The 1,063,975-nt window shown below is 39.0% G+C and overlaps 2 protein-coding genes and 3 long non-coding RNA genes across 7 annotated transcripts; 2 read left to right on the top strand and 3 right to left on the bottom strand.

Annotated features, from left to right (window-relative positions):
* Positions 1 to 210,506: 210,506 nt before the first annotated feature.
* LOC129652851 (uncharacterized) lies at positions 210,507 to 217,530 on the bottom strand. Its single transcript, XR_008714814.1, has 2 exons — positions 217,477 to 217,530; positions 210,507 to 211,289 (listed from the first exon to the last, which is right to left on the bottom strand). It is a non-coding gene; the product is annotated as an uncharacterized LOC129652851 (long non-coding RNA).
* Positions 217,531 to 259,791: 42,261 nt separating this feature from the next.
* Positions 259,792 to 268,782, bottom strand: LOC129652850 (uncharacterized). Its single transcript, XR_008714813.1, has 3 exons — positions 268,716 to 268,782; positions 266,211 to 266,361; positions 259,792 to 260,009 (listed from the first exon to the last, which is right to left on the bottom strand). It is a non-coding gene; the product is annotated as an uncharacterized LOC129652850 (long non-coding RNA).
* A 31,654-nt stretch (positions 268,783 to 300,436) lies between these two features.
* GPATCH2 (G-patch domain containing 2) lies at positions 300,437 to 773,686 on the top strand. Of its 2 annotated transcripts, none has more exons than XM_055581908.1 (11): positions 300,437 to 300,446; positions 580,129 to 580,253; positions 593,396 to 594,115; positions 599,499 to 599,560; positions 602,615 to 602,797; positions 603,262 to 603,341; positions 692,279 to 692,346; positions 713,801 to 713,840; positions 722,395 to 722,465; positions 751,963 to 752,051; positions 769,828 to 773,686. In XM_055581908.1, the coding sequence occupies exons 2-11, from the start codon at positions 580,198 to 580,200 to the stop codon at positions 770,046 to 770,048; spliced, it is 1,590 nt and encodes a 529-aa protein (XP_055437883.1). In that variant the 5' UTR covers positions 300,437 to 300,446; positions 580,129 to 580,197; the 3' UTR covers positions 770,049 to 773,686. The 2 variants fall into 2 exon arrangements, with proteins under 2 accessions (XP_055437883.1, XP_055437882.1); XM_055581907.1 differs by having other exon boundaries at positions 580,097 to 580,253.
* SPATA17 (spermatogenesis associated 17) lies at positions 341,614 to 579,781 on the bottom strand. The gene is made up of 11 exons (XM_055583760.1): positions 579,714 to 579,781; positions 546,666 to 546,755; positions 544,710 to 544,791; positions 530,266 to 530,316; positions 513,019 to 513,122; positions 472,079 to 472,202; positions 436,746 to 436,949; positions 431,870 to 432,018; positions 404,465 to 404,600; positions 345,210 to 345,292; positions 341,614 to 341,909 (listed from the first exon to the last, which is right to left on the bottom strand). The coding sequence occupies exons 1-10, from the start codon at positions 579,779 to 579,781 to the stop codon at positions 345,212 to 345,214; spliced, it is 1,089 nt and encodes a 362-aa protein (XP_055439735.1). The 3' UTR covers positions 341,614 to 341,909; positions 345,210 to 345,211.
* Positions 773,687 to 774,307: 621 nt separating the features above from the next.
* Positions 774,308 to 843,064, top strand: LOC129653918 (uncharacterized). Of its 2 annotated transcripts, XR_008715278.1 has the most exons (5): positions 774,308 to 777,301; positions 805,377 to 805,456; positions 817,192 to 817,250; positions 830,136 to 830,313; positions 842,428 to 843,064. It is a non-coding gene; the product is annotated as an uncharacterized LOC129653918 (long non-coding RNA). The 2 variants fall into 2 exon arrangements; XR_008715279.1 differs by lacking the exons at positions 774,308 to 777,301; positions 817,192 to 817,250 and adding an exon at positions 804,187 to 804,324.
* The last annotated feature ends 220,911 nt before the right edge of the window (positions 843,065 to 1,063,975 follow it).

Raw genomic sequence — 1,063,975 nt, 5'->3', positions numbered from 1 at the left:
GTCACCATCTGCAGTGATTTTGGAGTCCAAGAAAATAAAGTCTGTCACTGTTTCCATTATTTCCCCATCTATTTGTCATGAAGTGATGGGACCAGATGCCATGATCTTAGTTTCTTGAATGTTGAGTTTTAAGCCAGCTTTTTCACTCTCCTCTTTCACTTTCATTAAGAGGCTCTTCAGTTCCTCTTTGCTTTCTACCATAAGGGTAGTGTCATCTGTAAATCTGAGGTTATTGATATTTCTCCCGGCAATTCCAGCTTGTACTTCATCCAGCCTGGTATTTCGCATGATGTACTCTGCACAGAGTGATGTACTCTGCACTTTCCAGCAGCGGCCACAGGACTGGAAAAGGTCAGTTTTCATTCCAATCCCAAAGAAAGGCAATGCCAAAGAATGCTCAAACTACCGCACAATTGCACTCATCTCACACGCTAGTAAAGTAATGCTCAAAATTCTCCAAGCCAGGCTTCAGCAATACGTGAACTGTGAACTTTCAGATGTTCAAACTGGTTTTAGAAAAGGCAGAGGAACCAGAGATCAAATTGTCAACATCCGCTGGATCATGGAAAAAGCAAGCGAGTTCCAGAAAAACATCTATTTCTGCTTTATTGACTATGCCAAAGCCTTTGACTGTGTGGATCACAATAAACTGTGGAAAATTCTGAAAGAGATGGAAATATCAGACCACCTGACCTGCCTATTGAGAAATCTGTATGCAGGTCAGGAATCCACAGTTAGAACTGGAAATGGAACAACAGACTGGTTCCAAATAGGAAAAGGAGTACATCAAGGCTGTATATTGTCACCCTGCTTTTTTAACTTATATGCAGAGTACATCATGAGACATGCTGGGCTGGAAGAAGCACAAGCTGGAATCAAGATTGCTGGGAGAAATATTAATAACCTCAGATATGCAGATGACACCACCCTTATGGCAGAAAGTGAAGAGGAACTAAAAAGCCTCTTGATGAAAGTGAAAGTGAAGAGTGAAAAAGTTGGCTTAAAGCTCAACATTCAGAAAACGAAGATCATGGCATCTGGTCCCACCACTTCATGGGAAATAGATGGGGAAACAGTGGAAACAGTGTCAGACTTTATTTTTTGGGGCTCCAAAATCACTGCAGATGGTGACTGCAGCCATGAAATTAAAAGACTCCTTGGAAGGAAAGTTATGACCAACCTAGATGGCATATTGAAAAGCAGAGACATTACTTTGCCAACAAAGGTCCATCTAGCCAAGGCTATGGTTTTTCCTGTGGTCATGTATGGATGTGAGAGTTGGACTGTGAAGAAGGCCGAGTGCTGAAGAATTGATGCTTTTGAAATGTGGTGTTGGAGAAGACTCTTGAGAGTCCCTTGGACTGCAAGGAGATCCAACCAGTCCATTCTAAAGGAGATCAGCCCTGGGTGTTCTTTGGAAGGAATGATGCTAAAGCTGAAACTCCAGTACTTTGGCCACCTCATGCAAAGAATCGACTCATTGGAAAAGACTCTGATGCTGGGAGGGATTGGGGGCAGGAGGAAAAGGGGACGACAAAGAATGAGATGGCTGGATGGCATCACCGACTCAATGGACATGAGTTTGAGTGAACTCCAGGAGTTGGTGATGGACAGGGAGGCCTGGCGTGCTGTGGTTCATGGAGTTGCAAAGAGTCGGACAGGACTAAGCAAATGAACTGAACTGAACTGAACTCTGCAGATTAGTTAAATAAGCAGGGTGACAATATACAGCCTTGACATACTCCTTTCCCAATTTGGAACCAGTCTGTTGTTCCATTTCTGGTTCCAATTGTTGCTTCTTGACCTGCATACAGATTTCTCAGGAGGCAGGTAAGGTAGTCTGGTATTTCAATCTCTTGAAGAATTTTCCATAGTTTGTTGTGATCCACACAGTCAAAGGCTTTGGCATAGTCAATGAAGCAGAAGTAGATGTTTTTCTGTAACTCTATTGTTTTTTCTATGATCCAACAGATGTTGGCTATTTGATCTCTGATTTCTCTGCCTTTTCTAAATCCAGCTTGAACATCTGGAATTTCTCAATTCATGTACTGTTGGAGCCTGGCTTGAAGAATTTTGAGCATTACTTTACTAGCATTTGAGATGAGTGCAATTATGCTGTAGTTTGAACATTCTCTGGCATTGCCTTTCTTTGGGATTGGAATGAAGCTGACATTTTCCAGTCCTGTGGCCACTTCTGAGTTTTCCAAATTTGCTGGCATATTGAGTGTAGCACTTTCACAGCATCATCTTTTAGGATTTGAAATAGCTCAGCTGGAATTCCATCACCTCCACTAGCTTTGTTCATAGTGATGCTTCCTAAGGTTCTCTAGACTTCACATTCCAGGATGTCTGGCTCAAGGTGAGGGATCACACCATCTTGGTTACCTTGGTCATTAAGATCTTTTTTTTTGTATACTTCTTTATATTCTTGCCGCCTCTTCTTAATAGCTTCTGCTTCTGTTATGTCCATATCATTTCTGTCCTTTATTGTGCCCATCTTTGCATGAAATATTCCCTTTGTGTCTCTAATTTTCTTGAAGAGATCTCTAGTCCTTTTCATTCTATTGTTTTCTTCTATTCACGTTGATCACTGAGGAAGGCTTTCTTATCTCTCCTTGCTCTTCTTTGGAACTCTGCATTCAGATGGGTATATCTTTCCATTTCTCCTTTGCCTTTCACTTCTCTTCTTTTTTCAGCTATTTGTAGGCCTCCTCACTTTGCCTTTTAACATTTCTTTTTCTTGGGGATTGTCTTGCAAGGGCCTCTGACAAATGACTGTGTATGCTGAAATGCAAAATCACTAGAATATTTGTCATATCAAGATGAAATGAGAATCATAACTTGCTATGAAGAATCCCAGTAAACTTCATTCTTCTCTCAAAGTTAAACAGATGTGGTTTAGCTGATAGTTTGGGTTAGCTAAACTGGCAATCATCTCTAATGTGTTTGATACTCGAGTTAGAGACTTCCCTGGTGGTCCAGTGGTTAAGACTTCGCCTTCCAATGCAGGGGGTACAGGGTCAGTCTCTGGTGGGTGAGCTAAAAATCTCACATGTCTTGGGGTCAAAAGACCAAAACATAAAACAGAAGCAATATTGTCACAGATTCATAAAGACTTTTAAAATGGTCCACCTCCAGGAAAAAAAAAAAGGTAAAAGTGTCGTGGCTTCTTTTTTCCTTCTAATTCTTATGATTTACTCAGTGGTTTCGAGTTTTCCGGCCACGAGCTGTAGTAAGAAAGTATTTCCATCTTTGCTTCTGCATCTCCTTTGTGGCACAGCTTCCCTTGAGGCTATATTGCTACATTAATGTTACTAGGATGATTAAGTATGGAGAAAACTATTTTTTATTTATTTTTAAAATTTTTATTGAAATATAGCTGATTTACAAGTTGTGTTAGCATTGGGTCTACAGCAAAGTGATTGAGTTCTACATAAACCTATATATTGATTGTTTTTTAGATTCTTTTCTATTATAGGTTATTATAATATGCTAATATGGTTCCCTGTACTAGATAGTAGGTCCTTGCCAATTATCAGTTTTATATATATATATGTGTATATTTTAATCCCAAATTCCTAATTTATCCTGCCTGACTTTTCCCTTTTGGTCACCATAAGGGCCTGTTCTTTGTCTCTGAGGCTACTGAAATTGGTAGCCTTGGTACATGAGTATCTATTTTGGAATCTCTAGCGCCCCCTAATGCTTGCTATGTTTACCCATTTAGACAGTTCTCTTTAAACATATTGCTTGTCAGACACTACAAGAACATTAGTTTCAGGACAATTTTCAAAGAATGCAAATGATTTCATGGCCTTCTAATCTTAACTAGAGCTTGGTTTCAATAAGCATTTGATGCCTTGTAAGCATATTTTCTTGTCTCCTGTTTACTGCTCTTCCATGTTTCCTATGTTTTCTTTCTTTTCCGGAATAAATTACTTAGTTGCACAAGGATAACCTTACATTATTCCCAATCAACACCAGGCTAGAAATACATACAAATTTTTTTCATCTATAAGGACAAACTCAAAGCATTTGATGGAGAAGGAAATGGCATCCCACTCCAGTACTCTTGCCTGGAAAACCCCATGGATGGAGGAGCCTGGTAGGCTGCAGTCCATGGGGTCGCTAGGAGTCAGACACGACTGAGCGACTTCACTTTCACTTTTCACTGTCCTGCATTGGAGAAGGAAATGGCAACTCACTCCAGTGTTCTTGCCTGGAGAATCCCAGGGACGGGGGAGCCTGGTGGGCTGCCATCTATGGGGTTGCACAGAATTGGACACAACTGAAGCGACTTAGCAGCAGCAACAGCAGCAAAGCATCTGAAAAATGAAAAGTGTTCTTGCAGCCATCTGAAAAGATTTGAAACATTCTTTTCAACTTTAGTGCAACCATTCTCCTGCTTTGCAAAGAACATGCTTCCTGTTAACTGGAAGGAAAAGAAATTTCCCTGACATTTTTCCCACTCAGCCCTCTTCAAGATAATTCCTTTCATTGCTTTGGGAAGTCAATCACACTAACAGGTACCAGCAATTGTATGCCTGCCTTGGGCTAAATAGAGCAGGTGACAAAAACGCTTTCAGGTTGTCAGGTATTAATGTAAAATACCCCTAGACCTCACTGCTTATTCATCTTCATCTAGTTGACTAATGCTTTTCCCATGTTCTTACATGTTGGTAAATTAAAGAAACCTTCCAGACAGTTCTGTCAACAGTTTACTGAAACTTCCCTCATTAGTGAGGTTGAGCTGTCACATGAGTATAATTTAATTCCATTGAATTATCGCTCAAAAATGCTGAGATGCTTGGTTTTTATACACCAGATAGAACGTAAGGTGCTAACACTGTCATGTTTCCAGTTGATGAGAGAGGAAACAAGCAAAAAATATGCAGGCCCCTGTCTCCACCTGCCCCCCTTCCCCAGTATAATGATGCTAATGTCAACTCCTGAGCGCAATATTATGTTTCACTGTAGATCAAAAACATCCCCACGGATCATTTTCTTTTCAAATCTACAAAGGAAAGCATGAATGCTGACTGCTATCTTTATTTCCTTGTCCACCAACAGAAGAACTCATTGATACACAGACCAATCTGAAGGAGGAAGTTGGTTTGCAGAGTCTAGGTAGCACTTATTAAATGTTAGTGAAATTTCTTATTGTGAAATATTATTTCTGACCTGCTGTAAGTAATATCATGTTTCATTGATAGCAAAACAGTACATGACATTAATTATTTTGCTTTAGTTCTACCTTTATTGTGATTTTTACATTATTCCGAGGTGAGCTGTGTCAAGAGAAGGACAAGAACTGATTACAAGGAAACCATGCATGCTTCGCATTTTGTTAAGCTCTCCTTTGCAGAACACATTTGCAATTGTTTCCTTGGTTATTCCAGTAATAGTCATGATAAGATTAAGGTGTGAATTTTTTCAGTGTTGTGATCTGCCAAGTTAATCAGCCTAACCTATAGAAATTGAGGATAGTCTCTTTAATAAGTAAAGTATATTGTGTGTTAGTTGCTCAACTGTGTCCAACTTTTTGTGACCCCGTGGACTGCAGTCCACCAGGCTCCTCTGTCCAGGGAATTCTCCAGGCAAGAATACTGGAACAGGTAGCCGTTCCCTTCTCCAGGGGATCTTTCTAACCCAGAGATCGAACCCAGATCTGCATTGCTTCAGATTCTTTACCATCTGAGGCACCAGGGAAGCCCACAACAGGTAAAGACAAAGCCAAATAACTATATGTGCTGCTGTGCTTAGTCACTCATTCATATCTGACTCTGCGACCCCATGGACTGTAGACCATCAAGCTCCTCTCTCCATGAGATTCTCCAAGCAAGAATACTGGAGTGGGTTGCCATGCCCTCTTCCAGGGGATCTTTCCAATCCAGGGATTGAACCCAGGTCTCCCACATTGCAGGCAGATTCTTTACCATCTGAGCCACCAGGAAAGCCCATAATAGGTAAAGACAACCAAAAAACTATATAAGCAGGTCTAAGTAAATCAGCCTGACGTATCACAGACTGGTGAGCTACCTGTCATAATCATAAAAGCTTCCTATGGGACGTACTCTGTATCGTACATGGATTAGTGTTTTCTTTTAACAGCCCTGAGTGCTTGTCTTTATTCTGGTCACCATCCTGTAGTTAAGGAAGATGCAACTTATTGAAGCAGAAGTCAAAGTTATCCAGCTCACAAATGGGAGAATCAACATCTGAACCCCAAACCCATGCCCTGAACATCTAGGCAGGACTAGGGTCACAATTACACAGTCACAGAGTCAGAGCCCGATCGTAAGTTCCGGATGCCCTCATTGGTCATGAAGGTTCTCCAAAGTGATGTAGTTCAGTCGCTTGCAATTGGCCTCCTGGTTATCGGGCAGGGAAGCGGCAGAGTTCTGCAGTTGTTGTCCTGTTCTGTCAGAGTAGATTAGCTCTGGCCCTGGAGTGGGCCTTTTGTGCGCTGCGATGCAGGTCACAGGATAATGAAATAAAACCTTGTGGTTTGTGGAGGCCTGGCTAGCCCCCGTGACAGCACCCTCGACCTTACCTGCTTGCTGTGCTCTTATGGTCCTGAAGATTGTAAATTAGACGGCTGCTTTCTTAGCCCTCTTACCTTCCTCCAACCTCTCTCCACCGACCCTCCGTGTACCTGTCAGGCTTCACCAAAGATGCACTAAATCCTAACTGGTGGAAAACTGACTCTGCATAATGGTGGGTGAAAAAGGCCAGGGGGCCTTATATTCCTATTCAGATGGCAGCCCACTTTACCTGAGAAATAAAGAGGGAAACACCTGGGAAAAAATCTCAGAAAGAACACGTTTTCATACTCATTTTTTTTCTTCTACAAGTGGAGCAAAGAGATCAAAATCAAACTAATGCATGTGTATTTTTTTCTGTAATTTCTACTGATGGAATAAAATCCATAAGCAACCTCTGAGATTGCTATAGACACAGAACTTAATGATTTCCACTATTCCTTAATTATTTCCGCTGTAGCTATTTTACATGGGCGACACAAAGGCAGGGTGCCAGTGGGGGATTGTACCAGATATGGGGAACCTTATCTGAGAAGCAGAGAAGATGGTGGACAGAAGTTGGTTTTGGAGTATCAAGCTCAAGTTCTACCACTATTGACTTGTGTTACATAATATTTGGGAGATTAAATAAGAAGATCTCAGAATTCCCTTTCAATTCTAAAATTTTAAGTCAGCCCTACCATCATATGATTCTTTAGGAGTAAATATAAGCTCACCTGCCACCACTGACACCATATTTTAGTCTTCTCAAAGTGTGGTTCCCAGACCGGCAGAATCAGCATCACTCGTTAAAAATGCAAAGGCTTAGTAGCATCACCCTGTTACCAAGTCCAAACATGGTATGACAGGTTAGTAAATTGAGAGAAGAGTTATTGGGGCAATGCATAGTAACTTTATTTGGAAAGGCAGCAGATTGAGAAGGTGGGGAACTAGTGCCCTGAAGGATCATCTTCCCCTTGTTGGAATTCAGGCTTCTTTTATACTAAGAGAGAAGGGGAGTGAAGTCCTGGTTCCAGCCACACTCTTTAGAGGATGTGTTAATTTCTTTCTTCCTGTAGCCATTCACAGGTCAGGATGTTTCCTGTGAGCTATACAAGGTATTTTTCCTTAACCCTCATTACTTGGGAGGCAGGATTTCTGGAGGTAGACCATTATGTAGAATTTAAGCTTATAGGACGTGATTAACTTGTAATAGAATATAGAAGTTTTTCCTTATTACAACCTAACACCTACTGTATTAGCGATTCTGGTGTTGGGGCCCCAGTAATATGTGAATTAACACAGCATCCAGGTGATTCTCATGCATGGCCAAATTTGAGACCCTGCTGCGATTCATGGGGTTGCAAAGAGTCGGACACGACTGAGCAACTGAACTGAACTGAACTGACTAATACTTGCATGATGGTCTGTTTACACATATGGTTCTCCATGTATTCTATGATAAACTTCTTGGAGTGGAAACTGCATTGGTTTTGCTCTAACTTTAGCTCATAGATTATGAGGGAGGCATAGCCTTTGCTTTCCCAGAGATTATGATCAAGTAAGGAACATAAAACTAACAACTCTCAATGTATGAAAGAGACAGGCTCCTCTTATCATTCTGAGAATTACAAGTGTGGGAGTGACACTTGAATCATATGTGGTAATTTTTGATAACAAGGGATAAAATGCAACTTAAAATTCATATCTACTGATAAACTGGCAGAGAAACATATTTGATTCTCTACAAAATGATCAACATGCCGATATCACTTTCTTGGACATGTCAGCAAATGTTTTGATACAGGGAAAAAAATGACGATATGCCAAGCCTTTTGAAAAAGTCATCATAAAACTTCCCAAGTGAGGACGAAGTTCCTAACCTTGCTCAGAACGAAGAGTCCCCAGTAAATGAAAGCATGTTTCATTGTCATTCCTTGCTTCAAACCACATTCAGCCACGCCATGATTAGGTTGAAAATGGTTGCAATTTTCAGATTTTACCTTCTCCTCACCATAGAAAATCCCATGGATGGAAGAGCCTGGTGGGTTACAGTCCATGGGGTTGCGAAGAGTCAGACACGACTGAGCGACTTCACTTTCACTTTTCACTTTCATGCATTGGAGAAGGAAATGGCAACCCACTCCAGTGTCCTTGCCTGGAGAATCCCAGGGATGGAGGAGCCTGGTGAGCTGCTATCTATGGGGTCGCAGAGTCGGACACAACTGAAGCAACTTAGCATCAGCAGCAGCACCCTTTTAATAAAAGTGAGCCTACCCTTTCTATGAACTTGTTAAAAAAAGAACTAATGACAACATGTGGTTTAGGTGACTTAAGAGTTAGTGCATCAATGTGCTTTCCTTCAGCATTTCTTCTTTGTCTTATTTTTCTTAATAAACTACACACACATAAATTACATGCACACAGCTCTTCATTCATTCATTCATTTATGAAGTGGTCATGCCTATTTCCCATTCCAAACCTTTTTACCCTATCATGCCTGGTCAAACTCTTTTGCCTGTCTTCCCACCTGTCTCTCCATCTTCCACTCTCTACCGCTGCTTTTCTAATTCCATTTTTCTTATCCTCAGGATCCTTCACGTTTATTGCATTAGAAGGTGGAGGGTGTAATAGCCCTATTTACATGGGTGAGAAATGTTGGGAGAGACTAGAAGGTGGGTAGAAAGGATAATGTGGACTTGGTGTATTTGAGGTGCCCGTGGAACAAACATGTGGACATTCTTTCCAATACATGCAGATCCAGGGCTCAGAGGGATGATGTGTGATGAATTAATGATGCACATGGTAGTTTCAACTCCACATATAGATGAGATCATTGCAGAGATTAATTAAAAGGAAATGAGCTCTGAACTTAGAGTAGCTGCCAGTAAATGTTTGTTGTTTGTGGCATCTTTACTTGGATATTTACTACCAGTATGTATGTCACTGGGTCTTCCCCAATGGCTCAGCAGTAAAGAATCTGCTTGCAATGCAGGAACGGAATTTTGATCCCTGGGTTAAGAAGATCCCCTGGAAGAGGAAATAGCAACCTATTCCAGTATTCTTGCCTGGAAAATTCCAAGGACAAAGGAGCCTGGTGGGCTACAGTCCATAGGGTCGCAAAGAATTGGATGCAACTGAGCACTCAGGCATGCGTGTCATGATCCTTTTAGGCGGTCATGACCTGCGCCTTGGCGGGTGTTAAACTTGCTCATCCCCTATGTTCATTATGGATTCTAACTCTCAAAAGTCACTTTAAGAGAGAAATTCCTAGAAAGTTTTGGATAATCAAACGGCAGCTCAGTGGATGGAACACTTCCAAGATAAATACTGAAAATAGGTTTTAACGCTCACCCATTTTGAGGATAAGAAAAGAAATATTTTGTAGAAGAAAAATCTAACAGAAGCTATAATCAGAGAAGAAATACTGGCAGGGACCTTGGAGACTGAAGTTGAAGCACTTACTTCCTATGAGAAGACACTGAGGCAAAGAAAAGTTAAGAAGCTAAAGCAAGGGCTCCTGATTAAAATTAGCAGAAATCTCAAGCCATGTCAACTGAATAACAGATTTAAAGATAGAATATTTACTATAAGTTCTGATAATGCTGAGAGTGCTCCCTGGAACTTAAAGGGTCAAAATAATGTCCTGTTACCTAATTTCAAATTAAAGCTTTAAAATTTCAATTATATTTTTACTTAATTAAAAATGGAAGGCAAGTTCTGTTATTAGTGAACTTTTAAAAGTGTTTTTAAAAATATAATAACAATAACAAGTATTATAATAAATAATAAATATAACATAATTATTATAATAAATCTAATACTAATTTTTATAATTGTTATTATCCTGGCAGCACTGTGCTGCATGCAGGATCTTAGTTCCCCAACCAGGGATTGAACTCATGTGCCCTGCAGCACAAGGGTGGAGTCTTAATCACAAGACTAATAGGGAAGTCCCTAAGCTGACTTCTTGACTTAAGTTTCATTGCTTTTTTTTCTTCAACCTTTTTTTTTTTTAAGAAGGGAATATGGATTGGAATAGGTAGTATCAGGTAACTTTTAGCTCCAAAGGGATGTGGCTTGAAACAGATAACATTAGGTCACTTTTAGCTTCAAAAATGTGATATCCTATGATTTTTTAAAATCACAATATACTTGTGTGAGGAAGGATGAGAATGCCAGTAAATCAAATACGAACATTCACGCTGACATTTTATAATTATGAAAAGATTCAAAATTCTTGACCAATACAATCAGTTGTAAAGTGAAGATTTTGCTTGCTTTGTTCTATTTTGACAATCTGTATACATAGCTCTTCAAAACACTTTTTGAATCGTCATAGATATGGATGACTTCTACAGTTTATAGAGCCATATTATAACATTCAAAGGAGAACTTCAGACTACTTTTATTTTAGAACAAACAAAAGTAACAGTTCCTTCTTTCTTTATACCCTATGCTTTTTTCCTCCAAGTTAATGAATTTTTTAAGTGTGAAAGCCCAAACTTTCTAATTACCTACTCTTCCTTTAAAAAGAACAGACACTGTCTTTTCTTTGACTTCCCACCACATAAATTGGTAGTGGTGGGGGGATGGGAGGAGTGAATTTTAGTTATAAATGAAATGATCATCTCTAATATTCTCTTCCAGTTCTACAAGTGAGTTGCTATAGCTAATATCTATAAAACAGCTTTTATGTGCAGCCAGAGTTCAAGAACATGCCAATTATTTATTCATCTGATGTTAATTTTTTATTTATTATTCATTCAACAGACACTATTCAGCCTTGACTTGTGAGCTAGGTGATCAGGTTAAAAAAAAAATCTGATGTAACACCTAGCAGTTGCTTTCACTGAACTGTGGGAGGAAACTCTTCTATTAGGCAGAACTTTTCAAAGACAACTTAGAGCATGATATGGAGTAATTATGGAGGTTGATCACTAAAAGAAAAAGAGATAACAATTCCTTCATCATTGCCCTTGTCAAATCAACTTGTAAAATCATTAGGAATCGCTAAATCTTTTGACAGATTCACAAACAGGCAAACAGAATCACAATGATAAGATGAGAGAAAGTTTTACTGTTCAATATGAATATCAAACAATAGTTTTATGAATTGCAGAGATTTATTTCAGAGTTTCTTCTCTTTCCCCCATACCTGTGTGCTCAGTCATTCAGTCCTGTCCAACTCTTTATGACCCTATGGACTGTAGCCCACCAGACTCCACAGTCTATGGGATTCTCCAGACTAGAATATGAAGTGGGTTGCCATTTCCTCTTCCAGGGGATCTTCCTGACCTAGGAATCAAACCTTAAGTCTCCTGCATTGGCAGGCAAATCCTTTACCACTGAGCTACCTGGAAAATCCTTTTCCCCATAAAACACATACAAAATACTTCTGAAAATCAGCAAACAACCAAAGTCACTCAAAGGTTTTGATTTCATGGCTGTTGCTGCTAAGTCGCTTCAGTCGTGTCCAATTCTGTGTGACCCCATAGACGGCAGCCCACCAGGCTTCCCCATCCCTGGGATTCTCCAGGCAAGAATACTGGAGTGGGTTGCCATTTCCTTCTCCAAAGCATGAAAGTGAAAAGTGAAAGTGAAGTCGCTCAGTCGTCTCCGACTGTTAGCGACCCCATGGACTGCAGCCTACCAGGCTCCTCCGTCCATGGGATTTTCCAGGCAAAAGTACTGGAGTGGGGTCCAAAAATGATCAGCAGGCTGTAACAAAATAAAACCATAGGATTAGGGTATATTTTTGGATTTGACATAATCATGAAAGTTTCCTTCTTCATTTTGTCATATAATAATTCTGGACATTGTTTTCTTTTTTGACTGTGTTCCCAGCTTGCCTCCACCATCCATGGAACAGTTCATCATTTCTGTCTCGCTCTAGTCATTGTACTTTGTCCATATTTCTCATTTTGCTCATGTACATTTTTGATTACTCTTTCCTATTCAGGGTTGATTATTTATTTACACAAGAGTAAGGCATTGTTTTATTACTCTTTGCATTTCTACAAAGTGTCTAGTGCAATGCAAACACATCATAAGCCTTCCAATAAATGAGGAGTCAATGAATAAAGACTGACTCACATTCAACCAAATTATGATATAAGCACTGTTAATTCCCGAAGAGTGATTTGTTTACACATTCATATCAGTGCTGCCTTGGTTCTTTCTGTTTAATGTTTAAAATATAATGAACATATCACAGCTGAAATTTATCTGTAAATAGTACCAGATGTTATAGTAGATCTAAGCTTTATAGCTACAAGAAGGATTCTAAGAAATATTGTTGAGTTTGTATCTATTTTGAACCTTTAAAGTCTCTGAATAGGATACAACCTTGTATCTTTGATAAGTATGAAATGAAATGAAGTTAAGCAAAATCTTAATTGTAAATAAAGGAAGCCCCCACATCCATGCAGTTTATTTATTCAATAGTTGCCTATCAAATGGCATTGGACTAAAACTTCCTTGCCAAATATTGAATTTATAGCATTCTATGAAAATAAGGGATCATGCTATATCAATATGACTTTTAAATAAATGTCATTAATTAAAACTGAGAAAATATTTCAGGCTTGCCTTCAATCCAACACATGTTTACAGAATACCTATTAGGTGTTAGACGCTATTCTGGGTACTCAGCACACAGCAGTGACCACACTTTCTGTCCTTAAAACTCACACACAGTCTGAATTCATTTGCAACTGGAGGCATGTGGAGAAGAAAGTAGCTTACTTCTTAAGCAAGTTAATAAATATGTTGTTTGCATTTTCTGACATTTAATTACTTGATGATTCAGATTTCATATGAAAGAATTAACATAGTAAGGAAAGAAGGCATTAATTCTTTCTGTATCCTTTCCAAACATTCGAGACTATTTAAAAACTGATACTTAGAATGCTTCAATAAAGATTTGGTGGATTCCCAATTAGGATGATTTTCTATTTTACTTTCTAATTTACTGTTTTACTTATGTGTAATTATTATTCTTTGCCTTGTAGAAATATAGTTACAAGTAGCTATCTGGCTACATATTTAGGCAATAGGTTCAAATTTAATGTTTTACTTTAAAAGAAACACAGAATTTGTCTGAGGATAGGGAAAAATAAGCAGGAAAAAAAAAAACCCTACCTCTGGTCATTAGTATAAATCCACTTGCCTGCACTTTATAGGGAATTAGTCGCTTTTTAGAAAGAGCTTTTAATTGCTTAATCTAAGTAATGTGGGCAATGGCATACGTGTTTTATTTTAGAGTCTATCTAGCCCACTCAGAAAATGTAATGGACCTAATTTTCATTTAGTATAGGTCTGTGCAGTTCCTAAAACATCCAAATGGCTATTAATTTAATCAGGTAATTTAACTATAGCTCGAGAAAAGGCCACCCGCTAGTTGTCACGCAATGATTACGAGGATGACATTTCTATCCCATGATGCCAGAGGCAGACTTTGATACATCATTTTCTTTTTGAAGGTTAAACTCAGATAACCTGCCTTTGGCATTTAATTAGCTACATATTAAACACTCTTTTAATAATAAAATGATTAAAAATTTTATTGCTTCTCAAATGAGGCCCTTTTAGATAGATTTAATGACTTGGTTAAAGCTCTATAGTTTGTGAACCAAACCTTACTTAGGCCAGTATGTAGTAATGATATGCTTTACAGCTTGCGAAATCTGTATTTTATTCAAATGATGGCCATAATCATTTTGGATAAAACTTATAATGCTTTCTTCTGTATTTTTAAGTCTAACTGTTAAATGTCATTGGAAAGTAACCAAAACCCCCTCAATTCAAAATTTCCAGAGATTATCAAGTTCAAGATGAATAAAGAGACCATGAAATGTGTGTAATGTGCTGAATATTATATACTAATTGTTTACCCTTTGAAAAATCACTCGCCCCCATTGAATACCTGCCAAAAATTCATAAAATGATTGCAGAAATGACGGAGAAGTGTGAGTGGACTGCAAATCCTCATCTATATTTTCACTTAATACCAGCTCTTCAGTGAAAATGGTCATCAGGAGACTCTTCATTGTTCATCCTGAGCATGAACTGGGAGGGAGGCAGGGAGTTAAAATACCTGTACCTGTAAAATAGGTTGAAGAGACCAGAAGCTATCACACAAGCACATGTAGTAACTACAGTCTGAATAAAAGTGATCACTGCCCTCTTACTCTTTCTTAAAATTCTAATTTCAAACTTATTTTATTATTTATATATGCACACATTATAAGTGCTCAGTCCAATGACATTTGATGAAAATTTCCAATAATATAACCACTGCCTCAGCTGATCTATGGAACAATTCCGATATCACTCACCCTTCCTCATGCCTCCTTCTAGACAGCTGCCCATGGCTATCCAGCTGTTTTGAATCCACCCTGTCATTATAACTTGGTATGCTTATGGTAGAATATTACATAGATGTCAGCATGTAGGATGCATACTTCTTCTGCTCAACACATTATTTTTGAGCTATATTTGATTTTGTTCCTATCACTGGCTTGTTCCTTTTTTAAAAAAATATTTATTTATTTATTTATTTGGCTGCCTGAGCTCTTACTTGTGGCATGGATTCCTGACATCCATGAATCTATAAGGGTATTTTTTCTTCAAACAACTGACTTATTAGCATTTTAGTTATTCCAGCTAAATTTTGTGCTAGTTTCCTCCTTGATAAGATGTACATTTGGGTTCCTTGGGTCAAAGAAGGAACCCAAGTATACAATCAGTTTCTTTGTTAATTCTCTTTCTAAAAATATAATAGAGAATATATCTATATATTTTTTAAATTATTGATTTTGTTTTATCAAATAACAGATATTGGAGAAAAATTTAAATGCAAATATGCAAATAGGAAAAGGAGTACGTCAAGGCTGTATATTGTCACCCTGCTTATTTAATTGATATGCAGAGTACACCATGAGAAATGCTGGACTGGAAGAAGCACAAGCTGGAATCAAGATTGCTGGGAGAAATATCAGTAACCTCAGATATGCAGATGATACCACCTTTATGGCAGAAAGTGAAGAGGAACTAAAAAACCTCTTGATGAAACTGAAAGAGGAGAGTGAAAAAGTTGGCTTAAAGCTCAACATTCAGAAAACGAAGATCATGGCATCTGGTCCCATCACTTCATGGGAAATAGATGGGGAAACAGTGGAAACAGTGTCAGACTTTGTTTTGGGGGGTTCCAAAATCATTGCAGATGGTGATTGCAGCCATGAAATTAAAAGACACTTACTCCTTGGAAGGAAAGTTATGACCAACCTAGATGGACTATTCAAAAGCAGAGACATTACTTTGCCAACAAAGGTCCATCTAGTCAAGGCTATGGTTTTTCCTGTGGTCATGTATGGATGTGAGAGTTGGACTGTGAAGAAGGCTGAGTGCCGAAGAATTGATGCTTTTGAACTGTGGTGTTGGAGAAGACTCTTGAGAGTCCCTTGGACTGCAAGGAGATCCAACCAGTGCATTCTGAAGGAGATCAGCCCTGGGTGTTCTTTGGAAGGAATGATGCTAAAGCTGAAACTCCAGTACTTTGGCCACCTCATGTGAAGAGTTGACTCATTGGAAAAGATTCTGATGCTGGGAGGGATTGGGGGCAGGAGGAGAAGGGGATGACAGAGGATGAGATGGCTGGATGGCATCACCAACTCGATGGACGTGAGTTTGAGTGAACTCCAGGAGTTGGTGATGGACAGGGAGGCCTGGTGTGCTGTGATTCATGGGGTCGCAAAGAGTTGGACATGTCTGAGTGACTGAACTGAACTGAACTGAATGCAAAAAGGAAAAACTAGTGGTAATTCTATGACACAGAGTGCCTAACATCACAGCATATATTCTGTCAGTTTTTTATGTTTTTATATATATATACTGTTGTTGTTATTCAGTCACCAGTTGTGTCCAGCTCTTTGCAACACGATGAACTGCAGCATGCCATCGCCTTCACAGATCACTGCCTTGTTGTGGCGAAGGGGCTTGCATAACTCAATGAAGCTATGAGCCATGCCGTGTAGGGCCACCCAAGATGGACAGGTCATAGTGGTTGAGTTCTGACAAAACGTGATCCACTGGAGGAGGGAATGGCAAACCACCCCAGTATGTTTGCCATGAGAACATCATAAACTGTATATATGTGTATACTTAAAAATAAAAAGTAACCAATTTCATTCATCAAACAAAATACAGAAATACCTTGTCAATACATATTATCCACAAAATAATTTTGAATATTTGAATCATAGTCTATTGTATCACAGTTTATGTAATCATTCTCATATTGTTGGACATTTACATTGTCTACAATTTTATTTTCTTATACACAGTGGTGAAGTAAATATTTTTGTAGACAAAGAATTTAATACATACATTTAAATTTCTTTCTTTAGGATAAATTTCTATAAGTAGAATTGCACAATTACTAGATATCCATAATAAAGATTCTTATTTGGCAAATTATTTTTGCCTGAGGACCAATCAAACATAGATCAGTTCAGTTCAGTCGCTCAGTTGTGTTCGACTCTTTGCGACCCCATGAATCGCAGCACACCAGGCCTCCCTGTCCATCACCATCTCCCGGAGTTCACTCAGACTCATGTCCATCGAGTCAGTGATGCCATCCAGCCATCTCATCCTCTGTCATCCCCTTCTCTTCCTGCCCCCAATCCCTCCCAGCATCAGAGTCTTTTCCAATGAGTCAACTCTTCACATGAGGTGGCCAAAGTACTGGAGTTTCAGCTTTAGCATCATTCCTTCCAAAGAAACCCCAGGGCTGATCTCCTTCAGAATGCACTGGTTGGATCTCCTTGCAGTCCAAGGGACTCTCAAGAGTCTTCTCCAACACCACAGTTCAAAAGCATCAATTCTTCGGCACTCAGCCTTCTTCACAGTCCAACTCTCACATCCATACATGACCACAGGAAAAACCATAGCCTTGACTAGATGGACCTTTGTTGGCAAAGTAATGTCTCTGCTTTTGAATAGTCCATCTAGGTTGGTCATAACTTTCCTTCCAAGGAGTAAGCGTCTTTTAATTTCATGGCTGCAGTCACCATCTGCAGTGATTTTGGAGCCCCCAAAAATAAAGTCTGACACTGTTTCCCCATCTATTTCCCATGAAGTGATGGGACCAGATGCCATGATCTTCGTTTTCTGAATGTTGAGCTTTAAGCCAACTTTTTCACTCTCCTCTTTCAGTTTCATCAAGAGGTTTTTTAGTTCCTCTTCACTTTCTGCCATAAGGGTGATGTCATCTGCATATCTGAGGTTATTGATATTTCTCCCAGCAATCTTGATTCCAGCTTGTGCTTCTTCCAGCCCAGCGTTTCTCACTTTACTACTAATCCATGTTACTCACTTTTAACTTTTTATGGAACATTTTGTTAACTATAATACAAAATCTTGAGAACATTTGTGAACCATAGAAATATCCTTGAACTTTGATCTTACAAAAAGAAATTCATTATAGCTTGACTTTATCAGCTGAGAATAGATCCCTGTTTACATAGAACCTTAATTTTTAGGGTAATAGTATACACAATTAAGGTAGAAACTAAAGAATAATGAGTCAAATAAAACTGGACTAGAGGTACTTTATTTTAACTTCACTTAATGATTTTTAGCCTCCTTTTGATGATCAAGAGCAGAGGTCCCTGACCTCTAGGATCTAATGCCTGATGATCTGGGGTGGAGGTGATATAATAATAATAATAAAAATAAAGTGCACAATAAGTGTTATGTGCTTGAATCATCCCCAAATCATCCCTCCTCCACCGGGTCCATGGAAAAATTGTCTTCCATATAACCAGTCTTGGTGCCAAAAATGTTGGGGACTGCTGATCTAAAGCTTCACTTCCCAGTAAGGTAGCCACTGGCCACATGTGGCTCTTGAGCACTTGAAATACAGCTAGTCAGAATAGAGACTTAGCACCAAAGATATAAAATACCTCATTAATGATTTGTATATTGATCGCATATTGGAATGAGAATACTTGGGATATATGGGTTCAATAAAATATGATATTAAAATGAATTTCACCTGTTTCATTTTACTCTTTTCAAATGGCTATTGGAAAACTTTAATTTACACATGTGGCTCTTATTTTATTTCCACTGGACAGAATTCATCTAGATGTATATTTTACTGCTATAGAATATGTACAAGGATCGCTACATACTAACTATATTTTTTAGGCTTATGAACTGAGAGTGGTTTCAATGCTGCTGCTGCTGCTGTTGCTGCTGCTGCTAAGTCGCTTCAGTCATGTCCAACTCTCTGTGACCCCACAGACGGCAGCCCACCAGGCTCCGCCGTCTCTGCGATTCTCCAGGCAAGAACACTGGAGTGGGTTGCCATCTCCTTCTCCAATGCATGAAAGTGAAAAGTGAAAGTGAAGTCGCTCCGTCGTGTCCAACCCTCAGCGACCCCATGGACTGCAGCCTTCCAGGCTCCTCCATCCTTGGGATTTTCCAGGCAAGAGTACTGGAGTGGGGTGGCATTGCCTTCTCCGGTGGTTTCAATAGTGGTTTCAATAGTGGTTTCAATAACTGATCCACAAAATTTCCCTAAATTGTACTCTGATGAGTGAGTAAGTGACTGACAAAAGAAATCTTAGTTTGCTCAGAGCACCTAAGCTCTATAGACGGCAAAAGAAGAATTCTCCCTGGCAGCTTAATAGACTTTCTCCCTACTGAAGTTCCAAATTGTTGAAAAGCATTTACACCAGTTTTCATGAGGATGAATTGAGGGTGAATGGATAAAGTGAATGGCATTCTGTTCTAGATCCACTTTTCTCATGTCAAGCTTCTTTAAAAAAAAAAATATATATATATATATATATATATATATTTCATCTTTGGCTGCGTTGGGTCATCATTGTGCACAGGCTTTCTCTCGTTGCAGCAGGTGAGGGCTACTCTCTAGCTGCAGTGTGCAGGCTTTTCCTTGCAGTGGCTTCTCTTGCTGTGGAGCATGGGCTTTAGGGTGTTCAGGCTTCAGTAGCTGCGGCACGTGGCCTCTGCAGTTGCGGCTCCCAGGGTCTAGAGCACAGGCTCAATAGCTGTGGCATGTGGGCTTAGTTGCTCCGTGGCATATGTGATGTTCCCGGATCAGGGATCAAACCCGTGTCTCCTGCATTGGCAGGCAGATTCTTTACTACTGAGCCACAGGGGAAGCCCCTCAAACTTTGTTGATCCCCATTTGGCCTATGTATTGTTTGCATTTATCCTCATGCAGTTTCAACACAGGCAAAAAGGATGAACTCAAGTGAAGAACTAACTTACCCTGAAGCAACTCGAGACTTAAAGTTTGAAAGTAAAACTCCATGTGAATTTTTGTTCATGTCCTGTACATATATTTAGAATGCAGTAGAGAATTGAAGCATAGATCCTTCCCACATAAACAACAAAAAATTGTAGACAAATGATTTAATGATCCAAACTATGCATTTGATTTGGGGCGTTCATAGAACTTCCTCTTGTGTGTATAGATGCTGCTGAAAAAACCAGACTATATGGGACAATGGAAATATGAGTGTTTGGTGAGAGAGCAAGGAAGGTTCTCTGACTTCTAGGAAACTTCTTATCTGCCTTGGGAGTACTGTGTTTTGGGCATGCTCTGATAACTTCTAAAAGTGAGCCTATAGCGGATATAATCACAAGAGTTATGAAAAAGGAAAGAAAACAATTTCACACTATTGATAAAAGCACTAGAGCCTTAATTTGCTCACCTGTGTATAGGATGCTGTATAAAAGTTGGAAATTTACCTGCCACCTCTCTAAGTTTATTTAGAGAAATTTCTGCTTGCTTAGACTTCTTTGGGAAATGTAATACTTGCTGAAAAGGTCAAATTGAGATTTAGACTACCTATACATATTTCCCCCACCAAACAGAAGTTATCTGTGCCTCTCCAAACAAGCTCTATCAATGCCTTTGAATCATGTTATGGCTTCATACACCAAACGATTCACTGATGTGTGAAAAGACCAGTAAATCAGCAAGTTGCTTGTTCTGTGTAAACCCAGCTAGCTGATGTGCTTGAGTTATTGGACTGGGCAGTGCAACGGTTTGGTGCCATGAATTTCTAGTCCTTGGTGAGACAGAGGTTCAGCAACTGTTATTTCTCACTGAGGAAATGCTCATGAATGTGACAACCAAATTTCTAGACAGTGCCATCCAGAACTCATTGAATATTCTCATCAGTTATAGTTTATACGAACAGCCATTGAATTGTCAGAGACTTAGGCTGTCTCTTTAATTATAAAAGGGCACTATGGTGTGGCATTTAAGAGCAAAGATGCTGGAGTCAAACTGGGCTCTGCTCCCTGCAAGTTGTGTGACCGTAGGTACTCACCATTGTGAAGAAGAGAAAAGAGCCCTCTCTTTATCATGCAAGGATAGAGCAATAAGTCTGCAAGCCAAGAAGAAAATACTGACCTAACACTGAACCTGCCTGCGCTCTGACCTTGAACTTGCCAGCCTCCAAAACTGTGAGAAATACATGTTGGTTGTTTAAGCCACTGTCTATGGTATTTGTTATAGCAACCCAAAATGACTATGTCAACAACTAACGTTTGTTGAGCATTTATTCTGTGCCAGACGCTGTTCTTAACATTCTTATATTAATTAATCTTCATAACGTCATGAAATATGTATTATTATTATGTCATTATCCTATGTTGAAGATGGATACCAAGGCACAGAGAAGTTATATGCCCAAGATCACCCAGCTAGACAATGATCACACTAATATTAAAACACAAGCAGTGTGTTTTGGGCTCCATAAGCATTTTACTAGATTGAGAGAATTCTTTTTCTCAAAAGATGGTCTCGTGGGGAAGACTCAAATTCCTTTCTCCTCTGAATTTCTAAAATGCTGCAATTCTTAAGAAGAAAACTAGACATCCTATGCTGTGTACAAGTGTAAAACTTTGTCATCAGAAGGATGTGGTTTCATATCTTGGTTTATTCACCTACTAGGTATGTAAATTTGGACAAGATAATGCATTCTTTACAGGCAACTCCCCATAGCATCTCTGTTCTTTATCTGAAAAATAGGGATAAAATACCAGTTCCATAGGGGGTTTTGTAAAGGATGAAAGGAAGCAATTCATATCAATTCCTTAGCATGGACCTTATATATAGTAAGAGCTCAATAAACGATAACAAGTATTATTGTTCCTGACAATTTGTCTTTAATGTTCCTGTTGGTCACAGACTACCTGAATAGTTTCAACTAAGTGTAACACTTCTTGTTCCAATGATTTTGCAGTTTTGAAACTGATAAGAAAACCATGATGATTTATTATGGATGTAATATAACCTCTTCCCTTGTGCTTGAAAACTTCATTAAAGTTGAATTCTGTACACAGTTGGAAGGTAGCTAATAGTACACTACAAAATAATTAAATTAATAATAATGAAATTTTATTTTCATTAAATAAATAATTAAAATAACTTTTTATTTATTAAGCTCCCATTGTGAACCAAGGACTATTCCAGGTATTTCATGTACAACACTCCTAGAAATAAAACTACCATATAACCCAGCAATCCTGCTATGGGACATACGCCTAGAAAAAGCTATAATTCAAAAAGACACATGTACCCAAGTGTTCATTGCAGCACTATTTAAATATCTAGGACATGGAAGCAACCTAGATGTCCATTGACAGGTGAATGGATAAAGAAGTTGTGTTATATATATGCAAAGGAATATTATTCAGCCATGTAAAGAAACAAAATTGGGTCACTGGTAGAGACATAAGTAGACCTAGAGACTGTCATAAAGAGTAAAGTAAGTCAGAAAGAAAAAAAAACACAAATATTGTATAATAACACATGTGGAATCTGAGAATGGTATAGATGATCTTATTTCCAAAACAGAAATAGAGACACTGCTACTGCTACTGCTAAGTCACTTCAGTCGTGTCCGACTCTGTGCGACCCCATGGACGGCAGCCCACCGTCCCTGGGATTCTCCAGGCAAGAACAATGGAGTGGGTTGCCATTTCCTTCTCCAATGCATGAAAGTGAAGAGTGAAAGTGAAGTCGCTCAGTCGTGTCCAACTCTTCGCGACCCCATGGACTGCAGCCCACCAGGCTCCTCCGCCCATGGGATTTTCCAGGCAAGAGTACTGGAGTGGGGTGCCATTGCCTTCTCTGGCACAGATGTAGCCAACAAACATATGGACACCAAGGGGGGAAGGAGGGGTGGGATGAATTGGGAGATTGGGATCGACATAAATACACTATTGATACTATGTGTAAAATAGATAACTTATGAGAACCTACTCTATAGCTCAGGGAGCCCTACTCAGTGCTCTCAGCTTAGTTCAGTTCAGTCACTCAGTCATGTCTGACTCTTTGTGACCCCATGAACTGCAACATGCCAGGCTTCTCTGTCCATCAACTGCCAGAGTTTACCCAGACTCATGTGCATCGAGTCGGTGATACCATCCAACCTTCTCATCCTCTGTCATCCCCTTCTCCTCCTGCCCTCAATCTTTCCTAGCATCAGGGTCTTTTCAAATGAGTCAGCTCTTCGCATCAGGTGGCCAAAGTATTGGAGTTTCAGCTTCAACATCAGTCCCTCTAATGAACACCCAGGACTGATATCCTTCAGAATGGACTGATTGGATCTCCTTGCAGTCCAAGGGACTCTCAAGAATCTTCTCCAACACCACAGTTCAGAAGCATCAATTCTTCGGCACTCAGCTTTCTTCACAGTCCAACTCTCACACCCATACATGACCACTGGAAAAACCATTGCCTTGACTAGACGGACCTTTTTTGACAAAGTAATGTCTCTGCTTTTGAATATGCTGTCTAGGTTGGTCATAACTTCCCTTCCAAGGAGTAAGAATCTTTTAATTTCATGGCTGCAATTACTATCTGCAGTGATTTTGGAACCCCTCAAAATAAAGTCTGTCATTGTTTCCATTGTTTCTCCATCTATTTGTCATGAAGAGATGGGACCAGATGCCATGATCTTTGTTTTTGAATGTTGAGTTTTAAGCCAGCTTTTTCACTCTCCTCTTTCACTTTCATCAAGAGGCTTTTTAGTTCTTCTTCGTTTTCTCCCATAAAAGTGGTGTCATCTGCGTATCTGAGGTTATTGATATTTCTCCCAGCAATCTTGATTCCAGCTTATGCTTCATCCAGCCTGGCATTTCTCATGATGTACTCTGCATAGAAGTTAAATAAGCAGGGTGACAATATATAGCCTTGACATACTCCTTTCCCAGTTTGGAACCAGTCTGTTGTTTCATGTCTGGTTCTAATTGTTGCTTCCTGACCTCCATACAGATTTCTCAGGAGGCAGATAAGGTGGTCTGGTATTCCCACCTCTTTAAGACTTTTCCACAGTTTGCTGTGATCCACACAAAGGCTTTGGCATAGTCAATAAAGCAGAAATAGATGCTTTTCTGGAACTCTCTTGCTTTTTCTATGATTCAACAGATGTTGACAATTTGATCTCTAGTTCCTTTGCCTTTCCTAAATGCAGCTTGAACATCTGGAAGTTCACATTTCATGTACTGATGAAGCCTGGCTTGGAGAATTTTGAGCACTACTTTGCTAGCATGTGAGATGAGTGCAATCGTGCAGTAGTTTGAACATTCTGAGACCTAGGTTCGATCCCTGGGTTGGGAAGATCCCCTGGAAAAGGAAAAGGTTACCCACTCCAATATTCTGGCCTGGAGAATTCCACTTAATGGTCTGTGGTGACCTAAATGGGAAGGAAATCCAAAAAAGAGGAGATATATGTATAGTTGATTCACTTTGCTGTACCGTAGAAACTAATACAGCACAGTAAAGCAACTACACTCCTTTAAAAATTAATGAAAAAACACTATTAAAAATTTGCTCTTATTTTTATTTTAAAGAAACTGAAGCTTGAAGCTTTTATTTTTGAAGAAAGTAAAGCTTGAAGAGTATGCTTGCCCACAGATGGCTTATAAAAAGAGCTAGTATTCTAACCTTCTGCTGTCTGAGTGAGATATAGACTTGATAAATCTAGTAAAGGATAGGAATCCTACATTAATTATTATTTTTGTCTCCTCAAGTTTCATTGTGAGAATGAGAGAATAAGAGAATGAATGAATGAATAATAACAAAGATAACAGGGTAAAAAATGTTCAGGACATGAGCAAGGAGATTTCTAACCTGTTATTAAATTAAAAACAAAAACCTTTCCAAACAAGTTGGTGATCTTCAAAAGGAACAGGAGGGATCATTTGGAATTGTTCAATTTTGAAACTGACATCACTAAGAGATTTTCTATTATCCTTTCTCTCAAATAGGCATGCTTTTCTAAGGCCTTGCTTATTGCAGCTAATTAGTCAGCATTATTAATGACTGAACAACCAATATCCAATCATATCATTAATGTCTTAATGGGGAAGCTTTGGGTGTTTAGGAAGAATACGATCTTTATTATATCATGGTGGAGAGGAGATTGTCACTTCCAGTAATTTTCTACTTGAACTCTTTTTTCTCTAGGCTTTTGGGTGAGTCATTATATTTGTCTGAGGAGGCAACTGTTATTTGTAACCCTACTTTGCCAGTGAACTTTATCCTCAACTTCTTGAATTCAGCTGTAGCGTCTTCCTGTTTTGCTTGCCTCTGGCTGTTTCATTTATTCTCTCCTCATCTAATAAGATTTATTTGGGTTGAATATTCACATTACTGTTGCTTAAACCAACTTTCTTCTCTCCTTTTTTGCTTCTCTGCTGTGGAGGCATTCGATTCATGCCAGTTTTATGACTTTGGAGAGAAGTTTTACTTCTTTTTACTCTCTGTACACTCTGAGAGTCTCTGGAGGGTGGAGCAAAAAACTCGTGAGGCTGGCTGTTTATCTCAGTTGGAGCTAGGAGCCAGGGATGGGGTCAGAGGGGACATTTTCTACTTGCCTGATTTCACAGGACTCATTTCTGTGATCTGCCGAATGGGAAGGAAGCCTCTATCAGATTGGACAGATACACATTCTTTTTTTTTTTCATAGGACCAAAATCATCACTAGAGGGGAGTGACCTGCTAGCAAAAGACATCCCCAAACACGAAGCTGTCGTGCTGGCATCGTCCTGCCAGTGGTTGCTTTCCTTCCCAGCGTCTCCCAGTGCCCCCAGCCCTGAAGCAAAGGGCCCCTCTGCACAAAGGTGGAGATTGCTTCCCAGCTGCGGTTGTAACAGGGGCATCTATCCTCATCTGTTCCCCATCGCTGAATTCTCCACTGTGCTTTAGAAACAAGCGGTGCAACCTCCGCCACCAGCGACCCCGGCGGGATCTGGCTTTTAGAAGTAAGATTGAACGGCTATTAGCAGGGGTGAAGGCTATAACCCAACACTGTACAGAGAGACCGCGGTAATGAAGTGACACAGGGCTGTGGAATGTCGTCACCCGGAAGGCTCTTTAGACATCTCACTGGCCAGCTTCTTCCCCTTACAGGTGAAGAAACCCAGGTCCAAAGAGGTTAATTGACTTACCCAAGGTCATATTGTGAATTCTTGTCCTTTGGTTGTTCAGGTCTCCCTTAAACAAAAAAAATTTTTTCCCCCAAGACCTCTAAGAATTTTGAATTCATAGCCCATTGGCTTTAATAGTTTAAATGCTTCTCTTTAGAACTCATTCATTGGTGGTGTATCACGGGAACCTATCACGAGCATACCCCATATGTTGTAGGTGATTAAAAATGGGGAAAGAGGTTTCTGATCCTAATATCTTAACAGTTTAATTGGAAACTTCAGAAATAGAAACAGCAAGAGGAAAAATGAAATGCTTGATGTATGCCTCCATGTAAATGCTGTATATAAAGAGAGTTCTGTGGAGCAGGTGTTTTGCTTTATCTTAAAGAAACTGAAGAATATATATTTGTGTTAACATATAAAGGGCAATTAAATTATTATTGGGACTATCAAACAAAAATGATAAATAACAATTTATACTTTGTGTTCTATAGTATGAACTCTCCATGTATGGAGTGTCCTGGGTATTTCAACAGTTGCCCACATCACTGAAAATATGCCTTCAGCCCACAAAAAAAAATTCCATCTAAATCTTGGCTCCTTGAAACACAGCTTCCTCTTTTTAAAAAATATTATTATTATTATTATTATTCCCATTTCACAAACATGGAAGCTGACCACTATGTAATGAATGCTAAGTGCTAGGTCATTTTTATTTATTTATTTATTTGGCCATGCCACAGGGCTAGTGGGAACTTAATCCCTGACCGATAATCGAACCCGTGCCCCCTGTGGTGGTGTCATGGAGCTCTACCCACTGGACCACCAAGGAGTTCCCCATAGCCTCCTCTCTTGATTCTTATTTCATCATTTTTTTTTTTAACACAAAGTGGTCACAATAGATGATCTTTAAGGTTCTTGCAAATTTCCACTTTCCCTTGATTAGTGAGTGGCCAAAAACAAAAAGCAAATTCCTCCAGATCTTCTGGTAGGTTTACATTTGGATCTGAGAAAAAGTCCTAAAGCACCTCAGTACTTTTAAATTATATTTTGAGTGGTGAAATACTCCTGAGAATTTTCTGTGACGTTCTCCAAGTAGCAGAGCTAGTTTTAGAGTTGTACCCTGTCGATTTTGTAGTTCCTGGACAGATTTGGGATAATTATCATGATTTCCATGGGGTAGAACAATATTTTAGGATCTTAATAATGAAACTCAAATTGTACAGGCATGACAGTTTAACAAATGTAACACATATTGGACAATTCTTATTGAATTGATGAGTCCTTTTTGTCTATCCATCAAAACAGATGTGAGAGGTAAATAAGCATTCATTTCCATGTGAACGTTTCTGTATTGCTGTTGGAAAACTGTTTCTAAGGGTACAGTAGCAATAGATGCCACTGAAAGGCTCAAGCCCAGAATGATCATTTGAATAGTTCTTGTGAATGGCACAACTCATATTTATAGGTTCCAGGTACCACTGCCTCAGATACATTGAAACAACTTTGCCAATGCAGCATTAGCCAATAAGAACAGGCAATACTTCCTGCTGCTGCTGCTGCTGCTAAGTCGCTTCAGTCGTGTCCGACTCTGTGCGACCCCATAGACGGCAGCCCACCAGGCTCCCCCATCCCCGGGATTCTCCAGGCAAGAACACTGGAGTGGGTTGCCATTTCCTTCTCCAATGCATGAAAGTGAAAAGTGAAAGTGAAGTCGCTCTGTCGTGTCCAACCCTCAGCGACCCCATGGACTGCAGCCCACCAGGCTCCTCCGTCCATGGGATTTTCCAGGCAAGAGTACTGGAGTGGGGTGCCATTGCCTTCTAGTACTGTCCAACTCTTTGCGACCCCAATGGACTGCTGCCCGCCAGGCTCCTCTGTCCATGGATTTTCCAGGCAAGAATCCTGGAGTGGGTTGCCAAGCCCTTCTCCAGGGGATCTTCCCAACCCAGGGGTCAAACCCACATCTCTTACATCTGCATTGGCAGGCGGGTTCTTTACCTCTAGTGCCATCTGGGAAGGCCAACTATGACCAGGAACTATACTAAATGTTTTGCATATATTATCTTATTTAATACTCCCAATGATCTGGAGAAGCAGGTACTGTTATTATCTACATTATAATATTAAAATAATAATAATAATAGAATAATAATCACTGAATATTAGAAGGTTAAAAAGTTTGCCTAAGACACATATAAAAAACAACAAAGCTGAGGCTTGAAACCAATTATGTTGACCTCACTGGGCATAGGCTATTCACTATACAGTATTAGCTCTTGGCTTGCAATATTCTAGAAGACAGATGACTTCTAAGTTGCTTTGATAAATATCCTTTATCTAGGAAAATGATGACCGTGAAGACTGAGTAGCTTTGTGACGGTGGTGGAGGTTGAGAGTATGGGGGAGCATTCATTTTTATTGATTTTAGTTAGTTGTATGAAATTCTGATCTTTCCATGATTTTGGCTAGCTGCACTTTGTACCCATATGGATCTGCAGTATCACTGGGTACCAGGCTTGGCAAGCTTTCTTCATACTAAGAACCTTCACCTGTAGACACGAGCATGCATCATCCAGCCCGGGTCAGAACAGCGGGGTCAGAGGCCATTTCATTATTTAAATTTCTTATCTGCAGTGTTATATGAAATACTGTTAAGAACCCCATGCTTTCGGATCTGTGGTATATCAACATATTTTGCAGCCTAAATCTAAAGCAATGGTGCTTAATAATTTATATGACTGTATTTCCCCCTTCTGCATGTGGTTAAAAATAATGAAATAGAGAACCGTGCTCTCTGAGACTGTTACAGGCCAGTTTATGATTCTAATTCTCTGTTTGGTCATCTGAAATATACGATTTTAGCAGCTTTCTAGCTTTAACAGGTATTTCTTGAAAGCAATTCCTACTTGCATTACTGTTCTGTAAATGTTTCGGCTTGAAAGGAAAAAAAAAAATGTGTCCTTCAAACAAGTGTGTTTCTTTCAGGGCTACTTCTGTATGTGAATTTCTCTGTGGTGACTTCCCAGTGTTTTCTGTTATCATCTTCTCAGTGTTCAATTCATTACCCCTGTTCATTATTCAATTTGTTGGGCTTTGAGCACCTGAATAATTGAAAGCTATGCAAGTATTATAAATTATAGTGTCCACGTTCATAATTCCCATTTTAGAGTTTATAGCTTCACTGTAAAAATTCACTGTGTTGGAACCTCACATACAAGGTCTTATATTGAAAAAAAATTAATTTATAAATATATTTTTTTTCTTCCCTAAACTCAATATTCATCAAATCTTACATTTTTTTTTTCTAGTAATGACTTTTAGGACTTTTACTGCGGCAGAAAGACCAATGAAAAAGAATGTTTTACATGTTCAATATTCATTCTTTTTTGTAACAAATATTTATGGAGTGACTATTCCTTTGACAGTGGAAGGATGAGGTAGGTCAATCTGTTCTCTTTGAGAAGACTGAGGGGCTTTGCAACCCTCTAAGTTATGGCCTCCACCTCCCTCTGACATTCTGAAACCAAAAGGAACAAAAACACCCACAAACCAAATCCTCAGCAGTCCTGCCTCTGTAGTCTCTGCTCTTCAGTACTTTCCGGTCCACCTAGAGCCCTGAGCACTGAAAGACCCTGCAGCTTCCTGGAGACAGGTAGCCTAGCTCTTTGCTCTGCAAATACATATGGAAACAATTCTTTTTCCCAATGAGAGTAAGAATGAAAAGAGCCTGGGTGAGGCTTAAGAGACTGATACCCTAGTCAGTAAGTGCCTGAGCTGGAAGACAGGCTGCAGACTCAAGTCCTTTGAATGCAAGATCAGCAGCGTTTTAAATTTCATCTGCACTGCCTCTGCATTGCTAGACTGATCAATTGATTGATTGGCCTTATCATAATAAAAATAGCTTTACTGTTTTGTTTTTTTTTCCTATAATTATACCAGCAATACCCACCCTTCTCCTTGTGAAAGCTGAAACAGTGGATGAAAGTAGAAAGCAGAAAGTGAAAACTCATCTGGAAACAAATTTGTGTGGCCCTAGCTCAACAAGCATTTCGCACATATTCTGTACCATTTGGTCCTGAGTAACTAATGCAAATGTGGTTCCTGCCCTTAGCGTCAAATTGGTGAAAGACACAACAACTAGGCAAGAAAGTAAATGAATATATATTATATATTTATGAAAGCTAAGAACAGAGAATCATGATGGCAGATCAACAGAGGAGGTACTCCTTACATCAAGCTATTAGAAATAATCTCTTCTAGGAAGTAACATCGGAGAAGGCAATGGCACCCCACTCCAGTACTCTTGCCTGGAAAATCCCATGGATGGAGGAGCCTGGTAGGCTGCAGTCCATGGGGTCGCTGGGAGTCGGACACAATTGAGCGACTTCACTTTCATGCATTGGAGAAGGAAATGGCAACCCACTCCAGTGTTCTTGCGTGGAGAATCCCAGGGACGGGGGAGCCTGGTGGGCTGCTGTCTATGGGGTCCCACAGAGTCGGACACGACTTAAGCGACTTAGCAGCAGCAGCAGCAGAAGCAGGAAGTAACACTGTAGGGGAGAGCCTCCCAAACTGTATTCTATGGCCCTGTTTATACATTTTTACTTTTTACAAAAACAAGATCATATGTACATATTGTTTTGCAGCTTGCCTTTTCAATGTAACTGTGTTAATCTTCCATGTAAATAAGTATAGATTGAGTGTATTATATTGCAAGAATATATCATAATTTAAGAAAATCAATCCTTTATTGATGAATATTGATTTCTTTTTTTTTTTTTTTGCTTTCATATCCATTGCAAGGATGAACTTCCTTTGAAATATCCCTTGAGAGCGTATTTACCATTATTTCTTAGCACAAATATATATAGGAATAGAATTTCTGAGACTAAGAGTATATACATTAAAGGTTTGATACTATATTACTTGGGTAATAACTTAGGTGTTCACCCACTTTATAGAAAGAATTTGAGCAACTTTTTGAGGTAGCTGGCAGGAAGTGTTTGATGGCTTCCTGGCCATTATGTCTATATATTTTGATGTTGTTTAGTTGCTAAGTCATGTCCAACTCTTGCAACCACATGGCTCCTCTGTGCATGGAATTCTCCAGGCAAGAATCCTGGAGTGGGTTGCCATTCCCTTCTCCAGGGAATCGTCCCAACCAAGGTATTGAACCCATGTCTCCTGCATTGGCAAGTGGATTCTTTACTGCTGAGCCACTGGGGAAGCCTAGTGAGTGGTTGAAGAGAGTATGTTTTCTTTGCTTCTTAAAGTTTCATATCTTTTCTTGTTGGCTCTGGGGTTCATGTCCCTTGTCATGCTTGATTTAAATGGTGCCTCATGTCAACCTATCATTTCTATTCAGAACAGTATTTTCCTTAAAAATTTTGAGATGGCAAAAAGAAAAAGAATCTAATTAGGATATTTGTCCCATGGTAGATTATTGCCTTATAATGTTATTTTCCTATTCCTTTAAAAACTATTTCAGATTTATGGAAAGGTGAAGAGAATGACAATAATAAAAAATCTCATGTTATCAACATCCAGTTTAAAAAGTAAAACACTACCTATATATTTGGATTCCCCAGTGTTCTGCATTCCTGTGTACTCTTCTTGACTGTAATATTTTTTCTTACCCCAAGGCAAGTACTCTACTGAATGTAACTCTTCTCATTTCCATGCATTTAAAATATAATTGCAATGTGTGGTGTATAATAAAATAGATAGTATTGCTTTCATGCTTTAAAACTTTTAAATAAATGATTTTTTTTTTATACGCCCAACATCCTATTTGAGAGAGTCTGGGTGGTAACCTGTAGAGGGCTAGTTGATACTTTTTCACTGGTCTACAACATTGCCTTCTATGAATATACCACTATGTATCCATTCTAATCTTTTTTTTTTTGTTTTAACAAACTATCTGCTGTCATTGAATATTCTTGACCATAAGTGTAAAAAACAGATTGCTATCCAAATGGATTGTAACCATTCATATTCCCACAGCAGTGAGGAAAACATTTAAGATTTCTGTAAAACTATTTAACTCAGGAAATCAGGCAATCACCTAAACATTTTACATCTATTGTAAATAAGGTAACTGTCCTAGGCACTTAAGATAGATACAAAAAAATATAAGAGAATCTGAGTAGAATATGCACAGTGAAATTCTTTGTAGACAAATACCTCTTACATGCTATTAACATATACTATCCTAACTTCCCAGGAGGTAAAGAATCCGCCTGCCAATGCAGGAGACACAGATTTGCTCCTTGGGTTGAGAAGATCCCCTGGAGAAGGAAATAGCAACCCACTCCAGCATTCTTGCCTGGAAAATCCCATGGACCAAGGAGACTGGTGAGCTACAGTCCATTGGGTTGCAGAGTTGGACACAAATGAGCACTCATGCAAGCAGTGGAAATATCAAAGTGATCAAGAAGGTAAGATCTGGCCAGAACTTAATAACGGAGGTACAGAAGACATCCCAGGAAGAAGTGCTGTGAGTGACCTGAATATTCCCTTTGTCCTTCCTCCTGTTAGACCTTCTGTTCAATGGTGATTATATACCACATTGAAGAATTTTCCAATGTGCTAAGGAGCACAACTCAGAAACGAAAATATTTCATAAATGTTAACAGATGGCTCGATGATGCAAAAATTTTATTATCATTGTTGGTAAATTCCAGTATCTGAGAAAAAATATATATTTAAGCAAATAGGCTTTTCATGATTCTAAGTGCACTTGAGAAAATTACAGCTTTCCGTGTATAGACTTTGGTTTGCTCGAGAACAAGAATTGTTATAAGAAGATACACAAGCTACTTATTTTTTATGGGACTTCTGCATGAATCTTCTATCTATAGGATGATCTAGTGACATAAATTTTAGCAGCTTGTTTCTGTTTCACCTGCTGTGGAATCAGTGCTGTCCTACAGCAATATCCAGGGTGGAATTGAGCTATTTGCTGGTGTCATAAATAAGAAAGAGTGTCATGGCTGTTTTCATTTGACTGAGCAGTAATGGAGTTAATTATACTTTCCGTCTCTTTGTTTTTGATCTGTGTTTCCAAAGTCATCTAAGCTTTGGAGAGTTCTCATATTTTAACTCTTCCCTTGTCTGATTGGATTTCATTGCCTCTGGGATTTCACAGCTATAGGTTACTACTCACTTTAAATTTCCATATTTCATTCGCAACTGTGCAGATTGAGTTTCATATGAATTCTTCTTCAAATAAAAAAGAGAACTGGCATTATTTTGTGCTGATATGTAATTTTTAACTGGAGAATTTTATACAAGTTATTGCTGGAGAAGGAAGGATTTTAGCCTAATTTTCTAGTTGAGACAGACACAGGAGAAATAACTAACTTCTGAAGTGTGGACTGGCAAGCCTGGGAAATACTCAGAAGTGTATTTAAAATTTTCTTGAGCGTTTTTGCTGAGAGTAGAAACCATTGTTGAAGTGAAAGAGGATTTCCATGATTTTTCTGTCAAATTATTACTTATCAAGTTGAGAGATACAAAGTAGATAAATACACATATACATACAATAGATAAATAGTTGGAGACCTCAGATTAAGTTTTCATTTTATTAATATTATTTGTCTGTGTCTACATATTCTGAAATACTTGGATTACTAAATCACTATGGATACTTTAGTTTTAATTAATTATCCTTTTAACTTTTTGTTTATTTATGTATTTGCTCATTTAATTGGCAGTTAATCTCCCAAACAAGAAAATTGAGGGAGAAATTATTTGCACATTTTGATCAATACATATAACAGTACACATTAAAGCATTTGAACATAAGATTTTTAATTTTTTGATTTTATAAATTGCTGGACAATTTATATTGGATACATAGGATACACAGTTGGGATATTGGATACATAGGAAAGCAACACTTGTTATTCTCAAATATATACATACATATATGTATATACATAACATTCATTGAAATAATGAAATGAGTTTCCAACTTTATGGCTTAATTTTATTTAAACTGTGATTTTGCTTTTTAGTAGATATAACTCCTCTTTGGTAATGTTCCCTTGGTAATGAATGACTTCATACCATAGCTTTTGATCCATCTTACAAGATTAGATTTGTTTTCCAAATGAGTTACACAATCTCTAGCTGCTTATTTTTATTGAAATTAAAAGTAAAGAAATCCTTAAGTAAAATCATTTTATCTCATCTTTTATCTCCTGCTCAAATGACTATTACCTTTAATCATGGTATTTCTATGATTGCTATCAATTTTTTTTTTGGCCAAGCAGCATGCTGGATCTTAGTTCCCTGACCAGGGATTGAACTCATGTCCTTTATGATGGAAGCACTGAGTCTTAACCACTGGACTGCCAGTGAAGTGCCTCACTATCATTTTTGTGATGAACTTATGAGTCAAGTTATTTTTCATTATGAAAAGAAATAGGTAATTGCCAAAGAAATACACTAAAAATGGGGTAAAAAAAAAAATTGCACTGACCCTGGCATCTCCAAAAGAGTGGAATTGAAAAGAATAAACAAAGCAACACAGTCAGGCCCTTTAGTAGCTGCGAAGTTCGTGTTTCCCAGGCAGCGCAATGGTAGACTCTGCCTGTCAATGCAGGAGACACAAGAGACGAGGGTTTGATGCCTGGGTTGGTAAGATCCCCTGGAGTAGGAAATGGCAACCCACTCCAGTGTGCCTGGGAAATCCCAAGGACAGAGGAGCCTGGCGGCTATAGTAAGCCACACCTGAGTGCACATACACACACACACACACACACACACACACACGTTTCAGCCTCAGCATTCTCTGTGTCTCTTGTCCTTAACAACTGTGGGATTCAACACAAGTCACTGTGAAGTTTGACACATCTCTGGCATTTAAAGAAAAAACGTACAAACTAGCATCCCAGCTTGTTGGTTTTCTGAGTTGTTTAGGAAGCAACTTACAGGGAAATAGACTTTCTCTGTGGGTTTTATGAACGCTACCAAAATTCCATACGTAAGAGTGACTATAACTGAGCAACAGCCTTTTACTAAGGAAGGTCAAATGTTCTTCTCTTTGCAGTCTTTCAGGCTTCCAAACCAGTTTGCATATTGAGTTTCCCAGAACTCTTTTCAACTACCTGGAGCAGTTGAGCATGAAGAACACCATTCTCAATGTCTTTAGCTACAAATTGGTAAGCAAATGCGCTCCAGAGGCCGGGTGAGGAGGGGCACTCCCCTTCCATTCAGTCTGTTTATTGCTGAGGAAGTTCTGATCAAGTTTATGGTATTAAAGACTCCAACATATCAACTCCTTTGAAGAGCAGGACAAGCCATTGTAAATATGAACCATCAAAGCATTAGCCATTTCAATGAAATGAAGCAAATCAATTGTTTTTTAGAAAGGTGCCTTTCACATCTCCTCTCTCAGGTTTGGAGTTACTGTATCAAGTTCACATTAAAACAACTTGCGCTAATGGGATTTTAGCTCAGGATCTTGGAAGGTCAGTGACTTGGCCAATAAACCGTGATTCCCTGAATCCGTGGCAAAACAATCACCTCTCTGCTTTCAAACCATTGAAAACAATTCAGTTCACATATTAGCATTAGGATAAAAGCGAAATAGCTAAAATAATTGAGGTTACTCTGTGAGTCTGCTTCTAACAATCAGCTGCCTTTCACTGAATATGGCATTAATTGTTTTTCTCCCCTAAATGTGTTACAGTGTATTAAAATTGATATGTCAGATGCATGTAGATATGAGATATTATTTATTGAAATCAAAACATTTTTAGTTTAATCTCTTGGAATTTTGTGTTCTGGAAAATAATTTCAAATACCAAGAGAATGCTGAATGTCATTTCTGTATAAGTCCATAAGGTAATCATTACTGTGTGATACTCTGATTATTTCTTACAACACACTGAGTGCCTTGTATGCAGCGAACACTGAAGCAAATATTCTCATGTGCTCTCTCATTGAATGTGAATATCATCAGCCTTTGTGCTCTGTGGGCTTCTAATGGTCAGAGATCTCATTAAATGTCTTTTCTTATCCTTAGGATCCAGCAACATGCCTGGTGCATAATATGTCCTCAAAATCTTTCTGTTAGATAGACATAAATATATGTAGTTTCTTAAAAAAATTAACTTCTAGCCAAGAATTTGAATTCAAGATGTTTAACGCTTTGGAGAAGGCAAAACGAGGGTTGCCCTATGGAATATTTTTTCATGAAGTCACACCAAAATTCTGTAGTAATTTAGAAGTAAATGCTATGTTTAAATTGAGAAGGGACTGAATGAGAGAAACATATTTTGCCAAAATATTTCATTTGTACTTAAAAACTTATTCAGTATTAAAAATTAACCAGCCTTTGGGTAGAAGTTTGGGATATTTATTTGATTGACTGAAGCAGCTTACCATATATTAACTAAAACTAAATAATGAAAAACAGAACATTATACCCATAGTCAAAGAATTAACTCTCTTTAAACTGATTAGATGTTAGTTTTGTGCACAATTTACTGATAAAGATGGGTAGGTGGGTAGATAGGTAAGCTGTTGTTGCTGTTAAGTCGCCAAGCCATGTCTGCCTCGTTGTGACCCCATGGACTATAGCCCGCCAGGCTCCTCTATCCATGGGATGTCCCAGGCAAGAACACTGGAGTGGGTAGCCATTTCCTTCTCCAGAGAATCTTCCCAAACTGGACCAGTGTTTCTTGCTTGGCAAGAGGATTCTTTACCATTGAGCCACCAGGGAAGCCCCAGATAGGCAAGTAGGTATATAGATATATAGATAGACAGATATCTACACAGATACACAGACAAATAGAATTATTTTTGGAAGGTAAAATTTGATGAGAGACACCTCTTCTTTCTCACAGTTTCTTATCCAAACACTAGAAATAACACTACATTTGATAGCTTATGTAATTGGTGAAACTATTTTAGAAAAATGATATGACCACTTTAAAAGAGCTAGACTTTTTAAAAACTCAGATTTAATGAGTACAAAATATTCTGAAAAATTATATAACTATCTTGATGGCCTGAATTCAAATTCCAAAACTATTTCTGGAATACTTCAGATACATGATTTTAGGGGGTTCCTTTATTTTCCTGTTCTTCAGTTTTCTTATTTCTAAAATAAGGTTGTTAGAAAAGTCAAGTATTAGGAAGAGAGAGTGTAATAGCAAAACCATGGGTTCTGGAGTCAATCTGCTTGAGTTTGAGTCCTAAATCTACTGTATGCTAGCTGTGTGACTTTAAGCGGGTTACCTAACTTCTCTGTGCTTCGGTTCCCCCATTTGAAAAGGAGGATAATGGTAACCTTTTTGAATTGTGCCTAAACAATTTAGTGAGTAGTTTGCTATTTCCTGATTCAAAATACTACCTTTACCATATATTAAATTCTTACATAAAGTGCGTAGATTGGTGACTTTCTAATGTAGTCATTGTTCAGTCTCTATAACACTGCACTAGAATATTTGCTTCTGGAGAAGGAAATGGCAACCCACTCTAGTATTCTTGCTTGGAGTATCCCATGGACAGAGGAGCCTGGTGGGCCACAGTCCATAGGGTTGCAAAGAGTTGGATGCAACTGAATTGGCTTAGTATAGTGTATTTTGTTAATTGCTTTAGCTTTATAAAGCATACTTTAAATATAAAAATTCAATTCTCTATCTCTATACACACACACGTGTGCACTCATAAGCATACACAGAGGTTTTGCAAGCTTATTGTTCTTTGTGGTGAACTTAAAATTACTTTGTAAAGACATAAATAAAATTCCGTTTTAAGTGTGATAAAAATTATATCAATCCACAAATTAAATCAGGAAATATTGACTATTAGATATCACCAGCCAGAAATAAGTCAGTTATTTTCTAGTCTTCTTTCATATTCCCTGGGGAAGTTTTCTGCTTTTCTTCATAAATGCCTGTATCTTGCTTGTTGTATTCATTTCTGACTCTTTTATATGTATTTGTTGTTAACATGAATGGAAGAATAATTTTTCCATTTTTTTTTGATTAGTACACTTCTATGGAAATATTACTGATTTTGATATTTATTTTGCAAGAAGTCTCCTTTCTAAATTATCTTGTTACATCTAACAGTCTTTCAGTGGATCTTATATGCTGATCATCTGGATTTTGCACAACAATTTTCTAAGAAAGATCTGAACTTGTGTTTACAATGATCATGGATTGTTGCCTCAAGTGTTGTTAAATTTCTCCAATGTATATAGTTTTAAAAAATAAAGGCAAAGATACATCCTACTCTAAAAAGATTCAGGAATTTACATTAAATTACTGAATGAAAAATCTATTGTTAACATATTCAGCAGAAGATTTAATTCTACTTATAACTGAGTATTTCACACTTAATTATGTATTTTTCTAAATTCTGGAATACTATAATTCTTTGCCTTCCTTGTTTCAGTCCTTATAACTCCTTAAAATATAGGAAAATTAAAAGTCCATTAAATGGTATCCATTATTACCTAGTATTGTAAGGTCAGCTATGGACAGTGAGCGGCTGCAATAGTTGTCAAGTTTGATTGCTTTGAAGTCTGAACATTTAATGGCACTTACTTATTTGCACCAAGACATAAGGCTGATCTATGAAACAATCTGGTTTGAAACAGGTAAATGGCAGGATGTTAAACTTGTTCCCTAAATATTGAAAAAAAAACTGTAAGTAGAAAGGAAAATTCATTTAAGCTGAAAATATAATATTTTTATTAGCTAAGAGAAAAACCTGATCCTCATTTTTTCTATATGATTGATACAGTCATTCTAAAGATTACTTTACCAACAAATTAAGTTGGAATTTCTGATGTAGCTCTCTTTGGAAAACTTCATTATTTAGGGACTTATTAAGCCTAATGGGCTTCCCTGGTGGCTCAGAGGTTAAAGCGTCTGCCTGCAATGCAGGAGACCTGGGTTCGATCCCTGGGTCGGAAAGATCCCCTGGAGAAGGAAATGGCAACCCTCTCCAGTATTCTTGCCTGGATAATCCCATGGACGGAGGAGCCTGGTGGGCTACAGTGGATCCAGGTGGATCGCAGAGTTGGACACCACTGAGCGACTTCACTCACTACTAAGCCTAATTATGACTGAACATTAACAAACGATACAAATAATGTTTATTCTTATAAGCTTTGTCTATAAATTATCAATGAAGCATCCACTGGATATCTAAGTCCTAAAATTTTAAGATTTGGGATTGTGTACACAGGTGGTTGAGTCAGGCAGTCTTTTATTTACACATAGAAAGAGAAGAGTTATTGTATTTCTGCTAGCAATTTCCAAAGAACTGAGTAAACTTTCATTAAGTGAAAAAGGAAGAAAGCAGGAAAGAATTTGAATGCCAAACCCTTTATGAAGCAAAGAAAATCTTACTAAAAGAATAGATGGAAAAAGCCATAGGAGTTATTGGAAGGGACATCTGGTGAGGGTGAAGAGGAGCTTGAAAAAGCTTATGTTGGCTTAAAACTCAGCATTCAAAAAACTAAGATCATGGCATCCAGTCCCATCACTTCATGGCAAATAGAAGAGGAAAAAGTAGAAGCAGTGAGATTTTATTTTCTTGGGCTCCAAAATCATTGTGTACGGTGACTGCAGCCATGAAATTAAAAGACACTTGCTCCTTGGAAGAAAAGCTATGACAAACCTAGACCACATATTAAAAAGCAAAGACATTACTTTGCCAACAAGGGTCTGTCTAGTCAAAGCTGTGGTTTTTCCAGTAGTCATGTATGGATGTGAAAGGTGGATTATAAAGAAGGCTGAGAGCTGAAGAATGGATGCATTTGAATTGTGATGCTGAAGAAGACTCTTCAAAGTCCCTTGGACTGCAAGGAGATCAAATCAGTCCATCCTAAAAGAAATAAACCCTGAATATTCATTGGAGGGACTGAAGCTAAAGCTGAAACTCTAATACTTTGGCCACTGGGTGTGAAGAACTGACTTATAACATTTTATGTATAATAAGCATTGAATAAATATTTTTTGATTCAAAGAATGAAACTTCCTCTGGATACTTCCAAGACCTTAGACGTTTCAAAATTAAAAATATAGGGGACTTCCCTGGTGGTCCAGTGGTTCAGATTCTATGCTGTCGATGCAGGGGTGTGGGTTTGATACCTGGCCAGGGAACGGGGATCCCATATGCTGGGAGAGAAAAATAAAATTAAACTAAAAATCTAGTCTGCCGCTTCAGTCACATGAATTGAGGCTGATGTTGTCCATTTACTTTCGTCAAAAACACATTGTTACAGATGTTATCTCATTCTATGAAATTCTTTACTAAATGATACATATGCTGGCTACTATTATTTCAAAGGCATATGTTACTTAATATTATTTCTAAGACATGAGGTGTTTTAAAGATGTGTTTTTGAATAAGAATATAATACTTTGTACCTCATTATATTATACATTATATTTAAAATAAAAGTACCTTTTTATAATAAAATTTAAATAAACCAGTCTGTAAAAATAAAGAAAGCCCTAAGAAAAGGGTTTTTCGGCCCTAAGAGCCATTAAATATTCTGGCTTTAGACAAATCCTCCCAAACTATAGATGTCATAAAACGTATGTTTACTGAGTTTAAATGATCTCAGACTTTCACAATCATTCTTTTTCATACAAAATTAAAGGTTCCTTAAATTCTATAGTGCTTTACAATTTCCAAAAGTTCCACATGTATGATTTCATACAATCCCATAGTATCCCACTCTTTCCTCCCCTACCCCTATACGTCCCTCCCTTATCTTTCCCCCACTGATAAGTGCTAGTTTGTTCTCTACATATTTCACACTCATTCTTGGTCACTCACTCCTCATCAACCTTTTTATCTATTACAAACTGAAACTATATCATTTCAGTTGTACTGCACATCTGTCCATTTGTACTGCACATCTGTATAACAAAGGCAGTCCTCCAGTGTTTGAGGCTGGTGAGACTGGAAGAAGTCAGTGAAACCTCCAGAAATACTCATGTGCTCAGATACACATGCAGCTATTGTCCACTAGGGATACAGGGGGATAACAGCACAGTATCTTGGTTGAGCTGTGAACACTAACTCCCAGTTTGGATCTTGTTTGCTATTATGCACTCAAGTCAATAACTCGTCCCATCTTAAAATGTGTCCTTATCTAGATGATAGAGCTGGCAAATATAACAGAAGGAACACATGGGAAATGACTCTAAAAAATCATGTTACATCTGTATTTCCAGCTGATACTTGGATCAATATAAATGAAGCTTTAGTGACCAGTATAAAAGTTTGAAGGTCTTTCAATTTTCATCTATTCTTTTAAAAACAGTCTCTGACTTTAAAAAATCTCTTCTCTCTTTCCTGAAAGAAATTTGAAAAGATGTGTCTAAGTGATTTCAGTTTACATGACTGTAAGAAAAACAAAAGGCCTTAGAGACTTGGCTCTTTGCCAATAAATCATTCCTCTCCATTATTGGCTACTATCTATTTTATGAGCTTTGACTAAGCCACAAATACTCTAACAACATAAAAGCCTAATTTAGTAGACCATGCTAATGAGAGAAATGTCTCTTACATTCTACAGGTAATGAAATATCCTATCAGGTAATGTTATGATGTTTGCATTTTTTTATTTTCACAAATAGCCAATCATCTTGAATGAATTAATTGAGATCCGAGAGTAGTAAATGTACAGTTATCTGACATACACACCTAGCTAACAAGTATAAAATATTTGCATTAGGCACCATCCATCAGCGTTATGTTATTTTCCATGTTCATTATGATTGTAGGCTCAAATTGCAATGGTCATTAAACTGGTGAAGATACTGGCTTGCAAGCAGTTGTGTGGGAATGAAAGCTCTTACATTCATCTGGTTGCAATATAGTATTAACAAAGAATTAAAAATATTATTTGTCACTTTAGAAAACCATGTGAACAACTCTTATTATTTAGAATATAAGGACTAATTAATGTAACAGATGAATTACTTTTATCAGTGGAAGAGGGTTGAGTAAAAACAGGCTGCTTTCAGTTCTAGCTAAGTAGTCCTTTCTACCAGGAAAGAAGACCTTCCTGAATATCCTTGCTTGGCTGACGGTCCCTCTCATGTCTTTCATAACCTATTACCCTTTGTAAAGTTTTTCATAGCTCTGATTAATTTCATTAAAATTATCTATTTTTCTAATCCACTGGCCTATATTTATTATCTTTGTCCAGTGTCTGAAAAAATACTTGATGCATAGGTACTCAACAAATATTTATTAAACTAAATAAATTTCCCAGAGGGGTAATTTTTATATATAATGTCTATTAAACTAAGTATTACTTGAAGATATGTGAATATAAATAAGCTTTTTGGAGTCTACAAAATATGACTTTATTATATATGAATTCATATAAAATATGGCTTCCCTGGTGGCTCAGAAAAGTGCTCGAGCGATATCTAGATGAAATATCCTAGAAGGGGATTTGATCCAGACCCTGAAGAGAACTACCTCTAAAAGCATGAATTTGTTAGTCATTTACATACAATAATTGCTGAAACCGTTAGAAGTGACTGCTAAAATCTGATTGCTCAGGATAAAATATAACAAGTCAGTTAAGCCTTGGTATAGATGTAGAAACACACACATTTAAATGTAGGAGAAAGATTAGGTGATCGTGAGTAAGAGGCACGAAATGGCCAGAGATGGGAGGGCAGTCAGGAGAATGAAGAGTTTAGATGCTGAGAAGATGGAAGTAGGTATCAAGTGTCATAGAGAAATACAGTAAGATGCTTACTTGGCTTTGAGAATAAGATGATTGACATTTTAGCAATCTGGGAATAGAAGTCATGTATGCAGTGGGTTGATAGGCACTGAAGATATGAAATTAAAGCTACACTTTGGAGAAATTTTTATGTGAAAGGAGGGTTAGATTGAAGATAGAGAACTATGAGGTGAAGGTCAGTTCTTTCTTGTCTGGGAGAGGTTTTTCTTTCTTTTTTTTTTTTTTTTTTTTTTGGGAGAGGTTTTTCTACAGTTAGGTGTTGAGGTCAATGAGCTAGAAAAGAGAGGGGAGAGGAAAGAAAGATACAAGAAAGGAGGTGAGGGAGCAGAGTCACGGTGTTGGTAGAAGGAGGAATTAAGGACACATGGGGTTTAAATAGGGGGAGGTCAACTTTTCTTTAACACTGGAGGAAGGGAAGTTAGGAATGACCATGAATAGGAAGAAACTAGCAAACAGAGAATGGCAGTTGAGAGAGAAGGCCTGGATTTTATGTGTAAAAGGTAATTATCTTTTGAAGACTGGAAGGAGGCCGGAGCTGGAAGGAGAGAGGATGGTGTTGAAGGTTTGAAAATATGTTGAGGGAAATGGGAGTAGACTGTGGACAAGAAGCAGACTAGACCCCAGTGTTCGCAGCAGCACTGTTTACAATAGCCAAAACATGGAAGCAACCTAAGTGTTCATTGACAGATATGGATAATAATGTGGATTTTATGAATATTATGGAATATTACTCAACTATTAAAAAGAATGAAATATGTCATTTGCCAGCAACATGGGTGGATCTTGAGATTATCATACTAAGTGAAGTCAGACAGAGAAAGGCAATTATCCTATGCTACTGCTTATATGTGGAATCTAAAAAAAATTATGCAAATGATCTTATTTACAAAACAGAAAGAGACTCACAGATATAGAAAACAAGCTTATGGCTACCAAAGGGAAAGGGTGAGGGATGGATAAATTAGGAGTTTGGGATTAAAACATAGATGCTGGTGGTTTTTGTGGCTTAATTGCTAAGTTGTGCCCAACTCTTGAAACGCTATGGACTGTAATGTGCCAGGCTCCTCTGTCCATGGGATTTTGCAGGCAAGACTACTGTAGTGGGTTGCCATTTTCTTCTCCAGGGGATCTTCCCGACTCAGGGATGGAACCTGAGTCTCCTGCTCTCCTGCAGGGCAGGCAGTCTTCTGCAATGTAGGCGGATTCTTTACCAACTGAGCCACCAAGGAAGCCCAACATACATACTATTATATATAAAACAGATAACCAACAAGGATAACTAGGTTATTGCAAGATATTGAGTTGAGAGAATAGCATAGGAACTATACTCAATATCTTTTAATAACCTACAATGGAAAAGAATATATTTATAAATGTATATGTATGTAACTGAATCACTTTGCTGTGTACCTGAAACTCATGCAACATTGTAAATCAGCAGACATCTGAAATTACAAGTTTGCAAGAGTTGCATGACTGCTTGACTTTTTCTCCAAAGTTGTGCAGTTACCTGGGTCCAGAGTTGGGGTTTGGGTGGATGGATGTAGGAGATACATATGTCAAAAGACATTGAGAAATGAGGGAGAGAAAAGGTGCATAGGAGTTTCTGTCATCAACCACAGGGTTCAGGTTGGCTTCAAAAGGAAAAGAAGCCCAGACGAATTCATGGTATTGGAGGTCTCTATGGTGTAAAGCTGACTGCAGACAGAGCTGGAGTGCCACGTGGTTTGGTCAAGGAATTTAAGATTTCCAGGATTGTGGATCTGGTGGAAAAACAAAGCAAGACAAAAACAACTCCATGGCACTGCCAAAAGCACGTGTAGTTAAAGAAGAGGTGAGGTGAAAGTCGTTGGCATTTCGAAGTAACAGTGGATGAATCAGGTTGCAGAATGAGGGGCAGTGACTTGGAAGTAGGTTGAGACAAGGATAATCAGGGTTGGTGTGGAGTTCACAGGATGACAGAAGTTTAGAGAAGGATGGTCTCAGATGTACATCCTTAAGGATGGATGCCTGAAGGGACTCTTACTGTGGGTTCAGAGAAATACAATAGCAAGTATTCACACTGATAAGTGCTCCAGAGAGGGAATCGCCTTCTCCTCCACCCTCTCCTCAAAACTACAAACATCCTGAATGACAGACCCAGTCATACCTCTAGTCTTTGCATCACCAAATTGGTGTGACCCTAACTTGGTAGTGGATGAAAGAAAACATGTCTGGTGTGATGATACATGAATTTTCTTATTTTTCTCTCTCTCTCACCTTCTTGATTCTGTATTTTCTATTGATTGTTCTCCCCTGTAACCTGTAGTGGGACATGCGTTTTCTTGCATCGGGAATTTTACTAATGGTTTAGGGAATTCTTGCTCTGTTTGTGTAACATTGTTTAAACGGAAACTGTGAAGAGTCTTTTTCAATAATTTATCTCTTGGGTCTTTGATGGCACAGACCTGAGGGGGAGACTTCTGTATAGGTTGAGTGCAGTTTTCATTAGGTCAAGACTGGCATCCCTGTTCTACGGTCAGCAGAATAGTTGTCTTTCTGATTCTCTAATCAGGCTTCTTAACCTGGGGTTCACAGAACCCCAGGGAATCCAGAACTCTGGGAATCCATGAAGTTACATGCAAAGTTGTATCTGTGTACTTTACCAACTGGAGAGCCTCTGACTTTCTCCAGCCCTTGTAAAATTCAGTGCAAACCAAAATGACCTAGAACCATCACATACTGATCTGAGAAGCTCTTCAGGGGGAAGGCTTCTATATAACTCTTTTTAAAAATTACTATTTTTATTATTTATAAAAGTTTAAAATTTTTATACAATTTTACATGTCACCTTCTATTTACAGTTTTACACTCTCTTGTTGTATAGTGCATCCTTGAGCCTATCTTACACCCAATGGTTTGTACCTCCTGTCACCCCCTATGTACCCCAACCCCCACCCCACTGGTAACCACTAGTCTGTTCTCCGTATCTAGGACTATCTGAATCTCTGATTATGTTTTGTATATCACTCTCTTTTAATTGGAAGAGAGCAGCTTCTTACTGTGTGTGACCTGACTCAAGTCCATCTCTCACTACTTAGAAGTATGGACATCTCTTGGATAGCACCAGCAGGCTTCCTTTATATGCAACAACCCAGGGTTCTAAATCTAATTCTTTTGTTTTTACCTTTAAATAGACCATAATGAAGGCTGAGGGCTGAAGAATTGATGCTTTTGAACTGTGGCGTTGAAGAAGACTCTTGAGAGTTCTTGGACTGCAAGGAGATCCAACCAGTTCATCCTAAAGGAAATCAGTCCTGAATATTCATTGGAAGGACTGATGCTGAAGCTCCAATATTTTGGCCACCTGATGCAAAGAGCCAGCTGATTGGAAAAGAACATGTTGCTGGGACAGATTGAAGGAAGGAAGAGAAGGGGATGACAGAGGATGAGATGGTTGGATGGCATCATGGACTCAATGGAGATGAGTTTGAACAAGCTCTGGGAGATGGTGAAGGACAGGGAAGTCTGGCGTGCTGTAGTCCATGGGGTTGCAGAGAGTTGAACACAACTTAGCGACTGAACAACAATAACAGTAAAAACACACTGTCTTCTGGGTATGACAATGAGTAAGAAGCCTGCATGCTCACTGAGCTTATTGTTCAGAGTATAAACTGCAGGCTAGCTCATAGGAGAAAGAACAAATAAAGAACTTAGTGAAATGGCATATGTGGGGGGTGGGGTGGGTGCTGAAATATCACTATGGGAGAACAACAGAGGACAAACAGAGACTCTGGAAAGAGGCTGGGGCTGGTGAATGGGGTGAGAGGAGGAAGGGGAGGCTTGGGAGCTGGTCTTTGGTAGGACTCCCCACCATCTTCAGATGTAACCGTAGGCATCACTGGGGCAGAAATTATCTGCCTTGCCTCACCTCACCCTGATTCTTCAAAGGCAGCCACTTTTAACTGCATGAGCTTTGATTCCTTCCCACCCCCACCCCCTGCCGCTCCCGCACTGGTTCTTGTTGGTTATGGACTTTAAAAATAGCAGTGTGTACATATCAATCCAAAACTCCCAACCATCCCTCTCCCTCACCACTCTTCCCCACCCCTACCCCCCACAACGGGTACCCATAAGTTCACTCTCTAAGACTGTGAGTCTGTTTCTGTTTTGTAAATAAGTTCATTTGTATAATTTTTTTCCCTTAATTTAACATATAAGCAGCATCATATGATATTTGATATCTGTCTAACTTACTTCCAGAGTTGGACTGTGAAGAAGGCTGAGCACCAAAGAACTGATGCTTTTGAACTGTGGTATTGGAGAAGACTCTTGAGAGAGTCCCTTGGACTGCAGGGAGATCCAACCAGTCCATTCTGAAGGAGATCAGCCCTGGGATTTCTTTGGAAGGAATGATGCTAAAGCTGAAACTCCAGTATGTTGGCCACCTCATGCGAAGAGTTGACTCATTGGAAAAGACTCTGATGCTGGGAGAGATTGGGGGCAGGAGGAGAAGGGGGCGACAGAGGATGAGATGGCTGGATGGCATCACTGACTCAATGGACGTGAGTCTGGGTGAACTCTGGGAGTTGGTGATGGACAGGGAGGCCTGGCGTGCTGCCATTCATGGGGTCACAAAGAGTCAGACGCGACTGAGCGACTGAACTGAACTGAACTGAACTTACTTCACTTAGTACGATAATCTCCAGGTCCATTCTAGTTCATTCTTTTTATGGCTGAGTAATAGTCCATTGTACATATGTACCAGATCTTCTTAATTAATTCATCTGTGGATGTACGTTTAGATCGCTTCCATATCCTGGTTACGGTAAACAATGCTGCAGTGAACACTAGCATGCATGTATCCTTTCAAATCATGTTTTTCTCTGGATATATGCCCAGGAGTGGGATTTCTGGATCATATAGTAGCTATATTTTTAGTTTTTTAAGGAAACTCCATACTGCTGTCAATAGTGGTTGTACCAATTTACATTTCCACCAACAGTGTAGGAGGGTTCTCTTTTCTCCACACCCTCTCCAGCATTATTGTTTGCAGACTTTGAGGATGGACATTCTGATTGCTGTGAGCTGCTATCTTATTGTATGGACAGTTTTGATGTGCATTTCTCTGAGAATTAGCAGTGTTGAGCATCTTTTCGTGGGTTTCTTGGCTATTTGTATGTCATCTTTGGAGAAATGTATATTTGGTCTTCTGCCCATTTTTTGTTGAGTTATTTGTATTTTGGATTGAGTTACATGAACTGTTTGTAAATTTTGGAAACTAATAGCTTGTTTGTTGCATCGTTTGTGAATATTTTCTTCCATCCTGTGGGTTGTGTTTTCCTTTGATTTGTGGTTTCTTTTGCTTTGCAAAAGCTTTTGGGTTTAATTAGGTCCCATTTGTTTATTTTTGTTTTTATTTCTATTACCCTGGGAGATGGATTGAAAAAGATCTTGGAGCAATTTATGTCAAAGAGTGTTCTGTGTTCTGCCTATGTTTTCCTCTAAGAGTTTTATGGTATGTGGTCTTGATTCTGGATTTAACAACTAGCAACAGCATCTTCTAACACTTCATCCTATTAGATAAAAAATTTAATTCCCTTGTAACTTTCAGTTTTCCTCTCTTCTGATTTTAGCCAGTACTTTTTGGTACTTCTATGTGTTACTCTTTCTACTTTAAATAATACACTTAAATTCCTTTTTAAAATATTGTGTCATCTTTAAATAATATCTTTCTACTTTTTATGAATAAAGGTGAAATAAATCCTAGTCCTGCACGATCCTTCATGTCACTTTCCCATTCCCACCTCTGACCCTGACTTTTATGTTGTCCAAGTTTATTTTACAGAAGTTTGCCTGAGAAATCTATTTCAGCTCTCTCAGGTGATTCTTACCTTCAGTTAACTTTGGTTGAGAACAGAATTCTGGACTGAAAAAGCATTTTCTCTGAGAATTTGAAGTATTTTTCCAGTGTTTTCTAAATACAATATTGCTAATAAAAACTCTGGCACTAATTAATTCTTGTTTTTGTATATAGTCCACCTTTGGGTGAGTATTTTGAAATTTCATACATGTGTATAAACATATATATATGTGTATATGTATATTTATATATGTGATATGTACATACATATATATATAGTTATCTCCTGTTAGGTATTTGATGAACTTTTTCAATATGATAAGCACGCTTTTCTTCAACTCCTGGAAATATTTATTTATTTATTCACTTGTTTGTTATTTAGTTTTTTCTATCTGTCCAATTTTCTGTTTTCTTTTTTGAATCTCCTTTTGAATGAGTCACAGACTTCCTTGGTTGCTTCTCCACTTCTCCATAGCTCTTAACTTCTTCTTTTTTGGCCATGCCCCTCCCCTCCTCTCCCTTCCGCTCCCTGCCCTGCCTCCCCACAACACACACAGGGCATGAGGGATCTTAATTCCCAGACCAGGGGTCAAACCAATGTCCGCTGTGGCAGAAGCTCAGAGTCTTAACCACTGAACCGCCAAGAAAGACCCTGCTTTTAGTTTTTATTTACATCATTTTCACCTCATCAGCTCCCAGAGCACAGATATTTTGTTGTGTTCACAGCAACATCCACAGGCCGTGCTTGATTCAGAGCAGTTGCTGGATAAATACTTGTCCTGTGCGTGAGTAAATGAAAGAATTTTTTCCTCCCTTATCTTTATGCTTTATATTCTGGAATTCTTTTTTTAGCCTCAACCTCCGGTTTTTTTTTTTTTATTGTATTTTGATGTCATTCATCATATTTTTAATTCACAAGAGCACATTCACACTCTTTCAATGGTCCTTTCTCAAAGAAGCTTGCTCTTGTATAAATCTTGGTATTACCTCAGTTCCCTTTGCAGAGAAGGCACTGGCGACCCACTCCAGTCCTCTTGCCTGGAAAATCCCGTGGAAGGAGGAGCCTGGTGGGGCTGCAGTCCATGGGGTCGCTAAGAGTGGGACACAACTGAGCGACTTCACTTTCGCTTTTCACTTTCATGCATTGGAGAAGGAAATGGCAACCCACTCCAGTGTTCTTGCCTGGAGAATCCCAGGGACAGGGGAGCCTGGTGGGCTGCCGTCTATGGGGTCGCACAGAGTCGGACACGACTGAAGCGACTTAGCAGCAGCAGCAGCAGCAGCTCCCTTTGAAGATGCTAATTGGAAATTTGTAAACACTCTCTTCTAGTCCCTGAATTCCATGTTTCCTTTAGCATCTATTTATGCTGTTAGATTTCCTCATATCATTGAGGCTTTTAAAAAACTCTTTATTTTGTTTTGGAGTATAGCTGAGATACTTTCAGGTGAACAGCAAAGCGACTCGGTCCTTCAAATACGTGTATCCATTCTTCCGCAAACTCCTCTCCCATTCAAGCTGCCACAAGTTGTTTTGACTCTTAGTACTTTTGAAGGAGTGGCTGTATAAATAAAGGGAGTTTGAGTGGATGTCCTCTGATTCTTCGGAGTTGTTTTCCCTCCAAATATGTTTCGAGAAAGATTTGGCAGAGTGCAAAGTTGCTTAGATGGCAAATGATGATAGAAATTGAAAACCAGCTGTATAAGAGAACAGAGCTTCTCAAACTTTACTGTACACACATATTACCTGGGGAATCTTGTTAAAGTGCAGATTTGAATTCCGTAGGTCTGAGGGGAAACCTGAGACTCTGCAGCTCTATAAAGCCCCCCAATGCCTATCTTGTTAGAGCTCTATAAAGCTCCCCAATGCCTATCTTGTTAGAGCTCTATAAAGCTCCCCAATGCCTATCTTGTTAGAGCTCTATAAAGCCCCGCAATGCCTATCTTGTTAGAGCTCTATAAAGCCCCCCAATGCCTATCTTGTTAGAGCTCTATAAAGCCCCCCAATGCCTATCTTGTTAGAGCTCTATAAAGTCCCCCAATGCCTATCTTGTTAGACAGTTGTTAGAGCAACTGAAGAGCACAGTTGGCATAGTATGACCCTAGTCATCCTCTAGCTTCTTTCCTACCTTTGAGGATTTTCTCCAAACGGTTATGCTCAGGCATTGTAGATTGTTGGATCTACTTAGTTTTTGTTGTTGTTGTTTTTATTTACTCAATTTTAATTCATTTTAAAATGTGGGGATTATTTTAGATTATACTTAGATATATTTTACAGGAATAGCCTAATAAAGGTCATGGCCTAACACAGTCAGCACAGGTGAGAAAACAAAGTTGCTTTAGATCAGCAAGTATTAATATGTATCATGAAAACATTGCCAGTATGATCAGTCCTGTCAACAAACCCTTGTATCTGAAGCTGGAAAGCTGGCTAACAGAATAAAAGGAAGCAGCTTCTGTTTTAGCAAAAATCAACAATGTCTACTTTGACTTGGAAAACTACTATTTTATATAAGAAGAATCCATATACACACAACATGCGTCTATGGAAAAATCATAGAGCAAGTGACTATAGGGTTAACACTGAGTATGTGGGCAGCTAAAGTACATGCCATTTTTGAGAATAAAAATAGTGTGTACCTTATTAAAAGCCGCCTTGACGGGGTCAGCAGCCTAGTCACAGAATACCTACCAAGAACAATTTTGATTTTAATAGCTTTTACTATGTATTTCATAAGCAAGCCCATTGAAATTGAGTCATCAAGCCTCCCAGTTCCTCCAAGACAGATTTTAGCCTGAGAGCTTGGAGTAATTATCCCACTGGATGTTAGCCTGTGTAGCTATTTCAGCCTCGTTCATCATTTCAAACAGCTACATACTCTGCCTGCTAATTTCTTCCGATGGATTAGCTACTCTCGCTTGTCTATCTTTTTTTTATTTCTGGGGGGTGAAATATTGCCTTCTTCCCATGTTTTAATAAGCTGAGCAGGCATGCACCGCTGCACAGCGCCTGACTCCTATTTCTTTCAGTTCAAAGAATGATCTTCTGGGGGAAGAGCTGGGTGTAAATGTGAAGGTGAAAACTTGGCCATTACTACCTGCAGCCTGAAACCAGCTGCTTTAAAAAAGGACTGAAAACACAGTTCGGAGCTGAGCTGCGTTGATCTGAGTAGAGTACATTCAAGGCTGCTCTCTCGCCACTGTGTGACTGTATTACTTATCTGCTGCTTCTTTGGGGCTCTGATCTTTATTCCCATCCCAAGCCCCTGTATTTCATCTCTGCTCTGCCTGTGTGCCTTCCATTAGAAAAACCACAATGCACAGAACTATTCATTGCAGGGTATAACTTCCTCCGTTCTTCACAATAATGACCCTGCTGGAGCCTTTGAATTCAGGGGTTCAATGATTTCTTTATTCTTTGACCTCCCAGGGAGAACACACAATTTCACATGCTGGGACATCACTCCTTCTTAGGGAGGTGGTTAAAAAAAAAAAAAAAAAAAAAGCAAGGGTCTTGGCCACAAATCAACCAAGGTTTTAATCCTGTCTCTGCCACTCAGAAGCTTTATGACCTGGAGTAAGTTATTCAACCTTTCTGAGTTTCAGTTTTCTCATCTTCATAATAGGGATAAATACATTTTTCACTCTAGGATCATGGTGGAAATTAACAAGTGAGACCGTGTGTACCTTCCCTATAGGAGGCATCTCAGTGGTAAAGATTCCGCCTGTCAAGTAGGAGACTCGGGTTCGGTCCATGGGTTGGGAAGATCCCCTGGAGGAAAAAATGGCAACCAACTCCAGTGTTCTTGCTTGGGAAATCTCATGGCCAGAGGAGCCTGGCGGGCTACAGTCCATGGGGCCGCTAAAGTGTCAGACATGACTGAGCGACTAAACAGCAACAGCACGTGGAACTTACTATACTTCCTTTACCCTGGTAATTTAACAGGTGGGTATTTCCCCCTTGTGCTTGGAGTTATTGTCAGTTAGGGATTTGACAGCTTTGCGGTGGATCCTAAAAATTCAGATGGAATGAAGACAGAAGCCAAGAAGGCGTGCTGGTGAAATTCACAAGCCTCATCTCACATTCAAGCCCATCTTCAATGGGAAGATGTCTGCAGTGTGTAGAGTCTAGGAGAGTCCACTGAACACTCTCCCATTATCCTATCTGGGTATCTTGATGCCAGTTTGAAAGACATATTTTCCCTGCATTGAAAACTGTTAACTGACCCTGGAGCCCAAGGTAAAGATGATAGCAGATGGACTGCTTCTTCAGATAAAGTCTTCAAACTGATAAAGGCCATGATAATGGGGGCTCAATTTTCCAACCTTTAGGAAAGATCAGTCTTCTGAGAGCTGCCAATTTAAGGAAAAGCTTCTTCTTTCTTGGCCCCAGACCTATCAGGTATTTGCTGATAAATTGGAGATAGATAATTTTTATCCTGCTCAGGAGGAATTGTGAAAGACAGTAATTGGTAATTCTTAGACAGAATGGTGCAGCTCTCAAGTCATTCTCAAGAGATTTTTGGGGAAATGTGATATCATTTGGAATTATGTTAATAAGAGCACTGCCTGGGATCAGAAACTTGGGATTAGTAGAAGTTTTTTTTTTTTTTTTTTCTTCAGAAACATTAAGTATCCATATTCTTCATTTACTCATAAATTATGTATGTGGGTAAAATCTTCATCATTAGAGAATGACCTTGATGTTAGGACACATTGATATGATAGGTGATATTCTTCTTTGAAATTCTGCAAATTTTTGACATTAGATATGGTTCAGTGCCAGTATCAAGATCATTAGTGTGGATTCGAATATTCTTGTATTCACAAGGTAGTAATTAAAATGATGTTTCCAACTATTTATATATTTCATCCAATGAGATTACCTATATATGTATATTTCATTTTCAATTTGTCATTCTTTGGGTTCTCTTATCTCCTTCCCCCATTTTTTGACACTGGGTGAAGTGAAATGGAGAAGGCACATTCATATTGGCAAAAAAAGGGCATAGTCCAAAGACCAGGCTAGAGAACTCCCCCACCCTATGAACCCTTTGCTCCCTTCACTGGGGAAAATTCCCAGAATATGTGTTTGCTCTTTAATTTCAGTCTAGACCTACCCACTTATCCCCCACCAATGGAACAAACAATTTTAAAACAACTTTATTATCTTAAGTGAAGAAATAAAACTTAGTGTCAGAGAAAATCTTTCCTAAAGGAAATCACTTTACTTATTCTATACAACCTGAACTTTACAGCAGGGAAAAATTGTTACTACATATATTTACCATTATCATGAAGGTTGATGGTTTAATAACTTAAATGAGAACCTATCCAAAGTAGAAAACTGTCTCTTAAAATATTAAATCTGTATCTGATCATGTTAACATATATGAAGTGTTGTTACCAAAAAATTGAGATTTTTTTTTTTTATTGGAGTATGGTTGATGTACAATGTTGTGTTAGTTTCAGGTGTACAGCAAAGTGAATTAGGTATACACATTCTAAAGCAAATCTGTCTTATCCCATATAACCAAATATGTGCCATCCTTAAAAGAGGCAATTTCATCATCTCTGCTTCCTATGACTCTTCCTCAGACACTGCTTTGCCAGGTGGCCTGAGTAAGACCCCAGTCTGGTTTTTGTGTCCAGAGAAATTGTGATTAAACACACTTCTTACTCCCTTTCCTCTGCCCTTGGTGTTAAGTTTATAAAAATATATTTTTTCATTTTACAAATAAATAGAGATAGTTTAGTATTACTAATATAATACTTTGGGCTTAAAACAAAAGTATCCATGGGTGATTAAATGTCGTTATTGTTACAGGCTTTACAAAATCATAGCGGTTCTCAGGCAACACAAAATAGAGAAGAAATTACATTTTTTAAAGAAAAACTGCCAAAAAGGAAACTGAGAGTCAACCTAGACACTTGTGTCCTCAACTCCTATTTTTTATTCCCACCCCACCTCTTATTTTTAGTCTACTTGAGTGTTAGTTGTGTTCGGCTCTTTGTGACCGCATAGACTGTAACCCACCAGGCTTTTCTGTCTATGCCGGTCTCTGATTCTGAGGATGACTACAAAGCATCACAGACAATTGAAGTACCTGCATCCTTGACCCAAAAGGACAAGGAAACATCAGAAGGATGATCCTTGTGCAGACACCCTGAAATGTGAAGTAAATGAGTCACATTAACTCAATGCCTTTTGAAGTCAGTGTTAAAGGCCATAAAGCTTTACTGACAAACACTAATGCTTAAAATGAGGCTAAAAGATGGGAGTTCATATGAATGGTTAGAAATTAAGAAAGAAGAATAGATAGAATTGAAATGAATGACTGTACTAGTTCTTCACAGATTCGGACATTATCGTTTGTCTTCTAAATAAGTTTTACTGTGAAGGAGGAAATAGGTACATTACAGAACTACTTCAAAACAAAGGTAGTTAAATAAAATGTTCAGCCATGGGTGTACATGTGTCCCCCATTTGCCTGATTCATGTCAATGTATGGCAAAAACCACTACAATATTGTAAAGTAATTAACCTCCAATTAAAATAAATTAATTAATAAAAAAAAAGACAGGGGGCAATACACAGGTATCATTAAAGGCAGTTGCATCATTAAAAAATAAATAAATGAAATGTTCATTCACCAGGGAACCCAGAAATAACATAACAACCAGTAGTGTCTGCAAGCTTTTTTCTGGTAACTTATGTGCACATATATTTGTTTTTTTGAGCTTCCCAGGTGGGTCAGTGGTTAAGAATCTTCTTGTCAATGCAGGAGATGGAAGAGATGTGGGTTTGATCCAGGTCAGGAAGATCCCCTGGAGTAGCAAATGGCAATCCACTCAAGTATTCTTGCCTGGAAAACTCCTGGACAGAAGAGCTTAGTGGACTATAGTTCATGGGGTAGCAAAGAGTTGGACACAACTGAGCACAGGTGAATGAGATTCGTTTTTGTTTAACAATTTAAACCAAATTTTACATACCATTTGATGAGTTTGTGTTTTCATTTAAGAATTCTCCCTTTTTTTTTTACATAATCCTAGTCACTAGTTAAATTCACGTTCATATTCTTTCTTGGAGAGGTGCTGCAGAAGTTAGTTATTCTTTCTATTAACAGGTATTATAGGCTTTTTTTTTCAATTTTTAAGATTATGAATAAGTATGATAAATTTCTTCATGCATGAAATTTCCCCCAAATTGAGCCTTATTTCTTAGAATAAATTTTGAGACAAGATGCTTCTTTCCTAAATGATAAAACAAATATTAATCTTTAAGAGAGGTTTTTAGGCAATGGCACCCCACTCCAGTACTCTTGCCTGGAAAATCCCATGGACGGAGGAGCCTGGTAGGCTGCCGTCCATGGGGTGGCTAAGAGTTGGACACGACTGAGCGACTTCACTTTCATTTTCACTTTCATGCATTGGAGAAGGAAATTGCAACCCACTCCAGTGTTCTTGCCTGGAGAATCCCAGGGACGGGGGATCCTGGTGGGCTGCCATCTATGGGGTCGCACAGAGTCGGACATGACTGAAGCGACTTAGCAGCAGTAGCAGCAGCAGTTGTAGAAAAGCTTGAAAATACAAAAAAGTATGAAGATGAAAATAATAATTATGCAGAATTCTGCAAACTAGAAGCATAAACACTAGTAGCATTGTATCAATAGTATGTTTACTCCAATGATCTTTTTTCTATGTGAGCCCCCTCCCTCCCATACATGATTTGTGAAATTAAGACCTTATTGTGTATAAGATTCAAATTCCACTTTTCCTCATTTCACATTTTGAGTAATAAGCATTTTTTTCAGGTCAATAATTTCCTAAACATGATTTTAATGGATATACCACTATTCATTGTTATTTAGGTGCTAAGTTGTGTCTTACTCTTTGCAACCCCATGGACTATAACATGCCAGTCTCCTCTGTCCATGGAATTCTTCAGGCAAGAATACCGGAATGTATCCCAATCCGGGGATTGAACCCACATTCCCTGCTTGGTAGCCAGATTTTTTCTTATCACTGAGCCACCTGGGAAGCCCCACCATTATTCATTACTTATTTCCTTATTGTTGAATTTTTGGCTGTTTCCCAAATTTTGCTGTTATAAATCACATATCTTTTTTTTTTTTTTCCCCTGTTGTATAGGATACCAGAAGTCATATTGCTGGGTCAAAAACTGTGCCCTTTTTTGAAATTCATATTGCCCACTTGCTTTTCAGATGAGTTATATCAAAGTACACTCTTACTGGCAGTGCATGGAGATGCCTGTCTCACTGGAACTTCCATACATTTAGTAATATTGGATTTTACTATTTTCAACTATAGAAGTAAAGAATGAAAGCTCATTTTAGAAGTTTTCATTCATTTTATTACTAATGAAGCTTCCTTTTACTATGTACTTTGTTTTCCAAATTATTTTGCAGAATAATGATTTTTCATAAAAATTATACAGGCCTATTATAGGAAATTTAGTTACAAGGATAAAAATAATTATTGCTAAAAATGTCTTAGCACTTAGATATAATAATCAGGTTATATTAAATGATAATCATTCCAAACAACCCAAAGCAAGTATACATTTGTTTTTTAAAAGAATCTTTTTATAGCGGTATGATTGACATAAAAATCTACACATATTTAATGTCTAAACTTAATGGTTACACCCAAGAATCCTTCATCACTATCAAGGCCATAGACATTCATAATCTCCTAAAGTTTCCTCCAGTCCTTTATTATTAGTGTGTGATGTGTGTGTTTGCATGTGTGCATGTGTGGTAAGAACACGTAACCCGAGATTTACCCTCTTAGCAAAATGTAAACATAGAGTGCAGCATTGTTAGATACATAGGCTCTATGCTGTATAGTAGATCTCCAGAACTTATTCATTGTGTAACTGAAACTTCGTACCCTTTGACCACTGCCTCCCTATTTGTCTCTCCTTTTATCCCCTGGTAAATGCCATTTTACTCTCTGCTCTTAAGAGTTTGACTGTATTCAATTCAACATCTTCATTGACTAAGTATCATTGTCCAAGTTTTTGTTTGTTTTAAAGTCATAGTCAAGGTGTACCCAGAAACTGGAGAAATAAGGCAGCAATAACTTGGGTAACAAACCACCACGTCTCATTCTTAAACATGACTTCCTTCATTTCTAAGATCCCAGTTTCCTCTATGGTTGGTCGCTCCATTCCCATCCTGGAGACCTTGTCTTGAAAGCATGAGACATTCCTAAGCATGATCATTAAGCTTGGACATAAAACATGCAGTTTACTAGGTCTAAGGCATTGTAATGTCACTTTATGAAAACTTGTCCACTTTAAATAGAATGGTATCATTTCCTTATATCCCATCCTTTCAAAACACGAAGTAGTTCAACATATGTTTTTCTCTATGTTCATGTTAATTTATAGAATTATAATAATATCTGCCATTTATATAGAAATTTTTGTATTTTATATATTCATTTCTCTTTGAAATCATATGTCAGCCAATGTTAAAAGAACTTCGTCATATTATTTTCACCCAAATTTTCCCATATACAGTGAATAAGCACTATTGCTTGTTATACTTATTTTAGTATGCATTAATACTACAAAGATTTGTTTAAATACTATCTGTTGCCAAGAGAGCTTGATAACAGCTGGTAGCTTCTGCTGCTAAGTCGCTTCAGTTGTGTCCGACTCTGTGTGACCCCATAGGCGCCAGCCCACCAGGCTCCCCCATCCCTGGGATTCTCCAGGCAAGAATACTGGAGTCGGTTGCCATTTCCTTCTCCAATGCATGAAAGTGAAAAGTGAAGGCGAAGTCACTCAGTTGTGTCCGACTCTTAGCGACCCCATGGACTGCAGCCTACCAGGCTCCTCCATCTATGGAATTTTCCAGGCAAGAATACTGGAGTGGGTTGCCATTGCCTTCTCTGGGTAGCTTCTAGCTCATGTCAAATTATTTCAAGTTAAATATTACTTATTGATGTGGAAAGGAGTAAAAAAGAAAACTAATATTGAGGGCACCATGAAGAATAAAAACATAATAATAAAAACACAGTAATATTAGGTTTAGAATTTTCATATTTTTTGGTCTTCAAGATCTTTTGCCAACACTAATTAATTACTCTTCAAAGTACATAAAGAGGTAAATATTATCATCTCAATTTTAAATAAAATTGAAGAATAAAGGTTAAGTGATTTTCCTCAGGTTACTGAAGGATTAAAATTTCTTTTTTAAAAGGAAAATGAAAATGGCTGTTTAATAACAATGTTAAATAAGATAGAGGATACTGAAGTTCTTATTTATAACACTAGACCCATAGCAATAAATATGTGCTAAATTTTTTTATTGTTATACTGGAGGAGCAAAAATTCAGCATATCTGCTTCTCTTAACTTGAAATTTGTGTGATTTATATTATTTTTACATCTATGTGTGCTTAGTTACTGAATAGAAGAACTAGGAAAAATTCTGAATGCATGACTTTGTTTACTCTTTTTTCTTTAGAAAGAGTTAGCCTCTTTGACACAAGAAAACAGTTTAATTTTTCAACATCTCCTTGAAATGAAATTATAGATTATCTTTGGTACCTAATGACACCTGTATTGATAGCAAATTATGTGGTAAATTTAATCAGGCCAATAAAGTATTCAGTCCATCATTAATGGATTTTATAGCTCTCATACTGCCATATATATGTCCTGGTTGGATCTTTTACTTCTTAATCCAATCAGCTAAAATTGACCTAAACTTATTAGGGACTTTTGTGTCATGGTCAAATATTCTCCATGTCAGACTATTCTTCCTTTGTCTAACCTACAGTCTTTATAGTATACTTGATTATCAAAATATATCCTTGCTTGTTTTGGTTTCTGTTGAGTACACATCCTAGGAACAGGGCTCAGTGGATCCTGAGTGTTACAGTGAAGAGCTGTGTCTATAACTCTGTGGAATTCAGGCATCTTTCTTTCTCACCCTCCTTTGAGTTTGATACTGTTGTATTCTCCTGACTCTTTCCTGCCTTCTTTCAGTAACAGTAAACAAAGGTTGTTTTCAGTGTTCTTGTCTGAAAGAAATGAAAACATATCAATTCTTTGGATAGTTTCAAATCCAAATTCATTTATAAATATATAAGTGAATATATATAATATCCAAATATATAATATCTGCAGAATGCAACTAGATAATTAGTGATGGAAATGCAAGGTTTAAGACAGTGTGCCCAGATGAACCTGGAACCTTCCCTGGAGAGGTCAGCCAAACACCAAAATACAGTCATCAGGAAGGGAGGGAACCAAGCCCAGGAATCCGCTCCTTGGGGCCAGGAGAAGAGACTGCAGAGCAGGCCACGCCACACTGGGGCAAAAAGGCAGCAGAGGAGGTGAGGCTGCGGTTTACAGCAAGGAGCGTAAGCCTTGACTTTTCCCCAAATTTCTCATTCTTACTATTGTTGCCACACTCAGAAAACTCAGACAGGAATTCCAATTAGAATATTTTCTAATATTTAGAAAATAATTCTGGCAAGTTACTTAATCTTTCTGCACCTCAGTTTCCTCAACTGAAAATAATGAATAATAGTACCAGTTCCACAGTTGTTAAGAAGGATAACATCTTAGATCAAACATCTAAGGAGCTAAGAAAGGGGCCTGGCACATATGTTCTCTCAGTAAGTGTTAGCTAATGATAATTATAATTATGATAATAGTGCTATATTTTATATGTAGTTTATAAAAATAGATGAATGACTTAAAAGAGATTTTTGGATGCTAAGGAGTAGTAAAAAAGGGGTATATACATACTAAAACTAAGAATAATATTATGAGCATAATTATCAAATTTTAGTATGAATATTGTGAATATTTGCTTGCTGGATCAAGGGAATTTGTGACCATATTACTTTCACTCAAGCAGTTCCCCTGGAAAAAAAATGTAAAATGAGGAGTTTTATAAAATTAGATTATTGCATGAATGATCAATGGAAAATGCATTTAAATATTGTCAAAGAGCACGAAATCACCTTAGTTTTTATTTTCTGGCCAGCAATCCCCCATCCCATAAGTAAACTTTTTCATATAAATACATGTGGGAGATATACTCTGGGAGATACTGAAGGACTATCTCACTAGTCTTTCTCACAGGGAGAAGGACTTCTCGCTTCTTATAAGGAAGCCTGACACGCTGCATTCCACAGGATTGAAGAGTGGGACACAACTGAGCGACTGAACAACAACAACAAAGTAACTATATAATGTAATCCTTCCTGTTTTAATACAATATCACTATTTTACACAACCAGGAGTAAAATGTTAGATGTAAATATAAAATTAAGAATTAGTGAAGAAACAAAAAAGAAATAGTGAAATCGATCAGCAAAGAGAGAACATAAGAATGAATGGTCAAGTCTGCATTCATTCAGGACAAAATGTAAAACACCTTGCTTAAACCTATAGGATGAGAAAAGATTCTTGCTTGCCTTTAATGAAAATAATTTCAATGCATGTTGATGCATACATACTTTCAAATCTGCCAACTCCCGTGAGCAATATGATATTTTGTGATAGTTCAAAATTCAAGTTGCTTCAAGGACAGATCTTAAACAGATCCATCCAAAAGGACTGATTCAAGTGTATCACAATCTAGTGTCTGCACAACATGAGATATCAGCATGGAACGTCTTCAAAGTAAGTTAATATTCATAATGTTTCATTATGTAAAACATAAAAAAAAATCTTATAATTCTTTAATATTTGAATTTTGGATAGGCTTTTTTCTAGATTCTCTCAGGGTAAATGGTGTACTTTATTAGTAAACATTTATTATATTCATAAAATATGTCAAATAAGTGCTTTATAAGTATCATCTCATTTAATCTTCTCAAAAATCCTATGAGGTCATATTATTATGCCTATTTTACATATTAGAAAACTGACATGCAAAGAAGCTAAGCAACTTGAATGAAATACATGGTGCAGCTGGAATATGAAGCTGTAGTCCACGCTCTTACTCGGTGTACTAGTCTGTATAGCAACAATTTAAGTCATAAAACAGAGTACTTCCTTCAGTAAATTCTTATATACCTATAACATCATTGTGAAAATAGTTTCAAACTATTGTATAGAGAATTGGTAAACAAGGTTGTACTGTAGAGCACAAGGAACTGTATTTAATATCCTGTAATAAATCATAATGGAAGATAATATGAAAAAGAATATCGGTTGAGTTCAGTCGCTCAGTCGTGTCCGACTCTTTGTGACCCCATGAATTGCAGCACGCCAGGCCTCCCTGTCCATCACCAACTCCCGGAGTTCACTCAGACTCATGTCCATCAAGTCAGTGATGCCATCCAGCCATCTCATCCTCTGTCGTCCCCTTCTCCTCCTGCCCTCAATCCCGCCCAGCATCAGAGTCTTTTCCAAAGAGTCAACTCTTCGCATGAGGTGGCCAACGTACTGGAGTTTCAGCTTTAGCATCATTCCTTCCAAAGAAATCCCAGGGCTGATCTCCTTCAGAAGGGACTGGTTGGATCTCCTTGCAGCCCATGGGACTCTCAAGAGTGTTCTCCAACACCACAGTTCATATAACTAAATCACTTCAGTAATCACTTAAATAAAAAAAAACTTGAAAATATTTGACAACATTTAAAGAAGATGTTGGATAACTAACTCCCTTTAAATTGCAATACTAAGTTCTTTTCAGGCTCAAATAACTGCCTTGGATGAGAGATGTGGTATTTACTGGAATTTAAGTTTAATTCATTTAATAGAGAAGCCATCTGCCTTTCAAGAAGGCCTCTTTATGTAAACAAATAAAAAGATCATTGAAGGGCTATTCATCTTTGGAACCCAAATACCTAGTGTACTTAACACATACAATGTGCTCATTAAGTATCTTTTGATGATAATAAGTAATCAATTGACTCATTATTGAGCATTCAATTAAGTGAATCTTGATCTTATAAGCAAATTCATATGTGCATTACATACTTTAAAAAAGGCCTCATAAATATATTAACTTATCTCTGGTGATTTTCTGAATTTACTAGTTAGATAAATCTATAGAAAATGCAGAATGATACAGTCAAATCAAAAGTTTAAATAAAGGCATTGTTTAGTTCAGGCTATAATAACAGAATATCATAGACTGGATGGTGCAAGCAACAAATATTTATTTCTCATAGTTCTGGAAGCTAGGCAGTCTAAGATCTGATATCTGATTAGGGCTCTCTTCCTGGTTTTCAGGTAGTCATCTTCTCATTGTATCCTCACATGGCAGAAAGAAGAGTAGAGACAGCAGAAAGCTTTCTCTTATCTGTTCTTATAAGGGCACTAATCCCACTCATGAGGACTCCACCCTCATGACCTAAACACTTCCCGAAGACCCCACCTGCTAATACCATCACCTTGGGAGTCAGGATTTCAACATATGAATTTTGAGGAGCATAAACATTCAGTCCAATGGATATCCAAAGAGTATGAAGTCTTAATAAATAATTCCTGTTGTTCATTCTTTATTCCTCATATGCTTTTGTTCTGAGTTAAATTTCTGCTTCCCCTTAATAATCTAATGTTCTGACTTGTGAAATTATCCATGCCTTTGTAAAAATATTACCAATCTCATATAGTATCCTGTGCATACGTAACTCCCTCCTCATAGGTGTCAGATAACATACCATAGTTACTAGTTGCCTAAAACTATACCAAAACTTTAGTCTGTGATCAACATAAATAAAATTTCTCCATATAATGTCTAGGTCTTTTTAAAAATGTGCTTGTGTACAGGAGAAAGACAGCTTGGGAGTGCAGAGTGATCTCTTTTCCACTTATTGCCTGGGACCACTGGGTTCCCAATCATGCTGACTGACTGATTAAGGGTTTTGACTGCTCTTACCACAAGGTAGTGATGCTGTTACCATTGCATCATTTATTCCCATGCAACAAATATCCTTAACAAGGTCCATTTTTATGAGCAGTGAAAGTTAATGAATAAATGGAGAAGTATTGTAGCTCACACGTTCTTAAGATAAGAGCATACCTAGGTGGAGGGGTGTACTCAAAGCTCTGGCCTTTCTCTTTGAACTCTGAAGAAATTGGAGGAAATAGAGACCGTATCAGTGTATGTGCGTTCTCATACACTCCAAACCCTGTATTTCAGACAGAGCCTGGTAAGTCCTTCATTTCCATGTTAGCAGATTGGATGGATGCTGGGACTGTTGAGTTAGCATTCTGATTTGCGGATGGCAAATGAATATTCATATTCAAGTCTCTCAATGTCTTTCCTAAATTTCACATCACAGCATCAGAATGCTCAGTTTGTGCACAGGCTTTGACCTGAAAACTTGTGTAGGAATTGGTGTCCTGCTTTTCCCTCAGAGTTCCTTCCTCACTGTTTACATGAGCAGCCCTTGGAAAGCAAAAGCTAGAGCATCACCTCCATGCCTCTCCTCACCCACAAAATTCGCTTCCTGTGTGGCCTGCAGATTCAACATTTGTGATTAATGAGAACCTAACCAAGTAACAGAAGTAAAGTGTTCACCCTAAAGGATTGAGTTATCTATTTAAATGATCTGTCTACACACAGAATAGGCAGTGGAAGGAAAAAGCCCTACATTTTGAAGGCAGTTTTAATAAATATTTTATCTGTTTCTATTGAAACATAGTGGTGCTTCACAGAGACAGGTATGTTCAAGCCAATCCATTTTATCTTGAATTTTTCTTATTTTTATACAAAGTGAAATAGTAGAAGAAAGTAGAAATATAACAGCAATCATTATGAATGTTTATAGACATAAGTAAAGCCTTATCTAAAGTTCATTCTGTTTAAGGACATGTTTTATGTTGTATAATTCCTCTTAGAGTATAAATCTAATAAGCACCAAATGAAGCTGAAGACAATGCTGTTATAAAAAATGGAGAAAAATGATTAAAATATGATAATTATACTGACAACTTATATGCTCAATCTAATCAACCAAGCTTCCAATTTGTCATAATGTACACTCACTCATACATTATTGCTTAATTATAGCAACACTTCTATTTGGAAAGGTTGTCAATCATGTGAATACTCATCATTTTTCTTTTTTTTCCCCCCTAAGAAGGGGCATATTTTAAGCAAGGATTTGAAGCCATCATGTTATTGATTTAACCCTTGAAATACTTTGTATGCAAAAACTATCATTTCCACTGAATATTTTCTTTATACACATATTAATATAGGTTTATACTATGTAACATTATTTTTTTATGTCAGAATTGATATACCGCATTCTAAAAGGAAATTGAATATTGGCAGAATTTGGTGATTTTATAGTTGAGATATCTATGTGCTTTCACTAAAAGACAGATGTGCTTTTTTTTTTGAGAGGGAAAATTTGGCCAGAGTGTTTCCCAAATTGTCTGTGATCCATATTAATTAAGAAATGGGAATGAGGGTGAAATTTAGATAGCTCTTCAGAAAAAAATGTGAATGTTTATGTAAATGGGCTTTACCCATAGCAAATTAAAGGTTTCCCTTATCTTTATTTCTTCTGGCTCCATCCTTCTTCTTTCCACTTTATACAAATGTTTAACACATTGTGAAAGTAATCATATAAGTGTATCTGCCAGGGCAACAAACTAACAGGTTAGTAACTTGACCATAATCATCATGTCTTCTCCAGCAAAATGAAGCAATAAATTGAAACAACTATTCATATTATTGAAAAGATTGAAACTGTCTCAGTCACTGTGAATATAATATTGGCTTGCAAGATACATATTTGTGTGTATATGCATACCGACCTGTACATATAAATTACATATTATCTCTGTATAAGTATATATGGTTTCCCAGATGGTGCTACTGGTAAAGAACTCATCTGCCAATACAGGAGACATGAAATGTGGGTTCCATCTCTGGGTCAGGAAGATCCCCTGGAGGAGGAAATGAGAACTGACTCCAGTATTCTTGCCTGGAGAATCCCTGGACAGAGGATCCTGGGGGGCTATAGTCCATTGGGTTGCAAAGAGTCACACAAAACTGAAGCAACTTAGCATGCACACAGCACATAAGTATATGATTTATCTATGTACAGTATAATCTCAATTTTTAGTGTAGATGGTCATTTTGTCAAGATGGTCAGATTATTAACTAAGAATTTAGAAATATATGTATATTCTTACTGAGTGTGGGCATTTTTGGTCCTTACGTACCTGGATACTTGGTTCTATGATTCTATTCAACAAATATGGTAAACAAGCCCATGAGATCTACTTTTACAATTAGGAAGAGAGAGAGAAAGAGACTTTATTTCTCCTTTATTTCTTTAAATATTCTCCTCTGCAAGTGTAGAATAAAGAAGCAAGTATTCAATTCTCAAGTCTCCATTATTTTTTAAATCTAGTTTTGTGATGATGAGATATCCTACTATGTACAATTATAAACTTGGAATATGAGCCCATATATTAGTGGTATCATGTATCTATCACTTTCATGAAGTACTAATACAAACAATGATATCAAATGTTTTATTCCTTAAAGTCTTGTGTATAATATAAGCTACACTTAAGAACATTGAGCACATGCCTCACTATTTTCAAGGAATTTATTTTAAAATAAAAAATCTGAAAGCATAAATAAAATTTAATAATAGTTTCACTTGGAACTATAATATTGTTTGCAATCTTTGATGATTTTTCTATCCTGGGATGCAATAGAGGTTTTAATTATTCTTTTCTTTCTAAAATAGAAATTGTTACCTAAAAATTATAGTCCATTGGAAATGGAATGGCTATCAGATAGATATGGATGTTACCATTAAATGTGAACTAGAAAATTATGGAGTGAATTCTCTGTAAATTATTTATGATGCTCTGTCAGATGCTAAGTGAACATGCATATTGTATTAAGAACCTCGAAAGGTAATGTTTCAACTTGAGAGATATCAGCCAGTAAAATCTTAAACCTTCTTTTGTTTGGATTCAGGTTTGGAAAAAATGTTCTCATAATTTGCTCCAGCACCTCCAATATGCATTTAAAATAAGCCCAAAATGGCAATAGGTACAAATATCTACAACTTAATTTGATTTGCATCCAAAAAAGAAACTGAAGGTACAGTAAAATGTGAAATGCAGAACATAGGTGGTAGATATATGATTTTTTTTTCACTGCATAATTCTTTAAGCTTATCTGTATGCTTTGTTGTTATTTTAGTCTATTAAGTTGTGTCCAATTCTTGTGACCCCATGGACAGTAGCCTGGCATGCTCCTCTGTCCTTGGGATTTCCCAGGCAAGAATACTGGAAAGGGTTGCCATTTCCTTCTCCAGCTGATTTTCCTGACCCAGGGATTGAACCTGTGTCTCCTGCATTGGCAGGCAAGTTCTTCACCACAAAACCACCAGCAAAGCCCATCTGTATGAGTGTTGTTCCGTTGCTCAGTCATGTCTGGCTCTTTGAGACCCCATGGACTGCAGTACAGTCCCTGTCCTTCACTATCTCCCAGAGTTTGCTCAGACTCATGCCTATTGAGACAATCATGCCATCCAACCATCTCATTCTCTGTCATCCCCTTCTCCTCCTGCCTTCAGTCTATCCCAGCATCAATTAGGGTCTTTTCCAATGAGGTGGCTCTTTGCATCAGGTGGCCAAAGTATTGGAACTTCAGCTTTAGCATCAGTCCTTCCAGTGAATATTCAGGGTTGATTTCCTTTAAGATTTGTAGTTCTAAGATATAAAAGTAACATTTTAAATTTATAAATAAGTCCAGGTGTCCACAGAAAGATGGATATTGCAACTAACTCCTAGCAAATCTTCCCATGAAGTGACCAGAATCTAACTTTTTTTTTTTTACTGTCAAAATGGCATTTTATTTTTATTGCCTAAAGACATTCCTGGTAAGAGGTCCTTGTTCTTACACACCTACAAGAATCTCTTTTCCACCTAGGCTTTTCCCACTCACATTTTCCCGAATTTGGATACCAGTTCTTTTTTCAGGCAATTTCCTATGTCCTCCTCTAACATTAGTCCACAGATTTGCTAGTGAAATGAAATACTGCAGTGACCTTTTTAATTCCCCTGACTTTTTACAATCTTAGAAATTTAGCACAACAGCAGGAGTTTAATCATATTCACAAATGTAAAAGACAAAATAAGGCACCTTTAAATTCAGAGGGAGATATGACCTCCAAGGTATCAGAGCCTTCAGAGATTCCCTGGCTGTCGCTGGGGACAGCTGAAGCTGTGGTACTTATGTTTTTCATGATGCATCACTATTGATACATCTTGTCACTGACTGATCTACCCACTGTTTATCCTTGATCTTACTGGCTTCAAACTCCTGCTCGTGGTCCACATTTTGAAACTCACTTATTGGAACTATTATACTTGATATTCATTTTTTTCTTTACTAACAATGTCCTTTTTGGTGTATTCAGAATAGTTTTCATTACAAGATTTCAACGTCTTTGATTTAACTGTGACCACAAATTTTACTGGGAAATAGCTGATGTACAGCACTGTGTGAGTGTAAGGTGTACAGCATAATAATTTGACTTACAAACAACTATGCTAAAGGCTTTGACTGTGTGGATCACAACAAACTGGGGAAAATTCTAAAAGAGATGGGAATACCAGACCACTTTACCTGCCTCCTAATAAACCTGTATGCGGGTCAAAAAACAACAGTGAGAACCGGACATAGAACAATCGACTGGTTCAAAATTGGGAAAAGAGTATGCCAAGGCTGTATATTGTCACCCTGCTTATTTAACTTCTATGCAGAGTACATCATGTGAAATGCCGGGCTGGATGAAGCACAACTGTAATTAAGATTGCCGGGAGAAATATCAATAACCTCAGATATGCAGATGACACCATCCTTATGGCAGAAAGTGATGAAGAACTAAAAAACCTCTTGATGAAAGTGAAAGAGGAGAGTGAAAATGTTGGCTTAAAGCTCAATATTCAAAAAACTAAGATCATGGCATCCGGTCCCATCACTTCATGGCAAATAATTGGGGAAACAATGGATATAGTGACAGACTTTATTTTTTGGGGCTCCAAAGTCACTCAGATGGGGACTGCAGCCATGAATTAAAAGACACTGGCTCCTTGGAAGAAAAGCAACGACAAACCTAGACAGCATATTAAGAAGCAAAGATACCACTTTGCCGACAAAGGTCCATATGGTCAAAGCAATGGTTTTTCCAGTAGTCATGTACTGATATGAGAGCTGGACAATAAAGAAGGCTGAGCACCATAGAATTGATGCTTTAGAACTGTGGTGCTGGAGAAGACTCTTGAGAGTCCCTTGGATAGCAAGGAGATCAAGCCAGTCAATCCTAAAGGAAATCAACCCTGAATACTCACTGGAAGGACTGATGCTGAAGCTGAAGCTCCAATAATTTGGCCACCTGATGTGAAGAACTCACTAGTTGAAAAAGACCCTGATGCGGGCAAAAATTGAAGGCAGGAGGAGAAGGGGACGACAGAGGATGAGATGGTTGGATGGCATCACTGACTCAATGGACACAAATTTGAGCAAGCTGCAGAAAATTGTGAAGGACAGGGAAGTTTGGCGTGCTATAGTCCATGGGGTTGGAAAGAGTCAGATATGACTGAGTGACTAAACAATGTCAGGAAATTATAACCACAATAAGTTTAGTAAATATCCATTATCTCATGCAGAGACAAAATTGAAGAAATAGGCAAAAATATTTTCCTTGAGATAAGAACTCTTAGAATTTACTCTCTTTCATATATGACTTTCATATATAACATAAGAGTGTTGATTTATTTATTGTTGTACATAACTAGGACTTATTTATCTTATAACTGGAAGTTTTGACCTTTGAACTACCTTCATCCAATTCTCACTCCCTCCACCCACTGACTCTGGTAACCACACATCTGATCTCTTTGATTTTATTTTGAAATTCTATTCTATCACACCGGATATTTAAGGTCTTTGTAATATCAGAGACTAGGGCTTCCTGGGTGGCCCAGTGGTAAAGAATCTGCAGGGCCAATGCTGAAGATGCAGATTCAATCCCTGGGTCGGGAAGATCCCCTGGAGAAGGAAATTGCAACCCACTCCAGTATTCTTGCCTTGAAAATCCCACAGATAGAGGAGCCTGGTAGGTTACAGTCCACGGGGTCACCAAAGAGTCAGATGGAACTTAACGACTAAACAACAATACCAGAGCCTATTAGCTATAGGATGTGTGATGCCAAACACTCATTTATTTGCATGAATATCTCACAACTGGTGGACCAATTCTTTAAGTCAAACCGAAAGGTTAGTCTGATTCCCTGTGGGTTTAGCAATGCCCAATCATTTAACCAAGTGTCATTATATGTGTTTTTAGTTTTAGGTCTCAATTGTGCAGTTCAGTTGATGGATGAGATGGCCTAAAGAAAAGTGAGAAAGAAAAAAAAAAAGAACAATGTAGCCTAAAGTGACAGAGCAGATCTTCTCTCTTAAATTCCCTGTCCATACAGCCATTGTGATCAAGGTGATTGATGAAGAATCCTATCCGCTCTGAGCTGTTTAGATGTCAAACTGATAGGGAAAAGCAGTGCTCATAGGTTCTTGCAAACAGTTTTGAGAGGTCAACAGTTAACACATCTCTATGACCAGAGACAGGCTTCTGTCCTTTAGATGAGTGCCAGAGGTTATCAATTTACATTTGCCATGAAGAGTTTGCTTTATAGGTCATCACCTTTAAAAAGCAAATTACTGAATGTTTCGTCTCCTATAACTACTTTTTCAAAGTCTTCAATTGAGCCCTGCTAATGAGCATAGGCATATTAGTGCAACTGAGAAATTGGGATACTGTTTTTTTGTTGTTGTTGTTGTTGTTTTAAGCTTGCAAACACCTCTTACTGAGTGTATTTTGTGGATTATCCTGATTGCAGTGGGATAAAGAAGCCTTGCTGGTTTTTGGCCTCATAGCTTTTCTTCCCAAGAAAATGTGTGTCTCTCAACAGCCTGCATGGTCATTATTGGCCTCTCAAATATTAAGTCCCCATGAAAACTGAAACTTAAGGATAATGGAAAGGAGAGATGGATTAAATATATACAATTTATTTTTTGATCTTACCTTCAATAGTTTCCAGGCATCTCTCTATGTTATAAAACAGATTTTCTGGTAAATCATTAATTAATTCAAACATAATATATGTTAATATTAACCAAAACCTAGCATAATTGTAAGAATACATATTTAGTGAATTTATAATCATCTTAATCTTTGACAGATATTTAAACTCTAAAATATCATGTATTTTAGATCATTGACCTGAAGATTCTTGGCAAGGGAGTTTGATTTCTTTATTTAAAAGTGCTTGTCTCTTGGTGAAGCTGGAAGTACTGGGGGAAAAAAAAGATGTCATTGCTATGATCTGAGGTTGGGAAACTTCAAGCTTCATAAATTTGTTTTATTTGATTTAGATTAGGCAGTAGATAATGTAACCGGACACAGTTGACAAGAAATTATTTTTCATTTAAAGAACCATTTAAAGAAGAATAAGCTCACTAAATAAAATTTAGGGGGAGAAAGTGGAAAGAGAATATACAAATATACAATATTTCCATCACCAAATATATACAGGCAATAGTTACTAGTATTTTAGTATTGCTATTTGGTCTTTTTGAATATGCTGAGATTTAAAAATATGCAGTTATGATCACTTTATATATATATTTTAAAAGTCCTGGTTATTTAACCTAATATTATGTAACAATACACAGCTATGCTACTATAAATTCTTCATAAATAACAATATATAAATTCTGTTTATAGACACTGCTAAATTATCTACTGAAAGCCCCAGTCTGTTCAAGTGATTATGCTTCTTATGCATTATTTAGGGAAGAGTGATTCTTTTCCCTTGGAATATCTTGAATTGGGCCTCAATCAATCATAGTGGTCTTATAACTCTTTACATTGAATGGCTACAGTTTGCCATGTGACCCACTTATGTCCATATAGTGACATATAAGGGCATGGTCTGCTATGTTGCTCATAGCTGCATTTTAAGCATTTAAACTATTGGTGGGTGTTTATCAAGAGTTGAATAAATAATTATTGAATAAATGAATTTTAAATACTAAAGAGTTTTTCATTCAAAAATAAGAATTTATTGGATCAGACTTGTTCTTTCCAGCCATTGCTGGGTCTGCGTGTACACAGACCTGCTGCAGCTGTCTGTCTTGTTACCAGTGTAAGGGTGATGCTACCCCACAGGAGCACAAAGTCATCATGGAAGAGCCCTGACTTCTGGATTTCTTGGGGTAGTAAATTTCCTTCTTAAGTCAATTTAAGTTGAGGGTTTCTATCATTTATTGCTGAAATAATCTTCAATAATATATGCTGTTTTATACCAAGAGTTATATTTGTTGAGCAATACATATAAAAGAATTTATAAAACCTGCATTTGGCTACCTACCATTACAGGACATAATAATAAAATCTCTTACGACGTTTAATAAAAAGGTAGACACTGTTTTTTAAAGGCATTATACTAACATGATATACATTGTATAAAATTCAATAATATTTAACAAATCATGATAAAACATAGTTGTTGGTACTGCCATAGAACAAGTATCAAAAGCTGGTAGGCCTTTCTAGAGGACCAGAGAATTCTGAATCTCAGCCTACACTGCTCTTCAAACTGTGCATAGGGCAAGACTATCCTTCACTCTCTTCATTTCAACATCAAGTTTCTGAAAGCCATTGTGCTTATTTACTGCTACATAACAAGTGACACCCAAATTCTGTGCCTTAAAACAACAACATTCATTTTATTACTCCTCATGAATTCTGTGGATCAAGAATTTGGGAAGGACTGAGTTGGGTGGTTCTAGCTGTGGCACTTGGATTACAGTCAAACGGTGGCTGGAGCTGGAACAGTGGCATGCAAGGGGTTGTAGCAGTAATTAGCTACAGGATCGCTTCATACAGGCTAAGGGCCTCTCCAAGCCCTCCCTGCTCCTGGGTAGTTTGGGCTTCCTCACAACATGGCGGCCTCAGGGTAATCAGGTTGCTTACATAGCCCGAAGGTTCATAGAGAGAAGGAAGCCATTGCCTTTTATGATCTTGCCCAAAATACAGCCTAATCTTTACTTCATTTCATTTTTGCAAGAGAGACACAAGCCTTCCCAGAATCAAGGGGAAGAGAATCATATTCCATTTCTTGATTGGGGGTGGCGGTGACAAGATTCTAGAAGAGCATATGGTTCAAGAGATATTGTGGTGTCCCTTTGGAAAACACAACCTGCCATAACTATTAAAGACATTTTTGTCTGGCTTGTGGTTTCTTTATTTTGTGTTGATTTTGCTGTCTAAATTTTGTGGAATGACCACAGTCGTAAGTTCCTTGGAGTTAAGGAAATCATTCTTTGTTTCCTTCAAATTCCAGGTTCACTTGGATTCCACATCAAGGCTCAAACTAAGTTCAGAAAGTGCGAGAATGGAAGAGAATAATGTGAAAGAGCATGCGTTGGTCGAGAGAATATGAAGAAAATAATGTGCTTTGTACTAATGATAAGAGATAAGCTTTTTGAAAATAAAAATATTGGTTAAAAGTAAGTAAAAATTTTGGGGAAAAGTTGTGAAAGCAAACTCTTATAAGAGCAGTTAATTTTCACCCTGCAAACTAATTAAATCTAGTTATAAGTATATATCATAACATCTAAGCAGCTGTATTTAAATTTTTTCCAACAACTTTCTGTGATATGACTGATGCATTATTTAGTTTAAGAAGCTACTTGTTTGATTAGCAATGTTAAGAAAACTTTTGCAATAGAAAGCTCCATAATGGAAAATATTACATATTAGAAAAAGTAAATATTAGAAATAAGCAAGTTCTAGAAACATAGAAGATTTTTTCATGATAACCACACATTATCAGGAAAAATATGAAACCATATTTAGAAACTCATTCCACTCTTACAAGAGATCAAAAAAATTAGAAGAAAATGAAATTCTAGTAGATGATGGAAACATTCAGTCTTACATATAAGTAAACCAAGTGTAATGAGCTCTTTCCTCTTGCCTTGTGACTCTGTTGGGGCCATACTTGCTGTATTATCATAGCTAGAAAAAACCATTCAATCCAATTTTAGAAGTGTTTCTGTGTAATGTACGTCTCGTGGGGGAGATACAAGAGGGTGTTACTTTGTACATCTGTTTGAGTCAGCAGAACTTGGGGCTGCCTCTCTTCTGAACCTGATTTTCCTTTGGTTCTTTTTGATCTTGTACTTCTCATTCAAGCATTATGCTTAACATGTGTTATGAACATAATGTGTTTAATTATCTGTCTCTCCCATTTGACTATGCGGACATGAAAACAGGAATTGCTCCTGTCTGGTGTAACTTAACAGAGTGAATGAACAATGTCAGTAATGTTTTATTCAAAGAGGAAAATAACACTGTGTGTGTGGTGTGTATACATGAGTACGTGATGGGAGAGTAATTATGTAGAAACTGAGAAACTGACCTGTTTTTGTAATTCCATAGAACAAAACTATCCCTGGTGTGAATGTATCAGCAAGACAGGTTTCAAGTCATTATAAGGAAAATCTTTTTAAAGAGCTTTTCAGCAATGGCTTGAATTGCCACCATTTGTGATGAGCCTCCTGACATGAAAATAGAAACAGAAGTTGTATGAGTATCTCTCAAAGGTATTATAGAATAAGATTAAATGAACTCTAAATTCCCTTCTAACACTGTGAATCAAATCCTAGCAAGGTGTCAATTCCAAATGGAGCATCTAGAGGAAAATTAACACTTATTAAGCACCTGCTATAAACTGACATAATTCTAACCATTGAGGATAAAGCTATAAATAAGGCAGAAAGGTGCCTGTCTTCATGGAGCTTAGATTCTAGTGAGGGAAGTAGATGATAAAAAGTTAAAGAAAATAACCAAGTCAGTTAATTTTAGGTAGCGACTAGCGGCATGGGAAAAAAATAGGCTAATATACAGAGAATGACTGAGATTGGGTCCAGACAACATTAGCTGAACCAGCTAACGAGAAAACATTTTGTGTTTCATAGAATCTATTTATATTTTTGTAACATTTCTATAAAAACAAATATCCAAAACATATTTAGTACTGGTACTTCAAAAGTTAAAATTGTCCCTGAAAACCCTGGTTCTGTGAAGTACGTGGATACCAAAGAGGGGAGACACACACTCTGATCTGGGAAATACGCAACCATCTGGGAAAGACAACTTTGTCATGAGTAAAATAATTAAATAGTGCTGTTGATAGTAAATGAGAAGCATAGAGAGTTCATATTATATCATACAATCAAATGGAAAAAATAACATGATCAGCAGCAATCAGGGAAGATGTGGAATGTAGCGGGCTCTAAAAATATGTAATTTTATAGTAAAATCATCAGAAAACCAAATGCTCAGATTATGGTTAATACGATAATGGAATGCCTATTATAGGCCCACATATTTGATCTGTTACAAATTTGTGACATGCTTCTGCATGTAAAATATATCATTGCAAGCTCAGGGCCCATTAATGTGTGCAAATGTTCATGTAGCAGATGGCATCTCGTTGTATAAACATTATCAATGCAGATATTAGCACAAAAACGTTACCTATTTCATATACCTACTTCTACAACATGGACCCTAGGGATTGCTTAATTGTAAAGGTTCTTTTTTTTCCCAAAGAAAAAAATTTCAAAGTCTTCACACATAACGTGACTGTGTGTGTTGTAATAACTTATCTTGCTGTTTTCTCTCAAGCATGGATAGATGCAGATTGGATTTTTATGTTCTCTTTTAGGAGAAAATTACTAATACTGGAGAAAAAAAGAAAAGTACTTTTGCATTCATTCATTATTTATTGATTCATTTTAACGATTCACTGAAATCCTACTATGTGCCAGGCAGTAAGAAATCAAAGGCCAGAAAAAAACTATCATCCTTTTTTCTCAGACCTATGAAAACACAGAGCATTCGTACCATGCGGGGCTAGGATGTTATGAGAAAGGAACATGGGCTTCCCATTCAAAGAGCCCTCAAAAAGTATATTCCAGAACAAAAATACCTTCATTTTTATGAAAAAATTAGGGTATTTTTATGGGGGAAATGAGCAATACCATTAGTGGACTCACAGAGTTAATTTTATTCTAAAATGCTTTGACATTACTTTGCATTACTTATTCACAAGGCTCTGCTAAGAAAGATTTCCAATCTTCAAAGCACTTGGAGAGTTTTCATACATAATGTAATTACATCAATCACTACTCAATGTGAGAATAAAAAGAATTATCTCCAAAGGAAACAAAAAAAAAATCTATGGTTTCTATTATTTGATGAGCATGACTAAAATTACCTGGACTTGACAGAGCATGTTTTATATTAATAGTAAAAATGTTTCTCACTTTAAAACAGTTCTCTCAAGATGCTCATCGATTTGTGGGGATAGCAACATTTCATGGATAAATTAATAGAAATGTTTTTATGTCTTTGATTACAGTGATACAGGGGAATGTTTCCCATTCACTCTGCTGAGTGTTCCTAAGCATTCAAAAAGTCCTCTTGAAAGTTTATTCAGCAAATTCACAATAAACAACAAATTCAATCTCCTGTAGCGTATAAAGGGCATCAGTGAAAAAGCCCAACTGACCCTGTATGCTCATCCACCTCATATGTTAATTCAATTTAAAGCTGTGGGGAGAAGAGGAAGAACCAGATGTTGAACTAGGATACTCTTGCTAGTTAGTATCTGTCACAAAAGAAGAATTTATAAAATGCTACGACGACAGGAACCTTTTCAGAGATTAGCACCATTCTCTGTTCTGAGTATGACTGGGCTTCTTAGACGAAGACATCAAAGAGCCACACCAGAAACAACTAATGTAGCACTAAGACTTTGCCTACGTACAGTGAACAAAACGGAGAGTTGAGGCAATTACTCCAATATATATGTATATATTTTAAACTATGAACACGTTTCACACTGTTCAGTCAAATATTTTTCTAAGGAACAAAAATTATGCAAAAGCTTTCCTCTCTGGCTACTTCATGTCACTTTTTCAATATGCAGAAGAAGACACCAATTCTGCATTCATTTCTAGTTTTGTAGTTTGACATTTAAGGGTAAAAAAATAACTTGTTATCCTGGCTTAGCAATACTTTTTAAATTATTTGAAGGATATGTTAAAATATAAAATTATAACTTGAAATAATTTTAGAGAAATCTACTTTATGAAATGTTAATATTGCTAATTGTATTTTTCACTGTCATTGGAATTACTGCAAAATTTAAGCAGGATTAATTTCTTATAAATATTCCATTGTAATAGGTTATTAGCCTTAGAATATAGAGCTGAGTATATTATTATCAATAGTTTTGTTCTATGAATTCTTTTTAATATTTATCAGTAACCAAAACTTACCTTGCAATTGAGTGTTTAAAATTTCTTTGTTGCCATTCTTGCTCTTTGTTAAAAATGACTTTAAATTTCTTTCTGAATTTTTATTTTTTGTTTATTAGAAAGACAAGAAAAGTTCATTTTTAATTCCAAATATGTACTATAAATCCAAATATGTAATATAAATATAAATCCAAATATGTAATATAAATCTTTTTATTAATAAATAATAAACTATTTCTAAGTGCATATTTATTATTATTTTTAAGACAAGTGCAGATCAACATTTTTATCTTATTGGAAAAACATCTTTAACACAAGTGATATTTAGGAAATGTAAATATAAAAGAGGACTCCTGGTAAATTCATTACAAAGAGGCAAAAATGCTATGAAAATGTCTAAAATATAGAGAAAAGTGAAAGAATTTCTTAGAATTTTTAATGGAATTTTTCGGGTATAAAAGCCATGAGGTGCTTCACAACTTCCTTTTCTTCTGATGCTCCTCCTCCTTACCACCAGATGTCAGACTCTCACTGCAAATTTAAATTCTTTCTTTGCACCGTGGACACCGTTACCTTTTTCTTTGTAAATGTTCACTATTCCAAAATCATTTCTCTTTTCAAGTCCAGCATACGACTTAAAAACTTGCCTTTGAAAATGAATTTGTAGACACTGATTTTAGCTGTTGCAGGCATACATTTTCAGTTTCTATGTAAGTATTCTTTTTCCATCCCCTCTTGTGAGTTTTGTATTCATTTTGAGATATCAGTTTACATTCATACATGTACATCAGTAATAGATCTTTTAGACTTAAAAATGATGCACATATATGCCAAAAATAAGAGTCTATTCAATATTTGAAACAAATATATAAAAATGAAAAATTAAAATTTAAGATTATCAAGATAGTTTATTTTTGATATAAACTGTAGTGGGAAAATACTATTTATTATATTTTTACTGTTACATAGGTGCTATTTTTTCACAAATATCTATGCTAAAATTCCTAATTTTCTCATTAAAGAAATAAGCACAGTTTGATTTAGCATATTTAATTTAACATAATTTTAACTGGCAAAAATTAAACAGAGTACTATGCTTCTTTTTATACTTTCTATACTGTGGCCTGAATAAAGAAAAGTTATTAAAATATACATTTATCCTTTCATTGATTTTTAAAATGTTTTGAATATTTAATTAGTTTAGCCTAAGACTTTTTTCCATGTTTTAAAAGAATTATGCTTTTAATTTCTATGTATAATGCCTGAACTGCTTACATAGAAATATAATAATATATAAAAATAATCAAAGAACATTGATACTACAGTTTTTATGTATACTAAGAATTTAAGTTTAATGTTTACTGGTTTAATTAATTTCTGATTCTATGTGATGCAGAGCCTGAATAATTTCAAGATGTGTGTAATTGGGACAGGATAAACCAGGGGAAAACACACCTTGTTTTGATCATTCATGTTTTCTTTTAAAAAAAACACATAAACTCTATCATAAGCAAAAACGTTCCAGTATGGTAGTCAATTGGTAAGGACACACAGATACGCCGCTGCAGCTTACGCTTCTGATTTGCCATTTACAGTAGTAAATTGTAAAGTTACTCAACAACTAGTTGCAAGGAATTAACAGAAGATAGTTACCCGAAAGGAAAGGACAGGAAACGAACAGAAAGAAAAGCAAAGAGATTCAGCTAGGATATGCGCACAAGGGAACTATCTTGTATAAATCCAATCTCCCTGCCCTGTTAGAATTTATATGTCAAAAATAATGAAATTAGGGTTTTTCAGTGTCTTTCATTCTGTTAAAACTTTCATTCTATTGTTTTTCCCAGCTGAAAAATATCAGATTCTAAGAATTGCTCAGACTGATGAGTAGTCCGAATTTCTTTTAAGATAATCCATTGATTTTTTAAAAAATTTTTTAACAGTTTGATTAAGATAAAAATATAAAAAACTACTTTATTATTTTCCATTGTGAACATAGGTATTGGTTAATAACAAATGTATTGCCATTTCATGAAATAGGCTTTGGGGATATTTTTTTTATTATAAGCTAAACATATTTATCCTGGATTTTTACCTTTGGTGCTGCTGCCAGATGCCTCCTCTTTTTATAAAGCCTCATCCATCTGACTTCTATTAATGAATATGCACATATTCCTTAGTAACTGAATAAAACTTTTACTTTCACTTGATAGTAAGTACTTAATCCTCATTACTAAGACTACACTGAAACCTTGAATACTTGTCAAAGATTCATTTTATAATCCCGAGGTTGGTTTGGCATTCAGTGATTTACACAGAAGCTCTGCTTACAATAATTGATTCATTCCATACTTAAAACCCACTGATCTCATTACAATTATGGGAAGGCATTTTAGCAGTTGCAATTTAGACTTACAGCAAAGAAAAAAAAAGCAAGCAAGTAAGAGGCACCCTCTTCCCCTTCGGATTTCTGCAACACATGAAAGAATTAGGTCATATCATGTATCAAAATAAAATCCCAGTACTGACCTTTCCAGACTCAAAAGGTTGCCCTGGAAATATAAAATGATGAAACATACTTCATTTGAGCCATATTTGCATCATTGAGAATGAAAATATTAGCAACTTTATTATTCTCATGTACCTATTTTTCCATTAAGAATTCTACAGTATTAAAGTGACTAAAATACAGTTTTGAACTGTGAATTTTAACATTTAAGTGTCTCTATAGAGAAGCTATCGGTTCTAAGAATCCAAAGTATGAAATGTAGCGTTTTGAATGTATTTGGTGAATATTAAGGACACACAGGCTTCTCTTTAAAGGTACATGCTGTATTTCTTTATTCCAAATACTATTCTATAAAAAACAAATAAAAATATTTTAAAACCAATTGATCATGTTAACTATGCATTGGGAGATTTTCCACTTTTTGGAGATTTTGATAAAAATGCAGTAGGTCTTAAAGAAACCATGGCGAGAGCTTCTTTTCTATCTTAATATTTTGAATATTTAAGAAGATGGAGAACTTATGATGAAGGAAGTACTGATTATTAAGGCAAACTGAAGTAGCGTTTTTATTTCATAAATCATTTAAAAGCAGTTAAAGAAAAAAGGGAGAGTGTTGTACATCTTTTCTAGCTTTGTTCATCTCATTGAACTTCCATTATTGCAAAAAAGAAAAAAAATAAGGTTTACTAAGATTGTAATTTTATTCACAGCAGAAAGCATGTTTCATAAAGTGAAAGGGATATTTTACAAAAAGCAGTTTCAAGCACTTATGAAGAGCTACATGAAATAAATACAAAAAAATTAGGTTGCGTGTACTTAAAATGTATTGCTTATGAAACATACTCTTTAAGGTAATACAATCATTCCTATGAATTACCATAGGAATGGTAATTCCTATGATGATGGAGGGCATTGCTCTGGTGGGAGAAGAAGGAAACTTGGAGTTTTCCTGTCAACTGTGAACACTCTTGAGTTGCCTGACGGGAATCCCGAGCTCCCAATCCTAATATCGTCAAGTACAGGGGAAATCTAATTCATTAACTTTCCCAAACGTTTTTAAAAGTTTCCTTTCATCAGGGACCATTTTGACCTTCTTTATCCATACCACTCTAGAGATCAGAAATACAAATGACAATAATTGACATCCATTAGTTAGCAGCTCAGAAACCCACTCTGTATGACTGTACCCTCTAAAGGCAAATTATCTTTGTACAAAAATATCCATATTTTAAATGAACTGTTAAACACATCATATCATGATTCTAAGATCAGTATAATATGATTTTAAAATATTTTGATATTCAAAATGTGAGACATAAAATATTTCCTAAATTTTGTTTATAGCAAAAAAAAAATAGCATGTTTCTTAAAGTGAAAGGGATATTTTACAAAAAGCAGTTTCAAGCACTTATGAAGAGCTACATGAAATAAATACAACAAAAATTAGGTTGAGTGTAAAGTTTATTGCTTATGAAACATACTCTTTAAATATCCTGACAATTTACTTGTTTCTCTTCTCTCATGTATGCATTTAAGCCAGATATTAAGTCAAGTCCTAATAAATGACCAATTTTCAGCACAAAGGAAGACTGTTTCTCTTCAAGTTACTTTAAAATTATAGGAGAAATAAGTCTGCATAAATTTGTATTTACATGAACAGTAATGAATTAAATTGACATATATGCTTTTTACTGAATAATCCTTTAACAATTTGAATATAAGTACAATGATTTCTAAATAATTTCTAAATAATTCAATGGGCAGTATCAGATGCATTTATCAAGAATTCTTATCAAGTAATTCATTATCAAGAATTACTTTAAATAACTGTTTTATTTCCAATATTAAATGAAAAGATTTACAGTTCATTTGTTATAAAATAAGGATATTATAAGCCAAATAATGTGATGCATAGAATTGACAGAAACAAAAGGGAATTTTTTTGTGGTTCATATTTAGAATGTTGAAATTTGGGAGAGACAGCAAACAAATAATTTAAAGATTTTTAAAGATTAAGACAAATGAAGATGATTTTCAAGGTTATCTGTGCTGTTGGGTGCTGTTATTGAATTTTACAGACTTCAAATTTACACTTTTTCCCACAAAGTTGTGTCATATTCACAAAAGGGGAAGGATACAAAAAATGGAATTTTTTTGATCTTTAAAATAAAAATTAATATAAGCAATTATTGTTATTTTCCTCAGTCAACTGTAAATAACATCATTAAGGTGAGAGAAATGAATAAATCTCAACAGTTTGTTTTTAAAATTAAAATGTTAGAATTATCTACAAGATCAATTTTGAATGACAGTACTAATAACTATAAAAATCTATCCATTATCTTAGAATTGAATCTATATGAGGTAACTATTATAATGAGATAAATACTTTTTAAAGTTTTCAAATTTTCCATCAGCTATGCCTATCTCTTTTGTTTCATAGTGTTTAAATTTTATATACTCTAATATACATTTCACTGAAATTATAAAACATACAACATTGTCCTTAAGTATATAATGTACTAGTTAAGCAAACATTTCAAACTCCACTAATACTTAAAATGCCTCCACAAAAAATATTAGAAGAGATTAAAAGCATTTCTTGAAAGACTTGATTATTATAAGCTTTTCATTGACTGGAATGTTTACTTGTTACACGTTTTTATTTTCCATATTTTGTTGAAATAGAAGACATTTGTATGTGAACTTTTGTTATTCTTGCAGAAAAGATTTTCCTATTTCAAGGATAACTAATAAACTGAAATCACTCTCTTCACTTCTATAACTGCAACCGTTAATAAACATTTGTATGGCAATCTCATCAAGCTTCACCTAAAGTCAATAGATACTTTACAAATTCTGGATTATGTTCTCAATTTGCACTACCCATCCTCTTTTCACTCAGTTATTCTTCCACTTCTCTTGTTAAATTTTTTAACCACACCAAGAACCATAGCGGTTATGATGACAAACACTAGGTACAGAAACACTTTCTATAGCCGATTTATAAGACCATTTATTTGTGGTGCTTTTTCAGGTCACTCTACTGTTTTTCCTCACATTTGCTTTTTTTTTAAGGGCACTGACATAACTCCTCTTCTCTGTCAGTTACCTTTGGATTTCATCACAGATCCTCTCCTAAATCAAACATTAAGCCCCTTGAAGAAATGCTCCCAAATCTCATCCTGTAGATGGATACATTAATTTAAAAATTGGGTTGCTTTTGAGAGTTGGCTTTATGATTGGATGTCTTCAAAATTGCTTTGCATTTGGAACCGAAGTATTCTTCCTTTTTCTTTTTCACTCCTCTTCACAATGCCAGATAGAGTGGGATTGAATATTTTTGATAACTTAAGTCCAAGCAAGGCTTCCTGTTCTCAAGCCTATTTGCTCAACAGAATCTTCAAGAAAAATAATATGAAGATAGTAACCCCTAAAGATGCTTTAGAATTTTTTTTCTCATTTGCACAGTAAGATTTAATTTCCATCCCTTAAATATGACGAATTGCTGAGATTTTCTCCAGTTAATGCTTTTAACAGCTCCCAATAAACTTCATTAATCAGGCAAGCTCGAGGCCCAATGTGTAGCCTGGAAGCAGCTAATTTGCTTGATGAGACCCCGACTTTAGTGAATAAACAGGTGGATAATCTGAGGGCTTTATGGCCTTAATTACAGTCTAATCAGTTCAGCGGTTGGCAGGCAAAAAGAGAAAGAAAGAAAAAGGGGAGGAGGGTAGCTCAGAGCCACTTTTCCTAAAATACGAGATTCACACCCTTGTTAAAGACACCTCAATTACTATCTTCAATTTATCTCCCTGTCTTTTTCCTCTTTCCCGTTTCACTCCCCCTTTTTTTCTACTCAGCTTTCCTTCCCCTTCTCCTCGAGTTCCCTCTTGTTTCCCCGCCCCGCGCCCCCCCCCCCGCCCCCCTTCCCCAAACGCCGTCTGGAACCACCCCTCTTCCCCAGTCTCTGGCTCTGCACCTCCGCGGACATTGGAGTCTTCTCTTCCTCGGGCGGTGGGGTCATTTTGCTCCCCTCTCCTCGACTTCTCCCCGTTTCCTCCCCTCCTTTCCCGCCCTCTCCTCTCCCCGCACGGCGTCTCCCGCCCCCTTCCCCCCCGCACCCCCGCCCCGCTCCGCGCCGCACATCCTCCCTGTCACCCGTGGGCCGCCTGACAAATCACTTCAAGGGCAGCCGAACTTTGAAGGACAAGACAAAGCTTCAGCATATGGTCCAATCCCCAGATGTTTGTCTTTCTTCCTCCCTCGCTCCCCCACCTCGCCCTTCTCGGGGTTCGTTCGGAAACCCTGCTCTCGGCCGCCTGCTCCGCGCGCCTCGCTCCGCACTCCACCCCCCCCCCCCCCACCGGCGCCCCCTTCCAAGTTCAGCGCTGAGAAGTAGCTTAATTTTCCTTTACGTCTTTTGTTTCCCCGGCCTCCTTTTCTAGCTGATTAGTGGAAGGAAGGCGAGATTTCCGTGAACCTAGTGATTTACGTTGAACTGGGCAATTAGCGTAAGGCTCCTGGTCAGTTACACGACACGGGGTGCGGAGGAGGGACCCCAGGAGGCTGTCGGAGGTGGCGAGTGCCGCGCGGGGAGGCGACCCCGCAAGGTGCGGTCCCCAGATGCCTCCGCCTCCGTGTCCCGGCGTGGGGGGGCCGGCCTCTCCGGGTTCCAGCGCCGCTGAGATAGGGGAGTCCCCAGAAGAAGGAGGAGAGGGCGCGCGTCCGAGCTGCGGCCGCAAGCCCCCTTTCCCCTCGTTCCCCCCATCCCGGGGCGCCCTGGCCTTCCCAGGCCCCAGCAGCCGGGAAGCGAGCTCCCTCGCCCAGCCGACAGGCTCCTGCAGCGAAGCTGGGACTGGGGGGCTGGTTATGGAGAAGATACCGGCAATTGGGGCGCACGGAAGAAGGCGCGCTTTGGACAGCGGGGGAGGGGCCCCGGCCCGCGCGCTCCGGCAGGACCCGGGCTCGGCCCCGGCCGCCTGCCGGGGAAAGTGTGCGACAGGATGGGGAGAAAAGAGCCAGGTCCAGCCGCCCGAACCAGCGGGGCTCAAGCGGGAGCACCCCAAAGACGCTTAAGCTGTTTCCCGAGCCCCACCGGCTCATCCATCAGCCCGCCCTTCTCCCCAATTTCGGACCCGCCAGACCTCCCACCCCGTTTCCTGGGTTTGGCGAGGACCCGTGGCTGATGCAAAAGGTCGAGAGCGTCGCGCACATCTGGCCACTACAGCTCTAGGGCGAAGGAATAGCGTTTCACGGAGTCAAAGTGTCCGGCAGTTTAGTTTATTCCACCCCCGCCCCGCCCCCAACCACTGCCCACTTCGCTGCGATCCATCCCGGCCGTGGGTACCAGAGAGAGTCAGTTTTTCCCCGGTTTCTTAATCCTCTGCCCCGATCTATTTATAGCCACACAACTTTGCTGGCGTTGGGTCAACAAAGGCGTGGAGAGCAGTGAAAAAGATTCTCCGCAGTGGAAACAATGAAATAAACCGGACCTGTATGTGTGTGTTTGCATGTACACTACACGATTGTCCTAGAACGAGTCATTCCTCTCAGCGCTGCAGTCATTTCATTTCTTTATAATTGTATTTGCCTCTATTTAAGGAAGGTGGAAGGTAATAATACTGAATAGGAAAAAATAAAAGGGCACCGGGAAACCGTCTACTCGCTGACACATATTTTTATAATACCTTATTAATTTTTATTAATATTTTTATAATACCTCGCCTGTGGCGAGGTCAGAGAACAGCGATTCAGACAAATATGTGAATTCTAGCCCGAGAACCTGTGTTCATATCCAGATTGGTGGTGTTTATTGTTACTGCTCTCCCTCCTTCCCATTGGTGGGGAGAATTTTCAATTAATGTAGTGCGTTTTTTACTTTTTTGTTTATTCCCTGCCCGCCAACATTTTCTTAATAGCTAATAATATTATTTTAACAAAAGTATTCATTTAGTCATTTCAGAAGCTCAAACTCGAATAGTATGAACAATGCCTACAATAAAACATATTATCAATGTTTTATTCTTCCGTAATAGAAAAACACATGTTTCTGCACAGAAGGATGAACTCAAATGAAATATTGAGTGCTGTAGAAGAGGCACTGTAAAAATATTTTTACCACCCATATTTTCAGCAAATGCTGAATTAGCAGGAAGTTGAACTGTATATCCTGTAATTTCAGTTTCTTAACAGATTATCGGAGAAGGCAATGGCACCTCACTCTAGTACTCTTGCCTGAACAGATTATAGCACTTAAGCCACTTAAATAACTGGACATCACATCGGAGATTTCCCAAAAAAGTGCAAGAAGAGTTTAAAAGATGAAAAAAGACTTTTTTCCATGCTATCCTGAACTAACTTAGATGATACAGTCTTTTTGGACAATAGGTAAGGCCTGATTTTCTGTTCTTTTTCTTTTATGTGATTATAAAGGAACAAATGTCTGTTTTGCAACTGGGTGAGACATCTCCAAAAGAACAGTTAGGTCAGCATCCTCTACTTACCTAAACTAAATTACAGTTTAATAATATCACATCCAGGGCTGCTCTGATGCAGTTCTACACCTGAGCAGACCAGGGCATTTTGCTGCCTAATTTCTCTTTTGTGTTACATCTTCATAATCAAAATGCGCTATTATTTTCTTTTCTCAAAATACAATGGGAATCCCTCCTTCCCCACCCCCAAGTTCTGAAAATTCTCAAACCAGCCCTGGAGAAATACAAATGCACAAAGCGACAGGCGAAGCAGGCCCTGTGTTCAGCACTCAATCATTTCCTGTCGCAGGTGCAACCACTATGCATTATCCTGCCATGATTGATCGAGTGGGTTTGTGCAGACTGGGGGAGCTAGGGAGGCTCAGATGGGGTCCTGTCATTTGGGCTCCATTTCATACTACCTGTAGGGAAAAGGAGATTCTATGTAGGGATTGGCTGTTTAGGGAGTTTCAAATTTTAGTTTCTCATATATAATAGAAAGGTCCAATTTTTTAAAAGTTAAATATAGCTTGAAGCTTTATTTTAGCATAAACTTTATGCTGGGAAAAATGAAACAAAACAGCTAATCATAACACAATAGTTTTCATTTAATTTAAAGTTAACGCGTTATAGAGAACAGCACCTAATGGCCTCCTAATGTGAAGTTATTTTTTTCAAATCTTAGTCTTTAAATAGAAAAAAATTCAAAATATGTTTGGTTTATACGTCCAATGGCTAAAGTACACAACCACCTAATACTGTGCTTAATGTCTATACAATAAGGTTAAAAAATATATCATCAAGAATTACTTTCCTAGACAATGAACTGGGTTATTATATGCCATTCGATAATATACTAAACATAGATAATATAAAAGATAAAGCCGAAATTTTGATCATTATAGATTGTGGCTGTACTTCATTTTAGCTGGGGACCAGATTTTTGAGTTTGCTTTTGCTATGATCAGTCAAGATCTTAACTAATTAATGTAAGATCAAAGTTGACAACCATCTCACCAGTGTTATGTAAAACTGTAAAATCCTCTAGTCCTTCAATTCTTTTTGAAATGGCTAAAGGCAAAATGATTTGCATAAGGAGGTCTCAGATTTGAAAATGTAAAACTTCTTTCATTGGGATTATTAAGTGGTTTTCAATGATGTCCGCAGATGTTCATGCACCCACTGTAATGCTTTAATATTTTTCCTTGTGCTTTCTACATACAGCCAGATAGATTGATTAAACTGATGGAACAGGAGTGGGAAATAAACCCACTTTAAAATGTTCCTGCTTTTTTTTTAACACCAGAATATTCTTTTACATCACTACATCTGAATTTTATAATTGTAGCAAACAATATTAAATTTCTTCTAAAATTTACCTAATAATTATGTTACCAAACATCAATTTATGCTTTGTCTATTTTTCTTAAGCTGGCAAATGATACCTATAAATCCATATGATATATAGGGATTAAACATTTTAGCTGATAAATATCTTTCTAGAAGACATTTTTGTTTATATTTCCTATTATAGCAACCATCTGGTATAATACAACAGTTTAAAAATCTGATGGCCCGAATAATCAATCATTTCAGGAAAATGTTTATAGAAAAATATTTATGAAGCTAGATTGATAAAAGGTAATTTGAATGCCATTTTCTCTTTTTTTTAAGAATTGAGATAAAGGGGGCATAAAATCTTAAATGTTTTCTAGTAAATGTACGACTGGAAAAACAATGGATATTATTAAATGAGCATAAAGTTGTATTTGCAGATATATCACATGAAATACAAACAGTGTCAACCACTGTCTTTAAAAACAATGTGCATTAGTTTTATTTGGAGCGATGTTCAACACAAACCCTCCCCAAGACTTTAAGTATTGTTTGGATGGCTTTTAAGTATGGTATTGTAGCTATTAGAACAGGCCATTTTAAGAGGTTAAAATACAAAGAAACAAGTTTACAATGTACAGTATTGCAATTAGCATTAGGCTGTATAATAGACGCATAGTTGATTCTGCCTGTTTTATGTTAACCATCATTCAAGTCCAGTAGTTATAAAGTGTTCATGATACAGAATGCTCCTTTAGAATGTCATCTATTATTATAAGATGAAAAATATTCTTTTCTTTATATTACAATTTTACTGTTAAATTTCTTATTCCAAAAGAAATAATTTTACGTACACGTGGAAAGAAACCTACCACTTTTTTGACTACCAGTTAGTTTTGGTTTTGCTTTGAATTACATTTATGACTTACAAAAAACAAGTGCAGATTGAAAGAGGATTACAGTTAAAAAGGCTTCCCTGGTGGCTCTGTCGGTAAAGAATCTACCTGTGGTGTAGGAGACTGGTGTTCGATCCCTGGGTGGGGAAGATTTCTTTGAGAAGGAAATGGCAACCCACTCCAGTATTCTTGCCTGGAGAATTCCATGGACAGAGGAGCCTGGTGGGCTACAGTCCATGGGGTCACAAAAGAGCAGGATACAACTTGACGACTAAACCACCATCATAGTTAAACGAAACAAATTTTGTGGGAGGGTGAAAGAAACTTGGATAGGCATTAGGTGTGAGTAGGTGTCAGTCCTTTTCACACTGCTTTTTTGACAATATTATTTAATAGGCCAAATAGACTGCGAAGTCAAAATGAAATACCACACAGAGGGCAAGTGATCCTCTTTTTGCCTTTTATACTCAAAAACAGGCTCAAAGCTGCCAGTGTGGCCATTCAGTGAGTTAGCCCAAGAGTCATAGACTATAGCATGGGAATGTTTTCATGGTCTTGCAGCTGCTTGGGGTGAGATCGCCTTAGAAGGAAAAGAAGCGCAGAGGGTTTACTTTTAAATGATAAGGGATATTGTTCAGTGAATAAAAAGTCTATGGATTTCTTTCTCTCCAAACACATACGCATAGAGGCATTCTTCAAAGAATAATACTGTAGTGTCACATCGGTGAAAGTGAAGGAGAAAAAAGAATGCAACAACAACAACAACAACATAAACTAGAGCTTACAAATGTTTTTGATTAGCTTGAATAATGTCATACCAGTTTCGTTTGTTAAAATTTTTGCTTCTCTGGGGCTGTAGAACCTCATTATCACTTTTTGGTTGAAAACTAGGAAAGTGCCTTTAAAAATGTATCTCAAGTGAGCTGAGTTAGCTCGCTAAGGAAACCATACCACCATGAAGATCTCTATTGTGTTAGTCGGTCAGTCTTGTCCAACTCTTGGTGACTCCATGAATTGTAGCCCACCAGGCTCTGTTGTCCATGGAATTCTCCAGGCAAGAATACCCCAATGGTTTGCCATTTCCTTCTCCAAAGATCTCTATTGGAAAGCCATAATTCTCGCCTTTCTCCCTCCCTCCTACCCCCAGTACATCTCAGTGCAGACATTTTTTGGTTGACTGTCTTGTATCAACAGCTTTTCATTCTCCATGACTTCTAAGGCTAGCTTCCTTTATTCCTCTCGGGTATTGTGCACATAGCTTGTTAGAGCAACTTTTTAAGGTAAACTGGCATGATGTTTTATTAGTAAGAGTATTAATAATAATATACATAGAGTATTTCTCAAGTGACAGCAATATCACTCAATCTATAGAGAGTACAAAATAGATAGGACGCCAGTGCCTATGTGAGAAGCCAAACATGTAACAAATCAGCTTATAGGCATCACTTCAGCTCAATGCATGAACTCTGACTATTAGGCTTACAATGTACTTTTTAGCTAAAAAGTAATTTAGAAAAATTAATAGAACTACAGCTCTAAATCATGTAGAGAAACTGAATATAATCAAAGACCTTTAGGTAGAAGTTTGATTTTCTTCAACTGCATGACTGCAACCCACTTGTCCATTAATAACCAAAGTTGGCAGAAAAACTGATAAAATATAATGCTTAGTTGCTCAGTCATATATGACTCTTTGCGACCCTATGGACTGTAGCCTGCCAGGCTCCTTGGTCCACAGGGATTCTCCGGCAAGAATACTGGAGTGTGTTACCATGCCCTCCTCCAGAGGATCTTCCCAACCTAGGGATGGAACCCAGGTCTCCCACATTGCAGGCATCTTTACCATTTGAGACACCAGGGAATCCTCTATTTAATAGCTATGCTGAGGCAGAGTGCTTGGAAGAACGGTGCTACTCAAAGTGTGGACTGTGGACCAGCGGTACCAGCATCATCTCACATCTCACCACCTGGAGAATAAGATTCTTCCTACCCCCCATCCTACTGAATAAGATTCTTCCAGGGCAAGGCCCAGGAATCCAGGGTTTAACAAGCTATCAAGTAATTCTTGGCATCTGGTCCCATCACTTCATGACAAATAGATGGGGAAACAGTGGCTTACTTTATTTTGGGGGGCTCCAAAATGACTGCAGATGGTGACTGCAGCTATGAAATTAAAAGATGCTTACTCCTTGGCAGGAAAGTTATGACCAATCTAGACAGCATATTAAAAAGCAGAGATGTTACTTTGCCAACAAAGGTCCATCTTGTTAAGGCTATGGTTGTTCCAGTAGTCATGTATGGATGTGAGAGTTGGACTATAAAGAAAGCTGAGCACCAAAGAATTGATGCTTTTGAACTGTGGTGTTGGAGAAGACTCTTGAGAACCCTTGCACTGCAAGGAGATCCAACCTGTCCATCCTAAAGGAGATCAATCCTGAGTGTTCATTGGAAGGACTGATGCTGAAGCTCAAACTTCAATACTTTGGCCACCTGATGCGAAGACCTGACTCATTTGAAAAGACCCTGATGCTGGGAAAGACTGAAGGCAGGAGGAGAAGGCATCACCGACTCAATGGACATGAGTTTGGGTAAACTCTGGGAGTTGGTGATGGACAGGGAGGCCTGGCGTGCTGCGGTCCATGGGGTTGCAAAGTGTTGGACACAACTGAGCGACTGAACTGAACTGAACTGAAGTAATTCTTAAGCATAGCAAAGTTTGACAACCCATCTTGGAGCACAGCAAGATGTCTGTCTTTTTCAGAAACTTATGTTCCTGAAATAGTTATTAGCTTAAATATGTTTATATCAGAAGATATTTCCTATACAGAAAATGAGACTAAGTACAAAGTCCTCAACATTTGGATGTGTGTGCTCGGTCACTAAGTTGTGTCTGACTCTTGGCGGCCCTGTGGATTGTAGCCCACCAGGCTCCACTGTCCATGGGATTTCCAAGGCAAGAATACTGGAGTGGGTTGCCATTTCCTGTTCTAGGGATCTTCCCAACCCCGGGATCAAACCCACATCTCCTGCATTCACAGTTGTATTCTTTACCACTGAGCCACCTAGGAAGCCCTTAGACATTTGGAACTTCTATCTAAATTAAGTTTATAGACTCCTTATAGAATTTGCTGAAGTTGAAGCCTTTAAAGTTGAAATAATGTACAAACTTTTCTATATACCTAATGTATAAACTTGCCTGTCTGTATAATATATAAACTTTCTTATATTAGTTTTGATAGCATATAGCTCGTGTGTTAAGTAGTTAGATCTAAATGTAGTAGTTGTTTAATTGTTTTGCTTTTAGTGATAATATAAGTAGCCCTACAGGTAATGACTGGCCAGCAATAGCTTTCAAAGGTCTGTAACAAACCTGGTTCTCTTGTGTATCACTTCCTACCTTGGATCACAAAGGAGGTGGGAGAGCTTCAGACACAGTGGAGAAAAGAAATAATCTGGACAGTGGTGGCTTTTGTGACAAAAATAACAAGTGACATTTTTGAGCAACACCTTGGCTGATTATTCAAGACAGAGATGCTCATGAAAGAATAGGTAATGTAACTTAGATTTGGCCATTTGATGTTTGTTGAATAGAAGCATGGTGAAAATATGTTTGGAGAGCTCTGAACCATTTTTGTCTATAAATCTCCTTGACTCTGGAGATGACAGTGACTTCTGTACTGCAGTCCAGTGGAGCACTCTCTGCCAGTGGAGCCAGCAAATTGTAAAACATATGGCACCATGGCCTAAACAGAGGATTGGTTAGTCTTGAAGGAATTAAACCATGAATGTGTATTGAGCATCTCCTCTGTACCAGCACAAAATAAGTTGTCAAGAAGAGAAACAAAAGAGTCAAAACAGTCTGTTGGACCCTCAAGAAGTTTTCGACTCTTTTGAAGGGAGGTTGGTTGCTTATTCAAAAACAGGAAAGCCAAAACCAAGCAAGGTCTGTTTATCATAAATGCAAACTGAGTTCAAAGAAGATGGTAGTCTTCTTTGTTGCAAGTAACAGAATCCTTGAAAAACTGGCTGAAATCCAAAGAGAATACTCAGTTTATAGAACTGAGTACTCTTTGGGCTGGCATCAGAAAGGCCTGGGTATCTCAGTGATTCACCATTACTTGTTTATTTCAAACAAGTCATTACTTGTTTATTTCAAACAAGTCATTACTTGTTTATTTCCTTCTCTCCACCTTATCTTCTGTGGTATCAGCTTCCTAAGCATAACTTGCTGAGAGTCCCAAGATGCTTTCCAGAAGCTCCCAGACCTACATGCTTGTTTGTGCGGTAAGAAAAGGACAACATCTTTGTCCCAGCATTTTGCTGCTGCTGCTGCTGCTGCTAAGTCGCTTCAGTCATGTCCGACTCTGTGTGACCCCATAGATGGCAGCCCACCAGGCTCCCCCGTCCCTGGGATTCTCCAGGCAAGAACACCGGAGTGGGTTGCCATTTCCCTCTCCAATGCATGAAAGTGAAAAGTGAAAGTGAAGTCGCTCAGTTGTGTCCGACTCTTCAGCAACCCCACGGACTTCAGCCTATCAGGCTCCTCCGTCCATGGGAGTTTCCAGGCAAGAGTACTGGAGTGGGGTGCCATTGCCTTCTCCGTCCCAGCATTTTAGCAAAACCTAAATTTTGTACGACAATATCTGAACCAAATTTTCCATCAAGACAATTTGATGCACTAATTACATTCCCAGGTCTCAAGTCGCATTTTGAGACCTGAAGCTGGAGTTTGCATCCTTGGAACCACAAGCTTTGCCAAAGAGAATATGGGACTTAAGAAGGAGGGAATGGAGAATGTGGAGGCAGACAACAAAGATCTAATGTAAAGGGTAAATAGAGGCTGGAGTAATCAAAAAGTACTTCTGGTCAGAAATGGTACCAGGCTGGGTCTAGAGGAGCTGGTAAATGGAGGGAAAAGAGAGAACACTCCAAGTAGGGTGAAAGAACAAGCAAGTGTAAAGTCAGTGAATAAGTATGAATAGTGAGAACAATGGATCAGTCCTGATTAAACCAAGGCAACCATGCAGGAGAGGACAGGAGTGAAGCTTACTGTCTGGGGTCGTCTTGTGCAAGAGAGACCAGTTTTAATGTTGTGGCATAAGCAATAGGGATTTATTACAGATTGGTTGAGTGAAGGAGTCATAGGATAAAGATATTCACATATGCCGCTTCGTTTTTTCTCAAAACAACAGCACATCTTGCTTTTTTTTTTTTTTTTTAGGCAAACAATTACTGGTAAGATGCTGGATATACAAAGACGAATGAGACCCTGCACTCAAAGAGTTCCTAGCCTAAAATCAGCAGGTCCAAGTAATTATTAAAAATATAAAAATATGATGAAATGTGATTTCATATTTTTCTATAAAATAATTGCCCTCCCTGAATTTTTAGCTATTTGGGGGAATATCTTTTCAAATTTACAGGCCTTGCTTTGTCTTCCGTTTTGCTGCATGAAAATAAACATGTATAAACAATAAGGTCCTACTCTGTAGCACAGGGAACTATATTCAACATCCTGATGAACTATCATGGAAAAGGATAGAGAAAAGAATGTATATCTGAATCACTTCCCTCTACAGTGGAAATTAACACAACTGCTGTAAGTCAACTATACTGAATCAAATCAAAGAGAAAAAAAATTTTTAATAAAATAAATCCTAATGAGCCGTGAGCATGACGATGAGTATTCAGAAGCCTAAGCTGTCACTGGAGTTCAAGTTTTGGAGGACAAAAAATATCGTGAACCCTTAAAAGACAGGCTCCACAAAGGGAGTTGCTGGGCGAAGGGAGTGCTCCGGAGCGCTCCTCTGCGTGGCCCTAGGGTCTCCCGGTGGGCGGGGCGGCCCGGCCGCCCCTGTTCGACGGAGACTGGGGACCGGAGTCAGGCGGTGCGGTGGCGGTGACGGCCGGTGAGTGATTGCGCCATCAGCTTCCTGCCGCGATCCATCATGCGGCCCCAGCCGGTGAAGAATCACAGCCTCAGCAAGGTGCTGAGCCCAGCAACATATCATTAAACAAGGTTACCACCGGCAGATTTGTTCCCATGATCAATCTGGTCAATAACCGTTCCACATCACTGTACAATTTCTCCCCCACCCCCCACCCCCACCTTCAAACATAAACAAGTATTATGAAAGCACTTGCCGAACAACGTAAAGCTTTCCGAAGTCTTCATTTCTCCTGTGGCATTCCGCAAGCTTCTTTAAAAACCCTTATAAATCATGAAAAATAACCTTTACTACAGGATATATCCTCAGGCAAATGCTCTACCCTAATTCCATATTTTATTACCTGATACTGACTGATTTTTTTTCCCCTCCGATTGATTACTGAATAGCATTGGGACAATTTCTTTTTTTATTTCCCCTCAAGTCTGCATAGCTCACTAGTTTCTTTCCTTAGGAGGTCCCAAATGAGATAGAAGTAAAACACTTACTGCTTTTACCGCTCAACTTTAATTCTCATGTTTTACATTTAACACTTTAGGCACTTTGGCAGACCAGTTGCTCATTGGTGTTGAGTATTTGCTTAACAGAAAATACCTTGACTTCTGTACAGTTTAATTGAGACTGGTAACTAAACTGTTCTGACCATTAGAATTTGGAAAATTCAACTGGAATCTAATGAGAAAAACCTAGTCTCTACTGCTAGTGAGACTGGTAAAAAAAGATCGTAGTACATGTGGGAATTTTTATTTATTTATTTTTAAAGATTTGTTTGATGTGGACCATTTTTAAAGTCTTCAGTTTGCTACAGTATTGCTTCTGTTTTATGTTTTGGTTTTCTGGCCAGGAGGCATGTGGATCTTAGCTCCCTGACCAAGGATCAAACCAGTACCCTCTGCATTGGAAGGCGAAGTCTTAACTACTTGACTACCAGGAAAGTCCCCATAAAGGAATTTTTAAAAATGAAAAAAATTGCAAACATAAATGCTTATTTCAGTAAAAACAACAACAACAAAAAACAAGGCTTTCCAGATATAATCCTTCCTTTCTTACTGAGTCCCCTTGATTATTTCAGGAACTTATAGTTACAAGTTTATATCCATAGAGTTAAATATGCAGAATTAAAAATAGAGATATAGTGGTGATCTTGGCCTTCTTATATTACTCAGCCGTTAAAAAGAATGAAATAAAGCCATTTGCAGCAACATGGATGGAACTAGAGATTGTCATACTAAATGAAGTAAGTCAGACAGAGGAGAAATACTGTATGATATCTCTTCTATGTGGAATCTAAAAAGAAATGATACAAATGAATGTACTTACAAAATAGACTCACAGACCTAAGGAACGATGATTGCAGGGGAAAAAATGTGGGGAAGGGATCGCTAGAGAGTTTGGGATCCACATGTACACACTGCTGTATTTAAAATGGATAACCAACAAGGTCCTACTCTACAGCACAGGGAAATTTACTCAATGTTATGTGGCAGCCTGGATAGGAGGGGCGTTTGGGGGATAATGGATACATGTACATGTATGGCTGAGTCCCTTTGCTGTTCACCTGAAACTGTCACAACATTGTTATTCTGTTATACCCCAATACAAAATTAAAAGTTTTTTAAAAATCAGAGTTTAACTATATAATGTGATTAACTGATTGTGGAGAGAATTAATCACAAATCTGAACTCAAACTCCAATCCAGCTTACAAAAATTTCATTACTACAAAATACAGTTTGTTCTCATTCCCGACCTTTAGACAAGGCCCTCTTGCTATAGTCCCACTGAGACAGAACAGATTTTGTTTTTAATGTCTTCCAGCAAAGGGTCTCTTATAAGTGCTTTTTAAGTAATTACACTAAATAGAATGATCCATCTTCCATCTAGAAGTTCAAGTTACCTAACCTATTTTCTTTATTCTTTTACTGAAATTCATTTCCTTCCTTTATCTTCTTAGTGGAGATGAAGTGTAGCTGAGCATTTATTTCTACGTAGAACACTTTTAAATTAAATGGTTAGGTCTATCTTAAGCTAGGTATCCATGGATGGAAGATAATTCGCTTAGATGCTCATGGTACAAAACATACCACTGGTTTGATTAGTTTGAGAGTTGCCAAGTAAAAATTTAGAAATTTAAAGAAAGTAGACATTGTTTAGACTTCAAAAAGCATAATTGCTTCTCCTTTATTTTTTCCAATTTAATTTGTTATTTTATTTTGGAGGAGTTTGATTCACAATGTGTTATTTTCAGATGTACAGCAAAGTGATTCAGTTATACATATTCATGCATCCACTCTGTTTTGGATTCTTTTCCCAGATAATTATTACAGAATATTGATTAGAGTCTCCTGTGCTATATGATAGGTCCTTGTTGATTATCTATTTTACATATGATAGTGTGTATATGTCAATCCCAAGCTCTTAATCTATCCCCCTCCCCATTTCTCCTTTAAATGTATGATATATTTTTTAAAACACTTATGGAATTCAGTCTTTACCTTGTTGTTTAAAACATTCTTTAACACATTTGTGAATATTCTTGGAGTAATCCTTGCCAGGGTAGTCAGTTTTAAGAAGAATGTCTAACCTATATTGATTATCACTAAGAAACTGATTACCTGCTGGTGTAGATTACAGGCAGGCATTGTTCTTTCAGAAGATGTGTTTTAGTCTATCCTATTCTGTCTAATGTGAGTTCCAAATTCTCCTCAGGAATATCATTTCAAATATCAAGGCTGATGACATGATAAAAGTGTTATAGATTGGTAGCTCTTAATTCATTTAAAAGAGAAAAATAGGAAAGATTTGTGGTAGGACCAGGTCATACCTTCAATTCAACAAATTTTTATTGAATGCCCATTGTGGATAAGGCACTGTGTTTTCATTTTTTTCTTATAATAATTCTGTAGTTACAGATTACATTGCTATGTTCAGCAGATACTAAATCTGAGTCATGTAGTGGAGACTTAATTTGGTTAAAACCTAGATGACTTATAGTCTAGTCACAATATTCACGGCAGCTTTGTAATGGGCTTAGGTAGCTCTTATAGTACAATAATGCAAAAAAATGGAAGGAAGCTATTGCTTCCATAATACACTATAATTTGAGTTAGGCTCTGCGTAGATACAGTCATCAATAACTTCGGAAAAACAATTTCACATCTAAGCATTGGCTCTAATGACAAAAATGCCTAGACTCTTGAAAGAAAGGTGATGAAAATACAGAGCATTCTTTATATTATCCACTATCTTTCTTTTGCTTTTGATTTAACTTATAAACTCAAATTTAGGAGGGCAAAAATGAAAAAAAAATGTATATAAATGAAAATATCTGTTATAGGTAACTTTAAAGAGTATTTTCATAGCATTTTTGATATTGCTTACAAAACTTATTTTCAACCATTAGTAAATATCCCAACAGTGACAAATGTAATAGCATTTTATTTTTGATTCAATCAGATTGCTCTTTTAATCATCCTGTACTAAATATATATGTCCCTATTTCTGGATCTTGCAAAACTCTCTCATTGGTGTGTGTGTATGTGTTTCTTTTTTTCTTTCTCTGTTGCCTTGAGTCCCCATGGTACCTCTCACAGTTTAGATAATTTTCAAAACCCCTCCAACTCCATCTTATGTAAATTTTATTCTCAGTGGAAGTACTGTAGGAGAGTCAATCAAACGTCTGACCTGACATTTACCACATTTAATTCTTAATTCACACATCTTTCCTAGGACTTCTACTCATCTCAAATTAGATGTGTTCATGGGAATGCATTGTGGATCCTGAGAGTCACTTAATGCAGTAGCATCTTACTCGGCTTTCACGTTTGTTTTTTCTGGATCATTCCCTTTAGACACTATATGGTCAACACATTATATCAACTAATCCTTGAACTTTTGCGTTAAGAGAGGTTGACCCCCTTTCTCACATCTGGTGCATAACCAAGTAGCATCATGCCATTGGTATGAGATTCAGTGCCAGCTGTTATGTATTTTAGATCATTCTCCCTATTTTGAGTTCCAGTTTCTTCTCAGTAATAAAATTTCCCATATGTCCTTAGATATTACAAAACCAGCTCCCTTTCTGAGAGACAGAGAAATGAGTTAAGCTGAGCAAGGGTGAAATTCTGGGATGGGGAGTAGAAGTGGTGTGGAAAGCAAGATTTTTATTTTTGTTTGTTTGATTCTAAGTTTCCTTCAGGACATGAACTTACCCAGGCATCCCACATGGATAACTCAAAGCTATAGAGAAGAGGATTTTCTAAGGTTTTTGACTGATGCTAATAAAGAGGTCAGCAGCAATTTGTCTTAAGCTTCCCGTTTTGGCCCTTTAACTTCTGGCCACCATATCTGAGATCTCCCTTCCTAGTTTTTACCTGCTGAAGCACAATTAGAAGTACTCAGCACTCGGAGACCTAGCCCCCTCCAACAGCATCTATGGGAGTATTCCCAACAGATTTATATCAGGTTTAGAGTCCTTCAAATGGTAACAGTCTTCCGTACATTGAGATTATAGAGTCAGATGTGGTATTTTTCCCTCTACAGTATCAGGCATCTGTTTGACATTTTTGTTACCATTTCTGGATGGAGCTGTGTGCACCGTGGCAAAACAAGACTAATTGAGAGTTTCTGTGTGTCCAATCAGCCATGATGCATTACGATGACTAAACATGAACAGCAGGAACCTGTAAGTTCAGGCTCTCACAATCCATCTCACTAGAGTAGACAAGCTACAGGAAATCGAGTCTACTAAAACACTAAATAAATACACTTGATTTTGTCACGTTCTTGATGTTTTGTTCGCTTACTAGCTTCATTCAGCAAACACGACAGGGGCCTTCTGCAGGCTCTGTGATAACTGAGGTTTAAACGCACTGCCCCAGAAGCTTGGGGTCTAAAATAGTAGCCAGAGAAGTGAAGAGACCAACCCAGGATTATATGTCAAGTGCCAAGCAGGGCATGCCGAAGGTAGGATTCAGGCAGCTACACTTTCACCAGCATATTACGAAGGGCTTTGTGAAGGAGTTAGTACAGTAAGTCCCCTGCATGTGAACAAGTTCTGTTCTGTGAGCCCATTAAATCCAATTTGTTCGTAAGTTCAACCAAGCTAGCCTAGGTATCCAAATAACACAATTGGCTATATAGTACTGTACTGTAATAGGTCTATGATACTTTACACACAAACAGGATGCAAAAGACAAACACAGAAATAAAGGAAACGTTTTTAATCAAATGGTACAGTACCTTGAAAAGTGCAGTACAGTGCCAACTACATGACTGCTGCTTTTACGCTTGCTTCCAGACATCCTGGGCTGGAAATAAAGATACTGTACCACTGTAATCGATACAGTGCTCTTCAGGAAGGTAGGTTACTGTACAATACTGTACAGTAATGCAAAAGCATTACACAAAAGCACAGCCACTTGTAGAGGATGCGCATAGGTGGCAGTGTACGGCAGACACGTGAGCTCACTTAGTGATTGAACATATGAAAGCATCTTCACATCTTTGAAAGTTTGCAGTGTGACGATTCAAATGTATGGGACTTAACTGTATTGTAAAGTGGAAAGCTGCTATCCAGAGAAGCAGAGGCTAAAGGAACAGCATGTGAGGAGGCAGTGTGTGTGTGTGAGTGTGTGTGTGTGTGTGTGTGTGTATGTGTTAGTCGCTCAGTCATGTCTGACTCTTTGCGACCCCATGGACTGTAGCCTGCCAGGTTACTCTGTCCGTGCAATTCTCCAGGCAAGAATACTGGAGTGGATTGCCATTTCCTTCTCCAGTGAGGAGGCAGAGATGTGGAAAAAGCCAGCCTCCTTTTCCCCAGTCCCAGAGGAGTGCAATAATTCAGGTGTACTGTAGAGAGACGAGGCTCTATCAATGGCTAGGACCCACATTCTGAAGACATGTGCTGAAAAATCTGGATATAATGCTGAAAAAGAGCAAAGTTATTCATCACTGGCCTTGCAGAAACTTTTTCTCTCTTCTGTGGAAGACTTTAACCAGGGTACCAACAATTTTTTTTTTAATGCATTTCTCATCATATCATAATTGTAAAAGCAATCAACTCTCACTTTTAGTACAAGGCACACAAATCTCTGCTTTATTGAGGTTTATAACCATTGAGCCCATTAAAGAAGGCATCAACCCATTATGTCTGAAAGCCATCAACAGAAATAGAAGTGAAATCATTATAGAAACAGGCAATTATCCAAAGAAGCAAGAAGGTGAGTATCATGTGAAATGAAAATGGGCCCACACACCTGTTGAAATTATACTAAGGAGAGAAATTGCATAATAAGTTTGCACATATTTCTTTTTCCTTTAAGAGACATGCCTTTCCTAAAGGGTTTGAAAGGACATACCAAAATATGAGGAAGAAGCCCTAAGTTTTTAAAAAGAAGTTATTGTTGAGGACTGTTCCAGGTGGAGTTCTTGTGCTGAAGAATTACTAATAGTATGATACTCTCAGTTGGTCCATTTTCTTCCAGTAATCCCTAAAAGGGATGGGACTTCTCAAGTGTGGTGCTTTTGCTATGAAAGCAGAAGCAGTTCTCCTTAGGAACTTTCAGTGAGTGGGTGGACCCAGGGGCTGTGCCCAGAGGTTAGTGTGCTAGACATGGATTTGGTGGAAGATGGTCTCCAAGTCTGCAATGTTAGAAACCTTTTATCCACTCTTTATCATGCCAATTATTTGGGGGCATTCTTCTTTTTTTGGCTGTACCACGTGGCATCCTTAGGTCCCCTCCCAGGGATTGAACCCATGCCCCCAGTAATTGAAGCACGGAGTCTTAACCACAGGATCACAGGGAAAATCCCTGGAGTGTTCTTCTAAGAAGAAGATATTAGAATCACATATGAAAGATCAAGCATTTCCATGAAGAATTTGCTGTTGTTGCTAAGTCATGTTTGACTCCTTTGTGACTTCATGGACTGTAGCCTGCCAGACTCCTCTGTTCATGGGATTTCTCAGGCAAGAATACTGGAGTGGGTTGCCATTTCCTTCTCCAGAGGACCTTCTCAACCCAGGGATCGAACCTGGGTCTCCTGCACTGCAGGCAGATTCTTTACCATCTGAGTCACCAGGGCTAAAACATACTATACAACTGATTTTTATTTATTTTATATATTGGGCATTTTATCTAGTGTCCTTTGCTAAGTTAGTTTGCTAATTCTGATAATTTGTATGTTGATTTGTAAAAGATTTTCTTTGTACACAATCAATTTGTGTACAAATCATGGCAATTTAATTTCTTTGTCATTCTTTTACCATTTATTTCTTTTTCTTGGCTTAACCATCTGGTATAATTTCCTTTCAGTAGGAGGAGCTTCCTTTAGTGGTTACTTACTTATTTTTATTTTTAAATAATAATTATTATTATAATTTTTTTTTTTTTTTGCTGCACTGGGTCTCTCTCATGGCATTTGGGCTTAGTTGCCCTATGGCATGTGAGATCATAGTCCCCGGCTCAGAAATTGAACCCATGTCACCATGTATCAGAAGGTGGATTCTTAACTGCTGGGCCACCAGGGAAGTCCCTAGCGTTCTTTTTAAGAACGATCTGCTAACAGTGGAGTCTCTCAGTCTTTTTTTTTTTTTTTTTTTAATTGGAAGGTAATTGCTTTACAATGTTCTTTTGGTTTCTGTCATACAATAACATGAATCCTCTGTAAGTGTACATATGTCCCCTGCCTCTTGAGCCTCCTCACCCCACCTCCCATCTCACCCCTTTAGGTCAGCGCAGAGCCTGGGCTGAGCTGCTGGTGTTATATAGCGGTTTCCCACTAGCAATCTATTTTATACCTGAAGTGTCTGTGTGGGCTTCCCAGGTGACGCTAGTGGTAAAGAACCCGCCTGCCAATGCAGGAGACATAAGAGACACAGTTTTGATCTCTGCGTCAGGAAGATCCCCTGGAGGAGGGCATGGACACCCACTCCAGTATTCTTGCCTGGAGAATCCAATGAACAGAGGTGCCGGGAAGGCTACAGTCCACAGGGTCGCAAAGAGCTGGACACGACTGATGCAACTGAGCACACAGCACATCCAGTGTTTATGTGTCAATGCTACCCTCTCAGTTTGCCCCACCCTCTCCTACTGTGTCTACAAATCTGTTCTCTATGTCTGCATCTCTTTTCCTGCCAAGCAAATAGGTTCATCACTACCGTTTTTCTAGATTCCATATGTATGCATTAATATACAATATTTTCTCTCTCTGACTTACTTCACTCTGTATAACAGGCTTGAGGTTCATCCACCTCACGTCAGCTGACTCAAATTCATTCCTTTTCATGGCTGAGTAGTATTCCTTTGCATGTATGCACCACAACTTCTATATCTATTCATCGGTCAATGGACATCTAGTTTGCTTCCATGTCCTAGCTGTTGTAAATAGTGCTACAGTGAACACTGGGGTACATGCATCTTTTTAAATTATAGCTTTCTCAGAATATATGCCCAGTGGTGAGATTGCTGGGTCAAAGAATAGTTTTATTCCTAGTTTCTTAAGGTAACTCCACACTATTCTCCTTTGTGCTTGTATCAATTTACATTCCCGCTAACAGCGCCAGAGGATCTTCTTCACATTCTTTCCAGCATTTTTTGTTTGAATATTGGCCATTCTGACCAGTGTGAGGTTATACCTTGTTGTAGTTTTGATTTGCATTTCTCTGATAACGAGCGAGGTTGGACGTCTTTTCATGTGTTTGTTGCCCATCTCTCAGTCTTTTTTAATGTATGATTTAATGTATGAATTTATCTTTGGAAGAATAGTTTTGCTAGCTATAGAATTCTTGGTTTGCAGGCAGTTATTTTTCTTACAGCACTTTGAATATGTTATTTCACTTCTGGGTTCTGCTGTTTCTGAAGTGAAGTCAACTCTTAAACAAATGATTATTTATCTTTACATTATTGAGTTAGTCTTCTCTCTGCTCTAACTTTCTCTCTGTTTTCAAACGCTTTTGTATATGATGCTTATAAAGTGTAAATCTCTTTGTTTTTATCCTATGTAATGTTTTATCGACTTTATTGGTTCTGTAGATTAACATTTTTCAGCAAATCTGGGAAGAAAGTAGCCCTCATGTTTTAATAAGCTTCACCCCTTTTTTTCTCTCTCTCTTCTATGTCTGAGACTGGCATTGTATGTATTTTGGTATATTTGATATTGTCCCACATGTCTCTCTTGCTCTGTTTAATATTCTTCCATCATTTTCCTCTCTATCCTTCAGATTGGATAATTTCCACTAGTATACTTTCAGGTTTGCTAATTGTTCATTCTGCCATCTCAAATTTGTTATTAGGCCCATATGATGAGGTTTTCTTTTCAGAAAATGCAAAGCTGTGAGATTTCATTTGGTTGTTTTTTTATACTTTCTATTTCTTTACTAAGATTTCTTTGATGAGGTGAGTTGTCATGATATTTTATTGTAACTTTTTGTTAAAACCTTGGAGTTTTAAATAATATATTGTAGGATTTGGGGATTTTTACTTTTTTCCATGAGGATTTTTGTAGTTGCTGGGTTTTTTGTTTGTTTAGTTTTATTTTTTTTAATAACTCAACTCTACTTGCCTCTATAGAAGCTTTCTTCCTTAGTGTATGGCCACTGATTTCTCTATCATATATATAATTTTTATTAAAATAGAGCTTTTTTTAAAATTAAGAAACAGGTTCATCTATACTACTACTAGCATAGTGGTATCTGGTAGTATCTTTTTCTGGTTTTGGATTCAAAATAATGCTATCTGATGAAATGACTTAGAGCTCCTCCTCTATTTTCTGAATAGTGTTATTTATTGACCGGTTTAAGACAACACCACTTTATTTATCTTGTTGCTCAAACTACACCCTCATTATTGTGATATTGGTTTATTTGTTTCAAAAACCACCTTACTTTCTGGCACCACAACATGCTCCAGGTTCATTTGGTGTATTTCTACTCCACTCCTAGAATCAGCCATTTCACCAAAGGAACCCTTATTCTTTTTATTGGAGAATGGTGCTAGAAATCCAAGATCTGAGTACTAAGTATGTTTGTTGATATGGCAATGCTATTGTTTCTAAGCCCTCTGGAGCAAGGAAATCTGTTTGTGTATATTAATCTATGAATAAATACATACCTATAAACATTTCTTGGAGAAGGTAATTGCACCCCACTCCAGTACTCTTGCCTGGAAAATCCCACAGACGGAGGAGCCTGGTGGGCTGCAGTCCATGGGGTTGTTAAGAGTCAGGCACGAGTGAGCGACTTCACTTTCATTTTTCACTTTCATGCATTGGAGAAGGAAATGGCAACCCACTCCAGTGTTCTTGCCTGGAGAATCCCAAGGATGGGGGAGCCTGGTGGGCTGCCGTCTATGGGGTCGCACAGAGTCGGACATGACTGAGGCAACTTAGCAGCAGTAGCAGCATAAACATTTCTATATGTAAAGATTTGTATCTATATTTAAGATAAAATAATTCATGTGAACATCTCTAATCCATTACCACATGGATTATTCTGGCCTCCTCTTCCTTCTTTCTGTTCTGCAAGCTCCACTCCAACAGTGAGGCACAACTTTATCAACTAGAGTACAGTGGTTATATACAATTTATTTTCATGTTTAAAGACCATGCTTATTTCTAAAGTTGCTGGGGTCAGCACATTTCCTTCCACCCTCTTTAGTGAGATTGTTTCATATGTTTATAATACAGCTAGCTTGTTTGGGGGTCTTTCCTGGTGGCTCGGATGGTAAAGAGTTCGCCTGCAATGCAGGAGACCCAGGTTTTACCCCTGGGTCATGAAGATCCACTGGAGAAGGAAATAGCAACCCACTTCAGTGTTCTTGCCTGGAAAATCCCATGGACAGAGTAGCCTGGTGGGCTACATCCCATGGGGTTGCAAAGAATTTGACACAACTGAGCAACTAACACACATACACAGCTTGTTTTTATCACAACTGAGCAACTAACACACATACACAGCTTGATGTGATAAAAGGTTCTCCCAACCTTCTAAGTGGCTTAAAATAATTTTTCTATGTTATGTTCACTCTTTGAACTGTAAAGTTAAATGGCTTTTGAAAAATGCCTAGCATCATGTATCCGAAGTTACGGCATTTACAGAATAGTTTCACCACTCTGAAAAAGTTCCCTATGCTTTATTTATCCTATCTTCCCTCCTCTACTGCCAAATACTCTGCAACCTTTGATTTTTTTTTTCATTGTCTCTATAGCTTTGCCTTTTCAGAATATAATCAGAATCATAGTATGCAGACTTCTGAGAAACATACATTTAAAAATTCACCCATGTTTTTTCATAACTTGATAGCTAGAAATCAGGTCATATAAGTCCTTCAGTTTGTTCTTCTTTAGTGTTGTGTTGACTATTCTAGGTCTTCTGCCTTTGTGTATAAACTTTATAATCATTTTAATGGTATTTACAAAAGAGCCTACTGGGACTTTGATGGGTGTTGCACTAGATCTGAAGGTCATGCTGGGCAGAAATGATGTTATGACAATATTGAGTCTACCAATCCATGAATCCACAGAATATCTCCTCCTTGTTTATACTTACTTTGACTTCCTTAATCAAAATGTTATTTTCTGAATATGTATCTTGTAAATATTTTGCTACATTTATATGTAAGTATTTAATTTTGGGGTGCTATTATAAATGGTACTTTTAAAGTTTCAAATTCCAATTGTTCACTGCTGGCATAAACCTTCATTTTCTTTTTTTTTTTTTTTTTTTTTTTTTTTTTTTTTTTTTTTTTTAATTTTATTTTATTTTTAAACTTTACATAACTGTATTAGATTTGCCAAATATCAAAATGAATCCGCCACAGGTATACATGTGTTCCCCATCCTGAACCCTCCTCCCTCCTCCCTCCCCATTCCATCCCTCTGGGTCGTCCCAGTGCACCAAACCTTCATTTTCAAAAGATGCTTTCAGTGAATAAAGATTCTAGGTTGACAATTGTGTGTGTGTGTGTGTGTGTATTTTCAGAATATGCACAGTTTGAGACAAGAGGTTTTCTGTCATTCCTATTTTAGTTCTATATGTAATAGGTCTTTTTTCTGACTGTGTTAATGTTTTCTCTTCTCACAGATTTTTAGCAATTTGCTTATGATTTGTCTTGGTATGGTTTCTTTGTATTTAACCTGTTTGGGGTTTATTGAGGTCCTTGAATCAATAAGTATATATATTTTTCATCAAAGTTGGAATGTTTTTTAACCATTATTTATTTATTTACCTATTTTTTTCTCCCTCTTTCCTTCTTTTCTGGGATTCTAACTTCACATATATTGATTCATTTTATATATTCTATAAGTAACTGAAGTTCTGTTCATTTTCTCAGGCTTTGTTTGTTTGTTTGTTTTGTACCTAGTTTGGATAACTTCTATTGACATGTACACAAATTCACCAATCTTTCCTTCTGCAGAATCTAACCTACCATGAATCCCACATAGTGAAGTTCTCATTTAGGATATGTATTTTTCATCTCTTGAAGTTCTTCTATTTGGTCTACTTATGTATTCCTTAATTCTTTTCTCTTTACGTTAGTCCTCTCTATAAATCCTTGAGGGTATTTATAAGAGCTACTTAAAATACTTGTCTGATTGTCCCATCAACTCTGTCATTTCTGAATCAGTTTCTGTTGAGTGATTTTCCTTCTGGTTATGGGTAGCATTTTCCTGTTTCTTTGCATGTCTAATAACTTTTTACTGGGTGCTGAGAATTGTGAAGTGTATACTGTTAAATGTTGGGCTTTGTCCAGTTGGATGCTTTGAATTAACTGAGCATCAGTTTGGTTTTTTCAAGGATTACCTTCTAGACTTTTTAAGGTGGGTGTAGAGCTGGGTCTTTAAACTTTTTCTATGAAGAGCTAGGTAGTATTTTGTTTGGTAGATTACCCTCAATCAATGTTATATATTCTATACCTTCTTTCTCTTTCTCCTCCTGCTGCTCTTCCTCCTTCATCATCTTCTTCTTAAAACCTCTTTAAAAGATAAAAACCACTCTTAGCTGGGGACCCATACAAAAAGAGGTTGTGGACTGGATTTGGTTCTTGGACCATTCACTGTCAATCCCCTATCTAGAATATCCTTCACGCTAGGACTGGTTTAGCATCAATACTAAAGTGCAACGTCTTTGGAGTCTCCAATGAAGTTGCCTCTCAGCCCTGCAGCTCTAGGAATTGTTTGGCATGCAACTCTTGAGGTGTTTGCCTGACTTCGTGGACTTTTATTTTATGCACATGTAGTTTAGTATTCAACAACAGATTTCATATGCCCTTACAGATATTTCTGGAACTCTTTCTCCATACAGCTCTCTCCTCTCCAACCATCTTCTGAAACTCTGATTTGTGTCTTCTCCACTGAATGAAATTGCCTTCTCTCTTTAGGATCTCCTTATGGCTCCACAGTCTGCAAGTGACTCCAGACAGAAAATCAGAGCAGGCATATGGCTCATTTCATTTATTTATTTTCTCTAAAGGACCATAGTTCTGCAGTTTCCAATATATTGTTTTATACACTCCCCCACCCCACCCCCCAACACAGACTTTTCTGGTTGTTTCACTGAGAGTGTATGTTTGGTCCCAGATAGTCCAACATGCCATGAAATGGAGCTTTTCCATCAATAGTTAACACATGTCTATTTTCCCTGAAAATTAAATTTAGAAAGAAATACAGTTGTGATTATTGCTATTTAACTCTCTTGGATTTTTCTTTCTTTCCTATTCTTTCTGCTGTTATAGAAGAACAAGTTGGTATACTTCATCCTTAGATTACTGCAACAGCTAGATTATAAATCTTTGAATCCAGCGATTATATCATATATTTGTAATCTTGAGCAAATCCTTGTTACATCTTCTCTCAGGGAAGTCTAGACTATTACTTTTGATATATCATTTTTTCCCAGATCCTAAGATATCAAACTACAAAACATCTGAATTTTTTAAAAAAGCAAAGAAGTGAAGTTAAAAAAAAAAAGAAGAAAGGAGATACTATGGAAACAATATTTATAATTGAATGAGGTACTATGGAAACAATAATTATAATTAAAATGAGAGGTAATATTTGTTGGATCATGCACTATGCTAAGCATGTTATATATCTTATCTCAATCTTCACAGTATTTTTATGGTATGAAATATATTTAATTCCCATTTAATAGATGAGATTATGAGACTGTCGGAGTCAGTCTCCCCTAAATACCATGAGTTTGATTTATTTCAATTTCAAAACTTTCTATTTCATTAACCAAAGCATGAAAAGTCCAACATGGGTCATCCAGTATGATCCTGCAGACAGTATAGCTTGATGGGTGACAATGTAGCTAAATCCTAGCCCCATCCTTTGTCTTCCCAGTCTTCCCAGGTGGCTCAGTGGTAAAGGATCCTCCTGCCAATGCAGGAGATGCAGGAAAAGCACTGGTTTGATCCATGGGTGGGGCAGATCCCCTGGAGAAGGAAATGGCATCCCACTCCAGTATTCTTGCCTGGAAAATGCCATGAACAGGGGAGACTGACGGGCTACAGTCCATGGGACTGCAAAGAGTACGACAAGACTGAAGCAACCGAGTACACACATACATAGGAGCTACTAAACAACAACAAAAAAGGCTCCATCCTTTACTACACATGTGATCCCTGTAGCTTATCCTCCCAGTGATCCAGCTTCCAAAGCAAATAAAAAGATGGAAGTGTTCTTCTCCGTGCTTATGTGTTCATGTCGGCAAGTTCATATTCTCATATGGAAGGATCAGTTCCAGTGACAGGAGAGGCAGTTCTGAGAGGTTGTAGAATTATGTAAAACTCAGGCAAAATGGCATGAAAACATTCTGGGAAACCAGCCTAACTTGCCTAATGATTTATCCTCTTGGGCATCTAGCCTCTTGGTCTCAATGCCTTTCCAACTGAAAATAAACCAAATTTAGTAAACTCCACCTTGCTCCTTGTGGACTGTTTATCATGACATCCCTTCCAATTCAGCCTGATTTCCGGTCTTGGAGGAAAGCTGTGCTCTGAAATTCGGAGGCTGTGTAAAGCCTGAAGTCTTGCACTATGGGTGGAGATAAGGAAAAGCCATGGACATGATGCCTATATACCTTCTGACTTGCTAAAATCACTGCCTTAAATGCTCAGCATCTGGCAGTATAATAATTCTGCCTACTCTAGCTTTAACCGTGAATTTTGTAATTTTTGAAAAGGTCCTTAGAATCACATTGCAGAATTAAAGGGTGTATTATAATTATCAATATCAATAGTAATAAAAGTTTATTAAAGGTCATTAAAATGAAAGGGGATGGCTCTAGATCCCATCAATCTGAATTGACTCCCTCCTCTTGTGTTAATTAGAAAACTCAGATAATGGTTCTATGGGGGAGTACAGGGAAAATTTAATTACGAAAGTTTAATGGGCCACTATCTACTTCCTGCCAGATTAAAAACTGATGATTTACACAATTTTAGATACTATGACAGGCTTTTCTAACAAAACATGTTGCAGAGTAATGTTAAAGTTTACTGAGAGCTTTCTACTCACTTTAAAACAATGCTAGCAAAAGCCACATTTGCATGCTCCTAAAAAAAAGCCATCATAGAAAGAGTGTATTCTGTGTTTACTAATACTTAGAAACTTAAAATAAGTAGCAATCAGAAAATGCAGATTTTCACAAATATCTGTTAAAAATAAAATTATATCTATTTTCCTTTTGGAGAAAAGAATACATATTGGGAAAAATAGATTGTAAGCCATCAAGGAAAAAAGACATCTTGTTTCTGATGCATATTTGTCACTGAGAGGCCCTTTTCTTGAATCTTAGTGACTCATTCATTTCCCTTGATTTAGAACTGCCTGCTACCAACACACAAAGTGATAAGACTGTGGAAAGCATGGAATTTAAAGGATGTGGATGCAGAGAAAAGAAATGGATTGCATAGAAGAGGAGGTGAGGAAAAGAAATAAGCAGCCATTCATTTTTACTGACTTACTTTCTAAATGGTGTAGCATGGGGTTATTGAGGAGTTAGCTTTTCAATGTGGCTTGAAAAATATAGGCTATCCAGAACACTTACATGAAACATACAGCTACTGCTGAGTTTCATGATGAATTTAGGATTGCTAGCCAGCCCCTTGGATCCTCCTTGCTCACTACAGTAGCCATTGGCCATATGTGGCTCTTGAGCGCTTGAAACATTGCTAAGCCACGCTGAGATGTGCTGCAAGTGTCAAATATGCATCAGACTTTGAGGACTTAGTGATTTGGAAAGGTTAAAAATATCTCATTATTTTATGTTGCTTACATGTTGAGATGATTGCATTAAATAAGATTTATTATTTAAATTAAACTTATGTGTTTTTTTTTTAATTTAAAAAAATGTGTCTTGTAGGAAATTTGAAATTGAATTTCTCTGGACAGAGCTTCTCCAGATACCTGACATCACTTAGGGAAAGTGATGGATTCCAGGATGGAACTCTTTAGTTTGGAGGATAATTTTAGGGACTGCTATGGTTTACCTTTGAGGCTTCCCTGGTGCCTCAGTGGTAAAGAATCCACCTGCAATACAGGAGATGCAGGTTCAATCCCTGGGTTGGGAAGATTCCCAGGAGAAGAAAATGGCAATCCATTGTAGTATTCTTGCCTGGGAAATCCCAGGGACAGAGGAGCCTGACGGTCTATTGTCCATGAGGTTGCAGAAGAGTTGGGCAGAACTTAGCTACCAAGCAACAACTAGGGTTCACCTTTGAGAATGGAGACAGTGAGGTCCAACTCAAGAAGAACAAAAGAGGGCAGAGAAACATGATACCCCGAAGGGTTAGGCTAGCTCATAGCTTCAGGGATCTGAACAGGTTTCTGGGAAGACACAGTAGCATCACATCAAATGTAGTTTTAAGTTACTATGCTATGCTATGCTATGCTATGCTATGCTAAGTCGCTTCAGTCCTGTCCGACTCTATGCGACCCCATAGACGGCAGCCCACCAGGCTCCCCTGTCCCTGGGATTCTCCAGGCAAGAACACTGGAGTGGGTTGCCATTTCCTTCTCCAATGCATGAAAGTGAAAAAATAAAGTGAATTCGCTCAGTTGTGTCCGACTCCTAGCGACCCCATGGACTGCAGCCTACCAGGCTCCTCTGTCCATGGATTTTCCAGGCTATAGAAGATGAGAAACAAAGAAAGACAGACTAAAGTGGAGAGGGTATACAATTTATGTGGAACAAATGATTCTCCGCATGTCTTTCATTCCACTCTTTGGCCACATACGCTAGAGTGAGCGAGCATGAAAGAGATAGAGGAACCTTGTACTGTTGTTGTCGTTTTTTTAAGATTTATTTATTTATTAAATTAAATTTATTTTGTTTGGCTGTGCTGGTCTTTGTTGCTGCACATGGACTTTCTCTAGTTGCAGTGAGCAAGGCTGCACTTCATTGCAGTGCACGGCTTCTCACTGCATTGGCTTCTCTTGCTGCAGAGCACAGGCTCTAGGGCACGTGGGCTTCAGTACTTGTGGTGCAGGGGCTTTGTTGATCAGGGGCATGTTGGGTCTTCCCAGATCAGGGATCGAACCAGTGTCCCTTGCATTGCAAGGCAGATTCTTAATCACTGGACCACCAGGGAAGCCCAAATCTCATGTTTCTTTAGTCTCTGGTCCTTTGAGTTACCCATAGTGTGAGGATCTCTCACATTGCCTGTTATTCCAGAGCTTAAAGAATGCTAACCTGAACTAGGATATTTAAATTGTGCACTACATTAAAAATATCCATTGTTCCAACACTGGAGAAGATAGTGGCTGTGTGCTGAACTTATAGGAGACTTTCTATCTGCATATAAGATTTGGGGAGGTGTATGAGAGATTTTTCAAGGATAATTTTAACTATACATGAGTTCCGTTATTATATAATGACTTCCCAGTATGAAAGAAGGTTCTCAAAGTAAAGAAAAATCTGGGAAGCTGTTATTTGAAAAAAAAAAGTTCTATATTCTGAAACAAGTTCTACATAAATTCAATGTGAAATATGTAACTACTAACCCCTGAAATAGAAGAATGGCCCTCCCTGGGGGCTCAGTGGTAAAGAATCCACCTGCCAATGCAGTAAACACAGGTTTGATCCCTGGGTTGGGAAGATCTCCTGGAGTAGAAAATGGCAACCCACTCCAGTATTCTTACCTGAAAAATTCCATGGATAAGGAGTCTGGTGGGCTACAGTCCATGGGTTCACAAAGAGTAGGACATGACTGAGCAATTGCACACAACAGAAGAATACTGCTGAATATTTAGCTGAGTTTGAATTGAAAAAGACTTTTTTTATATGCATGAAAATGATAAAGTCTCAAATGAAAGTATAGATAGATTTGACAAAATAAAAATATAAAGCTTTTGCATGTCAATAAATGCAAATAAAACTGTGAAGAAAGCTGAGCACTGAAGAATTGATGCTTTTGAACTGTGGTGTTGGAGAAGACTCTTGAGAGTCCCTTGGACTGCAAGGAGATCCATCCAGTCCATTCTAAAGGAGATCAGTAAAGCTGAAACTCCAGTACTTTGGCCACCTCATGTGAAGAGTTGACTCATTGGAAAAGACTCTGATGCTGGGAGGGATTGGGAACAGGAGGAGAAGGAGACGACAGAGGATAAGATGGCTGGATGGCATCACTGACTCTATGGACATGAGTTTGAGTGAACTCTGGGAGTTGGTGATGGACAGGGAGGCCTGGCGTGCTGCAATTTATGGGGTCGCAAAGAGTCGGACATGACTGGGAGACTGAACTGAACTGAAATGCAAATAAAAAAATCAAACAGCCAAAATGGGAAAACTACTTATTATAAATATAACTGAGTATAACAGAAGGAAGTAATATCTTTAAAATCTAAAAAATTGCTACAAATACATTTTAAAAAACCTATTAATTTCACTTAGAAAATGAGGGGAGGGATATAAATTGATAACCTGTAGAAGCAGAAGTACAGCAGTCAATAAGTGTTTTGAAATTCAATTTTATTTGTAATCAAGTACATGCCACTTAAAACAAGAAAATACAATTATTTGTAATAACATTTCATAACTAGATGCTTAACAGAGTGATAATGCTTATATAAACGATAATACATTGAAGTTGTGAGGCAGGGAAAATGCTATAAATGAAAAACAGGCTTCTAAATTATATATATTATATAATCCAAACATACATAAAATATGTATACATAAATTCTCATTGGAAATTTGAACAATACAAGCAATATTATTGAGTGCAAGTTCTTAGCTGTGAGATTACAAAAGATTTTTATTTATAATCTTCTAGTTTGCATATTTCTGATACTGAGTTTGTACTACTTTTGTTATACAAAAATTATTTAAGAATTACATATAAAAACTTTTCAATCTAATTGACAATTAAAGAAATATAAATCACAAGAGTCAAGTTACCATTTTTTCCCTATCAAATCAGCATTATTTATTCAAAGTCCATGAATATGTAGTTAATGAATGTGGGCATGGTGAGACAAATTCTGGCAGAAATGTAGTGACTTTGGCTTAAGAGATATCAATACAATGTGGCTACTTTCAGGAATTCATCTTAAGGACTCAACCTGAAATTGAACTTATTGTTAGCGAAGACTCATCGTACCAAGGCATTCCTTAGATAAAATTATAGTATGAAGCACAAGCTGGAATCAAGATTGTGGAGAGAAATATCAATAACCTCAGATATGCAGATGACACCACCCTTATGGCAGAAAGTGAAGAGGAACTGAAGAGCCTCTTGATGAAGGTGAAAGAGGAGAATGAAAAAGCTGGTTTAAAGCTCAATATTCAGAAAACTAAGATCACAGCATCTTGTCCCATTACTTCATGACAAATACATGGGGGAACAATGGAAACAGTGACAGACTTTATTTTCTTGGGCTCCCAAATTACTGTGGATGGTGACTGCACCCATGTAATTAAAAGACACTCAATCCTTGGAATAAAAGCTATGACAAACCTAGACAGTGCATTAAAAAGTAGAAACATTACTTTGCCAACAAAAGTCCATCTAGTCAAAGATATGGTTTTTCCAGTAGTCATGTAGATGGGAGAGTTGGACCATGAAGGCTGAGCACTAAAGAATTGATGCTTTTGAACTGTGGTGTTGGAGAAGACTCTTGAGAGTCCCTTGGACAGCAAGAGGATCCAAACAGTCAATCCTAAAGGAAATTAGTCCTTAACATTCATTGCGAGGACTGATGCTGACGCTGAAACTCCAGTACTTTGGCCACCTGATGCGAAGAGCCAACTCATTAGAAAAGACCCTGAGGCAGGGAAAGATTGAAGGCGGGAGGAGAAGGGGACGACAGAGGATGAGCTGGTTGGATGGCATCACTGACTCAATGGATATGATTTTGAGCAAGCTTCAGGAGATGGTGAAGGACAGGGAATAGCGGCGTGCTGCAGTCCATTGGGTTGGAAAGAGGCAGACATGACTGAGCAACTGGACAACAACTGAAACACACAACACAGGTTATTCTTGTTGTTCAGTTGCTCAGTAGTGTCTGACTCTTTGCGACCCCATGAACTGCAACACAGGTGGAATAGGTAAATAAGATTCATCTATACAATGGTCTATTAAGTCATTATTTAAAAAGTATTTTGAAAATGCCTTTAATGTCATAGAGAATAATCTTGTCATTACATAAAGAACAAAAATTAGAATGTAAAACTGGCCATGTTATATAATCCCATTATACCAAATGCTATATTTTATACTGAGAAAAGACTGGAAGGAATCATGGTAAAAAGGCTAACAATATTGCAATAGTATGGTAAATAAAATTTTTTTCCATCATGGTCACTTTTAATTTTTGTCTTTACTATTTTCTGTGTTATCCAAGTTTTAAAAATCAGGAAAACTATTTTTAAATAGTTAAGACCATAAAGGGCTGCTTTTCATGGTATGTTCTCTACAATGCTCTGAGATATTGTACTAAGCTGTCCAGAGTCTGAGGAATCCATAAGCTGTTCAAGGCAAAGAGACACTTGTTTCCGGTAGGAGCTGTGATCAAGTTGGTCACAGATGCCAGTGTAGTAGAGAAGAACAAATTTGACTCCATATTAGATTTGTTTCCTTTGTTTTCTACTTCTGTTGCAAGATAAGAATGTTGCCTTTAGACTGAGATATACAGGAGAGTCCATTCTCAAGGCTCTGACCTTTTAAAGATAAACACTTTCCCATTCATATATAGAGGAAAAAGTTGCCAAATAGAGAATAACCTGTCTTACTGGAGGTTTACAGGACCAGATCTATTTGGACAGCTGCAATGACAAAGGTTTCCAACACCAAGAAGTTTGCAACAACTAATCACACAGCCTCCCCTTTCAGTATAAAAGAAGCCTGAATTTGAACTTGGGTAAGATGAACTTTGGACTTTGGGACACTGGGTAAGATGAATTTGGACTTTGGGACACTCGTCCACCATCCTTGGTCTGCTGTCTTTCTGAATAAAGCTGCTATTCCTTGTCCTAACACCTCATCTTTCTATTTATTATCCTGTGGTGCAGTGAGCAGTACAGGCTTGGACTCAGTAACACCAGGAAGAGAAGCATTTGCTGCTAGGAAGGAAGCCTTGGCCAGAGCCACAGCCTCCAGGAGTAGCTTTTGGAAGACTTATCAGCAAAATGCCTGCTGTGGGATCAATACATGAAGTTTTTATGCAGGAAGACATTGAACATTGCTGTCCTCGTGAGTGGAATCATTACAATGAAGAGAATCAGCTTTCTTTTTTCTACTCATCATCTTAGGGCAGAGTGAAGACCAAAGACTTTTCATTATAATCCTCTCTGAGGAGAGAAAAAGTATTTTTCCTCTGGAAATCTAGTAATACTTGAAGTGCACTCTGGGTGGAACCTGACTGACCATAAGTAAAACTAATGCTCAGATTCTCAAACAGAATTGTGTTGCCAGGGGAAAGAGGTTAAACAGGAAAACTTTGCATATTTTAAATGCTTGTTAATTTCAAATTTTATTTAATGAACACTAGATGATATAGACCAGTCAGTGATCCTTAAAATGTTTTTGGCTCAGATGCTGTCAACAAAAAAATATTGGGTACCCTCATTTGTAAAAATTTTTACTCAAAAATTATGTAATACTGTGAAATACTAATAGTATGTTTATTATAAAGACACACATACACATGTGCATGCATATATAACTGGCAAAAATAGATTTTAAGAAGGGTTAAGATAAGAATGAAATAAAAAATATCAAAAATATTTTAAATTTATTATTTATGATATGAAAAGCATCATGTAATGTGAAATCTGGTTGAACATGCTTCATTAGTTCTGAAAATTTTCAGTTAATGCTTTATAATTTAGTGATTTGAAGGTCTGGTTTTAAGGTCTTAATTTTAGCACAAATTTTTAAGGCATGTCATTGCTTGGAAAGAGGTGTTTTACAAAGAAAGATAGATCCAAATGGAAGAAGTTCATTCTTGGCTCATCTTATTAGATCATGATACTCATTTTTCAATCCCAAGCTCCAGTTATGCAAAGGTATTTATTGTTGGCAGTGCTGTGGGGAAACAGACACTCTCAAACATTCCTGGTAGGAGTATAAATTGGTACAACGTTTATGAAGTTAAACTGGAAGTATCTTTCAAAAGTACAAAGCACACACTTTTTGATTCAGATATTCAACCTCTTAAAAATGTATCTGACACCCATCCAAGCATGTGTCTAAAGTGACACAGAGAAAGGTTATCCAGTGCTGTGTTGTTTGCAACAACAAAGGACTGGAAGTAATATAAAGGTCAGTTGCTGGGGGACTGTCAACCTATCAACCATGGTAGAGCTATAAAAAGGAAAAGGAATACTGTGCAGCCATGAAAAGGAGCATGGAAACTCTTTATGGACTGATGTGAAATTATTTTCATGATATTACAGGTGAAAAAAGCTAAGAGGCAAAATGTGTATGGATTCCACTGTTTCTGTTGTAAAAGAGAGGGGATGGGAAAGGGAACATGGAAATATGCCAGCTTGCTGTATATGCACAATGTGTCTCTGAAAGGATTCATGAGATCTTCATACTTCTGATCCTGTTCAAAATGAGTAATGATGATTACAAACAAGAGTGGTTGGATGACTTTTCATACTTTCAAGCATTTTGGATTTTGTACAATATGAAAGTATTAGCTGTTTTAAAAAATTTTAAGTTACTAAAATGACATTTTTATAAAATAAACCACACTGATAACATCCTATTGCATGTAAGCTGTAACATACTACAGCTGAAAAATAAAGATGTAAGGGATATACTGGGCTTCCCAGGTGGTTCAGTGGTCAAGAATCTGCCTGCCAGTGCAGGAGACTTGGGTTCAATCCCTGGGTTGGGAAGATCCCTTGAAGAAAGAAATAGTAACCCACTCCAGTTTTCTTGTCTGGGAAATCCCATGGACAGAGAAGCCTGAAGGGCTCCACTCCATGGGGCCGCAAGTGAGTTGGACATGGATGAGCAACTAAGCAACTACAACAAAAGTTATGCTATCAAATCCTCCACTTTTTAGCTCTTATTGTCTCCTTTCAGGATACATTAGGTTCAGTTTAGTTCATTTCAGTTCAGTCACTCAGTTGTGTCTGACTCTTTGCGACCCCATGAACTGCAGCACACCAGGCCTCCCTGTCCATCACCAACTCCTGGAATTTACCCAAACTCATGTCCATTGAGTTGGTGATGCCATCCAACCATCTCATCCTCTGTAATCTCCTCCTCCCTGTATATGTCACGTAAGGACCAAAGGTGTAGACAGTCTCAATCCCTGTATTAAAGATCAATAAAGCTTCATTTCTTTTTTTACACTTTAGACAGAAAGTAAACAAAAATACAAGTTGTACTGTTGTACTACTATTATTTGCTCTGCTTAAAGGATTTTCACAAATCCTCTGGATGTAGGTACCCTGCTTTGGAAGCTGCTAGTCACAGAGATGTCAAAAGTCATGTTACCAAGATAAAACAGCCCCATCATTAGAATAAACTAAGAGATAAGAATGTATAAATGTGTCCTACATGTTAATAATGGCCAACTTTCCCCGACAACATAAATTCTATACAGCAAAACTATATACCAAGTCAGTAGAAGGGTAAATTACACTTCAGAAGTCTTTGCCCTGTTCTATTTCTACAAAGCATACACTAACCATGAGCTAATTCAGGTCACTTTGGACATTCCAACAGAATAACAACTTCTGTTTAATCGTTCGAACATTGGAAATAATTTCCTTTAAAATAAAGAGACATTTATACAAAGGACAACAAAGGAGGTACCCTGAAGCAAAATAAAGAAACGGAAAAATTCAGTTTGTGTTGTTGCTTTTTTCTATCCGGATTCCAATGTTCCACACTGAGGAATCTTGTGTTATGAATCCAGGGCTGGTTGTCAGTTCTAATTGAGGTAGATGTGGACAGCTTCCCACAGCAGCTTTCTGGCCTGAAGCCGTCTATCTGGCTTCTAGACACCCCTGTGTCATCAGCTTGTCCTTGAACATTTCAGGTACAGATCGAGTTAGTGGTTCATACTAGCGAAGAGGTTCTGGAGACAGCAACACCGAGCTAGAGAAGCCATGTGATGACAGTATAATAGATATTAGAACATCCTGGCAGTCTTTTTATCAGAAGGTCAATAAGTTCAAGGACCCAGATGGAACAGAGACAAATAGTTCTCCCCTGAACACCTAGTAAATAAGGAGCAAGGGTCTATTTTTAAAAAGCCTTAACATTTTCTAAGAGGAAGAAATACCACAAAGCGTGAGAGAGTAAAATGAAGAAAAGTTTTCAAGAAGGCATCACGAGACAGATGCCCTGTTTTCCATATTTTTATTTGCAGACTTTGACCTGAAAACCAGATTAGTTTCCCCTCTTTGTCCATTTAGCCAACACCTAGTCATCCTCCAAGAGTCATCTGGAATATAGCCTTAGCCAGAATGATCAATCCTCACTTCAGTTCCTAGGAACACAGAGTTAATTGCCCCCTCTCCGTTTCAATACCAAGTAGTGGGCAATGTCTTTTCCTGCCCTTCCCTCTTGTGTTCTGGGAATGCTGGTCCCAGAACAAGTGTTCTTTGTCCACACATCTGGCTCCCCTACTGGAATGAGCTTCTCAGGCAGTGATCAGGCCTTAAATCACATTTGATGTACTTTTGATTGTTTAGCGCCCAGTGTCACGCCTGACACTTTGAGATCTGTCATACAAGTTGATTTCAGATTGAATGAATAAATACAGTTTGATTGGATTATGTGCCTATAGAAATTTTTCCTCTCAAAATCTTCTCATTACTTTGATTTCTCTAGTGACTCCTTGAGCAACATTGTTGTGTTAATTTCTGCAGCCTTCTGTAATTATTGTGGTTGTAAGCCTCCTTCATGCAACCATAAAACTTTGGGTATGTTTTGGCCTATACTTGAGTTTTAAAAAAGGCTTGTATATTATAATCATTTTTAAATGATTATAATGATTTTTAAATATGAAGCTATCTTTGAGGATACAAAGTGTTTATGAGATGGTGTGGCAGTATTAAAAATAGACTGGAAATAGGGAGATTTGGACCTATCCCTGATTAGTTATTTATTTCATAGATTCTAAAATATATATTTGGTCATCTTTTAATATCTATGAAATCAGGATGCACCTGGCTGTCTGTGATATATATACTTTAACTGACAGTGTTTTTCTTTATCAGTAGTGCATAAAATAATGGTACATCTTACAGTACATGGTATTTTAGTCATTAAACATGGTGAGTGTGATGCTTGACAATTCATACAGTCACACACCCATTCATTCTGCTCTGCAATAAGTTTTTATCCAGCACCTACTAGGATCCATTGCAGTTGGGCTTGGGAACTGAGGAACGTTCCTCGCTTAAGTTTTATAGTCTTGTAAAGAGTGAATCTGCGCATCTGTTTTCTCACCACTGAAACAAGAAGGTTGAAATAGGTGACTTCTGACAAGGAGCTTAACAGTCTGTGGTCTTTCACAATGAACTTGTATGAAGGGCTTTTGGAACTTTCTTTCTAGGAAGTTTGTTTGTTTGCTTGCTTGTTTACCACATTGGAAGGGCTTTCCTGGCGGCTCACTGGTAAAGAATTTGCCTGACAATGCAGGAGACGTGGTTCGATCCCTGGGTGGGGAAGATCCCCTGGAGAAGGAAATGGCAACCCACTGCAGTATTCTTGCCTGGGAAACTCAATGGACAGGGAAGGCTGGAGGGCTGCAGACCTTGGGGTTGCAAAAGAGAGGATATGATCGCAACGAAACAATAACCACCATATTGGATGGTGGGGAGGGGCATTAGGACACTAAAATCATATATCAGGCACCGTAATAGCTGCTTTACATACATTTACTTAACTCTTACACTCCTATTGGGTGGATATCATCCCCATTTTGCAGGTTACAAAGTAGATGCTATGAGATTGTGAACTTATTCAAGCTTACACAGCTAGTACATTTTAGAGTTACAATTGCAATCATAACATTCCAAAATTCATTAACTTTGACCCAGCTCACCAAATGAAGAGGCTGCCGTTCCTGGCTTGCAGGTTTTAGTTGAGTCCCGTTGGAGGTAATATTCAACATGAAGTATCTTTTCATGATGTCGTAGGACTTGATCCTAGTTTCAGCAAATGAAACTGCAAAATGTTTCACAATTTTAATGTTTAAAATAAAGTTTAGAAGAGTTATAAACGTCCCAGGTTCATATAATGGTGGGGGTAGCTTTTATTATTCTCATTTTCTTACTGATAACAATAATAAATTCTATATATATACACACACACACACGTATATGTATACACAGGCATCGAGAGATCAAAAGCAGGCAGAAAGTGTTAGATTTGATCCTTGGTGAAGGAATCACATTTGTTGAGGTTCACATTTATTGGTCTCGTCCTGAGGGTGTTTACAGAGCCACAGATGGACTGTTAAGCTTCTAGAACATGGAAATTAGTATTTATCATCAAATTTGGTGTATTCTCAACCATTATTTTCTTAATTTTTTATGTCCCCTTTTCTCTCTCTCCTGATACTTCTGTTTATGTATGGGTTTGTGTACTTAATGTGAGCATGTGCCTGTGCTAAGTCACTCAGTCATGTCCGACTCTTTGTGACCCCATGGACCATAGCCTGCCAGGCTCCTCGGTCCATGGGATTCTCCAGGCATGAATACTGGAATGGGTTGCCATTTTCTTCTCCAAGGTATCTTCATGACCCAGGAATCAAACCAGCATCTCTTTTATCTCCTGCATTAGCAGGCGGGTTCTTTACCATTACTGCCACCTGGGAAGCCTTAATGGTGTACTACAATTCTGTGAAGTTCTGTTCATTTCTCTTCATTCTTTCTTGTTTCTTTTTTTCAGATTGTATAATCTCGATTGATCTACAGACTCACTGATTCTTTTACCAACTCAAGTCTACTGTTGAACCCCTCTAGTGAATTTTTCATTTTGATTATTATACTTTTCAAATTTATAATTCCATTTGTTTTGTTTTGTCTTTCATTCAGGTCATTTTAGAACAGTGTAAGATTTACAGACAAATTGCAAAGACAATGAGTTCCTACACTCTGTTTCCTCTGTTTTTAACACCTGACATTAGTAAGGTGCATTTGTCACTATCGATAAACCAAAGTTGATATGAAGCATGTTTTCTGTTTCTTTGCATGTCTTTTATTTATTTTTTTGCTGAAACTGAGCATTTTATTTAATATATTGTAACAACTCCAGATATTGATTCTATCCTAGGGCCAGTTATTGTTAGTTGGCTGTTTGTTTATTTGCTTAGTGATCGGTTGAACTACTTCTATGAAGTCCATTTTCCCTACACAGTTCAGCCTATGATGTTCTTACTCAGACTTTTTCCTTGCTCTATCTTTTAAATTTCTAGAGGTCACCTTAGGTCAACAGAAGTCATTTGCTGGTCAAAGTTTATGCTTAAGCTCCCTCAGTCAGTTGTATTTTCACTCTTTGGATGCCTGTGTCATGGACACTGTGTTCATAGTTCAAGGCGTTCATGCCTGTGCCTTTTGTTTATCCATAAGCTCAGAGGGGTTGTCCCTGGTCATTTCTGAGAGACTACAGCCTTGGTCATCCCGGCTGTTAAGAATGAGTGTGATTTATTTTTAAGCCTGGATTTCTAGTGTTCCTGGATCAGAGGAGCCTCTTGTTGCTCCTGAGTTAAAGTTGCTCATTGTCAGTGGTTCTACTGAAGCCTCTTGAACCAGTTAGGCTTCTATCCCTTGCAGATCTGTGTGTGGTTTTGAAAATGCTTTCAAGTCTGTCTGTGTTCTTCTTTGACTGGTCCTATATGGGAACAGCCTAGTGTATGCACATAGCTTCCAGACCAGAATTGACTGTGATCCCAGGAGAGTTCTTTCTGGCTATTTCTCTTCTAAATTTCTGGCTGCACTGTGATTTTTCTTATTTTACAGAACAAGAAGTCTCCTTTCAATCACTCTTCATCAAGTTCTCCATTGCCTTAGATATGAAGTTCTCTGCATTGTGTTCCAAATAAAGTCAGTCCCCCCAGGTGGAGCTTACCATCTTTACAGTTTCTCTCTCCTCCCTGGGCAGGACCTAGGGGTCACTGCACCAGAGCTAGGAGTAGGGACAGTAACCATTTTCTCCTGGAGTGATATCTCTACAGAAACTGGAGAGAGGCATACTAGCTTCTGGTCTTCAAAACTTGTCTAACTGGCATGGACTCTGTGCTACAAGAATGCTGGGATCAGGCATATGGAGCAGGGAGCCACCAGGCCTCAGTAACTGACTGGCATGCTGAATAGAGCCTACTCTAAGAGCTAGGGAAGGAAAAAGAACGCAGTTCTCTAGGCTATGCCAACCCAGAATATAATTTCGACAACACAAAGCTGGGAAGTGGGAGGAAGGGATAAGAAAACTGGTGCCCTGCTCCTCTGAGGGTCAGAGACCTATTCTCCAGAGGTTTTCCTAAACCAGAGATTGAACCCAGGGCTCCTGCATTGCAGGCAGATTCTTTGCCTCCTTAGCCACCTGGTAAGCTGATGTTTAGTTCTTAGTGAAGCAATTTTGTTGTAGTCCACCCAGCTGGAAAGATTTTTTAAAATATAGAGTATTATTTCTAAAATCATTAAATATATAACTTTTGTATTCATAAATATAATAATAAATTGTATTTTAAAAAGGAATTACAGACAGATTTTATCAATATTATGTCATTTGAAAACCCAAGCAACAATTTATCATTCTGCTCCATTTCAACAAATGGATTTGAAGGGTGGTTCTAAGAGGCCATGTTGCATGATTGGGCTGTTTTACTACTGCCCTTGAGAACACCTTGAGACCACAACTTTCAGATCTGCCTAATCCCTAGAATTATTTGTGGGGTACAAGTTTATTTCTCTGTTGTTATAAGGTTTCTAGAGGCCTCACTAGAGGTGAAGATGTGGAGGGCTGTGTAAAAATGATCCTAGTCTAAGAAAAGATTGAGATAACATGTGTGCAATTTATTCTAAATTGCTTCTTTTGTAGGCATTTCTATTCAGGAAAAATGAAGAAGAGAATCACTACAAATTTTCATGCAAAATGTGCCTGAAAGTTCCAAATGCTCCTGTCTAAATGATGATGCTAACATGGTATTGAACTTGGATATCTGTAAATTGCCTTGGTTACCTAACACACTTTGAGTGAGGAGATACCACCTGAGAAGAATTAACTGAGGAGGGGATCCTATAGATACCTAACAGCTGCTCCTTCCAAGACTGGGAAACGGCATCATTAAGGATGATAAATGACAAAGTTGAAGGACAAGAGGTGAAATTGGCAGGTTATCCTGGAATATGGTAATGAAATGTTGTAATAGCACTTGGATTGGCTTCAGTAATTCCTCGTGCAGAAATGTCTGACGCATCTGGTGTCAAATTATTGAGTTCCATCTCCAAGAAGAGGTGATATTGGAAATTTCCCTGACTATTGGCAGGGTACTTAGGATGAGCCAGTAAATAAACTTATGAAATTTTTCCTAATACCACCATTATTTGGGATCTTTCTAAAACCTTTAATAAAAGCTTTATTTTTCTACAAACTTCTGTCATAGACTCCCTATACATAGTAATTGAATTTTTCTTCCATTATTCCAGTCTACTGAGCTCTGTTGAAAGCCTACCTTTATGATCCAATAGATACTCCTTATTTCAGCTTTATGTCATTTCAAGATATGATCAGAATGTCATTAGGCACACTGTGACCCAGTTTCCTTATCTATAAAATGGGGATTATAATAATATCTAATCCAAAGGGTTCTTCTGAGTCTTGAGTAAATTAATGCATGAAGAGTTTACAGTAAACTCTCAACATTTCAGGGCTTCCCTGTTTCAAACAGTAAAGAATCTACCCGCAATGCAGGAGACCTGGGTTCAGTCCCTGGGTTGAGAAAGTCCCCTGGAGAAGGAAATGGCAACCCACTCCAGTATTCTTGCCTGGTGAATTTCATGAACAGAAGAGCCTGGTGGGCTACACTCCACGGGGTCACATAGAAGACTGGTGGACTACAGTCCATGGGGTCACAAAGAGTCAGACACAACTGAGTGACTAAATTTCACTTTTTCTCAACATATAAAATATTATTATTGTTATTATTATTTAATACAAAATTTAAGATAATAGCAAACTCAAAAAAAAGAACAAGCTCGCACACCACTCCACATGCTACTACAAATCCCTTTCCAGGAAACACTAATCTAATAATCAAAATTATTTGAGTTTGCTTGTTTTGCCATTGACAAATCCATTTGGGTGAACCAACCCACGGTTCATCTCCTTCTCAAGAATAAATAAGTTCTTGTCACATGTGTTGCTCAAATAAAAAGAACATGTCTTCTGATATAAGTAAACGTTGGAGAAGACTCTTGAGAGTCCCTTGGACTGCAAGGAGATCCAACCAGTCCATTCTGAAGGAGATCAGCTCTGGGATTTCTTTGGAAGGAATGATGCTGAAGCTGAAATTCCAGTACTTTGGTCACCTCATGCGAAGAGTTGACTCATTGGAAAAGACTCTGATGCTGGGAGGGCTTGGGGGCAGGAGGAGAAGGGGACGACAGAGGATGAGATGGCTGGATGGCATCACTGACTCGATGGACGTGAGTCTGGGTGAACTCGGGGAGTTGGTGATGGACAGGGAGGCCTGGCATGCTGCGATTCATGGGGTCGCAAAGAGTCGGATATGACTGAGTGACTGAATTGAACTGAACTGAAACAACTCCAATCCAAACACAAGACAAATTTCCACTGTATATGACTTCTCTGTGAATGACTGACATGCTAGAGACCATCACTGTCTTTCATACATGTTTTGATACTCTTCAGGAATTGATTCTTTCTTTCTTTTGGTTTAATGAGTACTTTCTATGAGCTGGGTAATGTCCTGTATATTAGAGTTAAAGAAATAGATGCAAGTTATCATTTTGGTTTCTAACAGCCTAAGGAAATATAGGTTATCATCACAATTTTATGGGGAAATTGTGACAAGGCAATGAATGGACCAAAGGTGGGTTTTATACAGTATCTCTTTAGAGATGTGACACTTGAGATAAGTCTTGAAGATAAAGGAAGGTGAGGTCATTCTAAGAAGAACTGTGTATGAAAGAATAAGAGATGTGTAGAAGAGGCAGCTGTTCTGATGAGGGAAATAAGGTGACCTGTAGGGTTGTAGGTAAATGGTAGGAAATGATGTTGGAGAGGCAGGCATGACTGATGGATATAAATTAATGAGAGAAAAAGACGACGTAGTACATGATTTAGTGATGGATTAATTGATGTTAAAAAAGTTACAGGCAAGAGACAGCTCAGAGATGAGGAAAGGTTATGTAAGAGGCTGGCTGGGATATGACTGTGCTCCAAGAACTATTACTCTCAACCTCTAAAGATGCCCCCTCCCTGGAGAAAGCTCATAAAGAAACTACCGTGGTCCAACATCAGTGCCGGTCATGAGGACCATGGCAGCCCCGGGGATCAAAAGCTCTCACCCGACACCCTCACAGACAGTGGAACAATGACTTTCCTGTCCCTCCCGGAAGCCTTTAGTGAAGACAGTCTGGTGTGAAGATAGCTCACTCCTTTTTCTGCAAAGGAAAAGACTAGAAGTAGCTTCCATTTTTGAAATGACTTTCTCGCACATGTGAGTTCTGTTGTTCTCCACACAATGGGAAAGAGGAAAAACTTGTCCAAAGAATAACCGGCACTAGAGTTGTTATCCAATTTCAACCTATTCTTCGTGCCTCTCTTCTGGCTCACAAAAATTTGTTTGAAACTTAGAGTCTTTTGAAGCTATCAGAATAATGGAAATAAAATTTTTGTGCTGTCCATAAAAATTTTAGCTCAATAAATTCCCTAGTGCCAAACCATTACAGGATCCTTGAGTTGGCACCTAAGACTTCAATGAGTACCAATCTAAGGGTCAAATATTGTCACCAGTCACTCTGACCAGTTCTTGCTGACTTAATCCCAAACTGATTAAAGAACCTCAGAAAGTGTCTTACTTCGTCAGATTGTTGTCACAAAAATCTTAATGGTCCTTTCAAATGAAAATGTACCTCGCAGGCCTAGTAAGTGACCTATTTGATTCCAACATAGATCATAATAATTTGACAGTGTCACTTATTTTAGAGTCTGATTGCCTTCTTTGCCTCCGGGTGCTAGAGAGAAAGGGATTTTGTGACTGAAAGGGTTAAGTGGATTTTATTATAATGTGCTCCTATTTCATTCCCTCCCTCCAGCTCCTTCACAAAATGTTAATCTAATTGTGATACTATCACTTTGATGACAATATGACAAGACAGACAAATTTGATTTTATTCTCCACAGAGCAAAGCATATGCTGCTTGGGAGGCTTTGACAGAGAGAAGGACATAAAACAAATGGAGTTCATGAATATACAATTTTTATTGTACACAGTAGTGACATCCAAACTTCAGAGACTAGGTGGGTGAGACTGAGGCCTTCCTATTGAGATTAATGGGTACGTAAAAAGGTGCCAATGGAGAGTACTACAGTTTATGTTAAAAATGTCGATGTGGATAAGAATAATTTTCTTCTCAAGATGAATGATACACTTAATGGTTGTGAGACATTCGTGCCCAGTAGCAGTTCCTCCAAAGTAATTTTTTGTTGTTATTGTAAATTATATAATCTTAACTGCAATTATAGTCCTTTTTAGGTAAAGGTCAACTTAGTGCTGGGGATGGGTATAAAGCAAAAAGGAAATTGGTATATGGATTCCCTTGTTGATAGCTTATGAGTGATTTCAAGTGATATGATTTTTTTAGTAACTCTATTTCTCGTTTAATGTAATATAGCGAGTAGAGACAGCGCACATTAACAAAACACAAATTAGATTTCTCTAAGTAAACATGTATCTTCTAAAGGAGTAGGGCTTTTGGAGAAAGGACAGTTTGAAGGTTAAAGACAGCAGCCAAACAGGGGAGGCTTATTTTGAAGAAAAGCAGAAGAATGAGAAGTATGGTGAAATTCTCATTGTTGGGCTTATATTTCTATTTTTAAAATTTGGTTTCCTGAAACATGAAATCCAACATGGTTCCTGGTCTTTGCTTTAAAAATCTTACTAGGATGTTAAATGAGATTCAATGATTCAATGATTCATTCAGGATGAAAATGATTGTCTGAATACCCTGACTGCAAAGCAGTAGTTTGAATCTTAGGATCATAAGTTCAGAGTGATCAATACAGATTAACATCGAATCTCAAAGTTTATTCTTTATAGAGAACAAAAATGCCCAGATCATAATAGGAAATGCAAAAGCAGTCTGTCAAACTTCAAAGATCTTTTTTTAAGACTATAATACATTTCCTAAAGTTAAAGGCCTAAAAGAAAGTATTTGGAATTAACAGAAGGAATTGTGTCTCAGGAAGTACAAACATTTATGGTTCAACTATATGATTTCCTCTCACTGGAGCTTCTATGTGATTTTGATCAATAGGAAAATATTCACAGAAAATAATGTTACATGGAAAAGGTTAAATGAACCTTGACACTGAAGGTCTTTTAAGATCCTGTAGTATAACAATACATACTTAGATGCTCAGTTGTGAAGGACTCTCTGTGACCCCATGTACTATAGCCCACCAGGTTCCTTGGTCCATGGGATTTCCCAGGCAAGAACAGTGGAGTAGGCAGCCATTTCCTTCTCCAAGGGATCTTCTCGGCCCAGGGATTGAACCCACGTCTCCTACACTGGCAGGTAGATTCTTTACCACTGAACTACTAGGGAAGTCCTGTAGTATAACCATGGTTTCCCCTTTAATAGATAATACCCTATTGGCCAGACTAATATCTTTTTGGGAAAATGCCTCCCCTTGAACCAAGTAGGGCTGATTCTACTCCCAGGTTCTGAAAGTGCCCCATCCATGCTCTCCTGAAATATTTTACTGGCAATCTCAAGAAAGAAGCACTCTTTATTTCTTCCCTACCAGTCAGTCTGAAAGTAGCTAGTGGGGCTCTATGTAACCATGTGAGGAATCTGCCTGAGAGTAACCCCAACATCAGTTCAGTTCAGTCGCTCAGTCGTGTCCCACTCTTTGTGACCCCATGAATCGCAGCATGCCAGGCCTCCCTGTCCATCACCAACTCCTGGAGTTCACTCAGACTCACGTCCATCGAGTCGGTGATGCCATCCAGCCATCTCATCCTCTGTCGTCCCCTTCTCCTCTTGCCCCCAATCCCTCCCAGCATCAGTCTTTTCCAATGAGTCAACTCTTCACATGAGGTGGCCAAAGTACTGGAGTTTCAGCTTTAGCATCATTCCTTCCAAAGAAATCCCAGAGCTGATCTCCTTCAGAATGGACTGGTTGGATCTCCTTGCAGTCCAAGGGACTCTCAAGAGTCTTCTCCAACACCACAGTTCAAAAGCATCAATTCTTCGGTGCTCAGCTTTCTTCACAGTCCAACTCTCACATCCATACATGACTACCCCAACATAGGAGGCAGCAAATCCAGAGGGAGAAAGTATACTGGCAGGTGCATATGTCCTAGACTCAGCCATAGCTACAACACCTCGAACGTCCTCATGGCAAGAGCCATCACATTTACTTCTTGGTTAAGAAAGATGGACCATTTTTGCTAATTCTCCTGTACTAGCCCTAAGGTCTAAATGGAAAAAAAATTATAAATAACTAGGATAGAAATGAGAAGAGCAGAGTCTGTGAATAATTTTGTCACTAACATGTTCTGTCCTTTGTAGAAAATTAATGTATCATTGCCATCTAGTTCTTTTCACAAACAATTCTTTTATTATTTCTTCTGTGTACCCAGTATTGTGAAAGCTTATGTCTACTGAACCAGCCTATAATAACTGGGTCATTTTTCTATTTTCAGATAATTGAATATGCTCACATTTGGTGGACAGTTTTAGGTTAGTGAAGATCCTAGTTTTAGTATTCCAAATTTCAGACAAAAGAAAAGGTGATGTCTTTATTGACCTGTGTTGGCTCAAAATGAAACAGGTTCTTAATGTGATTTGCATCAGGATTTAAAAAATAATGAAAATATTTCATGTTCCCTCTTTAATGTCTTCAAGGACACTTTTAGAAAACAGAGCCTTGGACTGCGTCACTTACGGATTTGATTACATTTTCAGAATCTTCAGGTTAGAACATGGAGTTCAGCTGTGTGGTTGGATTATTTTATGTACAAATAAAATATAGAAAGGCAATTATAAATGCAGTTTTATTTAAACTTGAGTCAAGTTCCATTTAAAAAATATTTTTCGCATTATGTAAAACCTGCCTTGGGGCTATTCCAGGCCACTTAGAGGCAAGGTAGTCTAGACTCATGACTGAGAGGGTAAAGTCTGGACCCAGGCTGGATTTACATCTTGACTCTTGGTTCAGAACATAAAGAATCTGCCTGCCATACAGGAGACCTGAGTTTGAGCCCTGGGTCGGGAAAATCCCCTGGAGAAGGGAATGGCAACCCACTCCAGTATTCTTGCCTGGAAAATCCCATGGACAGAGGAGGCTGGAGGGCCACAGTCCATAGGGCTGCAAAGAGTTGGACATGACTGAACAACTAACACAGAACCCCCAGAACTGATAAAATCAGATTTCTAGGGAGTGAGCCTCAGGCATTAGGATTTTTCTTCTTTTTTACTAAATCAACAGATCAGAATTATTTGCTTATTGTGTGTGTGTGTGTAATAAATGTGGTGCCACTGTTTGTTCTCCCCAACCCCTCGTCCACATTTTTACTTTGTCACATCTTTAAAGTGTGTGAATTAAGGTAAAAATTAGAGAAAAGCATATCCACTTTTTCAAATATTCTTTAAGAATAAAGAATTTTTCTAAAATTTTTTTCTTTTTAAAAAGCTTATTTTTTTGCCTTGCTATACGGCATGTGGATCTTTTCTGACCAGGGCTGGAACTCTGGTCCCCTGTAGTGGAAGCATGGGGTCTTAATCACTGGACAACCAGGGAAGTCCAAAACTAGGTTTTTACACAATTTTAAAAGTTTACTTTCCAGCTACAGTTATCATACAGTATTGGCAATTTCCCCTGTTTTGTCTGATATGTCTCCACCTAAGTCAGTATTTGACCTCCTCCTTCCCACCCACTGTGTGTCTCCTCCACCCTCCTCACTGGTAACCATTCATTTGTTCTGTTGCATATATCTGCGAGTCTTTCTTTTTGTTGTTGTTGTTATATTTACTGGTTTGTTATACTATTTTTAGATTCCACACAAGGCCTTGGGATGTTATAAAGTTCTTCAGAGCTTCTTCAGATGATAAGTGTTAGAACTTATCATCACTTGGGATGGTTTTTAAGCAGTCATGATACTAGGACTCTGCTTCTGGAAATTCTGACTTAATTCCTCTGGGATGAGGCCAGGGACCGAAATTTTTTAGAGCTTCTAAATGAATAAAATCTGGACTGAGAACCAGTAGAGCATGATGTTAATTACCAGAGGGACAAACCCCCTTAAGAACAAACAGTTCTCAGACCTGAAGGAAATGGGGTTCTCAACCGATTTTCAAAGTACGACTCAGGCAAGGGGGGAATATATGAAACTGAGTTAAGTGGAATTAGGGACATCACCAGAGCAGGATTAGGAATAGAAAAAGATGCAAGTGGAAGAATAAACTTTAAAATAGTTGGAGACATCTGATTAGGAGAGGAAGAAGAGGTGTATTCAGGGGGAGAGTAAGATGAACGGTACGGCTGGATCAGAGGTAGAAAATGAACTGAGATGAGACTGAAAAAAGCAGGCAGGGTTAGGGCAGGTGAAAGTGTCAGCCACATTGTGTGTTTGATGTGCTTTTTCAAAATACAGAGCGCCATGGACGATGGAGAAAAGTATAACCACCCTTTCTGCCAGGTAACCTCCAGTCCCCTTACCTGGCTTTAATAGTCTCCTCAGCCCTTACCACCATCTTATCTACTATAAGTTTAATAAGTTGAGCCATATGAAATAGCTGACATTAGTCCACTTTTTGACTTAAAAATAGCAATTTTGTGTAACAAAATCTAATACTTGTTTAGTTTTATTTTTCTCCTACTGGAATATAAATTCCCCAAAGACAGGGATTTTAATCTCTTCTCCTCATTGTTGTGTCCTCAGAGTTTAGAACAGTGACTGGTACACAAAAAGTACTCAATGGATATTTTTTGGATGAATAAATAATTCTATTCAAAGTGCTCACTGAAGATTAGAGAAAACCAAAGAAAAAGATCTATATCTATACCTATCTATATTTAAGCTGGTGGAATGTTTGCATTTAAAAGATAAAGAAAAACACATCTATACATATTTAGGCAAGGAAAATATAGAAGAATATTTAAAACATATTTCCTGCAAAAGTAAAACAATTCCCCTTGGGATTGGAGATTTTCCTTGCACTAAATTAACCAGAAGTGCTTGGAACAAACTTCCCAGAATTTTGATGGAAGGAGACACCAGGCAAAATTCTATATCTTATTCATTTTTCGCTTATATGAAAAAGCAATAGAAACATTCTCAAACAGGACAAGAACAAACAAAAATATATTACTCTCAATTTTTTTTTTGAAAAAATGATCTCTCTAAGGAAAACTTTAAAAGACTGTGTAATAAGTTATAACAACGAACCCCAAAATGGGGAAGAGTTAGTTAAAAAAAATAGTCCTAAGCAGTGGAACCACAAAATGTATAACTAACCAGTGTTAATATAGTGCATATCTGCATGGGAGTTCAGTCACAGGGCACTGCAAATCTCAAAGTAATTCTTGAAGAATACATAGGCTATATGATTAAAATCCACATCTAAAATTCCAAGTTAACAAAAACTTAACCAGTTAAAGAAAGCAGATTAGACGGCATTGCTTATAATGATAGAGAAATACAGATATATGCCTCTGTTTTTCTATTGGAGTATAACTGCTTTACAATGTTGTGTTAGTTTCTGCCGTAAGTGAAGGGAATCAGCTGTATGTATATATGCATGCATGCGTGCTAAGTCACTTCTGTTGTGTCCAACTCTGCAACCCTATGGACTGTAGCCCTCCAGGCTCCTCAGTCCACCAGATTCTCCAAGCAAGAATACTAGTGTGGATTGCCATGCTCTCCTCCAGGGGATCTCTCCAACCCAGGGATTGAACCTGCGTCTCTTGGGTCTCCTGCATTGGTGGGCAGATTCTTTACCGCTAGTGCCACCAAGGAAGCCCTCTATATGTATACATATATGTCTCTTAATTTCTATGCTTGAGTTTACTGTTCTAAAACAATTTCAAATTAAAAGGAACAATATTTGAGGATATCCAGGTATGTTCATTGACTTAATTTACATTCTTAAAAAAATTTGATTGTATTCTGTCTCACTTGATATACACAAATATGGCTAATAAATTATAGTACCCTGTTACACCTCTACCAATTTAGTGGGATAGTAGTCTTGCTTTTTTTTTTTTTTTTTAAAGAGAACTACAAGCTGTCATGAATACAAATGTGTTCATGCTAATTCACCTCATCAGTAGATTTTTATGGAACAAAATTGTTAATTCTCTTTAACTAGAGTCTGTGTGTTCTCCTCCAGTTAGCTGGCAGGCAGTGCGTGGATCTCTACCCCATAGTTCGTGGAGCACCTGCAGAGAGCTCCTGTACGGTCACAACTTCCAAAGAGCAGCAGAGGGAACATGACTTTCTTCTTCTGAATGCCAAGGCTGACCTTTCTCCTTTACCTCTCCCTCTGGGACGCAAGTCATTCTCATTAACCAAAACTTTATGAAAAATGATCTCTCTTACTTATTTGCATGTTTTAGAGTATTCATCAATATCCTGCATGGTGACGGCTTTATAATGCAGATGTGACAGAGCTTGAAAAATACCAGTTCAATCAATCAATATGTATTAGAATTATAAAGTAATGCTTTCTCATGCTGTTTTCATCCCTTTGTTCCTTTCGTGTTCCCTTCCTTTGCAATCATCATTTTTCCATGTGCATGTCCTTGTTTGCCAAAAATCCAAACAAATCTTCCAGTATGTGAAGATCAGAAGAGAAGGCAACTCACTAAGCCCCTAAAACAGTATATGTAGCAGCACAGCATATCAACAATCTATTCTATTTCCTGTAAGTTGTTGTTATATTTCATTTATAGGACGAATGCGTTACAATTGCCTATATCAGAATTATGTTTCTAACTCACTTACTAGTTTTAAACTCCTTTAAGACCATATCTTTTCCCCCTCTGTATCCCTTATCTTTTCTAAGTAATTCCAGGTAGAGAAATTCAAGCAGTTTTAAGGGAGGAAAAAGGTTTCCTCAAATTTCATTTTCATTCCTGAATATCTGTATTCTGTCATAACTGCATTTCTCTAGCACTCAGTATATGTAAAGTGAAAGTGAAGTTGCTCAGTCGTGTCCGACTCTCTGCGACCCCATGGACTCTAGCGCACCAGGCTCCTCCTTCCATGGGATTCTCCAGGCAAGAATACTGGAGTGGGTTGCTGTTTCCTTCTCCAGGGGATCTTCACAACCCAGGGATCGAACCCAGGTCTCCCGCATTGCAGGCAGACGCTTTAACCTCTGAGCCACCAGGGAAGCCCACTATATGTAACTGGCCATCAAACCTTGATTGTTTTGTCTTCTAGATAGCTTTTTTTAAAAATTGAGGTCAAATATACATACATAAAAATGCACAAATTTTAAGTGTATGCTATGATGAATTTTTATTCTATCCTTATCTCTATCATCTCTATATGTATATTTATAATCATCACCTCAATCAAGATATAGAATATTTCTAGCATCACAGAAATTATGCCTCTTCTTGGCAAATCTACATCTCTTTCCTCCACTCTATGAAGGCTTTCCTGGTGGCTCAGATTGTCAAGAGTCTGCCTGCAATGCAGGACAACTGGGTTCAGTCCCTGGATTGGGATTGAGAAGGAGGAGGAAATGGCAACCTAATCATCCTATCCCCTGGAGAAGGAAATGGTAACCCACTTCAGTATTCTTGCCTGGAGAATTCCATAGGGTCACAGAGTCAGACACAACTGATTGAGTTTCACTCACTCACGTAAGAAATCCACTTTAAATTTCATTTTGCCTTTTTTTGAACTTTTTACAAAAATATTATAGAATATATATTTGTGTCTTGTCTCTCAGTCAACCCAAAGTTTTTCAGCTTTATAGACTTGTAGGTATCATCAGTTCATCCTTTTTTGCATTTATATTCATAAGAGACTTTGATCTGTAATTAATTTTTCTTAAAATAACTTAATTAGGATTTTAGTAATAAGGTTATTTAATCTCATAAACTGAGTTAGGATGTGTTTATTCTCTCTAAATATTTTCTAAAGGAATTTGTATAGAGTTGATATAAATTTCTTCTCAAATATTTGATAGAATTCGCCAATAAAACCATCTGGACCTTGAATTTTCTTTGTGAAAAATTTTTTTATGATGAATTCAGTGTCATTAATAGATATAGGGCAATTTGAAATTTCTATTTCTTTCTGTGTCAATTTTGATTAGTTGTATTTTTACAAGAATTTGTTCATATTATCTAAGTTGTAAAATGTATTGATTATTCATAATATTTAAAATTATTCTTCAAGTGTGTATAGTATATTCTTTATTCTGGATATTGGTAATTCATCAATTTACTACTCTTTGCAAAGAACCAGTTTCTTTCTTTGTTAATTTATTCTATGTTTATGTCTTACTTCATTGACATCTGCTGTCTTTATTTCCCTGCTTCTTTATGCTTTGAGTTTAATTATTGTTCTTTTTCTAGCATCTTAAGGTGTAGCATTCTTTGTTTTGTTTTTTGGCAGTTTTACTATAATATACCTAAGTAGTTTTCTTTGTATTATCCTTAAAATTTTAGAAAATTTCAGCTACTGAAAAGTTTAAAATTTTCTTTGAAGTTTTTCTCCTCTGTCCATGGGATCCTCCAGACAAGAATACTGAAGTGGGTTGCCATGCACTTCTCTGGGGGATCTTTCCAACAGGGATCGAACTAAGGTCTCCTGCATTGGAGGCGATTCTTTACCATCTGAGCCACCAGGGAAGCCCTTGAATACTGGATTGGGTAGCCTATCCCTTCTACAGGGGATCTTCCCAACCCAGGAATTGAACTGGGAGAAGGCAATGGCAACCCACTCCCGTACTCTTGCCTGGAAAATCCCATGGATGGAGGAACCTGGTAGGCTGAAGTCCATGGGGTCGCTAGGAGTTGGACACGACTGAACGACTTCACTTTCACTTTTCACTTTCATGCATTGGAGAAGGAAATGGCAACCCACTCCAGTGTTCTTGCCTGGAGAATCCCAGGGACGGGGGAGCCTGGTGGGCTGCCATCTATGGGGTCACAGAGTCAGACACGACCGAAGCGACTTAGCAGCAGCAGCTTATATTTGTTAAGCTCTTTCTTACCTCATGTAGGTATGCCCTAACTGAAAAAAAGCTTGAGTATCAATTCCCAGTGGTTGATGTAAGAAGCTTGAGAGTATTAATTTCTGATCAGTGATTGATGAATGGAATCACAGGGCAGCTTTCGAGGAAAATGTTCTTAAATGTTTTTAAGACACCTTTGCCAGTCCCTATGGGGCTTCTTTGGTGGCTCACATGGTAAAGAATCCACCTGCAAAGCCGGAGCCCAGGGTTTCATCACTGGATTGGGAAGATCCCCTGGAGAAGGGAATGGCAACCCACTCCAGGCAAGTCTTCTTGCCTGGAGAACCGCATGGACAGCAGAGGCTGGCGGGCTACAGTCCGTGGGATTGCAAAGGGTCGGACACGACTGAGCCACTTTCACATCCTGCATTGCAGGCAGATTCTTTACCAGCTGAACAACCAGGGAAGCACACAAAATGCACACAGACTTCTACAAATGTCCCACAGGTAACTGAGGCTTTGTTTTTTGTATTTTTTTTGATAATTCTTTCTCTGTGTTTTCCAGAACATATAATATGTATTTATCTTCTTTCAATCTATTGACTCTTTTACTGTCTTCATATTGCTGTTAAGCCCTTTAGGTGTTTTGTTTTGTCTTTTTAAATTACATTTCAGATGTTATATTTTTCAGCTAGATTTTTCCATTTGATTCCCTTTTTATAATTTCCATGTCTACATTAAGAATTCTTTTTTTCACTCGCAATAACTGTCTTTTACTTTGTCTTAGAACATATCTATAACTCTTTTAAAGTCTTTGTCTACTAATTCCAATACCTGAGACATCTCAGATTTTATTTCTTGATTGAAGGCCATGTTTTCCTGCAAACCTAGAAAAATTTTTTTCTATGTTAGACATTTAATGTAATATGGGATCACAATAAACTGTGGAAAATTCTGAAAGAGATGGGAATACCAAACCACCTGCTCTGCCTCTTGATAAATTTGTATGCAGGTCAGGAAGCAACAGTTAGAACTGGACATGGAACAACAGACTGGTTCCAAATAGGAAAAGGAGTACGTCAAGGCTGTATATTGTCACCCTGTTTACTTAACCTATATGCAGAGTACATCATGAGAAACGCTGGACTGGAAGAAACACAAGCTGGAATCAAGATTGCTGGGAGAAATATCAATAACCTCAGATATGCAGATGACACCACTCTTATGGCAGAAAGTGAAGAGGAACTCAAAAGCCTCTTGATGAAAGTGAAAGTGGAGAGTAAAAAAGTTGGCTTAAAGCTCAACATTCAGAAAATGAAGATCATGGCATCCGGTCCCATCACTTCATGGGAAATAGATGGGAAAACAGAGGAAACAGTGTCAGACTTTATTTTTCTGGGCTCCAAAATCAGTGCAGATGGTGACTGCAGCCATGAAATTAAAAGATGCTTACTCCTTGGAAGGAAAGTTATGACCAACCTAGATAGCATATTCAAAAGCAGAGACATTACTTTGCCAACAAAGGTTCATCTAGTCAAGGCTATGGCTTTTCCTGTGGTCATGTATGGATGTGAGAGTTGGACTGTGAAGAAGGCTGAGCGCCGAAGGCTGATGCTTTTGAACTGTGGTGTTGGAGAAGACTCTTGAGAGTCCCTTGGACTGCAAGGAGATCCAACCAGTCCATTCTAAAGGAGATCAGCCCTGGGATTTCTTTGGAAGGACTGATGCTAAAGCTGAAACTCCAGTACTTTGGCCACCTCATGCGAAGAGTTGACTCATTGGAGAAGACTCTGATGCTGGGAGGGATTGGGGGCAGGAGGAGAAGGGGACGACAGAAGATGAGATGGCTGGATGGCATCACTGACTCGATGGACGTGAGCCTCAGTGAACTCCAGGAGTTGGTGAAGGACAGGGAGGCCTGGCGTGCTGCGATTCATGGTGTCGCAAACAGTCGGACACGACCGAGCGACTGATCTGATCTGATAGTGATTCTGTGTTATGTTAGCTTCTTTTAATTTGTGTCCAGATTTCTTCTGGAAGACAAATTGTTGGCAGTTTTTGATGAACCGATCTATCTTGGTTTTATTTTTTTATTAAGCTAAATTTCTTTTGGTTTTGACTTTAGTCCTTGGGTGTGCCAATGTCCTCATTCCTAAAATGTGGCTCTTGGTGGGCTTCCACCAAATGCATGAGAAGATTAAGTGTCCCTTCTCTGGCTAAACTGGACTTCAGGTGTCTCCTGGCATTGTACAATCCTGAAATCTCCATTTGTCTCTCACCCCCTCAGCTGTCACTCTTTTAGGCATTACAGAGTTTTCCACTTTCATATACAACTTAGCCTGGGCCTAGGGGCTCAGGGTGAGCTCCCATGGCAGACTTTTAGTGACCTTACCCAACCTTTGCACAATTTCCTTTTTCTTTCTTTCTTTCTGAAGCAGTATTTTTTTTTTATTGTGATAAAACATGCATAAAAGTTCAGTGGCATTAAGTATATTCCAATGAGCACAACTCCATTTACTCAGGTACCTTGTCCTACAAATTCCAGCCACTTCAACAGCCTCAAGCTCTTATTTCTCTCTCAGTTCAGTGTTTGAGCCCTGCTCTGTTTGAGCCCTGCCTCCTGCACTAGGAAAGTGTCCACATTTAGAGACCTGCATCTTTTCGGAAGCTTGCTTCATCACTTTCCCTTCTCTCTAGTTCTGTCCACTATTTAATACTTGAAAAGAGCTGCATATACATATGCAGCTTTATACTCACTTTACATAAGTTAGCAGGACAGACATGAAACAGTTACACTAGAATGATCCAAAATAGAAACTTTTTTTTAGTATAGCCACTTTTCTATACCAACAATAAGCATTACATTTCAATTTTTATCATATAGCCAACTAATTGTTCTACCAATATTTACTCTGATCCCTATCCATTTTGCTGCTCACTGAAAAGTCAAAGTGATGTTTGTCAAATGGACCTGATTCTGCCATCCCTTTGCTTAAACCCTTTAATGCTGGACAGAACAAGATGGCAGAGGAGTAGGTGGACGTGGACTATATCTCTCCCCACGGATGCGTCAGGAATACACCTTCAGACACAGAAGTGTATGCAGAACACCAGCTGAGAGCAGACAGGAATTCCTGACCAGTGCAAAAGAATATTTAGAACCATGCAAAACTCGGTAGGATGAACTAGAGGGGAAAAAGGGAGTGTTAGTAGGACTAGACCTGCCCTCAGTGGGTGGGGGAACTGAAGCAGGGGTCTGATCCCCACATCAGGGCAATTTTCTGAGACAGAGGAGGAACATTTAAGGCTGAGAGTGAGACAGCTGATCTTGGCAGCCTAAATGGAATGAGAATCAGACAGTCCTTGCCACAGCCATACATTCCACAGACAGGGACAGTTTCCGTGGAAGGCTCAGCAGCTGGGAGCTGCAGTTTAGAGATTGTGGAGCAATTCCAGGGCAGGGCTGCTGTTGACTGTGGAGAGACAGATCAAGGGGATGTGAGGGAGGAGATTGTGGCGGGAAATGCCTGTGGAGGAAAGCCAGGTGATACTGCTGAGCACGCATAGGGGATGGAGCCATCACCGTAGCCTCTCTCCCCACACTCCATCAATGACAGCTGAACAATAGAGAGGTTGGCCCATCAAATGCCTGAGGGCACTGAACTACAGAGTAGGACCCCATGCAGGGTGCCCTTTTAAGTGCCTGATGCACCAAACTACTGAGTAGGACCCCACCCAGGGTGCCCTTTTAAGTGCCTGATGCACTGGTCTACAGAGTAGGACCCCAGCCAGGGGAGCTCCCTCTATGTGCCTGAATGGGCAGAGCTATGGAGAAAGACTGGCCAAAAAGGCCTTCTGATCACCAGTTACAAGAGGCTCAAAAAAAGACTCTGATAGGGCCATAACTCCTGCAGAGGAGGCAGCTCATGTCCCTGCACACTTGGAGCCAACAGGGTCCCTACAAGTAGGGTCGCTTCAGTCGTGTCCAACTGTTTGTGACCCTGTGGACTGTGGCCTGCCAGGCTTCTCTGTCAGGGGGGTTCTCCAGGCAAGAATACTGGAGTGTATTGGCCAATACTGGTTCCCATACCCTTTTAGAGCACTATATTTCCTGCTGCCCTAGCCACAAACTCTCCTGAGTGCCTGGTGATGCCAGAACCCCTCCCACCAAAGCAACTGCATCACCTCCACACCTGGCCCTCACAGGGGCAAACCCAGGTCCTCAAGGGAAGCCTCAGGAGCAAACCCCCATGGATGACCCACATGCAGAGGTGGAAATAAAACCACAGTAGAAACCCAGGGGCAGTGTGGTTAAGGAAGAAGACCCAAAACCTTCCCACCAGCTGTACAAGCTGCAGATTAAAACTGCATGATCAACTAGGCAAACTCTGTGTCTATGGAATATATAAAAGGACTTTGAGAGCTCCCACAAAAGAAAACACACTAGTTCTGATAACTGTGGATGTTGGAGGCAAGAACACACCAGAGTAGGACCAGATTAGAATCTGAGCTGCCTCCACAGCAGGTCCAGAGACCAGCACAGTGTTGGAGGGCATCCTAAGGAGGTGAGGTGGACTGTGACTCCCAGGGAGGGAAAGGACTCTGACAGCAGTGATGCAAGAAGAACATTTGTTATTCTTATGTTTTGACTTGTTCTGTAGGTTCTTTTGGATTTTTTCTTTTTTTTCTCCCTTCCCACCTCTGTTGTAGCTGTCAATTTTATTGGCACTATGAAATCTAAATAAGCTTTTGATTTTTTTTCCCTCAGTCACATTTTTTATTATTGTTATAAACCTCTGCCTCTACATTGGGCTTTTGCAGTTCTGTGGAGTTTTGTTTTCCTTTCTTTCTTTCTTCCCTTTTCTTCTTTTCTCTTTTATTTTAACTTGTTAAATCTATTATATTTTTAAACATTATTCCTTTTTTTGCCTTTCCTACTGTTCATTTTCCCTTGCAGTTATCTTTAATGTATATGAATCTTCTTCATCTACCTCTATTAAACTTTGCATATCTATTCCTTCTTTCTTTTCTTTCTTTCCTTTCCCCTGAACATATTTGTAAGTTTTTATTTCATTGCTTTTTTCCCCAACTTGGCACCTGGCTTTAGTTTGGTTTTCCAGTTTGTGCTTTATTTAGTTTTGTTCTTAACTGGTAAATATAATTTTTTATTTCCTTTGTTTGCCAGATCAATCTACTGTACTTTATTTTTGCTGGACTGTTTTGATTATAGATATATATGTATATGTGTATATTCCATTATTTTAATTATTATATGCCTGATTTTTTAACTGCCATTTGTCTGGGGTTCATCTTTGGTTTCTCATTTTTAGGTACTTGTTTTAGTATTACTTAATGTCATGACAAACCACTTGTGGAATTTTCATTCTTGACCAGAGATCAAGTCCTGAGCCTTTGGAGTGGGAGCACTGACTCCAAGACCCTAGACTACCAGAGAACTAACCTTAGGGAGTATCAAATAGAGAGAAGGAAATCACAAAGGAAATCACTTGAATACAAGACCCAGCATCACCCAACCACCAGTAGCACCCTGGGCAGGACACCTCATCTAAACAACAAACAAAGCAAAAATACAAACCCAATCATCAGCAGACAGAATTACCACCTCACTCAGTCTTGCCTTCAGAGGAAAAACAAACAAAAAAACTCAGCACAAATCTCACCCTGTATGAAGCTTACACAAACAACTGGACAACCTTAAGAGAGCAGAAACGAAAAGGAAGAAAGAATTCAACCTTGGAGCCTGTGAAAAGGAGATCTCAAACACAATAAGTTAAAAAAGAAAATAATGAAAAAGCAGAGAAATAATACACAAATGAAGGAACAAACTAGAAACACAGAAGTCCAAATGAAGAGGAAATAGGCAAACTATCTAAAAAAGAATTCAGAATAATGATAGTAACGATGATCAAAAACCTTGAATACAAAATGGAGAAAATGCAAGAATCAATTAACAAAGACCTAGAAGAATGAAAGAATAAACATACAAACAGCACAATTATGGAAATTAAAAATGCTCTAGAAGGAATCAGTAGCAGAATATCTGAAGCAGAAGAACGAATCAGTGAGCTGGAAGATAAAATGGTGGAAATAACTTCTGAAGAGCAGAATAAAGTAAAATGAATGAAAAGAACTGAGGATAGTCTCAGAGACCTCTGGGATAATATCAAACACACCAACATTTGAATTATAGGAGTCCCAGAAGAAGAAGAGAAAAAGAAAGGGCATGAGAAAATTTTTGAAGAGATTATAGTTGAAAATTTCCCCACCATGGTAAAGGAAATAGTCAATCAAGTTCAAGACACATACTAATCAAACGAACAAAGCCTGAACACAAAGAAAGAATATTAAACGCAGCAAGGGAGAAGCAGCAAGCAATATACAAGGAGCCCATACATTTAACAGCTGATCTTTCAGCAGAAACTCTGCAGGCCAGAAGGGAATGGCAGGATATATTTAAAGTACTGAAAGGGAAAAAAACCTAAAACCAAGATTACTGAAACTGGCAAGGATCTCATTCAGAATTGATGGAGAAATAAAAAGCTTTTCAGGCAAGTAAAAATTAAGAGAATTCAGTACCACCAAACCAGCTTTACAACAAATGTTAAAGGAACTTATTTGCCAACAAAGGTTCATCTGGTCAAGGCTATGGTTTTTCCTGTGGTCATGTATGGATGTGAGAGTTGGACTGTGAAGAAGGCTGAGCACTGAAGAATTGATGCTTTTGAACTGTGGTGTTGGAGAAGACTCTTGAGAGTCCCTTGGACTGCAAGAAGATCCAACCAGTCCATTCTGAAGGAGATCAGCCCTGGGATTTCTTTGGAAGGAATGATGCTAAAGCTGAAACTCCAGTACTTTGGCCACCTCATGCGAAGAGTTGCCTCATTGGAAAAGACTCTGATGCTGGGAGGGATTGGGGACAGGAGGAGAAGGGGATGACAGAGGATGAGATGGCTGGATGGCATCACTGACTCGATGGACGTGAGTCTGGGTGAACTCCGGGAGTTGGCGATGGACAGGGAGGCCTTGCGTGCTACGATTCATGGGGTCACAAAGAGTCAGACACAACTGAGCAACTGAACTGAACTGAACTGATAGTCAAGAAATACAAAAAAAGAAAAATATCTACAAAATCAACCCCCCAAAATTGAGAAAATGGCAATAGGAACATATATATCAATAATCACTTTAAATGTAAATGGATTAAATACTCCAACCAAAAGACACAGACTGGCTGAATGGGTACAAAAACAAGACCCATATATATGCTGTCTCCAAGAAATCCACTTCAGACCTAAAGACACATACAGACTGAAAGCGAGAGGATGGAGAAATATATTCCATACAAATGGGAAGCAAAAGAAAGCTGAAGTAGCAATCTTCACATCAGACAAAATAGACCTTAAAATAAAGTACATTACAAGAAATAAGGAAGGACACTACATAATGATCAAGGAATTAATCCAAGAGGAAAATATAATAATTGTAAATATCTATGCACCCAACATAGGAACACCTCAATACATAAGACAAACACTAACAGACATAAAAGGAGAAATTGACAGTAACACAGTAATAGTAGGAGACTTTAACACCCCACTCACACTAATGGAAAAATCATCAAAACAGAAAATTCATAAGGAAACACAAGTTTTAAATGATACTTTAGATGAGCTGGATCTCATTGATAGCTTCAGAACATTCCATCCAAATGCAGAAGAATACACTTTCTTCTCAAGTGCACATGGAACATTCTCCAGGATAGACCATATCTTGCATCACAAATGAAATCTCAGTAAATTTAAGAAAATTGAAATCATATCAAACATCTTTTCTGATCACAAATGCTATGAGACTAGATATCAATTACAAGAAAAAAACTGTAAAAAACACAAACACATGCAGATTAAACAATACATTCCTAAATAACCAACCGGTTACTGAAGAAATCAAAAGGGAAATCAAAATAATTCTAGAAACAAATAACAATGAAAACATGACAACTTAAAGCCTATGGGATGCAACAAAAGTAGTTCTAAGAGGGAAGTTTATAGCAATACAATCCTACCTCAAGAAACAAGAAAAACACCGAATAGACAACATAATTTTACACCTAAAACAACTGGAAAAAGAAGAACCAAAAAGCCCAAAATTAGTAGAAGGAAAGACATCATAAAGATCCGAGAAGAAATAAATGAAAAAGAAATGAAAGAAACAATAGCAAAGATCAATAAAACTAAAAGCTGGTTCTTTGAGAAGATAAACAAAATTGACAAACCTTTAGCCAGACTCATCAAGAAAAAAAGAGAGACGAATCAAATCAAGAAAATTAGAAATGAAAAAGGAGAGGTTGCAACAGACAGTGCAGAAATACAAAGGATTATAAGAGACTATTATGGACAACTATATGGCAGTAAAATGGATAACCTGGAAGAAATGGACAGATTCTTAGAAAAGTTCAATCTTCCAAGACTGAACCAGGAAGAAATGGAAATTATAAACAACCCAATTACAAGCACTGAAATTGAAGCTGTGATCAAAAATCTCCCAAAACACAAAAGACCAGGACCAGATGGCTTCATAGGAGAATTCTATCAAACATTTAGAGAAGAGCTAATGCCTATCCTTCTAAAACTGTTTCAAAAAATTGTAGAGGAAGAAATACTTCCAAACTCATTCTACGTGGCCACTGTCACCCTGATCCCCAAAACCAAAGACAATATAAAAAAAGAAAACTACAGGCCAATATCACTGATAAACATAGACGCAAAAATCCTCAACAAAACTTTAGCAAACAGAATTCAGCAACACGTCAGAAAGCTCATATACCATGATCAAGTTGGGTTTATTCCACAGGTGCAAAGATTCTTTAGTATAGACAAATCAATCAATGTGATATACTATATTAACAAATTAAAAGATAAAAATCATATGATCATCTCAATAGGTGCAGAAAAAGCCTTTGATGAAATTCAGCACACATTTTTGATTAAAACTCTTTGAAAATGGACATAGAAGGAACCTACCTCAACATAGTAAAGGCCATATAGGATAAGCCTACAGCAAACATTTTTCTCAATGGTGAAAAACTGAAAACATTCCCCCTAAGATCAGGAAGAAGACAGACAAGGGTGTCCACTTTCACCACCATTATTCAACATGGTTCTGGAAGTCCTAGCTACAGCAATCAGAGAAGAAAAAGAAATAAAAGGAATCCAGATTGGAAAAGAAGTAGAGCTCTCACTTTTTGCAGATGACCTGATACTGTACATAGAATTCCCTAAAGATAGTACTAGAAAATTACTAGAGCTAATCAGTGAATTTAGTAAAGTTGTAGGATACAAAATTAATACACAGAAATCACTTGCATTTCTATATGCTAATGATGAAAAATCAGAAAGAGAAATTAAAGAATCAGTCACATTCACCATTGCAGCAAAAAGAATTAAATATCTAGGAATAAACTTACCTAAGGAGAAAAAAGAACTGTACACAGAAAATTATAAGACACTAACAAAAGAAATCAAACATGACATAAATAGATGGAAAGATATTCCATGTTCCTGGGTAGGAAAATCAATATTGTGAAAATAAGTATACTACCAAATGCAATCTACAGATTCAATGTGAACCCTACCAAATTACCAATGGCATTTTTCACAGAACTAGAACAAAAAATTTCACAGTTCATATGGAAACACAAAAGACCCTGAATAGCCAAAGCAGTCTTGAGAAAGAAGAATGGAGCTGGAGGAATCAACCTTCCTGACTTCAGATTATACTACAAAGCTACAGTCATCAAGACAGTATGGTACTGGGACAAAAACAGAAATATTGACCAACGGAACAAGATAGAAAGCCCAGAATTAAACCCATGCACTTATGGGTACCTTATTTTTGACAAAGGAGGCAAGAATATACAATAGGGCAAAGATAGCCTCTTCAATAAATGGTGCTGGGAAAGCTGGACAACTACATGTAGAAGAATGAAATTAGAACACTTCCTAACATCATACACAAAGATAAACTCAAAATGATGCAAAGACCTAAACATAAGACCAGAACCTATAGAACTCTTAGAGGAAAGCATAGGCAGAACACTCTGTGACATAAATCAAAGCAAGATCCTCTATGACCCGCCTCCTAGAGTAATGGAAATAAAAACAAAAGTAAACAAGTGGGACCTGATTAAACTTAAAATCTTTTGCACAGCAAAGGAAACTATAAGCAAGGTGAAGACAACCCTCAGAATGGGAGAAAATAATAGCAAATGAAACAACTGACAAAGGATAAATTTCCAAAATATACAAGCAGCTCATAAAACTCAATACCAGAAAAACAAACAACCCAATCAAATAGTTGGAAAAAGACCTAAACAGACATTTCTTCAAAGAAGACATACAGATGGCTAACAAACACATGAAAAGATGCTCAACATCGCTCATGATTCAGTTCAGTTCAGTTCAGTCACTCAGACATGTCCGACTCTTTGCGACCCCATGAATCGCAGCACACCAGGCCTCCCTGTCCATCACCAACTCCTGGAGTTCACTCAGACTCATGTCCATCGAGTCAGTGATGCCATCCAGCCATCTTATCCTCTGTCGTCCCCTTCTCCTCCTGCCCCCGATCCCTCCCAGCATCAGAGTCTTCTCCAATGAGTCAACTCTTCGCATGAGGTGGCCAAAGTACTGGAGTTTCAGCTTTAGCATCATTCCTTCCAAAGAACACCGAGGGCTGATCTCCTTCAGAATGGACGGGTTGTATCTCCTTGCAGTCCAAGGGACTCTCAAGAGTCTTCTCCAACACCACAGTTCAAAAGCATCAATTCTTTGGTGCTCAGCCTTCTTCACAGTCCAACTTTCACATCCATACATGACCACTGGAAAAACCATAGCCTTGACTAGATGGACCTTTGTTGGCAAAGTAATGTCTCTGCTCTTCAATATGCTATCTAGGTTGGTCATAACTTTCCTTCCAAGGAGTAAGCATCTTTTAATTTCATGGCTGCAGTCACCATCTGCAATGATTTTGGAGCCCCCCAAAATAAAGTCTGACACTGTTTCCACTGTTTCCCCATCTATTTCCCATGAAGTGATGGGACCGGATGCCATGATCTTCGTTTTCTGAATGTTGAGTTTTAAGCCAACTTTTTCACTCTCCTCTTTCACCTTCATCAAGAGGCTTTTTAGTTCCTCTTCACTTTCTGCCATAAGGGTGGTGTCATCTGCATATCTGAGGTTATTGATATTTCTCCCGACACTCTTGATTCCAGCTTGTGCTTCTTCCAGCCCAGCGTTTCTCATGATGTACTCTGCATAGAAGTTAAATAAGCAGGGTGACAATATACAGCCTTGATGTACTCCTTTTCCTATTTGGAACCAGTCTGTTGTTCCATGCCAGTGGATTAAAGGCATCAAAAGCATAATTTGTCTCACATAGCATTGATCAAGAAATATTTTTGAATTTGTGTATGTGTGTGTATTTTTGTGAGGCAATAGTTCCCAGATTTTGAGATCATGTGAAAATGTAAAAAACAGGCTGACACATATTTGCACATTTTTATTTATGTTAATTGAGGGATACCTTTCCCCTTTCATTTACATAATTTTAACTTTAGAAAGAAAGAGGAGTTTAAATGAATTGAATGGAATGTTGGAACCAGTATCACATGGAATAAAAAGCAAGTCTCTGCCCACTTGGAGTTTCTATTCTAGTTTAGTATAGACATTGTAGGAGAGCTCCCTTTTCTCTAAACCCTCTTACACTGGGGGAAAGTAAAGTGATATGGAGAACAGTATGGAGGGTCCTTAAAAATCTAAACATAGACCTACCATAGGACTCAGCAATACTACTGGGCAGACAGCCAGAGAAAATATTAATTTGAAAAGATAGGACTTCTTTGGTCTAGCAGTTAGACATCTACCTGCCAATGCAGAGGACATGGATTTGATCCCTGATACAAGAAGATTCCACATGTCACAGGGCAACTACTTGCCACAAGTACTGAGCCTGTGTGCTGTGACTACTGATGGCTGGACACGCTATAGCCTGTGCTCTGCAACAAGAGAAACCACTGCAGTGAGAAGCCCATGCACCGCAGCTAGAGTGTAGCCTCCACTCACTGCCACTAGAGAAAGCCTATGTGCGGCAATGAAGACCTAATGCTAAGTCACTTCAGTCGTGTCCGACTCTGTGCAACCCCATAGACGGCAGCCCACCAGGCTCCCCCGTCCCTGGGATTCTCCAAGCAAGAACACTGGAGTGGGTTGCCATTTCCTTCTCCAATGCATGAAAATGAAAAGTAAAGTGAAGTTGCTCAGTCATATCCAACTCTTCGCGACCCCATGGACTGCAGCCTACCAGGCTCCTCCATCCATAGGATTTTCCAGGCAAGAGTACTGGAGTGGGGTGCCACTGCCTTCCTAGTACAGCCAAAAATAAAGAAAGAAAGAAAAATTTAAAAAGAAAAATATGCACCCACAATGTTCATTGCAGCACTTTTTACAATAGCCAGGGCATGGAAGCAACCTAAAAGTCCATCAACAGAGAAATGGATAAAGATGTGGCGCATACATACAGTGGAATATTACTCAGCTATACAAAAGAACAAAATAATGCCATTTGCTGTGATATGGATGGGCCTAGAGATTGTCATATTGAGTAAGTTAGACAGAAAGATAAATATCACATCGCTTACATGTGGAAATCTAATTTAAAAAGGGTACAAATAAACTTATTTACAAAAGAGAAGTAGAGTCGCAGATGTGGAAGGCAAACATGGTTACCAGGCAATAAGGAGGTGAGGGATAAATTGGAGATTGGGATTGACATATAAACACTACCATATATAAAATGATAATAAGAACTTGCTCTATAGGGAACTCTACTCAATACTCTATAATGACCTATCGGGGAAAAGAATATTTTAAAAAGTGAATATATGTATATGTATAACAAATTCACTTTGCTGTACACCTCAAAGTAACACAACATTGTAAATCAACAATATGCCAATAAAAATTTTTTTAAAAAAAGAGATAATTGACTTCAATGGGAGAATTTAATTTAAGGAAATGAAAGTTCATACTAAAAAAATTCCAAGTAAATCAACTGAAAAACTATCAGAACTAATTGGAAAGGTTAGTAGATAATAAAACTAAACCTCAAAATTTTCATAGGCATTGAAAAAGTCCACAGCAGGTTAAATGCATTTTCCAGGCACATACTTTGTATTAATAAGTGGGAAGGCTACTGACTGCAATTTTTTCTGATTGGAAACTCAGCACTCACCCAGACTCAAAATTCCTTATCATGCATGCCTCTAAGGCTTGACTTATTTCAAGTAATATTTTATTTCAGTTTAGAAGTGACTTCCTTTAAACAAACCAAATGTAAGTAAATCTGTAAACCGAAAAGCAGCTATTAACTTGAAATAAGTTTCTAATTTTTTAAAATGTTTTTAAATCACAAGAGCCCAGGTTTACAGAGAATATTATATACACTTATAAAATGTGATGGATCAATGAATGATATTGTCCCAGTTATCTCCTGCTAAGTAACAAATTGCCACCAAAACAACCATTTTACTATACCTCATGATATTGGGGTCAGGAATTTGAGAGGAGCTCAGCTGGGTGAGTCTCAGTTCCATGCAGCATTGACTGAGGTCATTCAGTGATATTCAATGGATAGCTGGGCTGCTTTGGAGAGTCCAAAATGACTTGTGCATGGGTCTGACCCTTTGGGGAAGATGGCTGAAGGCTGAGCTCAGTTGAAACAATTACCTGAAATAATTCTCTATGGTCTCTCCAGCCAAAAGTTGTCAGGGTGCTCATGAATCTTACATCAAGCTCTAGGGCTCCTGTAGAGAATGTTCTCTGAGAGAGGAAGTAGAGGTTGTCAGTCTTTTGCTTGCTCTGAAAATGCCCCAGCGTCACTTCCACCATATGGAAGCAATCTCAGAATCCTCCCAAATTCAAGGTCAGGTGCTGTGGACCTCGTCTTTCAATAGGAAAAGTCAAAGAGTTCATGGCCTTCTGAAATCCACCTTAGATATGCTTCTTCTTGTTCAGATGTGATGCAAGTTTTAGTAATGTATTTTGCTTTTAATTCTCTTTTCTATGTAATTCCTATCTGTTTTTTTAATGCCTAGATAATTCTTTTCCATTCTTATTCAGGTAAGAATTTATGTATATTTTCCTCTAGATTTTATTGATTTCCTTAAAAACAAAACTTTAAAAATCTAGATAAATTGTATATTGGTATATGAGACATGATACAATTAGAAATTGATTTTTACCTGCAATACTACCTTTTGAATAACTAATCTCTTTCCACCAAAATAGCAAGAGTTCAAAGTTAAACATAAAAGTCAAAATTATATACAACTTCTGGAAGAAATGAGAAAATCTTTGCAAACTTGGAATAGGTTAATTTATTAGAATATAAGCACAAAACATTTTAAATTTTAATAGATTAGACTTTATGAAAATTAAAAGCTTTTGCCCTTAGAAAATCACCATTTAGATTAAAAACAAAGAAAGAAAGCCACAGAGTGGAAGGAAATATTCTCAATACATATGTCTGACAAAGGATTTGTATCACTCACATAAAGAATTCTTCAAATAATAAAACTGATGATATCAACTGTTGGCAAGGATGTAGAACAACTAAATTCTCATAAATTACTTATGGGAAAATAAAATGGTACAGCTACTTTGGAAAATTGTTGGCAATTTCCTAGTGAGTTAAACACACATCTACCATGCAAACTGGCCTTTCCTGATGGTTCCAGTGATAAAGAACCCATCTGCAATACAGGAGATGCAAGTTCAATCCCTGGGCTGGGAAGATCCCCTAGAGAAGGAAATGACAACCCACTCCAATATTCTTGCATGGGAAATCCCATGGACAGAGGAGCCTGGTCGGCTATAGTTCATGGGGTCACAAAATAGCCAGACATTACTTAATGAATAAGCAACAATAAACACCCATGCAAACCAGATATTTCATACCTAGGTATTTACTGAAGACAAATGAAAACATATATCCACATAAAGATTTCTCCATCAACACATACAAGCTTTGTTCACAACAGCCAAAATAGTGAGCACCCAAATTACCCACGACATGGGTTGAACACCACCTTCTCCTCCCCCAGCAAATTCATGTCAACCTGAAACCTGTAAATGTGATCCTCCTTAGGAATACAGTCTCTGCAGATGTTATCAAGTTAATATGAGGTCATACTAGATTAGGGTGAACCCTAAATCCAATATAATTGGTGTCTTTACTAAAAGGGGGGTGGGAATTGAACACACAGACACACAGGGAAGAAAGCCTTGTGAAGATGGAGGCAAAAATTGGGATGGTGAATCTACAATATCAAGGATTGCTGGCAATGGCCCGAAGCTAGAAGAAAGGCATGGAGCAGATTTTTCCTGGAAGTCTGTCAAACACTTGATTTTGAACTTCTAACCTCTAGAACTATGAGAGAATAAAATTCTGTTCTTTTAAGCCACCCAGTTTATAATCCTTGGATACTAACACACCCACCCATGGGTGAACAGAGAAACAAAATGTGGTCATCCATATAATGAACCAAAGCTCAGCAATAAAAAGGAATAAATTATTGATGGATGCAGCAACATGGATGAATCTTAAAATCACTATGTTGAGTGAAAGAAGCAAGGCTCAGTGGTGTCTGTAGAGAGAGTCAATTTCTAGGCAGCTTTGATAAGAAGTTGGGGTCCGCAAGGAGGAGAGAGGGGTCTGGGGCTCTTGAGGAGGAGATAGGGGTATGGAGTTCTCAAGGAGGAGAAAAGGACAAACTTTTTTTTTTCTACATTCCTTAGTCCTAGTCACATAAAACATTTTTTTTTTTTCTTTAAGCCCTGGAGCTGATGATTACACAATAACTCAGCTTAAACTCTGTACTAAGGATTATATAACAACAGTGTATCCTGCTTGAGGACAGTTTCTCCTTCATGAAAACCTTCTGACTAATCCTGTTATCTTAAAATGTAAATTATGAGAGTGGGCCTGGTAAGATCTTTCTACTGTTAGTTCAAATCCTGTTATCTTAAAATGTATATTGTGGGAGTGGGTCTGGTAAGACCTTTACAACCTTGAGACATTCTTTTGATTTATTGTTAATAACCAATTGAAAAGTATATAGCTCCCTTGCTAAGACTAGCAAGTGGGGCACTCTCCGTCCCCCTTCTGACATCTATGGCAGAAGCTTGCTCTGTCCCTTTTCACTGTAATAAAACTTCTGCCATCCAAGAGCCCTGAGTGGTCAAGCCTGGTCTCTGGTCCTAAAGGTAAATCTTCTTCGGAGATCACGAGTTCAACATCATTCATCATAAGCTATCACTTTGCTGTATGATTCCATTTATATAAGATTCTTCAAAACTGCAAACTAACCTATAGTAACACTAATATAGGGACGCACATCCCAAGACTGAGGGTAGAAGGAAGGATGAACTGTGAAGTGACGTGGGGAATATTTGGGGGTAAAGGAAATAATCATTTTTTAAACTGTGTTGCTTTAACGGGTATATGGGCTTCCCAGGTGGTGCAATGGTTAAGAATCCACCTGCCAATGCAGGAGATGTGGATTTGATCCCTGGGTCAGGAAGATCTCCTAGAGTAGGAAATGGCAGCCCACTCCAGTATTCTTGCCTGAAAAATTCCATGAAGAGCAGCCTGGAGGAATACGGTCCATGGGATCATAAAGAGTTGGACACAATTGAGCACACACGCACACGCGCATGCACGCACACACACACACACACACACACACACAGAGGGTATTTGTCAAATACCAAAACTTATAGAATTGTACGCTTTAAGTGTATACTTTAAGTGAATTGTACACATGAAGTATACTTAAAACACAGTTTATACTGCCTAAATTATACGTCCATAAAGTTGATAAAATTGCTGTGGGTTTATCAGTTCAGTTCAGTTCAGTCACTCAGTTGTGTCTGACTCTTTGCAACCCCATGAATCGCAGCATGCCAGGCCTCCCTGTCCATCACCAACTCCTGGAGTTCACTCAGACTCATGTCCATCGAGTCGGTGATGCCATCCAGCCATCTCATCCTCTGGCGTCCCCTTCTCCTCCTGCCCCCAATCCCTCCCAGCATCAGAGTCTTTTCCAATGAGTCAACTCTTCGCATGAGGTGGCCAAAGTACTGGAGTTTCAGCTTTAGCATCATTCCCTCCGAAGAAATCCCAGGGCTGATCTCCTTTAGGATAGACTGGTTGGATCTCCTTGCAGTCCAAGGGACTCTCAAGAGTCTTCTCCAACACCATAGTTCAAAAGCATCAATTCTTAGGCTCTCAGCCTTCTTCACAGTCCAACTCTCACATTCATACATGACCACAGGAAAAACCATAGCCTTGACTAGACGGACCTTTGTTGGCAAAGTAATGCCTCTGCTTTTGAATATTCTATCTAGGTTGGTCATAACTTTCCTTTCAAGGAGTAAGCGTCTTTTAATTTCATGGCTGCAGTCACCATCTGCAATGATTTTGGAGCCCCCAAAAATAAAGTCTGACACTGTTTCCACTGTTTCCCCATCTATTTCCCATGAAGTGATGGGACCGGATGCCATGATCTTTGTGTGGGTTTATAATTAACCCTAACTATAGACAATTCAACAAAACCACAACAAAGCAATTCACTTAGGTGTCCCTCATTTTCCAAAGTTAGGGAAAAAACTTATCACTACTTCATTCATCAATATGCTTTAAAGTAGAAGTTTATAGGCACATTGGCTGGTGTCAAGTATATTGCTAGCACCTTCAGGTGTCATCAAGTCATAATGAATTTAAGCCTTTTTCTGATTCTTGCCAAGGCGACAGATTGCTATGAAAGAATATGAGGGATTTCCCTGGTGGTCCCAAGGCTAAGACCCCATGTTCCCAATGCAAGGGGCCCAGGTTCGATCCCCGGTCAGGGAAGTAGATCCCACGTCAGGGAACTAGATCCCACATGCCCCAGCTATGAGTTTGTGTGCCGCAACTAAAAGGTCCTGCATGCAGCAACTGAGACCCAGCACAGCCAAAATAAATAAACAAATATTAAAAGAAGAAAGACTATGAGCTGAGAAGAGGCTTGAATGATGGCTCTTAACCTTGCTATGTGGCCAGACCACTCATGCTCTCAGGAGATGTAGCAATATAACTTTTTCAATATTTTCCATTATGATTGCAAAAATAGCTATTCATTTAAAAACTCTGAAGTTAGACCATGAGGAATTCCAGTGTTCTCCAGAAGCTTGTTGATGAAGCCCCAGCATAAAAGAGCAATCAATGACCTTCCTCTTTTCCTCAGTTTCCTGCCTGCCACATCTGCCTGTTTCTAAAACCACACAGTAATTTCAAGAAACACGTGTGAACTACAGGATACATTGTCTAAAAGGTCCCTGGCCAGCGTCCTTAGGTGACGGAAGTCCATCAGACTGCTTCAGTGGCAGATGGCACCTTCTTTGAAATCCAGTGACATATGGTCTCCATTCTCAGTGGTGGGGCATGCTAGGCACCCGTGGCCAAATTGCCATGCCAGCCACATTTCTTGTTGTTTGGGTTCATCTTGTACAGACTGCTATTCCTGAAGCATCAAGTTGTTACGTTTTGCCTTCATTCAGGAATAGCACCACAACCTACTAACACTGATAATGCATTTCCTGCCAGGAACCCATATGGGCTTCCCTGGTGGCTCAGAGGTTAAAGCGTCTGCCTGCAATGCAGGAGACCTGGGTTCAATCCCTGGGTTGGGAAGATCTCCTGGAGAAGGAAATGGCAACCCACTCCAGTATTCTTGCCTGGAGAATCCCATAGACGGAGAGCCTGGTGGGCTACAGTCCACGGGGTCGCAAAGAGTTGGACACAACTGAGCGACTTCACTCACTCATACCCATATTAGTTACTTTCCTATATGTTATCTCATGTAGTTGTCGCTGTACACCCAAGGAGGTGTTCAGGGATCTATGCGACTTCTTAGCACTGCTCAGGTCACATTCAAACTCTTTAGATGAGTAAGGTATTCATGCAATATATACCTTAGACAATGAACCCATCTCTTATTATTCCTCATAATGTTGTGTCATTGGGGTAGTTCCTCCATATTCTCGTTCCCTGTTCTTTTTCTTTGCAAGAGCACCTTTGCTCTTCTCTCCCTATTCAGGTTTGTACCTTCTTCACTGCCCACTCATAGATCACCTCCTCTAGGAAGCCATTTGGGTTGTTTTTTTTTTAATTATTAAAAAAAAAATTTAACTGGAGGATGATTGCTTTACACTGTTGTGTTGGTTTCTGCCATACAACAACATGAATCAGCCATAAGTCTACATATGTCCCCTCCCTCTTGAACCTCCCTCCCACCCCCCACACCCCGACCCCATTCCAGTCGTCTAGGCTGCCACAGAGCAACAGGTGGAGCCTCCCGTGTTATCCAGCAACTTCCCACTAGCCATCTACTTTACATATGGTAATGTATATATTTCAGTGCTGCTCTCTTAATTTCTCCCACCCTCTCCTTCTCACTGTGTCTATAGTCTTCTCTATGTCTGTGTGTTTATTCCACCTCTGCAAATAGATTCATCATTACCATTTTTCTAGATTCCATATATATGCCTCAATATATGATATTTGTTTTTCTCTTTCTGACTTACTTAACTCTGTATAATAGGCTCTAGGTTCATCCACCTTACTAGAACGGACTCAAACCCATTCCTTTTTATGACTGAGCAGTATTCCACTGTATATATGTATCACAACTTCTTTATCCGTTCTTCTGTCGATGGACATCTAGGTTGCAGGAAGCCATTCTTAATCAAAGGCCTCTCCTTTACAAGGTGGTCTTTTCTTTTCATATTTGTCCATTTAGAGACTATGTGCCTTGTTGATACAGGTGTATTGATATATTATTTTGAAATAAACATGTGTCTAGATTTTTCTTAATTATCTAATTTTACTTTTAAGTAGATTATATACCCTTTAAAGGCTTTATTTTCTATACATACTTTAAAATTTCCTACAGTGAACATTGCAGTCTTAGATACTGCAGTCAGTCATTTTATTGAGTTGAATGAAATGAAAGAAAATTTGAGCGAATTTGCCTTCAAGTTGAAATTTCCATGACTCTAAATATGATACCACCTGAACAGGAGTCACAGTGCAAATCAGTTAGGTCTTTGTTTTATTCAGTGGGCTTCCTGTGTGATGGTGTCTGATGCATAGGAGACCTCTGGAGTGTTGCTATCATTTTCCCAGAACTCCTTCTCCACCCATAATGAGAAGAACATCATCTCCAAGAATGATGCCTTTTTTCGTCCAAAAAATGAGGCCATGGTGATACAGAAGTGCTTCAGACACATAAGTCTGTCAACACATAATGATACCAAGAATTTCAAGACACCATCCACAGAGGAATGGATGAAGGAGATGTGGTACATATATACAATGGAGTATTAGCCATAAGAAAGAATGAAATAATGCCATTTGTAGCAACATGGATGGACCTACTTCATGGACTTGCTTCACCATGCTGAGTGGAATAAATCAGACAGAGAAAGATAAGTACCATCTGATATCACTTAAATGTGGAATCTAATAAAAATGACACAATTGAACTTATTTACAAAACAGAAACAGACTCACAGATCTTGAAATCAAGTTTATGGTTACCAAGAGGGAAAGATCGGGGGAAGGGATAAGTTAGGAGACTGGGATTAGTATGTATACACTACCATATATAAAATAATTAATAAGGACCTACTGTATAGCACATGGACTATACTCAGTGTTCTGTAATAACTTACATGGGAAAAGGATATATATATATATATATATATATATATATATACGTATATGTATGAAGTGAAGTGAAGTCACTCAGTCGTGTCTGACTCTTTGTGACCTCATGGACTGTAGCCCATCAGGCTCCTCTGTCCATGGGATTCTCCAGGCAAGAATACTGGAGTGGGTTGCCATTTCCTTCTCCAGGGGATCTTCCCGACCCAGGGATCGAACCCAGGTCTCCTGCATTGCAGGCAGACGCTTTACCCTCTGAGCCACCAGGGAAACCCCTATATATATGTATATATATCTTTATACGTATATATATAATGTGAATAAATATTTGTAGTCCCTTCTATAAAATGAATCAGAGCCTCATGTCCTTTTGGTCGCAAGATCAGAAAAGACTTTCCTGTTAAATGGGACATAATCTTTTGAAATAAAACATTCTATACCCCTAACGGAGAATGACTTGGTACAAGAGCAGGATGCTCAGCCCGAAAGAGCATCTTAAACTTACACTACTGCCCCCCCCACCCCAAACTCCCAATTGCTTTGAACCAATACTCACCAATTATTTTCACCTGTCTTTTTATGGCCACTTAAATTATAGTTTCCCACTTTCAGTTCTGCTAAATATGAATGAAGCAGGCAAAGTGTGGCCCCAGAGCAGGGCAGTGTGTGGGGCTGGTTTCTATCTTTAGCAGTGTGTGCGCTGCTTTAGCAGAGATGCTGGAATTCATTCTCATCTCATCTGCTGAGCGCCCTATCATTAAAGTGTCATTGAGAACTGACACCACTTAATTTTAGCAGCTTTCAATTCTCGTTTGCAGCAAGAATAGCTTTAAATGGAGAGGAGTGCAAATTACAGACAGAGGGATATTTTTACACCACACTCAGCATTTTATCAAACAAAGCAGCCTCCCGGGGAAAAGAGGACAATACATTATAAAACCAAACTCTCTTCTGATCCTGGTAAATGGGTATTTAATCTTCCGATTGCAGGCATCCACTCTGATGAGCCTGTAATGAATATACTGGCAGGGACATTATCTGAGCTGTTGTGCTTTCCTACTCCTTAAAATATCCTTGGTTTTTATTTCGGGTGTGGTCAAAATTTTATAAAAAGAGAGAGAGAGAAAGGAAAAGAAAGAAAGCTTCAGAGCTCAGCTGTCCCCTGCAGGCCAAAGCAGAACCTTTACCTCTTTGCAAATTACAGAGCTCTGGAGAATATTCCCCTATTAATTGCATAATTGCTTTTCCTGCCAAAGTAATTTGAACCCTTGGGGGTTAAGAAAATCACTTACTGTGAAATAGTGGCAATTTTTAACCCATTCAGCTGGAGTTTCTTTGTCTAATTAAATGTAAAGGGACTGTTTGCTGCCCATGGTGGATAGGTTTCTGATGCTGCTCAAATAGCTTTTCACTGGAAGCTTATGAGCATTTAAACCTTGATAGAATTATTACACTTAGCTTTTGTGTTCTGTTGTACTCTGGCTACTTGTATCTTTGTTTAATTCAGGAGAAAACTTTATTTAATCATTGTCTGATCTCTAATATTTGTGTCTATCTTTCTGTGCACGAAAAAACAAAGCCATCATCTATTACAGAGAACATTTTGTTACTGGGAAAATATCTTTGCACATGCTCGCTATGAGAACAGCTCAACAGGTTTTTACAGAAATCCCAGTTATTATTGTATGTTCTAAAAACTTGGGTCCAGAGGTTTAATGACTATTCCAAGGTCACACCTGATGTCAACTTTTATATTCCCAAAGTGTCTTTGGATTGTTGCCTCTTTATCTCTTTCTTTAGCTGAAGTCACATTCTTATATCATGGACCATTCATAAGAAGCAATTTAACCCAGAGCTTTAGGGTTCTAACCATTAGAAGCAATTTTGGGTTTTGAAAGCTATGAACTTTGCCTGAAACTTGAAGTCGAGACTTCAAGTACTCAGGAAAACATGTGTCCTTGGCTTGCAATGTTTGGTCCTAAACAGAGCAGGAAGAGGATGCACTAGCTGGGCTGTGGGAGACAAACCAATACAAGAAAAACCTGTTTGCCTTTTTCCTGCCAAGTGTCAGCTTGATACATGATTTAAGCTAGAATTTCCACTAGTCATTCTTTCCTTCAAATTTGTTCCCTGTCTATTCTGTCTTCATTTCCCCACCTTTTCATTTCTAGCCCAATTGCTGTACCTATTAAGCCACTTAAATACTTACACGACATTCATTTGGCAGAGTTTAAAAGTTCTTATTAAAGTAAAACTAACCCCTCTGAAAGAGATACAGCTCACATGTCAACTGATGCAGAAAAGCATTGCCTAGTCAGAATACACATCTATGCCCTCAAAGAAAACGGGTTATTGGAAATAAATTTCTGGAGGGTATCACTTGTTGTAGAGGGTGAAGCTGTGTGAGAGGAGAGATAGGAAAAGCTGGATTTGGGGGAAAGCTTCTTCTTGAGCTGTTTGATCATCTCTGTGTAGAGAAGAGCAGGATCCGAGAGAAGATATGACATGCCAGGGAGTCCAGCATAGTAGGGAGGGAGCTGAAATAGGACATAGCTAGGGGGCTTCCCTGGTCATCCAGTGGCTAAGATCCACGCTCCCAATGCAGGGGGTCCGGGTTCAATCCCTGGTCAGGGAACTAGATCCCACAAGCTACAGTGAAGGCAGAAGACTTCGCATGCTGTACCTAAGACCTGGCACAGCCAAATAAACAAGAAAATAAAAATAAATATTTTAAAAAATGGCTTAGATATTCCATTGCTGTAATTTTGTCTATCCCAATAATACAATATTACCCATTTGACATACAGTCCAAATATTCTTAAATGGCTTTGTGCTATTTTAAAGTACTAAATCAGAGCATTAGCAATTATAAGTGTTTAGTGCTGTGTGTGCGGGTATGTAAGCATGTGCAAACTTTTCAGCTACCCATACCCTATTAATGTTACTTTAGGCTAATTAGAGTATTTCTGATACAGATAAATTCTCAGGATCTACAGTTATTATTCACTCTTGCAATTTCTTGACCTTTTTCAAGGCACAGATCAAATCATTAATCCAGGCTGAGTGACCCTCTAGACCACCGTGCTCTTGCCATCATGGAGATCTAAGGGAAATAGGTCTACCTTTCTGTTGATCTATGTCCTCCTGATCTATGGAGGACAAACCTCTGGACTTTTTCTAAATTCCATTCACGGTTTCCATACTGAAAAACAAGTAGAATTTGAGAGTAGCTGGATAAACTGAGTTTTGGTAAAGGTTAGAGAGATGAAAACACAGAGGTAGGTACTTTGTATATGGGCAGGGAATAGTGAGTCATTGGGATGACTCCAGCTTGGGGTACTAGAGTAGGTCAAGACTAGATCATGGAAAACTTCAAATGTTGGACTAAGGAATTAATTCTTTACTTTTTAGGCAATAGGGAGACTTTGGAGCTTTTTTGAATGTGATGTTAACAGAGTATCTATCGTTCAGGGAAGCCCAGAGGTGGAGTCAAAGACGTTAAAGTAGTTCTTCTGAGAAGTGGGAAGGCCTCAATGTAGGGTTTTGGCTGTGGGAATGGAAATAAGAAAGTGGATGTCAAAGATGTTGCAGAGATAGAACTGATAGATTTCAATCTGGGCTTCAGGGGGAGGAAAAGTGGTGAAGGAGAAATTATGCTAGTTAGCAATGACGTTTCAAGTCTGTTTAACTAGCAGGTGATGATACATTTAATAAAATTAAGAAACCCCAGAAGCTTGGGGAGGGAAAGGGGTTATTTGAATTTTATTCATTATGAGTCTGAGATATCTTTGTGATAGGGAGATATCCAGTGAAAATAGAGGCTGCGATGAAGAGAGAGAATTCCATTTCATCTACATAGAGAAATTAAGAAATTGAGTAAGATTATTAACAGGTAGATAATAAATGGAAGGGATGAGAGCTCAGTTTAGATCTTTAGGAAACACTGGAGAGAGAGCCAAAGAAGAAGTATCAGCAAAGACGATGGAGCAGGAGCAGAGAGGTAAAGAAGAAGTGGAGGTGGTAACTCCATGAAAGTCAAGGAAGGGGGAACTTATTGATAAGAAGAAGTGGTTGATGTGTTAAATACTGCAAAGGAGAAGCATCATCACTGAAGGGAAAAAGACCATTAAATCAAGTGACTTCTTGAACAGAAGTGGTTGATGTATGAAGATCCACTGATCTTTCAAAGGTTTAAAGTTTTTGAGTTTAGAAAAGTTGTTCAGGAAATACTTGTCAGCAAGAGAGAAAACAAAAAGTATCCTGATGGAGAAAAGAAGAGAAACGACAACTTGAGGAGCAGACAAAGTGAAATAAAGGCTTAATTTGAGAGAGAACTGAGCATATTTAAACTGAGATTAGCAGCAATCCAATCACAAAGAAGGGAGGGGGAGACAGATGTTGGAGAAAGGCCTTTGAGTTTGGGTAGCGGGGAATGGAAGCCAAGACATGGCTGAGGGGAGTCAACTTGAAAAACAAAGATATGTCTTTTTTAGGGATTGGTAGGAAGGAGAAAAAGAATGGATGGAATTACAGAGAAGTGTTTAAATGAAAGGCAGAGAAAACCAAATAGCTCATGTCAAATGTTATCAATAAAATATGAGACCAAAATGAAGATGGGAAGGAAACTGAGAATAAGGATTGCAGACTGTCCTGGAGTAGGTCCTATAAAAGATTCAATTTGTTAGTACTATTTTTTTTTCTTTTTTTTTTTTTTTTAGATTTTTTTTTTTTAATTTTATTTTATTTTTAAACTTTACATAACTGTGTTAGTACTATTTTAACAAGCATATTTATCATGCGTACTGTATACTGCTACTGCTACTGCTAAGTCACTTCAGTTGTGTCCGACTCTGTGTGACCCCATAGATGGCAGCCCACCAGGCTCCCCCGTCCCTGGGATTCTCCAGGCAAGAACACTGGAGTGGGTTGCCATTTCCTTCTCCAATGCATGAAAGTGAAAAGTGAAAGTGAAGTCGCTCAGTCGTGTCTGACTCTTAGCGACCCCATGGACTGCAGCCTACCAGGCTCCTCCATCCATGGGATTTTTCAGGCAAGAGTACTGGAGTGGGGTGCCATTGTCTTCTCCCAGGCACTGTTAAAAAAGTACTTTACCAGTATGAGCTTATTTAACCTTTTTTTACAATCCTGAGTGTAATCATCACCTTCATTTTATGATGGGGAAACTGAGGCACATGATCGTTAAGAAACTTGCCCAAGGTCACACAAGCAATAAGCTCCAGAATCTATGTCCTTAACCTTTTCAGTCTGCAGACTTTCTTCTGATAGCCACCATTGATTATAAGCAAAGAGAATAGCTGACAACCATTAAGACACAAGTGAATCATATTATTTCATTAGGGGTGGAATAACTGGTCCATTATGGAATTTTTCAGCATTGTCCTACAGCCCTAAGGCAGAAGCAGAGGAAATGAATAGTGAATTTCCCAAGGTTTGGGATTAGCCTGGCTATTGGATTCTCCGAAGAAGCTTTTACATATTAACTTTATCCTGGGACCTATTCAAGAGCAATAACATAAAAAGACTAAAGGTGAGGACCAGAAATTTGTTTAAAAGGATCCGCCAGTGATTGTAATAGGCATACAGGTTTGAAAGCCACCAAACTTGTCAAATGCAGGAAGAGGATAAAAGAGGAAGGCAATCAAAGGTCTATATGAAGGACTTCCCTGGTGGTCCAGTGTTTAAGAATCCGCCTTACAATGCAGGGGACTCAGGTTCAATCCCTGGTCAGGGATCTTAGTTACCACATTCCACAGAGCGACTAAGCCCTCACACTCTGGAGTCCATAAGCCACAGGTAACAGGTCTGTCCACCAAAATGGGTCTTACATGACACAAAAAAGATCCTGCATACGGCAATGAAGACCTGACACAGCCAGATAAATAAATAAGATTAAAAAAAAAAAAAGGTCTATGTGAATGTTTCTCAAGCATAAATGAGAACAGATGAAGATGGATAGGCAAACTGAGAGGACAGAAAATGATGGAGGGTCTAGAGAACCAGATTTAGGGGGAGGGGACAAGTAGAGCAGGAAAAGATATCAGGAGAGGAAGATGTGATCATAGGGGGACATTCTTAATTTTTATGGGACAGTTCCTCCCAGAAGTAGCTGTGCAATAATATTAACCCCATGTCATTGTTCCTAGAAATGATAAAATATCTGTCCTGGAAATAATCGTGTGTCTGCAAAGACAAAATAACATGTCCACAACAAAAACATATCATGGGCAAAACACATACAATCTGTAGCAAAGGATGAATCCTTTCAATCTGGCTCCTCAAAGTACCTGAGGAGAAAGAGCAGGTTTTTGTTGGTTTATTGTTTTCATTTTCAACCTGTTGTGATTTGATATTTTTGTAAAATAGAATAAAAGCACATTGCTAGAAAATAAACTTAGAAATCCAATGCATACAAAATACAAGCTCAAATATTTTATTACTAGATTCGACAGACATAAAATTATCATCAAATTGCTATAATCTTTCTAAACACTCTCAGTTACTATATCCTAATATCTCTTTATGGAACAAACACTTCAGAAACCAACTTCAGTCCATGGGCCACACTTTCAATACCCACAGTTACTCTTCCTCTCCTTGAAAATGTTCACATGTGTTTTGTAGCATCTCTGTGAATCTCTCTGTGCATTAAGCGCCAGGACCTGCTACATAATTTGCAGGGCCCAAGGTAAAAGGAAAACACAACACCCTTTACTAAAAAAAAAAAAAAAGAAAAGAAAAGAGGAAAACAGTGACACAGAACGGAACATACTAAAATAGAAAATGTTTTCCTTTCTTCCATGGTCTCTTGACTTGTCGTATTGTTATTTGTGAATGAATGTCTGAATTTGGCAATAAGGAGTTCATGATCTGAGCCACAATCAGCTCCCGGTCTTGTTTTTGTTGACTATATAGAGCTTCTCCATCTTTGGCTGCAAAGAAGATAGTCAATCTGATTTCGGTGTTGACCATCTGGTGATGTCCATGTGTAGAGTCTTCTCTTGTGTTGTTGGAAGAGGGTGTTTGCTATGACCACTGCATTCTCTTGGCAGAACTCTATTAGCTTTTGCCCTGCTTCATTCCATATTCCAAGGCCAAATTGTCCTGTTACTCCAGGTGTTTCTTGACTTCCTACTTTTGCATTCCAGTCCCCTATAATGAAAAGGACATCTTTTTTGGGTGTTAGTTCTAAAAGGCCTTGTAGGTCTTCATAGAACTGTTCAACTTCAGCTTCTTCAGCATTGCTGGTTGGGGCATAGACTTGGATTACTGTGATATTGAATGGTTTGCCTTGGAAACAGAGATCATTCTGTCGTTTTTGAGATTGCATCCAAGTACTGCATTTCGGACTCTTGTTGACCATGATGGCCATTCCATTTCTTCTGAGGGATTCCTGCCCAAAGTAGTAAATATAGTGGTCATCTGAGGTAAATTCACCCATTCCAGTCCATTTTAGTTCTCTGATTCCTAGAATGTCGACGTTCACTCTTGCCGTCTCCTGTTTGACCACTTCCAATTTGCCTTGATTCACGGACCTGACATTCCAGGTTCCTATGCAATATTCTTTACAGCATCGGATCTTGCTTCTATCATCAGTCACATCCACCACTGGGTATTGTATTTGCTTTGGCTCCATTCCTTCATTCCTTCTGGAGTTATTTCTCCACTGATCTCCAGTAGCATATTGGGCACCTACCGACCTGGGGAGTTCCTCTTTCAGTATCCTATCATTTTGCCTTTTCATACTGTTCATGGGGTTCTCAAGGCAAGAATACTGAAGTGGTTTGTCATTCCCTTCTCCAGTGGGCCACATGACCAACCTAGATAGCATATTCAAAAGCAGATACATTACTTTGCCAACAAAGGTCCATCCAGTCAGTTCAGTTCAGTCACTCAGTCGTGTCCAACTCTTTGTGACCCCATGAATCGCAGCACGCCAGGCCTCCCTGTCCATCACCAACTCCAGGAGTTTACCCAAACTCATGTCCATCGAGTCGGTGATGCCATCAAGCCATCTCATCCTCTGGCGTCCCCTTCTCCTCCTGCCCCCAATCCCTCCCAGCATCAGAGTCTTTTCCAATGAGTCAACTCTTCGCATGAGGTGGCCAAAGTACTGGAGTTTCAGCTTTAGCATCAGTCCTTCCAAAGAAATCCCAGGGCTGATCTCCTTCAGAATGGACTGGTTGGATCTCCTTGCAGTCCAAGGGACTCTCAAGAGTCTTCTCCAACACCACAGTTCAAAAGCATCAATTCTTCGGTGCTCAGCCTTCTTCACATTCCAACTCTCACATTCATACATGACCACAGGAAAAACCATAGCCTTGACTAGATGGACATTTGTTGGCAAAGTAATGTCTCTGCTTTTGAATATGCTATCTAGGTTGGTCATAACTTTTCTTCCCAGGAGTAAGCGCCTTTTAATTTCATGGCTGCAGTCACCATCTGCACTGATTTTGGAGCCCCCAAAATAAAGTCTGACACTGTTTCCACTGTTTCCCCATCTATTTCCCATGAAGTGATGGGACCAGATGCCATGATCTTCGTTTTCTGAATGTTGAGCTTTAAGCCAACTTTTTCAGTCTCCACTTTCACTTTCATCAAGAGGCTTTTGAGTTCCTCTTCACTTTCTGCCATAAGGGTGGTGTCATCTGCATATCTGAGGTTATTGATATTTTTCCTGGCAATCTTGATTCCAGCTTGTGCTTCTTCCAGTCCAGCGTTTCTCATGATGTACTCTGTATATAAGTTAAATCAGCAGGGTGACAATATACAGCCTTGACAAACTCCTTTTCCTATTTGGAACTAGTCTGTTGTTCCATGTCCAGTTCTAACTGCTGCTTCCTGACCTGCATATAGGTTTCTCAGGCAGGTCAGGTGCTCTGGTATTCCCATCTCTTGAAGAATTTTCCACAGTTTATTGTGATCCACACAGTCAAAGGCTTTAGCATAGTCAATAAAGCAGAAATAGATGTTTTTCTGGAACTCTTTTGCTTTTTCCATGATCCAGCAGATGTTGGCAATTTGATCTCTGATTCCTTTGCCTTTTCTAAAACCAGCTTGAACATCAGGAAGTTCATGGTTCACGTATTGCTGAAGCCTGGCTTGGAGAATTTTGAGCATTACTTTACTAGTGTGTGAGATGAGTGCAATTGTGTGGTAGTTTGAGCATTCTTTGGCATTGCCTTTCTTTGGGATTGGAATGAAAACTGACCTTTTCCAGTTCTGTGGCCACTGCTGAGTTTTCCAAATTTGCTGGCATACTGAGTGCAGCACTTTCACAGCGCTATTGTTTTTCCAGTGGTCATGTATGGATGTGAGAGTTGGACTGTAAAGAAGGCTGAGAGCCTAAGAATTGATGCTTTTGAACTGTGGTGTTGGAGAAGACTCTTGAGAGTCCCTTGGACTGCAAGGAGATCCAACCAGTCCATTCTGAAGGAGATCAGCCCTGGGATTTCTTTGGAAGGAATGATGCTAAAGCCGAAACTCCAGTACTTTGGCCACCTCATGTGAAGAGTTGACTCATTGGAAAAGACTCTGATGCTGGGAGGGATTGGGGGCAGGAGGAGAAGGGGACGCCAGAGGATGAGATGGCTTGATGGCATCACTGACTCAATGGACATGAGTTTGGGTAAACTCCTGGAGTTGGTGATGGACAGGGAGGCCTGGCGTGCTACAATTCATGGGGTCGCAAAGAGTCGGATTTAACTGAGCGACTGAACTGAACTGAACTGAATGAATGTCTTCTAAGAAAATTAAAATTTTAAATTAACACAATTTTTATTGTTCATCCTTATTTTGTGCAATGTTAGTTTTAAGCTCAAATAAAAGAGCATTTCATTTTATGCTGAATCAGCAAAATTATATAGTTCATATTTTATTGTTCAAATATGCACATCTTTCATTTTTATCAGAACAGTGAAAATGTTGCACACAAGGAACTCAACAATTTTATTCCCTTTCTTGACATGCACACATTCTATTAATACTCTCTACCATTTGCTTACTGATGACAAGAAAGGAAGGACTGAATTGGAAAGAAAAGACAGTATGGGTTTGCTCCATATGGATTGCTCTTTCTTTTTCTTTTCTTCTTTGTTATTATCTTCAGCTTAGGTGAATATGAATATTTGGGGCTCAGTGTTAGTCACTCATTTGTGTCCAACTCTTTGCAACCCCATGGACCTGCCAGGGTCCTCTGTCTGTGGAAGTCTCCAGGAAAGAATACTGGAGTGGGTTGACATTCCCTTCTCCAAGGGATCTTCCTGACCCAGGACTCAAACTTGGGTCTCCTGCATTGCAGGCAGATATTTTTTTTACCGTTTGAGCCACCAGGGAAGTCCTTATTTGGGGCTCAGGGCTACTCCAGAAAATGCCACAGAGGCATATGGATTATTCTGAATTAAAGTTATTAGAAAAACAGTTAGCACAAGAAGAGGACTCTGACCCCTCTTTTTGTCCCCCCGAAATCAGGAAATGAGTCTCTCATGTGAAAGGCACTCTCCCTGTACTAGGACACAGAGAGACATCCTCATCACCAGAGGTAGGGTATTCAGGGCCAAGAAGCCCATACAAACAAACATTGTTATTTCTTTGCTAATTTAGGTAGTACCCAAAGCCCTAGACTTCCAGCCTTCCTTGGTAGCTCAGAGGGTAAAGCATCTGCCTGCAATGCAGGAGACCCAGGTTCAATCCCTGGGTTGGGTAGATCCCCTGGAGAAGGAAATGGCAACTCTCTTCAGTATTCTTGCCTGGAGAATCCCATGGACGGAGGAGCCTAGTAGGCTACAGTCCATGAGGTCACAAAGAGTCGTGTTGACTGAGCAACTTCACTTTCATAACTAACTTTCATAACCAAGCCCTAACTCTGTTTATATTTTTCATTAACGAAGCACCCAGGCCCAAGTTTGTCTTGTCAATTTCTCAAAATTTTATTGTTTCTTTTTCTAAAAAGTATAAAGACTGTCTGCTTTGTTCAGTTCTTAATTTTTATTTCCATGAGAGCTCTGTACATTCAAATTAAATTTGCTTTTTTTTCCTCCAGCTACTCTGTCATGTGTCAATTTAATTATTAGACCGGCCAAAAGAACTCAAGAAGGGTAGGGGGAGAAATTTTCCTCCCTTCTATAAGGAAGTAACTCATGGAAGGATATGATGGAGCTCCCCATTTGCTCTTGTTTCTTAGAACGGCATTGCTTTCTATCTGTGTTAAAATGTTTCTGATTCAAATAGAAAGTAAAGCCTCTTGTGGCCATCAACATCCCTTCTTAATCAGAGACAAAACATACCAATCCTGTATTTGTTTTGAATCTTGCTGAACTCGTGCATATCATGAGTCCGCTGAAATTCTGTGCTTTGGGGTCATCTCAAACATTCAGGCAAGTGGAATGTCAAGGAACAGCAGACACATGTGTTGTGTGTATCTCCTTTGTTCATACTTATCCCCCATTGTCACATCTGACTTTGCCTACAAGACACAGGATGACAATGGCAGAGCATTAAACCAAGCTCAGGGCCCTTCTGTCCATGAGGAGCTGTTTGACTGCAAAGGTCATGCTTCTATAGCACCTTATCAACAGCTTTCTTTATAGCACATGCCATTCTTGGGTTCTGTATGGTCAACTCTACAAAGCTCTCCTGAGGGTTTCATTTATGTTCCCTTCATTCTTGGTCTAGTACTCTGTCTTATTTTAGTAGGTCTTTCACACTGTTGTCATGCTCAGCTTTCTACACAAAATATCTTATCATACAACTTTCCATTTTAAAATTCTTTCATAATTATGGTTGCCTTCAGGACAAAGTCAAATCTGTGTACCAAGACTCTGCAGACTTTCATGATCAGGCCATTTTCTCCTCTCTAGCCTCATCTTCAGGCTTCCCTGGTAGCTCAGATGGTAAAGCGTCTGCCTACAATGTGATAGACCCAGGTTCGGTCCCTGGGTTGGAAAGATCCCCTGGAGAAGGAAATGGCAACCCACTCCGGTATTCTTGCCTGGAAAATCCCATGGACTGAGGATTCTGGTAAGCTACAGTCTTTGGGGTCGCAAAGAGTTGAATACAACTGAGCGACTTCACTTTCTTTCACTTTCAGCCTCATCTTCAACCATGCTCCTTAGGAGCAAGCTATAACCAAGCAGAGTCCCTTCCATAGACTCTCCTGCCATTGTGAACATGTGGTTTCCCCAACCTGAGTCACCTTCTCACATCCCTCTGTTGTTCCCTACAATCCCTTGGCCACATCCTCTGTATGGCTTGTGCTGAATCCTGAAGGTATAATTTTTGCATTATACTTTCTTGAGAGTCTTTCTTAATGTAGAAGTTGGATTAAAAATTCTTATCCTGTGTGCTTTGCACCCTCCCGCCCCCACCCCCCCATCATGTCACATGGTCCAGAGTCAGCTTGCTATGCTCAAGATTTCTCCAAGGGGCAGAGGCCGTATATATCCAGCATCCCTCATCAAACCTAATACTTAGTCCATGCTCAAGAAAATGTTTGCTAAACCAAGTAAATGTACAGTTCATAATGTTTACTATTTGGGGTTATATTTAAATTCCATGCTGGGGAATATTTCAGTGTTTGAGGGAAAAATCCTCTCTCTTGACAAGCTAACTTATGAGGATTTCCACAGTTATGTGTGCAAAGTGTGTGTGTAAAATCAACATGTTAAATTTTTACCTTTATTGTTCAGGATATGTTTTCATCTTCAACTTTTTCATCCCTGAAAAAATGCCCCTGTTGCTGCTACTGCTACTGCTAAGTTGCTTCAGTCGTGTCCGACTCTGTGCGACCCCATGGACTGCAGCCTACCAGGCTCCTCTGCCCATGGGATTTTCCAGGCAAGAGTACTGGAGTGGGGTGCCATTGCCCCTAGTGGATATTAAAAGAGATCTCTTATTTGAGATCCTGGAGGAGAAGGCAGTGTAGTATAATGCAAGAAGTGTAGATGTTAGAATTTTTAAAAAAAAATCTGATTATCAATTCCAGTTCAGCATCTCACTGCTATGTGACTTTGGGAAAATTCCTTAATATCTTTGAAGGTTAGTTTTTTCATCTGCAAAAGGAGATTGAGAATCATTGGAAAGAGTAGAAATAAATATATATAACATTGTACCCCAGTGCTCATGCATAATAAGCACTCAATGAACAGTTTTAATAATTATGCTGTGAAATTTCCCATTCCTAAGTATGAGCTCAGAGGCTGAGATAAGAACTGAAATCAATTCAAAATAATGAATAGGATCCTAGGAATGTTAGATCTAGAAGGAATTTAGGATTCCAAACTTGATGATTTATAGATGAGGAGACTGAATCAAAGAGACAAACGTGACTTATTACCTGAGGTTTCAGAGCTAATAAGGACTTGCACTGGGACTCAAGTCTTGGTCTTTTGGTTCCAAGTATATTGCTCATTTTCTAATGGCATTTATTAAAACTCCCAGTGACAGCCAACTCTGTATGGAAAGCTAATGACTGAAAATCCTGGTCAGTCTGTGAACCTGGCTTCCATCCATTACATTCTGGTGGCCAAGGCTCTTTTCCCTGACTTCTTATTTAGGCATATTGTGTGTGGAGATCTAGCCAAACATGTGTAGCAATGAGAGTGGAAATACAAAATGGAAAGAAAAAGAAGTATTGGTAGCTCAGAGAATAAAGAACAAACGGTTCCCTTTCTCTGTATTTTGACCGTGGTCACACAGGAGATCCTTTGAGGCAGGAATGCCCTCGTGGTAAATGGGCTGTGTTTTCAGTCCTTTCGATTTTTACACTTTCAGCACAAAGATTACAGGCCCTTCAAACTTGATTTGTTTGTTTTCTTGGATGCCTTCTGCTACCTTGCCACTGGCCAGTGGCACAGTGGACCTCTTTCACTTGGCATCCCAGCATGAAATGATGTAGAGAAAGCTGATGCTCATCAGGTCTGGACTGTCTTTATATGCAGAAGTGATCATCTGACTTGCCATTACCACAGACTATTGAGAGAATATATAACACAGTCTAAAACTTAGAGCACTATCATGGGTGTTTTTGGAATATTGGATACAAATACACAAACTTCAAATTACTTTCTATTCTAGCTGTTGAGATCTAACAGTATTTTCCAAGAATTTCTATAGACTTTTTTTTTCATTCTAATAATTTAACCAGATTTATACTCGGACAATGTATGTTGCTTCCTAAATGTAGTGTTCTGGTTTGTATCACAAGGGAGCATGTATTATGCCTTTTGTTTTTTCCTTCTGCCTTGTGGTTTTCCCCCCAGAACATGTATCTAAAATCTCACAGTATGTTATCTATACTTTTGTGTCTATTATCATGCATGTCATGGATTAATCTGCTGATGCCAAAGGTTTATATAACAGTTATCTGTCACAAAAATGGACTCAGAATCCTTTGGAATTACTTTTACTGTAATGGACATGAATTTGTACTGATCCAAAAACCTGACTCATGCAACCTCCTTCTCAAAAGTTTTTTTCCAAGGAGCCACGTGGGATTACAGGTAGAGTCTAGGGAGAGAATGAGGGAGCTTCTAAACATAGCCTGAAGCCCACTGTTTTCAGCAACTGAATTATTCAGTCAAAAAAGGTTACAAAGGTACCACTAAAACGGGATTAGGCCGCACAACCTTATATCATTGGTGTCTTTCATTTAGTGCATAGAACAACAGGATGTATTCTTTTTGCTTTTTTTTTAAAACCTGGCATCTGTGACTCCTCCTTTACAAACCTACTGAAAAAAATCCACCTTCACTATCTCTTTCCCTTCCTCCACCTGAAACTCCACCTTCTTCTTTGTATTTTAGTCTATTTTTGTTCAATTTATTATCCTTAAGAAATCTTGCTGTTTACCTGACTGACCTTTGACTCTTGGTATTCTTCAATTACTTCATCTCATTTTGTAAATTCAATCTTTTATTCATACCTATAATTTTCATGTCAGTTGCTTCAAGACTTTCTTTATTCATAACAATTTAGGCACCAAATACCTACTGTATTAGGTAAGAAGAACTGACAGTGTATTCTCGTAATAATTTTATTTGGGGGTATTCTAAGGATAGATATACAACTTTAAGCTTTATCGCCTGTGGGTTTGGTTTTTTTTTTTTTTTTTTACTTTAAGGTGAAGAAGCAGATGCTGAACGTGGCCTGTGACATTATTACTTTCATGCCATCACTGTCAGTCTACTAGTATGACGAAAGGGGCCAGAGCTAACTATATGCCAGTTTTTTGGCTATCTAGAGCTCTGTGTGACTGTCACCTACCATTTTAGCTAATAAAAGTGAAAGCTAAAGTCATTCAGTCATGTCCAACTCTTTGCAACCCCATGGACAGTAGCCCACCAGGCTCCCCTGCCCATGGGATTTCCCAGGCAAGAATACTGGAGTAAGTAGCCGTTCTTTTCTCTAGGGGATCTTTCCAACCCAAGAATTGAACATGGATCTCCTGCGTTACAAGCAGATTCCTTACTTTTTGAGCCACCGGGGAAGCCCATTTTAGCTAATAAGCTAGAACTAATTCATCCAAATGAATGATGACCCTCAAAGTTCTCTCCTTGGGAATATACACACATAAATTCTATTAATACAGCAACACTTTGTAACTCCCATTTGAAATAACCCCAAGAACCTGAGACTGTCCTAATTAAGATCAAATTGATTTTTTTTTTTTTTGAAATAGCCAAATATCTTATAGGCATAAAATTGGATGGATAATTTGATCATGAGAGGTACAGTATCACCCATGGTCTTAAAAGAAACCTGACTCTAAATGAAACTAATGACTTGAGGCATTTCATAAAGAGTGACTGTTTTTGAGCAATGCTGTTTCATTAGAACAAGTGAGTAGGCAGCTAAGGTGACTATTTGAATGAGCAGCTACTTATTTGATAGAAAGACTGGTATGTTTATGAAATTAAAAATATGATTTAGATTCATAATTTATAACTTCTTTCACCTCTGTATAAAGTTCTATATTATCTAGCATTGGGCCAAAGGATTCTTCATTTGGGGGAACAGAGGCCCCTGGTCTTTGCAGGACCAGGGGCTAGCCTGCAGCCTCCTTCTTTAGACTTCATAGTATTCTCTTGGTTTTCTTTGAGTCTTCAGTTTGCATGAGCCTCTTTTGTGTCTTTCACTGTGCTGTTTTCACATGTGGCTTTCTTTGCTTCTTGCATTTTGATTTCTCAGGAGAAAGGATTGAAATTGAAGATGAAGAGTCTAATAGAGTTAGCTGAGACAAGGGTGGTTTGGATGAAGGGAGAAGGATGTTTCAACAGCAATGGAGCTGCTTCTTTTCAGTATATATAAAATTATTTTTCTTTGTATTCGGAAAATTTGTGGATCTGCTTACATTTTTGGTAAAAATAAATTGTATCTTGAAATATTTGTGCGTGCCAAGTCACTTCAGTCATGTCTGACTCTCTGTGACCGCATGGACAATAGCCTTCCAGGCTCCTCTGTCCATTGGATTCTCCAGGCAAGAATACTGAGCAGGTTGCTATTTCCTTCCCCAGGGGATCTTCCCGATCCAGGGATCGAACCCACGTCTCCTGGGTCTCCTGTACTGGCAGGCAGGTTCTTTAAAACTAGGGCCACCTGGGAAATATTTGTGGACATAAATAAAAACAAGCTACACTACAAAAAAGATGAATTGTACCATCTTATCAATCATCTTATCAGGCCTTTTTAGGTAACATAGATAATTTTCCTAAGTAGGTTAACATTATCCTTCCCTCTTCATGGCATCTCATTCCCATAACGAGCACTATGTGACCTGCTGTGTAAATGAAGCACTGACAGTTCCTGAATTATCACAAATCTTTAGCTAAAGGTGTATACATGTTGAGGATTTTACTGAAGCTTACTTATTGAATAGAGTTAATCCAAGAACTTGATGTTCATTTAAAAACTTATCTATGTCTGGAATCAACTTCATTTCATCTTAATTTTAGTCCACCAGGTAGTATTATAATCTGGTCCCTGAAATGATAAAAATGAATTAACATTTTGCTTAAAGTTTGTCACCATTTTTCATTCATTGTCTTATATTTTCTCAAAAGCTTCATAATTTCATAATCCTGATGCTGGGAGGGATTGGGGGGCAGGAGGAGAAGGGGACGACAGAGGATGAGATGGCTGGATGGCATCACTGACTCGGTGGACAAGAGTTTGGGTGAACTCCAGGAGTTGGTGATGGACAGGGAGGCCTGGAGTGCTGCAATTCTTGGGGTCGCAAAGAGTCGGACACAAGTGAGTGACTGAACTAGAACTGAACTATGAAGTGGACCAACAGAGACACTTAATACCAGGTGGTACATCTTCACCAAAATCCTTATAATGGAAATGGATAGTTGGATCAATCGGTAAAAATATATTAGTCTCATTCCTTAACAAAGCCTTGTTAGCTTTGTATTTATTAAGTATTTCCTCTTACTGTGGCATAGATTCAAGATGTAGCATGTTTTAAATGTATATATACGCTTAATGGCACACAATTGCTTGGGAAATGGTATTTGAATTATTGAAACCAGGTAGATTTGACTAATAAGACTCACACCTAAAACTAACATTCCATAAATAGAAATAGAATTCAGCTTCTCATGTAAGCACATTTTATTGTATAACTGGTTATCTTTTTCACATTAACCAAAATTTTATTTTCAATGTGTGTCTATTTCTAAAGAAAACCAAGAGTTCTGCTTTCCCTCTAAAAGCATTTGTCTTCTTTCACTTTGAATTGCTTTGTGATTTGGTATAATTCATGCCTGGCTTGAAATTCTAACACCTTTGCTTTCCTGTAGCAAATAATTTTGGACATTTGGATCAGAATATCAAAATTTCCTTTGCTCTGTTCCCAAGTCTTTTTTAATTCTTTTAGCATGCTGCAGTTTATGGTTATTGGATTTCCCTTGGACCTTTATTCAAAAGGCAATGCATCAAATATACAATGTGCCAAGCTTCTCTGCATACTGAAAAAAATACGTGCTGCAGTGTTGGGAAAAAGACATGATACCCACATATATAAATATATTTGAAATCTAAGTGTCTCCTTCAGACTTTCCTTTAAAAGAAGCCAGAAGGTAGATTGTGGTGGGGGCAGGGTGGAGACTGGATGGTGGGTGGGGGGAGAAAATGGAACTTTCCAAGATCAGTACTTAACATAAAAATTTCATCACAATCTTTATCATCTTGCAGTGTTTGCAGAAAAGGCCTAGGCTCCCTCCACCTTTAACTTCCTAAAGTCGCCTGTTTTACCTTCAAATCTGATGAAGTGTCAAAGTCATTTACCAGTAATGAGTTCTGCTGCAAATTTTATTTTGCTTGGAATTTAATTAATGGGCCAAAGACTTTCCATTGTGATTTGAGCAAATGAATAATAAATCAAGAAAGGAGATTTGTCAGGGAAGGAACATCTGTTTCTTACAAGCGTTACAACATGACTACAGCTTGGCTGGGCATTACCAGCACAAAGACAGTAGGAGTCCTCTCCGGTGAACCTCTCTTCATTTATTGCTCCAGTGAAGGTGAACCGAGAGCGGTCTAATGGGCCTCTGGTGTTAATAAAAGCTTTGCGCTTCTCCAGTTCGCCTGGAGCCTCTTCCTTTAGGGTGCTACTGTCCTTAGTCCATGGTTTGTTGAGCCACGTCAGGATTCTGCAGTGTCAGTACTTTATTGGATGATTAATAAGGGAAAGACAAATTCATAAGCAGAAACAATATGAAATTACCATCATATTAGTGTTCACTGTCATGCTTTTTATTTTGAGGGGAGGGGTTGGCAAATGAGATCGTGATTGAAGTTAAGTACTTTGACTTGCACTGTCAAAAAAGCAAAAATAGGTCACCCGACCTGTTGGGTTTTGTCTAGTTAACCAATAACAGACTAGAGTCGTGTGACTTTTGTGCCAAAGCACCCCGTCCATGGTTCAAGAGAGGGATGAATTCGTCTGATCCACCAAGGTCTGCACTTGAGGCGGGAGGAAACAGCCGCGCTAGTGCTTTCTCTGCCATTTATTGCTGGAACACATTTGGCTCCTATACACAAAGGAGATTTCAGCGCCCACCGGGTAGGAATAAATCGCCTTAGGAAACTTTGCCCTGTCGGGCTCCTGATGACCCTGTGCAATGTTTGTATTGCATGGGCCACAGGAACGGGCATTGATGTCATGCAGAAACAACACTGGGTCCTACGTGTAACCCCGCTTTTTTTTTTTAAAACATTTGGGAAGGCTGGAAAGATAATAAGAAGAATTTGGAATTTTATGATGTTTTTATATATCCTAGAATACACCTCAGAGGAATGTTTCTCTGATGCACTGAGCATTTCCTATCATTAGAATAATGGGCAGCACCCCATACAATTCTTTCTGGCATCCTGCACAGCATCACTTTGTTTGATATGGCTTCCTTCATGCAATTTGTGTCTAAAACAGATCCAGGGTGAAAGCAAAAGATACATATGTCAGTCCCGGCCTTCCAGTTATCCCTCCCCCACCACCCCCGCTAGCAACCATAAGTTTGTTTTCTACAATCTGTGACTCCACTTCTGGTTTGTGAATGAGTTTTAGACCCTTTATTTATTTTATATTCCACATATAAGCAATTTTATATGACATTTGTGTATCTGTGTCTGACTCGCATAGCAATACAACTCTACTCAATACTCTGTAATGACCTATATGGGAAAAGAATCTAAAAGAAAAAGAGTGGACATATGTGACATGTATAACTGATTCACTTCGCTGTATACCTGAAGCAAACACAACATTGTAAATCAACTGTACTCCAATAAAAAAAAATTTTTTTTAAGATACATATATGAGCTGTGGACAGGAAGACATCAGAAAGACATAGAAAGGGGTTATTTTGGACTGAATATTGTAGGTACTGAGCCAGTCAGGCAGGCTGAATTTATGCCTATTTGTCAGTGTTTGAGAATCAGGAAAATAAGTCTACCTTAACATGAACATACTGAAAATCCCACTCACACTTTCCCCCACACATTCCTTATAACAAAAGTCAATTCTTAATTCACTCTAGGAAGGGTTGCCAGATAAAATACAAGACACTCAGTTATTAATACATCAGGTAAACAGCTGATTTTTAAAGTGCATGTGTATCTCAAATATTTCATGGGACAAATTATACTAAAAAATGATTCATTGTTTATCTGAGGTTGAAATTTAATCAGGCATCTTATATTTTATTTGCTAAATCTGATCATGTTGCACCAGAGAAAATTTCATATTATAACTATTATTTCTGATTACAATGACTTAACATATATCGGCAAAGGTTAAGAAAAAGAAAAAGGAAAAAATAGATATAGGCTGCTATTATCATGAACATAAAATAATAATTATGAAAAGTAATAATGCTTGGTGTTTAAATTGAATAAATGACTTATTCGAGTCAAGCACAGGTTAACACACTTAACATTGAAATCTAAAGATATAAACATAATACCATATATACCCACCTATAATGTGAGCTCAGCTATAAAGCAGGATTCATTTATCCCATTGTTAAGATTTTTAAAATAATTTTTGAACTTAAAAATAAATAATTTTGTGATACATTTAGAATAGTCAAAATCTACTTATATAATTTCCTTTAGAGATTTATATATTCATAGCATAATATACCAATTTTAAAAGTAAATGCTTTGTCTAATCTCACATTTCATGCCACAGTTTTACTCAAACTCTTCCCTTGTGTCTTTGACCCCAGTGTCTTTATCACCACTGAGCCTCATTTGTCATCAGAGTTACAGTGACTTTCCTGTTGCACTTTATTCTAGACTGTTTGAGATATAGCACCTTTAAAACTCCATATGAGAGTGTCACTAAAAAGATCATCCCATGTCATAGTGACATTCATATCATATTCGGATAACTTTTGATTTTCTATTCATCCTGTAAGTGTATGCTTGTATTCTTCACAGCATGGTATTGTTTTAAAGTGGTGTTTAAAAGTCTTGAATATATGCCAAAGCAACGTGGGTGGACCTGGAGATTATCATACTAAGTGAAATAAGTCAAAGACAAATATCATATGATATCATTTATATGAGAATCTAAAGAAAATGATAGAAAGAACTTATTTATGAAATGGAAACAGACTCACAGACTTACCAGAGAACAAACCTATGGTTACCAGAGGGAAGGGCAAGTGGTGAGGGATACACTGGGAGTCTGGGACACGTGATGATGTACATAGTGACATGTACACATTGCTATGTATAAAATGGATAATTAACAGGACCTACTGAATAGCACAGAGAGCACTGCTCAATACTCTGTAATAACCTAAATGGGAAAAGAATTTGAAAAGAAATAGATACATGAATATGTATAATGGAATCACGTCTCTGTATACTCGAAATGAACACAAAATTGTTAATTAACTATGCTCCAATATAAAATAAAAAAAATTTTTTTAGAAATCTTGAATATAATGGCAGACAATACCTGAAATTGTAGTATAATCACCATCCTGTTATATTTCTTAGACACCTTTTTTTATTACGCTGTTTCCACAAGCAATATTAATTGAGGTCATTTAGAGCTGTTTTTTTTTTTTTTTCATAAACAGTGTGTTACTTTTCAAAATGAAGTAATTGAGAGTGCCACTTGGACATGAGAAAGCTCTTAAGCCTTCAAGCACAAGGTGACTCGCTTTTCTGAGAAATAATTTTTGGAAAATATCTTGTTTTGTAACTGGGTTTACAGCTGGACCATGCCTAGTACAAAAGCTTGCAGATAGATTTTGCAGTGGGAAGGTGTCAAGGTTATTTCTGGAACTAAAACTGACAGTTTTTCTGGAACTGACAGTCCTGTTAAGCTTCACTGATACAGCTATGCCCATTTTTCTTCTGAGTCATAGGTAACAAGAAAGAGTTTCACATTTGGATATACATACGGTGGGACCTCAGAAATTGGGAATCCACCCAGGCATGGTTAGGAACAAAACAATTAATCAAGATAAAGGGAACAGAGCTATAAGCATATTATACTTCTGTGATTCCATCTTTCTTAATTGTCTAGGTAAATTATATGTTAAAGCGAGGGTAAGAGTTCTTATATTTTATTTTATGTTTGAACATTTGATATTAATTAAATGGTCAAGCTCATGTGGAATATTAGTCACCTAATTCTGGACATTAATCTTTGGTTTAATATAGTTAAATTGCGTGTGTCTGTGTACCATGGGCATATAGATATATGTGCATAACATGTAGTTATACAAATATACAGAACATGGAACTGGAAAACTGCATATGGCATAAAGCTTTAAAAAAAGCATAAGGAAGATTCACTTTTTAAATTTAAAACTGGCCTTTATTTCATTTTACACTCCTAAAGCTGAAATGCATCTATTGGACTGGTTTTTGAAAGCAATTCAAGATTTTTTTAATACCCAAGAAACTGACAACTTACCAGGCTATATAATATTAAATTGTAGAACCCAGTGGGATACCCTATAGATGTGCCAGAATGCATGTTGAATGAGTGAATAGATAAAGAAAATATAGATGAAAAAGAGTTCTTGCTTAACTAAGTCCTATTCCCCTCCCCTATCCCCAAAATGACTATGAAGAAAGAAGCAGCGGGTAGCAGTGTGGTCTCAGAATCCTCACAGTTGTCAAAGTTGATCAATTCCCCTCGGTCGTTCTTAACTAGTTTTCTATCTCTGGTTGCTCCTTTAAGCCTAGTCTTAAAATCAGTCTAGAGTTTGTATCTTTGAAAATGGGAGACTTAAATACCATAATTGATGATGTCATTTTTCAGTGTAATGCCACTGAGACAGTTCACTCATAAAATGCCTCATTTCTACTTAGTCTTTACCACATGATGGTCCCCTAGGGGCACATTTCAGAGTCACCTGCGGGACTTTCTCCACCCCTCTCCCTCCATCCAGAGCTTAACTGGCCCCCATTCCCATTGAGACATACTCTAACTGATGGGGTGTGTTGCAACCCTCACGAGTGTTGGGGTAGAAAGTAATGTGAATATAACCAATCCAATGAAAAGCCCAACATCTGGCCAATTACGCGGTCTTTTTACATTACGCTGATGTAGATGTTGTATGATTCAACATTCAGATAACAGAATTTTCTTCTTAATCCAGTATTTGACATCATGTAAATGCTGTTTTAGATTCAATGGATTTCATGTAAGAACTATTTTTCTAGAGATATACAAAAGTATTAACATCCTAGCAGTCTTTCCCACACCTCTCCCCTCAAGAGTTCAAAACATGATACATAGATACGTAGGCAAATTACTACTTCTGTCCTGATAGCCTTTTAATGAAGCTCTAACAATTATGAAGTATTGCCTATTTAAAAACAAAAGTTTAAAATAAGAGGAAATAATTTGCACTGCAATTCACCAATCAAAATCACATTGCTTAACTCTGTCTAGTTATCTGAGCAGAACTACAGCCATTTCACACACCTAACATTGGTGAGAAATGACAATTTCCTGGGCCTTGACCCTAAGAGTTCTAAGAATTAGCAGGTTCAAAAACACCTATTTACTGAACATTCAACTTTGTCCACATAGGAATCGCCAAGTGTTGGGCCCATTCTAAAGAGGGGAAATACTGCCCTTGGCTAGAAGGTGAAGTGGCATTCAGTGTTTTTCTCTAAAATGAGCATGGTTAAACTGGTTAGATGACTAGTCTTGTTTATTTCATTTGGACTCAAATATTTGTCCGAATTCAATATAAAGCCTGTACAAAATTGTTCTGCTTGAATTCAACAAAACACATTTACTTATGGAGAAAGGCTGAGAATGGGGACTGTGAGAGAAGCCCTCTAAATATGTTGGCCTCATGGAATAATTTAGCTGTTGATCAAGTCATCTTTCCAAGACTCATATTTAGTGGCACATATACTATTTGGACAGAGAAGCAGCCATCTCTTGCCTGACAGGAGACTCTAAGCAGAGTGCTGTGTTAATAGTCTACTAGATTTTTCCAACCAGTCAAGTCTCTTATTCACAAACACACCTTCTGTGGGAGGGGCCAGTACACAAGCCTTCAGCCTGCATGCTCTCACATCATGGCCACGACACTTTTGTTTAAAGAGAGAGGCGGGTAGCTCTACCTTTGTGGCTGGATTAAGAAATTCTATCCCCACTATCCCAAAGTATTAAATAGCAAGAGATACAAGATTCCAGCCAAAAAAGGCCTTCTTTCTCTTATTAGAGAAGTAAACAAACTTCCGTGCATGCTCCGTCACTTCAGGCGTGTCTGACTCTTTGCGACTTCGTGGGCTGTAACCCCGCAGACTCCTCTGTCCATGGGGATTCTCCAGGCAAAAATACTGGAGTGGGCTGCCATGCCCCCCTCACGGGGATCTTCCCAACCCGTGTCTCTATGTCTCCTGCACTTGCAGGTGGATTCTTCACCACTAGCACCACCTGGGAAGCCCAAACAAACATCATAGCAATACAGTGCACATTTTACTGCTAATTAAGTTATGAAAACACTTGTTTTCAGAGAAAGTGCTTTCTTCTCCTTGTATTGGGTTGGCTAAAAAGTTTGTTTAGGTTTTTTTTAATGTTATTAAAAAAAAACCTGAATGAACATTTTGGCCAACCCAATGGCACCCCACTCCAGTACTCTTGCCTGGAAGTCCCATGGACGGAGGAGCCTGGAAGGCTGCAGTCCATGGGGTTGCTGAGGGTCAGACAAGACTCAGAGACTTCACTTTCACTTTTCACTTTCATGCATTGGAGAAGGAAATGGCAACCCACTCCAGTGTTCTTGCCTGGACAATCCCAGGGACAAGGGAGCCTGGTGAGCTGCCCTCTATGGGGTCACACAGAGTCGGACACAACTGGAGCGACCTAGCAGCAGCAGCAACTTGTGACCTTGTATATGTTTGTTTGCTCATTCACAGTCTCTCACCACACTAGCCTATAACCTCCATCAGGCAAGTTCCAGGACTATTTTCATCTCTATATCCCAAGCACCTGGCACCTCATAATAACAGACTTTCAAACAATATTTATTAAATAAATTAATTCATAAATAAAACATGATTTGTGTGTGTGTGTGTGTGAACGGGTCTTTACTTGTCCTTTGTTCTCCCAGAATTCACTGTAACCATAATGAAGAGGCATCTCTGAGTTTCCACAAAAGGCTTCCCATCTATTTCTTAATTTTTTTCCCACTCCAGGATGCGTGGCACTTGGAATATGTTGACAGTAGAAACCAATTTATCTGCATTTTGACAGTCGGAGGCACTGTTAACCATCCTGTTTCATGCCCAAACAGTTACAATCAGTATTCAAAATGGTAACATTCAGGTAGGGGAAGTATCGGAAAGACCCAGCAGCATCTTTTTGATGTTTCTTTTAAAAATTAGAAGTTCTCAAATGATATAAGTACCATTCAAAATGTTCATTTGTAAGTCAGTTTTGTGAAATTTCAAAGTATTTTTTCCAAGGAGGGAAAAGAGAGTGGGAAAGAGGGAAGAAGAAAGAGAGAAAATAATAATAAAAAGCAAACGTCAAAATGGTAACATTGGTGAATCCAAGTAAAGATAAATAGACTCTATTGTATCAGATATTCTTTTAACAGTTCTGTAAGTTTGAAATGTTCCAAAATAAAGGTCAAGACCCTTTATAATAGAAGCAAAAAGAACAAAATAATTAGAAATAAATTTAACCAAAGAAGTGTAAGAGTTGTAAACTGAAAACTACAGAATATTGTTGAAAGAAATTAAAGAAGATCCAAATGGACAGCACAGTTTCCTGTGTCATGGATTGGAAGACTTAATATTACTGAGATTATGACACTTTCCAAACAGATTTATATACTTAATGTGATCAGATCAGATCAGTCCCTCAGTCGTGTCCGACTCTTTGCGACCCCATGAATCTCAGCACGCCAGGCCTCCCTGTCCATCACCAACTCCCAGAGTTCACTCAGACTCACGTCCATCGAGTTGGTGATGCCATCCAGCCATCTCATCCTCTGTTGTCCCCTTCTCCTCCTGCCCCCAATCCCTCCCAGCATCAGAGTCTTTTCCAATGAGTCAACTCTTTGCATGAGGTGGCCAAAGTACTGGAGTTTCAGCTTTAGCATCATTCCTTCCAAAGAAATCCCAGGGCTGATCTCCTTTAGAATGGACTGGTTGGATCTCCTTGCAGTCCAAGGGACTCTCAAGAGTCTTCTCCAACACCACAGTTCAAAAGCATCAATTCTTCGGCGCTCAGCCTTCTTCACAGTCCAACTCTCACATCCATACATGACCCCAGGAAAAACCATAGCCTTGACTAGACGGACCTTTGTTGGCAAAGTAATGTCTCTGCTTTTGAATATGTGATAACTATCAAAATTGTGTATTTATTGCAGAAATGAATAAATGCATCCTAAATTTCACATGATAGTGCAAGGGTCCCTGAACAGCCAAAAAATCATGAAAAAGAACAAAGTTATATCACACTTCCCTATTTCAAAACTCGCCACAACACAACAGTGATCAAGAGTGTAGTACTGGTATAAGGATCTGCATATAGACCAGGGGAATAAACCGTACATTGATGGGGAACTGATTTTCAACAAATGTGCCAAGACAGTTCAATAGGAAAAGAACAGCTTTCCAACAAATAAGGATAGAACAACTGGATATCCACTTGGGAAACAATGAACCAGAATCCATACTTTATACAATATAAAAAATCAACTCAAAATGAAACAAAGACCTAAATGAAAGAGCTAAAATCACAAAACTCAGAGGAAATCATAAGCATACATCTTTGTGAGCTTGCTTTAGGCAACACTTGGTTATGACACTGAAAGCGTAAGCAAACAGAGAAGGGATTTAAAAATCTGATGCCATTAAAATTTAAAATATTTTTCAATAAAAGATAATGCCAAGAAAGTGAGAAGACAGTCCACATAATGGGAGAAAGTATATGTAAATCATAGATCTGATAAAGTTCTGATGTCCAGAATGTATGAAGAAATCTTATAACTCAACAACAAAAAGAAAAATATCCAGTTAAAAATGCATCTGAATATAGATTTCTCCAAAGAAGAAACACAAATGGCCAATAAATATATGAAAAGATGCTCACATTATTAGTCATTAAACAAGTAAACGCTGGGCTGGAAGAAGCACAAGCTGGAATCAAGATTGCCGGGAGAAATATCAGTAACCTCGGATATGCAGATGACACCACCCTTACGGCAGAAAGTGAAGAGGAACCAAAAAGCCTCTTGGTGAAAGTGAAAGAGGAGAGTGAAAAAGTTGGCTTAAAGCTCAACATTCAGAAAACGAAGGTCATGGCATCTGGTCCCATCACTTCATGGGAAATAGATGGGGAAACAGTGTCAGACTTTATTTTTTTGAGCTCCAAAATTACTGCAGATGGTGATTGCAGCCATGAAATTAAAAGACGCTTACTCCTTGGAAGGAAAGTTATGACCAACCTAGATAGCATATTCAAAAGCAGAGACATTACTTTGCCAACAAAGGTCCGTCTAGTCAAGGCTATGGTTTTTCCAGTGGTCATGTATGGATTTGAGAGTTGGACTGTGAAGAAGGCTGAGCACTGACGAATTGATGCTTTTGAACTGTGGTGTTGGAGAAGACTCTTGAGAGTCCCTTGGACTGCAAGGAGATCCAACCAGTCCATCTGAAGGAGATCAGCCCTCAGTGTTCTTTGGAAGGAATGATGCTGAAGCTGAAACTCCAGTACTTTGGCCACCTCCTGCGAAGAGTTGACTCATTGGAAAAGACTCTGATGCTGGGAGGGATTGGGGACAGGAGGAAAAGGGGACACTGAACTGAACTGAAATAAGTGTTAGTCGCTCAGTCGTGCCCAACTCTTTGCGACCCCATGGACTGCAACCCACCAGGCTCCTCTGTCCATGAGATTTCCCAGGCAAAGATACTGAAGTGGGTTGCTATTTCCTTCTCCAGGGGATCTTCCCAACTCAGGGATGAAACCCAGGTCTTCTGCACCGCAGGCAGATTTTTTACTGACTAAGCTACAAGGGAAGCCCTATCAGTTATTCAGTTCAGTTCAGTTCAGTCCAGTCGCTCAGACACGTCCGACTCTTTTCGACCCCATGAATCGCAGCACACCAGGCCTCCCTGTCCATCACCAGCTCCTGCCGTTCACTAAGATTCATGTCCATCGAGTCAGTGATGCCATCCAGCCATCTCATCCTCTGGCGTCCCCTTCTCCTCCTGCCCCCAATCCCTCCCAGCATCAGAGTCTTTTCCAATGAGTCCACTCTTCGCAGGAGATGGCCAAAGTACTGGAGTTTCAGCTTCAGCATCATTCCTTCCAAAGAACACTGAGGGCTGATCTCCTTCAGAATGGACTGGTTGGATCTCCTTGCAGTCCAAGGGACTCTCAAGAGTCTTCTCCAACACCACAGTTCAGAAGCATCAGTTCTTCGGCACTCAGCTTTCTTCACAGAACAACTCTCACATCCATACATGACCACTGGAAAAACCATAGCCTTGACTAGACAGACCTTTGTTGGCAAAGTAATGTCTCTGCTTTTGAATATGCTATCTAGGTTGGTCATAACTTTTCTTCCAAAGAGTAAGCGTCTTTTAATTTCATGGCTGCAATCACCATCTGCAGTGATTTTGGAGCCCCCCAAAATAAAGTCTGACACTGTTTCTACTGTTTCCCCCATCTATTTCCCATGAAGTGATGGGACCAGATGCCATGATCTTCGTTTTCTGAATGTTGAGTTTTAAGCCAACTTTTTCACTCTCCTCTTTCACCTTCTATCAGTCATTAGGAAAAAGCAAATCAAAATCACAATAAGATAGAACTTCACATCCACTAGGCTAGCTATCATGGTGGTGATTTAGTTGCCAAGTTTTTTTGACCCCATGGGTTGTAGCCCATCAATGTTTTCTGTCCATGGGATTCTCCAAGCAAGAATACTGGAGTGGGTTGCCGCACCCTCCTCCAGGGGATCTTCCCAACACAGGGACTGAATCCTTGTCTCTTATGTCTCCTACACTGGCAGGTGGGTTCTTTACCACTTGTGCCACCTGAGAAACCCCTTTTTTACTATTTGACCCAGCAATTCCACTTCTAGCTATATACCCACGAGAATGGAAATATAAGTTCATACAAAAACTTGTTTACAAATGTAGATAACAGCATTATTCAAAATGGCCACAAAGTGGCCTCCAAGGAAACCCTCCAAAGGTCCCTCAACTGATGAATGTAGAAACAAAATATAGTGTATCCATGTGGTGGAATATTATTCAGCCAAAAAGAATAAAGTACTCACACATGTTACAACGTAAAAGAATCTCAAAAACATTGTGCTGAGTAAAAGAAACTAGACTCAAAGGCCACTTGTATGGTTCCATTTATATGAAATGCCCAAAATGGACAAATCCACAGAGATAGAAAGTAGACTGGTGATTTCCAGAGGCTGACAAGCTATGAGGATGGGAAGTGACTGTCAGTAAATATGAAGTTTCTTTTACAGCTGATGAAAGTATTCTGGAATTAGATTGAGACAATGGTGATGACTGCACAACCTTAAAAATATACTAAAAAATCCCCACTGAATTATATATCTTAAGATGGTGAATTGGCTGGTATGTAAATTATATCTCAATTTTTTTGACTTGGAAAATATTTCCCTATGAACTAGAGACTCTATTTTGAATAGACTGGAGGGAAGAATGTGATGAGAAGGGAGATAAATACAATAAGAAAAGTGTATATGGAGCACAAAATATGAGTAGAATTAAATTTTTCATTGAAGGTGATTAAGAGCAGAAATGAAATGTTAGACAGTTTTAAGAGTGATGAGGAAAAAGAATTCTAAAAGAATTATATAAAATGCAGAGCATAATGACAAAAATAGAAAACAAAATGAGAAACAGGCACAGAGGATAAAGAGTGAATCCTCATGTTAAGTCTTATGAATATGCATCTTGGAAGTTAGGATCCTATACTTTTCCTTAATTGTTAGGAATTATTTTGTTTATTAAGCTAGTAAAATCAGTGGAGGAAGCAATGATTCTTTCTTATTCACTGTTGTATTCGCCTTACCCACCAATTCCCCTGGTAGGTAATCAATAAGTATTTATAAAATTAAAAGTTTATTGTATGCCAAAGGGACAAGCCAGAACAAAAGGATAGAATTAATCACAGAACAGAAAAAAAAATTTCTGAGCTTAATAAGTACCAACCAAGAATTTGAAGAGATCTCTAAAATCTAGATAAATTTGATTAGAAACCCATATTATAGGGAAAAAATGGGCTTTAATAATAAATAAAATAATTATAAGTATTTTGGCCTTACTGAATGCCAAAGGTGATGAGGGAATGATGCTTTCTGATTTTTAAGGGAAACAGATTGGGACCAAAGAATTAAATACCAACTCAAGATATCGCTTATGTGCTAAATCAAATAAAGAGGCTCTCTGGTAAAAAGGGCCCAAAATATATACCAGTTCTGTACTTTGCTTGGGAAAAAATATTATAAAGATAAACTCCAGCAAAATTAAAAGTGGATTTAAACTTGGAAATGGTATAATATAAAGAAATGATAATAAACATGGAAACAAGTTAAATAGAGCTAATGCATTATTAGAATAAACAATAACTTTAAGTAGAGCTAACAAATTTAATCTAAAAATGTTTACTTGGAGAGAAGATAATAATCTACCATGTTTCTGAATCTCTTTCAGGTCACAGCAAACGTAGAAAACAATGATATTTTTATAATGCTCTAGTAGAAGGCAATCGCACCCCACTCCAGTACTCTTGTCTGGAGAATCCCATGGACAGAGGAGCCTGGAAGGCTGCAGGCCATGGGGTCGCTGAGAGTCAGACACGACTGAGTGACTTCACTTTCACTTTTCACTTTCATGCATTGAAGGAAATGGCAACCCACTCCAGTATTCTTGCCCGGAGAATCCCAGGGACGGAGAAGCCTGGTGGGCTGACGTCTATGGGGTCGCACAGAGTCAGACATGACTGAAGTGACTTAGCAGCAGCAGCAGCATAAGTGGGTGAGGTTCTTGACAGCCTCAGGCCCTTCTGTTGTGCCTGTGTGCTTAATTGTGTCCAACTCTTTGTGATCCTTTGGACTGTAGCCTGCCAGACTCCTCTCTTCATGGGATTTTCCTGGCAGGAATACTGGAGCTGGTTGCCATGTCCTTCTTTAGGGGATCTTCCCGACCCGGGAAGTGAACCCACATCTCCTGTGTCACCTGCATTGCAGACAAATTCTTTACCTGCTAAGCCATCCAGGAAGCCCTAGACAGTCCTATTAATTGAGGCAGTCAGTATCTGGACACACCTGTAGCCCAGGGGGTGCAATTGTACATAAATACAGACTTTGCTGTCCTTGAGATGGAAAACCAATAGACAGTTTTAGTAATAAACAAATGGTAGGAGAAAAAACATCATGGAGCAAATCTCAAAATTAGGTATATCTCGACACTTGGCTAACATCTATTTTGCAAAATTGGCATATACATTCATACAAATGCTACTGTGTTATCTGGAGGAAAAATAGTAGGAGAGTTTGATTTTTTTCTTTACACTTTCATTATTTTCAAAATATTCTACAATAAAATGTGGTTTGTGTGTGTGTAATCTCCAAAGTGGGGCTTCCCTGGTGACTCAGTGGTAAAGAATCAGCCTGCCAATGAAGGAGATGTGGATTCGATCCATGGGTCGGGAATATCCCCTGGAGACGCAAATGGCTACTCACTCCAGTATTCTTGCTTGGAAAAATCTCATGGACAGAGGAGTCTGGTGGGCTACAGTCTATGGGGTCACAAAGAGTCAGACATGACTCAGTAACTCAACAACAATCTCCAAACTACTGAAGATAGTCTAAAGTTTTTTTTTTTTAATGTTTATTTATTTTGTCTTATTGCAATAAGACAACAGGCAAATCAATGAAACAGAATTGACCTCAAACAGATTCATTTTATAATATATAAATGTAGATCACAAATAAAACAAATAAGAATCCAAATAATCAACTATGTTGATGAGCATGGTTTGCTATGTAGCATATCTATCCATTTAATAAAGGGTGTTATGATATTTGTTCAAAATATTATGTCTTAATTTACTTTAAGCACTTTGACTTTTGACATTCACTCTCCTTAACTTTGTCTGAAAGTCTCCCCACCCCTCTCACCTCTTCCACTTTCCAGGCAGCTTGTCCACAGGATTAAACAATTTTTCATTCAATTTCTTAGCTGGTCATTTAGTTTCTTTTCCTTGGAAAAGCCATTGTCTTTCTGCTCCCCAATGATCCCTGGGAAATGTACCTTTGCCCTATTCTGTCCTAATTTACTATATAATTTGCTCAACTTTGATTTTTGTTATTCACTAAGCAGCATTAGAAAAAACAGTTCCATAGTCCCTGGGCATTCTACAAATCTAATCTTTGCTTGTCCCAATCAGAGAGAGAAAAAAAATTTTCTTGATCACCCTACTTGTTTCTCCCTACTCTGTAATATTTATAGTAATTGTACCAGCTGCCACATAGATAAGCCCAGAAATCTTAGTGGTTTAGCATACTAAAAGCTGTTTTTGCATTCATGTTACAGTTTAATACTGCCCTTCTTCATCTTGTAGCTATTCCATCTGAAACTTGTGGCCCCAAGGTTACCAAGGAAAGGAAAGAAATAATTGAGATGAGGTGATCTTAGGGCCCATCCTGGAAGCGGCTCATGTAACTTCTGCCCACATTTCATTAACCAGAGTTTACCCAACCACAACCTAACTGCATGGGAAGCAGAATTTTGCTGTGTGCCCTAGGCAATAAACTGGTGAGGAAACTCAGCATTATTTTGGCTGCACCCTCTGAAACTTAAATGGTGTGTCTATTTACTACAGCTGGGTTTCTTGAGAAACTCTCTCAACATAGTTTTCCTTTTAGTTTAGTAAAACACTGAACATGTGTCAAAATATTTTCCATCACCAGCATTACAGACAAATCAGAGGATGCTCCAATGTTTGCTGTTATTATGGATAATATAGTCTAGCTCCTCTTGGTTTTTGTATTCCACTGGAGAGAAGTTCATATGCTTTTGCAAACCAATATAATTATTGGTGATTTGAGGCTTATTGATGTATAACCTGGCACATGTTCCTCACTTGTTCTGTTAAATTTTCTTACCCCAAATTTGAGGTGAGAAGGGCAGCGGCCTTGCATTCGGTGCTTTTACCACAGTCTGGCACACAGAAGGTCCCAATACATATTTGTAGATTAAATTTATCATCATCCATTTGAGAAGGTGGCAGTCGAGATAGGAAGCTTCCCAGGGGGCACTAGTGGTAAAGAACCTGCCTGTCAATGCAGGAGACACAGGAGATGTGGGTTCGATCCCTGGGTTGGGAAGATGCCCTGGAGAAGGGCATGGTCACCCACTCCAGCATTCTTGCCTGGAGAGTCAGTCCCAAGGACAGAGGAGCCTGGTGGGCTACAGTCCATAGGTTTGCAAAGAGTCAGACACAACTGAAGTGACATAGCATGCACACATGCACAGTTGAGACAGAAGCAAAGAAACTTTTTGGGATTCCTGGTGCCTTTGATTCTGCTTATGCCCTTAAACATTGAGGCAGAACAAAAGTACCTCTTCCCTTTTCTCTCTTATTTTTCTCCCAGGGCCATATATAGACATAACAGGTTAAGGGGCAGTACATTGTTTAGTGGGGGCTAGAAAGAGAAAAAAAATAAAGTAAGGACCTGCACATTTGCATAACTCAATAGGTAAATTGTAAACTCAAAGCTAAAAGTCAAGCTATTGCTATTTTTTGATGTGCTACAAGAAGAAGCAGTGCCCTTCAACATTTGGTTAATGCCAGAGATGGTGGAGGCATTGCTCTTAATGTTTTTAGTTGACATCGGGGTGACAGTGCTTGAATTCAAAGCACTGCCTTAGAAGTCAGGCAAAATTCTTTCCCTTTTTAAATGCCTGGTAGATGTAAGAGAATCACTTCTCAAAAGCAATAAGGAACTCTCTTTTCACTGGAACCTGTATAATTACAAGGAAACTTTTCATATGTATGCAAACTGGAAGCAGTTAATAGTGTTTCATTGGTAAACTCAAATCTTTCCAATGAAAGCCTTCATAAAAAGCATCAAGACCACTCTGTTCCACTCTGGATTTCCAGCCAAAATTAATTAGGGCCTAATCAAGAGAAGCACTCACCTTGACTTTCAATGAGCCATAGATAAATAATGAACTAAGTTTTGCTTGATGATAAAAGAGCTTAAAGAGAAAGAAGGTATGAAGCTTAATATTTGGTTTGGCAACCTAGGGCCCATCTCTGTATTTGTCCTCTGCATATCTCTCTGTAAAGCCTCATCAGGGCCTTTGAAGTATCAAGAAAGAGCATGGACCAAAAATGTAGGTTTAGATAAAGGCAAATAGGGTTATATTTCTGTCTTTGAGAACAACATGTGTGAGACGATTAATCTCTTTTTTAAAAAGCGTTTAATTTTGTATTGGGTGATAGCCAATTAACAATGTTGTGATAGTTTCAGGTGGACAGCAAAAGAACTCATCCATACACAGACATGAATCCATTCTCCCCCAAACTCCCCACCTATCTAGGCTGTCACAGAATTGAGCAGAATTTCAGGTGCTATACAGTAGGTCCTTGTTGGTTATTCATTTTAAATACAGTAGTGTGTATGTGGGGCTTCCCTGATAGCTCAGTTGGTAAAGAATCCGCCTGCAATGCAGGAGACCCCATTCGATTCCTGGGTTGGGGAGATCCCCTGGAGAAGGGAAAGGCTACCCATTCCAGTATTCTGGCCTAGAAAATTCCATGGACTGTGTAGTCCATGAGGTAGCAAAGAGTCGGACAACTGAGCGACTTTTACTCACTCACTCACTCGGTGTGTACACGTGCATCCCACAAACTTAGGTTTGCCAGCGGAAAGGACGGGAGGAAGGGATAGTTAGAGAGTTTGGAATGGACAAGACAACCAGTCTCTTAACAAACCATCACCAGCAGCCACTGGGAGAAACAAGTGCTGGGAGTGACGAGTTATAGGTCTGGACCTTTTTGCACTGAGATTTTGATCATAAAACATTTCTTTTTTCCCCTCTGAACTCAGAAGGGCACTTTAATCACAAAATTAGCCAGTTTGTATCTCTTTATTATATGCATTTCATTATGCTTCGTATAAAGAACTTTGATTTCGGCTCAAAATAACTCTTGTTGATGCATCTTTTAATAATAAGGCAAGGCATTTATTTATCCAAAGAAGTCCATACGGTGATTTTCATAATTCAAAAAACTGAGTTACAAGTTACTTATTTGGTATGAGAACTTAACCAGCGGACAAGTAACATTGATTCTACAGGTCAAGTTCACATGAGACAGATATACTGGATCTGAGTGAGAAGTTTGTGGGTTTGGAGTTATCATTTCTCTTTCAACCATGTCCTATGTGGAAGAGGTAATAGTGGCCGACAGATCTTTTGTTTAGAGCTTCTTATATATAGTAAAATACTGTAATTTAACAGCTTGCTGGGGGAACAAGAATTTGTTCCAGTTCCTGATTTAAATGTTTATGCTAATTGCTATTTATTGGCCCAGATGCAAATGATAGGTTGGCCAAAGTGAAATTTTATGACGAGCAAACTCCCCCCTTTTGTGCAAATTGAAAAAGTGAAACAAGAGGAGGATGAAATGAGCCGAAGATGGTCTTAATGGCTGCTTTTTAATGGGGAAGATAAAATTAAGACTGATTTACGTGGCCAACTCCCCTGTTTTCTCTTATCAGCTCATTTGGCAGGAAAAATGGAAAAGTAATTGTTCCTCTTTCAATGTGGGCCTCAAACCATTATTTATTGGCTGAAATTAATCGCTGTTTATCCTTCATTCACGTGGAAACCGCTCTATCAGCATTATGAATCCCAGCAACTCAACTAGTCCCTTGCAATTTAGTCGACAGCAAGCTCCAATGCTGATGAGGCGTGCCTTAATTTTCTGGGCTGTGGGAGTTAATGAAGACTCCTTTCCGAGGTGGACATATTTGTATTTCTACAACATTAATAACAAAGACCACACTTTCTCTTTGGCAGCAAATAAACTTTTTCAAAAAAAAGAGGAAAAATAATTGAAAAAATAGTGCTGGGAGGGAAGGATGGGAAGGAAATAGAATCATGAGCCAATTTGTTTTTCCTTCAAGTCCATCTAATTGCACAGAGATGTGTAGAGACTTGGAGGGTTGTATGTGGACGCAAGGGCTCCTGGGAATATCCTACCAATTGGTAAAGGTGAAATGAAGATACTGTGGAAGCCATACATCCAAGAAGAATAACTTCTTAGTTCCTTTTTACTTCCGCTTTGCCTCTTCTCAACAGTGCTTGATGCATGTAATTGACAGCCTGTGGTTTTTCTGGGGCAGAGTTTCCTGGATTGCCTCCTGTTCTTGCTCAAGGGACCATCTGGAACTGACAGCCTGTCCTCCAGACTCATATCTGCCTCTTTCCAATCAACCAGTCAATCATCAAGCATTCGTGCACACCTTATGTGCCCAACAGGCCTCCTTTGCTGTGGGATAAGCAAGCAGAGCCAGAGTGCCCTCCGTGTCAATGAGAAGCACAGCGATGTGTCAAGCATCAAATTAAATCTCTAGGAAACTCTTATGGGGGTTGAAATTGCAGAGTTTTCAGAGACACACAGGGCCTTTCTGTGGGTTCCTGTGAATCCCACCTCTGGCATTTTCCTGCCAAAACCAAGCTTTGCACTCTTGCCTGATATTCTAAAGTTTTAATCTAGGAGAATACATGAGGAAATGCGTTTATGAATGCCCAACTTCAATAGTCAGAATTTGAATTACTTTACCATGTAGTAGCTTTTTAAAAATTTGCTATTAGAATGTAGTTGATTCACAATGTTGTTTTACTTTCAGGTGTACAACAAAGCTCATCAGTTATACATGTATTCACTCTTTTTAAGATTCTTTTCTTGTATGGGTTATTACAGAATATTGAATAGAGTTCTTTGTGCTATACAGTAAATCCTTATTAGTTATCTGTTTTATGTATAGTAATGTGTTTATGGGCTTTACAGGTGGTGCAGTGGTAAAGAATCTATCTTCCAATGCAAGAGATGCAAGAGACACAGCTTTGATCCATGAGTTGGGAAGATCCCCTGGAGAAGGAAATCCCCTGGAGGAGGTCCTGGCAAACTTATGGACTGTAGCTCGCCAGGCTTCTCTGTCCATGGAAGATCAAGAAAATCCATGGACAGAGGAGACTGGTGAGCTATATATAGTTCATGAGGTCACCGAAGAGTTGGACACAACTGAGCACACACACATATACACACACACACAATGTGTATATGTCAATCCCAGTCTCCCAATTTATCCCTCCCGACCCTTACCCCTTGGTAACAATAGGTTTGTTTTCTACATCTGTAACTCTACTTTTTTCGTAGATAAGTTCATTTGTATCCTTTTCTTAGATTCCACATATAAGCAATATCATGCCACATAGTAGCTTAAAAAAGGCAGTGAGCATAGATTCTCACTTAAAATTTTTTATTTGGCTTTTAATTTTTTTTCTGAGTGGAAAACAAATAGCATATTTCCTTCAACTTCATAATGACTCTTAAGTATAACTGAGTTATTACTATATGTGCATTTTATCTTGCTTTTAAAATCATTTATTCATTGCTTAATTCAACAATATTTAATGACCACATGCTATGTGCCAAATACTATCAAGGCAGGCAAGGGATAAAGCAGTGAACCAAAGAGACAAAAGTTCCTGCCTCCATGGAACCTGCATTGTAGTAAATTCTTAATGATATGAGAATATCTTATATCTTTAAATTATCCATCTTCATAATTGTGAATAGCCACATGTTAGTCCATTTATATAACATTTACTTCATTTCCTATAATAACAAGTCATTAATTTGCTATTGTAAATAATTCAGTGATAGATATCTTTATGTGTATCTGTTTTCTAATCTGATTATTCCCTTAGGATGTCCAGATCCTCTGGGGTCTAATTTAGGCTCTCAGCCTGACTGTACACCAGAATCACAACATCCAGTGTCCTTGGTGGTGTTCAGACATAAGTATTTCTAACAGTCAGACTAATTTTAGAATATTATCTAATTATGCTCATGCAGTGTCATTTTGATTTTGTTTTTGATTGCATACTTATAGACTTTCTATGTTTATATATTACATATAATATTTGTAATCGGTATAATGTCAAGTTTCTCTAGCTGTTAATATTACTGTAGTATAATAAAACCACTGTTGAACAGCTGTCCTGTTGGTAAGTCCCTGTAGATGCTGGGTACAGTCTTTCTTGTTTTGCTAGAATTCATATTTTAAATGAAATGCTACTAGAAGAATATACACGCTCTGCAAGTAAAAAGAAAAAAAGTCTTACGTTTTTCTCAACAGTTTCTCACCTTCCTTTGGAAGAATTTTCTCAAGTTATATTGCAAAATTGATTTTAGAATCCATATTATGGATTTTTATATACTGATGCTCTCTTTCAACTATTTCTATTGACTCTCCACTCACACTTAACTGTATTAAAAAATAAACAAGCAAAATCATCAACCTTAGTAATTCATAAGATGTTAAAAAAAATAAAATCCTATTTCTAAGTAAGATTTCTTCTAATCTGTGAACAAGACAACCATTTAGATTATTTGGTTTGAGATTAAGAGTGGTAGTAAGTTTGTGTGAGTATGGTAAGATAGGGAAGTTATTGCCTGTGCGAAATTTGAAATCTAATACCTTGGAATTGTTTCAGAAAAATTGCATTCTAGCCTGATTTTTAAAAAATTGAGATGTCTTACAATAAAAAAAGCAGAGACAAAATAATAAGTTGGATTTCAAATTTTAAAAGTATGAATACTGTAAAAACAAAAAAAGCCAAACCTGGGAGATCCATCCATTAATTGATGATTAAATTCACTTAAAGCTGCCTGAGAGCCAAGACCAAAAATGGGAAATCTATAGTTCTTATTAGTCTAATGAAGTATAAGATCTTTCAGAAAAGCAGTCTTCCCTCTGGCAGGTTTTATGAGATGCTATAGTCAAAGCACCTTTTGAAGTTAAAATGGAAGGTGTTTTCCGAGAGTCAGAAACATTTCCCAAACCTCTCCAGACTTTCTATTCTGCTTCTCATTTTCTTAATCACTTGTGCTTTCCTCTTTATAATTTGGCATTTCTTGGTTGATTTTTAAGTGCTGCCATTAAAGATGGGTAGACTGACTCCTCAGGATGGCTCTACCTCTGTCTTACAGGATCTTGAGCTGTTCAGTGTAAGTACAGATAACTCACCAGAAAGCAGGTATAATTAACTCACTTCACCTTAACTTAAAGGATTATAAAAATAAGCACCTAGGCAAATGTAACTATCCAAGTTTCCAGCAGTCATCATCCTGCCCTATGTAATTCCTGTATCTCTCTGATAGTAATGAATCAGAAGCCCGATAGAAATTTGCACTTTTCTTTGAATATCCTTAAAGAAGCCTTCACCAACCCTTTACCTTTCTTTTGACCCTGCCTAAAAGATGGGTCTTCATCTGAAAGAATACCTGTCATTTATTCAACCTAATTGCATAGCAAACTATCTGGTGCATGACAGAGGTTCAAAAATATGTATTAAAAAGTGGTGCAATCAAGAATATAAAAGGTTCATCTCCATGATCTCTATAAGAGATCATGGAATGATCTAGAGAGTCTAGAAATGAGAGTCTAGAAATAAACCCTTAAATTTATGGTCAATTGGAGTTCAAACAAATGAAAACAACTCCATATCCATCAACTGGTGAGCGAATAATAAAATATGTTCTAGCTAAACACTGGAATATTACTTAGCAACAAAAAGGGAAGAACTACAGATACAGGCTGCAAAATGGATGAACCCTCAAAATATTATAAGTGAAAGAAACCTAAATAAAAGACCACTCACTGAATGATTCTATTTATACAAAATGTCCAACAAAAGGCAACTCTAACAGGAAGTAGGTTAGCAGCTGCATGGGACTCAGGGCGGGTGGGAATGAGGAATGACCAAAAATGGGCATGAACAGCCTTTTGGAAATGAGAAATGTTCTAAAATTGTACTGTGGTGACAGGTGCCCAATTCTGTAAATATATTAAAAGTCATTGAATTGTATATTTAAAATGGGCAATTTATACGTCAATAAACCTGTCGTAAAAAGAGAAGGGGTAGGGGAGAGAAGGACTGGGAGTTTGGGATTTGCAGAAGCAAACTGTTATATATAGGATGGATAAACTACAAGATCCTACCGCACAGCACAGGGAACTATATTAAATATCCTGTGATAAAACATCACGAAAAAGAATACGAAAAAGAATATATATATGTATAACAGAGCCACTTCGCTTAAATCAACTATACTTAAATAGAATTTTTTAAACATTGGAAAAATCAAAGAAAAAATAATAAAAAGTGAAAGAATACTATCTTCCTAATGCTGATCCAAGTTTTACACAGTCTCCATCATTCAGATCCTGTCCTTTTATTCCATGAATGCAGTTATTGTTGATGTTTATCTATTTGATTTGAATATGTCACTATATATTCATTTACTCAAGGAATAGTTATTGCGCATCTAATATGTGCCAAGCCATGATCTGGACGCAGGGGTGCAGCAAGGAACAACTGAGTCTTTAGGGAGCTTCAGTTTCAGTGTGGAAAACAGATCCTAAATGAGCGAACAGGAGCATAACCGCCTACACTGAAGAGCAAGGTTGTTCTGCCACTAATCTGCAGTGGTCCTCTAGGTGGCCATTTCATCTTCTAGGAATCCTTTTCTTCATCTGTGAAATAGGAATTATAATATCTGTGCTGCTTGCCACATAGGGCGCTTGAAGAGAATCAAGTGAGATGAGTCCTAAAGTAAAGAAATACTACACATTTTGGGTGATAACGTCTGTGCATATTCAAAGTGTACCAAGCCCATGGTTCAGTAGAAATGTAAACAATGTCTTGAAGTTTCCATGCATCGGGCACCAGAGACTTGTTCTCATTCCCATTTCTCAGTTATGTGCTAACTTTTAGTAATGGTGCTAAATTGAATATTTTATCAAAATAGTCACGAGTATCCTTCAAAAGTTATAGAATTTTTCTCCTAACTAAATATGTTTATCTATTTATAAACATATAAGCTAAATATAAACTTATATAAATATAAGTTTCTTAAGTTACCTTAAGAAACAGAAGGGCTTCCCATGAGCCAAATGAAATGATCTTTTTTGAAAATTTAATTTTTAATTTTATATTGGAGTTGATTTTCAATGTTATATTAGTTTCATGTGTACAGCAAAGTGATTCAGTTCTTCATATACCCATTCTTTTTCAAGTTCTTTTCCCATATAAGTTATTACAAAATATTGAATAGCATTTCCTGTGCTATACAGTATGTCCTTCTTGGTCATCTATTTTATATATAGTAGTGTGTGTATGTTAATCTCAAACTCCGAATTTATGAACTAGCCTTTATATTTGAGGTACTCAGAAAATAATAAAGGAAACAATTTGCTAAATTCACAGTTTTTCCATCTTGGAACTTTGTATGGAAAGTTTTTTTACATGGGCCATGTTTAGGAAAAAAACACATCCATCCTTAAAAAATAAAACATAATTTTTTTTTATTGGAGAAAGGAAATTTGTATAGTTTTACAGTTTATCTCTTGGGTTTATTTAATCTTTTGGAGTTTAAAAATTATTGCCCTGGACACACCTGTTCTCTTTTTGGGTTCCTTTATTTAACCTTTGAATTGAGTAAAAAGTTGTCTAGGTTTTATGACAGTTACAAAGATTAAAGCTGACCTTTACATTTTCCTTTTGCAAATTCAAAACTTTGGTCACTTTGCCTTTTTAATATAAGATGATTACATAAGATTGATCCAGCTACAAATGATGTAGGAATTTAAGAATCTCATTGAGGTTAGTTTCTATTAATTAATTATCAGGTGCATTAATTACACTATAAATGATAATTAGCCTTTTCTGTGACCTATTACTGGTTTTCTCATTGGTTTCATAATTTCTGCAAATGAATATTTAAGCTTGAAACTTTGAAAAGCTACCTTTATTAGTAAAATGTCCTACATTACTCAAAAGTTTTAAAAGTGCTTGATAAGCTGTCAAATGATGATATGACTATAAATTAATAACAGCATTACTATACATTCAATTTTGTTGTTTGCTGATTTCTCTCCAAACAGCATCCTCACTATTAAATCATGAGCTTTGCCCTATTCCTCCATTGTCTCCTAACTTCTTTTTCTTGAAATTCTCTTCCACTTTCCTTTCTGATACCCCCTTTGTCTATTCTGATTTGAAAACATGCATGTACTCAATATTCTGTCTTTGGATTATCTCTCTTTTTTGTTTGTTTGTTTTTTACCTTTTTTTTTTTCTTTAACGATCACTTTTATTTCCTAATAATGTCTCTTGAAATATTTTATTTTACATGTAATTCACTTTTCTTATTTATCACTTCAGGGAGTTTTAAAGTATCATTGGTGTGTAGGTGAATCTATAATCTACAGCCCTACAGTAATCTTCATTACTTCAAACTCTAGTCTCACACTTCCTCGTGTGCTCTAGATCACATTTTGGATATGCCCGGATAGGTTCTATCTCATTTAACAAATCTGATTCATAATCTTTCTCCCTAGTCTAGTACTTATTCATATTCTCATTTGTATTCCACATCCTAACCTTGGCACCCGGGGGTGACCTTTGCCTCTTTCCTTTCCTTCACACTCTATATACAATCTCCAACTTCTCTGTGGACTCAACTGCTGAAACACCACTTTCTCTATGTCCTAGAAAACTTCCCTGTATTTTTAAAAGTGAAAAGGGAAAGTGTTAGTTGTTTACTCACACCCGACTCTTTGCGACACCATGGATGGTAGCCTTCCAGACTCCTCTGTCCATGGAATTCCCCAGGCAAGAATACTAGAAGGGGTAGCCATTCCCTTCTCCAGAGGATCTTCCCAACACAGGGATCAAATCTGGGTCTCCTGCATTGTAGGCAGATTCTTTACCATCTGAGCCACCTTAAAACCCTCCTTCATACTTGCCTGGACTCGTTGCAAAAGTCTGCTAATTGGTATCACCTTTGCAACATCTGAATTTCTTAAGCTGGCATTCTAATCTTGTTCATGATCTTGCTTCAACTGACTTTCCAGACTTCTTTCCTATTCATTTTCTATGGTCCAGCCAAACATAGTTCACCTTTTCTTAAAACATTTCAAGATTTGTGTTTCTTTCCTCATTCACTGACCTTTGCCTTTAATATGTTCACCACTCTTTCAAACTGAAATACCATTTTCTTGAAGTTCCATACAAATACTACCACTTTCATGAAGCCAACATGCTCTCCTCTCACTTTGAATTCGTACAGAGACTTATACGTTTTCAATGTCTCTTGTTCCATACAGACTAATACAGTGGCCATATGTATGCATAGCATCTCCCCCTTTGCACTTGGGGACTGTGTCGCTCACTAGCTGACTCCATGCTTTGCCCCTGAAAGGCACACAGTACACAATTGTTGAATGACTAAATCTCTTAATCATGCCATTGGGTCTAGATGTTGTGCTTATCTTAAGACAATTAGTCATCAGGCCAACTTCAGTGAACCTTCCCATTGGATTTCCCGGATCATCCGTTCCTAAAGATGAAAGGCTGAGTATTCAATAATAGTGCTCATATTTTCCTGGACCACATACATTGAAGAGAGAAGTGGAAATAGCCCTCTAGGGAGTTTTGAAATGTTCTTGAAGGATGTTAAATGAATATAGGTACCTCCAGGCTTTTAAAAATTGTCTTCTGATATATGAAAAATGCCCATGTAAATTAAAAATCTATCATTCAGGGGATACTAATGGGAGCAAGACCTGTGAAGGTAAAACACACAATGTAACGTTGCAAGAGCCTTCATAGCAAAATGCAATGGCACCTTGGGACCTGAAGCAAATAAACTTCAGTGAGAACAATTACGTCAAGACACACTTACCCATTATCGCTCCTCTTTGCAAGGACAGGACACGGACTGCTGGGTCTCTCTTTGAGTTGGATGATTGCATTTATCTGAGGTGGTTGTACACTTACTTGTTAAATATGGCCCCATTTTAGAATATTAAAAATAATGTTATTTCTTGTTTTCAGAGGATGCTGTCCTTTGTACCTGATATGTAGGAGATCAGCTATTATTGAAAAACTGCAGAGAGAAGATAGGCATAATACAAACCCCGAGATGTGGAAAATACCACATGGGACAGGAATTATATTAAAGTCCAGTTTATAGGGGAAAAAAGGCAAAAGTGAGGCAGTGGGTGCTTTCAAATGATGATTCAGATAATTGGCCTCACCATATTTTAAGTTTTTATGATTGACTATTTCAAGTTCCTAGTCTTACTTGTGTAAATCTATATATGAGAACAGAAGTTAAGCCAACTTTGTCTTTTTGTACATGAAAGCTCAGTTGTCGATAACCTCAGAGACCTGTTGCCAATTACATTAACTTCCACCCCAATCTGATCCCTAAGGTGTATTCCTGAGAATCATGAATTCTTTCTTGCACGTTTATGGTTGGAAAATAACTTCTCATATCTAAAAGGAAATTAGTTCTACAGTATGTGACTTAGAATACATACTACAGAATTTTCTTTTTTAGCAATTTTGTGATGTTTTTCACATACCATATAATTCACTCATTTAAAGTGTACAATGCAACGGATTTTAGTATATTTACAGACATGTGCAATCATCAACAGAGTCAGTTTTAAAACATTTTCATCATCTCCAAGAGAAATGTATACCTTTCAGCTATCATTACTCCATCCACCTCTTCCATCTCTCCTCCATCCCTAAGCAATCACTAGTTCACTCTATGTCTCTATAGATTTCTCTATTCTGGATTTTCATTTGAATAAATCATAGAAAATATGATCTTTTGTGGCTGGTGTATTTCACTTAGCATGTTTTCAAGGTTCTTCCAAGTTGTAGCAAATATAAATACATTCATTCCTTTTTATAGCTGAATAATGTTCCACCATAGGGCTTCCACTGCGGTTCAGCTGTCAAGAAGCTGCCTGCAATGCAGGAAGTACAGGATATGTGGGTTCGATCCCTGGGTTAGGAAGTTCCCCTGGAGGAGGAAATGGCAACTCACTCCAGTATTCTTCACTTTTGGCTATTATGAATAACATTGACCTAAACCATAATCTACAACTTTTTGCGTGGGTATATTTTCATTTCTCTTGAGTATACAGGCAGACCTTGGAGATACTGCACGTTTGGTTCCAGAGCGCTATAATCAAGTCAATATCACAATAAAGCAAGTCACAAACTTTTTGCTCTCCCAATGCACATAAAAGTCATGCTTACCCTGTACTGTGGGCTTCACAGGTGGCCCTAGTGGTAAAGACCCCACCTGCCAATGCAGGAGACATAAGAGATGAGGGTTCGATCCTTCGGTTGGGAAGATCCCCTGCAGGAGGGCACGGCAAGATACTCCAGTATTCTTGCCTAGAGAATCCCATGGACAGAGGAGCCTGGTGGGCTACAGTCCATACGGTTGCAAAGAATCACACACACTGAGCAATTGAACAGAGGCACCCTGTACTGTAGTCTATAAAGTGCAGACTAACACTATGTCTAAAAAAGTACATACTTTAATTAAAAAATGCTTTCTGCTAAAAAATGCAAACTGTCATCTGAAAATGCAGTGCAATATAATGAGGTCTGCCTTTGTATATCTAAAAGCGGAATTGCTAGATCATATGGCTTCCCTGGTAGCTCAGACGGTAAAGCGTCTGCCTACAATGCGTGAGACCCAGGTTCAATCCCTGGGTCAGGAAGATCGCCTGGAGAAAGAAATGGCAACCCACTCCAGTATTCTTGCCTGGAAAATCCCATGGACTGAGGATCCTGGTAGGCTATAGTCCATGGGGTTGCAAAGAGTCAGACACAACTGAGCGACTTCACTTTCACTATGGTAAATCTATGTTTAATCATTCAAGAAATCACCAGAACGTCATCCAAAGCAGCAGCACCATTTTGTTTTCCCATCAACAGCGCATGAGGGTAATGGTGTCTACTCATTCTCGACAACCTTTGTCATTGTTTGACTGTTTTGATTCTAGCCATTCCTATGGATGTGAAGTTAGGTCTCACTGTGATTTTGATTTGTAGTTCGGTGACAATTAATGATGGCACCCCACTCCAGTACTCTTGCCTGGAAAATCCCATGGATGGAGGAGCCTGGTGGGCTGCAGTCCATGGGGTCGCAAAGAGTGGGACACAACTGAGCGACTTCACTTTCACTTTTCACTTTCATGCATTGGAGAAGGAAATGGCAACCCACTCCAGTGTTCTTGCCTGGAGAATCCCAGGGACGGGGGAGCCTGGTGGGTTGCCGTCTATGGGGTCGCACAGAGTCGGACATAACTGAAGTGACTTAGCAGCAGCAGACAATTAATGATGTTGAACTGTCTTCACTCACAATGCTGTTACAGTAAAATGTATGGGTTTTCCCCCCATATCAACCAATTCTCCAGCTCTCCAGACACCAATTCAATTCTGACACTAATTACCTAGAGAGAACACAGGCTAAGGGCTCAATCCCACTAGACTGCCACCACATCGGACAGCTAATCACAAGTTTCATATTGCCAACTGTACTTCTGACCAACTGGCTATAAATCAGGGGTTCCCACAGCCCCACTCCCTCTCTTAAACAGTTTATTAGAAAATGGCTCATAGAACTCAAGGAAACACTTTACTTACTATCACTAGTTTATTAAAAAAGATGTTATAAAGGATATAAATGAACAGTCAGATGAGGAGGTAGATAGGATGAGATTCAGAAAGGCCCCAAACACAGGAGCTTCTTCTATTCTGTCTCAGGATGTGTTCATCAATCCAGAAGCTCTTTAAAGCCTGTTGTTTAGGGATTTTTTATAGAGTTTCCATCTTGTAGGCATCAGTGTCTAGCTCCACTCCTCTTGTCTGAGGTTGGGGATGAGACTGAAATTTCCAAGCTTCTAATCAAGGTTTGGTCTTCTTGGTCACAATCCCCCATCCTGAAGCTATCAAGGGATCCACCAAAAGTTGCCTCAGTAGAAACAAAAGATGATCCTATCACTCCTATCACTGAGGAAATTCCAAGGGTTTTAGAAACTCTTGAGTCAGAAATGAGGAGAAAGACTAAATATATATATTTTATTATATCACAATATTTCTGATATGGAGCATCTTTTCATCTGCTTATTGGCCATTAGTATATATTCCTTGGAGAAATGTCCATTCAGATGCTATGTCCATGTTTAAATTAAATTCTTTTTATTATTGAGTTATAAGCATCCTACGTAATATTCTGCATGTCAGGCCATTAATGGTTATATGATTTGAGAATATTTTCTTTCTTTCTGTTGTTTTATTTTAGTTTCCTGATATTTCCATTGAAAAAAACAAAAGCTTTTAATTTTGATGAAATTCAGTGCATCTATTTTTCTCTTTTTTGCACATGATTTTGATCTTGTATCTAAGAACTTTCTGACAAATTTAAAATAATTAAGATCTACTTCTATATTTTCTTCTAAGAGATTTTATAGTTTTAGTTCTAACATTTAGTTCTTTGATCCATTGAGTTAATTTTTATATGATATAAGGTAAGGGTCTAATTTCATTCTTTTGCATATGGTTATCCCATTGTCTCAGCACCATTTGCTGGAAAAAAAAACTAATTTTTCCCTATTGAATAGTCTTGTCATCTTTCAATGAGGATTCATTGAAAACTAGTTAAGCTAGACATATAATTTTATTTATGGACTTTCACTTCTTTCCATAGATATATATGCCTAGTCTTGTGCTAATACCACAGTGTCTTGATTATTATTGCTTTGCATTAGGTTTTGAAATCAGGGAGTGTAAGTCTTCAAACTTTGTGCTTCTTTTTTGGGATAATTTTGATAGGGATTGAGTTGAAGCTGTAGATCACTTTGTGGCATATTGACATCTTAACAGTGTTAGCTTTTCACTCCATGAACATGAGATGTTTTTCCATTTATTTGGTCTTCTTAATAACTTTCAATATTTTTTTATAGTTTTCAGTGTATAAGGTTTATGCTTCTTTTATCAAATTTATTCGTAAGCATTTCACTCCTTTTAAAAGCTGTTGTTGGGACTTCTTTGCTGGTCCAATGGTTAAGAATCCACTTTCCAATGTAGGGGACATGGGCGTGAGCCCTGATTAGGGAGCTAAGCTCCCACGTGCTGCTTGGAAACCGAGCCCACGTGCCACAGCTAGAGCTGTGAGCTGCAAAGAAGACCCCACGTGCTACAACTACTAACTGCTGCAGTCAAATAAATAAATATTTTAAAAAATGTTTTACAAAAATAAAGCTATTGTTAATGAAATAGTTTTCTTAATTTAATTTTCAGTTCACTGATATTTCAGTGAACTGAAATGTCATTGCTTGCTGTGTATTGATCTTATATCCTACAACCTTGCTGAATCATTTATTAGTTCTAATGGTTTTTTAGTGGATTACTTAGGATTTTCTGTGTACAAATGTATATATGTGTGGATAGAGATAACTGTGCTTCTTCCTTTCTAATTGGAATTCTTTTATTTCTTTTTCTTGGTTAATTACCCCAGCTGGAACCTCTAGGACAAATGTTGAATAGAAGTTGCAAGAGCAGATATCCTCATCTTGTTCCTGATCCAAAGGGAAAAGCACCAAGGCTTTCATCATTAAGTATAATGTTAGCTATGGATTATTAGTCTGGAGTGTTTTTATCATCAAATAATGTTGGAATTTGTTAAATATTTTCCCCTGTTTATTGAGATGACTGCGTAGCTTTGTTTTTTATTCTGTTGATATGATATTTTACACTGATTGATTTTGGATGTTAAACCAACATTTCATCCCTGGGATTAATCCTGCCTGGTTATGGTGCATAATTCTTTTTATATGTTGCTGAATATACTGTAGACTTTACATTGGGCTTCATCCACTATATCAGTTCAGTTCAGTTCAGTCACTCAGTCATGTCTGACTCTTTGCAACCCCATGGACTGCAGCATGCCAGGCTTCCCTGTCCATCACCAACTCCCAGAGCCTTTTCAAACTCATGTGCATTGAGTCGGTGATGCCATCCAACCATCTCATCCTCTGTTGTCCCCTTCTCTTCCTGCCTTCAATCTTTCCCAGCATCAGGGTCTTTTCCAATGAGTCAGTTCTTATATATAGAGTGGATGTGTATATATATATATATATATAAAATCTGTTATAGAGTGTGATCATATTCTCTACAGGATAGTGCTACAAGAGAAACAGAAATTGCACTAAAGGTTCTGAATTTTATATTTATTACACTATGTTAGCATTATTTATTGACTTGAACCCTGATCATTATTGAAAAGACTTGGAATCCTTAAGGATTACAAAGTTGGTCATTTACTGCATCTTTATCAATCCAAATCTCAAAACACATATGAGTAAAAAAGCCTAACCTACAACTTGCTAGAACATAGTAGATCCTCAGTACATATTAGTAGATTAATTAACTGATTAGTCCGAGTTCTTGCAGTTGGGTCAAGGAACAAGCAAGCATCTTGAGCACATCCATCAGCTTTCCATATAGAAAGCATTAGACTTGACAGGGAGTGGTGGGCTCAGAGAGTTGACTCAGAAAGCTAGAAGGGAAACAAAGCAAGCATGCCAAGTTCAGGTAACATAGCTTCAAACTTCTTGGGTAGTAGATTCATGGTGAGCTGACATGACAAAGGAAATATAGAAACAGGAAGCACAACTTTAATTCCATCATGGATAGATGCCCTTCTTTGAGTTTCCACACTGTATAAGCCTCAGTCTTAACATTTACCACACCTCTCTGCTAATTTCCTTGCCACTATAGAATGTCTGCATATCAGAAGTGCTTAGCATACAGAAAAAGTGAAAGTGAAAGTTGCTCAGTCATGTCTGACTCTTTGCGAACCCATAGACTATACAATCCATGGAATTCTCTAGGCAAGAATACTGGAGTGGCCTTTCCCTTCTCCAAGGGATCTTCCCAACCCAGGAATCAAACCGGGGTCTCCTACATTGTAGGCAGCTTCTTTACCAATTGAGCTATCAGTGAAGCCCTGGAATACAGAAAGTGTGCGATAATTACTCTCTGAATAAATGAATAGTAATCTGGTTGATGCATTGGGTAGGCAACAGTCAGAGAGTGGCCCTGACCAAGTAAGGCAAAGTACTTCCCAGAGAAAGAGTCAGACCTTTACAAATGATTATTTTTAAAAATAATAGCAGCTACTGTGATCAAATAATAGATTTTGATGAATTTGGCCTAAGTAGAAGTAAAATTTACCCCCTCTATCAGATTGTGTAGATAATATGAGCAATACCATTTTGTAGTTCAAAGATCACACCACTGTGCTGCAATTTTTTCCTCCCATTTTTAGAAAACAAAAACTAACTCTCATCTAACCCTCAACAACTGTTTTTCAAGGTTAAAACATACACACAGAGATCAGGATTAAAGAAAGGATGCTTACACTTTCAATTAGCTCACTATAGTTTCCCAATTCTAGGACACCTTCAATTATAACAGATTTTTCCAGAATTAAAATATATCTACATATATATATGCTTCCCTTGTGGCTCAGCTGGTAAAGAATCCTCCTGCAATGCAATTCGGGAGATCTGGCTTCAATCCTTGGGTTGGGAAGATCTCCTGGAGAAGGGGATCTTCTTTTATATCTAAATATAAAAAGCAATTGCAAGTTGGATCCTCATTTTGGAAATATCTACATGCATTTTAAAAGCAAAGAAATGTGGTCTGTCTTCACTTTTCAATTCATGAGATCCCACTAGAAAATCAAATAGCATTTAAAACATGTGTTTAATGTGGTGTGTTTTTATGTTATGTCATATTACTATGGCAATGAGGTACTTTAATGATAATACTGATGACCACAGTACTCTTTAAATCTCACTTGGATACTTATCCAACAGGGTTTAACTTGTGGGTAAATAAGATGTCTGATTACATCTATGCAAACCAGTAGCAATTATTTTTGCCCTTCAGAAATAAGAGCTTCCCAGCTTTGTGTGGTTTCAAAGGAAAGCATTTTGGTCTTTTAAACACAATAACCAGCAGGCAGAAAATAGGAAAACAGCATTTAAATTTCTGGGGAAAGGGGTTATCTCTGTTACACGGAGTCAGGGGAAGGATAGCATAGGGCTTCCAACATGGGTTTCTCTGGCTTACAATCTTGGTTCTCAGTTCTTTTGGTTTCATAGTTTTATTTTTAAAAAATCAATAGATGGAAATGTTTATCCTCTAAATACACTGTTCAACTTAAGAAGCAGGGAGAATCCATTTGGGCTTAATAATATGTGTAAGAGATTTTCATTTCACTCAATGACTTCATAGCCTAAAACCTAAGGTAGTGAACCCTTTGAATTTAACGTATCTGAAAGTCCAGTGAAATTTTCATAAGTATCCATTTCTACCCCCACATATCTACAAGAGATGTTCTAGTTAATCTTCTTTAAGGTCTTATTCACTTAATGGAAATGCTTAGCTGCATAATTGCTTTGAGCCTATTGCTATTCGGAATTGAAAATATAATAATCTAATGGTATTGTCTCTATAAGCGAATGAGAATTTCAGGAGTGGCTGTTGGTGCCACCCATGTGATCCAGAGAGGTTAATGCAGTTAAACTTATTTCACAGTCCATTAAGGAGCTTACGGTGACCTCTCGACCTTTGCGCCAACAACACGGAATCCATTATCATCACAATGGAGGAGCAGTGGGTTCGGCTGACTTGACAATGGGCCCGGGAAATCCCAAGTTAGTACTTAGTTTAAAAAAATGCACTTTTCTTTCTGCTTCTTGGGTATGGCTATTAATATGCCCTCCTATAATTTGTAACATTAACATTGCTGAAGGTACAGAAAAGGACATTGAAATGAAGATGTCAAAACTGCTGACTTAGTTCAGTGCATGATAATATTGGCTATGCGTTGAAGTAGTAGATATCTAACAGGAAAATCAAGATGAAGAAAGTCAAGAACTCAGTTAAATTAATGATAAATTATCACAGGTTGCAGGATTCACTTAGGCAAATAATAGCTTTCCTCCATTTTTAATGCTACAATCTGAGATTGAATATATGAAGAGAAATAAACACTTTTAATCTACAAGTATGAATGTTATGAATAGCATGAGTTAAAACAACATTAAAACATTTACTCTATCAAAATCCAAATTTCAGAGAAATATGACACACCACATATTCTCAAGAACATGTCACCGTGACAAATCATATCAGTCTACAGACACCAATCATTAATCCTTCTTCTGTACGTAATTTGGTGAAAGACATCCCTGTCATTCACATGTAAAAACAGATTTCAAGCATGGGGTTAAAAAATGAAGATTTTTATCAAACTACTGGTTGGAATGAAAGTGTTAATTAGCATTTTTGCCCTCTAAAATGAACTTGACTGCACAATAGTCTCCTTTGAAGAAATAATAAGCCAGAAATTTGAATCAGATATTGCAGTACTTTGTATCAATGGAAAAGAAATGCTAGATCAAAGAATCTCCATGCCCCCCAAAACTGAACAAGATAGTCTCTAGAGAATACAGTTTCGATTGTAAACATACATGAAAAAAGATCCATTGATATTTCCAGAAACCCAAAAGGCAGCATTTTAAAATAATTTAAGGAAAGCATTTAAAGGTAATTAAAGAATCCAGCAGTACATTTCAAAGATAGTTATTGCTGATGGAAGCTCACACATCTTAGCTCATTTAAACACAATAAGGTTTCAACACTTATTACAGCTCCAAATGCCTGTAATATAATCACACTAAAAACAGAAGCCAAGATCTTGAGTTAATTTTCAGGAGCACATTGTGATGATGTCTTTTTATGGTTTGCTATCCGAGAAAATAACTGAAAAAAACAAGTATCACCTACTTCTGATCATTCAAAAGAAAATAATATGATCAAACAGTGTTTCCTAAACATAGCTCTACTTGAGATCTATTTTAATTATTCAAAGAATATATTCAATTTAGTATTTGAAACTGATGTTAAAAACCTGTTTCAGAGTATTTAGAGGTAAAATAAAAGTGTCTCATCAGAGGTTTACATGAAGGTAGAATAAATATTCTTCAGAAATAATGTCATAGTAAGTATTTAGTCATTTATTATTAAAGAAGTTTTACAAAAACTGTAGTCACTAAACATTAAGTTTTCCAAGATGCTGTTCCTAACAGAGAATATAGTAGTATTCAGTTTTAAATTTTTATGTGGTTTTTAAAATTCTTGAATGTCAAAACCAAGCAGAACTTTGTATTTAAAAAGTCGTTGAATTTAGTTCTTCAACTCATTGCATAATTTACAAAGCAAAAATGGCTAGATAATACACTTTAGTTATCTGTTCTAGTTTATTAACCTGAAACATGTTGCATAATATTCACAGTTGTCAGCAAATGTGTTTTTATTTATGAAGTTCTAAGATACTTTAGAACTTCTTTCTCCCCAGCAAATATTTGTTACAGTGATTAATCTAATTTCCATTGTAATACATCTCCTAGTAAGCATTTTATTCCTTAAATGAGGCAGAATTCCAGACAAGAAGAGTAAAGATACAGGACAAGAAATTGGCAAATAGAAAAATAAAATACAATAAATGGATTAAAAACAGAGTGTATGCATATATATATATATATACACACACACACACACACAGACTGAATATATATATATGCCTATATATATGTGTGTATATATATATAAAGGTGAAGAGAGAATACCAAGTAGCTATAGTTCATAATTTCATGTGAGCAAACTATGTCTAATTTTGATGGGGTCCTAAGATACAATATATAAATGATTCTTTACAATTTGCAAAACATAACATTAAAAATCATTCAAAATACATTAAAACATACAATGTACTTGCCACCAAAAATGGGCATAACCATTAGGCCAACTGTCTCATATTGTGATTGATGTTGTTATCGTTATTGGTATCAGCCTGATCAGACACTGAAGATTTAAACAATTCTTTAACTTTTCTTAGAAAATTTTCCCAGAGCATTGTTGGATAGGAGACTTCTATCAAGAAATCTCTCTTCATGAAAGGAAGAATTTAATAATGGAAGAGAAAAAAAAAGCATCAAAACTCTGTCAAAATATAAACCAAGGCTCTCCGATAAGGAATATGTAGCAGAGTTAATTTGCTGTTACGATGCCTCTACTTGACTGAAGAGAAAGTTGTCGCTGAGAGGCTGGCATAAAGCATGAAAGTGTAAACTGCGGCTCCAAAGTGAGTCTCAGATTTCAGTAGCCAAAAATAAACTGGTTCTTGGCTGAAAGACATAAGTGCAATTGTGAAATTGATATCCCTCCTTGGCCGAGTCCCAGACAATATGTTGCCTTTCGGGGGCTGATCAACGTGATTGATGTGATCTGTGAAATCCAGGGGGGGCACTCCCCTTTAATCAAACCCACCGTCCTCGACAGAAAGGCAGTTGTGGGCTAACAAGTTCTTCAAACTTCCTCCCTCTAGGTCTCCTTAGAAATCTGACAGTCCAGAAGGAGAAAAAGGTGGCAGAAAACAGCCACAGGATGACAAACTCCACCCTGGAATTAGAAGAGAGAGGGGGGAAAAAAAAAGACAAGCTATTGGGTAAGACATAAGATGGCAGCAACTGAACAGTTTATTGCTTTTCAAAGAGAAATTCAGACCTCTCTTTTAATGTCAAAACCAACTCACTAAAGACATTCAACTAAGGTGTTTTTTTTTTTTTTTTTTTCCCTAAGAATATAGATTTTTTTTTTCTGTTTCTCTCTAACAAGGATGATCCGTGTGTTAGAGTTCACGTCCTTTTTTTTTTTTTAATTTCTCCCTTAGGTTTTCAAGTTTGCATCATGTATTTTAAGACTTGTGGTAACTGGTCCCCAGAATAACCTGTGAAGATAAATTCACAGAAAAACAGCCTACAGTCTTCCAGGGAGCAACATGAAGCTTGCAGATCTGCCACAGGTATCAGTGTGGTGGATTCTAAACACAAGTTTCCTAGTCTTATAATCATGATCACTTATTCACACTCTCCTCAGCAGTTCTCAATGAAGGAATAGGAAGTTTTTGCATTTCCTATGGTAAATGTCTCTAAACCTATAACAAATTGGTACTGATTGTTTCTTCTAGAACCATCGTAATGACTCAAATTGATTTTAGCTTAAAAGATCAACACCAGGGTATAATTTACTTTTTCAGGGTTTCCTTTCATGTTGAAAGGCTTCCAAACTGGTTAACCTTACCACCCTCTCCTGCCCTGTTGTCCTGTTTGCGCATAATATTCTGGTGCCAGATTGTCAGCTAATTATGTCACAAGCAATCAGCTAACAAAGCACAGGCCTCCTTGCCTGGAAGGTGAACCTTGTTTCATAGATACTCCAAGGGAACAAAAAAAAAATAGACTCCTTTCATTAAAGAAATCTGGAGTGAGGGTTTTATTTAAGCAAACACTTCATGTCCCCACGGCTGTGGTAGGGATGTTGATGGTTGGTTATTTCTTAAGCAGCTGCGTTGGTGGGGGTTAGGGGGAGTTGGGGGGAGTGGGGCCCTGGAGTACCATGGAATCCATGGTTCATCTTGAAAGCACATATAGAAGAAAAACAAATAAATGACAATGATGAGAATTTACTTTCAAGTTCTTTCACTAAGTGGGATAAACTAAAATTATAGACGATTCTTAGGAGAGTCACAGAACATGAAGGGATGTTCAAATTAGGTGTATGGCAAAATCTTTAGACGGCTTCCCAGGTGGCGCTAGTGGTAAAGAACCCACTTGCCAATGCAGGAGACATAAGAGGAGCAGGTTTGATCCCTGGGTCAGGAAGATCCCCTGGAGGAGGGCATGGCAATCCACTCCAGTATGCTTGCCTGGAGAATCCCATGGACAGAAGTCTGGATTTCCCAGCTTGGTGACATGAAAGCCAAGAAATGACTAATATTCTCGAATATAAGACGTAGAAGAAATTAAAGAGAATGTGATCAACAGTTATAATTTCTACCATGATGGGGAAAATAGGGGGTTAAAGTGAATGAAAGGGATTGAGGGTAAAATCCTGATGTTGGCCGAGACAGGGGAGAATCTTTGTAATGCTAAAGTTTATGATTATTAAAAATCTGAAACTTTTTTTCCCTGGGGAGTTCTGAAAATAGAAAACATGCATTTTTGTCCAGAATGATTGTACTGTCACCCTGCCTAAAGTCAAAGGAAGAAGTAACTAAAAATGTCCCTTCCTGCCTTTGCAAACAAGGTTATTGTGATGTTAGCTTATATTCTTCCAATGAAAGAATATCACCCGGGAAAGGACAGTTTGATTTTTGCTGATTGAATAGTGGATAAGTCTAAATTTTCCATTTGTAAGTTGCACACTCCATAGTAAATTTTCTTCAAAGGACTCTTCCTCTTTCCTCTAAAAATTAAAAAAGTCAACAAAGACACAGGAGCTAGACTCAGACCTTCATGGGCTTCTCAGATCTGTGGTTGGGTAGCTGTTGTAGGGAGAAGGCAATGGCACCCCACTCCAGTACTCTTGCCTGGAAAATCCATGGACAGAGGAGCCTGGTGGGCTGCAGTCCATGGGGTCACTAAGAGTCGGACACAACTGAGTGACTTCACTTTCACTTTTCACTTTCATGCATTGGAGAAGGAAATGGCAACCCACTCCAGTGTTCTTGCCTGGAGAATCCCAGGGATGGGGGAGCCTGGTGGGCTGCCGTCTATGGGGTCACACAGAGTTGGACACAACTGAAGCAACTTAGCAGCAGCAGCAACAGCTGTTGTAGATCTTCATCTTCATGGGGCTCTTGAGGTCTGATGCTTGGGAGAAAATCTAGGACTTATAAGACATTGAAATTGTGTAATTATTCCTACTTTAGCATAAGTTTGGGGACTTTCTAGGCATTATAGATTTTTGTTCTCTTTTGATAACAGAATGGAGAGAAGCAGAGATGATCTAAAGTATTATAGTAGTTCATAATTCTATCTAGTTTGAGGCTGGAAATCTTTAAAGAAACAATGATCATTTTATACACTTTGCACATACGATGGCAATTATATTTTATTGCTGTTCTATTTGAGAAGCTCAAGAGGACAAGGCATGATTGCACATCTACAGTACATAAATTTTGAAATGAAACTTTTTAAAGTTTTACCAATTACAATATTTACATATACATATTAAACAGGTGTTTATATTGTCACACTATAGGCAATACTCAAGTTCCTGGACTTAGAAACTCCTTGGGTCCCTCAAGGACTCCCAGTCCTCGACTTTGTTGTAGTTTTAGGCTCTAAGTCACGTATGACTCTTGTGATCCCATGGACCCCAGGCTCCTCTGTCCATGGGATTTCCCAGGCAAGAATACTGGAGGGTGCTTCCATTTCTTTCTCAAGGGAATTTTCCCGATTCAGTGGTCGAATCCACACCTTTCTCCTTGCCAGGCAGATTCTTTACCACTGAGCCAACAAGGAAGCCCCAGTCCTCAGCTTAGGAGTCTCTTTTCTAAAGAAACTAACAGTTGTCCTTTCAGGCATCTTCCGTTCTAGAAGGCGCCATTGTCTTTGGTGTAGAAGAGCATCTGTTTTTAGGATGAGTTCAAATTTGAAATAAATAACTGCAGTGATAGGAGATGGCTGGGAGTATAGAGAAAAATAATATGTTCTCTGCAGTGATAAATTTCACAGTTGTTTAACTTTGACTGATTTTAACCATTTTGGGGAAATGTATTTATGCAGCCACTAAAATTAGAGATGAAGAAATCAACATCTAGAATCACTGAATTTATGGTTTTTCATAAATAAGCGTCTTTTAAAAGATGCTTGCTCCTTGGAAGAAAAGCTATGACCAACCTAGACAGCATACTAAAAAGCAGAGACATTATTTTGCCATCAAAGGTCCATCTAGTCAAAGCTATGGCTTTTTAGTAGTCATGTATGGATGTGAGAATCAGATTATAAAGAAAGCTGAGTGCCAAAGAATTGATGCTTTAGATTTATGGTGTTAGAGAAGACTCTTGAGAGTCCCTTGGACTGCAAGGAGCTCCATCCAGTCAATCCTAAAGAAAATCAGTCCTAAACATTCATTGAAAGGCCTGATGCTGAAGCTGAAACTCCAATACTTTGGCCACCTGATGCAAAGAACTGGCTCATTGGAAAAGACCCTGATGCTGGGAAAGCTTGAAGGCAGGAGGAGAAGGGGATGATAGAGGATGAGATGGTTGGATGGCATCACTGACTCGATGGACATGAGTTTGAGTAAGCTCCAGGAATTGGTGATGGACAGGGAACCCTGGCATGCTGCAGTCCATGGGGTCGCAAAGAGTCGGATACGGCTGAGCAACTGAACTGAACTGATGTTTTTTCAAGATATCTGTTTTAAAATAATTTATTTGTTTTTGGAGAAAAGGGAACCCTCTTACACTGTTGGTGGGAATGCAAACTAGTACAGCCACTATGGAGAACAGTGTGGAGATTCCTTAAAAAACTGGAAATAGAACTGCCTTATGATCCAGCAATCCCACTGCTGGGCATACACACTGAGGGAACCAGAAGGGAAAGAGACACGTGTACCCCAGTGTTCATCGCAGCACTGTTTATAATAGCCAGGACATGGAAGCAACCTAGATGTCCATCAGCAGATGAATGGATAAGAAAGCTGTGGTACATATACACAATGGAGTATTACTCAGCCATTAAAAGAATACATTTGAATCAGTTCTAATGAGGTGGATGAAACTGGAGCCTATTATACAGAGTGAAGTAAGCCAGAAAGAAAAACACCAGTACAGTATACTAACGCATATATATGGAATTTAGAAAGATGGTAACAATAACCCTGTGTACGAGACAGCAAAAGAGACACTGATGTATAGAACAGTCTTATGGACTCTGAGAGGGAGAGGGTGGGAAAATTTGGGAGAATGGCATTGAAACATGAATAATATCATGTATGAAACGAATTGCCAGTCCAGGTTCGATGTACGATACTGGATGCTTGGGGCTAGTGCACTGGGACGACCCAGAGGGATGGTGTGGGGAGGGAGGAGGGAGGAGGGTTCAGGATGGGGAACACATGTATACCTGTGGCGGATTCATTTTGATATTTGGCAAAACTAATACAATTATGTAAAGTTTCAAAATAAAATAAAAAAAATTTAAAAAAATAATTTATTTGTTTTTGGTCGCACTGGGTCTTTGTTGCTGCGCATGGGCTTTCTCTAGCTGCAGAGAGCGGGGCTCCTCTCTCATTGCGGTGCACAGGTTCTCACTGCAGTGGCTTCTCTTGTGGCGGAACATGGGATCTAGGGCATGTAGGCTTTAGCAGTTGAGGCGTACAGGCTTAGTTGCCCTGTGGCATGGCATGTGGAATCTTCCCTGACCAGGGATCGAATCCGTGTCCTGTGCATTGGCAGAGGGACTCATCCACTGTACCACCAGGAAAAGTCCTCAAGATGTCTTTTAAAAAGCTAACACCGTATTTATTGCCTAGGTTTTACATCAAAGCTTAAAAGGTCTTCCTTCAGCCTCTGTCAGGCAGGCTTATTAGGAAGTGAGTAAATTTAATAAACACACAACTGCACTAAGTATGCGTCACCTCATTTGCATGTGTGTGCAGGTACCAGTGCCGTCAGGGTGGGCAAACAGCTGTCTGCTGTGGGGTTTGTGTGGGTATGTAAATGAGGTTTTCAGAAAACAGGTCCCTATCCAGAGAGCAAACCGCAGGCTGGCAGGGAGTTTCAGGAGCCACCCAGGACATCCTCAGGACACCCCACTTAAAGCAACCCAGAGAGCGTGGTTAGTCTGCTTGTGAAGATCTTTAGACAAGGCTAAAGATGTCTCGAGAGAGAGTGAGACATACACATATAAGGAAAAAGGGCTTATGGTGTAGGTTTTTAAATTTGTAAATCTTCAGTCTGATAGAAGATACAGCATTCATTCTGGAAAGCTCATTGTTTCAAAAATTGGAACCAAAAGGGAAAGAGCGGGGGAGGGGGATGATAAATTAGGAGGTTGGGATTAACATATACACACTATTACATAAAAAATAGATAATCAAAAAGGACCTACTGTATAGCACAAGACTTATACTCAGTATTTTGCAATAATCTCTAAGGGAAAAGAATCTGAAAAAGAATATAGATAGAGAGGTAATTGAATCACTATGCTGCATACCTGAAACTAACTTGAAATTGTAAATCAACTATATTTCAATTAAAAAAAAACTGGATTCAAAGCTCATTTTGCGGCAGAATGAAATATCTAAATCAATTGGCTGCTATCTTTGCTTTCAACGGTAATAAATATTTGCCACGTATATCATGTGGAGTATAATACCAAATAGGACCCCAATATCAGGAAGAGTAAGCAGTGTGGGGTCCTGTATATTATTTACACTGGATCTCCTGAGATTAAACCAGCTTTGAAAAAAAGGGGATAATCCTCTAAGAGACAAATGTATAATTGAATCCTATAAACTTACCCTATTTCTATAGTTGGTAATAAAGTGAAATTGAGCCAGAGAACTGTGTTTTCTTTCTGTAAAGAAATAAATAACAATGAGCAGGGTTTTGTTTGGTTTTGTGTCTTCAAACCACACACCCTTTTACAGAAGAAAAAAAAATAGCAAAGTGTTAGAGTCTGTGGGGGATGGTGGGAGCTATCTTTATCTTTAATCTGAGTGAGCAGTTTCATAATGTTGTTATACCAGAAAAATATAAGATAAACATTTCTAATATGAACCAGTTCAGCAAACCACACATGTAAATACATTTGCAATGATCATACATTAATAGGAATGTTCACAGTTCTGCTAGTGTGCATTCACTGGAAATGCTTTCTCAGTGAATATTCCATTTAATAGTCTCAGTAGTGCCCCACTCTGAAAGGTTTCACATTCTGTTATGAGGGGGGAATCCTTCAATGGCTGTTACAGACACCGTCTGATGCTTAGTAGCTGAACGGGGCATATGCTGCCAAATTCCTATTTGTCCTTCATGTGAAGTCCATATTGACTGCTGCAAAAACTCTTTGTATGAGCTATTATTTTCAAATTGTTTCCCAACTTATACTGCAATTGAAAACTGGACAGCTTTTCAATTGCTCTTGCATTCCAATTGATTACCAATACAGTTGCTCAGAATTAAGAATATCAGTCTCTTCTCTTCCCTGGAATCATGTTGACTCCATGTGGCTTTCATTTAAATATTGCAGGACAGATTGTGCCTGACTCTGTGCTCAGAGATTGTCCCGGGCAGTCAATTAGATTTATTATCTCTTCTCTCAACTCTATGGTATGTATCGCTGTGAAAAATACCAAACCCCAGACATGATGTTGCCTTCGCTCCAAGGTCTCCTAGGATTGGTATCTGAGCTTCGTTTCTGCTGCGACTCAAGGTTTGCGATGTATTCTTAGGGATGAGGTAGTTGTAATGATCAAATGACTAATACATTTCCTGAATAAATGCATTCTAGAAATGTTAGGTTATCAGATCAAGTGAATAAATATTTATTGAGTGATTACTATGTATAAGGCACTCTGTTAGGCCCTGGAGGATGGGGTCAGGAGGGCACATTGAAACATTTGAAATTCTCAAAAATACTGAAAAGTGAAATCAATAGAAGCGAGGGAGTTCTTTATTTGTCTAAGGTGTTTCTGAGTGCTTTCAAAAATCACTTTGGAAGTCCTCAGAGGTCCTGTGATCATTAATAATCGTCACCATTTTCAGATGGAACAATTCAAGAAGGGAGAGGTTAAACACTTTTCTCAAGGTCACACAGCAATACAGATGCAAACGGGGAAACTGCTACCCCAAGCAGCTACCTCCTGGTTTGGTGTTTAAACAGCTTGGGAACAGTTGTTGGTGCTGGGAGACCAGGGAGGTCATGCTTTGGCTTGGCTGTGATTGCTAACTGGCATTTATGACATAATTAATTGACCTAAAACTGCTGGCATTTCAAATTACCGTAATATAAGTAGCCATAATATAACTATGGGGTGCTCTCTGAGCAAATGCTTCTAATCCCTCTGCTTTCATAAGACTAAAGAAAAATAGCATAGTCCCTTCTTAATGTGTACTCCCCCCAACATTTTCTTGTGAAGATTTTCAAATACACAGAAAAATTGAAAGAATTTTACAGCAAATATCTGTATACTCATGACCTCAATATTATCATTTATATTTACTATACTGGCTTTGTAACATATCGATCCATTTTTCTATTCATCCATCAATCCATCCTCATTCTAGAAGCATTTTTAACATAGTCACTTGGGAGGTGGTATATTCAAGAACAGATGCCTTCTACCAGCTCCTGAATCAATGACCTTCTCACTAGATCATGCCATCCACTCTCTTGTCAAAAGCTCAAGGTGAGTTTTTAATGATTACTCTAGTAACTAGTGGGCTTGGGTTTTCCTTGTGGCTCAGTTGGTAAGGAATCTGCCTGCAGTGTGGGAGACCTGGTGTTCTATCCCTGGGTTGGGAAAATCCCCTGGAGAAGAGAAAGGCTACCTACTCCAGTGTTCTGGCCCGGAGAATTCCATAAACTGTATAACCCATGGAGTCGCAAAGAATTGGACACAACTGAGAGAGTTTCACTAGTAACTAGTTCCTAAAATGTGCATTTTAAATAGCTGAATATATGCACAGTCACTACACTAACACCCACAATCTTCTTTTATTTGGTTGTTTTGTTAAACCTGCCCCCAAATCTTTTTCTTAGAAATAGCTTGAGGTCTGAGAAGCTGTTACATCAACTTCCTGATACTGCTAATGTCTTAGCAGTCCATGGTTATGTGCTTCTAGATAACCAACTACATTTCTATATTTGACCTGGTGGCTCAGAAGGTGAAGAATCCACCTGCAATGCAGGAGACCTGGGTTCAATCCTTGGGTCAGGAAGATCCCCTGGAGAAGCCAATGGCTACCCACTCCAGTATTCTTGCCTGGGTAATTCCATGGACCGAGGAGCCAGGCGGGCTACAGTCCATGGAGTCACAGAGTTGGACCACAGCTGAGCACCTGACATTCTGTGAAAATTTAACTAGGGAAAAACTCATTTATAATTCCATACATGAATCTTCACTTACCTCCATTTTGCCATTCATGTTGAAACTGAGTTTTCCTAAAATCAAGTTCCTATGCTGATTTTGTATTTAACCTTTCTATCTAACACTTTATTTCTTTTCTTGTCCCACAACTCTTCCCCCTCAACACTGAGGAATATCTAAGAAAAGGGGGCATTATAACTGAGCAGGACCCTATAGTGGCTTCCTAGGACAGACCTCTTGACCATGTCCTCCACTTGCCTCTTATTTGTAGAAAAACTCTAGCCTCCTCAGCCTTCTCCAAGTTCCAAAGAGTAAATTTAATCAGAGAATGAGAAAATGCAGAAACAAAGGAAAACAACCAAGCAAGACAAAATAAAAATAGTTCAGCCCCTAAGCAAAGTCAAAGACCTTTAGTTCTTTCTCAAGGGCCAAGGATAATATTCTGAGCCATATCCTTTGAGCTGTTTTGCAGATACTGAAACCTCCACCAGATAGAAGGAGTTAACTGCATGATGACCACAAGTATGGTGGCCACCCCAGACCTGTTGAAACCAAAAGATTGATAACATAAATTCCAAAATACTACCTGGTTATTCTCAAAATCAACCAATCAGAGAATACCCACAAGCTGATCAAGTACCCCAAAACTCTCTCCCTCATCCTGTTTTTAAAATCCTTTTCCTGGAAGTGATCAGGGTGTTCAAGGCTTTTGAGCACTAGCTGTCCGTGCTCCTTGCTTGGTACTCTGCAATAAATACTGCGTTGTTGTTTTTTTTTCCACCGCAACCCAGCAGATTGGCTTTACTGTGTGAAACTGAGCAGACCCAAATTTGGTTCAGGAGCATTATTTTTTACTTTTGTTTTTAAATCATAAATATGATAGTGCTTCTCAAAATAAAAGAAAACTTGAACAAAACAAAAATGCACAAAGCACTTTCTTTAGAAAGCTTCCTTCAAAGGAAAACTTTCCACTTTCCATTTTGAATTGTATTCTCTCTGCCTGAGATTATACTGCTTTGCAATGGTGCTTTTTCACTTATTAGTAAATCTATTTCATGGTTTGTAAAGGATTCATGGACTTCCCAGGTTGCTCAGTGGTAAAGAATCCACCTGCCACACAGGAGACATGGGTTCAATCCCTGGCTCATCAATATCCCCTAGAGAAGGAAATGGCAACACCCACTCTAGTATTCTTGCCTTGGTAATCCCATAGAGAGGAGTCTGATGGGCTGCACAGTCCATGGGGTGGCAAAGAGTCAGACACTACTTAGCGACTAAACAACAACAAAGTATTCATAGTTTCCCATCTAATGAGTGCATCATGTTTAATCAATCTCTTGGGGCTCAGCTGGTAATGAATCTGCCTGCAATGAGGGAGACTGGGGTTTTGTCCCTGGGTTAGGAAGATCCCCTGGAGAAGGGAATGGCTACCCACTCCAGCATTCTGGCCTGGAGAAGTCCACAGAGTGTATAGTCCATGGGATCTCAAAGAGTCAGACATGACTGAGCGACTTTCACTTTCACTTCACTTATGATGGATATTTAGTTTGTTTCTATTTTTCAATTACTATGAGCAATGTCAAGTAGACATTCTTGTTTTTTATATTTTGACCTTTTTCTTTTGCTACATTTACAGAGGACAAATTTCTGAAACTGTGTGTGATGGAGACAATGGGAAGGGGGGATAGAGTCACGGGGGAAAGAGAGGCACCATTCATGAAGATGAGGACTGAACTGAACTGAACTGAAGCCTTGGGGTAGGATGAGATGATATCATCTAGGGAAGAGCATGAAAGAGAATAGTCAAAACCCATGGGATGTCCCAACATTCAGGGGATTAGCCAAAGCAGAGAGGGTAAAGGGGCCCAAGCAGGAGAGGACAGATTGTGAGCTGAAAGTCTAGGGCTTGTGATGTCTAGAAACCCTGTAGAAGAAAGTGTTTCAAAAAAGAAGTGGTCTAAGTGTCCAGTGTTGCTGATGGACCAATTAAGATGAAGTCAGAATTGACTACTGAATTTGCTATGCAATTTATTTTTAAAGCTGCAAATGTCAAATACATATATGAAAGAGATGACTGGTCCTTCTATTACTCAAATAAATTAAATTCAGAAGATGTAAACTTTTTGTTTACATATCACCAAAAATGGCAAAATTTTGGTGCTGTCATTTCAGTCTTGTCTGACTCTTTGCAACTCCATGGGCTGTAGCCCGCCTGGCTTCTTTGTCCATGGGATTGTCCGTGCAAGAACACTGGAGTGGGTTGCCATGCCCTTCTCCAGAGGATCTTCCTGACCCAGGGATCGAACCCATGTCTTTTATATCTACCTGTATTGGCAAATGGGTTCTTTACCACTAGCACCACCTGGGAAGCTCCTAAAGTAATAATATATAATATTAATAAGAATGAGTGGAAATAAGCAATTTTATACAGCTGTTGCTTCCATTTTTTTGAATGTTGACAATATCTAGCAAGATCTTTCATGTGTATAACTCAACTGAGTTTCTTGTTTAGGAATCTGATCCAATGCAGGAATGAGTCCAATTTAGCCCCTTTTTCTACCCAACTACTACATCCACCTCCTAATTGATCCCTCAGATTTTGCTCTTAGCTTCCTGTAGCCCATTCCTCGTATTTCAGACAGAGCGATCACTTGAAAATGAGTGTCAAATCCTCTCATTCACCAGTCATTTTCAATGGCTTCCTGATGTAGATAGTATAAAACTCAGGCCCTTTCCCATCACCCATATTAATCAAAATTTTAGGAATGAAGACTTAACTGAAATAAAAAGGTGTTTATGTCAGATTTGTCATGTTGGCAGCACAGGAGACAGATTCGAGAAGCATTACTGTTACGGAAAGGTGTGTGGAGTCTGGCTGCTTGCCACTCAGGAGACAGTAAACAGGCCAGGTTGGTGGAGAGGAAAGTTTGCTTTCTTTCAGATATCCGCAACTGTGGGTGGGTGAGAGGGGGAGAGTGGACATCCATCCAGAGGCTGATTCCCCCGCACCGGCAGCCAGTGGGGCAAGAGCTTTTTATAGACAGAAGCAGGAGGATACAGGCAGAAACACCACAGTCATCTCTGACAGTCATCTTCAAATTGGTCATTGGTGGTCTGACCAGCGTCATCTTGATTGTTTTAGGCACAGTTAGTCTTTACTTCCAGGGTCCATTTGTTCACATTTCTCTGAAGCCATTTCTTGGAATTATGGCAGCTTATGTCATGGATACAGTCTGATCATCCTGTAATTAACTTCTTCCACCTGGGCTTTCAGTATCTATAAGACAGCTCACCCTATATGGCTCAGAATATTATCTGTAGCCCTTAAGAAGCAACTAAAGGTCCTTGACTATGTTTAATGACTACATTATTATTTAGTCTCCTTTGACTGTTTTTCTTTGTTTCTGCCTGTTCTCATTTCTCTGATTAAACTTATTCTTTGATTAGAGTCTTCCACAGACAAAGGACATGGGGCAGAAGTGGCTAGTGTCCTGCTCCCTTTCACTACAAAATGGGGGGAGCTTATCAAGGAAAAGGTTATAGTTAGTTACATGAGACAGAGAAGGTACTGGCACCCCACTCCAGTACTCTTGCCTGGAGAATCCCATGGCCGGAGGAGCCTGGTAGGCTGCAGTCCATGGGGTCGCTAAGAGTCGGACATGACTGAGCGACTTCACTTTCACTTTTCACGTTCATGCATTGGAGAAGGAAATGGCAGCCCACTCCAGTGTTCTTGCCTGGAGAATCCCAGGGATAGGGGAGCCTGGTGGGCTGCCATCTATGGGGTTGCACAGGGTCAGACATGATTGAAGTGACTTAGCAGCAGCAGTAGCAGTTATATGAGATGTTTATCAAGAACTATATCTGGAAGTGGTAAGAAATAAGGGTACCTGTTAAGTAAGGGTTGATTGGGGTCCAAAAAGTTTGCATAGTTACAAGAGGAGACCTTGGGACCATAAGATAGTGGGCTAGTAGGTGTTGTTCTGAATATGGCTAGTGGTGTCCTTAAGTCTGGGACAGTTCAACAAAGGTGTAAGTTCCGGTTCAAGAGACGTGTCTGAGACCAAATTCTCAAAGGCTCCCCAACTCTGTTTTGTAAGCTTAAATTGCAACTACTCCCTTATAATTTCAGTTCATCACTATTTAACCAGTCCTATTGCCCAGGACTCACTTTTTATTATTTCCTTCTATAGTTATCATTTTCTTGAGAAATTTTTTCTATTTGACATTTCCTTGCAAAAGCCACACACTTTATTCAAACTGATTATGTGAAACTGTAAAGAGCAATTTCTCATATTACAAAAATATTTTGGAAAATTTTTTATCGCTTCTCTTATATTTAATGTCATTTATTATGCTGTGCAGTTTGTTATATATAGCTATACATGTGTATATGTAGATTCTCTGTTTCCCATATAAGGGCTTATTAGAATGTTAACTTACTGATCCTTTCAAAAATGTTAGCTCTTTCTATTATTAATCAGTTTTACTGATTTTTTCCCCCAAATAACCATTTGCCTGCACACATGCTCAGTTGTCTCAGTCATGTCTGACTCTTTGTGACCCCATGGACTGCAGCCACCCAGGCTCCTCTGTCCATGGGATTTTCCAAGCAAGAATACTGAAGTGGGTTGCCGTGCCCTCCTCCAGGTATCTTCCTGACCCAGGTATCGAACCTGCATCTCCTTCATTGCAGGCGGATTCTTTACTGCTAAACCACCTGGGAAGCCCAAATAACTATTTTGGGGGCTGTTAATTATTAATTTCTTCTTTCCACTTAATTTTATTATATTTTATAGTGTTTTTATTTCAGATGAATGAATGCTATTTAACTCATTGTTCACATTTAATACCAAAAATTATCTAAGGCTAAAGATTTTCTTTAAAGTATCTTGATCATATCAATATATAGTGTTTCTATTTTCACTGATTTGAAAATAATGTAAACTGTAAGTTGAGTTGTAACTTCCTTCTATGAAAAAGATCATTCCTATTATTGTACAGAAAATAGTAGAGTAAAAGGATGCTGGCAAAGTGGCCAGGTGAGGTCATGCTGTAGTCTGTGCCAGGTAGGCAGCATGCATGGAGTTGGGACAGATAGGAAAAGAAACAACTTTGAGAGAGATTTAGAAGGGTCACCAACTGATCAAGTTTTCATGACAACAAATTTTTATCACTCAAAAGCAATCACTTTCTAGAACTTTTGTTTATTATGCTCTAAAATATACTTTAGTATATCTTTCCAATTGCCTTCACAATATCCATTTTCCTTTCTTCCTTGATAACATAATCTCGACTTTGGTAAATGGTATACCCAGAAAACACATTCCCGTTTTCCATTGCTGTTAGAAGTGACCAAGTCAGTCAGCTCTGATCAAACCAATATAAATGGAAGTCTGCTAGGGGTTTGCAGGAACTTTTGCTTTCCTAATATAAGATAGAAAACTCTTACCTTTCTTTCCTGCCTCAGAAATGAATGTAATGTCTGGCGAGATAGCAGCCATTTTGTGACCAGGAGTTGAGAAGCATAAAGATGAACACCTCACCTTAAGAATGTCAGAGTAGAAAGACAAGTTTGCCAAGCATCGGAACCTACACAGCAAATATCTACTAACAAACTTCTTGTTGTGAGAGAAAATTAGATTCACTTTTTTGTAACCCATAGTTGGGATTTATGTTACTTGAAATTGAACACTTATCAACAGATGCATATATTTATTGCCAAGTATTCAACTTCCCAATGAGTACCCTCTATTCTATGAGACCTGGTTTTGCCTGCTGCATTTTTGCAAAGACCCTTCATGTAAAGAATACAACCCCTCAAAATGTTGAGAGATTTCTGTATGTCCTACATATCACTGCTCAAGTTACCACATTCTCTCAACTTCTCGCAATATTTTCTCTACCTTATGTGTCCTATCGATTTTGTCAACCAAGTCCCGAGGTTCGTTCTTTTTTTGTGGCATTTTTCACCTCATGGGACCTGGGTAATGGTTTCCCCACTGGTTGCCCCATTCCAGTCTTTCTGTTTTCTAGACCAAGAGGTTTTCTATTCCTCTGCCACCCAAGGCTATCCATGCTATTATTTGGTTCCTCTGCATATAACAGCAAAGATTACTCAGTACGTAAGAAATAAGCAAATTCTTCTGCCTGGAATGCTCTGTCCTCTCTAACATCTTCATGATCTCCTTTTACAGTCTTGATTTGCATATGAATGCTTTATTCTAATCAAACTGTTTTCCTGCCCTAAACATACCTATCAAATATACTTTCCTCTATTTCTATAAGAAACCACCTTATCTTCTTTTTCTTCTTCAAATCCTTCTCATTTTCCAAGATTCAGCTCAAATCCTACCTCCTCTGTCAAAGCTTTCTTGTTCACCACAACTTGATCTTCTCTGTCCTTCTCTTAAATCTTAGTTCTTAGTATCAGTTTTATTTTCATCTTCCATTACCTCTGTTCATCTCTAATGTGCCTCAGGTATGTTGGGCTAATCAACCATTCTCCGGACATGCGTTATCTTTGCTCAGTCTGTTCTTGCAGCCTGAAATGCCTTCTCTCCTCTTCCCTATCAGCCATGACCCCTGCTCAAAGTCTTCTTCATTTTTAACTCTTTCTTCTTTCCTCTATTCAGATTACCAGATCTTCCCAGCAATTTGTCCATTACGCTGTTTTTCTTCATCTTATCAAAGTGCTATTTGTTTACATAATTTTTTTCCTTACGAAGACTTACAACTACTGAGACCCAGTAGAGCAAATGCTACTTCCTCGGTTCATAATTCATCAAATCATACCTCTCTTTGTGAGAAGAAATTGTACTGATCACCTCATCCAAACTTCCAGTTTATAAAAAAGATAATAAGCCTTCAGACAGGTAGTGACTTGGACAAACTCACAGAGTTCATTTCCACGGGAAGGCCCTATCCTCTGTCAGTGCTCCAGATAAAGCAATGGAGAGATGGTTCCATCCCACAAGGAGCTGACCAATTTGGTGATGATGTCAGACATTTAATTACTAAGCCATAACTTTATTTTTTAAAAGAAAAATTCTGAACATCATTTTGTCCTATATATTTTCTAAAGTTTCCAAAATGCAATAGAAGATTAATTCTATTTGGAGAGACAGTAGAGAATTTTTTAATGTTAGCAATAAATTAATTTCCTATTAATTTAAATTTTCAAAGAGATGATCCATGAAAAATGAGCCACCAGGATCATCTGAATCAAATGATATTTGCAATATTATTTTCATTTTGCAAATTTCCCCATGGTCCATAAGTGGTACAAAATTAAACAGAATAAGCAAATGCATCATATTTTCATTCAAATTAATGTGAATGTTGTTTATTCAGTGCTTGTTTGTTTTGAGAATAAAATAATTCTCATTCATGCCTCCATATTCATGTTTCAGTCCATCTACTCTTTATTTTACAAGAGAGACCATAATGGGAAATGCAAAAAACCCTTAATTATTTAGTTCTGCCTGTTGTTTATTTTTTCTAAAATGGTTTGGTGAATTTTTAGTGCAGTGATAATTATGATTAGGGGACATTCCTTTCTAGAGTCAGAATTAGATAATGGGCCATGTGTGTCAACATCGAATTTTTCTTTAAACAGTTTCCTGTTTTTGTACCACTTTCTTAAGGACTCACTGTATTTTGTTGTGTAGTTGTGTATAGTGTCTACACCTGGTATGTTATTGGCAATAAAAATTATTCTTATTTCTTTCATAACCATCATAGTAATTTCATATGTCTCAATCTATTTCTTATATATATATTTTTTTTTAAATTAATTTATTTTGGCTGTGCCTTGCAGCTTGTAAGATCTTAGTTTCCTGACCAGGAATTGAACCCACACTTTCTGCAGTGAAAGCTCAAAGTCTTAACCTATGGGCCACCAGGCAATTCCTCATATGTCTCAATTTAAATTAAATAAAATCTATAGTCATTCATAGAAAAGAAAAAGAATTACTATTAGGCAAATTCAGAATTCAATGAGTTACTGATGATCAAATCCTGTTAGAGCTTAAAGAATCAAGTTTGATACAATTAAATATAACTTTGCAGTTTCTTAGTCTGGTTGGTTGCATTAAGTGCTATTTCTTTGCAGTAACTTAAATCTGGAACTACTCATATGTCATCGTCTCCCTTCAACAGGACCCGAATTTAAGTGGCTGGCAAGAACAGTAGCTTTACGTATCATAATTTAGAAACAAGGCTCTTTAAAAAGATGAGCACCTGATTTCTTTTACTTTAAACTCTTAGTTTAAAGGGTACTGAATGCAGAAGGGGGAAGCTGGTTTCTAAAATACTCAGCAATTGAGTTCTGAGTTATTCTAGCTATTCATGCACTAAGGGCTTCCCCGATGGTTCAGCAGTAAAGAATCCACTTGTCAATGCAAGAGACATGGGTCCAATCCCTGGGTGGGGAAGATACCCCTGAAGGAGGGCATCTCAACCCACTCCAGTATTCTTGCCTGGGAAATCCCATGGATAGAGGAGCCTGGCAGGCTTCAGTCCATGGGGTTGCAAAAGAGTTGGACATGACTGAGCATGCATGCATGCATTAAAACTGGAAATTAAATTGATTGAGCAATAGTTACTAAAGTTGCTGGCTTTGGGGTAAGATTTATTAGAACTGAAAACTCTGAACTGGGTTTAGATCTATTTTAACCCTTGGTAAAAGGAATGGGTAATCATCCAAAGTGAATGCTAAAATTATTTGTAAGTGTACATCCCCCCAAGTTGCAACTAAATAGCTCAGAGATATAGATTTGGGGTAGTTTAGATGATACATCATAACTTGTCAAGCTCTGAACTGAGCAACAGGTGAGTAAGTGGAATCAGAGGGATAATGAAACCTTGATTTTATTTAACCCACCCCAATATTTTTGTTCAGTTGCTCAGTCATGTCCATCTCTTTACAATCCCATGGACTGCAAGACACCAGGATTCCCTGTCCATCACCATCTCCTGGAGTTTGCTCAAACTCATGTCCATTGAATCAGTGATGCCATCCAACCATCTCGTTCTCTGTCATCCCCTTCTCCTCCTACCTTCACTCTTTCCCAGCATCAAGATCTTTTCCAATGAGTTGGCTCTTCGAATCAGGTGGCCAATGGGCTGGAGCTTCAGCTTAAGCATCAGTCCTTCCAATGAATATTCAAGGTTGATTTCCTTTAGAATTGACTGGTTTGATCTCCTTGTAGTCCAAGGGACTCTCAAGAGTCTTCTCCAGCACCACAGTTCAAAAGCATCAATTCTTCGACACTCAACCTTCTTTATGGTCCAACTCTCACATTCCCTACATGACTACTGTCAAAACCATAGCTTTGACTAGATGGACCTTTGTTGGCGAAGTAATGTCTCTGCTTTTTAATATACTGTCTAGGTTTGTCATAGCTTTTCTTCCAAGCAGCAAGCGTCCTTTAATTTCATGGCTGCAGTCACCATCTGCAGTGATTTTGGGAGCCCAGAAAATAAAGTCTGTCACTTTATTTTCACTTTTTAACCCACCCCAATAATTTAGGACAATTTGTTAGTTTCATTCTCTCTGCTCATTTTTTTTTGTGGGGGAGGGCAGTGAAAAGTATTGGTTTTCTTAACTTTAGTTATCAGTGGATTAGGTGATTTAGTCCTGTTGGTACAAATGATCCAATGGTCCGTATTTCACGGACCAGTGGGGACGAGGCCAGCAATAATTTCACTGCCTGTAGATGTTCAGTTGAACACAATCCTCATACATACAATTGATTAAAGAGCCAAAGAAAACTGGAACCCTTTTCATTATAGAAAAATGCAGCCACACACTAACCCAGAAGCTAGACTTTGACACTGAGTAAAGATTGAAACTATTTTCTATCCTTCTCTCATTTTTTAAAACTTTGACTCACAAAATATCTGCAATCATTCTTTAATACACAATACATTTTAACTATTTTTAATCTACAATAAATGCTTACAAATTAGCACCCCTGGAGGTGTGATTGTTTGAATTCCTTAAGATCAAGTAAACTAAATAAATAAATAAACGAAACGTCTCTTTCTCTTTCCTGAGCAGGTTAAGTCGAACTAAACTGGAAAATGGATTTAAAATGCCACTGGTACTTGAGTACATCTCTGAAAAGAAAGTTGTAGCAGTTTGTGGGGGTTTTTTTTTTGGGGGGGGGCGGGGTTGTTTGTTTGATTCGGTGATCTCTCCTGCAGTCTGTTTTGTCTGTAGGAGCTGACAGTATCTCAGGGCACCTGGCTCTGTTAGATGGATTGGAATCTCCAACTTAGCCATTTCCTTGTGGGGTGGCTACTTTCCCACCTCCTCCTCCCTCCTTCTTTCTCCTTTTTTTTCCCCTTCCTAATGATGTTACATTTGTCCAGCAGATGATGTAGAGCAAGCTGCGGAGGATGAACGACTGGGCTCCATCGCTCCTCTCTTGGAAGCGCTCACACTTCACACCAGCCCTCCTCGGCACCATTAATATTATATATAGATACCCTTGTCACCGATTTACCTTTGGCGATCCAAAATCAGGACGGCAGGGTGGAGGGTGTGTGAGGAGGGGGTGGAGGAAAGCCAGTTGATTTATGGTGGTGAATGTTAGGGAATAAAAAGGAGGTGATCAAATTTATATGAATGTCTTGACCTGTCTTCTTCAAAACCGCTTTTTGCTCATTTCAGTGCTTAAGCATTTTGTTGCCTGAAGCTTGAAAGCAGAAAGAAAGAGAAAGAATGAAAAAAAAAAAAAAGCATTGTGTTGCTTTGTTATTTATTTATTCTCTTTATGTACTGGAAAATTTTCAAGCTATCATCCGTGTGTGAGCTTTAGGAGGGAACATGGAGATGGATTGTTTGTTTAGACTGATAGGCTCCTGGCCTCCCCGTCCTGGTGCAAGCTGGCAGTAGATGAAGGCATGAGAGTTTGTAGGCAGGGGTCTGAACTGATCGGCAAATATTGTCTATCCCGGCTAATCTCCTTTAACCCAATCCAGAAAGTCTTTCTAGTAGATGAAAAGCATTTTATTAAATGTGGAACCTGTTCTGAAGGTAAAGAGGAAGATATACTGTCTCAAGTACAGTGATAACATTTGCTGCTGCTGCTGCTGCTAAGTTGCTTCAGTTGTGTCTGACTCTGTGCGACCCCATAGACGGCAGCCCACCAGGCTCCCCCGTCTCTGGGATTCTCCAGGCAAGAACACTGGAGTGGCACGATCCTCCAAATTTCAGGCATGTTTTCTTGTGGGTGGGTTGCCAATTTTTCAAACAAAATGAGAAGTAATTTCTCTTCAGATTATTTTTATACTAAACTAAGGTAGTTAGCCGGAGAAGGCAATGGCAACCCACTCCAGTACTCTTGCCTGGAAAATCCCATGGACGGAGGAGCCTGGTAGGCTGCAGTCCATGGGGTCGCTAGGAGTCGGACATGACTGAGCAACTTCACTTTCAATTTTCACTTTCATCCATTGGAGAAGGAAATGGCAACCCACTCCAGTGTTCTTGCCTGGAGAATCCCAGGGACAGGGGAGCCTGGTGGGCTGCCATCTATGGGGTCCCACAGAGTCGGACACGACTGAGGTGACTTAGCAAGGTAGTTAGCAAGGTTCGGAAGTTCTTCTCTATGTTTCCTGTGTATGTGTGTGTGTGTGTGTGTGTGTCTATCAGTAAATTTACACTGTTCATTCTGTGAAGTTTTGTCAACCCTAGGACTCAGAACTTCTATTTCCCAGGGTGATACAAACCACTCCCCATTAACTCATTTTGGACACTAATTGGAGAATGCTTTTAATTGCAATCTTCCTGTCTCGTGCAGTGACAAGAATTTCTGAATCCACCAATATGTCCTTATTCAAGACTTTTTATTGAAACCAGTTGCTTAGTGTGAAGAACATAATGAGACTTTCTTTCCATTTTTTCAAAGTATTCTTTAAAAATTTGTGTGACGGCTTTCTAAAGTACTTTTTATATTTATTCCCTTTCCACAGAGACTCTCTATAGAATCAAAATCATTACATGATGGTATACACACTAGAACCACTGACTAAACAGAGACATCGGTTGAATGAAGAGTAGAGAATGAGGAGGTCATTACTGAAAGTTCTACCTATTTACAGATCAAAATCGTATTTACATTCAGAAAAGCTTGGTGCTTGTAGTTTGAGATCTAAGAAAATTTTACTTGTGTTAGTTTGCATTTATTGAGGGTCAGTTATATGCAGACCTCAGGTACTGGTATTAGACTAACTCCTAATTTCAGTAGTTAGATCTCTGCTCCTTTGTTCTAAGCTTTGTTGTGACACCTTGGCTACATCCCTTTACCCTAGCCTCAGCTATTCCCTTTTGTAAGTTAAAGCACAGATGGTAGGCATTTATGACATGTGTATTTAAAGTAATATTTCTGAGTCCTTTATATTTTTGTGTATGAGTATGATTGATAAAAATTGTAGATTACCATGAATCTTTCTGAGACTGGAATGATAATTTTCACTAGCCATTCCTGTTTCAAAAGCTGCCTTGAAGGCTGAGCGTTTTCTCCAAAGTTTGTGGTCCACTTCTAAAATGGGGGGAGGGATAAATTGGGAGTTTGGGATTGATGCATACATACTGCTATGTTTAAAATAGATAACCAACAAGGACCCACTATATAATACAGTGAAATCTGTTCAATAGTCTGTAATAGCCAAAATGGGAAATAAATTTGAAAAAGAATAGATACACATTTATGTATAACTGAATCACATTGCTCTACAATCATTTGCTGAAACTAACACAACACTGTTAATCAACTAAACTCCAATATAGAATAAAAATGAAAAATAAATTAAAAAAATTCTTAAGGGAAATAAGTTAAATGAATAAATAAAAGCTGCGTGCTGGACTTATCTGTTCATGGTTTGATTTTTGCAGTAGGTGACTCTGACCCATTATTTGAAGATACACTCTAGGGCTTTCTAAACCTGACTGCTTTATCCTTCCTTCACAGAGAGGAATGGTGTGCCACCAAGATTCTTGAGGCTGACTGTGTCTGCGTGGGGCACGTAGTCCTGGGCCACCTTCAGGGAATGCCAGGTACTTAACACAATCAGTTCTATTCCCTCTTGGTTTGCAGTTGGGCTTCTGCAGACCTACCAATGATGGGATGTTTTCAGTTCTGCCTTTAGACCCAGGCAAGAGGGTTCTGTGTTTGCATCCTAATGTGCACAGTTATGCTCAGTCATTCAGTTACGTCCTCCTGTTTGCAGCCCCACAGACTGTAGCCTACCAGGCTTTTCTGTCCATGAGACTTCCCAGGCAAGAATACTGGACTGGGTTGCCTTTTCCTACTCCAGGGGATCTTCCTGACCCAGGGATGGGACCCATATCTCCTGCGTCTCCTGCATTAGCAGAAAGATTCTTTACCATTGTAGCCACCCGAGAAGCCCCTGTATCTTGGCATATCACAAACACTGAAATACAAGAACAATTTTATTTTTCCTAAGAAAGTTTTTTGAAGGATCTGTAACTAACTGAGCAAATGGGCTTCCACTTGGAGCACTTTCTAGAGGAACTGGTACGTGGTGTCCCAGGTCAGAGAGCAGAGCTAAGAGCTTACAAGTGTCCACAAGGGAGAAGAGCCTGCCCCTATGCTGGCTCGCCAGGGAGAGAGAGCGAGGCTGATTTTGCTTAAACTGGGCTGCTCTAATCTCAAGGTGGGTGTCTAGACAGATATTTAGAACAGATATTTAGAACTGCCTGAGAATCTTGAATGGGAAAAAATATGGGGCAGGGGGCCTATTCCTCCTAGCCCTCTCAAAGAGTTGGGCCTAGTCACTGTCCACTCTGTGTTTGGGCTGCTCCCTGCCCAGGTGCTATGGTCCAGGTCTTGCCCCAACAGATCCTTGTTTCCATCAGGCTGGCAGCCAGTGGAGCAGTGTTACAAGGGCATCGCCTTGGAGTGTGCTAAGCTCCCCAGGGTGGGAGCATCCCGGTGGGAAAGTGGGCAAGGCCTTACGCAGAGCTTGAGTTATAACATTTAAACAGAAGATCTATCTAGGATGTGAACCTCCACCTCTCCTGCTGCTTTGGGCCCCACAAATTTTAGTTGTTTCTAATTTTAAAGAATAATTTTATGTATTTGCTTTTTACCGTGCTAGGTCTTTGTTGCTATGAGGGCTTTTCTCTAGTTGCAGTGAGGGGACTACTCTCTAGTTTTGATTCTCAGGCTTCTCCTCGTAGCTCAGTTGGTAAAGAACCTGCCTGCAACGCAGGAGACCTGGGTTCGATCCCTGGGTCCAGAAGATCCCCTGGAGCAGGAAATGGCAACTCACTCCAGTATTCTTGCCTGGAGAATCCCATGGACAGAGGAGTCTTGCGGGCTACAGTCCATGGGGTCTCAAGAGTCGGACACGACTTAGTGACTAAACGACCACCAATGTTGCAGTGGGTGGGCTCTAGAGCATGGGCCTCCGTAGTTGTGGCTCCTGGGCTCTAGGGCACAGACTCAATAGCTGTGGCCCACGAGCTTAGTTGCCCCTCAGCATGTGGGATCTTCCTGGACCAGGGATTGAACCCATGTCTCTTGCTTTGGCAGGTGGATTCTTTACCACTGAGCCACCAGGAAGCCACCACAGAGTTTAGAGGTGATCTTGAGCTTTCTCAACCCCATCTGGATGCTGATTTTTCTTTGATAATAACTTTGTGATCATCTCTCTTCATGTCCTCGATTTCACTTTGCATTTGCATCTTTTATCTTCTCATGTGTGACCTCCGTGTTTCTGACCCAATCTTCCTGTGCTTAATGGTTTAATATTGCCTATGCACTCCTTCCTGTCCCGGCCTAGGAATTGCACACTATGTACCTACTCTAAATGGTTTAGCTAGAGTAATCTACCATCCCCTTACTGCAGTTAACTTCACATGAGCATTCCTCTGGAATGAATGGAATGGCAGGCCAGAATTCAGCAAAAAAAAAAACAAACAAAGAAAGAAAAAAGGCGTTCCCTAGCAGGATGGTTTCTTCAACTTCAGCTACATGTTTTTGTTGTAATGGTTGATAACATTAATAGCAGTTCATGAATCATTCTTCAGGTACCAGAGTAGAACTTGGCTCAGGCCACCCTGACACTTAGAAGTTGAATGCTAAATGGCAGTGTAATATCAGGGGCACTATTCAATTTACATTAAGCTGTCCTTGTTCAGTGGCTGTTCAATGGGGGTTCCCCGGGTGATTGTAAATGCAGGCAGCTAATGGTGCTGGCAACTTAGCCAACATTTTTGCTGTGGGAACAAAAGTTGCACTTGCAAACTGTTCACATTGACAGTAATCCACTTACTTCACAAAATCATTGCAAATTAAGTCAATAGGTTTTCAGACAAAATGAGTTAAGAGTCAATATAAAGAAACACCACCATTTCCCCCTGTTTATCACTTTTTTTTCAATATGGTGATCAAATCTGTTGTCTCCTTCTTAAAGACTAGAGAAAGGACGTTAATCAAATTTCCTCAACTTTTTAACAAATATTCGAACAAGCTTCACAACCTGTAAATGATGGTGGAGGCTTTCAGTCACAGATTGAGCTTTCATTGAAGCATCAGAACCTCAAAGCTTATGTTCGAGCTCACCAGAAGTGCCACTTGTTAAGGAAAAACTTGTTAAAGTTGCTGCCCACCAAAGAAGACCTTCTCTGAAAAATTATCTTAGGGCTAAAGAGAGCAGCTATTAGGTTGGTTGTTTGGGGCGGCGGGGGTGGGGGAGTGCGGATAGGAGGGTACATCTATTTACTTACCTATCTATCTTAGATGGTTGTTTCTGCTTTCTATTTCCCAATGTTTCTTTAGCACAGGTAGTATTACTTCAGGGGCAGCTAGTATTATAGTCAGACCACAATTTACTATTGAGTCTGCTATTCCCTAATGGCTCAGACTGAAAAGAATCTGCCTGCAATGCGGCAGACCTGGGTCTGATCCCTGGGCTGGGAAGATCCCCTGGAGAAAGGAATGGCTACCCACTCCAGTGTTCTTGCCTGGAGAATCTCGGTGGACAGAGGAGCCTGGCAGACTACAGTCCATGGGATTGCAGAGAGTCAGACACGACTGAACGATGTTCACTTTCTTTCTGCTTTTCCCTAGACATGTGAACTGGGCATTCTCTTTGCCTCCTCTAAATTATGGTCTCTCATTTCTAAACTAGAGATGATATAATTTTCTTCATAAGGATGCTGGGAAGAATAAATGAGATCATTTGGGCTCAGCATGACAGAGAGCAAAATATATTAGAGGTAACTGAAGGTAGAAAATGATGAAGAAAGGTAGGTAGTGATGAAGAAAGTTCTAAGAGAGTACAGTAAGTCACCTACGCGTGAATCTTCAAGTTGCAAACTTTCAAAGACACAAATGTGGATTCCATCAATGTCAGGTGTAAGTGAAACTGCAGCTTGCCCTCCGTCTCCTATCACTGACGATACTTCGCTCTACCGTCTCCCCCCTCCTCTCTATCCTCCCATCAGCAACTCTTCTAGCCTGTTCACCCAATGCCAGCCTCTGTATGCCATCTGTTGTACTATACCTGCTCTACTGTACTTTTCAAGGTACTGTACTGTAAGCTTAAAAATGTTTTCTTTAGTTTTTGTGTGTTTGGTTTTTTTATGTATTATTTATGTGAAAAGTATAATAAACATACTATAGTATACGACTATATAACAGATCATGTTAGCTGGGTACCTGGGCTAATTTTGTTGAACTTACAAACTCACTCTTGGAAGAGAACTTATTCGTACGTCGGGGACTGAATGTATAGGTGCTCCTAAGCCTTCTCGCACCGCACTCCAGTACTCTTGCCTGGAAAATCCCATGGACGGAGGAGCCTGGAAGGCTGCAGTCCATGGGGTGGCTGAGGGTCAGACACAACTGAGCAACTTCACTTTCACTTTTCACTTTCATGCATTGGAGAAGGAAATGGCAACCCACTCCAGTATTCTTGCCTGGAGAATCCCAGGGACGGGGGAGCCTGGTGGGCTGCCGTCTATGGGGTCGCACAGAGTCAGACACGACTGAAGCGACTTAGCAGCAGCAGCAGCAGCAGCAGCAAGCCTTCTCAGCTATGTTACTACAGATCATAGTCTATATGCCCCACAGCTGTGGTCTCTATCTTATTTGATTCTCTTCACCACTGTGTCACAGTTTAATATAACATGTATACTGAAAGAGATCATATGGGCTATCAGGAATTTACCTTATGCAGATATGATTTCTTCTAAGGGAATATCACACATAAATACTCTCTTTATGAGAGTATAAATACACACATAAAGACAAGGGCAAAGACCTGGTCTGTCCTGCTCACTTCTAAATGCTCAGCACACAGACCAGTGCCTGGCATTTGCTCAACAAATGTTTGTTACAAGAAGTGAAAGATGCATAGACAATTTTGAGATGGGAGTATGGTTTAAAAGGCAGACAAAGCTACTGAAATTGGGAAATTTTCATCCTTGCATTATGCCCTTCAGCTGGGACTGGCAACTTTTGTTATTTGTTCGAAAAAAGCAGTAATACTTTATAACATATAGGTCATTCTAAATGCATAAATCTCACATTTAAAATAGAAAGAGGGAAAAAAGTCAACATGTCATAATAGGATATGAATTTAGTTGTGCTTAATATATCAAGTAATTATTGTTAATGTGATTAGAGATAAATTAATTTCCTTCAAGTTTTGTTTATAATTTTTATAAATGTCTTTTAATGTTTTAAATGTTAATTTTGTTATGAAGTCAGTATATTTAGATTAGGGAATTAAACTGAATTAATTTCAATGCCCAAGATTCTTTATTGCCAGTCACAGCAGAAGTCTCCTCTTGCCCACTGTATAATCAGCCATAATTATAGGTTATAACATGTTTATTTAGTTATTTAAAGCTTCTTGTATTTTGAAGTATAAAACAATGCAAGGAATATTTAAACCTGTGGCCAAGAAAAAAATAAAAACACACTGTGGTCACAAAAGTTACTCGTGGAGGTAATTAGGACATTATCTGCCCACGTACAGGAATGGATTCCTGAGGCTAAACAGATCTATCAGTAAGCAAAGATACATGTTTACGTTGCAATATTATAATGCTATATATAAAAGAAAATAAGGAAATGATTTGTCAACCTGCAATGATGGCCATATCTATTTCTTTGTTAAGCTACTGTGAAGTTGGAGAACAGCTTTCTCTTGGATCCTTTTCGGCATTCCAAAAGTGAATAGCCACGGTCCGAAAAGGAAAAAGGGATTCTGAGAGATGGGAAGTATGGGAAGGTGATAGAATAATTGATGGAATTCATAGGAGAGGAGAAGAATCCTAATTGTATTAAGAACACAGCCAAATTGATGATCTCAAACAACAAAGTCATCTTACCCTCTAACACAGACAAAAGAATGGAAGGAGACAGAGACATATTTGTTATGGGAAAGAAAGGAAATGAGAAAATTCTCAAGTGACTTTGTTCTCTTTGCTTGAAAGTTTCAATCAAGGTAGTAAAGTTCATAGTAGCTTCTGTGGAGCACTGAGCAGGGGGAAGTGGGTGCAAGAGTTTAGGAATGAGTTGAAAATTTGAGAATTTTGTTTTGTGGATGCAGCCTTCGTTGTTGTTTTTAGCCACTTAAGTCGCTTTTGACTCTGCAACCCCATGAACTATATAGCCCTCCAGGCTCCTCTGTCCATGGGATGTTCCAGGCAAGAATACTGGAGTGGGTTGCTGTTTCCTTCTCCAGGGCATCTTCCTAACCTAGGGATTGAACCTGCATCTCCTGCACTGGCAGCCCAATTCTTTACCGCTGAGCAGCCAGGATGCAGTTTGAAAGTGAAAGTGAAAGTCGCTCAGTCGCATCCAACTCTTTTTCACCCCATGGACTGTAACCTCTGTCCATGGAATTCTCCAGGCAGGAATACTGGAATAGGTTGCCATTTCCTTCTCTACGGGATCTTCTCAACCCAGAGATCTAACCCGTGTCTTCCACATTGCAGGCAGATGCTTTACCATCTGAGCTACTAGGGATTAAGCCTAGTTTAATACAGTTAGCTCAGAGAGGACCCAGCCTTTGCAATTGCAAACTTCACCAGTAATCTGTAATGGATCCAAATGAAAAGACAAGAAAATTTTTTAGTTAGATGAACCCATGTACAGGGATGGGACATAAGCTCTAGCATAATAAATTGGGAATAATCTAAGGTGCTGGTGGTAAGAGAGTTGAAATGGTGTCTGGTAGCCAAACTAGGAGAGAAAATAAAGGTAGGAAGGACTTGGAGAATCTGAGAACCATGGTAGTTAAATGACTGGAGAACAAAGAGTCTGTTCCGTGGAAATAGGGCAAGGTACTTGGCAAAAACAACCTATTGTTGGTTAAAAAACAAATGGTCAATTCCAGGATTTGTAATCATGGGAGTGGGTGGCTGACCTGTGATTGAGACAACTGCTGGGGTGGGGATTTCACTAATTGTTCCCTTCCTCCACTGGAGATAATGCTTGGGGTGGAGAGCTTGATGACAGAGGAGATGGTGACAAGCCATCCTCCAAACTCATTATTTTAGTTTTAGATGTTATCTTGCCATAAATCTTTATTTCCATAGAATAAATAGAGCTACACTGCCATTCACGACTTGTGCTACTGGATCACATACTATCATGTCCCATGTTTTCCTTCTCATGTACCAGGTCATTTTATGCTATGGGAAAAGTGCTAGTTTACCTACATACTACCTACTACCCCAAATTCATGTTAGGTCACTGGATGATTCCACCATTATAAGCTCCTTGAAGGCAGAATCTGTCTTATTTTCTATGTTCCTGACACAGTCTCTGACACTTAGGAAATAGTTGATTCAAATTTAAAAGTTTTATTGAGGTAAACTTGATTTACAATGTTAATTCCTGCTGTATAGCAGAATGACTCAGCCACACACACACATACTCTTTTTCATGTTCTCCTCCATCATGGTCTATCACAGGATATAGAATATAGCTCTCTGTGCTGTCCAGTAGGACCTTGCTGTTTATTCATCCAATATAATAGTTTGCATCTGCTAATCCCAAACTCCAAATCCTTCCTTCCCATTCCCTTCCCCTCGGCAGCCATAAGTCTGTTCTCTATGTCTGCGAGTTAATCCTTCTCTCCATCCCCTTCCCCTCGGCAGCTGTAAGTCTGTTCTCTATGTCTGCGAGTTTGTTTCTGTTTCATAGATATGTTCGTTTGTGTCATATTTTAGATTCCTGATAAATTGTTGATGAAGAAAACATGGAATGAGTGAATAAATGAAAGTCAACAGCATGGATGGAACAGAAAAGAAAACTAAGCCAAGTTTGAGGAAAGTGGAGAAATGAAGATGGAACTCAGTGGATGACTTGCAGATGGAAAAAAAGTGGTCTAGTTAAGTGACTTGAACATCAAATGAGGGAGTGTTATTGAATTCTATTTGTGGAAGGAGCAATGGGAAATGAAAAGAATTCAGGTGTTTCCCTTTAGTTCTGGGGACAGGGAACAAATAGTAACTAGAAAAGGTGGTACGAGAAGAGCCTCCATCAAAGCAAGCTACTGATATAAACAGTGCGGAAGTCCTTCAAGGAGAAATGATTCATGGTAACACTGTGCACCTCTTAAAAGAATATGACATTTTCCTTGGTGCCTGGCAAAGTGTATATTTTAAAGTTTGCTTGAGTGTGGCTTTGATCTTTCAAGAAGTCTAAAGGAAGATTAACGCTTGTGTACTAAATATTTCTGATAGAATTAATTTTTCAATCTTGTTCTTTATATTGCTGCAGTCTGCATAACTTGATTTAAAATTCTGGTCTCATGTGGCTAACTCCAAAGTACAATTTTGATTAATCAGAGAATTGGTTTAATCATTTGTTGCAAGAAATCATAAATTACTGCAGCTGAAGGTTTCTACGAGTGTCTCTTGAGCCAGGTATATTTTGGCCTGCTTCTAAATATTTGATATCCTGTACCATGTGGTCATGTTCAAATAGGACTGAATTATGTATAAGCTCTGAAATGAAAAATAAAACAATGGTATGGAGATTAGAAACAGGAAAACATATGAATTATATTAGGTTGTTATTATCTTACCTAATGAAAGAAGAATAAAATGCAAAATCATGGCAAATGCCAGAAGACTGGTTCATACATGGGTGAAACTAAGATTTTATAAAGTGAAAAAGTGAGATGTAGAAAGTTCACAAATCATTGGCCTGGGACTGTTCATAATCTGAATTTTTTACCTATAAATATCCACTATGCAAGACAGACACAATTCTCCCATTATTATCATATTCTGTACAATAAGATAGGTTATTAGCTGTTTATTGTAGTCAATACCAACCACCATAAAAATGGGTGCAGTTGTAAGTGTAATATAACATCAAACAAGTTAAACAGCAGAACTAAGGTCTTGCCTTATAAAATATTCATAAAACAGGCTTCATTTGTTCTAACTAATGAGACAGCTGGTAAAACCCACTACAGTTCCTGACTGTGGATTCCTCAAATCCACGGCCTCAAATTTCTGGAACTTTAAGAAGAGATTCAGAATTCCTGAGAAAGTGGAATAAGCCATTTTTATTTTTGAAGAGAAGTTTCACCCAAATGAATTTCAACTGTCAGATCCCAGTGACATGCAGCAAAAATGAATACCAAACTCATGTTATATATCATGGACCTTTTTATGAAGAATTTTGTTTTCTGTGATGGGTCAGATTTGTAGAAGGAAAGGACAGGAAATCAATGCTGAGAGGAAGAAATGTAATAAAAGTTGGCTTTGTCTTAAGCATGTTGTTTCCTTCCATTGAATCTCGGCATCAATAGATTTTGTTTCTTTCTATCTCATCACTGCAAATAGACTCTTCCTGTTGCTTCTGTGCTCCAGAAATAGCCTACGTTTTGGAGGCTCTCACCAACATTTCAGAAGAATCTCTGGTTCACTTCTTTCTAAACTCACTCTGGGTATTGACTAGTGGCTTCCCTGGTGGCTCAGTCAGTAAAGAATCTGCCTGTAATGTGGGAGACCAGGGTTTGATCCCTGGATTGGGAAGATCCCCTAGAGAAGGAAATGGCAACCCACTCTAGTATTCGTGCCTGGAGAATCCCATGGACAGTGGAGCCTAGCAAGCTACAGTCCATGGGTTGAAGAGTTGGACGTAACTTAGCAACTAAACTACCAGCACCACGTGGTTCAGATCCAGGCTTGTGAGGGGTGATCTGCCCACTTGGGGACAGTTTGGATATCACAGTGATAGGCAGGAGATGCTACCAGCATCTCATTGTTCAGCCCAAGGAGGTTGGGTGTAGTCTACATGGGTTGTTTATGGTTATGCTTTTTGCTTAAGTCCTTGAAATTATGGACGCTATATTATTATTATTACTCTTATTACTTGGCTGTGCCAAATCTTAGTTGTGGCATGAGGGATATGTAGTTGTGACATGGGGACTCTTAGCTATAGCATGTGGGCTCTAGTTCTCTGACCAGGGATTGAACCTAGGCCCCCTGGATTGGGAGAGAGGGGTCTTAGCCACTGGACCACCAGGGAAGTCTTGACCCTATACTACTCATTGCTGTTCCTCCAGCACCTAACTCAACAAATATTCCTTGAATGAAGGAAGAAGTGAATGAATGAGAAAAATAAGACCTGTGTGTTGAACTATAGATGATGTTTGATGGGACTAATATTTTCTTAAATTTATTCTACTTTAAATAGAAGATTAAGGGATCCTTTTGAATTTAAGATGTAGAGGAGTGACAAACATGTGAAGGAATAGGGAACACTGTTTTTTCAACCACCTCTAAGATTTAGTTACTTCAAGAATCATGGACTCTTTGACAGGTTTTGCAGTGAATGAAAATGGCCGAGGAAATGATTAGCTAACAAAAATCAAGAAGCTCTTCGATCCCTGCTTTTAAGAAAGTCTGTTTTCTTAAATGAGGAATATCAGAATTTGCCTCCGTGACCTGAGACAGGAACATGTTCAGAATCTTAAAAGCAACTTGAAAGAAAACCTTTCTGGAAGCCTATTTCTGTCAGAATGTTGTAATTTCCTTTAGAAACTCCAGCTGTTGCGCAGCATGCAGTTAAATTAAGTGTAAGCACTGTTAAATAGGAGGTAACCATTAGAATATTAAAAAAAAATATGACTAGCATCCAATGTTTTAATCAAATAATTTGCTAATCACTCAGTATGGTGTAGTCTCCCAATCAGCCCCTTGGTTAACTCCATCCTCACTGTTTCTGTCCCTTCTCCTCCTCCAGTTTCTCCTCCCCTCTGCAGCCCCTAGCCTCTTATTTCTCTTTGCAGAGTTCCTGGGAGCCCATTAAGGAGTGCTTTAATCCAAGAGGATCTAGATGATCAAGAAAAATTAAGCTCCTAATAACAGCAAAATCGGAAGAAATTTGGACAAAATGACTCTCCGCATCACAGATTTTGTTTACTAGTGGGTAATTAATTCTCCACATATGTTGGGAACATCTGTCGCTGTGACCTGCCATCGGATCTGTGAAATGACTGCTGTGCAGTCCCCCCGCAGGTCATTAGCAGAACTCTGAAAGGAACCGCCTTCCCCCTGCCCTCAGTCCGGGCAACTTTCTCTTGAACTGGGAGGTTCTCCATCTAAGTTCCTCGGAGTGAGATGGCCTCCACCACTTTTCCCTCTGTCCCCTGGCGGGCATCTCTGGCCACCTCCGGTTCTCCCCCAACTAGGTGGGAAGCAATCGGAAAGCAGCTACCTGGTCAGAGGAAAAAAGAAACAGGTGCCCCGGGTGCTGGAGGAAGGCTTTCTAGGCTGCCTGGCTGGCTCCATGGAGGCAAACATCATCGAACACAGCTGAATGGGAGCCAACAGAAATCTGGATGTTTCTGACTTGTGACTTCCCAGTCTAATTGGTGAGAAATTGGCTTCAGATTTCTAGGGTACCGTTGCCAAGAGACCTTGCCTTAATAGAAACTAAAGATGGCAAAGATCGGCTGGGAAGAGGCTTTGGCAGGTACTAAGAAATGCCAGTGTTTGGTTGGCACTCGAGCAACTCCAAGCAAAGGAGAGGGGAGGGGAGGTTAGTGAGAAGAGGGGGGTGTTTGTCCCCTCACCATGAGGTTCTGATAAAAGGCCAGCTCTCCTCCCAGCAGCCTTAGGGCCACCGAGTATCCTGGAAAACCAGAGATGAAAAAAAGCAGACAGAAATTTTTAAGAAAGATGGAGATAGGAGAAGGGACTCTACTGACCATTGATCGAGTGAGTTATGAAACTTGCACACATTCTTAGCTTTCTCAGTGCCCTAACACATACTTAGCCCACTTTCTCATTTGTTTACATGTCTGACCTTCACCAGCGCAGTAAACTTCTTAAATACTGGGAATTGGCCTTTCGCCTCTAAATATCTCTAGCATCTTACTATGTTCCCTGTTGCAGAGCGGATTCTCAAAAATGGGTGATAGGTGAAAAGGTGGATGCTACAGTCATTTCTCATTGTAATCCTGCAAAGTAGACATTCTTTCCATTCTTCTAATAAACCGAGACTGAGGGTTTAAGGTGAGTCAGCATCCCAACTCAGCTGTGTCTGCTTCCAGTGTCTGTGCTTTGCTCAACTATATCATTACCTGTTAATACAGCTGTTTCCTGAGAAGGCTGGTGATTTCTCTGAGAAAAGAGAAAGATAAGTTCTAGTTAAGTGATTGAATTACTCTTATTAAAATCTTTTTTAAAAGGCACTTACATTGTCTTAAAACTGAGCATTCAGAAAACCAAGATCATGGCAAGTGGTCCCATCACTTCATGGCAAATAGATGGGGAAACAGTGGAAACAGTGGCAGACTTTATTTTGGGGGGCTCCCAAATCACTACATTTGGTGACTGCAGCCGTGAAATTAAAAGACACTTGCTCCTTGGAAGAAAAGTTATGACCAACCTAGACAGCATATTATAAAGGAGAGACATTGCCAACAAAGGTCCGTCTAGTCAAAGCTATGGTTTTTCCAGTGGTCATGTATGGATGTGAGAGTTGGTCTATAAAGACAGCTGAGCACCGAAGAACTGATGCTTTTGAATTGTGGTGTTGGAGAAGACTCTTGAGAGTCCCTGAACGGAGATCCAACCAGTCCATCCTAAAGGAAACCAGTCCTGAATATTCATTGGAAGAACTGATGCTGAAGCTGAAACTTCAATACTTTGGCCACCTCATGCAAAGAGCTGACTCATTAGAAAAGACCCTGATGCTGGGAAAGATTGAAGGTGGGAGGAGAAGGGGACAACAGAAGATGAGATGGTTGGATGGCATCACCGACTCAATGGACATGAGTTGGAGTAAACTCTGGGAGTCGGCGATGGACAGGGAGGCCCGGCATGCTGCAGCCCATGGGGTTGCAAAGAGTCGGACACGACTGAGCTATTGAACAGAACTGACGCATTTATAGTGGTAAAAACTGAAGATGTTAAAGTCACCTCTATAGTTCATTCTTGGTTCTGTTACCATGAGAAAGGATGGTAGGACTGCAGAGAGGGGCTTATACACATTCGTGCTCAGTCGTGTCCACTTCTCTGTGACCTCATGGACTGTAGCCCCTCAGGCTCCTCTATCCATGGAATTTTCCAGGCAAGAATAACTGGTGTGGGTAGCCATTTCTTCCTCCAGGGGATCTTCCTGACCCCGGGTGAAACCATGTCTCCTGTGTCTCCTGCATTACAGGCAGATTCTTTACCATCGAGTCATCAGGGAAGCCCTGAGGAGCATATATACAAGGTATGAAAATCCCTTAGCACAATTGCTTGATTAATTGTGCAAAAGGGAAACCCACTGCTTCTTGTGTTACTTTAAAAAACAAACAAACCTGTGCCACGTGGCTTGCAGAATCTTAGTTCCCCAACCAGGGACCAAACCCATGACCCTTGCAATGGAAACACAGAGCCCTAACCACTTGACCACCAGGGAAGTCCCTGTGCTGCTTTTAAAAATTACATTCAATACACATCTTACACAACTAGCGTCTATCACCTGCTTATGATGACAGTTTTTGATCATAACTAACCAACCGCCCCACCTGCCACTAAGAACTAGAATTATGCTTAGTACATTTATAATGATGTGAGTAGTTATTCCTAAGTATTTGTTCAATCCCTACTTTTATAGAGAAAGCAGTCCATGACGGCAGGGGTTTGTTATTGAGTAAATCCAAAAACTCTTAAACTGAATCATCCAATTGCCTGCTCAAATTACAGTTTCTTAGAGCGACTCCTACAGAAGTCCCACTCAGTACCTGGATTTTTTGTGTAGATAAATTTTGTCTGTTAAAAGAGCTAAAGAAATCATGGGGTCCTCCATATGAGAGAAGAGGCTTGTTCTTTCTATATTTCCAGAGGTCATAATACTTCTACTGTCTAAATTTTCTCCTGTCTAATTCTCACACAAGTAGGGGGAAATTATATCGCAAACTATACATTCTACCCCTGCTCAAAGAATACTCATTTGGAAACAAACAAACAAAAAAACCAGTGTGAAAGGGACTTCCCTGGTGGCTCAGTGGTAAAGAATTCACCTGCCAAGGCAGGAGACATCGGTTCAATCACTGGTCTGGAAAGATTCCACATGCCTCGGGACAAGCAGGCCTGTGCACCCCAACTTCTAAGCCTGTGCTCTAGAGCTTGGGAGTGGCACCTACTGAGCCCACAAGCTGCAGCTACTGAAGCCCGAGTGCTTAGATCCTGTGCTTCGCAACCAGAGAAGCCTCTGTAATGAAAAGCCTACGTATCACAACTCGAGAAAAGTCCGCACAGCAGTGAAGACACAGCATGGCCAAAAATATAAATTATACATATGGGGCTTCCTGGGTGGCTCAGCGGTCAAGAATCTGCCTGCAATGCAGGAGAACTGGGTTTGATCCCTGGGTCAGGAAGATGCCCTGAAGGAAGGTATGGCAACCCACTCCAGTATTCTTGCCTGGAGAATTCCATGGACAGAGGAGCCTAGTGGGCTACAGTCCGTGGGGTCACAAAGAGTTGGACATAACTGAAATGACCTAGCATGTGTGGTATTTCTATTATGGCAGCCTAGGTAGACTAATACAACCCCCTAGATACATTTTTCACACAGCAGCCAGAATGATCTCTTTTTTTATTATTTGGTGGCTCAGATGGTAAAGAATCTACCTGTAATGCGGGAGACCCAGGTTCAATCCCTGGGTTGGGAAGATCCCCTGGAGAAGGGAATGGCAATCCACTCCAGTATTCTTGCCTGGAGAATTCCATGGACAGAGGAGACTGGTGGGCTATAGTCCATAGGGTCGTAAAGAGTCAGACACGACTGAAGTGACTTGAAGTGATTGAGCACGTATATATATATATATATATATATATATCTAACTAACTTGAAAGCTGACTGGGAGCAAAGTTGGCAAATGTACTGAGCAGGACTTCTGTAAGAGGCTCTCTGCTGCTGCTGCTAAGTCGCGTCAGTCGTGTCCGACTCTGTGCAACCCCATAGACGGCAGCCCACCAGGCTTCCCGTCTCTGGGATTCTCCAGGCAAGAACATTGGAGTGGGTTGCCATTTCCTTCTCCAATGCATGAAAGTAAAAAGTGAAAGTGAAGTCACTCAGTCGTGTCTGACTCTAGCGACCCCATGGACTGCAGCCTACCAGGCTCCTCCGTCCATGGGATTTTCTAGGCAAAAGTACTGGAGTGGGGTGCCATTGCCTTCTCCAAAGAGGCTCTCTAAGAAACTGTAATTTGAGGAGGCAATTCAATTCAGTTCAATTGCTCAGTTGTGTCCGAGTCTTTGCGACCCCATGAATTGCAGCACGCCAGGCCAATTAGATGATTCAATTTAAGAGTTTACTGAGTATTTGTTTACTTGTTTATTTCTGATTTATTCAATAACAAGCTTAATCATTCAGCCAGGCCCTGGGAGTACTCGAGTGTCTAAGATAGCCCCAGTGAATTAGCTATTGTTCCCTCTTCAGGTGTACACCGGCCCCTTCATCTCAGTGTGTATCTTCACAAGCAGCCCGGTTGCTTCTGCCGAAGTTTTCATTTACTCATGATTTCATGGGTATCTCTGTCATTCAGCTTACCCTTTTCTGACATTCCTGACTGGAGAATGTTGGGGTCATCCATGCTCGTGGAGAAAGGAGTGACACATGGGCTTCGGCAGGCTCAGAGCTCTGTGCCCTTGACCTCCGTGACTCCATATCTTACGGTGTCACAGCCAGGGCTCTATGCTCCTCTGTTCATGTGGGTACTTATCTTGCTCCGTCATCCAGGGCAATGTGCCCCAGCCAAAGCTCAAGTCTCCTTGCCCTCTACCACCTAGATTAATCTCCTTGGATTTCAAACTCCAGGGTCAAACTATGGAGATCTTTGAATGACAGCCCGAGGAATTTAAATTTAATTCAACCAACTATGAAACCTGTTAACGGCCTTTGTGTAAGAGAATGATATGATACCTCGGTGACTTTAAGGTTAGAAAAACAGGAAAAGGAACAAGGAGAGAAAGGTTTAAAAGACAGGATAAGCATATGGGGTGTCCCTTGTATGTTACTTGTTGTATCTCCCTTGCTGCTTAATACCATATTCTAGCACATATGTACAGAATCTAGAAAAAACTGAAGAATTTACTTACAGGGCAGCAATGGAGAAATAGACATAGATAATAGACTTGTGGACATGCGGAGAGGCGAGGAGAGGGGGAGATGTTTGGAAAGAGTAACAAGTAAACTTACATTACCATATGTAAAGTAGATAGCCAACTGGAATCTGCTGAATGGCTCAGGAAACTCAAGCAGGGGCTCTGTGTCAGCCTAGAGGGTTGGGATGGGGAGGGAGATGGGAGGGAGGTTCAAAAGGGAGGAGATATATGCATACCTATGGCTGACTCATGCTGAGGTTTGACAGAAAACAGCAAAATTCTGTAAAGCAATTCAGTTCAGTTCAGTTCAGGGGCTCAGTCATGTCTGACTCTTTGCGACCCCATGAACCGCAGCATGCCAGGCCTCCCTGTCCATCACCAACTCCCGGAGTCTAAACAAACCCATGTCCATCGAGTTGGTGATGCCATCCAACCATCTCATCCTCTGTCGTCCCCTTCTCCTCCTGCCCTCAATCTTTCCCAGCATCAGGGTCTTTTCAAATGAGTCAGCTCTTCACATCAGGTGGCCAAAGTATTGGAGTTTCAGTTTCAACATCAGTCCTTCCAATGAACACCCAGGAGTGATCTCCTTGCAGTTCAAGGGACTCTCAAGAGTCTTCTCCAACACCACAGTTCAAAAGCATCAGTTCTTTGATGCTCAGCTTTCTTTATAGTCCAACTCTCACATCCATACGTGACCACTGGAAAAACCATAGCCTTGACTAGACGGACCTTTGTTGGCAAAGTAATGTCTCTGCTTTTTAATATGCTGTCTAGGTAAAGCAATTATTCTTTAATTAAAAAATAAATTAATAAAGAAAAGACAGGATAAGAGTGGATACATCAGGGAAGACAGATAAGGAGGAATTTCAAGAATAAAAGTGTGGAAACCAGTACTAACACTATTCTGAGAAGACCACACTTGAAATTTTAAATTATGTGATAAAAGATTCTGTGACCATCTTTTCAGTAGAGTAGAAATAGAGGGTAGATGATGAAAGATGAAGAACTTAGTGGATCTTGAGGAAGTTAAAACAACACCTGTGGATAATTTGGGGAAGCATGGGGTAAAGGGAATGAAACTCACTAGGTGATGGCTTTAGGATATAACTGGATTCAGGGAAAATGCTTTCTTGATGAAAGCTGTAAGCATATTTATAGCTTGAGAAGAAGGTTCTAGTAGAAAAGAAAGATTTAATGAAGGAGTTTTTGTTGTTGTTGTTGTTGTTTTTAAAGGGCATGTTTGAAGGAAGACGGTCCAAGAGAAGGAAGACGGTCCAAGAGAAGGAAGGGTCAGTTTTAGGTATTCAGTAATAAACATATCTCAAGCAAGAACATGCTTTAGTGACCAAACTATTACATATTTAGAAAAAAACATTCCAGTGTGTGTGTATGTGAGGTCGGAATTTCCCCCATGCCCACAAGTAGTTCTCTGACATGAGCCAGGTATCTGACTATTTAACTCATAGTCATTTCTGGCACTATCTTTGCAGAGATAGTGTCACCCCACAGGTTAAGGGCTCAGTCCTGCAAGACCACCCCTTGACCACACTCCCTACTTCAGATGCCAGCTGCAAGCCTGGGTTGTCACCCGTGCTTCTGACCAACTGGCTTCAGATGGGAGAGTCCAATGACCCCTCTTTGGGTTTGAGTAATTTGCTAGTGGCTCACAGAACTCAGAGAAACAGTGTACTTACTAGGTTACTGGTTTACTATTTAATGATACAACTCAATAACAGGCAGATGAAAGTGATGCATAGGGCAAGTATGGGGAAAGGGTGCAGACCTTCCATGCCCTCGGGGGGGGGGGGGCATTCCCCCACATCTTTATCAACCAGGAGGCTCTCCTGATCCTTTGGGGATTTTTATGGAAGCTTCACTACATAGGCAAGATTGATTGAATCATTAGCCATTGGAATGATTCAACCTCCAGCTCTTCTCCCCTCTTTGGAGGTAAATGGGGTGGGATTCAAAGTTCTAACACTTAAAGAAAATTAAAGAGAACGTAGTCACTCAGTCATGTCTGACTCTTTGTGACCCCATGGTCTGTAGCCTACCAGGCTCCTCTGCCCATGGGATTTTCAAGGCAAGAATACTGGAGTCGGTTGCCATTTCTTTCTCTAGGAGATCTTCCCGACCCAGGGATTGAACCCGGGTCTCCCGCATTGTAGGCAGACGCTTTACTAGCTGAGCCACCAGGGAAATCAGGGAAAAAAAAAAAAAAAACGAACAGAAACCTCAATTAAATAGAGTGGAGAGACCACAAGAGGGCGCTCTCATGCCCTGTAACAACAGCCCAACAGGAAGAAGAAAGACTCCTCCTTTTTCCTGGTAAATCTCAGCCAATGAAAAGCTGACTATTTGCTACTGTCTCTCAACCTGTTTTCTCCCTCTATGAGTTCTCCTCTTGCAGTGCAGGGAATTGTTTGTGGCTTGAAATTGTTGCAGACCCCAAATTGCAATCCTCTGGTTAGCCTGAAATAAACCCATCCTTACTGTAGAAATATCTGGCAGTTTATTTGTTTCAGGCTAAATCACATGGTTGGCTCCGTTTGCAACCAGCTCCCATCCTTAGTGTTAGTCGCTCAGTCTTCTCCTACTCTTTGTGACTCCATGGACTGTAGCCGGCCAGGCTCCTCTGTCTATGGGATTCTCCAGGCAAGAATACTGGAGTGGGTTGCCATTCCCCTCTTCCAGAGATTGTCCCAACCCAGGGATCAAACCCAGGTCTCCCTCACTGGAGGTCCATTCTTTACCATCTGAGCCTCCACATGGCTGACTCCGTTGGCAACCAACTCCCATCGTTCAATCAGTTCAGTTCAGTTGCTCAGTCATGTCCAACTCTTTGCAACCCCATGAATTGCAGCACGCCAGGCCTCCCTGTCCATCACCAACTTCCGGAGTTCACTTAGACTCACATCCATCGAGTCAGTGATGCCATCCAGCCATCTCATCCTCTGTCGTCCCCTTCTCCTCCTGCCCCCAATCCCTCCCAGCATCAGAGACTTTTCCAATGAGTCAACTCTTCACATGAGGTGGCCAAAGTACTGGAGTTTAAGCTTTAGCATCATTCTTAGGTGGTTTCCAAAAGGCATCTCATTGACACAACCGAAGACACCTTCATCACCTGTCATCTGGGAAATTTCAAGGGTTTTAGGAGCTCTGTGCCAGAAACAGGCATGAAGACCAAATATATATTTCTTAGAAATCATAATTCATAGAGATGCTTTGTCAATTTCACCATAGAATTTAGCATCTTGACTCTTCACAATGCATGAAAAATACGGGAATAAAGGAATTTCTACTTTTTATAGTTCAGCCATTCTCTAGTGCTTGTTTTATGCTAGTGTCTATAATTAACACCCAAATGTCTTGATGGATGTATGGAAATTCTTTAATTCAGTCTTTTGTAATCATTCCATTCATTTTATTCTTACAATGATAAGGGGCAGTATTAACTGAAAAGTCCTCTCCTATTGGGATTAAGCCCGAACTAAACAAAAACACAAGCATCCTAGGACTAAGAGGAAGCTATTTTCAGCAAATATGGTGACTTTTGTAATGCAAACCAAGCTCTGCAGTGAGACACACAGTACCAGGGAATTCATGAATGCCTTGTGTCAAATGCGGTGAGGGCTGCTGCTGCTGCTAAGTCGCTTCAGTCGTGTCCGACTCTGTGGGACCCCATAGACGGCAGCCCACCAGGCTCCCCTGTCCCTGGGATTCTTCAGGCAAGAATACTGGAGTGGGTTGCCATTTCCTTCTCCAATGCATGAAAGTGAAAAGTGAAAGTGAAGTCACTCAGTCATGTCTGACTCTTAGCGACCTCATGGACTGCAGCCTTCCAGGGTCCTCCGTCCATGGGATTTTCCAGGCAAGAGTACTGGAGTGCGGTGAGGGCAAAGCCTTCCAAATAGGAAGAATATTCTTTTTTGAATAAAAGATAAGGAAAGGGATGTCTCAGTTCAGTTCAGTCGCTCAGTCGTGTCCAACTCTTTGCGAACCCATGAATCACAGCACACCAGGCCTCCCTGTCCATCACCATCTCCCGAAGTTCACTCAAACTCATGTCCATTGAGTCGGTGATGCCATCCATCCATCTCATCCTCTGTCATCCCCTTCTCCTCCTGCCCCCAATCCCTCCCAGCATCAGGGTCTTCTCCAATGAGTCAACACTTCGCATGAGGTGGCCAAAGTATTGGAGTTTCAGCTTTAGCATCATTCCTTCCAAAGAAATCCCAGGACTGATCTCCTTTAGGATGGACTGGTTGGATCTCCTTGCAGTCCAAGGGACTCTCAAGAGTCTTCTCCAACACCACAGTTCAAAAGCATCAATTCTTCAGCACTCAGCTTTCTTCACAGTCCAACTCTCACATCCGTACATGACCACTGGAAAAACCATAGCCTTGACTAGACAGACCTTTGTTGGCAAAGTAATGTCTCTGCTTTTTAATATGCTGTCTAGGTTGGTCATAACTTTCCTTCCAAGGAGTAAGTGTCTTTTAATGTCATGGCTGCAAAGTCTAGCTTATGCTGATTCCTTAGTCAGTGGTAGGGATACTGAAAAAGGAATGAAGTGCCTGCTGTCCGCTGGTTCCCGCCCAGGAAGCCACCCTGGCAGCACCCAGTGCCACCACTGCCCAGCAAAGCTAGAGGAGCACCCGTCTGTGGGATAAGGGAAGAGATGATCCAGAACTCATGTGCAGATGTGAAGTTCAAGGATGCCTGATTGTGACAATGGAAAAGGAGAAGATGAAGGAATTGGGAAGAAGGGGCTGGAAATATGTACTGGGAACCCTCGACTTTCACAGTCCTGATGACCAAAGAGCCAGCTCAGTTCAATAGGGAGTCCCAACCTCTGCTTTGTGCAGATTGAGACTTGTCCTAACCACCCTCCATTAAAGAACTTCAGAGGCCTCTATTAAACAAATGCTTTGGAGTAAAAGAGCAATTTTGCAACATTAAGTGAGGCAGGATTATGGCTAACCTTGTAGAAATGGCCGCTCAGCTGTCAAAGGAGGTAACTAGTTGTCTGTATCATTTTCAAATGAATAAATATTCAAGATGTGCCTCAAAAATATCCAGAGATTACACATATGGTATAGTGAAGTGATTCTTGGTGAACTTCAGTTCAGTTCAGTTCAGTTCAGTCACTCCGTCATGTACAACTCTTTGCAACCCCATGGCCTGCAGCATGCCAGGCCTCCCTGTCCATCACCAACTCCCGGAGTTCACCCAAACTCATGTCCATTTAGTTGATGCCATCCAGCCATCTCATCCTCTGTCATTGACTTCTCAAAACATATGGATAAGATTTTATTCCTTTATAGCAAAATATTTGCAACTACCATTTTATGTATTGAAATACTTGAGAAATAATTTTATCTGAATTTCTTCTTGTAGATGCTAGATTCATATGAGTAGAATATAAACTCGATGAGAACAGGACTCTTGCTGGTGGTGGTGGTGGTGTGTTTGTGCATGTTTGTCCCGCTGCTGTATTTAGAGTATCAAAGCTGTGCCTGGCACTTGAAAGGCACTCAATAAATATTTATGGAATAAATGATTATTGAGTTATGAGATGGTATTGTGTTTATACCTGTCACTCTTATTCTATTTACATGATGAATTGCATTGATTGATTTTTTAATGTAAACCAAACTTGCATACCTGGCACAAATCCCACTTAGCAATTGAGCTAACACGCCGAGCTAACCGACTCACATAATCAAGCTTTACTGATACTTTCAAGAATACAAGCAACCAAGAGGCACGAGCAAAGCAGAGAAAGGTCTGTGAAAACTTGCAATTCCCTAGGCACATCCTTCCTACATTGACCACAAACTCTCTGGGCCAGAGTAATAGCTGAGGTCCTTAATCCAGCTGGGCTTCCCCGGTGGCTCAGAGGGTAAAGCATCTGCCTGCAATGCGGAGACCTGGGTTCAATCTCTGGGTCAGGAAGATCCCCTGGAGAAGGAAATGGCAACCACTCCCATACTTTTGCCTGGAAAATCCCATGGATGGAGAAGCTTGTAGGCTACGGTCTATAGTAGGCGACAGTCTTTGGCGTCACAAAGAGTCAGACACGACTGAGCAACTTCACTTTCACTTTAAGTGAAGCCGGTGGTTCATCTTACACATTGGAAAGTCTTTATGTTATGGAATATCTCCATTTTATATCTCATATGTTCTTATAGCCAAGGTGACGTTCTCCAGGGAGTCATGTCTCAAATATTACTAAGTTATATATCAGGTTGTTTACCATAAGCAATTCTAAATCAGAGACATCTAGTAAAGAACATTCCCTAAAGACTTTACTTCTAACAAATATTATTAGTTTATTTACCAGGAGTTCCAGCTACACACAGACACACACACAGAGACACACACACACACACACACACACACAGAAGGATTCAAGTCAAAAATCTTTTGTTAAAGAATTTCGCTTCTGTGTTCATGGTCTGAAATTTTCTTTCCTTTCAATGTCTTTGAATCAAGTTAATACTGGACTCATAAAGGAATGGGTTTCCTCCTCTTTTATATTCTAAATGAGTTTATGTAGAATTTGTGTCACATCTTTTTAAAATGTGTGTGTTTACCAGAGAAGCCAGCATGGCATTTTCTTTGTGGGGAGGTTTGTTGTTGTTTTTTTAAATTAATTAATTAATTTTAATTGGAGGATAATTATTTTACAATATCGTGGTTTTTGCCATACATCGACATGAAAATTACAAATGCAATGTCTTTAACCAATATAGGACTATACAGCTTTTCTATTTCATCTTGAATTACTGTTGGTAATTTGTATCTTTCAAGGAATTTCTCCATTTTGTATCAATTGTCAGATTTATTGCATTAAACTTATTCATAACACTCGCTGGTGGCTCAGATGGTAAAGCGTCTGTCTACAATGTGGGAGACCTGGGTTCGATCCCTGGGTTGGGAAGATTCCCTGGAGAAGGAAATGGCAACCCACTCCAGTACTCTTGCCTAGAAAATCCCATGGACGGAGGAGCCTGGTGCAGGCTACTGCCCATGGGGTCTCAAAGAGTCGGACACGACTGAGCAACTTCACTTTCACTTTCAACACTCTCTTAATTTATTTTTAATGTCTGAAGAACCTGTAGTTGTGTTCCTTCTTTGATTCTCAATAATAGTAACTTGCGTTTCTTTTATTTTTCATTGAGTCTAGCTAGAGGAATATTCCTTTCATTGATATATGAAAGAAATGACTCTGATTCCATAGGTTTATCTCATTTTTAGACTTCTATTTCACTGATAGCTATTTTTGTCTTTATTTTCTTTCCTTCTTCTTACTTTAAGTTGAAAGCTTACATCTTTGATTTTTAGCTCAGTTTTCTTTTCTAATAGAAGTAGTTTAAACCATAAATTTCTCTCTGGACACTGCTTTAGCTACATCCAGTGTTCAACTGACTCTCTAGAAGAAAACAAGCTCTAGATTGTACAATCTGTCAAGATCTGTGGTATAAATATTTCCACTGTGGCCAATTTCAACTTACCAATGTGATGTCATTGAATGCAAAGACAGGAATGCATGCATGCAACCGGCTTTCATGAGTCAACATAAGCCAGTTCCAGTATGCCACTGGCTGCATCCACAAATGTTATGTTGTCTATTTTCATTCAAACTGTTTCTAATTTTTCTAGTGATATGTCCTTTGAGTTCTGTAGACACATAGGTTATGTAAAAATATGTTGTTTACTTTCCAAATATTTGGGGGTTCTAATTATCTTGATATTTTCCCATTATTTTCAATCTAATTCTTTTTGGGCTAGAGAACATAATATATTTCAGTCCCTCCATGTTTACCTAGACTTGTTTAGTGAGCTATGGCCTAGCATACAATCTATCTTAGCAAGTGTTTTATGCACACTTGAAAAGGGCGGGCATTCTCTCGGTATTGAGTGGAGTGCTCTGTAATTACCAATCAGAGCTAGTGGGTGATCGTGTTGTTGAAGTCTTCTATGTACCTAAGGATATTCTGTTTCAGGGGTCAGCAAATTATCCTTGTATGACCTACAAGCTAAACATAATATTTACAGGTTGAAGGATTATTTAAACTTTTATACATACGCACAGAGAGAAATACAATAAATACTGAATGTGGTCAGCAAAGCCTAAAATATTTACTTTGGCATTTTAGAGAAAGTCCTATAATCTTTCGTAATCAGTTACCAAGAGAAGAATTTTGAAAATTTCAACCGTAAATGAAATTTTATCATTCTCCTTTTCTCTTTCTCTCTTTCATTCTTTTTCTTTTTTTCTTTTTTTGTCATCCATTCAGGTACATACTCATGTAGGAATGCTAATGAATCAATACTTGCAGTTCAGTTCAGTTCAGTTGCTCAGTCGTGTCTGACTCTTTGCGACCCCATGAATTGCAGCACACCAGGCCTCCCTGTCCATCACCAACTCCCGGAGTTCACCCAGACTCACGTCCATTGAGTCAGTGATGCCATCCAGCCATCTCATCCTCTGGCGTCCCCTTCTCCTCCTGCCCCCAATCCCTCCCAGCATCAGAGTCTTTTCCAATGAGTCAACTCTTCGCATGAGGTGGCCAAAGTACTGGAGTTTCAGCTTTAGCATCATTCCTTCCGAATACTTTAGCATTAAGAAATGCTCTTTTTAACCCTGATAATATTTCTTTCTGGAAGATTACTTTGTCTGATATTAATATTTCCACTTTAGTTACACTAATACTTTTTCTATTCTTTTACTTTTATCCTGTCTTTTTATTTAAAGTGGATTTCTTATAAACAGCATATAGTTGAAGCTTTCTTTTTTTTATCTAGTGGAAAATGATTGATTTTTGATTAGATTGTTTAGATCTATAATTTGTTTTTTATTTGTCTCATCTTTTTTGTTGTTGTTCTTTATTTTCTATTTTCCTTGCTTTTTTGGGTTAAGTAGCATGTATTTTTTTTTTCTGCATTATTATCTCATTAGCTAAACTTTTTTTTTTAATGATTTCTTTAGGATTTACAGTGTGCATCATTCTGTTATCACACACTACCTTCAAATACAATTATCCCACTTAACATTTAATGTAAGAATTGTAATATAATTCAAATTCTCCCTTCATTTATGCTATTGTCTTACACTATATTCTTATACATGTTACAAACTGTGTCATATATTGTATGATTTTTATTTTAAATGGACAATTATCTTTTAGAGAAATTTTTAAATGAGAAAATTTATTTTATTCTTTTTCACATATTTCCCGTTTCTGGATATCTTCATTTCTTTAGTTGATATGAGCTTTCATCTGGTGTGATTTCCTTGCTCCTAAAGAACTTGCCTTAATATTTATGTAGGGCAGATCTGTTGGCAACACGTTTTCTCTGCTTTTGTTTATCTTAGGTACTTTTTAAAATAAGTTAATATGTGTGAAATTTAAGACATATCTTGTAATAGTGTCCTATATATGATGAAATGTTGTAATATTTGGGGGCGTTTATTATGCATCAGACACTGTTTCCATTGTCTTGTTTAACGCTGTCATCGTAATTTTCCCATTAACTCTACACGGTGGCAGTACTATGAATATTAATCCCATTTTGCAGATGGAGAAGGTGAGGCATAAGAAGATCAAGTAGAGGCTGAAGGCACTAGAGCTTGTGTTCTTAATCAAAAAAGACATACTACCGCTTATATCTCTAAGGAAGGAGGGCAGACTGGGCCAACTCGTGGCTGGAAAAGAGCTGAACTGAAAGGTTAATGAAGGTTGACTGCCCTGCATGGTCGACTGTATTATGTGAGCATAACTTTCTTCCCTTATTCTAGCGTCTTCATTGCAAACTTCCTCCGAGCACTGTCTTTCCACCTTGGATGTTGGGTCCATTTCTACAGCACCAAACACCGTGTGAAATATGAACAGAGAGGGAGCAGGTGCGAGAAGGATGTCGACCAGGTAAAGTTCAATATTTTGTTCCCCGAATGCAGCTTGGCAACTTATCAGTTGACTTCTCAGACACATTCAGGTCTGATTTCTATATAAAATAGATAACTAATAAGGACCTACTGTATAGCAGCGCAGGGCACTCTACTCAATGCTCTATAATGACCTCTATAAGAAAAGAATCTAAGAAAAAGTGGATATATGTATATGTATAACTGGTTCACTTTGCATACGCCTGAAACTAACACAACATTGTAAATCAGCTATACACCAATACAATTTTAAAAAAGAAAATTCTTTTCTCTCCTGTGTTTCTTGATCCTGAATTCAGCAAAAATTTTGTTTTTCATTTTGTTCTAAAACCAGGGAAGGAGAAAGGTAAGAAGGGAAGAGAATTGTTCTAATCATCCAGCTATACCTTCCAAACTCTGGTTAAAGTGAACATAAAAAAAAAAAAAAAAACACTTACACAGATGTAGTTCTTCTGATAAATCACTATTTAATCAGTCATAATTTCACATTAAGTGCTGAATAAATGCCCTTTGTTTCATACTTAAACTGTCAGTGACTAACACGGGGAGGGCAGACTAGTGCCTATCATTAGAACAGGGAAAAATCAATACCATTTTTAATTAAAGGCAGGCTGAGCTGAGCTGTGAGACAAGCAAATCTCCTTGTCAGTTCATCTCCCCTTTAAACTCTTTCAGAAGTTCAGCTCAGGAGTGAAAAGATGGCCAAATGCAGGCACGGAGTGACACAGTGCTTTGGGGGTGGAGGTGGGGGTGGGTGAGGCTGGAAGGGAGGCAAAGAAAGAAAGAAAACAGAGGGAAACACGGAGACATGTTTGCTTTTCCACCAGCCAGGCCCTTAGGGACCATCTTGTGTGTTGTGTGTGTGCTTCGCTGCTCAGTAGTGTCTGACTCTTTGTGACCCCAGGGACTGTAGCCTGCCAGGCTCCTTTGTTCCTGGGACTCTCCAGGCAAGAGTACTGGAGAGGGATGCCATTCCCTCCTCCAGGGAATCTTCCTGACTCAGGGATCGAACCTGGGTCTTCAGCATTACAGGCGGATTCTTTAACATCTGAGTCACTAGGGAAGCCCAGGGACCATCTTAAAGTGTGATAAAACCGTGGATACTGGCATAAGCTATGGAGATGATCTTTTTACTCGCAGGCTAGGAGAGAAATAAAGGACAGCCAAACAATTCTTGTCAGTCATATTTTATTATGGTTTAGAGGCAGCACTTGGCATTTTTAAAATAATCCCATACCTATTACATTTTATAACTTTGGATGTTCTTCCTTTGTAGAGCAAGAGTCCAGCAAGAGAGAAACTGCAGTTTTGTCTCACCAATGACAGAAGTGACCCTGCATCCCTTTGGCTGTATTCTGTGTGTTATAAGCAGGTCACCAGGGAGCCCACCTTCAAGAGGAGGAAATTACACACAGTTATGAGGAAAAGGAAGGGGGTCATTGAGGACCTGCCCTGAAAGCTACTTTCCACAGACCCTGATACAAGATAATTGTATTCTAGAGCCATGTAAGAAAAAGAAAAGATAACATTTAATCCTAAAAGATTATACTGTTAAAGTGCTGCACTCAATATGCCAGCAAATTTGGAAAACTCAGCATTGGCCACAGGACTGGTAAAGCTCAGTTTTCATTCCAATCCCAAAGAAAGGCAATGCCAAAGAATGCTCAAACTACCACACAATTGCAGTCATCTCACATGCTAGCAAAGTAATGCTCAAAATTCTCCAAGTGAGGCTTTAACAATACGTGAACTGAGAACTTCCAGATGTTCAAACTGGATTTAGAAAAGACAGCGAACCAGAGATCAAATTGCCAACATCCATTGGATCATAGAAATAGCAAGAGAGTTCCAGAAAAACATCTACTTCTGCTTTATTGATTACACTGTGTGGATCACAACAAACTGGAAAATTCTTAAGGAGATGGGAATACCAGATCACCTTACCTGCCTACTGAGAAATCTACACAGGTCAAGAAGCAACAGTTAGTACTGGACATGGAACAACAGACTGGTTCCAAACTGGGAAAGGAATATGTCAAAGCTGTACATTGTGAAGCTGCTTACTTAACTTACATGCAGAGTACATCATGTGAAATGCCGGGCTGGATGAAGTGCAAGCTGGAATCAAGATGGCCTGGAGAAATATCAATAACCTCACATATGCAGATGACACCACCCTTATGGTAGAAAGTGAAGAGGAACTAAACAGCCTCTTGATGAAATTGAAAGAGGAGAGTGAAAAAGCTGGTTTAAAACTCAGCATTCAAAAAACTAAGATCATGGTATGTGGTCCTATCACTTCATGGAAAATAGATGGGGAAACAATGGAAACAGCGACAGACTCCAAAAGACTTCTTGGGCTCCAAAACCACTGTAGATGGTGACTGCAGCTATGAAATTAAGAAATGCTTGCTCCTTGGAAGAAAAGCTATGACAAACAAAAACAGTGCATTAAAAAGCAGAGACATTACTTGGCCAACAAAGGTCTGTCTAGTCAAAACTATGGTTTTTCCAGTGGTCATGTATGGATGTGAGAGTTGGGCCATAAAGAAAGCTCAGCACCAAAGAATTGATGTTTTTGAATTGTGGTGTTGGAGAAGACTCTTGAGAGTCTCTTGGACAGCAAGGAGATCAAACTAGTCAATCCTAAAGGAAATCAGTCCTGAATGTTCATTGAAAGGACTGAGGCTAAAGCTGAAGCTCCAGTACTTTGGCCACCTGATGTGAAGAACTGACTCATTGGAAAAGACCCTGATGCTGGGAAAGATTGAAGGCGGCAGGAGAAGGGGATGACAGAGAATGAGATGGATGGATGGCATCACCGACTCAATGGACATGAATTTGAGTAAGCTCCAGGTACTGGTGATGGACAGGGAAGCCTGGCATGCTGCAGTCCATGGGCTCGTAAAGAGTCGGACATGACTGAGTGACTGAACTGAACATTTAATCAAATTCTGAGCATTTCCCTAGTGGCTCAGGGGTAGACAATCTGCCTACCAGTGAAGGAGACACAGATTTGACCCCTGCATTGGGAAGATCCCCTGGAGAAGGCAATGGCAACCAACTCCAGTAGTCTTGCCTGGGAAATTCCATGGACAGAGAAGCCTAGCGGGCTACAGTCAGAGGGGCCACAAAAGGGTCAGACATGACTTAGCAACTAAACAAAACCGTCAAATTCCCAAATAGGATACAGTCAATGATTCTTGGGAGAGTCAGGAAAGATAGAAATGACAGGGAAAGTAAATAATAAAGGCTGATGGCACTTTGATAAAGGTTAAAGGATATTCAGAATCCTCATTTCCTTCTGGATAAGTCAGAGTGATTTTTCTAAAGGACGCTCAGGGGCCTCTCCCTAGTTTTTGGAGTTTTTTCTCAGCTGCCTATTCACTTTCTGGTTATTTCTATTTTCTTCTTAGCCTGAGAAGTCCAGCTCAGGGTGCTTTATAGTCAGTGCTTTTACCAGTGAGGTTCTCTATGTTTTTTCTTTTTTTTTAAATTATTTATATTTGTTTTTGGCTGTGCTGAGTCTTCTTTGCTGTGCGGGCTTTTCTTTAGTTGCAGCAAGCAGAGGCTACTCTCCAGTTGTAATGCATGGCTTCTCATTGCGGTGGCTTCTCCTGTTGTGGAGCACAGGCTCCAGGGCACAAGGGCTTGAGTATTGCAGCTTGTGGGCTCAGCAATTGTGGCTCCTTGACACAGGCTCAATAGTCATGGTGCATGGGCTTAATTGCTCCACAGCACACAGTATCTTCCCAGACCAGGGATTGAACCCGTGTCTCCTGCATTGGCAGGCAGATTCTTTACCTCTGAGCCATCAGGGAAGTCCTCTATGTGATTTTAAGTAATAAAACAAATCCATCTCAAACTGGTTTAAGGAATACAAAGGGATCCAGTGGCAGTTCATATAATTCAAAAGTCTAGAGATAAGTTAAAACACGGCCTAATCAAGAAACAGCTTCTGTTTCTAGAAGTTTTTGAGCTCTGTCCTCATTAATGTGTTGGCTTTATGTTTCGGCAGCTTCATCCTGGGGTTCAGATGGCTGCTGACAGCAACCAGGGCAACACAAGTCCTCAGTTCACATCCAGAAATCCTTGTATGCTCGTCAGCCTGACTTGATGTATTGTTTTTGCATTAACCACTCATTTCTGCCCAAATCCCAAAGTTTCTGTGAAACCCAACAAAAATTGGCCCTATTTATGGGTTAAATTAAGACCTTCAAACAGAACAAAATCCATTATGAAATCAACAAATCAGTAGCGCACTTTTTAATTGTTCCTGTTAAACTGCTTTTTTTTTTTAAAGGTGGTTGGGAATTCCAGGTTTACTATCCTCAGATCCAGGCAAGGGAACCCTCACCCCCACCTAGCCCTCAGCAGCCCAACGTTCCCCACACCTGTTCAGGAGGGGGTTTCTTCAAAATTTTCCAAGTCTCGCTCTCCTGTCTGGGAGAGAAGAGGAGCCCAGAGCCCAGGCAGGGACCTGCGTGTTGCTTCTCCCTCTGGGGCACTCTCTGATGAAAGTGAAACCTGTGAAACTTGTCAGCCAAGATGGTGACGACATGCTGAGTGCAATGACCCTCACTCACACAGGAGACAAGGAGGAATTAAGGACTCTAGGCTGCAATGGGGGCTCTGGGCTGCAGGACAGATCTCCTGTGCGCTCCCTGCTGTCAGCAACCAGCATGGTTACCCGCCTCCTTACAAGCTTCATGCCACATGCCAGGCAGTCCTGGGGTGGTCCTTGCCCGGCCAAACCAACAGGCTCTTCCAACAGCATGCCTTCTCCAGCCGATCTTCAAGATAGAGAGAGACAGAAAACATTCCTCGTGGGCATGGAATCAATCGCTTTTCTCACAATGGCCACGGGTTGCAGCGAGAAGGCAGGGGTGTGGTCATCACTGAGGAATGTAGAAATGACAGCCAAATGTTCAGGACAGTCATGATCAGAAGATCCGTTCATGTGTAAAATTCTGATTGCACAATCTCGCATAACCTGAAAATTAAACATTGTTCACGTTTTCCTGCCCACAGTTTATGCCTTGAGTTCATGGTCATCCTCGAAAAAGCAAAGTGACAACCTTTGAGAGTCACTGTTAACTGACATTCATGGATGGCACCATGGATGCTGGTATTGAATAAATGGTACTATGGAACTGCAGAAGCAAAAATGACCTGTATTGTTTCAAAACAAATAGATTCTGAAAAGTCATGGCATGATGAGTAATAACAGTATTGCTATGTTTTAGTAAATTAGCTCGATTGGAGCATTTGACAATAAGGAAACAAAGGGATGATTTCTGGGCTTGAACAGGAATTGATGATACCTACACAGGAAGGAGAATCTCCATGGGCCCTGATTGAATGGTTAGCGACTGTAAGTGCCTCTTCCCTCTTCATCATTCTAAATCTTCATTGATAAACCACTATTTCTCACTTGACTCATGAATTTTCTGGTCAAATTGTTTATACAGACAGAAGCCCTATAAAATAAAACATTTGTCCCAGGTTCTATACACTTTAGGAACAATATCAGATTGCTATCTCTGGAGTGGCTAGTTAGTTGCCATGGAATTTAATGTGATATAACATAATATATTATATTATATCACAGGAAATGGCCACCCACTCCAGTATTCCTGCCTGGGAAATCCCAGGGACAGAGGAGTCTGGTTGGTCCCAATCCATGGGGTTGCAAATAGTCAGACACAACTGAGCAATTGAAGATGCAAACACTCATGATATTATTCTATTACATGATATTATATTCTAGCCTAACATATTATGTCATATGATATATCATAGAATTTCTGAAGCTTGCTCACCCAAATTATTAAACACACAACACACACATATATATAGTTGTCGTTTAGTTGCTAAGTTGTATCATACTCTTTTCTGACCCCATGGACTGTAGCCCTGCAGGCTCCTCAGTCTATGGGATTTTTACAGGTTGCCATTTCCTACTCCAGGGGATCTTCCCAACCCAGGGATTGAACCTGCATCTCCTATAGGTTCAACCACAAAATTCTTAATGCTACAGTGCTGGTATTTTACTGATCACAAGTTCTAATTCCCAGTGCCTACACAATCATTAGAACTTCCTCATGGACCCCATGATCTCCTTTCAATACCAGCTTTACCTACCCACTCTTACATGTAGGTATCCAGTCTTCAAATTTCAGTAGTCTCTCCTTCTTATGTTGCCCCTTCCCGACACCTTTGCCATACTTTTCCTCAGCTTCCAATTTCCCACCTGATTCAAATCCAACACTCTTTCAGGCATTGGCTCAAGTTCATCTTTTTTTTTTTTTTAAATCTAAAACTTTGAATTGAGAAGTTGCAGTCCCCCTGATGGAGAAGGCGATGGCACCCCACTCCAGTACTCTTGCCTGGAAAATCACATGGACGGAGGAGCCTGGTAGGCTGCAGTCCATGGGGTCGCTAGGAGTCGGACACCACTGAGCGACTTCACTTTCACTTTTCACTTTCCTGCATTGGAGAAGGAAATGGCAACCCACTCCAGTGTTCTTGCCTGGAGAATCCCAGGGACAGGAAGCCTGGTGGGCTGCCGTCTATGGGGTCACACAGAGTTGGACACGACTGAAGCGACTTAGCAGCAGCAGCGGTCCCCCTGAACAACCTAGAAATGGTGCTATCTATTGGTTATACCAGTTCAGGGAAGATGAACCACAGAAGTGTGCCAATTCCTGTTCTGTCTTAGGATTTTCTTTAATTGTTTATAGTATGCTCTATCCCCTTTCACATTGCTCTCAGCAACTGCACACAATTGATTGTCAGTGTCTATTGATGTGTAGGTCAATGGATTGTCTGGACTTTTAGATGGGCCTTTGACCCAAGAGGTGATTGGGATCAACCACAATTATCTTCATGGAGTGGGGTGAAGGGATTGGGGATAAGATGTTATATGTGTGAATGTGTGAGTGAGTGAGAAGAAGGAAGGGCGAGAGAGAGAACACATGTGGCCACTGGATAATATTGGGTTGGCTAAAAAGTTCATTCTGGCTTTTCCATAATATCTTATGGACAAATGCAAATGAACTTTATGGCCAACCCAATACTATCCAGCATTTGTTGATTTGTGAAGAGTGTCCCATTAATAGATACACAGTAAAAGAAGACCTACACACAAAAGCAAACTAACCAAAATAAACTTCCTCAGTGGATTTATCATCTTTCCTCTGTCAATAGTAACTAGTCCCTAATTTTTTAAATTTTAAGATTAATTTCCATTAAGTTCAATCTGGCAATACTCTAGTGGTTTGATTTTCTGATGAGCACCAACTCTACTAGGAAAGGAATTTAGTATAGAGGTCTCAGGGCTTATTTTCCACTTGATTGAAAGTTCTTTGAGAGTATGGCCATGTTATCCACTGTTTATTAGTGACTTTACAATTTAAAACAGTTTTAGGCTTATTGCAAAGATAGTACAGAGCTTTCCTATATACCCAAGCATGGAATCTCCTCTGTTATTAATGTCTTACATTAGAATGGTTCATTTGTGACAAATAATGGACCAATATTCATAAATTATTGTTAACTAAAGTCTGCAAACTAAAAATTGGCACTTACCATCTGCCTCTATAAGGATTAAATCACGAGCCACTGACTTTCAACATAACTGAAAGGTGTTCAGGGTCGAGATCAGGAATGAGGCATACAGTGCTCTGGGGAAAACCTGCAGAGAAGATTGTATGATCCCAATCCTTGTATCTTCTCGTATCTAGAAAAGCACCGAAATCATTGACAGACACATTGCCTGTTATTTCGCTGTTGTTGTTGCTTTGTTTTGAGCATTTTCTTAGTTTCTGGTACCTGTCATACAATTCTGTCTTCCTCCAACTTCTAGTACCTCAGTTAACTCTCTGTTAACTGAATACAGCATGTGTTGAATTATGGTGCTCTTTACTTTGCTGTCATGTTTACCTGTAGTTTAATTTGCAAAAACAAGAATATTCCTGGCTGTATCTCTTGTCAAGATACACATGCCACCAATTTTTTTGGCCAAATATGTTTACGTTTCCCTTCCTGAACATTTCTACTTCTCCATTTCAGTGGTTGACAGAGAAGTCTAGAGACATTTGGGCAACCTTCTCCTGTATTTACTTAAATAATGCAAAGGGCCTTCTGACATGTCAGAAGCATCAAAGCAAAACTCCCAAAGTTCAAATGACTCAAGGGCCAAGTTGGAGGCATGGACACTGATTTCTCTCTTCTCTCTTTAGGCCTCACTGTCCCATCTCTCACCACCAACAGGAAACAAGTCATTGACCTGGGAGTTGGACAAGCAAAGCAAAGGCCCCAGCAACAGTGTGGGTAGATGTATGAAATTTATGTCTTGGGTCAACACAATTCACCACTGCCTCCTCCTCCCAGTTCTCCTCAGCCCTGCTAGTCTTGCTTGAATACACAATGAATTTCCAGGGAGTGTTTTGCCTTTTGATCTCCTCACTGATCTAATGCAATTGTCCACCCGCAGAAGCGCTGCAAGGTGCAGAATAAAGTAATGAAGCTAATTTGATTTGCACTTCACCCCCACCCTTAAGATCTACATGTCTTTATTGTATTAGATTCCTAATGAGATTCTCTGTCTGCACTCCGGCAAGGACCCTGGAGCACAGTGGCTGTGGGAGGGGTTCCTCTTAGGAGATTTTTCCCCATTTACATCCCATCTTTAATGGATATGGACCTGCTGGACCTGCCGGCCCTGGAGTCAGCAGTTGATGGTATTTTCCTTGCTGGGCTCTCCTGGGTAGGAAGTAGGGGAAGTGGCCACTGCTACAGAGAAGAGTGGGCGTCACCTCTTCAATTCCAGGGGGAGGAGCAGGATGAAAGGTTAGTCCTGGGCTGAACGGCTCACAGCAAGAGCTCCAACCAAAATTTCGGTCTCAAACGGTGTTTCAGAAAGAGATTTGCACCTGGGATGGGAAGCCCTCCCTCTTCCATGTGACCACCCGCGCTATAAATGGGCTTCCCTCGTGGCTCAGAGGTTAGAGTGTCTGCCCGCAATGCGGGAGACCTGGGTTCGATCCCTGGGTCAGAAAGATCCCCTGGAGAAGGAAATGGCAACCCACTCCAGTATTCTTGCCTGGAGAATCCCATGGACTGAGGAGCCTGGTGGGCTACAGTCCACAGGGTCGCAAAGAGTCGGACACGACTGAGCGACTTCACTATAAATATTGAACAACAAAAATAGCATTTCAAAGGGTCTTCCCCAGGGCACCAAATTCTCTGAGCCATTTCAGTTGCTCTTGAGGTGGTTCTGTGGATGCCATATGAGCTCCTGGCCAAAATCTGGGTGGAGAGGGACCATCTGAGCAAGACACACATTTGAAGCTTATTTAGGAAAACCCTGCCCCTCGTTCCTCCTCGCCACCCGTGATGAGCTTTAAACCATTTCATGAATGTCTATTTCTCTAGCCTCTCTTTATATCCAGCAGGATTTTCTCAGTGCCATCGACATTACTCTTTTCCTCTTCTTCAGATCCAATACATTTGATTCACCTGTCTCAAATTATAACCTATGGCCAAGAACAGAGCGTGACGTCATTTTGCTTTTTTTAGTCGGAACGCTGCTTTTGAACTGGCTGGCAACCTTGCTGGAAACTGATTTAATTAACAGAACACACTTAATGATACAGTTTAGTGAATTATTTTAAGAGCCGGGGTGGGGGTGGGAGACAAAGATGGGTAATTCATCATTCACAAGTTTATTGTTCCAACGTAAAAGGGTTTCAACGTAAACGATGGTTTCAGAGAAGTCGGGGGGAAAAAAAACAGGAGTGCTACCTAAAGAATCACTTTTTAAAAAGCAAACTTTGCTCGGTTTTGTCTTAGGCCTCTCTCAGATCCTTTTGAAATCACGGGAGGAAAGGAGAAGGGAGGTGATTGGCATCATGATGACTTTTCTTGGGCGGGAGTGGGGCGGGGGGGAGTAGTTTATGTCTAATCTAAGGTCTTTAAGAGGAATCTATCAGCTTTGGTTTGGCTCTCAGTGGACAGGTGTCTGTATCATAGAAGCACCATACATAATTCACCACCAGAGAGCCCCAGAACTTAGCGAGAAGGCTAAATTACCTGTCACTTCCAGAGGAGGTGTTCCCTTCAGGTCAAGGTTGAAAGCTCTGGTAAACCCGCGTGCGGAAGCGCACAGGCAGCCCCTGTTTAAATGTCAACACTGTTTCTCAGCTGTGGGAAATACAGGCTGGCTATTTACCCCTGAAATTTGCCCAGCTCCTTCCTGGGGCCAATTAACATCCGATCACTCTGAAATCAGATCTGAAAGAAGGAAGTGAGGTTGCTTGTTTTAATGATCAGAGACCACTCTGTTTATGGCACATCGCTGAATGCTGGAGCGCAGTACTCTGTTCACAGAGGGGTGAGCTAGAACTTCCAGTGTGAGCCATTACCGCTTTCACTGAATACAAAAACATCTCTTCATTACCGGGGGATAGGACACCGAGCCTAGTCCCAGGCAGACTCTGACTTCCGAACAGTTCATGAAAGGCAGGTGCCATCTGGCTGTCATTAAGCTGCGGGTTGTGCCTCTCTCCTTGATTGACTAGTGAATTGACTCCTTGATTGACAGGTGAAGTGGAGCCGGATGGAGCCTGCGTTAGGGACACCGGGAGAGCTTGTGTTTCACCTCTGTAGTTTTAGGGTACCCGCTGGAGGCATCATGCATGCATGGTTTTCCCCTCAGGTTTATCACCTGTATTTCAGGAACTTTGTTTTTGAGGCAAGAAATGCAAATAAAAATATATTATAAAACATGGACCCACCACACAAGTTGGGAGGTTGGGGAGGATGCTTATTTCCTGTATGAAATATTTTCTAGGTTTAATTTTCAGGGCAGCAAAAGAAGGCTTGTTGTATAGTATTTCTGCCTTTTCTGTTACTTTAAAATGTTTTTATATTTATGAGGCAAATTTGTAGTTTCAATTAAGAATTGAGTTGTTAAAGTTCACTTCTAGTAAGATAAAAGGGTGAATGCTCAAGATTTCTGAGGTGTTTTTTATATAGAATGTTTTGTTATATTGACACCTTAATCAAATTAATAAAAATTGAATTTAAGCATCCACTCTGCAATACTTGAGAAATGTATTTGGTAAGGCAAAGTTATTGTGTTTGGTAATGCTGGAAGGAGAAAAGTCATAGTCACAAACTTTTTTTTAAAGGAAGAAGCAAAATTGCAAGGCATTTGGGTGCCAGAATTATCATATGTTGCTAGATAAGCATTTGCTGGATTTTGTAATTGAGAACTATTTGCCCCAACTTTGAAAAATCTTTAGTGATTAAATTCAGATAGCCCTTAGCAGAGAAAATTTTCTCAGCTATATCTCAGTAAAAAATAGTGTTTTCAAATTGTGTGTGTGGGGGGGATTGTCATTTTAATTTGGTAAGCTCAGGAGAGGCAGAAATTAAAAGCATTAATTAATTCAACAAAGAGTATTTCCATGTTTTCTAGTGGTACAAATGAATACTCTGTTCACAATATTATTTTGGTATGATATACATAAAATTAACGATTTTAAGAGCTAGATCCCTACCCAGGGATTGAACCCAGGTTTCCCGCATTCCAGGCAGATGCTTTAACCTGTAAGTCACCAGGGTAGCCCACGTCTTTAATACTGCTGCTACTGCTTGCTGCTAAGTCGCTTCAGTCGTGTCCGACTCTGTGCGACCCCATAGACAGCAGCCACCAGGCTCCCCTGTCCCTGGGATTCTCCAGGCAAGAACACTGGAGTGGGTTGCCATCTCCTTCTCCAATGCATGAAAGTGAAAAGTGAAAGTGAAGTCGCTCAGCCTTGTCCGACTCTTAGCGATCCCATGGACTGCAGCCTACCAGGCTCCTCCATCCATGGGATTTTCCAGGCAAGAGTACTGGAGTGGGATGCCATTGCCTTCTCCATGAGTCTTTAATAGACATGTCTAATTTAGAAAAATTAATTAAATATAAAAAAAAATTCTTGTTAACCGTTGATTTGAAAATAAAAGCTCTTTTTTTCTCATTTACATATACCATTTGTGTGAGTATATACTTTATACATAGTTACACAGTATAAATTTTGTTTATATGCATATTCCAAGCTCTTGCTATATTTTTACTTCTAAATAATTCTGTACATAACCAAATGAAAATCATTTTAATTAAAAATTGTCTGAAACCAAACATCCCTTCTATACATATATGTATCTAGCTAGATATATATGGCACATATAAGCTGCAGATCCCTAGATTACCTCACAACAAAGTCACTTCTGGGCATGTGCATACCTTTGATGTTGTTAATATCAAGTATTTGTAATGGGGATTATTACACAGGATCATCTCAGGAAGTAGGATATGAAAGAAGTTTCAATTTCTATCATTTCAATACTAATTTCTCAGCTTAAGGTTAAATGTTTGGAAAAGCTCACTTCATGCTTCTTGTTGCAATTTCTGGGGGTTAGAGGGTAGGTATATGGCAGCTCAGATCCGCTTTCTGTTCTGCAAGGGTGCCTGCAGCTCCTTTGTTTGGAAAATGACTTGAATGGATCTAGTAACTGAAAATACCCTCTGCATATACTGACAATACCCATATTTATATTTCCTCTGTGGATTTCCCCCCTGACCTCCAAACTCATACATCCAACTATTTACCAGACATCTCTACTTGGAAGTCCACATTTCAAATGCAACAAATTCAAAAACAAACTCATATTGTGAACTTATTTTCTCTTCCAAACCTGTTCTTCCTACAGACTTCCCCACTATAGTTAACAGCAAATTCATCAGTAGACACCATACAATATATAGCAAATAATATTTAGTTAGCATCAATCCAACCTTGAGTCTTCCTTGATGTCTCTTTCACAGTCTACATCTTCAATGATGAAATTTTATTATCTTTAATTCCAGATCTGTCTAGAATCCCATCACTCTTCATCAATTCTACCACTACCGCCTCAGTCCAGGTCACCCTGTCTCTTCATGGATTGTACTAATCTCCTGATTGGTTTCCCACTTTTGTTTAACACCCCCACACATACCATACATTCTGTTTTACAAAAGCAGCCAAATTGATCTCTTTTTGTTAGTGAGTCCAAGGTCATACTGCTCACCACACAATGGGCCAGGAAATTGAGAGATGAGTTATTGGGGCGAGAAGTAGAGATTCCATTTGGAAATCTAGCAGACTGAGAAAATGGTGGACAAGTGTCCCAAAGAACCATTTTACCTGAGTTAGAATTCAGACATCTCTTATACCAAAAGGGGAGGGCATGTGGTTAATTGTTGTAAACATCTTCACATCAGAATCGTTTGTTCTTGCAGCTGTCCATGTAGGTCTGGCCATGATGTTCCTGTAAACCTCTGACAAGACATGTTATTCTCTTTTCTGAAACTTTTTATCTTTATATGAATGAAAAATTGTTATGCCTTTAAAGGTCAGAGCCTTGAGAATGAATTTTCCTGCCTATTTCAAGCTAAAGGCAACATCCTTATCTTGTAGCAAAAGCAATAGACTACAGAGTTTAAAGTAAAATAAATAGATCTAATATGGAGTAAGATTTGTTTTCCCCTATTAATTTTCAATGTAAGTTAAGCTCATACTGCTCTTCTACTCAAAACCCTCCAATAGCACTCCTCATGCAGAGTAAAGGCAAATCTCTACATTTGTCTAGAATCCTCACCAGACCCACCTCCCTTCCCCTTTGACCTCAGCTCCCACTGCTCTCCCTCCCAGCCCTCCAGGCCAGCCAGCCCTTCTCTCCTTGGTTTGCACCAAACACAGCTCTCCTTCTGGACTTCAAGCCTTTCTGCCATCTTCCCTAGCTAGATAGCCACAGAGCCCATCCTCTCATCTCCAAGACTTTGTTCAAATGTTATCTTCTCAGGGATGCCCTTTCTCTCATTCTGTTCTCTGCTTTGCTTTGCTCTATAGCACTAACCATGATCTAACATAACTTGGTTATTTTCTTTACTGTCTTCCCTCACTAGGATGCAAGCTCCCTGAATGCAGATATTTTGTTTATTCAGTGCTCTGTCCCCAGGTCCTACCTGTGCCTGGAATATGACTGTTGATGTTGAGTCACTAAGTCATGCCTGACTGTTTATGACTCCATTGACTGTAGCCCACTAGGTCTCTCTGTCCATGGGATTTCCCAGGCAAGAATACTGGAGTGGGTTGCCATTTCCTTCTCCAGGGGATCTTCCCAACCCAAGGATCAAACCCACATCTCCTGTACTGGCAGGCAGATTCTTTACCACTAAGCCACCAGGGATGCCCTGGAATATGGTAGCACTCAATAAATTATTGTTGAATGGATAAATGCATTTCCTTAAGCAAGTGTAAAACTGAGATCTGATTACTTCTATGATGTATACTCTTTTTGAATAGTATTTGAATATTTCTTTTTTCATGGACATAAAGTCAAGTCTGTTCTTTTTAGTATGCAGTTTTATGCATTTGGCAAATGCATATAGTCATGTAACCCCTACCTCAATCAAAATACAGAACAATTCCATTATATTTCAGAAAAATCCTTCATGCTTTCTCTCACTAGTCAAACTTTTCCTCATCTTTAAGCCCTGGCAACCACTGGTCTGCTCTTCATTCTATGGTTTTCCCTTTAGTAGAATGTCATATAAATGCAACCATACTGCATGTAGCCTTTTAGGTCTGGCTTCTTTCATTTAGCAGGATACATTTGAACTTCAACCATGGCACTGTGAATATTACTTGTTTGTTCTGTTTCAGGATGAGCAGTACTCCAGTATATGAATAAACCAGTTTGAGTTTTATGTATTTCCATAAGACCATGAATAAAGGGAATATATCATCAAGTTCTATATCACAAAATCAGTTCTCCATGAGAAGACACATACTTTTGTAAGGATTATAGAACTAAATTTAGTGCTTGCTTTAAAACCAAGTATGGAAAAAGAGCTTAAGAAAATTAACAGTGATTTTCATTGGTAAAAAACTTATTTTCTTTCTTCTAATTTTGTTGGTCTAGTTTTTTTTTAATAAAAAGCACAAACTGTTATAATAGAAAACTGTACTTTTGAAAAAAGATGGTACATTTTTATCGATATTAAAGTATTCAGGGGATATGGTTTGGAGAAATGAAAACATACACTGTTTCCTTCTAAGTGGCATCAGACAATCTCAGTCAGCTACACTTTTAAAGAGGAACGAGAAAAAAATTGGGTTCAGCAAAAAGTTGACCGAACCCAAAGGAGAAAAATGGATGTTCATTTTAAGATTAAATTTACGACTTTTTTCAGTAACAGTTTTATACCTTGCCATCAAGAACGCTGCTGCTTCTTTAAGAAGGGAGGGTCTCCAAACAGTTTATGAAGTAATAGATCATATATAAATAGGTTGTTTGCTCTTGGTACAGATGCCATCATTACTAACTACTTTCAGGCTCTTTGAGAGCTAAATAATTCTGTAATGCATCATTGAACATTTAGTTGCTTCATAGCAGATGGTTTCAGGGGTCCATCTGCTCACAGCAATGTTTTCAACAAGCCCCCTTCACCTTCACCAAAAGGTTCGGAAGCATTAGAATATTCATTCTCCACTACAGGTGCGTTTCCTTGGTTCCCCTGGATTAAGGAAAGGAGCCACTGTCTCCTTTATCCCCCCCTGAAAGGAGATGCTGCTTTGTAAGTGTAAGAAGTCTTACTGTGAGTGCCAGGGAAACAAGAGAAAGAGTATCTTGATTTAGAGAATTTTTAAACTCAGGTATTGTGTTATAGACTAAGTTATCGTGTGTGTGTGTGTGTGTGTGTGTGTGTGTGTGTGTGTGTGTGTGTATGCACACCAGTGAATATGTAGTGATTACTTACTTTCCTGGGCTGTGTTAAAAATGGATACTAGGCAGTCACGTTTGTTTCATTGTTTCTGCCCCTAATAAGTTCCTGTAGAGAATCAGCTGCTTTAGAATATTCTGGGGGGAAGGTACATTCTTCTGCCTTTGAGGCCATGGGGAAGTCCCTTAGGCAAGGTCAGGGTGAACACAGGAAATGCATAAAGGAAGTGTAGCTAAAACCATCTGGATAAGAACAAACTGAATATAATATCAGAATGCTGAGGCAATCTGGGAATACGAGTTATGGGGACACAGCTAGTTTTATTCCAGAAATCCCAAATGCCCCATTACCTATGTGATCACCGAAATTTGCAGTCAGACTGCTGGAGAAACAGAATGGTGACATGAAATGAATAAGACATGTTTTGCAGCTGCTCCCTAAATACGTAGAATTTTCTTTCCCAAATTGGAAAATACTAAGGAAAGGCAAAGTTGGTGATGAGGAAACACAGAACATTAAGTAGAAGACTTTTAAAAGACCACCAGAAAGTAACAGTCCACTTACGCTGATTGGGTCAATAGACAGTCCTGATCCAAATACACAGAACACATGGATTCAACACTGTGAACTATGTAAATATCTTTCTGGTCCTGAATCATTAGAAAGGTGTCACTTCATCACCCATTTGTCAGCAAAAAAAAAAACAAAAAAAACAAAAAACAGTGAAGAGCCTGTTATTTCAGAGAACTGTGTAAACGTAGAGAAGCATTCAGAGCCAAGAGTACTCTGTGTATTCTGTTCAAGTGGCTGTATTTTAATTTTCTTTCTAGAACGAATAAATGGATTCAGCTTAAGAGATTAAAGAAAATTGTTGGAGCTTTCCGAGTCAAATTTCAGAGAACTGTTTGAAGGCAATTTAATTATCTATCCTCATTTTTAAGAATACAAAATATTAGAGAAAATAAATACGTTTGTCTTACTAAAATGAATGGTACTTGGTCTGTGCAATTATCCTTGGTGGAAGTTCTAGTCTTATATTCATCCATGTGTTGTTAACATTTATTAAGTACCTATAGATGCTTATAATTGGACAAGGTTTACAGAGGAGACTCTTTATTTTCAACCTTCCGGATCTTCCTGCTTTCTAAGCTGAGGCTCCTTTGCTAAATGCTTGGTGTCACAGGTGAATGATTTATTACCAGCCTCAAGTCTGAAGGAGTGGCCTGTGTTGGAAAACCGGAGTTAGCACATGGCTGATATTGACGTCCATATCATCTTGATGATCCTGTCAAGAATATCCACTGAAATTGACTTTGCCATCACTCCTACTTTTGCCATGAAAGCAGAAATACTATACTAGACATGCTTTCTGTGTGGTGAAACTTCAGAATTCAGTTAATTTAATCCAATGTTCTTTTCTAGGCATTCATTGAATACTGAAGCGTAGTATTAGCTGTTAGCTCTATGAGGAACCCAAATGAAGGCCAGGACCTGTTCCACAGCCTCAAGTCATTTATAATCTGATTGGAGAAATAAGATAGACCTCCCTGAAACTGAAAGAAGCAACTGTAGGATGTAGTAAAGACTGGGGATATTCTAGACTGGAAAAAGGGGAAGGACGGGGGCGGGGAGGGGAGAATCAGAAAAGCGTCCTCTTCTCGTGCTGTCATGGACTCTGTCAAACATTTGACTCTTTAGAGAAGAAAGTGGGCAGACAAAGAAGCTTGGGTTCACCTTAAGGAATCTGGGATTGATTTTTTTAAATATGGAAGGAGCTGTTGATCTGTGTTTGATCTGTATGTAGGCAGGGACCTAAGTGAATACACAAAGACAGGAATAAATGGAATGAAGTCAAGGAATAGTTGAGGGTGGAGAGACGGACCTAGTTGAGGCTAAAGGACCATATTTTAAAGAATTGAGAAAGAAGTGGAATCTGAAAGTGGTTGGCCTTATATCATAACAATTGAATGTGGAGCACAGCTCAATATAGCACAACTGTTTGATACAGTTAAGACTGGCTGAGAGTCAGATCCATTCAGGTGGTGAGAAGAACACCAGGGGCCCTGGTGTTTATTACATAGTCAGTGTTTATTACATAGTCTTTTAGTTTAAATAAAGAACATTGATCACTAAGGATCTGAAATTAACACCTCAGGAAGCAGATTTGGTTTTAAAATATACAATTCTTATTTCAAGGTTAGAAGGAGGGAAATCATTTATTAGAAAGAATTTTTAAGAAAAAGACAATCAATATGAGTAGAGGGTTCACAAAGTAAGGAGATCCGTTCATTTTTCAGATCAGAAAATAAATATACCAGCAAACGAATTTAACTCTTCCAAAATGTTTGAGGGCAATAAAACCAGTGATATGACTAGCAGAAGCATTCATTCATCAGTATGAATTTTCATCAGTGTGGATTTAGATCAGTGTAGAGCTAAGACCATGGCATCTGGTCCCATCACTTCATGGGAAGTAGATGGGGATCCAGTGGAAACAGTGTCAGACTTTATTTTTTCGGGCTCCAAAATCACTGCAGGTGGTGACTGCAGCCATGAAATTAAAAGACGCTTACTCCTTGGAAGGAAAGTTATGACCAGCCTAGATAGCATATTCCGGAGAAGGCAATGGCAACCCACTCCAGTACTCTTGCCTAGAAAATCCCATGGTTGGAGGAGCCTGGTAGGCTGCAGTCCATGGGGTCACAAAGAGTCAGACACTTACTGAGAGACTTCATGTTCACTTTTCACTTTCATGCATTGGAGAAGGAGATGGCAACCCACTCCAGTGTTCTTGCCTGGAGAATCGCAGAGACGGCGGAGCCTGGCGGGCTGCCGTCTGTGGGGTCACACAGAGTCGGACATGACTGAATCGACTTAGCAGCAGCAGATAGCATATTCAAAAGCAGAGACATTACTTTGCCAACAAAGGTCCGTCTAGTCAAGGCTATGGTTTTTCCAGTAGTCATGTATGGATGTGAGAGTTGGACTGTGAAGAAAGCTGAGCACCGAAGAATTGATGCTTTTGAACTGTGGTGTTGGAGAAGACTCTTGAGAGTCCCTTGGACTGCAAGGAGATATAACCAGTCCATTCTGAAGGAGATCAGTCCTGAGTGTTCTTTGGAAGGAATGATGCTAAAGCTGAAATTCCAGTACTCTGGTTACCTCATGTGAAGAGTTGACTCATTGGAAAAGACTGATGCTGGGAGGGATTGGGGGCAGGAGGAGAAGGGGACGACAGAAGATGAGATGGTTGGATGGCATCACCGACTCGATGGACGTGAGTTTGAGTGAACTCCGGGAGATGGTGATGGACAGGGAGGTCTGGCGTGCTGCAATTCTGGAGTCACAAAGAGTCCGACACGACTGAGCAACTGAACTAACTGAACTAAGACTTTTATCCAGTGATTTTAAGGGATATTAGAAACTGAGTGATCTAAAAAAAAAATGATATTTTAATTAACTTTTGGATTGCTCTACCTACTTATCTAGCTAAGACCTATAGCTCTGTAGGGCTGGAAGTTCTGAAGAATAATGGCAGGAAACAGTGCCAAAGAAATGGTTTCATTTATTCAAAGCAGCTCAGTCCCGTTTTGAAAAGAAACTTATGCAGGACTCCTGTCCACGAAACCAGCTCTAAAACAGGAGCTGCTTTAACTGACGCAGAGGAAACAAGCTTCAACCTTCACTGCCTACTCTTAGCTCCCTTCCCGCAGACATCTTCCCAGAAACCCCAGTGCCATCCAATAAGCACACCTGTATTTTCCTTTTATTCACCTTTGCAATAAAGGATGATATCTTGCATCATCTCTAGTAAAATATTCAGTCCCGGGCTATCATTAGCATTCAGGTTATTTGCAAAGTACAAAAAAGATATGACAAAAATGGCTTTTTCTTAAGTACTCTAAAATTAGTATGTTTTCTTTACAACATTTGTATAATAATCCAAACATATGTATCTTTGTGCCAGCGAGAAAAACAAACAAGAAAGACACCGTTTTCCTTTTCATTGTAAGTTGAGACAGAAGCCATTTAATTAAAGGCCACTGTCTAGAAATCCTATGTAAGCCAAGTGTATTTGTTTCCTAAAGCTGCTAGAAGGAAGTACCCACAAACTGGGTAGCTTTAAAAAAACAGACATTTATTATCTCTCAGAAGTTCGAGATCAAGGTATCAGCAACGCTGAATCCTTCTGAGGGCTTTTGCAGGGGGCTCTGGAGAAGGCAATGGCACCCCACTCCAATATTCTTGCCTGGAAAATCCCATGGATGGAGGAGCCTGGTCGGCTGCAGTCCATGGGGTCGCTAAGAGTCGGACACGACTGAGCGACTTCACTTTCACTTTTCACTTTCATGCATTGGAGAAGGAAATGGCAACCCACTCCAGTGTTCTTGCCTGGAGAATCCCAGGAATGGGGGAGCCTGGTGGGCTGCCGTCCATGGGGTCGCACAGAGTCCGACACGACTGAGGCGACTTAGCAGTAGCTGCCCATGCTTCTCCCTTAGCTTCTGGTGGCAATCTTTGGTGTTTCCTTAGATTGTAGAGGCATCTCCTGCTCTCTGCTTTCAATTTCCTCTTCATTTAGCATTCATTTATGCATATTAGTCTCTGTGATCAAATTGTCCCTCTGGACATGAGGTGATGGGACTGGATGCCAAGATAGTTTTTGCATGTTGAGTTTTAAGCCAGCTTTTTCACTCTCCTCTTTCACTTTCATCAAGAGGCTCTTTAGTTCCAATTCACTTTCTGCCACAAGGGTGGTGTCATCTGCATATCTGAGCTTATTGATCTTTCTCCCAGCAATCTTGATTCCAGCTTGTGCTTCATCCAGCCCGCCATTTCGTATGATGTAATCTGCATAGAAGTTAAATAAGCAGGGTGACAATATACAGCCTTCACGTACTCCTTTTCCAATTTGAAACCAGTGTGTTGTTCCACGTCCAGATCTAACTGTCGCTTCTTGACCTGCATACAGATTTCTCAGGAGGCAGGTAAGGTGGTAAGTCCCATCTCTTTAAGAATTTTCCATTGTTTGTTGTGACTCACACAGTCAAAGATTTTGGCATAGTCAATGAACAGAAGTAGATGTTTTTCTGGAGTTCTCTTGCTTTTTCTAGGATCCAGTGGATATTGGCAATCTGATCTCTGGTTCCTCTGCCTTTTCTAAAACCAGCTTGAACATCTGGAAGTTCTTGGTTCACATACTGTTGAAGCTTGACTTGGAGAATTTTGAGCATTACTTTGCTAGAGTGTGAGATGAGTGCAATTGTGTGGTAGTTTGAAAATTCTTTGGCATTGCCTTTCTTTGGGATTGGAATGATAACTGACCTTTTCCAGTCCTGTGGCCACTGCTGAGTTTTCCAAATTTGCTGGCATATTGAGTGCAACACTTTCATAGCATCATCTTTGAGGATTTAAATAGCTCAACAGGAATTCTATCACCTCCACTAGCTTTGTTCGTAGTGATGCTTCCTAAGGCCCACTTGACTTCACACTCCAGGATATCTTGCTCTAGGTGAGTGATCACACCATCATGGTTATCTGGGTCATGACAATCTTTTTTTGTATTTTTCTTTTGTGTATTCTTGCCACCTCTTTTTAATATCTTCTGCTTTTGTTAGGTCCATACCATTTCTGTCCTTTATTGTGCCCACCTATGCATGAATTGTTCCCTTGGTATTTCTAATTTTCTTGAAGAGATCTCTAGTCTTTCCCATTATGTTGTTTTCCTCTATTTCTTTGCACTTATCACTGAGGAAGACTTTCTTATCTCTCCTTGCTATTCTTTGGAATTCTGCATTCAGATGGATATATCTTTCCTTTTCTCCTTTGCCTTTAGCTTCTCTTCTTTTCTCAGTTATTTGTAAGACCTCCTCAATCATTTTGTCTTTTTGCATTTCTTAACTCCAAATTAGCCTGAACATTTAAAAATTTTTTTTCTTATAATTCTATAGTATTTTAGGATACTATATTATATATGTATATATACACATACATGTCATTTTTCTTATTTTTAAATTGAAATATACTTGATTTATAATGTGTTAGTTTTAGGTGTATAGAAAAATGATTCAGTTTATACATATACATTACCTTTTTTAGATTCTTTTCCATTATATGCTATTATAAGGCACTGAATATAGTTCCCTTAGCTATGCAATAGGTCCTTGTTGTTTATCTATTTTATATATAGTAGTGTGTATCTGGAGAAGGCAATGGCAACCCTCTCCAGTACTCTTGCCTGGAAAATCCCATGGACAGAGGAGGCTGGTAGGGTAGGCTGCAGTCCATGGGGTCTCTAGGAGTCGGACACGACTGAGCGACTTCACTTTCACTTTTCACTTTCATGCATTGGAGAAGGAAATGGCAACCCACTCCAGTATTCTTGCCTGGAGGATCCCAGGGAAGGGGGAGCCTGGTGGGCTGCCGTCTATGGGGTCGCACAGAGTCAGACACGACTGAAGTGACTTAGCAGCAGCAGCAGCAGCAGCAGCAGCAGTGTGTATCTGTTAATCCCAAACTCCTAATTTACCCCACCCTCCTCCCTTTCCCCTTTGGTAATCATAGTTTGTTTTCTATGTCATCTTAACCTGTCTGACTCCATTTGCACTGACCCAATTTTCAAATAAGATCACATTGACAGGTACTAAGGATTAGGACTTCAGCATTCGTGGGAGTGTGGATACCATTCAGCCCATAAGAAGGAGTTCTGTCTATTTCACCGCTTCTCTGTACATGGATCACTATATATCCACATGCAAAGGGAGAGGCAGGTGCATGGTCACATAAGGTGGGACTTCCAGTGTCTAATTCAACAACAAACAGAAACGTATACGTGTTGCTAACCTGGAAAGCAGCCTTTAAAAAATCTTTAAGGAATGATAGAATTGACATTCGGAGCAAGCTAAGATTAGAGATTCAGTAAAAACAAACAGACAAAAGTACTCTCAGGGACTTTTGGGATGTTTGCACAGGTTCTACTTGATCTCATGGCCATTTACATCTATAATTATGGTCCCGCACAAAGGTTATTTTTTTTTAAAGTCTCTATCTCTTAACCAGAAAACTTAGTGATAATATCAGGAGTTTTCTACGAAGTTTCATCTTTCCAAATACCACAGAGGGGCTTACCCGTGGTATTTGGTATGTTGGCTGCATTTGCCCTCCTCTCCAGGTGCCTCCTCTATCATGCCTCCCTTGATTATTGACAGAAAACTGTGTTAGACCCTGGGGTTGTGAAGAAAAGTAAGAGAAAACCTCATACAAGAGGCAGACAGGTCAATGGACGATTGAGATGAAGTGGTTGGCAGAGTTCCTTGGTAGCCTAATGGTCAGGATTCTGAGCTTTCACTGCCATGGCCCAGATTCAGTCTCTGGTCAGGGAACTGAGACTCCACAAACCACGAGGAGCACCCCAAGAAAAAAAAAGATGAAGTGGATTGGCCATCTACCTGAGGAATGCTGGAAAATTATAGAATCACGGCATATTTAGTGGGTGCCTACCATGAATATGGCACCATGCCAGGCACTCTGAGATGACAGAAAGAGAAGTCATTTATTGTGCTGGGTTCAAGACACATACACAGATGTCTGAGGCAGAAGTACCACAGCTGTGAAATTCAAAAGCCCAGACTTCAAACTCTGATTTTGTCACTGAATGACTAGATCTCCATGAGCAAAGTATTCAATATGTCTGAACATCAGTTAATTATTTTTAATTAATTTATTTTTTCAATGTGAACTATTTTTAAAATCTGTCTTGAATTTGTTACAGTATTGCTTCGGATTTATGTTTCAGTTTTTTGGGGGCTCCAGGCATGTGGGATCTTAGTTTCTTGACCAGGGATTGAACCTGTACCCTCTGCGTTGGAAGGCGAATGCAGTCTTAACCACTGGACCACCAGGGAAGTCCCCCAGATCATTCTCTGTGTGTAAATGGGTACTATCTTGCTTTCCTCGTGATTGTGAGAATGATACGGAGCAGCCACCTCAGTGACTCTCCAGGACCTGCTAGATTGCAGGGACTGGGAAGTGTTCTAGAGAGTTTGACAGGGGAGCTGAGACAAGTCCATACTGAGAGGTAATGAGCTATCAAAAGGAAGAGTGTATTTGAATATACAGTGAGTGATCTTTACTTGTTATGGAACCGGGGGAGGGAAATCACTAGGGCTTCACTGATAAGTGGTGGCCTCACAGGACTGAGACAACTACTTTGTGAATAGAAAAATATGGGGACAGCAGTGCTTATTTATCTAGAACATTCAATTAACAGAAGATGCCCCACGGCACTTGCTAGGTTGGCTAACAGATAGTGAGTTGAGAAACACTTATAAAAATGAGAAACTTACGGAAATGAGCCTTAGACGAAAAGCTACAAACTATCATGTACAAAATAAGCTACAAGGACATATTGTACAACACAGGGAACATAGCCAGTATTTTATAATAATCATAAGTGCAGTGTAACCTTTAAAAATTGTGAATTGGTATACTGTCCTCCTGTAGCTTATATAATATTGTGAAGCTGCTGCTGCTGCTGCTAAGTCGCTTCAGTCGTGTCCGACTCTGTGTGACCCCATAGACGGCAGCCCACCAGGCTCTGCCGTCCCTGGGATTCTCCAGGCAAGAACACTGGAGTGGGTTGCCATTGCCTTCTCCAATGCATGAAAGTGAAAAGTGAAAGTGAAGTCGCTCAGTCATGTCTGACTCTTAGCGACCCCGTGGACTGCAGCCTACCCTACCAGGCTCCTCCATCCATGGGATTTTCCAGGCAAGAGTACTGGAGTGGGTTGATACTATACTTCAATTAAAAATTTAAATTTAAAAAATTAAAATTAAAAAAATGAGAAATTTATAGAAATGAGCCCTAGGATATGAAAATGTATAAAGTTCTTACCTATAAAGGTGGCTATATTTTGCCACATAGAATTTTAGTTACTTGTCATACAATGAAGCAAAGAGAAATCTTTGAAACCAAATGGAACTTAGTGCCCTGAAAAGTTCACCATTGAACAGCCCAAAATATGAGCGTGTGTGAATTAATCAAAATTTCAAAACAATCTATCCTCAACTTTGTTAAACATAAGGTTTCCGAAAACCAAGGTCTCAAACAATAAGACAAAGTTGTACTTCCAAAGCTATAAAATATGTCATGGGCAAATGACATCATTATTATTATTTGATTCAAAACCACATTGAGTTCCTAACCTGCAATTCTACTACCAAAGAAGAGTTTCAATTCCTCTCTTACCCAGGAGAAGCTAATTCACCTATGGCTTCCCAAAAAGAAATGAGTCTTTGCAAATTTAGGACTGCGCAGGAGAGCTGGTGATCTGATTTGAAATATTGCTATTTCTCTGTTTCTAAAATGTGAGTGAAAGAAATGGAAAGTAGTATAGGCATTTCCATTGTGATCTGTATTAAGACACGTGGATTGTAATCCACACTCTGCAACCCTGTGTACCTTGCAGCTTTGTGTGGGTCTCCATATAACCACAAAGCCAAATGAATAGCTTCAAAAAATATCCAGACAAGCAACCCTTAAACTACTGAGATGATGTCTCCTCCCCGTGTATTGTGCTGGTGGCAGTGGTGGTAGCAGGGCTAACTTTTATGACATAGTCTGGTGATAACGTAAGAAGAAGAAAATCACGAAATGAAGATTACAGGTTTTCACATTGCTGCCAACACCTAAGTCATATCTGTTATAACCACCACTTCATTCTCAGTTACTAATGCGGGCACTGAGAGGACTCGATCTTAAAATCAGGCTCAGAGAACTCTTTGTAGATGGTTTTCCTCGTGCTGCATATAAGGACATCTAATTATATTTATGCTTCATTGATCATTCCCACTTCTTCGGAATACATTGGCTGCAAATTTGAAGGTTATTAGTGGAAAAAATGCTCTTTAAATAAGAAAACATCACTGCCAACAAATGGCTGACCTACATTCCCAAAATGACTAAATTACAGTGATTAAATCTGAGGCAATTTAAACATTTTTGTTACAATAGAAATTGAGCTTCTTTCCATGTTTATTTGGTGGGACTAGCTGCTCATTTTAGCTTTTGACTCCATCTCTTTTCTCTCTAAAATTAGCAGGGCTTTGTTGTCTTAGAATAAGTAACAAAAAGGATGCTCACAGCTGAATTAAAACATTTTCTTCACTCAAAACAAAGTTTGATCCAGTCAGATGTGTGTGTACACTCCAAATTGCGAGAGACGATTGCCTGGCAAACCTGCATGGACATTCAGGCAGTCATGTTTACTATTTGGAATATTTTATTTGGGTAAGTGGAGTCACTTGGTTTCTACCATTAGGCTTTGCATCATTCTGTAACTTCTTTCAGGGCCACAGTCAAAGGGACCTGCCCCTGGACCCTAAAGTAGGATTTAATCTCCTTTTGAAACCTTCTCCCCTCTCCCTGCTGCTTTTCATTTATATACAGAGAATGCCCAACAGGCTCTGACCGATGCCGCTTTTCTTAACATTTGCAGTCTACCGGTATTAGTGCAGACGGAATCAGAGTCATTTCCTTTTCAGTCTGCAATGCCCCTGGTGCCAGACCAGCTGGAGAGGGTGACATGGGCGAAGTGCCTGCTAATCTCAATGGCCCTGGGGTCTTTTCTCTAAAAGACATGGCAAGCAAACATGCCAAACGCTATCTGCAAAATGGTGTGGTGTCACTGCGGCAGAAAAACACTCACGGTCGCATGTCTGCCACCATGGTTTTTGAGATCATGTAAGACTTGGAAAAGCACCAGTGGCAAGAACATTTGCCACTCTGAATCACGGGTCCCCTTTTTACAATACGATGGGGGAAGAACTAACAAAGCTTTTAATTCTTCTCAGCAAATGCATGCAGACAGAGGTCTAAGTCGGAACCATGCAAAATGGATCATCTTAATTATTGTCTAAGTGGAGAGACAGGCAAGTTCAGGAGAAAGTCACTTTGGAGACCACTAAGGACCAGCTCTCTTTCCAAAAATAGTAACAAAGATGAATTGTCTTCTTTATGATAGATAAAATCCTTAGCTAGGTGAGGTAAATAGAAATCCTATAACTAATATGGTAAAACCAAATGTGCTCTGAAAACCTCTGAACACCACTGATCTTTAGAAAGGGTCATCTATTTTTTTTTTTTTTTTTTGCTGTTTCTTTCTTTCCTTTTTTTTTTTTTTGAATGATTGTTTCTATGAAATTAGGCTATTTTCATTATAAAAAGTATGAAAAACTTTAGCTATGCTTTAAAATATTAATTGCAGAACTGCTGTAGTTGTTTAATTGTCCTAGGAGCTGTACCAAGTCTTGTTTCAAATAAGATAAAAGTAGGTGAATTTTGATGTCTCCATCAAATAAAGCATGCAAATATTTTCATGAATAACACTGTCACTCTCTTTTCTAAGATTCACTCATAAAATTGAAAGATTTTCATTTAAATAGCATCCCTTACACTAAAAGATAATAATGAACTTTTTTTGCCTTTCTAGTGTGTTTGCAAATTACTAAAAATGAAACATTATAAATGAATTCAAAGTAAAAAGTCATAGTTCATAACAATTATAAAATAAATTTAGTTTGGAATTATGAACTTTAAAGGGGTAATATTAGCTTTTACAAAATACTTTTTAATCTCATGAGAAAATTAACAAAAGAAAAATTGAGAAGATATAAATTAGTTTGTATTTTTAGTTATTCAAAGTTTGCTTTTTCATTTAAAATAGTCTCTTTCTTGAATTACATATCACTTTCAGAATTTTCGACTATGTTCACAAGAAAATCATGTTACATTTTATCCTTACTCTAGGTAGTTGAAATTTTTTATAATTACTTTGTGATAAGTTATTATTTTGTAATCACTTGATGTGATATTATAGAACAGAGTTGCCAGCCTCATAAAACCATTTCAACTGGAAATAAAGCAATTTTGATTTGAACAAAATTTGAAAAATATTTTATAATTAACTTTTTTTTACTGTGCCTCTTGGCTCATTTACACAGAGTAGAATTTCTAAAACGAAAATGATACTCTTAATTAATGTCAGTTATTTGAAGTATACAGAATGCTGGATTTAAAAACGAAAAAGTTGGATGACTTAAGGTTTCAAACAGTGAATGATGTGTAAATGTGCTTTTTTTCTTGAATGAATGCATTCAAGTTTGGACCCTTTATAGTAGTCAAGAAAGGATTTATTGCCCAGTTAACATAGGTGGCAGCCCTTGTGAGCGGGAGCTGGGGGAAAGGGGTGAGGACCCAGGGAGCTCTGTTTTCATTTCCTTTTATTACTTGTGAAATGCTGTTCACCTTTAGTAGCCATCACTTTCGGTCTTAAATAGTTTGGCCCAACAACATCTGAAACCCCATAACCTCAATTTTTAAATGGTGTGCTTCTCTGGCCCAGTTGGGCTGTGACATTATTTCCTCTGCCTTCCGAGTTCAGAAAAATTACTTCGAGCAGGTCCTAGCCAAGGCGGGATTATTACATAATTGGAAGGAGGGTGTTCCATTTTTCAGGAACCAGACGGTATTCTCGGGGTGCGTGTGTTTTCCTTCCTCTTCCCCCATTTATACACGTGCCCTGTGTTCCTTTTGGAGAAAGACAAGACTTCTCAGCACCCAGTTCCCTTCCCATTTAATGAAGTTGTTAAAGTAGCAAGACTGACAGGTTAATTATCCTTTATAAAAGGGGGACAAATTGAACTGTGTCTTTCCATCATTTTTTGATATATCAAGAAGCTCGGAGGTGCCCAGATGCGGCTCCGGTGAATAGCGCAGCTAATCCACTCGGCAACTCTTCGTTGACCCTGCTCTGCCCGCCGGGGCCTCCCTCCATCGCAGCTGGTTTTTGTTTCACATTCAACAGATTCCACTTTATTATAAATTCAGAAGGATTTTTTTTCCCCCTTCTCTCTCCATATGTTGGCTGACAGCTCCCCTGAAATAACTGATGGCTAAATTTAAACTCTGATGAAAATTAACCCAAGTGTTAAATGCAAACAGGAGCTGCTTGGAAGAGAAAAGAGTTATCATCGTAGATGCCAAACAGTGGAAAATGTGTGTAAATTAATGGAGCCTCGCTGGTGACAAGCCGTCAGGCAGTTTGATGGCTCTTGCGAGTGTTTTAGTCCCACTGAAGTTGGCCAGAGGGCAGCACGGACAAGTCCTGCTTTTCAAAAAGACCGCGGGAAGCTTGACAGTAACGCTAACTAGATCATCGAAAGTTCATGGTCAAATAAGAGATTTTTTTTTTTTTTTCTGCAAAGCTTTGCACTAAACAGAGTTTGCAGACAGGAGAGCCAGGAGTGAGACATCAAATTGCAAGTGCAGCAAAATGATCAAAAGAGGAAAAGGAAACCAGGGAGAAGTGATTTTAAAAACCAACTGACGAATTTGCTGATTTTCAAGTTAATACTGAGAAATTGGTTTCCTTAACAGTCATCAGCATTTGACTTGAAACAGTTCCTGCTTAGAGAGCCATGCTTCGCTTACTTTAGGTGTTTTCACAGAAATTACATTCGTATGTCTCAATTTTTTAGATTAAAATATGTAATTTTAGTGAAGTCTGTTGAAAAGAAATGAGAATCTAATAAAATAGACCTCTGTTTTGTATTAGGATGTATCTGTGACACTCATAAAAGTCTAAGGAAAAAAAAGTTCAGGTAGTCTTTCATTTTTCCCCATGAATAAGGCAGTATTCTGCTTCTCTAAACATATAACATTAATAATGTGCTCCTACTGCTTAATATTAGCAGGATAGAATGGTGAGGTCACCAAACCATGAAGCAGAAAAACTGCTTTCAGTCCAGGCTTAATGTCTTAATAGTCAGTGACCTGAATTGAGTGAACCTCAGTTTACCCCTTTGTAAAATGGGAACAATAGTCACTATAAGATCAAATAGAATTCAGAAGGTGAAAGCTAACTTTTCACCAAATGAGCCACAGGACACTTGAATCAACCAAAGGCAAGCTTTTGGACATCAAAGAAGAATCCTGAGCATGGGAGAATGAAATGAATGCGAGATTTAGTCAGAAAAGTCTAGGCTCTGTGGCCGCCAGGCTGCTTGACCTTGGTCAATAGCAGAAAGGGGTGTCTAGCTCCCTCCCAGGTTATTGTGAGTGCTGAGTGTGAGAATGCATGTAAAATGCCTTCTCTGTAAACTGGAATCTTCCATAAAGCTATTAGCTCTATTTTATTGCCCTTCCTTCTAAACTTGCCCATCAAAGGAAGGCAGAATTCAAAGCCCACCTTCCTCACCTCCTAGCTCTTCAAACTCCTTTGCTGTGTGTGTTTTCTACCCCCCAGAACTCAGCAGCCTGTGATTAGAAAGGGAAAATTTAGAAGACTGAGGTGGGTAGGAGGGAGGTCCAAGAGGGAGGTCCACATATATATATGTGTGTATATTTATGTACACATACAGCTGATTGACTTTGTTGTACAGCAGAAACTAACACAACATTGTAAAGCAAATATACTCCAATACAAAGTAAATCAATTAAAAATATAAAAGAAGATTGAGGTTTTGAAGGGTCAGCACATCAGAAAGACATTGAAGTGTGGTAAGTGAAAATTTGAGTTCCCAAAGCTGGTATGGGACAAGATACATATTTTTTCCTATAACTTAATTCAATTCGTATCTTGAATCTCTTATTCCTTTTTTATGGCAAGAAACTTGATCTCATAATTCCAGGTCAGCTCATCAGATTTGCTCGTGTATAGATCATGGTCATTTTAGGTCCAAATTCAGGTAAGTTTAGGAATTTTTTTTTTTTTTTTTTTGGTCCTTCTTCCTCCTGTTCCTGGGGTTTTCATAGGGTCATGGCAGCCATACAGTGGAGTTGGGGTATCTGGTCAACAGTTGGGATCTTCACTTCAATGTTGTACTACACTGAGATGTAACTTCTCCCAACTGTTTTTGTTTTTTGAAGTCTTTTTTTTTTTTTTTAAGTGTAGTTTTAGGTCATGGCAATACTGAAGGAAAGGTCCAGAGGTTTTCCATAGACTTGCTGCCCCTACAGAACATCCTCCACCAGGACAGAGCATTTGTGACAATTGATGAACCTACCCTGATACATCGTAATCACCCAGACTCCATACTTTATCTTATGGTTCACTCTTAATATTGTACCCCCTATGGATTTGGGCAAATATATAATGACATTTGGGCTTCCCAGGTGGTGCTAGTGGAAAAGAACCTGCCTGCCAATGCAGGAGATGTAAGAGATGCGGGTTTGAGCCCTAGATCAGGAAGATCCCCTGGAGGAGGGCATGGCAACCCACTCCAGTATTTTTGCCTGGAGAATCCCATGGACAGAGGAGCCTGGTGGGCTACAGTCCATGGGGTCGCAAAGAGTCAGAGTGACTGTAGCAACTTAGCACGCATAGATCGTGACATTTATTTATCATTATGAAACCATTCAAGTACAAGAAATCTCTGTGCATGACTTCCCTGGCGATTCAGTGGCTGAGACCCCGTGCTCCCAGTGCAGGGGGCCAGGGTTTGAACCCTGGTCAGGGAACTAGATGCCACATGCCACAACTAAGGGTTCACATGCCACAATTAAGGGACCCCGTGTACCACAGCTAGGATCAGGCACAGGCAAATAAGGAAATATTTTTAGAAAAGAATCCTCTGTGCTTCACCCATTCTTCTGCTCCCACCCCTAACTGTTTTTCAGGTGTGATATCTCCACATGGCATCTGTTGAGAGATAACATCTGGTCTTTCCTGGCTGGCCCTGGCTGTGTCTTCTTTTTCAGCCTCTGCTCACATTGTTTGCCTGTGCCCTTAGAGAACCACCAGCCTAGCTCAGCTTCCTTTGGGGCTAAAAGGGCCTTAGGGCATTTTTGATGCTTTCCTGCTAGTCGGTGGCTGCAGGAGACCCCACCCTCTCACTACTCCCTAGTAACACTTCTGCTAACACTATTCTAGTGCTCTGAGGCCACTCTGGTAGCAAGTTTACTATACAAGACTCACTTCCTCTAGGGCTCTAGATGGAAACTGAGTATTTACCCTATGCCTTTAGATCCCCAAATAGGGAATTATTACCAAAGAGGCTACTACCCTGCTTCTCCCAGGACACACACATGTCTCATTTCTCTCCTTCCCATTCTTCTTTCCCTTCTCCAGATGGAATTTCACCCCCACCTTGGGTAGGCAAAAGAACAAAATAAAACAAATTCTAAATCATCATATATCTTTCCCAGCTTTTCCTATCTGATACTTGTTGTTGTTTTTTCTGTTGTTAAGTATCAGTTATGTCTGATACTTAGCTTGAGGCTTTGTTGTTGTTTTTTCTTGTTGTTAAGTATCAGTCATGTCTGATACTTAGATTGAGGCTTTTGAACAGACAAGATAAGAATCTGGTGTCTTCATTCATAAGAGGTTTCTCATGCAGTAGTTGACCATCTTGTCCTGCTGCTTACATTGGGGAAGGTCACAGGCAAGCACATCAATTAAATATTTTATTTATAGGTTGAAGTTTTAATGTTTCTATGCCTGCATTAGACACAGGGGCAAGACTCTAGATGACATAGTATTAAATAAAGGTAAACAAGAACTGGTTATAGAGAGAAAGGATTGGTTAGAGAAAGAGTTGAAGACAGAGGGAAAGGAGATTAAGAAGTTAAGAAGACACAAAACTCTCCTTAAGACGAGCATAGACTAAGTTGTGCAAGAGAAAGATAACCAGAGGGACTGAAACTTGTGTTAAGACAGTGATGAATTTGAGTTACTACATCTAAAATGGAAGAGTTCTGAGTATTTCAGGCAAAGTGGATTCCCGAAATGGAGGGGAGGAAAGTCATGGAATGGATGAAGTCACTTAATGTGAGGTTATAAAGTTAGAAAGTTGGTAATCCTCTAGACTTTGAGTGTTTATCACCCAATTCCTATGGTACCAATTATACATGCGTTCAAAACTTGTCTTTTCTTGTTTAGTTAGTGTCATTTTATGAGTTAGGGAGCTATACAGTGTTGCATCCCTTAGAGTCAGAAACTGTGCCTTTTCTTGTTCCCCAGATAAAATTATAAGATATATCTATATCTATATCCATATCTATATCTGTATCCATATCTATCTATCTTTCCAGGGAGTAAAATAAACCATAAATATTACAAATCACATTGCAACACACACTGCATTTGGACTGTCTATTTGCACCCTATCCACTGCTTTGAAGTATTTATTTCCCTATGTAACAAGGCTAGACCATCCACTCAGAGCCACCAGCCTGATTTTGCTTCCTTGAGTTTCTAAACCGCTTCACCTCCCAGTAGAGCAGAAGTGTGCTCATAAGTGTTGTTGGTTTTGTCAAGTGAGAACTAGGAAAGAAGTTTGTTGCTTGTGGTTGCTGTTCAGTCACTAAGTTGTGTCCGACTCTTTGTGATCCCATGGACTGCAGCAGGCCAGGCTTCCCCATCCATCACTTTATTTGCTGCTTGCCAGATCATTAATATATTCTTGCACTTGACATAAGGGTTTTGAATTCATGGCTTCTTTGGATTATATATCCATTTCTCAGTTCAAAGGCAATGAACAAACTGAAGAGCTGATGAAAGGAAAAAAAAGCCCGTACACCACTAGTCTTCTGGTTATCTCACCTATCAGCAAATTCTATAGAGAGAGTCTTTTGTACAAAACAAGTTCTCAAAACAATTTTTATGGGGACTTCCCTGGTGGACCAGCAGTTAAGACTCCATGCTTCAAAGGGACTTGGGTTCCATCCCAGGTCTGGCCCACTTGCCACCTGGTGTAGCCAAAAAAAATTATGTATGTGAAATATTTGATATCTCCTATTGTATCTTGCAATTTATATGTAATTTTGCAGGACAGACCTGATCATCTACCCACACTGGGAGAGTTAGAGAGTAATTCTTTTTTTCAGCTATGTAATGAATTGGTGCATGGACAAATATAAATGCCTTCTTTCATTCAGAGGCTCTCAAGACAAGAAGCTCAGTAGTATGTCAAGGGCATTTCCTCATTCTGCAAATGGCCAGAAAGACATGTTTATTTTATGTAAGTGCATCCCTCCACTTCTGGAGCCCTGCCTTGAATTAAAAGAGGCCAGAGTACCACTTGGTTCTACATCCAAGAGGGCTTCTGGAGGACTGTGCAGCACGAGGGCGCTGGGGGCTCTGGTGAGCGATTGTGGAAGAGGCCAGAGAGTGGTTCAGATGCTACCAAGCTCCCCGACCACTCCCCTCTCCCCGGACCCACAGGAGTGATGGAAAGCTGTTGACATCTGACAGCCCTTCCAGTGGCCTCTGCCAAGAGAACGGGGAGGGGCTTGGTCCTCGGAGGACCCAACTCCACATCACAACTTGCACTAATTGGTCCTCTCGCTGGTCTCCCGGTGCCGTCTGTGCGGCTGGCAATGCGCATTGAGCTGCGGTGGGGTAGGGAATGCGGCAGACCAGAGCTGACTCCGCCCTTTGAAAAACAGAAATCTGCATCATCTACATATTTTGTTTGTTTGTTTTTTAATTTTATTTTATTTTTAAACTTTACATAATTGTATTAGTTTTGCCAAATATCAAAATGAATCCGCCACAGGTATACATGTGTTCCCCATCCCGAACCCTCCTCCCTCCTCCCTCCCCATTCCATCCCTCTGGGTCGTCCCAGTGCACCAGCCCCAAGCATCCAGCATCGTGCATCGAACCTGGACTGGCAACTCGTTTCATACATGATATTTTACATGTTTCAATGCCATTCTCCCAAATCTTCCCACCCTCTCCCTCTCTCACAGAGTCCATAAGACTGTTCTATACATCAGTGTCTCTTTTGCTGTCTCGTACACAGGGTTATTGTTACCATCTTTCTAAATTCCATATATATATATTTTTTTTTTTTTAAAGAAAGATTTTGTTTTTTTCATGGAACATCTTCATTGTCTCAAACTTCAAACTTGGCGATTCCCACCTTCTCTCAGAACACTGCGACTGTCCATCGGTTTCTTGCAAACAATGTAAATTTCTGCTCATAGATTCATTTCAGTTACTTGTGTGACCTCTGTATCTCGAGTTATAAAAATGTCATGTCTGGCTCATGTGAGATTCGAGATTCGGCGTCTGACTTGGATTCCCACCCCTTTCTGAGGAGGACTAAGAGGAAGTCAGCACTTCAGATGCTCACCAGGGCTAAAGTTGCTGAGTGGCTGTGAATTCTGCCCTCTTTTCTGCCTGTGGGCATTTCCTGAGGACCCTGAACCGTGCATTTTCCCTTATAGACTTAGAAGCCCACATATGCACACACACCAGTCCTGGCTGCAGACGTGAGAAGATGGAAACCCACTTAGTTGTGTTTTTGTTCTTTTCAAAAAATTTTTTATTTTATATTGGAGTATGGTTAATTCACTACATTGTGTTCAGTTCAGTTCAGTTCAGTCGCTCAGTCATGTTGGACTCTGTGTTAGTTCCAGGTATACAGCAAAATTATTAGTTATATATTTATTTCTTTTCTCTTTTCCCATATAGGTCACTAAGGAATATTGAGTAGAATTCCCTGTCCTATACAGTAGTACTTTGATAATTATCTATTTTATATATAGTAATGTGTATATGTTAATCTCAAACTCCTAATTTATCCCTTCCCTTGGTCCAGTCTTCCCCTTTAGTAACCCTAAGTTTATTTTCTATGTTTGTGGGTCTGGAACAGACTTACTACTAATCAGTCACACTATTGTCCTTTCCTAGAAGGTCCATCCCATTCAGGGAACTTAATCAAATAAAAGTTAAATACATTATGGTATAGTCATATAGTAGAATACCATGCAACCATTTAAAAAGAGCAGGTGGCTCCGTGGTAAAGAATCCTGCCAATGCAGGAACTGCAGGAGATGTGGGTTTGATCCCTGGGTAAGGAAGATCCTCTGGAGGAGGAAATGGCAACTCACTCCAGTATTATTGCCTGGAATATCCCATGGATAGAGGAGTCTGGGGAGCTATAGTCCATGGGGTCATGAAAGAGTTGGACACAACTTAGCCACTAAACAACAACAACAGTCTTATTGGATGAAGGGTCCACCCTACTCTAGGATAAACTCATCTCAACCAGTGACATCTGTAATGGTCCTATTTCCAAATAAGGGTGATAGGAGAGGTACTGGATGTTAAGATTTGAACATATGAATGTGGGGGGCTGGGATGTAGTTCAAACCATAACAGTATCAATATCTGCCTGTGCTCCTAGCACTGGATATGGTCACAGCAGCAGACAAGGTCAGGGTTGGAGGGAGTACCTTTGAGTGGCCAGAGAATCCAGGCCAGAGAAGACCACCCTTGCATGGCCAGAGAGGGTCAGCTACAGTGGCCTGAACATGTAGGTCTGGCTGCTGCTTAAACCAGCTGTCCCTCCTTCCAGGGACATCAGGGTGAGAGAAAGCACAGCAGTAACTAAACTTCACAAACCACCCAGGGAGGCAGTAGCGGGGAGAAGCTGGTGAGTCATTCACCATCCTGACAGGCATCACAATGACATCAGTATTGGGAAAGTGAACTAAATGAGGATGGAACTGCTAACACATTGTTAGCTCCCTGTTTCAAAGCAGGCTGACATTTACTTTAAAAATCATACGGAAGTGGTTAACAAATTTTATTACAGCATTTACAAAACTTCACGCAGCTGCTCTTCCCTGAAAAGGAGGCTCAAAGACACTGAGCGGAGCTCAGACTCAGCCCTGAGATGCAGTGCTGGACAGTGGTTGAGGGTCTAAGTGACATAACCTTTTAGAGCCCACTGTCCTCACCTGTAAAAAGAGGATGACGGTAATTCAGTAACTCATGCATTGCTCCTAGTCTATAGGGCAAAGAGCTGTGCAAAAATGGGAAAATATTTAAAAGGAAAAAGTTGTCCAAACCAACATCATTGAATTTACAAGTTCTGGTTTTTTCCCCCTGAGCCCAGACATCTGTTGCACCTCAGTTTCTCCTTCTATTTGAATATTCTGAGGATTAATAGAGACCAAAAGCCTTTCATTTTGGGATGGGAGACCATTTTGCAGAAACTGCAGTGTGCATATAAAGATATCCGCCAGTACTTATACTTTACATGTGCTCCAAAAGGATTAAAGAAATGGGATAATTTCTACATAGTTCTTGTAAAAGGCAAAATGGAGCTGCTGTCTAGCAGCCTGGTCAGTTTCTCAAAGACCAGAGCCATTCCAAAGATGTTTACTAGATGGAAAGAACTGAGGCCGCCTTAGGACTCAGCTTGAGTGTAGTACATTCACGTCCACGGATCAGGAGTCAGGGACCAGGAAGGATTTTTTCACTAGATAAAAGCTGGAGAAGGTGTGAAGAAAAGGGAAACCTCTTACTCTCTCGGTAGGACTGTGAATTGGTCCAACCACTTGGAGAACAGTATGGGGGTTCCTTTAAAAACCAAAAATAGAGTTATCATATGATCCAGAAATCCCATTCCTGGGCATCAGTTCAGTTGCTCAGTTGTGTCTGACTCTTGGTGACCCCATGGACTGCAGCATGCCAGGCTTCCCTGTCCATCACCAACTCCCGAAGCTTGCTCAAACTTAAGTCCATCGAGTCAGTGATTCCATCCAACTATCTCATCCTCTGTCATCCCCCTCTCCTCCTGCCTTTAATCTTTCACAGCATCAGGGTCTTTTCTAATGAGTCAGTTCTTCCTATCAGGTGGTCAAAGTATTGGAGCTTCAGCTTCAGCATCAGTCCTTCCAATGAATATTCAGGACTGATTTCCTTTAGGATTGACTGGTTGGATCTCCTTGCAGTCCAAGGGACTCTCAACAGTCTTCACCAATACCACAGTTCAAAAGCATCAATTCTTCGGCACTCAGCCTTCTTTATAGTCCAACTCTCACATCCATACATGACCACAGGAAAAACCATAGCTTTGACTAGATGGACTTTGACGGCCAAGTAATGCCTCTACTTTTTAGTAAGCTGTCAAGGTTGGTCATAGCTTTTTTCCCAAAGAACAATTGTCTTTTAATTTCATGGCTGCAGTATTCACCATCTGCAGTGATATTGGAGCCCCCCAAAATAAAATCTCTCACTGTTTCCATTGTCTCCCCATCTATTTGCCATGAAGTAATGGAACCTGATGCCATGATCTTCGTTTTTTGAATGTTGAGTTTTAAGCCAGCTGTTTTCACTCTCTTCTTTCACTTTCATCAAGAGGCTCTTTAGTTCCTCTTTGCTTTTTGCCATAAGGGTGGTGTCATCTGTGTATCTGAGGTTATTGATATTTCTCCCAGTGATCTTGACTTCAGCTTGTGCTTCATACAGCCTGGCATTTTGCATGATGTACTATGCATATAAGTTAAATAAGCAGGGTGACAATACAGAGCCTTAAAGTACTCCTTTCCCAGTTTGGAACCAGTCTGTTGTTCCATGTCTGGTTTTAACTGTTGCTTCTTGACCTGCATACTCCTGGGCATATATCCAGAGAAAAACATTGTTCAAAAGGATACGTGCACCTCACTAATATAGCACTATTTACAATAGCCAGAATATGGAAGCAACCTAAATGTCCAGCAACAGATGAATGGATAAAGAAGATGTGATACATATATACAATGAAATATTACTCAGCCATAAAAAGGAATGAAATTATGCCATTTACAGCAACAGGCATGGACCTGGAGATTATCATACTAAGTAAGTCAGATAAAGACTAATACCATATAATATTGTTTATATGCAGAATCTTTAAAAAAAATGATACAAATGAACTTATTGACAAAATAGAAACAGACTCACCGACTTAGAGAATGAACTTATAGTTACAAGAGGAAGAGTAGGGGGAGAGATAGATTGGAAATTTGGGATGGACATGTACACACTGCTATATTTAAAACAGATAACCAACAAGGACCTACTGTATAGCAGTAGAGAATTCTGCTCAGTATTCTGTAATAACCTAAATGGGGAAGCAATTTGAAAAAGAATAGATATGTGTACATATTTAACCAAATCACTTTGCTGTACACCTGAAACTAAATAACACAATATTGTTAATCAACGATACTCCAATATAAAATAAAAATTAAAAAAAAAAAGATCATGCCAACACAATGAGGTTTGTACAAACTAATGTAATAGGAAGATAAGAAAATTTGCTGGGGCCCATGATTTGGAGTGGGAAGGGAGGAGACAAAAACAGAACCCAGTCCAGGAATAAGGAGACCCAAGAAGCCCAGCTGAGCCACTAAGGAATGGTCCTGGGCTTTTTACATTTTATAACACTTCTGCTTTGTCCCTGGCCTTTGAAGAAACCCTATTTCACTGAGGTATTATGCGAACAAAGTAAGATAATCAGAGCAAAGGTGTTACAAGATGTAAACGGCTCAGTTCAGTGGAAGTGAATGATTGTGGGTCTCTGGAAAGCCTTTTCCAGGCTTTCTATAATCAGCATGGTGATTTGAAGGCCATGATTAAATCTCTGCATCAAGCCCCTCTTCCCTTCTCCTCTCCCTGCTTTCAACCATGTTGTCCCTGCAGTTTGGGCTGCACTTAATATTTTCAGGATGTTACATCCCCATCCTGGTATAAATTGGAGCCCAGGAATCCCATGCTGCTCCCCAGACTAGCATGTCATTGAAATCTCCCAGAAGGGGGCCCTCTGAGAAAGTATACAGACAGTACCGGACACAATAGGGTAAGCAAGGTGGCCTCACCCCACCTAACACACCCCGTCAGCTGACTAGCTAGGTCAAGGAGACCTGACTCAGACTTGACTGGTGGCCCCCATTCTTCATGCCCATCTTTTCCTCTTTTCTATAGAAGTCCATACCTTTGAAATACCAACCATTCTCTTTTGGATATTTGTTTTCTTTCTTTATTTTTTTTGCTTGAATACAGGTCTTGGGTGAAATCTTGAGAGACTACAGAAGGAGCACAAAGTGGTTTCTTGCCCAGGGTAGATGAAGCTGTGCTAAGGAGACCTAGCAGGCAAGGTAAAGGTGTGGAGGTATTGATGGAACGTGCCCCCTACTTATACCCTTGAGGGGAAAAAAGGGCAGAGACAGAATGGTCCCTATGAACCCAAGTGTCAAAAGCCAGAGACAGCCCATGGAGTTTCCCCAACCTGGCACGGCCCTGGCACACTGGACTGATGGCTGCGTGTGACCTGCGAGTAAGGAGAAGAAATGGTGCAGCCCATGGAGGCCTCGTCAGCAGCAATCAGTATGGACCCGTGACCGGAAGCTGAAGGAGAGAATGACGTCTCAGCAGAGAGCAGTGTTGACACTTGACGTAAGCACTAATGCCCCTCCATGGGAGGTCTAAGTCTCCTATACTTCAGTTAACTCCAGAGAAAGGGAGAATCTTGAGTGAAAGAATGTCTCCATCACTCCATCAGGGCATGACCGGAAAACAAAACCCAAATTCAGTTACAGAAAGAGAAAATTGGGGTGTCTTGCCTGCTTGGATTTGCAGACTGAGATTCATTCAGGGTAAATGAATGAGTTTACCTCCCCTTCCTTCTTCTTTTATCTCTATCTCTAACCACAGTTTTGGGAAAAGGCAGATGTTGAGAACAGACCCAGAAAAGGAAACGAGCCTGGAGGCCAGGGCAGAGGAATACCGGTTGCCAAGGGCAGACGATGCCAGTAGCCTGCATCCTGGGCTCGGTTTGCCGTTAAGTAGGTGGCGGTGTGTAAGGACCGTCCTGTGTGCTCCATCTGACTGCCCGGGCGACTGACACGCCACCTTTTCCTGGTGTCTCCAGCACACTGGGCTTCTCCACCTTGTTCCCCTCCTGGCCATCTGTTCCTGCTGCTCCGGCAGCCTCTCTGCTGTCCCCCCGCCGGGGCCTGTCTGGGCAGGAGGGTGTGAGGGCCTCTGATGAGGTGGGCCCCGGCCCCTCCATCACTCTGAGCCGCGAGGAAAGCACCAGCTGTCTGGCTTCATTTGCATTTTTCTCTCCCAAATAATGAAATTAGCCATGAGTTTCCCGAGGTGATGCAAGACGCAAATTTCGGCGAGATGTGTCAGTGCGTGATGGAGAGGGAAGGAGAAGGTCAGGGAAGCATTCTGATAACAAATTCGCAGCCCGCAAACAGAAAGGGAAAAACAATAACAAATTTCACTGGAGACATACCTTTTAGCTCCGAGGAAAATGGACCATTTTCGCTCTGAGAAAAGTTTGATGAGGCCTTTAAAAGGTAATTTTCCCCCCTCTGGGAGAAAGGCACAGACATTTTATGAACAAACAGCAAGAGATGTCAGCTAAGGCTGAAGCAGTTCTCAGTTACTGAACATTTCTTTGGCCACGGACAGCATTGTCTTACAATTGCCATTTTAAGTGTCATTGACATTTGCTGAGGTGCACCCGCCCAGCAGCCAGACAGGGCTGTCAAATATTGGTGAGGTGCAGAAGCTAGTTTCTTTCTCTAAACCACCATCCATTTGAACCCTTCTGATTATAGATAAGGCAAGAGTCTCCTCACTGGGGATGAGGGCTTGGTTATCAGCCTTCTGAAGGGTTCCTAAGTTTGTCATCTCTTTTTCATATTTTCAAGCTAATTAACTAGATATCATCCCTGAGGAAAAATACAGTAACTCTTGGAGAGAGGTAGACAGATGTATAGATAGGTAGGAAGATAGATAGATGGTTAGATAGATAACAAATAGATGGTTAGACAGATGATATTAATAGATAGGTGATAAATAGAGATATAAAGCAAGTTCATGTATGAAGATCATTTAAGATTCCATCAGTACATTCTCAAGAATTCTTCAAACGGCCTTCTTTAAAGGCAGGGAAAATTGGACCACATGAACTCCTCAGACAGGTGGAGAAAAAATGAAATTCTTCACCCCAGTGAGATGCATTTATTCTTCTCACTTGGAATGAAATTTAAATCCATTCCAGAATGTAAAAGCCTTCACATAATCCAGCCCCTGACATCTCTCTAACATCCTTCTTTACTACTTCTCATTCCCTCACTCATTCATTCATTTATTCACTCAACAAATATTCTTGAGTCCTTTCTGTGTTCTGGGCACCCTACTATGTACATGGGGTATATCAATGGACACAAAATCCCATGGATGGAGGAGCCAGGTAGGCTGCAGTCCATGGGGTCGCTACAAGTCGGATGCGACTGAGCGACTTCACTTTCACTTTTCACTTTCACACAATGGAGAAGGCAATGGCAACCCACTCCAGTGTTCTTGCCTGGAGAATCCCAGGGGCGGCAGAGCCTGGTGGGCTGCCGTCTATGGGGTCACACAGAGTCGGACACGACTGAAGCGACTTAGCAGCAGCAGCAGCAGCAATAAAGATTTCCATTCTAGTTCACAGGGGTTTGGGACCGACAACACAGTACTATTTTAGGTTAGCTTAGAAGATGATGATTGCTATGGGGTTGGGGAATAAAGCAGAGTAAGAGAGAAAGGAAGTGTGTATATAGGGGGCAAGATTTTAATTATAGTAGTTGAGAAGGTGACCTCTCAGCAAAGGCTGAAAATAAATAAAGGAGGGATCCATGAGGATATCAGAAGGGAGAATCATGCAGGCAAAGGATGAAGTCATCTCAAGAGACTGGAAAAGGGTGGAAGAAGCTGGAAGCAGCTGAAAGCAGGAATGAGCCTGACACATAAGAGGAGGAATATGGAAGGCAGTGTGGCCCGAGCAGAGTGAGAAAGGGACACAGAGGAGGAGAGGAAACCACAGAGGCCCAGGGCCCAGAGTTTGTAGGGCTTCATGCGCTATTGTAAGGACTCTGGCAATGGGGCTCCAATCTGCCTTGATCTTCGCATGCTTTTCTTCTGGGTCTCTGTGAGTCCTTCCCCTTTTCATAAGGTTACCAGTCACTGGATTCAGGGTCCACCCTAAGGCCATGTGGTCTTATCCTCAATGAATTATACCTATAGAGACCCTATTTCCAAATGAGGTTACATTCTGAGGCCCTGATGGACGTGAATTTCAGACGGTGGGTTGGGAAGCGCTGTCTAGTCCACTGTGGACAGCCAGCAAGGTTTCAGACAGGATGGGTGCTCAGTGTGAGAGAGAGAGAGGGACCAGAGATGATTCCCAGCAATCTAAGCAGCTGGAAGCAGGACTTCTCCACTTACCCAGAGGGGAAGGTTGGGGGAGGAGCAGGTTGTCAGTGAACATGGGGTAGGGTTTCCTCTGCTCATAGCGAGGTTAGACCCTTAGTCATCCAAGTGAAGATGTCAAGTCAGCAAGTAGATTTAACAGCTAGTCTTGATGCCTTCATGAATTTGCCAGTACCATTTCATGTAGAATAAGTGTTTGAAAATGCTTTATATTTTGGAAAACTGAAAGTACAAGATGTGTTTAGAATGCCCTGGAAGCCACACTGGCCTCCACCACGTCAAGACTGACCAGTTTGCCCGGGTACTTCAGGTGTATCACCACTGAGCACTTTCAACTTCTGCCATTAACTGTCTGACTTTAGGCAAGCCATTAACGTTCATCTCAGTTTCCCTTTCCAGCAAAAGAGAAGAAAAGTATACTTATCTTAGAAGAGTGTTAAAATTGTAATAGATAAAATTATATATGTGAAGTGCTACCAGGAGTGACATAAAATGTTGTCTAGGATTACACTCTGGCACGAGGGAAACATGGGCTTTTGCTGCACACAATGAATCCTTCACTGAATCTGCTTCTGTCTTTTCTGAGTTGTTTTCAGCAGACTCTTTCTCCGTGGATCCTCAGAATCTAAGTGCCTTAATAGCTGCCTATACTCTAGTCATTTGGTCTTTTCAAAAGGGGAGCAGATGAAGGGCCTGGCACAGATCAACTATCAGCATACACTCAAGAGATAAAATATGGTGGAGCAAATAGACTATTCCTTGTTGATAATGACAAGCTATGACAAAACTGACAGCATATCAAAAAGCAGAGACATTACTTTGCCAACAAAGGTCCATATAGTAAAAGCTATGGTTTTTCCAGTAGTCATGTATGGATGTGAGAGTTGGACCATAAAGAAGGCTGAACACTGAAGAATTGATGCTTTTGAATTCTGGTGCTGGAGAAGATTCTTGAGAGTCCCTTGGACTGCAAGGAGATCAAACCAGTCCATCCTAAGGGAAATCAGCCCTGAATATTTATTAGAAGGACTGATACTGAAGCTGAAGCTCCAAAACTTTGGCCACCTGATGCGAGGAGCTGACAAATTGGAAAAGACCCTGATGCTGGGCAAGATTGAAGGTGTGAGGAAAAGGGGATTACAGAGGATGAGATGGTTGGATGGCATCACCAACTCAATGGACATGAATTTGAGCAAGCTCTGGGAGATGGTGAAGGGCAGGGAGGCCTGGTGTGTTGTAGTCCATGGGGGTCGCAAAGAGCTGGACACAACTGAGCAACTGAACAACAAATAGTCTCTGGGATGCTCCTTTCCAATCCCAGGCCTGACTACCATCAAGCTTCTAACTAGTCTTTATCCCTCCAGGATTATCTTCTGACTGCCACTGGAAGAATCTCTTTGAAATAAAAACTTGACCATGCCATTCTCCCAAGTTATATATTTGAATGACCTGCTCTTGCCATATGGCAGAGTCTATACTCAAGTCCTTCCCTCCACCACCGACTCACAACCTAAAACAAAGTTCTATTAAAAAGCAAGTACATGAATGTCATTGGCTCAATTACGTCACCTTCTGAGGCATAGTTGCCTTGTCTACAAAGCAGTTGTGACAAGCCTGACCTCACAGGGTTGGGATGAGGACCAGAAGTCAATGAGAAAGACAGTGAGCACAGGGTCTGGTTGGGGAAGAGGCATCTCTGTGGCAATAGCAGCCAGTAAGCAAAGGACAGTCTGAGTTCCTGTAGCATCATGATTTGACAATTAAATTCTGCTGTCCAGATCTCAGGACAGGGCATCAAACTCAAAAGTGAAAAGCTGAGTAATAAAATTACAGCTCATGGATATGTTAAGGCACCTAAAACTCTGCAAAAATCAGTTAAATTAAAATACAGAATCAGTGATATTTCAAAAATAGGATACATTGAACAACATCCTTCTGAAGAAGTCATATGCCCAAATGCTAAAATAGGAGAAGCACAGATATGGGAGCTTCTGAACTAGTCTTACATCCCACTGCATATTCTGGTTCAAGGCTGAAACTTTCCTACATGATCACACAGGAAAATTTTGCTTTAAATTTAATATTTTCTTAGAGTTATTCTGAAAAAGAGATGTAAAATAATATGAGTGATGATGTTCTGTTTGACTGAGACAAATTCTAATTTCTTCCAAATTTCCTGCATGGGATGCTGAGGGTTTAACTGGACTCCTCCAATCCTTCATCCAGAGCAGGTGCTGAATGTAATCATCAGACAGGCGGTTGCCTGGGTTGTACCAGGGAGGATGCAAATATGTCGAGCAGGGAGTCAGGTCCTTCTCTGGGTTTCCCTTTCCTCTCTCTCCTCTCCTGCCGCCTCACTGTCATCACTGGCAAAGATGATTTCTTCTTGACAGCTCTTCATGTCAGTCACAAGTCTAGGTCAGACACTTATCAATTGACCCAGTGTTAAAGGTAGACACTCATTTCAGCATCTGTCAATAGCCTCTTTTGATTCATTTAGACCAGAGTCTGCATCCCTGTAGTGATTTATACCGACGCGTGCGTGGACTTTTAAAGACAGGGAAACATTTCCAGAACTCTAGGAATCTGCTGACATGTGTACCCACTGCTTCTGTTGCTTTCAAACAAAGAAAGTGAAAGAGTTAGTCACTCAGTCGTGTCCGACTCTTTGCGACCCCATGGACTATTGCCCACCAGGCTCCTCTGTCCATGGAACTCTCCAGGCAAGAATACTGGAGTGGGTTGCCATTTCCTTCAAACAATGAACCCTAGAGAAAAGGTGAGACCTGGGGAATAACAATACCTAAGACCTTCAAAGATCCTGACTACCGTGTCTGCCTCTGAAGCCAGACTCTCTCCAAGGCCAACATTCAATTTTTCAAATGTTGTGTGGCCTGAGGTCTCACACCCATCAGACTGGGGAGGTCTCCATCAAGTTAGCTGAGCTAATTCCTGAGTGACGAGGCTGTGGAGTTGCATTTCCAGGGGGCAGAGGCCACAGAGAACCTCTACACTCCTTTGGAAAAGTGCCCGAAAATAAAGGACAAGGGGCCAGTGGGCCACGTCCCCCAGGGCTAATCCAGCCTGCTCTTCCCTCTGATCTGGCAAAATATCAGGAGAACCTTCCCACTTGAGTTCAGGTGTCTTTCCCCCTCCTAACCCCCCTGGTTCCTAACGGGGATAGCGCACATTTCTGTTTCCCAGGTGTTTGTCACAAAGCTGCCAATCCCTCCCTACTTGGGAGACAGGGAAAGAGATGAGAACATGTAAGAAATTCAGAGGGGCCGAGGAAATTTTCCTGACGTGCTCCTGCTGTGACACCATGGCAGTTGAAGAAGGCCTGTCATTGGGCTGTCAACCTTTAACCTCCCCCAGACGTATTCTGAAATGATGTGAGAAGCATTGCTGTGCTGTATCACCAGCTCCTTCCAGCTCTGCACGTCTGTCCTTGATGTCAGTCAAGAGTAGTTAACTGGTACCCATGGTGCCTTAAAAAAAACCAACCCTCTGCGAAATATCAGTAATGACTTTAGTTAGGGAGACTAGCTCTTGTCAAGTAATGACTCTTTGACATAAGGTATTGTTTACCTAGGCAACGTTCTCTTACTTGCATTTTAATGAACCTAATTAATAATAAGTTAGGAGTCCTCAGCTATTTCTTCACAGCTGGACCATATGCACTAATTACACTGCGCCTACAAACCTAAAATAATCCATTTGGTCAGAAGAGATGGTTTAAATATGGAGAAAATCTTGATTTCTCTCTATTTTTGCTTCCACCCCTTAAGGATGTCAGCTGTGATATCAAAGCAATTTGCAAATAATGAAGACTGATATCGTCTTGAAAAATGTAGGGTTTGTGTTGTGTGGGTGGAAGTTTTCATTGGTAGAAATTTCCAGAGTTTGTGTGAACTGAGACCCTAGTTTTGTGCCTCCTATGTATGCATTCTATGTGGAACAAACTAGAATAGTGCTCAAGGGGAAGACTAAACCTCAGTGGTAGTAAACAGCAATCTGTAAGGGGAACTATTTCACTTATAAAGAATAAATAAGGGACTTCCTTGGTGGTCCAGTGGTTAAGTCTCCAGGCTTCCAATACAGGGGGTGTGGGTTCAATCCCTGCTTGGTGAGCTAAGATGCCACATGCTTCATGGTAAAAAAAAAAAAAAAAAAAAAAACCCAGAATATAAACAACAGAATCAATATTGTACCAAATTCAATAAAGACTTTAAAAAAAGCATAAATAACACCCAAAGGCCATTTTTGGAGCTTAGGAAAGTCTTTTCTGTGTTATATAAAGCATGTTTTTTATTGGCTTCCCTTAGTATTAAGTATAAAGCATGTTTCATATTGGCTTCCCTTAGTATTAAGTTTCTATTTAGCTTTTGCACTTTCCTCTGCAGAATCTTAGGAAGTAAAATAAGTATTTGGAATCAGGGCAAAATGACAAATCCCAAGAAGGAAAAATGCCAGGCCACTTAGATCTTCCAAGGGCAGGACACCTCTGCTCCCCACATCCACCTAGCTTGCAAAAGCACAAGGTACCTCACTGACAACATTCCTCGGGAACATGCAAGAAACTTTACTGTCTCTGAGTTCAGTCCTATTGGTAATCAGACACAGAGCTGCTGAAACTTCTGTGTGATTATCTGCCTCTTCAGGGCACAGTCATGGGGACTGTCGCAGGGATACGATGAGCTGAGGTTCAGCTGTTAAAGGAAAGATAATCTATGATATATCATTGATCACTTGAGCTCAGAGTCAGTTATTTTTTTTCCAAAATAAATTATGCCATTCAGCTCTTAGGTACAGAAAGATCCTGGAGGGAGCAATGCTTCAGTGAAGGCATTGCTCAGAATGCCTACGGAGATTCTTCTAGAAGTCACACTGACAACTTAAAACGTGAAGACCTCTAAGTGCATTAAATGGAAGGGAGATTCCAGCACCAGGGCTGTATTAGGAGGCTTGGTTCTCTCAGAGTGACTTCCGGACTTCACCAGGTCCCCATCCACCCATGTTTTAACAAGACATAGTTCAAGGCAGTCAGAGACGATTCGAGCTAATTGGTTGATTCAGCAAGAAACCTGGGAAAAGGTGATGCTGAGGTTGGAAGGCATCAGGCTGGCAGGGTTAGCAGATGCTCTCCACAAAGCGCCTTGGAGTGGAGGTGCACCCTGCCAGGCACCATATGTGTGAGGGACGCGACGGTGAGCGCGGATGCCTGAGCGAAGGTGACAGACCGGCTCTCATTTGCACCGAAAGAAACTTCCCTTGGAGTAGACACAAGTGAAATAATGTCCACAAATTGGGCACCGTTTTAGGCTGCTGGCCACTTGGCAGCATTTTCCCTGGTGCAACCTTCTCCAAGGAGGAAAAAAGCCTACACTCTTCACCGTGACAGGACACCTGTCTCTGCGTCCCCTGGGGCTCTCAGAGACACGGAGGAGTTGCAGAGTGCAGAGAGGCGATCACTGGGCATGTTTGTGGAGCATCCCGTAAGCACACACACATGTCTCCTGGAATCCTCACGGCTTCCCAGTTGAAGCAGAGGTGCCTTAGTGGACAGTGGAACGAGCACGCACATCTCACCCGTGCCACAGCCAGGGCCGGTTTCACTCTGCCTTCTGGGGTTTAAGACAGAGAAACTTGGGAACATATCATCACAAAGTGTTATATTGAAAACTGCTCTTCCTTTCTCATGGGACAGGGGCTCTTCTCCGAGGATGTTTGCGGATCTCAAATATCACCCCCCCGCAAGCTTCCCTTCTCTGCCTCTGCTGGGAACTTCTTTCCATCTCTGCCCCTCTTGCCTGATCTTAGTTTCGTTGTGTGTGTGTTTTATAGATTTATTTATCTGGTTGTGTCAAGTGTTTTAGTTGTGGCATGCAGGATCTTAGTTGAGTCACGTAAATCTTTTCCTTACCATGCACAGACTCTCTAGTTGTGGAGCATGGGCTCTCTCTACTTGTGTCCTACAGGCTTGGTTGCACCACAGCATTTGGGATCTTTAGTTCCCTGATGAGGGATTGAACCCATGTCCCATGCATTGCAAGATGGATTCTTAACCACTGGACCACCAGGGAAGTCCCCTGATCTTTGCTTTGAAAGCTGACTTTTTTGAGACCCCACCACATAAACACACACTCAGTTCTATCTCTTGAAAAAGAGAAGATGCTTAAAAATCTTCTCCAGTGTCACAAAAAAAGTGTCATGTGAATGCCCACAGATGAATAGCGCACAGCTCTGTGGTTTTAGAGCTTAAGCTCAGCAAAGACCTTCAGCAATTTGCTGGATGTGGCTTCCAAGTAGAAACCACTGTTGTCTTATTTATCCCCATCATAATCAGAAGACATGTTTCAAGCTCCTATGTGACTGTAGAAGAAGCAGGTGACAGCAAAGTTTCAGGAGCCCAGGAGGTCTCTGACTTCCCTTGGGATGAGAGAGGCTTGCGTGGGTAGTCAGTTATTGGTCGTCTCAACGAGGACATTGCCATCTGTTGTTGTAGGTGATTGGGCATCAGCAGCGCCCCCCGAGCCATTATCTCACTGCTCAGCATTGACCCGTGTCATCTACGTTGTCCATCTCATTTAGGTTTACAAATTGCCATTCGTTCACAGATCCAAAGGTACCGACTGACTCTGCACAAGCAGAAAATGTTCATTTTATCAGTTTGATCCCCCTGCGTACTTTGCAGGATAGCAGAAGAGTGAGAAATGAGTGGGTGCTGAATATTATTTACTGAGCTGAAAGTCAGGAAGTTAGAGCCCAGTTGGTATAGGTTCTAGCTAACCTCTTCACCTTTTCACTTCATGGGAAATAGATGGGGAAACAGTGGAAACAGTGTCAGACTTTATTTTTTTGGGCTCCAAAATCACTGCAGATGGTGACTGCAGCCATGAAATTAAAAGACGCTTACTCCTTGGAAGGAAAGTTATGACCAACCTAGATAGCATATTCAAAAGCAAAGACATTACTTTGCCAACAAAGCTTCGTCTAGTCAAGGCTATGGTTTTTCCTGTGGTCATGTATGGATGTGAGAGTTGGACTGTGAAGAAGGCTGAGCGCCGAAGAATTGATGCCTTTGAACTGTGGTGTTGGAGAAGACTCTTGAGAGTCCCTTGGACTGCAAGGAGATCCAACCAGTCCATTCTGAAGGAGATCAGCCCTGGGATTTCTTTGGAAGGAATGATGCTAAAGCTGAAACTCTAGTACTTTGGCCACCTCATGGGAAGAGTTGACTCATTGGAAAAGACTCTGATGCTGGGAGGGATTGGGGGCAGGAGGAGAAGGGGACGCCAGAGGATGAGATGGCTGGATGGCATCACTGACTCAATGGACGTGAGTCTGGGTGAACTCCGGGAGTTGGTGATGGACAGGGAGGCCTGGCGTGCTGCGATTCATGGGGTCGCAAGGAGTCGGACACAACTGAGTGACTGAACTGAACTGAACCTCTTCACCAAGCCACACAGAGCAAACCCTTTGGCTTCATTTATTCACTGACAAAAACATTTTATTGAGCATCTATTATATGCCATGCCACAAATCACAGTCATCTGTCACTCCTAGACCCTCTCTCGATGGACAAACTCTTAAAATATACAGTTGATTCTCATTATTTTTTGTTATGTTCCATAAGTCACCAGAAACTAATGTTCTACATCTGCTAGATGGAATGCTGTGTGTGTGTGCACACGCACTCGCGCTTAGTCATGTCTGACTCTTTGCAACCCCGTGAACTGTAGCCTGCCAGGCACTTCTGTCCTTGGAATTTTCCAGGCAAGAGTAGTGGATTGGGTTGACATTGCTTACTCCAGGGCATCTTTCTGACCCTGGGATTGAACCCACATCTCCTGTGTCTCCTGCATTGGCAGGCAGATTCTTTACCACTAGCACCACCTGGGGAGCCCAGAACACTAGTCACCATCTAGCAAATATGGAATCTTTGCTTCTAGGGGAAATCCAGGGTTCAGTTCCTGAGGGCCTATGACCACAATTTTTTCATCAACTGACCAATACATAACCTTGTTTCGTGTGTGTTTTGTTTAAAGACACCTTCTTTAATATTGTTGATTCATAATATTACTGAATTTACAACCAACAGCACTACAACTGATATCTGAATGAAGCTTATGCAACACATGTATTTTCTACATGAGGTACATCACAGCCAGCCTTCTTATACTTAGAAACACTGCACAGAACTTCAGCATGACACTTGGGATCCATTTTAAACAGCAAAAAGCACAAGAATGTGGAAAAGGCGGCACTAAATAGACCATGAAAGGAACACTTGTTTATAGTACGTGGAATACGGGGGCAGAGCTCTCACTTTGCCCAAATGCAGGTGACGCCGATCTTCATCCCTCTTGTGCGTGTCCTTAAAGGATCACAGAATACTGCAAGAATTGATTTGAGGGTCACAAATAAATGTTAGCAAGTAGGCAAATTCACAAATATAGAATCTACACATAATGAGGACTGACTGTACTTTACATGAAAAGTATATTGAAAAAACCCATCGAGAGGCATTGTTGTTACAGGTCCTCAAAATGTAATTTTTGGGGGGAAGCAGTGCAAAATGGTATCGTTTATGTCTGCACAAAAAGAAACTTTTTCAGAGACAGAATTAAGTATGCTGGAGATTTGGGTTCAGTAATGTTCACTTGGATATCTGAGGCTATTGATTACTTGTCTAATTTGTATCATTTCTCTTGGCTCCTTAGACAAATTGAGCTGTATTGCCATCTGATCTGCCCTCAATTATGCATTTTACATTCTCATTCTTTCAGCTTCTCCCAATGCACGGAAATCCCTAAGTTCATTGAAACCTGCCCTAGCTTTCTCAGGGTGGGACTGCTGGAGAAATCTGAACCCTCTGTCTTCCTCATGAACTGCACCTTATGGTCCTCGCCTGCCTGGAACTCTGGCACTTTCCTAGCACAGAGGGTGGCCAGCTACAGGAGAGGGATTCATTCACCCTGGGCTGAGCTTTTTTAACTCTAATGTTAAATGATTCTATTTCTGCATCTGTGAAAAGAGAGTAATGGTAACTCCCTGCCATCCTCATGGGGCCACTCTTATTAGGCTGGGGTAGGTTAGAGCATATTAGAGGTACTTACAAACTGTAAATAAATATTAAAATGATTGTAACTTATTTGCATCCTTTCTTGTCTTCTTCTTTTTGGTCTATGAGGCTTTGCACCCTTAGAAAAATAGCAAGCACTCTAATAACCCCATGACATTTTTGTGTGTGTGTGAATGGTTCTAGCAAAATTGAAGTGAATATAAATCTTCTGACTAACCTGGAGGTTTGGAGATTTTTCCCTTTCTCGTGCCCATAAGTAATTAATATTGTCTGGGTCTTGACTTCGCTTTCCTTATTTGTCAAACAAGCTTTTAGGTCTCGGAAGTTAAAAGCAGGGCTCTTTTGGCAGCCACGTCTCACGAAGCAACAATTCAAATGAAACATTTGTCACCAGTAAGCACTTATTAAACACGGAGTGTGCAAGACCTATGCCTTGTGCTGCCGCAGAATGAAAAGAAATGCTAAGTCATGATCCTGAACTTTGAAGACAACGTGTCAATAAAATATCTAGAGAAGAGTTGCATACACTTCTTAATGGCCAGGTGGCACAGTGGTAGAGAATACCCTGCCAGTGCGGGAGATGCAAGAGGCACGGGTTCAATCTCTGGGTCGGGAAGATCCCCTGGAGGAGAAAATGGCAACCCACTCCAGTATTCTTGCATGGAAAATCCCATGAATAGAAGAGCCTGGCGGGCTACAGTCCACAAAGGGCTGCAAAGAGCTGGACTCGACCATGTGACTGAGCACACTAAATTTATTATTATTACTTTTAATGATTTAGGCAAAGGCAAACGTTTAAGCAAAGCTTTTGGTGCCTCACAGAACTCTTGGTAACTTTTCATAGTGCATATTTGTCAGCCAGTGACCCAAGAAGCACACCTCCCCAACACTTGATGTCTAAGGATGCAAGGGAGGCTGGTGAAATGAAGGAGCACAGTGTTAGAATCAAGCAGCCCTGAGTGGAACCCCAAATCTCCCACTAACTTAAGTCTGAGCTCAGGTTAGCTACTCAATCTCATTGAGTAACTTCCTCACTTATGAAAATGGGAATTGTTATATGTTTTTCAGTAGGTTTTATGAGAATTAGATAACATTTTGTACTCAAGCACTCTGAGCCTACAAGATGACCAAATAAATATAGATTCCTTCCTCTCCACAAGCCCCAGTAGAACTATTTAGAGTGACTTTGTTTTCATGGTCACAATCACTCATCAAAATTTTTTATGTTAACAGGCCCCCTACTAAGTATTGGGGATAAAGATAAAATCATCTATACATTCTGTCCTCAAGAAGTTTGCAACCCAATGAATTTAATCAAAGACAAGTCACACTCACAGCAAACTGAATAAAACTTTATTTGGAGAGGAAAATGCTTCAAAAAGTCAATTTCAGAATCCCTTGTTTCAATCTTCTCTCCATGGAGATAAATGGTGATGGTGGAAGTTCTGCAGTACATTTATTGTTTTCCCACAGAGAATTTTTTTTTTTTAATCTTCTGAGTTCTGCCAGAAGAAACTCATGACATGTTGTAAGTTTAATTATGTTCAATTCATTAACACAATTAGAGCTGTGAACAAATTTATTGACACAGCCAGAATCACTTAGGAACAGGCAGTATGTCATAGATTAAAAAACTTATTCTTTTAGGCCTCTAAACCCTGGGAATGAGAAATGGGAAATTCATCTTTAGTTCCTTGGAACAGTTCTAAGAGATCTGACCAGAGGTTGGCACTAATAATTCATGGCAAGAATCATTTACATTTTAAGAATGGTTCTTATGTCCCTTGGAACATAAATTGAATCTCCTTGAAATGCTATACTTTTCATTTTAACATAATAAGTGATCCAAATGGGGGAGATTGGATGAATATGGATTTGATTTTAGCTTAACTGAGCTGGCCTCCCTTACAATCAGGAGATGAAGGTTCGCTCCCGCTTCTCTAGTGAAGGCCAAAGAAATAGGAGGGGTTGAGAAGGACCTGGTGATCCACTGCCTTTCCTTCTGAATTAATCCTTTCCAGCTAAATTTTTGTCCTTCTGCTGCAGTTGATTTGCACATACAAGTGGTAAAGGAACCTAGTGCACATGTATGAAGCAAAATTCACAAAGAAGGATTTTACAGTTGAGGATAGTTTTAAGAATTTTCTTTTGGAATGAGAGTCAATATGCCCATCTCCAGGCCAAGAATTTTTAAAGAAGCCTCAGTGAAGTAGTAAATTTTTGTTATTGCTATTTACTGATAAGAAGTTAAAGAAAAACCTTTTCCTTAAACACCATGAATAATCAGAAGTGTTTTCCCACCAGAACCATCTACTTCCCTGAACAATCCTTAGTTGGCATAACACTGTTGGAAGCTTGACTGTCAAAGAAAGTTTCACATGTATATTTTTGAGAACCAAGGCTAGGGCAGATACTTCACAAATACTGTACCTGAATCTACATCTACTTCCCAGGGCTTATTTGTGACACTAAAAAGTAAACAGATCTTCAGGTCACTTAGCTGACTGTCTGGGTTTGAAAACCACTCTGAAAGTGAAAGTTGTGTCTGACTCTTTGTGACCCCATGGACTATAGCGTCCATGGAATTCTTCAGCCCAGAATACTGGAGTGGGTAGCCTTTCCCTTCTCCAGGGGATCTTCCCAACCCAGGAATCAAACTGGGGTCTCCTGTATTAAAGGCAGATTCTTTACCAACTGAGTCATCAGGGAAGCCTGAAAACAACTCTACCAACTTAGTGACTATGGAGGCTGACCTTGAGTGTGTTTTAAAGCATTTTTGTGCCTTAGTTACTGTATCTGTAAAAATGTCCATACTATCAAAATTGTGTCTCTCACCAATTTTTTTTTCAATTTAAATGAACTATGTGGAGAAAGCTTAGAAGAGCAACCAATACTTTATAAACATTTACAAAATGGTGGCAATTGTCGTCACGCACAGTCTCTCACCAGTCCCACTCCGTCCATGACAGAGGTTACAATTTCAATTGCCCTTTCCCCGGATCCTGGAACCCAGTGACCTAACAATGAACCTGGGATTCTTGTGTTACTTCCCAGATATTCTTTGTTATTTATCAGATAAATCCTTCCCACGTACAGCTAGCTTATCACCTTTGAAAACAGGACATTTTTAATTTGAAAAATATCTGCATTTTAGTCCCCTATTAATGCTGACATTTAGTGCCCTTTAAAAAAAGAGATAGGAAAAAGAATTGTGGCTGCAAAGTTAGACATGTGGCCTTAGACACTCAGAGAGTCATGACCTGGACAATGCACTAAACACTCAGTAATAGGAATCTACATTCACAGCAGAATCTGACTGAAAAAACACATAGGAGACACCACTCATGAGGAGGCAGCAAGTCGTTATGGTTCAATTATAATATATTTTCGAGTCTCACCAAAGGGTGGGAAGTGGATGTTCTGTGAGATCAAAAATCAGCTGGCATCCTCTACGGGGCACCCAGCTGAAGCTGAATCTCGAATGGTAAAGATGAGTAAAATAGTTCAGGAGCAGACAGGTGCGGTCATATCAGAGAAAATTCTACCGAGATCAATAAAAATGATTAAGGGACTCAGAGAATTGATTTTTGAGAAAAGATTAAGAAAAATAAATGTGCATTTTGACACATAGCCAAGGAGGAATATGATAACAGAGTCATCAAATGAGGTATATAAGATGCTGCGGACAAGACATTCTCTAGGAATTCCCTGCGGGCTCTAAGGATACAGTCTTCCTCAAGAAGTGATGGGGAGCGCTGCCACCAGAAGTATGGATCACTCAAGTGGCCAGAAGCTTCTAGAAAGTTGGTGGCAGGCAGTAGAAGTGGACGAGATAGCCATACATGTCTTTTTATTTTCAGTGTGATTTTAGTAATTGGGGGGAACAAGAGGACTCATGGTGGCAGAATTACAGATTCAACCAAACTTCCTATTTTTAGATTGGTGCCATTCAAACTATCTCAGACCATACAGTTAAAATCAGGAAATGGGAAATTAACTGTAGTCTACAACTTGCTGTATCTCTGCCTGTCACGGGTACGAACAAATCTGACTCCATCTTAGATTTATTGTGTTGCCTGTGCTGAGTCATGCTGGCTGTACATCTTCTGTAAAAGAATGTTGTCTATAGCCTGAAATAGGGAGAACAGCCTATTCTCAGGGCTTTGACATTCGAGTCCATTTATATGGAGATAAAAATTGCAGAACAGAGAACAACATTATTTTCTTGGCAGCTTACAGGAAGTGATCTGACCCATGTGGACAGCTGCAAGAACAAAGAATTCCTACACCAAGAAGGTTGCAACTCCCCTCCCTCACCTTGCCTTTAAAAGAGTTCTGCTGAAACCCTCTGAGGAGTTCAGGGTTTGGGGGACACAAGCCACTTTGCATGGCCCTGCAATAAGCCTTTCTCTCCTCCAAACTCTGACGTTTTTTTTTTGGCCTCACTGTGCTGTGTGTTGGGTACACCAACTTGCATTCAGTAATATGCCCTTAAAACAAATACATTCATACTGTATGTGTACCTATAAACACATCTGTAGTATATATACATGAAAAGCAGATAGGTACATGGTATACACACGTAGGTATAAATGAAAATATATCAGTTGGAAGGATTGTATTTAGTGATGTACCATCATTTCCAGAGAGAGTTGGATGATCATGGAGCCCCTTAGTGAATCACCTCTGTTCTTTGTTCTGGCAGTTTCCAGAAATGGCTCCTATGCCAAGTATGAATCATCTTTTTCTGGCACTGGGAAAGCTATTTTCAGCTGAGCCACATTGCAGGGTCATTATTCTTAAGGCTGCGTTATAGGGCATCAGAGGAAATGACATAATCCAACTCAATTCACAAAGAGTAACAAGAGGAGGCAGCTTCAGGCTACATCATCCCACCTATGTATTCTCCCCACAAAGTCACAAACTTCTAAATGCAGTCAACAGGAGAGAAAAATCTAACAGTAAATGGGGGGAAATGGCCTGAGATATGCCCTATTGGTATAAAACTTCCTTCAGGTATTTATTATCACAATGAATGTACATAATAATATACACAAAACAATATAATACATCTTATTTATATTATAACAATATATACTCTATGTGTGGCTGCTAGTTTTTATACCTTCCACATAGGGCATGAGACATTTAAATAATAGAATCATAACAAAATGGGTAGAGGATAACATGATTGGAAAAGCACCAGGGAAAAACATTGACCTATGTAATTTTGATGTGGCCTCCCATTCACTGTAAGGGATTACTTAGATTTACTTTCCTCATTATTGGAAGAATGCGGGGGGTTAACATGTCCCCTTTCACTGTTCAAAAACTGAAAGGGAATTTGATTTTCCTCTCACGTGAACTGTATGTTGGCCTCCACCGAACAGTTCTCTGCAGGCTTCTTACTGGTGCGATGCCTTGAAGAGCTTAGCACCATTCGGCATAGATGAAGATTGGGCTAAGTGGCCATGGTTTTAGGGATGCCTGTGTCAAATGCATCAAAACCAAAATTTAACCCTGGATGTACGCGTCATTTTTTTTAAATGCAGATTCTTCTATCATATTTTTAACTCTTTCTGCAAGTGATGTTATCACTGACATGTTCTGCCCTGAAAAGATCTGAACAATATTGTTTGTAATTAACAGTGTGTGCTAAATTGATTCAGTTGTGTCCCACTCTTTGCGACCCCCTGGATTGTAGCCCACCAGGCTCCTCTGTCCATGGGATTTTCTAGGCAAGAATGCTAGAGTGGGTTGCCAGGCCCTCCTCCAGGGGATCTTCCTAACCCTGGGATTGAATCTATGTCTCCTGTGGCTCCTGCATTGCAGGCAGATTTTTTACTGCTGAGCCACTGGGGAAACCCAATTAAACCGTAATGAAACAAAAATAGCCGTTCCAATCTAAAGTAGCTGGTGGGAGATAAACACAGCAATTATTCTGTGAATAAACAGAAGTTAGAAGGCAGGTCAATGATATCCAAAGCAGGAATGAAGCTTAGAGTTCCAGAATTTGAGTTTTCAGACAGGTTCTGAGCCACTCATGGTTTTGTTGATTTTCATTATTTCAATTTTGCTGAATCACATTGATACTTGAGCTCTTAGGAAGAATTACCCATGGCTTGTATGGTTCTGAAAGTTTTAATTAGAGTTACATTCTTAATTCTCCTCTTTCTCCTCTATTCTTCATCTTGCTTCATATTTGCTTCTCTCCACCCTCTATAAAATCTAAAGCGAAAGTGAAAGTTGCTCTGTGGTCTCCAACTCTTTGTGATCCCACGGACTGTAGCCTGCCAGGCTCCTTTGTCCATGGAATTCTCCAGGCCAGAAAACTGGAGCGGGTAGCCGTTCCCTTCTCCAGGGGATCTTCCCAACCCAGGGATCGAACCCAAGTCTCCTGAATTGCAGGCCGATTCTTTATCAGCTAAGCTACCAGTGAAAGTGAAATCGTTCAGTCATGTCCAACTCTTTGCGACCCCATGGACTGTAGCCTACCAGGCTCCTCCGTCCATGGGATTCTCCAGGCAAGAGTACTGGAGTGGGTTGCCATTTCCTTCTCCAGGGGATCTTCCCGACCCAGGGATCAAACTCCGGTCTCCCGCATTCCAGGCAGACGCTTTAACCGCTGAGCCACCAGGGAAGCCCAGGGAAGCCCATAAAATCTAAAGTGGAGAATACATGAATAGAGTTTGAATAGAATCTGTAGGTTAGGGGAAAAAAATCTTGATTCCTCCCCCTACCTCACTTTTAATCCCTTCTGTTGTGTTTGAAACATCAAGTATTTGTAATAAAATATTACATGCTTTATCTATGTATGTATGTATGTATTCATTTTAGCTATTTATTCAGGGACAATTTTTAGATTTATAGAAAAGCCACAGAAACAGTACAGAAAGTTCTGACACCACTCAGCTTTCTTGAATGTTAACATCTTACAGCACTGTGTATGTTTGTCAAAACTAAGAAATTAGCACTGAAATAACACCACTGACTAAGCGACAGACTATTTGGATTTCACCAGTTTTTTTTACTAATGTCCTTCTCTGTTCAATTCAGGATACCACAGTGCATTCATTTGTCATGTCTCCTTCGTCTCCTCTGGTCTGTGATAAGTTTCTTCGTCTTTTTATAACCTTGTCAGTTTTAAAGGGTTCTGGTTAGGAATTTTATAGAATGTTCCTCAATTTTATTTTATAATAGGGTTAAAGGCTGGGGGGAAAATACCAATGAAGTAAAGCACGCATTATATCAGGGAGTGCATGTGAGCCATGTAATTACCACAAGTGATGTTAATTTTAATTATTTGGTTGAGGTGGTGTCAACCAATTATTTGGTTGAGGCAGTTTTCTCCACTGTAAAGTTACATTTTTCCCCCTTTCCATACTCTATTTTTTGGAAGTGAGTTATTAAGTCCAGCCAACACAGGGAAGGGGAAATTCCTGGGGCTTCCCAAGTGGCTCTAGTGGTAAGCAAGCTACCTGATAACACAGGAGACATCAAGAGGTGGGTTCGATTCCTGGGAAGGGGAAAGGGGGGTTGAGCTTCCTCTCCTGGATGGGGGAATGTCTTGGGGGAGGGGGTGGATCTCTACCCATGTTACTTCTGATGCTTCTATAGGGGAGGTGTGTTTTCCCTGTTTACATATTTGTATCAGTATACACTCATGTTTAAGTATTATATTCCTTGGATTATAGTCCAATACCATAAATTGGATAATTTTTTCCTCCAACCATTCTAGTTTTGTTACCTAAAAGCTCTTTATGGTTGACTCTTAAGTTTTTTTAACATGATCCAAGCTTTTTTTCCTCCTCAAGACTAGAATCAGCTGTTTTAGCAAGTAGGTGAATTCACATATACAGAATCCGTGAATAATGTGCATAGACTGTACTTGGAAGGTGCTTTGGGAAAGATGCTATAAAAGACTTAATGCCTGCCTTGAATAAGGCATCTAAACGGGGGCAAAAAGAGTTAAACAAATACAACAGTCCCATTCTTGTCGATCAATTTTGCCTTGTGGGATTCTACATACCTTACAATATGAAAAAGTGAAAAGTGAAAGTCACTCAGTCATGTCCAACTCTTTGCGAGTCCATGGACTATACAGTCCATGGAATTCTCCAGGCCAGAATACTGGAGTGGGTAACCTTTCCCCTCTCCAGGGGATCTTCCCAACCCAGAGACTGACCCAGATCTCCTACATTGCAGGCAGATTCTTTACCAGCTGAGCCACAAGGGAAGCCCAAGAACACTGGAGTGGGTAGCCTATCCCTTCTCCAGGGGATCTTCCCGACCCAGGAATTGACACAGGAATCGAGACCCAGGGGTCTCCTGCATTACAGTATGAACATTTTCTAAATAATGAAAATTACAATTCACTCTATTGTATACAATTGTGTTTTTAATATGGACATGTTGAAGCACTGTTTATCTTAACAGGCATCTGGTCCAATGAATCAAAGTTCACATCTTTGAAGAGTAAAGGCACTCAGAGCACCCCCAGTCCCTGTCTCTGTAGTCACAGTCTTATTTTTGAAGGGACTTGCCACCACGATGCTGCAGTGGCCAGATGCACTCCCTCGGCTTTTGGATCCAGGACGCCTCAGATCTTTGCTTTTTCCCTAAGCCCCAGCATTACATCTATTAGTTGTGGAGTGACTGGGGATGACGCGAACGCAACAGAAGTTGATTGATGGAGCATGATGCATCTCTTAATTAAGCAGAAGCTCCTAATAAAAATGAACTTCCTGGATGATTTGTGGGGTCCTCTCCACACAGCCATATGTGCCTTACAGCAATAGGAAACAAGAGTGGCCCCCAGCTAGTACCAGCTGATAATGGAGACTGACATTTTGTTGCAAAAGGAGGAAATTTTTGTGGCGCCTTTGGTTTGGGGGAAGGAAAATTGAGAGCACTTGATATAACAAGCTGTTCATTGCATTTGCTATCCTTTGGCCTAAGAGGAGTCTGCTTACTGACCACAAGGCTTGGAGAGGGACGGGAAAAGTAAGGGAGCAGGAGTGGGAGGTGGGGACGGAGGTACACTGGCTGGTATGCCCTCAGTTTGCTGCCTATTAAAGTTTCAACTAAAATAGTCCATGCAAAGGGCACCCTGTTTGTCCTGAGAAAATTATTATTCCAGACAAACTCTCGAGTGTGGTCAGATTACATTAGTCCTCTCTTCTTCAAGGAGCGCCTCCAATCTCTCTTCCCCTCTGACACCATCATAATTAAGCACCTGCCTGACACGGACACTCGCTTCTTCAACTAAGGCCTGGCTGACACCCGCACACGGGGCCGACTTCTGATGCACTGCCCTGCCCTTTGCTCCTGGCTGTTCTGAGGGTCTCCGTTGTCACATTTGGGTGCCTGCCCATCCTGAAGCAGTCACCACCACGGGGAGGTCTTAGGAGGTGGACTCCGGGCGTCCACATTCCTAGCCAGACCACCCCTGACACCCTGTGTCAAATTCCAGTCCTTCCCCCCAGCCCCTTCTTCCCATTTAGCACCTTCCCACTCATACTGCTGCATTTTACTTATTCTTTGAGGTCTCTCTCCCACTGAAATGTAAGCTCAGTGAGATCAGGGATTGGGGTTTACTTTTGTTTATTGGAGTATATTGCTTTACAAAGCTGTGTTAGTTTCTGCTGTACAATGAAGTGAATCAGCTATATGTATACATATATCCCCTCCCTCGTGACCTCCCTCCCACCCCAATCCCACCCCTCTAGCTCATCACAAAGCACCGAGTTGAGCTCCCTGTGCTATAGAGCAGCTTCCCACTAGCCATCTATCACCAGGGAAGCCCAGTGTAGACGTGTCAACGCTACTCTCCCAATCTGTCCTAACCTCCCCATCCCCTCCGCCTTCCACATGTCCATTTTCTATGTCTGCATCTCTATTCCTTTCCTGCAAATCTATCTCTACTCTTTATCCAGCTTATAGACAGTGCCGTTGGCCCTCAGTACATATTAACTGAATGTAATAAATGATCTTTCCTAGAGTAATTCACCAAAGGTAAAGGATATGTCTCTTTAGTTCACACTACTCAAACCCTTATGAAAAAGGTCTTTTCATAAATGTCTTCAGTGCTAAACATGAGGACTTGACTTTCATTTGTGGTGGTTGCTAAATACTTAGATGAATAAGCCCGCTGCTCCTGGGCTGTCAGGTTGGAAACACATTTTGTTTTCTTTTTCCTTTCCAGATCCTTTCTTTGCAGTTAAATCTTCTGCAAAGTCCTCTATTAACTGGAGGGCAGAAAATGTACCTGAAAATCAAAGCCATCACATTTTTTTTTCCTTCCAACCTTGAGATCAGGCTACCATCTGGCTGCCCAGAACATTTGGTGTCTGGAAGAAATCTTGAGCCCATGTTAATGTCAATGTTGTTTGGATTAAAGCTTTCTTTTCTTTTCTTTTTTTTTTTTTTGGATAGTGGTGGCTAACAAACAATACATATTCATAAATGCTGATGAGATGGTAGGTCTGAGCTGACATGCTCTCCAGAGAGCAGACGGACAAGCGTGTGTTGGAGAATGGATGCATAGCCATGAAGGCCTGTGTATTTCCAACAGGGATTACAAGCCCTACTCTATGGACCAGTTTTTGTTTTGTTTTGTTTTGTTTTTAACAAAGACCGTACTTCCTGCAGTGTACCTATAGTGAAGTTTCAGCCATTTTTTACTTTTGATGGACTATTTTTCATTTTGTTGTTTTAAAAAATATATATTTTTTGGCAAAGGATTATACAACAAATGTTTCTTCAGTATTTATTCTATAAAGGGCACTGTGTTAGGGGCCAGAAAAAGTCATACAATGGGCCCGCCCTCTCAACTGAGAATCAAGTATTAAATTTTACGTGGGGCCCAGGCAAGAATTTAAGAGGATGCTCCAAGAATATTAGCAAAATATTTAGCTTCAAGGGGTTTGTAGTCTTGGTAGGAAGCTGAGGTCGAATTCAGAACTAGAGAACAATGTGAGAACAATCCAAATTCACCGCTGCAGTTGGTTGTGTTATTTAAAGTTCAGAGTTTGGAAAAGGAAAAGAAACTGTATATATGACACTATGCATACAGGGCATTTTAGGAGGTTTTCAAAAGGGTAAATTATTGGTCTGTGGTAGTCAGTACCTTCCACTCTAATCTAGAAGACAAGATGACCTCAACAGTCAAATATTTTTGCACAATTTACTCTATATTGCAAAATTATCAAACTACTTTTAATCCTTTTCTCCACTTATCTTGAAATCGTAAAAGACGTAAAAAAAGATAAAGGGAAAATGAGTAGTGCTTCTAGACATGAAAGGTGAGTGTATTTAGATTAAGTGGGTTAATAAGGCTAAGGAGAGAGAAACAATAAACAACCATGAGAGAAAGATAATTGAAACAAAGGACTAAGTCAAAGCTTTTCATAGCTGTGCTTGTACGTCTAGTCATCCAGACTGACTCAGGCTCTAGTTTCAAAGATAGCGTTCTCCTTTTTTTTTTTTTAATTTAAACTTTTTATTTTCTTTTGGGGTATAGCTGATCAACAATATTGTGATAGTTACAGGTGGACAGCCAAGGGACTCAGCCATACATATACACGTATCCATTCTCCAGCAAATTCCCCTCCCATCCAGCCTGCCGTATAACAGTGAGCGGGGTTCCCCGTGCTGTACAGGAGGTCCATGTTGATTATCCACTTTAAATATAGCAGAGTGTACAGGCCCAGGGAGCTTGGGTTGTTTTCCATTTTAAACACCACTCTTTCTTATTTTCAACTGATTTCACTGTCAGTTTCTGGAGAACAGGGACAGGACTAATCTACTCCTACTCCTTTGAATAAGTGACTCTGTTCACAAAAATTGGGGACCTTCTCTTAACCACAAAGTTGATATCATTCAAATAAATCATTGGAATTTGAAAGTAGGGAACTTAGCAGTGAAATGGGTTCTGATTTCCAGCAGGAGCTGGGAAAGTGGGGCCCTGCTGCCACAGAGGCTCAGGAGGGCCCATCTGTGCAGAGACCAACTCTGATTCCAGAAACCCTCCAAGTCTCCTTCTGTCCTTAATTTGGTCTTTAGAGTACATTTGCCATCTACGGGTCTGCAGAGTGGAGTGATTTCTCAGAGTGAATTAGAAAGTTGGCTTTTTGTAATAATTCTGTCGTGGATGAGTCTGGGGGAACAGTAGCTCTCTTTTCCAAGGCGAGTTAACCCCCTGGATAAGCAGAACATTGAGGCTCTCAACTTCTTATGGGGCGAGTCATGGTGCTGATGAAAGGTCATGGCACTTGGAGTCAGACAGTCCTGACTTGAGGTCTGGTTCCACCACTAACTAGATTCGGGATCTTGAACACATTGTGTGCTCTATCTGCAAAAAGATTATTATGGAAATTAAAAGTGAGAAAGGTATAAAAACCCTAATCTAAAAGCCCCTGTGTTATCACAGATGATAGAGAATAGTTTCCTTCCTGTCTCAACCAAACAAGGAAACAATATTCTAGAAAAATCTTACAGGGACCACAGGAACGAGCAGATTTTTTTCTGAAAAGGGCCAGATGGTAAATATTTTAGGCTTTGTGGGCAATACATTCTCTGTCACAAGTACCCAGCTCTGCTATTGTCCTGCAAAAGTAGCTGTGGACAAGACATAATCGAAAAAGCTTGACTCATAAACCTTTACTTAGAAAAACTGGCAGCTGGCCAGATTTGCAAGCCATGCTTCTGAAATTTGAATGAATGGGCCTCTGAACTCCCAAGGATCCTGTGAAAATGCAGCGTCTGATTCTGTAGTCTCCACGGGTACCTGATACTGCATCCCTAACAGTCTTCCAGGGGCACTGCTGATGCTGCTGTTGATTGGACTCAAGGTAGCACAGGTGAGGACAACCTAGGAAACTTTTCTGATCCTCAAACTATAGTGTTTATTTTATTCGACTGGTTAAGTGGTGTGCTGTTTAAGTCCTTTCAGGATGCTCTAACAGACACAACATACACTGGTGGCTTAAACAACAAATATCCGTTTCTCATGATTCTGGAGATTGAAAAGTCCAAGATCAAGGCTCTGGCAGATTGTGTCTGCTGGGAGCTTGCTTCCTGGTTCATAGATGGCTGTCTTCCTGCTGTGTCTTCACATGGTGGAAAGAGTAAGGGAGTTTTCTGGGGTCTCTTTTATAAAGGCACTAATCCCATTCACGAGGGCTCCACCCTGATGGCCTAACCACCTCTCCAAAGACCCCATCTCTAAATACCATCATGTTGAAGAACAGGTTTCAAGATATGAATTGGGGGGTGAGGGACACAAACATTCAGTCTGTAGCAGCTGACTACTTCTCAAAATTAGTCAACTAGCTCATATTAAGAATATATTTACCAGAATTCCCTGGTGGCCCAATGGTTAAGAATCCACCTGCCTACACAGGGGACATGGGTTTGATTCCTGGTCCAGGAAGATTCAACATGCCGCAGGGCAACTAAGTCTGTGAGCTGCCAACTACTGAGCTCATGTACCACAATTACTGAAGCCCATGCACCTAGAGCCTGTGCTCTGCAGCCAAAGAGGAACTGCAGCAGTGAGAAGCCTGTGCACTGCAGCTAGGGTGTAGCCCCCACTCACAGCAACTGGGAAAAGCCTACGAGCAGCAACGAAGACCCAGCACAGCCATAAATAAATTCATTAAAAAAAAAAGTAAAGGGAACACTTCTCAATACATTAATAAAAAGATATATTTACCATTTCTTACTCTATGCATCTTTCATGATCCGTGTTTGAGTCTGGAGCTAAAATCTTAGTGAATTTAATGCTAATTTTGCTTAGGCCCAAAGTGGTTCTTCCCCGGTTAGGTTCTGTGTCATTGTCTCTCTCTCATTTTCATAATAGATGAGATCTTAACTTAATGGGATCATTCTAGAATTATACAAACTGTGAATTGCCTCCCACTTTCCAGGATGAAGTTTACTGATACACTGTCCTCACCTACTCTGGGAGTAATGATTTCCTATAACGGCCTCCTACACCCCCTAAAGATGCCGCTCTATAAAACCAGTGAAGGGGGTACCAGTCAGCTGGAAGTGATGGCATGTAGTGGATGTTAATTGGCCTCCCCCAAAGTGGAATTAGGGCTTTCTGGTAACTCAGATGGTAAAAAAATATCTGCCCCAAATGCGGTAGACCTGGGTTTGATCCCTGGGTGGGGAAGATCTCCTGGAGAAGGGAATGGCTACCCACTCCAGTACTCTTGCCTGGGAAATCCCATGGACAGAGGAGCCTGGTGGGCTACAGACCACAGGGTTGCCAAGAGTTGGTCATGACTGAGCAACTAACACACACACAATGTGGAATCAAACTTACCTGCTCACCCAGGTACTGACTGCCTTGCTCTTTGAGTAGAGAATTTCCTTCTCTGAGGGTACGGCAATCATGGCTTTCAAATTCATTTTGGCTTCCTTGGAACAGAAACCCGATCCTGCTCAAAACATACCTCTAATGTTTTAGCATTTCTTATCCGAAATAACTTCAATACAATACTCCACAATTAATCCACCTTCAACCTCAGCTGAAACTGAAGTGGGAAGCACTGTAAATATGTCTGTTTACTGAAACATTCTATTCTGCTTTTGCAGCCTGATCTGCTGAGTTTATTTTGGATGTGGTTTAGCTTCTGAGCCTAGGAGAACAACAAGAACAACAACAAACCCAAAATCTTCATAAGCTCAGATCTAAACTTGAACTTCATGGGAAATAGATGGGGAAACAGTGGAAACAGTGTCAGACTTTATTTTTGGGGGGCTCCAAAATCACTGCAGATGGTGACTGCAGCCATGAAATTAAAAGACACTTATTCCTTGGAAGAAAAGTTATGACCAACCTAGATAGCATATTGAAAAGCAGACATCACTTTGCCAACAAAGGTCCATCTAGTCAAGGCTATGGTCTTTTCAGTGGTCATGTATGGATGCGAGAGTTGGACTGTGAAGAAAGCTGAGCACTGAAGAATTGATGCTTTTGAACTGTGGTGTTGGAGAAGACTCTTGAGAGTCCCTTGGACTGCAAGGAGATCCAACCAGTCCATTCTAAAGGAGATCAGCCCTGGCTGTTCCTTGGAAGGAATGATGTAAAAGCTGAAACTCCAGTACTTTGGCCACCTCATGTGAAGAGCTGACTCATTGGAAAAGACTCTGATGCTGGGAGGGATTGGAGGCAGGAGGAGAAGGGGACGACAGAGGATGAGATGGCTGGATGGCATCACTGACTCGATGGATGTGAGTTTGAGTGAACTCCAGGAGATGGTGATGGACAGGGAGGCCTGGCATGCTGCGATTCATGGGGTCGCAAAGAGTCGGACAAGACTGAGCGACTGAACTGAACTGAAACTTGAACTCTCCAGAAAATTAAAGGAATTCACTTTCTGATTTTTCCCCTAGACCAGGAGATTCCATAAACCTTGCTAACCTTTTTAGTTTTTCATGTTCTTCTTGGTTAGCAAATTGTCCTTAAATTCCTTTTGCTGCAAAACAAACTCATCTCCCTTTTTCCTCTTGTTTTAAACAGCTGCTAAACACTACTTATCCAGCAGCAATTAGCCTGAACTAATCGTCACAGTCTCTTGAGGGACACTCATTTTCCAGAGATTTGGGTGGGGATATTAGGCAGAGTGGGAGGGCCAGAAGGGAGTGTGGCTTGCAAAAATGCCATTTGTCTTTATTGATGCAAAGATAAAGAGAACTATCACTTAACCGTAAGAAACACATTTTAAAAAAATCTTTGCTTTGTATTGAGAGTACTCGTTAAAACTTACTCTATTACTGTGTTGCTTAACAAAAATAAATAAATGAATCAGTGTGGTCCCTTAGAGCTAGATTATCTTGGTCCATCTCGCCTTAGTTTATAGATGAAGGCAACGAGGCAAAGATCAAGGTCAAATGATAAATAGTAAAGGATTTACTCAGGATTGGCCACACTGTGCACACTTCAAGGAAAGTCCTGGGTCTTTTCAGACTCCTGAGAGGTAACCCATAAGCCTTTGGGTTATTGTGCCCGGTGGGACTGCCCTTGTGTACCTGGGGACTTTGGGCGATGGCAGATGTGCTATATGCTAACATACCATCACTAAGCAAACACTGATTTATGTTGGAGATTTTGGGCCCTGCAGTTATCTGATTGACCTCTGGAGAGGCTGGAGGTCAGCCACATCTATGAGACTGACCCCCAGTAAAGACCCTGGACACCAAGGCTCAAGTGAGCTTCCCTGATGGGCAATGCGTACTGCCATGTATCATTACTGGGAAAAATAAGTGCTATCCTTGTGACTCCACTGGGAAAGGACAACTAGAAGCTTGTTCCTGGTGTCATGTGGACACTGACCTATGATCATTTAGGGACAATTTCAAACCGGGGCAGGGGGTGTGTCTTTATTTAGAGACAGGAATGTGAAGAGTTGGATGGATTCACCAGCATGTTATAAATATACATATATTGTATTTAAGTTACATACATACATATATTAAGTTATATATGTATTTGCATAGAAGCTATCATCTATACTGGTGATAAAGATGTGAACTTTGTCAAATGGTTGGAGGTGCTAGTAAAGGGTAATGTTCCCGAGCAGTCATTCAGGTACAAGCATCAGAAGAACCCTTCACAGATGAAAGAACACTAGCCCAAGTATAGGAGTTGCGTTAAAGTATGTATTCTGCCAGTTATCATTTCGTGACATTTCAGCTCCCACTTCCTTGCCCAACCTGTAAGCTGTCTGCCTTTGTCAGCTGTTTGATGGGATGTTAAGTGTTGTCAGAAGAGGGCAATAGAGAGTCGTAGGGAGGAAGGGCCTTGCTTCCTGGCTTCATAGGCAGGTTCCTAGAGTGGGGGCTGCTCCTCCAACTTGCGTGACTTCTCCAGCCTCAGGCTTCCACAGCACATGCAACTCCTTCAGTGCCAGACTCCTATGGTACGTGTCGGCGTGTGCTGTGCTCAGTAATGTCTGACTCTTGGTGACCCCAGGACTGTAGACCACCAGGCTCTTCTGTCCATGGACTTTTCCAGGCAAGAATACTGGAGTGGGTAGCCACTCCCTTCTCCAGGGAACCTTCCAGACCCAGGGATCAAGCCCACGTCTTTTGTGTCTCCTGGATTGTCAGGCAGATTCTTTACCACTAGCACCACCTGGGAAGCCCCCTGTGGTATGAAGTGAAATGATAGTTGCTCAGTCATGTTTGACTCTGCGACTCCATGGAAGGTAGCCCGCCAGGCCCCTCTGTCCACGGGATTTTCCAGGCAAGAATACTGGAGTGGGTAGCCACTCCCTTCTCCAGGAGAATCTTCCTGACCCAAGATCCCTGACCCAGTGGGTCTCCTGCATTGCAGGAAGATTCTTTACTGTTTGAGCCGCCTGGAAAGTCCCCTGTGGTATAGGTGGCATCTTCAGTATCTGATTCCTGAAGCATGGGCAGTTTGGCCTCAGCAGTATGGGCAGCTTCCTGAGCACCCAGCTCTTGCACCACAATCTTTCCAGTGTCTGAGTCTTGCAGGGTGTGGCAGCCAGCAGCACCGCCAGGAACCCTCACACCCCACAGCAGTTTCGCAGTCAGAGCAGCTCCAGAGAGCCACCTCCTGTGAAGAGCTTTCCCCAGCACCCCAAAGGGTAGACTTACAGCAACTTTCTGCTGGTTTCAAATGCTGAGCCAGAGTCAAATCTTCCAAAAGCCCCAGCAGGCAGTTTCTCTTCCTTAGATTTAGTGTATTAACCATGGGGCTAGTGGCTGCTTTTTTGTCTGTTATTCCTATATTCTTTAGAGTTCTTTGTACTTCTTACTGGGTTTCCCAGGTGGCTCAGTGGTAAAGAATCCGCCTTCCAATGCAGGAGTCACAGGAGACACGGGTTTGATCCCTGGCTCAGGAAGATCCCTTGGAGGAGGAAATGGCAACTCACTCCAGTATTCTTGCCTAGAGAACCCCATGGACAGTGGAATCTGGTGGGCTACAGTCCATGGGGTTGCAAAGAGTCAGACATAACTGAGCGACTGAGCACACACACACATGCAAATATGCTGACTAACCCACCCTTGGCACTCCAATCTTACACCACGGTTACTATTTTTCTATGTTAAACTCACGTTCCAATTGCTACATGATTTTGTATCCTGATTAGACCCTGACTAATACCTTCTGGTGTCTACCAGTCATTGCAAAGTAACTTATATCAGAGGGATTAGGGATTGCATAATTGTTTTTATTTTTTCCTATAAAATAAAGTAGCCATGTAATCTGCAAATTTTGTTTCCCTTGCCAAGCCTGCTATTAAAAATGCTCCTCTCGATGATAGGTCAGATTTATTGATGTATTACCACAGAGCTCTATTCAGAAAGCTCCTTCAAATCCATGGCTTTCACTAAGCACAGCACCAAAGCCAAAATGACTTCACTGTACAAGCCTCTTTTGAGAGCATTATATCAGAGAGCATGTAAAGCTTTGGGAAAGTGATCTCATTCAATCTCCTTTCTCCTTTTAATCACTCTCAGCTTACCAAAGTCTGAAAGAACTTTCAGCGCCCTTTTCCATCTTCTGCCTCTGCGGGGCTGTCATCCTGGGCCTTTTTGAGCAAAGACAGGGTGAAAAAAGGTGTCTAAATTCAACCTCTCAAAACATGACAGGGAGATTAGACATTTGAAAAATCTTCCGATTTCCTTGACAACTGTAATAAAGGTTTGAAGAAGAAAAAACAGCAGGAATGATGTGGTCATGTCCCCCAAAGCATCCTAAATATTAGTGAGTTTACAAGACCTCGTGCCTTAGAGACTCGTAGGGGCTGAAAGGTAGTTACATCCAGAGAGGCAGAAACAGACGACCTGTTCTAGACCTTGGGTTATTTGGAAATCTCCTTAAATGGGTTTAAATATTGTTTACTTATAAACTGCTATGTGAATAGATAGCCTGTTTGATCAGATGCTTTAAATGATCTAAAGCCTTTTTGGAAGACTTATTTAATGAGGAAAAATGAATGCCAGGTTTAGGACATATTCCATAATTTACTCCTGTGAATGATTTTGAAGTAAATATGTTTATTGTTAGAGATCCCAGGGTAATAGCTAGTTTTCTGTCTTGCAGTAACCTGCACTGATACTAGCTTAGGCTGATAGCATGTCTGCATGCTTTATTATTTGGCTGCATCATAATACTCCATGGACTTCTCAGGTGGCTCAGTGGTAAAGAATCTGCGTACCAATGCAGGAGACGCAGGAGATGCAGGTTCAATCCTTGGGTTAGGAAGATCCCCTGGAGAAGGGAACGGCAACCCACTCCAGTATTCTTGCCTACAGAATCCCATGGACAGAGGAGCTTGGCAGTCCGTGGGTCACAAAGAGTCAGACACAACTTAGCAAAACGAACAAAAACATGGAATAACAGTAGCATGTTTGTAAACATCATGCCTTTGAAGTCATCTTCCCATTCATTCATTCTTGTATGCATTCATTCCTGATTCATTTGTTTTTTAAAATAGATATATATATATATATATTTAATATTTTATATATTTACATAAGGAACCCTGTCGTGGTCCACTGTTTTCAAATGTTCTCTTAAGACGATGTAAAAAAAAAAAAAATGTAACTGAGCTTGAGTTACTAAAAATGGTATTTAAATAATGACTTGACTTGGAATGACTCGGATGAAACCAGCCTGTAGCTTTGGATATTTCCGTTCTGCTCTGGGTTGGTTTTACAGTTTGTACCATGGGGACAGCATATATTTTTTTTCCTAATTCTTCTAGTGAATCACCTCTCTAAGCTCCTTGTCACACTAAGCATATCATTAGATTTGCTTTTTAAAGTGAATTTTGGATAACGAAACACCAGTGGACTTAAGAGAAGTTTGAGTCTGCTCCATTTTTTCTGTACCCAAGTAAAAAAAATATTCCTGAGACTTAATATATCATCTATGAGTTCTGCTGGATTTATCTGCTGGCAGTTTTAGATGTCTGAGAATAAATGCAAAACCACAAGCAAGCAATGGTCATTTGGCCAGCCACCTGAGAATATATTCCTGATTCAGTTTTGTGACTCAAAGAATTGGGGATATAAATCCGCTCCTTATTTTCAGAATGAACTCACTGCTTCAGTCCTTCCACTTTGTTGCCTTTAATTAGCGTTTCTAATCAATCATCTCTGTGTATTGTTCCACGTCCAGAAGTCCATATTAATAACACGTCTGCTTACTTTATAAGAATTTGGTGAGAAGTTTAATTTCAGGATGTGACTCCATCTGGCCTTGCCAACTGTAGAACTACAGAGGGATGAGTTGGTAGTAAAGGGAACACCATCTGTTTCTGAGAATTTAGTTGATCTCTGGCATGATGAACAGGAACTCAACTGCAAGACTGAAGAGCCAAGATGGAAAACAGAAAAGTGAAGAGTTTATTGGGTCTTCTGTGTTATTAGGAGCATAATTTTCACAAGATGGATCAACATCATAACCAATGAGCAAAAGGTTTACATTATTCTGCAAGTCACTTGGAAGAAATCACATTCCATATATTAATATTTGTCTTTTCTGTCCTCCTCTTTGCTAACAACCAGTTGTTAAAAGGAACTATATACTTTATACACACACACACACATATATATATTTCTTTAAAGTAATAACCTGTTGATCCATTGAATCAATTGGGCACGTACAATGCAACTTGAATCAAAAGTTTAGCTAGTTAGCTCAGTCTATCGTGGTGCTATGTTAATAATCCCAAAGTCCTAAACCTTACTTTTTACAATCATAGGAAGGGATTTCATTTCATAACCAGAACTCCATTTTTATCCTTAGCTAAGGAGCTCAGAGATGCCATGAAATAGAGATGATGCAACCATCACATTTAGTCAAGAGGACTTCTAAGTTCATGTCCTCGTTATGACGACCTAGCTGAATTATGGACTTCCCTGGTAGCTCAACTGGTAAAGAATCTGCCTGCAATGCAGGAGACCTGGGTTCGATCACTGGGTTGGGAAGATGTCCTGGAGGAGGGCATGGCAACCCACTCCAGTATTCTTGCCTGGAGAATCCCCATGGACAGAGGAGCCTGGTGGGCTGCATGCAGTCCATGGAATCACAGAGTTGGACATGACTGAGCAACTAAGCACAGCACAGCACAGCTGAATTATAACCATGAACAGAAGCACATTACAAAAATCAGTTAGAATGGTTTGGTTACTGGATGAAACTGGAAGCAATTGAAAGCACCAGTGATAAAGAAAATCAATTCAAATAAGCTTTTTCTCTCTAACCATCTGACATCATCTTCAGGGATAGTGTTTGAAGGTGATGATAAAGGCCTCTTTGAATGCTCTTTCCTTAGGCCTCTGTGACAGTCTACATTATTCCACTTTTTTTCCTTTACATTCTCTTCTATCCTCTATTCCTAGGCTTCCTTTTTAACTACTTTGGTGAACTAATTCCCTGTCAGTAATTCAGACTTAATCTATATCCTGATTGATGCCTAAATCTGTAGTTTTGGTCCTGACTTTTCACCAGAACCACCACTTCATAACTTCACATTCTATCAGACATTTTCACTGAAATATCATATACTCACTTCAAAGTAAATTTATGACAGACTTAATAATCTTCCCTCCTAAACCAGGCCCTTTAGCAAGATTTACATGGTACCAACACTCTTTGAGTCAACTGGACTCTTTATCAAGAATTCTTACCCATTTTGCCACCAAGGCCTTCTTTCAGGCCAACTATCTCCCTGGAGTTTCCACCCGCCCCGACCGACTGGAAGATTTACTTATGTAATAGTTCTTCCATTCTTATTAAGCAAAGGCATTTGGGCCATCATTCTAACTAACAAACTCTTGTTATAGTGATTTCTAGCCATAAGCAGAGATACTTGATGTTTCTTTGGTCTGTTCTACCAGCAAGCATATATGGAATATACAGGCCAAGTGGGGAGAAATTGAGCGCTTTGTTATTGTTTGAAGGCAACCTGAGTATTTTAAAAAATAAAACCTAACAAGTTTAACACAGATTTATCACAGATAGGCCCTCTATTTTCACACCCTAACTTCTTCCCAGAAACTTGCACCCAGAGAAAGAGCCACAAACTTGTATTGATAATTATCCATCCATAAATTGCAAAGGCTTCCTGGTGCTGACAGATGGAGAAATATGTAGTCTGGGTGGCCTCTCTGAAGTTTGGCAGTAGATGAGCATGATCTCATGCAACAAAGAGAGAACATTCTCCAGTTCTCTTGGCAGAAGGTGACGATGAGTGTAAAAGGAGATTAAGCTTCTAAGCAATATCTTCTTCTAAAAACCTTCTTTCAGTATTTCATAAAGAAATAGCTCTCCTAAATGAAACCTGCTGTGAACAGAAAGCATATATAGCTGTCAAGGGAGGATATTCTGGACTGTGGGTGTTTGACACAAGCTGTGAAATATATGGACTTGAGTAAAAATGAATAGAAACTAATTAATCCTTTCTTAAACCAAGCCAAACAAAAGTTCTGACATAATGTTTACAGATACCACTCAGTCATTCACTTTTACTGCCTTCTTCTCTCAATAATCTAGCACCGAGATTCTTGCCAAACGTGGGTATTTTGCTTCCAATGATCTGCTCAGAAACAGTTATTTTTAATGGAATCTGCATCATCAAGGGCATGGTTGACATCCTGTGTAATTCCTTAATTTAATTCGAAGGAAACACTGACATCAACCTTGGACCAGTACCCAAACTAGAGCGTGTTCAAATTAATAAAGAGCTTTAATCCACTCTCCACCTTCATCTTCACTGAATTTTATCATATTGAAACCAAGATCCCAACAATAACAAATAGGGTTAAATTCATGGTTCAATTCACATTCCAAAGGCGTCCCAGGTTATTCAGTGGTAAAGATTCTGCCTGCCAATGCAGGAGACACGAGTTCAATCCCTGGGTTAAGAAGATCCCCTGGAGGAGGAAATGGCAACCCACTCCAGTATTCTCGCTGGGATAACCCCATGGACAGAGGAGCCTGGGATCTCCTCAGTCCAGGGGTTCGCAAAGAGTTGGGCACAGTAGAAGCAACTCAGCACAGCACATAGCACACAGCACATTCCAATTCAAATGGAACAGTGGCTGCATGGGGAGCCCTGTGGAGAAGGATTCTGAACTCTGGTCAGTAGAAATGAAGATTGTGATTAGCGACGTCTGCCATGGAGAGGGAATAGTAAAGACAAACTGAGGATGAAGTTCTGGAACCTACGGACATTTAAGGAGAAAAGAAATCTCAGGTGAGTCATGGTATCTTTTCCAAACGCCTGAAGGACAGCATATGAACAAGAAACTCAATTCATTCTAAAGCACTGAATTAGTAGCAATACATGAAGTCTTAGTCTTCAGATAACAAAGAAATCTTACATAATTTAAAAAGCCTCGAATGGAACATACTCTCCTGAGAGGCAGAGTTATTCTCAAGACTTTGGAATACTCAAGCAGGGATATGTATATCTTATAAACAATCCCAGCAGGTGTGAGAAGTTTTCCTAAGAAGATTTCCTAAAAAAATCAATAATTTTTTAGGAAATTTACCACAGGCCATCAAACCTCAAGCAATGAAAAAAATCACCTTCAAGAGCAGGGTTACTTGTATTGAACTAAAAATAAATAAAAATATCTAACAATTTCAGGTAAATATGTTTAGTTCTTCCACTGAAATTTCATTCCAATTTGAGGCAATGTCTGCACCCTGTCATAGTATTTTAAAATATTTTTTTAATTAAAAAAATACATTGAAACTGGACATCTTTTAAAATCTCACAATTCAAGATTCTGGTACTTCCCTCATGGTCCAGTGGTTAACACTTCACCTTCTAATATAGGGGTTGTGGGCTCAATCTCTTGTCAAGGAGCTAGGATGCCACATACCTCAAAGCCAAACAACAGCAACAAAAAACAGAATATAAAACAGAAGCAATATTGTAACAAATTCAATAAAGACTTTTAAAATGGTCCACATTAAAAAAAAAATCTTTAAAAAAAGATTCTAATGTGTAAATGTGGATATACCTGAATTAACAGTCCTTGCCAAAAATGCAACTTATCAAAGGCCCTGGTACCATAGATTTGAAACCAATTGGTTGCCCTGGAAGGTTAACTATATGATCAGTTAATGTCCCATCAGCAATCAGGGTCTTTGCCACAGAGTGAAGGAGATGGGGAGAAAATCACACAAGACAGAGATGAAAGCTGTGTAGTCAGAAGAAAAAACCCTTCTTGATTATGCTGTGGACTTTCTGAAGTCTTTAATTCTCCCTCTAGCCCATCTTCAAACTGGCGTGTGGGACGTACTGTAGATGGATGGTGATGCTCATCAGGAGAAGCACGCACATATATCTTGTGGGTTGATTTTTTTATTTGCCAGCTCAAGAGGAGCAGGGAGATTTATTTGGAAGGATGGTAATGAAGGTGGGAAGGCACTAGTTAGACTGCAGTTTCTGTTCCCAATATGTTATTCTCACTTTTTTTCCTCTTCTTGGTGCTGAGTTGGTCTCTTTATTTCTGCTTATTTTTCTTTAAAGGGAGGATATTCTGGTACAATAAGCCAGTGACTTGAGAGAGAATGGCAGTAAAGATGTGGGACCATAGAATTCCCATGTGTAATTTTTGTCAAGATACTTCAAGTGTTTTAATTGCATTCTACATTTTTATTCTACACACATGTACTTACACATAATTAGGGACTGTTTGAAATGATTGTTTTCTTTATTCCCAAAATGAGATTTCATGTTCCTTTTCTTGCTGTCTTGCTTTTGCCCTGCCTTATAAAATGAAGTCACTCACTGCAATGAAAAAACAAAACAAAAACACAACACTTGCTTCCTTCATAACAGTAGGCACAAGGAAATGGGCTTGTTTTGCTGAACCTTAAAAAGTACAGCAAAAGAGATCACCATGACCACCTTGATCTGCGCGTAAGAATGGAACTGTTCACTAAAAGGAAGGAGAAGATTGATATATGCTCTGGGTTCCAGGATGCTGTTTCCTGCGAAAGAAACAAACGCATGGTCTCTGGAGGACTGTTAGCAACCACCACCAGGGGTGCCGTTCCAAAATAACAGCGAAGAGCCTGAGCTGATGACCTGTACTAGGCCTCAGTCCAATCCCAATTTTGCTATTTTCCATATGACATTTGTTTAGTTACCTGTTCTGGCTTAATTTCATCTGAATATGGGGATAACAAATCCTACCCTTATGGCTTTGGAAATATTAATTAGAATAATTTGAACATTTGGACTACACCATGCAAATGATGCTTAATTATTAAACATCACTGATTTTCAATGTAAATATTGAGTCAAACAGCCAGATAGATAAGTACATTCAAACACATCTTGAATACCTGAAATCAACTGTAGATGGTTGAAATTTAGTAAAATAAATGTTTTATTATATAGGTGATTGTTATTTACTTTCTCATTTACCCTTAAGGTTTACATCTCTCTGTCAAGGCTTGTCTCTTATTTTTCTTATTTTTGCAGTTGAATATTATCAAAATATAGGATCGGGGATTTTTGAATGTAAAATGCTCTATTTCTTATGTGTGTTTGTAGCTTGAGTAATGAAAGCTAAAATGAAAATGCAATTACATATGGGTTTTCACTTTACAAGATTACCCTGAACATTTTGTATATGTATGAAATTTAAGTCTTAATAATGTGGCACAAGAAGTCCCATGTCAAAAGACAGGTATGTACCAAATTGTTTTTGAACTTGTGAATGCACCTACCCCTGAAAATAACTCTACATTATTTATTGTGGTTAGATGTCCAGGGCTAGTCCAAAAAATCCAATCCAACACACATCCCAATTTCTCTAAAATGGGAACAAAATTTTAGAAACAAGTTTCATAGTGTTTCTATGAGGAAAAAAAAAAATGAGATTGGAGACTCAACGTTGTGTAACAGAAATAGAAATAGATCTTCCAGCTGCTCCACTCCCATTTTCATTCTAAGCAACTGGTGGTGACTGCTGAGCCTTTCGCAGGGTGAGAGCAGGAGAAGATTTAAGATGGGAAGTCAGTTAGAGGGAGAGGAGAAAGGGATGACAGGAAAATATGGGCATGGAAAGCAGTAGCTGTGTGTCCTTGTTTCAAGCTGCCACCCTTTTTTCTTTTCAGTTATCCTCAGGGAGTACTCTGGCAATAAACATAACAATGATTATTTATTGAGACACTTGCTGAATTAGAGGCATAGTCTTCAGTGATTTTAACATGTAATCAGTCCTCTTAATAACCCTGAGAGGAAAGTCTTATTCTTCTAGTTCTTATAGATGAGAAAACTGAGGTTTAGAGAGGTTAAGAAACAACGCCAAGATCATGCAGAGCTGAGAGACAGAGCCAACCTGCAACAGCCATTAGAGTTGCCCAAACTGCCAACAAAGGGAAGAACCCAGGTCCAGTTGCACTTTGTACGATTTTCACAGTGTTTTGACAACTGAAATCTTTGTCAACACCTAGAGTAGAGAATTTTCTTGGAAACATGTCCAGCTTCTCTTGTCTCATGGGTGGGGCAGGGAAGTACCTGCCATCTTCAGAGAGAATGGTGCTCTCCAGGGCTTTGGTTTGTCTGCCTCCCACCCCCTTCCACTCTTATAGGGGTTCCCTTGTACGGAACAAGTTAGTTTTCTCTTGCTGCTTTAAAGACTCTTTGTTTTTAACGTCTCATTATAAATGTGTCTTGTTGTAGATCTCTTTGGGCTCATCTTATTTGAACTCCCTGGGCTTCCTGGATCTTCTTCCAGAAAGGTCAGGGAAGTTTTCAGCCATTATTTATTCAAATAAGTTTTCTGCCTCTTTCTGTCTCTCTTCTCCTTCTGAGACGCCTATAATGTGAAAGTTGTTCCACTTCATATTGTCCCATAGGTCCCTTAGGTTATCTTCACTTATAAAATTATTTTTTTTATTTTTTCTACTTTGTTTGTTTAGTTCCATTGCACTGACTTCCAGGTCACTCATTCTTTTTCTGCTTCCTCTGGGCTGCTGTTGAATTCCTCTAGTATTTTTCAGTTCAGCTATTATATTCTTTAGTTTTGTGACTTTCATGTGATATTTGTTAGCCTTTCTATCCCTTTGTTGAAGTTCCCTCCAAGTTCATTCACTCTTTCCCTGAGATTGGTCAGCATCTTTACAACCAGAATTTTGGACTCTTTATCAAGTAGATAATATCTCCATTTCATTAAGGCTTTTCCCCCTCCTAGGTTTTATCTTGTTCATTTGTTTTTCATTGCATATATTCATTGCTTATGAAACATATAGTGACTCCAGATGCTCTTTAAAAAAAGATTTACTTTGGCTTCTGGACAACGGTTAATGGAAGTGCCAATCGCCTTAATCTACAGTGTGATAAAGTTGAAGATAGGTTTCCATCTTTGGGATGATGTTACGGACTGAATGTGACTTCTACCCCCTCCAATTCATATGCTGAAGCCCTATCCTTAACGTGAATGCATTTAAAGAAAGAAACTTTAAGCAGGTAATCAAGTTTAAATGAGGTCTTAAAGATGCAGCCCTAAACCAATAAGGACTGGTGTTCTTATTGGAAGAGGAAGAGATTTGGTGTGTGCATGTACAGACGGGAAAGGCCATGCAAAGATACAGTAAGAGAGCAGTCTGCAAGCCAGGAAGAGATGCCTACCAGAAATAAACCATGCTGACACTTTTATCTTGAACTTCCTGCCTCCAGTACTATGAGAAGTTACATTTCTGTTGTTGAAGCCAGGCAGTCTGTGCTATTCTGTTATGGCTACCTGAGCAAACTAATACAGGTGATGATGTATTTTTTGTCTGCTCTAAGACTAGGATAGAACTTCATCCCATTCTGAATGTTCTCAAGGTATATGCCTTTGAACATCCACAGTGCTCTTGATGTGTTAATGGTCAATATTCATACAAAGTTCATTTTGGTGAATAAGATGGGTGATGGAATTATCACCAGTTTTAATCAAACACTAGGTCTTGCTAATTTCCTTGAGTAGCTCATATAGGGAATGTAGGAAAGAAAGTATATATAAGTTGATGAATTGATAGTTAAATAGCTTTTCAGAAGAAACAGACTGCTTCCCCCAGTTATATTCTTTAATAAGATGCCATATCTCATTCTTCTTTCTCTTCAATGTGAAGTCATATTTGGTTCATCTGGATACCTCCATAGTTATCAGATATGTATGTATGAGGTAGGCAGGGGTGTGGGATGATGAAAAATGAATATATTACACAGATTGGCTACAGAGCACTTAAATCATTCAAGAGTTTGGGTATCAGTGAGACAGATAAAACTGACATTCTGAATCATGAAATACTTTGCAGTTCTCAAGAATGTCAACAGCAGGAATTCTTTTTCTTGGGTGTAGTGTTATAATGCGCGCGCGAGAGAGAGGATAGAGAGGAAGGTAATTCACTACATGTGAAACTTGCAGACTGGAGCAGGCAATTCACAATTTTTTATTACCCACAGTTTTGCTTCTGAGTTTCCAGGACAGGTAACTTTGGAGCACTAAGGCTATGCAATAGCTCATAATCTAATGCTTAAAGTTATTTTAAAAGAATGGATTCCCTGAATATTGTGAGTACAAGTAGCACAATTGTAGTAAGATTCCAGTCTCTTAAGATTATTATTAGAAAAGAACAGGAATTATTGATTCCATTACAATAAAGTAATAAATCCTATAAAAAAGAAAAAAAAATAATCGGGGTAGAGTGAAACTAGGCTTAGTAAAGTTAGAAACCATCACAGCAAGAGGCCAAGTTATATACTCCCCACTTACCAATAACACCCTGTTTTTTTCTTTCATCAGTCGCTTCTAGAGTAAATGAAATTTGATAGTTGAATCATCCATTTTGTTATCTGGTACAAATTCAATGCAGGCTTCCCAGGTGGCGCTAGTGGTAAAGAACCTCCCTGCCCGTGCAGGACACATTAGAGACGTGACCCTGGGTCAGGAAGCTCCCCTGGAGGAGGGCACAGCAACCCACGCCAGTATTCTTGCCTGGGGAATCCCATGGACAGAGGAACCTGACAGGCTACAGTCAATGGGGCCGCGAACAGTCAGACACGATGAAGCAACTTAGTATACATGCACGCACAGACTCAATGCATAAAGTTTCGAAGGACTCTGATCTGTTCTGAATCTAGCTACTTCTACTCAACTTCTTACACTTCACAGCATAAAATAATTCATAACATCCAATAACATATTTTTCTATTCTACTTCTATTCCCCTACCCCCAAATGTAGCAAATCTCTCCTTGCAATAAATGTCTTATTTTTAAAAGTTTGTTATTATTACTTATTTGAGTTTTCTACAAACCTGCACTTATTATCGGAGAAGGCAATGGCACCCCACTCCAGTACTCTTGCCTGGAAAATCCCAAGGACGGATGAGCCTGGTAGGCTGCAGTCCATGGGGTCGCTAAGAGTCGGGCATCACTGAGTGACTTCACTTACACTTTTCACTTTCATGCATTGGAGAAGGAAATGGCAACCCACTCCAGTGATCTTGCCTGGAGAATCCCAGGGATGGTGGACCCTGGTGGACTGCCATCTATGGGGTTGCACAGAGTCGGACACGACTGAGGCGACTTAGGAGCAGCAGCAGCACTTATTATAATTCCCAACATATTTACCAAATTTGGCTCTAAATGAATGGTAACTGTTTTTTAAAAGAAAAGGATTGACAATGTTTTTTTTTTTTTTTAAATGAATCTTTTTCAGATGTTGCTGTTGTTTGGTTGCTAAGTCATGCCTGACTCTTTGCAGCCCTATGGACTACAGCATGCCAGGTTTCCCTGTCCTTCATTATCCCCCAGAGTTGTTCAGATTCGTGTCCATTGAGTCACTGATGCTACCTAACCATGTCATCCTCTGCCACTTCCTTCTTTTGCCTTCAATCTTTCCCAGCATCAAGGTCTTTCCCAGTGAGTCAGTTCTTCACATCAGGTGGCCAAAGTACTGGAGCTTCAGCTTCAGCATGAATCCTTCCAATGAATATTCAGGACTGATTTCCTTTAGGATGGGCTGGTTTGCTCTTCTTGGTGTCCAAGGGACTCTCAAGAGTCATCTCCAGCACAATCTGAAAGCATCAATTCCTTGGCACTCAGCCTTCTTTACATCCAAACCTCACATCCATACACGACTACTGGAAAAACCATAGCTTTGACTATATGGACCTTTGTTGGCAAAGTGATGTCTTTGCTTCTTAATCCTCTTCATATAAAACTTCACAAATTATAAGCTCTTACACAATACCTCATAAAACCAAACAGTTTAAAAATTTCTAGCTTAGACTACCATAATGAGAAGGGCAACGTTACAGACTGAATCATAAGACTTGTCATGTAACTTTGAAGTAGGCTATGTTCAGACTTGTTCTAATTCTAGCAATTGTCTTACAAGTTCATGCTAAGGTCAGAATTAACAAATATTGGCCCAGGATCTCCAAAATACCTAGCAGATTGTTAATTGTTATTAAAGATTCAAAGGGCTAGGAGGAATACTTTAAAATTTCATAATCGAATGAGTCAGATACTTGTTTTTCAATCAGAAGTCACTTACTAAGTGAAGACAATGAGCTGGATAGACGCTCACAAGCAGATGCTCCCTGTTCAGCAAAGAACTGCAGATGTCTTTTGTATCTGAGGGTGTCTACATGTCTGCTCCATGCTCACTGGTCTATGTCTATGTGTCTCAAGTTCAACATCCCAGGAGGGTTCTAAGTGGGCTGACAAATCACTGTTTCCCTCAGAGCACAGCCTTCATACCAAACTACTTTAAACCACTCATTCTTCAAACCATTTATCACTCACTCTTCATGCTAGCTGCCCTTTTTCTTGGGCTCCCAACACTGGCTCACCACTTGTGCCTAGGGCAACGGTGTCAGGCCATTTCAGTGGAACCATTTATGGTACTTTTGGTCACCAGGGGTTATGGTTGTGACAGACATTCTCAGAGGTAAAAGACCCACTACACTATATATATATATATATATTTTTTTTTTTTCTCACTGGAGTTAATTCATGAGTAGTCAGCTGTAAAATATTACATTTATTCAATCATCATAATTGTGGTTTAAGTGTATTTTCTGTAGGATCCTCATTTGTATTTTCCTTTTAGACTTGGAGAGTTTTGAACGAACCAGAGATGGTTCCAATTAAGGGGAGGGGAGAGAACAGAGAGAGAGAGAGAGAATGGGAAACACTTCAGAGGCTGAGAGATTTGAGTCAAGGTTATTCAGGTGCCATCAAAGTAGAATCCAGGATTCCATGCAGTGGGGTCTTCTATTCAACACACTTCACACCATAATCTCATTTTTACATTTTGTCTTGTTGTCTAAAATCAAAACAGCAAAATTGAAAGAATAAAAATAACAGGAGTTCTCAAATTCTCTATTTAAATATTCCTCACTTAGACTTGGAGAAGGCAATGGCACCCCACTCCAGTACTCTTGCCTGGAAAATCCCATGGATGGAGAAGCCTGGTAGGCTGCAGTCCATGGGGTCGCTAAGAGTTGGGTAGCTTCTATAGCTGATTCTTACTCTCCCCTCATGTATCATCCTTTTTCCTTACACAGCTGCTGAGACCTTATTTCCTTTGGGGGAAAAAAAAATGGGATTTCACCCTTTTCCCAATTCAGGTACTAACTAAACTTCTTTTTCTTAGTGATTTGAGTCAAGCCCACGCCAAATTCTTATGAAAAGAGGAACCAAGTACACTGCTTTTCACACTAACAAATAATTCCATTAAAATGCATCTCATATGGCCTCACAATTGCACTTTTTAGCAGAATGATAGCCTGGGCCAAAGCCCATCACAAAAAAAGACATGAGAAAAGTGAAAATCTCATCATGCCAGAAAACTCACACTGATGTTGGACTAACCAATGAGTTCATCTTATGCTGCTAATTTTTCTCCATTCTAGCCTTTAAAGAGACGCTTCCACCTGGAAAGATGAATGGAGCTTAAAAGATGGTGGAGTGAGCTGATGGGATACAGCACCTTCTGATTTAGACAAAGGTGCCTTTTGGAAACTATCAAAGTTTCCAAAAGTAAGTGGTTACACAGAAAAATTAAAGAAATTAAATGGAATCATGCTAATCAGGGAGTAGATTTTAAAATATACATGTAATATATGTGTGCTTAAAATCTAACCTCACGCTGAGCAATTTCAGAGGCTGAAGTCTTACTGCATTAATCATAACGGTTAGGTGTTGGCTCTGCTTATCCTAAACTCAGACATGCTAAAAGGAAGGGAGATGAATCTGATAAAGGCATCGGTACTTCTAATCGGACTGATGGGAAAGTGTAATACGGGTGTATGAGATGAGACAATGTTGGGTGAATTGTAGCAAAGTGATGAACTACCTTGAAGCTGAAGCAATCAAATAGACAGCTCTCAAAATTACAAAGGCATCTTTATTCAACACTTCGGGACAAGTATTCCCAACTCAGCCTTCTTTACAAAGAGCAGAAGCACTTTGTTGTATTTGGTGAAATGAAATCTTAATAGAAGAGCATCGGCTAAGGCTGCTACCCATCACTTACCAAAATTAAATGCTAGATATTAATTTCCTTTCTAAGAGGAGGAGATGACATTTTGGTATTATTTTCAATTCACAAAATAGTTAAAAATCCCAGAGAAGAGTGAATGAACAGTTTTTAAAAATGTCTCTCACATGTTTGTGCATTGTGCACTCTTTTTAATTAAAAGGAATGAGAAACATTTGTTGCTCATCCTTGTCCAATAAATAATTTAGCAAGCCATTATTTTGTCTTCAGAAAAAAAAAATAATTGCCTCTAAATTATTATGATTGAGTAGAATAAAGTCAAGATATCTTTGTAATTGGTAGGGAAGAGCAAGTAGTTCCTTCTGGAGTGTTTTGTTTTACAATTTGTTCCTGTCTGACTAGATAAAAATTTCAAAAAATGAGATCATAAAGAAATATCCCCCTAAAAGCTACCCCTAATCTCACTATCAAGAGATAACTACCATTAACAGTTTTGCCTTACACAAATGCATACATACATATGTAATATATAAATAAGCACAGGCAAGTGTGTTTTATATATATACATGTACATTATATATATATGTGTATGTGTACACATACATGCATGCACATATATATATTTAATGAAATCAGACTACACAATTATCTTTGCATCCAGCTTTCTTTTCTTAAAAATATATTGTAGGCATTTTTCAAATTAATAGAGAAAGATCTATGTTAACATATTTAACATTGTCACAGTATTACATTTTATGTGTCTATCATTTAACTTTATACTAGTAAATGCTTCCCTGGTGGCTCAGATGGTAAAGAATTTGCCTGTAATACAGGAGACTTGGGTTTGATCCCTGGGTTGGGAAGATCCCCTGGAAAAAGGAATGGCTACCCACTCCAGTATTCTGGCCTGGAGAATTCCATGGACAGAGGAGCCTGGTAGGCCACAGTCCATGGGGTCACAAAGAGTCGGACATGACTGAGCAACTTCACTCACATACTAGTGAATATTCAAGTTGTTTCCAACCTTGCCACTATGAACAGGATACATCTTTGATTTAAAACCTGAAGTCATACAAATATGAAAAATTTTATTTAGGCTACTTCATGCTGTGAAACATGAATACTAGACAAATACTCCAATGAGTAATGATACTTTATAAACCTTGAAACTGTAATCCCACTTGGCATTATATGTATGTTTTTCTATTAGCTCAGAATATTTCATATTTCCTCTAGTGTATTCCTTTGGAGGAGTCATAGAGTGGTTATTGCTCTCTGCATTTAACTATTGACTTTCTGTTGAAGCATCCAGTTATAAATGGGAGAGAGGAAACACTAACTAAATCTGAGGAACATAGTTGCTTGTATCTATTTTGTGTTCTTTCCAACAGACCACAGCCTTCCCCAGCTGTTCTTGGTGTGGGAGGACCCTGGGGAATTAACTAGCCTGATTCCACATTCCTGTCTCTTTGCTTCAACTGTAGTGCTCTATTCTGTCTTCATCCAATATCTCCCTTAACTTTGGCTGAAAATGTCAGAATACCTCTGATTAGGCTTCCTTCGATTGTAATCACTTCTGTACTCTAAAACACCTTAGATTAATTAAATGCAGTATTCATTAGGAGTTTATTTTGTGATCTTGAATTTTATGTGGTGATCTCTGTTCTCTAGTCTGCAAACTTTGCTCATCAGAGACCCAAGATGCTATTTACTTGGAATTCCCTAAAGGTACCTCGCAATTTAAATAACACATATTGAATATAGTACTTTAAACAATACTGTACCATACAGTAATGATAAATATTTTAGATTGTGGATACCATCAATACTTTCTCATTATATTATGTAAAACTATTTATCTACTGTTTTAATTAATTTAAAGGGGAAGGTACTTCAGGTATTCGTTCTACTTTGAGTTTATTTTGAGGAGATTTGAAATACAAAATCCATGATTTTCAAATGTTGAAAACCATTAGACTAGAATGAAAGAAATATATGGAGCTGTATTTCATAAATTATAGTAGCGTGGTTTTTAAAATGCTTCATAGTTAAGTCAATCTCATTTGATTTTTTATATTATTTACTATACTAGTTTTTGAAGTACCTTTTAGCAAAAATGCATACCTTTACACAATTTGTCCAGCTTTTGAATACATTTTTCCATACTTTGAGAAGAGATCAAATGATGGCAATACAGTTTGGAAATCCTAGGAGGAAAAAAATCAACAATTACCAAATAGGTCTTAACTGATTTACAGTATTTTGTTATAATTTATATTATATTAAATTGCTAGATAGATATCATCTAACTGCACAGCAAACCTCCCATCACATCCACACACACACAAAAAATTAGCAGTTAATTTTTATTAGTTGAAAGCCAGATACGTGAAGCTTTCTTAAGCACATAGTTTTGTTTTGTTTTTTAAGTTTTTAAGACTGCATGGATCACAACAAACTGGAAAATTATTCTTAACAAGATGGGAATACCAGACCACCTTACCTGTCTCCTGTGCAGGTCAAGAAGCAACAGTTAGAACCGAGCACTGAACAACTGACTGGTTCAAAACTGGGAAAGAAGTATGACAAGGCAGTATATTGTCACCCTATTTAACTTATATGCAGAGTACATCAGGTGAAATGCCGGGCTGGAAGCATCACAAGCTGGAATCAAGATTGCCAGGAGAAATATCAACAACCTCAGATATGCAGATGGTATTATAATGGCCGGAAGCAAAGAGGAACTAAAGGGCCTCTTGATGAAGGTGAAAGAGAAGAGTGAAAAAGCTGGCTTAGAACTCAACAGTCATAAAACTAAGATCATGGCATCCAGTGCCATCACCTCATGGCAAAAAGTGGATAAAAAGTGGAAACAGGGACAGATTTTATTTTCTTGGGCTCCAAAATCACTGCATATGGTGACTGCAGCCATGAAAATTAAAAGATGCTAGCTCCTTGGAAGGAAAGCTATGACAAGCCTAGACAGTGCATTAAAAAGCAGAGATATCACTTTGCCAACCAAGATCCATACAGTCAAAGCTATGGTTTTTCTTGTAGTCATGTACAGATGTGAGGAAAAAAATGTGAAAATATTAGTCACTCAGTTGTGTCTGACTCTTTGTGATCCCATGGGCTGTAGCCTGACAGGCTCCTCTGTCCATGGAATTCTCCAGGCAAGAATACTGGAGTGGGTAGCCATTCCCTACTCCAGAGGATCTTTTCAACCCAGGGATCAAACCCAGTCTTCTGCATTGCAGACAGATTCTTTACCATCTGAGCCACCAGGGAAGCCCATGGATGTGAGAACTGGACCATAAAGAAGACCGAGCACTGAAGAATTGATGCTTTCTAACTGTGGTGCTGCAGAAGACTCTTGAGAGTCCCTTGGACAGCCAGGAGATTAAGCCAGTTAATCCTAAAGGAAATCAACCCTGAATATTCATTGGAAGGACTGATGCTGAAGATGAAGTTCCAATATTTTGGCTAGCTGATGCAAAGAGCTGACTTTTTGGAAAAGATCCTAATGCTGGGAAAGATTGAGGGCAGGAGGAGAAGGGAGTGACAGAGGATGAGATGGTTGGACAGCATTACAGACTCAATGGACTAAGTTTGAGCAAACTCTGGGAGATAGTGAAGGACAGGGAAGCCTGGCGTGCTGCAGTCCATCAGGTCACAAAGAGCTGGACATGATTTAGTGACTAAACAACAACAGCCAAATAACAATGTTGTGATAGTTTCACATGCACAGCAAAGTGACTCAGCCACACATATACATGTATCCATTCTCCACCAAATTTCCCTCCCTTTCAGGCTGCCACATAACATTGAGCAGAGTCCCCTGTACAGGAGGACCTTGTTCATTATCCATTTTAGTATAGCAGTGTGTACATGTCCATACCAAACGCCCTAACTATTCCTTCCTGTAACCATAAGTTCATTCTCTAAGCCTGTGAGTCAAATACATAATTTTAAAGAGTTGTAGATGACAGCCTGGAGAAGTTCTGAACAATACAATGGCATGGGCCCCTGTCTGCATAGAGCTCACAGTCTACATGTTTTACCTTGACCTTTAAAATGGTGGATTTAACTCCTTTGGTGACACAATTTCTCTTCTGCATTTCCCCTCAATGAATTGTCTCTAGCAAAACCTCTGTTTACTGAACATGTTACTTCTCAGTCTTTATACTTAGAGATGCCTCCACCTCAACGGCTTTGTCTCTGTATCCTCATGGTTCATTCCTCCCTTTCATCACATCCCTGTTCAAAGAGATCTTTTGTGACTACCTGCACATAAAACAACCCCACGTCCAAGGAGCGGTGGCTGCGTGGGCACAGGAGGGTCTAGAGGAGCTATCCCATGTTGAAGGTCAGGAAGGGTGGTGGTGAGGAGACACCCCTCGTCCAAGGTAAGGAGCAGCGGCTGCGCTTTGCCGGGCAGCCGTGAAGAGATACCCCACGCCCAAGGTAAGAGAAACCTAAGTAAGACGGTAGGTGTTGCAAGAGGGCATTGGAGGGCAGACACACTGAAACCATACTCACAGAAAACTAGTCAATCTAATCACACTAGGACCATAGCCTTGTCTAACTCAATGAAACTAAGCCATGCCCATGGGGCAACCCAAGACGGGCGGGTTATGGTGGAGAGATCTGACAGAATGTGGTCCACTGGAGAAGGGAATGGCAAACCACTTCAGTATTCTTGCCTTGAGAACCCCAAGAACAGTATGAAAAGGCAAAATGATAGGATACTGAAAGAGGAACTCCCCAGGTTAGTAGGTGCCCAATATGCTACTGGAGATCAGTGGAGAAATAACTCCAGAAAGAATGAACGGATGGAGCCAAAGCAAAAAGAATACCCAGCTGTGGATGTGACTGGTGATAGAAGCAAGGTCTGATGCTGTAAAGAGCAATATTACATAGGAACCTGGAATGTCAGGTCCATGAATCAAGGCAAATTGGAAGTAGTCAAACAGGAGATGGCAAGAGTGAATGTCTACATTCTAGGAATCAGTGAACTAAAATGGACTGCAATGGGCGAATGTAATTCAGATGAGCATTATATCTACTACTGCGGGCAGGAATCCCTCAGAAGAAATGGAGTGGCCATCATGGTCAACAAAAGAGTACGAAATGCAGTACTTGGATGCAATCTCAAAAATGACAGAATGATCTCTGTTCGTTTCCAAGGCAAACCATTCAATATCACAGTAATCCAAGTCTATGCCCCAACCAGCAACGCTGAAGAAGCTGAAGTTGAACAGTTCTATGAAGACCTACAAGACCTTTTAGAACTAATACCCAAAAAGCATGTCCTCTTCATTATAGGGGACTGGAATGCAAAAGTAGGAAGTCAAGAAACACCTGGCGTAACAGGCAAATTTGGCCTTGGAATACGGAATGAAGCAGGGCAAAGACTAATAGAGTTTTGCCAAGAAAATGCACTGGTCATAACAAACACCCTCTTCCAACAACACAAGAGAAGACTCTACACATGGACATTACCAGATGGTCAACACCGAAATCAGATTGATTATATTCTTTGCAGCCAAAGATGGAGAAGCTCTATACAGTCAACAAAAACAAGACCAGGAGCTGACTGTGGCTCAGGTCATGAACTCCTTATTGCCAAATTCAGACTGAAATTGAAGAAAGTAGGGAAAACCACTAGACCATTCAGGTTTGACCTAAATCAAATCCCTTATGATTATACAGTGGAAGTGAGAAATAGATTTAAGGGCCTAGATCTGATACATAGAGTGCCTGATGAACTATGGAATGAGGTTCATGACATTGTACAGGAGACAGGGATCAAGACCGTCCCCATGGAAAAGAAATGCACAAAGGCAAAATGGCTGTCTGGGGAGGCCTTACAAATAGCTGTGAAAAGAAGAGAAGCGCAAAGCAAAGGAGAAAAGGAAAGATATAAGCATCTGAATGCAGAGTTCCAAAGAATAGCAAGAAGAGATAAGAAAGCCTTCTTCAGCCATCAATGCAAAGAAATAGAGGAAAACAACAGAATGGGAAAGACTAGAGATCTCTTCAAGAAAATTAGAGATACCAAGGGAACATTTCATGCAAAGATGGGATTGATAAAGGACAGAAATGGTATGGACCTAACAGAAGCAGAAGATATTAAGAAGAGGTGGCAAGAATACACAGAAGAACTGTACAAAAAAGAGCTTCACAACCAAGATAATCACGATGGTGTGATCACTGACCTAGAGCCAGACATCCTGGAATGTGAAGTCAAGTGGGCCTTAGAAAGATCACTACGAACAAAGCTAGTGGAGGTGATGGAATTCCAGTTGAGCTATTTCAAATCCTGAAAGATGATGCTGTGAAAGTGCTGCACTCAATATGCCAGCAAATTTGGAAAACTCAGCAGTGGCCACAGGACTGGAAAAGGTCCATTTTCATTCCAATCCCAAAGAAAGGCAATGCCAAAGAATGCTCAAACTACCACACAATTGCACTCATCTCACACGCTAGTAAAGTAATGCTCAAAATTCTACAAGCCAGGCTGCAGCAATATGTGAACCGTGAACTTCCTGATGTTCAAGCTGGTTTTAGAAAAGGCAGAGGAACCAGAGATCAAATTGCCAACATCCGCTGGATCATGGAAAAAGCAAAAGAGTTCCAGAAAAACATCTAGTTCTGCTTTATTGATTATGCCAAAGCCTTTGACTGTGTGGATCACAATAAACTGTGGAAAATTCTTCAAGAGATGGGAATACCAGACCACCTGACCTGCCTCTTAAGAAACCTATATTCAGGTCAGGAAGCAACAGTTAGAACTGGACATGGAACAACAGACTGGTTCCAAATAGGAAAAGAAGTACGTCAAGGCTGTATATTGTCACCCTGCTTATTTAACTTATATGCAGAGTACATCATAAGAAACGCTGGACTGGAAGAAGCACAAGCTGGAATCAAGATTGCCGGGAGAAATATCAATAATCTCAGATATGCAGATGAGACCACCCTTATGGCAGAAAGTGAAGAGGAACTCAAAAGCCTCTTGATGAAAGTGAAAGTCAAGAGTGAAAAAGTTGGCTTAAAGCTCAACATTCAGAAAACGAAGATCATGGCATCCAGTGCCATCACTTCATGGGAAATAGATGGGGAAACAGTGGAAACAGTGTCAGACTTTATTTTTTGGGGCTCCAGAATCACTGCAGATGGTGACTGCAGCCATGAAATTAAAAGATGCTTACTCCTTGGAAGGAAAGTTATGACCAACCTAGATAGCATATTGAAGAGCAGAGTCATTACTTTGCCAACAAAGGTCCATCTAGTCAAGGCTATGGTTTTTCCAGTGGTCATGTATGGATGTGAGAGTTGGACTGTGAAGAAGGCTGAGTGCCAAAGAATTGATGCTTTTGAACTGTGGTGTTGGAGAAGACTCTTGAGAGTCCCTTGGACTGCAAGGAGATCCAACCAGTCCATTCTGAAGGAGATCAGCCCTCGGTGTTCTTTGGAAGGAATGATGCTAAAGCTGAAACTCCAGTACTTTGGCCACCTCATGTGAAGAGCTGACTCATTGGAAAAGACTCTGATGCTGGGAGGGATTGGGGGTAGGAGGAGAAGGGGACGCCAGAGGATGAGATGGCTGGATGGCATCACCGACTTGATGGTCATGAGTCTGAGTGAACTCCGGAGTTGCTGATGGACAGGGAGGCATGGCATGCTGTGATTCATGGGGTCGCAAAGAGTCGGACATGACTGAGCAACTGAACTGAACTGAACTGCACATAAAACAATACCCCTGAAACTCTCTATTATTTTAAATGGTTCTATTTTCTTCATAAGCTATTACTACTCTTTAATATTGTATGTTTATTTTGTGTCCTGCATGAGATTTTTTTTTTTTTTTTTAATTTTATTTTATTTTTAAACTTTACATAACTGTATTAGATTTGCCAAATATCAAAATGAATCCGCCACAGGTATACATGTGTTCCCCATCCTGAACCCTCCTCCCTCCTCCCTCCCCATTCCATCCCTCTGGGTCGTCCCAGTGCACCAGCCCCAAGCATCCAGTATCGTGCATCGAACCTGGACTGGCAACTCATTTCATACATGATATTTACATGTTTCAATGCCATTCTCCCAAATCTTCCCACCCTCTCCCTCTCCCACAGAGTCCATAAGACTGTTCTATACATCAGTGTCTCTTTTGCTGTCTCGTACACAGGGTTATTGTTACCATCTTTCTAAATTCCATATATATGTGTTAGTATACTGTATTGGTATTTTTCTTTCTGGCTTACTTCACTCTGTATAATAGGCTCCAGTTTCATCCACCTCATTAGAACTGATTCAAATGTATTCTTTTTAATGGCTGAATAATACTCCATTGTGTATATGTACCACAGCTTTCTTATCCATTCATCTGCTGATGGACATCTAGGTTGCTTCCATGTCCTGGCTATTATAAACAGTGCTGCGATGAACATTGGGGTACTCGTGTCTCTTTCCCTTCTGGTTTTCTCAGTGTGTATGCCCAGCAGTGGGATTGCTGGATCATAAGGCAGTTCTATTTCCAGTTTTTTAAGGAATCTCCACACTGTTCTCCATAGTGGCTGCACTAGTTTGCATTCCCACCAACAGTGTAAGAGGGTTCCCTTTTCTCCACACCCTCTCCAGCATTTATTACTTGTAGACTTTTGGATTGCAGCCATTCTGACTGGCGTGAAATGGTACCTCATAGTGGTTTTGATTTGCATTTCTCTGATAATGAGTGATGTTGAGCATCTTTTCATGTGTTTGTTAGCCATCTTTATGTCTTCTTTGGAGAAATGTCTATTTAGTTCTTTGGCCCATTTTTTGATTGGGTCATTTATTTTTCTGGAGTTGAGCTGTAGGAGTTGCTTGTATATTCTCGAGATTAGTTGTTTGTCAGTTGCTTCATTTGCTATTATCTTCTCCCATTCTGAAGGCTGTCTTTTCACCTTGCTAATAGTTTCCTTTGATGTGCAGAAGCTTTTAAGGTTAATTAGGTCCCATTTGTTTATTTTTGCTTTTATTTCCAATATTCTGGGAGGTGGGTCATAGAGGATCCTGCTGTGATGTATGTCAGAGAGTGTTTTGCCTATGTTCTCCTCTAGGAGTTTTATAGTTTCTGGTCTTACGTTTAGATCTTTAATCCATTTTGAGTTTATTTTTGTGTATGGTGTTAGAAAGTGTTCTAGTTTCATTCTTTTACAAGTGGTTGACCAGAGTTCCCAGCACCACTTGTTAAAGAGATTGTCTTTAATCCATTGTATATTCTTGCCTCCTTTGTCGAAGATAAGGTGTCCATATGTGCGTGGATTTATCTCTGGGCTTTCTATTTTGTTCCATTGATCTATATTTCTGTCTTTGTGCCAGTACCATACTGTCTTGATAACTGTGGCTTTGTAGTAGAGCCTGAAGTCAGGTAGGTTGATTCCTCCAGTTCCATTCTTCTTTCTCAAGATCGCTTTGGCTATTCGAGGTTTTTTGTTTTTCCATACAAATTGTGAAATTATTTGTTCTAGCTCTGTGAAGAATGCTGTTGGTAGCTTGATAGGGATTGCATTGAATCTATAGATTGCTTTGGGTAGTATACTCATTTTCACTACATTGATTCTTCCAATCCATGAACATGGTATATTTCTCCATCTGTTAGTGTCCTCTTTGATTTCTTTCACCAGTGTTTTATAGTTTTCTATATATAGGTCTTTAGATTCTTTAGGTAGATATATTCCTAAGTATTTTATTCTTTCCGTTGCAATGGTGAATGGAATTGTTTCCTTAATTTCTCTTTCTGTTTTCTCATTATTAGTGTATAGGAATGCAAGGGATTTCTGTGTGTTGATTTTATATCCTGCAACTTTACTATAGTCATTGATTAGTTCTAGTAATTTTCTGGTGGAGTCTTTAGGGTTTTCTATGTAGAGGATCATGTCATCTGCAAACAGTGAGAGCTTTACTTCTTCTTTTCCAATTTGGATTCCTTTTATTTCTTTTTCTGCTCTGATTGCTGTGGCCAAAACTTCCAAAACTATGTTGAATAGTAATGGTGAAAGTGGGCACCCTTGTCTTGTTCCTGACGTTAGAGGAAATGCTTTCAATTTTTCACCATTGAGGATAATGTTTGCTGTGGGTTTGTCATATATAGCTTTGATTATGTTGAGGTAGGTTCCTTCTATTCCTGCTTTCTGGAGAGTTTTGATCATAAATGGATGTTGAATTTTGTCAAAGGCTTTCTCTGCATCTATTGAGATAATCATATGGTTTTTATTTTTCAATTTGTTAATGTGGTGTATTACATTGATTGATTTGCGGATATTGAAGAATCCTTGCATCCCTGGGATAAAGCCCACTTGGTCATGGTGTATGATCTTTTTAATGTGTTGTTGGATTCTGATTGCTAGAATTTTGTTAAGGATTTTTGCATCTATGTTCATCAGTGATATTGGCCTGTAGTTTTCTTTTTTTGTGGGATCTTTGTCAGGTTTTGGTATTAGGGTGATGGTGGCCTCATAGAATGAGTTTGGAAGTTTACCATCCTCTGCAATTTTCTGGAAGAGTTTGAGCAGGATAGGTGTTAGCTCTTCTCTAAATTTTTGGTAGAATTCAGCTGTGAAGCAGTCTGGACCTGGGCTTTTGTTTGCTGGAAGATTTTTGATTACAGTTTCAATTTCCGTGCTTGTGATGGGTCTGTTAAGATTTTCTATTTCTTCCTGATTGAGTTTTGGAAAATTGTACTTTTCTAAGAATTTGTCCATTTCTTCCACGTTGTCCATTTTATTGGCATATAATTGTTGATAGTAGTCTCTTATGATCCTTTGTATTTCTGTGTTGTCTGTTGTGATCTCTCCATTTTCATTTCTAATTTTATTGATTTGATTTTTCTCCCTTTGTTTCTTGATGAGTCTGGCTAATGGTTTGTCAATTTTATTTATCCTTTCAAAGAACCAGCTTTTGGTTTTGTTGATTTTTGCTATGGTCTCTTTTGTTTCTTTTGCATTTATTTCTGCTCTAATTTTTAAGATTTCTTTCCTTCTACTAACCCTGGGGTTCTTCATTTCTTCCTTTTCTAGTTGCTTTAGGTGTAGAGTTAGGTTGTTTATTTGACTTTTTTCTTGTTTCTTGAGGTGTGCCTGTATTGCTATGAACTTTCCCCTTAGGACTGCTTTTACCGTGTCCCACAGGTTTTGGGTTGTTGTGTTTTCATTTTCATTCGTTTCTATGCAAATTTTGATTTCTTTTTTGATTTCTTCTGTGATTTGTTGGTTATTCAGCAGCGTGTTGTTCAGCCTCCATATGTTGGATTTTTTAATAGTTTTTCTCCTGTAATTGAGATCTAATCTTACTGCATTGTGGTCAGAAAAGATGCTTGGAATGATTTCTATTTTTTTGAATTTACCAAGGCTAGCTTTATGGCCCAGGATGTGATCTATCCTGGAGAAGGTTCCATGTGCACTTGAGAAGAAGGTGAAATTCATTGTTTTGGGATGAAATGTCCTATAGATATCAATTAGGTCTAACTGGTCTATTGTATCGTTTAAAGTTTGTGTTTCCTTGTTAATTTTCTGTTTAGTTGATCTATCCATAGGTGTGAGTGGGGTATTAAAGTCTCCCACTATTATTGTGTTATTGTTAATTTCTTCTTTCATACTTGTTAGCATTTGTCTTACATACTGCGGTGCTCCCGTGTTGGGTGCATATATATTTATAATTGTTATATCTTCTTCTTGGATTGATCCTTTGATCATTATGTAGTGACCATCTTTGTCTCTTTTCACAGTCTTTGTTTTAAAGTCTATTTTATCTGATATGAGTATTGCTACTCCTGCTTTCTTTTGGTCCCTATTCGCATGGAAAATCTTTTTCCAGCCCTTCACTTTCAGTCTGTATGTGTCCCCTGTTTTGAGGTGGGTCTCTTGTAGACAACATATGCAGGGGTCTTGTTTTTGTATCCATTCAGCCAGTCTTTGTCTTTTGGTTGGGGCATTCAACCCATTTACGTTTAAGGTAATTACTGATAAGTATGACCCCGTTGCCATTTACTTTATTGTTTTGGGTTCGAATTTATACACAATTTTTGTGTTTCCTGTCTAGAGAATATCCTTTAGTATTTGTTGGAGAGCTGGTTTGGTGGTGCAGAATTCTCTCAGCTTTTGCTTGTCTGAAAAGCTTTTGATTTCTCCTTCATACTTGAATGAGATCCTTGCTGGGTACAATAATCTTGGCTGTAGATTATTTTCTTTCATCATTTTAAGTATGTCTTGCCATTCCCTCCTGGCTTGAAGAGTTTCTATTGAAAGATCAGCTGTTATCCTTATGGGAATTCCCTTGTGTGTTATTTGTTGTTTTTCCCTTGCTGCTTTTAATATTTGTTCTTTGTGTTTGATCTTTGTTAATTTGATTACTATGTGTCTTGGGGTGTTTCGCCTTGGGTTTATCCTATTTGGGACTCTCTGGGTTTCTTGGACTTGGGTGATTATTTCCTTCCCCATTTTAGGGAAGTTTTCAACTATTATCTCCTCAAGTATTTTCTCATGGTCTTTCTTTTTGTCTTCTTCTTCTGGGACCCCTATGATTCGAATGTTGTAGCGTTTAATATTGTCCTGGAGGTCTCTGAGATTGTCCTCATTTCTTTTAATTCGTTTTTCTTTTATCCTCTCTGATTCATTTATTTCTACCATTCTATCTTCTAATTCACTAATCCTATCTTCTGCCTCTGTTATTCTACTATTTGTTGCCTCCAGAGTGTTTTTAATTTCACTTATTGCATTATTCATTATATATTGACTCTTTTTTATTTCTTCTAAGTCCTTGTTAAACCTTTCTTGCATCTTCTCAATCCTTGCCTCCAGGCTATTTATCTGTGATTCCATTTTAATTTCAAGATTTTGGATCAATTTCACTATCATTATTCGGAATTCTTTATCAGGTAGATTCCCTATCTCTTCCTCTTTGGTTTGGTTTGGTGGGCATTTATCCTGTTCCTTTATCTGCTGGATATTCCTCTGTCTCTTCATCTTGTTTAAATTGCTGAGTTTGGGGTGTCCTTTCTGTATTCTGGCAGTTTGTGGAGTTCTCTTTATTGTGGCGTTTCCTCGCTGTGTGTGGGTTTGTACAGGTGGCTTGTCAAGGTTTCCTGGTTAGGGAAGCTTTTGTCGATGTTCTGGTGGATGGAGCTGTATTTCTTCTCTCTGGAGTGTAATGAAATGTCCAGTAATGAGTTATGAGATGTCTATGGTTTTGGGGTGACTTTGGGCAGCCTGTATCTTGAAGCTCAGGGCTGTGTTCCTTTGTTGCTGGAGAATTTGCTTGTTATGTCTTTCCCTGGAACTTGTTGGCCCTTGTGTGGTGCTTGGTTTCAGTGTCGGTATGGAGGCGTTTGATGAGCTCCTGTCAATTAATGTTCCTTGGAGTCAGGAGTTCCCTGAAGTCAGGGATTGGACTTAAGCCTCCTACTTCCAGTTATCGGTCTTAATTTTACAGTAGTTTCAAAACTTCTCCTTCTATACAGCACCACTGATAAAACATCTACGTTAAAGATGAAAAGTTTCTCTACTGTGAGGGTCACTCAGAGAGGTTCACAGCGTTACATGGAGAAGAGAAGAGGGAGGAGGGAGTTAGAGGTGACCCAAATGAGATGAGGTGGAATCAATAGTGGAGAGAGTGGGCTAGCCAGTAGTCACTTCCTTATGTGCACTCCACAACTGGACCACTCAGAGATGTTCACGGAGTTATACAGGGAAGAGAAGAAGGAGGCAGGAGACAGAGGTGGCCAGAAGGATAAAAGGGGGAAATGAAAAGGCGGGAGACAGATCCAGCCAGTAATCAGTTCCTTAAGTGTTCTCCACCGTCTGGAACACACAGAAATTCACAGAGTTGGGTAGAGTAGAGAGGGGTTAGGGAGGAGATACAGGTGACCTGGTGGAGAAAATGGAGAGTCCAAAGGGAGAGAGAGCAGTCAAGCCAGTAATCTCGTACACTAGTGAAAAATGGGTCCTGAAGATTGGGTTCTTAAAGGTACAAAATTGGTAACAAATACATAAAAACAAAAATTAGAAATTAGAGTAGAGTTTGGAATTTCAAAAATGCGATGTTAATGAAAAGGAGAAGGAAAAGAAAGAGAGAAAAAACGAACAAAGAAAAACAAACAAGGTCGTGAAAGTAATAAAGAAACTACAGGTACAAAATTGATAACTAATACCAAACAGCAAAAATTAAAAATCCAGAGTAGAGTTTGGAATTTCAAAAATACAACGTTAAAAAAAAAAAAAAAAAAAGTAGAAGAAGAAAAATAAAGAGAGAAAACAAACAAACCAACAAAAACAATGTCGCAAAAATTATAAAGAAAATACAGGTACAAAATTGATATCAAATACCAAAAAGCATAAATTAAAAATCTTGAGTAGAGTTTGGAATTGCAGATATACAATGTTATATAAAAGAAGAAGAGAAAGAAACAGAGGAAAAAAAAAAAAAAAAGTCACAGCAATTATGAAAAAAACTATAGGTACAAAATTGATAACATATATCAAAAGGCTAAAATTAAAAATCTAGAGTAGAGTTTGGAATTTCAAAAATGCAATGTTAAAGAAAAGAAGAAAAAGAAAAAAGAAAAAAAAAAAAAAAAAAACAAAAAAACCACGGTCAAAAAATTATAAAATATATATATGAAGTTTGCTGAAGAAGAAAAAAAAAAAATAGGGTCTTTTTTTTTTTTTTGCAAAGTAATAGTTATAAAAGTGAAAATTAAAGGACAATAGAGGACTTAAAAAAATTTTTTTTTAATTAAAAAAAAAAGAAAGAAAGATTGATCGTAAAAATAGTAAAAATATATCTAGGTCTTTCTCTGGTTTTGTTGTGAGTATTGTGGGTTCAGTTCATTTTTGGCAGTTCCTTAGTCCGACTTATATTTCTCAAGATCTATAGGCCCCTTCCTATGTAATCCGTAGTAACCACAGGGTTTTAATCTATGGCCTGTAGCTTCCAAGGCGTTTCCCTCTGTTAGAGCTTCTTCTGTTTGCTGGTCTCTTCAGTGTCTGGTTCCCGCCCTGACACAAAGGGGACGGTGGAGGACCCTATTTTTTTTTTTTTTTTTTTTTTTTTTAATTTAGGCTCACTTGTTCAGCCGCGCTGTGGGGAGGGAGGGAGGGATGCTGCAAACAGATAACACTGGCGTGCGCTCGAAGTGCCTCGGCCACACTGGGTCTGCCCCCGCTCACGGAGCGTGTAACCTCCCTGCCCACACTGCTTGGGCTCTAGGTTGTTCCGCCGGGAACAATCAGAGGCCGGCCCTGGACTGAGCTCCCAGGTCCAAGCCGCTCAGGTTCAGGCACTCGGGTAGTCCTCAGAGGCGCAGACTCGGTTAGGCCTGCGTTTTGTGTTCTTCCCAGGTCGAGCAGCTCAGGCGATGAGGTGCTTGGCGGGCGCCAATGCTGCGACTTATCGCCTCCCCGCCACTCGGTTATCTGGGTGTAAAACCGGCGCACCTTCTCAGGCAGATGTTGACCGTCCAGACCCCCAAGAAGTTTTAGTTAGCAAAGAAGCCTGCTTACAGTTTTATAGATAGTGTCTCTCTGGGGCTGCGATTGCCCCCTTCCGGCTCTGGTTGCCTGTCACCGGAGGGGGAGGTCTGCAGCCGGCTATCTCTGTTCAGTCCTTTGTTCTGTGCGCGGGCCTGGCGGTGTCTTAGGTTAGGGCTGGCTTTTCGCGTGGTAGATATCCCACAGTCTGGTTTGCTAGCCCAAATTATTTCGCTCAGATAGCGCTCAGGACATTCGGCCCGATTCTTACTCTAAGGGACACAGCCCGCGCCGCACTTCCCTGCCCAGCCCCCGCTTGCTAATGCCGTGTGCAGGCGTCTGCGCTGCTTCTCCGCTGGGGGAGTTCCCGTAGGGCTCACAATCCGCGATTTTTAATTGTTTATTTTTTTTTTTCCCCTCCCTTTTATGTTGCCCTCTGTGCTTCCAAAGCTCGGCACAGATTCGGCAGTGAGAGGGTTTCCTGGTGTTTGGAAACTTCTCTCTTTTTAAGACTCCCTTCCCGGGACGGAACTCCGTCCCTCCCTCTTTTGTCTCTTTTTTTGTCTTTTATATTTTTTCCTACCTCCTTTCGAAGAGTTGGGCTGCTTTTCTGGGTGCCTGATGTCCTCTGCCGGCATTCGGAAGTTGTTTTGTGGAATTTACTCGATGTTTAAATGCTCTTTTGATGAATTTGTGGGGGAGAAAGTGTTCTCCCCGTCCTACTCCTCCGCCATCTTGGCTCCTCCCTCCCCTGCATGAGATTATAAGCTTCATTCGGGCAAGTGCCCTGTTCTGTGCAAAAGAGTATTTGCTGACTGAATGAATGAAAAGGGAAGGGTGTTACATCCAAATACTTAAAACAGAGGGGCACTTGCGGTAAGTATCACAGAACTGATTCACACAAATGCTGAAGAAGTGTGGAAGGAAGAGAGGACAAATTATTTTTTGTTGAGTAGTCAGAGAAGCAGCATTTGACTGAGAACAGAAACGAATGCTTTTCAGTCATGTTAAACTGGCAGTCATTAGAGAGGTGAAACACTAAATAGACAGTGGATTTTGTAAGTAAGTGGTCAGACCATATAAAAGCATATATTTCTCCTTTGCAAAGGATGTTTATCCTCAATGGAAATGATTTGGGATAATTTTATTTAAGAAAACCTCCGAAGGAAGGACCTCTGCCCAGGGTCGACCTCTTTAGAGAGTTCCTGCATTACAAACATACAGAAAATAAGTGTATGGAAGAATATGCAGGATCCTTTGTCACTAGTGATCTGGCTCTCCCCTCTGGTACAATAGAGCCCCAACTCTAAGTATCGACTTCTATGAATAACGCTATTCAGGCCCCAGGGAAAAGCCCCACATCTGTTGCTTTGTGTTTATGGAACAAAAGCGACTAAGCCCAAGTGACATGAAGGACAAGAGGTTGTAACAGACACTGCTTTAGAGTACGAAAGAAATCTGCGTGACAAAAATGCTTAAGTAAAAGACAAATTCATTAGTTTGAGCAAAATCCTTCCTTTTGGATAGCATGAACGCAACAGAACTTTATATAATGAAGTATTATTTTCTTGGGGAGCTGAAATCCATATTCTGGCTTTCTTTCTATTTGATGCTGTGATTCTAGGGCACTCAGTAATCAACGTAGCATTTGCAAGAGTTGCACATGACATAGAGGGTATATTTTGAGATAGTAAGTAATTCATATTATTTTAAACTTGAATGTCTGAAGGTAGGCATATGTGTGAAGCATTACTGTGATTTTTTACTGTTAGCAATGATGAATCCTGAAGATGAGGATAATGAACAGCTTGTTTTATAAATATTTATGTGCAACAATAATCTAGGTTTCAAGACAGTAAATGAAAAGGTTAGTTTTGTGCAAATGATCTTAAACTTTTGATAATTGTAGCTATGTTTTTAATATATATTTTTATAACTGTATTTATATATTTGGTTTTGGCTGTGCTGGGTCTTCCTTGCTGCACAGGCTTTTCTCTGGTTTTGGAGAGTGGGGGCTACTCTCGAGTTGCGGTGATTGGGCTTCACATTGCGGTGGCTTCTCTTGGGGACCGCAGGCTCTAGGGCGTGTGAGCTTCAGTAGCTGTAGCACACGGGCTCAGCGGCTGCAGTTCCAGGGCTCTAGGGCTCAGGCTCAATAGTTGTTCTATTAGTAGCTCTGGGGCATGCGGGATCTTCCAGGACCAGGGATTGAACGCATATTGCCTTCATTGGCAGGTGGATTCTTTATCACTGAGCCACCAGGGAAGCCACAGCTATGTTTTTTATTTTATTATAATAAACAATTTTTGTTATTTAAAATGTTTATTTCTAATTTTTTCCTCTTTAAAAAAATGAAATATAATTGATTTATAATACTCTATCAGTTTTAGGTATACAGCATGCTGCTACTGCTGCTGCTCAGTCACTTCAGGCGTGTCCAACTCTGTGCGATCCCATAGACGGCAGCCCACCAGGCTCCCCCGTCCCCGGGATTCTCCAGGCAAGAACACTGGAGTGGGTTGCCATTTCCTTCTCCAATGCATGAAAGTGAAAAGTGAAAGTGAAGTTGCTCAGTAGTGTCTGACCCTCAGCGACCCCATGGACTGCAGCCTACCAGGCTCCTCCGTCCATGGGATTTTCCAGGCGAGAGTACTGGAGTGGGGTGTCATCGCCTTCCCCATACAGCATAGTGATTCAGTATTTATACAGATTATACTCCATTAAAAGTTATTATAAGATACTGAGTATAATTCCATGTGCTATACCATATATCCTGTTGCTTATCTGTTTTACAATAGTATTTAGTGTCTCTTAATTCTATACCCCTAATTTTCCCCTCTCTCCTTCCCTCTCCCCTTTGGTAACCGGTAGTTGTTTTCTATATCTGTAAGTCTGTTTTTGTTTTGCACATGCTTTTTTTGTATTATTTTTAGTTTATGCATATAAATGATACCATATAGTATTTGTCTTTTACTGTCTGATATCCATTAGAAATATATTTCTACATGAAATGAGGAACATTAGAGAATAAATAGATGAAGGGAAAGATCTTAATTAATCTTACAAATAACAGTCTTGTTCAAAATAATAACAACAACAATGTAATCAGTGATTATAGCTTATGGATAAGACAAATAAATGACAAAAATATTACAAGGAATGGGAGGGAGGAGCTGGGAATAATCTGTTAAAAGGTAGTTGAACTGTCCATGAAATAATATAGTGTTATTTGAAAGTGGACTTGGATTAGTCATAAACGTATATTCCAAGCTCTAGAGTAACCACTAAAAAATTTTTTTAAGAAGTAGAATTGATGTGCTAAGAGGAGAAAAAAATGAAATCATATAAATGCTAAATTAAAACTAGCAAAGCCAGAAAGAGTGGAAGGCAAAACCAAAACAAAAAACCAACAAAGAACAAGGTAATGAATGGAAAACAGATATAAATACATAGATATTAATCCAATTATATTAATATCACTTTAAGTGTGATTTTAAATATACTAATATATAGTATATTTAAATAAACTAATAAAAGGCAGTTACTGTGGATACAAAGCAAGACCCAACTGTATAGTGGGTACATGAAACCTGTATGCTGTGCTTAGTCACTCAGTCGTGTCCGACTCTTTGTGACCCTTTGGACTGCAGCCCACCAGGCTCTTCTGTCCATGGGATTTTTCAGGCAAGAATACTGGAGTGGGTTGCCATTTCCATCTGAGCTATCAGGGAAGCCCATATGAAACCTACTTTAAATTTAAAAAAAAAACAGATTATAAGTGAAGGGATGGAGAAAGATATACCATCTAACATTAATTAAAAGAAAGTTGAAGTAGACACATTAATTTCAGGCAAAACAGACTTCACGACAAGGAGAATTATCTGAAATAAAGACATGATAAAGGGGTCAATTCTGAAGAAGACATAACTGTCCTTAATGTGTATGTACCTAACAACAGAGCATCAAAATATATGAAGTAAAAACTAATAGAACAGCAAGAAACGATAGACAAATTCGCTACTGTAACTGGAGTCTTCAATACCCCTTTATAAATAACTCACAGATCCAGCAGGCAGAATGTCAGTAAGGATACAATTGAACTGAACAGCACCGTCACTCAACTGGATGTAACTGGCATTTATAGACTTCTTCATCCAACAATAACCACACACTCTTCTCAAGCTCTCATGGACTATTCACCGAGATAGACCACATTCTGAGCCATAAATCGTACCTCTGCTGGTGCTGCTGCTGCTAAGTCGCTTCAGTCATGTCCGACTCTGTGCGACCCCATAGACGGCAGCCCACCAGGCTCCCCCGTCCCTGGGATTCTCCAGGCAAGAACACTGGAGTGGGTTGCCATTTCCTTCTCCAATGCATGAAAGTGAAAAGTGAAAGTGAAGTCGCTCAGTCGTGTCTGACTCTTAGCGACCCCATGGACTGCAGCCCACCAGGCTCCTCAGTCCATGGGATTTTCCAGGCAAGAGTACCGGAGTGGGGTGCCATTGCCTTCTCTGAAATCGTACCTCAACAATTTCAAAACAGTAGACATCATACAAAGTATGCTTTTAGACCATGATGGAATTAAGCTGAAAATTAATAACAAAAAGACAGTGTAAAATTTCTGGGTGTATTTGGAGATTAAATAACATGCTACTAAATAGTATATAGTCAAAGAAAAAAAAATGTCAAGAAAAAAATATTTTGAGTTAAAACTAAAATACAACCTGTCAAAATTTGTGGGATGCAGCAAAAGCAGTGTCTAGAGGGAAATTTATAACAATGAAGTCATATAGTAGAGAAGATGAAAGATCTCGAGTCATTAACCTAAGCTTCCACTTAGAAACTAGAAGCTAGTTTCTAGGAAACTAGGAAAAGCGTAGATTAAACCCAAAGTAAGCCAAAGAAAATAAAATCAGAGTCAAATCTGAAAACAAGAAATCAATAGAAAAAAATCAGCAAAACAAAAACTAGTTCTTTCAACAAGTGACAAATACCTAGTCAGGCTAAGAAAAAAGAAAGAAGATACGATTTACAAATATTAGAAATGAAAGCTGAACCATCACTACTGATCCCACAACATTAAAAGGATAATAAAGGAATGTTATGAACAACTCTGTTCATAAATTTGATAACTTAGGCGAAAGGGACCAGTTAAGGAAGTCACAATCTACCAAAACTCAAACAGGAGAAATAATCTGAATAGGTCTATATTTATTTGTAAAAAATGAATAAATAATTAAAAACTTTCCAAAACAGGCCCAGATGATTTCACTGGTGAATGATACCAAACAAAGAAGAAACAATACCAAATCTTTATAATTCCTTTCAGAGTACAGAAGCACGGGAAGCACTTTCTAATTCATTCTGCTTCATCATCTATAAAATGGAGATATCTTGCACGATTGGTATGAGGATTAAATAGGATAAAACACTTGGCATTTGCCATTAGTTTCTTCCTCTGCCTTTCATTCAAGGGTAAAAATCTACTCATATTCTATCCACCATGTGCTTTTAAAAGTTAAATAAACTCCATTTACACATATGAGAGACTGATAATGGTACAATAATGTAGTGAAACAGGACTGAAAGAATTTTGATCATATCTTCCATCAGTAAAAATATTTTAAGCATCCTCAATATATTTTGGAGAAGGCAACGGCACCCCACTCCAGTACTCTTGCCTGGAAAATCCCATGGACGGAGGAGCCTGGTAGGCTGCAGTCCATGGGGTCGCGAAGAGTCGGACGTGACTGAGTGACTTCCCTTTCACGTTTCACTTTCATGCATTGGAGAAAGAAATGGCAACCCACTCTAGTGTTCTTGCCAGGAGAATCCCAGGGACGGGGGGAACCTGCTGGGCTGCCATCTATGTTGTCGCACAGAGTTGGACACGACTGAAGCAACTTAGCAGCAGCAATATATTTTGGTTATCTGTTTGAAATTATATATGTGTAAATACAATGTGAAATAGACATACAAATGAGATAAAAATAAATAGAAGCTGTAATATTTTCTTCCTTCATTCCTTTGGATATTTTTGTGTACTTAGTTCTGGTCCTTCTAATATAATGAGTGAGACAATAATGAATTCTGTGATATACTTTAGCCTGTATGTTGCACTAACATTTGAACATCTACAGTGTATCAGCACCCTGCTACATAGCTTCCAACTAACGGTAAAACAAAGGGCTTCCCTGGTGGCTCAGCGGTAAAGAATATGCCTGCAATGTAAGAGACCTGGGTTCAATCCCTGAGTCTGGAAGATGCCCTGGAGAAAGAAATGGCAACCCACTCCAGTATTCTTGCCTGGGAAATCCCATGGACAGAGGAGCCTGGCAGGCTAAAGTCCATGGGGTTACAAAGAGTCGGACATGACTTCACAACTAAACAATGACAATGGTAACCAAAACTTAGCTGTGTCTTCCCAGGATCCCTCACAGGGAAGTGGGAGAGCCAGACAATAGGCATTGAGAGTTGTGTAGATAAACAAGGACTGACTCTTCAAGTACCTGTACTTTATATCCCATAATAGAAAATCTTTCACAAATTCTTTATCATTCTTATTTTATTTGAAACCCTACTTTCTTTTGAAAGTGAAAGTCGCTCAGTCCTATCTGACTCTTTGTGACCCCATGGACTATAGAGTCCATGGAATTCTCCAGGCCAGAATACTGGAGTGGGTAGCCTTTTCCGTCTCCAGGGGATCTTCCCAACCCAGGGATCAAACCCAGGTCTCCTGCATTGCAGGCAGAGTCTTTACCAGCTGAGCCACAAGGGAAGCCCACTTTCTTACCTGGCCCTATTGAACCAATGACTGTTACCTCTGATATAGAAAGAGCTGGATTTGCCATTAAGTCAGCTTTGTTCAGTCGCTAAGTCATGTTCAATTCTTTGTGACCCCATGGACTGCAGCACGCCAGGTTCCCTGTTCTTCACTATCTCCCACAGTTTGCTCAAACTCATGTCCACTGAGTCAGTGATGCCATCCAACCTTAGCTTTGGTTTCAGAAAAAATCGGGTGCTGGTTCTCGTTTATAATATGCCTCAAATATATAAAACAGTCCACCCTGCCCTGGGAAACTATTTATTAGTTCAAGAAACCACCGGCACAACACTTGTGCATTGTCACTTTTGAAATGGGGGGTGAGGGACGGCTTTTCTGAAAAATAACCTCATCAAGGAAAAACACTGGGGATGTAATTCTAAATCCTGCCACAGCCCTTGCTTGCCAGAGCAGACAGCTTTTGCCATTAGGATGCCCAGCCAAACACAAATAATCCACTGCCAAAATGAGCTCCTTGGGACAATTTAGGACTCTTTGGAAGTGAACGGCTCTTTGAGCTGGAATGCAGCCCAGGTCCATTTTCAAACCCAAGTCAAAATGACAAAGAGCAAATTTCCTGGGCCACTCACCCTCAAAGTGTAAGATTACTTTAGCTTGGCAGCTGTGCTGTTTATCTAGTTATTTAAGGCTTTTCATCAGATACTCACAACCAGCTTCAATGTTGGTAAGCAGGGCAGAGCTGATACACTAAAGTAGAAAAAACCTCCAAGATTAAAAGGGAAGGATGGAAACCAAAGGTTATGCACACATTGGTCAGCTTAAAATATTCTTTTTACATATTCATATTGCAAAGATTTTCCTTAGAGCTAAACACACACACACACACACACAGAAAAAAGGAGAATGGCAAGAACTTTCAGCTGACTAGACAATGCAGGAAAATATTTCCTGAAAGAGACCACAGTTAAGTCTGGGTAGTACTTGGGATTTTCCATAGTCTATAAACAAGAGTTTATTGGCAGGTTGAAAGATCACCCAGAATTATTCCTGCATGATCAAGCCTTGCTCTCATGACACGCAGAAAAGTCTGTTTTGACAAAGAACATTCATGCAACGCCTAAGAGTTCTAAGAGTTACTCTTTTTTTTTTCTGTTCACCATGAGTTTTCAGGAAGACATCCCAAAACAGTCTCTATTATTGTGCTCTTTTCAGCTCCCTAGATTTAAGATTTATTAAGTATTCATTCAATTAAATCATTTGTATATGTTTCCAAACAGCTTTTAGCTGAGTTGACAATACAACATCAATCTGAACCTAGAAAGGTAACCAAGTTCATCTGTCTGTTATGTCATGCTAGGAGTCTCACCGAGGGTATTTGCAAGGGTTCTTTGAGAACTTTAGGAGTTCTGTTCTGAGGCGGGTTCACTTTGGAGCTAAGCTGCCAGGGTGCTTGTTTCCTTGTTTGAAAGACAGAGATGAATGATATAAAAATAATGACAGCCCACTCACAGGGCTCTTATTAGGATTACAAGAGTGCCTGCTGCTGCTGCTGCTGCTGCTAAGTCGCTTCAGTCGTGTCCGACTCTGTGCGACCCCAGAGACGGCAGCCCGCCAGGCTCCCCCGTCCCTGGGATTCTCCAGGCAAGAATACTGGAGCGGTTTGCCATTTCCTTCTCCAATGCATGAAAGTGAAAAGTGAAAGTGAAATCACTCAGTCATGTCAGACTCTTTGCAACCCCATGGACTACAGCCTACCAGGCTCCTCCATCCATGGGATTTGCCAGGCAAGAGTACTGGAGTGGGGTGCCATTGCCTTCTCCAACAAGAGTGCATAGGTAGGTTTAAAGATCCCTCAGTCATGTCTAACTCTTTGTGACCCCATAGACTGTAGCTCGCTAGGCTCCTCTGTCCATGGAATTCTCCAGGCAAGAATACTGGAGTGGGTTGCTTTTTCCTTCTCCAGTAGGATTACGTGAGTTCATATTCACAAAGCAATTAAAACACTGTCTGATATATAGCAAGTACTCAGTGTTAGCTATTTTCAAATAAGAAACTCTCAAAAACCCTTTAACTTTTATAAAAAGTAGTTGTGGAAAAATAACCCTAAACAGTTGCTTATTCAAAGGTCATTTATCTTTGGCTTTAGCGTGCATATTCTTATTTATAAGTAGGTACATCTAAATTCTAAAGTTGTATATTTGAGTTACTTTTAATTCTTTTTCCATTTTTATATGTTTCTTTTCCTTAACAGTTTTACCTTGTTCTTATTTAGTTCATGCTCCTTTCCCACCTTTAGAGTCTTGATTATAAATGCAGAAGTGGGAAATGGTAGGCCAATATGTAAACTGAAGGACCAATAATGGGATTTCTTGTTCGACCTTTCCATTGTGTTATGGGGTATATGGATTACAGCCATAGTAAAAGAGATACAAGACATAAAGATATATAAGAAGTAATAGGCCTAGATGCAGAAATATGGATGTACAGATAAAATGTGGCCTTAACTATTTAATTTCAACTATAAACAATAAGAACCTCATCTAAATAAAGTCACTGAAATGGAACACCCAACTGGAGACAATGTTGCAGTTAGAATCATCTGTAGCCTGTAAGTAGTTTTAATAACAGAGCTAATGAATGGTATCAGGGTAGGAGGGTCCAGTAACATAACTTTCAAACACAATGGTAGCCCATTTTAAGTAGTGAAGTGCAGGTAGTGTCTGACTCTTTGCAATCGCATGGACTATAGCTTGCCAGGCTCCTCTGTCCATGGAATTCTTGAGGCAAGAATACTAGAGTGGGTAGCCACTCCCTTCTCCAGGGGATCTGAAGTAGAAGGAACCTAAAGTAGAGGAATACTTTAAATAGAAGGAACGCTATATGGGACCGGCTCAAAGGGAATGTTTGGGCTTCCACCCAGTTAGTGTGCCGGAGAATATGCTGCAAAAATGTTCCAAGATGATACCACAATGGCTTAAAGAGAACCACTTAAGTGGGTAATACCACTGAAGCCAGAATTGTGACATTACATGCCTAAATACTAAGGGCTTCCCTTGTGGCTCAGCTGGTAAAGATTCTGCCTGCAATGTGGGAGACCTGGGTTCATTCCCTGGGTTGGAAAGACCCCCTGGAGAAGGGAACAGGCTACCCACTCCAGTATTCTGGCCTGGAGAATTCCATGGACTGTACAGTCACTTGGGATCGCAAAGAGTCAGACACGACTGAGGGACTTTCACTTTCTAAATTCTAAGAGTTTTTGTAGGAAAGGAACTGAGTGCCTGTCTCTAAGTAACTAGATATTCTAAGAAAGTTCTCAACAGTGGAAATAATTTCTAAAAGACAGGACACATTGCGTTCACAGTTCTACTCCAAAGTTTTGGGGGTTTTTTTGGTCACTATGTCCTATCTGACTCTTTTGCAACCCCATGGACTGTAGCCTGCCAGGCTCCTCTGTCCATGGGATCCTCCAGGCAAAAATACTGGAGTGGGTTGCCATTCCCTTCTCCAGGGGATCTTCCCAATCCAGGGATCCAACCCACATCTCCTGCATTGCAGGTGGATTCTTTACCACTAAGCCACCATGGAAGCTACTCTGAGGGTTTAGCTGGTAAAAAATAGAGGCTTGAAAAGTATTACTTGACTGAAGGAATGACTGAATGATGGATAAATAGACTTTGGCCCTGGGGAAATCAGGCACCGTGGCCTGGTTGTATATGAACAGAGCTCCACTAATTCACTTCAACAGACACTGTCATATCCCAGTACCGGAGTCACACAGCGTGAATGGACACCGCCCCGGCTCCCAAGGATCAGGCGTGCAAGTCAGCCACCGAATGGGGCCTTGCCCATACCTTCTCATTCCCACTTATGCATTTACATCCTTTGAGAAGCACTGTCCAAGAGACATTTGGAGAAATAAAGAAGACTATTAATAATGATTACCTATTTCTCTCATTGATTCCACAAATGGTGTCTCATGTCAAAAAGTAATTAGCTAGGAAAAGTTCATATAGAAATAATTCTTGATTCATTGTCTGGGGAAGCGACAGCTGGAAGATTTTTTTAAGATAGCAATAACTAACTTTAGTCAAGGTCCAGTGTTTGTTTGTTTTTTCTTTAATTGTGGGCTCCAGTGAGAAAACAGAGATCCTCCTTCAAGAGGAGTACTAAGAGAAAATATATTTTCCTCCACTTTTCTTGAAATTGTTCACATCTCAATTTTTGTGATGGAATGTATTATTATTTCTTGGTTAGCTGGAGGGGGAGGGCCCTGCGTCACTTGTGTTGTTCATTTTCTAATTACCTCCTGAAAAAGCAAAACATCCTGAAACAATACAATGGGTAATTTAAAAGGCATAGCTAGCTAAAATGAAGGGTAATTTTCTACTTATTTTAATGCCTTTGAAAATACAAATTGTAGCCTTGAAATAAACTAGTAATCAGATCTTAAAAAAGTAATATTGCCTTGCCTTCATAAAAGCCAGTTTATCTCCTGTATACCATTTTCATCAAACAGTGTTTTCTACTTGTTGGTTTATTCTTTTACTGTGAGAAAGTGTGTGATAATGTGGGGTAGAAAAATCAAGAAATTAGTCTCACAGCAGGCAGCCTGCTAACAACACCATTTTCATCTTATCCTTCAAGCAGTGGCAGAAAACATATTAATTGCAGTTTAATTTATGCACCAAATATTTCATTTTAATTATACTTAATTTTTGTCAAGCTATAAAAATGTCAAGAGTTCTGACACAGTTTTTTTCTTACAAGATTTTTTAAATGAAAGAATTAAAACCAAATGCTGTTTCTGAAAGAAATTATGAAAGATTTCTAATTACTGCTTATGTTCTTGAAAAATTGCTAATCTACTAGCCACAAAATAACATCAGAGAACATGTGAACTTGACACTTTATTACTCAATATTTGTAATTCTTAATAATATACATGCATCATTAATGTGGTGGAATTCTCACAGGAAGATTTTTTTTTTTGTAATTATAGGATATATCACTAACTGTCATTGAATGGTGAATTTTCTTCATAGAAATGTTTTTGTGAATTCCTCTCAAGAAAACTAAGATGAGAATGAATGAAACTGATTGCTGCTGATACACCACATTGAAGTAAAGGATATTTAGCATTAACAGAAGTGGAAAGAAAAATGTCAAACCACCAGAGCTGAACAGTATTAATTATAAATATTTATTAAGCTCTTACTAGGTGCAAATCCTACCCAAACATTAAGCCTCATATAAAAATGCTACCTCCTCCTGGAAATCCTTGCCTCTTACGATGCAAATTACATCTGTCAGGCACTGAATGCTTTTGGTGTGAGAACATCTTTGTCGTAACCCTCTTACATTCTCTGTTTTGTGACAGTAATTCTGCTCCACATTTCATCTCCCCACTAGATGATAAGGTTTCTGGGGGTAGGATCCAGGCTGTCTGTTTATATCCTCCATCTATCACACCCAAAAAAACTTGAAAATGAAAACCTACCAGTATGAATAAAATGTTCTGGGTACTATGTTTTGGGAAGTAACACTATTACTTCAAAAGCCTCTCTATAAAATTTGTGTAACCTGTATCATTTGAAATTATTCAGAGGACTTCTAGTTTTAAAATGGCAGAGTACTGAATTTCTTGCCTTATTTTACGTTTTCAGAAATGGTACCCCCAAACACAGAGAACTATACAAATCTACAAAACTACATCTTTCATGAAATCAGGAGACAACAAAGACCTCAAATTGTAACTTATGTTGAGAAACAGATAAAGGGTGGTGAAAGTGAAGGGTTAGTCAGTCAGTCATGTCTGACTCTGCAATTCCATGGACTGTAGCCCTCTGTCTGTGGAATTCTCCAGGCAAGAATACTGGAGTGGATAGCTATTCCCATCTCCAGGGGATCTTCCCAACCCAGGAACTGAACCAGAGTCTCCTGCCTTGCAGCAATTCTTTACCATTTGAGTCACCAGGGAAGCCCCATAAAGGGTGGTATCAGACCTAAAAAGAATAGAGAAGAGACACACTTTCTGTCTGGAGAGGGGGATATCCTTGCAATGCCATCCTACTCTTCCTTCCTATACCTGGACCCTTCAGGTACTGAAATCATCAGACATCTCATAAGGCAAAGGTGAAGCACAGGCTTGGCTGAAAGTCTCTATATAGAACACTTAACTATTATTAAAATTTTTTCAACAAATATTTATTTAATACTGTATTAATTATTTCTTGATACGTAAAAAATGACCACAAATCCAGAGGCTAAAATCAATACACATGTATTATCTCTCAGTTTCTGTGGGTCAAGAATCTGGACATGGCTTAACTCAGTCTCTCTCCCCAAGTTCCCCCTAAGGAACCTCCCTTCCTTTCTCCTTCTGGGTTTCAGATGGTTTGTTTTCTGAGGGAGAACACTGAAAAACAAAAACTGAAGCATTCAGGCATAGTAGAGGACAAGGGTTAGGCACTATATTGAGATGTAAGCAGAAGTCTTCATACTGAATGGTGAGAACACCCTTCTACTCCCTAGACCTGTTCCTAGCTCCCAACTCCCAAGCACTCTTGGCAGGGATTAGAGAACTGTTATTGGGGAAACTATATGGCCATAAGTACTGGCCCCTCCACAGATGGTCACCTCTACAGCGAAAGCCAATTCAGTGCCTCATTTTAAAATATGAATGAACAGCCAAAGATCAAAAGATGTTTGAGAAAAGCCTCCAATCTAAAAGACAGAAAGATCAACAACAACTAAACAATTTAGATGAGCTTCAGACAATGGACGAAGAACCAAATATTGCTAAAATCTAAAACATACATTCTAAAAGACATTAATCAGAAAGGATATTGCATCCATTAAGCAAGTATAGGATGCTGGGTTTTTTAAATTAAAAAGACAAGTGAATTAATAATGTGAAAGCAGAAAAAACAAGTTGATAGAAAAAAATTTGAATTTAACACCAAGGAACTTTCCCAGAAAGTAAAACAAAGGACAATAATATGAAAATGGGAGATACAAGATTTTTTTTTTTTAAAGTTGAGGGTAAAGGTAGAGAATTTGATCTCTGACTACAGGAACTACAATAAACAGAATCGGAGAAAACAAAGAGAAAAGAATTGGAAAAGAATGCAGGAAAATTTCCCCAAAGCAGAAAGACAGATGGCAATGGCTTAAAATAAAGACACCTTTCAACTTAAAAATTCTGTATCTAATCAATATCAATTATGTGTGAGATTGAATTTTCAGAAATAAAAATTATACTGAGAGGCTGTTACAGGGCATGGGGAAATCTGACAAGAGGTGTGAAGAAAAGTGAAAGGGGGAAAAGACAATGGTTAATGCCAAGAAAAACAAGAATAGTACAAGTAAGAAATATCTTAGAACACTTCTTAGTTTAATAGGAAACAATCTTTCTATAGTCAAAAAAGTAAAGTTTGATAATTTGCCGACTCAAAACTTATAATTACATTCCAAGAAAACATGGAGATGATAGCATGAAACACCCAAATTCTCATCTTCTATAATTGAAGATCAGTGACTATCATCTAAAACTGATAAATCAAGAGATAGCATATTATTTAGCTAGAAGATTAAGGAATTGAAAGTGGTGATCTCTAGAAAGAAGCACTGGACATGAAGAAGGGGAGGAGTGGGTCAGGAGTATTCCAGACATTGCATTATAAATGTCTATTTTACTTGAACTATGTACATGTTTTACTTTGATATAAAGTTAAAACAATTAGTGCACCAAAGTGTTTACTCTTCTCTGAGAATTAAGTTTCCTTTCTACTTGGACAATTATTTATCAATTACATTCTTCTCAGTCATTGCTGCCCCATTATGATCAATTATATACAATACCTAACTATATTTATCCTAAAAACCTAAATGTATGATTTCTCATATGTGTGTGTGTGTGTGTGTGTGTGTTTTTTTTTTTTTTTTTGCCATATTGCCCTTTCTGAGCATTTTAACAATGCTTGCCATAAGCAAATCTATATAAGAAAGCATACTAAAATGCAGATGAGGTAGTCAATGGAAATTAATGTATTTTATAATGCCAACTCCCTTTACAAGCTTTGGGAAAAATTATATACACATTTACTAGTCTATGTACAATACTTAATGTCTATATTTGAACTAAAATTATTAAAGATGATGATCTATTTAGTGTCCTTTTCCCCAACCTAATCAAATTAAGAAAGCAATGTGAATTTCCTCACAAGCTATTTCATACTCAGATGCCCTTGAACTTTACAGGGTCTGGACAAAAAAACATGTGCAGGTAAAATACTTTTAGTATTCAAAATACTAAGAAATGTTTATTTGCTTTTGCCATACAAAGTACAATTTATTACAGAACACTTACATATAACTCCTAATTTATTTAAAGTTTACAAGTTAAAGATTTTCATTTATAAAATTGGCATATAATACATAACAGAACTTATTCTCAATATTTAACACATTATTTCATTATTTTTGAACAAGATAAAAATTAAACATTGAGAACATATAAAAATAGAAAAATTTAAATAATTATAGCCTTTGATTATACTGTTGGCATAATCATGCAACATAAGAGAAGAAAGTCTTTTGAATAAAGTTAAATTCAACTGTCTATTATTGTTTTGACTTACAGAACTTCTGTTCTGCAAATAAGAATTTATCAGAAACAAAGTGAAATTAAGTACTTCTCACCATGGCCAACATATAATAACTGCTGATTAGTTGATATCTCTTTTGAAATTGTACTTTTAAAACTAAACCATTAATATATGTTCATTCACAGTACATAAATTATATAAAGTTGATACTTACAAACACTTGATAAACTCAGACTTGTTATGTAACTATTCTTATGAAAGTGAAAGTCGCTTAGTCGTGTCCGACTCTTTGAGACCCCATGGACTATACAGAGGCCATGAGTCTTTGAGGCCAGAATCCTGGAGTGGGTAGCCATTCCCTTCTCCAGGGGATCTTCCCAACCCAGGAATTGAACCAGGGTCTACTGCATTGCAGGGGGACTCTTTACCAGCTGAGCTACCAGGGTAGCCCACTATTCATATAATGTTGGTAATTATTATTCTATTTCACAAATCATTTTTATAAGAAATATAAAATAGATTCAGCATATGAAAAGATAAAACAAGTATAAAACTATTAAGCATTCACAACCCTAAGTTTGAAGTAGTGCAGGTTTGGTTTTGATGTGAACGGGCTAAAATAGCTTACTGCGTTATTAAAATGCCTTGCATCCATTAGCAACTTGATGATTAATATGAATTATTAATAGAAAACATCTCTGAATTAAGCTTGATAGAGTAAAAGAGTTCCAAACAAATCAAAATCTTTCAGAGGTAATTCATACTGTCTTTTTAACAAATAATAGCCAGAATGGTCTTGACTTTATTCAGTGTTATTAGGTAAAATTTTGACAAGTATGTATTCACTTTTCTTAGGAAAACAAAGGCAAAGTAAGAATTGTTTTATATTGAAAAGTCACATAAGAACTCCACTTTATGGTAGATGTAATATTAACAATCTCAAAAATGACAGAATGATCTCTGTTTATTTCCAAGGCAAACCATTCAATACCACAGTAATCCAAGTCTATGCCCCAACCAATAATGCTGAAGAAGCTGAAGTTGAATGGTTCTATGAAGACCTACAAGACTTTCTAGAACTAACACCCCCAAAAGATGTTCTTTCATTATAGGGAACTGGAATACAAAAGTAGGAAGTCAAGAGCTACCCGGAGTAACAGGCAAATTTGGCCTTGGAGTACAAAACAAAGCAGGTCAAAGGTTAACAGGGTTTTGCCAAGAGAATGCACTGGTCATAGCAAACACCCTCTTCCAACAACACAAGAGAAGACTCTACATATGGACATCACCAGATGGTCAACACCAAAATCAGACTGATTATATTCTTTGCAGCCAAAGACAGAGAAGCTCTATACAGTCAGCAAAAACAAGACTGGGAGATGACTGTGGCTCAGATCATGAACTCCTTATTGCCAAATTCAGACTTAAATTGAAGAAAATAGGAAAAACCACTAGACCGTTCAGGTATGACCTAAATCAAATCCCTTACAACTATACAGTGGAAATGACAAATAGATTCAAGGGATTAGATCTGATTGACAGAGTGCCTGAAGAACTATGGACAGATTTTCATGACATTGTACAGGAGGCAGTGATCAAGATCATCCCCAGGATAAAGGAAATGCAAAAAGGCAAAATGGTTGTCTGAGAAGGTCTTACAAATAGCTGAGAAAAGAAGAGAAGCTAAGCTAAAGGCAAAGGAGAAAAGGAAAGATATATTCATTTGAATGCAGAGTTTGAAAGAATAGCAAGGAGAGATAAGAAAGCCTTCCTCAGTGATCAATGCAAAGAAATAGAGGAAAACAATAGAATGGGAAAGACTAGAGATCTCTTCAAGAAAATTAGAGATACCAGGGGAACATTTCATGCAAAGATGAGCACAATAAAGGACAAAAATGGCATGGACCTAACAGAAGCAGAAGATATTAAGAAGAGGTGGCAAGAATACACAGAAGGACTATACAAAAAAGATCTTTATGACCCAGATAACCATGATGGTGTGATCAGTCACCTAGAGCCAGACATCCTGGAATGTGAAGTCAAGTGGGCCTTAGGAAGCATCACTACGAACAAAGCTAGTGGAGGTGATGGAATTCCAGTTCAGTTCAGTTTAGTTGACTTCAGTAGCTCAGTAGTGTCCAACTCTTTGCGACCCCATGGACTGCAGCATGCCAGGCCTCCCTGTCCATCACCAACTCCCGGAGTTTATTCAAACTCATGCAATTTCAGTTGAGCTATTTCAAATCCTAAAAGATGATGCTGTGAAAGTACTGCACTCAATATGCCAGCAAATTGGAAATTTCAGAAGTGGCCACAGGACTGGAAAAGGTCAGTTTTCATTCCAATCCCCAAGAAAGGCAATGCCAAAGAATTGTCAAACTACCGCACAATTGCACTCATCTCACGTACTAGCAAAGTAATGCTCAACATTCTCCAAGCGAGACTTCAATAGGATGTGAACCGTGAACTTCCAGATGTTCAAGCTGGATTTAGAAAAGGAAGAGAAACCCGAGATCAAATTGCCAACATCCGCTGGATCATTGAAAAAGCATGAGAGTTCCAGAAAAACATCTACTTCTGCTTTATTGACTACGCCAAAGCCTTTCACTGTGTGAATCACAACAAACTGTGGAAAATTTTTCAAGAGATGGGAATACCAGACCACCTGACCACCTGAGAAATCTGTCTGGAGGTCAAGAAGCAACAGTTAGAACTGGACATGGAACAACAGACTGGTTCCAAATCCAGAAACAGTACGTCAAGGCTGTATATTGTCACCTGGCTTATTTAACTTCTATGCAGAGTACATCAAGCAAAATGCTGGGCTGGAAGAAGCACAAGCTGGAATCAAGATTGCTGGGAGAAATATCAATAACCTCAGATACACAGATGATACCACCCTTATGGCAAAGAGCAAAGAACAAAAGAGCCTCTTGATGAAAGTGAAAGAGGAGACTGAAAAAGTTGGCTTAAAGCTCAACATTCAGAAAACGAAGATCATGGCATCTGGTCCCATCACTTCACAGCAAATAGATGGGGAAACAGTGGAAACAGTGACAGACTTTATCTTTTTGGGTTCCAAAATCACTGCAGATGGTGACTGCAGCAATGATATTAAAAGATACTTGCTCCTTGGAAGGAAAGCTATGACCAATCTAGACAGCATAATAAAAAGCAGAGACATTACTTTGCCAACAAAGATCCGTCTAGTCAAAGCTATGGTTTTTCCAGTGGTCATGTATCGATGTGAGAGTTGGACTATAAAGAAAGCTGAGTGCTGTAGAATTGATGCTTTTGAACTGCACTGTTGGAGAAGACTCTTGAGAGTCCCTTAGACTGCAAGGAGATCCAACCGGTCCATCCTAAAGGAAATCAGTCCTGAATATTCATTGGAAGGACTGATACTGAAGCTGAAACTCCAATACTTTGGCCACCTGATGCAAAGAACAGACTCATTGGAAAAGACCCTGATGCTGGGGAAGATTGAAGGCGTGAGAAGAAGGGGACGGCAGAGGATGAGATGGTTGGATGGCATCACCGACGCGATGGACATGAGTTTGAGTAGGCTTCAGGAATTGGTGATGGACAGGGAAGCTTGGAGTGCTAAAGTCCATGGGGTCGCAAAGAGCTGGAAACGACTGAGTGATTGAACTGAATATTATTATGCTAGCATGAAATGATTATGAGTAGGAGCTATCTTTTATGTAAATATTCTTTATTTAGCAATTTAGCTTTGGATATTAATGCATGATACTTTCTACATTTCTTATGCTGACATATGTTTAGCTAATATAGATTATGATATGAATGTTAGTCATCATTAATAATATTTCTAGAAACCTATTAGTTTCCAGGAGCTTGGAAATTAATGGTTAAGTATTTTAATTCATTTTTTTTTTGCTTCCAACCATATGGTTAGGGCCTATTCAAATTTTCAAACTGTTATTATGATTTAGTAGGTGTTAACCTCCCAATGTTCCATTAAGTTCCTATCCATCATGGGGGCTAGTTAATTAGCCTAAAGAAAAAATTTCCACTTTCAAGAAATCTTATGGTTAGAGCCCTAAGAAAATCCTTTTCATTTCTACCATCAATAATACATGGAAGAATTGGTTAGATGCGGGAAGAAAATTGCAAACAAAAACTACAGTACTAATGTCTACATTTGGGGTTGGAAGTGAAAGTCATCATGAAGAGATCTGAAGCTCAGACAGATAGACCAGCCATGTCTGTTGAAGATTTCAAATATCAGATAAAATTTTCAGTCCCAGTAAATTTCTCTAGAAGTCCTCCTAACTTATATTTGACTTTACCTCAAGAATTAAAGTTGGATTGCTTTTCAGATCATTTTTTTTAATCAAAGGATATGTTTCTCTTTTCAAGAGAGTCAGGATAATGAATAGAGGACACAAAATTGCTGAGCTACAAAAACAAAGGCTAAGCTATATATGGGTTCTGCAAAGACTCACTGCAGTCAGGACCTCTAGGCTATGTGCAGAAAATGACTAAACAGTAACCTCAGTTACAAAAAAAATTTGGAGACCAGAAAGGGGAGCTCTCAGATCCTGCAATTACAGCAGAGCCCACCAGGAAGAAAGAAGACCCTTCCTCTTTTCTGGCAAGGGCTCAGTCAATGAAAAGGTATGGGCGCTTTGTTTACTACAGCCCTCCTGCCTTCCTTTCCCCTCTTTAGAAGCATTCTCCTCCCTGTGCCATGGGTGGACTTGCATGTGGCTCACCATTTTTTGTAGATCCTGAATTGCAATTCTTTGCTGATCCCAAATAAACCCATCTTTGCTGGAAAATACCTGGCAGTCTGTCTCAGGTTAACACATGCAAAGAAGAGTTGTAAGAGGCAATACCAGGTTAAAACTGTAAGTTGTCATCTCTTCCATTATTAGTATTGGAGATCTAGGGAATTAATTCAAGTGAATTGGGCTGCCTTCTAACTGAAACCTGGAAAGAGGCCTTGATTCAAAGAGATAAAAGAACCAAATCCACCAGCTCCTTATGTTGGCAAACAATGGATGTGTTTAGTGTTCTTCAAACAGGAAAAGGATCATGTTGATGTTCAATTGTTAAGTCGTGTTTGACTCTTCTGCAACCCCATGAACTATAGCCCACCAGGCTCCTCTGTCCATGGGATTTCCCAGACAACAATACTAGACTGGGTTGCAATTTCCTCCCCCAGGGAATCTTCCCGACCCAGGGGTTGAATCCTCATCTCCTGCAATGCAGGTAGATTTTTTTTTTTTTTTTTTTTACCATGGAGCCACCTGGGAAGCCCAGGAGAAGGAAAAGAGGGGGGAAAATGACAAAAGACTATGGTAAGAAAAACAGAGTTGGATGAAAACCAGGTATCTGAAAGCCATCAATTACAGCAACCTGAAGAAAATTTAAGTGTTGGAAAATATTTGCAAACTTCAACCAACTCCTAAAAAATACAGATTCTGTAATATAGAGCCAAAGACAAAAGGATAAAGAGGCTAAAATAAGAGGACTAGATATCCATAAAAACAACTAAGTCAGAGATATTAGGTCACGAGAGTAAATAAACTAAGATTACAATAGAAGAATTAAAATTCACTTTAGAGGTAATAATTGGCTATTCAAAGTTGAAGGAATGGTAAAAATTGTATTTTAGAATAAAGAAAATAATTTTTTTAAAAAAAGCACCCCCTCGTGGGTGTATACACACACACACACACACAGAATCACTGTTGTCTCAGACACATTTTTTTGTAACAGTAATTGATAGAAGATCATAAACTAATATTTATAGAGTTAAGAGAAAAAGGCTGTGAGCCCAGTATCTTATATATACACTGTCACTTTATAAATGGAAGCAATAGAAAGGCTTTCTTAGATAGTGTATTAATTAGGATTAGATTTAGCTGTAACTGTTAGAAAGCCCCCAATTAACAATGACTTAAACAAGAGAGAGTTTTCTTTCTCATTTACACAAAAGTGCAGGGTTGGTGTGATACTCCACAGTGAAAGGGGCCCAGCATTCTTTTATATGACGGCTCTATCTTTCATGGCCACGTTGATCCAAGGATTACAATATGATTGAAGATGTCAATCAATCTCTAGCTACCAAACCCTCCAGAAGGAAGAAATGAAAAGAATGACATTTTTCTTTAAAAACACAAAGGGAGGCAGTCTACCATGGGACCTACAAATCTTGCTGAATGTGCTGAAATCACGAAGTCTGGATAATTCTTTACCCAGTGTGAGGGTCACTTCTCAGTATTAGGAATATGCAGCTGTCCACCCTGAGAAATTATACCTCTGTATATACGTGCAGTCCTGCAAAGCACCTGATCTCCCTCTAGATAGAGAAGTCTTGCTTATTGCTTCCCATGAAAGTGGTGGATTTCACACACATGGGGTTTCCTCCTGTGGCACACTGGATGAGCACGTGCAGGCACCACGGGGCTCTCTGTATCACCTGTGGGGCTTGAGGCTCGGAGAACTAGCACAATTATGCTGAACTCCTTCTCCGCACTTGCTGTGAGGAGCGGTCTGTGACCTAGGAAGTTTGTGTCTTTTCCATTTTATGGAGATCAAACCAGTCGATCCTAAAGGCAATCAACCCTAAATATTCATTGGAAGGACTGATGCTGAAGCTGAAGCTCCAGTACTTTGGCCACCTGATGTGAACAGCTGACTCACTGGAAAAGACCCTGATGCTGGGAAAGATTGAGGGCAGGAGGAGAAGGGGGGGCAACAGAGGATGAGATGGTTGGATGGCATCACCGATCAATGGACATGAGTTTGAGCAAGCTCTGGGAGATGGTGAAGGACAGGGGAGCCTGGGAGCTGCAGTCCATGGGGCTGCAAAGAGACGGACGTGACTTAAACCACTGAACAACAACAACAAATGGAATTTTATCAGACTAATTTATTAGCTTGCATAGATCTTCTTTGATGAGAGTTCTGCTTTTAGCTATCTTGCTCACCATCAGACTTTTTTATGTAGAGAAAGTTCTGAAAAATAATTCCTAGAGCAGAGCCTGTACTTTTACTTAGTTTCCATTTTCCAGTATCTAGTATCAGGACTATAATTAGCTTTAAGAGGTGGCTGATAAATGCAGCTTTAATCTCATACAATCATGTACCCAGTTATAAATCAGAGGTTCTGTTAGTACCTAATAGGGGTCAGCAAACTACAGCCCACTTTCTGATCCAAACCAGCCTACTTTCTAATTTTTAAATAAAGTTTTATTGGAACACAGTCAAGACCATTCTTTTATGTATTGTCTGTGGTTGTTTTGTGCTATAAATGCAGACTAGAGTAGTGGTAACATAGACCATGTGACCTTCAAAACCTAAGATATTTGTCATTTGGCTCTTAAAGTAATACTGATATCAGTAATAGCAATATGATATAGATATCATAAGCAAGGACATAGAAGATGACTTGAGCAATCTTCAGGAGATTGGTAAATATGTACCACTGTACCCAACAATTGCAGAAAGTGTATCTTTTTTAATGCACTTGGAACATTTGCCAAAATCGACCAAATCTTGGACCATAAAGCAACTCTCAACAAATTTCAGAAGATTAAATTCAGAGAATGGTCTTTGACCACAGGTAAGTTGTTAAATTATTCATATTTGTATAAAGATTATTTATATTTGCATAATTATATAATTATTAAATTGCAAATTTAAAAAAAAAACTAGAAAATCTCCAAATGTTAAATAATTCAACTATATGTAAATAAAGCACGAGTCAAAATAAAAAATATTTTAAAATTTGTGATGAAAACTTGTGAGATGTCACAAAATCCATGTTTTGAAACTTAAAGCATTATGGTACTATATTTTATATATATATATATATTTCTTCATGTAATATCAAAGGACAGCCTATGAACTTTAATGCCTCTGCTTTATTGAACTGTCTTAAATATTGAGGCAGTACCCTGTACATTGTGGGTGCTCAATAGTTGCTTTGATGAACTTTGAACATTAAAACAAGTCTTAATTATTTAGAAATTATAGTCATGCCTGAGAAATAACTGATTCCCTTTTGTAGATAAGGTAAAAGCCTTTATTCAAGGTTTTCTGAGTTGAACTGCAGATTTATGCAGAGTGATTTAACTGGGAATATAGATATCTTTGGTTTAATGCTTCAAAATGCTTGACTCAGTGCAAAATGTAGACATCTTATAAAACAATGCTGGATGATAAACCGAGAGTGATCCTCCCCTAGCAATAAACTAACATCTATGTATTAATTTCATAGAAACTCTTGATGGAATTTTAGTCACATAATCACCAACTATGATTTTCCTACATTGTATTATACCTATGTTTGGGAAAATGATATACATAGGTATGCTTTATTACTACCTTTAGCAGGATTGGAACAGCATATCAACTTTTATTCTGGTGGTCATTTTATTAGCTTCTTACCACTTGATCAGCTGATATCACTAATAACACTTTTTTTTTTACAAACTAGAGTTTGCAAGTCCTGTCTTGAGACTATAATATTTCAAAAAACAGTCTAAGCTTTAGGGAAAAAACCAATTACAGAAAAGGCATTAAAAATGCCAAGCACCGGGCAGAAGCAATTCTGGATCAGTTTAAAAAAGTGATTGATGAAACCCTAATCCAAGCTGAAGGAACAGTTTCACGACAAGCTGTGACCATTCCACACACTTCATTAGCTGCCATAATTAGCCTGGTGTTTCAATTTGTTAGAACTGGTGGGGACAATTTTCCTCAGAATGCAAACATCAAAAAACAGGGTCCCTCAGACTTCAGAAGAGGCTGACGAGAGGCTTTTCTAGTCTCTGTTAACTAAAAGATTAATTATTGCTGATGGGAGGCTGTGCGGTGATTGTCACTCTGTCTATGTGCATTACTTTTAGCATTAGAAGAAAGATATGGTTGACACCGCACCACTCAATCAAGTAGCTTCACATTAGAGCACAAAGTCGGTTTTAATATCCAGGGTATTTTTGATTGATTTTTCTTCCTGTTTTCTGGGTCCAAGACTCATGCCTATTTATTTATATCAGAATTTGAAAATAGCCTCTAAAATATTGAAAATTTTGGTTCATGTACTTTGTCTCATGTCATGCCTTCTTTTTCGAACCATAGATCAACTGAAGAAGTGGCTTCATATAGTTCTACAATTGTATAGTGACAACTTTTAAGTGTGTTTATAAATTCTCTAAGACTGCATATGTTTTAACCAACATATTTTATTGTTGCTGTTGTTTAGTCACCAAGTCATGTCTGACTCTTTTGTGGCCCCATCAACTGTAGCCCACTAGGCTTCTCTGTCCATGGGATTTCCTAGGCAAGAGTATTGGAGTGGATTGCATTTCCTAACCAACTTACAAAGCCATGTTAATTTTACCTATCTTTATAAATATAGCACTATAATCTTATTCCTGGTTTAAAGAAATATATGCATTTCCCACAAAATAAATTCATGAAATCAAATTAAAAGAGTGGTAGGAACAGGACTACTACTTCATTTATGTAGAACAAAAGTGATTTCTTTTGGTTCTTTGGCCATGGGCAAAGCTGATCCAGAGTCAAGAGTCTATACCTACACTGTCATTAAAAACTTCACCAAAGCCCTAGTTTAATCCCTTGGCTTTATTATTTAATTATTTATAGTAAGATAAATTGATGCTTTTGAACTGTAGTTTGGAGAAGACTCTTGAGAGTCCCTTGGACTGCAAGGAGATCCAACCAGTCCATCTTAAAGGAAATCAGTCCTGAATATTCATTGGAAGGACTGATGTTGAAGCTGAAACTCCAATACTTTGGCCAGCTGATGCAAAGAACTGACTTATTGGAAAAGACCCCGATGCTGGGAAAGATTGAAGGCACAAGGAGAAGGGGATGACAGAGGATGAGATGGTTGGATGGCATCACTGATTCAATGGACATGAGTTTGAGTAAACTCCAAGAGTTGGTGATGGACAAGGAGGCCTGGCGTGCTGCAGCCCATGGGGTTGCAAAGAGTCAGACACGACTGAGCAACTGAACTGAACTGAATTATATGTAAAAACCCCAAATTTCCACTCCACGTACCTTTTCTTTTAGATTCACTTCTTAGACCTAAAATGAGTGAGCTGGGAGGAGTGATTTAGTAGTTTAGTGGAGTGTGGAGGAAGCAACTAACGCCAAAGAACCTAGTGGAATTTTCAAATCCACTACGTTGTAGTGAAAAAGTTTGAAAGTGAAAAAGCACAACAACATCAGATAAAAATGCTTGCTTGAGTTCCCAGAACCAAATTCTCCACAGGTTCCATTAAAACGAAGTTCCTTGTTAGACTAAATATTTGCTTAGCTATGTCATTTAGACCTGCACAGTCCAATAGAAACACAGTGTGGGCCATGTATGTCATTTATGTCTAGTAGCCATATTAGAAATAATAACAAGATATAGGTGAAATTAATTATATGGCAATAAAAAATTTAAGCTAATATGTCTAAACAGTATACCTATGTCATTAAACTATGAATATTTTGTTCATAAAAATATGAATATTTTACCTTTTTTGCACTACGTCTTTGAAATTCAGGGTCTTTTAGACTTACTGCACATCTCAAATTAGAGAAGGTACATTTCAAGTGCTTAACAGCTACATAGCTATCATACTGAACAGTATAAATTTACAGCTTGTGGGGCTTACTTTCTCAGAGAGTAGTTCTTCTGCTCTTTAGTGAACAGAGCAATTCTGGAGTTCTATGGAATTACACACATAACACGTAGATCTATATGAACAGAAGCAATAGCAGCTGAATCAATTCTTTACAGTGAAGAGTAAAAGTCCTTCTAACTTAATAAATGCACACTGCTGAAATGCATATAGATTATAAGAATTCTAACAAACAGTGAAGATAATGTAAGACTTAAGAAACCAACAGGCCATGCACATGACAGAGATCCAGAATAGACACACACAAGGCCATAAAGATAATGCCCATTACTTGGGTAGGGATGTATGATTATAATAAGATCCACACTGGAATGAGAGCTGAAATTCTGCCAGCATGCATCAGTATGGGTATACTTGTTATTAACATGTTTTAGAAGTGCTTCCACTGTTTTCATATCTGTTAGTAAATGGTTATGAACCCAAGCACTACCTCAAACCTCCTTCAAAATCCAGCAGTTAAATAGTTACTATATGCCCCAGCAGGAAGCCACAGGATTATTGTCCATTTTGATTGTTGAAAGTCTGTGAGGTATAGCTAGGAAATAAATTCATTATTACTCATGCCTATAATACATACACATTTAGCTAAGCATATTGAACACAATTATTTATCCAGTAAATCTGTGGCTAATTTAGCCATATTGTTGTTTTTGATCTTCTCATCAAATTGCTTTTAAAAATTTTTTTAATTGGAGGGAAATTGCTTCTCTTTAAAACCTCAGAAAACATATTCAGAAACAAAATATCTAAATTTAGTAGCTCTAAACAGTCACAAAAGCCATAAGGAAACTAATCTCAGTTGAGTCTGCCAAGCCATTTGCTACTCAAAAGCTATTACAAAGATTATTTCTTTTTGGATATTGCAGTGTGGAGAAGCTTTTACTTCCATAATTCTAAATCTCTATTATTAAGACTTGATTTAATTTTAAATTTTTAATTTTTAAATTAGACTTGATTTAATTTTTAAACAGTGGAGGATATACCCAAAATAACACCTGTAGTTATACATAATATTCAAAATTGTGTTGTAGCATTCATCTTAATATCGCACCATAAAGAGACAGAGTCTCGAGGTTTAGATTATAAAACAGCACAGTAAATCAACAACCTCTAGAGCAGTGAAGTTGTCACCATGAGAAACATGAAGTAAATACAGCTGAGCACTTCTGCCATTTGTGAAAGTATTTCAGAGAATGGGGCTCTTTGTCACAAAATTGGCTCGATTTGAGATGTTAGAAATTAACCAAACTGTTATTGGCTCCATCCAAAGACTCTGCCTGGAATCATCTCCTAATGCACACATGAAGCCACATAGTACAGGGGAGAAATCATGTAGCATGAGAATAAGCGCTGTTGATTTACGACTTAGAACATAAAAGAAAAGAAATACTTCATCCTCTCCCAAATAGTTGATATTTTCTAACAGAGTAAACCACTTCATCCTCTCCCAAATAGTTGATATTTTCTAACAGAGTAAACCACTGAGGCAACATTTCCTTTGCATGACACAAGATGTTTCTGAGAGCAATCAACTGATGAATCTGATCTAGTATGTTCCTACATAATGACAGAAAAACTTCTGTGAGTCCTTTTCAGAAACCAGGTAGACTGCTTCCTGTCATCAAGATGATTAACATTTCTTTTGTTGAGCATAAGTTCAATTGGAAGGGAAATCTAAAGCTTCATGACTGGGTACTCTATCTGCAATCTTTGGAAACATATCTCATTTTACTATTTGATGAAAAGAGTTCCATGTATCCCCTGGATCACTTCCTACATGAGCATGAATTACTGCCAAAGATGCTACCTCCAAATCTGGAAATGGAGGCATCTATATTCCTTTTCAGTAGTCAACTTCAGAGAATTTTCATGAGAAAATGCAAACAGGATAGAAAGTAAAGTGTCCTGAAGATAAGGTGTTGACTTTAAGTAGATGCTTCAAAATATCTGAGAGAAATAGAAAGCCCTGGTTAGAGCAATATGATAAGGAATACAATTACTTAGGTAATTGAATTATTATGATTATTCAACACACTACTGCCATAGTATGTATGGTGCTGGAAAGTCATGGCTTCTTTAGAACATGCATTTTCTCTGGAAAATAAGATTAAAGGAAGATAATTACGCCTACTCTCTAATTCCAGATGAAGTACTTTTGCAGGCTGAAGTGGAAAATGACAATTTATTTCTGTATAGGGAGAAATCTCTGAATACCCGTAAACAAAACAAATTTCTGTTGAAGTTCACTTCTGCTTCAGTGTCCCTAAAATGACACATGTATCCACGGCTTTTGGTTGTCGCAGAGTATGTCAATAAGGCGGGCTCCAAAAGACACAACCTCAATGGCTGAAGGACAAAGGAGCTGAAATGACATGAGTTCAATCTCTAGAATCCCTATAGATTCTTAGAAAGTTTCCATATTCTTTTACTTCAACCTTTGTTCTCTGACAGAGCAAATTATTAGCATTCTGATCCCATATGCTACATATACCTAGGTAAATTATTTTTAACATTTGTTGCCATTAGAACAAAAAGTTTAAATCAAATTAATTTCAAAGATAAAAGCATTGCCATACTAAAAGTCTACCCAAACATTTCAATGTTTTAACTCAAGTGTTAATAAAAATATAGTAGTGTTTTTATTGAAATTTACTTCTATTAAATTTCATTTCTTTACTTGAAAATTTAATGTTCATTTCCACATTTTTATAAAATACACATTTGAGAGTAATAGTTGTAAACAAAACTTTAGTTTCACTTATTCTGTGAAGAAATTAGTTTTCAATGAAACAAAATGATGGTATGCAAGTGTTGTGTACACTGTATATTTGTACTTTCTTCTGGAGAGAAGGTCCATAGCTTCAATTAGATTCTCTGGAGTCAGAGATCAAAAAGGGTACCAATATTAGTTTGAAGCCTTAACATCATTTCTGAATAATGTAGGAGTCTCCAGAATTAAACTATAAACCTGCTTTGCTACTCTATATTTTATTTATTTATTATAGAAACATAGATGATGTGCAGTATTATGTTAGTTTCAGATGTACTACATAGCAATTTGACATTTGGATAAATTATTAAATAATCACTGTGATAAGTCTACTAACCACCTGTCCGCATACAAAGTTACTACAATATTATCGAGCATATTCCTTATGATACATTATGTCTCTGTGGCTTATTTATTTTATAAGTGGAGGTTTTTATTTCTTAATCCCCTTCACCTGTTTTGCCCTGGATTAATATGGCAGTTTTATTTTTGATTTTTTGAATTAAAAACAAATTTCCATAGTGATTGCACCAATTTACAAGCCCACCAGGGTTCTCTTTTCTCCAAGTTCTCACCAACACTTGTTATTTGTTATCCTGTTGATGACAGTCATTCTGGCAGGTGTGAGGTGGTATCTCAGTGTGATTTTAATTTTCAAGTCATTTCCCTGATGATTAGTGAGCATCTCATGTGTCTGTTGGACATCTATATGTTCTCTTTGAAAAAATATCTATTAAGGTCCTCTGCCCAATTTTAAATCAGATTGTTTTTCTGATGTTGAGTTGTATGCGTTCTTTGTATATTTTGGATACTAATCCCTTACTGGATGTATCATTTGCAAATATCTTCTCCCATTCAATAAGCTTTCTTTTTGTTTGGTTGATAATTTCCTTCACTATGCAAAAACTTTTTTAATTTGATGTAGTGCCATTTGCTTACCTTTTCATTTGTTTCCTTTGTTTGAGGAAACAGATCCAAAAAATATGGCTAAGATTGTACAAAAGTGAAGTCGTTCAGTCGTGTCCTCTGACTCTTTGTGACCCCATGGACTGTAGCCCACCAGGTTCCTCCGTCCATGGGATTTCCCAGGCAAGAATACTGGAGTGGGTTGTCATGTCCTTCTCCAGGAGATCTTCCTGACCCAGGGATTGAACCCGGGTCTCCCACATTGTGGGCAGATGCTTTACCACAAAAAGCATACATTAAAAGGTTCATATGCCATGCTCAGGTAGGATTTATCCCAGGGATGCATGGATGATTCAATATTCACAATTCAATCAATGTGATGCATCATACCAACAAATTGAAGAATAAAAATCATATGATCATATCAACAGAAGTTCCTTTATTCAACATAAGCCATAGCAATCAGAGAAGAAAAAGAAATAGAGGAAACCCAAATTAGAAAGAAAGAAGTAAAACTTTCAGTGTCTTCAGGTGACATGATACTACATACAGAAAATTGTGAAAATGCTACCAAAGTACTAAAAGAACTAATAAATGAATTCAATAAAGTTTCATAACAAAATTAATAAACAGAAATCATGCATTTCTATACAGCAATAACAAACTTTCAGAGAAGTTAAGAAAATAATTCCACTTACAATTACATGAAAAAGAATAAAATATTGAGAATAAATCTAACCAAAATGGTAAGAAACTTGCACTCTGAAAACTATAATACACTGATAAAAGATATTGAAGACAACACAAACAAGTGAAAAGATATACTGTGCTCATGGACTGGATGAATTATTACTGTTCAAATGGTCATACTACCCAAAGTAATTGACAGATTCAATGCAACCTCCATCAAAATACCAAAGGCATTTTTCAAAGAACTAGAACAAATAATTTAAAAATTTGCATGGAAACACAAAAGACCCTGAGTAGCCAAAGCAATCTTGAGAAAGAACAAAACTGGAGGTATCACACTTCCTGACTTCTATACTGAAAGCTACAGTAATCAGAACAGTATGTTATTGTCACAAAAGGAGACATTTAGATATAGAGAATAGAGAATTCACAAATAAGCCATGCTCATATGGTAAATTAATCTATGACAAAGAAAAAAAGAATCTGCAATGGGGAAAAGAGAACCTCTTCAATTAATGGCGTTGGCAAAATTGGACAGCTACATGTGAAAGAATAACACCTGTATCTCACACCATATACAAAAATACAGAATGGATTAAAGAGTTAAATGTAAGACCAAATACGACAAAATTCCACTCTATATTTTAAATCAAACTTCCCACATAAAATAAGTACAAGAAATGAGATCAGCAAAATTATTTCTTACAAATGAAAATAAAACCAAATGATTCAGTTGGGAAAAAGGTAGTGATTTGACTTACATTAGTCATCTTAGACTGTAGGTAATCAGGACTTGAGCACAAATGGCCAAGTCGACAATCATGTAACATACACTTGTAATGGATTCTTTGCCTTGCATTATTCTTGTTAATTATACTTCCATAGAGAAAACCATCATGGCATAGAACATCATTATATGTAAGTTTCAATACAAGAGAGCTGGATCTTCATGTATTTCCCTTTCCCATCTCATCTAATGATGCCTTTCCTGAATGTGGGTGTGTGTTCATAGTTGTGAAGAAAAGAACTAGTGAGCTCAACAGGGCAAAGACAAACCTTTAGTACATGCTGCAGACATACTTCAGTTAATGTGTTCTTAAGGTAGCTAACTCTTTGACTATAACTTTAAAAATAAATAAGTAAATAAAGTAAAATAAAAACAAATATAGTGTCATTCCCTATGTTCATAATATATGATAATGATGAAAATAGTTATTTATCTACCAGAATTTAAACATGTATAAATTTTGTTTATACATATATAAAAGATAGGAGATATTTGAAAAAGAGCATCTTTCTTTGTTTTCTAATAATAGATTTTACAAGGGCAGTATTTTAAGCTATACTGCACCCTACAAATACAAAGAAGCTTTCTGGAAAATGCACTTTATTTTTATGTTAGCAATCATCAAAAATAAACCCTTCAATCTAACACTGATTATTTTAATGCTACTAAGTCCTACATTTATATGAATAGAGTAGTTACATTCTGAGGTGATTTTCTTCATAGAACACCAAATACTTAACATTTGATATCTGAAAATATTCCAATCTGACAAATTCCTGCAACTTCAGATCCTTTGTTATTTGGGGCATTTACATCTATTGTAGCTAGGTAACATGAGAGTTAGAAAGTTGAAGCATGGGAAATGTTATCAGTAATGTTTGGGGATAAAAAGCAAAAGTATATGTGTTAGCTACCAAAATATCTAATGTATTTTCTCAACATCTTTTTCTGGGGTATTTTTAGAATTTTTATTTTGAAATTTAAGTAATACATGCCATGAACATGGAAACTTACTTTCAAAACTAAGTACACTAAAATTTTACATATAGCATTTTGAACACTTAATTATGCTATTAGTACTGGAAAGTATATTCATGCTTGCAGATTAGATTGCTTCCACCCTCACACACTATTTATTTGGTATCTAAACATAAATGACAGATATTTCTGAATTCAATTAGAAAAACAATATGCAGTGTCTCAAGAATCAAGGCAAAGCTTCAAAGAAGTACAACTTCAAATACTTTTTTTAAAAAAATAGAATTCTGAAAAAATACTTCAAATTTTTCATGGTTTATAAGCTTTCACAATATAAATGAGTTTCTATGGAGTATGCTGACAAAATGGAAGTCATTTTCTTAACATATTATATACATGACATAAAGTGAAGGAAACACATATACAGTGAATACTAGTGCTCTTCATTATTTCTATAAGAAATGCCAACATGGCATTAGGTTAGTGAGCTACAAAGAGACTTGCACAGACACCCTTCCAATTCAGTCTTCTCATGACAAATAATTAGACAAATAACAAAAACACATTCAGAAAGAATATATAATGAAACAAATAAAACACTGACTATATACATAAAAATTGTATTTTATTTACCATAAGAAAATTTTGGACTAGGATGTAATTTTTATATCATGGCTTAATTCTTAAAATACCAAACTTGCCAGTCATATATAACTTCACTTGGGAGAGGCAATGTCATTGGGGAAAATCTTTCCTAAGGAAGAGAGGAAGAAAACTAGGAAGTCTTCCCATTATTTGGCAAAAGTTGAGTGACTGCCTGGGTGAAAGAAATTTAAAAGAAACCAGGTGTCAGGGAGAAGATGAAGAGTTCTGCACTAGCTATAATAAGTGTGAGTTCTCTTTGGATAAGCAGAGAAAACAACTGAAAAAGTAATACAGCAACATCTTTTTTCTCTAATGCTGCTTACAGACAAGTTACATGATTAAATGAGGAAGGTAGAGAGAGCAAGCCATTTATAATACAACCGACAAATGACAATGCATTGCTAGTTAGACAACATAATAAGTACCATCTAATTTTCTCTTTAAAATCCATTTATTCTTCAAAACCCTAGATCATCATCAAGGGACTACATTTTCCAATTGAGGGATTACAGAGGAGGAAAATTACGTTTTATTAAATATTCCAATTTTTGTGAGCAAAATCTTTGCAAATAGCTCTTGGAATAGATATAATAAAAAAAGTTAACGTTAACACTTGTATCTTTACAACACCATGTGAAATACTTTCACTACTTTTGTACCTCAGAGTCTTTCATTGATATCCTTAAAGTCAGTTGCTGCCCAGATTATCAAGTTATCACTTTTTAGTAATCTGAAATTTTGGTTGTTAATATGTTAACATGCTAACAGATGTAAAATTTTCCCTAATAGTTTACAATCTCATCATAACCACCTAAAAAGTAACTCACAAATTAATCCAGAGTTAATGATGTAAATATCAATCTGGCACTTCTATAATAGAATTTACAAACTGTAGCCCTCTCAAAAGCAGTCTGGGAGTATGGTTTCCAGCATCTTGTTAGGATAAATATGAATGTTTAAATAACCCTATGAAGAATGCTTTTAGGAGAAAATATATTGCATTTAGGTATAATTTGGAAAATATGCAGTTAAGTATGTTAAGAGAAATTAAATCCCCAACAATAATTTTCACAATGGAACAATTTCTTCAAATGAATTCTCAAGCAGGATATCTGGTCTGTGAAATCCACGAGTAGAGTTCCATGCACTCCTTGGCACACATTACATAAGTGATATGTAGTGATAAGGAAACACACAATTAAGAGAAGTATTTGACTTCTTTATTTTTGTGGTATGTGTTGTTGTTGGTTCCCTTTGCCATTTTATAAGACTTAAAGACATTTTTTAAGCACCAACTTGGAAATTTACCAAAAATTTTTTCAAAATACTATTTTATAGTGCTATAAAGTCAATTCAAAGATACAAAAGAATATAAAATGTTATCTGTAAGTTTAAAATCATCTTGATGGCAAGCTTTCACATATCTGTCTTAGTGTAACACAAGCTAGATGGTTGATAAACTTCAATATTTAATTTGTATAATATTAAAGCGTAGTATAGGAAATATATTCAAATTAATAAAAACAAATTAATCTTTTAATTATCTAGGACTCAGCCGATTTATTAATGTTAGTTTACTATTACTTTCTTCTCTTGGGATTCCCTGGTAGCTCAGCTGGTAAAGAATCCACCTGCAATGCAGGAGATCCTAGTTTGATTCCTGGGTTGGGAAGATCCCCTGGAGAAGGAAACAGCTACCCACTCCAGTATTCTGGCCAGGAGAATTCCATGGACTGTATCGAGTCAGACGCAACTGAAGCAACTTTCACTTTCTTTTCTTAACTAATTTTTATTGGAGTACAGTTGCTTTACAATGTCGTGTTAGTTTCTACTGTACAGTAAAGTCAATCAGTTATACATATATCCCCTCTTTTTTGGATTTCCTTCCCATTTCACTCAGCACAGAACACTGAGTAGAGTTCCCTGAGCATTGATACTATCCCTGAGCTGTTGGATAGCATCTTGCCCACAGTAGCACTTCTTTCAAAATTGGAGATAATCCCTTCAAACCCTGCTACTGCATTATCAACTAAGTTCATGTCACATTCTATGGATACATCCTTAGTCATTTCAATAATTCTACATACCACCTTCATCAGGAGTAGTTCTCATCTCAAGAAACCACTTTCTTTACTCAGCCCTTAGAGGAAACTCCTTATTCATTCAAGTTTTATCAAGAGATGGCAGCAATTCAGTCTTCGGGCTCCACTTCTTCAGGCTCCACTTCTAAGGCTTGTTCTCTCGCTACCTGAAGTGACTTCCTCCACTGAAGTCTTGAACCCCTCAAAGGTATCCACAAGAGCTGGAATCAATTTTTGCCAAACTCCTGTTAATGTTGATATTTAAACTTCTTCCTATGAGTCACAAATGTTCTTAATCGCTCCTAGAATGATGAATCCTTTCCAGAATGTTTTCAATTGACATTGTGCAGATCCATCAGAGGAATCACTATCTGTGGCAGTGATAGCCATACAAAAGGTATTTCCTAAATAATAAAACTTGAAAGTCAAAACTACTCAGTTCATGGGCTGCAGAATGAATGTTGTGTTAGCAGGCATGAAAATGATATTAATCTCATTGTACATTTCTGTCAGACCTTTTATATGACCAGGTATGTTGTCAATGAGCAGTAATTCTTTTTTCAATATACTTTTAACATTTATTTCTCATCATCCCATGGAGTACAGTCACAACATGGAAACTTCTTGGGGGCTCCTCTGTGTTGACCATATCATATTTCAGCCAAGAAAGGTCCAAATAATTTGGTTTCTGATCCCCCTGTATAACCACCCTCAACTCACCACTGCCAACTAAACCCCTTCCAACCACTACAAAACAATAAGACTTTTTTCAAAATAAAACCACTACCGGTTTTCAAAGAAAAAATTCCACCATTGGATATGAAAAGAACATTACCAGGATTTGATTTTCTTTCTCGATGGATAAATTTATGATCATATGAGGTAGGAAAAACGACTTTTAATGAATCCTCTGGTTATTAGAGTTTGATACTTTACTCATCACTTTGTATGTCACCCAAACTCTAATACATACAAAGTGATGAGTAAAGTATGTCTCTATGTTTCAATGAGCAGCAATATTTTGAAAGGAAATTTTTTTTCAGAGCAGTAGGCCTCAAGAGTGGGCTTTACTCAGTAAACCATGATGTAAACAGATGTGCTGTCAACCAGGCTTTGCTGTTCCATCTACATAGCACAAGCTGAGTAGACTTAGCATAACTCTTAATGGTCCTGGGATCTTCAGACTGATAAACGAGCACTGGCCTCAACTCAGTCACCAACTGCATCAGCACCTAACAAGAGAGTCTACCTGACCTTTGAAACTCTGAAACAGGCAGTGACTTCTCCTCTCAAGCTATGAAAGTCCTTGATGGTGTTTTCTTCCACCCTAAGTCTGTCTTATTTACACTGAAATTGTGTTGCTTAGTGTAGCAAGATCTTCTTGACAACTTGCTGCAGCTTCTGTTAATACATTAGCGGCTTCCCCTTGCACTTTTATGTTATGGATATAGCTTCTTTCTTTAGACTTCATGAACCAGTCTCTGCTACCTACAAGCTTTTCTTCTGCAGCTTTCTCACCTCTCTCAGCCTTCATAGAACTGAAGAGAGTTAGGAGATTGCTCTGGATTAGGCTTTGTTTTAAGGGAATATTGTGGCAGTTTGATCCTCTATCCAGATTAGTAAAACATTCTCTATATAGGCCAGAAGGCTGTTTCTATATGGACTACAGCACTTTTAATTTCTTTCAAGAACTTTTCCTCTGCATTCACAACTTGGCTAACTGGTTCACGAGGCCTAGGTTTCAGCCTATCTTGGCTTTAGACATGCTTTCCTCATTAAGCTTAACCATTTCTTGCTTTTGATTTATTTATTTTTTTTTTTAATTTTATTTTATTTTTAAACTTTACATAATTGTATTAGTTTTGCCAAATATCAAAATGAATCCGCCACAGGTATACATGTGTTCCCCATCAAAGTGAGAAATGTATGATTCTTCCTTTAGAACATTTAGAGACCATTGTAAGGTTATTAATTGACTTGATTTCAATATTTTTGTGTCTTGAGGAATAGGGAGGACAGGGAGAGAAATAGAGGAATGACCAGTCAGTGGAGCAGTCAGAACACACACAACATTTATCATTAAGTTCATTGTCTCACATTAGCATGGTTTCTGGTGCCCCCAAACAATAAAATAGTAACATCAAAAATCACTCATCATAGACGAACCATAAATATATAGTAATAATAATACTAAAGTTTGAAATATGGTAATATTTACCAAAATGTGACACCGAAACATGAAGTGAGCAAATGCTGCTGGAAAAAATGGAGCTGATAAACTTGTTCAACAAAGGTTGCCACAAGCCCTCAATTTGTTTTTTTTAAAAAAATGGAATATCCAAGAAGTGTGATGTGGCAAAGTACAATAAAATGAGCTATGCCTATAGCTTTTACTATAATGTCAATGTGTGAAAATAGGGCTAATAATGGTTAAATTTTAAATGATGCAGAGAGTATTAGAGATTTAGAAGATCATCATAAGTGGTCAAAATACATTAATGAAATAGAAAATTTAAAAGATCATCAATACAATAACAGTTAAATGTACAGTATTTACTTTGTTGGGTATTCTTCTACATAATTAATATGATTTCCTAATCCAGGCATCATAACAGTGTAAGGAAGGTAAAATAGTCCCCCTTTCCAACGATGAGAAAACTCAGATACAGGGAATTTAAATAAACTGCTCAAAATCAGGCACATAAGCAGTCATTTGAAACTAGAAACCCTGACGCCAGAATAATCTGATCGAGCTGGCGTCTTTATTAGAAGAGGGAGGGACACCAACCACAGCACTCTGGCTCCCTGGGCGCACACAGAAGATGCCGGGAGGACACCAGGGGAGGAGAGCCAGCAAGCGGGGCCTCACCAGGAACCAGCCCCGAGAGCCCTTCGATCTTGGACTTCCGGGCCCCTGGATTGTGAAAAAACAAATACAACCCACGCGGTCTGTGGTATTTTGTTATGGCAACCTGAGCGGACTAACATAGTAACCAAAGTACATATGAAGAACACAAAAGACTGTACGACAACAAAAGAGTGTTAGAAAATGAATGGGAAAAACAAGAGCTTTTCACAATCACAATAAAATATACGCTTCTCAGGAATAAGTCTAATAATAAATGTGTAGAATCCATATGAGAAAACTACAACTTCTATTGAGAGATGTGTGCTCTTGGAGAAGAAAGTTCAACTTCATTAAAATCAAGGAAATGCTAACTAAAACGTAACATCACATCTATCCAATCGGCAACAAATTTTAAGGTTGACAATAATAAATAATGGAAGGACTACTGTAGTATCACTGTTGTAAACTAAATCTGAATAGTTCTTTGTAAAATATAATCTTATGGAACAAATTTGAAAATGTATTCGATATATATCGTATAATCAGTAATACGTTTCTCTCATGTGAACCAGGAGATTTATAAAGGAATCAACATAATAGTCACATCAAAATGGTTGATTAGAGCAGCTGAAAATAATGCATATTTTTCTCCAATAAAATGGATAAATTGTGGCAACTCATGTGTGGAATACTTTACAACAGTGGAAAAAATTAAATGCAAGTAAAGGGCTTCCCTTGTGGCTCAGCTGGTAAAGAATCCGCTGCAAGGCAGGAGACCTGGGTTTGATCCTTGGGTTGGGAAGATGCCCTGAAGAAGGTAAAGGCTACCCACTCCAGTATTCTGGCCTGGAGAATTCCACGGTCTGTATAGTCCATGAGGTTGCAAAGAGTCGGACATGACTGAGCGCCTTTCACTTTCACTTTCACTATACATGGTAAGAGGGCTTACCAAGTGGTGCTAATGGTAAAGAACCCACCTGCTAATGCAGGGGACATAAGACATGGGTTTGATCCCTGGGTGGAGAAGATTCCCTGGAGGAGGGCATGGCCACCCACTCCAATATTCTTGTTTGGAGAATCCCATGGACAGCGAAACCTTCTACAGTCCATAGCGTCACAAAGAATCGGACACGACTGAAGCAACTTAGCATGCATGCATGTATACACAGTAAGTGTGTGGTATAGAAAGCCGTTTGAAAAATACACGTGATTTGATTTACACATTTATACAAATACATTTATATAAAATGCCTAAGATATGCAAAACTAGCTATTGCTCAGGAATACAAATATGCAATAAAAGCATAAAAGCAAAGGAAGTATTTAAAATTCAGGATAGCAGATCTCTTTTGTTGGAAACAGAAAAGATGGAATCATTGAGAGTACCACACAAGACTTCTAAATAACAGAATGTCTTCTCTCTAAGCCAGGTAAAGATTTCATTAATTTATTATTTTATAAATAATATTCTGGTATTCTGTATCATCTTGACACATAATAAAGATATTTTTTAAATGTACAAACTATTATGTATAAAATAAGCTATAAAGTTATACTGTACAACACAGGAAAAATAGCCAATATTCTACAATAACTATAAATAGAGCACAACCTTTAAAAATTGTGAGTCACTATGCTGTACACTTGTAACTTATATAATACTGTACATCAACTACAACTTTTAAAAAAAAAGCCTTAAAAGCCAAAAAAAAAAATTCAACAGAATAAAACATATATATATAATATACAAAAGTTTGGTGCATTAAAGAACAGAGTTAATATAAAATAATAAAGATTTCTGCAAAAATTTCACAGCAAATTAAAAGCTAACTAAATGAAGTACATAATAATAGAACCAATCCCCTTTAAAATAATTCCACAGGATTAATCATTTGTTATTATATCTAGCAAAAATATTTCCAATATTTGAGATAAAGTATCAGTACTTTCAGAAAACTGGAGGTTTCAAGAAGCCTATGACCTAAAAACTCTAGATTAAAGATGTTAAGATCTTTTTAATGCATAAATGACCTGGGGAAAGATTAAGGGGATTCCTTGGAAGAAAGAACTGACAAGAAAGTGCATTCCAGTGAGTGTGATAGGCAGCTTATGTCACATGGTATATTCACATCCATAGAGTTCCAGAGTCTGGGCACAATACGGCACATGATCAAGAAATAGACATTTGGGCCTTGGGTACAGCAAGAGGTTAGACCAGAGAACAAGGTATAAAATCCAGCATTCCTGAAAAATAATATTTTCAGTACATGAAGTAGAAAAAGATCCTATCCCTAATAGAGACTTTGAGCATATATAACCATCTCACCCTTGGATCTGAGTTGAGTGGAAAAAAGTTAAGTTCAGGAATCACATTGAGATTAAAAGCTGCACATCTAGGGCAAGCGTCTTACCCAGGGTGATGTAAACATTACAGACCTCAGAAGGAAACGTTTGCCATAGTCTCTCCTGGGCTGTACAGTTATTAATCTAATGGAGCGATCTCTCAATCTCTTTGTGACAATTTTATTTTATTGTCACAAAATAAAATTTTTAAAAAAAACCGTTTACCATGGTTCTTATAAAAATGTGTTACATTACGTTTGCTCATCACTCAAAGGTATTATTTTAGACTCAAACACAAACTGAGTACTTAGGTTGATGTTGTTTAATCGCTAAGTCGTGTTTGGCTCTTTGCGACGCCATGGACTGTAGCCTGACAGGCTCCTCTATTCATGGAATTTTCCAGGCAAGAATACTAGAGTGGGTTGCCATGCCCTCCTCCAGAGGATCTTCCCGACCCAGGGACTGAACCCGCATCTCCTTCATTGGCAGGCAGATTCTTTACTGCTGAGTCACCAGGAAAGCCCACCTAGGTTAATAATTAAAGACTAATATGGTCAGTTCTAATCTACTGAAAATCTTGGAAACATCACTGCATATATTAATATCATATTTATTCATGAATTAAAATTAAAATCAGAAACTCTTGAACTCATTTTTAAAACTATAATTGAAAATTTCCACACAATGTAACAAACCTATCTGAAACAAAATATTGATGAAAAAGCTAAGGAAGTGTAAATTTATACATCTCAACACTACACATCCAAACTATTCTATAGGTTAAACACTATTTTTCAATACAGTATAACACAATAGTGGTTCTGTCCTAAAGGCATAATAAACTAGAGTATATGCAAAAATGCATGCATATTCAAATGCACAATACTTTATAATAAAAAACTGTATACGCTTATATTTTCCCTGATGGTTGCTGACCTCTGGAATTCAGGTACAAGGATAATCAGAGGGAGAATGCTGAAGAACTTCAGTCCCAGATATATCGTCAGAGAGACAGAAAAAGCACTTAAACTGGATATTTGATTATTGAAGACCATCCTCCTAAGCAAAATATTTTCCCTCAATTACACTTAATTATTTAATTGTTTACATTTGCTAATGAAACGAAACAACAGAAAACAAACAACTGTCGGGGGCTGTTTTCAGCAGACACATAATCATCCATCAGCGTGTACAGAAAGATTCTTAAAATTATATGAAGCTGGTCTGTTTAAAGAGAAAGGCATATTTTATCCCAATCAATGCATAAGAGTAAAATTATCCATAACTGAGGCCTGTTTCTCTGATGTACAGTTCAGCTGTAATGATCCCCACACACTGCTCCTGCACATCAATTATGATAATCATAATCACGGTCGTTGAGCTGGGTGTTCATTATTATCAGGATGCTGGTGACAGCAGATTCAATCACCGGGTGCCATGGGCAAGCAGTCACAGTCCCACCCAAGTTTCTGCAGACAGCGACGTGCCACATTAAATCTATGATGTGTTCCACATCCCACTCCATTCCAAACGCCGTCGACGGTAAAGGTCAACTTTATGTTCTGTGCAATATGCTTAGGCTCTCTAAATTAATTCTTTGGAGTACTAGATATTTTTATGCTTTGTAGCTTAAAAAATTCTGTTTAGGACCAAAATGCATGTGGAAATAACACAAAAGGGCTGATCTACTGCTGTAATTCACCTATAATAAGGTGTAGGAGGAGAAGCTCTGTCAACATGAACCATCTTAAAAGTCTCTTCTTGAATTTTGCAAATAAGGGAAAACATGAAGTGGTTCCTTTATAGTCAGTTGTCCAAAATGCATATGAAACTCATTCTTATTCAGATAAAGGCCTGAGACTATCATTTCTGCTTCAGTAAATATGAACATGTTTGGATGTTTTGACAATCAAAAGAATGTTTTTAGTAGAACATTTTTTCTTGGCCAACTCTTTTAGACCTAGTCAGATAGATGAAATTAATGGTGACTGATAGATTCTCCTTATTTAATTTCATTTCTCTTTCAGATATTGAGATCAGCGCAACAAAGCTATAAATACAAAGTCTTTAGGTGAACTTAAAAAAAGTTTGACCATTTAAGACACAGACCTAGAATCTAACAGTTAACTTGGAGCATTTTACAGTTAGATAAAAGAAATATGAGTAAGTTATATGATATGTATACTTTATTATTGATTTCCATAAGTTAAAAAAATGATATATATATTATTTTTCATTATTGATTTTCATACTGTCAGGAAAATTATATTATTTGCTCTTAATCTGCTGACTTTGTGATGTCTTTATATACTGTTCATGTTAAAAGCATGAAAATAAAACAAAAATATTAAATACTATTTATTAACTGATTTAATATGAACATGATTAGAGAAAGAAAACATTTTACTTTTCTCTCAATGTATACCCTTTATCTTAGTTGTATAACAAATGGCCTGACAGTTACAACCTCCATGCTTAAATAAACGAAAGAGAAAAAAATTCTCCAGGCAGACAAGCTTAAAACATGATGCAAAGAGTGGAGAACAGGAACCAAATATATTTGTTTCTTAATTTCAGTAAATCTAATGCATTCAACTAAATCTTATGTGTATTTAAACGTTTGTAAATAGTCCATCTTCCAATAGAAGCAGCATAAAACTACACCAGTCTTTTCCCTCTTCAACATTTTGAACTCAACAACTCACTAAAACAATCCTTCATCTACTAATAATCAATAAGTTGTGGTCTCATGTCTCCAAAATCAATAAACGAAGTTTTATCTAAAATAAAGAAAAATCAGCGGGCTTTTCATCATTTATCGGGCAGATCACTGAGCAGCAAGTCAAAACATAAAATATTTTCATAGAAACAATAGAATGGCTACCCTTGTACTTTGTAGAATCTATTGGCTACACAGGAATAATTTGTCAATCTAATAAGGTTATTTTAAGAGATCAGAGGAAGCGGAAAAGAAGGAAATGAGGAATAAAATTAAATTTGCATTTAATATCTTTCTATGTGGTTTTGTGCAAGTGGATTAATGATTTATTAAGACATAAGGAATCTCTACACTTTCTTAGTTTTCAGGATCTACAAGAATGATTATTTGTCATTAACTTTTCAAGTATGCATACTTTCGAAAAGTATACAGAGGCAACAATGATTCCTCCAAAAGAACAAAATAAACTTTTTTTTTTTAGTGAATATCCAAGAGTCTCTATAACTTGATTAATCTAGTGAGATGAATGCATAGTCTTGGAATATGTCAAACATATGAATAAACCCATGGCATAAAACCCAAAAGAACCATATTATTTTAGGAAAGAAACACTGGTGCAAGGATTTTTCTTATACTGAAGTAGCACAGTGTCTGAAGAAGGTAATGGCACCCTACTCCAGTACTCTTGCCTGGAAAATCCCATGGATGGAGGAGCCTGGTGGGCTGCCGTCTATGGGGTCGCACAGAGTTGGACACGACTGAAGTCACTTAGCAGCAGCAGCAGCGCAGTGTCCTAAGGTGAGTCATTTACATTTTAAAGAAATGAAATGAGACTTTCCTTGAATTAAATAGAGTGGTGACGGCTTAACAGCAAAAAATAAAATTCACATCAAATAGAAAAATGAGATGTAGATCACATTATGTACATTCAAAATATAAAATTAAAAGGTTTAAAAATCATATTTACCCTATATTCTGAATGGCTGCGTATTAGGTAAAAAACAAATGCCTGACATAGTCTTGCTATGGATTTTTTATGTAATAATATTGTTATCAACTTTCAGGTTTATCAGTCAGTGGACAAGATTGAACTACTCACTGTACACATTCCTTATGCCATGGAATTACTGTTTAGTGTTCTGGAAGATCATTTAAAAACAAAAACAAAACAAAAAAAAGACTTAGCTACAAAAGAAAAAGTGACTTTCCAAGGAATCCAAGCATGAATTCCCTTTGACAATGCCATTATTTACAATGTCCTTCAAAAAGAACTTTTCTTAGAATTTGGTAAAGAAAGATCTCATTTCCCTTAAAGGTCTAACATGTTTCTTTCACTTGAGCAGTGAGGATGCCTCTGCAACTTTTGTTCTCTGCATCTTAGATACCAACAGGTTGCATTTCCTAAGTCTCTGACCACCATAGTCACGTGCAAGCATGCTCAGTTGCTCAGTCATGTGAGACTCTTTGCAACTCCATAGACTGCAGCCCGCCTAGCTGCTTTGTCCATGGGATTCTCCAGGCAAGTATACTGGAGTGAGTTGCCATGCCCTCCTCCCAGTCCCCCTTTATTTTGTGGGCTTAGGTGCTCTTCTCATCTAAGATTGTTTCCCCTTGTTTAAATTTCTAGAATATGGCCTATGTTATATTTGCCACTTGACACGGTGCCTTCGGGGTCTTTCCTGGTGGCTCAGCAGTAAAGAATCACCTGCAGTGCAGGATACATGGGTTTGATCCCTAGATTGGGAAGATCCCCGGAAGAAAGGCATGGCAACCCACTCCAGTATTCTTGCCTGGAGAATTCCATGGACAGAAGAGCCTGGCGGGCTATAATTCATAGGGTTGCAAAGAGTTGGACATGACTGAAGCAACTTAGCACGCACGCACACAAGCAAGGTGTCTTAAATCCTTTTGGTAGGAGACTGTGTGTAAATGAATAAATCCTCATTGACAGACTACTAATAGAAACAATAGGCCTGGTAGTGTATGGCATTCAGTAGCTCTAGGCCCTTTCCAGAATATAATTTCCTGCTCCACTTTATCTGTATAATTTTGATATGAGTAAGTTTGAGTTTCTAATTGCTAGACAATAGGTTGCTGCTGCTACTGCTGCTAAGTCGCTTCAGTTGTGTCCGACTCTGTGCAACCCCATAGATGGAAGCCCACCAGGCTCCCCCGCCCCTGGGATTCTCCAGGCAAGAACACTGGAGTGGGTTGCCATTTCCTTCTCCAATGCATGAAAGTGAAAAGTGAAAAGGAAGTCACTCAGCCATGTCTGACTGTTAACGACCCCATGGACTGCAGCCTACCAGGCTCCTCCAGCCATGGGATTTTCCAGGCAAGAGTACTGGAGTGGGGTGCCATTGCCTTCTCCAGACAATAGGTTAAAAACCCAGTAAGAACTTTCCTTGTTACCTCCTATTGTGTAAGACATGTAGGTAGGTGTTTTCCCATTTTAGAAATTTTAAGTGCTAGCAACTATAATTCTGGAATCCAAAAGTAAATATTTATCTGCTTTTTCCTTTTCTATGTCATATATATAGATAGGATATCACATATATCTCCCCTTCCTTCTTTCCTTCTTCCCTCTTACCCTCCCCTCCTTCCTTTTACCCTTCCTTTCTTCTTCCTTCTTTCTTACATACCTATCTACATATACACGGAGGTTGAAAGAAAGCAAGGAAGCACTCATCTCCATGCCTAAGAGTTAGCTTACCTCTATTCCACAGATTCAGACTTGACCCTAATTGGCTTTGCCAAAGCTAATGATCCATGCCATTGACCACAGGGTGGCCAAACCATAAAACGCAAGAACACAACAAGAAAAATCCACAAAAAAACTTAAACCTCTTACTGACACAGTAAGCTGCACTATCTTCCTATAAAATAGCTAAAAATAATTCTGTAACCATGAAGGTGTTAGTTGTAATGAGAGTATATTTGCTATAATCAGTGTCCACTTTTAGCCTTTTCAAAGAAACATTATTTTCTTTTTAATGTTGCATTGACTCACCTTGTTACAGATCCATCTCTTAGGATTTTCATCTCGGAAATGTTGAGTTCCATAAGCATCAGGACCATATTTGCTTGATAAATGCATTGTCGGGACGTATTTTTTGTTTTTATGATAGGAAGAAAATGGCAAAAACCTGAAAGAACATTAAGGTAATTGTCTTAATTTGATTTGTAGAGACATTTGACTAAAAAAAAAAAGAATTTAAAGAAGTCATTAATTATAGGGAAAATAACACATGGCTTGGAATCACAACACCAGGTCTTCACTTCAATCTTGGCCACTGACTATCTCTGTTACTAACTTCTGTGTATCTTCATTTCTTATTCCACAAATGGAGACACTAAAATTTTACAGAATTTTGTGGGTCTCAAATATTTGCCAAATATAGAAAATGTTATTTAATTAATTAATTGTGCCAAGTAACTCAAAACTCATCACATAAGTAAAAATGCCCTTAATAAGATGGTATTCCCCAAATGTAAAGGATGGCTACCATTGGCAACTCTCATTCACATGGCAATTCTCATGTGAAGAAATGGGCTTTCTTCACATCTTAACTTACCCAAATAATAAAGGCATTCTTGGTACAGAATATGGATAAAGAAGCTTTTGAGTCAGTCAGACCTATATTTGCATCTTAGCTTTGCCCCTGCTATCTGTGTTCCCTCATGCTATGGAGTAAACTGGAAGGAAAGTGTTAGTTGCTCAGTCACATCTAACTGTTTGAGAATCCATGAACTGTAGCCCACCAGGCTCTTCTATCTATGGGATTTTTTTTTTCCAGGAAAGAATATGGAGTGGGTCATCACTCGCTTCTTCAGGGGATCTTCCTGACACAGGGATCAAACCCAGGTCTCCTGCATTGCAGGCAGATTCTTTACCATTTGAGCCACGAATGAACAACTTAATATACACGAAACCTAACATGGTGCTGAAAACAGTAAGTATTCAATAAATAATGGTATTGCAAAAGTAGAAGTAGCTTATTGTTATAGCTCTCAGTATCGGCACCGCTATCATCATCGCCATCATCATTATCATTATTAGTTTTAATGTTTTGATCAGCATAAAAATAAAAATTTTAAACTCTCACAGAACATCTCAGATTATGATACATTTATAGTGTAACCTGATGAATTGTTTAATCCCTCATCAAACCTTCTGAAATAAGAGTAAAGGGATTTTTTTTAAAGTTATAAGTTCATACGAAAGAGGACAAAAGAGAAAAAACAGAAGAGGAAAATGCTAACAAATTTTTGGCAGGTGGAATGCAGATAGAAAAGTCGAGTTCCAAAAGAGGAAGAGGCCAAAGAGAAATTATGCCATTAGTCCTGCAGAATCCTGGAAGATTCTGGAAGCTACTGCAATGGGGGAGAGTGAAGAATAAAGTGGAAAACAGGTGAGAAACCTATGCAAACCCCCAGGTTTCTCTCCCAGTTCATATATTCATAAAAAGAATGTATTCTCAGAAATATAATATCAGAAAGCTCTGGGCATAGGCAGGCCAGAGTGAGGCACCAAATGGAATATATGAATTCTAATTCAAAGATTACTCACTGAAGTCTTCCCTTGCTCCTCTTGAAGTGACCTGGCAGCTTGACTAAAAGATTTCAGAAGACTAACTGTTTCTTCTCAAAAGATACTGAGAGTTCCCAGTGCAACAACTTCAAATATCAACATTTGGAAATTTCTTAATTAAAAGGTCATATCCCAGTGTCTGTCAGTCAAATAAGCCACTTTCACACACAAATACACTTTTAATCTGATGGTTAGAGTTTCCCTTTTAATATGAATTTATAAATGGATTGTCATTTGGGGAAACTACCAAGATGGAGGGCTTTCCTAGTGGCTCAGATGGTAAAGAATCTGCCTGCAATGCAAAAGACTCGGGTTCAATCCCTGGGTTGGGAAGATTCCTTGGAGAAGGGAGTGGTTATCCATTCCAGTATTCTTGCCTGGAGAATTCCATGGTTTAATGAGGCATTGGCTCACACGGTAAAGAATCTGCCTGCCAGTGCAGGAGAACTGGGTTTGATCTCTGAGTTGGGAAGATCCCCTGGAAAAGGGAATGGCAACCCACTCCAGTACTCTTGCCTGGAGAACCCCACGGACAGAGGATCCCAGTGGGCTATAGTCCATGGGGTCACAAAGAGTCGGACACGACTGAGCAACTAACACCAAGATGGAATAAAAACTCATATCTAAATATAAGAGATAATCTAAGAAGAAACATATAATATAGGAAAGAGGAGTAAACATCAGAAAATTTTAATTAATATAATCAAAGGAGACATGGTATCAATAATATTAGAGCTAGATCCTGTTTTAAATACAAGAAACTTTTAGAGGGAAAAAAGCAAGCTCTGGGAAGTAAGTATTTAATTTACGACTAAATTAAATATTCTGCCAAGAAAAATACTTTGAAATTCATACACAGAAAAAATGAAATAGAGGTTAAACAAATTTGGGGGCAGATGTTGATATTTTCACATATATTATCTTATTTAATTAAGACAAGGAAAGGGCCTTTTTAAAAATCCCAATTCAATTGAAATTTCTCCCATTATATTCATGAATTTGTTTAAAAAATAATAAGCTTAGGAAATGTGTTATTTCATAAAGTTTCACACCTCTCTACAATTTCTTTTTAATGTTTATTAGGAAATTCCTTTTAAATATTTTTCCGAAGAAAATACCTTCTACATCTATTTAAGATAAAAAATAAACAGAACACAGAGCTTTGAATATACAAAATTCCACAAGCATGTGTTATATATGCCCTTGGGAAAAGAGCTCTCATGTAAGACAGATTATGGTCCTTCCAGTGCTAATTTGCACATGGGATGGACAACACTCACACAAAAAATTAATGTGGCCCCAATGTCCCTTAGTATACAGAGGGGGTGCTGTGAGCCGGCTGCTGCACTTACACTTTTTATCACTTCTGAATTGCATTTTAATAGTGCATTTTTCTTTTGTGTCTGGGCAAAATTTGCTTTCTCAAGAGACTGGATGGCTGAAAAGATAGGGCTCAAAGACTAGGTATTTCCGTGCACATGAATTAGTTTTAATTCCATTGAGCCATAATGTTTCATTAGAGAAACATGTAGTGCGTATTAAGTGCACATGTGTACGTGTATATCTGTATACATAATGAAACTATTTAGATTCATTTTATAAATAAAATTTAAAAATATATCTTCAAATTCAGAAGATATTATTTAAGTCTCAGATAGATTGCTCTATAAAAGTACAAACAGCTATGAAAACCCTAAAAATAAATTGAGCTTTCAATCAAAAGTTTAGACAATGATCAACTTTACTTTTAAAATGGTATCTTTTAACAGTTTTAAATATATATTCAGATGTGCTTTATTCTTGCAGAGAGTACTTTTCAATACACTGAACATTATATTAAAGAAGAAGGTGTTATGGGTTTGCCTATTAATTTTTATAATGTCCTCAAAGACACAGATCTGGCAGAAATTCTTAAATTCAATGTGGAGATACAGTGGTATATACAAATAAGTCATTACTTGAGTGTCTGCAGAGTTAGAAAAGAATTGATAGAGGTCTCAGGAAGCAAAAATTAAAATTAATCAACATATACAAAATATTGGAGAAGGAAATGGCGATCCACTCCAGTACTCTTGCCTGGAGAATCCCACAGACAAAGGAGCCTGGTGGGCTACAGTCCATGGGGTCGCAAAGAGTTGGACGTGACTGAGCGACTAACACACACATACAAAATATATGGAAGTGAGTTAGAGAATGAAAACGGTTGCTGAAGAAACTGAAAGGGGCTCAGCATAACTAGAAAATTGAGTTCTTTATGAAGGAAGCAAAGGAGATCATGAACAGCTTTACAGCAGAGATGAGATGGCCCTAGGAGACTATGTATAGAAATATATTACAGATCTTTATAAATTGTGAAACATTTTTCTCCATATATATTGATTGCCCAAAAGAGTAGTTATCCAAGTCATGAGGAACCTTGACTTAGGTAAATCATTTCAAACTGGGCATGGAGATAATGGTTCATAGATAGCGAGACACATAGCTAGGGAACAAGTCTCAAATACCTGTTCAGGTTTCAAACATGTCCTAGAGAAACCTTCTCTCTGTTAAAGGGTGACTAATGAAACATATGTATTAAGCTCAAAGCAGGATTAAGGGTACTTTATTACAAGTTAGGAATTTGACTCCAGATAACAATAAATTCTCCACTGAGTTATGCAAAGCATGTGAATTAAGTCTTTTCGCCTGGGCTAGAGGCAGGAAAAAAGAGCCAAGTAGACCAAGTTTGAAAGCAGAGTGCATTTTGAATGCAGAGTTCCAAAGAATAGCAAGGCGAGATAAGAAAGCCTTCCTCAGAGATCAAGGCAAAGAAACAGAAAAAAAAAAAAAAAATAGAATGGGAAAGACTAGAGATCTCTTCAAGAAAATTAGAGATACCAAGGGAACATTTCATGCAAAGATGGGCACAATAAAGGACAGAAATAGTATGCACCTAACAGAAGCAGAAGATACTAAGAAAAGGAGGTAAGAATACACAGAAGAACTGTAGAAAAAGATCTCAGTGACCCAGATAACCACGATGGTGTGATCACTCAACTAGAGCCAGACATCCTGGAATGTGAAGTCAAGTGGGCCTTAGGAAGCATCACTACGAACAAAGCTAGTAGAGGTGATAGAATTCCAGCTGTGCTATTTCAAATCCTGAAAGATGATGCTGGGAAAGTACTGCACTCAATATGCTGGCAAATTTGGAAAACTCAGCAGTGGCCACAGGACTGGAAAAGGTCAGTTTTCATTCCAATCCCAAAGAAAGGCAATGCCAAAGACTGTTCAAACTACTGCACAATTGCACTCATCTCACATGCTAGTAAAGTAATGCTCCAAATTCTCCAAGCCAGGCTTCAACAGTATGTGAACTGAGAACTTCCAGATGTTCAAGCTGGTTTTAGAAAAGGCAGAGGAACCAGAGATCAAATAGCCAACATCCAATGGATCATCAAAAAAGCAAGAGAGTTCCAGAAAAACATCTACTTCTGCTTTCTTGACTATGCCAAAGCCTTTCACTGTGTGAATCACAACAAACTGTGGAAAAATTCTTCAAGAGATGGGAATACCAGACCACCTGACCTGCCTCCTGAGAAATCTGTATGCAGGTCAAGAAGCAGCAGTAGAATCAGACATGGAACAACGGTCTGGTTCCAAAATGGGAAAGGAGTACGTCAAGGTTGTATATTGTCACCCTGCTAATTTAACTTATATGCAGAGTACGTCAAGCGAAATGCCAGGTTGATGAAGCACAGGCTGAAATCAAGATTTCCAGGAGAAATACCAACAACCTCAGATACTCAAATGACACTGCTCTTACGGCAGAAAGCAAAGAAGAATGAAAGAGCCTCTTGATGGAAGTGAATGAGGAGAACGAAAAAGTTGGCTTAAAACTCAACGTTCAAGAAACTGAGATCATGGCATACAGTCCCACCACTTCATGGCAAATACATGGGGGAACAATGGAAACTGACAGACTTTATTGTCTTGGTCAAAATCACTGCAGATGGTGACTGCAGCCATGAAATTAAGACGCTTGCTCCTTGTAAGAAAAGCTATGACCAACCTAGACAGCATATTAAAAACGATAGACATTACTTTGCTGACAAAGGTATGTCTAGTCAAAGCTGTGGTTTTTCCAGTAGTCATGTATGGATGTGAGAGATGGACCATAAAGAAAGCTGAGCACCAAAGAATTGATGCTTTTGAATTGTGGTGCTAGAGAAGACTCTTGAGCGTCCCTTGGACTGCAAGGAGATCCAACCAGTCCATCCTAATGGAAATCAGTCTTGAATATTTATTGGAAGAACTGATGCTGAAGCTGAAACTCCAATATTTTGGCCACCTGATGGGAATAACTGACTCATTTGAAAAGACCCTGATGCTGGGAAAGATTGAAGGCAAGAGGAGAAGGGGATGACAGAGGAAGAGATGGTTGGATGGCATCACCAACTTGATGGACATGAGTCTGAGCAAGCTCCACGCATTGGTGATCGACAGGGAAGTCTGGCGTGCTGCAGTCCATGGGGTCACAAATAGTCAGACATGACTGAGTGACTGAACTGAACTGAACTGAGAGCAAGTTTGTCCCCACATTTATAACAGAGTTTGTGTAATCTGACTTGTGTTGAGTCTCATCAGCTAGCAAAAATCAGAGATGTGATGAGAGGTGTGATAAGAGATAGGGCAGATGTTCCCCTGGGGAGAGGAGCCTTTCTCTTTAACCACTTGTCAAAAGGGTAAAGGAAGGGATGGCCAAAGATTCTCCCAACTGAGAGCAACGTCAGGCCAGCACCTGAATAATGGGGTATACTAATAGGTCAGGAGAAACTCTGGAGAGAGGTAGCCCTCATGGAATGTGACCCTGGGTAGGACCAGTCACCCCAAAGAGCAGCATTCGCCATCCCTGAGCTGAAGGGGGTGGAGATGGGGGAGAAGAGGAGGTGAGGAAGCCAAAGAGAGATGTCCACTTTACCTAGAGGCAGCTCCTTACAACACAGAAATGAATATTCAATTCTGGGCCTGTATTATCAGATAAGCAAATAATCAATAGCAAATACTAGGGAATTTGAACTGTGGTGTTGGAGAAGACTCTTGAGAGTCCCTTGGACTGCAAGGAGATCCAACCAGTCCATTCTAAAGGAGATCAGTCCTGGGTGTTCTTTGGAAGGACTGATGCTAAAGCTGAAACTCCAGTACTTTGGCCACCCCATGCGAAGAGTTGACTCTTGGAAAAGAATCTGATGCTGGGAGGGATTGGGGGCAGGAGGAGAAGGGGATGACAGAGGATGAGATGGCTGGATGGCATCACTGACTCGATGGACGTGAGTTTGAGTGAACTCTGGGAGTTGGTGATGGACAGGGAGGCCTGGCATGCTACAATTCATGGGGTCGCAAAGAGTCAGACACGAATGAGCGACTGAACTGAACTGAACGGAACTGATTCATAGTTAATTCAACCCACCATTGTGCCTTGTTCAGTCATGTCCAACACTTTGCGACCCCATGGACTATAACCCACCCAGCTCCTCTGTCCATGGATTTCCCCAGCAAGAATTCTGGAGTGGGCTGCATTTCCTCCTCTGGGGATCTTCTCAACCCAGGGATTGAACTCATGTCTCCTGTGTCTCCTCCACTGGCAGGCAGAGTCATTACCTGCCGAGCCATTGAGAAAGCCCACCAGATATGTCTTAATCTGATCAATAGTCCTGTGTTTAGACACTGTGAGTATAAAAAGGTGAATAAGCAGAAGCCTCATCCTAAGACCCTTAAAATCTAATGAGGGAAAGAGCAAACAGCTGTACCAGTATACAAGGGGAGAAAAACAAAGTTTCATGATAAAGCAAAAACAAAAAGTATGGGAACAGAAAGCACTGGGGAAGTATCTAATCTGTTCTTTAACAGATGGGTCAGAGTTCACTAGGCAGAAACGAAAACCGCAAAAGAGGACGCAAAAGTCATAGACCGGTATGAGTATAGGCTCAGAGGTAAAACTTGGAACCCACATGTGGGGTCTTGGATGTATGTAGTTCGTTGGCCTTGACAATAGAAATGATGCTCTTCATAGAGTGCTTATATTGGCTCCTCTCAGAAGAGGTGAAGCTTCTGCAGCCTTATCTTATCTTCCTTGATATCTCTGTGGAATACTGTCCTCAGTTACTTTATCCTTTGCTCACAGATCCTATCACCAAACTCTGTAACTGTCTCTAGGGCTCTGTGTGGCCCCCTCTATGAGGGCAGACTTGCCCACAGCATGTTGAAGGCTGATCCACACTGGGGACAGAGGAAGGGTGGCCCATTCCTCTCTCTCAAAACTATGCTGCTCATTAATACCAGTTTTCTAGAACCTATCTCCAGGGAAGGAATGGAGATGCAGCTATTGAGAATGGACTTGTGGACCCAGTGGAGGAAGGAAAGAGTGGGACAAACAGAGGAAGAAGCATCGACATATCCACATTACCATGTGTAAATAGATAGCTGGAGAGAAGTTACTGCATAGCACAGAGAGCCTAGCTTGATGCCCTGTGATGACCTAAAGGGGTGAGATGTGGGGAGGGAAGGAAGGTTCAAGAGGTAGGGACATATGTATAATTATGACTGATTTGTGTTGTTGCATGGCAGAAACAAACACAACATTGCAAAGTAATTTTCCTCCAATTAAAAAATAAATTTAAAAAACACTATGTGGCTAAATTGGAAGCCTTGTGATCTTTTGATATCAAATGTCTGACATTTCCCTTCCTTTTATTGGAGGTTTCTTACTAACAAACTCTAAAATGAATACAGGATACTTCAATGCCTTCACTCTCTTCATTTGGAAAAAAAATAAACAAAAATAAATACTTTTCCATCATCACAGATTGTGTAAAAAATGATTTCATCTTCAAATCTGGAAACCTCCAACACTCCATGCTGCTGCTAAGTCGCTTCAGTCGTGTCCAACTCGGTGCGACCCCATGGACTGCAGCCTACCAGGCTCCTCCGATCATGGGATTTTCCAGGCAAGAGTACTGGAGTGGGTTGCCATTGCCTTCTCCTCCTACACTTCATAGTCAATAAAATATAATGAGATGTTAGCATAGCAAATATAGTCATATGAATTATACTGTCTTCGTATTTGACTAATTGAATTTCGTAGACTCAAAGGATAGTTTACTTCTATCTTGAGAGTGATTCTAAGATGCTATTGTTTTTTAACTAAAAAATGACTAAAGAATCAGAAAAATCAATTGTCAGTTTTATCATATATGCTACAGAGTGGGAAATATGCCAATTATTTTTTTATTGTTCTTATGGGGGAACCATAGAACATGCTTAAGAAATCACAAGCTGCATTAATAAAGATCTTGGTCAATGAGCAGCCTGACTTGTCCCAGTCATTGACAACACTGGGAGGACAGACAGGCCTAAACAGGATACAAGAGTCAGTGCTGGGGTTCACCCCAGGATCTCTGCAGAAAGGTCTATTGAAAGATCTATCTAAAATACTTGCAAAAGGAGAAGCTGGATTAAGAGTTTTGTAATGTTCAAAATAGAGCAGTTATTTAATTGTGTGGTATATAAAAAAAGAGAATAAAAGGGAAAAAAATCCACTATAATCTAATTAACAGAAAGGAATTCCCTTAATTCCAGAGGCAATTCCCTCTGGTTTACAAAACTTAATTTGACAACCAAGAATGCCTAGGTATAAAAGTTTGCAAACAGCTGATGAAAGAATTAGGAGAGAAAATATGAACAAGGGCAAGTCAATTTAATCTAATAAACTAATCAACAAACAAAAATTTCCATGTTATCATAAAAGTACACCTGCTCAAATATTGCATATTCTATTAGACTCTAGTATTTTAATCATTATTGTAATATAGAAAATAGAAAATTTAATGTTTTGAGGGCTGAGTTATAGCCAGTTCATTTCTGATTTCACTGTCAGATGACTTAGTTCTCATTAACCAACTGTACGAATTTTTTTTTAAGGTAAAGCATTTTTAAAAGCCACTCAATTGGAAATGTACAAAGTATTTATGTCAATTGTATATGAACTAGGATGAGATATGTTTTAAATTGGTAGTATGTATAACTGACAATGAATATTGACTAAATATAATGAATAGTGAATATATAACATTTCATGATACAAGTAAGTGAAATCATTGTTCCGGACACCTTAAGCTTCTATACTGCTGTATGACATATCTCAATAAAACTGGAAAATATGAATACTGAATAATTTTAGTCCTTCTAAAAAAATCAGGTCAACTGTCCCATTCATAAGAAAGGGTTATAAAATACTGAATATCTCCTTTTTCCTTTATCACATAGAATAATATAAGTTTGAGAATGAATTTAGCAATTAAAGATATCTTTTTATAATCTTCAATATGAAAAATAAAGTGTTTTCACTGTATGTATTCATAATATAAATGTCCAGATAAACCTAATATATATAGGTCATTAATACCAACAGATGGATTTAAAAAATATCATCTAATAACCTATCAAGATGTTTTATCTAGTAGAGTTTCAGTTGAAGAGATGTTTGTAAAATGAGTAACAACTTGAAATAGGAATTAGGCAGACCATTTATGGATGAAGACAGCTTTCGTTGAGATTTTAATATAACCATTGCTATAAGCATTTAATATATAAAGTGTTTCATACTTAAAGTAAAATTCATAGCAGAAATTGAAAACTCATAAACTATTCAAGCAGCAGTATCAATAACATAAATTTCTCCCCCAGGGCGGTGATATAATATTTAAATATAAAAAATGCAAATGGATAGACTATCTGTTCAGCTAGATAGTGAGCTTGTATTACAAACTTCTAAATTTAAATGGGAAGACCTATTTTGCCCTTCTCCTTACAGTTTTCTTAGCTTAAGAGGACTAGCATTCCCTGGATATATTATTATTATTATTAACAATCTCCAGGCATGCTTATTCAATAACTTCATTACATCTGTGCAACTGTCCAAAATGTATTTTACAGAGTTGACTTTACTTTCCTCTAGCTAATTGTGGAAAACTTAACCAAAAAAAGAAAAGTCTCTACTAAAGAGATACTGAATTTAAATGCCCCAGCTACATAGCATTCACACAGGCTCTTTTTTTAATAGGCCATTTACAACATTAAATGTTTTAAGCTCAGATATATTCAGGACTTGTATAATTGATATAAAAAAACATATAATTAAGCAGAGAAATAAGGCTATGGGAAACACTTGTACAAACTACCCTTAAGAAAGTCAAGAATGAAATAAGCTGCCACTAAAAAGAAAAACTTGCTAAGAAAAAATCAAATGTTCTTTGTTGAGTTATATCAGAGCAGCATATCGCAAACCAGTCAGCTGATAAAGGGATTCCATGGCTAACCGTGTTATCAACTCTATGAAGCCAGGACACCTCAGCTGTGTTGTTCATTGCCTTGTTCTTGGCATCTAACACAGTGTCTGGCACATATTAGGCTGCAGTAGTATTTGAGGAATCAATGAGTGATTGAGTTTGCAAAATGCTATGTAGTAGATGTCCCCTCTTAGTAGTTTACACTAAATAAAAATATATTTAAGACTGGAAAGCCCTGTAAATGCCAAAAAAAAAAGTTTAATTATTTCAAATATAATTTCTCCCAAGTTTATTTGATAGGATACTCATTAATATTTTCCAGACTAGAGTTCAAGAGGCAAAGTTTGGAAAATGCTGCTCTGGGTAAGAAAAAGAAAAAAAGAAAGAAAAGGCTGCCCTATTACTGGGACTGCTAGTATAGTGCTAATAAAGATTAAAGAGCAGTCACACTTGACCTCATTTCCTCTTGCTTGATTTATCTTTTAATGAGAATGACTTTGGTGATCAGATGGATTAAAACAAAACAAATAAAACTAGTTCAAGCTCAAGTCCAATATGTAAAAAAAAAAAAAAAAAATGCTTGACAAGGATTGTACTAAGTGTACAGCATAAATCCTGGGCTCTTTCTTGAGGACCTTCATTTAGAACAAGTGTCTCCAATGTCTATGTCTGGAAAGGCCAGGCAGTAACACATATTAAGCAAAAACTAAGAGTGCAAACTTTAATCAGTCATTGCCGTATGAGACCGGGGGCCTGCTGTTTCTAGATCTCCTAATTTTTAATAAAAGCCAGAAAATCTGGACTTTAAAAAGATATAATTACCATTTTAAATTACTTTTCAATCAATATAACTTTTTGAAAATTGCAGGGTCCAACTATAACACACTTGGAAGCTTTACGCAACTGACAAGTTTGTAGTTAACAATATCTCTTCAGAATTTATAAATGAGCATCTCCTTTGTCAGTGACTTCCAAGGCTCTAACCAAGATACACTGTATCTCAAATTAGACTCAATCATCATTAATTATTCTTTGAAAATTGTGAATGTACTAAAGATATACAAAAATGTATTTAAAAGCAGAACAATTTATATTCTATGATATAAAGATGGGCTTCATCAGATGTTAGTTTCAGCAAGATTCTAAAATGGAGTATTTAAATAAGTTAAAATTAAATTCTACAAAAGTGGTGCCAATATATTTATCTATATGACACTAATACTATTTCACCTTAATGAAAATAAAGGAGATCAAACCAGTCAATCTTAAAGGAAATATTCATTAGAAGCACTGATGCTTAAACTGAAGCTCCAATACTTTGGCCACCTGATGTGAAGAGCCAACTCATTGGAAAAGACCCTAATGCTGGGAAAGATTGAAGGCAGGAGGAGAAGGGGATGACAGAGGATGAGATGGTTGGATGGCATCACCGAGTCAATAGACTTGAGTTTGAGCAAGCTCCGGGAGATGGTGAAGGACAGGGATGCCTGGCATGCTGCAGTCCATGGGGTCACAAAGAGTCGGATATGACTGAGGGAATGAACAACAAAATTTCATTTAATATTCTATATTTTGATATTCTAAATTTTAAAATTAAATGTAAATTTAAAATATTTCATATATGTATGCTTGCATCTGACTCTGCAACCCCATGGGCTGTAGCCCACCAGGCTCCTCTGTCCATGGAATTTTACAGGCAACACTACTGGAGTGGGTACCCATTTCCTTCTCCAGGGGATCTTCCCAATCCAGGGATCAAACTCATGTCTCATCCAGTCCTTGGAGTGAATTCTCTTTTCCTTTAATTTGTAAAATATCTCCTGGAATTCTTCTTTGCTTTCACCCAGTTTCCTGACTGACTCATTTTCTGCCATACCTTGAATTAATGGCTCTTACCTTAACTAGAACTATGCCTTAGAATCAGTTGGGCATATATTTCAAACCCATATGCCTGCTGAGTCAAAATATCTGTGATTGAGACTATGGAATGCATATGTATATAATTTTAAGCTTCAAGGTGATACAGGTAAGCAACCTAATTAAGAATTACTGCCCTAACATTAAGGCAATTCCCAGGAATCTGTACTAAATCTTTTCTCTCTGTAGTCTCTCCCCTCCCTGGAAGATGCTTCCCCCACCAAGACTTTAACTGTCACCTCTGATCATTTCTAAATTTTTATCTCTATAGACAGTGTTTTTCTTTAACTTAAGACCAGTATTTTCAAATGCTCACAAGGAATATCTACCTAGATATAGAATGCTGCTGCTGCTGCTAAATCGCTTCAGTCGTGTCCGACTCTGTGCGACCCCAGAGACAGCAGCCCACCAGGCTCCCCCGTCCCTGGGATTCTCCAGGCAAGATCACTGGAGTGGGTTGCCATTTCCTTCTCCAAGGCATGAAAGTGAAAAGTGAAAGTGAAGTCGCTCAGTTGTGTCTGACTCCTAGCGACCCCATGGACTGCAGCCCACCAGCCTCCTCCGTCCATTGGATTTTCCAGGCAAGAGTACTGGAGTGGGTTGCCATTGCCTTCTCCAAGATATAGAATAGGCACCTCAAATAGATCTTCCCACAAACTAATCTCATATGCCAAACCTCCACCCCATCATGCCAACAGAGCTTCTTACATGTTTTTTCTTAAGTAAGGACATCACTATCTGACCAGTCACCTCGCTCAGAAGCTATCAAGTAAAGGTACTAGAGGACCTCTTGCCCCTGCAATCCTCAACCTGAGAAAATCTTTGCTCATGGCTAGACTTTCAAAAGACACTGTGTTTATAATGTGGCACACGGTCCCCACCCACAGTTGTCATCCATTCATAAGTTAATTGAATATGTCCGTTAACATGTATTTGTTAAACATTAATTGTGTTTTAGGCCTACAACTGGTGTGGGACAGTTTGATGATATGAATTGAGCAGAACAGATTCTCTTTCAGGAAATTTGAACTGAAAAGCTGAATTAGCTGTGGATTCTAGAGATGGAAGGTTATACTGAATCAGGCCTGGAGTGGCCATGAAGACTAAGGGCAAACTGAAGATTTATGGGAAAAAAACTAAGGCCACAGATAAAGCCAGCCAGTAGAAAGAAGACAGCGAGCAGAAATACAGAGAAAAGTGGAGATGCCACTTGCGAGAGAAAATGATGCCCTTGTAGCCCTAAGGGGTCACCTTAGTCCAGTTTGTCTTTGGTTTCTATGAGACTCTTCAATGCATCTTTTAAACACATCCTTAACTTCTTGAATCATCTTGAATGTATCTTTATTCCTTGCACTGAGGAAAGCCCTAAGATGCATCTATGCCCCTGACCACACCATCCACACCATATCATGTTGGCCCCTATTTCTGGTTTAGGGTTTACAGGATTCCACCTATAAATCAGTTTACCAGCCTTTCTCTTCTCTGTACTATCTGTGTCCTTGTTCCTGGGCAAGTCTTCTTTATTTCAAAACTAGACTGTGGCAGTCGTACCCGGACTCCCATTTCTTTACCATGGACATAGCTAGTAGAGTGATATCTCTAAGATAACTGACCTTTTCACTCCATTGGTTAAAACACTGTGATGCTTTTACACCATGTTTTATATAGTAAAGTCCAGACACTTTATCATGGTACACATGACCCTTTATACTCTGGCTCCACCTCTACCTTCCCTCTCATCTCTGCCACTTTGCATAAAGTACCAAAGCTCTGAGCTAAGCATCACTAACTACCCCAGAAGGCAAACTGAAACCCACATGAGCTCTGCGCTTGTTGACAGAGAGATGGCTCTGTCCAGGCTACATCCTTCAGGTCACCTTCCTTGCTCTGCCTGGCATACTTCTGTTGAGCCTTCAAGTCTCCTCTGACCCTCAACGCGCTTTTGAACCCTAAATTGAACTAGGAAAGGCTGGGATGTATAAATGCCATTCCCATATAAGAATGTGAGTATGTCACAGGATGACAGTCTTTCTTTTATTTTTTTTTAATTTTATTTTATTTTTAAATTTTACATAATTGTATTAGTTTTGCCAAATATCAAAATGAATCCGCCACAGGTGTACATGTGTTCCCCATCCTGAACCCTCCTCCCTCCTCCCTCCCCATACCATCCCTCTGGGTCGTCCCAGTGCACTTTCTTTTACAAAAGCAATTCCACATGCCTTGTAAATGGACCAAAAGCTAAGGGGCAAAACTTTATTTAGCGTATGTTAGCTATTGCAGTAGGGGGAATTCTTAAAAAAATGATAAAATCTAACTAAAAAGACTAAAAGTGTGTTTTTATGATTTGTCTGACTGCATATAATCAGAAGTATATGCAAGATTTTCACAATACCAGTAAAAATATTCCAAATTACCACCATTAATGTCAATGTCATGAATATCAAAATTCTTAGACTTAGGTGTCTGTAAGAACAGAACTCTAGGATTCTGTGGTCAGTTATTTAAAAAGCCATCATTTCCAAGGAAACAGTGGACGTAAAGAGAGCATATTTCTCACTGTAGAGTTGAAGTAATAAAGGACTCTTTTGTAGACAAATTCTAGAACTTCTTAATTATACACAGGCTTATTATCTGTATCCCCAGTGTTATAAAGTACCAGAACTTCATTAGAAAAATTAAGCTGGAAAAATGAAGGCAGCACTTTGTAAATTTCCACTGGAAATTAGCTGGGAGAGGCAGAGGAATACTGGATCAAAAGAGGGTAATCACGCTTAACCGTGCCCTAGAGCACCCGCGTGTATAATACGATTTGCACAGTAACTACCTCTCCTATTACTGCTTGTTTGGAGTACTCTGTGTTAATGGGGTTAGCTAATTTAGTATTTTAACTTAAAAAGGCTCTACTGATTAATAAATGTTGCACACTGTGCTAGTAATTAAAATAAATGGAAGAGTTACAAATAAAAGTTGAATTGTTAAGAAAACATTATCTGAAAATGTATGATAATCCCTATTTATCATAATACAATAACAGTTCAGAAAGTATGCAAATTGTAAAGGTCTAAAGTGTTGCAAAATCACACAAGTCAAAAAAGTTTTGAGATGCATTAAATTTCCTTATCATCAGTGTTAGTGATAAATAATGTAACCATATCTCATCTATGTATACACCATGGTTTTTAAATGTCCTTTAAAAAAAAAAAAGTTTAGCTCACTACTGTTCACCTACTCTTAATAATGAAGGTAGCAAAATATGCCACCCTGAAATAGGCCACTTTGGCCAAGGATTATTTTGAGCTAAAACCTCTTAAAAACAATTGGTACAAGAAAAGCGAACTTACTTTCTCTTTTCCGCCTAAAACCAGGAGATTACACTCCCACATAAAAGATGCCTTTTCTAAACCAAGAGGAAAGAAAATTCCTATCACAAGACATGTGAGGTCACAGTGTAGAGAATTCTGTACAAACAGACCTTGTTAAATAACTTTTATCTTCCTTTGGACTCCCCATATATATTTGCTATTTTTAACAATTGCTTCTCATTGCTCAACTCAATATGAAAGAACATAGGGTTTGCCACTTCTTTGGGTGTTCATTTTCTTTATGAAGGCTATTGTAAAACTTCTATTAAATAAATCTGTGTGCTTTTCTCCTTTTAATCTGTTTTATGTCAATTAAATTCTTAGGCCCAATTGAAGATCCTAAGCGGACAGAAGTAAAGTTTTGCCTCTTCTACAAAAATTTTCAGAAAATTGATACCTTTTATTTTTCATTGGACTGTCTGTACTCAGGCTCTTATGAAAGGCTACACAAGTTTAAAATATAATATTCTGGGAATACCTTGGTGGTCCATTGGTTAGGACTAGGAGCTTTCACTGTCAAGGGCCTGAGTTCAATCCTAGTCAAGGAACTAAGATCTAACATGATGTGGCAAAAATATAGATAGATGAACAACTGAGTAGCCATTCCCTTCTCCAGGGGATCTTCCTGACCCAGGGATCAAACTGAGTTCTCCGGCAATGCAGGTAGATTCTTTATCATCTAAGCCATCAGGAAAGCCCAATATATATATTATACTTACAATATGATTAAATCTTGAACTTCTCTTTATAGGAAAACTCAAGCCACAGTCATATCTTTTTATAATCCTTGAAGTGTCTGCAGAAGAACCTTGAATCCTTGGGGATCTAAGGATTTCCCTCAAATTTAGCTCAGGTTTGTAATTAATCTAAACACCAAAGTCTGATCTAGCAAGCTACCTCCTTGATTTGAAGGACACTTGTATTAGTTTTGTATTTCTGCTGTAAGACGTTACCATCACAGACTGAGTGGCTTTAAGAGTATAAATTTATCATCTGAAATCTCTGGAGGCCAGAAGTCTGGGGTGGGTCTAACTAAAACTCAAGGCAAGGCATGGGAGGGCTGCATCCTTTCTGGAGGCTCTAGGGGGGAGGCCATGTCTGTACCTTCCCCAGCTTTTAGAGGCCACCAGCATCTCTTGGTGGTGGTCTCTTCCTCCATCTTCAAAGCTAGCAAAGATGAGTTATGCATCTCACATTGCCTCACTCTGATCTTTCTCGTAGTCAAATCTCTACTTTTGAGAACCCTTGCGATGACACTGGGCCCTCTGGATAATCCAGGATAATCTCTCCAACTTTAAATCCTGAATCGCATCCACAGTCTCCTTTATCATAGGTAGCATATTCACGGGTTCCTGGGATTAGGATGTGGCCTCTGTGTGGGGTCAATATTCTGCCTACCAGAGCAGAGACTGGCACCAACTTCCACTGCAATGTCTTAACTCCACTCCATGTTGGATATAGTTGTAGTCTGCATGATTACAGTCTCCTGTATTAAGCCAGGATATTTACAATTAATAGAAGGTATTAACATATAGGACCTTAGCACCACTCATGTCTTTAGTGAAGTTGGTATCAGCCCACATCACCTGATTCATGATCACTCCATTCCACCTCTGCTGTCTTAGTGGGTAAACTAGACACTGCTCTGGTGCTGTGGCCTTCCATTTCTTCCTTCTCTTAATAATGACTTCTTTCCTACTTCATCTAGGTAACTTGCATGGTCCCATTTTACATCTGAAAATAATCCTTTAAATGCTCTGTGAAAAACCCTAAGTCAAATATGCATTGCCCTTTCCACTCTCTTTATTATTTTAAAAAACATGTATTTATGTATTATTTTTGGCTGCATTGGGTTTTAGTTGCAGCATGCAGGATCTTTGCTGTGGCATGTGGGATCTTTCATGAGGGCTCTCTAGTTCTGGTACACAGGCTCAGTAGTTTGATCACTGACCAGGGATTGAACCTATGCCCCTTTCATTGGAAAGTGGATTCTTACCATTGGACCACCAGGCAAGTCCCTGCACTTTTAAAAAAGTAAATAAACAATTCTTTCTTATGCTTTTAAGTGGATTTGAACAGACTTAGTAAACCAAGGGAGGTAGGAAACCTCTTCATGGAAATAGAAGAGGGCATGGATATAAAGATGAATGGTAACAGCCCAGTAGCTCTGGACAAAGAGTTTCTTAGAGAACGTGGTGGCAGATTAGCTAGAGAAATAAGCCCAGATCCGATCCTGAAGGGCTTTGAGTCTTGCAATAAAGAATTAAGATTTATCCTGGAGTTGATTTAAAAAAAAAAAAAAAAGCCACAAAAAAGCATTTTGGGGAATATCAACTTGCTGAATTTTCCCTAGTGTGGTTGTGGTAGATGCACTGAATGGGCAGACCAGATGGGATTTATAGCATTTAAAAAAGGAAATTACAAGTCCTAAACCAAATCAATAGTGGAAAGGAAAAGAGGGGCTGGATTTGAAAGATACATGAAAGGTAGAACAGACAGGATTTGGGGACCAATAGAATTCTGGAGAGGGATAACAAGGTAACTCACAAGTCTCTACTTGGGTAGAGAGGTGGTGCTGCAATACACTCTCAAGACAAGAAGCAGCAGGCCAACGTGGGGTCTACTGAGTTTGGGATACCTGGAGGAGATGCAAACAAAGATGGCAGTTGAAAATATAAATAAGGAAGGTAGGAGAAAGATTTCTGAGACTTAAGGGTGGAAACCATGGTCACATGGTTATAGTTGAAGTCTCTCAAACGGAAGCAATCACTCAGAGAGATTATGTACAGAAAGGAGAAGGAAGTCAAGAGAAAGAGTTGACTGTTGAATCCTGCCTTCACCTTAGTTCTACCTCTCACCAGGAGAACTGCAGCATTATCTTAGTGGGTTCCTTCCCTCCAGCATATTTCTTCTCAAATACATCTGTCTCACAGTCAATAAATTCATATTATTTTCATAACATCCTCGTACTCAGAAGCCTTTAATAGTTCTCCATTGCTCCTGCTGCTGCGAAGTCGCTTCAGTCGTGTCCAACTCTGTGCGACCCAATAGACGGCAACCCACTTGGCTCCCCCATCCCTGGGATTCTCCAGGCAAGAACACTGGAGTGGGTTGCCATTACCTTCTCCAATGCATGAAAGTGAAAAGTAAAAGTGAAGTTGCTCAGTCGTATCCGACTTTTAGCGACCTCATGGACTGCAGCTTACTAGGCTCCTCTGTCCATGGGATTTTCCAGGCAAGAGTATTGGAGTCAGGTGCCATTGCCTTCTCCAAGTTCTCCATTATCTACTGATAAACCCTCAAATCCTTGGCCCTAAAGCCTCCTAAAATTTTCCTTATTATGCCTCCCACATAAAAATGAGTTCCTGTCATGAATCAGCCATGGTATACATGTCAATGTATGGCAAAAAAACCACCACAATATTGTAAAGTAACTATCCTTTGATTAAAATAAATTAATTTTTAAAAAATGAACAAAATTTTAAATGAGTTCCTGTCATGAATCAGCCATGGTATACATGTCAATGTATGGCAAAAAAACCCACCACAATATTATAAAGTAACTATCCTTTGATTAAAATAAATTAATTTTTAAAAAATGAGTTTCTGTCAAATTGGTCTTCTCATTTTTTCCCATACCATCAACCTACTTTTTATCTACTTTCTCGTCTTTTCTCTGCCAAAATTTTAACCATTTCTTTACAAAGAACCCATTCAGTTCCTTTTCTGTGAAGAACACCTTTCTAGATTATCAGAGAATGAATAAATTCTACATTAAAAAAAAATCATGGCACTTACTGTCTTTAACATATGCTTGACTATTTTCAAGTGCTTACTTCTTTAGAACTTCATTAGGGTTTTCAGTTCAGTTTACGCCAGTCCAGGTTCGATGCACGATGCTGGATGCTTGGGGCTGGTGCACTGGGACGACCCGGAGGGATGGTATGGGGAGGGAGGAGGGAGGAGTGTTCGGGATGAGGAACACATGTATGCCTGTGGCGGATTCATTTCGATATATGGCAGAACCAATACAATATTGTAAAGTTTAAAAATAAAATAAAATTTAAAAAAATAAAAATAAAAACAAAAAAAAAAAAAATAAAGCTAGAAGCATAGAAGTTTCATGAGAGTAGAGACTTGGTTTATTTAATTCAGTGGTATACTTTGAGAGCCCAGAACTATTCCTGACATGCAAACATTTGGTGGATCAATAAATACTCCTTTACATATCTTATGCTATTTGAGAGCTTCTCATATAAAGGTTACTGAGCAATTATTTACTAATTGCTTATTTAATTTCTTGGCTTCATAAAAATAGATACGTAAATAAGGAAAATCATTTTCTTCTAGAAGGCATGAGAAAAATAGAGTTTGTTTAGTAATAAGAACAAATAAAGTTTTTAAATGACTTCCAAAAAACAAAAAACCCCTTCATACTCTACATGTACAATATTATTGTCCCACTTTCTATGTTTATTTTAAAGAATATATTAAAGACTGTGACCTTAATTGAAAATACAGTCTTTGTGGGTTTTATAAGATGAGATCATACTGGAGTTGGGAGGGCCCTTAATTCAGTATGACTGGTGTCCTTACAAAAAGGGGAAATATGGACAGACACATACATAGGAAGAATATCTACGTGAAGAAGGTGGGAGAGATTGGAGTTCTGTTTCTACTGATACAAGCCAAGGACCACCAAAGATTACCAGCCATCACCAAAAACTAAGGGAGAGACTGGGACAGAAGAAATCACCCCTGCTGAGAACTGGATCCAGGACTTTGGCCTCCAGAACTGTGATACAGGAAATTTCTGTTGTTTAAGCCATCTAGTTCATAGTAGTTTGTTACGGCAGCCCTAGAAAACTAGAAGCTTAATGAGAAATCTTCTGTGACTGATCGATGAAGAGCTCTGCTTGTGGTCCTCCTTAACTTCTGGTTCTTAGGGCAAGTAGATGAGATCCAGCCTATCGATGCAATCTGTGATTTCCTATCCATGTAGGTTGGTGTCCTAGGCACAGAGCTGTTAGGCTTGGAGTAGACACAAAACATGATGATAATTATCTTCTATTAAGACTCTCACGTGTTCTTGGCATACTTGTTATCTCATTCAATCCTCATTACAATGTTTAAGATAACATTTATCTCCCCATTTTACAGACAGGGAAATAGAGGCTCAGACTGGCTAAGTTACTTACCCAAGATTATATACTGCTGTTGTGTAATGGAGTCAAGATTTGAGCTCATACAGATCTAGTCCCAAAGCCCATCTTTCTACTTTCACCACAGTGCAATTTTCACAATGATATGAAAATGAAACAGTTGAATATATCAAGTCCTCTGATATAATGCTACTTTTTGAATCCCTAAGATTGGAAATGGAAAGTTCCATTTTCCCAGTTTGGATAGAGGGTTCTCAGTTAAGGTCCTTGGATGACAAAGGCATCACTCTTACAGATGAAATTGGTAATGTGGCAGGGGGAGGGGGGCAAGGAAGGATTCTCTGCATTAAAAAAACAAAACAAAACAAAAAAAACTATGCATCTCTGTGATAAAAGTAGACTTTTGGCCTAATTTCTATCACAGAATTATTATCTTAAAGACATAAAACCTAAATTTCTAACATTTCTTTTGCCTCACAAGATACAATTAAGTTATGCAGAATGTGGAAACCAAAATGGTTTCAAAAGAAGCTACAAAACAATAGCTTCAGTTCTCTGAAGTTGAAGTTTGCATGCTCAGTTGTGTCCGACTCTTTGCAACCCCATGTACTGTAGCCCACTAGGCTTCTCTGTCCAGGTTCCTTCTAAGCAAGAATACTGAAGTTCTCTGAAAAAGTGGATTATTCATAGGCTGGTTGTTAAAACCCATTACTAAAGCTTTTTGCTAAAAATATGATAGCTTCAAATCGATAAGTAATTTCTTTAATATTCCCAACTTAGTGTGTCCCTGATTGGCTGGTTATCCTAAAAGCACTTTAAATCTGGAAGTTTCAGAGTAAATGGTTATTAGCAACACTATAGAGGTTGAAAATGTTTACAAGTATTCCACAGAAAGTACAAGCTGAGCACCTTTCTTTGAGGATGGCATTGATATCTGCTCTTTCTAGGTTTATCAAGGAAAATACTAAGAAAGGACACTCCAATATGTTTGATATGCAATGATTTCTGTAGAAATATCAGTATGGTTGGGTTTCCCAGGTGACTCAGTGGTAAAGAATCTGCCTGCCAATGCAGGAGATGCAGGAGACATTGGTCTGATCTCTAGGTTTAGAAGATTCCCTGGAGAAGGCAATGGCACCCCACTCCAGTACTCTTGCCTGGAGAATCCCATGGACGGAGGAGCCTGGAAGGCTGCAGTCCATGGGATCGCTGAGGGTCGGACACGACTGAGCAACTTCACTTTCACTTTTCACTTTCATACATTGGAGAAGGAAATGGCAACCTACTCTAGTGTTCTTGCCTGGAGAATCCCAGGGACAGGGGAGCCTGGTGGGCTGCCGTCTCTGGGGTCATACAGAGTCGGACATGACTGAAGTGATTTAGCAGCAGCAGCCAGTATTCTTGCCTGGGAAATCCCATGGACAGAGGAGCCTGGCAGGCTATGGTTTATAGGGTCACACAGAGCCAGACATGCCTTAGCAACTAAAACAACAATATGTGTGGTCAGTTATTTGTTTGAGAAGTTAATGTTATTTCATTAACCTTGGCATCACTGAAAATAGAAAATAATTCTGAATAATATAACTCTAGATATTCATCACTAAATTGCATATTTTGCTTGGCTGAGTCTGAGCAGCACTAATCTTCTATAATCTCTTTACTAAAAGAAATCTACCACCCCAAAATAATTGGGGGAAAAGTGTTTATTATTTTTTTATTCATTATATGTTGGGTAATAATCAATTATTGAAAGAATCTGCTGAATGCTCTACATCTAATATCTCACTTCAAGCAATCACTATAAAATGAAAAACTTCATGAAAATTACTTGAGATGCTTGCCAATTTTATCTTTCATATGAGTTTATTCAAAACTATTTAGTTTTCAAGAGTCTCTTCAGAAATGCATGATCAAAATAAAGCATATTATACATTCTTTCTGACTGATAAAACTATCAGTCAGAAAGTCAAAATCCACTGTGCTGGATAAGAGGCAATTCTAGTTTCTTTATAAACCAAAGCATACTTAGTAATATATTTTGGAATTATTATTATATAACATGTAATATAATTAGTACATATTATATAAATAAGTAACTGCAGTATGTATTATGTAGTTAACTTATGTAATTATTTATAATATATATTAAGTTATAATAATTAAAATAATTTAAATTACAATAATATAATAATTGCCTATTATTATTATTGATTATATATAATGGTAAATGATTATTATAAGATATTACAAAGATAATTTCAAGATACTTTATAGAATAATAATAATAATTTTAAAAAGCTTTTCTAGATTTTAAATTGTCTTTTTATAAATTCCATATAACTACTGATGACAAATGCCTGAAGTGAGAGGAAGTACTTTGGAGAAAGAGGTATGAATTGAGACACAAATCAATGATGCTAATATAATAATCTAAAATTGCATATGCTCTTAGATTGCCCTTTATCTTTCTCAATCATCTTCCTCGATATAAGGAAACTAAGCACTTACAGAATGTGGTCCACTGGAGAAGGGAATGGCAAACCCCTTCAGTATTCTTGCCTTGAGAACCCCATGAACAGTATGAAAAGGCAAAATGATAGGATACTGAAAGAGGAACTCCCCAGGTTGGTAGGTGCCCAATATGCCACTGGAGATTAGTGGAGAAATAACTCCAGAAAGAATGAAGGGATGGAGCCAAAGCAAAAACAATACCCAGTTGTGGATGTGACTGGTGATAAAAGCAAGGTCCAATGCTGTAAAGAGCAATATTGCATAGGAACCTGGAATGTCAGGTCCATGAATCAAGGCAAATTGGAAGTAGTCAAACAGGAGATGGCAAGAGTGAACATCGACATTCTAGGAATCAGCGAACTAAAATGGACTGGAATGGGTGAATTTAACTCAGATGACCATTATATCTACTACTGCAGGCAGAAATCCCTTAGGAGAAATGGAGTAGCCATCATAGTCAACAAAAGAGTCCGAAATGCAGTACTTGGATGCAATCTCAAAAACAACAGAATGATCTCTGCTCATTTCCAAGGCAAACCATTCAATATCACAGTAATCCAAGTCTATGCCCCAACCAGCAACGCTGAAGAAGCTGAACAGTTCTGTGAAGACCTACAAGACCTTTTAGAACTAACACCCAAAAAAGATGTCCTTTTCATTATAGGGGACTGGAATGCAAAAGTAGGAAGTCAAGAAACACCTGGAGTAACAGGCAAATTTGGCCTGGGAATACGGAATGAAGCAGGGCAAAGGCTAATAGAGTTTTGCCAAGAGAACGCACTGGTCATAGCAAACACTCTCTTCCAACAACACAAGAGAGGACTGTACACATGGACATCACCAGATGGTCAACACTGAAATCAGATTGATTATATTCTTTGCAGCCAAAGATGGAGAAGCTCTATACAGTCAGCAAAAACAAGACTGGCAGCTGACTGTGGCTCAGATCATGAACTCCTTATTGCCAAATTCAGACTTAAATTTAAGAAAGTAGGGAAAACCACTATACCATTCAGGTATGACCTAAATCAAATCCTTTATGATTATACAGTGGAAGTGAGAAATACATTTAAGGGACTAGATCTGATAGACAGAATACCTGATGAACTATGGACAGAGGTTCGTGACATTGTACAGGAGACGGGGATCAAGACCATCCCCATGGAAAAGAAATGCAAAAAAGCAAAGTGGCTGTCTGAGGAGGCCTTACAAATAGCTGTGAAAAGAAGAGAAGTGAAAAGCAAAGGAGAAAAGGAAACATATAAGCATCTGAATGCAGAGTTCCAAAGAATAGCAAGAAGAGATAAGAAAGCCTTCCTCAGCGATCAGTGCAAAAAAATGGAGGAAAATGACAGAATGGGAAAGACTAGAGATCTCTTCAAGAAAATTAGAGATACCAAGGGAACATTTCATGCAAAGATGGGGTCAATAAAGGACAGAAATGGTATGGACCTAACAGAAGCAGAAGATATTAAGAAGAGGTGGCAGGAACACACAGAAGAACTGTACAAAAAAGATCTTCACGACCCAGGTAATCACGATGGTGTGATCACTCACCTAGAACCAGACATCCTGGAATGTGAAGTCAGGTGGGCCTTAGAAAGCATCACTATGAACAAAGCTAGTAGAGGTGATGGAATTCCAGTTGAGCTATTTCAAATCCTGGAAGAGGATGCTGTGAAAGTGCCACACTCAATATGCCAGCAAATCTGGAAAACTCAGCAGTGGCCACAGGACTGGAAAAGGTCAGTTTTCATTCCAATCCCAAAGAAAGGTAATGCCAAAGAATGCTCAAACTACCACACCATTGTACTCATCGCACACGCTAGTAAAGTAATGCTCAAAATTCTTCAAGCCAGGCTTCAGCAATACATGAACTGTGAACCTCCAGATGTTCAAGCTGGTTTTAGAGAAGGCAGAGGAACCAGAGATCAAATTGCCAACATCCGCTGGATCATCGAAAAAGCAAGAGAGTTCCAGAAAAACATTTATTTCTGCTTTATTGACTATGCCAAAGCCTTTGACTGTGTGGATCACAATCAACTGTGGAAAATTCTGAAAGAGATGGGAATACCAGACCACCTGACCTGCCTTCTGAGAAACCTGTATGCAGATCAGGAAGCAACAATTAGAACTGGACATGAACAACAGACTGGTTCCAAATAGGAAAAGGAGTACGTCAAGGCTGTATATTGTCACCCTGCTTATTTAACTTTTACACAGAGTACATCATAAGAAACACTGGGCTGGAAGAAGCACAAGCTGGAATCAAGATTGCTGGAAGAAATACCAATGACCTCAGATATGCAGATGACACCACCCTTATGGCAGAATGTGAAGAGGAACTAAAAAGCCTCTTGATGAAAGTGAAAGAGAAGAGTGAAAAAGTTGTCTTTTAAAGCTCAATATTCAGAAAACTAAGATCATGGCATCTGGTCCCATCACTTCATGGGAAATAGATGGGGAAACAGTGGAAGAAACAGTGTCAGACTTTATTTTTCTGGGCTCCAAAATCACTGCAGATGGTGATTGCAGTGAAATTAAAAGACGCTTACTCCTTGGAAGGAAAGTTATGACCAACCTAGATAGCATATTCAAAAGCAGAGACATTACTTTGCCAACAAAGGTCCGTCTAGTCAAGGCTATGGTTTTTCCTGTAGTCATGTATAGATGTGAAAGTTGGACTTTGAAGAAAGCTGAGCCCCGAAGAATTGATGCTTTTGAAGTGTGGTGTTGGAGAAGACTCTTGAGAGTCCCTTGGACTGCAAGGAGATCCAACCAGTTCATTCTAAAGGAGATCAGTCCAGTGTGTTCTTTGGAAGGACTGATGCTAAAGCTGAAACTCCAATACTTTGGCCACCTCATGCAAAGAGTTGACTCATTGGAAAAGACTCTAATGCTGGGAGGGATCGGGGGCAGGAGGAGAAGGGGACGACAGAGGATGAGATGGCTGGATGGCATCATCGACTCGATGGACATGAGTTTGTGTGAACTCCAGGAGTTGGTGATGGACAGGGAGGCCTGGCGTGCTGCAATTCATGGGGTCGCAAAGAGTCAGACATGACTGAGCGACTGAACTGAACTGAACTGAAACACTTACAGTGCACCTGCCTTATTAAAATGACAGTTTCATATCAATGTATCAAAATAAAATTTAGTTCACCTTAAGAGAAATGTTTTTGTTCTGTTGGATCTAATTTTAGAAGCATGAGAAATATGAATATTTTCACTGGATAATGAAGGAAATTATCTTTACAGATATATGGAAAATGATCACTTATCCCCTTAAAATGCCATTCAATCTTTTCTTTTTTCCTCTGAGTAATATATACATATTTGCGTAATATGTATGTGTATAAAATTAACATCATCATCAATACCAACCTTATCTAAAACACTTGCATATCGAAAAATGGATGTCTCTGAATAGGTCAGGGGTGGTTTACCTTTTAACACAAATAAAATGTTAGCACATAGGAAATATTTTTAAAAACTTAAGGGACCAAATATGGTACAGCTATTTCTTTTAAGCTAAGAACTTACATATTGTCATTCACATTTCGCGCCCATTCCTGCTTCTGGAGCTGTGCTCTGGCCTCAGTCAGCCCATCGATGGGTTCCGCCACCCGCAGTGTTGGTTCCAGAGGCTTGTAGCGCTGTTCCAAAACTTCCGAAATGTCGCGGAATGGTCCCTGACAAGACAGGAGGACGTAAATATTTTACGATTTATCATCAAGCCTACTAAATATCTACAAAGAAAAGCAAGTAGCATTTACTAAATTATTTTTAAACAAGAACTTATTCTTGTCTGAATTAGAAAATGCACGAGGTAAGAGCATCACATCATCAAGAAACGTTCAGACAAGTTCAAGTGATTATACTAAAAATGTTTGAAATTAGGCAGAATTTCCCCTACTTACTAGTTTTCATATAAGAATCAGTTAACTTGCAGTTATAAAAGTTGCTTTGTTTTCTAATTTTAAAAAGCCCATTTCTTATAATTTAAAAAGAATTCGCTCCCTTTTTGAGTAAGCAAAAATACTAGGAAAGATTCTTGGGCACAGCTTTCAAACAGATAGAAATAGGATGGCAAGTTTTTTTTTTTTTTTTTTAATAAAGTTTTTAGGTGAATACCAAGTCTTACATTTGGTGGCCTCCCTCCAGATAAGGAAGAGCCATATTTTAAAGCATTTTAAGTGTTTTTATATAAAATTCTAAATTCTATTGCTTAATAATTGTTCTGTTGGATCCAATTTTAGAAGCATCAGAAATATGAGTAATTTCACTGGATAATGAAGGAAATTATCTTCACAGATGCATGGAAAGTGGTCCTTTACCCCCTTAAAATAACCTTAAATAATTTTATTTAGTCACAAATAAAATATTTGTGATTTATCATTTAATGGGACAAATATATAGCAAAGTCCTTAAGCTCCAATGGTATGAAGTGGTTTATAGCATATTGCACCTTTAAATTAGCAGTTACTTACAGTAGTTACTACAAGCTACTGGTTGTCTAGTTAGTATCATGTGAAACACACTACGAAACAGAAGCAGCTCAAGATTGTGCTGTGCAATCAATTACATTTTGTTTTCGCTACCATTGTTGTGCAGAAGTGATATAAAATGGACAAAGATTTCTAATCATATCCCTTATCCTTAAAGATCTCTTGTTTAAATAGGTTATCACTAACAAGACACAGCTGGAGTTACTGCAAGCACTGAGTGAAGACTGTGGGGCTAATAAAAAGAAATGATTCACGCCTCATTTATGTTCACTTATGTTTTACATTAATAGAAACCAATAATAGGAACCAGTTACCATAAAAGTCATGGACCGTAAATAACACAAATGGCAAATAAGTATCATCTAGTACTTTTCACAGCTGGACAGGAGGATTGCTATATTTGAAAGTAGTTAATGGATTTTTATTGGAACTTTAGTTTTTAAAGATACAGTAACATGATGACAAGTTCACAATTAAGAACTCAAATAGGGTATTGTTTAGATTTTTAATCCTCCACTTGACAAATGTGTGATTTGAACAATATTTGGTTGTGCTGTGATTTAAACAATATTTGGTTGTGATTTGAACAATATTTGGTTGTGCTCTCAGGGGCAAATTATTTCTCTAGACCCTTTCTCTTCAAATGTTGAGATGGAATAATAACTATCTCACAAAATTGCTCTTGAGATAATGCAAGACAATATAAGTAACACTCAGCATTGTATTTAGAACATATTAATAATATATACTAAAATTGTAATCCTAGCTTAATTATTATTATTTCACTACTCCTAGTTTTGAGAGAAGCTTGAAAAGATTTTGAACAATGGTAGCATCTAATATATAAGCAAAAAGCCAAGGCTATGACTTTGAAGGAACTGGTGTTCACAAGGGGTAAAGTCTTCTTGGTGGTCAAATCCTGCCTTCTGACCTTTGTTGATGTATCAATACAATACATACCCATTTTTAGGCCTATTCCACTACTTGTTCTGGAACTTGCTCTTCCCAATAAGATTAGGAAATGAAAGAGGAGAAATTTTACTTAAGCAGCAAAATTTAGAATAAAAATAGACCCACTCTTCTTTTCTCATTCACTAGAATCTTCAGGACCACAGTCCTTGATAATGTCCATCTTTCTATGTGTTTCGGTGCCTGGTCCATACATGTATATTTTAGACAATGAATACCTTGCCTTTGAGCTGAATACCTTCCTGGTTAGCCAACTTGACAGCTGCTGTCAAGGTTCTCTTGTGCCAAGGCTTCTACTGACTTGTGTTTTTGTTGACAGGCTCTTTTAGACCTCAAGGGATCACTTGTACGAATCATACCTGGAGTGAGATGGCACCCCAAATTTCAGACAAAACTTCAAATGTCAGCTCCTCTCATTGTACTCATTTTCAAATACTCATTCCTAGAGTGTGTAGACCATTCAGGATTCAACCTGAACCTGAAAGTCTTCTTGGATTCTTAGCTATAACTCTCCAATATTTGACAATGTGAGTCCAATTATAAGTCAAATAAATTCTTCTATATTTTTTAATAACCCACATTACTTTATAGTCATCTTATATTTATAAACTTTTATCAAAGCTTAAATAATAGTGGGAAAAAAATTAATGTTATTATTGTCTCACACATCTAAGAAATTTACCTCACAAGTACAGACAGACTGTCAGAGTGTAAATATTATTATTTGGACTGTAGCACATGTAATCTCATATGTCCCCAGTCACGTGTGTACATTTTTATTATAGGTAAGTACAGGAAATTGGTTTCCTATCCTGCGAAAACAGGACAGGAAAGAAGGAGGGGAAAAAAAGCAAGAAAGGAAGGGAGTAAGAAGAAGTCAAAGATGATAAGAGAGAAGGTGAGAAGAGAAGGTGAGTGAAGAAAGAAAGTGAAAGGAAAATAAGAGAAAGAAGGAAAAGAATGTGTGATGGGGTGGGGCGGAGAACCAGGGCTAAGAAGGAAGGAGATGGGGAAAGAAGGAAAGGGAAAGGAAATTACTAGCAGGGGTAATTATTTTGTTTTATGTTAGATAAATGTATTCTATGATTATGTGCACATGTGTGATTATGTGCACATATGATTATGTGCGCACCTATATATGTATATGTGTATGTACATACACATATATAAAATAAAATCTTCCATACAGATGTGTATTCCATATATATATGAATGTATATCTTTATGTAAATGTATACATATTTTATTACATTATGCAAATACATATATATCTTCATATATATACCACTGTGGTACAGTAAGAAATATTTGGTCTTTGTCCCTGGTTCCTGGCATAGAGCTCCTAAAATCTTTGCAATTTCCCAATGACAGGAGTATCTTTTGCTGCTCATGGCAAGATTACACCTAAGTTTATGCTAATAAGATGACTTAGGCTAGAGACCCTAAGTCTCTCAGCCTCCGGATGAGACCAGTCACCAGAAAGACCAAGTGATCAGAAGACTGGCACTTCCAGCCCCATCTGTGATCTCCAGGGAAGGGAACACTATAGAGACTGAATGAGGAGAGACAGAGACAGGAAAACAACAACCATGTGAGTGACCTTGGTAGAGGATCTCCCCACCCTCCTCTCCTTCCACCCACTGCCGAGCTTTGATACAAAATTACAGCCCCAACTGACACCTTGACTGCAACTTCATGAGAGGTTTTCTTCAGTCAGAGGCACTCACCTAAGCTGGACCTGCAACGCTGATCCACAGAAACTGAGCAAAGAAATGTGTGTTGGTTGATGCCATCAGACTTTGGAGTAACTTGTTATACAGCAATAGATACACAGGGGCAAACCTGTATGTGAAGCTAGTCCGTAGCAGTTCTGGAAGCCTGGCTGCATGAACCAAAGTCAGTCCATTTCCAGGTGGATGCTTCCTGGAGGCAGTTTGTCTAGTCCAGTTTAAATAGGGGTGGGGGCGGGAACAGCAACAGAAGTGTTGTTCTCTGGGACTTTCAGGACGGTGACAATCATCAAAACTCACCCCACTCCACCCTTTAGCCCTAGAAAGTCATGGATTGATCCTGCTATATCTTAATCCATAGTGAAGATTTTTTTTTTGTCTTTGCTTAAATTTTGCATTTTGGGTCCCCCCCCTTCTAATTCTCCAAGTTACACTTTTTCAGTGACTCCCATCCAAATTAGGTTGATAACTGTATATGATTACATGAATCATCAGGCTTCCCCAGTGGCTCAGCAGTAAAGAATCCACCTGGAATGCAGAAGAGGCAGGAGACATGGATTCGATTTGTGGGTCAGGAACATTCCCTGGAGGAGGGTATGGCAACCCACTCCAGTGTTCTTGCCTGGAGAAACCCTTGGACAGAGGAGTTTGGTGGGTTCCAGTCCATAGGGTTGCATAGAGCCGGCTACGACTGAAGCAACTTGGTACGCACACATGTACAAGAACCACCAGATGAGAGGTCAATAATATATAGGATTTTTCTAGCAACAACAGGTTATAACAAATGCCATTACCACAATATTGTTACATAAAAAAGATACATCCTAGCCCCAAATTCTATGTGTTATTTTCATAGTCAGAACAATAAAATTCAGTACCAAGGAAACATTTGAATATTTCTTTGGTATATATTTAAAATGCACTTCATTTTTATTATTGAAAATTAGATTTGGGGGAATTATCTGGCAGTCCGGTGGCTAGGACTCAGTGCTATCACTGCCGAGGACCCAGGTTCAATCCCTGATCAGGGAATAAGATCCCACAAGCTGCACGTCATGGCCAAAAAAAAATTAGATTCAGTAAAAAGTAATTTTTCTTTCTATTCACAAAGGCAAAACAAAACACAATAACTAAAACAACAACAACAACAACAACAACAAAACAGAAAGAATACGATCACTGGGACAATTCTGATGTAAGATTAATGCGTACCTGACAGCGTTTCCTGTCAATAGGGGGCAGAACTCCGGACCGAGGAAAGGACCGGGCGCTGGTGCAAGCGAGCCAGTCGCTAAGGCAGACGGAGTGCTTCCGCTTCACTTCAGGGAGTCGGTGTGTTAGAGGCTTAGCCTTCTGCAGCCTCAGCTCCCATGGGTCAGGATCTTTTCTGAACGGTGAATTATATATTCCTGGAATCTAAAGCAGAACCACATCATTTTGGTTTTATCTTTCATTTTCACATAAAATAAAGGGAAGATAAAGTTGTCCCAGACAAATTTGACTATTTTAAACTATATAAGAGGTGGACTTCAGATTCATCTAAGTGAAAGAAAGAAGTGTTAGTCGCTCAGTGGCTCAGTTGCTCAGTGTGGGACTCGTTGCGACCCCACCAGCCTCCTCTATCCATGGGATTCCGCAGGCAAGAATACTGGAGTGGATTGCCAGTCCATTTCCAGGGGATCTTCCTGACCTAGGGATCAAACCCAGGTCTCCTGCATTGCAGGCAGGTTCTTTACCCTCTGAACCACAGGGAAGTCCAATTTGTCTAAGGAGATTACAAAAGACCCTTTGTCTCCACGCCAACAGTTTCGGAACCATTCATGGTTGAAAACTAAATACACTAAGAACAACTGAGCTATAGTTTCTGCCACACATGACATATTTGACATAATTACCTGAGGAAAAAATAACAGAAGGACCTTAAGGCATTCATGTTGTTTTCTAACCATTAACTATGTATATGTATATTTAACCATCTCTAGAAGTCATACATTCACACACAAACTGAAATATATAATGTTTGAACTAGTTTCAGGTACAAAGTATGAACTTAATAAATATTTGATTATTTGAATGATTATTCATTATACAACCCAACTAATGGTAGTCATTTTAAGTTCTTTAAAATAATAATCTAAACAGTATATGATAAAAATACATGTGTATGTATATATATGTGTGTGTATATGTGTGTTTTTATGTATATAATCATTCAAAATAACATCCTATATTTTTTCATTATTGGACTATAATTGCTTTACAATATTGTGTTAGTTTCTGTTGTACAACAAAGTGGATCAGCTAGATGTATACATCCTTTATTTAATGAGTTGTATCCACGTGGTTCTGTAATGTAACATTACCCCTGTTGTTTTATGACTGGCCTTGTCACACTCTGCATGAGAATAGTCAAGACTTATTTAATACAGTTCCTGTTATGAAATAGTGGTTCCATAGATGTACATGGAATAAAGGTTAAATTCAAGTTTATAGTCCATTTTCTGAAAATTCAATGATGTTTGAATACACAAACCATATAGAACTACAGTTTTTACTCCTTTCATACATACAAATGCATATTCATGAAGAAAACCTATATTTTAAAGGACAGAATGACTTGTTTGGTTGTTCTGCAGTCATTCAATATAAAGAATGTATCCATTTAGCCTGTTTTTCCTAAAAATGTGCTTTTCTCTTATGCCACTATCAGATTCATAAATATTTCTAGTTGTTATATTTACCTCTTCAGAATAAGCAAGTCTAAAGTATTAGGATTAACTACAGTAGTTGCCTTTGAAGAGCTATCCTGAGGAATAGTATAATTTTATATTTCATAAGATAAAATATATTTTATTTTATATTTCCAGTCTAGCACCTCAGTAAGTATTAACCTGTGTGTGTGTGTGTGTGTGTGTGTGTGTGTGTGTTCAGTTGTGTCCACATGGACTATAGCCATGCCAGGCAAACCCATGGACTATGGAGTGAGTAGCCTTTCCCTTCTCCAGGGGATCTTCCCAACCCACGGATTGAACCCAGGTCTCCCACATTGCAGGTGGATTCTTTACCAGCTGAGCCACAAGGGAAGCCCAAGAATACTGGAGTGGGTAGCCTATCCCTTTTCTAGGGGATCTTCCCAACCCAGGAACTGAACTGGGATCTCCTGCATTGCAGGCAGATTCTTTACCAGCTGAGCTTTCAGGGAAGACCTATTTCATAATATAAAATATATTTTATTTTATATTTCCAGGCTAACTCCTCAGTAAGTATTAACCTCTCCGTGTGTGTGTTCAGTTGTGTCCACATGGACTATAGCCATGCCAGGCGAACCCATGGACTATAGCCCACCAGTCTCCTCTGTCCATGGAGTTTTCCAGGCAAGAATACTGGAGTGGGTTGCCATTTTCTACTCCAGGTGATCTTCCTGACCCAGGGATCGAACCTGAATCTCCTGAATAGACATGAGGATGCTTTACCACTAGTGCCACCTGGAAAGCCCATATTCAAGTTCAAGTTCAAGTTCAGCCGCTCAGTCGTGTCCAACCCTTTGCGATCCCATGAATCGCAGCATGCCAGGCCTCCCTGTCCATCACCATCCCGGAGTTCACTCAAACTCACATCCATCAAGTCGGTGATGCCATCCAGTCATCTCATCCTCTGGTGTCCCCTTCTCCTCCTGCCCCCAACACCTCCCAGCATCAGAGTCTTTTCCAATGAGTCAACTCTTTGCATGAGGTGGCCAAAGTACTGGAGTTTCAGTTTTAGCATCATTCCTTCCAAAGAACACCCAGGACTGATCTCCTTTAGAATGGACAGGTTGGATCTCCTTGCAGTCCAAGGGACTCTCAAGAGTCTTCTCCAACACCACAGTTCAAAAGCATCAATTCTTAGGCTCTCAGCTTTCTTCACAGTCCAACTCTTACATCCATACATGACTACTGGAAAAACCCTAGCCTTGACTAGACGGACCTTTGTTGGCAAAATAATGTCTCTGCTTTTCAATATGCTATCTAGGTTGGTCACAACTTTCCTTCCAAGGAGTAAGCGTCTTTTAATTTCATGGCTGCAATCACCATCTGCAGTGATTTTGGAGCCCCCCAAAATAAAGTCTGAAGCCCATATTAACCTCTATCTAATTTTGAACTGTGGTGTTGGTGAAGACTCTTGAGAATCCCTTGGACTGCAAGGAGATCCAACCAGTCCATCTTAAAGGAAATCAGTCTGGAATAATCACTGGAAGGACTGATGCTGAAGCTGAAGCTCCAGCACTTTGGCCACCTCATGCAAAGAGTTGACTCATTGGAAAAGTCTCTGATGCTGGGAGGGATTGGAGGCAGGAGGAAAAGGGGATGACAGGGGATGAGATGGCTGGATGGCATCACTGACTCAATGGACGGAAGTCTGAGAGAACTCTGGGAGTTGGTGATGGACAGAAAAGCCTGGCGTGTTGCAGTCCATGGGGTCGCAAAGAGTCGGATATGACTGAGATGGCTAACTAATACCACAGGAAGGGAATTATCAAGCCATGATAATTTCCCACAGATTGATTTGTCAAGTATCAGCCAGTGTATTCAGAAAAGGACAGAGAGAGAGCCAAGGAGTGGTACATGAACTCGGGCAAACTCTGTGAGATGGTGAAGGAGAGGCAAGCCTGGCATGCTGCAGTCAATTGGGTTGCAAAGAGTTGGGCATGACTTGGTGACAAACAACAACAAGAGTATCAACTCAGACTACATTTCAAGTCCCATTTCCAATGCTTCCTTAATTGCTTGGGGATAAGTCTATCATAGTGCCTATCACATTGTTTCGTAATTATCTTTGTATGTGTCGGTCTTCCCTAAACAAGCAGCTGGAGCACAGGGGCTCTGTTTTAGGTATTTTTGCATCTCCAGATGCTGGGACGGATTGGGGGCAGGAGAAGGGGATGACAGAGGATGAGATGGCTGGATGGCATCACCGACTCGATGCACATGAGTTTGGGTGAACTCTGGGAGTTGGTGATGGACAGGGAGGCCTGGCGTGCTGCAATTCATGGGGTCGCAGAGAGTCGGACACGACTGATCGACTGAACTGAACTGAACTGAGGGCCTACCAAAGTGCTTGACACTCAAATAATGAATGCTAAATGCTTATAGAGAAAAACAATGCACTGTTCAGAAAGGCCCATGAAGTCTATTTTACTTTTACTTTCCCAAGCCACATAAATATCTTAGTAAAATTTGAGTTTATTTCAAAAATCTTACTGACTTCTTTTAAAGTTTTAGATTATATCCTTTTCACCTTTCTTAACACTTCAATTTCACTTTGCTTTTGAATACACTGTGATCTAGAACCAAATTATTCTGGACCTATGGAGTCACCTCCAATGCAATTTTTTCCTATGCTAAGGAAAAAGTTAATGTAAGTATATTTACCTATTTTAAAAATGTTTTGAATTGACTCTCCTTTGAGAAATTTTCCCTATATAATTCATACAAGAAAGAAAGAATTGAAAACATTATAGGCATTGTATAAGCCATTTTTAATGCCATGTTAACATATTCTTACTATAATACTAAATACAGAACAAGGTGGACACATAAGCAGATATTTTTAATGATGCTAATGTAAGAAAATCTATACACACACATATTCGAAGTAGCTTTCAGTAGATAGTAACTTTTAAGTGGATGGTAATTTTCATATGATTTTTTGGGTGATTGTCTAAGATGAGACTATGTATCCATTGTAATGAGAAATAACAATAAATATTATACTATTATATTTGATATAATAGTATAAAAAGACTAAAGAGACTAAAAAAACTAGTCTGACATAAAGCAGAATTAAATCTTCATATTTTATGAAAGACATACAAAAGAATAGAATTCTGTTTTGTGATGATCTAGTTAACTGAAATCCATTAGTCTATCATTTCCATAATTTAACAGATTAAAATGGCAAAATACATACAATGTAACTAGATTATAATTTATCATTTAAAAATATCTATCTACCTGAATAACAGCAACCCACTGCTAACTTTACCCCATTAGCAATCTTTGATCTCCTTCACATTTGCATGCACATGTATACATAGGCTAGATGGGAAATGCAAATAGATCAGTAGACATGATAGCTTTCTTAAATTATATTTTGCAACCTATATGGAGACCTCCTCATGTGTATTCTCTTTGCAATTTCAATCATATATAGATGAAAAATATATTTTAATTGAATGGAAAATGTATCATTTAAAATCTTCAAGGTGTCAGTATTTTAGAAATTAATTTAATACATTTGCCTAACTTTTGTCAATGAAAATGGTCCAACCCCCACAATCCCTATAGCAAGCAAATACCCTATTTATATTAATACAGTATTCATTTAATTATTATTTTCTTTAAGTAAATAAAACAGCCTTAACTACTGTCTCCATGGCTATATTTCATTAATTTGCAAGCCACTTTGTGACTAAGGGTTTGTTGTGGATTTTTTAAAAAAATATTACTATGAGTCACAGTAATAAGTAAAAAGTTAATCCTCAGGGACTATGACATATTTTTCCGTTTTCACATTTTTCACAACTTAGAAGGGCTACTGCCAGGCTTGCTTTGGGGACTTCATTTTCAGCAATAATTTTCTAGAGTGACCAACACTATGGGGAAATCTGTGCTAACTGTTTAAAAAAAAAAAAAAAGAAGCCTACAACTGAGTTATTTGCAGTACTGTCATGCTAACATTCAACTCAATAAGACCCAAGAAATCTCAGGAGAGGACGCTGCTAATAGCTTCTTACTGACCTCCCTGGATCAGGCCTGGCTGCTGACTGGTGGCCCAGTGGTGAATACGGCAAATGAGGTGTGAAAGCACTGATTTTTTTTTTTTTTTTTTAAGGCTATGATTCTGACTCGTCAAAAGGAAAGGAAAAAAAGGCAATGAGTTATATAATAGATATATTTTTTTCTTGAATTTCCCCCTTCAGGCCCTCCATCATGGGAACTTAAGCATGACCTGGAATATTAATTATGTCAGGTTGAACAACGAACAAATGTACCATTTGTTACCCAGTCACCCTTAGAATTACATTAATATTTTGAACCATTCCATATTTTTAACAATCTATCAGTTGGCTCTCCTCTGTTTCTATCCTTACACCAAAGTATTCTAAGGGAAAGTACTTTAAAAATGCAATTGATTTGAAAGCAAATGGATATAGTTGTTCTATTTGGCACATCTACAGCTGTATTTCGTGAAGAATGTTTTTATGGTCATTTTCCACTCATACGCTGACCTTTATTTTGTAATTGCCTGGAGGAAGCCATAGTCTAATTTTTTTCTCTTCTCCTTGTTATTGAGGTTTACTTGTAAAACAAGTTTCTGAAAAATAAAAAGAATTTTAAACCGGACCACATACACCTATAATTCCCATAGACAGATACTAGTGCTTCAATTTCAGATTTTATCAGATGAGAAACACTGATTTCTCATGATTTCAAAAGTGAGTGAAATCACTCAGTCGTGTCTGACTCTTTGCAACCCCATGAACTATAGCCTGCCAGCCTCCTCCATCCATGGAATTTTTCAGGCAAGAATACTGGAGTGGGTTGCCATTTCCTTCAAAGTAACTGCTTATTCCAGGAATGAAGTACTCTACAGGGTAGGTGGGAGTATTTAACTTTTACTTCTGCAAATGACAATTACATAGCAAACAGGAGCCACTGATTGCCATAAAAAGAAACAAAATTTAAAAGTATTTTTTCATATATACAATACTATATATAAAATAGGCAAATAATAAGGAGCTACCTTATAGTACAGTATACTCAATTTCTTTTAAAAAAAATTTTATTGAAGTATAGTTGATATACAATGCTGTGTTAGTCTCAAATATACAGTAAAGTGGTTCAGTTATACATACATATGTACATTCATACATATGTATATTCTTTTTCAGATTCTTTTCCCTTATTGGTTATTGTAAAATACTGAATGTAGTTCTCCTCAATATCTTGTAATAACCTATAATGGAGAAGTATCTGAAAAAGAGTATATACATATGTACAACTGAATCACTTTGCTGTACACTTGATACTAACAAAATATTGTAAATTTTATTATACTTCAATTTAAAAAAAGATCTTAAAAGAGTATTTTCTTGCCCCATTAGTTAGATTCTGTGAATACCATGAGAGATGAACTGTTCTAAATGGAGGACTGTCTAAAATACGTGTGGGTTCGAAGTTTCTGTAAAATGTGATTTTAAAAAATAACGCTGGGCAAGCACACAGAAGAGTAGCAAAGGTTTCTAATAACTGGAAAAGTGGAAGTGGGCCAGGGAAGTGTGAATGAAATATCTGCCGGGGTGGGGACTACCGAATCAACACTGACCAATGCACTTCACCATAATTATCGGGACATACTAGTGCCAGGGCATTTATAAAACTCCCACTCAGCAAACAATCGCTCTGCCATTAAGAGATAGTCAAGAGTGTTAACACCGTCACGGGCCAGCATTTAGTAAGATATTCTACATTCAATTACTCTTGCTGAGAACAAAAAGGAAACATGGTCATTTCTCAGATACAGACAATAGTCATGTTAACCCTCAACACAGCACTGCAGAAGGAATAACAATTTCATGGAGACATTAGGGATTCACAGAGAATATTTTTGGAATAGTTCTTACCTATCCAAGGCAATATTTTTTTAAAAAATTATTACTGACTACAAATGCTTTTTCTCGTCTTTCACTCTATGAAGACATAAAATGTTTAAATGTCTTCAGTCAAAAGAAAGAGGGGTCATGTCATGTTAAATGCAAATCCCAGGTATAGCTGGCTTTATTAGTTAACAAATGGTTTTTATGAATCATTAGGATATCCTAGTCATTATTATCATATGTTAAGATATTCTCATGAAATGTTGATTTAAATGAAGAAATTTTAATAAGAAAACATTCTCTATATATTAATTCAGTTCAATAAATATTGAGCGTCTACTAACTTTAGAAACACTTTGCTGGATCTCAGGTGGGTACAGAGATGAATAAAAAGTGATCACTCCCATCAAGCTGTTCTTGGGCGGAGGAGGTGAGAGGGATTAGGAAAACAATTTTGTTACTGGTAACAACATAACCAGCCTGTGGTAAGTATCTTCTAGTAACCTGTATAAGAAGTATACACCAAAGGTTATGGTAAAGGTATGTATCCTTTAGAAAACCCTGTGGAAAGAGGATCTGAATTTGTTCTAAAGATGTGTAGAATTTTCACAATAATAAAGGGGAAAAAAGTAGTCCAGGCTGAGGAAATGGTAAAAATAAAGACATATGGAAAAAACATAGGGCACACGTTCAATGAACATTACTTTGGCCAATTTATGCATGAAGCCATAGTCAGAAATGAACCCGTGAAGATAAATCAGGACCAAATTCTAGAAGGCTGCAAGATTGCACTTAATTCTACATAGAATGGGAATCTCTTGATTTTTGCAGTCTCCTTTAGAAAGCAACCTCAGGGGGAAGTATGAAGCAGGACCTACTGGCACACAAAGCCTACAGAAACAGACCCAGTGGGAACAGAGGGAAAAAAACACAGTTTAAAGAGACAGAGCAAGCATCAAAAGCAGACTCTAACACGGCCAGGATACTGGAATTGTCAGACCAGGAATTTCAAACAATTGTGATTAATAAGTGAAGGCACTGAACACACAAAGTAGGCAGCATGCAGGAACAGATGGGCAATGCTGGCAGAGACAGGGAAATTCTAAGTAGGAATCAAAAAGAAATGCCAGTGATCAAAAACATTGTAACAGAGATGAAGAATGCCTTGATGGATTTATTTGTAGACTAGGCAAGGCTGAGGAAAGATTTCTGACCTGGAGCATATTTCAGGAGAAACTTCCAAAAAGCAAAAGAAGAATAAAGGAAGGAAAGAAAGGAACAGAAGAATTATTTGAAGAAACAATGACTGAGGATTTCCCCCATGTTAATGTCAGACACCAAATCACATATCCAAGAAGCTCAGAGAACACCAAGCAGGATAAATGCCAAACAAAGCAAACAAACATCCCTCAAAACCCTACACCTAGGTGGGTGTATCATATTCACATTTCAATAAAATCAAAGATAAAAAAACCTTATATAAGGCAGAGCAGATAAACATCTCACTTAACAGAGGAGCAAAGATAAGAATTACATCCAATTTTTCCTCGGAAACCACACTAGCAAGATGAGAGGGGAGTAGAATATGCAACACAGAATGAACCCTCATTATGGAGTTTGGGTGATAATGATGTGACACCACCCGTATGGCAGAAAGTGAAGAAGAATGAAAGAGCCTCTTGATGAAAGTGAAAGAGGAGAGTGAAAAAGCTGGCTTAAAACTCAGCATTCAAAAAACTAAGATCCGGTCCCATAACTTCACGGCAAATAGATGGGGAAACGAAGCAGTGAGAGACTTTATTTTCTTGGGCTCCAAAATCACTGCAGGTGGTGACTGCAGCCATGATATTAAAAGATGCTTGCTCCTTGGAAGAAAAGCGATGATCAACCTAGACAGCATATTAAAAAGCAGAGACATTACTTTATCAACAAAGGTCCATCTAGTCAAAGCTACGGTTTTTCCAGTAGTCATGTATGGTTGTGAGAGTTGGACTATAAATAAAGCTGAACGCTGAAGAACTGATGCTTTTCAAGTGTGTTGTTGGAGAAGACTCTTGAGAGTCCCTTGGACTGCAAGGATATCCAACCAGTCTATCCTAAAGGAAATCAGTCCTGAATATTCTTTGGAAGGACTGATGCTGAAGCTGAAACTCCAATACTTTGGCCACCTGATGTGAAGAATTGACTCACTGCAAAAGACCCTGATGCTGGGAAAGATTGAGGCCAGAGGAGAAGGGGACGACAGAGGATGAGATGGTTGGATGGCATCACCAACTCGATGGACATGAGTCTGAGTAGGTTCCAGGGGTTGGTGATAGACAGGGAGGCCTAGAGTGCTGCAGTCCATGGGGTCGCAAAGAGTCGGACAGGACTGAGAGATTGAACTGAACTGATGAGGGAGGCGGTAGAGAGTATAGTCATCCCTTGGTGTCCTTAGAGGATTGGTTCCAAGATCTGCCTCCCCAATCCTGCAGATATCAAAGTGCAAGAATGCTCCGATCCATTATATAAAATGGTGGAGTATTTGCATATAAACTGCATACATACACACTCATATGTCAAATCATCTCTACAGTACTTACAATGCCTAACACAATGTAAATGCTATGTAAACAGTTGCGTGTGCACAAAATTTAAGTTTTACTTTTTATGAACTTTCAGGAATTTTGAGTACTTGAATCCATGGTTGGTTGAAAATACAGATGCAGAATCTGAGGATATGGAGGACTGATTTTATACGGCAACTTCTGGCTCAAATTTGCTATGAACCTAACATTGCTCAATAAAAAAAAAACAAACCCTATTTTTAAAAAGTTGAATACATGCTTCACATATAATACAACAATCCCATTCCTGGGAATCCACACAAGGGATATGAAAATATATGTCCACACAAAGACTTGCATGCAAATGTTTATAGTAGCATTATTTATAGATGCCAAAAACTGGACATAATCCAAATGTTTATCAATAGGTTAATAAATTAACAGAATGTAGTTATCCATTCAATAATAAAAAGAAATGAAATACTGATATATGCTGTCACATGGAAGAATCTCAAAAACATTATGAAAAATAAAAGAAGTTAGATGCAATACCACATATTGTATATTGTGTTTATATAAAACACCCAGAAAAGGCACAAGTAGGTAAAGAAATGTGTAGAGCCATGAGGAACATGAAAATCCTTCTGCTTGATTTTGCTCCAAACCTAAAATTGCCCTAAAACAAAGCCTATTAGGAAAAAAAAAAAAAGGTAAATGGCATCATCAGCTCTCAATATCTTAAGCCAAAAACCTGAGAATCATACTTAATGATGAGTGATCTTCCCTCACTGCTTACAGCCACTCCACCAACAAATTCTATTCATTCTTCTTTCAAAATATATATCTAATCTGTAAACTTCTATTAATATCCGTGGCCACCACCCTTATCTAACTTCAAACTTATACTTAGTCTCCCTCCATCTGCTCTGTTTTGAACCCCTCTTACCCTCTACAGGGAAACCAGAGTAAAATTACAAATTTAGAAATTGTTTTTGTCTCTAAAATGCTACACATGGCTTTTCAATGCACCTAAGAAAACCTAACAAATTCTTAACAAAGTCCTTTTTTCGGTTCCAACCTCATTTCAGCCACTCTTCCAGTCCGTCACCACATGCCATCCACACTGGCTTGCTTTTATTTCCTCAAAGCATGCCAGGCTCTTCCATGACTCAAATTCATCAAAAATGTTTTTCTTCTCATCTGCTTACTTGCCTGGCCAAACTATGCTCATCCTTAAAAATTCACATTAAATATTACTCTTTTGGAAAGACTTGTGGTTTCACACACATTGTCCTACTATATCCTTTCTCGCAAAGTTCCCTGTTCATTTTCTTCATGGCACTTATCACTTTTAATTTTACACATATATGACTATTTGTTCTTGAATGTCTGTCTCCCCAACTATTAGAATTTAAGCTCCATAAAGAACAACATCCATTTTCTTGGCATTTGTATACTTAAGTTTGTAGTTCTCAACTCTGGCTAAATGTCAAATTCATTCGGGGAGTTCGAAAAATACTAATGTCCAAGCCCCACCCTCAGTTCAGTTCAGTTCAGTCGCTCAGTCGTGTTTGACTCTTTGTGACCCCATGAATCGCAGCACGCCAGGCCTCCCTGTCCATCACCAACTCCCGGAGTTCACTCAGACTCACGTCCATCAAGTCAGTGATGCCATCCAGCCATCTCATCCTCTGTCGTCCCCTTCTCCTCCTGCCCCCAATCCCTCCCAGCATCAGACTCTTGTCCAATGAGTCAACTCTTCGCATGAGGTGGCCAAAGTATTGGAGTTTCAGCTTTAGCATCAGTCCTTCCAAAGAACACACCGGACTGATCTCCTTCAGAATGGACTGGTTGGATCTCCTTGCAGTCCAAGGGACTCTCAAGAGTCTTCTTCAACACCACAGTTCAAAATCATCAATTCTTCGGCACTCAGCCTTCTTCACAGTCCAACTCTCACATCCATACATGACCACAGGAAAAACCATAGCCTTGACTAGACGGACATTTGTTGGCAAAGTAATGTCTCTGCTTTTGAATATGCTATCTAGGTTGGTCATAACTTTCCTTCCAAGGAGTAAACGTCTTTTAATTTCATGGCTGCAGTCACCATCTGCAGTGATTTTGGAGCCCCAAAAAATAAAGTCTGACACTGTTTTCACTGTTTCCCCATCTATTTCCCATGAAGTGATGGGACTGGGTGCCATGATCTTCATTTTCTGAATGTTGAGCTTTAAGCCAACTTTTTCACTCTCCACCTAGACCAATTCAACTGGAATCTCTGAAGCACGTGTCCAGGTATTTGTTTAGTTTTGTTTTTAAAGAAGAGTTGAGAACCCTGACTCATTACCTTACTCAATACCTGGCTCAGAGCAGACCATCAAGCCATGTTAATTTGCATGAGTGACATAAGACCAGAAGTCTGTGAAGGAGGTGAAGCCTGCTTAATTACCCAGAGGGAAGAACAGAGACTGGTGGGAACAGAAGAGTGACATGGACAGAGGGCATTTTATAGAAACAGAGGCAAAAAACATGGATAACAGGTTAATCAAGAAGAATATAAGGGAGTGTAGAGTTGCGGGAGAATCTTGCCTTTAGAACCCGGGCAGAGAATTAGCAAGAAGAGCAGTTATGTGGGAATATTCACCTCTGTTTGGCAGACATTAGGACTGAGCTTCCCACAAAGCATTCAGGTTGAAAGGTCTAATGTGTTGTCATGAGACTAGGTCTGGAACTTAAGAGAGCAGTCACAGCCAGCAACCGGAGTGTTTCCTGAATGAAAAATGGCTGGAGGTGTGAAAATGGATGGAGTCACTGAGGGAGAGCAGAGAGACTGAGGGAATTTTTTCCAAGGAAGAAGTCTTGGTGTGTATTTATAAGAAGTAAAAGGGAGAAGAGAAGCTCATGAAGTGAAGGGCACTGGAAAGAGCAAACGGTGGGGGCTGGAGGGGTTGGGCATGACGTGAGGGAGAAGATGGCTTCGCGGAGGGGGTCACCAGGGTCAGATGCCAGGGAGGGTGGAACGGCATAAGGACAGACGCCGCACACCTGGAGGGGTAACTGGAAGGTGAGAGCTGACCTGCAGAAGCAGATTCTGTTCTTGTGGCAGAAACATCGTGACTCATTGAATGTGAGGAGGGAAAAAGAAGAGGAGGCTGGTTTGAGGTTTCCAAAATACAGCATTATCATGATGACTCAGAAAATCTTGGGACTGAAAGAATATCTTCCCCCTCCCCAGTCAGGATTTTCGTTTAACCGTATTGCATTATCAAAGATTTTCTGAGAAAGATATCCTGTAAAAGATTTCCTGGGAAATCTTGCCCATTATACGATTCCTTTCTCTCTCTAAATGTTACTGGTCCCTGCAAAAACTGACGAAAGTGCCTCGTTTTTTCCTTAGGCATTTCTCTAGACCTGCTCCTTCCCCCAGTCTGTAGCAAGCCACACCCACCATCACCCCACCACCCCTATGACCCCCAGTTTGGCTTCCTTAACGTTTTCTTCTGTCTACTACCTTGGCAGGTTCTCCAGATTTGGCTTTGATTCCTCTCTTTCAATTTGAGTCACAGCCTTGATAGTTTATAAAACAAATACAAAATACTGAAATTACTGTTAACATGGACAGAAGGCCATCCTGGAAAGAGACCGTCGTGGAGGGGGTGGGGCGGGCGGGAAGGATGCCCAGTGTCGAGCAGGATCTTGAAAGAAAAGATGGGATTTGTTTGGTGTGTAAAGTGGGGAGAAGTCATTCCCAGCAAACAACAACACAAACACAACATACAAAGGAAGAGAATCTTAAATAACTTTGATATTAAAAAACTACAAATAGTCCCATATAATAACAGAATAAACAAGATACACAGGAATTACTGAAAAAAAGTGAGAAGAAATGATCAAAGAGTGGGAGGAAAACCTGACCATATTGTCACCAAGGCCAGAGGAGGCCACCAGATCACTGGAGTGACAGGCAGCATGCAGACCTCTGAGAGGTCCTGTGGATTTACAGCGTAGAGATTCCTGCATGACTAGATCAAGAGTTATTCTCAGTAGAGCAGTGAAAGTGGACACCCCATTCACAGCGATCTGAAAACTCCCTACTGTGACTCCTCTGATACACAATTGCCACACATTCTGAACTGGCTTATTACACACACGAATGAAACCTGAATCCCCTAAGGAAAACAGAGAAACATAGTGAATGATGTTTTTATGATCACTGTCCCTCTATAAACCTTTAGTTACACACCTTTTTTACTCTCTTTGGAAACCCCATGTTTTCTCTTGCTTGGTTCTTCAACAGAGGATTTGGTTTGAAGATGATTCCATAGTTTGAGGTTAAAAGGTGACTTTCAAGAAATTAGTAGCTAAAAGAAAAATGCTTGGCATTATAGAAACAGGCAAGTAAATGAAAATTTTATTTTGTTAAAGAAAATGTACCAATGGAATACAGCATTTGTCAAGCATCATTCCCAGTGTTCTATGGGACTCTGCAAAAAAACTGATATCCCATGAGTCATTGAAGAAGGATTATTTCTTAAGGAAACAAGAGAAATTCATTTTAAATTTTATCAAAGTCTTATCAAAATTTTTAATTTTATCCATGCTTCTTGGCCATAGAACACTATGCTGCCTTAATCTGGTCGGCTACAATCTTGTGTCCAGATCCTAAACGCCACCTCATTTTCAGACCACTGTGTTCTCACACAGTTTTGTTCTGAAGACCTGTGGCTTCTTGGATGGAAATTATTAACTAGTACCTACCAGATACCAGTTATACCTGCCACTTTGTGACAACTGAGCTGGGTGATAACGATTTTTGTACTTTTCTGTATGTTTCCAAGAAATAAAAATTTTATTTTAGCTTTTTTTAAGTTATCTTTTTGCTTTCCAATTTTTGCTCTGGTCTCCTCAATGGTAGGGAGCCTAGAAAATTCCATCCCATACTCTTCATGACCCTATTATCTTTTATTACTACTTAAACTATAAGTCCCTCTGGTGGTAATATAATTTGATAACATAATTTTTTCAAAAGAAGTTGGCCAATTAATATTTTGATCAAGAAACTGATCTGTTCTAAAAAAAAAAAAATAACAGTCTAATCTCTGTTTTGGGTGATGTACTTCTGCGTTGTTTAGAAGTTTGTGTGCATTTTTGGGTTCTTTTTTTCCTTCAAAATTTGAGGAAATAGTACTACCCTTGTACTTTTTAATCCATAATTCACTGCTGAAATAAAAAATAGGGACAGCAACTTAAATTTCTCCACAATAGGATATGGTTGGATGAAGCAATTATTTGTCTATTTGTTTTTTGGTGAAACTGAGTTAGCCCAAAGAGTTTTCTGCTAAATTAATCACAGCTCTCCTTTACATTTCTGGTATATCCATCCTCAACTACCCTGTTACTGTTCCCAACACTCCTCATTCCCTTGCCTAGAATCTTTTCAACATTGCCCTGTGGAACCCATCTCCTGTCTATGCTAACCCACTCGGCTATGGCCTCAAACTTTTCAATAAATACATTTTCTACCTTTTTAAAAAATTATAACTGAAGCTGCCTTCTCGTCTAGAGCACCCCTTCCCTTGCAGCGTTCCTGAGCAAAACATTCAGATCCAGTACTTCCCTGGATCGCAGTGACCAGGGATAGATTTGCATTATCTCAGTGCCCCAATGTCACTTTCAAATCATGCTGCATCTAGCTTCTAGCAGTCTGAATATCTCTTCTTTTGCCCTTACTTATGATTATTATATACAGACTCGCTGGGCATTCCTCCATATTCATGATAGCCTTTGGCATGTCATTCAGGCTTCCCTTCTACTTTGTGTTCTGGCAAAATTTTAAGTGATCTTCATGTATAGACAGGCAACCATTCCAACAGTTATCTTCATAGTTCTTTGATGCCTTCACCTTCACTGACCTTCACCCTGATACAACGTTAGCCATGCCCTACATAGCCTCGTCATCCAAATCTGCTCTGTGTTAATAATTCAATAAGCTTAGACACAAACATCTCATCCTCTTAACTTCCTAGTCTACTAGATCCCACATTCTTAGTTAACCATAAGATTGATTCCCGAAAGATCTCAAGTGGAGTGATCTCTCAAGTTTTTCCTAATCTATTACCTCTTTTTGCCCTCACTTTTTTCTCCTAGTAAACTGAATCACATGGTTGGTTATTTTAATGACTCAGGTTCCTACATCCACCATCCTGGCCATGCCCCAAATCCTAATCCATTCAACTGTACAGTAGAACTTACTGGTTAATTAATTAAATCTGAATTCCCAACTCTATCTTTTACTTCTTCTGTGATCCTAGCCTGTATTACTTAAGTTCACTATAACATGGGTACTGTGCTAAGTCACTTCAGTCATGTCTGACTCTGTGGGACCTCACAGACTGTAGCCCACCAGGCTCCTCTGTCCATGAGATTCTCCATTGTAGTGGGTTGCCATTTCCTCCTATAAGGGATCTTCCCAACCCAGGGATTGAACCCAGGTCTCTTACACTGCAGGCAGATTCTTTACTGTCTGAGCCACCAGGGAAGCCTCTGAAATAACAGAACTATCCCATCAGGTCATGTGTGTGCTTGTGTGCTTAGTCACTCGGTCGCGTCCTAGTCTTGCGACCCCATAGACTGTAGCCTGCCAGGCTTCTCTGTCCATAGGATTCTTCAGGCAAGAATACTGAAGCAGGCTGCCATTTCCTTCTCCAGGGGATCTTCCTGACCCAGGAATCGAACCCAGGTCTCCTGCACTGCAGACAGACTCTTTACTGATAGAGCTATGAGGGAAGCCCCATTATGTCATATGTAAGTTTAAATATGTTACTATAGCTAAAGCACTTTGAAAAGTGCCCAGGACATAGAATTGACTCAATAAATGCTAACTTTTTAAAAGAGGCAGTACCATGTACTCAATGCGAATGTGAACCCTGGTCTAGACCATCACACACTAACACTGACCTTAGGTCCTTAATGTCTCTGTGCTTCATCAATGAATTGGGGATAACTGTCTACCTTATCGGAGAAGGCAATGGCACCCCACTCCAGTACTCTTGCCTCAAAAATTCCATGGACAGAGGAGCCTGGTAGGCTGCAGTCCATGAGGTCGCTAAGAGTTGGACACGACTGAGCGACTTCACTTTGACTTTTCACTTTCATGCATTGGAGAAGGGGTGGTAATGAGAATTAAGAGAGGTAATTCATGTAAAACAATTAGAATACTTAGCTCATAGTAGGCTTTCAATGACTGTTAAGTGTTGTTACTATTATTCTCCATGCTTACAAGCTCAGGCTGCTGATAATTGCTGGAATAAATCATATAACCAGACAGACTGGAGACACTACCTATTCATCGACTGCAAATCTAGCTGGTCCCTCAGAGCCCCTGTCTGTCTCTGATTCTTCTCAGGATGATTTTAGAAGATCAACTAGGATTTTGAAGTCCTCAAAATGCAAATTTACTTCAACTTTCAATCATCCCTACAAAAGTATCCTTATATGATCCTACACTTGTTTCATTCCTTCTGACTTACAGGGTTAAATTCTCCTTTCATCTATTACAGCCTTCAACTTTATGCTTGTCAACACATCCTCTCCCACCTTTATTGGGTCCACGCTTACTTAGTTATTTCATCTCTCCTGTAAACTTTCAATCCTGCTCTCAGTGCTAATAAAACTAATACTATTGATTTCCATCTATTCTTTTCTCAACTTGTTCTGAACTCAGGCAGGGATAAGTGGGTTTAAATATTGGACTCTTTATCACCTTTGTTTCCCTTCTTTGCCAATTTTCTGTCCTGACCATTCCATAATGGCTCTTGGCAAATATTATGCCTCACTTCTACCATTATGACCCCATGGACTGTAGCCTGCCAAGTGCCTCTGGAATTCTCCAGGTCAGAATACTGGAGTGGGTAGCCATTCCCTTCTCCAGGGCATCTTCCCAACCCAGGGACTGGACCCAGGTCTCCCACATTGCAGGTGGATTATTTATCATATGAGTCACCAGGGAAGCCCAAGAATACTGGAGTGGGTAGCCTATCCCTTCTCCAGTGGATCATCCAAACCCAGTAATAGAACCAAGGTCTCCTGCATTGTAGGAGGATTCTTTACCAGCTTAGCTAAGCGGGAAGACTCCTACTGAACATATCAATAACTACAGCTTCAGTGTTATCATTTGGGACATTGTTACGTCCCAGGTCTTGCACTGACATGAGCATTCATCATGAATTTCATTCATTCATTCATGAATTTCATCATCATGAGTTTCATTCATTCATCATGAATGAAACATAATGAAAGAAACATTACTAGTCAGATCGACAGTGAGGTGTCAAAGACATTTGTGTTCTTAGAGCTATCTCTTGATCTCAAATAATATGATCACAAAACAATGTGTAACTCCATGTAGAATAGGATTTCTGTTGTTTCAGAATTTCAGCTGATGCCTCAGAGATGAAAATACTTAATAGACAAGTACCCAGCCTGACTCTTCTCTTTCCTTAACAAAGCACACACATTGCCTAAAAGCTACCCAGAAGTGCCCCTTGCCTTCTTGTGAGAGGATCTGGCATCTTAGACTTGTGCCTTCTACCTCCTGGTATTTAAAGGAATTGAGTAGCTAATTCACACAGGGATTAAAGGTAATGATGCTGAATATGTTGTCTACTGTTGTTGTTCTGTTTGAGACCCCATGGACTATAGCCTGCCAGGATCCTCTGTCCATGGGATTTGCTAGGCAAGAATATCGGAATGGGTTGCATTTCCATCTCTGGAAGATCTTCCCAACCCAGGGATTGAACCTGCATGTCCTGCATTGGCAGGCAGATTCTTTACCACTGAGCCACCAGGGAAGCCCATGTTGTCTACTAGATACCATCAAATAAATAGAACTTCAAAAATATGATTTCAGCCATCATCCAGGAAAATGTTCTTGAAATAGGACCTTTCTCAGCTGCCTTCAAACTATAACATAAAGAGAAAGTGTGGTTTTGAAGGCAGCCAGATCTGAGTTTGAAATTCATCTCCATGCCATCTAGTTGTAAAACCTGGTTTGATTTGGGACATATAGCAATATAAAAATCAGTTACTAAAAATTTTTACAGCTTTAAAAATAATTACTTTTAATACAGTTTTTAATGCAAAGAAGAACTAGTGAATAACTGAGATGGAGATAAAAGTTTTCTTTCTTATTTTGAATCTGAAATTATTATAAATCATAATTAGGACATGTATATAAGCCATTCATTTATTAGTCAATCGACATTACTTATGAACCTTAAGTTCAACTTACGAACTTTCGTATTGGGGATGTTAAAACAACACGATTGCTCTCTTTTTTAAGTTCACCTACTTTAGGCCAAAGTAGATGTAACCATAACACCAGTGGTAAATGCTATATTAAAACACAGAGCAGGGAAAAAAGGAACAATTCTGCCTTGGAAGGTTAGGGAAAGCTCAACAATAACTCTGACATTATTTCAATAATAGTTGACAGAGAAGTTGCTTTTGCTACGGTTATACAATTAAGAATGCAAGCAAAATAAATAGAATCATTTTAGTGAAGTGAGTTCAAGAGTAATACAGATGATCATAAGGCAATTTGTGAACATAAAGCATAAAAACAAATAATTAATAGGAGTACAACAAAATTACATTATCTTAATGATCACAGGACTGGAAAAGGTCAGTTTTCATTTCAATCCCAAAGAAAGGCAATACCAAAGAATGCTCAAACTACTGCACAACTGCACTCATCTCACACGCTAGTAAAGTAATGCTCAAAATTCTCCAAGCCAGGCTTCAGCAATATGTGAACCATGAACTTCCTGATGTTCAAGCTGGTTTTAGAAAAGGCAGAGGAACCAGAGATCAAATTGCCAACATCTGCTGGATCATCCAAAAAGCAAGAGAGTTCTGGAAAAACATCTATTTCTGCTTTATTGACTATGCCAAAGCCTTTGACTGTGTGGATCACAATAAACTGTGGAAAATTCTTCAAGAGATGGGAATACCAGACCACCTGATCTGCCTCTTGAGAAATGTGTATGCAGGTCAGGAAGCAACAGTTAGAACTGGACATGGAACAACAGACTGGGTCCAAATAGGAAAAGGAGTACATCAAGGCTATATATTGTCACCCTGTTTACTTAACTTATATGCAGAGTACATCATGAGAAACACTGGACTGGAGGAAGCACAAGCTGGAATCAAGATTGTCAGGAGAAATATCAATAACCTCAGATATGCAGATGACACCACCCTTATGGCAGAAAGTGAAGAAGAACTAAAGAGCCTCTTGATGAAAGTAAAAGAGGAGAGTGAAAAAGTTGGCTTAAAGCTCAACATTCAGAAAATGAAGATCATGGCATCTGGTCCCATCACTTAATGGCAAATAGATGGAGAAACTGTGGAAACAGTAGCTGACTTTATTTTTTAGGGCTCCAAAATCACTGCAGATGGTGACTGCAGCCATGAAATTAAAAGACACTTACTCCTTGGAAGGAAAGTTATGACCAATCCAGATAGCATATTATAAAGCAGAAACATTACTTTGTCAACAAAGGTCCATCTAGTCAAGGCTATGGTTTTTCCAGTGGTCATGTATGGATGTGAGGGTTGGACTATAAAGAAAGTTCAGCACCGAAGAGTTGATGCTTTGAGCTGTGGTAATGGAGAAGACTCTTGAGAGTCCCTTGGACTGCAAGGAGATCCAACCAATCCATCCTAAAGGAGATCAGTCCTGGGTGTTCATTGGAAGGACTGATGTTGAAGCTGAAGCTCCAATATTTTGGCCACCTGATACGAAGAGTTGACTCATTTAAAAAAGACCCTGATGTTGGGAAAGATTGAAGGCAGGAAGAGAAGGGGATGACCGAGTTGAGATGGTTGGATAGCATCAGCGACTCAATGGATATGAGTTTGGGTAAACTCCAGGAGTTGGTGACGGACAGGGAGGCCTGGCGTGCTGCAGTTCATGGGGTCGCAAAGAGTAGGACATGACTAAGCGACTGAACTGACTGACCTGCAGATCACAGTTTATTTCAAATGGGTATTAGAACTGAAATTCGCCTGCAATGCCTGAGATCTGGGTTCGATCCCTAGATTGGGAAGATCCCCTGGAGGAGGGCATGGCAACCCACTCCAGTATTCTTGCCTGGAGAATCCCCATGGACAGAGAAGCCTTGTGGGTCCATGAGGCTGCAGTCAGACACAACTGAACGACTATGCACAGCACATATATGGTTTAATTCAAAAGTAAATGGAAAAATAAATCCAAATAAATTTAAGGAAAAAAATTAAAATTTAATTCATTAGGGAGACAAACTAATAAACATCTTGAAACATAACTTTTCTCAAAACTAAGAAAGATTATATCATTTTGGCAAATCTTTCAGTATAATAATAGCTAATTAAGACATGAAGTTTATTTTAGGTCCCAAGGATAGTCACAGATTAAGATTTAAAGATAAATTCTTCCCCTTTCCTCCTTTCTCCATACCTTTCTTCCATTTTCTCATCCTTAATTTTTTTTCTGTTGTGATACTGTGTGGATAACATAACTCAATTTTGGACTGAAATACTTCCAACTGTCAAGACTTACAGTAGATCAGATCAGATCAGTCGCTCAGTCATGTCTGACTCTTAGCAACTCCATGAATCGCAGCACACCAGGCCTCCCTGTCCATCACAAACTCCCCGAGTTCACTGAGACTCACGTCCATCGAGTCAGTGATGCCATCCAGCCATCTCATCCTCTGTTGTCCCCTTCTTCTCCTGCCCCCAATCCCTCCCAGCATCAGAGTCTTTTCCAATGAGTCAACTCTTCACATGAGGTAGGTGGCCAAAGTACTGGAGTTTCAGCTTTAGCATCATTCCTTCCAAAGAAATCCCAGGGCTAATCTCCTTCAGAATAGACTGGTTGGATCTCCTTGTAGTCCAAGAGACTGTCAAGAGTCTTCTCCAACACCACAGTTCAAAAGCATCAATTCTTCAGCGCTCAGCCTTCTTCACAGTCCAACTCTCACATCCATACATGACCACAGGAAAAACCATAGCCTTGACTAGACGAACCTTTGTTGGCAAAGTAATGTCTCTGCTTTTGAATATGCTATCTAGGTTGGTCATAACTTTCCTTCCAAGGAGTAAGCGTCTTTTAATTTCATGGCTGCAGTCACCATCTGCAGTGATTTTGGAGCCCAGAAAAATAAAGTCTGACACTGTTTCCACTGTTTCCCCATCTATTTCCCATGAAGTGATGGCACTGGATGCCATGATCTTAGTTTTCTGAATGTTGAGCTTTAAGCCAACTTTTTCACTCTCCACTTTCACTTTCATCAAGAGCCTTTTTAGTTCCTCTTCACTTTCTGCCATAAGGGTGGTGTCATCTGCATATCTGAGGTTATTGATATTTCTCCCAGCAGTCTTGATTCCAGCTTGTGTTTCTTCCAGTCCAGTGTTTCTCATGATGTACTCTGCATATAAGTTAAATAAACAGGGTGACAATATACAGCCTTGACGTACTCCTTTTCCTATTTGGACCCAGTCTGTTGTTCCATGTTCAGTTCTAACTGTTACTTCCTGATCTGCATACACATTTCTCAAGAGGCAGATCAGGTGGTCTGGTATTCCCATCTCTTGAAGAATTTTCCACAGTTTATTGTGATCTACACAGTCAAAGGCTTTGGCATAGTCAATAAAGCAGAAATAGATGTTTTTCCGGAACTCTCTTGCTTTTTCCATGATTCAGTGGATGTTGGCAATTTGATCTCTGGTTCCTCTGCCTTTTTAAAACCAGCTTGAACATCAGGAAGTTCACGGTTCACATATTGCTGAAGCCTGGCTTGGAGAATTTTGAGCATTACTTTACTAGCGTGTGAGATGAGTGCAATTGTGCAGTAGTTTGAGCATTCTTTGGCATTGCCTTTCTTTGGGATTAGAATGAAAACTGACCTTTTCCAGTCCTGTGACCACTGCTGAGTTTTCCAAATTTGCTGGCATATTGAGTGCAGCACTTTCACAGCATCATCTTTCAGGATTTGGAATAGCTCAACTGGAATTCTATCACCTCCATTAGCTTTGTTCGTGGTGATGCTCTCCAAGGTCCACTTGACTTCACATTCCAGGATGTCTGGCTCTAGGTGAGTGATCACACCATCGTGATTATCTGGGCTGTGAAGATCTTTTTTGTACAGTTCTTCAGTGTATTCTTGCCATCTTTTCTTAATGTCTTCTGCTTCTGTTAGGTCCATACCATTTCTGTCCTTTATCGAGCCCAACTTTGCATGAAATGTTCCTTTGGTATCTCTGATTTTCTTGAAGAGATCTCTAGTCTTTCCCATTCTGTTGTTTTCCTCTATTTCTTTGCATTGATCACTGAAGAAGGCTTTCTTATCTCTTCTTGCTATTCTTTGGAACTCTGCATTCAGATGTTTATATCTTTCCCTTTCTCCTTTGCTTTTCGCTTCTCTTCTTTTCACAGCTATTTGTAAGGCTTCCCCAGACAGCCATTTTGCTTTTTTGCATTTCTTTTCCATGGGGATATTCTTGATCCCTATCTCCTGTACAATGTCACAAACCTCATTCCATAGTTACAGTAGATAGAAATAGTAATTGACAAGACTATTGGTTACACAGGAAACTTGCCACTTTATACTAAAATTCTCAAAATCATGCTCTACACATCAAAATGAAACATTTTATATACATTTAAAATTAAAGGATTGCAATTCTTCTTTGTTTTTTGTGACTATAAGAAAAACATAAAATACTGAGAACACGTTCTGTGTCTTTTAAAATATTTATCTAATTTATTCCGCATAGAATCTTAAGGTTATAGATTATTTCTTGTGTTGGACTATGCATGCTGTGCTCAATCGCTTGAGTCCTGTCTGACTGTTGGTGACCCCATGGACTGTAGCTTGCCAGGCTCCTCTGTCCATGGGATTTCCCAGTCAAGAATACTGGAGTCGGTTGCCATTTCCTTCTCCAGGGGATCTTCCCAACCCAGGGTTTGAACCCCTATCTCCTGTGTCTCCCACACTGCAGGAGGATTCTTTACCACTGAGCCACCAGGGAATATTGGACTATACCTTAACTTAAACTCAAAAGTTAACAAATACTCATGCTCTTAAAAGTGATCTTGACCAAATTAGCTACATTAGACAATGTTTGAGTATCTTAACCATTGATTAGTTAAGAGTTCATTTTAAGGAAACATTTGAAAGTATAATTTCTCTCCCTATGTTCCTACTTTTAATACAAAGTGTGTTTGATTATGGGCTTCCCTGGTGGCTCAGAAGTTAAAGCATCTGCCTGCAATGTGGGTCTCCCACCCGGGTTTGATCCCTGTGTTTGATTATTGGATATAAAGGGTGGGGAAAGAGGTATGGAGGAAGAGTAAAGGAGAAAAGAGAAGGGAAGAAAGGAGATGAATTTTACCAAAGCCTGAGATTTTAAAATTTGGCCACCAGATACTCAGTTGAAAGATTTCTGAAGTTTTCCAATCCAGAAGAGGGAATTAAATAGGGAGAGCAGGGCTTATCTATATATAGTTATTCTTCTGGTCTTGCAGAAGAGCTAGGATGAATCATGAGCTAACAAATTCCACTTCTTCATTGTGTTTCAGTTATAACAGCATCTAACTTAGAACTGGTCTTAATCTATAGTATCTATGAAAGTGAAGTGAAAGTCTACCACTAAATGGCATCTGACTGTGTAATCCCATGGAATGCAGTCCGCCAGAAACCTCTATCCATGAGATTTCCCAGGCAAGAATACTGGAATGGGTTGCCACTTCCTACTCTAGGGGATCTTCCCTACCCATGGATCAAACTCGTGTCTTCTGCTTGGCAGGCAGATTCTCTATTACTGAGCCACCAGGAAAGCCCATAAAGTATTTATGAAGTATCCTAAAACCAGAAGAGTAGTCAAAATAAGAGGAATAATCTTCAAATCTACAATGTATTACAGACCCAATTATTTCATCAGATCTAGTTAAAGCAATGGTATTAATTTCCTTGGATTTTTAGATTTTGGGTTTCATTATATTATTAATAAAATTAGTGATATCAAAGAATCACCCCAAACTCAGTCTTGTCTAATCGAAGAAGAAATGGATAGGACTGATTGCAATTAACTTACCAGCAACATTAACTGCATACAAAACCAATAGAAATAAGTACATAGCAGTTAGCTGTAAATTATTTTCCATAAAAGATTTATATACAATGCAATTTAAACTCTGGTGTGCTGGGGACAAGGATAAGTGGAGAAACATTTTACACTGAGGTAGGAAATGGGAATGAACTTTCGTGACACATTTTGTCCTAAGTCTTTCTTGACTTGAATTTTCTATTAAAACTGTATTGAATACCATTTCTAAGTAAAAAACAGACACACATATATGTACATGTTATATATAGTTATCTATAATATATATCTATCCATGCATATAAAATTACTGGAAGAACATAAACTAAATTTTTAACAGTGGTTATCTTTGGGATGGTATAATATGAACAAATTTATTCTTCTGCTTTTATCCTTGTATTACCAGGTTTTGGTACTGAATATATTTTAAGATTGTGATTAGAGAATAGTCCCAATAAACATTAGTTAAATGTTATTTTTTAAAAAAAACAGTATTGAAAATTGTATATGAGTCTGAATTTGTATGTTTGTATACATACATATTTGTCCTCCCAATATGTATATATATAGCTCAGTTGGTAAATCATCTGCCTGCAATGCAGGAGACCCGGGTTTGATTCCTGGGTCTGGAATATCCCCTGGAGAAGGAAATGGCAATCCACTCCAGTATTCTTGCCTGGAGAATCACATGGACAGAGGAGCCTGGAGGGCTACAGTCCACGGGATCACAGGAGTTGGACATGACTTAGCGACTAAACCACCAAATCACCAAACATATATATCCATATAAATACATAAGATACATATATATATAGTTTATTTTTTAATATCTAATGAGAACTCTCTCTATTCCATAACCCAATACATTAAAAACTTACCAATGTACTAGATGGAAGTAAATGGAACCTGAGTTTATAAAATAAAATGTAAAAGAAATAAGAGAGATCCAAAGAAAATCAGGTGCTTAAATTTTAAAGACAGGACTAAAATAATACAATTTATTTAAAGGTCTGGATGCTAGACTGGCTATCTGATTAAGCAGATGATTATTTAAAGCACATTAAAATAAAAGTTAAATCTTATGTGAGCAAGATTAACCAGACCAGCAGGGTTTGCACACAGTACAAAAATGAAGTCTAATCACAGGTGAAATAAGAGTGAAATTGATGAGCATAACCTTTGGGGCTCTCCTTTATGGTAGGCCCTCTCCAAGACAAAGGCCCTCTCCAAGACAAAGACCCTGGCAATGTGCTCACATGGTTGTGTTTTTTGGTAAAATTTGAAAAAAACAAAACAATCAGTTAATTCCACTGATTCTCTATATTCTGCCTTATCCTTTATCATGCCTGGGTTGGGTGGCACGAGAGTGGCTGTAGACATGTTTGGGATCAAGCTAGAAAGAAGGCAGTCATATATTTAAGTTTAGTTGGATATATCTGCATAAATTGGAGAAGGAAATGGCAATCCACTCCAGTATTATTGCCCGGAGAATTGCCTGGCAGGCTACATTCCATGGGGTTGCAAAGAGTTGGACATGACTGACCAACACTTTCACTTTCATATATTTAAGTTTAGTTGGATATATTTACATATATATTTGTGGATTATTTTTTTCTGGTACTTCCAAGTATACTTAAAATTTGCTAGTGATCTCAATATAGGAATAACTTTCAGGAATGTTCCTGCAACTCACTGTGCAGACTCACCAGGCATCACAAATAAAGATGCAGATATAGAGACTGCAATGCAACATAAACTTCCTTAGGTGTGTGGCCCTGGAAGTATGTGGGTAGAGGACAAGAAACAGGGTTTGAAAAGGGGTATAAACTGCCAGAAACTGAACCATGGAAAATCATTCTAAAATTCATATGTGTGATAAATGGAGAATTTGATTCTCATCATTTACCTTACAAATGGAAGTTCTCCCTTTTCAAAACTGAGCTCAATAATGCAGCATGAGCAAATAGAAATACATTATTTAACTTGTTTTGTAGTAATAAGAAATTTAGGTCAACATTCCTAGAGAAAAGAGTGAATAAAATTTTCCTTCTCACTCTAGAAAATATAACAAAATTACTGTCAAAAGAAGCAATGAAAGAGTATGAGGCCAAAATACAGAGAACACATATTATAGAGCAGTCAGGCAGTTAATAAAACTACTGTTCTGTTTTGAGATTTTGAATTCTGGTATTGTACACATTCGGAGAAGGCAATGGCACCACACTCCAGTACTCTTGCCTGGAAAATCCCATGGACGGAGGACCCTGGTAGGTGGCAGTTCGTGGGGTTACACAGAGTCGGACACGACTGAGTGACTTCACTTTCACTTTTCACTTTCATGCATTGGAGAAGGAAATGACAACCCACTCCAGTGTTCTTGCTTGGAGAATCCCAGGGACGGGGGAGCCTGGTGGGCTGCCGTCTATGGGGTCGCACAGAGTCGGACACGACTGAAGTGACTTAGCAGCAGCATTGTACACATTAACACCTGAAATGTGTACGAAATGATTTTTGCTCACTAAAAAAGGATTCCTCTTCTTGTATTTGTAACGGTACACTATCTTTTTTTGCATCTGTAACTATTACTTTTATTTTAACTTACATATACTATTGGCCCTGAAGAAGTTTTCATACAAACCCAAGGATTTCCTTAAATGAAACACTCTTTGCACTCCCTGGTACTTTCCCTGCAGTTACAAACACCATTCACCTTCAGAGACACAACAAACCCATGTATCACAGAAAACACAGGAAAATAGAGACCTATCATCTAAAAACTCATGCTGCTCCAGAGATGTGGCTGTCATCAACAAGTAAGTACCTCATGAAATTGTATGAAGTGAAATGAAAGTGTCAGTCACTTAGCTGTATCCCATTATTTGTGACCCTATGGACCATAGCCCGCCAGGCTCCTCTGTCCGTGGAATTCTCCAGGCAAGAATACTGGAGCGGGTTGCCATTTCCTTCTCCAGGGGATCTTCCCAACCCAGGGATCAAATTCAGGTCTCCTGCATTGCAGGAAGATTCTTTACCATTTGAGCCATACTATCTTCTTAAACATTGATCCCCAAATTGTATAAGCTTCAAGCCCCACAATACATAAATCTGCCCCAGTTCACATGTACAGGAGAGATTTATAGGATACTTGCTAAAGAGAAAAAAAATATCTTTTAAAATATAGTATATTGAAAAGAAAAAAAATATAAATAATAAAAGTAGCTAGGCACTTTTCTACTTAAGTCTTTCAATTTAATTTTATTTTTGCTTCTATCCATATTTTTGCCTGTTTCTTAGATGTAGGTGGTTTGATAACAGCAAGGAGACAAGAGCGGAAAAGGGACTTATTTTGGGGACACAACAAGATATTTTCTTTCACCACTTCATCTGTCTCTTCAAAGAGTTCTGATAATGGATAATTTTATCCCTTTCATATATTACAGGATAATAAAAACTATAATGTTAAAGAGGAAGGAAATAAAATGTAAAAGTTAATAGCTAATTCATTCTTCATGGTAGTTCAGTCCTTGGCCTTTTCTGAACAGAGACTGCCAATAGTAACAAATTATATGATGATTGTGTGATGTGGACAGTTCACTTGGGACCAAGAACAAATGACCAAACTTCAAGACCTGCCTCTTAAACTGCAAATCCAAAGATCATAGGTCAAATCTTTATTCACTACATAATCTTCCCAAAAGAATATATCTGCCAAGTGTCCAGGGAAAAATGAATACCAAACAATGGCATTTTAGTCACCAGTAAGGTAACTGCTACTTTATAGAATATTGTGAGGATAAATAGAATAAAAGTGCTTTGTGCTACTCACAGGAAGGCACTGTAGAAATGTACACGATGTTCTGGCGTGCTTTACCCTTTCATATGCAGGACCCAGTTTTTCTCTATCTTTGTACAAGAACTCACTTAGAATCAGTTTCTTATAATACTAAGCCATTTCAGAGAGAGGGTTAAAAAGAGAGTGCAATGAACTGTGGGTAACTCAAGGAGCAGTACATAATCAGAATGCTGGCGTTTTCAAGAAGGATCACTGGATGGTCATAAACCTAGAGAGAGAGGGAGAGAGACAGAGATAGAGATCAACCTAGAAAGTGGGAACGAACAAAATTAATGTTTTGAAGTGAAAGAATTGGTTTTATAAGGATCAACAGGTCTAAAATGAGCCCAAGAGAATTTCTTACAGGGGTATGTTTTAATATTACCCTTGAGTTTCCCAGTCATTGCTGTGGTACACCTTTGTCTAAGGACAATGCCTTATGAGATGACTCCCCAAAGGCACTTTCCAAACACATCATGTATGTGAAGACACATCACACACACACACGTACACAGAGGCAGGTGCACACTGAAACACAGCAATTCATCTGTTATTTCATCACCTCAAATTAAAAGCAAGGAATCACATAAAAAAAGGGCGGGGACGGGAGTTGCTCAGTCATGTCTGACTCTTTGCGACCCCATGGACTATACAGTCCATGGAATTCTCCAGGCCAGAATACTGGAGTGGGTAACCATTCGCTTCTTCAGAGGATCTTCCCAACCCAGGGAGTGAACCCAGGTCTCCCACCCTGCAGCAGATTTTTTACTGTCTGAGCAACCAGGGAAGCAACACATATTAAATATTTAATATATGTAAGGCATAGATCTTCCCACTTATGATACTGGAAACAGAGTTGAAAGCAATACATGATTTGGAGGCTTTACTACATTTCTTAATTTATGCATTCTTTCATCTTCTAAGATTTGTCTTATAAAGATGCTGTACATATCAACAGACTACCACTTAATTTCTGGCATATCAAATTTAATTTTTTAAATGAAGATATTTTCCTTCTGTATACAAATAAGATTTCATGCAATTTTAAAAGCAAAGTAGCTGAAACCATTTGTTTCTCTAAAAATATAGTAATTAAAAGTAAAGTTTTGTCAATATTAATTAGAGTATGGTGTCTTTTTAAAGGATCATAAATAACTGAAAGTCATTCTCTCAGTATTGATAAGATAATTTTAACTGCCCATTAAAGGAAAAACATTAAAAATCTATTATACACCAATGACATGAAAGATATTTCCACAAAACATGTATTTAATTAAGTATATAATTTTAATTAAGCATATATTTTTTCATTTTAGTTCTAATTTGAATATGTATAAACTATTAAATCCCATAACTAAAATAAAATGTGGAAAAAGTGAGTGTCAGTGACTCAGTCATGTCTCACTCTTTGTGATGCACGGAGTGTAGCCCACCAGGCTCCTTTGTCCATTGAATTTTCCCGCCAAGAATACTGGAGTGGGGAGCCATTCTCTTCTCCAGGGTGTCTTCCAACCCAGGGATTGAACCCAGGTCTCCTGCATTGCAGGCAGATTCTTCACCATCTGAGCCACCAGGGAAGCCCAAAATAAAATATGCCTAGTTTTAATATACTGAGTTGTAAATATATTTTGTATTTATTTATCCTTTGATTGGCATATTAAATTTTTTAAAAGGGTAATATTTTCAGGAAACTATTTCAGGAAAGTAATATAATCAGGAAACTATTAATGTCTATAATTTTATATAATAACCTATATTTCTGAATATTAATTTTTCTGAATAGACCTTGAGTTTTACATTTGTATCTGTAACTTTGCTCACCTCCAGGAAGATCCTTAAAAATCTGGCAACACTCAGAGGCAGTGTCTTATAATGACTCCAACAATAGTCCTTTGCATATATCTACCAGTAGGTGGAGCAGACAACATAATTTATTACCCAAGAACAAGGACAAGGGAATGAAAATCTGTTTATTTGGAATAAAACAAATTTGCAAAGGAGGTTTTCTTCAAAGGAAATATGTCCTATATGTGTTAGATTTAGTTTGACTGGTTACTGAATCAAAATAAATAACTTTATTAAATAATCAATCTTTGCAGAAAGATAAATTGAATTTACAAATGTAAGCAGTGTTTGCATTTTACTTACTCAAATCAACTAAAATTAGCTTTCTTTTCATAAAACTTTTACAGAAACAGAGACTTTTTGATGTGTTCATTTAATAAGGGCACTAAATCCAATCCTGTGTTACAGGTGATGAGGTGCATAACAAACAGTATTTTCTGGGAAATATAATTGACTAATCCTATTATGTCTGTAGCAACAAATTAACCTTATTACTACTAGTAAATGGTGATTGATTATTTATGCAAATAAGTTACCATGTTCAGTTTTCTCATTGAAATAAACATATACAAAAGGTGCTTTAGTATGACTTGAACTTTTTAATTAATAAAACCCTGAGGGGTCTATTAATTCACTCATTGTAATATTAGTTATTTACCTGAGTAATTCCTATTAGTGTTAATCCATTTGCTTGCATAAAGATGTGATAATTATTACCATTAAAAATCAGTAATAGATTTTGGAACTATTTTAAGATGTATATTAGAATTGTACTAGAAATATGCTTAAAACTGACTTTAAAACTATGCTGGCAGTATGAGTACATCAGTATATCAGCATAATTATCTTAAAATTAATACATTAAGTAACACATGACTTCATTTATTATCTATATCAGATCAGATCAGATCAGTCACTCAGTCGTGTCTGACTCTTTGCGACCACATGAATCACAGCACGCCAGGCCTCCCTGTCCATCACCATCTCCCGGAGTTCACCCAGACTCATGTCCATCGAGTCAGTGATGCCATCCAGCCATCTCATCCTCTGTCGTCCCCTTCTCCTCTTGCCCCCAATCCCTCCCAGCATCAGACTCTTTTCCAACGAGTCAACTCTTCGCATGAGGTGGCCAAAGTACTGGAGTTTCAGCTTTAGCATCAGTCCTTCCAAAGAAATCCCAGGGCTGATCTCCTTCAGAATGGACTGGTTGGATCTCCTTGCAGTCCAAGGGACTCTCAAGAGTCTTCTCCAACACCACAGTTCAGAAGCATCAATTCTTCGGTGCTCAGCCTTCTTCACAGTCCAACTCTCACATCCATACATGACCACAGGAAAAACCATAGCCTTGACTAGACGGACCTTTGTTGGCAAAGTAATGTCTCTGCTTTTGAATATGCTATCTAGGTTGGTCATAACTTTCCTTCCAAGGAGTAAGCGTCTTTTAATTTCATGGCTGCAGTCACCATCTGTAGTGATTTTGGAGCCCAGAAAAATTAAGTCTGACACTGTTTCCACTGTTTCCCCATCTATTTCCCATGAAGTTATTTGTGATCAAATATTAAAGGTCAGTATGACAAAATATATTAACTTGGAAGATTCAAATGAAAATTCCTGACATGTTTACAATATTCCTCTCTTAGGGAGGTGATTTAAAAACATCGTTTCCCTATATTGCCCTCAGGTCGGTGAAGCCAGGTATGAAATGTAGAGGTAGGCGGCATCATTATGAAGATTTCTAACTAATTTTCTTTAATAATTAAAGGAAAGCAAAGAAGGGAAATGAGAAAATGAGAGTTTCCAACAGCTAAAACAAATAGAAGAAAGTCAAAGCATAGAGTCTTAGTTTATTCTTGACAGCTCAAATTCTAAAAATACAATTGTTATCATTTACTGAATGCTCTCTGAGGGCCTGGAAACATTTTAAACATATTAAATTTAATCCTCACAATGTTTTTAAGATGCACAGTGAAACAGGCTCAGACAATTTTAGGTAATATCCCAATGATTCTTCTTTGAGGCTATGGTACAGTAGAGAGAGTGTGGGCATTTATATCAGACAAAGCTGAGCTGGCAGCCAAGCTCTCACTTAGAGTAAGAATCATTTCATTGGATGCCAGGAAGTTCTGGGGACAAGTGATCACTAAACTGAAGTTTATATACACAGATATTACTAGCAGTCAGCATGGGATAAACAAGGAGAAAAATGGGATACCGCATTGTTGGCTTGTATTGTTAACACAAACACAATAGTAATTTGCTTGAAAATTTATAAAGGTCCATGAGTCAAGTTACCTAGTTGAGTTTGTGAAATGATTTGTTAAACCAGGCACTTAATTTAAAACTGAAAAGAAATCAAAATACTTTAAAAAATAACATGTATAAAATATCTACCATATTCTCTGACACATGGTAAGCACTCCACGGATATATGCTACTGTATTATTTTTATTAGTAAAACAGCTAAGCCATTATGGTCTTTCCAATTTATTACATTATATACCCAATGACTAAACAACTCTGGATAAAACAGAAGTAACAGATGCTTCAGTTAAATCCCACTTCATCATTTTAAAAATTGCTTTCTCTATCACACTACAAATCATAAGTATAAACCACACAGAAAGTTTATAAGTATAAAGGGAGTTCAAAATTTTCAAAAGAAAAAAACTGTCACCAAGAATGAGTACTAGGTTTAAAGAATTACAGGATTATATTTATAGCTATGCTTAGTCTCAACAAAATTGAAATTACCATTAGTAATTAACATTTGAAAAAAAAAGTTTTGCTAAAAAGATTTGGAATTCTGTATCTTTAAAATGTAGCCCACTAATCACACAACTAAAATGTTTACATTGCTATGGATTTTATAATAAAAATTGAAAACACTTTTACTTATTAGTTTTCAAATTATCTTTAAATTAGTACCTGGGTATTTAGAGTGGAAAGACCTCAGTTTGAACACCAGGGCTTTTACTACTAATTTTGTGTCTATGGCCAGTCACAAAGTTATCTGAATTTCAGTTTCCTTGCCTGTTAAATGAAGACAATTCAGCTATCCAAATTAAAGTACATATTAAGATAGTAATCATTACTGAAAGTATTGTTATTTAGACTACCAAATAGAAGCCAGAGGTACAAGAGACCTGTGTTCCAAATGTACACAGCCAGCCCAGTATTTACTATGGTTTTGACCTTAGATACCTCTAAGGAAGACATTCAGTCTTAGATTCACTCTCTCCCACTGGGATTGAACTGGCTTTCCTGTCTGAAGAGATTTGCATGTGCAACTCAGCGAGAACCCTAAAATTGGGCTTGAAGTCTAGGAGAAAGAATAAAACCCAAGAAATTGCTAGTTTCCAGCCTCAGGCTCCCATTGTGCTTCCCTATGGCTCAGCAGGGAGAAGGCAATGGCACCCCACTCCAGTACACTTGCCTGGAAAATCAAAATCCCATGGACGGAGGAGCCTGGTAGGCTGCAGTCCATGGGATCGCTAAGAGTAGGACACGACTGAGCGACTTCCCTTTCACTTTTCACTGTCATGCATTGGGGGAGGAAATGGCAACCCACTCCAGTGTTCTTGCCTGGAGAATCCCAGGGACGGGGGAGCCTGGTGGGCTGCTGTCTATGGGGTCGCACAGAGTCGGACACGACTGAAGTGACTTAGCAGCAGCAGCAGCAGCAGCAGCAGCAGCATGGCTCAGCAGTAAAGAATTCGCCTGCAGTGCAGGAGATGCAGGAGACTTGGATTTGATCCCTATCAGGAAGATGCCCAGGAGAAGGAAATGGCAACCCACTCCACTATTCTGGCCTGAAAAATCCCATGGATAGAGGAACCTGGTAGGTTACAGTCCCTGGGGTTGCAAAAGAGTCAGATATGACTGAATGAGCACAGCTTCAAGCTCAAGTAACAAAACACTTCAACCCCTAAATTCATGCTTTTTTAAACAACAACAATCTTATTCTTTGTGAACAAAACATTCTACATGCAGTGTATGTTTTCTTAGTAACCATGAGATCTGAGGCACTGAAACCTACCCACATATCAGAAAAGAAACATCTTAATATTCCAAATTCCACATGTACATCTCTATATGAAGATGCAACTGCTCATGCAATTTGGTTAAAAGCTATACCTGAAAACTTACATCAGAATTTAGAAAGGATGGTTTTAATCTCAACATTCGCTCAGTTCACAGAGACAACATGAAAGCGACCTCAACTTAATAATTTCTTAGTTCTTGATCAATTCACAACACAACCATGAGCCACTCAGTCTGGGTTTGGAAACGGATGTTATGCCCTTGGTGGTGGACTTGGACCTTTCTACCAGCCTGGCCCAGCTGCCTCCACGAAGCTGCTGTCACAGGGCAGCCGGGGTGCCTGCATGCACCTATAGAGCAGCACAGAATTGAACTTGAAGTAGTGTCTTTGCGGTATCTTTTCAACAAGTCATGTCCCATTCAGCCTGCTAGTTTATCTCTGTCAGGCCGGGGGCCCCAGTGGCTTCCGTGAGGTGTCAGGGACAGGTAGACCAACCTGCTTTGTGCTGAGGAGGTAATGCATCTTTCGAGCCTGGTAATCTCTTTCTTTCTCCTCCCTTTCGAGGTCTGCCTTCTTCTCTTCCCTTTCTTTCATCTCTGCAAACTCCTCCAGGGCCTCCCTGCAGCGAAAGATTGCGGTTATTTGTGATACGAAAGATAGGCTAACCTTTTAATTCTTTCACTGATGAGAATCAAGTCAGTTTTTGAGGGGCAACCTTCCTCCACATTCATCAAAATCAGTGGAGTAATCGATCTTACCAGCACATTCTAGGTGAATCTTTGCAATTCTTAAAAAGCACGTAAGTGATCTTTCAGTGGTGAAATTTTGAAAGTCAAATATCTACATATTATAATCAGTTCAGTAGTTAAAGGACTATATTAAATGCAAAGTAAGTTAATTATCATTTTCCTTGGCTGAAGATTAACCATTTTAGACTTAATAAAACATCTAAACTACTGATTTCCTTTAAAGTTGGTATTTACAAAGCTGTAGTTGTTTATTTTACATACTTATGGGCTAATTTTAAAAATATGATAGCGTTTTAAACATATACTTAATTTAGTCTAAATTTACTTCAGTTAAACAGTTCAAATATTACCAACAATAGTACATGTACTATCTTGTCTTTGAAAGGCTGACATTTTATTCATTTATATCAATAATTAGAATAAAAGTCAAACTGTGTACATAAAAGTTCACAGCATTCTAAGTGTAACAAATCCCATTAAAATAATGAAACATTTCATCATTTATATATGTGTATCTAAGAAATTTAAACACAAAATTAGCTCTTAAAATATACTACGTGAAAAATACCTACTAAATAGAATAATAATATCAAACTATGGGAGAATAATCCTTTATTTTTCAAAGAACAAGTTTAACCACTCACATTAAAATAATGTTTTGAAATTGTACTTTATTTTTTTAAAAATATGTTAACATACTGTCTAGTTCTATAAGTAAAATTTTAAGTAAATCTTCTAGGCACATGCCTCAAAGATAGCAGGGAAAGTAAGAGAGGAGAATTCCAAAAACTAAAAAAAAAAAAGAGTCCCGTTCCTACTGTAATGACCAGAAATACTTTTGTTGCAATGTTCTGTTAAAGTCTACTAATACAATACTTCATACAAGGTTACTTATGAAACACACTGACGTTTAAAAATCACCATGCCCTGCTATTGCAGCAGAGCTATTTTTTCCAACATAAGATTAAATTGCAAAATAAATGAATTACTTGGAGTGGCATGGCCCTCATTTTGCCACCCTTCTCTTGAAAATTGCTTATTAATATGAAAAAAGGAGTCAGAAAATAGCCTGTTTTACTTTATGCATAGTATTTTGGGGGCTTCTGTACCCACAGAGCAGGGCTGGCTGCACATTTAGATTGTGCTGGCAAGCTGGTACAATGACCTTTCTGACCTGCATCTCAAGGCTATTATTAATCGCTAAGTAACCTGGTAAAGCCAAACAAATTTGTTTCCATTGAAAGGATCTCTATCTGTGTCTGAGAATTTGTTCTGTACCAAACAAACCTCATTAACTGTGTCCATTTTTGACAAAGAACCAGGAGTTAGAGGGATTGGTGACCTTTCTTTGTCCTTAGGTACACATTTCAAGGCAGTTACATATGAATAACTGAGAATTTTTACCAGGAAAAATAGCAATCAGTGTTACATAAAAAAATGAGCACATCATTAATTTTCATCTTTACTCTTGATATTATGTAAAAAATAAATATCTCTTCTATAATTCCTCTTATAAGTCTTTAAGAGAATTTAAAATAGCCAATGAACTGCCAGTCTTAGGATAATTACTCAAATACGCATGATCCAATTTTATGTTACCCCAAAGATAAGCACAGCAATATTCTGAATGATCACAAAAATTAAAAAAACACATCTATAAAGAAGTTTGTGTAAGTAATTTAATGAATATGAAGAGATCTAACATAAGAAAAAAAAAAAGGCCCAATAAAATTGAACACATATACAAACAGGTAAGATACAAAGAAGTAAATAGGACTTGGATACAAAATCAGCAGCGGAAATTATTTAAAGAAGTAAAAACAGTTCATCTTCAGGATATGGAAACACAAAACAATCTGTGGGTACTCAAGAAGCTTGACAAGGAGAGTTAAAACTGACAGGAATGTAAGAGAATGTTAGTTTCCAGTATATAAACACAGAGTAAATCCAGAAGGAACTGGAAAACCCTACCAAAAAAACCCAAGAAATTTGAAAAATCCTAGAAAAAGTAATTGAGGGTAATCTCAAATCACAAAATTAATTAATTTAATAAATTCATACAATTACCTAAAAAAATCAATCTTATGCTGATTTATTGCTCTACTTGAACAAGTACAGTCGTATTGAACACCTCCATTATATTCATGTTAAATATTCTTTGTTAAATAACTAAGCAGGAAGAGCTGAATAAATTATTTATCCTTGATATACAGGTTTTTTGTTATAGCAATAGAGATGAAGATATGGCTCAGTGTAAAGGATGCAATAGAAAATTATGATCCCATTAAAGATTAAAAACTGGAAACCACTGTAACTAGGGTTCCTACAAAAATATAAAATTCACCTATTTTTTTCAGTCCAGCAGTTTTTAAAAAGCTTTTTAAACAATTACAAATTTTTCCAAATAGCTTCAGACTGTTATGAATATGTTTTTACATTTCAGATATATAGTCTAATTTCTATCTGAAAAAAAAATCCTGTGATATATATGGGATAGGTATAACTAATTGCCCTGTTGTTCAAATATGGAAACACGTAAAGAGATGAAATGAGCCAATCTGAATCACAAATCAGTTAATGGCAGAAATGGAATTAGAATGCCTAGATTTGCAGAGCCTCTAACCTTACATTTGATTGTAGTCGTCCTAATACAAGAAATACTATACGGGAGATATTTTTATTGAATGAACCACACATTTTCTTTCATCTTATGATCTTGTATACAACTGTTTAGTTAATGAAACTTGGATAAGTCCCAAGACTTTCTGCACCAGTTTTTATATGTACAAACATTTTGAGATATTTGTAAAAATAAAGGCAAAAATTACTGAAACTATCTAAAGCTTTACATATTTGAACACATTTTGCTAATGATATCTATAATGATAATAAAATATTTACATAGTCTAACATGATAATAATAATAAAAACAGTAATAGCCACTTGGAGGCAATATAGCAGAGCAGTTAACCAACACAGACTCTGAAATGACACCTGGTTATAAAATTTCTCCCGGGCTACTTACTAGCTGTTTAATCTTTGAGCCTTAATATCCTCATCTGTAAAATGCAAATATATTATCAGTCTCAGGATCTTCTCCATCAAGCTATTGTGATGATGAAATTGATTAATCTCTGTTAAAGTGCTCAAAGTAACGACTAGCACACAGTAAGGTGTTACATTAGAGAATGTTTCCTGTAATCGGGGTACTAGGCTACTTGCTTTATCTACTCCACTGTATAGGAATCTTTTATGCTTTATAAAATCTCAGTGAGCTCCTCCTTTCTCTCTCCACACTAGTGTGCACCTTATGGATAAAATTCCATGAGGCAGAGCACAGAGTCTGGCTTCCTACAAGGCTGGAAGCATGGGACAAACCTTGAACAGTGGGAAGTGAGGGACAGAGAAGATTCATGCAGAGAATTTTCTCCCTTTTTTCTGCCTTACATGTACTGCTTTAAGAGGTCTCCTCGCAAACTGGGAGAAATCCTGTGTGGCTAAAAACAGCAGGCACACCCACTGTGCTGGGTTGAGTCACTCCGGGATGTGATGTGAAGCAGTGGTCTGGGACTGATGGAGTCATCCTGTGGTATTCCCTTTGGTCCTCACTAAAGGACCAAAGCACCCAATACAGCTGCCCTGAGTGTTAGTGGCAGACAGCTTGAACTAAATACATTCCAATGGAAAAAACAGCTGCCCCATCCCAGGTTTTGCCACCCTCTACCCCAGCTTGCACCCAATAGCTGGTGACGGAAGGAATACAGAGGCCTCTGTGTCAATCTGGCACTACACTCAAGGCCCATCTGAATCCCAGAGCTTCCTGATACTGATGGAGACTTCTGATGCAGGTCAGCTTCTTCCTCTGCTTTCCTCTTCCACTCCTTTCAAAATGTTGTTCCCCAAATGCCCCCCAACAACACTCATGAGCCAAATTACTGTCTCACAGTCTGTTTCTGAGACACAGAAACACTCTTTCTCTTATACTCTTGCACTCTTACATTCTTTCTAAGACACCTCACTCTCCTTTTTCTCACCCTCACTGCCCTAGACTAGAATCAGCCAAATAAAGGATCGGTAGTTTAATCCTTGACTTACATTTTGTTTCCAAGAGCTTCCTGGCTAAGACATCTGTGTGTTCATTCAGTTGTGATCGACTCTTTTTTTTACCCCATGGACTGTACACCACCAGGCTCCTCTGTCCATGGAATTTTCCAGGAAAGCACACTGGAGTGGGTTGCCATTTCCTCCTCCAGGGGATCTTCCTGACCCAAGGATCAAACCTGAGTCTCTTGCGTCTTCTGTATTGACAGGTGGATTCTTTACCACTGAGCCCCCTGGGAAGCCCTTTAAGATATCTATATACCTCATTTAATCCTTCCGCAGTCCTGTGGGGCAGATATCACTCCTCCCGTTTTATAGATTAGGAAAGGAGAGTCACAGAGATGAGATCTATGCCCAAACTCTCAAACTAGAAAGTGGCAGAGTCAGAATTTGAATCTAGGTCTGAGCAAAATCCACATCTTTAAGCACAATACTATATTCATATCATACATTTTGCCCAATCCAATATTTTATTTAGATATCAATAAACTTTTTTTTCTGAGATGGTAACTTTGATGGTAGCAAAAAAATCCATATTAGTTTTCCAAAGTCCACAAAAGGGAAAAGCTGATCTGTTTTGAAAAAGTTTAAATTAATTGCAACTCTTCTTCATCATCAGATGATAGCATTAATAACTGGGGAGTTAACCCTGAATATTCACTGGAAGGACTGATGCGGAAGCTGAAGTTTCAATACTTTGGTCACCTGAGGGGAAGAGCTGACTCATTGGAAAAGACCCTGATGCTGGGAAAGATTGAAGACAGGAGGAGAAGGAGCAACAGAGGATGAGATGGTTGGGTGGCATCACCGGCTCAATGGATATGAGTTTGAGCAAACTCCAGAAGTTAGTGAAGGACAGGGAAGCCTGGCGTGCTGTAGTCACGGAGTCCCAAAGAGTTGGACACAACTTCGCAACTGAACAGCAACAAAGTGACAATGGAATACACAAACTTTTGCATTTGCAGCCACACATGTCCTCTCTTAACACACATTGTCCACTTGCTACTCTTTGAGTGTATAAAGAATGCTAATATACATCATTGTTGTTCTTAATATACATCATTGTTGTTCTTTAGCCGCTAATTTGTATCCGGCCTTTTGGCGACCCTTTGACTATTGCCCACTGGCAAGGATACTGGAGTGGTTGCCATTTCCTTCGTGGGATCTTCCCGACCCAGGGATCAAATTCGCATCTCATGCGTTGGCAGGTAAATTCTTTACCACTGAGCCACAAGGGAAGCCCAATGTACATCATACTGGTGTACAAAAAAAGACTGAAACTGAAAAGATGCTTAAGAGCTAATCAGCACAACACAACTAACAGACCAAAAAAACCACAAGGCCTTTTGGGAACAGCCCTGCTTAACTCTCCATCTCACTTCACACCACATTCTCCTGTCACTACTATGCCTTAGTCATCATGGCCTTATTTATTTCCCAGCAAACAATTTACCCAATGGCCCTCATTTCATTTCCTAGCAAACAATTTACCTCAGGACTTCCACTTATAAAATTCTATTTTCTGCTTTGAACTCCCTTTACAGCAAGCTGAATTTTCTCCCATTGTTGTTCTCACTCATAGTACCATAATTTAGTTTTTTCCTCTGTAGAATTTAACATTTTTAATTATGTCTTCATGGATAAATTTGCTTATTATCTTTGATCTGAAGAGAAGCCAGAGTATTTGCTTATTTAATGTTCCTCACCCACTAGACTGCCAATTTTCTAAAGACTATGTCTGTTTTGTCCATGTCTATTTGAATGAATAAATAAATAGATTTTACAAAGATAGTCTTAGACAGTAGAGCCATTACGCTGGATATAATTAATATTGTAAAGAATTTACCCTATTGTCTCCACATAAGTATGGAAGTTGTCATCGTATGAATGATGACTGAAACCTAAGAGAAGTGATTACAAAAACAAGTACATGAGCCGGCTCAATTCTGAGCCCAAATAAAAGCTTCCTGAAGGTTAGGGTTAAGATGTACTCATTGATGTGCCCCTCCCAAAATAGTTGGCCTAATATCTAGTATAAATTAGGTGAGTCTCCTTTTTATTTATTTCTCAGCTGAACTACTAGTACATTTCATCACTTCTGATGGTTTAACTAGAAGAGGGAAGAAACCACAATGTCAAAGCCTCTCTTAGGGAGGGGAGGGGAGAACCTGGACTCTGGCTCTTTGCCAAAGACAGTGGGTGGTTCTCAGGATATGATTCCCTGAACAGCAGCATTGACTTCACCTGGGGACTGCTAGCAATGCACACTCTCAGGCTCCAGCCCAGACTGATTCAGTCAGAAATTCTAGAGGGTAGGACCGTGAGTCAATCTCTTGCCCGTTAAAGTCTGAGAAGCACGAGTGTACAGTGATGACAATGTAAGCTCTGTTAGAAAGTAAGATGGTTTGATTCTACTCATGAAGACATCATGAAGAGATACAATTATATTCAGTTAATGATCTTAATATGAGTATCACCATATTAGCTAAAGCACTATGAAGTACTACAAGGGGGAGAGGTTATATACATCACAGTTCAGTTCAGTCCAGTCTCTCAATTGTGTCTGACTCCTTGCGACCCCATGAATTGCAGCACGCCAGGCCTCCCTGTCCATCACCAACTCCTGGAGTTCACTCAAACTCACGTCCATCGAGTCGGTGATGCCATCCAGCCATCTCATTCTCTGTCGTCCCCTTCTCCTCCTGCCCCCAATCCCTCCCAGCATCAGAGTCTTTTCCAATGAGTCAACTCTTCGCATGAGGTGGCCAAAGTATTGGAGTTTCAGCCTAAGCATCAGTTCTTCCAATGAACACCCAAGACTGGTCTCCTTTAGGATGGACTGGTTGGACCTCCTTGCAGTCCAAGGGACTCTCAAGAGTCTTCTCCAACACCACAGTTCAAAAGCATCAATTCTTTGGCGCTAGGGATGGGACCAGATGCCATGATCTTCGTTTTCTGAATGTTGAGCTTTAAGTCAACTTTTTCATTCTCCTCTTTCACTTTCATCAAGAGGCTTTTTAGTTCCTCTTCACTTTCCGCCATAGTGGTGGTGTCATCTGCATAGCTGAGGTTATTGATATTATACATCACAGTTTCATAGAAATCATAATTTTGACAGAGGAATTTAAAAATTATACGGAGATTTTTTTAAAAGCACAGCTGTCCCCAATTCCATAATTTCTCAAATAAAAACAAAAAGCTATCACCTGCACCATCTTTAAGAAGAACAATTATAAGAAAGTGAATTTAAACAAGTCTCTAGTATCCTTCAGGGAAGGCAATGGCACCCCACTCCAGTACTCTTGCCTGGAAAATCCCGTGGACGGAGGAGCCTGGTAGGCTGCAGTCCATGAGGTCACTAAGAGTCAGACACGACTGAGCAACCTCACTTTCACTTTTCACTTTCATGCATTGGAGAAGGAAATGGCAATGCACTCCAGTGTTCTTGCCTGGAGAATCCCAGGGACAGAGGAGCCTGGTAGGAGGCCGTCTATGAGGTCGCAGAGAGTCGGACACGACTGAAGTGACTTAGCAGCAGCAGCTGCTTACTCTGTTTGATGGCAGACAAAGTCAGTGATATCTTCTATTGTATAAAGCCCTAGAAATAAAACTAGCTGAATACCACAGTTTCTGCTGTGGTATGTTATGTCTTAGAAGTATTTTAGTTAAATTTATTGAATGTACTTATGTTGTATCTCTAATGATTATCTGCTCTCAATCTGTACATATTCATGTAACCAAATAAGTAGGTAATAAAAGAAAAAAGAGAAGGCTAAGTCTAAAATATAAGTAAAATCACTAACCACAAATAAAGCAATTACAAGCTTGAAGTTGGTGTATGACATCCAAAAATATTTTGAGACTGATAAAACCTTAGAACAGATGATTTGAAAGTCATTAAGATACCCCAAATGTTTGCATTTGAAACAAAAGCTTCACTTTCAGGCAGTCAAATAATTTAAATCACTTATGCTATCTACCTGGCTACCTGGGCCCTGGAATGTTGGACAGGTGCTGTAAATCTCATTAGGGTATCATTTTCAAAAGGGGAAATATGCTTTAGAAGTAAGCACTCCACAGTACGTAGTCCTTGATACTCAAGCACTCAGGCTGCTACTGAACACTACACCGTACTGTATCTAGAGTACGATATCTAGAGTCGAGATTTTCACATTTTGAAAAGATTTAGAAAAGTGCTCTCAAAAAACACTTCTCAGTTACTCTTGAAAATCCTTTGTTTGCAATATAGATCAATTTCTCTTCAAAACGTTTAAGCTACTTTAGGAGTTAGTATCATGAAGAAAATTAACACTCATTTGCTTATTCACTCAGGCAGTCATAAGTATGTTTAAAATAGTAAAAGAAATAAAGATGTAGCAAGTCCAGTCCCTGCCTTCAAGTAGCTTGCAAATAGAATAGCTGACAACCAACTAGCCTATAGACAGAATAAGTCTATGGAGAAATACATAAGCAAGCTCGCCTCTGATTAGAGGGGTTGGAAAAGGCACTGTGGTCGGGAACTGAACAATGAGCCGGATTTCACTAAAGACAGTGAGCTGCGGTGGAGGGGAGTGTTAATGAAATGAGGCTGGATTATGCACAAGAAACTCCAGCTTTCTTTGGTAGACTTGAGCCATCAACAGCAAGCAGGGGGTGGGATAATGCACGTTAGAGCAGAAGAAAGGCTTCCTGACCAAGGGAGAATGAGCTCTCGAAGGGTAACGCTAGCAAATTTGTACTCTATAGACTAGATATTTTGAGGATGAAAAAAACTAAAAGAGAAGATAATGGTCAATGTTATAAAATTACAACACCATGACTTCACTCTAATCATAAAAAGGGAGCATCCAATTGCTCCATTATTTCATTTGCCTACTTTGCATGATTTTAAAAAGCAGTAAGACTCCATTCAAAAATCATTTATGAAAATCAATTTTTTTGTTCTTCTGGATCTTTTGAATAGACTTAGTTGAAATGACATTTTTGTATAGTATTCTTTCTAAAAAATATGCACATATATCACTGTAAAATTATTTTCTTTTTACTATTCTGAATAACTTCTATAAAAGGAAGTGAATTTTTATGTAATATATATGACGGCCAATAATTGAGAGTAACACTGAGCTAAGTACAACAATAGGCATAACAAGAAGAATATTGACTTAGTGCATCATTTTCAGGAGCTCCAAGTGCTTCACAGGCATCATTCTTCACAACATCTCACTGAGGCTGGAAAAGGGGCAGGTATCATGAACAAGGTTCCTGCTCTTTGTGACATAAAACGACTTTACAGATGGTGTCTTTGAGACACAGCATGGGGGCTTTCCTGCAAAAAGGTAGATCGAGGCACAACATATTCTCTGTCCCTTGAGAGTGTATCATCACAATGAATCAGTCAGCCATGGAGAATGAGGACCAAGCTAGTGAAGTTTAGTTTTGGGTAGAGGTCAGAGTTGAGTAGCTAAAGTCCCCATCTCATATGAGAATACCTGCAAGATCTTATTTACTTTGTGATTACTCCAAAATCACACACTGTCTCTCAATGAAATGCATTAACTTCATTTTAAAGCAAAAATAATTGCAGCTGCTTTTGCATGCAATCCACTCAACACAAATGAGGGATGTTTCTAAACTAATCTTGATGCTATCATAAAGCAGTGACCGACCACAGGATGACGACAACGATTTCAAAGCATGTATATCACATGTAACTCTGATCATAAAAAGGGAGCATCCAATTGCTCCATTATTTCATTTGCCTACTTTGCATGATCAGAGTTACATGTAACTTCAGTAAATTATCTAATGAGTTTGAGAAAACTATTTATTGACCAATGAATTTATAACTGATCTTAGATATCACTTTCATGAATGCTAAACAAAATCTTATCCTATGTAGTATTAGGCAGGGTAAGAAAAGATTACAAAATAGTAGTAGAAAGAATGGAGATAGAAAGAAACTGGGTAATTTTCTCTCAAGTCTCTTCAATGTCACACCTGAGAAAGGAAATAGATAGATTAAAAGGGAAACAAGAGGGGGAAAAGCTTAGAAGCATTACAAAGCAGGGATGAAAAAAGTATTTTTTAAAAAGTGATGATTTTTTGATTCACTGCTTTTGTAGTACGATACCAACTGTCTGTATAAAGACGTTATCATAAAACGTCTATTATACATATATATATGTATTATTTATACCTCTCTCTTTATACACATACACTCTTTAGGAATTCCTATTCTACAATAATATTTTAACTAAGATACATGTTAACAATTTTTTCAAAGATTCATTTTATGTATTATAACTATTTCAGAATACAATGCATTTATTTGGGGTATGCCTAGTTCTTAAGCTAAGAATAGACTCTAAAATATAATCCTAGTGTTTATACTTGACAAATTTCTAGGACTTCTAAGTCATCTTTTCCTTGGAACCCTTAAAAGGAAGGTAATACAACAGATTACATTGATCAGATTTGTATGTATTTTATCATTCAGGCAGCAGTAGGAATGAGGAATGAGAACAGAGGGCTTGAAAAATAAGTGAAAGAGCTTGGTCATCAATAGAATGGAAAAAATCATCTTGAGTATGAATCTCACATTTCTGGCTTAGGCACTGAGATGAAAAATGGTCCAATTCACCATAAGAAGAAGAGATTTGGAGGGGGAATTATTATTTCACATATAAACATGCTTAATTTGAGATGTCTGTGGGTCTCCAAGTGTGGATGCAGTGTTGGCAGGCATTTGAGTAAATGTTTATGATAATCAGAACATTCTGGGCTGGAGAATATTCAGATTTATAAATCATCAGAATACAAGTGGTAACAGAAGTCACTAAAGTGGAGGAGATTGTCCAGAGGGTAAAGAGTAAAAAGACAAGTACATCAAAGAGAGAATACTGATATTCAAGATCAGGCAAATCAAGGTGAGTACATAAAAGAAGGGCTTCGCCACTCATTCAGTGGTAAAGAATTCACCTGCAGTGCAGGAGCCGCAGGTTCATTCCCTAGGGTGGGAAGATGCCCTGGAGAAGGAAATGGTGATCCACTTCAGTATTTTTACCTGAAAAATCCCATGAACAGAGAAGCCTGGAGGGCTACAGTCCATGGGGTCGCAAACAGTCGAACACAATTAGCGACTAAAATAACAACAACCACACAACAGAAATTAGACATGAAACAATCAGAAAGATAGCAACGAAGACAGGAGCGAGTGGCATCAGAGAATGCAAGTTATAAGAAAGCTTAGAAAAGAAAGTGATCAACAGTGTCACGTGCTTCAAAGACATCAAAAAATGTGAAGGCCAAATAGCCCACTGGATGGTATTTTCAATAAGCTTTTAGCAACAGACCCATTTTCTCAATGCTGCTGCTGCTGCTAAGTCGCTTCAGTTGTGTCCAACTCTGTGCGACCCCATAGACGGCAGCCCATAAGGCTCCCCCATCCCTGGGATTCTCCAGCCAAGAACGCTGGAGTGGGTTGCCATTTCCTTCTCCAATGCATGAAAGTGAAAGGTGAAAGTGAAGTCGCTCAATCGTGTCTGACTCTTCACGACCCCATGGACTGCAGCCTACCAGGCTCCTCCGTCCATGGGATTTTCCAGGCAAGGGTACTGGAGTGGGGTGCCATTGTGATAGACTTTATATAACTTAAATATATCTTCAAGTATGAGTGAAAAAGTATATTAACAAGATACGAAGTACCCAAATCTGATTTTCACTACACGAAGTTACTCTCAGCCAGCAATATGAAAAGCAAAAAAGGAACTGTCCTGCACCTGCCTCCTGTCAAAGGATCAGCTAGGGTAAGAGAGAGAAAAGAACTGCCAATCCATTCATTCCTCAAAGTGGGACAACCAAGAGGCTAAGTCCACAGACCAGCATATTTGAGTCCCTTGCTTTCAAATGAGTACAGTTTACTGATATATTCTGGCTTCTTTCCAGCCTTGCCCCAGTGCCCCCAGGATAGCACCACAAAAGATGAGAGACTTGAAATTCAGAGAGCTTTTTTCTGTTTAAAAAAAAAAAAAAAGTTTGCAGAAGCCACTGTTCACGACATTACTCAGTGTCATCTCTTGAAGATTCATATATGAAATTTCCAGAAACTTCTAGAAAAGCTGTTTCTTACCTATACAGCAATATTTTCTCCATTCTGACAATGGGACATACTTAACTAACTTTATCCTCAGATCAGTCATATCATTAGAATTGTCATTCTGTATTTTCCTTTACCATGGTTCTTATTTTTTTACTCATAAATATCTTTTGTACATTGCTTTAAATTCATGGTATAAAGAGTTAAATTGGAAAAATGTTTAAAAATATCTGTATATATAGATATACATAGCAAAATTATACCCAATATAATAAGCTTTTTATTTTTATTAAATCTGTCTCAGGGATAAAGTTATTTTTTCCTTTTTATATACTTCGCTTTAAAAATGTTTAGAAATAGCAAACTGTTAAAGATAATGCCTTCTTGTTAACAATAAAAAGGCTGTGATCAACAGTTGATATCATTTCGTATTTCAAGGTGATTATATGGATTATGTTTTTAATTACTAATTATGGATAAGTAGTAGTTTTAAAAGGAAAGATTACACATATATTTTAAGTTAGACACTCTAGTATGTTATTATCTAAATTCTACCAAATTAATTGCTATCATCATTGTATCTTCATATATAAAGTGATTATACAGAAGAAAAAGTCATGTGCATAGTTAACATTACAGATTAATTTTGTCCTTGAAAAGTAAAATGTTATTTTCTTTACATGTTAAGCTAGCCCTTCCTAAAAGAACCTGTCATCTAGATACAATTCGATAAAGCCAAACTGCTATCATTTAGTTGGCTGAGATAAGAATATTATATTTTTAAATACAGTTTATTGAAACGTTATCTTTTGGTAATCATATTTATTCTCCTTATTTACACAATATCTATGGTGTGCCACTATGTCCTTGAAATCGGGTACAGGGACACCCTACTATGAAAAAGTGGCCTCCCTGCTGGAGTTCATAAATTTTGTTCAGCTTTGGATGAGTTCAAAGAATTGCCATGTAAGAAAAGCCTTACAGAGGGAATTTATCTGATTATGGCAGTAATAATTACCCAGCTGTTTATTGCAGATAGAGAAATAATTCATGTAGGCAATAGGCCGTGGTGGCAATGACACTCTGCATTTAGTAAATATGCAAACTGTTCACTTCTAATTAACCAAGCTAGAGGATGCCCTTATTAAATGTATAAACTAAAAGTGCCTTCCTGAGAAGTGATGAATTGTTACATTGCACAAACTCTTGCCACAGAATTATTGGAGTGAACTTGGGGCTTAACTTCATTAAGAGATCTTGTGGGATAGTTAAATGAGGATGGACAGCATAACAAGGCTCACCTGACAGCCAATGATATGTTAGAGTCGAACGGAACTGCACTTTTCCGTCTTACCTACTTAACTGCTCAGATTCACGAGAGATAAATTGTGAGACCGTGTAGTTCATTTGAGTTCAAATAATAAAAATAAATGAAATAACACAACAGCCCATTTGTGGAGGCTGCCTGACAGTTTACCTACCAAATGAATCTACGAAACAGCCACATTTTATGATTCAAATATCTTGCATTTATCAACAATGGAAAATCTACCACTCCTTTCATTAACTCAAAATAATTTGTTTAATAAAAATAAGTGGTTTTATTGACTAGCTTTAATATAAAATATATTTCAAAGAGGAAATCAATTTGACTTTGAATGGGTTTTATTTAATTTTACCAAATAATTATGAGATAGTTTAGTGTCTATATTCCACTCTTAGTCTTACTTTAAAGTAACTATTCATTCTTTAACAAATGTCTATACAAATATTTCCACCCCAATTAAGGATCTTATGAAAAATTATACTTAGAGGAAAGTTGTAGCAAAGCTAAGCTATCTCTAGCTGAAGTATAGAATAGGTGATAATGTCTACCTCACAGGTTTATTGTGAAAATGGAAGGGGATGATGAGGATCAAAGGTTTAGCACAGTACTTGGTATACCATAAGTGATCAATATATCTTGTGCCTGTGTGCATGCTAAGTCACTCGGTTGTGTCTCTTTGTGACCCCATATGTGACGTATACTTGATTTGTGTGCTGTGTGCTCACTCAGTCATGTACGACTCTTTGCAACCCCATGGACTGTAGCCCGCCAGGCTCCTCTGTTCATGGGATTCTCCAGGCAAGAATACTGGAGAGGGTTGTTATTTCCTTCTCCAGGGGATCTTCCCAACCCAGGCATCGATCCCATGTCTCATGTATCTCCTGCATCAGCAGGCAAATTTTTTACCACTGCACCATAACGTGCTTGGGTTCATAGGGTTGCAAAGAGTTGGAATGACTGAGCGATTAACGCTAACATAATGTGCTTGAGTGACAATACTTCTATTTGAATGAAAGATTAATCCCTAATGTTTTCAATGGGAGGTTCGTGCTGAGGTCTAAGACTCTACACATGCTCTTTCATCTGCATCCCAGAGCCTCTTAGAATACAAAATGTGTGAATTGGCATTTCAGATGATATCAGAATATTATTGTAAATGCTTGCTTAATTATACATTTACTGTAAAACACGAAACAATATATAGAAGAATGAACTAACTTGCAAAGCAGAAACAGAAGCACAAACAGAGAGAGAGTGTGGGCATGGAGCGGGGGGGTGGTGTTGGTTAGCAGTTGGAATTGACATGTATACACTTTTATGTGTGAGATGAGTAGCTGGTGAGAGCCTACTGCATAGCATGGGGTGGGCTGCTACTGCTACTGCTAAGTCGCTTCAGTCGTGTCCGACTCTGTGAGACCCCATTGACGGAAGCCCACCAGGCTCCCCCGTCCCTGGGATTCTCCAGGCAAGAACTGGAGTGGGTTGCCATTTCCTTCTCCAATGCATGAAAGTGAAAAGTGAAAGGGAAGTCGCTCAGTTGTGTCCGACTCTTAGCGACCCCATGGACTACAGCCTACCGGGCTCCTCCATTCATGGGATTTTCCAGGCAAGCGTACTGGAGTGGGGTGCCATTGCCTTCTCCGAGCATGGGGTGGGGGGAATGTACAATCTGTTTGTAGGACATATATTAAGTTAACCTTTAAAATACATTCCAATATACAGTAGGAACAGACAAATACTGTTTGACTCCATTTATCCTAGGTACCTGGAATGGTAAAATTCATAGAACTAGAAAAGTACATTGGCAGATGACAGGGGCTAGGGGACAGGGAGAGGTAATGGGGACTCAGTGTTAAAGGGACACAGAGTTTCAGTTCAGGAAGGTGAAAAATTCGAGAGATGGATAATAGTGAGAGTTAAACAACAATGTTGTGTACTCAGTACCGTTGAACTGTACGGTTAAATATGGTTAAAGTAGTATGTTTTATATTATGTGACTTATACCACAATAAAAAAAAGTTTTTAAAAAGAAGCATTATGGATGGTAACAATGACCCTATATAAGAGACAGCAAAAGAGACACAGATGTAAAGAACAGACTTTTGGACTCTGTGGGAGAAGGCGAGGGTGGGGCGATTTGAGAGAATAGCATTGAAACATGTATATTACCATATGTGAAATAGATCTCCAGTCCAGGTTTGATGCATGAGACAGGGTGCTCAGAGCGGGTGCACTGGGATGATCCTGAGGGATGGGCTGGGGAGGGAGGTGGGAGAGGGGGTTCAGGATGGGTGACACATGGCTTATTCATGCCAATGTATAGCAAAAACCACTACAATATTATAAGGTAATTAGCCCCCAATTAAAACAAATTAATTTTTTTAAAAAATAAGTAAAAAGAACCATTATGCATTTTAAGAGAATCAGACTTTGCCACTGTTGAGAGTCTAATATGGATCCTCCAGACTTATAACACATAACAAATATTTATGTACTATAGTAGAATATATGATCCCATCTTCAAAATATTTATTCATTCACACATTTACTTATACACAGACATATTATTCAATGAATACTCTTTGCTAAAAACTCCAGGAAATAGAAAATGGTCAATATTACTGTAAAGATAAAACTTTCATATCTTAATAGAGAATACTAGAATCAAGGGTTTAAATAAAACTGCTTTTTTTGTTGTGTTTTTTTTAATTTAATTTTATTTTTAAATTTTACATAATTGTATTAGTTTTGCCAAACATCAAAATGAATCCGCCACAGGTATACATGTGTTCCTGTATATGAGTTCTGAGGGGCTTCCCTGGTGGCTCAGACAGTAAAGCGTCTGCCTGTAATGCAGGAGACCCAGGTTTGATCCCTGGGTCGGGAAGATCCCCTGGAGAAGGAAATGGCAATCCACTCCAGCACTCTTGCCTGGAAAATCCCATGGATGGAGGAGCCTGATAGGCTACAGTCCATGGGGTCACAAAGAGTCAGACACGACTGAGCGACTTCACTTCATGTATATGAATAATCAAAACGGGGTTTATAAAGGCACAGTTTATAAAGGGTTTATACATGCAAAACAATTTAGGTTCCATACCTTGAAGAAAGAATATGATTGAAAAAAAAGTAAAGAAATGACAATAAATTCTAGTAGTGAGTGCTTACTAAAATAATTACGTGTGACTTTCTCGGCCTCCCAGGTGGCTCAGCGATAAATAATCTGCCTGCCAATGCAGGAGACGTGGGTTCAGTCCCTGGGTTGGGAAAGATCCCTTAGAGAAGGAGATGGCAACCCACTCCAGTGTTTTGCCTGTAAAATTCCATGGACAGAGGAGCCTGGTGGGCTTTAAGGGTCATAAAGAGTCAAACACAACTGAGTAACTGAGCACCCACAAGCACACACATGGCCTCCTAAGAAGTGAAGTGAAGTCGCTCAGTCATGTCTGACTCTTTGCGACCCCATGGACAATAGTCTACCAGGCTCCACCATCCATGGGATTTTCCAGGCAAGAATACTGGAGTGGGCTGCTATTTCCTTCTCCAGGGGATCTTCCCAACCCAGAGATTGAACCTGGGTCTCCTGCATTGCAGGCAGACACTTTACTGTCTGAGCCACGCTTCAGGATAGGCCTTCTAGGAAGACAGTAAATGTATGCTCCTTTGCCTTTCTGAAATCAGCCAAATGAACAAACAGAAACAAAAATATATGGGAAAAAAACAAGGAAGAGTCAAATTCCCATTATCAACTCAAGAGAATAACTAGGAATTGAATAAGTGGAGAATATCTGTCATATTCAATTGAATTTTAAAGTACAAACTCAGGGTATTTCCCTTAATCACAAAGTAGTATGTGGGAAATAAATGAACAGGTGAAGAACCCAGTAACTTTCCCCAGCAAGAAGGATGAAGACAGGGGACTGACTGAATGGGATGTAGAACTAAGGGAGAGAATTTGAGGCCAATAATTTCCCCTGATGCTGGCAAAGACTGAAGGCAAAAGTAGAAGAGGGCGGCAGAGGATGAGATGGTTAAATAGCAAGACTGACTCAGTGGGCATGAATTGGAACAAACTTTTGGAGATAGTGAAGGACAGGGAAGCGTGGTGTGCTGCAGTCCATGGGGTCACAAAGAGGAGGAAGAGTTGATGGCAAAACTGGGCTGGAGGAGAACAGGGAAAAGTAGCCCGAGAGCTGCTGAATAAAGTAAACCGAAGAAAGAAAAGACAGCCCACGAGTGATGGAACTTCACCCCAATCTTGATTCATGACTTCAATTTCCATAAGAGGTCAGAAGACTGGGAAGACAGTAGCAAGAGCACCGCGGCCCACAGCTCCAGCTCACTCTCCACCCCTCATTAGATAGGTGAGCGAATGCATAAGAAACAAACCATTAATATAACTTAAATAACTTAAGAATTTGAGATCCAATTACAGTTATCAGGAAGGTATAAAATTACTAGGTCAAAATATGTGGTTTTTAGTCACTAAGTCATGTCCGACTCTTTGCCACCCCATGGACTATAGCCCACCAGGCTCCTTTGCCCATGGGATTTCCCAAGCCAGAATACTTGAGTGGGTTGCCATTCCCATCTCCAGGGGATCTTTCTGACTCAGGGATACAACCCAGGTCTCCTGCATTGCAGGCATATTCTTTATCAACTGAGCCAAATATATTGCTTTCCTATGTGTAAAAAAGAAATACTTAGAAAAAGAAAGAAAATATGTCATTAGCAAATAGAACAGGAAAATATGAAAGTCTTAGAAATAAAATTATAAAATTAGCAAAAAGTATGCCTCTGTATAACAAAATTTTATTAATAGACATTTTTTAAAAAATCCACACAAATGAAGAATGCCTCATTCTTTGGCAGGAAAACTCAAATTATAAAAATATTTTTCCTTACACTACTTAAAAAACATTTTCCCCATACTACTTACATTTTCTCTGTACTACTCAAACCCATTTAAGATCCTAATTTGATATTTTTGAACCATGCCAACACGACTCAGTATTCAGTTGGATAAAAATTAATCAAAAATAGCCACAACTGAAAATAAAAGTAATTAATAGCTACTTAAGCCATGTAATACTATACAGGATTGCAAAGAGAGACAGAAATCAGATGGCATTGATAGTCAAGAAATAAGCCTGAGTACATGTGAGGACTTTTAATACATGATAAGATGCACTTAAGAGTGAGAGATAAGTGAATTACTGAATAAATCCTACTGCAATAACTGGTTAGTCATTAAAAAAAAATCTTACGCTGGATTTCAAACTGCTTATGTCAAGTAGATTCTATATGGATTCAACATTAAAAGAATGACAAAAGAAACCTAAAGGACAAAAGAAACACTAAAATATCAAAAGAAATATGAGTAACTACTTTTAAAGTCATGCAAACTAAAAATCAAAAATGAAATTATTGAAAAAAGCAACCAGAAAGAATTAAAAGCCAACATATTTCAAGATCTCCATAAATATGGAAGTGAAGTGAAGTCGCTCAGTCATGTCCAACTCTTTGTGGCCCCATGGACTGCAGCCTACCAGGCTCCTCCCTCCATGGGATTCTCCAGGCAAGAGTACTGGAGTGGGGTGCCATTTCCTTCTCCAGGGGATCTTCCCAAACCAGGGATCAAACCCGGTTCTCCCTAAATATGGAAAGACCACAGCAAACAAGGTTAGATAATTGCATCACTGGCATCTGGTCCCATCACTTCATGGGAAATAGATGGGGAAACAGTGGAAACAGTGTCAGACTTTATTTTGGGGGGCTCCAAAATCATTGCAGATGGTGATTGCAGCCATGAAATTAAAAGACACTTACTTCTTAGAAGGAAAGTTATGACCAACCTAGATAGCATATTCAAAAGCAGAGACATTACTTTGCCAAGAAAGGTCCATATAGTCAAGGCTATGGTTTTTACAGTAGTCATGTATGGATGTGAGAGTTGGACTGTGAAGAAAGCTGAGCACCAAAGAATTGATGCTTTTGAACTGTGCTGTTGGAGAAGACTCTTGAGAGTCCCTTGGTCTGCAAGGAGATCCAACCAGTCCATTCTAAAGGAGATCAGTCCTGGGTGTTCTTCGGAAGGAATGATGCTAAAGCTGATACTCCAGTACTTTGGTCACCTCATGCGAAGAGTTGACTTATTGGAAAAGACTCTGACGCTGGGAGGGATTGGGGGCAGGAGGAGAAGGGGACGACAGAGGATGAGATGGCTGGATGGCATCACTGACTCGATGGACATGAGTTTGAGTGAACTCTGAGAGTTGGTGATGGACAGGGAGGCCTGGCGTGCTGCAATTCATGGGGTCGCAAAGAGTCGGACATGACTGAGTGACTGAACTGAACTGAACTGAATGACAAAGGGTTTGTTTCCCTAGCATTCATGGGGATTTTTCACATCCATATGAATAATAACAATAATAAAATGAAATAGGCAAATGGAGCAAATATAAATAGGCAAGTCATCAAATAATTTAAATAGCCAATATATATTTGAATTCCTAAAAATAAAAAGAGTCAGATGAAATTTAGATAGAATTGTTCACTTTATTAAATTGGCAGTGATTAATTTTAAAAAGTCAACCTCCAGTACTGGCAAAAGAAACAGAAACTTCTACATACTGTTTTAGAAGTATAAATTGAAACTTTTTGCATGGAGAATTAGCTAATATGCATCAAACTATAAAATGTTTAAAATTTCATCAAGTCCCACTTACAGAACTATGTAGAAAAAAAACTGATAACAGTACAAATACACCAAACACCTATGTAGAGGAATGTTCTATTAAATGGCCACCAATAAGGAAAAATTTTCCTAATAATATTATGGTAAAATATCATATACATATACACACACTATAGATGTTCAAAATTTTGACACAAATTTGTATCTATTGACATAGATGCTACTTGTTATAGTGAGGGGATATTACCCACCGCCTTGTTTTCTTCACAGGAGAGATGTTTAATCTGATTAGAGGATAGCCCAGCCCACCAGAAGAGCAGGTCCCACCTTAGAATGAGGAAAAGATGAGCTGGGGGAAGACTGGAAGAAGGGAGGGTGACAAGTCTGTCACCTCCAACCCAAGGGGCTGTGGACAGAAGAGCCTGTAGGAGAGGGGTCAGAACCGAGTGACCCGTGCCTGACCTCTGAACTCCAGGTCAAAGTCTTGGAGGCAGAGAAGAAGGTTTGGCAGATTGAGCAGGATGCCAAAGACAAGTATAGTTTTCCTGCCTCTTGTTTGGGATCCTGAAAGGATCTCAGTTGTGCAAGGCAGCCCAAGAAAATAAGGGGCAGCTCCAGGCCAGGAAAGGGGATCAAATAGTGTGGTCAGGTAGGAAGGGTTTGCTTAGCACTGGGGCAAGTCTTTCTTGGCTCCTATATTATCTTGAGTGGTCCCCAACTTTTTTGGCACCAGGAACTCATTTCATGGAAGACAATTTTTCCATGGACTCAGGGAGGGGAGAATGGTTTAGGGATAATTCAAGTGCATAACATTTATTGTGCAGTTTATTTCTACTATTACATCAGCTCCACCTCAGATCATCAAGCATTAGATCTCAGAGAGTGGGGACCTCTGCAAGGAGAAGGAAGTTCATATATATACTTTCAGGGACAAGAAAGATCTACTTTGAGAGCGAGGGGTCAAGTCATAAGGACCACAATGGCAAAAACACAAACAAGCTTGAATCAGAGTCTGCAGGGTAGCTAGCCTTGGCCAAGGTGTCATTTGAAGCCTGTAGAAGATCTCAGAGACACTGATAGATGATGCAGGGTCAGGTCAGCTAAGCAAAACCACCAGAACTAAAGCAAGCTATGACTGGTCACATCCAATTGCAGGTTTTAGTTGCACATACCAGCAGAACGGGCTTCCCTGGTGGCTCAAACTGAAAAGAATCTGCCTGCAATGCAGGAGACCCGGGTTCCATCCCTGGGTCGGGAGGATCCCCTGGAGAAGCAAATGGTTACCCACCTGAGTATTCTTGCCTGGAAAACCCCATAGACAGAGGAGCCTGGCAGACATAACTGAGAGACTAACACTTTTGTTCACCAACAGAACACCTAGCAACAAGATAGATAACCGCAGAGCTTCAGACACCTGCCACTGCTACCTGAAGATAAGTCAGGTAGGACCACAAGGTAATACAAGTCCCTTATATACCCATAAAACACATTGGAGAGGATGAGGAGGAACTCAAGAAATTATGAAAAACTGACATCTTAAAAGTTTCTTTACACTATCGGGCCAAATGTGACTTTCAGTTTCTTGCTCTCACCTATCCAAATACTGGGGCATCCCCGATGACTAAAGGGTAAAGAATCTACCTGCAATGCTGGAGATGCAAGTTAGATTCCTTGAGTCAGAAAGAGGCCCTGGAGAAGGAAATGGCCATTCATTCCAGTAATCTTGCCTGGGAAATCCCATGGACAGAGGAGCCTGGCAGGCTACAGTCCATGGGGGTTGCAAAGAGTCAGACATGACTGAAGCAACTGAGCATGCACACAATCCAAATGCTAGAAGGATGGAATGGAGTTGAGAAATTCATAGACAATATTAAAGGAATAAAAAGTTGTTATATATTATGATACAGCTGAGTATGATTTCATTTAAAATAAAAACAATGGCTAAATTCACAATTCACAGCATATTATATAGATGAATTTTATAAATCTAAATATATATCTTTTTAGTAACATTTATACACTTACATAGACTCAGTGAATATCACTAAAAATATTATTTTATAACATACAAATTATAAATACATATATATTTAATTATGTTGAGGTATGATCATCATAGTCTTTTTCTATCACTGGTAAGATGGCTGTTGCTGCCTCAGTCATTCTGTGCACATTCCACAGAAAAGGAAAAAAAAAAAAATGGAAGGAGAATTAGCTTGTCTCATGGGAAGAACTAAGTCATCTGGCCACTCTTAGCCGAAAGTTTTAGAAAACCTAAATAATAACAGAAGTTGCCAATGTTGGACTGCAAGGGTTAGAATAATCAAATCTATGGAATTTTCCATAGGTCACCTCACTGCAAAGTCAACATTTATGTCCATTATCAATTTTTTGCCTCTCAGCTTGAAATCTATCATTCTTTGCTTGATTTGTAAAATTGGCTCTTTGGATCCATAAACATTTTCCTTTTGCTGGCTAGCACACCATTAGCCTGAAAATAGAGGGTAGTGGACGGCTGTTTCAAGGCATAGCAGAGGCAGGAGTTTCTCTTCTTGGTTCCAATACACCTGCTTTGTTGCCTCCCTGGCATGACTGCCAGCACCATGCAGGGCATGGTGGTGCCCATCCAGTGGTGCCCAACCTCTAGTGGGCTTTAGCTTATCTGTCCCTGTCCATGAGCAAAGCAATGGGCAGTATTCTGCTCATCTGGGCCTGGCCCACCAACAACAAAACAGCTCAGGTCTGTGATATCTCAGTTCAGTTCTGGCGCTTAGTAATATCTAACACTTCGCAACATCATGGACTGCAATACACAAGGCTTCCCTGTCCATCAGCAACTCTCGGAGCTTACTCAAACTCATGTCCATTGAGTTGGTGATGCCATCCAACCATCTCATCCTCTGTTGTCCCCTTCTCTTACTGCCTTCAATCATTCTCAGCATCAGGGGCTTTTCAAATGAGTCAACTCTTCGCATCAGGTGGCCAAAGTACTGGAGTTTCAGCTTCAGCATTAGTCCTTCCAATGAATATTCAGGGCTGATTTCCTTTAGAATGGACTGGTTGGATCTCCTTGAAGTCCAAGGGACTCTCAAGAGTCTTCTCCAACACCATAGTTCAAAATCATCAATTCTTTGGTACTCAGCTTTCTTTATAGTCCAACTCACATCCATACAAGACTACTGGAAAAACCAAAGCGTTGACTAGATGGACCTTGGTTGGCAAAGTAATGTCTCTGCTTTTTAATATGCTATCTAGGTTGGTCATAACTTTTTTCCCAAAGAACAAGCATCTTTTAATTTCATGGCTGCAGTCACCATCTGCAGTGATTTTGGAGCCCCAAAAAATAAAGTCTGTCACTATTTCCATTGTTTCCCCATCTATTTGCCATGAAGTGATGAGACCAGATACCGTGATCTTAGTTTTCTGAATGTTGAGTTTTAAGCCAACTTTTTTACTCTCCTCTTTCACTTTCATCAAGAGGCTTTTTAGTTCCTCTTCACTTTCTGCCATAAGGGTGGTGTCATCTGCATATCTGAGGCTATTGATATTTCTCCTGGCAATCTTGATTCCAGCTTGTGTTTCTTCCAGTCCAGCGTTTCTCATGACGTACTCTGCATATAAGTTAAATAAGCAGGGTGACAATATACAGCCTTGATGTACTCCTTTTCCTATTTGGAACCAGTCTGTTGTTCCATGTCCAGTTCTAACTGTTGCTTCTTGACCTGCATACAGGTTTCTTAGGAGGCAAGTCAGGTGGTCTGGTATTCCCATCTCTTGAAGAATTTTCCACAGTTTGTTGTGATTCACACAGTCAAAGGCTTTGGCATAGTCAATAAGGCAGAAGTAGATGTTTTTCTGGAATTCTCTCGCTTTTTTGATGACATCTCATAAACCTCCACAGTTGAATGGGCTGCCTCCTCATCCTCTCCAATGAAGTATGAATCTCATCATTAATGGGGGAGGGTGACTCTTTCAGAAACATTCCTTCTTACAATACCCTTCTTTAAGCCTAGAGATGGCAACTTCTCTCAATATTTACTATTTTTGTTGTCTTTAGAGTGCTCTTTTACCCTGTTAATGTTATTCACCTTTTATCAGTTATTACGTCTTAATATTAAAAGTATCCACTCACAATACACCCAAAACTCAACAGTGGAGGAGGAAAGGAATAAACAAACAGAAACTCCCCATTAGGAAAAAAGGGGTAAAATAGCAGTTACTGAAAGTGAAAGTGAAGTCACTCAGTCGTGTCCGACTCTTTGCAACCCTATGGACACCAGGCTCCTCCGTCCATGGGATTTTCTATGCAAGGGTACTGGAGTGGGTTGCCATTTCCTTCTCCAGGGAATCTTCCTGACCCAGGGATCAAACCCAGGTCTCCCACATTGTACACAGACACTTAACTGTCTGAGCCACCATTACTGACCCATAGCAAACACCAAATATGCTACACAGCTTTGGTTTGAGGGGTGGATTCTTGAGGAGACAAACAGTGTTCCTGGTCCAGCATCTTCCATGACCACAAATGAGATGGGCTTTGGACAGGATGACCATTCTATGCAAGTTGAGGCCTTATGATTGCCTGAGGGTAGCTATGCTGCAGCTGTCCAGGCTGAGATTTTTCTAGAAACAAATACTCTTGACAACAGAGTAGGCTTTGGGTTTTTTGCTTCTGGCCATTTCCAGGCACAAATAACCACAACCAAGGATCTTATCTATATATAGTTTTCAAACCCAGGGACTTATAATCTTAGATACTGGCTTCTATGGACACACAATCTTTCAGCAGCCAGCATGTTAATTCATCCAAAGCAACAGATTTGGGCGGGAAGATGGCAGTTTGCTAATCTGCCAAATTTTTCTAACTTGGGTTTTATTTTTAAAAGGTTTGGTTTGGCTGGTTTAGTCTGATCCTGGCAATTTTGACACACTAATACTTTGTGATTCTGTTTCCTTTTTTTTTTTTTTTTTCTATTTCTCTCTCATGGTGTCTTGTTTTTCCTTGGTACTTTCACTGTGCATGGCACTGCATTAAAAAAGTGGTTTGTAAGAATAATTTTAGGCCTAGAATTATGGGATCTTAGTCTAGGACCGCCTAAGTTCAAATATAAGACTTGAGGTTTCTTGAATCACTCAGGTAAATGGCAGTTTGACCTTAAATCTCTTATTAGGCTAGTTTATTTCCATTGTTACTTACTTACTTTAAGGTTATGGCTTTGGAGGATTCTGGATGAAAGAATAGGAGGAAGTTAATCCAGTACCTTGGCCACCTCATGCAAAGAGTTGACTCATTCGAAAAGACTCTGATGCTGGGAGGGATTGAGGGCAGGAGAAGAAGGGGACGACAGAGGATGAGATGGCCAGATGGTATCACTGACTCGATGGACGTGAGTCTGAGTGAACTCCGGGAGTTGGTGATGGACAGGGAGGCCTGCGTGCTGCAATTCATGGGGTCACAAAGAGTCGGACATGACTGAGTGACTGAACTGAATTGAATCTGAATTCCTACACTGGGTGGCCCTGACTTAGAATTTGGTTTCCTCCTGATCCTGCAAGGCTGCCCAAAGGTTGTTCTTTCAAATAGAATAGGTGCCTTTAAGGCAAGAGCATTTCTGAGTGTAGACTTAGATGTCATCTTCTCCTATTTTTGGCCAGTCAGTTATTTTCTGTGTTAATAGTTCTTTGATGCTTAGATGTCATCATGAGGATGGTGGTCTGAATTATCAGCCATTATCCAACAAGATGACATCCTCAGTCTGATCTTTGCCTTGAGCTCACATACTTGCCAAGCCTTAGATTTGTCTCCAGCTATGCCCCTAAACTTCATGTCGTGCTCAGTCACATATGACTCTTTTGCCATGGACTGTAGCCTGCTGGGCTCCTCTGTCCATTGGATTCTCCAGGCAAAAATACTGGAGTTGATTGCTAGCTCCTCCTCCAGAGGATTATCCTGACCCAGTGATCAAACATGCGTCTCTTGTGTCTCCTGCATTGACAGGAGGGTTCTTTACTACTAAGCACTTGCAAAGCCCTTAAACTTCACAGCCACTACCTATGAACACTTCAGTTTGAGATATGGAAGCAGCTGGATTTTTCAGTACCACAAAGTTCTGAATGATAAAACTCTCATTAAATATACACTGTGCACAAAGAGCACTTCCCTTAGCAAAGCAGTATTACCTTCTATCTCAACTTACAGATTGCCTGCTGACTACAAGTCCAAGTTCACCTATTTTTTTTTTTCCTTTTTGCTTTTCATATGAATTTGCTGAAAGAGGCTGAGGAAGCAGCAGACACCAATATTCTGAAATGTACCTATTTCAGCTAATGTCAAAGACTCGATTGTTAATAATCTATACGGGGGGTCCCCAATCCCCAGGCCATGGAGTGGTACAGGTCCATGGCCTGTTAACAACCAGGCTGCACAGCAGGGGGTGAGCGCAGGCAAGTGAGAGAAGCTGCATCTGTTATTTACAGTCGCTTCCCATCGCTTGCATTACTGCCTGAGCTCTGCCTTCTGTCAAATCAGTGGCAGCGTTAGATTCTCATAGAATCACGACTGTGAACTGCACATGGGAGGGATCTAGGTGGCGCGTTCCTTGTGAGAATCTAATGCCTGATGATCTGAGGTGGAGCTGAGGTGGTGATGCTAGCACTGGGGGGCGGCTGCCCCTGTCTCCCATTATCCCCAGATGGGACTGTCTAGATGCAAGAAGACAAGCTCAGGGCTCCCACTCATTCTGCATTATGATGAGTTGTGTGATTATTTCATTATATGTCACAATGTAATAATAAAAATAGAAGTAGAGTGCATAATACATGTAATGCACTTGAATCATCCCCAAACCATCCTCACCTACCTGGTCCATGGGAAAACTGTCTTCAATGAAACCAGTCCCTGGTACCAAAAAATGTTGGGGACCACTGATCTATCACACACAGTTGATTAGATGGGTTCTGGAAAAATACTTTACACTACATAATAATGGTTTCTAATCTTACACTCAGTTACCTCCAATAGTCAAATTCCCATTTTAACTGGTTACTTTTAACACTTCACTTCATTGGTCATGACCAAGTCACATCGTACCTCCACTGCAAGGAAGTCTAAGAAAGTGAGTTTTTAGTCTTTGAGTCTCAAGAGAGAAGGTGGTTTATAAGAAGTTTGGAATACATTTTAAGTGAGCCTAGGTCTGCTATCGGAGAAGGCAATGCCACCCCACTCCAGTACTCTTGCCTGGAAAATCCCATGGATGGAGGAGCCTGGTGGGCTACAGTCCATGGGGTCACTGAGAGTCAGACACAACTGAGCAACTTCACTTTCACTTTTCCCTTTCATGCATTGGAGAAGGAAATGGCAACCCACTCCAGTGTTCTTGCCTTGAGAATCCTAGGGACAGGGGAGCCTGGTGGGCTGCCGTCTATGGGGTCGCACAGAGTCGGACACGACTGAAGCGACTTAGCAGCAGCAGGTCTGCTATATGGCACAGTTGAAATATAACTGATATAACTTGTAATAATTCAAAAGAACAAAGAGGCAGTATGTTTTGACTAGGGATTTGGGGACTGACATGTACACACTACTCTATTTAAAACAGATAACAAACAAGGACTTACTATATCGCACAAGGAACTCTGTTCAATACTCTGTAATAACCGAAATAAGAAAAGAATTTGAAAAAGAACAGACTCATGTATGTATATATATATATATATATACACACATATATATAACAGAATCACTTTATTATACCTGAAACTAACACAACATTGTTAATCAATTCTACTCCATTAAAATTTTAAAATTTTTTAAAGAGTTAAAAAACAGAAGACTGAGTTCAAATTTCCAGATCCACACTACTTAGGCATATGAACTTATCCAACCTACTGAAACCCTGAGTTTTAGTGTTTCACTTTTAAAATAGAATAGTTCAGTTCAGTCACTCAGTCATGTCCGACTTTGTGACCCCACGGACTACATACAGCACGCCAGGCTTTCCTGTCTATCACCAACTCCCAGAGTTTACTCAAACTCATATCCATTGAGTTGGTGATGTCACCCAACCATCTCATCCTCTGTCATCCCCTTCTCCTCCTGCCTTTAATTTTTCCCAGCATCAGGGTCTTTTCCAAAGAGTCGGTTCTTCTCATCAGGTGATCAAAGTATTGGAGCTTCAGCTTCAGTATCAGTCTTTCCAAAGAATATTCAGGACTGATTTCCTTTAGGATGGACTGGTTGGATCTCCTTGCTGTCCAAGGGACTCTCAAGAGTCTTCTCCAACCCCACAGTTCAAAAGCATCAATTCTTCGGCACTCAACTTTCTTTATAGTCCAACTCTCACATCCATACATGAGTAGTATACATCCCCAAAGGGGATCTGTGGGGACAAATAACATATAAGACACCATAGACATAATAGGTACTTAGTGGGCTTCCCTGATGGCTCAGTGATAAAGAATCCCCTGCCAAGCAAGAGAGTTGGGTTTGATCCCTGGGACAGGAAGATCCCTTGGAAAAGGAAACAGCAACCCACTCCAGTATTCTTGCATGAGAAATCCCCCAGACAGAGGAACTTGGTGGGCTACAGTCCACAGGGTCACAAAAAAGTTGGACACTACTGAGCGACAGACTTTCACTTTCAAACATGATTTACTGTGATTGCAGTCTATTTACTGAGCTGGTTATTGTTTACCATGTCGAAATTTGTCCACATAAAATTTCAGCTTGTTACTTAATTTTGACTTTTCTGATTACCACATACTAATTCAGTTCAGTTCAGTCACTCAGTCGTGTCTGACTCGTTGCGACCCCATGAACCGCAGCACACCAGGCCTCCCTGTATATAACCAACTCCCGGAGTCCGCCCAAACCCATGTCCATGGAGTCGGTGATGCCATCCAACCATTTCATCTTCTGTCACCCCCTTCTCCTGCCCTCAATCTTCCCCAGCATCAGGGTCTTTTCAAATGAGTCAGCTCTCCACATCAGGTAGCCAAATAGCATATTAGGTGGCCAAAGTATTGGAGTTTCAGCTTCAACATCAGTCCCTCCAATGAACATCCAGGACTGATCTCCTTTAGAATCAACTGGTTGGATCTCCTTGTAGTCCAAAGGACTCTCAAGAGTCTTCTCCAACACCACAGTTCAAAAACATCAATTCTTCGGTGCTCAGATTTCTTTATAGTCCAATTCTCACATCCATATATGACCACTGGAAAACCCATAACCTTGACTAGACAGACCTTTTTTGGCAAAGTAATGTCTCTGCTTTGTAATATGCTATCTAGGTTGGTCATAAGTTTCCTTCCAAGGAGTAAAGTGAAATTGAAGTCACTCAGTCATGTCCAACTCTTAGCTACCCCCTGGATTGCAGCCTACCAGGCTTCTCTGTCCATGGGATTTTCCAGGCAAGAGTACTGGAGTGGGTCACCAGTTCCTGACTCCAAGGAGTAACTGTCTTTTAATTTCATGGGTGCCGTCACCATCTGCAGTGATTTTGGAGCCCCCCAAAATAAAGTCAGCCACTGTTTCCACTGTTTCCCCATCTATTTGCCATGAAGTTATGGGACCAGATGCCATGATCTTAGTTTTCTGAATGTTGAGTTTTAAGCCAACTTTTTCACTCTCCTCTTTCACTTTCATCAAGAGACTCTTTAGTTCTTCTTCACTTTCTGCCATAAGGGTGGTGTCATCTGTATATCTGAGGTTAATGGTATTTCTCCCAGCAATCTTGATTCCAGCTTGTGCTTCCTCCAGCCGAGCACTTCTCATGATGTACTCTGCATATAAGTTAAATAAGCAGGGTGATAAAATACAGCCTTGACGTACTCCTTTTCCTATTTGGAACCAGTCTGTTGTTCCATGGCCAGTTCTAACTGTTGCTTCCCGACCTGCATACAGGTTTCTCAAGAGGCAGGTCAGGTGGTCTGGTATTCCCATTTTGTTCAGAATTTTCCACAGTTTATTGTGATCCACACAGTCAAAGGCTTTGGCATAGTCAATAACTCAGAAATAGATGTTTCTCTGGAACTCTCTTGCTTTTTCGATGATCCAGCGGATGTTGGCAATTTGATCTCTGGTTCCTCTGCCTTTTCTAAAACCAGCTTGAACATCTGGAAGTTCACGGTTCACATATTACTGAAGCCTGGCTTGAAGAATTTTGAGTATTACTTTACTAGCATGTGCTGCTTAGTGCAGCTAAGTCACTTCAGTCGTGTCCGACTCTGCGACCCCAGAGACGGCAGCCCACCAGGCTCCACTGTCCCTGGGATTCTCCTGGCAAGAACACTGGAGTGGGTTGCAGTTTCCTTCTCCAATGCATGAAAGTGAAAAGTGAAATTGAAGGCACTCAGTCGTGTGCAACTCTTCGCGACCCCATGGACTGCAGTCCACCAGGCTCCTCCGTTCATGGGATTTTCCAGGCAACAGTACTGGAGTGGATTGCCATTGCCTTCTCCTGCGTGTGAGATGAGTGCAATTGTGCGTTACTTTGAGCATTCTTTGGCATTGCCTTTCTTTGGGATTAGAATGAAAACTGACCTTTTCCAGTCAATCTTATTGTTATTTACTAAATACACATAAATATGATATACCAACAGCCAGAAATTTTTGATGAATCTTATAAAGTATTTTTTTCATTTATGTTTGCAACATTTAAGCAGCTACTAGGTTATAATGACTTTTGTCTACTCTGTACCTGTCTTTAAAGAGGAAATTATTATTATTAAGCATGTATGGAATATTGATAGAGTAGACAGACTCCAGATTCTTAGTGTGTTCATTAGTATTTTCTCCACTTAATATTAATTCTGACTTTCTAATAAAATTGATGAAAGTTCTGGAGAATCCATATGTGACAGCAAAAGGGGGGCAAATACCAACACTACCTTAACTGATATCTTCACTTTAGGAGTTCTGGCTTTGATTCTGTGGCCCTGCACTTGTTATTGGTCTGAAAGGACAGGCTGATTTTCTTCGTGTTTGCATTTCTTTGTTAATTAAAGCGCAATTGGAAATGTGCTGCCAGACTAGTTTTAAAAAGCCTTCAACTCCAAAGTAGTAGAAATCTAGTACTGTGCTTCCCTGATGCAGAATGTTGCTGCTGCTGCTGCTGCTAAGTCACTTCAGTTGTGTCTGACTCTGTGTGACCCCGTAGACACCAGCCCACCAGGCTCCCCCGTCCCTGGGACTCTCCAGGCAAGAACACTGGAGTGGGTTGCCATTTCCTTCTCCAATGCATGAAAGTGAAAAGTGAAATTGAAGTTGCTCAGTCATGTCCGACTCTTCACGACCCCATGGACTGCAGCCTACCAGGCTCCTCCATCCATGGGATTTTCCAGGCAAGAGTACTGGAGTGGAGTGCCATTGCCTTCTCCGATGCAGAATGTTAAGCAATCTCAATGTTCTTCAGTTTTGTCATTAGCATAATGCATTTGTAGACTCTGTATGATTTCCTGCCAGAGTCAGATCACTTAAAGACAATCAAGGTGGCCATACTGGGGTTTACAGATAACCATTATAAGGATGAGAAACTGTTCAAATCTTCTGAATTCAGTTTCCTAAATACTAGATGCATATTTATAAAAATCACTCAAGGTTTTGTTTTTTGGCTTTATCCTTGAAAACAAATGCAAATCAGCAGATTACAAGGATAATATTTAACACAAATATTGATATAAATATTATGAAACAGCAAGCTGTTAATTCTGGATTGTGACTGTCATCAGTGGGAACAAACCCTGACAGTTTAACAGGAAATATAAAGAGAGAGAGGAACTGTCAATTTTAAGATCTAAGAGAATTTCTTAGAGTTCAACAGGAAATTGTTCACACAAAAAGAATAGCAAAGGACCAAGGACAGAAAGTCAGAGTGTAATAAACTCAGTTAAGCATATGGCTGTATGGATTCCAGAATAACCAAGGGGACTGAAAAAATAGGCCAGTTAATGCCAATATGGAAAAGTAGCCTAGGGACCTTGGAAGCACTGGAGGGTGTTTTCATCAATGTCTTGTTTCATCAGCCCCACCCAGATCAGAAAAAGCTGATAAGGCATTTAACAGCCTTGGACTTCTCCAATCTTGCATTTTGGTAAGTGTATCAATGAATATTGGACACGACTGAGTGACTGAACTGACTGACTGATCAATGAATATAAGAATCTTAAATATAATATCAAAATTGGAATAATGGTCATATTAATGATAAATACATTAGTCATTCTTCTCCAATACTAGTGATTTGTGGGGGTGTTGCCACTCTGAGACAACCTTTTATAGCTCTGGGAATATAAAGCAAACTTTATGCTTCAGGGATATACAAGTTATTTCAAAAGTATCTTTTAGTATTACAAATATTTTTTAAAATTTCATGATGGTTAGATTAGAGTACTATTAACTTTTAGATAAATTAAGGATTTAAAATACATAACTATAATATAACGTGTGTATACAAAATCTTTATTTATACCTATTATTATATCTGTCCTAGTCATGGTAAATGATACTGTAATACAATACACTTTCCTATGAACTCCTTATGCTATAGATTAGTCTTACTTAAATTTCCCTAGCATTTTTATGGAATTAAAGGTGCTTTGAGTTTTGTGGGAAATATATAGATTTGTTTCCTTCTAAACATATTTATTATCATATGAAGCAAATGATCTCAGATTTAAAAGGAGATTGGGAATCTTCTAGCTTGTCATCAAATGCAGAGATTTTTTTCTACACAAATGTGTACCTGATACTTAAGATGAATCCTTCTGTTGGAATATTTTGTTATCTCACAAGTCAGTAAGTCAGTCTGTTATTGAGTAGTATCTAATTATTGGAAATATCTTTTTCTTGTTGAATGCAAATCTACTCATTTTTAATTTTATATAATTTTTATGTATTTATTTATGGCTGCACTGGGTCTTCATTGCTGCACACAGGCTTTCTACCTATTTTTCTTAAATTTTTCCCTTTTGATAAATGTAGTACATGACGGTTCTTTAAAATTTGTAGGCTGACATTATGCCTTCCTTTAGACATAATGTTTTCCAGTCTCAGAACTCCAACTCTTGATGATTTCTAAATCCCTGAAATTCCTGGTTGTTTTCTGTTGGATGCAGATTTTTGGGTCAACATTCAATATACATAATGGCATGCAGAATTAAATACTATGCATCAAACATAGTCCAACTGAGAAACTTTTCTAAGATTTTTCTATAATTTTATTCATTTTGTGTATATTCAAATAGTATAATATACTGAAAAGAACACCATTTTTGAGGCCATAAGATCTAGAATCCCATCTCAGTTCAGCTACAATTTAGCAACTGAAACTTGGAGTACAAAGCCACAACGGTCACATACTTTTGCGTGTTTTGTTTTAACACGTATGAGCAGAGAATGGTGGCATCCTGGTTTCAATCACTTAGGTCAGGGGTCCCCAACTCCCAGGCCATTGACTGGTAATGGTGAAGCTTCATCTGTTGCTTCCCATCACTTGCTCCCCATTGCTTGCATTACCACCTGAATTACTCTCCCCTCATCCCTCGCGCCTCCATCCCTGGAAAAATTGTCTTCCAAGAAACTGGTCCCTGGTGCCAAAAAGTCTGGAGACTGCTGTCCTAGGTAAGGGATCAAAAGTGTGCTCTCTGAAGAAATGAGAGAAAAGGCAAAGGATTCAGAGTGGTCATTAGCAGGTGTGAAGTACAAGGCCATTCTTCTACAGTTCACTCAAATGCAGCTATAGCTTTCTCTCCCTTGATAGAGTATCAGAAATTTCTTCTTTGGGGAAAGTAACTAGCCTAAAAGAAAGACCTCTACACACTGGCATTTGGGCATCACCCCCGAACCCCACACCACAGTGAAATGGGACAGCTTCCTTGTCCAATCACTTTAAATGCAACTGAAGCCTGCCAATCAACAAGATCTGCACATGTATGTCCATAAATTGGCACGCCACTTTCTCATGTGTGTGTAAACTAGTAGGCGAAGATCGCCAATTGCATAAAGAAAGGCTCCAACATAGAAGAGAAGATGAAAATAACCAATTAAAAGAAAAACACCCTGGAGAAAATCAATAACACAGAGACCGAATAAAAGTCAACCTCTGAACTTGAATTATTCTCTGTGCTGATTATTTTTCACTGCCACACCTCCAATCCATTCTACATACTTCTGTGCCCTGCCCTGGGACCAAGTCCTGCAAACTGTATCACTTTGGCAGGTTCCCAGATGGGTTAAGTTAGTTGTTTGTTTGTTTCTGGGGTTTTCTTTGGCTGTACCATGCGGCATGTGGAACTTCCCCAACCAAGGACTGAACCCTCACCCTCTGAACTGGAAGCATGGAGTCTTAACCACTGCACAACCAAGCAAGTCCTTCCAGATGGGTTTAGTCTAACAAAATACTAGTGTTCAGGAGGAAGAAGTTAGTGGTATTTCTTCCTCGTTTCTCTCTTTTGGTGAGGAGAGGCAATAGCTGAATTCTTGGCAATAACTGAATTTCTCTACAGGTAATAAAAAGGTCATGGCCAGGGGTAGAAGCTATAAATTTCTCCTTGGCTCTCACTATAGCCATTAAAGCTACTTCTTCCTTTAATCCTTCCACCCTGGCAGTAGCAAAGTCTCACTGCGGTTGCACTCTGGAGTCTAAGACTTTTCTGAGCCTTCACCCTGTTCACATCTCTGCAAGTTCCCTCCTTTTCTTCTTCTTTTTTTTTTTTAGCAGTTTGAGAGCTTTAATCTTGCTTTTCAGTTTATTGGGGTATAGTTGCTTTACAATATTGTGTTAGTTTCTGCTGTACAATGAAGTGAATGAGCTATATTTTTAATACTATGTGAGGAATAAATCCTGAGGTGAATTTCACCTCCTGCCAAGACCCAATGTGCCCCAGTATTTCAGAGAAATATGAGATATTTTATTAATAAAATAAGAACTGAGAAATATGAGATATTTTATTACTTAGAATGCTACAAAAAAGAAATGATCATAAGAGTAGAAATATTTCATGAAAGTTAAAAAACTATTGCTAAAATATTCATCAAAATTTCATTGGAAGGGTGGGAAGGAAGTCTCTCACAAAAATAGAATGGGAGAGGTAGAGGCCCAGGGTGAAGGAGGGGACAGAGAAGTTTAAGACACTCAACACATAACTCGTGTAGGTTCAACATCCAGCCAATAAGAACAACATGAAGAAAGAATAAAAGAAAACAGAAACAAGAAAATGAGCACAGAAAAAAGTTAAGAAAATCAACATGCTGAAAAACTAATTTCTTTTGATGTATCACAAATTTATATTTAAAGCAGACCTATCGCTATGCACTATTAGCAACCAACAAGTACAATGAAGCATTAAAGTTGGGAAAATATATTATTTTTAGCTTGAATTTCAAAAAAAGTCAGTTTCTGCAGTTGAAGTTAATAATGTTTTATTAATGCTACCAATCTGTAACTCTGTTGCTAATTTTTAGTTTCATTATATAATTTTCTCATTCATAACCTGGGGCAATTTTTGCATATACAGCTAGATATTATAAAGAAACATGTCTACCAAATGCAAATTCAGCCTTAAATTAATCAATTCCATTTATCTTTGTGATAGGTCCACCTTGGTTATAAAAGTATGTTCTTGTATATGTACAAATATATTTATTTTTTTACTGTTAACTATAAAATAGTTCAACTATTTCTACTAATGAAAGTGCAGATGAAGTTAAGTCCAGTGTTGTCTGGTCTTGAATAGTGTAACACAATTCAAATGCAAAACATATTTTGATATAGACTATATTTTACTAATTTATTTTCTGTAAATGATTTTACCTTGCCCCAAAATGGAGGAATGCATTTGAAATCCAGAAACTACACATTTTAATGCTTGCTGGTATAAGTAATTGGGCTATATCATAATTGCTTTGATGCAATAGCAAAGTCTAAAATATAATCTTGAAAACGCATCACATAAAAATATCACCAATACAGTATACTAACGCATATATATGGAATTTAGAAAGATGGTAATGATAACCCTGTATGCGAGACAGCAAAAGAGACACAGATGTATAGAACAGTCTTTTGGACTCTGTGGGAGAGGGAGGCAGAGGATGATTTGGGAGAATGGCATTGAAACATGTATAATATCATATAAGAAACGAATCGCCAGTCCAGGTTCAATGCAGTATACAGGAAGCTTGGGGCTGGTGCAGTGGGATGACCCAGAGGGATGGTACGGGGAGGGAGGTTCAGGACTGGGAACATGTGTACACCTGTGGCAGATTCATGTTGATGTATGGCAAAACCAATACAATATTGTAAAGTAATTAGCCTCTAATTAAAATAAATAAATTTAAATTTAAAAATATATATATTGCCCTAAGTAAATGTAAAGTAACTTTTGTCCTAGGCAAATCCTGAAAATCAACATGCTGTCTGAACAAATACCATATGCAAGTTGCTGTACAGGGAAAGTACCCTCTAAAGTGGGGTCCTACAGTCCCCATTCTGGAATTCATCCCTTGTGCAGTCCTCCCCCTTGAGTGGGATGAACCTAGACCCTTGGTTTAAATGAACAGGAACACAGCAAAAGTGATGAGATGTCCCTTCTGACATTAGGTTATCAAAAAAGCGTGGCTCTCATCTTGGCTATTTCTCCTGTTCTCTTGTTCACTTGCTCTGAGGGAAGCCAATTTCCAAGTTATAAGATGTCCTATGGAGAGAGAGGTCCACAGAGCAAGAAACAGAGGGATGCCAGTGGCCAGCAGGCAGAGGAATTGAGGCCCATGTGAGTGAACTTGGAAGTGGATCATCCCCCAGTTGAACCTCCATATGAGACCCCAGCTCTGGCTGGGAATAAGAGGGTAACCTCATGAGAGCTGAGGACTAGAGCAAAGTCCCTCTCAGATTCCTGATGGGCAAAATGATGAGGTCATGAATGTGTACTGTTTAAAGTCGCTTCGGGTGGAATTTGTTGTGAAGGAAACGGGTAAAGTTCTGATTCCAATGATTTTCAATGAAAAATAGAATAAAGTTACACCCCCCCCCCAAAAATGTTGCATATTCTTCTGTGAAAAAGAAGAAAACTTTCTCTCAGCAAAATTAATATCCTGATTGGTGATTTTAAAACTTACCAGATTATTTAAATGTATTATGTACAATGCAATTGAACGTGCATGCCAAAACACAGTTACAATTATGGCACTGCTCTTCTTAAAAAGGAAGTCCACTCCAATCTTAAATGTGGCCTAAAATGCCCTAGTGTGGTATGGTCACTTCTATATTTATCCCTACCCAAATCTTCCATCATGCTCCATGAACTAACCTCAGTCAAATGTCATGAGTTAATATCATAATTTCTACACAAACTTCAGGGCTTAGGTTCATGGCCTCTGAGAAGCAACCTGAATCCCCAGCTTCCACTCCACTGGTGTAGTGACCTACACCAAACACTTCTGCCCTGGGTGTTCCTCTATTCTACACAGTGCCACATTTTTGCTGCATTTATAAAATTATTGATGTAACAGAAAGGAAAATATATTGTGATTTACAATAAAAGGTTAACTATATACTTTCAACTTTGAGATAGAGTAAAATTTTCTCTACTCACTTCTCTCTTAAACTTCTATAAAATAAGAAAAGGCAATAAGAAATATAAAATATAACTTTATCATCAATACAATCAATAAATACTTGTAATAATACATATATATGATGAAGTGCCACCAAGAATAGTGAAAATTCATCTAGGATTGGAAATATCATAGAGATACAATACTTAAAGATGCAGACATCAGACAGATGTGCCAGATGCAAAATTCTTAAGACTAGGTGGCATATCCTGATGAGAAAAATAGCACTGCCCACCTTACTCAAGAGAACAAGACTGTGGAGCAAAGTTTACCACTACTAAGTCACGTCAGTCGTGTCCGACTCTGTGCGACCCCAGAGACGGCAGCCCACCAGGCTCCGCCGTCCCTGGGATTCTCCAGGCAAGAACACTAGAGTGGGTTGCCATTTCCTTCTCCAGTGCATGAAAGTGAAAAGTGAAAGTGAAGTCACTCAGTCGTGCCCGACTCTTAGCGACCCCACGGACTGCAGCCTACCAGGCTCCTCTGTCCATAGGATTTTCCAGGCAAGAGTACTGGAGTGGGGTGCCATTGCCTTCGAGCAAAGTTTGGCTATGGCTAATTCCATGAACTATTCCAGAGACAAGCCGAGGAGGTAGGACTAAGTGAGGAGATGCACAGGAATGCCATCTATGCCACAGATCTCTAAGAAAGGAGAGTCTAAAAGCAATCAGCAGTCCTATAACTGCCAATCACTGTCAACTTAAAATGAACAAAAAAGCTAAGTCAGTTTACATACACAGAGACACATATCATGTAGGGCTGTACTGTGAGCCACAGGGACCTCTCACCCTTCCTAGAGCACGGCCTTGGCCCTTCCCCTACACTATCTTTTTACAATACCCATTTCCAGATAAAAATAACAATGATGACAGTAACAACAAAGAAACTATAAATATTCTATCAATAAATACAAGAACAAAGAGGGGGTAAATGATTATGAAACTAATCACTGATGGAAAATATACACCTTAAAAACACGCGGCCTCTAAGGTAGAAATGGTGAGGGACAGAGAGATGGTGAGGGACGAAGAGGTCTGGGGTGCCACAGTCCATGGGGTCATGAAGAGTCAGACACGACTTAGTAACTGAACAACAATAACCAAGGTAGAAATAAAAGAATAAGTCAGTATTATGATACAGAATATGAGGCTAAACTAAATTGCCAGCATGGATGCACCAGACTCTCTAGTGACTAGAGAGACATTCTCTGTAAAATGAGGAACAAAACAAGGATGAATGGAAATATCTACTGAACAGAAGAAACAGGCCTTTCTAAAACCACCTTTCACATGTCTCTTTGAGGATCTCCTCCCATTCAGGGATAGGACTTGTGTGAAGCAAACAAGACTTGCTTCAAAAATACAAAATTTAAGGATACACTTACAGGGTTGAGAAAGTGCAAGGTTGGCATCTCATGACCTTGACAGTAAATGCCTCCTTAATCCTGGTGCCTTAAGAACCTCCCCTTGCCTCATTCAGGCCCAGTCCTGCTCAAATTCTCCCTCTTGCATTTTCCACTAGCTCTTTCCTCCTGACAAGCTCAAGTATGCCATTTACAGATAGCCAGCTCATCTCTAGAATCTGGACTTCTTAGATAGAAATTAAGGGCCTTCTCTGGTGGCTCAGGCAGTCAAGAATCCACCTGCAACGCAATCAATCCAATTCCAGCATCGGAATTCCTAGATCCAATTCCTGCATCGGAAAGATCCCTGGAGAAAGGAATGGCTACCCACTCCAGTATTCTTGCCTGGAGAATTCCATAGACAGAGGAGCCTGGCAGGCTACAGTCGATGGGGTCGCAAAGAGTTGGACATGACTGAACGACTAACACACACAGGAAGAAATTAAATATCACTCCCTGTGGCCCACATGTTTCTGAGTCTTTCAATTTCTCTCATTAACTAAACCCTATTCCAACCTCCCCAAATCTTTATTGCTGCTTCCAAAGAAATCAGTTTTACAAATTCCCCATACTTAATCTCCAAAGACCAGACCCTTTTATACCCATATATATGGAAGAAAGTTAAAATTTGGGAAGATAGTTGCCAGATTTTTTTTATGATATATATGATTGTAAGGTATCAGACAACACCTTTGTCTTAACAACTTAATATTGACTGTTTTCTCTAGTTTAAAAATATTAAGAGTAAAATGAGATAATGTATGTGAAAACTGAAAGTAAAACTATTACATAAATGTCAACTGATTCATCACTATTTCCTTTTTACCTAAATCTACTATAAACGTATGTCACTTCTAAGTTGCTAGAATGGGGCCGTATAAGAAGAAAAGACTGGCTATTTTTGAAGAAATGTGAAAACTTACTACTTTGGTAAAGATGATTGAACAGTGTTACAATAACTTAAAATCTACAGAAGAATCGTCCTAAGGCCTAAATTCAGGTGTTTTCTATGTGCTTAAAGAAATGAAAACTGACAGTAAAGCAGTCCATTTTAATGTGTTCCGTAATATTTTCTTCTTTGAGAGGCAAGTTCTTGACACTGAGCATGTTTTGAGGATTGCCATACATAAGGCTTCATCTATGTAATTATTTATGGATAAATCCATTTCAAAATGAGGTCATTTTACTGAAACTAAGCTATTTGCATAGTACAAGACAGGCCTGCTATACACATAGACATGTAATTTACAGTCAAAAGTACAAGATATTTAAAAACACAACAGCCATAAATGGATAAGATAAAAAGAAAAAAAAATATCTATCTTATCAATAAATTTGTGCCTAAAATATCACTTAGCTTTAAAGAAACTATTCCTAAGTCTGATAATGATCCACACCCACAGAGTAACCTTTCTAAAACTGTCACTAATGGACTGGTGATCATAGTACTCACCTAATCGCATCATTCGTCTCAGAAACAGCTTTCAGGTACTCCTTCAAATAATAATAATTAAAGCAGTATTTCCGGATCTTATACCCCCGCCATCGCCTCTGAATCTATTGACGTAAATAAAAAGATAGAATATGCCAGTGAACATTTTTAGAAAAAAAAAATTAATAGTTCTTCAAAATCAGTTTAATGGTGGATGATGATTAAATCTTATCAAATAAATTCTTAGGCTTTTCTGCTATTGTAAAGAATCCGCCTGCAATCTGGGAGACCCCGATTCAGATCCTGGGTTGGGAAGATCCCCTGGAGAAGAGACAGGCTCCCCACTCCAGTATTCTTGGGCTTCTCTGGTGGCTCAGACTGTAAAAGAATCTGCCTGCAGTGTGGGGAGACCTGGGTTAAATCCCTGGGTTGAGAAGATACCATGGAGAATGCATGACAACCCACTCCAGTATTCTTGGGCTTCCCTGGCAACTCAGATTGTAAAGAATCCACCTGCAGTGTGGGGAGACCTGGGTTCAATCCCTGGGTTGAGAAGATACCCTGGAGAAGCGCAGGACAACCCCCTCCAGTATTCTTGCCTGGAGAATCCCCATAGACAGAGGAGCCTGGCGAGCTGAGTCCATGGAGTCACAAAGAGTCGGCCATGACTGAGAAGCACGCACACAAATGTAACAGTTTGTTGCGTAGCTGCTAGTTGTGTTTCTTTTTCTACCCCATGGACTGTAGCCCATCAGGCTCCTCTGTCCATGGGATTTCCAGGCAAGAATAATGGAATGGGTTGCCATTTTCTTTTCCAATAACAGTATATATAGTTGCAAATATAGGTTTACTCATAGATTTATAATAAAATATTATAAAGACAAAAACATACTCTAGGTTACTATAATTTATTTTATAACATTTATAATGGTTTTAAAAATACTGTGTGAAATTAACTATTGAAAGATCAAAAATTTGCTTTACTGATTCCTACCACTTTCACTTCCTGACCAGATGGATTTTTTATTTTTTTAATAACCAACTGGCTGAAAGATTGTATTTTGTCTCATTGAAATCAATGTTTTTAATGGACTTTTAAAATACAGTTGTATCAAAATCTTTAAAGAAAATGTATTCTTGTACCTTCATCATCACATTTTAATTCTTCTTTAACTAAATCACTGCAGATGGTGAATGCAGCCATGACATTAAAAGACACTTGTTCCTTGGAAGAAAAGCTATGACCAACCTAGACAGCATATTAAAAAGCAGAGACATTACTTTTCCAACAAAGACCCATCTAGTCAAAGTTATGGTTTTTCCAGTAGTCATGTATGGATGTGAGCGTTGGACTGTAAAGAAACCTGAGCGGAGAGCTGCGGTGTTGGAGAAGACTCTTGAGAGTCCCTTGGACTGCATGGAGATCCAACCAGATCATCCTAAAGGAAATCAGTCCTGAATATTCATTGGAAGGACTGATGCTGAAGCTGAAACTCCAATCCTTTGGCTACCTGATGCAAAGAACTGACTCCTTGGAAAAGACCCGGATGCTGGGGATGATTGACGGCAGGAGAAGGGGACGACAGAGGTTGAGATGGTTGGATGGCATCACGAAATCAATGGACATGAGTTTGTGTAAACTCTGGGAGTTGGCAATGGACAGGGAGGTCTTGTGTGCTGCAGTCCATGGGGTCGCAAAGAGTCGGACATGACTGAGCGACTGAACTGAACAATGACAATATTTAACATTTATTGAGTTATTATTATATGTGGGGCACTATTCTAAGGATTTTGCTTGTATTTATGCATTTAATCTTTAGACCATTCCTTTGAGATAAATAGAGAAGGAAATGGCAACCCACTCCAGTATTCTTGCCTGGAGAATCCCATGGGCAGAGGAGCCTGGCAGGCTACAGTTCATGAGGTTGAAAAGAGTCAGACATGACTGAGCGACTGAACAACAACAACAATGACACAAATACTCTCTTCACCTTATTTATAGATGAGAAAATGCCAAAAGGAAAATATTCAGTTTTCCCCATAATTATATAGCTATTATAATTGTACAGTTTTCGCATAATTATACAGCTATTAGTGATGGATTTAAGAATCAAATTAGAACTTCAGGGGGCCTGTTCTCTAAACCATTGCAACACAGAACTGTGAACAAGGGGAACTGTAATTTTCAATGAACAAATATTTGTTTAAAGTATCTAGTTTTTTAGATAAGAGGAATGTTGGTGTCTAAAAGAACATACTTATTAAATGGGCTACATGCATGCCTTCAAAGCCCCAATAATCATAAGAAAAATCAATCACTTTAAGCTTTATCTTTGTTAATATAATCGCTATTAGAAAAACTCAAAACAAAACTTTTAATATGTAGATCCTAATTTTGTGGAAAACCGAAAGTCTATAGTACAAAATACCTCAACTTCTTTAAAGGAGTAGAAGAAGAAGAAATAGAAAAAATTAGAAAAAAATGTTGACTTAGCCTTACATAAAGACTAACTTCATTCTTTAAAATTTTCAAGTAGTTTGCATATTTATAAATTATTCACACTCTCCAATACTTTGGCCACCTGATACAAAGAACCAACTAATTGGAAAAGACCCTGTTGCTGGGAAAGATTGAGGACAGGAGGAGAAGGGGGTGACAGAGAATGAGATGGTTGGATGGCATCACCAACTCCATGGACATGAATTTGAGCAAACTCTGGAAGATAATGAAGGACAGGGAAGCCTGGCATGCTGCACTCCATGAGGTCACAGAGTTGGACACGACTTAGTGACTGAATAACACACATGATGAACAATTTTCTTTGGATATGAAGTCCTTCCAATGTTTTGCACAGTTAGCTGGGCTAGGAACACACATCTTCTTTAAACATCTTTTTTTTTTTTTTTGTCCATAGGAAAAAGTGACTAATAAGAGACTGAACTTTGGTCCACTGAGTTTTATCTGAAAAGCCTAAGGGTTTTAAGCTAAATATGTTGAGTTTAAAATCTTTATAACTTGATTCAATGCCATTCTCCCAAATAAATGTCTTACTTGAATTGTGATCCCCTAATTTTCTCTGTTTTAAAATATGGTCAATTAAAAGGTATTTTACAATCTGAAATATTAAATGTGAAGACTTTGAAGAAATGTTTAGTCAACCGCCTAGTATAAGAATGACTAAAATAATTGAAGAGATGCTAAACCACTTATTGTTCATATTGTAAGAACAATTAAATAGAGAAATTAGTTCTGGAAAGTAAAACTAAGTAGAGTAACAAGCTAGCGTAACAATGCGAGCATAACAGTGCCTTTCTAAATATTTTTCAAATGATCTTATTTTAGAGCTTTATTCTCTAAATTAAGAAAAATTAATTTTTCTAGAGTTCTATTTTACCATCTGAGCCACCAGGGAAGCCCAATTTATAAACTATCTTCCTCTAATTTGACAAACATCATATTATGGCTGGCAAAGAAATGGGAGGGATTGATACAAAAAGCATTTTCCTAATGAAAAAGAATAATCTATTGGAATACATATACATATATAAATCATACATGCAAATAATGACTATTTTCCTGGCTTATTTAACTTAATCATTACAGTATCATTCTGAGGTGGAGATTATCATTAGCTTTCTTTGATAGAAGAGGAAATTGATGCTTAGAGAGCTTAAATAAATGCCTGAGGTTATACATTAATAGCTAGTTGGATGGCTTCACATGAATCTCAGCTTACTTTTATTGCATATACAGTAATAATTATATTAAACACAGGAATACTTACAAACAAAAGCGCTGATAGACTATCCATCATCAGCAATAGAAATGACTCAGGAAGCATAGAAAAATATTAGGATATCAAACAGTGTTAAGGGGTGGACTACCTACTACATAGAAACACCATTAAATTCTAAGTAAGATTAGATGTGTCAGAAAACATAAAAGATGCATGCTGAAGTCCTGAGAAGGAAAGATGGTGGTTTATGTTTAGGTCATGGCAGAGTAGTGGGGAGAAGCTGGAAGGGCTTCACTTGGAGAGAAGCTGAAAGGGCAGAGTCTGCAGCTGGCTGAAAAATCTGTGCCAATAGCCAGAGAACTAAAAGAAGCCCATGGGATGGACTCCTTCCCACTCCACAGGGAGCAACCTCCAGAAACAGCACCAACCACATCCACAGAGTCCACAAATGCACTCTCAGAGAGTCTCGTAATGCCCTAAGTCCCTAGACATCCACCCAAAATCACGCTACAATTCCTTTCCAAATATTATGCTAACTGCCTTAATTTTCATGGTATCCTTGTGAATAGGGCACTATCTCCATGTTAAAAATAAAGAAACTGAGGTTAAGTAACTTGATCAAGGTCACAGCATAACCAGTAAAACAGTAAATGGCAGAACTGGGATACAAAAACATGCTCTGTCTTATTCCAGAGACCAGGCTCTTTCCACTAAAACATCTGATGAATGCACTGTATAAAGAGAAAGAGTGTGTGCATGTTCTTTCATTTAAAATGCATCGTTATTTTTTTTTTTTTTTACATTAGAGGGATTCCAGTTTAACCAATATTTATTTAATGGACATGAGTTTGAGCAAACTCCAGGAGATGGTAAAGAACAGTGAAGCCTGGCATGCTGCAGTTCATGGGGTCAAAAAGAGTCAGACACAACTTTACTGACTGAACAACAATTGATGTAAGATATAATATATGCTGGCGTTCCACTATACTTCTTGCTATAGGAACAAATACCATCTTAAATTTTGCCTAAATTTCCTGTTGATATCCCAGTACTAGTGAATAGACTTTTACTTTTTTAAAAAACAAAATATTTTCAAGAGGCAAGATGATTTTGGATAACGTTCTTCTTAATTTCAAGGTGAGTGGGTTACAGTTTCCCAAAAAAGGGCTAGTGTTCATGTCCTTCAAAGTAATTAGCAACTTTCAGAAGTGATAGGTATAAAACAATTATTGTCATTGATCAGCTCTAAATAGATAATTTTAAACAAAGTCACTGCATGCTCAGCAGATTACAGCTTGTTAACGGGCAAGTTCTAAATGACCTCTTAAGCTAGTCAAATCAATGATGCATATTCCTCATTAAGTAACATCAAAATGTAAGTGGTCTTATAAATAATGTTTATTTTAAGCACTAAAATAAATGGCAAAACCTTGATATATCAAAAGCCATCTGTTCATAGAAAATATTTTCCCTCCATTGGGTTTATTATTATTCCTCAAAATTCACAGTAATCTTAATGTTGTCAAAAGAGAGAAAAAACATTTTCACACCTAAAATTAAAATCAAAATATGAAAGACAATATATCACTGATGATAACGTGCCTAGGACTAAAGCTCTAGTTGTACATGAGAGCATATAAACAGGACTCTCATTCATAACATTACTTTTACTTATTTGAATGTTGAACATTCTGCAAAGACTATACAGTGAGCACAGAAAAGTGGGTTTACCGAATTTTCAAAGATAGGCTGTTTAAAACTAGTAATATCAAAGTTTTCATTCTCATTGTCACCATATTATCATGTCAATATATAGAAAAATAGACATGTTTTTAAACTAGAAATATATATATTTTAACCTAGATGTTTTTAGCTATCTGGAGATTTTGGATAATTATTCCATATGCAGTTTCTTCTCTTTAATATTCTGTTTCCTTACTCTACTGGTCTTTGTACTTCTTTTCTCTAAATTTCTTTAATCATTCCACAAAGACATTGATACCAGAAGTAGTAGGAGGGAGAAAGAAATAATTTTTTGCATGGGGAGGGAACATTTAAATCTGCCTACCATCCAGCAAAAGCTAGGATTTATCTAGAGGATCCCTTCCCCTCTTATTTCTTAGGCTGACATTTTGGGATAGCTTCTTCCATGTGAATAACATTGTGTCTTACTTGTTTTGTATTCTTAGAACCCAACATATAATCTAGTAAATAAGAGGAAATCAGGGCTTCCCTGGTTGCTCAATAATAAAAAATCTTCCTGCCAACGCAGGGGTCATAGGTTCCAACCCTAGTCCAGGAAGATATGATATGCTGAAGGACAACTAAGCCCATGTGCCACGGCCACTGAGCCAGGGTTCTAGAGTCTGTGAGTCACAGCAACTGAACTCATGTAACTGCAATTACGGAAGCCCATGTGCCTAGAGCCCATCCTCCACAACAAGAGAAACCATTGCAATGAGAAACTGGCACCCTGCAACTAGAAGTAGCCTCCCCTCAGCACAACAGAAAAGGCCCGTGTGCACCAACAAAGACCCAGTGTAGCTATAAATAAAATAAATAAGTTATTTTTTTTAAAAGAAAGAATCAGTATTTCTTCCCTGAATTATTTTACTTATTTATCTGTGGTGTTGGGGAAGACTCTTGAGAGTCCCTTGGACTGCAAGGAGATCCAACCAGTCCTTTCTAAAGATCAGTTCTGGGTGTTCTTTGGAAGGACTGATGCTAAAGCTGAAACTCCAGTACTTTGGCCACCTCATGAGAAGAGTTGACTCATTGGAAAAGACTCTGATGCTGGGAGGGATTGGGGGCAGGAGGAGAAGGGGATGACAGAGGACGAGATGGCTGGATGGCATCACCAACTTGATGGACGTGAGTTTGAGTGAACTCCGGGAGTTGGTGATGGACAGGGAGGCCTGGCGTGCTGCGATTCATGGGGTCGCAAAGAGTCGGACATGACTGAGCGACTGAACTGAACTGATTTATCTCTATCTGATTTTGGAGTCATTATTCTAAACATAAATACTTCATAGTAGTATAAATATGAAAACAAGGTTATAAATAGTTTAGTAGATTGAGATGGATCCTTATATATCTGATATATATTTAACCATTTTCTGATTAAAGCCACAGAATATAAACTATCCTTGTATTTTTCCTACTTTAGATACAAAAAGGAAACAAAAGAAAAAGGTCAATTGATGCTTTGAGTTAGATTTTTGTAAACAAAAATTTTTATTACATAAAAGAACCAATAAATTTATGGTTACTTTGAAAATTGATTATTTTAAGTTATCTTTAAGTCTAGTGGCCCTCTTATTATTATAGTTCTTACTTTCCTTAAACTGAGGATTTCTTTCTGAACTAAAATGTGTTAGGGCACTAATTTCAAGTGAAATCATTTAAAAGAACTGCAACAATAAAGGTTCAGATGCCCATGAACACCATTAAGAAAGTATATGTGGTTGATTCAGGACAAGGACAAGGTTTCTAGGGTAAAAGAAATTCTATCTTAAAAAATTAATTACATCTGTAGTTCTTTAAAACTAAGTTTTAGATTATTACCATTTTTCATTCCTCACAGATCTTTGAAAACAAGAGGGAAAAGTCTAATGGAACATACTTTTGAAAAGAGATCTCCAAGATACTACACATTAGCACTTCTTACAATCTGCGTGCATATGAGATTATTCTGGTTGTCCAAGGACAGACAGACAAATGAGAACTCAAGATGTATCAGATGACCCAAAGGAGGCTTTTCAAAGGTATTGCAAGGAATCAATAATGCTCAGTTTGCCTTTGCTAACTTCCAAAGTCTGTGCCAGTTACGGCTCCTCATTAAGCTGAGTTTATTGAAGACCAGTATAGTCCCAGAGTTAATGGATAAAGAGAGAGAGCTGCAGTTGAAGAATAGCAGTCCCGATAACTATTTGGTGGGGCTGCTAAAGTTTTAACCAAGTTGGAATCCTCTTTTCCATTAATTTTTCAGAGTCCAAAACAGACATGGTGGAGGTTCAAATACAACCAAATTACAATTTTTGGATCACAAAAATCTATGTGATCTGCATCTTGTAGTCCAAGTAGGAAAGAAAAGACAGATTTGTTTTTAGTTTGTTACATCCTATACGGAAATTCATTTAAAATTGTATCAAGAATAGTATTTAATCTGGGGTTATGATGGATGTCAAATTCTGTGTTAACAATAGCAATATGTGAAGACTACAGCTCAAATATTCATTTATAAGGTGAGGTTTTTCATACTAACCCATCCAATTTGGCCTACAAGGGGAAGCACGTGACACTGAACTGCGATGTCTCAACTTAGTTTTCTACAAATTATCACTAAATTTAGAATTCCCTGAATGGAATGTGCTACCAGTAAAAATGTTCATGAATTATCAGGGCAAGGGGTTCAGTTTACCAGAGTGAAAGTGATAAAATTTCCCTAAGAGCTTGGTCTAGGGTTCATATAATAGCTCTCATCCAGATTTTTGAAGAAAGGGGAGAAAGACTAGAAGTAAAGGCAAGACTATAAGTGGCTAGATATAACAGGAATGTGGGTACCAAACCTCCTGGGTTCAATTCCTAACACTGTCACTAGCTATGTGACATTGGGCAAGACATATTTCCAATTTCCCAACTTCCAAAGTGGAATTATGATATCCAGAGAGTTGGTCAGAAGGTGAAGAGGAACTAAAGAGCGTCTTGATAAAGCTGAAAGAGAGTGAAAAAGCTGGCTTAAACTCAACTTTTAAAAAAAAAGAAGATGATCCTGGCATCTAGTCCCATTCAGTCAGTTCAGTTCAGTCGCTCAGTCGTGTCTGACTCTTGGAGACCCTATGGACTGCAGCACGCCAGGCCTCCCTGTCCATCACCCAATCCCGGAGTTTATTCAAACTCATGTCCATTGAGCTGGTGATGCCATCCAACCACCTCATCCTCTGTCGTCCCCTTCTCCTCCTGTCTTCAATCATCTCCAGCATCAGGGTCTTTTCAAATGACTCAGCTCTTCACATCAGGTGGCCAAAGTACTGGAGTTTCAGCTTCAGTATCAGTCCTTCCAATGAATATTCAGGACTGATTTCCTTTAGGATGGACTGGTTGGATCTCCTTGCAGTCCAAGGAACTCTCAATAGTCTTTTCCAACACCACAGTTCAAAAGTATCAATTCTTCGGCGTTCAGAATTCTTTATAGTCCAGCTCTCACATCCATACATAACCACTGGAAAAACCATAGCCTTGACTAAATGGACCTTGGTTGGCAAAGTAATGTCACTGCTTTTTAATATGCTGTCTAGGCTGGTCATAACTTTCCTGCCAAGAAGTAAGTGTCCTTTAATGTCATGGCTACAGTCACCATCTACAGTTATTTTGGAGCCCCCCAAAATAAAGTCTGACACTGTTTCCACTGTTTCCCCATCTATTTGCCATGAAGTGATGGGACCAGATGCCATGATCTTAGTTTTCTGAATGTTGAGTTTTAAGCCAACTGTTTCACTCTCCTCTTTCACTTGCATAAAGAGGGTTTTTAGTTTCTCTTCACTTTCTGCCATAAGGGTGGTATCATCTGCATATCTGAGGTGACTGATATTTCTCCCAGAAATCTTGATTCCAGCTTGTGCTTCTTCCAGTCCAGCGTTTCTCATGATGTACTCTGCATAGAAGTTAAATAAGCAGGGTGACAAGATACAGCCTTGATGTACTCCTCTTCCTATTTGGAACCAGTCTGTTGTTTCATGTCCAGTTCTAACTGTTGCTTCCTGACCTGCATACAGATTTCTCAAGAGGCAGATCAGGTGGTCTGGTATTCCCATTTCTTTCAGAATTTTCCACAGTTTCTTGTGATCCACGCAGTCAAAGGCTTTGGCATAGTCAATAAAGCAGAAATAGATGTTTTTCTGGAACGCTCTTGCTTTTTCAATGATCCAGCAGATGTTGGCAATTTGATCTCTGGTTCCTCTGCCTTTTCTAAAACCAGCTTGCACATTTGGAAGTTTATGGTTCATGTATTGTTGAAGCCTGGCTTGGAGAATTTTGAGCATTACTTTACTAGCGTATGAGATGAGTGCATTGTGCAGTAGTTTGAGCATTCTTTGGCATTGCCTTTCTTTGGGATTGGAATGAAAACTGACCTTTTCCAGTCCTGTGGCCACTGCTGAGTTTTCCAAATTTGCTGGCATATTGAATGCAGCACTTTCATGGCATTGTGTTTTAGGATTTGAAATAGCTCAACTGGAATTCTATCACCTCCACTAGCTTTGTTCGTAGTGATGCTTTCTAAGGCCCACTTGACTTCACATTCCAGAATGTCTGGCTCTAGGTGAGTGATCCAACCACTGTGATTATCTGGGTCATGAAAACCTTTTTTGTACAGTTTTGTGTATTCTTGCCACCTCTTCTTAATATCTTCTGCTTCTCTTAGGTCCACACCATTTTTGCCCTTTATTGAGCCCATCTTTGCATGAAATGTCCCTTGGTATCTCTAATTTCCTTGAAGAGATCTCTAGTCTTTCCATTCTATTGTTTCCCTCTATTTCTTTGTACTGATCACTGAGGAAGGCTTTCTTATCCCTCCTTGCTATTCTTTCGAACTCTGCATTCAAATGGGTGTATCTTCCCTTTTCTCCTTTGCTTTTCACTTTTCTTTTCACAGCTATTTGTAAGGCCTCCTCAGACAGCCATTTTGCTTTTTTGCATTTCTTTTTCTTGGGAATGGTCTTGATCCCTGTCTCCTGTACAATGTCACGAACCTCATTCCATAGTTCATCAGGTACTCTGTCTATCAGATCTAGTCCCTTAAATCTATTTCTCACTTCCACTGTACAATCATAAGGGATTTGATTTAGGTCATTCCTGAATGGTGGTTTTCCCTACTTTCTTCAATTTAAGTCTGAATTTGGCAATAAGGAGTTCATGATCTGAGCCACAGTCAGCTCCCAGTCTTGTTTTTGCTGACTGTATAGAGCTTCTCCATCTTTGGCTGCAAAGAATATAATCAATCTGATTTTGGTGTTGACCATCTGGTGATGTCCATGTGTAGAGTCTTCTCTATTGTGTTGTTGGAAGAGGGTGTTTGCTATGACCAGTGTTGGACCATAAAGAAGGCTAAATGCAGAAGAATTGATGCTTTTGGACTGTGGTATTGGAGAAAACTCTTTAGAGTCCTTTGGACTGCAGGAGATCAAACCAATCAGTTCCTTTAGTCAATCCTAAAGGAAATCAATACTGGATATTCATTGGAAGGACTAATGCTGAAGCTGAAGCTCCAATACTTTGGCCATCTGATGTGATGAGGCAACTCATTAGAAAATTAGACCCTGATGCTGGGAAAGACTGAAGGCAGGAGGAGAAGGGGACAACAGAGGATCAGATGGTTGGATGGCATCACTGACTAAATGGACATGAGTTTGAGCAGGATCTGGGAGTTGGTGATGGACAGGGAAGCCTGGTGTGCTGCCATGTCCATGCAAAGAGTTGGACACAACTGAGCAACTGAACAAAAGAAAAGAGAGTTGATCATTTCAGGAAATAGTTAAAAATATTTAAAATACTTAGGTGCCTGGAGAGCAGTAACTGTTAGGCAACTGCCAAGTCTTAATGTTGCACAGTGGTAAAGAATCCGCTTGTCAATGTGAGAGCCACAGGAAACGTGGGTTCAACCCCTGGGTCAGGAAGATCCCCTGAAAGAGGAAATGGCAACCCATTCCACTATTCTCTCCTAGAAAATTCCATGGACATGGAGCCCAGTGGGCTACAATCCATAGGGTCACAAAGAGTCAGACAGAACTAAGTGACTGAGCATGCATGCACATCATTATTATTTACCAATGGTTCTGATTTACTAAGATTTGTGAATATGTGGTATTGCAAGCTCTTTCCTCAGAGACATATAGCTCTCACTGGCAGTTGGTTTGACTAAAGTATACCCAAGTTATCTACCAGCTATATCCATTCATGCTTGGGTAGTAAGTATGAGAATCTGGAACCATTCTATTGTGGAAAGGGGGGATCAAAGACACAGTTGAGGCTGAATGGATGTATCCCTAGAAATGGAAGAATTAGCTATATGTGCCATTCCATACAATAGGCTTCCCTCTAGATGGGTTCAGCTAGTAAACAAAAGCCACAGAGAAGCAAAAAATTCTGGATGTTGCAAATTGTAAATCAAAGTACTGGAGAAAAGGAACAAGTAAAAGACCTTTAGGATGGATGAAACAATTCCACTAAATAGCACTTTTTTTTTTTTTTAAGCTACATGTGGGTATTTTTAAGCGGAGTTTCTACACATAAAGTAATACTGCTGTTCATCTTTATATTAGTACTATTATTAGAACACTGATTCTCTGAGTCATCTGTTTGGAGGGTCTGAGGTGACACCCTAATGCTTAAGTCAATGCTCACTAGCATCTGAAATGGAGGGTCAGTTCTATAGTCTATAAAAAAGATACACTATCATACATGTAGATGAACCAGGGAGAGAAAGAAGTTGAGCAAAGGAATCAACTCAGACATTTGCATAAGATACTAAAAGCTGTTCTAAGAGCAAGAACTGAAAAAGAATATGTTGGAGGACAAATGTGAATGAGATCCACAATGGAGTAGACAAGATGCTGGAGGAAAAGCAGAACTCTAATCTGGAGTAAAGTCAAATTAAAGACCAGAAAGGCAATAAAGTGGCGCATGGAGAAACACGAGGAATAGGGCCCTGGGAGCTAAGATAAAAATTTACTGAGCAAGTTATTGCTGTATTAATTGACTGTCACTGGCCAAGCTGCAAATCAGTAGCAGGGGTTTTGTACAGGCACAGTGTGGGTGCTAATAGCAGGTGATATCATAGCAGACCTCCTTCAAGCCTGTAAGTCTTATAACACTTTGGCAAGGTCCCAATGCTCATGAGACCTTCCATTCACATGTGAATTACACTGACCAGATATTACCTTCCTATGTGTAGTTTACCTACACCACCCAGCCTAATTAAGCACTCAAGACAGCCTTAAAGATCTCCCAGTAAGGGCTTAAATAATTTCCAACAAGGCCACCAAGGGACTTAGACATGATTTTTTGTCTTTTTTAAAGAGTACTTGAAGCAAACAGTTTTTGTTTTTGTTTTTACTCCTTGTTTAAAAATACATGAGCCAATATTCATTGATTTATTCAGGCCATTTATTTAAACATCTAGTATAAGCCAGGAATTGTAGATTCAAAGACTAAGAAGATAGGATCCAGGCCCCAAGGGACGTACAGTGTGTGGGGAGTGGATACAGACCTGTAAATTAGTAAGGATAATAAACTGTTACAGGTTCTATAACAGAAGTATGTTGATGGTAAAACAGGGACATAAAAAAAGAGAGTGATCAATTCTACATGGGTAGGGGGATCATAAAGTCTTTAGAGAAAAGGTGACCCTTTAAAAAATAAATGCAGCAAATTAAGATATGAATTACTATGTCATTAAACAATCACATATATATATAGATAATTTATTCTTCATTATATAAAAGTGACATCTATTTAGGAATGGATAAGCCACAAATGAACATTTTGAATTCCTTCTCTTTTCAGAAATGCTCCACTGGCCTCTCACAATTGAAGATAATTTGTAATGCTTGGAGTCAATAGTCAAATACATAATTTGCAATTGGCTCAGTATATGAAGCAGAGTAAGACAAAAGTTTTTTTTTTAATTTTCTACTATATGATTTAGGCGCATATATAAAAATATATCTGTATGAATATTGGCCGTATATATTTTCTGTAGTTATCAGTTACTCTTAGAAATTCTTCCTCCTGTACACTTACTGTCACCCATATTTAAATTATTTAAAGGGTAACTCTTTTGAGCAAAATTATTTGGTAGCTTATAAACTGAAAAGGCATAGTTGTAGAGATTAGAAGTAAAACTTCAGCTGCTGGTATCCAGTTAGGGTTGTAAGCTTCACATGCGTACAACATAGAAGGTATGTGGACCATGCATTGGTCTCTTTAGTCTCTCACTCCCGCAGAGAGCAAAATTTTCAGAGCACCATCTTGCAAAGAAATCCACTTACAAATAGATGTGCCCATGTCCACTTACAAATAGGTTCAGTTCTGGCCATGTGATCATCCCATGCTAAAAATTAATCTTTGTTAGGCAGTCACACCAGCCTCTATGCAAGTGAGCCTTAGTCCTGATTCCTCATTACCAAGTTACCAAATTAACTCATCCAAATCTCGGAAGGAAGTCTTTGAACATCTTTGCAGAGAAGTGTTTCTATTTCAAATTTCCCACAGTAGTATTTACACACTCCACAGAGCCTCGCAAGAATTCCACAGTGTCTTCAGTGGATCATTTCAACCTCTAGGTAATGCTCAAGTCTTCCTTCCTTTCACTTAATGGCCACTGCATTCCCACCTTTACTCTTGTCTCCTGGAATGTGTCAAATAAAAAAAAAAAAAATCTGGACATAGCCAGGAGAGACTTGATTTGAAAGAATTACTGCAAGAAACTGGGGGTGAATGACTCCTGCAGGAGATGGAGGTGGACTATTGAGACACAGAAAATCTCTGGCCGTAACAATTGCAAGCATGGTGGAAATTAGGCAAAAAGAGTTTTTCTTTTATAAGAAGGTGTGAACATGGCTGGGAAGAACCTGATATGGGCAAGTGGGAATGAAAGGGCAGCATAATCAGATAGCAGATCAGAGAATGCTTTACCCCAAAGCCCATTCTCACAAGGAGGAACTAAGGAGACTCCATGTGCTGACTGAAGTCAAGGGCCCTGGGAGAAGGAGAGAAGCTTACCCACAACTTGCTTAATGAACGTGTTTTTTTCCAGTTGATCAGCAGGGACAAACAGTTCAGCTAATCAGTTGTGAGGTGAAGGAGGAATTTGGGGGACTGTGTCTGGCTTTGCTATGGGTGAACAAGGGGGCATCTGTGCCTCTTATCTAAGTCATGTGGGGAAGGATATTTTTTGTTTGTTTGTTTGTTTGTTTGTTTTGCAGTAAGCTGCTTCTGAAATGCAAGAGTTGGGGGGCAGGGAGGGGGGCGGTTAGGTGCATACAAGTTTGCTGTTTTCTAAGATCACAGGACCAAGGCAGAGTTCAACATCTTCCACTGATATTAATCAAAGAAAAGGTGAGACTGGGCAATGCTATTAGGTGTAATTGAGCAGCATCCTATGGGGCCTTCATGGAAAAGAACCCCACCCCATGTCCTTCAACTGCCTCTTATTTGTAGAAAAACTCTAGCTACCAAGGCCTTCCCTGAATTTCCAAAGAGTACATTTAATCAGAAAAGTAAGAAAATGCAGAAAGAAAGGAAAATGGTCAATCAAGAAAAATATTAATAATAATTGTTTAGCCATTAAACAAAGTCAAAGAACTTTAGCTCCTCCTCAAGGATTATAGCTAATATTCTGAGCCATGCCCTTTGACATGGCTGTTTTGCAGATACTGAAACCCCCAACCAGGTGGAAAAAGTGAACTGTATACTGCCCACAAGCATGGAGACCCCAGACCCCCAGACCCCCAGACCCCCAGACCCGCTGGACCTGGAAGGTTTTCTTTACTCCCAATTACCTCACCAGTAACCAGAAGAATGTCCAGGCAGAAGAATGTCCATGAGCTGACCACCCACCCCATAACTCCTCACCCTCACACTGTCCTAAAAAACCTTTCCCTGAAAGCCTTCAGGAAGTTTGGGCCTTTTAAGCACTAGCTGCCTGGACTCCTTGCTTGGTTCCTGCAGTAAACACTGCACCTTCCTTCACCGCAACCTGGTGTCCATAGATTAGCTTCACTATCTGGGGGCAAGTGGACCCAAATTTGGTTTGGTAACATTAGGAAATACAGATTTTAGTATGATGTTAGAATAACAAAAACACTGCCTTCTGAGTGGCTTGGATTGATGTGGATTTCTTAGACATGCCTGTTGTTATTATTGTTTTTTAGTTGCTCAGTTGTGTCCTACTCTTTTGTGACCTCATGGACTGTAGCCTGCCAGACTCCTCTGTCCATGGGATTTCCCAGGCAAGAATACTGGAGTGGATTGCCACTTCCTTCTCCAGGGGATCTTCCTGACCCAGGGATTGAACCTGCATCTCCTGCATTTCTGGCAGATTCTTTACTACTGAGCCACCTGGGAGGCCCTAGACATGCCTAGTCAAGGTAAAAGGAATCTTAACGATTCCAGCCAGATCTGAATTCAATACAAAATTTGGGGCTAAATAAGAAACATGAGAATGTGTTTTTCTAGCCCTGACTCCTGTGCCTCTGTCTCCCCTGATGACCTCTGGGAACCTCTGAGCCTCCCATCATCATTTGCTTTAGATTCTCTGTTATCTATTGCTTTTTACTTTTCAGACATACCTAACAAAGGTGCACAAAAAAGAAAAAAAAAAAAAAACTAACATTATTTTAAGCTCAGAAGTTAAGCCTTTAGCAGAACTGTACAGAGAATTAGACTCTCCTAAATTCCCAGACTCAAGCATTCTTGCTAAAAGAGGAAAAATTATTTTCTTATATTACTGTATTTCTAAGAGAGGTAAATATAGCCCAGTGCACCTGGAGTTTCTCTTCTGGCTCAGGAGAAGCAACAACAACAACAAAAATCTACTTTTTCCTCTTCCTTTTTTCCCCCCTTAAACTAGGAAAACACAGAGAGGTAGACAGATACTGGAGATCGCCCCTGGGCTGGGCTCCCATACAGTCACACCTGCATTAGAAAGCCCTTTCCCAAAGCAGTATACGTCATCAAAATAATGCAAATTTAACTGCCTTAGTTCAACACAGGACTTTCAGAGAGTATTTGCCTATCTTGCTTCACCCAAAATAAAATCCATTATCAGTAGAAACAAGAATTAATAGATCAATGAAAGAGAATATGAGAAGGTAAAATTAAAATTAAAACATGGGTTTTAAGGACATTAATGAAATTCACCTAAGTAATTTCCCCATTTATAACAGCTTCACAATTAAACTATTATCATACTGATACAAAAGAAATAATACTTTTGCTGTGGCTCTTCCCCAAATCTGTGCAGAAACCAAGGAAGCTTCATAATCACAAAATTCAGCTTCCTATTAGGCAAGTAACACATAAAAATGAACACAGAAATGACAGAAATAAAACGTCTAAGCTGGAAACTGACTTTATTACTGTGAAATCATATGAATAATTTCTAATTGATTTGTATTGGGCAGGAACCTTATATTCCAGAAGCATGCTCGTCTATTTATCACAATATTCTATATGACATATGGAAACTAATACATTGCTTCATTAATATTTACAGTCTTTCTCTAGTCATGGCTCAGAGATATTTAACATTCTAAAACATAAGCATTGATAATTATGTGTTTTACATTTTACTCTAATTTTTAATACTGCCAAGACTATTTAGTATAACTAACTTTTTAACTATGTACTCTTTTCTCTCTTTACCATTAGCATATCAATCAAATTTGCATTATTCTGGTTTGCTCATTTTATTAAAAGCGAATTCAGGGCACAATTGACTTTTCATTTGTTTAACAAGTGAAGAAATATTTACCCTGACAGCCATTGCATTGTAGAGATTCATCTTCATAGTGTAATACGCTAACTGTGAATCAAGAAAAAAAAAGATGGCATACATTTTAGTTTTACACAAAGACAGTGCAGCCTATTTTTACATATAAAACATAAGAATCTTTATACATAATACATAATAAGAGTCCTAGGCTTAGAAAAATGAAATCAAACTTTGTATTGAAGAGATAGGCTTCCTAATACATAATGCAGGCTTAACCAGAAAAATCTATGGTAGTCAAACTAGGAGCTAATGGAGATATATGATCATAAAATGCTCTCCGCTGAGTTTGATAATCAATGGTGCTCTACTGAGAATAGAATAACAAAGCAGAAATATTCACAAGTGCTGGTGACACGTAGTATTGTATGATTTATTCACTGGGGTTCTTTTAGCCAAAACTCACAGAAACATAAAAGGAATTCATATTTCAAGACGTCTGGTTTAATGAAAAATTCAAAGAAATGCTGTCTTCAGTCGAAATCGTTCAAGGATATGGATGCAGTGATGGAGCAAAATTGTGCCTTCCAACCATCTGTACAAAATGTTATGTACTTAGCTGCCTCCTGAGTAATCCTTGGGAATTTTCTTTCATTTAATATTCATTTTAACACCATAAAATCATAAATACAATGATATCATGTTATAGCAAATCCCCTGATATAATGAAGACTTCCTAAAGTCTTGGTTTCTTTCTGGTACAGACACATTTATCTATTCATATACAAATCTCTGTGACAGTAAATATTTAGCAACAGAGCTTATTTCAATGAAAATATTGCTTTAAGTAAAACTTTCACATCTGTTCTTTCAATTAAAAAGATATAATTAACATAATTCATGACAGTACAATAAACATTGAAATACATATTTTTTTCCACACAAAATACAACTTTATCCATTTTTATTTAATGAAAACTGATCAGACTAGTAGAACTTGAGCCTGGATAATAATTGTGAGGTTTCAGCAAAAATCAGAGGTAAGTGTCTTAACCTTTCATATAGGGGTTTTCTCCCCTGCAACAAACAGGAATTCATATAAAAGGGTTTCACTGTAATTAGTATTGTTTGAATTGCCTGATCTGATCCAAAGCAAATTGTCTGTGGAGAGCAGCAGGGCTGGATTATTTATCAACAGTCTGAGCAATTAGGAAACAGTTGGCTGCAATATGTTATTTACAAATGAACACAATGATGTTCCTTCATTTTAAATTTTCTTTCTTCCTTATAGCAAGCATGGCATAATTCCTGATGTTTGAGGTGAATTTAAAATATTTACTTAAATATAGCATTTCCATGGGGCAAATATAACCATTAAATATTTTTATACAGAAGAAACGCATTGAAAGCTTTGTTTGAAAAATGATATTATTTATCTTTTTTCATGCCCCTCTTCAGTTAGCAGCAGGGAGCTTTCAAGCCACAGCCCTGAGTTCAGTTCCTAACCTTGCTCTTACCAGCTGAGTGGCTTGAACATGGTACTTGAAGTCTCCCAGTCTTGACTTCTATCCTCATAAGATGATACATCACATACTTCATGGAGTTGTGAAGAATAAAATGAGATAAAGAATTTAAGGTGCAAAGCTGATGGTCATTAGGAAAGGGATTGTCACTCTTATACATTTTGTGGCTCAAAGTATATAATTTAACTATAAGTAAAATTCCAAAGAGGCTTCCCTTGTAGCTCAGTCAGTAAAGAATCTGCCTGCAGTGCAGGAGACCCCGGTTCAATCCCTCGGTTGGGAATATCCCCTGGACAAAGAAATGGCAACCCATTCCAGAATCCTTGCCTGGAAACTCTCATGGACAGAGGAGCCTGGTGGGCTGCAGTCCATGGGGTCGCAAAGAGTCGGGCATGACAGAGTGACTAACACGTACTTACTTAAAATTCAAAAAGGTATAAGAAGTTAAATTTCATTCTGAATGAAGAAGAGAAAAATACGTTTGAACCTAAACTTTAACTAATTTTATATTTAAAAGGTAGAAAAGTTCTTTGATTCCAAATTATCATTCTTATATGAAGCCCAGATTGATGTTACATTTATTCTCAATCTTTAGCCCAGATGCTTCTGAAAATACCAGCAAAACTTGGCAGAAAACATTGCATGATTCATTTATATGAGGTACCTGGAAGAGTCAAATTCACAGAGACAGACAGCACAATAGTGGTTACCAGGCACTGGAGGAAGAAGAGCAGATACTGTTTACTGGGTACAGAGTTTCCCTTTGAGATGATGGAAGAGTTTTGAGCTCGGCAGTGGTAGCAGTTGCATAACAATGCGACTGGACTTAATGTCACTGAATGATATGGTTAAAAATAGTCAAAATGATCAATTTTATGCTACATATATTTTGTCACAGTTTAAGAAAAAAACACTAAAAAATAATTTTGATTATGACTTGTACATTTTCATAAGCTATCTATGAGATGCACTGGACACTTCCAAAGTTTTAAAAATGTCATCTTAGTCTCTATATTTCTATTCCGAGCCATGAAGTTTGTTATGCTAATATTTGCCCTTTTGGTTACATGAGTAGTTAAATGATACGTCATACCAAAGCCTATGTTCTTAATATTATTTTTCAGGTTTCTGTCTGGCCTAAAAGTTTTTTCCATTCATTCCATGAAGTTGGATAAGCAAAGCATATCATAACTGCTAAATATTAATAATATATCTAGGAACCACAGACTATAGGAATTCATTAGCAGATATTCTCAAAAGTTTCCTTACTATAAATTAATTTTATATCTTATTGTTAAGGTACCAAGTCTATTTTAAAGAGGAAAACTAAAGATCTGGGGTGAAGCTCAAGCATAAAATATGATAATTTCGATGTCATGAAAACATTTTAGACATTCCCCAAATATTTGTTAAATAAATGAAGAAAAGGAATGAGAGAGGGAGAGGGAGAAAGAGGAGAGAAAGACAAACAGAATTAATATGTTGCGTTTACAACAGATAGAGTAGAAAGAATTCCTGGGATGAAACACAGCATTTGAACACTGAATTAACCACTTGTTCACTATACGGGCTTTGGTATGTCACCTAGCTCAATTTTTACAAGGCTTCTAAAATTGTTTCTGGAAGTTGTTTTTCTTTAAAAGCAATTTTCTGAGTGCTTAATATCCATGTGGACCTTTCAGACGGGGCTGCTATTTGATGGGAATGGATCTGTGATATTGATGGGAGCATATTTCATATTTGAGTTTCTTTTTCTATCAGGTGAATTACAGAGTGGAGCGAGGGTGGGGATAAATGAGATACACTCTCTTACAGGTCAAGTGATATTCAAAACTCACCATATCAGGTCCCAATTTTGTTCTCCAATTATCTCTCACCATTGTCATTTTGTAGTCACTAAGTCATGTCTGACTCTTTGCAACCCTATGGACTGTAGCCCTCCAGGCTCCTCTGTCCTTGGGATTCTCCAGGCAAGAATACTGGAGTGGGTTGCCATGCCCTCCTCCAGGGGATCTTCCTGACTCAGGGATGGTACCCAGGTCTCCTGCATCACTGAGCCACAGGTAAGCCTATCTCTTACCAGGCCACTCCCTTAAACCTCAATCTGATCAAATTATTATCTTTTCTTCACTTCCACACTCACACTACTCCCTTTGCCTGAAACGTCTTATCATTCTTTTCTAACTGACCAAATTCTCTCTGTTTTTCTTGCACACATTTACAGGAGAAACTACCTTTTCTCCCCCACTCCAAGAAGCAGCTGGCATTCTCTCAGCTCCAGTGGATACCTACCTGCAAAGCAGTTCAGACAAGGAGGAAGTACTCCTGAAAAAACCACAAGCACAACAAAAACCCAAAGAACAAAAAAACAAACAAAAACTCACTGTTAACTCTTAAACTTATTACATTTGTCGCTCTCCCTCCGTTCTTGGAGTTGTCAATCCTCCTCAGGTACATGCTTCCTTTCCTCCTTGTCGCCTCCCTGCCCTGCTCCAATAAACCAAGCAAAAGATCTTACTCTTTACAACTCCAGCTGTTACCTTGAGACTTTTCAAATCCATGTATCCACAACACACTCAAATACTTGTTCTCACAACTGCCCCGTCTTTCTCAGTCCCAATGCTGTCCACTTACTTTCACAGCTATGTTCCAGACCCTGGGAACTAGACATGTTCTGCCTCGTACGTCTTAAACTCAACAAATTCTCCTCCTTAAATCCCTGATGCCTTAATTTCTAATAAAGGTTTTTCCACCTAATTTAGATAGACCTAGGACAGGTATTTCCTCTTCCTCAGTTTCAAGTTTCTTTTTCACATATTTTTATATACAACGGCTGTATTGATATTTTGCTACATGAACATACCATAAATTAACCAATCTTTTCTGTTACTGTTAAGGCTTTAGGTTGGAAGCCAAGCAAATCTGAGTTTCAAATGCTCGATCATTTTCAAGAACAGAAAGTAATACATATTTATAATAAATTTAAGTGATATGTGTGTGTGTGTGTGTGTGTGTGTGTGCTCTGCTGTGTCCGACTCTTTTGTGACCCCATGGGCTGTAGCCCACAAGGCTCCTCTGTCCATGGGATTTCCCAGCCAAGAATACTGGAGTGGGTTATAGAATAAATGGAGTGGAGCCCATTCCTCCTCCAGGCGATCTTCCCGACTCAGGGATCAAACCCACATCTTCTGCGTCTCCAGCACTGGCAGGCTGGTTCTTTATCACTGAGTACCCGAGAAGCCTAAATTTGAATGATGCATCTACATAAACCTGACCAGATCAACTGGCTTTATTTGCTAGGCCAGGCAATACAGAGGAACTATTTGCAGTAAAGTGATGACACTGGAAATTTTAGAAGCCATGCACATATGGATAACAGATCTGGGGAGCCTGTGCCTTTGTTATTTTCCACATCAGCGCCATCCTCATTTTATAATTTTGAGTATGATCATTAAAATGATTTATTATCAAATAATCATGAGTATTTTGTGCATATGCTTTTCCTTGTTCACTGACCACTGATAGCAATATGGTCATTATCAACAGCTGATTATTAAAATAACCTTTCTTCTTCCACCACACACACAAAATTAAAAGCCAATTATATTGCTTCTCAAAGTTAATATATCTTTAAAAGCAAGTAAACTAAACTTATATTCATATAATTATAATGAAAATGTTAGTAAAGTTTTAAATTAATATTAGGAAGTCAGAGTCTTAAGTTATCTGGTCTTTGATATTTAAAATGCCAGATCCTGAGGGGGAAAAATAGATTATGTTTCAGTTTTCTGCTCTAACATTAAGAGAGATAAATGTTGCCTTAATGTATAACTGACTTGAAAGCCCTACAAACAGATTTTTAAAATGAGTTAGGCTATATATGGTACATTCATTCATCTAATGAAAAGAAATAAAAATATCTGTATAAGCAACCATGTCAATCTCACCAGTTTTAAAAATAATGACCAAAATTTTATGCATTTTTACTATCTATTAAAAAACAAACCTGCTGGTATTTATCATGACATCACATAATTACAGTCAATAGTAGATGATATCCTTTGTTCTATTTAAAGCTAACAGAATTTTTCTATTTTTACTTTTCTAAATATTAATCAAATACAAAAACTTTGTAAGAAGAACAGTAAAATGATAAGTATATATGTATTGTGAGCCTTTTTGGCAATAACATTATTTGAAGGATAATCTATTTTTTAATGAGAGTTATTTTTATAAATTAAATGGTTCTATCATAGGCTAGTAATATTACTTTAACAAAAAGTTTTAATCAAGATCTGTTAATATGGTGGCCATATATGTTATTTACTGAATGAGCTCAATTTAAAAACATAACATTGAGCTGTTTAGATCTATAGTTTTATATATATATATATACACACACATATATTTATCTCATGATAATGTATATAGAATTAATCATCTCTATTAGGGTAGCTGCTTTCAGAGTGTATACTTGATATTAAACACAATATAAACTATGTAATGGTAAAACATGGGCTTCCCAGGTGGCACTAGTGGTAAAGAACCCACCTGCCAATGCAGGAGACATAAGAGATGCGGGTTTGATCCCTGGATCAGGAAGATCCCCTGGAGGAGGACACGGCAACCTACTCCATTATTCTTGCCTAAGAATCCCATGGACAGAGAAGCCTGGAGGGCTACAGTCTACAGGGGCACACACAGTTGGACACAACCAAAGTGACTTAGAATGAATGGTAAAAGGAAATTGAAAAGGATAACAAGATGTATACAGTTGTCCTGTATAGGTTATATTGGTGAATTCACTCAGATAACACTCAAAGTGCTAGTTTTCCAAAAGAGACAGATGATATATTTCAACATTATTCTGGTATATCATCTACAGAAATGACTGTATTCACTTCACTATTTATGAAACAAAACAAGGAGTGGTAAGAACAAGCTACTTAGAACATTATACAGTTGAAAACAAGAAGGGGACCGAAACAGTAGGACCAGTCGAGTACCCAATGGGAAGAGCAGGCTGCAGTGAAACCACAGCAGGAATCCAGCAGGCCTGAGCACACACACCGGGTGACTGAAATCCACTGGTAATGGTAAAGAGTCAGAGCACATCCTTATTAACAGGGAAGATTTTCAAGGTTATGAATCTATAGTCCTCAGTTCTTCAGATGGACAAATTTGGGTTATGTTGCCAGATACAGCATTATAAAAGTCAGCAGGAAGACATGAAATGGAGGTTGCAAATTAAAATAAACAAAAATAGCTGTCATCCAGGAAGGAAAAAGGAATCAAATCACAAGGGAAAATTGGAATGGTTCTGTTATCTCGGGTCAGTGAGGGAATGATAGCGGATAATACATAACACTTCAGGACTGGATAAGTCAGCTGGTGTTGCTTTGAAAATTATTTAAAAGCTGGATGGAAATATTTTGGTATAGTAGAATTTTAAGGGGGAATTTTAAGGTTCTGTCTAAAAATACAGAACCCATCTAAAATAGAGATCCTAGGATTTCTGACTTTCCACAATTTACTTTCCGTTTGACCCTTGCCACATGTGAGACTGTTGATAACTCCAAGATTTCTAACAGTTTTCTCCTTTGGTTCCTGTGGTATTGTGTCTCTGCTTTTCTGTTTATTATCTACCTATAATTCCCTTCCTCTACCTAAATCCTACTAATGCATTCCATAAGCCTCAATTCTTGGCCTTCTGCTCTACTGTTCAGATACTTTTCCATCAGGTAGAAAATCCTGCTGTCTTATACTGATGGCTCTAACACCTTTATCTCTAGCTCTGATTCTTCAGCTAAAAGTTCTCTTTAATAAGCATTTGTTCAGCGCTAATTATAATGTGCCAGCGACTCTGCTGAGAGATAGCAAAGTCGCCTTACAAGATACCACCACATGGAGGTGTCCTAACATCATCACAGACTCAAAATCTCAGCATTTCATTTTGTAAAAGCCTCACTGAATGTCCAACTCAGAATGTTTTCTTATCAACATCCATGCTTTTGTTGTCATTACAACCATTAATCAGCTTTGCTGAGAAAAAAAAAAAAAAGAATGCAGCTATCTCAGTAGCTTATAAAACAAAATGCTTATTTCTCACTCACATTACCTGTGGGCTAAGCTTCCCTGTGGCTATGGTCCACAACATATGGCTTAGCCCAAAACCAATGCGATGGGGAGGAATCATTCCTTTACAAGGAAGGGGGTAGGGAAGAATTTTTGACACACGTGAATACTAACCACCTGCTGTGTTGGCCATAGTGAGGTCTCCAACTTATGTCCCTATGAGTAATTAATTTATCCAGTTAGCAAAAGATTCTGCAGGCTTTCTATGTAACATTTACTGTGATCGTTTGAGATAAAATAACTAGGACATTCATTGCCTCTTAGGAGGTCCCAGTCAAATGAGAGATGTCAGTAAACAAACGGATCACAGTGACAGAAATACCTACAGGAGCAAAGCATGAGGAAGGCACACCTCCTACCATTTCACGCTCAACCTCAGGAGATCAGGGAAGGGCAATCTTTAAGTAAAGTCTTGAGGCATGAGTAGGCATTCAGACCAATGGGAAGCAGGTCAGAGTGAAGAAGGGCATCCAGGCAAAGTAAATAGCATTTGCAAGAAGCCTGTAGGACACAGCATATATTAGCAACGGCAAATGGTTTATTTACAATGTTGTCTTAGTTTTCGGTGTGCAGCAAGGTGCATCAGGTATGCATACCCATATATCCACTCTTTGTTTAGATTGTTTTTCCTATAAACAGGTCATTAGAAGTATTGAGTAGAGTTCTCTGTGCTATACAGTAGGTTCTTATTAGTTATCTCTTTTGTATATAGTAGTGAATAGAGTATATTTATACAGGTGTAGCAAGAAGTAAGGGTAGATAAGAAGGGATCATGAGACAATGAAAATCCACCATGTCATGTCAAAGAGTGTGAATTTTACACTGTGTGCTATGGTGAGGACTGTAGGCATGGGAGTAAAATTACACTTGATTCCTAGTTTAGGTTGGAATCAAGAGACTTTTCTGAGGGACAAGGCCAAGTAGTTGATGACTGAAAGGAGATAGAAGATGGGGAAAAGAGTGTGACGAGGAGTCGAGAATGAGTTTGGATTTCTGGCTGAACGGTTGTGCCATTTACTTGAATAAAGGTCTACAGAAGGAGGAATAGTTTTGGAGTGCCTCGAGGACCTGTAGAAAAAGATTTTTAGAAGGTAGGTAGCATATGGATATACAGGGATCAGAAACTGGGGACCTTAGTCCCATCTTTTAAACTCCTTGAGTCTCCATGTCTTCATCTATAAGAAGATTGAACACCTGCATTTTCTACTTGACAGACTATTACTGGAAAATATGAAGCAATGAGTGTAAAACATGTTTTTAAACAAGAAAGGCCCTTAAAAGTGTAGGAAATTATTTGATAAAAGTCACATTCAGCTCCTTACCAATGTTCTGCTAGTCCTCAACCTCTCTCCAGCCACCTGTATCAACATCCTCACCACTTCCTGTTACACCACGCACATTCCCAGTTTCAAACCTTCATTCACGTGGTTCCTAATTGAAATATCCTTGCCTCTCCCCAACCTATAGTTTCCTGATCCCCAGAGGTTCAGCATAAATCTCACCACTTTGACCTTCAGAGATCACATTAACTTCCCACCTGAGTACTTATTATCTGCCTGTGTGTGTTTGGTGGGGGAGTACCTTTTAAATTGACTTGCCTTTTTAATTAATTTCCTGTATTTAATAGATAATATATTCACATTGTTTAAAATTCAAAACCTACCAAAGGTTTTACAATAAAAAGTCTATTCTTATGCTTAGTCCTCTAGTACTCGGTTCTCTTCTCCTCCAGGCAATTAATATCATTTTCCTGTGATCCTTCCTCAGAAAAGCAAATTAAAATCAGTGGCTTTCAGATCATGCCCTGCTGGCTCAGATGACAACAGAGGCCACAAGGAAAGAGACCAACCAGTTCTGTTTCCAAAATAGCTGTACTGTTTGCACCTGTTTTTAACATACGGGGATTAAAAAGTTTGCTAAATTTTAGTTAAGGGGGAGTTCTATCACAAAAGTTTTAGAATCACTAATTATACCATTCATTTTACAACCTAATATATACTATCTGGCATTATTATTATTATTGTATGCAGTTGTCAGGCAAAAAAAATTATGCAGAATAAATTTGGAAATGGTGGTTTAAAGATAGCTGCTATAGGACTATATGTGTGACAATGTATACTAATGTGCGTGACAGGATAATTAACATAGATTCAAACACTATCCTTAATTCACGCTCCACTCCCAACTCACGAGAGTAGCAGGTCCTTTTATGCATTTTTGCTTCAGTCAGTTTATATGTGACTGTCCATCCCCAGCTTTGCTCCCCTAAAACCTGAGCTCTGAGAAATCATACTGAGGGGCTGGGGGACATTAATGGGAGAAACATGGGCAGAAAAAGAGAACTAATGAAGAAAATATTCCACATGCCTGGGAAAGAGTGGGGCATTAACTTTTTGTAATAATACAACATTTGGCATTCCTTTTGCGCCTGAAAAAGTGAAAGAAATTGTTAGTCGTTCGGTCATGTCTGACTCTGTGACCCCATGGACTGTAGCCCGCCAGGCTCCTCTGTCCATGGGATTATCCTGGGAAGAACCCTGAAGGGGGTGCCATTCCCTTCTCCAGGAGATCTTCCTGACCCAGGGATCAAACCTGGTCTTCAGCACGGCAGGCAGATTCTTTACCATCTGAGCCACCAGGGAAGTCTGGGATGTGGCCAAAACTCTAGGGATAAACTTGGTGGCTTCTGTGAAGAAAACGGGATTCTGAACACCAGGGAAGATACCAGCTCTGGCAAAAATTCCCTTTCCCTTTACATGGCAGAATTGTCATGGAGTCCAAGAAGGATGAATCCTGAAGGACTGAACACATGAGCTTGGACAATTGATATCTTATGAATGAAGATTGGACAAAGGTGAGGATTTCTGCTCTGGTGGCACTACTTACGTCTCACAGGACCTCTGTATAAACCCGAGAAGGGAAATCGCCAATAATGATTGAGACTGAACTGCCTACCTCTCTATGTAAGGGTTTTGGAATCAAATCAAATTGGGTTTGAACTTTTCTCCACTTATCTCTAACAATGTATCCTTGGGGAAGTAACCATCTTTCTGGGCCTAAAACTATAACATGGTGATAATATTCACAGGACTGGCATAGACTTTAGTTGGTATTATTGTTGTTGTTTAATTGACTCTTTGGACCCCATGGACTGTAGCCTGCCAGGCGCCTCTTCCATGGGATTTTCTAGGCAAGAATACTGGAGTGGCTTGCCATTTCCTTTGCCGGGGATCTTTCTGACCCAGGGAACAAACCCACGTCTCCTGTTTGGCAGGTGGATTCTTTACCACTGAGCCACCTGGGGAGCCCTTAGTTGGTATACACGTTAAGTATATAAAATGCTTAGTACAGTATTTCACTCTCACTAGTCAGCCAGTAAATGGCAGCTATTTTAATCTCATTTAGTAATTATATGCCAAGATCAGATTATGTTATTTACTGAGATCTTTATGTTAGGTACTATGCACACAATAGCAAAAACAGGTAAATAAGTAAAATAGATGTGTTCAAAAACACCGTACAGATTAACAGATTTAAAAACCATCAAGAACCAGTTTAACTGAGGAAAATCTCCATTTTTTTTTTCAAGAACCCAAAGATAACTAGATCCAAATCTGGAGAATAACTTGGTGATCATGCTGAGTGACATTCTTTGTGATCCAGTCAAGACCCTAAAGTAACAAAACAAATTTTCTTGGGTGGCTCATTACTTGAACTTTTAAAGATTTTTTTTTCAGCAACTCCAATATCATTAGAACAAATATAGATTCCAAAGTTGAATATTTTGACAACAGTCACTGAAATGTATACATTTTCATATGCTTGATTAAAAGGAGATGTCAATCATTCATAACCATCTGGATGGTGACTTGTGAGTAGAAATAGCAGCATGAAAGTTAAGTCGGTAATGTTCATTGAATGCCACATGCATAAGTATACTCTACAGTCTTGTGTACACAAAGACATAGATCTCATGATGAATAATAATAAATAATGAGGCTAAAGATGCTCATTATTCCATTGAAAACAACTTAATTTTTGATCATTCTGTTTAAGTAATCTGACTCTATTAAAAATTGACTTGCAGGAGTTCCGACTCACCAAATCTGGGAAAATTTGAGCAGCAAATCATTTAGTGATAATTTATTATAATCCATTAAACAAAATAGGAACTCACGAGTTAAAACAGTTATAAACGAATGAATGAATGAAGAGGAAAAAGGCTCTTTCTTATACAAAAATGCTAACAAGAAAATGTAGAAGAAATGACAAGGTTAAGAAAATCACTATTTGACAAATATAATTCTTCCTCTAGTAAGAATCATAATGACATGGTAAATCTAGAATAAAAAATTTTGGTGACGAAGAAGATATATACCCAGTCTTAAAACACTGCCTCATAAGACAAAAATAGCAAGCCTAAAAGTGTGAGAGATACCACCTTAAATTATCAAATTTAGCATCAACTGCCATGAGACAAACTGACATCGTATGGTTCCTAATGTGATGTACTGACATGTATCGTAATATAAAATGTATAATCTCACTATAACAATGAAGAGACATACACCAAAACTGAGGAATAATATAAAAAATAATTATTCTATACTCTTCAAGAATAAAGGTCATGAAAAGCATAAATAGACCAAACACATTAAAGGTAACTATGGAAAACCTCATGCGAAGAGTTGACTCATTGGACAAGACTCTGATGCTGGGAGGGATTGGGGGCAGGAGGAGAAGGGGACGGCAGAGGATGAGATGGCTGGATGGCATCACTGACTCCATGGACGTCTCAGTGAACTCCGGGAGTTGGTGATGGACAGGGAGGCCTGGAGTGCTGCGATTCATGGGGTCGCAAAGAGTCGGACATGACCGAGCGACTGATCTGATCTGATCTGATCTGATGGAGAAACAACTACTAAATACAATGGGAAACACTGGTTTATACCCTGGAAAAGATGTGTTTGCTATAAGTTAAATCATTGAGACAATCAGTGAAATATGAATAGAATCCAAAGAATAGATAATTGACTTGTATAGATGTCAGTTTCCTGATTCTGATCATTTTAATATGGTTATGTAGAAAATACCCACTGACGAATTGAGAAGTAAGGGGCACTTTCTATAACTTTGTCTAAATGATTCAAAATAGCAGTGGAAAAAAAAATACATATAGAGAGGTAAAATAAAATTATATAGTGCATTTGTTCACTTAAATATAAGAATACAGGAGAATTAAGAATAATTCTTAGGAGATAATAGGAGAAATTAAGGATATAGGAGAAATTAAGAATAGAGGAAAATTCCTTGTCGTATTTTTGCAACATTTCTATAAATGTGAAGTTATTTCAAAATTTAAAAATCACTTTTTAAGTAGCCTTAAAATGATGTAAGAGATTAGTGTTCTAGACAAGAAAACCCATGCTAACAATTCACGAAATTAATGAAATATCCTTTGTTTGTTGCAGACACGTAAGTGAGCTATTCAGTCAGGTAAATTAAAAGAATAAAATTTTCCTTGGTATTAGTGGATTCTTGAAATCTGAAGTGGCATATATTAATTAACTGGGAACATATAGTTATTAAACAGCAACTTAAGAGATTCATGATATTTAGAGAATCTATCACTAAAATAGGTTCCCCAGTAGGGACATCAGATCTACTCTATAAAAACATCACAGTGATTTTAAACCTAGCTGTAAGAGAGATCCAATACTTGTAAAAATTTGTGCCAGCATCTTAAAAAAAAAAAAAAAAACACTTTATTTCATTAAATCTAAAGTATTAGGCTCTTCTCTAAACAGTTCCTTTATTTTATTAACATGCTTTACAATTTTCTCACCAAAGGTGAATACATTATTTTTTTAACTTTTAATTGGAGGATAATTGCTTTACAATGTTTTCTGCCATACATCAACATGAATCAGCCATAGGTATACATATGCCTGGCGTGCTGCAGGTCGTGGGGTCACAAAGAGATGGACATGACTCAGTGACTGAACAATAGCAATATATATATTGCCTCGCTCTTATTATTTAGTTGTCTACTTATTTTTTCTTTTCTCCCTCTATATCTTTTAACTTTATTTAAATGCCTCTAATAAAGAATAAATTAAGAACAAACTATTATAGTAGAAAGCATGACAAATCAGAAAATTAGTGAAGTAGGAGAATGATTAGAAACCTCCTCATTTTATATCAAAAAATTATTTTTCCTAATTTATAAAATCTCTTAACTGAAGTATAAGTTGGCGTGTTATCTCATACTTCTGCAAGTCTATTGGTGGATATAGATGACTGAGTTACGCTACATTTATTAAGGTAAATCTTAAAAATCTCCCAAGAGTCAATCAAAGGGAATGATAAGTAGCACAGAGAGAAACTGCCTTACATTTTTCCTTTGTAGAATTAATTTGGGGCACTTTAACCAATGTTTACTAACTGTTTGGTGAGCCAGAGATTAGTCTAAATGTTGGTGGACCAAAAATGAACAAGCTACAATGCTTACTCTGAAAAATCTCACCATCTAGAAAATGGAAAGAATCTTCAACAAATAAGTACATACAAATACATATCCTGTAAAGAGTACTTTAACAAAAATAAAATATCTGAAATAGTTTGGGTACAAAGAAGTTAGTCATCAATTTTTCATGGAAAAAAAAAGGAAAGTCTTCTCAGAAGTCTCATTCTAAAAATTAAGCTCAATTTTGTTCTCATATAAATATTATCAATAACTCTAAATTATTATAAATGTGACTGATATAAATAAGTTTCAATAAATTATATAATCCAAATGCTAACGTATATAAATTTCATAATATTTACCTTCACAATTACTTGATATTGTTGTCTGCCTAAGTAACCTCTCCATCGTTTCTGAATAATTGTTGCTACTCTGTGTAAATACCTAGGTAGAAAATATGCTTATTAGTATGCTTTCATTGAAACAATGATATATTTTCAGTTTCTGCCTAGAACATTCCTTTCCACATATTCAAGAAATCAAACTCAAAGCTAAGTTTATGTGTACTTTTAAAGACAGTATGGAGGTTGCCCAAAAAACTAAAAATATAAACACCATATGATCCAGCAATCCATTCCTGGGTATATATCTGAAGAAAACAACAACACTAATTTAAAAAGATACATGCACCCTAATATTCATAGCAGTATTATTTACAGTTACCAAGATATGAAAGCAACCTATCAAAAGATGAATGGATAGAGAAGATACTATATATTTTACATACAAACATGCGCACACTAGAATATTGCTCAGCTATAAAAAAGAATGAAATTTTGCCATTTTCAACAACATGGATGGAACTGGAGAGTATTATACTTAGGGAAATTAGTAAGACAGAGAAAGCCAAATACTATATATTATCACTTATACATAAAATCTAAAAAATAAAACAAGCTAGTGAAAATTAAAAATAAAAGCAAAAAAAGAATTTCAGACATAGAGAATGAACTAATCAGTGGGGAGAAGGAAGAGGGGGAATAGACAGGGGTAGGGAATTAAGAGGTAATACTATGTATAAAATAAATAAGCTACAGAGATAAAACTACAGCACAGGGAATATACCCAGTGTTTTATGACTACGTGCTGTGCTTAGTTGCTCAGTTGTGTACGACTCTTTGCGAACCCATGGACTGAAGCCCACCAGGCTCCTTTGTCCATGGGGATTCTCCAAGCAAGAATACTGGAATGGGATGCCGTGCCCTCCTCCAGGGGATCTTCCCAACCCAGGGATCGAATGCAACTTTCCCGCATTGCAGGTGGATTCTTTAACTTCTGAGCCACCAGGATGGAATATAATCTATAAAAATTTTGCATCACTATGAAACTAATTGAGTAAATTACTTAAAAAAATAAATCAAAAGTAAATTAAGAAGAAGAATACAATGAAAGACTATAAAACAGGTCACAGTGACATGTTGACAAATAAGCCAGGCAATATTGATGTGAATCACTACAAGTACTTTGAAATAATTCTTGAAGTCAAGAAACACTTTCCTTTTTCGTACTCATGTTACTCAGTCTATCCCCAGTAATGTCATTTTAGTCTGTTGGATTAAAAAATCTTCTGCTGTCATGTTCCTATTTGGCATAGTGGCCGAAAGAGAAACCTCATCTCCTGCTTTTATTTCCATGTCTGGCTCCTACCAGTTAATATAAGAAAGACCACAGTATAACCCCTAGCTCATCAGCTGACTTATAATGGGCTAGTCATATTCTTTCTCCACCTCATCAAGGGCAATATTTTTCAGAATTGATGAGAAACTGAAGGAAATTTGAGCACTGAAGAAAAAGTGGAAACAGTTAAGATAGGGATCAACTTTGGTCTCTCTGTAGTCAGAATGGTATCATTTTGGCACCATTTGTCTTTATTTACCAACATGCTGGAGAGGATTGGAATAGTTTCTGTTTTGTTTCGTTTTGCTCTGTTTTTCTTTCTTACCAGTCAATAAATTCATTGCTATAAAAATAGGTTCAGTCATTTGTCACATCCTATGGAACCTGCAGAAAATAATCTGATCAAGTATACTTATAACATTGAGAATTTTCCAGAGATATGGTCAATATCATTTAGTATTTTGATACATAAGAAATAAGGAGCAAAAAGACCTATGTCTTTAAAGGACATCATATAAGTTATTAACTTCATTGCAAGTAAAAAAAAAAAATTTGCAATGAGAACTACATGAATAAATTACATTTTCTAAGGAGTATATTTTTATGGTATATCTGAGGTTTCCATGGCAAAATCAATATACCTGATATATGCTCGAACTTGACATCCTCGAAACCAGCTCTGGATTTTAATTGCTGCATCATTCTCCTTTTTTCGAAATATATCCACAACACTAAAAACAAATTTTTTTAAAGCATTTCATTAGTAACTAATATAATTATAAAGCAAATCAACCTGTTAAACTTAATTTTTAATTTCTTCAAAAAGGATAATTATAATTCAAATATTATTTTAAATGAAATTAAAATGCTAAATTGGAGAAGGAAATGGCAACCCACTCCAGTATTCTTACCTGGAGAATCCCATGGACAGTGAAGCTTAGCGGCCTACAGTCCATGGAGTCGCAAAGAGTCGGACACGACTAAAGCTACTTAGTACAAAATGCTAAATAAAGAAAATATTTCAAAAACAATGAGCTATGTTTAAAAAATTAGCCTTTCTCTGAGAGACCATGTGTTTTCAATAGCTTTACTTTTTTTATTTTTATAATCATCTATTTGCAACTAATTAATTTGCCAGTGGTGTTTATAAGGAAATTTAGAAAGCAATGTGCTATTTTGTCATTATTTTTAAACATAATTATTTGAATTTATTTTTTTAAATGCCACTACACATATCACGCAAGATTAAAATCCTCACATATTTCACTCACTGCATCAGTTAAATGAATTGCCTCTAAGTAAAATGAATTCATCATTTTGCCTGTTCTGGATAGAGTTCTGAGAAGGTCTACTTCAATTAGGGAGCCAGGGGGCAGGGTCATAGGCCTCATAAAGAGACAAGAAATTCAGTCTTTAGATTTTACTGACTTACAAGGAAGAAAAAGTTTTACTCAAGACAGATCTCCATCTTAATTTTTTCAGTCATTACAATTCTCTCCCCATCCCCATACAAGGAAGAAAAAGTTTTACTCAAGACAGATCTCCATCTTAATTTTTTCAGTCATTACAATTCTCTCCCCATCCCCATTTGATAAGGTCCTATTGCTTATGGAAATTACTATGAAACACAGAGTAATTTCTCTCCTGTAACATTGGCTGGCAAAAAATTAGCACTCTGTCTACTGAATAAATAAAGAATTGTTAGTCACTTACTTTTCACTTTTAAAAAAATTCTCTCAAAAATTCTCTCAAGAATTCTCTCAAGATTATTTTTTCATTTTCATTGCTAGATTAAATATATAGATTTCATTGAAAATGAAAGCGTTAATTGTTCAGTCGTGTATGACTCTTTGAGACCCCATGGACTGTAGCTCACAAGGCTCCTCTGTCCATGGGATTCTCCAGGCAAGAACACTGGAATGGGTAGCCATTCCCTTCTCCAGGGGATCTTCCCGACCCAGGGATCGAACCTGGGTCTTCTGCATTGCAGGTGGATTCTTTACCATCTGAGCCACCAGAGAAGCCCAATAAGTTCAGACAATTAGAACAAAAACAGAATGGAAAAAAAAGAATACTTCAAACAATACTATGAAGTTGACTGAGAAAGAAAATGGCAATTAAACCATCAGGGACAAAGAGTTAAAGAAACAAGCAGAAGGATTATCTGTCTACTAGATAACAAGGAAATAGAGTTATCTAGAAAGCCTAATTGAAAAGAATTTACAAAAGCAGAGAAAGGAACAAAAATTACGCATCAAGTCAGTGACCCAGATGTTGAAAATAGTAGTGAAAAATTATACAAATCAGTGTAAGGGTTACTAGAAGTAAAGCATAAACTGTAAAACCTACACAAGAGAATAGTCACTCTACCAGATCAAGAAAGGCACCGAGATAAGACTACTGTTGTTGTTGCTGCTGCTGTTGTTGTTTAGTCACTAAGTCGTGTCCAACTCTTTGTGACCCTCATAGACTGTAGCCCTCCAGGCTCCTTGGTCCAAGGGATTTCCCAGGCAAGAATACTGGAGTGGGTTGACATTTTCTTCTCCAGGGGATCTTCCCAACTCAAGGTTAGAACCTCCATCTCCTTGCAATAAAATTTACTGGACATAATTGTGTGATGACATGCTAGACAATTAGGAGTAGAAGAAAAGAAAGTTTGGCTCCAGAGACATAATGGATATAATTCCCTGGTTTTTGGCCACACAGTAAGTGGGATCCTAGTTCCCCAACGAGCAATCAAACCTATGCCCGCTGCATTAGAAGCGTGGAGTCTTACCCACTGAACCAACAGGGAAGTCCCAAAGAATGTCATTGCTAACACTCAACTTTTGTCTTCTCAGAGCTGCTTCCTCTAGGGGACTGCATGCCACCTGCCACATTGAATCTCTGTGAAGAATGCCGCTTGCAAACTCCCTGACTATCTTTCAGGGTATGGACATCCACCCCATTTTAGGATGACAGAGCTGCTGAGGACTCAACAGGAGCCTGCATGCTCTTAGAAACTTGAAGCCTGGGGTGATAATAGATAAAAGACAGCCAGATGTCTGAACAACTCGGTTAAAAGAAATAAAGAGAATAATAATATCCTGTGCATGCTAAGTTGCTTCAGTCGTGTCCGACTCTTTGCGACCCTATGATCTACAGCTCTCCAGGCTCCTCTGTCCATGAGATTCTCCAGGCAAGAATACTGGAACAGGATGCCATGTCCTCCTCCAAAGGATCTTCCAGACCCAGGGATCGAACCTGCATCTTTTGTGTCTCCTACAATGGCAGGCGGGTTCTTTACCATTAGTGCCACCTGGGAAGTCCAATAATGTCTTAAATAAATTAATACTTCATGTGCCAGCACTATTCCAACGATTTTACATACCACTGAGTTAACTCATACATAATTCCTTTCAACACCTCAATGGAGTAAATAAGCATGCCCATTTGACAGAGGAAGATACTGAGGCACAGGTAAGTGTAGTGATATGCCCAAGGTCACATATTGGTTGGTGTCAGAGTCAAGTGTTGATTCTAGGTAATCTGGCTCTTGAGGCTGCATTCCTAACCATCACTGTCCCTAAAGGGGAAGAGGAATGATAAGAACAGGAGAAGGGAGGGAAGTAAAAAGGAATAAAAAGCAAGAAAGAAAAGGCAAGAGGCAAAAATGCATGTAAGCCTTTTCCAAATATAATATTGAAATTTCGTGGCATAAAATAGCACCAATCTCCTTAAAATTATAAAATAAACTAAAAGATGAAGATGTGGAAAAACACCAAAAAAAACCCAAAAATTTCTCACTCATGAGAATGTAGTACAATAGCTTGCTCCTTGGAAGAAAAGTTATGACAAATCTAGACAGCATACTAAAAAGCAGAGACATTACTTTTCTGACAAAGGTCCATATAGTCAGAGCTATGGTTTTTTCAGTAGTCCTGTACAGATGTGAGGGTTGGACCATAAAGAAGACTGGGCGCTAAAGAACTGATGCTTTCAAACCGTGGTGCTGGAGAAGACTCTTGAGAGTCCCTTGGACTGCAAGAAGATCAAACCAGTCAAGCCTAAAGGAAATCAACCCTGAATATTCATTGGAAGGACTAATGCTAAAGCTCCAATACTTTGGCCACCTGATGAGAAGAGCTGACTCATTGGAAAAGACTGATGCTGGGAAAGAATGATGGCAAGAGAAGGGGATGACAGAGGATAAGATGGTTGAATGGCATTATTGACTCAATGGGCATGAGTTTGAGCAAATTCAAGAGACAGTGAAGGACAGGGAAGCCTGGCATGCTGCAGGCCATGGGGTTGCAAAGTGTCAGACATGACTGAGTAACTGAACAACAAGGCACTCATGTATGTGGCCAAAAAGAAACAATTTGGTCTTTGAACACATACAGAAAACTTTCACCTACACAAGTTGAAAGTCACAAAACTTCAGAAATGTTTGTTAGAGCTGCACACATATACACATGGTAGTAAAATTATAATGAAATGATGAAAATATAAATCTCAGGACAGACATGGAGCAATTTCTAAGACCTGTTGTGTCTTCATACACTGGGAATTCCATAACAGGAAAACAAAAGACCTTGTGCTATTGTTACTACATCTGAAAGAAAGAAAAAAAAAAAGAAGCAGAAACTTTGAAAAAAATAAACACAACTGAAGAACAGCAAAAGACAGCCAATTTACAGAAAAGAAAATACAAGCAACTTTCACTTTAGAAGCCCTTGACCTGGGTTCTAGGTATATTTTCACTTTGAAACCTATATATAACAAACCCATCTTGTAAATGCCAATGTACATTTCAGGAAAAATTATATTGAAACAAACACTTCCTTAGAGTTTCAGAAAATGTTCCTTTAGTCAAAAAGCTGAAGGGAAGCATTGATGAATGGTTTCCAATGTTAAATTTTACTGTGAAATGTCATCACTTTTCCAAAAAATGTAAGCACATTATATTTTGTTCTGAACAGTGAAGTGGTTAATGTTACTTCCACAAAATATGTTCATTTTCTGCTCCTTTAAGGCAATGTGAAAGAGGAAGTATTACCTTTATATAAAAAGGTATTTATTTATAGAATTTTGGTACAACATACATAGAAAAACACATAAAAGATTGAAGTAACCAACAAATGGCATCGAAGTGTCTTTAATAAAGTGCATTTAGAAAACTTTTTTAAAAAGGCACAAGAAGATACTTAAGATGACTCAGGAAATTCATTTTTATGATTTATCATTGTACTATTAAAATTACAGAAACAACCAAAATAACCAATAGATATAGTATAGTCAGTCAGTTAGCTCAGTTCAGTCGCTCAGTTGTGTCCGACTCTTTGCGACCCCATGAATCGCAGCAGGCCAGGCCTCCCTGTCCATCACCAACTCCTGAAGTTCACCCAAATCCACGTCCATCAAGTCGGTGATGCCATCCAGCCATCTCATCCTCTGTCATCCCCTTCTCCTCTTGCCCCCAATCCCTCCCAGCATGAGTCTTTTCCAATGAGTCAACTCTTTGCATGAGGTGGCCAAACTACTGGAGTTTCAGCTTTAGCATCATTCCTTCCACTGAACGACCAGGACTGATCTCCTTTAGGATGGACTGGTTGGATCTCCTTGCAGTCCAAGGAACTCTCAAGAGTCTTCTCCAACACCACAGTTCAAAAGCATCAATTCTTCGGCGCTCAGCCTTCTTCACAGTCCAACTCTCACATCCATACATGACCACTGGAAAAATCATAGACTTGACTAGACGAACCTTTGTTGGCAAAGTAATGTCTCTGCTTTTCAACGTGCTGTCTAGGTTGGTCGTAACTTTGCTTCCAAGGAGAAAGTGTCTTTTACTTTCATGGCTGCAATCACCATCTGCAGTGATTTTGGAGCCCAAAAAAATAAAGTCTGACACTGTTTCCACTGTTTCCCCATCTGTTTCCCATGAAGTGATGGGACCGAATGCCATGATCTTCATTTTCTGAATGTTGAGCTTTAAGCCAACGTTTTCACTCTCCTCTTTCACTTCATCAAGAGGGTCTTTAGTTCCTCTTCACTTTCTGCCATAAGGATGGTGTCATCTGCATATCTGAGGTTATTAATATTTCTCCTGGCAATCTTGATTCCAGATTGTGCTTCGTCCAGCCCAGCATTTCTCATGATGTACTCTGCATATAAGTTAAATAAACAGGGTGACAATATACAGCCTTGACGTACTCCTTTTCCTATTTGGAACCAGTCTGTTGTTCCATGTCCAGTTCTAACTGTTGCTTCCTGACCTGCATACAGATTTCTCAAGAGGCAGGTCGGGTGATCTGGTATTCCCATCTCTTGAAGAATTTTCCAGTTTCTTGTGATCCACACAGTCAAAGGCTTTGGCATAGTCAATAAAGCAGAAATAGATGTTTTTCTGGAACTCTCTTGCTTTTTCCATGACCCAACAGATGTTGGCAATTTGATCTCTGGTTCCTCTGCCTTTTCTAAAACCAGCTTGAACATCTGGAAGTTCACGGTTCATGTATTGCTGAAGCCTGGCTTGGAGAATTTTAAGCATTACTTTACTAGCATGTGTGATGAGTGCAATTGTGCAGTAGTTTGAGCATTCTTTGGTATTGCCTTTCTTTGGGATTGGAATGAAAACTGACCTTTTCCAGTCCTGTGGCCACTGCTGAGTTTTCCAAACTTGCTGGCATATTGAGTGCAGCACTTTCACAGCATCATCTTTCAGGATTTGAAATAGCTCAACTGGAATTCCATCACCTCCACTAGCTTTGTTCGTAGTGATCCTTTCTAAGGCCCACTTGACTTCACATTCCAGGATATCTGGCTCTAGGTGAGTGATCACACCATCACACCAAGTGATCACACCAAGTGATTATCTTGGTCGTGATACATCCATAAAATGGAACAGTGTTTATCCTTGAGGTTTCCAAGTGGCTCAGTGGTAAAGAATCTACCTGCCAATGTAGGAGATGCAAGAGATATGTTCCCCTGGAGTAGGAAATGGCAACCCACTGCAGTATTTTTGCTTGGAAAATTCCATGGAGAGAGGAGCCCGGCAGGCTATAGTCCATGGGGTTGCAAAGAGTTGGAAGTGACTGAGCACACACACATTTTGTCCTGATAAAAATTAAGTGGCTCAGTATGTCTTCACATAGACACAACATGTAATGTGAAAACAAAGGAAGATACAGCATAGTGTAATATGATCCCATACTTATAGAAAACAATTTAAACTATATTAATACGGGAATGTATACACAAAGTCTTACTTTGAACACAGTTATTAAAAGTGATTGCCTTTAGGAACTAAAATTTGAAAGGAGAAATTTATTAATCTCTGAATTTAGCAAATCATTTTATAAGAGTTGTATAATATTTTCAAATTTTTAAAATTTTAATTTGTATTGAAATAAACATAATCCTTTAGAAAAATACAAATACATTTCAATGTTAAGGAAAGTATTAGACATATCTAGGCATTAAAAACTAAGGAACTTGCCTATTTAATATAACATGAACCACAGCCTAACCTAGTCAAAATGTTAGGATATTTGCCAGCTCTTTAGCTTTGTACAAAGACCTTAGCTTAAACTGTGCCACTTACTGGCTGGGTTTACCTTAAGCAAGCTTTTTAATCCAAAATTTTCCTCTGTAAAATTTCAATAATAGCAGTCATGAGTATGTTTGCAGGCATATCATAAAGAACTTGAAAGACTGATAAATAATGTGTTTTCAATAAACAATAATGATAATTATTACATTATTATACAATAGTGGGCATCTATGTAGATTGCAGTAAGAAAAAAATATACCAGTCTGTCAATATCTTATTAATCAAAAAATATTTACTATCTATAAATTATGTATACATTAGTATGGTATTTATTACTGAATAAATTTGATGTGTAACATTTTGCTAAGTTTAAGTTATAAAGCTTATTACATAGATACATTTACATATTATAATATGATTGATGATATAGCAGTATTTATCACATTGCATGATTATAGTACAATATTAGTCTATATTCATTATATGCTTTTGATCTGGATGGCTTACTCACTACTCTTTTTGAGTTTGTACCCGTAAACACCATCATTCTTAGCCACCGCCTTTTTCTGGTAACCACCATTTTCACCTCTTTTTTATACGTCTAATTTTTTTAGATTCCATATATAAGTGATCTAATACAGTACTTGTCCTTCTGTCTGACTTATTTCAAGTAGCATAATGTGCTCAAGGTCCATCCATGTTGTCACAAATGGGAAGATATTTTTCTTATGACTGAACAATATCCCACTGTGTATAATACCATATCTTTTTTACCCATTCATTCATTTATGGGTATTTGAACTGTTTCCCTATTTTGGCTATTATGAATAGTGCTGCATTAAGTGTGGCGTTCATATATACTGTCAAAAATCCTGTAGTCATTTCTTTTAGCTTATACCCAGAAGTGGAATAGCTGGATCATATGGTAGATCTATTTTTAATTTTTTGAGGAAACTTTACATTGTTTGCCACACTGGTTGGGCCAATTTACATTCCCACCAACAACATATAAGGGTTCTCTTCTCACCACAGACTTGACAGCATCTGTTGTCTCTTGCCTTCTTGATGATAGCCATTTTAACAGATGGGAGATGAGGATATCTCATGGTGGTTTTTATTTGCATTTGCCTTATGATTAGCGATGTTAAACATCTTTTCATGTGTTCATTGGCCACTTCGGTGTCTTCTTTAGAGAAACGACTATTTAGTTCTTCTGCCCATTTTTTAATTGGACTGTTTGCCTTTCTGTTATAAGCCCCTGTTGAATACATGATTTGCAAAATTTGTCTCCCATTCTGTAGGTTCTTTTTAATTGTTTATGATGCTGTACAGAAGTTTTTGAATTTGATATAGTTGCATTTATGGATTTTTTTTCTTTGTTGTTTATGATTTTGGCATCATGCTCAAAAAATTACTGCCAAGACCAGTATCGATGAGCTTTATCTCTGTTTTATTCTAGTTTTACAGTATCAGATCTTGTATTTAACTCTTTAATCCATCTTGAGTTAACGTTTGTGAGTGTTGTGAGATAGGGGTCCAATTTCACTGCTCTTCATGTGTTTCTCCAGTTTTCCCACCATCATTTATTGAAAAGACTTCGCTTTCCCACCGAGTATTCCTGGCTCACTTTTCAAATATTAGATGACCATATATGATGGGATTTAATTTTAGGGTTTCTATTCTGTCCTATCGGAAAAGGCGATGGCACCCCACTTCAGTACTCTTGCCTGGAAAATCCCATGGATGGAGGAGCCTGGTAAGCTGCAGTCCATGGGGTCACGAAGAGTCGGACACGACTGAGTGCCTTCCCTTTCACTTTTCACTTTCATGCATTGGAGAAGGAAATGGCAACCCACTCCATTGTTCTTGCCTGGAGAATCCCAGGGATGGGGGAGCCTGGTGGGCTGCCATCTGTGGGGTCGCACGGAGTCGGACACGACTGAAGCGACTTAGCAGCAGCAGCAGCAGCATTCTGTCCTATTAGTCAATGTGTCTATTTTTGTGCCAGATCAACACTGCTTTTCTTACTATGACTTTCTATTATACTATGAAATCCAGAAGTGTGATACCTCCAGCTTTGGTTCTTTTGTCTCAGGATTGCTTTGGCTACTCAGAGTCTTTGTGGTTCCTCATAAATTTTAGGATTGTTTCTTCTATTTCTGTAAAGAATACCTTTGGTGTTTGGGTGGGGATAGCACTGATTCTGTAGATGGTTTGGCGGTTTTATGGGTATTTTAACATATTACTTACTCCAATCTAAGAATACAGGATGCCTCTCTGTTTGTGTTCCTCATTTTCTTCTAGCAGACTTCTGTAGTTTTCATTGTGCATATCTTTTACTTCCTTGATTAAACTTATCCTATGGGTTTTGATTTTACTGTGAATGAGATTCTATAATTTATTGTTTTTTCAGCTGTTTCATCATTAGTGTAAAGGAATTCAATTGATTTCTGTCTAAATTCAAATCCTACAACTTTACTGAAATTGTTGATTAAGTCAGCAGTTCTTAAGGAATTCTTTGAGATTTTCTATGTATAGTATCAGTTGTTGTTCAGTCATTCAGTCATATCCAACTCTTTGCAGTCCGATGGGCTGCAGCACACCAGGCTTCCCTGTCCATTACCAACTCCTGGAGCTTGCTCAAACTCAAGTCCATTGAGTCAGTGATACCATCCAACGATCTTGTCCTCTGTTATTCCCTTCTCCTCATGCCTTCAACCTTTCACAGCATCAGGGTCTTTTCCAATGAAACAGTTCTTTGCATCAGGTGGCCAAAGTATTGGAGTTTCAGCTTCAGCATCAGTCCTTCCAATGAATGCTGCTGCTGCTAAGTCACTTCAGTCGTGTCTGACTCTGTGCGACCCCATAGACAGCAGCCACAGGCTCTCCCGTCCCTGGGATTTTCCAGGCAAGAACACTGGAGTGGGTTGCCATTTCCTTCTCCAATGCATGAAAGTGAAATGAATATTCAGGACTGATTTCCTTTAAGATTGAATGGTTTGATCTCCTTGCAGTCCAAGAGACTCTCAAGAGTCTTCTCTAATGCCACAGTTCAGGAGCATCAGTTCTTTAATGCTCAGCATTCTTTATGGTCCAACTGTCACATGCATACATGACTACTGGAGAAATCTTACCTTTCACTATATGGATTTGTTGGCAAATAAATGTCTCTGCTTTTTCATATGCTGTCTAGGTTTGTCATAGCTTTTCTTCCAAGGAGCAAACATCTTTTAATTTCATGGCTGCAGTCACCATCTGCAGTGATTTTGGAACCCCCCAAAATAAAGTCTCTCACTGTTTTCATTGTTTCCCCATCTGCCATGAACTGATGGCACAGGATGCCATGATCTTAGTTTTTTGAATGTTGACTTTGAAGCCAGCTTCTTCACTCTCCTTTTTCACCTTCATCAAGAGGCTGTTTAGTTCCTCTTCACTTTCTGCCATAAGGGTGGTGTAATCTGCATATCTGAGGTTATTGATATCTCTCCTGGCAATCTTTTTAACTAATTATTTTAATTGGAGGCCAATAAGAAGCTGAAGTTGAATGGTTCTATGAAGACCTACAAGACCTTTTAGAACTAACACCCAAAAAAGATGTCCTTTTCATTATAGGGGACTGGAATGCAAAAGTAGGAAGTCAAGAAACACCTGAAGTAACAGGCAAATTTGGCCTTGGAATACAGAATGAAGCAGGGCAAAGACTAATAGAGTTTTGCCAAGAAAATGCACTGGTCATAGCAAACACCCTCTTCCAACAACACAAGAGAAGACTCTATACGTGGACATCACCAGATGGTCAACACCGAAATCAGATTCATTATATTCTTTGCAGCCAAAGATGGAGAAGCTCTATACAGTCAGCAAAAACAAGACCAGGAGCTGACTGTGGCTCAGATCATGAACTCCTTATTGCCAAATTCAGACTTAAATTGAAGAAAGTAGGGAAAACCACTAGACCATTCAGGTATGACCTAAATCAAATCCCTTATGATTATACAGTGGAAGTGAGAAATAGATTTAAGGGCCTAGATCTGATAGATACAGTGCCTGATGAACTATGGAATGAGGTTCATGACATTGTACAGGAGACAGGGATCAAGACCATCCCCATGGAAAAGAAATGCAAAAAAGCAAAATGGCTGTCTGGGGAGGCCTTACAAATAGCTGCGAAAAGAAGAGAAGCGAAAAGCAAAGGAGAAAAGGAAAGATATAAACATCTGAAGGCAGAGTTCCAAAGAATAGCAAGAAGAGATAAGAAAGCCTTCTTCACTATCAATGCAAAGAAAGAGAGGAAAACAACAGAATGGGAAAGACTAAGGATCTCTTCAGGAAAATCAGAGATACCAAGGGAACATTTCATGCAAAGATAGGCTCGATAAAGGACAGAAATGATATGGACCTAACAGAAGCAGAAGATATTAAGAAGAGAAGGCAAGAATACACAGAAGAACTGTACAAAAAAGATCTTCACGACCCAGATAATCATGATGGTGTGATCACTCAACTAGAGCCAGACATCCTGGAATGTGAAGTCAAGTGGGCCTTAGAAAGCATCACTACAAACAAAGCTAGTGGAGGTGATAGAATTCCAGTGGAACTATTCAAAATCCTGAAAGATGATGCTGTGAAAGTGCTGCACTCAATATGCCAGCAAATTTGGAAAACTCAGCAGTGGCCACAGGACTGGAAAAGGTCAGTTTTCATTCCAATTCCAAAGAAAGGCAATGCCAAAGAATGCTCAAACTACCACACAATTGCACTCATCTCACATGCTAGTAAAGTAATGCTCAAAATTCTCCAAGCTAGGCTTCAGCAATATGTGAACCATGAACTTCCTGAAGTTCAAGCTGGTTTTAGAAAAGGCAGTTGAAACATGTAAAATATCATTTATGAAACGAGTTGCCAGTCCAGGTTCGATGCACAATGCTGGATGCTTGGGGCTGGTGCACTGGGACGACCCAGAGGGATGGAATGGGGAGGGAGGAGGGAGGAGGGTTCGGGATGGGGAACACATGTATACCTGTGGCGGATTCATTTTGATATTTGGCAAAACTAATACAATTATGTAAAGTTTAAAAATAAAATAAAATTAAAAAAAAAATAAATAAATGAAAAATTAAAAAAAAAAAAATAAACAAAAGAAAAGGCAGAGGAACCAGAGATCAAATTGCCAACATCCGCTGGATCATGGAAAAAGCAAGAGAGTTCCAGAAAAACATCTATTTCTGCTTTATTGACTATGCCAAAGCCTTTGACTGTGTGGATCACAATCAACTGTGGAAAATTCTGAAAGAGATGGGAATACCAGACCACCTGATCTGCCTCTTGAGAAATTTGTATGCAGGTCAGGAAGCAACAGTTAGAACTGGACATGGAACAACAGACTGGTTCCAAATAGGAAAAGGAGTTCATCAAGGCTGTATATTGTCACCCTGTTTATTTAACTTATATGCAGAGTACATCATGAGAAACGCTGGACTGGAAGAAACACAAGCTGGAATCAAGGTTGCAGGGAGAAATATCAATAACCTCAGATATGCAGATGACACCACCCTTATGGCAGAAAGTGAAGAGGAACTCAAAAGCCTCTTGATGAAGGTGAAAGTGGAGAGTGAAAAAGTTGGCTTAAAACTCAACATTCAGAAAACGAAGATCATGGCATCCGGTCCCATCACTTCATGGGAAATAGATGGGGAAACAGTGGAAACAGTGCCAGACTTTATTTTTCTGGGCTCCAAAATCACTGCAGATGGTGACTACAGCCATGAAATTAAAAGACGCTTACTCCTTGGAAGGAAAGATATGACCAACCTAGATAGCATATTCAAAAGCAGAGACATTACTTTGCCAACAAAGGTTCGTCTAGTCAAGGCTATGGTTTTTCCTGTGGTCATGTATGGATGTGAGAGTTGGACTGTGAAGAAGGCTGAGCGCCGAAGAATTGATGCATTTGAACTGTGGTGTTGGAGAAGACTCTTGAGAGTCCCTTGGACTGCAAGGAGATCCAACCAGTCCATTCTAAAGGAGATCAGCCCTGGGATTTCTTTGGAAGGAATGATGCTAAAGCGGAAACTCCAGTACTTTGGCCACCTCATGGGAAGAGTTGACTCACTGGAAAAGACTGTGATGCTGGGAGGGATTGGGGGCAAGAGGAGAAGGGGACGACAGAGGATAGATGGTTGGATGGCATCACTGACTCGACGGACATGAGTCTCAGTGAACTCCGGGAGTTGGTGATGGACAGGGAGGCCTGGCGTGCTGCGATTCATGGGGTTGCAAAGAGTCCAACACAACTGAGCGACTGATCTGATCTGAATTACTTTACAACATTGCAGTGGTTTTTTTCACCATTCATTCACATGAATCAGCCATGGGTGTATATGTGTCCCCCATCCTGAATCCCTCTCCTACCTCCCTCCCCATCCCATCCCTCAGGGACATCCCAGTGCACTGGCCCTGAGCATCCTGTCTCATGCATCAAAGCTGAACTGGCGATCTGTTTCACATATGGTAATATACATGTTTCAATGCTATTTTCTCAAATCGTCGCACCCTCACCTCCTCCCACGAATCCAAAAGTCTGTTCTTTACATCTGTGTCTCTTTTGCTGTCTCACATATAGGGTCATCTTTACCATCTTTCTAAATTCCATATATATGCATTAATATACTTTAGTGGTTTTTTTCTTTCTGACTTACTTCACTCTGTATAATAGGCTCCAGTTTCATTCACTTCATTAGAACTGATTCAAACGCATTCTTTTTATTTTATTTTTTAAATTTATTTAATTGGAGGTTAATTACTTTATAATATTGTAGTGGTTTTTGCCATACATTGACATGAATTAGCCATAGGTATACATGTGTTCCCCATACTGAACCCCTCTCCCACCTCCCTCCCCAACCCATCCCTCAAGGTCATCCCAGTGCACCAGCCCTGAGCACCCTGTCTCATGCATCAAACCTAGACTGGTGATCTATTTCACATATGATAATATACATGTTTCAATGCTATTCTCTCAAATCATCCAACCTTCTCCCTCTCCCACAAAGTCTAAAAGTCTGTTCTTTACATCTCTGTCTCTTTTGCTGTCTTGCATATAGGGTCATCATTACCATCTTTTTAAATTCCATATATATGCCTTAATATACTGTATTGGTGTTTTTCTTTCTCACTTACTTTAGTCTCTATAATAGGCTCCAGTTTCATCCACCTCATTAGAACTGATTCAAATGCATTTTTAATAGCTAAGTAATATTCTATTGTGTATATGTACCATGGCTTTCCTATCCATTCATCTGCTGATGGGCATCTAGGTTGCTTCCATATCCTGGCTATTATAAACAGTGCTGCAGTAAACACTGGGGTACACACGTCTCTTTCAATTCTGGTTTCCTTGGTGTGTATGCCCAGGAGTGGGATTGCTGGGTCGTATGGCAGTTCTATTTCCAGTTTTTTAAGGAATCTCTATACTGTTCTCCATAGTGGCTGTACTAGTTTGCATTCCCACCAACGGTGTAAGAGGGTTCCCTTTTCTCTGCACCCTCTCCAGTATTTATTGTTTGTAGACCTTTGGATAGCAGCCATTCCAACCAGCATGAGATGGAACCTCATTGTGGTTTTTATTTCAAATGCATTCTTTTTAATGGCCGAGTAATATTCCATCATGTATATGTACCACAGCTTTCTTATCCATTCATCTGCTGATGGACATCTAGGTTGCTTCTATGTCCTAGCTATTGTAAACAGTGCTTCAATGAACATTGGGATACATGTATCTCTTTCAATTCTAGTTTCCTCAGTGTGTATGCCCAGCAGTGGGATTGCTGTCTCCCGGCAATCTTGATTCCAGCTTGTGCTTCATCCAGCCCAGCATTTTGCATGATGTACTCTGCATATAAGTTAAATAAGCAGGGTGACAATATACAGCCTTGACATACTCCCTTCCTAATCTGGAACCAGTCGGTTGTTCCGAGTCTGGTTCTAACTATTGCTTTTTAACCTGCAAGCAGATTTCATAGGAGGCAGGTAAGGTGACCTGGTAGCCCCATCTCTTTAAGAATTTTTCACAGTTTGTTGTGATCCACACAAAGACTTTAGCATAGTTAATGAAGCACAAGTAGATGTTTTTCTGGAATTCTCTTGCTTTTCCTATGATCCAGTTGATGTTGGCAATTTGATATCTGGTTCGTCTCCCTTTTCTAAATTCAGCTTGAACATCTAGAAGTTCAAAGTTCATGTACTGTTGTAACTTAGCTGGAGAATTTTCAGCATTACTTTGTTAGCCTGTGAAATGAGTGCAGTTTTGTGGAAGTTTGAGCATTCTTTCAGAGAAGGCAATGGCACCCCCACTCCAGTAGTCTTGCCCGGAAAATCCCATGGACAGAGGAGCCTGGTGGGCTGCAGTCCATGGGGTCGCTAAGAGTCAGACACGACTGAGCGACTTCACTTTCACTTTTCACTTTCATGCATTGGAGAAGGAAATGGCAACCCACTCCAGTGTTCTTGCCTGGAGAATTCCAGGGACGGTGGAGCCTGGTGGGCTGCTATCTATGGGGTAGCACAGAGTTGGACACGACTGAAGCGACTTAGCAGCAGCAACAGCAGAGCATTCTTTGGCATTGCCTTTCTTTGGGATTGGAATGAAAACTGATTTTTCCAGTCCTGTGGCCACTGCGGAGTTTTCCAAGTTTCCTGGCATATTAAATGCAGCATTTTCACAGCATCATCTTTTAGGATTTGGAATAGCTCAGCTGGAATTACATCACCTCCACTAGCTTTGTTCATAGTGATGCTTCCTAGGGCCCACTTGACTTCCAGGATGTCTGGTTCTAGGTGAGTGATCAAACCATCATGGTTATCTGGGTCAGTAAGATCATTTTGTATAGTTCTTTTGTCTATTCTTGTCACCTCTTAATATCATCTACTTCTATCATCCATGCTATTTCTATCATCAGCAAATAATGAGTTTCACTCCTTCCTTTCCAATTTGGATGTCTTTCTTTGTCTTGCCTAATTACTCTAGCTAGAACTTCCAGTACTATACTGAGCAGGAGTGGTAAGATCATTTCCTTGATCTCAATCTTAGAGGAAATATTTTCAATTTCTCTACATTAAGAATAATGTTAGCTGGGTTTGTCATGCATGGGCTATATTATTTTAAGGTATATTCTTTCTATACTCAGTCTTTTAAGGTTTTTTATCATCAAAAGATGTTGTATTCTGTCAAATGCTTTTTCTGAATCTATTGAGATGACCATATGATTTTTGTCTTTCATTTTATTGATATGATGATATATTATATTTACTAATTTGCATATATCAAATAGTCCTTGCATCCCAGTGATATATCCTACTTGGTCATAGTGTCCAAAGTGTTCTTGAATTCAGTTAACTAACATTTTGTTGAGAATTTTTTTCACCTATGTTCATGAGGGATAGTCGTCTACAGTTTTCTTTTCTTGTTGCGTCCTTATCTAGTCTTGGTATCAAAATAATGCTTGCAGAATGAGTTTGGACATGTTCTTCAATATTTTGGAAAAATTTGAGAAGTATTGGTGTTCACATTTTCTTTAAATGTTAGGTAGAATTCTGAAGTGATCCCATCTGATCCTGGAGTTTTCTGTTAGAAGTTTTAAAATTACCAATTCAGTCTCTTTACTCTTTATTGTCTGTTCAGATTCATTTTTTGTTTTTGTTTTTTTTTTTCCTAATTTAATCTTGGTAGGTTGTTTGCTTCTAGAAATGTATCCATTTCTTCTAGGTTGTATAATTTTTGGTGTAGATGCTCAATAGCAGTATCTTTGGATTCTATGTATTTTTGTAGCATCAGTTGTAGTATCTCTTCTTTCATTTCTAAATTTGAGTCCCCTTTTTGTCTAGGTTTGTCAATTTTGCTTATCTTTTTTTGAAGAATCAGTTCTTAATTTTGTTGATCCTTTTTATGGCTTTTGTGGTCTCTAGTTCATTTATTTACATTCTGATCCTTATTTCCTTCTTTCTGCTAACTTTGAACTTAATTTGCTCTTTTTCTAGCTCCTTGAGGAGTAAAGTTTGGTTACTCAATTGAGATGAAATTTCTTAATATATACATTTATTGCTATAAACTTTCCTCTCAGAACTACTTTTGCTGAATCTCACAGTATTTGATATGTTATGTTTTAATTTTCATTTGTTTTGAGACAATTTTTTATTTCCCTTTTGATTTTTCTTTTGATCCAATGGTTGTCTAGAAGTATGTTGTTCATATTTGCAGATCTTCTCACTTTTCTCTTGTTGATTTCTAGCTTCATACTATTGTAGTCAGAGGAGATAGATATGATTTCAATCTTTTAAATTTGCTAAGTTTTTTTTTGTGTGTGGCCTATTATATGATCTATCCTGAAGAATATTCCATGTGCTCTTGAGAAGAATGTGCATTCCACTGCTGTTGGATAGAATGTTCAATATATGTTTAATAAATTCATTCCTTATAAAGTGTTGTTCAATCCCAACATTGCCTTGATTTTCTCTTTGGACAATCTAGCCATTGCTAATAGTGGGGCTTTAAAATCTCTCACACTTTTAGTATTATTGCCTATTATATTGCCTTTCTGAATTTTCTTGTAGCCCAGTGAATTCCTTTATAACACTTATTTTAAATTCTTATTAATTTGTAATATCCCATGCCTTTGGATTTGGCTGCTGGAAAATTGTCATTTAATTTTGTAATATCATGCTACCCTTACTATTTATGGTGGCTGATGAAAAGCATCTCTACTGTTGTAGTTGAGGTAGACTTTCTTATTTTGCATGCTAAGTCACTTCAGATGTGCCCAACCCTTGGCAACACAATTGACCACATAGGGTCCTCTGTCCATGGGATTCTCCAGGCAAGAACGCTGGAGTGGGCTGTCATGCCCTTCTTTTTTATTTTGTCAAGGCTTTATTTACTTTAATTCTAACAGTTCACCAGGTTAATAATTAGGAGTCTTCCTTTTGTTTTCCCAAAGGTAGTGCTATAAACACAAGTTTCTTGTTCTTACTGGCACTGACTTGCCCCTAAGGTTGGGCACATACACATGGCATTGAAACATGTAAAATATCATGTATGAAACGAGTTGCCAGTCCAGGTTCGATGCATGATACTGGATGCTTGGGGCTGGTACACTGGGACGACCCAGAGGGATGGTATGGGGAGGGAGGAGGGAGGAGGGTTCAGGATGGAGAACACATGTATACCTGTGGCAGATTCATTTTGATATTTGGCAAAACTAATACAATTATGTAAAGTTAAAAAAAAAAACAAAACAATACAGCAAAGGTAGTGCAAAGCCTGGAGAGATGTGTGCTTATTATTTGGGACTTTAAGTGTGTCCACAGCTCAGTAGAAGCTCCCTTAATTGTGTGTGTGTGGTGGTGGGGGGAGGGTGTCCCAGAGGTGCATGGTCAGTCTTTTTTCTGCCCAGGGGAAAGACAATGGCTTCCTTCATTTTCTGTCATCTGCTTACCTCCCTTTCTTTTACCTCCCACAGCCACTGAGTGTCCTCAGAGACAACCTGGTGCCTTTAGTTGCAACACAGACAGGACAGACCCCCTACTCACCACCATCATCCTCTACCTCCTCTTCCAGAAAGGTTGGACCAGCTCGCTGACAGATCGGGATCTGCCTTCTCTGCCATGACTCCTCTGCTGCCACCAGATCCAGTGCCACTTCCCTTGCTCTGCCACCTCCTCTGCAGTCCAATCCATGCACTCTCAGGTGCACAGATGGATGGATACCCCAGGTTTTCTAGTATGCTGTGCAGAGGTGCTCTCTTTTTTTTAATTTCTTTTCTTCTTCTGGTAATGTATGTCTGATTAGTTTTAAATCAAAGTGGAGAGAAAAAGGAAGAACCTCTGCTGCCATGACGCTGCCATCACATTTAGCAAGCCATTTAAACCAAAGACATAGTCTGTACTCTCAAACTAACAGAAGTGAAAAATATTTTAACAGTAAAGAAAACCCTGTGAAAAGTGAAATACCATATAGGAAAAGGGAACTATCATGTCAGAAGTAAAGATCTGGAAAATATAAAAGCAGAAAAGGGTTTTTTTTAATGAAATAATCAGTAGGAAAAGATGGGAGTCAAAGGAAGCATTTGAGTAGGTTCTCAGAGGATGCACAGCAATCCTGATCTGTGTATATAAGATATCTTAACATCTGTGCTGTGATATTCCTCAGGTACTTTAAGTCAACAGATCTAAAATAACTCCTCTCATCCTTCCTCCATATACAGCCACCCTCTGTTCTCTTTTCAGTTCAGTTCAGTTCAGTTGCTCAGTCGTGTCCGACTATTGGCGACCCCATGAATCGCAGCATGCCAGGCCTCCCTGTCCATCACCAACTCCCGGAGTTCACTCAAACTCATGTCCATCAAGTCAGTAATGCCATCCAGCCATCTCATCCTCTGTCATCCCCTTCTCCTCCTGCCCCCAATCCCTCCCAGCATCAGACTCTTGTCCAATGAGTCAACTCTTCACATGAGGTGGCCAAAGTATTGGAGTGTCAGCTTTAGCATCAGTCCTTCCAAAGAACACCCAGGACTGATCTCCTTTAGAATGGACTGGTTGGATCTCCTTGCAGTCCAAGGGACTCTCAACAGTCTTCTCCAACGCCACAGTTAAAAAGCATCAATTCTTCGGCGCTCAACCTTCTTCACAGTCCAACTCTCACATCCATACATGACCACAGGAAAAACCACAGCCTTGACCAGATGGACCTTTGTTGGCAAAGTAATGTCTCTGCTTTTCAACATGCTATCTAGGTTGGTCATAACTTTCCTTCCAAGGAGTAAGCGTCTTTTAATTTCATGGCTGCAATCACCATCTGCATTGATTTTGGAGCCCCAAAAAATAAAGTCTGACATTGTTTCCACTGTTTTCCATCTATTTCCCATGAAGTGATGGGACCAGATGCCATGATCTTCGTTTTCTGAATGTTGAGCTTTAAGCCAACTTTTTCTGCAAGCCATTTCTCATGAATGACAATACTATTCAATGAAGTGCTCAGTCAGAAACTGCAAGACCAATTCTCTGCATTAGTTTGTGTCTTCACCTTTTAAAGATTAGCTTCTTGCAAAACCATTGTTTCCTAGGCACTAGTCTTCTACTCTGTTCCATCCTTCCAGTCACTGTTTAAATGGTCTTTCTAAAACCTGAATATAATCAAATCAAAGTCAATTTTTTCATAAAACCCTTTTGTGGCAATCCCACAAAACACCCCAAATCTTCTGAATGACGTCTAAGGTTCTTAGGATGTCATTGTTCATCCACCCGGCCTCAGACTTCATCTCCCATGTCTTCTTTCACCACTTCAGTCCTATGACAGAGCCATTCTACCCCTATAGTTCCCAGAATAGGCCATGTGCTCTCTTGCCTTCAAGCTATCACAAAACTATACCCTGTTCTTGAAATGACTTTTGCAACTACAATTTCCAAAGGGATGTATCTTTATAGTACTCTGAAAGTTCTTCTGTATACTAATCATAATACTTATCTTCTTGAGAGAAAGGCTCACCTTTTATTTTATCTGTATCCTAACATATACTATAGTATCTGATTCATAGGAGAAGCTAAACTAATGTCCATGGAAGGACAGAGAAAGGAAAAAAAGAAGGAAGGAAGGAAGGAAGATAAGATAAGTAATAGCTGAAGTCAAGGCAGAAGGCAAAGTTCTTAACTAGTTTTCAGAGTTCTGTGTACAATACAAAGGGATATTAGATTCCCTGAATATTATCACTGAGGCCTTGGAATCACATATCTCCAAAATGTAATGGTCTTTGGTTCAAAAATATTTATAGTGAAAGATGTCAAACAACGGGAAAAAAACATAAGGCCCAAATAAAAGACATAAGTATTTTACAGTTCCCTAGAAGTTACTGGAAAAGCATCAAGAAGGGAGATCATGATTCAACAGTGTCAAATGCCATGAATCAGTCATGAAAACAAGGCCACTATTTCATGGGGTTTCAGGGTTAGAAGGAATCTTTCATTTTTCTTTTAACATTTTTATCCTAGTCAATATTCTATTCTAGTACAGGAAATAAAAATGTCATTTAGGGCAAAAATAGAGAAGATAAAGTAACACAATGTCTAGTAGAGCAGGCAATTCAAAGAAGACAGAGGGTAAAGAAGATAAGGAAAGAAACATTTATTCAAAAAGGCTGATATAAAGTCAAATTCATGATAATAGATAAAATGGTTTTTCATGGTTATTTAACCCTTTTTACCATTAAACTTTTTTATTGGAATATAACTGCTTTACATTGTTGTGCTCGTTTCTGCTACATGACAACATGAATCAGCTATATGTATACATATATCCCCACCCTCTAGAGCTCCCCTCCCAGCACACCCCCCCATCCCACCCTTCTAAGTCATCACAAAGCATCGAGCTGAGCTCCCTATGCTATATAGTGGCTACTCACTAGCAATTTATTTTATAGATGGTAGTATATATACATCAATACTACTCTCAATTCACCCTACCCTCTCCTTCCCCTGCTTCCATGTCCACAGGTCTGTTCTCTACATCTGTGTCTCTATTCCTGCTCTGCAAATAGGTTATCAGTACCATTTTTCTAGATTCTGTGCCCTTAATATTTCAAATGCCTATAGTAAACCTGGTTGACCCTTGATAATGAGGCTGTTCAGGGCACCAACACCCCACTCAGTCAAAAATCCTATGCATAATCTTACATCAGCCCAAATACCCGCAGTTCAGTCAGTCACTCAGTCATGTCCACCTCTGTGACCCCATGGACTGCAGCACGCCAAGCTTCACTGTCCATCACCAACTCCTGGAGCTTACTCAAACTCATGTCCACTGAGTCGGTGATGCCATCCAACCATCTCATCCTCTGTTGTCCCCTTCTCCTCCCACCTTCAATCATTCCCAGCATTCAAACAATTGGGGATTGTGCATTATTGTAGAATGCATCTGTTGAAAAAAATATCTGAATATAAGTGGACTTGGGTAGTTCAAACCCATGTAGTTCAAAGGTAAACTGTACTCTATTAATGAAATTAATGAAAACATTATTCTCTCCTTCACCAGCAATAAACAGCTGACACCCTTTACAAAGGAGAGAGAAAAAGTATACGGTATACAGATATGCCTAATACTTTTTCAACTAATATATTAGTTTGAGCTTACCCCTTACGTGTAATTATCACACAAGATAAGCAATCACATTATCTGTCTTGAGTTTATGCTTTTTCAACTCTCCCAGTAATAATGTTAACATATAATACTTAGTCAAAAGGAAGATTAAATAATTTCTTTTTGGAGTTATTAAAAATCTCTGGGTTTTTTAAACAGCCATTTAATTAAAAGTATATATATATATATATATACTAATAAGAACTATACATTAAATTAAATTAAAGGGAAATGCTTTGAAATAACTAGTAGTTAGCTTTGTGCTCAATTTTAAGTTATGGGCTGAAATTTGACTTCTACACATTTTTCTGTTGCCATTTTTTAACTGCTTAAAAATGAAATTTACAGATACTTGGGTTACCACTGGGATGCTGCATACTCATACAATATGTCATGAACTGCTAGACATTTTATGTTTAAAATGAAAAATGTGGGTAACACTTTATTTTAATGGTATATTAATTAGTTCCAAATTACAATGAAAATCCTATAGCTGTGAATAAAATATGACATCTACATGAATTTGAAATAAATTTATTATGATCAGTATTATCACAATGAATACTAAATGAATTAATAATGATGAAAGACCAAAAGCATTACCAGGAATCTAATAAAACACTGAGAAAAAGCGGGAAGTTTCCAGTCACTTCATCATCAACTAGAAATAAGTATTACAACCCTGTATAACACTATGTGCATATATATCATTAGTGGCCAGAAAATAACTGACAATAATTAAAAAATGAAAAAAATGTGTGATTAAATATTTTTCCTTAATATGCAAAAAATCTGCATTTTACACATCAAAATACTGTGCTTAGTCTGACCTTAACTATTGAATAAATGCTAGACTAAAAACCCAATACCCTTTGCTTCTCATTGTCATTTAACTTGTAGCTATTTCAGACATTAGGAATAAAATTACAGTATTAGCTGTCAACCCACTCCAGTATTCTTGCCTAGAAAACCCCATGGACAGAGAAGCCTCGTGGGCTACAGTCCATGGGGTCGCAAAGAGTCTCACATGACTGAGCAGCAGGCAAGACATGGCATGGTTATAAGACATATTGATGTCCAAAATGATTATTTTTTCCATATCACTTCACTATTAGGTCTTAAGGATTTCAAACTCCGTAAATGCAGGAATTATGCTTATTTTCTACTTTGGATTCTGATTATTACCTATGTTTCTAATAAAAGGTCAGTTACTACTGGATGATGAGAAATAGGACATTTTAGAAGGTACAAGTTCAATGAATCATAGGTTACAAACACATTAGCATTATTTTTTTTTCGGGCTGCATGGCATACAGGATCTTAATTCCCCAACCAGGGATTGAAATTTTGCCCCCCGGCACCCCTCTCCCCCCATAGTGAAAGCAGTGGAAACCCAGAGCCCTAACAACTGGACTGCCAGGCAGTGTGTTTAAGAGTTAGTCACTCAGTCATATCCGACTGTTTGTGACCATTGACTGTAGCCCATCAGGCTCCTCTGTCCATGGAATTCTCCAGACAAGAATATTGGAGAGGGTAACCATTCCCTTCTCCAGACAATCTTAGAATATTCTTGACCCGGGGATTGAACCTAGGTCTCCCACATTGCAGGCAGATTCTTTTCACTTTCGTTAACAGTTTTCATTATAGCTCTTGTCACAGTCCAATGAATCAGGGGTTGCTAATACATAAGCAATTTTTTTCCAGCTGCATGGCATACAGGATCTTAGTTCCCCAATCAGGGATCAAATTCGTGGCCCTTGTAGGGAAAGCAGTCAGAGTTCTAATAACTGGACTGTCAGGAGTGTCTAGCATTAGATCATTGAGTAGGAATTATCATAGCTTGTCATGTAGATGTATACTGTTAGTGTACTTCAAAAATATTTCATATTTACTTTTCTTCCTCCTCCTCCTCACTTCACTAAGGAAATCAGCAGTGGGTAAGGAAAGCAAAGATCTTTGTGGGGTGGGGTTGGGGGAATGGGAGGATCTCATGGCTCAGCATGGAGTATCAGAGCCTGTGTGGGGTACAGTCGGCATCCACACGGAGGGGCAGCCTGGGGTACGATGTCCCATCTGAGTAAGGAGAGTGTTCCCATGGAGAAGAGGCGTGGCTTTAGGGTGTTGAGGAAGGGTGAAAATGGTGTACACATGGAAGGGCACCAGCACAGGGAATCAGAGACCAAGAGTGATGAAAAGGTATCCGAGTTAGCTGGGAACTGGCACTTCAGCACGGAGAGGAAGCCATCACACAGAGTTAAAGGTGGTATCCCTAAAAGAGAAAGTAGTTACGGTGACAGGAGTTTGATTATACACAGAGGGATTATTCAAATAAGTGAATATGTTAAAAATAACAAGCCAGGTTTCTCAGAAAAGGGGGAGAAATACTAGAATGAACTCTGTAGTGCTGGATTTGAAACAGAATTGTTAACATAAACTCATGGATTTCAATAGCCACATGGATGGATTAATGGGTAGATCGATCAATAGCTAGATATCTAGATAAAGTATAGACGTAAACTCTGTGCCAGTGCACGTATACACGTATTTTCTAGCTCTGTCCACGTGACAAGGCCTGAGAACAGCAACGCCCAATGACACAGGCATCTACTAAAAGAAACAAGAGGTCCTTGAAGAAATGAGATAAACCCAGGGTTGGGACAGGAAAAGTAAAAGCTTAGCCTCAACATTTTTTGTGTGTCACAAAGCAGGAGAATATTACCATGAACAGGACACAAAAGGAAGTGGTTCCCGTTAGACAAATCTGGGATAATACTAGCCTAAAGACAGGTAAGGGTAATGGGGTCTAACCCATGGATTAAAATAGGAACACATGTGTCCATAATGATATAAATAAGAAAATAAGTAAATTGAAAGTTAGAAGAGGAACAGAATACATTTATAGCCTCAAAACAATTGCTTTTAAAAAATAGCTATTACCAAAAAAGAAAAAGAACATCACAGTGGAGAAGCCTAGCAGACAAAATCTTAATGACATTATCTAAATGTACTCCATCAGTAACTGGATGAATCAAGATGATACAGTACCTGGTAGATGTACTAAGAAGACTATAGCATCACTTCTGTGATATTTCTGCCATAGGTACATATCCTGAATCTACTGGAGGAAAAATTAGACAAACCTAAACTGAGGGAAATTCCACAAAATAAGTGACCTGTGATCTTCACAGGTGGCAAGGTCATGAAAACTGAAGAAAAACTGAGAAAATATTCTATATTAAAGATAACTGAAGAGACAAAACAAGAATTTTTGCTATAAATAACACTATTGGGTCAATTGGCAAAGCTTGAACGGAGTCTGAAGATTGGATGGTAGAAGCATACAAATGTTAATTTCTTGATTTTGACTGCAATTATATCGAAAATGTACTTATGTGGAAAAAGAATTTGGAAGGCAATGGGCCATCAGATTGCAATCTACCCCGTTTTCAGTCAGTTCAGTTCAATCACTCAGTTGTGTCTGACTCTTTGCGACCCCATGGACTCAGCATACCAGCATACTCCATCGCCAACTCCCAGAGTTTACTCAAACTCATGTCCATTGAGTCGGTGATGCCATACAGCCATCTCATACTCTGTCATCCCCTTCTCCTCCCACCTTCAATCTTTCCAGCATTAGGGTCTTTTCAAATGAATCAGTTCTTCGCATCAGGTGGCCAAAATATTGGAGCTTCAGCTTCAGCATCAGTCCTTCCAATGAATATTCAGGACTTTAGGATGGACTGGTTGGATCTCCTTGCAGTCCAAGGGACTCTCAAAAGTCTTCTCCAACACCACAGTTCAGAAGCATCAATTCTGTGGCACTCAGCTTTCTTTATGGTCCAACTCTCACATCCATACACGACTAGAGGAAAAATCATAGCTTTGACTAGACGGACCTTTGTTGGCAAAGTGATGTCTCTGCTTTTTAATATGCTATCTAGGTTGGTCATAACTTTTCTTCCAAGGAACAAGCGTCTTTTAATTTCATGGCTGCAGTCACCATCTGCAGTGATTTTGGAGCCCCCAAAATAAAGTCTGTCACTGTTTCTACTGTTTCCCCATCTATTTGCCATGAAGCGATGGGACCAGATGCCATGATCTTAGTTTTCTGAATGTTGAGTTTTAAGCCACCTTTTTCACTCTCCTCTTTCACTTTCATTAAGAGGCTCTTTAGTTCTTCTTGGCTTTCTGCCATATTTAGTTTTTGTAAGAAGTCTCTCTCTACCGTATTGTAACTTTAATGTAAGTTTGAGATTGTATACACACACACACACACATAAAAGAAAGGCATCTCAAAAATGTTTTAAATTCTTCAAATACTTTTCATAGTTTAAAATATATTTTTAATATTTAAACTAGACTTAAGAATAAGGAAAATTATCATGTATAAGGAGAACCATCTTATAATGATAAAAATGTTAATTTATCAAGCAGATTTGATAGTTTTAAAGGCATATACAACTAATAATAAAACTTTAAAATACATGAAGTAAAACCTGACAAAAATAAAAGGGGAAATAGACAAATTTAGTTTGGAAATTATAGTGGCGAATTGCAACATGTCTCTCTGAATAATTGATAAGACAGCTGTCAAAACATGAACATTTATCAGCCAACCTAATCTAATTCACTTTTATAGAACACTCTACCCAGTAATATATATTTGGTATATCTTCAAATTCACTATCTTTCATTTGAAACATTTTAGTCTGATATTAAGCTCATTTAGTTACTGCTGGTACCAAGACAAATTTCTGATTTTTTAAAAATTTGTTTTCTAATCTGACACTTTACCAAATTCATCTTATTTACATGACAGTTTTTTAATAGATTATTTTACATCTTCTCAGTTTTATAATTTCATTATCTGTAACCAACTTTTATTCCTTCCCTTTCAATACTTACTCATTTTTTTCTTTTATTACAGTATTGACTACTATTTCCAGAAAAAAAAGTTCCAAATAGTAGAATCAATATGCATTTTTCTCTTGCTTTTGAATGAAATCTATATTGTATTTCATCAATACACAAGATGTTGGCTATTGGTTTTAGAAACATATTGTTTATTACTAAGCACATTTCCTTTTATTTCTCTTTTACAAACATTTTTAAACACTTAAGAACTTTATCTGAGTGATGGTTACACAGATATACACATATGTAAAAGTTATTGAGCAAAACACTTATAGTTTATGTACTTCATTAAATGTATATATCAAAATGTTAAGAATTTTTATAAAGAAAGGACAAATACTCAGAAATAGATACTAAATTTATCAACTACCTTTTTTATACCCACTGAGTACATCATATATCCTTTGATCTACTTTGATGTTGGATCATATGATCCTTTGATCATATATCCTGAGTAGATCATTTTATCCTTTGTCCTCCTGTTGTGACTGCCTATAATATTATGAATTTACTGGGTGTTAATTAATCTGCCAAACAATTATTTAGTCTTCTTAGCTGACATGTCAATAGGTATTATTGTCTCTTTCACAGATGAGAAAACTGATATAAAAAGTGTTTAAGTAAGGTAAAAACATAAATTTAAGAGCTTAAAAATTTAAGTCTAAAGTGACACAGAATTAGGATTTTAACTCTTCCTGCATGCTGACATAAATCCTTCTTGCATACTTGGCAGAAGCCTTCCTAAATGTCACTGGTCAGAACAGAGTATAACTGAACAGAAACAACCAGTAATTAATTAGAATCAGAGGAAGGAACTCATGTCTATCTGATTAAGCTATTATCCATTTAGGTTACTAGGACCAAAATGATTGTCCAAAGAAATGGACACCAAACCAAGTAATCAGCCTAAGAAGGCAGTCAGGAACCTTTGACTATGTTGCAGTTAGAAACAAATTAAGTTCATGGGAAGAGTAGATTCCAGAATCAGGCCAACTTAAAGAACATTATACTTCAGGTTGACACAAGGTAATGAAGTCCACTCTAATCACTGGTCTTGTACCGGAGAGTACTTGCCATATCAGGTGTTTTCCTTTCCTTAAGCTGACCTTAGAAAGGCAGGTTAGGCTTTATGTATTTGATGTACTTACTTCCATGCTGGGACTTGATTTAAAGTCCCCAGACTTCAAGCATGGCTTCCCTGATGGTTCAACAGTAAAGAATCTGCCTGCAATGCAGGAGACATGAGTTCAGTTCCTGGGTTGGGAAGATCCCCTGGAGAAGAAAATGGCAACCCACTCTAGTGTTCTTGCCTGGGAAATTCCATGGACAGAGGAGCCTGGTGAGCTTCAATCCATGGGGCCACAAAAGAGTTGGACACAACTGAGTGACTAAACAACAAGCAATCCAAGTATAACTTTGGACTGAGATAGATCAGACTTCATTAGATCTTTGTTCTTACTGAACAAGTAATTTACACTTTAAAGATTTCATTTTCCTCCATTGTAAAGTAGGAAAAATAACATCACATCATATGATTATTGTGGAAATCAACATAATATTTGTGAAAGTATTTTACAGAGTTCTCAGCACATAGCATATATTCAATCCCATTTATTTCTCTTTTTACTCTCTCCTCTCTAGCCTCATGCACTCCCTATGCCCCATTTAAGAGGGTCAGAGACCTGGAAATTTGACAGTTGACCACCTGGTCACTATAGTGTCTCTACCAAACTTCCAGCCCTCTTCCTGAGCACCTGCTTTCTCTATATTCCCCTACACACACTTTTCCCTATCGCTAAATTAATTAAAATATATTTTGACATCTATTAGGTTAATTTCTGCTTATATATCCTTAGAAAACTATGTACTGGAGTGGGTAGCCATTCCCTTCTCCAGGGGATCTTCCTGACTCAGAGATCAAACCTGGGTCTCCTGCATTGCAGGCAGATTCTTTTACTGTCTGAGTCACTAGGGAAGCCCACATACAGTTCCAAACTATTTCAAATGTTATTTTTTTTATATAAGCAAATTCGACTGAAGTTTTAATAACAAGCAAAAGAAGTCACAAAGAGTTAAACTAATAAATGATGTAATTGGAGAAGGAAAGCAGAAAAAAAAAAAAACAAATAAAAATGCTTTATCCAATTTAAAAATAAGTCCAAGTTTTCTTTATAGACAGAGTGAGATCAAGTCACTCCTCTATCGAAAATCCCCAATGACCTCCTACCTTAATCAGGGTAGAATCCAGTATCTTTACTGTGGCTTAAAAGCTCCAAATGATCTGACCTCCAACACTGTTTTGCAACACATATATGCAGGCTTCTGACAACAGGGGTATAGCAGTTAATGTTACAGCTCCTGAAGGCTGTAATATCTCTTAGATCTCTACCTAGTAGGCCTGCTCATTCACTTTTATTAGGACTCTGTTGAAATATCTCCTGATCAGAGGAGCCTCATCAGCCCACTCTATTTAAAACAGCATATTGAGTTCGCTTCTTGCCTACCTTGCTTTATTCTTTGCTATTATAATCACCCTAAGATAAAATATTATACATAAGTTTATTTATGTTCTGTTTACCTCATGACTTTTTTGCTCACTGCTATATCCTCAATACATGGAACAGTCCTTAGCACATAGTAGGTGCTCTGTCAGTATTTAATTAATCAGTGAATAGTTAATTCATAAACAGTACTGAGAATCTAAGTAGAGTGCGTTAAGTCCTCATAAGAAATGTTCATGTTAAAAAATAAGTTTCTTCTGAATAATGTTAAAATCTAAAATAAAATAAAACATAGCTTATACATGAAAACTCATGACAGAGGACAAGAATTACAAAGTAGCTTAACATAGGGTGATGGCTTTATATCAATATGCATGTATACGTTATAGCTGAATCACTTCGCTGTACACGTGAAACTAACACAACATTGTAAATCAATGATACTCCAACATAAAATGAAAAATTTAATTTAAAAAAAGAAACTAACTTAACCCATCACAAATTTCCTGGATTCTAATTATTTAAAACCTTAAAGTTCTGCTTGCAAAGAGAAATACACAAAACAATATGATTAACTCGTATCCGATTAGGGCGGATCAATATTGATGTTACAAGTTGTATGTTACTGCATTAAATTTCCTTAAAGAAATAATAAAAACAATTTTTAACAACTGCAAGTGGGATTCAAAGGTGTAACATTTTGCACATCCAAAAAAAAACAAAAAAAGAGAGAGCCAATAATGAAGAGAGATGCACTAGAATACATATATAATCTAAATAATATGACATAAAAAAGATACCACGCAGTGGAAACTCAGTGGAATTCAGTGGAAGTGGGACATTTTGAACTCATTCCTTTTAGTATTTGACACATTAAATAAGGATATGGGGGAAATGAACTATGATTAATGAACATATCCCAAACTCTTTTTTTTCCACAAATAGGACAGTATAAATGATCAATAAGTCACAAAGAAATCTCACTAGTTTGGAAGACTAGAAATGAAACTAGGAGGTAATAGTGAAAGTTGAAAAAAAAAAAAAAAAAGCCAATACTTAGATATATAACAACTGGGTATTATCTTCTTGCTGCCCAGTAACATCCTAGACAGGATTTTTAGCCTCTTTGATGAGTAGACCACCAAATATGAACACCCACAAAACATTTCTTGGGGAGCAACTTCCCAGAGGGCTTGGGGGGTCTGATAATGCACATATCTTTCCATACCCGAAGACAATGGCACCCCACTCCAGTACTGTTGCCCGGAAAATCCCATGGATGGAGGAGCCTGGTAGGCTGCAGTCCATGGGGTCGCTAAAAGTCAGACACAACTGAGCAACTTCACTTTCACTTTCCACTTTCATGCATTGGAGAAGGAAATGGCAACCCACTCCAGTGTTCTTGCCTAGAGAATCCCATGGACGGAGAAACCTGGTAGGCTGCAGTCCATGGGGTCGCACAGAGTCCGACAGGACTGAAGCGACTTAGCAGTAGCAGTAGCAGCTTTCTCATTGTATCAGCTACTACCATACTTCTCCCAGGTGGCGCTAGTGGTAAAGAACCAGCCTACCAATGCAGGAAATATAAAAGACACAGTTTGATCCCTGTGTGGGGGAAGATCCCTGGAGGAAGGCATGGCAACCCACTCCAGTATTCTTGCCTGGAGAATCCCATCGACAGAGGAACCTGGTGAGCCACAGTCCATAGGGTCGCACAGAGTCAGACGTGACTGAAGCAACTTAGCAGGCACCATACACCTCACTTTTTGGAGTTCCAAATCTTTCCCCTCTGTTAGGCAGAGAAGCTCATCTCTTCCTCAGTGGACACCCAGGCCCTGGAGGATTTAGGTGCTAATCTAAGCACTTAGTCATAGTTCATTTTTCCCAACAAAGTCGTGTTTTAACTTCAGAGGCAATTTGGTGCCAGCTGTTAAACATGCTTGTCACTGTCTTGTTACCAACAGAGAAGGAAAACATTAAAACAAGCCAAGAAGAATTAAAATGGTTTCTTCCCACTCTGTTGCCTATATAATAATAGATTTGGCCAACCATGTGCTTAGGCCGTTTGGACTTCTGGATCTTGGTGCTTTTTGCCCCTTAATTCATCAAAACCAGTGTGGTGCAAAGAAAATCTTGGCTAGGGTGGTAGTGAAGATCATAGGCCTTAGAGTTGGGCTTTTGGTTTTGAGACTTAGCTGTATGACTTCATACAAATTACTAATCTGGCTGAATCTCATTTTCCTTGCCTTGTATAAAGAAGGAATAAACATACAACTTGTACAGATGTTTATGAACTAAATGATAGGCTCATACACCATTTTTTTTTTTTTTTTTTACAATGTCTCCCTTCTTATGCAAAATGGGGCCTGACAGGAACCTATGTGAGAAATGCAGACATGCTGGCCAAAACTGAGACCCAGAAAATCAGAGTCTGCATTTTACCAAGACCCTCGGGTGATTCTGATGTACACGGTTTGCAAAGAACTGATCTGGTCAATAACACAGGGGAAAAAGAAAACAATTTCTTAAGAAAATTACCTGTTGATTTTTTCATATGTTAACATTTTATATGTGTTTTTCTTCTTTGCTATTCAATACCTTGTTCTTTTTTCTTTTAACTAGGCAAACTTGGGAATTTCAATTGCTTCTTTAAAGACTTTCATTCATATTGAAAATATTAATATTAATAATAAATTCCAGGCCAGAATACTGGAGTGTGTAGCCTTTCCCTTTGCCAAGGGATCTTTCCTACCCAGGGATTGAACCCAGGTCTCCCGCATTGCAGGTGTATTCTTTACCAGCTGAGCCACAAGGGAAGCCCAAGAATGTAGTAGGTGAGATAAATGTTAGAATAAGAACAGCTCAGCAAGATTGTCTTCTTGGCATATTTTCTATTGGTCTGGTATGTCACTATGTTCTACCAATGTCCTTTTCACTTTTTTGGAACTTCTCTTAGCTTAGAAAATGTCCTGAGGCATTGCTTCCAGAAGATCATTGTTCAAATGAACCTTTTGTAGGATGTTTAGGTGTAGAGAGATGGATAGGGCCGCCAGTGTCTTCTTCAGCCCTCTTAACAAATTGGTATTGATTATCCTGTCAGAATAGTTTACATGCTGCCACTCTGGGAAGACAAGTGAGTCATAGAACAGTTGAGTTCAGCGACATTCGTGACATAATGGAGGTAGATGGGGGACACTCCGAGCTCACTCAGCTAAGGAGACAGGGTGAGCCCAATGAGGCCATCAAACTTTCCATAAGAGGACACAGGTTTCATCCCATTGTGGCGTGATGATGTCAAAGGAAAACACTTATCGTACAATTTTATTTCTACTGGAATTTTACTTAAATTATCTCCAGATGATAACCATGGCCCCCTGCATCGGGAATCCCCCTGTATGCTAACACTACTTTCAGAAATTCGTGATTCTGTTTGCAGACTACCAACGAGGAAGAGAAGTAAGGGGTACTCAATTAGGCAATGAATTCACAGGACGTTCCTGCTGAGGAGTAACGGGCTGGGGGTGAAGCCAGGCCTTTTCGCGTTCCCTAATTGATACCCTACCTGTTCCTGTAGTAATATTGCTGTGCTATACTCTTCGACCGGGCTTGCAGCCTGGCTAACGTGGCCATAACCTCCGCTCGCCCGCCGCACCTCTGGAGTCACTCTCGGTCTCCTAGGCAACCGGGCTAAACCATTCCACTGATCCCGGGGATTCAACTTTCGTTGACTTCACATTTTTTTCCTCCAACACTCTTTCAGTACCGAAACACCAGAAATAAAAACTAAGAAACTTTTCTAATTAAAGATTTCAAATTATTGACCCCTCTCCCTTCTATGAGGAAAAAAGAGGAGATTTTCAGAGAAAGAAGCAGTGGAGGTGGGGAGGGGAACTAATGGTTGCTCCCAGCTTCCGTTTTCCGCCTGCTGTCGGCTTCCGGAAGCTCAGCTCAAAATGCTGAACTGCTCCTGGGAAGTCGCTGGTGGTGCGGTAGTTGGAGTCTGTTCTCGGGCCTGAGCCTCGAGGCCAGGCTCTTGGGTGTCGTTAATGTTCGGGGCCGCCGGGCGCCAACCGATCGGAGCTCCAGCCGCCGGGAACAGCTGGTGAGGCTGGCCGCCCTGGGGATGGGCGATCCGGAAAGGGTGTGATGGCCGGGGCCCGCTGGACCTGGAATGGAAGGGGGAGGGAGTTGTGATGGATGATCTGAAGACCTTTAGGCCTTGCTCTCTTTTCGTTCCTGGGATGGACGCAGTTTAAGGAAGGCGTGGAAGTGTGTGCTAAAGATTTGCGAAGGAATACAGTCAATGCTTGCTGATTGCTTGTCTACTACGCCACAATAATGTAGGAGGAAAGCTTTCTGTACGCCCGGAGCAATTCATTTCTTCGTTGACTGTTGACAAGACGAGGATTACAGAAGAATCTATCTTACTATAGGCATTATTTCCTCATTTTCCTTTTTAAATTTGCAAGATTGTACCAGGTGTTTTCGAAGATCAGTTCCCAGAAATCTAGACTTCTGGAAGTTTAGAAGTGGAGGAGACTTTGCCTTCCTACCCCTCTTTTTTTGGAGTAGGCGTAACCTACCAGTTTCTGTCCCTTGAACGTTCCATTCTAGTTCAAATGAGATGTGCATGGGATGTCCCCTGAGAACTTAAAATGTCAGGGTTAAATTTAGGGTTCGACTGCAGTGTTATACCGCTAAACCACTTTAGAATAATAAACTGCTTTGACTTGGCAAAGTTCTTTCACAAATTGCTACGTTTTATCCTTATGAAGGCCCTGTGATAGGAGATTATCACAGGCACAGAATGGTTAAGGGACTTGTTCAGTGTTTCCATGCAGCCTCTAGCCCTAGACCTGGAAGCTGGGTTTTGGATTTCTAGTTGAAAACTCTTTCTACTCCTGTGTTTCTCACAAGACATTTTCCTCCAAGTATACCCAAGACGAACAGTGAAACAAAATTTCCACTGACGTTCTCAAACCATAAAGTTAAACAACAGGTGAAATGCAGCTGAAATGTGTCAGTCCATTTCTAGATTCCGCAACAAATGAGAACCTGAGGGATTCTAGTAGTCAGTGATCTCCAAGAATTTCTTTTGCATCACCTATCATTGAATAAAGAATATCTTGCTTAGAATGCTTTGAATCAGATCAGATCGTTCTGTAGTTCATTTTATAATGAATAGACTTGGTTATGCTTCTTTGAAAAAATTTTTTAGTTGAAATATAGTTAACTTACAGTATTGTATTAGTTTTAGCTGTTCAGCACTGTGATTCATTAATTTTACAGATTGTACTCCTTTAAACATTATTACAAAATAATGGAGATGGGGCAAATTAGGGGTATGAGATTGAGATACAAGCTACTATGTACACAATAGATAAGCAACAAGGATACAGGTTATAGCACAGGGAATTATAATCATTATCTTGGTTATGCTCCTTTTAAATACATTTTCCTGTGAGAAAAATAAGGAGCGCTTTTTTTTTTTTTATGAGCATTTTATTTTAATGGTAATTAGCATAAAATAAAACACATAATTCTTAAGTGTTTAGTATTTTTAGTTTTGGCAGTTGTATATACAGTGTAACCACAACACAAAGCAAGATATAGGATATTTCCATCATCCCAAACACGAGTCCCTCTCCAGATTTTCTTTCTTAATGTTTCACCATTCAGCATCTTTTTAAGAGGGGGAGACAAAATGTGCCCTATAGATTGGTCTGCTCTTGCTGTACTGATACTGGTTTGTAGGATAGATGACAATTTAATGGAAAAATATGACTTTTTAAACTCCTATTCCTCCTTCTATCCAAATCGTGGTCAGGTACCTCTTTTTAAGGGAAGATCCTTTGGAGTAGGAAATGGCAACCCACCCCAGTACTTTTGCCTGGAAAATTCCATGGATAGAGGAGCCTGGGGGGCTATAGTCCCAAGGTGTCACCAAGAGTCAAACATGACTGAACATACACACACACACACACACACACACATCCTTTTTGTAATATAGAGAAACTTCTTTCACTTCTCTATTTTACTTGAGATGGAATACATCCTTTCTTATGGCATCAGAGTATAATATAGTGCCTAGCATGTTATTAGTGTTTTTGAATAAAATTCTTGAATTATCCCTGATTTGACAGGATGAGTGTTCCAGAAATTTGGATCCTGTATTTTCTAGTTTATCTGTGCAACCATCTTGTTATTCAGACTTTCTTAATGGAATTTTCTTTTTTATTCATTCATCAGACATTGACTGTACCCTACATGTGTGTTTTATCCCAATGTCGACATCTCAGTGCCAGTCAGGATGCTACTTAGTTGGTGTAGTTAATTGGTACCAGCTTTTGCACATATATGTCATCTCAGGTATGGGGTTGCCAAGAAGTTTGGGCATTTTTCTACAGTGTTACGGAAAACCAGGACAAACTTTTTGGTCAACCCAATAAATCTTTTGAAATAGGTGCTGCTGTTCTTTGTATTTTAGAGATGGCAAGACAGAAGCAGATATTGTTTAAATATTAATAACTTAGCCAAGCATCATATTTGCAGTATGATTCTAGTATATCTGGGCTTCCCTTGTGGCTCAGCTGGTAAAGAATCCGCCTACATGCAGGAGACCTGGGTTCGATCCCTGGGTTAGGAAGATCCCCTGGAGAAGGGACACTTCCAGTATATCTAAAAAAAAATTCTTAGTTATTCTAGTGTATTGCCTGTGCGTCTGAGTGAGATACCATATCACAAGGAATATATAAACTGGAAAGGATATGCACAGGTTTGTTAACTAGGCCTGATGTAGTTAATTCCCACCTTGACTTCAACCTTTTCTCCAGTGTCTAGGTTAGTTTTTCAATTTTCAGGCACCACGTGGGTAAGTGTAGAGGATTTCTCTCTTAATCTTTTATTAAAAAGTAGAACTGATATTTTATAAGTTAAAAGCCTAAGGAAGAAAAGCTTTATACAGTTAAAAAAATCCTATGATTATTGTGTGTGTCAGGAAATATGTTTTTTGTACAAGTTCTGGTAAGTCTTGATAGTTCATATTTTTATAAAATCTTTATAGCTGGAAGTGTCTCTCTCCCCTTCCTGCCACCTCATACACATTTTTGAAAGTAGGGTCGAAGAGTGAAGTAAGTCAGAAAGAGAAAGACAGATGTTGTATATTAATGCACACATATGGAATCTAGAAAGATGGTACTGTAGATGAATGTATTTGCAGGGCAGCAGTGGAGACGCAGACATAGAGAACAGACTGGACACAGCGGGGAAGGAGAGGGTGGGATGAACTGAGAGAACAGCATGGAAAATACATTACCGTATATAAAGTAGAGAGCTAGGGGGAAGTTGCTGTGTGACACAGGGAGATCAACCCAGTGCTCTGTGATAGCCTAGAGGGGTGGGATGGAAAGGGAGATGGGAGTGTTTAGGAGGGAGGGGACATATACCTGTTGCTGATTCATGTTGTTTTATAGCCGAAATCACAATATCGTAAAGCAATTATCCTCCAATTAAAAAAAAAAAAAGAAAGTAGGGTCTATCTGTTTCGGTACTTAAAATGTTAACCTGCCTTTTCAAAATTGATTTATTTAATAAATAAATCACATTTAGAATTTGACATGCTGTTACTTTTTACTTTATTCGTAATTTTTATTTAAAAGTCAACTTTTGAGGTTTTTGGAAAGATTTTAAAGTTTGAACTCACAGATTTTTTAAGTTAATTATTGATAATGGAACTATCAAATCATTATTGATGTATCAAGCTGTAGTATCTATTTGTTTCACATTATGTGTCTTTGCTTTAAAAATAGCCATTACAAATAAACTATATTGATTCTGGACCTTTTCTGCTATAATTTCATTTCTATTTGGTATTTTTATTTTCTTTAGGTCTGGAAAAGTGCATAGTGAAAACTTTAGTTCTGGAAAACTACTTTTCAATAACTGCTTTTTTTTTAATCTGACCATTTGTTTTAGAGTCAGTTTTATACTCTTAGGTTTATCTGAATCAGTTTTCCATTTCAATTTGAAATCTGAATTGTCCAAATTTTCAGTGAAGTCATATTTTTCCTTGTTATTTGCTCATTCATTTAGTCCTTGATTGATTTGTTCACCTAGTTGTTGTTGAGTTGCTCAGTCTTGTCTGACAATTTGCAACTGCATGGACCGTAGCTTGCCAGACCCCTCTGTCCATGTGATTTCCTAGGCAAGAATTCTGGAGTGGGTTGCCATTTCCTCCTCCAGGGGATCTTCCCAACCCAGGGATCAAACCCAGGTCTCCTGCATAGGCAGGCGGATTCTTTACTTAGACTTTTTTGAAAACATCTGTCAAGCATTATTTTAGGTACTTGTAATTAATATTCAGTGGTCTTCATTCTCATTCCTATTCTAGGAATTCAGAATATGTTATATATTCAAAAGTATTGAGCAGTTACCATGTCTAACCAATGCATGAGACTCATTTCCCAAATATTAGAAGGTTGCATAAATATGTTTATTATATGCTATGAATATTATTAATATATTATGAATTTTTTTTTAGACTTTAAATTATTTTGTTTTAGACTTTGACTTTCTTTCACTTAGGCAGTTTTTTATTCAATGGTTTACATCTCAAAAGTGAATACAGTGTAAGGAAAAAAGTTTGAGTAACTCCTGGTCATTAAATGAAGAAAAAGAATCAAAAGAATGATCTTCAAATTTAAATAATGAAGGAGCAGTCTTATTAAATCACTGTTTGGAAAGTTGAGTTAGAAAATCACTATGTGAAAATAGAATTCGATTTCTTTTTTCTGAAGCCTTCCATGTATGATTGGTTTTTTGTCTTGTTGGCAGTAGGGTAAGGAGGAAGGCAAGGTTTCTGAGGGTTCCCCTGTGACAGAAATGACAAAGTAGCAGCTGCCGGCAATGCCTCCAGTTGAGAGCAAGTCAGTAGAACTTCTGCTCCCATCATGGGAAATGAGTTTTTCTGTTTGATGGCAAATCTTGTGACTCTTTACTTAGAAGGATGATATCCTGTCTTTTCTTTTTTCTTTTCTTGTATCTGTATATTATTAGGATAGGAATAGGTCAAACACAGCATTACCTTTTTTTTTTTTTTTACTAAGAGTTTTTTTTTTTTTTTTTAATCAAAAATCTTTAAGGAAGTGCATGGATTTCTTGAAATTCCACGCAAGATTTTTTTCAAGTGCCTATTATCTTCCCTCTCTCCATCATTCAGAGAGGTTCAAGAATTCAGAAAGGTTGACGGTCGTAGCTTTTATTATGATATACTCAGTGTTCATAGTATAGTTTGTACCTTTAAAGAACAATGATTTGATTTTTTCCAGTAACAGTTTCCTCTTGTGTGTAGAGGTTGTTAGAAGATGAAATAACTGCTCTCACACTAAGTACTCATTCTTATCCTCCAAGAATCCTTACAAGGTACTCATTATACCCATTTTTATGATGAGGAAACAGAATCAAAAGATATGTAATTTGTCCTGCTGCTGCTGCTGCTGCTAAGTCGCTTCAGTCATGTCCGACTCTGTGCGACCCCACTGACGGCAGCCCATCAGGCTCCCCCGACCCTGGGGTTCTCCAGGCAAGAACACTGGGGTGGGTTGCCATTTCCTTCTCCAATGCATGAAAGTGAAAAGTGAAAGTGAAGATGCTCAGTCGTGTCTGACTCTTCGCAACCCCATGGACTGCAGCCCACCAGGCTCCTCCATCCATGGGATTTTCCAGGCAAGAGCATTTGTCCAAGGTCCTATAACTGATGAATGTAGTATAATTTAGCTTCCAAATTCTTGCTTTGTGTGTTAAAGCTCATGTTCTTTACAGTTTCCTCCCAGACTTTTTCTCCCTCTAGAGATTTCTATTCCATGTTTATTGTCCAGTGTCAATATAACATTATAATTAATTATTTGCATGTTTTAGAATAAGGTAGTTTCCTGCCACCCCATGCTACTCTTTTAAAAGAGAGAAAAGGTTACTTATGATTAATGGTTTTATACAGATAGGTCATGGAGAAGGAAATGGCAGCCCACTCCAATGTTCTTGCATGGAAAATTCCATGGACAGAGGAACCTAGTGGGCTACAGTCCATGGGTTCGCAAGTGTCGGACACAACTTAGCAACTAAACCACCACCACCACCACATATAGGTCAAGGAATTTCTAAGTTAGTCCAAGTGTTACCATTTGATGTTAGAATTACTCATAATTTCTTGTCCTAAAATACATAAATAGAGAAAATTGAAGATATATCTCTTAATAGATTACTAGACTAAGACTTATTTTAACAAATAATATTACCTTTAAGAAAGGAAATCTATAAATCCCTATAAGCAGCAGAAATCTTCGTCAAACTTTAGATAATTCTTAGGAATCCTATTTTGTTAAATCAATTATAACATTTAGCCCTTGGTATATGGACTTCCCAGGTGTCTCAGTGGTAAAGAATCTGCCAAGCAGTAGATGCAAGTTCAATCCCTGGGTTGGGAAGATCCCCTGGAGAAAGGTATGGCTACCCACTCCAGTCCAGTATTCTTGCCTGGAAAATCCAATGGACAGAGAAGCCTGGCGGGATACAGTCCATGGGGTTGCACAGAGTTGCACACGACTGGGCGACTGACACATTCACTTGTGTTTTTTTTTCCATGCTATAGTTTTCTCTTCTGGGAATAGTAGTTATTGCTTAATACAAGCTTCAAAAAAGTATTAGCCATTGACAAAATAGTTAGCTGTTGGTTATTGAGGGGCATTTGTTTTCTGGGCTTTCTTGGTCTTCAACTCCTGCTGTGCTTTCCTCTACATTATTGAGGCCCTTTGAGGCCCTTTGCCCATTTGTCAGCTTGTCAGTTCTTCAAGGGCATAGGAGAGGTAATTGAGAACTAGGGCAGCTTCCTCACTTTTCTACCTTGAACCAAAAACATGCGTAAAAACCCTAAAACTGAGTTGCAAGGTTTTCTACATTATCTGATTTTCCTCACTCCAGATCAGTGATTCCCAAACTTCATGGCACCAAAGACTGGTTTTGTAGAAGACAGTTTTTCCATGAACTTGGGGAGAGAGGCCTAGGGGGGATTGTTTTGGAATGATTCAAGCACATCACATTTATTATGTTCTTTATTTCTAATTTCATGCTGCCACTGATCTGACTGGAGGTACCGCTCCATGCCCAGAGGTCGAGGACCTTTGCTCTAGAGCATATGTTTTTTTAGGAAGGCCTTTTTCTGAATTACTTAGAACTTGGTGTTAAAGGAAACCAGCAACAGCAACTGACTCATTTAGTGGATATTTAATGTTGCCTGGAGGTGGACAAACGAATAAACAAACTTGACCTTTGGCCAAATAGTCTTGTGTAAAACGGGCGTATCAGATTCTGGATTGATTATACGTTTTAGATTGCTCAGCATAATCTAATATGACCTGAAAAAACAAAATGCTTATCAAGTCATTTCCTCTGATAAAGTCCAACTTTATATAAATAATGGGGCTGTAATTTTATTCTGTTCACTTGGACTAGCTTAAGAAAATGATGAGTGAGCTGTTCTCTTAGACATTATACTCAGTGCAAACTAAGCCCAAAAGATTTCATTTCCAGTGGGTCCCAAATGAAGAGGAATTGTTTTGTAAATGTGAATACAAAACTTTCAAGTTAGCTAAGTGGTGATTCACTGGATTTTACTATAATTCAGCCTTTAAAACTATGGATGCTTAATAAACAGATTTTTGTGCTGGAAAGTTCCATATTTCCAGTGTTCACCTCCATTAGGAAAGGACTTATTTAAGAAAATATATTTAGGATAGCATGTTTCAGGGCAGTGGTCTTTAATAACTGCCAAGGCAAAGGGAATAAAGGAGCTACTGATGATGTGATGGTCTCTCATAATGACTTGATTTCTGTGAAGCTTGTTGATGCCAGTTTTACCTGAGAGATGTGAGTGAAGCAGCTTGACCAACTGTAATAGAACTGGCTCATTTACAGATATTTTGGTTGAGATTGACTTGCAAGACTGGTGAGTTGAAACGAAAGGGGAAAAGGTGATTTGAACACTGAATGTCACTTAAATTTGTTTTTTCCATTTATTTATAAGTTGTTGTTCTTTTTTATTTTTTTTCCTGAAAAGCTTTTTAAAGTAGTTTTAAAGTTGATTGGTGTTTGAACCACATGATGGAATATGTTAGATTCTTCTCATTAAAATATTTTTTAATTTCTCCTGAGAAAATCAATATAAGATCAGATAAGACTGGCACAATTTTAATAATGCTTTAAAGAAAGTTTGCTTTCATTTTTAGTAATACTGTTGGTTATATTTTGTTAAATTACATTAGAGCAGTACTAATGAATTAATTTAAATGAAATTAGTTGAATACTATCAAAATTTTACTGGATTAAGTCTCGTGTGCTAATCTTTTTCTAATGTTAGGACCATTACATTTTCTCTGCCAAAGTAAAGCACTGAATTGTCACTTCCAAAATAACCTGCATTTTTAGTTGGAGGTTATATTCATGCATTGAGTTAGTTAATTTCATGTTACTATGTAGAACCAGTCTTTCACCCATGATAAGGAAACAATTTCTTTAAAAAGTAAATTCCTCCAGAATCAGGTGATACTGAGTCTTCTTTTAGACAAAGAATCTTTATTGTATTATATGTTACACTGGCTTGTTGTTTGATGTTTAGTCTCTTCGTGGTGTCTGACTCCCTGCAACGCCATGGACTGCAGCACACCAGGCTTCCCTGTCTTTCACCGTCTCCCAGAGCTTGCTCAAACTCAGGTTCATTGAGTCAGTGGTGCCAACGGACCTCTCTTTAAGAATTTTCCACAGTTTGTTGTGATACACACAGTCAAGGGCTTTGGCTTAGTCAGTAAAGAAGAAGTAGATGTTTTTCTGGAATTCTGTTGCCAGCCAGATGTTCAAGCTGGATTTAGAAAAGGCAGAGGAACCAGAGATCAAATTGCCAGCATCTGTTGGACCATAGAAAAAGCAAGAGAATTCCAGAAAAACATCTGCACTGGCTTACAGTGAGTTATTTTAAAGATGCAGTATTGTTTTCAAAGATAATAATTCTCAGACAACATTTCTTCCAAAGAAGTAATGTTAAAGGAAAAGAACAAAATACTCTTTGCAATAAAGGGAAAACAAAAAAGCAGTTATAAAAACGTATAGGTATTGGAAAAAAGATCCGTTTAGCTTATCAGCGTAGTTGGAATTTTAGCCCTTGTATTGACTTACTACTCTTTCTCTGTGATGCATATTTCTCTTCATCAAGTTCAGTGTTCTGAAACCCCAGTACTATACAGAACCTTTTTAAAGGAAAAAAGAAAAAAGTGTTAGTGCCTGGAAAATTCCATGGACAGAGGAGCCTGGTGGGCTGCCGTCTATGGGGTCACACAGAGTCAGACACGACTGAAGTGACATAGCAGCAGCAGCAGTAGCAGCCTTGCAGAGTTCATTTAATTGTGTGTCACAATTATTGTTATTATTATTATTGTTATTCTGTCACTGAGTCAAGTCTGACTCTTTGTGAGCCAATGAACTGCAGCACACCAGGCTTCCGTGTCATCCTCTACCTCCTGGAGTTTGCTCGAATTCATGTCCATTGAGTCGGTGATGCTATCTAACTATCTCATCCTTTGCCACCCTCTTTTCCTTTTGCCTTCAATCTTTGTCAGCATCAGAGTCTTTTCCAATGAGTTGGCTCTTTGCATCAGGTGGCCAAATATTTATTTGAATCACCATGTTTTTGAAAACTGTGTGTCTTTATAGACTTTTTGTTTTCTCATTCAGAATGTCAAAGGCGATAGATATGGAAAATACAAACCCACATTAACTGGAAGACAATGTCCTGTTATTTAATTGCTCACAGAATGCATTTTACTGAGGCATCATTGGTTCTTTGAATTCAACTCACTCTCCCCACCCTAATGCGCTAATTTAAGTCTGTCATCCCCTTTTTGTGTTCAGGAGAATATAATGCTTAACTGTGAGTCATCAGCTTTATATAGATACATAGATAAATATATATATATATAGATAAATATATATAGATAAATCTGTCCCTATAATAAATAGCATCTCCTGCTACTAAATCAGTCATAAACAAAAATGCAAACTGTATGCTGGAATTATGGAGGTATTCTTGGGTGTAGTTAGGGGAGCATTCAGGCTCTGGAACCAGATTGTCATAGTTTGAATCCTGCTTTTCCCACTTCCTACATGTGTCACTTCGGGCCAGCTGCCTTAAATCTCTGTCTCTGAGTATTTCATCTCCCACCTTCTAGGGTTATTATGTGAGAATGAAATGAGGTCCAGTAAGTTGCCTACATATGAACAAGTTTGTTTCTGAGAGTGCGTTCATAAGTCAAACAGACTTAGCTTAGGTACCCAACTGACCCGATCGGCTGTATGGTACTGTACTGTGATAGATTTCCAGTGCTTTTCACACAAATAATACACAAAAAATAAAGAAGACATTTTTAAATCTTACAGTACAGTACCTTGAAAAGTGCAGTAGTACCAGCTACATCACCGCTACTTTTACACTTGCTTCTGAACATCCTGTGCTTAAAACAAAGATACTATAAAATGCCATACAGTAATGTACACAAAAGCACAACTACTTGTAAAGGATGCACGCACATGACAACGTATGCCAGACATGTGAACTAACTCATGTGATTAGCCAGCCACGTGAACACACGTTTGCATCTTTGAAAGTTTGCAACTTGAAGGTTCATATGTAGGAGACATACTGTAATGCATATGAAACACTTAGAAATGGGTCTGGCACATAATGAATACTCAAGTTTTGGAAACCTTATATGTACCTCATATTGTAAGTGTTAAATCCAGTTGAATCACCTGTGTGTTCATTTTCAAGTTATTATTAAAAGGAAAAGACCAAGTTGAAAGTTGTTAAAGGGATCTTGTGAGGGCCTGAAATTATGGACTATGAAGACTATGTGTATAGACCATAGATCAACACACTATCTGGCCACCACTTGTTTTTATAAATAAAATTTTATTAGCACACAGCTATACCCGTTCATTTCTGTATTCCTGATGATTGTTTTGGGCTTACCATGGAAAAAGTTGAGAAGTTGTGATGGAAACCTAATGGCCTGCAGAGCTAAAATATTTTCTACTGGGTCCTTTATGAAAATGTGTCTTGCTCTTCTTGTTGTTCAGTTGCTAAGTCGTTTACAACTCTTCGCGACCCTGTGAACTACAGCACGCCAGGCTTCCCTGTCCACTGTCTTCTAGAGTTTGCTCAAATTCAAGTCCATTGAGTCAGTGATGCTATCTAACCATCTCATCTTTTGCTGCCCTCTTCACCTTTTGCCTTCAGTCTTTCCCAGCATCAGGGTCTTTTCTAACAAGTCGGTTCTTCACATCAGGTGGCCAAAGTATTGGAGCTTCAGCTTCAGCATCAGTCCTTCCAATGAATATTCAGGACTGATTGCCTTTAGGATTGACGGGTTGGATCTCCTTACTGTCCAAAGGACTCTCAAGAATTTTCTCCAACACCACAATTCAAAGCATCAATTCTTCAGTGTTCAGTTTTCTTGATAGTCCAACTCTCACATCCATATATGATTACTGGGAAAACATAGGTTTGACTACATAGACCTTTGTTGGCAAGGTGATGTCTCTTGCTTTTTAATATGGTGTCTAGATTTGTCATAGCTTTCCTTCCAAGGAGCAAGCATCTTTTAATTTCATGGCTGCAGTCACCATACACAGTGATTTTGGAGCCCAAGAAAATAAAATCTGTCACTGCTTCTACTTTTTCCCTTTATATTCACCATGAAGTTCTGGGACTGGATGCCATGATCTTAGTATTTTGAATGTTGAGTTTTAAGGCAAGTTTTTCACTCTCTTCTTTCACCTTCATCAAGAGACTCCTTGGTTCCTCTTCACTTTCTGCCGTTAGAGTGCTAGCATCCACATATCTGAGGTTGCTGATATTTGTCCCGCAAAGCGGAAAGTGGAAAATAAGCCACCCCTGCTATGGACTCCAGAAAGTCTACAAACCTCTGTAATGGAGAATATTTTGATCCTAGGTGCTTCTAGAACTCAGTTTAAGAAATAATTGTTAATGATCTTCATAAGAAAGGTGCATATTTTATTTACCTCTAGTGTTTCAAAGATAAAATCATGTATCTGCGTCCTGTATCTTACCAACATACTTAGAATCTTTGAGAGTTGGGTTTGTAAAGAACTGATGTAATTTACAAGGGTTCCTAAAGAATACTGATGTTTATCCTTGCTGACTAGTGGATGATTTTCTCACATAGTTCAGTGTTTTGGTCTCTGTTTTTTTAAGCCCTAAGCAACTGCTTCAGATTGATTGTAAACAAATCATGGGCCATAAGAGACCAGTGGGGCTCCAGGTTAAACATGAACATAGTTTCTACTTCACTGGGTTGTGAGATTAGCCCAGGGCTTCCCTAGTAGCTCAGCTGGTAAAGAATCTGCCTGTAATGCAGGAGACCTGGGTTCAATCCCTGGGTTGGGAATATCTCCTGGAGAAGGGAACATCTATCCACTCCAGTATTCTAGTCTGGAGAATTCCATGGACTGTATAGTCCGTGGGGTCGCAAAATGCCAGACATGACTAAGCAACTTTCACTTCACTGCAAATATATGTCCTATGTTTGGTTAAATTTTCTTTTCACATGTATTACAAATCTTGAATGTACCTGCCTGCCTGCCTGTCTGTCTGCCTTGCATATCATGGCAGTGCCTGAGTAGAGCATGTGGTGAGTAGAGGATTGTATGTTTCCTTGTTTCCTTAGAAATTGGGGGGGGTGTGTGTGTGTGTGTGTGTGTGGTTGGGGCAGCAGGGGATCGAGAAAGTTCTCTCTACTCCTACATCTGCTCTAGAAAAACTGGCTCTAGGAAAAGGACAGCTGTAGACTAAAGTATGGAGGTTTAACTAGTATGGACTAAAGTATGGGGAAATAACTTTTCCATAATTGGACAGTAAAAACATAGAATTACTGAGGTCTTTCATTGTGGATATTATGCTTACTCTATCTTGAAGTAATTCCTATGTTTAATAAAATAACTTGTACAAGAAAAAGCTTAAAAATGAGTCAGAATATTTGGAACTGTTTTTTCTTGAATAGAAAAACTAAGTAGCATTTAAATATTTCTTTATAATAGCTATTAATTCTAGTCAGATTTAGTGTGAATTGTGGTTAACTCTGACTATTTAATTTTTTTTTTTTTCTCTCCTTAAAAAAAATGTAGGCATTTCAGTCGAACCATGGAAGAACTGGTTCATGATCTTGTCTCAGCCTTGGAGGAGAGCTCCGAGCAAGCTCGAGGCGGATTTGCTGAAACGGGAGACCATTCTCGAAGTATCTCTTGCCCTCTGAAACGCCAGGCCAGGAAGCGGAGGGGGAGAAAACGGAGGTCGTATAATGTGCATCACCCATGGGAGACCGGTCACTGCTTAAGTGAAGGCTCCGATTCTAGTTTAGAAGAACCAAGCAAGGATTATAGAGAGAACCACAATAATAATAAAAAGGATCACAGTGACTCTGACGACCAAATGTTAGTGGCAAAGCGCAGGCCGTCATCCAACTTAAATAATAATGTTCGAGGGAAAAGACCCCTCTGGCATGAGTCTGATTTTGCCGTGGACAGCCTTGGAAACAGGACTCTGCGCAGGAGGCGGAAGGTCAAGCGCATGGCCGTGGACCTCCCGCAGGAGAACCCCAACAAGCGGACAATGACACAGCCCCTGGAAGGCTGCAGAGATCAGGACATGGACAATGACAACAGAGCTTACCAATATCAAGAGTTTTCCAAGAACAAAGTCAAAAAAAGGAAATTGAAAATAGTTAGACAGGGACCAAAAATCCAAGATGAAGGAGTAGTTTTAGAAAGTGAGGAAATAAGCCAGACCAATAAGGACAAAATGGAATATGAAGAGCAAAAAGTCTCAGATGAACTCATGAGTGAAAGGTGACTTTTCTATTCTCTAAATATAAAAAATATGTCTCCAGTGTTTGTGGTTGATTGTGTTTTAGATTTTAATTGATTCTATTTGAAAGTGATTATAAGTTTTAATAACAGTAGTGATACTACTGTTTAACCACAGTTGTTTACTTAAAATTTATGATGTTTCACACAAAGCAAAATTGCTTGTTTGATTTATACAAAGTCTTTTGATTGTGTCCTAATGACTTAATTTTCAGCTACAAAGAGAAAAGGAAGTGGATTTTCAATGGGAAAGAATGCTTTTGAATAACAACGCATTTATAACTCTTAGCATTGCATTTAAAATTATGTTTTTGTGTAATTATAGAGCTTTAGCTGTTGGTGCTTTTTAGTGTCATGATCCATTGGTGTATTCTAATTTCTGAGAACCAAACCTTGATACCACTTCACAGTGTGTGACTAGATATTTTAAGAAGTCTGTAGATTGCTAGGAATTCTGATCACTTATGAACTGTAAAACCCAATATATAATCCAGAAACTCCTGACCTTGTTTTTACACAAATGGGAGAAGGAGCGATCTTTTGGCAATTAGTCTAATCAGTCCATTCTAGAAAGCAGGTCTATCACAATGAAGAGTTGTTAAGGACTGTTTTGACACCTTCAAAAGGTAAGTGATCACTTTTCTTCTACACAGAACTAATGTTACCTATAGGAATGAGAAAACAGTGACCCTGTTCATCCTTTTAAGTGTATCCTTAAAATCAAATGCAAAACTATGATCAAGAAAAAATATTCTTTAAAAATGGTCTGGAAAGAGTATTTGATTTTTAGTTGGTAAGATTGGCATCATTTTAATAATGTGGAGTGTGAGCTATGGATCTCTATATATATATTTATATATAATTTTTTTCTCTCTTGTAAATGTGGTTACAGATATGAGTAGGACCTAGTATAAGTTTGTAGCATGTACCTTTTATTAGAGGTGGTTTTCTATTTATGTAATTTTTCTAAAGAACTAAAAATTACTTAAAATGTTTTAGGAAGATTGTGAAAACTTTACCTTACCTGCATTTCTTCCAAAAAAGTTGTCATTTTCTACTGGAATGAGAATTATTTGTATGCTAGTATTGGACCATTATGGCTGAGGACCATCCAGCTTGACTTGAAAGTAATTATCTTGCTCAGTTGCTGGGAAAGAGGATGTGTGGCATTTGAGGTAAATCCTCAATTCTGGATTATTCCCAGGTTACCTGCTTTCTAGATTGATTGTGGAAGCCCCTCCTTTTATCGATGTCTGCCTTTTATTGACAGTATGGCCCTGGACGAGAAATGAGATGAAACTCTTTTATTTCTTTTCATTGTAAAGAGTGAGTATTAGGTTGTAATCAGGCTACCCAGCAGTCATCACTCTACGAGTTTCAAAAAAGGATGTTTTCACTCCTGAATAAATTATTTTTTTTTCCTTGTATTTTAGACTTACTCATACAACTATTTCTTATGGTCACTTAAGAATTAGGTATATATTCCTTCTGTGGGAAGATTTATAGATAAGAATGGAAAGCTTTTCTCTGTGTGTGTGATTTAGGGCTTCCCTGGTGGCTCAGATGGTAAAGAATCTGCCTGCAGTGCCGGAGACTTGGGTTTGATCTCGGTCAGAAAGATCCCCTGGAGAAGGAAATGGGCAATCTACTCCAGTATTCTTGCCTGGGAAATCTCATAAACAGAGGACCCTGGTAGGCTACAGTCCTTGGGGTCACAAATGACTTAACACACATTTGAATAACTACTGTGTACTGTTCACTCATCCCAAGACAAACCTGATTCTCTCCTGCCTCATAATCTGGGATAGCCACACAAGCATTTGGTGATAACGAAACATGCTAAGCAAAAGGTACTGGTGATTGGGAGCCTTGTTCAGATATTGGAGGGTTTAAGGCAGATCATCCCAGGTAGACAGAATAGCTCATCCAGAGGCGTGGGCTGTGAGGCAAGTGTAATGTATGTGAGCGAGTATATGTAGTTCCTTATTACTGCAATATGAAGTGGGAACAGAGGCTATAGCAATAAGTTGCTTTAGAGGCCTGTGAGCTCTGGTAGTTTGAATTTCATTATATAAGTAATGAAAAATCAGTGAGGAATTTTTAGCATAATTAGATTTACATTTGATCAAGATCCCTGATCTTGGCCACAGTGTCTTCTTTGGTTTTGGCTGACCTTCAGACCATCCTTAAGAGGATGGTGATGTGCTCAGTCACTCAGTCGTGTCTGACTCTGCGAACCCATGGAATTAGCCCACCAGGCTCCTCTGTCCATGGGATTCTCCAGGCAAGAATACTGGAGTGGGTTGCCATGCCCTTCTCCATGGGATCTTCCCAACCCAGGGATCAAACCCAGGTCTCCCACATTGCGGGCAGATTCTTTACCATCTGAGCTACCAGGGAAAACCATGGTGATGACAGTAGAGGAATAAAAACCATGGGAGCAATTTTAAGAATTGGAATCAGTGAAGGTTGGCTGACTGTACTTTGGGGCAGATAAATGAGAAAGAGAACTCTCAGATGATGCCCAGATTATCAAGAAGAGAAAATATAGGCAATGAGCAGACTGGGAGAGGATTTTAGAGTTGGTGTACATGTATTAAATCAATAAGCATTCATAAGTCTGTTCTCTAAATACTGTGCTATAAAAGTCATACTAAAAAAAAAGTGGGAAGAGGTAGCTTTGGAAATGAGCCATAATGACTATCAGCTGTTGAAAGTGAAAAATGCCTTCTACAGGGGTTCTTTTTCTGATTTGTTAAGCACACTAACAGCCACATGATGTGAGCACTACTAAATATCAGTTAGATGAGATGTAAATAAGAAAGTGTGTTGTTGAGAACACAGGGAAAAACATCTCAAAGCAGGACAAGGATCGTTAAGGACTAATTGCTGGTCTTAGGGAATTCCGATTTTCTTATATGTTTAAGAAGAGCTCCAGGCAAAGAAAAAAGAGACAGGGATACTGCTTGGAGAAAGAACATAAGGATCAGAGATGGAATGGAAAGAATTTAGGTGGGGGCCTATCCATGAAAAGCCTTGAAATCTACATTTAATCCAGTAAATGTGAGGATGTAATTTAAGAATTTTAGTAGAATACTTTGCTTTACATAGACATGTACATACACGTACATATATGTACCTGTGTGTTTTATAAACTTTCTTTAGACTAGGTCTAGATTTACGGAAAGGTTGCAAAGATAGTACAGAAAGTGCAGTCTGTATACCCTGTTCCCTCTCATCCCACGCCCAGTTTCTCCTGCTGTTGGTATCATCCGTTTACTTTGATATTAATGCATTTGTCAGAACTAATGAGCCAATGTTGACACATTATCGAAAGTCAGTACTTTATTAGAATTTCTTTGGTTTTTATTTGCTGCCCTTTTTCTGCTCCAGGATCCTGTCCAGGGTATTATAATATTAGTCAACCAGTTATGTTTTGAAAAGATGTGCCTGGCTATCTGTAGAATAGATTAGAGGGGCTAAATCTGAATTCAGAGAGATTGGAAAACCATTGTATAAAAAGAAAAGCATATAGGTTCACACTCCTTTATCTGTAAATCTAAATTCTGAAAGCTGTGAAAAACTAATGAATTTGTGGCCAGACTTAACTTGACCTGTATTTAATGTGGATATTCCTTCATTTAATTGAAAAATAGTATATTTGATTACAAAATGCTATCCCAGATCTGTTAGGCATTTTAGAATGAACCTGTCTAAAAGTGTAAAAAGTATGAGTTTTGAATAATTTTGCCTCGAGGGTTTCAGAAAAAGAATTTAACCCAAGGTATGCACGATAAGGTCCTTTATAAGTGTTTGTGTTGATGGGGGAAGACAAAGCACTACTCAGTCACAGAGGAAAAAAAAAAATCTATAGTAGCTTGAGCAACTAAATAGCAGAAAGATAATGTTTCTGAAGTGTTTTTATTACTCTAATATCACTATGTATAGGAGAGCATACCTGATTGTAAACAAGAAAATAAGTATGGATGTGATGCTTTTAGAAAGTATTTGCTTCATTAACACATGTGCAATATAGTTTCATACATTCACTTAATTTGAAGAAAGTTAAAGAAAAAGGTACTAAATCAGAGGTCCTTAGAAGAATCTGCCACCTAAATTCTTAACCTTTTTGTTCATATTTTTTTTTAAACAAAACCTGAAATATTTTATATTCAGAATTTAGAATTTCATTTGTAATTTTAATCCTGAACTCTCAATTGAAATATTTTAAAACAGATTAATATGATTTTTTTAACTAAGATTACGGAGTTCTTCCTGTTGATGAAAAAATATTATAATTTAAAAAGCACTTGGGGTGAATTCCTGATTGGTTAGAATTAAGAATTACAGTAAAAAGAGAGTACATGAGAATTTTTTTAAGAACATCACTCAGTATTCTTTAAAGACCAGACCCCTTATCATCTGACCTTGTCCTTGTGATTTTTTTAAACTAACTAGATTCTCATATTGGAGAAGGCAATGGCAACCCACTCCAGTACTCTTGCTTGGAAAATCCCATGGATGGAGGAGCCTAGTGGGCTGCAGTCCATGGGGTCGTGAAGAGTCGGACACGACTGAAGTGACTTAGCAGCAGCAGCAGCAGCAGATTCTCATATAAGCATTGCTTCTAGTAAAACTAACGGTGACTGTTTAATTCATGTCAGTGGAATATTTCCTATTGTTTTCATTTATATGTTGTTTGACTCTATCATACGCTCCAACTCTATTGAAGTAATGAGAACCTATTATTTTTTTATCCTTCCTCCTTAATAATTGTCAGTATTCATTTTCTCTTCACAAAGACCTTAGCTTTGATTTAATGGATTGTTACCATTGTAAACTTCTTTCCTCCTTGCCAAGTAATAGAGTTGTTGGGAATTCCTAGGTAATGTCTTTCAGGAATATTTGCAAATGTGGTTATGAAAAATAATTCCATCCCAGACCCTTGTATTTATTTCACGTGCTAAAGAAAGGCTGAGCTTGCTTTTGACTGAGACTTCCCCATTTTATTGAGCAGTGTTGTTCAGGGCTCAAAGCTGAATTGCGTGGAATAAGAAAGGAGCAGTAAGCATTTGATGAAAGCAGATAATAAAATGCATCAATTGTGTCAGCACCTCGTAGCAGTCACATCTGGCTTGCTGTCAGAGTCCCATTAGATTCCTGTGGTTTTATGTGCCAAAAATAATATGCTCTGTAGTTAATGGAACTGGGATGTTTGCAGTTTGATTAAAAAAAATCATCTTATTTTCTTGCAGATCTTTGTCAAGCTTAAGTTCCATCTCTGAGCTGCCATGTCTCTTTAAAATTTGATGACTGAGAGATCAATTGTTCTTTTGATCTGTTTTTTTCTTTTCCCTTATTTTAGTGATTCCAGCAGTCTCAGCAGCACTGATGCTGGTTTGTTTACCAATGATGAAGGAAGACAAGGTACTGAGATACTATTTTTTTTCTTGCTTTGGGAAAAACGCCTTCATTTTAAAGTTGTGCTTATTACTAATTATTTCATGAGTTGATGACTTCAATCCATTTACCTTCGTGCAATCCACACACTACTTAGTGGACTGGGATTTAGTTCCTTTCCATGCTATGTCTTCATAACCTAAAGTAATTGATTATCTCCAAAAGCTAGTCTGGGGAGCTAATAATGTTAAGGAAGGATTATCTTCCTTGAGAAAGCTTTACATACCTCAGTCTTTTCAATTTTGTCTCTTAGCAAGTTCACAAGACCCTGGTTCTCATTCTCTACCTGATTCCATATGTATTTGATTATGTTTAAGCATTAATAAAAGTGGATTTGCAAGTCATTTTTCATTTTTATTCAGCTGTGACATTTATTCATCCTATCCAGTTTGTAAGTAATTAGACCATTTTCATGAATTTCGTATTGTACACTGTTAAACAGTAGTCTTGCAACTTACATCTTTCCCATCTTTGAAATTTCCTGAAGCTTTTCATACTTCGACATGGCATTATATTGAAACTCCCTGCTTTGGTAGAAATTATGAAAACCTTAAAAAGGGAACAGGATACATACATACAAATACAAGCGTTTTCTTCCTTTCTGGAGATCTTTAGAGGAAAGCAGTAACACCTAAGGGGGGGAAAAAAACACAAAATTTATTTTTTTTAAGTCTAAATAGTTTAATGATGTTATGAAACAAAGAATAAAATAATAGATGCCCCACAGTCTTCTTTCTTAGTCTTTTCCTCCTCTTGGCAATACAGATTAAGTAAATTAAACTATTACTCCTTTCTGCTTACTTATAAGCCATTTGTCCCCAATAAGTAGATACATAACTGTTTTTAAGACCATAGACTTCGCAGAAACATGATAGAACCTTAGGGCTGAGAGTAAGCATCACTACCTTAATATACATGAATTTTTGTTAAAATACCTATGTCTACTCAAAGTTATATTATAAACATTGGTTTTGGCAATGAAATGAAATGGGAAAACTTTTTAAAAAAGGATTCTGAGAAGCCTCTCAGTCTTTAAGAAGCATTGAATGGCTTCGAATAATCTGCTAGAATTTATTGTGAGCCTCCTATGTTTTACATTACTAAGAGTGTTTTGTTTTGTTTTTACATTTATTTTAAGTTCCTATTTTATTCTGAAAACAACCCTACAAGGTCCCCTCCCCATTTCTTTGCTTTTAGACAATGACACTCAGCCTAATACATTTGAAGTAATTTCCCCAGTGTCACAAAACTGTGGAATCCTATTTGGTCTCTCTGACTTTAGAATCCAAGTTCTTAATCTCTAGCTATTTGATTTCTTTATTAAGAATAAAGTGCGTCACATCAAAAATAAGATAACCCCATTTTTCTATGATAATGTTGTCTAATTGGAATTAAGATCTAGGGTAGATGGTTTTAAGTGATTCCCCTTCATTTATTACGTTTTTACCTGATCTGTGAACTTTTAGTATAACTCTCAATGAAAGTACCACATGTATATGTGCTTTGGATTGTGCTTACTTTTTAAAAAATATTTTCTATGGAATCCTCAATTGAAATAAACAGGTGACTTTGAATTCCCAAGTTTTTTTACATTTTTCATTCCTTCATAATTTGAAATACAGCATTTCCCATAAAATCACTTTCAATTAAAGTTTAAGGGCATTTTTATGTTTAAAAACATTTGTAGTAAGAGATTTTGGAAATCAGAAATGTTCTGTAAAGGGAAAAAGTTTATAGCAGTTATGATGACCCTCTTAGGATCTAGAATTAGTAGCTTTTCTAAGAATCATGAAGAAGACTAATGAATCTCAGATCTTATTCAAAATGCTATTTGTCTCTTATTTTTAAAACCATCTGCTTTCTCTCTTTTCTTTTTTTGACTGCTTATACATCTTTTTATTATTTCTTTAAAAAAAAATCACAAAATACTGTCGATTGACACAGAGGGCATATTTTTCATGCTGAATTTTAAATTGATCATTACTCCATGATTGCACTCAGGGATGTTCCCCAAAGTCAGACTTACTATGAATAGTGTTCTGTTTTAAAAATACTTTGCTTGTAGTAGTTCAGCGTAGTTTCTCTGTGAACTCTGTGGTGTTGTCACTTTTCATTTAAAATCAACTTTTTCACAACTATTTCTTAATGAACTTAATCAGATTAATTTCATTTAGTCACATCTGTTCATGATTGTTTCCCCTTTTGCACTCCATACAAATCATGAAATTAAGCTAATTATATACCATTATCAGCTGCAAAGAACAGGTTCTACAAGTTTATACTTTGTAATTCCTGGCAGGAGATTAAGGCTTGTTTTTCCTTAATATGGAAAGAGTAGTAACTTAAATGGATTTTCCTACAGTTTTTGCCAAAGAATTAACCAGTGTATTTTTGTCTTCACATTTTTAAACTGGTTCTGAAACATAATGTTTTATGTTCTTGTTGATGGAAATTCTTATTATAATGTTAAAGAAATGTTTAAGTGAAATTGTCATACAGATTAAAAAGTCTTCTTTATAGATTATATAGATGATTGCCAGATGAAATACAGGATCCTCAGTTAAATTTGAATTTTAGATGAGTAATTACTTTTCAGTATAAGTATGTCCCGTTTTGTATTTCGGCTTTTTTCCTTTGGCTCAGTGGTAAAGAATCTGTCTGCCAATCTGCCTGCCAGTCGAGACATGAGAGTCTGATTCCTGGGTCAGGAAGATCCCCTTGGAGGAAGGCCAGGAAACCCACTCCAGTATTCTTGCCTGGAGAACCCTATGGACAGAGGAGCTTGGCAGGCTACAGTCCATGGGGTACAAAGACTCAGACATGACTCAGTGACTGAGCACATTTTATATTTGGACATATATTAAAAATTTATGAAACCACTATACATTTGTAGTAAAAATGAGTCATTTATCTGAAATTCTGGTTTAATTACCATCTTTTATTTTTTAAATCTAAATCTGACAACTCTGTTTCTTGGGATGATAAAACTGAATCTTTGGGGGATTTCTTGTATTTGCACAGGTGATGATGAGCAGAGCGACTGGTTCTACGAAAAGGAATCAGGGGGAGCTTGTGGCATCGCTGGAGTCATTCCATGGTGGGAAAAGGAAGATCCTACTGATCTAGACAAAAATTTACCTGATCCTGTCTTTGAAAGTATCCTAACGGGTTCTTTCCCCCTTATGTCACATCCGGGAAGAAGAGGTCAGTAGCACTGCCTGACTGGTGGAGAAGAGGGGATCTGTAGTCAGCTAGGAATAGTCATGACAGAGGAGATGCTAAATAGAAGTGAAAGACTAGACACAAGATGCTTTGAAGAAACATGGTGACCAGTAATTCAGCTCCCATACTTCTCTGCTTTTATTAAGAAGGTTAACTTGCTTTCTTGCTAGGCCCGTGGTAAAAATGTTGAAATGATAGATAAATTGAGAGGAAAGAGAAGCCCTGGATAATACTCTGACAGTTAAGTAATTGATTGTCATGTGCCGGCTGCCTTAGAACCCTACTAAGCATTGCTTTGGATCTTTTAAGTGTGAATTTCACCTTTTCCTCACTACTGTTCAATATATTTCTCCCTCCAACTGACTCTGATTTCTGAATTGATAGGATCTTATTCTCTGCTCCAATGATCATAGACTCTCCTTCAACTGAGAACTTTGATTTTCCAGGTTTCCAAGCCAGACTGAGTCGCCTTCATGGAATGCCTTCCAAGAATATTAAAAAATCAGGAGGGACCCCACCTTCAATGGTAGGCATGCTTTCTTGTTTATTTGTCATGTTTGGAAATGTATCCATTTCTGTGGAATAAAAAGCCACATCCTCATCCTTTATTCGTATTCTAATGTTATACTTAAAAATAATCCATTTTTTTGTAGGCTACAAACTGGACCAGTGAGATTCCCCTATAAACCAAATCTTCTAATGCTAATAAATTAGTTACGTTTTGAACATCTGGGGAATGACTTTCGAGGGAACCTGGCTCCTGTCCTCTTCCCCTGGAGGAATATCACTGAAGTGAGAGCCTCTTTGATGAAAGCATGGGGCTGTTTTTGCTGGAGGACTGGTATTCTTCCTTTAGTCAGAAGTGAACCTGATGGGCGAGGCTCTTAGGGATCTAGGTTGGCCCAGGGTGGGTAGAAACTACTGTAAATTTTATATATTTTTCTCTTTTATGATTTTTTTTTACCTTGAAACCATATATGTATCACTTGCTTTGCCAAATTGCTCACAAAAGCTAGAGAATTAAAAACTTCCAGATTTCACATCAGTATTCCTTAATGTTTATATTGTGACTGGATAAGAACTCATTTTTACATATCTGACTGTTGTAATTTAAAAACATAATGCATTAACGTTTATGGTTCATTTTTAGAAAAATCGTACATAGCCAACATTATTTAAAATATTTGAATTTTACTCAGGGTATTTTAATAAGGGCTAAGATGAGTCATAGGTAAGGTTGATAATCTACTAGAGTTTGTATTTTGTTCAACTTTGCTTTCTACTTGGATAATCTGCTCTGTATTGAAAACCCATTGTATTTTATAGAATAGTTTTTATTGTACTTGGAAAAAGTCATCTTTAGTTTTAAATTAGTCACGGTGATACCTAATCTGTGCTAGTGGAATCATTTACTCTTACCTTTTAAACTATCTCCTCTGTCTGATACCTGAAACCAGTTAAAATGATCATTTTGGCTTAGACCATGTTGAAATCATGTGAAAGCTGGTATTGCAACAAATACTGTATGACTGAATCATATTGTCATGTTTAAAAGTGAGACCTGCTTACACATCCTTAGAATGGAAAATGTGTGTGTCACTGTGAGTGTCAAAGATACTTGCTTGCGCTCATTTTTACCAAGCAGAAGGGAAAATGTAACATTTCTATTGATGATATAGATACTATGCTACATTCAGACCATTGAGTTCTTCAAAATGGTTCTATTGAAATGATTACTATTTTTATTAATTTCCAATAATTGATGAAAATTGTGATTCAATACATGTATTTTTATATTATTGTATAGATTCATTGTTAATTCAGCATTTAATGGCTAATTTAAATATGATCATTGGAAAAGAAACTTGAAGTTGACATTTTCTTTCCCTAAAGTTGTTATAGCCTGAAAGATTCCAGCAAATGTATCAAGCAGGAATATGTGACATCTTTTAGATTACTTGTCTAAACCGGAGAGATTAAAAGTGATAAAGTGCGACTTTGAGTCTCTTTACCTTTGCATATTTAAAGCGATATTTTAAAGGTACAATAATTTGGTATTTGGTCATTGTAAGTAACCGTTTTTGTGCTATGTCTTTTGTAGTGAAACTTCGTGATTTTTTTTTTTTTCCTGAATTACACAAATGCTTTTATTTTATTTTGTATAATGACTGTCTTTTAGATCTGAATAAGTCACTTTAAAACCTTGGCCTATGAACTTTGCCTTACCAATCATGAATCTAGATGAATGCTCTCTAGTTCTTGGTTCAGTTTTACCTATTTTTATATTTGGTTCACTGCTTGCTTGAGCATAGCTGGGATTTGTAGCCCATTTTCTAGGCTTATTGCAATCTCACTGTGGTATTTTATAGAAGCTATTACAACTGATAGGCTAGCTTCATGGTATTGATGATACATGGCTTAACCATAGTAAAAGCTGCCTTTCGTCTCTCAATTGTAAAAAGGTGATTAAGTTTCACTTGATGGAGATATACTATATACGTGTGTTTATCATGAAACTAGTGCATTAGGCCATAAACTGTTTTTCTGGTCCGTGTTTTTTGTATTCAAAATTTTATTGAAGACAATGAGCTCCTTCCAGTTTTCTTTCTTTCAATTCTGAATTGTCCTTGTTTGGATTTTTAAGTACTGTAATCTTTTTTTTTTTTTTTTTCTCAATAAAATATCTGACTTGGGAAAGAAAGGTAAGAGTTCCAGTTTGTGCTGATATTTTTAAATTCCTGTGCTAAGTTTTCTTTTGTTGTTGTTGCTTGTACTGTCCATATTGCGTGTAACAATCTAGTGTTAAAAATCATAACCTTACAAAACAGTCATCTTTAAACGGTAGCTGTAACATCCAGTAGTAAGAAATGAAATTTGATTGCTTAGACTTTCACTTGGAAAGCCAGGTTGCCTTACAGAGAAATGAGTTTCCCGAGCAAAGCTAGACACATGTAGCTGCAAATCCATTAAATGGAATGGCAGCAAGGGGTTTCTTAAACAGATGGGTGATGACTACACAAATACAATGTTCTCTGAGAGAAATGACAGAAGGAGAATCTCTACTGAAATATTAATGTAAACATTTTTGGAGAAAAACTTCCAATCAGATTCTATTATTCACCATAGTAATGTTCTGTACACTTCACTGAATTAGTGAATGCTGAAGCACTGCTCCTCAGGTAAACCGCAGGGTAGGTTCCTGTGCACTTAGGTCGTGACATCATGCAATCGATACATAACCTTATGTGTACGTTTGTGTTTTAAAACACCTTACTTGATATATATTGTTCATCTGTTAACATTGAGCTCATGACCAACAGCCTTATAAGTCACACCTGAGCATAGCTTACCTAATACATGTATTTTCTCCATAAGGCACATGCCTGCCTTCCCGTGCTTAGGAACAGTAGACAGCATTGCTGCGGTATGGCTGGGGACCACTTAAGATAGGGGATCACCAAAAAAAGCACAAAAAGGTGGAAAATGTGCCCCTAAGTAAACCACAAAGACGACGCTTGTTGACAGAGTTAGAGCTGAAACAAGAAAGCAGATTGTTGCCTTACTTGACCTCAGTGGGGAATGCACTTGTGCCTCAGATGATTCACATTTTTTTCACTGCTTTACTCATGCCTCTGAATGACCATGAAAGCACTGTGTAAGCGTTGATTTAGGGGTGACAAATAAATTTTAGTGAATATGCACAGTTGCCTATGTAGGACCTATAATTAAATAGGAGTGAGCATTGACTCTAGCTGGTTTTGTAAAAGAGCAGAGTGGTACTGCCTAATATAAAGTGTACAGACTTTGAAGTCAGATGTTGGTAAATCCCCACCTGGGTTCTTCTTTTTGCTTGTAATTACAATTTGAATCTCATTGCCTCTTTCTGTTAAAGAGAGACAATGATTACTTTGCAGAAGTGTTATCAGGATTAAATGAGATTATGTTCCCATAAGGGGCCCAACACCATCTCTGTTACAGAGTATTTATGAAATAAATGATCATCACACTTATTAGATATATGAAGTACAGAAGCTCACGATGTAGAGAACATTTGTATCATAGGTTCAAGTACAAGATTTTAGACTTTAAAACTTACCTGTTCATATTTTAGATATAATATCCCTTCATATTTAATATTTAAAATGCTTTAGATTACAGCCTTTTTATGTTTCTTTTATACCTGATTCATATTTGAGCCAGTCTTTGTCTTTAATGTGGTCTGTGCAGAATGATTTTGAATGAATTTTAGATTGACAGACACTGCATTAAATCTTAAAACTCCACTGCAAACTAAAAAGATTGTTTTAAGCTTCTTTTCTCCATCCACCCCTTCCTCCTACCACAATTATTAAGCTATTAATATTTATTTGCAGAAAGACCAGTACTGGTCAGGAGATTTTGGTCCAGAGTTATCTGATTCTTAAAAGTAATTTTGTCCATGTGCATGAAGGGAATCCAGACAAAGTCCTGAGAATTTAATGCTGAGAGGAATTAACTGTTGCTGTCTTCTGTTCAAATAAGGCACTAATTTGTTGAAGCCTAGCTCACCAGCCTCTTATATTCACCTCTTTTAGGAGAATTAAGCAAATAGTAATTCCAAGGAATACCCTGTGGCCATTATCCAAGAGATTCAGCTTGAGTCACTTGTATTTTCAGAATTTGTACATTAAGTATAATTCAGAATAATAATCTTGAGAATAATGATCCATCCCAGAATCAGTTTTGGGATACCACTGTACTTGCAAAGTGAATCTGATTAACTTGAGTTAAGCATAGCATTTAAGTTAGATAGCATGTGCTATCCCTAAGCATTATAATTAATCAGTGTGTTATGCAGGTGAGAGATCTTTATCTTCTTTTTTTGAAAAGGGATGGTCTTTCTACAATGTTACATTTATCTGAATTAGCATTCAAATTGAGTAGTCTGTTGAAAGATCAGAAAATAAATGGCTCCATTTAAAATACAGTACCCAATATCCAACATAAATATTACATAAAGAATTGTACATAAGGGTTCTATCTTAAGATTTTATAATTATTTCACTCTATTTTTCTGTATGGTTGTAAAGAGAAAAAGTGTGATGGTGGTGGTGTTATTCTGTCAAAATGAATCTGACTTTACTGACTTTATTTAATATACATTGATCAAGTTTAAATATTTGAAAAAATGTGAACATCAGTCCTTTACCTAAATTGTCATGCTATACAAGTAAGCATACTGTTTATAATCAACAATGTAGTAGCTTATATCTCTTCAGACACTTGAGTCAATTCATTCTGTAAGGGAAAAAGAATATTATATATTTTTTTCATTTATGAAGTCATAGACGACAGGATTTCATGAGTGGCATATTGATAATGTTACTGTAATGATTTACTCTGTATGTCTTACTCAACTGTTGTTTTATTGTTTCTTAGGATACTAGAGTAGGAATATTTAGTCTGATTTATAGCCTTTTATAACGGGAGGGCCATTTTAAATGGACTTGGTTTAAATAAGGGAACTACATAAACTTTTCTTTTAGCCTAGTCTGAAATTTTATGATAGAAACAGACCTAAAATGATTTTTAAAAACATTCCCAGCATTTGTCCTCAACTGTAATTTGATCATGTGCTAGTTATGTATTTTTTTCCAATGGAATTTGATAACTAAATGCTTAATTATAATCTATGAATTGACACTCATTTGTATCTTTAAAGAATTTTTGGATACCTTGCAGAATATAAAAAGAATATATATTTAGAATTTTTATATTTTAAATATAAATTATATGTATATTCTAATCTTTCACTATGTATGATAATAATTTAGTTTTTATCTGATCTTGAAGATTTCACCCTAGAAACTGATTTTTTTTTCCTTAGAATTTCTTTTGAGATAAAGTAGATTTTGTGTCATAGAAAAGTGAGTGCTTAATAGATGTATAACAAATATTTCTTTTACAGAAGACTTTTTAACAGTATCTCTTGTTTGAATTAAAATTCTCTATTTTGATGTGATTATTCACAACTTTATATTTCATGTCATGTAAATTTAATATCCATAATTGGTATTTGAAAATACGAATTTAACAATTTTTATTCTCTTCCATTAATAGTAGTATTCATATTAGTATTGATATTTACTTTTATTATATTATACTTTACTGGTATTTATATATATACATAAATTCAAATAATGCAGATATATAGTAATGCGTTCATTCATTCAACAAATATTTGAATGCTTATTCTGTTCTCCATATTTAATCTTAAAATTCCTTTAGAAAAAATTGCATAAGCATATGTTCAGTCTTGGTATTTTACTGTTATCAAATATGGCCACTTACACATTTTCCCCCCATATATTTAAAGTACGTATGCCTCCTTCTCCAACAACTTATTACTAGAATTGCCTTGACTTCGTATAATGTTTTTTTGGTTTGTGATGCCTCAGAAGCCTGGAACTCGGCAAAGCAAATGTTAGGAGTGAGTGCAAGCACTTAGGATGATGCTTACTATATGCCAGACATTTTCCCACATTCTATTTATTTATTGTAATTCATTTAATTCTAAGAAAATCCCTATAATGGGTTAATGTTTACAATTTACACATTTAACTTGTCGGTTAGTAAGCCAAATTTAATGCGGTCTGGAAGTTTATTCGTCATGTTACTAATAAATAAAAATAGATTATCTTCATTAAAAAAATCTTCCTTTCTAACAAAATCCTGTTGGAAGTGTGAGTTAGTTTGAAATCCTTGCAGTATTCCGTGCTATCTTGAATAGTGAGCGCAATCAAGGTGTGTGCCATAGTAAAAGTAATAATTGAGATGTTTTACTGCTTCCAGCAGACGAATCACTGGACCCACATCCTCTGTTCTGATCCTTCTCGCTGTTTCTCTGGTAGTTTATGATACGTTCTTCTTGATCTTTTGCATCATCCATTTCAGGTCTACTTCCTTGCTCTTTGTTTCAGGTGGTTCTCCCTACTTGCCTTCCAAGGTTCCTCAATATCTCTCCAGCCATAAACAGGGTGCCTAGTAGCTATCACATTTCTTCTTCAGTTCAGCTGTGATAATATGCTTTCTATTTCTCTTATTCCTTTCCTCCCTCTAATGGAGCTTGGCAAAATTCTGGGTAGACTTCACACAGGAGGAATATCTGCAAGTATGAGTTGGATCTCACTAACTCATTGGAGATGGAATTGGCAGACAGAAAAGTGTGGATGGGCAAGGTGTAAGTTTGAAACAGCATGGAATATTCAGGAAATTGACTCCAGAGTTGCTAAAGTACAAGTACTTGTGTTGAGTATGTCATAGACAGGATTTGGTTAGCAAGGTAGACAGGAGTTCGATCATTTCAGACTTTGTGGTCCATGGGAATGTGTGTGAACTGATGTAATCTCTGAGGAGTTAAGGCAGTCAGTTTTGTCCTGTTGCATGGGCAGTGGTGTAGAGTGTACATTGTCTGATTACAGGTTAAGACTGTATTAGGAGTCTAAAGCTGTCTGCCTGATTTCCTAGTAGGTGGGATCCACAGTAGCCTAAACCCTTTATTTTACCAGACTTGATATTCTAATTGACCTTTGGATAGTATCCATTCATTCAGCAAACATTTATGGAGCCTCTACTGTATGCAAGATACTCTCCTAAGCCTTGGGTTTACACTGGTGAACAAGGCAGACAAGGTTTCCTGAAGCTTATATTTTAGTAAGTAAAAATAAACTTGATTGGGGAGGATGAGTAAGTAAAAATGGCTGTGAAGAAAAAGATCCCCTGGAGAAGCAAATGGCAACCCACTCCAGTATTCTTGCCTGGGAAATCCTAGTGACAGAGGAGCCTGGTGGGCCACAGTCCATGGAGCTGCAAAGAGCTGGACATGACTTAGTGACTAAACAATAACAATGTAATAGTGAACCACAGGATGTGCAGGTGATTAGAGAGAATATGTTTCGCAGGCTGGAGTAAATGCTCAGTTCAGTCACTCAGTCGGGTCTGACTCTTTGCGACCCCATGGACTGCAGAACACCAGGCTTCCCTGTCCATCGCCAACTCCTGGAGCTTGCTCAAACTCATGTCCATTGAGTGAATCTACAGTCTTGATCAATTAGTGCCTTTCTTCTCGTTGCTTTTATTAACAATATGGAAAAAGAAACGGGATTCTCAGACTTGTTCATTCAGGAAGTTCGGTTATATCCTGGACATCTCTCCTGATTCCAGTCCAGATTGACCATTGGTTTTAAATGTCACTGAAGGTGGGCCTGCAGCTAGCAAAAGGACACTTTTATTTATTAAAGTACAGTATTAATTCTGATGCTTTTGAATATTTGTTTTGTTTTTTTACTTAAAAGTTTGCAAGTGTCAAATATTTATATAGCATTCTGGTCTTCCTGTTTAGATTAAATCATAATGTTTGGATATGTAATATTTTAATATTATATAGTCATTCTGCTTTTATGGCTACTTGAATATTGTGCAGGGCAACTAGTCTTTTTATTATATTTCTAAAGATCATGAAATGCCGTGCTTTCTTCTTTTCATTTTCTTTACTTTGGTGCTTGCATACAAATTCAGTTTCAGGTCATTCACATTTATTAATAAAGAAATGGCTTATCTTAAGATTGATTTTTTTTTTTTTTTTTTAGGAAATTATCTTGGACTTTTAATGATTCTTCTTAAAAGTATTGGATTGAAAACACTTAAGATTTTTTTTAAATACTTCTTTTAAGATGTTGCTTAACACTTAAAATTTTTTTCTTCTCTTTTGTATCCTAAAAAGCTTTGCAATATGTTGTAAAGTGCTCTTTTAAGAAGTTAAAACTGCTGATTGGTAACTATTGGACTCCATAAATGAAGATTAAGAACCCATTTCCTTGTTGCTCCTTTTTTTTTTAAATGTATGGCCTGATTTTTATTGAGAAAAATCTTGCACTAAGATACGTACATAGGTAATAAAAATGTATAGTTTACAGAATAACCAAAAGTCAAACCTAATTCTCAACAGCTGCCTTCAGAAACAGAACTTTCTAATTCCTCTGTGTATCTCAAACTTCTAATATTAAAGATTTCCACATGCATATGTATTCCTAAACAATATGTCAGTTTTAGTTCTTTATGTAAGTTGCATCACATTGATTGTCCTTTTGTGAGATATATATTTTTTAGTGATGAATAGTTGATTTAGAGTATTAGTTTCATGTGTACAGCAAAGCAATTCAATTATATGTGTACATTTTTAAAGGTTATTTTCCATTATAGGTAATTACAAGATACTTAATGTAGTTTTCTCTGCTATACAGTCAATCCTTGTTTCTTATCTATTTTATGTATGGTATTTTGTATCTGTTAATTCTGTACTCTCAATTTATCTCCACCACCTCCCTTTTCCCTTTAGTAAACCATAAGTTGGTTTTCTGTGTCTGTTTTTGTATAGAGATTCATTTACATTATTTTTTACATTCCATTCCTTGTTGCTCTTTAAAATTGTGACATTGTCAAGAGTTTCCAATTTTTTTCTTGCTTTCCTTTTTTTTGAATCAAAATCAAGGAAACAGAAATGCTGCAAACACTTCACTTTCTTCAAAGCTTCTACTCTGGTTTTCTGCCTTTTATGTTGCTGATAGAATTATTTTGATGGTCTATAAAACTCAGTTTTCTAATTTGCCTTCAGATATGTCAAGTATCTAATAGCAGAAAAGTTCAAAATCAATGATGGGTAGAACACTTCCAAATAGTATTTAACAAGTGCTTTCTATATTGAAGTCACCTGCAAATCCTCCAACTGAAGGTCAATTTGAACAACTGAGAATTCACTCAGAAGTCTTAGAAATAAAAGGTGTCCCTATGCTATAGTTAGCCAATGATAACCAGATATTTTTTACATGTCATCCAGTCTCGTTTGGATTCTGACAAACAAGAGATACATGCCAACAGGTATATATACTTTAAGCCAATAAAACTTGTAAAATTTTTGTTGCTGTTAAATCACGAGTGTCTAAAATATTTACCAGTACCTTAATAGAGGAATAAACTAAAAGTTTAATGATGTCTTTGTATACCAAGAAGTGATGACTTATGCCACTCACAGTATAGCATCTTCCTCTTAGAACTTCATATTTAAACCTGATCTTTGTTTATAACAGTTCACCATCATAGTAATATTCAATGGCATGTCTTGGCCTTCTTGAAGTCTTTCAGATGTGTATAGATTTTGAAGTATGTAGTATAGATTTTAAAGTGTATAGATCCCTGGGTTGGGAAGATCCCCTGGAGGAGGGCATGGCAGCCCACTCCAGTATTCTTGCTGGAGAATCCCCATGGACAGAGGTGCCTGGCAGATTGCAGTCCATGGGGTCGCAAAGGGTCGGACACAACAGAGTAACTAAGCACAGCACACAGCAGCAGACTAGAAATGTGTCTTTTAAAACTACATAATCCCGAAAATAAAATTATTACTTAGATTTTATGTCATCCCTTTTAATTTACATATATCTTTGATACATTCTTCTAAGTTTTTGATCCACAAGAATGTTTTAAAGAAGTATAAGATATCATTTATTGGATGAAAAAATAAGTGTATGTTACCTCTGACTCAGAAACTTGATGTCTTGCTTAATTGTGTTTTCAGCCATAGACTTCTTCATTCAGTTCCATGCACATGTAATGAAGGCATGTGGTGTCTTCACTGTGCGGAAATAAGATATGTCTTTGTCCCTCAGTAGCTTGCAGTTTGGTTGGTGAAAATTAATTGGGACATGGAGAGAGAGAGAAGAGAGACCTATTTGCTATGGGACGCACTGATCCTGTTATTTTTCGTTCTTCAATTGCACTGCTCCTAAGTTGTTTTTCATTGTTCAATTAATATTTTTAGTTTTATGTGTTATCTTTGTTTTCCTCCACTCTTTCCACATCTAGACATGTCTGTATCTCACTCCTTTCCTTATCGATATTTTTAGCGCTTTCGAGTTTTCATTTATCAGTGCCCTATCGTAGTTACTCATAAGCTTACATTTTGATAGTACCTTAGTCTCCTTGCTGGTCTTTGTTCCAGTTTTCCTCCCTCTAATCCATATGACATGTGACTCCATGTAAACATTTTAAAACATGGCTAGACCCTAGCCAAAAAAATAGTTTTTACCCCCTTTATCATCAAAGTCAGGTTTGTTCCTTCTGACTTTCCCTGCTCACCTATGACCTATAGATAACACTTCATTCTTTTCCAGATGGTACTAGGTCATCACATCCCTACCTCTCCCTCAACCTACCCTTACTCAGCCATGTTCATTCTTTCTATACTGTTGCTCACAATAGTGCACCTGTCTTCCTTCTGTTAGATTCATGTTCTGCAAGGAATAGTTCAGGCTCGATTCCTTTTCTTCAAAACCTTCTCCAACTCATCACACTTCAAAGATCACTCCATCTTCTGAAACGCCATTCTTTCATTCATTCACGGGTGACCTTTATGTTTTACACTGTTACTCATCTTCACAGGGCTTCCCTGGTGACTCATTGGTAAAAAATCTGCCTGCCAATATAGGAGATGCAGGAGACACAGATTGTATTCTTGCCTGGAAAATTCCATGGCTACAGTTCGTGAGGTCGCAGAGTCGGGCAAGATTTTGCAGCTAAACAATTCATCTTATGTTTGCATTGTATCCCAAGCACATAGCACCCCAGTGACAGGAGTCCAGCTCCTAGCCCACACCATGAGCTTAATAATATTTTAAATGTTGATAGGGTCTACTGGGTATTTCCTTATACTTTTTAGGGAGTTTTCCACCACTACAACCTTTTGTCCAATTGCTAGTACAACCTTAAGTAACATCTTTTCCTACCAATGTTAGTATCTAAGTTCTTCGTTTTTTTTTATTTTTTTAAAAATATTGGCCATGCCGCACAGCTTTTGAGATCTTAGTTCCCAGGCTGGGGATTGAATTCAGGCCCTTGGCAGGGAAAGCACCCTGCCCTCACCACTGGACCTCCAGGGACTCCTTCATTGTTTTTAATTTGTCCTTTTATGCACTTCATGATGTGATGCAGGTAAGATTCCATCTGACAGGGCACTAAAAAGCTGCTTGGATGCCCCGTGTACAGATGCTCAGCTTTTGGTTGGGAGATCCTTAAATGTTGTTATCCATAGTGATTTCCTTTGGATGTGCTGTGCTCATTCATTCAGTCATATCTGACTCTTTGAAGCCCTCTGGACTGTAGCCCACCAAGCTTCTCTGTCCATGCATTGCAGGCAGATTCTTTACCACTGAACCACCTGTGAAGCCCAATAATTTCCTAATAAGTAATCTCCTGTCTCAAGCAGGGTAGGATGTCGGGGGCTGGGGAGTTGGGTGGGCTCATGTTTGACTCCACTCACCAGGATTCTGATTACAAAGCAGAACCCCGGGCACTTTGTCTGCAGACTTTCACTGAATTCTCTTAATTCTATTAAAAATATGTCAGTGGCCCTTTCTTTCACATCATCTTACCATACATTTTGTGCTTCAGTTGGGATCTAGGGAAGGGGTGGTGGGGTGGTAAAGTTCTGTGACTGATTGGCCAAGGATTGGGACCAAGAATCAACTTTAAAAAGTAGGTTTTTGAGTAATTCCCTATTTAAGAGATATCTGGAGCCTCCAATTTCTGAAACTTTCTGGAACCTGTTGCTTCAGTCCATTTACTTTTTTGCCACCCGCTCCCTACCCCATTGCTGGAGAATGTTGAGTGGTCAGCTGCACGATCGTTTTGTTTTCTTCTTCTGTGATTTTGTGAACATAGATTGCCTGGTGGTATCTTCTTTCCTGTCTCCTTTGTCCTTGTGAAGTTACACCTTTTTTATTCCATACTGTTGTTTTAGTGGGGCTTTGAGAGGGAGCTGAAATGTATGATTAGTGGGTGGGTTATGTTTATTGGTAAATGCTACCTAGTATTTTCTTTTGACTTTCTTTTTTTAATAGTAATAGATTCACAGGTTTTAAGAGACAAATATCACAAGAAGTGCCCTATATCCAATTCTTCCCATACCCATCTATACAAATACAGCATCAGTTAATCTGCACCATGATTTAAACTTTAAAAAAGTCTAAGAGATTATAAATTATACCTATTTTTACTCTTTTGTTTGGCTGCATTATGTTTCATTTTAGTATATTATTAAATAATTCTGCTTTTATTTTGTGTAACTAATATGAAAGGACAGAGATATTTGATTACTGTTAATTATATTAGCTAACATTTATTGAGTTTTTATTGCCAGGTGGTATTCCAATCTATGTATGTTAATTTATTTAATGTTCAAAAAAAAAAAAAAGCCTATTGAGATAAATATTCTCCTCTCCACTTTATCAGCCAAGAACAGGGGCAAATGGCTTAAATGACTTATTCAGGGTCACTGCTTGTAATTGTTAGTGTCAGAATTTAAACTCTGGCCCTGTGACCCACTCCTCAAAGACTTAGCCATCAATCTATGCCTCTTCCCCTTCAAGGGTAAAGATATTTCCAGTTAATTTTTAATTTGTAAAAAATTGACAGGCCTAATGGCCCACTGAAATAATACATCTTAGTTATGTATAGTTTGGTCAATCTAGTGAATATATTGGGTACATAATTACTCTGTGTTTAGTTGATCAAGTTAAATCTACTGAATTGGATATATGTTGTATTTTTCAATGTAATAATTTTCATCATGTAACTATGCTGTCCATGTCTCTTATCATCTCTTCCAGTTTTTCCCCACAAGTGTTTTTCTCTCCTTTTCTTTGGTGCCTGTTGATTTAACTTACTAGGTCCTTGCTGACATTTATATCTTTTCCTTCTCATCATCAGTTAGGTTCTTCATATCCAAAAAGGTGAGTGACAGCAATAAATACTTAAATAGAATGGACTATTTTGTAAAGAGCATCTTTACAAACCCCAGCATCCTGTGATTTAAGTATTACTGTAATTTCATTGTATGGACTCAAGTGATTTTCCAAGAATTAGCTTCATCATGAAGGATCAGAGCCAGGTCTTCTGAACGCTGATCTTCTTACACATGAAAATGATCAGAAGTCACACTTTTTTCTGTATTTTTAGTTGGACCTGTAGTGATTTAGCTTTTTTTGAGTGTTAGCTTTTGATCCCATGGGACCTGACACTTAAATTTCTTGTCAGCTTGAAAAGGTAGTCTATTTCAAAATTTGATTGGGCTTCCCTGGTGGCTCAACTGGTACAGAATCCGTCTGCAATACAGGAAACCTGGGTTTGATCCGTGTGTTGAGAAGATCCCCTGGAGAAGGGAACAGCTACACACTCCAGTATTCTGGCCTGTATAGAATTCCATGGGCTGTATAGTCCATGGGATCGCAAAGAGTCAGACACAGCTGCAAGACTTTGACTCATTCACTCACTTATTTTGAGGAAAGATTTATGAGTTTTTATTGTTAATTCTTAAGTTGTTGCAAATTATGTTCATGCAATGAATTTGGCATTAGCTTTCTTCATATTTATTAGCATCACAACTTTCCCCTAATCCTCCTTCCTCAGTTAGCATCTTAAAGTACTAGCACAGGTCTAATACAGTCTTTGGAATTGTCTGTTTATAGGAAAAACCAATTAATCTGACTCCTTGATTGAACATCTTGTTTCTTCAGTAAATTGTTTCATATATATTACACTTTCTTCAGCAAATTGTACATATATGTTACTAACACATTTTAAACACCTAATTATATATATTGATCATATGATTGTTCTTGAAATGCCTTTACTTTCCATTGTAATGTTACTTAGAGGTGCTGGCTGTCTAGCTGACTGGATGAATTTTCTTTCCTCCTGTTTTTCTCACTATATAATTCTAAGTGTCGCAGTCTGGCACTATGAAACCAAGGGCAAGGCAGACACTTTATATATGAAAAAAGGGCCTTTACAAACACATACATACATACATACACACATTTTCTTTTTAGATTATATTGTTTCTGGTAGGTGGTTCTTGATTTCATTTAGACACTTTGAGGACATACACTTGTTTTCATAACAGTCATCATAAACTTAAAGTGAATTAAGATATGAATATGCATGAAGAAATTAGATGTTCTAGCCATGAATATATGGCATCAGTGTGTCTAGAGTGAATTACAGACTTTACTCATTTCTGGACCATTTGTTTTATATATAGATTAAATATAGATAATTACTCATTTGACAGGTTACTTTATTACTTTGATGTATCTCAGAGTACCACGTGCAGTTATAGTGTGATTATTGTAATAATTTGGATTCACTAATAACCAAATGAACATTTCATTAAATTAAAATTTTAAAAGTGGAATTTGATTTTGTTTAAAGTCAGTTTACTTCCAGTAGTTACTTTGATTTCATAGCGGAATTATACTTTTTAATTGAAATTTTTAATTCTTTTTAAGCTCACATGTTAAATGTAAAAGTGTTTTGTTACTATTCTAAATTATAGTTAGAAACTTCTGTAGGTTAGTCATTTCATTTTCATTTTGTACCTCACTTGTATGAGAAAAAGATTGTGAATTCAGTTTAATTTGTTGGGGGCAAATGTGTACCAGATAATGTACTAAACTTAAAATTTCTTTTTACGTGTATAGAGCACTTAGCCAAATACCTAGCTCTCTAGATGTTTTAATAATTGTTTTCCTATATAACTCTAATACTTTGTCTCTCAATAGTATATGGTTTAGATGTATATTAAATGGTTAAACTGCTTAGAAATAATTTGCACACACATTCAGATTCATACCCAAGGGAATAAAATTAAAACATTCTAATCAAGTATAATGTTTTAATCCATATTTTTTTGTTTTACTTCATTTTGTTTTTTTATTAGGGGACTCGTGTTGCTAGTTCAAAGTGATCTTTATGTGTTCTTTTTGGTTCACACAGTTCTTTAGAAAAGCAGATCTATTCTGGCTGTGTAATGCGTTTTATTTAATTTTATAGTTTTTATGGTATCGTATATTAGAGATTGCCAAAAATATAGAAAAATTTTAGAGAACATTTTTGGATTTGATGGATTACCACTCTTGAAAGGGAAACAAAACACTAAATATTTCTAATCCCGCATTATTTACCGCATGGGTGGTTAAATGCTACTTTAAGCCTCATAAAATTAAAAGGGAGAAACCTGCCAACTGTAGCAGGAATTGGATTTAGGAAGAGTGGTACAGAGCCAAAATATTGCTACAGAATTAAATGTCAAAAATCTTCTTTAATAGTAGATATATAGTTCACAGTGCCTGGTTATGATTAATACATTTAATCTAAATCACTGAAAGTTGCACTCTCCTTTTCCATAAAATACAATAGGACACAAATCAGTTTTACTGTAGATGGATAACAATTGGAAAATAATGCATCTTCCCGCCCAATAAATTGTCAGTTATACCTTTTAACTAAAATCAATTCATCTTTCCAAAATTTATTGCAATTTCTAATAATAAATCTCCTCAAATGTTTATTCATTTGGTTTTTGATACATTTGTGCCACTTTTGCTATGGTCTAATGTTTTCTCTTTTGATTCATTGTAAATTAGAAAATCTATTTTGAGTCAGTTTTCTAGTTAAGAAGTTAAAATCTATAACCTAGCACCTTTTTCACTCTCCACTGTACATTTTAATACCCTTGAACTTGAACTTAAATGCAATCCAGTAATTCTTTTCAGAAAGAGATTAAAAGACTTTTCAGTCTTAACTTCTTGAGGAAAGGCCAGATTCATAAAAGAAGCACTTTGGCGATTATTAGATGATTGTTGTCATAGATCCATTTTTTGAATCAAAATGTGGGGAGAAAGAGACACACAGAGTAGCAGCATGATTCCATGTAAGTACCTGGTACAAAGAAGAGGGAATACTCGTTTGGATTAGGGTCATACTGGGAGCCTCCTTTTATTTTCCATTGATAGCAGTAACCCAAAAGGAAACGTAACAATCAACTATATTCTGTGTGTCTGACACAGAGGTCTTCCCTTCATTAATCTCCAGATTTACTTTTTAAATCTCTATGTATACATTTTCAGATTGTTCTTTTTTAATGTATCCTAAGTGTGAAACCAGATTGGTTTTTCACATTGTATTTTAGAATGTAGTTGCTCTTGTTTTTTAATTTAGTACATGATGCATGAGCATTTCCCATTCTTTATACTCTTCATATTATCATTAGACTTAAAGTAGATGTTCAGATACTAGATGGTGAACACTGATTTTTGTCATTTTAATTGTGTACCTTTCTTTATTTATTTCACAGTGAAGTCAGATTGGTATCCCCCCTTTCTTTTCCACCTGCACCTTTACTGTGCTATTACATAAAATTTTAAAAATGAAAGTGAGAATCAGTTTTCTTTCCCACAAATCTACGAAAATGTGCTTGCAGTCAGCATGTTCTGAGGCTTGATGTTAAGTTGACACTTTTTATATCAGTTAGAATTCTAGAATATATTTTTGAAGGTGATACTATTAGGAATGGAAGTGACATTAATTTGAATCAAACCTGTAACTCACTGGCAAATTTGTATCATCACTAATATATAAGATGTCATATGACTAATTTAGCAGGTAAAAAAATGTAATCTGTATAGCCAGAATAGCTGAAATAGCATTCATTAATTGAGCTAACTGGTAAAGAAAACACATGCTTTCTAAGGCAAAGATCAGACATGAATTACAGGTTTTGTTCATCTAAAAATAGTGCTGCTTTTTTTTTTTAATCTGTGAACTTATTAATTTTTTGATATATGGATTCTTTAATGTAAAGTGTGTTAGTCATTGGTACTTACCAAATTAATTTCTATATTAACAAATTAGAAGTTTTAATAAATTTAGCTAGCTGTGAAAACCTTAAAAGTAATCTCTGACTTATGTGTACCTTCTAATTTGATTTTCACATCACATTAGATATGAAAGTAAATCAAATAATGCTCTTTTACATAAAAAAAGATCAGCTGAAACACTTATGCTTCTCTTTTAAATACCAATAATAGGTTTTAGTGGTATTCCTCTGGTGGTTTCATAAACATTGGCTAATAATACAGAGTCAATATATTGCTTAAGTGTTAATAGTTTTTTTCTATTACTCTCATTAATGAAGATTTTAACAATAACTATAAGATTGCAGTTGTTACCTTTGCATGGTAGCATTCAGTTTTGCAAAGGGTAACAGCATTTTTTTTTTTTTTTTTTTTTTCAAAAAAGGAAGTTAAGATTCTGAAGAGAAAAGTAACTGACTTAACTAATAAGCAGATCAGGGTCAATAGTCTAATTCTTGGTCTAGAATCCTCTTCTGTTTTCCCCACCAGCCTCTCCATAGCCTTTCTAGTTGAATGTGAATTCATCCTGGAGACTGAAGTTTTTAACATTTTTAACCATAGTTTTTGGAATTGCCAGGTAAACTTCCCCATTTTCAAGCAAAATGTATGTTTTTAAAAAGGTGAATTAGTAATTATTTTTCTCCAATTCTCTAGTTCAGTGTCTTTGACCATTGATGTATCCTAACTAGTCTCCTTATTTAGTCTTTCCTTCTCTACTTACTTTCTTGCCATCATCAACTTTCCTCAATTTCTAACGTGATCTCTGTGCCCCATTTGACTTCTAACATTAAACCTACTAGTGTACCAAAAGTGTGTAAATTCCTTTTCTTCTTGTTCGAGGTCTTTGCCATCAGGACTTCCGCTGTCTTCACATCTTCACATCCTAACTCCCCCTCAGTTGATGGATTCTAAATAAGTCTTGAACTTTCCAACATCTGTCAATTGGCTCCTGCTGTTTTTACCATTTGAAATATCACCCTTTTCATGTCAGTCTGGGGAAATCTTGCCCATTCATCAAAATACATTTTCATTCAAATCTTACCTGTAAACTTCCCTGCCAGGAGGCATCTCTCCTCTCATGCAGTCCCCACTGCCGTCACTTTATCAGTCAGAGAACCGTGTGTTAGCCCCTACTGATACAGGGCAAGCCAAAAGCACAGAACCAGAAATCAGAATACCTTCTCTCAGATTTACTGGCTATATGACCTCGGAGAAAACACTTTTGAGCTTCAGTTTCCTCATCCCTAAATAGGGATAATAAAAGATAACATGAAATAAGATATGTCATAGGACTTTGTGAGCTGTAAAGACACTATTATTACACATTAACTTCAGGAGTCCAAATTCAAATGCCTTCAGGGGCCAGCAGATAATATATACATATATGTGGGAAGTGACTTGGTGTCAGGGAGACAGCTACACACTAACTAAAGATATTCAGATTCTAAAACATTTTAAGATTTGATAGCCAACAAAGGAAAAAAACCAAAACACCGCACTTGATACTGGCCGTGGGACTACCATAGGGAATAAAACACTTAACCGTTTATTCTTGTGTCTTTGATGGCATGCCCGAATCTTTAATTGAAGAAAATGTAGTTCATACAAATGAATGCCACTTATTTTGACTATATTTAAAATCAAAATCATTATTGAGTTGAAGAATAGAAAGGTATTGAGATTTTCTATGTACCAATTCCCTGAAATCCAATATAATGAACAACACAATGTCCCTACTCTCAAGGGTCCTATAGGTATTTGCGTGTACACAGAGAAAAGTTCCACTACAGAGACTTAAACCAGTTGCACTATTGAGACCAGAAAAAAAGAGAATAGTTGCTTTTACTAGTGGTTATCAAAAGGGTATTTGAGCTGTGACTTTGATCAGGTCTTTCCACAAAAAATAGGAAAGGTAGCGTTATATAGTAGCATGGTTAGGAGATTTGGAGTTAGAGCTCTGTTTGACTCACTGTTACACAGTCTTAGGCAAAGTTACTTTGATCACTTACTTCCCTCCATCTTTTACTTACTTTCCTTTATGTGACCTTTTCCCTTTCCTTTATAGCACCTAACTTAATCTGAAAAAAATTTTTTTCTTATCTTCTGTCTCCAGCTGCTAGAATTTATGCTTCTAGGGCCTGGGACTCTTGTCTGTCTTGTTGACCTCTCTCTTTTGAATCCAGAACAATGTTTGACATGTTGTAGGAGCTCAGTTTATTAGTGAGAGTACTGAATGAATGAACGTGGGCTTCTTGTGAGGATCAACATAGATTTGTTTGTAGGTATCCCTTTTGCAGAAACTTAGGTCATCCAATTCTAAGTCTAGTAATTTAGGTCAGCAAACCAAAGATGAAGAGTTGTAAAAATGCCTTGCTGTTTAAGAAATACTGAGTTCTCAGCTGTGTGTTAAATTTAAGGTACATGGGTAGTAATGTCAGGACTTCTGACAATACAAAGACCATGAAACTAATTTTGATCATACTTCTTCAAGCCGAAACATTCTCTTCCTCTCCAATTTTTTTAGTTTTATAAATGTATGAATTAGGCATTAATATTAATATATAATTTTTTAGATTTTAAAAGTCTACCAGATTCTTAGCATTTCTTCTTACATAGTCTTAAATTTTCCTTGCAAGATCCTTTTCTTCAGGTATGTTCTTAGAAGGTATCTCAGTGTCTATCACTGGTAAATTTGCTGCAACTGGATTCATTTCACTTTTGTTTATGAACAGTAGTTTTTCTGCATATAGAAATCTGGGTTAAATCATTTTTCTCAGCACTTAGAAGGTACTCTATGACTGGCTCCTGGCATTTGTTGTTGCTGTTAAGCAACCTATTGTCAGACTCACATTAGACAATGTGGTTTTGGCAGTCCCCCGCTACCCCTCCTCCCCACTCTGGCTGATTTTTTTTTTTTTGTCTTTGATATTCTGTAGTTTCACATTATGCACAGATGTGAATTTACTGACCCCACTTTTATATTGTCTTTCTTGCAACTAGTAATTTCTGTCTTTAACCAGCTTTTTAAAAATTTCAGCCCTTATCTAAATGTTCTCTTTTGTTTATTATGCGTCTTCTATTTCTCTAGGACTCCAGATAGATGTGTGTTGCACTTTCTCATTTTACTCTCAATATCTCATAACCCTTTTCTCCTAGTTTCCATTCCATTGTTTTTCTGTCCCACACTGTAGGTAATTCCTTCAGCCTTGTCTTAGAGGTAACTGTAACTCATCGACTGTTTAATTAATCTGTGCTGTTAATGGGGGAATGGGAGTAGTCTAAATACAGTGACTATTTATGAGACATTAGTAGTCTTTCATTTACCCATGTTTTACTGCATCCTATCCAAGGAGTTTAGTCTCAAAATTTCTAATTTCTATTGCTTTTATAATAAAGTTATCCATATATGGCATTCTTACAGTGATTGGTGTATTTCAGTAGTTTATTTCTGTTGTAGTATAAACTCTACAATCTCTAGGTGTACCTGTTAATTGTAGTTAAGTATATTTTATACGCAAATGTAAGTTGAGAATAAGGCTGAATAAGTAAACAAGGCAATTATTTAAATCATTAAAGTTTTCTATGTTTAATAATTTGTTGACTGGTTATATACTGTGAATTGTTTACATTCTGCCACTTTCTTCTAGTCTTTGATAGGACATGATATAATTCATTGTTTTTAGCCCTGTGATATTTTGATGTGAAACATTCATCTTTTAGCCTCACTATATACATATATATATATATGTTTTTTAAACAGGTATTTTTGCTTTTTTAAAAGTAAAATTTTATAAATGTAGTATTGCCCTTTCTGTTATTTTTTTGGTCTTATCGCACAGATATTTTTTCTCTTATGATTTTTCATAGCATGTTAATAATTGAGAAAATGTAAACCGATTAGCCATGTCCAAAGAATGTCCTTATATGGAGTCAATCTTTATATTCACTGTCATTACCAAAAGCATTTTGACAGTATGGTATTGTGATAGCTTTAAGAAAATCTTTATGAAAGTGCTCTTGGTACAAAATTTAAAATACTATACAATTATAAGTTATGATTAGTAATTATTTGGGTAGTGCTTTTCTCCCCAAGAGTGTCAAGCATTGTATAAGTTACTTTTTGGGCTTTGTCTATTCTGTGTTGAAGAAAAGGAGCCAGGGCAATGGAACAGGAAGAGGGTGACAATGAGGAAGAAGCATATGAAAGAAAAGAAGTAGGAGAGATGAATAGGGACCAGCTCAAGTAATAGTGCCCGGCCAGTTAAGGCTGCTGCGTCTGTCTGCAGTGTACCTCACGTGACCTTTACTCATGACCTCCTGATTCCCACCTCTCAGCTACCTCAGATATGTTTTGATAGAAGTGAAGGTGATCAAAGACTGTAGAAAAGGAAATTTGACTTCAAGCTGAAACAACAGACGCCATGTTTGTAAAACTTGAATTTTAGGCTTTAACTGGTTATTAATAAAACTGTTGCTCTGCAAGGCACTCCAGAACTAGGCATGCATGTGTGTTCCCATGAGTGTCCACATGTACGCACATACACCTAGTCACAAGAGGCATACACTCTTACACATCCCAGCAAGGAATGAGGAGGGCTGGAATCCCTCCGAAACTCTGGCCGTGTCTTGCTAGTAGCCTCTTGTATTGGACGGAGCATTGGGCATTGGAATCAGCCTGAGACATAGATTGTTGTTTTAATCCCTGCAACTAATTAACCACATGAACTTGTGTAAGACCTTAATCCCTTTCAGCTTCAATTTTTCTTCTTGCCTTTGTCTTGCAACTTGACATTTATCAGTGCCTTTTTATGCAAACTTCTTGTACTCCGTGTTACTACATATTTCTAGTGTGCCTATCTGTAACCTGAAAGTTTGAAATCAGTGATTTCTAAGATGCTTTCTAACCCTATATCCTGAAGATCAGTCAAGACCTGTAAAGGATAAAAACAAGAGAAACACACTGTGAAGATGGAAATTCTTTCCAGCAAGTCTAAAGCAGTACTTCTTAGTCACCCAGCAAGTCTTTAACTTTGTTAAAATGTAAATTATGATTCTGTAAGTCTTGGGTGGGGCTTGAGAGTTTTGCATTTTTAAGAAGCTTCTAGAAAATGTTGCTACATCTGGTCTGAGGACCCTTCTTTTAAGTAGCAAAGCTTGAGAAGATGATTGGGGAAGGGGAATTTTTAAAAGAGAAGGATGACAAGAGTAAATAATGATTACTGAAGGAAAGTTATATACTAATTATAAAGAGAAATTATAGGCAGGATGTGAGATGCAAATCTTTACTGTGATTTTGAGATAACTGGGAGATTTTGGCTCTGGTCGTACTTTAGTATACTAAGGCGAGGGCACCCCACTCCAGTACTCTTGCCTGGAAAACCCCATGGATGGAGGAGCCTGGTGGGCTGCAGTCCATGGGGTCGCTAAGAGTCAGACATGACTGAGCAACTTCACTTTCACTTTTCACTTTCATGCATTGGAGAAGGAAATGGCAACCCACTTCAGTGTTCTTGCCTGGAGAATCCCAGGGACAGGGGAGCCTGGTGGGCTGCTGTCTATGGGGTCACACAGAGTCGGGCACAACTGAAGTGACGTAGCAGCAGCAGCAGTAAATATAAACGTGTCTTAATCCTTTTTTGTTTGAAACAGAATTTTTAAGGATAAAACATTTCCCTATTAACTTTCAGATTTGTTAGTTGAAAGGTTATTTTACCAGTGATCAGAATTATGATTATTAGTTTTCATTTCTTTATAGTATCTGATGGACAGTATGTGGAAGAGAGGGATTCGCAATCTAAAGATCATTTAGATTTATAATGTGATTGACCAAATTAAACTTGTACACATATGGTAAATTTATTTAAGAAGATAGAGAAACTATATTCTTATGTTTGTCTAAGTTTAGCTTTCTTGTGTAATACATTTTCCTAAGTGAAACACATGATTATTTCTGGCTTTGTACCCTGAAAATGTATGTATGTACTGGTAAAATTATTTTAGCAAAAATAATAATGAGATATTTGACATTTCTTGTACTCAAAAATCTATTGTGTATTTCATATTTTAACCCATCTTAATTTAATTGTTGTTCAGTTGCTAAGTCATGTCCAACGCTTTATGACCATATGGACTGCAGCATGCCAGACTCCTCTGCCCTCCACTATCTCCCAGAGTTTGCTCAAAAATCTTAATCAGCCTACCATATTGAATACCAGTTAAAACTGTGGACTGCATAAAAAATCACTGAGATTAGGGGATACTTTCATTTCTTTTATTTCCCATTTCATTTGGAAAAATCACAGTAGCTTGCTAGTTGTATATAAAAATAAGACTTTTTATAAACAGCAGATAGGTGGTGCCCTGGTTGCAGGCTTTGATGGATTCTCAGTGAAATTCAGCTTATCTGTTGCTTGTAAATATATTTCAGTAAATTTTGTAAAGATTGCCGTAGCATGCAGTCTAAAAAGTCAAAATCTTAGTGGTAAAAATGCAGCATTTGCATTCACCTTTAGGTGTTGTTTAGCCCCAATACTATACCTCAGCATTTAAACTCTTGATGATTTTTATGTACTAAGTGCATAGATTTACTGCTGCAGTCTGAACATTTTTAAATTAAAATATATCTTTCATTCTGAATGTATTGATTTACACATCTCTGTGTCAATATTAAGTCAAGCGAATTTTCCAATAAGTTGAAAAGATCTGGCAGGGCAAGTTAAATTTATTAGATTTGCTAGAGGTTTTTTTTCCCCCCTTGTCTGTGTTTAGACATCTCTTTGCGTTTTTACTCTTGATTACAATTTTATTTTTAAACTAGAAGTAAAGTTTTCGTAACACATTTTCACGCCTCTTCGCATTTTTTGTGACTTTTCTCTTGAGTGAACTTCCATTGGAAACCTTTACATTCCTTACTGTGTTCTTGGCCTTCTTTGCGACTGTTTCTTTAAACAGTATATTTTTATTTTTTAATGTTATTGTAAAATTATTTTTGTTTGAATTTTATTTGAATTATAAAACTAAGTCATATTCCTTTATATACTGTTTTGTGAATTTTAAGTTTAGGAGAACTTATACTCTTAAAAAGATCAGACTGAGAAATGAAGTTACCTCAGTTTATTAAAAATAAGAGTTTCATGAAGATTTAAAATGGGTAGGCATGATACACCCTAATTTCTAAGTGTGAATAAAGTTACTTTCTGATATTATAAGTGAAAACTCTGTTTACATATTTTAACTAACCTAGAATATCGGTCTGGAGAAGGCGATGGCACCCCACTCCAGTACTCCTGCCTGGAAAATCCCATGGACGGAGGAGCCTGGTAGGCTGCAGTCCATGGGGTCGCAAAGAGTTGGACACGACTGAGCGACTTCACTTTCACTTTTCACCTTCATGCATTGGAGAAGGAAACGGCAACCCACTCCAGTGTTCTTGCCTGGAGAATCCCAGGGACAGGGGAGCCTGGTGGGCTGCCGTCTATGGGGTTGCACAGAGCCAGACACGATTGAAGCGACTTAGCAGCAGCAGAATATCAGTCATCATAGACCTAGGTTGAATGAGAGGATCACTCTTCTATAATCACACACTAAGAAGGCAGATGGGTAGCATGAGATGATGATAGATGCAAGTTCAGTGCTATATTCATCTGATTACTTTTCACATTGATATTTTAGACTGGCATAAATACACTCATCTCTTAGATACCATCTAAACTTGACTTTAAAGAACAAAGACTGTAATGATTATATTTAATATCAAAATACGTGAATTTTGTGTTAAGGGGAAGGTGGCAATGTTACTCAATCAGTAAAATCAGTATAAATGGATAAAAACTGAGACACAAGGAGAAAATGGCAAAAAAATCGTACCCGAAACTTTAACTAGAATTTAGTGAACTGATCAAGCCCTGGATGTAATAATTCTATTTTAAGCACCCAAACTTTTTTGTGTGTCTTAATGGTAATGTTTGCAGTTTAGGCCAGTAATTCTTCCCCTGCCTTTAAATCAAATCTGCCCTGTGGTTTGTGATTTTTCTGCCGCCCTAGTGGAGTAGGGGGAGAAGGCAATGGCACCCCACTCCAGTACCCTTGCCTGGAAAATCCCATGGACGGAGGAGCCTGGTAGGCTGCAGTCCATAAGAGTCGGACACGACTGAGCAACTTCACTTTCACTTTTCACTTTCATGCATTGGAGGAGGAAATGGCAGCCCACTCCAGTGTTCTTGCCTGGAGAATCCCAGGGACGGGGAGCCTGGTGAGCTGCCGTCTATGGGGTCGCACAGAGTCGGACACGACTGAAGCAACTTAACAGCAGCAGCAGCAGTGGAGAAGGGTGTGTGGTATAGAGTAAAACCAGCCTCTAACATACTGCCTTGGCATTGATGACCAATACTTTTATGACTTTTTCTTGACTTTGACCACTTAGCAACCAAGGAAATCCTAATCACCATGTAACAAAACTGAATTTATCTGTAGAAAAAATAACCAGGTGAGTTCATAGAACTATAGCTCTAATTTTTTATAATAGCAAAAGCTAACAATAATTGAATACTATGCCAGACTTTTTTACACAAGCACAGTCGTTTAATCCTCACAAGCCATATAACATGGTATTATATCTCACTTTTACAGGTTGGAAAAGTAAGACATGGGTTAAGTAATTTGCTCAAGATTGTATTATAGCAAATGGCAGGGCCCAAGCTTGAAACTAGGTCTCTCTAAAGTCAAAGGTCACATTCCTAAGTATTATACTATACTGCCTCTTCATGCAATAAAACTGTTTTGGTTTTATAATCAGTTAAGTCGCATTATCCTTACTTTTACAAAGAAGATTTAGTTTTCAAAATAAAACTGGGAAATTTTCTTCCATGAAATATCAGCAAATTAAAATAATATTTAATCTTTCCAGGGGGTCCTTTTATTTCTGGACTGGTACAGATCTCTAGTAAATCTGTGCTAAGCTATTGAATATATATGCTTGTATAAAATAGAACCTTATATCAAAATATTTGTGCATCATCCATTTAGCAAATATATTATGATTTGTATTTTGTCAGGCATATTAGCAGTAGTTAATCATTTTGCACGTTCCTGTTTTGGAAATTTTTATAAAACTTTGTACAGCAAAAACAAAACAGGGCTAAAAATCCAAACTATGATCACCACTGCTTGTGATATATTCAGTCATCTGCTTAATCCTTTTCCCCTTCGCATTGTCAATACCCATCTAATTCCACTTTAACAACAGTAATTGGCTGATGGAGTAGAAGATATAGATTTGTTTTCTTGATGACTCCTTGACTTTTTTTCCTCTGGTAATACTAATAGAATTCCAAATCCGTACTGGTGTGATCATGTCATGAGTAGGTCACCAGTCATGTCAAGGTCCTATTGGAAACCTCATAGCCAACATCTTAATTTAGACTTAGCTATCTTTTTCACTTGTATGTGCCATTGTAAGCAATTTTTTTCAAGTCTCAACTCTCCATTATAACAGAATTCATTTAGTTCAAAGGGGGATAGTTCTGCATGTGAATTATGTGGCCAGCTACTATTGAGTACATAGAATATATAAAAATCTAGGAACCCCATTAGCATGGATGTGTACATGTGATTCTTTTTTAAGAGTCACATAGGTTGAACAAAGGTAGGAAGAGTCTTAGCCAGTTTCTTTTACAATCAGTATTTTATAATATTATGTAATTTGCAATACTGAAACATTAGCGATTTAGCAAAATTAAGTTCTTGGAGCCTATACTTTCACTTTAAATAGATTATTGAATTACCAGCCAATCTGTCATCACTATTGCAGTTATTTCATTCCACTGACAGGAACAACATGTATTCATAACAAGAAAGTGCATTTTAAAATTATTATACAACTTTGATGTAAGGGGATAGAAGATATATGATCCAAGCAAAAGCATTCCAAATACTGATGTATATAAATGTGTATATATATATATGCACACATATATGTATTCATCAGTGTATAATATATGCCTTTTATATATTTCCATTTTTTCTGCTCATAACATTGACTATTAAACATATTCCTATCAACTTATACTATTTTCTGTGTGTAAAAGGACTCATTGTATTTACCGTGTTTTGGATGGTGATAGAGGATAATAACTTGAAGCTAGGTTTGTATTTTTAAAAGTTGAAATTGTGAAGAAAACATGAACTAGAATAGTAGGCTATTAGCTGTTAAGACATGTAGAAATGGATTTCTGTAAGGCCTGAATGGAAAGACAAGCTGATTATTCTAAAATTGAAGGAAATCTGCTTATTATAACATTTTTAAAAATTTTGCATTTTATAATTGGTTCACATATTCTTGTATTGAAATCTGGAGCAGATCTTTACACTGATTTTTGTTTGTTTGTTTGTTACCTTCCAAGCAAAGAGATTGTACACATCCAGAAGCGAAGCTTTATTATCATACTAATAGGTTTCTGGTACTTCCATGTATTTGTTTGGAAGGCCAAAGCAATCAAATTGGAAGCACATAAAGAATCAGTAACAGTTTTCTCATGTCATGATGCATTGATTTTTTTACATCAGTTATATTTTAAATCTAAGCTACCTGGAATTTTGACCTACAAATCCAAATTTTATTTTAATTAAGTAAGCTTACCTAGTTTCATCTTTTGCTTAATACCATTCGATTATTTTTTTTTTTAACAAAACAGGTGATTTGTTTTCTTTTTAAGGCAATGATTGAATATACTAATTTTTGAGAGGATTTTTATGACATTTTCATGGTTGTATCATATTCTTATGATAACTAATGGCTACAGCCTTTTCCGGATATGAGGGAGAAACAAAACTAGCATAACAAAGCAAAAAAAAAATCCCAGTACATTGTAACTGAAAGAAGCATTGGCCATGGGTCAGATCTGAGATCTAACCCCAGCTTTGCAAAAATCAAGTGCTGTGATTTTGAACAAGATGGCAAGATGTTTAAGATGTCTTTGTCTCCTCATGTGTAAGAATCAAGATGCCTTAAGATTTTCCTTGTTTTTTTTTTTTAGCCTGTGACTGTTATGATTCTAAGTGTAAAACTCACCATAGGCCCAGTCAGTCCTTAGACACCGGAAAAGGCCTGTGTATTAGACTCTCGCACTTGTGTGTAAGTTAGTCAGAAATTAAAGAGGGGAAAAAATGATCCTTTACACTTCAAGTATGCACATATGAGATTGAATTTTGTATTTACCTTATCTCTGAATTGATCTTGATTTTTTTACTTTTCTTTGTATATTGCTAGAGAAAAGCATGCTCTTTGCAGCCAAAAAGACCTGGCAGGTTGGACCTACCACTTATTGAGTGTGTGATTTGGGATAATTTACTTAATCTTTCTGCTTTTGCAAATGAGGATAATAATATATATATATTACAATACTTATGGGAGAAGAGAGGTTGAATGAATATATTATTCTAGCAACATGGCTAACCCATCATACATGCTAAGAAAAATTCATTTTTTTTCCCCTCTCTCTTATAAGTTCTATGATTACTTCCTTTATTGTTTTATTTCACTTTGACAAGTTACATGCTAGCTGTTCACAGACAGATAAACCATCCAGAAACTAAATGCAGTCATCGAATGTCATGGTACATTTCCGGCACCAGGGGAAGGGCACTTCCTGGACTTAGATGAGGCTTGGAGCTCTGGGGAGTTGCAACTGAGAGTCTTGGAGCTCTCAGTTCCAGGCTTTCCCTGGGGCAGTTATGGGCTTCTTGGTTTCAATTCAGGTTTCCATGGCCGCCTCTGGGGCACTGTCTGGGATGGGACTTATGGAAATATGGACCACTAAGAAAATAAGACCACTGTAATTGAATATATAAAAATGTTTAACAGGCACATTTTGTAGCACTACCCTTCAGAAGACTTTTTCTTGGTCCCCGTGTTTCTGTTTTGTGTCTGTTTCTCAATATTTGAGAAACCCCCTAATCTAAGAAATAATATTTCAGTCATGCGTACTTCCAAGAATAATCAGGATTTGTCTTAATATCCAAGCTGTGGCTCCTATCCTGTACCTATGTCCAGAAGGTACATATTTCTTTTTTTTTTTTTAATCCATCTCTTCAGGTATCACTTTGGCAAAAAGCAAATCATTCTCATGTTCTCTGCAAAATAATTAAGTAAACATATTTAGCTCAGTCATTAATTGAGCTTTACCTATAACTTGTTCTGTGAGCATTAGAATCAGACCATTAACATTATTTGAACATATTTCTGTAATATAATTAACAGCCAGGATGGGTTGATTCTGAAAAGGACATCGGACAGTTTTGACACTGAGAATTAATTATAAGAGAAGACAAGATTTGTGCTCCAGCTAGAATTAACTAGCAGTATAAAACCTAAGCAGTCACCTTGGGCTCTTATAACAAAAAATGACACTCCTTTTCTTAATATCTAATAAAGTTTGTTTAGACAACTCACCTGCTTGTCAGCTCTGTCTTTTTCTATTTAATTAAATTTAGAAAATAGTTCTTTGCTTTGCTTTTGCCCACACCAAAGTTCGTATTTGTCAAATTTAAAAAAAAAATCGCATTTTATGTGTGTTTGTGTTTGAATGGTTCAGATACTTATCAGAGGTCATTCATTCTAGGAGGAAAGGGATGACATTCAAGTTAACATTTCTTCCCAATTTTAAAGAATATCTCTTTAATTAAAGAGCTTGAAAACTATTAGTTGTTTGCAAGAAATGGCTTCCATAAAATGCTGCCACTCTATTTTGCTGATTTTTTTTTCCTCCAGGTGAGCACAATTATTTTAATGCTTTTAATGCAACTTTTCTCATTTTGCAACAACAAAGACCCTCTTCAAATATCTTACATTGGTTAATCCAAGAAACACTGTGATAGTGGGGTTAATTTTGAGTGCACAAAGAGCTATTGGAGGGTACAGAGAGGGCATCTGTTGGATAAGCTTTCAATATGATGAGAATGATAACAGATCTGCCACTTGTGCAAAAGACAAGTGATCTTTTACAGTATTTGACTTTAAAAAGTGTCATTTTATTTGTTTAAAAAGCATATTTCAAATGAGTGGGTCCTGAACTTTACTTGTCAGACTGCCTTTCTTCTTGTACTTCTAATATTTTCGATATAGATCTAATATGTTAGATCTAATATAGATCTAATATTTGGATATCCGAAATAATACAATATTTTGGGTCTCGGGTTTGTTTGAATGTATCTTACGTGGGTACAAAATTGCATTGGAATTTCATTTTTGTGAAGATGCCTGAACAGGCTGTTTGCTATTTTCTTCTCACTTTTCATGGTTACCTTTCCCCTCCCCCCAGAGAAGTATTAATAGCTTTTTTCTCCTGTATGTATGGCCAAATCTGTACCCAGTCGTCGGGAAGACATATCCATGTCTCAGCAGCTGACCTCATCTCAGAACAATTCTGGTATTTTTTAAAAGGCATTAGGTGATTTGAACGTGTGGCCAAGGTACCAGAACTCTAGGAGAAAGAATCAAGAAGACTTGTGATTTTAATTGGTTCACTGTTTTTTTATTCTCTTTTAAGGTATTCGCCGTAAGACCTTGTGGAAGTTATTTTTCATATTTAGTAGGATTCTGTTGTTTCATTGGGGTTGTTGGGCAGATGAAGGGATTGTGCACCACCTTGCATAATGGTTGTTCAGCCTATACAGGTGCCCATGATGTCTGGAAACATAGATGACGTGTTTTTATAGATTGAAGGTGTTCTTGATAACACTATGTAGATTTGCCTTTGTGTCCAGACTTCATGGAAACTTTATACATGAAGAGACAGGTCCTCACAGGCCTGTTCCTAGCAATACACTACACATCCGACGCGACAACAGCATTCTCCTCCGTTACTCACATCTGCCGAGACGTTAATTATGGCTGAATCATTCGATATATACATGCAAACGGAGCTTCAATATTCTTCATCTGTCTATATATACACGTAGGACGAGGCCTATGTTATGGATCGTTTGGTTGTTATTTCTTCCTTGGAGTGACCTGAAATCTAGCTTCACAGTATAATTGGTTCTAGTTTCACTCTCTGGCATTACACAACATAAGGTCACAAGACCTAAATTTAAGTTTCAGTTCTTCTACTGGCTATCTGTGTAACCTCTCTAAGCCTCAGTTTTTTCACCCATAAGATGGGTCTTCAGGTAAATGAAAGGTACTAAGAGTTGCCACATGATGGTCCCACAAATACTTGGGAGAATTCTACATCTTATCTTTTTCATTCTAGATCACCAGTTATTTTTCACATTTTCCCAAGCCCTTTCACCTTTCTGATTGTTCTCTTTTAAATGTGCTTATATTTCAAATATGATATCCAGACGTAAAAGACCATTGGATTCATGGGATATTTTTCTTTTTTTCCTCTGGAAACTGTGACATGAGTTACTTCAGTGCTGCAGCGCAAAGTGGCTCAGCCGTGTCCGACTCTTTGTGACCCTTTGGACTGTAGCCCACCAGGCTCCTCTGTCCATGGGACATGAGTTACCTTAAAACAGCCTAGAAGTGCTTCATTTGGGGATGGAGGTGGAAAGGAGTTTTGCCACATCACATTTAGGCTAATATTTTTGTTGAGCATATCTATGAATTTGCAATTAAAATCTCTAATTTACATAAACTTCTATCAAGGTAGAAATCTTCCATTTTCTCTGGAGCAGTAAGTGTGTGTGTTGTGTGTGTATAAGAAAAACACATATCATAGTGTTCCTGTTACTTTATTTCTGTCACCTGTTGTGATCTTGCACCATTAAGTTTAAGAAACAAGCTTTCTATATTTTTATTCCAATACTTTGATAATAATGACTAAACAGGAGGAACCAAGGATGTCTGTCACTGGAAGCTTCTTTGCAGATTTATTCCAATCTGTTAATCAATTATCTCTCTATAATTCCACCTAACTCTTCACCAGCCATAGTCTACTCTTAATGCAAAAAATCCTATTAAAGAGTTTGCAAGATACCATTCTGAAGTTATGATATTTTTCCATCTTCCTTTCAGGATAGTAGCCTTGCCAGTGAAATAAATGCCATTCTTTGGCAAGACTTATTCTCAGTGAACCCTTATGAGCTCAGTGATTATTGTCTTCTTTCCAGGGCCTCAGAAATTCTTTGTTTAATAGCCTGATATAGAATTTTACCTCCACTCATCATCACTTTGTTGATTATTAGTTTGTAAATTTCCTGACATTTTATCGATAAAAAGAAAATGCAAATCCAGGATTATTTTTGAAATATATGAATATTTATATGAGCCTGGTGATTTGAACTAATTTAAAAACAATAAATGTTCTTTTGTCTCTGTCTTGAGCTGCAGTATTTGCAGAGGATTTAGAATAGAAGTGGCATTTGGGCTGGCAAAGGGAATTAAAAAAAACCACTAATTTCCCTTTCAAGTACCTGTTCTAAGCTGTTTATTGCTTGAAATGCCTTTTCAAGGTAAATATTGTTACCTATACATTAACTGATGAAAGTGAGGCCTAGAGAGATTACATAATTTACTCAAAAATACTGGTTAAGTTTGAAACACAGATTTGAACCTAAATCTTTCTAGTTGCAGAGCATATGTTCATTCTCTTATACAATCCTAACATTAGAACTCTGGATTTTCCATTTGTAGCTTTTCATCTGTCTTCTTATTACTTAAAACCTGTTTTCTTCTCTTCATAACCTCATTACATCATAGAGATTTCTGTGATTCCTTCACTACCTCTTATATCTTGCCTCACGCATTTGTTAATGTGTGACGGTACCTCTTCAGAACTGTTTGTCCTGTGTAGTGACTGTCCTGGTACAGAGCACATCGAGCTGGACAGACTGTGTCTATTAGGATGTGGTATTGAGTAGAGTATGTGCCTCAGAACTGGACAGATCGTGGCTCCAGTCAGCAAATGGATCTTCCAAGTTTTATAACCTTTGTAAGTCCCTCTATCCTTATATATAAAGTTTGTTATAAATATTAGATTACATAAGCTGTAATGAAGTACTTAGTACATTTTTAGGAAAGGACCTGACACATGGTAGTTAACTCATTAAGTTATACTTCCATTGAAATTGCAAAAGATTATACTGATTTGAGCAATTGTTTTATTATTGCCTCAGTAGCCACTGAAAAACCAGATCTTTTGTACTTGATTAATTGTCAAGAATATTCCTCTACACTGTATATCACTGATTCTTATCTAAATGTGACTTTTTTGTTTTGCTATTTAAATGCATATTGTTACCTGCTAAAGGCACAGCCACGTGTAGGTTACCAGAATCTTTCCTTGAAGTTAGTCTGAGACATCAGTTACTAGTTTTTAGGTAACTCTAAGTATAGCTCCCTGTGCTGTGCAGTAGGCCCTTGTTGTTTATCTATTTGTGTATATGTCAATCCCAAACTCCTGATTTATCCCCACTCCCACCCTGCTCTCCCCTTTGGTAACCATATGTTTGTTTTCTATGTCTGTGAGTCTATTTCTGTTTTGTAAATAAGTTCATTTGTATCATTTTTTTAGATTCCACATATAAGTGGTATCATATGATATTTGTCTTTTTCTGTCTGACTTTGATCTTGTTGCTGCTGGCTTTTGCCTTTGCTCTCCTACAGTCTGTTCTCAAAGCAGCAGCTAGTGACCAGTTTGATGGAAGTCCCATTACATCATACCTTTCCTCAAAACCCTCTAAAGGCTCCTCTCTCACTAGAGTAAAAGCAGAAGCCTGCAGTAACGTAGAAGGCAAGGCGCTGCATCGGTATAACCTCCTTCCCGTCCCTGCCTTCCCCCCAAACCTCTCTGACCTCCTCCTGCTTGTCTCTTTGCTCACTCCTCTCAGCAAGATTGGCCTCCTTGCTTTCATGCTCCCAACCTAGCAGTACTCTCTTCTTATAATGTTCCTCCATTGGGTACACCCCACGCTCACCCTCTTACTCGTTTGAGGCCTTCTCTGACTAAAAACCACATCCCTCTTGTCCCAGCACTGTATCTCACTTACCTGAACTACCATCTATATTTGTTTATTGTATGTTTCCTCTTGTTAGAATATACGCTCCAATGAGGGCAGGTATTCTTGTCTGTCTTGTTTCATTGCTGTGTGTCCATAGCCTGAAGTAGACATGCAGTCAGTGTTTGAATGAACTAAGAAATGAATGAATGAATGTGCACTGTAATGCAGTTTTGAATCATGCATTTTGCCTTAACATATAAGTGTATATTCATAGCCATAGATATTAATAGTTATATTATTCCATCCTGTAGATGTGAAGTGTTTCCTTTGTTTAGGTTCTCATTTTTAAATTGTTATAAGTAATACTCTGATGAGCATCTTTGTACATGAAGGATTCTCCCTTTTAAGATATACATACATAACACACTATTATTTCCCTAGAATAAATTACTTCAGTGGAATTGCTTTGTTGAAGACTACAGGTATTCTTAGATATTTAAAGCCAAAATATTTATACCAATTTATCGATAGTGTCTAAATAAATCTGTTTCACCAGTTACTCCTCAACGTTGCCCATGGTCATTTCTCCTGAATTATGTTTGTATGTTCACAAAGCCAACTGGATGCAACAGAATATTACTTGAATTAAACCAGCTAAGGTAAGGTATCCCGTACATCACAGCTGCATCATTTTAGTATCTTTGTGCTTCATTAGAGATGATTTTTTAAAAATGCATAAAGCACCACATTAAAGATAGTGCTGATCATGAATTGATAAAGGCCAATACTCTGATGCCAAAGCGAGCTATATTTGCCTAATGAGAGTTACATTTTACAGTTCTATATTCTATATCCATAAAAAACCTTTTAGTATTTAACTATTTGCCTGAAAATAACTATGTTATTGTGAGTCTCAAAGTAATCCTCCAACCACATTTCCCAGTGAAACAGTTGTTTTTAATTACATTTTAAAGATTGTGAAGTTTGTTAGAAGAAAAACTCCTGCACTAGCAAAAGTCTGTTTCATATTTTATCTGTCTACTTTGTGTTAAATGCAGTTACAGTATATCAGTGTTTTTACTGTATATTTAATTGCATACTTTAAAGATAATTCATATCCATCTTTTAAGTTCTAACTTAAGTATCACCTTTGGATACTTGCCTGTCTTTATCTTTTCCAAAGGCAGGTTTAATGAGCAATGAAAGAGAAGAATGAGTATTTTGTTATATATTTCATTAGTGATTGGACTGATGAATCAATTTTCCATATATTGGATGTAATATCCATTCATATTTCTTTGACCAAGTGTTGATTTGTATTCACTGTGTATAACAAAGATAATATAATTCCTTATCTTTCATCTTGTTTGTAATTTACTATTTCAGTATACCAAATGGAAGCCTAGTGGTATAGTGGTAATACACACTCAGTTTTAGAGCTAATGATAGAAGAACATCTACAGATTAAGCATTTTACCCTCCTCACAGCAACTGGATGACTGTGTGATTGGTAAGACCAGGAGAGCGCAAAAAGAAAATTTAACTTTCCCTTGTTTTTATTTCATATCTTTTTCTCTGTATTTGAATTGTTGAAGCCAAGGCTGGGTGACAATTAATCAAGTATATAAAAGATTTTTCTGAATTGAGAAGAAATCCTCACTCCTAAAATGCTTATGTAAGAACTGGAAAAAAAAAAAAAAAATGGTTCTTTCAGCTTCTTCCACTTGCCATCACTTTGACGAGAGCTGTGAGACTGGTTCGACCATATAATGAAGCATAGAACATTCTTTTTGATACAGCTTGTCTATATGTTAAGTGTCAAGCCTTAAATCTATTCCGTAGAACAGTTAGTTACTGAAAGTGTGGTGATATTGATGAATTATTTAATGCTTAAAGAATAAAAACAAAAATCTAGTATATCATGGACACTTATTTGCTAGTTTGTAAGGTTAAAGTAACCATTTAGCAGTGAAACTTTCTGTGAAGTGTGCATACATATATCTTTTTCTTCCTAATTCCTGAGAGTATGAAGTAATGTAGTTTTACACAGATCTTATGTTAAATGATATAAAACTCTTGAAAGTATTGTTTTGCTCCTCAAGAATTTCCCTAAATTTCATGAGCACTAGTGACTGTTTATTTTAAAAATTGAAATCCCTTATTTTGGAATATTTATATATTCACTCACAGAGTTAATTTCCTTCTTTCTCCTACTAACATACATTAGTTATAAATAAATATACTAGACATATTTGAACGTTTGAAGCTCAGCATTCATTGCATGGGCTTGTCTTCTTGTACTGAAGCAGTTCTAGGGACTTGAGTCTTGTGAGGACTTTAAGGGCCTCTTGTATTGTCAGTAGTGAAATGTTCAGTGTGTAAAATCTCAAATAATAAATCAGTAGTCAAATTAGCAGTACCTATTAAAGATGAACGTGAAATTTAATGACAGGCCCATTCATGACAGTACAATTCTTGGTTTCTGTGCTCATGACCCTTTAAACATTAATGCTCTTCCTTTTTAAATTTTCCTCAACTGTTCCTGCTTTTAGGAGCAGAGAGTGGCTTTTAAGTTCACGCTTAGGAAAACTTTTAATGTAAAGTGTGGAAAGAAAAATTAAGGAGATGATGGAGTCATCTGTTCAGGCTATTATATAAACATATCAGCCAGCACATTTAAAAAAAAAAAGATTTCTCTCCTAAAATGTCTTCTGGAAATATATTAATAACTTAATATATGAGTGTGCCCAGGTTAGAAAGGGGCTTCCCTGGTGGCTCAGATGGTAAAGAATCTACCTACAATGCAGGAGACCTGGGTTCAATCCCTGAGTCGAGAAGATCCCCTGGAGTGGGAAACGGCTGTCCACACCAGTATTCTTGCCTGGGAAATCCCATGGACAGAAGAGCCCATCAGGCTACAGTCCATGGGGTTGCAAAGAATTGGACACTACTGAGCAACTAACACTTTCACTTCACTTCCAGGTTAGAACTTGGCAATATTTGTCTTTCTTGATTTTTCTTTCTGCAAAGGGAAAACACCTCTGAAATCGATTGTAGGCACAGGGAATTTCATCTCTTTGACGGCTGAGCACAGATACACTTACTGTATTGTTTGGATGTGAACCAGGGAAAAGTGGTAGCTAAAACAGAAACATGGGAGACTCTATTGCATGGTGAATATGCTTTCAAAGCGTTGCTGGAAGGTAAGCATAGACGCAGTGATACAATGTGTGGAGTCACACTGAGCATTTGCTGTGCTAGAGAAAACTAATGGAAACATTCACTTGGGGTAAGACAAATGGTATTAAATGAGAAAACACACCATGAATTGCAAATGGGGCTGAGTTAATTTGTTGCTACAGTAGTGTTGCCCTACTGTTAAATGAAGGCTGGGTAATTATCTTGCTGGCAGAGATAATGTCAAAACCTCATTTCTCCTTACATGCCTCGTTTTTACATGAGGGCTAATTGAGCTGCAAGGTGACAACTGATTATATATGGCTATCGTCGGGTCCTCTTGCTCAATTTGCAAAACTGTTCCCCGTTTTTGAAGTAAGGATGTTTATCAGACTTCAAGGAAGGTATTAAAGAAACTTTTTGAACTGCGTGAGTAATTTGCAACATGCTTTTCTATCTGTAAATTATTCTGGAATAAATTATCCTTTTCACATATTCTCCTTTAAAACTTTCTCTTCACTCCTGTGACATGTGTATACACTGTAAAGAAGAGTGCTGTACTAATTTACTTTTTATTTTGGAGAATATTATAGTTAGGTTCAGTCAAAATGGATTTGTTTTCTATTTCTGTAATTTCTGGAAATGTAGGCTTTTTTTAGGTATTGAAAATTCAACGTCAGACGTTCGAATAGTAGCAGAAAGGTACTTTGTTCATCAGTTGAATTAAAATTCTTTTTTTTTCCAGTTGTAAGACTGTATTCATGAGCCTGTATTTTATGCCTCACTACCACAGTAGGTCTTCGTAGAAAGAAAGATGTTTATTCACCTTTGAACCAGTCTTATTAACAGCATTTTATTAACATATTAACGAGGCAGCATATTATACAGTAGAATTTTTTATTTGTTAAAAATATGAAGAGGTGAACAGTGTAACTGATTTTTGTGGTTACTGATGTTCCTGAATATAGACATAATTTATTGTCTCAGGGTTAGTGGCCATATAGCTATAGTTCAAATAAACGGACAAATTATTGCTGTGTTGGAGAATCCCCTGGCTTGGTGTGAAATTCTGAAAAGAAATTCCAGCTGAGACTATTAAACAAAAGGAGCAGGAAGGAGAGGGAGAGTACCCCTTATTTGTGGGCCAGCTTACATTTGACAGTAAAGATTAGACACATGGGGACTCTTTGGAACCTAAAGGTCCACTGGAACTCAATGGAAATCCCATAACAGCTTAGCAACTGGACCAGGGTCAATGTCCATAACAGCAACAACAAGAAAATAGTGCGTTGCAAAATATTTTATAGTACTTCCATAGTTTTCAAGATTTACTGCTAGAAAACAGTAGGAGGAATAGCTCATCTTCACTGTTTCCTTGTGTGCCAGGTATCTCAGTTATTCTTTACCATAATTTTATGGGATGGATTGATATTACCCATTTTCAACAGATGAAGAAACTGAAGCACAGAAAGCTTAAGTAGCTTATTCAGAATCACCCTGCTAGTAAGTGACTCTTGTATGTCCAACTCTTTTGCAACCTCATGGACTGTAGTCCGCCAGGCTCCTCTGTATGTGGGATTTCCCAGGCAAGAACACTAGAGTTGGTTGCCATTTCCTTCTTCCAAGGATCTTCCCTACCCAGGAATCGAACCCAGGTCTCCTGCATTGCAGGTGAATTTTTTACCACTGAGCCACTGGTGATGCCAGTAAGTGACTGAGTTGATACTAATCAGACCCTGTGGTTTGAGCAAATATGTCTGCCTAGCTCACGAATGAGAAAATTGGAAGGGCAGTGAATTGAACCGTGTGTTTCAGATTAGACAAAGAGAAGTGTTTCTTGGTACAAAAACTATGACAAACCTCGACAGTATGTTGAAAAGCAGAAAGATCCATATAGTCGAGGCTGTGGTCTTCTCAGTGATCTCGTATGATTGTGAGAGTTGGACCATAAAGAAGGCAAAGCAGCAAAGAATTGATGCCTTTGAACTGTGATGCTAGAAAAGACTCTTGAGACTGCTTTAGACTGCAAGGAGATCAAACCAGTCAATCCTAAAGGAAATCAACCCTGAATACTCATTGGAAGGACTGATGCTGAATCTGAAGCTCCAATATTTTGGCCAGCTGATGTGAAAAGCCAAGTCACTGGAAAAGACCCTGATGCTGGGAAAGATTGAAGGCAGGAGAAGAGGGCGTCAGAGGATGAGATGGCTGGATGGCATCACCGATGCAATGGACATGAACTTGGGCAAACTCCAGGAGATGGTGAAGGACAGGGAGGCCTGACGTGCTGCAGTCCACGGGGTCATGAAGCGTTGGACATGACTCAGTGACTGAACAACAACCAAGATGCAGAACTGTGGTCCACATACCAGTCTTTTGACTCTACGTCTGTTGTTGTTGCTCTTGACTTTGTTATTTTCCACTCATGTTCTGAAGACCAGGCCCTGCATTTTGTTGATCAGTGTTTTTCTGTCCTCATAGTTTTCCAACTGTGTTCTATGGAGCCCTGGAGTCCCCTAAGTTGCCTCAGGCGTGGCTAAGGTGCCAGAAAGTGGTTAAGAAGACGGGAATCCAACCTGCTGTCTGTCGTAGTCATTCATTCAGCCTGAGGTTCTGAACAAGAATTTATTAGGAAAATTCCCTCTGCCTGAAAAGTTGTGAAATAAGCTCTACTACATTAAACATTATTACTGGAACTCTGTGTGCACTTGCTGATGAAGTTAGTATAAAACACACACACACACACACACATATGCACATATATGTATATATTTGAAAAGAGGCATCGCTGAATGCCACTTTGCAGTATAATTTCCAAATCTCTTATTCCCTTCCTTGACACTGGAGCATTCTTCAGTCACTGAATTGCTAAGAGTTGAGACTGACTTCTAGGTCACAGTGTGGCTGTTGTTTTCCTGTACCCTGGCACCTCTTGGCAAGGAGATGAATACATGTATGCACAGGGGTGGGGCTCAGAACTGAGCCTGCCTGATAGAAGAGGTACATTCCTTTTTGAGATTCCAGTACACTTGCTTAGAGAAACCCAAACCAGAAGCAGTTCTCAGAGAGAGGACTCTTCTGTTCTTAAGGGCTTGACATGCCCAGAAAAGATCTTAGGGGTCAGTTCAAAAGCAAAGCAAGTATGTAGCCAAACCCTGCAGAGGAGGGGTGTCTTTGAGCTGGGCACCCCAGGGACTGGGCATAAAGAGGATGATCCAGTTGATGGGTGCTTCGTCTGTAGATGAGTCACTCACACCTTCAGTGAGCCTTCTGGTTAACTGCTGTCATCTCAGAAGAAACTGGGGGAAAGAACATTAGCGGAAGAGGAAATAAGTACCAGCCTGGGAAGATCCAGTTTTGAAAATGAACTTGGCACCGATCAAAATATGAAGACTAATAAGAGCATCTTATACAGTTAAAAAAGAGAGAGAAGGCCCTTCAGCTGAATATGGTTAGGCTTGCATGAAACGCATTTAATACAACACACACACATGACAAATGTCATCATAAATCTTCCTGCTGCTTGAAGTGCCACAGATTTTTCAGTTTTTTACCCTCCAAATTTAATTTGATACCAATGACTGCTGTGCATATGTTTTTAAATAAACCTTTTCCTCATTTCTAATGACATCAGGGCTCCTCCTGTCAGCAGAGCAGTGGTGTCAGTGATTATTTTATTAAGTTTGGTAGCAGATGCAGTTACTTACCCCCACGTTGAGTTGTAATTTTAAATGTCTGCTTTGATTCTGCCCATAAGGAAAAAATCAAGTATATTGCAGAAATGACTTTGAAAACTGCAGCTATCCCCGAAGGTGTCAATAATACACACACAGTGTCTTTTTTTCTTTTTTTTCCAAATGTGAATGGAATTACTCATATTATCAAAACTTTTTTTTTCTTTTTCTTAATTTATGACAAAATTGACATATAACATTGTGTTAGTCTTCGGTGTATATTTTACAATGATTACCATGATCAGTTTAGTCAACATCCATCAGCGTACATAGTTGCACATTTAAGACTTTATTCTCAAACTTCCGGTATTCCTTTGCCTTGTCAAGGGAAGTTGGGCTAATCAAGCTTTTTTCCCCTCTACCCTGACAATACCCATACCACAGTCAGTGACAAGGTTAAGATGTTAAAATGGAGCTATCCTTTATGGAATGTTAAAATGAAATTTTAATTCATTCAGTTCAGTTCAGTCACTCGGTCCTGTCCAACTCTTTGCGACCCCATGGACTGCAGCACGCCAGGCTTCCCTGTCCATCACCAACTCCCAGAGCTTACTCAAACTCATGTCCATCGAGTCAATGATGCCATCCAACCATCTCATCCTCTGTTGTCCCCTTCTCTTCCCACCTTCAATGTTTCCTAGCATCAGGGTCTTTTCCAAGGAGTCAGTTCTTCACATCTGGTAGCCAAAGTATTAGAGTTTCAGTTTCAGCATCAGTCCTTCCAGTGAATATTCAGGACTGATTTCCTTTAGGATGGACTGATTGGATCTCCTTGCAGTCCAGGGGACTCTCAAGAGTCTTCCCCAACACCACAGTTCAGAAGCATCAAGTCTTTGGCGCTCAGCTTTATGGTCCAACTCTCACATGCACAAATGACTACTGGAAATACCATAGCTTTGACTAGACAGACCTTTGTTGGCAAAGTAATGTCTCTCCTTTTTAAAATGTTGTCTAGATTGGTCATAGGTTTTCTTCCAACTTTAACTCATTAGTGCCTGAAGAAAATGAAGATTACTTTAAGTCAGTGACTCTTAGGCATAAGCAATTTTGATCCCTGTAAGAGACCAGGCAGTTGTGATCAGAACAAGGAGGGGATTGGTGCTACTGGCATCTAGTGGGGAGATACCAGGGGTGTTGCTAAACACCCTGCAGCACGCAGGACCACCCCACAGCAAAGAGTTGTGCTGTGTGCACATGTGCCCAGTCATGTCTGACTCTTGGCCACCCTACAGACCGTAACCCACCAGGCTCCTCTGTCCATGGGATTCTCCAGGCAAACATACTGAGTGGGTTGCCATTTCCTCCTCCAGGGGCTCTTCCCAACCCAGGGATGGAACCCACGTCTCCTGCATCTCCTGCAGTAATAGGCAAATCTTTAGTGCTGAGGCACCTGGGAAGCCCAAACGTTCTCTGTCCCCAAATGACATACATTAGTACAGGGATTGAGAAACTCTGCTGTAAATGAAGCCCATGCAAAAGCCATGGGTCATAATTACTGGGCCATTGTATTTAGGGTATTTGAGTTATATCATCATTTATTTATTTAAGCTGATCAGGGTGGAGCTTAGCCCCCCGACCTGAGACTAAACCCATACTCCTTGCAATGGAAGTTCAGAATCGTAACCACTGAACCTCCAAGGAAGTCCCTCACTTAATGATTTATTTAATAACATTTCATCTTTTTAAATTAATTAGTTTATTTTTATTGAAGTATAGTTGGTTTGCGATGTTGTGTTTCAGGTATACAGCAAAGTGATTCAGTTATATGTACACAGGTATCTTTTTTTTCAGATTCTTTCCCTTATAGGTTATTACACAATATATAGTTCTCTGTGCTATAGATGATGCTCAGTCTTGATGAAAGAAAACATATGTTTGAGAAAGTGTGTTTATTTGTGTGGGTGTGTGTGTGTTATAACTGAGATTAAGACAGTGTGTTTCTGTATTCTATTTGGAAATCGTTTGTTGGAGAAATTGAAATACTAGAGTTTTTCACTCACTGGGCACTTATTGAACCCCACTGTATGCTAGACATTGATGAGTAAAGATGGAAAGGAAATACTCCTGACAAATTGGCGTTTGAATGATGAGGAAAGTCATAGGGGAACTTGCAGAGCCATTTGTGCTAACCGTAAGGACTTTCCTGGGGGTGCAGATCAGACCGGAAGGGCGGTGATCAGCCCTCCTAGGATGGGGGAAACTCCCTTGAAAAGATCTCTGAGCTGAGCCACAAAAGACAAGTCAGATGTAACCAGGAACAGAAGGAAGGAGGAAGAGAAGGCAAGCCAGGCACAGAACCGCCTGGTGAGGGGCTGGGGGGATTGGGGCTCTCCCTGTCCTTGGATTTTTGTGTCTTTCCATCTCTGTTGCTCTCTCGTGTGCTCACAGCTCTCTGGCTGTCTCTCATCTGGGGCTCTTGCTTGCTGTCTGGTTTCTCTCTTTGGCCAAGCGTGATCTCTGGTTTGTCCTTGAGTGGTGCTTCCTGGTCGTCTCAGTGTTTCAGTCGCACACAAGCTTGGGCTCTCCTGGGCCCACATTCCCTCTGGCTTTCAATCCTGCCTTGTTGTCAGATATTTTTAACCTCCCCATTTCCCATTCCCTTAATCCAGTGTGTAGGTTTATAATGTGGCAAGATAAAGGTAAGGTGAGTCCTTTATTAAGGACAGAGGAGTATAAAGTGGGTGATAATGAGAAACAGGACTCCCGGAAGGTAGTGGCCAGCTGTCAATCAAGTGTTAGGAAAAGGAGTTTGATGTTTCATGTCATAGGTAGAGAGGTGCCAATGAAGGCCCTATATTCAGAATATATCTAGAACCAGTCAGTTCTCACCACCTTGTAAAGAATTCAGAGCAGGGAGGTAATAGAAGCTTACAGTGGAGAATAATAGCTCATGGCATAGCATGGTGGGTGGGAGGTTTATTTTGGTATTAGCTGATCTGGTTCACATTCTGGGTGTGAGCTGAGGTGGCATTTAACCTCTTCCTGCCTCTGCTTTCTCAGCTCTAAAATAATTGTATTGTTTTCCTAGAATTTTGTTGTAACTTTCAAGATGTGGAGCAGTTTTTAATTCATTGTTGAATTATTTCTTTATACATACTACTATGGCAGGGTGGGGATGTGAGTCTAGTTGGAGTTGAGGAGGGAGACATTGTTTTTGAGAGAGATTCAGTGGGTCTGATGAGCAAGATTTGATTCCCGCCAAGCATAATTCCCAGGTGGCACGGTGGTAAAGAATCCACCTGCTGACACAGGAGACACAGGAGCTGTGGGTTCGATCCCTGGGTAGGAAGATCTCCTGGAGAAGGAGATGGCACCCCACTCCAGTATTCTTGCCTGGAGAATCCCATGGACAGGGGAGCCTGGCGGGCTGCAGTCCATGGGGTCGCAGAGAGTCAGACACAAGTGACTGAGGACGGCACAGCAGCACAAACGTAGCTGGATGAAGTGAAGGGAAGCTGGGCTTTGTGAATTGTATTCATTATGTGTTTCCATTTAAAGTTAACCCAGAACTGCTTTGGGATTGCATGGGGTGGGTATGTGAGCTCTAAACAGGGCAGATATCACAGTTCAGTTTTTTTTTTTTTTAATGATGCTGAAGAACATGATTATGTGGCACGATGGCTGATGAAGTTCTTGGGTTCATTCTTGACTTGTTAATAGTCAGTTGAATGCATTTAGTCAGCTCAAGGGCTTTTATTGTACATATAAGTTCAGCAGCAGATCATTAAATTTGTCCGTTTGCTGTCTGACTTTATTGTTATTTAATGTTACTGTAGATTAAGCCCTATTAGTAAAAGATACCTGATTCACATGTATTCAATGTTAAAATATATATAATTTATTTAGAGCTTACCCTATGTCAACCCTAGTGCTGCTTGTTTAAATATATTACCTCCTATGTTCAGAAACCCTTTAATGACAGTAGTCATGAATGCTGTGTAGATCATGTGACTTTCAGCCTCAGGAAGGTGAATGACTTCCCCAAGATTATGGACTCGGTCTCTATAGAGCCCTATTTCTAATCGTTTATTGGTATGACTTTAAAGCCTATACTTTTTCCACAATAATCTCAAGACATTTTATATAATCAGTCATCATTTTAGGTTCAAGACTGTGAGATAGCATGAAAATACTCTGAAAAAGTCAGTGGATTAGAAAATCATCAGTTGGAGGATCATAAGAGGTGGATTGTGATTCAGAAGCATTTTACAGATCATCTTGTATCTTCAGCTTATTAACTTGTTGAAATGGTAATAAAGTTTGACTTCTGCTTGTTTTACTGCATGAACAGCATGTACTGAAAATTTTTAGAATTCACAATAATATCTTAGGTACAGTAATGGGCAGTTTGCAAATGAAACAGAACAGGGAGCCCAAAACAAAACCACATAAATAGTGCCATTGGACATATGACAAAGGTGGTATTACTTGTCATCAGGAAAAGGATGGACTTATTAGTCAGGGATGAAGGGATATGAGTTATTCACATGGGGGAAATAGAACTGGAGTTCCCGATGTCACAGTTCATACGAAAGTCAGTTCCAACTGGATCCAACACTTTGGTGGCACAGCAAAACTGTAACACTTGGGTAGAGTAAATATTGGCACACAGCTTCCTCAAACCAAAAGAATTTTTAAAACAAGATCAAAAGTAAAGTATAAACGATAAAGGAAAAGGTGGATTGATGTAATCATATTAAAATTATGAACTTTACATTTGTGGAAGAGAGTGAAAACATACACTCAGTGCCCCATGCCTCAGGCAGAGAAGAACTTTTAGGGACACAATTAACTACCAACTTCAAAGTATATAAAGAATAATAATTAGTGAATAAAAAATAAACACCTGATAGAAAGATGGGCAAACAAAAAGAACAGGGTATTTTACGAAGAGGAAGTATAAATGGCCTATAAATGTGAAATATGTTCAACTTCATTAAAATTTGGGTAAATGTCATTAAACTCACACTGAAATATGATTTCTCACTCATCAGATTGACAGAACTTGAAAACAGACAATACAGGTTGTTAGAATGATAATGATTGATGGGATCCCAGAAACATTGCCTCTGAGTGTACATTGTTATTACTATTTGGAAAAACGCAGTAGCCTTTAAAGAGTACCTGTCTCATGAATTTGCAGTTGCCCTGCTGCTGCTGCTGCTGCTAAGTCGCTTCAGTCGTGTCCGACTCTGTGCGACCCCATAGACGTCAGCCCGCCAGGCTCCCTGTCCCTGAGATTCTCCAGGCAAGAACACTGGAGTGGGTTGCCATCTCCTTCTCCAACGCGTGAAAGTGAAAAGTGAAAGTGAAGTCACTCAGTCGTGTCCGACTCTTAGCAGACCCCATGGACTGCAGCCTACCAGGCTCCTCCATCCATGGGATTTTCCAGGCAAGAGTACTGGAGTGGGGTGCCATTGCCTAGATACCCTAAATAAACTTCTGATACCTTAGAGAAACTTTTGCATTTTGTGTTAGGATTCATGTCAAAAATAATAACAGTTCACAATAACTGTCTTTGTAAAATGAAAACTAGACCCCCCCCCCAAAAAAAAACCTATAAATGTGTATTAGTGAGAGAGTGGATGAATTGTGGTATATTCATTGAGTACAGTACTATATCAATAGTAAAAATGAGTGAACTACAGTTATATGCCTCAACAACAATAAGTCTTAAATATGGGAAGAAAAAAGCAAGTTGCAGGGTTATACAATCATACAAGTATGATTCCATTTATACGAAGTTCAAAGATTGGCAAAAACCAAACCATATTGTTTAAGGAAGCGTGTATGTGTGTGTTAAGTCACTTCAGTCGTGTCGGACTCTTTGTGACCCTATAGACAATAGCCCCCAAGGGTCCTCTGTCCATGGGATTCTCCAGGCAAGACTACTGGAGTGGGTTGCCATGCCCTGCTCCAGGGGATCTTCCTGACCCAGCAATCGAGCCCACACCTCTTATGTCTGTCTCCTGCGTTGGCAGGTGGGTTCTTTACCACTAGCCCCACCTAGGGAAACATAAACCAGTAGTAAAACTAATGAATAAAAAAGAACAATTAAATCAGGATTTAGGGTAGTGGTTACCTCAGGAGAAGAGGGATGAGGTAAATGTTAACAGTGTGGACCGAGGCATCTGGAATTTGTTAACCTTCTAGTTCTTGGCCTGGTTTATTGTTCCTTAAACCGATCCTGTGTTTTCATATAGTGTTAACTGTGTATTTCACAGCTTTTGTCAAAGGAACATGTATGTAATTTTTTATTTTTGTTTCTTTTCCATTAGTAGTTAGACTCATGTTCTGGGCAGTGCGGGGAGTAGGGAGATAAGCTTTCTTCGAGAAAATATAAAATTGTAAATTCATTCATTACATAATCTCAAAAATCTTTTCAGTTATAGGAAGGCAAGAGCAGTTTTTCATCAGACTGAACGACGTTTTCTTCTGCCTGGGGTTTGGGGTTTAGTACCAAGTAAAGAATTTGGAGTAAGATCTGTGATTAAGGTCTAGCTCTACAACTTAGCTGGCTGTGAGGCTTCCCTTCCCTGTCTGAGCCTCAGCCTCTCCTTATGTAAAATGGATATTAATCCCTACCTTACAAAATTGTTATGGGAGAACATATGTAAAATGAGTTCATAATGGTTAAGGTGAAGGACAGATAATTAATGTTACTTTAAAACCTGTATATGTATGAGATCATAGTTCCACTCACCCTTCTTTGTTGCTGAATGCCCTAGCTAATGCCTAACCAAAATACAAGTTTGATTTGCGACATCTGATTTGAAATTCAGCAGTGTCTCTTTTTTGAACCTCTGGTCAGCAGAAGGGAAAACTGAGGGGGAGAAGGGCGTTCAGCATCCAATTCTCTGCAGCCTTCCAGCAAGTGACCACCCAGGACAGCTAAATGAGGTGCTTATGGTTACATTACGGTTTGGGAGAAACAGTTTAAGAAGTATCACAAGCATTTTCACTTCTTACCTCACAGTGTTCCTGAGGTGAGTCTAGCTGAGACTCAAAATGGGACCAAACCTCTGATCACGCACGTCGAAACCCTCATACCCTAACATAGAAGCAGGAATCGGATGGGAAATAATGTCCTCTCGAGCTGACCTTATAGTCAGTGTGGCAGAAAGCTACAGTATATACAAAACCACTCATAAAAGAATTTGCAGACAGAAACTTGCCACTTAGAACTTTGATTCCTCTATAACCTTATAAAATGAAATAATTGAATATCATTAAACTCTGGGGAATAAAATAAGATATGGACAATCTTTATAAATAGTTGAGGCTTTATTTTAAATTATGAGTTTAGCTTACCTTTTTTTTTTCTGCATTACTTGCAACGTTGATTTTTAAAAGAGGATCTGAAACAAAAAAAAAATACCTATCTCGGTAAATCTTGGTTTTAGAAATCCATTAACAGTGAGGATGTAGAAACCACGCAGTGGCATAATACCAAGGGTGAAAAGATTCAGCTAGCATAAATTTTCAAGTTACCTATACACTGATGAGTGAATCATACATTTCAGAAGACTGGAAATCATGTAAGTTTCTGCTTGTTTTTAGCACTGGCTGTAAACCTTGAAGGCTCATTAGTACGGGGAAAGCTCCCAGAAAGTTTTCCAGCAATTTTGGAGGGGAAATTTTAAAAAAGAAACAGTTTATATCTTTAAATAAAACTAATAAATACAGGAGAAAAGAATAAAAAGCTTGCTTTTATTTTATTATTGCCTTTTTTCACTGAGTCAAATTCATTTAACTGGCATGTTTACATTCAAATACCAACTGTATGAAGTTTTTAAATCTTGAATAGAAGTAATATAATGTCTTTGTGTGTAATTTTCGCTTTCTTGCTGATTCTACCAAAGTGCTGGGTTTTTTAAAAAATTCATATAGGGTTTATATTCTGCCTGCTTTCAAAGCAGATTTGCAGTTAGACTAGTTTGATTTCTGAAGAAGAGAAGATTATATCAGATTAACTGAAAGAAATGTGCCTTGTTAATGGGTGTGTATATTCCTGAATCAAAAACATGGCAACTATAGCATTTATAACAATAACAATAATGCTCAGATTCCTACACCTCTAATAGTGTCATGATTGCGTTTCTGTAGCTGTGAGTAACCTTTTAGTGTTTGCCGTAGAGCCAGCTGTACTACAGAGAGGATGTAATCAATTGCCAAGCAATGTAGCATTTTTAATGTGATCTCAAGAGATGCTCAAGTGAAGATAAGGCCTGAGTATTTTATCCTGGAGGCTTCTGTGACTTTGGGGGCTCCGTGAAGACTAGGCTGCCCTAGCTAGTGACCCCATAATTTCCAGAAGCAGGTGGAGGTGGCAATTACAGCTTCGGCCACTATCTTGAACTTTCTGTAGTAGGTGATGAATTGCAAATGGCTAGCCCCTGTGCACAACAATAAACTCAAATAAATCTTCAATGTGTAATAATGACAAGACCGAAAGACTGGCAGCTATAACAAGGCTTCTGTTGTCACCCACTTCACTGTAGCCTTGATATTCATCATTATCAGCTGGAGCTAGCCCAGGAGCTGGACAAGAAGGTCCGAAGAAGGATGAGTTGTTTGCGCTGAAGCGTCCAGTTGGTCCCATCTGGATGAGAGCAAATGGATTTTTTTTTGCCTGTTCACTAGGCCAGAGCTGTCCATCATTTTAGGCAGGTATCTGATCACTTCATGCTGGGGGACAATATGGCTTTACACTGCTCGGTTCTCTCTTGGTAGCGCAATATAACATTTTTACCCTGTTTGAAAGCTTTTGGTTACTTTTCAGTTGCCTTAAAAATGCCATTCTGCTTCACAAAACGGAGCTAATGATATTTTTCATTGTTAACAAATGGCTTCTCAAATGGGAACATAATTTTCATTCAGCCTGAATCACACTTGAAATCTGTCCTGACTCCTATGAGGTTATGTTGAATAATATTTTTATATTTCCTTCAGCATAATATAACTTTTAACACTTATAATTTCAAAAGCAATAAAATAGAAAATACCAAAAAACTGTTGGAACTTTAAAATTATTGTTTAAAGTGGCACTTAATACTCCTTAAACAGTTTACTATTGTTGATATAGATAGCATGTGTATTCTTAGTAGTATGGCCTGTGGCATTACTGTGAAAATTGACAACTGAATACTGTTTGATTTCAAATGAAACCATATTCACTTGGCTCCTTCAACATTTTAGCTCTGTGATAAGATTAATCAATATAATATTATTCTTAGACTGATTGTTCTACCCCTTAGAGACATATCCAGTTTTGGTTTTTTTTTAATAGAGTTGGTTCAGCATTCATTTATGGAGACCATATAATGATATGTTTTGTATGTTGTCTTTCTTGTGGTTATGATGTTCTCAAAATGAAAATTGGCAAATTTAGTAACTGCAAACTTGGATGATTGATTTCCCTTTCTATTAATCACAGCAGTCTTTAATAAAGACTGTGAACATCCTCTTAGTCTGGTTTTTTTACCTTTTATTTTTCTGTTTACTTTCCATCTTTTCAAGAAAAAGATCATATAACTATTTCTTAACATTTTAGATTTGCTGTTGGCCTTTAAGAAAAATGAACTCATTAATAACAGTGGAATCCTTTGAGCTCCTTTGCTTTTGATTTATGATATTCCTGCCATTATCACTTCAGTGTATATTTTTAGATAAACCAATAATTGCATAATTCAAATTCACTTTAACTCCAGAGATGATGAAAAAGCAAGACTTCTAAGGTTTCCATTTCTCCAAAATGCAGGTTCACTCCCACGGTTCAGGCCAACTGACATGCCATCGTTCATTTTGTCTTGCCTTCCTAATAAATCTGTAAGCCTTGAGGCGCCAGACTCATGCAGATTTCTTTGCATTTGAGTGTCTTGATGGAATAACAACTTCCAATTTCAAAGCCAAAGCATATTGTATTTCATCTCTGTAGACCTCGCTTCACCCAGTCGTGGCCACATGAAAATATATGTCAAGAACATTGTTTTCTCATATTGGAATTTAGGCAATTTGTTTTCAGACTATGAGCAGTTTCAACCTATTTTTGGAACCCCTTTGTGGCCTGACCATCCGTTCTCACATAATTTATGGTGGCACTGTAGCATATGGACTTTTCATCACTGTCCAGATGAAATTCTCTGTTGAACATAGACTCTTCTCCCTCTGCCCTCTGGTGGTTCCTTTCTCTACCTTGGCTGTCTCTGGAAGGGGTCCACCAGTAAGGGATTTGTATTAGGCCACATATGCCTTCTGCTAGAGAAGTTACTAAATTAAAAGAATATACTTTGAATAGCTTAAGTATGGATATGGATAAGTCATATGAACCTGCTTAGGAATCTAACAAATAGCTGTGTATTTAAGTGTCTCCTGTCTATGAAAAAGGAGTACTGGAGTTCAGGTTGCTTCAGGCACTCGAAAAAGTATATGAAGTTTCACTCATACATATTAAGTTGGATTATGGGTGTGGCAGTCCGTATATCCTCTAGGCATCCCCCATCTAGACATACCACTCATGGATATGTTAGAATGGGATATTATTTAAGAATTGATTTTAATTTCTTATGAAAACCCTTGGCATTTAATGCTGAGAAATATTACCAATGTCATCTAAGACTGGTAACAGAAAATTTTACATGAAAGCAGATGATATTAAATGATTGTAGTTCTTTTGGTGATCTTCAAGCATGCTATTTTATTTTCTAATCATTGGATGCAATACAAGTTACATAACTCCTCTAACTAGTGCTAGTTTCCCCCTTGTAAAATGGGTGAATAATAGTACTCCTCTCATAGCATTTTATGGTGTAAATGGATATAAACTGTCTCACATGATTTCTGGCACAACATTTTCAAAAGTTATCAGACATAATTGTTCAAAATACATCATAGAATGACCTTTGTGTTCCTGTTTCTCAGTGTATGGCTTAGACTGCTAAAACTACTTGGCACAGGGAACTTTGGGGGCACCGTTTTCAAGGTTAAAATAGAAAGGATTAGCAGTCTGGATTCTTTGACTTCATTACCCTAGAGCCCTGTAGGCACTTCTCTGTTTATCAGAGTCCCCTGGGGGCTGGTTATACCAGAGGGTGGACACCACTCCCAGGGATTCTCATCAGCCAGTCTGGGTTACAGTCTGAGAATATGCATTTAAAGCAATTTCCAAGTGATGCTAAAGCTTCCAGGAGCACTGATCTAGAGAAATTCTTTCTTTCACTGATACTGAGATGGAAAGGGACTAATTTGTGAGACTCTGTGTTTGCTACTTAGTGACGCTGGCATCAAGTAGAACACCTGTACAGTCTACAAAGAGCTGACTTAGTTTCCTGATCAGACATCTTTTTCTGTACCTGACTTACCAGCCTTGTACTCCTGACTGGTCCAGGTTTCTCTCTCTGTGTTCTTCAGCGATTAATGAAAAATTATCATTTTCTTAAGAAGTTTGGGGTTCTAAAACAATTTAAATTGAAATATACTATTATATCAAATTATGAATCTTTTTAGAGATTTATGATATAACACAGAAGTATGTGAAAAATTATCTGTCCATGTAAGCAAAAATTATCCATAATGTTTCTGATTGTATGCTACATAATTACACTTACTAATCATGTAATTGCATATTTTAATTATCATGTCTTACTTGCCTTCCTACATGTATTTAAATAATTATATTAGTATAATATATAATTACAAAAATACAGCTCAGTATCATATTTTATTGCTCATAGTGAAAATATTTGTTCACTAAGATTATATAAGGCAGAGAGTCATCTTTGACTGGCCAATAGAAGTAAATGGTTTTAAAAGATCATATTTTAAAATTAGTTTATTTCCAGTACAAAGTAAGCTATACTTTATTTCTAAAAATAAATTTTGTGAGTTTCTGTTTCTGAAACAAGTTATTAAACACTTTTAATTTATCAATAGATCTTTGTTAGTCATTTTAAACAAAGAAGGTAGCAAGAAAATTTGACTTTCAGTTGTGAATGAATATCCTTCACTAAAAAGAATTATACTTAATGATGGTAGCATAATCAGTTTGTATTTAATACTATTTTGCTGCTGCTGCTAAGTCGCATCAGTCGTGTCCGACTCTGTGCGACCCCATAGATGGCAGCCCACCAGGCTGCCCCGTCCCTGGGATTCTCCAGGCAAGAACACTGGAGTGGGTTGCCATCTCCTTCTCCAATGCATGAAAATGAAAAGTCAAAGTGAAGTTGCTCAGTCATGTCTGACTCTTAGCGACCCCATGGACTGCAGCCTACCAGGCTCCTCTATCCATGGGATTTTCCAGGCAAGAGTACTGGAGTGGGGTGCCATTGCCTTCTCCCAACATTATCTTAAATGATTTTATTTTTTCATGTGATTATAGTCAACCTCCCTTCATGGGAATGACAGCTTCGAGGACAATGATTGTCTTCTCTGATCCACACTGTGTGCTTAAAGTCCAATCATTCCCAGCACTGTGAGCAGGTACCTGTAAATATTTGATGTGTAAATGAAATCCTAGAAATTATTATTATTATTATCTTTTATTGAGCATCAACTAGATGGCAAGTCTTTTGCTAGGTAACTACACATGTCTTCAATCCTCATCACAACCTATAACAATAGATATTAATTATTGAGGAACCTAGGCTTGGAGAGATTAAAAACCTTCCCCATGTCACAGCTAACGAATGGTAGTTCCTTGTCTTTATGCTACAGAGCCTAAGCCCTTGCCACTAAACTGTGCTGCATCAAAATTTCATATTCTGAAGGATAAAATCGGAAGATGTAGAGTATTCAGAGAGAAAAGAAAGGAACACTTAAGCATTTAGGAAGATTGGAAGCTGACTGGGAATACATAGATACTCCTTGCGGAGCTCTCCCATTAAAGAACTAATCAGAAGGAAATGAGGTTTGATTTTTGTTTGCATATAATTTAAAGCAATTGGCATTCAACTAAAGCGTGACTGTTTTGCACCCAACTAACCTGTGACCCTAAGGGCAGTGAAAGTTTTCAGATACTAAACTTTCCCTTTTTCTAACTCCTCTAATTTGCGTAGGACTAGTTAGTTTTTGGATTCACTTGCTGACGATGTCTTGTATGTTTTCTTTACCTTGGTGGACTAAATTGACTCTTTCCTTGTTCATCCTCATATGTAGTTCTGAAGGGGTTTATCTTACCAAGGGATATGAGTGACCAGTAAATGCTTGTCGAATGATAAATGATTATTCATTTATTAACAAAGTAGTTAATAAATGACAAGAGGCCATTGGCACTTCATGTTTCTCTTTGAACGGTCTGCTGTGAGCTGTAACTCGGATGGAGTGAAAGCACTCATTTGTATCATAAGATCAAAGATGGAAAAGGAAGATATCAAATCAAGCAAATTTTGCTCAGGGGATCCTGATCTTTCTATACACTGTAGTAGGAATACCTTAAATGCTTCTGGAGCATGTTCACCCCAGAGCAACATTTACCATCTTCATTTCATAAATGTTGGCTATGACTGACAGTCCTGAAACGCATATTCTAATATTTGAGTGAGGATATCTAGGGAAGAAAGTTTCTAGCCTGAAGGGAAATATAAATTTATAACCAGATTGATAAAAACCTTAAAATATTTATCTGAGTTATCATTTATCCTTTGGTCATTACTTGAAATGAATTAATATCTCCCATGGTGCCCAGCCCATAATAGGTGCTCAGGAAATGGTTCTGTAATTGAACTGAGAGACTGTGGCCTTAAATCAGTGCTGCTTGAAAAGACCTAGAGAGACTAAGCCAACATTTAAATATTTTGAAAGAAGGTGTTTAGATACTATTAGACAAAGCTTGTTTAGAAGGAGAAAAAGAACAAGCAGTTGTATACAAAGACAAATGCTTATCTGTGCCTGGCAGTTAAACCTCTTCAGGTGTTAACTCTTAGCATGATTTTTTGTTTGTTTGTTTGTTTGTGGGTTTTTTTGTTTTTTGTTTTTTTTAAGAATGGAGCACTATCTCCAAACCACAATCCTCCCAATCTTGGCAAAAAAAAAAAAAAAAATCCATAAAAAATTGAATTAAATGAATAAGTTCTTGAGTCCATTTTATAAAGCCTGTGAATATGCAAAGTATTTTTTATTTTGCATAGATACAGAGAAGCAGGTGTCACTGAGTGTTTCTGCAGCACATGTTCACCATTCTTTATCATGTAAAAACTCACTGGTAAGAGAGTCTTTATTTCACCAGTAAGACCATAAGAGTTGGCCTGTATTCAGACCCACCATTCATTTCACCCATTTGTCTAGCTCTTTAGTCAGAGAAAGATACTGAAATGTCATCATTGGCTTTATAAGATAACAAATGTCTGTTCAACATTTATCCATGAACTTGGAAAATATATATTAGAATCTAGTGTAACATACTTTTATAGTTTTCTGATGCATCACAGCTTGTAAAAATTCTTATGTACTTTAAACATACTGTAAACATACATCAGGGCCCCTCAAAATTCTAATTCGGCCTTGTGATTCTCTGGCTTCTTGGTTTAACCAGTTGTGCTTGGTGTGATGAGCAACACAGAAAAATGGTGGATAGTGTACTGCCAAAAAGCCTAAAATCAAGAGCGAGGTCTTTAAACAACTAGCTATTAAATCAAATTACTGTTTGTTAAATGTATAACTATTCATTGAAGAACAGATAATTTGATTGGGCAAGTCTGTGTTTTTTTTTTTTTAAAGGCAAATCCTTTTGTTTTCCCTTTATGCCAGAAGAGCATAGTAAAGATGCATGTTTATGCCCCCAGACTCTGGGTGCTTCCCCAGGGCCCTGCATGAGAAGGACTGCAGAGGTCAAGACCTCGCCCTAAGCTCCCTCCAGCCAGTCCTTTTCCCAAAATCTCTCGTGTACTCCTGGCACTGTCACTGCTCGTGGCAGTCTGGTGTGACCTCAGTGTTGCTCTCCACTCACATGTCTGAGCTGGAGGGTGCCCTGATGACTGGGAAAGATTGAGTGCAGGAGGAGAAGGGGTAACAGGATGAATGGTTGGATAGCATCACCAACTCAATGGACGTGAGTTGGGGCTTCCCTGATAGCTCAGCTGGTAAAGAATCTGCCTGCAATGCAGGAGACCCCAGTTCGATTCCTGGGTTGGGAAGATCTGCTGGAGAAAGATTAGGCAACCCATTCCAGTATTCTTTGGGCTTCCCTGGTGGTTCAGTGAAGAATGTGCCTGCAACATGGGAGACCTGGGTTCAATCCCTGGCTTGGGAAGATCCCCTGAAGAAGGGAAAGGCTACCCACTCCAGTATTCTGGCCTGGAGAATTCCATGGAGAGAGGAGCCTGGCAGGCTACAGTCCACTGGAGTCGCAAAGAGTCAGACAGGACTGAGCAACTTTCACTTTCACTTTTGAGCAAACTCCAGGAAATAGTGAAGGACAAACAAGCCTGGTGTGCTGCAGTCCATGGGGTTGCAAAGAGTTGGACACAACATAGCAACTAAACAACAACAACCAATAAAACTGTGCTGAATTGGTCATTTCCTCATATCAGTTCATTTAATATACTTTTGTAGAATATTTCAATTTCTGTTTACCATGGCTCAATTTCAGGCTTTGCTATGAGTGGCGTACAATATGCCAAATATTGAAGAAAACATTTGATGTAACTCTGTTCCCATAGGTCAGGTTAAAGGATCTTTCCATTGCAAGTGGGGAAAATGAGCCTTCAGTTTAGTTGCTCAGTCATGTCCGACTCTTGTGACCCCATGGACTTCAGCACGCCAGGCTTCCCTGTCCATCACCAATTCCGTGAGCTTGCTCAAACTCATGTTCATCGAGTCAGTGATTCCATCCAACCATCTCATCCTCTGTCGTCCCCTTCTCCTCCCACCTTCAGTCTTTCCCAGCATCAGGGTCTTTTCTAATGAGTCAGTTCTTCGCATCAGCTGGCCGAAGTATTGGAGTTTCAGCTTTAGCATCAGTCCTTCCAATGAATATTCAGGACTGATTTTCTTTAGGATGGACTGGCTTGACCTCCTTGCGGTCCAAGGTACTCTCAAGAGTCTTCTCCAATACCACAGTTCAAAAACATCAATTCTTTGGTGCTCAGCTTTCTCACATCCATACATGCTGCTGCTGCTGCTGCTGCTGCTGCTGCTGCTAAGTCACTTCAGTCGTGTCCGACTCTGTGCGACCCCATAGATGGCAGCCCACTAGGCTCCCCCGTCCCTGGGATTCTCCAGGCAAGAACACTGGAGTGGGTTGCCATTTCCTTCTCCAGTGCATGAAAGTGAAAAGTGAAAGTGAATTCACTCAGCCATGTCCGACTCTTAGCGACCCCATGGACTGCAGCCTACCAGGCTTCTCCGTCCATAGGGTTTTCCAGGCAAGAGTACTGAAGTGGGGTGCCACTGCCTTCTCCAATCCATACATGACTACTGTAAAAACCATAGCTTTGACTAGATGGACCTTGGTTGACAAAGTAATGTCTCTGCTTTTTAATATGCTGTCTAGGTTGGACATAGCTTTTCTTCCAAGGAGCAAGCATCTTTTAATTTCATGGCTGCAGTCATCATCTGCAGTGATTTTGGAGCCCAAGAAATTAAAGTCCCTTACTGTTTCCATTATTTCCCCATCTATTTGCCATGAAGTGATGGAACCCAATGCCATGATCTTAGTTTTTTTAATGTTGAGTTTTAAGCCAACTTTTCACTTTCCTCTTTCACTTTCATCAAGATTAAAAACACTTGCACGATCATGCTTTGTGTTGATGTTGCCTCTGATGACTCACAGTGGACACACCCAACCATTACTCTGTCCTGAATTTTGATCAGTTGTATTCTTTGACCTCAATATGTGTCTGTCTTCTTCACAAAACTACAGCAGGTAGAAAATAAGGTTACCTAAACTGAGGTAAATAAAACAACCAGAGTGGTGTGTGGCTCACGGCAGGCGCTTGGTGATATTATTAATTCCTTTTCCTGTCCCCAAATGCCACCTGCACCAGCTCTTTCAGTTCAGGAATGGTGTTACGCTTTTAGTGAGGTGTGCGGATGGCTGCTTCTCTCAGACATCACTCTTCTGCCCTGTGCTGCCAGTGAGAAAGCAGAGGGGAAAAAAAATTTAAAAAAAAAAACTTGAAAGAAAAGTGAAAAAGCCTGTGGAAGAAAAGAGCATGCTGGCAAATTTAGGGGAGAATACTAAACCATAGGCACCATCAGAAGTTTCCACTTCAGGAGGGTTATATTAATCCTTAAGGCTTTTTAATTGCAAGAAACACAAACTCAATTTAGCCTGCCGTATGCAGTTGAAAAGAGAAGCTTCCTGGCTCAGGTAACTGCAGTGCTGGATGCACAGACAGACGTACATCATGGCATTGGGACCAACTCTGACTCCTTAAGTTTCTGGCTCTGCTTCCCACCCCCTGCCCCCTGCCCCAGATCGACTCCATTCTTAAACAGGCCCTCATGGAGGCAGAATGACTGCAACCCCTAGAAGCTTGTAGCTTACGTCTGTAATCCCACCCCTTCCCCTTGGAATGAGGAATCTTCTCTTCACAATACTTCCAAAAATATCCTGGAATTGACTCTTAATGACCTTGCCTAGGTCACATCCACATCTTTGACCAAACACAGTGGACATGGGATGGAAGTTGTGACTGTCCAGGCATGAGCTTGAGAAGCAGACAGAGCTTCGCTGTACCTTGTACTCTAAGGATGGAATAAGGGTACTCCCATGTGGAAAAAGACAAGAATACTATTAGAAGAAAGAAAAAATGATTTTACCAAACCAGCAGGCTTCAAACAAGCAAGTATTCCTTAAGAGAGAAAGCTTATGTGTATAAACTAGACCCTCTTGACCTCAGGACACATCTTAGAATTCTTTACTGAAAAGGAATCTTACTTCATTTTTGAGTATGAATGATATATTTGGACCATAGGCATGCTAAATAAGAAAATCAGGAAGTTTGGTCTTCATATCGGAAACCACTTTACTCTGCCCAGATGGAACATCTAAAATACTCACAAAAGGGGTAAGTTAACAGAATGTTAAGGTAGCTTAACATTTTATTCGAATGAAACTTGGATCTTTTTAGCTTCTGCTGTGTCATTCACCTGAAAGGTTTATGTAGTGAATTGACAGATCAGATTATTATGTGATGTAATGAGTTACACAATCCATTGTCCTGCCCATTGTAGTCATAAATAAATATTGTCAAGGATTAAGAAGAGAATTGGATTTTCTCCACGTGTGTGCGTTTAGCTGTTGCCAGTTTCTAGGGTATTTATGAGGTTGAACAAAAATATGGAAGCTTAAATTTTCTGATTTTGTTTGCTTGTTTTCTTCATATAGGGTACATTGTAGAAACTTGCTGAAAAAAACGGAATGATCCCTTTTCTCAGATCAAGGACTTTGGGTTTTATCAGACTTTGAGAGACTCAACTTGTCAGACCCCTAGTGACTCACAAGACTGTAGTTTTTAACTGCTATGACAGGACATCTGTACACTGTAAATTTGAAACTGCAGGGGAAAGAAACAAGAGCCGTGCTGATTTGTCTCAGGAAGTACAGACACCCAATCTTTTCTTACTGCGGGACTGTCTTGAGTCCAGTGGGATCAGAAATATATGAAATAGCATAGGCTTATTGCGGAAATTAAGTCACAGTTTTGAAGAAATTGACAGCATTTTCCCATGTCATGTTCTTCTTCTCTGTCTTAAAAGATCAAATCTTCGAATGTCAATTAAAAATAGATAAATTAAAAATAAAAACTTAGAATGACAGAACTAATGTCAGCATAGTAATGTTGCAAAAATTACTAATGGACCTTAACCAGATTTGCTTATGAAGGAAAGAACTTACATGTTTTCCCCAGGTTTGTATAAGTTCTGCCTTTGAAACCAAACCCTGTGCAGTGTTTAAATCCAATGGAATCATAACTGTTGTCCCCTAAGAACACAGGACACTTTTGCCTCTTAAGTACTGGTATTTTCCTTGAATCTCCAGAAAACCAGATGACAATAAATCTTTGTGAGAGTCCCCTGTTTCAAGCTCATTGTTAGAATTGCCACCAAGAGTAGATTTGGGGGTAATTACCTCTGAGATAGGTCTGAAGAGAGAGATTGGGGAAGCACAGATAGAAGATGACACTTGGAGCCCTTTTTTTTAAATTTTCACCTTCAGCTCCATAGTCCTTGAGGACACCTGCTTCAAATTTTGTAGACAGTCGGTCCCTCACTGCTAGAAATCAGAATGCTTTTTCATATGATTCATTTCATTAAAGGCTTATCTTGAATGTTAAGTCAAGTACTTTTACCACCAGAATGTTTCAAAGTATTCTCATGAACTAGAATCAGAATTGCACAAAGACTTGGTCTGTCCTGCAAGCACTGTGAGCTCTGGTGTAGTAACGTTAACAAGAAGGGTTTGCTAATTAGAGAAGAATAATCACTGCTATATTACAAAAAAAAAAAAGATTAAACAACTTAGCAGGTTATTCATTATCACTGCTAGCAATATAAAAATTCATGTTATTCCACCAATAATTACATAATGTTTTGTTAAAAAGCCAAGAATTCTAATGCTTTAGGATCAATTGTCATCACAAGATTCTAAGACACTTAGCAGGAAGAGGGTAGCCTGAAACTATACACCCAATGGCTCCCAATAGGGCCATGGAGGGGGCACTAAGCTGCAGGCTTTTCTGCTTGCTTTCTACTTATCTGTTTGTCCTTCTGCTTTTCTTTCCCTTTCCCTCTTCCTTCTGCCCTCCTTCCTTCCTTAAATTTCCATTTAAAAAGTACCTGAACCCCTTTGTGGAAGTACTCTCCTTTTCAGTTGTAAAATTGAAGTCTACTATTTAAGTTTTAAATAGCCTAACCTCCCCCACAAATTTTAATATTAAAAACAAACCCAAAGAAATGGAATTATCATTTAAATATGGAAACTTTTTAGGTTGAAGCTGATATGCTAATTTTTCTCCTTAGCAATTTTTATGTTCCACATTTTAATTCAAAGCTAGGTGCTTGTCATCAAAGTAGTGACTGTTTCAAAAATACAGTAAACATAGATGCGCATTCATTAAGGTTTTATATAAATACATATACAGATAAATTGTAGAAACAATCAAGAAATCAAGCCTTTCCGGGTTATCTATTGCCATTGTTCCCTATGCATTGAAGCTCTCACCATAGCCATTACTGTAAAACCTTCCCTAAGTACATAAAGGCTCTGATCGTTAAGATTTTTATTGCCAGCCACACATACAGAGCTGCAAATTGCCTTGTTTCAGATTTATTATGTATTACTCCAGAAATTCTATAAAGATCAAAAGAACTGATTACAATGTTGACCTTTGCATTAACTCATCTGAATTTAAATTCAAGTGTTTGATTTGGGAAAATAAGTCCATTTATCATAGCTCTGCTACTGAGGGGATTGCCCGGCCCTGATTGGGAGTGCTGAGACCAAATTTATTTATCGAGCCAGGGCTTGAAAATTGTTTGTAGGACAAGAGGAACGAAAGTTTGACCTGCCATTGTTACAGTACCGGGGGGAGCAACGTGGACATTGCCCTTTTCAGATTTCAAGTAGTGCATCAGTTTCAGTCTTGATAGAATCTCCACTATTAAATTGAGCAAATATATATGGTTTTAAAAATAAAAACTTTTTGATTTAAAATTAATAACCCCCTTCTTTTTTTTTTTTTTTAACTGAGAAAATAACCATTTCTTTAGCATGGAGGTTACATTTTGGAAGAATTATTGGGATGCTTCTCATTCTGAAGTTAGCCTTTATGTTATACTTGAACTCTCACTTGTCACGTTTTTTTGTTTGTTTGTTTTTCTGAATTACTGAGAAAAAAACTGTTTGTTAGTAATGTCTTCCTGTGTAGAATTATGGATTTAATTAACTCTCCACTGACTCAAAGGACATGAGTTTGAGTAAGCTCGGAGTTGATAATGGACAGGGAGGTCTGGTGTGCTGCAGTCCATGGGGTCGCAAAGATTCAGACATGACTGAGCGACTGAACTGAACTGAACACCTATTGAACTGTTCACTTTTCACTACACAAAAGTTCTAAATTTTACCCATGCACTCACTACACCAACATTCAGTCCCCAAACTGCTGCATGTCTTTTCAGCACTGATAAACCAACTGGTCTGCCTTTTGATGGGCAGAGAGTTCTAGAAAGTGACTTGATAAGGGAAAGGATAATGGCAGTCAGCACAAGGCATGGGCTTGAATCTATCCATGTACTGATGCTTTTCAATAGCATATCTTCATAACAGTGTGAAAAATTAGGGTCCAGCTAAGTGTAGCAATGATGGACATGACTTGGCCTATAATGACCTGAAGAGCCAGTTTGCAAAAAAGCATACAATGTGGTTTAGGATTTTTGCCCAGCTTAATGCTGAAGGTTCAGCTCTTCTGCTCTTCATGGTGATTAACCCTCCAACCTAAATCATTTCAAAATGGAGAGGCCAGGGTATCACCCATTTGCTAAGTTTCAGTGGGTAGACAGGAAACAATTACAATAGACCCTTGACGTCCACAAGAGATTTGTCTTGAGACATTCAGGTACTGCAAATGGGAAAATGTAACATAACATGCAAGGAAACCCAACCAGTCCATCCTAAAGGAAATCAGTCCTGAATATTCATTGGAAGGACTGATGCTGAAGCTGAAACTCCAATACTCTGGCCACCTGATGCGAAGAACTGACTCATTGGAAAAGCCCCTGATGCTGGGAAAGATTGAAGGCAGGAGAAGAAGGGGATGACAGAGGATGAGATGGTTGGATGGCATCACCAACTCGATGGACATGAGTTTGAGCAAACTCCGGGAGCTGGTGATAGACAGGCAAGCCAAGTGTGCTGCATAGGGTCGAAAAGAGTTGGACACAACTGAGCAACTAAACTGAACTGAACATAGCATCTTATGTTCCCTGTAACATCCATTCCAGTAAAGAAAAACCAAAAATATGAAGTATGCCTTAGGCCATTAATGATTCTGTACACACAAAGCCAAAGTGTAAAGCTATTAAAGTAAAATTTCCCACCAAAATAAATTTCACACTACATAAAAATATTATTTTAGTAACAGTAATCCCAAATTTATAGAACCTGCCAGTTGCATGATGTGATGGCATTTAGAGAAAACACTGAGATACGAATTCTCAGCCTTCTTGTTATGAACTTGCTCCGTGCATGTGATTCACATTAGAACTGCTAAAGAACTGAAGTAGGAAATGGCAACCCACTCCAGTATTCTTGCCTGGAGAATCCCATGGACAGAGGAGCCTGGCGGGCTACCGTCCATGGGGTCACAAAGAGTTGGATACGACTGAGCAACTAACACATTCACTTCACTTTCAGCCACCTTTTGGTGGCCACCTTCTGCTCTTCTCCATCAGAGTTCTTCCAGGTGGGATCTGCCTGCAGGATCATTGACTTAGTCCCATTTAGCTTTTGCTAAGAGGGTAATGATCACAGTCCTGTGCTCAGAGAGTAGCAGCCCTCAGTGGTGTGTATGGGTGGGAGGGGAGAGGTCCCTGGGATGGCAGGGACCTGCCTCCTGCACACCTGTGTCCCCAGCACAGGGCCTAGTGTGATCAATAAATACTTGTGGAATGCAAAAAAAAAAAAAAAAAAAAAAAAGAGCTGCTTCAGAATTATGAATGACTATATCACATGCCTTTTGGGACTCTTGAATAAATTCTATTTCAAAACTTCTTAGTTTAATTTTTTTTCTAAAGGGTGTAGAATCAATGTGTTTTATGATGAAAAGGTAAGGCTGAGATACTGCTTTTATACTTATTTCATCTTTATACAGTCTGAAAACCAGAGGTCCTGGTAAAGGAGAGATAGTCTGTGATTATAACCCAGTGTTTGTCTGAAGGAAAGAAATCTATAAAGTATTCAGATAATATAATCTGATCATTTTTTTTAAAGTTTTCTGTTTTTTAAATTTTTTTACTTTAGTGTTTTTTGTTTTTTTTTTAGTATTTTATTTAGGAAGAGTTTCTAATTAGGGTGAAATTCTTGAAGAATAAAATTCCTATATCATTGTCCACTTGAAATTATCCAAAATATTGAATTAGTGGGAAAGTTGTATTTACCAAATTAATTTATACATTTCCTTTTTGTTCTTACTTAACTTGTATGGACACTGAAGTCCTAAATGATTTAATTGTACTTTAATGAATTTGACTCTTCTGTTTGATGTGGTTTCATGTACAGTGGTGATGATTATTTTATTTCCTATATTTTAATATTTTGAGTAATGTCAAGATATTATAGCAGTGAGAAAGTAGTGTGGAGGCAATGAACAGGGATTTCAAGAGAGATTACCTGTGTTCAGTACAAGGCATGTAGCCTTATACATTCTTTGGCTTTCTCAAAACTCTTAATTAATTTCAGTTTAGCAAATACACATAAGTGCCTACTGTGTGCCAGATATCGTCTTCAGTAATTTCAGGTACAATGGTTAATTGAAACAGACTCTACTTACTGTCAAGGGATTTGCTGTCTAGCAGGGTTGTTGTTGTTCCTTAGCAAAGTCCAACACTTTGTGACCCCATATACTGGAGCCCACTCCTCTGTCCTCCACTATCTCCTGTAGTTTACCCAAATTCACGTCCATTGAGTCTGTGTTGCTATCCATCTCATCCTCTGCCACCCCCTTCTCCTTTTGCCTTCAGTCTTTCCCAGCATCAGAGTCTTTTCCAGTGAGTTGGCTCTTCGCCTCAGGCAGGCAGAGTAGAGTTTAGCAGGGTGAGCTTATACTTATTCTATTGTGGCCAGGTAACTTCTTTATTAGTGGAGTGAACAAAGGGCAAAAGAAATCCAGAAAGAGGGAAAGAGCCAGAAAATCCCGGACTCCTTTTATTTCTATGCTGTGCTAAGTCACTTCAGTCGTGTCCGGACTCTGTGCGACCCCATAGACGGCAGCCCACCAGGCTTCCCCGTCCCTGGGATTCTCCAGGCAAGAACACTGGAGTGGGTTGCCATTTCCTTCTCCAATGCAGGAAAGTGAAAAGTGAAAGTGAAGTCGCTCAGTTGTGTCTGACCCTCAGCGACCCCATGGCCTTTTATTTCTAACCTATATGAAAATGATCTGAAAACTCAACTTAGAATGACAGAATGCCTTTGATGTAAAGGATTTTAGAGAAAATACTGAATTTTTTTTTTTACAGATTAAAAACTGAGGTCCAGGGCCGTAAAGTGACTTATCAAAGCTCATACACCTGAGTTTTGTTTTTGTTTTCTTTTTTTAGAGTAGTCACTCATGAAGGATTTAGTGTACTTACAGAGGCTACCATTCAGGCTAAATCTTCCTAGTGACTGGAGAGCAAACATTAGGTTCAGAATTGTATAGTATTTTCCATAATTGCTAATTGCCCCACTTCCCGGATAGCTCAGTTGATAAAGAATCCGTCTGCAAGGCAGGAGACCCCAGTTCGATTCCTGGATCGGGAAGATCTGCTGAAGAAGGGATAGGCTACCCACTCCAGTATACTTGTGCTTCCCTTGTGGATCAGCTGGTAAAGAATCTGCCTGCAATGCGGGAAACCTGGGTTCGATCCCTGGATTGGGAATATCCCTTGGAGAAGGAAAAGGCTACCCACTCCAGTATTCTGGCCTGGAAAATTCAAAGAAAGAAAGACGAGATTTCAAAGAAAGACGAGAAAAACGTAGACTGATATCAATAAATGATGCACTGTAGGAATTTAGTCTTATGTGTAAGCAAGATTTGGATTTGCCAGGTTCCTCTGTCCATGGGATTCTCCAGGCAAGAACACTGGAGTGGGTTGCCTTGCCCTTCCCCAGGGGATCTTCCCAACCCAGAAATTAAACCTGTATCTCTTAGTGCATTGGCAAGCTGGTTCTTTACCACTAGCGGCCACCTGCGGGGTCCAAGGTTTGGATAGGTGGAGAGTGTAAGAGGCACCCTGAAAATAAAAGAAAAAATGAAATAAGAGGCTGGAGTGAATTTGAAGTATGAGTGACAATTCCTGCACAAAGTCTTGATAAAATATTCAGTGTTGGTGTGTGCATGTGTGTGTGTGTGTGTGTGTGTGTGTCTGCTATGTGCCAGAATGTTGTACTTCCTTTTCCCCTGTTTTCTCTGTTCTGAATCTTTACAGAAAACCTGTGAGATCGGCAATAGGCCCAATTTATGGATGAGACTAGTAGAGGCACAGAGAAAGTATTTCCTTAGCTACGTGGTTAATATGTGGCAGAGCCAAGATTACTTCATCTTGCTGCAGAGTATTCATTCTTTCTTTCTTCCACACCATGACCTTAGTTAAATGACTCCTACATTCTCGTGTGTGAGACTAGAAAAATGCTGTCACTTCCCCGTAGCCATAGATAAATGGGTAGACAGTAAAAAATAAGTAAAAATTGAACTTCATGAAGATAAGCTGATCTGAGAAGGACGATAATGAATTTTTTATGGATATAATGAGTCTAAGGTGATTCTAGCATTTCCAGGAAGATATATCTAAAGGATTTCTGGAAGAATGGGATTAATTGTTGGAAGTATGGAACACCAGATGAGAAAAGACAGTATATATGTGTGACCAGTCAATAAAAAGATAATGACTGGAGCTTCCCCAGTGGCTCTGGGGAAAAGAATCCACCTGTCAATGCAGGAGACACGAGTTCGATCCCTGGTCCTGGAAGATCCCACATGCTCCAGAGCAGCTAAGCCCGTGTGTCACAACTATTGAGCCCGTGCCCTAGAGCCTGGGAGCCGCAACTACTGAAGCCGGTGCCCCTAGCGCCTGTGCCCTGCAACAAGAGAAGCCATCACAGTGAGAAGCCTGCACACCACAAATACAGAGCAGCCCCCGCTCGCCATAACTATAGAGAAAAACCCGCACAGCAGCGAAGACCCAGCACAGCCAAAAACAAATAAGTAAAAGATAATGAGTGAGGCTAAGAGGTGATGCACTTTTCCAGAATATAAGCGTGTACAGAAAAGAAAGAGCAAAAGATATGACTCTGGAAAATTGGAAGTGAGTGTTTCCATTGCAAGAGATAAATGTGTAGGTATGATGGTTTTGTCTTCATGTTTGGCAGGGTTTTCTTTGTTTTTTTTGTTTTTTGTTGTATGCTGATACATCATTGTTATGAACCAGCAGATTTTATTATGCCTTAATTATGTCTGCCTTCTTCTGTAATCCAGAAATTTTCTCATGCCTGATGATACCCATGTGGGTTTGAAATTTGGATAATTGTACAAAGAGTCACAGTGATTAACCACACAAACAGAAAGTTCTGCATGGTTTGCAGTAAACCATCAAAGAAAGAAGAAAGTGGGGAGGGGGTGGGCGTAAATTAATTTTGGGAAGGAAAAGAGGTAGGTGAAATGATAAGGAATAAAAAACTTTTTACACATTTTTGAAATCTGAAATCAATAGAGGCAATGAAAGTAAATCAATAAGAGTTTGTAGTAGGCTGCTGCTGCTGCTAAGTCGCTTCAGTCGTGTCTGACTCTGTGCGACCCCATAGACAGCAGCCCACCAGGCTCCTCTGTCCCTGGGATTCTCTAGGCAAGAACACTGGAGTGGGTTGCCATTTCCTTCTCCAATGCATGAAAGGGAAAAGTGAAAGTGAAGTCGCTCAGTCGTGTCTGACTCTTAGCGACCCCATGAACTGGAGCCTACCAGGCCCCTCCGTCCATGGAATTTTCCAGGCAAGAGTACTGGAGTGGGGTGCCATTGCCTTCTCCAAACCTCCATTATTGAATGCCAAGTTGAGCTACATAACTGAGCCAGCTGTCTGCAATAGCCTAAGCTGAGTATGGTTAGTACCTTTACAGCTCGTGTTACAGTAAATATTGTGCCCCAGCCAACTGTGTGGTCACATGGCATCTGCTCACCCAATGAGAATGGCGAGAGAACAGAAGCCATCCAGATTTAAAGAGGCTGCTTCATCCAGGTAGTGGTGCTGCAGAAGGTACCAGTTGTGAGCTTTTATTATCTCTAAACATCCTGAATTTTTTCACAGGTGATAAATAGTTTTGTAAACAGAAGAAGCAGTTTAAGGCAGAATTTCATTTTGAATATGAAGTGTAGCCTTGTTTTGTATGGACCATCGAGGTCCTGATCACTAGTAAGAACATGAGTAGTTTTTAGGTAAAAAACTAACACTTTACTCAATAATATTTTTAAATTGCAGTCTAAGGTTTCTGATTTGAGAATTGAATAGTATTTGCCCATGTTTTTATGGCTGCTCCTACATCTTCAAAATGAAAGTGGTGTAGAATTTTTTTTTTTTTTTAATATGGAGAGAGGGCAATTAACTGTAAGAGCTGTAAGAATCTTTTTGATCTTATTTTGCATTCATTGGAATATTTCTATATATAATTAAAGGAGCACATTGAATTTTCCCACTAATTATGTTTTATTCCCATTGTCATTTACAAAAGATATATGTCTGTATTCAGTAAGCAAGAGCTTTTTGAAAACGTGTACCTAAGATTTTGTTATATGTAATTCAAAGCAGTTAAAATATCAACTCTGGCCCTTGTTTGAGATTTTCATGTAGGTGTCCAGGTAGAACATAAATACTTAAATCAGCAAGTGAATACTGTTTCATTTCATATCTAACCACGTACCAGACGTTACGCAGTGTATGGGAGAAACAAAGTTGAATAAGACATAATTCCTAGTCCTTAGATGCTTATAGTCTATGGGAGGGTTAGATAAGTAAACAGCTAATTAAAATGTAATAAATGATAAAAGTACAGTGTTTATGATACAGAGAGGTTGTGGGGAAGCCAAAAGGGTGATCCTTATATCATTATGGATATAAGTACATGATAATATTATAGGACTTATGTAAGATACAATGAAAGGAACCAAAATATTATTTGGTACACACTGACAGTTTTTAAATGCATTAGGATATTAATATGTATCATGTACCAAGCTCATTCATTTGTTCCTTTGCTCTGCCAAAAGGTTTGATGAGTTATTTAGTGTTACTCTCTTTTACGAAAAATTGTGCGAACTGAGATATTTCAGTAAAAAAGTAGCTTTATCGCTTCATAAATATAATATCCTGGTTAGCACCTTTGATACCATTTACTGTCTGTGGCCATCATATACCCAGGACCAACACTTCCACCCCAGCCCTTTTGGTATCATCTACCCATGAAGATTGACATTTGAGTTTGCTGCCATATATATTTGCAGAATCAGACAAGGTTTCCAGTTTTGCCTTTTCAGTTTCCACTTGGTCTGAAACCTTTATTGAAAAAGAAATGTCTCTTCTATTGATTCTCTATCTTGCTTCAGCTTTTTAAAATTTTCTTCCCCTGCATTTGGTTTTAAGCTTCTCCTCTATGCTTACGACAATCAAATTTTCCATGCCGTAGAAGCATCTCTTACGACTCCCTGCTGGTGTTTTTCTTCCGTTATCCTGCCTTCTTCCCTAAAGTTTATTAGCACAGTGGTGCTCAAACCTCAGTGAGCATCAGAATCACCAGCAGGGCCTAATAAAACCCAGGTGGTGGGGCTTCACCCCCCAGAGGGTCTCATGCGGTAGGTTTGAGGTGAAGCCTGAGAATTTTGATTTCTGACAGGTTCCCAGGTGATGTTGATACCTCTGACTTGGGGACCACACTTGGACAGCCATGGCAGAAAGCAGTGCTTTTTAAAGTGTGGTCTGGGGATTCCTGGGACTCCTTCAGGGAGTCCACAAGGGCAAAACTGTTTTCATAATAATACCAAGATATTATTTGTATTTTTCACTTCATTTTTTTCACAAGTACATGGTGGTATTTTCCAGTCTCCATGAAGTGTGTTATATATTCCTGGGTTTAAAAAAATTAAGGCATTTTTTAAATTCCAGTAGGATCGATATCTGGTCCTATCATTTCATGGGAAATAGATGGGGAAACTGTGGAAACAATGTCAGACTTTATTTTTGGGGGGTCCAAAATCACTGCAGATGGTGATTGCAGCCATGAAATTAAAAGACGCTTACTCCTTGGAAGGAAAGTTATGACCAACCTAGATAACATATTGAAAAGCAGAGACATTACTTTGCCAAAAAAGGTCCGGCTAGTCAAGGCTATGGTTTTTCCTGTGGTCATGTATGGATGTGAGAGTTGGACTGTGAAGAAGGCTGAGCGCCGAAGAATTGATGCTTTTGAACTGTGGTGTTGGAGAAGACTCTTGAGAGTCCCTTGGACTGCAAGGAGATCCAACCAGTCCATTCTGAAGGAGATCAGCCCTGGGATTTCTTTGGAAGGAATGATGCTAAAGCTGAAACTCCAGTACTTTGGCCACCTCATGTGAAGAGTTGACTCATTGGAAAAGACTTTGGTGCTGGGAGGGATTGGGGGCAAGAGGAGAAGGGGACGACAGAGGATGAGATGGCTGGATGGCATCACTGACTCGATGGACGTGAGTCTGTGTGAACTCCAGGAGTTGATGATGGACAGGGAGGCCTGGCGTGCTGCGATTCATGGGGTCGCAAAGAGTCGAACACGACTGAGCAACTGAACTGAACTGAACTGAACTGAGGATCGATATACATAAAACAAAGGCTCTTTGGAGTCCTCAATCATTTTTAAGAATATAGAGCTTGAGAACTGCCAGCATGTAGAAATGAGCACAGCTTCTTAAAATTAAGGTCACCAGGACACTGAATTTTCCAACTCCTTTCTGCTGTTTGTCCTCTCCCAGACCAGTCTGCCCTGGACACACTGCCTTCCAAGCTACTCCTTGAACATCTCTTCCTCGCTTCCCGCTCTTCCTATGTGATACTTCTGACTAAGGATATTCCCACCTCGCTTCTCCTTGGCTTGAGTGCTCCATCCAGTCCCTTAGACTCAGCTCAACTGAGTTTCCCCTTCCCCTCCACCTTCTCCTTCTTTCTTTCCTTCACAGTATTTTCCAGCAGTCTGTGGTATTTGTGCATATTGGTTTGTTTTTAATTCAGTGTGTCTCTCCATCCTATCATTGCAGAGTTCTCCTCGTTGTTTGCTAGTATATCTCCTCCTATTCCTTAACCCAGTGCACATGGTAAAGGCTCAATATTTTCTTCTTTTTCTAATATTTTTATTTTACTGGAGTAGAATTGATTTACAACGTTGTATTAGTTTCAGGTGTACGGCAAAGTGATTCAGTTACACATACACATATGTTCATTCTTTTAAAAATTCTTTTCTCACACAGGTTATCACAGAATATTGAGTAGAGTTCCCTGTGCTATACAGTAGGTCCTTGTTGGTTATCTATCTTATAAATATCTGGTTCCCTTATTCAACAAGAAAATAATGTAAAGGCTCAGTATTTTCTTGCTGAGTGAAGGAACCAGATATTTTTAGACAAATATTGGCTCGCTACTTGTGAAGCAGGTGGTCTTAGGTGGATTGTTATCATCTCTCTAAGCCTTATTCATGAGCTTGAGATAATAATTAGAATCTTGCAGAATTGTGAGCATGAGAAAAAATTTCTAGGCGGCTTCCAAGAACCTGGACAACCTAGAAAGTGCTCAATCAGTGTTTGGTGAAATTAGTAATAATAGATACTATTTACTGCATACATATTGAGTTCATCACAGAGGACAAAAAGAAAAGAATAAAACAGTATCCCAGTACTTGTTGGTTTTCACAGTCCAGTGGGGTGTGCTACTTGGCAGGTATACTGATTGTGCAGCCAGTTCCGCGGAGTTGGGTTGTAGTGACATCCTGAAGGTATTTCAAAAACTACCCATGTGAGAAGATACTGTTTGAGATTCCATGCTGTGGTGTACTATCTATGGAGCTCATGGTTATTAGCATGAGGCAACTCAAGAATAGTTTTAGTGATATCTAGTCTCTTAGGTATATTCATGCTTCGATGCTACCATGGCTTTATGGATAGCTTCCTTCTAGAATGAATTTTAGGGGCTTCCCACGTGACTCAGACGGCAAAGAATCTGCTTACAATGCAGGAGACCCAGGTTCAATCCCTGGATTGGGAAGATTCCCAGGAAAAGGTAATGGCTACCCACTCCGGTATTCTTGCCTAGAGAATTCAATGGACAGAGAAGCCTGGTGGGCTACAGTCCATGGGGTTGCAAAGAGTCAGAGATGATTGAGTGACTAACACTTTTGTTTTTCAGAATGAATTTTAAGAGCATATCCTGCCATACTCTTAGAATATATGCTAATACTTGCTTCTGTCTATGAATTCATTTAATAGTGTGCTACTCCAGAACGATAATTGAGCAGCTTTCTTTCTTTTTTCTGGGATTCCTTCTATATTACTTTTGACACTTGAGTGAAAGTGTTCTAGGAATTCATTAAAGATAGTATTAGCATCTTTTTCATTTTCTGTAGTTTTGGAAAATTATGAACTATTCTTTAGGCAGAACACCTAGTAAATTATAATTCATTTTTCAGATGACTCAACATAAACTTCCTACCAAGTTTTGGGTTTTATACTATTTAATTTTATAAAATGGTGTTAGAATAGTTTTAGTTATACAGAGGGTGACATGGCTTCTAAGACAAACTATCCAGATATTTGAAAGACTATAGTATTTAACCTGTTTGTGAATTCTTCTTAATATATACTAAGTTGTTTTTCAACTATTGCAAAATGCTAATGGGCTCTAGTGTATGTATCCTTCTGGTGAATTCGACACATGGGTCAGTATAGACAAATGTACCAAGTTCTGCTGGTGATACATAGGTAAATTAGACAGTAACCTCTGCTTTCCAGAGATGGTATTTTCACATAGAGGAGACAAACATATGAATTTTAATATGAAGCAGTCCATTACATGATATAAGAAAGAGGCGATGAAGTATAGGGATTCAAAGTGGAGAGAGAAATTATTTCTGTTGTGTGTGATCAAAGATCCTAATGTATATCTGTGAGTGTGTGTGAGTGTGTGTGTGTGTTTCATCTGGGGCATGGGAGGCAGTGCATTCCTTTTATTACTTTAATAACATGAATTTGAATAGTTTGCCAGTTCAAGTTTCTTTCAGGCCCTTAAAATTGGCCAAGAACAGCAATTCAGCTATAAAACATTCAATTTACGGACCATTATTATAGATAAGATACTTAACTCTATTTTATTTAAACTCATGACCTTTCCACTAATTGAAAAGCATCAGAAAAGCACCAGCTTATATAGTAACTAATGATGTCTTTGTGGAAATTACTGAATTAAATTTTGTGATTTAGACTAGCTACCTTGTGGTTTTCACTTCATTTGTAAACTAACTCTTCTTTATAATTTGATGTGTTTTGTATATTAAATATGTACCAGCATTTCAGATATGTTTATGGGGAGCAATTGCTCAACTGTTTCACGTAATTCACTGAAAAGAGTGACTGATGGTCCCAGTAATAAACATCCCCATTGCACTATTCCCCTGCATGCATACTCTCCTTGCTTCCAACTCACAGCAGTCCTACAAAAGCTTATTCTTGCTTACCTCTATTGTAATATTTATTGTGTTATCTTATTATTGAGAGTGTACTTTGCATTCAATGTTTTTTTAAAATTGGAGGATAATTGCTTACAAAATATTGTGTTGGCCTAAACCATTCATCCACATGAATCAGCCATAGGTATACATAGGTCCCCTCCCTCCTGAACCACCCCCCTCATATCCCACCCCATCCCACCCCTCTAGGTTGTCACAGATACTGGGTTGAGCTCCCTGTGTCACACAGCGAATTCCTACTTGCTATCTATTTTATATATGGTAATATATATGTTTCCATGCTATTCTCTCAATCCGTCCCACCCTGTCCTTACCCCACTGTGTCCACAAGCCTGTTTTCTATGTATTCATCTCCATTGCTGCCCTGCAAATAGGTTTATTAATACCATCTTTCTAGATTCCATACACATTACATTAGATTTTGAGACAATTAATACAAATGATAATAATTAAGAGATACAGATCTATGTGTTTCACAGATTATCTCATTTCACTCTCATAGTAGCTCTATCAAATGAGTACTGCATTCATCCCCATTTTATGGAAGAAGAAGTTGAGGCAGTCATACTGCTGAAACCTGGAGGAATCAGTATTTAGGCCCAGGCCATCTGGCTCGCAAAGCCCACACTTTTAATCGTGATGTTGTTCTGCTCCTAAAAACTGGAGAAAAAGAAAATTGATGAAATCTATTTTTTTATATACTGGAGAAAAAGAAAATGAATGAAATCTATAATTCTAGTTTATTATTTTAAACCTGGTGGATGATCCTATCCCATTGTGATCACTGCAGTGGACAGCAAGAATTACTAATAGGACTCCTTATCACTTTGTTTTCTAATCTTATTATAAAAGAGATGTTTTGGTCACAGTTGATTTTGTAACCTCCAGATAGAAAAATGTGATTTACATTATGTGGAATTTTGCTATAAAATACTGAGAAAGCTTAAACTACAGTTAATGCTTTACTACTTACTTATAGATCACACAGAAAGATTTCCATCTAGTCTAGTGTAAGGATAACTCTTCTATTCTTGAGTATATTGAAAGGTTGATGTCAATTTGTAAGTGTAGTGGGGCAAAAGGTGAACACTTGGACAAAAGAAAATATAGCTTCTTTGTTTATTATATTTGATATTTCTCATGAGTTTCCACTTACTAGTGGGGTCAGTATGGGGAAGGAGTGTGTCAGTTAGGATGCAGGAGTCAAGGGAAGTGAAGCAGATTTGCCAATTACCGTACCTCAGTATTAAGTATTTCTTCCAGCTAGGAAACTTAGTCTCTTCCTAACAAATGCTTGGTCTTGCATTTCTCCTCCCTCTCCCATCTGCTTCTCCCCAAGAAGGCAGTCGGGAATTTATGTGTCCTGGGGTGATGGAGATGACTTTCAGCCAAGCATCATCCTACTGACCATGCGCTACTCCTTGGTCCCTACTGACCTCTGTCTGGCTAGTTGATCTGCACCCCAGCACTTCATTCACTTGTGTAAGTCTAGTTCCATTTGGTGTCTGGAGGTACTGTGCTGGTACCCGTCACTGAAGCCCATATATTCCAGCCATTTGTCTCTGATCTTCAAGTTCCTCTGCTTCTTTGGGTCCCAAGACTTTTCATCCACTGGTTCCCTATTAGTTTACTGAAACACCTGGATTACCTGTCCAGCACCCCCAGGCCATGGGAGGACCACTGGCATTTTCTCAGGCTATCCATCTAGCCCTATGCACCCTTCACCAATGCAACATTTTTACTTCTGTTCCAATTTGGGCAGAGTACCAACTCCAGCTTGGGACTCTCCTAGAGACTCCCCTCCTCACCAGCTTGCCGGAGCTGGGCAGACATTCCTCAGTTCCCCCTCATTTTACCCCACAGGAGTGGGGGCAGCTACCACAGTGGTTTCTATCTTACCCCCCTGCTTCAGCCTCCGTTCTCCTTCCCATGCTCTACAGGAGTGGGAAGGCAGGAGCCTCTGGGCCCAGCCTTCACCAGCAGAAGGGCTTGTCTGTTTCTGTTGCAGCTAGAGGAAACTGTTTTGCATCTCCCAGACTCTTGATAATAGGGACCCTGAAGCAACAGGAGTTGGGATTTACTGAAGATGAAAGTACAGCGACCTAAATTATAACAATACCATCTTTTGTGTGTTTCAATTGAAGGCACCCTTTTCTTGTTGGAGTCTGACAATACCTACCAGTCAGGATACCCTAGCTCAATGTTTGGAGCTGCAAACATAGAGTGTGTTTTATAGAATGAACCAAATTCCCAGATTTCTGGAACTTTATTACCTATCCAACTCTTATTTCTGTCAGACTTCTAGTCTAGTCAGCTTGTATATTTTCAGTTTGTAACATATTAGCTAGCAGGGTTCGTATTATGCAGTTCTTTAGAATCTTCTAGATGGGGGGCCCCAACTCCACTCACTGTCTGTGGCCTATTAGGAACTGGGATGCACAGCAGGAGGTGAGCGGCAGGCAAGCAAGCAAAGTCTCATCTGTATTTACAGCCGCTCTCCATCACTTGTATTACCACCTGAGCTCCGCCTCCTATCAGATCAGTGGCAGCATAATAAATATAATGTGCTTGAACCATCCCGAAACCATCATGCCAAAAAGATTGGGGACCGCTGTTCTGTTCACCCAGCGCAGTGCTGGGCATGTCAAACAGAAGTTCAGTATCTCCTGTTTTTGTGGATTCCTGACCCACTGGATGGCTCTTATTTTTTGTTTTGTTTTAAGAATAAAGGTAAAACTTGCTGAATACAATTAGCATTATTGCTATTATTATTATTATTAATTAAGATTGGGCTTGGAGCATGTAACAAGATGCCCAAATAAATGGTGACTTGAACCAAAGAGGGTTTTGTTTTGTTTCTTCCTAGTGTCATGAGACAGAGAAGGCAATGGCACCCCACTCCAGTACTTTTGCCTAGAAAATCCCATGGACGGAGGAGCCTGGTGGGCTGCAGTCCATGGGGTCGCTAAGAGTCAGACACGACTGAGCGACTTCCCTTTCACTTTTCCCTTTCATGTATTGGAGAAGGAAATGGCAACCCACTCCAGTGTTCTTGCCTGGAGAATCCCAGGGACAGAAAGCCTGGTGGGCTGCCGTCTGTGGGGTCGCACAAAGTCGGACACGACTGAAGCGATGCAGCAGCAGCAGCAGCAGTGTCGTGAGAAGATATTTGATGGCTTCATTATCCAGATAAAGGATGGCAGTGTGGAAGCCTTTGATTCTTTTGATCTTTCACTCCTAGTCAAAAACTGGGTGTTGTTGCCTTCACCCCAGACATCCTGAAGTACAAAGATGGGTACAAGATACATGCCAGCTAGTAAATCCCGCTAAAAGAATCTTCCATAGAAGCTCCACCCAGTGATTGACATACGTCTTATTGGCCAGGCCTTATCTCACATGACCACCTCTGGCTGTCTTACTGATTTTATGATGTAACCAGAGTTACGCTAGATATTTACTTCTTTCAATTTAAAAGAATTTTAAATTCTTTGAATTTAAAGCTAATTCTACTAACAAATACCCCCAGATATGAGGGTCTAACTCTGTGGTTTTGTTTTTACTTGAAATACATTTTAGTCAAAGGATATAATTGGGCAGAGTTACAGGTTATTATTTGTGTTTTGTGTAGCCATTCATTGAGAAAGATAGTTTGTAATATACAAGATTATATTGTTATTTATTCACTAATATTTGATTTGTTTTTCATTCATTCATTTATATGTACTTTAAAGAATAATTTGCTTTTTTGTATTTGTGATCTTTTTCTTTCCCCTCTCAAGTCATAGTTATGTGGTTTTAAATTATAGATATGTTTTAGTGCAATTAACAGGATAATATTCTGATCTTGATCTGTATTACACAAGACTGGGTGGTTGCCTAAATCTTTACTTAAGGAGAACAGCTTGTAGAATATATCTTAAGTGTTTTATTTGCTAAATATAAACCATGTTAAGATAATCAGTTTTTAAGTATGGAGACTCTCAGTATTTTTCTCATAAATGACTATCAATATATCCTTGATATTTTTAGAAGCAACCTTTTAAACATCAAAACCAGCTGTAAATTTTTTCTTTTGATGTGCATTAAAATTTCATACATCACTGTCAGCTTATAGTAGGAAGAAATAAGCTAGTTTTAAAAAACAATTTGAAAATTTTGCATTTTTAAAAGGGCATATGCACAACTGATAATGTTATAATAAATTATCAATAATTAATGTGGAAAGAAAATAATTTTAGCTCCTGAAATGTCGGTCATGTCTTCCAAGATTCAGAATAATTTAAGTATTTTAAATAATAAATTTAGTAAAATGTACTATTAAAAATAATAAAATAGTAAAAATATTTACTAAATGTTTACTCAAAAATTTATGGTAATTTTATAACTAAGCACTGAAAAGTTTTCCTAGTCTGCTTATATTCCCAAAGTAAATTTTTAATGTATGTGATAGAATTTCTGTCCAAAAAACTGTCTTCATAACTTTTTTACATTATCAGTCATGTTCGCTGAATATTGTTGACTATCTTCACTGCCATGTTACCCCTCAATCTCTTCTACCACCAAAAAAAAGATTTTTTTACATGTACCAAGTTTTCCAGTGTATTATAATTCTTGTTAGAAATGGGAATTATTAACTATCCTTTTTGTTTTTTAAGTGTGTTCTTTATATAATGTGTAAGCTAAGCTCCAAGGAGGAAACACTGTCCAGCTTCTATTTCCTGATATGACTCCTTATTTTATTTTTTAGATTCTGCAGAATTGTGAGAGATGGAAAGAGAAGCTTCAAAACACCCATTAAAATTTTTATTTATTGTTTGAAATTCCTTTAAATAGTTGGACATTATTTTTAAAAGCATTTTGAATGTCCAGAGAGATAAAGGAATTTTTATAAACAAATTCCCTGGCAGGAGCTGCTTTATGTGCTATATATTTCAGGCTAATAATAAGGGCTTACTGTGGGTCAGTATGTCATATCCCAGTGGTGTCTGGTGAGATGGAGGGTTATCTTATATGTCAGCTAGCTAACCCTGTGAACAATTTTGAGCAGGCAAGATAATGGGACTGAATTCTGAAATGAGGGTTGAAATGTACTGGAATATTGTCACACATGAGAACAATAACTTTTTTAAATAAATGTAGTCACCTTCTGACATCATTAGGCATATTTGATAATAATTCTTAATGGGGTATATTTTAAGTGGATAGATTGGGTCAAGTATGAAGAGAATCATATATAATGGTATGTTTAAGATAAAAAAAAATCACAAACTCTATCATGCACAGGAGATTTTTATTAATAGACAGTTGCTGAGAAAAAAAAATTGAAACTTTTTTCTTCTCTATTATGATTACTAAATTAACAGTACCTATTACTAAGTAAGTTTTCAGCTTCTTATAATTTTAAGTTTTGAATATAAAATTACTTCTATCCAAGCATATATACAATTATATAGAAAATTTTTAAATTATTTTTTTTTTACTGTGTTTCCCAATTAGTGTCTTTGTACACCATTACATAAAATGTTAATGTCTTTTTTTTTAGATCACTAATTCTTTGAAAGATTTTTAAATTCAGTCGTCCTTTGCATTTCCCTTAAATATTACACTTAATTTTGAGAAAAAGTTTGTGTGTGTGTGTTTATAAAATGAACCTTAAGAAAATACTTTAAATGTAGATGTGAATTGCTTGATTTGAATTGAACAAGATAATCCACATTAATACACTTATGGCTTATAAATTGGAATTTTAGGAGATGTATAGAGTTGATGTGTAATCTAAGAATGTTGAAGTGGGATAAGATGATACAGATTTTTACACCATCTTACACACCTTTTATTACTTTAGCATTTACTCTTATAAACGGCAGTTTTGTATGCACAATGGATTTTGTGTAAACATATGTAGACATATCCTTATATTCTTGAAGCCCATGGTATTGTGAGCATCATAAATGAGTGATTTAAGAAGCCTTTGGTCAGCCAGCAGAGGCCACTCACAGCTTGCTACTAAAACAGGATGGCAGAATGAAACTCTTTCTTTAATCACTATTGGCCATCATTCTGAGCTGGTTAATTTTTAGTTCCTTACTCTAAAAAAAAAAAAAATTACCATGGAGCAGTGTGAAAAACAGTTGTCACTGTATTTGTTCTTTAATTATATAGTGATTAATCTTTTCTATTAAATCGTTTAGATCATCATTTTGTAGACCAGAAATGAGGATTTATACACTTAATAATTAGAAGCATTATTATTCTAATAGGCCAATAATTCTAAATTCTTAATTATTAATGCTGACTTATTTTAACTAGGAAAAAACTGTTTAAAGTGAAGATTTAAAACAATTACATTGTTTAGTCTTAGAATGAAAAATATAAGAATTGCTAATGTTGTCATGTATCTACATGTATGTTTGTATATTTCCGTATCTTCATCAGCTTAGCATAACATGCATTTTAAGAATTATTTTAAAGATACATATGTACTGCGGTTACTTGAAAAGGTACTAAGACTACTTCAGATTACCTGGAGTCTGTGTGCAGTCACTACTTGACGTGACGCTAGCAGCTGAAAGGTTAGCATCTTCCTTTTGACACATACGATTTCTGCCAGGATGACTAATCCTCTATTGAAAGCCTTGAGCTTCTCTGTGCTTTATCTCCTGTGATTTTTTTTTTTTTAATTACTCTTTTTTTTGTTTGTTTGTTTGTTTTTTTAATTTAAATTTATTTTAATTGGAGGCTAATTACTTTACAATATTGTACTGGTTTTGCCATACATCAACATGAATCCACCACGGGCACACACGTGTTCCCCATCCTGAACCCCCCTCCCACCTCCCTCCCCGTACCATCCCTCTGGGTCATAAAACCTTTCTGGATTGAAGGTGTAATCTCACATTTACATTGTTATCTGCTTTTGAAGGAAAAAAAAAAAATAGCCCAGCTTCTCTAATTGTCCAAGTTCCTTCACATATTCTCATCATGAAATGTTTACTGCTCTCCAGTGCAGTTTGTAATTTTTTTCACTACTTTGCCTGTAATGACTTGTGGTGGAGCCATTTGTTATTCTTGTTAGTCTGTCTGTAACATGGACTGACAACCTTGTTTGAGATGCCATGCTCACACTTGCCTGTGTTTAAAATAGCCCCATGGGGTACCCCGAAGTCGCAAGTAAAGACCAGAATGTCCTTGGATGTATACTTATAGGCTGAAGAGTTTCCAACAATATAATCTCCATTCAAGTCAGCATCTCCTGTGGCAAATTTCCCAACACAGGAAACATTTATTTTGGTGTATTGTCTCCTTTGTGTGGTCCTCTGTCGGGGGCAATTGGGAATAGAACAACTGAGGTTCAGATCTAGCTCTGTTTAGTCTTTGTAATCTGAGTGTTATGTGCCCTCACCTCAGTATTACTTTCTTCATCTAGTGTTTGAGAATAATGATGTCTACTCACTTTAGCCATCTTGCCCGTGAAAACTTACCTTATAAGCCGGCAAAACTGATAAAAGACTGATGACAATGTAATTGTCATCATTAATCACAATAGTGTTTCTACAAATTCTATTAATTCTTGATGTGTCTGTCATCAGTGGTCATTATCACACTTTCTTTGTTGGGTTGTTCATGCTTACATCAGCCCAAGAAGGGTTAAAAAATTGCATAGTAAAAGTATAATGGAACAGTGTGGACCCTTTAACCTTGACAATCAGGTAAAAGTCATCAGATTCACTCACTGTGTTACATCTCTACTATGAAAATGAAAGTCATTCAGTCCTGTCTGACTCTTTGTGACCCCATGGACTATAATAGAGTCCATGAAATTCTTCAGGCCAGAATACTGGAGTGGGTAGCCTTTCCCTTCTCCAGAGGATCTTCCCAATCCAGGGATCAAACCCAGGGCTCCCACATTCACTGGACAATTCTTTACCAGCTGAGCCACAAGTGAAGCCCAGGAATGCTGGAGTGAGTATCCTATCCCTTCTCCAGTGGATTTTCCCAGCCCAGGAGTCGAACCAGGGTCTCCTGCATTGCAGGCGGATTCTTTACCAACTGAGCTTTCAGGGAAGCCTTACATGTCTACTATAATATAATCTAATTAACACAAAGGTTAAGAAAGTAGTTGCTGCTAATAAGACAGTTTTTTTTACCACTGAAAGTCTTAACCAGTGTGAACTCAGCTGATAAGAGCAAAATTGGTTGTGAATGTCTTATACATAAAGATATGAATAATGATGTGAACCTAGTACATCTTTTTGTAATGTTACTAGATTTTATAAAATCCCAAATTCTGAGGCATTTTCTTAATTGGAAAACCAAACTCTAGTGTACAAATTTAATAATTTACTACAACAGTTTTGCAATCTCAGGTAATTCAGTTGTTCTCCGAAATGATCTTCCATCCTGTATATTCTTTCCAGAAGGACATTGTCTGAAGCTAATACTTCTGGTGGGCTCAGATCCAGCACCTTATCTGCACATATAGGGCATTCTACTTTCGCCTATTACTTTTTTAGTTTCTTATAGCCAGTGAAGAGGATTTTTTGTAGTCTACTATGTGAATTCACAGGGCTTCCCTGGTGGCTCAGTGGTAAAGAATCTGCCTGTCAAGGCAGGAGACACAGGTTCAATCCCTGGGTCAGAAAGATCCCACAGAGAAGGAAATGGCAACCCAATCCAGTATTCTTGCCTGGAAAATCCCATGGACAGAGGAGCCTGGCAGGCTACAGTCCATGAGGTCACAAAGAGTTGGACACAACTTAGCAACTAAATAACAACAACATATAAATTCACATTTACTTTAATAGTAGTCTAGACAAATGAAAGTAAAATATGGATTAGTGCATGAATTATTTACTGACCTTTCTTAGGGAAAAAAAACCCTGCAAGGAGTCTCTTAACACAGGACTTTATCATGATATCATAAAGATTAGTGATCTTTGTAACAATGTAACTAAATCAATGTAACAATCAATGTAGATCAATGTAACAATATAACTAAAATAACCCAACTGAATGGAATACCACTCATTATATAGTAAATTTTGACATGATTTTATGTGCACAATAATAACTAGTAAATATCTGTTGAATTGTTTCCAGTAGAGCAGTTTGGGGTTTAGAACAAGGAAGAATCAGCTATTGCATCAGAAGCTGGAGAGGGATCACAGTGGGAAGCAGAGATGAGATTAGAGAGGGTTTTGAATGCATTTCTTATTAGCCTTGGTTTTGCTTTCACTGAAGAGCTATGGATGGCTCTGGCATGAGAAAATCAACACATTGAAAAGCAGTGATTTAGAAAGTTGAGTTTGGTGAGTTGGTAAGATGAATTGGAGAAGGGAGAAAGAAATTGCATACAACTCCCTTCTCACAGGTGATTTTCTTCCCCCTTATTCCTCTGAAATCAGATCACTGCTTTGTTTCCCTTTAATCTTATAAATGATATCCATTTATACTACCTGAATTTGTCCCTTTGTTGTGTTTACTTTCAAAGTTATCCTAAAGTAATTTCCACTCTTGTATATGTTATATTAAAAGTGATTCTAATGTTATTTTCTTGAATGTTTTCCATCCCCGAATAAATTGCACCTTTTGTGAATTGTGACCATTCTGTAATATTATATATGAGAATAGATAACACAGTGAAATATTTTATTCATTCTCCCAACTGTCTTGTACCAGTTTTTTAGAACACCAATATAAAACTCAGTTGCCTTCATGGGAAATATTTTGGAGAATCTTTCTCTATTCTCCTGTGTGTGATTAAAAGATGGACACTTGACACATTCATTTTAACAACTATGAATTAAAATCAACTATTCCAAGATGTTTAGAATATTTTCTTCCACTTATTTTTAAATGAAGATGAAGGTATAGACTAGCAACTACAGTAAGTTTCCTTCTACCTCTTTGCTTTCGTCTCCTTAACTTCTTGTCCCTAGGTTTTGAAGTTCTATTTTTAAGCTCCTTTTTGTTGAGTTGTTTTCCTTAATATCTGTCGCATGTATTTGACTGACACATTTGTTGAATGTACCAGGGGGGCCTTCATGCAAAGCCTGCTAAACTTAAAAGGCTTGTTTCTTTCTTCCGAGAAGTTGAGTCAAATTAATAACGGTCCTTCAAGAAGTAGGAAACTTCAGGGTCTTGACAAACTGGCAGGGAGGCTCAGACAATGTCTCCCTGCAGCCTGGAGGCCAGGCAGATTTGATTGGGCAGTCCTCACAAAACTGAAAGGCCTTCTTTTGAATGGCAGCCTGCCACCCTAAGTGTTTGTCAGTGTAGGCACTGAAGCAGAATAACATTTGGAAGGCAAATAAAATATAATTGTAAGTGAGAGAAAAGTTGGAGGAGAATGGCTCTACTAGAGGCAGAGAAAGAAGCCTGGATGGTTGGTTTCTTGGGTTTGTTTGGCGACATAACACGTCGTGAATTTATAGAAGGAATCTTACTCATGGAGAACATAAGTGAGGTATCATCCATATTGAATAAACTCATTATTAATCTCATAGGACCATCGTGTCTCAGGAAGTCTACCTGATTTGGAAAGTAACTCATTCAGCCATCTTAATTATAGAAGAATGGGATGAGATGCAGTGGGTTTGGTAACAGTAACAAAATGAAAATGAGACATAAAGCCAACTGTTTTGTTTATCTTTGAGGGAAAGTCGTAATATCTGTGTTAATAAATCAGTGATAGAAAAAATAAGAAATTTCTTTTAACATCTCTAATAAAATTGAGAAAGATACTTTGTCATTGAAGTAATTTGGCTAAATTTCCCTTATATGGGTTCATACTGACCTTATGAATTTTGATGGTGGTACTTGTACAGCTATTACATTTTCATCTGCTGCTGCTGCTGCTAAGTCACTTCAGTTGTGTCCAACTCTGTGCGACCCCAGAGATGGCAGCCCACCAGGCTCCCCCGTCCCTGGGATTCTCCAGGCAAGAACACTGGAGTGGGGTTGCCATTTCCTTCTCCAATGCATCAAAGTGAAAAGTGAAAGTCAAGTCGCTCAGTCCGACTCTTTGCGACCTCATGGACTGCAGCCTACCAGGCTCCTCCATCATGGGATTTTCCAGGCAAGAGTACTGGAGTGGTGTGCCATTGCCTTCTCCGACATTTTCATCTGCTGCTGCTGCTAAGTCACGTCAGTTGTGTCCGGCTCTGTGCGACCCCAGAGATGGCAGCCCACCAGGCTCCCCCGTCCCTGGGATTCTCCAGGCAAGAACACTGGAGTGGGTTGCCATTTCCTTCTCCAGTGCATGAAAGTGAAAAGCGAAAGTGAAGTCGCTCAGTCGTGTCCGACTCTTTGCGACCCCATGGACTGCAGCCTACCAGGCTCCTGCATCCATGGGGTTTTCCAGGCAAAAGTACTGGAGTGGGGTGCCATTGCCTTCTCCAACATTTTCATCTAGCACTGCTATATTGTGATCTTCTGAGGTTGATAAGTTGATTGTAGATAACAATAGTAAAAACTGAGACCCCTGTGATCTTTTAGCATTATAGTGTATTTCACAGTCTAATAAGGTCAGAAGTTGACACAAACACTATACTACCCAGAGACCATTCATTCCTATCAAACTTTAATTTTTTAAATAATTTGCATGTAAGCATAGTAATGAAAAGAAATATGCTTACTTTATTTAGGATTGTAGTCACTATTGATATAGTAATATTTAACAAATGAATCGTAAAATTTCAGCGCATATAGTGTGGTGTTTAAGGTTATCATCAGTAAATATTGGCTAATTATATAAATGTTTGTCTCTAGCGTTTTAACAAACAACAAGAATTAGATTGTGGAGATACTGTTTCTCATGAAGAACAGAACACCTGTTTCCTATCTGGCCTTGTGAAATAAAATCAACTTTTTGTAACAAACTTTACAACATGAATATCTTATAGGATATTTAAAGAGTTATGATTTTTTTTTAATTTGTCATTTCTTTCTAAGACATTTTTGAAATAACTGGAAGGCACCTTTTTTTAAGAGAATAAAATAATCACCATACTTGAATGTTTACTAGAAATTAATAATTTGACCTGATATTTTAAATTGCTTCATTTTATTTTTAGAAAGATTAACCCTGAATTATGATTTTTAGGAAGAATTCTATAAGAATGTTTCTTGATATTTTATAATTCTTTGAAGTAACTACTAATAATCAATTGTATTAAACACATGTTTTCAAGTTTAAAATACACTGAAACTCTAGAATAGCCCCGATTTTCATAAGCTGAATTCTAAAATAAGATCTTGTTGTTATTTAGTCAGCAAGTCATATCTGACACTTTGCAACCTTATGGACTACAGCATTCCAGGCTTCCCTGTCCCATACCATCTCCCAGAGTTTGCCCAAGTTCATGTCCATTGAATCAGTGATCCTATCCAACCATGTCATCCTCTGTCACCCTCTTCTCTTTCTGCCTTCAATCTTTCCCAGCATCAAGGTCTTTTCCAGTGAGTCAGCTCTTTGCATGAGGTGGCCAAAGTATCGGAGATTCAGCTTCAGCATCAGTTCTTCAGTGAGTATTCAGGGTTGCTTTCCTTTATTCAGGGTTGATTGACTGGTTTGATCTCCTTGCTGTCCAAGAGACTCAAGAGTCTTCTCCAGCACTACAGTTGGCAAGTATCAATTCTTTGGCACTCAGCCTTCTTTATGGTTCAGCCTTCACATCCGTACATGACTACTGGAAAGACCATAGCCCTGACTATATAGACCTTCGTCAGCAAAGTGTTGTCTTTGCTTTTTAACACACTGTCTAGCTTTGTCATAACTTTTTTATTCCAAGAAGCAAGAGTCTTCTAATTAATTTCATAGCTGCAGTCACCATCTGCATGATTTTAGACCCCAAGAAGAGGAAATCTACCACTGCTTCCAACTTTTCCCCTTCTATTTGCCATGAAGTGATGGGACCGGCTATCATAATCATAGTTTTTTTAATTGAGTTTTAAGCCAGTTTTTTCAGTCTCCTTCATCACCCTCATCAAGACGTTCTTTAGCTCCTCTTTGCTTTCTGCCATTAGAGTGGTATTGTCTGTACATCTAAGGTTGTTGTTATTTCTCCTGGCAATCTTTATTCTGCCTTGTAACTCATCCAGCCCAGCATTTCGCATAATGTGCTCTGTGTATAAGTTAAACAAACAGAGTGACGGTAAACAGCTTTGTTGTACTCCCTTCTCAATCTCTCTCACCTTTTTGGTAAAGGTGTCTAATCCCTAAAGTAGCAAAAGATTCTCATTATTAGAACATTTTACTCCTGAGTCAGACCAGTGTCATTGACCTGAAAAGATTATATATAGATCTCAGTATTTGTTTCATTTAAAAAAATTCTAAATTATGCCTATTTGAATATCTTTAAAAGTAAAACCAAAATTGACTTGAAATAATGAAATGGGATATTTACATCTTGTTAAAAAGGGGGGCTATATACTAGGTAAATATGTAGACTCATTTAAATATCTACATTTGCTATTATAAATCTTCTGTGAGTTGTTTACAGCAATTGAATTGCACTCATAGTTTCTACATATGATTTCTGAGAAATATATAGTATGATTATTTCTGACTAGATTGAAAGCTTACATTTGTATTGTGGTATAAATTAGTTATAAATTCTGTTTTATTGTATTCAGTTGCATTGTTTTTCATTGGGCAATTTATCACATGGGTGTATGTGAAATTCTTTCATTTATTAAATTTCAGATTATGTATCTCAAGCCAGAGCAAGACTTAAACATTTTTCCATAAGTATAGCTGCAGGTAAACAAGCAATTTTAGCCCTGAAAATAGCTTCTGCTTCTGTCAACATGTTGTTTATTTTTTCTCTGAGATAAAAAGTTCAGTTTTCTGATATTTGTACCAAGATAAAGTCAGTAAACAAGATTAATATAGTGTGGAAAAGGTTGTCAGCAGCCCTGGCAAAGGAAATAAGTTGCCTGTACATAGAACATACTGTAAACTGAATAAAAGTGTCAGGTCCACCCTGAGATAATGTGATCATGAACCTCTAACAAAGCATGACATAGGCACAGTCGGCTTTTCTCATAGCCACGGTGTAGAAAATGGATTACTGTATTCCAGGGTTACCCACTGGAGTAGCATGAAAACCTCATTCTGAGATGAATGCAGGATGTAGTCCTGGAGTTGAGCCACATGTTTACCTGTGGTGCTCAAACCGTAGGGTTATTAATGTCATCATCTGTGCACATTTGCAGTATTTGCAATTCTTGGAATTTCAGTGTGTGCTGGCATCCTTGTTACCCGAGTGAAAGAAGATGAAATACATTTTTGAAAATGTTTGTTTCTTTTCAGAGGCATTTGTTGCCTCTTTGTGCCTTTCTGGATTCTGTATGTTAAGTGGCACTCCTATAATTATAGAGGGTTTTGTTTTTATTTTTTAATATGATGAAGCATAACTTAAAGCCTTAAGTTGTAACTTTATCTCTTGTCAGCTGTGATTGTGGATTCTTTCTTGCATGATGCTATGTTTATGTTCCTGCTGAGAACCCTCTATTAGACAGTAAAGTTGTGACATTTTCTTGGCAAATGGGAATAGCTTGCATTATCAAAAAAGTTGAACCTTTAATTCTTTATCAGGTTTTTACTTTGATTTAGAAATAAAGGCATAAAATCTTTTCTCTTAAATGAAATTATTGTTCTATGTAAAAACACAGATAATTCCTAACTGTATGGGAAAATTATAAAAAGGACTATTCACTGCTCCTCGATTTAAATTTTTGTATGCATTTTTTACATACAGTTGATTTATAATGTTGAATTAGTTTCAAGTGTACAGCAAAGTGATTCAGTTATATATATTTGTATGTATATATTTTTTCATTGTAAGTTATTACAAAATAATAAATATCTTTTCCTGTGCTGTAGAGCAGATCCTGTTGCTCATCTGTTTTATGTAGAGCAGTATGTATATATTAATTTGTATGCATTTAAGTGTGTGCATTATAATACATGTTATTTACATTTAAGAATTAAATACAAAGATGTTGTTCCTAGCCAATACCGTCTTCTCAACACTAATTAAGTAAACCTCTTTTTTTTACATACAATTAAATATATTTGCATTTGTATAGTATTTGGAAATGAGACTCAGTGGTCTAGTTCTTCAGAAAGTTGTTTTTTTCTATTATAAAGATACTTTTTAAATAGTCTTAAAATTCTAGCAGAGGAACTATGCTAGACTAAAAGAAGTAGTTCATTCTTACCAGGAATTTAATTATACTTTTGGTTCATGCAGTTGTGTCTTAGATTTTGAGAACTGTTACATTCTGCATTTCAGAGTGGATGTCTTCAAATGAAAACATCCCTATTATTCACTGCCTTTTTACAGACTCACCTGTGACTGGTTTTGGTTTTAAATCTCCTTTCAGGTGACAACTCCTGGCCCAGTCAGTAACAAGAGAATGGTTCACTTTTCTCCAGATTCTCATCACCACGAGTGAGTGTGCACTGTATAATCTTGTTGGACTATTCTGCATCTTTTTTGGGGAGAAATTGGTAACTATTGGTACTATTGCTAGTAAAGGCGGTTTAATTTAAATACGCCTTGAAAAAGAGTAAACATCATCTGCCATAACAGCAGTCTAATAGAACAATTTAAATGAAACCCATGGCAGAAATTTAAAGAAAGGTTTTTAAATACTGTCACTCTTTTACTTGTGATAAAATTTGAAATTCATGTGTTATTGAAATTCATATATTATCTTAAAGCATTTACACTTTCATTACATTAAGTAGCATCAGGCTCTCACTTCCTTCCTCCCACAGCCCTTTCTAAAGTATTGAAATGAAGAGTGAGTAATTCTTTTTCTCATTAATTCTCTACCCTCTGCTCCTGTCCAGCATGAGCTGTGAAGGAACCAGAATGTATTTTTCATTTAACAACAAAAAGAAGAGACTAATTTACTAGATAATTCAAAACAATTAAACGTTTGGCTTAGTGAGTTTGGACATGAATTTGAGCAACTCTGGGAGATACCACAGCACAAGTAGCCTGATGTGCTGCAGTCCATGGGGTCTCAAAGAGTCGGACTCAACTTAGCGACTGAACAACAGCAGATTAGTGAGTTATCAGCTTTCTAGGCGCTGATTCTGTTTCTAAATACATCTTTGTTGGAAAACCTTAAATAAGTGGTGTATTTTGTCCCAATACCCTATGTCTCCCATGAAGCTGGTTGAACTTGAGAAAGGCCATTAAAGTATGGAATGATATGAATTAATTATTGAATGAATTTTTTTCTGGAAAACAATTATATTAGTACCTACTAGATCCTATTTTTTTAAATCTACTTTTGTAAAATGGGAGTATAATTGCTTTATAATATTGTATGAGTTTCTGCTGTACAACAATGTGAATCAGCTACATGTACACATATATCCCCTCCCTCTTAAATTTATTTACTTATATAAGACACAAATTATTTGTTCAGATGTAGCTTAATTTATAAATTTTGTTAATATAATTTATGTGAGATAAGATTATTTATATAAATTATTTTATATATTTATTTTTATAGCTTACAATATCACAATCTTCCCTTTTAATAGCTTATCTTATTCATTTTTTATTATCCTATAAGACCTTCTCTCTTTTTTTCCCTCAAACAGAAAAGAAAAAATGGATAAAGCATTTTTTAATCTCAGAACGACAACCATTTGTATGTTTTCATCTCAGTCTTTGTTCTAATATAAAACCAATACTCAAGAAAATAGATCTGGAGCTATATTTAAGTCAAAAATTACATTTGATAAAAATGTTCAATGCTCTGAGGGCAAACGATCTCTGTATCACCATCATAGCCCAGTACTAGTTACTGAATGAGTGAAGACATGGAAGTTTGTATTTAAAATAGGACAAACTTGGTAATGTCAGTTGAGTGTTTCGTCTCAAATTAGCAGGTCTGACCCTCATTTGTAATATCCTGACATCCTTCCACACCCATCTCCCAGTGGTTCTCAATCAATTAAAAAAGAGTTTCTGGGGATGGCACTTAGATGCCACTGTTTTCAGAGTTTCCCAGGTCATCCCAGTGTGTTTCATTACCCTTCTCTCGGCGCTCAGGATGTCGTCAGTCAATGACTAAAGTGGTCTGCAATGGTCATTTTACTACCTTGCACTCTACATGCTACTAGCCCACTTGATTTTAGTAATCTCATCTGACCTCCTCTTTTCCATATCCTGCTCCATTATTTTAACTAAAACTCCACTATATTGTATACGTATCTTTCTGCCTCTACTCTCTCACTATTTCAGTACACAGTGCTTACTTCTGCTACTTAATTTCAGTTCTGATCCTTTTATTCCCCTATGAAAACATCCAGTATTCTTCTTGACAGCAGAGAAACCTTAGCATCTGATTAAACACCTTCCACATTATGGTTCCAGTTTCCCGTCAACTTGTTCCATTGCCTCTCCCTCGGAACACCCGTGTTCCAGCTGTCTGCCTCTGTTCCCTGAGTATAACATACTCTGCTTCACTGGCTTCTTTAGCCACTGACTTTCTTTGCTCAATTCATTTCTTCCTACCCATTATCTGTCAAAACCTTATTGGTTATTCAAGGCTGTTTGAAAAACCATTTATTCATAAGATGTACTAGGCGGAAGTAACAGAATATGAAATTAACACTAGCTCAAACCAAAAGGTTTTTTTTTTCCTGCTCACATGAAAAGTTAGGAGGAAGAAGGTTCTAGAGTTTGCCACTAACCATAAAGATATTATCAGGGGCCAGACTGTTTCTCTTTTTCTGTTTCATCATCTGTATTAGTGTACTATTAGGGGTATTGTATCAAAAGGCCACAAACTGGTGGCCTAGAAAACAAATGTATTGCCTCATAGTTATTTTCTTTTTCCATACTTGTTATTTTGTGGCAGAATAACATTCCTCTTGTGTTCTTGTACTCTCCCTTTAATTTTTTTTTTAAATTTTATTTTATTTTTAAACTTTACATAATTGTATTAGTTTTGCCAAATATCAAAATGAATCCGCCACAGGTATACATGTGTTCCCCATCCTGAACCCTCCTCCCTCCTCCCTCCCCATACCATCCCTCTTGGTTGTCCCAGTGCACTAGCCCATTTTTTATATTTAAAAAGTTTTTTTCATTGACATATAGGTAACACACAAATAGTGATGTATTCGTTTCAGTTACTGAAGAGGCTGTCTTCTCCCACTGTAAGCTCTCACCTCCTTTGTCATAGATTAAGCACCCATGTAAGTGTGGGTTCGTTTCTGGGCTGTCTACTCTGTTCCCTTGATTTGTATAACTTTTTCTGTACTGTACTGTTTTGATTACTATAGCTTTGTAGTATAGTTTGAAATCAGGGAGTGTGAAACCTCAAGGTTTGCTCTTTCTTCCTTAAGAGGGCTTTGACTGCCTCACACTTCTGAAGGCTGGACATTCACGATCGAAGTCAGTGGGGTTGGCTCCTTCCAAGGGAACTGAGGGAGAATCTCTCCCTTGTTTCCACTTCGCTTGTGGTTGACTGGCAACCTTTGTCATTCCCTGACTTTTGCTGCATCGCCCCAGCCTGTGCCTCCAGCTTCCCACAGCCTTTTGCCTGTGCCTGTATCTGTGTCCAACTTTCTGCTTTTTGTAATGACACAGATACAGATATTAAATAGCATTTTATAAGGTTGTTTTGAATCAGGGCCTACCCTAGTGACCTCATCTTAACTTGATTACCTCTGAAAAGACCTGATCTCAAAATAAGATCATGTGTTTTTTGTACTGGGGGTTAGGACTCCAACATATCTTTCAGGGGCATGCATTTCAACATAGCATCTTCCTGGTCTTTTTCTCTTACATACATATTTACTGCCTTATAGTCTCAAGATGGTTCCACATATCATGTCTACATTCAAGACAGGAAGAAGAGGAAAGACCAGGGCAAGCAGCTTTTCTCAAGAAGCAAAATTATTTTTCAAAATCACTCACCCACCTTCCCTTAATTCTCATTGGCCAGAACTGGGTTACTAGGTCACCTGTAGCTGCAAGGGAGTTTAGGAATATAGATATCTAGCAGAGGTTTAAATCAGGCATGATAGGTTACTTGAGTATGGCACATGAAAAAATGAAAGTGAAAGTTGCTTATTTGTGTCCAACTCTTTGGGACCCCATGAACTGTACCCCACCAGGCTTCTCTGTCCATGGAATTCTCTCTATTCTAGAGTAGGCATCCATTCTCTTCTCTAAGGGATTTTCCTGACCCAGGAATCGAACCCAGGTCTCCTGCATTGCAGGCAGATTCTTTCCCATCTGAGCCACCAGGAAGCCCTGTAACAAAGTAAGGATTAGAAGAGGAAACTATCTGTTGGGTAGAGCTAACAAAATTTGTCATATTTAGCTCATTGACTTTTTAACACACACTCTTCCTTCCATGCATATATACCATGTGAAATGCCTTTCTTGCCTTTTCCAAAGAAGACCACTTCAAAGTCTCATCCATTTACTTACCTATCTCAGAATCTCATTGAAGTCCTCCAAGTGACATGAAATTTCAATCAGATCTGGCTATGGCTCCTTGTAGTATATGGTATGTAGTATAAATTAAAGATGCCTGCATACAAAATATAGAATTGCAGAAAATACAGGGTACTTCACAAAAGTTCTGATTTACTGAAGAAAGCACTTAGTACTCAATTTTTGCCACAACACATACATCCAGTTTGGCAAACGGTCCTGATTTGCTTTCTTGGAGGACTTCCTTGTATTTATACTGTAAGATCACAGCTGATCTGTCCATTGCAGGAGACGCCCTTTAAGGATGCTACACAGTTTTTGCAATACATTTCTCTTTTCCTTTTCAGCTTTAATGAGGTATAATTTACAAATAAAAACTTGTAAAATATTTAAAATGTACATCAGGATAATTATATGTACATACACACACATTGTAAAAGAATTCCCACCGTCAAACTAATATATCCCAGTTCACATATTTACTTTTTTCTTTTTCCTGGTGAGAACATTTAAGATCTATCTCCTGACTTTCAGTCATACAATATTAATTATAGTTGCCATCAGTGTACACTAGCTCCTCAGGCTTTATTCATCTATAACTGAAAGTTTGTGCCCTTTTTCAGGCTCTCCCCATTTCCTCCACCCCACTCCTCACTCCAGCCCCTATCAACCACCATTCTAGTCTGTTTCTACAAGTTCAACTTTTTTTTTAAGATTCCATATATAAATGATATCATGCACCATTTATATTTGTCTGTCTGGCTCATTGTACCGAGCACAATGCCCTCCATGTTCATCCATGTGATCACAAATGGAATTATCTCCTTTGGTTGTTTCCATGTCTTGGCTATTGTAAATAATGCTACAGTGAATATGAAGGTGCTTATATCTTTTCAAGTTAGTGGGAAAAAACAAATTTGTCAAGCTAATGATTTTGCTTCCTTTGGATAAATACACAGAAATGGTACTACTGGATGGTATAGTAGTTCTATTTTTTTAATTTTTTGAGGAACATTTATATTATTTTCCATAGTGACAGTGCCAGTTTGCATTACCACTGTCAATATAGAAGGGTCCGCTTTTCTCCACGTCATCACCAACATTTGTTTTTCTTGTCTTTCTGATGATAGCATCTTAACAAGTGTGAGATGTTCTTATTATGGTTTTGACCTACAGTCCCCTGATGATTCGGAGAAGGCAATGGCACCCCACTCCAGTACTCTTGCTTGGAAAATCCCATGGACGGAGGAGCCTGGTAGGCTGCAGTCCATGGGGCCGCTAAGAGTCGGACACGACTGAGCGACTTCACTTTCACTTTTCACTTTCATGCATTGGAGAAGGAAATGGCAACCCACTCCAGTGTTCTTGCCTGGAGAATCCCAGGGACGGGGGAGCCTGGTGGGCTGCCGTCTATGGGGTCGCACAGAGTCGGACACGACTGAAGCGACTTAGCAGCAGCAGCCGCAGCCCCTAATGATAGTGATGTTGAACACCTTTTCGTGTACCCATTGGTCATTTGTTTGTCTTATTTGGAAAAAACATCTATTCAAATTCTTTGCCCATTTTTTAATTGTGTAATTTGGGTTTTTTTGCTACTAAGTTGTATGACTTCCCTGTGTTGTGTATCTTGGATATTAACCTTTTATCAGATGTGAAAGTGAAGTGGAAGTGTTAGTTGCTCAGTCATGTTTGACTCTTTGCCATCTCATGGACTGCCTACCAGGCTCCTCTGTCCATGGGATTCTCTAGGCAAGAGTAGTGGAGTGGGTTGCCATTCTCTTCTCCAGGGGATTTTCCCAACCCAGGGATCGAACCTGGGTCTCCTGCATTGCAGGCAGATTCCTTACCGTCTGAGCCACCAGGGAAGCCCATTATCAAATATATGATTGCAAATATTTTCTCCCATTCAGTAGGCTGCCTTTTCATTTTGCTGATGCTCCCTTTGCTGTCATCGAAGCTTTTTAGTTGGATGTAATCCCACTAGTTTATTTTTACTTTTGTTGCCTTTTCTTTTGGGGTTAAATTTTAAAAATATCATCACCAAGACCAATGTCAAGGAGATTACCCCCCTACGTTTTCTTTCAGAAATCTTAGGATTTAAGTTTTATGTTAAAATCTTTAATCCATTTTGAGTGTTTTTTGTGTATGGTGTAAGATAGAGGCCCTGTTTCATTCTTTTGCAGACGGTTGTCAGTTTTCCTAGCACCACTTATTGTAGAGACAGTCCCTTTTTCTTTGCATATTCTTAGCTTCTTGTCATAAATAACTTGACTATATATTCATGAATTTATTTCTAGGCTCTCTGTTCCATTGATCTATGTGTCTGTTTTTAACCACTATCATACTGTTTTGATTGCTATAATTTTTGTGCAAATATATATATATACATATATATATATATATATATATATTCACTTTGTATAGTTTGAAAATAGTTTCAAATCAGGACATGTGATAGCTTCAACTTTGTTCTTCTTTATCAAGATTACTTTGTATATTTAGGGTTTTTTGTGGTTCCACAAATATTTTAGGATTTTTTTTTTCTTCCTATGAAAAATGCCATTTGAATTTTTATGATTCCCTTCAATCTGTGGACTGTATGGATATCTGTGCATAGTATAGATATTTTAGCAGTATTAATTGTTCCCCCTCATGAATACAAAATCTCTTTCCATTTATTTGTGTCTTCTTCCATTTCTTCCATCAATGTTTTATAGTTTTGGGTGTATAGAAGTTTCACCTCTTTGGTTAAATTTATCCCTAAATGTTTTACTCTTTTTGATGCTGTTGTATATGGGATTGTTTTCATAGCTTTTTTCTCTGATACTTTGTTGTTAGTGTATCCAAACACAGCCAATTTATGTGCACTGAGTTTGTGTCCCGTAACTTTACTGAACTTGATCATTTGTTCTACTAGCTTTTTGGTGGAGTCTTTAGGATATTCTATATATAGTATCAAGTCATTTGCAAAGACAATTTTACTTCTTCTTTTCTGATATGGATGCTTTTACTTTTTTTTCTTGCCTGATTTCTCTGTCTAGGATCTCCTATATGTGTTAAATAGAAGTGGCAAGAGTAAGTAGGCATTCTTGTCTTTTTCCTAATCTTAGAGGCAAAACTTTGAGCTTTTTACCATTGACGTGATGTTAGCTTTGGACTTTTCATATATGGTCTTTACCATGCTGCAGTACATTCCTTCTATTTGTTGAGTATTTTTATCATTAAAAGATGTTGAATTTTATCATATGCTTTTTCTGCATCTATTAAGATAATCATGACTTTTATTCTTCATTTTGTTAATTTGATGTATCACATTTATTGATTCAGTTCAGTTCAGTTCAGTCGCACAGTCGTGTCCGACTCTTTGCGACCCCATGAATCACAGCACGCCAGGCCTCCCTGTCCATCACCAACTCCCGGAGTTCACCCAGACTCACGTCCATCAAGTCAGTGATGCCATCCAGCCATCTCATCCTCTGTCGTCCCCTTCTCCTCCTGCCCCCGATCCCTCCCAGCATCAGAGTCTTTTCCAGTGAGTCAACTCTTCGCATGAGGTGGCTGAAGTACTGGAGTTTCAGCTTTAGCATCATTCCTTCCAAAGAAATCTCAGGGCTGATCTCCTTCAGAATGGACTGGTTGGATCTCCTTGCAGTCCAAGGGACTCTCAAGAGTCTTCTCCAACACCACAGTTCAAAAGCATCAATTCTTCGGTGCTCAGCCTGCTTCATAGTCCAACTTTCACATCCATACATGACCACTGGAAAAACCATAGCCTTGACTAGACGGACCTTTGTTGGCAAAGTAATGTTACTGCTTTTGAATATGCTATCTAGGTTGGTCATAACGTTCCTTCCAAGGAGTAAGCGTCTTTTAATTTCATGGCTGCAGTCACCATCTGCAGTGATTTTGGAGCCCCAAAAAATAAAATCTGACACTGTTTCCACTGTTTCCCCATCTATTTCCCGCAGTTGTTAATTTTTTTGGATGGTTTTTGACTACTGTTCAATCTCCTCCCTAGTTATTAATCTTTTCTAATTTTCCATTTTTTCATGATTTCAGTTTGGTAAATTGTGTGTTTCTAGGAATTTTTTCCATTCTTCTAGGTTATCTGATTTGTTGGAGTACAATTGGTTACAGTATTTTCTTATGATCCTTAGTATTTGTTGTGTGATCAGTTCTAATGGCTCCTCTTTCATTTCTGATTTTACTTATTTGATGCTTATTGATGATAACTTTCTAATCAAATTTTATTTTTATGTTTAGTATTATCAAAATATATTTACGTTTGTTCAGTTAATTGTGTACCAATGAGACTAGTCTCGTGTAGGAGATGCTCTTGGTTGTCTCACAAATCTTTGTGATTAGCCAAGCCACCATCTTTGTTCTCAGTGGCTCTCAGTAATTGAGGGTGTGCCAAGATCATCAGTGTCCAAAAGGGAAGGATTACAGGCAGCACCTCAGATGCAGGCTGATTATAAGCCAGACTCTCAGTCAACAACTGGGAAAGTATGTAGCTAAGCCCCTTCCATGGAAAAACAAAAATGGATGTTTTGCCTGCTCCCTCTGCACTCATCTTGAGGGGACACTGTTTTGCCTGCTCCCTCAGCACTGATCTTGAGGGGACACTGTTTTGCCGTAAGTGGACATGGTTCCTGTGCCTATTTAAAAACTGCTTCTTTGTTTGCTGTAGTCCTGTGGACCAGTGAATGCAAGCTCCATTGGCTGACAGAACCAGGAAATCCAGGGGTCTGTCTCTCAGGTGGCAAGTACAAAAGCAGGGCACCAGACCTGTGTACAAATTCCTCCCAGAGAAGTGCTGGCAGCCTGTTTATATTTTGCAGCGAGCAGGAGTGAGAAGGCAGAGGAAGTGCTCACCACACCCTGAACTCTGAGGAGGCTCACAGATGCATGCTAAATTACACTGTAGAACCTCAGACAGCAGCTTGTAAAGTGTGCAGTCAGAACTGTTCCAGGAAAAGACTGGGAGATGGACATTTCTGCTCCCTGTGGGCTAAGCCTTGAGGGATAGCCACAGCGAGTGCTCACGTGACCATTAAGAACTGCTTCTTTCTGCTACACACCTTTGACTCTCAGAACTGGATGCTTTGGGTGGGAGTCTTAAAATTGCTTCTCTTCCACTTTAGAAAAAAAAAGATGCCCTCTCAGTTCTAATTTTATTTTGGCACATTGCCCTGAGGTTTAAAATCCTCTTGGGTTCCAAACAGGGGGTCATTCATATTGTACTGATATTGAAGTTGACAGATTAAATCAAATGACTAAGTCACAAAGCTTAATGCAATTTAACTAGATAGTTTCTAATTCTTTGTTTTCAGCATCTGGTAGATGATTTAAAATACCCCTGAATCTTGAAATCATTGTGTGATATTTTTAGGCATAAAACTCTGAAGGAGTTCAATAATCAAGTGATGGTTTTAACCAAATTCCTTTTATTTTATTTCCATTTACCAATTTGTGTGAACAAGGTTTCTGAGCACTCAAGGTATTAAAAATACCAATAGAATTGATGCCAAAGTAATATTCATCAATGGGTACATGAATTAATTTGGGAAAAAGCTTATTAATGATAGTTTTCTAAAAAAATTTTATTTTTATTTTTAGTATTATCAAAATATACTTATGTTGGCTTGGTTAATTGTATACTAATGATAACTTTTTCAGATCTTAAGTAACTGATGGTTATCAACTAACAGCAATTATTATTAGCTTGACTAACTTATAAACTTCTTAAAATTTTTGTTCCAGTATTATAATCACAAATCTTTAAGAAAATGTTATAGGCATATGTGTGTATATATGTGTATGTATGTGTGTGTATATACACACACACACAAATGTGTGTGTGTGTATTCCCTGAAGAAGGGAATGGCTACCCACTCTGGTATTCTTCCTTAGAGAATTCCATTGACAGCAAAGCCTGGCAGGCTACAGTATGTACGATTGCAAAGAGTCAGACACAACTGAGCACACAAAAGAGTCGGATACGACTTAGAAGTTGAGCACTCAGGCAAATATATATGTGTGTGTGTGTTGCAGAATACTATGATAGGGTAACTAAGAAAAAGCTTTCAAGCATAAAATTATATTACATTAGGATGCCCTTCTGTGAGGGAGTGAATTGGAAATTCAAGGAATTGCAGGAGAAAATTAAACCATGTAAAATTTTCAACTTTTAAAGAAATGCCTTTCCTAGTATCTTTTTTTAATGGATTAATGGCTGGTATAAAAAGCACAGTGATATTTAGATTCCAGTGTATATATTCAAAGAGTGGTGCAATTATTTGACTTTAAATTATCAATATATATATGTAATATAAAATGAGTCCTTTACAAATATTTAGATTACAGTGAAAATTTTAGATGTCTGCATAAAATATGCAAGCAGAAGATATTTCATAACTGTTTCAGGCACTATGTGCTCAAAAATGGTTGGAGATCACTCTTTTGGAGACCCTGTCAGGAAAAAATAACGAAATATCCTACAAATAATGGTTTAAACAGGTAGCTGTTTAGTATACTGACATAATCAGAAATCTAGAATTAGAACATTCTAGAGCTATTGGGGAGGCCATAACAGTATCTGCTACAATATCCTTCAAGAAATCTTTTTTTTTTTCCCCTCAAATTCCCACCAGCAATTCTCAGCACCTTCTGTATTCTGCCTTTAGGTCTTTATTTCTACTGGATTATAATATTTGTTACATTATTTTCTAGACTGTAGTTATTATATGCATATAATTCCTTTAACGGACCATGAATTTGCTAAGGATAGAAGCTTTTTCTTTTCTTAAATTTCTCAAAATATACAACACAATGCACACATCGATAGTCATTGGCTCAGGACTTCCCTGGTGGTCCAGTGGTTAAGAATCCACCTTGCAACGCAGGGGTCACAAGTTCGATCCCTGATCAAGGAACTAAGATCCCGCATGTGGTGGAGCATCTAAGCCTGCACGCCCCAGCTAGAGAGAGCCCATGTACCACGGTGAAAGATCTCACATGATGCAACAAAGATACCACGTGCAGCAGCTAGGACCCAGTGCAGCCCAGACCCAGTGCAGCCAAATAAATAACAAATAAATTAAAAACTCATTGGCTCTGCGATCAAGGTTATCAAGTTCCACTACTGCCTAGTAATAAAGAGACAACCCCATTTCCTTCCTGATGCTTGCACAAGGCATAGGGAAGGCATAGATGAACTGTGGTTTTGTGTAATCCTTCTACACTTTCCTCAGAGCTGTAGTAACCACCTGAAAATAGTCAGTTAAAATCACCTTTAGAAGCTTCTTACTGAATAGTAGGCGATAATTACAACTTTCAGTTGATGACTCCTCTAAGTCAGTATTTGTTTTGTTTTGGAAGATGAACTACAAAAAAAGAATCTGATATATGAATCCTCAAATTTTTACTTCATAGAATTTCAATAATTTTATTTTTAATAAATGTGGGGAAATACTTTACAGGTTCTAATGCAATAGCATTTAGGAATTTTCAGTACCAGTGATCGCATAGTTAATAAAGTTTGGTGTGGGGGAACTTTGGAAATGTCAAATCTAAGAACCAGAGCTGCTGAGCTAGGGAACAGAAAGGGATAGTGGTTTTTTGTTTTTGGTTTTTTTTTTTTTTGGAGTATATTTGCTTTACAATGTTTTGTTAGTTTCTTCTGTATAGCAAAGTGAGTCAGCTACACGTATACATTCATCCCTTCCTTTTTCGGATTTCTTTCCCATTTAGATCACCACAGAGCATTGAGGAGAGTTCCCTGGTTATGCAGCAGGTTCTCATTAGTCATCTATTTTATACATAGTGGTGTATGGTTTTAAAGTTAATAGAACAGTCCCCAGCATGGGACTCAGTGTGGAAAAACTCACCTCACTGGAAGTTTTCAGTGCAGTATATGAGAATAGTGGAGGGAAGTCATTAAAATTTGAATAGTTTCCAGAAAGATATTTTACAAAATTTCAGGTATAAAATAAGATTACTTGTAGAAATCTGATGAACAGCCAACTTTGCTGCACTCATGTTAGATTACGGAGTCTTGGTTTTAAAGGTAAACTCACGTGTGCTCTGTACAGATATTAAAAAGCCTTGTAGAGTGTCATAATTATGAAACTGTTATTATTTTCACTATACTACTTGTTTTGTGTGCTATGCTTAGTTGCTCAGTTGTGTCCAACTCTTTGTGACCCTCTGCCGGGCTCCTCTGTCCATGGGGATTCTCCAGGCAAGAATACTAGAGTGGGTTCCCATGCCCTTCTCCAGGGGATCTTCCCAGCTGAGGGATCGAACCCAGGTCTCCCACATTGCAGACAGGTTCTTTACCATCTGAGCCACCAGGGAAGCCCGTACTACTTGTTTTATATTCCATCTAATCATTGTTTCCATGGAACATGTACTTCGGTGTTGAAAGTCCAGTTGTTAGTAATATACGATGATGTGTGTGTGCTCATTCTCTCAGTAATGTCTGATTCTCTGCAACCCCATGGATGTAGTCCACCAGGTTCCTCTGTCCATGGAATTCTTCAGGCAAGAATTTTGGAGTAGGTTGCCATTTCCTCCTCCAGGGGATCTTCCCGACCCAGGGATTGAACCCATGTCTCCCATGTCTCCTGCATTGCAGGCAGATTCTTCACTGCTGAGCCATCGGGGAAGCCAATAATATATGATAAGTTTCTTTTAATTAAAAATATAATGCAGACAAATGAAATATTCATTAAAATAACTATGGCTGCTGCTGCTGCTGCTAAGTCGCTTCAGTCGTGTCCGACTCTGTGCAACCTCATAGACGGAAGCCCACCAGGCTCCCCCGTCCCTGGGATTCTCCAGGCAAGACCACTGGAGTGGGTTGCCATTTCCCAATAAAATAACTATGGAGAGGTACACAAAATGTGACAAGAATCTCAGTCTGACTAAAGGAGAGAAATTAGTCTCTAATGTCTGAGTTAAAAAAAACATGTTAACTTTTGAAATTCACATTTAATTATTGGGTTGACTTTTTGAAGATACAAGTATAAAAATCTGCAAAATAAAAATCAATTTATGACTACCTAGTTTTAAAATGGCAACCCACTCCAGTGTTCTTGCCTGGAGAATCCCAGGGACGGGGGAGTCTGGTGGGCTGCCGTCTATGGGGTCGCACAGAGTCAGACACGACTGAAGCGACTTAGCAGCAGCAGTTTTAAAAAATACTAAAGGTATCAAATGGATTACTTTTTATTCACTCCATTTTCCTTTATATACTGACTGTAAGTGGTCCAGAATTTTTTTCTTTCCAATATTTTTCTAATTATTTATGAAATGCTGCTGCTGCTGCTGCTAAGTCACTTCGGTCGTGTCCGACTCTGTGCGACCCCGGAGACGGCGGCCCACCAGGCTCCCCCGTCCCTGGGATTCTCCAGGCAAGAACACTGGAGTGGGTTGCCATTTCCTTCTCCAATGCATAAAAGGGAAAAGTGAAAGTGAAGTCGCTCAGTCGTGTCCGACTCTTTGCGACCCCATGGTTTGCAGCCTATCAGGCTCCTCCGTCCATGGGATTTTCCAGGCAAGAGTACTGGAGTGGGGTGCCATTGCCTTCTCCAATTTATGAGATACTTGTTTTTAAATTGAGTAAATATAATTTATTAATTGATTTTTACATTAATACTTAAATTTTGCATTTATTTCATTTGAAAGTCTAGGAAATTTATGTGAGAAATTGTGTGTAAATCCAAACTTACTTTAAATGCACACAAGTATCTGCTTACAATCCTATGATAAATTCCTTTATAAAGCAGATATTCACCGTTTATTTTATCTTCTGTGTTCATATCGAGTTTGCTTAATGTAAGATTTGCCCAGATTAAAGGTTAGGGTCATTGGGAATACATTAACATACATTTACAGTTTGTAATTTAGCATCTCTGTCTCTATGGTGAAGATAGCTTCAACTTTAGATTGTGATAAATAAAACAGACTGGATCAATTCCTCTTCTGATTTGCTGTGATTCCCTTGGAATCTTGCTGTGTCACGGACATTCTTAAGTGAAACTGGCTTTTTTTTTTGGCCCTTGCAAGTTCATGGGAGGGAGGAATGCAAAGACCTCTAGTTCAGTATTCTGGGGACCTCTTCTCTCCAAACCAAGACCAGACTTCTCTCTGCTGCCAAGGGCTGCATAGAATACACTTTGAAGACAACATTTTGAAAATCACAGGCAGAGATAGAACCAAAAGCACCAAATTTCATGTGTCATCCTAGGTCGTGTGTGACGGGCCTGTGGAACTCCCTGTCAGTGTCTTCTACGCTGACACATGTGCCTTGGTCTTTTGGCATCCTCAGTTATAGTTGCTACGAAGATGTAGTTCTTACCTAGCGCTGTGGCTTCTTCTTAATACTCTCTCTTCTCACCTTTATTTTTATTTCCATATCTTGACCCTATTAAAGGGTATTGAGTTAGGAGTTTGACTGACATTTCTTCTTCCCCATTCCTCTCTCTCCTCTCCTAAAGTCGCTCAGTCGTGTCCGACTCTTTGCGACCCATGGAATGTAGCCTACCAGGCTCCTTGCAGTCCATGGGATTTTCCAGGCAAGAATACTGGAGTGGGTTGCCATTTCCTTCTCCAGGGGATCTTCCCAGCCTGGGGATTGAACCCCAGTCTCCCGCACTGTAGGCAGATGCTTTACTGTCAGAGCTACCAGGGGAGCCCTTCCTAAACACCCCTAAACATAAATAAGTTATACACTTATTCATACTTAAGAGTCTCTTCAGTAGAATAGTGATGGTTCACAGGGAAGGTGTTCATTGTAAATTATATACACTTCCAAAGCTAGTTCAAATTTTCGATGATATTTATACTATTTATACTAGTGCTATCCTATAGAACTTTTTGCAGTAATGGAAATGTTCTGTATCTGCATTGATGATTATGGTAGCCACTAAACATGTGTGTCTAGAGCACTTGAAATGTGGCTAGTACAGCTGAGGAACCTAATTTTTCATATTAACTCAAATAGCCATATATGGCTAGTATCCATATTGTTGTTGTTTAGCCACTAAATCACATCCAACTCTTTTGCAACTGCATGAACTGTAGCCCACCAGGCTCCTCTGTCCATGGGATTTCCCAGGCAAGGATACTGGAGTGGTTTGCCATTTCCTCCTCCAGGGGAGTCTTCTTGACCCAAGAATCGAACCCTAGTCTCCTGCATTGGCAAGCAGATTCTTCACCAGTGAGCCACCTGGGGAGCCCCAGTATCCATATTAGAGAGCACAAATTTAGACCATGATGTGTACACAGCACACTAAGCATAAAATTAAGCTGCTGAGTCAAAAAATAGAAGCTCTATATAAAAATAAAAATCTGTATTATAAACTGCTGTAGCTCTTTCCTTCTGAAAAGTACATGTTTAGGAGAAGACAGAATTTGAAGTTGGTTTTGTCCTTTTGCATAGGTGTAATATTATTTGACTTCTCACAAAATCCTATACATTTCTGCTACTTGTAGTTCAATCCCATAGGTGGGGGCAAGGGATTAAATGAGAAAGAATTAGTGTGGAACTCTGCATCTGCAGAGATTTTAGTTCAAAAAACCTTGTTCCCTAAAGCTTTATTATCTACTTCTTACTTAAAAGGAAAACAAAAAAACAAAACCCCCTTCTACTCCACAGTTACCGGCCGCATTGCTCTACTAAAAAGAAGGCTGTAGAGAGGGCTCCGTAGGTGATGGCTATTCCCATTATCAACGGGGTGGTGGTTGTTGTTCAGTCGTTTCGTTGTGTCCAGCTCTTTGTGACCCTGTGGACTGCAGCACGCCAGGCCCCCCGTCTCTCAGCATGGTAGGTGAGGCTTAAATGAAATCACGTGTACCAGGCTTAGTTCTTAGGCATCCCCCAAAAGCATCCATGTCCCAGAGGGAGAAGAGAGCCCAGAAACCACAGTTAAGCCCCTTGGAATCTTGAGAACAGACAGACCGTGCAGCCCTGTCTCTCAGCCTGACCACCCAGGGCAGTCAATCAGTTTCACTGTTTTTGTGCCCCTTCCTCCCAGATGTGTCTTTCGCTGTTAACCCCCTCGTAAGTCTCCTTGGGAATCTTGGCTCTGGTGAAATAAGCTCCTCTATAACATCTTCCTCTTTCATGCCCTTCATTTCCTCTGCTGTCTTTATATAAATCTGACTCTTTGGCTTTCAAGGACACTATTTCCTCTGTATTTCCTGTTTTGCTTATGTTTTCACTAAAAAATTAAGTAACTTTTATGTTTCAAGAGGACATTAATAAAGAGCAAAAAAGGAAACAGAACAAAAGAGATAGACTTCCCCTCCCCCAAATTGTAATAACTGAAGGCAATGAAGGAGAATGGTGATTAAGAATATAGGGTGTGCAAGGAAACCAGAATTGAAAGAGACACGTGTACCCCAAGGTTCATCGCAGCACTGTTTACAATAACTAGGACATGCAAGCAACCTAGATGTCCATTGGCAGATGAATGGATAAGGAAGCTGTGGTCCATATACACAATGGAATATTGCTCAGCTATTAAAAAGTACACATTTGAGTCAATTCTAATGAGGTGGATGAAACTGGAGCCTATTACACAGAGTGAAGTAAGTCAGAGAAACACCAAGATAGTCTATTAACACATATATATGGAATTTAGAAAGATGGTAACGACAATCCTATATGCAAGGCAGCAAAAGAGACACAGATGTAAGGAACAGGCTTTTGGACTCTGTGGGAGAAGGCGAAGGTGGGATGATTTGAGAGAATAGCATTAAGCATGTATATTACCATATGTAAAATAGATGACCAGTGCAAGTTGGATGCATGAAGCAGGGCCCTCAAAGCTGGTGCTCTGGGACAACCCAGAGAGATGGGGTGGGGAGGGCAGTGGAAGGGGGGTTCAGGATGAGGGGACATGTGTGCACCCGTGGCTGATTCATGTCAATATATGGCAAAAATCATCATAATATTGTAATTATCCTCCAATTAAAATAATTAAGAAAAGAATACAGGGTGTGGAATTGGACAGACTTAGTCCCAATCTTGACTCCAGCTAGCTCTGTGGCCTTGAATAGCACTACAACTCTTCCATAAGGTTGTGAGGTTTGAATGAGTTAATCTTCGAATAACCATTAGCTTGGTTCCCCATACATATCTGACATTTATTATGCTATTTTCTTATCACAGCCTGGTCTTCTTCCAACTCTTCTCTTTTCTTATGCTCACTGTCCTCATACTGTAATAAAGATTGCGTTCCAGAACCCCTCCACTTTCTGCATTGTCCTCCTGGAGTCTCCCTCTTCTTTCATATTTATTCTCTGTCCTTTATTATATCATCTCCAGTCTCCTCACTGTGTATGCGTTTTCTATGCTGCTTAACAAATTACCCCCAACTTAGTGACTCAAAGAATACCCATTTACTGGCTCACAGTTCTCTTGAGTACTGTAATCAAGACTCTATGTGTTGACAGAACAGTATACAAATAAATCAACGTAAGAGAACAGAGAACCCAGCAATAGACCCACTCTAACAGCAGTATGCTTGACTGATTCTTTAAAAAGGATAAAATCAATTCAATGGAGGAAGAAAAGCTTTTCATCAAAATTAAAACTTTTGTTCTGTAAAGCACCCTATTAATAAGATGAAAATATAAGCCACGCACTGGGAGAAAGTATTTGCAAATCACACATCTAAAAAAGGCAGAGCTCAGCTGGGTGCCCTGCTCGGTGTCTGATAAGGCTGAAGTCACAGCATGCATCAGCTATGTTGTCATTTAGAGGCTTTTTTAAAAGGAATCCACTTCCAAGTTCTTGAAGGTTGTTGGCAGAATGCAGTTCCCTGCGGTTGTACTACTGAAGTCCTGGTTTTCTTGCTGACAACACATCAGCCAGTGATCTCTCTCAGTTCCTGGAGGCTCCTTTCAGGTCCTCAGAACATGGTCCTTCGACTACAAAGCCAACTATGGAGAATCTTCGTGTTGAAACTCTTATATTTTGAATCTTTCATCAGGAAGAGTTCAGTCCCTTCAAAGAATCACCTGCTTAGCTTAAGCCCACCAAGAATGATCTCCCTTCCTTAAAGCTAGTCGTGTCATAATACACACCCTAATTATAGCGCTGACTATCCCGTCATAGGCATGGGTCCTTTCTACACTCAAAGAGAGCAAGTTGTACAAGGGTATGGATCACTGGGAGTCTTCTTAGAATTCTGCCTGCCATCCTGCTCCATAAACTCCCAACCTGGGATGAATCAGTCCATCTACCCACCGCCATAGCTCGTCCACTGAGCACTGCTGAATAAAGTCACAAAATTATGTGATTTGTTGCTACACAGACATATATTAATAATTTTGAACAGTAGATCTTTCGTCAGTGCTTTCACATGACCTTCCATAACAACATTTCCTGTTTCTCTTGTCCCCAAAAAGTTATTCTATGTCCTGTCACCAAGTCCCTGTAATAAGCTACCCACATCCTCTCCCCTGCCCCAAGAACTTGACTTTGTCTTCAACTTTCCAAAGTAAGGCTATTAGTCCACAAATTTGGATGAACTTTTCCAAATCAGGTAGCCAGAGTATTGAAGCTTCAGCTTCAGCATCAGTCCTTCCAGTGAAGAAAAGCCGACTCATCCGAAAAGACCCTAATGCTGGGAAAGACTGAAGGCAAAAGGAGAAGCGGGCAGCAGAGGATGAGATGGTTAGATAGCATCACCGACTCAATGGACATGAGTGTGAGCAAACTCCAAGAGATAGTGAAGGACAAGGAAGCCTGACGTGCTGCAGTCCATGGAGTTGCAAAGGGTCAGATACGAGTTAGCTACTGAACAACAACAACAATCCAAATATACCTTCTTTGGCTCTCCTTTTTCTTAGTATTAGAGGAAAAGAGCTTTCCTCTGTCCAGGGCTGATTCCAGCATCTCTGTGTTCTGATTGAAAGAAGTTTTTTTTTTTTTTTTTCCTTCCAATAGCTTCTTTTCTTATATACTACATTTTTAAACGTCTTCTTTCTATTTCTTTCTGATCTTTCTCATACTTTGAAAGCCTAACTTCTAGATAGAGTGAATTATCCTATGCCCACTTCACTTCTTCACATCCCATTTCTTTTACACCCACTTATAACACTATAGTTCAGATTCTTTCTACAGCACTTCCTGGAAACTTTTTTGGGAAAGATCACCAGTACATAGCAAAGATCACCAAAAACTAGCAAAGGAAGAAAAACAGGTTAACTCTCAACTTTGGGAGGGGCAAAAATAAAAATTCAGCTGCAGAAAGTATTCATGTAGTCATAATATCTGTACTCACTATTGACTAATCAAACGTGGTGTTTATAACTTAAAATAGGGGATTGGGAGCTATGAAAGAGCTAAATTTACAGTAAATAGAAAGTCACTTATTAATATCTAAAATTAACCACAGCATGCCAGTATAACCATATTCTGTAGAAACACATCATTAAATACCAAAAGAAAATGCAGAGTCAGTGGTTTCTCTAAACAGAGATTAGGGGGTCAGGATAGATGAAACAATGCTGTTTTTCAGACTTTTTTTGTTGATTTGTTTCATTTAACTGCATGTATGCATTTGATTTTTTAAAACATTTTTCTTTAAAGGAAAAGGCACAGTCCAAGCAGAGGGGAAATTTTTCAGGCAAGTTTTCAGGGAACTGAACTAAATGATTAGTTTCTGGTTGCTGATTAATCCACACGTCATTTACAAATACCAATAAGTGTCGATTCCCACAACGAAAGTGGAATCTGACCTGCCAAAGAGCATCAGTGTCTATGAGCTTGAGAAATAAATGTTCAGGTAAGAGCATAGCCACATCCTATTAATGTCGAGGCTGTTTATTCCCAGGTTTTAATACCACAGAGGCCAGAGAATACATAGAAGTGTTGGAGGAAACCAGGAAATGTGCTCATTCAATGTAAACCCCTTTGTCCTTTGTAGTATGGTACACTGAGCACCTTGGACAAATAAACATCTCAGCCTCAGTCATTCCTGCACCTGGAACATGAGCAAAACCTTGTAAGGTTTTTCTGAGGATAGAAAATAACACATACATGTCACGTGTCTGTAGAGTGTGGCACATTCATGTGTTCAATACAATGGTTCATGAAAAAATAAATAGCATTAATAATAATGTTGGGGGCTTCCATGGTGGCTCAGATGGTGAAGAATCTGCCTGCAATGCAGGAGACCCAGGATCAATTCCTGGGTCAGGAAGATCCCCTGGAGAAGGGATGGCAACCCACTCCAGTTTTCTTGCCTGGAGGATCCCATGGACAGAGAAGCCTGGTGGGTTACAGTCCATGGGGTCTCAAAGAGTCAGATAGGACTGAGCAACTAACACACACCCACACACAATAATAATGTTAATACCGTTCCCTATATTTGTGGGGTTTTACTGGTTTTTTTGAGCTTCCCAGGTGGCACTAGTGGTAAAGAACCTGCCTACCAATGCAGGAGACTTGAGAGATGCAGGTTCAATCCCTGGGTTGGTAAGATCCCCTGTAGAAGGGCACGACAGCCCACTCCAGTATACTTTTCCTGGAGAATCCCATGGACAGGGGAACCTGGCGGGCTGCGGTCCAAAGGGTCACAGAGATTCAGGCACGACAAGCGACTTACCATATACGCGTGCACACTGGTTTATTTTCCACATTATCTCTCTCAATTTCCTTGATGTTTAGTTAGTTTCTAAGCAGAATACTGGTCAGAGGACTGAGCACACAAGTTAGGATAAACTCCTGTTGAAAAGGTATCATGAGATGCATTAAAAGTCCAAGTTGCCTCAGAACAATATGGGATAAGTGAGGCAGGGCGAGGCATAGTGCAAGACCAGAACGCTTCAGCTGCGCCATGACTTTCATATTTTCAGTGTTGTTGGATTTGCTGTGAACCAAAATCCAAGTGTTACAACTATGGAAGGAATGGGTTCAAGGCACCTTCAGCTGATGCTTTAGAATTCACATCAAGGGCTTTATGTGATTGTTCCTGGAGGCATAGGCAGAGGATATAATGTTCTTGTATTTTTCCTGTTTTTTTTAAAACTCCAACAATCGAAAGGTCATCATTTGTTGTAATGATGCTATAATTAAGTTGTGGTAAACGATAGCATTTGTAGATTTTCTTACCAGAATTGATTCATAAAATGAATATAGTCCCAGCAGTTTATGTTAACATAATTAAATGGAAATGTAATTCTAACTGAGTTTGCTTATTTAATTGAAAATTACTGGGTTATGAGCACTCTTACATTTCTATCAAAATTGGTGTAAACCTAGAATTACATGAACTATCCATTCAGATGCAGCGTATGTAAGGCTCTGTTGCTAGGTGGCAAATATGTCTCTTACAGCACATGCAGACTGATCACGCGAGAGCACATGCTTTTAGTGAGTTTCCCGCTAACTGCTTTTCTCTTTCCTCTGCAGCCATTGGTTTAGCCCTGGGGCTAGGACAGAGCATGGCCAGGTAAGGAACATTCTAACCCAAAAGGAAGCTACTCAGTCTTTCGAATATTTAACTATTTCCCTTTAAGATAGTAGATCAACTTTATGAGAAAGGATAACATCCTAGCTTATTTAAAAAGGAGTCCACTGTGCCGGTGCGAATGCGCTGACCAAGGGAATGATTGTCAGTAAGCATCAGCGTTGTTTACCTCGCTTCTCCCTTCCTCAGCACACACGTCACCTCCGTGGAAAGGCCCTAGAGTTCACTTTAGAGTTTATAGGACTTCCTCATTTCCATATGTTCTTCACAAAGGCACAAAAATAGTACATATGCTTTAAACAATTGTTTTATTATTAAACTAGATTAGCCAGCAAGAGAATATTTTTATTTTTTGAAGTTTATAAGATGATAAGACTTTCTTACACTTTATGCTGTATTCTAGGTGAGATTTTTCTTTTTTTTTTAATTTCTTGCTAGTTTCATGGCAGCACAATAATTAGATGACTTAGCAAGAACTTAACATTCATTCTGATTAACTCTACATATAAAATAAGTTGTCTGTTTTCTTTGTCTGTTGAATGTGCTGGTTCTCTCTCTGCAGTGTGGTAAGGTAATTTAGGGCTTAAACTTTGATAAGTTTGATAAGTTTTAAAGCATATATGTTTTAGGCTTTGCATTCTTGCTAAGCCTTTTTTCTTTTTTCACTGTGGATTATAAGAGTTATTTTTTGAATGAGTCAATAATATATGCATAGAAAAGCCTCAGATTCTCAGGGATCATTTCTTCTGAGGGATATGTAGGTAGACAGGTAGAAGAGGAGATTGTACTTGGTGGTGGTAACTCGTAACAATACTATATGTATTGATGATATCTTATTTCTTAGGTTGGTCAACAGGTTCTAGAGTTGGTTGCACATGCCATATTTCTTTTTTCATATAAAAGGAAAGTGCCACATACTTCATTATGAACTATAATGTATTTCGTAATACACATGTACCTAATCAAAGAAAAATATGTCAGTGCAGATTTAATGATTTGTTTTTATAAACTTGGCTCTTTTCCTTGAGAGTGATGTGCACTTTTAAATATATTTCTCACATTAATAATAGAATATGTACTACTATTTCTGGACTTTCCTGGTGGCTCAGTGATAAGGAATCTGCCTGCCAGTGAAGGAGACGTGGGTTCTATCCCTGGGTCAGAAAGATCCCCTGGAGAAGAAACTGGCACCCACTCCAATATTCTTGCCTGGGAAATCGTGTGGACAGAGGGGCCTGGTGTGCTATAGTCCATCAGGTCGCAAAGAGTCAGATGCGACTTAGTGACTAAATGACAACAACCAGTATATGTTTCTAAAGTTTTGCAAGTTAACTTGACTAAGTTGCTTCTGGGGTATGTCTATTCAGAATGTAATTATTATATAATTATGTCAATGATTCAGCATTCCCAAATGGTTCATACCCTCTGTGTTTATATAAGATTCTGCTTCCAGTAGTAAGTCACCTCAGGATATAGTTTATCCCCAAATAAGATTTTTTTAAATAAATAATGTTATATTCTCTGTTGTTCTGTAGTCACTAAGTCAAGTTTCCCTGTCCTTCACTATCTCCAGGAATTTATTCAAACTCATGGTCCATTGAGTCAGTGATGCCATCCAACCATTTCATCCTCTGTTGCCCACTTCTACTCATGCCATCAGTCTTTCCCAGTATTAGGGTCTTTTCCAGTGAGTCAGCTCTTTGCATCAGGTGGCCAAAATGCTGGAGCTTCAGCACCAGTACTTTCATTTAGTATTCAGGTTGGTTTCTTTCAGGATTGACTGGTTTGATCTTCTTGCTGTCCAAGGGACTCTCAAGAGTCTTCTCTAGCGCCACAATTGAAAGTGAAAGAAAGAATCAGTTCTTTGGCATTCAGCCTTCTTTATGGTCCAAGTCTTACGTCCATACGTGACTAAGGGAAAACCCATAACTTTGACTATACAGACCTTTGTCAGTGACGTGATGTCTCTGCTTTTTAGTAGACTGTTTCATGTAGGTTTATCATGGCTTTTTTTCAAGGAGCATTTCATGGTTGCAGTCACCATCTGCAGTGATTTTGGAGCCCAAGAAAATAAAATCTGTCACTATCCACTTTTTCCCCATCTATTTGTCATGAAGTGATGGGACCAGCTGCCATCATGTTTGTTTTTTGAACGTTGAGTTTTAAGCCAGCTTTGTGACTCTCCTCTTTTACCTTCATTAAGAAGCTCTTCAGTCCCTCTTCACCTTCTGCCATTAGACTAGTATCATCTTCATATCTTAGGTTGTTGGTATTTCTCCTGGCAATATTGATTCTGGCTTGTGATTTATCCAGCCCAACATTTCACATGATGTACTCTGCATATAAGTTAAAGAAGCAGGGTGAAAATACACAGTATTAACGTGCTCCTTTCTCAATTTTGAACCAGTCCGTTGTTCCATGTCTGGTTCTAGCTGTTGCTTCTTGACCTGCATACACATTTCTCAGGAGGCAGGTAAGGTGGTCTGGTATTTCCATCTCTTGAAGAATTTTCCATAGTTTGTTGTGATACACAGAGTCCAAGGCTTTAGTGTAGTCAATGAAGTAGAAGTAGATGTTTTTCTAGAGTTCTTTTGCTTTTTCTATGATTCAGTGGATGTTGGCAGTTTGATTTCTGATTCATCTGCCTTTTCTAAATCCAGTTTGTACATCTGTAAGTTCTTGGTTCATATACTATTGAAGCCTAGTTTGAAGGATTTTGAGCATTACCTTGCTAACATATGAAATGAGCACAGTTGTGCAGTGGTTTGAACATTCTTTGGGATTGGAGTGAAAACTGACCTTTTCCAGTCCTGTGGCTATTGCTGAGTTTTCCAAATGTGCTGGTATATTGAGTGCAGCACTTTCACAGCATCATCTCTGAGGATTTTTAAATAACTTGATTGGAATTCTATCACCTCCAGTAGCTTTGTTCATAGTAAAGAGGCCCACTTGACTTCACGCTCCAGGATATCTGGATCTAGGTGAGTGACCATGCCATCGTGGTTATTCAGGACATTAAGACCTTTTTTGTGTACTTCTGTGTATTCTTGCCACCTGTTCTTAATATCTTCTGCTTCTGTTAGATCTTTGCCATTTCTGTCCTTTATCGAGCCCATCTTTGCATGAAATGTTCCCTTGGTATCTCCAGTTTTCTTGAAGAGATCTCTAGTATTTCCCAATCTGTTTTCCTCTCTTTCTTTGCATTGTTCACTTAAGAAGGCTTTCTTAACTGTCCTTGGTATTCTCTGGAACCCTGCATTCATTTGAGTATATCTTTCCCTTTCTTCTTTGCCCTCCACTTCTATTCTTTTATCAACTATTTGTAAGGCCTCCTCAAACAACCACTTTGGTTTCTATTTCTGTTTCTTGGGATGGTTTTGGTCTAGAATTTGAGAAATACTAAAGTGATGTTATAAATCTGAGCTTTAGATTTTAATCTAACTGCAGTTAAAACTTTTTTCTGCAGTTAAAAATTAACAAATAGCTAATATGATATAGACAAGAAAGTTGATGCATCATTTAAAAAATTTTTAAATATTTGAAACAGATTTTTGGATTAGCCTTTGGCTTAAGCTTTGATATACCATTTCAGATTTTAATCCTGTCTAGATAGGTTATTAGTTAAGGAATACAGTTGATTCTTGCTTGTTGTGGTAGCTGTAGTCTATGAGGTTGGTAAGAACCCTAAAGTAGCAAATACTGAAAAAACCGCTTCCAGGAAAAATACAGGGTTAGGTTCCTGAGAACCTCTGGCCACATTTTCATTAACTGATCAATACATATCTTTCTTTGATGTGTATTTCTGTTTAAAGACACCATATTTAATACATGTTATTGATTTGTTAGCATTGAACTCATGGCCAGCAGCGCTGTAACTTATGCCTGAAGGGAGCTTGTCTAATGAACATATTTTCTCTATAAGGTCCATCACAATTCTCTTGCACTGGGGAAGGCCAGACTGCAGGTCAGCCCTGTACTAGAAGGCTGTTTTAAACAATGAAGGTGAAAACAAGAAGACAGAAATGCTTTAAAAATAAATAAATAAATAAATGATGTAGCATTGAACGGACCAGGCAAAAGACACTTGTTTACAGTAAGAGAGCCGAAGCGAGAAGACAGATATCGTCTTGTCCGACCTCAGCTGAGAACATGCAGTAACGGGAATTCAGATTTCCCCCATTCTGTGCATGTCTGCCAATGACTCCAGAAGCACCAGAAGTACTGATTTGGGCATTACAAGGACACTTTAGCAAATGGGTGAATTTGTGAATACAGAATCAGTGAATAATGAGAAACAGTTTGCACATATATGTGTGTATATAGAAGCACATACAAACTACTCATGTTTTGAGGGATTTAAAATGTCTTATTTCAGCTTATAACTAGCCCAGTGAAAGTGCTCGTTGCTCAGTCATGTCCAACTCTTTGCAACCCCATGGACTATAGCCCAGCTCCGTCCATGTGGATTCTCCAGGCAAGAATACTGGAGTGGGTTACCATTTCCTTCTCCAGAGAATCTTTCCAACCAAGGGTTCAAACCCAAGTCTCCCACATTGCAGCAGATTCTTTACCATCTAAGCCACCAGGGAATCCCAGTGAACTATTGGCTAAATCTTAGGTCCAAGTGATAGAATGCAAGACCATGAAGAAATAAAATCCTTCAATATACTGTTGAATGAATGACTATCAGCATGCATGATCACCCTTTTTTTTTTCCCCATATCAACTTACCAACATAAAGAAATGATAGTATTAACCTCACTTTTGAAATCCCAGCCCTCACTGCTTTCCCCCATCTTATGATTCCTTTTTGTTCTCTAATATGAAGTCCCATTTCATTTACACCATGCTCACCTAACATTTCTTTTTTACACATTTAGTAAATTACTATTGTCCATCAGTCATTACCTATCAAGTACTCTTTATTTTTACAAAAAGAGATATTTGTTTAAAAAAAAAAACACATAACTTTTCCTCTAAGGTGGTTAAAATGTGGGTAGGAAAGCAGTAATTATAGTGTATTGATAAATGTTGAAGGAAACCACTGGGAGGGCATCATAGAGACCACAGAAGCGACATGTGAAAGTTGGTTTAGAAGTGGAAGTAAGGAGACAGAAGCAGCTCTAAGCAGCCTCATTTGTGTGTGTATGTGTGTTTTAATGGTGAGGGTTTTCATCCTTGAATATCTAATAGTATGACATTTTGAATGAGTTTACTAGTATCTTAAGGAGCCATAGGTCCTTGTTTAGAGATTATTTAGGTCTCCTCCTAAGGTGAGGACCCTGTGAAAGGCCAAGTATGGAGAGATTTGAAATTCTTTTGTAGACACTTGAGAAGGTCCCTGAAAAGTGGCTGCTAACAGAAACAGTCTTGAGCTTGAATCCTTTCTAAATATCAGGAGATTATTGCTGTGGAGCAGGAATTCTGCTCTTTGCTTCCTTCTTCCTCTTGTGTTAGGAATGGGAAACTTTTAATAATCTTTTTAAAATAAGAATAGCCACAGAATCCTCAGCTCCCTTTGTGCCGCAGGAGCAGCCATGATATGCGTGGAACATTTCTCTTCCTTGTTTTTGTTCAGCAATTTTTTAAATTGTGTACCTTTTGTAAGACCTCACACTGTACTAGCTTTTGTGTTTATGAATGTCTGTGTCATTCTTACGTGAGTCATTTTTTAATATACATCTGCAGGTCACTAAATAAGGGACTTGTCTCTCCGCTTGGCCTAAGTCCAGCAATCTGAGAGCTGGAGGTAAGAAGCACTTCGCACCATATTCAGAAGTTCTGTTATTAACTGGAGTTGACATTGTTGAGTCAGAACCCTGAACACTGACCTCACTTGTGACACTGATAGGAGTCCAAGGAAGACAGGAAACGTTAGCAATAAGAGGAGTGAAGACTCTCCCCAAACCTGATGAGCTTCTCTTGCTTGTCAGAGCAGAGCTCCAGGCCTCTTGTGTCTTATCATCAGTTCCTGATCTGATTCCCCCTCCCCACCCCAGCCCTCTGCCACCCTTTGTTTATTTGTTTGTTCTTTGGGGCAGAGCAGACACATGTTGGGAACCTTTCAAATGCAAATAACATGTTTTCTATTCAAATAACTCTGGATTAATTTTTTCATCTTTGCCCCCTTACAAGATCTAGGTTCCCGTATTAACTTGTTAAATTCATGACCCAGAGATCTGAGCCTGTATTTTTTTCTCTGAGCTTCATTTTGTGTGATGACTTTTTAATATAGGTGAATTATATTAAATAATTCCAATATTTGTCCCTACAAAGCCCATCAAAGCTGTACATTTGAGGAAGAAATTCTCATGTGACTCTAATAGAAGGATCTCTGACCTCAGAGTTCCATACATCGCCTAACATTTATTTTTATCATTGTAGTTGCATTGTTTTTTTTTTTTAATTAAATTGTTGAATTCCTTTATTTCAGACAAGTATGTTTGGGACTTTTTGTGTTCTTTGTTTAAACTGTTTTAACACAAATAACAGGAATAGTGGTCCCATATCTATCTTTTATCTAAAAATTAGAAAACTTAGTTAACTACTATATTAATTGAAAGCGGTGGTAGAGATTTTATCATGTCACCTCTAGCTATCTGTGTCACAAATGTTGGTTTGAATATGTTTTTTTACAAAGGCACTAGAATTAGAAATGCCAAAGTAATTCATTTTTTTATTTTATTTTCAGAAGCAATTTAGTTTTCATGGTACGAAGTGTTTCTCCATTGAAACACTTTCAGATTAATGGACTTAAGATAAACTGTTGCTATTTTCTATAAGTAGTAATAATGAGATACTGTTTCAGCTACATATCAGATACTAGATTTCATTGCCTGTTTCTTTATCTCATTCATTCATTCAACAAATATTTATTAAACACTAAAAATGTCTCAGACACTGTGCTGGGCTTTGGAGACACAGGCAGATTGAATAACTGAAGCAAAGGGCCAAAGGTGAGCAAGAATATGGTACACATTCCAAACTAAAAAAGTTCAGAATGGCTGGAATATATTATTTACAAGTAAGGAGGTTAGGTTGGGGTAGGAAGAAGCATAATAAATTGCAAGTTTAGAAATACAATCAAATTATGTAGGGCCATGAGAGCCTTGTGTAAGATTTGGGAGGGGGGTGTTATCTAAGAAGAATAATGTTATAACATCTAGTTTTAGAATGACTGGCTTCAGTGTAGAGAGTGGACTTAGATGGGAGCAAGGCTGGGGGCAGGGAGGCCTACTGGAGAGACCACTACAGGTGAGGGAAACGCCAGACTGATATGTGGTTCATGGGGATGGAAAGAAGCAGATATTTAGGAGAAATTTAAGGTAGACTTATTGAGTTAAGACATTCCTGAAATAATGATCTAACAGCATTCTTTGTGATCTAATTAAGTTCTATTCCTTCTCAAAGATGGCCAAATGTGGCTAGTAATTGACTCTAAATGTTGTCATTAGACAGTTCAAAGCAGTTATATCATTAAAAGTTATTGATACCGGTCAGACAATAGCCACTGACAATCAGGTTCATTAATTATAATTGTAGCATTTGAACCATTTACTCAGCACTTTTTATGTTCTGCTCTTAGTGCTAACTGTTCTACGTGGTTATCTTATTTGACACTCACGGCAACCTTACAGGTGGATAGTATTGTTATCTCCATTTTCCAGGTGGAAACTGGGACTTAGAGATAATTACACAGCTTATAAATTGGTAGACCTGTTTTTAAAACCTAGCGACTTGTTACTGGTACAGCTGGGATTCGAACCCAGATCTATCCTGCACTATTACTGCTCTAAGATTTCTATTTTTATTAGGGTTAATTTCTAATATGCTGCACAACTTCTCATTAGCCCAGTCTTGCATATAATCACATTTCTGCATAACCAAGATAAGCTACAGTCTGAGTATACACATAGCAAAAAGTATTGACTACTTGCTTTTCTTTCTTTCCAATTAGTTAGAGTAAAGCAAGTGTGAAGGGGAGTTGGGTGGTGAGGCATTTTGAGGAGGCAGTCAGATATATATTTTTTCTAATTATGTATTTCCAAGCCAGTAATTTCTTTGAAAAGGAATGTTTTTAAGTGTTTCTTTACCATGTTAGGCCACTAAATACGGAGAAGTAAGATTAGATATTTTATGTCATCAGAGGTGACAAAGCCCTGAAAAACTCACAGCTGAATGCAGTGGTAGAGCATTGGAGAAGAGAGGTTACGTGACTTTGACCAGGACCACCAAGAGAGCCAGAATTAGAACTGAGTTCTAGACCTCCAGCTCTAGGCGGTATATTAAGTGACTCTGAGCACTGTTCAGCTGTCAAGGAAGCATTGGCATCTCCTAGTGACATTTTCAGAAGCGTGTCAGTGGCATCTCTAGCAAAATTAGTCGTCTTCATTTTAAGAAAAACCGGTAAAAAGAAAAAAGTAATGCAAGTGAATAAATACAGCCCCTTTGAATGAGAAGCATACTTTTCTACTTACGAAATAATGTAATGAAAATATTTTTGTTTCTACAACTTTGTTTTAAACACTTTGGATAGCATCAGCTCCTGAGAGATAACCGAGCTGAAAGAGGACACAAGAAAAACTGTTCTGTGAAAACAGCCAGCAGGTAAGCAATTTAAAATCACCTTTTCTCCTGATCATTGAATCGTGTAATTTTTTTTCCCATGCCAGTATGAATGGTGGTTTAGTCACTAAGTCGTGTCCTACTCTTGCTGTATGAACTGTAGCCCACCAGGCTCCTCTGTCCCTGGGATTTCCCAGGCAAGAATACTGGAGTGGCTTGCCATTTCCTTCTCCAGTGGATCTTCCCAACCCAGGGATCAAACCCTGGTCTCCTGCATTGCAGGCAGATTCTTTATCCACTGAGCCACCAGGGAATCCACTATGAATATGATGAGTTATAGTTAGGGTGCCTTTGGCTCTAAAGTATCAGCATTATTTTATGTGTCATTTATCAGACTCTACTTCAGGATTACTAGTAATGAATAGAAATATATCATTTTATTTGTATTTTTTAAAGGTGATGAAAAATAAAGAATGCATTTTTAGAAGAAAATCTCTGTTCATAGTCCATAGCTTATGAATTTTAGATAAGGATTAGGAATAATTATTTTTAACTATAAAAAATAGAATTAATCTTTTCCCCAAAACTTAAATGGTTTTGTGAGAGGGCAACATGTATATTTATTCTAATAATATATAAATAAGTATATAGAAAATACACTCTTTTTTAAAAGTGCTTAGGGTTATATTGCTTAGTCAATGCTATTTTTTTTTTCATATTAGAAAGAAGTACCCCCAGTTTATTGTTTTAGACAGCACATTTCCAAATTTTGCATGTGGTGTTTCTAAAGACTTCATTTTTACTTTGGTGAAAATAGCTATCAGAATATTGATCAGAACAACTGCCCTGAGATTTACACTAACCCAACTTTTAACAAGATAACTGACCTTGGCAGCCCCTCTCTTCTGTCTCATTGTTAGGGTGCTTGCCTCTGTTTTTAATACTCCCAAGCAAGCTATGTAACTTCCAAGTACCATGTTGTACAAACTAACCCTGACTGAGAACCCACTAGGTATCTGCAGAAGCTAACATAAATCCTATTTAGACAGTCAAAAACTATCACACATAATAAGTTGACTGTCAGGTCAGTGATAGTCAACATAAAACTAATACAGTTACCCCTAAGAAGGTCAGATCCTAAAATTATAAAGTATGGATTAAAGAAATTTTAGACAGATTATAAATAACTATGGGTGACATGTTTATAGAAATAAAATAAGCAAGCAACAGATCACTGTTAGAATTGTTCAAGCAGAATTGAATCAAAAGCATATAATTATTAGAAATGAGAAGTATGATTGTGAAATGGAGATAGAGCTGAAGAAGTAGGCTAGAATGTAGCATAAAAATATTGAATAAGGTGATGGAAAAATGAAAGAATGGTTAAGAGACACAGAAAAGGTCTAAGATATATGTGATCAGAGGTTTTGATGGAGAGTATAGAAAGGCTGAAAAAAAACATGATGTTGAAGAGATGTTGGCTAAGAATTCCCAAAACAGCTAAAAGTTATAAATCTATACAGAAAGCACAATGAATACCAGCTAGAATAAACAAAAAGAAATCCACATCTAGTAGCATACTGAAGTACTCCAAAAACAAAGATATCTTAAAAGAATCCAGAGATAAGAGATGAATTACTACAAAGGAATGTACCTCACCAGATTTCTGGGTATCAACAATGATACCAGAGACAGTGGACAAGTCTGCAGAGTACTGGGTGAAAATACATTGTCAGCATAGAACTGTGTACCTAGAAAAAAACATCTTTCACATAAGAAGATGAAATAAAAACAGTTTAAGATTTTCAAAAACTAAGAAAGTTTCCTCCCGACACTTGCTAGAAGACTTTTTACAAGATGTATTTCAAGAGAATGATCTCCCCAGAAAGTCCAAGATGAAAAAATGAATACTAAGCCAATAAATGGTTAAAGATTTCAGTAAATTTAAACAACTATTGTTTATATAAATTGATAATTATAATGTGTAATTTATAAAGCTTTTCAAAAGACAATCTAAGATAATGGAAAATAACAGCATATTAGATTGACAATGCTGATGATGATAAAGTCTAACTTAAAGTCCTTGAATTGTTTGGGAATGTTTACTTCATTGGTCAGTTAAGAGATGACTTGATAAGATTATATTAAGTATTCATGGCAAAATATCATAAATAACCACTAAATCAAAAAAAATAGAGTATGTAAATTCCAAGCCGATTGGCAGAGGTGGGGTTGAATGGAATAAAATATTACTCCCCTTAAAAAATCCATTTAAAAAGTCAAGAAGGAAAAAGAAGCATAGAGAAAATGGAACCCAGAGGGAAAAAAAAATTTGAAAACTGAGTCAAATGCCATGTATTAGTAACTATAATAAATATTTATGGATTAAATTTGTTAAAAACAAAGCTAAGCAGATTTGGTTTTTTAAAGTGCAACTATATGTTCTTTATAAGAGACATACCTGAAATAATGCCAAAAGAAAGTTGAAAAACTAAAAGATGGAAGAGCATGTATCAGATATACTGTAAAAGAGAGCTCTCATACCAAACAAACTGACTTGAGAACAAAAGCCTTAACAAGCTTAAGAAAATCATTATTTAATGATAAAAGGTTCAACTTACCAAAATTGATATTTTATTAATATATATTATATCAATACATATAATTTATATACAGTATTAATATATAATAATATAATATTTATTTTATTAATAAAATCATTAATTAAAATGATTTTATTATTTTGTATATTAAAATATATAAGGTAAATATTAATATCAATGAATGGAGAAACTCACTAACCCACCATCTTGGTGCTCCCACTTCAGTAGAACATTCATATTACTGATAGCTTAAGCATAACAAACGATTAACAAACTTAATGTTATTATATAAGCCCTTTCACCCACATACATTCTTCTCAAAGACACATGTGATATTTTCAAAAATTTACCACTTAACAGGCCAAAGGTACTACCAACAAATTTTAATGAATATGTATCATAAAGAACATATTCTTTAACTTGAATATGATTAAGGAAAATCATTTAGAAAAATAATTTTTTAAAGTTTGAAATTAAAAATACAGTTCAAAATAACTCATTTCAAAAAAATCATAATGATAATACCTTAACTTGTGGGTGCGTTAAGATGGTAGTTAGAGGAAACTTGACTACTTGAAAGTTTTATATTAGAAATTTGGTCCCAGTTCCTGTTGCAAGTTCAGAATTCTCAATTATAAGACTACTGATTCTAAACTATAAGATACCTGCTTCTGTCTTCTAAGATCAACCCAGCAGGTATTTAGAAAGAGAAAATAAGCAGAAATCTACAAGACGTTTCCAGTATTAAGGTAACCATGGATGCGTGCTAAGTCGCTTCAGTCATGTCTCTTTGCGACCCCATGGACTGTACCCCGCCCAGGCTCCTCTGTCCGTGGGATTCTCCAGGCAAGAATATTGGAGTGGGTTGCCATTTGCTCCTCAGAGGACCTTTCTGACCAGGGATCAAACCCGCATCTCTTACGTCTGCTGCACAGGCGGGCAGGTTCTTTGCTGCTAGTGCCACCGGGAAGCCAGGAGGGGGATGCTATTTTGAACTTGTGTTTGTGAGATGAGGATACACAAAATGTGCTTGTGTGCTCTGACCTGAGGCAAGAGGCAGTTCAGCCTGAGTGAGGGAAGAAGAAGATGTGAGCAGAACCTTTGGAATTCTTTCATATCATGGGCCATGGCCAAGGGATACATGACATCCGCCCCTTACAGAAAGACTCAGGTCTCTGGTCCAGGTGTTTTCAGGGACAAAGTCAGGGCAACTCACAGTGCTGTTTTTGTGAGGAGCTGGGAAAGCTTGATGGGACCAGATGACAAATTATCGTGTCTTCACTCAGCCCCCTGTAAACCGCAGGGCTAGAGGATTTCAGTTCTCATTTTCTCTGAGAATGAGGAAGGGGAATGTTTTTCTGACAGAGGAATTATTTTGTGGAGAAGACTGTGGTGATTGTGGTTTTCTGGTGCTTGGACCTCTGTGCTCTTAAGTCAGGTTCATTCACCTCCAATTCCTGAACTGCTTTGGGCTGACACAGAAGACTGCCCTTTGCCTATAGCATTGCCTCATAGAATCAGTTAATAAGACCTTTGAGGAGAAAACAACCTTTCAAAAATAACAACAACAACAATATATTGGGCTACAGACTCTTAAGAGAAATCAGAAATGTTAGGACAAGTCAAAAAATGTTTGATTAGCGTTATCAATATTAACTAAAGGAGGTATAGGAAGAAAATAACAATATAAAGCAAGAAATACAACACATAATTAAGAACCAAATATTTAAGTCTATTTCAGTTTTCCTCAGCAGTATTTTTGAGTTTTCGTTGTATAGGTGTTACACATATTTTATCAGATTTATCCCTAAGCATTTTACCATATTTTTTGGTGTATGAAAATGTTGCTGAGAGAAATTTTAAAAGGTCTGTGTAACTGGAGAGATATACCTTGTTCATGAGTCAAAGGATATTCTTAAGATGTCAGTTCTCCAAAAATTTATCTACAGATTCAGTATAGCCCAAACAAAAATACCATGAGGCTATTTTGTAGAAATTGACAAGCAACTGCTAAAATTTATATGAAAATGCAAAGGACTTAAATAGCCAAACTTTAACACTACCTGATGTCAGGACTTAATTACAAAGCTGTAGGAATCAAGAAAATGTGGTATTGGTGCAAAGATAGAAAAATAGATCAAAGAAATATACCCACGTATATTACATACAGTAATATATGATTGGTTGGTTCTTGACAAAGTATGAAGTTACTTTAGTGGGGAAAAAAAAACTATTTTCCACAAATGTTACTGGAAAAACTGAGTATCCATTTGCAAAGGAAAAAAAATGATGAACTCTAGTCTATACCTCATACCATAGAGCAAACTAATTTATAGTGACTAAAAGTGGATCAGTTGTTGCACAGGCATGAGATGAGAGCCAGGGAGGTACTGGAGGAATGGATTACAAAGGGGTATTAAGAAACTGTTGGAGTGATGGGTATCTGCATTATCTTGATTATGGTGAAGGTTTCACTTGTATATACATATGTCAAAACTTAGGAAATTACACACTTTAAAAGTAGTTCAGGACTTCCCTAGTGGTCCAGAGGCTAGGACTCTAAGCTTTCACTGCAGGGGTCACAGCTTCAATCCCTGGCCAGGGAACTAAGATCCTGCAGGCCTCACAGCATGACCAAAAAAAATCGGTGTCTCTTGCTTATGCCAACTACACCTCATAGAGATATAACAGACAAATATACTTAGTAAATGGAGAAGGAAATAGCACCCCACTCCAGTATTCTTGCCTAGAGACTCCTGCAGACAGCGGAGCCTGATGGGCTGCCGTCTGTGGAGTCGCACAGAGTCGGACACGACTGAAGCAACTTAGCAGCGGCAGCATACTTAGTAAAATCTTAACAGCTTTCTGTTCCATTCCAAGTAAAAGCCAGAGTCTTAGCCTTAGCCAATAAGGGCATATGTGATCTGAGCCTGCCCTCCTTTTTTTCCTCCTTGACCTCATCTCCTCCCACTTGAACTATGTTACTCGCCTGCTCCAGGTGCAGCAGCTTCTTTCCTGTTCTCCTACATGCCAACCCCACTTGAGTCTCAGGGCCCTTGCACTTCTCTTCCCCCAGCCTAAAACACCCTTTGTGTGGCTTGCTCCCCACTTCCTTTAAGTCTGTGCTCAGTCTCTACCAGCTCTGCTTTCTGTCTTCCTTCTCGCCTCTACTACCCCTCATTGTCTCTGTTACCTTAAAGCTTCATGAGGGCAGAATCTTTGGTTTACTCACCGGTGTACCCCCAGTATCAGAAACAATGCCCATCACATCAACAATAAATATTGCTGCATAAAATACCTGCTGAATGAATTTGAAATTGATTCTATGGAAGTAGACTGAATCCTTGTCTTGGTGTCTCTGTGCAGCCTCTGCAATTCTGACTTCTGATCCTGACTTCACCACTCACCAGCTGGGTGACCCTGAGATAATACTCAACCTCTGTGTCCCTCAGTTTATTTATCTGTGAAATAAACTAATTAGCTGTGTTTATCTAATAACATTGTTATAAGGAATCTATGAATGTATGCCCATAAAACATTTAAAATATGAGTTCTTCATGTTAACTGGTATTATAAGTCTGTTTCCATCTGTGTGCTTCCTAAGCACTTGTTAAATTTTATTTTATCCTATTTTTCTTATGCATAATTTAGAACATTGTCATTCCATAAGACGTAACAGAGTACAGTAGGCCCCAACTCTGTTTTTCCCCATTCTCTAACTTCTTACTCCAAAAGAACCTACTTTTAACTGTTAGCTCTTCCAGTATTGACCTAAATTAATTACATACTTATATTACTATTTTTTGAAGGTTTTAGTTTAGTATTACCTGTTGACTTCCTGCTCTGCCCTACACATACACGCACACACACCATATTTGCATTTCTTTCCTTCTTTTTCCCTAATGATTATATCATAATATCCAGACCAAGTTAATATTCGTTGTTTGCGTTAGTATGATTATGTATGTAGATATTATTTATAGATGTATAACTTTCCTGTTGTGGACATAATTATCTTGTTTTTCATTTGCTTTGTTTTCTAAGTCTGTGCCAGCCGCAGTTTATCAACCACCTCTACACAGAAGTGTAACTCCCCTCAATTCTCTTTCTTGATGGCACCCTTTTTTTGGAGTCATCCATTGTCAGATTCATTATGAACTGTTTGCTGTCTGGACCTGCTGTACATCTGATGTCCTAGGATCCCTCTTGACTTATCACCCCCCTAAGGATTTCCTCATCTCTCTCCTATCTGGAATTTCCTTTTCCCTGGATCACATGCCATTTTTTTTTTTCCTGAGCTTTCTGAAAAAGAGAACAGGTGTGGTTATATATGTGAGACTCTGCATCTCTGAAAGTGTCATCTTTATTCTAGTCTCACATTAATGGATTTCACCAGGAATTGAATTCTGCTTTGGAAACCATTTTGCCTCCGAGTTGTGAAGATGTTGCTGCAGTGCCTTCAACTTCCAGTGGTTGCCATTTTCTCTCTTCTCCTTTTATTTGGCTGTTGGAGCACCCTTAAATGACCCTCCATTTTTTTTTTAAACTTTTTTATACTGTTGCCTTCAAAGATTGCTGGGCAGTTTTATTAATGGTATATCTCAAATCTTTTATGGATTTTAAAAAGTTCTCTAATACATTGCATTTCCAAGAGCTCACCTCGCTTCTTTGAACATGCCTTCTCCACGTGCTCTCAGTCTTGTTTGGTGGAAATTGTCCTTCTGAGGTTATCAGTGGTATTAGGCATGAGGCAACCTGTAAAGCTGAAACAAACACAAGGAAAGACTCAAGTTTAAATTTTTTTACACATTTATTAATTGCAAGATGAAAATTTTTTGTCTTTATCTGTGTGAATTTTTCTGTTCCTCCCTTGATGCCATTTTTTTCCTTGGTATTTTTAATATTGTCTTGACTTTTCTTACCCCTTTTGGTTGAGTGACTGCACTTCTCTTTTTCAACTTATGGAAACATATAAAGGTTAGAGAAGAGAGCTGTAATGCATTGAATCAATAAATCTTAGGACCATTTACTTCTGAAACGTACCAGGCACATAAGAAAAGATAAAAGCACAAGTGGTCTGCCGTTAATGACTCAAATCTGAGATTTTGACATGCAGGACTACAGGACGTGCTTGAGGTGGGCATTCCTCACTGAAGTTCTGAGTGTACAAAGGGCTGTGTGGTTGTGGCTTTAACCTCTGGAATGTAAGCCGTCTCACCCTCAGCTCCCAGGGGAATGGTCAAGAGCTCCATAGAAGGGTTTTACCGACATATTTACCAATGCCACACCAATGCCACTAACTATAATGCAGTTTGGCAGTTTTCTGGGTTTGCAGTTTACGGCCTTTCTCCTTTTGTTGCCAGATCCACTTTAATGTTCATCTAGGCTCTTTAAATCAATTAGGGGTGCTGGGGAATTGTCTCTTTTCCAACTCCTTAGACTGTTTTATGTCCGACAGTACCAAGGAGGGAACAACCTGAAAGTCTCCTTTAAACATCTAACCCACTTAGTTTCAGTCCATTATCTCAGGATGTTCTCATCAGTGATGGACTTTGTTTTCCAAGGTTTCCTATACTCCGCCTCCCCAGAGGGCAATGCTCCTTTGAATTTCCTACTTGTTTCTCATTTGCAAACGTCCACTCACCAGCTTCCTTCACCATCAGCAGTGCCTGTCATCACATGCCATTCCATCATATCCAGAGAGCTACTCATGAAATGTTAATGCATTTGTTCATATACTTATTGTAAACATAATTAACATTGCCATTCTTTTATGATGTGATACTTCATGGGTCCTATATTCAAAGTTTTGACTGATTCACAAAGATTAAAAAAAAAAGGTTAAAATAAAAGTAAAAAGAGAAAAAGATAGGTTTATATAATTTAAAACTCTTTGTGACTCCCTGGACTGTAGCATGCCAGGCTACAGTCCATGGGATTCTGTCCATGGGATTCTCCAGGCAAGAAAACTGGAGTGGGTAGCCATTCCCTTTTCCAGGGGATCTTCCTGACCCAGGGATCGAACCCACGTCTCCCATACTGCAGGTAGATTCTTTACCGACTGAGCCACAGAGGAGCTACATAATTTAAACAAAGAATGATTATTGACAGAGGTATAATTTGATCTAATTGATTCCAGTGGTGCTGATCTTAGACATCTTTTAGTTTGTTGCTTCATTTTTATTCTCTGTGGGGAGCCCTTATTATAGTGTAGGTGTGTCAGATATTGAGTGGTGTGAACTTTTTTCATCATGACAATATCCTCATGTATTCAGTAACTGTGTTCTCCCAATATTTGGCATTGAAATGCTTAAAGTTACATCTTTCCTGTCTTACATTCCTCTTTTGTTTAGATTTCATTGGTTATCCCCATCTAATGTTTCTGTTTGATTAATCTGTGGGGTTTTATTTTCCAATCATTCTTCCATTTCTTCAGTGTTCTCTGCTCATTTTCCTACTATGACATTTCATATTAGTCTTACTGTGTATTATCTCTCCTATTGAATGTGGAGCTTCCCTGGTGGCTCAGTGGTAAAGCATCCACCTGCCAATGCAGGAGATGCGGGTTCAATCCCTGGGTCAGGAAGATGCCCTGGAGAAAGCAATAGCAATGCACTCTAGTGTTCTTGCCTAGGACAGAGGAGCCTGCTGCTGCTGCTGCTGCTGCTACTAAGTTGCTTCAGTCATGTCCAACTCTGTGCGACCCCATAGACAGCAGCCCACCAGGCTCCCTCATCCCTGGGATTCTCCAGGCAAGAACACTGGAGTGGGTTGCCATTTCCTTCTCCAACAGAGGAGCCTGGCGGGCTACAATCCATGGGGTTGCAAGAGAGTCTGACATGACTTGGTGACTAAACAACAACAGTATTGAATACATGTCTAGAGTTTGTTCATGCCATTCTGGGTTTTTTTCCATACCTTTAAGCCTTTGAAAACATAAAACTCAGGGAAACAGAGAGTTGGTTGGATGGTATCACCGATTCGATTGACATGAGTTTGAGCACGCTTTGGGAGTTGGTGATGGGCAGGGAAGCCTGGCGCGCTGCAGTCCACGGGATCGCAAAGAGTAGGACACAACTGAGCGACTGAACTGTACCAAACTAGTGGTAAAGGACATGAAATTCCCTGGATGCTGTGTACTCTAATTTTTTGTGTAATCGATTAGTAATGAGCAGGGGAAAATGAACTTTTTTTTTTTTTTTGCTGTCACCTTCTTACCCAGTTAGTAGTAAAAAGAGTCTTCTAAAATGAAAAATGGCAATAGATTTAATCAGAGGATCAAAAATCCTATCACAGCCACAGACACACACACATAAACACATTCATGTCAACCTTCTTCCATCAAATTAGAAAAAACATTCCTATTTACATTAATACAGAGCATATTTGTTTTCACATCATGATACAAGTCACTGTGTTTTGTTGGAAATGCAACAAATAAAATTACAGCTGTTTTTTATTTGATCTTCTAAAGATCCAAAGATGTTCAAGGATTCAGTTTGCTCAGCCTTCCCCATAGTGTCATCTGTTATTTGGGAAGGAGACCTAATTTGCAACAGATACAAAACTATTTGTCATTTTGCAGGTTTGCCAAAAATAAATGAAACTATTAATTACTACATTCTTGAGCAGCTGTTAATAAATTGGGATAACTGTTCATTAGAGTATACTGGTTAATGACATGGACTATATTTGGTTAGTGTTGCTTTTCACAGAAATGTATCAACAAAATCAAGTGTATCAGCAAACTAAGTGATGCTTTATTTTAATTATTTAAAATGAGAATTACCTATCCTATGATAGGAGAGATTTAATTTAAAACAAATTCTCTTTTGTCATATAAAACTAATGATTCAACACCATATTTTAAAGCAAGTTATATCAGTCAACATTTTGTGTACTTAATATTTACATTCCAAAATAATGGCTTGAAACTGCTTTTAAATGGTAATTTTAAAAAATTATAATCCTTTATTATTTTTTTCTTTCCAAACCTAAAATTGGCATTAGATTTTATTGTTCTAAAACAGTTTACTCAATCCTCCAGACAGAAAACTATCTTTCAGATTATTTTAATTCATTCATCAGTATGTGTGAATGAACAATTAGCAAGTATTCACATAGTCACTTTAATTTGAATCTGTGCATTCCATATTTATTTAATTGAAATACATTTAATAGCAAATGTGTTCTAATTTTTTAAAAAATTCAATAGGTTCTAGGTAGAGGAAGTATTTAAAGTGGAATAATTGGAAACATCCCACATATGCAGCATAAATGCTTTCTAAAGAATTTAATTAATCTATTTTTCTTTATATGACCAAATTATTTATCTTAAAAAGGCGATATTCTCAGAAAGTCAGTCCTGCCTCGTGTCCTTTTGGCATCCTAAAGTTCTAAGCTACCTTGCCAAAATTTTAAACTAATGATTATAGAGAGTTGTTTTAAATTGTGATTACACCTAAAGAAAATTATCAGCAATTAGAATTTTGAGCAATTGCTTTTAAATTTAATGTGAATAACCCACACAGAAAAGAAAAAGGGGTTTGCCATTTGGAATATGTAATACGTTCAGGGCATGGTAAATAAAAAAGCAATCAAGTACTCTGGGGAAACATTCATTCTTACTCCCCTGTTTGCTTGGAATCTGATAGATGAGCTAGATATTTTCAAATGACTAAAAGTATGCACAGCCTCTCACCTCTGGAACAGCAGTTGAATTTGGCCATGGTCACTAATAATGAAGAATAGTTAGCATATGAAAGCTGTTGGAGTGACCTGTAGCTGAAATAAATTTGTCGTCTGAAGTCCACTTCCTTAAAGACCGGTGTCTGTTTCGCAGTTGGCACTCTCCAAATTGGTCCTGTGATTAAATGGGCATGGACACCGAGCTCGCCTTTAATTCCTAGAGATGGTTTCCCCAGGGAGTGGCGCTTGCGCACCTGCAGGGCCACATCGCAACAGCTTGTAGCACTCCTGCAGCCTGAATTAGAATTTCATTACAGGGACATTCGAGGATCTGTTCATACAGTGCATATATGTGCCAGAAGACTTCCCAGGACAACAGGCACAGTCTTGATATAAAAGGATCAGTTAGGGAACTGATTCGTAAAAGAATTGATATAAAAATTAATGTTTTAAACCAGCAGTACAGTAAGCAAAGCATCTACTTGATAATTTGTACCTTCCAATCTCCAGAATAAACCTAGTAAATCCATCTGCCACATAGAAAACATTTTCAATGTAAAATACTATTTTATGTCTATAGAAGAGAAATTATATCCACTCTTATTTCTGAGGTATGTAACTCTTCATTATATAACAGGAATCATCTGCAATCTAAAAAATTTAATGCAAATGTAAGTAATTAGAATGTTTTAATGTTTCACCTAATAATTTATGAACAGGTTCATATATTAAACTATTAACTATCACTTTTTAGCTAATAGTAACGACCTTTCACTTCTAAGCCAATTTAAAAATAGAACAGTCTTATGGACTCTGTGAGAGAGGGAGACGGTGGGAAGATTTGGGAGACTGGCATTGAAACATGTAAAATATCATGTATGAAACGAGTTGCCAGTCCAGGTTCGATGCACGATACTGGATGCTTGGGGCTGGTGCACTGGGACGACCCAGAGGGATGGAATGGGGAGGGAGGAGGGAGGAGGGTTCAGGATGGGGAACACATGTATATCTGTGGCGGATTCATTTTGATATTTGGCAAAACTAATACAATTATGTAAAGTTTAAAAATAAAATAAAATTTAAAAAAATAATAAATTCACATATCATAAAATAATGTCCCATAGAGTTAGAACTATGTTTTTAAAAGACTCAATTTCTTCATAATCCGTGGTGTTATCCTTGCCCTTACTCTTTAGAAATATTTTTCCATCACTCCAGAGTGATTTGTTTGTATACTAAGATATTTTTGGGGAATTTACCTTTTGTTTATTTCATATACTTCTGATCAATTCCAACTCATGCCCAATTATATTACACTAAATTAACATAATTCAACAGATGTTGATATTTAAATGTTTTCTGGCATTCAAATCTTGGACAGCTGTCTTCGAGCTTGGGGAAAAGGCAAACATTTAGAGTTAAATGCTGAACATATGCTTAAATTACTAATTAGAAAGATGGAATAAAAACTATGCATTATCCTTTCTAAGGACAATAAACCTCAGAGAGGGATTTCTATAATCCTTTTATATCAAGTTATAGTCCTGGGTGTGTACAGACTAGATAACATGGACTTCATGGATAACTTTAATTTCAGATTTGATCACTTAAAAATCATGGAGAGTCTCACTAATATGTGAAAAACCTATGATGACTTCATACCTGCAGTCTTAAGAGTTGAAAAGATGCCTTTGCACTTGTAATATCAAGATGGCAAAAGCAGTTTTTGACAATATTTCATTATGGAAAATGTCATCATAAGCAGAAATACAGAGAAAAATATAAACTGGCTTAGGTAATATATCAACTGGCTTAGGTAATTATATGTGGCCAGCCTTATTTCATCTTTATCTTATTTCAACTGAAATATGTCAGTATATTTCTCTAAAACATAACAGTCTCAAAGAAATCCCATTGTACCATTATCACATCTATTAAAAAAGCAATAATTCTTTAATATATAGAAATATATATATGTTTATGTGTGCTTAATTATAGCTGATACGCAGATGTCTCCACTTATTTTATAATCTCTTGTCTTACACATTGTTTGAATTGGGATCCAGATGAGATCTATCTGTTAAAATTGTTTGATATATATATATAACTTCCCATTGATTTATAAGCCCTCCTCCCCTTTCGTTTTTTCCTTGAAATTTTTTGTTTGAAGAAGTCAGCTTGTTAGTCCTATAAAGTTTCTCACATCTGAGGAATGTTGCTGATTTTATCCACATGGTGTCATTTAACCTCTTCCTCTGTCCCTTGAGTTTTCTGCTGTGGGTATTTCGAGCTAGAGAATTGATTTGATTCAGGTTCAGTTTTGCTGTTTTGTTTTGTTTCTGCATAACTGTTCGAGGGATGGTGGCCTAGACTTCCCTCTCTATGCATCTCTCTCTCTGTGATTTATTAGTCATAAAGATCGTTGCCCAAATTCATTCACTAAGGGTCATGGGATGATGATATGTTAATTCTGTCCTCACACTTTGGTTCATTAATTGGATTACTTCTGTTTCAAACTTAGCCCCTTCCAATACTTGATTACTCTGAGGTACAGATCACATAGGAAAAGCAAGATGAATACTTGCTCCTTTCCCTTTAGTTATCAGTTTTCAAAATTAATTGATTTCTTACACTTTCCAGAGGTGACTGGTGAAATTTTATTCTGTTTCTTTAACTCATTGATTTAAACAGATTTCATGTTTAAATACGTTTAACTCCATTTGTTATCGTCCTAATTGATATTAAATTGGCCCATCTTTGGGTGGTGGGAGGTTATTTAAATGGGTTCCTGAGTCTTTCCTTGCCAGAAGATTTTGCTTTCTTCTTTGCTGTCTGGTATATTTATATTTTATAGGCTTTCTTGGACCTTTTCCAGCCTAGACCAAGAATCAACCATTTCTTTAAGAATTACTGATTCATTTACTGGGAAATAGTTTTAGAAACCACAGTCTGCATATGAGGGGTGTCATTATTTCTAGACATTTATAATGAAATGACTTAGAATTTTTTAACATGTTGGCTTATACTGGTAGTTCCAGTTCAAATGCAAGACTTCATTGTAAAATTTTCTGTCATTGATTTTAATGTCCTTTTTCAACATTAAAAGTATTACCTCTAGTGACACCATAATAATTGTTCATTTTATTGATCATACCATACATACATAATAGTCTCAGAATCACCATACTATCATGACCACTAATAAAATTATTACCGAAAATAGTTTAGGTTTTTTCTTTTTTGTATTCTTTTTGTACCTAGTATTATATTTCACTAGAAATGCACAAATTCATGTATTTTAAAGTCACTTGAAATAGTTTCCAAGGATAGATATATTAATCCATAGTTAGGTTTAGAGACTGTTTTTTAAAATTGTTTTTGTTTTATAACAATAGAAAAATTGTTAAAGCTTCCACAATCAAATCTCATCAGGAAATTTCTTTCAGAGAAGTCTGACTTCTACTCAGTTTTCACCACTTATTCCCTTCCTCCTCATACAGGTGGCTATTGCTTTTTTTTTTTATGGTTCATCTTTCCTTTGGCTTTGTTTTTCTATTTTTAAGATAAGCAGACCTATCTTCCTTGCCCTACTTTTCCACTTCCTTTTTTCTCTCACTCTTACTTTCACTCCAATATACTGTTTGATTTTTAGGAAGGTTTATTTTTTCTAATAATTACCTTTTTATTAATATTTTTATATAATAACCACAGGTACAAAACTTGTGGATACTGAGTACAAACTGTATTTTATTTTAACTCATTTAATTTCCATAGTTACCCTTTGAGATAGAGACTCTTATTATCCCCATTTTGCATATGAGAAAACAGAGGAGTTAAATAACTTTCCCAGGTCAAACTGTAGATAATTTATACAACAGTCTTTATTGTTTTTTCCCCCAAGTCTTCTAAGGCATATAAAAATTCACTTGACCATTTTCTCAAATCTAGTATCTTGTTTTTAAGAAAAACCACTGTCTTCTGAAATAGTAATTTTTTAGCATCATTGAGATTACTTATACATTATTTAGAGAAAAAGTGACATTTTGACTGATCACAGCTAATATGACTTTTGTTTGATCATTTGGCATTTGTTTTCTGAAAATTAAAAAATTGTCAGGGCTTCCATGGTTTTCCAAAGAAATTGTGTATATCAGAAGAGGAAAGGATTTATATTTGCCATTAATTTCTGTTGATTGTTTCTTCATGGACACTTAGAGGCGAGAGACCTCCCAGATACAGAGGCAATAAACCTGATTTACCAAAATTTCATAAGATGTTTGGTTCAAAGATCTTGATGCAAAACTAACCCTTGGTATAGACTAATGCATTCCAAGTTTGTGAATATTTCAATTGAATTGAACTAGGAGAATCCTGAAGTACTCTCCCTCCTGATTATTGAGCATTAGTGTTCCCATAGTCATCACAAGCGTCCCTAGTAGCTTACCTAGCTCTTACAGTATATTTCACAGTCTAGTAAACATTTGATAACAAGTCAGGTGGCTAAGTGGTAAAGAAATCTGCCAATGCAGGAGATGCGGGTTCAATCCGTGGGTGAGGAAGATCCCCTGGAGAAGGAAATGCCAACCCACTCCAGCATTGTTGCCTGGAAAATCTCACAGACAGAGGGGCCTAGTGGGCTGCAGTCCATGGGGTAGCAAAAGAATCGAACACAACTTAGCAACTAAAGAGTAGTAGCAACAGCTGCAGAAATTTTACATTCGGAATGTTCATTCATCTGCCAGAAACTATCATGGAAGAGGAGTAACTGAAAGCATTCTTTTCACAAAGTTACACTTAGTGAAATGCAAAATTATGTAGAAAGGTAAAACACTTTACCGCCAAGGTGCCTGCATGTATTATAAAAGCTGGTTTATGTGTGCAAGCTTGGTTTTGCAGACATTTATATCCCAGAGCCCAAAATATGGACCAAGTAAGTTTTCTAGATTTCTATTTCCATAAGTAAACATTTCTTTATTTTAGAATATTGATTGTCATAAAAACAAGTTACTCCAAGAACTCTGGCATGCCTTGGTAAATTTCATTCAATAACTGTTTAATAAATGCCCGAATTATAAGGCTTGCAAGAACCAAGGGGATTTTACATAATAAGTCAGATGTGGTCTCCACTGCCTTCAAGGACTAAACAGTCTGGCTAGAGTATTAATTAGCTCATGTACTTATATATAGCTGTAGTTTAAGGTAGAAAACTTTGTTTTCTCTGAGCAGTGGGAGATTATTCTGGCAGTGGCAATTAAAAAAGACTGCATAAAATGGAGGTGGCATTTCACCTGGGTCATAGACTCTCAACTGAATTCTGTTAGTAAGCAATAATTTAACCTAAATTCAAGTAAGTTATATTAAATGGTAATGTTCAGTGCATGTTCAGTCACTTCAGTTATGTCTGACTCTTTGTGACCTACGGACTGTAGCCTGCCAGGTTCCTCTGTCCATGTGATTCTCCAGGCAAGACTATTGGGGTGGGTGGCCATGCCCCGCTCCAGGAGATCTTTTGGACCCAGGGATCGAACCTGCATCTCCTGCATCTCCTACATTGCAGGTGGATTCTTTACCCACTGAGCCACCTGGGAAGCCCAAATGGTAACGTTCTCTGACATATTCCAAAGTAGTACATCTTTCAGAAGTTTGAGACATTCTGACCCATTATTTAAAAATTCAGTTTTTATTACCTCCTCAACCTGGAGGTAAAAGTGACAACCATATTTTCCTTTGCTTTTCCATATTCATGCTTGGCCAATGTGCATTACAGCATATAGAATTATGATATTACTGTAAGTCCCCTCTCAACAAGCAAAGTCATGGAGCCTTCACAAAATCTAAGCTGCACTCAGTCTTAAGCCTATATCTGCCAACTCAGTCATGTGAGTGAATTGTAGACTCTACTGAACGAGCAAAACCTGTCAACTTCAGGAGCTGCCTTGGAAAGGAATCTACATTTGATTCCATCTCTTCATTAGCACAGTAACTTTCTGCCTACAGCTGCAATGAAATCCAGAATTATATCTATAAAAAATTATGATCAGGCATTTTCCCACTGAATTTAATGTATAGAACAGTCTTATGGACTCTGTGGGAGAAGGAGAGGGTGGGAAGATTTGGGAGAATGGCATTGAAACATGTAAAATATCATGTATGAAATGAGTTGCCAGTCCAGGTTCGATGCACGATACTGGATGCTTGGGGCTGGTGCACTGGGACGACCCAGAGGGATGGAATGGGGAGGGAGGAGGGAGGAGGGTTCAGGATGGGGAACACATGTATACCTGTGGCGGATTCATTTTGATATTTGGCAAAACTAATACAGTTATGTAAAGTTTAAAAATAAAATAAAATTAAAAAAAAAAATTATGATCAGGCATTTTCCCACTGAATTTAATCATCAATTTAGTTGATAAACTGATTAATTCAGTCAAACAGGCAGCTCCATTCTTTTACTCTAGAGAATTTAAAAATAATTGTGAATGGACAGGTTGGTTGGATTTATCAACACTCGATGCTACAAGGAGACGCCCCTCCCCCCTCTCCCTCCTACGGCCCAGCTCCCGCCATGTTGAATCGCTTACAAAGCCCCAGATACAGCATCTCATGTGTGCATCTCAAGGCATCTGTGCCTCTTCAGATGTCTTCTCCCAGCAAGGAGCCTGGAATGCCTTACATGCTGGTTTGGAATTCTCTTTGAATATTGAGGGGAAACCATTTTCCCACATGATCAGTAGACTTTAATCCCTAGCAAATGAAAGCCATATCTTTTTTATTTCTCAATCCTGTTTTATGGCATAGGGCATGGCATGCATTACATTTTCAGTAGATGCTTATTAAATGGAGTATAATAAACTAAGTTGAATGAGGTACTATGGTATAGGGGAAAAAGTGATTCTTTTGAGGCAAGCATTTCTTGGCTCAAATATGAGGACTTTACTTTTCATTTACGTGATCTTTGATAAATAACAGTTTCTGTGGATCTCAGGTTCTTCAGACGTATATCAGGTTTATGTGACGATTAAACAAGATAAAGTATGTGAAAATATTTGGCATAGCACCCCGTATATAACTGAAACAGTCAATAAGCTTGGATGTTCCTGGTAATTTAGATAATAAATTCTGTACGACTTAAGAACCCAACACGTGTTCAAAATAATTTTTAAGATAATAAAATATAGTCTCTGTCCTGCCCTTTTCACTCCATTATTCCCTGAAGCTAGTAAAAGAAAGAAACTCAGCACTTATGTTCCAGAATGCTACTGAACTAAAAGCTCCATTTAGAGTCAGAAATCATCAAATAGGACAATAGGTAAAAAGTCAGTTCAATAAACAAATTCAAATATTATATATGGTATTGGATGAAGTAGATCTGAAAATGAAAAGTGCATGGACTTCACTTTTAAAAGTTAAGAATATTATGAATAGTCATAATAGTATTAATCACTAAAAATGGCAACTATCAAATACCATCCTGGGAAGCATTTCATAGTGTCTGATCAGAGAGGGAATGTGGGATTCTATCTGCATCTATAGTCTGATCTGGTGGTTCCTTTATGTCAGATACAAGATGCTATCAAGAATAGACACATAGCTCATTGCATTTAATGGAGCTATCTAAAAGAATCATTTATTTTGAGTAAGTCTCTCTGAGTGTCAATACTAGCTTGATCATTTTTTAAGGGAATTAGAATAAACTTATTGTTGACTCTATACTAAATATCAGTGCAATTGCAATCAGATTCCACAAATGTATAGTTACAGCTTGGAATCAAGTAAATCAAATTAGTATCGATAGCTTCCCTGATAGCTCAGTTGGTAAAGAATCTGCCTGCAATGCAGGAGACCCCGATTCTATTTCTGGATTGAGAAGATCTGCTGGAGAAGGAATAGGCTACCCACTCCAGTATTCTTGGGCTTCCCTTGTGGATCAGCTGGTAAAGAATCCGCCTACAATGCAGGAGACTTCGGTTTGATCCCTGGATTGGGAAGATCCCCTGGAGAAGGGAACAGCTACCCACTCCAGTATTCTGGCCTGGAGAATTCCATGGACTGTATAGTCCATGGGGTCACAAAGAGTCGGACACGACTAAGCAACTCTCACTTTCACTGTGGTGTGACGAATAAAAGAATATTCCAAGGTGCCTCAAATATCATAGATTCTGCTTGAAGACACAATATCAAAATTTGAACTCGGGTGAAATAAATTTTCTGCAATTTCCCCAAAGCGGTGGCCTGCTACTATAGCTATGTGGGTTTATTACATTGTATGCTGCTACTGCTGCTACTAAGTCACTTCAGTCGTGTCTGACTCTGTGCAACCCCATAGACAGCAGCCCACCAGGCTCCCCCGTCCCTGGGATTCTCCAGGCAAGAACACTGGAGTGGGTTGCCATTTCCTTCTCCAGTGCATGAAAGTGAAAAGTGAAAGTGAAGTCGCTCAGTCGTATCTGACTCTTACAGACCTCATGGACTGCAGCCTACCAGGCTCCTCCATCCATGGGACTTTCCAGGCATGAGTACTGGAGTGGGGTGCCATCGCCTTCTCTGATTACATCGTATAGTACTTTCTTATTCATGTGTGTCTACTGCATTAGGCTATGAGCCCCTCCATGGTAGGAGTTGTCTTATTCTTCATGTTTCCTTTACTGTCTTGTGAATTACATGATTCACGGTCAAGTTTTGTTAATTGTTAAATGAGTGTTTTTGAGTGAATTTAAATAACAGTTCAAGCAAGTGTTATCCTAAAAAAAATGCATGATTGATTGCCAAATGAAATGTTGAGGCAACAGTTGTTACCATAGTTTGATTTGTTTTAGTTCAATAAACATTTGTCCTGTTTCTCAGAGATGACAGAGGCAAAGCTAGGTTCTGCGAATTAGACATGGTGCTTGGCCTCAAGTTGTTTCCAGTGTGTATTTAACTGACATCCACTCTCATCTGAAAGCAACTTGAGGCCATACCATAGGATAAGGGTAATGACAGAGATGCACACAGATGGGTAAGAAATATAAATAAAAAGCACTTGGAAAAATAATGAGCCTAGGAAAGTTTGAAGAAGAGAAAAAACATTTAGATTTAAATGCAGGGAGAACTTTGAAGGGAGAAAGGGTAGGCTCTCAAAGATGGCGGAATTAGGAAGCTTTTTCAAGTGGGTAGAACCCGTTGTCTCACGTATTAGCTCATATACATAGACCTGGTGACTGGCACTTCGTAAAACAAAATCTGAAGAAATTAAACAAATATGGGAAGGATGACGGCAGTGCCAGGGAAGCTAAGATGTAGCAGCAGTTCTCCCAAATAGAAATGTAGAAACCTTCCTGAATAATTTGCTCTCTGAAAAGGTTAACTTTCCTCCCAATGTGAGAATGTCCTCATTCATATACACTCAGAACATTCTAACATCTACCTGAATTGCATACAATAACCCCTGCCACCTTTTAGGTACCATTTGTTTAGAATAATGAAGAGGTAAAAAAAGAATAATAAGAAGAAGCATTTAAATGAGCTGTTTAGGGATATAGAAGTGATATCACCGGAATCACAGCCCCTTGAGGCTTTAGCTAAAGCACGGAACACACGGTGGAGAAGCAAGTCGTCTTTGAAGTGGGAAGTACCGAGAGATGGCCAAGAGAAAGTCCGTGGCAGTGGGCTGACCTGAGAGAGTCAGTGGGCTTCAGACTCGCGAGAGGCTCGTGGATTTTTAATGAGTTTTTGAAATGAAAATGAGCACTTTATTCTTAACATGCTGTGACACCTTTAAAGCCAGCAGAATCACTCTAAGGAAAAATTTAGCTTTCCTCTTAACTACCAAAAAAAATTCCTGCTTGTTATTTAGAAATGACCTTGATTTATACCCTTATTACATTGATATTATCTTTATCACATTGACAGTGTTGAGATGAAACGAGCTTGTACTGTCGTGTGTGTATTTCGTGTCTGTTTCCTGACACTCTACACTAGGCATTCTCCTGGCTACCTACCATCACGTCCCCTGTGCTGTGAGATCCTGGGTCCTGGGTAAATTGCTTTACTTCTCTGAGCCCTGGGCTTTTTATCTGTTAAGCAGAGATGATGATAATAGTAAATTGAATAGCTGACAGTTTCTAGTTGCTTACTGTGGGCAGGCTTTGTGCCAAGTGTTTTACACAAACAATCTTTAAATAAAGTCTTCAAAAAACCTTTGAGGTAGATAACTACTCTAATCACAGTTCTTGAAGGTAAGGAAATTGCGGCCAAGGGAGCTTAAGTAACATGCCAAATGTTAGGAAAAGTCCTTCTCAGACATTGACAAGATATGGTAATAAGTTGGCTCTTTGAGAGAGCTAGTTGGGAAAACAGAAATGGTGGTGTCAGACGTTAGGGTTAGGTGAGGACTCAAGCAGATCAGGCCAACAGAACTAAAGCTTCCTCTAATACTTGAGCTTCCACAGTGGGAAAAGTTCCACCTGCCTTTGGCAAAGAAATACCTTCAGCTGCCAAAACCACTTGCATTGATTAATCCTGTTGTTTGCTGTTTTCTGATTCATCTCATTATAATTTGTATTTTTTTGTTCCATGCTCATTGTAAAAATAAAGTCCAACATAAATGGGAGGCATAGAGAAGACAGTTTCCAGCAAATGGGAGATAACCGTCACCAGTATTTGTGGCAGGGTTTCCATACTTTTCAGCAAACACCTTTGCATGGTCATTGACTTGGAGATATTAATTTAGTTACCATGAAGATGGAGAAGGAAATGGCAACCCATTCCAGTATTCTTGCCTGGAGAATTCCACAGACAGTGGAGCCTGATGGGCTACACAATCCATGGGGTCACAAAGAGTTGGACACGACTGAGTGGCTAACACACACACATACCATGAAGAAAAATAAAACAGGATGAGAAGTTGGAGAATGAAGGGGGTTACTTTTCAGATAGAACATATCCATAGATATTTGGATAAAGCTTTTTTTTTTTAAGTTACATTATTAAATTCTGTTCTTTGTGATACTGTAAGTAGAAAGGGTGGCCTATGTGTTTAGACTATTTTAAACATTCCACAGAAATTTTAAGATAGGTATATTCTATTTTAGATTATGAATACTAGTTTGGTATCAGTCTATGGTGTTTGGTATTAATGTCTCCATTAATAGTTCAGAATCAGTTAGGAACCATGGATCCTCTTACTAAAAAAGTAAACACATTTTGCATTTGGTTTCATGAGGCTCCTGGCCCACCTGAATAGTGAAAATCATTCCGTCGTGTCCTACTCTTTGTGACCCCTGTGGCCTTTCAGGCTCCCCTGTTCATGGAATTCTCCAGGCAAGCATACTGGAGTGGGTTTCCATTCCCTTCTCCAGGGGATCTTCTCAACCCTGGGATCAAACCCAGGTCTCATGCATTGCAGGCAGATTCTTTACCATCTGAGCCACCAGGGAAGCCCTGAAGGCTCCCACTATCTCCTCCATGTCCCCACCTCCCCTTCTCTTCCCCCCCACCCCCCATTCACTACAGTTCATCCACACTTGCTCTTCTCTGAGGACCCTGAAGCATCCTTAGCTGGCGAGGCAGTGACATTGGTCCCTGAGTTCCCTGGAAGCCCCTGACACACAGCTTCCATCCCTCAAGGAGCTTCAGAGGGGAAGCCTGAATTGGCCTGCAACCTGGCACGGAGGAAACACATAGGAAACAGTGCCGGCAGCAGCCGCCAGTTACCTGGGAATAGCAGAATAAGGCAGATTGGGCAGAAGTAGGTGTGGACTTGACCTCTCAGAAGAGATGGAAGAGGCACAGACAGGACAGATCCTTCAGAAGCTGTTGGGAACTGCACACTGGCAGGCAGGTCACTGTATCCAAGGGCTGGAGCCTTTGACAACAGGTAACCTGAGGTTGATGGATGCAGAGTAAAGAGCCGCCCGAGCAGATAGGTAGTGGGGTATCAGGTAGGCATGGGGACCAGGAGTAGCTGATGCTTGAAGAAGGTCAGCCCACAGTGTTAGAGAGGGGCCCGGTGACTAGATCCATTTTAGCATCTGGGCAAGTCTGGGCAATGACCTAAAATATCAGAAGGTTTGTAACAATACAGGGTATGTCCAGAATAAAGCAAGAGTTCGATTCCCAGGACACAAGTATTACATTCAGTGCACTGAATTATAACTTAACGTCCCCCTCGCTGAAGTCAGGATCGTTCCAAAGGGAGGGGAAATGGGCTTGAGGTGGACTAGGGTGTCACATGACCAAAGAAATGAGAGAGAAGGTGCCAGAACCAAAAACTGATCGGTGTGAAGGACATACCGAACGAATGCAAAGGGTTTTCATGCGCAAGATGGGGCTTTGAAGGAAAACCATGAAGAACAAGGATGTAATGTGATCCTGCTGCTGCTGCTGCTAAGTTGCTTCAGTCGTGTCCATCTCCGTGTGACCCCATAGACAGCAGCCCACCAGGCCCTGCCATCCCTGGGATTCTCCAGGCAAGAACACTGGAGTGGGTTGCCATTTCCTCCTCCAATGCATGAAAGTGAAAAGGGAAAGTGAAGTCGCTCAGTCGTGTCTGACTCTTAGCGACCCCATGGACTGCAGCCTACCAGGCTCCTCCGTCCATGGGATTTTCCAGGCAAGAGTACTGGAGTGGGGTGCCATTGCCTTCTCCGAATGTGATCCTAGAAGTTACGAAATAAATTTATGCTCAACGGTACTTGACATTGTGCATATTGGCACAGAAGGGAAAGAGCTAGATACTGATGTTTACTTGTTCAGTTAATACGCTGAGACATACTGACACCAAATAAAGGGGAATAGAGGGTAATTTGGATCTAGCAGGGGGTTCACACGGGGCTGGCTCTGCACTGCTTGCTCCTCCAGTGACACCACAGACCCGCTTCATCTCTGTGCAGCTGATGCCCTGTCCAGCCTTATATTTTTCTAACTGACAGTGAGTGTTCTTGCCAAATGCCAGGGCCCATAGTCACATCTGTTTGTCTCTCTCTGCAGCTTGTCTGAGGCTGCTCGGGAACACATTTTATCCAGGGGGCAGCTTTCAGGAGGCCTCATTCTCTGAAAAGCTCTGTTTGTAAATGCGCCTACCACGAAGGGACAAGTTGTTATTGTCTTTCCTTTTTAATATTATTGTGTTTGACACTGCCTGTTTCAGCCCTTGTCAGCCCTTGTCAAAAGCCAGGTTCTCAGGTCCTCCCTAAGATTTTTTGTTTCTGCTTTGTGTTTGTTTGTTTGTTTTTTCCCAGACTTCTGTTTGGTTTTTTTTTTTCCCTTTTTTCTCCTCTGGATAAAATGCCCCATTTCCTCCCACCACCTCACTTAAAAGGATGATAGCGATCTGCTATATTTAAAATGAATAACCAACAAGGACCTACTGTGCAGCACAGGGACCTCCGCTCAGTGTTATGTGGCAGCCTGGGTGGGAGGGGAGTTTGGGGGAGAAAGGATTCATGTACATGTATCGCTGAGCCCCTTGACTGTGCCCCTGAAACTATCACAACAGTGTTAATTGGCTATCCTCCAGTACAAAATAAAAAGTTTTAAAAAGATAAAAATAATGTTTAAAAAAAAAAAAAGAGAAATGATGAGATAAACCAAGTGAAGTCTGTTTCAAAAGCAAAACAAAATCAAAAGGTTTCTTTTTGAGCTCTGCTTTCGGATATTTAACAGGAAATTTTTCAGCATGAGTACAATGGGAAATGGTGTTTCAAATCATAACTCAGTGACTTTGCTTATTTAATCCACCACAGAAAAGCATTATTTCTTTATCCTTTCCACTTAAAGATACATGTGTGTCTACACCTCGTATTTTAAGGTGTCATTAGTCATAATGTGATCAGGTTCTGACTTTTCTCCTGGCTTTTCCAGCCAAGCCAAGGCTCTAACTGAAACAGATAGACTGATAGAGCTGATTGGTAATTTCCTTACAAAAAGAGCTTAACATTTTTGAACAATTTTGAGTCTGTTCATAGGACCGTGTATGGTCATTTTTCAACACACCACAGCAGAAAAACAAACAAAACCCCAAAATTGCCGGCTATCCCCTTGAATAATAATCCGTGTGTTCTGCTTTGCAAAGACAAATGACTCATTTAGGCTAAAGCAACTAGGCTGCCTTTGAGACGTTCATTGATTTTTAAATTAAAAAATAACTGCTCTGTTTTACATTAAGAGTGACAACTAAATAACGGAGTAGACCTTCCTTAGTGTTATTTGTAGCGACTCGATTGCACCTCTCTGAAGCGGGGCGGGGAGGGGGACATGCTTCAACAAGGCAATCTTAGTGATCAATAATCCCGATCTCTCAATGTGTTGAAGCAGGTAGTCAATTCTTGATAGAATTACTGAAATACAGCTGGCTGTTTTTCTCATGGCTCAGGTCTTTGGGTTCAGCGTACTGACTTTATTAACTTTAACTTTATTCTCCTTGAAAGGTCTGTCTCTTTTACTTTATGTAGCTATGTTGGGGGTAGGGAAGGGGAGCTGAAGGAAAACGATCTATCCCACTTGTTCTGTAAAGACACCCACAAAGGGAATTGGGGGCCCAGCAGATGAGAAAAAGGCTTAGAAGAGGGAGTTGTTCTTGAGATTTGTTTTTCGCTCTCTCTGCAAGCAGACCTTCCTAATAAATTTGAACAATGTAAAAAAATTAAAAGTTTTAAAGGCAACGTTGACTTGGGAGAGTGATTTTTTTCAAACAATTAGAGGACTCCAGTTCCATACAACTAGTACAAGAACACTGTAAGTAGAAGTCAGCCTTCTTAAAAGTCACAAAGAGCAATTATTAATACTATGTATCAGACCCTCAAATATTTCTTCTAATGATTTCTAAAAGATTTCTTAAAAAGGACTCCCTTGGCTAATTTTTTTTAAGTGCAGTTTGAACTTTAAATCTAAAAATAATAAAAAATAAGCTTAGTTTTTCAAATAATCCAGAATTAGGACTTTTCATTGACTGCCTTCCCACCCCTGCCCACATCTTCACTCAGACATGTTTACACAAAGAAGCTTCACTGTGTGGCCATTTGATATTATTCTTCATTGTAACAGAGACTAATACCCTGGGAGGATCTGTGTGTCTGAACTACCCGTAAACCTGGTTACCCTCCCAACCCCAGTTCATCAGCATCCCACGAATCTGACCAGCTTTCTTCTGCTCTATGATCTTTCATGACTCTGCTGCTGCTGCTGCTGCTAAGTCACTTCAGTCATGTCCGACTCTGTGCGACCCCATAGACGGCAGCCCACCAGGCTCCCCCATCCCTGGAATTCTCCAGGCAAGAACACTGGAGTGGGTTGCCATTTCCTTCTCCAGTGCATGAAAGTGAAAAGTGAAAGTGAAGCCGCTCAGTCGTGTCCAACTCTACATCAGCTATAAAATCCAGACGGCTTCCGGGGCATGTATGACACACACGGCTCATGGTGCAGCCCAGTGTTCTTCTTCCATCGTGTGCGACAGTCCCTCCTGCAAACACTGCTCCCCAGACATCCTGAAGTTACTCATAATTCTCAGAACAGAGCAAACTCTTTACCATTTAGGAATACTTTCAGCAATAGGTATAGAAAACCTGTCCAGCAGTGGCTTAATTTAAGAATATTCATTACGTTTTAACTGGAGGATCAGAGGTAGAGAGTCCGTGGGTTGGTTTTTGCGGCTCGCTCAGAGAAGGGCCACACTGCAGAATTCAGATTCCCACTTTATTCCTGACTCTAGAATGCTTCTTTCCCCTCCTCCTCAGCTGGCCCTGGTGTCAGAGACTGTCAGGTACATACTGTGTGCACAAGGTCAGCTGCTCCAGTCTTTTTCTAGTGGGGAGGTCCCAAGAGGGATCAGAGATGTTGGAGGATAATGTACAAAAAGATGAAGTCAGATCTCTCTTACAGATATAAAATGAATAAGCATTTGAGATTTTCTTTAACTCATCGATTAATGAGGGAGCCAGGCAGATGTTATAATGGGCTCAAAGAGAAACGAAAGAAGCACCAATGTATGTGAAGTAAGGAAGACTGAATGACTGTGCAGATGGATATAAACGCGTTTTCCACAGGAGGAGGATTGTCCTTCCCGAGGACAGAATTCATCTGTATAACTACAGACGAGAATTATTCTCTGTTGTTTTCAGTTATCTGTTACTTAAATAGTGCCCACAGACTCAGAATCACGTGACTAGAAAGGTGTACCCTATAGTTTTCTACTGAAGCACAGATTTTTTTTTTCCCTACAAAGAAAAATTGTATATTCAATAAACATGTTCAGGTTTATCGTAAGGACTAAATACCATAATCTCCAATAGTATTAAGAAAGCTCATTGTGCCTGCCACTACCACTGCTGGTCCTAATTATTTCATATACTTACGACTTAATCTCCTCACTTGGATTTAAAACTCGTCCAGTAATAAGAACTAAACATTCCATTTCCTTTTGTATCTTCCACCTTCTTTTTCCTACTCTTCTCATTTCACCTCCTCTATAAGGTCTTATGCTAAGTCAGTAGTGGATACTAATAACTGCTTGCCAAAAGTGAATTCATTAATTTTTTTATAAAAATGATGCTGGTTTTATAAAAAGGACATAATTTTCAATTTTTAAAATTTCTATATAGTTTTTAAAAATAGCTATGATTGTAACTATTTTTTTTTTCCTTGGCAATATGAGCCAAAACCCACATCTCAAAATCCAATAAAGGGACTTCCCTGGTGGTCGAGTGGTTAAGACTCTGCCCTGCCAACACAGGAGACGTGGACTCAGTCCCTGGCTGGGAAACTAACATCCCACATGCTGGACAACACAGTCAAGAGAGAAAAGATTGTTTAAAAAGCAAAAAATATGCCACAGTTATGCATGTTCAGAAACACTTCAACATATATATATATATGTGTGTATACGTATTTCTGCAAAGTTGAATGCATTTCTGCATTTTTTCTGCATTTTTCTGCAAAATTTCTGCAAAATTTCTGCATTAGTTGAGTGAACTAATTTTTAAGTATTTTAATAATTATATTTATTCCATAAAAGAGAACCAGTATGTACTCAATACAAAATGGAAGAGAAAACTAGTTAAATATATACCCACTTGTTTTTAACCTATATTGATAGATTATATACCCACTGGATTAGCCAGATCACTAATTGTACTTTGTGTGTTATAGATAGACTCTATATATCAAGTAATTTTACTCTCCAACTCCAATTTTTCATTATATCTAAATACCTGGGTGTAAATGTATGTTTTTTTTTTTTTTTACCTGAATTCATTTTTTCCTTTTACATTTTTCTCTAAAATATCTAGTTTTCAAATCGGACCCTATAAAACTTCAGGATACTGCCACATATTTTTCTGAATTACTAAAATGTCATGTTTCCTAATAAATTTGCTTTATTTATTTCTGCTTCATGACCCCTACCTAGACACCATCCTAACCCCATGTCAGGGATTATAATCCGGGAAATTAACACAAGAGTCCCCTATAGCCTGAAATTTTTGAAGGCTTTTAAATCTTTTCCATCTTATTAGTTTGTCTTCATTTCCAATTGAACCATTTCTAACTGTACTAAAAGTCTTAAATTTAGGAGTCCGTGGTTAAACAAAAAAATCTAATTTGGACTTACTCCAAGAATAACAGAAGGTCTGCTTCTTAGTTCTTATAAATCATGTCTTTACAAAGGTAATCCAATATCATGTTAGCCTGTCTAGTATCAGTAAACCAGCATTAATGCATTCAAATTATGTTTCCTCACCTAGCTAATAAATAACTAAAGAATTCTAATCATGTGAATTATAAGGAAGAACATCACTGTTTCCTTCTATCTACGTAAAATGCTTTAAGAGAATTCACTGCCATATAATATCCTAAAAGAAATTGATCATACTTTTCCTGTAATAAATGTTGTTCTGACAGTAAAGCATTAGTAACCAATTGATAACCTAGCAACAATATTGTGATCTCTTTAGATAATTAATCTTAGCTATTTTCCTGTCAGAAGCAACAGTGCTTGATTTTATGTTGAGCCAGAAAGATTGCCAGTTTTGAAAATTAAAAAGCATTCCTTTTATATTATTCATTCCAGTAACAATTTATGATGGTGCATTTAGCGGCTGAACGCTTGTCAACAAACGTAATTATGTTTCGATATAAACAAGATTGGTGGTTTGGCTAGGCTGCTCCATCTTTGTTGAGAATGTTTTGATTTAGGTTCAGATTATACAAGCTGTGTATTTATGTGTCATTTTTTTCCTCCTTTGTTAATAGTTTTTTCTGATAATTACTTGTAGGCAAACAAGCATGCATTTAGGATCTCTGTGCACAGGAGATATCAAACGGAGAAGAAAAGCCGCACCTTTGCCTGGACCTACAACAGCAGGTAAAAGAAAGCGGGCTCGGGGCAGCGCACACATACAACCTTTATACATCATCAGGAGTGAAACACGGATAATCCTTAGCTTGCACTGAGGAAGAAGCACAGTTCCAAGAAACCAGTAAAGCAAGTCATTTGCCTTTGGTGTCAGGATGTATCGAGTGTTCCTTGCGTAAGTTTTTCGGGCAGCCAATCACTAGAGTACTCACTTGCTGTTGTTGTTTAGTTGCTAAGTCGTGTCCAAATCTTTTGCAACACCATGGACTGTAGCCCACTACACTCCTCTGGACATGGGATTTGTCAAGCAAAAATACTAGAGTGGGTAGCCATTTCCTTCTTCAGAGGATCTCTCCAACCCAGGGATCAAACCTGCATCTCCTGCATTGGCAGGCGGATTCTTTACTACTGAGCCCAGGTACTTCCTACACACTTGCACACTTGAGCTTCCAGGTGGTTCTAGTGGTAAAGAACCCAGCTGCCAGTGCAGGAGGGGCAGGTTCAGTCCCTGGGTCAGGAAGATCCCCTGGAGAAGGGCACAGCAACCCACTCCAGTATTCTTGCCTGGAGAATTCCATGGACTGAGGAGCTGGTGGGCTAAAGTCCATGCAGTCGCAAAGAGACAGACATAACTTAAACAACTTAGCACATACACACACATACCTGCAAAACTGTTTGAGGTATTATAGAATACAGAAACTTCAAAGGCTGTCTTTGGCTTCAAGAAAATTATAGACTTGGAAAAACAAAGCATAAATAGATGAAAAGGCAGATAACCCCAGAAGAAATTAATATTAATTATTTCTAAAGTACTGAAGCACTCTCAAAACACAAAACCCATGTTTCAGTAGATGGCAGCCTGGCCATAAATGCAGCAATCTGGTTCCTAGACCCAGTTCTGCAGCAATCTTAGATTGATCTTTCCTTACTTAGACAAGTTAGAATTAGAATAAAAAATCTCTCATCATTTCCACCTCAAAATCCATGTCATTCAAATGAGTGTAGCATAGGGAAAACCACAAGTGTTGAGCCGAGACAAGACACTAGATCAGAGGAAACAGGAGGCCTTCCTGAAAGACAGCAAAGACCTAAGCATGGTTGGGATGGATATAAATAAGATTAGCATGTATCACAAGGTCTCATGCAAGAGCAGTGGTAAGGGAGGCAGAGATGAAGACCTCTTCATCTCCAGTGATAGGAGGGAGCCAACTGGTTATTAAACTATAGACACCTACATGGGAATAAGGGCTTCCCTAGTGGCTCAGTTGGTAAGGAATCTGCCTGCAGTGCAGGAGACCCAGGTTTGATCCCTGGGTAGGGAAGATCCCTTGGAGAAGGGAGTGGCTACCCACTCCGATACTCTAGCCTGGAGAATTCCATGGACAGAAGAGCCTGGCGGGCTACAGTCCATGGGATCACAAAGAGTTGGACACAACTGTGCAACTAACTTTTGCTTTCAGTTCAGTTCAGTTCATTTGCTCAGTCATGTCTGACTCTTTGCAACCCCATGAATTGCAGCATGCCAGGCTTCCCTGTCCATCACCAACTCCCGGAGTTTAGTCATACTCATGTTCATTGAGTCAGTGATGCCATCCAACCATCTCATCCTCTATCGTCCCGAGTCAGTGATGCCATCCAACCATCTCATCCTCTATCGTCCCCTTCTCCTCCTGCCCTTAATCTTTCCCAGCATCAGGGTCTTTTCCAATGAGTCAGTGCTTTCCATCAGGTGGCCAAAGTATCAGAAATTCAGCTGTAGCATCAGTCCTTCCAATGAATATTCAGGATTGATCTCCTTGCAGTCCAAGGGACTCTCAAAAGTCTTCTCCAACACCACAGTTCAAAAGCATCAATTCTTTGGCGCTTAGCTTTCTTTATAGTCCAACTCTCACATCTGTACATGACTACTGGAAAAACCGTGGCTTTGACTAGACAGACATTTGTTGGCAAAGTAATGTCTCTGCTTTTTAATATGCTGTCTAGATTGGTCTTAACTTTTTTTCCAAGGAGCAAGCATCTTTTAACTTCATGGCTGCAGTCACCATCTTCAGTGATTTTGGAGCCCCCCAAAATAAAGTCTCTCACTGTTTCCATTGTTTCCCCATCTATTTGCCATGAAGTGATGGGACTAGATGCCATGATCTTAGTTTTTTGAATGTTGAGCTTTAAGCCAACTTTTTCACTCTCCCCTTTCACTTTCATCAAGAGGCTGTTTAGTTCTTCTTTGCTTTCTGCCATAAGGGTGGTGTCATCTGCATATCTGAGGTTATTGATATTTCTCCCAGAAATCTTGATTCCAGCTTGTGCTTCATCCTGCCCAGCATTTGGCATGATGTACTTTGCATATAAGTTAAATAATCAGGGTGACAATATATAGCCTTGACGTACTCCTTTCCCAATTTGGAACCAGTCTGTTGTTCCATATCCAGTTCTAACTCTTGCTTCTTGACCTGTATACAGATTTCTCAGGAGGCAGATCAGGTGGTCTGGTATTCCCATCTCTTTAAGAATTTTCAACAGTTTGTTGTGATCTACACAGTCAAAGGCTTTGGCATAGTTAATAAAGCAGAAGTAGGTGCAAAAAAAAACCTTTTACTTTAAATATGGAAATAAACCACAATGAACCATAGTAAATCTGTGATTCAGCAAAATGACTCTGAGAAAATGTTTTCCATGTAGATACTGAACAGTTGGGCTTCCCTGGTCGCTCAGTGCTAAAGAATCCTCCTGCAGTGCAGAAGATGTTTTCTTTGATCCCTGGGTCAGGAAGATCCCTTGGAGAAGGAAATGGTTACTCACTCCAGTATTCTTACCTAGAAAATCCCAAGGACAGAGGAGCCTGGCAGGCTACGGTCCTTGAGGTTGTAAAAGATTCAGACACAACTTACCCACTAAACAATAGGAACACAAGATCAATTACAAAGTTACTATTATAGCATTGGCCTATTGCCTGGGATCCTTAACCATTCAGATTTATAAACCATCGCTCTCAGCTTCATTTGGAAATTCTTTCATTGGAAGAGTTATTTTGGCCATGATGAATTATACAATATGAAAATAAGATTTGTATCAACAGGAGAGTAAGCAGTGAGAACGGGAAAATATAGACATAAATACAGATATAGATAGATGTCTTGACATGATTTCAAGGAAATAAAAGATACGAAGCTTAAGTTCTCTATTTCAGAGACCTTTTCCATAGTTCAACAGTAAAAAATTGAAGAATAACTTAAAATTGGAGCACCCATAATACAGTTGTTCATTCACATAAAACATTACCTAAGTGGCTAAGAGGCGAATTCACTTTTACTTTTCAGTTTCATGCATTGGAGAAGGAAATGGCAACCCACTCCAGTGTTCTTGCCTGGAGAATCCCAGGGACGGGGGATACATACATGAAATTATGCATGTATTTGTAAGTTTAATATCTGATCTTCATCCTCTTAATTTTGTTGAATTTTTGGAATTTGGAAGTAGGAAGCATGTACATGCAGAATATGTTCATAGGGATGGAGGTTCATACCATTGTACAGGAGGCGGTATTGAAAACCATCCCAAAGAGAAAGAAATGCAAGAAGACAAGTGGTTGTCTGAGGAGGCCTTATAAATAGCCAAGAAAAGAAAAGGAGAAGGGCAAGATATATCCAACTGAATGCAGAGTTCCAGAGCCTGCTTAAGTGAAAAATACAGAGAAATACAGGAAAACAATAGAATGGGAAAGACTAGAGGTCTCTTCACGGAGAAGGCAATGGCACCCCACTCCAATACTCTTGCCTGGAAAATCCCATGGACAGAGGAGCCTGGTAGGCTGCAGTTCATGAGGTCGCTAAGAGTCGACCACTTTCACTTTTCAGTTTTATGCATTGGAGAAGGAAATGGCAACCCACTCCAGTGTTCTTGCCTGGAGAATCCCAGGGACGGGGGAGCCTGCTGGGAGGCCATCTATGGGGTCGCACAGAGTCGAACATGACTGAAGCGACTTAGCAGCAGCAGCAGAGATCTCTTCAATAAAATTGCACATATCAAGGGAACATTTCATAAAAAGATGGCCTCAATAAAGGACAGAAATGGCAAGAACCTAACAGAAGCAGAAGAGATTAAGAAGAGTTGGCACATACAGAAGAACTATACAAAAAAGGTCTTAATGACCCAGATAGCCATGATGGTATGGTCACTCACCTAGAGCCAGACATCCTGGAGTGTGAAGTCAAGTGGGCCTTAGGAAGCATCACTATAAACAAAGCTAGTGGAGGTGATGGAATTCCAGCTGACCTGTTTCAGATCCTAAAAGACAATGCTGCTAAAGGCTGCACTCAATATGTCAACAAATGGAAAACTCAGCAATGGCCACAGGACTGGAAAAGGTCAGTTTTCTTTCCAGTCCCAAAGAAGGGCAATGCCAAAGAATGTTCAGACTATCGCACAATTGCACTCATTTCACATGCTAGAAAAGTAATGCTCAAAATCCTTCAAGATAGGCTTTAACAGTATGTGAACCAAGAACTTCCAGATGTTCAAGCTGGATTTAGAAAAGGCAGAGGAACCAGAGATCAAATTTCTAACATCCGTTGGATATAAAAAGCAAGGGAATTCCAGAAAAACATCTGCTTCATTGACTATGCTAAAGCCTTTGACTGTGTGGATCATAACAAACTGTGGAAAATTCTTCAAGAGATGGGAATACCAGACCACCTTACCTGCCTCTTGAGAAACACGTATGCAGATCAAGAAGCAACAGTTAGAACCAGACATGGAACAATTTCAAAATTGGGAAAGGAGTCCATCAAGGCTGCATATTGTCACCCTGCTTATTTAACTTATATGCAGAGTACATCATGGGAAATGCCAGGCTGGATAAAGCACAAGCTGGAATCAAGATGGCCAGGAGAAATGTCAACAACCTCACGTATGCCAATGATGCCATTCTAAAGGCAGAAACTGAAGAGGAACTAAAGAACATCTTGACGAGGGTGAAAGAGGAAAGTGAAAAAGCTGAGGAGAATGGCATTGAAACATATAAAATATCATGTATGAAACGAGTTGCCAGTCCAGGTTTGATATACGATACTTGATGCTTGGGGCTAGTGCACTGGGACGACCCAGAGGGATGGTATGGGGAGGGAGGAGGGTTCAGGATGGGGAACACATGTATACCTGTGGTGGATTCATTTCGATATTTGGCAAAACTAATACAATTTTGTAAAGTTTAAAAATAAAATAAAATTAAAAAAAAGAAAAAGCTGACTTAAAACTCAATATTTTGAAAAACTAAGATCATGGCATCTAGTCCCATCATTTCATGGCAAGTAGATGGGGAAAAAGTGGAAACAGTGACAGATTTTATTTTTTGGTCTCCAAAATCACTGTAGCCAGTGGCCGTAGCCATGAAATTAAAACACTTGCTCCTTGGAAAGAAAGCTATGACAGACCTAGACAGCATATTGAAAAGCAGAGACATCACTCTTCCAACAAAGGTCTGTATAGTCAAAGCTGTGGTTTTTCAGGTAGTCATGGACAGATGTGAGAGTTGAACCATAAAAAAGGCTGAGTGCTGAAGAATTGATGCTTTTGAATTGCGGTACTGGAGAAGACTCTTGAGCATCACTTGGACTGCAAGGTGATCAAACTAGTAAATCCTAAAGGAAATCAACCCTGAATATTCATTGAAAGAACTGATGCTGAAGCTGAAGCTCCAATACTCCTGCATACTTTGGCCACCTGATGCAAAGAGCAGACTCATTGGAAAAGACCTTGACCCTGGGGAAGATGGAGGGCAGGAGAAGAAGCGGGCAACAGAGGATGAGATGGTTGGATGGCATCATTGACGCAATGGACGTGAGTTTGCTCTTCGCTGGGAGATGGTGAAGAACAGGGAAGCTTGGCGTGCTGCAGTCCGTGGGGTCACAAAGAGTCGGACAAGACTTAGAGACTGAACAACCACAACAAATATTTATGTAGATAAATATTTACCACTTATTGAGTGCCTACTATGTACCAAAGCCTTTATTATTGTTTTTTATCTTTGCAACAACTTGGTGTTTCACATGTTATGATTCACTGTACAGCATAAAATGAAGATTCAGACATGTGTGGGCTTCTTCTTAGCTATCTGTGAAGGCAGAATGATTGAAGGGCAAAGGGAGGATTCAAGCCAATGTCTGCATTACTCCTAAACCCATCTTCTTTTAGTGACAATATACTTAGGTCCCTTTGTAAGAATATATAGGTAAAGACCATCATATTCCATGTTTTTTATGTAATTATATATAGAGAGAGACTATTATATAGTTTATTTTTTATACAGACTATTATATATCTGAAGTGCCAAAAACATCTAAATTTGCCTTGCAGAAATACAGAACATTCATTAGTATACCTCTAATGTGTGTCTTTATACAGGAACATATAGCCACTTTTAGATTAAATACATGTCATAAGTTTTTGAATTCAAATCATGCATAAGGTGGGTATAGGATTCTTTAATACTCCCATTCTGGTTGAATGGTCTCCTGAATTCTCTTATCTTTCAATGATTCAAACATTTGTGGCAGAAATAGTACAAGAACAATCTTAGGAATGTGACTAAAGCACTTCAGAGCCAGCAATGAGCAAGAGAGACTGTCAGGGTCAGGTCCTAACACGGAACATGTGTGAAGTGAGAAGGAAAATACGTAATGGTTGGGAAGAGGATAATATAATTATATCTACAGGGTGATTTTGATGTGACAACTCAACAGCATCAGAAGAAATCATTTTTTATAGAGTATGGGTATAAAGATTAAACTTTAGCCTAAACATTCCTAAGCATCTACCAGCATATTCCAAATGTTATTTTTCAAAATTTTTGTGATTCTCCTTACAACTCAAGATTTTGATTCTATTACTACATTGTTTTCCTTAAAAAAACATAATTCATAGAAAGTTAATGCATTTTTGTAATTAATCAAATAGTATTAGAGTAAGAGAATTATGTTACTCATGCATTTTTAAAAATCCATGCATAACTGTTCATCTCAAGGAGGAAGAGAATGAGGTTATTTAAAAATCCTTAGTTTTAAAAAGAATGTCTTCTAATACTAATGAATCAACTCTAAGGTGAAGATTATTATCCAAATTCACGTAAGAAATGCTTTTGCATAAATACACTTTGTTAATGAGGTTATGAATCCTAGATCATCTTGTCTCCAAAAATGATATTTTTCAAGTTCTGGAATATATAGTCAGTCACATAACAAAGAATCTTATCTTCATAAGCTTCCAAGGTAGGTTAGAATATAGAATGATTTGAAGGAAACTATTCCTGCCATTGTCTAGGCCTTTGTAGACTTCCCCCAAAACACACTGAAACTGAGATGTGTTTTCACAGTTCTTTTACCTCTAGTCAGCATTCAGCCTAAGCTGGAAAAAGGCAGATGAGGGTAACACTTTCTGATTTGAAATCAAGAATAAGAATTAAAAGGCTGATGGTCTGAATATTGTTCAGTGATCCCCTCTGGTATATATATGAAATAGGATGGGGACAAAACAGCAGGTTTAGGAAAGGTTTAGCAAAAAAATTGTCAGAAAACTATAACTAGGCACTTTAACTTTATAATCCCAAACTACGTTTATACAATAATTTAAGATGCTAAAGATAAACAGTTACATATTTTGTATTCATAATGTCATATTTTTTTTGAAGATTTAAAGTCCCCTGTGAAATTAATAACCCCAAATCTGATCATTTTTACCTGCTAGTGTATTGAAAATTTCACTCACCCTGTGTAGCAGTAACACTGAAGCATGATTTGAGTCGCTTTATAAAGCTATAGACCAGCCAGCAGTGTTACCGCTTGAACATTTATTAATTGTGACAGGAACACCGAGTTTATTTCAGTGCTTTAGCTTATTTACTGCTCTTTCACCTTTGTATTTCATATTGACAAAGTAAAATGAATATTGATAAGGTTAGGTATTGATTTTTAAATGTACGGCTTGTTCTCAGCCTCATTCAAAGTCACACACCAAAAGATAGTGGATGTTTCAGTAGCACAGGATGTAGACTTACTGTTATAAAAGAGAGAATTGTTGAAGTGAGAAGGTTTGCCGGCAGAGTGCATTTTATAGTTTGAAAAATGTCATCAGTAAGGGTAAAGAAAAGAAATGAACAAAATAGGAAGGATATTATTAACACGTTTTTAAAGGCCATCAGCAGTGTTGGTTAGGGTCTTGTGTTGGGGTAGAAGTTATAGCTTACTGAGGTTTTGATAGTTAAAAAGATTTCAGTATGTTTATTGAGATATTGTGGCTACCATATTTTTTAAATGTTTTGTCTTCTATGCATTACCAAATTCATTGTGATCCACAGTTAGTACTTGCTATTTCTATGTTGTTTTCTATTGAAATATTACCATAGGGAAAGTATTCACCATAAGTAGTTGACTTTCTTCTCTACGTTTTAAATTATGCAGAGAAATGCCTACTGAAGTTCAATATTTCAGTATAGATATTGCTCCAGAGTAACTATGTCTTTGTGGACATGCAAGTTCTTAGCAGGGAGTTACATTACAGCTTTTTATGGCTCTTCTGGTTTTTTCCTCTGCATCCTACTGATACTTCAATAATAAAATAATTTATAAATATTGAAGGTGATAAAGGCAGACTGTAAATCATAAAGGGTGAAAATTTTTCAAAGGTATTCTTTTAAGTCATACTGAACATAATCAGGAAATGTCTGATGTACTCAAGCTCCTTTCCAAGGTGCTATAACTATTCAGTTGCTCAAATTTATCTTAATCAATAATTATATTTTTACTTTCTTTTATCCCTGGATCTGTATGACCACTGTAGATTATCTTATCTCTTCCCAGATTTTAAAACAGGCAGACTTGGCAGGGGAAGGGGGTTGTTGTTATTCGTTTTGAAACCAAACCACATCCGAACATATAGCAAAAGCCTAGGAAATACATTACCCTCTGTCTCTTGAATATATGAACCACCTTTCAGTTATGTGTCTCAGAAGCATTTTAAACAGCTCTCCATTGTCATATGATACAAGAAATACTCAAGGAAAGAGTAAGCATGCATATTAGATAGAAAGTAATTACAGTACATGCACCCTGATGTTCACTGCAACACTATTTACAATAGCCAGGATATGGAAGCAACCTCAATGTCCATTAACAGAGGAATGGATAAAGAGGATATATATATATAATGGAATATTACTCAGCCATGAAAAGGAATGAAATCATGCTATTTGCAGAGATGTGGCTGGAACTAGAGACTGTCATACAGAATGAAGTAAGTCAGAAACAGAAAGATGAATAATGTGTATTAATGCATCTTTGCAGAATCTACAAAAATGGTGTAGATGAACTTATTTACAAAGCAGAAATAGAGACACAGACATAGAGAACCAATTCTTGAACATCAAGGAGAGAAGGGAGGGGGCGGGATGGATTGGAAGATAGAGATTAACATATACATACACTGCTATGTATAAAACAGATAGCCAATAAGAAACTACTGTATGGCACAGGGAACTCCACTCAGTGCTCTGTGATGAACTAAATGGGAGGCAAATCCCTAGAAGAGGGACTGTATGTATATGTATAGCTGATTCATTTTGCTCTACAGCAGAAACTAACACATTGTAAAGCAACTATACTCCAAAAAAAAAGAAAGAAAGAAAATAATTTCTATTCCTGACAGTATGAAAGACTAGTAAGAAAATATTCAAACTATAGAATACCTGGACATGCTGAATACAATGTAAAATCATCTCTTTAGATGCATTACTGAGACTGCGGGAAAGAGAGAACTCATTCTAAGGAACCAATCTAGGAAATCTGGAGACATGTTGGTTCCTTGTGGAAAGAGCCAAGCTGGGGAGCAGAATATCTGAAAAGCTCTGTCCTCAGAACAGGGAAAACTAGAAACAAAACTCACTCACAAGGACACGACAGTAAAGAATCTGGTTTCTACCTGGGCTCTAACTGGAAACTCTGAAGATATGTAACCAAGAGCCTACCCCTACATGCTGCTGCTGCTGCTAAGTCACTTCAGTCGTGTCCAACTCTGTGCGACCCCATAGACGGCAGCCCATTAGGCTCCCCCGTCCCTGGGATTCTCCAGGCAAGAACACTGGAGTGGGTTGCCATTTCCTTCTCCAATGCATGAAAGTGAAGAGTCCCTACATGAGACTCTAGTTTAAAACGACACTATGCCAAAACTTAGCATCAAAACTGGTCTTTGAAGGAAATGCAAAACCGCTGTAGAGGTACGTGCCTTCAACCCAAGCCTCAAGAATCACCACAAAGGGAAACCTACTGAAGATGGTCTCACAATCCAAAGCTAACAGAACTAGTTGTAAAAACAGATTAAAAAATGAAAGGGAATAACTAGAAAGAGAAAAGACAGCTGTGGTTAAAAAAAAAAAAAAGTAGAAATTTGAGATTATTTTGTTTTGAAAAAAATCTTAAAAATCATAACTTTCTTGATGGGTTGAATAGCACATTAGATACAGCCAAACAAATAAACTACAGCAGCAAAAAAAAACAGTGAATTTGAAAAGTAATCTGAAGAGACTACCTAAAAGAAGCGTGGTCTCAGTTGCTCAGTCGTGTCTGATTCTTTTTGACCCCATGGACTATAACCTGCCAGGCTGCTCTGTGATTCTCCAGGCAGGAATACTGGAGTCGGTTGCCATTTCCTATTCCAGGGCATCTTCCCAACCCAGGGATCAAACCCACATCTCCTGTGTCTCTTGCATTAGCAGGCAGGTTCTTTACCACTTTTGGGAAGCCCAAAAGCACAGAGGGATAAAGCATGGAAAATGTAAAAGCATGGTCAGGGTACTTGAAGGAGCATGAAGTTCAGTATATGTCTAATACAACTTTCAGAAAAAATAGAAGAATGAGGTACACTATTCCAGGAGAATATTTATAGAATTCAATAATAACAGAATTTTTACAACTGAAGAAAACTTAAATCTTCATGTACAAAAGTATAAGCCTTTATCAGGAAATAGTAAATACAGATGAAGTCATACCTAGACACACCATGATAAAACTTTAGAGCATCAAACGCAAGAGAAGAACTTAAAGGCAGCCAAGGAGAAAAGATATAACTTACACAGGAATGAAATTACACTGGCAACAAACTTAAAAAGAGTGATACAATCCAGAAAATAAGAGATAATATTTTCAAAGTGCTGAGATAACTGAATCCACCTAGAGTTTTCTATCCCAGTTAAATTATTTCCCAAGAAATGAAACTGAGACATTTTCAGATAAAGACCCGTCATTACTAAATTTAATAACTTTTGTAGAAAAAAAAAAGAGTCCATAAAAAAAAAAGAATAAAAATCAAGAAGGAATTGGGAGCAAAGTAATCGTTAAGTGTGCTTAAAGCTAAACTTTACACTGAATGTATAAAAGTAATGGTGATGCTGGTGAGAGCCCATAGGTGGATTCATTTGGGTGTAGAAAGGCAGATGGAGTAGCATTGAAACATATACATGAACCTGTGTAAAATTAGAAAGCCAGTCGAAATCTGCTGTATGACACAGCGAGCTCAAATCTGGTGCTCTGCAACAACCAAGAGGAGTGGGATGGGATTTAACGTGGGAGGGAGGTTCAGGAGGGAGGGGACATACGTATACCTATGGCTGATTCATGTTGATGTATGACAGAAACCAACACAATATTATAAAGCAATTATCCCCCAATTAAAAATAAGTAAATTTAAATAAGAAAGTAAGATAGAGCTAAAACTCTGAACAACAATAAGATATAAAATGTGAGGGAATAATAAAGCCAGGTATGCATGTTGACGTTTAAAAATTATAGAGAAATAATATATAATTTTCAAGCTAGTATAAGCAAGCAGTGGATGCCAGAAAAGAGAAAGTAAAAAGTATAGAGAAAGCAAGGTAAATATCTTTAAGTAGCATCGTAAAAATAACCCAGATATATCAATGATCACAATAAATGTAAATGGAGTAAATGCATCAGTTAAATTCTGGGATTATTATAATGGATAAACGAACAAAGCTCAGTACATGCTGTTCACAATATTAAATACCAGCCAAAGAAAAAGTAGCTGGGTTAATAACAAAGTGAATTTTGAGGTATTTCAGGAGGGTCGAAACACTCTGCAAGCAGACTTGCTATGTTAATTTAGATGAAGTTTTTTCCGGAAAATTTGTGAATATATTAAAATCTCTGTCATTTGGGACAATGTGGCAGAAGAAATGACATCATAGAAACTAATGATGATAGAATATTTTAAGATCAATGTTCAGTCAGTGAAAAGGGTGACATTAAGATTCAGGTGTCCTAAATTCACACTCTAACTGGGGCACTTTCTAACTGGGTGACTTTGGGCAGATGCATTACCTCTTTAAGGGCTTCCCTGGTGGCTCAGTGGTAGAGAACCCACCTGCCAATGCAGGAGACACGGGTTCGATCCCTGGGTCAGGAAGATCCCCTAGAGAAGGTAATGGTGACCCATTCCAGTATTCTTGCTTGGGAAATCTCATGGATAGAGGAGCCTGGGGGGAGGGGGGCTACAATCCATGGGGTCACAAAAGAGTTGAACACGACTTAGCAACTAAACAACAACAATCATTATTACCTCTTTAAACCTTAGTTTGTTCTGTAAGTGGAGCCAATAATAACATTGCAGGTTGCTGAGGAAGATCAAAAGAAATCACGGCCACAGAAGCACTGGTAATCTCTGAGAGTCACAGACATTATATTGTAAGTTATCCAACTGTGTCATTGTGAGTACTATGCTGTGTATTGTCCAAATGCAAATTGAGAGAGGTTGATAGTGCAATTGACATGTAACCCAATTAATTTTTTAAAAATAATTTGGACCATCATCTCCACTGAAGTTGTTTATTTGCCATTAATTCTCATAGGAAGGCGGTGTGGGTAATGGAAAGTACGTAGGTTTTTAGAATAAACTTCACCAAGGTTCGAATCTTAGCCTACTACATGGTAATGGTCAAGCAGTTCATCTCTCCGAGGCCCATTATATCAGTACTCCCCCCGCCTTGCACAATTATTATGAGGAATGGAGATTATGAATGCCGCACGCCTAACAAGTAAAGCACAGACCACGTACATAGTAGGTAGACCATAAATAGTCCTGATCATATTAGCAAACAAATATCCCTGTGTGCCTTCAGAACCAATAGTTTTTAAACATTTTTTTTAGTTTTCTGAAAACACTATTCTTTGATATATTAATACAATCATCCCATAAGAAATGTATCTGTATAAGCAAAATGTGTGTGCTCAGTTGTGCCCAACTCTTTGCGACCCCATGGACTGTAGCCTGTCGGGCTTCTCTGTCCATGGAATTTCTCAGGCAAGAATACTGGAGTAGGTTGCCATTTCCTCCTCCAGGAGATCTTCTGGACCCAGGGGTCGAACACACCTAGCTCCTGCATTGGCAGGTGGATTCTTTACCACTAGGGCCACCTGGGAAGCCCCTATAACCAAAATATCTGTTAATAAAAACTTGCCCTTCTCCAAACATGTCAATATCAACCGTGTCTTTCATTCCCTACTATGCAAAGTTTTTTTCACTTAGTTAAAAAAAAAACAAGAAACTAGTTTTACATTTCATTGTTTAAAAAGTAAGAGCCTTGTATTTTTAAGCAGTTGGCTACTTGAACTGATTTTATTTTGCAAAATTCACATGAAAAACTTCTGCATTATTGCAGATAAAGTGTATAATGATCTCAGTGAGGCTTTTCTATATTAAAAAATGAAATAATTAAAACATTTGACAAAAAGTAGTAACCCTCACCACTTTCTCACAGCCCAATCTGTGCTCAATGCTGTTTCTTAACAGCAATCAAAAACCCATGTCCCTAAATTAGTTACTGAGACCAGAGGACAGTATGAGAACTGGCAATTCTAATAATGTCACAAATAATAATAATAACCATGCTCTTCAGCTGACTAGTAAAGTAATGGGGAAAGAGGGTGGGAAGAAAGAACGAGCACAGGCCACTAAAAGCCTTCTGAATACGGGGTCAGGACTGAAGCGATGCACTGTGTTATGTGGGAAGCAGCGTGTGTCACCTCCCCTTCCATTGGCTGTTTATCCAACATCAATACAACACTTTAGGAGCCAAATTACTAAACAAGCTGCCAATTAGGCTTGCAGTCAGCTGGATAGATTAGCAGCTAAGAGAGGCCGATACAAGATTTTCATCTCTTGAGCCAATTACGCAAGTGAATTACTATCCACAATACTCTTTGGAAGATTTGAGGGGAAAGGACCGACTCAGCTGTAATAGATATAAGAGATCCAGAATAAAGGGGGCTGGAGCGGGAGCTTGCAGAAGGGTTAGCAGGCTATGTATTGCTAAAATTGCCCGAGCAGGAGGAGAGCCTCCCAGGAAAGGACTTAAAGGATTTAGCACCGCCAGGAGCAAAAGAAAAGGAAATTATGGTTGTCAGATGCTGTGCTGAGACGGAGTTGTTCCACTCCCATGTCTTAATCTCATAAAAGAAGGATGAGAGACCAACAGTAGATCTCACACCAGAGTCATTTTCCATGAAAAATGAAGTATCTGTTTTTTCTTTTTTAAAGTTATATAGAATAGCCATTGTTTTTTGTTTGTTTCAGAAATCTTTTGCTATGGGGAAAGATTTAGCATTTAAGACATCAAATGGTCTTTTTTTTTTTTTAACATGATAATAATGCTTCATTTTAATTAAGAGAAATAAACCAGCATTAAAAAGATAGAATGAATTATTTTCTTCCTGTATAAAAACTAAGCATGAACTTATGGTTACCAAAAGAGGAAAGGAATGGGGGAGGGATAAAATAGGAGTTTGGGATGAGCAGATTTTGATTTTCAGTCAAGCTGCTATATATAAAATAGATAACAAAGCCCTACTGTATAGCACAGAACTATCCTCAATATCTTGTGATAAACCATAATTGAATATAAAAAAGAATGCAAATATACTATATATGTATGTATAACTGAATCACTTTGCTATACACCAGAAACTAACACAGCATTGTAAATCAACTATACATCAATTTAAAATATAAATTAAAAAGCAGGGTGGAGTCGAGTGGCCACTACTGAGCCACCACACTTGAAATGCCAACATTTTAAAACTACAGTCATGAATCAGTTATTTGCTGTTCATTTCAGAACTCAAAACTAACCTGCAGTTTTTGCAGAGATGGTTTAAATTGACTTTGTATTTTCTCTTAAATATTTAAGTTTAAACTTGAACCTTTGCAATCTCTTATATCAAAGATATAACAGATGTGTAGCCTGAAGCCTCGTTAGACCTCTGATCTGACTTTAGCTTATCAGTGGATTAAATTAATTTGTGGTGATGACAGAAAAATTAGGGATATAAGACAAAATGCTAGTACGCCATGTAACCTGACACGCCTGAGAAGTAGCTGTTCAGAAAAAAATTAGATGCCTTGTTGTTGTCATTATCATAATTTTAAAGTAAAAACTTAAAAACCTTAATTGTCTTTTTGTTATTAAACAAGTTTTAACAAAAGGTTTCTCTTTGTTTTGTTTGTTTGGTAATTAAGAAGCCCATTTTTATATTTTGTATGTTTATGTATATTTTTGTATAATTAGATAAATATATAAAATCTCTGTGTATTTTTATTTTGCGTTTGTCAAGCAGTAAATATGAGTCAAGAGTTTTCCTTTGGTGCCAATCTTTGGCCATTCAAGCTGCTGGCAATTGAAGGTTTTTTTTTTCTATTACATGTTAAGATACTTGCTTCAGTGAGCTAAAAACCAATCTGACAAGTCCAAAACCAACTCATTATTGTGGTAATCCAGTTCTCACTCCCTGTAATGAAGTTAGCAATGACAGCAATGTATTCTGTTCTCAGTCTGAAGATGCTCTGAAGATGAGTATCAAAATGTTCAGTAAAGGTCTTGCAAAAATCCATTGATGATTACTCTATAGTTCGTTATAAAACTCACCAGTTTTAGTTATAAACTCATCAGTTCCAGTTATATAACTCATCTCTATCACTTTGCAATTCCTTTCTGTAAGTTAGAATCCTGAAGAACAACCCACTCACTATTCTCCAGAAAACCAGATACAAATTCCCAGATTAAATATACTGTTAGTTCAACTCTGACGTGTCTTTTGTTACTTACTGTTATTTATGTTTTTCCTATGAAATACATATACCAGAGACTTCCCAAGTGGCTCAGTGGTAAAGAATCCACCTGCCAATGCCGGAGACTCAGAAGAAACAGGCTCAATCCCTGGGTTGGGAAGATCCCCTGCAGGAGGAAATGGCAACCTCGGTAAAGAATCTGCCTGCAATGCGGGAGACCTGGGTTCGATCCTTAGGTTGGGAAGATCCCCTGGGGAAGGGAAAGGATACCCACTCCAGTATTCTGGCCTGGAGAATTCCATGGACTGTATAGTCCATGGGGTCGCAAAAAGTCGGCACAACTGAGCGACTTTCACTTTCCAGTATTCTTTCCTGGAAAATCCCATGGACAGCGGAACCTGGCAGGCTACAGGCCATCGGGTCACAAAGAGTCAGATGTGACTTAGCAACTGAGCAGCACATATACAGAGAATGGAATGAAATATGTAGGCAGAGTTTTAAAGAACAATAATAAATCGGTCACTACTGTAGCCACTAACCGTATCAAGAAACAGAACACTATACACTGCGGTCCCATAGATAATATTTTTGTTAATTGTTACTGGTGCTTAAAAGGATCCTTATATACAGTCTTAGAGAAAGAGGAGGACGAAGAATCCCAATTTGGTGGGTAGAGGTGGGGTAGAAGGTGCTGTTGGAAACCCAAATCAGGGAGGAAAGATGGACGATGATGGGAAAGGGATGGAAGGGGATGAGGGCACAGGAGAGACAGCTGACTCTCAAGCCTTTGACAGCAGTGAGTGATGTCAGCACCTGCACATTTCAACTCTCAGACTGTCTCGGAAAACACAGCCCTCATTTCAAAACAAACATGCTGGACCCAGGACGGAGCTTGGATGCCACAGGCATCCTGAAGACCTTCAGAAAGTGAGCCATCTTCATCCCGGGAACCCTAGGGATGGAATTATGGGCAAACACTATAGCCCAGAATTCTATAACAGACTTTCGAGGAAGCCCCAATATAGGAGATGGTACTGAATATGTTCTCCCTAAAACCAAGATGGTTTTAAGCTGTTGTTTAATCCCTAAGTCGTGTCCAACACTATTGCAACCCCGCAGACTGTAGCCCTCCAGGCACCTCTGTCCATGGAATTTTCCAGGCAAGAAAACGGGCAGGTTGCCATTTCCTTCTCCAGGGGATCTTCCCGACCCAGGGATCAAACCTGCGTCTTCTGCATTGGCAGGCGGGTTCTTTACCACTGAGCCACCAGGGAGTCCATACTTTGACCCCTTTTCTTCCTACACAGTCTGTAACATCAGCTTGCTTGATGATCACTCCCTTAATTATCAAGGAAGAATAACCACAAGAAGTGGTCTGGTAATTTGAGTTTTGATTGCTTTGTATTATGCCTGTTTTATAGATCAGAAAACAGAAACCCAAAGAGGTTAAATAACTTAAAGAGCTGAAACTAACCACAGTCTTTTTTCCATTGAGCCTTCTACTGCAGCAAGCTCTTTATCCAAAGATGAATAAAGAACCCTCCCCAGTACTTTGTTGAAAGGAAAACTTCAAAGAATGTAGTTTTCTTAGCCTAAGAAGGCCTTCATCTGTGTTCATACTAACATGGGATTTTGTTTTGTTTTTGTCATTTTCTAATTCCAGGATTTGTAGGAGAAAACGCCCAGCCAATCCTAGAAAACAACATTGGGAACCGAATGCTCCAGAATATGGGCTGGACACCTGGGACAGGCCTCGGACGAGATGGCAAGGGGATCGCTGAGCCGATTCCAGCCCTGCAGAGGCCAAAAGGATTAGGACTTGGGTTTCCTCTACCAAAAAGCACCCCTGCAACCCCTGCCTCCAATTCAGGAAAATCTGCCTAAAGAGGAAAAGCAGAGGCGCTGTTTAACAAGTTTTATTCGCTCGCTATAGCCCATTGTTCTAAAATGACAGCATAGCTTCTGTGGTTGAAGCTGAAACCTAACATCAAAGCCTCCGACTTGTCCCTCTAGCTTCCTAGCTGCTACAGTTCTGCCAGAGTGATAGAAATGGGATTTCATCAAAGTCCACGGTGCTAAAGTAAAAACCTTCACCTTTTAAAATTTTTCAGTGACTCGTATTCTAGGTGTAAAGAACAGCTCGTTTCTCATATTTATTTTGATCTTGTATTGTCAGTAATTTCTCATGTTTTAGCTTGATTCATTCCTGTGTGCGCTTGATGCCCCAGCGACCGAGCACGCCTACGTGTTTCTAAAATAGGATTGGCCGGAAAGGGTTGTATTTCACCTCTCCCCTGTCTGTCCTAACCGAAAACACCTGTCATTACATCAATGAAGTCCTAAGCACATCTTTTTTTTGAAAGGCTGGCCAATTTCGTATTCCTTGAATTTGACTTTTTTGTTAGGATTCCTCAACAGGGTGACACCCATTCATCTTCTATCCTTGGACACTGTAGCATGAAGTTCACAGCTGACAAACAGCAATTAATGTTGCCCTCTGACATGTCGACAAAAATAAACCTCATCATTGTGATCACCACAGTGCCCTCAACATGACTTTACTGCAGATCTTATCAATTTTACCTCATTTAGAACATAAAATAATTACGGAAAGAAAAATGTATTTTTTAAATTCACCATGACTGAGTTGTAAACTCTATTAATAATCTAGACTTCCTTCTACCTCTTTGTTCCCAAAGGTTGATATTTTTTTTAAGATCAACTCAACTGTAGTAAACTGATTTTAACCATCGGAGTAAGTTAGAATATCGACTCAATTTATTTGAAGATTTTAATGGCTCTCCCAAGAATTCAGATGTCTGGCAAAGATCCAGCCCATTTACAAGGCGTACAAAAAAAAAAAAAATGAACGGTACTGTTTGCCCTTTCTAACACCTAAGCAGTTACTTCAAAATGAAGCAAAACAAGTCATTTGTATTATGTGCCTAGTATTGTTACATCTGAATCCTCTGCTTCATAATGTCCAAGATTCTGAATTGCTCTTAGTTTAGATGTTGGTTTGTTACTGTCTTCATTAGTAAGAACTAATAATGATATTCTCTTTTGTAATGACCTTTATTGGTTGAGTGAAGACCAAGATAACACATGTGAATCAACCCTCTAATGTTTTTTAAGCTTTGTTTTTCTAGGGCAGTTTAGATTCACAGCAGAATCAAGGGAAAGGTACAGAGATTTCTGAAGTATCCCCTCCCCGCACACGTGCATAGCTTCCCCCATTATGTACGTCCTCCCCGCAGAGTGGTATATTTGTTACAGCTGTCGAGCCTGCACGGACACATCAAAATCACCCAAACTCCACAGTTTATATTACAGTCCACTCTTGGTATGGAACATTCTATGGGCTTGGACTAATGTATAATGACATGTCTGCACCATTGTAGGGTCACACAGAGTAATTTTACTGTGATAAAATTCCTCTTGGCTCCTGTCTAACAGGCTTTTGGGAATTTGACAGTCGCCAAGAGTCTTTCACAGTGGGGAAAGGAGGTTTGTGCATGTGATAGACCTGTCCCACGTGGTCCTCTAAAGAAAATACTGCTTGTTGGGGAGAGGAAGTTCAGCGTGCTATTTGAAAGGCTTAATGGTTTGCCAACTTACAGGTTCCTTTTAAGAATTATCTTTTTTTCCAGGTCTATCATGGTAAGAGGACAAGTTGGTTAGGGAACCATAGGCTACCAGGTGAGTTGCTTTTCTTATGCCCTTCTTAGCCTACCCTGTGAGCATTCTTATTGGATAAAGTAACTTGTTGTTTGATGCTTTCCTAAATATCTGTTACTTGAAAATTCACCATTCAAAAAAATATATTTTTTATTGAATACTCATTCTATCTATATAAGGCGCAAAAAGCTGGGGGAGATTGTCTGTATTTCGGTTTAAAACTTCTTTATGGTAGCGTATAGCACTCTGAGGTCTGTTCTTAAGTTTGTTTTAATCCCACTGCCTGAAGATCTTTTAAAATCCTAGAATTTTGAAAAGCCTAATTTGGAGCCACAGGTAAAACACAATGAGGTTTTTGTGAGATTGACTGATCCCAAATTCCCATGGACTTGACCGTTCTTTTTCACTTCACCATGGTCTATCACAGTGAAGAAGAGCAGACCTTCCACGAGCTGGCACGGGGGACTCCTTAGCTATATGTCGCAGCTTTATAAATATTTTTTCTTGTTCTCCTGGACAGGCATCAATCTGCTGAAGAAACTTTCTAAGATATCACTGAACTCAGGTGTTCTCTAACTCCACCTCCCAAAATAATTCATCTTTATATTTTCCCTTAATAGAAGAAAGGTCTCAATATTGACATCTTGAGCCCTGTCTGTGACTCACAGAAGATTTCAAACATGTCTTATTCTATAGCAGTGTTTATGGAATACATGAGTCAATACTCAAAGCAGAGAAGTGGTGACTTCCCAAGCGTTCCCCCTGCTCTCACACAGACTTCCCTTCACTTTTCAGTGCAATTTAAGAATGATCATTGCACACCTGAAGTTCTGCTTGGACCTGCACTTAATCAGAGAAAAGAACACAATTGAAAAGTGGAATTTTTAATGTACATCAAATATCTTTAAGATAGGAAATTCACTAATTTACGTTTATTGTAAAGTTAATTTTTACCAGTTCCTATGCCTGTAGAACCCAAAGCATCCAAAAGAATTCATGTTTTAGAATGTATCAATCATATCTCCATAAAAAGTCAGTTAGATTTTTCTCTTGTCCTTCATAAAGCCAACACTTCTATAGAATCTAAGCCTCGTATCAGATTAATTGCTTGTACTAAAACTTTTAGAGAATGCATAAGTCTCGTCCATTACTATCTAAATTATCTATTCCCCAGCAAGTAGCCGAGAGACTGAGTGTGGCTACATTAGCAATTCAACATTTTGGCTTTATATACTTGTTATACTTGATATTAACCAGATTGTGTATTGGTATCATTTACTTCCTCCCTTCCTTCTTCCTCCCCAAATACAATTTTTAAGGCAGTGTTACCCCCCTCAAATTTCTTTGCTTTTATTTTTTTAATTATATGGTCTCCTTTAAAAGAAAATCCACTGTTAACTAACATTTACCAGTTAATTGGTATCAGCATTTGAAAACAGACTTTATAACTCATACTGTTGCTATCAAAGAGAAGTTAAGACAGTAGGGTTAAAGATATGCCTAATGTATACATATAGGTATGTTTACAGGGCATGACTGTGTGCAATTTACAGACATGATTGCAAAATAATTGCATTTTATTAATATCTTAGCATTGTGAATTGATATTCTTGCAGTTAATTGAACTGAGAATTGCTTCTCTTCAATATGTTTTCATTTTGAGCAGATACTTCATGAAAGAGAAAAATCACTGCTGACATGCTTTTTAAAACCATTTCCTCCTATACTCTGTTTTTCTTTAAAAAAAATGGTATTGTAAAATGAAGTTGTTTAGCAAAGAATATTTTGGATTTTTTCTTTTAGTAGAAAGATATAATAATAGTACAACAAAGAATGAAAGAATAAACATTATGTTTAAGAATGTTATTTATAAGCAGTCATTGTCTTTGTGCTTTAAATGTTTCCCTCTTGAAATAATAAAAAATAAAGTTGAAAGGACTTTTTTTTTTTAATTACTGAAAGTCGCTCAGTTGTGTCTGACTCTTTGCGACCCCATGGACTATACAGTCCATGGAATTCTCCAGGCCAGAATACTGGAGTTGGTAACCATTCTCTTCTCCCGGGGATCTTCCCGGCCCAGGGATCGAACCCAGGTCTCCTGCATTGCAGGCAGATTCTTTACCAGCTGAGCCACCAGGGAAGCCCAAGAATACTGGAATGGATAGCCTATCCCTTCTTCAGTGGATCTTCCTGACCTAGGAATCGAACCAGGGTCTCCTGCATGGCAGGCTGATTCGTTACCCAATCGAGCTACCAGGGAAGCCCTGGTAATTACTATCCGTTGACAATTAACACTGAACAGTGCCATTAAGTGTTAGTTGGTCAGTCGTGTCCAACTCTTATTTACCCCGTGAACTGTCACCCACCAAGCTCCTCTGTCTCCAGGCAAGAATACTAGAGTGAGTTCCCATCTCCTCCTCCAGGGGATCTTCCCAACCTCGGGATCGAACTCAACTCACCTCCATCACAGGCAGATGCTTTACTGTCTAAGCCACCAGGGAAGCCCCAAATTCATTGTTCATGTTTCAGTCCTAGAGAATGTCAACATTTTCTAAAAAATTTTAGGAGAAAAAATTGGTAAACACATTTGATTTCATTTATTCACAGCTGATTGTGACCTGTTATACCACATTTCCCTGGTTTTGTTCTCTCTGATGCTGGGCTAGACTAACTGTGTTAAGGTCTCTTTCTACCCAAAGATTCTGATTCTAAAGGAACAAGTGCAAGTTCTCTCTGATAACTTGAAATACGGGTCAGAACCATATGTGTTACTCCATTTCCTTCTGGGAAATTGTGCTCCCCAGAAATCTGCTTGGATATTTTAAATATTTTATAATACTCATTAAAGTGTTGAGTTCTGTTGCTTATAGGAAACATCTCATTATGTTAATAAAATACTCTCTTTTCTCCCCCCAAAAAACTGAATTGTGAGTTGTTAGAGACAGTGGATTTTTTTTTTTTTTTTTTTATCCAATAGGTATTAAATACTCATTTATTTCCCAGGCTTGCAGTAATATATACTCAACTGACAAGTGGACCATGAAGGCTCCTTCTGCCGGATTCCTACTAGGCAAAGACTCATTACTTTACCCACCTGACATTTTAAGTAGATCCAGATTTGTCTCTAGCGAGTCAATGCCATTAACTGCCAGGAGTATGATCTACTATTGCCACTTTTGGTTTTATCTGTACATTAGAGTTGTCTTCTGTCTTTGAATTGTCATGGAGTTTAAATCATTCTCAGATTCACCAACCTCACTCCCGTGGCAGTGTCAGAATGGCCCGTGTTTACTCCTTCATCTTTGAAGGATGAAGTTAGGCAACAATTGAAGGCTATTTTTGTGTTTCTTTAGTCGTTTTTCTTTTTCCCTTAGTTTGAATATTCAAAATACATTAATGGCATTTTAAATCTATGTATATAATTCTTGATCTTTCAACTATAAAATGGTAAAGACAAGACTGTATTATGATAGCATCCCAAGCAAAAAGAACACTCAGACCTTTTTTCTACTGGTTTTCATCTTCCGATTAAATTTCAAGGAAATGTTTATTCCTTCCTAAAGGTAGCATTCTATAATAAAAGCAGAAAAAAAGAAAAATAGTAGCTCATTACATACTTAAAAAATATGCTTTCCCAAAAGCAAACAAATTCTTACTTAAGTAAATTTCTTCCAATGCCAGAATTTCATAGTTAGGATGAGCAGATGAGTTTCAGGGGGGAGAAATTAAGGCTTCATTAGATACCTGTGTGGCTAATCTAAGTCTAAAGTGCTTTTTTGATGGCTATAATTGATTGTGGAAACTACAGATAATCCATGCTGCAGGTAGAGGGAATGGGATTCACAAAACAATTTTTAAGTGAACATGAAGCACTTGGCAGAACACACTGAGATGGGAAATGTCAAGTTGGAAACCACAGTATTTCTAAAACAATGACCATGCATGGTGTCTTTAGGCTTTCAACAGTCAGCCGGGTGGTCCAGAAACTCTGAAGGCCTGGCTCTTGACCCTCCCCCATCTTTATACCCGTTTCCTTTTATCACATCACTCCTGATTCCTTTCCACACATCTTCATCTCCTTCACCTAAGTTTAACATCACAGGACAGCCTTGCAAAATGGAAAGCATCGCAAGCACACAGGAAACCTGCCTGATTTGACTCCCGTCCCATTGTGTTTCTCCATTATGTCCCTTAACAACTCAGCTAGAAACAAGCGGCAGATTTTTTCCCCACTCACTGAGTAATTGTCTGCGCCGCAGTGACAGATGTGCAATATAGCAGCTTCTTTAGGAAAAAATTAACAGTTTGTCCAGCATGTCAGCTCGCTCTTTTTAGTGCTTGGGAGGTCTTGGCCCCATTATGGATGATTTAGAAATTGAGGCAAGCAAAAACCAGCTGCCTGCGCTGAAAGCCTTCGTTAGTCGCCCTCATCTGCATTCCAAGACTCACTTACATCTAGAAATTGGTAGAGCCCCTCTGGCCACGCAATGAGGATGGGCTGACAATGCCTTGATTTGTTGAGAGAGAGAATAAATGGGTTTTTCAGAAGATGAGGAAATATCACCATTACTGGCCAATTTACAGCATTTTATCTGTTCTTCAAACATGTCACTTTTGTTATTGTTGCATGGTAATTACATAGTGAAACGGAAAGAAAACAAATTCAGGTTACATATTCAGATGGATTGCAAAATCATATAATCCTGATAAATGCCCATTTATGATACACATGGATGAAAGGTTCATTTTAATTTTGAATGGCTAGCTCAGCCATAAATAGGATATAGGATTAAATTCCAGAGAATCTGATTACATAAAAGCAAATAGTCTTTTCACTTTTTTCAGATCCAGGAAATTCAGGGAGTTACAGTGCAGCATATTCACAAACAGGATTGTCCTCAGACAAGACATAAAGTAAATTCAGACTTGCATTCTGAAAAGGATGAGAACTTTCCATGAAGCTGGAGAGCTATCTTGTTCTAGTTATGAGTTAGTCCTAAAGACTTCTCAGGAGGCAAGGGAGCCTAGGCTGAAATAGTTCCAGTTTGGAGGAACAGCCCTACATTTCAATCTCTACTTTCCTGGTCACTTCTGCATTCTCACCAAACATTGGGATACTAGAAATCCAATGCTTTTTTCTTGTGTTCCTCTTTCTGAGGTTATTTGTCCCTCATCCTCAAATCCTATTATTGTAAAGGGATGTTGTCTGTAGAAGTTTAGCTGAGCACAGATAATGAAGATCATGGAGAGAAAAAGGAACGAAGGGGCGGCACTCCAGGGCTGCTACTGAAAATGTCAGGTGTGTAAAAGAGAAGGGAACCGCTACCCACTCCAGTTTTCTCGCCTGGAGAATACCATGGACTGTATAGTCCACGAGGTTGAAAAGAGACACGACTGAGCAACTAACACTTTGATTAGTAGGAACCCAAAAGAAGGAACCATCATCATGCACTTATCACGTGAGTATATATTACCATAAGGCTGTTACATAAATAAGTTGTTATTCTCACGTCTCAATATCTCCGGCACCACTGAGTCCAAGCTATCAAGTTTTACATGGGAAGTTGAAACTTTCCTTTCACTTGACTTGAATCCATTTGTCATACTACAGGACTAGAGTGATCATTTCAAAGTTCAATTCTGAATTTTTAGTTATTCATACCCTTTGTTGTTGTTCAGTTACTCAGTCGTGTCTGACTCTTTGCAACCCCATGGACTGTAGCCTCCCAGGCTCCTCCATCCATGGGATTTTCCAGGCAAGAGTACTGGAGTGGGGTGCCATTGCCTTCTCCAAAATAAATAAGTACTTAACATCTATTGGCTCCTAAGTTTGCTGTGGCTGGGATAGAGAGATATAAGAGCCACATTAGTACTTACCTGTCTTGGCCCAGGGGTGACAAGTGTTACCTCTGTTCAGGATTCATTGGCCAGAGCTGGTCACACAGGCCCAGCTGATTTCCAGGGAAGCTGCTGGAAGCAGGGGAGCACGCAGATGTCTGTGAGCACTAGTTGTGCCAGTTACAGTTTCAATAGAGCATGTCCAGACCGTTAAATACCCAAGTAACATCTATTTCATTGAGTCTAGGATGCCATCAAGTTTAAGATGCACCTTAATTTTATTATCATTATGAAGGAAGAGTAGGAAAAGGAAACCCACTCCAATATTCTTGCCTGGAAATCTGCATGGATGGAGGAGCCTGGGGGGCTACAGTCCATGGGGTTGCAAAGAGTGGGGCGCAACTGAGCATGCGTGCAAGAAAAAAGGAAAAAACACAAACTATGATCCTCTAACCCCAGCAAGGTGCCTCCACTCCAATTTCAGGAATACTACAATGTGAGAAAATGATCAAATATGTTCATGAGGATCAAATGAAGGTGAAGATAAAAAAAATCTGAGGAATGCCAGGGAAGTCTGCATGAATGAACAGATGGGATTGGAGCTGCTTCTTGAAGAAAGATAGGGTTCAGCTAGAAGCAAGGAGGGTTCATTGTTACCCAGAGATGCTTCTGTTATGTTGACATTATATGACATAAATGGTTCAGGCACTAGAAATATTCCAAACTATATTCAATGCCCGGCTCTAACGCCTTCTCTGGGCTTCCCTGGTGGCTCAGCGGTGAAGACTCCGCCTGCAAAGAAGGAGATGCAGGTTTGATCCCTGGGTCAGGGAGATCCCCTGGAGAAGGAAGTGGCAGCCAACTCCAGTATTCTTGCCTGGGAAATCCCACGGACAGAGGAGCCTGGGGGGCTGCAGTCCATGGGAACACAGGAGTCAGGTACAACTTGGTGACTAAAGAACAACAATGCCTTCCGTATGTTTTGAGACTAATCTCACAAGTTTCACATTTTTGTCTTTATTTTATTTTGCTGAAGTTAGAAATAATAATATCTACCTCATTGGATTATGAGGGTTAAATGTCATAATGCACAGAAAATATCCTATCAGTCCCTAGCACACAGGAGATGCTCTGAATTGGGTACCATTTCTTTTCTAGTTTCTGATGAAGTGATAAACTGTCCTTGTTTGTCTACTCTTCTGGGCGAAGTGTAACGTATACAGAAGAGTTAACATATTTTCACTTTGCTAACAGTGCCCAAGAAAGACAAGCGATATTAAACAATCTTCCTAATTTCATAGTCATTGATGGGCATACCCTTAATAATAAACTTCTGCTATGACTCCAAATGGTAAGTTTTTTTTTTTTAATTCAATACAACTAGAACCTATAATCAGTAAAAATACAGAATTCAACCACCTCCACTCAATCATTTCTTATCAGTTGACTGAAGATCACCCAGGAATCACTGGCCACGCCCATCAAGGCCTTTGGAACCTGGCATGGCTCTAGTCTATGCTACTGATCTTACAGAACTGGTGCTTGGTCCAAGACTGAGGCTAATGCTATGACAAATTCCTTAGATGGGGCTGCTTGCTTAAGATGCTTAATTTGAAATTCTATCTTTTCACATAATGTTTTTGAGAATGTATTCTAGGACACTGGAAACTTCAGCATAGGAATCACCAGGAAACGACTTAAAAAGTGAGATTCTCAAACTCCATTCTCAAAAAGGAAGAGCCTTGAGAAAGACTGTCTTGGAAAAACCAAATCAGACTATCTCCAAACTGTCTCCAGGCTATCTTTGCAAACATCTGAGCCCAGCCTTCTATGGCAGACCCTATTGAGTCATCTGCCCCAGCTCTCTCCTTCTGGGAAATGTTTTCAACACCACCACCCTTCCACCCTCTCCTTAAGACAATTTTGAATTAGAACTAATTTGGAATTAGAACTAATAGGTTTCATTCTGGCCTTGGTGTAGCTGGTCTCTTGAATGAAGACGCTATCTGGGCACAGAGGAAGTACGTAAATGAGGTAAAGAATGGAGGAGAGGAACAAAGAATTAAGATGAAAAGAAGAAATGTATGGGTTTCCTACAGAGCTGGAGCCTGGTGTAAGCTTGCTGAATGTTCTCTTCAAAAAAGACCAGAGGACCATTACTAGGGAGATGGAGAAAGCAATCCTTTCCTATACGAGAGGGTGACATCTCTGCATGGAACTAGCCTCATATGCAGAGAAGGCAATGGCACCCCACTCCAGTACTCTTGCCTGGAAAATCCCATGGACGGAGGAGCCTGGTGGGCTGCAGTCCATGGGGTCACTAAGAGTCGGACACAACTGAGCGACTTCACTTTCACTTTTCACTTTCATGCATTGGAGAAGGAAATGGCAACCCACTCCAGTGTTCTTGCCTGGAGAATCCCAGGGATGGGGGAGCCTGGTGGGCTGCCGTCTGTGGGGTCGCACAGAGTCGGACACGACTGAAACGACTTAGCAGCAGCAGCAGCCTCATATGAGGAGAAGGAAATGGCAACCCACTCCAGTGTTCTTGCCTGGAGAATCCCAGGGATGGGAGAGCCTGGTGGGCTGCCGTCCATGCACAGAGTCGGACATGACTGAAGCGACTTAGCTGCAGCAGCAGCAGCAGCAGCAGCCTCATATGGGCTTCCCAGGTGGCACTAGTGGTAAAGAACCCATCTGCCAATGCAAGAGACATAAGAGATGCAGGTTCAATCCCTGGGTCAGGAAGATCCCCTGGAAGAGGGCGTGGCAACCCACTCCAGTAATCTTGCCTGCAGAATCCCATGGATGGAAGAGCCTGGAGGGCTAGAGTCCATAGAGTTGCAAAGAGTCGGACATGACTGAAGTGATTTAACACGCACAGCCTCTTATATTAGTGGGAAGAATACTTACCACATGGGTCTAAACTATAAACCAGAGGGTGAATTATTCACATTACACAAAGCTTTGCATGTCGTTCGAAAGCACAGGGTCCCTTTAGGTAGCATTTTCTCAAGTACTTATTTACAGATCATTAAATACTTAACAGAGGGAAAAAGTAAAAGCTCAAGTGCTTAAGCCAGTATTTGTTAAATATCCATCATAGATTCAGATAAAGTAAATCTAAAATCATAGAGACAGTTAATTGTCCAGTTTTTAGATTTTTATATTAGGAGGTGGAGCTAAAATAACAGCCTGTCCAGGTGAATGCAGTACTCCTGAACATTCTACCATGATTTTAATTATTTTTGTTAGCTTATCCTCAGTCCCATAGGACACTCCTTTATCTTATAATAAATGTTCTTTTGTTGTACGACTTAAACTTTCTGTTATTTCCATATAGGACTAATTTTCTCCTGGATATTGGCTAAGATGTAAATGTATTATAAAACACAGAAAAATATTACTGTAACTTGACCAACTGAATGTTCTCTGATTGTGCAATTATCTAAGAATTTACAGTTTTAAAGTAACTAGTACACCTTATAATGCTTTAATAAAGTTCCACCTTGTGGCAGTGGAGTATTCTAAATGACTTGGCCTCATTTTCCTTTTATTCTTTTTTCTTTATAAACTGAGTCCAATTGTACCAAATTCTAACCCAGTAATTCCTATCAATAGAGGAGGCCCATGACTTCAAGAGACTCTCATAAGACTAGAGAAGAATTCTGAATATTACTTTACTTTTCAAATATGCTAATGAAAATATGCTATTTTCCCCTGAGCTGTTTTACAATTTCTGTGTCACAGAGTAGAAGAGAGCATGATAACTCTGTAAATGATAAGAAGCCACTTTCTTCAGTCTTTCTATAACATCTTATGAAAGTGAAAGTATTAGTCACTCAGTCGTGTCCGACTCTTTGAGACCCCATGGACTGTAGCCCCCCAGGCTCCTCTGTCCATGGGGATACTCCAGTCAAGAATACTGGAGTGGGTTGCCATTCTCTTCTCCAGGGGATCTTCCCCACCCAGGGATCAAACCCAGGTCTCCTGTATTGCAAGCAGATTCTTTACCATCTGAGCCACTAGGGGAGACCAAAACCCCATTGCATCTTACAGTTGCTTGCTTATCACATTCTCAGGCTACCAAGTTCTGCTGTTGGTTGTTGGGTGGACATGGCTATAGCTGTTAGGCTGGTTCCCTTGAAATCAGTAGCTCCCTGTTCACCATTCCACCTATCTCCATCCTATCAGACAGGAGTCCCAGGGCCTCCGCTATAGAAAGGAAGCAACTAAAAAAGAAAAGAAAAAGAGGCAGAAAAGAGAAAGCAACTCTTTAGCCCTGGTGGTTTGACTGCCTCTTTTCTAAAAATACTTATTTAGCTGTTCCGGGTGTTAGTTGTGTCATGTGGGACATGCAGGATTTTCAGTTGCAACCCTTGGGATCTAGTTCCCTGACCAGGGATCAAACCCAGGCCCCCTGCATTAGGAATGTGGAGTCTTAGCCACTGCACCACCAGGGAAGTCCCCATGCTTGCCTTTTACATCTGGGACACAGAAGCAAGTAATACAACAGAAGTAACACTGGACCAAGAGTTAGAAGACTTGCATTCAAGTTTGGTTCATCCCTTACCAATTCAGAGGCTTCCCTAGTAGCTCAGCTGGTAAAGAATCTGCCTGAAATGCAGGAGACCTGGGTTTGATTCCTGGGTCAGGAAGATCCACTGGAGAAAGGATAGGCTACCCACTCCAGTATTCTTGGGCTTCCCTGGTGGCTCAGCTGGTAAAGAAACCTCCTGCAAAATGGGAGATCTGGGTTTGATCCCTGGGTCAGGAAGATCCCCAGGAGAAGGAAATGGCTACCCACTGCAGTATTCTTGCCTGGAGAATTCCATGGACAGAGGAGCCTGGTGGATTACAGTCTATGCGATCACAAAGAAGCACATATAACTGAGCAACTAACACACACACTCACCTTACTGATTCAAGACACTCACCTAACTGTTCTGGTTTTTGTATCCAGATTTATAAAAAGAAGTGGTTGTTGGTGAAAAGGAGTTGATGTTTCTGAGTGCCTACTCTACACTGGGGATTTCTTACATAGTTTTCAGGTGAAGTTCACAGAAAGGTATCCATACCTCTTGTTGGTCTTTTTCAGTTATAAAGATTAGATGACACCTAACACTGATAATTCAGTCTAATGGGGAAAAATTACTCCTAAACCAGCACAAAGTCCAAATTATCTAATACTTAAGGACATGCAATGTTATTGCTTATAGGTAAATTACTAACAATTTAAGAATAAATAAAATTTTACTTAAATGAATTAATATTCAAATCAGTATTTAAATGCAAACAGTATTTATATTGTATCATTTTGAACATTTTAATTTCCTTAAGTACTTTATTTCCCCTTTAACTTCTTTCTGCTGTTAATTTAGTTGATCAAACTATCAGAATAATGCACAAGCATACTAGCTCATCCCAAGTCTAATAACCACAAATTCAAATTTTGTGGGGTCCATATATTAATAACTAACATTTGACAACATCTCCTGGTATATGTCTCATGACATGTCAGGCTCCTAATCAGAGATACAGGATAAAACTAACTTGACAACATGACCTTGGGCAAGAGATTATGCATGATTTCCCAGAACAATGAAGAATAAAGTGATTTTTTTTCTTTTAAAGAACTGGGGTTCAGTGTAGTGACCTTAACTCCATATACAGTTTGAAGAATTGGAATAGGTTCAGAAAAAAATCAAGACAAATGATTAAAGGCTAAAAGGACTGACTTTAAGAAAAATATAGGCAAGAAATAATGGAGAGTTTGCTAAATAATCACCACAGAGAGGGTCTCATCATCTCAAAAATATTTTAAGACACAAACATCCAGAAGAAACAGAATGATTTCAAGAATTACCCTTTAAGAAAGAGTCTCACAGACTTAGAAAATGAACTTATGCTTGCCAGAGCAAGGGCAGCAGGGACAAGGGGGTGCGGATGACAGGGGGAAGGGACAGATAGGGAGTTTGGGATGGTCATGAACATATATTATATATATATATATATATATATATATATATAACATGTACATATATATATATATATAATTGCTATATTTAAAATGGATAACCAATTAGGACCTACCGTATAGTACACGTAACTCTGCTTACTGTTATGTGGCAGCCTGGATGGGAGGGATTTGGGGGGAAAATAAATACATGTATGAGCTTCCCAGGTGGCTCTAATGGTAAAAAAAAAAAAAAAAACCCACCTGCCAATGCAGAAGACATAAAAGCCACGGGTTCAATCCTGTCAAGAAGATCCCCTGGAGGAGGAAATGGAAACCCACTCCAGTATTCTTGCCTGGAGAATCCCATGGACAGAGGAGTAGTGCGGGCTACAGTCCATAGGGTCGCAAAGAGTCGCACACACCTGAAGCGACTTGAGCACCCATGCACGAATACATGTGTATCTATGGCTGCATCCCTTTGATGTTCACCTGAAACTCTCACACATTCTTAATCAGATATACCTCAATACAAAATAAAAAGTTCAAAAAAAATTTTTTTTAATTAAAAAAAAATTACCCTTCAGTTCTAGAATGGGAAAAATATGGATTGGTTGGTTTCAAATTTTTTTAAAAAAGGAAAATGGTACTTGAGTAAAAGGGAACAGAAAAGCATGTTTTAAAGGAAACCAGTAAATTAATCAAAGGAAGAACTCATAGGAAATCTCAGTCTGAAGTAATTGAAGCCCTTTGTGAATCAAATGAAGACTGCCACTAAGCCCAGCTTGGGGGTGATGGGCAGTAATATTCTACCACTCCGGAGAATCTAATCTCGCTCCACAATGTGAAATCACATTGGCAGTAAGTGTGGCGAGGACAGGGTTTTGGTGCATTTTCACACTGGGCACTGGCCTTCTGTCCACTCTTTTGTTGATCAGCATAAGCTTGGGCTTGTAAGAAATTGAAAAAGTGGTTTATTTTCAAAGATAGTGAGTGACAGCCTACCAATGTAGTAGGAAGGGATATTCACGGGGGAAAGTCTGGGCAAACAAAGGGAGAGTAGAATGCCTAGGATTTTCATGCAGGCTCATTTTATTGGTGAATTCAAGACAAAAGAGCGGGAATAAGTGCTTGGGGGGTAATAAGTCTAGGCGAGGGGAAGACTATTAACCCCATAGTACTCAGCCAATGAGGAACGGGGGAGGGACTTGAGTGCTAGGATAGCTTGCTCTGTGTAACCACTCTGGGTGTGCCTGCCCATCAGACACCTGATATTGCAAGATGGTCGTTAAAGCCTTGCTTCCCACTGCACTTCCAAGCTCATTCTTTGGACTTGGGCTGGGGGGCTTTATTTCCCACAAGCTGTGGCCCTTTCTGGGTCTATTCTTTAATCTGACTCTTGCAGCTGTGAAAATAACCAAAGTATCTCACAGGTCATTAGGCTAGGTAAACTGCTCGTTACAGAGCAAAACGAGACCAATGACAGTCATTTCAGCCAAAGCAGACTGTGTCTACTTCCTACCATCTGATTACATGCCACTTGCTAAGTATTTATGGAGCATCTACCATATGCTTATCACTGAGCTGGGTACTGTGAAGATTCATAAGAATTTCACGGTATACTCACTGGCCACAATGGACTTGGAATCGTTTTTGAAGAAATCCAACACATATTCAGAAATGATATTTAAATATTTCATAATAAAATTGGCACAGGCACCAGCCAATGAGAGTAGATACCCATCTGATTTGAATAGATGCCAGCTATAAAGACTGATATAGTATAGTAGTGCATGTTGGTAAATACCAGCCCTACTTATATCTGGGTTTTAAGTTGGAGGGGGAAAAAAACCCACTATATCTAAAATGTTGTATTGGGTTGTAGAGAAAAGGGAATCCTCCTACACTGTTGGTAGGAACATAAATTGGTGCAGCCACTATGGAGAATACTATAAGGGTCCTTAAAAACTAAAAACAGAGTTACCATATGACCGAGCACTCCTGGGCATATATCTGAAGAAAACTCTAATTGGAAAAGACACACGCACAATGCATGTTCATAGCAGCACTTTAAACAATACCCAAGACATGGAAACAATCTAAATGTCCATTGGACTTCCCTGGTGATCCACTGGTTAAGACTCTGTGCTTCCAATGCAGGGGACACAGGTTCGATCCCTGGTCAGGGAACTAAGATTCCATCTGCTATGCAATACAGCCAAAACAATATATAAAATTAAATGTCCATTAAGAGATGAACAGGTAAAGATGCTTTATATATATATATATATATATAACATATATATATGTTATATATATATGTTTATATATATAACATATATATATGTTTATATATAAATGTATATATATATATATAACATATATATATATATACATTTATATATATCTTATGGGCTTTCCTGGTAGCTCAGATGGTCAAGGATCTGCCTGCAACGGAGGAAACACAGCTTCAATCCCTGGGTTTGGAAGGTCTCCTGGGGAAGAGAATGGCTACCCACTCCAGATACAAACATATGTAATGGAATATTACTCAGCCATTAAAAGAATGAAATAATGTCACTTGCAGCAATGCAGATGCAACTAGAGATTATACTAAGTGAAGTAAGTTAGACAAAGACAAATATATGATACCATTTACATATGGAATCTAAAAAAAAAAAGTACAAATGAACTTATTTACAAAACAAAAGTAGACTCACAGACATAGAAAACAAACTTATAGTTACCAAAGGAGAAAGGAAGGGAGGGATAAATTGAGAATTTGGGATTAACAGATACAGATTACTATATATAAAACATATAAACAAGGACCTACTGTATAGCACAGGGAACTATACTCAGTATCTTATAATAACCTATAAGGGAAAAGAATCTGACAAAGAATAGATGTGTGCGTGTGTATGTGTGTAAAATTGAATCCCTTTGCTGAACACCTGAAGCACTATAAACCAAGTACACTTCACCTGAGAAAAAAGACAAGAAAAAAAGGTTACATTGAATACAAACAAATGCCGATGAATAAGATGGAACATAAACGTGTGTATGCTGCTTTTCCCTATTGGTGCCAGCTATCATCAACCCATCACCATACTCTTTCACGATGAAACCAGATGCAGAGTCCTTGGCAGTGAAAGTTAACTAAAGTTAACTAGTGTAACCATCAAAGGTAACTAGTGTAATGAAATCCATTTATTAATACAATTCCATAATGACACCATAATTGTTGGTCACAGAAGGGAGATAATATCAAGCCCAACTGGGTTTCCTTGGTCCCTCAGTGGCAAAGAATCCACCTGCTAATGCAGGAGACACAGGTTCGATCCCTGATCCAGGAGGATCCCACATGCTTCGGAGCAATTAAGCCCGTGTGCCACGACTATTGAGCCTGTGCTCTAGAGATGGGAGTCACAACTATGGAAGCTGTCATATCCTAGAGCCCATGTCCCACAACAAGAAAAGTCACTGCAATGAGAATCCCGTACACCACACGTAGAGAAAAGCCCACATAGCAACAAGACCTCGCACAGTCAAAAATAAATTAAATTATTAAAAAGTTTTTAAAAGATACCCTTTGCACAAATTTCTCCAATGATACTTCTTTGATTCTTTTCAGAAATCTCTTCTTGCTTATCTCTTAATCAAATTAATCTTACTTCTTTCAAATGTTCACATATTGGTTTTCCTCATTCCCATTCTTTTGCTTATGGCCTTCGTTTTGTCTGGTTAAAAAGATTCCCCAGTAATCTGTGTCCATTTAGAATCAGGTTAAATCTCATCTCTTTCCACAACTCTTACCCTTATAATGTTTTTAAGCATCTTTTCTAAGCACTGATTAACAGAATAAAAATAATATAATAAATAATATTAACTTTGTTTAGGTAGGGGTCACTTTTTAATCATTCACCCATGATATATTTTAGATAGATATCTTAGCTCCCTATTTAAGCTCCTCAACACAAAATTATATATCCACTGCTAGTTACACCATATATACAATGATAACTGATCCATAATTCAGTTCAGTTCAGTCGCTCAGTCGTGTCCGACTCTTTGCGACCCCATGAATCGCAGCACGCCAGGCCTCCCTGTCCATCACCAACTCCCGGAGTTGAAATTTGACTAAATAAATGAATTTTTTTTAAAAAAGAAAGAAAGTCTACAGGCCTGAAAGCTATGTGCAAAAAATAGGGATGTTTAAAATCGCTTCAGATTTTTTGAGCAGGCCAAAATCAGAATAGCTGTTTGTCCAGTTTTACTTAAGGGAAAACACGTTTTCAAGCAAATGCAGTAGAAACGACTGTAACTATTTCACACAGGGCTGCCTCCAGCCAATTTTCTTAACTAAGAGGAAAAGTTCACAGAAATCTGTAAACAAAATGTCTACCAGAGGTGACAAGAAAACATTAACTCACATCCCCTCCGGTGAGTGTAATCTCTTAGGCCAGCTGGCATTTTACAAAGGTTTACCTGGTGTCAAGCCTGCTGGTAACTCTGTTATTCTGATTTAGAAATAAAGGATTGACTCAGAGGTGTCTATGAAATCATTCTGCAGGATGGTAAATCCCAACTTTAACAGTGGAATAAGCAATGAACCATCAGCTCCGGCTGCTGTTGGGAGCTGTGCTTAAATAAATCTTCAGGTTGTCCGTGCGGCCCAGGGAGCAGGGAGCAAACTTGCTCTCCGCATGACGCTGCCGCCCGCGGAGGTTACCCCCATCCGGGGTCTGTGGGAATGAATGATCCTTAAGTCCGCAAAGTGGTTTTTGAAATCTGAATAAGAGCTCGGCTATCATCTACAAAATTGTGGCTCGATGAATAGAAATTATGAAGAGATCCCGTTTTCCACTTTGTTTTATTGGCAAGCATCCTTAGTGAAACTGACTCTTTCCATAATAAGCTGTCATCGGCAGCAATTGTTTTGGAATATGGTCTCCGTGTTTGATTGCAGGGTCTGCCGGCTTCAGACGGCAGGAATGCAATGCTTAAGCTTCTTCACTTATTGCCTGCTGGTGTACAAATATAGGATTTGGCAATTTCGCCTGAAGCCTTAGTCTTTTCTGCTACATACACCCACTCTGGGAGGTTCTGAAGATCCAACTTTCCCCAGGCTCCGAGGCAAGAGGAGGCGCATCAAGCTGAAATCAGAGCAGGGGTGTGGGTCGGCCTCCTGCATAATCAACCCACAAAATACAGTCTGATGGACCACTTGCTATAGGTGAATGCTAGACTCCCCACCACAGAAATAAAAATTAAATAAATAACAGCCAAATCCTCATAAAAGCTGAAAAGAAGCAGTTGGTAGTCCAAAGACCATTTTAATAATAGGAATAAAAATAAAACCAAAGCTGGGTGCAAAAAGGTTGTATCTGTTTGGGAGAAAAAAGAAAAAAAAAGAATTCACATAAGGAAAAGAATCAAAGCCACTTGATATCATGCCTCCCTGTAGCAAAGGAAGGCTGGAGAAAGGAGGAAATTTCAGAATCTGAAATCTTCGGACACCCCCCAGATAACCGTGCACAATGTATTTTTAAAATCCCTGTGTTAACAGACTCTGTGAGGGTAGGTATCCAGTTATTTCAATGTCCTCTGGCAGTAGAAGAATCTCTATATAACAAAAATGTTGATGGAACAGACTTCTTTGTATGGGGGCATCTATACTGACCCTGCTCAGCAGCTGAGTCCTCAATAAACTTTGTTAACAAAAACAGTTTTGCTTTGGGGACTTCCCTGGTGGTCCAGTGGCTAAGACTCTATGTTCCCAGTGCTGGGAACTGGGGTTCGATCCCTGGTCAGAGAAGTAATGCCCACAGCCTACAACTAAAGAACTTAAAGATTTTGCATGCTGTAAGGAAGATTGAATATCCCACATGCTGCAAAACTGGTGCAACTAAATAAATTAAAAAAAAAAAAAAGCTTTGTTTTGCTATTAACTGCATTCCCAGGCCCTTTATTATTTAGCAACCTGTCTATTTGGTGAGGCTGGGATTCCTTTATGCAATTTTGATTAACTATGACAGGATTCGAATGCATATGTGATGTAAACAATGATTGATAAAATTTTGTATGTTTATATATCTGTGTGGGCAACATTTGGGGTTACATGCATCAGCGCAAAACCTGCCAGTAGTTGGAAATTTTCAGAGAAATCACATAATTTTGTTTTCTTTCTGCCCTCACCAGATGTTCAGTCTTATAAGAGAAAGGTTTTGAAATGCAGCATGATATACTAGAAAAAGCAGTCTTTTATGGTCAGAGACCTTGGCCTAAGCATATACTGGGCTGTCTTGGGAAGCCTGACTCTTTTGAAACTTCAATTTTCTTTTTTTCTGGTACCACTTTCATGGTGGATTGTAAGGAAGATCAAATTAAATAACTTCATATAAAAATGAAGTGCTATGTAACTGTAGGGCTTCCCTGGTGGCTCAGAGGGTAAAGAGTCTGCCTGCAATGCAGGAGACCCGGGTTCAGTCCCTGGGTTGGGAATATCCCCTGGAGAATGGAATGGCAACCCATTCCAGTATTCTTGTCTGGAGAATTCCATGGACAGAGGAGCCTGGTGAGCTACAGTCTATGGGGTGGCAAAGATCTGGACATGACTGAGCAATTAACACTTTCACTTTCATGTAACTGGTACAGAAGAGTTTATGCCCGGTACCCTCGAATTTTATAAAAGCTATAGATGTTCAAAAATTAAAGGTATTCTGCTTTTTGTTGTTGTCATTCAGTCACTAAGTGGTGTCCGACTCTTTGCAACTGCATGGACTACAGCATACCAAGCTCCTCTGTCCTCACTATCTCCCAGTTTGCTCAAACTCATGTCCATTGAGTTGGTGATGCTATCTAATCATCTCATCCTCTGCCTCCCCCTTCTCCTTTTGCCTTCAATATTTCCCAGCATCAATGTTTTTTCCAGTGAAAAAACATGAGGTGGCCAAAGCATTGAAGCTTCAGCTTCAGCTTCAGCATCAGTCCTTCCAATGAAGATTCAGGGTTGATTTCTTTTAGGATTGACTGGTTTGATCTCCTTGCAGTCCAAGGGACTCTCAAGAGTCTTCTCCAGCACCACAGTTCGAAAACATCAATTCTTTGTCACTCAGTCTTCTATGTAGTCACTAGGGTTGGACCATAAAAAAAGGTGTTTGATACTTGCTTACCAGGGAGATGAAAGCAAGTTAGTTTTTCTGATAAACCTGAAAGAAAATTAAGACTTTCACACACAGAGATGGAAGTAGATATTACAGGTGGAGGGAACAGAATGTAAATAGAGATGTAAAAATATGTGTACGACTTGTTTAAAATCCAGAAAGTAGTCTCACTTGTAGAAAGCATAGGATATACAGTACTAAGAAGACTGTTGTTTGGGGTGTTTATATTTTAAATGGCAAAATTTCCCATTCTTTCATTTCAAATGTTAGTTACAGCAATACCAACAACTCATATACCATATGTCACATCCACGAGAGTAAATATTTACAGCTCAATCTGTATTTTGGCTTTTTTGCACAACAGTCCCCTCTGTAAATCATGTTAACATCAACCATAAAAAATTCAGAATAGTTTCCCAATTTCCTTTGCTGTTCTTTGCTATAATGGCTGATTTTTTATGTTAATGTTTCTATTGTTTTAATATTCTTGCTTTTCTCATTCATATTCTAAGAGATTATTGTTAGTGCCAACTCATTTGATTTATCACTTAGAGAAAGCACTTGTTCAAAAAGTCAGCACTGGTTATTAAATGATGATTGCCTGCAATGAATTCCTTCTCAACATCTGCAAAAACAATCTCGCTTTTTCTTCTTCCACTTAACTCTAAATGAGAGATCTTAAATATACGTAAATAGGCTGCGTATCGGCTTACAAAATATTTTCTTAAAATCTAAGATGTTAAATTGGAGAAGGCAATGGTAACCCACTCCAGTACTCTTGCCTGGAGAATCCTATGGATGCAGGAGCCTGGAAGGCTGCAGTCCGTGGGGTCGCTAAGAGTCGGACGTAACTGAGTGACTTCCCTTTCACTTTTCACTTTCATGCATTGGAGAAGGAAATGGCAACCCACTCCAGTGTTTTTGCCTGGAGAATCCCAGGGACAGGGGAGCCTGGTGGGCTGCTGTCTATGGGGTCCCACAGAGTCGGACATGACTGAAGCGATTTAGGATGTTAAAGACAAAGTTTCTGATGCTTATTTTTCTGGTTAATGTAAAATACACACATGTGTACCAAGATAACGTTGAAGTATGATACATATAATCTTTCCCTGAAACGCTAGTTAATACTGTACAATTAAAATATTTCTCTTCTTTTTCAAATTATTCTTATTTTATATCTATAGAGAACTTCCTAATTTATCCAGTGCTATTAATGTCAGAGAATATTTACTTCTTCTTGAACACTGAATCATTAAAATAAAAGCAGAAAAGTGTGAAGTTGCTATGTTATTTTGTTTTCTTTTTTTGGGCTCTTGGCATGTGAGATCTTTGTTCCCTGACCAAGGATGGAACCCGTGACCCTTGGAAGGGAAGTCTTAACCACTGGACCAGCAGAGAAGTTCCTAAAGTTGCTATTTTAAAATAAACCTTTAAGTTTGTTAAACTCTTCTCCAAATGGAAATGCTTACGTTAGCAATAGTTTATGATGGGAATTCCCTGGCAGTTCAGTGGTTAGGACTCGTTGCTTTCACTGCCATGGGCCAGGGTACAATCCCTCGTGGGGGAACTAAGATCCTGTAAGCAACAATGGTGCGGCTGGAAAAAAAAGAAAAAGCAATACCATGTGACAATTTCAGCTGTATTTTTAACATGCTTATTACATTCAGGGTTAATCCCTACAGGCTGGCTACGATTTCATAACATTGAAATTATGGTAAATAGGATAGCCCTAAATTAAAATGACACCTCAAAATAAAATGTGGACTAAACAAAAAATAATTATTTTTTGTGTCTTTAGAAATGATATTCTATGGGCAGCAAATAATTCAAAATGTTACTTTCATTGTTTTTGCCACCCTAGGATAATATCTGTTATTTTCTTGGATGCCAACAAAACATTGATTCATTCACTCAATAAACATTTTTGAGACTAGATTCATATTAAATTAATTTACTAAGAGTTGCAAGGGGAGAGAATTGAGGTAATGGAAGGGAGAGAAAATTCAAGAAATAAGAGAAAGAAAATTTACCTGTGCTGAAAAACAATAAATAAACAATATAAATCTTCACATAGAAAGAATTCAATGAGTGCCAAGCAAGACAAGTATAAAAAAACTCTTTTTGAAGGGGTGAGAGAGGTATACGTGTGGAACATACTATCTACAAAGGAACATAAATCAAACAGACACCAGACTTTTCATAACAGCTAATGAGTGCTAGAAAACACTAGGGCAGTGCTTCCAAAGTTATTAGAGAAAAAGTTTTGAACCAAGAGTTCTGCCAGCCAGTAAAACCCTCAGTGAAAAGTAAAAGCAAAATAAAGACATTTTTAAACATGCCAGAGTTCACAAAGCACACGACCTGTGAACCCTAGAGGAACAAATCTCTGTTGAATTCTAAAGGAAAAAAAATTACTTGAGTAAGTTGTCTAGAAGACTGAAAAAGAAACTCTGAAAGGCTACATCGTGGCATATGAAAACAGGGAAGGAAGGTTGGGGTCACAAAGATTAAAATAGAATCTACACTGAAAGTTGCCCCTTAGTGAAGTTTAAATGAGGTCGGAGTGCACGATTTTATCTCTTCTGAACAGCTCCATCTCTATCAGTTGGTTCTAAAATTGAAAACATTCGCATAACCATAGACTGAAAACCAAATAGGCTCTATTTCTGTCTCAGTTTTAATATAGGAGCCCAAGTGCAAAGTTGGAGACAAAGGAGAATGAGGGTATTCTTACACAATCAATTTACCTAATGGGTAACTAAGCTACTCAGACTATCTCTCACTTATGAATCAGAGAATTTATGTTCTCCCTGCTGATATACATACTGAATAAGGCAATGTTTACCTAACATCTCTGTGTACATATGGACACTTGAGAAAAGAAACACGCCAGGAGGTTATCACTAATACTTTGGAATATTGTATTTTGTCAGAGAAGCTGTTCCTGCTGAACAGAAGGATGACTTCAGGATAACCAAAAAATGAGTAAGCATGGTGGAATATGATAAACATCTAATATCAGAATAACACACACAAGAGAGATGAATATACTGAGAATCTGAAAGAAGGAGAATTTTTCTCTAAGGGAGAGATAAGAGGGAAGGAAGTGAAAGAGAATGAGCAGAACTTACTTCAAAATATTTTCTGCTGGTGGTCCTAACATGGAGCAGAATAAGCATAGTCTACAACGAGGCACCCTAGTTTTAAGTCCTTACCCTGCCATTTTCCACTTAAAGGTCATGAAGGAGTATCTCTGGGCTTCCCAGGTGGCGCAGTGGTAAAGAATCTACCTGCCTATGCAGGAGACTCAGGCTTGATCCCTGGGTGGGAAAGAGCCCCTGGAGTAGGACTACTCCTGTATTCTTGCCTGGAGAACCCCATAGACAGAGAAGCCTGGCAGGCTACAGTCCATGAATTTGCAAAGACAGACATGACTGAGCTCACACAGAGGGAATATCTCCACCTCTTTTAGCCTAATTTAGACCTGCCCTAACTACCAACACAGTGCAAACAAGAAACAGAAAGGGTTAACTCAAAGCAGGGGATGCCAGTGTTTAGAAGATAGAAGCCTCTTAAACAGAGTTCTAAGATCAAGATGGCCTCTCTGGTAGCTGTGGAACCACAAATCCAAACAGGGAGGTATCATTATTCATCCATCAGATTAATGGAAATGGAAAGATCTAGTCATGCCCAGTGCTAGCAAGTATGTGGGGAAACAAGCTTCCTCATACATGGAAGGTGAATGGCTGCAACATTTTTGGAAGGCAATATGGCAGTATCTTCTAAGATTTAAAACAGGCATTTCCATCCACTCAGGAAGTCTCACATCAGGGATATAAAAGCTAGGGTACATGTTAACGTAAGTACAAAGCTGTATTGCAAAATTGTTTGTAAAAGTATTAACTGGTAGTAACCTCAAAATCCATCAGTTGAATAAATTACTCAGATATATCATTTAGTACTAAGTATCTCTTGAAAGTCTTATAAGGATATACACGTTTGGGTTTAGAAAGTTGTGCATAACGTACCATATTGAGTTAGTGAAGAATGCCTTTATATATTTAAATATATTTGAATGAACTTGGGGAGAAATGTGAAATGAAGCTAGTAACCCCCAACATCTCAAGTGGATACAGCAAGAGTGAGGGTGAGACACTACTGGTTTGTTCATTCTTTCATAAAAGACACTGACTTTATAACCTAAACAGCACCAGTTAAGTTGCTTCAGTCGTGTCTGGCTCTTTGAGACCCTATGGACCATAGCCCACCAGGTTCCTTTGTCCATGGGATTCTCCAGACAAGGACAGTGAAGTTGGTTGCCATGCCCTTCTCCAGGGACTCTTCCCAATCCAGGGATTAAATCCAGTGTCTCTTGTATCTCCTTCATCGAAGGCAGGTTCTTTACCACTAGTGCCTCCTGGGAAGACTTATAACCTAAAACACATACTTGAAAAAGAAAAGAAAATCCAATATAGTTTTTAAATTACAATTAATTTGATGTTTTTAAGGAAAAAACTTGGAGGATTGAAACGGGATTAAAAAAAAACACTCTCCTAACATAATTATCCAAAATGATCTTTAGTATATATAGCTGGAGTTCTTTTTAAAATATTTATATATCATACAATCAATAAGAAAAATAACAGCAATTTTAGGCTTCTGCTTTGTGATGTTTCATGTTATATTGTTTTCTGCCCATCACAAATATATAATACTAAATTTAAAAAGAATAGCAACTCCATCATTTAAATGTGAATCTCTACTGTTGACAGCGCTTTAATAGCATGTTCCACCTAATAGAAAAGGTACCACATTGTCATGAAGAAAAATTTCAGAAATACAGAAAAGCACAAAGAAGAGCACAAAAGTGTCCTGCATCTTACTTTCTATATCCTTTTTTATTTTATGTATAATGTAGTATGTATCCTACTGGGCTTCCCAGGTGGCTCAGTGAGAATCCACCTGCCAAGCAGATGTGGGTTCAGTCCCTGGGGCAGGAAGATCCCTTGGAGAAGAAAATGGCAACCCACTCCAGTATTCTTGCCTGGGAAATCCCACGGACAGAGGAGCCTGGCCGACTACAGTCCATGGGGTCACAAAAGAGTCAGACTTAGTGACTAAACAACAACAACAAACTACAGTGTGTCCTTCTAGGCGCCCAACTATCCACATCTGTGCATGTATGCCTGCTAGTGGTCAGTCATGTCCAACTCTTGGCAACCCCATGGGCTGTAGCCCATCAGGCTCCTTTGTCCATGGGATTCTCCAGGCAAGAATACTGACGTGAGTAGTCATTCCCTCCTCCAGGGACTCTTCCCCACCCAGGGATCGAATCCAGGTCTCCTGCATCCAGGCAGATTCCTTACAGTCTGAGCCACCTGGGAAGCCCATCTATATTTCTATCCATATCATCTATATCTACAGCTATACATCTAATGAATAGTTTATAATTTTTTTAAGTCATCATAACTTCACATATAGCTTTGTAAGCTGCATTTTTCACTTGAGAATATCAGGAACATCCTTCCATATCTCCTAAAATGCCATTTTTAGAGGCCACAGAGCATTCCTCTGTGTAGATGTACAATAATATATTCAACTAGTCATCTAGGACTGAATATTTGGGCTAATTTTTTCAGAAAATAAAATATGTACAACATTTCTACCTGAATGTTTATGAATGCTTTCTAACATAGCTTTCATTACTACCTTTTTTGGCAAAGACAACAAAATAAATGTTCTTAGTCAATTAAAGATTATTTGGTAAGGTTGCCTCAAACTTAAAACGATGTCGGCATCTCTTGAGTGTTATACATGGTGGAACAAATGGATGTCATGGCAGGTGGAGCCGAGGCCTCCAGGGATGCTGAAGGGCAAAGCCTTTGGAAGCTTACCAAGACCTACACCACCCTATCATGACCCGGAGCAAGGATGCTAGATGACCCCATAGGCAGTTCTTCATTTTGCAGTGGACTTGAGTGAAATGATGATAATTATTGATCCAAGTAACTATAATAGCCTTCCCTAATTCCTTGGGGACTGTTGTGCAAGTGTCTTTAGGGACTCTTAAATACTGCTTATTAACGACTTGACAGTCCTAACAGCCCTGAAAGAGCCATTAAAGATTATGGCATAAATCCTGTAGGGGTCTCACTTTTTAGACCCAAAGTATTGGAGACAGCCACACAGGTACTATGGCACGTCCTCAAAGCACCAAGTGATGCTCTGATTTCTGAACAATAATATAGCCATAGTAGGCAGAGCAAATTGGCAATTTTCTCTGAAAATTTTCTCTGAAATTCATTGCTTCTCCTACTTTTCTCACTTTAATATAATGCATTTCATTCCAGTTCTTAGACATTAAAATTATGTGTATAATTCTTTTGTAACTGTCTAATTTTTTCTGATCCATTTTGATAGATTTTAGAACTATAATAAACATTTGTGTATACTTAATAGTCTTTACAATGGCTAAAATAAGGTCCAGTAAATATATTTCTAGAACGTCTACATTGCTAAATATTCCATTACTGATTATCGGTGGATCAACAATTTGACTCCTCAGAGAGAACTTTTAATGCTTACTGCTAGCTTGGGGGCTTTGTGGGTTATATGGTATATTTTCACTGACACATTTTCAACTACCCCAAATAACTCCCTCCCCAAATAACATTCACTAGCAGGAACCAGAGCAGACGTTCAATTCAATCTCTCTCAGTGCCCAGTGCTTTTTTTTTTTTTTTTTTTTTCATAACCAAGTGTCTTCAGAGACACTTATGGAGGCTAAATTACAATGTTTTGCCAGCATACATCTCATTTTGAGTTCTCTCCTTTGTTTTACAAACCTAATCTGGAGGACTGAACTTCCCGGGCCTGTGATATGTTGCCCAAGGAGCCCACAAGTGTTTAAATTGCATCTTTTCAATGCGTTCTGGCACTGCCGCCTGAAGCCAATACTTGCTTTTTAACTGGCAACCTGCCTCCCACGACTGGAGGAAGCAGATTGCCTCTTTGCTGAATACTTAGACAAGGTACTGATATAACAACAGTGGACAAGCAGCTGGGAGCGGGGCTGTCAGCCTGTCACACACTGACAAATCTGTTGTTCATATTCAGGCAGGATGTGTGTGTTCCGCCGCCATCAGTATCATCCATCTCGCGCGGGCGGTGCGAGGGGGCCGCTCCCCCGCGCGCCCGTGGACCGCACGCTGTCATTACATCCTTCTGAAGAGGCGCGGCTAAGCAACTCATTTGCTTCTTTATGACGGGGCCTGGCAAAGGAGACAAGGAAGAAAGCCTGCTCAATTGTTGCTCCTCTTTCTTCCTTCAACACACCAAGACAGCCTGTATTGCCATTTCATGTCACATACAGAAAATCAGAACTCTAAATGGCTCCAAACTGCTTTTCTGGAAATCCGCAAGGCGGATGGAAGGACAAATATGAGCAATATGAGAGTGGTGTTGTTTGGGGGGAGAAAAATCATTTGAACACCGTGTAGGCGTGAGGCTTTGTTTTTGTTTTGGCAGGGGAAGGAGTCTTTCCTCTTGCAGGCAGAGCTGACTTTCAGAACACTCTGACAAATTTCCCCTAGAGTCATTGAATTTGTAGCACCTAGACTGCCACTCTCTCTGCAGATTTATTTCAGGCTGAATGTGGGGCCCACCTGAGACTAAATTTCTAATTCCCGGGCCAAACCGTATCTAAATTTTATGGGCCCTTGTAAATCAATGAAATATACTTTCTTTCTTAAATGTAGGCATTTGGAGGAATTTAAAGTTGATTGAGACTGTATCCCAAAATACTTGATATGATGCATTTACCGTTTGTTGGTCCTCACTTGGAAAATTTAAAAACAAAATTCAGGCTATGTATTATTGATCTGCATCAGTTAAACTGTGTATACACATATCCTGTTGTTTTTTTCCTTTTTTACTGCAGCTCACTCTATTGCACTGGAAAAAAAAGAGACTCCAGTCATCAGAATGAAGATTGCAGGGTAGTGTTTAGTGGACTGTTTGGTATTTTTTATTTTCAAATTTGATTATTGATTTTACTTCTGTTCCCACAGTCAGCTAAGAACTCTTTCTCCTCATAAGATACTTGTGTAATATTTCATGTAGTCTGTTCCATAAGATCCACAAATGTGCATGGTAATCTGAATAAGCAAAATGACGTTGTAAAAAGTAGATAAATAATGCTAAAATGCCATATGACACTCTAGCATTAAGAAATTTCATATTCCCCAAGCTATCGATAACATTGTTGCAGTTTGTAATTCAATTAAACAAAATGTTTTAGGCTAAAGATACTTTTGTTAGTAAAAAGTAGGTAAAACTATAGTAATCATTTAGTGTTTAATGGCACCCCACTCCAGTACTCTTGCCTGGAAAATCCCATGGATGGAGGAGCCTGGTAGGCTACAGTCTATGGGGTCACTAAGAGTCGGACACAACTGAGCGACTTCACTTTCACTTTTCACTTTCATGCATTGGAGAAGGCAATGGCAACCCACTCCAGTGTTCTTGCCTGGAGAATCCCAGGGACCGTGGAGCCTGACAGGCTGCCGTCTATGGGGTCGCACAGAGTCAGACACGACTGAAGCAACTTAGCAACAGCAGCAGCAACTATATATTAGATTGCGTTTTTGGTTTTATTTTTTTGCTGCATTGATATTTGTCAGAAGAAAAAAATCTATTAATTATGTATTTGGTTAAGTCATAGTATGAAATAGAATATCTCCTGCCATATCAATAAACCAAAATATAACAGCCATCAGCGATTTGGGGCCTCCAAACGTGAATGAAGGCTCCCAAAAGGGAAAACAATACCTGCAATCCAGCAGATGCTGCCACCCCTCCATGGTGATTGCTAAGGAGCTGGGGGATGTGAGAAATCAAAACAACAAGATGCTGGCCCCAGACAGCTGAGATGCTTAAGGAAGGAGTGACTTCAATAATCCCAGACTCTTGTATCTTCCCATACATAGAAGAATGCTAAATTCTTTAACTTGATAGATGGTTTTCTTACTTAACAATAGTCTTTGATGTTCAGACTGCAGGCCCCCTTGGTTGCAAACATATATACCTTGACTTCTTCTCCCACTTCTGTGGTGCAGTCTCTCAGGGCCACCTGAGATGCTGTCTCTTGGGCCTGAAGTCCTGAGATTTTCTCACAGAATAAAACACTCTCTACTTTCAGGTTATAAACTAACATTTTTAGTCGACAGTAGGTAAAGGAAGACAGCTAACAGTCTAAATGAAAAATTCCCCAAAGAAAAGTTTTCATCTTTTGTTCACTATCTTCATTGCGTATTACACTGATATAAATATTGTTGTAAAAACAGATAAAATTAAGTAGTTATGAAAAGTGAAAGTGAAGTCGCTCAGTCATGCCCGACTCTTTGCGACCCCATGGATAATAGCCTGCACCAAGCTCCTCTGTCCATGGGATTTTCAAGGCAAGAGTACTGGAGTGGGTTGCCATTTCCTTCTCCAGGGAACCTTCGACTACCAATTTTCCTAAAATTCTTTAAATGACTTTCAAGGACTGTCAAGGTAGCAATATCCAATATTGTTGCTATAAAACTTATTTAGCCATAGTGAATTAAAATTAATTGTACGTACCCATTATGCAAAATATATATATATATATATATATATATATATATATAATTGTTTGAGCTTCCCTTGTGGCTCAGATGGTAAAGAATCTGCCTGAATTTCAGGGGACTTAGGTTCAATTCCTGGGTTGGGAAGATCCTCTGGAGAAGGGAATGGCTACCCAGTCAAGTGAATGGAGAATTTTGTGGAAAGAGGAGCCTGGTGGGTTATAGTCCATGTGGCTGAAAAGAGTCAGATACGACTGAGCAACTAACACTTCAATGTAATGGTCTGTGATTTAGGAAATGCAGCCTCTGGGTCTGTTTCTAGAGTAGCACAATGTGAATGTTATTTAAAAATTTTTTTAATTTTGTATTGGGGTATAGCCAATTAACAACACAGTGACAGTTCCAGGTGAATAGGGAAGGGACTCAGCCATACATATACATGTAACCATTCTCCCCCAAACTCCCCTCCCATTCAGGCTGCCACCTAACATTGAGCAGAGTTCTCTGTGCTGTACAGTAGGTCTTTGTTAGTTATTTATTTTAAATATAGTAGTATGGAATGTATTTTTAGCTGGGGGGAATATCTTTGATTCCTGGAAATATTATTATCCCCTCTATTTACCTTGGTTTAAGGTATAACCTGGCTTTAAGCAAATATTTTACTCTATCACAATATGTTTCTCACATTTTTATGGATCTGAATGAGAAGAAAAGTGAAAATACTCTATGTTTAAGTCAGTAGTGGAGAAAAAATGTGAAAGATTGATTCATACTTTGGAAACAAATTTGTCCTAATAAAAAATAAACCATAAATTTTCAAGAGGGCCAAATGACTCATGTCAACTTTAATAATACTCATGTTAACTCTTCTATGTTAATGCTTACTAGGTTATGACCAACCTAGATAGCATATTGAAAAGCAGAAACATACTTGCCAACAAAGGTCCATCTAGTCAAGGCTATGGTTTTTCCAGTGGTCATGTATGGATGTGAGAGTTGGACTGTGAAGAAAGCTGAGCACCGAAGAATTGATGCTTTTGAACTGTGGTGTTGGAGAAGACTCTTGAAAGTCCCTTGGACTGCAAGGAGATCCAACCAGTCCATTGTAAAGGAGATCAGTCCTGGGTGTTCTTTGGAAGGACTGATGCTAAAGCTGAAACTCCAATACTTCGGCCACCTCGTGCAAAGAGTTGACTCATTGGAAAAGACTCTGATGCTGGGAGGGATTGGGGGCAGGAGGAGAAGGGGACGACAGAGGGTGAGATGGCTGGATGGCATCGCCGACTCGATGGACGTGAGTCTGAGTGAACTCCGGGAGTTGGTGATGGACAGGGAGGCCTGGCGTGCTGCGATTCATGGGGTTGCAAAGAGTCGGACACGACTGAGCGACTAAACTGAACTCAACTAACTCTTCTATGTACTCTCACATTTTAAGATTGTGTTTATTTTTTAATACAATAATGGCCTAAATTCTCTATCCTTATAAAATTTCTGAGTGCTCTTTATTCTGCTCTGAGACTCAAGTGATTTTTGACTGACAGAAAGATTACCTAATAAACCTTCACTATAAACTAATTAATCACTTTGAATACAACACTAAATTGGCAGGCATAAAAAAGCAAATGAGATGGGTGTTGAAGACCATTTTTCAAATGACCTTAGTTAAAAGCCAAGTACAGACTTAATTCTTCTTTTCCAGTGCCTTCTTCATGTCACAGGAACAGGTTCAAGTGAACCCTTGCACCCTCTTCCTGCCATGCCTGCCTTCCTCTTCTTCACAAATATTTAGCTTCTGTGAATGAAATGGTCCCAAGAATCAACAAGTATTTGCCCTGCTCTGGAATAAGAATACAACAGTGTTGCCACTTGCAGTATGGAACATCAGTTCCCACACCTGCCCCCAGCTTCTACAGCACTTTGTCCATATTATCAATACTATAAGAGTATGGTGATTTTTTTTCTAGGTGTGTGGGTTCCTTGCAGGAACATTTTTTATTCATTTCTGTAGCTTCTGCATGTGGCTTAACATTGGGGTATTTAATACCTGTGTAATAAATGCATGCCTTCTAGAACAAAGATTGAGGGTTTACAGTCATCCTTTTTACCTGAAATAACCATTTCAGGTTGAAAGGTGTACTATCAATTTTGGCTGGAAAGGCAATATTCCTTAATAGAATCAAGATCCCTTGCCCACTGTTTTTTGGTTTTTGTTTTTTTTTTAAAAAGAAAGAATATGCCTTGGTCAGCACTGACCATGAAGTCTCTTCTCTGTTATGCACATGATTTAGCCCTATGACTGAAGTTTGAGAGAGTTCATTGCACAGGAGTCCTGTCAATCTCATCTGTATTCTGATTGGGTGGTGCAGAATCCTCTCCGGCTTTTCCCCTTGCTATATACATGCACCACTACAAATGTATCCCATCGCTTTGGTCCCATCAGTCTCTGGGATTAACAATTTTGTTAAAGGGACAAAGATGTTTCCATATACAGCAGAGGTTTCTTAAATCCATTCACGGTACCTATTTGGCCAAGTGCCTGGTGCTCTCTCTTGCTCTTTATCTTAAAAGTATCAGACACAGTCTTCCCATAATCTACGTTATTTGCCATCATCCTCCACTTCTAGCTCACTCCAATACACAAGAATCCTTTCATTTTTTGTGCCATAGGTGTTCTATGATCAAAATACCAAAGGTAGTGGTATAAGGCCCTCAGGCTTCCCTAGTGGCTCAGTGGTTAAAAAAACAAACAAACAAACAAAAAACTGTCTACCAATGCAGGAGACATAGTCTTGATCCATGGTCAGGAAGATCCCCTGGAGAAGGAAATGGCAACCCACTCCAGTATTCTCGCCTGGGAAATCCTATGGACAGAGGAGTCTGACAGGCTACAGTCCATGGGATCACAAGAGTCAGGCAGGATTTTTTGACTAAACAATAACAACAGTAATAAGAACTTTAGGAACCTGAAAACATTTATCAATTCTGTTTCCACTTGCAACAAGTAGCCTCTCAAGGATTATATGAGATTCATCTTCTAACCTCAGGCCTAAAAATCAATGAGGACAAAAAATAAACACAGAATAAGCTTCTCTCGTAGCTCAAATGATGAAGAATCTGCCTGCAATGCAGGAGACCCTGCACTGTAGGGTGGAGAAGATCCCCTGGAGGAGGACATGTTTACCCAACTCCAGTATTCTTGCCTGGAGAATTCCATGGACTGAAGAGCCTGGCTGGCTATAGTCCTTGGGGTTGCAAAGAATCGAACACAACTGAGCAACTAAGAACTTTCTTTCAAGCTAAAGAAACATAGCCGTGGTCATTAAATACATTGAAAGGGCTCTATCCTGGGCTGGCCCCTCTCTGCCTCCCAGGGCTGCCCTGGCCGGTTTTGGTCTGCCATCCTGGTTCAAGGCTGGTTACCTGTGCTGGAGGAATTGGTCTAGGCATCTATCGGTTGAGCTCCAAACACAGATATCACTCCTAGCAGACAAGCTGTGGCTTCCTGGGATGCTAGTGAGCCCCACTTCTTTTTTTGAGTCTCTGATCCCCCTGCCCCCCTTCTCTGCCTCCGGTCTCTCTTTCTGCTTCCGCCCCCACCCCAGCCCTGCTCCTCTCTCTGCTTCTCTTCAAGCCTACTCAGAGACCGAAAGGGAGAGAGGAATTATTTATTGTGCGTCTGTTTAAAATGAAAGGCTTTTACATTTTAATGAGCACTAAATAGGTGCGAGGAAATATTGTTCATTAGCTGTAATCTGCGGAATTGCTTGAGTGAACTTCCTTTGGAGGCTGCTTTAAACGGTTCACTCAAGTAGAGCAGTTTGTATGGTAATTAAGGGAGCATTTTTCTGTCAACATCTGTGCTGCTATTTATAACCAGGGAGGTAGCTCCAGCTTCACGGGAAAAGCGGGAAGGGGTAGGTGCTGAAAGACCAGGTGGGCTGGGGTCCATACTTTGGTTGACAATGGTGTAACTATTTCTTATTGGCACTTTTACAACCACCACAAGCTCCTTTTTCTTGCTTTCCTTCCACTCAATGTATAATAATTCTTTTTTTTTTTTTTTAATCCTTTCTCCACTCTTCTTGCCTCGGAAGAATTATCTCCCTGACATCTCTTCATTAATCACATGCTTCACGTGGCAGCCCAGGCAGGAAGATTCAAGCTGTTTTGGAAAAGCAAGTGGTCTTCAGCTTTGTCAGATGGTTTCTTTCTGTCTGCCATCCATTTCTCTCTCTATCGCCCTTCTACTTGCATTCCGTGCCATCGAAATACTGTTGCAGGAAGGGAGATCCCTTCCAGGGCCTGAGAGTGGGCTCTTGCCTAACACTTGAAAATGAATTGTCTGAGGAGACAAATGTGCTGAAAAGACTTTATTGGGAAGGGGCCCCAATAAAGGCAGGGAGCAGCAGGGTCAAGGGAAAGTAGGAGGACTGCTCTGCCACGTGGCTCACAGTTTAGGGTTTTATGGTGACGGGATTAATTTCTGGGTTTTCTCTGGCCAATTGTTCTGTTGCAGAAACCAGTACTCGAGAAACCAAGCACCACACTCAGACAGTTGGAGAACTCAGGTTTATTATGCCAGCAGGCCCAGAGGATTTAACATTCCAAGCTCTGAGTCTCAAACAAAGGGATTACAGAGTTTTTATAGACAGACTACAGTGGGCAACACTAGCTGTTAATAGGCTGGTTTAAACTAAGGGGTTTCATGCACAGGAATAGCAGCCAAGATGGGGAGGGGGATGCCTGACCTTTGCACGGACAGGCATGATTCAGCAAGTTTGCAAGGCCAGGCAATTGCAAAGAGCAGGACAAGGGCAATGAGATGAGCTCCAGTTCTTAGTATTGTTAAGTCCCCACTTTTCTGACACAATGTGACCTACGTGATCCAGACTTTGCAAGGAGCAAGCTGAGTTACAGAGGCAGAAGGAGCAGGAGGTTATGTAAAATTTTAACTTTTCCTCTTCAGTTCTGACTCAGGAGCCTTCCCAGTGGCATCCACTTTGATTGCTCAGCCAAGATGGATTCCAGCAAGAAGGACTCTGGGAGGTTAGTAGGACATGTGACATCTTTTGACCTTTCCTAAATTCTTCTGGTTGGTGTGGCTTGTTAGTTCTATGTTCCTTACCTATATCTCCTGTTATAAAATGACTCATACAAATGGTTACTATAGTACCTGGCCAGGGTGGGCAGTTAGGGTCAGGGTTTCCCCAAACAATACCAGGATGAGAACCTGGGAATTCGGGGTAGGCAGTGATTGCTGGGAACCAAATTGGATACTTCAAATTCCTGCTCATGTAGGGAACTAATCATCTTTCCATAATGTGAGTATAGAGCTGTATCCCCAACAAACCTGAGATGATGCTTCTCTGTAGGACTATTTGCATTTTCTCCAACTAAAGGAAGACCTGGCCCTGCACATCCTCAGTCCAGAGAGACCCAGGATTGAATGCTGATCTGGAAAGTTCCAAAGACAGGCAATGTGGGCAAAGATGGTTTATTAGGAAGGTAGCCTGGTTATGCAGAAGCCAGGACTAGGAAAAACAAGAGCAGACAATCAACAGAGGCCAAATGCCTGTAGCAGGGCTGGCCATGAGATCTAGTAATCCTGTAGTCAGGGCTGGGATTGGGTGATGTTCCAACACTTGGTGGACTATAGAGAGGCAAGTGGGAACTACAACCCTGGATGAAGTAGGACTTAGTGAACACAGGGATTAAAGCAGGAATTTTTTGTATGGAAAATAAGACAAGGACTCAGTTCAAGGGTCTAGTGAGTATAAAATCTCAGCAAAAGCAGCAGCCATCTCAATTGGATGTGTTTCCCTTGCACAACTGGTAGGTCTTTTAAATTTTTCTCCAGTTAAAGGCAGAACTATTCCAAAATTCTTGAAAGGAGCAGTTATTTTCCCTGGTGGCTCAGATGGTAAAGAATCTGCCTGCAATGCAGGAGACCTGGGTTCTATCCCTGGGTCAGGAAGATCCCCTGGAGAAGGGACTGGCTACCCACTCCAGTATTCTGGCCTGGAGAATTCCATGGACAGAGGAGCTTGGCAGGCTATAGTCAATGGGGTTGTATACTTGGACTTAATTGAGCAGCAAATATACCCTTGCACAACTGATAGATCTTCTGAATTTTTTTTTCCATTTAAAGGCAGAAGTATCCCAAAATTCTTAAAAGGAGCAGTTATTTTCCCTAGCTGTGAAGATTATGGCTTCCCTGTGGCTCAGCAGTAAAGAATCCACCTGCCAATGCAGGAGACTTGGGTTCAATCCCTGGGCTGGGAAGATCCCCTGGAGAAGGAAATGGCAGCCTGCTGCTAAGTTGCTGCTAAGTAGCTTCAGTCGTGTCCAACTCTGCGCGACCCCATAGACAGCAGCTCACCAGGCTCTGCCATCCCTGGGATTCTCCAGGCAAGAACACTGGAGTGGGTTGCCATTGCCTTCTCCAATGCATGAAAATGGAAAGTGAATGTGAAGTCGCTCAGTCATGTCTGACCCTCAGTGACCCCATGGACTGCAGCCCACCAGGCTCCTCCGTCCATGGGATTTTCCAGGCAAGAGTACAGGAGTGGGGTGCCATTGCCTTCTCCGAATGGCAGCCTACTCCAGTATTATTGCCTGGGAAATCCCGTGGACAGAGGAGCCTGGTGGGCTACAGTCCATAGGGTCACAAGAGTCAGACACAAATGAGCGACTAAACCATAATGTGAAGATTATAGCTATATTGGGACAAGCAGATCTTAACTACTGAAGGAAGACTAAAAATAATTTACAAACTGGACTGGCATGTAGTAGTGTTAGTCACTCAGTCATCTCTGACTCTTTGCAATCCTCATGGACTCCTGTCCCCATGGGTGACTCTTTGCAACCCACCAGGCTCCTCTGTCCCTGGAATTCTCCAGGCAAGAATACTGGAATGGGTAGCCATTCCCTTCTCCAGGGGATTCCTCCTGACCCAGGGATTGAACCCCAGTCTCCCGCATTGCCAGCAGATTCTTTACCATGTGAGCCACCAGGGAAACCTTGGACTGGGATGCTTAAATGCAAAGAAAATATTCTATTCATTTTTCTGTGTTCTTTCTTTCAAGTGGGTTCTCAAAATAAGTATTATCTGAATGAACGAATATAAGGATTGAGGATTCTGTCAATAATGGGACCGACATAATAATGGAATCATTGAATTGAAGTGAAAGTGATAATTGCCAACTTTCCTTCTGGGGGATTTTTATTTAATCAGTGAATTAGTAAAGAGTCAGCAGCCTTAAAATTGAATACTCTTGTTCATCCCATTCAAAATCTTGATTTGGAAAATACACTGAGAAACTCACATCAAGTGCCCACTGAAAGGGATTACAGTGCACACAGAAGCTCTACTACTTCTGACAAATTTCATCAAAACTCAATTTCATGAACTCTTTCTTTATTAAATATCATCTTCACTGACAGAACTTATTATTAAGCACAGTGTTTTATCTTCATGCTATTTTTGTTTTGACTATATTTGTATTTGATTATAAATTGTTGTTTGGATTCTGTGTTTTGTCCCAAGGCAATCTCATTAAATGACTGATTCTAAAAAGTCAAACAGAGACATAACAAATGTAGTAAAGTTCGAATGACTAAAGATAATTCACACAAGGAGATAACAGAAATAACCGGAATCTCCAAGACACCCCCAAATTCCTATTAGTTTAAAATAACTGCCTTGCCACACTCCATCAATATAATTAGGCTGGGAAACCCTCTTACCTGTAAGTTATTCTTTTCCTAGAAGATACAGTTTCTTCTCTAAAGGAAAAGATGGTAGTAAAATACTGAAGAAGAAGCAACAGAGGAAGAGAAGAATGAAAGGAATTAGCATTGAATCATCTTTTAAGTGCTTATTCAAGCGTTATCTATAAACCATTATACGCAACATACCTTTGTAGGGTATGATCCAAGAGCTAACCTGCGGAGCTGGTGGAACCATAGTGCCATCTCTAAGAGTTTTGACTTTTCCACAAGGCACACTACCAGCCTGCATATTTTATGGTAAGCTTGATTCCAGACCTCAAGGGTCTTAAGTGTAGCCATGGAGACAGATTTTTAGATAAATAGGTACAGTGGTGTCTTTTGAATCCTGTCGCAGTTGTGTGTGTTGGATGGAGAAAGAGCTTAAGGAGATAGTTGTCAGTACCATCTGGAGCAAGGGGTACGAGGAAAGCATAAGTGTGAAGATGGCTGGACGTGCTGCGAGGGTCAAGGCTGAATCACGTCGGCATTCTGAGGAATTTCATTATAATTAGAAGATAATGAAGAATCACTAAAAATTTTAAGTAGGAAACAAATACGATCTCATTTGGATTTTAGACCCCTTGGACAGCAGCACAGATAGGATTGGTTTGAGCTAAGTGACACAAACTACAAGTCTAATTTTAATGAATGTATTTTTAGTTTCATAATGTCGGGGAAGTTTGTAACCTCCTCGGTTCTGTCTCATCACAACAAAAATTTGAAGCAACAGATGGACCTCGTTACAGCCCTCCAACGGACCAGTGTTACAGCTCCGTGTTACAGCTCAGTTTTATTTAGAAAGTAAAGGAAAATATATCCTTGAGGCGTGAGGGCATGCCAACCCAAAAGACCAGAAGAGAAGAGAGGCCCCCCAGCCCAATTCTGGCCCCTCTTTTTATATGTTTTTTCTCCTCCCTCTGGGCCTGCCTTATGTAAATTGGGCTAGCCAGGAGTGCTGTTTGTTTGACCCGAGGTCCTCAGACCTTCCTTTGTTCTATTTTCTTGGGTTTTTCCCTTCCTTATCTTTTAGCCACCGCCATTCTGGACTCCTTTTTCCTATTCTAACTACCTAATAATAATATTACATATTTGGAGAAAAGTGCATAGTGAAAATTAGGATAGTAATCCAGGAAGTAAGGACAAGATGCAGAACTAAGGTAATCACAGCATGGTGATGATGAAGAGAAAAGGCCGGATTTTCTGCAGACAGGGTGTCTACAGAAGTTGGTGACTAACTAAATAGGGAGGGTGAAGTAAAGACTGTCAGTTCAGCATGAATCTTCAGATTCATTTATTCAAGAGTTACTGATGGTCTGTTATTACTGTGTGGACTGTATTATTATTGCTTTTGTCTTTAGGCATAGAACTAGGCCCTGGGAATAAAATGAAATGTCAAACTTGGAATCCACCCTGTTGCTGGCCAAAATTTTGGCCATCTCTGCCCACTGAAGCTGAATGAAAAATATGGAGATAGAGTTTGGAGGAAATAAAAAAGTGGCTTTTATCCTCAGCCAGCAAAAAGGGGAACACAGTAGGCTTGTGTCTCAAGCACTGTGCCCAACCTCCATGAGGAGTCTAGGACCTATATAAGGCAAGGGCTGCAGTCAGGAGTTCGTGATGAGGAACAAAGGTGATAGGATCTTGATTTCTTCTTCTCACATTGTTTCAAAGACAGCTATATACTGGCATCAGTAACCCAGTAATTAGGGCTTCCTAGGTGGTGCTAATGGTAAAGAACCCTCCTCCCAATGCAGGAGATGCAAGAGACTTGGGTTCGATTCCTGGGTCAGGAAGATCTCCTGGAGGAAGGCATAGCAACTCACTCCAGTGTTCTTGCCTGGAGAATCCCCATGGAGCCTGGAGGGCTACTGTCCATAGGGTCGCAAAGAGTCAGACACGGCTAAATGAATAAGTATGCAACCCAGTAACTGAGTCTGGCAGTTCGGTGGCTCTGAAGCCTTCTTTCTGATATGTAAGGACAAGGGGAAGGGTGGCGTAAGGATAAACACCAGAGAGGGGAGATATTTAACGTAGAGTCAAAGAAGAAGATGTGAATTGTAGCTCCTGCATGGTTATGGGGAAGAAAAGCAAACTTAGTTACAGACATGCAGAGTTAGGAAATGTTAAAGTACAAAGAAAAAAAACCCCAAGCTAGCAATGTTCAGGCCTGCTCACTGTTCTCTTTATCTTCTTTGTTCTCAAGAGAGGGAAAGAGAAAAACTCATTCCTCTTTTTCCCTTTTCACTGCAACAACCCTAAGATTTCAGCATGCATGCATGCTCCTGTGCAGTCGTGTCCAACTCTGTGCGACCCCATGGACTGTAGCCAGCCAGGCTCCTCTGTTCAAGGAATTCTCCAGACAAGAATACTGGAGTGGGTAGACATGCCCTCCTCCAGGGGGGATCTTCATGACTCAGGGATCAAACCCACATCTCCTCTCTTGCATTGGCAGGCAGATTCTTTACCACTGAGCCACCAGTTGTAAAGCCCGAGGTTTCAGCATGTAGTTAATGGTGCATTCTATCATTCCCATGTATGGGCAGAATTCTTAGTCTTATAGTCTTTCATTCAGAAGATGCTTATTTTGAATACCCACTTAAAAAAAGAAAGAACACAGAAAAATGAATAGAATATTTTATTTGCATTTAAATCTCAGTCTAGTTGGTAAATGCTCTTTAGTCTCCCTTCAGTAGTTCAGATCTGCTCAAATCCATGTTGCTACGTAGCTACAACTTTCACAGCTAGGGAATATAACTGCTCCTTTCAAGAACATAACAGAAAAGTTTTACATAGAAGTAAATTGGGTTATATTTTTCCTTTTTGTGATCAAGATATTTCATATACCATAAAATCTATTTTTGTTAAGTGCAGTTCAGAGACTGTTGATAGTCACAAAGTTGTACAAACATCACCACTAATTCTGGAATATTTTCATCACCCACCAAAGAAAGCCTTTACCCTTTAGCAGTCACTCCTCTTTCCTCATTCCTTATGAACCCAATATCTTAAACTGAACTTGTTATTAATTAGACATACCTGTACGGTAGCCAAGTGGAGCCATCTAGGAGGTGTTTGGGTCTGGAGCTCCATTGAGAAGTCTGTATTGAAAAATGGTGATTTGAGGATCATCAGCAAACACGGGCTAGTGGAATCCCTGGGATCAAAGGAGATTTCTCAGAAGGACAGACAATCTCTTAAGTATGGGCTCTGAAGAATGCTAACATCCAGGTCTGAGCAGACCAATGGCAGTGTGGTCTGAGTCATCCTAACTCTTTCTACTATCATTCAGAATTCATCTGGCAGTTGAAACACACATGGAACTTGCCTTCTATAGAAAGAGAGATGTCTATGATCATTGTTTTTCCAGATTGATAAAGTGAACCCATCCAAAGGGCAGTCACTATTAATGTACTTCAGGGAATTATTTTCTGCAAATTATCTGCTATACAGCAAGTCTCTTACATATGAACAAGTTATTTTCTGAGAGTATGTTCATAAATACAATTTGTTCTTAAGTCTAAAAATGTTAGCCTAGGTACCCAACTAACACAATGATCTATATAGTACTGTACTGTAGTAGGTTTGGGCTTCCCTGGTGGCTCAGACAGTAGAGAATCCTCTTGCAGTGTGGGAGACCTGGGTTCTATCCCTGGGTTGGGAAGATCCCCTGGAGGAGGGCATGGCAACCCACCCCAGTATTCTTGCCTGGAGAATTCCATGGACAGAGGAGCCTGGTGGGCTACCGTGGTCTCAAAGAGTCAGACATGACTGAGTGACTAAGTACAGAAGTAGGTTTATAATACTTTCACACAGACAATACATAAAAAGCAAACACAAAAAGAAAGAAAGCATTTTTAATCTGACGGTACAGTACCTTAAAGAATACACTACTATAGCAAAACAGCTGGGGCTTCTTAGCGGCTACATCACTGCTGCTTTTTTGCTCGCTTTCAGACATCCTGTTTGAAATAAATATGCTACCCTGGTGTATTCTATACTGTCAGTCAGTCAGTTCAGTTCAGTCCAGTTGCTCAGTCGTGTCCGACTCTTTGCGACCCCATGAATCGCAGCACGCCAGGCCTCCCTGTCCATCACCAACTCCCGGAGTTCACTCAGACTCGTGTCCATCGAGTCAGTGATGCCATCCAGCCATCTCATCCTCTGTCATCCCCTTCTCCTCCTGCCCCCAATCCCTCCCAGCATCAGAGTCTTTTCCAATGAGTCAACTCTTCGTATGAGGTGGCCAAAGTATTGGAGTTTCAGTTTTAGCATCAGTCCTTCCAAAGAACACCCAGGACTGATCTCCCTTAGGATGGACTGGTTGGATCTCCTTGCAGTCCAAGGGACTCTCAAGAGTCTTCTCCAACACCACAGTTCAAAAGCATCAATTCTTCGGTGCTCAGCTTTCTTCACAGTCCAACTCTCACATCCATACATGACCACTGGAAAAACCATAGCCTTGACTAGACGGACCTTTGTTGGCAAAGTAATGTCTCTGCTTTTCAATATGCTATCTAGGTTGGTCATAACTTTCCTTCCAAGGAGTAAGCATCTTTAAATTTCATGGCTGCAATCACCATCTGCAGTGATTTTGGAGCCCAAAATAATAAAGTCTGACACTATTTCCACTGTTTCCCCATCTATTTCCCATGAAGTGGTGGGACCAGATGCCATGAACTTAGTTTTCTGAATGTTGAGCTTTAAGTCAACTTTTTCACTCTCCTCTTTCACTTTCATCAAGAAGCTTTTTAGTTCCTCTTCACTTTCTGCCATAAGGGTGGTGTCATCTGCATATCTGAGGTTATTGATATTTCTCCTGGCAATTTTGATTCCAGCTTGTTTCTTCCAGCCCAGCGTTTCTCATGATGGACTCTGCATATAAGTTAAATAAGCAGGGTGACAATATATAGACTTGACGTACTCCTTTTCCTATTTGGAACCAGTCTGTTGTTCCATGTCCAGTTCTAACTGTTGCTTCCTGACCTGCATATAGGTTTCTCAAGAGGCAGGTCAGGTGGTCTGGTATTCCCATCTCTTGAAGAATTTTCCTCAGTTTATTGTGATCCACACAGTCAAAGGCTTTGGCATAGTCAATAAAGCAGAAATAGATGTTTTTCTGGAACTCTCTTGCTTTTTCGATGATCCAGTGAATGCTGGCAATTTGGTCTCTGGTTCCTCTGCCTTTTCTAAAACCAGCTTGAACATCTGGAAGTTCATGGTTCACGTATTGCTGAAGCCTGGCTTGGAGAATTTTGAGCATTACTTTACTAGCATGTGAGATGAGTGCAATTGTGTGGTAGTTTGAGCATTCTTTGGCATTGCCTTTCTTTGGGATTGGAATGAAAACAGACCTTTTCCAGTCCTGTGGCCACTGATGAGTTTTCCAAATTTGCTGGCATATTGAGTGCAGCACTTTCACAGCATCATCTTTCAGGATTTGAAATAGCTCAACTGGAATTCTCTCACCTCCACTAGCTTTGTTTGCAGTGATGCTTTCTAAGGCCCATTTGACTTCACATTCCAGGATGTCTGGCTCTAGGTGAGTGATCACACAACTGTGATTATCTGGGTCATGAAGATCTTTTTTGTACAGTTCTGTGTATTCTTGCCACCTCTTCTTAATATCTTCTGCTTCTCTTAGGTCCATACCATTTCTGTCCTTTATCGAGCCCATCTTTGCATGAAATGTTCCCTTGGTATCTCTAATTTTCTTGAAGAGATCTCTAGTCTTTCCCATTCTGTTGTTTTCTGTATAGTACAGTACACAAAAGCACAACTCTTCTAGAGGGTGCATGCACATAATGGTGTACATCAGACATGTGAACTAACTTACATGATTAGACGTGTGAATGCATGCTTGCCTCTTTGAAAGTTGCAACTTGACGTTTTATATCTAGTGGACTCCCTGTACTTACTTAAGGAAATACAAAACACATCAAATCTTAACATTTTTCCTACAAATGAGAGTCTAAGGTCCTTGAGGAGAGAGACCAGGTCCCACATATCATTCTATTCTCAACTGGACATAACACATATACACAGGGAGTGAAGAATAAATGCCTAAGGAGAAATTCTATGGGTACTTGTGACTAACAAGACATTTAATCTTCATAGTCTTTCATCTAATCATTTATTCATTCAACAAATATTTACTGAGTGCCTTCTGTGTACTGCTACAATATACCAATGCAAGTTAAAATATAAAAAATTCAGAGATATTTTCTTATTTTAAATTCATATTTTATGTTTATATTCCCATCCTGATTACTAACAAAGCAGTTATAGAATTAATTATAAGAATCACAAATTGAGAGAGTAGCATTGCAATATGTATAGCCATTTGGAAAATAGCTAATGGGAAGTTGTAGCGAATAGTGCAGGGAGCTCAGCCTGGTGCTCTGTGACAATCTAGAGGGGTGGGATGGGGTGGAGGTGGGAGGGAGGTTCAAAATGGAGCAGACATATGTGTACCTATGGCTGACTCATGTTGATGTATGGCAGAACCCAACACAACATTGTAAAGCAATTATCCACCAATTAAAAATAAATTTTAAGAAATCATTAAAGAAAAAAATTATAAGAATTTTTAAAGACAAGTGTGTTGATTTTTAATGAAACCAGTCAGATACCATCTTTTATGTATTTATTTTTTTTGAACTGTCACTTTTTATTTTTGGTGGCTGAACAATACTATAGTTTTTTCCCCTCCATTACACTGAAAACACTATTAAATATTTTCTCTTTAAAAATAGAGTCTTAACAACTGTACCCTCTTTTTAAAATTATTTTTCTTACACCCATGGCTGATTCATATTGATGTATGGCAAAAACCACTGCAATATTGTAAAGTAATTAACCTCCAATTAAAATAAAAAAAGAAAGAAAGAAGAAAAAAGAAAAATAACTTTTTTTCTTTTTTGTGTGAATTTTTAGCCCGCTTGGGAAAGATCGAGTCAAATATTTTAAAATCATCTCTTCAAAATGAAGAGAGGCAACTTTCTTTCACAGGATTTATGTTCAACTGGGTTAATCACTACTTATTAGGAAGACATTATATCATAGGTGCTATCAGACTATTTTAAGTCTGAGCCAATTTTTGTTACTATATATGACAAAATGGATTTTCACAATGGAATTTGACATATACAATCAACAAACTGCAACGTTTTGCAAACTTTGGCTTCTGACTTAATTTACGTATCATTGCACACATCATCTCACGACAATTCAGTGTAAGGATCCAACAGGGCATATTTTGATGCTCTACTAACTTTTGTCTTGGAATGAAAACATGATGCATATAACCACTTGCAGTAGATGTTGTTGTTCAGTTGCTAAGTTGCGTCCGACTCTTTGTGACCCCATGGACTACAGCATGCCAGGCTTCCCTGTTCACTATCTCCTGGAGTTTGCTCAAATTCAAGTCCATTGAGTCAGTGTGGTGCTATCTAACCAGGTCATCTTCTGCTGCCCTCTTCACCTTTTGCCTTCAGTCTTTCCCAGCATCAGGGTCTTTTCCAATGAGTCAGGTCTTTGCATCAGGTGGCCAGAGTATTGGAGTTTCAGCTTCAGCATCAGTCCTTCCAATGAATATTCAGGGTTGATTTCCTTTAGCATGGCCTGGTTTGCTCTTCTTGCAGTCCAAGGACTCTCAAGAAGCTTCTCCAGCACCCCAAGTGGTGGTGAGACTGTGGTGCGGCAGATATTAATGGACCCCTAGAACACACCCCAGAGTGACTTCTAATACACGCAGAATGGTTCTTTAACTTTCCAGTTTATTTTAATTCTTCTTCCTCCAAATATTTTCTAGAAAATACTTCTCTCAACTTAAAACACACAACTGGAGTACAACAATTAGAACACAGTCATTAGGCTGTTCTTCTCTATTATTGGTAAAATATTTAAATGAATATATAACTGGAGAGATAAAACCACCACCGGAGAGAAACCAAGAAGGAAAATTTTAAACCCGAGTTAAAGAAAAGGTAAACATTTTCAAAGCTTCAGCCAACACCTTCTCTGTGAAATGCTGAGTAGAACTGGGGATAGGAGCTGAAAAGAGCTAAATCACTTTCGTAAGCAACAAATAGGGTGATTAAAAAATAGAGGGGGTCTGAGAAAGGATGGAGAGAATGAGAAGATAAGGGAGAATGCCAAGAATTGCAAGCATCACTGAGAAACTATTCATAGTAGGGACTTGTGATATTCAAGTTCTAGTTGTTTGTTTTGCTGGGTTAATCCCTCCATGTCTTCAAACTTCGGTGGAGTCTGATATACAACAAATGCCCTTGGGACTGGTGTGTTGAATTGAGAATAATTTCTTCAATTCCTGTAATTTTATACTGGAGTCGATGTGATCTGGGAGAGGCACGTCCCTGTGGGACTGCAGCTTACTACATACAACTGTGCCTGGAGCTGGTGGTGATCAGGGAATGGAAAAAAGGTTCCGAAAAGAACTCTGGTTACAAAGCACAGCTGTCCCCTCCTCCCAGAGCCTAACCTGGCAATCTTCAGGGACCTGATCACCTATTTTATTTATACCTTGTCTTGATCCACAAAGGAGTTTAGCCAAGGTGAATTGTGGAATCTCCCATAGCCTCAATTTCCTCATTGCTAAAATGGCCATAAGAATACTCAGACCAAAGTATTTTTTGAGACGTGGTTTTCAAAATTCATTACACTTGTCATTTGATCACCCCCAAGACAGGGAATTTGAATCCAACAATTTTAGATATATGATTTAGAAATATTCCAACAGTTGTTTTTGATTTAGGCTGGATTATGCAAAATTATCAGATTTCTGAACACTTGGATATTAGTCTGTGGCTGTAACTCAGTTATTCCTAAAATCACCATTGCTTCTGAGATTTAATATTTTTCTGCCTTGTTCACTGGATGTGTCTTTAATTCATAAACCACTTAGTATAGTGCTTTTAATTCAGGCTGTATTATTTACTGCTCATTAGCAGTGTGAGGTTATTCAACCACTCTGTGCTTTATTTCCTCATCAGGTTGATATAAGGATTAAATAAATCACCAGATCTACAGAGCACTTAGAGTCTGTAAAATAGTAAGTATTTTGTTCATATTAGTTTTTAGAGATTTTTTTTTTTAATTGCCACAGGTCTTAGTTTTGGCATGTGGACTCTTCAGTTCTTTAGTTGTGGTGTGTGGGATCTGTACTTGTGGCGTGTTCTATCTAGTACCCCAACCAGGGATCGAACCCAGGACCCCTTGCATGGGAGTGTGGAGCCGTAGTCACTGGGTTGCCAGGGAAGTCCCTGAGCTGGGGAGGGGGACAGAGGGGGCATCCTTAAAAAAAAAAAAAAAAACCTAATAGACTTTATATTTTTATAACAGTTTTAGGTTCACGGAAAAATTGAGTTAAAAATAGTGAGTTCCCACCACTTTTCCCCAACGCCGGCCACAACCTCCCTACTATCCACACCCCGTGTGCACCATCAATATATTAGTACCAATCAAAACACAAGGCTTTTACTAGGGTTCATTCTCCATGCTATGTATTCTCTGAGTTTTGACAAAAGTATAATGACATATCCACCACTGTAGTATCATAAAGAACCTTCTATTCGCCACCATTCATTCTTCCCTTCACCCAAACCTCTGGCATACACTGATCTTTTCACTGTCTCTATAGTTTTGCCAACATATTATCTTTTACTGATAATAACAAGTCACTATCACGCCCTAATATGGGCTGCCCTGGTTGTTCACTGGTAAAGAATCTGCTTGCAATGCAGCAGATGTGGTCCTGCAGTTTCAGTTCCTGGGTTGGGAAGATCCCCTGGAGAAGGAAATGGCAACCCACCCCAATGTCCTCACCTGGGAAATCCCTTGGACAGACGTACTTGGCGGGCTACAGTCCATGGGGTCACAAAGAGCTGGACATGACTGAGCTCACATGCACACACACCTGTCATTACTACCTGATTGACACTATCATAAACTGTGAAGGGATTACAAGTAGCAATACTTTGAGATAGTCTCAATACAGCCCAGTACCTGATATCCAAGCTGCATCATGAGTAAGTAAACTTCTAGTGTCTGCTAAAAAAAGATCCATCAAAAAATTTACCCACAAACTTAGTGAGTAATTAAAACTATTTGAATCCACTTACTCTACCAACATACTTCTAAAAGTGGTCACAGCAAATTGCTTTGGGGGTAAATGAGCAACATGAGATGCTTTTAGAATTTTCTAGATGTTTAGACTTTTGGTGTGTAGAAAATAGAGTCAAGCATTTCTCATTCTTAACTCTGACTCATAAAGCACAAAAAATCAAACACTGAGGAAACAATTTTTATAACATTCTTGTGCCCAGCAAACCATTAGATATGATAGAAAGATGTACAGGAAAAGCATGCAATTTCTGCTTGCAAAGAACTTACAATGTACCTGAGAAGAAATACATACAGAGACTACAGGGGAAAGGTGATGGAGCAACACAGGTGCCCCTCTGTCCTTTTCCTCCACCAACTCAATTTCTGCTCATCCTTCAGCTCTTTTCTCACCAGTTAAGTTCATAGAATCCTCACAATAATCTCTTTATTCAGAATTCCTTAAGCACTTAAAGAGAAAGTCTATACCATACTACATCTTAGCTGCTTATATTACTTTCCAACCATTGCAGTTAAATTCCACTAGAAAGCAGAACAAATTGCAAGCCCTAAGAGACTACACATGATTCCTTCTCCCTGAAATGCTCTTCCATGTTCTTTCTCTGGTTATTTCATCTCCTTCCGTTTACTGTAGCCTTCTCACCTTCCTGTGTTCCTGTGGGAAAGAGTTGGGTTAGAGGCTTCTCTGTGAAGCACACTTTCCCTCACTGTATTGAAATGGATTACAGTAAGTCCAGTAAGACTTAAAGCTGGTGTTTATTTCAATTTTTGTTGTTCTTATCAATTTGCTTTCTATTTTTTGGCTTCACTGCACAGCATGCGGGATCTTATTTCCCTGACCAGGGCTCAAAACCAAGCCCCCTTGGGTGGTAGTGTTGTGTCTTAACCACTAGCCCACCAGCGAAGTCCCAACTTGCAGTTTTTGAGGACTGGGTCTCTGGTTTGTTTTCTGATTTCTACCCAAGGGTTGGTAGACCTCTGAATACAAAGTTGGTGCTCCATAATTATTTGTTAAATTAACAAATAGAATTTGTGGCAGCATTTTGTTAAGGACTGAATTGAGACGGTTGTTGAAGAAATGATGGTCAACTATTTTTTTAGAAGTCTTCCATTTCTTTCTACTCATCACACCTCATATTTGATCTTTCAAAATCCTATTAACTCTGCCTTGTATCAAGAATCATTTTCTCTAGCCTTGTGTGGTTTATTTTCTCTGCTTCTTTCTGCTTATCTGTACCCTTACTTTTTCCACTGACTAATTTCTCCTGTGAAGCTTTAGTTTCTGCTTACTTAACCCACCATGTTCTGGTTTTTTGCGGCTTCACTTGCAACCTCAACTCTAAATGACATTTTCGTTCCAGTTTCTGTGTATCTTACTTGGAGAGAGGCAAAGAGAAGGGAGTGAAAGAGAAAGCAAACAGCAAAATCTTATTGGCTCAGTTGAAGCTAGAGATCTGTTACCCTCAAGGTCATGTATCTACTTCTAGTTCAATTAAGCTGAAGTCACAGAAAGGCATAAATGAGGTTGCCCAAGCCCACCTATAAGGTCTATAGGCTGGGAAAGGCTTTCAAAGACGCCAACTAAAGGCAATGGTAGTCGTTTCTACCATGTCTCTTTAGGTCACTTGATAGACCCCTTTATGCATTGTGGATGGTGAGTCTTGAGGAAAATGAAAAAGAAACACAAAAATCTCTCTCTCTTTAACACACACATACAAAGACAATGGTTTTAAACAACCTTCTGTCTCCATTTTCTGTTATCCACATATTTTACCTTCCTTAATAATATCATCCCATATGCTTCTAGTTTTATGGTAATAATGAGGAAAAGGGAGGAGAAAAAGCAGATATGAATTCAGATTATTATTACAGCTGAGTGTTGAAAAACCAGCTGGCAAGTTATAATTTACTGCTGTTCATTAATCAGGTACTGCTTAGATCTCAAATATAAGATTTCCTACATACATATTCTTGTACAAGGTTAGGAGATAAGCATAATAAGGTAAACATTCAATGTTAATATAACGTTTTGCATTGTCTGGTAAATTACTTTGTGAATATATTTTAAAAGCTCAGAATTTTGTTTCTTTCTGTGTAGAGCTTTTATTATAAATCTGTGTGGCTACCATAAAAGGGAACCAAATAGCATACAAGAAATAGTATTTTGACCCCATCAACTTCAAAGAGTGGATGTAGGGAAAGAAGGTTAGATGTTGGGAGTCAGAAGTAAGAAATAAGAAATAGAGTGATTGAATAAAAACTGGCACAGGAAGATTTGGGGCTCAGGCAGGGAAGTCATTGTTCAGAGGAGAATCAGGGATCTGGAACCTGGTTACAGAGCACAGTTGAGCAAGTGGCGATGCTGAGGGTTTAGTACCTACAAACAGGAGCTTAGCAGGCATTTTCTTCTTGAAGATAGGATGCTTTCTCAGATCCCATGCAAGCCACGGGTCTGGATGACAGGCAGAAATGTAGCAGAGATCCAGACATCTTCTCAAAGTGAGACTGAATAAAGAGGGATTATGGGCCCCAGACAGAGTCTAGCCAGCAAGTAGAGGGCACTAGTGCGAAGGAAAGAATTTCTGTAAAGAAGGTTTCTGAACAATGTCTATAACTGCTCTTGGGGAATAAGAAATCCAGAGAGGATGAGGGTTCCTGGGAGGAGGGTATGGGGAGGGAGAGTAAATCCAACACCTGTTTATTAGAAAGAACTTAATCTTGCTTATATCCTGGCATAGATTCTGCAGAAAGGGAATTAAAAGAATATAATCTGGCCTCTGATCCCAACAGACTATTACATATGACACAAATATAGAAATATTCAAAAGATGGCATATATAATAATAAATGATAAAGAATTATTATCTTTGACTATACTATATTTTATGGCAACCAACTCTGGCAAACATCTTGTTCATTTTGAAGAAAGTTATGTAAAAGCTTACCAAAGTTACAGTGTTAACATTCTTGAGCACAGACTTTCTTCTTTCATATATTCAGAAGTTTAACTTGTGTTAAAATATTGCTGAGAGTTAAAATTCTGAATATATGAAGGAAGAAAGTGTGTTCTTAAGAATGTTACACAAGGAGTTCAGCTTAGTGCTCCGTGATGACCTCAGAGGGTGGAATGGTGGGGGTGAAAGCGAGATCCAAGACAGAGGGGATATATATATATATACACACATATAGCCGATCTGGGCTTCCCTGGTAGCTCAGCTGGTAAAGAATCTGCCTGCATTGCAGGAGACCCCTGTTCAATTCCTGGGTTGAGAAGTTCTCCTGGAGAAGGATAGGCTACCCATTCCAGTATTCTTGGGCTTCCCTGGTGGCTCAGACAGTAAAGAATCCGCCTTCAATGTGGGAGACCTGGGTTTGATCCCTGGGTTGAGAAGATCCCCAGGAGAAGGGCAAGGCAACCCATTTCAGTATTCTTGCCTGGAGAATCCCCATGGATGGAGGAGCCTTGTGGTCTACAGTCCATAGGGTCACAAAGAGCCAGACATGACCGATCTACTCAGCTCACACACACATAGCTGATTGATTTCATAGTACAGCAGAAACTAACACAACACTATAAGTCAATTATACTCCAATTAAAAAATGTTGCTCTCTATCCTTAGTTAGTAATACATTTTTCCTGCCCTTCAAAACTTAATAAATTCATCTGATTTTGTTTGATATTAAATTATTAATATGTATTTTTACTTAATGGTGAAATTCCATGAAAAAAATTTGTGTTTTAATTTGAGGAAGAATATTCTTGAGGGAAGAGAAATCTTTCATATTTACCAAGCCATTCATTACAGCTCTTACTAGATCAGGTAAATGCCTACAGTTTAAACACGTTTAAACATCATGTTCTATCCATACTAAATGTAAATAATTTTACTACCATAAATTATATTGCCATAAATACATGGATATATTAATTTTAAAGTAAGCAATGTCAATGTTATGTTTACAATCTTGGAGTTACCCCAAAGGTAGTTCTTCAAAGCAAAGTTTTTAAAAAATGCTAACAACTTTATGATTACAGAATGAATGTATCCTCATTAACAAGCACGGTAAGCAACCTGTTTATTTTGGTTATGTGTAGGGTCATTTAGATTTAAAACATTCAAAACACTTTAATGGGGTGATAAAATATCTTCATTTTACAGAAGCTTGATTAATTTCCCTCCTCAAACCGCTAAATGGTTATCATATCTTGCAAAGGAATTTCATTTTGTTAAAAAAAAAAAAAACACTAGAAAAAGTGAGTTTAGGCTATGGAATTTAAAAAAATTAGAATGTAATAGGGTGTTTACGGAAATATATATATATATGTATATATATACACACACACACACACACACACACACAACATGCTGTTTTTCAAATGGTGTGCTCCAAGCACATAAGATTGTGATACGAAACAGATATGAAAGAAATAAAAGCTAAAGGAAGCACGATCATCGTGCCTGTTGTAAAGCTCTCTTCAAACACCGTTGCGTCGAGAATTATACTGTTAGCATTAACTACTCTGCTAAATGTAATTTCAGAGCAGCTTGGCTATGCTGGGACCAATAATGTTTCAGCAGATGTTAACAGTGAGGGAATTTAAAGATTACAGAGTTTCATGGGTGTAGTAAAGCTGCAGTGGGAACAGAAATATTACGGGAGCTGTTCTGTTCTGAGTGCATCACATTTACTGACAAGTAATACATGAGTGATAGTGAGAACCAAGGGAATGGAACTTTATACTTACTGGTCAGCAGCATATAAATTCCATAAATTAAACAAAGTTTTATGTATTCTTCATTTCTTTTCAGACTGATCTTCCTCAAAGGGCCTTTGTTTCAAGTTAATTCCATCATCAAAGCTTTGTTCAACCATACTGTTCTCTTTAGGAATGTATAGCCCCATTCAGGCTTTGCTTGCATACGTGCATCCCCATTATTTTTAAATCTTGGCATGATGTCCAAGGAACTTCAGGTAACCTCAGTATTTCTTATCTTGGGCTCTATCAACCTGCCTCTCCTTGTATAAATCCTATCTCTGTCCATTTTAAAATGATGCTGTTCAACTTATTTTTCCCCTTAATCGTCTAAAAGGAGCCATACTGTGATCTCTGAAGACATGAATGGGTGAAAACTTGGTTAAGGGCATTATTTTTCCTTACATATAATCTGGGGGTGAAGACAGTAGAAGAAGGGAGATGTTTACTCTATTTGCTCTTCGTTGCAGCCTGTGGGCTTCTCCACTTGCTGTGCATGGGTTCCAGAGCTCATGGGCTCAGTAGTTTTGTCATGTGGGATCTTAGTTCCCTGAACGGGGATTGAACCCAGGCCCCTGCATTGGGAGCATGGAGTCCCATTCACTGGACCACCAGGGAAATCCCATGTTTCTTAACATCTATGTAAATTTGTGAGTTGAAGAATTGGGAAGGACATTAATTGGTCTATTAGATCCATCTCTTTCTTCTTTTTATTGTCAAAAGGCAATTTTCCCTAGAGATTCAAGAAAAGAAGTTTCCTCCATAACCCTCCCTAACAACTATCATTATCTTGGCTTCTCTTTGGTTTTGGCCAAAGGGAAATTATACTCAGGTATGAAAATGTAGGGAATAGTGACATATTATGGTTTAAGGCAGGTGCTAGTCTCCTTCTGATTTAAAACATTAGAAAAATGGCTTTTCTAAGTCCACATTACTGGTGATTTTCACAAACTGTGAAGGGTCTGAGATATTCCTTATCTGTAAGCTGAGAAGTTAGCCTGTTCCTGGAAACTAGCAGAAGACCAAGGTCCCCAGATCAAAGGCAAAGAGTTGTATTATCTAGAGCAAAAGCAACAGCCAGAGAATCAGCATCTGCTCCAGTTAGCACAAGGCAGTGTGAAGATGGCATGTGGCCCCAGCGGGTTATGTTACAGCAGAAGAATCCTGAGTTGCAAACCTGCCCTTTGCTTTTGAGGGAGACCCCATCTCTTTCTTCCAAGGCTGTTCCCTCTATTGTTCAGTTGGTAAGTCATGTCTGACACTTTTTGACCCCATGGACTGCAGCACACCAGGCTTCCCTGTTCTCCACTATCTCCCTGAGTTTGCTCAAACTCATGTCCATTGAGTCGATGATGTTATCCAACCATCTCATCCTCTGTCACCCCCTTCTCCTGCTCTCAATCTTCCCCAGTATCACATTCTTTTCCAGCAAGTCAGTTCTTCGTATCAGGTGGCCAAAGTATTGGAGCTTCAGCATCAGTCCTTCCAATGAATATTCAGGGTTAATTTCCTTTAGGATTAAGTGGTTTGATCTCTTTGGTGTCCAAGGGGCTCTCAAGAGTCTTCTCCAACACCACAGTTCAAAAGCATCAGTTCTTCAGTGCTCAGTCTTTTTGATGGTCCAACTCTCACATCCAGACACGACTACTGGAAAAACCATAGCTTTGACTATATGGACCGTAGTTGGCAAAGTGATGTCTCTGCTTTTTAATATGCTGTCTAGGTTTGTCATAGCTTTTCTTCCAAGCAGCAAGCATCTTTTAATTCCATGGCTGCAGTCACCATCTGCGGTATGTGGAAAGATAGTCTGGAGCAAAAGCAGATAGTGCCTCTGCTTTCATGATGTGTAGATGTGAGAAAGAGCCATGGAGAAGTGTCTCCCACCAGTGATCATCTAGAAGTGTCATGTCATTCAGCTAGGAAGCAACTGGATTGAAACCTCACTTTCAGACTTAGATGGGTAGGTCCTTTGTAGTGTTGGGCTGTACACGAGGCAAAATGGCAGCTGAGCTCTCTGGGGTTTCATCACTCTTTCATGGGTTTTAGGAAAGATCTTTCAAACAAATTCTCAGTCCACCGAGGTTTGTATGGAGGGTAGAAGTTATGTGCAATTGAAATCTAAGTGGTGAAAGCAGTTTTAATTTTCTTGCTGGAGCTATTATCTTTTAAGTCCTAATAATCTCTCTCATGCACAGGCCTTGAGCTTATAAATCTGTACAAGTTCAATTAGCAGTGCAGTAGAACTTTTCCTCAACAGTGCAAGGCGCTGATAAAAGCAAACAATACAATTCCAGCATGCTGCTTTTTAAGAAGGGAGACACCCACACAGCCGACGACAGACTGAAAGCCTTTTTATTTTGATGGTACTCGTTCACTGTCTATCATAAACTTAGCAAAGCAGGCTTCGCTATCCTGCTATCCTTTTACTGGATATAAATCACCCTTGACAGGAAGTTTTATGCTTAAATCCGTTTACTGTCCTTGATGGTGGTCTTTAACATTTATAAGCTCAAAGGAGCCTAAAAGGATGCAGCAGGAAAAGAGCTAAATACTTCAGTTGGGTTTGAGCTGATTTCCATCCTAGACCACTGACAATTTCTTAGACTCTTGATCCAGGCACCCATTGTCAATGCTGTCTGTCCTTCTATCCCTAGAGATCCCTGGCTTTGGTGGAATTGTGGTGGACAAAATGGAAGTTCAGAAGGGTTTTGCCTCTGTGCTCCATGTGATTTTTGAAAAGCTTTAGGGGGCAAGGCTAGAGATAGAAGAAAAGAAAATTATAGATGAGTCAAGCAGTGGCTGAAAAACCATGGCTTCGTAGAAATTGTTCAAATTGAAGTTATGTAATGATGGATCTTGTAAAATCCTATGAAAATGCAGAGTGTATCCCAAAGTTACTTCCAAGTCAAACATCGAGCTCCATGAATGACTGGATTGCAACATAGAGCACTAGCCCCACACATTGGAGCAGACGATGTTGATTCTATGACACTATTCTTCATAGCTGCTTTGTGTTACCCACTCCTTCTACACTATCTCATTGTATCCGCTGCTGTTTTGTTCAAGGGGCTACATGACTCTTTCTTTGCTTAACCGTGTGCTGAAGGCAGGCTGGCCCCAGCCCCATTGGGTGACTCCTGAATGGCTTGAGTCAATCATGGTGCAGGGGAAGGAATGTGGCACAGTTCTGACCAATGTGATAAGGGAAAATTCAGTAGGAGATGCTGAGAAATGCATCTTCACTTTCAAGAGACAGAATGTGGAAACAACTTTTTTTTCTTTTACTATTGTTATATCTGGAACTAATATGGCATTCCTGTTGCTCTGAAAGGGAGCCAGCTGGATGTTAGGTCCAACACATAGAGGAAGAGAGGTCCAATGTATCCAAGCAGAGCTGAAGCCGTGACTCACCACTTCTGGATACCGTCCTATCTATAGACTTCTTGTTTCTAAGGGAATAAAACCTTAGAAAACCTGTGCTGTTTAAGTGAATTAAAGTTAACATATTCTGGCACTTGCATCCATAGTCAGCTACTTTCTTTACATCGGGAAATATGTTATTACCTAGGATATTGAGATTTTTTGTTGTTGGGGTTTAGTCTCTAAGTCATGTCCAACTCTTTGTGCCCTGAGGACCGCAGTCTGCCAAACCCCTCTGTCCGTGGGATTTCTCAGGCAAGAATACTGGAGAGGGTTGCCATTTCCTCCTCCAGGGCATCCTCTCAACCCAGGGATGGAATCCTGTCTCCTGCATTGGCAGCTGGATTCTTCACGCTGAACCACCAGGGAAGCCCATGGAGATCTTTAGGAAGTTTTGAAACAAAGCATTAAAACAAGATAAGCATCTACATATTCAGTGCTCTGTGAGTTGTTACTTTTTCCTCCTTAAAATGAATACATTTTCTATGAGTTGCATCTCTCTAGGAAGGCTTATAGCTTCAAATTCTACTCTTTCTCCCCTACAATTCCCTTTGCAGGATTACATCTGTTCTTGTGAATACTGTTAAATGTGCACATCGCTTTCAAGTGTCTCTGTTCAGCTCTGTGTCTTGTTACCCTGCAGTTGTTTTTCCAGCTGCTCAAAGTGCATTGAACTCAGGCCTCAAACATACCAAGGCATCATCTTTCCCAAACAAATCCTGCATCCTTATTTTTCTCATCTCTGCCAATGGCAGTAATCATCTAATTCATACTTTCCCTAGGAGCTGTCCTTGATGCTTCCTCTCCAGTTACCTAATCCAACCAATTCTTCCTTTCTGGTGTCTTCCCTGGTGTCTGTCAGGAATCTGGGCTGCAAGCAAAAGGAATCTGGCAATAATCCTTCAAAGTGGGAATTAGTTGAAAGAATATCAGTGGCTCCAAGTACTGATAGATGGTTTATAAAGCAAGCAAGAGGCTAGGGGGCTGGGAGCCCCAGCAGAAGGAGAGTCAGGTCTCTTCTCCTTCACCCCACTTCCACTGCAATGCTCTCGCCTTCAGCCCACTCTCCATTCAAGATTCAGAGTCCCAGGAGACAAGGTCACATTTGTCAAACAAGTCTTATGCCCTGTCCTGCCCTCCCGCTCCTACCATCCAGGGGAAAAGGAGAACCTGGCCCCTTATGATTCTACCATGGGAGATGGAGAGATGGACACTGACTCACCAAAGCCACATATATTATGTAGTTCCTTCTAAGGGGAGATCAAAAACCCACAGAAAAGAGTGAGGACAAAGAGATGAATTCTCAGCAGCCAAAACCCACCTATTGTCCACTAGCCATAAATTTTTTCTTTCTCTCAATTTCCCCAACTCAGCTCTAATCCAGATCCTGGACACTTGGTCTTTGTTGCCAAGTCAGCCACGTGTCTGGTCTTTTCACCAAGTAAAACTGCCTATTCTTCATGCCTGTTTTAATCATCTTCAGCTTCTAGAATCAGTGGCCTCAAACACGACCCCCATTTGGAGATTGTCTTGCTCAAGGACCTCTCTTTCTGAGTCTGAGTAGCTCATCACTTCTCAAGTCCTCTTTCTTATTTTATCTTTCATGTGACCCTTCAACATATCCCCAGTTTTTTCTTATTGCTTCCATGTCTGTATTATTTACTTTTAGTCTATTTGGCTTATGTCTGCATTTGCTCCTGCACTTCTATTTTCTCTTAAACACAGGCAGAAGTATTCCTCAATCAGTCACTGTCTTTGAGGTTGTTTCTTCCCAAATCCCCACCATCTGTATGTGACCCCCTCATACCCGGTGCCCCTCACTGCTTACACATGAAGTTGATCAGCGAGCAGGTCAGTGAGCTCTGCGGTGCGAACTAGGCAACACACTGTGCAGGAGCAGGGATGGTTCCAGACTTCCTCTTGAAGGCTAAGCATAGGGCAGGACGTGGCAGACAGAGGACATTCAATAAAGGCTTGCTGCCCTATTTATTTCCATTCCCAGTGCCTGCCTCTTTGAGGCAACCACTTTCATTTTGGTCATTAAGCAAAAGGGAGCCAGAGTTTCAGTGTTCAGCATATTTTCAAGGAACAGCCCATCTTTAGTAATGACATATATCCTTGCCTGTGGACTGGTCTTCCAGAATATAGGGTTTCTCTGGATGAGGATTTCAGAGAATGGCCCTCACGTCTTCTTGGTTTGGGGAAGGGTTGTTGCCTGGCTGGGAAAAGGGATCTGGGGGTCAAACTGTTCCTTAGAGAAGTTGTCAACAAATTCTCTTTTCACCACGCCCACCCAGCACTCCTGACTCTAAGTTACTTGTTGCCTCTAATTCCCAAGATTTTCAGGTAAAATGAGTCACTGTCTTAGCTGTCCTCATGACAGGCTCAGGCTCCAGCTTTCTTGGGTTGTCCAAGTCAATGACCACTTCTCCATCTATTTTCCAGTTTTCCAAACTATTGATTCCCATTTCCTCCTAAACCTTCTCTCTCATTTTCTTTGTCTGCACAGATTTGTGCCTTTTTTCTTTCTTCATTGTCACTTTGGTACAGTTTCAGAGGGAAGCTGAAATAAACAGGTGTGTTTATATAATAGATCTTCTTTTATTACATATTTGACTTGGGAAACACAGGAACTAAATCAGCTAAGTAATATGCATCATCCTTCTGGGGAATGTTGTTTTTTGTCAAATGCAAACTGTGCTGGGAAATAATGAGATTGGCTTTCTGATGTGGTTCATAATCCACCTCCAAAGGCAATTTTTTAAAAATCAGTGTCAAAATATTTTGAGCAACAGCTGCCGGCTCAGGATAAGCACCTAACCTCCAAGGGGACTGCTTGGTAGGGGACGATACTCCTTCAGATATTTTCATTCTGATTTTGTCGAAAAGTCAGATTTTTCCTTTGCTCAGATAAGGCTTCAGAATTACTCTCCAGTTGTTTCTCTTGGGTGTCTTTTGTCGGTGAAATCATTAATTTCACCTGGGTGCTCCATTACTCTCCGAGAGCAGCTGTTGCACCACTTGTATCAAAACCACTTGAGACATTAGTAAAAATGCACCCTTCTGAGTCCCCAGTTCAGGCCAACTGAACTTAAATACATGGAGGGTTTTGCCTGGAATAACTTTAATTTTCACTTATATATTTATTTTATTTTTGGCTGTCCTGTGCATGGGCTTTCTCTAATCGCGACAAATGGGGGCTACTCTCTAGTTGCGGTCCATGGGCATCTCATTGCCATGGTTACTTTTGTCGTGGAGCCCAGGCTCTAGGTGCTCAGGCTTCAGTAGTTGTGGTGCATGGGCTCAGTGGCTCTGTGGCATGTGGGACCCTCCCAGACAAGGAATTGAACCCGTGTCCCCTGCATTGGCAGGCAGACTCCTAACCACCGAACCTCCAGAGGAGTCCTGAAATAGGTTTTTAACAAGAATCCCAGATTAGGCACAGTAAAGTCTGAGAGTCACTGCTTTTCCTTTTTTCATGATTTGTAGTAACCCCTTTCCACCTTGTTGGGCCAAGACTAAGGGTAACAGCAGAAGCTCACATATATCTAAATATTTAAAAATCAATATGATAAAAAGTTTATCAGTCAACTTTAAAGATGTTCAAAATAATACATCCCATTCTCTCACTTTCACAAGTATTCCTGCAGAACAACTTGGAAGGACAATTCCAAGTGTAGCATCCTTAGGCTTCTTGGAGTGCCAGCCAGAACATGGGAAGATGGAGAGAGCTGCTCTGAGTTCCTGGCTCCCAGCCTATGGCCTGTCCCTTTTCTCTGCCCATCCCAGCTCAGAGTCTCTCTGTGAATGAGTAGAGGTAAGGACAGCCTACTTCCAAGCTCCATGCAGAAGCTCCTTCACGAGTAGCACCCTTGGGGCCCAGGGACGCATACCCTGGTGGTATGCCTCGGTGGTTTAGTGCACCTCACGAGGTTGGACCACAGGAAGAAGTTCAGGCAGGTCCTGAAAATTGACTCAAGACCATCTGGCTGGACAATTATGGGGTCCTCAGTACCTGGAGCATGGTGCAAAGGGAGCTGTGTGGATGCCTTACCTGGGGGTAAGTGTGTGGGGTGTGTGATCAGAGCCAGAAGTAGGCTTTTGCCTAATCTGGGGGTGGTTCTGCTCTTCCATAGCTAGAGCAGTGGATGACAATACTAAGCATGTCCCTGGATGGTATAAAAACAAGATGCAGTCTGATTTATCTTGCTACATGATTTCAAAGCATTGTGGTGTGATCCTTCATGAGGCAGGTATTGTTTCAGACTTTATAAAGAGAGAAACACTGAAAGACCAGAGACTGGGTCCAGGCCACACAAGTGTTTCACCAAGCAACCACCCTAGCTTTTGGACCTTTATGTAGCATGCTGAGGTAGCCAGATAGCTTAGGATACTCTGAGAAACAATTTAGACTCAGATTTCTGAGAAAGGCCCTGCATGGCTTGAACCTGTGTGAAAAAATTCTGACAGTAAATATACCTACAAGTTCTGATGAATGTGGATTGGTTTCAGAACACCCAGCCTCTGTGAGAACTTGGAGGTGTTTGGAGACTCAGTTCAGCTTATTTTTCCATTTCTGCAGCATATAAATTCCAGCCAGAGGAAGTATTAAGCAAGTCTTGCCTCCTGAGGCAAGAAGGATTAGCAGAGCCCGCTCAGTCCGGGGAATCTAGCTGAAGGACTGTTACTCAACTTCAGGGCAAGAATAGGTAAACTTTTGCCTAATGGTGGCCCACAGGCTACTTGGTCAATAGCCACAGGGCTGTCCTTGGGGGCCCTAGCTCCTGTAGACTCTTCTGGATGGTGGTACAGCCCAAGGGCAAAGAAATCCTTTTGTTATTTTCCAACTCATCTCCTGGAGAGGGTCCTCACCATTGATGTCAGCTCACTTCACATCTGAGTTTTACTCTCAGCTGCAATCTTTCCCCATACATTTCTCTAGGTATTAGCTAGCAGGTGAGGGGTGGAGGGTGGGGAGAGGACTGAAAACAACAACACCCCTCTGCAGAGCAACATGGAGACAGGACAGTGTGGACACAGGTCACTGCCCTGGAGAAAGCGTATTTGTGTAAGACTAAGACCTGGCACTTACTCTGAGACCAGACATTATCTGTTAGACCATTCTGGATGGGAGCAACCTGGGTGCATTAATTAGGGCTTTGGCATCCCAGTGACTAGAATTCCAATCCCAAGTCTTCCTCTCCGCTAGCTGATGCCTTTGGGAAAAATACACAAGCTCCCATAAAAATAAAATAAAAGCTTCTATTTCCTCTTTTGTAAAATGCTAACTATAAATACCCTTACAGCAGGGTTCTTTTATTTTTCTTTTATTTTTTGGCCATGCTATGTGGCTTGTGGGGTTTTAGTTCTCTGATCAGGGGTTGAACCTGGACCCTTGACAATGAAAGCTCAGAGTCCTAACCATTGGACTGCCAGGGAAGTCCCACAGGATTCTTGATTATGTGCATGCATGCTCAGTCCCTTCAGTTGTGTCTGACTCTTTCTGACCCTATGGACTGTAGCCCGTACTGGAGTGGGTTGCTGTGCCCTCCTCCAGGGAATCTTAAGGACCCAGGGTTCAAACCCGAGTCTCCTGCATTGCAAGTGGATTCTTTGCTGCTGAGGCACTGGGGAAGCCCTCTTGATTACACAACGTAATAAATGAGTTCCTGAAGAGGAGGCAGGGGCTTTCCAGGTGACGCTAGTGGTAAAGAACCTGCCTGCCAATGCAGGAGACAAAAGAGACTCAAGTTCGATCCCTGGGTTGGGAAAATCCCCTGGAGAAGGGCATGGCAACTCACTCTAGTATTCTTGACCAGAGAATCTCATGGACAGAGGAGCCTGGTGGGCTACTGTCCAAAGGGTTGCAAATTGTCAGACATGAATGAAGTGACTTAGCACGCAAGAGGAGGCAATTTTGCCTGTTTGTTTACTACTTATAATCTCAACACTTACAACAGTGACTGGCACATAGCAACTGCTCAATAAATATTTTTTCAACCAATAAACACAGAAAAGTAATTAGCAGTCACTGGTAAATAGTGAAAAAGTTCTTTTTATCTGAATTTATTTGAAATTTATGATGCCACTATTTTGTGTATTTATATAACCCCCCAAAATCAGTATCTTGAAAACTTCGTCATTCCTCTTTTCTGCAAATAATGGCATTAAGGTTCAATATAGTTGAATGTCCAATTGAATTTTAATACAGCACAGTTCTCATTTGCACTGTGATTTTTAGGTCTGTCACAGATATCACAGAGAGCTTTTTGAACAATTTCATCAGCATTGCTTGTGACTTGTATATTGCAATAAATGAAAGATGGTGAATTAGATTACAGACTGCGTTGCTGTGCGATGGAAAGGGCTCTGATGACCGGATCCTACAGGCTGTATCACATGGGGACCCCTCGAGGTTAGGAAGTCACTTAACCTCTCTGAGTCTCATTTTTAAAAACATGTAACATGAGAATAATAGCACTCACCTTACAGAGCTCCCAGAATCACTGGGAAGAAAGAATGGAATATGTGGAATATAAGCTAATATTCTTATTGTCTCTTCTACTGGAAAGGGCTGGTGTGAAGAGTGGATGAAAGTCAGTGCAATCTGTAGCTGAGGAAGAGAAACACTGAGGACCCTTTTGACAAAGAAGCCTGGAGACTGGTGTTGAGACGTGGCTTTGGTACACAGACCTTTCAAGCAGTAGTCAAACAGGGAGGCAAGGTCTGAGGCTGTCCAGAAGGCAAAAAGGCAAAAGACTGATGAAACGCTATGGAGACAACTATAAATAGTCTTTGCTGTGGGGGTGACCTGGACTCCCCTGTTGTGTCCCCCAGGCTCCACGCCAATGACCTCATGTAATCACCTCTGACAGCCTCCTGTCCAATGGAGCTCCCCGTGGTGTTACTACCAGCCTCTGCCTTAGTTTGCTAGGGCTGCAGGAGCCAAGTACCACCGACAGGGTGGCTGAAACAATTCTGGGCCCTAGAAGTCGAGGTCAAGGGGTTGGCAGGGTTGGTTTCCTTGGAGGCCTCTCTCCTCGTCTTAGACACTTAACTTCCTACATACAAACCTGTCAAAGATGGGAACGTGCATTCCACCAACATCAGGAGTGAGTGAAGCTGCGTCTTGCCCTCCGTCTCCTGTTGCTGATGATCCCTCAGCTCTACCACCTCCTCCAGGCAGTAACTCTTCTTGCCTGTTTGCTCCATGCCAGCCCCTGTATGCCAGCTCTTGCCCTGTACTACTTTGTGCTTTTCAAAGTATTGTAAAATTAAAGATGTCTGCTTTATTTTTTGAATTTGTCTCATGTACTATTTTGGAGGAGGAAATGGCACCCCACTCCAGTATTCTTGCCTAGAGAAGCCCACGGACAGAGGGACCTGGTGAGCCACTGTCTATGGGGTCACACAGAATCGGACACGACTGAAGCGACTTAGCAGCAGCAGCAGCATGTACTAGTTGTGTGAGAAGTATTAAAAACCTATTACAGTACAGTGTTATATAACTGATTATGTTAGTTGGATACCTAGGCTGACTTTGCTGGACTCAAGAACAAATTGGATTTACGAACAAGGTCTAGGAATGGAACTAGCTCGTGTATAGAGGACTTATAGATGCTGTGTTTTCTCCCTCTCTTAATACAAAGTCTTCCCTTTGCAAGTGTTTTCATCCTAATTTCCTCTTTTTATCAAGACACTATTTATATTGCATGCTGCTAAGTCACTTCAGTCATGTTCGACTCTGTGCGACCCCATAGAGGGCAGCCCACCCGGCTCCCCCATCCCTGGGATTCTCCAGGCAAGAACACCAGAGTGGGTTGCCATTTCCTTCTCCAATGCATGAAAGTGAAAAGTGAAAGTGAAGTCGCTCAGTCGTGTCCAACTCTTAGCGACCCCATGGACTACAGCCCACCAGGCTCCTCCGTCCATGGGATTTTCCAGGCAAGAGTATTGGAGTGGGGTGCCATTGCCTTCTGTTATATTGCATGAGGCCTACCCAAAGACCTCAGTTAAACTTTGTTGTTGCTGTTGAGTCTTTAAGTCATATCTGACTCTTTGCAACCCCATGGATTGTAGCCCGTCAGGCTCTTCTGTCCGTGGGATTTCCCAGGCAAGAATATTGGAATGGGTTGCCATTTGCTCCTCCGGGAATCTTTCCAACACAGGGATGGAACCCACATCTCCTGTATTGTCAAGGCAGATTCTTTATCACTGAACCATCAGGGAAGCTCCCAGTGACACTTTCATTGTTGATCAGTAGCTCAGTCATGTCCGACTCTTTGCAACCCTGAGGGCTGGAGAATGCCAGGCTTCCCTGTCCTTCACCATCTCCCGGAGCCTGCTCAAACTCATGTCCATTGAGTTGGTGATGCCATCCAATGATCTCATCCTCTATCATCCCTTTCTCCTCCTGCCTCCAGTCTTTCCCAGCATCAGGGTCTTTTCTATTGAGTTGGCTCTTTCCATCAGTTGGCCAAAGTATTGGAGCTTCAGCTTCAGCATCAGTACTTCCAATGAATATTTAGGGTTGATTTCCTTTAGAATGGACTGGTTTGATCTCCTTGCTGTCCAAGGGGACTCCAAGAGTCTTCTCCAACACCACAGTTCAAAAGCATCAATTCTTTAGTGCTCAGTCCTTTTGATGATTCAACTCTCATCCATACGTGACTACTGGAAAAACCATAGCTTTGACTATGTAGAGGCAGAGCAATGTCTCTGCTTTTTAATATGCTGTCTAGGTTTGTCATAGCTTTTCTTCTCTATACTACCTCTGTAAAGACTTTATCTGTAATTACAGTCACATTCTTCAATGTCAGGTGTTAGAACTTCAACATTTGAATTTGGAGAGAGGGAACACAATTCAGCCTGTGATTTTGTGATTTACAATGAGAAGCATATATTTGCTTTTTATCCCTGTTTCTGGGACAGAGCTCCTAAAACAGTAGGGATTTCCAAATGCTAAGAACAATTAAAATGTCTTCCGTTGTGTTAATGAGGTGGCTAGTGGCTAGTGCAATATCCCTAGGTCACTTAAGGAGAGGGGATGGTCACTAGGGGAACCAACCAGGTGATCAGAAGTTTACAACTCCCAGCACTGTGCCCCCTCCAGGGACAGGAGGGGTGCTGGAGATTGAGTTCAATCCCATTGGCTGATGATTTAATCAATCACACCTTTGTAATGAAGCCTCCCTGAGACCCCAGAAGAACAGGATTCAGAGAGCTTCTGGGCTGGTGAACATGTGGAGATGTGGGGAGAGTGAAGGGCTTGAAAGCTCTGCCCCCTTTCCCATACATCGCCCTCCACCTCTCTTCCATCTGGATGTTCCCAAGTTGCATCCTTTTATAACAGACTGGTGATCTAGTAAGTAAAATGTTTCTCTGAGTTCTGTGGGCCACTCTGACAAATTAATCATCCTCTAAGGATGGGGTTCATTGGAACCTCTCATCTATAACCTGTGGGTCAGAAGCACAAGTGATAAACTGGGTTTTGCAACTGGTCTTTAAAGGAGAAGAGGGGGAACGGATCTGAGCCTTTAAAAACCTGCGAAATCTGATGCTCTCTCTGGTAAGAAGTATTAGATTTGAGTTGAATCATTGGCTCTCCAGCTGGTGTCCAAGATTTGCTTGGTGGTACTGAGCTGGGGGGAAACACCCCAACACATTTTTTTCCACATGAAGGAACTGGTGACCAGAGATTTTATAGCCCATATCAAGTGCTTTACTCAATGTTCCAAGATCAACTTTCTTTTTCTCATTTAAGAAATGTAAACATTTGGGAACAGGGAGGATGAATCATTTGCGAAAAGTTTTTTTTTTTTTTTTTTTCATTTGCGAAAAGTTGCATACAGTTTCTAAATGCTGAGTTTAAATTCAAGTTGCATGGGCTTCACTGCTTCATGCTGGTAACCAGCTAAGAGAGTCTCCATTGCATTCAGGGCACTAACTGTATAGACTGAAGAGCAGTAGATATAAATAATGACTCCTTAAACTTCCTATTTGCTTTTTTCAAGCAACTGCTCTGATTTCTGACCTAAGCAGGATTTAGGATCCTATCTCCACTAGTGATAAAAGTGAAAGTGTTAGTTGCTCAGTCATGTGCAACTCTTTGGGATCCCATGAACTGTAGTCCACCAGGCTCCTCAGTCCATGGAATTCTCCAGGCAAGAATACTAGAGTAGATTTTCCTGCAAATCCCTGTCATGTTCATGGATATGGTTACTCTATCTTAACCTCTTCCTCTGGCCCCCATCCCTTATCCCAAATTTCCCATTATCTAAGCAAAGACAACTTGGAATCTTTTCTATGGTAAGTGCCTTTGAGGAATGTAGTCCATTTTTCTCCTGTGTGATCCCATTTCTATTCCTGTTCTTCCTTCATTTTAAGGGATGTGAAAACTGTATTGCTCACAATGTCCTCTCTTCTGGGGCACGTTTGATAATTTTCTTTTATTATCATTTATATGCTGTGCATAGCAGGGCTCCAAATGCACAGAGACCAAAGCCAGACTTAGAACACCCATTAGCATGAATACTAACACTGGACAAATAAGAGAGGCAGTAAATGAATGTCAGGGAGCTATAAAATACACGATAGTGAAACAGTCCTTTCAGCCACCTTTTATAGACAGAAACTGGCCACCAGAAGATGAATAGGCCTAATAAATCAATGAGGAGGAATTTCAAATGGATAAATCAATACTTAAGCAGTCAGAGAATCCTACAGGTGTATGACAATGACCCACTGGGGCCTTTAAACCTCAGCCAAGACAGTTTAGTCAAGATAGTCTATAATGATAGATTAACTGAAATGATAAACACCTCTATGGAGGAAGCTTGTGTTATTTGCCTTTTTCTCCAAACCACCCTTCACACAACAGCAAAATAAAGTGAGTTTTTAAAATATGAAAGAGAGTACAGTTGTAGATCCATACACCTGGAGTGGATCATGAAGGAATTAGGTCATTTGCATAAGTACTTTCAGGTGTGACTAGTTCCTACATAATTAGGCCAGTTACTATTTGCATTTTACAGCTGAGTAATCATGCACTGTCCATTGAGTGTATATTAATCCCTTCTTTCTAGAATATACCATGGCAACATATGTAAAAATACGAATAGCGTTTCACTGGTTATTTATCTCTAGGAAGCACACCTAAGAAAGTAATGGGATACTGATAAAGATGTTCACTTCATTGTTATTTATAATTAAAAAAATAGAAATATCTCCCTAAATGTTCATTGCTAAGAGAATACTGACATTAACAATGAAATGCTCATAGAAAATACTAATATGCATATAATAAAGAGATCAGTTCAGATCAGTTCAGTCACTCAGTCGAGTCCGACTCCTTGCCACCCCGTGAATCACAGCACACCAGGCCTCCCTGTCCATCACTAACTCCCGGAGTTCACTCAAACTCATGTCCATCTAGTCGGTGATGCCATCCAGACATCTCATCCTCTGTGTCCCCTTCTCCTCCTGCCCCCAATCCCTCCCAGCATCAGGGTCTTTTCCAATGAGTCAACTCTTCGACAAAGTATTGGAGTTTCAGCTTCAGCATCAGTCCTTCCAATGAACACCCAGGACTGATCTCCTTTAAGATGGACTGGTTGGATCTCCTTGCAGTCCAAGGGACTCTCAAGATTGTCGAATAAATTTGATCATAGGAGAAAATTTTTACAATTTAAAGAAAGGTTGAAAAACAAACTATGAGATTATTTTATACATGATATGGTCATAATTATGTTTTCAAATTACTTAAAAATTATTAGAAGATATATCAATTAAAATCAATTAAAATATAATCCTTGAATTGTCTGTCTTCATATTTTACTATATTTTTCTGAGTTTTCTATGAGAACCTGTGTGTGTCTGTGCTGGGTTGCTTCAGTTCTGTCTGACTCTGCAACCCTATAGACTGTACCCTGCCAGGTGCCTCTGTCCACAGAATTCTCCAGGAGAGAATACTGGAGTGGGTTGCCATGTCCTCCTCCAGGGGATCTTCCTGAACCAGGCATGGAACCCACGTCTCTTACGTCTCCTTTATTGGTAGGTGGGTTCTTTATCATTACAGATATCTGGGAAGCCCCTATAAGAACCTGAATTATTTTTTAATCAGAAAAAAACCCTTACTTTAATTAAGCTCTTTTCCATTGATCTCTTAATTCCACCATAGAGAATCTATTAATGCCTTAATAATATACTAAAAAATGGGCTTTCCTAGGACTGAGCGACTTCACTTTCACTTTTCACTTTGATGCATTGGAGAAGGAAATGGCAACCCACTCCAGTGTTCTTGCCTGGAGAATCCCAGGGGCGGCCGAGCCTGGTGGGCTGCCGTCTATGTGGTCGCACAGAGTCGGACACGACTGACGCGACTTAGCAGAAGCAGTGGCTCAGATGGTAAAGAATCTGCTTGCCATGTGGGGGACCTGGGTTCAATCCCTGGGATGGGAAGATATCCTTCAGAAGGGAAAGGCAGCCCACTCCAATATTCTTACCTGAAGAATTCCATAAACAGAGAAGCCTGGAAGGCTACTGTCTGTAGGGTCGCAAAGAGTTGGACATAACTGAGCGACTAATGCACAAACTCCAAAATATTTTTTAAAAACCATTAAATCAAAAAACCTGATTGCCAATGTGAAAAAATAAAAACTTCCTAAATGTCTGACAGTAGGTTGAGTAAGAAGGTCATAATATAGTGACATGATAAAATATTATAAAGCCATTTAAGTTACACTTTAGTGAGCTTTTGACAGTGTGAACAGTATATCTTGTTCATTGTTGTTCAGTGCCAGCTTGTGCCGGCTGTTCTTGATCCCATAGACTGCTGCATGTCAGGCTTCCCTGTCCCTCACCATCGCCTCAAATTTTCCCAAGTTCATGTCCATTGCAGCGGTGATACCATCCAACCATCTCATCCTCTGTCACCTGCTTCTCCTCCTGCCCGCAATCTTTTCCAGCATGAGTCTTTTTCAATGAGTCAGTTCTTCACATCAGGTGGCCAAAGTACAGAGCTTCAGCTTCAGCATTATTCCTTCCAATGAGTATTCAGGGTTGATTTCCTTTAGGATTGACTAGTTTGATCTCCTTGCAGTCCAAGGGACTCTGAGTCTTCTCCAGCACCACAGTTCAAAAGCATCAGTTCTTCCATGGTCAGCCTTCTTTATGGTCCAACTCTCACATCCATACATTACTACTGGAAAAACCATAGCCTTGATTATATGGACCTTTGTTGGCACAGTAATAAATTACTATATATAGTATATAGTGTATAAATAGTCATAACTGTAATACATTTTTCCAAAATGCTAACAGTAGTTTAATCATTGAATGGTAAAACTACCCAGATATATTTATTTTTATTACTTTTCAAATGTTCAATCACAAACATATTTAACATTTATAATTGGATACTAATAAATGAATTTTATCATTTTAAAGCCTTTGTTTGGGTTGAATCCACTGTTGACATTCTTTCCTGCATAAATCACACCCATAATGTACTCTCCAAGATTTAACATTTCATTGTAATGCAGTAAAAACTTGAAGACTTGTGATGAATCTGATTATAGAAAGCTTCCAGATTTTCATAATTATGTTCATTCTTTTAATGTTACCTTTCCTTCTTCTTAATCTCCTTTTTTTTTTCTTGACTGCACCCTGGGGCATGCAGGACCCTAGTTCCCTGACCAGGGATTGAACCCATGCCCCTTGCATTGAAAGCAAAGACTTTTAATCATTAGACTGCCATGGGATCCCTTAATCTACACTTTTAATAACTTGCTTTCATTAAGTCTTCTAAAGAATTAGTTTTTTTCTCTTGATAAAGAATTATCTTAGTGTTACAAAGAAAGAATTAGTTTTCTCACCAATGTTTAATCCATTTTCATAATACTTAATTTCTTTCTATTTATAATGTCAAGTACAACTTGAATAACGCTGATTTGAGAACAGACACAACTAACTCTTGGTATGGATACAACTCAGCTGGGAGAGTTGAGATGCTCCAGCATATGAGAGATGCTTCAGGCCATGTCTTTATGGAGATCAGGTGAAATGGGCAACAGTCAGCATGTTTACAGGGAAGCAGGGAGCACAAGGGCTTCCCAGGTAGCTCAGATAGTTAAGAATCTGCCTGTAATGCAAGAGACCTCAGTTCGATCCCTGGGTTGGGAAGATCCCCTGAAGGAGGGCATGGCAACCCACTCCAGTATTCTTGCCTGGAGAATCCCCATGGACAAAGGAGCTAGGAGGGCTATAGTCCATGGGGTTACAAAGAGTCGGAAACAACTGGCAACTAAGCACAACACAGCACATGGGGAGCACAAAGTGACTTGGCCACTGTAGTGGCATGCTCATTGAGTGTTTAGCCCCAGTGCTAGATGCTAGGGCTATAAGATGGATAAGACACACACACTGTTTAGTTAGCATCCCCAGTTGACACTTGAGGTCAGGCTGAACCCCCTCTCATGGCTCACTCCTAATGTTGAGCGGTACACTGGAGTCTTCTCTGAGACTATTTTAAATTGAAGAATGAAGTTAGAAATAAACAAAGAGATGCTCACCTCATTAGTCATTGAAAGTGAAAGTTACTCAGTCATGTCTGACTCTTTTTGACCCCATGGACTATACAGTCCATGGAATTCTCCAGGCCAGAATACTGGAGTGGGTAGCCTTTCCTTTCAGTTTTTTAAAACATGAAAAATGCTGTTGAGGATGTGTAACTACTGGAATTCTTATACATTGCTGGTGGGAATGCAAAATACTACAGTTGCTTTGGAAGACAGTTGGCAGTTTTATACAAAATTAAACATATACTTACTATATGACTCAGCAAGTCCACTCCTGGATATTTTACCAAGAGAGATAGAAATGTAAGTCTACATGAAAACCTGTATTTATATGTTTTTAGTGACTTTATTCACTGCATTCTCAAGTCAACACAATTACTCATCATCTGTGAGTAGATAAACTGTGGTATATCTATACAATAGAATACTACTCTGATATAAAAAGGAAAGAATTAACTGATACATGAATTTCAAATGAAGATGCAGAGAGCTGACTTATTTGAAAAGACCCTGATGCTGGGAAAGATTGAGGGCAGGAGGAGAAGGGGACGACAGAGGATGAGATGGTTGGATGGCATCACTGACACAATGGACATGGGTTTGGGTGGACTCTGGGAGTTGGTGATGGACAGGGAGGCCTGGCGTGCTGCGGTTCATGGGGTCACAAAGAGTCGGACATGACTGAGCGACTGAACTGAACTGAACTGATACTAAGTGAAGGAAGTCAGACTCAAGTAAGGGCCAATTTATGTGACATTCTGGAAGAGGTGAACCATCAGACCAGTGATCTGGTTTCCTGGGATTTTAACAAGAGATGGAAGGAGAAAGAGAGAGGGATGGGGGAGGGGAAGAGAGATCTGAATTGCTATCCCATTAATCATAGCAATTTTTCTACTTCAGCTTCATCTATCAATAAAATGAAGCTTAAGACTAAACTCCACATTCCTTTCAGAGTCCTAAATAACCCTCAAGGGGAGATGGGAAGCAAATTCATTTCATAACTAGGGAGGCTGAGTTACCCTTCAGCCAAGAAGCTATGTAGAATACATTAATAGTTTCCATCTCTTTTTTTTAAGGGAGAAATTAATAGGCCTGGCTCTTTAGAGCATGAATAACTAAGAAGGTTTTGAATTTCTGGGCTTTTTGAAAGATTGGGTCTGATAAGTTAAACATTGACTAAATAAAGGCCAAAAGTTAGGGAGTTACTAACAGGCTAATTTAAGACTTCATGGTTTACTAAAGAAGTTTAATTTTGCCTGTTGAAATTTAGACATATATTTTAAAATATGAGACAAGTTTTTAATACTAATACTTTAACTTTTTTTTCTCTCTCTCTTTTTTTTTTAATTTAAAAGATGGAATTACAAAAGTCATCCAGAATGTATTCACATTGTGAAAAAAATCTAAAGATAAAGATTGGGATTTCCCTGGCAATTCAGAGGCTAAGTCTTTGTACTCCCAGTGCAGGGGGCCTGGGTTTGGTACCACATGCAGCAATGAAGAGTTCACATTCTTCAACTAAAGATCCTGTATGGCAGAAACAAGACTGAAGATCCCATGTACCACAACTAAGACCTGGTGTGGCCAAATAAATAAAGATTTTGTTTAAAAAAGATGTAGAGATCATCTTCTCAACCTCAGCTCAACAACTGAATCAGGTCTGCAGAAGCTAACACAGTTACCATTCTAGATGGCCTGATGCATTTTAAAACATGTTTGCAATTATGAGTGCATTGTTTATATTTATACCTTTTTACTTAAATTTATACATCTATACAAATAAATACCTAAGTTTGTTTTGTTTAGTCTCAATATTGATGATATTGAACTGGAAGCACTGTTACCCAACATACTTGCAACCCTTGAAAATGTACTGTGGAGATATTTCTGTCCCTGTCCATAGATTTCTCCCATTCTTTTAAACTATGTATAGTTTTTTATAATGTGGTTATATAATTTTTATTTATGTTACTAGTTTTATCTGAAAGATTAGTATGTGAACATGATACAATAAATTCAAACAGTACAAAAAGTAAGTGGCTGAAAATGAGTCTTCCTCTCACTCAAGACCCCAATTGCTTTAGTCTTCATATTTCTATGTAGACATTAGAAGGCATCCTATGAATATATAATAATATAAATACACACACATAAACACATATATATAAATGTAGGGATATGACATACTTATATATAGCATTCATCCATGTATACTTCCTTTTGTGTTAAAAATACCTGTGTTTGAGGGGATTCCCATAAGGATAACAGCTGATCTTTCGGTAGAAACTCTTCAGTCCAGGAGGGAATGGCAGGACATATTTAAAGTGATGAAAGAAAATAACCTACAGCCCAGATTACTGTACCCAGCAAGGATCTCAATCAGATATGAAGGAGAAATCAAAAGCTTTACAGACAAGCAAAAGCTGAGAGAATTCAGCAGCACCAAACCAGCTCTCCAACAAATGCTAAAGGATCTTCTTTAGACAGGAAACACAAAAAGGGTGTATAAACTCGAACCCAAAACAATAAAGTAAATGGCAACAGGATCATACTTATCAATAATTACCTTAAACGTAAATGGGTTGAATACCCCAACCAAAAGACAAAGACTGGCTGAATAGATACAAAAACAAGACCCCTATATATGTTGTCTACAAGAGACCCACCTCAAAACAAGGGACACATACAGACTGAAAGTGAAGGGCTGGAAAAAGATATTCCACACAAATAGAGACTGAAAGAAAACAGGAGTAGCAATACTCATATCAGATAAAATAGATTTTAAAACAAAGGCTGTGAAGAGAGACAAAGAAGGACACTACCTAATTATCAAAGGATCAATCCAAGAAGAAGATATAACAATTATAAATATATATGCACTCAACATAAGAGCACCGCAATATGTAAGACAAATGCTAACAAGTATGAAAGGGGAAATTAACAATAACACAATAATAGTGGGAGACTTTAATACCCCACTCACACCTATGGATAGATCAACTAAACAGAAAATTAACAAGGAAACACAAACTTTAAATGATACAATAGACCAGTTAGACCTAATTGATATCTATAAGACATTTCACCCCAAAACAATGAATTTCACCTTTTTCTCAAGCGCACACGGAACCTCCTCCAGGATTGATCAATCCTGGGCCATAAATCTAGCCTTGGTAAATTCAAAAAAATTGAAATCATTCCAAGCATCTTTTCTGACCACAATGCAGTAAGACTAGATCTCAGTTACAGGAGAAAAACTATTAACAATTCCAACATATGGAGGCTGAACAACACGCTGCTGAATAACCAACAAATCACAGAAGAAATCAAAAAAGAAATCAAAATATGCATAGAAATGAATGAAAATGAAAATACAACAACCCAAAACCTGTGGGACACTGTAAAAGCAGTGCTAAGGGTAAGGTTCATAGCAGTACAGGCATACCTCAAGAAACAAGAAAAAAGTCAAATAAATAACCTAATTCTACACCTAAAGCAACTAGAAAAGGAAGAAATGAAGAACCCCAGGGTTAGTAGAAGGAAAGAAATCTTAAAAATTAGGGCAGAAATAAATGCAAAAGAAACAAAAGAGACCATAGCAAAAATCAACAAAGCCAAAAGCTGGTTCTTTGAAAGGATAAGAGAGAAATCAATAAAATTAGAAATGAAAATGGAGAGATCACAACAGACAACAAAGAAATACAAAAGATCATAAGAGACTACTATCAGCAATTATATGCCAATAAAATGGACAACTTGGAAGAAATGGACAAATTCTTAGAAAAGTACAACTTTCCAAAACTGAACCAGGAAGAAATAGAAAATCTTAACAGATCCATCACAAGCACAGAAATTGAAACTGTAATCAGAAATCTTCCAGCAAACAAAAGCCCAGGTCCAGACGGCTTCACAGCTGAATTCTATCAAAAATTTAGAGAAGAGCTAACACCTATCCTACTCAAACTCTTCCAGAAAATTGCAGAGGAAGGTAAACTTACAAACTCATTCTATGAGGCCACCATCACCCTAATACCAAAACCTGACAAAGATGCCACAAAAAAGAAAACTACAGGCCAATATCACTGATGAACATAGATACAAAAATCCTTAACAAAATTCTAGCAATCAGAATCCAACAACACATTAAAAAGATCATACACCATGACCAAGTGGGCTTTATCCCATGGATGCAAGGATTCTTCAATATCCACAAATTAATCAATGTAATACACCACATTAACAAATTGAAAAATAAAAGCCATATGATTATCTCAATAGATGCAGAGAAAGCCTTTGAAAAAATCCAACATCCATTTATGATAAAAACTCTCCAGAAAGCAGGAATAGAAGGAACGTACCTCTACATAATAAAAGCTATATATGACAAACCCACAGCAAACATTATCCTCAATGGTGAAAAATTGAAAGCATTTCCCCTAAGGTCAGGAAAGAGACAAGGGTGCCCACTTTTACCACTACTATTCAACATAGTTTTGGAAGTTTTGGCTACAGCAATCAGAACAGAAAAAGAAATAAAAAGAATCCAAATTGGAAAAGAAGAAGTAAAACTCTCACTGTTTGCAGAGGACATGATCCTCTACATAGAAAACCCTAAAGACCACCAGAAAATTACTAGAGCTTAATCAGTGAATATAGTAAAGTTGCAGGATACAAAATCAACACACAGAAATCCCTTGCATTCCTATACACTAATAATGAGAAACTAGAAAGAGAAATTAAGGAAACAATTCCATTCACCATTGCAATGAAAAGAATAAAACACTTAGGAATATATCTACCCAAAGAAACTAAATACCCATGTATAGAAAACTATAAAACACTGGTGAAAGAAATCAAAGAGGACCCTAATAGATGGAGAAATATACCATGTTCATGGATCAGAAGAATCAATATAGTGAAAATGAGTATACTACCCAAAGCAATCTATAGATTCAATGCAATTCCTATCAAGCTACCAACGTTATTTTTCACAGAGCTAGAACAAATAATTTCACAATTTGTATGGAAATACAAAAAACCTCAAATAGCCAAAGCTATCTTGAGAAAGAAGAATGGAACTGGAGGAATCAACCTACCTGACTTCAGGCTCTACTACAAAGCCACAGTCATCAAGACAGTATGGTACTGGCACAAAGACAGAAATATAGATCAATGGAACAAAATAGAAAGCCCAGAGATAAACCCACGCACCTATGGACACCTTATCTTTGACAAAGGAGGCAAGAATATACAATGGATTAAAGACAATCTCTTTAACAAGTGGTGCTGGGAAATCTGGTCAACCACTTGTAAAAGACTGAAACTAGAACAATATCTAACACCATGTACAAAAATAAACTCAAAATGGATTAAAGATCTAAAAGTAAGACCAGAAACTATAAAACTCCTAGAGAAGAACATAGGCAAAACACTCTCTGACATACATCACAGCAGGATCCTCTATGACCCACCTCCCAGAAAACTGGAAATAAAAGCAAAAATAAACAAATGGGACCTAATTAAAATCAAAAGCTTCTGCACAACAAGGAAACTATAAGCAAGGTGAAAAGACAGCCTTCAGAATGGGAGAAAATAATAGCAAATGAAGCAACTGACAAAGAACTAATCTCAAAAATAGACAAGCAACTCCTGCAACTCAATTCCAGAAAAATAAATGACCCAATCAAAAAATGGGACAAAGAACTAAACAGACATTTCTCCAAAGAAGGTATACAGATGGCTAACAAACACATGAAAAGATGCTCAACATCACTCATTATCAGAGAAATGCAAATCAAAACCACTATGAGGTACCACTTCATGCCAGTCAGAATGGCTGCTATCCAAAAGTCTACAAGCAATAAATGCTGGAGAAGGTGTGGAGAAAAGGAAACCCTCTTACACTGTTTGTGGGAATTCAAACTAGTACAGCCACTATGGAGAACAGTGTGGAGATTACTTTAAAAACTGGAAATAGGACTGCCATACAACCCAGTAATCCCACTGCTGGGCATACACACTGAGGAAACCAGAATTGAAAGAGACACCTGTAACCCAATGTTCATTGCAGCACTGTTTATAATAGCCAGGACATGGAAGCAACCTAGATGTCCATCAGCAGATGAATGGATAAGAAAGCAGTGGTAGACAATGGAGTATTACTCAGCATTAAAAAGAATGTATTTGAATCAGTTCTAATGAGGTGGATGAAACTGGAGCCTATTATACAGAGTGAAGTAAGACAGAAAGAAAAACATCAGTACAGTATACTAATGCATATATATGGAATTTAGAAAGATGGTAATGATAACTCTGTATGCTAGATAGCAAAAGAGACACAGATGTATAGAACAGTCTTTTGGACTCTGTGGGTGAGGGAGAGGGTGGGATGATTTGGAAGAATGGCACTGAAACATGTATAATATCATATATTAAAATAATTGCTAGTCCAGGTTCGATGCATGATACTGGATGCTTGGGGCTGGTGCACTGGGATGACCCAGAGGGATGGTATGGGCAGGTAGGTGGGAGGGGGGTTCAGGATGGGGAACACGTGTACACCCGTGGCGGATTCATGTTGATGTATGGCAAAACCAACACAATATTGTAAAGTAAAATAATAATAATAATAATAAAATAAATAATAAAAAGAAAAAAACTTGTGTGTATATGTGTGTAGGGTATCATTTATATTATATATAATATATAGTTTACTGTGTAACTATAGCAACGATTATATATAATCCTTCTGAAAACCAGAGTATACACTATTCCCCTGAACTTTGCCTTCAGTAGCAATGTATCTTGCAACTTGTTCAATATCAGCACACATGGCTACTTCTTTCATACATTCTTCATTCATTGAATGAAGAATGAATGAATTAGAATTCTTTCATACAACTATATAATATTTTCATACAGAGATATCAACATTTATTCTCTTCCAGTGAAGGGACATATGTGGTGTGTCCCATATTCTAGAACATGTAATGTTCCAGTGAATTTTTTTAATAAAACTTCCTAAAGGGGCCATAATTCATGCACCAATTCTCCTACTGACATTTAGTTAATTCCAATATTTTACTATTAAAGAGCTCCAATACATCTCCCTCCACAGAGTTCTTAGTGTACTATTGGATGAGATTGCCAGGAGAAACACCAATAACCTCAGATATGCAGGTGACATCACCCTTATGGCAGAAAGCAAAGAGGAACTAAAGAGCCTCTTGATGAAGGTGATAGAGGAGAGTGAAAAAGCTGGCTTAAAACTCAACATTCAAAAACCTAAGATCATGGCATCTGCTCCCATCACTTCATGGCAAATAGACAGGGAAACAATGGAGAGAGTGACAGACTTTATTTTCTTGAGCTCCAAAAATCACTGCAGATGGTGACTGTAGCCATTAAATTAAAAGACTCTTGCTCCCTGGAAGAAAAGCTATGACTAACATAGACAGCATATTAAAAAGCAGAGACAGTACATTGCCAACAAAGGTCCATCTAATCAAAGCTATGGTTTTTCCAGTAGTCATGTATGAATGTGAGAGTTGGACCATATAGTAAGCTGAGTGCCAAAGAGTTGATGCTTTTGAACTGTGGTGTTGGAGAAAGCTCTTGAGAGTCCCTTGGACTGCAGAAGATCAAACCATTCAATCCTAAAGGAAATCAGTCCTGAATATTCACTGGAATGACTGATGCTGAAGCTGAAGCTTTAATACTTTTGCCACCTGATGTGAAGAACTGACTCATTAGAAAAGACCCTGATGCTGGGAAAGATTGAAGGCAGGAGGACAAGGGGACAACAGAGGATGAGATGCTTGGATGGCATCACTGACTCAATGGACATGAGTTCGAGCAAGTTTGGGGAGTTGGTGATGGACATGAAAGCCTAGCATGCTGCAGTCCATGGTGTCACAAAGAGTCAGACATGATTGAGTGACTGAACTGAACTGATGACTATTGATTCAGGCAAAAAATCAGAGTTGGAGTTGTGGAAGGTTTATTAAAATTTAATATAAATAGATACTTTCAACTTGTCTCCAAAAAAACCTCTATTGTTTCCACCAATAGGAAATGGACAAATTTATCCATACACTTACCATCACATAAATATTTTGTTAATAACTTGATAAATGGGGAAAAAATTGCTTTAATGATAGTTTCATATAATCTTCCTGACTCCTGATGAGTTTGAACATGTTTTCATGTGGTTATGTTATTTAAAATTTTATTTTCTGTAAGTCATTTGTTCCTATACTTAGACTAAGTTTTAGTGAGTTGTTTGCTTTTTATTGTTTCATAGAAATTCTTCACATATTTCACTCTGTATTCTATATATATGTTGCAAATACATTTTCCAAGCCTTGCTATGATTTCTTTTAAAACAGAGGTTTTAAAATTTTGATTTAGTCAAATTCATTCATTTTTTTCTCTACAGATTTTATATTTTATGTCTTGTTTAAGAATGTCTTCTGTGCATACTCCTTTTTTATTTATTTCTAACATTTTTTTAACCATTATACTTTAATGCATCTATAACTTATTTTTGTGGGTCATGTGAAGTTGTGATTTAACTTTTTATTTTTAAAATGGATAGTTAATCTTCCAACACACTTTCCACATTGACCTAAAATCTTACCACCATTACATATTCCCATACATACACGTGTCTGTTTCTCAATTCTCTCTGCTATCTCATTGATCTACATTTTCCTGAACCAATACCATGTTTTGGTTTTGATTACTAAGCTTTAAAAAAATATTCTGAAATAGGCTGCATTTCTTTACACTAATGAGATATCAGAAAGGGAATGATTAAAAAAAAGAAACCAATACCTTTAAAAGCATACCCCTCAAAACAAAATACTTAGGAATAAACCTGACCAAGGAGGTGAAAGATTTTTATACTGAGAATTATAACATGTTAGTAAAAGAAACTGATGATTCAAAGAAAGGGAAAGCTATCCCATGCTTTTGGATTAGAAGAATTAATAGTATTAAAATGGTCATACTACCCAAAGCAATCTACAGATTTAGTGTGAGCCCTACAAATTACCCATGACATTTTTCACAGAACTAGAACAGAAAGTCCTAAAATTTATATGGAACCATAAAGGACCCAGAACTGCCAAAGCAATCCAAAGGAAAAAGAACAAAGCAAGAGGAATAACCCGCTCAGACTTCAGACAATACTGCAAAGCTACAGTAATCAAAATGGCACAGTATTGGCAAAAGAAAGAAAGAAAGAAAACAGACAAATGGATCAATGGAAAAGAATAGAAAGCCTAGAAATAAACCCATACAACTATGGTCAATTAATTTTGAGGCAAGAATATACAATGTGAAAAGAGTCTCTTCAGCAAGTGGTGCTGGGAAAATTAGACAGCCACATGTAAATCATTGACATTAGAACTCAACCTCACAGAGTACACAAAAAGTAAACTCAAAATGGCTTGAAGACATTAAACATAAGACATGACTCCTAGAAGAGATCATAGGCAAAACATTCTCTGACATAAATTATACGGTTTTCTTAGGTCAGTCTCTCAAGACAATGGAAATAAAAACAAAGATCAACAAATAGGACCTATCAAACTTACAAGTTTTTACACAGAAAAGGAAACCATAAACAAAATGAAAAGACAACCTACAGAATGGGAGAAAATATTTGCAAATGATGTGACTGACAAGGGCTTAATTTTCAAAATATACAAACAGCTCACACAATTCAACAACAACAAAAAACAAACAACCCAATTGAAAAATGGACAGAATATCTAAATAGACATTTCTGCAAAGAGGAAATACAGATGGTCAATAGGCACATGAAAACTTGTATTCTTCATTTGTACTCCATCTTTCAACACAGATCTACATGCTTCTCAGCCATGGTATCTGCTGAGTAGAAATCAATTATACTGCAACTTTACCTTCAATTAGAAATGAGTCCAGGAAAACAGGCATTTGTAACTATCAGTTCAACACTGGTTTACTTTTCTTTGTTGCACCAGTGCTTAACAAAATAGCTGCATTACCAGTTTACTGGGAGTTGAACTCACACCCATGTTTTCTCAGCCTTGTATGGGAAAAACAAATTAATCTAGACTTCACTGTTTTAGGACTTGGTGGTAATTCAGCTGGACAAAGGATTCACTTTTGCCCTACTTAAGAAGAAAGGTTTACTTAGCAAATTAATAGTATAAATAGGCATTGAGCATGTTTAAGCTACTTTGAACACTATTTTTAAGGGCTTTAGCAAATTAATTTTATGCAAATTGTGTTGCTAATGCTATTGCCGCTAATCTGTTCATTAAAGCCAGAGGGAGCCAACTTTATTTTGGTAATTAGTTGAAGTTACTCTATGTATTAAAAAGCACTAAACTGCATTTCTTTTAAAGTGTACTATAAATTTAGATCTTTCACGATTTTAGACTTTCTCCCATGACATAGTATGAAATGATGAGCTCAGAGTTTTGTCTTTGGTGGCTGGGGGAAGGGTGCATGGCTGGGAACTGTTAACATGAAATAATACAAGTTCTTTGACTTCAGGAAAAATGCATTTGGTCAGCTCATACCTGTAATTCAAAGACGCACCTGGTGGGACGAGTATTGCTGTCCCTCTGACTGAGAGAAGCAGGGAGACTGCACTGGTCTTTCAAAGACAGAGAAGAATTGCCATGACTTAATCGGACAATGATGTGCCCTGATCCATTATCAAGTGTCAGACTGTTGCAGTCAACTTCTTTCCGTGCTCCAGAAACGCCATGTTGTCTGATAGTGTTTGGAACGAGAGACATAGCAGGTGGCAACTATCGATGTGACCTTTCGGGTTATCTACAGGACACTGAGTGCATTTAAAGGGATAAAGTTGACATTTGTGGTTATGATCATTCATAGTCTCGTCATCCGTCCATTGATCTAAGACACTAGTCACATCAATGTCTAGAAGCCCAATGACAAATGTGACATCTGACTGATTGGCCAAAGCTCCAGTGAATTTTGCCATTTATTATTATAATTATTGTTGAGTCAATTTTCCTTTCCCCAATTACGGGGATGTAGGGTAGTGAGCTGTCAAAAGGAAGGATACAGCTGCTTAAAGTTACGGCAAGCTATAGGCAATATTTTGACATAGAAAAGGATTGTTTCTCAGTGCCCATATCTGCTTCTTTTCCTCTTTCCTCCATAACACAATTTTTCAAATGATTAAACTTATGATAATTTTGGTGGGAAGGTCATATTGTGCCAGATGCTTTATATATATATATATATATAACACCATATGGAAACACCCAAACAGACTTTTTGGCCAACCATGTAATTCATCTCTTTTTAGTAACTGTTACCTATTGCACGTGACAAATTAGCCCGGTTTAGTGGCTTGCAATACAAGAGACACAGGAGACTTGAGTTTGATCCCTGGGTCAGGAAGATCCCCTGGAGAAGGAAATGGCAACCCACTCCAGTACTCTTGCCTGAAAAATTCCATGGACAAAGGAGCCTGGCGGGCTACAGTCCAGAGGGTTGCAAAGAGTCATATGACTGAGCAACTCAGCACAGCACAGCACACACAGTGGCTTTAAACAATGAACATTTATTATTAACCAGGGTCTGTGGTCAGGAATCCCGACGCAACTTACTGGACACTGCTGCCCAGGATTTCTCAAAAGAGTGCAATCAAGATGTCAGCCCAGAAGCTCTCACAAGCCTCTACTCCAGGAGACAGCTTGGGGCAGATCTGCTTCCAAGTTCACCCATGCGGCTGCTGGCAGCCTCAGCTCCTTCCTGGCTGTTACTGGAGACACTGGCTCCTCACTGCGCAGGCCTCTCCACAGGGCAGCTCACAATATGACAGCTGGTTTCCTTCAGAACAGTGAGCTAGTAAGAGGCTGCGAGTTCAAGCTGAGAGGGAAACCACAGTCTCCATCACCTAATCTCAGAAGTGACAACCCCTCACTTTGCTAGAAGTGAATCACTAGGTCTGGTCCACACTTAAGAGGAGGGATCATGTAAAGCTGAATACCATGAGGCAAGTATCGTTTGGGACCATTTTAGAGGCTGCCTTCAATGCTAGGGTAAATGGATAAGGTAGGGATCACATGGGTTTCCCAGGTGGCGCTGGTGGTAAAGAATCTGCCTGCCAATGCACGAGATGCAGGTTCCATCCCTGGGTCGGGAAGATCCCCTGGAGGAGGAAAGGGCAACCTACTCCAGTATTCATGCCTGGAGAATTCCATGGACAGAGAAGACTGGCAGGCTACAGTCACATGGGGACACGACTGAGTGACTAAGCACAGCACAGCTCACGAATCACATACTGTATTTAAGAGATTGGGCAACTGAGATTTACAGCCACTTGTGTAAGAACACACAGATAATATTCTGAAACAGAAATTTGAATCAGACCATTCTGCTGCTCTCCATGCCTTTAGTCTCTCCATAACACTGTCTTTCCAGACTAGGGCATACTACTCAGCCTCAGGTGTGGCAGAAAACACGTCCTGCTTGTCTCAGGAAAAGGTAAAGTAAACACATTCTGGCTGCTAAGACTTACTCCCAGGACCAAAGCACTAAAGCTTTTAAATCAAGCCTTCGGGAGTTTCGGATTGACACATACACACTACTATATATAAAATAACTAACAAGGACCTACTGTATAGCACGAGGAACTCTACTCAATATTCAATAACCTATATGGGTAAAGCTGGAAAAGGAAATGGCTACCCACTCCAGTATTCTCGCCTGGAGAATCCCATGGACAGAGGAGCCTGACAGGCCATGGTCTATAAGGTCGCAGAGAGTCGGACCGACTAAAGTGACTAAGCAAAGAATATGGATAAAGAATCTGAAAAAAGAATATATGTGTATAAGTGAATCACCTTACTGTTTACCTGAAACTAACAAAACATTGTACTTTCACTCACAGAGATATATGCTAATGTATCAGGTTGAGAGAGAGTTGGAGACTATACTAGAATCAGCTGAGTCATATGTAAGGGTTGATGCCAGTGCAGGAAAAAAAGCACTTTGGACAAGAAATTAATCTTAATTTTAGTATAGTTTTGTCTCCCTCTCCCCCAGGTATATTTTTGAATTGAATACCATGAGCTGAATATCCCTGCCATTGAGACAGAAACACATGTCCTATCCCATCCCATACTTTTCTCATGTCTAGTCTTGAAAATGAATTAGTTGCTCAATTGTGTCTGACTCTTGTACGGCTCCATGGATGTAGCCCACTAGGCTCCTCTGTCCATGGGATTTTCCAGGCAAGAATACTGGAGTGGGTTGCCACTTTCTTCTCCAGGGGATCTTCCCGACCCAGGAATCGAACCCAGGTCTCCTGCATTAAAGTCAGATTCTTTACCATCTGAGCCACCAGGGAAACCCTTAGTCTATCTTAGTCTACTGTTATCCTGAATTCTGCTGATTCTTACTGAACCCATAAAATCCAGCTTTTTCTGATACAATTTTGCTGTCGCCAATGTCACAAATCATTCCAAAGGCCATACTCACAAAACACCAAAAAGAGTGGAAGTGAATGGATATAAGAGGGGCAATTTCTGTATCCTCTCTGTGTATAGCTTTTTTATGACCACAGACATTTCTTGGAGATATTTCCTTACAGAAGAATTTCAACTGAGCATTTGATAGAATGTGTTTCATTCTGCAGCTTATCTAAAAATGAGAATGTTGTTGGTGCTGGATGGTTTCACACACCTAAGTGTTAAGAGATTAGCTACAATGTATCCTTGGGCAGCTTATGATCATTGATTTTTTTCTTAAGCCGGTTTTTCAGGAGAAATGGTGGTTGGCTCCATTGTGCCCACAGACTTATGGACAACGGACACCCTGTGCGTTTTTAAATGGGGCTTGAGTATTAACTCATGTCTTCTTCTAACTGTCATGAATGCAACACTAATTCAATCAGATTAAGTGACGTTTATAGAGCAACTACTATGTGAAAACACCAGGCTAAATGTTTTCATCTGTATTGTTTAATATGCATATAAATCTTATAAATTATTATTATCATTATCATTTTTTTAATTCAGTGCATAAGTTTAAGGAGATTACATGATTTTTCCAGGGTTACATGGATAGTAGTTTACAGAGCCAATATTAGAATTTAAAATCTTTTGACTCCACGTAAAAAAAGTAAAATGTTCTTTCTATTCTATGTCAAACTTGGAAAGTGTGGCCACATTTTTTATTAAGTTTCCTTCTAAGTACATAAGATAAATTGTATGACACTAATTTGTCATACATATTCCAAGGAAGTCCTTTCAGAGGGCTTGCTGTTTTGCAGGGGAGCAATAAGAACTTCTATTTTAAATTTCTAATATTCTGACAATTTCCTTACCCAAATTGCCTGCCATTAGAATCACAAGATTAGCATTCAAGGATGAGGTGTTCTCTAGGATTGGAACCAGTCATGACTGGGAAAAAGAAAACACAGCCAACTCTTGACTAAGATAATGGAGGATGGGAATTATGTGCATAACTGAGGTCTGTAGTGAATTGTAACCTTTTTAAATTTTAGTTACTAGTTTCAAGCATTTAAAAAAAAATTGGTTTAATTGTTTTCTCAGTTTGACTAAGCAGAAGCAAAATTAAATATTGTATCAGTTAAAATAAGGTTGTTTTGGTGAAAAGTACTCCCGAAATGGTGAGAGGAAACAGTTAATTTCTCTCTTATATAAAATCTATCTGGAGAGGGCCTGCCCAACATCAAGATGGTGGCGCCAGGGGCTCAGGACTCAGTCTTCCTTTAGAAGCTCTGCTGCAGCATCCCTAGGGTGTGCCTTTGTACTCTTGTCTAAGATGGCTGTGGGCAACAGCCATCACAGACACGTGTCAAGCAGCAGGACGGAAGACAGGAGGGATAGAAGGTGACCTTCCTTTTAAAGAGACTTCCCAGAAATCTCACAGAACACTGCTCCCTATAGCAAGGTGAGCAGCATTAACCCCATGCTACTGCTAAGTCACTTCAGTCGTGTCCAACTCTGTGCGACCCCATAGACGGCAGCCCACCAGGCTCCCCCGTCCCTGGGATTCTCTAGGCAAGAACACTGGAGTGGGTTGCCATTTCCTTCTCCAATGCATCCCTGCATGCCAAGTCGCTTCAGTCGTGTCCGACTCTGTGCGACCCTGTGGACAGCAGCCCACCAGGCTCCTCTGTCCATGGGATTCTCTAGGCAAGAATGCTGGAGTGGGTTGCCATTTCCTTCTCCATTAACCCCATAGGAAGCTGCCAAATGTAGTTTTAAGTAAAGATGCCAATATGTCAGATTGAAAATAAAAGTCCCATTCATTTGAGACAGAGACTCAGAATATGTCGTTGGTGGCAATCAAGAAAATCTACTTTAAGAATTCAACTACTTTTAATTTCTAGAAATAATGATGTCTGATGAAGTGATCAAAAAGCTGGCAATTAGAAGAGGAGGTCTCAAACACAACGTGTGCATCATTTCTTGGATTAACCAAAAACAGAATGCAAACTCTTCATATTTAATAATAGCTTTTATATTTAATAGCTCTTTTGGAAAGTATGGAGACAAAATTTTGCACAGAGTAAGAACAGCAGAACAGCCAGACCTATGACCTGATAGACTTTGACTATGGCAATAAGAGATCTATGTAGATGAGAGGGATTATTTCTCTGATGAAAACCTCATGTCTGTTCCCAGACATCTCAGCTTTCAGCACAAGCCTATATGGCCCACACATGCACTAACTTATTGAAGCTAGGTTTGAATCTACTCAATCGTCTATCTTTTGGTGTAATGAAAATCTGCTGTATAAATTAGTACTTGCTTTAGTTGTCCAAAATTTATCTCTAGTCTGCTTGGGGCCCTAAATTTACTATATTCTCTACACTGCTCAAGAATGAAAAGAAATTATTCCATGATTGGACTTATATATAGTCAATTCTCAAATAGCTAAACCAAGAAAGTATAATGGCATGGATAAATACGGAATGTTGTTGTTTAGTTACTGTCTCTTTTGCGACCCCATGGACTGTAGCCTGCCAGGCTCCTCTGTCCACGGGACTTCCCAGGCAAGAATACTGGAGTGGGTTGCCAATTGCTGCTCCAGGGGATCTTTTTGACCCAGGGATTGAACCCACATCTCCTGCATGGCAGGCAGATATTTTGCCACTGAGCCGCCAGAGAACCCCCAAAACAGAATACAGTGAATTAAAAATCACTCATATTTAAATCCTGTAGCATTTTGCACTTTGTAGAGCATCTATTACTGCATAATTATGTATTCTTCTGTCCAAAAATTACACATATGCATATTCTGATGCATCCAGAAAAGAAGTCAAGGTGGAAGAAATGAGCCAAGAGATGGTGTTGTTAATCATCATGCAGATAATTGAGAATGTAATTTTATCTACCATATTCTATCAGAAAGGACTCAGAGCAGTTGACAAAGTATGGATGACACCATGTATTAGAGAATTTATCTTATCCTGTTCAAACAAAACCTCATGCCAGGGCAAGTGGCACTTTCAGTTAGGTGCATTTGTCTTTGGGAAGTCTGCAACTAGTCAAGATGGACTCTTGGTATGTACAAAACTTTTAGAAATAAGGATAATAACAGCTCCCCTGCTGTATCAATAAATCACCACAGTTCCTATGTGAGGGACTGACAGCAGCTGTCAGATCAGAGTTTCTTTGAAATGCCTTATAAATACCATCTAAAGAGCCAGATTGTTCTTTAACAGCCTTGTTATCCTAATGAAATCACTCTGCTTCCTAATCTTTGCTCCAGACACCACCAAGGTTGGGCCAAGGAAGCCCCATCTCCCCAAATGACTCTAAACACCAAGTTTGGATGACAGATTCATGATTGGATCTGCCTCCCCATTAATTTATTTGCAGGAGACACCTGTGCCAGTAACCTCGTTAGGGCTTGGAGCTTGTCCCTAGAAAGGCATGCCTTTCCTCTCACTGAACCCGCTTCCCATAATTCTTAATTATTCTCTATTGCCTGGTGGGGAAAAGGCACATGACATGGAAAATTTTATAGGGTCTAATCATTAACCAGCTCTGTTCTTGAGTGGAGTTCGAGTATTAGGGAAAATGGCCTGTCTCAATCCCCCTAGCTACTTTCAAAATCATTGGCCAAAGGAATTTTCCACGTGTATTTTCTGCTTGAGAGCGTTCCCTCAAAGAAAGAGCAGATGCTTTCAGAGCACTTAACTTTTGTCAGATGCTACTCTAAGCCTGTTGTGTAGAATTCCTTTGATTCCTCACCAACTGCAGGAGGGAAATTATTGTTATAATTTATTCTAATTTTACAGATAAGAAAATCGAGTCACAGACACATGGCATTTGCCCTGGTGGTACAGACAGGATTCAAAGATTCAAGGTGTCTGACTCTTATAATCATGCCCTTCTTCCTCTAGAAAAGGGATTTGATGAAAGAGAAGAACAACTCACAAACTTAAGCCTTTTTGGTTTTTGAATATTTCTCCAAACTGTGATGAGGGTAAATGGAGCTCTGAAATATCCCTCCAGCAGCACAAAAGCAAGTTGATCAATGGCAGGGTAAATATTCCAACTGAATTCTAGCAGCTGGATTCTAGCAGCCTTTTAGGTATTGGGTTGGCCAAAAAGTTCATTCAAGTTTTTCTATTAGATGTTGCTGAAAACCTGAACAGACTTTCTGACCAACTGTATATTAGCGCTTGGGCTTCCAAGGTGGCAAAGAATCTGCCTGCCAACACAGGAAATGCAGGAGATGCGGATTCAATTCCTGCATTGGGAAGATCCCCAGGAGGAAGAAATGGAAACCCACTCCAGTATTCTTGCCTGGGAAATCCCATGGACAGAGGAGCCTGGTGGGCTACAGTTCATGAGGTCGGAAAGAGTCAGACAGAACTGAGCAAGCACATAAACACACACACACACACACACATTAGCTTTTGCCTTCCAGTTCTGTGATTCCCAACCTCGGTTGCACAGTGGAATCACCTGGAAAGCTTTAAAGAATCCCAAATCCGAGCCCCACCCTTCCATCCTCCCTTCTATCTGTTCTTATCTCTATTTATCTCTATCACCTGTCTGTAGCTCTGTATCTATTATCTATCCATCTCTATGCATCATTCGTCTATCTGTCCACCTATCTATTAAAACCATGGTAATGCTATGAACAAAACTGCTAAGTTGCTTCAGTCATGTCCGACTCTGTGCGACCTCATAGACAGCAGCCCACCAGGCTCCCCCGTCCCTGGGATTCTCCAGGCAAGAACACTGGAGTGGGTTGCCATTTCCTTCTCCAATGCATGAAAGTGAAAAGTCAAAGTGAAGTCACTCAGTCGTGTCCGACTCTTAGCCACCTCATGGACTGCAGCCTACCAGGCTCCTCCATCCATGGGATTTTCCAGGCAAGAGGACTGGAGTGGTGTGCCATTGCCTTCTCCGATGAACAAAACTAGAAACAGGAATAAAAATAGGGGTTGATGGAGGGAGGCATGTTCGTTAAAGGGGATGTCACTTCTGAGGGGATGACACTTGAGCAGAATGTTGACTGAAGTGAAGGAGCAAGTCTTGCCAATGTCTGATAGAGTTAGTGTTCCATGCAGAAGAGACTATAAGTGCAGAGGCCCTGAGATGGGATGATACAAGCATATGCTGAGGAACAGCAAGGAGCTCAGGGACGTTGGAGGGCACTTGAGTGAGGTGGAGACTGATGGGCAATGAGACTGAAGATGTGGCCGTCACCAGATCATGGTGAGGAGCCTGGATTTCATTCTGAGTGTACAGGAACCCTGAACAGAGGAGCCTGGCAGGCTATAGTTCATGGGGTGACAAAGAGTTGTACACGTCTTATCAACTAAACAACAAAGAGGAACACTTGGAGCAGGAGAATAGCATGACCTTACTTACATTTTAGAAAGATGACTCTGGCCATGCATATGGAAAATGAACTGGGAGGAGCAGACAGAGAAGATGGGGACATGCATGTAGTGGTCCAGAAGACAGAGATGGATGACTTAGGCAGGGGAGGGGGCATGGGCCATGGAGGAAGGAGAAAGGGTACAGGACTTATCGATAGACTAGGCGTGAGGTAAAAGGGAATATGGGAGGTTATGGATTGTTCCTAGGGCTTATGCCTGGAAAACTGGATAATATTATTTACAGAGGTTTTAACAACAACAACAAAAAAAAGACCGGAGATTAGAATGTGGAGTGGGACCAGGAATCAAGAGTGCTGTTTAAGACATACATAATGTTTTTCCTTTTAAACATCCAAGTGGGACTGTCAAGTAGAGAGTTTAATAATCAAGTCTGGAGCTCACAAAAGAAGTCACACATGAAGACAGAAATCTACAATTCATCAGCATACAAATAGGTGATTTCTGAATTCTTCACAAGCCTCCTAAATCACATTTTAAAAAATACATTCACTGCTGAACTATTTTACTAATGTATATGTCTAGATGCTTTAATCAAACTTATATGTGACTCAAAATATAACGAATCATTTGTAGGCACCTAGATTCTCCTAGTTCCATCCTAACTTTGAAGTAAATATATTTCCCATTCAAGTTCCAACCTGTTTTTTCTACATCAACATAAATTCTTTCCTTATTTCCTCTTATCTTTACTAGATCATTCCCACCCCTTCCAAGTGGGTGGAATGATTTCAGAAGAGGATTTTCTCTTACAAAGACACTAAAATCCTTCAGTGTGAGTTGAACTATGAATGCCTAGGGATCGGGGTGGTTCAGCGAACTAATAACTGCCTTCTCACCTCTGGGATCCATGTTCTAATACAGCCTTTGATTAAAGTGGCTGTAAATCATCCGGATTATCATTGCCCTTATTATAAAGTGTGCACCCCTCTAATTTGTGTCGAGATACTTTAAGAAGTTTTTTATCATTCACGTAACTGCCTGCTCATGAAACACTCATTACATCTGCGGCCTTACATCTTCTCCATCTGAGTGCATACGTGTGAATGGTCTGATGAGAGAGAGGAATCTAGCCGCCATTTGTGTAATGTAAGGCCTGCAAATGGAAATGCGCCTGCTTCTCAAAATAGTCAAGGACCATCTCATGCTATCTTGCACCCAAACTTCCCTCCCTCTCTGCATATGTCTTTCCCTTTTCCTCCACATTGGCACAATGGAAAATTTCAACGTATTGACCCAATGTCAAAATCAGCTAAAAGATAGTATAAGTGGTATCATGACATTGGAACATGACAATGTAACATGAAAGTGGGTTTCCAGGACAGAAAATAAAACACAAAGTAATATAGACAATTGGTACCATTTTGTAGCAGTTTCTATGCCTAAAATATCCCTATACTCCAGATCCCCAGCTAACCTCAACTTCCACCCCCTAAGCATCTTTTTCAAGCCAAACTCCAGCTTTAATTTCTCTATTTGCCCACTCTTTTGAATTTCCAAGCTTCTTAGTATCTGTTCTCTTTGAAAAGGATCCTATTCAGTTCAGTCGCTCAGTCATGTCCAACTCTTTGCCACCCCATGGACTGCAGCACACCAGGCTTCCCTGTCCATCACCAACTCCCGGAGCTTGCTCAAACTCAAGTCCATTGAGTCAGTAATGCCATCCAACCATCTCATCCTCTGCTGCCCTCCTTCTCTTCCTGCCTTCAATCTTTCCCAGCATCAGGGTCTTTTCCAATGAGTCAGTTCTTCGCATTCTATAGGGTTTACCATTTTTTTTAGCTCAAGATTCCTTGACCCAGGAGGAAGAGCACAGCACTTTTCAGAACTGCAAAGATTTCCTCACCATCCACTGTACCCACCATGTTTATTTCCACTTCTGTGCTTTGTAATTTTCTCCTTTCCCCAAATCCAAATGTCACCCATATTTTACAATTCAACTCAAACTACATTTTTTCATGGGATTCTCCTGGACATCTCCAGAGTTTGCTAATCTCTCCTGTCTCTGAACAATAATATTTATATTCTATTCCTGCCATCAACTCAATGGACATGAGTTTGAGCAAACTCCGGGAGGTAGTGAAGGACAGGGAAGCCCACATACTGCAGTCTATGGGGCCACAAAGAGTTGAAGATGACTGAGCAACTGAACAATAGTAACAATTTGCAGCTTCACCCAACTCCTTTTTAAAATATTATCTAAGAGAGTTGGTCTCTGAAAACGTAGGCTATATTATATTGGCATTTTCCAGTGTTTTGACCTGGATTGCACAGAGCATATTTCCTCAGGAAATGTATGCTTGTTGATTTCATGTAAGATTTAAGTGCATCAATCTCGTTATGCTGAAAAAGCATCTTGACATTTAGATTTTTCTTTGGATAATTTCTACATGAAGAGAACAAAAACCCAACTTCCTGAATTATACACTACCTCAGAGAGCTCTGTGTGTGTGTGTGTGTGTGTGTGTGTGTGTGTGACTGTGTGTGCATGTTTGTGTTTATGTGTGCCGTGGTTATGCCCAGACTCCCCTGCCTTCCAGAAAGTTCTATGTCCAATTTTGACTCATCTCCCTTCTCACCATAGGGCTCACTCTCACCCAGGGCTGCAGAGGATGATGAAGTCCAGCTTGTCAGGATTTGTTATTTGCTAGCTAAATATTCACACCTTTGACAGAGTTGTCAGATTATTGTCTCCAAACCAAATGAGCACACAAACTGATTTTCCTCTCTCCAGACTGGAGGGCAGTCGGCTAACTCAACTCTCAGAAATAGTTCAAGTAAGTGGCTATGTACCAGCCAAAGCCAAAAGAGGGTAACTCTTTATCTACTGTTCATCAGACTCCTAACAAAGGCTTCACCGCATTTTTCTTCTTTAAATTTTTGACCATGCTTCAGGCATGTGAGACTTTAGTTCCCTGACAAGGGATCAGACCAGCAACCTCTGCATTGGAAGGCAGAGTCTTAACCACTGGACCACAGGGCAGGTGCCCTTACATTAAAAAAAAAATAATTTCATGTCCTCCCCTAGAAGAGGGCAATGCAGTGGTAAAGGGAGGCTGGAGGTCAGACCATGTGAATGCTTAATGCCTTGACAAATGACATGGAATCAGCCAAGTCTGTGTTTTTACAATGAATGAAGAAGCTAGGTTAAAAATACCCTCAGAGACCTACAGAGGCCAATTTGTAAAAGAACAAATAAGAAAATACTGCTAGTAATTAATATTTATAAACTTAAAATATACTCTAAATAGGACAATATGAGTTGGAAATACAAACAGTACAAGATCTACCAAAGTAAGGTAGACAAAAGTGGATTTCCAAGTAAATGCAGGCTCAGATCATTTTTTAACATTAGATTTAAAAATCAGATAATTTTTAAAACATCATATAAAACATTACTTGCAATGATTTTTATTTTTAATAGCAACAAGGTAAATATTAACAGGAAAAATTTATTTAAGAAAACTTTTTATACAGTACTGTTCTCCAGGAGTCTATTGTAGCTTGCCATTTAGATTGATGGTAGAATATTTGCTGTTACATTTTCAGGGGCCAGGACAAGAAGTAAGGGGGGCAACTTACCATAGTCTATTTTATATAAATGTTAAAAGTCAAAATTCAAGCTGACATGTTGCTAAGTGGCGGGTAGTCTCTTTCTCTCTCTGAATTCAAGTGCATAAATACTTGAGTTTAAATATTTCACAGGTCTTGAAGTTTTGCTTGCATTGACAGTATTTTTTAAATAAATAATTTTATAAAATAAAAATATCCAATAAGTGAACTATAAAAAAGAAAGATTTTAGGTGGATAGTTCTGGGAATAAACAGAAGCCTCAATATGTTGGCCCTCTGGAGCCATCTTCAAGCGAAAAAGACATCACTCTTGAGCTGGAAACTCTTGGTGTTCATAGACCAGTAGGGCCTGGAGGGTGGAGAGAGCAGGTGCAAGACTTTTCTCCTGGTTAATATTTGGCCTGTAGAACATGAAATGGAGAGAAAAGCAATGCTGAGCTGCAACAGCTTTCTTACAAGAGACACTGAGGAGTTCTGAACAAGTAGACCAAGTCATATTAACTCTCAAAGCTTGGAGAACACACACTTGAAACTGAAGAACTTGGGAACTATGTCTTAACAAAGAAATACAGAAATATGTATTTGGTTACATCTGTTAGGATTGAAAAGTGGAATTATAAAACCTGAAAATAATAGAACTTCTAAATTTAAAATGGTGGAAAGAGGAATGAATAGCAATTTGGTCAAACCAGACAAAAAAGGAAGATAAAGGGATAAAAGAAACAATGAATTGAATAAATATCAAATAGAAATACAATAGTACGAGTAATATCAAGATTCAGTTCAGTTCAGTCGCTCAGTCGTGTCCGACTCTTTGCGACCCCATGAATCCCAGCACGCCAGGCCTCCCTGTCCATCACCAACTCCCGGAGTCCACTCAAACTCACGTCCATCGAGTCAGTGATGCCATCCAGCCATCTCATCCTCTGTCATCCCCTTCTCCTCTTGCCCCCCAATCCCTCCCAGCATTAGAGTCTTTTCCAATGAGTCAACTCTTCGCATGAGGTGGCCAAAGTATTAGAGTTTAAGCTTTAGCATCATTCCTTCCAAAGAACACCCAGGACTGATCTCCTTTAGAATGGACTGGTTGGATCTCCTTGCAGTCCAAGGGACTCTCAAGAGTCTTCTCCAACACCACAGTTCAAAAGCATCAATTCTTCTATGCTCAACTTTCTTCACAGTCCAACTCTCACATCCATACATGACCACTGGAAAAACCATAGCCTTGACTAGATGAACCTTTGTTGGCAAAGTAATGTCTCTGCTTTTCAATATGCTGTCTAGGTTGGTCATAACTTTCCTTCCAAGGAGTAAGCGTCTTTTAATTTCATGGCTGCAGTCATCATCTGCAGTGATTTTGGAGCCCAGAAAAATAAAGTCTGACACTGTTTCCACTGTTTCCCCATCTATTTCCCATGAAGTGATGGGACCAGATGCCATGATCTTAGTTTTTTGAATGCTGAGTTTTAAGCCAACTTTTTCACTCTCCTCTTTCACCTTCATCAAGAGGCTTTTTAGTTCCTCTTCACTTTCTGCCATAAGGGTGGTGTCATCTGCATATCTGAGGTTATTGACATTTCTCCCAGCAATCTTGATTTCAGCTTGTGCTTCTTCCAGCCCAGCATTTCTCATGATGGACTCTGCATAGAAGTTAAATAAACAGGGTGACAATATACAGCCTTGACGAACTCCTTTTCCTATTTGGAACCAGTCTGTTGTTCCATGTCCAATTCTAACTGTTGCTTCCTGACCTGCATACAGGTTTCTCAAGGTTCAGGTCCCATGGTCTGGTATTCCCATCTCTTTCAGAATTTTCCACAGTTTATTGTGATTCACACAGTCAAAGGCTTTGGCATAGTCAATAAAGCAGAAATAGATGTTTTTCTAGAACTCTCTTGCTTTTTTGATGATCCAGCTATCAGTTGTAAAACTAAAGATAAATGAGTTGAATTCTTCTAGTGAGAGAATGTTGAGCCATGATGTGTTAAAAAGAAAAACTCAGTCATATCATTTATAAGAAACACTTTTCAAAAAGTGATTTTAAAAATCTCAAAGGCAACAGGATAGACAATGAACTATCTAGTACCTATAAAAGAAAAAGGAGGAGAGGAAGAAGAGAGAGAGGAGGGGAGAAAGTAGAAGCGATGTGAAAGTCAGACAAGGAGAAAAATAAAATCCAAAGAACTAAGCAGGATAAAGAGAGACAGTATGTACAATAATAATAAAAGGTAACTTGCAAAGAAGAGTTCAAAGTAATAAATGTGTGTGTATCAAACAGTAGAGCAGCTAAATATATAGATTGAAATATCTAAAAAAAAACAGGTAAACATATTCATTGTGGGTAATTTAAATATGCATATTTTATAATTGGATAAATAGAGACAAAAATAACTAAGGACATACATCAAAGAATTAGAAATTACAACCAATAAATTTAATATACTATTAATAAAGAGCATACTTTGCTTTTATATTTTCATAAAGTATTAACAAAAACTGGTTGTGTCTTTGAGCAAAAAGTGACTTTAAAGTTCGCATCCTCTAATTATAACCCAACAGAATTGTAAATAAATAATAAAAAGATGATCCCCCCAATCCTCACTTTACAAAATAACTCTCTAGGTTGGAAGAAGAATATTTAGAAAGCAATGAAAAGATGTATTTCACAGAGCACAACTGTAAATCTAGGATAGTTTATGCTTTAATAACATTTATTATTAACATTCAAAGACTGGAAATCGGTTGACTTAGTCATTTTAAGAGATATTTTTTAAAATCTGTCTGAGTAAAACAGCAGCAACAAAGAGGGAAAAGATAAAAGTTGCAAGAAATGAAATAGAAAATAATTAGTAGAATTAAAAAAATTTAAATCCTAACTGTTTTAGAAAATAAAAAGAGAACTGATCAATATATAAATGCCTGGGAACTTAAGGGAAAAGAGAAAAAGCAAAAATAATCAAAATTAGTACAAGAAAGGAGTCATAACCACAGAAACAGAAGAGATTGGACATAAAGTTTAACACTAGATTAAATCTATTGAGAATAAAGACAAAAGAAAGTGTAGAAAAAGAAATGGTTTCTTAGCAAAAAATAAATAACTAATAAAAATGATTCCAAGGAGTAGAAAGTTTGAAGTAGCATGGAAAATGTTAAAAGGTTATTATTAATCATCCACCCTCAAGAAGGCACCGGACTTTTTTTAAGATGCAAATATAAACACATTTCATATTGTTATACGAAAAAACTCAACACTAAACAGATTCTAATTATCCCAAAACTAATCTGTAAATTTATCACAATCTTAAAATTAAAGTGCAAAAGAAAGTTATATTTTTGAGGAACTCAAAAAATGCATTCTAAATTCGAATCAATAATTTAAAAATTGTAGAAGGAAAAAATAAACTTTAAAAATTAACTAAGCTCTGAAAAATAAGAGTGAAAAGGGGAGACAACTTACAGGAAATGAAGATTTGCTAAAACAAAAAAAACTATGGTACAACTCAATCATGGACAAATAGTTCAAGGGGCAGAATAGAATTTTTAGGTCCAAACCCATAAAAGCTTAGTTTTTGATAAAACGGTACCACAAATTTGTGTTGAAAGAGCCAATATAGAGATGGAGTTGACTCACTCTACAGAGAAAAATAAAATATGATCTCAATTTAACCTCAAATACAATGACAGACTCAAAATGAATCAGAGAAATAAATGTGGAAGATAAGGTTATCGAGTTAACAGAAGACAATGTAAAGGAAAAATTTTTGTTATTTAGAGGTAAACCCTAAATAAATCGGGAACAACAGAGGGTGTATGCCACTGCCATTCTTATTCACCATTGCTTTTAAGGTTTCATTGTATGCGAAAGGAAATAAAATGATCAGTATACATTTTTGAAAAGAAAAGACATTTTATTTCATCGTTATGCCACACAAGCTGCTGCAGAGACACACCCTGAGATTTCAGAAAATTTAAGAGATTCAAATTTTTAAAAAAGCTGCTAGAGTTAATATTGGAATTCTAGGTAAGGTGGCTTGATGAAAGAAAAATATTTTTAAAGTCAGTAGTTTTTCTTTATTCTAGCAATGACTAGGTAAAAATAAAAGTGAGAAAAAATGTTTCACTTGTTAATTGACAGAGGATTAACAAATACTTAAAATTATTAAGAAAGCTACAAAACGTCTACTAGAAAAACAAATTTATTTGAAGGACATAAAACACGATCAAAACAATAGAAAGATATAGTATTAGTTTGGGTAGTTCTATAGACTGTTTGGGGCGTCCCTGGTGGCTCAGACAGTAAAGAATCTGCCTGCAATGCAGGAGACCTAGGTTTGATCCCAGAGTGGGGAAGATCCCCTGGAGCAGGGAATGGCAACCCACTCCAGTATTCTTGCCTGGAGAATTCCATGGACAGAGGAGCCTGGCGCCTACAGTCCATGGACTCACAAAGAACTGGACACTAGAGAGCAACTCACACACACACATACACAGACTGTTTGTGTCCCTTCAAAGTTCATATCTTGAAACCTAATCCCCAATGTGATGGTATTTGGAGGCAGAGCCTTTGGGAGATGATAGGGTCATGAGAGTGTAGCCCTCATGAACGGGATTAATATTCTTATAAAAGAGACACAAGAAGGCTCCCTTGCCTCTTCCTGCGTGTGAGGAAATACTTAAAGGATTACCATCTGTGAACCAGAAGGCAAGTCCTCACCAGACATTGGCTCTGCTGGCACCTTGATACTGGACATCCCAGTCTATAAGAACTCTGAAAATAAATTTCAGCTGTTTGTAAGTCACTCAGTTTATGATATTTCATTATAGTAATTGTAACAGACTAAGACAGGTAGGAAGACATAAAATAATAAAATATCAACTTAAAAAAACTAATATAGACATAATTAATGAAGATCTACTTAGAATCCCAACAGAAATTTTCCTTGGTTGTCTTTTAAACCGGCAATATTCCAAAGACAAAAAATTCGGCTAGAAGAGCCAAGACAAATATGAAAGAGAAAAGTGGCAATTAAAAATTGTTATAATTTTTTAATCAAAACAATATGAATTGGAAGAGGACTAACCAAATGGACCAGTGGACAAAATATAAAGTTCAGAAATAAATCCTGAGAAATAATGAAATTTATTCACAATCAATTTTGATTCATCCTGATTTCTAAAAAAGAAAACAAATTTTCAAGTAAATTTAGGAGACTACATAAATAACCTGGAGAATGCAGGCAGAAAGAAAACTGAGAAGTTAGAAACATGTATGACATAAATATTTATTTAATTTGATATGGCAAAATATCATAAAGGAAGTAATGCTAATGTCATCCATGTGTTCTTGAGTATTTGACATGCCAAGCACTGTTCAAATGTTGCTGATTCATATCATATTAACGATAGTTACCACAGGATTGTGAAATTTCAGGTGATTTTGACTTTCTTTTATTGATTGGTTGGCTTTAAATTTTTTTTTAATGAACAGGTGTCATTTATATAATCAGAAAAAAGTGAAACTAGTTGTATTGTGGAGAAAAGATAAATCTCCTTTATGGTATAAGTTTCCTTGCTCCCATCCTTCATTTTGGGGTCTCGCTGAGAAAATAGTTCAGGATACTTACACAGTTCATGTCAAATTGCCAATCAACAAAAACTGTAACCCTGCCATGGATGATTTAATTTTCAGTACATAAACTTATTTCTAGTTTTCTGTTCTATAATACATGCTTGGAGCTGGGAGTTAATACTATTCACTGAATATTTACTGTATGTCAGATTTCTTAGGGCCATGATCTCAACTCTTTCTCAGGTAAGAATAATTATCTTCATTGTTTAAGACGAGAAAATTAACACACAAGTTAAAATAAATTAAAATGAAAAGAAAATGAACACACAAGTAAACAGCTAGTTAGTATCACAGTCTTCAATCTAGTCCTGACTAATTTCAGAGGTTGTACCCTTTATCATTGTGCTCTGTCACTAAGTTTACAAAAATAAATAGATACAAATCCTTGCCCTTGCGTGCCTGCAGTTTGTCTATTCATCTGCAGAGGAAGCTCATAAGTAGACATCAGCTCATTTAATCCTCAGAGCATCCCCATGAGGTAGAAATGTCTATTTTTAGAGATGAAGCAATTAAAACCCAGAGAGAAGTTAAGCTCTTCCCAACACTTTATGGGCAGAAGACAAGTGATGGACTTTCTGTGGAAAATTGTTCCTAACCTCAAATGCATCATTTTATTCTGCCTGGAACTTATGTGTTTTGAGGTTTCTTTTATATATTTATGTCTGAAAACAATCTCTCCAGGGGTCCACAGCTCTAGAGAACTTTGCAACTCATCCCACACTAAAAATGAATAATTAGGCTGCAAAAGGATGCATTCCTTCCAAATTATCAGTGCCACTCTAGACTTCATAAACCATCTTTTTTCTCAAGCGCTTGGGGGCTTTCCTTGTCATTGAAATAAACAGAAACATGATTTTGCCTCTTGTGCAGACAGAAAGAAATTTAGAAGTATTGAGTCGACCATAATGCGCTTTGCTGTTCGAGTGCAATTGATATTTCTCCATCCAGAGTGAAGCCCGTGCTGAAATAGAATGGACCAAACAGGAGAGTTGTACGTGGCCAGTGGATATACCGCAGGTCACAGATGTCCTACCCATCTGAATAGGGTGTCCTAGATTTATTTTCGCTCAAGGAAAACAAATCTACAGGATACTTGGGGAAAGGAAGTAAGGATGGACTGGTTACCACGTTTTTATTTCTAACGATCTCTGTTTAGCTATGGGTTATTTGCGTACAAGCCACTTCGTGTCCATGAGGGGTTGCTCCAGCCCCCAGCCCCCATCCCCTCCACCAGCTCTGGCCCAGACCCCTCTTGCAGGGTCCGAGGACTGTGTTCATCACCTGGAGTGAAGGCTGACAGCAATGAGCACAGGCAGGGAGCAGCCAGACCCGCACGCATTGTCATGCATGACTGGCCAGCAGCCATCAACCGCAATTAAGCACGGAGAGCGCAGGATCTTTTTCGACAGGTTCAAGTTCCCTGGCACTGCTGTGATTAGATGTTTTGCACTGTTTCCCTGTAGTCAGGATGTGACATATCCCCTCCCTCTTGCTCTTTTCTCATCTCTTTTGTGTTGTCCTGGTGCGGCCCCATCACCCAACACAGACATTTCGATAACTTCATTTCTACGGGAGTAGGGTTGAAGCAGATATAAGCGTAAACACATCAGAAGTGGTTCTCATTTCAGGGAAATCAGTTTTTGTTTTTTCTTTTATGCTATATTATTTTCCAGATGCATGAATTTTAGCTTAGTGGGTATCACCTGGCAAGGGAGAATTCCGGCCGTTATTTCCTTTTCTTTGTGGTAATTTGCATCCTGAATCGGATTCTGCAATTTGGCGTCTATAGAACGCTGCTTTTTTTAAGGGAACTAAGAAAATTGCTAACCTGTGCTTTTTAAGTGTCTTTGGTCACTTAATTCTCAGATTGAAATAGTCAGGTTGCTATGGTTCTTAAGATGACTGTGTTACCCACCACGACTCTTCACCTCCTTGATCAACAGAAACTGGTAAAGAGCCAGGTAAGAAATTCAGACAGGGCTTTGCCAGGACTTCGAGCTGCAGCATGAGGAAGTGGAACCAAGTAATAGGTTCTCTTGCTTGTTCCTGGCAGGGTCAAGACAGGGTGAGCTGGTCCCTTAAATAGGGTGAGAGAAGGGGGGCAGGTCCAGGACTCAGGCCAAAGAGGGGTAGTCTGTGTGTAGGGATCATGCTCAGCCCCCTGCTTTTGCTCCAGACACCTCAGAAGTGGCGGTTGCTTTTGGTCTTTTTGTATCTTGTTCATAATTTGCTCCAACTGTTCATATACACAGTTATTTTTAGTCCCTTATAGTTTCTTCGTGTTCTGTTGCTCAAGGAGACTTTTGCCCAGGCGCAAGCCTGTCCCAGATGCCAGCTTCTCAGCCTGTTTCAGCTGGTATGTAAGTTAGCAGACTTACATTTATGAAGTTGGCCTCATCAGAAAAAGAAACTGGCTTATTTTTAACAAGATTGTATGTATGTGCATGCACTCAGTTGTGTCCAACTCTTTACAACCCCATGGACTATAGCCCGCCAGGCTCCTCTGTCCATGGGATTGTCCAGGCAAGAATACTGGAGTGGGGTGCCACACCCTCCTCCAGGGGATCTTCCCAACCCAGGAATCAAACTGGCATCTCTGTCTCTCCTGCACTGGCAGGTGAATTCTTTACCAACTGTGCCACCTGGGAAGCATCAAGTTTGGAATATTAGGGCAAAGAAACTGATGAAAGAAAGGAACCCTGCCTCTTCAAAGACAAATAAAAATAGAGGAAGGAAACTGTCATTGGTCTCCTGCCCTTAAGAGCTGCTTGCAGTCATGATGAACTTTCCTTACTTTGATCATTCCCGTTGTACCTCCATTAATTCATTCACAATATTTAGAGAATTTCCTGTATGTGCAAAGTAGAAAGTGTGCAGAGTAGGGATATAAAAAGGTATAATACAATGTGACACTCTAAGCCCCCACATGTGTCAAGAACTGTCTTAGCCACTGGGATACAATGAAAACTAGTCAAGTGCCAGCTGAGGAGGAGGGGACACCAGAAGATCTACACATGAGTGCAAACACAAGGGCCTGGGGATCGGGGCTCCAGGAAGTGAGATGATAAAATCACAAAATCATAAAGGCCTCTGGAGCAGTGGATAAGAGTCCTCCTACCAATGCAGGCGTTGGGGGTTCAATCCCTGGTCTGGGGAGTTTTCAGATGCCATGGAGCAACTAAGCCTGTGTGCCACAACTACTGAGCCTGTGTGCCTAGAGCCCGTGCTCCACAACAAGAGAAGCGACCACAAGGAGAAGCCCCAACACCACCACAAGGAGCAGCCCCACTTGCTGCAACTAGGGAAAGCCCATGAGCAGCAACAAAGACCCGGTGCAACCAAAAAAAACAAACTTAAAGCTCTCTGGATATGGAGCAGATAGAGAACAAATATTGGGTTGGCCACAAAGCTCATTCGAATTTTTCTGTAAGATGGCACGCTAAAACCCAAACAAACTTTTTGGCCAACTCCAGTGTCTGTCAGATGCAATGAAGTGAACTGAGTTTATAAGCCCATAACTGAGGGGAAAGGGCAATACTAAAATGGAACTAGCAGGTATGAGATGATCAATTAAGTAAAATTAAAAGCACAGTGTTCAGTTTTACTACTTTTGAAAAGTGTGAATTGTCACTAACTGAGATGCATGTCCTGTGCATTGGTCTCTTACTGGGAGCATGAAATGTATTTATAAAAGCTGTTCCTAGCTTCAAGGCTAACCTAAGTTTTTAAATATTGAGCCTTCCTTTGAGGATTTTTTTTTTAAGGAATTTAATTCAGAAATCTGGGAATGTCTTTTTGTATTTTATCTGGCTCTGCTTTAGAAAAAAAAAATGCATCTGGTTCATGGCTTAACGTATTCCCTTCTGCCTCCTCAAAACTCAGATTGAAAAGCAAATGCTGTAGACAAATAGGAGGCTTTTCTAGGGCTATTCCAAGGATAACAGACTTAAGCTGTTTGAAAGTGAAATCACTTACATGTTGATACATGACAGAGACTCTGCTTTCCTGCTAAGGAATAGACCCCACAGGTATTCTTGGATGTGGGGTTCATGATCTGCATCCTTAATATGTAAGGAAACAGGAATTGCGTAGCATTCGATCCAAGGGAGAAAGGTGCTAGATGAGAAAGCTCACCGGCTCACCCTGGCTCGAATTTCAGTTCTCTGCCTTACTAGCTGCATGGGTTGGGACTAGTTTCTTAACTTCTCCTGGCGTTAGTCGCTCAATCGCGGCCAACTCTTTGTGACCCCGTGGATTGTAGCCTCCATCCATGAAATTCTCCAGGCAAGAATACTGGAGTGGGTGGTGATTCCCTTCTCCAGGTGATCTTTCCAACCTAGGAATCGAACCCGGACCTCCCACATTGCCGGCAGATTCTTTACTATTGGAGCCACCAGAGAAGCTCCGCTGTATTAGGTAACTAATATACTACTAATACTACTAACCTTACTAATATAACGATTTGTCTGCCGTCTATGGGGTCGCACAGAGTCCGACACGACTGAAGCGGCTTAGCAGCAGCAGCAGCAGGGTTATTGCAGCAGCAGAGATATGGATGTGAATAATGCCTAACACTTAGAGATGATCAATAAATACTATCAATAATTATTGTGATGATTATTGTGTGGTAGTTCTAATAACTGCAGTCTTGTAACAGTCTAGATTTTTTGGTGTACATTGATAGCTGCTGGTTAGAAAATATGAGGTGAACGAATGAAATTGGAATCCGGCTTTATTAATTTTGTAAGCCCTATTTAAGCTCAGGCTTACAGTTTTGAAGTCCAGCTTTCAGGAACTGTCTGCACATCCTTAACTTCCTAATTCCTTCCTAAACATTTTTAGTGGCTGTTCCCTTGAAAAATGTCTAAGGAGGATTGATCTCTAATGCATGGGATCTAAAGAATTAAGCCTGTCAGGGCATCAATACTAGAAAAGCCTGTTGGCATTGATCTTTCCTCTCTGTGAAATGGGGATAAATGGATCATCTGCTAATGAAGTGCACCTGTGAAGCTGCAAATACTCCTAGAAAGCAACGTAGGAAGCATCATGAGTATGTAAGGTGGGTTTTTGCTGTGTAACAAAACATCCCAGAACTTAGTGATTTAAAACAACAGTCATGACACTCCCTGGTGGTCCAGGGGTTAAGACTTCACCTTCCAATGGAGGGGGTGAGGGTTCCATCCCTGGTCAGGGAGCTAAGTCCCACATGTCTTAGAGCCAAAAACCCCAAACATAAAACAAACAGAAGCAATATTGTAACAAGTTCAATAAATATTTAAACTAAAACATCATAAAAGTGTTTAAAAATCTTAAAAAAAAATAGAACAGTCATTTGTTAGCTCACAATTCTGTGGGTGGGCAATTTGGGCTGAGTTCATTTGGGCAATTCTTTTGATGGTCTCACCTGAGCTCACTCATAGGTCTGCAGTCATTTGGCAGATAGACTGAGAGCTAGGGGCCTAGGATGGCTCCACTCACATGTCTGGCAGTTGGGAGGCAACCAGTCAAGGTGCTCAGGTTTTTCTTTATGTAGCCTTTCCAGAAGGCTGCTGCTGCTAAGTCACTTCAGTCGTGTCCGACTCTGTGCGACCCCATAGACAGCAGCCCACCAGGCTCCCCCGTCCCTGGGATTCTCCAGGCAAGAACACTGGAGTGGGTTGCCATTTCCTTCTCCAATGCATGAAAGGGAAAAGGGAAAGTGACACGATTCTTAGTGACCCCGTGGACTGCAGCCTACTAGACTCCTCCGTCCATGGGATTTTCCAGGCAACAGTACTGGAGTGGGGTGCCAGTGCCTTCTCCTCCAGAAGGCTAGGGTATGCCTTTCATATGGTGGTCTCAGGATTTCAACTGCAACAAGAGAAAGCAAACCATAATGCCACCAGCATTTTTTGAGCCCCTGTTTGAAAAACATTTGTCAATATCCCATTGGCCAAAGCAAGTAGGTGGCTAAGCCCAGATTTAAGAAATAGACATGTATATGTACAGCTGAGTCCATTTGCTGTCCATCTGAAACTATCACAGCATTGTTTAACTGGCTATGCTCCAATATAAAATAAAAAGTTTTAAAAAAAGAAATAGAATCCAGTGGAGAAATACCTCTTTATGGAAGGAGCTACAAAATAGGATGGCCATTTTCCCAATCAACCTCAGTGAGGAAATGTCAATGAAAAAATGAGTTCCAGATTTATCATCCAGGCAGGAAAGCAGAAGTAGAAAGAGCTCAACAATTAACAGAGAGCCTGATAAGACTAGAGTTGATTGGGATTACAAAAGTAAAACTTGCCAAAGATGTTTTTGAGCAGAACTGCAGTGAATGGGGTGAATGGGGGGAGAGTCTGCTTTGTATAGTAGAGACAGCGAGGATTTGCTATTGCTGTTGTCAACAAACAAGCTGTGTGCTTTTGGTTTGGTTTGCTGGAGTGGAGCATTCAAGTTGTGCAATTCTGGGGAAGTTGGACAACTAAGTTCATAAGTGCCAGTGGGAAGAGGCTCATTGATTGATGCTTACTCCTCTGGAAGTCAAAAGGCTTAGCTTCTACTCCTGGCTTTACCAATCATTAAAAAATGAAATCTTATACAAACTATCTCACTTCTTTGAACACTTATCTACAAAATGAAAATTATGGAATAAACAATCTCAATTTTATTTGCGCTCTAAGAATGGATTTTCCCTTTCATACAAGTTCACTCAGTTAATGTGTTTAGACTCTGCCTCTTAGAGCATACAGAATAATGTAGAAATAGACCATTTATTCCTCCAATGCATATTTATTGGATGGACCCTGTGCTAGGAACTGGGAAACATCAGTGAACAAGATGGACAAGATCCAAGGTGTAGTGGGTAGATGTGGGACTGGGCGGGGTGGGGTGGGGGGTCAGGGAGAGAAAGAACATATGGGGAAGCAAACCAGTCAACAGGTCAAGTACCAACCATGCTAAGTACCATGAGAGTAATAAATAAGGTGATGAGATCAAGTGTGTGGGTGGGTGGATGGGCATGTATATATCAAAGGCTACTTTAATTATTATAACCATGAAGGTCCTTTCTGAGGATATAGTATTAAAACGAAGATACAGACATGAGAAAGAGCCTGATATATAAAGAATAGACATTAAAAAAAGTTCTAGGCAGGGAGATAAGAAAGTTTGAAAGTCTTAAGTGATAAGCAGGTAGTCAAAAACAGGGAATTATGGTGGGAGAAGTTCAGTACACTCCCATGAACTTTTGTAATATCAAAGAAGAGCGCCTCAAGCATAGAAAGAGATTTTCTCTATGAGCCAAGCTCTTAAGCACCTAATAGTCCTGTGAACAAAGACTAAAAGAAATCCTAAAAGATACTCAGTGCAGTTAAGAGCCAGTATGAGATTAAATTCTACCTTAATTACATGCAATGCCAATTACCAAAATGTGTTGGGAGATAAGATTATAGAACCAATATAACTGACTAGATAAAGAAAACTCTGATGAACTCAAATATAAAACTGCAAAAAGATAGGCCTAGAAAGACTAAGCCCAACAATGGATCAAGTTTATGAAACTAGAGAGAACAATAAAAGAAAAATCTAACTATATTTGGAGCCAGCAGGACAAAGACAAAAGTTGCATATTTGAGAAGGTTTGGCATAATACTTAGCGGGTATGTTATAGAAAGCCAGCCAAGTTATTCAACTCCCATTTGACCTCTATCTTTTATATAAAGTAGAAAGATACTCAAAAACTAAACATGTAGAACAAGAGTGTTGAAAAAGACATTGAGGGACCTCCCTGGAGCTCCAATGGTTAAGAATCTGCCTTCTAATGTAAGGGAGTCAGGTTCGACGCCTGGCCAGAGAACTAAGATCCCACACGCCACAACTAAGAGTTTGAATGCTACAACTAAAGATCTCACATGCTGCAAGGAAGATCAAAGATCCCAGATCCTGCTTGCTGCAACTAATACTGGAACAAATACGTAAATAAATAAACTATCTTTTCATTTCTACCACCATTTATCACAAAGCTTAGTCATTTTCTTTCAAGACAGACTAAGGTACTTGCTTTGAGCTAATAACTTATCATCATCATCATCACCACCACCATCTTAAAATTCTATGGATGGTATAGTGCTCTGGCATATATTATGTGAGCTTTACATCTACTGTACGAGGCAGGCAGTGTGGGTATGATTTTACCCCCTTTTGTAGATGAGAAAGGAAAGGCTCACGAAGTGTGAGCAATACATCCTGATAGCAGAGCTCATGTAAACTCATACGAATTCAAAATCAAATGTTCACATTCCATGTCCAGTGATCTTTCTACTTTCCCATTTTATGTTCATTACTGTAAATGCATCTCACCCCTCCCTCCAAAACTATGGCATAAAGAATTCACAGGTTTTAACTTATGAATGTATTATCTGTGTTCAGAGGATGGGTCTAGGTTACATGTGAATTGCAACATAAAGAAACTAATGTCCCTGATTTTTCTCATTCTCGTGCTCTGAACCTATATGCTGCTCCTCTGATGCAGATATTAATACTTCCCAGGTCTGGTTTTGCCTCAAAGATGAAAGGTTCGCTGGGATCCAACACAGAGTTATTAAGATCCCGTGAGCGTGTTCTTTGCGATGCTATGTCTTTGGGAGGCTTGGTGCAGTCAATGTCTACGGGCGTCTGCTCACAGTGCTGGAGCTAGGAAGATAAGCATCTTAATAGAACAGGTCTGTCAGATCTCTGTTATCACTCCAGGGGACCCAATTCCTGGGTAATCCTCTGCTTTTGCCTCCTCTCACCAAATCCCTCTCTAAAACACAACACTGTTCTCATACGACCAGATAATCTGTAGGGGGAAACTTAAAATTGAAAAGGGAAATGGAGGACAGCCTGGCATTTCTCGTTAATTTGCTAGTTCTGTCTTAAACAACTCACAGGCAGTTGAAGTGAGTTATTTATTTTGTCTCAGAACAAAAGCAAATGTACTAATTAATTCTCATTTGCAACACTAGTTTGATTCTGATTTCCATCTCAATTTACTTTTATGCTTTGTGGTGTTCCATCTCAATTTACTTTTATGCTTTGTGGTGGAGTGGGTGTGTATTTAGGATCAGGAGATGTTACCATACAAAGATGGGATTGTATGAAAACAAAATTTAGGAGGCTTTTTGCTTTGTTTTTATATTCTATCTGTCTTTTGGTAAGTTTCCCACAATCTATAATATATCATTAATTTGGTGACACCCTTTGAAAAGTGACCACCCCCCCCCTCACTTTCTCTCTTTTTTTTAAAGAACCTCTGAGTATTCCATTAACTGCTAGATTGGTTCCACAATGTCTTTGTAATGGCTTTTTGCCTCTTGGGAGATTTCTCTCTATCTTATATCCTTAATTAATAAGTTCTTTACCAATTGCCACACAATAATAGAGTATTCTTTTAAGTTTAGCAAATGTGTTGGTGCTCATTAACTCATTCTAGGTCTGTCCTGGAAAGACTATGTTGATACCATGGATGGAATTTCTGTGCACATAACAGTCAGTGTTCTAATCTTAAGAGAAAAGGATGACACAATTGATTCCCCAGACTTCAGATGAGCTTGGGAAGGTAACCAATTATGGACGAGAAAGGCCAAGAAGCATATGACAGCAATAGCTGTCGGAGAACAAAGGTTTAGAAAAACATTTAGCTTAAGAGTTCTCAAGGAAAGAAAAAAACAAAAGATGCTGCTAACCCGTTTCTTGTAATAAAGCATCTGACCAGAACTTCCCAGTGGCCAAAAAGCTACAATCCAAGGGATGTCTCCCCATCATCAAAGCATTTACTCATTCATTCATTTGTCCCTCATAATTGTGAGCAGTTATTCTATGCCAAGCTTGTATTGGCAAAGGGTAGTAAGACACAATTCATACACATAAAAAAAAAATCTATGTCAGGGGTCCCCCTAGAAGACCCAATGATTAAGAGAAAAGTAGAGGGAAGACAATGCAAGTTGAGTATCTTCAGATGGCACAGGGAACATGACTCCACCCTGTGCCCTAAGGATCTATACACTATACTTGAATGAATGTTAGCCTGAAATTCTTCAAAGAATTAAGGGAGTCCAAAGTAGGAAACTGAAATGTCAATACCAACTGAGGTGGAGGAGGGGTAGGGGAAATGACGAAGTACATTAGAAAGGTCTCTAATGTACTGAGAATTTGATAAAATTAGAGAATTCTAAAATACTAGGAGTGAATGGCACGGAAAGAATAGTTATGGTCATTTCAGATGTTGAAACAGATGGAGAGGTTAAGTATACTCTGGACTTTCCTGGTGGCTCAGATGGTAAATAATCTGCCTGCAATGCAGGAGACCTGGGTTCGATCCCTGGGTCAGGAAGATCCCCTGGAGAAGGGAATGGCAACCCACTTCAGTATTCTTGCCTGGAGAAACCCATGGACAAAGGAGCCTGATGGGCTACAGTCCATGGGGTTGCAAAGAGTTGGACATGCCTGAACAACTAACACTTTTTCCACTAAGGTGGAATTCAGTTCAGTTCAGTCACTCAGTCGTGTCCAACTCTTTGCGACCCCATTAACCGCAGCACGACAGGCCTCCCTGTCCATCACCAACTCCCGGAGTTCACTCAAACTCACATCCATCGAGTCGGTGATGCCATCCAGCCATCTCATCCTCTATCATCCCCTTTTCCTCCTGCCCCCAGTCCCTCCCAGCATCAGAGGTGGAATAGCTCATTAGTAATGACATAACTCTTGCCTTGCCTTTTTCAACTCACTCGTGATATCCTATCAAATATTTCTTCATGTCTTTTGTTAACGTTCCCCTTCCTATTGGGTTGGCCAAAAAGTTCATTTGTATTTGAACATTCTGGCCAACCCAGTATTTCAGTCCCTCCCTGTCTGCCATCCTGACACTACAAATAGTCACCTTTTTTATTTTCTTCTCCTAGTATTTTTCTGGGAGAAGGAAATGGCAACCCACTCCAGTGTTCTTGCCTGGAGATTCCCAGGGATGGGGGAGCCTGGTGAGCTGCCATCTCTGGGGTTGCACAGAGTCAGACATGACTGAAGCAATTTAGCAGTATTTTTCTCTGTTCTTTACATGGCCCCCACCCAGAACTGTCTTTCTTATTAAGAGCTTCCAATCCAAAATTTTTAATAGAGCCCATGCCCTAGTGAATAAAGACCAATTTGGGAACAGCATTCAAAAGCATCCTAGATTTGCCTCCAGCCTTTCTTGACTCTTTCTACATTTTCTTTTGAATCCTGCACCTCAGTGGCCCCAATCATGCCTTTTATAGACCAACTTTGTTTCCCCTTTGCTGCTATTCAACTAATATCTGCAAAGTACTATCCTAGGTGTTGGGGATACAAAGCTGACCACAATAGCCAAAGTCTGTTCTCTTGGGGAACATGTTCTTACATAGAGCCTTTGACCAGTGTCCTGTGTAAATATTACTATTTTCTTCATGTCCTCTAATCCAATAAAAATTGGAAAACACCCTTTCAGTAAGTGATTTTGAGGGCCTTTTACTTCTTTCCTGATCTATCAAGATCATATCCATTCCTGAGATTGAATTCAATCATTGTATTCAACTAAAGAATTCAAAGATCAAATGCAAACCTCTGTATGAAGCTGTCCTCAATTCTCCTCACTGGCAATGTACCTTCCATACGTTTGTGCTTAAGTCCTTTATACATTCAATAATCCCAATAACAAACATTTATCGGTCTCCCACTGTAAATGCCAGGCATGGATCTAGGTATCAGGACGACAGCATTGAAGAAGAACATATGACTCTGGGACTTCTCTGGTGGCCCAGTATAAGAATCCACCTTGCAGTGCAGAGGACATGGATTCAATCTCTGGTCAGGGAACCAAGATCCCACAGGCCGTGGAGCAACTAAACCCATGTGCCAGGACTACTGAGCCTGAGCACAACTAGAGAGTCCTTGCACCACAATGAAAGATCCACCATGATGCAACTAAGACCTCACCTGGCCAAATAAACAAATTAATTTGAAAAAAAAACTATGTTATGTAACTTTATCTAACACCTCCGGAGGAGGATGGTGCCAAACCTTAAAATAATTACTCAGAGAAAATAAGTCTTATGGTTGACAAACCTTTGTCAAGAGTCATAAAATGTTAATAGGCCTTCTGGCCAGAAGATGATGTAAATCACCTAAACCATTTGTATACGATAAATTTGCAGGAAAGAAACCCTGGTTTTGATAAGGATCAAAGACTGCTGACTTTGTATGATTTCACATCCCCTATTATCCTCTATTGGAGAGGGCAATGACACCCTACTCCAGTGCTCTTGCCTGGAAAGTCCCATGGATGGAGGAGCCTGGTGGGTTGCGGTCCATGGGGTCGTGAAGAGTCGGACACTACTGAGCGACTTCCCTTTCACTTTTCGCTTTCACGCATTGGAGAAGGAGATGGCAACCCACTTCAGTGTTCTTGCCTGGAGAATCCCAGGGAGGGCGGAGCCTGGTGGGCTGCTGTCTATGGGGTCGCACAGGGTCAGACACGACTGAAGCGACTTAGCAGCAGCATTATCTTCTATGTGTAACTTAGGGTATAAAAGCCCCTGTTGAAAATAAAGCTACGGGCCTTACTCACCAAAAAAAAAAAAAAAAAAAAAAAAAAATTAAGAGAAAAAGACATTTGACTCCTTCATTAGATCACAAGTGTACTGAGGGCAGGACCATTGCTTAGTTACCTTGGTATCCTCATTTTATTTAAGAGATATTTTGAGTATTTCATTACCTTCTTAGAAGATCAATTCCACAATATATATGTTTGCTTAATATTTAGTGTTTTATAATAAAATAATAACTTGTAATAACAGTATTAGTAGTGACTTTCCATGCAGTCCCAATAAATCATCAAAACAATCTTTTTTTTTTTTTTATAATTTTATTTTATTTTTAAACTTAACATAACTGTATTAGATTTGCCAAATATCAAAATGAATCCGCCACAGGTATACATGTGATCCCCATCCTGAACCCTCCTCCCTCCTCCCTCCCCATTCCATCCCTCTGGGTCGTCCCAGTGCACCAGCCCCAAGCATCCAGTATCGTGCATCGAACCTGGACTGGCAACTCATTTCATACATGATATTTTACATGTTTCAATGCCATTCTCCTAAATCTTCCCACCCTCTCCCTCTCCCACAGAGTCCATAAGACTGTTCTATACATCAGTGTCTCTTTTGCTGTCTCGTACACAGGGTTATTGTTACCATCTTTCTAAATTCCATATATATGCATTAGTATACTGTATTGGTGTTTTTCTTTCTGGCTTACTTCACTCTGTATAATAGGCTCCAGTTTCATCCACCTTATTAGAACAGATTCAAATGTATTCTTTTTAATGGCTGAATAATACTCCATTGTGTATATGTACCACTGCTTTCTTGTCCATTCATCTGCTGATGGACATCTAGGTTGCTTCCATGTCCTGGCTATTATAAACAGTGCTGCGATGAACATTGGGGTACTCGTGTCTCTTTCCCTTCTGGTTTTCTCAGTGTGTATGCCCAGCAGTGGGATTGCTGGATCATAAGGCATGTCTATTTCCAGTTTTTGAAGGAATCTCCACACTGTTCTCCATAGTGGCTGTACTAGTTTGCATTCCCACCAACAGTGTAAGAGGGTTCCCTTTTCTCCACACCCTCTCCAGCATTTATTACTTGTAGACTTTTGGATCGCAGCCATTCTGACTGGTGTGAAATGGTACCTCATTGTGGTTTTGATTTGCATTTCTCTGATAATGAGTGATGTTGAGCATCTTTTCATGTGTTTGTTAGCCATCTGTATGTTTTCTTTGGAGAAATGTCTATTTAGTTCTTTGGCCCATTTTTTGATTGGGTCATTTATTTTTCTGGAGTTGAGCTGTAGGAGTTGCTTGTATATTCTCGAGATTAGTTGTTTGTCAGTTGCTTCATTTGCTATTATCTTCTCCCATTCTGAAGGCTGTCTTTTCACCTTGCTAATAGTTTCCTTTGATGTGCAGAAGCTTTTAAGTTTAATTAGGTCCCATTTGTTTATTTTTGCTTTTATTTCCAATATTCTGGGAGGTGGGTCATAGAGGATCCTGCTGTGATGTATGTCAGAGAGTGTTTTGCCTATGTTCTCCTCTAGGAGTTTTATAGTTTCTGGTCTTACGTTTAGATCTTTAATCTATTTTGAGTTTATTTTTGTGTATGGTGTTAGAAAGTGTTCTAGTTTCATTCTTTTACAAGTGGTTGACCAGAGTTCCCAGCACCACTTGTTAAAGAGATTGTCTTTAATCCATTGTATATTCTTGCCTCCTTTGTCGAAGATAAGGTGTCCATATGCGTGTGGATTTATCTCTGGGCTTTCTATTTTGTTCCATTGATCTATATTTCTGTCTTTGTGCCAGTACCATACTGTCTTGATAACTGTGGCTTTGTAGTAGAGCCTGAAGTCAGGTAGGTTGATTCCTCCAGTTCCATTCTTCTTTCTCAAGATCACTTTGGCTATTCGAGGTTTTTTGTTTTTCCATACAAATTGTGAAATTATTTGTTCTAGCTCTGTGAAGAATGCTGTTGGTAGCTTGATAGGGATTGCATTGAATCTATAGATTGCTTTGGGTAGTATACTCATTTTCACTACACTGATTCTTCCAATCCATGAACATGGTATATTTCTCCATCTGTTAGAGTCCTCTTTGATTTCTTTCACCAGTGTTTTATAGTTTTCTATATATAGGTCTTTAGATTCTTTAGGTAGATATATTCCTAAGTATTTTATTCTTTCCGTTGCAATGGTGAATGGAATTGTTTCCTTAATTTCTCTTTCTGTTTTCTCATTATTAGTATATAGGAATGCAAGGGATTTCTGTGTGTTGATTTTATATCCTGCAACTTTACTATAGTCATTGATTAGTTCTAGTAATTTTCTGGTGGAGTCTTTGGGTTTTCTATGTAGAGGATCATGTCATCTGCAAACAGTGAGAGCTTTACTTCTTCTTTTCCAATTTGGATTCCTTTTATTTCTTTTTCTGTTCTGATTGCTGTGGCCAAAACTTCCAAAACTATGTTGAATAGTAATGGTGAAAGTGGGCACCCTTGTCTTGTTCCTGACTTTAGAGGAAATGCTTTCAATTTTTCACCATTGAGGATAATGTTTGCTGTGGGGTTGTCATATATAGCTTTGATTATGTTGAGGTATGTTCCTTCTATTCCTGCTTTCTGGAGAGTTTTGATCATAAATGGATGTTGAATTTTGTCAAAGGCTTTCTCTGCATCTATTGAGATCATCATATGGTTTTTATTTTTCAATTTGTTAATGTGGTGTATTACATTGATTGATTTGCGGATATTGAAGAATCCTTGCATCCCTGGGATAAAGCCCCCTTGGTCATGGTGTATGATCTTTTTAATGTGTTGTTGGATTCTGATTGCTAGAATTTTGTTAAGGATTTTTGCGTCTATGTTCATCAGTGAAATTGGCCTGTAGTTTTCTTTTTTTGTGGGATCTTTGTCAGGTTTTGGTATTAGGGTGATGGTGGCCTCATAGAATGAGTTTGGAAGTTTACCTTCCTCTGCAATTTTCTGGAAGAGTTTGAGCAGGATAGGTGTTAGCTCTTCTCTAAATTTTTGGTAGAATTCAGCTGTGAAGAACTGGACCTGGGCTTTTGTTTGCTGGAAGATTTTTTTATTACAGTTTCAATTTCCGTGCTTGTGATGGGTCTGTTAAGATTTTCTATTTCTTCCTGATCGAGTTTTGGAAAGTTGTACTTTTCTAAGAATTTGTCCATTTCTTCCTCGTTGTCCATTTTATTGGCATATAATTGTTGATAGTAGTCTCTTATGATCCTTTGTATTTCTGTGTTGTCTGTTGTGATCTCTCCATTTTCATTTCTAATTTTATTGATTTGATTTTTCTCCCTTTGTTTCTTGATGAGTCTGGCTAATGGTTTGTCAATTTTATTTATCCTTTCAAAGAACCAGCTTTTGGTTTTGTTGATTTTTGCTATGGTCTCTTTTGTTTCTTTTGCATTTATTTCTGCTCTAATTTTTAAGATTTCTTTCCTTCTACTAACCCTGGGGTTCTTCATTTCTTCCTTTTCTAGTTGCTTTAGGTGTAGAGTTAGGTTATTTATTTGACTTTTTTCTTGTTTCTTGAGGTGTGCCTGTATTGCTATGAACTTTCCCCTTAGGACTGCTTTTACCGTGTCCCACAGGTTTTGGGTTGTTGTGTTTTCATTTTCATTCATTTCTATGCATATTTTGATTTCTTTTTTGATTTCTTCTGTGATTTGTTGGTTATTCAGCAGCGTGTTGTTCAGCCTCCATATGTTGGATTTTTTAATAGTTTTTCTCCTGTAATTGAGATCTAATCTTACTGCATTGTGGTCAGAAAAGATGCTTGGAATGATTTCAATTTTTTTGAATTGACCAAGGCTAGCTTTATGGCCCAGGATGTGATCTATCCTGGAGAAGGTTCCATGTGTGCTTGAGAAGAAGGTGAAATTCATTGTTTTGGGATGAAATGTCCTATAGATATCAATTAGGTCTAACTGGTCTATTGTATCGTTTAAAGTTTGTGTTTCCTTGTTAATTTTCTGTTTAGTTGATCTATCCATAGGTGTGAGTGGGGTATTAAAGTCTCCCACTATTATTGTGTTATTGTTAATTTCTTCTTTCATACTTGTTAGCATTTGTCTTACATACTGCGGTGCTCCCGTGTTGGGTGCATATATATTTATAATTGTTATATCTTCTTCTTGGATTGATCCTTTGATCATTATGTAGTGACCATCTTTGTCTGTTTTCACAGCCTTTGTTTTAAAGTCTATTTTATCTGATATGAGTATTGCTACTCCTGCTTTCTTTTGGTCCCTATTCGTATGGAAAATCTTTTTCCAGCCCTTCACTTTCAGTCTGTATGTGTCCCCTGTTTTGAGGTGGGTCTCTTGTAGACAACATATGCAGGGGTCTTGTTTTTGTATCCATTCAGCCAGTCTTTGTCTTTTGGTTGGGGCATTCAACCCATTTACGTTTAAGGTAATTACCGATAAGTATGACCCCGTTGCCATTTACTTTATTGTTTTGGGTTCGATTTTATACACTGTTTTTGTGTTTCCTGTCTAGAGAATATCCTTTAGTATTTGTTGGAGAGCTGGTTTGGTGGTGCAGAATTCTCTCAGCTTTTGCTTGTCTGAAAAGCTTTTGATTTCTCCTTCATACTTGAATGAGATCCTTGCTGGGTACAATAATCTGGGCTGTAGGTTATTTTCTTTCATCATTTTAAGTATGTCTTGCCATTCCCTCCTGGCTTGAAGAGTTTCTATTGAAAGATCAGCTGTTATCCTTATGGGAATTCCCTTGTGTGTTATTTGTTGTTTTTCCCTTGCTGCTTTTAATATTTGTTCTTTGTGTTTGATCTTTGTTAATTTGATTAATATGTGTCTTGGGGTGTTTCGCCTTGGGTTTATCCTGTTTGGGACTCTCTGGGTTTCTTGGACTTGGGTGATTATTTCCTTCCCCATTTTAGGGAAGTTTTCAACTATTATCTCCTCAAGTATTTTCTCATGGTCTTTCTTTTTGTCTTCTTCTTCTGGGATCCCTATGATTCGAATGTTGTAGCGTTTAATATTGTCCTGGAGGTCTCTGAGATTGTCCTCATTTCTTTTAATTCGTTTTTCTTTTATCCTCTCTGATTCATTTATTTCTACCATTCTATCTTCTAATTCACTAATCCTATCTTCTGCCTCTGTTATTCTACTATTTGTTGCCTCCAGAGTGTTTTTAATTTCACTTATTGCATTATTCATTATATATTGACTCTTTTTTATTTCTTCTAAGTCCTTGTTAAACCTTTCTTGCATCTTCTCAATCCTTGCCTCCAGGCTATTTATCTGTGATTCCATTTTAATTTCAAGATTTTGGATCAATTTCACTATCATTATTCGGAATTCTTTATCAGGTAGATTCCCTATCTCTTCCTCTTTGGTTTGGTTTGGTGGGCATTTATCCTGTTCCTTTATCTGCTGGCTATTCCTCTGTCTCTTCATCTTGTTTAAATTGCTGAGTTTGGGGTGTCCTTTCTGTATTCTGGCAGTTTGTGGAGTTCTCTTTATTGTGGCGTTTCCTCGCTGTGTGTGGGTTTGTACAGGTGGCTTGTCAAGGTTTCCTGGTTAGGGAAGCTTGTGTCGATGTTCTGGTGGATGGAGCTGTATTTCTTCTCTCTGGAGTGTAATGAAATGTCCAGTAATGAGTTATGAGATGTCTATGGTTTTGGGGTGACTTTGGGCAGCCTGTATCTTGAAGCTCAGGGCTGTGTTCCTTTGTTGCTGGAGAATTTGCTTGGTATGTCTTGCCCTGGAACTTGTTGGCCCTTGTGTGGTGCTTGGTTTCAGTGTCGGTATGGAGGCGTTTGATGAGCTCCTGTCAATTAATGTTCCTTGGAGTCAGGAGTTCCCTGGAGTCAGGGTTTGGACTTAAGCCTCCTACTTCCAGTTATCGGTCTTATTTTTACAGTAGTTTCAAAACTTCTCCTTCTATACAGCACCACTGATAAAACATCTACGTTAAAGATGAAAAGTTTCTCTACTGTGAGGGTCACTCAGAGAGGTTCACAGCGTTACATGGAGAAAAGAAGAGGGAGGAGGGAGTTAGAGGTGACCCAAATGAGATGAGGTGGAATCAATAGTGGAGAGAGTGGGCTAGCCAGTAGTCACTTCCTTATGTGCACTCCACAACTGGACCGCTCAGAGATGTTCACGGAGTTATACAGGGAAGAGAAGAAGGAGGCAGGAGACAGAGGTGGCCAGAAGGATAAAAGGGGGAAATGAAAAGGAGGGAGACAGATCCAGCCAGTAATCAGTTCCTTAAGTGTTCTCCACCGTCTGGAACACACAGAAATTCACAGAGTTGGGTAGAGTAGAGAGGGGTTAGGGAGGAGATACATGTGACCTGGTGGAGAAAATGGAGAGTCCAAAGGGAGAGAGAGCAGTCAAGCCAGTAATCTCGTACACTAGTGAAAAATGGGTCCTGAAGATTGGGTTCTTAAAGGTATAAAATTGGTAACAAATACATAAAAACAATAATTAGAAATCTAGAGTAGAGTTTGGAATTTCAAAAATGCGATGTTAATGAAAAGAAGAAGGAAAAGAAAGAGAGAAAAAACGAACAAAGAAAAACAAACAAGGTCGTGAAAGTAATAAAGAAACTACAGGTACAAAATTGATAACTAATACCAAAAAGCAAAAATTAAAAATCTAGAGTAGAGTTTGGAATTTCAAAAATACAACGTTAAAAAAAAAAAAGAAGAAGAAGAAGAAGAAAAATAAAGAGAGAAAACAAACAAACCAACAAAAACAATGTCACAAAAATTATAAAGAAAATACAGGTACAAAATTGATATCAAATACCAAAAAGCATAAATTAAAAATCTTGAGTAGAGTTTGGAATTGCAGATATACGATGTTATATAAAAGAAGAAGAGAAAGAAACAGAGGGAAAAAAAAGTCACAGAAATTATGAAAAAAACTATAGGTACAAAATTGATAACATATATCAAAAGGCTAAAATTAAAAATCTAGAGTAGAGTTTGGAATTTCAAAAATACAATGTTAAAGAAAAGAAGAAAAAAAAAAGAAAAAAAAAAAAACCACGGTCAAAAAATTATAAAATATATATATGAAGTTTGCTGAAGAAGAAAAAAAAAAATAGGGTCTTTTTTTTTTTTTTTGCAAAGTAATAGTTATAAAAGTGAAAATTAAAGGACAATAGAGGACTTAAAAATTTTTTTTTTTAATTAAAAAAAAAAGAAAGAAAGAAAGATTGATCGTAAAAATAGTAAAAATATATCTAGGTCTTTCTCTGGTTTTGTTGTGAGTATTGTGGGTTCAGTTCATTTTTGGCAGTTCCTTAGTCCGACTTATATTTCTCAAGATCTATAGGCCCCTTCCTATGTAATCCGTAGTAACCACAGGGTTTTAATCTATGGCCTGTAGCTTCCAAGGCGTTTCCCTCTGTTACAGCTTCTTCTGTTTGCTGGTCTCTTCAGTGTCTGGTTCCCGCCCTGACACAAAGGGGATGGTTGAGGACACTATTTTTTTTTTTTTTTTTTTTTTTAATTTAGGCTCACTTGTTCAGCCGCGCTGTGGGGAGGGAGGGAGGGATGCTGCAAACAGATAACACCGGCATGCGCTCGCAGTGCCTCAGCCACACTGGGTCTGCCCCTGCTCGCGGCGCGTGTAGCCTCCCTGCCCACACTGCTCGGGCTCTAGGTTGTTCCACCGGGAACAATCAGAGGCCGGCCCTGGGCTGAGCTCCCAGGTCCAAGCCACTCAGGTTCAGGCACTCGGGTAGTCCTCAGAGGCGCAGACTCGGTTGGGCCTGCGTTTTGTGTTCTTCCCAGATCCGAGCAGCTCAGGTGATGAGGTGTTTGGCGGGCGCCAATGCTGCGACTTATCGCCTCCCCGCCACTCGGTTATCTGGGTGTAAAACCGGCGCACCTTCTCAGGCAGATGTTGACTGTCCAGACCCCCAAGAAGTTTTAGTTAGCAAAGAAGCCTGCTTACAGTTTTATAGATAGTGTCTCTCTGGGGCTGCGATTACCCTCTTCCGGCTCTGGCTGCCTGTCACCGGAGGGGGAAGGTCTGCAGCCGGCTATCTCTGTTCAGTCCTTTGTTCTGTGCGCGGGCCTGGCGGTGTCTTAGGTTAGGGCTGGCCTTTCGCGTGGTAGATATCCCACAGTCTGGTTTGCTAGCCCAAATTATTTCGCTCAGATAGCGCTCAGGACATTCGGCCCGATTCTTACTCTAAGGGACACAGCCCGCGCCCCGCTTCCCTGCCCAGCCCCCGCTTGCTAATGCCGTGTGCAGGCGTCTGCGCTGCTTCTCCACTGGGGGAGTTACCGTAGGGCTCACAATCCGCGATTTTTAATTGTTTATTTTTTTTTCCCCTCCCTTTTATGTTGCCCTCTGTGCTTCCAAAGCTCGGCACAGATTCGGCAGTGAGAGGGTTTCCTGGTGTTTGGAAACTTCTCTCTTTTTAAGACTCCCTTCCTGGGACGGAACTCCGTCCCTCCCTCTTTTGTCTCTTTTTTTGTCTTTTATATTTTTTCCTACCTCCTTTCGAAGAGCTGGGCTGCTTTTCTGGGTGCCTGATGTCCTCTGCCGGCATTCAGAAGTTGTTTTGTGGAATTTACTCGACGTTTAAATGCTCTTTTGATGAATTTGTGGGGGAGAAAGTGTTCTCCCCGTCCTACTCCTCCGCCATCTTGGCTCCTCCTCTCCCAAAACAATCTTAAGAAGTAGCTATTCTTATCATCCTCAAGCTACAAATAAGAAAGCCAAAGCACAAAACTGTTAGCTAACTTCCTCAAGGTGACTTAGATGGAAGGGAAGGGGACATAGTCATTCAATAAATGCTTCATGGGTTGGAGTGTATCACATAACTGATCACAGTTTGATGATCTGGTGATATTTAAAATATAATTACTGAGAAATTGCTGGCATGTTTTAGAGATTTTTGGATCCAAATAACCAAAAACGTCTACAGTGCCTTCATCCCAAAGCAAAATCCAGATCATGACGCTGGGAAACCAAACAATAGACTGTCTGTCAATCAAACACAAGAAACAGAGGATGGACCTGCAACACCCAAGCCGTAGGGGTTCCATTTAAGGATAAGTTCGAATCATTCGCCCAAAGAGTAATAAAACTGGCTGTCTCACTGCAGAGGGTCATGGAGACTTTATACCAAGAAGTCAGTGGATAACATCAGAGGTTTGATCACACACCTCGCTGAGGGAGGGGTCTCATGAGGGCATCTCTGGAGGCCTCTCATTCTCCAGGGTTCTGCTCTGCTCAGCATGGCTCCATCACCTTTACTTCGACCCTGCAATTCTTCTGAAGATAACACACAGAGCCAGTGGGCCCACCCTCTCTGCCCTCTTGGGGAAAGGCAAAATCTCTTCAGAAAACTGCCACATCAAGAGCAAAACACCACAAAAACTAAAGAAGATTAAAAAATAAAAATCACAGGAAGACCTATGAAAGGACTAAATTTGCCAGGGGGATTTGGGTAAGAGAGAATGTAATTACCTGAGTTGGAATTTAGCCAGCATACAAAGGATTAATGCAGAAACAGGAAAGCGTCCATTTGGTGAGACATTCCAAGCAAGCCTTTGGGACCAGACTTGGTCAGGGCCTGCGTTTTATGTTTCTCTTGATTTCTGCCGTCTCTGGGAGCACATCTCTGGCCCTTTGCTGAAACATTCCTTCCACATTGACTAGAGGAACAGCAGTGCTCATTGAAGCACCAGCGTTCTCAATTACTCGGGACAGTCTAGGCAGCAAAAGGGATTTAAGTGTTGGCAGGATTCTAAAAGGCAGTCCAGGGTGTGAGACGGAGAGATGACAGGTTGTACTTACAAACTCCCTAGTGACTCTCTAATCTTCCTTTCCCTTCCCAAAAGTGAAAGTGAAAGTGAAGTCGTTCGGTCGTGTCCGACTCTTTGCAACCCCATGGACTGTAGCCTATCAGGGTCTTCCGTCCATGGGATTTTCCAGGCAAGAGTGCTGGAGTGGATTGCCATTTCCTTCTCCAGGGGATTTTCCCGACCCAGGAATCGAACCCGGGTCTCCTTCATTGCAGGCGGACGTTTTACCGTCTGAGCCACCAGGGAAGCCCCAAAACGTGAAAGTTGCTCAGTTGTGTCCGACTCTTTGCGACCCTGAATTCTCCAGGTCAGAATACTGGAGTGGGTAGCCTTTCCCTTCTCCAGGGGATCTTCCCAACCCAGGGATCGAACCCAGGTCTCCCTCATTGCAGGTGGATTCTTTACCAGCTGAGCCACAAGGGAAGCAATCCACCAACAATTCGAGCTTTTTGCCTGGTATTTTTGCCTGGATTGTTGCTACACGAGCACTGAACTCCAGGGGGAGCTCACGCTTCCCGCTCTAGGCTGGGAGGAGAAACTTTTTTTTTAATTGGCGTATAGTTGATTTGGGCTTCCCTGGTGGCTCAGATGGTAAAGAATCTGCCTGCAATGTGGAAGACCTGGGTTATATCCCTGGGTTGGGAAGCTCCCCTGGAGAAGGGAAAGGCTACTCACTCCAGTATTCTGACCTGGAGAATTCCCATGGACAGAGGAGCCCGGTGGGCTGCAGTCCATGGGGTCACAAAGAGTCAGACAGTACTGAGAGACTAAGCACGGTACATAGTTGATTAGGGCTTCCTCGGTGGCTCAGACAGTAAAGAATCTGCCCGCAATGCAGGAGACCCAGGTTCAAACCTCGGTTAGGGAAGAAACCCTGGAGAAGGGAATGGCTGTCCACTCTAGGGTTTTTGCCTGGAGAATCCCATAGAGAGAGGAGTCTGGAGGCCTACAGTCCACGGGGTCGAAAAGACTCGGACATGACTGAGGGACTAAGCACGCATGGTTTATTTAAAAGGTTGTGTTAGTTTCAGACAGGTGTACAGAAAAGTGAATCAGTTGTACATATATCCATTATTATTATTATTATTTTAGATTCTGTTCTTATACAGACCATTACAGAGTATTAAGGAAAGTTCCCTGTGCTATCTAGTATGTACTTATTAGTTACTTATTCTATATGTAGAGTAGGGTATATACATCAGTCCCAATCTTCTAACTATTTCACCCACCCCATCTTCTGATAACCATAAGTTTGTTTTCAATATCTTTGACTCTACTTCTGTTTTGTAAATAAGTTCATTTGTATCCTTTAATTTTAGGTTCCACATATAAGTGATATCATGTATTTGTTTTTCTGTGTCTGACTTACTTCGCTCAGTATGACAAACTCTAGATCCATCCATGTCACTGCAAACAGCATTACATCATCCTTTCTGGTGGTCGAGTAATATTCCATTGCCTAAGTGTACCACGGCTTCTTTATCCATTCCTCTGTGGATGGACATTTACATTGCTTCCACGTCTTTGCTACTGTAAATAGTGCTGCAGTGAACATCGGGGTGCGTGAGACTTTTTGAATTATGAATTATAAGGCTTGTTAACTTTGCATTTTGAAGTCACATCTGAGAGAAATGAGCCTCACGACAAGAACCAAAAACTGACGGCTCTCCCTCTGTCCAAAGTTGTCTAGCGGATAGTTCCATCTAGTGCATGCTGTTGGAAAATCAGCCTGAGACTTATACATGAAAGGCAAAAACAATTCAATGACCACAAACAAAGGCAGGTGACCAGGGGCTGGGGACAGGAGAAGTTACTTTTTCATGGGCTCAGAGTTACAGGCTGGGATCTGGAGATGAACAGTGGTGAAGGTTGCACGACAATGGAAATGTACCTGCTGCCATTAAGGGTACTCTCAGACACAGTTAGGAGAAGGCAATGGCACCCCACTCCAGTACTCTTGCCTGGAAAATCCCATGGATGGAGGAGCCTGGTAGGCTGCAGTCCATGTGGTCGTGAAGAGTCAAACACGACGACTGAGCGACTTCACTTTCACTTTTCACTTTCATGTATTGGAGAAGGAAATGGCAACCCACTTCAGTGTTTTTGCCTGGAGAACCCCAGGGACGGGGGAGCCTGGTGGGCTGCCGTCTATGGGGTCGCACAGAGTCGGACATGACTGAAGCGACTTAGCAGCAGCAGACACAGTTAAGATAGTTAAGTTTTAGGTTATGTGTATTTTACCGCAATTAAAACTGTATTTTTTCATAGGTTTGGTTGGATTCAAAGATTTCAAGTTCTGGTGTACTGTCCTGTTGGCACATTTAAATAAAGCTAAGATCCCACTCTTTAAAACAAGTAGACAGATGGCATTGGAAGCATATGTAGCTTTTCAAGTGAAGCACCCTTCAAACTCATCCTCTTCATGGGATATGTTCGTGGAATAAGCCGAGGCTGGAGACCACCCTCTCTTCTTGCAGAGGAGAAAACCAGGAGCAAGCGATTGCTCTAAACCTCAGTCTACTGTCCCAGAGTCCTGAAATCTTTATCCACATCCAGATGCTGTTCTCTCTTTCCAGACTTGGCTGAGGCTGCTCTCTAGACTCTCACCTCCTAGTGCCCTGTGTGGCTACTTTATCCTTTCAAGGCTCAACTCGGGTGTCACCCTTCCTAATGAGATGGATTAGACACCTCTTCTCCATGCTTACTTGTGATATTGCCTTTCTCGCTAAATTAGACAGTAAGCATCTTGAGAGTAAGGACTGTCCTTACATCCCCAATACATACGGCAGTATATGACACGTAGTACATATGCTCAAATATCTGTCAATTTCATATCAAATGAATCCCCTAAACAAACATCATTCCCCAGTCCCCACAAAGACATCAGAATGACTGAGCTTAGAGGATGACCCACCCTGTGCAAGGAGAACTCAGATTCCTGCAAGGAGATCCCTGGAGAAATACATAGGTGAGAGAACCAGGGTGTGGAGTGGAACCAAATACCAAATCCTAAGGATGACTCTGAACAGGAAGCCTGCTTCACAGGATGGCAACCGGGACTGAGTTCATGGGACTGTTTCATTCACTCCTTCATCCACTTGATGTCACTCTCACTGTCCTGTAGAACTCTGTGTCAAAGGCCTTGGTCCCCAGGGTTTTTCCATTAGTAACCTTTGTAGGAGCATGGCTGAACCAGGTTTGGGAGCAGGTGGGGTTCCTCGATGATAGAGAACTTCCTGCAACGAGTCATTCTGCCTGGATTCTCTCCTCTTTCTCCAAGATCCCCTCCTCCTCCCGTTTTGTTTCCAGGTTCTTTGTCCTGAAGACAATCCAGACAGAGATCCAGTACTCTTGGGGCTTGGCACTGAGCCAGGCAAGTCAGGGCAAATGCCGCTGCTTGTCTGAGCCAGGAATGTGGGCTAGGGACTGAATTCAGGAGCTTTTCTTTCTGTTTTCTATAGGGACTTAATACTGCTGCAAACTCTCCAGTTTATGAATTGACCAAGTCAGTCTTTCCCCAAGAGAGAAGTTTACTGCAGGCTAATTTGTGATTTCTGAGAATGCAAAAGTAAAATAAGAAACCTAGCCTGGTCCATTATGAAAGGTAAAAGAGTTGGACTATCTGGGTTCTCTTCCTGGCCCTGGTACTCACTTGCTAGGTGACACTGAACTCATCACTTAAGCAGGCTGTGTTTTTTAAACCAGATAAGCTACGTGGATCATCCCAGGGTCACAGTGAGAAAAATGTGACAATCCTTCTAGAGAACCTCTAAGGAACACACACAATAGAAAGCCTGCTGGAATTCCATTCTGAGCCTGATCAGTAATTTATAACTTTGGAAATTCACAGCCATACATAGGTGGGAGCTGAAATCACCAATGAAACTTTCCTTCTCCTCTCTTTCACTGTGTGTGTGTGTGTGTGTCTGTGTCTGTGTCTGTGTGTGCGTGCGCATGCCCGCGCTCAGTCGTGCCCAGCACTTTTCGATCTCATGGACTGTAGCCCTCTAGGCTCCTCTGTCCATGGAATTTTCCAGGCAAGAATACTGGAGTGGGGTGCCATCTTCTCCTCCAGGGCTTTCACCCTGTCTCATCAAAGCCATGAGATCGAGGATGATGCCCTTAGCTTCTTTAAGCCTGGATGCAAACAACCGCTCACGGCAAAACCCAGCTTTCCCTGGTGAGCCATTCGTTGCCAAGCCCACTAGCAAAGATGGAGTACTTTGGGGACAGCTGCCCACCCCTCTGAAATGTGACCCTCTCACTGCTGCCTGATTGTAGCCAGAGCAGCTAACACTGCTCTGTTCACAGTTATCTCTTGATGTCGGGGTCCAATCAGATCTGACGCTGCTGCAGAATCCTCGTTCTTGTTCCCTTCCAGCCTAGGGGTGACTGCTTTCTTTTTCTTCACTGCTCCTTCCTGATCATCAGGGCTCTTGGGCTCTCAGATGGCTCAGTAGAGGGTCTAAGAAGCCCTATGATAAACAGAGCTGGATGACTCAGTAATGCCTGCTGTTCTCTTGGGCCTGTGGCTCTCCGGGATACCCAGACAGATGTTATCCAGAACATGCTCAACTGAAAAGATGCAGTTTCCAGGGAACTGTATTCAATTGCCCCGTGATAAACAATAATGGAAAAGAATATTAAAAAGAAAATATTTATAGACTTCCCAGGTAAAGAACCTGCCTGTCAATGAAGGAGACATGAAGGATGCAGGTTCACTCCCTGGATAGGGACAATCCCTTGGAGGAGGGTATGGCAACCCACTCCAGCATTCTTGCCCAGAGAATCCCATGGACAGAGGAGCCTGGTGGGCTACAGTCCATGGGGGTCACAAAGAGTTGGACACAACTGAAGTGACTTAGCATGCATATACATGTATAAGTGAATCACTTTGCTGTACAGCAGAAATTAACACAATGTTGTAAATCAGCTATATTTCAATAAAATAAATGTAAACAGAAAGGAGCCTGCGGGCTACAGACCACGGAGTCACCAAGAGTCGGACACGACTGAGTAACTAACACGGACACACACAGACGTTTCCAAAACTAAAACACTTTTTAAAAGATGCAGTTTTGTTAACCACAATGGTAAATCAAGAGAATCACAGACAAGTTGAAGCTGCTTAAGAAATGAAAAGTTTTCCAAAAACTTTTCCTTCAAAAGCAGTTACCCTCAGTAATCTGTAATTATGTATTTTGTTTGTTTAAAACTGTTTCCCAGGCAGCTGGTGAATTCCACAAGAACAAGAACCACGTGTATTTTGTCCTCCTCTAACTCCAGGGCCAAGGATGTTCATGGGCTGTTATCATGGGAAAAAAAAAATCAAGAAATCTTCAAAAATATTTCTTCTTTTACCTGTAAAGGAGTCAAAACTGGCAAGAGAGTTTTTTTGATTATCTTCTTCAACTTCCCTCTTTCACAGACCAAGAAATTGAGTCCAAAAGAGTGAAGTGACTTACCTAAGATTGCAAAATACATTGATAGCGGAGGAGTCTGACTCTAGAAGTTAATTGCCCTGGAATCTATTGTATTCCCTCCATCTCTCCAGGGCTCAAATAGTCCCTAGTCTGTGGTAGGTGTCAAGATGTGGTTCCAGGGAATGCGGTTTGAGATCTGCTGGTCTCACACTATTGCACTTCTTGTGTTTAGCTGAGACATCATCTATTTCACCAAAACATTTGGGACTTGCTCTGCCTTCATCCTTCCACGCCATTTCAGGTCTCAGTATCAGCGCTGTATACTCGTAGTAGCAGTAGTATTAGTCACTCAGTCTAATTGGGCCTCTTTGCAACCCCACCAACTGTAGCCTGCCAGGTTCCTCTGTCATAGGATTAGCCAGGCAAGAATACTGAAGCGGATTGCCATTCCCTTCTCCAGAGGATCTTCCTGAGGGTTGAACCCAGGTCTCCTGCACTGCAGGCAGATTCTTTACCATCTGAGCTGCGGGGTACATACATACATGGCAGCATTTACTATATTAGAATGAGACCTTCTCTGCTTGCCAGTCTCCTCCAGCTCACTCCTTTCTGCAAGCTCCTCCAGGAAAGTCATCTTAGTCCTGATCCCATGGTCAGCGTAGCCCCGTGCCTGGCACCTAACGCCTAACGGGAGCTCCACTGATGTGCATCAGAGGGAGAAGAATTAGAGACAGTTGTGAACAGTCACTGCACACATTTGTTCAGACACGTGTACCAAAGGTGTGGCTTCTTCTCCCCCTGGTCTTCCCAACGCCGCAGACACCAGAGAACAGTTCAAGATCATTAACACTGCAGGGAACGTCTGCCAGGGCGCTTGTACCCTTACACCCAAAACACACATCCTGTGTGTTCAACGAGGGAAGGAACAGGGCCGGAGGAACAGGAGATGTGTGTGCGAAGGAGGAAGGATTAAGATAAATGAGGCGATTTCCTGGCCTGGAGACCTACTCTCCCACGTGCTGTTGGTGTTGTTTACTGTGAATAGTGAATCCTTCAGGCCCATTAGCCAACTTTCAAAATAAGTAATTTACAATGGTGTTTCCGCGCAGGCTTAAACTGCAGGAGCAAAATCCTGGCAAACAGGTAGAAGAATCATACCCCAGCCTTTGGGGTGGGGCTGGTGCGTGCCTAATCTCTGAACAAGACTGCGAATATTCCAGATGTCAGGAGTGCTGGCCAGGGCACGGACTTGATGTCAGAGCCCACTTCAAATCACACCCACCTCTGCTATTTTCGGACTATGTGACCAGAGCAAGTTGCTTACCCTTTGAGCTTTCATTCATTCGTCAGTGAAATGGAGCTAAAATCGTGGCCAGTCAGAGGATCAGGTGAAGTAATGGAGCCAAAGTGCCCCACACGGGGCAAGACAGCTGGTAGACACTGAATAAATGGCAGTTATTCTTATTCCACAGATAACTCCAGAATCCTCTGTATAATCATAGAATCACGGGGATTTTTTACATACATTAAATGGATTATCTTAATATATATACATATATATAATTTATCTATTTTTAATTGAACGATAATTGCTTTACAGTATTGTATTGGCTTCTGCCAAACATCGACATGAATCAGCCACAGGTAGACCCATGTCCCCTCTCTTATCTTGATATTTTTAACAAAAAAAAATTAGAAGGACCTCAATCAAATAATGAAAACACAATGCTAGGCCTGGCTGGGAGGGGAGTTTGGAGAATAGATATACGGGTATATGTATGACTGTGTCCCTTCCCTGTTCACCTGAAACTATCACAGCACTGTTTGTTAATCCGCTATATACCCCAATACAAAGTAAAAAGTTAAAAAAAAAATCCACAGCGCCACCTTCCCATGGTGGGAACAACGCCATCAATCCTCAAGGAAAGCTCCAGTACATTTATTTGGATGATGTCATTATTTTGTCAATACGAGAGTGAAAATCGTCCCTCAAGATAAATCCAAAGTTGAAGTAGAAAATGACCACGTTTAAAAAAAAAAAAAAAGAAAGAAAATGACCACGTTATTATTAACAGCTCTCACTCAATGAGTGCCTAATACGTAGCAAACACTATGCTAAAAGCTGTTTAATCATAATTTCCATGAACTCTTTCCAAGAATTATGAGGGACTTACTCTTATTATGAGGTTGGTTCTTTGAAGTAGGTACTGTTAGTATTCTATGCAGTAGGAATCATGAGCTCCCTCCCGTTAGAGATGAAGAAGGTGAGACTTGGAGACAAGAAGTTCAGATGAACCCAGAGATGAACATGTGTGACAACAGCAACTCACCAAGGTCACTGGCAAAGAGTGCCTGGGGCCAGGACTCAGTCCCAGGTCAGCCTGACTCATAAACTCACAGACTCACAGGCTTCCACGGCAGCAGTCTCCAGCCATTTTTGCACCAGGGAACCAGTTTTACAGAAGACAACTTTTTACAGACATGGGGGTTGTGGTATGCTTTGGGGATGATTCAAATGCATTACATGTATGATGCCGCTGCTGATCTGACAGGAGGTGAAGCTGAGGTTGTAATGTGAGTGACTGTATGGGGCGGGGATTTGCTGTAAATACAGAGGAAGCTTTGCTTGCTCACCTGCTGCTCACCTCCTGCTGTGTGGCCCAGTTCCTAACAGGCCCTTAGCCCAGGGTTGGGGACCCCAGCTATATGGTTTCCCCATAGAGTGGAATAATTCCATTATGCCTAACATTAGTCCTAAGTTTCTTAAATCCCTAAGCTTTGCTGATTTCATTGACCAGTTTCAAGAACACTAAATGGAATGGTACTTTGTCTTTGCTCTGTGCTTGCTGCAGTGGAGAACTTAACAATGCTGCTGCTGCTGCTGCTGCTAAATCGCTTCGGTCGTGTCCGACTCTGTGTGACCCCATAGTCGGCAGCCCACCAGGCTCCAGGCAAGAATACTGGAGTGGGTTGCCATTTCCTTCTCCAATGCTTGAAAGTGAAAAGTGAAAGGGAGGTCGCTCAGTTGTGTCTGACTCTTAGCGACCTCATGGACTGCAGCGTACTAGGCTCCTCCGTCCATGGGATTTTCCAGGCAAGAGTACTGGAGTGGGGTGCCATTGCCTTCTCAGGCAATGCCTTCTTCTTAACAATGGCAGGTCCTAATTTAATCTTCAAAGCAATTGACAAATGATAAAACGCATAATAAGAAAGCAAAATCCGGTACAAAGTTAGGTGGGGGCAAGTTTTCCAGTGGTCATGTATGGATGTGAGAGTTGGACTATAAAGAAAGCTGAGCACTGAAGAATTGATGCTTTTGAACTGTGGTGTTGGAGAAGACTCTTGAGAGTCCTTGGACTGCAAGGAGATCCAACCAGTTCATTCTAAAGGAGATCAGTCCTGGGTGTTCATTGGTAGGACTGATGTTGAAGCTGAAACTCCAATACTTTGGCCACCTGATACGAAGAGCTGACTCATTGGAAAACACCCTGAAGCTGGGAAAGATTGAGGGCAGGAGGAGAAGGGGATGACAGAGGATGAGATGGTTGGATGGCATCACCGACTCGATGGACATGGGTTTGGGTGGACTCTGGTAGTTGGTGATGGAGAGGGAGGCCTGGCGTGCTGCGGTTCATGGGGTGGCAAAGAGTTGGACATGACAGAGCGACTGAACTGAACTGAACTGAAGGAGCAGACGCACTGAGTAAAGGGCTTCCCCATGACTCAGTGGTAAAGAATCTGCCTGCCAATGCAGGAGGCTCCAGTTCGATCCCTGGGTCGGGAAGATGGCTTGGAACAGCTAAGCCCCTGTGCACAACTACTGTGCCTGCGCTCCAGAGCCCGGGGACTGCAACTACTGAAGCCCGCTCACCCTACAGCCTGTGCTCCACAAGTGAAGTCACTGCAATGACAAGCCCGAGTACTGCAACTAGACCTGATCGCCACAACTAGAGAAAAGCCCGCTCGCAGCAATGAAGAACCAGCACAGCCATAAATAAGTAAATAATAAACCCTTAAAAAAAAAGTAAGTGCTGAGTAAGAAGGAGCAGCTTCTAGCTTCCAAATTGGAAATTTTACTCTAGCCTGGGCTTCTTTTAACTCCCTGCCTGAGTGGCACAGTTCAATACAAGCTTTTACTGAAAGCTGGGGGAAGAGGGGCTGGAGGGACTGCTTTCAAATCCACAAACTCCCCCACGTCTATCCCATCAGTCCAGAATGTTGTTTCTTCCCAAGATAACTCAGACACAGCTATCTTGGCAACGAAGCTGCATATCTGAGTTGAAATCATAGGTTCAACTCTAGCGCTATCTTCCTGGTAAGTTGGTTTCTCACCTTTCCCCCTCTCTGTCTTTTAAAAATGTCAGCCTCTCATCTTGGCTGTTAACAGAGTGTCTTAGGAAACTCTTCTCACACTGTATACACTTCCTCGGGGTTTCTGACTTCAGGGCACCCCAGCTAAGGCTAGCTGGTTAGAAGTGAGCCTAGATCCGACTGATTTGCAAAGTTCCTCCACTGCATTAACACACCTGCTGTGTATGTAAGGACTGAACTCACTAATTTTATGTGGTTGCTCTCAGAAATGAGTGTGTGATTGACTTCTTTGTGTCTGGCGTTATTTTTATTCAAACACTGGTTTCGGTTAGAAGTGAAGGCAAAAACTTCATTTCAGTGAGATGAACAAAGGTAATGACTTCCCTGGTGGCTCAGATGGTGAAGCATCTGTCTACAATCTGGGAGACCTGGGTTCAATCCCTGGGTTGGGAAGATTCCCTGGAGAAGGAAATGGCAACCCACTCCAGTACTATTGCCTAGAAAATCCCATGGACGGAGGAGCCTGGTGCAGGCTACTGCCCATGGGGTCGCAAAGAGTTGGACACGACTGAGCGACTTCGCTTTTTACTTTCAATGGTACGTATATATGGGCTTCCCAGGTGGTGCTAGTGGTAAGGAACCTGCCTGCCCGTACAGGAGACATAAGAGATGTGAGTCCATTCCCAGGGTCAGAAAGATCCCTTGGAGGAGGGAATGACAACCCACTCCAGTATTCTTGACTGGAGGGTCCCCATGGACAGAGGTGCCCAGAGAGCTAAGTCCATAGGGTTGTAAAGAGTCGGACATGACTGAAATGTCTTAGCATGTATGCAAGCAAAGATGTATGTATCATGAGATCTTGATATAAATATGCATAGAATATCACAGCATATCTTTTGCCCAGTAACTGGGGTCCATGAGTGTGGAACAACGTGAAATACAGGAAGCAAACCCAAAAGGATAAGAAACTTGCAAGGGAAGTTTCTGTGTTCTTGGGGGGACCTGGACAATATCAAGACAAGATGGTAATAAGATTGCTTTTGGGGGCCAGTAAAATAACACTGGAAGCAAAGGAATGAAAAAGAAACAGACCCACCAGGACAGGAGAGGGGAATAATGCTTGGGAGCAGGAGGATGCAAGGGACAAATTCCTGTTTTCTTAGGTCAAGAGGTATTAGAGTAGTAACAACAGCCACACACCACCACCACCACCATCATCATCATCATCACCATCACTATCATCACCACCACCACCACCATCATCATCATCATCACCATCACTATCATCATCAATACCATCACCACCCCCATCATCATTAGCACCACTCCTGTCATCATCACCATCACCATCATCATAGTCACCACTGTGATCGGCACCTCCTCGATTCCTTATAACCACCCTACAATGTAAAGAAAAACTATATTCCCCTGCAGAAACTGAGGCCCAGAGCCAAAATTCAAACCCAGCTCTCTATGAACTCAACATACTCACGAGACACCTTGAGAGCCAGGGGAGGGAGCAGGCAGCATCTGGTGTGCAGCTGATGGTGAGGGCAGGAACCGTTGTCCCTTTAGACCCCACTCATCATGCAGTTACACAGAGCCCAGCACAAAGGACCATCGTGCTGGAAGGGGCTTTGAGAGTCTGATGGTCCTCTAGTTTCATCCTTGTAGACTCAGAGAGATGAAGGACTCAGGTTTCCAGACTGCTGGTCCCAAGCTTTTTTTTTTTTTTTTTAAATATTCTCTAGAATTGTTTTCCTCTTCAATAGTTACAGTTCTCAGTTCAGTTCAGTCACTCAGTCATGTATGACTCTTTGAGACCCCATGAATTGCAGCACGCCAGGCCTCCCTGTCCATCACCAACTCCCAGAGCCCACCCAAACCCATGTCCATCGAGTCGGTGATGCCATCCAACCATCTCATCCTCTGTCGTCCCCTTCTCCTCCTACCCTCAATCTTTCCCAGTATCAGGGTGTTTTCCAATGAGTCAGCTCTTTGCATCAGGTGGCCAAAGTATTGGAGTTTCAGCTTCAACATCAGTCCTACCAATGAACACCCAGGACTGATCTCGTTTAGGATGGACTGGTTGGATCTCCTTGCAGTCCAAGGGACTCTCAAGAGTCTTCTCCAACACCACACTTCAAAAGCATCAATTCTTCAGTGCTCAGCTTTCTCTATAGTCCAATTCTCACATCCATACATGACTACTGGAAAAACCATAGCCTTGACTAAATGGACCTTTGTTGGCAAAGTAATGTCTCTGCTTTTGAATATGCTGTCTAGGTTGGTTATAACTTTCTTTCCAAGGAGTAAGCGTCTTTTAATTTCATGGCTGCAATCACCATCTGCAGTGATTTTGGAGCCCAAAAAAATAAAGTCTGACACTGTTCCCACTGTTTCCCCATCTATTTGCCATGAAGTGATGGGACCAGATACCATGATCTTTGTTTTCTGAATGTTGAGCTTTAAGCCAACTTTTTTACTCTCCACTTTCACTTTCATCAAGAGGCTTTTTAGTTCCTCTTCACTTTCTGCCATAAGGGTGGTGTCATCTGCATATCTGAGGTTATTGATATTTCTGCCTGCAATCTTGATTCCAGCTTGTGCTACTTCCAGCCCAGCGTTTCTCATGATGGACTCTGCATATTATTTAAAATAAGCAGGGTGACAATATACAGCCTTGACGAACTCCTTTTCCTATTTGGAACCATGTCCAGTTCTAACTGTTGCTTCCTGACCTGCATACAGATTTCTCAGGAGGCAGGTCAGGTAGTCTGGTATTCCCATCTCTTGAAGAATTTTCCACAGTTTATTGTGATCCACACAGTCAAAGGCTTTGGCATAGTCAGTAAAGCAGAAATAGATGTTTTTCTTGAACTCTCTTGCTTTTCCCATGATCCAGTGGATGATGTCAATTTGATCTCTGGTTCCTCTGCCTTTTCTAAAACCAGCTTGAGCATCAGGAAGTTCACGATTCACATATTATTGAAGCCTGGCTTGGAGAATTTTGAGCATTACTTTACTAGCGTGTGAGATGAGTGCAATTGTGCGGTAGTTTGAGCATTCTTTGGCATTGCCTTTCTTTGGGATTGGAATGAAAACTGACCTTTTCCAGTCCTGTGACCACTGCTGAGTTTTCCAAATTTGCTGACATATTGAGTGCAGCACTTTCACAGTGTCATCTTTCAGGATTTGAAATAGTTCAACTGGCATTCTATCACCTCCACTAGCTTTGTTTCTAGTGATGCTTTCTAAGGCTCACTTGACTTCACATTCCAGGATGTCTGGCTCTAGGTGAGTGATCACACCATTGTGATCATCTGGGTCATGAAGATCTTTTGTGTATTCTTGCCACCTCTTCTTAATATCTTTTGCTTCTCATACCATTTCTGTCCTTTATTGAGCCCATCTTTGCATAAAATGTTCCCTTGGTATCTCTAATTTTCTTGAAGAGATCTCTAGTCTTTCCCATTCTATTGTTTTCTTCTATTTCTTTGCATTGATCACTGAGGAAGGCTTTCTTATCTCTCCTTGCTATTCTTCGGAACGCTGCACTCAAATGGGTATATCTTTCCTTTTCCCTTTTGCTTTTTGCTTCTCTTCTTTTTACAGCTATTTGTAAGGCCTCCTCAGACAGCCATTTTGCTTTTTTGCATTTCTTTTTCTTGGGGATGGTCTTGATCACTGCCTCCTGTACAATGTCACGAACCTCTGTACATAGTCCTTCAAGCACTCTATCAGACCTAATCCCTTGAATCTATTTTTTCACTTCCACTGTATAGTCATAAGGGATTTGATTTAGGTCACACCTGAATGGTCTAGTGGTTTTCTCCACTTTCTTCAATTTCAGTCTCAATTTGGCAATAAGGAGTTCATGATCTGAGCCACAGTCAGCTCCTGGTCTTGTTTTTGGTGACTGTATACAGCTTCTCCATCTTTGGCTGCAAAGAATATAACCAATCTGATTTCAGTGTCGACCAGCTGGTGATGTCCATGTATAGAGTCTTCTCCTGTGTTGTTGGAATAGGGTGTTTGCTATGACCAGTGAGTTCTCTTGGCAGAACTCTATTAGCTTTTGCCCTGCTTCATTCTGTACTCCAAGGCCAAATTTGCCTGTTACTCCAGGTGTTTCTTGACTTCCTACTTTTGCATTCCAGTCCCTTATAAGGAAAAGGACTTCTTTTATGGGTGTTAGTTCTAGAAGGTTTGTAGGTCTTCATAGAACTGTTCAGGTTATTGAGCATTTATTAATCCACTAAGTTGCACAATTTATTTCACTGAATCCTCACAATGTTTTATTAGTATCCATATTATACCAATTAAGAAACTGAGGCTTGGGGGAAACCTCCTCTTTGTTTGATGGTAAAGAAGAATCAAAATAAAAACTTAAAAATTCTTTATAAAATCTTCAGAATCTTATTGCCTCCTCTGACAAAACTCAATCCTTGATTATAATCCTCTTAGGCATGCAGGCCTCTACTATTTTATGCTGTGTGGGTCCCGTTGCCATTTATGAATTTGTTGCCTTTGTTTTACTTAATTTTGCACGAATGGCCCTTACTCACCACTGACTATATGCTTCTTTAGCCTATACCACATCACATGGAGCATGAAGTTACATAGGCAGTAAGTGTTCAATCGGAGAAGGCAATGGCAACCCACTCCAGTACTCTTACCTGGAAAATCCCATGGGCAGAGGAGCCTGGTAGGCTGCAGTCCATGGGGTCGCTGAGGGTCAGACATGACTGAGCGATTTCACTTTCACTTTTCACTTTCATGCATTGGAGAAGGAAATGGCAACCCACTCCAGTGTTCTTGCCTGGAGAGTCCCAGGGACGGGGGGAGCCTGGTGGGCTGCCGTCTATGGGGTCGCACAGTCGGACACGACTGAAGTGACTTAGCAGCAGCAGCAAGTGTTCAATAAATATTTTAATTTAGTGTTTACTATGAACCTACTATGTACCAAACTTTATATACAGGGACCCTGCCCCTTCTAGACCCTACTCACAATGCAGTACATGGTTTGGCACCTTACTTATGCTGTTTCACTTACTTCTCACAGCAATATTATGAGACAATATTATTTCCATTTGGTAAATAAGGAAATCCAGGTTCAGGATGGTGAAATAGCCAGCCAAAGCTTGTTTGATGTCAGTCAGGTCTGAAAAAAAGAAAGGACTGGTAAATGAGACCTTCAGTAAAAACCAAGAACCCTACAAAAGAAATCTGTGTTACTCAAGTTAGATAAGGGCCTTCTGTCATCCTAATGTTTAAATCAATCAGAAATTTTCATTGGCTAGGAAAATACACATTCTTCTTCAACCCAGGGATCAAAACTAGGTCTCCCGCATTGCAGGTGGATTCTTTACCAGCTGAGCCACAAGGGAAGCCCAAGAATACTACAGTGGGTAGCCTATCCCTTCTCCAGGGGATCTTCCCCACCCACGAATGAAATAAGGGTCTCCTGCATTGCAGGTGTATTCTTTACCAACTGAGCTATCAGGGAAGCCCTAATATAATGTAAAACAATGGCCAAATATGATAAAACAATGAACAAAAATTCAGATAACATCTAGAGTAAAGATTACAATACATGCTTAAATATACTCTCAGGCCAGGCTGTTCCACCCTGTTCTCTCTAGAAGGGACATTCATTAAGGTTATTCTATTCTCAGTTGTATGATTACCGTTCCTTTTGTACTGGTCAACCAAAATGAAAGAAAAAATTCATTTATCATATCTAAAATGAGATCAGTGGGTATTCTATGCATCTTTAAGGGAAGAACTTGGGTAAGAGAATAAAAATGAGATACCCTAGGTGTCCATGAACCAAGGCTGCAGATCTATCCACACTGGAGTACTGACTTTCAGAGGATAAAAAGCTCCTGTTGAGCCTTTACTGGGTATATTGAACTTTATACAGTTTTTAAACAAATGAGTGTGTGGGTCCCAGAGGAAGTCTTGGGGGCCTAACTTGGTCAGCCTGCCACCACGACTAAGAAAAGTTCTTGCCAGCAATTCAGTTGGCACTGCTGCTTTGTAGATGAAGGACAGAACAGATGCAAAGCCAAACCTCATTCATTTGAATTTCATTTGAGCATCAGACACTGTTGAGAAAAACTACTAGGTCTTCAACAATGGGCCAGGAAGTCCCTAGATGGATGAAGATGAATCAGCAAGGTTCTAGACTTCAAACAGCTCAAGGTCTAGTCGGGGAGGACTACTCTGCATTGGTGAAAAAATATGAATTAAAAATTAGTTTTTAAAGTCTTGATTTCCATTCAGAAAAGGAAAAGCAGCCCAACTGAATGGATCAGTTAGAGATGTACATTCTTGAGTCCCACCAGCTGAATCAGAAATTCTGTAGGGCCCAAAAATCTGCTTTTTAACCAGCTCTCTGGATACTTATGGTGCAGTTAAAGTTTGAGAACTGTTGTCTTCAGAACATATGACAACAGGGCTTGCAGAAGATAAGCAGGTGGTGCCAGGTGGCATAGCCTGGAAACATTTGTATGACATGTAAGGAAATCTGACAAAGAAATGGCACCGAGAAGTCTTCAAGCCAGAGAGTAACATGGTCCTGTTTGTATGTTAGACAGAGCAAGGAGAAAAATGTGCTGATGTTTTCCCTACTTTAATGATACCCACTTGTGGGTATTCCCTCTATGGCTGGCCTGGCAGAAGCTCAGAAGGAACCCAGGCAAAGCTGAAAGGCAACACTGGGGACTCCTTTAGGCTCTAGGGTAATCCTCCAGGAGTAATTTAGAAGTTTAGCCATTTTGAGGCTTAGATTACTTGTTATTTCGTCAGTGCAGTAACCGTCTCAGGGCACATTTAAATCAAGTGGTGGCCGAACCCATTCTAATGTGTCTGCAAGATATTCCACTACAGATGTCACCCTGGAAGCCCTTTATGTATATTTGACTCATCTATTTCTCACAACGACTTTATGAAGTGCTTTTATCACTTCCATTTAATTATAGGGAAACTGAGGCACAGAGGGATCAAGTAACTTGCTCAGAGTCACACAGCACAGAAAGATGAGCTAACTTGCTCAGCAGTCACATAGCTACTTTACAACAGAGCTGGGGTTTGAACCCACACCAGAGCCTAACTTTTTATCATTGCACCAAACATACCTTTCTGGTTTCTACTCTTTGTGCATGAAAATCAGTATGCCTGTGTCTTGCATTGGGGCAGGGATGGGGGAAAAACAGGAATCCTGGAAGCATCTAGGCATTTGCTAGAGGGTGAGTGTGATTTATTCACACTATGTTTGAAGGCTTCCTGAGGCCCACAGGGAGCAGGCAGAGTCAACATCTCTAAGAAATTTTGTCCACTGGCTCCTGATCTTAGCTTATTCACCTGTACTGGGAATCCCTACCAACCCGTGACAGGTGCCTCACTAAAGGTGCCAGAGAGAACTGAATTCCCTCTGTTCTGAATAATTTCTAGATGCCCCAGTGAAGAGCCATAGTCTCTCTCTTTTTTTTAAATTTGGGGGTTCTTGCCTGGAGAACCCCCCTCCCTGACAGAGAAGCCTGGCAGGCCACAATCTACAGGGTTGCAAAGAATTGGACATGACCAAAGTGAGCCTGCGCGCATAGGCACAAGGATTTTTTTGCCCATGGCAGTTCTGCCCCAGTGAGAGTTGAGCGTGAAGGTGACATAGCTGCTTGGCTTGCAGGGACCCTGGCAGCACCAACTGTGCAGGAATATGGACTGCCTCCGCAGAAGGAGTTATGGCCCTGTTAGAGTCTTTTTTCAAGTCTCTTGTAGCTGGTGATCAGAAGGCCTCTTTGGTCAGTCTTTCTCCATAACTCTGCCAGTTCAGGCACTTAGAAGGCTCCCTTGCCTGGGGTCCTTCTCTGTTGTTCAGCACATCAGGCACATAGAGGGGGCCCCCTGACTGGGGTCTTTCTCTGTAGATGGGCGCATCAGGCACTGAAAGGGGCACCCTGGTTGGGGTCCTGCTCTGTAGTTCAGTGCATGAGGCATTTGATGGGCCAGCCTCTCTATTGTTCAGCCGCCAATGCTGTCATGTGGGGAGAGAGAGGCTATGGTGATGGCTCCACCCCCTCGCATGACTCAGCAGTATCGCCTTGCTTCCACGGCTGCCTGGCTTTCCTCCACAGGCCTTTCCCACCACAATCTCCTCCCTCACATCCCCTCAACCCGTCCCTCCAGTCAACAGCAGCCTTCAGCCTGGGGTTGCTCCACAATCCCTAAACACCAGCTCCCAGCCGCTGCACCTTCCACTGATTTGAGTCCCTGTCCGGGGAATGTATGGCTGTGGCAAGGACTGTCTGATTCTCATTCCATTTAGGCTGCCACAGATCAGCTGTTTCACTCTCAGCCTTAAATGGTTCTCCTCTGACTCAGACAATTGCCCCGACGTGGGGATCGGACTCCTGTTTCAGTTCCCCCACTGCTGAGGGCAGGTCCAGTCCTACTAACACTCCTGTTTTTCCCCCTAGTTCCTCCATCCTACTGGGTTTTGCGTGGGTCTATATATTCTTTTCCACTGGTCAGGTACTCCTGTCTGCTCTCAGCTGGTATTCTGCATGTACTTCTGTGTCTGAAGGTGTATTCCTGATGTATCCATGGGGAGAGATGTACACCACATCCACCTACTCCTCCGCCATCTTATTCTCCACTGTCTCTTCTGCACAGAGTTTCCTCTGCATAAATAGACCGTGGGTCAAAGTTGAAAGGGGCCAGTATCCCTAAGGACTTATTATTACCCATTCCTTCTGCTAAGCATTTTAAACAACATCTTATGCAATAATGACAACAATCAGAGATAAAAATCACTCTCTCTATTTTACCCAAGAACCTGAGGCTAGCTGACTTGCAGCAGATAATAAATAATAGACTGGGATTTGGAATTTAATCCCATCTAAAATAAACTAAGAGTGGTGAAGAGTCTAATACAATGGAGCAGCTGAGCAAGCAAGAGCACACAAAATAAACTACTTGGGATTTCCCAGTGGTCCAGTAGTTGGAACTTCACCTTCTATGCAGGGGTTGAGGGTTCAATCCCTGGTCAGGGAACTAATATCCCACATGCTTTGTGGCCAAAGGGTCAAAACATAAAACAGAAGCAATATTGTAACAGGTTCATTAAAGACTTTGAAGATGATCCACATTAAAAAAATCTTTTAAAAAAAGCAGAAAATAAACTATTTACTCATTCAAGTTACTGTATTTGACAGACACTTTTACATGTCTATCCAGAGCACTCCTATCCCCCACCCCTGCTGACAGAATCCAGTTATGTTCAGGGTCAGCAAAACTCCAGGTTAATTTGGTCACAGCCAATCATGATGACCCTGATCCTGGATTTCTCAGCCTCCCTTGCAGCTGGAGGTGGTCACGTGATACACTCTGAAGTCTGCTGGGAAATATTTCTGGGAAAGTTTTTGTTTCCTTCATAAAAAGACACAGATGTGACTGAGGCAGATCCTTCTTCCTAGTTGCCTTCCTCCTACCTTGGATGGTGATACATAGCTGGGTGCAAAGAAGCCTTCTTACAATATCAGGGAAAAGCCAAGGGAGCTGGAGCCATGTGAGCACCAACTGATTGAACTGCTGCACGGGTACCAGAAATCACTTACTTTTAGACCTTCGTTTTAAAAATTTCCTTTTTTAAAAATTGAGATATAGTTGATTTACAATGTCTTATTAATTTCAAATGTATAGCAAACTTTCAGTTTTATATATATGCTATGCTATGCTAAGTCACTTCAGTCGTGTCCGACTCTGTGTGACCCCGTAGATGGCAGCCCACCAGGCTGCCCCGTCCCTGGGATTCTCCAGGCAAGAACACTGGAGTGGGTTGCCATTTCCTTCTCCAATGCATGAAAGTAAAAAGTCAAAGTGAAGTCGCTCAGTCGTGTCCGACTCTTAGCGACCCCATGGACTGCAGCCTACCAGGCTCCTCTATCCATGGGATTTTCCAGGCAAAAGTACTGGAGCGGGGTGCCATTGCCTTCTCCATGTATATATATCATGAGAAACGCTGGACTGGAAGAAGCACAAACTGGAATCAAGATTGCTGGGAGAAATATCAATAACCTCAGATATGCAGATGACACCACCCTTATGGCAGAAAGTGAAGAGAACTCAAAAGCCTCTTGATGAAAGTGAAAGTGGAGAGTGAAAAAGTTGGCTTAAAGCTCAACATTCAGAAAATGAAGGTCATGGCATCCGGTCCCACCACTTCATGGGAAATAGATGGGGAAACAGTGGAAACAGTGTCAGACTTTATTTTTCTGGGCTCCAAAATCACTACAGATGGTGACTGCAGCCATGAAATTAAAAGACGCTTACTCCTTGGAAGGAAAGTTATGACCAACCTAGATAGCATATTCAAAAGCAGAGACATTACTTTGCCAACAAAGGTCCGTCTAGTCAAGGCTATGGTTTTTCCTGTGGTCATGTATGGATGTGAGAGTTGGACTGTGAAGAAGGCTGAGCGCCGAAGAATTGATACTTTTGAAGTGTGGTGTTGGAGAAGACTCTTGAGAGTCCCTTGGACTGCAAGGAGATCCAATCAGCCCATTCTAAAGGAGATCAGCCCTGGGATTTCTTTGGAAGGAATGATGCTAAAGCTGAAACTCCAATACTTTGGCCACCTGATGCGAAGAGTTGACTCATTGGAAAAGACTCTGATGCTGGGAGGGATTGGGGGCAGGAGGAGAAGGGGACAACAGAGGATGAGATGGCTGGATGGCATCACTGACTCGATGGACGTGAGTCTCTGTGAACTCCGGGAGTTGGTGATGGACAGGGAGGCCTGGTGTGCTGTGATTCATGGGGTCGCAAAGAGTCGGACATGACTGAGCGATTGATCTGATCTGAGATATATATATATATATATATCAGATTCTTTCCCATTATAGGTTATTACAGGATAATACATAGTTATTTATGCTATACAATAGGTCCTTTTTTTTTTTTTAATCTATATTATATGCAGTAGGGTGTATCTGCAGATTTCTTTTTATTGGAGTCTAATTGCCATACAGGGCTTTCCAGGTGGCTCAGTGGTAAAGAATCCACATGTTAATGCAGGGGATATGGGTTCAATCCCAGGGTCTGGAATATGCCAGATACTAGAGTGGGTTGCCACTCTAGTATCTTTGCCTGGGAAATCCCATGGACAGAGGAGGTTGGTGGGCTACAGATAATGGGGTCAAAAAGAGTCAGACACGACTTAACAACTAAAAACAAAATTGCCGTAAAACAATTGCCATACAATGTTGTAAGATGTATAACATGTTGACTTGGTTCATTCACATATTGCAATATGATTACCATCATAGTTAGTATCTCTATCACCTCACATAATTATAATTTCATTTTTTGTGGTGGACATAATTAAGATCTAGTCTTTTAGTAACTTTGAAGCTTATAATACAGCATTGTTGGCTACAAGCAGGATCCAGCGAATTAAATCTTCAGGACTTAGGACTTACCAACTTGGTTTTGAATTAATAGCCTTAAACAACATCTCCCCAATTTCTCCTGCCCCAGCCCCTAGTAACCGTCATTCGACTCAGTTTTCACAAGTTTTTCCTTTTGATTCACACATAAGTGACATCATTCAGTATTTTTCTTTCACTTACTTTTTATGCCAGAAGAATATACTACCATAAATCAGGGTTTCAGGGTTTCTTTACATCCAGCCAAACACAATTTGCACATACTAAGCATTATTCTGCCACTGAGATCTCTCTTCCTGAAATCATATGTTCACTGAACTGTGATCACATACGACTCCTTTGGTCCCCAACATACAGAAGAAGTATTATCTATAGACAGGACAACACTATGCCTCACAGCCAATGAGGAGGTAAAGACCTTGCCCTTTGGGGCCCAAATCTGGCTCCACAAAGATACTGTGGTTTATCAAAAGGAAGCCCAGATTTTCTTTCTGCAAAACATAAGGAAACACCAGGCATCCACTTTGCCATTACAATCTCTTTTTTCCCCTTAATTCTAGATAGAATGTGCTTCAGTGCAACCAAGTAAAAGCAAGTTTTTGAAAGCAGAAGCAACTGGATGACATACAGAGGTATCTGAGCTTGCAGCTCTGCTCTCCTGCTGCCATTCATGAGGGACTGGTGGGGCCTTCCATTATGTTCCAACTAGATCTGTGCTCTGTGGTCCTAAACTCAAGGCAGGCCAGGAGTACATCCCCAGTTCTCACTGGGGCACCACCCATCGAGGGTGGTGCCTTCACAGAAAAAAGAAAACTCCTTTTTCAGTTTATAGAACTCTTTAAAAAGGACATTTTCTTTCTCAAAAATTATAAAATGTGGATTTGAGAATAGCCTTGGGAGTCATTTGGTTCAATCTCTGATATCAGATAAATCAAATTGAAAATCAGATTATCTTCATAAAAAAGTTCCTTGAGGAGACAGATAGCACAGTCATCTTTGGCAGTAAAGGTATTTCTTCCTTTGGCCTAACTGCACATTTTTTCTTCAATTAAAAATCCAAAAAAAAAAAAAAAAAAAAAAGAGGGGGCAGAAACCAGAATGTTATTTATTCTCAAAATAGTATTTTATAGACTGCAAATAAGTAATAATGTGCCTGTCTTTCTTTCTTTTCCAGAATGGAATAAGTCCGAATAAGAATCCTGTTAAAATCTTTCCATTTCTTCCACGGTTAAAAAGAATCACAAAGGAGGAGAACAAGATGGCGGAGGAGTAGGTGGACGTGGAGTACATCTCTCCCCACAGATACATCAGGATACATCTTCAGACACAGACATGCATGCAGAACACCACCTGAGAGCAGACAGGAGTTCCTGACCAGTGGAAAAGAATATGCAGACCCACACAAAACTCGGTAGGATGAAGGAACTAGTGGGAAAACAGGAGTGTTAGGAGGACTGGACCTGTCCTCAGCAGGTGAGGAAACTGAAGCAGGGGTCCAATCCCCACATCAGGACAATTGTCTGAGTCAGAGGAGAACCATTTAAGGCTGAGAGTAAAACAGCTGATCTGTGGCAGCCTAAATGGAATGAGAATCAGACAGTCCTTGCCGCAGCCATACATTCCTGGACAGGGACACAGATCTGCTGGAAGGTGCCGTGGCTGGGAGCTGGAGTTTAGGAATTGAGTTTAGAGCAACCCCAGGATGAGAGCTGCTGTTGACTGCGGAGAGACGGATCTGGGGGATGTGACGGAGGAGAGTGTGATAGGAAATGCCTGTGGAGGAAAGCCAGACAGGCAGCCATGGAAGCAAGGCATTACTGCTGAGTTATGCGAGGGGGTGGAGCCATCACCATAGCCTCTCTTTCCCCACACGCCAGCATTGGTGGCTGAACAATAGAGAGGCTGGCCCATCAAATGCCTGATGCACTGAACTACAGAGTAGGACCCCACCCAGCGTGCCCCTTTAAGTGCCTGACATGCAGATCCACAGAGTAGGACCCTAGCCAGGGGGGCCCCTCTATGTGCCTGACGTGCCAAACAACAGAGAAGGACCCCAAGCAAGAAAGCCCTCTAAGTGCCTGAATGGGAGGAGCTACAGAGAAGGACTGGCCAAAGAAGCCTACTGATGGCCAGTTACAGGAAGCTCGAAAAAAGACTGTGATAGAGCCATAACACCTGCTGTGGAGGCAGTCCATGTCCCTGCGCATTTGGAGCCGCCAAGGTCTGTGCAAGCCAAGCAGCTGCACTACCTTCATGCTTAACTCTCACTGGGGCAGAGTTGCTACGGGCAAAAAAAAAGTCTTACGTCTGTGCGCACAGGGTCGCTTTGGTCATGTCCAACTTTTTGCGACCCTGTAGACTGTGGCCTGCCAGGCTTCTCAGTCAGGGTAGTGGGAGGGGGGTTCTCCAGGCAAGAATACTGGAGCGTATTGGCCAATACTGGTTGCCATACACCTCTAGAGCACTATATTTCCTGCTGCCCTAGCCCCCAACTCCCCTGAGTACCTGGGGCTGCCAGAACCCCTGCAACCCAAGCGGCTGCACCACCTCCACACCTGGCCCTCACAGGGGCAAACCCAAGTCCTCCAGGGCAGCCTCAGGAGCAAACCCCAGTGACGACACACATGCAGAGGTGGAAATAAAACCCAGTTGAAACCCAGAGGCAGTGTGGCTAAGGAAGAAGACCCAAAACCTTCCCACCAGCTGTACAAGCTGCAGATTAAATCCACATGATCAACTAGGTAGGCTCTGTGTCTATGGAATATATAAAAGGTCATTGAAAGCTCCCACAAAAGAAAAACGCACTGGTTCTGATAGCTGTGGACAATGGAGGCAAGAACACATCGGAGCAAGACCAGATTAGAATCTGAGCTGCCCGCACAGCAGGTCCAGAGACCAGCGCAGTGTTGGAGGGCATCCTAGGGAGGTGAGGTGGACTGTGGCTCCCAGCGAGGGAAAGGACTCTGACAGCAGTGAGTCAAGAAAAACATTTGTTGTTCTTGTGTTTTGACTTGTTCTGTAGATTTTTTTCGGATTTTTTTTTCTCCCCCCCCCTTCCCCTCCCCCCCTCCCCCGCTCTGTTGTCGATTTTATTGGCACTATGAAATCTAAGCATTTGAGCTTTTTCTTTTCTTTCCTCAGTCACATTTTTTATTGTTGTTATAAACCTCTGCCTCTACATTGGGCTTTTGCAGTTCTGTGGAGTTTTCCTTTTTTTCCCTCTTTTTTTAATTTTAATTTTTAATATTTTAAACCTATTATTATATTTTCTACATTTATTCCTTTGTTTGCTTTTCCTACTGTTCTTTTCCCCTTGCAGTTAATCTTTAATATATATAAATCTTCTTTATCTACTTCTATTTAATTCTGCATATCTATTCTCTCTTTCTTTTCTTTCTTTCCTTTCCCCTCAACATATTTTTTAGTTTTATTTTCATTGCTTTATTCCCCCATTGGCACCCTGCTTTAGTTTTGTTTTCCAGTTTGTGCTTTACTTAGTTTTGTTCTTAACTGGTAGATATAATTTTTTGTTTCCTTTGTTTGCTGGGTCAATCTATTGTACTTTATTTTTGTCAGATTTTTTTTGATTTTGCAGATGGGTGTATATGTATATGTGCAAATTCAGTCACACTTTTTACTGCTGTTATAAACCTCTGCCTCTGCATTGGGCTTTTGTAGTTCTGTGGAGTTTTCTTTTTTTCCCCCCTTTTTCCTCTCTTCTTCCTTTTTTTCCCCTCTTTTTTATAATTTCAATTTTTAATTTTTTAAACCTATAATGTTTTTTCTGCATTTATTCCTTTGCTTTCCTTTCCTATTGTTCTTTTCCCTGAGCAGTTAATCTTTAATGTATAGAAATCTTCATCTACCTCTATTTAACTTTGTATATCTATTCTTTCTTTCTTTTCTTTCCTCTCAACATATTTGTTCGTTTCATTTTCATTGCTTTTTTCCCAGTTGGTACCTTGCTTTAGTTTTGTTTCCCAGACTGGGCTTTAGTTAGTTTTGTTCCTAACTGGTAAATATAATTTCTGTTTTCCTTTGTTCACCAGGTCAATCTACTATATTTTATTTTTCTTGGACTGTTTTGACTGCTCATTGGTGTATATGTATATGTGTATATTCCATTATTTTAATTATTATTTGCCTGATTTTGTAAGTGCCATTTGTCTGGGGGTCATCTTTGGTTTCTCGTTTTTGGATATTTGTTTTAATCTCACTTAATGCCATAACAAACCACTTGTAGAATCTTTGTTCCTGACCAGAGATCAAGCCCTGAGCCTTTGGAGTGGAAGCACTGACTCCAAGACCCTAGGCTACCAGAGAACTAACCCTAGGGAGTATTAAATAGTGAGAACTCACACAAAGGAAACCACTTGAATACAAGACCGAGCATCACCCAACCACCAGTAGCACCCTATGCAGGATGCCTCATCTAAACAACAAACAAAACAAAAATAAAAACCTTATCATCAGCAGACAGCATTACCACCTCACTCAGCCTTGCCCATCAGAGGAAAAATAAACAAACAAACAGAAACTCAGTACTAATCTCACCCAATAGGAAGCTTACACAAACCACTGGACCAACCTTAGGAGAGCAGAAACCAAAAGGAAGAAAGAATTCAACCTTGAAGCCTGGGAAAAGGAGACCTCAAACACAATAAGTTAAAAAAAAAATAATGAAAAGGCAGAGAAATATTATACAAATGAAGGAACAAACTAGAAACACAGAAGTCCAAATAAACGAAGAGGAAATAGGCAAACTACCTGAAAAAGAATTCAGAATAATGATAGTACAGATGATCAAAAACCTTAAAAACAAAATGGAGAAAATGCAAGAATCAATTAACAAAGACCTAGAAGAATTAAAGAATAAATAGACAAAGACAAACAACACAGTTATTGAAATTAAAAATACCCTCAGATCAGATCAGTCGCTCAGTCATGTCCGACTCTTTGAGACCCCATGAATCACAGCACACCAGGCCTCCCTGTCCATCACCAACTCCCGGAGTTCACCCAAACTCATGTCCATCGAGTCGGTGATGCCATCCAGCCATCTCATCCTCTGTCGTCCCCTTCTCCTCCTGCCCCCAATCCCTCCCAGCATCAGAGTCTTTTCCAATGAGTCAACTCTTTGCATGAGGTGGCCAAAGTACTGGAGTTTCAGCTTTAGCATCATTCCTTCCAAAGAAATCTCAGGGCTGATCTCCTTCAGAATGGACTGGTTGGATCTCCTTGCAGTCCAAGGGACTCTCAAGAGTCTTCTCCAACACCACACTTCAAAAGCATCAATTCTTCGGCGCTCAGCCTTCTTCACAGTCCAACTCTCACATCCATACATGACCACTGGAAAAACCATAGCCTTGACTAGATGAACCTTTGTTGGCAAAGTAATATCTCTGCCCTTGAATATGCTATCTAGGTTGGTCATAACTTTCCTTCCAAGGAGTAAGCGTCTTTTAATTTCATGGCTGCCATCACCATCTGCAGTGATTTTGGAGCCCAGAAAAATAAAGTTAGCCACTGTTCCCACTGTTTCCCCATCTATTTCCCATGAAGTGATGGGACCGGATGCCATGATCTTCACTTTCTGAATGTTGAGCTTTAAGCCAACTTTTTCACTCTCCACTTTCACTTTCATCAAGAGGCTTTTTAGTTCCTCTTCACTTTCTGCTATAAGGAAAAATACCCTAGATGGAATCAATTGCAGAATATCTGAAACAGAAGAATGAATCATTGAGCTGGAAGATAAAATGGTAGGAATAACTCTGAAGAGTAGAATAAAGTAAAAAGAATGAAAAGAACTGAGGATAGTCTCAGAGACCTCTGGGACAATATCAAATGCACCAACATTCAAATTATAGGGGTCCAAGAAGAAGAAGAGAAAAAGAAAGGGTATGAGAAAATTTTTGAAGAGATTATAGTTGAAAATTTCCCCAACATGAAAAAGGAAATAGTCAAGCAAGTCCAAGAGGCACAAAGAGTCCCATACAGGAGACACCCAAGGAGAAACACGCCAAGACATATACTAATCAAACTAACAAAGACTAAATACAAAGAAAGAATATTAAAAGCAGCAAGGAAGAAGCAACAAGTAATATACAAGGGAAACCCCATACACTTGACAGCTGATCTTTCAGCAGAAACTCTGCAGGCCAGAAGGGAGTGGCAGGATATATTTAAAGTACTGAAAGGGAAAAATCTACAACCAAGATTACTGTAACCAGCAAGGATCTCATTCAAAATTGATGGAGAAATAAAAAGTTTTCCAGACATGCAAAAATTAAGAGAATTTAGTACTACCAACGGAGAAGGCAATGGCACCCCACTCCAGTACTCTTGCCTGGAAAATCCCATGGACAGAGGAGCCTGGTAGACTGCAGTCCATGGGGTCGCAAAGAGTCAGACATGACTGAGCGACTTCACTTTCACTTTTCACTTTCATGCATTGAAGAAGGCAATGGCAACCCACTCCATTGTTCTTGCCTGGAGAATCCCAGGGACAGGGGAGCCTGGTGGGCTGCCGTCTATGGGGTCGCACAGAGTTGGACACGACTGAAGTGACTTAGCAGCAGTACTACCAAACCAGCTTTACAACAAATGTTAAATGGACTTATATAGTCAAGAAATACAAGAGAAGAAAAAAGATCTACAATCAACCCCAAACAATTAAGAAAATGGCAATAGGAACATATATATCAATAATCACTGTAATGTAAGTGGATTAAATGCTCCAACCAAAAGACACAGCCTGGCTGAATGGATACAAAAACAAGATCCATATATATGCTGTCTACAATAAACACACTTCAGACCTAAAGACACGTATAGGCTGAAAGTGAGAGGATGGAAAAATATATTCCATGCAAATGGGAAGCCAAAGAAAGCTAGAGTAGCAATCCTCATATCAGACAAAATAGACCTTAAAATAAAGAAGATTACAAGAGATAAGGAAGGGCACTACATAATGATCAAAGGATCAATCCAATAGGAAGACACAACAATTGTAAATATCTATGCACCCAACATAGGAACACCTCAATACATAAGACAAACACTAACAGACATAAAAGGAGAAATTGACAGTAACACAATTATAGTAGGAGACTTTAACACCCCACTCACACCAATGGAGAGATCATCAAAACAGAAAATTAATAAGGAAACACAAGTCTTAAATGATACATTAGGTGAGATGGATCTCATTGATATCTTCAGGACATTCCATCCAAATGCAGAAGAATACACCTTCTTCTCAAGTGCACATGGAACCTTCTCCAGGATAGACCACATCTTGGGCCGCAAATCAAACCACAGTAAATTTAAGAATATTGAAATCATATCAAGCATCTTCTCCGACCACAATGCTATGAGACTAGATATCAATTACAAGAAAAAGAACTCCAAGAAACACAAACACATGGAGATTAAACAACACGTTTCTAAATAACCAACAGGTTACTGAAGAAATCAAAAGGGAAGTAAAAAAATTTCTAGAAACAAATGACAATGAAAACATGACAGTTCAAAACCTATGGTATGAAGCAAAAGCAGTCCTAAGAGGGAAGTTTATAGCAATATAAACCAACCTCAAGAAACAAGAAAAACATCCAACAGACAATCTAACTTTACACCTAAAACAACTGAAAAAAAGAACAAAACCCCCCAAAATTAGTAGAAGGAATGACATCATAAAGATCCAAGCAGAAATAAATGAAACAGAAGTGAGAGAAACAATAGTAAAGATTAATAAAACTAAAAGCTGGTTCTTTGAGAAGATAAAATTGACAAACCTTTAGCCAGACTCATCAAGAAAAAAGAAGAATCAAATCAACAAAATTAGAAATGAAAAAAGAAGAGGTTACAACAGACAATGCAGAAATACAAAGGATTATAAGAGACTATTCTGAAAAACTCTATGGCAATAAAATGGATAACCTGGAAGAAATAGACAGATTCTTAGAAAAGTTCAATCCTCCAAGACTGAACCAGGAAGAAATAGAAAATTATGAACAACCCAATTACAAGCACTGAAATTGAAGCTGTGATCAAAAATCTCCCAAAACACAAAAGCCCAGGACCAGATAGATGACTTCACAGGAGAATTCTATCAAACATTTACAGAAGAGCTAATGCCTATCCTTCTAAAACTCTTTCAAAAAATTGCAGAGGAAGGAACACTTCCAAACTCATTCTATGAGGCCATCACCCTGATACCAAAACCAGACGAAGACAACGCAAAAAAGAAAACTACAGACCAATATCACTGATGAACATTGATGCAAAAATCCTCAACAAAATTTTAGCAAACAGAATTCAGCAACACATCAAAAAGCTCATTCACTAGATCAAGTTGGGTTTATTCCAGGAATGCAAGGATTCTTCAATATATGCAAATCAATCAATGTGATACACCATATTAACAAATTGAAAGATTAAAACCATATGATCATCTCAATAGATGCAGAAAAAGCCTTTGACAAAATTCAGCACCCATTTATGATTAAAACTCTTCAAATAATGGGCATAGTAGGAACCTACCTCAACATAGTGAAGGCCAGATATGATAAACCTACAGCAAACATTATTCTCATTGGTGAAAAACTGAAAGCATTCCCCCTAAGATCAGGAACAAGACAAGGGTGTCCACTTTCACCACTATTGTTCAACATATTTCTGGAAGTCCTAGCTACAGCAATCAGAGAAGAAAAAGAAATAAAATGAATCCAGATTGGAAAAGAAAAAGTAAAGCTTTCACTGTTTGCATATGACATGATAGTGTACATAGAGAACCATAAAGATAGTATCAGAAAATTACTAGAGCTAATCAGTGAATTTAGCAAAGATGTAGGATACAAAATCAATACACAGAAATCACTTGCATTTTTATATACTAACAATGAAAAATCAGAAAAAGAAATTAAGGAATCAATCCCACTCACCATTGCAACAAAAAGAAGAATTAAATATCTAGGAATAAACTTACCTAAGGAGACAAAAGAACTGTACACAGAAAATTATAAGACACTGATGAAAGAAATCAAAGATGACATAAACAGATGGAGAGATATTCCATGTCCCTGGGTAGGAAGCATCCATATTGTGAAAATGACTATACTACCAAATGCAATCTACAGATTCAATGTGATCCCTATCAAATTACCAACAGCATTTTTCATAGAACTAGAACAAAAAATTTCACAATTCATATGGAAACACAAAGACCCTGATTAGCTAAAGCAGTCTTGAGAAAGAAGAATGGAGCTGGAGGAGCCAACCTTCCTGACTTCAGATTATACTACAAAGTTACAGTCATCAAGACAGTATGGTACTGGCACAAAAACAGAAATATAGACCAATGGAACAAGATAGAAAGCCAGAAATAAACCCATGCACCTATGGGTGCCTTATTTTTGACAAAGGAGACAAGAATGTACAATGGGGCAAAGACAGCCTCTTCAATAAATGGTGCTGGGAAAACTGGACAGCTACATGAAAAAGAATGAAGTTAGAACACTTCCTAACACCACACACAAAGATAAGCTCAAAATGGATTAAAGACCTAAATGTAAGACCAGAAACTCTAAAACTCTTAGAGGAAAACATAGGCAGAACACTTGATGACATAAATCAAAGCAAGATCTCTATGACCCTCTTCCTAGAGTAACAGAGATAAAAACAAAATAAACAAGTGGGACCTGATTAAACCTAAAAGCTTTTGCACAGCAAAGGAAACTATAAGCAAGGTGAAAAGACAACCCTCAGAATGCGAGAAAATAACAGCAAATGAAACAACTGACAAAAGATTAATTTCCAAAATATACCAGCAGCTCATACAACTCAATGCCAGAAAAACAAACAACCCAATCAAAAAGTGGGGAAAAGGCCAAAACAGACATTTCTCCAAAGAAGACATACAGATGGCTAATAAACACATGAAAAGATGCTCAATATCGCTCATGATTAGAGAAATGTAAATCAAAACCACCATGAGATATCACCTCACACTTGTCAGAATGGCCATCATCAAAAAGTCTACAAACAATAAATGCTGGAGAGGGTGTGGAGAAAAGGGAACCCTCTTGCACTGTTGGTGGGAATGTAAATTGATACAGCCACTATGGAATATGGTATAGAGATTCCTTAGAAACTAGGAATAAAATGCACCTTATGATCCAGCAATCCCACTCCTAGACATACACCCCGAGGAAACAAAAATGGAAAAAGACACATGTATCCCACTGTTCATTGCAGCACTATTTACAATAGCTAGAACATGGAAGCAACCTAGATGTCCATGGACAGATGAATGGCTAAAGAAGTTGTGGTACATATACACAATGGAATATTACTCAGCCATAAAAAGGAACACATTTGAGTCAGTTCTGATGAGGTGGATGAACCTAGAACCTATTATACAGAGTGAAGTGAGTCAGAAAGAGGAAGATAAATATCATATTCTAACGCACATATATGGAATCTAGAAAAATGGTACTGAAGGATTTATTTACAGGGCAGCAATAGAGAAACAGACATAGAGAATTGACTTATGGACATGGGGATAGGGGAGGAGAGGGTGAGATGTATGGAAAGAGTAACATGGAAACTTACACTACCATATGTAAAATAGATAGCCAATGGGAATTTGCTGTATGGCTCCGGAAATTCAAACAGGGGCTCTGTATCAACCTAGAGGTGTGGGATGAGGTGAGAGATGGGGGAGGTTCAAAAGGGAGGGGATATACCTATACCTATGACTGATTCATGTTGAGGTTTGACAGAAAACAACAAAATTCTCTAAAGCAATTATCCTTCAATAAAAAAATTCAATTTAATTAAAAAAATAATGAAATAACGCCATTTGCAGCAAATGGATGGATAGAGAGATTATCATACTAAGTGAAGTAAGTTAGAAAGAGACAAAGATATATGATATATGATATCACTTATAGGTCGAACCTAAAATATGACATAAATGAATGTATTTACGGAAAGGAAACAGACTCACAGACATAGAGAACAGATTTATGATTGCCAAGGAGGAGAAGGGCTGGAGGATAGAGTAGAAGTTTGGGATGCGAACTATTATACACACAGTACATCAACAAGATCCTACTGTATAGCACAGTGGACTATAATCAATATCTTGTTGTAAACCATACTAGAGAAAATATGAAAAAGAACATGTATGTGTGTTAAGTCACGTCAGTCGTGTCTGACTCTTTGCGACCCTAGCCCGTGAGGCTCCTCTGTCAATGAGACTCTCCAGGCGAGAATACTGGAGTGGATTGCCATGCCCTCCTCCAGGGAATATTCCCCATCAGGGGATCAAACCTGTATTTCCTGCAGTTCTTGCATAGCAGGTGGATTCTTTGCCGCTGAGTATGTATGTATACTCAGGGATATGTGTAACTGAGTCACTTTGGTATACAGCAGAAATTGACACAACATTGTAAATCAATTCTACTTTGATAATTAAAAAAAAATAATCCTTTCATTTCCCTCCTTCACAATTAGGTTCAGGTAATGTAAAATTGGGATGGGAAGTCCACATGGCCATACTCTGCTCACCTCCCAACTCATTTTCCACACCTCTGTGTCCTGCTCTGCAGCCCTCATCCTTCCTTCACCCTAAGCACACGCAGACACACATCTCCCATGTTCTGGGGGATCCCTGGCTCCCTGTGTATCTGAATGGAGAGCGAACGTGCTTCCCTGAGACCATCCAAATATTCCCCACAGGCCTCCGCACACTCAGCCTTCAACTAGTTTGGCTGTTTTCCTTTGACACTTTCCTTTGCTCATCTGCTCGTGGCCTCCACAATAACCAGAAAGATCGCTATTTATTTTTCTTCTTTTTTTTTTTTTAACATAGTCATTCAAACCAGATAGGGTTTGGCTACATCCAAATGATAGAAGCCTGGTAATTTCTTACCTTCCCCCATTTTTAGATAATTGGTCTCTAACCCCTTTGTCAGTATGAGAAAATGCATCTCACCACCGACCCAGGTGGCTCCATCCATCAGGCTCGGTATTGTCAGAGTAGGAGAAAGAGAGTCTAAAAGTAGGGCTCATTTCAGAACTAAGTGCAGGCTGAGCCAATGTTATCGACAGCAACTCTCTCCCTCATAATTGGTCTGCAGATACACTCAGCGACTTGGAAGGCCTCAGGCTTTGAAGAGGAGCCACGAGGTAAAGCTGTGTCCTGGCCCAGCCAGCCGTCACTCTGAGCGGTGGGTGGGCCTTGACAGTCCTCAGTCAGCACTATCCTTGCTGCTGTCCCCAGAGACCAAAGCAAGTGCAAAAGCTAAGAAAATCAAGAACTCATTGTACAGCAGAAACTAACATAGCATTGTAAATCAATTATACTCCAACTTAAAAAAAGAGAAAATAAAATTATTTTTAATTAAAAAAAAAAGCAAATGGATGCGATCAGGCATGTTCAGGGAGGTGTGCATGTGTGTATGTGTGTGCGTGCTCAGTCGTATCTGACTCTTTGTGACCCCCATGGACTGTAGCCCACCAGACTCCTTTGTCCATGGGATTTCCCAAGCTAGGATACTGAGTGGGTTGCCATTTCCTTCTCCAGGGGATCATTCCAACCCAGGGATCGAACCCATGTCTCTTTCATCTCCTACATTGGCAGGTGCATTCTTTACCACTGAGCCACCTGGGAAGCCTCAAGGTGATATGGTCACAGACAAATACTCATATGTGAAATTCAACTTGTTTTTAAAAATGAAACAAATGAACTTATTTTTAGAACAGACTTACAGATATTGAAAACAAAGGGGAAATGTAGAGGGAGGATAAATCAGGAGCCTGGGATGAATACACATACGCTACTCTACATAAGATGGGCTTCCCTGGTGGCTCAGACAGTAAAGAATTTGCCTGCAATGCGGGAGACCTGGGTTCTATTCCTGGATGGGGACGATCCCTTGGAGGAGGGCATAGCAACCCACTCCAGTATTCAGGCCTGGAGAACTCCCATAGACAGAGGAGCCTGGCAGGCTATAGTACATGAAGTCATAAACAGCCAGACAAGACTGAGCAACTAAGCACAGCACAGCACTATACATAAGATAGATAACCAACAAGGACCTACTGTGTAGCACAGGGAACTCTACCTAATCTTCTAGGATAACCTGTATGGAAAAAGAATCTAAAAAAGAATGAACATATGTATAACTGAATCACTTGGCTAGACACCTGAAATTAACACAACACTGTAAATCAACTCTATACCAATACCGGAAAAAAAAAAAAAAAGCAAATGGATTCATTCTCAAGATGTCACAGCAGATTCCTTCTTGGAATGTGGCTGATTTTCCTTTGCATCTCAGCCCACAAGAGAAGGGCCCAACTCTCTGTCTCTGAAGACAGAGTGTTTCTAATGTTATACACTCCCAAACCTGTCTTTTCCCTGGGGTAAACATTTCTCTTCTCTTTATTTACCTTTTCCCCAAGCAGAAAACTTACAGTGAACTGCAGTAAAGACCACGACATACATCTCTGCTTTTTATTGTCTGTGTCTTTCCCCCTTCTCTGGTGCTACTTTATCACAGTATCCATGAGGATTCTCACAATCTTATTAATATTTAACATTTATTGTTAGTCTCTTGAGCCACCACAGAGACATATATTATCTCTTTGCAAGATTTAATGTCACCCTTTGTGATTCATATTCTCCATGGTATGCTTTCTACTTAGGGGAAAAAAAAATCTTCTTCATCTCCAAATTAAAGCATTCTGTGCCCAGCTGCAGTTCCAACACTTGGGCAGAAGGAACGGGTGATAGGCAATGAGATTATTTATACTTTGTCCACCAGGGATCAGAAGTTTTTTTACAGAAACTTTTGGGATTATTCAGCTCACATCCTGTATTATATTTCTTTTGAAGTGCCTTAAAATATAGACTTTAATTAAATTAAAAACTTAAAGAAGGCAGACTTATTTAACTTTGCACTGTCTTACAGGCGAAGTTTGCTCAGCAAGCAAATGCATACTATAAACTCAATGTCACGGGACTGATTTACCTATCAAAGGGAATAAATTATTTTTAATATTTTAGCAGAAGAATGTACCATAAGCATATAATTAAAAGGAACATTGTGAGAAGTTTTGAAGAATGAATTTATATTGGTGTTTTTTTCCCTTCTGAATTTGCTTCCTTTTTTTAAAGGTTTTTTTTTTTGATGTGGACCATTTTTAAAGTCATTATTGAATTTGTTACAATACTGCTTCTGTATTTATGTTTTTTTTTTTTTTTTTTTTGGTCATGAGGCATATGGAATCTTAGCTTCCTGACCAGAGATCAAACCCATAACCCCTAAATTGAAAGATGAAGTCTTAACCCCTGGACTGCCATGGAAGTTCCCTGAATTTGGTTCTTAAATAAGCAACATATGAGAAAAATAAATGTATAATATCCCCTAATTATGAGCCCTACATAAGAATTGAAAAGTGCCTATAAATAAAATAGGTGAAAAATCAGTATGTTCTGTGTTTTTAAATGTCAAAGTTTATGCAGGGTTACTTTGGTTATAACACAGTGATCATAAATGATGAAATTTAATAAACATTTTCTCTAACATTACAAAAACACTATATACCAACAATTAATATGCTTAACTGAAAATGATTCTTCTTTATTCTATTGGCAGATCTCATTTGGAAATCAGTTGTTGCCTTACTTTGAGTAATGGGAATTCCAAAGACATAAGTTCTGCCTTTTTTTGTCCTTTTTTTTTTTTCCCCACACCATTTGGCATGTGGAATCTTAGCTCCCTGACCAGAGATCGAACCTCCATCGCCTGCATTGGAAGCTCAGGGTCTTAACCACTGGACTGCCAGGGAAGTCCAATCTGACTTATTTTTTAAAAATATTTTCTAGTGCTGATTCCTATATTCCAAATTAGTCAAATTTCCTATATTCCGCAGGAATTAGTCACAATTCTTATATTCCAAATTTGCCTCACTAGTGGTTTTGGGTTCCAACCCCATAATAAGAATGTGAATTTACTCTATGGTATATGCAGTTAAAAAGTCTAGATTTAGAGAGCAGGCAGGCCTTGTTCTAATATTGACCTCACATTTTACTTGCTGTATGACATATGTAACAAGCATTTAATCTTTTAAAAATATTAATTAGCATAATACCAAGATAATAACTGTACTTATTGAGCTATAACTATGTTTTAGTAACTTTCAATGGTGTGTTAGTGAGTCACTCCTGAGGAATGGGGAATGAGTCTGGAAACCTTGGCCACATCCCTGAGGTCTTCACAAAGCCACACTCTGACCCCACATTGCAGCAGTCTCTCCCGCCTCATGAAGACCAGATGCAAAGCTTGGTGTGTTTAATAAAGGACTGATGTTTCTCGTGATCCAAGGTAAGTGTTTTGTTGCTTTAGGTAGTAAAGTCATTATCACTGTTTTTCAAGAGAACTACAATGAGATATCACTTCACACAGAATGGCCACGGTTAAAGTCTACAAATAATAAATACTGGAGAGGGTGTAGACAAAAGGGCACCCTCTTACACTGTTGGCAGGAATGTAAATTGATGTTGTTACTATGGAAAACAATATGGAGGTTCCTTAAAAAAAATACAGGTATCATATGATCCTGCAACCCTACTCCTGGACATATATCTGGAGAAAACTCTATTTCAAGAAGGTACATGCATCCCAATGTTCGTAGCAGCACTATTTATAATAGCCAAGACATGAAAGCAAACTAAATGTCCACCAACATATGAATGGATAAAGAAGATATGGTACACACATACAATGGAATATTACTCAGCCATAAAAAAGAATGCCACAATGCAATTTGCGGCAACATGGATGGCCCTAGAGATTCTCATATTAAGTAAGTCAGACAGAGAAAGACAAATATAATATGGTATCACTTATTTGTGGAATCTAAAAATATGATACAAATAAACTTATTTACAAAACAGGGATATACCCACAGACATAGAAAACAAACAAAAGGGATAGTTGAGGGTGAGCAGGGAGAGATAAATTAAGAGTTTCAAATTTACATATACACACTGCTGCTGCTGCTAAGTTGCTTCAGTTGTGTCCGACTCTGTGCGACCCCATAGATGGCAGCCCACCAGGCTCCCCTGTCCCTGGGATTCTCCAGGCAAGAACACTGGAATGGGTTGCCATTTCCTTCTCCAATGCATGAAAGTGAAAAGTGAAAGTGAATTGCTCAGTCGTGTCCGACTCTTAGCGACCCCATGGACTGCAGCCCACCAGGCTCCTCCTTCCATGGGATTTTCCAGGCAAGAGTACTGGAGTGGGGTGCCATTGCCTTCTCCACATATACACACTATTATATATAAAATAGGTTAAAAAAACCAATGATCTACTGTATAACACAGGGAACTATATACTCAAATATCTTGTAGTAACCTATAATGAAAAAGAATCTGAAAAATAATATATGTAAATGTATAAGTGAATCACTGCTGTATACTTACAACTAACACAACATTGCAAATTAACTGTGAAAGTGAAAGTCGCTCCGACATTTTTCAACCCCATAGACCATACAGTCCATGGAATTCTCCAGGCTAAAACACTGGAGTGGGTAGCTTTTCCTTTCTCCAGGGGATCTTCCCAACCCAGGTATAGAACCCAGGTCTCTCGCATTGCAGGTGGATTCTTTACCAGCTGAGCCACCAGGGAAGCCCAAGAATACTGGAGTGGGTAGCCTATCGCTTCTCCAGCAGATCTTCCCGACCCAGGAATGGAACCAGGATCTCCTGCATTGCAGGCAGATTCTTTACCAACAGAGCTATCAGGGAAGCCCCAAATTAAGAAGCATCTTCTCTTTCTGCTGCTGCTGCTGCTGTTAAGTCGCTTCAGTTGTGTCCGACTCTGTGCGACCCCAGAGACGGCAGCCCACCAGGCTCCACCGTCCCCGTGATTCTCCAGGCAAGAATACTGGAGTGGGTTGCCATTTTCTTCTCCAACACATGAAAGTGCAAAGTGAAAGTGAAGTCGCTCAGTCGTGTCTGACTCTTGGCGACCCCTGGACTGCAGCCTACCAGGCTCCTCCATTCATGGGAATTTCCAGGCAAGAGTACTGGAGTGGGTTGCCATTGCCTTCTCAGTCTCTTTCTGCAGATGCTCCTAAAGAGGGAGAGCATTTCACCTCCAACTATTCAGCCTGTGATTTAGGAGTATCTCTGTTATGTCTCGTGGAAGGCAATGGCACCCCACTCCAGTACTCTTGCCTGGAAAATCCCATGGACAGAGGAGCCTGGAAGGCTGCAGTCCATGGGGTCGCTAGGAGTCGGACACGACTGAGCGATTCACTTTCACTTTTCACTTTCATGCATTGGAGAAGGAAATGGTAACCCACTCCAGTGTTCTTGCCTTGAGAATCCCAGGGACGGGCGCGCCTGGTGGGCTGCCGTCTATGGGGTTGCACAGAGTCGGACACGACTGAAGTGACTTAGCAGCAGCAGCAGCAGCTGTTATGTCTTCCTTTCCATTCACTTAGGGCTCCCCTTTCATCTGGTGGAATTGGCTGTGGCATTTGTTCTTCTTTTAGATCTTTAAAATAAACTGCCCTAACCCCGAGAATTAGCCAGACAGATATCAGGAGTTTGAACAGAAAGAAAGGGGGCATAAGAGAACAACCTACTTACCTGGATGTTCTCTTTCTTTTCATAGAGATTGAATTATCTGTCCAAGCTTACACAGCTTACAAGGGACAGAGCCAAGATTCACCCAGGACACATTGCCTCTTGAGCTGGAGTTTGTAAATTTTAGCCCATCTTGCCTCCTTCTCTAATTAAGAAAAACCTCACTCTAGCTCCTTTTGTTTTATTTTCTCACTTGAGATTCTGTATCCTCCTCTTCAGTATACCCCATGGGAACAAATTAGCATGTTCCTACCAGTCTTTCCCACTTTTTTTCTCAATAAGTATTAGTTAGGGTTTTCTCAATACAGGTTACTCATAAATCGCCAGGGAACTGTACCTCCTCCAAACAGCTCCTTCATGGAATCATCCAAAATCTGGGTTTGTGGGGGAGGATTGCATAAATAACACACTTCTTGCTTTTCCAAGTTCATAACCAATTGTGATATGGATGCAGGAGACAGACCTACAGGGATGCTAGTTGAGGTGTTCGTTTTTCTTGTTGAGTTTTGAGTGCTTTGTAATTTGGGATAGCAGTCATTTATCAGATGTGCATTTTACAAGTATTTCTTCCAGTCTGTGGCTTGTCTTCTTATTTTTTTAAACAGCTTTTTTTTTTTTTTTGCAGGGCAGCAATTTTTAATTTTAATGAAGCCAAATTTGTCAATACTTTTCTTTCATGGATCCTGTTTTTTATGCTGTACCAAAAAAGTCATTACCAAACCCAAGGTCACCTAGATTTTCTCCTGTGTTATCTTCTAGGAGTTCTATAGTTTTGCATTTTACATTTAGGTCTATGATCCAGTTTGAGCTAATTTTTGTGAAAAGTGTAAGGTCTGGGTCTAGATTCTATTTTTTCCTTTGCATGTGGAGGATCAATTCAGTGGTTCCAGCAACATTTGTTGGAGTCACTGTCTTTGCTCTATTTTTCTGCCTTTGCTCCTCTGCCAGAGATTCGTTGACTGTATTTAAGTAGGTGTATTTCTGGGCTCCCTGTTCTATTCATTGATCTGTTTGTCTATTCCTTCTCCAATATCACACTCTTTTGATGACTAACTTTATAGTCAGTTTTGAAGTCAGGTGGTGTCAGTTCTCTGACTTTGTTCTTCTCCTTCAATATCGTGCTGACTATTCTGGGTCTTTTGCCTTTCTGAATAAACTTCAAAATCAGTTTGTCAATATCCACAAAATAACTTGCTGAGAATTTGATTGGGATTGTGGTGAATCTATAGATCAAGTTGGGAAGGACTGACATCTTGACAATACTGAGTCTTCTTATCCACATAGATGGCATATCTCTCCATTTATTCAGATCTTCTTTAATTTCTTTTTATCAGAATTTTATATTCCTTTTCATATAGATCTCATCCATATTTTATTACATTTACACCTAATGCATCTTTTTGTCTTTGGTGTACATACTAATGGGGTTGTGTTTTAAATTTCAGATTCAAGTTATTCACTGGTGGCATATAAAAAAGCAATGACTATTGTGTGTTACAAATATATGTTAAAGATCAGATTTATTACTCAGCAAAGCTGGATAGGGCTTCCCAGGTGGTGCTAGTGGTAAGGAACCCACATGCCTCAATGCAGGAGGCATAAGAGACATAGGTTCAATCCCTGCATTGGCATGGCAGGAGGGTATGCAACCCCTGGAGGAGCGCAGGGCAACCCACTCGAGTATTCTTTCCTGGAGAGTCTCATGGACAGAGGAGCCTGGCAGGCTACGATCCATAGGATTGCAAAGAGTCAGACACAACTAAAGTGACTTAGCATGCAAGCACACGCACCAAGCTGGATATGATGATATGGACACAACCGAGACTTTAAAGCTGCGTAGTGGATTAGATCGTCTTGTCTCTCCACTTTGGACACAGTTCAACAGTCCCAGGTAATCACCAGACTGTCCCAGATAACCACCAGGGAGATCACTACAGGGAGGAGATGAGAATGCATCCCAGGGACAGGCCTTGGCATGGAGAGAGAGGAAACAGGAAGGGCAGAGTCAGCCTTACTGTCAGATAAGTCTCAGAGTCAGGAGTGGACTAGGGATTAAGAGAACCAAGAACAAGACTTTGTTGATTTGCTTCTGGCCATGCTGCTGTGTAGGTTTTCCTCTAGTTGCAACCAGTCAGGGCTATTCTCTAGTTGCCGTGCACATGCTTCTCACTGAGGTGGTTTCTCTTGCTGCAGAGCATGGGCTCTGGGGCTTCAGCAGTTGCAGCTCCCGGGCTCTAGAGCACAGGCTCAATAGTTGCAGCGCATGGGCTTAGTTTTTCTACAGCATGCAAGATCTTCCCAGACCAGGGATCAAACCTGTGTCTCCTGCACTGGCAGGCATTATTTGCACCAGGATTATTTGCCACTGATCCAGCAGGGAAGCCCAGGAACATGACTTTAGTAGAAGCGGCCCATCAAGGAAACACAAGACTGCAGCCTAGAAATTCCTCCAAAATTCCACAGGAGCCCCTCCCATTTGAAAAGGTTTTTAAAAATCAAGACAGAGACCCAAAGCTAAAAGTCACTTCAAAATGCAATTTGCTGTTCTGTGTGTGCTTGTATACGTGTGTACATCCCTTATATCATGTACATCAAACATCTGCAAAAGGAATCCTATTTAAAATACAGTCTTCAAAGATATGAGCTTCTACATACATGGTAGCTCACCAAAAGTTCTGCTTTTTTTCTCTATTTAAGCAATGTGCCACTTAATAATGTATTATTAATCTTAATATGTAGACCCAAAAGCACAAATACGAATTAAAAAGCTACTTGCTGTATTACCACTCAGAGTTCAAAATTTTCTTCTATGCAGACATATATATATATATAAAACATGTATTTTTAAAAGAAGATTGTAATAGATGAAACTGAAATTCCCTCAGTCGTGTCCAACTCTTTGCGACCCCAAGGACTATACAGTCCATGGAATTCTCCAGGCCAGAATACTGGAATGGGTAGCCTTTCCCTTCTCCAGGGGATCTTCCCAACCCAGGGATAGAACTCAGGTTTCCCGCATTACAGGTGAATTCTTTACCAGCTGAGCCACAAGGAAAGCCCTATTGTAATAGATATGTATTCTTAAAACCTGCTGTTTAAACCTCATATATTTTGAAAATACCTACATCATTAAACAGTCTTCTACAAGATGACTTTAGTGTCTGGGTAGTATTCTTTTATATGGATATGGGGATGTACTATAATTTATTGTCAACTCTACTGCTAGGCTATTAGATTGTTTATAGGTTTTTCTCTATCTTAAACAATCCAAGATGATCTACATTCATAAATCTTTGCACAGTCGTCTAATTATTTTCTGAAGTTACAATCCTAAAAATGAACTTCCTGTATCACTAGCCATGTCCATTTTTTTAGTCTTTCAAAATATACTATCCAATTCTGCTCTCACCCCTCTTCTCTCATTCTCTCAGTTCCCCAGCTATCCTCAGTTTGTAAATTTGCCACTTTTGGAAATGTTTTAGTCATTTGGGTCCTGTTTAGACCATGGAAACAAGGATTTATTAAAATCATGCTAGAAAAATAATCGAATTACTGTAGATTCTAAATTTATTAAGGAGTTAAGATACAGAGCTAGCATGCTGAATACCATGGTGCATGCAAGTCTGTGCTTTTCTCCAACTTTCTAAACTTCTCAGAGGAATTGAGACTGCTTCTTTGGATAAAATGCTGTATGAGGAGAAACTCCTTAAGCTCTGAAATACCTTTTTACCTAGATCCTGATAGACAGCAAAATCTGTGGTGTGACAAATGGCATCTGACATCCAGGAAGGAACATATCCTGAAAAATAAATCCATATCTCTCATCCATCTCTAATTTCAGGGGACAGGCTCTCGTGCAAGATCCATATCTACCCCTGCCTTCCACAAACACCGCATTTTCCTTTCCTGGCCCTGTAATCAACTTGGCTGAAACACAGCTACCACCCAATCTGAGTTACACTTTGCTCCCGTGAGAGCCAAGATATAGTGCTTGTTAAAAACTGATTGCTAAAGAGAAAAATATAAGTAAGTCATCATTTAAAGAACACATATTTTTGCTGGGTTTTAAAAAAGGAGTTTAAAGAATCTTTATATTTTTCTTTCATGTATATAGCCAATATTTATAAAAGACATTGGGTACCCAGGACTGCTCTTGTGACTAATTCAAAGCTCAGTTCTGTTAAAAATTAAATATATATTCATTCCATTTATAAAAATTATTGGCTTCCTATTATGTGGGCTTCCTTGGTGGTTCAGATGGTAAAGAATCTGCCTGCAATATGAGAGACCCAATTTCAATCCCTGGGTTGGAAAGATTCCCTGGAAAAAGAAATGGCAACCCACTCCAGTATTCTTGCTTGGAGAATTCCATGGACAGTGGAGCCTGGCAGGCTACAGTCCACGGGGTTGCAGAGTCAGACATGACTAAGCGACCAACATTTTTACTTTCTAGTGTGTGCCAGTGTATATTTGATACTGGAGATAGTAAAATAAATAATATTTTTGCCCCAAACTTTAGAATCCCCCCCATCTAGGTGAAATAATGCTCAACATCATTAGTCATGAGGGATTCATGATGAGTTGAGGGACTCTTCATTAGGGAAAGCAGATCAAAACCACAGTAAGATAGCACTTCATCCTCACTAGGATGACTACAGTAAAAAAGGATGGACCTTAGCAAGTGTTGCCAAGAATGTAGTGAAATTAGAACCATCATGGGTTGCTGGTAGAATTTTAAAGTGGTACAACCACTTGGGACAACAGTTTGGCAGTTCCTCAAAATGTTAAGCACAGATTTATCATGTGACCCAGCTATATACTCAAGAGAACTGAAAACATATGTCTATACCAAATTTGTACATGACTGCTCATGGAAGCATCATTCATAATAGCCCCAAAGCAGAAACAACCCAAATTATCATCAATTGATGAATGAATAAAAAATGTGGGGGAATCTGTGTAGTGGAATATCATTCAGCAATGGAAAGGAATGATGTACTATAATATGTTGTTGTTGTTTAGTTGCTAAGTCAAGTCTGACTCTTGGCAACACCATGGACTGCAGCACGCCAGGCTTTCCTGTCCTTCACTATCTCCTGGAGTTTGCTCAAACTCATGCTATCCATCTTATCCTCTGTCACCCACTTCTCCTCCTGCCCTATATTATAACATGGAGGAGCCTTAAAAACTTTATGCTTAAGTGAAAGAAGCCAGCAAAAAAGACCACATATCATTGTATGAAATTGTATGAAATATACAGAATAGATACATCCACAGATTCCATTGTATGAAATGTACATAATAGGTGCATCTGCAGAGACAGAAAGGGATTTGGTGGTTGCCAGGAGTTGAGGGAAGGGGAAAGAGTGAGTGATAAAGGTTTGGGACTTGTTTTGGGGGGAGGTGGTAAAAATGGTCTGGAATTAGTGGTGATCAGTACATAACCTTGTAAGTATATGAAATGCCACAGAACTGTAATCTTACAAAGGATGAAATCTATGATATGTGAATAGTATCTCAATAAAGAAGTTATTTAAAAAAGTTTCCAGGATAACGTGATTCATTCTACTACTAAGGTAGATTAAAAATAGGCTGGGGAGAAGCTTCATGAAGAAACTAATATCTACCCTAAATATTCAAGGATGAGTAGGAATCAAGTTGATATAGGGAACAGAAAAGGACATCTATGTAAAGGGATTATACCTGTGCATGTGTCCTTAGTCCTGTCCAACTCTTTGTAACCTAACTCATGGACTGTAGCCTGCCAGGTTCCTCTGTCTATGTGATTTCCCAGGCAAGAATATTGCAGTGGGTTGTCACTTTCTCCTCCAGGAGATCTTCCCCACCCAGAACTGAAACCACATCTCCTGTGTCTTCTGCATTGGCAGGTGGATTCTTTACCACTGCACCATCTGGGAAGACCATACAAGCACCTCAGTTCAGTTCAGTCGCTTAGTCATGTCTGACTCTTTGCGACCCCATGAATCACAGCACACCAGGCCTCCCTGTCCATCACCAACTCCCGGAGTTCACCCAAACTCATGTGCATTGAGTCAGTGATGCCATCCAGCCATCTTATCCTCTGTCGTCCCCTTCTCCTCCTGCCCCCAATCCCTCCCAGCATCAGAGTCTTTTCCAATGAGTCAAGTCTTCGCATGAGGTGGCCAAAGTATTGGAGTTTCAGCCTCAGCATTAGTCCTTCCAATGAACACCCAGGACTGGTCTCCTTTAAGAATGGACTGGTTGGATCTCCTTGCAGTCCAAGGGACTCTCAGGAGTCTTCTCCAACACCACAGTTCAAAAGCATCAAATTCTTTGGCGCTCAGCTTTCTTCACAGTCCAACTCTCACATCCATACATGACCACTGGAAAAACCATAGCCTTTGTTTTGAATGAATTCATGATTTTGAAGAATTACTTGATTTAAAAATGTCATGAAAGCCACCTCTCCAGCTGGCACGATATGAGGACATGCCAGACCACACAACTAAACACCATTCTTTGGCAGATTACACAATGACAAAGTTATGATCTTACTAGTTTCCTTTGATATAAAACACCTTTAAAGTTTCCTCTGCATCTCTTAATGGATGGATCATTGATGAGCTCTTAGAAGAGATTATTGCTATTTCTTTTTATCCTACAGTGTGTCTATTGGTAGGACTTCCCAGGTGACTCAGTGATAAAGAATTCAGCTGCCAAACAGGAGATGAAGGTTCAATCCCTGGGTCAGGAAGATCCCCTGGAGGAGGAAATGGCAATGCATTCCAGTACTCTTGGTGGGAATATCCCAAGAACAGGGGAGTCTGGCAGGCCATAGTCCATAGGGTCACAAAGAGTCAGACACAACTTAACAACGAAACAGCAACAGCAGCAGTGTCTATCAGTAATTATAAAGTCAGATGAAATATTAAGCAAACACTAATCATCTCACATCATATACACAGGCAGAATTAAATTTATTATTTTCTAACTTCCAACCAGCTTTTTTTGAATAGACGACTGTAAACTCACGTCTATAAATTCTATACATTTTTAAAATTTTGAGTAATGTTATAGAATCCACCACTAATCTCTTCTATTCCTAGATCTCAAGAACATTTAAACAAGTGAAATGTTCAAAATATATGAAAATGAAATTCAAAAAACACAATTTAAATACCAGAAAATTTTCAGCTATGGAAAAATTAAAAAAAAAAAAAAAAAAAGAAACAGCCATGGTAGGAGATGGCAATTAAATGAAGTTGGGTGCTACATAATTTAACTTTAAGAAAACTGTAATTAACCTGCATATCATTCTAAACAACTGATTATTTTTTAAGGAAGATTTGGGGCTGGGATAATAAGAAGAACCAACCTGGGTAAAGACATTTTACCTAGAAGAAACTGTCAGTGGTTTGCAAACATGAAGAGAAGAGAATAGATGTCTGAAAGGTGGGTTTGAAGGTAATAGGATTTTGCCCTACTATGGAAACTTAAGCTTCAGATTGGAAAGCTTTTATGTGATATCACCTTTTGAGTGACAACTATGGATAGAAGCTGAACAGTGGTGAGGTCAGTATGGATTTTTTTTCCAGGTCTCTCAGCTGCCATTACCTTTCATGAGACACTGCATGTCATTTTCAAATCACTTGAATACATTCAGCTATTTTCCTCTACCAGTATGTAGCAAAAACATTAGGGTAGTGATAACTATTTCAAAAATTTTTTCATCTCAATGCATGTCAGGTTAGGAATCTCTCCGAATGCCAGTTAAAACCTCTTGCCTTAAAAATAGGTTAATAACCTGCAAGTAATTGTTTTTCAAAGATTTAGATAATTCAACCTTAGAGTTTACTTTGTGTTTCATTTAATGAACAGAAAATTACTTTTGTTTAAAAGACTTCCATTTACTCTATTGTATATTTTTCATCTGATGCAGAGAAAAATCAATTATTTTAAAAATTAAGTCCTTTCTGGCAGTTCATTTAAGTAAATCCTACTAAGTTAAATGACCATCAGTATTTTCCCCTTATTTATCAACTCCAAGAAAAGTGCTATAATGCACAGAAGTGGAATATAATTTGCTGTTGAGGAAATGGCATTGATTTTCCTGTCAGTTAAAGATTGCTAGTTGGAATGCAAGAATAATATGTTAACTTCTACTTGACAAAATTTACTTGATAAGAATTATTCTAGAATTGGAAAATGAGGTGGCTATTCCTAGATCTTAAATAACCAGCTTATGCCTGATGTAATAAATGCTCAGGTGAGAAGATTTGAGAATAAATGAACAAAGAAAGGATGTCAAGTTTGGAATGTGCTATGACCAAAATAATAGCTTACAATTTATGTGTACATAATGTTTTGAAATATTTAAAACACGTTTATATGCATGACATAATACTAACACAGGAATTTTTTATAGTCAGGTAACTGGATGGCTAAAGGGAAAGACTACTTTCATAATGTGAATTAAATTACATAATACATCTTAGGGCTTATCTGCATTTGATCAAAAGACATATACCTCTACCTGCTTCATTTCATGAGGTACAAACATTTGATCAGATGTCCACAAAACTGTCAAAATATATAATCTATCAAAATAGAAAAGCTAGCCAAACATATAAACTTCTCAAGGGTGGAGAGCTTATCTTTTCATTTGTTGATTTTTCTCTACTTGTCCACATATTGAAGTGACATGATCAGTAACCATTCTGTGTGCTATCCTTCTGCCCCTCCCAAAGGCATTCAATCATGAGGACATAGTTGTTGGAATTGTAGGGGGTTCCCAAAGATCTGCCGTCGCTTCCAGCTGGATTCAGAGTCAATAGAAGCAGTTCTGGAGAATGTGGTCAGTTATGCAAGAACAATGGGCTTCCTGACTCCATCACCCAGCCTCCGGGAAACCAAAGGACTTGGGTCTTGTTCACAGAGACAGAGCTGCTGAGGTAAAAACTGGCACAGGGAGCAGAGGTGAAAGACATTCGTAGTGGAATGAGTCAGGCTTTAAGTCCAGTTTTTCCTCCCAAACTCAGCAATTTGATGTTTCAGAGATGTGAGCAAAGTGGCAGAGAGAAGCCCAAGGAACTCAAGTGGGTGTCCCACCACATTAAAGTCTCACCATTTGCAAACCTGAGGCAAGCACACTATGGAAAATAGGATGGAGGGTCCTTAGAAAACTGAAAATACAGCTACCATGCTATCTAGCAGTCACACCCCTGGTCATATATTCAGACAAAACTATAATTCAAAAAGATACGTGCCCTCCTTGTTCATAACAGCACTATTCACAGCAGCCAATAGATGGAAATAACCTAAATATCCATCAACAGGGGAATGGATAAAGAAGATGTGGTATATATATACAATGGACTATTACTCGGGCATAAAAATAAGGATGAAATAATGCCATTTGCAGCAACATATATGGACCTAGAGAGTATCATACTAAGGGAAGTCAGTCAGAAAAAGACAAATACTATAAGACATCACTTATGTGTGCGTCTAAACTATGACACCAGAGAAGGCAATGACACCCCACTCCAGTACTTTTGCCTGGAAAATCTCATCGATGGAGGAGCCTGGAAGGCTGCAGTCCATGGGGTCGCTAAGAGTCGGACATGACTGAGCAACTTCACTTTCACTTTTCACTTTCATGCATTGCAGAAGGAAATGGCAACCCACTCCAGTGTTCTTGCCTGGAGAATCCCAGGGACAGAGGAGCCTGGTGGGTTGCTGTTTATGGGGTCGCACAGAATCGGACACGACTGAAGTGACTTAGCAGCAAACTATGACACAAATGAACTTGCCTATGAAACAGGAACAGACTCACAGACATAGAGAACAGACTTGTGATTGCCAAGGAGGAGAGGAGTGGGGGAGAGATGGATTGGGAGTTTACGATTAGCAGATGCAAATGATCATACATAAAAGGTCTTACTGTATAGTACTTTGGCCACCTGATGCAAAGAACTGACTGCTTAGAAAAGACCCTGATGCTGGGAAAGACTGAAGGCAGGAGGAGAAGGGGACAACAGAAGATGAGATGGTTGGATGGCATCACCAACTTGAGTTTGAGCAAGCTCCGGGAGGTGGTGATGGACAGGGAGGCCTGGCTCACTGCAGTCCATGGGGTCACAAAGAGTCAGACATGACTAAGCGACTGAACTGAACTGAACTGTATAGTACAGTGAGCTATGATCAACATCTTATGATAAACTATAATGGAAAGGAATATGAAAAAGAATGTGTATAGATACATATATGTATGTGTAGCTAAATTACTTAGCTGTACACCCGAGACTAACAAAATATTGTAAATCAACTATACTTCAATAAAATACATTAAAAAAAAAACCTGAGGCATGCAGATGAGAGGGTACCCTTAATTACTATCACTTTTGTTGTTGCTATTTAGTTGCTAAGTCATGTTCGACTCTTTTGCAATCCCACTGATTGTAGCCCTCCAGGCTCCTCTGTTCATGGGATTTCCCAGGCAAGAATACTAGAGTGTGCTGCCATTTCCTTCTCCAGGGGATCTTTCTGACCCAGGGATGGAACCCATGTCTCCTGTATTGGCAGGTGGGTTCTTTACCATTGAGCCACCAGAGAAACACAACAGAAAATAAATAGTACACAACTATCCCATTTCTTCTTAAGTATGTAATGTTGCATTATGAGACATGTCTTCAAAAATAATTTTGTTAGAGTGATCTCAGGGGATATTTTTACATATTTGTAAAATATGTAATTAAGCAGTCCATGGGGTTGCAAAGAGTCACAACTTAGTAACTGAACAACAACAACCTAACTATAAAAATAAAAAGAGATCCTATTAAGAATCCATCATCTTAAATACTAAAACTATTTAGTAGAAATACTTTTCTGGTTATTTCTTGCTCTATGAATTACCTCAAGTCATGAGAAGTTTAAAATAGTTTGAAAATGTATATTTGAATAGTCATAGGAGTTGGACTTTTCTGGTGGCACAGTAGATAAGAATACAAACAAAAAAGCTGAAAAATGCCTATTCAATGTTGGGACCAGGCTTAGAAAAAACATTTTTCTTACAAAAGTCAGAAGATTTAGAAACTACATCTTTTAACAAAATGAGATGACTTCTCTTAGAAATGCTTTTTTAACTAAAATTGTTGTTTAGTTGCTAAGTTGTGCCTGACTCTTTTCAACCCAATGGACTATAGCCTACCAAGCTTCTTTGTCCAAGGGATTTTCCAGGCAAGAATACTGGAGTGGGTTGCAATTTCTTTCTCCAGGGGATCTTCCTAACCCAGGGATCAAACCCATGTTTCCTGCACTGGCAGATGGATTCTTTACCGCTGAGCCTACAGAGAAGCCCAGCTAACTAAAATATACACGTCAAATAAAGGCCATGACATAGAGATCCTTAAAGACATGAGGCTTTGGAGTTTACTTTTGTAATGTCTTCTGGGATATGCTTTAGATCAAGCTTTCTTGGAACCCTTACGGTAGTCTTTGAATTTTATTTGGAAATGAAACCAGAAACTCACACTGATAACTGGAGAGTGCCATCTGAAGACCAAACATGAATTAGAATCAACTTCCATCAAGCCACTGGTAATGTGTTGCCACGGTGTCTATCCTTTATCCTCTGGATTGTAAAGTGCTGGAGTTGAAGGGACCCTAGAGATTAGATACCTCAGAGGTTCCACTTCACCATCAGAATATCAGAACCTCTTGAGAGATTTTTAAACACACATGTTCCTTGGCCCTGGAACAGATGAATCAGTGGGAGAAGCAGATACTAATTTCTAGACTTGAAATCCTGGAAGAGAGTTGGGTGACTGATTATGTTGCATAAAAAAACAAATCCTGTGCAGAAATTTTTAGCCTGTTTACATTTGTTAGTGGGCTTGAAAAATTCTTCCACTGGGGTTGGGTGTGCTGGTTTTCCTTGGTCTTTCTAGAATGTTCCATCTCTTCCTCTCCAATGTTGCTGCTAAGTTGCTTCAGTCGTGTCCGACTCTGTGCGACCCCATAGCTGGCAGCCCACCAGGCTCCCCCATCCCTGGGATTCTCCAGGCAAGAACACTGGAGTGGGTTGCCATTTCCTTCTCCAATGCATGAAAGTGAAAAGTGAAAGTGAAGTCGCTCAGTCGTGTCCGACCCTCAGCGACCCCATGGACTGCAGCCCACCAGGCTCCTCCATCCATGGGATTTTCCAGGCAAGAGTATTGGGGTGGGGTGCCATTGCCTTCTCCAATGTTAATGCTCCTCTAACTCACTTCATGTAGCAAGATGAATCTCTCTGCCCAAATGTACAAAAAGACAGGTGACTTTCTCTACAACTGAACTTAATCTTTATTTCAAGCTACCGTTCTACCAGGGCATGGAAATCCAGTCTCAGGCAACTCAGAAATTCTAAGCACTTCAGGGTTTTTTTGAAACCCAAAGACATCATAGTGGGGATGAGCATAGAATCCTGACTTCACAGCATCTACCCTGTTGGCATTCTTTATTCCTGTGGTCTATGGGCACCCCCACTTCTGCCTGCCACTGGCCATTTTCAGCTTTTGGTTAAGGTCACCGATGTCCTCCATATTACTAAATTCAAGAGACGTTTTTTCAGTCTCATCATACTTAGACACCCATCAGCTTTTGACCTAGTTGGCCCTTTCTCCTTAAACCACTTCTTTCTCTTGGCTTGCACACACCATCACCACCTCGTTTTCCTCTGATCTTTCTTGCCGTATTTTTAAAAGCCTATCTCCATATCCTTCAGGAGTGCTTCTGTTCTGCAAGTCTCCTCTCTTTACATTTTCTCCCTAGATGATGTTTTTTATTCCCATTGCTTCAAATACAAATTAATTCTGATGACTTGGAATTTACATCTTCAGGCCAGCATGAGCATCTCAACTTTAGCCCTGTATATTTGATGACAACATTACATCTGTGCTTAGATGTCACAAAGACGCTTCTGGAAACAAATCCAAAAATAAATTCAGGCCCACTGAATCCATAAAATGTGTTCCCCTTCTAGTTTTTCCAAGCAAATATTTTCTTCACATCTGTCCATTTCACTCCTTTCTCTAGACAAGAAGTCCTATGACTTATTTCCCTCAGAAGTATCTTAAATCCATTCACATCTCTAACTCCACTACCATGATCTTGACTCTAGGCCACCCTGTGTCTTTTCTGAACCACTGCAGTGGACTTCTACCCGGCGACCAACACTCATTCTTACTCATTCTTACCTCCAACTCCTTGTCTACAGAATAACTAGACTAATCTCTTAAAAATGACTTTAATCACAAGACAAGTCAATCACAATACAATCACAGTCATAATACAACACCCTTTTAAAAATTCTTCACAAGACTTGTGATTGTACTTAGAATAATGTCTGACATTTGACAAAACCTACAAGGACCTGTATGATGTCATCCCTGACCGCATCTCCAGGATCACCTTGTGTTACTGGTCTACCAATAATCATGATCCAGACACACTTTACCAACCAATCTCCTACATATCTCAGAGTGCTGAAATTTTCCTAAAAGTTTTTGGCTTTCCTCTGTTGCAATGGTCTCCATTACCTTCCCTATTTACATGGACAACTGCTCATAGCTGGACTACCCTACCCATTGCTTGCTTCACTTGTGGCTAAGTCTTTCTCAAACCCTCAAGCTACACCTCTTAGCTTATACTCTCACAGCACTATAAGTACTGCATTTGTTTAATGTCTCACTTATGTATTACAATATACCTAGTAATGGGCTAGATATTACTAGGGATATACCTAGCATGGGCTTCCCAGGTAGCTCAGCAGTAATGAATCCGCCTGCCAATGCAGGAGAAGCAGGTTTGATCCCTGGGTTGGGAAGCTCTCCTAGAGAAGGGAATGGCAACCCACTCCAATATTCTTGCCTGGGAAATCCCATGGACTAAAGGAGCCTGGTGGGCCACAGTCCATGGGGTCACAAAAGAGTTGGACACAACTTAGCCACTAAACAACAAAAACAAGTACCTATCATAGTACTTGGCAAATAGGGAGCACTCAGTAAATAATTATTTGGATACACAAATATGCAACCTGTAGAGTCTCTTGTGGGTGTCATAATAAATGACAAGAAATTTGGTAGCTTAAAACAGAAGAAATTTATCCTCTTGATTCTGGAAGCTAGAAGTTTGAAATCACAGTGTCAGCAAGAACATGCTCCCTCTAAAGTCTCTAGGGAAGAATCCTTTCAGGCCTCTTCCAATTCTGATGACCCCAGACATCCTTGGCTTGTGGCTGCATCACTCCAATCTCTGCCTGTCTCACATGGCTGTCTTCTCCTGTGTTTCTCTGTGTCTTCTCTTCTTCTCCATTAAAAAAAAAAGTATTTATTTATTTGGCTGTACCAGGTCTTAGCTGCAGCACATGGGATCTTTGATTTTCATTGCAGCATGCGGGATTGTTAATTGTGGCATGCAAATGGTTAGTTGCAGCATGGCGGATCTTATTCCCTGACCAGGGGTTGAAACCTGGGCCCCTTCATTGGAGCATAGAATCTTAGCCACTAGACCACCTGATAAGTGCCCTCTCCTCTTCTTCTAAGGTATCAAGTACTGGATTTAAGTGTTGTTTAGTCTCTAAGTCCTTTCCAACTCTTTTGCCACCCTATGGACTGTAGCCTGCCAGGCTTCTTTGTCCAGTGGATTTCCCAGGCAACAATAGAGGAGTGGGTTGCCATTTCCTCCTCCAGGGGTCTTCCTGACCCAGGGATCAAACCTGTGTCTCTTGCATTGCAGGTGGCTCTTTACCACTGAGCCACCAGTTAGTCCCCTTGAATTTAAGACCCACAGTAAATCCAGATAATTTCATCCTTGATTAATTACATCTAAAAAGACCCTGTTTCTAAATAAGGTCATATCCTAAGGGTCCAGATAAACATGAACTTGGAGGTCACTATTCTTGCTGCTGCTGCTGCTGCTAAGTTGCTTCAGTTGTGTCCGACTCTGTGCAACCCCATAGACGGCAGCCCACCAGGCTCCTCTGTCCCTGGGATTCTTCAGGCAAGAACACTGGAGTGGGCTTCCATTTCCTTCTCCAGTGCATGAAAGTGAAAAGTGAAAGTGAAGTCACTCAGTCGTGTCCGACTCTTCACGACCCAGTGGGCTGCAGCCTATCAGGCTCCTCCACCCATGGGATTTTCCAGGCAAGAGCACTGGAGTGGGGTGCCATTGCCTTCTCCATCACTATTCTTGGAGGTCACTAATCGTACAGTCCACCCCCAACATGTCTTGCTGTTCTCCTCTTTCTCCTGGCCCCTCATCAGCTGGAATTCATTAGAAAAGCTGGCTCCATCATTAACATTTACAGCAGGATCTTTCTCAGCTGCTCAATTAGAGCTTAATTCCTGAAATCAAAATAACACCTTAGGGGGGAAAAGTCCCCTGTGATTATTCTCATTGGTGAAACAGGGAATATCTTTAGAAAATAGATGTACTCTGGAGAAGGGAGAGAATTACTTAGCTTTCTAAGAGGCTGAGCATGCAAATGCCACATGATACTCTGATTTTATGTATCTCATTTCCAAACAAGAAGTGAACTTAAATATAATATGGATTTCAGTTGCATGTGTGAATGTGAAAGAGGTGTACATTTTTTGAAATCCACAGCCATGTAATCAGCTGTGAATAATGAAGGGAAGAAAAACTCTTGGTCCAAAAACAAGTAATAGTACAGCTAATTTTCCACTTTGCAAATGTATCTTGGGATAAACACTCTATGACAAAGATCTTCCCATTCATAAAGATATCTAGTCAGAAGTACTCAGGGTACCAAATTCATTAAGGGCCCTTAACTCTCTCTCCGCAAAGGTGCCAGACTTCCACCACTGATGATCTTGTGTAACTATCACGAGATACTAATTGCGAGGCAGGCAAGCAGACGGTGAAGTTGTTCCATTCTTTTGTTTTGGTGGCAGTAAAAATCACTTTTAAAGTGATTTCAGGACATATCTTTTAAAAATATAAAATTAATGGTTTATGCCCTCAAAATTGAAGAGATTTAGAAACATTTAGACAGTATATTAAGAAGTAGAGACATTACTTTGCCAACAAAGGTCCGTCTGGTCAAAGCTATGGTTTTTCCAGTGGTCATGTATGGATGTGAGAGTTGGACTGTGAAGAAAGCTGAGAGCTGGAGAACTGATGCTTTTGAACTGTGGTGTTGGAGAAGACTCTTGAGAGTCCCTTGGACTGCAAGGAGATTCAACCAGTCCATCCTAAAGGAGATCAGTCCTGAATATTCTTTGGAAGGACTGATATTGAAGCTGAAACTCCAATACTTTGGCCACCTGATGCAAAGATCTGACTCATTGGAAAAGACCCTGATGCTGGGAAAGATTGGAGGTGGGAGGAGAAGGGGACGACAGAGGATGAGATGGTTGGATGGCATCACCAACTCGATGGACATGAGTTTGAGTAGGCTCCGGGAGTTGGGATGGACAGGGAGGCCTGGTGTGCTGGAGTCCATGGGGTCACAAAAAGTCGGACACGACTGAACTGAACTGAGAAACATTTACTGAATATGAACCAGGCTTGGTGGTAGGCAGGAGGTGGACAGAGGTTAATGAGGACTGGCTTCTGATCTCAAAGAGCTCCAGTTCCATAGGGGCAACAGACATGAAGTGAAGTGAAAAGAAAGTCCTGCAGTCATGTCTGACTCTTTGTGACCCTGTGGACTATACAGTCCATGGAATTCTCTAGGCCAGAATACTGGAGTGGGTAACCTTTCTCTTCTCCAAGGGATCTTCCAAACCCAAGTATCGAACCTAGGTCTCTCGCATTGCAGGCAAATTCTTTACCAGCTGAACTGAAAGGGAAGCCCTTATAACACAGAGGAAAATGTTAAATAATAGAACCCTGCCCTGGCTCAGAGATGTTACCAAATACAACAGCAGCAACTCAAAACAACAAAGAAGGAATATGCTGAATCTGTGCACAGAGAAAGCTTCTCAGGAGAGGTATCTGCAGAGTTTTAAAGGATGAATGAATATTTTTCCAGACAGGTAATCTGGCAGAGGAAAAGGAAAGAAAGCAGTGATTTGGGGAAAGGGTATTCCATTTGCGAAAGCAGGAAACAGGACTAACAGGAATTGTCCTGGGAACTGTGAATAATCTGATATTCCTGGGACATAAACTTGAATTTGGTGATCAAAGGATTGTCTTCAGAAGTAGACAAGGTTGGGTGTGAAGTCTTGCACATCATGCAAGGACCATGGACTTGGACCAATGAGGATTTATTGATGAGATTTAAGGGGGTGTGTGTGTGTGTTTGGTGTGCGTATGATGGTGATGGTGATTGGTGGTTAGAGAATGATATGGTCATTTTTAATTCATTAATATCATTCCTGTACTACCAAAAAACCTCTAAAAAGGTAAAAATACCTTTATTCATAATAATATAATGGTAGTCCAATAACAAAGAAAGTATTAAATTCTTACAAATCAAACTAAGGAAATACTATGTTACAGTTGAAACATAAGATTTTATAGCCAAATGGCAAAAATTACATATTCTTAAGCATGTCTTATTATAAATAAAATGAGGTGCAGTACTCATAAACTGTGAAGTTATTCTTTTATCTAATTCTTTGATTTTCTATTGAATTTCAGATCTGTATATAAATGTCTTAGCGAACAAAAAATGTTTTATAGCCAAAGTTTATGGATACCATTTGTTAATAGCATTTTTTAAAATATATAATTCACTTTTTAAAAGAAAATTCTCAACTGTTATCATATTCTCATCCATCCAAACATATTCAAATGTCTCTTGCTGTTGGTGCTAATGAATGACTATTGTCTGCTAAGTAACTCACTACACATATATGTATGCCCAAGAGAAATAAGTGAATATAAATCACAATGTTCAATTTATTTTATTTGTATACTGCTTTGAAATTAAAAAAAAAAAAAAGCTTTAACATACTTTTTTCTTTCTTGGCCTTGCTAGGCAGATTTAGGATCTTTGTTCCCTGATCAGGCATCAAACCCAGGCTCTCGGCAGTGAAAGCATGGAGTCCTAACCACTGGACTGCCAGGGGATTCCCAACACATAATTAAAGCATGTGTCTAAGGTACAGGTATTTACCACATGAGTGAATTGTTTATTAAACAAGTTTAGTCTTTGTTTGGGCAATTAAGACTGGTTATTCAAGAACAGAATTGAGTTTGTCTGGGTTCCACCGTCAAACCAGTCTGAGTCCCGAGGCTGCTGTTCCTTCAGCACTTCTCAAAGGAATATGCAGTGTCTGAATTCTCCACGAAAGAACCATTATACATCCTACCCTCCTGTATGGCTGAAATGAAGCAGGACCCATTGGGTCTCCTGGGCACTAAAGCTTTTCTGCGTTCCCCATTTCTTGATTACAGGAAGTAGGCTTCATACAGCCTCCAAGACCTTCCCTGGGACCCACAGGGCAGGTTCCAACAGTTGCTAATCAGGGAAGGGAGGGGACACAGAGACAAGGGAGGAGCAATAAGAAACAATAGTACAGCCTTGGGACAGGGTTCTGGTTTCCCTTCAGGTGATACACATAACAATATCTTTGGGCTATTTTGCAGATATTGAAACCCCCCACCAGGTAGAAGAAGTTAACTGCAAGCTGTCTACAAGCACATAGACCCCAGGCCATTTGGAGCCAGAAGGTTCATGATCCTGACTCCAGATTACCTCACCACCAGCCAATCAGAAAAATGTCCTTGAGCTGATCCCACTCTCCACTTTGAACTATTACTATAAAACTCCTCACTACTTCTTCCAGGTCAGGACACACAGTTTTGAGGGCATTAATCCAGGTGGCTCAAATGGTAAAGAATCTCCCTGCAATGCAGGAGACCCAGGTTCCATCCCAACAGCAACCTAGTCCAGTATTCTTGCCTGGGAGAATTCCATGAACAGAGGAGTCAAGAGTTGGATGTGACTGAGTGATACACACAGCCCTCTCTAGTCCCCTCTGCCTGGCAAAGCAATAAAACTATTCTTTTCTGCTTCATGCAAAACTCTGTCTCTGAGATTTAATTTGACCACGGTACAGAGGCTGAACTTCAGCTACATGGCCTCTCAGGAGATTGGATGCTCATGCTGCCAGGAAAAGTCTCACATCATGATGGACTTGGTTTTTTGAAAAGCAGTTCAAATGAGTCAACTATAATGAGAAGGTCTACTAAGGTACTTAAATATCTATGATTAGTTTATTCATTCTTTCTGGGGATTTATTGGCTACCTAGTAACACACAGCATCATGTCTGGAGCTAGAGGGGAATCAAAAAAGATGTATAAAATTTCGTAAATTTACCAAAATTTTCAAATGGCACATTCACCATAGGTGAATTTCATGGGATGTAAATTACAATTCAATAGAGCTATTGAAGAAGGAGAGGAAGGGAAGGATAGAGGGTGGGAGACAGGTGACTCCAATTACCCAATTGTTGCAGAGGGAATTCCAAAAAGGAAAAGTGTGGAATACAGTCATTTTAATCAAATTTTAATCATTCATTGGTAACTTTCCAATATTCACCTTATCATTTAATATCTGTGTTTTAATTTATTTATTTAATTTTATTTTTAAACTTTACAAAATTGTATTAGTTTTGCCAAATATCAAAATGAATCTGCCACAGATATACATGTGTTCCCCATCCTGAACCCCCCTCCCTCCTCCCTCCCCATACCATCCCTCTGGGTCGTCCCAGTGCACCAGCCCCAAGCATCCAGCATTGTGCATCGAACCTGGACTGGCAACTCGTTTCATACATGATATTTTACATGTTTCAATGCCATTCTCCCAAATCTTCCCACCCTCTCCCTCTCCCACAGAGTCCATAAGACTGTTCTATACATCAGTGTCTCTTTTGCTGTCTCGTACACAGGGTTATTGTTACCATCTTTCTAAATTCCATATATATGCGTTAGTATACTGTATTGGTGTTTTTCTTTCTGGCGTACTTCACTCTGTATAATAGGCTCCAGTTTCATCCACCTCATTAGAACTGATTAAAATGTATTCTTTTTAATGGCTGAGTAACACTCCATTGTGTATATGTACCACTGCTTTCTTATCCATTCATCCGCTGCTGGACATCTAGGTTGCTTCCATGTCCTGGCTATTATAAACAGTGCTGTGATGAACATTGGGGTACATGTGTCTCTTTCCCTTCTGGTTTCCTCAGTGTGTATGCCCAGCAGTGGGATTGCTGGATCATAAGGCAGTTCTATTTGCAGTTTTTTAAGGAATCTCCACACTGTTCTCCATAGTGGCTGTACTAGTTTGCATTCCCACCAACAGTGTAAGAGGGTTCCCTTTTCTCCACACCCTCTCCAGCATTTATTACTTGTAGACTTTTGGATCGCAGCCATTCTGACTGGTGTGAAATGGTACCTCATTGTGGTTTTGATTTGCATTTCTCTGATAATGAGTGATGTTGAGCATCTTTTCATGTGTTTGTTAGCCATCTGTATGTCTTCTTTGGAGAAATGTCTATTTAGTTCTTTGGCCCATTTTTTGATTGGGTCATTTATTTTTCTGGAGTTGAGCTGTAGGAGTTGCTTGTATATTCTCGAGATTAGTTGTTTGTCAGTTGCTTCATTTGCTATTATCTTCTCCCATTCTGAAGGCTGTCTTTTCACCTTGCTAATAGTTTCCTTTGATGTGCAGAAGCTTTTAAGTTTAATTAGGTCCCATTTGTTTATTTTTGCTTTTATTTCCAATATTCTGGGAGGTGGGTCATAGAGGATCCTGCTGTGATGTATGTCAGAGAGTGTTTTGACTATGTTCTCCTCTAGGAGTTTTATAGTTTCTGGTCTTACGTTTAGATCTTTAATCCATTTTGAGTTTATTTTTGTGTATGGTGTTAGAAAGTGTTCTAGTTTCATTCTTTTACAAGTGGTTGACCAGATTTCCCAGCACCACTTGTTAAAGAAATTGTCTTTAATCCATTGTATATTCTTGCCTCCTTTGTCAAAGATAAGGTGTCCATATGTGCGTGGATTTATCTCTGGGCTTTCTATTTTGTTCCATTGATCTATATTTCTGTCTTTGTGCCAGTACCATACTGTCTTGACAACTGTGGCTTTGTAGTAGAGCCTGAAGTCAGGCAGGTTGATTCCTCCAGTTCCATTCTTCTTTCTCAAGATCGCTTTGGCTAATCGAGGTTTTTTGTATTTCCATACAAATTGTGAAATTATTTGTTCTAGCTCTGTGAAGAATACTGTTGGTAGCTTGATAGGGATTGCATTGAATCTATAGATTGCTTTGGGTAGTATACTCATTTTCACTATATTGATTCTTCCAATCCATGAACATGGTCTATTTCTCCATCTGTTAGTGTCCTCTTTGATTTCTTTCACCAGTGTTTTATAGTTTTCTATATATAGGTCTTTAGTTTCTTTAGGTAGATATATTCCTAAGTATTTTATTCTTTCCGTTGCAATGGTGAATGGAATTGTTTCCTTAATTTCTCTTTCTGTTTTCTCATTATTAGTGTATAGGAATGCAAGGGATTTCTGTGTGTTGATTTTATATCCTGCAACTTTACTATAGTCATTGATTAGTTCTAGTAATTTTCTGGTGGAGTCTTTAGGGTTTTCTATGTAGAGGATCATGTCATCTGCAAATAGTGAGAGCTTTACTTCTTCTTTTCCAATTTGGATTCCTTTAATTTCTTTTTCTGCTCTGATTGCTGTGGCCAAAACTCCCAAAACTATATTGAATAGTAATGGTGAAAGTGGGCACCCTTGTCTTGTTCCTGACTTTAGAGGAAATGCTTTCAATTTTTCACCATTGAGGATAATGTTTGCTGTGGGTTTGTCATATATAGCTTTTATTATGTTGAGGTATGTTCCTTCTATTCCTGCTTTCTGGAGAGTTTTTCTCATAAATGGATGTTGAATTTTGTCAAAGGCTTTCTCTGCATCTATTGAGATAATCATGTGGTTTTTATTTTTCAACTTGTTAATGTGGTGTATTACATTGATTGATTTGCAGATATTGAAGAATCCTTGCATCCATGGGATAAAGCCCACTTGGTCATGGTGTATGATCTTTTTAATGTGTTGTTGGATTCTGATTGCTAGAATTTTGTTAAGGATTTTTGCATCTATGTTCATCAGTGAAATTGGCCTGTAGTTTTCTTTTTTTGTGGCATCTTTGTCAGGTTTTGGTATTAGGGTGATGGTGGCCTCATAGAATGAGTTTGGAAGTTTACCTTTTAATTTATTGAATAGTTCTCTACTTGGGGCTATTATCATTTAAAAATACATATCATCTTTATTGTTAATAGTTCTGTCAAAGCCAGATTGTCTTTTTCTTACCTAAACTGGTTAATTTTAGAAGGAAAAAGAGATGGTTTTGCCCTCTAGGAGCTGACAATGTAGCTAGGGGAGATAACATACTAAATGTGCATCCAGGTAAAGTAAATTGTATGAATAATCAAGGGTTTCCCTGGAGGTTCAGCGGTAAAGAATCCACCTGCCAGTGCAGGAGATGCAGTTTTAATCTCTGGGTCAGGAAGATCCCCTGGAGAAGGAAATGGAAACCCACTCCAGTATTCTTGTCAGGGACATCCCATGGACAGAGGAGTCTTGTGAGCTCAAGTCCATGGGGTCACAAAAGAGTTGGACACAATTTAGCGACTAAACAATAAAGGACAGAAATGGTATGGACCTAATAGGAGCAGAAGATATTAAGAAGAAGTGGCAAGAATACACAGAAGAACTGTACACAAAAGATCTTCATGATCCAGATAATCACAATGGTGTGATCACTCCCCCTCACCTTGAGCAAGACATCCTGGAATATGAAGTCAAGTAGGCCTTAGAAAGCATCGCTACGAACAAAGCTAGTGGAGGTGATGGAATTCCAGTTGAGCTATTTCAAATCCTGAAAGATGATGCTGTGAAAGTGCTACACACAATATGTCAGCAAATTTGGAAAACTTAGCAATGGCCACAGTGGTTTTCATTCCAATCCTAAAGAAAGGCAATGCCAAAGAATGCTCAAACTACCACACAATTGTACTCATCTCACACGCTAGTAAAGTAATGCTCAAAATTCTCCAAACCAGGCTTCAGCAATATGTGAACTGTGAACTTCCAGATGTTCAAGCTGGTTTAAGAAAAGGCAGAGGAACCAGAGATCAAATTGCCAACATCCTCTGGATCATGGAAAAAGCAAGAGAGTTCCAGAAAAACATATATTTCTGCTTTATTGACTATGCCAAAGCCTTTGACTGTGTGGATCACAATAAACTGTGGAAAATTCTGAAAGAGATGGGAATACCAGACCACCTGACCTGCCTCTTGAGAAACCTGTATGCAGGTCAGGAAGCAACAGTTAGAACTGGACATGGAACAACAGACTGGTTCCAAATAGGAAAAGGAGTACATCAAGGCTGTATATTGTCACCCTGCTTATTTAACTTCTATGCAGAGTACATCATGAGAAACACTGGGCTGGAAGAAGCACAAGCTGGAATCAAGATTGCAGGCAGAAATATCAATAATTTCAGATATGTGGATGACACCACATGAAAGTGAAAGTGGAGAGTGAAAAAGTTGGCTTAAAGCTCGACATTCAGAAAACTCAGATCATGGCATCTTGTCCCATCACTTCATGGAAAATAGATGGAGAAACAGTGGAAACAGTAGTTGACTTTATTTTTCTGGGCTCCAAAATCACTGCAGATGGTGATAGCCGCCATGAAATTAAAAGATGCTTATTCCTTGGAAGGACAGTTATGACCAACCTAGACAGCATATTAAAAAGCAAAGACATCACTTTGTCCACAAAGGTCTGTCTAGTCAAGGCTATGGTTTTTCCAGTGGTCATGTATGGATGTGAGAGTTGGACTGTGAAGAAAGCTGAGTGCCAAAGAATTGATGCTTTTGAAGTGTGGTGTTGGAGAAGACTCTTGAGAGCCCCTTGGACTGCAAGGAGATCCAACCAGTCCATTCTAAAGGAGATCAATCCTGGGTGTTCTTTGGAAGGACTGATGCTAAAGCTGAAACTCCAGTACTTTGGCCACCTCATGTGAAGAGTTGACTCATTGGAAAAGACTCTGATGCTGGGAGAGATTGGGGGCAGGAGGAGAAGGGGACGACAGAGGATGAGATTGCTGGATAGCATCACCAACTCGATGGACATGAGTTTGGGTGAACTCCGGGAGTTGGTGATGGACAGGGAGGCCTGGTGTGCTGCAATTCATGGGGTCACAAAGAGTCGGACATGACTGAGCAACTGAACTGAACTGAACTGAAAGATTTACTATTTTATTTTGATATATAATATGAGAAAAACAAATGATTTTTAAAATTCATTTATTTTAATTGGAGGTTAACAACTTTACAATATTATGGTGGTTTTTGCCATAGATCAACATGAATCAGCCATGGGTATACATGTGTCCTCCATCTTGAAACCCCCTCCCACCTCCCTCCCCATCCCATCCCTCTGGGTTGTCCCAGAGCACTGGCTTTGAGTGCCCTGCTTCATGCATTGAACTTACACTGGTCATCTATTTTATATATGGTAATATACATGTTTCAATGCTATTCTCTCAAATTATCCCACCCTTGCCTTCCACAGAGTCCAAAAGTCTGTTCTTTATGACTGTGTCTCTTCTGCTGTCTTGCATACAGCATCGTTACCATCTTTCTAAATTCCACATATATGCATTAATATACTGCATTGGTATTTCTCTTTCTGACTTACTTCATTCTGTATAATAGTCTCCAGTTTCACCCACCTCATTAGAACCGAGGTAAATGTGTTCTTTTTTTTTTATAGCTGAGTAATATTCCATTGTGTATATGTACTACAACTTCCTTATCCATTCGTCTGCCGATGGTCATCTAGGTTGCTTCCATGTCCTAGATATTGTAAACAGCTCTGAAATGAATATTGAGGTACATGTGTCGCTTTCAATTCTGGTTTCCTCAGTGTGTATGCCCAGCAGTGGGATTGCTGGATCATAAGGCAGTTCTATTTCCAGTTTTTTAAGAAATCTCCATACTGTTCCCCATGGTGGCTGTACTAGTTTGCATTCCCACCAACAGCGGAAGAGGTTTCCCTTTTTTCCACACCCTCTCCAGCATTTATTACTTGTAGACTTTTTGATGACAGCCATTCTGACTGGCATGAGATAGTACCTCATTGTGGTTTTGATTTGCATTTCTCTGGTTTTATAAGTTAATTTGCTCAAGTTGAAGTAGTAAGTGGCAAAGCTACTATCAGACCTGAGGAAGAGTGATTACAGAGCAGTCTCTTAAACCCATAATGTTTCATCATAAATATCATTTTGACACTTAGTTTGAGATAGATACTTCCACTAAAGGAAACAGCTTTCTATTTCTAATCTAAGTCACTTTTAAACATCATAAATTTATAGTGAATTTTATTAAATCTCCTTTTATCATCAATTAAGCTATCTTTTTGTTATCCATTGAACCATCCTTGCATTCCTAGAATAAATTTGTCTGGCCATATTATTTTTTAATATACTGATGATATGATTCACCTAAATTATTTTACAAATAGGCTATATCGTCCCTATTTTTTTCTGCTTCTCCTACCAAAAGTAAGAGAGAGATGCTGAAATTTCTTAAATGTAATGAAGATTAAAAAATGTATACCTCAATTTCTATCAATATTTACCTTTTACATTTTTAGGCTATTTTAATGGGGATGAAGTGAAAGTGAAGTGAAGTGTTAGTTACTCAGTTGAGTCTGACTCTTTGCGACCCCCATGGACTGACTGTGGCCTGCCAAGCTCCTCTGTCCATGGGATTTCTCAGGCAAGAATACTGGAGTGGGTAGTCATTCCCTTCTCTAGGGCATCTTCCCAACCCAGAAATTGAACCTATATCTCTTGTGTCTCTGGCATTGGTGGGCAGATTTTTTACCACCTGAGCCACCAGGGAAGCCCATTTTAATGGAGATGCACAAAATTTAAATTGTATCCCTGGCAAATTAAGCCTTTTGTAATTAAGTACTTGACCTTTAATAATCCTTTTTGTCTCAAAGTTGGTTTTGTCTGGCAATGATATGGTTAAATTAGCTTATTATTATTCATGGGGTCACGAAGAGTCTGACACGACTGAGTGACTGATCTGATCTGATTATTTTTTTGAATGATAAATTTCTCCTTTCTTTTTCTTTCTATACTTTTTAAATGTTCTTTTATTTTTGGAGTGTCCATTGTAAATAGAATATACAGGATGTTTTTGTCTACTATGATAATATATTTTAATGAGCTTGATCTCTTTAAGTGTATTAAGAGTAATCATATAGCTGAATATTGTTGAAATTTTTCTTCCATCTATTCTCTGATTTCTATTTTACCTCTGTTTTTGTTTCTTCATTTTGTCCTCCATTCTTGATGTTGATTTATTTGTTATTTTTGTTTATTATTTTCTCTTAACCATTATTTTCCTATGTTAGTTTGAAAACTTTATACTTTGTCTTCTATTTTATTTTTATTTTTTGTTTTTTTACAATAAATTTATTTATTTTAATTCGATGCTAATTACTTTACAATATTGTAGTGGTTTTGCCATACATTGACATGAATCAGCCACGGGTGTATCCTTTGTCTTTTTTTTTAATGTTTATTCTACAAAATATATATGCACACTATCTTGCCTCATACAACAACCTTAGCTCCATCGTCTCCCTTTGAATTATGACTATTGTAGTATAGTATTTTGGTTCTGCTCTTAATTCTTCTATATATTAAACTTGTTATTATTTTATGCAGATGATGTTTTTTAAGTTACATATTTTGATTACTATTTTATATACTATTTCCTTTTGTATGTCAGATGACATTTTTGTAAGTAATTTCTTTCTTCTCAAAATGTATTCTTAAAAGCTCCAGCAGCACAGGTTTATTGGTGGGAAATACTTTCATTATAAAATTATAAAGTAAAATGCTTTCATTATAAAATAAAATGTCTTTATTTTACCCTCATTTATGAAAGGTCATTTTTCTGAATACTCAATTATAATTTGATAGTCATTTTCTATCAGCACCCTGAAATTATTATTCCCCCAATTTTGGCTCCGTTGTTGCTGTTGAGAGGTCTGTTGTCACTGTAATTGTCTTTCTTTTCTAGGTGACCTTACTTTTCTCTGCAATTACTTTTGAAAAGCAATCTTTGTCTTTGGTGTTCTGTAGTGTCACTATGCTGTGTGTAGATATGGATTTCTTTTTATTTATTCTGCTTGAGAAGTGTTAAATTTCCTGAATGTATACTATGCTTATATTAGTTATAGAAAAATCCTCAGTAATTATGACTTCAAATTATTTTATGATCTTCGTATGGAACTCAGATTGCTTATATATTAGAACTCATTATCTCTCTTAATTTCTATTTCATATTTTATATCTTGTTAGTTTGTGCTGCATTTTTATTTTTTCAGAGGTATCTTTTAGGGAACTATTTTTCTCTTTAATTGTATTTAATCTGCTGTTTAATCCATTTGTTGAGGAATTTGTTTGAAAATTATATTTTCACTTCTGAACCTCCATTTTTTTCCTTTTTAGATCTATGTAGTCATTTGGAGCAGAGAAGGCAATGGCACCCCACTCCAGAACTCTTGCTTGGAAAATCCCATGGACGGAGGAGCCTGGTAGGCTGCAGTCCATGGGGTTGCTAAGAGTCGGACACGACTGAGCGACTTGGCTTTCACTTTTCACTTTCATGCATTGGAGAAGGAAATGGCAACCCACTCCAGTGTTCTTGCCTGGAGGATCCCAGGGACGGGGGAGCCTGGCGGGCTGCTGTCTATGGGGTTGCACAGAGTTGACACCAGTCATTTGGAGATCACTGGTAGCTTGCCTATTTTTTTGTGATTCCATACTTCAGTTCTTCATGCATTTCATACATGACTACTCAATACGTTGTTTATGATGATTCAAGTATATGAAGACGAGGTAATCTAAATCTGTTGTTTTTAAATCCCCCGCCTCTATTTTTTTTCCCCATTGGAATCTTATTCTCTTTTGTGATGAATGATCTTTGTGAACTCCAAATTGTCCAGTCTTTGTGGAGATTTTATAGGGTTAAATTAGAGATATTTTCTTTCAGGTAAAATACGTATTTGTCTCTGCTATGAGCAGATGTTGCCATCAGTCAGTCTACCCTGTAGCTCCTTTCCAGGGTTCTGTCTTACTGAGAAGGTGTCCAGTCCCATCCGACACTTTGCTATTGACTCAAAGCACTGCCTCTTATTTGTAGGCTTGAGGCCTGTCATTGCTTTGCTGTCGCTATAGTACCGATCCTCTGCCCACTCACTGTGCCCAGCAGTGAGTCCAGGGTTTGTCTCCGTGATTCATTCCCCCTCTTCCAAAGTAGCATTGTGGGAAGAGACTTGGAAATTACTCCTTTTTCCTCTAAGCCCAGCAATCACCAGTGTGTTTTGCAGTAGGAAGGTCCCTCAGAATTTCTGGTGTGCCAAACCTCTGTATGTGGAAAATGCTTGTTTGATTTTCAGTAGGGAAATTATATACCTTGAATATAAAAGTAAGGATAAAAGTTATCATTGGTATTGTGTGAAATACAAATAAGTTCCTGTTGTAACATAGTTTGAAATACAGTACAAATAATTTGACTCTGCCTGAATTATAAACTTACTTGGTGTGATTAAAAAGCACCTCTACGTATAAACAGTTTAGATTTTGAAAGGCTTTTCCTAATTCCGTTTGTTGGCAATCCAATGTGACTCATTTCAATTGACTGGAGCATGCATGCCTGCCAAGTCGCTTCAGTCATGTCTGACTCTTTGTGACCCCGTGGACTGTTGCCCGCCAGGCCCCTCTGTCCATGGGATTCTCCAGGCAAGAATACTGGAGTGAGTTGCCATGCTCTTCTCCAGGGGATCTTCCTGACCCAGGGATTGAACCCATATCTCTTATGTCTCCTTACCTCTAGCACCACCTGGGAAGCCCTGATTGGAGCATAGTACCTTGCTGTTTCACTTCTATTTCTATCATGATTGCTTACTTCTTCCAATCCTTTTGCATTTTTTTACCTTTCTGTTTGGCTCAATAACTCCCCAATATGTACAAAGGCAGTGGATATGCTATAGACTAACACATAGCTCAGTGGCTAAAACTATACAATGTCTCCTTCCCGATAATCCTCTGTGAGGACAGTGGAATCAGTGCTCTGGCCATAGCTTTGTTCTAGCTACAACCCTCTTTACTTCTCATAGCCTCAAAACCAGATTTTTTAATTGTTAATGTACAAATAGATGGAGAAGGAGGGTGGGTACGAGCCAAGCTGAGTTTGCTCAGAGCACACGTATTGATACACCCTTTAATTACATGTAATACATGCTAAATACTATACCACATAATTACACTGACAAGCTCCTTGGAAACAAGAAGTATGCAGTACAAATCAGAATATATGAAGTATGTATAAGAACTACAGAGAAAAGATTAAAATATTAATTCTTTCCAGAATAAGGTATTTATATTCCCTACAGACTAACAGTGTATGTGTTTTGGAAGCAGACAGGAGGCGATATTGATTTTGGAAAGAAAATCAAGGTCTAGAATGGAAATCTAAACTGAGCTGGGTTGACAAGAAATTATCAGTAGTTTTGTACCAATTCATACTGTTAAGAAGGGAACACTTTCCACTCAATGTTTCCATCATTGCCAGTGAAACAAGATACTGTAACTCCTGGTTCTTCTTCAAACCTCGACTCACTTTTAGGGAGGTGGAGTAACCACCAATAGAATTCGTTTCCAGTAGACAGAAGATGCTCCACGAGGTCCCTCCGTTCTCTATCGTAGGAGCAAGCTGCTCACAGGGAATGAGCATTCTCCTGGGCTCCAGCAGAGTGGTTCTTCTATCATCACGTGAAGGCTGGTGGCTAGAGATGAGGTCGCCATCATTCAGCTTTGCCTGAGATCTGGAAAGTAAGCATACCTGATTCACTGCTTCAGTTAACAGGGCAGTTTGACTCAAAACACTGTCCGTTCTGCATTGCCAAACTCACCCTTTATCAGAAATAGAAGTGATATTTTTTTGCTTTGATCTGTGGTCTCTTGTCTTCTTCTTCTTCAACTGGCTCAGAGTTATGGAGGCAAGAGGAATGCTTTTCTTTTTTTCATCAGTAGTAGAACGCAGCCATTCTTTTTGTATTGTTTTGCTTTTTTATCTTTCTCCCGTGCAATCATAAACCAATGTGCCATTTGTAAAATACTGTAAGAAACGTGCTGCAGGATCCCAGTGTCAGCAGGCCTCACTTCCCATAGTTGACCCTTTGTCTACGATAGTCAGCGTGTGCTTCTTAATTCAGTTCATTGTCTATGCACGTCCAGCACTGGCCACATGGTTGCCTTGGTGTGGCCTATTTGATGCGTTCTATCACCCCAGGACAGATTCAAGTTTGCTTTCCACATTCATTCTGCAACAAGAGCTCTTCTTGTTGCATCTCTAACTGTACTGATTGTCAGAACATTTAGAGAGAGGCTGCACCGATCACTTTTCTTATCATAATTTCTGATAGTTTGCTGAATATATTCCCTCTTGAGACAGGGTTTAGAGAAAAGCAGAGCAAAAATCGAATTTTACAGTAATAAATATAAGAAAAGATCTATAAATATTCAGACCCCAAGAACATTTCTTCACGGCTCAGGATTTGTTGTTGGTGGTGTTACTTGCTAATTTGTGTCCAACTCTTTGCGACCCCATGGATTGCAGCACGCCAGGCTTCCCTGTCCTTCACTGTCTCCCAGAGTTTGCTCAAATTCATGTCCATTGAGTCAGTGATGCTATCTAATCATCTCATCATCTGTCGCCCCCTTCTTTTGCCTTCAATCTTTCCCAGCATCAGGGTCTTGTCCAATGAGTCAGTTCTTCACATCAGGTGGCCAAAGTATTGGAGCTTCAGCTTCAGCATCAGTCCTTCCAATGAATATTCAGGACTGATTTCCTTTAGGATTGACTGGTTTGATCTTCTTGTAGTCCAAGGGACTCTCAGGAGTCTTCTCCAACACCACAGTTTGAAAGCATTAATTCTTCAGCACTCAGCCTTCTTTACGGACTCTCACATCCATACATGACTACTGGAAAAACCACAGCTTTGATTATACAGACCTTTGTCAGCAAAGTGATGTCTCTACTTCTTAATATGCTGTCTAGGTTTATCACAGCTTTTCTTCCAAGGAGCAAGCATCTTTTGATTTCATGACTGCAGTCAGGGACCTGTGTAACTCAGTGAAGCTATGAGCCATGCCGTGCGGGTCCACCCAAGATGGATGGGTCATAGTGAAGAGTTCTGAGAAAACATGGTCCACTGGAGGAAGGAATGGCAACCCACTCCAGTATTCTTGACCGGAGAGCCCCATGGACAGTAAAGCAAGGGAGTTTCAAGAAAACACCTACTGCTCAGGGTAGTCTGTCTAGTTTTATGGCTGCAAAGAACTACTTGGGGAAGAGAAATATTTTTCCCAAGGCTAAAAATTCTGACTTTTTCTGATACTCCTCAAATCGGGACTGTTAGTCTCTTTACATGTTTAGAAGCTGATTTCACCTTCAGCTGCATTTTGCTCTCTACTTCTTTTTCCACTTCACTGGAACGTGACACAGTGGTTCTGTTGTCTGTGGCAGAAAACCTTCCTTTGGCTTGTTAATTATCGTAAGTGGGGTCTAATGGATGTTTCAACAAGATATTAATTCAACTAGTTGATTTTAAAGTGGGATTACGGTACAATTGACCCTATTTTGCAGGGTCAAATGAGTAAATAGCCACCATACTGCTGATGCTAAAGCTGACTCACCTTGGCTCTATATACTTAGCTTAATAGTTCAGTTCCATAGACATTCACTGAGTTATTATTACATGCCATACACAGTGCGAAGGCAGAAACAAACGTCATTCCCCTTGGTGTCAATCAAGTAAATGGTTACTTTTAAGTCAATCTGATTTGTTGGCATTCTAAAAAATATTTGTATCTGTTTAGGGATTTTCTTTTCTATTTCATGCAAACTGCAGCTAATTGCGATGCTCCTTGTTGTTTATCTGAAAGTTTTCCTATTATGGACTAGGTGAAGGTCAGTTCCTAGGGTTGCCAAGAGGGCTATGGATGGGCAATTTGGGGATTAAAATTTTTAGTTAGATGACAATTTTTAAATTTTTTTGGCTGTATTGTGTGGCTTATGGAATCTTAATTCCCCAAGAGGGATTGAACCCAGTACCACTGTGGTGAAAGCACAGAATCCTAACCACTGGACCACCAGGGAATTCCCTAGATGAAATTTACACTTTCTTTATTTCAAACAAATCTGTGTTTGTGTGTGTTGTGTTAGTTTGTGTGTGTTGTGTTAGTCGCTCAGTCATGTCTGACTCTTTTTGACCCCATGGATTATAACTCGCCAAGCTCCACTGTCCGTGGAATTCTTCAGGCAAGAATACTGCAGTGGGTTGCCATTCCCTTCTCCAGGGAATCTTCCTGACCCAGGTATCAAACCCAGGTCTTCTGCACTGTGGGAAGATTATTTACAGTCTGAGCCACCAGGGAAGCCTTAGTTTAGTTTAAAATATAGGTTTCTGTGATTGTGTTTTATTTCCCATTGGGTTTCCAGTCTGTGAAGTATATCTATACACAAGAATAGCGAGAAGTGTGTATATACATACAAGTCTCAGTTAGAGACCTTGTCTAATGCAGCTGGATAGTGACCCAAGAAACCCTCCTGCTTTTGTATTTTACAGACAAACACACACATAAACACACACACACATCCCAGAATAAGTATGAAGAAAATAAAGTATAATAAAAACAAGAAAGAAAAAACTAGTATTATAAGGGAAAAGATGAATAAATATTACTTTTTAAATGACCTTTTATGAGTCAAAGGACCACATAAACTTTCTCAAATGCCCATGTTCAAACACAATACAATGATCTAATAAGAAATTGAAACCATATTATTCATGAAGTAATGAGCACTATTACTTTTTAACTGTTTTCTAGAAAAGGTGGAAATAATTTACCCATTTATTTACTTTTTCAACTTTTATTTAATATTCACCATGTGTGAGATTTCATGAGAAATGTTGCAAAGAGAAAGTAAAATCAGCTTCCAAGCTGCAGGGGTAGGGCCCTCAAGACGGACAGGTCATGGTGGAGAGTTCTGACAAACGTGGTCCACTGGAGAAGGGAATGGCAAACTACTTCAGTGTTCTTGCCCTGAGAACCCCATGAACAGTATGAAAAGGGGAAAAGATAGAACACTGAAAAATGAACTCCCCAGGTCGGTAGGTACCCAATATGCTATTAGAGTAGAGTGGAGAAATAACTCCAGAAAGAATGAAGAGACGAAGCCAAAGAGAAAACAAAGCCCAGTTGTGGATGTGATTGGTGATGGAAGTAAAGTCCAATGCTGAAAAGAACAATATTGCATAGGAACCTGGAATGTTAGGTCCATGAATCACGGCAAATTAAAAGTGGTCAAACAGGAGATGGCAGGAGTGTACATCAACATTTTAGGAATCAGAGAACTAAAATGGACTGGATGAGCAAATTTAATTCAGATGTTCATTATATCTACTACTGTGGCCAAGAATCCCTTAGAAGAAATAGAGAAGCCCTCATAGTCAACAAAAGGGTCCAAAATGCTGTAGTTGGGAGCAGTCTCAAAAAATGACAGAATCATTTCTGTTCACTTCCAAGGCAAACCATTCAATATCACAGTAATCCAAGTCTATGCCCCAACCAGTAATGCTGAAGAAGCTGAAGTTAAATGGTTTTATGAAGACCTACAAGACCTTTTAGAACTAACACCGAAAAAATATGTCTTTTACATTATAGAGGACTGGAATGCAAAAGTAGGAAGTCAAGAAACACCTGGAGTAACAGGCAAATTTGGCTTTGGAGTACAAAATGAAGCAGTGCAAAGGCTAACAGAGTTTTGCCAAGAGAACGCACTGGTCATAGCAAACACCCTCTTCCAACAACACAAGAGATGACTCTACACATGGGCATCACCAGTACGTCAATACTGAAATCAGATTGATTATATCCTTTGCAGACAAAGATGGAGAAGCTCTATACAGTCACCAAAAACAAGACCGGGAGCTGACTGTGGCTCAGATCATGAACTCCTTATTGCCAAATTCAGACTTAAATTGAAGAGGGAAAACCACTAGACCATTCAGGTATGACCTAAATCAAATCCCTTATGATTATACAGTGGAAGTGACAAATAGATTCAAGGGATTAGATCTGATAGACAGAGTGCCTGAAGAACTATGGATGGAGGTTCATGACATTGTATAGGAGGAAGTGATCAAGACCATCCCCCAAAAAAAGAAATGCAAAAAGGGCAAAATGGTTGTCTGAGGAGGCCTTACAAATAGCTGAGAAAAGAAGAGAAGCTAAAGGCAAAGGAGAAAAGGAAAGATACACCTATTTGAATGCCGAATTCCAAAAAATAGCAAGCAGAGATAAGAAAGCATTCCTCACTGATCAGTGGAAAGAAATAGAGGAAAACAATAGAATGGGAAAGACTAGAGATCTCTTCAAGAAAATTAGAGATACCAAGGGAATATTTCATGCAAAGATGGGCACAATAAAATACAGATATGGTATGGACCTAACAGAAGCAGAAGATATTAAGAAGAGGTGGCAAGAATACACAGAACCATACAAAAAAAGATCTTCATGACCTAGATAACCATGATGGTGTGATCACACACCTTGAGCCAGACACCCTGGAGAGTGTCTGGTCTTCCAAGTGGGCCTTAGGAAGCATCACTATGAACAAAGCTAGTGGAGGTGACAGAATCCAGTTGACCTATTTCAAATCCTAAAAGATGATGTTGTGAAAGTGCTGCAGTCAATATGCCAGCAAATTTGGAAAACTCAGCAGTGGTCACAGGACTGGAAAAGATCAATTTTCATTCCAATCCCAAAGAAAGGCAATGCCAAAGAGTGTTCAAACTACCACACAATTGCACTCACCTCACATGCTAGCAAAGTAATGCTGAAAATCTGCAAGCTAGGCTTCAGGAGTACATGAACCATGAACTTCCAGATATTCAGGCAGGATTTAGAAAAGGCAGAGGAGCCAGAGATCAATTTGAGAACATCCACTGGGTCATCGAAAAAGCAAAGGAGTTCCAGAAAAACATCTACTTCTGCTTTATTGAATACGCCAAAGCCTTTGACTGTGTGGATCACAACAAACTGTGGAAAATTCTTCAAGAGATGGGAATACCAGACCCCCTGACCTGTCTCCTGAGAAATCTGTATTCAGGTCAAGAAGCAATAGTTAAAATCAGACATGGAACAATGAACTGGCTTCAAGTTGAGAAAAGAGTTGGTCAAGGCTGTATATTGTCAGCCTGCTTTTTTAACTTAAGTGCAGAGTATATCATGCAAAATGCTGGGCTGGATGAAGCACAGGTTGGAATCAAGATTGCCAGAGGAAATATCAATAGCCTCACATATGCCACCCGTATGGCAGAAAGTGAAGAAGAACTAAAGAGCTTCTTGATGAAAGTGAAAGAGGAGAGTGAAAAAGTTGGCTTAAAACTCAACATTCAGAAAACTAAGAACATGGCATCTGGTCTCATCACTTCATGGCAAATAGATGGGAAAACAAAGGAAACAGTGACAGACTTTATTTTCTTGGGCTCCAAAATCACTGCAGAAGGTGACTGTAGCCATGAAATTAAAAGACACGTGCTCCTTACAAGAAAAGCTATGACCAACCTAGATAGCATATTAAAAAGCAGAGACATTACTTTGCTGACAAAGTTCCATTCAGTCAAAGCTCTGGTTTTTCCAGTGGTCATGTATGGATGTGAGAGGTGGACTACAAAGAAAGCTGAGGGCCAAAGAACTGATGCTTTTGAACTGTGGTGTTGGAGAAGACTCTTGAGAGTCCCTTGGACTGCAAGGAGATCAAACCAGTCCATCCTAAAGATAAGTCCTGAATATTCATCGGAAGGACTGATATTGAAGCTGAAACTCCAACATTTTGGCCACCTGATGCGAAGAACTGACTCATTGGAAAAGACCCTGATGCTGGGAAGGATTGAAGGCAAGAGGAGAAGGGGACGAAAGAGGATGAGATGGTTGGATGGCATCACGGACTCTATGGGCATGAGTTTGAGCAAGCTCCGGGAGTTGGTGATGGACAGGGAAGTCTGGCATGCTGCAGTTCATGGGCTTGCAAAGAGTCTGACACGACTGAGCAACTGAAATGCACTGAAAGGTCTGTTAGGAAGCATGTATGTGTTAGTTGCTCAGTCGTGTTTGAGTCTTTGCAACCCCATGCACTGTAGCCTGCCAAGCCCCGCTGGCCATGGCCTTCTCCTGGCAAGAATACCGAAGTGGGCAGTCATTCCCTTCTCCAGGGGAAATTTGTGACCCAGGGATTACACCCAGGTCTCCTGCATTGCAGGCAGATTCTTTACCATCTGAGCCACCAGGGAAGCCCCCATTTTGAAGGATAGACATCTAAGTTCACAGAAACAATTATATGTAATTTGAGCGATAAATATCGCTACTGATTTGTAAGTTGCTCAGTCATGTCTAACTTTTTGCAACCCCATGGACTGTAGCCCACCAGGCTCCTCTGTTCATGGGATTGTCTAGCCAAGAATACTGGAGTGGGTTGCCATTTCACTGATGATGGTTTAAATTTAATACATTCTATGCTTTGCTTTAAAATCATCAAAAACTCTGACTCAAAATAACCAGTCAGGAATGGAGAAACAGACATAGAAAACAGACCTATGGACATGGGGGAGGAGAAGAGGGTGATGGTGAGATGGAAAAAAAAACATCAGGAAAAGGTAATCATTACACACTTCCTTAATTCTAGGGGACTATGGAATTTTAATGGGGAGATTATTCTTCTTTAATTTTATAATCCCCCAAGGCTCCCTAAAATGGTTGAAAATGTACATTTCAACCTTATTTATACCCCTGTATATGAGATCTTTGGGGAGTTGTGACTTTCTAGAAAATTTCCAAGTTTATTTTACACTTTTAACTACTACAACTAGCTTATATTTATTGAGCAATTATTATGTGCAAGCTTCTCTACACATAGAAGCTTAAATAAGATAAGCTTATTTAAGCCCTATAACAACTCTATAAAGTAGGATTTTTACAGATGAGATGCCTGAGGCTTGAAGAGATTGAGTAACTTTCCCAGGCTTCCACAACTAATAAATGCTGTGCTTAGTTGCTCAGTCATGTCCAACTCTTGTTACCTTATAGACTGTAGCCCACAAGGCTCCTTTATCCATGGGGACTGGCCAGGTAAGAATACTGGAGTGGGTTGCCATGCCCTTCTCCAGGGGATTTTCCCAACCCAGGGATCACACCCAGGTCTCCCGCATTGTAGGTGGATTTTTTACCATCTGCCTGCCAAGTCACTTCAGTCGTGTCCAACTCTGTGTGACCCCATAGACGGCAGACACCAGGCTCCCCATCCCTGGGATTCTCCAGGCAAGAACACTGGAGTGGGTTGCCATTTCCTTCTCCAATGCATGAAAGTGAAAAGTGAAAGTGAAGTTGCTCAGTCGTGTCCAACTCCTAGTGACCCCATGGACTGCAGCCTACCAGGCTCCTCCATCCATGGGATTTTCCAGGCAAAGTACTGGAGTGGGGTGCCATTTACCGTCTGAGCCACTAGTAAATGGTGAAGCACATAATTGAACCAATGCTTGCCTTAGTCTAAAGTCTGCTCTTAATCACTAGATTTATTTCCTCCCATTTTGTACAAAAGCTTCCATCAGCTTCTCTGTAGTTCTGAGAAATGAGTGGAAAAATCTAAATGAAAGGAATGAAGTACACAAGTTCTGTTGGTAATTTAGTAAGTTAGAAGCTGTTTAAATTGCAGGGAACTACAAAAAGTACAAGTAAAGGGCTTCCATTCATATGTATCTTCGTGGTAATTGATTGTTGTTTTATTGAAACACACATCTTTCTTCAGCCCAATAAAGCAAGAATTAGACTAGTGGTTTCTCTCAACCTTTTAGAAATGTCTCTGCACCCTTGGTTTGAGGAATGTAGTGGGTGTGGGGAGAAGGCAGTGGCACCCCACTCCAGTACTCTTGCCTGGAAAATCCCATGGACAGAGGAGCCTGGTGGGCTGCAGTCCATGGGGTCGCTAAGAGTCAGACACAACCGAAGCGACTTAGCAGCAGTAGCAGTGGGTGTGAAGGTTTCAAATAATGTTGATCCGGAGTGAGATGTCTGATGAGAGACTTCAGTTCTCTGAAACAGATTGTTTCTTATAATATCCAAGACAGGGCACAGGATGCACTTGGAGTTCTGCTTTAAGACCTGAAAATCAGTCTGGCTGGAGAGCCTATTTATAAAGTAAAGCTTTTGATAAAAATGTATCTTGCAGCACATCTGGTTTGATTTAGCAAAATCCACAGAAACAGTGTATTTTCCTTAGAAGCCTGATCCCTAGAGGTTTTGGCATACTGAATTATCTATGAATGTTATCCGGACATGAATAATACAATGTTCTTGCCTTTATTAGCTGCCTAAATCACTAGTCATGAGCATTTTTGTCAATGTTAGTCATAACGTTTAGCTGCATCACGTTACTTTTCTGATGAGTCACATAACTTTATGGTACTCTTTGGCAGGGAAGAGGCATGTCATTTTGCTGAAATGAGTTACAGCTGGACACTGAAACACCCCATAAAATACAGTACCTATAATAGTTAGAAAACTCACCTGATCAATAGACCTAAAACATCAAACTGCAATGAAAAGTGCAGTATGTTTACTTTGTGAGAAAACAAATAGCCCTCGTCCAGCACACAGTTCCCTCTGCAGTCCTTCCAAGGACTGAAAAGGACGCCAAGTTTTCAGATTCTAATACTCTCTTTCAACAATTCACTCTATTTTTAAAATATTTTTTAATTCAAGTATAGTTAATTTTCAGTGATTCAAGTGTGCAGCAAAGTGATTCAGTCACACATATATTTTTTCATATTGTTTTCCACTATTGGCTATTACAAGACACTGAGTACAGTTCCCTGTGCCATACAGTGTGTCCTTGTTGTTTATTTTATTTAGTAGTGTGAATCTGTTAATCCCAAATTCCCAATTTATTCTCCCCCTTTTCCCCTTTAGAACCGATAACTTTGTTTTCTATGTGTGCATCTCCCTCTACTTTAAAACAATAAATTACCTCCCATTTCCCAAATGCAGAACAACATGTTAGATTAAAAAGAACCTAGTCTGGGGGCTTTCCTGGTGGCTCAGTGATAAAGAATCCACTTGCCAATGCAGGAGACAGGTTGGATCCCTGATCCAGGAAGATTCCACATGACATGGAGTAAATGAACCCGTGGGCCATAACTATTGAGCCTGTGCTCTAGAACCCAGGAGCCCCAACTTCTGAAGCCCGTGTGCCCTAGAGTCTGCACTCCACAACAAGAGAAGTCAGCGCCATGAGAAGCCCAATCGCTGCAACCAGAGAGTAGCCCCTGCTCACTGCAACTAGAGAAAAGCCCATGCAGTTAACACATATCCAGCACAGCCAAAAATAAATTTTAAAAATTATTTTAACAAAGAACCTGCTTTGGAGTCAGAAAAACTAGGGTTCCAAATGTAGACAGGCCACTTACTAGTTCTGACTTCAGCTTCTACACCCTTCTCTGTAAAACTCTGCAGAGCTATCAAGTGTTTTGAAAGAGACACTAGATGTAAGATGGCAAACACAACACCTGGGGTGGTAATGAATAAGTGGGAGCTATTTTATACTTTCATAGATCCATAAGCAGGTATCTCTCTCCATGCTTTATATTTAGTCAATTCAATCAACATTTTATTTCTCTTTTTAGACTATCAATCACGAAATTGTGGGAAAAAGTGACACAGGCCAAAAACCATGAATCAGAACTGCTCCTAATCATGTGTGTCCATGAATGAGTCATCTGCTCATCTGGAATTCCATTTTCTCTATAATTTGCAGGAATTAGAGATAAGTCTCACCCCACTCCAGCACTCTTGTCTGGAAAATTCCATGGATGGAGGAGCCTGGTAGGCTGCAGTCCATGGGGTCGGGTCGCATAGAGTCGGACACGACTGAAGCGACTTAGCAGCAGCAGCAGCAGCAGCAGAGATAAGTCTGAAGATTCCTTCTAGCTCTGACTGGCTATAATTTTGTGATCTGAACTCTCGAAAGAGTTAAAACCAGATCAAGGAACAATTAAGTTCAGGTTACTCATTAAAAACTAATATTAGCTGGTTAGTGTTCGGCTCGTGAAACAAGCCTATTTGATGAAAGATTCCCATAGTCAGAGAAACTTATCAGATGGCACAGGGGCCAGGCCCACAGCAAGGCTATGAGTGAGTGGGCAGAGACAAAGAAAACTATTCCAGATCTATGACTTCTTGTCAGTATGGAAAATCTTACGGGCATGTTGAAAAGGAAGATAAGATCTTTGGTGGACAAATTGAAGTTGTCTACAATAATGGCTTCCCTGGTGGCTCAGTGGTAAAGAACCCACCTGCAATGCAGGAGATACAGCAGGAGCTGAGGGCTCCATCCCTAGGTTAGGAAGATCCCCTGGAAAAGGAAATGGCAACCTGCTCCAGTCTTCTTGCCTGGGAAATGCCATGGACAGTCCATAGGGTTGAAAGAGAGTCAGACATGACTTAGTGACTAAATAACAGCAATGATGGCTAATTGATACTCATAACAAAAACTTAATATAATTGACAGGAAGCGCTAAAAATGAAGACTAATAATTAGGGTCTATTCTGAGGCTCTATTCTTTCATCATTAGAATCAACAATAATGCTAGGGACTTCCACTGGACCAGTGGTTAAGACAACACACTTCCACTGCTGGGCGCATGGGTTCAATCCCTGGTCAAGGAACTAAGATCCCACATGCCACATGGCGTGGCCAAAAAATTAGAAAAAAAAAGTAAATCTTATTATTTAAGAAGTATCAGCAGTCTTCAACACTGAGCATATTTTCCAACTGGCATGTTCGCCGAAGAGTGTTTCTTCTTTAAGGTAGAACATTTCACAGAGAAAGTGAACATGGGTACCCATTGGATGAAGACTGTATCTTTAAGAAGAATCACATTCTGAAACATTGATCTACACAGGACTGAGACCCATGAGGGAAAATGCTACACTATTTAAAAGCCATCTGGGTGGAAGGACTCTGAAATCCTGGAGAACTTTTTTCAGTGTCAACATTCTGAAGACATGACTCACTAATGGGTACTTACAGTCTTGGTGATAATGTACTTAGCAGCACATTGGAAGCCTACTTTGATCTGTAAAATAAGGGATAGTAAGAGGATCTACTTTACAGGATTGCTAGGAGAATTAAATAAGATATAGCTTTGCCCATAGTAAGCACTCAAGAAGTGTGAGCTATTATTAGTAGTAAGATCATGTACTACTAAGGAGTACTTGGGAAATTTTCTATAAATTAAAGTTTCCCAAAGATCTCATATTCAAGGATCTAAACAATATATTTATAAGATTTGTAATTCCTCAACCACATTAGAATTTGGGGAGGTAGATCCTACACCAGGGGTCCCCAAGCTTTTTGGCACCAGGGACCAGTTTCGTAGAAGACAATTTTTCCATGGACTGGAGGTGGGGGAGAATGGTTGCAGGATGATTCTTATTAGGAACAAACACAACCTGCATCCCTCCCAGGCACAGATCACAGTAGGGTTCGTGGCCTTATGAGAATCTCTTGCCAGCACCACTGATCTGACAAGAGGTGGAATTCAGGCAGTAATTCCAGTGATGAGGAGTGGCTGTAAATACAGATGAAGCTTCACTTGCTTGCCTGATGATCACCTCCTGCTCTGCAGCCCAGTTCCTAACAGTCCATGGACAGGTACTGGGGTTGGGGACCCCTGTCCTACACTAAGGATACAGAGCAATAGGCCTCTTAAGAAGGTTCTGCGTGTACTCTAGAATTAAGAATATTCTTAATAAGTATGCCGCTGCTGCTGCTGCTAAGTCACTTCAGTCGTGTCCAACTCTGTGAGACCCCATAGACGGCAGCCCACCAGGCTCCCCCGTCCCTGGGATTCTCCAGGCAAGAACACTGGAGTGGGTTGCCATTTCCTTCTCCAATGCATGAAAGTGAAAAGTGAAAGTGAAGTCACTCAGTCGTGTCCAACTCCTAGCGACCCCATGGACTGCAGCCTACCAGACTCCTCCTTCCATGGGATTTTCCAGGCAAGAGTACTGGAGTGGGGTGCCATTGCCTTCTCCCTTAATAAGTATAAATTTTGACAATTCTTTTTTTGAGAATCTATAATTTGGAAAAGGGTGGAGTAAGGGCAGAGTGTGGTACTTGAACTTGTTGGAGAAGTAAATAACAGTAATATGCAAAGTCTCTTAGGATCCTGTATAAATTGTAATGTAGGGAAGACCAGTCCTGGCTTCTGATTGGCCTTCTTAAATTTAGAGCACAAAGTTGAACCAAACTTTAAGGAAGGAATTGCCTAAAGCTAGGTAAGCCCTAGCCTGTTTCTGTAATTCAGCTAAGGAAACAGCCCTACTAAAGAAATGGGTATCCCTTTATGTTAAAGAAATGTCACTGATTGTGGGAGAGATCTGTATAATGAAAGCACTTTTTTCCTACATAAGCTTTCTGAACAGTTAATTTACCACACTGAATTTGCTTCTGGAAATTCAGGTAAAACTAATAATCTGTTAGGAAAATTTCAAGCTGCATAATAAAATGTTGACTTACATCTGTCTTGAGAGCTGGGAAAACACAAGTGTTGGATGTCTGCTTCTTAAAAAATTGCTTACAAAATTTCATATCATTTGATAATAACAGAGAGAAAACCATTACCACACTTTGAATCAGAGATGATGAAACAGCAGAAAAGCACTAATAAAATTTCCTTTGCGTGTCCATACATAGTGATGATTGAAGAAATAACTGTTTGAATCAACTCAAACTGGATTTGAATACAAGAGTTGTTTATTGAAGTGACCTTTTTTGTTTTTTTAAACACAAATTATATGGCTCCCTTATGTGCTCATTTTGTAGAATTCTGGTTTTATTTTTTTCTCATTTTTCTCCAGGATTGAATGAGATATCTACAAGAGATTGGTAAAGGCACCCCAAAACACTTCACTGCTTTGTCTTACCTGGCTCTGTTTCTAGAGCATCATCCTGATTGGTTCTTTTATGACTCCTCTGGGGCTTCCCTGATGCCTCAGACAGTAAAGAATCTGCTTGCAATGCAGGAGACCCTGATTCAATCCCTGTGCCAGAAAGATCCCCTGGAGAACGGAATGGCTACCCACTCCAGTATTCTTCTCTGGAGAATTCCATGGACAGAGGAGCCTGTTCAGCCAAAGTCCATGGTGTTGCACAGGGTCAGACATGACTGCGCAACTAACATTTTACCTCACATCATGATTCCTTTGAACGTAATAAAACTTGGATTCACAGAAGCAAAGATAGTGTCACCATTTCTCTTGCAGAGAGAGGTAGAAGTCCTTCTCTTCTTTCCAGGGACCCCCCAAACACCAGTTTCCACCAAGTGCCACATGGAGATATCCACTCTTTTAACCCTTTAAACATCAACAGACAAATGGATGTGTGCTATTAAATTTCACATGAGGTTGGGACGTTATCTTTTATAAATTCTGAATCCATCATAAATATTATATCTTCGTGGAGTATAAGTTGGGGCACTAGCTGTCAGTCACTGGGATTTTTAGGGATTGTTTTTCGCTCTTTTGAAATGATTCAGTCATGTTCTAGGGAGTCAGAAACCCTAGACTAGAGCCTGCTGTTTTCCTAAGATCCTTAAGTAGAAAATATAATCCTAAAACACAACCTGATGTCTTTTTCAATTTCTGGTTGCTCTTAAAGTTTTCTCATTGGCCTATGCAGAGCTTTCCACTCACTAAATTAATATCGTTCAAAGCTTCAAAGAGAAGGCAGGGTTTCTGAGTTTTTCAAAGCCCATAAAGAGATAATGATCTGAAAGCTCAGAGCTTTGGTTTGAAAGTGTCAAGTTTTCCAGAGAGATATGGAGACATGTTTGGTGTGGAGTCTAAAAACATGGTTTCCCTTATTTTGTCTTAAAACTAAGTCTAGGAATCTTTGGCCCATGGGTTCTATGTTTTCTCTGTACTCATTAATTATTGACGTGTATGGGCTGAGAAAGCCGGTGGCAGGAGGCAGGGGAGTGGTGTGTTGGTTCCTTTAGCTTGAAGCAGTAGACCATGAATATGGGTGAATGGAGACCTTTAACAGAAGATGAGGCTAAATAGGGAGGCAGAGGTCAGATGATGAAGTGTTCTTCATGCCATCCTAAGGAATTTGGATTTGATTCCCAAGAGTGATAGGGATCCATTGAAAGATTTAATGCTAAAGAGTAACATGAGATTTTCTTTCAGCAGGACTTCTCTGGCAATGGTGAGGGTAATTCACCGAGGGACGTGGGTGTTACTCAAGGCATTAGGAAGTGCAGTCAGCCAGGAGGGGGATGATTGGGGCCCAAATGAAGGCAATGGAACTGGAGGAGGAAGATGGTAGGGCAGACTCTTTAGGCATAAAATCTGTGGACCCCCGTGACTGAGAATGTAGGAGGGAAAAGGAAAAAGAATGACTCCAGTATTTCCATCTCAACAACTGGTTGTCCCATTCGTGGAACTGTGGAATGGAGAGCAGAAAAAGAAGTTGGTGGGTAGTATTTGGTTGAAGATGGTATGAATTTTGGACATCTTAGGTCTGAGTAGGCAGTTGAAAGGAGCTAAGGATTTAGATTTGGGAATCTAAATTTGGTGCCAGATAGCCAAACACCTGGGTGAGATTTTTGCGTATATACCCTCTCCTGCTCTGAGTCAATACTGTTTCTTTTTTTTTTTGATAAGAAATCACCTTCATGTTTTCATTCAGTGTAGAGTGGCACATATTTGGTAAACTGCTTTGAATTTCCTCAGGACATAGGAATCAGGTAAATATCCCCATTATTTTCCAAAACAATCTTTTTTATTATTATATCTGATTCATTCCAAGTCCTCCTAAGGTAGAAAAAAATGCATCTGCATATATTTCAAGCATACAAACTATTTTTGCATGCCCAAACTTCATTTCTTTTTATGTTCATTTTTTGTGGTTTTTTATTTGCTTGTTTGTTTCCTGCCTTCATTTAATTTTTTTTTTTTTTTTGAGTTTCTAAGAATGAGTTTTGAATTGGACCCAAAATCTAGTTAAATTCACTTCATAGGTGAGGAAATTCAGCCTTTACCTCAGTTCCCCTCCAAAACGTCATCCTTCAGCCAGGACTTCCTTTCTCTTCTCTGCTCACCTACAGCTTAGCTATTTCCACTTGCAGTTCTTACAACATTATGCATCTTTTTTATCTTTTTCTTCTCCCTTAATGCTTCTTCAAGCATTCTCTAGAACAAACTGTCCATCAATGAAAAATTAGATGATGACAATATGTGTCAATAATATTTGACATCTTTACAATGAAATGATGTTTCCTCTTCGAGTTATAATAAGTAAATACCTTACTTGCTATCCTTTAAAAATAAAAAAGAGCATTTTGAACCTACTATTTGTTATGACATAGCTCCATTTATGAATTCTTGTCCATTGGAAGAGTCTGATGGGCGTTTTTATATCTACAACATGGTGCTGAAGTTGGGTCTGGATGATGTATAGTGGTACTGATATATTTTTTATGCTTCATGTACTAAATTTTTTAAAAGTTACACCTGCAGATTTTTATCTGTGTTCCATCAGCATAAACGCTCCAGGATCAGCACTTTTCAGTCCTCCCATGAAAAGTGATGAGGTCTCGCCAGGGCTGGGGTCATATGATCTGTCTCAGTGCTGTCTTAAATGGTGCCAGAAGCTAGGGCATAAAGTGAATGCTATTTTGGCCACACTTTATTGAATTCCCTCTCCAGATGCTTCACATATTTCACAGCAGAATTAGCAACAGCAATCATTGTGGAAGATCATAAATGTCCCAACTCCTCTCTCAATCCCCAAACTAGTTCACAGCTACTAGTAGCTGAAGATGATGACAACCTTATTCTATCTACCTGACGGTGCAAAAAAGCCATGTGCTGGCGGGCTGTGGGCTTCTAGGGGGGATAAGAGGAAGGTTACAGGGAGCGTCGTGGGAATGCAAGAAGTTTGGCTTTGAAGCCTGAGACTTTTCCTTGCTTGACATTCTGTAGGTTTTATAGGGCCTAAGAGGGCAGCCAATAACCCTCAACCAAGATTCCTACCCTGAGCCCCAAGCTGGACTTGTCATTTTCATCACAAATTCACATAACCCTCCCAGAAGCCACTGCAACAAAATCCATTGTAGCAGGTAATTTACATAGCCAAACATTTCTTGAAAACTCTCTCTGGGGTGAGCTTACCTGGGAATCTCTATGGTGTCATCGGAAATAAAGTGACCAGGATTTTAGATTTCATTTAAAACTGCAATCTAGCTCAGCAGTTCTGTCAAAGTGATGTTAATGCAGAGTAATATTCATAAGAGCCTGTGTCTTGTGGGAAGGTATATTTAGAAGTTTTGCTTTCTGTGCAGCTATTTCCGTCTCCTTAGCATGGCATCCCCTCAAATATAGTAAAAGACTGTCAGCAAATACATACTAAAGTCAAACTAGATTTTCATTTTCATGCTATAAGATGGAAGCAAAGCACACCAGAACTTCAGGACTCTGCAGTGGTCTTTCTCATTGGTTATCTGTGTGGCCAACATGACCTGATGAGAGCCTTCAGATATGTTTCTCCAATATTTATTTTCCTCATCAAACTCTGAAAACTCTGAGCACTTTTCATCTCCATGTCCATCAAAAATTTTATGTCTTCAGAACCTGACTTGTCTCTAACATCTGCCCTCTGAAGAATCAGAAGTGCTAGGAGATTCATGATATGTATTTTAAAAACATCCTGTGTCTCTCTAATTATTAGCATCTTGTATTTAGACTTTTGGAGACAGACTGTAATTTTTGGCCCAAAAATGTAGGTTCTCTCATTATTTTAAGAGGCATCCACTAATTTCCCTAGCTATTTAGACTATCGACTATAGTGACCATCAAATCTTGGACTATAACCCAGATGAAATTTGTCATGTGTAAAAAGTTTTGAGTTTAAACAAATTCAGATTACAGCCTGCTTGATTCAATGGATTAAACCATTTAAGGTGCTGGAAGAAATGAATTGATGGAAAAACAGTCACTATAGTGGCATCGAGTCACATTGCTTTCCATCTGATTTTAATTTGATTACAAGTTCAACTCAGAGGTTTTGTTTAATTACAGAAGAAATATGTTTTCCACCACCCTTAAATCTCTATAAGAGGACTTCCCTGGTGATCCAGTGGTTCAGAATCTGCCTGCCAATGTGGGGGACATGGGTTTGATCCCTGGTCCAGGAAGATCCCACATGCCTTGGGGCAGCCACAGCTACTGAGGTGGTGTGCTGCAACTGTTGAAGCCCACGTGCCTAGGGGCTGTGCTCCAAAACAAAAGAAGCCACCCAATGAGAAGCCCCTGCACCCCAGTGGAGAGTAGCCCCCGCTGGCCCCAACTAGAGAAATCTCGCACAAGCAATGAAGACCCAGCATAGCCAAAAATAGTTAATTAATTTAAAAAATAAGAACATCATAGATTCTTTGACTTAGAAGTTATCTGGAGAAAATGCTCAGTCCATAAACTGCCTCCATTGGAAACACATTTATATCAGATATATATCTACCTGCTTTTCTTTTAAGCCTCAAGAAAGGGCAGTTTCACAGCAGCATCCAGTGCCCATTCCAAGCTTCCTTTTCTACATCCAGAATGGCATGTCTTCTCTACTTTAAGGCTTGTGCTTCCCATCGAATAAACACACACACACACACACACACACACACACACACACATTCTACCCCACACAGTTGTAGCCAATTTCCTGCATTTTCATCCTTTACAGAAACCTTTGTATATAACACTGAGTTTATAGTGGTTGAAAATACATCCTAGGTTTCTTATCCAGCCTTCTCCTTTGGCTGGGGTGGTGAAGATGTCAATAGTGAAAGCTGGGGGTGGAGTGAGGCCCCTGTTATCATGCAAGCAATTGCTAACCATGGACCTCTGACTTTGTAATTTGTTCTTTATGGACTCGCCTGCAGCCAATAAGCAAAATCAATAGTCTTTGCTGAAAAGTAAGCAAGTGCCAGCATGCTGCGTGGCAGGTGAAGATACATGTGCTTACCAGGGGTCAGGGGGCCACATCAAATTTCTCTCTGACTTCTTTTTCAAAAAGCTCAATCCATTTAGGGAGCATTCGTCACTGGAAAATGTTGCAGCAGGGAATCAGAAAGGCGGCTGCTCTTCTTTTCTCATTTAACGATGTTTGTTTTCAACAGCCTGTTCAATAATGTCACTGAGAAGAAATTATGTGAGAAGAATAAAGTGCTTAGAGTCTATTTATTTATTCATTCATTCATTTCTGTAGAATAACACTAGCTGTTGCTTTCTCATGTATATTAATACAGCAGCGGTTGTCCAAACATTTGTTTGTTCTATTCCCTCTCAAGAAATAGGTAAGTCTCTTTCTATTGCCATGCAATTGATTACCTGTACTTTAAGTCAGAGGGAAGGTTATATGAGCTTGATGGGAGACATACATATCTCTAAGCCAACATTATGGGAGAATGTAAATCTACTCAATAATTTGGCTTCTGATCAGATGCCAAGAACCTTTTCTGCTGTCTCCTCAGAACCATCAGACATCAGGCAATTTTGGAGAAGGATATAAAATAAAAGACTAATGAGTGAAAGTGGATTCAAAAGAACTAAAATAAAACGGGCTTTTAATCTTGGATATTTTATCACTGCGTTTCTCCATTTGGCTTCTCCTACTCCAATGTGTTCGAATGATCAGCTCAGAAAACAGGGTTTCACTCTGAGGCAGAATTTCTTTACCTGGTATTAAACTGAGACAAGTAAATGAACAGGGAATTTTCTCTTCTTTTTTTATTTAGGAAATCTTTGCAAAACCTGCAAACAACCATGAACCTACAAATCTAGCAGTAACCAGGGACTTCCCCAGTAGTCCATTGGTTAAGACTTTACCTTCTGATGCAGGGTGTGCAGGTTCAATCCCTGATTGCCACATGCCAAAATCAAAATATAAAACAGAAGCACTGTTGTAACAAATTCAATAAAGACTTTAAAAATGGTCCACATTAAAAAAAAAAAAATCTAGCAGTAACCAGATGAGGTTGTAAAAGGAGAGAGAGCTATGCAAAGGCCCTGTGGCCACCGGCTGGCAAGGTCTGATAACATGGTTTAATGGGCATGTAGTCTGCTACTGTGACTCAGAAATTCTTCTAGAGGAAAAATTAAATTTAGGACATGTTTGTGTTCAAATATAGCTTGATTTTAGTGACTTCTGTGGTTCACAGTAGTTAATTTGATTTTGTTCTTGTTTAATCACCATAATCTGTATTTTTGCAGTTGTGTCATTCCAAGGGCTAATGTATATGCTTTGTTAAGAATTGATATAAAACTAAGATAACAGCCAGCAAGAACTGTTTTAGTGGTGTCGTGAATTGGCTTTGAAATCCTTTGAAAAATCAAAATCATCTATGGCATTAGAATTGGTACTCAATACGAATACAAGTCGTCTCATTACCTGGACTCGTTACAATGAAAATGCTTCCTGGCTAACAGGACATGCAAAACCCAGCTAGTATCCTGCTTATTTCATGTTATATTTATCTTAACAAAATTCCAGTGTGCCAAAGTATTTTGGGCAGTATCTTAGAGCTCACTGGGGCCCCATGCATTTTTCCCTAAGTTAACAGTATAAATTCCTAGAGGAAAGGGACCGTGTGTCTTCCATTTCTTTGTATCCCCTGTATTTCAGCTACCAATTCAGTCTCAGATGAGCAAAACCAGAATCTGAATTTGAGACTGACATCTGAATTTGAGACACACAAATGTGTCTGCTATACATAAAATATATATATGAGATACCTAAAGCTATGTCAAAGTAAGATAGTTTGTTTCTGAATTAGGTAAAGCTGTATATACAAGCTCAACTTCCATTGACATATAATCATTCTTACTTTGTATTTATACTGATAATAACTATAATATTTGGAAATGGAAGAGAAATCTTAAGGGAATTCAGCACCCATTCCAGGAGGTTTCCTCCTGGAATTATAGAGGAACAATGAGGAATTATAAAGGAATAGATACTCTTCTAATATAGAGATACATAAACTGCCAGAGAGACTATCAGTTCAGTTCAGTCGCTCAGTTGTGTCCGACTCTGTGAACCCATGAATCGCAGCATGCCAGGCCTCCCTGTCCATCACCAACTCCCGGAGTTCACTCAAACTCACGTCCATTGAGTCAGTGATGCCATCCAGACATCTCATCCTCTGTTGTCCCCTTCTCCTCCTGCCCCCAATCCCTCCCAGCATCAGAGTCTTTTCCAATGAGTCAACTCTTCTCATGAGGTGGCCAAAGTACTGGAGTTTCAGCTTTAGCATCATTCCTTCCAAAGAACACCCAGGGCTGATATTAAGTTACATTAATCCAACGTGGCAGCCATATGTGGCCACTGAGCATTAGAAATGCAGTCAGTTAAAACTGACTGAAGTGGGAAATACACACTTGAGTTTGAAGACAGTAGGAAAAACACAATGTTAAATAACTCATTCATGATTACTTTACTGTTTCGATGTTGACATGACAGTATTTGGAATCAGTTCAGTTCAGTTCAGTTCAATCACTCAGTCATGTCTGACTCTTTGCAACCCCATGAATCGCAGCACGCCAGGCCTCCCTGTCCATCACCAACTTCCGGAGTTCACTCAGACTCACGTCCATCGAGTCCGTGATGCCATTCAGCCATCTCATCCTCTGTCGTCCCCTTTTCCTCCTGCCCGCAATCCCTAGCAGCATCAGAGTCTTGTCCAATGAGTCAACTCTTCGCATGAGGTGGCCAAAGTATTTGAGATATGTTCCACTAAATATACTTTAACATTAATTTCACCTGTTTCTTTTAACTTATTGAAATATGGCTGCTAGAAAATTCAAAGTAGCCTATGTGGCTTCACCTTTTATTTCTATTGGACAGAACTGATAAAGAATGACAACCCAACTGAACACAGGTTGTCAGAACCAAATCGGGACAGCAGACCCACTTGACCATTTATGTAGATATCATTTCCTCTTCTTATAGACTCTTATAAGACTGTCACATTTTTTTACATAGTTTCCCTTCAAAAAAAGACATCAAAATGAACAACTACATGTGGTTAAGTATTTCATTTTTAAGTATTTTAAATTTCATTAAGCTTGAATTTGTAAATCAAACCAAGAGTGTTACTTGGTGTTTGAGCTTCAAAGTACAAAAGTATAGATTCACCCTGGTTGCTTACAAACTTATTCACTGACAGCTAGAAATCATCTGTGGGTTTCCTAGGTGGCTCCATGGTAAAGAGTAGGCCTGCCAATGCAGGAGATACAGGTTCGATCCCTGGGTCTGGAAGATCCCCTGGAGAAGGGAAACCCACTCCAGCATTCTTGCCTGGGAAATCCCATAGACAGATGACCCTGGCAGACTACAACCCAGGGGTCACAAATAGTCAGATGAGAGTTAGTGACTAAAACAACAACAGAAATCATCTGTAGGTTTTTCTCATATTAATGGTATATTTTTACCCTCCTCTGACCTTCAAGTTGTTGCTTCATCATTACCACTAACAACAATATACCCTCAGAATCACTCCAAATGCTCAAAAACAATGTTTCATGTTTGTACATTTTTCAGTTCAGTCAGTTCAGTCACTCAGTCGTGTCTGACTCTTTGCGACCCCATGAATCACAGCACGCCAGGCCTCCCTGTCCATCACCAACTCCCGGAGTTCACTCAGACTCACGTCCATCGAGTCAGTGATGCCATCCAGCCATCTCATCCTCTGTCGTCCCCCTTTCCTCCTGCCCCCAATCCCTCCCAGCATCAGAGTCTTGTCCAATGAGTCAACTCTTCACATGAGGTGGCCAAAGTACTGGAGTTTCAGCTTTAGCATCATTCCTTCCAAAGAAATCCCAGGGCTGATCTCCTTCAGAATGGACTGGTTGGATCGCCTTGCAGTCCAAGGGAGTCTTCTCCAACACCACAGTTCAAAAGCATCAATTCTTCAGCGCTCAGCCTTCTTCACAGTCCAACTCTCACATCCATACATGACCACAGGAAAAACCATAGCCTTGACTAGCCGGACCTTTGTTGGCAAAGTAATGTCTCTGCTTTTGAATATGCTATCTAGGTTGGTCATAACTTTCCTTCCAATGAGTAAGCGTCTTTTAATTTCATGGTTGCAGTCACCATCGGTAATGATATTGGAGCCCAGAAAAATAAAGTCTGACACTGTTTCCACTATTTCCCCATCTATTTCCCATGAAGTGATGGGACCGGATGCCATGATCTTCATTTTCTGAATGTTGAGCTTTAAGCCAACTTTTTCACTCTCCACTTTCACTTTCATCAAGAGGCTTTTTAGTTCCTCTTCACTTTCTGCCATAAGAGTGGTGTCATCTACATATCTGAGGTTATTGATATTTCTCCCAGAAATCTTGATTCCAGCTTGTGTTTCTTCCAGTCCAGCGTTTCTCATGATGTACCCTGCATATAAGTTAAATAAGCAGGGTGACAGTATACAGCCTTGACGTACTCCTTTTCCTATTTGGAACCAGTCTGTTGTTCCATGTTCAGTTCTAACTGTTGCTTCCTGACCTGCATACAGATTTCCCAAGAGGCAGGTCAGGTGGTCTGGTATTACCATCTCTTTCAGAATTTTCCACAGTTGATTGTGATCCACACAGTCAAAGGCTTTGGCATAGTCAATAAAGCAGAAATAGATGTTTTTCTGGAACTCTCTTGCTTTTTTCATTTACAACTCTAAAGTCTGGTTGCAGTTTCTGACCTATGCCTTCATAAGTACTACACACAGTACTTATATACTATGTGAAAATGAAGTCGCTCAGTCACGTCCAACTCTTTGCAACCCCATGGACTGTAGCCTACCAGGCTTCTCAGTCCATGGGATTTTCCAGGCAAGAGTACTGGAGCGGGTTGCCACTTCCTTCTCCAGGGGATCTTCCCGACCCAGGGATCGAACCCGGGTCTCCCACATTGTAGGCAGCCGTTTTACCCTCTGAGCCACCAGGGAAGCCCCTATACTATAGCACAGGTTAATCGACAATCTCTTTCTTAGAGATAGGCAAATAATGTTCCTTTCTACAGCTGATGGTGTTTTAGATTGGATCCAGTGTGGTGAGTCAAGTAGGGAAGCTTCATGAAGTAGAGCTTTCAAGGCTCTACTTCACACTTGTGCTTGTGCTCAGTCACTAAGTCATATCCAACTCTTTATGATCCCATAGGCTATAGCCCACCAGGATACTCTGTCCATGGAATTCCCCAGGTAAGAATACTGGAGTGGTTGCCATTTCCTTCTCCAGGGGATCTTCCCAACCCAGGGATCGAACCCACATCTCCTGTGTCTCCTGCATTGGCAGGTGGATTCTTCCACCTGGGAAGCCCCTACCTCATACACGAGGAGCCATAATATTTGTGGAGTGCAGCTTGGTAACCTGCTCTTATTAAATACTCTCTCTAGCACCAGCATCTCAGGTAACGACGATCAGTTCTTGTTTATCATGGTGTAGGCACCCTCACAGACTATGTTCATTTAATCCATCTGCAAAATAATCAGTTAACCAATAATTTTTACTTAGTACAAATAATTGTTAGGCACTGGGCAGGCCATAAGAAGTAGGTAAGACAGCCTTTTTTTCAAGGAATTTATAATTTGCCTTTCACAGTGCAGTGGAGTTTTCCAGCATTTTCATGAAGGTCAAATACTATATACCTTCTGTTCATCTTGACTATCAAACGGAAGCATTGTTCAGTGAAGAGCTGACTTCTGCCTTCATACCAGGACAAGATTGTTTGCTAATCAGTCTGGAGGGCAAAGCGCCTTTTGGTTAGAAGTGGAGACTGCAGGCCCAGGCGTGTGGCAGTGATGTAATTTGAAAGCTAGAGCACAAGCTACGCAGGAGGTAATGAGTTCCCATTTTTGACTTAATTAAAGTTTTAATGGTTATAAGGACCAAAGTTTCTCCTTAATTCCGTACCAACCGAGGACAGCAATTTCAGTCACTTTTATGATGTTGACCCAAGGTATAAAAACAGGGAAACAAGTCTGAAGTACTAAGGATCCTGTGATATCCAGGTCACTCTGAGCCCTTGGCCAGGAGAACACTGCTATCCCATTGCTTAACTGATCTCCTCACTCTAACCCAGTGGCTGGATAGTGGACCCATCAAGCTGCTGAGGCCCTCGAGGGGTCATTTGGAGGGAGATGAGCGCTCACATTCACAGAAATGGAGCTGGAATCTGAAGCACTCTGATAACGCAGGCAGCTACCATAGATATTCTTTTGAAAGTATTAGAAGGCCCCTTATGTGGCATCCATTGAAGAGTGTAAGGAAGGAGATTTACCTCCTTCCCAGGAGAAGTTTTCTCTTTGTCCCGTCACAGATAGTTGACGCTGTCCACTGGAGAGTCCTTTAAGCCAAGATATTTTCTCCTCTGGCCTTCAAATGCACTCAGTATTAGACTATCATGTCACCTGTACCTTGAAGTGACATGCATTTGAATGAATACTTACTTATTCATTCAACCATTATTTATTGAGCCACACGCACAGATCACATTTGTGTTAAGCATTGGGTAGACAATGTAAAGCAAAATCCGATTTGTTGTTGTTCAATTGCTAAGTTGTGTCCAACTTTTTGCAACCCCATGAACTGTGGAACGTCAGGCTTCCCTTGTCCTTCACCATCTCCGAGAATCTGTTCAAACACATGTCCATTGAGTCAGTGATGCCATCCAGCCATCTCGTCCTCTGTCGTTCCCTTCTCCTGCTGTCTTCAATCTTTCCCAGCATCAGAGTCTTTTCCAATGAGTTAGCTTTTCACATGAGGTGGCCAAATTATAGCTCCTAATCTCACAAAGTTTATAGTCTAGTAGTAGGAACAGATAGTAACAGGAAAAAATTGCTTCAGTGAATGCAGGGCACAGCTAAACAAAAGAGAACAACATCATTTTATGCACTAGTCACTAGTAATTGGTAAGGGACTTGAAACTAAATAGGAGGTCAAGGATGGAAAGCTTCTTTGAGAAATGTCCCCTGAACTCTATCTGAAATAAGAGTAAAGATGTAGGAATCGCCTAGGTAAAGAAAAACAGCAGGGTTTGAGCCTAACTAGAAGGGATTTCAGCCCTCTTAAAGACAGCCTTTGTTTGATAGAATTTCTTATTGAAAAACCAAAGAGGATAGTATATAAAACATGAAAATATCTTTGTTGGAGAGATTATTTCTGGTGTTTTTGTGAAATGAAACTTGGCATATATAGAAAATTTGACAATTTAATTGTAGTTAATGAAAAGAATTTATTTAAGAGAGTAGAGAGTAGATAAAGCCTAGACAACAGAAATCTACAGGCATTGCATAATATTTATTTAAGAAAACACTTCATTCTCTCAACCAGTATTCTTTGGGAGCACATAAACTTAATGGGTGTGTGTGTGTGTGTGTTTCATTTCTAGAACAGAGCTTGCTGAAATAGGAAATGCCTGGTCAGGGAAGATACATCAGAGGATAAAAGCCCAGAAGAGAAGAATGTAAGGATTTGAACAACCATTCTCATTGGTGGTGGAAGAAGTCAAAATTGAGAGAATAAGGGAAAATAGGAGATTCCAAGTCACTACTGGTTGGATAGTGTAAGACTTTCCAAATTATGGAAATTGATACTGTTGAGTCATTGGTGCTCTATACATCTTCTAAATAGGGTAGCATGCAGAAACTTGTATTTTTTCCTGAATTGATCTAAATAGTGTATAGCCAGTATATTTCATGGAGAAGGAAATGGCAACCCACTCCAGTGTTACTGCCTGGAGAATCCCAGGGGCAGGGGAGCCTGGTGGGCTGCTGTCTATGGGGTCACACAGAGTCGGACACGACTGAAGTGACTTAGCAGTGCGTTTCATCTTATATGCCAAGTCATATAGATCAAAAGCGTATGTATGGATGTGAGAGCTGGACTATAAAGAAAGCTGAGCACTGAGGAATTGATGATTTTGAACTGTGGTGTTGGAGAAGACTTGAGAGTCCCTTGGACTGCAAGGAGATCTAACCAGTCTATCCTAAAGGAAATCAGTCCTGAGTATTCATTGGAAAGACTGAAGCTGAAGCTGAAACTCCAACACTTTGGTCACCTGCAAAGAACTGACTCATTGGAAAAGACCCTGATGCTGGGAAAGACTGAAGGCAGGAGGAGAAGGGGATGACAGGATGAGATGGTTGGATGACATCACTGACTCAATGGACATGAGTTTGAGCAAGCTCCAACAGTTGGTGATGGACAGGGAAGCCTGATGTGCTGCAGTCCATGGGGTCACAGAGAGTCAGACATGACTGAGCGACTGAACTGAAGAAGTGAGTTTTGGATATAGAAACCATATCTGGGCTTAGCAGAAAAGAGTACCCAAACCGACTAGCAAAGCCTATCATAGACAAGGGAATTTGCTATTCCTGTTCTAAATAATCTCATTCACCTGCATTTTACATGCTTTTCTCTTTCTTTGAGCCACCTAGAGAGATTCCAAGCGATGAGGGAAAGGAAACCATTTTTTAGATTTTTAAAAATTTTTATTATTAAAGAACCAATATTAGCTCATCAGGATGGTTTTTCTTTTAATGATTCTACAGAAGAAATAAAATCAGCAAACAACAAAGGCATTTTCCATAACAAAAAGTTGAAAGTTCTAAAGAAATTTGCATTTTCAGTGGTGGGAAGTGTCAGATCTTTTTTGGACTCAAATCTCTTTATGTCACACCAGGGCACGAAGGGTAATGTTTATAACATCTGAATCTCTGAACCAGTGAATAAAAGATATCAGTGTTACTTAGTTGAGACGTGAATAAATATTCATAACAATGGCACATGCATAGCTAATTGAATGACTTTTGTTAATATTAAACTAGATATTCATGGACATGTGCCTTTTTCTATAATGAAAATACTGCCTTGGGCTACTTTTGTTTTTCTTGTCTAGAACAATTTATGGGCTTTCAGTGAAATGAATATAAACTCCTATTCTCATGACAAAAGAATTCACCATTAATTTGAGGAAAGAATTTCTTTATTCCCTTTGTGGTCTACTTTACTGAAAAAGCAAGCCCTAAATCTATCTTGCAATTTTTGTTCATGCATTATGTTTAATTTCAACAGCACATTTGATGTCTATAAATAGAGATTTCTAGAATTATTAGGACCAGATGTATTGTTATCAAGTACATAAGAGATTTTCTTTTGATTAATTTAAAAAATAATAAAAACAAAGAGAAACAAAATAAAATTCCTATGTGGCTGTTTATATGAAGCTTAAACCTAGTATTTTCCCTGCTTCCTCAGTCTTGTTTCCCCACCCTTTTCCCTTTCTCCCCTTTATTTCCTTAGGTGCACGGCAATGGATATTTGCCATTTATCAGCTGCTTAGCCTTTATTCTCTGTAACAGGACCGCTCTGTTTTCTGCTTCCTATACCTCCAAGCTTCCTTCATTGACCAGCCAGCTCTTTCTTATACCTCCAGCCCACATGGTGAGCTCCCCAATATCCTCCCCACAAACTCCTTTTATCATAAAGTAGCCAATCTAAGAAACACTGATACATATTCATCCATTTCCTGCTCTGCTCTATTTCTATTACTCGATGGCATTCAGAGCTCAGCATCAAGGTTATATAGTAGTTTCCTGAAAGATCCCATCCCTAATATTTGCCTGACATTGCCTGATGAAAAACTTCCATGATCTAACTAATGCACTGAACACAGAGGTGTATAAAATTCACAGTATGAACCAAGGTTTCCTCGAATTCACAGTCACTCTGTAGTGATGGTAATTGAATTGAACTTGAAGCAGTTGAAGGAGCTAGACATATCATGCCAGAGCCTCAATGTCGTTCCTTTGTTGTTTTCAGGGCTTAGAATACCAAGAGATAATCTACAAAGGCCTGAAACTATGCACAGGGGTTGGTTGCCATAAAACCTGCTGTTTGGGGCTTGCTCACAGGACTTATTCTAGGACAGTGATTTCCAAAACTGGCTGGTGATCAAAATCACCTAAGAGCTACTGTAAAAACTCAAATGGAAAATCCTGACTTGATTCAGGATATCCTGAGCCACTAGGTCAAGGGTGGAATCACTATGAGCAAACGTGTGCAATCTAAAGAGACAACTAGAGTAAGTAAGGGACCCAAGATGAGATGATTTTAGTATTCCAGAGGTGAAATTTTAAAGTTTCAAAAGAAGGCAATAATAATAGGAGAGGAATAAAAGGGAATGAAGTATTTTTAAGAGGTAAAATAAGCCAGCTATGCATATGATTAATGTTGAAATAAACAGGGTCACACATGAAGACTTTGGCTTATATAACTGGATAAATAGTGTCTAATTTTACAACAGAAAATACTAGAGGGAGAGAAACTTTAGAAAGAGGTATGTTTGGACTTAGTGGAAGTTTTTGTGTGATGTCCATGGAAAATGTTTAGCATGGAAGCATGGCCTGAAGCTCAGGTAAAAGATAAGTTCTAGAGAAACAAATCTGAGCACCAACTGCATACAGGTGATGGTTATAATTTTAGGAAGGATAAGATCATTCCAGGAAGGTTTGGAAGAGGCAGAGTGCTGAGTCAGGATTAATCTTCAAGGAACACTCATATTTAAAGAGCATTAAGAGAAGAAACCTGGAGAGAGACCTGAGATGAAATGTCCAGAAGAAGTGAGAAAAAAGAAGCAAAACACACAGAAGAGAAGAGAAGGCTATGAAAGAGGAAGCAGTCCCCAGGGTCGGTTACAGTGAAGGTCCATGAATATAGTGACTGATAAATGCAGGTTGAATTTGCAGAAGAGCTCAGTATATTTTTGACTAAGATTGTCTAGTGAAATTTTGGGAATAAACTTTGGGTAGAAGAATTCCAGGGAAAGAGACTACATATGTAGGCAAGTCCTTCAAGAATTATCATGCATCTGATTCAGTTTAGAACTTCCATCCCATGTATAGTCTAGGTCAATCCTGGGTTCACAAAATGTCAGATATCTAAATTCAAAGTTATTATTCAGTCAGATACTGTCCTACAGGGTTTAACTCTGCAGCAGAGATATTTAGCTGTTCACCCAAAATTCATACTCCCCCTTTCATGCTATATCACTGTTCCTGGTTGACAGCACAGCACTACAGACATTTCCAGCAGCCTTTGTATTTAAGTGTGGTCATAAGACTAGACTTCACCAATGTAATGAGAGTAGAAATGATAGTTGTCACTGTCCGAGGCTTTTAAGAAGCAGGATTCTCCACTTTCTTTTCTTTTCTGTCAGCTGTATGCAGAGGATTCCAAGACCCAAGGTCATGGCAGAGCACAAGATGGAAAGAGTCTGTATCCAGATCATTCAAGAAGAAAGCCATGAGCTTCTCTGATGGCTCAGTGGTAAACAATCCACCTGCCAATGCAGGAGACATGGGTTCAATCCCTGGCCCAGGAAGATCCCATTTGCCGCAGAGCAACTAAGCCCATGTGCCACAACTATTAAGCCCTAGAGCCTGTGCTCCACAACAAGAGAAACCACCACAATGAGAAGCCGTGAGCCACAATGAAGAGCAGCCCCCACTTGCCACAACTACACAAAAGCCTGTGCAGCAATGAAGACCCAGCATAGTCAAAAATAAATAATGAATTAAAAATGTGTGCGTGTGTGTGTGTGGTGGCTTCCCTGGTGGCTCAGACAGTAAAGAGAGTCTGCCTGCAATGCAGGAGATCCAGGTTCGATCCCTGGGTTGGGAAGACTCCCTTGGAGAAAGAAATGGCAACCTACTCTAATATTCTTGCCTAGAAGATCCCATGGACGGAGGAACCTGGGAGGTTACAGTCCATGGAGTTAGAAAGCCATCAACCAACCAGAAACATCTGCATTGGGTTATTATGTGTTAAGTTACTGAAATGTTGGTATATATTTGTTTTAATAACTCTAAAACAAACTGTATCTGAGTATAATATGGACCAAACTTGTAGATAATTGATTCTCTCTCTAAATATACAAATAGATAGAAAGCTTATACCATTTATATTTATTAATATGAAATATCTATCAAGAAGTATCATAGAAACACAGACTACAACATTTTTTGATACAAATCTGAGCTCCATCTTCCAATTCATTGTTTACAAACTTTACTAATTTAAACTTCAGTGATTCTATTCAGAGGTAACAAATGGTGTTAAGCATTAAATTAACTAATCAATTAATTCAATTCAGAAAGCAAATTAAGATTGCCTGGTAAATAAAATGCTACTCTTTCCATTAGATGCTTACATCTTAATGATCCACCAATTATTATTTTCCCTGTTACAATAAGATATCTTCAACTCATTATTTCTACTCATGTGATTGTTTGATACTATGCTTATGTACTAAAAGAATAGAAATGAAGATGTGGTGTTCTTTTTTCTTAAATGCTGCATTAAAAAGTAATGCAAGGTTTTGCTCTCGAGTCAGGGCACCCATGTATAACTCTTCTCCATACAAGTGTTGAGAGGTACATGCAGGCTAAAGTTCTCTCCTGCTCCACTTAGAAAAGGACCCAGGCAGAGACCGCATCCTTGCAGGAGAAGCGAATATCTTTTTCTAATTTGTACAAAAGCAATATGTGGGCTTGCAATGACCTTTGATAGAGACACTTTCTTCCCCCCTTAATCTTGGAACTCATTTTGCACAAATACATTGAAAGCCACAGTTTCATTCTTAATGACTTCAGTAAGTTTGATTCATGGATATATTGAACTACTTTCAAATATTTGCTCTTATAGATAATATGCATGAATAGCCTTGTACATATGCGTGAGGACTGCTCTAGAATAAATTCGTTAAACTGGAATTGCTGCATCATAGACTCAGTGCATTTGTGCATCAAGTTACATTCTGTGAATGCTGGGCTAATTTACAGTTCTTCCAGCAATACATAAAAGCGCCTGCATAGTCTCTCCTCCAACAACTAATGTGCTACCTCACTTTTGATCTTTGCTAATTTTATGAGTGGACAGGCTCCTGTAGAGTAGTTTTATTTTGAATTACATTTACTATGAGGTTAGGGTCTCTTCATATATTTGAAAACTAGTTTATCTCTTTTTCAGTGACTTTTTTTATTTGTGTGATAAGCTTTTGTTCATTCTTTCATTTTCAACCTTTCTTTGTCAGTGTGTTTTATGTGTATGGTATTCTATGTATCATATGCCTGGATTTTATATTTTGATACAATTTGAGAGTCTTTATCTTTTTATAGGAAAGGTTATATAATTTATAGCTGTTGATATAAAATATAACTTTCAGTTCCATGTTACCTTTCTATTCTTTTTATTTTTGTTTTTTCCAATCTTTCATTGTACTATTTATTAACAATTTTATTTGCTGTTGTTAAAGTTTCCTTCTGTATATGTGTATTTTATTTTTAATCAGTGATAAAATTTATAATGGATAATAAACACTGTTTCTTCAGACAGTATCTACTGTCTTCCTACTTTGACTAATGGTAAAACTAGTACATTTGTATTTCTTCACACCATTCATCCCTCCCCCCCCTTAATTTTAGCTAATCATATCATTGTTACTAGGTTTTCTAGAACCTTCCTGGGTTTCTGTAAATATGTTTAAATATATACTACTTAATTGGTCAGACTTAGATCTTTTGACATCCACCTTCCCCCTTCCTCTATATAAAAGGTGAAAATATCCGTTTATATATATTGCGTTCTTCCTTCTCGTTGCTGTCTCAACTCACTATTATTCATTGTACTATATTGTTTTTGTTGGAGTGATTTGAAAGAGAAGAGAGAAAAGATATCTTTATTCTCCTGTTTTATATATGGGGTCTCAATTCATCTTTGTCTACTCCATAGTACGAGATATGTCGGTCAGCATGTAATAGTGACTGTATTTAAAAGATTGAGCTTGACTTGTTCATGGTTGAATTGACCTGGAAGAATGATTTAATCCATTTGAACATATACACTCAATTACAGGCAACAATTAGAGTCCTTCCCCTACAAGGCAGGGAATTTACCCTGAGCTTATCATGTGGCCAAAGGCAGACCAGTGTTCATATTCCCCACAGGCAGACAGATCCCAAATGTGACCCTCAACAGGGGCTGATCCCTGCAGTCCCAGTTCCTCCTCCAAAGTCATCAGCCACATAATGGCAGGAGAAATGAGGCAGTGTGTAAGAGAGACCAAAAGTTTCTTTTGCTAGAGAATCTCACCAGGAGAAGCAAATGTGCCACATACACACACCTGGCTCCTTTCCCTATCTTAGTATCTCACCTGCTTCCTATGGTTTTTGTAACACTTCCTAGCTAAACCAGGAAATAGCTAATAACTAATCACAATAAATAATTCTAGAAGGAAGGCAACATCCCTGTGTCTCCTGAATTGGCAGGCGGGGGGGTTCTACACCACTGAGCCACCAGGGAAGCCATATGGGGATGTAATATCCCATAATGACTCCTCTTCTGGTCTTTGAGATTGCAATGGGCAGAATAATGACCCCCAAAGACTTCCACACTATGTCTTAATCCCTCATACCTTGGACTATGTTACAGGAAAAGGGTCTTTGCAGATGTGATTGAGGTTACAGAGCTTAAAATAAGAGATTATCCTGGATTATCTGGGCTCAATCTAATCACTTGAGCTTTTAAAAGAAGGCAGAATGGTCAGTGAGAGCGATGTGGCAGAAGAAGAGGACACAGAAGAGAAGCAATTGTGCGGGAAAGGTTCAGTGCATTATTGCTGGCCCTGAGACGCAGGGAGCAACCTGTAGGAACTGCAGACAGGAGACCAGATGCTAAGGGCAGCCACTGGCAGATAGCCAGTATGGAGATAAGGCATCCGTTCTACAACTGCATGGAGCTGAATTTTGCTGACAACCAGAAGGAGACCTCTAGCCTTCAAAAAGAAACATAGCCCTACCCACATCTTCATTTCTGTCCCATTATACCCTAAGCAAATCAGCCTGCTGTCCTCGGACTTCTGCCCTACTGAACTGTGAGATAATAAATGTATGCTGTTTGTACAAGTTTGGTATGGGTACAAGTTTGTAGCCATTTGTTACGGCAACAATAGAAAACTATTACAGGGATAATTCAGGCATGGCTGTTCTGGAGATCCATGTAACCCAGCTTGTGATATGCAGACACCTGATGGACAGGGAACTGCATAAAAAAACATGCAAGCATGACTATACTTGAAGATCAGGAGCTTTAAAGTTTCTCTGTACTCTTAGGAAACAACATAAATAAAAGCAATTGATAATTTCATCCATTCATTCAATTTCTTCAAACATCTTTTTTTTAAATTGTAGTAAAAGTCACATAATATAAAACATACTTTTTAAGTATGTTTAACCATACAGTTCAGCAGCATTCACATTGTTGCACAATTCTCACCATCATCCATCTCCAAATTTCTCACCTTCCTAAACTGGAACTCTGTCCCCATTAAACACTAAGTCTCCAACCCCCCGGAGGGTTCCCTGGAAGCCCAGGAACCCCTTGGGCTTCCCTGGTGGCTCAGACGGTAAAGCGTCTGCCTGCAATGAGGGAGACCCAGGTTCGATTTCTGGGTCGGGAAGATCCCCTGGAGAAGGAAATGGCAACCCACTCCAGTGTTCTTGCCTGGAGAATCCCATGGACAGAGAAGCCTGGTAGGCTGCAGTCCATGGGGTCGCACAGAGTCGGACACGACTGAAGTGACTTGGCAGCAGCAGCAGGTACCTCATATAAGTGGAATCAAACAGTATTTGTCTGCAGTCAGTTACAGGCTTGGTTTTCCTCATTTATATGCAAATTTTAATTTCATAATATATAACTTTTGATAAGTCCCTCTTTCCCAAGCATCCCAACTAGTCCTGAAAGTAAGCTCTGTGCATGAGAAGAAAGTAAGGACTAGGAGCTGACCACATCATTTATCCTCAGTTGATATCCTGCATTCCCCCAACAGTACTGCTAGCAGAGAAACTGTACCTTTCTATCTGCAGGGTGAGTTGACTTGGTCTTGGAAAATAAACCAAATCAGTAGATACTTTGTTCAGATGGCTAAATAACAGTGGCCATCTAAAAATAAGTCAAGGGGAAAAACCTTGCCTACCGGCCTAATCTCTCATGCTAGTATTATTATTCATTATATTGCTGCATATAAAATTACCCAAATGCTCTGCTTTGAAGCTACTTATTTCATTTCCATCTCTACAATATTCGTGAATGAAGATTACAGAGGAGTATGAAAGCACAGAGAGGTTAAGAGCATTAACCAAAACACAGCAAGTTCCCAGCAAAACTGCAACAGCACATAGGTTTTCTTCCTTCTGCCTGGTGTTCTTTCCATTTTGACAGTATTTTTTTCCAAAATAAGTAAAACGCTTGGTATTCTTTAAAGGTCCAGTCAGATGGATGGCCCTAAAACCCATCCATTGCCTTTCATTATCATCCAATATTTTACCAGCCCATACTATAACAATTTCTCTATTTCTCACAGTATAACAAAAAAAAATTTGTCTCAAAATTTTGAGACAAACATTTTTGTCAATTAATAGATGTTTTCCCCTACATTGATAATTATTGTTAATATTATTGCTTCCTTAAAGGCCTTCTCTGGTGGCTCAGTGGTAAAGAATTTGCCTGCCAATACAGGAGTCTCAGGTTCGATCCCTGGGTCAGGAAGATCCCCTGGAGATGGAAATGGCAACTCCAGGATTCTTGCCTGGAGAATCCCATAGACAGAGCAGCCTGATGGACTACAGTCCATGGGGTCACAGAGTTGGACACCACTGATCGACTGAATGAAAACAAACTGCTTCCATGAACTATGATGATTTGTCAAGAATATTCATTGGAAGGACTGATGCTGAAGCTGAAATGCAAATATTTTGGCTACCTGATGCGAAGAACTGACTCATTGGAAAAGACCCTGATGCTAGGAAAAACTGAAGGCAGGAAGAAAAGGGGACAACAGAGGATGAGATGGTTGGATGGCATCACCGACTCAATGGACACGAGTTTGAGTAAACTCCAGGAATTGGTGATGGACAGGCAGGCCTGGGGTGCTGCAGTCCATGGGGTCACAAAGAGTCGGACACAACTGAGTGACTGAATTGAACTGATGTGGGGAACTGATTGAACTGATTAGGCCTCATTGTTAGTTTCCTTCCTGCATATTATGTAGCACTCAACAACTCAATAACTTTCAGTTTATTTTTTGCTGATGGGATGCCATCTTTGTCCTGGACTCCCATGCAGAAAAGAATTGATTCCTTTAAATAAGAAGACAAGTGTAAAAAAGAATTCCATGTACACGAAACAAAAGATGTTTATAGTGATTTTTGTACCACGTAAAATCTGTTCTCAGAGGATATCTCTGAAAGGATAAACATGAAGATGTTTCCTGTATACCTTCTGGAAAATTTGAATTTTGCCCTCTATGCAAACTATCACCCACTCTGCAAGTAAATGAAACTTGAAACTTCAAGAAGAAAAAATGAATCAAGATAAAAGAAGTTATGCAAACAAACAGAAAGATAGCAAACGATATATCTTTTACTCTATAAAAAGAGGAGTATAACTCTAGCAGATATAGTGGTCTGCCCAGATTCCCAGGACCCCTTTCTACTTTGTCTGTGCCGCCCCCCCTCCACCATGCCCACGTTCTTCACACTTGCTCTTCCATGGACCGGTATCTGCAGCTCTGCCCTCCCGGTCCTTGGGCTGCTGGAGCCACTTTGTCACAGAGAATTGCAAGAGAATTGCACAGAGAATTGCAAGCATTCAGGGGTTTACATTCCAGCTGGACTTTGTCCAGAGACAAATGGGTGAACAAGTAGCACAGTCTAGCTCCCATCAGATTGGGATAGTGGTGAGCTGTCACTCAGAGTCCAGAGTTCCCCTCAAAGATCTACCTTCTGAAAGCCTTCTGCCGGAGACCACACCAGTGCTGGGCTTTTCCCCCTTTCCTATTCTATTCCCTACTCTATTATTGGTTTTCCTGGGATCATTTTTTTTTGGAAATTATTTGCAAACCCACCCTCATCTCAGGAACTGCTTTTTTAGAACCTCCTGAGGTAGCTGGTACCCCCAGTGGTCTTAGGAAGCTGACTCTAGGAGCCAGATTTGGAGTTAGCTGTTCAATGGCTATCTGAAAACAAAGGCCCCTTTATTGGTGCTGGGTGGGCTGCTGACTCTTCCTGGCATTAGCCCACAGTCACTAAGACTTTCACCTGTGTTAAGGTGGCATAGGGATGGAAAGGATGCTCTGACACAGAACACTGTGTGCATTTGAAAGATATGGGGCAAGTTGTAATTACAAAAGCTATGAACTGGTGAGTTGTTTCTGAGTGCTATCCGTGCATCAAATCGAGGAAAATACAAGCTTGCTGCTGCTAAGTCACTTCAGTTGTGTCTGACTCTGTGCGACCCCATAGACGGCAGCCCACCAGGCTCCTCCAACCCTGGGATTCTCCAGGCAGAACACTGTAGTGGGTTGCCATTTCCTTCTCCAATGCATGCATGCATGCTAAGTCGCTACAGTAGTGTCCGACTCTGTGCAACCCTATGGACAGCAGCCCACAAGGCTCCTCCATCCACAGGATTCTCTAGGCAAGAATCCTGGAGTGGGTTGCCACTTCCTTCTCCAGAAAAATACAAGCCTATGTCAGTCAGTTATCAACTTAAGGCACAGTAGGAAAGCCAGCAGGCCTTGAAGAGAGTTGAAGGAGACCCTCATAATATTGAGGCAGTGAAAGGGTGTACTGAAGACCAGACTTGGCTGTAAGAGTAACAGAACCTCAGAGAAGATGACTTAACCACAGCAAATCCCCTGCACCAAAATCAGGGCTCTACTAAGGAAGGAGGGTCAAGATAGGTAATCTGAGCAGGTGTGCTGTAAAGCATTGATTTCCTCGAGTCAGCTGAACACTCTGAACCTGCCAGATTGACAAACACTCTTTTTCCAAATGAAAGCAGTCCCCTATGAGCTTGGAGACTTTTCAGAAGCCTCTACTAAGACAGACACATTGAAAGGCGGTATTTGCTCTCCTTATGATCGCCCCCTCCCACCTTTCTTTTTGACTTCTAGATGGAAAACTAGGGTCAAGCTTCAGCGTGACTTAATGGGAAATTTTGACCTTATTAAAGGAGAAAGAAATTATTTGCCAAAAGATCCACAGGACTTGGGGAATGTGTACTTCCTGGTCCTGGGAGAGCAGGCCTGGAATTCAGTATTGAGGATGCCAAACCAGAGTGGTTGATAAGGGACATTTTATTAATATAAGGGCCACTGTCCTGTGACTCAGTATTTAACACTCTGGCAAGAGCCCCTGGAGCTGGTCCTAATAAGCCACTGGAATGGCTCCTGGAAACTTGTAACAAATAATGACCTGGCAGAGTATTGAGAAAAGAATCAAAAGATTTAGGGTTAAAAGTATGCCTCTGTTCCTTATGAAGGCCCAGTGAAAGGTCCTTTACTAGGGCAACGAAGATAGTGTCACTGTTCCATTCAAGAGTGGTTGAGAGGGGACTTACCTGATGGTCCAGTGGCTAAGACTCCATGATTGCAATGCCCAGGGCCTGGGTTCGATCCCTGGTCAAGAAACTAGATGTTCGCATGCTGTAACTAAAATCCTGCATGGGGCAATGAAGATCCTGCTTGATACAACTAAGACATGGTGCAGCTAAATAAATAAATAATGATAAGATCTTTATAAATAAATAACTTTTAAAAAAAGAAAACTAGTCTAGAGGAATCTAGAACCGGTGGCAGAAGAGGGAGATGAGAAAACGTAATCCCTTTAGGGCCAGCTGCAGCAGGAGAGACTGTAGGGTGTTCAGTGACTCTCACATTTAATATACAATTTTTATAATACAATTTGCCCCAGAAATTTTGAGCAACCTTCAAAAAGTTTTCAAAGAATGGAGTGAAACTGACATGAAATGTCAGAGGGCCTGACCAAGAGCAAAGGGTGGACTGTAGCAGAAAATATTGGTGTTTTTTCCAGGTCCTCTCAGATTTCTTGTAATAGTTTCTGTATACAACCTACGCTGCCTCTACCACTGACTTCTGTGTTTTAAAGTCTGGAACTTGAGATTCTGCTTTGGAGGACTGCCCTCAGGCTATCAGAGCTGCTTTACTGTATACCAGGAATCAAAACATGCATGCCTGGGGTTTGCCTCTTCCCTGGGCTGGCCCTTGACAAATGACCATCAGACATCAGGATGTGAAAGCTCAGCTCCCTTGCCTCTGTTTGGGACAATTCTGAGGTTTATTTACTCTCTAGATTTCTCCTGAGGGACAAGGCTGAAGCTTAAGCTCTGCAGTGTGAAAGCAGAGACATCACTTTGCAGACAAAAGTTAGTATAGTCAAAGCTATGGTTTTTCCAGTAGTCATGTACAGATGTGACAATCAGACCATCAAGAAGGCTGAGCACCAAAGAACTGATGCTTTCGAACTGTGGTTTTGGAGAAGACTCTTGAGAATCCCTTGGACTGCAAGGAGATCAAACCAGTCAATTCTAAAGGAAATCAACCCTAAATATTCATTGGAAGAACTGATGTTGAAGCTGAGGCTCCAATACTTTGTCCACCTGATGTCAAGAGCTGACTCACTGGAAAAGACCCTGATGATGGGAAAGATTGAAGGCAGGAGGAGAAGCAGACAACAATGGATGAGATGGTTGGATGGCATCACCGACTCAATGGACATGAGTTTGAACAAACTCCAAGAGATAGTGAAGGACAGGGAAGCCTGGAGTGCCTATAATCCATGGAGTTGCAAAGAGTCAGGCATAACTGAGCGACTAAACAACAACAACAAAACTCTACTTGGCTTCCTTCCTTTCCCTGTCCTGATTCTCCAGTCCTCACTGGTCTCCCCAGGAAACACTTACTGCATAAATCACTTACACAGGATCTTCATACCAAGGTTTGCTTCTGGAGACCCCAATCTAGGACCTCAAACTTCAGTCTCATATATTCTATATTTTTTAGTCTCACATATTCTTTAAAAATTTTTTTAAATAATTTATTTGTTAATTGAAATGCAGCTGATTTACAATGTTGTGTTAATTTCTGCTATACAGCAAGGTGACTCAGTTATACATATATCTACATTCTTTGTTTTTGTATTCTTTTCCATTATGGTTTATCATACAATATTGAATATACTTCTCTGTGCTCTACAGTAGGACCTTGCTGTTTATCCATTCTCTATATAGAAGCTTGCATCTGCTAATCACAAACTCCCACTCCATCCTTCTGCCAACTCACTCTGCTTGGCAACTACCAGTCTATTCTCTATACCCATGATTCTGTTTCTGTTTCATAGACTGGTTCAGATGTGTTAGATTTTAGATTCCACATAGTCTCATATATTCTTGATGAAAGTAAATTTCAAGTCGTCTTTTTGAACAGTACTCTTTCACTTTGGCAATACTACCAAAGACAGTCAACAGATTTTAAAAGATGTGTACAACTGTTCAACTATCCCCCCCATAAAAATATTTATGTAGTTAAGTTTGATGCAGTATGGTTTATAACAGCAAGGGAATCAAATGAAAACAATATAAATATATTTGTTGTTGTTGTTGTTCAGTCAGTCATGTCCAACTCTTTGAGACCCCATGAACTGCAGAACACCAGGCTTCCCTGTCCTTCGCTATCTCCCAGAGTTTGCTCCAACTCATGTCCATTGAGTTGGTGATGCTATCCAGTCATCTCATGCTGTGTTGTTCCCTTCTTCTGCCTTCAATCTTTCCCAGCATCAAGGTCTTTTTCAATGAGTCAGCTCTTCACATCAGGTGGCCAAAGTATTAGAGCTTCAGCTTCAGCATCAGTCCTTCCAATGAATATTCAGGGTTGATTTCCTTTAGGATTGACTAGTTTGATCACCTTGCTGTCCAAGAGACTCTCAAGTCTTCTCCAGCACCACAATTCAAAAGCATCAATTCTCTGGTGCTCATAGGAATCAGCAACTTAGTAAGCCATGATACATTCATATTATGAAATATCAATGATTGAAAGTTGAATTCTTTAAGAAACAAGAAACAGATGAAACGCAAAATTTTTTCCCATTTGTTCAGGGTGGTCTTCACCATCCAACTTGCCTACCTTGTATCTTCAGTTATATGTAAACTAGTTCATTTGTAAATCTTATGGCATATAAGGAGGCACTTTTAAATCATCTGGTTGTTAAGTGGGAACAAAACTGTACTTGCATTGCCAAAATATTCACTTATATCCCAGTAATTCTATTTGCTGACTATGTCAATCCTTAAGCAAATCACTTTACTTTCATGGCTGTGAGAAAAATTAGTGTTTCTTCCATTATATGGGTAATAAACACTGAGGTTTATTATTTATCCACAAAAGGGTGGGCTGTCTTCATTGCAACAGGAATTAGTAACCAAGATGTGTAGGAAATATTATCCTTGACTAATCAAATACTTTAAAAACATTATTTATTCAGGATGGCTTCCCTGGTGGCTGAGTGGTAACGAATATGTCTGGCAATGCAGGAGATGCAGGTTCAAGCCCTGGGATGGGAAGACTGCCTGCAGAATGAAATGGCAACCCACTCCAGTATCCTGGCCTGGGAAATCCCATGGACGAGGAACCTGGTAGGCTACAGCCCATGGGGTCTCAAAGAATCAGACACATCTTAGTGACTAAACAACAAAGAAACAACAATTTTATTCAGGAACATCCAAGTCCATTTGAAGGTGTGGGTGTAGGAGAGTGACTTTTTTCCCTTAATGGGCATTCTTTCTTCCTTGATGGTAATAGAACCTCTGATTTGGACAAAAGAAAAAAATAAAGACTACATTTCTCAGCTTCCTTTGTAGTTAAGGGTAGCTATGTGATTAAGGTCTTTCAATAGGATGCAGACAAACAGAATGTGTAATTTCTGGGTGATGCCTTTTGGGAAGGGATGGTCCCTCTTCTTTTCTTATCTTGCAGTTGCAATGTGGACATTGTGGTAAGCTATCTTGAACTACAGAGAAGAAGATAATTTTCTATAAATGTTTTCATTTGTAAGTATCCAAAAATACTAGCTGTTAACCCAAAGATTCTGGCACCTGGCATGTACTCAATAAATATTAGTTTATTTTTGTCTTTGTTTCTTCTTGGGCTGCCTTTACAGACTGTAACAAGCTGGTGGCTTAACCAACAGAAATTTATTTTCTCACAGTTCTAGGAGCCAGAAGTCTCAGCCAGTTTGGTTCCTGGTGAGAGCTCTCTTCCCAGCTTATAGACAGCCGCCTTCACCCGATGTCCTCACACGGCCTTTCCTCTGGGCACAGAGAGCACCACATCTCTTCCTCTTTTTATAAGTACCCAGTTTTATCAAATTAGGATCCCACCTTATAACCTCACTTAACCTTAACTACCTCCTTACAGACCCTAACTCCAAATACACACACACGCACACACTTCCTGGACGCCACAGGTCCATCTGGTCCCATCCTCCATCTTTTCCCTTCCCTTCTAGCTACTTGTCTGATACCACAAGCTGGCATTAGTGGTAAACAATCCACCTGCCAATGCAAGAGACTGGGGTTTGATTCCTGGGTCAGGAAGATCCCCTTGAGAAGGAAATGGCAACCCACCCCAGTATTCTTGCCAAGAGAATCCCCATGGACAGAGGAGCCTAGTGGGCTACAGTCCATGGGGGCACAAAGTGTCAGACACAACTGAGCATCTGAGCACCAACCACCACTACAAGTTGGCACCTCCTTGCCCTTCAATTTCAGCTCAGTTGTTGCAGGGGAATCTCCGACCTCCCATCAGTCAAATCCCCCTACTATCTGCTCTCATACCCTCATGCACCTCTTCTTTTTCAAGCTGAGACACAATTGTAATTTCACATATTTGGGTGTGAAAATTTGATTAATATCTGTAACTCTACTAGACTGTGAGCTTGATTAAGGAAAAGGAGTGAAAGTGAAGCCCTCAGTCATGTCCGACTCTTTGTGACCACATAGACTGTAGCCTACAGGCTCCTCCATCCATGGGGTTTTCCAGGCAAGAATACTGGAGTGGGTTGTCATTTCCTTCTCTAAGAGATCTTCCCAACCCAAGGATTGAACCCAGGTCTCCCTTATTGTAGGCAGACGCTTTACCATCTGAGACACCAGGAAAAAGAGTATCTGCTTATTATTACTACTATTTTATTATTTTTACTATGTACAGAATGTTTGTGTCTCCCAAAATTTGAATGTCAAAGCCCTAATACCGAGTGTGTGGCATTTGGAAGCAGCAAGAATGAGATTTAGATGAGGTCATGAGGGTGGAGCCTCCATGATAAAATTAGTGTCCTTATAAGAAAAGGAAGAGACCAGAACCCTCTCTCTGTCTATCAGGTGGGGATGCAGCAAGAAGGTGGCTGTCTACAAGCCAGAAAGCGAGCCCTCACCAAGAACCACATCTGTCCACACCTTAATATTAGACTTCTCAACCTCCAGAACTGTGAGAAAGAAATGTCTGTTGTTTAAGCCACTTGGCCTGTGGTATCTCATTGTAACAGTGTAAGTTACAGCCACTTGACTAAAATAATTAGCATTATTTCCTAGCCCCTAGTATATAATTGGAGAAAAACATGACATTAGGGGTAAGGAACTGTGAAAATTTAGATTGTCTCCATAACCTGAAAGGCTCTGGTATGTCACATGAAAGCTATTATTTCAAATAATTAGGCTTTTCAGTGTCTTGGCCTTCTCTGGCACTTTTTGAGGTGAGCACCCAGCATGACCCTAGCTTTCTCTTATTATATTCCTATAGCTCTTTGATTTGCCATGTGCCTGACTTGTTGTGAGCATGTCTCTCCATGCTGAATGTTGCCTGAAACAGCTTATTTCTCATGATTATCAGATGAACTTTGGTTACTGCAGATGGACTTGAGGCTTACAGCTTTCCTCCACACAAGCTGGTCTGGATGCTCCTTCCATTTCTGGTTGAGAAGTCATTGTCGATCTACTTAAGGCTGAACCTGGGCATTCTTTTGTATCTTGAATCTCTTTTCTAGAGCTTGCTTAGCTGAACTAAGCAATGATTATGTATTTCTGGGTTTCTTACGAGCAGGTTGCCAGCCAGGCCAGGCTGCCTGCTGGGGGTTTGGAGAAAAATGTTAACTGGGACTGAGTCTGAGCTTGCCAAGTTCACTAAACGTACCCTGACATTTAGCGGAGATGTTTGGTGCCCTTATATGTCTCCAAGTGTCCCTGCTTCAGGCAGTATGATGATGAACTTCCTCCTTGCAGGGTACAGATCACTGAACCAAAGTACAAGCTCACAGCCTACATCTGGCCAGGGGACAGATTTCCTCTGGACATATTTTCTAGAACCCGGGTGGTTGGTCTCATGGGACCTGAGACCTTCCTGAAGGTCAGATGTCAGAACTATCTGCCACAATATCTTTGCATGTTATCAATCCTCCTTTCAGAAAAATGCAGGGGCGTTTTGGAGTTTGCCATTAGGTGCCATGCAGCTCTGGCCTCCACTGTGGCTCAGTGCACATATAACCTCTGGTGAGAACAATTTAAATGCACCATTAATCCCTGGATGGTCACGAGTAGCTGTACCCTCTGGGGTTTCAGTGGCAGAGCAACTGGCATCCACTTTCTCATGATTTAGCAATGAAGCCAACAAGCTCTGGCTCTGCATCTTCTACGCAGGTTTATTCTTGATTCAATTTGTTAATTTTTTTTCCCACAAGAACTTTCTTTGGCTTCACCTACATGAGTGACAGTGCTTGGGCACACAGATAATATTGTTGCTTCCTCTAGATGGTGGGCATGTGAAACAAAGGCCAGGTTCTTATGTTCCTCTATTTTCCTTTAGTACAGCACTTGGGAAATTGTAGATGATCATTTCCTATGTAGATTTGAACAAAATCCTTTCATGTCTTCTAAAATTAAGGCTATTCCCTACTCTATTATATGGATTCCTTTAAGTAATCCAATATTCTTCATTTCGCAAAGGAGGAGACTGCTACCCAGACAAAATGACTGAAAATGTGAAATGACTTGTTTGAGATTATACAGCTAGCTGGTGATAGAGCTATACACAGAATACAGATTTCAGAAATTCAAAAGTTAATACAGTAAATCGTCTACATATGAATGAGCTCCATTTTGAGAGCAAGTTCATAAGTCCAACTTGTTCATAAGTCCAACAAAGTTAGCATAGATACCCAAATAACACAATTGGGTACATAGTACTATATTGTAATAGGCTTAAAGTACTTTGCACATATTTAATACATAAAAGACAAACACAAAACATAAAGATAATATTTTTAATCTTACAGTATAGCAGGAGCCTGGCAGGCTACAGTCCATGGGGGTCACAAAGAGTTGGACACAACTGAGCAACTGAGCACCCATGCCTGCAACAGGACTTTGAAAGATGCAGTACACAGCTGGCATACAAGGGCTGGCACTGAGTGAAGAGGCAAGAAGAGTTACTGCCTGGAGGAGGGAGAGGAGGTGGGAGACGGTAGAGCTGAAGGATCGTCTGCAATGGGAGACAGAGGGCAAGTGGCGGCTTCACTCACACCTGATGCTGATGGAACACACATTCACATTTTTGAAAGTTCACAGCTTGAAGGTTCATACATAGGGCATTATTGTATGAGTAAAGTACCTAGAGGAGAACCTGACACAAGGAACATGTGGGCTTGATGGTCCACATCCAAAATAGGGACCAAAATAATGGTCCACATCCACATTCCTAAAACCTGTAAATGTTACCTTTCGGACAAAGGGTCTTTAAAGTGCAATTAAGTTCAGGATTTTAACTTAACTGAGATGAGATCATCCCAGACTACCTGGGTGGGGCCTAAATCTAACAAGTGTCTTCTAAGAGACAGATGAGAAGATACAGATGACAAGGGAGAGATTAGATGGATGAGAAGATACAGATGATGAGGGGGAGATTAGATGGATGCAGCCACAAGGATGCCAAGAAACACAGTAGCTGTAAGAGCCAAAGGACAGGCTCTTTCCATAAGCCTCCAGAGGAGGGTGGCCCTGCTGACACCTTGATTTCAGACTTCTGGATTTCAGAACCAGGGACAATAATTTCTGATGTTTTGAGCCACCAAGTTTATGGTACTTTGTTATGATAACCACAAGAAACAGATACAGTGGTGTTACAGAAATAAGTCCTATTTGAAAATTCTATTGCCCACTTCTTCCCTCCGTGCCAGGATGTTCACAGATCACTTGTTATTTTAAGTAAAAGGCAGTTACAGCTCCTGGACCCCTGCTCAGCACTATGGCTTCCCTGGGACCCAGGGTAATGTAGTGAAGCAAGAGACCAGTTTGGCTCATTGAATCTTAGGAAATTTTTATCGATCTCATGATGCCTACTGGCATCTTGGGAGCAGGCAATAAAATATCACAAGTCCAGTTTCCAAGAAGAAATTTTCATAATGATTTATATTATTTCTGCCCCTGTTCATGTCATATAATTTTCCCAATTCATCCCACCCCATAATAACAAGGCATACCCCCATGCTAGTTTACAGATGATTTATCAGAAGATCTAGAAAAAATAAACATGCAATTGTGATCTATGCTTCCAATTCAGAGAAGATTCGGAATTGAGATTCCATTCCTTGTTGCTGCTTATGGGCACTTGGAATCATGTGAAAAATGAACTAGTTCCCAAATACTGGAAAAGACACCAGGTAGGCATGGGTACTCTCCATACATGGACACACAGATACACATATCCTTCCCAGAGCCCAGCATCATCAATGGACAAGATGGGTACTCAAATGCAGAAATCATATGTGCCAAATAAGGGAGAAGAAAAGAGCACTATTTCTATGACAGAAGTTCTAAGACAAAAAAGAATACCAGCTACCACCAACGTGGAGTTGTCAAATCGTAGAGAACACTATTATCCTGAGAGGACAGAGTGCAGAATAGTCCAAGGCAGGCTCTGCAAAGTTTTTCTCCCTAATCTAGTCAGGGACAGCTCAACAGTTCTGAAAGCATGCGTTCCCTTCCTTACTAATACCAACAATGATGGCAAGTGAAAGGGAGGGCTTCAGAAGGAATAGATAGGGATGCTGATGTCTGAGAGGTAGGGAGGGCTGTCTGAATAACGACTCACAGCTGAATAATGACCTCAATACAGCTCTTGACCAAGGCCCACTTACAGAGCCCCATGGCTGCCGATACCACGACACCAAGATATTCCAGAAAATAATGGTTGTTTTATATTTTCTTGGTGTTGCTTTGTAAGTGCAATTCTCTGTAAAAGGACCCTAAGAAAGGATGGTCAGGCATTTCTAATATTTCAGGAATGAATGAATAAATCTCATATTGTTCCTTTTTTGATTGTGCAATGTTATTCCTCGTAGGGAGTATGTCCTAAGGTGAACTTAAGATACAAAGGCATAAGTAATGTGTCTGCGAGCAAGGCAAGTAATACATAGATGACTATTTCCATTTCCCTCAACACTTAAGGGATATCTTGGATAAGAGACCCAGTTTTGAGAGAACTCTTGAATCTTTTGGTGAAGTATTCCAGGCACTTAAATTCCTCCCTAAATAAAAAGCTACCTAATAAATTGGCACAATTCAGTTTCAGGCTTTCCCAAAAGACTCTCATTCCCTGGTGGGCTCAACAAACTGCCGATGTTCATTAAATTAGGCTTACTATTTGGCTCTGGCAGACAAATGTGTTTCCTGGAGCAATGTTGCTTGTACATTCAGAGTGTTATATTGCTTTGTTTTAAAAGACATAAGACTGTTTCTTGGTATGTTACCAAGAGAGCAACATTAATCCTCATGGCCTCAAGTAAGAATGCTTTTCAGTAAATATAGCAGTGGGATTACATCATTCAGAGATATAGATCTACACATAATCCTGCCATAAATCTACATTTTCACAAGTTTTTATACTTTAACCAACAAGTAATAAAATTCTCTAAGACTTGCTGGTTCATTCATTCATTTATTCAGATAAACTTTTTTTTTAAACCCTCAACACACATCCCTTCTTCTGAATGTCTTTTTTTCTTCCTTTAGTTCTGAGTACAAGTCCCCTGAAAATTTAATAGTAATAACCTGATTGACTTCTCTTACATGAGTAACATAAGTTTACCATGATTTTACTTTCTAGTCTTAACTTGACTCTTACTTCTCTTAGAATTGCTCTTCTCATCATCAAACTTCTGAATATTGCTGGTTGAATATGTTTAAAACAGTTTTCTAAGCCAAAATGAGAATTTTACATTTTCCTCTCAGAATGCCTCACAGCTCAATAATTTCCAGAGTGGCCTTGATAAATATTGGTAGCAGCTGATTTTCTCTTCCTTTATTTTTTTTAAAGTAACACTTTCAGTTTACTTTCTTATTTTGTGGCCACATGGCATGTGGGATCTTAGTTCCCCATCCAGGGATTGAACCTGTGCCCCTTGTATTGGAAGTGCAGAGTCTTAACCCCTGGGCTATCAGAGAATTTGCTCTCTTCCTTTTCTTTAACAAAAGGAAACTGGTATAAATTTCCTACTGTGTGAGTTGATATTGTCCTAATGCCCTGCTCAGAGTTACTAGTGTGTCAAATATTTATGGGCCAAGAAAAACTAGCTTTAGAAATAACAGGCCTTTCTAGCTTCTTCTGTTCTAAAGTCACCAAAAACCATACTGTTCCTTCAGGAGCAGCTGCTGAGGACTGATTCGGAAAGGAGGAAAACAACTCCTGGCCTTACTCAAATCAGTGAATCAGCCCAAGGGAAAAAAGACTGCATACCGGGTGCCATCTATGAACTAAATCCTACTTAAACACTCAGGAGCAGGCAGGCAAAGCTCTGGGGATAGGATGGTTAGATTTTTTGTTATTAGTTTTAAAAACTAAGATAAATAATTTTAGGGTGTATGAAATTTTTGGATTCAAAAAATTAAAGTAAGAAAAATTTTTACCATCACTGAGAAGATAAGACAACACAAGGAAGAGATGAAACCAGGATGTGTGTGTGTGTGTGTGTATGCGTGTGCACATGCGTGTATGCATGGACCCTCTCAGTCATGTCCAACTCTTTGCGACCCCATGAACTGCAGCCCACCAGGCACCTCCATGGAATTTTCCAGGCAAGAATACTGAAGTGGGTTGACATTTCCTACTCCATGAAACCAGAATAAAAGAGTACAATTGATGAGGGCAATTTAAATGGGTTTTTATCAAATAGTCACATTGAAAAAATACTCGAATAAATCAACCAGCTTCATTTTTATGAGAAGCTGACACTACATGAGGACATTCAACTAGACATCAGTCAGTCCTTGACAAACAGAATCCATCTTGTTTTTTCCTTCCTAACGTGGTACAGAGACATAGTTCAGCACATGAGTTCAGTGTTCCTGAATTCACTTAAACCAATCAATATTTATTCATCTCATTGCAACAGAGGTCAAAACATAACAGAGAGCTGTTTAAGTATTAAACTTGTATCTTACCCTCATAGATGACTTTTTTGCCTGCACTTGTGTCATGCAGACAAAGTAATTGGAAAAATGACTATTTGGGGGTTTTTAACGGGTTGTATCCTTGGACACCAACAAATTTAGCACTGGTAAGGTCATGGGAGGGATACTAAAACAATCCTCTCTCTACCCTTTACCCCCACATCCAACCCATGCTCATGAGCACCATGGAAACCTACTGAAAACCTTCTGAAAATCTCTGGCTGCTCCAGTGCACTGTGCTCTGAACTCTCCTAGCACTTGTCAAATGGAAGACTCATCATCGATGTGACATACGTCACCTGCTCTACTGCACTGTGTTCAGGTGTCTGTGTGCACATGCCTTATCACCTCAGTGTAACTGCTGGCTGCCCAAAAGCTGTAATCAGGTCTTAAAATTCCTGGTCTTCTGACATGCCATAGGGACAGACACACACAAGGTCATTATTTAATTAATTATCATCAATTATTACATATCCAATTATTTAATTATATGTTGTGTTAGTCATTCAGTCTTGTCTGATTCTTTGTGATACTATGGACTGTGGCCCACCAGGCTCCTCTGTCCATGGAACTCTCCAGGCAAGAATAGTGGAGTGGGTTGCCATTTCCTTCTCCAGGGAATCTTCCTAACCCAGAGGTTGAATCCAGGTCTCCTGCATTGCAGGTAGATTCTTTACCATCTTAGCTATCTGCTGCTGCTAAATCGCTTCAGTCATGTCCGATTCTGTGCAACCCCATGGACGGCAGCCCACCAGGCTCCCCCGTCCCTGGGATTCTCCAGGCAAGAACACTGGAGTGGGTTTCCATTTCCTTCTCCAATGCATGAAAGTGAAAAGTGAAAGTGAAGTTGCTCAGTCATGTCTGACTCTTAGCGACCCCATGGACTGCAGCCTACAAGGCTCCTCCGTCCATGGGATTTTCCAGGCAAGAGTATTGGAGTGGGGTGCCATTGCCTTCTCCTCTTAGCATCAGGGAAGACCAAATAAGGATGTATCAGAATTTGGATTCAAACCCACACCTCCATTATTCAGAGACCAGAAGCCCCAATGGGGGAAAGCAGAAGCTTGAGTTTGATCCCTTAGACCACTCTGCCATCCTGACACATCTATAAACAATTAATTAACAGTTAATGATAATTGTTCATTTATTCTATAAACATTCATAAATGATCTATGATGTGCTTGACACTATTATTAATATAAGTGCTGGAGTTTCATAACTGATATATCTCTGCTTCCATGGGGCCTGTATCCTAGTGAGGAAGACAAAAATGAAGCAAGTAGATAAAACAATGCCAGATCGCAATAAGGTTTATGAAGAGAAATAAAGTTGGGTAAGTGAAGGGAGAGAAGTGCACTCTTTTAGTTAGGACAATCTCAGACAACCTTTCTGAGAAGGTGACATTTGAGCTGCAATCTAATTGGAAAAGCCAAATGAATATCTGGGCAAAGAGAATCTACTAGGCAGTAGGCAAAATGAGCTTGGCTTATTTAAAGGACAGGAAGAAAATCCCAGTGGCTAGAGCAGAAAAGTATAAAAGAAAATGATGGGTTCATATATATGGAATTATATATATATATATACACATAATATACATAAATAAATTCTTAGAAAAGTACAACTTTCCATAACTGAACCAGGAAGAAATAGAAAATCTTAACAGACCCATCACAAGCATGGAAATTGAAACTGTAATCAGAAATATTCCAGCAAACAAAAGCCCAGGTCCAGACGGCTTCACAGCTGAATTCTACCAAAAATTTAGAGAACAGCTAACACCTATTCTACTCAAACTCTTCCAGAAAATTGCAGAGGAAGGTAAACTTCCAAACTCATTCTATGAGGCCACCATCACCCTAATAACAAAACCTGATAAAGATGCCACAAAAAAAGAAAGCTACAGGCCAATATCATTGATGAACATAGATGAAAAAATCCTTAACAAAATTCTAGCAGTCAGAATCCAACAACACATTAAAAAGATCATACACCATGACCAAGTGGGCTTTATCCCAGGAATGCAAGGATTCTTCAATATTCACAAATTAATCAATGTAATACACCACATTAACAAATTGAAAAATAAAAGCCATATGATTATCTCAATAGATGCAGAGAAAGCCTTTGACAAAATTCAACATCCATGTATGATAAAAACTCTCCAGAAAGCAGGAATAGAAGGAACATACCCCAACATAATAAAAGCTATATATGACAACCCCACAGCAAACATTATCCTCAATGGTGAAAAATTGAAAGCATTTCCCCTAAAGTCAGGAATAAGACAAGGGTGCCCACTCTCACCATTACTATTCAACATAGTTTTGGAAGTTTTGGCCACAGCAATCAGAGCAGAAAAAGAAATAAAAGGAATCCAAATTGGAAAAGAAGAAGTAAAGCTCTCACTGTTTGCAGATGACATGATCCTCTACATAGAAAACCCTAAAGACTCCACCAGAAAATTACTAGAGCTAATCAGTGAATATAGTAAAGTGGCAGGATATAAAATCAACACCCAGAAATCCCTTGCATTCCTATACACTAATAATGAGAAAACAGAAAGAGAAATTAAGGAAACAATTCCATTCACCATTGCAACAAAAAGAATAAAATACTTAGGAATATATCTACCTAAAGAAACTAAAGACCTATATATAGAAAATTATAAAAAGCTGGTGAAAGAAATCAAAGAGGACACTAATAGATGGAGAAATATACCATGTTCATGGATTGGAAGAATCAATATAGTGAAAATGAGTATACTACCCAAAGCAATCTATAGATTCAATGCAATCCCTATCAAGTTACCAACAGTATTCTTCACAGAGGTAGAACAAATAATTTCACAATTCGTATGGAAATACAAAAAACCTAGAATAGCCAAAGCGATCTTGAGAAAGAAGAATGGAACTGGAGGAATCAACCTGCCTGACTTCAGGCTCTACTACAAAGCCACAGTCATCAAGACAGTATGGTACTGGCACAAAGAAATATAGATCAATGGAACAAAATAGAAAGCCCAGAGATAAATCCACACACCTATGGACACCTTATCTTTGACAAAGGAGGCAGGAATATACAATGGAGAAAAGACTATCTCTTTAAGAAGCGGTGATGGGAAAACTGGTCAACCACTTGTAAAAGAATGAAACCAGAACACTTTCTAACACCATACACAAAAATAAACTCAAAATGGATTAAAGATCTCAACGTAAGACCAGAAACTATAAAATTCCTAGAGGAAAACATAGGCAAAACACTCTCCAACATAAATCACAGCAGGATCCTCTATGACCCACCTCCCAGAATATTGGAAATAAAAGCAAAAATAAACAAATGGGACCTAATTAAAATTAAAAGCTTCTGCACAACAAAAGAAACTATAAGCAAGGTGAAAAGACAGCCTTCAGAATGGGAGAAGATAATAGCAAATGAAGCAACTGACAAAAAACTAATCTCAAAAATACTCAAGCAACTTCTGCAGCTCAATTCCAGAAAAATAAACGACCCAATCAAAAAATGGGCTAAAGAACTAAATAGACATTTCTCCAAAGAAGACATACAGATGGCTAACAAACACATGAAAAGATGCTCAACATCACTCATTATCAGAGAAATGCAAATCAAAACCACAATGAGGTACCATTTCATGCCAGTCAGAATGGCTGCGATCCAAAAGTCTACAAGCAATAAATGCTGGAGAGGGTGTGGAGAAAAGGGAACCCTCTTACACTGTTGGTGGGAATGCAAACTAGTATAGCCACTATGGAGAACAGTATGGAGATTCTTTAAAAAACTGGAAATAGAACTGTCTTCAGTTCAGTTCAGTTCATTTGCTCAGTCGTGTCCGACTCTTTGCGACCTCATGAATCACAGCACATCGGGCCTCCCTGTCCATCACCAACTCCCGGAGTTCACTCAGACTTACATCCATCGAGTCAGTGATGCCATCCAGCCATCTCATCCTCTGTCATCCCCTTCTCCTCCTGCCCCCAATCCCTCCCAGCATCAGAGTCTTGTCCAATGAGTCAACTATTCGCATGAGGTGGCCAAAGTACTGGAGTTTCAGCTTTAGCATCATTCCCTCCAAAGAAATCCCAGGGCTGATCTCCTTCAGAATGGACTGGGTGGATCTCCTTGCAGTCTAAGGGAGTCTCAAGAGTCTTCTCCAACACCACTGTTCAAAACCATCAATTCTTCAGCGCTCAGCTTTCTTCACAGTCCAACTCTCACATCCATACATGACCACTGGAAAAACCATAGCCTTGACTAGACAGACCTTTGTTGGCAAAGTAATGTCTCTGCTTTTGAATATGCTATCTAGGTTGGTCATAACTTTCCTTCCAAGGAGTAAGCGTCTTTTAATTTCATGGCTGCAGTCACCATCTGCAGTGATTTTGGAGCTGCCTTATGACCCAGCAATCCCACTGCTGGGCATACATAGCAAGGAAACCAGAGTTCAAAGAGACATGTGTACCCCAATGTTCATCGCAGCACTGTTTATAATAGCCAGGACATGAAAGCTAATGTCCATTAGCAGATGAATGGATAAGAAAGCAGTGGTACATATACACAATGGAGTGTTACTCAGCCATTAAAAAGAATACATTTTAATCAGTTCTAATGAGGTGGATGAAACTGGAGCCTATTATACAGAGTGAAGTAAGCCAGAAAGAAAAACACCAATACAGTATACTAATGCATATATATGGAATTTAGAAAGATGGTAACCATAATACTGTATGTGAGACAGCAAAAGAGACACAGATGTATAGAACAGTCTTTTGGACTCTGTGGGAGAGGGAGAGGGTGGGATGATTTGGGAGAATGGCATTGAAACATGTATAATATCATATAAGAAATGAATCGCCAGTCCAGGTTCAATGCAGGATACAGGATGCTTGGGGCTGGTGCACTGGGATGACCCAGAGGGATGGTATGGGGAGGGAGGTGGGAGGGGGGTTCAGGATGGGGAACACGTGTATACCCGTGGAGGATTCATGTTGATGTATGGTAAAACCAATACAATATTGTAAAGTAATTAGCCTCCAATTAAAATAAATAAATTAAAAAAAAAGAAAATGGTGGGTTAATATATATGGAATTATATATATATACATAAATATTACAAATACATACATAATACATATTATGTATGTATTTGTAATATATATTCATTCTATTTAAATTATATACATATATGTTTTGATATATTGGAAGAAAAATTCAGAAAACTATTTTCCAAGAAATTTCTCACAATATCATTGTTTATGAAATATGCTTTTCGCCTTCATCAATACTTCTTTTCCTCTCTTTTTTGTGGGGAGAGGGGCATGCCATGCATCAACGAGGAGCTTAAATCACTTCACCAGGGATTGAACTCACACCCCCTGCAGTGGAAGCATGGAGTCTTAACCAATGGACCATCGGGGGAGTCCCATGCCCTCATCCATACCTCTGATGTGTGTTGGTTCTGATCTCCCAGCCTTTTGCCTCCTCCTACATTTAACTCTGTAGGCATTCTTAAATGCAGGCCAACCACCTCAACTAGAGAAAGACAGAAGCCCAGAATCTCTTTCCTGCTGGACCATCTCTCAACTTATCCAAACTTGAATAAGTCCCATCAATCATTTTCTTCACTCTTGCTCCCAAGTTGGTATATGGTTGCTAGAGAAAAGTCTCCATAGTGTGTACATGGATTCTACATCAACCTGTGAACAAAGATCTAGAATCCTTTCACTCAGCTTCCTTTAACTCCTGTCCTAGTCTGAGGTTCCTAGTGAACAGAGCCTGAAACAAAGATTGCATGCTAATGATTTATTTGGGAAGTGATACACAATGGCAATAGCAAAAGTACAGCAAAGCAGAGAAAGGTGAATAGCAATGTGAGGGATGCATTAGTTATGGTCCCTGCTTCATGAAGGGCCATAGAGAAACAGTGGTGGCAATGTCCAATGGCTCAGCAGGATTCAGAGTAAATATTTAACAACCAGCTCTCTAGGGAGGGGCTTCCCTCATAGCTCAGTTGGTAAAGAATCCACCTGCAATGCAGGAGACCCCAGTTCAATTCCTGGGTCAGGAAGATCCGCTGGAGAAGGGATAGGCTACCCACTCAAGTATTCTTGGGCTTCCCTTGTGGCTCAGCTTGTAAAGAATCCACCTGCAATGCAGGAGATCTGGGTTCGATCCCTGGGTTGGGAAGATCCCCTGGAGAAGGGAAAGGCTACCCACTCCAGTATTCTGGCCTGGAAAATTCCATGGATTGTATAGTCCATGGGGCTGCAAAGAGTTGGACACAACTGAATGACTTTCACTCTCTTTCTCTAAGGAAGAAGAGTCCTGATTTCTAGTGTCTGCCAGTTTCCCTAGTGTAAATACTCCTAACACAGTTGATTTTAAGCTACTGAGTGACATCACTGAATGCAAAGTTGGGAAGAGATGCATACAAACAATTCTTGCAAAACTGTAAGCTAGAGAAAGACAGATATCATATGATATTACTCATAGGTGGAATCTAAAAAAAATGATACAAAGAAACTTATTTACAAAACAGAAATACACTCCCAGATATATAAAACAAATTTAAGATTACCAAAGAGGAAAGTGGGAAGTAGGGGCAAATTAGGCATTTGAGATTAACATATACACACTGCTATATATAAAATAAATAACCAATGAAGGCCTACTATATAGCATATGGAACTTTACTAAATACTCTGTAATAACCTATATGGGAAAAGAACCTAGAAATGAGTGGATATATGTATATGTATGACTGAATCATTTTGCTGTACACATGAAACTAACACAACATTGTAAATCAACTATCCATGCATGTGATTTCCCAGGCAAGAATATTGCAGTGAGTTGCCATTTCCTCCTTCAGGGGATCTTGCCAACCCAGGGATCGAAACTTCAGCTCCTGTGTCTTCTGCATTGTAGGCAGGTTCTTTACTGCTGAGCCATGGGATATTCCAATATAAAATGAAAAGCTAAAAAACCCCACAGAAAACTGTATAAGCTAGCTTCATTATACCACTGAGGAGGCTGCAGAGACTGGATTCCAATAGGCCATGGAGAAACTATGCTTACAATAAATTCCTTATCTGCTTGATTCCTTCTCATCTCCTTCTGTCATTGGTCAAATTTCACCCCATAAGGAGATAACCACCTTCTACTTCTGGGCAGAAAACTAGGCCCCTTTGGTAGCAGGAGAATCCAAATTCCCCATTCAGCGAGGCTGGCTGATATCCCCAGAACAGGTTATTCTGTCCAGCTGATAGAATAGTGAGAATCTTGATGACAAAAGAAAGGTTTTCTTTGTGAACATCAAACTGAAGTACAAAAATCCTAATATTTGGAGACCACCTTCCTGGGTCCCGTTACCCAGCTCTTTCATAGCCCTCCTTCTTACTGATTTCCAGTATTCCTCTGCACAGACCCCTGACCAATCAGGCAAACCATTTGCTCCTGCCTAGGAATCATATGGCAACTCAGTTCAGTTCAGGCGCTCAGTCATGTCTGATTCTTTGCAACCCTATGGACTGCAGTACCCCAGGATTCCCTGTCCATCACCAACTCCAGGAGCTTACTCAAAGTCATGTCCATTGAGTTGGTGATGCCATCTAACCATATCATCCTCTATCATCCCCTTCTCCTCCCACCTTCAATCATTACCAGCATAAGGGTCTTTTCAAATGAGTCAGTCCTTTGCATCAGGTGGCCAAACTATCAGAGTTTCAGCTTCAGCATCAGTCCTTCCAATGAATATTCAGGACTGATTTGTTTTAGGATGGACTGGTTGGATCTCCTTGCTGTCCAAAGGACTCTCAAGAGTCATCTCCAACACCACAGTTCAAAAGCATCAATTCTTCAGCACTCTGTTTTGTTTATAGTCCAACTCTCACATCCATTCATGACTACTGGAAAAACCATAGCTTTGACTAGATGGACCTTTGTTGGCAAAGTAATGTCTCTGCTTTTTAATATGATGTCTAGGTTGGTCATAGATTTTCTTCCAAGGAGCAAGTGTCTTCTAATTTCATGATTGCAGTCACCATCTGCAGTGATTTTGGAGCCCCCCCCAAAACAAAGTCTGTCACTGTTTCCATTGTTTCCCCATCTATTTGCCATGAAGTGATGGGACTAGACACCATGATCTTAGTTTTCTGAATGTTGAGTTTTAAGCAGACTTTTTCACTCTCCTTCTTCACTTTCATCAAGAGGCTCTTTAGGTCCTCTTTGCTTTCTGCCATAAGGGTGGTGTCATCCGCATATCTGAGATTATTGATATTTCTCCTGGGAATCTTGATTCCAGCTCATGCTTCATCCATTCCAGCATTTCTCATGATGTATTGTGCATATGGCAAATAGAAGGGGGAAAACTGGAAACAGTGACAAATTTTATTTTCTTGGGCTCCAAAACCACTGTGGGTGGTGACTGCAGCCATGAAATTGAAAGACACTTGCTCCTTGGAAGAAAAGTGATGACAAATCTAGTCAGCATATTAAAAAGCAGAGACATCACTTTGCTGACAAAGGTATAGTCAAAGCTGTGGTTTTTCCAGTAGTCATGTACAGATGTGAGAGTTGGACCATAAAGAAGGCTGAGTGCCAAAGAATTGATGCTTTCGAATTGTGTTGTTAGAGGCTAGAGAAGACTCTTGAGAGTCTGTTAGACTGCAAGGAAATCAAATTAGTCAATCCTAAAGGAAATCAACCCTGAATATTCACTGGAAGGATGGATGCTGAAGCTCAAAGATCCTGATGCTGGGGAAGACTGAAGTCAAAATGAGAAGAGGGCAGCAGAGGATGAAATGGTTAGATAGCATCACTGACTCGATGGACGTGAGTTTGAACAAACTCTGGGAGATGGTGAAGGACAGGTGTGCTGTAGTCCATGGGGTTGCAGAGTCAGGCATAACTCAGTGACTGAGCAACAACGAGAATCAATACATATTTTGTATTTTGGAATTCAGACCACTTCCCTTCATACAAAGGGTACAACTAAGTGTATGTCTCAAAGCTCCACCTACTAGGAAGATTCCCCTTTCCTCCTGTCCTCCAGGGCTCTCTTAGGTGTGGCTGTTATGCAAACCATTTCAATCACAGCCAACATTTTTTCAAGCCTATTAACTAGCCCTATGTCTTTTTTGCTATTCTGTTGGTTGATTATAAGCAAATCACCCTTCGCCTAATACACACACAGATATCAGCAATGAAGGCATGGTATAGGGTGAAGGAAGCTCCATTGTGGAAAAGCACAGGTGGGTTATGAGGGAGCCTGGACTGTCTCTGCATATAATTCATCTGTGCTTTCTGGATCTGCTTGAGCTGGTTCTGGATGCATCACTTCCATACCATAATGAACTGCTGTTGGGTCCATCCCAGTGTATAACTCAGTGAATCTAATAATGCTGAATTCATAATGGGTGGCTCCGAAGAGTCACTTGAGCCCAGTGATCAGATGTTCTGTGTCCTTGATGACCAAGTAGTCAATCGGGAGCTGTTCTAAAAACACAGAATCGTACTTCACCACATGTAGTTCTTATCCCAGTACCCTAAGGTTCTAACCTTGACTCTCCTCCAGGAGCTTGCTAGAAATGCCACAGAGCAATCTCATCCATTACAGAAAGCTGGAGCACCATAGGATTTGCTGATATAGCCCAGGCATCAGAGAAGCTAACCCCACTGAACCACACAGAACTCCCTCTTGTGCTGTGCTTGATTCAAAATCAGAAAAATTGTAAATGGATCACAGCAGTATTCCCAAATGTGGTGTAATCTTGCTTCCAAAATTCAAAGAGATCTAACAGTTACTTGGCTTCTTTCTTAATTTTAAGTGTGGAAAGTAAAGTGAAAGTCACTCAGTTGTGTCTGACTCTTTGAGACCCCATGGACTATACAGTCCATGGAATTCTCCAGGCCAGAACACTGGCGTGGGTAGCCTTATCCCTTCTGCAGCAGATCTTCCTGAACCAGGAATCGAACCAGGGCCTGCTGCATTGCAGGTGGATTCTTTACCAACTGAGCTATCAGGGAAGCCCTTCTTAATGGTAGAAGTAACAAAGTACTACAGTCTTAGAGAGGATATGCCAGGATGCCCAAGGTGACTAAACTCCTAAAATCTTCCCCAGTGTGGTAGGTCCATGGATCTTCATGGTTTTCTCATACTCTGTGGCAGGCAGATGTCTTACCAAGACTATAACTATTTCCTATTTTCTCAAGGTCAGTTAGCATGATATCATCAACAGGGTGCACTTTGTGATATTATATACAATGTAAAGATGATTAAGGTCCCCATGGATTATGTTATGTTAAAAAAAGCAGGATAAGTTAAGAGATCAGGACAAAGATAATAAAGGTATACTCCTGTCCTTGTCATGTAAATGCAAACTGCTTTTAATTCTATTAGAGTTCTGAGAAAAAATAATTTGTCAGTTAATACATATGTACCAAGTACAAGGGGCTGTGTTGGTTCATGTTCTTTAGTGATGATACCATATCCAGATAATAGCTGCAACTTGAGTCTATCAACTAGTTTACAGAAGTTCACTATCATCTGCTAAGATCCATTAGGTTTTGGTGAGACCAAACAAGTGAACTAAACAGATAGATGAGATACCACCGTGGCTCTATCTTTCTAGTTTTTAATGAGATTACTCCTCTTTGAGTCTGCATGAGGAACATGATCTGCTTCTGATTTACTATCTTGACTTGGGTGGGGAGTAGAGAGAGGCACTTTCAAGGAAGTGGTCATTTCTTGGTCATTTTCCTATACTTACAACCCTTATTTGCAGGTTAGGGAACAAATGGGTTACAGAACCCACTATATTGCTTTGCTAGAACTACCATAACCAAATACCATAGATGTAGTGGCTTAAACAAGGTAAATGGATTTTCTTACAATCCTGGAGGCTAGAAGTCCAAAACCAAGGTGTCAGCAGGTTTGCTTTCTTTTGAGGCCTCTCCCCTTGACTCGAAGACGCCCGCCTTCTCGTTGTGTTCTCTGTGCTGCACGCATCTGTGTCCAAATCTCTTCTTACAAGGACACCAGTCATTGAATTAGGGCCCACACTAATGAATTAGCCATCAGGGCATGATGGCTCAGGTGGTTAAGAGTCTGCCTACAATGCAGGAGACCCACCTTCAATCCCTGGGTTGGGAAGAACCCCTGGAAAAGGGAATGGCTACTCACTCCAATATTCTTGCTTAGAGAATTCTATGGACAGAGGAGCCTGGCGGGCTACAGTCCACGCGATTGCAAAGAGTCAAACACGACTAAGTGACTAACACGCTAACACTGGTGACCCTATTTAACTTAATTCCCACTTTAAAGAGTTTAGTGCCAAATACGATTACTTTGTGAAATACTGAGGGTTTAGAGCTTCGAGAAATGAATTTTTTGCAGGGAGGAAACAATTCAACTCATGCAAAGTCTTAGGTCGTCTTCTAAAATCCCATTATTATGAAATCACACTTAAAAATTCAATTTCAAAGAGAATTTTGAAGCTAGTTCATTTATTTTAGGGTTAGGTTGCTCCTGTTTCATTCAAAATCAGCTCATTCATAAATAGCCTAAAAATAAATTCTTAATTGGGCTCATGGCATGTATTTTTAAAAACGCCAGATGGTGTACGCTGCCTAGTTCTTCCTCATACTCCCTGGCATTCTCTGGGTGCAGATTTATTAAAATGCAGCGAGCCTGGGTCAGTGTGTACAAATGGTTTTTCTAACATCTGGGTGCTGAAAACTTATTACTGAGGGAGCCAACACATGATGGTCCCCAGGTGTTCCTGAAGAATGGAGTCCCGTGCAGTTCCCAGGAGAGCTAAGTCTCACTGCTGGTGTTCGCACAGTGAAAGCAAAGAGGAGACTGAGTCAATTACCTGAATAATTACAGCTTGAATGAGCCCATCTTTTCCTTCTCTAAGGATTTCAGGAGACTCTGAGGGCAGGGACTTAATATGAGATGTCTGGGAAGCTGTCCCACTTCTTCACTTTGCTTCCGGTATTCACACAGTCTTGACGACAATGGTTCTTCACAGGGATGTTTCCTGCGCTTCCCTCCCACCCTCAGCCGGGGACATTTGGCAGGGTCTGGAGACACTGTTGATTGTTACAACTTGAGAGAGCTACTGGAATCCAGCAAATGGAGGCAACGAAGGCTGAAAACCAGCATACATACAATGCACAAGACAGTCTCCCATGATAAAAGAGTTCCAGTGCAAGAGGTCCATATTGCCAACCATGTACTCTCTACAAATCTAGCTACAGTTCTGCTTTGTGACACCCAAAGAATTGAGTGGGAGCCCTGGGGGCAATTAATTGGGTTCGTTTGCTCCTTGCTGATATTTGCTGAAATTATAAAACACAGGTACTCAATAAAAAATGAAAAGAAAGGCAACCTTAATGTACTCCATCCATCCCAAGTCGCTTCAGTCATGTCTGATTCTTCACGACCCTATGGATAATAACCCACAAGGTTCCTTTGTCCATGGGATTTTCCAGTCAAGAACACTGGAGTGGGTTGCCATTTCCTTCTTCAGGGGATTGTCTCAACCCAGGATTTACTGTATCTCACTAATTTGGACTAGAACAAGAGTCCCAGAATACATATAGGAAACTCATTCAAAAATTGCAATTGTAAGTTTATTTTTAACAAATGAACCACACATTTGAAATCAGAACATAATGCTATAGATATGCGCCATCTCTTGGGTCAAACTTTGCACAGATTTAAGTGTTTCTGCCCTATGTCTAGTTTCATATTACATATCTGAATTCTATATCTTAAAAAATCTTAATCTTGCAAAGCAACTATCATTTTACGAAAACTACACGTTGTGTAGAAGAACAGGGGGACTGCATCCTTCAAACCAAGTCCAGAAATTTTCCTGGGGCATTAATTTTTCCTTAATGAGATGGGGGAAGTGATTTTACCTGTTGTTCTCATTCCTACCATAAGAAATTCAGCCATGTGTTTATGAGAAACATAATAGCCAGTCCTTAGATTGTGTAGCCTCATGAAATCGGAGAAATCCTACATCAAAGAATGTGATTTGTGGGACTCACCTGGTGGCCCAATGGTTAGGACTCTGTGCTTCCACTGCAGGTGGTGGGGTTAGATTCCTCATCAGGAAACTAAGATCATACTTGCCTTACAGAGCGACCTAAGAAATAAAAAAAAGAAATGCAATGTGTGATTCTTGCCTCACATTCTCATCTCACATCTCATAGAAGAAAGCATCCCCTGGTTCAAAGGAAACCACAGGTTTGATTCATTTCTCTAGGGCTTCCAAATTTGTCAGATTATAAGGAACAATGGAGGTGCTTAGTCAAAACACATTTTCACAGAGCTGTGGTTATTGTAAAACAAGCTTTCCAGGTGATGCTTATGATAAACAATGTTGGGAAATACCACCCTAGGGCATGGGTCCACAAACTACAGCCCAGGGGCCAAAACTGTCCTAGCACCTACGTATGTAAATAAACTTTTATTGGGACACATCAGTCCACTAATTTACGTACTGTCTCCCACTGCTTTTGCATCATCACCATACAGTTGAGTAGTTGCATATGCCCGAGAAACCCAAACTCTTTACTTTCTGGCCCTTTACAGAAACTGTTTGCTGATACCTGCTCTCCACAAGGGGTAAAGCAGGAAGTGACTGGAATGGGGAAAACTGACTCCTCTCTCCTAAGACTGCAAAAAAGCACTTGCTCTGAAAGAGTCATTTATTTAATTTCCTTGGGAGTCAAGCAACTTGAAGGAGCTAATTTGCTATTTCAATTCATCAAGACTTCTTCTGAGTCCAGAAATGCATTCAGAAATATTTTAAAACAGGAAGATCTCTGGCTTTGGGGAAATAGGCCAAATATAACAGAGAGAAGTTTCTTAAAGCAAAATTATGTGCTCATCTGTATGCTACTTACTAGAAAATCATGTAAAGAAGATAAGATGAGGTAAGGAAGGTATTGCGGTTAGATTTGAGATTATCCTGGGCATGGAATGGGTAAGTAGTAAATATATGCTCAATTGGTTGACTGCGTGATTGACTAATTTATTGGTCAATACATGTCATGAGGGGCTTCCCTCATGACTCAGTGGTAAAGAATCTCCCGGCCAATGCAGGAGACGCAGGTTCGATCCCTGGTTTGGGAAGATCCCCTGAAGAAAGAAATGGCAACTCACTACAGTATTCTTGTCTGGGAAATTCCAGGGACAAAGGAGTCTGGAGGGCTACAGTCTATGGGGCTGCAAAAGAGTAGGATGTGACTTAGTGACTAAACAACAACACATGTCAGGAGAGTTTGCATCTTGATGAGCAACAGGGAATAAGATTCCCAAACATAATCCCCAATGAATCCTGCAAGTGGCTTAAAGCAACAAATGTTTATTATCTCACACATTTTCTGAAGGTAATGATCTGGAAAGAGTTTAGCCTACTGGTTCTAGTTCAGGGTCTGTCATGAGATTGAGGTCAAGATATGGCCAGAAGTTTCAGCTGAATGAAAAGGGGCTAGAGGACCCACTTCTAAGATGGCTCACTCACACGGCTCTAGGTGGGGAACCTCTCTCTCTAGCTGGCAGTGTTGTAGCCACGCTTCTGGGAAACAAACTCACTCAGAAGGACAATGCAGATAGTGGAGTGCCATTTATTACACCAGGGGGCCCAAGGCAGAGTCTCCTCTTAGCCAAGGACCCCCACCAGTTTTTGTGAAAACTTTATACACCTTAAGTGTAAGTGCCCAAACCCATCTCCCCAAATTCCCTGAAACTAGTCTGAACAAAGGAAGAGAAAGATACAATCAAAGCTAACTTGTGATTCATATGCCTTAAACCTAGATAGTTAACAGTGGACAATTATCAATGGGCCTGTGGTCATACCCCAATAAGCATAATAGAATTTATGATTCTATTCGGTTACACAGATAATTAGGGTATTCTTTTCGGTGACCAAGAGTCTAGGTACAAGCTCTGGGGCTCTTCCATCTGGGGGGGTCTGGTTTTCCAGTTGATACGTCACTTCCATAGATACTGGACATATAGCTCGAAGTCCACAGTCCAGCCCAAAATGGAGTCCTGCTTTCAAGATGGAGCCTGTTCTGTCTGCTTCCTCCTTCAACAGAGGGCCTTTGTTTCTTAGCACAGGACCTCGTCACAGGGCTTCTGAAGTGTTGTTATCAAATGGCCACTGGCTTCCAGCACAAGGTCCAAAGGAGAAAGAGAAATCAAGGAGGAAACTGCTATACCTTTAATGACCTAAAGGAGGTATATAATCATGTTTGCCATCTTCTATTTGTTAGAAGTAAGGCCAAGCCATATGCAAGAGGATGGGAACTGGGCTCCAACATTCAGAGGGACGGGCTTCCCTGGTGGCTCAGCACCATCTGATAATCCGCCTGCCAATGCAGGAGATGCAGGTTTGATCCCTGGGTTGGGAAGATGCCCTGGAGAAGGGAATGGCAACCCACTCCAGTATTCTTGCTGGAAAGTCCCATGGACAGAGAAACCTGGTGGTCTACAATCCATGGGGTCACAAAAGAGTTGGACATTACCTAGCAACTAAACAACAACAACAAAAACATTCAGGAGAAGTGTTGAGGCACTTATGACCATATTGCAAAACCACCACAGATACTGTCAGTAGACATGAGTCAAAAGCAAGAACCTGGGACTAGACTAAAGAATTGACAATCTTCTCAGCAGGGTCAGGAAGATGTAGTTTGTTTCCATTTGTAAATTCCAAAACTGCCAGCCACCATTAATCAACAGATTATCTTGTGGATTTTTCAACTGGCCTCTTGGCATAAACCAGCACAAGGATGTTGTTTCTGGATTTAACACGGTAAAGAAAGGTCAGTCCTGTGACTTTCTCTTTCTGCATGTTCCTTCTCTACTGCCAGAGAAAAATGGGAGGTGAGGAGGGAAATGCAATGTTTTTTCCCTTTCATGGCTCCAGTGTGTATATTGTTAAGTCATGCAGGAAAATTAGAAACTTAATGATAAAATACTATAAAGACAAAGGATATTGTCTTGGAAGTCATTTACAGTAAGAGGTATGAAATCCTTATTTTTCACAGGCATTTAATAATAGACTTTACAGGTAAGTAATTAGTTGCATTTACAGTATTGAATTGGTATTTATACAGTCGTATCTTTATTCTTAAAACTTTCAGAAATGTCATCATCCATTAACATATATGTTTAATATTATAAGTCACTGGTGATGAATTACAGTCACAGCCCAACTTATTACCACATTTTAAAAGATGTTTCTAATAGTACCATTAACTAATTAATTTATTCAACCATTTCTCAAATCTGTTTTCCTGGCCTCTATCTGTGGTTTTGGTCATACAGTACTTTCACACCACTCTTTTGGGGAACTACTTCCTCAAATTCTTTCAGAGAAATCACTTCTGGCAAACACTGGAAGACTTGCTTGGGGTTGATACCACCCTTAATTCAAGGGGTGAACTCAGATAGCCTTCAGTCAATCAGTGTATCCTACCCCTCTGGCCGCAGAGATAACAGTAAGCCTGGGACCCTAATCAGGTCAATGAGAAACAGGATCTGGGCTCTTTTTCAATTATTGTGAAAAATAAAAAGCTTAGCTCATTTCCTTGGGAGGCATTTTGGTGTCATGTGGGAGTGTCTTGCTCTGAAGCGAAGAATAAGGATGAAGTTAACACACAGTTATGGGCTTCCCTGGTAGCTCAGGTGGTAAAGCAATGTGGGAGACCTGGGTTCAATCCCTGGGTCAGAAAGATCCCCTGGAGAAGGAAATGGCAACCCACTCCAGTATTCTTGCCTGGAAAATTCCATGGATGGAGGAGCCTGGTAGGCTACAGTCCATGGGGTGGCAGAGTCAGACACGCACTGGTTAACACACAGAAGAAGGAGCAGAGGGACACAAAGAAGTGGATCGTAGTAACACCAGATGAGCCCCTGGATCAAGACTTAACTAAGGCCAGAGTTTAATTTTCTTCCACTTAAAAGATAGTGAAATCCTAACTGATAAAATACTTGTTTCATTTAATTGGGCTCTTTTTTGTGTGTCCACATATTTGCTTTCAAAATCTTCATGTGAAGACAGCACACATAATATGACTGGGCATTCCCTGGGCCATGTCTCAAGACTGGTCCAAGTAAATATGACTACAGTTGAGCTGTCTCATTTTTATGTGGACTTGGGATGGGAGAGTAGGGATTTTTTTTAAGCACTGTCTCCCCGTGAGACATGCTGTTTGAGGTTTGCGTTTGTCATGCTTATAGTGCATTCAAAAACACTCACTAAATTCAATCTTTGAATTAAGCTGTAACCAAGCTTGTATATTCATTAGAGAAGAAAAATTCTCCTTGAAGAAGTTCAAATTGTTTATTGATTTTCATTTCTGTGTTCAAAGGAAGCCTGGGTAAGTCTGTCTCAGCACAGTCCCCATGGGACTAAAGAGCCAACAAGTGCATCGCATTGAAACCCAACTGAGCAGCTACCAACCCAAATGGGAGGATTCTTCTAAAACTATATTAATAAATGGTAAGAGGGTGAGATTTCCCGTTCAATAAAGTTTATTCTTAACAAGGGATAACACATTTGACACCATTGGCAGTAAATGACAATTTAAGAGGAAGCTTAAGGGGGAAAAATGAAAATAAGAGAAGTAGAAACCATTTGGGCAGCTTCCTTTGCCTATGACTAGCAGCAAAAAGAGGAATTTTAAATAAATCACTTCTTTTTTTAATGATTTACCTACTGGTCTGGTAACTCCACTGCATCACCCACTGGGAAGGGGTATAAAGTGGTTCACAAAGGCAAGAATGTGACTGTCCCACTTGGTAATGATCACACATTTCTAAATGAATACCATCTAGGCATCTCTGAAAATGAGATTTACTAGTGTATGAAAAAGAATACAGATATTTTTGGTATCTTGGACCAAAATCCAAAAATTAGCTTTTAAAACTGAACATGAAGGTTGTTGAATTTTATGACTCCTTGATAGATGTTTACTATCAAAAAAAGTCACCACACCCTGATACACAGATGATCCAAAATATTCTCCTTTTGCCTTAATTTCTTTTTTAAAATAAAATTAAACATGTCTCATTTTACTAAGTATAAAACTAGGCCTAGAAATATACATCTTGTCTCCCAGATTCAAGATTGTAGCTAACAAGGTTTTAAAAAAAAAAATTTACTTTTGAGTTTTTTCTTGCTTCTGAAAGATTCAAGAAGATAATAGGCCAAAGTTAGTTATAAAAGCAACCAAATTTTGTATTAGAAAATTATATAAACCAAATGCTTGCCTCTGATATATAAAATAAGAAAGGACCCTTCCCTGTTCTATTTCTTGAAAAGTCAGTCTTTGAAGTCCGAGGTTTTTAGGCATGAGCTACCCATTTTCCTTGTTGGCCCTGCAACAAATTTTTCTATTCTACAAACAAATAAAACAAAGAAGAAAAGAAAAAACAGAAATCTGTTTTTAGCCCAGTTCTGCCAATACTAGTTATAAGACTTGGAGAAAAATATTTCATCTCTGTAACTGTTTCCTCATCTGTAAACCAAGGGGAAAAGCATTGGTTATGGCTCAAAGGGATGTTCTGATGATGAAATACGATAATGTTGGCAAAAATATTTTACAAAAACAAAGGCATGCAGAACTATAAATTTCATGAGCAGGAAACAGGCTGGTGTTATATTGTTGTTGTTGTTCAGTTGCTAAATCATATCTGACTCTTTATGACCCAATGGACTACAGCACGCCAGGCTTCCCTGTTCTTCACCAATTCCTGGAGACTGTTCAAACTCATGTCAATTGACTTGGTGAGGTCATCCAACCACCCTGTCTCCCGTCATCCACTTCTGCTGCCTTCAATCTTTCCAAGCATCAGGATATTTTGTAATGAGTCAGTTCTTTGCATCAAGTGGCCAAACTATCGGAGCTTCAATTTTAGCATCAGTCCTTCCAATTAATATTCAGGACTGATCTCCTTTAGGATTGACTGGTTTGATCTCTTTGCTGTCCAAGGGACTCTCAAGAGTCTTCTCCAGCACCACAGTTCAAAAGCATCAATTCTTTGAAGCTCAGCCTTCTTTATGGTCCAACTCTCACATACATACATGACCACTGGAAAAACCATGGCTTTGACTATAAAGACCTTTGTTGGTAAAATAATGTCTCTGCTTTTCAATATGCTATCTAGATTGGTCATAGCTTTTCTTCCAAGGAGCAAGCATCTTTTAATTTCATGGCTGCAGTCACCATCCACAGTGATTTTGGAGCCCAAGAAAATAAAGTCTGTCACTGTTTCCATTTTTTCCCCATCTATTTGCCATGAAGTGATGGGACTGGGTGCCATGACCCTAGTTTTCTGAATGTTTTTCAATCTCCTCTTTCACCTTCATCAAGCTTTTTCAATCTTCTCTTTCACCTTCATCAAGAGAGTCTTTAGTTCCTCTTTACTTTCTGCAGTAAGGGTGGTGTCATCTGCATATCCGAGGTTATTGATATAATCAGATTGATTACATTCTTTGCAGCTGAAGATGGAGAAGCTCTATACAACCAGCAAAAATAAGACCAGGAGCTGACTTACTGAAAAATTCAGACTTAAGATGAAGGAAAGAAAACCACTAGGCCATTCAAGTATGACTTAAATCAAATCCCTTACAGTAGAAGTAACAAAGAGATTCAAGGGTTTAGATCTGATAGACAGAGTCTCTGAAGAACTATGGAGGGAGGTTGGTAACATTGTATAGGAGGCAATGGCAAAACCATCCCAAGAAAAAGAAATGCAAAAAGGCAAAATGGTTGTCTGAGAAGGCCTTACAAATAGCTAAGAAGAGAAGTGAAAGGCAAAGGAGAAAAGGAGAATGCAGAGTTCCAAAGAATAGTAAGGAGAGATAAGAAAGTCTTCCTAAGTGAACAATGCAAAGAAATAAAGGAAAACAATAGAATAGGAAAGACAAGAGATCTCTTCAATAAATTAGAGATACCAAGAGGACTTTTCATGCAAAGATGGGCACAGTAAAGGACAGAAACAGTATGGACCTAACAGAAGCAGAAGATATTAAGAAGAGATGGCAAGAATACACAGAAGAATTATACAAAAAAGGTCTTCATGACCCAGATAACCACAATGGTGTGATCACTCCCCTAGAGCCAGACATCCTGGAACACGAAGCCAAGTGGGCCTTAGGAAGCATCACACAAACAAAGCTAGAGGAGGTGATAGAATTCCAGCTGACCTATTTCAAATCCAGAGTGCTACACTCAATATGCCAGCAAATTTGGAAAACTCAGCAGTGGCCACAGGAATGGAAAAGGTCAGTTTTCATTTCAATCCCAAAGAAGGGCAATGCCAAAGGATGCTCAAACTACTGCACAGTTGCACTCATTTCACATGCTACCGAAGTAATGCTCAAAATTCTCCAAGCGAGGCTTCACCAGTATGTGAACTGAGAACTCCCAGATGTTCAAGGGGATTTATAAAAAGCAGAGGAACCAGAGATCAAACTGCCAACATCTTCTGGATCATAGAGAAAGCAAGAGGATTTCAGAAAAACTTCTGCTTCATTGATTATGCTAAAGCCTTTGACTGTGTGGATCGCAACAAATTGTGGAAAATTCTTAAAGAGATGGGAATACCAGACCACCTTGCCTGCCTCTTGTGAAACCTGTATGCAGGTCAAGAAGCAACAGTTAGAACCAGATATGGAACAATGGACTGGCTCCAAATTGGGAAAGGAGTACATCAAGACTGTATATTGTCACCCTGTTTATTTAACATATGCCAAATACATCATGAGAAATGTCGGGCTAGATAAAGTTCAAGCTGGAATCAAGATTTCTGGGTGAAACATATGTGTATATATATATATATTTTTTTTTTTTTTCATATCCTTTTCCATTATGGTCTGTCACAGGACACTGAATATGTTCCCTGTGCTATAGAGTACAGTCTATTTTCTTACTGGTACCAACCACCAAGAAGCTCTGTGATCTCTTCACTATCCCACCAGCCTCATCACCAGACCCTGCTTTCCTCATCCTTTATGCAGGAGGGTATCAATCAGTATACAGTTTTCTTCAGGCATCACACAAGGTTCTTTAAGGTCTTTGAGCCTGGCTATGGGAAATAGATAGGGAAACAGTGGAAACAGTGTCAGACTTTATTTTTCTGGGCTCCAAAATCACTACAGATGGTGACTGCAGCCATGAAATTAAAAGACGCTTACTCCTTGGAAGGAAAGTTATGACCAACCTAGATAGCATATTCAAAAGCAGAGACATTACTTTCCCAACAAAGGTTCGTCTAGTCAAGGCTATGGTTTTTCCAGTGGTCATATATGGATGTGAGAGTTGGACTGTGAAGAAGGCTGAGCACCGAAGAATTGATGCTTTTGAACTATGGTGTTGGAGAAGACTCTTGAGAGTCCCTTGGACTGCAAGGAGATCCAACCAGTCCATTCTGAAGGAGATCAGCCCTGGGATTTCTTTGGAAGGAATGATGCTAAAGCTGAAACTCCAGTACTTTGGCCACCTCATGCAAAGAGTTGACTCATTGGAAAAGACTCTGATGCTGGGAGGGATTGGGGGCAAGAGGAGAAGGGGACAACAGAGAATGAGATGGCTGGATGGCATCACTGACTCGATGGATGTGAGTCTGAGTGAACTCCAGAAGTTGGTGATGGACAGGGAGGCCTGGCATGCTGCGATTCATGGGGTTGCAAAGAGGTGGACACGACTGAGCAACTGATCTGATCTGATGCTGTCTGAAGGCTTGGCCCAGGGATCCTCTTGCCTAGTTTTCGTCCCCCTGACACTTCTCCACAGGCCCTTCCCAGACTGAGCTAAGGACCTCTGGCCCTGCACATACTGCCCTCCAGGCCATCAGAGTACTGGCCACATGCTAGTGACAATACCTGCTAGCACTTCCGTCTTTCTCAGAAAGCTATAAGTGCTCTTGAAAGAGAGAGACTATTTTTTGATCCTTGATTCTCCAACAACTAACAGGATGGCTGGGATATTATAGATATTCAATAAATGCTTCTTGCAATGAAATGAATTAAACTCCTGCCCTTTCTCCACACTTAACTCTTGAAATTCTCCAATCTGAAGCCACTAAGCAAGCAGTCTTCTTTCTTTGTACCACAGAAACTCTTTATCCCCCCAGGAGGCAAACTCCATGAGGACTTGGCTGAATCCCCGGTGCCTAGAACATCCAGGCATATATTAAGTGTTTAAATATTTATGGAATTTCAATACTGCATCTAAATTTATGGTTTTCCAATATTGCTGCTAAGTCGCTTCAGTCGTGTCTGACTCTGTGCGACCCCATAGACGGCAGCCCACCAGGCTCCCCCGTCCCTGGGATTCTCCAGGCAAGAACACTGGAATGGGTTGCCATTTCCTTCTCCAATGCATGAAAGGGAAAAGTGAAAGTGAAGTCGCTCAGTTGTGTCCGACTCCTAGCGACCCCATGGACTGCAGCCCACCAGGCTCCTCCGTCCATGGGATTTTCCAGGCAAGAGTACTAGAGTGGGGTGCCGTTGCCTTCTCCATTTCCAATATTAGGTGGGCTCAAAACATATCAAAAAAATTTTTGGCACTTGAACAAGCTTTTCTCTTTTTTCCATCAGAGATTCTCCAAAACTCAATCCCTCGAGCTTTCTAACAAACCTCCAACTGACACCCTGCTCTCCCCTTTCTTGGATAAAACGGAATCATGCAGTATGTATTTCTCCAGTCTCCCTTATCATAATTCGGTAGTGGTTCTACATCTATGTTGTTGTTCAGTTGCTAAGCTGTGTCTGACTCTTTGCAATCCCAGGGACTGCAGCACACCACACTCCTCTGTCCTCCACCAGCTCCCAGAATTTGCTCAAACTCGTGTCCATTGAGTCAGTGATGCTATCTGACCATCTCATTCTCTGTCACTATAAAGCACTATATGATCAGAGGTACTCTACATCTACGTAAGATATGGTAAATTCATTTCATAAGAAAAACTTACTCTGCTAAGTACCAGTGTTTTCATCAATTTACTTATTGACTACCACTAGTATTTTAACTTCATGCCTTCAAACAAGTAATATAATTGTGTCTATTGAAAAGTTCATTTGCATTATTAAGAATTATTTCTTACTAACTCATCTTATCGGAGAAGGAGATGGCACCCCACTCCAGTACTCTTGCCTGGAAAATCCCATGGATGGAGGAGCCTGGTAGGCTGCAGTCCATGGGGTCGTGAAGAGTCAGACACAACTGAGCGACTTCACTTTCACTTTTCACTTTCATGCATTGGAGAAGGAAATGGCAACCCACTCCAGTGTTCTTGCCTGAAGAATCCCAGGGACGGGGGAGTATAGTGGGCTGCCGTTTATGGGGTCGCACAGAGTCAGACACAACTAAAGCGACTTAGCAGCAGCAGCAACTCATAGTAAACAACAAGCTCTATTTCACCATTGTTATCTGTTAATAACTCATATAAGCTGCACACAAGGATGTCTGATCAAGTGACTTAATATAAAAAAATTGGGGGTGATCCCAAGGTGTGGAATTAGTATTTGCTATCAGGTGAGTCACTCTTAATCTAGAAAAGAAGAAGCCTAGAGATTTCTAATCATTCAAGACTGTTCTCACTAAAGATTGGAAATTTTCCATTAGGGTTAGGGTCCTGCTTCCCCAGTAGCTTAGACAGTAAACAATCCGTCTGCAATGCAGGAGACCCGTGTTTGATCCCTGGGTCAGGACCCTGGAGATGGGAATGGCAACCCACTCCAGTATTCTAGACTAGAAAACCCCATGGACAGAGGAGCCAAGAGGGCTACAGTCCATGGGTCGCAAAGAGTTGCACATGGCTGAGGGACTAACACTTTCAGACACTGTATTAGGGTGCTGTGGGAGACAGCTGTGGTGTCAGCTAACTTTGGGGCTTCTCTGGTGGCTCAAATGGTAAAGAATCTGCCTGCAATGTGGGAGACCAGGGTTCAGTCCCTGGGTTGGGACGATCCCCTGGAGAAGGGCATGGCAACTCGCTCCAGGATTCTTGCTTGGAGAATCCCCATGGACAGAGGAGCCTGGCGGGCCTACAGTCCATGGGGTCGCAAAGAGTTGGACACGACTGAGCAACTAAGCACATTCACATTCATTAGGCTCCTAGAATCAGACTTGTAATTCAAGGTAATGATAGAGAACAGTAATCAATCTAAAATTTGTCTGGCATGCCTATCTATTCACAAAACAAAATCTCAATAAAAGAAAGATTAAAGAGGCATTTAATCTATTTAAATCACAAATTCAATTATTTTATGTTTTAGATATTTGGTTTTACTCTATTATTTTCTAAATATGCACTATACTTTTATCACAAGAACCAATCTTATTATAGCTCTCAGAAAAACTATAAATAAACACAGGCAAGGTACTTTTTCAAAATTCTTAAGGGATCAAAGTTCCCTTGTATTTGGATTCTGTTGTATTAAATATTATTTGGAATAAGGGAAAATTAGAATTAACAGTGACTCAAGAAGGAGCTTTCACTATAATGCACTGTGATTTGTTTCAATGTAATTTAACCTGGATATAAGCCATAATCAAAAGAAAATGACTCATTTGTAAATTAAGAGACATGACCTATCAAAGTACAGAAGCTTTATTTATTGCTTAAAAACATAGAAGCTTTATTTATGACTTAAGAATGATGAAGTTAATTTTCCAAAAGTATTGAGTTTAGAAATAATGAGTTTAAAAACAATTAAACTAATATCATTGATTTGAAACTAAATAAAAGCTTTTTTTTATTATTGTCATTATTTTTTAACTCACTATGTCAACTCAGTAAGTGTTTGTTAATTAAGTTAATTGTTTTGACTGAGGAAAAATAGACTTTTACATTAATGTCATCATTTATTTCAATCCCTGGGTCAGATTTTTTTTCTACACTAGGAAAGTTTTCTGCTGGTTTGCAAACTACTTGTCCAGTTTTCAAACAAGCTGATTTCATTACAAGAACCATTATATATACTCAAGACCTAGAAGACTCTCAGAACAAACGGAAAAATCAAATGTGATCTATGCTGACAAATATGTACTTCCTAGACCAGAATATTTTTACTACCAGAAATGAATATGGAGTAGAATTTTTAAAATAATATGAACTAGAATGTATTTCTGGAAGGAGAAATAATATCCATAAAGTATAGGAACAGAAGCAAGAAAGTGGGAAAGGACTGGTTGCCTGGGGTTAATACACTCTACTGTAGTCGTTCCTAAGAGAAAAGCATACTGGTAAGAATGCATTGTTAAAATTTTCATTTTTTATATTATGACCCTTTAAAAGATATCATTTCCTATCAGAAAAACCATCTCAGATAACCAGGTGATTGAATCTGTATTTCAACATTTATTCAAGTTAGTTTTCTAGGGGAAAATCATCCTTGAAAATATTCATAAAGTGATCATGGCTAGCCTGGTTTTGTAGTGCCATTATACTGCTCTGAGTCATTGGGCATTTGCCAGATTTGGTCTATGTCATTTGCTTATATTAATACAAAGGATAGGACTTGGTTGTCCTGGCTTCAGGACAAAGTGCTATTTCAGACATGACTCACAGTGATGCCAAACTACTCAGAGAGCTACATGTGTGGCCAAAGAAAAGGAAAACAGTTTTTGGAGGAGAGCTATTGGTCTGTATCACACTAAGTGTGGGCCACTGTACCATGAAGTGAAAACACAAGGTTAGTTCCTGAAGGGCTTCATGATCTGGGGTCATTAGACCCAAATAGGGAGACAGACACATAAACAGGTAATTATAAAACAATATAAAAGGGCAAAGGTAGAGATGTGCCTTGATAATCCATATTCCACTGGGTCTTCTACTGCAGTTCAGTATAAAAAGCATTTATCACTTTTCAGTTATAGCTTATAAAACAAACAGATTCAATAATTTTATGAACTTGGCCCAATCATCTTGGCCACTGTTTTTATGGCCACTTTAGTGTATCTTTTTATATCTGTGGGGCATGTTGGATCATGGGCAACCTAAGAGTTGACATTTAAAGATGAGTCTGATTTCTAGATGCCTAAGAAAATGACTTTGTTCTCGTTCAGTATCCTGTGCTGTTCAGAAACTCTCCCCAGAGTTCCTTGGTGTGTGCCCTGGTAACTGAATCACTTGCTACAAACTATGTAATTCAAATTTGAATTCCATTTTGGAACAATCTCAGAGCTTACAAGACAAAGCTTCTTACCAAAGGCTCTGTTACAATAGCTGTTAGAAGATAAGCCACTGTTGGTCTTTCCCTGGAGTCCTGTGAAGACAAGCATTTGACTACTGCATTTTGAATGGTGTTTGCTATGACCGGGAGACCCCTGGGTGTTCACACGCCAATAAGCTACAGCCACTGTGCCCAACTCTCACTTTGGGTCCCTGGGCCACTTGATGGAGTTTCTATACCAGTTTCGGGGCTGTGTTTCAGCTTCTTAATACTCCTTAGCATTTGGGTCTGGAGACCTGGTCCCCTGTTCAATTTCTGCTCCATTCTTCTCAATCAGAAAGTAGACCATACTGCTTCTTTGAGATCTGTTCCCTTTTAATAAAAACTTCTTAGACCTATGATTAGGGAGCTGCATTCTTCAGAGAATTCTGATGCTACCCCTTCTACTAGACTGGACTCTTCAGGTAGTGACCCTCTGAAAGAACTGTGTTTGCTATATTCTTTTGGAGGAGACCACAGCAGTGCTAGCCACCTCCTAAGTTGACTCCTGGGCTCCAAGTTCTCTACTATCCCTACAAGAATGCACTCTTTCTATTGACTTGCATTAGGTTCTGAGATACCCTTGACATGAAGTCCATGATAAACATCTCTACTGAAATTGGAGCAAATTGTATAAATACTGCTCCCTGTCTTCTAAGACTAGTATAGAAAATAAAGGGAAGAAACTTCGTTACAGATGTCTGAAGTGGCAGAAGTGGTTCAAATAGTTCTGAGCCCCAAGAATGTTGCAAGCATGGTACCAGGCAGAAGGGAATCTCATGGCAAACAAGATGGAGAAATGGTCACAAAAATATGTTTAAGGTCTGATTGGAAATTAGATAAGTAAAATGGTAGTAATGTTACAATGTGTATAAGCTATCTTGGGTGCAAGAACAGGGTGTTACGGGGACATAAGAGGGATTCCTAACCCAGTCTTAAGAGTTCAAGAAGACTCTTCATTGTAAGTGACATCTACACTTTGATATTATTACGTATTAAAGCAATTACTACAATTATGTAAAGTTTAAAAAATAAAATTAAATTTAAAAAAAAAGGAAAAAAAAAATAAAGCAATTACTGAGTAAGGTTGGAAGAAACAGAAAAAAGCTAAAATGTTAGGGGAAAGGGAGACACAGACAACAAAGCACACAAAAGAAGGGGTGAGAGAAAATATGAAAATTTATAGAGTACCACAAATATTTCATTCTTACAGGATTATAATCATTAGATTCTAAAATCAATTGACAATACCCATCATTCATAAAATTCACCTCTGATTTCTCCATTGTAAGGCTGCTTGAAAGATTTGTTCAGTTCAGTCATTCAGACGTGTCTGGCTCTTTGTGATCCCATGGATTGCAGCACACCAGGCGTCCCTGTCCATCACCAACTCTCGGAGCTTTCTCAAACTCATGTCCATCAAGTCAGTGATGCCATCCAACCATCTCATCCTCTTCCGTTCCCTTCTCCTCCTTTGCCTTCAATCTTTCCTAGCATAAGGGTCTTTTCCAATGAGCCGGTTCTTTGCATCAGGTAGCCAAAGTATTGGAGTTTCAGCTTCAGCTTCAGTTCTTCCAGTGAATATTCAGGACTGATTTCCTTTAGGATGGACTGATTGGATCTCCTTGCAGTCCAAGGGACTCTCAAGAGTCTTCTCCAACACCACAGAACAAAATCATCAATTCTTTGGCACTCAGCTTTCTTTATAGTCCAACTTTCACATCCATACATGACTACTGGAAAAACCATAGCTTTGACTACATGGATTTTTGTTGGCAAAGTAATGTCTCTGCTTTTTTAATATGCTGTCTAGGTTGGTCATAGCTTTTCTTCCAAGGAGCAAGCATCTTTTAATTTCATGGCTGCAGTCACCACATGCAGTGATTTTAGAGCCCAAGAAAATAAAGACTGTCACTGTTTCCATTGTTTCCCCATCTATTTGCTATGAAGTGATGGGACCAGATGCCATGATCTTAGTTTTTTGAATGCTGAGTTTTAAGCCAACTTTTTCACTCTCCTCTTTCACTTTCATCAAGAGGCTCTTTAGTTCCTCTTCACTTTCTTCCATAAGGGTGGTGTCATCTGCACATCTGAGGATATTGGTATTTCTCCCAGCAATCTTGATTCCAGCTTGCGCTTCATCTAGCCTGGCATTTCACTTGATGTATTCGGCTTATAGGTTAAATAAGCAGGGTGACAATATACAGCCTTGACATACTCGTTTCCTGATTTGGAACGTCTGTCCAGTTCTAACTGCTGCTTCTTGACCTCCATACAGATTTCTCAGGAGGCAGGTCAGGGGGTCTGGTATTCCCATCTCTTGAAGAATTTTCCACAGTTTATTGTGATCCACACAGGCAAAGGCCTTGGCATATTCAATAAAGCAGAACTAGATATTTTTCAGGAACTCTCTTGCTTTTTCTATGATCCAGCGGATGTTGGCAATTTGATCTCTGGTTCCTCTGCCTTTTCGAAATCCAGCTTGAACATCTGGAAGTTCTTGGTTCACATACTGTTGAAGCCTGGCTTGGAGAATTTTGAGTATTACTTTGCTAGTGTGTGAGATGGGGGCAATTGTGCAGTAGTTTGAGCATTCTTTGGCATTGCCTTTCTTTGGGATTGGAATGAAAACTGACCTTTTCAAGTCCAGTGGCCACTGCTGAGTTTTCCAAATTTGCTGGCATATTGAGTGCAGCACTTTCACAACATCATTTTTTAGAAATATTTGTTACCCAGTAAATATACCTAAACTCTTTGACTTTTCTTTATCATTTGTCTTCATGTTCCAGTCTACCATCTGAAAAATCCATCCTGTCTTAGACTCTTAGCCATTTAGGTGGTCAAGGGTTCTGATGAAAGCATAAATTGAAATCCAAAATGAAACAATGAAGCACAGCTTGGGTTGCTACAACAGTATCCACCAGTCCTGATGGGTGTTTAATAAGTATAAACATGGGAGGGTGAAAAGGGTGGGGTGCGGGATAACAGTTGTGGATGGTCAGCTGAGAAAGACTTGGGAATAATGCTTTCAGAATAACTGACAGATAGAGAATAGAGGATTTATCATCATCTAGAACATTGTATGAGACTACAAGTATAGAATGCAGGGCTCGATCTTTGGCCAGGTTGCTTGGATGTCTCTGGCCAATTGCTACAGTCAGATTGCCTATAATATTCAGATCCAGAAAGGTGAAGTCATCTTCTGGGCTTTAAAATTTCCACCTTGAAACTGACATTAGGAAACTAATAATGTTCTTTTCCTCTTCCTCTCTCCTCTACAAAAATTTCTCTCTCAGATCCCTTAATCTCACTAAGGTACAAAGGCTTGATATAAACTAATGCTCCCCTGGGAATTTATATTTTAATGAATGAATGCTTGGCTCCTGAATTTGTGGGCATCAATTGTCAGGTCAGAAATATTTCAGAGAGATACTGGCACTGCTCTGCTATCCAGATTCCACAACAGTGGGTACACACCTACTCTGCCCCAATACGTATGCCTCTGAGAAAGCCTTTGAATTTTCCTCTTCAACAGGAAGATGACTATATCTAAAGAGTATTATGTGGACACAGATGACAAGTCCTGGTCCAGGAAAGCACCTAACCTAGGGAGAGTAAGACAGATGAAAGAGAGCATTGGAAGGAACAGGCTGAACTAAGGAAGTAGAAAGGAAGATGGTAGCAGGGGAATCTCTGGTAGCCAGTTCTCAGACACCAAACTGAAGCTGAGGGGCAGGACTGAAGTCAGGAATAACCAGGTGCCCAATTATCTAATTAGGAGATAAAAGGTCAGAGCCAGACTTGGCAGCAAGATTGATGATAGTGAATCTCAGACACTGTCTTTCTTGATCTTTAAGTCCACCAAACATACCATCTGCCATGTGTCCATAAAAGTGATGAGGCAGTAGTTTAAAACCTCCTCAAGTCTTCTTGACATGCAAGTCCCACCAGTGTCTATCTCTTGCATCTACACATTATTTCTGATAGTGTTTCTCCCTCTCCGTATTTCCATCCCCTATCCAAGGCTAGAGTTCCTTCACTGACTCTCCTTATTTCTTTTCCACTTTGAATAGTGTTGCCATGGCCTGCCCATCATGAGCCAACCCCTGGTTTCTGCACAAGATCTGGAACCCTACCTGACCTTTCCCACCTTTAGGGATGGGACACTGATTTTCCCAAGAGCTTGAGACAGGACTACATTTACAGAAGAAGGAATCCAACAGTCCATGCTCTAGGAAAAGGCTGGTGGTTCAGATGGTAAAGAATCTGCCTGTAGTGTGAGAGACCTGAGTTCAAAACCTGGCTTTGGAAGATCCCCTGGAGAAGGGCATGGCTACTCACTCCAGTATTCTTGCCTGGAGAATTCCATGGACAGAGGAGCCTGGAAGGCTATATTCCTTGGGGTCTTAAAGAGTTGAACACAGTTGAGCTACTAACACTTTGACTTTTTCACTTCACGACCAGTCTGGCATCTACTGTTGTTGTTGTTCAGTCGCTCAGTCATGTCTGACTCTTTGCCACCCCATGGACTGTAGGAAGCCAGGCTTCCTACATCTCCCAGATGCTTGCTCAAACTCATGCCCATAGAGTCAGTGATGCTATCTAACCATCTCGTCTTCTGTTATTCCCTTCTCCTCCCGCCTTCAGTCTTTCCCAGCATCAGGGGCTTTTCTAATGAGTCAACTCTTGGCATTAGGGGGCCAAAGTATCTTAGAAAACAAGCAGTGTTTAACAGTAAAAATATAATATTTTAAATAAACTTCTAAACATGGGTTTATACTCTTATGTGATTATCATAAAAAGTCATCAACTCATTAGAAGTGACTGTAATCCTTCTTTCCAGCCTGTATGGATATTTTCCTCTCTGTGTGCTACCAATGTGATGCATGCGTGTGCTAAGTCACTAAGTCACGTCTGACTCTTTGTGACCCTATGGACCATAGCCCACCAGGCTCCACTGTCCATGGGATTCTCCAGGCAAGAGCACTGGAGTGGGTTGCCATGCCCTCCTCATGCTATCATTATACTTGGTCTTAATTTTATGATTCTGAGATTTCAGTTCTCATACTATACTTGTCCATGATCATTGAATTGACTAGGATATGTATGTGTGTATATATACATTTATATAAATGTACATATATATATGTATTTCAGGTCTCTTTCAGAATAAACTTAATATGATTAACCATACTGCAATCTAATTCAGACATCCTGAATTTTCAACTGCTATTTTAACTATGTGTTAAGAACCTGTGTAATTTTAAATTTTAATTGCTTTTCCATAATATCCAGGAGCATACTCCATTCTCCAAGTCAATGATAAAAATCTTTAAAAAAGAAACAATGAGCCTGAAACTCACTCCTCAAGCAGACCTCTTCTCCCTTACTCAGAAAGTCAGCTCACATTTGTATATTTCCATTAGTGAGAAATATCTCCATTGCATGAAGATTCTAATCAGAAAAGCTGTTTTTATAGTATGTCATTGGCAAGTCGACTTGCTGAAGAGCATTCTAATCAGGAACGTTGAAAGCCTTCCATAAATGAGATGACTGTCACCAATGTTCTTTTTTTTCTTCTGTCCTGGGTGGCAATAAAAAAGAACAAATAAAAAGAGAAAAGTATAATTGGTCTGGTAATTGAGCCGTGAAAATGTACTATAAAGAATGGAAACTGAAAGGAAAACCACAAAAACGGTGGCATTCCCAATAATTCAACTAGCATTTCAAATAAGTCACTGGCTGGCATACCTGAAAATAGTTGGGTTTTTTTTTTTTAAACTTTTTGACATTTAAGGATTGTCAGCTACACTTTGGCAAGAAACAGGCTTCACTTCAGGATTTCCTTACTTCACTAGTGGAATGTGAAGACATACCTGGAAGGGCTGTCATTTGATTCAGAGCTTCATTAATTTCACCCTTTGTCCTCATATCAGGAACATAAAGAAAAACTTTTTTATTAGAGCTGATGGAAATATGATAATCCAAAAATGTCCCTACATCCTCTGCCCCCCAAATCTTTGGTTTCTACCTAAACTCTCATCAAATAAGATTCATTAACAATGTACCCTGTGGTATCATTCAGCAATGACGACATATTCACATGTGTCTGTCTGTGCTCAGTTGTATCTGACTCTTTGCAACCCTGTGGACTGTAGGCCGCCAGGCTCCTCTGTCCATGGGATTTTCCAGGCAAGAATACCAGAATGGGTTGCCATTTCCTGCTCCGGGGTATCTTCCCAACCCAGAGATCGAACCTGTGTCTCTTGTGTCTCCTGCATTGGCAGATGGATTCTTTACCACTGTGCCACCTGGGAAGCCTGACATATCCACATATAAAGAGAGAATTTCTCTGTTGTACACTGCCAAAAAAACAGAAAATGACAAAACAAACCCCAAAACCACACCAAGCTGGATCATTGATACAGCACAGTGTTGAGGCCACTGGGCAGAAATGAGGGCTAAAATAGCTTGTAAAAGAAAACAATCTGGTTTCATTTCAAAGCGTAAACTGTCTTGCTGCTGAGTCACTTCAGTTGTGTCCAACTCTGTGTGATCCCATAGACAGCAGCCCACCAGGCTCCCCTGTCCCTGGGATTCTCCAGGCAAGAACACTGGAGTGGGTTGCCATTTCCTTCTCCAATGCATGAAAGTGAAAAGTGAAAGTGAAGTCGCTTAGTCGTGTCCGACCCTCAGCGACCCCATGGACTGCAGCCTACGAGGCTCCTTCATCCATGGGATTTTCCAGACAAGAGTACTGGAGTGGGGTGCCATTGGGGAAGGGTAATTTCTGAGCACAGTAAGTCATTATGGTTAGTAGAATTTCTTAATTCAACAACTCTACCACTGTGCATCTCCTTTTGATTTAAAAGCTGTGGATGCAAGCAGACAGTCAAGACCTATGATACGGGATACTCTAGTACCCAGATGGAAAGGGGTAATCGTGCTGAAGGTTAACACTCAAGTGAATGTTCTTGCCTTGCTCCTATGATTTCCTTCCCCTACCCCCACACAAGTGGAGGTGCTCGTGCTAGACAGCTCAGATATCATAACAAAAGTGCCAGGGGATGACCTAGCACAGTGGGAAACCACTCATTTTCAGTAAGCATACATATGGAAGCGACCACAGATTTTCCACTTTCCCCCTCCACCTTCCTAAGGGTGCTGGGAAGTCAGGACTGGCTCTTTGTGTGAAGTGTTAGTTATAACGCCTGCAGTGGTGGTGAGGAGCATTATTCATGGCAAAAATAAGTAAGTAAGTAAAGTTACTCAGTCGTGTCTGACTTTTTGCGACCCCATGGACAGTAAGTAGCCTATCAGGCTCCTCTGTCCATGAGATTCATGGCAAGCCAGTCCACAAAACCAGTGAAAATGTTTAACGAGCACTACTGGGACTGACTTCTAAGTTTTAAATATGGGCTTTCATATATTGTGTTTTCCCAAAATTCTAATGTTGGGCTTCCCAGGTGGTTCAGTGGTAAAGAAGCCGCCTGCCAATGCAGAAGACTCAGGTTCGATCCCTGGGTCGGGAAGATCTCTTGCAGGAGGAAACGGCAACCCACTCCAGTATTCTTGCCTGGAAAATCTCATGGACAGAGCAGCCTGGTGGACTATAGTCCACGGGGTTGCAGAGTTGGACACGATTGAGCGACTGAGCATGCACGCACACGTTCCCCCAAAATTCATATGTTGAAGTGGTAACCTTGAGTATGTTAGAATGTGATGATATTTGGAGATAGGGTCTTTGAAGAGATAATAAAGTTAAATGAGGTCATATGAGTAGAACCTAATCCAATGCTATAAGCAGAGGGAGAGACACGGGTGACACCCATGCACAGAGAAAGGGTCATATGAGGGCAAAGCAGAAAGGCAGCCATCTGAAAGCTGAAGAGAAAGGCCTCCAGAGCAACCAAGCCTGCCAACCTCTTGATCTTAGACCTCTAACCTCCAGAAGTATAAGAGAAGACATTTCTATTGTTTAAGCCTCTCTGCCTGAGGTATTTTGTCATGGCAGTCCTAGCAAAGTGATACATACTTGTAATGTTAATACAAGGAATTTTATGGCTGAGCTGTTTAAAGATAACTCAAAATTTATTATAATTTAATGCAAGGCTATTGAGAATTGGTTATGTAAAATTCAGTATAGTTATGCAATAGGATATTATGTAGCCATCAACTGTAAAATGTGACTATATGACTATATATATATATATGAAGAACATTTATGATATAACAGATGAAAACATTTGAGGTAACTTTTATAAGAAAAAAATTATATATGTACATTTGACTCAAAGCTTATAGCAAATAAGGCCATATTTCTTTTAATAATTAAAGTTAAACCATATACCATTTTCTAGATTCCATGTCTATGCCTTAATATACAATATTTGTTTTTCTCTTTCTGACTTACTTCACTCTGTAAGACAGATCTAGGTTATCCATATCACTGCAAATAATCTGATTTTGTTCCTTTTTACAGCTGAGTAATGTTCCATTGTATATATGTATCATATCTGGAACTGATGAACCTATTTGCAGGGCAGAAATAGAGACACAGAGGTAGAGAGCAGAGCTGTGGACAACAGGAGCAGGTAAGAAAAGGGTGGGATGAATTAAGAGAGTAGAACTAATATATATACACCATAATGTGTAAACTAGATTGCAGCGGGAACCTGCTGTATAGCACAGGGAGCTCAGCTCGGTGCTCTGTGATGACTCACTTCTTTGTATTTAAACTTTACCAATGAAATGATAAAAAACTGATATTAGTTTAACTACAATCTTGTCACCAAATAATGTCCTAAACTTCTTCTTGGTCACTGAGGCTGGGGTAACCCCATCCGTGTCGAGTATTTCATATAATTCAGTCCCACTAGCTCACTGATCAACACCTGCTCTAACAAAGAACAAAATCCATTATTATGGAATCAAAAGGATCTCACAGAACACTACATAACCATTTTAAAGAAAGAGGACACTATCCACCCTATATAATGTATTATTTACACTGTTCAGCAAACAATAATAATTACTAGATATTCAAAGAAGCAGGAAAATGCGACCAATATTTAAGAAAAAAAAAACTGAAATTAAGCAGGTAGTAGAACTAGCAGAAAAGATATATACAGAAAACCTTATAGGAATTCCTTGGCAGTTCAGTGTTTAGGTCTACACACTTCCACTGCAGGGGGCATGGATCTGATTTCTGGTCAGGGAACAAGATCATGTGGTCTTCAGATCAGATCAGATCAGTAGCTCAGTCGTGTCTGACTCTTCGCGACCCCATGAATCGCAGCACTCCAGGCCTCCCTGTCCATCACCAACACCCGAAGTTCACTCAGACTCACATCCTTCGAGTCAGTGATGCCATCCAGCCATCTCATCCTCTGTCATCCCCTTCTCCTCCTGCCCCCAATCCCTCCCAGCATCAGAGTCTTTTCCAATGAGTCAACTCTTCGCATGAGGTGGCCAAAGTACTGGAGTTTCAGCTTTAGCATCATTCCTTCCAAAGAAATCCCAGGGCTGATCTCCTTCAGAATGGACTGGTTGGATCTCCTTGCAGTCCAAGGGACTCTCAAGAGTCTTCTCCAACACCACAGTTCAAAAGCATCAATTCTTTGGCGCTCAGCCTTCTTCCAACTCTCACATCCATACATGACCACAGGAAAAATCATAGCCTTGACTAGACGAACCTTTGTTGGCAAAGTAATGTCTCTGCTTTTGAATATACTTTCTAGGTTGGTCATAACTTTCCTTCCAAGGAGTAAGCGTCTTTTAATTTCATGGCTGCAGTCACCATCTGCAGTGATTTTGGAGCCCAGAAAAATAAAGTCTGACACTGTTTCCACTGTTTCCCCATCTATTTCCCATGAAGTGGTGGGACCAGATGCCATGATCTTCGTTTTCTGAATGTTGAGCTTTAAGCCAACTTTTTCACTCTCCACTTTCACTTTCATCAAGAGGCTTTTGAGTTCCTCTTCACTTTCTGCCATAAGGGTGGTGTCATCTGCATATCTGAGGTTATTGATATTTCTCCTGGCAATCTTGATTTCAGCTTGTGTTTCTTCCAGTCCAGCGTTTCTCATGATGTACTCTGCATAGAAGTTAAATAAACAGGGTGACAATATACAGCCTTGACGAACTCCTTTTCCTATTTGGAACCAGTCTGTTGTTCCATGTCCAGTTCTAACTGTTGCTTCCTGACCTGCATACAAATTTCTCAAGAGGCAGATCAGGTGGTCTGGTATTCCCATCTCTTGAAGAATTTTCCACAGTTGATTGTGATCCACACAGTCAAAGGCTTTGGCATAGTCAATAAAGCAGAAATAGATGTTTTTCTGGAACTCTCTTGCTTTTTCCATGATCCAGCAGATGTTGGCAATTTGATCTCTGGTTCCTCTGCCTTTTCTAAAACCAGCTTGAACATCAGGAAGTTCACAGTTCACATATTGCTGAAGCCTGGCTTGGAGAATTTTGACCATTACTTTACTAGCGTGTGAGATGAGTGCAATTGTGCAGTAGTTTGAGCATTGTTTGGCATTGCCTTTCTTTGGGATTGGAATGAAAACTGACCTTTTCCAGTACTGTGGCCACTGCTGAGCTTTCCAAACTTGCTGGCATATTGAATGCAACACTTTCACAGCATCATCTTTCAGGATTTGAAATAGCTCAACTGGAATTCCATCAACTCCACTAGCTTTGTTCGTAGTGATGCTTTCTAAGGCCCACTTGACTTCACTTTCCAGGATGTCTGGCTCTGGGTCAGTGATCACACCATCGTGATTATCTGGGTTGTGAAGATCTTTTTTGTACAGTTCTTCTGTGTATTCTTGCCATCTCTTCCTAATATCTTCTGCTTCTGTTAGGTCCATACCATTTCTGTCCTTTATTGTGCCCATCTTTGCATGAAATGTTCCCTTGGTATCTCTAATTTTCTTGAAGAGATCTCTCGTCTTTCCCATTCTGTTGTTTTCCTCTATTGCTTTGCACTGATCGCTGAAGAAGGCTTTCTTATCTCTTCTTGCTATTCTTTGGAACTCTGCATTCAGATGCTTATATCTTTCCTTTTCTCCTTCGCTTTTTGCTTTTCTTCTTTTCACAGCTATTTGTAAGGCCTCCCCAGACAGCCATTTTGCTTTTTGAATTTCTTTTCCACGGGGATGGTCTTGATCCCTGTCTCCTGCACAATGTCACAAGCCTCATTCCATAGTTTATCAGGCACTCTATCTATCAGATCTAGGCCCTTAAATCTATTTCTCACTTCCACAGTATAATCATAAGGGATTTGATTTAGGTCATACCTGTATGGTCTAGTGGTTTTCCCTACTTTCTTCAATTTCAGTCTGAATTTGGCAACAAGGAGTTCATGATCTGAGCCACAGTCAGCTCCTGGTCTTGTTTTTACTGACTGTATAGAGCTTCTCCATCTTTGGCTGCAAAGAATATAATCAATCTGATTTCCGTGTTGATCATCTGGTGATGTCCATGTGTAAGATGGTAGGTGTTGCAAGAGGGCATCAGAGGGCAGACACACTGAAACCATAATCACAGAAAACTAGTCAATCTAATCACACTAGGACCACAGCCTTGTCTAACTCAATGAAACTAAGCCATGCCTGTGGGGCAACCCAAGATGGGCGGGTCATGGTGGAGAGATCTGACAGAATGTGGTCCACTGGAGAAGAGAATGGCAAACCACGTCAGTATTCTTTCCTTGAGAACCCCATGAACAATACGAAAAGGCAAAATGATAGGATACTGAAAGAGGAATTCCCCAGGTCAGTAGGTGCCCAATATGCTACTGGAGATCAGTGGAGAAATAACTCCAGAAAGAATGAAGGGATGGAGCCAAAGCAAAAAGAATACCCAGCTGTGGATGTGACTGGTGATAGAAGCAAGGTCCGATGCTGTAAAGAGCAATATTGCATAGGAACCTGGAATGTCAGGTCCATGAATCATGGCAAATTGAAGTGGTCAAACAAGAGATGGCAAGAGTGAATGTCGACATTCTAGGAATCAGCGAACTGAAATAGACTGGAATGGGTGAATTTAACTCAGATGACCATTATATCTACTACTGCGGGCAGGAATCCCTTAGAGGAAATGAAGTAGCCATCATGGTCAACAAAAGAGTCTGAAATGCAGTACTTGGATGCAATCTCAAAAATGACAAAATGATCTCTGTTCGTTTCCAAGGCAAACCATTCAATATCACAGTAATCCAAGTCTATGCCCCAACTAGTAATGCTGAAGAAGCTGAAGTTGAACAGTTCTATGAAGACCTACAAGATCTTTTAGAACTAGCACCCAAAAAAGATGTCCTTTTCATTATAGGGGACTGGAATGCAAAAGTAGGAAATCAAGAAACGCCTGGAGTAACAGGCAAATTTGGCCTTGGAATACAGAATGAAGCAGGGCAAAGACTAATAGAGTTTTGCCAAGAAAATGCACTGATCATTACAAACACCTTCTTCCAACAACACAAGAGAAGACTCTACACATGGACATCACCAGATGGTCAACACCTAAATCAGCTACCAGTGTAGCTCAATGGAATATTATTCAGCCTTAAAAAGGAAGAAAATTTTTCATATATGCTATGACATCAATGAACCTTAAGAACATCATGCTAAGTGAATGTCAGTCACAAAAAGCTAAACACTGTATAATTCCACTCATGTGAGGTTCCCAGAGTAGTTAAATATATAGAGATGGAAAGTAGAATGATGGTTGCTAGACAAGGGAACGGGGAAGGGGTAATTGTCCAGTGAGTATAAAGTTTCAGTTTTGCAAGATGAAAAGAGTTTAGTGATTGGTCACACAAACAATTGGATATACTTAACACTATGGAACTGCATACTTAAGAATAGTTAAGATAATCAATTTTATATTACATAAAAATTAGAGAATTCAGCTAAAAGTGGGAGAATGGCATTGAAACATGTAAAATATCATGTATGAAACGAGTTGCCAGTCCAGGTTCAATGCACGATACTGGATGCTTGGGGCTGGTGCACTGGGATGACCCAGAGGGATGGAATGGGGAGGGAGGAGGGAGGAGGGTTCAGGATGGGGAACACATGTATACCTGTGGCGGATTCATTTTGATATTTGGCAAAAGTAATACAATTATGTAAAGTTTAAAAATAAAATAAAATTTTTAAAAAAATGCCCACCACAAAAAAATAAATAAATAAATAAAAGTGAAAATTAAAGGAAAATAAATAAATAAAAGAGTGATTTGAAGAAAATTTACAGCTTTCAATGCTTTTCATATAAAAGAAGAAAAATTTATAATTAATAAACTAACCTTCCACATTACAAAAGTAGGCAAAGAAAGAACAAATTAAAGCCACGGGAAATAAAGGAGATAAATAATAACCTTAATACAGGAAAGAGGTGAAACACTAAACAACCAAAAAAATGTAAAAAATTGATTCATACAAGACAATTAAAATTATAAAGCCTTAGCAAGACTGATCAAGAATAAAAAATACAAATTTCAGTATAAGAAAAGAACTGATATATACATTTACAGATATTATAATAATAAGGCAAATACTATAAATAATTTAATGCCCATAAATTTTATGACTTATATAAAATAGAAAAATTACTTTAAAAAACATAATATTGAACTCTGAATAGACTAATACCAATGAAAGAAACTGAATGTGTGATAAATACTCTTCCCACAAATAAACAATCTAAGCCCAGATTGTTTCATTTGTGAATTCTATCTAACATTTCAGAAAAAAAATAATACATTCTTACACAGATGTTTTGGGGAAACAGAGAAGGGAACATTTCCCAACACATTTTATCAGGTCAGGACAACCCTGGGACACAATTTGCCAAAGACATTATAAGAAAAGAAAATTACAGGCCAATATCTCTCATGAACATAAATAAAAAAGTCCTTAGCACCCTCCTAGCAAATTGAAATCAGAATTACATGAAAAAATTATACATAATAACCAGCTGGGGTTTACTTCAGAAATTTTAAAAACTGGTTTAACATTTGGAAATTAGCTAGTGTAATTTAGACCATCAGTAAGAAAAGGGGATAACGTGATTAATATGATAATCTCAACAGATGTAGAAAAAAAATTGACAAAATTATGCACCTCTTCATGATTTAAGACAGACCCAAAAAAAAAAAAAAAATCTTCGCAAGTTTAAAAATAGGAAGGAATTTTCTGTCTGATAAAGGGCATCATGAAAGATCTTTTGCTAACAATGTGCAGGAGTGAAATATCAAACACTGTCCCCATAAAGACAGACACAAGGGAAGCAAGTCATCACTGCTTTTCATCATCATATTGACGTTCTACCCAGTGCAACAATGCAAGGGGAGAAAACAAAAGGAGGGACACGCAGACTAAAACTGAAAAAGTAAAACTGTCTTCACTCCCAAACAACATAATCACATCCATAGAAAGGCCTGAGAATCTGCCTTAAAAATCACATCTTAGGAAACTAATAACGAATTCAGCAAGTTGTAGTATAGAAAATCAATATACAAAAAAAAAAAAAATGGTATTTCTCTACACTAGCAGCAAATCATTAGAAAATGAAATTTTAAGTTTCCAAAAAATGTATTTAGAAATAATCTTTGAAAAGATGCATGTACTACTTCTCCAGTTGAAGCTACACAACAAAACTGAGACAAATTAAGGCCTAAGGAAGGCCTTAAGAAGTAGAGAGACATACCATGTTCATATCCTGGAAGAAGCAATATTATTGAAATATTAATTCCTGGCAAATTGATGTATGGATTCCATGCAATACCAATCAAAATCCCATCAGGCTTTTTTTTTTTTAGTAGAAATTGACAAGTTGATTCTAAAAGTTTAATGAGAATGCAAAGACTTGGAATTGTCAAAATAATCTTGAAAAAGAACAAATTTGAAAGTCTCACTCTATCTGATTTCAAAATTTACTATAAAGTAACAGTAAACAAAATAGCACACACACACACCTCTGCATATATATGTATATATATATATATATATACACACATATAAAGTACATTGTACATATATATGGGCTTTGCTTGTAGTTCAGCTGGTAAAGAATCTGCCTGTAATGCAGGACACCTCGATTTGATTCCTGGGTCAGGAAGATCCCCTGGAGAAGGGATAAGCTACCCACTCCAGTATTCATGGGCTTCCCTGGTAACTCAGACAGTAAAGAATCTGCGTGAAGTGCAGAAGACCTGGGTTTGATCCCTGGGCTGGGAAGATCCCCTGGAGAAGGGCATGGCAACCCACTCCAGTATTCTTGCCTGGAGAAGCCCATGGACAGAGGAGTAGTGCAGGCTACAGTCCCTGGGGTTGAAAAGAGATATAGACATAAAGATATATGTAAAGATATAAAGCTCTGGGCTTCCCTGGTGGCTCAGATAGCAAAGAATCTGCCTGCAGTGAGGGAGACCCAGGGAGACCTTGAGAAGGGAATAGGTAACTACTCCAGTATTCTTGCCTGGAGAATTCTATGGACAGAGAAGCCTGGTGGACTATAGTCCACCTGGTATCTAAAAGTCAGACTGAGTGACTAACACTTTCATTACTTTCAAAAAGCTTAACCTATACTATTTCTATTCCTTGATATATATTACTCAGAATTTCTGCTCTCTCTATATATATACTAAGGTAAATATGAACATATATCCACAAAAAGACTTCTACAAGAATGTACATAGTAGCTTTCTTTACAATAGACAACCACTATAAACAAAGCAGTAATAGCAGAATGAATAAATAAACTGTATTATATTCATATAATGCAATCCAATTTAGTCACAAGAAAGTATGAACTACTGATACACTCAACAAGGTAAATAAGTCTCTAAAGCATTGTGTTGAGCAAAAAGCGTCAGAAGCAAGAGCATATACTGTGAGGTAACATTTATATGAAGGTCAAGAACAGGCAAAAGTAATCTTACTGTTAGAAACTAAGAGTGGTTCCTGATGGTGGGGAAGAGAGTGGAAGGGAGCACAAGGTGATTTTCTGGATTGATGGAAATGTTCTATATCTTGATCTGGCTACTGGTTATACAAGTGCAGGGCTTTCTGTGTGGCGTGAGTGATAAAGAACCCACCTACCAATGCAGGAGACATAAGAAACTCAGGTTCGATTCCTGGGTTAAGAAGATCCCCTGGAGGAGGGCATGACAACCCACTCCAGTATTCTTGCCTAGAGATTCCCAAGGACAGAGGAGCCTAGTGCGTTACAGTCCATAGGGTCACAAAGAGTTAGGCACGGCTGAAGTGACTTAGCATGTATGTAAGAGCATACATCTGTCATAAGTCATTGAGTGGCATTCTACACTTAAGACTACACACTTAACATTTACAAATTTTATCTCAATTACTAAAAAGTTAAAGCATTAGGGACTTCCCTGATAGTCCAGTGGCTGGGACTCCATGCTTCCACTGCAGGGAGTATAGGTTCCATCCCTGGTCAGAGAACTAAGATCCTGTGTGCCCCTGGGCCAAAAAAAAAAAAAAGTTAAAGTATTAAAAGATAAACAAAATACATTCATAAACAAATCTTCCATGCAAATAACTCCTGTGGTGACTGTTAGTTCCAGAAAAAGGAGAGCTTACTAGGTAGGGTATGTGCCCGACTTCAGCCTGCTTTAAAATACATTAAACTAGAGAGGCTCTCTCTAGGATTCAGAATCTGATCTCATGCCTTCAAAGGCAGCAGTATAGTTATACACTGAAGGTAAGAGGACTGAAAATAGAATCTTCTAAATTTCCCTAGAAATAGACCTGCCCATGAGGCAGCTACAGCTGCCAGAGCCCGGGATGGATCTCTGTTCTCATGGTCCCTCAGCCTTGCTTTGAAGACAGAAATGGGTCATCTGGTCTCCATGGCTTTCACGGAGGCTGCCAATATGAGGGTTCGCCAGGTCACTGGCTTTCTGAGAAACATCCCCCAAGAAATGCCCTTGGATTGTCTCCTTCCTAACTGAAGCTGATGGAATGTGATTGTAAACATGAGGGGGGAGGTGTACCCCAAATTCACCTGATAAATCACAACCATGATGATGGACCTTTGATCTCTGACGCCACAAGCCCAGCTCCCCAGCAGACTAACTGGAGATTGTGTGATGTCTTGATATGGAACTTAATGTAAAGATGTTTCCTCCCTGCCTTATGCCTTTGGCATCCAGTATATAGTAAGCAAGTTCTCTAGAAGAGGAATAAATTCCAGACTTGCCAAAATAAAAGTAGGGATTGGCTGGAATAGTTATAAGCTGTAGGTCTCTGCTTTCCCTATGTAAGGGCACAGTAGAAAACACATCCTTATATTATCCAGCTGTCACCTTAGATGCCACAGCATCTTAAATGACAGCCATTTGCACAAACAGGAGACAAAAGTACCCTGAATTTTAGTTTAATTATGAACCAAGAAGCCATGAAAACAGGCACATCAGATGGTCCTGGCAACACTGTCCTGTACACAGAGATAACTACTCTTGACGAGTGTCAGAAAATTTGCTTAGTTTCCTTTGACTGTGTCTGGTTGTTCAGTCGCTAAGTCGTTTCCAACTCTTTGTGACCACGTGGACTGTAGCCTGGCAGGCTCCTCTGTCCATGGGATTCTCCAGACAAGAATACTGGAGTGGGTGGTCATGTCCTTGTCCAGGGGATCTTCCCAACCCAGGGATCAAACCCGAGTCCGCTGCCCTGGCAGGCAAATTCTTTCCCACTGAGCCAGCAGGTCTACAATGATAAAAATTTTGCAGCGTGAATGAATATCTGAGCATTTGTTTACCTGAATTCCACAATTTAAACTGCTCTTAGATGGCTATTTGGCCAGAAGGTGATCAGTTAAAGTATTAGATCCTAGATATATTTTAGTGACATTCATGGGTGTGGTAAATGAAATCATTTGCAAATGCTGGTACAGAGAATACTCCATTTTTTACTGATGTCATGAGCCCTGTTTATCACCTATTTTGTTACTTAGTGCATCTGTCACCCCAAAGCAAACTTCCCAAACCTACTGCCTGGTTTTTTAAAGAACACTTCGTGGAGACAGTTCACCGAGAGGGAGTTCCCCTTCAAACACACACACACCATCATCCAGCAAGATCCTCCATCACGTCTTCACTATCCTATAAAAGGGACAAAGGGGAAGACAAACATTTATGGAGAGGGAGATTTTTCTCATAATGGCCCCAATAAATATGTTGGTTGTAGAGAAATAAATGCGGAGGGAAGACATGCAAGCCTGATGTTGAAGAAAGGCTTGTTCATGCTTAATACATTGGAGAAATTTCCAAGAACTGTTCAACCATGTTAAAAAATATTACCCCTGTAATGCTGCCAAGGACAGGGAGACCTATGGTGACCAGTGAGTAAGTGTTGGCCGTTCAAGTTAAAGTGCCTGGGGGCAGAAATAATTTACGTACCCAATTTTTCTAGCATGTCAACAACTGAAATTTCAAGGAGGAACACATGTATCATGTGTATGTAGGCTTCTTGTTTATATACACACACACGTGCACACACACACATATACAAACACTGCAGAGTCCCTAAACTTTGTCTTTTTTTTTTCAGAAAGACAAAAATAGAGCAGAAGAAAATGTGTTGTCAACTTCCTATGACAAGAGCGCCACAACTTTTCCCATATTCCAGGATTATCCATGGGCTATGAAAACGATGCAAAAAACAATCCAAGGATGCAGACAAACTCCAGGATAGGGGGTGGAAGGCAGTGTGCTTCAGCCCCCCAAAAATGCAAAGAAAAGCCACGTATCTCAAGCTGCTTCAAACTTGATCTTCCAAAGCAAATTACTGCAATTATTAAAGCCAGAACACAGCCATGGTTCTTTCTTCCAAATGATAACTATTCACCAGTAATAAGATAGTTAAAAAATCTGATTTCACAGTGGAATTGGGTTGGTACAAAATTCCTCTCTGCCTGTGGCAAAATTTATTGCAACTCTGAAAGCTCTCTGCCAATCACAATTATCATCACGAAACTGAACTAGTATTGCAGGTCATATAACCCAGTCTTCAAGGAGAGGATGACAAGATGGATAGGAATTTAATGGATTTATGGTATCAGACAATGAAGAAAAATACCTGTCTGGACTAATCATAAACTTTTCTTTAGCTGCAATTAACCTCATGTTGAAATACTATGTAGAGGCTATGTAAGTGATAGCACTTAAGGAAAGCGATGAATGTGTAATTGTCTGGAGCTTTTTAGAAAAAAAGAAAAGCTCTCGAAATGAACATTTCCACTAAATAATACAGCAACCTGCTTGTATTCAGAATGTGCTTAAAAGACTATTTTAGAGCTTTAGCTTACAATGAAAAATGCTTTAGCCCTAGCACCAAAGACAATGACCAAAACATATCTGTTGCTCCCCAAAATTTCACTAAAAAACTAAATTGTTAAGAAGGGTACCATGTCTATCCAATTAACATAGTTGTGCTTGAAATGAATATAGCGACAGAAGGGAACCAAAAATGAAGAACCAGGCTACAAACCTCTTAAGAATAGTGATCAGATCTTTTATTGTCACAATTATATTTTTTCCTCTTTTCCTCTCCATTTTACATCCAACACAATGCCTGGAATATAAAGGGTGTTCCAGTGTTTAGTAAAAGTATACTTGATAAGAGAAAATTATTCCCAGACATTCCCTCTGGTAAAAACAGTGTCTGGTCCCTGACAATCCAAACCATGTTATCTGTCTTCACTTACATCCTCCAGTACGTAGTTGGTCCTCTAATAACCGGGAATAGTCTTCTCCTAGAGTGAGAGGGACATAATCAGTTAAACTTGAGCAGAGTGCTTTTGTCCTTAATTTTCCTTGATTTCCATTGTATTTCTACATTCTTGGTTCCTGATGCTTTATTGGATTGCTGACTTTGTTTGAGTGACCTACTCATGCTGATGTGTTCAAGGTATCACCTCTTACATACCTGTGCCCCAGCCTTAGACCCATAATCTTCTCTGACCTGGGTATGTACATGTGCTTTGGCCCAAATAAGCATATGAATTTACTTCATCACTGCTCTTATTTTTTCTCTCTCTCTCTCAATCTTATTTTGATACCTAATTATCTTTAGAACCCCAGATCACAGTATAGCATTTCTGGTCCTGTACAACACAATGGGAGTTTGAGAATGGGTCTCCATTAATATCTATTTGTTGAGACATTCTCTAGTTTCAAAATATATTCCTTGATGATTTAAATTGGGTTCACAGAAATATTCATTAGTAGGCTTGTAATTTTTTACTTAAAAAAACTGTATAGTTAAGTTTGAGAATAAAACTCACAGAATACATATGGAAGATAGCAAGTATGGAATGGTTATTGAATCATCACTAAATAATTTGAATTGTTGCAACACACACTGGGTTTGAATTTACTAACAAATACCCTAAGTTGCTACATTCATGGGTGTGTTTTTGTGTGTGTGTAAGCCTGTGTATGCATGTGTATCTGTGTGTATGTAGGTTCTGCGGCAACTTGGAAAGTATTCTGCAATACATCCTAGAATGATCATATAATTTATTGTAAAAACTGAAACACTTTTGAGAGTGAAAAGGTGCATAATGAATTATTATACCAAAGATAAAAGGCATAACCTGAGACTTTCTAAAAAAAAAAATGGGATTTATGTTCATCCCCAAAGATGTGGCGGGGACTACTTTTAATAAAACTGACAGCCACCTGAAGGTAACCTGCATGGGAACCCTCAGCTAAGAAACTCTGGTCAGCAGGTGCCACACGCAGCCAGACTGTGAGTCATTATTCTGGAAGAAACTGGGTTTCAGTTTGGACTTCAGTAGTGTTTTGTAATCTGCTCCCCCTAGAGACCTGCCAAGTTCTGAGCTGAACACACGGACTCTCAGAAATCATCCATTTTGAATTGTGTGGGGCAAAAATAGATTTCCGAATTCTAGGGAAAATATTATGAGATTCTGATGAAGTAGACATGAGGAATAGAAATATATACATATAGGAATGGTAGGGTAAAGGGGCAAGTGGATGTGAGAAATACCGGTAGACAGGGAAAAAGATTTTTGAGAAGTAGTTAATAGCTTTAGATATGCAAATATGATATATTGATTAAATTGGAAAATATCATTTTTATCCTATTCATTCTCACATTTAAGAATCACTGTTTAGTGGCTGAAACATGGATGCAACTAGAGATCATCATACTAACTGAAGTAAGTGAGAAAGAGAAAGACCAATAACATATGATATCACTTATATGTGGAATCTAAAATATGACACAACCAAACCTATTTATGAAACAGAAACAGGACCACGGACATCTCAGACTGATGGTTGCCAAGAGGGAGGGGGCTGGATGGAGTGGGAAGCTGAGGTTAGCAGATGTAAGCCATTATATGTAGAATGGATAAACAATAAGGTCCTACTGAACAGCACAGGGAACTATATTCAATATCCTATGATAAATAATAACGGAAAAGAATATTTCAAAAATGCATTAATAGAGATGTATGCATGACAATCACTTCACTATACAGCAGAAATTGACAGAACGGTGTAAATCAGCTATGAAAGTGAGCCTTTCAGTCGTGTCTGACTCTTTGCGACCCCATGGACTGTAGCCCACCAGGCTCCTGTCCATGGGATTCTCCAGGCAAGAACACTGGAGTAGGTAGCCATGTCCTTCTCCAGGGAATCATTCTGACCTAGGGATCAAACCTGGATCTCCCACAACTGCAGGCAGATTCTTTAGCATCTGAGCCACCAGGGTTGCCCAACTATACTTCAATTACAAAATGAAAAAAGTAAAGTAAAACTTAGTGGCTGAAAATAACAACCATTTATCACTTCTCATGATTCTGAGGGTTGACTGGGCTAACCAGGGTAGTTTGTCTGAAGGCTTGACTAGGCTGGAACCCAAGAAAGCTGATTCATCTGGCTGGTTCTGCCTCTCTGGCAGATCATCTGGGATTACCTTGATTCTCCTCCATCTGGCTTGAACTTATTGTCCAGCATTTACAAGAGTAACATTTCAAGCTTAAGAAAGAAAAAGCTGTAGATCTCTTAGACCCAGCTTTAAAAATGACACAGTATTACTTCTATAGCATTCTAGTGGGCAAAAACAATTCACAGAACCAAAGGCTGGAGAAATAAACTGTTTCTTGATGGTTGGAATGGTAAAGAATTTACAGTCATCCTGAGCGACTAACATTTTAACCCAATGCAACTAGTGTGGAAGAAAATTTGACTGCACCTATTTTGGGACTTGCCTGGTGGCTCAGACGGTAAAGCGTCTGCTTACAATGCGGGAGACCTGGGTTCAATCCCTGGGCCAGGAAGATCCCCTGGAGAAGGAAATGGCAACCCACTCCAGTATTCTTGCCTGGAAAATCCCATGGACGGAGGAGCCTGGTAGGCTACAGTCAGTCTGTGGGGTCGCAAAGAGTCAGACACAACTGAGCAACTTCACTCACTCACTGTAAGACTATAAATGCACGTATACTTGACTCAGAAATGTATTCATTGTAGTATTTTTTATAAAATATTGGGAAAAAGCTAAATGACCATCAATAAGTGAACCATTAAACATATTATGGCATACCCATAAAATGAAGTGGGGCTTCTCAGGTGGCTCAGTGGTAAAGAATCTGCCTGCCAATACAGGAGACACAGGAGACATGGGTTGGATCCCTAGGTCAAAAAGATGCCCTGGAGTAGGAGCTGGTAGCTCACTCCAGTATTCTTGCCTGGAGAACTGCATGGGCAAAGGAGCCTGGAGGGCTACATAATATACACATCAATGTAAACACAGTTACTTAATTATTTGCTTCAATATGAAAAAATATCTTTTAAAGGACATATAAAAAAAATATATTACTAGTTGCTCCCTGGGAGGCAACTATGTGACTAGATACCAGACAGTGGAAGGTAAATAGCACTTTTCAACATCTGGATTTTATACTGTAAGCTTGTTTTTTATTAAAAAACAATTGAATAAAATTTCTTTTTCTACGTCCAGGTAGTATGACACAGCAATTACACTTCTCAGCATCTACTCCCAGAGAAATATAGATCCATGTATACAAAGAGACGTGTATAAGGGTATTATTGCAGCACAAAAATGGAAATAACCTAACTATTCATCAATAGTAGAATGGTTAATAAATCACAATATAGCTATATAATGGAATACTATGCAAAATTTTAAAACAAAATTAAGACATGGAAAGATCTTTAAAACAAATAGTTGAGTACTAAAAGCTCAGCACTCAAAAAAAGAATTATAATCAATAAAAAAAACATTATTAAATATATATGTATACATACAGAAATGCTAAAATATGGGTTAGGGAGCTTTAGTCTCTGTGTGGTTGCTTTTATACAATGAACATTATTTTTTTATTACTTGTAAAATTAGATATTAATGAAATAAAAAATAAACATCAACTTTTGTCTCAAGGTGGTGGATTAGGCACTTTCAAACAGTGGCTACTGTGTGTGTCTTCTCGGGATCACGTTCACCTTCTCCTTTCAGACCTCATACCCCTTGGCTAAAACACAAGACAGAAAAAGACAAGAACAGCTAAAGTGACCAGGTGGTAAGTACAAAGTAGTAATAGTAACTGGAGGGAAGATCAGAGAATATGATTAAAAACAACACCATCACTGGCACAGTCGACACCACATAATTTGCTAAAAAAAAATGCCACAAAATAATTATTTTCTAGAATGTAGGATATGTGATTCAAATGAGTGAAACATGGGCTCATTAGCTGTCCTTCATATATTCTTGAAAAAAAAATTAAAACCCATTTTCCAATAAAAGTGAGATTGATAATGTGCTATAAACTGTCATATGGAATCCTTCCTGAGTTAAAATGGGTGTGAAAAAAATATATATCTTATTGTACATTTACAGGAGCAGTAGAGTGAAGGTTTTCAATTTCCTCATTAATTCTATCAAAGGCAGGTCCTGATCCTTTCATGTGGGGTACACAGATTCTGCAGAGCCTGGTAGCAGGCACATACATTTAAACAATTACAGCCAGAGAGGTATAGGAAATATGGCTGCTAGACTACTCATTTGGACTTGGTGGAAACATGAAGAACAATTAAAAGTTACTCCCAGCAATACTGTTGTTCACTGAGTCCAAGCTCTGACTGCTTGCCCCACGACAGGCCAATAATGTGGAGACCAGGCAGGGGATGGCGACTTTCTTGGAAAGCCAAACCTCTGAGAAGATGGCAGACTAGAGTCTTAGAGTGCCATTTTATCAGGGTCGGGATGCCAGTTGCTTTTTTAGAACAGAGAAGGGGAGGAGATGAGGAAGTAAAGTAAAAAGGCCATAGGTCTTCCATAATTTTCCTGGCTTGGCCAGCAAAAAGGAAGAGATGTGTTAATTTTTCTTTCCTGTAGCCATTCACAGGTGGGCAGGGTCAGGATGCCTCCCTGTGAGCTGAACACAGGCACTTTAGTTTAACATTCAGGCAGAGGGCCAGGGTTCCCCAGGCTGCTGCTGCTGCTGCTAAGTCACCTCAGTCGTGTCCAACTCTGTGCGACCCCATAGACGGCAGCCCATCAGGCTCCTCTGTCCCTGGGATTCTCCAGGCAAGAATACTGGGGTGGGTTGCCATTTCCTTCTCCAATGCATGCATGCATGCTAAGTCGCTTCAGTCGTGTCCGACTCTGTGCAACCCCATGGACAGCAGCCCACCAGGCTGGCTGTTATGTAATGTATGCTTATAGGGATAGACAGCATCCTTTTATCCAGTACTCTTGCCTGGAAAATCCCATGGACGGAGGAGCCTGGTAGGCTGCAGTCCATGGGGTCCCTACAAGTCGGACATGACTGAGCGAATTCACTTTCACTTTTCACTTTCATGTATTGGAGAAAGAAATGGCAACCCACTCCAGTGTTCTTGCCTGGAGACTCCCAGGGATGGCAGAGCCTGTTGGGCTGCCATCTATGGGGTCGCACAGAGTCAGACATGACTGAAGCGACTTAGCAGTTTTAGTGATTATAGTAACAAAAGCAATGAAAAGCAAAGATTAAAGCAAAAGAAACAGACCCAACATGGAGTCAGGTTTTGTTCTTCCCTGTTACACTGTAACATCTAACACTTTGAATACTTACAAAGTGCCAGGCACTGTGCTACAAGCTTTACATATGTTTGCTCTTTAATTCCTTCTATATCCCTGTGACATAGATATCATTGTGATCCTGTTCTTTCTGGTGAGGATTCTGGTTAGAGACTTCAGTAGTTCTTTCAAAGTCATATACCCAGTCAAATCGTGTAGCCTGGATTCCAGCCTGTATCTGTCTGGCTGCCACGCTCATAACTTTTCTCAGGAATGATGCAACATCTCTGGCCTCAGATGTGAGCCTTTCACTGATTTTTCATGGATTGGTAGGCTGACATTATGCCAGTTTGGGGGAGGCATAAACAAAAGTAGTATTTTTGAAGACCTACAGTTGATTGAACTTGGCTGGAATTTGGAGTTGGTGAACGAAAGTGGCGGGACGTGAGGCTGAACCAGAAATGGACTATAGGGCAGTAAAGGAACTTGAATATTATCCTACAACTATAGGGAGCTATTGAAATGTGAAGACATGTAGGTGCATCATTTTAGCTGCACAGAAGGCAAGGCAGTCTACCAGTATCCCTGAAGTAAATAGATCAGTTAGGAAGGTGTCTGAAGAGTCCAATCAAGACGTAATAGTGGCCTGAACCAGTGAGAGTAGAGACAGTGTCCCTGTGAGAACTATTTAACCTCTCAGATTCATTTGTCACTCTCATTCTGAGAGAAAAGTAGTACACTTGTGCTGAATAAAACTTACATATCAAGGCATCAAATGTACTGTTTTATTAACATTCATGATCCAACACTGTGGCTCTACCTAAGGTATCTTACTATTTCCTACCTGGTTTTAATTCTTGGGGAATTGACCTCAGTTCCTGAGCAATTCGCAATTCCTTTATTAACCTGGGGCTGAGAGAATGTCAATTTGAGTTGTTAGGATTTCATAGCTCAGAAGATGGAAAGATACAGTGCAAAATTACCAGATTTACCAGCAACTTACTGAAAGCAATTTATGGTCTTTCCTAAAGATCATCCTGTTTGCTGATTTGCAAGGTCTTTGTGTTCCATATTTCCCAGAGTCCCAGAGTGAAATAAATTCTCAACAAGTCTTGAAGCTGGAAAAAGATAAAACTCAAGCAGATTTATTTTCCTATTTGCCCACAGCCTTGGTAAAAGGGCTGATACACAAGGAGGTTGGAAATATTGGTGAAAATGAGATTTGGGATTATTTGTTTTTTCTAATTATCTAATCACCATGGAAAATCAAGAGTCATTTTTACTGTCAAGAATCCTGAGACTTCCCTGGCAGTTCAGTGGTTCAGACTCTGTGCTCCCAACACAGCAGGGGTGCAGGTTCAATTCTTGGTTGGGAAACTAACATCCTACATGCCACGTGGCATGGGCAAAAAAAAAGAAGAATCCTCCTGTGAATGAATCACATCTCACTGAAATGAGTGCCATCATGGATTAATTTGGGCTACCTTTTCAAGTTGAAGGGTGTTGATACTGTCAATGGTCTGCTTTTAAAAGTACTGTAGCTACTACTTGGTATTCCCTATTCATGTGAATACTTAGGAGCTTAAACAAATTTCAAAGGCCAATTACTTCTCTAAGGAAAACCATAGACTATAAATCAGTATGTCATCAGAGAAGAGAATTTAAATATTCTAAAATTTTTGAATGCTAATAACAACACATTGAAAAAAAAATTGCTTTAAGTCCCTCTATCACAAAGGAGGCAGGCTGTGCAAGGAACAACAGACTGGTTCCAAATAGGAAAGGGAGTACGTCAAGGCTGTATATTGTCACCCTGCTTATTTAAGTTATATGCAGAGTACATCATGAGAAATGCTGGACTGGAAGAAGCACAAGCTGGAATCATGATTGCCAGGAGAAATATCAATAACCTCAGATATGCACACGACACCACCCTTATGGCAGAAAGTGAAGAAGAACTAAAGAGCCTCTTGATGAAAGTGAAAGAGGAGAGTGAAAAAGTTGGCTTAAAGCTCAACATTAAAAAACCTAAGATTATGGCATCTGGTCCCATCACTTCATGGGAAATAGATGGGGAAACAGTGGAACCAGTGGCTGACTTTACTTTTCTGGAATCCAAAATGCAGATGATGATTGCAGCCATGAAATTAAAAGATACTTACTCCTTGGAAGGAAAGTTATGACCAACCTAGATAGCATATTCAAAAGCAGAGACATTACTTTGTCAACAAAGTTCTGTCTATGTCAAGGCTATGGTTTTTCCAGTGGTCATGTATGGATGTGAGAGTTGGACTATAAAGAAAGCTGAACAACTAAGAATTGATGCTTTTGCTTTTTTTGTTGTTTTTTTTTTAATTTTATTTTATTTTTAAACTTTACATAATTGTATTAGTTTTGTCAAATATCAAAATGAATCCGCCACAGGAGGGTTCAGGATGGGGAACACATGAATTGATGCTTTTGAACTGTGGTGTTGGAGAAGACTCTTGAGAGTCCCTTGGACTGCAAGGAGATCCAACCAGTCAGTCCTAAAGGAGATCAGTCCTGGGTGTTCATTGGAAGGACTGATGTTGAAGCTGAAACTCCAATACTTCAGCCACCTGGTGCAAAGAACTGACTCATTTGTGAAAAGACCCTGATGCTGGGAAAGATTGAAGGCAGGAGGAGAAGGGGACAACAGAGGATGATATGGTTGGATGGCATCACTGACTCAACGGACATGAGTTTGGGTAAACTCCGGGAGTTGGTGATGGACAGGGAGGTCTGGTGTGCTGCAGTTCATGGGGCGGCAAAGAGTTGGACATGACTGAGCGACTGAACTGAACTGAACTGTGCAAGGAATAACCATGTGGACTAGGAGCTGGGTAAGCAGGCTTCTTTCTCTGCATGTATCCGCCTGTTGTATCACCCAGTATCTAGGACTTCTATTTCTCTAGCTACATAGGGGAGGCAAAAATGACTTTCTTTATCCCTGACTGACTCCTGGGGAAGATAAGTGACAGGGAAGCCCATGCTGAGCACTTGATGAAAGATTTCAGTTTATCAACTTTTTTAGTTTTTTGAGACCACAGTAACAAAGCAAGTATCTAACAGATTTTTCCATAGGACCTTTTGGCTAAGATCAAGGGTAGTATGCGGACTTCCCAGGAAGCACAGTAGTAAAGAATCCACCTGCCGATGCAGGAGATGCAAGAGACATAGGTTGGATCCCTGGATCAGGAAGATCCCCTGGAAAAGGAAATGGCTACCCACTCCGGTCTTCTTGCCTGAAAAATTCCATAGACAGAGAAGCCTGGCGGGCTACAGTTGATGGGGTCACAAAGAGTTGGACATGACTGAGTGACTGAGTGACTGAGTACAACTGACTTTTAGTTTTCATTGAATTGATGGAGTTGGTCAGCACTTTGGTCCAGACTGTCCCTTCTTAGACTGATCTCCCATCCAGTCAAGCCCACGACCTGCTGGTTTCAGCTTCCAAACAT

Source organism: Bubalus kerabau, chromosome 5 (assembly GCF_029407905.1).
Source record: "Bubalus kerabau isolate K-KA32 ecotype Philippines breed swamp buffalo chromosome 5, PCC_UOA_SB_1v2, whole genome shotgun sequence".
Taxonomy (NCBI): domain Eukaryota; kingdom Metazoa; phylum Chordata; class Mammalia; order Artiodactyla; family Bovidae; genus Bubalus; species Bubalus kerabau.
This window is presented reverse-complemented; position numbering and strand designations above follow the sequence as displayed.

Excerpts from the sequence above, each read along its gene's own strand:
- GPATCH2 (XM_055581908.1), top strand. The coding sequence starts at position 580,198 with ATGTTCGGGGCCGCCGGGCGCCAACCGATCGGAGCTCCAGCCGCCGGG. Across the intron at positions 580,254-593,395 it reads CCAGCCGCCGGGAACAGCTG|GCATTTCAGTCGAACCATGG; the intron begins GTGAGGCTGGCC and ends AAAAAAATGTAG. Across the intron at positions 752,052-769,827 it reads GCCTGGACCTACAACAGCAG|GATTTGTAGGAGAAAACGCC; the intron begins GTAAAAGAAAGC and ends TTCTAATTCCAG.
- SPATA17 (XM_055583760.1), bottom strand. The coding sequence starts at position 579,781 with ATGGCCACGTTAGCCAGGCTGCAAGCCCGGTCGAAGAGTATAGCACAG. Across the intron at positions 436,950-472,078 it reads ACCTCCTCAGCACAAAGCAG|ATTCCAGGAATATATAATTC; the intron begins GTTGGTCTACCT and ends GTTCTGCTTTAG. Across the intron at positions 345,293-404,464 it reads AGAGATGGATCTGTAACAAG|GATTTCCAAACTGTATTGCC; the intron begins GTGAGTCAATGC and ends TTTTCCTCCTAG.